General features: G+C 43.3%; 3 protein-coding genes, 1 long non-coding RNA gene and 6 other non-coding genes across 18 annotated transcripts; 5 read left to right on the top strand and 5 right to left on the bottom strand.

Moving 5' to 3' along the window:
* Positions 1-14407: 14407 nt before the first annotated feature.
* On the bottom strand, positions 14408-21142 carry LOC114815500. Its single transcript, XR_003763286.2, has 5 exons — positions 20995-21142; positions 17788-17863; positions 17231-17304; positions 16358-16511; positions 14408-15926 (listed from the first exon to the last, which is right to left on the bottom strand). It is a non-coding gene; the product is annotated as an uncharacterized LOC114815500 (long non-coding RNA).
* A 38-nt stretch (positions 21143-21180) lies between these two features.
* ZNF330 (zinc finger protein 330) lies at positions 21181-58604 on the top strand. 3 transcript variants are annotated; one of them, XM_007668423.3, is made up of 10 exons: positions 21181-21255; positions 41515-41638; positions 41811-41830; positions 41938-42008; positions 46832-46911; positions 48409-48535; positions 49762-49866; positions 53144-53190; positions 54535-54652; positions 57867-58604. In XM_007668423.3, the coding sequence occupies exons 2-10, from the start codon at positions 41519-41521 to the stop codon at positions 58136-58138; spliced, it is 960 nt and encodes a 319-aa protein (XP_007666613.1). In that variant the 5' UTR covers positions 21181-21255; positions 41515-41518; the 3' UTR covers positions 58139-58604. The 3 variants fall into 3 exon arrangements, with proteins under 3 accessions (XP_007666613.1, XP_007666610.1, XP_001513850.1); XM_007668420.3 differs by lacking the exon at positions 21181-21255 and adding an exon at positions 31910-32024; XM_001513800.5 differs by lacking the exon at positions 21181-21255 and adding an exon at positions 32033-32106.
* Positions 58605-100039: 41435 nt separating this feature from the next.
* On the top strand, positions 100040-100177 carry LOC114815861. The gene has a single exon (XR_003763663.1). It is a non-coding gene; the product is annotated as a small nucleolar RNA SNORA7 (small nucleolar RNA).
* Positions 100178-179955: 79778 nt separating this feature from the next.
* On the bottom strand, positions 179956-180093 carry LOC114815758. The gene has a single exon (XR_003763561.1). It is a non-coding gene; the product is annotated as a small nucleolar RNA SNORA7 (small nucleolar RNA).
* A 37896-nt stretch (positions 180094-217989) lies between these two features.
* TRNAI-AAU lies at positions 217990-218064 on the bottom strand. Its single transcript has one exon. It is a non-coding gene; the product is annotated as a tRNA-Ile (tRNA).
* Positions 218065-236059: 17995 nt separating this feature from the next.
* IL15 (interleukin 15) lies at positions 236060-305066 on the top strand. Of its 3 annotated transcripts, none has more exons than XM_007668424.3 (7): positions 236060-236197; positions 269048-269172; positions 297645-297754; positions 299395-299494; positions 300051-300092; positions 302956-303093; positions 304682-305066. In XM_007668424.3, the coding sequence occupies exons 2-7, from the start codon at positions 269107-269109 to the stop codon at positions 304799-304801; spliced, it is 576 nt and encodes a 191-aa protein (XP_007666614.1). In that variant the 5' UTR covers positions 236060-236197; positions 269048-269106; the 3' UTR covers positions 304802-305066. The 3 variants fall into 3 exon arrangements, with proteins under 3 accessions (XP_007666614.1, XP_028932691.1, XP_028932693.1); XM_029076858.2 differs by lacking the exon at positions 236060-236197 and adding an exon at positions 238830-238985; XM_029076860.2 differs by lacking the exon at positions 236060-236197 and adding an exon at positions 267645-267756.
* LOC114815807 lies at positions 275632-275769 on the top strand. Its single transcript, XR_003763609.1, has one exon. It is a non-coding gene; the product is annotated as a small nucleolar RNA SNORA7 (small nucleolar RNA).
* An 85463-nt stretch (positions 305067-390529) lies between the features above and the next one.
* On the bottom strand, positions 390530-390670 carry LOC114815831. Its single transcript, XR_003763632.1, has one exon. It is a non-coding gene; the product is annotated as a small nucleolar RNA SNORA7 (small nucleolar RNA).
* A 6047-nt stretch (positions 390671-396717) lies between these two features.
* On the bottom strand, positions 396718-860047 carry INPP4B (inositol polyphosphate-4-phosphatase type II B). 5 transcript variants are annotated; one of them, XM_007668427.4, is made up of 26 exons: positions 859854-860047; positions 857494-857556; positions 717186-717269; positions 700067-700292; positions 698137-698181; positions 664305-664423; positions 662204-662320; positions 586601-586651; positions 581493-581572; positions 559689-559800; positions 552262-552334; positions 539482-539629; positions 527590-527720; positions 526224-526328; positions 515033-515141; positions 496736-496913; positions 488081-488284; positions 477209-477383; positions 460855-461027; positions 457869-457992; positions 456745-456862; positions 452379-452519; positions 449815-449912; positions 441386-441498; positions 438878-439032; positions 396718-401479 (listed from the first exon to the last, which is right to left on the bottom strand). In XM_007668427.4, exons 4-26 carry the CDS (start codon positions 700155-700157, stop codon positions 401347-401349), a joined length of 2793 nt encoding a protein of 930 aa, XP_007666617.2. In that variant the 5' UTR covers positions 700158-700292; positions 717186-717269; positions 857494-857556; positions 859854-860047; the 3' UTR covers positions 396718-401346. The 5 variants fall into 5 exon arrangements, with proteins under 5 accessions (XP_007666617.2, XP_039769616.1, XP_028932445.1 ...); XM_039913682.1 differs by having other exon boundaries at positions 401354-401474; XM_029076612.2 differs by lacking the exon at positions 396718-401479 and adding an exon at positions 401493-402953 and having other exon boundaries at positions 449848-449912.
* On the top strand, positions 587346-587441 carry MIR1386 (microRNA mir-1386). Its single transcript, NR_034841.1, has one exon. It is a non-coding gene; the product is annotated as a microRNA mir-1386 (primary transcript).
* Positions 860048-980408: the final 120361 nt, after the last annotated feature.

Genomic DNA, 980408 nt, shown 5'->3' with positions numbered 1-980408 from the left:
CCGCTGCTGCTACAGCACCGCTGCTGCAGCTGCAACGGCTGCGGGTGCCACAGCGGCTGCTGCAGCTGCTACAACTGCAACTGCTGGTGCAACTGCTGCTGCAGCTGCAGGTCGGGACGAGCCTGCTCCGTGCCGGGCTCCGGGGCAATGACAAGAGCGCGCGCGCGTGCCCGTGTGTGTGTGTGCGCGCGCGCGCGCGTGCGGCCGCGTGTGCAGGGCGCGCCCCCCCCCCGAAGGGCGGGCGGCAGCGACCCCTGCCGGCCGCCCGCCGAACTGACGCAGCCCGGCCCCGGTGGGCGGGGATGAAAATGCCAGGAATAACAATAATGTCGGTATTTATTAAGCGCCTACCTACTAATAATAATAATGTTGGTATGGGTTAAGCGCTTACTATGTGCAGAGCACTGTTCTAGAGATACGGGGTCATCAGGTTGTCCCATGGGAGGCTCCCAGTCTCCATCCCCATCTGACAGAGGAGGGAACTGAGGCCCAGAGAAGTGAAGTAATAATAATAATGTTGGTATTTGTTAAGCGCTTATTGCTACTACTGATTATGTTGGTAGGGGTTAAGCGCTTACTAGGTGCAGAGCACTGTTCTAAGCGCTGGGGGAGATACGGGGTCATCAGGTGGTCCCACGGGAGGCTCCCAGTCTTCATCCCCATTTGACAGATGAGGTCACTGAGGCCCAGAGAAGTGAAGTAATAATAATAATAATAATGATGTCGGTATTTGTTAAGCGCTTACTATGTGCAGAGCACTGTTCTAAGCACTGGGGGAGATACAGGGTCATCAGGTTGTCCCACGGGAGGCTCCCAGTCTCCATCCCCATTTGACAGAGGAGGGAACTGAGGCCCAGAGAAGTGAAGTAATAATAATAATAATAATGTCGGTATTTGTTAAGCGCTTATTACTAATAATAATAATGTTGGTTTGGGTTAAGCGCTTACTATGTGCAGAGCACTGTTCTAAGTGCTGGGGGAGATATAGGGTCATCAGGTCGTCCCACGTGAGGGTCCCGGTCTTCATCTCCATTTGACAGAGGAGGGAACTGAGGCCCAGAGAAGTGAAGTAATAATAATAATAATAATGTCAGTATTTGCTAAGGACTTACTACTACTACTAATAATGTCGGTATGGTTTAAGTGCTTAATATGTGCAGAGCACTGTTCTAAGCGCTGGGGAGGATACAAGGTCAGCAGGTTGTCCCACGTGGGGCTCACAGCCTTAATCTCCATTTTACAGATGGGGTAACCGAGGCACAGAGAAGTTAAGTGACTTGCCCAAAGTCACGCAGCTGACAAGTAGCTGAGCCGGGATCTGAACCCATGACCTCTGACTCCCAAGCCCGTGCTCTTTCCACTGAGCCACGCTGCTTCTCTAAGGCCTCCGTCCGGCCCTCTGCTCAAGTCGAGCAAACGCTCTTCGGGGAGAAAGAGCCCCGGCTGGAGAGTCGGAGGACGTGGGTTCTGATCCCGCCCCCTGCACTTGTCGGCTGCATGACCCTGGGCGAGCCGCTTAACCTCTCTGTGTCTCGGTTCCCTCGTCCGTAAAATGGGGATTGAGACTTGTGAGCCCCACGTGGGGACAAGCTGATTACCTAGAGAAGCAGCATGGCTCAGTGGAAACAGCACGGGCTTTGGAGTCAGAGGTCATGGGTTCGAATCCCTGCTCTGCCACTTGTCAGCTGTGTGACTGTGGGCAAGTCACTTAACTTCTCTGTGCCTCAGTTCCCTCCTCTGTAAATTGGGAATTTAAAACTGTGAGCCCCACGTGGGACAACCTGATCACCCTGTATCTCCCCCAGCGCTTAGAACAGTGCTCGGCACATAGTAAGCGCTTAACAAATACCAACATTATTATTATTACCTCCTAAACAACCCCCCAGTGCTTAGAACAGTGCTTGGAATATAGTAAGCGCTTAACAAATACCATCATCATTATGACTATTCTCCCCCCTTTAGACTGTGAGCCCGTTATTGGGCAGGGACCGTCTCTGTTGCCGAATTGTACATTCAAGTACAGTGCTCTGCACATAGTAAGCGCTCAATAAATACTATTGAATGAATGAATGAATTATTATTATGCCACCCAGCCCGCTCACCGGCTGCTTCTCGTGCACAATCGGGGCGCAGATGTTGTTGGGATCTAATAATAATAATGGTGTTTAAGTGCTTACTAGGCACTCTTCTAAGCCCTGGGGGAGATACAAGATTATCAGGTTGCCCCAGGTGGGGCTCACAGTCTTATTCCCCATTTTACAGATGAGGGAACTGAGGCACAGAAAAGTTAAGTGACTTGCCCACAGTCCCACAGCTGCCAAGTGACAGATCCAGGATTAGAACCCACGACTTCTGACTCCCAAGCCCATACTCTTTCCACCAAGCCACGCTGCCTCTCACTACTTAGATCTCTCCCGCTGCTTGGATCTTCCCAATGTAGGGAGACAGCTCATACTTCAATTTAAAAGCAGACTGAAAGGGAGGAGTTCAGCTCTTCTGGGGAAGTCAAATGTGTTCTTGTTACATTTTAGGGAAAGAGAAGAGCCGTTCAGTTGATCTGAGGCCCAGAATTTGTGAGCCGCAGATCCATTATTTGTATCATTTGAGAAGCAGCATGGCTCAGTGGAAAGAGCCCGGGCTTGGGAGTCAGAGGTCATGGGTTAGAATCCTGGCTCTGCCACTTGTCACCTCTGGGACTCTGGGCAAGTCACTTAACTTCTCTGTGCCTCAGTTACCTCATCTGGAAAATGGGGGTGAAGACTGTGAGCCCTATGTGGGACAACCCGATTACTCTGTATCCACCCCAGCGCTTAGAACAGTGCTCTGCACATAGTAAGCGCTTAACAAATGCCAACATTATTATTATTATCACGTCATTGGAGAGTTCAGTGAGGGGGTGAACGGGCTGAACGCCGGATCGCGATGCAGTGAGAAGACTTGGTGGAGCAGAACTGAAAGCAGTGGGTCTGTTTAATCAGAGCATAGAGTTTGATTCATTCATTCAGTCATATTTATTGAGCGCTTACGGTGTCCAGAGCACTGTACTAAGCGCTTGGGAGAGTGCAATACAACAAGAAACAGACGCATTCCCTGCCCATAACGAGTTTACAGACTAGAGGATCAGCCCCTATCTAAAACAATATTGTTTATACTGGCCCAACACTATTTTGGTTTATAGCTGTAGTAATAATAATAATAATACTTGTTAAGCGTTTCCTATATGCCAAGCGCTTTACTAAGAGCAGGGATAGGTACCGGATAATCATATCTGTCTCCGCCCCTCAGGGGGCTCACAGTCCAAATAGGAGGGAGAACAGATATTTAATGTCCATTTTACAGATGAAGAAACTGAGACATGGAGAAGTAGACCTGATCCTTGCCCTCAAGAGTTTATAATCTAGCAGGGGAAATTATAGATAGGGAGAAGGGGCAAAGCACTGTACTAATATAACAGAATTGGTAGACATCGTCCCTGCCCCCAGTGAGCTCCTGTAGAGGGGGAGACAGACATTAATATAAGGTAAATAAATTATGGATTTGCGCATGTGATGTGGGGCCGAGGGAAGGGTGAATAAAGGGATCAAATCCAAGTGCAAGGGTGACGCAGAAGGGAGTGGGAGAAGTGTTATTATGTAATATATGTGATATTACATAACAATAAACAATAATAACAAAGGTATTTAAGTGCTTACTATGTGCCACGCACTGTTTTAAGAGCTGGAGTTAGATGCAAGGTAATCAGATGGGCTCACTGACTAAGTAAGGAGTAGATGCTTAAGCAACAGGGGATAAAATATATACAAAAGTGTTAGGGAGATTGGGAAAATTTAAAGGTTAAGCTGATGCAGAAGGGCAGAACAGACAAAGGGAAGAAGGGAGGGAGAGCAGAAATTAATTGGTGAAGCAGCGTGGCTCAGTGGAAAGAGCACGGGCTTTGGAGTCAGAGGTCCTGAGTTTGAATCCCAGCCCTGCCACTTGTCAGCTGTGTGATTGTGGGCAAGTCACTTAACTTCTCAGTGCCTCAGTTACCTCATCTGTAAAATGGGGATTAAGAGTGTGAGCCCCACGTGGGACATCCTGATTCCCCTGTGTCTACCCCAGCGCTTAGAACAGTGTTCGGCACATAGTAAGCACTTAACAAATACCAACATTATTATTATTATTATTATTATTAAAGCTCGGCTGGGGAAGATGTGGATTTAAGAAGGTCTTTGAAAATGGGGAGAGCTATGGTATTTGAAGAAAGAGTGAGTTCCAGGCAAGGGGGCGGGGCGTGAGCTAGAGGTCAGTAGCTGCAGGGAGGAGAGTGTGGCACAGTGTGCAGGTTGGAGAAGAATGAAAAGTGTGAGCTGGGGTCGGGTGAGAGATGAGAGGATAAGTAGGCAGGAGAAAGTTGGTGGGGGACCGTGGCCTGTTAGAACATTGACCTGGGTTGGAGTCCAACTCTGCCAGCAGCCTTCCGAGTGACCTCGGACAAGTCACTTAACTTCTCTGGGCCTCAACTTCTCCATCTGTAAAATAGGGATAATAGTGTTTGGACAGGGATTGTGTCTAATCTCATCAACGTAGTGTTTAGCATACAGTATGTGCTTAACAAATTCCATTAAAGCCAATGATGGGGAGTTTCTGCTAGTTGCCAGAGAATGTGCTTGCCGCAAGATAGTGCACTTGACAACACTTGCAACACTGTGTAAATATTTAACTTCTTGTTAATTCGTTTCTAACTCTGCGGTGGTCTTTGTTGTATTTTATCTATGTTTATGTGTTCTGGTGAATGTTGTCTCTTTCAGACTGTAAACTTCTAAAGGGTAGTTTAATTTTGTGGAACCCAGGACAAAACCGTGACCACATATGTATTCAATAAATACTGTTCGGTAATGGTGCTGGTAAGTGAGGCATCTCAGGGTTGGGGTGGGGATTGTTAGACTGTTTGAGGAGGCTTTGACTGGACAGATTCAAGCAAAGTGGGACTTTATACATACATATTTATGTCTATGTGTGTGTAGATATGTATAAATTATATATATATAAATATATATATAATGTAGGTGATTTAAAGTTCTTCAAACAACAAACTGTACCAGTTAAAAAGAGAGAATGAATGCCTTTAGTTTATTGCTTGTGGCACCTTAATATTTGCTTTTCCTAAATAATAGTGATAATAATGCTATTTAAGTGCTTACTATATGCCAAGCACTATACTGAGCACTGGAGTAGATTCCAGATAATCGAATCCCACATTGGGCTCACAGTCTAAGTAGGAGGGAGAACAGGTATTGAACTCCCATTTTGCAGAGGAGGAAACTGAGACGTAGAGGAATTAAGTGACTTGCCCAAGGTCACACAGCAGATAAGTGGCAGATCCAGGATTACGACTCTAGAGCCCATGCTCTTTCCACTAGACCACACTGCGTTGAGGGCTTACTGTGTACAGAACAGCATGGCTCAGTGGAAAGTGCACTGGCTTGGGAGTCAGAGGTCATGGGTTCAAATCCCCGCTCCACCACTTGTCACCTGTGGGACCGTGGGCAAGTCACTTAACTTCTCTGTGCTTCAGTTACCTCATCTGTAAAATGGGGATTAAGACTGTGAGCCCCACCTGGGACAACCTGATCACCTTGTATCCTCCCCAGTGCTTAGAACAGTGCTTTGCACATAGTAAGCACTTAACAAATGCCATTTTTTTTCAAAAAAAGAACAGTGTGCTACTTGCTTGGCACAACAGAATCAATGAACATGATCCCTGCCTTAAAGGAAATGCTATATAGGTGAGGAAACAGCCACCAAACTAAATTACAGAGAGGGGGAAGTAATAGCTAACTTGCACATACATATTTATATTCTATGTGGGGCCGGGGGGTGAGTACCCAGATGTTTAGGTGGGAAGAAGTGCTGAAGAGGAATATTATTAAGTGGTATTTAAGCGCTGATGTTCGGGTTGGGAAACTTCAAATGTTTGTAGTTGCAGTTTCTTACCAATTTCCCCCAGACATCATTGGATGATATATAAAATTAGTTACTCCCATTAGACCATAGCTGTGGAAGAGACTAAGACTTAGACTCTCCCCCGTTTAGACTGTGAGCCCGTTATTGGGCAGGGATTGTCTCTATCTGTTGCCGAATTGTACATTCCAGGCGCTTAGTACAGTGCTCTGCACAGAGTAAGCGCTCAATAAATACGATTGAATGAATGAATGAATGAATGAATGCTAGGTGCTGTACTATGCACTGGGGTAGGTACAAGATAATCAGGTTGGACACAGTCCCTGTCCCACATCTTTTGAGAGGGACGAATTGCAAAAGTGAAGTCAACCCCCTAATCGGGCAGCTAAGCAGAGGTGTTTGGAAGACATACTTCTGCAGTATGCAGATGGTTGACAAGTCAGAGGGAAATTCTCTGCATATCTCTATTTGTAAACACATTTTTTCCCAGTGAATGCTTTCTGGTGCAAAGGCTGCACAGCCCTTTTCTCCTCATTCTGGGGTGTGGGGCACAGTGAGAGGGGGGTGAGGGCAGGCTGTCAGCAACACCCTTCCTCCCCACAACCCCCAGTGCTGGGGGGAGGGGTGTTGGGAGGTGCCCCCAAGGATTTGGGGAAGCAGTGTGGCTCAGTGGAAAGAGCCTGGGCTTCGGAGTCAGAGGGCATGGGTTCGATTTCCGGCTCTGCCACTTGTCAGCAGTGTGACTGTGGGCAAGTCACTTCACTTCTCTGTGCCTCTGTCAAATGGGGATTAACTGTGAGCCTCCCGTGGGACAACCTGATGACCCTGTATCTACCCCAGTGCTTAGAACAGTGCTCTGCACATTGTAAGCGCTTAACAAATACCAACATTGTTATTATTATTATTATTTAGGATCGGGAGGTTGCTTGTCCCAGAATCTGTGGGGGTGGGAAAACGCTTGAAGACCGTCAGGAGGCGGGGATGCCCTTCCAGGATCCCATGAGGGTGAGAGATGTTCATTCATTCATTCAATAGTATTTATTGAGCGCTTACTATGTGCAGAGCACTGTACTAAGCGCTTGGACTGTACAAATCGGTAACAGATACAGTCCCTGCCCTTTGACGGGCTTACAGTCTAATCAGGGGAGACAGACAAGAACAATAGCAATAAATACAGAGAGGCCTTGTGGGAAGCAGTGTTGCCTAGCGGATAGGCCACGGGCCTGGGAATCAGAGGATGTGGGTTCTAATCCCAGCTCTGCCCCTTGTTTGCTGTGGGATCTTGGGGAAGTCATTTCACTTCTCTGGGCCTGTTACATCGCCTGTAAAATGGGGATTAAGACGGGGAGCCCATATGGGAACGGACTGTGTCCGACCTGGTTCTCTTCTATCGGCCTCAACGCTTAGTACAGTGCCTGGCACTTAAAAACCATAAAAGAAAAAGTAAAAGAAAAAAAACCACGGGATGGGGAGTCAGGAGATCTGGGTTCTACTTTTGGTTCCACCACTTGCCTGCTAGGTGACTTTAGGCAAGTCCTTTAATTCCACTCCTTGCTTGGAAAAAATGGGGATGAGAGAGATGCCTGTTCTCCCTCCCGCTTAGGCAGTGGGTCCCATTTGGGGCAAGGGCTGCATCCAGTCTACTTATATTTATTCTAGCGCTTAGTCCATAGTATGAGCTTAACAAATACTTGTAGTATTTGTGACTATTGTTACTGTTATCCAAGATTCTCAGAGGTGGGTGCTTCTCCGGGAGTTCATTGGGGAGGAAGACTCCTCCAAAACTTACATAGGGGAGGATGGAAAAGGGAAGTGATCTGAACTTCTCCGACATTCTCCAGGGTGATCGCGCTGAAACGCTCAAATTGTTTCCCGCCTATTAATCCTATCTCTTCTCCCCAACTCGGACCCTTCCTTCCACTCAAGCTAACCTGTTCACTGGGCCTTCTTCTCACTTTTCCTGCCACTGACTTCTTGCTCACAGCCTCCTTTCTTCCTGGAACTCCCTCTCCCATCACAGATCACTGGCCGACAACTGTTATCCCCATCTCCATCTTTTTACATCTCCTCCAGGAGGCCTTCCTTGATCAATCTCAGCTTCTCCTCTTTATAGCCCTCGTGGTCTAGCGGATAGAATAGGGCTTTAGGAGTCAGAAGGACCTAATCCCAGCTCCACCGTTTGCCCGCTGTGTAACCTCGGGCAAGTCACTTCGCTTCTCTGTGCTGCGGTTACCTCATCTGTAAAATGGGGATAATGTGAGCCTCATGTGGGACAGGGGCTGAATCCAATGTGATTAACTTATCTCTACCCCAGTGCTTAGTACGGTGCCTGGCACATGATAAGAGCTTAACCAATACCATAAAAAAAGAACAAAAAACCAAAAAAAAAACACTGAAAGATCCAGAAAGGAGAAGTAAAACAACATTTAGAGGATCAGAGCAGCCTTGAACAGTAAGCTACTATTAACTAACAGTAAGGCATTATCTTAGATTCCTGAGAAAAAGGAAGCAGGGACTCAGCATTCCTGTGGTGGGTAGGAGGGTTTTGGAGTCCCCTTTAGAGTCTTCATCTGCCTCCCATGTGATCACTCTCTGGCTCCTCATACATCCCCCTCTCCCCCACACTTTTTAACAAATGCCACAGCCCATATGGGCAGCAGAGAGCTCAGAGCGTTCATCCGTTTCTTGGCGGGGGCTCGGATTTTAGCCTGAACCAAGTCAGCCCCTGGCCCGAGTACACTTCTGCCGTGTTTTAAACCAGTCAAGAGGAACATATACATTCTTTTGGCTGGAAGGAGGAGGAAGAGAGAGGAGATATCTCTAATTTGATTCAGATCATTTTTTTACAGTGTTTTGACAATCCTTACCCAAAACCAGATTGACTCACGATGTTCTTTCGGTCAAAGGTATGCGGCGTGATCCCATACAAGTCCATGAAAGAGTACCGTCCTATCAGGTTGTACTCCCACCACCAAGATTTTATTCACTGGACTCTGGCAGAAGCAGCCAGTGGATAGAGCACGGTCCTAGAAGTCAGAAGGATCCGGATCCTAATCCCAACGCTGCCACTTGTCTGCTGTGTGACCTTGGGCAAGTCACTTTATTTGTCTGTGCCTCAGTTACCTCAACTGTAAATTGGGGACTAAGACTGTGAGCCCCATGTGAGACAGGGAGTGTGTCCAATCTGATTGGCTTGTAACTACCCCTGCTCTTAGAACAGTGCTTGACACAAAATAAGCTCTTAACAAATACCAGCAATATTAGTAAAATTACTATTAGTTGCGGCTACTGAGCTTAGGCATCCAATCCGTGGGTAGGCTCAGCGCCAGGAGGGGTGAGCTTCTATAAAGAGGAAGAGCTCAATAAATACCACTGACTGATCTGAACTGATCTGAACTTCTCCAACACTCTCCAGGGTGATGGCTCTGAGACACTCAAATTGTTTCCCGCCTATTAATCCTATCTCTTCTCCCCAACTCGGACCCTTCGTTCCACTCAACCTAACCTATTCACTGGGCCTTCTTTTCCTGCCACTGACTTCTTGCTCACAGCCTCCTTCCTTCCTGGAACTCCCTCTCCCGTCACAGATCACTGGCCGACAATTGTTATCCCCATCTCCATCTTTTTACGTCTCCTCCAGGAGGCCTTCCTTGATTAACCTCAGCTTCTCTACTTTATTTCCCTCGTGGTCTAGCGACCATAGCCTTCTTCCTCAGGGCACAAGCCGCTTGCCCTCCCCACCACGCCCCATTTGGTCAGAATCGGACTGAGGAGGAGTCAAGGTGGAGGCTCCTCCTTGACTTCTGCTGGCAGGTAGGGGATCTGGCCTGGGGAAGGGTGAGATCTTTTCCGCCTCCCACCCACCCCACACTGTGCTGGAGCTCCGCCAAGGGTCTTCACAGAAACACACGCTGAGGGAGGGCTTGAATAGAGATGTATGAAAGGCTCGAGGTGGGTACTCCGTGAGGGAGGTGTGTAACACTAAGGGGATTCTGCACTTTTAATAATGATTAAAATTATATCGATTAATTATATTAAAATCAATAAAATTAAGATATATTATCATATTAATATTAAAATTATTATAAAGCTATGAATTATATTGAAATTAATATATTTAATATAATGATAAAACTACTATATTTACTATAATAAAATTAAAATTATATTAAAATTTATAATGATTACTATCCACTTGCTATTGGATATGTTATGGCACATTATGCGCCATGCACCATACTGAGCGCTGGGGTGGATACAAGCAAATGGGGTTGGACCCACTCCCTGTCCCTCATGGGGCTCACAGTCTCAATCCCCATTTTACAGATGAGGGAACTGAGGCACAGAGAAGTGAAGTGGCTTGCCCAAGGCCACCCAGCAGACAAGTGGTTTAGCTGGCTTATTCAGGGCTGGGGTGTACTTCCGCAGCGTGGAATATTCCGCAGATTCGAATGAAGAGGAAAGAATGAGTATTTCGTCCAAGGCCATTTGCATTTTGGAATAAAGTGACTCAGAAGCTAAACACTCATCTGGGCTTTGGTGGCCCCCAGCGCACTTCTTCGAAGCAAAAAAATGTGGTGTGGGCAGGGATTGGAGACAACTGAAAATGAACCCCATGTGGGACGGGGATGGTGTCCAACCTGATGAACTTGTATCTACCCCAGGGCCTAAAACAGGGCTTGACACATAGTAAACGCTTAACAAATACCATAATATAATCAGGCAAAAAAAAAGAAAGAGCACAGGGTAAGACTAAAGCACCTCTGATCCGTTCTGCTAAAATGTCATTTGTATTACCAGTAACATCAGTAGTGTTTGAGTGCCAAGAGGAAGAGTGCTACATTTGGGAAACATGCTAATGGAATAAGGGATGTGGCCCCAGCCTTTGAGAGGTAATAATCTAAAGAGTAATAGAGAAGCAGTGTGGCCTATTGGAAAGAGCACGGGCCTGAGAATCAGAAGGACCTGGGTTCTAATCCCAGCTCTGCCATTTGTCTGTTGTATGACCTTGGGCAAGTCACTCCACTTCTCTATGCCTCAGTTATCGCATCAGTCAAGTGGGGATTAGGACTGTGAACCCCAGGTGGGATCTGGACTGTGTCAAACCTGATTAGCTTCTATCTACCCCAGTGCTTAGCAACGAATACCCTAAAAAATAAATAATAATAAGAATTCCCTCCACCCCTTCATCTATCTTCTCTATCCCTGACTTCACTTTTGAACCTCCTTGTGAGCAGGGATGTTATCTACCAAATTCATTGTACTATATGCTTCCAAACACTTAGTACAGCATTGTGCATAGAGTAGGTGCCCAATAAAAATCACTCACTGATCCACTGGTTGACATATTAAGCTCCCCACCGGCACGGGCCCACTTCTATATACGCACACGTACATATATCTCAAAATTTACACAGTCACGGTGCATAACCACACTCCAACATTTATCCTCCTCCCTATCCTTGGCTTAAAGGGTGGCATTTCGTCCAATCTTCCCTGCTACTGGGAAAGGAGGGGAGTGCAGATTTGGGTGTCCTATAGCCGACGCAGACCCTAGGGAAGCTGTTGGCAGGTCTAGCTTAAAGGGATTTTGGCTGGCAGGGAGGAAGCGGGCAGCAGAAGAGCTCAGGCACTCAGGGTTCTTTGCAGAATGTCTTGGCTTCCTTCGGTCTGTACAGAAGGCCCTCCTACTTATAGTTTCCTCTTCCCTTCTGGGTTCACTGCCAGCCGTCTCTCCTTGACATTATACTAGATTGTGAGCTCCTTGGGAGCCAGGGTCCCGGTCTAATCCTCACCCCGGCACTTAATATTAGGCTTTGCACACAATGGGTGCTTAATGTAGGAATGGATTTGGTCTGACTCCCATAGCCAAATAAAATCTTTCATCTCAAAGCAAAAAAAATCGCTGGTTCTTTGCCACATGCTTAATTTCATCAAAGCTGATCTATTTCAAAGTAAGCTTTTGTGATAGCAGTTTAGAGGTTCTGGTAGCGTGGCTTAGTGGAAAGAGCATGGGCTCGGGAGTCAGCGGACATGGGTTCGAATCCCAGCTCTGCCACTTGTCAGCTGCATGACCTTAGGCAAGTCGCATAACTTCTCTGTGCCTCAGTTCCCTCATCTGTAAAAAAAAATGGGGATGAAGACTGTGAGCCCCACGTGGGACAACCTGATTACCTTGTATCCACCCCAGCGCTTAGAACAGTGCTTGGCACATAGTAAGCGCTTAATAAATACCATGAATATTATTTTCTTAACACTGAGAAATCGCTAATGAGGAAAGACCCCTCAGGTAGCAGGCTCTCTTGAAGAAATAAAGAAACAAGGTTAACCCTAGCAACCACTGGAGGTCACTACTGTTCCATGAAAACAGATTTCTATTTTCTTTGTAAATGGAAGCCAGAAATCAAATAAAACCCTGGAAATTTTTTTAAAAAAGGTTATCGTTATTGCCCCGAAACATTTACTGTAGAGCCTCAGTGTCATGAAGTTCAAGAAGCAGCCATGAAGGTTTCCGAGGAGCCTACCAAAGCTTCAACTGTTTGTTACATTTCTTCCCGATTGTAAGAGTAAATCATTTCCTCTAAATTTGTTTAGGCTTCTTTCCCCGTCATCATCTGGGCCTTCCTTCTGGGATGAAAAGATACACTAATCTACTTTTGGAAATAATGGCGTTTAAGATGGTCCAATAAAAAAAAGTCTCAACCTTCCCTTGGAAAAGTCTTCAGTGCCATCTGGGATTGTGTTTGGGTCTTTTTTTAAAGTAGAATAAAACACCGCTTTCACATAAACTGATGCCTCCCTCCATCTCCCATTAATGGGATGTAAAAAGCTGACAGTTATAACAATCGATGGTATTTATTGAGCACTTACTGTGTGCAGAGCACTGCACTAAGTGTTTGGGGAGTACAAGCAGCATGGCCTAGTGGCAAGAGTACAGGCTTGGGAGTCAGAGGACGTGGGTTCTAATCCCAGCTCCACCACTTGTCAGCCACGTGACCTTGAGCAAGTCACTTCACTTCTCTGTGTCTCAGTTACCTCACCTGGCGATTAAGACTGTGAGCCCTATGTGGGACAAGGACTGTGTCGAACCTGATTACCTTGTATCGAGCCCAGCACTTAAAACAGTGTTTGACACATAGTGAACACTAAACATTACCAGAGTTGGTAGAAACGATCCCTGCTTACAAAGAGCCACAGTCCTCATTCACCCCAGTGAAAGACGATCTAGTTTTTTGTGAGGTGATGTGGTGGCAGGTGAGGTGAGGCTCTGAGGTGGTGAGATCCCAGCCCTGATTCTCGTTATAGGCTGGTGCATTAGACTGGCCCTGGAGCCATTTCCCCGATTAAGCCCTCATTTCCTTTTCTCCCCCTCCCTTCTGCATCACCCTTGCACTTGGATTTGCACCTTTGATTTGCCCCTCACTCAGCCCCACAGCATTTATGTACATATCTGTGATTCATTTATTTATATTCCTGCCTGTCTCCCTCCCTAGACGGTAAGCTCGATGTGGGCAGGGGACATGTCTACCTACCAACTCTGTTCTACCATACTCTCCCAAGCTCTTAGTACAGTGCCCTACATACAGAGAGTATTCAATAAATACGATTGATTGATTGTTTGAAAGATCTTCCATGGAGACAGGCCAGGGCACAGTGGGGTGCATGACCTCCCACCTCACCGATGAGTTTGGGTGGGTGTGAGTCTGTCCCACCCATCTGCTCCAGCCATAGCTGCTCGTGGGTTTCAGCCACCTCACCGTCTCTGCTACCCTATCCCCTCTGGCCTTGACTCTACCTCACCCGGAAACTTCCAGCAGCTTTGTTTCTCCCCCAGGCTCTTCCCTATTCCTGCTGTATGTTCAGCAGAGTGTTCAGGGCATGAGAACCATTTTGCCTTTCTCACCATGGCAATAGTGGACATAAGTCATGCACTGGGTCCTCCTTCCCCTCTTGTCCCCATAACCAAGAACATTTTTCAGCCCTTCAGTGTGAGGTTCTGCTTGGCATCGCCTCACTGTGCCTCTGGGTAGGCCTTTGCAATAATGTCAACAGCATTTAAGTTCTCTGGGACACAAAGACTCCTTCGGGTCCGTTCTTCCCAAACTGCCCAGGAGGATGCTACTTTGAAGTTCTCCAGGGGCCCCTTCAGAGTTGTCCGACCTCTGACTTCTGGGGGAGAGCAGACCTACAACTCCCTGAGGGAATTGGCTATGAGAGAATTGAAGCTAGTCTTTCTACCAAGGTACCAGTTTTCTCAATACAAGCTCCTGAGGCAGGGAAAGCCTCACATACTAAAGGATAGGAGAAGCAGAAATACTGGGGGCAAACACTCACCCAAGGGCCTTTCACCGGATCTCTGCAACCAAAGCAAAGTACAGAACTTGGGTCAGTGAAAGCAGAAGCTAGTAAGACAGCCGACCTGGAAAACCCAAGAGAAATAACTGCAAATCAGAAAGGTGGCGAGGTAAAAGCAGGATAATGTTTAATGGTCACGTTGGGCCATTTGCTTAGGAAAGAAGAACAGATGCCACAGTCCCAAGGTGAGAAAGAACAGACTTCACAAGAACAACAGAGAACATCCTGTGAAGCAAGCATCAGGTGGAATAAATATCTGGGATTACATGAAAAGGGGTTTTGTCAGCAGAACTGAGGTAGGTTCTCCTGCTTTAATCGGTATCCGTCTATCCAGCTTAAGATCCATCTTCATCCAAATTACTTCAAACTTGCCAGCTAATGGCCCATTTCTCTACTTTATCTTATGTAATTTGGTGCTCCCCTGTATTGCAGTCAGTCTTGCTTTATATTTGAGCCGCGGAAAGGAATGTTTCTGGGGTCTTCAAGGATCTTTCATTCATGTCAATGAAACCATGAGCCATTTAACACACTTTAAAGGTACAGACTCTTGGCACAGAGATCTCCAAAGGAAAAATCCAGGAAACAAATTATAAGAATACGATTTTGAAAAAAATGAGTTCTGATAGCAGCATCAATTTCAAACTCACCTAAATGTAAGTCTCAATTGGGGGATATCTAGTTGCTCTTATGATTAAACAAAGTTAAGGAACTTTGGATTTGGGAATTTGTAAATAAAAAAGAATGAAAATATATAACCAAATTTAATGCTAAAGGGTGTTTTCTGTGCACCACCAAGGTAAACGATACCTCCCGTTATCAATGTTTGTAGCGATTACTAGGTGAAGATGATACAACATATTGATAAATGCATCTCGGGCCACAGTGTCGTAGCATTGCATCAATTTTCCTCAGGATCTGTATCACAAAGATGAAGTTTACTCCATTTCTAGAGACACCTGTGTTCATATTTTATTGTGACATGAATCACATTTTAATGCTTGGATAGCTGAAGGTTGCAACTAGATTACTGGAACTGTCAAAATCAATTTTTATAACCTCCAGATTGAAAATAATAAAAGAGCTTCTCTCATTTACACTGCTCTTTGTACTGGTGAGGGTGTAACTTAAATTTCTTGCTGTTTTTTTACAGCCTGTAAAAAGAAAATCTATATCTATGCTGCTTCCAAAAAGCATAATGTCATTCAAGCAGTCCAGAGAGACTGGTGAATATCCTGGTTAAGATCACCGTTTCCATTTCTTGATTGTTAATGATGCACTGATTAAATTGGAATTATCACGGACGTTTCCACTCTTTGACAGCCAAGTCTGGTTCTGGGAAATGACCGGACAGAGGGGATGAACCGTGTGTCCGGTGGGTGGCAGATCCTCATCCAGTTGAACCACAAAGAGGAGGTGGAAGCCGTGTTCCAAGTGAGACATACATCCTCATCCCCTAGAGTGTGCTACAACCCTTCACAGCTTTTCACTGATCGCTGGCCTTATCAGAATACTGAGTGTTCTCAATTTGTTCCGGTCAGATTCAGAATGAGGCTGGGAACACACAGCCAGAGGCCTGTACCGAAAATGGCCTCTCTTTCTCCTCTTGCTCTGTTGAGAGTCTTGTTTTCCTGCAAAGATAAAATGCTCAGAACCAATGGGAACATGGTATGTTAAGCTTCTTCTGGCAGAAAACTCTTCAAGAACTCAACTGAATGTTATCTTTGATTCTCTCTTCTTGTTCTATTTCTCCTATTACTATTTGTAGAAGAAAATTAATAGAACCAAAAGAAATAAAGGCAATGGATGCTATGTTGTATTATTATGCTTAAGTTCATTACTTGCAACTCTGGTAGGGGATCGGGAGGTCTTAATCACAAATCCTTCAGAGATGGGGGAGGAAGATTATATTTTTTTGGTTTATTTCCTTTGTTTCTGACTTTTACCTATCTGCTGCAGGAAGTACGTAGTTCTGTGAAGCTATACAGACAACAAACAGTCCTGCCAAGCAACATGTGATTAATGTTCATCGGGAGAGTGGGAAACTTGAGATTAGTCTCACCTTTGGCCCAAGATTGAGAGGTCCCATCACAAGTTCATCCCCACACTCGCAGTTGGGACCCCGCCTCGGTGAGAAGAAACCTTACAGATGGGAGAAGAAGAAACCTTACACACATCCAGCGATTGTGAATTGACGCTGGAAAAATCCCAGGATCCTACGGTTGGAAAGGAATTGAGAGGTCATCTCGGCAATTCTTCTTAAGACCACGCTCGTCCCGTTCCTAACAGGTGAGAATTGATCCTAACTTTGAAGGATCACCTGCAGCCTCCCCCAGAAACCCATTCCAATGAGAATTAACAGTGAAAAGGGAGTGAAAGAGAGAGATCTTGGGTTTCAGCTTCTTGGCCAACCTAGCAATCCAAGGTGTAGCTTGGGCTTCAGAACACAAGTGGGCTACCCTTTGGAGAGTCTCAAGTTGCTGTCTCAATGAACATGAGTCACCATGCCTGTTGGTGGGATTAAGTATTATCTACAGAGTTCCTCAGAGGAACGAAAGTCCTAAAGCAGAGAAAAGTCAGAAATTACAACCACAACAAAAACTTAATCCTGCTTCTACCAACTCTGAAAGATTTTTGCTTCCATGATCTAGTTTTATGGGATGGGGTCAGGGCCTCAGTAGGAGGGGTGAGAAATAGGAACCGAACGATGGGGGCTGCTGTGTCCTCTCCACCTTCGTAAAAATAATGACATCTTGGTTTTTGTATAGCATTTTTGTTGCCAAAGTGCCCTCACATTACTCATCTCATTTTTGCCCATCTGAGGTAGTAGAAAGGTAGCTATTACTATCCCCATTTTACAGATGAGAAAACTGAGGTAAAGAGAGGTTAAATGATTTAGCCAGAGTCACAGCACAGGCCAGAGCAATGCACAGACCTGAACCAGCATCCTCCAGCTTCCAGACCAGTGTTCTCCCATTACACCAATCATCCTTCTGCTGCCACGTCAACCTGCCACAGAGATAGGAGGCATTTCTTTGCTTTGCTCTATAACCTCGGTGTTTAGGACCAAGTTATTCTTACTTAGTGAAGTGCATAGTCTGCTCGTCCCTCAAAATGGAGTTGAAAAATCAAAGTTTTGTTCTTTTGAACACGAAAACAGTACAAATGGGACTTCCCCCAAATACCTACTAAATCATCCTTTCCAATCATTTGTCGCACCCATCTTCACTCTTCTATGCAGTAGGCTCTCCTGGAGCGAGCACATTTTGAAATAAATTTGCCTGCCTGCAAGTTGTTTCTTTATATAAATGAAGTGAATTTCAACTCTTTCAGTATTTGAGATATTGGAAAGATTTATTGGGCTGGATTTCTTTAGATTTATTATTCTTTTCAAAGGCAATAATAGATTTAGGCAATCTAGCCTTTCTGAAGTACACAGTTTAATCAAAATCTGTCCATGCTAGAGCTGCTTACATACCCTCAGTAACTCACCTCTCAATTACAATCTGACTGGGTCCCTCCAGCAGACTAGCTGCTGGTGTCTTCATGGGTTGAATCTGTTGGGAGACTGGAGAAAGTTCACAGATTCTCACTAATTTCTGAAACACTCTAGCAGTACTTGACTCATTGGGCCGATGACGAAAGGAGGTATGGAGATGAGAACTTTAGGTTTTGCCCTTTAAGACTGGCAAAAAATGGATGCCCAAGCCATGGAGACAAGGTGACTTTGCCAAGGGACTGTTGTTTCCTGATAGGCCCTTGGCCATAGATAAATGGCAGTCGTTGCCTCTCGCCAGACCCTCAGATAAACTCTGTCTAGAAGGAGGATATAGAGACTTCGGTAATCTTGGGGCATATTGAGAAGTGGGAATAGTGATGGGACTAGCTCCTCAAATGATGGTCTTGTTCACGAGGCTTTATATAGGAGTTTAGAGTGAAGCTCCTCTGGTGAAGTTTTGGGGAAACCAAATTTTTCTTCTGAAGATGCATCTTTCCAAACCGTGGGTTTCATGTAGACACATCCAGTGCCACCTGGGGTCCTAGGTCTAGGCCCCTCAGTTGTCAAAGGCCTAGACAAACAGGTCGATTCAAATTTTGTTTTACTCCAGGACAGGACTAGGATGTTTCTTCACCAAGGAAGGCGTCAGTCATGCCACCATCAATCAATCAATCCATTATTTATTAAGTGCTTATTGCTTTCAGAGCACTGTACAACCACTTTCATACTCTGGGGAAACCTATTCGGTATGCCTTCTCTTTGCTTTTCCTCTCATCACCTCAAAGGGCCAGAAGTCCTGTAATTCTGATTTCTTTTTCCTTCTGAAACCTTAATAATGAATTCTGCAAGCTCATAATCTTTTTGACAATTTATTTAACAGCCTTGATTTGCCTTATTGTTGAATGCCCAAGAGCTCTTTTTGTTTTTATTTCTCGGTTTAAATATGAACAATCGTTCATGTGTAGCAATCCTTGGAGACTTACTGAATGACACTTTCACTCTTGCATTCAGATATTCACTCCACTCACACTCCTGTCTACAAATCCTTTCCGACAAATCCCATACTCGCTTGGGTTAGGGATCGATATTGGCCCTGGATAATGGCATGCAGATTCAATCAGAGAGTAGCTCCCTGATGTTGTTTCCTGTTTCAGAATATACCTTTTAGATTTAGTGGAAATTTGTGGGTTAGTCATTCGATCAAAGCTGAGTTCTCCACATGTTGGGGTCCCGTGATTTAATGTTTTAACACATCAAACACTTTACTTTGTACCACGAAGCTGGGTAAGTTCAGGAAATTGACAAAGGGATCAGAATTTTTTTTAACTTTCCATTTTGGGCCCCAGGTCACATTGATCTAATGATCATGATTAAATGATCTAATGTTCATGATTGTTCCTGGAGTGGGAGACTAAGGTTGCCTCCCCACCCCGACCCCCAGTGGCTCCTAGAAGCCACATTACCACCATGCTTGGACCCCTATTTGAATTTGGGTTCTCTAAGGTTTCTTGCACTATGGTTCCATAGGACTGGGTCATAGCTAGAAGCCAGGTGGCATTTTAGGAATAATAATAATAATTGTGGTGTATTTCTTAAGTGCTTCCTACATGACAAGCACCCTACTAAGTGCTGAGGTAGATGCAAGATCATCAGGTCCCACATGGGGGTCACAGCCTAAGCAGGAGAGAGGACATGTTTTGAATCTCCATTTTGCAGATGAGGAAACTGAGGCATAGAGAAGTTAAGGGATTAGCCTAGGTTTACACAATGGATAAGTGGTGGATCCGGAATTAGAACCCCAGGTCCTCTAATTCCCAAGCTGTGCTCTTTCTACTAGGCTACAGTGCTAATCCATTTTGGCTAATGGAAATCATGGAAAAATTCAGGATAGCTTCAGACATTTTCAAATCAACTGCAGAAATCAGTCATTAAATTTAGATTTAATACAGAAAAAGGCAGCAAAAGAGGAAAGAGAAGCTAATAAATCCAATTTCTTACACTTCAATGTTCAACAAGCTTTCTTGGACCTGAGAAGACTAATGGAGAAGACAGAGAAGCAACCCAGAGTTAACAAGAAGCGGAGTCCCAGATTTTCCTCTCTTACATTTACAAGATCTGTCTGAGGCCTTGACACCCCATTGTCTGGACTCATTTTCTCATGGAAGGTTTTGATTTCTCAAAGGATTCTGGGGAAAATAATCCTTTAGGATCTTGAGAAATGTAGTTAATAGAAAGGAGACAGTTTTCTTGTTTTCTTTTGTTTTCTTTTCCTCTCCTTCAGGCCCCTTTTATCCCGGTTCCATCTCCAAATGGGCCTTTGCCAACATCCCCAATCTCCCAAAGACCACACTTTTGTGTAGAGGTTCAGGGCACAGTGCCCTTTTTATGGATCCGTATATACTCGCTTCTGTCATATTCCATGTTTTCACTATGTGTTTTGGCTAGAGCATTGTTAAGGACTTAGGGGATATTTGTCTGATAAAACGAACCTTGAGTGCAGCATACCAAGGTGTTGGAAGAAATGATTGGTGGGCATGGACCTGTGCAAATGCTCCCAGCATTAGATAAAGCGAGTTGCACGCATGAATCTCCCTGAAAGAGGGGTTTTGCAAGAATGCAACTCCCGTGTAATAGAAGAACTGAGACTACAGTGTATTTTTCAGCTGAGAATCTCAGAGCTCCAGTTTTGTTTAAAAAAAGCCCCAGAGCAATATCATTTTACATAGTATTTTTGCAGATTAGCAAAGCATGTTCAAGAAACCTTAAATCCATATATTGAAATTATAGCAATATGAATTAGTGCAAACTTACTGCTATTGGATGCAAACTATTATTTGGGATATGCCACCCATGAAATACAAAATGGATTTTTAAATCAATAAATTAATTAACATTCAGTTTACAGGATAGATCCATATCATAGACAGCTCCCTTAACACACATACTCATTCTCTCTCTCTCTCTCTTTTTCCCTCTCCCTCACCCCCTTTCCATTATAGGGACAGATACCCTACCTTTTCTTACTCTTCAGCACAACTCTGAAGTATGGAAGGTCAAATCCAGAAAGATCTGACTCAAGCTGCCAGGAAGAATAGCCACAGGGAAGACATGTTGCAAGACATGTTATGCCCGGCCGATGTAAAATGTCCTTCCAGATGCAGGGGATAGAAAACCCTCCTCCTCCTATCCTGCAGTCTCACCTTTAGTCAACAGTGCCTTCAGAATTCTTCCCAATCCTCCTTCTCTTCAAGGAGAAGAAGGTTTCCTCTTCTTTATCTCCTTCAATTCTGTTTTCTTCTTTTCCTTTTCATTCTTCTTCTCTTTCTTCCCTATTGTGTGCAGAGCACTGGACTAGTCATTTAGGAAACCTTCAGAAGAAGGAAAGGATGCATTACTGACCCTTGTGGAACTTACCATCTATTGGTGAAGACGATGGATAAAAACTGAGGAATGCATTAAAGGTAAGACAAATGGATAAAAATCACAAAGTGGATGGCATGACAGAGCACTTGGGGGTGGGGAAAGAAAAAGGATGGGGCATCCAATCTGGGATCCTGGGCGGAGGAGGTGGGAGGAGGGAAATGGCTTTTTATAGGAAAGAGAGGAGGGCAATGGTTTGGTGAAACTGAGAGGGAGGGGGTTCTTTATGGTATTTGTGAAGTGCTTACTATGTGTCAAACACTGTTCTAAGTGCTGGGATAGATGCGAGTCAATTAGGTTGGACACAGTTCCCGTCCCACATGGGACTCCCAGGTGTTCCATGCAATGGCGAGGCAGCAAGAGAGTTGAAAGTGATGGAGCAGAGAGAGACAAACTATGGGGGAGCAAAATGCCTAGCTGAGCGTGAGTAGGAGAAAAGAGCCGACAGGTAGGAGGGAACCAGCTGATCGGTTGCTTTTGGAATTTCCATCAACGTCACCCCAAGCCCAGAGCCCTGTGAAAGTGGAAGTATCAGGGAACAGCTCCCAGGAGCAGCCTGTGAGGCAGTGAAAATGGCAGGAGGGGTCAACAGCAGCCATGGCAGTGCCAGGGTGTCACCCATGGTTGGAGCTGGACTGGCCGCCGCTTGTTTCTCTGTCCTGACCCTGCCTCCGCTCTCTACTCCATGTTGACCTTACCACTGTGGTTTCAGTAAGATGTTGGAATTTCCACTGGCTGGAGAGGAACCATCCATCGATGCCAGGTCCTGGCCATTTTATTCATCCTGGATCTGGAGACCTTCACTTCATATCACAGAGGCAAGACTTATAAGCAGCAGCATAAGGCTCCAGACTGTTCTTGGGAGCAGCGAGCCCTCAGAGCAACCTAGGCTCCTCTGGCACAAATTAAGCCCAGCTCATAGGGATCTCAGGAATGAAGAACACAGATAGTGAAGATGGGACGACGGCTCTCAGTTGGCATGGGGCTTGTGATAACTGGAACAATTCTATTTGTTCCAGTTCAATTGCGAACCCCATCAGGGGAAGGGACCGTGTCTAACTCCCACCCGTGTATTCTCTCCCAGTGCTTAGTTCAGTGCTCCACACACAGTAAGCGCATAGTAAAAACCACTGTTATCATCACCACCCTGATGGCCCTTTCTCCCCAATTCTCCAGTTAGTCCGTGATGAATGCTGGGATGAGGCCTGGAGCGGGGATGGTGGTGCCGTTACCTCAGGGTTCTTGCCACTCCTCTTTCAATCCCCCCGCCCCTTTTCTTAAATGGCCTTCCTCAAAGGCAAAAGGACACGGCTGGTCAACCATGCTGCCATGGAGCATTTCCCCCTGGCCCGTTTCAGGGATTTCTTATGGACTGCCAATCAATGGTGCCGATCCGTCACCAAGCAACTACCAGAACTTCCTTCACTTCAGTTGTTCTGTCACTCTCCTATCTGAGCCCAAGCCAAAATGATGTCACCCTAATAATAATTTTGATATTTGTTAATATCAAGCCCCAGTGGAGATATGAGATAATCAGGTTGGACACAGTCCCATTCTCCCAGGGAGCTCACGTTCTAAAGGGGAGGGAGAAAAGGTATTTCATCTCCAATTTGCAGATGAGGAAACTGAGGCACAGAGAAGTTAAGTAACTTGCCCAAGGTCACACAGCAGTTAATTGGCAGAGCCAGAATCAGAATCCAGGGCCTCTGACTCAAGACCTTAATCTTTCCTCTAGATTGTAAGCACGTTGTGGGCAGGGAATGTGTCTGTTATATTATACTCTCCCAAGCACTTAGTACAGCGCTCTGCACACAGTAAGCACTCACTAAATATGACTGATTGATCGATCTTTCTTCTAGGCCACCCCGTTGCCCTAATCCAGCCAACTTTCAGTATGGCTCTGCCTTGGCGGCAGGAAAGAGGTGGTCAGAAGTAGAAGAGCAACCTTCTTTCTTCCTGCATGAATGCAGCCCAATCTACTTCCCCCCAGGTGCCCAGAAATGGGGGTTTTCACCCCAGGCCTCACAGACAGTGCTGTTTGCAATTATCTGGCTCTGCCCTTCCCACCAAAAGCCGGATCACATTCTCCATGGAAAAATTCCAGGAGGAGAGGGATTTTGAGAAACTACACGGTGTCAGGCAGGGCGTGCTGGAGACGCCTGCCAGCCCCATTAGACACTCAATTCATCTTCGTGATTTCTTCCGGCCTAAAACTTAGCCTATCAATCAATGAATCAATCAATGGAATCTAGGAGTTTTGTCCAAACAATTGATTCGGAAAATGAAGGATGCACAGAGGGATAGGGGAATGGAGGAAAGGAAACAGCATTCAATGACAATTGCAATGTATCATTTCATACTCCTTAAGGCAAGTAGTCCTTTGAAGCAAGGACCCGAACTAATGAAGCCTAGATCTCTGTGGATTTGGGGCTTATGGTTGATTGACTTGTTAACTGAGTTGCATAAAGATTTTCTTAGGCAATCAAGTCCTGGCGGATATTGTGTCTGAGTGGCTGACTACCCTCTGGAAGTTTCTGTGGTATCTTATTGCCCAAATTTCCTGTCATGTTATATTCACGATGGACCAGTGATGTCAGTAGACTTGCAAACCTTACACCACCTCTCCAAGTGCCCCCGTGTTTTGCCATCAACAAATATAAGATGTAATTCAGACCAACACAAGAGGAGATATGTTGATCAATTCTGTTATATTGTACTCTCCCAAGGTGCTTAATAACAGTGCTCTGCCCACTGTAAGCACTCAATAAATACACTGATTGGCTGATCAACTGAGGTTGGGTTTGGGGGGTCGGGGACAGAATTATCTGGGTAATTGCTTCAGCTGTCCATTTTGCTTTGGTTGTAAAAACTTGGCTTTTATGTTTTCCTACTCCTCAAGAACCTCCAGTGACTTCCCATCCACCTCTGCAACAAGTAGAAATTAGAAACTCCTTCCCACTGGCTTTAAAGCACTGGATCAGCTTGCCTCCTCCTATCTTACCTCACTGATTTCCTTTTGCAACCCAGCCTTTGCTTCTTTGCTTCTCTAATGCCAACCTGCTCATTGTACCTCAATCTCATCTATCCCGCAGCAGACCCCTTGCCCATGTCCTCCCTCTGGCCTGGAACTCCCTACCCACGCTCCCCTCCTTCAAAGTCCTATTAAAATGACACCTTCTACTAGAGGCCTTCCCTTACTAAGCCCTCATTTCCCCTACTCCCTCTCCCTTCTGTGTCATCTATGCACTTGGATCTGTATCCTCTAAGGACTTGTTCTTAAGGACTTGATATTAACCCACCCCCCTTCCCCAGCATTTATGTTCATATCCATACTTTATTTTAATGTCTATCTCCTCCCTCAGACTGTAAGTTCTTTACGGGCAGGGAAAGTGTCCACCCACTCTGTTGAATTGGACTCTCCCAAGTGCTTAGTACAGTGCTCTGTATACAGTAAGCGCTCGATAAATACCACTGATTTATTTCCCAAGGTGGCCCCTTGGATTTCAGCCATGAACATTTTGGGCCCCAGAATGGAGAAAACCCGTCTGTGCCCTTTCCAAATTCTCTGAGCCAGTGGGCACATATACAGGTTCACCGGTTCACAGTTACCGGCTCCACCGGAGATGAGTGAACCTTTCTGCCTGCAGAATACCAGTGGCAAGAACCGGGGGCTCTGAGAGAGAGCACACAGAGCTCTGCTCTTCCCCACTTACTGAGTCCCATCCCCAAATCAGACTGTGCCATCCAAGAATTACCAGAATGCAACTGCCCTTTTGCAAGTGTTGGGAGCGGAAGATATTTTCTCCACCCCAAACAGAAAGCTGAGGAGAAAAGCTGCCACAGCACTTTGGTATTGTTCTCTCCTCTGCAGGGAAAAGTGGAGAGAGGAAGGGATAAAGAAGGTGGAAGTGCTGGGAGATAAGAATTGATTTTGGTAATCCTTTACAATCCATCCCTTACATAACTTACATACATTCAAAAAAAATACCAGTAGAGAAGACATGGAGTTAGCATAATTATAATACTGGATAAATATATTATAATACTCTTTTTACAGAGGAGGAAACAGGCTCAACGAGGCAGTGACAGAGTGACAGAGAATAGAGCCCAGAATTCAAAATACCCCCATTTGAACAGCCCCCATTTCCATTTGTCCTAAATATCTTTTTGCCTTCCCCAGTTTTTCCTCAGCCTTTGTGGGAAGACTAATAAATATTGCATAGGATTAGAGGAAATATATGACAAGAATGTTCCAATCTCAACATAACCATGAGCTATGAATATTTATTAGAATTCTTTTTAAAAAAATAGCTCCTTTGTATATGCTACAGGCAGGAATTCTCCGGAATAAGATTATTTAGTATATTCTTATAACTGGATGCCTCAGGTTCTCTTCTGTACACAGATGACCCGGTTGAGATAAATGTCCTCAAAATAAAGTGTCTTACATCAAACAAATATTGATATGCTCCTTAAGGTTGCTTGGCGCCAGAATGGAATTGTAACGGGAGGCTAGGATTGATGTATGGCCTTTCAAAGATGAAGAGAAGGTAAATCCACTGGATTCATTTCATAATACAATTCTCATGAGCCAAGAATTTTGATTTTATAATTTCGAAGAGTGCGGCTCCTGACAGATTACACATCTCCCAGATTTCCTCCGAAAGGCTATTCATCATCATTGATGACCCCAGCTCTCTGATTTTCCTTTTCCCTATGGATGCCAAGGAGTCGGAGACCCTAAAAGCAGACATCCTCTTTCAAAAGATGAGTTTCTTTCTCCACATTTTCACTGAAGCTTTTCTTTATTGTGCTCTCTAGCCAAAGGGCAGAACTTAAAAAGTGGGAATATAGGGAGATGGGGGGGCGGAGGGGGCAGAGGTGAGGGAGTCGGCAGAACTATGGGGGAAGTAGTATGACCTAGTGGAAAGAGCATTGGCCTGAGAGTCAGAGGACCTGAGTTCTAAACCTGGCTCCGCCAGTTGCTTGCTGTGTTACCTTGGGCAACTCATTCAACCTTTCTCTGCCTCATTTTCCTCACCTATAAAATGGAGATTAAATACCTACCTGTTCTCCCTCCTACTTAGAGTGTGAGCACCATGTGGGACGGGGACTGTGTCCACCCTAAAAACCTTGAATCTACTTTAGACTTTAGAACAGTGCTTGTAACATAATAGATGCTTAAAAAATACCATAATTATTAGTAATTATTAAGTAGAGGATCATGGTGCTGGAACAAAAGTGTATATATGTCCGGGAGGTTTCTCTCTTGAGGCAGAGGGTTGGGAAAGCTTCCTCTACACAGTTGGAGTTCAATGACTGTAGGGTTTGTGGAAGCCCCTTTCATTGCAGTTATGTTAAAATGCTCTTAGTGTGTTATTTCTAAATCCACCTACCTCTGTTAAGGTTGGCCGATTTCAAAGATTGGTGACTTTTTCACCACCATTCCTGAGATTAAAGAACTCTACTAGTCCAGTCTACAAGACGTGGGGATTCTGCTCTGCCCTTCTGCTTCTCAAACATCCCCTACTTGTAGTTCAAAGCCTCTGGGAGAGACAGCAGAAAAGAAGGTGTCTGGGTCGTCTGCCAGACCTACCGTAAGGTATATTTTTTCATCGACTCCCCTCCAAACACTTAGAACTGTGGTCTGCACATAGCACCGTAATAATCGTGTCTACCAACTATATTGTATTGTCCTCTCCCAAGTGCTTAGTGCGGTGCTCTGCAAATGTGATCGATCGATTGAGCAGGCCCTCGGTAAATGCTGAGGATGTTGATAAAGATGACAACCGATCGATCAATCAGTGGTATTTATTGAGCACTTACTGCGTGCAGAGCACTGTAGTAAGTCCTTGAGAGAGTACAGGTGTTCTAAACTGCAACTCAGAGAGGGGTGGAAGTGTGGCTCAGTGGAAAGAGCCCGAGCTTGGGAGTCAGAGGCCAGAGGTTCGAATCCTGGCTCTGCCACTTGTCAGCTGTGTGACTGTGGGCAAGTCACTTAACTTCTCTGTGCCTCAGTTATCTCATCTGTAAAATGGGGATTAAGACTGTGAGCCTCACGTGGGACAATCTGATTCCCCTGTAGGTACCCCTGCACCTAGTTACCTCTGCACATAGTAAGCGCTTAACAAATACCAATATTATTATTATAAGTGAATGTCTGGCTTGGGATTCCTCGGGAGCGTGCTCAGTGGAAACCTCAGCAGACCCCACCATGTCAGCTGCACCATTTCAGCTACCTAGGTACAGGGAATTGTCTCCCTCAAGCAGGTTGGTATTAAGGCCATACAGATTCAGGCACTTACCTGCTGAAGTGGTCTAAATCCCTGCTCCCTCTTGGCCTACGCAGACCCCTGAGCCCGACATCTCTCCTTGGCCATGATATTTTTTTTAGCCCTGGAAAAAGCAAGTGGAATGGAGAGGCATGAGGGAGAGTGGCAGTGAGCACTGTCAGGATGGCTGAGGGCAGCAGACCTTGGGCTATAGCCCAGTCATCCCCATGGGCATCCAGCCTAGACCTTCAGGTTGCCCAGCTGGCTGTTCACAGTGAAAGAAATTGGCATCCTGACCATTTCTGCTGCTTCCAGGGTACTGGGGAGCAGGGAAATCTGATTTCAGTACCAGCTTTCTCATTGTTAATATTAATTATTAGATTTTTAAGCACCGTCTATGTGTCAAGCACTGTTCTATGGACTGAGGTACAAGACCAGAAACAGCCTGGCTTAGTGGAAAGAGCACTGGCTTGGGAGTCAGAGGTCATGTGTTATAATCCCAGCTTGGCCACTTATCAGCTGTGTGACTTTGGGCCAGTCACTTCACTTCTCTGTGCCTCAGTTACTTCATCTGTAAAACGGGGATTAAGACCGTGAGCCCCACGTGGGACAACCTGATTATCTTGTATCTACCCCATCGCTTAGAACAGTGCTTGGGACATAGTAAGCACTTAACAAATAATTAAAATACTTAAAAACAATTATTTTAGAGTCAAATTAATCCAATAGTATTCATATAGTTTTCAAACAGTATTCACACAAGAGGATAGAAGGGAATGTGATCAGTGGAAGTGTATTGGAAGAGGACAGATCTGGAGGAAGGAAGTCATGATCATGGTGATGGAAGAGGGTGAAAAGGATGCGAGGAGACAGGCACTGAAGACAAAGAGGAAAAAAGCCTTTATGGGCTGGTGAAAAATGATGATTCTCTGTGCTGGAGCTTAAACTGGGGCTAAGTACAGTTGAAGTTTAGAAGCACCTGTACTTAGAGGAAGAAAATTAAAGGAAAGCATAATGAAGCTACAATTGCATTAAGAAAACACAATTATAATTTAGGTCAATAGTTATTATCTAATATTGAATAGCTAGTCAGGCAAACAGTTTGTGTCTCCAGTTAGAGTTATCTGGTAGGGAATCTTTACATATTGTACTAGCATTCTTAAGGAGAGCGATTAATTTGTCTGATGTTAGTAATGATGTTAAGTCCTTGTTCTCCTATGTGACCGAAAGATGGGTTTGCGTCAATCTCCTGCTCCCTAAGCCCACAGGGAATCTTGGTGCAAGGCTAACAGACTGCATGCCCAGAGGCCATCAATCGGCTAAGAGTCTGGGCTCATAATTAGACTTCTGGGATCGTGTGTCCTAAACCTTGTAGAGTTTGGGGTGGGCCTGGAGGAATGAACTCAGGTCTGTCTGCTCCCACCAAGCCTGGAGTGAGACAGTTATGGGACCCTCTTGGGAACCCTCTTGATTGGTTCTGGAGAGAGTCCTGGCACATCTGGAAGGAACCAGCCCTCTTCCTAAAACAAGAGTCCTTTAGACGTCAGAGGCTTGCTGATCTTGGACAGGGCAACTAAAAATGGCCATGGATCAGTAAGAGATGGCTTGGGTGTCCTGCATCTTCTAGTTAAGCCTTCCTGGAGCTCCAGTAGGGTTCTAGTCAAAGGGTCTCCGAATCCAGGCCGGCACTGCCTCCTCAGAGCAACAGTGGTTCCTGTCGATTTGGCCTCATCCTATCCCAAACCCTGGGTGAGGCCTGGGATTCCCAGAAGATTCACCGAGTGCCAGATTCCTCATCCCCCTGCCATACTTCACTGCCCTGATCAAGAGGGAGTTAAATGTCAAATCCTGGCTGCCTCAGGGAGCCCAAGGAGAGGGTCCCAGCTGAGATGCTCATCTCTTACCTCAGCTAGAGCAGAATTCTTTAGTCGCACACTAAACAAAAGTTGGCAGAATTGATCAGCTGTTTTGGACTTGGAATTCCCTCCTGCCCCCCCTTCACCCAATCCAAGAGACCACAGCTCTCCCCACCTACAAAGCGCACATAAAATCCCACCTCATCCAACGAGCCTTCCCCGACTAACACTCAACACTCCATGTCACGTACACATTCATTTCTTCCTTTAAGCACTTCAATCAATCAATCAATCAATGGTATTTATTGAGCATTTACTGTGTCCAGAGCGCCGTGCTAAGTGCTTGGGAGAGTACAGTTCAACAGAGTTGTTAGTCACGTCATCCACGTCCATAAGGAGCTTACAGTCTAGCGGGAGTCACAGACAATAAAATAATGTTCACTTAGGTATATTCGTCGAGACCGCTGTAAAGTCAATTTATTGATTACCCTCTTTGTCAATATTTTAATGTCTGTTTCTCCCTATCAGAGGATAAGTTATTTGGGGGCAGAGAACTATTTTAGGGTTTGATTGCACATTCCCAACCAAGCACATACTAGTGAGTGACCAAATACCTTCGTTAATACTACCGATGCCGGCAGATATGACTTAACTTTGTGGCATCCCACAGGGCCTTTCTGAAAATCCACAGAATTCAGACGGAGTCCCCAGGAGATCTAAAAGCTTCTTACCTTTGCTCCAGAGACCCTGCATTGTCCTCTCAGATCCCTGTGAACAGGGATTCCACTTGCTGGATGTCGGAGTTAGCAGCAGGATCTGAGGTGGAGGGAGGTGAGGAGCTCACAGTAAAGATACATGACATACTGAAGATGTCCAATTCCTTATAAAGGAAAAGACTAGGTGAAAACAACTCTTTGGCATAAAAACAGATAAATGGCCACCCTAATCCCCGTTAGTTTGTAAATTTCTTGAGATTAGGCACTCTGTCTTTTTCTTCTATTAGTGCAGGGCCTTGCACCCTTAAGTACCCATAAATATAACTGATAGATAACAAAGTAGGAGGAACTAATATACTTACAGAGTTCAGTGTTAATATATGGACTATATGGTTCTATATGGTTCTTTGACACTTAAATGAGATAGGACTGCAGGGTAGGTTTGGGGTCACTGGCAACCAAAAAGATATCCAGAGTTGGGCTGGATTTGAACCATACAATTTATATCATAGACTGAGTTTACAGTCTAGAGAGGAAAGCAGGCAATATAAGGAAATCATGTACAATTAATACATAATTCAAGTCATTCAATCGTACTTATGGAGTGCTGTGTGCAGAGCCCTGTACTAATTGCTTGGGAGAGTAGAGTGTGACAGAATTAGGGCAGACATGTGCCTGCATCATGAGTTTACAGTCTAGAGAGGGAAGGAGGCAGTATAAAGAAATCATGTACAATTAATACATAATGCAAGTCATTCAATCGTATTTATGGAGTGCTGTGTGCAGAGCTCTCTACTAAGCGCTTGGGAGAGTAGAGTGTGACAGAATTAGTGCAGATGGAAGATTGCAGCCTAGAGAGAGTATAAAGAAATCATGTACAATTAATACATAATTCAAGTTTATTCATTCATTCGTTCGTTCGTCCTTTCATTCATTCATTCAATCCTCTTCATTCATTACACTTCATTCATTCATTCATTCATTCAATCCTCTTCATTCATTCAATCCTCTTCATTCATTCAATCTTCTTCACTCATTCATTCACCCCTTCATTCATTCAATCTTCTTCACTCATTCATTCACCCCTTCATTCATTCAATCTTCTTCACTCATTCATTCACCCCTTCATTCATTCATTCAATCATCTTCATTCGTTCAATCTTCTTCACTCATTCATTCACCCCCTTCATTCATTCACCCCCTTCATTCATTCATTCATTGATTCAGTTAATCCTCTTCATTCATTCATTCATCATTCATTCAATCAATCAATCCTCTTCATTCATTGATTCATTCAATCCTCTTCATTCATTCATTCATTCATTCAACCCTCTTCATTCATTCAACCCTCTTTTGTCATTCATTCAATCCTCTTCATTCAATCAATTAATCAATCCTCTTCATTCACTGATTCATGCAATCCTCTTCATTCATCCATTCATTCAACCCTCTCCTGTCATTCATTCATTCATTCATTCATTCATTCCTCTTCATTCCTCGATTCATTCAATCCTCTTCATTCCTTCCTTCCTCTTCCTTCCTTCCTTCCTTCATTCATTCCATCCTCTTCATTCACCGATTCATCCAATCCTCTTCCTTCCTGCAATCCTCTTCCTTCAAGCAATCAATCACTCCCCTTCACTGATTGATCGATGGGCGGATCGATGCATCCCTGCATGCAAGCCTCTCCTCTCCATTCATCCACTCAGGCCTCCACGCAGCGGAGGCGGCCAGGCCCGCTATTCCAGGCCCCCCCCCCCCCCGGCCAGGGCGGCGTGACGTCAGCGCGCCCGACGTGACGCGATGACGTCAGGGGCGGGGGGCGGGAGGGAGGGCGAGGCGGTGGCGGCGGCGGCGGCCATCTTGTGGCGGCCATCTTGTGGCGGTTGGCGTCCGGGCCGGTCCTTGAGGCGGTGTCCACTTTGCGCGGCCCTTCTGCTCGGCCGCCCGCTCCACCCCTCGCCAGGTGAGCGGCCGCGGCCCCGCCGGGAGAAGCGGCCGGGGGCCGGAGGGAGGCGGGAGCTCGGCTCCAAACGCCCAACTTCGGGGTCAGTGTTAAGCGCTTCCTCCCGGCCCAACCCTCTTCCAAGCGCCGCGTCCATCCCCGGGGAACTACGGGCTCCCACGCCTTAAGCCGCCCGGCTCGGGGCCCGACAGCCCGGGCTGGGGAGTCGGAGGTCGTGGGTGCGAATCCCGCCTCTGCCACTGGTCAGCTGGGGGACCGGGGGCCGGTCACTTCTCAGCCTCAGTGACCTCGTCTGGAAAATGGGGATGAAGGCGGGGAGCCTCACGTGGGGCAAGCTGGGTGACCGTGGGCAAGTCGCTTCACTTCTCTGGGCCTCAGTGACCTCGTCTGGAAAATGGGGATAAGGCTGGGAGCCTCACGTGGGGCAAGCCGGGTGACCGTGGGCAAGTCACTTCTCTGGGCCTCAGTGACCTCGTCTGGAAAATGGGGATAAGGCTGGGAGCCTCACGTGGGGCAAGCTGGGTGACCGTGGGCAAGTCACTTCTCTGGGCCTCAGTGACCTCATCTGGAAAATGGGGATGAAAGCTGGGAGCTTCACGTGGGAAAGCTGGGTGACCGTGGGCAAGTCATTTCTCTGGGCCTCAGTGACCTCATCTGGAAAATGGGGATGAAGGCGGGGAATCTCACGTGGGACAAGCTGGGTGACCGTGGGCAAGTCGCTTCTCTGGGCCTCAGTGACCTCGTCTGGAAAATGGGGATGAAAACTGGGAGCCTCACGTGGGACAAGCTGGGTGACCGTGGGCAAGAACAGTGCTTTGCACATAGTAAGCGCTTAACAAATACCACAATTATTAAGTCACTTCACTTCTCTGGGCCTCAGTGACCTCATCTGGAAAATGGGGCTGAAAACTGGGAGCCCCCCGTAGGACAACCTGATATCACCCTGTATCTCTCCCAGCGCTTAGAACAGTGCTGTGCACATAGGAAGCACTTAACAAATTCCAACATTATTATTAAGAGAAGCAGCGCGACTCAGTGGCACGAGCCCGGGCTGGGGAGTCAGAGGTTGTGGGTTCGAATCCCATCTCTGCCACTTGTCAGCTGGGGGACCGTGGGCAAGTCACTTCGCTTCTCTGGGCCTCAGGGACCTCATCTGGAAAATGGGGATGAAAACTGGGAGCCTCACGTGGGACAAACTGATGACCCTGTATCTCCCCCAGCGCTTAGAGCAGTGCTTTGCACATAGTAAGTGCTTAATAAGTACCAACATTATTATTAAGAGAAGCAGCGTGACTCAGTGGCAAGAGCCCGGGCTGGGGAGTCAGAGGTCATGGGTTCGAATGCCGCCTCTGCCACTTGTCAGCTGTGTGACTGTGGGCAAGTCACTTCACTGGCCCTCAGTGACCTCATCTGTAAAATGGAATTAAAACTGTGAGTCCCACGTGGGACAACTTCATCATCCTGTATTCCCCTAGCGCTTAGAACAGTGCTTTGCACATAGTAAGCACCCTTAAGTACCACCATCATTAAGAGAAGAAGCATGGCTCGGTGGCAAGAGCAAGGGTTTGGGAGTCCGAGGTCATGGGCTCAGTGGAAAGAGCACGGGCTTGGGAGTCAGAGGTCATAAGTTCGAATCCCGGCTCTGCCACTTGGCAGCTGTGTGACTGTGGGCAAGTGACTTAACTTCTCTGGGCATCAGTTCCCTCATCTGTAAAATGGGGATTAACTGAGCCTCACGTGGGACAACCCGATTCCCCTGTGTCTACCCCAGCGCTTAGAACAGTGCTTGGCACATAGTAAGCGCTTAACAAATACCAACATTATTAATCCCGACTCTGCCGCTTGTTGGCTGGGTGATTGTGGGCAAGTCACTTCATTTCTCCAGGCCTCAGTTCGCTCGTCTGTAAAATGGGGATGAAGACTGGGACAAGCTGGGTGACTGTGCCCAAGTCACTTCACTTCTCTGGGCCTTGGTGACCTCATCGGGAAAATGGGGATGAAGACTGTGAGCCCCACGTGGGACAACCTGATCACCCTGTATCCCCCCAGGGCTTAGAACAGTGCTTTCCACATAGTAAGCGCTTAACAAGTGCCACCATTATTATTAAGAGAAGTAGCGTGGCTCAGTGGCAAGAGCCCAGGCTGGGGAGTCAGAGGTCGTGGGTGCGAATCCCGGCTCTGCCACTTGTCTGCTGGGGGACTGTGGGCCAGTCACTTCACTTTTCTGAGCCTCAGTTCCCTCATCTGTAAAATGGGGATGAAGACTGGGAACCTCACGTGGGACAAGCTGGGTGACAGTGGGCAAGTCACTTCACTTCTCTGGGCCTCAATTCCCTCTTCTGTAAAATGGGGATGAAGACTGGGAGCCTCGTGTGGGACAGACTGACAACCCTGTACCTCCCCCAGCGTTTAGAACAGTGTTCTGCACATAGTAAGCAGTGTGGCTCGGGAAAGAGCCCGGGCTGGGGAGTCAGGTCATGGGTTCAAATCTCGGCTCTGCCACTTAGCTGGAGGACTTTGGGCAAGCCACTTAACTTCTCTGGGCCTCAGTTACCTCATCTGTCAAATGGGAATTAAAACTGTGAGCCCCACGTGGGACAACCTGATCACCTTGTATCCGCCCAGCGCTTAGAACAGTACTTTGCACATAGGAAGTGCTTAGCAAAAAGAAGCATCGTGGCTCGGTAGCAAGGGCTTGGGTGTCAGAGGTCATGGGTTTGAATGCTAGCTCTGCCACTTTTCTGCTGGGTTACTGGGCAAGTCACTTCTGGGCCTCAGTTCCCTCATCTATAAAATGGGGATGAAGACTGGGAGCCTCATGTGGGACAACCTGATGACCCTGTGTCTCCCCCAGCACTTAGAAGAGTGCTGTGCGCATAGTAAGCGGCTTAACAAACACCATCATTATTATCACTATTATTATTCATCCCCATTTTCCAGATGAGCTAACGGAGGCCCAGAGAAGCCAAGTGACTGGCCCAAAGCCACCCAGCTGACAAGTGGCGGAGTGGGGATTAGAACCCACGTCCTCTGACTCCCAAGCCCATGCTCTTTCCACGCTGCTTCTCTAGACATGCATACATATGTATATAGACACACGTATATATGTATATAGACACATATATAAGTGTATAGACCTGCATATATGTATATAGAGGCGAAAATAAGTATGTAGGTAGATACACGTGTATGTTTATATGTTAGGTATGTGTTTGTATAGAGATATGTTTCTCTATGCAATTTATTCTTCTGTGTATTCTCTCTTTTCACCTTCATACGTTCAGGTGATGCTTCTTAAGGTAGTTGGCCTGTTTGAGAGTTGCCGGAAAGGTCATCGTGGAGCTGACGGTGCCAGGCACTCACAAATATTATCCGCCGATGTTAAATGAATTCCAAATAGAAGCGCCACTTAGCTACCTCTTGGCCACCGGCCCGTTATATGCAGCTTTCAAAACACTCCCGCCATCATGGCATTAACTGGTGTTGGGAGTCCCCACCACCTGGTGGGAGTAAAATGGTTTTATTTGAGAAATTTGAATTTCCGATCCATCAAAGAAGGAAAAGCCAAGATTGCTTTTTTGGTTTATTGGCAAACGTTGCAGAGGAAGTATTAAAACCGAATGGAATGTGATTTGTGCCATATACTCAATTATTAGGGTACTACTGCAAATATCAATACTTTTAGAAGGTGTTTTTTACATCTCCAAATGATACTGAAAAGTTAGTATGGATCGTTAACTTTTGGAAGTGACTGCAACTGCATTTTTTGAATAGAGGGGACTTACTAGAAACTCTTGAAAAGCACATTTTCTCCTTCAGAAATGTTGAAATCATCTGCCTTTCAAAAAGCTCTTGTTTAAATTATTGCAGCTAGAAAATTGATCCCATAGAGGGTTCTGCAGTGAAAGAACTCGTCAGAAGTAATCACAAATGAGACGTGGATTTGTGAATTACTGACTCGTATTTCATCACTTTGATGTGTTTCAGATTTGTTTTTATGAAGGTAGTAGTCATACTTACTTTAATAGCCAAGTTTCCCAGTTTATTTTCTGTAAATCAAGAGTGATTTACAGGACAAAGGTGGTGTGTTTTGTTTTTTTTAAAAAAAACTAGCAGTTTGTGTGAGAAAATAGCACGTTGAGAGTTAAGGAGCACGAATGCGGTATGTTTAACGTGGTGATAAATGAGCTATTTTGAGGTATCTATTGCAGAAATATGATGATATCAAAATGTATTTTGAGATGGTGGGACCATGTTGAAGACTATGATTTGAACCAGATAGGAATTAAGGATCTAAAAGGAGATTATGATGGGCCCAAATATGTATCCACCTCACTTAAAATGAGTGTAGGGTTGGGGAGAAATGTAGCTTCAGTAGCGTGGGGATCCTTGTGGTGTAAATCATACGTGTCCCAAATAGAACTCTTTATCTTCTCACCCAAACCCTGTCCTCCCCAAGCCTTTACTATCACTCTGCTATCCTCTATGTCTCACAGGCCCGTAACCTCGGTATCGTCCTCAATCCAGCCTGCATATTCAGTCTGTCACCAAATCTTGTTGATTCTACCCTCAAAATATCTCTAAAAGCCACCCTTTCCTCTCCATCCGAACTACCACCCTGTGCCAGGCACTCTACTAAGTGCTGGGGTGGTTAGAAGCAAACCGGGTTGGATGCAGTCCCTGTCCCACGTGGGGCTCACGGTCTTGATCCCCATTTTACAGATGAGGTAAGTGAGGCACAGAGAAGTTAAGTGACTTGGCCAAGGTCACACACAGCAGACAACCTTTTGACTTCCAGGCCCATGTTCTATCTACTACGCCATGCTGCTTCTCTGCCTCCTCTCTGACTCCTTGGCCTTCCATCTCTCCCCTCTCCAGTCCGTAGTCCACTATGCTGCCCACATCTTTAAAGAAGCAAGCCATTCAGACCGCATCTCCTCTTTAAAACCCCCCAGTAATTGCCCATCCGGTTCTGCATCACACCTTGCCATCAGCTGTAAAATACTCTAAAATACCACCACCTAACCTCACCGATGTCCTGTCTCGTCTTATACTGTCGAGTCGTCTCCGACCCATAGCGACACCGTGGACACGTCGTCTCTCCCAGAAGAACCCCACCTCCATCTGCAGTCGTTCTGGTAGTGGTTCCACAGAGTTTTCTTGGTAAAACTTCGGAAACGATTTACCATTTCCTCCTCCTGCACAGTCAGCTTGAATCTCCGCCCTCGACTCTGCCCCGCGGCACTGCTGCCCAGCACAGGGGAGTTAATAATAATAATAATGTTGGTATTTGTTAAGCGCTTACTATGTGCCGAGCACTGTTCTAAGCGCTGGGGTAGACATAGGGGAATCAGGTTGTCCCACGTGGGGCTCACAGTCTTAATCCCCATTTTACAGATGAGGGAACTGAGGCACAGAGAAGTTAAGTGACTTGCCCACAGTCACACAGTACTGCGACTCAATCTGCACGCTTCACTCCTTTAGTGCCAGGCTACTCTCTGTACCTAGATTTCCTCTAATAATAATAATGTTGGTATTTGTTGAGCGCTTACTATGTGCAGAGCACTGTTGTAAGCGCTGGGGTAGATACAGGGTAATCAGGTTGTCCCACGTGAGGCTCACAGTTAATCCCCATTTTACAGATGAAGGAACTGAGGCACAGAGAAGTGAAGTGACTTGTCCATAGTCAGCTGACAAGTGGCAGAGCCGGGATTCGAACCCATGATCTCTGACTCCCAAGCCCAGGTTCTTTCCTCTACCGGTCCCCAAGTCCTCCCCCCCGTCTCAGAACCCCCCTTTCATGTCCAAAAAACCACCTCTCCCTCTTCAAAGTTCTACCTTAATCGCATTTTTTTCCCAAGTAGCCTGCCCCAGCTAAGTCCTCACTTGTAAACCTAAGCCTTCCCTTCTGTGTCACCTATGCACTTGGGCCTGTTTCCCTTCAGCACTTTGATATTCACTCTTCACCCAGCCCCACAATACTATGTATGTATAATAATAATGTTGGTATCTGTTAAGCGCTTACTATGTGCAGAGCACTGTTTTAAGCGCTGGGTAGATATAGGGTAATCAGGTTGTCCCACGTGAGGCTCACAGTCTTCATCCCCATTTTTTTTTACGGATGAGGTAACTGAGGCACAGAGAAGTTGTGACTTGCCCATAGTCACACAGCTGTCAGGTGTCAGAGTTGGTATTCGAACCCATGACCTCTGACTCCCAAGCCCGGGCTCTTTCCACTGAGCCACACTGTTTCCCCTCCACCTGTAATTTATTTTAACACGTTTCCACCTCTAGCAAGTCAGGTCCTTGTGAGCAGGGATTACCTATATTTATATTGCACTCTCCCAAGCACTAAATACAGTGCTGTGCGCATAGCACCCAAATACAGATATTTTGATGTGTGAGTTTGTAAAAGAAAGTGTCAAAAATGATTAATTTAGCCTGCTGGTAACTGCAGATTACTGCTCCGTATAAAGTGCCACTTTTTGAAAATAGACTTGTGTATGTCATAGACAAAGAATGAGCTGCTCAGGAAATATCTACATTTTAGAACTGCGATTGAGTGCTCGTCATAAACTGAAGTGGCTCGGCACCTTTCTGAAGGGATACCCTCTTTGTATAGACAGAAAGCCATAAATACCCATTAGCCTGAAGTATTGTAAATATCCAATGAAAAAACCTTTTGCCTGTCAAAGTTCGGGAATTCACAATAACCAAACTTTGTTTTTCTAGCGTTGATGTAGCTAGGGAGGTTCGGGTAGAGCAGAGGTGCAATGAGTTTGCACCTCCTAAAAATGGATGGACTTTGGAAAAATCATTGTGGGCTAGAGGAAAAAGCATAGGACTGGGCATGAGGAGACTTGGAAGAGTTCAGTACAAGGAGCTCACAAGCTAGGAGAGATTGTCATTAAAAGAAGGTACAGGTAGGGAAGCAACTGAATATATGTGAGACAGGGACAGTGTCCAACCTGATAAACCTGTATCTACCCCAGCGTTTTGAGGAGTGCTTGACACATAGTAAGTGCTTAACAAATACCATAGAAAAGGCTAAATGCCTTGGATATGACTAAAAATACAGGTGATTTGAGAAGGAGGGAGCGTGGGGTGAGGAGCGATTAGCTGGGGAGGTGTCTTGAAGGAGATATTTTAGTAGGAATTTGAATATGAGGAGTTTGGTGGTCTGTGGGACTGAAAGAGGAGGGAGAAAGGAAGGGGTGGATGCTGAGTGAGAGATGAGAGTGAGGCGCTGTGAGTGTAAGTAGCGTAGTGTTAGAGGATTGACATGTGTAGGCTGGGTTTTGGTGGGACAGAGCTAATTGAGTGGCTTGAAGCCAGTGCTGCTGTCTAGGTTCCTTCCCCCTCGCTCCCTCCCCCCCAGAAAAGTACAGGAGCAGGTCAATCAGTGGTGTTTATTGCTGTTGTTTTAATGAGATGTTCACCCCCTTGATTCTATTTATTGCTATTGTTTTTGTCTGTCTCCCCCAGTTAGACTGTAAGCCCATCAATGGGTAGGGACTGTCTCTATCTGTTGCCGATTTGTACATTCCAAGCGCTTAGTACAGTGCTCGGCACATAGTAAGTGCTCAATAAATACTATTGAATGAATGAATGTGCTTGGGAGAGCACAGTACTACAGACACGTTCCCTGCTCCTGACGGGTTTACAGTCTAGAGCCAGTGTGAGAACTGGGTGCCAGCAGCAGCCAGCAGGAGCACAGGTATTAACCATCACCAGTGACTAATTATTTCCCTCTAACCCAATTCTGTGAAATCTGGCTATACCTCCTACCTCCAGGAACACAAGTGCACCCACAGGGAAATATGTGGAGCATACGCTATGTTCAGAGAACAAGATACATTTAATCATATGGACAAACCAAACCAAGGAAAGAGCACACACAGTGAGACTCCCACCCAAGTCCACACAGGAGTATGTGACACTTATGTGACACTCAGTGATGTGTGCGCACACTGACGGCAGCAGAGTTACGAGTGAGTTGCAAGTGCCAGTAGGTGGACACCAAAACAGTGGGGTGGGAATAATTGTGAGGAAAAGGGAAATCAAATAGGAAAAGATGGGCTGAAAGGAAAAAAAATGAATTTTGTAAATGCTGTAATGGGTCTCAGCTAGTGTTCTATAGGGAAGCATTGTGGCTCAGTGGAAAGAGCCTGGGCTTGGGAGTCAGAGGTCACGGGTTCAAATCCCGGCTCTGCCACTTGTCAGCTGTGTGACTGTGGTCGAGTCACTTCACTTCTCTGTGCCTCAGTTCCCTCATCTGTAAAATGGGGATTAAGATTGTGAGCCTCACGTGGGACAACCTGATTACCCTGGATCTACCCCAGTGCTTAGAACAGTGCTCTGCACATAATAAGCGCTTAACAAATGCCAACATTGTTATTATCTATTTCATTTCGTAGACCAAGTGGAAGGGTTGGGAAAGCTTACAGTAAGGCTCAGCGGATTAGTGGACTATGGAGCATCTCACTGTGCTCATTTCAGTTTGGGAACTCCTGCCAGGAGTGCGTATTAAATTGGCCAGCCGGGCGCAATTGGTAGTGATAGTTGTGCAGTAATTAATAGGGTTATTGTTTGGTGGTGTGTTTTCCCTTGAGAGCAGAGGTCATTCCAGTTGTATTAGGATAATGTAAACCGAGTGAATAACTGGTCTTTAACAATTACATTTTTTCTGGCAATGATTTCCAACTTAGTATAAGTGGGATCCAGGACGGTATAGTTTTAGTTTTTCGCTTTGTTTTTCACTGCTACAATACCTCTTTTTAAAGAGCAAATAAGATTTTCTGGCCTAGGAAAGATGTTTCTCTTATAAGAAAGGAGCATGACTAAGTAGATGAAGCACCGGCCTGGGAGTCAGAATGACTTGGGTTCTAATCCCGGCTCCGCCGCATGTCTGCTGTGTGAGCTTGGGGAGGTCACTTCAGTTCTCCGGCCCTCGGTGACCTCATCTGTAAAATGGGGGTTAAGAGTGAGCACTATGTGGGAACGGACTGTATTGAACTTGATTAACTTGTATCTCAGAACAGTTCTTGGCATATAGTAAGGGCTTAAGTACCATTATTATTGTTATAATTTTGGAACTTTTAGAATGAGTGTTTTACATCAATCAGATTGATCAAATTGATCCCCTCTAGACTGTGAACTTGTTGTGGGCAGGGATTGTCGCTGTTTATTGTTGTATTGTGCTTTCCCAAATGCCTAGTACAGTGGTCTGCACACATTAAACGCTTCATAAATAGAATGGAATGAATCAGTGGGCCATTTTTTTAAAGCCCTAAATATTGTTGAGTCCCTCGGAGAGTATTTGAATAGTGCATTACATTTGTAATTAATAAAAACTTGAAAATGAACTAAAATATTTTAAATGGAAAATTTAAAAAGACTTATTTTGAAAAAAGAATAAGCTAAGTATGTAAAATCATAAATATGATGATCTGGCTCACAGCTTCTCATTTTTCTTTTATGCGGAAAACAGTAAAATGCCTAAAAAAAAGACTGGCGCCCGGAAGAAGGCTGAAAACCGACGAGAACGTGAAAAACAGCTTAGAGCTTCAAGAGGCAACATAGATTTAGCTAAACATCCATGTAATGCTTCAATGGTAACACCTTTTTTTAAATTATCAGTGGGTAGGTGAAAAACAACCCAATAGTTATATATTTTTTAAATCGCTGAAGTAAAATGTTAAATGGGAAACTTAATCAGAATTAAATTTCACTCTTCTATTTTGTAATCATGGAAAACATTAATAAAAATTTCCCTAAATTTTGCAGGAATGTGATAAATGCCAGAGGTAAATATCTTTTATTTTCCTCTTTTCCTTAAGTCTATTACTGTGATGTACCTCTCGACATTTTGCCTTTGACCTGGATTTTTCTCTTTATTTTTCATCCAAATAAGACGACAGAAGAATAGAGCCTTTTGCTATTTCTGCAGTTCCATACAGAAGTTACCAATTTGTGCCCAGTGTGGTAAGTCCATATGTTGTTAAAGACATAATGATAATAGTTGCGGTACTTAAGTGCTTACTGTGTGCCAAGCACTGTCCTGGCTGCTGGGTTAGTTACGAGATGATGATGATAGTAATACCAGCATTTGTTAAATGCTTACTCTGTCAACGACTCATCTAAACATTGGGGTAGATGCAAGATAATCATTCATTCATTTGTATTTAATAAGCGCTTATGGTGTGCAGAGCACTGTACTAAGCACTTGGGAGAGTACCGTTTGACAACAGACAGACCCATTCCTGCTCACAAGTCAGACAGTCCTGGGCGCACCGTCTAAGTAGGAGAGAGAACAGGTATCGGATCCCCATTTTACAGATGAGGAAATAGGCACAGAGAAGTGCCTAAGGTCCCATAGCATGCAAGTAGCAGAAGTGGGATTGGAACCCAAGTCTTCTGATTTCCAAGCCCTTGCTTTTTCCTCTAGGCCATACTACTTTTTGGGATTTGGATGCCGCCCCAGCGCCTCATGGCCCTGTTTGAGTGCCTGCACTGTGTAGAGCACTGTAATAAATTTCCACACACTTCTGATTTGCTTGGTCAGGCAGTTGGATTATTATTTACATGTGGAAATGTCAGCTTCTTGCAAGTCAAACAAAGGCAACACTAAATATTTTTGAAATGCAATTTGGGTAAAAACATCTCTGTGGAGGCCTTGAGTGGAAAACCATATTTTTACTTCTAACATGCTGTTGATGTCTTTTTCACTGTAAGCAATCTGTGGTATTTTGACAAAGCCTCTGAATAGATACATCTTGTTTTATAATAGCCTCGTGGTAATCAGGGAATCAATCAATTTAAAGCTGTGTTGCCATCCTGACTTTCAGTCCAATAAAGGGGGATTGGTAATTAGCTTTTCTTTGGTTTAAATTGACTTGTACTCACCTGGAAAACCTTGGGTAGAGCAGGACTTTCTAGCCGATTGCTTATCCTGAAGATTAATGTAATAGTTTGTCAGAGGCTTTGTTTTCTATATAAACTTAAGACATTAGTGTGATTGGTAGTGTACTATTACGAACTATGTGAGACCGCAGAAGGCCTTCCTTTTTTTTTTTCCACCCCCATATCATTTCCTCTAAAGTCCCAAATTTGCCCTTGCCTTCCCTGTCTTTTGCTTGCTCTCCTACCATTTTCTGTGCAGGTCTTTTTCTTGTATGATCTCCTGTTTCCAAGTGTGTGTATAGAAATTCTTTATTTCTCTCTATTACTGTATCTGTGTGTGTGTGTGTCCTGTTGTTTGACTCCCCATGTTTAGTACCTGGATTTTTATGTGTCCATGTATTTCCACAAATGCCTCTTTTCCTTTGTATTTCTGCCCTGTGGGGTGTATATATATGTGTATGCATGTGACCCAGCTATCACTGGATAGTCATATTGTGGTTAGAATATTGCATCGCTCCCCTGCACCTCCTCCCCGTTCCCTGTTAATAATAATAATGATGGTATTTGTTAAGCGCTTGCTATGTGCAGAGCACTGTTCTAAGCGCTGGGGTAGATACAGGGTAATCAGGTTGTCCCACGTGAGGCTCACAGTTAATCCCCATTTTACAGATGAGGTAACAGGCACAGAGAAGTTAAATGAGTTGCCCACAGTCACACAGCTGACAAGTGGCAGAGCCGGGAGTCGAACTCATGTCCTCTGACTCCGAAGCCCAGGCTCTTTCCACTGAGCCACGCTGCTGTTGATCTCCCTGCCTCCTGCCTTTCTGTCCTCCAGTCCAGCCCACTACAGTCTTCCCCATGTTCAAACCTCCAAAAATCCCGCCTTGCCCGATGAACTCTGAACATCTCTACAGCCACCTCCAGCACTTTTTACTTATCCATAACACTTATGTTGTGGGTATAGATGAATATTCGGTTTTATACTTCATATCACATTATTCATTCTGATCCCTCTATTTGTCAATATTTTTTATGTCTGTCTCCTTTCCCTTTTAGCCAGTTCCTTCTATGCAAGGAATGTATCTTGCTTCTGTTGTACTATGCATTGCTCAATAATTGGATGCTCAAATCAATACAGTTACTACTAATGACTGTTTCTTAGAAGTGAGCAGGAGTAAAAGTTGAGGAACCTGGTCTCCTGTGCTCTTCCTGCTTCTGACACTCTGGGATTGGGTCAGGGCATGAGTTAAGCTCACCAGGGTAGACAAAGAGAACTTCTTCTAGGCTGTAAACTTGTTTTGGACAGGGAATGTGTCTGTTATATTGTAGTACTCGCCCAAGCGCTTAGTGCAATGCCCTGCACACAGTAAGCCCTCAATAAATACAGTTCACGCACACTGGACAGTGCAATTCCCCACCTCAAGGGATCGAGACTGGGAGTGAGCAGGGATCCAGGGAAGGGTCTGCAGGCTGCACAGAACCTGGGCACTGGGAGGTAACGATGGGAACTGGATCGATTGCTGTGAAGAGGCGGGGCTGAGGTGGCCCTGCCTCCCTGCTCCTAGAGTCGAAGAGCCCAGACCAGGACCCTGCCTTTGCCCAAAATACTGGGGAGAAGAGGGAGTATAGTGTGATAGGATTGGAGGGAGAAGAGATGGCGGTGCCCAGGGCAAAGTCACTAGGGGAAGGGAGTGGTGGTAAGGGATCGATTGAAACTTTATATTAGCTGTAGAGCACCATCATAATAATAATAATAATGTTGGTATTTGTTAAGCGCTTACTATGTGCAGAGCACTGTTCTAAGCGCTGGGGTAGATACAGGGTAATCAGGTTGTCCCATGTGAGGCTCACAGTTAATCCCCATTTTACAGATGAGGGAACTGAGGCACAGAGAAGTTAAGTAACTTGCCCACAGTCACACAGCTGACAAGTGGCAGAGCCGGGATTTGAACCCTTGACCTCTGACCCCAAAGGCCGGGCTCTTTCCACTGAGCCACGCTGCTTCTCTATCATCTGATTGGGGATGTATTTGTATGTGTATCTGTAGGAAATGAACTCCATAGTATAGATGTTCATGATAAATGCCCATTTTCAAGGAATATATAACAAAATATTCCAGTATTCCTTGACTCTCATCTGGGGCAGGGAATTTGTGCTGGAGGAATCTAAGCATGAGCTTTTTGTCAATCACTGTATTTGTTGAGCACTTACTGTGTGCAGAGCATTGTACTAAGCGCTTGGGAGAGTACAGTATAGTAGACACATTCCCTGCCCACAGTGAGCTTACAGTTTAGAGGACAGGTTTCCAGTCCATTTCTTTTTTTTTCCTTTTGTAGCCAGGTTTTCTTATCCTTGTTGCTTCAGGGCAGCCAGGAAAGGTAGGGAAAGCTGGTTCTTTGCGTTCCTAATCCTTACTACCTCCTCTACTACTCTTACAGTAATAATGATATTTATTAAGCACTCACTCTGTGCAGAGCATTGTTCTAAGCACTGATAAAGAGTGTACAAGTGGTAATTAGACTCCACTTGGCTGATACCCTGGTGATTGTGATATTTGTTAAGCACTCAGGTATTTGTTAAGCACTCAGTGTGTGCCATGTCCCATACTAAGCATCGGGGTAAGTATAAGAAAGTCAGATCTTAGAGAAGCAGCATGGCTCAGTGGAAAGAGCATGGGCTTTGGAGTCAGAGATCATGGTTTCGAATCCCCGCTCCGCCACTTGTCAGCTGTGTGACTGTGGGCAAGTCACTTAACTTCTCTGTGCCTCAGTTACCTCATCTGTAAAATGAGGATTAAGACTGTGAGCCCCACGTGGGGCAACCTGATTCCCTTGTGTGTACCCCAGCGCTTAGAACAGTGCTCTGCACGTAGCGCTTAACAAATACCAACATTAATTAGATCTGGCAAGGAGCTCCCAGCTGGAGAACAGTATTGAATCCCTATTTTTCAGATGAGGAAACCGAGGGGCAGAGAAACGAAGTGACTTGTCCTACATCAGGCAAGAGGTAGAGCCAGCATTAGAACCCAGGTCCTCCGACACCCAGACCCTGGCTCTTTTCATTTAAAAGGTGTTGCTTTTCCGACGTCTTCGTTGGATGTTACCACTCGCTACAGACAGTCTCCTTTTTTGGGGTCTATATTTCCAAGGATTATTTCTGCCCCTGGAGTAGAGTTGGAGCTGTTGCAGCTAAGCTGAGACTGAGCAGCCCTGTGCCACCTGTCCTGTACCTTTCTCCCAGGCATCTTTCCATCTTCCTCCCACCCTCCTCTAGAACCTTAGTCCTGTCCGTGGGCCCTGTCAGTGAAGCCCATCTGGACTTTCAGAAAAAGCCTTCATGGCTGAACTAGGTATACAGATATATAGAATGGATCACTAATTTGTGTTGGCTTTGTCATTAGTTTCAAACTTGAGACACGTTAGGGGAAAATAAGTAGAATAATCACCCCGAAGAATATCTTGGGTATGAATTATAAAGTGTGAAATTATTTTTCTTGCTTTAGGGGATTAATAGGGCTTTTCTTATTTTGAACGTTTTCAATTAGGAAACTTATTTGGCTATTTAATGTTATGATATACACCGATGCATCATGATGATTAAATTACGTTGTGCACCATTTAAATGTAAAACACATTTTTTTTTTTACTGTTATTCAACTTTATCATGATTGAGTAGTTTATAATTTCGTTTATAATTTCATTTACCCTACAGTAAATGTTTTAGCTGTCAGGAAATCTTAGATCCAGCCGGCAACTGATGTTCAGATGTTTAACATTTGGGAAGAATTTGGGATTTGCAAAATAATTTTTGGTGTGGGTTTTTAATATGGGGGATATCAGATTGTCATTCAAGGTTTATGTTTATTGCAATAAGGCCCCAAGTAAGCCTATGTCTTTTCTTAATAGGCAAAACAAAGTGTATGATGAAGTCTTCAGATTGCGTCATAAAGCATGCCGGTGTTTATAGCACTGGCCTTTCAATGGTGGTAAGTTCCAAAATTGCTTCCTTGTTTAGAGGAGACAAGGGAGTGGAGAGATCTACCTAAAAGGCAGCTTTCATGTGGGACATCACCTGGAAAAGTCGTAGGGCAGTAATAGAACCACAGGGTTGAGTTTTGTCTGTCCCTGACACAAGTTTTTTTTGCTGTTCTTCAGTGCAGGAGATCAGTCTTTCAGTTTCTTACCATCTATTTCTCTCCCTAGGTATGTGAATAGAAAATACAGTTATCCCCACTTTATAGATAAACCATTTAAGTTTTTAACAAGATCTTACTTGATTAGGTCTGATCGAACTGAACCCAGTAAGTGTGTTAGCGTAGTAAAGGATAGTTTTTACATGTACGCAGTGTGGCGTCTATAGTGGAATATGGTTATTCCTGGCACAGACACCTTTATCGATCCACCTGCATGCGTGCATCGGTGGTGTCATTTTTGAATGCAAAGGACAACATTCGTACTCCTTACGAGCGTATGTAAACGTATGTGTAAATACGAGAATGAAACGAGTGAAGGGTTTTGTAAGATGCAGTACTTCGTTGCGTGGGTAACTACTCTGGCATTCTATTAAAATCATATACGCACACCAAAAATCCCCACAGAACCAAACTTCCAAATGATTTGGCTGATTTGCTGCTGTTTCCATTGTAGTACAATAGAATAAAGACCTTTCAACAGTTCAGCAATGTAATGTAGCAGAGATACAGAATAAGCAGTTTGGCACAAGAAGTGGTTGCATAGTGGGTCGGTGCTGTGGTTGGGACACCAAGGTTAAGCACCATCTTTTTCAGCCATATTTTTCTCCTAGATAAAGTCCACTGTTTCCATAAAGGACAGCTATCAAATATCAGGGGCTGAGGCTGTTGTCCCTGGTTCTCTACGAGATCTTGGTTTATCTAATTTTAATTATGAATCACACTATAGATAGTAGGGATTTAAGACTGACACTTGTTTCTTTTTCCAGTTATAGCGCATTACCTCCTTTATTCCAGAAAAGCTGGAGGAGCCCCTTTGTTAATTATACAAATGCATGCAATTTTTCATAAAAGCCAAATATGTTAATTTTTTTAAAAAAAATCCATTCACTTACAGAAGCCCTGCAGAAATGAGTGCTTAGAATACAGGCTGTGAACTGCATCTGAAATTTAATTTATTTTGAAATCTTCAAGAGAAAGAAACAATGCAGCCTGCCCCCCTGGGCTTGCCTTAATGATTTATGGTGCCCTTATTTCTGTGGTGGGCATGGATAGTAGTAGTAATTATATCTTAGAATCCTCATGGTTTACGAGTAGGGCTTCCATCTGCTGTGGTATACCCATCACACTGTCTCGTGTCCAGTTATTTGAGTTCCTTGTGCTTATGGAGAGTCCTATAGTCCACTACTTTAAAGGATCAATAAAAAAATTATTAGGTAGAATTAGATTTGCTGGAGATGGTTTTAAGTGCCAAGATTAATCCTTTTTTTTTTCTCTTTTCTCTGATTGTAGGGTGCAATCTGCGATTTCTGTGAAGCTTGGGTTTGCCATGGTAGGAAATGTCTTAGTACACATGCCTGTATCTGTCCTCTTGCAGATGCAGAATGTGTTGAATGTGAAAGAGGTGTTTGGGATCATGGTGAGTTGCTAAACCTAAAGTGGAGAGGGAGAAAACCAACTTCTCTGCTATACTGAATAGGCTAAGTTTGCGGCCCGGTATGTTGACGTTCATGAGCTAGACTACTCCTGGGAACGGAAGGGAGGCGGGGAAGAGACTTTGCCAAGAGTCTATATCTTTGGGGAGAGGGGATTCTCCTGTGTCATGGAGAGGACCTCCCCCCCCCATAAAATCCATTCTCTTTTTAGCACTTCTAGTCCCATTTTTTAGAAAAGCACTGGGGGTACATGATCAAAACTTCATCAGAAAAATGATACTGGAAATTCTCCAAGTTGTGTGCACTTGCAGAGCTGGGTTTGGCTTGGGTTAAGAGGCCAAGAGCGGAGTCATAGTAATAATAGTATTCAATATTTATTGTTATGTGCAGAGCACTCTACAAAGTGGTGGGAAAGACTACACGGTTGGGAATTAGACCCTGTTCTTTGAGGGGCTCACAATATAAAAATCTCTCTTCATAGTTGGCCTTCTCCCCAGAGAGTGCTCTGCCCTCCTCTCCTCTCCCATTTTGTGGCTCAGATGGGAACTGAGTAAGGGGAAGAAGTGAGATTCCAAATCTCACGGGATGGACTCCCCTGGCTAAATGTACATGGGATTCTTGCCTTTCACAACACTCTGATTAATGATTGAGAAGTCTTCTGGGTTATTTCATAGGGCGCTGAAATCTAGCCATACTATGCCCAAACTCTTAGAGCTGGAGCTAGTTTAGGGCACTTGGTGCTGCTAGGTTTGAGTACCAGGCTATTCAAGGAGATTTTAAAAGGCTTGAAACCCGCAGGATTTCCCCTCCCCTGGGCATTCTGTTTCTGCCTGAAGTGGAGTGCCAGAGAGATGTGGGGCTAGCCCAAGATTGGGGGGAACCTACCAGGGTTTCTCCTTTTTGGAACACTTCACCTGGATCTGTCTCTGAACAGGAATTCCCACAGAGAGAACCGGTGAAATTCCAGAGAGGCCTGAAGCAATAGAAGGGGTGTCAGATGATAAGATGATATTGGTTGTAGATTCTGTCGTCGTAAAAAAGGCCAGGAGTTTTGCATCCTTGGAAGACTGCGAAAGGGACACCAGCAGTTGTGACCTAGAGGAGGAAATTTTGAGTCCAAGCAGTATGACAGCAGTATCAATTGCATTGATTGATGAGCTAGAAACTTCATGCCAACATTTGTGTCTTCTCTTCTTGGGAAATCTGACAGGAGGCAGAATCTTCAGCTGCTCATTTTGCCATAACTTCCTCTGCGAAGATGACCAGTTTGAACATCAAGCCAGCTGCCAGGTTTTAGAGGCTGAGACATTTAAATGTAAGTTGTTTCCTTTAAGATCTTCTCTGCTTTCTCACTCCTACCTAAGATATATTCAGTCTGTATCTTTCCCCCTCATTAGATTGCAAGCTTCCCGAGGGCCGGGATCGAGGCTCAGTATATTCTATTGACTCTGGTAGTAATCTTAAACGGAGGATACTTTCTCTTGAAAATGTTAATATGTAAAGTCCTGGGTAGAAAAATCCCTTAGGATCATAAATATTTTTACAACCTATTTCCTCCAAGGCTTAACACTGCCATATTTCTAGTAAAATTCTCCTGGGGAATACTTGACGCAGGCTCAGATAGTTTGGGTTGTTGATAACGAGTATTTTTATGACTTCATGTCTGCTAAAATACACCTAACCCAAGCTCTTTTTCAGAACCTCAGATATTTAAGAAGTGTCTGGAACTGTATCATCTCTGACGTTTCATCTCATAGTATGGATCTTGTAAAGGGCTGAATTATTTTTTTTTTCCTTGTATGGAATAAGGACAGGGAACTGAATGATGGGACTTTTAGTCAATCAACCAATCAGTTGTATTTATTAAGCACTTCCTTTTTGAGGAGTGCTGAACTAAGAGTTTGGCAGAGTGCGATATAACAGTTGGTAGGCAGTGTTCCCTCTCCACAATCAATCCATTTTTGAGAGTTTACTGTGTGCATGCATACATTGTACTAAGCACTTAGAAGAGTACAATATAACAGGCAAATTCCTGAACTTAGAATCTAGATTGGGGGGTGGGGGGAACCTCTTGCTGTAAGTCTATCAAGAGGTACTATGAGTCTGTGAAAGGTACACAAATGAAGTGAAAAAGCTGTGTGTAATCTTCAGCGTCCCAGGAGGGAGCTATTGTGTCATTGCTATCTAGATATTAAAATCTGCTTCACTATGTCACAATTTTCCTTGCTTTCTCTGTTTGCTGTAATTCATCCTTTTAGTCTTTTCTTTTCTCCTTTTACTTTTCTTTACCTCTTCCCATGCCATGTTCCACTAGCACTTGAAAAGGTTCCGCTTGAAAAGCTGCCCCAATGGCTGTCTGAATCCCTGTTTCCATAACTTTTTTTCCCCTTAGTTGGTTAAATCTTATCAGTTGTCAATATAACATTGTTACTATGAAATGTGTTTTTGTGGGTTTTTTTTAGCATAGTGACTTCTTGTCTTGCTGGTTTTAAAAAAAAAGAACCTATCACTGGAAAAGATTTTTTGAGCAAATTTGTTTTTTTTTCCTTCCAAAGAGAACTCTCCTCAATGCTGCTGCCCCCAACAGCTTTAAAATCTGTGTAGTATAACCTTTAATTGCCTGACAGATCCAGAACTTCTCTGCCACCCATTATCTTCCCAACATGATCTACGTGCATAGAATTGCTTAGGATTGTTGTGGAACAGAAAAGATCTCACGGAGCTAAACAGAAGAACAGAAATAATCCATGTGGTTGTTTCTAAATCTCTAAAAAGCCTTGATTCCACTGGGACCGGCTATAGTTTGGAAAACTATACAAAAGTGAAGGATAAATTGAGAATTTATAAATTATATTTATAAATTATAACTTATAATTGAGAAGCAGCGTGGTAAGAGTACGGGCTTAGGAGTCAGAAGTTGTGGGTTCTAATTCCCGCTCTGCCATTTATTAGCTGTGTGACTTTGGGCAAGTCACTTGACTTCTCTGTTCCTCAGTTACCTCATCTATAAAATGGGGATTAAGACTGTGAGCCCCACGTGGGACAACCTGCTTGCCTTTTATGTACACCAGCGCTGAGAACCGTGCTTTGCACATAGTAAGCACTTAATAAATACCATTATTATTATAAATTCTGGCTTGATTATAACATACCTTGTCCAGAAAAAGAAAAAAACCCAACAGTTTACAGAGCATCAAAAAATAAATGTAGGACAGTTCTTGAATCCTTTAACCCTAGATAATTTCTTGCAACTTTGCAAGTCTTATTTAATTGAAAAACATTTCAGCATCAATAGTACACAGTGCAATGCAAGCTACCTGCAAGTATTAGAAAAATGAAATCTGTGTCTGCACATTTCAGTAAGGCTTTTAATTCTGTCTCACAAAACATTTTCAGTGATGTAATAGGACAACATGCTGATTGACTGCCTGCAGAGACACCCCCAGAGTGTACCTGTTGGGGGACCCACTGAATGGAGTTCCATACAGCTTGGAGGGGAGAAAAGAAGCAACACTTTTTCTTTAAACGGACAAAAGTTACCTAGGAACTTTGACAGAACTTCGACCCTCACTTATCATTGGGCAACAAAAAAAGAGCTCAGAATGGGCAGTGGATTTGGCTTAAACTAGGCTCAGAACTGCCAAATTCATGATTTAGATCTTTGCATTTGGAACACAATTTAAATTTCTGGGATACTAAAAAAAAAAATTCAAAGTTTAAAAGTTTTTTTTTCTGCCCAGTTTCAAAATGAGGGCGCGCTGAAGTGGGTTCAAATAGTAGCAGATGGATGCTAGGTTTAAGAGATTGTGAAATCCTCTGGAGGCCTTTATAAACAGGATAGTTTCATGAGATTATGCTCCTTCTTGAAGGTTGGTTGGACTAGATCTCAAAGTCTGGCGTTTCTGTGAAATTACCAGGAAGTCTTTGAATTTTTTTCCAGAAGTTTTAAAAAGTCAACCAATTAGTACAATAATTTTCAGCACTGGACCCCCTGACTCCATGTAACTTGATTTTTATTGAAGTTCCTTTTGCCAAACACTTTCATCCTAAAACCTAGGGAGTTGTGAATTAATTTTGAACTTTATCAGTGATTCTTCACAGGTGAAGAACAAATTTTCACTAACTGTGTGGTTAGAGGAGCATTCAGCTCGTAAAACCTAAGTGTCAAGAAAGGATAATACATTTGGTTGTATTTAATAATAATGGCATTTATTAAGCACTTACTATGTGCAAAACACTGTTCTAAGCGCTGGGGGGGATACAAGGCGATCACGTTGCCCACATGGGGCTCACAGTCTTAATCCCCATCTTGCAGATGAGGTAACTGAGGCTCAGAGAAGTGAAGTGACTTACCCAAAGTCACACAGCTGACAGGCGGCGGAGCCAGGATTAGAACCCATGACCTCTGACTCCCAAGCCCGTGCTCTTTCCACTGAGCCACGTATTTGTGTTCTGAAAAGGTCATTTGTGCTCCTCATTTGAAGTTGACATTATTGAGATTATTTTTTGGAAAAATTGATTGACCTAAATATAAACTGAAAGAAATAAGTGGTTCTAGTTGAACATGAAAAGTTTTGTATCATTTCCTCTAGGTGTTTCCTGTAATAGACTTGGACAGCATTCTTGCCTGCGTTGTAAGGTAACACAAGCATATTTACTGATTGTCTTCTGTGTGCAATATAACAGTCTTGGTGGACATGGAGACAGGGAGAGTACAGTATAACAGTCTTGGTAGACATAATCTCTGCCCACAATGAATTTACGGTCTAGAGGGAGAGGCACATTAATATAAATAAATTACAGATGTATACAAAAGTACTATAATGCTGAGGGTAGGGTGAATAAAAGGTATAAATCCAAATGCAACGGTGATGATGAAGGTGAGAATGGATAGGGGAAATGAAGGCTTAGTCAGGGAAAGCCTCTCGGAGGAGCTTTTAATAAGGCTTTGTATGTGGGGAGAGTGGTGATCTGTTGGATATGAAGGGGGAGGGAGTTCCAGGCAGAGGCAGGGTGTGCGTGTCAGCAGTGAAATAGATGAGACTGGGATAGAGTGAACAGGTTGGCATTAGAGGAGCAAAGTGAGCAGGTTGGATTGTAGTAGGAGGAGACAAGGTGATCGTGCACTCTAAGGCCGATGGAAAGGGGTTTCTTTTTGATGCAGAGGTGGATGGCTTAAAAAAATGTTTTGTATCATTCTACTAATAATTGTGGTATTAAGCACCAGCACTGTGCTGAGTACAGGGCTGATAAAAGATAATCAGATTGGACACAGTCCCTGTCCCAAGTGGGGCTTTCCAATTCTAGAGATGGTATCTTATTCCTGTTTGGCAGATGAGGAAACAGGTGCAGAGCAGTTAAATGATTTGACTAGGTCACAGACACACACACACACACCTCCCCCCGCCCCAGCCCATTGGCTGAACTGGGAGTAGTAAACTGGTCTCCTGATGGCTTCTCGTCTCGTGCCTTTTCCACTAGGCAGCACTGCTGAAATCTAAGACTTGAATCAATCGATGCAGAGCACTAAACTAAGCTCTTGGGAGAGTGCAGTGCAACAGAGTCGTTCCATGCCCACAGTGAGTTTACAGTCTAGAGTCTAATAGTGTAAGTCTCTGAAGGTGTCATCCATGGCGAGTAAGGAGACTCTTGTGCCTTTGAGGGATAATTGTGTATGCTTGTGTTTGTTTGCAGTAGATCAGATGAGCAGGCCACTTCACTTGGAAAAGGTTTGGCAGAGGATAGAGATACTTCCCATTATACGCTATTTCTGCCAGCTTACATCCAGTTTTGGCTCAAATTTAAGGTGGGATGAGCACAATTGCTGGGCTGGAAATAACTCTCAAACCAACTATGAGAAATTGAAATTCATCTCACTCCTTCCCTGCAAGAGAGACTTTTCTGACCCTGCGAAGCACTATTTCTTGAGTATGTTTATTTGAACTTGATCCTACAATCCTTTTTTTTTCTCATCATGTTCTAGGCTTGTTTCTGTGACGATCATACGAGAAGCAAGGTGTTCAAGCAAGAAAAAGGAAAAGAACCTCCTTGCCCAAAATGTGGCCATGAAACTCAAGAGACAAAGGATCTGAGCATGTCAAGTTAGTATTTGGAATGCTCCTGGAATATGTTTATTTCTCTATGTGAACTAGAATCCCTATGCTTTATTTGGGAAGCTCAGATATAGTCCTCTGGCTGAGCGAAAAAACTCAAGATTAGGGTGTGGACAAGCAGATGGAAACATCCCACAATTTTGTTGAATTAAATCAAGAATCTGCTCAACAAGTGTGATCAGGGACTAGTTTATTTCATTTTCTGCCATGGTAATGCATGTGACCAAAGAAGAGGTTCTGCTGAACCCTTCTTGAGTAATTAGCTACTAAATTCAGAATATTCATATAAAGATGATCTTGGTCTGTGAAAGCTCTGGTGTTCATTCATTCCTAAATAAGATTCAGTGTTTGTGTAATTTATCTTATGAAGTATATCAATTCTGAATGAGGTTAACTGAATGGCATTTTATATAAGAACTTAATGTGAGATGGGTGGGGAATGGGAAGGAGAGCGAAGGCAAAAATAAAAGCCGTTCATAATACAGATCACAGTTATACCATGGGGTCAACCAAATCTTTAAAAATGGCCTTGACTATATTCTTTGATTTGTGAAAGGATTTGACAGGAGTGAAATAAAATAGGGGCCTTAGCAGTATTTGCCGGGGGCTATTCAAACCTCCATGTCTTGCTGATTATTCATACTATTTGGCTGGCTTGCTGTTTTTCATTTTACCCTAATAATGAGTCAGAACAGATTAGTTGCATCGATGTTGTGTAGAATTTCTTAACCTTACAAGCAGATCTAATTAAAGAAAAGCATGGTGGTACTGTGCCCTCTGCTTGTCTAAGAAAGACATAGCTGAATGAAGTAACGATAGAAGCTCGAAAAAATAAAAATATGCCATCTTCAGTGTCAGTGTTTTAACATGGAGTAAATTGCGTTTAACATCTAGTTTTTAATTGTGAAGAGCCTAGCAATTAAAAATACTGCCTCAGGTCTCTCTTTAGGGGCACCCATGTACTGAAATCCTGAGAATGTTAGCCAGCAGCAGCAATGAAATGCCTCATCACCAGCAGTGCAGTAACAAGTTGCTGGCATCCTGAAGCCTGGCAGACAACACTGTCAAACCCTAGATCCTCAAAAATCCAAGCGCACCCTTTGGTAGGGTTCCGGGCAGCTTCAGGGCAGTCATGTCCCCCTTTGTGGTTTGGAGGGAAAAACTGGATTATGCAGAGGTTTTCAGAGGCTCTGGACTGTAAGGGTGTCGGGGGATGGGGTGTGGGATGTTTCTGCTCTGACCCGGCTGACTTGCTAGGGTTCCCTCTGGGGTCTACAAACTGGAAGGGGCCAGTCTAGACCAGGCTCCTCAGAAAGACATTCAGGCCAGAGTGGTTTTCTCTGGGCTCAAATCCAACTCCCAAAGGGGAGTTGAAGTGTTAGGATCAGGGAACCCATCTGGGAGAAGAGTCGGCTGGTCCAGGCTCCATGGATGTGGAAGATTGCTAGCCCCGGAGAGCCTCTATTCATAGGGGAGGAATGTGGCAGCAGACTTTCTCCCTTACTCTTTCCTTGTTCCTGGACTGCCACAACTCTGCTCTTTAGAGCCGTCGATATTTTTGTTATTAACATGGCGGATGTATACTCAATCGTGTTTATTGGGCACTTTCTGTGTGCAGAACACTACACTGAGTGCCTGGGGAAGAGTACAATGGTAGACATGTTCGCTACGCACGAGAAGAGCTGCACCATGTGTTATGCTCATGTATGAAAGTGGAAGAAAAAATAAGCAATTTGAAAAACATAAAAGCCTCTGGAGACAATGATGTATTGTTTTTATAGGAAAGAGTGATAGAAAAGAGCAGTGGTTTTTAGTCTTCTAAAAGGTTTTTAGTCTTCTAGAAACATTTTCCTAAACAAATGGCTCATGGACTTTTACAGCTAAAGTTTTGGTTAAAAATCTATATATCTGCTTACCGCAGGCAAATTACCTAACCTGCCTATTCCTCTCCATCAAACAAAAATACTCCTGACAGTTGGTTTTAAAGTGCTCATAATCAGCTTTCCCCCTCCTATGTATCCATTCTGTCTTCCCACTATGTCCCAACTCATGCTCTTGTTCATCTCAAGACTAACCTACTCCTTGTGCTTCTTTGGTCTCTTCACCCCTCTAATCTCTTTTGCAAATCCTCCCTCTGCCTCTTCAAAGCCCTTTTACGATCACATCTCCTCCAGGTAGCCCATCCCCAAACACTTTCTAATCTCCCATATTATATATCCCAACTCCCTCTTCAGCACTTTCCTTCCACCTAAGGACACTAACACTACCCCATTCATTCATTCAGTTGTATTTATTGAGCACTTACTGTGTGTAGCACTTAGAAGTCTGACTCCTCCATTAGATTGCAACTCCTTGAGGGGAGGTGCTAAGTGCCCTCTCTATGCCTTAATTTTCATATTTGTTAAATGTGGATCATTTTTAATCTTCCCTGTCTTTCAGGTGTAACGTGAGAATAAATTGAGGCAATACACTGAAAGCACACTACTACTTTGGGAATAAGCTTCCATTTTAAGAGCAGACTATTTTCATGTTTTTATTTCTCAGGCTGCTCTGGTCTTCACACATTCCAACAATATAGGCATGAGCCAAGTAGGATTTAATCACCGGCTTGATTTTGAAAGCTCCTGGTTACATGACTTCTGTATTTACACCAACATACGAAGAATCTGCAGTTTCTCATTTTTCCCATCAGTAGTATTTGAGGAACAGTCGTTTAGCTAGCGTTTGAGAAAGCTTTCTGGTTCCCAAGATAATTGGCTTCAGTGTAGTACTGTAGTACGTTCCGCGTTTCACTACCTCACTACCAGTGGGATCGTTGTTGAGCGGCCTCTCCATTCCACGGCTCACGAGGGGACAGCACTGCACCCTTGAGAACCTTGGAGAGGAGAGGAAGTCCTTGAATGGCTGCCTGAAGAAGGCTCATACCTGCTTCAAGTAGCCGCTTGCTGGCTACGTGGCTGCCCACCATTCGGGGTGCACCCAGGGTGTGGGTGCTGCATCGTGTCCGAGAGCAGGTCTCGGGGAGACGGCGTCCACACTCCTATCCTCGGGGACATTCCCCTGCATTTCTCTGGTAGCAGACCTACTACCCTGATCCCGGGGAGAGTCAGCCGTATTTTGCGACAGTGACGTGATTTTAGGGAGAAGTGTGGGAGAAGACAGCTTGCAGTTTCCCAAATAACATTTTGCTTGTTTATTGTAGCCCGCTCTCTGAAGTTTGGCCGGCAAACCGGTGGTGAAGAGGCAGACGGAGCTTCCGGCTATGACGCTTACTGGAAGAACCTCGCATCGGGGAAATACGGGGACGCAAGCTACCAAGATGAGGAAGATGACGATTATGAAGCTGAGGAGGATGAGGAGGAAGATGAAGAAGGGAAGGATTCAGACCCAGAGACTACAGATCTGTTTACCAATTTGAATTTAGGAAGGACCTACGCCAGTGGCTATGCTCATTATGAGGAGCCCACGGACTAGCACTACCGTTTGCCCAGCGGGCGGTATGACATCTGGAAGAAGCTCGGCTGGATGCTTCTAAATTGTGCTGGTAGCCACTCAGACGTCGCAGCCTTGAACAGAGTCAATGCTTACTAGGGGATTAAAGCGTGTGGAGCTGATATAGGAACGCAAATAATCGTGCTTGCATCGTATCCAAAGGGAGAATTTAAAGAGAAAAATGATTATTCACTTTATTAATCCAAACAATTGAAGTGTAAAGAATTGGGTTATTATTGATTCTAGTGGGCTAGGACCTTCTCGAGCTGGGATTGTGGAGAGTGGGAAAGAGCAGACGTTGATAGTTGGTGGCAATTAAGTTGCAATTTTTACTAAGTGGTGGTGACTAATCCCACGTTGTCTGATTTCTTAAACAGAATAGGCCAAAGTGAGTGACTTATTTTTTTGGCCTGTGTAAACATCTTAATTAAAAAAGCTTTCATATATATATATGTATAGGTTGTCTCTGTGTGTGTGTGTGTGTGTGTGTGTGCATGCATATACACACTGTATGTAGAGAGGAAATACTTATCTAATCCTAAGTATTGATTTGACCTCAGTGGTTGGAGTGCTTGCTGCGGTTTGTGTAGAGAACAGTGTAATTGAAAGTAAAATACCTTTTGAATTACTAAAAGTTCCTAGAGAACCAGTTTTCCTGAGATTATAAAATGTTACAAGGTTTACACAACCATTTTATAGACACATAAAATCAAAAGTATCATGAAACAGTTTATGCCAATATTAGTTAATGAATTCCCAAGTCCATTTATATATTATAATATACTATTGTTTGCTCTTCGGAAACTTCTTTTGGAAAATATTTTTGAGGGGAAGCTTAAGTTTTGATTTTCCATTATTGGTGAGAAACTCGGACTCGGGGTTTAATAACCATTAAGTTGCTGTCCCTTTATTAATTCTGATAGTTCGCAAATCCTAATATAGAGTAGGTGTGTTAGCTTTCATTAGCAATCATACTCCAAAGATTACAATGGTAATTTCTAGGCTAGACTTTTACAGTGACCTCCGTGAGGGTGAATTTGGAAGATTCAAGAAATGCTATACCAGGTTAGACTCGTGTCCAGTCACTGCAGGTGCCAGAGTCTCCTCGATTACCCTTCATGAGCCCATTAATGTGCCCTCATTTTTCTTGAAATTCAATTTTCAACTTCAAACTGATTTTTTTTTTTTAATGCTTCCCATAGCTGTGTGAAAGTTTTTCTTTTTTCTTTCAATCCATGCCTCCTAGTGCTGGTATGGTGGGATTTGGGGAGTGACAGTTCTCCTAGATACTCCACTCGATCAAGACCCTTTGGTCTTTCCAGACTCCTTCAGACCATCTCCAGCTCTGTTATGATCCTCTAAGAAGCAGTGGTCAGATAAACAGAATGCAAGTTATGTCTATCCCATGGTTTTCTCTAAGGGCAAATCAGTACCCTTTTAGTTTTTCTAATTTAGTCCTGATGCTTTGCATTTTATTGGCCTTTTTGCCTGCAGACCAAACTATTTGAGACTAATCAACAAAGATTCCAAGTTCTTTCAGTCATTATGACTGATAGTCATGATGAGAAGCAGCGTGACTTTGTGGAAATAGCAAGGTCTTGGGAGTCAGAGGACGTGGGTTCTAATCCTCTGGCTCCGCCACTTGTCTGCTGTGTGACCTTAGGCAAGCCACTTAACTTCTCTGTGCCTCAGTTACCTCATCTGTAAAATGACTGTGAGTCTCACATGGGACAATCTTATCTTCTATATGCCCCAGTGCTTAGAACAGTGCTTGGCCCAGAGTAAGTGCTTAACAAATACCACAATTATTATAGTTGTCATGGTTTTAATTTGGATTATTGTTCTTTGCACTTCAAGCAATCACTGAGTACTTATGCGAGCAGAGCATGTACAGGGGAGAGTACAGTTAATTTGGTAGACACTATCCATGCCATCATGGAGCATACAATTTCATGTACTTGTACGGAGATTCACTTGCCACTTTGCTGCCCACTCAACCATATGAGTTTTTTCTGCAGTTTATTCCTTTGCATAATATTTCACCATCCAGAAAAGCTCCAGACCCGGAGACTTCCAGTTGGTATATGGAAAATGTTAAAGGAAGCCAGTTCTAACACTGACCCCTGAAAACTTTACTATTTATTCTTTTCTCTTCCATTAGATGGCAGTTTACCCCTGCAGTTTGCTTCCTAACTTTTAATCCATTTTCTATCTGTGACAGAACTTTCCTTCCTAACCTGTGATCACTCAGTTATTTAAAAGTTTTGGTATGGAACTTTGTCAGAGGTCTTTTAAAAATCCAAATATATTACGCCCACTGGCTTCTTTCTGTCCAAGTGCTCACTGACCCCATCGGAGAATTCTAGTAGAATAGTGAAAAATGATTTCGTGCTAGTAAAGAGATGTCATTTCTCCAAAAATTTGAAAGATTGGCAACCTTTTTGTATAGAACTAAAAATGAAACCTTTGAGCAGTTGATGTACAAGTGACTAATCATACAGCTTAAACAAATTGACATTAACATCTTCATTTTGGAGATTCATTTGAGAGAGTGGTGTAGAAGGGAAGAGAAAAAGAAAAGGCAGGGGGAAAGAGGGAGATAAAAGCAATTCCTGTGAACCTGTGGACAGGGAAAATCCCTACCAACTCTTTTGGTACAGTGCTCTACACATAGTAAGTGCTCAAATGCTCTCTGTTTTGGCAGGGGCAGTGTGGGTGCCACAGTTGCCAGGCATCCTCATGAGATGGACTTTTTAAAAGGTTTTAGGTGTGAATATTGATTCAAGTTGCAGAGGACTGACCTTTGCTGGCACTGAACTGGTTTTAGGAGGTTAAAGAGGTTTTAGTAGCAGAATTTCTAAACAGCATGGAGGGGCTGGGGCCATAGAGGGCCCAGGCTCAATGGGTGGGTAAGTTTTGGGGAGGAAAGGAACCTGGGAATCAAAATATCAAAAGGAGTTTTCTTGTAAATAGTTGGGTGTGGGAGGGAGGGATGCTCCTGACAGGTATCGAATGCTTCGTTTTCCTCCCACAGGAAAGCACATAGATTCAGTGGCTACATTATGCAATGAAACAGCTCTCACTCAACTCCTCCTTCATGGCTCTTAACTCACTCATTTAATAGTATTTATTGAGCGCTTACTATGTGCAGAGCACCATACTAAGTGCTTCGAATATACAATTCGGAAACAGATAGAGACAATCCCTGCCCAATAACGGGCTCACAGTGCAGACCTGGAATGGCTGGAAGCTAAACCTTCCTCTTCAGAGTTTGTGTAGAGTGCAATTCATTGTACACAGTGGAAAGCAAGGGGTGGCTCTCGTTCCCTGTTCCACCCACCACGTTGGGAGAGTGGTCCCCTTCGCTGCCGGGCCTGGGATGGCCCTCGGTGCCACTGCTACCTGTTGAAGGCAGTAGCGGACAGGTAGAGCGCCCAGGGGAACAGCTCACCACTGGGGAAGGGGGGAGTCGCTCTCACAGAGGGTGGGAGGATGTGCTTTGTGCCAACAGAGTGCAAGGAGTTGAAGCTTCCATCTTGGCTCTCCAAGGGCTGGGCAGACTGGCTAATTTCTACCCCAAAAGCTGTAAGACTGAAGTGAGTGAGTGAGTGCATTACCCTCATGTGCTGAGCTTGTGGGGGCCTTTGCTCAAGAGCCAGATTCCTCTCCATCCAAACTGCTTCCACGTTAATACAATCATTTATCCTCTCCCGCCTTGATTACTGTATCCGCCTCCTGGCTGACCTCCCAGCCTTCTGTCTCTCCCCATCCAGCTCATACTTCACTGCTGCCAAGGCCATTTTTCTACAAAATGTTCAGGTCATGTTTCTCCAGTCCTCCAGTGGTCCCCTTCCACCTCTGCATCCAACAAAAACTCCTCGCCATTGACTTAAAGCAGTCCATCACTTCGCCCCCTCCTATCTCACCTCACTACTCTCCTATTACAACCCAGCCTGCACACTTCACCCTTCTAATGCTAACCTTCTCTCTGTACCTCCATCTCATCTATCTTGCTGCTGACCCCTTCCCCACATCCTGCCTCTGACCTAGAATACTCTCCCTCCTCAGATTCAACAGGCAATTACTCTCCCCCACTTTGAAGCCTTATTGAATAATAATAATAATAATGTTGGTATTTGTTAAGCGCTTACTACGTGCCGAGCACTGTTCTAAGCGCTGGGGTAGACACAGGGGAATCAGGTTGTCCCACGTGGGGCTCACAGTCTTAATCCCCATTTTACAGATGAGGGAACTGAGGCACAGAGAAGTAGTGACTTGCCCACAGTCACACAGCTGACAAGTGGCAGAGCTGGGATTCGAACTCATGAGCCCTGACTCCAAAGCCCGTGCTCTTTCCACTGCGCCACGCTGCTTCTCCTAGGCACATGTTGAAGGCACATGTTCAAGAGGCCTCCCCTGACTAAGTCCCCCTTCCTCTTCTCCCACTCACCTCTGGCACCCTGACTTGCTCCTTTTATTCCTCGCCCCACCCCCCCCAGCCCTGCAGCACTTATGCATATCTGTAATTTATATTGTTTCCCCCTCTAGATTGTAGGCTCATTGTAGGCAGGGAATGTGACTGCTTATTGTTGCATTGTACTCTCCCAAGTGATTAGTGCTTTGCACACAGTACTCAATAAATATGAATGAATGGTGTCGAGAAGCAGAACTATGGCTTAAAAGCAATGGGTCGCCAGTCTCTGGCTTAAGGAGTCCTATGACCCTAAATTTGATGGAATCTATAATAATAATGTTGGTATTTATTAAGCACTTACTATGTGCAGAGCACTGTTCTAAGAGCTGGAGTAGATACAGGGTAATCAGGTTGTCCCACGTGAGGCTCACAGTTAATCCCCATTTTACAGATGAGGTAACTGAGGCACAGAGAAGTGAAGTGACTTGCCCACAGTCACACAGCTGACAAGTGGCAGAGCCGGGAGTCGAACCCATGACCTCTGACTCGGAAGCCCAGGCTCTTTCCATTGAACCACGCTAATCTATCAATTTTCCAAGTCAGAAATCCACAAATCACCTCTGGATCCGGGTAGATGGACATCATAGTTTAGTGGCCGTTTGCTGCAGGAGTCGTGCAACTTCTCCAAATAGCTACAGAACTTTCAGTTGGATCCCACCCCTTCCAAGCTTTCAGCTCTGCAAAATGCTCTACTTCATCATCATAAAGCCTTTTAGCATGCAGATCCATGCTTCACCATCTATCTGCCCAGTTACTTATTCCCTTCCTAGAGTAATTTCCAATTAGTCAGCCTAATCTGTTTAGCCCTAAATGGTATGAACGCTGATAACTTTAGAGGTCGGTCACACACTCGCCCCTGACAGATGAGGTATGCTGGGGTAATCCGTCCTGCCAGCAGGACCTAAATTTAAATTATGGCAACACAATGGCATATTGGGCAGAGAAGCTCTTGAAGACAAGTTCATACCAATTTCAATTATGGTTATTTCACATCTTCAAAGATCGAATAGCAGAAGGAAAGTTGATGAAAAATAAACAAGCCTTCATTTAATATATGAATCCATTGAGGATGTTAGTTTCTTATTAAAATCTTTTAGAGTTTCTAGACAGTCAGCATCCATCCTCCTCCAGATCCCCTCTTCTTTTTCTCCCCAATCCTCTTCCCCCTTTAGACTGTAAGTCCCCCTCTCTGCTCCCCACAAGACTGTAAGATCATTTTGGGCCGGGAATATAATTCTGTTATATTGTATTCTCCCAAGTGCTTACTACAGTGTCTTGCACATAGTAAGTGCCCGGTAAATCCATTAATTAAGTGATTGATTGATTTTTCCCCCACCCTTGTCTCTGGCCAATGAGTAATAATGTTGGTATTTGTTAAGGGCTTACTATGTGCAGAGCACTGTTCTTAAGCGCTGGGGTAGATACAGGGTAATCAGGTTGTCCCACATGAGGCTCACAGTCTTCATCCCCATTTTAAAGATGAGGGAACTGAGGCATAGAGAAGTAAAGTGACTTGCCCACGGTCACACAGCTGACAGGTGGCAGAACCAGGATTCGAACCCATGACCTCTGGCTCCCAAGCCCATGTTCTTTCCACTGAGCCACGCTGCTTCTCGGGGCCAAACTGGAGAAGCTGTAGAGGAGATTTATTGATCACTTGCAAAGAGAGGACTGGCTTCACTAGCAGAAGATAAAGTGACACCACATATGGGCCTAACCGTAGTTGCTGGTTCCCTGCAGCTCTGGTTATGTACCTGTAAGAGGCAGCAAAGGCGATGATTTGTGGTCACCAGCCCCACAAGGAGTAGTTTTTCTTACCCTTTTTTTTAAAATGGTACTTGTTAAAGCACTTATTCTGTGCCAAACACTGTACTAAGCACTGGGATAGATACAAGCTCACAGTCTTAATCCCCATTTTAAAGATGAGGGAACTGAGGCACAAAGAAGTGAAGCAAATTGCCCCAGATCACATAGAAGACAAGTAGTGTAGGTGGGATTAGAATCCAGATCCTCTATCTCCCTGTCCTATGCTCTTTCCACTTGGGCAAGCTGTTGACCTTGGGAAAATCACTTCACTTTTTTGTGCCTCAGTTACCTCATGGAGATTAATACCGTGAGTTCCATGGGGGGACATGAACTGTGTCCAACTTGGTTAGCTTGTATCTACCCCAGCATTTAGTACAGTGGCTGGAACATAGTAAGTGCTTAACAAATACTTCAAAAAAAATGGAAAAAAAAATGGAAATAGAAAAGGGATCTCTGTGAGTATGGCTGGTCTTGGCTGCTTTGGGAGAAATGACTCCTTAGAAGGTGGGTTATGGATGCGGAAGAGGAAGACTGGTCATTGGTAGTATGTTAACTTTTTAAAAAGGATCTTCATCTTAGTACTGTATTGTGTAGTTCATTTAGATATGGTAGTAGCCAATTTCTCCCTTTATTACCTTGGCACTGAGAGCCAGAATTTCTGAAAATGAAATCTGTTTGCCCTGCAGGAGCTTCGTGATTTGCAAAAGAAATCATCATTACTGAAAGTAAAGAATTACTGGCTTTCTCACTAAAATGTCCTTGGGATGCTACTCTTTGGGGCAGAGGATTCCTGCCAAGATGTTAATGTTCTCCATCTTTGCTACCCATGATGTTACAGGGCAAGGAGAGGTTGTGGCCTTGGAAACCACTTGCAAACATGGAGAGCTCAAAGCAGTGTTTGCCTCCTGTGAATCCCGATCTGGAATGTCTGTGTTCACATCCCGAGAGAACACCCACTTGTGGCCCAAAGCCACAGACCTTGCCAAAAGCCACAGATTTACTGTACAAAAGAAACTTTGGACTAGCTCGGCCATCCATGATACTGAGTGATTCTGTGCTGGACGGGAGAGAACTTGGCTTCTGCTCTTTGATCTCCTTTCCATATATATGGCAGAACTGCATACTTAACTGTTATCCTAATCCTCTTCTGTGAGAGCCCGTTGAACACGTAAGCACGTGGTTCTGAGGGTTTAGTGACAATGGGGATCCAAAGGTTGAGCTGAAAACAGTCAGTGAACCTTTGCAAGGAAAGCTCTAGTGATACCCGGTGTTTGCAGGGGTGGGGTTGGAGGACACTGTAGTAAACATCATGTGACAAGCCTGGTTTGCCCAGACTAAGCTCACTGTGGGCAGGGAATATGTCTACAAATACTTTTGTATTGTACTCTCCCAAGTGCTTAGTACAGAGCTCTGCACACAATATGTGCTCAGTAAATATGATTGATTGTACACGACAGCCTGTAACTGCTGTCAGTCTGTCATGGAGCAGTCTGACAAGAGGTAAATACTCAGAGAAGCAGCGTGGCTCAGTGGAAAGAGCCGAGCTTGGGAGTCAGAGGTCATGGGTTCGAATCCCGACCCTGCCCCTTGTCAGCTCTGTGACTGTGGGCAAGTCACTTCACTTCTCTGTGCCTCAGTTCCCTCATCTGTAAAATGGGGGTGAAGACTGTGAGCCTCACGTGGGACAACCTCATTCCCCTGTATCTACCCCAGCGCTTAGAACAGTGCTCTACACGTAGTAAGCGCTTAACAAATACCAACATCATTATTATTATTACTTGCTGCAGTGATGTAACACATTAATGTGAGCCTCAGTCCTCTGCTCCAGGCCACATTTCTGCTTCGGTTCAAATTTGTATTTTGCAAATCACTGTCAGACATGCTGGGTTAGCCCAGAGTTTTACTCGGCTTGTGGAATAAGGCTTGAATTCTCTGTTGGCATGTTGGGCTGAACCAGCCTTCTTTGATTCTCTGGGCGCATTGGAGGCCCAAGACCCCTCTGTCTTTCAGGCTTTCAGAAGACCTAAGTCTCACTCTGGAGAAAATTCTAGAGGAGTTCTATGCAGAGGCTATGCTAACCTTCACCTGGGAAAGGCAAACACAGAATTAGGCAAACAAGGAGCTGTCTGGGTTCATGTCATCTATACCAGATATCAGAAGCTGGCCTGGGTGTTGAAGCTGTAAAATGAAGATATCTAACTTTGATAAGAAAGTACTTCTCAGCTTGCATTGCTTCTTACAGGCTTCTTTTTCACTCTTAACCTTATTATACCTGGTGCCCCTTTTACCATTTTAAACTCAGGGGGCACAACCTGTAAATGGGTATTTTAGGAAAGCAAATAACTAAAGAATTAACTGCCTAGTTCAGTTGCTTCAGGCTACAATGACTAATTGTCAGGAAAAGGCTTCCCAAGAGATGCTCTTTTTTTCCTCATTCTTTCAGCAGGTGGACCTAGTGTTAAAGAAGCTGTATTCCCACAATTTAACTAAGTCATTGAGGTTAATTATAGCTATGAAATAATTCTTGACTAAAAAATACACTGAAGGTCCGCCCATTTTCATAACCCTACTCCTGGGCTGAAGTTCTCCTCTTAGGGTCACACCTGGAGAGTTTCCAGTATGCTACCAGTCTCGACCACAGGAGGAAGAGTCAAACAGAGGCATACCCATTCTATACTAGCCTGGCCAGTGGCTAGCAAGTGGAAGGCAATCTGCTACAAATCAAAACTCCCCTGGGCTGGGCAGCAGCAGCATGAGAGAGAGTAAAGGGTGGAGACTCAAGTTTACTGCGTGGAAAGAGGCAGTGGTAAACCACTTCTGTATTTTTACCAAGAAAACTCTATGGATACATTCCTGAAACGATTGCAGATGGAGGTGGAGCGTTCTGGTCGAGTCACTATGGGATGGAGATGACTGAACAGCATAAGACACGACAAAGGCTGGAGTTATCGTTGCTCATTTTCATGTCTGTTGCTACCAAGTTCCCAGAAGAATCCTACCCTAGGGCCATTTTAGCCATATAATGAAGGGAATTAGTAATGACTGACTTCACTGATAAAGTTCTGAGAGACCTTGAAACAAAATGTTTCTGCTTAATCAGTCAATCAATGATATTTATTGAGCACTTACTGCATGCAGAGCACTATACTAAGCACTGAGGAAAGTACAATACAATAGAGTTGGTAGACATCATCCCTGACCTTAAGGAGTTTACAATCCAGTGGGCGAACCTGCAGCTAGGGATTGGTCTAATTTGAAATAGTCTACTTTGCCGCGAGACAGCATGTCTCTTTGATGTGATAGCAAGGTCAAATTCAATACAGACATATTCCAGCCTCTGACTGACCCCAGTATGTAAATTCAAGAGCTGCAACTTGCACTAATTGCTAAGGAATGCCAGGATCCAAAAACTCTGCTTGATATTAACTTAACTTCTCTGTGCCTCAGTTCCCTCATCTGTAAAATGGGGATTAAGACTGTGAGCCCCATGTGGGACAACCTGATTCCCCTATGTCTACCCCAGTGCTTAGAACAGTGCTCGGCACATAGTAAGCGCTTAACAAATACCAACATTATTATTATTATTATTACATCCAATCACTGGAGGGAATTCACTTCCCTCCCCTCTTCTTCCTCCTCCCACCTTTCCCTGAACACAAAGCCAAAGCCTAGTTTTTCCGTTTTCCCTGAGGTCTGTTGAGAGAGGAATCAGAGATGAGCTGGATAGCAGAGCCAGAGCTTTTAGGTAAACTCAGGCAGCCCCATCTCTCCTGCCTTGATCCTGGTCCGTTTTCAGCAGAAATGGAAAAATCCTTGTTCAGCCATCCCCCAACCCCAAAACTCTCATCTCCCTGGCCCCTAATCAAACACAAGCTGGAAACCAACTTTTCTGCTTCAGGCTCAAACAGCACAGAATAGCAACAAGGTAAAAGAAGCTAACTCTGTCTAAGATTTCTACTCTTCCTTCAATTCTGTGCTGCTTTTGGATAAACTGGAGAAACCCCTGCTCACTGGCAGTGAGGAGGAAGGTGTCATGGCTGATCCTAAAAGTTAGAATTTTTGCTCCATCAGAGTGAATAATTTGGGATGAAAAAGTCTTGCAGAAATGTTCAAGGAAGTGGATAAACTCTGGTGAACCATAAAAGTAGCTTTCTCTAGTGGATAGAACATGGACCTGGGAGTCAAGATGATTTGGGTTCTAATCCAGTCTAATCCATTTGTCTCCTGAATAGCCTTGGTCAAGTCACTTAACTCTTCTCTGCCTCAGTTATCTCACCTGTAAAGTGGGGGTTAAGACTGGGAGCCCTGTTTGGGCTTATTATAGCACCCTGCACATAGTAAGCACTTGAAAAATACCCTAAAAAAATTGAAGAACCTGATAGAGATGATTTTAAAGGTGTTCAGAGTTGTACCAACATCTCTGGAATTGAAAGCCTCATTGTCCCAGAAGGTAGGTTTTGAAGTCTGTTCATATTTATAACACTAACTAGCCTGGAGCCAATGTGTGCTTTTTAGAATGTAAACCTTTGGGGAAATGTATCTGTTTATTGAATGACCTTTCTACACTTTCATAAGAGTACCACACACCCAATAAATGCTCAAAAGAAATTAATAATAATGATGAAAGACTTCTTATTGCTGTAGTGATAAGAAAATTGCAGGGGTAGGTGTTTGTTAGCTATAGCATACTCACCTGGAAGCCCTCCAAAATGAATAACCGAGTTGATGAAATTCTGCCCTTTAATTCTTTGTTCATCCTCATATATATTTATATCTTTTCTGTCTTTACTTCACCACAGGAGACCGGGCACATATGTATAATTAAATACCTTTTAAAAAAAGTGTTAATATTCGACCATTTGTTTTAAATGATTGATCAACCAATAAAAAAAAAAGAAAAAACTCCTACTCCAGCTGGAACCAGCCACAAAGAAAGTATTAACCAGCTCCTAAAATTACCATCAATAAGAGTAATAATGTACTGTTCAAATAAATGCTTTGCTTAGCACAATGAACTAAACCATGACTAATACAGCATTAAATTGTACTGTTGGGTTTTTCTGGCATTTTTCATTTGCTTTTTGTTTTATTAACTTCGTTTGGCCCTTGTTTTAACTCACTGCTTAGAACATCGGTGCCTTGTGGGATTGCAGTGGGATACTGCCCTTAAACCTCAGTGGTCTGGTGCCTCGTTTTACAATGGTCATTCTGGTTTCCAGTTGGTCTGTCCCCTGCCAAGTACACTGATAGGGCACCAGACAGCTCTTTAATGTCCTTTCTCTTATTTTCAGTACCAGGCCTCCCTCTACCACAGTTCCTGCCTCTGAGTCCTGCTCCAGAGTCATATGGACATAAAAAGAGAACATAAAGGTTCCTAAGTGTAGAATTCAGGAGAAACACCCGAAGAATGTGGGAAATGGGCATATACTCATCCAAAATAACCCTTGAGTTTCATCGTGATTCATAGCATGCCTGGTGTAATGTTTATGATGTCACATGTGTCCCCTTTTCCTGAGTGCAATCAGGGGCCCCCCTTGCTCTAATCCTAATTCAGATCCATTCCTTGAACTGGATTTAAAACTATGCATCCTGGCTTCCGAAGAGTCGAGGAGACTTCTCCAATTCTAAACCCGGAGGCTGGAGAAAAGCCAGGGTGACACCAGTCATCAAGACCCATTGCTGTTCCAGAAGGAATAGTATAGGGGATGTTAGTGGAATGAAATAAATGGGGTACAAAGTTTAATAATCACTATGGATATGCATATCTGCCCCGAGATGAACACAGCTTGCATGGTTTATAATGATGACATTTGTTAAGTGCTGACTATGTTCATTCATTCAATCAATAGTATTTATTGAGCGCTTACTATATGCGGAGCACTGTACTAAGCGCTTGGGATGAACAAGTCGGCAACAGATAGAGACAGTCCCTGCCGTTTGACGGGCTTACGGTCTAATCGGGGGAGGCGGACAGACAAGAACAATGGCAATAAACAGCGTCAAGGGGTAGAACATCTCGTAAAAACAATGGCAACTAAATAGAATCAAGGCGATGTACAATTCTTTAACAAAATAAATAGGGTAACGAAAATATATACAGTTGAGCGGACGAGTACAGTGCTGTGGGGATGGGAAGGGAGAGGTGGAAGAGCAGAGGGAAAAGGGGAAAATGAGGCTTTAGCTGCGGAGAGGTAAAGGGGGGATGGCAGAGGGAGTAGAGGGAGAAGAGGAGCTCAGTCTGGGAACGCCTCTTGGAGGAGGTGTTTTAAGTAGGGTTTTGAAGAGGGAAAGAGAATCAGTTTGGCGGAGGTGAGGAGGGAGGGCGTTCCAGGACCGTGGGAGGATGTGACCCAGGGGTCGACGGCGGGATAGGCGAGACCGAGGGACGGTGAGGAGGTGGGCGGCAGAGGAGCGGAGCGTGCGGGGTGGGCGGTAGAAAGAGAGAAGGGAGGAGAGGTAGGAAGGGGCGAGGTGATGGAGAGCCTTGAAGCCTAGAGTGAGGAGTTTTTGTTTGGAGTGGAGGTATGTGCCAAGCACTGTACTAAGCACTGGGATAGGTACAAGGTAATCAGGTTGTGCCATGTGGGGCTCACAGCCTTAATCCCCATTTTACAGATGAGATAACTGAGGCACAGAGAAGTTAAGTGACTTGCCCAAAGTCACGCAGCTGACAAGTGACAGAGCCAGGTTTAGAACTCACGACCTCTGACTCCCAAGTCCGTGCTCTCTCCACTAAGCCATGGTTTATCCCAACTTGGGTTGTGCAGAGGACACTTAGTTGTATGTTCTCATGGAGCCTTGTGTTCCGTTTGAATCTATAATTATGGAGGTTTTACTTCAGAGAGTCAGTCAATCAGTGGTATTTATTGAACATTTACGGTGGGCAGAGCACTGGTTAAGTGCTTGGAAAGTGCCTCCAAAGATACATTCAGGTGAGCTTTCAATAAGATAGGTAGAACAGTGCTTGGCACATAGTAAGTACTTAACAAATACCGTCGTTATCATTATTATTATTATTGTTATTATTACTTCCACTGTCCAGATACGGAGTTTGTTACCTCTGGGCCTCAGTCCTTTCAATTCCTCTGGCAAAATCATCATGAGCTGAAAGGTGAAAATGTCATTCTGAAGCTCTGAATGCAGCCTCTAGTTAGCTCACAAAGGATACCTGACTTCATAGCACTGAGGACCCATGGGATTCCACTTAGCATCTTCTACAGAGTCACCATCTGAAATGGAGTGAACCCTCAGAAATAATAAATACTGGTGGTCTTTGGTTTGTGGTCTGCTCCTGAATAAATTTAGGATCCGGTGTAGTTAAAGAAATGATTTTGGAGTTGCATCTATTACAATCTTTTTTATGGCATTTGTTAAGTGCATACTATGCATCAAGTACTATTGTAAGCACTGGGGTAAGTACGAGTTTAGAAGGTTGGACCAAGTCCCTGTACCACAATGGGGCTCATAGTCTAAATTGGAGCGTGGAGGACTTAATCTCCATTTTACAGTTGATGTAACTGAGGCCCAGAGAAGTTAAGTGACTCGCCCAAGGTCACGGCAAGAAATTGGCAGAGCCGGGATTAGAAGCCAGGTCCTCTGATTCCCAGGCCCATGTTGCTTTCCCTAAGCCATGCTACTTCTCATTACTGTATTTTTTAAATACAATATGGGACCGTTAACAAAATTTTCTGAATTTTTCACTCCCAGACATTTCAGTAAATATAGTGTATTTGGGAGAAGGATCACCAATACCTTCATTCCAACAGTTGACTTAATGTGGGCTTTGAAATGAGACTTTTGGGAAATGTGGTCATTTACAATGGCATCTTTTTATCTGGGGGAATTCCATTCTCTCCATGATGTAGAGAGACTGGATAGCTTTTGTTTCTCTTTCGTGCTAGTGTCATCATTTTTCTCCCTCTGGTTCAGAGCCCACAGCCCCAAAGTATGATTTGGATAGTGTTACATTCTGAATTAATTCTGGATTCTGATACCCTAAAGTAAGCAAGGTGGCCTCAATATTGACACATGTAGTCATAAAAATAGAAGCTAAAACAAGCACCAAGTACTTTTCATTTAAACCAAATTCCAACCTGAACTTTTTAAAAAATAAACCCAAGAATTACCTTTAAATTTTATATATGCATATATATTAAACAGGAATAACCCATGCCCTTAAAAAGCAACACATTCCTGCACTTATATCTCACCATTTCTGCCTTTTACTTTATCAATTGAAATCTTAGAGAAAGCAAAATTTTATTTTTCATTTGTATTTTTATTTACAGGATACTGTGTTCCTCTTGAGTTATAACTCTCCCATTGAAAAAAGCTGCCTTAGCCCCTTGGCTCCCTGCAGCAAGAGTTTAAATAGACATCAGCCTACCCTTTTCTAGCTAGAGATTGGATCTAGCTAAGGTTTTATCAAATCCTGATTATTTACATCCCCACCTGCTGTTACTTCTGTTCCCAGTTTCCCTCTCCTCTATATTTTCCCCCCTCTCTGGGCCTTTGCCCTGCTTATTAGTATCCCCTCCAGAGGGTAGCAGTGGGCAAGTAAAGGAGGAGATCAAATTTGTTAATTAAACAATTTATTAGCTGTACTAACAAAGGTTTGCCCTAGAAGATGGAAATTAATGGATGAAATGAGATTTGGAGATTGGTTGCTTTCTATTTCCCTCTTGAAACTCAGATAATTTAGAATTGGTCATACTTGTGGTGAGTGTTAATAAGTTAATCCTCTGGTAAAGAGCAAGCAAATTACTAACTTTATAGAGGTTCATTAGTTGAAGGTACCAGATTTTTTAAAGTAAGTCTGGGACATACATATTTATGTACATTTGCATATTTATAGCCAAGGTCTTATTCCAAGTATGAACAATAAAATTAGTGACTACTACTAGAAATATATTCAAGTCCACATTCCAGGCCTGATCTTCAGGTCATTCACTCCATCACAAATTTGAAAAACCAATCGATTGGATCTCATCCAAAGTAAGGAGAGGGAGAGAGACAAGTTATCCTCTCAGAGGACCGAGAGACATGCTCACAGCAAGAAAGAGAGGTGCTAAGACTGGGCCCAGAGGGTTTCACAGACATCAGCAGGCAAAAAGCATCACCTCTTTATCCACCAATCAGCAAATGTCATTACACAGAAACTCATTCATGACAGTTGTCTTCTCCTACCTCCAAAGGGGACTGAGAAAATCAGGCCCCCCACTATCTCCTACATGAAGCCTTCCCAGATTAATCCTGCATGAATCTACTCATTCTGAACACTCTAGTTCAATCTCTGGAATTTGGGGTACTCTAGCTCAGACCTGTGAAAAGGTCAATATTATGAGGTTTTCCTATAATCTTTCTCTCCCTATTAATGCCTTCCATTAACCCCTATCGTGACCTGGCACTTTCCCCTTCTTTTTGACTCCTATTTCCCTATTTCTTCCATTTTTTCCTCTATTTAGAAAACATATGGTGTGGTCAGGTCTGGCTAGGGATGTTTATAACCAGGTTCATGTCTCCTACTCTGCTCTTGGGGAGAGCGGGGCTTGGTGGGGTGGGGGGGTTGTCCCCTGAATGGGGTCTTCCTGGCTCCTTATGGGGCATGGAAGAGAAGGGCACAAGGGGCTGGGAGGTGGGAGTCAAACAGTTGGGCTGGGTAGGCAGGTTCTACTCTGGTCATCCCAAGGACTTTGCAGCTGAAGAATGAAATGTTTGTCTTTGCTGGTTTTGGTCCTCTAAGGAGGCTTTTGGAGAATAAAAAAACCCCATCAAATTCTAACTTTGTCACCGAAATTGTCCAATAGGTGGACAAATTTGAATGGTGGAGATGAATGGGTCTTTCCTGAGAAATAACTGTGGTCAGTAGTTAGAATGCAATTTCAATTCTCATGATTAGCTGCAAGTGTTGAATTAATTCGCTGGCTCCATATTTTTGAAAATTTGCACCAGTTTCTGAATTCGTGATGTATTTAGATTTTCATGCTACCCCTACATTTCTTCATCAAAACAACTTGGAACTTTTGTCATCTTGTTCCTGAGCCCTAATACCAGTTGGAAATTTTTTCCTATAGGTGCTCTGGGGCTTGCAGGGACTTTCCCCCACCCCACCTCCTCTCACCCCTTATAGATCCTGGGAGGAGACTGTGACTGCTTGGCCCGGAGTTACGCGGAACTGAGGAGAGTGAGGACTATCCTGTGTAACCAATACTGAACTGTTATTTTCACTCTTGTCTTTTTGAAGTAACATTTTTCAGCCTAGTTTTTTTTTTCAATTTCTGTCTCCTTGTGTTTGTCTCCCTCTCCTCCCCTCTATCTTCTGAGGCCCCTGTGAGCCAGGGACCATGCATTCTTCCCAGCACTTAATACAATGTTTCACACATCATGGCTCAGTGGATAGAGCATGGGCCTGGGAGTCAGAAAGATCTGGATTCTAATCCTGGCTCTGCCACGGGTCTGCTATGTGACCTTGAGCAAGTCACTTAACTTCACTGGGCCTCAATTCCCTCACACTGTGAGCTCCATGTGGGACAGGGATGGCACCCAACCCAGTGATCTCCCCAGTGCTTAGAACAGTGCTTGGGACATAGAAGTGCTTAACCATTATTATTATTATTATTATTATATTGTAAACTCTTAGTAAAGCAGGCACTGAGTAGCAGAAAGAAATGGTAGCTTGGTAAGAACTAACCATCATTACTGTGACCTTCTCTGGGCATGTATGGAGTAAGCCTGGGGAGATTTTCCTTGGCAAGAGAACAGAAAGCAGAGCCAGATGCCAGCAAGCATGGAGAGAGGCTTATTAGGCCCAGGAGAGAGAGAAAGGGAAGGCAAGGACAACAGGAACAATGGGAATAGCAGGAAGGCAAGCTTAGCACGATGAAAGAGATGGGTTGTCTGGGAGCAAGACAGACCAGCTAGATGTGGTAGGCCAGATGCCAGGTGGAAACCACTGACTGATCAGGCAATTAGCTACTCAACTCAACAGGCAGAGAAGAGAGATAGAGCTGCTGGGTGGGTGTCAGAATACGCCAAGGCCTGCGAGAGCAAGGTAGCCAGGAGTAGCTGCCCAGAAGAACAGGCGAGGCTAATCTAGAGGAGTGTGGGAGAGAGGGAGAGGTACCAAGAGGAGGTAGTTGGGGAGTTGATAGGATCCAGAATAGAGAGGATTAGAGAGGGAAGAAAGAAGGGACCCAAGCATTGAGAAACTTGAAGGAGAGGTGTTAAATCAAGTTATGAAAGTTAATAGAGGGAGAGAGAGAGGGAGAGGGAGAGGCCAGTGAAGAAACTAGGGGAAGAGATTCTGCATAGCAGGCTGGGGGAAATAAGGACAAGGCAGGTCTTTCAAGCCCTCCTCCTCCTCCTTTCAGTTACCTTTCCCTGGCCCAGGTGCTTATGGGCCTGAGATCAACTGACTGTAGGAAGATCAGCTATGTGTTTTCCCCTCCCACCACAAGCAGAATTCTGAGAACTCCAGTGTGCTCATAGGTAAGCACAGAATTTTAAATAACAGATTGAACAGTATTATATTTCATTCATTTTGGTGTGTGTAAGATCTTCTCTAACATTTGAAGACTTGAATAATAATAATGACCACTTATTCTATGTTGTGTTTGGGTACATGCAAGGTAATCAGGTTGGACACAATCCCTGCCAATGAGTCATATTTATTGAGCCCTTATACTGTACTAAGCCCTTGGAAGAGTTAACACACCGTAAGTACTAATAAGTACAGTTGAATGAACGAATAACAGAGTTAGTAGACACATTCCCTGCCCACAGTATGTGCAGCTCACAGTCTAAGAGAAAGAGAGAATTGGCATTCAATTCTTATTTTATAGAAGAGCAAACTGAAACCCAGAGAAGTCAAATGAATTCCCCCTCTTAACTGTAAGCTCTTTGTGGGCAGGGAATGTCTGTTAACTCTGTTGTATTGTACTCTCCCAAGCACTTAGTATGGAGCTCTGCATATAGTAAGCACTCAGTAAATACCGTTGATAGAATTGCCCAAGGCCACAGAGCAGACAAGTGGTGGGGACAAGATTAGAACCCAGGTCTCCCAATTTCCAGTCTTGACCCCCTCTATGAAGGTAAACTGAGGGTTTTGCCACTTCAGTAGCAGAAAATCCATTGCCTTCATTTCAATGTCAAACTCTTCCATCCTATTTTGATTTGGATTATTAATAATAATAATAATGTTGGTATTTGTTAAGCGCTTACTATGTGCCGAGCACTGTTCTAAGCACTGGGGTTGACACAGGGGAATCAGATTGTCCCACGTGGGGCTCACAGTCTTAATCCCCATTTTACAGATGAGGTAACTGAGGCACCGAGAAGTTAAGTGACTTGCTCAAAGTCACACAGCTGACAAGTGGCCGAGCTGGGATTTGAACCCATGACCTCTGACTCCAAAGCCCGTGCTCTTTCCACTGAGCCACGCTGCTTCTATTCTTTGTCACTTCCTATCTTTAAATATTTATCAACTGCTAGCTCTCATATTATTGCAATCAATTATTGGTATTTATTGAGAACTTTCTGGGGGCAGAACATGGTTCCAAGTGACTGGGAGGGATTATCTTTGTTATAATATTATATTGTACTCTTCTGTGGGCTTGGTACAATGCTTTGCACACAGTATGTGCTCGAAAAATATGAATTGCTGACTGGCAGAGTACAATACAGTGTAGTTAGAGGATGCCATCCCAGTTTACGATCTAGAGAGGCAGACATTAAAATGAATTACAGATAGGGGAAATGACAGATACATTCCCATTTTTCTATTTGTAAACTGAACAATCCGTATTTTGGCTGGTCTGTCCCCTGTTTGGGATGGAAATAGCACCAGACTCCTTTATGTCTTTTATTTTTATTTTAATGACCCAACCTCTCTCCACCTCGCCTTCTGTTAAACAAGACCTGTGGCTTGGAAGTAGCTCTAGTGTTCTGGAGCAAGGCCAGGTGGGAGCAGTCAGGATACCCCAGAGAAAAGCTCTAGGCTCCGGAAAACTTCAGCAAAGCCTTCTGCAAAATGGCACATATGATGTCATTATGTTAGGTGATATGACCCATGTAATAGAGCACACCACATTTACATGCATTTCTACATCCGGTATCTCTTGTGCTTCCTTCCTCAAAGATGTTTTGTGTTTATAAGTGATTCTCTTCCCTGTGGTTCCTTGCTATTTTCCCCTTAGTGGTTTCTTAGACTGACAGTCTTCCCAGGGCAACATTTTCACTACAGTTGTGTACAATAACTTACATTTTGGTATTTTCAATTAAAGACCCTTGACCCTTTTGGTCAACTAAGGAGTCCTCTGTTGACCTTTCTTCTTGTTGACTTAATTTTTAACTTTGGGGTTTTCACAGTGTCTTTAGTAATTCTGGATTTCCATCCTATAAACCTTTTGATGAGATATTATGTTTTATATCCCTGGTGCTCTCCCAAGGGTAGTAAAAACAATCAATTGTGGGGTGTATGTGTGTGAGAGAGAAATTTGTAAAGCCTGTTTTTATTAGATTTTTTTCAATCTCCATGCATCAACTACTCCCTCTGCTAAAATTATATCTTTTAGCTTTTATTACAATTTGATATTCTCTCCATTGTCAAGCATCTATCTTTATAAATGTCTCGAATTTGGTTAATAACATCCACCTCAAATCAAGAAAACAAAGTTTTTGGTTCTATTATTCAGCAGTACCTCAGAAGTCTTGAGGGTTATAATGAAAGCAGAAGTATGAATAAAGTCCTACATTTCTCACTAAAATTCTCCTTTTTTAATTGATTATAAGGATTTCAGATAAAGTAGGGGCCACTTGGCTTTTCAAAATGTCTTACAAATGAGTACTACTACCACCTTCTTTTGTGGAGAATTTTTATTTTTCAAAGTGGTTTCCCATCAATTATCTTATTGAATTAATAAAACATCCCTGTGAGGTAGGGAGAGGAAGATATCTCCATTTTGCAGGTAAGGAAACTGAGGCCCAGAGAGATTAAGTGACATGACTTACCCAAGGACACACACCAGGTTAGGGGCAGATTTAGTACTGGAATAGAGATTTTCCAACTCCCACCCCCAAAATCTTTCCATCATAATAATAAATGTGGAATTTGTTAAGTGCTTACTATGTGCCAAGCAATGTAGTAGACACTGGGATAGATACAAAATTATCAGGTTATACCCAGTACCTGTCCCTCATGGGGTTCCCAGTCTAAAAGGGAAGGAGAACAGGAATTTCTTCCCTATTCTACAGAGGAAGAAGCTGAAGCTCTGAGAAATTGTAGCTTGCCCAAGTTCTCGCAGCATGTGTGTGAAAGACTTGAGAATAGAACCCAGATCTCTTAACTCCCAAGACCCTCCTGTTACAGTAGGCCATGCTGCTTTCCTGGTTTTTCACCGGACGTCCTATCCCCCAACTATCACCTCAGAATGCCTTTATAAACTATGCCTCAGGCCCAACTGTAGCTCTCCCTTTCAGATCCACTTACAAGCCCTACTGTTTAAAAACTCATCCACCTTTGGCTCCATTTTCCCTTTCTTTTCCTCTATCTGTAAATGATTTCTGTGCCTTTCTCCCCCAGCAATAATGTAAGCTCCTCAAGGGCAGGACTCAGATCTTCTGGTTCTATTCAACTCACCCCAGTGCCTGGTGCAGTGCAAGGCAAAGATTGATTTAGTCCATTCTCTCCAGTCTGGAGAAACATCCCCTTTCTCCAAGTAGATCTGGAGTGGGTAGAATGTCTTTGCCCCTGGTCAAACCTGCTTTCTACCAATACTTTCTCCTGCCGTAGAAAGATCTCGGCACACTAAGCTTCTTCACCTAGTCTTGCCAACCCCAAGAGTCTCTGAAGACCCAATAAATCACTTTCCCATGTGTGTGATTTCATGGTTGAACAAGGCATTAGCGGTGGGGTTGGGGGAGGTGTTGGACATAGATTCCTTTTGGGAAAACTAAAAAACATGGAAACTCATTAGAATGCAAAGCCCATTTAACTTTCTCCTATTTCACCTCGGGATCTGCCATTATCCTTTCTCCATAAATTCCCGACCTTGAGAAAGGACGGAGCCTACTTCAGGCCAGACTTGGAGAATTTCCGAAGTAAAAATCAGAGGCGGATTGGTAGTTATCAGTAACACTTCATAAACTTAATCTGTGTGATCTATTAACCATTTTTTTAAAAAAGTTTTTTCCATCCCTGAGCCCCAGTTTACAGTCTCAATGGGGGTTGAATTGAAACACCAGAAAGGTTCCAGATCTTCACCCGGAGAGCTCAGGCACTTCTTTAATCTATGGGTGATGTCATTATAAATAATATTTGCCTTGGTACCACCTGCTCATTAGGAATTCATGGAATGTACAAGGTAGTGGGGAGCTCCATGCACTTTCATTTGTATTCTGGAGCTATTTAGCATTGGTGACTTAAAAGTCATTTGATCAATCCCCACAGCAGAGCTGTTTTTACTTTAGGCAAATTAATGCAACAATCATTGTGATGTGCTAAACAGATTTAATTGGCCATTGATCAGGCAGGTAACATTGTAATGCACATTCCACAGAAAAGAGAGAGCAAAGTAACTGATCATACTGAGTGCAACTACCTTGCAAATGATCACAGCCCCAGGGGTCCAGCGCCCTAAAAGAAATCAGACTGGTTTAATAAAAGAGGAATAAAGTCAGCGAGCTGGGGCTTAGTGGGAGAAGAGAGGCAATAAATACTGGAAAGAGCAGTCATCGAGTGCCTTAAACCCAAAGATGAGGAGTTTCTGCTTGAGGTGGATATGGATGGGCAACCCCTGGAAGGTTTTGAGGAGTGGGTAGATGTTCCAGGATGATGGTTTACAAAGATGATACGGGCAGCAAAGTATGGACCAGAGTAGGGAGACAGGAGGCAGGGACAGCCAGCAGGCTGATGCAGTAGTCAAGATGGGATATCACAACTGGAGAAGCAGTGTACCCTAGTGGATAGAGCACGATCCTGGTAGTCAGAAGGACCTGGGTTCTAATTCTGGCTTTGCCACTAATCTGCTGAGTGATTTTGGGCAAGACACCTCACTTCTCTGTGCCTCTAGACACTACCCAATCCACTCATCCTGACTTCCAGTTTCTACTACGTTGAAAGTTAAACAGTAGTTCTATGGTCAGTTCTCAGATCCAGGAACCACAGGGTTTTTTTTTGTTTTTCTACGGTATTTGTTAAGCGTTTACTATGTGCCAGGCACTGTACTAAGCGCTGGGGTAAATTCAAGATAATCAAGTGGGAAACAATCCATGTTCCACATGTCTTAAGCCCCTTTATACAGATGAGGTAATTGAGGCACAGAGAAGTAATTTCCCCAAGATCGCGCAGCAGATAAGTGGTGGATTTGAGCTTAGAACCCAGGTCCTCTGGCTCCCAGACTGGTGTTCTTACCACTAGGTCATGTTACACAGTTGCATTTGAACCTCATTCTCTAGAAAATCTGAGGGCAAAGGAGAGAGTGTGGCCATGTTGGCCACTGAATAGAAAGCTTAGCTTGCAGCCGAAGCTGGTCAGTCCCTGAGAGGTGGCGGCCTTAGTCACACTGGGATCTGGCATCAAGGGAAGGAGGGTTCAAAGGGAGGGTCAAAAATAAGGGATAGGTCAACGTGAAATGATGTGTGATTAACTGGCTTTTTGAAGATATATTTTGCAATTTTTATTTCCAGTTCAGAAAGCAGATATTATTAAATATAACACCTAATACTCTGCTCTTTTGTAATGCGGGAGTTGTGTTCTTGATAAATAAAAGGAAAACTCTACTTATAGTATGCACACCTTGACTAGAGCAGCTGGAACAGCATGGCTTAGCAGAAAGTGCATGGGCTGGAAGTCAGAGGACCTGGGCTCTAATTTTGGCTCCAGCACTACACTGCTGTGTGACCTTGGGCAAGTGGCCTAACTTCTCTGTGCCTCAGCTGCCTCATCTGTAAAATGGGGATTAAGAATCTGAGCCCCATGTGAGACATGGAATGAGACCAACCTGATTAAATTGTAACTACCCCAACACTTAGTACAGTGCCTGGCACATAGTAAGTGCTTAACAAATACCATTTACAAAAAATAGCACACCGACTTCACAATGGGCTCCATTCAGACAGATGTGTGTGGTCTGAAGAACTTCCCCTAATTCTGTAAAAATATTCTGTCCGAAACATGTAGGGAAAACACACGCCATGGAAGAACTGAAAGTATTAACCTTCATGACGAGATGACATGTATACTAGATAGTCTAATGAAACTATTCACAAGTATTGATATACACATATTCAGTAGGAAAGGAAGAAGAAAAATGGCCAAGAAAAGAACCATTGTAACTGCATTATGAATACTTAAACATTTAAGTTAATCTACTTTGGGTAGAGTACAATTCCTCATTTTGAAGAAGAAAGTACTACATTGTCTCTTCATAGATCTTACCTAAGGATCAGTAGCAAATCCTGTCCCTAAATGATGGTTCAACAGGCCTGGGTTACACCTATCAATTATTAGTGTTTATTTAATACAATGCTTGAGAAGGTACAATACAGTGGAATTGATAGGCTCCTTGCCCTCAGGTAGTATAAAATAGCACAACCTGCACCTCCCCATCTCTCTTAATGATGGTATTTGTTTATTCATTCATTCAATCATATTTATTGAGCGCTTACTGTGTGCAGAGCACTGTATTAAGTGTTTGGAAAGTACAATTCGGCAAGAGAGACAATCCCTACCCAATGGGCTCATAGTCTAGAAGAGGGGAGACAGACAAGTGGACAGGCATTAATGGCATCACTGTAGATAAATGGAAGTATAGATATATGCACATCATTAATAAAATAAATAGAATAATGTATATATATATATATATGTATACAAGTGCTGTGTAGCAGGGAAAGGGGTAGAGCAGAGAGAGGGAGTAGGGGCGATGGGGAGGGAAGAAGGAGCAGAGGAAAAGGGGGGCTCAGTTTGGGAAGGCCTTCTGGAGGAGGTGAGCTTTCAGTAGGGCTTTGAAGGTGAAGTGTGCTAGTTTAGAGGATGTGAGAAGGGAGGGCATTCCAGGGCAGAGGTAGGATGTGGGTCGACGGCAGGACAGGCGAAAGCGAGGTACAGTGAGGAGGTGAGCGGCAGAGGAGCCGAGTATGCGGGCTAGTCTCTAGAAGTAGGGGAGGTGAGGTAGGGGGCAAGGTGACAGAGAGCTTTGAAGCCAATAGCGAGGAGTTTTGCTTCATACGAAGGTTGATAGGCAACCACTGGAGATTTTTGAGGAGGTGGGTGACATGCACTGAGTGTTTCTGTAGAAAGATAATCCGAGCAGCAGAGTGAAGTATAGACTCTAGTGGTTAGAGACAGGAGATTGGGAGATCAGAAAGGATGCTGATGCAGTAATCCAGCTGGGATATGATGAGTGATTGTACTAACAAGGTAGTGGTTTGGAAGGAGAGGAAAGGGCAGATCTTGGCGATGTTATGAAGGTGAGATCGTTAGGTTTTGATGACGGATTGGATATATGGGTGAATGAGAGAGCGGAGTCAAGGGTGACACCAAGATCGCAGGCTTGTGAGACAGGAAGGATGGTAGTGCCATCCACAGTGACAGGAAACTCAGGGAGAGGATAGGGTTTGGGGACCTCGGTCTTGGAGTTGTTAGTAGTTAGTAAGTTAAATAAGTTAAGCGCTTACTATGTGTCAAGCGCTCTTCTAAGCGCTGGAGTAGATTCAACCAAATGAAGTTGGACACAGTCCATGTCCTACGTGGGGCTCACAGTCTTAATCCCCATTTTACCGATGACGTAACTGAGGCCCAGAGAAGTGAGGTGACTTTTCCAAGGTCACAGAGCAGATAAGTGGCGGAATCAGCATTAGAATCCATGACCTACTGACTCTCAGGCCTGGACTCTGTCCACTACCCTATGCTATTTCTTCCTTCCCACCTTGCGGAGCCCCTGCCTCCTCTCTCGCTACCCCCACTCACTTTGAGGCTCCAGCAAATAAAATTCCTCTCCTGAGGACCAAGTCACTAGGCTTCAGTCGCATGCCTGGAGAGGAGAACCAGGTTAGACTTCCCTCCCTCTTTCAGTCCACTCCTCCATGACAGCTCATTTGGGTTGGGTTGGCGTTGCTAACCTACAACTAACCACTGGCCCTGAGAATTGATCCAGTAACCATAGTTGGAGCAAAAGCATATAAAGCTGGAGAATTCCTCAGTTACCTCATGGCTTAGTGGATATAGCACTAAGAGAAGCAAAGTGTCTTAGTGGAAAGAGCCCGGGCTTGGGAGTCAGAGATCGTGGGTTCGAATCCATGCTCCGCAACTTGTCTGCTGCGTGACCTTGGGCAAGTCACTTAACTTCTCTGTGCCTCAGTTACCTCATCTGTAAAAATGGGGATTAAAAAAGTGTGAGCCCCACTAGGGACAATCTGATTATCCTGTAGCTACCCCAGCTCTTCTGCACATAGTAAGTGCTTAACAAATACCATAATTATTATTAATTATTATTATATAGCACAGGTCTGGGAGTCAGAAGGACCTGGGTTCTAATTCTGGCTCCACCACCTGTGTGCTGTGTGACCTTAGGCAAGTCACTTGACTTCTCTGAGCCTCAGTTACCTCTTTTGTAAAATTTGGATGAAAACTGTGAGCTCCATGTGGCTCAGGGACTGTGTCCAACCTGATGAACTTGTATCTACTCCAGCATTTCAAACAGTGCTTGGCACATAGTAAGTGCTTGTCAGCTTCCATTATTATTATTATTATTACTTCTTGCTGAGTTCAACCCCAGTCATGAATCAGAACCCTTCCCTGTGCAGCAAATCAGAATAGTTTGGGGATGGTTTCACAATTCAAATGGCTCAAAGGTGGAGATAAACTTCTCTGGGTTAATTTTATAATCTTTTTGGTGTGGTGTCACTAGCAAGCTCAGAAAAATTGCTCTTGCGGAGACATTAAGTGGAATGAAAGCATGATAAAGTAATGACATTTGCCTTAGCATTAAACTATTTCAAGGTTTGAGGACTTTTTTTGGACAAAGAATATGATTTTTCGGAATACGAGGGTTAGAAAATTTTTTGGTGTTTTCCAGTAAATGTTTGTTGAATTCAGAATAAATCAAGTTTCTCCTTCCTCTAAAAATACTCGATATGCACAAACATCTTTTATTGATGGGGTCAGAAGCATCTCTGTTTGTAATATTATGAGGCTGTGTTGGCCCCTTCTCTGAATATTTCTGCAGCATTTTTGCAATACAGAGCTTCTATTTATTTTAGCAGAGGTTTGAAATCATGATGAATCGTTTAAAGTTTCATTAGAGTTGGTTTCTGACATTATAATGAAGAGTTTTTCTAGAGGTGAAAATCTAATTTTTCTTTTCTTCCTTGATGTTCTATTTTTAATTTTATTACTTCAGTCTTGCAGCTAATTTCCTGGTTTATGGGTGTTTATCTGCCCTCTTATCTATGGATCCTAGTTGTTATCAGGATGCCAGTTGCCCAAGCTTTGTTCTCCCTCCTTAAGAAGAATGTATTGGTCAAGTTGTGTTTGTTGATTTGGGTTTTAAATGAAGTCAAACAGGACTTGACTGTGATCAATCTTTTAAACTATTATGCTTATTTACTCTCCATTGGCCTTCTTTGGTCAGCAAAAAGGAATCGATTCAGAGAGAACTGTGAAGTAAAGCAAGCATAAGAAATGATTTCAACAACCAACATCTACTGCCTAGGATAGCAATCAGTTTTTCTCTTTGTTGTCAACAAGCCTCCCTGTGCCTCAGTTACCTCATCTGCAAAATGGGAATTAAGAGTGTGAGTTCCATGCGGAACATGGACTGTGCCCAACCCAATTTGCTTGTATTCACCCCAGAGCTTAGTACAGTGCCTTGCACATAGTAAGCACTGAACAAATACCAGAATTATTATTAATTATAATTATCTCTAGTTTGTTACCAAATCCTGCTTGTCCCTTCTCCGTAATATTTTCCAAATCTACTTTCTCCTCGCCGTCCAAATTGCTATCATGCCTGTTCAGGCACTTGTAATCTCCCACTCACCAGCATCGGCATGTTACTTACAGCAACACAACCCTGCTAAGTAGAACAAGGGAAGAGAATAGACAAAAACAGGATTCCAAGCAGCCGTTGTAAGGTGAACTGAAAGGGAGCACACACGATTCAGGAGAGAAGAATAAATATAAAGACACAGGGCTGCCCAGACTCAAGCAATGTGAAATAGCAGCAGATTGCTGGAAGACCACCAGGGTAGATAAACCAGTCTCATTCACATATGAAAGGGCCTTATTGTCAGCTATATCATCTTCTATAGCCATTTCAGAAAGCCAAGTAGCCTGCCTCAAGGATTTCCCTATCTACTGACAGTACTCGAAAGTATTTAAACTGTGAGCTTCAAGGACTGAGTTCAATCTGTTTATTTTATTTCTACACCAGGGCTTAGTACAGTGCTTGGCACAAAATAAAAACTTGAATATAATCATTATCATTATTATTGCTGTTATGATTTATGACTTGCATAAGCTGATCACACAGTTCTGATAGGACCCCTTTTAAGGAGGAGGGTCTCCACAGTACCATCACTGCTGAGATATTGAATATTCCAAAAGCAAATGTTTCATTAGACTCCTTTAAGACCAGCTCCTTAAATTTAAGCCGAAGCCAAATTATGAATGGAACAAGAAAGATTGTAACATTTTAACTTTCCTTTCCTTAATTTTAGTGATCAGCACCTATTGTAGGGCTGTCAAATCTCTCCTTTATCTGGAGGTTGCATGAAGCCTTCTGTCATCTCCAGATTGACTTTCACATTGTCAAGTCTCCTTGGTAAACTTGATTTTAACTTTGGATTAAGAGATTGTAAATGCCAAAAAGCAGACCTGAATTTTTTATTTTTATTTTTTGCCTGAGAGGAGCTCGAGTAAGCCCTCTCTATTTAGGAGTGACGGCAAGGTGGATGAGAGGGCAGGATTGCTTGATTGGGTCTCTCTGACTATTTGGCTTTAAATGGAGCGGCAAATTCACCACAGTCCCCATTAGAAATATTGCAGCAGTGTGGCTCAGTTAGCAAAGCCAGTGAAACACTGCCCACGTGAACAGATGCCCGAGGGAAGCCCGGCGATGAGAGCAGACGGGGGGCCCCTTTTGCTTGGAATGGCTCCAAGGGACAGAGAGGTGCCTAGAAGAATGGCGGGTGGATTTGGGATAAAGTGAGAGTTGTAGATCAAACCGAATCTAGACTGGCCACCGATAGAACAATTAGTTACTGGGTGCCCTTTTTCAACTTGGAAATAACAGATCAGATGTGTACCATGCAACGCAGGGATGTCACAATGGAATTTTTAGTGGAAATCTATAGGACCAAAAGTGATTTCCCAGGAATCCCCTAACCCCACTCCCCCAGCTCTGAGTGCCTTATCCCAGATTGGTAACATTCTTATCTCATAATGCTGGTATTGGTTAGGTGCTTACTACGTGCCAGGCCCTGTACTAAGTGCTGGGGTAGATACAAGCAAATCGACTTGGATACATTCTCTGTCCCATGTCGGCTCGTGGTCTCAATCCCCATTTTGCAGATGAGGTAACCGAGGCCCAAGGTCACACAGCAGACAAAAGGCAGAGCCAGAATATAACCCATGACCTTCTGACTCCCAGGCCTGTGTTGTTTCCACTAGGCCACAGGCACTGCTTCTGAGCTGTGGCACATGGAGGCAGAAGCCGAGGTGAAGGGAAACTGGAAAAATTTAAAGAAGGAATTAAATGTGTCTAGTGCTCTATTGTGCTTTGCGCACAGTAAGCACTCGATAAATATGATTGAATGAATGAATTAATTTTTATTGACCGTAGGCTCATTGTGGGTAGGGAATGTGTTTTTCATCTCTGTTGTATTGCACTCATCCAAGGGCTTAGTACAGTGCTCTGTGCACAGTAAGTGCTCAACAAATAAGATTGATTGATTTATAATAATAATAATAACTATGATAGTTGTTAAGTGCTCACTATGTTCCAAGTCCTGAACCAAGCCCTGGGGTAGGTACAAGATGATTAGCTTGGGCTCAGTCTCTGTCCCACCGGGTGCTCATAGTTTACCGGGGAGGAAAAACAGGCATTTAAATGACATTTTGCAGATGAGGAAACTGAGGCATAGAGAACTAAAGTGACTTGCCCAGTGACTTGCAAACAAGAGACAGATCCTTGATTAGAACCCAGGTCTTCTGACTCGCACGTCAGAGCCCTTCCTACTAGGCTGTGCTGCAAAGTGGAAAGAGCCCGGGCTTGGGAGTCAGAAGTCATGGGTTCGAATCCCGGCTCTGCCACTTGTCAGCTGTGTGACTGTGGGCAAGTCACTTAACTTCTCTGTGCCTCAGTTACCTCATCTGTAAAATGGGGATTAACTGTGAGCCTCACGTGGGACAAACTGATTACCCTGTATCTATCCCAGTGCTTAGAACAGTGCTCTGCACATAGTAAGGGCTTAAATACCAACATTATTATTCTCTAAGGGATGGGCCAGCTGAAAATCGTACTGACTATCCCATACAAAGCCAGACAAATATCCTCACTGCAGCTAGCATTTCAGCCTCATTGTCCAGCCAACCACCCCCGGTTCGGTCAAGTTGGAATGGATGGGCAGCTTGGTGGCTTCGTGAAACAGACGTGTGCTCTAGTGAAACAGAACAGGGACTATTAGGCAGACTGACATAAGATAAATCGAGGCAGGAAGAAGAAGGAAGTTGCTTGCTTAGTTAAGTTACCCTAGTTTGTTTATTGGAAGTTACTGTTCTGTGAATTAGTATTTCTTCCCTTTCCCATGTTTTTCAGCGATGCCCACTGTGAGACAGCTGGTAGAGAGACCAGATATAGTCTGTAATCAACTTGTTGTGGGCAGGGAATGTGTCTGTTTATTGTTATATTGTACTCTCCCAAGTGGTTACTACAGTGCTCTACACACAGTAAGCGATCAATAAATACAAGTGAATCGAATGAATCTTAATAGCAGTAGAAAACACTGGGTCCTCTCACTTTTGGTAAGTCACCTTTGAGCCATAATAATAATAATAATGATGGTATTTGTTAAACGCTTACTATGTGCCAAGCACCGTTCTTAGTCTTGGGGTAGAAACAAGTTAATCAAGGTTGAACACAGTCCCCCTCCCCCATGGGCTTCCAGTCTAAGTAGGAGGGACAACAGATATTTATTCCTCATTTTACATTTGAGGAGACTGAGGCACAGGTAAGTTAAGGAACCTGTCCTAGGTCACACAGCAGGAAAGTGGTAGAGCCGGGATTAGAACCCAAGTCCTCGTACTTTTTCCTTTAGGCCACGCTGCTTCTACTAGAGAGTAATGTGGAAAATTAGCAACAGCGACAGTAGAAGGGAGGGAGGAAAGGCAGGGCATTAACATAGCCTGGATTTGCTTTTCTCGTGGCACAATGCCAGAGTCTGCCCAGGATCCATGAGGTCTCCACATGAGCTGGAGTCCTGAAGGGAGAAGACGAGGAAGCAAGGAAAGAGAAAATCAATCAGTCGTAGTTATTGAGTGCTTACTGTGTGCAGAGCACTGTACTGAACACTTGGATGAGTACAGTATAAGAGAGTTGGTAGACTCAGAAGAAGCAGCTGACGTATCCAAAGCAGAGGAAAGGAAGGGAGGTGAAAGAGCAGGGCAGGAAAGCAGGTGTTAGTGAGGTGATGATGCATAAAGTCCCCAGGAAATAATGATAATAATAATAATGGTATTTGTTAAGTGCTTACTATGTGCCAGGCACGTACTAAGCGCTGGGGTGGTTACAAACAAATCAGCTTGAACACAGTCGCTTTCCCTTGTGGGGCTCACAGTCTCTATCGCCATTTTACAGATGAGGTAACTGAGGCACAGAGAAGCTAAGTGACTTGCCCAAGGTCACATAGCGGAAAAGTGGCAGAGTCTGAATTAGAACCCATGACCTCCTGACGCCCAGGCCTGTGCCCTATCCACTACACCAAGCTGCTCCTCTAGACAAAAACCTCTGCGGACTTTCTGGCCAGAGGAGGGCAGAGCTCACCCACCCACAATGGACAATGCATCGTCTAAAAAATTAACGGGAAAATCAGCAGGTTCCTACAGAGGAATTTGGCAGTTTGAACCTTAATTAGAAAGTCAGCCAGGGTGACACTGAAGCACATTACATCGGTGATTCAAAAGCCAGAGGTGAAAGAGGGTATAAGCGGTGTGGGTGGGGCTATTTGTGATTTCTCTTCAAATAAGCATTAGCAGGAAAAGAAGGTTTTTCACTAGTGCCTTGGGGAATTACATTCCAGCATCTGAGGCTTAACATGGTACCCAGGGCCAGGCCAAAGATTGGGGTGAGGCTGGGCTGAGCGTAGCATTTACCATAGGTGATGGTGTAGGGGATAGAGCACGGGTCTGGGAGTGAGAAGGTCATGGGTTCTACTCCCAGCTCTGCCACTTGTCTGCCTTGTGACCTCGGGCAGGTCTCTTCACTTCTCTGTGCCTCACTTACCTCATCTGTAAAATGGGGATTGAGACTGTGAGCCTCATGCGGGGCTGGAACTGTGTCCAACCTGATTACTTTGTATCTGCCGCAGCACTTAGTACAGTGCCTGGCACATAGTAAGTGCTGATGTATCATTTTTTAAAAAGAAAACCCTAACATCCTCCTGCTAGCTTGGATTTCAGTGATCTTACACATCTCTGGGTTTTGAAGAAAAAGATAATCCATATGGTTTTCTTTTCCAAAGAGCCAAAATGTTCTCCTGCCTCTTCTCGTCCTTTCTGGCCCAGCTTCCTGCAGGAATAGAATTTCAAAACTATTCTCTTCCTAGTTCCTTTACTTTTTCGACTTTGGTTCTGTTAATATTAGCTATCTCTATCCTTAGTGGTAAGAGCACAATTATTCGCTTTGGCTCAAGGAATGGCCAACTGCAATGTTAACGTTAATGTGTCCTATTTTCCTTTTCTTTATTTGATCACTCACATAATTTTCTGTTGCTTCACATCTGGCTTGTCCTTTCCTTTTCTCTGGGCCTACAGTCAAGGGAATTTCACCCAAATTCCTCTTTTTTTTTTTTCATCCTTAGTCTTCTCTTAAGCTCTGCTCCTGCCTTAACTCTGAGGTTTTTAGCTTCCACTACTGAGTTTTCAACTGAAACTGCTTTATTGCAACTTCTCCTCTGGCAATGGAAGGTTAGTTTGCTCATTTTCATTCCTTTGGTATCTCCTTCCCTTTCCCCATTTTCTTTGATCTCATTCCATTTTCTTTTTATGTTTTTTCCTTTCACTATCTGTGCATCTTCCATCCTTATCCACCCTTATCTCCTCACCCACCCCAACCTCCTCTCTTATTCACCTCCATCCTTAATGGACAAGAAACTCCCCTATGCATTCGTGATTTCTCAGCCATTTCTGCCTCTTTGAGATTCCATTCAAGGGATGGTCTGATTGCCCCTGTTACCTCCTCCTTCTAAACTTTAATAATGATAATACTACTTGTTAAGCATTTATTATGTGTCAAGCACTGATCTAAGCCCTGGGGAAGATACCAGTTAATCAGTCTGGACACAGTTCCTGACCCACATGGGGCTCAACGTCTAAGTAGGAGGGAGTAGGATTTAATCCCCATTTTACTGATGAAGTAACTGAGGCCAAGGGGAGTCAAATGAGTTGCTCAAGGTCACACAGCAGGTAAGTGGCAGAGTTGGGATTAGAACCCATGACCTGTGACTGCCAGACCCAGCATTCAATAAATTTGATTGATTGATTGAAGATTAGGTGAGAGATCGCATTGCTAAAGCCACATATCGGGACGAGCTCCACTAGAGAGTACAGGGAGTACTGGCTATGGACTGCTTCCCCATTCTCAGAAGAGCAATGAGGAAAAACTCTCATTCTTACTGGTTTTTCCTTGGGTCATCCGTGTCTATTTTTAATCCTTGATAACACCATCCTGGCCTCTCACTCCTCTCCAAAAAGAGGGGTGGGCATAGCAGGAGAGATGTCTGGCAGCTGCTAAATGGCAACTAGGGATCCCAGCACCCTTGGGACAACTGCTGGGTGCTATTCTCCTGTGACGTGTGCTTCAATTTCACTGGTTTTGATCACTTTCTCACCAGTGAGCATTTGAAAAAGACACGAGGTAAGAATCTTTTGTCTGTGACTCTTTATATGAAGCTTCCTGATGTACTGATTCCTTTAAGATTTTCAAGCTGTCCCTGACTATCCAGCTCTCTCTCATATGCAGCTTAGTTCTGTGCTCTGCACTCAGTAAGTGCTCAATAAATACCATTGATTGATTAACTGCCATGAGAAGTCTCCTCCAAACACCATCCTCTGTTTCAACAAGCAGAAACATCTTTACCACTTCACTGGGCTCCTTTTTTAGAAGCCCTGGGCATTGACTGATGTAATTTTCTCCCAACACTTGACATGGGCCTGGGAGTCAGAAGGACTTGGGTTCTAATCTCAGCTCTGGCTCTTATCTGCTGGGTGACTTTGGGCAAGTCACTAAACTTCTCTCAGGGATTAAGATTGTGAGCCCCACGTGGGACAACCCAATTACCTGTATCTACTCCAGTGCTTAGAACAGTGCTTGGCACATAGTAAGCCCTTAACAAGTACCATAATAATAATTATTATTAGAGGGGGAGAAATACACTAAATTACAGATGGATAAAGTGCTTCTGGGGGGGGAGTGTTGTGGATATCATAGTGCTTAAAGGATGTAGTGCATAGGTGACTCAGAAGGGAATGTAAATAGGGGGAGTGAGAGCTTAATCAGGGAAGGCTTCTTGGAGGAGATATGATTTTATCTAACTGCTGGATGCACTAGGTGTTTATATGATTAAAGTGGCTGCATTTCTTCTCTGGAAACCTAGCTGGATTATGAAAGTGAGAGGTGGAAGGAAGCTTTCTTCTCTCCTCACTGAGAGGGAGAATTCAAATGGAAGGATTGAGTTCTGTATTCAGGTCGCCCTCCTTTGATACCATTTGGCTGAGCTGAGAAGAGGAAGCAGCCAAGTGGACACAGATGGGTCCAGACCAGGGCAGGATTACCCCATTGGACTTCTTGCCAGGTTCCTTCAACTTTCGGTTTCCTTCAGAACTGGACTTGACTTGGTTCAAACTTTAAACCCTAAAGCTCTGAAGGGGAAACAGCAATAAGCTGGCACAGTGAGCTTTACAGGCTGGATTTCTCTGGAACAGGAGTTTCAACTTTTCTAAAAAACTGTAGAAAATAATAATAATAATGATAACACTAACTAAAACATGAACTAGGTACCAAGCACTCTGCTAAACCCTGGGCAAGATCCAAGAGAATCAGATCAGACACAGTCCCTGTCCCACATGGAGCTGTCAGTGTAAGAGCAGGTATTTAACATGAGAAAATTAAGGTACACAGAGGTTAAATGACTTGTCCAAGGTCACACAGCAGGCAAGTGCCAGAGCCAGAAATGGAGCACAGATCTTCTGACTCCCAGTCCTGTGCTTTTTCAAGTAGGTTCCACTGCCTCACTAGTTCTGGGAATAACTCCGTACAGAATTGAGGCAAAACTGGCAGCCCCTCCTCCCCATCTCTCGGTTTCAGCAAGAACAGGGCAATCCTGCTGAAATAATGGTGAGCTAATTAAGTCCAACAAGATCCAGATCCCACACACGCCAGGGCCTAACTCATTTCCAAATGCTAATTTGGCTTCAACAACTTTCCCACTGAAACACTTTCTGCGGCAATTATTCATTCAGGAGTAGAAGAGACATGAATTTTGTCTAAGATAATGGACTGATTGTTGTATGGTATTGACAAGGACCATGGTGTTTCAGATGTAACAAATGCTCCATCAATGCCCACAGATACATGCAGGGTCCAAACCACCTCTGGATCCACAGTTCATTCATTCATTCATTCAATAGTATTTATTGAGCGCTTACTATGTGCAGAGCACTGTACTAAGCGCTTGGAATGTACAAATCGGTAACAGATAGAGACAGTCCCTGCCCTTTGATGGGCTTACAGTCTAATCAGGGGAGACAGACAAGAACAATAACAATAAGTAGAATCAAGGGGATGAACATGTCATTAAAACAATAGCAAATAAATAGAATCAAGGTGATGTACATCTCATTAACAAAATAAATAGGGTAATGAAAATATATACAGTTGAGCGGACGAGTACAGTGCTGAGGGGAGGGGAAGGGAGAGGGGGAGGAGCAGAGGGAAAGGGGGGAAGAGAGGGCTTAGCTGAGGAGAGGTGAAGGGGGGGTAGAGGGGGAGCAGAGGGAGCAGAGGGAAAAGGGGAGCTCAGTCTGGGAAGGCCTCTTGGAGGAGGTGAGCTTTAAGTAGGGTTTTGAAGAAGGGAAGAGAATTAGTTTGGTGGAGGTGAGGAGGGAGGGCATTCCAGGACCATGGGAGGACGTGGCCCAGGGGTCTACAGAGGGATGGGTGAGAACGGGGGACGGTGAGGAGGTGGGCGGCAGAGGAGTGCAGCGTGAGGGGTGGGCGGTAGAAAGAGAGAAGGGAGGAGAGGTATGAAGGGGCAAGGTGATGGAGAGCCTTGAAGCCTAGAGTGAGGAGTTTTTGTTTTGTGGGGAGGTCGATAGGCAACCACTGGAGGTTTTTAAGAAGGGGAGTGACGTGCCCAAAGCGTTTCTGCAGGAAGATGAGCCTGGCAGCGGAGTGAAGAATAGACTGGAGCACAGTTCTGCTCACTGGAACAAGCAATGTGACTGCATACTGTATCTCTCCTCCTAGCTTTACCCTTCTCTTTCAGTCAGTCAATGGTATTTGTTAGGTTAAACTCTCCCAAGCACTTAGTTCAGTGCTCTGCACACTGCAAGTGCTCAATAAATTTGATGATTATTATTTGAGTGCTTACTGGTTGTACTAAGTGCTTTGGAGAGTACAATTTAACAGGTCAGCAAAATCCCTGCCCTCAAGCATCTTACAGTTTAGCAGAGGAGTTTACCATCTCCCTTCTTTCTCCTTTCAGAGCAACTCTGGGGATGTTTGGTCTGGAATGTTGGAATGAGGATTAAAGGAAAGCAGATAGGTTTTGTGAACAATCAAGTGGGTTCTAAAACCATCTAGTGGGTTCTAATCTTGACAATGGATAAGAAACTAGATATTAGGGATTGTGGTTTTCTCACTTTTTGGGTAATATTTAAATGTTTACTATGCACTAGAGACTGTACTATGTGCTGGGGTGGAAACAACCTAACCAGGTAGGACACAGTCCAGGTCCCACATGAGGTTCACAATCTTAAAGACGAGGCAACCGAAGTCCAGAGATGTGAAGTAACTTGCCCAAAGTCACCAAGCAGACAAGTGGCAGAACTGGGATTAGAGATGAAGTCCTTCTGACGTCCATGCTCTAACCATTAGCCAATGCTGCTTCTCATTTGTTCCAGGTGTACAATGAATGATCCTCTCCCAAGTTTCAGATGAACTTCATTCAATCAATCAATTAATGGTATTAATAGTATTTATCGAACACTTAGTATGTGCAGAGCACCATACAGTTTGTGAGAGTATAATATAACAAAGTTGGTAGGCATGTTTCCTGTTCAGAAGAAGCTTAAGTGTAGGGGGGGAAATAGACATTAATATAAATGAATGAATTACAGATATGTACGAAAGGACCGAGGGTAGGGTGAATAAAAGGTCTAAATACAAGTGCAAGGGCTATGGAAGGGAGTGGGGGAGAAGAGGAAATGAGGGCTTAGTGGGGGGCCTTTAAATGTGGCATTTACTAATTGTTTTTGAGCTAAATACTGTAGATAAAAGGTAATCAGACCAGACCCAGCCCCTGCCCTTCATGGGGCTCTTTCTGGAAAGAGAAAGAAGAACAGGTATCTTATCCTCATTTTACAGATAAAGGAACTGAGGCACCGAAAAGTTGAGTGCCTTGACCAAGGTCACACAACATTCATTCATTCATTCAATAGTATTTATTGAGCGCTCACTATGTGCAGAGCACTGTACTAAACGCTTGGAATGAACAAGTCGGCAACAGATAGAGACAGTCCCTGCCGTTTGACGGGCTTACGGTCTAATCGGGGGAGACGGACAGACGAGAACAATGGTGATAAATAGACTGGAGGGGAAGAACATCTCATAAAAACAATGGCGACTAAATAGAATCAAGGCGATGTACATTTCATTAACAAAATAAATAGGGTAATGAAAATATATACGGTTGAGCAGACGAGTACAGTGCTGAGGGGAGGGGAAAGGAGAGGGGGAGGAGCAGAGGGAAAGGGCGGGAAAAGAGGGTTAAGCTGCAGATAAGGTGAAGGGGGGGTGGTAGAGGGAGTAGAGGGAGAAGAGGAGCTCAGTCTGGGAAGGCCTCTTGGAGGAGGTGAGTTTTAAGTAGGGTTTTGAAGAGGGGAAGAGAATCAGTTTGGCGGAGGTGAGGAGGGAGGGCGTTCCAGGACCGCGGGAGGACATGGCCCAGGGGTCGACGGCAGGATAGGCGAGACCGAGGGACGGTGAGGAGGCATGTGAGTGGGGAGACTGATGGATGATGTTCTTGGAGGGGCCAAGTCTTCATCTTCTGGGAAAAAGAAGGAGCAGCACACAGTGAATAGATAATGAGGCAGTTGAGGAATTTTCTTCCTTTTAAAAGTGACAGCGGTTTCTTTGGCCCAAACTTTGCATGAGATCTTCCAGGCAAGGCCGAATGGCCTTGTGGAAAGAGCACAGGTCTCGGAGTCAGAGTACCTGGGTTCTAATCTCCTTTCAACCACTTGTCTGTGTTGTGTGACCTTGGGCAAGTCTTTTATCTTCCCTGTGCCTCAATTGTTTTATCTGTAAAATGAGGATTAAGATTGTGAGCCTCATGTGGGACAGGGATTGCATCCAATATGAATGACTTGTATCTACCCCAATGCTTAGTAGATGCCTGGAACATAATAAGTGCTTAACAAATACCATTAAAAAAAAATCAGTCCTGAGTGCTTACTCAGTGCAGAACACCATACTAAGAATTTGGGAGACTACAGTAGAGTAAGTAAACACGATCAAGGAATTTACAATCTGGCGGGATGCATCATTAAAGAACCCCACCCTGGGTCCTGGGTTTGTGTCTGCGATGACCGTTCAGTTGGTGTAGCCTATATGACACACTGTGAGCACCTACTGTGTGCAGAGTACTGTACTAACCACTTGGGATAGTACAATACAACAACAAACGGACAAAATTTCCTGCTCATAACGAGTTTATAGTCTTAGTATAACCCTTTCCATTCCACCTTCCAACCAGAAGCCCCGAGGAAGAGGGGAAGAAGGGTTCCTGGATTTCTCTCACTGGGCTCTGAATTATGTTTTCATAGTTCAGGAGTACTTAGGAGAAATCTACTTAGGAAAAAAGTATTCTATTTCTTAGTTGTCTCATTTCCTGGAGAAAGTCAAGGGCTTAGCAAATAAAGTACATCATTGTCCATTTAAGAATGAGAACATCTTATTCACTCAAGTTTCAGAAGCAGCTTAATGAGAAGATGATCATTCAGGTATTAAAGGTACTTTTGTGATTTCGATTACCTTTTATTATTTTCCTGAGACATAACTATAAAGATGCATCATAAAACTAATAAAGCATAAGCTTGTTGGAAAGCGGCATTTGAGTTATTTCAATCATTCCATCCGGGAGACCTACTTCTTAAGGGAAGTAGCATGGCCTAGAGGAAGGAGCACAGGCTGGGGAGTCAAAGGACTTGGGTTCTAATTCCAGTCCCACCACTTGCCTGCTGTGTGACCTTGGGCAAATCACATGAATGGTCCATACCTCAGTTTCCTCATCTGTAAAATAGGGCGTTAACAACCAATCCCCCTCCTATTTAAACTGGGAGCTCCATATAGGACAGAGGTAGTGTTCTACCTTATCATCTTGTATCTACCAGAGAGCTCAGTACAGTTCTTGGCACATAGTAAGTGCTTAACAAAATACCACAAAATTTTTTATTTTTATTATTCTAAACCCAGGGCTAAACTGCACACTGTACTTGTGTACCTCCTGAATACCCCTGCATATATGTCTCTCAAATTACTTAGTTTGACAGTGTTTTGCATAATTTTATGCTTGTCTCCCGAATTAGAGAAACAGCTTGGTGTAGTGGACAGAGCATTGGTCTAAGAGTCAGAACGTCATGGGTTCTAATTCCGGCTCTGCCACTTGTCTGCTGTGTGACCTTGGGCAAGTCACTTTATTTCTCTGGGCCTCATTTACCTCATCTGTAAAATGGAGTTGAAACTGTGAGCCCCACGTCGGTTAAGGACAGTGTCCAATCCTATTTACTTGTATCCACCCCAGTGCTTAGTGCAGTGTCTGACACATAATAAGTGCTTAACAAATACCATAATCATTATTATTAGCTCTCTGTGGGCCAGAAATGTGTCACTTCTTTATTCTGTACTTCTCAAATGCCTAGTACTTGGCTGGGGCTCAAAATGAAGAAGCTCTTCTGCCTGTTTCCCCTCCTCTTCCTCCTCCAGCTCTTTCTTCTCCTCTTCCCCTCCTCCACTCCTTCTCCTCTTCCTCCACATCATCATTCTTCTCTTCCTTCTCCTCCGCCTCCTTCCCCTCATCCTTCTCTTCTTCCTTCTTCTATTCCTTCTCCTCTTCATTCACTCATTCAATCTTATTTATTGAGCGCTTACTGCATGTGGAACACTGTACTAAGCTCTTGGGAGAGTACAACACTCCTCTCCCCCTTCTTGCCCTTCTCCCGGTCTCCTTTATTCTGTTCCACTTTTCCTCTTCCATTTTTTCTCTTCTTCTCATTATCTTCTTCTTTTTTCTCCTCCTTCTCCTTGTCCTCCTCTTTTCTCTCCTTCTCTTCCTCCTCTTCTCCTCCTCCCTTTCTCCTCTCAATTCTCCTCCTTTTCCTCCCTCTCCTTCTCCTTGTCTTCTTCTTTCTCCTACTTCTCCTTATCCTTCTCTTTTTCCTCCTTATCCCTCTTCTCCTCTTCCTCTTCTGTCTTCTTTCTCCTCCTCTTCTCCTCCTCCTCCTCCTCCCCACCCTTCTCATCATCCTTCTCCTCCTCCCTCTTCTCTTCCTCCTCCCATCTCATCAGATCACCACCCCTAATTCATACTGTGCAGATTAGCCCAGGGTCAGGGAGGGACTAAAGGCGGACTCTGTGCCTCTTCTCTCCTCCCATCTCCTGCTCAGCCCTGGAGTGGCCGACCAGACCGGCTCAGGGCTGACCGTACGGCAACTGGCCAGAGGACAGCCCTAGGACATTCCCTCCAACTCAGATAGGTAAGTGAATTGTGTGACTTACCTGGATACTTAGTACATGTTTGTGGGCATCCTCTCCCATAGTAGAAGGGAAGCTACCTCTGGATAGCAGGCAACCAGATCCTTAATTTCTCAGATAATAATTCCTCATGGCAACCTGTACCGTGCTCAGAACAAGCTGCCATTGACCATGATGACTCTGGCCTTGCTCAATGGTCCAGTGTCTGGATAGGTTTTTTATCAAACTCCACTTCTGACAGAAAAACAGGAGGTCCAGAATATCTTGTGCTGAAAGAGATGAATGTAATTAGGTTGTAACTTTGCTTGTTCATTGTACTTAAATTTAATGACAGCCGGCTGGGCAAGGATTGTTGGAGACTATTGCAAACATAAGTCAAACACTTGTAAAAACCGTGAGAGTTGTTAAAATGCCAGTGTAGCAAACATGGTACTTCAGTAAACTTTTTTTAATGCTTGTCAGGGCTCTCCTGGCTCCGGAATTGTCCCAATAGGACAGCATAGCACTGTTCTAAGCGCCAGGGTAGGCATAAGATAATCAGGCCCCAAATGAAGCTCACAGTCTAAGTAGGAGGGAGTACGGGAACTGAATCCCCATTGTGCAGATGAGGCGGTTGTGTCATAGGAAACTAACTGACTTGTCCAAGGTCATACAGCAGACAAGTGGCGGAGTCAGGATTAGAGAAACAGCATGGCCTAGAGGACAGAACATGGGCCTGGGAGTCAGAACAACTGGGGTTCTTATCCCACCTCCACCACCTGTCTGCTGTGTGAACTTGGGCAAGTTACTTCATTACTCTGTGCTTCAGTGACCTCATCTGTAAAATGGGGATTAAGATTGAGCCCCATGTGGGACAGGGACTATGTCCACCCCAATTTGCTTGTATCTATGCTAAAACTTAGTACAGTGCCTGGAACATAGTAAACGCTTAACAAATACCACAGTTGTTCTTCTTCTTCTTAGTTCCTCTGATGCCCAAGCCTGGGCTTTTTCCACTAGGCCTTGCTGTTTCCCAGCATGGAGATGAGAGGAGAAAAGCCTCTGAATTTATGACTTCTAGATCAACATTTCCACTACCACAGTCCTCTGCCCTCTCAAAGAGCAAAACATTTCCCATTTCCTTTCACCAGTTGGAGCCTGCCTATCGTGCCATTGCAAAACAATTATGTCTGGTGAGATTTTTTTTTTCTCGGGGAATTTGAGCAATGAAATGGGAGGCAACTTCGGTTACGTGCTGGAAGAGGGGCAAATATGCGATAGGGAGAGATTGTTTCCAGGGAGGCTCAGATGAGTTGCCTCTCTCACTTAGAGAGGGCAGGGGCCGAACTTGCGTTTTCTGCTCTGTACTGCCTCTGTCTCCTCTCAGGGTTGCAGCTGGAGAGTTTCCAGTCCTCTACCAGTCTCAAATGCAGGAGGGAGAGTCAAGCAGAGGCATACCCATTCCATTCCTAGCTTGGGCATTGGGTAGTGAATGGAAGACAATCTGCTTCAAGTCAAAACTCACCTATGCTGGGCAGCAGAGGTATGGGAGAGAATCGAGGGCAGAGACTCAAGTTTACTGGGAGGAAGGAGGCAGTGGTAAACCACTTCTGTATTTTTACCAAAAAAACTCTATGGATACGCTACCAGAACGATTGCAGATGGAAAGCCGGCATTTTGGGAGAGATGTCTCTACAGCGTTGCTATGGGTCAGAGATGACTCGACAGCATGAGACAAGACGATCTCCTCTGCAGGGCTATGGATGCATGGGAATATGGTAATATCACTCCAGAAGCATCCTAAATAGATATTTATTTGAATAATGAACGATTTCAGTGAGTGTTTAGGAGCTGTGATGGAAATAAACACAAGAGTTCATTTCATTTGGCTCATACTCAATGAGGATGTATGTTTGCATGGTGGGGAATGTGTCTGAATAGGTAAATAATGTTTTTTTCTGCTTCACTGAATGCGCTTAGTGGGTATGAGCTCGCCAATGTCAAGTGTCTTTGAATAACTAACAAGAAAGATGTCTGAACGAATCACCAAGGTTAAGTGATAATGTATGTAACACTTTCAAAAGACTTTGGTTATGCAGGCTTGAGCTAGTGATATTTTTCTCCAGTGAAAGGGAGTTGGAATGCTATTTCAACATCAAATATGTTTCCTGAATTGTTTTTGCTTCCAGGCAGGGGCAGTGGAGTCTGGAGAAATTTGCTGAGGCTACATCACCAGAGGGGGCTGATTCTCCATCCACAAAATCAGCCAGTGAAGGCTTCTCTGGAGAGTATGGCAGGCCTAAAGAGATTCACTGCTTCCCCATGAAGTGGTGTTACTCTAGCTCTCCCCATTCACTTGGTCCCAAGCTGCTGGAATGGCTGGAAGCCACACTCAACTGGAAAATTAACCAGCCATGCTTGGCATAGCCCTGGAGTGGGAGGTCCTGGGTCCGACAAGTAAAGTTGCTGCTCTCTCTTGGGGCTGCCACTCCAATTGACTTCTCATTCTCTAATGGGAAGCAGCATGGCCTAGAGGAAAGAGCAAGGCCCGGGAGTCAGAGGATGTAGATTCTAATCCTGACTCTGCCACTTGTCTGCCTTGTCACCTTGAACAAGTCACTTTTTTAAAAATGACATTTGTTAAGCGCTTACTATTTGCCAGGAACTGTTCTAAGTGCTGGGGTAGATATAAGCTAACTAGTTTGGACACAGTCCATGTCCCCTATGGGGCTCATAGTCTTAATCCCGATTTTACAGATGAGGTAACTGAGGCACAGAGAAGTTGAATGACTTGCCCAAGGTTACACAACAAACAAGTGGCAGGGTTGGGACTAGAACCCAAGACCTTCGGACTCCCAAGCCCTGGCTTTATCCGCTAGGCCATGCTGCTTCTCATGTGTTAAGTTCTCTGTGACTCAATTACCCCATTTGTGCAAGGGGATGAAATATCTTTTCTTCCTTGTCCTTAGTTTGTGAGCCCCATGAAGGACAGGGACTGTGTCCAATATGATTATCGTATATAATAATAATAATAATAATGTTGGTATTTGTTAAGCGCTTACTATGTGCCGAGCACTGTTCTAAGCACTGGGGTAGACACAGGGGAATCAGGATGTCCCACGTGGGGCTCACAGTCTTCATCCCCATTTTACAGATGAGGTAACTGAGGCACAGAGAAGTTAAGTGACTTGCCCATAGTCACACAGCTGACAAGTGGCAGAGCTGGGATTCAAACTCATGACCTCTGACTCCAAAGCCCGTGCTCTTTCCACTGAGCCACGCCACTTCTCTACTACTCTACTACTGAAGTATATCTACTTCAGTGGTTATAATGGAGTGCTTAATACATAACACAATTATTATTGTTATTGCTATCAATCAACCAGTGGTATTTATTAAGCTCTTACTATATGCAGAATACTGTCCTAAGCACTTGGAAGAGTACACGGAATTAGCAGACACGTCCCCTGCCCATCATTATTTTTGCCAAGAAGAGATTTCCTTCGTACACTGCGATGTACACCCTTGGCTTTTACTCCTACCATTTTCATTCCCTCCTCAAGTCACTGGCTAGAAATAGAGACTTTTTAGAAAAAGAAAGACCCCAAGACTCAGATCAGATCCATCTCTTGCTGTAGCTTCAGGACCTCAAACTGGATTTGAACTCTGTAAACACATTTTCCATTCCACTAACTCTAGTTCCTCAGCCCTTGGGGAATCCAGCCCTCGTCCTCCAGTCTCTCCCTTCAAAGAAAACCCTAATTTGTTAATGACATTAGTTTGGCTCCTGCGAAGTGACATCTCTGGCCTTGACGATGAACCAAGGTGAGAAAGCCTCCCGGGGAGGTGGATATGGCAGTTGCTCGAGAGGCCTGTAGGCTTCTTATCGGTTGAGCGAATGTCTCAGAATGAGTAATAATAATAATAAAAATGGTATTTGCTAAGCACTTACTATATACCACTGTGCTAAGCGCTGGGGTGGATACAAGCAAATCGAGCTGGACAGGGAGGGTCGGCTTGGAACTTGGAACAGTCATCCCCAAAGGACAAAGGAGAGGTTTAGAAAACAGTATTTGACAAAGTTAATGAAAAAGTGTGGATCAGGGCTTGCGTATATTTTATTACAGCTTCAGAATGTTTACGAGAAAATAAAATCATCTTCAGTTGGGAACAGATTTCCTTTCCCCAGCTTGGTAGGCAATTAACTTGCTTATTAGGTTTTCAGCACTGCTAAGCTTTGAAGTACAACCTCTTTTTCAGTTGTGTAATTTAGCTCAAGCTGGAATGAAGAAACCAGCCCCATTGTCTGAGATCTCTGTCCAGTCTTTGAAATACACAAGGCTTTATTTCAACTACTTTGCCTTGTGTGTATTTAATACGTGCCTTTTTGAAGTCCAACAGACTGGCTTTTAATCAGCCAATCACATTTATTGAGCGCTTACTTTGTGTAGAACACTGTGCTAAGCTCTTGGGAGAGTACACTACAATAGAGCCGATAGACATATTCCAGCTCACAAGGAGCTTACAGTCTAGAGCGGGAGACAGACAATAATATAAATAAATACACTGCAGATCTGTACATAAGTGCCATAGGGCTGATGGAGGGGTGAATAAAGAGTATAAATCCACATACAGGGGCAATGCAGAAGGGACTGGGAAAAGAGGAAATGAAGGTTTAGTCAGGGAAGACCTCTTGGAGAAAATATGATTTTTATAAGGTTTTGAAGGTGGGGAGACTGGTCACGATATAGTGAGATGAGGTGACAGAAAAACAATTAGCCAAAGAATTGATTTGAAATGACAGCTTCAGTGATAGATAGCCATTTTCAAATGGAATGGTGGACTCTTCACTTAAGACTCAGTTGTTTTAGGAGAATTGCGCTGCTGTTCAAGGTTACTTAAAGGTATCACAGTCATCCATGAGAGAAGGAGAGTCTCCATTCTTTACATTTCTCCATTCCATTTACCTCTCCCTACCCCTAATTTCCTATCTTTTATCCGGTTTTCAAATCATGGCCAATTATTACCTCCAATCTTATGATCACTCAGGTATTAGTCTTTGGGGCAGAAGCCCTTTGAAGACCTTTTGAAAATCCAGGTACCCTTTGTCTAATTGTTCCCCCCATCTATGTGCAATAGCCACAATCCCTTCGAAAAGACCTTTAGCCAAATGAGACGGAATATCCCTTTGCAGACTGTAGACTATAAGTCCCTTCTAGACTGTGTAGGGTTTATTTCTCCTAATCTTGACTGTGGATTCTACTAATACCAGATGAGAATCCCTCTTCTATTAATTCCCATGATCATCTATGGAAACCACATTCCACAGCTCATGCACCAGAGTAGGCTTAATGCCTCAGCAGGGCAGATTTCCAAAGTGGGAAAAGGACTGAAAAGAGATGGAGAAAGAGACAGAAAGAGAGGAGCAAAGGCAGGAAGTGAAGGAAGAGGAATGGGGACACAGAATGGCGGAGACAAAGATGGCATCTATTTTCTGAGGTCAATCAATAAATCAATTGTATTTATTGAGTGCATTCTGAGTGCAGAGTTCTTACAGTTATGCTTGGGAGAGTACAATATAACAGAGTTGGTAGATATGTTCCCTGCCCACAGCAAGCTTACAGTCTAGAGGGAATGAGATGAGATGAGAGTCTAGAAGTAGAACTTCCTTTGGAAATCAGGGATAAAGATACCAGAATTCCAGTCCCAGGGGAGGGACTGTTTAAAGTTCCACTGATGCACAAAGCTGAGAAGAAAGTGAGTGTTTGTAAAAGGGCAGGAAGCAGTCAATTGTTTGGGGAAGGGGCCTGAGTTGGGGGTTGGAGCCACGAACAGAGGTGGGTGGAAAAACTCCTGGAGGTTTAAGGAGCTTTTTCTTCCAAACTGTGACTCCTCTTATAGTAGAATCACTTTTCATAGTGGAGCTCTCAGGATTGCATTACTAAAGCTATTTGGCTTCATGAGAAGCAGCATGGCCCAGTGGATAGACCACAGGCCTGGAAGTCAGAAGGACTTGGGTTCTAATCCCAGCTCTGCCACATGTCTGCAGTTTAATGTTGGGCAATCACTTCACTTCTCTGGGCCTCAGTTACCTTATCTGTAAAATGGGGATTAAGAGTGTGAGTCTCATGTGGGTGAGGAACTTTGTCCAAAGGGATTAACTTGTATCTACCCCAGTGCTTTAAACAGAGCTTGGCACATAGTAAGTGCCTATAAAGTACCATTATTATTATTATTATTATTCCCCCTGCCCTGAATCCCCAGGACCCTTGATGGAGTTCTGAATAACAGGGCATTTGACCCCCGACTAGATTAGAAAAGATGTGAGTCTGGTCATTGCCGTCTAGTGTGTGACTATTTCAGTAGCTTCTGATTTCTTTTCTTCTCTCCACCTGCCAAATATTCTTCAGTCGAAGAAATCAATTCACTTAGCGATTCTTCACCTACATGAGAACAAAATGCTATCTGTGTATAATTCATTGAATTGAGTCCTAAACCTTTGGCTACAGGTGAGAGGAGAATGTAATCCTTTCTGCAACCGAAGAGCGGTACTACAAGCTGAAGTCCATTCTTTGGGCCCATGCTATTCACTGAACAGATCTTAATGAAAATGCCCCAGGCTTGTAGACAGAACAGAATTGTGTAATGTATGAACCGGGATGCCTCCTTCCTCAATAACATTTATTGTCTGATCTCTCTGGTGGCCAGAGAAAAAAAAACCAACATTAATGTCTTCAAAGCACAGATCAGTTACAGTGAAATCTTTTTCTCCCCCTCTCCCTTCGCTAGCTTACTGTTGGGCTTGGGAAATACAGAATGTTCCCATTTTTCAAGGAATAAGAGCAAAATTGACTCTTTGTCCACAATGCGGAGCTCTTATCTAGAGAGTAGATCTCAATTGCATATTTTTTATTCCCGTAGCCACAACCTCCCTCTCCATAAATGAAGGCAAAGACCCTTAATGGGAGCATTTGTTAGTATAAGACGGCTTCAAAGAGGTAGAACTGTTGTTTTCCCCGACTGCCAAGAAATCAGATGCACCAGGAAGTCACCCGGTTGAGAGATTCTTGGTACGCGTTGACACAGGCTAAGTCTGCAGTGTTCTCTTGGGAAATCCGGCAAAATGAGACAAGCCTCTAAATGGCGTTTGAGAAAAATGGCTTTTCAAATTCAGGTTTTTATGAGAGTAATTTAGGGAGTGTGGGGTAAGAGTCATTAAGTACAAAATTCCATAAACGTCAGTGTGAGTTGTACTCTGCTTTTGTTTGGCTCCCTGAGTGACATACGATACCTGCAATCTGATGAAGAAGCCTTTAGGGAGACCTATAAAGGGATGTGCACTGAAGCGGCTCTCGGAGCAGCGATGGATTCCCTGAGAGAGAGAATCGTTAAGAAGTGTGGCTTGCATGGTGGCAGGGAAAGGATAGAGGGAAACTGGTTATCTTACGGGGTTGCAGAAGGAATTTCAAGGGTTTGCTTGGAAAATCTGCTTGACAAGAAGATAGCCGGCAGAAGGAGTGCGGGAATGGAGCCTGGGAAGAAAAAAATGAGCAAACTGGGCAAACGTTCCTTTCTGGCCTCGGAGTCATAGGCTGCGATTAGGCCAAGGGAAAACTCAGTTCCCACACAGAAGGTGGCAGTGCGGGACTCCAGGTGAGTCAAGGGCTTGTTTTGCAGCCATCACCGCTCAGAGGAAAATTCCCAGCCTTCCAGTTTAGGATTTATGGGGAAGGAAAGTGCCAGTCAGCGGCACTTACTGAGAACCTGCTGAATTCAAATAGTAGTTATGAAGCACTTCCTAAATGCCAAGAAATGTGCCAAGCACTGGTGGGTTGGTGGAGAGGGTGACCCTTTGCCCTCAGATTTCCTGGGATCTGACAGTCCCACAGGTGAGAAGAAAAAGTTACCAAAGCACTCAGGTCCTTCTGCTATTTCCCCATAGGGCCTAGCATAACCCCACATGTAAGAGCCCCAAGAGAAGTAGTGTGTCATAGTGGAAAGAGCACGGGCCAGGGAGCCAGGACCTGAGTTCTAATCCCTGCTCTGCCACTTGCCTGCTGTGTGACCTTAGGCAAGTCACTTAGCTTTTCTGTGCCTCAGTTCTCTCATCTGAAGATGGGGTTTCAATACCTGTTCTCCTTACCCCTTACATTATGAGCTTTATATGGGACAGGGACTGTGTCTGTCCTTATCTTGTATCTACTCCTACTGCTCAGTACAGTGTTTGGCACGGCGTAAGCGCTTCACAGATATCACGTTTATTATGTAAGGGGGTATTTAGATGTTACTCTGATTCTATTGACCAACTGATCTGCGGCTAAATACCCCTCTCTCTATACAACCTTAGGCACCTCCACATCCCCTGCCTCAAAATAACATCACCACCATCACCTCACTGACCCGCCTGGGAGAAACTGAAATATCTTCTGCTTTGTTCTCAGTCTTCACATTCCTTTAAAATCAGTCAATCAATAAATGGTATTTATTGAGCACTTATTGTGCCAGGGTTCTGTACCAAGTGCCCGGGGTAGTACAATAGAGTTGGCAGACGAGATCCTTGCCCGCAAGAAGCTTACAGTCTATAGGGAGGGAATAAATTAGGGATGTGAAGCTTACAGTCTATAGGGAGGGAATAAATTAGGGATGTGAAGCTCTATGGAACGGAGGTGGGCTAAGTGGTGGATATCTGCTACCTGCTTCGTCCTCTCTCCGAGGATGTCGAATGTAGGGTAGAGGCTCCACAGATCACATCCAAAGCGGATCAACCATGTTGCTGTTTGTCAGTGACTCAGTTAGTTAAGGTCTATAGAGGTTGCAGTGTTTTTGGAGTGTCCTCGAATAGAGCAAGGAGCTTGGGGCTGAACTGTGAGTCAAGCAATCATATTTATTGAGCACTCGATGTGTGTAAGAGCAGTTTACTAGGCGCTTGGAGGAGTACAATATAACAGTTGCTAGACAGGTTCCCTGCTCACAGTGAGCTTACAGTCTAGAGGAACTGGAATCCTTGGGGAAAGGAGGGGATCCTTGTACCCTGCTCCCCTTCAAAACTTTCCCATCTTCTTTTTGGAAGGTTTTTTCTGGCTCACTTGGGCCTTCAGAGGCTGATAATTACAGATTTAATGCTTTTGGGGATTAGAGTCCATAACTCTTTTAAGTCTCATGTATTTTCTCAGCCTCTCCCGGATTCTTTGAGTCCTACCTGTCTGAGTGATTTAGGCTTGCAAGAAACTCCCTGGGGCAAAGATCGAATCTGATTCTATGCCATTCGGTGCTTTGCCTTATTGGGATTTAGTAAATGATAAAGCACAATGAATACCTGAGCTCAGATTGAAGTAGGAGGTTTTATGTCCAATGTACAGAAGGATTTTATGACCGCAAGGAGAGCCTTAGAATCTTTTTCCTGGGAAGTGTTAGGGAGCAGAAAAAGCCCCCATTCGGATTGATTTATGGTGAGCTCTTGCCTGAAGGCAGGAGAATGGACTAGATAACCACTGCCTCCGGTGATGACTTGAGCGAGAGTGCTGACTCCCATGCACCCAACCCAGGTTGCATGGCCTGGCCTCTAACCCTGCCTTGGTCCATTTAGAACAAGTACTGTCCATCCATGAACGACCAAAGAAGAACTGGACCAGATCCTGTCAGCTGAGAATTGAAAAGTTCTCCAAGGCACAAACTGCTGACCTGTAGGGTAATAAAGCATCCAGAAGGTTGATTAATTTTTGCTCTTCATTTCTGATTTTTTATTAAGCAGTCACAATATGCAGAGCTCTTGAGAGAGATACAAGGATATTGAGTCATCATTGATGGTATGTATTGAGTGCATACTGTGCAAAATGTGTGCAGAGTACTAGGGAGAGTACAGTACAACAGAGTTGGTAGACATGTTCCCTGCCCACAATGAGCAGGAGGTCTAGAGGGGGTGCAAGACATTAATATAAATATATAATATATAACATATAGATGTTCACATAAGTGCTGTGGGACACTGAATGGCCCAGAGGGATTTCACACTGACATTGACAGGGTGGGTGGGAGGTGTGAGCAAGTGCCCTTGGGAAGAAATAATGGGGTAAATGGGATAAACTGAGGAATGGCAATAGTGCAGCAACAAGAAAATCAGCAATAAATTACTACTGGGAAACAGTAGTCTTTGGACTCCTTGCCAACTCAGTCAACCATTCAATGGGCACTTAGTGTTGGCAGAGCACTCTACTAAGCTTAGGGGGAAATACAATAGAATAGGTAGCCACGAGGTACCTCCATCTCGCCTATCTCGCTGCCAATCGCTCACCCAAATCCTGCCTCTGGCCTGGAACACCCTACCTCCTCAAATCCTACAGACAGTTACTCTCCCCCTCTCCAAAGCCTGATTGAAGGCACACCTCCTCCAGGAGGCCTTCCCTGACTAAGCCACCCCCCCTTTTTTCTTCCACTCCCTTCTGTGTTGCCCTGACTTGCTCCCTCTGTTCTTCCCTCCATCCCAGACCCACAGCACTTATGTATTGATCTAATTTTTTTTATATTAATGTCGGTGCAGACAGTAGGTTTGGGCATTGCCTGTCCCACTGACTGAGTGGCCTTTTCTTCGGCTCACCGGTATTTTCTTGGTATGGGCAGATCCCTAGCTCATTAACTGATGGATGCAGGGGAAGCTGGGAAATTGAGTGGTCCTGATTTGGGGAATACTGTCCCAGCTCCCCAGCACCATTTCTGCTCCCCGTTCCCCGGGACTGGCACCTCCCTCGTTCTCTCATGGCCAAGTAGGGGCCGGTACTGTCCAGAACCAGAGTGAGCAAGCCAGCTTAATTGTCAGGCACCGAGATTGCTCCCTTCACCCAGATCTTTCAAACATCTGCCTGCTGCTCTAACACTGCTAAAGGAGACAGAAGCAGCACGACCTAGTGGAAAGAGTGGGTCAGAGGATCTGGGTTCTAATCCCTACTCTGTATTTGTCTGCTCTGTGACTTTGGGCAAGTTGCTTCAGTTCTCTGTACCTTATTTCCCTCATGTGCAAAATGGGGATTCAATACCTGTTCTCTCTGCTACTTCAACCGTAAGCCTCATCTGTGACCTGATTACCTGTATCTACCCCAGTGCTTAGTATAGTTGCTTGGCACATAGGAAGCGGTTAACAAATCCCACAGCTATTATCTCATGTTCACATCTTTTCTTTTGTCTTTTGCCAATCTTCTTCTCCTTTCCTACCCCTGGCATTTATTTTTGGATTGTGAGCCCCTTGTGGGGGTGGGGAGTTAGGGGGAGAGACCAACATCCTACCTCTCTTGCCTTTATCTCATTTGTGTTCTCCTTTCCCGGTGCTTAGAACGGGGCTTTGCTTTGAGTACTACTAATCGATCAACCATATTTATTGAGCTTCCGCTGTGCGCAGAGCCCTGTACTAAACACTTGCAATAGGAGTCAGACATGGGCATCGCTCACAAAGAGTTTATGATCTAATGGGACAGTTGAACAAGCACACATTACGTGTACCCAGAGGAAGCAGAGGGAACAAAGGTACAGATGGTAATAATAATTACAACTGGTAATACGATATGGCAAGAAGAATAGATAAAGGAATAAATACGTATTGATTTGTTACTCAAGTGCTAAGGTTGTCTATGTGTGCATAAGTGGTAAGGGTGATTGTGGGAATGACACCAATATGCGATTGTGAAAACAAAGTACTGGGCTGTGTGCCCAGGTGATAAAATAAATCAGATTGAGTCTATTGACTCAATAGACTAAGGTGGAGGAGAAATTGAATAAGGTCTGTGACCACTGGCTAAATTCCACTGGTTGAGAAGCAGTGTCACCTAATGGAAAGAGCACGGGACCGGGGGTCAGGAGACTTGGGTTCCAGTCCCAGCTCTGCCACTCACCTGCTGTGTGACTTTGGGCAATCCACTTAACTTCTCTGTGCCACTTGTCTGCTGTGAGACCTTGGGCAAGTCACTTAACCTCTCTGTGTCTCAGTTACCTCATCTGTAAAATGGGGATTGAGACTGTAAACCCTGTGTGGAGCAGAGACTGTGTCCAGTCTGAGTACCTTGTATCTACTCCAACACTTAGTACAGTGCCTAACACATAGTAAGTGCTTGGAGAAGCAGTATGGCTCAGTGGAAAGAGCCTGGGCTTGGGAGTCAGAGGTCATGGGCTCGAATCTTGGCTCTGCCACTTGTCAGTTGTGTGACTATGGGCAAGTCACTTCACTTCTCTGTGCCTCAGTTATCTCCTCTGTAAAATGGGGATTAACTGTGAGCCTCACGTGGGACAACCTGATTACCCTGTATCTACCCCTAACGCTTAGAACTGTGCTCTGCACATAGTAAGCGCTTAACAAATACCAACATTATTATTAGCTAATACGATGATTATTTTTCTCAGTGCCTTAGTTTCCTCCTTGGTAAATTGGGAATTAAATACTCGTTCTCCTTTCTTCTTAGGCTGTGAACCCCATGTGGGAACAAGGACTGTGACCCACCTGATTAACCCGTACCTACCCCAGGGCTTTGTACAGTGCTTGGCGCATCGTGAGCACTTAACAAATACCGCTAATTGTATTGTTATTCCCCCTAGTCCTCTAGTCACCTGACTCATCTTAACCAGGCCATGGGGAATGAGGCCATCACCTAGGCAACAGGTGACATCCATTTCCTCAATGACACTGCTTTCACGGAGCCATCGTATTCACCCTGTCTTTTCTTCTCAATTCCATTGTGTTGGGCTGCTGCGGGACAGTAGATTGGAGTGGGAATTCTGCACTGGTTTGCTGTAGATGGATGCCTGTGTTCTTGTTCTCTTAGCCCATGGACACAAGGAGTGGGAGAAGGAGACAGCCATGGTCAGAAGTGGGAGGAAAGACCTAGTAAATGTGGATTAAATTAGAGCAAATTTTGCTGGCCAAGTGGTTTTTGTGGGTCTAATAGGAAACAACTGAAAAATAATGAAACATCATCGTCATCTTTCTTTGACAACCCCAGCATTTACTGAACTTCCTGTGTACCGAGCAGCATGCCTGGGAACATTTGACAGGGGTACGGGTCATGCCCTGCCCTCCATAAACTTACAATCCAGTCGAAGAGGCAAGGGGGCAGTGAATTGAGGAATAGATACCAGGCTGAAGTGTAAGAGCCCTGACGCATGTGATAAAAACAAAAATAAAGAAAAAAAGTCACAAACAAACAACATACCCTGAGGGCTAGGTGGCTGATGAGGTGGCATCGTTAGGAAGGTGGGAGTTAATTAGGTATAGCCTCCTGGAGCAGGTGACATTGTAGGGAGAGGTGCAGTCTGATGGATTTGAGCGAGAGGAGGAGGGCTGCTCCAGGTAGGGGGAAAGAGCATTATTATATGAGAGAAAGATCACTACTAACATTTGAGAGGAGCAGCGTGGACTAGTGGAAAGAGGATGGCCTGGGAGTCAGATGGCCTGGGTTCTAATCTTAGTTCCACAGGTTGCCTTCTGAGTGGCCTTGTAACTCACTTAACTTTTCTGTGCCTCATCTGCAAAATGGGGTTTCAGTACCTGTGCTTCCTCCTACTTAGTGAGCTCCTTGTGTGGTCTCGTTATCTTGTATCTGCACCAGTACTTAGCACGGTGTTTGGCATATAGTAAGCACTGAACAAATACCTCAACTATTATACTGAGCAAAGTGCTTGGGAATATGCATAGAAGAATTGAAGTAGAGACAGATTCTACCCACAAGCCGCATAGCCTAATCGAAAGAGCTTGGGCCTTGGAGTCAGTGGACCTGGATTCTAATCCCAGATCTGCCAATTGCTTGCCATCTCACCCTGGGCAAATCGTTTATTCATTCATTCAATAGTATTTATTGAGCGCTTACTATGTGCAGAGCACTGTACTAAGCGCTTGGGATGAACAAGTCGGCAACAGATAGAGACAGTCCCTGCCGTTTGACGGGCTTACAGTCTAATCGGGGGAGACGGACAGACAAGAACAATGGCACTAAACAGCGTCAAGGGGAAGAACATCTCGTAAAAACAATGGCAACTAAATAGAATCAAGGCGATGTACAATTCATTAACAAAATAAATAGGGTAACGAAAATATATACAGTTGAGCGGACGGGTACAGTGCTGTGGGGATGGGAAGGGAGAGGTGGAGGAGCAGAGGGAAAAGGGGAAAATGAGGCTTTAGCTGCGGAGAGGTAAAGGGGGGATGGCAGAGGGAGTAGAGGGGGAAGAGGAGCTCAGTCTGGGAAGGCCTCTTGGAGGAGGTGATTTTTAAGTAAGGTTTTGAAGAGGGAAAGAGAATCAGTTTGGCGGAGGTGAGGAGGGAGGGCGTTCCAGGACCGCGGGAGGACGTGACCCAGGGGTCGACGGCGGGATAGGCGAGACCGAGGGACGGCGAGGAGGTGGGCGGCAGAGGAGCGGAGCGTGCGGGGTGGGCGGTAGAAAGAGAGAAGGGAGGAGAGGTTTAGCTTCTCTGTGCCTCAGTTCTCCTGTTCTCCCTCCCACTTAGACTGTGAGCCCCATGTGGGACAGGAACTGTGCCCAAGCCAGTTAAGTTGTATCCATCTCAGCATTTAGAACAGTGTCTGACACAGAGTAAGTGCTTAACAAATGCCATAAAAAAAGGAGTCCGTAGTCTAGTGGTGAAGATCAACAGAAATAATGAGCAGTTTTGCTTAACACACACCGTAATTGTTATTATTATGATTATATTTAACAAATTCCCCTGGGTTGTTCAAGGAGGACCGTGAATCCTTACTTCCGGCCATACCCTGCTGCCTCTGAACAAAATGGAAATGGAAAAAATCCCCAATATCCTAAATTTCATGAAGGTTCCACTCCCTCTTCCCCTGCCAGCTGGTTGCAGGAGGTAGGTCTTGGTGCCACGATGAGTAAGATGATGATAACAACAAAGTGTAAAGAATGGGGTGCTGAACTTACATAGCCCAGTTCTTCCAAGGAACTCTGAAGTTTATTATTTGACATCAACAAAACACCCTCAGGGGTGGGCAAGACCTGATAAATCAGAATCTTAAATGACTAATTAGAAAGTCTGGCATCAGATGAGAGTATCAGCGTGAGAAAGGCAGGCTGAGTCAGCCACTGTGGTAAAGGAATTATGAATTGTTCACAAGGCCCCAGGTACAGGGACAGGTAGAGGAGCTCTAATTTTAACTCTTCCGGGGAAATCCTTTGATATAAGTTAATCAGGTTGGACACACTCTATGCCCCACATGCGGTTCACAGTCTCAAACCCCATTTTACAGAGGAGGTAACTGAGGCACAGAGAAGTTAAGTGGCTTGCCCAAGGTCAAAGAGTAGACAAATATCCAAAGCAGGGTGATCTAGTGGATAGAGCATGCGCCTGGAAGTCAGAAGGACCTGGGTTCTAATCATTCTATCATTTTTTTAAAGTTCCAACGATGCAGGATCCCATCAGATATCTTAATGGATTGGCGCTTCTCCGGCCACCACGCCGTAGCTTTGGCAGCTTCCGTGACTGGCGGTCCTCACCTGCCTGGGCTGCCAAGCCGGGGACCAGGAGTCGGGCCCGGACCAGGGTGACGAGGGGAGAGAAAAGGCAGGGGTGGCAAAAGCGGAAGAAGGAAGGAGAGGAGAGAAGAGCCCCACTTCCTCTTCCACCGCCACCACCCTCTCCTCCCCACCTCCACCATCATCATCCCTCCCCAGTCTGGCCCCGGGTCCCAAAGTTTGCAGCCCCCAAAACAGGGCTAACAGCTGCAGGAGCGGCCAGAAAGGCGGGAGGAGGTTTCCATTGGAAGTCAAGTAGTAATGGGGCTGTTCTGTTAAAGGACACAGAATCTGTTAAACAGAATCCACATGGAATAATAATGGTGGTATTTGTTAAGCGCTTACTATGTGCAAAGCACTGTTCTAAGCGCTGGGGGATACAAGGTGATCAGGTTGTCCCACGTGGGGCTCACAGTTTTAATCCCCATTTTACAGATGAGGTAACTGAGGCACAGAGAAGTTAAGTGACTTGCTCAAAGTCACACGGCTGGCAAGCGGCGGAGCCGGGATTCGAACCCATGAACTCTGACTCCCAAGCCCGGGCTCTTTCCACTGTACCACGTTGCTTCTGGAATGGTGGGAGAGGGGCCCAGGGAGATCAGAGGAGCAGCATGGTGTAATGGACTGAACATGGGCTGGGAGTCAGAAGCTCATGGGTTCTAATCCCACTCTGCCTCTTGTCTGCCGTGTGTGTGGGGCCTTGGACAAGTCACTTAACTTCTCTATGTCTCAGTTCCCTCATCTGGAAAACGGGAATGAATACTGAGATCCCTTCGCCGGACAGGAACTGTGTCCAACAGCATTTGCTTGTATCCACTGCCTGACACATAGCGCTTATTATAATATAATAATATTACATAATATATAATATTAATTATGATAATTATTATTTTAATCAGGGGGGAATTTGGAGCATGGGGAGGAAGGACCAAGGGAACTGTTAGCCACAGGAATTAAGGAGGGGAGAGGGGGCAAGGCTGGGTTCATGTACCTCTCAAGGGGCAGGGCTCTCTTTCCATACCTCAGCAGTGAGGAAGGAGGAGGTGTGGGCCATTTGTGGAGCAGCAAAGTGCACTGGGCTGACAGGAAACTGCCTTCAATAAGCAATTTCCTCCTCTGTTTTGTAAGCAGCTCAGAGTCAACCTCTTGGTCACCAGCAGCAGTTTTAAGAAAGAACAAGCTTGGCTATCTCTTATTGGCAATTATGAAATAAGTTCATTCTGGACAGAAAGCGTGTCTACCAACTCTGATATGTTGTATTCTCCCAAGTGCTAACTTCAGTGCTTTGCACATAGTAAGTGCTCAATCAATACAACTGATTGTATAATATTATTGGCAATAATAATAATGATGGCATTTGTTAAGCTCTTACTATGTGCCAAGCACTGTGGACACTAGACCGTGAGCTTACCTCTAGACTGTGAGCTTGTTGTGGGCAGGGAATATGTCTATTTGTTGTTGTATTGTACTCTCTCTAGCACTTAGTACAGTGATGATGATGATAATGATAGTATTTGTGAAATGCTTATCATGTGCCAAGCCCTGCTGTAAGTGCTGGGGCACATACAAGGTAATAAAATTGTCCCACGTGGGGCCTCCAGTCTTAATCCCCATTTTACAGATGAGGTAACTGGGGGGCAGAGAAGTTAAGTGCTTTTACACAGTAAGCACTCAATATGTACAGTTGAATAATTACGATATTATGGTGTTTGTTATGTGTTTACTGTATGCTAAGCTCTGTACAGATTGCTGGGATAGACACAAGATCTTCAGATCGGATATAGTCGCTGTCCCTAGTAGGGCTCATGGCCCAAAGGTGGCTTGAATCGGTATCTCATCCCCATTTTTACAGAAAGGAAGCTAAGGCACAGAGAAGTTTAGTGACTTGCCCGAGATCACACAGGAGGCAAGTGGCAAAGCTTTGTTTAAAACCCTGACTTCCTGACTCCCAGACTCATCTCCTCCCACTTTGTAAATTCCTTGAGGACAGGGATTATTCCTACTTACTCTAGTGAGCTCTCCCAACTGTTCAGTACAGTGCTCCAAGCTCAGTAAATCCCACTGATTGATTAGGGCGTGCTGCTCCCAATTATAATTACGGTGTTACAGTCATCCAGGCACATTTCCAGGATATAATATGCGCAAAACCCTGGCCGGTGAGCTGATGATATGTGTTTCTATCCTCACCGCCTGATCTGGTGTCATCATTTCTAAAGGTTTTTTCCTTTGCATCTCACCATTAACTGTGGGCGCAAGAGATCAGAGGATCCAGCCAGGCTCCTCTGCCCTGTGTTCTGTACAATTGCTATCAAGGATGCACACGGGGTCACTGATCCCTGGAGGACACAGCTATACACAGATATATCTCCCTTTCCATCCAGCTCCACATTTCTTTCTGCAGTCTTTCTGACCATGGGCATTGGAGCTGTATGTTTACCCAGAGAGATGGAATGATGTCCACTTTGGGAGTCTGTGATGGAGCAGAGACCAAGGGTGAGACCAGGAGAGAGTATCTTAGTCTGGCCTGCTCTCTGATGCCGTGGTATTTGTTAAGCGCTTACTTTGCGCCAAACACTAAAGTAGGTACAAGATACTCAGGGTGACCACAGTCCTTGTCCCATAAGGGGCTCACAGGTATTTCACCCCCCCAATTACAGATGAGGAAATTGAGGCACAGAGAAGTAGAGTGACTTACCCAAGGTCACACGGCAGGGAAGTGGTAGAGCCAGGATTAGAATTCCCAGGCTCAAACTCTTTCCACTAGGCCAAACTGGGAAATAGTAGTTGGAGACTTTAAAACCACAGCCCTGCTTTCTAGGAAGTATGACCTAGCCCCATAGTTAGTCCAGAGGAATGCTCTGGGAACCAGGAGACCTGGGTTCTATTCCCAGTTCTTCTTGTATCTGGCTGGCATGGGCAAGGACCTAACATAGACTTCACAATATGCTGCAACCCTGCCTGTTTGCCAGCTCTTTCCTCTCGACGGTCCAAATGGAATATGACGGGCAGGAAAAAGGGAGTGCGCATGGCACTCTGCAAACGACCAGCAATTCCTCCATGCATGTTCTCCGTACTGAAATCTCAGAACTGAGCCTCCACTGCCATTCCCGATAGGCGTCTCCATCATGAAGCTATCTCCACAGACAGCCGGGGCCAAGTGTTTGCTGTCCAGCTGTGGATGTGGAACAGACGTCAGTGGAGGAAAAAAATGTTCACAAATGATGACTGTCTCCAATAAAAGAGCAGGGTTGGCGTGTGTGAAAACCAAACCTTATTTGGAGCTTAGGCAATTCCATAGCCAAGTTGTTCAACTGGTTTAGTGATCTAGGGGAATCCATATATTTTGTATTAGTCGGAAGTCCTGAAACCCAGATCTAGTATGGTGTCTTCTTGACCGTATCTGCCCCTCCACATTCCTGGCAAAGCCAAAGCCTAGTAAACCAGCAAGTGTTCACCCACACCACGTGTAGGAGAAAAAGTATTCCTGGCCTCAGTAAATGCTGCAGAGAATCTAAAAGCCATCTGGTAAACTCTGTCACCTTTTTATTGCCATTTGGTTTGATTTTCATGGGAGATTTGTGTGAAGGGGTGACGTCTAAGTAGTAATCTCCACAGAACAAAGTGAAATGAAAATCTGATGGTGATCTGTGATTATTAAATAATGAGATCAAAATAGTGAACCAGATAATTCAGTCCACATAGTAGATTAAGTCCTTTAAGTGGGGTCTGGTTGGGCTGCCAACACCAATCACATTAAGTGGATAACTGCCATATCTCAACCCCATTTTCTTCCCTATAATTCCCGTCTGAGTGTGGCCACATCCACGGACCACAGTGGTTTAGCATGCTTAGTCTGTGGGAATTGCCAGCTGGTGGGGTCCATGTGCCTAATCAACCAGCCAATCAATCGAGTGCAACTGGGAGAGCACTAAGCTATTGGGAGAGTACAATATAACAGAGTTGACAGACGAGTTCCCTTCCCACCACAAGCTTATAGTCTAGAAGGATCTTACAGTCTAGCTGGGAGAGGCAGAAGGCAGGATTGATAAATGTGAAGGGAACTGTGGTGATCGTGTTCTGAGCAATTCAAGAGGCTTTGTTAAATATTCTTCAGATCATGAATCTTGGCAGAGGGGGATATTTCCCGAAGACATCCAAAGTTTTTAAGAGGCAACTTTGAAAAGTCATTTTTTATCAAGCAAAAATTGGAGTTCAGTGTAATAATTCATCCTTTCCTGCAGGACAGTACTAAAACACAAGAGAAGAGGAGATTCTAGCCAGGAGGTGAAACAGCTGCTTCTAGGGAACTGAATGTAAATTATTTGTGTTGGCTAGTTTAGATAAACATCTAAAAATTATATTGCTGATTTCCCTGGGAATTTTATGAATTTCTAAGAGTTTTGAGGTTGTCAAATACAATTTAATGAGACCCAGATTATCGGTTTGCACTTAGAATTGCATAATAGAATAGCTAATTTTCCCTCCTCTCCCTCACCCGCATGCCCCAAACCTCAGGGAAATATTTAGATGATCATAAATTTTCACAGGTCATTGTGTATGTCTTATTGGTTCACTGAACTAGTAAATGCCATTGAACTTTCAAATGTTGTATGACCTCGAGGCTTCAATGACTACTTTATGAAGACTTTCCCAGAATCGGCAGAATGCCGGGCTGATCTACAAATTTAGGGTGGTTAGGCTAAGCCCTTTTCCCATGTTCCTCATTTTCTAGGAATGACAGAAAGGCCTCCATGAACCACACTTGCTTCTCTCCCCGGTGCACCTGCTTAGCACCTGTGCGACTGCAGAAATCAGGGCTCCAGCGAAAGGCCTACAGAGTTCAGGAAAGGTTCCTGGAAGGGCTGCTGGCACCGGAGGCATGGTGTCATCTTCCTGAAGGTGGCAGACCAGACTGAGAGGAGGATAGCAGAGAAAAAAGGTCCTCTGTCTTATTGGCTCTTGCCCAAGAGGCTCCCTCCAGTGTTGTGGTGTGGCTTTCTGTGTGTGACGAGAGGCCTCTAGTGGACCACCCCCCTGCCTCATTCTCCATGGCCACTCCTGTCATCATTTTCATCTCTGGGTCCCCTCTCAATTACCACTGCTCCAGTGACAGGGCTGCATGTAATATAGTTGCTCTTGCTGGCACCTGTGACAAATTCATGGGATTTTTGTCTTCTTTCATCTGTCATTATCCAGATGTCTGCCCTTCCGTTTCTCTGTGTCTCTGTCTCTCACTCTCTCTCTTTTGTTCCCTTCTATTTCCTTCTCTCTGTTACTTTCTTGTCCTCCTTGGCTGCTTCCTCCTCTTTCCATTCCTCTTCCCTTTTTCTCCTCCGTCTCTCTCCCTCCCCTCCTCTTTTCCTCATCTCCCCCAGTGCTCCTGTTTCAGCCGACCCCTCTGTAGACACCTCCAACATACACCTAGGCTGAAGCATCTATCCACAACCAGTCATACGCAGACTGACTCTAAAATACACCCCCCCCCCACACCCATCCCCAGCCTAACACACACAGCCATAGTTTAGTCAGATCCAGTTAAGACCTGCACCCCGGCAGCCAACACAAACACACACACACACATTCTCCCCGGCCCCCAGGTCATGCACAAATACTCTTGTCATTTTTGGGTGAATGAACTGGACATCTGACCCATGGTCAGCATTGTGGAAGCTGAAACTCTTAACAGTCGGCCAACTAGGCTAACACCAAGATGGTAGTTAGCCCAGTGGTACTGTGGGAGCGGCTGAAACTATCTTTGCTTCTTCCTTCTGCTTCCCTAGGGCCACATCCCCGTGTCCCTACTTCTACCATACCCTTGCCTCCCCAAGCCCGGGTTTACTCAAGTAGGTGCTTCTTTATAGGTAAGGCCAGCGAAGTAGCATGGCACAGTGGAAAGAGCATGGGTCTGGGAGTCACAAGGCCATGGCTTCTAATCCCGGCTCCGCCACATGTCTGCTGTGTGACCTTGGGCAAGTCACTTCACTTCAGTGGTAGTCAGTTACCTCATCTGTAAAATGGGGATTGAGACTGTGAGCCCCATGTGGCACAAAGACTGTGTCCAACCTGATTACCTTGTATCTATCCCAGGGCTTAGAACACTGCTCAGCACAAAGCGAGCGCTTAACAAATACCACTTATTATTATTATTATTATTGTTAGGTGAAGCACCCCAGGGTCTCTCCCTATCTTCCCTGGCCTGCCAGTCTATTTCCCATAGCTCTAGCTTTCACCCCACTAATCTTGTCTGGCCACCTGCCTAAACTCCGCTCCTCTTTCCTACTACCCCCCGTAGGTCTGTCTAGCCTCGTCTCAGTCTGTGCGCTTCACGTAGCCTTCCTTCAACATCCACCCACATCCCATGGGTGTCTAGTTTCAATGACTAATAGACTATAAGACTGATGCATTTACATTTTATTTTGTTTCAACATATCTTTTGTTCATTTAGGCTTTTGGACATTTGTGTCTTAGAATATCCTCATTTGCCTTTGCTCTATCTCTCCCTTAAATCGATGTGCTCCTTGAGGGCAAGTCTGTCACTTCCCCCAGGGCCTGGTACAATGTTCCTTGCCCCAAGTGATCAGAGAAGGAATCCCAAGTTCCATGAGATGGTTGTTGTCTAAGCTGACCCTCAATTCCCAAGGATGGGGATGTATTCTCCCAAATCATCCCCTTTATTTAGAGAATCAGTGTGTCAGCTCTCTCCTTATTAGAGTGTAAACTTGCGGGCAAGGAAGATTCACTTTTCTCTTTACTTCCCATCTGCCTAGTACATTATCCTGCACCAAGTGGGCTGTCAGGACCTGCCAGGAATATGTTTGTTTATTGTTGTACTTTCCCAAGTGCTTAGTACAGTGTTCTGCACACAGTAAGCTCACAATGCATATGACTGGATGAAGGAATGAATGAACCCGCCATTAAAAATAATTGTATTAGCTACTACCAGTACCCTCACTACTGGTAGTTGCCATAGGTTTGAGCACCTCCTTTGGTTGAGCACTTTAAGAGGTCAAAGTAAGATGGAACTCTGGAAAGTCACCCTGGCTAAGCAGTAAGTGCCATTTTGGTATGAATTGTTTCAAAGTGAGTGCTTTTTCTCATTTTCCTCCATTGCCAAGCCTCTTTCCTCCATTACAGTGGCTCGGAAGAGAGACCAGCCCTTCTGATTGAAGGGTCTGGGCCAGACAGGCCATGGCGGTGCTGGGACTGGGCTGTCGCTCACTGGTTTGTGGGAGTTCTTGTCGTTGGGGGTGCCAAGGAGTGGGTGTGTCCCTGCTGTGGCACCAGGCCTCACCCATCTGAGGCTGGAGCCCACCCGGGCTGCAGTGCACCAGCCAGCCAGTGGCCACGAGCAGTGCCTTCTGCTTGTGCAGTGAGCCTGGCCTGGCCCTGGACAGGGGGATGAAGGGGAAAACAGGTCATTCTGCAGAGGGGATGGAAGGAAGCTCCTGCTGCTCCCACTCTTTCAACCAGCAGGACAAACTCTTCGCCACCCCTTTGCCATCAGCTAAACCCTGGGGACCTTTGAATTCCTATCGGAGAAGCAGCATGGCTTAGTGGATAAGAGCATGGGCCTGAGAGTCTAATCCTGAGTCCAACACATGTCTGCTGTGTGACCTTGGGCAAGTGACTTTACTTCTCTGGGCCTCAGTTACCTCATCTGTAAAATGGGGATAAAGAGCGTGAGCCCCGTGTGGGACAGGGACTGTGTCCAACCTGATTAACTTGTATCTACCCTAGTGCTCGTTACAATGCCTTGCACGTAGAAAGCACTTAATAAATACTGTCATAATTATTACTATTATTATCATCCCCGTCAAGCTGCAGAGGGAGCCCCTTCCCTCTCCTTGTGTGTTGAGGACAGTGGTTTTAAATGTCTGGCCCTTCCAGTGAGAAACATGTCTTTCTTTCACCTCTGGGTGAATCCAGAATAAGTGAACTTCAGCCATAGTCCCTGTCCCTAATGGGGCTCATAAATCTCAGTGGGAGAGGTCATATTCGGAGAAAAGAGAAATAAATTAAAGACAGTGGGAACACTTAGAATATAAGAATCGATAGCAAAAGGAGTAGAAGGGTGTTAAGAAATAAGCAGTCCTTGGGGGAAGAGCCGGGGGAGGGGAGGGGGGTGGGGAGGAGAGAGGAGGGAGGCAGTCCTGATGTTCTTCCCCTCCTGCAAGCACAGTCACCCTGGCAACGAGTCATACAGCCTCCCCAGTGCATCTACTAACTGCTGCCCACATCCTGCCTCTGGTGTGGAAGGATCTCCCTCCTCAAATCCAAAGACAATTACTCTCCCCCCTCTTCAGAGCCTTATTGAAAGCGTATCTCCTCCAAGAGGCCTTCCCTGACTGAGCCCTCCTTTCCTCTTCTCCCACTTTCTTCTGCATCTCCCTGACCTGTTCCCTTTATTCATCCCCTCCCAGCCCCACAGCACTCACGTACACATCCGTAATTTATTTCTAATAATGTTTGTCTCTCCCTCTAGACTGTAAGCTCGTCTTGGGCAGGAAATGTGTCTGTTAAATGATTATACTGTACTCTCCCAAGCGCTAATGCAGTGCACTGCACCCAGTCAGCCCACTCAATAGATGCTATCGATTGCCTGATTCAATCATGGACGAAGGCTCTGAGTTTCCAGGGGCCTGCAGCTCCTGGCCTCTGGGCCCAGTGGTGAGGAGACTGAGGGAGGGGAGCTGTTTGGGGGTTGAGGTGGTCCTCGTGAATGTGGGCACTGAATTTGCAGGTCTCTGCCTCCTCTGGCCCCAGGCTTTCCTGGCGGGGTGGGGCCTATGCTCCTAGGGTGACTGGTAATGATCAATCCTCTCTAGCTGGAAGCAGACAGGAAAGATACTCTGCTTTCTAGACCGTAAGGTCACTGTGGGAAGGGAAAGTGTTTACCAACTCTCTTATAGTCTACTCTCCCAAGTATTTAATACAGTGCTCAGCACCCGGTAGGCACTCAATAAATACCATTGATTGACTGCCTGCTTTCAAAACATTCTTTTAGTCTTGAGCAGATGAGGGACAGAAGACTTGACATTTCTATTAGATCTCTTCTTTATTTATTAAGCTCATACTGTGGGCCAAAGCAGAATGCTAAACACTGGGGTAGATAGGAGATAATTAGAGTGGACACTCCCCATCCTATACGGGGCTCACAGGTAGGGAGAGCAGACATTTTCCCCCATTATTACAGATGGGGAAACTGAGGCTCAGAGAACTCCCTCGTTCCAGCTCACCCAGCAGGCCAGTGGCAGAGCCGGGATCAGATCTCAAGCCTTCTGACACCCTGATCAATGCTCCTTCCACTAGGCCCCGCTGCCTCTCCAACAAAGGCTACTGAATCGCCTCGTGCTTATAAAAGCCAACAAGCCACGCTCACTGGGTCACGATAGAGAAATAAGAGTGGTATTAATTACCTGGCTAAATAAATAAAAATGAATGCAAACTCATTACGATTAAATAGAATCACTAATTGCACAACAGAAGGTACATATATTGAAGTCAGTGTACTTAATTACATTTGGGTAGTAAAGTGACTAGGCATGAAGTCCAATATCTTCTGAGCCTAAACATTAATTTTGCTGTAATTTAGTGTTATAACAAATGAAATTTAAAAATGGAAATGAAGCTTTGTTAGTTGGAAACTGTACACTGTGATGGCCATAGAGATCCTGCATTGGATCGTGGGGCCCTCACTTGGGTTTGGAGGAAAATACTGCGCCTACCTCTAGTTCTAACTGATCCAGTAGGATTAAAGCTACAGTCTACAAATACAACTAAGGGCTTAGTATAGTGCCCTGCACAGAGCCAGTGCTCATTAAATACCTCTGATTGGTGAAAAGGGGTGTAGGGGGTGTCTGGGTTTGGTAAGGACCATCTGTCTCCATCTCTGGGGCCTGGAGACCAACTTAGTTGACAAGTTGAGTCATCTAGTCTTCTTCAGCTAGACTAGAGAGCCTCACAAACGTTTTGCCAGACAAGAAGATGGCCAGGGCCAGGCTCTAACCAGTGGAATCAATGCCTGGTGACATCCTATGGGCACCAGCGGGTCACACAGTTGGATGCTAACAGGGAGTGGAGCTACCTTATCTGGGCACCCACTGGAGAAAAACAGCAACACCGTTATCCTACTGGACCCTCAGGTGGAGGGTCTGAGCCATCAAGTTAATGATAGAGTGGGGAGAGTTGGGGGGATAAACCCTGTCAATCTTTCTCACCACTTGTCAATCCTTTGCTCACTCCACCCTCTTGAAACTCCTTCCCTTCTTCATATCTGGCAGACTAGGGCTCTCCCTATCTTTAAGTCTCTTTCAAAATCACACCTCTAAAAAGCCTTCCCTGACTAATCTCTCATCTCCCTTTCCCATTTCAGTCCTTACTAGGCCACCTCTGAACTTGAGTCCATATCCCCTAAGTCCTTAGGTGCCCTCCCCACAGCACTAATGCACATATCTTTAAATTTGCTTGCTTCCCCTTTCCTGTAATATATTCTAATATCTGTCTCCCGTGTTGGATGGTAAGCTCCTTGAGGTAGCGTTCATGGCTAATTCTATTTCACTCTCCCAAGTGCTTAGTGCAGGACTCTAACACATTGTGTTCAATAGGCCCTTAGTACAATGCTTTGCACACAGTAAGTGCTCAATAAATACGATTGAATGAATAAATACCATTGATTGATTGAGTCAAATCCAAGAGCCGTTCAGAAGCCACAGGGCAGCAGAATGGCTTTTTTCCACCCTATTATCCAGTTATTCCTACATTCCTTCACACTTCTGTGAGGATTTCTTTATTGGTTATGTTATTCCAGTATTTGCTTTTCTGGGCGCTTTCGTCTGTTTTCTGTGCCCCCTTTCAATTTCCCAGTCAGCAGCTGCTTGGATAATCTTTTGGCAACCATTCTTCTCCCTCATCACTCTTTCTCTTTTTTAAGGCCTTTGTTAAGTGCTTAGTATTTGCCGGGCACTGTACTAAGTGCTGGGTAGAGGCAAGGTTGGATACAATCCATGTCCCACAAGGAGCTAGCATTCTTAATCCCCATTTTATAGATGAGATAACTGAGGCACAGAGAAGTAAGTGACTTGCCCAAGGTCACACAGCAGGCAAGTGGAGAAGCTGGGATTAGCACCCAGGTCCTTCTGAGTCCCAGGTCCCTGCTCTATTCACTAGGTCATGTCGCTAGGGAAGCAGCGTGGCTCAGTGGAAAGAGCCCGGGCTTGGGAGTCAGAGGTCATGGGTTCGAATGCCGCTCTGCCATTCATCAGCTGTGTGACCGTGGGCAAGTCACTTAACTTCTCTGTGCCTAAATTACCTCATCTGTAAAATGGGGATCACGACTGTGAGCCTCACATGGGACAACCTCACTAGCTTGTATCTCCCCCAGCGCTTAGAACTGTGCCCTGCACATAGTAAGCGCTTAACAAATACCAACATTATTATTAACATTATTATTGCTTCTCATTGTTGTTCTCAATGGAGCTGAGCTGCTGTGGTTGTTGCCTTAAGGTTGGTGAGCTGCCTTGGATCCAGGACTTTTGTGTTTCTTATCTTTTCCTGAAATTGCTACAGGAACTGGTCGCACCTGCTGCAGTAGGTCCAGATCTCATGAACACCCAATAGGCTCACGGACCTTCATTTTGCTAGGGAGCTTAATACTCTTCTGTCATCATGTTGTCATGTTTTGTTTTACAGTCTGCTAAGGCTAGGCTGGCCTTTAAATTCGGTCTCTATCTCTTTACTTATTTGCGCACATTTCACTACGTGCTGCCAAATAGAACAAAGCAGACTAGCCTAGGGGAAGGAGTGTAGGCCCGGAGTTAAAGGACTTGGGTTCTAATCCTGGCTCTGCCAACTGCTCGCTATGTGACCCTGTGCAAGTCTCTGAACTCTGCTCCTCCCCCTCTCCTTTCCCATCCCCTCAGCACTGTACTCGTCCGCTCAACTGTATATATTTTCATTACCCTATTTATTTTGTTAATGAGATGTACATCACCTTGATTCTATTTATTTGCTATTGTTTTAATGAGATGTTCATCCCCTTGATCCTATTTATTGCTATTGTTCTTGTCTGTCTCCCCCAGTTAGACTATAAGCCCGTCAAAGGGCCGGGACTGTATCTGTTACCGATTTGTACATTCCAAGCACTTAGTACAGTGCTCTGTGCATAGTAAGCGCTCAATAAATACTATTGAATGAATGAAGGAATGAACTTCTCTGAGCCTTAGTTTCCTTAACTGTAAAATGGAGATTAAATAGCTGTTCTCCCTTCTACTGAGTCTGTGAGGTTGGAACGGTGTCCAACCTGAGTAACTTGTACCTTTCCCAGTGTTTAGAACAGTGCTTGACACATAGTAAGCATTTAACAAATACCATAATAATAGTAGTAATGATAATAATTCAGTGACTCCTTTCAATTCTGTGCTGTTGATAAAATTCACTGGTTGTGTGTAGGGTTTCCAGAGTATAACTGAATAGATCAGTCAGTAGTATTTATTGAGCACTTATTGTGTGCAGAGCACTGTACTAAGCACCTGAGAAGATGCAATACAGTGGAATTAGTAGTCATGATTTCCACTCTCATGAAGCTTCCAGTCTAGTGCATGGTAAATGGTTTTCTTGGGTCTTCTTGTCACATTTTAAAGACAGAAGGAAGCGGAGTCTCCAACCCTGTGCCACAATGATGGAATGTCGGTTGGCAGACCAACTGGGCAGTTGTTGCTCTTCTTGGGTGGAGGCTTTGTGAAGACTGGAATGCCTAGAAGCAGGCGCAAAAACAAAGGGCCTGTATGGGCTTTTCCAAGACCTATGTTTTTGGGTGAAAAATGCCAAAAGAAGTGGAGTTCATGCTGATAGAAAAAGGAGCAGAGATGGTGGGTCATTTGGGGAATTGAATCCAAGTTGCAAGGTTTTTTTCCATTAAGTGAACGGAATACAAATTTTATGCAAAATAGCATCTGCTCTTTTTAAATTGACAGGCCAGATTGGTAATAGGATTTCAGCAGGCCGCTGAGGAGCCTGCCTGTATTCTGCTAAGACACCACAGCCTAATAGGCAAAGCCAAAGTGAATTGGGTCTCCTGGAAGTAAAGCTCGAATGATAATAATAATAATTATGGTATTCGTTAAGTGCTTACTGTGTGCCAGGCACTTTACTAAGTAATGGGGTGGATACAAGCAAATTGGGTTGGACACAGTCCCTGCCCCGCATGGGGTTCACAATCTCGATACCCATTTTACACATGAGAGGTAACTGAGGGCCAGAGAAGTGAAACGACTTGCCCAGGGTCACATAGCAGACAGATGGTGGAGCTGGGATTAGAACCCATAATCTTCTGACTCCCAGGCCCGTGCTCTATCCACTACACCAAACAAACAATCAAAAATACTAATTATTAATGGTAATGGTATTTTTTTAAGGGGCTTACTATATGCCAGGCACTGTACTAAGCGCTGGGGAAGATATAAGATGATCGGCTTTGACACAGTCCCTGTCCCACAAAGAGCTCATGGTCTTCATCTCCATTTTCCAGATGAGGTAACAGAGGCACAGAGAAGTGAAGTGACTTTCCTAAAGTCCCTGCTCTGCCACTTGTCAGCTGTGTGACTGTGGGCAAGTCACTTAACTTCTCTGTGCCTCAGTTCCCTCGTCTGTAAAATGGGGATTAAGACTGTGAGCCTCACGTGGGACAACCTGATTACCCTGTATCTGCCCCGGCGCTTAGAACAGTGCTCTGCACATAGTAAGCGCTTAACAAATACCAACATTATTAAAGTCACACCGTAGACAAGTGGCAGAGCTGGGATTAGAAGCCAGGTCCTTCTGACTCCCAGGCGTGTGCTCTATCCCTTAGGCCACGCCAAGGCTGACTATGCGCAGAGCACTGTACTAAGTGCTTGGAAGAGAACAGTACTGTGGACTTGGTAGATACAATCCTGAGCCCTCTAGGAATTTACAGTCTAGTGGATCTAGCCCCATTTTAAGTACCTGAATCAACCTTCAGGACAGAGCTATGCTTATTGTGGGCAATGCTGTACCAGAAGTGGCGTGGCTCTGTGGAAAGAGCCCGGGTTTGGGAGTCAGAGGTCATGGATTCTAATCCCGGCTCTGTCACTTGTCAGCTGTGCGACCTTGGGCAAGTCACTTAACTTCTCTGTACCTCAGTTCCCTCATCTGTAAAATGGGACTACCTGATTAGCACGTGGGACAACGTAATTACCTTGTATATACCCCAGTGCTTAGAACAGTGCTTGGCACATAGTAAGTGCTTAACAAATATCATAATTATTATTATTATTATCAAGACAGCATGGGGTAGTCAGTAGAACACGGGCCTGCGAGTCAGAAGGCCATGGGTTCTAATCCCGGCTTAGCCACTTGTCTGCTAGATGGCCTTGGGCAAGTCACTTCACTGCTCTGGGCTTCAGTTACCTCATCTGTAAACTGGGGATTGAGACTGTGAGCCCCATGTGGGACAGGGACTGTGTCCAACCCTGTTTTCGTGTACCCCGGTGCCTAGTACGGTGCTTGGCACATAGTAAGCACTGAACATAGTAAGCACTTAACAGAGAATCAGCATGGCTCAGTGGAAAGAGCACGGGCTTTGGAGTCAGAGGTCATGAGTTCGAATCCCAGCTCTGCCACTTGTCAGCTGGGTGACTGTGGGCAAGTCACTTCACTTCTCTGTGCCTCAGTTCCCTCGTCTGTAAAATGGGGATTAAGACTGTGAGCCCCACGTGGGACAACCTCATTCCCTTGTGTCTACCCCAGCGCTTAGAACAGTGCTCTGCACATAGTAAGTGCTTAACAAATACCAACATTATTATTATTATTATTATTAACAAATGTCACAATTATTATTACTAACAAAAAGTGAGTAAACTGGGGATTGAGATTGTGAGCCCCACGTGGGACAACCTGATTACCTTGTATCTACTCTAGCGCTTAGAACAATGCTTGGCACATAGTAAGCACTTAACAAATAGCAACATTATTATTATTATTATTCATGGGGTTAAGGAGTGGTGCTGGCAGTGGGTTTAAATTTCTATGAACTGTCATGAGATCAGTAATCTCTGAAAATGGATTAGCCTTTCTCATAGTATCCACTGAATTAAAGGATCCTTAGTCCCGTCTGTGCGGGGTTCTTATTATAGTTGGCAGCACTGCGAAGAGGAAGCCAATGAAGGGCATGTATGACACCAGGCTAATTAAGAAGGGCCTACATCCACACCTTACCTCTGCTCGTTGCTTCTTTCCATCATAGTTTGAGAGTTTTCTAAATGTAACAAAATCATCCTAGAGAATAGGAGAGCACCATGTGGTGTGATGCAATTCAGCCTTCTTTTGCCCTTCTCATTTGGCTTCCTACAATGCAGACCTGGGGAAAAAAATGGGGGAAAATCACTTCTGATTCAAAGGGACATTTCCAAAGCTGAGGTTCTCAGATGTGTGTGATCTATTATTATATTGATATATGATTTGAAAAAAAATGAGCTTGGGATCAGATCAAAATGAAGTCTAAAAAATGCTAGCCTGTAAAACACTCAGCTCTTGGCTAAAAGCAATCCGTGAACACAGTAGGGATTCATTTTAAAATAAACCCAGAGACTAGTCAGAATCAATGCAATTTGTTAAGCACTTACGATGGGACAAAGCCCTGCATTACTCCCTGAGAAGGCTATGTGGAGGTTATTTTACCCACGGCCCCTGGCACAGAAAGGCTCTAAATCTGAAGGAGAGTGAATTGGCACACAGAGAAAGATCAACAACCAACAAGAAGGAGAAAAGGGAAATGACTTAAGATGATGATGCCATTTATGTGCTGAAAACAGTGAAATTGACCCCAAGTCCTTATGACTTGTAAAGAAAAGGTGTTGGAGAATTGTGGCCTGGTGGAAAGAACTTGAGGCTGGGATTCAGAGGACCTGGGTTCTAATGCCGGCTCCACCACCTGCCTGCTCTGTGGGCTTACCTTCTCTGTGCCTCAGTGACCTCATCTACAAAATGGGCTTTCTCAAAACCTGCCCTCCTTCCTATTTGAATTGTGAGCCCCGCGTGAGACAAGGACTGTGGCTGACCTGATTATCTCGAATCTTCCTCAGTGCTTAGAACAGTGCTAAACACACAGTAAGCACTTAACAAATGCCACAATTATTGTTTTCCTCCATGCTGTTTCTCTTGATGTATTTCTCCCTTGAGGATCTTGGACCAATGATCCAAACTAGGAATGAAAGTAGGGCAAAAGATGACATGTCGCTTGTAAGTGTGGGGGTAATGACCTTCAGTGGTGGGCAAGGAAGTGCAGGAAAAGGCAGAAAACAGAATGACAAAGCTCAAGATAGAAATGCTTCCTCTTTGATCAAGTTTCACTTCAAATGTTATTTCCTTTTCCTAGAACCAGGTTTCCCCCTCCATGTGGTCCAAGGAAAGCAAAAGTTCTGTTAATAATTGTGACATTTGTTAAGCATTTACTGTGAGCCAAGCACCGTACTAAGCACAGGGGTAGACACAATATATGCAGATTGGACACAGCCCTTGATCTGCACGGGTCTCACAGTTTCCGTTTGTCTGTAGAATCCTGAATGCCTGTTCTTTAGCTGCCAGTTTTCCTCTGCAGATTTCCAGGGAGGGCATGTGATTTAGGAAAGAAAAAAGGTCAGTTGATGGAAAAAATGGCATAGAAATGTCTCCACAGGGCAAAGTTAAGAGGGAAAAATACCCCAGGAAAATATGCTGTTTTGGGCAAGAAGAGAAAAATCATCATGGTATTTAGGGAAAATGACATTCCTCAAAATCTTGCACTCCTGATGTTTCTGGGAAAACAACAGCTGTGTTTTCAGGGGACCATTCCTTTCCTTCCTGGTGCTTTCCAAGGTCCACTCATCTATGGGAATGAGCCCCATCACATTCCAACCCTTGGCAAGGGAGGCGCTTCCAAAATCAATCAATCAGTGGTATTTACCGAGAGCTTACTGAATGCAAAGCACTGTGCTAAGCGCTTGGGGAAGTCCAATGGTAGAAACATTCCCTTCCCCCCAAGGAACTTACAGGCTAGAGGGGCAGACAGACGTGAATATTAAGTAAATTATGGTTATGGACAGAAGTGCTGTGGGGTTGTGGTTGGAGTGAAAATCAAGTGCTCAAAGGGGTCAGATCCAAGTGCAAGGGTGATGCAGATGAGAGAGGGAGCAGGGAAAAGAGGGCTTCATTGGGGAATCGGGGAAGGATTCAAAGATAGCGAGTAAGTTGGCATCGGAGGAGCGAAGTGTGTGGACTGGCTTGTAGTAGGAAATCAGTGAGGTAAAATAGAAGGAGGCAAGCTGACTGAGTGCTTTACAGTGCTTCAACATATTAAATGATCTCGTCTCTGACACCTGCCTCCTGTTTGACCTCGGGCAAGTCACTTGCCCCCTCTTTGCATCAGTTTCCTCATCTGTCAAATGGGGATTATGTAATTGTTCTCTCTCCCCTCTTAGACTGAGCCCCACACGGGTCAGGGACCACGTCTGACTTGCTTATCTTATATAATAATAATAATTGTGGTATTTGTTCAGTGCTTACAAGCACTTTTGTAAGCACTGGGGTAGAGACCAGATAATTGGGTTGGATACAGTCCTTGTCCCACATAGGGCTCACAGTCTTGATCCTGTTTTACAGATGAGGGAACTGCAGCACAGAGAAGGGAAGTGACTTACTCAAGGTCACACAGCAGACAGGTGGAGAAGTCCGGATTAGAACTCATGATCGTCTGACTTCCAGGCCCGTGTTCTATCCAATTCACCGTGCTGCTTCTCTCTACCAGGGATTGGTTCAGTGCTTGGCATAAAGTAAACACATAGCAAATAACACAATTATTATTGTCGTCGTTATGCTGAATTTAGAGATATTGCATGTGTGAGGAAAATGAAAGCCCGGGAAGGAAAGTCGATCGGTGACTTCAGATGCATACCCTTAATGCCCCAAAATGCTGCAGTGTCAGATCCCAGGATTCCAAATGTGCTCTCCTGATGTCAGCCTAAATCTGCATCTTCCATTCTGCTGCTGGGCTCGCTGCTTAGTTTGCAGCAGTTCTATTTACAGCAGAAGCGGTTTGGGAAATCACAGTTTAAAGACTGAAACGGCTCTTGCAGACTCTCTCGGATCTTGTGGAATGAGGCCCTTACAAATACAATTTGCTAAGAGCAGGCTTGAGATGAAAGCAAGCACTTTGCTGCCTCCCCTCGCTATATCGCCAGCCCTGACCTATATTTCCTCCTACCTTTGATAGCTCTCCATCTGGATTTCCAGTCAGCATCTGAGAGTTGATATGGCTAAAACTGAACCCTTCCTCTTCCCGCCTGAATTCCCATCTCTGCCCAACTCTTCCAGAAGGGTCTCCAGCACCACCATTCACCCTCTTTCCCCTCCCATTCAAAAAAACATTTTTCAGGATACCACCCCTATCCACCCTCCCACACCAAACTTTCAGGGAAGCAGCGGGCCTAGTGGAGAGAGCACGGGTCTGGTAGTCAGAAGGATCTGGGTTCTATTACCCGCTCCGCCAGCTGTCTGCAATGTGGCTTTGGGCAAATCACTTAGCTTCTCTGTGCCTCAGTTACCTCAACTGTAAAATGGGATTCAGACTGTGAACCCCATGTGGGACAGGGACTGTGTCCAAACTGATTAGCTTGTATCTACCCCAGTGCTTAGAACAGTGCTTGACACATGGTAAGCGCTTAACAAATACCATCATTCTCATTATTAACAAATGCCATTTAAAAGAAAGCAATCTGAAAGCGGTTGACTTTTCTCCCTATCTTTCGCTCTTATTGCTTCCCATCCTCAGTCAATCTCCAAGTCTTCCTGTTTCTTTCTTTATTCTCTTTTATGGGTCTGCTCCTTCCTCTTCCACTGTTCTGGTCTCCCCTCCTTCCTCCCCCCTCTCCAGTTCACACACTCATTTCCTCCTGGCAGGATTACTACAACAGCCTCCTAACTAGGCTCTTTGTTCTAGTTTCCTCTTTCTCCACCCCATAAAGTGGAGGTCAGAGCTCATCAGTCCTCTCTCCAAAATCCCCATTGACTCCTCATTGTTTCTAATAATTATGTACTTGTTAAGTTCTTAATATATGTCAAACACTCTTCTAAGTGCTGGGTAATCAGGTTGGACACAGGCCCTGTCCCATATGGGGCTCACAATTTAAATAGGAGGGAAAACTGTTGAGGACGCTGAGGCACAGACAAGTTAAGTGACTTGTCCAAGGTCACACACAAGACCACTGGTGGCGCTGGTATTAGAAACCAGGTCCCCTGGCTCCCAGTTCCATGCTCTTTCCATACTGCTTCATGCTCCTAACCCTGTCCATGAGCTTCAGATCTCTGTCAGCTGGCTCCCTCCTATCTGCTCTTTCCTTTGACTCCATCCCAAAATGTGCTTTCTGTTTCTTCTAAGCCAACCTCCTAGCTATCATTTGCTTTCGACTTCCTCATCTCCACCCCATTCATCTCTCATGCCTTTCCCTCTTCCTGAAATGTCCGTCCCACTCAGCTTCGCCAAACACATCTCTCCCTTCCTTGGAAGTAACCTCTCCAGGAGGCAGTCCCTGATTAATTCCACCCTCTCCCCGCCCAAATATATCACCTCATTATTCAGCTCCTCAATCGGTGTGCAAGCAATTGGGAGAATACATCAGAATCACACATGACCCATTCCCTGCCTCCAAAGAGCTCACGATCTAGCAGGGGGAGGCGGACCCAATGGAAAGCACACCAACTGAGGCTCAGCTGGTACTTGGGGTCGATGATGCTTGCTTCCGCCGGGGAATGAAGCCAAGGAAGGAAACAGAAATAGGATAAGTGAAGTTGGAGTAAAGGGTGGGGAAATAGCAATGCCATGTGGTAGATTCAGAAGTAATTCGGGCAGGAAAAACTGTCCTGTCGTGAACCTTGAATGAAGTAGAACAAGTAGAACATGGGAACTTTTCTCTGGTTCCCTTTAACACCTCTTAGGAAGGAGTGAAAATAGGACAATACCAGCTATCATCTTTGTTGTTTATTTTAAAGAGGATGTCTGTTGGTCATGGAATCCTATTTTAACACCCTATTATCAACCTTACTGTCCCTACTTGCCAACCTCCTTTTCTCCCTCTCCCCAAAGGAGCTCCACAGAAGTCAGTCGGTTGTATTTATTGAGCACCTACAGTTTGCAGAGTATTGTATTAAGTGCTTGGGAAAGTACAATGGGGTCAGAAGACAAGATCACCTGCCTACAAGAAGCTTACAATCCTTTTGGGGAAAGAGACTCTAAAATAATTTACAGATCAGAGGAAAAAGAAGTAGGTGTTGTCTTCTAGTCTGGAAGCTTGTTCCTCTAAACCATAAGCTCACTGAGGACAGGGAATGTATCTAACACCTCTGTTGTATCGTATTCTCCCAAGCACTTAGTAAAGTGCTCTGCACTCACTGATATTATCTGTGAGTTAGTGCTTAAATAGTATGATATGGAGGTTATCATGTATAGGATTCCTAGGGGAAGTTGTGAGTGCCCAGGTATGTAGTTGGTGCCTGTTAATTGAAGAGAAATTAATTGGGGAATGGTTCCTGGAGAAGATGTTACTTTGGAAGGCCTTTGAGGATGATGAGAGACGTGGTCAGGCCGATTTGAAGGGGAAAGGAATTCCAGTTCAGGGGAAAGGTGAGAGCAAGGGATCAAAGGTCGGAAAGGTGAGAAGGAGGCACAGTGAGTAGGCTAGTTAGAGGGGGACACAGAGAGTGAGCTGGAGTGAAGAAAGTTGACAACTAGATGGGGGAGAGATGATTGAGCGTTAATCATTAAAGCCTGAGATCAGAAGTTTCCCCTTAAAGCAGAGAGGAATGGGTGATCATTGAAGGGATTTGAGGAGAAGGGTGATGCATACAGAATGAGGTTTTAGACAGATGATCTGGAAAGCAGAATGATTAATGGACAGGAGATGGGAGAGGCTGGAGACAGGGAGACTGGTTAGGAGGCTGATGCAGAAGTCAAGCCAGGATACCACAGGTGCCTGGACCAGCAAGGTGGCCATTTGGATGGAGAGAAGCAGGTGGATCCTGACAAGGTTTTGGAGGATAAAACTGGCAGGATTGAACAACCGACTGAGTGTGGGGGAGAAATAACAAAAAGGAGGATAATGCCAAGGTTGCCAGCTTCAGAGGTGAGGAGGATTGTGATGCTTTCAACTGTGATGGGAAATTCAGGCGGAGGGAAGGATTTGGGAAGGAAGATGAGGAATTCGATTTTAGACACATATGAGCTTAAAGGTGCCTGCCAATGGAACATTCATGTAGAGGGGTCCTGGAGCGGGAGGAAATGCAGGACTACAGAGCAGGACAGAGGTAGGTTCTAGCAAATACAGAAGTGGGAGCTGAAGTCACAGGAGTAGATGAGTTCCCCAAGGGAGTGAGTTTAAAGTGAAAAGAGAAGGGGACTCAGAACTGAGCTATGAAGGACACCCATAGTTAGTGAGTGAGAGGTGGAAGAAGATCCAGAAAAAAAGACTGAGAAGGAGTGGCTGGAGAGGCAGGAGGTGAGCAGCATCAGGGAAATCAAGGTTAATATTTCCAGAAACAGGGCCAGAGGCAGTTGAGAGGTCCAGAAAGATTGGGGTAGAGTTTATTTGTTTTAGGAAGGAGGAATGACCTTGGAAAGTGCAGTCTCAGTGGAGTGAAGGGATCCAAAACCAGATTACAGAGGGTCGATGCACTAGGAGATTTTAACGCAGTATTGCTTGTATTGAATTTCTAGCGTGCGATTTTGCTGATACACATGGAAACAAGTGTTGGAGCTTCTGGAAAAGCCCCCTGAGCACACCTGGCCCGATATGAAATTTATGACATACATGTCCCAAAGAGAGTAAGCCTAATAAAAGCGTAATTTAATAAACTGAACAGATATTTTATTGCAAAATGATATCGCCACACTGGTTAGTCATGCACTACTTGTTTCGCATGCCTTGTCGGCAGACTTTTAATGAATAGTTTTCTTTCCAACAGAACTGTAGGCAGCCTCAGAGAATCTCCTCCCCAAATTTCTGATTAATCCCTGCCTCAGCATTCTTGCCTACTTTTTTGTTTATTATTGACTAATTTGTTCAGTAATAGTGGTAGTAATCATAACATTCTTTGAGCTTCCATTGAATGCAATGCATGGCATTCAGAGCATTCAGGAAATACACAACAGAGAAGTGACAAAGGCCCTGCCCACAACGAGCTTACATCTTAATGAGGAAGGACCATTAAAAAAATATTACAAATAAAGTGATCAGTTGTGTTCTTTATCTTTTCTCTGTCACCCCTTTAAATGTTCTATGTTTGTCAGAGTCTGCTTGTCTTTCTCATTGGATTTTGAATTCCTCAAGTCCAAGTTGTTGCACAGGTCAGTGAATGATAACAATGATCGTAAGCCAACCTCCTAGCTAGCACTCAATATGTGTCAGGCACTGTGCTAAGCCCTGGATGGCTACAAGCAAATCGAGTTGTACACAGTCGTGGGGCTCACAGTCTCAATCTCCATTATGCAGATGAGGTAAATGAGGCTCAGAGAAGTAAAGTGACTTGCCCAAGGTCACACAACAGACAAGTGGCGGAGATGGGACTAGAATCCATGACCTTCTGACTCCTAGGTCCATGCTCTCTCCACTACACCATGCTTTTTCATGAACGGTGAATCACTGCTCAGTGAATACTGTTCGTATCAGTCTCTGTTGCCAAACTGTACTTTCCAAGCGCTTAGTACAGTGCTCTGCACACAGTAAGCGCCCAATAAATACGACTGAACGGATGAATGAGTCAATCAGTGGTATTTATTGAGTGCTTACCATGCACAGAGCACTCTACTAAAGTGCTTGGGAGAGTTCAGTAATTGATTGGGGAAGGCCTCCTTGGGGAGAAAAGAAGAAGATCAGAGAATGGATTCATATGGATACATGGATTTTTCATGCCCTTTGCTTCATCCGGAGCCAAATGAGAGACTTTATTTCATGAAAATGATTTTAGTATTTGTTAAGCACATATTATGCGTCAAGCAATGTTCTAAGTGCTGGGGTAGATACTAGTCCATCAGGTCAGACACAATCTCTGTCTTACATGGGGCTCCTAGTCTAAGTAAGAAGGGGTACAGGTATTGAATCCCCATTTTACAGATGAGGAAAACGAGGCATAGAGAAGTTAAGTGACCCCGCCCCCCCTAGCCACTCAGCTTCGGAATCCAAATATGTTTCTGAGGTTTCCTGTGATATTCTTTGAATGATCACTGTCTAGAAAGTCTGATGTCTTGTTATACTCATTTGAAGGCAAGCTCCTAGAGAGCATATTAAATAGGTGTAGTGAGATTCTGCCCAGGACCTGCTATAATTGAATGAATGAATGAATGAATGACTGTCTTTCAGATTCCTTGGGCTCTGCAAAGGCAACATGCAGTAGCATGGCCTAGTGGAAAGAACACGGGCCAGGGAGTCAGAGGATCTGGGTTCTAATCCTGGTTCCTCCACTTGCCCTCTGTGTGACCTTGAGCAAGTAACTGCTCTGTGTCTGTTTCCTCATCTGCAAAATGGGGATTCAATACTTGTTTCTCCTCCTATTTATACTCTGAGCTCACTATGGGCAGGGACTGTGTCCTATCTGATTATCCAGTGTCTGTCCCAGAGCTTACTACAGTGTTTGGCGCACAGTAAGTGCTTAACAAATCCCACAATTATTAGCATTATTACTTTCTAATTTCACGTTTTAACTATCTAAGGCAATCTTGGATGTTACTGGTTGCTTGCCCAGGACACTTGGGAAGGCAAGGGACACTCCCCGTTAGCTGGGTTCCCACATAGATGGGAAGCAGCATAGCATAGTGGATAGATTAGGTCTCCCTAATCCTGCCTCTGCCACTTGTCTGCTGGTTGGCTTTGGGCAAGCCACTTCACTTCTCTGGGCCTCAGTTACCTCATTTGTAAAATGGGGATTGAGACTTTGAGCCCCAAGCAAGACAAGGACTGTGTCCAACCTGATTTTTATCCACCCCAGTGCTTAGTACAGTGCACACAGTAAGTGCTTAACAAACACCACAATTTATTATTATTATTATGGCCTGGTTGTGCTGCTGTGGCCGCCCCCAGGAGCAGTAGACCCTAGACTGTAAGTTTGTTGTGGGCAGGGAAAGTGTCTGTTTATTGCTATATTGTACTCTTCCAAGCATTTAGTACAGTGCTCTGTACTCAGGAAGTGCTTAATAACTTCGGTTGAAAGTTTGAATAAATGAATGTAAGAAGCTGAGATGGGAAGGGAAATTACTTTGCTCTGGACGATCGATCAATCAGTAGTATTTACCAAGTGCTTACTATGTGCAGAGCACTGTACTAAGGATTTGGGAGAGTCCAATACAACAGAATTAGCAGGCAGGGAATGTTCCCTGCCCATAACGAGTGTACAGTCTAGAATGGGAGACAGACATTAAAATAATTAAATAGTACTTTATAATAATTTAAAGGTATATACATAAGTGCTGTTGGGTTGGCAGTGGGGTTGAATATGAATACCTGCTTCTGATCAGGTAAGTCTGTTTGTTTCTCTCCTGTCTTGCTTTGTGGTTTAACAACTGTGTTTGATTACATCCTTTCCCACCTTCCACCTCCCCATCACCCACTGCTGGCCCTCTCAGACATGTACTCAATTAATTAGAAAATAAGAGAGTTGGGAGATGGGGTGGGTAAAGACCAAAAGCCTTATTATCTCCCTGCAGGGCTTGGCCTGCTCAAGAGCTGCATGTGGCAGAAATCTAATGGAGTGGGGTTTGGCAAGCACCTGAGATTCTGTGACTGCTTTTGCCAAGCATCGCTTATGAAAATTACAGCATATTTAGCGGTAGGAGAACATGGAAACACTTCACTGCATTGTACAACTGAATCGAGCGGCCAGAGAAGTGACAGGAATCTTGACATTTCATATTCTCATAGCTCTCAACCGCCTCCAAGCCAGGGGCCTTATGATGATGGGGATACAATTATCCAGTGACAGGGAATTTTCCCATGCAACCCCAATTTTTCCACAGGAAAATGAGGAGCGTGTAGCTGTGAATAGGCATCTTGTTACCAATGCCATCGAGTGGCGACTTCTTGGGGTCGATGTCCTCAAAAGGAGAGGGGAGGTCTTTCCAGGCTGTTCCCAAGATCAATATTTAACAGCAATATAAGATGTAGTGCTTGTAAAGCGATTTAACCCTGGCTTTTAATCCCTTTTCACCCATAAGGATAGTTGTCATTATTACCCTAATTTAGTAGGTGTGGAAATCAGTGGAAGAAAAGGAGGAGAAACAGGGCGATCTTGCTTACGTATATCCCTCCCTCTCTACTTTGGCAGCCAAAGTCCTACTTCATTTTCTGGTTCTCCTCCAGCCCAGATTACCCATAGCCTTCCTGCATGTAAAACACAGCAAAGATCCTTCCAAACCGGAATTAAGCCTCCCTTTGCATGCAACCATTGTTAAAAGCCCACTGAGCCTTGTAATCCATCAAATGTCAGAACCCATTATTTGAGACACACTTCAAAATTACGTTTTAATGATATTTTTATGTCCGACCACAGTCCCCGTCACTTGGGCAATGGAAGGCTTTAATGAGGTTTGAAAAGGCTTTTGGAAATCCTGAGCTCAAAGGCACTGTTCAGGTGCCAAAAAGGTGTCATTGTCAGTGTTCTCTGTCAGGAAATGACAGATGGATAGCTACATGCCCATGCAGAGATGCAGGATCATTTGGTCCATGAGGCACAGGGAGGAGGTTGGCTTGAGAGGAATGAAGTGTACGAGCTGGAGTGTAGTGATAGAGAAGCGAGGACAAGTAGGAAAGAGAGATGACGGACTGCCTTGATGCCAGTGGTCAGGAGTTTCTGCTTGGGCAACAATTGGAGGTTTACAAGGAGTGAGGAGACGTGCACAGAAAGATTTCACCCTTTCCCAAAAATATTTCTGATTCATACACTGCTGGCGGAGGAAAGCACCGAAAAACCACAAACTCCTGAGTTTGCTCTTAATGCTTTTTTCTGAGAGGTCTGTTGTGGAAACTCAGTCATGGGTTGGGGACTTAGAAGAAAATGACTTGCCATTCTTTCAGCACTAAGCGACCAGTCGGGACACCCACTTCTAGTGATGATGACTCTTGGCCACTCCTCCCTTAGTTCCAGGTGGCCTTGTAAATGTATTTCCCCATCAGGAAGATAGAAGAAATTCTCATATTCACAAAAGGAGAGGAGTATCTTTTATCAAGCAGGTCCCACCGCTCTCTCCCGGAGAGCCAATCACATCAATGACAGGTATCAGACGATTGAATGAATGAATGAATGAATGTCATCTGATGAAGCACTGACAAGGTGAAACGTAGACTTGTACTTTCCAAGATGATCTTGTTTGGGCCCCTTTCCCCTTTGCAGACCAGTTCCTCCATCTTCCTATGTAGAAAGCAGAGCTGGGGCAGGCTACTGTGGATCTGTTTGGTCTGAGAAGCTCTCACTTCCTGTATTTTCTCTATTACATCCCAGATTCCTTCAGTACCTTTTATCTCTAAGTCTAGCTCATAGTCCTGGAGGAGAGCGCAGAGAGAGAGTGGTGGAAGTGCAGAAGAGTATGTGAGGATGGGTGTGTGACAGGTTTCTGGCCTTCATGTCTCTGGTAACCTCCTCAGCCATAAGGCACCGCTCGTGCGGTTCTGGTGGCTGCCTCTCTGGAAGGATGTAACAGAGCAGGAGAAGGCACCGAAGGCAATTCAAACAACTAGGGAATGAGGAGCTTCTGCGCGGGGTAGACTGAAAGGATTAGGATTCTTCAGTTTGAAAAGATAAAGGTGAAGGCACATGGTAAATTAAGAAGGTTAAGGGGAGGGTGAATGTGGAATCGTAGGACATCAGATCCCAGAGTACCAAGAAGAATGGACACCCACTGAAGTTGGAAGATAAAATGTTTGAAACAAACAAAAGGCAATGCTTCCTCACACTGTGGGAAGTAAACAAATTGAATTACTATGGGAGACGGTGCAGGCAGAAGATGTCAATAGACTCCAGAGGAATTTTGATAAATTCATTGAGAGGCAGGTCCATATAGAAGATGAAGTTTAAGGTGCTGGAAGAAAAAGTCTAGATTGTCAGAAGAGTCAATACTCTCCCCCCTTCAAAGGCTTACTGAAGGCACATCTCCCCCAAAAGGCCTTCCCAGACTAAGCCCCACTTTTCTTCTTCTCCCTTCTGCAACATCCTGACTCTCTCTCTTTGCTTTTCCCCCCATCCCAGCCCCACAACACTTATGCATATATCTGTAATTTTATTTATTTGTATTTATGTCTGATTATTTGTACTGATGTCTGTCTCCCTGCCTTTAGCCTGTCGGCTCATTGTGGGCAGGGATTGTCACTCTTTATTGTTGTATTGTACTTTCCCAAGCACTTAGTACAGTACTCTGCACACAATAAGTGCTTAATAAATACGATTGAATGAATGAATATATAGATCCTTAGACAGTGAATCCATGAAAAGTTATTAGAGGAAATAATCAATCAATTGGTGATATAAAAAGTTAGTAATATTGCAAGGTACAGTCACAGTAACGAGGATAGATGTAGGGTATGGTAACCACAAAGTGACTTTTCTAAGCATCCTTTGGTGCTGCTGTGAGAGACAGAATACTGGCGCATGGAAGCAGTATGGCCTAGTTGAGAGCATGAGTTGGAAGTCAGAAGGACCTGGATTCTAATTCTGGCTTCATCATTTCTCTGCTGTGTGATTTTGGGCAAGTTGCTTAACTTCTCTCTGCCTAAGTTACCTCATCTGTAAATTGGAGATTGAGACGGTGAGCCCCATGAGGGGCAGGAACTGTGTCCAACCTGCTTTGCTTGTTTTCAACCCATTTAGTACAGTGTCTGGCACATAATAAGAGCTTTACGAATTCCAGAAAATTTTTAAAAAAGGGAGAGAGAGGCTGAAGGCTGGCTGACCAGCGAGGAGGCTGGTACAACAGTCTAGCCATACTATAAGCAACAGTAGTATCGGGATGTTAGCTGTTTGGGTGGAGAGAAAGAGGCAGATCTGGGTGATGTTGTATAGGAAGAGCTGGAAGGATTTGATAGTGGACTGAATATCAGGACTGAAAGTCAGCAAGGAGTCAAGGATGACACCGACATGGCATGTTTCTGGAAGAGGGAGACTGCGATGGGAAAGTTAGAGGGAAGAGTGGGTTTAGGGGGAAAGATGAGTTTCCTTTTAGACATGTTGAGTTTAAGGTCCCCCTTTAGGGCTTGTTCTGGAGAAAAGAGGAGATTCAGGATTGCAGATCAATAAGAGGTCAGGGTTAGAATCATTCTAACCCTGACCTGAGAGAGAATAACCCCAATTGATTGAAGGGGGTGAAAACTTGACTGCAGTGGGTTGAGAAGAGAGAAAACAAAGGTGGAGGGAGGCTGCATGGTCTAGTGGCAAGAGCATGGACCTGGGAGTCAGAGGACACGAATTCTAATCCTCACTCCACACTTGCCTGCTGTGGGATCTTTGGGCAAGTCACTTTACTTCTCTGAATCTCAATTTCTTCATCTGCAAAATGGGAATTAAATACTCTTCCCCTTTTCCCTTAGATTATGAGTCCCATATGACCGGGACCGCATCTGCTCTGATTATCAAGTACCTACTGAGGTTCATCTATGCACTTGGATTTGTGACTTTTGGGCCACACTCAACCCCACAGCTTTTATATACCTACCTCTAAATTATACATTATAAATTATTTATTGATATTAGCATCTGTCTCCCCCTCTGGACTGTAAGCTCATTGTGGGCAGGAAGTACGTCTACCAACTCTGTTGTACTGTACACTCCCAAGCGCTGAATGCAGTTTTCTACACCCAGTAAGTGCTCAATACATACCACTGACGATAGCTATCCGTGTGTTTAGTATAGCGCTTGGCACGTAGTAAATGCTTAACAAATACCACAATTATTATTGTTGTTAAATGACCCATTCTAAGAGTTTGGATAGGAATGGGAGCAGCGAGGTGGAAGTGTGCAGAACTCCGAAGGATACATTAGTGTCTTCAAAAATGAAAAATGTTATTTTCCTGGCCATCAGGGAGAGAAAGCTGATAGCAAGATGATTATTAAATGGTTTGACTTAAAAAAGCCTCCTTCTAATGGAAAGTAAAATCTAAACTAGAAAGGGAAATAAAGTAGTTGAAGGATATTTGGTAGAGCTTTATGTTTGCAGGTCAGCAGATCTGGTGCCCCACAGCAAGCCTCCTTAAGCAGCGTGACTCCGTGGAAAGAGCACAAGCTTGGGAGTCAGAGATCATGGGTTCGTATCCCGGCTCTGCTACTTGTCAGCTGTGTGACTGTGGGCAGGTCACTTAACTTCTCTGTGCCTCAGTTATCTCATCTGTAAAATGGGCATTAAAATTGTGAGCCTCATGTCAGTTGTGAGACAACTTGATGATCTTGTATCTACCCCAGTGCTTAGAACAGTGCTCTGCACATAGTAAGTGCTTAACAAATACCAACATAAATTATTAAGGAATTGGCATGGGATTTCACAGCCATCAGGCACTGTTTTGAGAACTCAGAGTGTGTAGGGGAAGATCTCATATATTAGATAGAAGCCCATATTTTGAAATAGAGACAGGAAAATGCAGAAAACACTAAAATCATCCAAAAATCTATTTGCACTCCTAAAAAGCAGGAGGTATTGGTAAATGACCAAAATGGCTTTGAAAAGAAATCATGCCAAATTAATTTTAATTTCCTTCAGTGCAAGAACCAACAGATCATTACTAAAATGGAGGGTGTCCACCTCTACCAAGTCACCAAGTAAGTGCTCAATAAATATGATTAAATGAATGAATGAACTCAGAGGGATTCGGTGACATGTTTCCCCAGGGATAAATTCGTCCCTATGAGCAAGTAAAACCCTTCTGGAAACGGCATGAGTGTTTTCATGTCACTCTAGGGGTCTTTTATACATTACATTATTACAAAGGGAACCAGTGTGGCCTAGTAGAGAGAGCATGGGCATGGAAGTCCGCCAACCTGGGTTCTAATCCCAGTTTTTGTGACTTTGGGCAAGTCGCTTAACTTCTTTATGCCTTAGTATCCTCACCCGCAAAATGGGGATTCAATACCTATACTCTCTCCAACTTAGAATGGGAGTCCATGTGTTATCTTATATCTATCCCAGTGCTTAGTACAGTGCTTGGCACATAGTAAGCAGTTAATAAATTCCACAAATAAAGTTATTATTATTAGTGTGTAGAACCGAAACCCCGAGAGTTGAAGTGACCTGTTTAAGGCCATAGAGCAAGTAAAGGCCTGTTGTTGGATAGAGATTGGCTCTATCTGTTGCCAAATTGTACTTTCCAAGTGCTTAGCACAGTGCTCTGCACACAGTAAGCACTCAATAAATATGATTGAATGAATAAAGGTGGAGCTCAATCTAGTTTTACCTTTGCTCCATATGCATAGGCAGATATCATTTCACAGGTATTTAGAGTCTGTTTAGATTTCCTGAAGATGTTGAACGTTAAACGGGTAGATAGGTGAATTGGGCAATTAGCAACAAATCCCAGGAAATATTTCTTGCAAAAATACAAAATAGTGGTAATAATAATAAATAACAGTAATAATAATAATATTTTAAAACAGCTAGAATTCCAACCTACAAACATTTATTTGAATATCTTCTAATTCAGATGTCAACCAGAACAGTTTGTCATAAAAGAGAGGAGCCCCAAATCTGAGATCAGCTACTGCTTCCAAGAGGAACAGCTGAGAAGTACTGTGGACAAATGGAAAGAGCACAGGCTTGGGAGTCAGAGGACCAGGGTTCTAATTTCAATTCCATCACTTGCTGTTGTGTGACCTTGGGAAAGTCACTATGCCTTGGTTACCTCAACTGTAAAATGGGAATTAAGACTGTGAGTCCTATCTTCCCACCCAAACCCTAGCCTCCCCTGACTTTCCCATCACTGTAGATGGCGCCACCATCCCTCCTGTCTCACAAGCCTCTAACCTTGGCATTATCCTTGACTCCTCTCATTCAATCCACATATTCAATCCATCACTAAATCCTGTCAGTTCGACCTTCACTACATCCCTAAAACCCACCCTTTCCTCTCCATCCAAACTGTTACCATGTTAATACAATCATTTAACCTAGTTCTCCTTGCTGACCTTCCAGTCTCCTGTCTAATCCCCACTCTAGTCCATACTTCACTCTGCTGCCCGGATCATTTTTCTTCAAAAACCATGCAGGCCGTATCTCCCCACTCCTCAGGAACCTCCAATGCTTGCCCATCCACCTCCACATCAAACAGGAATTCCCCACCATAGGCTTTAAATCACTCAGTCATCTTCTCCCCTCGTACCTCCTTCTCCACACCAGTCCATACACTTTGCTTGACTAATGCTAACCTTCTCAATATGTCTCCATGTTGCCTATCTCGCCACCAACCTCTCACTCACATCCTGCCTCTGGTCGGGAATGCCCTCCCTCCTCAAATCCGACAGACAGTGACTCTCCCTACCCCTTCAAAGCCTTATTGAAGCTATGATTCCTCCAAGAGGCCTTCCCTGACTCAGCCCTCATTTCCTTTCCTTCAACGCCCTTCTGCATCCCAGTGACTTGCTCTCTTCATTCATCCCCCGTCCCAGCCCCACAGCACTTACATACATACCTGTAGTTTATTTATTTATATTAATGTCTGTTTCCCCCTCTAGACCGTAAGCTTGTTGTGGGCAGAGAATGTCTGTTATATTGTCATATTTTACTCTTCCAAGCACTTAATACAGTGCTCTGCACACATTAAGCTCTCAATAAATATGATTGACTGACTGACTGTCTGACATGGACTGAGTCCAACTTGATTATCTTGTACCTACCCCAGTGCTTAGTACAGTGCCTGGTACATAGTAAAAGCTAATGAATATTGTTTAAAACAAATAAACAACACCCCCCCCAAATAAACCAGAAACCAAGATGCCTCTTATATGCCTCGGGACCAATTACTGAATCCCATCACCAGCCTCTCTGGGATGGGACTATCATTTTCCATGGCTACAGAATGTTGTGATTGGGAAATCATTTGCTTTTTCCAAAGCAACAAGCCGCTAAAATGCAATTTAGAAGAAAGCGAAATTGCCTCAATCCCATTATTGCTATAATCTAAGGAGGACACAGAAACCTTGTCCCTTTTCCCAAAGACTTGCACATCAAAATAGAATGCCATTTACTGGACTCAAGAGTTGTGAGATTTAACTGGATACCAAGCCAGAAGGACTTGGGTTTTAATCCTGGTAATGCCACTTATCTGCTTTGCGACCTCAGGCAAGTCATTTCACATCTCTAGACCTCACTTCCCTTATCTGTGAAATAGGGATTAAGACTGTGGAGCCCCATATGGGACAGGGATTGTGTCCAACCTGATTAGCTTGTATTTACCCCAATGTTTTTACTACAGTGCTTAGCACACAGGAAGTGCTTAAAAAATACTACGGTTATTATTAAGCCAGATTCTCTCCCTGCAATACTCTTCGCAGATTCTACCAGAAAAATCCAGGAAGAATTCCACTGTTAATTTTTCATCAAATTCTGTAGATTGCTATTTTCGTTGCAATTTTTCCTTCTCTTTATATATGCAATGACAGTGTCAAGTGTTCACCCTCCTTGTTTCATATATGACTGTTACATAGGGAGCCTTTAAAGGAGAAGTGGCCAACTCAAAGAATGATGGTGTCAGAGTAACCTCCCAAAACAAAAGAAACCCTTAGTGATGCTGGGAGTCTAGAAATGCTGATCAGTTTTTTTGTTTTTTTAAAAAATCAAACTACAAAACTAGATTCTGAGGAACTAAAGAAGGGGGAAGTGAAAGGCGAAACAGTTTCCTTCCCAACACTTGTAAGTTTTATAATAAGGGGCAATTTCATCTATCCAAGACTAGAGAGAATCAATTCTCAAAAAAGTTGAGTAAGCAGAGAAAGTAAGACAAAAGTTGAATCTCAAGGGGATTTGTCAGGAACCTCTGCCCAGGAGAATGTAAAGGCCATCCTCAGTGTGAAATGGAGGGTGGTGTTTCTTCATCCCTACACTGATCCTTGGGAATTTCAATATTCATTCATTCAGTTGTATTTATTGAATGATTATTGTGTGCAGAGCACTGTACTAAGTGCTTATTGTACAATATAACAATGAGCAGACACATTCCCTGCCGACAGTGAGCTTACAGTCTACAGGGGGAGACGGACATAGACGGACATTAAATAATTACAGATATGTACCTAAGTGCTGAGGGACTGGGAGGGGGGATGAATAAAGGGAGCAAGTCAGGGCGATGGAGAAGGGAGTGGGAGAAGATGATAGGAGGGCTTAGTCAGGGAAGACCTCTTGGAGGAGATGTGCTTTCAATTAAGTTTTGAAGGCGGGGAGAGTAACTGTCTGTCGGATTTGAGGACAGAGGGCGTTCCAGGCCAGAGGCAGGCAGTGGGCAAGGGGTCGGTGGCGAGAGAGACGAGATCGAGGAAACCATAGGAAAGCACGGAAGCAAAGCAGATTGCACCTCCACAAGAAGGGCAGAGCAGCAGTGATTGGGGCTAAGAGATAGGAGCCAACAGACCATTATCAGCAGCAAAGTGGCATGGTCTAGTGGTTAGAGTACAGGCCGGAAATCAGAAGAATCTGGGTTCCAATCCCAGCTCAGCTGCATCTGCTCTGTGACCTTGGGCAAGTCACTTCGCTTCTTTGTGCTTCAGTTACCTCATATGTAAAAGGAGATTAAGACTGTGAGCCCCATGTAGGACAGGGACTGTGTCCGATCCAATATGCTTATATCTACCCTAGCACTGAGTACGGTGCCAGGGCCATAATAAGTGCTTAACAAATACCATTATGTACATATATATACATTTATAATTTATATATATATATAGAAGGCACATCTCTAAGAGGACTTCCTGAATTTCCTCTTCTCCCACTAAGCAGCATGGCACAGTGTATAGAACACGGACCTGGGAGTCAGAAGGTTATGAGTTCTCATCCTGACTCTGCCACTTGTCTGCTGTGTGACCTTGGGCAAGTCACTTAACTTCTCTGTGCCTCACTTCCTTCATCTGTAAAAATGGGGATTGAGACTGGGAGCCCCGCGTGGGACAGGGATTGTGTCCAACCCGATTTGCTTGTATTTACCCCTGCCCTTAGTACAGTGCCTGGCACGTAGCAAGCACTTAACAAATACCACATTTATTCAGTGCTTAGAACAGTGCTTGGCACATAGTAAGTGCTTAACAAATGCCATTATTATTATTATTATTATTCTGTGTCACCATTGTACATACATATATACAAATCTCATATATATATGTATCATCTCCATAGAGCCTGAGGCAGGACCCTGAACAAGTAAGTCAGAGAGACAAGCTCCCTGTCCTTTAGCAGGGTCAATCTGGAAGGATCATCAACTCCATCACAAAGTAAGGACTTGTGATAGGAACAAAATGACTCACTATAGCAAAGAGGGGCCTAGAGAATTCTCTGAAAATACACAGAGATTTCAAATAGGAATTTGCCGAATTGAAGACCAATTTATGACTGTCCTCTGAGGTATATTTTGAAGAACACTAAATTATCCTTATATGTGTGGGCAAACTTGCCTGGAATCAGATTTAATAGCTGAAGGGTAGTTATGCTTACATATTAGCGGATGTTAATGCTTAGCGGATGATGATGAAAATCTTCCTTAGTGGTAATAGGGCAGTAGACCTTGTGATCCTTTGGACTTCCTTTTTCAGCACTATCAATATCATATCCCCTTCATCATCATTATTTACTAACTGAGCTTCCAAAGTAGAGAATTCAAGTACTCAGAGAAGACACAGTTTTCTTCTGTAAAGAGTTGGCCAGCTAGAATTAGACAGCCCAGAGAACCAAGTCAAGGCTTTGCTGGGTGAATGGCATAGTTAAAATATTCACATCTTCGGTGGGCATCTATGGGGTGGGCTTAGATATGCTAAACAGCATAGTTAAAATAGTCTCTGTTAAGGGGATGTATGTGGTTGAGAGTGGGAATTTACGAACATCTTCTTGGTATAGAGAAGACTGAGCCTTCATTTCCTTCTTCTGGCAGGAGGTGGAATTCTAGGTGGACTTTAAAGGATGGAAAGGAATGAGTTTTAAGGATAATAATAATGTTGGTATTTGTTAAGTGCTTACTATGTGCAGAGCACTGTTCTAAGCACTGGGGTAGATACAGGGTAATCACATTGTCCCATGTGAGGCTCACAGTTAATCCCCATTTTACAGATGAAGTCACTGAGGCACAGAGAAGTTAAGTGACTTGCCCACAGTCACACAACTGCCAAGTGGCAGAGCTGAGGATCGAACCCATGACCTCTGACTCCCAAGCCTGTGCTCTTTCCACTGAGCCATGCTGCTTCTCCGCAGGATGGGAAAAGGATCACTGTATTCCAGGTATAGGACACAATGTGGAAGAAGGAACATTATTGAGAGAGAAAAGATGTCCTATGGTGGAGGGATGAGTGTGAGGGAAGGGAGTTGAGTAAGAGGATGAGAGAGTGAAAAAGGTCCGCCTGACTGGAACACTACAGAAAATACTCAGATGTTCATTGAGAAGCATTGCAGCCTAGTGGAAAGTCAGTAAGAGAGTCATATTTACTGAGCGCTTACTGTGTGCAGAGTACTACACTATGTGCTTAGTAGAGTATAACAGACACATTTACTACCCACAGGGAGTTTACAGTCTGTCTGGGAGTCAGAGTACCTGGATTCTAATCTCAGCTCCAATGACTGTCTGCTGTATGACTTAAGCTAAATCTCTTAACTTCTCTGCGCCTTAGTTTCCTCATCTGTAAAATGGGGCTGAGATATCTTTTCTCCACCCTATTTAGTTTGTGGGTCCCATGTCAGACAAGGGACTGTGTTGTTCAATCTGTTTATATTACAACTATTCAATCTGTTTATATTACATCTACCTCATTGCTTAGTACTCTGCTTGGCACATAGAAAGTACTTAACAAACACTACAGTTGTTATAATTATTCTTGTATGGGGGCTCCCTGATTGAGAATGGCAGGGGACCTGGGATGGCTCCAGCGGAGATGAGGAGACCCTGGGTAACCAGAAGCACTGGCAGAGAGAAGAGTCAGGTGGAACCCTGAAACTTCAGGTGGAGTGGCCACCCATGTGGCCCCATGCCAAAGTCTAGTTTTTTTAAAATGGTGTTTTTTAAGTGCTTACTATAATAATAATAATAATGTTGGTATTTGTTAAGCGCTTACTATGTGCCGAGCACTGTTCTAAGCGCTGGGGTAGACACGGGAATCAGGATGTCCCACGTGGGGCTCACAGTCTTAATCCCCATTTTACAGATGAGGTAACTGAGGCACAGAGAAGTGAAGTGACTTGCCCAAAGTCACACAGCTGACAAGTGGCAGAGCTGGGATTCGAACTCATAATCTCTGACTCCAAAGCCCGTGCTCTTTCCACTGAGCCATGCTGCTTCTCCAATCTAAGCACTGGGGTTGATACAAGTTAATTAGGTTGGACACAGTCCCGGTGCTAAATGGGGCTCAGAGTCTTTATTCCCATTTTACAGATGAGGTAACAGGCACAGAGAAGTGAAATGCCTTGCTCAAGGTCACACAGGAGACAAATGGTGGAGTCTGAACTAGAACTCAGATCCTTCTTACTCCCAGGCCCATTCTCTATCCACTAAGCCAAGCTGCTTTTTATCCCATTCGTCCCTCTGGTAGATGGACAAAAGTTAAATCTATGGAAGGATGGTCTGTAGCTCCTCCTTCAATGCAAAAAAAAAAAAAAGGAAATTAAACCTAGCGTATCACTTCCTAGCATCATGGGCTCTCATTTTCTTTAGAGGATCTGGGCACGTGTAACTCTCAGAGAAAGGCAACTACATTCCTAAACTTAGGAATCAGAACAGGTGATGATGATGGTGAAGTCTCCTGCTGACAATAACAAGTTCACCACAGTCCTGGGGCTTCAAGAAAGGAAGAAATGTATTGAATAGAGCAGACTGGAAAAGTACTATCACAAACGCAACCGAAGAAATGCCTGCCTTCCTACTCTCTTCTGTACCTCCTTTGTCAGACAATTCCCATTCATGATTCAAGTCTTCTTTTCTTCTTCTCCCACTATTTCTTTTTCCCTTCTCACATTCTTCATTCTCTTTATCCATCACCACGGGCTTCATTAGGCCTGCGGACATCAGAAAAGGAGGAGACTGCCAACATCAAAGGGTAATGGGGCTCTCACCCATCAATGACAAATTTGGAAAGAAACAGATCGCATGGAAAACGAAGATTACACAGTATCCTCCACCACCAGCAGCTCTTACAAAGCCATAAAAGGAAAAACATTTGGATTCGTGAGGTGCCAATCATCCAAATCCTTTTGAAAGCATTGTGCCATTGATTTACATTTGTGTTTTCTACCCGGCTGGCAGCTGGAGGGAAGTGAGACTGGTAGACTCATTGTGACCATTCTAAATGCGATACCAATTTTTAGCAATTTTGCTTCTGAATGTAGAATTCGAGGATATGGCAACATAAATGGGAAGATAAAGCCTCTTCAGGGTACACAACCTCTTGTCAGAAGTGATCAGATCCTGAATATGTTCCCTCAAAAGTAAAGCACCATCATCCAGAGATCAAAGAAATAAAATGGCCCCATGCTCTGATAAAGGTGACAGTGCAAAATAGCAGTAAGAAAAGAACAAAGGCAAACTCAAAGGAAAAGGGCCAAGATGGATAAAGTCATTTTTTACAAATGACCACTTAAAAAAGTAGACATCAAACCGTGTGCTAATAGAATGGCAGAATCCTCTGTCATTTGGATTTCCCATGTCTGCTGATTGTTTCCACTCTCTGTGTTCCTTGGACAAAGACTGGGGAAGGCCCCTTTTTAACATTCGTGAATTTGCTCTCCCATGGTGCCACACAGAAAAGCAGCGTTGGCTGGTGAATAGAGCACGGGCCTAGGAGTGGGAAGGACCTGAGTTCTAATCCCAGCCCTTCCACTTGTCTGTTGTGCAACTTTGGGCTAGTCACTTCACTTCTCTGAGCCTCAGTTACTTCATCTGTAAAACGGGGATTAAGACTGTGAGCCCCAGGTGGGACAAGGACTGTAACCACCTTAATTAGCTAGAATCTACCCCAGCACTTAGTACAGTGACTGGCACATGGTAAGCATTTAACAAATACTATAAATAAAAAAATCACCGTGAAGCTGAACGGAAGCATCCAAAATGGATAAACCAATGTTCTATGTGGTTTTAGCAACTAACAGTATCCACCGTACTGTCCAGCAAAATATCTGGAAGAGGTCTGTCAGTCAATCATATTTATTGAGCGCTTACTGTGTGCAGAGCACTGTACTTACACTTTGGAGAATACAATGTAACAGACACATTTGTTGCCCACAGTGAGTCTAGAGGGGACTCTTCATGGAAATTCTAATGCTTCCGTTCTGTCCTCCTGCCTTGCAGGTCACTGCTCCATTGTCCCGGACTTGCCGCTAAATGCTCATCACCCGGCCCTGAGGTAGGAGCTTCGAGAGACCAGAAAGGGTTGCAGGGCATGAGAGATGGTTGAAGGCACCCAGAAGCGGTGGCAGAGGCAGAACTAGAGGCTACACTGAACTCTGGAGCTTCTGGAAAGGGAGCCATCCCTTATATCCTGGTCAAAGGCTAGTGTGCCAGGCCAGATGCCCTGGGGTGCCACCCTCTGGCATGTGAGTCAGGAGTTACTGCTTTAGGAAACCTATGCCTCCATTTTTTTTTTGCAAACTCTCATCCAACCCCAGTAAAATCAAATTGCGTTTTATAAATCATTTCTCTCCGCAGCCAGCTAAGGTAGGAAAAAACCCCGCCACTTGAGTAGCGTGACTTAGATTTAGGCCTCTCTTTTTTTTTTTCAACACTTGTTCCATTTGCAGTACTCTGGAAAGGACTGGTTGGCTACAGTTAAGACTGTAAACATAAATTTTCTTTGGGTGAATGTCGATTCTTGGTTGAGCCTTCTAATAAAATGAAACATTTCAGCCGTATTCTGCCGGTCATTATTTATGGGACATTTGGCAATCCCATCTCGATGAATCACTGTCCACAGACACAGTTCATCAACATTCATGCAGCTATCAATAATCAGGGCTCTTTGCTAAGCGCTCAGTAAATTTGGGATACAGTAGGTTTCCATTGTTAAGAAGCAGAGAGGTAATAAAAGAACATGCCCTGTTCTCTAGTGTGACATGAAATGAATTTATATCGAACTCTGAGGGATGGGAGATAGGTGGCATAAATGACTCAATAAGTATTCGATATGCAAGAGTCCCCATATTCTCTATTTCAACTCCTCCGACCACTCCAATCTTCTGTAAAATAACAGAGGGAGCAAGATATTCAGAAAAGTGAGCAATGGGATTGGACAACAAAACACTAGTTAGGATAACCACTCATGGTCCTTGCTCATGCCAGATTTATGCTGGACACACGGAAATGTAATGGTACCCTAGACACCATTTTGTAAAATCCAGCCAAACCACTGTAATCTGAAATATTTCTCTGTTACCCCGACCCTTTCCCAATTGCCTCACTCCCTCACTTACCCTTGAGGCTTTGTGTTTTGTGGCTCAGTAGATTTCTCTGAATGGGGGCACTGCCATGGAACTTGGTGGCAAGAGCCAAGGCAGAAGGAGACTGGGTAATTAAAATCAAAATACCAGCTACTAAGGCATTCTGTCCATATCATTCAGGGGACAGAGCTAAAAACCGGACCTTCTGGTGTAAAACTGGATGACTGTACCACCTTAGTTCCAGACCTTTCTCTGCCTTGTTAGGGGACTCTTGGCCCTGCAGTTCCTGGTATCAGTGAGGTGACAAGCAAGACATCCCCCAGAAAATTGCCAGAGGATTCTGCAGAAAATTGTGGCATGGTGGGCTAGAGGTTGCCTCCCTTCTCTCCAGTTCCCCTCCCAACCCCCAAACTGCCAGGGCTGAACTGAGATGTGGCTGGTAGCCCACAAGGGATAGGAGAGAGAGGAAGGGCTGTGAAAATGGCCATGTTGAGTTTTCAGTTGGTCACAACCACCTCTACTGCTGTAGGGGAAGGTCAAATGGGAGGGGCAGAGGTGACTACTAAAGCTTTTAGAGTCAAGGTCCAGAGGATGGAGAGTGTCCATTTGGTGGTGGATAGAGGAAGGCCTCTCCTGGCTGTACCTGGAAGCATCTGATTTGGCCCGGGTCCCAGGTACGAAAACCTCAAGGCTTTGCCCTTGGTGAAAGGCTAGGGCTAAGGGTCAGACAAAAGTCACACTCAGTTGAAAGCATCAAGTTTTTTTTTTCCAGTCCTCTTCAATCCTTCTCAGATAATTTCATTTGAGCAGTTTTGCACTAGCTATACTCAACTGAAAGAACTTAAAATAATAATGTTGGTATTTGTTAAGCGCTTACTATGTGCAGAGCACTGTTCTAAGCGCTGGGGTAGATACATGATAATCAGGTTGTCCCACGTGAGGCTCACAGTTAATCCCCATTTTACAGATGAGGTAATGGAGGCACAGAGAAGTTAAGTGACTTGCCCACAGTCACACAGCTGCCAAGTAGCAGAGCAGGGAGTCGAACTCATGACCTCTGACTCCGAAGCCCAGGCTCTTTCCACTGAGCCACGCTGCTTCTCTAAACAAAGCCTACCCTTGCACTGGGAGAATAAAAATGCCTTCTCTCTCTTTTAATGTACATAAGAGTATTGGATGCCACTGGGGATTTTGAGAATTTATATAAGCAGATTTGGCAATCCTTTTATATCCAACCCGGCTTTAGGAATATTAATTGATTTGGGGAGTTCTCTAAGGTTAACTTATTAGTTACTGACTGTGTGATAATGTATTAAACATGGATATGCTACTTCTGTTGTATCTGCATTTGAGGAATGGTTTACATTATTCTCTATTTCATACGCTTTTGAATCTTGATAGCCTACTTAATTTCTTTAATGTGTTTTAAGCACAGTTGAAAGTGGGTTGTCTTGGTTGACTTAACTTAGTAACACAGATCTATATTTTTTCTTCAGGAACAAAAATCCTGTCAGGTTTCCCAATCAGAGATATCCACCCGTAATTTTGTTTGTGTCAAGTGGAAAGAAAAGGACTTCGGTGAGGGCCTTTCAATAATTCATAGCATCTGAAAGGCAGAAAGCTGAGGCTCAAGCGAAAGGAGTGATTTGCTCCCGCTTCCACACATGACAAACGGGCTTTTATGGAAATCAATGCCTTCTCTCAGGGGCCGTCCCCCTTTGTCTTTTCTATCTCACACGCTCGCATATGGAAGCTTTCGCTACTCAGGGCCGCTAACTCAACGTGTTCAAGCATTCATGGCAGCCCCTCTCTGAAAATGCAGCTGAAACAGTTTAAACCTGACAGGGGAGAGGAAGAGCCAGGGCTGCTTTTGCCACTGAACAAACTGAACGTTTGTCCAGGGCCTTGTGCCCTCAGAGATCCTCCCCTCTCCCTGCCCCTCCCACCCACGCCCCCAGGTTGGCAGGGCAAAACAATATCACTATATTCTCCACATAAAAGAGATTGTTACTGTTACCCTACTCCACCCAGGGTTGGTTTCAAATATTTGGCCGCTCTGGGGTGGGGAGAATTGACCCCCTCCCTGCTCAACCCCCCCATTCTGTAAGACCTCACTGTGCTGTGAGATGTGTGCTTGCAGCATTCATTTTGGCATCATTACTTTGCACCGAACGTGCACACAGCATTCTTAATGATGTCATTCTATTCTATTGTGTGCTCATGCAGATGACGGTAATGTGGAAGCCCTCTGAACCCCTAAACCTAGAGTGTTTCTCCAGTGGTAGAGTGGAGGAAAGAGAACTCTGGGGTCCCATTCTTGGTCCAGAGCCATTTGCGTTCCCCTCCTGAGCAGCTATTTGCACAGGTGCGGCTTGGGATGCAGACTGGGGTTTTTACTTTTTCAAGTCCTCCTGAAGCGGTCTCCTTGGCATCCCTGCTCTTAACTCGCTCCAAGCTTCCAGTTAACATCCAGGTTGTTCTGAGGGAGGCAGGGTATCCAGCAGGAGGTGATTAGATGTCTTTATTACCAATTCTGAAATCTGTTCGTGAGGAAGATGTGCTGTAGAGTTTTCTATTCAGACTACTTACAGGTCATTTGGGCATATGCCGGTCTGTCCACTGTTTTCTGGAGGAGACCAAGGGAAGAAAGAAGTTTCCAGAATGCATTTTTCCCCCTGCCCCTCTCTTTCTAACTGTAATTTTTTGGTTAAGGGAAGCAGTATGGCCTAGTGGATAGAACATGGGCCTGGGAGTCTGAAGGATCTGGGTTCTAGTCCTAGCTCTGCCACTTGTCTGCTGTATGGCTTTGGGCAAGTCATTTAACTTCTCTGTGCCTCATCTGTAAAATGGGGATTAAGACTGTAAGTCCTATGTGGGACAGGGCCTGTGCCCAACCCAACTAAGTTGAATCTACCCTAGTACTTAGTACAGTGCCTGGCGCATAGAAAATGGTTACCGAATATCCCAGTTGTTAGTCTTGTTATCGATGAGTCATTATTCCTTCCACTAATGTCAGTGGGAACTTTTCCTTTGACATAGAGGGCCACGAGCCTCATCTTCAGCCTCATTAGTGATGATGACTCCAAGCATCTCACCTGGACCTTCCCCACTGGGAAAGGAAAAGTGCCAACCCCTTGAAGCCTTATAGGAACTTTACCTCGACTACCCACGTTTATGGGTTATTCTTCCAGCAGGCGTCCTTCATGAGGGCATGTTTGCTTCTGCCTCATAATTCTCTCTCGTGACAGAGAAGCACTCTTCTTTATTAATGAAATTAACTTTATGAGAAAAGAGCATGTATTCCTGGGCAAAAGTGCATGTTAGTCTTTAGGCAAGTGGACCGAGACATGCAGCCCAAGACATTACCTATAAATTATCTGTTGCCGAATTGTACATTCCAAGCGCTTAGTACAGTGCTCTGCACATAGTAAGCACTCAATAAATACTATTGAATGAATGAATATGTCATAAATTATTTCTTTATATTACTCTCTATCTTCCCCTCTAGGCTGTTAGCTCATTGTGGGCAGGGAATGTGTCTACCAACTTTGTTGTTTTGGTACTCTGCCAAGTGCTGAAGTGCTCAATAAATACCACTGAAGATGATGATCCAGCTAGGTAGGTCAAATTGATTCCAGGTTGAATTTTTCTCAGGTTTTCAGTCAAACTGGTTGATATTTATATAGCAAATACCTTTCCAGTATGTGGACAGGTTCCTTCACTATTGATGGCTCTTAGACAATAATGACAAACAGACAGGCAGCCAGACCTGCCTAGTGTGATCATCTGGCACAGGGCAAGAGCTCTGGGAAGATTTTGATTCCAAAAGATGAAATGAACCACAGCACCAAGCACAGTGACTAGCACATGCAACAGCCAGATGGATGGTGATGATGGTGGGTCATGGATTGACCTTTCAAGCCTTGGTGACACACAAGGATAAGGATGCATTATTAATGACATAAGGTTGGACATGGGGAGCTTTAGAACAGCAAAAACCCAAGATTCAAATTGCGTATATATTTTTTTAATGGTATTTGTTAAGCACTTACAATGAGCCAGACATTCTACTAAGCGCTGGGATATGCAAGTTAATCAGGTTGGAAACAGTCCATATACCAAATGCAGCTCACAGTCTTAATCCCCATTTTACAGATGAGGTAACTGAGGCACAGAGAAGTGAAATGACTTGCCCAAAGTCACATAGCAAACAAGTGGTGGAGATGGAATTAGAATGCAGGTCTTTCTGACTCACAGGCCTGTGCTGTGCTCTTTCCATTAAGCGATGCAGTATCTATGAAAGACTTCTATGCGTTTTAGATTTGGGTTACTAAAAAAATCTCTGAAAATCCAAATTCATGCAGAAAGAAGAAATAAAGTGAAGGAGACCCAGATGGTTGTTCTTTAGAGGAAGCATCGATGCCTTATTTAGTAGAGGAGAAAGGAAAGTGAACACTAGTACAAACCAGTCCCAAACTTTCCAACTAACTTTACTATCTCAGTTGACCACAACCCCTTCCTCCTGGTGTCTGAAGACTATAAGCTGGGTATTTTCCTGGATGCCTCACACGCTTTCAACCTCTATATTTAGTCTCTTGCCAAATCTTTTCAATTTTTCCTCCTCAAGATTTCCAGATTCCACCCCACTAGTCTCCATCCAAATGATCACCACCCTGGCTTAGGCCCATGTATCCTGGCTTTATTATCACAACAGCCTCCTCCCTGGTCTCTCCACTCTGCAGTGCATACTTGATGTGGCTCTTAACCACTGGTATCTCAGCAATAGTGACACAAAGGGCAAGGAACCAGAAAATCTATCAACCAATTGCAAGTAGCAGCTTGGCCTAGTGGACAGACCATGGGCCTGGGTGTCAGAAAGATCTGGGTTCTAATCCCAGCTCATCACTTGTCTGCTGCGTGGCCTTGGGACTCTGTTAGTCATCTGTAAAACTGGAGATTAGGACTGTGAGCCCCATGTGGGACATGGACTATGTCCAGCCTGATTAGCTCATACCTACTCCAATGCTTAGTACATCTCCTGGCACATAGTAAGTGCTTAACAATTATCACAAAAATCAATCATTCAATCAGTGGTATTTATTGAGTACTTACTGTATGAAGAACACTATCCTAAGCTCTTGGGAGAATACAACAGAGTTGGTAGACACATTCCCTGCCCACAGGTAGTTTACGATCTACAGGAGGAGCTTACAGCTCAGAAATGTGTATTGCTGTCGTTTGGTGGGCAAAGTGTGCAAGTGTGCAAAAGATTCTCTCTCAGAGACACTCGTTCTTGTGGATATAATCTCCCACTCAGCAGTGTTACCTTCAAATGGAAGGATATCTCTAAACATTCCTGGTAAGCCCACCTAGAGTCCAGTCCATTCCAGCTGACCTAGGATACGTCACGGTTCTAAAGATCAGACGTTCCAACCTTTGTCCGTCAGGGTGGACACACTCTCATGCAGAGCAGTTTTACACCATCAAGGACTCAGGGTTGTAAGCAATACCTTAAATGACAAAAGAAAGAAATCAAAAGTGGAAGCACCTCCAGAAAATATGACCTGTCAGCCTGTGGCCTGGCCAGCAGACTGAATGTTCAGAGCCCTATTTTACCACTGTGGGAGGTGCGGTCAATGGTAATAGAACGTTTGTGCTTCCTGGAAAGATGGAGATGTCCCCATGTAAATATAAATCATAAAAGCCTTCAGTGATCCGGTGCAAAATGGGGGCTGGAGACGAGGCAGAGGGACCTTGGAATGGAACGATATGTCGTGATTTATTGGGATAACAATGTTCTTGGCAAGGAAAGGTGCAAAATCTCTATTACTCACTGTCTGACCTTTTTTCTGAGCCTTCATTTAGAATGATTAAGTAGTTATTCCATGGTTGGCAACACCTAATGAGCTCTGGTCCCCCCGGTACCCAAGTCTCTCCACGGAAGTAAGTTTGGTGCTAAAGGGGGTGCATTTATTTACTTTTTGGGGGTCTCTAGTGCATTACTGAGGGTATGACTAAGGGCAGTTCTCCCTCAGGGTCCCTGAATGGCTCTTTTGAAAGAGAGAGGGCAGCAGGGATGCCACGGAGGACATTCTCCCTGTGAACAGCAGGAAAGCACTGGGCGTTTTTACCGAGTCTCAGAGAGAGTGGTGCTCTTGTTTATGGTTCACTTGCAACTAAAAGTTTGACAAGATGGTGCTGAATTTCCCCAGGAAAATGGCTGACCTGGTTCTCCACACCTCAGGTACTGGTGCTCTAGTGACTCATGCAGGTTCTCCACCGGATCTGGCAGTGGGACGGCGTGGGGGTGGGATGGATTCTGGAGACAAGGGCCAGGATGGGGGAGAACCGGCAATGCCCTGGAGCCAGTGGTGGTGTGAATGCTTGGGAAACTCTGGTTGGAGGAAGGGATGGAAAGCAACATCAACCCTTGCCCACTCCTCTATTTCCTCACCTTGCTGTCTCTTCCGGTCTTCTGTTTCCTGGGTGCTGTTGCTTCTCTCACCTCTCCTGTTCCCGTTCCCGCTGCTTTATTCATTTTTCTGGAAACTTAGGAGTGTTCAAGCAAAGGTCAGGCATCAAATTTGAAGAATAGAATTAGCACCGCAGAAAAGAATCTAGCAACTAAAGGGGCTCGAGTCTCAGAAATTCGATTTGAAGAAGATGAAAATTGTCTAATCTTAGAAATTTTCACCAAACAGGAATTTGCCAGACCAGGGCCTGCTTTAAGCTCTGTAGATTCCCGTGCACTTTATGGGGAAGAACGGGAGATTCCAGATCTCCTAGGGGATTAACCTGAGGTGCAGAAAAATGTCCAAGATACCCCAGTACCCTGCTGAATTCTCTCTCCCACTCCTTCTGATTCCTCCCTGGCTTGTCCCAACTCCCAATGAATTTTCCCATCTTCATAGAGTTGCTCAATGACTCAGTCATAGAGTGACTTTTCCCACTCCCATTCACCCCACGACCTACATGTCTTACCCCCGCCTTTCTCTGACTCTCCCCATCTTCCCCACCTTAAGTACTTGCCCCTGCCTCTCCTCTACTTCCTTCATCCATCTTGCCTCCTCTCCATCTTTCTCCTGTGACCAAGTTTATTCTTCTGACATCTCCTCTCTTCTTTCTTCAGTTCTATCCAGTGTTCCCACTTCTCTTCTAGTCACTTCTGTGTTCTCTCCACTTCTTTCCACATCTGGTCTTGGAAGTCCCTCTGTTCCCCACAAGACTCAAAGACTTCTGAGCTTACTTTTCTAGTCTCTGGGTATCATTCGTAGCCCCTTAGCCTGCTGAAATAGTCCTAAAACCAGAGGTTGCCTTTCTGCAGACACAATACTAAGGAAAACCTGTGAGGTAGAACTTAACTGTGTTCAAAACTGCACACAAACATACAAACTATTTCTTTCAACTCCAAGGTGTGCTATATCCAATGAAAGGCTCATGTTGTCACTTGAATGTTTCCCAATCCCCTATCAAAGTTCCAACCGAAGCCCGTAGTGAAAACAGGGATTATAGCAGAACTGAGTGTTTGCAGTCCCTCAAACCTTCTATTTCCAACACCCAGGGTTGTTGGTTTTTGCCTGCCTGTGTATGCACAGCTGAAAAATGAGGACTGGGAGAGGTGGAGAGAAGAGGATGAACTTTATTGCAAATTTTGTGAATTTTTTTTCCTTTCTCTGCACATTGTTTGCTCCTTTTAAAGCATGTTCTAAAACCATCAAATGACCCCAAATTCTTTTTTTAAATGTTACTGGATCAGAGAACAAGCTAAAACAGCTGTAATTTCCTCTGGGGAAAAGGGCCTTTATATGCTGTGGACTTCCACTGACACTGATAAAAAAATAATAGTCCTTGAAACAATAACATCAAAAGGATGACAAAGCTGGGAGGGTCTACTATTGCCTGGCCTGCTGGTTCTGAGTGGTATTTAGATTCAGGGCAGCACATTTATGATTTATTATTTTCCCTTTCCCCTCCCCCTTTTTCTCCCTCTCCCCCGCCACCTCACACATTCATACACATACACACCAGATCTGGTTTGCCAAAATGGTGTAGAGGAATGGGGGTAAAGTGTAAACCAGAATAAATGGAATACAAATAGCAGGAGCTGCAGTTGTTTAGGCAGGTTATAGTACCAGAGAGGGAGAATCATGGTCACCTGCCTTGGATTTTTCCAGGTGCTTTGTCCTACAGGGCTTTGGTTTCAAAGCAGTAGGTCTTTGTGGAAAGAGCATGGGTTTGGGAGTCAGAGGTTGCGGGTTCTAATCTCGGCTCTGCCACTTGTCCGCTGTGTGATTTTGGGTAATTCACTTAACTTCTCTATGCCTCAGTTACCTCATCTGTAAAATGGAGATTAAGACTGTGAGCCCCACGTGGGACAACCTGATTGCCTTCTATCTTCCCCAGAGCTTAGAACAGTGTTTGGCACATAGGAAGCGCTTAACAAATACTATCATCATCATTATTATTATTATTTGGAAGGACAGTTTGCTTGTTGGGTGAGAGCATTTGGACAGTCTTAGCCGGAGGAAATGTCACAGGCTTCTCTCATTGAAATAGTGCCCCACCTCTCTGTCCTACGACAGAACCCCCCCCAAGAGAACAACTCTGCCAGATAATCCAGAAGATGGTCCCACAGAGGAGAGACGGCTCGATTGGCAGAGCTAATGTTGGCCATGTGACATGACCCCAGAAGCCAGTAACAGGCAGACAGTAATAACTCATTTGGGCAGATAGCAACCTTCTTACCCTGGGGGCAATTCAGCTGCCAATTCCACTTCTCTAGATTTGTTTTTCTAATTCTGCAGATGATTTATCATTCCAATCTAGGTTGTTTATTTTATAGGTAATTTTCAGAGCCTCTTTGTTTATTTAAGACTCTGAAGACAGCATATTTCAGAAAACATCAAGATAATTATTATGATAATTAAATAGTTATTGCCATTATCCAGTTGCACGTACCATATCCTTCTACACCAAATTCATCATCCTTTGGCACCAATTATAAAATAAAATAGGAAGAAAATCTGCTAGCCAATTAACTAAACAAGCACAGCAAGCGATTTTTATGGCCCCCTTTTTGGACCGACTGTGATTACAAAATTACAGTGCAACTCAGCTCACATTCAAGGAGAATAAATCAAAAACTTGCCAGGTAAGAGCAAAAGAACATTGGCATCCCTTTTTTATTCCAGGGATTTAAACAAACTTTGTTGTTCAATACAGACATTGTAAAGAGGCTGTGACTATGATGAGCTTAAATACTAAGTTTATGGTCACTATCGAAAGAAATGGTGAATTTGGACTTGTTTTCAAAGAATTCAAGAAAAACCACAGAAGCAAAGAGCCGTGCAAAATTCCCATTCCTCTGGTTCCAATTTCTAGCTGTGTCACTGTTTTTGGTGATGAGCAAGAGTGAGTTCGGTGGGAATTCACCAAGAAAGATGAAGAACAAAACAGAAATGCTAAGGTCATAGCAAACCAGAGTCCTCTTTTATTTCCTAGAATATTTACTTTCTGAAGGACTCAAAATGTTTGTGACAGTAATGGGAAATCCTTGAATTGGTCAACACACACGTGGACACAACTATTTTGGAATTTACCAATGACTGTTGATGGGTGTTGGGAAATTGGTGTTTTCAAGTCATGTTTTAGAGGCCTAAGAGGAACAGTAAAATTCTGAAGGACAACAGTGGCCTTTCTAAATGCCACAGCCAATCAACACTATTTAATTAGCAGGCATTGGATGCCATCAAGAGGCTTGCCATTTAATGATGGAGATTAAAGAAACCCACCTAAACATCAAACATTAAGATAGAAGCATAAGCCATTCAAGATTTTAAGATAGACTTTAAGCTCCTTGTGGGCAGGAGTTGTGCCTCCCAGACCTTTTGTATTCTACTCTCCCAAGACTACTAGTGCTCCTACTGTTCACTATAGGTGAACAGTAATCTCATGCTGTTCATATAGCAAATGTATAACTTGATGTTGCTCTCATTGCAACTAATGTCTTCACAGTTCATGTTAAATGCTTCTGACAACCAAAGTTATCTTTAATGGGAAAGAGCAGAAAATACATTAGTAGTCTCTAAGCTTTTTGTGGGCAGGAATCATGTCTACCAACTCTTGTCTTGTGACGTCGAGTCGTCTCCGACCCATAGCGACGCCATGGACTCATCTCTTCCAGAACGCCCCACCTCCACCTGGAATCGTTCTGATAGTGTATCTATTGCAGTGCATTTTCCCAAGTGCTTAAATACAGTACTTTGAGTGCTTTCTCTGTGCAGAGCACTGCACTAAGCACTTGGGAGAGTGCTTAGTAAGTGCTCAATAAATATCATTGATTGATTGATTGATTGATTGGAACAAATGCCACACATCTTATCGACACAAAACTAATACTTTTTCCTAATATTGGGTGAATATTGTGGTCAATTTTACTTAAGAAAATTTAGGAATAGAAAATCCAAAAGAAAATAATTCGCTGTTCTGGTCAGATCCCTGGAGTATTTTAGTCCGTAAATTCTTCAAGGGTGGCAAGTCTCATCTTCTTCTTCTAGTCCTCCCGTATGTCCTCTGAGCCCCTGGTGCAGGGATCTCCATCAATACTGTTCATTGTCATCATCATCATCATCATCAGCAATGGTATTTACTGAGTGCTTTCTGTGTGCAGTGCTCTGTACTAAGCATTTGGGAGAGTACAATACAACAGACTCATGTGCTAGATTTTCCTGCTAGTAACTGGTTTTAGTTGATCCCTATTCTAGTTTCAATCTTCTTGAATGCTGTCTAACTGGAAAAGGCTGTGATGAAATACTGGATAAGTACCTAAAAGATGAATTAATAAACCTAAGGAAAGTCCTTGTTATCATTTTAGTGCTTCCAGAGGGAGTCAGGAAGAGATTATACTCAGAAATCTTTAATCTCCAGGACTGTAGAGAGCACCTGAATCAGACAGAAGGTGACAGAAGCGGGAATACCTTACAAAGGACAAGGACAGGGGTTTACACTAGAAAGAATCAATCAATCAATCAAAAGTATTTATTGAGCACCTGCAGTGTACAATATAACAGAGTTGGAAGACATGATTCCTGTTGACAACGTTTACAGTCTAGAGGGAGAGATGGACATTAATATATGAGCTTGTAATGGGCAGGGAATGTGTCTGATGTTATATTGTTTTTTCCCAAGTGCTTAGTACAGTAACTTACACCCAGTAAGTTCTCAGTAAATGTGATCAATAATAAATAAATAAATTATGGATACATGCATAAGTGCTGTGGGGCTGAGGGAAGCGTGAATAAAGAGTGCAAATCCAACTGCTAAGGTGATACAGAAACGAATGGGAGAGGAAGAAATGAGGACCTAATCTGGAAAGGTTCTGGAGCAGATGTGTTTTGTTTTTTTTTAATAAGACTTTGAAGGTGGGGAGAGTGATTATCTGTCAGATATGAAGAGGGAAAGGTGGCTTGGTGGGGGTCTCATAATCCAGATGGATCATGACTCTAAATTACCCTTTGGCCTCAATTATCTGAATATTTCTGGCCAAAGTATTTCTCTATCTGGGAACAAGGAAATATTTGAAACCAGTCAATTTTGGAGGCCTGAATGGTCAAGACAATTTGCAAATGTGGACTGAGCCCTAATTTTATTAATGTTTTCAAGTGTTTGAAAGATGTGCTCAAACTAGGATATGGCTAAAATAGGGACAAGATTGTTTTAAAAATCTATAGACCAGTTCCTGGGCACCTCAGAAAGTTTGCGTATTTTCTACCCAGGTCTCCCGTGACCTAATGGACAAAGCTTGGAGCCAGTGGATCCGGGTTCTAATACTGACTCCATCATTTGCCTGCTCTGTAATCTTGGGCAAGTCACTAAACTTCTCCATACCTCAGTTTCCTCAACAGCAAAATGGAGATTCAATACCTGTTCTCTCTCCTACTTGACTTGAACCCCATGTGGGCCTTGGACCATAGCTGGTGTGATTAACTTATATCTATCCCACCACTTAGAACAGTGCTTGACACATAGTAAGCACTTAAATACAGATAGATAGATAGATAGATAGATAGATAGATAGATAGATAGATATACACTCAATTGGAGAAAGGCCTTTAACTTTTGTTGTGAAGTCATAAGAAGCCTAAGAAAAAATTCCCAAACTCCCCCTTTCTCCCAGAAAACCTCAGTATTTTCTCAGTACTAATGGCAAAGGTCAACAGATATTCTTCCCAGCTCTCTTACCCCCAAATAAGGAAGGCCTGCACTAATCATTGAAATCTCCTGTGGTCTTGAGGCGAGGGGAGCCCTAAATGGAAGAATTATATAGAAAATACAACCAAGTTAAAAATAGGTTGGGCCTGTTGGGTGAATTTTCCATTAGTGACTCACCCTATCAAATCTGTGTTTCTTTGTTTTTAATGTTTCCTTCAAATCCTTCTCAGACTGAAAGTGATAGAGAAACTTCTGAAAGAGGCAGAGTGATTTTACAGGCAACAAATTTCCTAGCAAGTTAGAATCCTTTAGCTTGAAGTTTCTCTTTTAGATTTCCATATCTTTAAGGTCTTGGGTTCAAAGAATACCCCGGGGCTGGTGCCAACAGACTCTCTCACGTACTGCTGTCTCCAGACCACATAGGCCTTGGTCACCATAGGGTCTCTCTGGCCCTGGTTGACTCAGGCTTGGTTCCATAGTCTTCTGTTCTTGGGATGGTCTGGCCGGGGAGGGCGTAGGTAATGTTGATTCAGGTGATGCCAGGGTAAATTCCCTGCTGGGGTCATGCTTTTGGTAGGGGGAGAGGCAGCCAGAGAAACAGAATCCCCACATCCAGAGGGTCGGCTGTATACCTGCCCCCTCACATCCTTGGACATAGAGACAGACTGGACAGGAAGGATGGGTGGAGACTGAGATTAGGAGGAGATTGGGAGGGGACAGGGGAGAAGGACAGGGAAGAACTTAAGGAGGGTTTTTAATTTCCCTTTTAAAATTCTGGAAAGTTTGTTTTGGAGGGTTGGAAAATCCTGTTTCCCCCCAGTCTTCCAGAAAACAGAAACAAACCCAGGTTACTGTGGTTTTGTTTTTTGTTTTTAAAATTGGATTTAAGTGCTTATTAAGTGTCAGGCACTGTATTAAGTGCTGGGGAAAATACAAGTTAATCAGGTTGGACACAGTCTGTGTCCCACATAGGACTCATAGTCCTAATCCCTATTTTACAGATGACCTAATTGAGGCACAGAGTAGTAAAGTGTCTTGCCCAAAGGCACACAACAGAGAAGTGGCCGATGCAGAATTAGAAGCCAAGTCCTTCTGACTTCCAGCCCCGAGCTCTATCCCCTGGGCCAAAATGGAATTTATTATTAAGTAAATACATTAACACCTAAAGAACAATAATCACCTTTTAAGAGCAAAAATTCTGCAGGAACAAGCAACAACTAAATTCCTCTTTACTGCTAAATCATTGGTCTGTTTGAGACCTTATCCCATCCCCAAAGAAAAATACTCTCATCTGCATAACATCCACAAGGACACTGGCCTCTGAAAATGTTATACATCCAAACCTCTTTATTATATGAAAATTAGCTAACTGAATTGGCATCACCTTCCCAAGAAGCGGCATTCCCTAGTGGATAGAGTGGGCCTGGGAGTCAGAGGACCCAAGTTCTAATCCCGGCTCCGTCACTTGTCTGCAGTGAGAACTTGGGCAAATCATTTAGCTCCCCTGTGCCTCAGGTACCTCATCTGTGAAATGGGGATTAAGACCGTGAGCCCCATGTGGAACATGGACAGTGTCAAACTTGATTAACTTGTAACTACCCCAGGACTTATTACAGTGCCTGGCACATAGTAAGTGCTTAACAAATTCCATTAACAAAATTGAAACAGATATTTAGCGATGTGGCCCAGTCTTTCACTCTCTTAGGGAGTCCAATTCTCTAGTTTAAAAGTATCATCTAATATCAGTCATGGCTTCACTTGGTTTTTTTATTGTTGTTCTAGGTAATTTCATTTAAAACAGTGGGCCTGATTATGACTATGATTATGATTTTGTTTCTTAAATTGTACTAAGCCTGTTTTGTTTTAATAATTGTTTTAATTTCCTCCCAGAAATGGTCAGGAATTACTTGTTTGGGTGATCTAAGTCCTCCTCTTTCTCTTCCTCTTCCTCCGAGGTTTTTTGTGCATTTTAGTTTTCTAATATGTATTAAATTCAAGAATTTACAGTAGATAGGAACCTCCTATTACAGAAAACACTGACAACCAGGACATTAGAACCACTGAGTCATGGCAGGATAAAGCCATTAAACCTAAGCACTGGTTCTTTGGTGCTTCTGCATTTCAAATTAACAAGACTAGACCAAATAGTCTTGAGTAAAACACAATGCACATTTTGCTTTGCTCAACTAATTTTCCACTTTCCAAGTTAAAAATCAGTCCACCAACTAATAGATGCCTTTTTTCTGAACTGCAATTGCAGCAGAAAATCCCCCCTATGGGTGTACTCCACTCCTGCTGCTGGAAGCTACAGGGAGGAGTTTTAAATAGGAAAAAGGAATGGGCCTAGGAGTCAGGGGACCTGGGTTCTAGTTCCGACTCTGCCACTTGGCCGCTGTGTGAATGTGGACAGGTCACTTAAATTCTCTGTGCTTCAACCTTTACCTGGAAAATGGGGATTCAATAAGAGAAGCAGCGTGGCTCAGTGGAAAGAGCACGGGCTTGGGAGTCAGAGGTCACTGGTTCTAATCCCGGCTCCGCCGCTAGTCAGCTGTGTGACCTTGGGCAAGTCACTTAACTTCTCTGTGCCTCAGTTACCTCATCTGTCAAATGGGGATTAAAAAACTGTGAGCCCCACGTGGGACAACCTGATCACCTTGTATCCCCCAGCGCTTAGAACAGTGCTTTGCACATAGTAAGCGCTTAACAAATACCACAATTTATTTATTTATTCTCTCTCTCCCTCCCCATGTGGGCCAGGGATTGTGTCTGACATGATTATCTTGTATCTACCCCAGACCTTAGTACAGTACTTAGCACATAGCAAGTGTTTAACAATTAACACTATTATTTTTATTAACATTATTAATAATAATGTTGGTATTTGTAAAGCGCTTACTATGTGCAGAGCACTGTTCTAAGCAGTGGGGAAATACAGGGTAATCAGGTTGTCCCATGTGAGGCTCACAGTTAATCCCCATTTTACAGATGAGGTAATTGAGGCACAGAGGAGTTACGTGACTTGCCCACAGTCACACAGCTGACAAGTGACAGAGCCGGGAGTCGAACCCATGACCTCTGACTCCCCAGCCCAGGATCTTTCCATTGAGCCATGCTGCTTCTCCTAATAATAATAATAACAAAGACAAGAGGATCAAATGTCCATTATTCTCATAATGACAGAGGGAAAAGCACACAAACATGTGTCCAATAAACTTCAACTCTTCCAAAAGGAGGGCCCAAACCCAGACTAGGGAACAGTATGAAGAAGCCACAGGTGTTTTGAAGAGCTCTCCTGCCTCTCCACCATTAGTAGCTATTCAACACGCTCTAACTTCTATTTTCAAGTCCAGTATTAGTGAGGTATCATTCCTGTCTCCCAGTTTTACCTCTTCCCCAACAAATGCAGGTAGTGTGCGGTCCCTTTGGTAAGTAATACCTAGCTGGACCGTCCTGTTACCAGAGCTAGTAGTCAGTAACAGAGACCATTATCAAATACTCAATCAGTGGTGTTTATTGAACACTTATTGAATGCAGAGCACTGGATTGAGTGCTTGAGAGGGTACGGTACAATAGAGTTGGTAGACACGATCCCTGCAAGTAAGGAGTTTACAGATTAGAGAGGGGGTATTAAAATAAATCAGAGCTAGGGAAAATGGGAGAGTATAAGGGTTTAGGTGAGGTGAATATCGAGTTATAGATCAAAGTGCATAAGTCATGCAGAAGGGAGGGTGAATAGAGGAGATGAAGGCTCGGTCAGGGAAGGCCTCTTGGAGGAGATGTGATTTTAGAAGGGCTTTAAGGGTATGGGGAGTGGTGTTCTATCAGAGAGGAAGTGGGTAGGAGGAGTTGGCTGCAGAAGTAACCAGAGGAAGATGGTGGGTCAGGGAGAGACCGCTGTAGTGTTTATTTCCTCTTTTTAATTGTTATTAAACCCCTAGCTTGGACTTGGAGAAGGGTATGTGTTTCTTTAACTTTCTTCTCTACCATGTGGGTTCCTGTCTTCTCTTAGTGTCATTATCATTCACGTGTTTGTACTGGGCCACGGTTTCCTGGATTTTTATAGTACTCTTTATTTTCCCACCCAAACCCTGTCCTACCCGTGACTTTCCCGTCATTGTAGTTAGCAACACCATCCTCCTGGACTCACAAATGCATGATCTTGGAATTATCTATTTTTTTAAGGCATCTGTTGAACGCTTACTTTGTGTCAAACACTCTTCTAAGCAATGGGATAGGTACGTGTTAATTAGGTTGGACACAATCCCTGTCCCACATGGGGCTCACAATTTAAATAGGAGGGAGAATAAGAGAACCAAGGTACAGAGAAGTTAGGTAACTTACCCAAGGTCACACAGCAAGCAATGAGCAGAACTGGGATTAGAATCCAGGTCCTCTGACTTCCAAGCCCGTCCTCTTTCCACTAGGCCATGCTGCTTCTCCTTATCCTTGACTCATCTCTCTCATTCAACCCACTTATTCAATCTGACACCAAATCCTTTTGGTTCAACCTTCACAGCATCACTAAAATCCACCCTTTCCTCTCCATCCAGACTGCTACCATGTTGATCCTAACACTTATACTATCTTGTCTTGACTACTGCTTCAGCCTCCTTGTTGACCTCCCTGCTGTCTGTCTCTCCCCACTGCAGTCCATATTTCACTCTTCTGCCCGGATCATTTTTCTACAAAACTGTTCAGTACATATTTCCCCATTCCCCAAGACCCTCCAGTGATTGCCCATCCACCTCTGCATCACACAGAAACTTTTTACCGCAGGCTACAGAACATTCAATCATCTTGCCCCCTCTTACTTTACCTTGTTGTTTTCCTACTACAATTCAGCCTGCATAATTCACTCCTCTAAAGACAGCCTACGTGCTGTACCTTGATTTCATCTGTCTCACCACTGACTTCTCACTCACGCCCTGCCTGTGGCCTGAAACACCCTATCTCTTCATATCTGACAGATGATCACTCTCCCCAACTTCAAAACCTTATTAAAAGCACATCCCTTCCAAGAGGCCTTCCCTGACCAAGCCCTCATTTCCTCTTCATTCAATAGTATTTTCATTCAATAGTATTTATTGAGCGCTTACTATGTGCAGAGCACTGTACTAAGCGCTTGGGATGAACAAGTCGGCAACAGATAGAGACAGTCCCTGCCGTTTGACGGGCTTACAGTCTAATCGGGGGAGACGGACAGACAAGAACAATGGCAATAAACAATCAAGGGGAAGAACATCTCGTAAAAACAATGGCAACTAAATAGAATCAAGGCGATGTACAATTCATTAACAAAATAAATAGGGTAACGAAAATATATACAGTTGAGTGGTTGAGTACAGTGCTGTGGGGATGGGAGGGGAGAGGTGGAGGAGCAGAGGGAAAAGGGGAAAATGAGGCTTTAGCTGCGGAGAGGTAAAGGGGGGATGGCAGAGGGAGTAGAGGGGGAAGAGGAGCTCAGTCTGGGAACGCCTCTTGGAGGAGGTGATTTTTAAGTAGGGTTTTGAAGAGGGAAAGAGAATCAGTTTGGCGGAGGTGAGGAGGGAGGGCGTTCCAGGACCGCGGGAGGACGTGACCCAGGGGTCGACGGCGGGATAGGCGAGACCGAGGGACGGCGAGGAGGTGGGTGGCAGAGGAGCGGAGCGTGCGGGGTGGGCGGTAGAAAGAGAGAAGGGAGGAGAGGTAGGAAGGGGCAAGGTGATGGAGAGCCTTGAAGCCTAGAGTGAGGAGTTTTTGTTTGGAGCAGAGGTCGATGGGCAACCACTGGAGTTGTTTAAGAAGGGGAGTGACATGCCCAGATCGTTTCTGCAGGAAGATGAGCCGGGCAGCGGAGTGAAGAATAGACCGGAGCGGGGAGAGAGAGGAGGAAGGGAGGTCAGAGAGAAGGCCGACAAAGTAGTCTAGCCGGGATATAACGAGAGCCCGTAATAGTAAGGTAGCCGTTTGGGTGGAGAGGAAAGGGCGGATCTTGGCGATATTGTAGAGGTGAAACCGGCAGGTCTTGGTAACGGATAGGATGTGTGGGGTGAACGAGAGGGACGAGTCAAGGATGACACCGAGATTGCGGGCCTGAGAGACGGGAAGGATGGTCGTGCCATCCATGGTGATAGAGAAGTCTGGGAGAGGACCGGGTTTGGGAGGGAAGATGAGGAGCTCAGTCTTGCTCATGTTGAGTTTTAGGTGGCGGGCCGACATCCAGGTGGAGACGTCCCGGAGGCGGGAGGAGATGCGAGCCCGAAGGGAGGGGGAGAGGACAGGGGCGGAGATGTAGATCTGCGTGTCATCTGCGTAGAGATGGTAGTCAAAGCCGTGAGAGCGAATGAGTTCACCTAAGGAGTGAGTGTAAATGGAGAACAGAAGAGGGCCAAGAACTGACCCTTGAGGAACTCCAACAGTTAAAGGATGGGAGGGGGAGGAGGCTCCAGCGAAGGAGACCGAGAATGATCGGCCAGAGAGGTAAGAGGAGAACCAGGAGAGGACAGAGTCCATGAAGCCAAGGTGAGATAAGGTATGGAGGAGGAGGGGATGGTCGACAGTGTCAAAGGCAGCAGAGAGGTCAAGGAGGATCAGAATGGAGTAGGAGCCATTGGATTTGTCAAGGAGGAGGTCACGGGTGACCTTAGAGAGAGCAGTCTCGGTAGAGTGGAGGGGACGGAAGCCAGATTGGAGGGGGTCTAGGAGAGAATGGGAGTTAAGGAATTCTAGGCATCGATTGTAGACGACTCGTTCTAGGATTTTGGAAAGGAAGGGTAGTAGGGAGATAGGGCGATAACTGGAGGGGGAAGTGGGGTCAAGAGCGGGTTTTTTTAGGATGGGGGAGACGTGGGCATGTTTGAAGGCAGAGGGGAAGGAGCCCTTGGAGATTGAGTGGTTAAAAATAGAAGTTAAGGAAGGTAGGAGGGCAGGGGCGATGGTTTTAAGAAGGTGAGAGGGAATGGGGTCCGAGGCGCAGGTGGAGGGGGTGGCACTTGCGAGGAGGGAGGAGATCTCCTCTGAGGATACTGCAGGGAAGGATGGGAAAGTAGGGGAGGGGGTTGGAGGGGGGGAGGGGAGAGGCGGAGGGGTGACTTTGGGGAGCTCAGACCCGATCGTGTTGATTTTCGTGAGGAAATAGGTGGCCAGATCATTGGGGGTGAGAGATGGGGGAGGGGGAGGAACAGGGGGCCTAAGGAGAGAGTTAAAGGTCCGGAACAATCGGCGGGGGTGACGGGCATGGGTGTCGATGAGGGAGGAGAAGAAGCTTTGCCTGGCGGAGGAGAGGGCAGAGTTAAGGCAGGAAAGGATAAATTTGAAGTGTGTGAGGTCGGCTCGGTGCTTGGACTTTCGCCAGCAGCGCTCAGCAGCTCGAGCATAGGAGCGTAGGAGGCGGACGGAGGAGGTGATCCAGGGCCGTGGGTTAGTGGAGCGAGAGCGGCGGAGGGAAAGGGGGTCGAGAGAGTCGAGATGAGTAGAGAGGGTGGAGTTGAGAGCGGAGACCTGATCGTCGAGAGTGGGAAGAGAGGACAGGGCGGCAAGGTAAGGAGAGATGCTATTGGAAAGACGGATGGGATTGAGAGAGTGGAGGTCTCTGTGGGGCAGTAGTGAAGATTTGCAGGGGGAGGGAGTGTGAGAGATTTCTTCCCCCACTCACTTCTCTGTCATCCTTGCACTTCGATCTGTACCCTTTATTCACCCCTCAGTCCCATAGCACTCATGTACCTACCCATAATTTGTTTATTTATATTAACATCCGTCTCCCTCTCTAGACTGCAAGATTGTAGTGGGCAGGGAACACGTCTACCAACTCTGTTATACTGTACCCTCCCGAGCAACAGAGTTGCCTAGTGGATAGATCAAGGGACTGGGAGACAGAAGGACATGGGTTCTAATTCCAGCTGATCCACTTGTCAGCTGTGTGACCTTGGGCAAGTCACTTCACTTCTCTGTGCCTCAGTTACCTCATCCCTAAAATGGGGATTAAGACCATGATCCCCTGTTTGACAGACTGTGTCTAACCTGATTAGTTTGCACCCACCCCAGAGCTTAGTATAGTGGCTGGCACATAGTAAGCTCTTAACAAGTACCATTAAAAAAGTGCCTTGTATAGTGTTCTGCACACAGTAAGCACTCAATAAATACGATCGATCAATTGATTTTATACATAAAAGTCAGATTTTTCAGAAATAGTGAACTTCCCCTCTTCTCCAGGAGACCGAAGAGTTCAAATACTTTCAGCATCTGCTCCCTGCCAATATAAATGCAAAATACTATTCAAGGTTAAAATGTCACCTATAAACCAAGGCTATTGTTATTAAATTTGATTAAGACAAAACAGCAGACCATTTAAATGGGAAAAGGTTGTGTAGAAAATGGCAGCCTTGAAAAATGACTCTGTGATGTCATTAAGGCTAATTGGAAGCAAGTTCTTGCAAATGAAGCTGTAATTAACAGGCTAATGAATGCCATGTTCAGATAGTTATAAACAATGAAAATTCACAAACAAGCAGGAAGATGCTAATCTGGGGTATTAATGCTTTGAAAAGTAAAATTCAAACAAATGATACACTTGTTTAATGTATATGGTGGATAATACACCATTCTAATGGAGAAGGAGTAATAAAACCTTCTGCCCTTTCACCTCCAGCTTCTAGTGAATTAAGTGGCAATTACAGTGCCTTGTTCATAATGGATTCTTTTTAAGGGGTAGACCTTTCTGCTATTACAGCCCAGAACTTATTAAAAACGTGTTTTTAAAAGATGCTGAAAAGTAACTGTTCTTTTTTCTTTTCCTACCACTTTGGGGCAGAGTACCTAAGACATCAGGCCCTAGAAAAAACTTGTCATTCTCCATAAATATTCTCTACATCTGGAGGAAGAGGCTTGGCTGGTTGGCCTGGAACGTTTATGAAGCATCATGAACCCAAGACTTGATTGCCTGAGTGAGAATGCCAGTCGAAGCTGAGTGGAAATCAAACATCCTGAATTCTTAAGGTGTCTTCCAATAGATAGTTGAGAAGATAAACTCCCATTCCCTGACATTAGAGATGGGCCTTACAGTTTTATTTTTTATTAATGGGGTGATTTAACTTTAATTGAGGAGGTGGTGTTCTTGAAAGCAAGAGGGGAAAGGTGAGATAGGCAGCAATCAATTAAGAGTCCTTATGAGCACTGACTGTGTGCAGGGCAGCATATTAAGTAGTTAAGGAAGAACAATAAGGGTAGAAGGCTTGGTCCCTCAACAGTTACAGTCTAACAGGGTAGACAGACATGAAATAGTTTTCAAATTTGAGGAAGAATTGCTCAAATAGAAGTGGTGATTACAAAGGTCCTAAGGTGGTGCAAAAGCACTGACATAGCAGCATGGCTTAGTGGAAAGAGCCACGATCTTGGGAGTCAGTGGATGTGAGTTCTGATCCCGGCTCTGCCCCTTGTCTGCTGTGTGACCTTGGGGAAGCCGTTTAACAGCTCTGTGCCTCAGTTACTTCATCTGTAAAATAGGGATTAAGACTGTGAGCCCCACCTAGGACAATCTGATTACCTTGTATCTACCCCAGTGCTTAGAACAGTGCTTAACAAACACCATAATTATTATTAATTATCCTCTAGACTGCAAGCCCTTTGTCGGCAGGGATTGTCTGTCTTTATTACTGTATTGTATTTTCCAAGTGCTTAGGACAGAGCTCTGCATACACTAAGCACTCAGTAAATATGATTGAATGAATGAATGAATGACTGTAAGGAGGATGTGACTTGGGGAGCAGAAAAAATAGCACAGCGAATAAAGCCGGTGGTCAGGTGCGTGAAAAGGAAATTTACTATTTACAGTCATTTCTGATGTAATGTAGTCCTTGTGTCCTAGTATCACACTAACCTTTGATTCATTCAATCAATCAATCATATTGAACACTCACTGTGTGCAGATACTATGCTAAGCTTTTGGTAGAGTACAGTACAAAAGAGTTGTTATACACATTACCTGCCCAAAAGGAGCTTACAGTCTAGAGTGGGAGTCAGACGTTAAAATCAATTATGGATATGTATGTAAGTGCTGTGGGGCTGAGTGGAATAAATATCGAATGCTTAAAGAATACAGATCCAAGTGCATAAGCAATGTAGGAGGAGAAGGAGTAGGGGAAATGAGGGCTTAATCGGAAAAGTTATCTTGGTGGATATGTGATTATAATAATAAGTTTTGGAGGTGGGGAGAGTGGTGGTCTGCTGTATATGAAGGAGGAGTTCCAAGCCAGAAGGTGGACCTCCCCTCTTCTAGACTGTGAGCTCATTGTGGGCAGGGATTGTCTTTGTTGCTGAATTGTACTTCCCAAGCGCTTAGTACAGTAAGTACTGTACAGTACTGTACTTACTAAGTACTTAGTAGGAGCTCAATAAATATGATGGAATGAATGAATGAATGATTATGGGCAAGGAATTGGTGGCAAGACACATGAGATTGACATACAGTGAGTAGGTTGACATTAGAGGAAGGAAGTACACGGGCTCGGCTGTAGTAGAAAATTAGCGGGGTCTAGTGGAAAGAGCATGGACCTTGGGAGCCACTTAACTTCCCTGTGCCTCAGTTCCCTCATGTGCAAAATGGGGATTCAATCCCTATTCTTTGTCCTGCTTAGACTGTGAGCCCCATGTAGTACCTGATTATCTTGTATTTACTCCAGGGCTTAGTTCAGTGCTTGGTTCATAGTCAGCGCTTAACATATACCACAAATATTACTAGGAAATCAGTGAGGTGAGATAGAAGGAAGTGAGCTTATTGAATGCATTCAAGTGGATGGTAAGGAGGTTTCTTTTGATGTGGGGGTGGACAGGCAACACTTGGAGGTTCTTGAGGACTGCAGAACATTATTTAGAAAAATGATCTGGCCAGTAGAGTGAAATAAGGACTGGAGTGGGAAGAGATAGGAAGGAGGATGGTCAGCAAGAAGGTTGTTGCACTAGCAAGGGGGGATATGATAGGTGTTTTAGATCCGTGTGGAAACAGTTTGGATGGGGAGGAAAGGACGGATTTTAGCAGTGTTGTGAAAATAGAACCGACAGGATTTGGTGACAGATGGAATATGGGGGTTAAATGAGAGAGATGAGTCGAGGATCATGCCATGGTTACAGGTTAGTGAGATAGAGAAGACAGTGGTGGTGTTAACAGTTATCAGAAAGACATGGGGGGGACAGAGTTTGGGTGGGAAGATGAGGCATTTTTTTTTGGACATGGTAAGTTTGAAGAGACATGAGACATCCAGGTAGAGTTGTCCTGAAGGCAGAGGAAATGTGAGGACACAGAGAGAGATCAGGGCTGGAGATGTAGATTTGGGAATCATCCGTGTGTGCAAAAATCTGTGGGTGCGGTTGAGTTCTCTAAGGGAGTGAGTACAGATGGAGAATAGAAGGGGAACCAGAACTGAACCTTGAGGGACTCCCACAGTTAGGGGGTGGGAGGAAGGGGAGGAGTCCATGAAAGAGACCGAGAAGTAGTGTCCAAAGACATAGAAAGAGAACCAGGAGAGGATGATGTCAGTGAAGCCAAGTTTGATCAAGTAATACATAGCAGGCCAGAGCTCGTGCCCAGAATAACACAACAGCCCAGATTCCGAATGGAAACTGCAAGCCTACATGTGCCAGGACATTGAAAGGCTAATCCCAGAGATTTGGAAGTTATGAATTGCCAAATCCAGAGGTACCGGTTCGGTCTGACAAGGCCGGGAAAGTTTGCAACCTCCTGCAGCTCTCCTAGGAGAGACCCCTGATTCCTTTCACTGATGCTCAGGTTCTCTACCAGCCCAGTTTGGTACTCAGATACCACAGGTTTGAACAGATTTGTGCCAGGGCTCTGGGCCATGCTGGGGTCCCAGATTTATGATCCCTGTCTGGCTCAACCATCTCATTCCATTGCCCCGCTAGAAACCTGCTAGAAGCCCTCCCTTCCCAACACATCTTGGCTACCCTGTGGATTACTCACCTGAGAAACAGGTTAAAGAAGCTTCAGAGACGAGAGCTGGAGAGCCTTTTATTAAGTGTAAAGTAAAAGGAAAGTGAAAGGAATGGTGGAATTTGTAACACCTTAGATGAGCAGATGACTAATAAAACTAAACTTCAAGAGATGATGTTCGTGCAGTTTGAAAAAAATAACTTTCAACCAAAACAACTTGGACAGGTGGCATACAAGGTTATTCAGCATTATTGCAAAAGATTGTACGTATGGTTTGAAAAGGCCGAGAGACTTGGAGAGCATCCTAGGACAACCAGATGCAAATTTACGGTAAAAAAAAATTGGAACCCTCCTTAGGTAACCCTCTCAATCAGTCAATTTACTGTCTACTGAGCACTGTATCATGTGCTTGGGAGAGCACATCAGAAGCAAAACAGACATTCTCTGATCTCAAAGGGCTTACATGCAGACACGCTTCTTTCTTATTTCTCAAACCAGCCAGTCAGCACACTCCAGTCAGTCTCAAACCAGCCAGTCAGCCAGCAGTACACTCCAACCATAATCAGTTGGTAATATTTGTTGAGTTCCACTGTATTCAGAGCACTATAGTAAGCACTTGGGAAACTACAACTGAATTATTGAAAAAATGAACCGTCAAGGCAATTACAATCTAAATGGGGGACAGGCACTAAAATACATTTCAGGTAGGGGGAAGCAATAGTGTATAAGGATATAGACATTAAGTACAACCAGTGTCAGGGGTGGGGGTGAGTACCTAAGTCCTTTGGAAGTGAAGTGGCAGGATTGGGGGAAATAGGGTGGGGGGATGATAGATTAATCTGAAGAAGATGTGATTCAGAAGGGCTTTCAAGATGGGGAGAAGAGTGGTCTGCTGAATGTGAAGTGGGAGGGAGTTCCAGGCAGGAGGAAGTGTGTGAGCCAGGGGTTGGCAGTGGGAAAGATGAGAATGAGGCCCTGCGTGCAGGTTATTGCTCTTCAAAATCTTGCTTAAATTGCAAGTAAAAGAAGATTGACTTGGGAGGTCAAATCCTGATGTTGAAAAATGGTTTTATTACACTGACATGGATGAAAGAAAAAATTTATGCTGGTGTTACTCTCCCTTCACAAATTTCTGAAAAAATGAGGAAAATGCTATCATTTTTAGCCAACTGTGTAACAAACTCTCAGAAGTTTTACTATCCAACCCTCCCCAGAGCGCTATTATATTAATGGAGGGAAGCATGGAAAATTTAGGGGTCTGTCTCAGAACCGAATGGCTAGGGAAATCTGAGTCCCCTCTGACATATTAAATGTCCAAGGATATCTGTCTGACTCTTCATTTTTATAGCAACTTCTACTTTGCCTAAGCACCTAAATTCACACCTTATAAAGTACGGACAGCTGGGAAGGATTTTTAATACCAGTCACATATCCATATGACTTATCTCTTTCTCTCCCCCCAGTTCTCTCTCTCCTTCACCCACATGAGCTCAATAGGCCCAGCCCAATAAATACCTGAATTTCTGGCTCTAGTTTTGTTCATTAGTTAATCATTCAATATTTCATTTAAGTCCCTCTCCGACTCTTCAGGGTCATGAGAGGTTATAAAGAAGGAACAGGAGACATCCTGTAGATTCCAGCTTCCTGATGCCCACCCCTGAGCCCCAGGTGGGGCAAGAACTGATTATCCTGTATCTACCGTAGCACTTAGCAAAATACTTGACATACAGTAAGCACTTAATTGATTCCATCATTCATTCATTCATTCAATCGTATTTATTGAGCACTTACTGTACAGACCTTTGAACTAGGTGCTTGGGAGATCCTTGTCTTATGCTGTTGAGTTGTCTCTGACCCATAGCGACTCCATGGACACATCTCTCCAGAAGGCCCCACTTCTATCGGCAATCGTTCTGGTAGTATATCCATAGAGTTTTCTTGGTAAAAATACAGAAGTGGTTTACCACTGCTTTCTTCCTCAGGAAACTAGAATCTCCGCCCTCAACTCTCTCCCATGCTTCTGCTGCCCAGCACAGGTGAGTTTTGACTTGTAGCAGATTGCCTTCCCCTCGCTAGCCACTACCCAAGCTAGGAATGGAATGGGTATTCCTCTGCTTGATTCTCCTTCCCATAGTCGAGAATGGTAGAGCACTGGAAACTCTCCAGTTGCAATCCTGAGAAGGGCTTGGGAGACTACAATACAACAATAAACAGACACATTCCCTGCCCACAACGAGCTGCAGTCAGGCATCATTATTGTTCAGACTTAAAGGGAGGCAAAGTAGTCACCAATTTGTTTCCTCATCAGTCATCCACCAGCATCATCCCTTCTGTGTGATCTACCTCCCTTCTGCATTGTCTGTGTATTTGGATCTGTACTCCTTGGGCACTTGGTATTCACCCATCCTCAGCCCCACAACAATTTAGTTGTATTAATGTCTGTCTCCCCATCTAGACTGTGAGCTCATTGTGGACAGGGATGTGTCTTCCAATTCTATTGTATTAGACTCTCCCAAGTACTTAGTACAGTGTTTTGTATACAGTAAGCACTGGGGGTGAGGCATCAAATAATAATAATAATAATGGTGTTTGTTAAGCACTTACTATGTGCCAGGCACCATTCTAAGCACTGGGGTAGATACAAGGTAATGAGATTGTCCCAAGTGGGGCTTAATCCCCCTTTTACAGATGAGGGAACTGAGGCACAGAGAAGTAAAGTGACTTGCCCACAGTCCCACAGCTGATAAGGGGTAGAGTCAGGATTAGAACCCACGACCTCTGACTCCCAAGCCTGTGCTCTTTCCACTAGACTATCTGCTTCTTTTAGGCTCATTTGGCTCATCAAGGCTTATTTGGAGGTGGGGAGGGCCTCTCTGCTACCTAAATCCTCAGACAGAATGAAGCTCCACTTGCCCACCCTGACTCTAAGCATGATCCTAGAAGGAGTGGCAGAAGACCTGGGCAGGGCCAGACTAGGTTGAAATAGTATGATAGGGCTGCAGAGTGAGTCTGTCTCGCCAAGTGGCTCTGCCTCTCGTCTGCTGGGTGACCTTGGACAAGTCACTTCACTTCTCTGTATGTCAGTTAACTCATCTATAAAATGGGGATTAAGACTGTTACCACTTGTGGGACAGGGACTGTCTCCATCATGATTGCCTTGTCTTTAATAATAATAATGTTGGCATTTGTTAAGCGCTTACTATGTGCAGAGCACTGTTCTAAGCGCTGGAGTAGATTCAGGGTAATCAGGTTGTCCCACATGAGGCTCACAGTTAATCCTCATTTTACAGATGAGGTCACTGAGGCCCAGAGAAGTGAAGTGACTTGCCCACAGTTACACAGCTGACAAGTGGCAGAGTCGGGAGTCAAACCCATGACCTCTGACTCCGAAGCCCAGGCTCTTCCCACTGAGCCACGCTGCCTTACTTCACTTCGTACAGTACCTGGCACATAATGAGCACTTAAGAAATACGACATAAAAATAGCAAACTCATAGGTCCAGAACTCTACCTCCAATTCTAAGCAAACCTAGATTTTGGCATGAGTTATACTTGGAGAGTGAGGCAGTGTTTCCAGAGAAGTTAATCAATCAATCAGCTCCCAAAATGCCAAAACACTTAAAGCTTAAAGCGTTAAAGCTTCTCTCTACCACCAGCCCCAACTCTGGCTGCTGATGTGTGGATGGCGATACAGTCTCACTCTGCTGCCCGATCGTATTTCAACCTAGTCTGGCCCTTCCCAGGTCTTCTGCAACAGATTCCCGAGGGCCTTTCCACATATAATCGCATCTCCCAACCACATCACAGCCCTGCTTTCCCAGTTGAGAAAAACACATTCAATCCTTTGAGCCAGGAAGAGAAACACAGGAAACAATTAAGCAGGGAATAAACCTAAGTAGCTTTCTACCCGATTTGTTTGCAATTGGTTCAGTACAACTCACAGAGCAAATTTGCTGGCGTCAATGAAGTATGCCTGCAACGCATACAGAGATTAAATGCATGTAGGTTTAATAAATCACCTAGAATGTAAATACTAGTGGTCTTCTAATGACATTTTTTTTTCCCCATGGAATTAAAACTAAACCCTCCCTAATCTGAAGCTTCTTGCTTGGTGGCACCTTAAATTGAGGCTGTGGTCAGAATATTGGCCAAACGGTTGTATTCCTATCATTGTCGAGAAGCAGCAAGGCCTTGTGGAAAGAGCACGAACCTTGGAGTCAGAGGACCTGGGTTCTAATCCCAGCTCTGTCATTTTCTTGCTGCGTGACCTTGGACAAGTCATTTAACTTCCCTGTGCCTCAGTTTCCTCAATTGTAAAAGGGGGATTGACTCTTACTGGCTACTTACTTAGAGCGCGATCCCCAAGTAGGACAGGAAATGTATCCATTCTGATTAACTTGAATCAACCCCAGAACTTAATACAGTCCCTGTACAATACACATGGAAAGCACTTAACAAATGCCGTAATAATAATAGTAATTATATTTCAAATTGCATCCATTTTCAGTACAAGTTGCAAACCATCCTACCATTTTCTCTTAGCACCGTCACCCTTGCGAAACCCAGGTGGGAACTAAAGGCTCCGTTATATCCTATTCTGTTTGACACATCAACAAAATTGCCAGTTGAAGTTCAACCTTTCAGGTGTGAGTGAAAAAACTAGAGCTGCACTTTGCTAAAAGAGCACTGTTGATTCCTGGGTTCAGGAAAGGTGGGATATATAATGGGAATAAATCACTCTTTGATTGGGAGACAGAAGAAAAATTGATATGAAAGTTATTGCTAGGAAATACACATGAAACATCAAGATACAATTTTTAGTATCCATCTAGAGCTAGAAAAAATTTTCAAACTATTTAAGGATCTGTCATTTCTTAACAGAGCTGGGGAAAAATTGAGCTTTTCACACTAACTCCACTGTACACTTTAGCTCAAAGTGTGGGATGCAGTATGGACTATTGGAAAGAGCATGAACCTGAGAGTCAGAGGCCCTGGGTTCTAAACCTGGCTTTGCCATTGGTCTAGTGTGTGGCCTTGGGCAAATCACATAACTTTTCTGTGCCTCAGGTACCTCATCTGTGAAATGGGGATTAACACTGGGAGAACAACACTGGGTCAATTGTTGTTGTTGCACCAGGCTCATGGCCACCTCAAACCAGGCTTCCAGACTGGCACTTTGGCCGCTTGCTTTTTAATTTGTTTAATGGTATTTGTTAAGCTCTTAACTATGTGCCAGGCACTGTACTAAATGCTGGGGTTGATACAAGGTAATAGGTTGGACACAGTCCCTGACCTACATGGGATCTCACACTCTTAATCCCCATTTGACAGATGAGGTAACTGAGGCACAAAAAAGTTAAGTGACTTGCCCAAGGTCACACAACAGACAAGTGGCAGAGTTGGGATTCAGGCCCGTACTCTATCCCTTAGGCCACACTGCTTATCCTTATCCATACTGCTTTACCATTAGGCAAGAGTTCCACGCTATGGGAGTAGCTATAGTTTGGGAGATTTGAGCAAGAGGAGGAAGTTTTGGGTTGGGGGAACAGCATAAGTAAGATGTTAGAGGCAGGAGAATCAAGAGTTACTCTCTCCCCCTTCAAAGTCTTACTGGAGGCACATCTGGACTGGAGGCACATCTGGGCTTCCCAGATGAAGCCCCTCCTTTCCTCTTCTCCCACTCCCTTCTGTATCGTTCTGACTTGCTCCCTTTGCTCTTTTCCCCTCGCAGCCCTGCAGCACTTATGTACATGGCTGTAATTTATTTTTTTGTATTGGTGTCTTTCTCCCCCCTCTAGAATGTAAGCTCATTGTGCGAAAGGAATCTTTCTGTTTATTGTTGTATGGTACTTTCCCAAACACTTTAGAACAGTGCTCTGCATGTAGCAAGCATTCAATAAATGTGATCGAATGAATAAAAGAGTGAAGCACAGTTAAAAAAAGGTGGGCGTGGGAAGAGCAGAGAGAGTGAGCCGGGAAGGGATCATTCATTCATTCAGTCATATTTATTGAGCGCTTGCTGTGTGCAGAGCACTCTACTAAGCACTTGGAAAATACAATTCAGCAATAAAGAGAGACAATTCCCGTCCACACCTAACATATGTACTGGAGGAAATTTAATGGAGAGATTTGAAGTGAGTAGAAAGGAATTTTTACCTGATGCACAGAGGAATGGGTAGCTATTGGAAGCTTTTGGAAAGCAGAGAGACGTAGTAAGGTAGATGTCGAGAGTAAACAGAACTCCTCTTAAGAGACAGGTGGGATGCAGGACAAAGAGAAGGATGAGTAGATGAATGCTTTGAAGGCAAAGAAGAGATTTTGAGAAGTTCATGCCTAATTATTTCCATTTTACTGTAGGATGGGCCAAGATGATTGGATGCCTTAAATCAATCAACCAATCAATGATATTTATTGAGGGCTTACTGTGTGCAGAACACTGCACTAATTACTTGGGAGAGTACAATACAACAGAATTGGTAAACACATTTCCTGCTTACAACATGGGGAGACCAACATGGGAAGACCTTCAAGCCAATAGTAAGATGTTTCTGTTTGATGAGGAGGTGATCAACCCTTGGAGGTTTTTGAGGAATGGGGAGATGTGGATTGAACGTTTTTACAGAAAAATGATCTGGGTTGCAGAGTTAAGTACGGACCGAAGAGGGGAGTGACAGAAGGAAAGAAGGTCAGCGCGAAGGAAGGAAGGTCAGCGAGGCTGATCGAGCCGACAAGGTAGGAAATAAGTGCTCGATTTAGAGGGGTAACAGAATATTCCATAGCATAGTTATTCATTCTCCCTCCCAACCCCACCTCACTTCCCCTCTCTTACCCCTTCAGTAGGATCTCCAAAATGATTGCTCTTGTGTTTCATGTCCTGGGTGGGGCCCAGCCCCTTCCCTTCTCTTCCTAGTGGAAGAGAGCCCGAAGAGGCATGAAAGTGGACATAGCAGGAGTCAGATACTTTATTATTACAAGACTGCCTTCCCAGATTAATATAAACATGCTAATTGTTTGGAATAGACTTAGTGTTCACTTTAAGATTAACAATGCTTGGGGGACTATCTAATGGGTAAGGTTTATTGCTTATAATTGATAGGACTGCATAATAGCTTCCATCCTAAACAAAGGTGCTAAAAGAGCCCAAGAAGCTGCTGGTTAATTGATATCTGCTGTGTTGGTAGATTTAGACCATGAAGCAGAGGAAAAGATTTTAGCAACAGTTTCAATCCTAGTAAATGTTTTTTTTCCCAGACAAGCCCTGAAACTTGTGATGCTTTTTGAAAGGCAGATGTTCCACAGAGAGTCTATGGTTTTGCTTAGGTTTATTCATTCATTCAGTAGTATTTACTGAGCGCTTACTATGTGCAGACCCCTGTACTAAGTGCTTGGAATATACAATTCGGCAACAGATAGAGGCAATCCCTGACCACTGACAGGCTTACAGTCTAATCGGGGGAGAGAGGCGGACAAAAACAAGACAGCTTAATCACGATAAATAGAATCAAGGGGATGTACACCTCATTAACAAAATAAATAGGGTAATAAAAATATAAACAAATGAGCACAGTGCTGAGGGGAGGGGAAGGGAGAGGGGGAGGAGCAGAGGGAAAGGGGGGAAAAGGGGCTTAGCTGAGGGGAGGTGAAGGGGGAGCAGAGGGAGCAGAGGGAAAAGGGGAAGCTCAGTCTGGGAAGGCCTCTTGGAGGAGGTGAGCTCTTAGGCTTTGAAGAGGGGAAGAGAATTAGTTTGGCGGAGGTGAGGAAGGAGGTATCAAGTAAGCAAAAGCCATTTTTTCTACCCAATCTCACTCCTTTCCCGCTACAACCCAGCCCCCACACACCACACTTCCCTCCTTTAACACTAACCTACATTCTGTTCCTAGATCTGACCTCTTTCACCTCGCACCCTCCCTCCTGCCTGTTACTCCCTCCCACTTCATATCGAACAGACCATTGATCTCCCTATCTTTAAAGCCCTACTAAAATCACGTTTCTGCCAGGAATTCTTCCCTGATTAATCTATGTCCTTAGATTCTCCCGCTTCCCCTATTGGTAATTCATTTTTATGTCTGTCTCTCCCAAAAGACTGTGATCTCCTTTAAAGCAAGCATCGTGTCAGCCAACTCTATTGTGCTCTCCTAAATGCTTAGTTCAGTGCTCTGCACAGTATCACCTAATAAATACTATTGCTTGATTCATCCATAGGTGGATAATGTTGCTTAGAGAAACTAGTTTTGTGCTGCACTTGCGTGCAAGGGAAAGCACTTCACCAGATCACTGTTTTGACTGTTATTTGGGGAAAATGGTAGCAGACAGGGCCTTTGGGAAACCAGTGAGAAGCTCAGGTTTCTTCCGGTGAAAACTGTAAAAATCATGAGAGAGCTGTGATTTTTGCAGGGCTTGCAGAGCTCATGGAAGGCTGAGCAGAGCTGCAGAAGTAGCAGACTGGAGAAAGACACAGTCACTTCGCTTTAGTTAATCTAAGGGAGGAGCACATAAAACATGCAGTATTGATCTAATCGCTGTAGAAGGAACACTTCATGCAGAGTGATTGCTCAAAAGCAAAACCACAATAAAGAAACCCGTGTTGGGGGAGGGCTGGCTGTAATCAACCCCTCAACAATAAATTTCTTCCTTTCTCTCTCATTTGTCCATATAAATGTTAGTAGTTTTCCTCTAGAAAACTCTCCCTGACTACCATCTCACCTCCCCACCATATTCTCTCTCCTCTATGCAACACTTGGTGTTCCTTTGCCGCTCAGGTTACAAAAGAAGACCAAAACACCCAAACTCCAATTGCTGCGGACCAGGTTTGTTTACCTGCTGTTTTCCCCGCACAGAGCTGAGCTGCATTGCTTGCAGTCTCTCTCTGAGGTGTCCTTGTAATGTTTCCTCTATACTTCTTCCGTGCACTCACCTCTCTTCATCTTTCTGTTCAGTAGTAACTTCGTTTCCTCTTGGTCATCCAATTCATCCCATAGTCTACCCTGCAGAGTGGTAATCTTACAATGAACTCATTTTTGGTAACCTGTTCTTGACATTTATCTCTTCAATATGGCTTATCGGGAATTCAGATGAAAGAGTTCAAGAAGTCAAGTTAAATTCTGATGATCACTCTGAATCCCACAGCCCAGGGGGACAAGAGCACTGCTCTAACTGAAGTCAAACAATACCATTGGGTACTGGCTAGTTGATTCTGTTAAAAATAAAAAGCTTTGGTTGTTGGCAAGTATGGCACCTGTCCTCCACAGACATAGGATCAGCTTTTGTGTCACAGTGTCCCTAAGTGACAAAGAAGTGGAGTGGGGGCCAAAGGAGCAGAGAATGGGCCAAAGGAGCGGATAATGGGGAGGAAAGGGGCAGATGCCAAAATTTCAGGACTGGCTTATTAATCAGTATGTCGCTTCACCTTGGGCATCTCTTCCGTCCTTCTTCGCACTCATATCCAGGGAGTCAGGGACAGATTGACACATAGGAGTTTCTTATGTTCCTGTGCACTTGCCTGACTCCCAATCCCAGAAGCTTGGGTGCCCCTGGGGCTAGGCAAAGTCTGGGATGCCACACTTCCTAGCAGGGGTCCCAAAAGGACTGTGGGCCCCCTCAAAGTTGTCAGTGGTAGTTCCATCCTTGGTCCTGCAAGTGTTTCCCTGCAGTGAGCTGAGGAAAGAAGGCAGAGGAAAGACTAAACGACCCCTGGAGGTCACCTACAGATCTAGGATTCAGGGCCAGATCTGCACAGGGCAGACCTAATTTTTGAAAGTGTTTCAAGGGAATTCACTGAAAAACAATCCTGTTCTTTGTCAGTGGTATTTATTGAGCATTTGCTTTGTGCAGAGCACTTTACTAAGCACTTGGGAGAGTACAACATAACAGAGTTGGCACAGCTGCCCACAGTGAGTTTACAGTCTAGAGGGGGAGACAGACATTAATATAAACAAATAACTTAGAATACATGATTTAAAGATATACCTAGGTGCTGAGGGGTTGAGGGTGGAGTGAATATGAACCTCATCCATAGCTTTCTCTACAAGACTTCCTGCTCATTCCCTGGAGAAATCAAGGAGCCCTGCAGGGCTGCCAAGGGTGATGTTGAGTTCCCTGAGTTCAGCCCAGGGATGACTTCCATAATTTCCTGAAATACATGAGAGGTCTGTACTATTGCAACTGCTTTTGTCAGCTTAAGGGTAGAACTCGATTCTACCAAGAGAAGCGGTGTGGCCTTATGGAAAGAGCACGGGCTTGGGAGTTAGAGGACTTGGATTCTAATCTGGGTTCACCACTTACCATCTGTGTGACCTTGGCCAAGTCACTTAACTTCTCTGGACCTCTGTTCGCCCTACCTTCTCTGTATCTCCATTTGCCAACCTGCAAAATGGGGATTCAAAACCTGTTATCCCTTCTACTTTGACTGTTAGCCCCATGTAGTACCTGATTTTCTCATCTCTATCCCAGTTCTTAGTACAATGCTTGGCACATAGTAAGTCCATAACAAATAATAGTATTATTAATATTATTTTATTCACCCCTGCAATTACAGACTGTTCAAGATCACCTCATTCCACGATAAAACCACTCTTCTGACGCACCTCAGTGTGAGTAAGAATGTTTGGCTCTTGTTCCGTTAGTAACCCCACCTGCTGAAAGGGAATCTTTTCGATTAAAAAGAGGTATTCCTTTTGGAAATTAAAGCTGAGACAGAAATAAAAGGATGTGGCCAATTATGGGGTTATTTTTTACCTATTAAGGCTTCACTGTTTGCAAAGGTTAACTCAAGGAAATAATCGAGTTAACTTAGTAGTGAAGAAACACTACTAAAGGGATTTGCCTAAGAAATGAGGTCATTTCAGATTTCAGTAGACTAGAAACATCCAGAGGAGCACCATGCTTATCCTCCCTCCTAGAGACTTCTTTGATCACATCCTGAATGTTCCACAGGTAGTACTGCCAAATCCCGAAAACATCCCGGGAACGATTGAGAGTCCTTAGTGTTTACATGTGCAAAATCCATCTGTTGATTCAGGCTGCTGCCTGATGGGCCATTTTTGCTGTCACTTTCCTGCAAAATGGGGGATAATACTACCTGCTCCTTGGGATCAATAGAAGGTTGATTGCCAGGCCCTTGGAGCTTTTGGATGAAAGAAGTTATCTAAATACAAATAGTGGCGTCGTTATTATTACCTCTTCAATCATCATTAAATTCCACAAGTACGTGACAGCTGTTGCCAGTAAGGAGGCCTTCTACTAAGAGTGGCAAAAAATTCCTATTACGACGATACGTCATTTATGAAGCACTTTTCATGGGTCGCCCAATTAGCCCTCAGAACACCCTGTGTAGTACCATTAAACCCTTGTTATAGACTTTTCTGCCTAATGCATCTTTGGTGCTGTCTCCAGAATGATCGGGAAATTATTTCCTTCTTTTTGTTGCAGTCTGTTGGCTTTTCAGTGAGTTGGCTTTTTTCTCCTGTGATAGTAATAAATTGATTCAACCAGGTACTCGCCCCCCCAGTGACTGCACTGTGCATCATCCCTACTGACATACTTGTTGACTGTCTCATGGGAGAGAGCTATCATTTTCTATTCTTTTTATCAAAAAAAGTGACTTAAAGCTCCAAGAAGAAGGGGAGAAGAGCTGAAAATAAAGTTATCCTAGAGAAGCAGCATGGTGTCGTGGATAGAGCACGGGTCTGGGAGTCAGAAGGTCATGGGTTCTAATCTCGCTCTGCCATCTATTTGCTGTGTGACCTCGGGCAAGTCACTTCACTTCTCTGTGCCTCAGTTACCTCATCTATAAAAGGGGGAGTGAGACTGTAAGCCCCACATGGAACAGGGACAGAGTCCATTTCAATTTGCTTGTATCCACCCCAGTGATTAGTACAGTGCCTGGCACATAGTAAGTGCTTAATGAATACCATAATTATTATTATTACTAGCAGGCACTGCTGATGAGAGATGTTTCGTTCCACAGGCATAAACCACATCTGGTTTCCCAATCAAGAAGCACTGTAGCCTAGTGGAAAGAGCATGGGTCTGGGAGTCAGGGGACCTGGGTTATAATCCCCGCTCCACCATGTACTTGCTGTGTGTCCTTGGGCAAGTCACTTAACTTCTCTGAGCCTCAGTTCCCTCATCTGCATAATGGGGATTCAATACCTGTTCAATACCTCCATGTGGGACCTGATTATCTCATATCCACCCGAGCACTTAGGTACAGTGCTTGGCACATAGTGGGTGCTTAACAAATACCACAATTATTATTATCGCTATTATTACCCCAACAGTTGATTCACTGATTGTCTCACTCAAGAACTTGCTCAACCAGGAAGAGGCCACAATGGAAACTCAAGAACTAAGTTTAAACTAGAAGAGGATTTCCATTAGACTGTAAATTCCTTGAAGGCAGGGATTGAATCTACCAACTCTATTGTATCGAATACCTCAAGCACTTAGTACAGTTCTCTGCACACAGAAAGTACTCAAGCTGGAAAGCAGTATGGACTAGTGGAAAGAGCACAGGCTTGGGAATCAGAGGAACTGGGCTCCAATACTGGATCTACTACTTGCTTCCTGTGTGACTTTGGGCAAATCACTTAACTTCTCTGTGCCTCAGTTGCCTCAACTGCAGAATGGGGATTCAATACCTTTTCTCCCTCTAACTTAGACTGTGAACCCCATGTGGGACAGGGATGTATCTGCCCCAGTGCTTAGAATTGTTGACGACAAGGAGCAAGGAGCTTAACAAATACCACTAATTTTTTAAAAATAAAATATATGAATATGTATTCTATTGATTGATTTGACTGAGAGGTGTCTGGAGATGTTCTTATCTCTTCAGCACAGAATGCACCCTTACCCCAACTATTTCTCAGTTCATGCTGTTGGCTTCAGGGAAACTGGGTAAGAGCTCTGGATGGCTGAGTGCACCCCATAACCACTACTTAAAAAGCCCTTTTCCGTATCAATGTTCAACTCTCCTGAATTCTCCATCAAGCAGAGGGATTGGAATTGCCTAGCAAGGGAAGGAAATGTAAGCCTGCAAGTAAGTTTACCTAGAGGCCTCAGATGAATTGTGTTCACCCACACCTTAACCCTTCAGGAGAATAAAAATATAATTGTGGTACTGTAAAGTGCTTGCTATGACCCCCAAACTGTACTAAGTGCTGAGATAGATACAATTTATGTAGATCAGACACAGTCAGTGTTCCGCAAGGGGGTCACAGTGTAATTAGAAGGGAGAACAAGTACTCAATTCCTATTTTACAGGTGAGCTAACTGAAGCACAGAGAAACTAAGTGACTCGCCCAAGATCATACAGCAAGCACACGACACAATTCAGGTCCTCTGATTCAGCCGGCTATTTTTCCACTAGACCACACTACTTCTACTGCTTCTGAAATACCCTCCCAGTGTCCAGGTAGCACCCATTTGATGCCTACAGACTGTAAAATGGCAAAAGTCTGCTTCTGTGAGAAGATTCTCCCTACCTCGAGTCCAATTTGAAGCACCTAGAATTTGGGAATGGCTTATTTAGCTGGGCAGGCTACAAAGGCAGCATAGTTCCTTTCAGGATGCTAGGAATTGATATTTTCATCCACTTTGAGGTGAGGCTGCTATCACCTGCCCCGAGACATAGATCTGAGTCTCCTGACACCCAATTCCAGCTCTTTCCATTAGGCCACATCCGTCACGTGCTTTCTCCTCCATCCTTCTGGGAGGAATTTGGATCAGGCGTCGTGAATTTGGATCAGGCATCGTCTTTCTGGAAGCTCCACATAGCTAATAAGCCTGTACTCTTCCCCTCTGTCTTTCTGTCAGAACTCTACTTCTCCAGATGCTCAATAGCCTTGGCCGTGGTCCCCAGCTGCCATAACTTCAGTGGCCCCCTCTAGACTCTAAGCTCGTTGTGGGCGGGGAATGTGTCTACCAGCTCTGTGATTTATTGCATTCTCCCAAGCGTTTAGTACAGTGCACTGCTCACAGTAAACATTCAATAAATATGACTGATTGACTGATTGAAGCTGCAGGATGATGGACACTCTGTGAAGTTTAGTGGGGTGGGCCATTCTCTCAACCTGCCAAGATAAGGCCAAGGTCCATGAGCCCTTCTGTATGTGGCCCCCAGCACCAAGCCCGAATACTGAGCACCAAAACCAACTGCAAAATCCTAGCCAATCCCGGGCCTGGTCCAGAGGCCCAGATTCTGACACTGCCTGCCGAGAGAGAGTGAAAGAGAGAGGGAGACACATAGAAAGAGGGAAACACAGAAAGAGAGAGGCCTTGAAATGGAGGAAGGGAAAACTTTAAATATTGTATATTCAACTGGAGCACAGTGATCACCCAAATCAACAGGGAAAACACATTAAACACCCTCAGAAAGCACTAAATCTCATGTGCTCTCTTATTTATCTTCTACTGGCTTCATCAATTTCTATTTAAGGGAAAAATGATTTAGAGTAACTAATTTTATGTGATGCAAGATTCTTCTGTGCTATCTTCTCATTTTCTCCCCAGACGCCTATTGTTATGTAGTTGGTTTCCCATCATATGACAAGTGTCTGGAGCCTTATGCTCTAAGCTACAGTTGCTACTGTAGCTATTTTATTCATATTTCTGCATTTAATGCCTGTATACTGTTAGTTAAAAAGGATTTGTTTTAGTATCATATAACCACAACATACTTTTTTTACTCCAGCATCCGACATTGAATTTTAACTAGCATTTGGTAAATCTAGGATTTCATTATTTGAAACACCAAATATGATCAAGTTGGTATGAATTTCCCATTTGCTTTAGATTTACAAATAGCTGCAAGTAATAATACACCAGTGGGGAAAATTTATGTTTTCTCTCAATCACTTCCGTACTTTTGTTGAGAAATTACGAGAGCCTGGCTGTGTGGCTATGTGAAAGGGAGGGAGGCAGTGTGGCCTAGTGTAAGGAGAATGGGCCTTGGGAGTCAGAGGACCTGGGTTTGAATTCCAGTTCCACCACTGTGTAACCTTGGGCAAGTCACTTAACCTCTCCGTGCCTCAGTTTCCTCAATTGCAGAATGGGGATTCAATACCTGTTCTCCCTCCTACTTAGACCTTGAGCGACACGTGAGACAGGGGTTCTGCTGTTTGGCTTGTATCTACCCCATTCCTCAGGATAGATGCTAAACAAATACCATCATTATTTTCATTATTGTTATTATTATTAGGAGACCCAGGTTCTCTGCCATTTGCCTAATGTGTGACCGTGGACAAGTCACTTCACCTCACTGGACCTCAGTTTCCTTATCTGCAAAATGGGGATAAAATAAATGTCCTCCCTTTCTCATGTACTATGAGTCCCATATGGGGCAAGAACTGTGTCTGATCAGATTACCTTGAACCTACCCCAGTGCTTATCACTTAATAGGGGCTTAATAAATGCATCATTATTAAGGCCCGGGCAAACTGCTGAGGCAAATATTCAAGGCCTTGATGGGTTCACCTAAATTTTTCCTTACCTGTCTTTGGAGCAATCATTGTGCTCTAAATCTGTCCTGTACGAGGGTGCCCCACGTACTTGTCACAAGGACTGTCAGTCGGTCAGTCAGTCAACAGTATTTGTTAAGAAATTCAGGATGGGGAGTGCTTTGCAGGGGGTTTTAGGGAGTTACAAAGGGACAACAAGCAGTCCCTGCTTTCAGTAATTTGGAGGAACCTTATTGCTGCTCGTGGTGACTCTATCCGTGATCTGTAGCTGCAAAGCACCCAGCTTGGATGCCGTCTTGCTAGGGCAAGCTTGAAATTTGATCCTGCAGACCGTCCCATGGAACGTTTTCATTTCAGTTTTTAAGAATAGAGCATTGCCTTTTATCTCTGACCAAATTCATCCACTTACAAGTAGAGCTGGGCAAACTATTTGAACAAGAAAATGGAAATAGTGAAGTTTTAGCTTTTCGATCAATCAATCCATCAAACAATGGTATTTATTGAGCACTTACTGTATGTAAAGCACTGCACTCAACACTTTCTACCAGTTTCCCTGAGATATAACTGTTTTTACTACTGTCTTGTTTTTTGAAACTACTATACATGAGAGGAGGTGTCAAGGTGGCTCGTGGTGAAATTTGATCCTGCAGACCGTCTTGATAATTTTGCTTTGCCCCAAATTTTTTAATTCATTAGAACTTCCTTCACCACCACAAGAATTTCGTTAAAAAACCCTGATAATGCTGAGACAAACTTTCAGACAAAAATGTAATAACAATAATAAGCATGGGCCTGGGAGCCAGAGGACCTGGATTCTACTCCTGGCTCTGCCACTTGCCTGCTATGTGACCTTGGGAAAGTCAACTTCTCTGTGCCTCAGCTTCCTCATCTGCAAAATGAGGATTTAATATCTCCAACTTACACAGTTCTCCCTCCAACCTAAGCCCCGTGGGGGATAGGGACTGCGTCCAACCTATCTTGTATTTATCCCAGCTCTAGAACAGTGGTTGGCATCTAGTAAGCACTTAATGAATACCATTATCCAAACTATATTAGCCCACAGTGGCTCCTGGTTACTTCCCCCAGTGGAAACACGAGTGGCAGGGATGACAGAGAATAGGGGTGGCATGTGCAAATCCATCTCCAAAATCAATTCCTTCAGGCAGGTTCTTGGCCCTGAAATCTCAGAACCGGAACCCTCTCTCTTTCTTTACGGAAGACTTCACTGGTCTTTATTCCTGTGACATCATTTTAGAGAATTGTCCATGGTCTTGTCAGTGGTATTGTGTTAAAGCCTGCACAGACAACTGGGAAGAATATTTCAGCTGAGAATCTGGGTCAAACAGACCAGAGTATTTCAGTGAAGAATCTGGGTCAAACAGACCAAAGTCATCCTTAGATAATAATAAAACTTGTTTAAGCAGTTACTACATCTCAAGCACTGTTCTAAGCACTGGGGTAGATACAAGGTAATCAGGTTGTCCCACATATGGCTCACAGTCTTACTCCCCATTTTACAGATGAGGTAACTGAGGCACAAAGAAGTTATGTTGCAAAGTCACACAGCGGACAAGTGGCGGATTCAGGATTAGAACCCACGTCCTCTGACTCCCAAGCCCATGTTCTTTCCACTAAGTCATGTTGCTTCTTATATAGTAGATTTGTTAATCTTATTTTTCCAGATAATTGCCTCGAGTTCCAGCTTGTGACTAAGTCTTCATGGACCAAACCTATGATTTTGCCCCCAAATCCAGAACTCAGTATTTCTTTAATAGCACCAGTGTTTACAACCTTGTTGTCACTGCAACAAAAATAGGGTAATCTGTAGTTGATTGGATCTCTGTTAATGAGGCTCAGCAGAAAGGCGTTTTTTGTCACTGGCAACAGGTCCATTTTGGTGGCCCTATTGAATCCTTAGGCCTGATTCTTAATTGCCTTGGGAGAATATGGGATTGATACAGCTTCCAAGCGCTTAGTACAGTGCTGGGCACATAGTAAGCACTCAGTAAATACTATTGAATGAATACAGCCGCCCTAGGATGGCTGATCTGGTCCACCTGGGCTCTCATTACTTATAAACAAATGAACAAAATCTTCTTAGGGACTAGAAGGTTCTCACCGGAGCAAGAGCCAAGGTGAAAGCAGCAGCAGCTCCAGTACAAATTCTTGCCCTTAGAGACCCAAGTGCATCTTTTATCTTTGCCCTAATGACAAAGGCATTTATTAAGCACTTACTAGGTGCCAGGGTACTGTGCTAAGCAGTGGGGATACAAGAAAATCAAGTCAGATACAATGCCTGTCCAACGGGGGGCTCTGCAGAAATGGCATGGACTTTCTCAGTTTTTTGTCAACAGAAGGCAGGTGCTAGGACAGAATTTTGTTTTCCCAGTTTTGCAGATGGCCGGGGCAGAGGGCAAGTTAATGACCTAGGGCTCAACGGTGAGTGAAAAAGCTTGGCATGTAGCCTGAGAAGCAGCATGACCTAGTGAAAAGAGCATGGGGCTGGGACTCAGGGGACCTGGGTTCTAATCCTGCCTCGGCCACCTGCCTGTCGTATGACTATGGGCAAGTCACTTGATTTCTCTGTTTCGGTTTCCTCAACTGTAAAAATGGAGATTCAATAACTGTTCTGCCTCCTAGTTAGACCATGAACCCTATGTGGAACAACTTGATTAACTTGTGTCTACCCCAGCACTTAGAACAGTGCTCCAAATATAGTAAGGGCTTAACAAATGCAACAATCAATGGACCACAACAAAAGGACACCCTGGTCTAAATTTTATTCCTCTTCCTGGCTAGTTAGTGCCATTTTTGGATTGGATTAGAGCAGGGTGGGTGGGCATCATTGCCCTTAGTGGTAATGGATTAGGGACAATTGTTCATTTTACCCCATGGTCCAAGTGACTGACTACAAAGGGAGTGAAACATCAGACTGCCCCTGCGGAGACACTCTGACAAGACCTCTGAAAGTTTTGGTTAATGTTGGTATTTGTTAAGCGCTTACTATGTTAACTAAACAATGTTAGCCAAAATTTATGTGTTGCTGTGTGAACAGACTACAATCCTGATACAAGCTAATCTCCACTTATCTCCAAAGCTTTATGGTTTTAATATTTTCCCAGAAGCAAATGGTGTCCAAGATGGACTTCGGACTAAAATAACCCTATAACAAGGGAACAACCACAATGACCTGCAATGCCTTGGAAAAGAGGGGGTGGGGAGGAGGGGGAATGCCAGGAGCAGGTATTAGGTAAACTGGTATAAAGGCAGGTGAGGAGAGGAGGAAGAAAATAGAGATTGAGGGTGAGGGACAGAGGCAATGTGGGGAGCAGGACTTTGACTAAAATAACCAGATTTCAGATATGTTGATGGGCAACAACCCCAAATGGAGGAAGAAGGGACAAGACATTTAATTAAGAGGATGAAAAGAATCGATATATAACCTCGCCCACAGACCATTCTCCAATGGAGATCCTGTCCACACCCTGTCATACCCTCCTTCTGATTGGTTGATTCTCTCTGAGTGGGTGGGGCACAGGGACTGCATATATACACTCAAAAATAAATCATGTGGGACAAAATATACAATGCTTGTCATTTTCTGGGACACTTTGCCTTGTGGATGAGGAGCCAGAATCCAGGATTATCCCACCTAACCCAGGCTGTTATGTCACATTAAGTTTGGTGGATGAGAGGTGGGTGAACCTTGGGCATATGGGAGCCACAGAATGCGCTGGCTCATGGAGGCTGTTCTATCGTCCTGCTGAAACTATGCTGGGAAAGTCTTGAGCTCATCCCAACATTAGTCAGTTTCCTAAGGGTCTTTGTACTTTGGGAACTTCTTTTTCCTCTCCCCAGAACTCCTTGGGGGGAGGTAGCACCTGTTTTCTTAGAACAGTGCTCTGCACATAGTAAGCGCTTAACAAATACCAACATTATTATTTTCTCAGCAAAGACTTAACAGTGGCAGCTGTAGAGCACAAGAATGTTGAGCTGCATTAGAAACAGAAAGCCCTGTATTTTAGGATGTAAAACTGGCATTCAGATATTCATCCAAGTTAAGAACGAAAGGGTCTTTTTTGAAATTTGGCTCAAGGAGAACTCAGAATTAGCAGCATAATTATTGACTGCAGGCAATAGTAACTGGTGGGAGATTTTCTTTGCTGGATTTCATGCTTTTTCTTCATGCTGCATTCAAGCTACTGATTCATGATATATTTCCCCTTTGTCAAACCTAAGCTTTCCATTTGTTTGTTCAGAGAAAATTAAAAGATACAGCCAATGATGGTAACCTTAGAAAATTTCAGCTGAGTTACTCCATTTTACTAAATTGGATTCAGTAGTGAGCTATGAAAGCTAGTGATCCTTAAGAGTGATTGCTTCAACAAGAAAACATTGGGAGACAAGACACAATTGATAGCAAGGTGAAAATGAGAAAACAAAAGCAAGAACGAGGGGTGAAAATCTGAGAACAAAGGAAGCATGGAGGAGGAGAGGAGGAAAGAAAGCCACACTTTATAGAATTATCTTGTTCTCCAGTTTGGAGACAAGGAGACAATTAGCCAAAGCTCAGGTGGTTCCAATAAAACTCTGAGTTCCCCCCGACCTTCTCTCCTGGCCAAAGGGCTCACTTCTCTTTTTTCTCTTTGTGCTTCCAGCCTCTAAATCATGGGTTTTCTGTCCTGGAAAAAAGTGGGGGAAATGCAGAGGTCAAGAATAAGCAACATGTGGACTGGTCCCTGGCCAGTAATTCATTCCTTCTACCTCGAGATAAGTCCTGCAGCAAAACGAAGCTTTAAACCACAGTTTTCTTCGTCTGCATGTGGGTAGTACTTACTGAGATTCCCAGCAGCACTTTTCTAAAAGAAGTTGAAGAGAAGCATCAGATCTCCTTTTTCCCTTCTCCATGTGAAAGGAAGAGCAAGAATGGGGAGGAGAGAAGTGGGACAAAGAGAGTGTAATGGACACAGCAAAGAGCAATGTTGGGTAAGTACTTGTCCAAATATTTTTGTACTTTAAAATAATAATGTTGGTATTTGTTAAGCGCTTACTATGTGCAGAGCACTGTTTTAAGCGCTGGGGGGGGCGTACAAGGTAATCAGGTTGTCCCACGTGAGGCTCACAGTCTTCATCCCCATTTTACAGATGAGGGAACTGAGTCACAGAGAAGTTAAGTGACTTTCCCACAGTCACGCAGCTGACAAGTGGCAGAGCGGGGACTTTAGTAAAAGTGAATTTAGGTGGTTTTGGTAGTCCACACACTTTCCTATATTGTATTTTCATTAGTGCTTAGTCTCCCTCTCTAGACGGTAAACCCGCTGTAAACAGGGAATGTGCCTGTTATATTGTACTCTCCCAAGCCCTTAATATAGTGCTTTGCACACAGAAAGCTCTCAGCAAGTAAGACTGATTTATTGATACAGTGTTCTGCACCCTGTAAACACTCAAATACAATTGGTTTACTGCAGAACTCTCATGGGTTTGAGAGAGGGACTCTATGGTTGGAATCTGGACTCTTTCAGGGTTTAGTGTTATCTTTCAAAAGTCATTTTGGACTTTCCCAAGGTTTTCAGATAGTACTTGGGAAGTTCCAGACAGGCTAGTCATTCATACGGTTTTCACCTGGCCTGTCCCCTATCCTGCACAGACACACCACTGAATGTCTTTGTGCTTGATATTTTCATTACAATACCAACATCCTGCCGCTCGAAACTATCTGAAGCACATCCATATTTACAGAGCTCTGGGGAGGGTGATTGACTCTGTGGACTCATGAGATGCTGTACTACTAAGGACATCATCTTGCCTTTCCGAGTGATAGAGGAGCAGCGTGGCTTAGTGGAGCCCAGGCTTGGGAGTCAGAGGTTGTGGGTTCTAATCCTGACTCTGCCATTTATCAGCTGTGTGACTTTGGGGAAGTAACTTTACTTCTTTGTGCCTCACTTACCTCATCTTTAAAATGGGGATTAAGACTGGGAGCCCCACATGGGACAAGCTGATTATCTCGTGTCTACCCCAGCGCTTAGAACAGTGCTCGGCACATAGCACTTAAATACCATCATGATCATTATCATTCTGCTGGTTCAAGAGGTGGGGTGCGGTAAATTGGAGATCGAGGTGGTCATGAAGTCCAACTTCAAGCCCACTCTGCTGGTGCAGAAGAGTGAGGTGCGGATCCTGATGCCAAACACCACCAGTGGGGTGCAAATGATCTGCATGAAGGGGAAGGCCAAATACAAAGCTAGAGAAATGCTATTGTCTGGAAGATCAAACACAAGGCAGGTGTGAAAGAATCACAGATTAGAGCTGAAATTGAGCTGCTCCCAAACAACAACAAAAAGAAGTGAGCACCCCTCCATCTCTGTGAACTTGGAGGTGCTGTTCTTGCCCTCCAGACTAAAGGATATGGAACAAGGGCAGTGATGTTACTATGTAGCGGCCTGTTGCTTCTGGGTCTAAAAGGGGTATTGGGTATTTCTGAGGGTTATCACAGGCCACCGTAATTCCACTTTCCATGTGGCTTGTAGGGCTAGGAATTCTGGATAACAGTAGGTGAGGCAAAAAGTAATGTTAGAGAAAACTCTATCCTAGGACCTGAGGCTGATGTGAGGGCTGTTGGTAATGAGAAAGAGAAATGCTTAATAAAAAATGTGAAGAGTGATACTAAGGGAGTCACTGGGAACCACTTAACTTGCATCTACCAAGCTACGCATCCCTTTTTATTTAGTGTGGGATGTTCTGTTGTCCTCATCACTGAGGTGAAATCATCTAACTTGGATACGATTTCTGCCAATGCTAGTATTCTGCTCATGTGTCATTCTCCACATGTCACAATGCGTATGCCTTTAGCCATTCAATGCCCACACTTGAGATTGCCCTCCGGGCAATAAACCTTGAGGCAGGTATGTGTTACCTGGGACAGCTACCCTTGGTTCATGTGCCAGGAACTGTGGCTTCGAGTGAGTCAGTCAATTGTAGTTATTGAGTGCTTACTGTGATTAGAGCACTGTACCGAGCATTTGGGGGAGTACAATATAACAGACACATTCCCTGCTCACAACAAATTTACATTCTAGAGGAGTCACCCCCAAGGTGCCCGAGAAGCTACTCCACCACAAAACCATTACCACGATTTTTTAATCCTGTATTTTTTGGTTGTCCTCAGTAATGAAACCTTTTTTTTAATTAAAAAAATTTTTTGTGTGTGTGTCTGATGTCCCTCACTTAAATTTTGAGATGCTAGGAAACAGCGTCTGGGTCTAACCCCAGAACTTAGTACAGTGCTCAGCACACTGTAAACATTTAATAAATGCCACAGTCAGCCAATCACTAGTCATAACTGCTGTGAATCAAATCAGTTTAGCTTTTTAGTGTGCCTGTTTCTTTCCAAAACTATAGAAACACACACTCCCTTATATCTCTACTGATGTTGAGATCCTACCCACTGGTGGCTGAAAAGACTGAAATGTGATCAATACTCCCTCCTGCATTGTTTGCCCATAAGGATAGTTTCTTTGTTCCACACAGGGCTTGTCTCTGTTTCAGAGCCCACCTCCTGGTATCCTGATCTTCACCAAGGCTTGCTAGAGGGGATCAAACCCTTGGCAGATTGTTACCCACTGGATTGGAGTGTCTGTTGCAGTGGTTTCCCAACAGTGCACCTCTATGTCACCGTTTGAGCCTGCGGAAGCTCAGAGATCACTGCTGATGACAAACAAATAATGAGGATCAATTTTGAAATTTGGGGGAAAACCAGAAAATGCAGAAACACAAAACTATTTTCACGATTATAGTAAGAAGCAATAGGAATCTTCCAAGCTTTAAAGATGAAGCCATTGATATATTCCAGTTTGGAGGCTCCGTGTTAACTTTATTATTACAACTTTATTGAGCCATCTTACAGAGAATGTGGCACCCAGGAGGCAAGTATTAGGGCATGCTTCTGATAATGAGGCTGTTTCAGCCCTGGTCAACAGTAAATTGAAGCAGAGTATGCCTGTTTACTTTCCAACCATAGAAAAAGTAGCAGTTTTCTCTGTGCCCATGAGAATATATTCTTATTTTTGTTGGAGTGGCAGAGGTTGGAAGCTTACCCAGCTGGCACTCAGTAAACACTGTTTTGTCCAGTTGGTCTCTGGAAAAATTTGGGAGGCAGTGGGATGGGCAATGGCAAGAAACTTGTTGCTTGGCATGCCCATTGGCCCTGCCTAAGTGAAAGATCCAGTGCAAATGAGGAAGTCAAACTCCCACAACCATACTAGTTATAAAACATCAAACTATCCAAGACATTAACGGCCCTTATCTCAAGACAACTATGAACTAGTTCATAAAAATAACAGAAAATAGGGATTTGTTTAGTGTTGTGCTATTTAGTGCTTTATTCTACTTTCAAAAGCTTCCAGAAAGGCAGCTCCCCCTACTCAATAGAAAATTTCAAGCCTGATTTTATATTGACCAAGAACCTAGATCATTCAGACCAAAAAAAAAAATTACACTGTGGCCTGAATAACTGAATAATTAGCTAGTATAGAATGTATAGAAATGTAGTTTTGGAACAGGTAAAGGCCTGTGAGACAGGTACATGGGCAAATGTTCTGTGAGGGAGTGAGTAAAACCAACTACTCTGGATGAGAGACAGAGAAACCTAAATTAAATTCTATGATTTTATCAACAGATTATCATGTTTTGAAATTTATTAAGTGCTCATTATGTATGGAACATTGTACTAAGCATCGGGAGAGTACAATACAACAGAATTAGAAGGTACATTCCTTGCCCATGACATTCTGTCATTTGTCTGCCAGGTGACCACTGGCCAATCACTTCTCTGGGCCTCAGTTGCCTGATCTGTAAAATGGGGATTAAGACTATGAGGTCTATGTAGGACATGGACTGTGTGCAACCTTACTTATCTCATTCTCCCTCGTGCTTAGTTCAGTGCCTAGCAAGTGCTTAAAAAATACCTCTAAAAATAATTCGACAAAAAAGGGTGTGTGTGTGCATGTGTGCGAGAGAGAGAGAGAGAGAGACTCAGAGACACTTAAGAGACTCTTCTTGGGAAATGAGCATCCTTGTTCCAGACTTCCAGACCATTGAGGTGGAGCATATGGACTTTTATCTTGGCATCTGCCTAAAGTTTCTAACCCACTCCTTTACTTTGTAATTATCATATAGTCATCACTTTGTGTCTCTCTTTTTCTCTTCATTAGACTAGAGTCATTAGAATTTTTGACTTCTGCATTTTCCCCAAGAGTCTACCTCAGGTTTCTGCACATATTCGGCCCTCCTTTCGTTCTGTTGATGATGTTGTTGATAGTCATGGGAAATGTGATAGTGTTTGGGTTTCTCCAGAAGAAGCTGGACATTGATTTGTTGACCTGGCCTGATTTGACCTCAGCCATTGGAGAAACCTGGGGGGCAGTGAAGTGTAGTTGAGAGAGGCAGGGAACTGACCCAGCGGCTAGTCAGACTTCCATTCCGGAGTGTAATCTGTCCCTCCTGGAATGTGGCAGGGCTGGAGGGAGAGCCTCTGCCACTCGGGGCTGAAGGTCTGAAATTGCCCATGAGGTGGCTGGGATCGGGGGGAGGGCCGCACTGGATCAGCAGAGCCCCTGGGGGAGTCTGATATCCCAGGCAGGGCCAAGGGGGCAAGGAGTCTTGTCTGTACCTGGATGTCATCTATCTCACCACCGACCCCTTGCCCATGTCCTTCCTCTATACAGGACCACCTTCCCTCCTCAAATCCAACAGACAATTACTCTCCCTTCCCTTCAAAACTTTACTGAAAGTACATCTCCTCTAAGAATGTCTTCCTGACTAAATCCTCCATGGCCTTCCACTCCCTTCTGTGGTGCCCTGACTTCCTCCCTTTATAATAATAATATTAATGTTGGTATTTGTTAAGCACTTACTATGTGCCAAGCACTGTTCTAAGCACTGGGTAGATACAGGGTAATCAGGTTGGCCCATGTGGGGCTCACGGTCTTAATCCCCATTTTACAGATGAGGGAATTTAGGCACAGAGAAGTTAAGTGACTTGCCCACAGTCACACAGCTGACAAGTGGCCGAGCCAGGATTCGAACCCATGACCTCTGACTCCCAAGCCCGTGCTCTTTCTACTGAGCCACACTGCCTTCCCAGGCCCACAGCACTTATGTACATAGCTGTAATTTATTTAACCTTTTAATGCCTTTCTCCCCCTCTAGAATGTAAGCTTGTGTCTGCTTGTTGTTAAACTGTACTCTCCTGAGCACTTAGTACAGTGCTGTGCACCCAGTAAGGGCTCAATAAATACCAATGAATGAATGAGTTTAACAACAGAGGAACTAATGAGACTATAGAGATGTGCTCATAAGAGCTGTGGGGCTGGGGTGAGTATCAAAATTCTTAAAGGGTACATAGCCACGTACATTGGTGATATAGAGGGGAGGGTGTATCCCTTACAACTTCACCCAGTGGCCTAGTGGGGCTTTTGGCCCAATCTGCCTTAAGGAGAGGGTCCGACCCTGGCTGTGGGAGAGAAAATGGGGAGGAGGGTTTTCATGATGGAAAGTTTGGACGGGTAACCTGCCGGAGGAGACAGTGACAACTGAGCTTTCCATTCCTGAATGGACAGGCAGGGTCACTCAGGAAGCATTAGAACACTTAGGCAGCCAGTTCAAAGACAAAGCAAAAGCTTCCGAGCAGTGGAGACTTCACAAATCGAACCATCCCATTTTCATTTGGGGGGATTTTTTTTTATATATATATCAGAGAGTCGCTCCACTAATTTAATACATTTCTTTGATTTCAACAATTTGTCAGCAGCATATTCCCAGAATAAGACAGAAGGACTTTTTCCACTGATCAAGCGTCACCGTCCTTCAAGTAAAGCCAGTGGTCTTTAAACGGAGCTATTAGACAGGTTACTAATAGACAGGAATATCTTGCACACTTCAGATGGGCGAATGTGCTGCCAGCTGTGCTAGCCCATTACCCAGCATTTCAAAAATGTCAAAAGTTTTTAATGACCTCCCTGGAGAATCTATAATAAAAAATATAGTATTATAACTGAACTCTGAGAAGACGAATTTGAGAAATGCCAGTGTAATGTAAGAATTGTTAACCATGAGCTTTCTTAAGAGAGAAATATGCTAACTTGTGAAATATAATATGATGTTTTCCATGGTTTAATGTATTCTTTTCATTGGATAAGCAAATCCAATAACACAGCTGTGATGTTTTCCTTGAAAATCAGTATGTATCGTGAATGGCTAGATCAAAGGGTACATTTTCCTATAGTCTTAGATGGATATTCTTAGGTGCTGCCTAGAATTGACCCTGAAATAATGATCAGATTTGCAGGTAAGTAAATAATACACTTTAAGTCCCTCCCTTGTTCCTAGGGTCTATCCTGCTTCCCTGTCCCCCAAATATGGTTCTCTTCTCCCCTCTCTCCCCTCTCTCACATTCAATCACAAGCATATCTTATAAAACAGTGGGATTGTTATTCCTTGAAAATGTCGCTATACTGTAAATAGCTGTACTGCGAAGTATATTTTTCCCATACATTTACCAGATATAAATTGGAATCCATTCCAAAACCTCTTGAAAAATACTACAAAATTCCTCTGTACTATAGTATTTTCCATTAAGCATTACTAAATTATTGTTTAATCTTTGGTAAAGTAATTCAACAAATACTACCACAGCATGAACTAAATAAGGAGTTGTAATCTGATTATGAATCTCTTCAGGAGGCTGCAAAATTAGAAGCATGTCCAACTGGGGAAGTGGTTTTTCTACTTTAGGGAAAAATGTTTTAAATGAAGATTAAACAGCAGCTTCTTGTCATTCATAAAGTTCCTTGTAGAAGATCAGATCAACTCCTTCTGAACTTCTCTTCACATCTTTGAACTTCTGTCTCTATTAGGGACTTCAATCATTTTTATCGTTTCATCTGCTTTCTTTAAAGTTGAGGCAAACTTTTTAATCCTTAAATTTGAGTTGGTGGTGGAGAGAGAACGTCATCCATTTTGACATCTTGCAATGATGCACTGGATTACTGAGGTATCAAGCAATAATGAGTGTATCCCAGGTTGTAGGTACCTTGGGTGGCTGTAACCGGAGGTATGTCTATATTGCCAGCTTTTCTAAAGAAAAATTTCACTGAGCCATGGTTGGTATTGTGCCAAAACCAGCTGCTTTTCCATGAAGGACTGGCTGTGACTTGGTCCCTCGTTGACAATTTGTAATCCTATGAAACAAAGAATAATTAGATCACGGAATTATTTTCAAGCTCTTGAAATTATTTCATGCCTCATATGGAATGGCGGGAGCTCATAGCTTGAATAGTGAAGTTACATCAACCAAAGTCAGAAAATAGTTTGGGAAACTCTGTTACCTAAGTCCAGCCCTGAGGTAGGATCTGATTCCTTGAATAGCTTCTAGAATTATCAGTGAATCTAGTCCATGGAACTCCATCTAACATCCCTAAATTCCCAACAGATAGTCTTTGAAACTATTTTCCCTTGTCGAAATTTGGTGGTACTACTGGAATAGTAATAGCGATGGCATTTAAGTGCACCCGGAGCAAGCAAAGCCCTATTTTTTAGTCTTTATCACATCTCTTAATACTTGTTCTTAACACATCCCCTACATATAAAGACACTAAAACATTACTTAAGTGCAATTATTCATTAGCTTTAATAAATCAGTGACTTGATATTGTTGCAGCATCCCAAAGGTGAGGTTGCTTTGCCAAATCCACTATTTGACCTCTACTGGAGACTGAATTTATATATAAAAAAATAGAAGGAAGCAAGACTGGAGCATCTGCTGCTTTGTTTTATGCACTTAGCAACTGTAAACAAGGGTGGAAGTGTGTGAGGACAATGTTCCATTTTTTAGAAACTACCAATATTTGGCACCTATCCTTGTTCAGATGAGATCTGGATAGTTCCAATACACAGAATTGCTGACAGAAGATTAGTAATCTATGTCACTAGATTCCTGTCTCCTAGACAGGAAACAAACAGTTTTCTGGAGTATGAAGTTGTGGAAAAAGTTGCTAAGGAAAGTTTGGGAACCTGCTTCCATCACAGTCTCTGCGAGTACAGTCAACAGTCACTTGAACTGGCAGGAGAATGGAGTTATAAGATCTTCAAGGGCAGGAAACACATCTGCTGCTGCTTCTAGTTGTCCCTTGAGTGCTCTCCCAAGTGCTTAGTACAGTGCCCTACACTCAGTAGGTACTCAATAAATGCTATTAGATTGTAAGCTCCTTGAAGGCAGGGATATCTGCTGATGTACTTTGAATTCTAGTATTCTGCTCTATGACCTGGGGCAAGTCACCTGACCTCCCTGTGCCTCGGTTTCCTCATCTGTAAAATGGGGAATTGAATACCCATTCTCCCGCCCACTTAGATTATGAGTGAAACAGGAATTGGATCTTACCTGATTATCTCATATCTTCCTCAGTGCTTACAATGCTTGGCATATGGTAAGCACTTAATGTACCGCAGTTATTATTAGTATTATTATTTTTCCAGGCACTTAGTAAGCACACAATGAATGCCATTGATTGGTACTTGTAGAAGTCCTTGAGGCGAAGATCAGTTGTCTTCTTTAATGAGTCTGTCTGTCTCTAGGGGCAGCTGCCATGGTGGCCGTGGGCTGCATCAGTCCTTTCCATGGTAGTCGGGTTCTGCCCAGGGGAGCCCGGGCCCAGTCCTGGCTCCACTGGCTATCATCCCCAAATGCCTGCTCTCCACTACGCCTGAACCTCCCCCCCCCACCCAAGAATAACTGTTCTCTACTACCTTCAGAATGCCTGCTCTTCTCTGCCCCCTCCCTGCCAGAATGCCTGCTCTTCTCTACCCCTGAGCCCCCCAAAATGCCTGCTTTCCACTGCCCCTGATCCCTGAGAATGCCTGCTATCCACTTCCCACTTGTCCCCCCCCCAACCAGGGATGCCTCCTCTCTACCACCCTTCAGTACCCCAGGAATGACTGCTTTCCACTACTCCTGACCACATCTGGGAGCATCTGTTCTCCATCACACTCAACACCCCAGAAACACCTTCTCTCCTCCACCCCAACCATCTTGGAACACCTGTTGTCTGTCACCACTATCACCCCTCCCTCCCAAAACCCCCACTCTCCACCACCACCCTTGAGGAACACCTCCTCTAACACCACCAACTCCTTCTCCCTCCTTCCTGGAAAACCTGCTCACTATATTGATCAGCAGCTCTTGTCCATGTTATTGTTGGTTGATCGCTCTTTGGTTCATGAGACTCATGCCTCCCTGCTCTAATGCCTAACTTAGTACCCTGGTGTATTTGGAGAATATCTGATAATGATGCTGGTGACTGTTCTCAAGCAATTTTGACCCTTTGGTTTTATAGAGAGCAAAATAAATAAACAATTCCAGTGAGACCCCTTGAGGGCCAGGGATCTTGTTCATTTTTAATGTGTACATTTTCCCAGAGTTTAGTACAGTTCTTTGCGCAAAGTGCTTAATAATTGCTATTAGTCCTATTATTAGTGTAGTCCTATCCTTGGGTGGTTTTGATGCAATACCATCTGGAAGCAGGAACATTTATTTCCACTTTTCACTCAGAGAAAAAGTCACTTGGAATAATAGTTGTAATTTGGGATTTATAAATTGATACTGTGCTGGGAGTGGGAACACAATTGAACTTATCCTGAAGTGTATTTTCAGAGAGCAGAGGGAAGATATAAACTACCCAATATGGGAAGTAAGCTGTGGTCCTTAAAACTGAGTGATAAAAGATTTTAGGTAAGGTCTAAGGATGGGAAGAAATACCGTTGTAAATGGTGGAGAAAGGGGAAAAAATACGCATTCTTCATTTTAAATTGACCTCAGGCATGGAGAGTTTTGAATAATAAATACCCTCTCCTACTACGATTAACTTTGACAACAATTGGCACTCCCATACTGGAGGGTTGTCACCATCCAGCTTGTTGCCCACAACTATTCTGATTAGCTTGCAGAGATGTCTTCAATGAGGTGATAAACTGGGAGGGTCAAGGCATGGGGGAAAGTTGTTCCGTTCACTGTTCTCCTACCCAGGAGCCCTCATCCTACCTCCCAGTTCCCCAGGGGAGCAGGGATGCAGCAGTAACAACCAATGTCCTTGGGGTCATTCTTCCTCCTCATCAGTCACAGCAGTGTCATCTTCACTTCCTGGAGGTCAAAGCAGTCAAGGTTTATGGGACCCGCAGAGGACCCCGATTGAGCCCCAGAGACGCTGGCGGTATCAAGGAGGAGCAGTGTGTGTGTCTCTGTGTGTATGTATGTGTTTGGGGGGCTGGGGGCAGGACTCCTTCAGTGTGTGTGTGTTTTTGCCCCCTTCCCTTCTGTGTTTATGCCTATTTTTCCTCTTCATATCAGGGCAGTCTGTCATTATCTGAGCTACCTACCCCAACTGGCCACCCACCTGGCAGCTCTATCCTCACTTAGTCCCTGTCTGTCTGAGCCTCTGTCACCTCTGAAATGGGATTTTTAAGAAATAAAGAAGTTAATACATTGGTTGTCTTTTCTTCTCCACATTGACTTTAAGGCTTTCATTTAATTTTCTCCTGCTTATCCACTCTTTTTCCGCTATACCCCAGCTCACACTCTTCTCTCCTCTCCAGTTCACCTCCTTACCTTCCCTTGTCCCTTCCCTTGTCCATCACTGACCTCTTGTTCACACCCTCCCCTGCCTTTGGGACTCTTCCTCCACCCCCACCTTCACAGCCAACAGACCACATAGATCAACCCAGTTTCAAAACTCTTCTGAAATCACATCTCCTCTGGAAGCTATCCCCTATTAATTTATATTCTTCCCACCTTATATTCACCCACATTCCACATCAGAATTTGCATGCCACCTACGCACTTAAATTTGTACAGTCAAGTGTAGCATTTATGTACAAATGTTATATAATCTAATATGTCCTCCTTTCTGTATTTGGTATTTACCATATCTTCCGTCATTTTGTATCCACCTGCCCCTGACAGCTCTACAGCAGTTATGCACATGTTTGCAAATTGTTTATATTACTGGCTCCCCCTCCAGTCTGTAAGCTCACTGTGGGCAGGGAACATGTCTACCAACTCTGTTGTACTCAAGCACTTAGTCTAGTGTTCTGCACACAGTAGGAGCTTAATAAATATTGTCAGCTCCTTGAGGACAGGGATCATATCTTCTAATTCTATTATACTCTCCCCAGTGTTTAGTACAGTGGTCTGCATGCAGTAGATACTCATTATACATTGATTGAAATTGCAGATGCTCAACGTGATTTTTACAGAAATAGGAGCAGTACCAACCGTTGTCAGCTAAGGAAAAAACCTGTTAAAAAAAACAAAAATTACCAGTGGTGCAGGGCTTTATCCTTTTTCTTGAAGTCCAGGGAGCACTGATTATAGGCACCCTGTAATGTTTGGGCATTTATAGTTACCTCTTCAGCTACCAGTAGATTTTCTGGCACTGGTGTGTCCCAGCCTCAAATACTTCACCACACTTAAGGTCTAGGAAGTGGTGGTCATGGCCAGTTTTCTTTATGACTGCAAGACTCGGCTCTGCCAATCGATCAGTGGTATTGATGGGAAACAGTGTGGTCTAGTGGAAAGAGCATGGGCATGGGAGCCAGAGACCCTGGGTTCTATACCCAGCTCTGCCTGCTGTGAGACCTTGGGCAATTTACTTAACTTCTCTGGGCCTCAGTACCATCATCTGAAAAATGGGGATTCAAAACCCGTTCTCCCTTCTACTTAGACCGGGAGCCTCACGTGGGGCTTGACAATCTTGAATCTACTGCTTAGTACAATGCTTGGCATATAGTAAGTGCTTAAAAACTACCACTATTATCATGATGATGATGTCCAATGGCAGAAACGGTAAGCACCTCATCATCATCATAATAGATCAAGTTTCATGGGCAGCTTCATGTCGTGTCATCCTGAGCCATTTGTTATGGGAAATGACATTATAGGATCACTGATGACAAATTATAGCACTATATCACTTGGAATTACAGAGTCACTGAGAAGCAGCATGGTCTGGGAGATAGAGCATGGGCCTGGGACTCAGAAGGACCTGAGTTCTAATTCCAGCTCTGCCACTTGTCTGCTGTATGATCTTGGGAAAGTCACTTGACTTCTCTGTGTCTGCTACCTCACCTGTAAAAAATGGGGATTAAAACTGTGAGCCCCATGTGGGACAGGACCTGGGTCCACCCCAATGCTTAGTATAGTACCTGGCACATAATAAGTACTTCAGTACCATTTTTTTTAAAGTTCCCAGAATAAAATGTTCTCCCCACATTCAGATAATGCTTTTTTCAACAGTGGTCTATTGGACAGGCCGTAAATTAGGGCTGGATGAAAACAGGCTCTCCCACACAGCTGCCATATGGTGAGCTAAAGTGGAGTAACCTCAAACAGGCTGAGCTGTTGGAAGATCCCCCTCCCCCAGAAGCCCAGCTTCAAGTGATGTGGTGCAGCTGTGGAATTCTGAAAAACCAGAGCAAGCCAAGAAATACAACTGCTCATTGTGATCAAAAGACAGGATTGCAGAGAGCAACAAGTCCTCCATATAGCGACTATAGTCACCCCTAAGGGATGATAGTCCTTTTCGCTACATAAGCTCTTTTTGTACTTGCAGACATTTTCTAGGCCTCTCTTTACCTTTCCTGTCCTTCACATCCAAAGCCGGTGCTGTCGATGGGAGATGAGGTGACTGACATTCCATTTCTCATTATGGAAGAACCATTGGACCTCAAGGTCACAAATGGAAAAAGAACACTCCTACACCCCTCTCTGAACTCTTTGCCAATAGGTGAGTTTGTAACATCTGGAGAACTACTCTCAATCAGTGGTATTTATTGAGCACTTACTAGGTGCAGAGCACTGTACTAAGAGCTTGGGAGAGTAAAACAGAGTTATTCTTAGATTGAGCTCCATGTGGGGCAGGGATTGTGTCTGGCTTAATTAACTTGTATCTACCCCAGGACAGTTTTTAAGGCATAGTAGGCTCTTAACAAATACCAGAAAAAATGTTAACGGACACATTCTCTGCCTACAATGCTCACAATAAAAATGCCCATTTTACAGATGAGGTACTGCTGCAAGTACTAAAGGTGTATAACAGAGTGGAAGATTACTCTTCAAACGGGAAATGAATGCTCAGATGCACTGCTAATAGCTCTAGAGTTGTAGTTGTATTCAATCATTCAATCATATTTATTGAGCACTTTTGTGCAGAACACTACACTGAGCGCTTAGAGTACAATGCAAGAAGAAACAGATGCATTCCTTACTAAGAGAGAGCTTATAGTCTAATATTAGTAATTCCGTGCGACTGAGCCCCTACTAGGTGCAGGACTCTGTACTAAGTGTTTGGGAAAGAATAGCAGAAGCACAAGATGCATTCCCTGCCCTCAAAATGCTTATGCTCTAAAGTGAGAGACAGTCATGAAAAATTTACAAATGAAATATTCAAAATAATTTACTGACAATTGCTTATACGTGTACACATAAGGGGCGAGGGTGAATTTGAATAAATATGAAAGAGTTTGAGGTGACAGATGAGAAATTCACCACCGTTGGTGAAATTGACCCATGGGCGTTTGTGCAAATGAAAGGGCCTATGTGGGATCCACAGTCCTGGCCATAATGTGTACACGGGCTTTTGACCTGTCATTGTGTTGCTTGCGGATTTTGGTGCCATTTCCGCCTTAGCTTCCTTGTTTCTCGGTCTTTACGGAACTTTTGCTCCAGAAAAGCCACGCCTTTCCTGACTGTGATGCATCTTGCTGGTCTCTCTGCAGCAATTTCAGCCGGGATGATGTTTTGTTTGAATTCTTAAATCATTTCCTCTGACCTTGCTTTCCATTTCCCCTTATCAGGTCACCATAAAGTACCTGCTGAGGTATCCTGGTATCGTCCTTCTTGTCACCTGTCCTACCCAGTAGCATAGCTGAGTTGGGGTGAGTATACTTTCAATGCTAGGAGACTGCCTTTCTTCCAGAATTTCGATGCTTGTGATCTTGTCCTTCTATTTGATGTGGAATACAGCCTGTAAGTGACACTAAAGGAGCTGCTCAAGGAGCCAGATAGAGTCTCTTGTGAAGAGTTCAAGTTTTTCAGCTGTAGAGAAGGTTGGACAGCACTACAGCTCTGTAGCTCTTTAGGTTTGGAGCTTAATATCATTCTGTCAACACACTCTGTCTGACAATCTCCCCAAGGTGTGCTGGTCTTCTTGGCTTCCTACTTTCTCATTTTAGAATTGCATCATTGGTCAGTGTGTTGCCTAGGAAACAGTATTCTGTGACAGCATTTAGCTCTCCGTGGCCAGTATAGATTTCTGGTTGTGTATGAGGTTTCCCTGATGCAGGCTGATACCCTATCTCCATTTTCTTCTCTTAGTAGGAAAAGCACAGGACTGGGAGTCAGGAGACCTGGGTTCTAATTCTGACTCCACTTGTCTTCTATGTGTTCTGTTACAGTGTCTGTGTTTCAGTTTCCTCATTTGTAAAATGAGGAATAAGTTATTTTTCTCTCTCTGCCACCCTAAGACTGTAAACACAGTTTGGGATAGGGGCAGTGTCTGATCTGATTATCCTATATCTACCCCAGAACCTATCAGAGTGCTTGGTATACAGCACGTGCTTAACAAAAACACAAATATAGTTAGTAGTAACAGGATTTCTTCAGGCTTATTTGCAGTAAAATCACTTACCATCATGTGCATGTCTCCTTGGGTGAGTTCTTCAAGAGCACAGTCATCTATGTACAGTCAGAGGGCCTGAGCTCTAATCCCAGCTCCACCTCTTTCTTGCTGGGAGATCTTGGGCAAGTCACTTAACTTCTCTGAGCTTCTGTTCCCTCATCTGCAAAATGGAGATTCAATATCTCTTCTTCCTCCTACTTAGACTGTGAGCCCCATATGGGGCATGATGATCTTGTACCTGCCTCGGCACTTAGCACAGTGCTTGGCACATAATAAGCATTTAAAAGATGCCACAATTATTACTGCAGCGTAGCTTAGTGGACAGAGCACAGGCCTGGGATTCAGAAGAAATTGGGTTAAAATCTCAGCTCTGCTGCTTGCCTGGCTATGTGACCTTGGACAAGTCACTTGACTTCCCTGGGCCTCAGTTACCTCATCAGGAAAATGGGGATTAAGACTGTGAGCCCCATGTAGGACAGGGACTGTGTCCAACCTGATTTGCTTGAATTCACCACAGCGCTTAGTCCTGTTACTGGCACATAGTAAATGCTTAACAAACACCACAATTATTATTATTACTGCAATTTTTGAATGACTTTTTCTAGGACTGCAGATGATTCTTGAAGTCTGTTGAGGTAGAAGAGTTTATCAGAGGTGCAGGAGCTTATTCTAACACTTCATTCAGTCGTATTTATTGAGCGCTTCCTTTGTGCAGAGCACTGTACTAAGCATTGGGAAAGTACACTTGCTTTTGGGTCCCTGATGATATCTTTCACCTACATGTGGCTAGGTAGAATGAATTAAACAGGCCTGGGCCCACCAAGAATCCCCAGTTTTATCCTACTGGTGACGAGGAGGCCAGTCATGCCATGGTGAAGAAGTCTCATAGTTTTAATGAATTTTTCAGGGCAGCCAAATTTGCTAAGCAGTTTCCAGGGCCCATCCAGATATAACAGCATAGCTTAATAGAAAGAGCACAAGCCTGGGAGTCAGAGGACCTGGGTTCTAATCTGCATCTGCCTCATGCCTGCTGTGCAAACTTGGACAAGTCACTTTGCTTCTCAGTGCCTGTTTCCCCACCTGCAAAGTGGAGATTAAATACCCGTTCTCCCCCCCCGTCTTAGACTGTGAACTCCCTAGGAGACAGGGACTGTGTCTGATATGCCCCAGAGCTTAGTAAGGTACAATGTTCGGCCCAGAGTAAGAGCTCAAATATCACAATTATTATTAGATGCTTTTGTAAGGTCTATGAGGACTGCATAGAGGTGTTGGTGCTGTTCACTACTCTTCTGGATCTGACGTGCTACAAAGATCATTTAGATCTGAAGTCATGTTGTTTTTCTTTTTAAACACTATGTGTTAAACATTGTTCTAAGCACGGGGTAGGTACAAGTTAATTAGGTTGGATGTGATCCTTGTCCCACATGGGGCTCACAGTCAAAGCAGGAGGGAGAGCAAATATTTAATCCCAATTTATAGTCGAGCACAGAGAAGTTAAATGACTTGTCCCAGGTCACAGAGTAAGCAATTGGCAGAGCTGGGATTAGAACCCATGTCCTCTGACTCCCAAGCTTGTGCTCTGTCCATTAGGTCATGCTGCTTGTCTGACTCTGGGAGCATTTGGTCAATAAAACCCTGTAAGGGCTGATCCAGGTTTTCTTTGGCAAATTTCCTGAAGCAATGGAGAGTCATGAGATGACTCAGTAATTGCCACAATCTGATCTTTCATCATTCTTCTCCAAGAGGGAGATGATAGCATCTATGGAATCCTGTGAATGCCAAATGTTGAGGAAGAGCTTGTGTAAGTGCTTGAGGAGGGTGTCCTCTCCAATCTTGTAGATATAAGATTACTTATTAGATCTGGTCCAGGTGCTTTGAGATTTTTTTTTTCCTCACCTCTGACTGCTGAGGGAACTTTCCCAATAATTGGGACTCCTGCCATGTCTTTGGCTGTGGGAAAGTTTTGTATATTTTGAAGGGATTCAACTTCAGGAATAGAAGGTGTGTTGAAGAGTTCACTGATACATTCTTGCCATCTCTGCAGGATTCCCTCCTTGTATGTGAAAAGACTGGAACTGTCTTCCCAGGATATACTGGGGAGAAGGAAGGCAGGTCACATTGAGCTGGTGAAAAGTCCCTCACCTTTCTAGCCCACTCTGATTCTGGGTTAACTACTGCCTTCACTCCACTTTCTCCACTTAGAAACCTCTCCTTAGCTACTTTCTACTCCTGCCACCCCTCATCTGTCTCACCCCCATGCTCCTCTTCTGGATAAGAGGACGACAAAGTTCAAAACTGTTATAACTTGGGGTGGAGAGAAAGGGGAGGAGGGAAATTAGTTTGGGCAGAAAAACTCATTGGAACAAAGGAGAATAAAGTTGGGGGTGGGGAGAATGGCAGGGAAATGTTTGCTGTGATTTTTACTTACCTGTAAGCCCAAGTCATCATGAGGGAACTGGTTCTGGAATGGAATCTTAAAAATTACATACAAGTCTATGGGAAAACATGCCTTGTGATCTAGCCATTCACGATGGAGCCACATGTTTGAGAAACACAACGTTGCTGTACTGCAGGGTATGCCTGCTTTAAGTGGTATTCATTTCATGCCTACTGACTACAGAAAGTGGAACTACACGCTTGGAAGGATATACCAGAAGGAACACACAACTTCCCTGCCCTCAAGGAACGTACAGTCTAGTGAGGGTGACCGGCAGACATAAATTATTTTAAGTAGAGCAGGAAGAAGATTAAGGATATGATAATAGTGGAAATCAAGATAAAATGGCTGGATGAATAATTGCATGTATACATAGGATGGGCATAGGATGCATATGTGCTAAGTGTGGCTTGAGGTGACTTGCTGTGTTGGGAATTAATCACTGAAGGCTTCCTGGCAATTTTTTTTTTTTAAAGAAAGCTTTGAAAATGGAGAGAGTTCTGCCCCTGTGGAGTTGAAGGGAGGAGTTCAAGTTATGGGGAGCAGAATGAGCAAGAGGTCAGAGGCAGAAGAGCTGAGAACCAGATACAGGGAGAAGGTAAATTTGCAAAGAGCTGGGAATGTGAAGTGGGGAGAAGTGGTGAATGGGAACTGGTATATAATGGGAAGCAGCGTGGCTCAGTGGAAAAGAGCCCGGGCTTCGGAGTCAGAGGTCATGAGTTCGACTCCCAGCTCTGCCACTTGTCGGCTGTGTGACTGTGGGCGAGTCACTTCACTTCTCTGTGCCTCAGTTACCTCATCTGTAAAATGGGGATTAAGACTGTGAGCCCCACGTGGGACGACCTGATTCCCCTATGTCTACCCCAGCGCTTAGAACAGTGCTCGGCACATAGTAAGCGCTTAACAAATACCAACATTATTATTATTATTATTATTATAAGACCGAGTAGTAGGTCATAATATTTATTAAGCATGTACTGTGTGCAAAGCACTTTACTAAGTGCTGGGAAAGAATACACAGGTGGGAATCAGATTCAGCCCCTGTATCTCGGGTGTGTGTGTGCTGTGGGGAAGGAAGGGAAGGTGGGGAAGAGGAGAATTACAATCTAAAAATATAAAAGGGGAGAGGGGACCAATGCACAGAGAGTAATGAAACAACACTAAAGACATAGATAAATGCAAAGATCAGTAGGGCACTGTGACTTGGGGAACAGAATTTCAGGCTCCTCGTTGGTCAGAGTCTACAGTCATTCAATTGCATTTATTGAGCGCTTACTGTGTGCAGAGCACTGTATTAAGCCCCTGGCACTGTACTAAGTGCTCATAACTACTGCTACAGTGACCACTCCAGCAACAGCCACTACTGACTTACTGAGGCTTAGTGGAGGTGCTTTTCTCTGTCCAGCTGGGGTAGCACAGGTTCAGGATAGGATAGAGGTGCCTCGGTGACGCGGAGGAGAGACAGGGAGGGGTCTCGTGGAGGCAGCCGGGCAGTCAGATCGGAGAGGATGCCGAGGGCCCTGAGAACTCTGGAAGGTGGTGACAGGTGACCAGAGGAGTCGCCCGGTCGTCTGGAGTGGTTCGGGGAGAGGTCAGCGGTAGCTTAAATAATAATGTTGGTATTTGTTAAGCGCTTACTATGTGCAGAGCACTGTTCTAAGCACTGAGGTAGATATAGGGTAATCAGGTTGTCCCACGTGAGGCTCACAGTTAATCCCCATTTTACAGACGAGGTAACTGAGGCACAGAGAAGTGAAGCGACTTGCCCACAGTCACACAGCTGACAAGTGGCAGAGCTGGGAGTCGAACCCATGGCCTCTGACTCCGAAGCCCAGGCTCTTTCCACTGAGCCACGCTGCTTCCCCAAGTCTTAAGTTCAAGCCCACAGTGAACAGGGAATGTGGGGAGTGGAGCCCCGAGAGCTGCGGTGGGGAAGCGGTAGGCACCGGGAGGACATGAGAGCGGAAGTTCAGGGCCCAGTCAGCAGTGGCTTAAGTCCACGTGGTCAGTCTGTGAACGTAGGGCATGCCAGGAGCAGAGGCTTCAAAGCTACAGTGGAGAGGTGGCAGGCATTCCTTTAGGTCCTTAACGTCCTTTTCTCTCCATCCAAACTGCCTCTACACAGACCCAAACTTACCAAAATCCTGTCTTTTCTATAACAGCCCCTTCATTCTGACCTCCCTGCTCCCTGTCTTAATAATAATGTTGGTATTTGTTAAGCGCTTACTATGTGCAGAGCACTGTTCTAAGTGCTGGGGGAGATACAGGGGAATCAGGTTGTTCCACGTGAGGCTCACAGTCTTCATCCCCATTTTACAGATGAGGTAACAGGCACAGAGAAGTTAAGCGACTTGCGCACAGTCACACAGCTGACAAGTGGCAGAGCAGGGATTCGAACCCATGATCTCTGGCTCCAAGCCCAGGCTCTTTCCACTGAGCCACGCTGCTTCGCATAGAAAAATTCGTGGCCCGGATGGGGATCGAACCCTTGACCTTGGCGTTATTAGCACCACGCTCTAACCAACTGAGCTAACCGGCCCACTCTCTAATCCATACCCCACTCTGTTGCCCAGAGTGGCATTTTTCATTTTTTCATTTTTCAGAAAAACCCACCAAAACTAGGTTCAGCTCTCCCCACTCCTCAAGAAGCTCCATCAGTTGCCCATCCACCTCGGCATCAAAAAGAAACACCTTATCATTACCACTCTCACCCTCTTACCTTCCCTCACTGATCTACTACAATCCAGTCCACACACTTTACTCCTGTAATGCTAACCTACTCACTGTACCTTGATCTCCTCTCTTTCTTCCCTGGTCCCTTGTGGATATTCTCCCTCTGGCCTGAAACTCCCATCCCCTTTCATATGCAACAGACCACCTCTCTCCCCGCTTCAAAGCCTTATTAAAATCACATCCCCTCCAATAGACCTAAGTCTTCCTTTCCCCTACTTGCTTTCTACTCTTCATTGGATCTGTACCCTTTAAGGATTTGATATTCACCCCACACTCAGCCTCACAGCATTTAGGTACAAATCTTTAATTCATTTTCATGTCGGTCTCCCACTCTGGACTGTAAGCTCCTTTTAAGCAGAGAACATGCCTACCAACTCTGTTCTTTTAGACTCTTCCAAGCATTTGAAACCCAGTAAGCACTGAATAAATACCGCTGATTGAGTGAGTTTCGGGAAACTGGCAGAATTCCTGAAGTCTGTTTCTGTTCTTCCCACTAGATGTTCATCCATATTCCACACAACCAGGAGACAGCATCGTACATAAGGAGGGGAGGCTGCTTGTATTGAGAAAGCTGGTGGAGAGTCTTAAAACCAATCATGGTAAGAAGTTTTTCCTTGATGTGAAGAGAGATGCATCAGGCCGGGACCACATTGGCCTTAGCCTGGAGTTATGCTACAGGGAGCTCGAGTTAAGTTTAAGAACATAAACTTAGCTACTGGTGGAGAGTTGAGGGAAAGGTGTCAAGGTGTCCCTCTTCAGAGCAGGGAATGTTGGCTTGTTGCCTGCTGCGTCACCTTGGGCAAGTTGCTTAACTTCCGTGCCTCAGTTTTTTAATTGGTAATAATAATAATGTTGGTATTTGCTAAGCGCTTACTATGTGCAGAGCACTGTTCTAAGTGCTGGGGCAGATACAGGGTAATCAGTTTGTCCCACGTGAGGCTCACAGATAATCCCCATTTTACAGATGAGGTAACTGAGGCACAGAGAAGTGAAGTGATTTGCCCACAGTCACACAGCTGACAAGTGGCAGAGCCGGGAGTTGAACCCATGACCTCTGATTCCGAAGCCCGTGCTCTTTTCACTGAGCCACATGGTGGTAAAATGGGGATTAGATCCCTGTTCTCTCCTGCACCGTATGAGGCCTCCTGCATCCGGTCTGATTGTACCTGACCTACTCCTGTGCTTTGCAGAGTGTTTGTTTCATAATAAGCATTTAGCAAATACCACAATTACCATGATTTCACATCTTTGAGGCCCCCATTTCCTAGGATCACATGAGTGTTTTCCTTCCAGATCAGGGGTCCTTGAATTCAGCGTTCCCAGTGTTGTCTCTATAAGGGAAGTGTTGCCCCTGTAAGGGGAGTGACTCAGAGGCAAGAGGAGGGTTCAGAGACTTGTACTAACAGCACATCAGTCATATTTATTAAGTGCTTACTGTATGTACAACACTGTTCTAGACATTTAGGAAAGTATAACAATAAACAGACACATTCCCTACCCACAACGAATTTGCAATCTAGAGGACTAGCTTTAGGGAGGTCGGTTGACTTGATCAAGTCTGTTTTTTTTTTCTCATCTTCTGAAGGGAGTAGCACAACCCTAACACACCCAGCTGTCTTAAAGAAAGCTTATAGCGAATAGATAAAGTACTCTCCCCTGATACCAGGGGCAGGAGTGACTAGGAGTTTCTTTTTCTGAGATGTGAGATCCCTCAGTTCTTAAATCCCTCTAACCTTTTCAAAGTCCCATTTCTCTATTAAGTCATATGCAAGTTATTCTATGAAATAATTCCAAGTGGTGGATAGTGTAACCAATTAACATCTTGTGATTTCCTCACTATTGCCCAAAGATATTGACCCAAAGGTATTGCCTCCTGGTCTCTCCTGATGTTTGTTTACTGAGACATTAAATATCATGGCCAGGTCTGCATGAGTCATTGTGTTATTTTGAAAAGAACTGTCTTGTGGAAAATTTCATCTTCGAACCCAAAACTGCATGGAAGGAAGCAGCATGGTCTAGTGGAAAGAGCATGGATCTGGGAGTCAGGGGACCTGGGTTCTATTTCCAGTAGAGGTGGTAGACACTGAAATAAATTACTGATGGGAGAATGAAAGCATATAGGGATATGTACTTGAGTGCTATAGGGGTGGGGTGGATATCAAGTTCTTAATGGGTAGAAATCCAACTTCATATGCAATGTAGAAGGAAGGGTAAATGGGAGAAATGAGAGCCTAGTCAGGGAAGACTTCTTGGAGGATGTGTGATTGTGCTCTGTACCCAGTAGATGCTCAGTAAGTATTATTGATTGTGTAACATGCAAGGAAACAATATCATGATAAATGTCTCCTTTTCAGGACAGACTTAACCAAACACATTTCTACCCTTTTGTACTGAATTGTGACAAAAAGTGCTAAAATCAAGTTCCCCTTATCTTGACTGGCAAATGAGACAGACCTCATCAATGCCATCTAGCCCTGGGTATCTGGTGAAATTTTTTCAACCTGCCATTTGTTTGTCCTATTCAGACTTGACCAGTAAGATCACCAGTGGAGTCAATAGCCCATGAAATAGCACATCTATGTGGGGGACATTTGCTTCCACAGTTGTTGAAGATGATCTCTCTCCTGGGTAAAAGGCGTGATGGCCCTTTTGAAGAAAAGTAATGGTCAGAATCCCAGATGAGAAATCACTGCAGTCTGTGGAAATCACGGGCTGACTAAAGGGCACATGATAAATTGGGGAAATAGAATTAACAGGAGGCATTTTTTTTAAAAAAAACCTTAGTCACAGTCTACGATTTTATAATAATTCTGGTGGTACGTTCACTGCTAATTTTGTCATGCAAGCCAATTAGGATTGTAAAACTACCCTAACTACATCACACTTCTACATGCAATGATCCTTTGCAATTAGTCAAGGCAATATAGTCACATGACAGAGGCCAAGGATTTCCCCTCTAGCTGCACTTTCTGGCACAAGAACAAACACTAAAACACTGTACTAAGCCCTTGGAAGAGTACAATATAATAGAGTTGGTAGACATGTTCCCACCCACAATGAGCTTAAAGTCTAGAAGATGAGTTTACACTCTACTAAACTAAATAGTATATTCAGTACAGCATTTAGCAGACACTATTTTACATGGCTATCATTTGGATGGTATTTTGCCCCTGAAATTTTCCATAAGGTTTCCACAAGTGCTGGCAGACAGACAAAAAAAGCATGGAAGTGTTCACTGATGAGATACCGATGAAGAAATAGATCCTAATGGAATACTACGTGTAGCCCTGGGTCCAAGTGATCACAATGAATAAAACCCAGAGACACGTCACAAACTAATCGCTGGCGTGAGCCGGGATCCATAAGCCTCACCCAATATTACGTCCAATCACTGCAGGGAAGTCTGTCCTCTCTGCACCAGGCCCTTCCCTCCCCCTGCCTCAGCACCTTGCAGGCTGGATTCTCTACTGTGGTGAGGGTGCAGGAAGGAAGTAGAACAGGTGAGACTGGCTTTTATGTTGTTTTCGTGCCTTCTCGTTTCAGCTTTCCTTATGTGTCTATTGTCAATCCTCTCTCCCCACTTTTATTCTTAGATTGTGAGCCCCTAGATGACCAGGGGCCATGTATTATTTCCACTTGGGTATCTTTCCCCAGAGTTTAGTAAAGTGCTCTGCACACAGTAAGAATTTAGTAAATGCTATCAGGATGATCTTGGCTTCTATTCTTCCCTCCCACCCTGATTTTGTGCTGCATTTGTTAAAGAAAAACTATATTGAAGTACATGAAGGAGGGAGTTCCAGGCGAGAGAGAGAATGGGGACAAAGGGTCAAAGTGAGATAGACACAATTGAGGTACAGTGACGTGGTTAGCATTAGAGGAGTGAAGGGTGAGGGCTGGGTTGGAGTAGGAAATCAGCGAGGCAAGATGAGAGGAGGCAAGATGGAAGGAGTTTCTCTTTGATGTGGAAGTGAATGGAAAACCACTGGAAAGTCTTGAGGAGTGGGGAAGATGGTGGACTAAAGGGTTTTGTAGAAAAGGATCGAGGCAGCAAAGTGAAGTATGGACTGGAGTAGGGAGAGACAGGAGGCAAGGAATTCAGAAAGAAGGATGATGCAGTGGTCAGGATGTGGATTATGCTTGGATCGGCATAGTAGCAGTTTGGATGGAGAGAAAGGGTGGAATTTAGAGATCTTGTGAAGGTAGACTGACAGGATTTGGTGACAGAGTGAATATGTGAGTTTGGAAGCGAAAGAGAGAGGTGTTGTGAGACAAGGAGGATAGTGGTGCTATGTACAGTGAAGGGAAAGTCAGGAGGAGGACAGGATTTGTTTGGAAAGTTGAGGAGGTCTGTTTTAGACCTTTTAAGTTTAAGGTGTTGATGGGACATCCGAGTGGTGATGTTCTGAAGGCAGGAGGAAATATGAGATGCAGAGAAAGAGAGTTGTCAAGGCTGGAGAGGTAAATTGGAGAATTATTTTTATAGAGATAATAGTTGAAGTCGTGGGAGCAAAAGAGTTCTTTCAGGGAGTGGTTATAGGGGGAGAATAGAAGGAGACACGGAACTGAGTCTTAAAGGACATTCACAGCTAGGGGATGGGAGGCAGAGGAGGAGCTTGTGAATGAGACCAAGAATAAGTGGCCAGGGCGATGGGAGGCTGTGGTAGAAGAGAGAGATTTCTGAGTTGGTGAGGGTAGAGATTATACAGTGATGAGAGATGATGAGATTCAGTGTGTGTGTCCAAGTTGGAGAGTTGCTGAGGTGGCATGGAACAAGAGGTCAGTGGAGTTGAGGAGTGAGTAGAAAAGGACAGTGGAAGAGTCACTGGAAAGATCTATATGGGTATTGAAGTCCTCAAGGATCAATATAGGGATGGATAAAGAGAGAGGGATTGTGAAAGAGGGATTTAAATGATTCAGAAAGTTGGAGGTGGTATCTGGGGAGTGAGTAATAGAGGCAGATGATACGCTCTTCAAAACACTGGAAAGAGAGGGAGGGAGGGTGGTGGGATGGGGTTAAAATGATTATTGGAGAGTGAAAAGGAAGCCAACCAGTCCCTGTGTGCAGGGAATGGATCTACCTACTGTTACATTGCAGTCTCCCAACTGTTTAAGTACAATGCTCTGCACACAATGTGCTCACTAAATATGATTTATTGATTTTTTTTTCCCAGTGAGTCTTGGGGAGTGATTTCCATTCATTCATTTAACTGCAGTCACCAGAAGCTTGGTGAAGAAAGGCTGTTTCTTATCACAGCTGTTAATGCTTCTGGCCTGAAACAATGTGAGGAAATCAATGGGCAGCTTTTGGAGACAAAGTTAGCTTGCAGGGAGGGTCTGAGAGTTGAATGGCTAACTGAATCAAATCAAACTGGCTCTCTGCCATGGCAGCGAGGAGGCGAGGCCAGAACCCTGCTAATTGGCCATCAGGGATGGGACCCCAAACATTTTTCTGTCCCCTTGTTTCTGGAAGTGGCGATGGTGACTTGGCTTGAGTGGGAGCTGTGTAAATCCCTGTTTAAAAAAATATATCTACTGGCCGGGGGTGGGAATGGGCTTGGGGTTTGGTGAAGGGGGCCTTGTCTGGGGTACATGGGGAGAGGGCAGTGAGGAATGGTATGCAACCTTTTTACTGAAAGGGCTCAGATATAATGTCAGGGTTGGCTCTGATACAGGCAACTAACAAATTATCTTTGGGTCTACTGGAAGACATAACCCACAGCACAGTGGTCCACAAAACACCCACATAGTCTAGTGGAAAGAGCATAGGCCTGGGAGTCAGAGTACTTGGGTTCCAATCCCAGCCCTGCCAATTGTTTGCTGTGTGACCTTAGACCAGTCACTAAACTTTTGTGTGTCTGTTTCCTCAACTGTTAAATGGAAATTAAATACCTGTTCTCCCTGCTACTTAGCCTGTGAGCCCCATGTGGGACAGACACTCTGTCCAACTAATTAACCTGTATCTACCCCAATACTTAGAACAGTGCTTGATACATAGTAAGCACTCAACAAATACCATAATGATAATGTGGGCATCCTGGCTGAGGCTATTATGAATGTCACTGGTCTAGAGATAAGGGTTAGACTACAAACTGTCTAGACTGTAAGCTCACTGTGGGCCGGGAATGTGTTTGCCAACTCCGAAATATTGTGCTTTGGTACAGTGCTCTGCACATAGTAAGTGCTCAATAAATTACCATCAACTAGAGCCAGGTCATAAGAAACAAGAGAGTTAAGATACTTTACATTTAGTTTTAAAAAGAGCATCATTTTGAGGCAACTATCTCAAAAAGAAAAGAGTATCAACACTTAGGTATTTTGAGACCGACAGTGAAATCAGAATATCAGTGGCTGCTCATTAAGTAAGAGAAGCATTTATGTGTCAAGTTGGAGGCCAGTTATATGCACATCAGGTACTATGAAACAATAGCTTGATTGAATGCCAACTATGTGCAAAGCACTGCACTGAGCATTTGAAAGTGTATAATAGAATTAGCAGAGACATGATCCCTGGGCTCAAAGCAGAAAAAACCTCATTATCCTAAATGGAGTAGGAAGCTAAAGCACTCGAGTTCCTTTTAAATATTTTTCATGTCCATTTAAATGGTAGATCATTTCTTGCAGAAAGTAAGTGTATGCCCTAGTCACTACTGTACAAAAACTTGATTATGGAGGCTATTTTTTTTAACTATGATTATATGGAATAATATGAAGTTGGGTTACACTAAGAGATTATTAATTTTGCAGACCAGTTTCTAAAGCTTATGATAAATGTACAAACTTGGAATCTAAGCTGTGTTGTTTATCCCACCCCGTATATACTAAGTGCACTTAGAAAAAGCAAACAATTTTGATATCATATATAATGTGGAAGATATTTTATGCACTGTGTCCCCGAAAATAACATATTGACAAAAGTGATCAATGGCAAGAAGTTTGTTACACTTAATTCATGACTAAATCCCCTACAGGGAAATGGATGGAATACTTTTAAAGATAACTGGATAGTAGTACTACCTAATTTGCATTGAACGTTGAACAGAATTAATGTTAGAGAAAAGCTGTTTATCCCTTCCACCTTTCTATCGAGTCTTTTTAAAGGTGTTTGATCATTCCTTTTAAAGTCTGTTATAATGCAACTAAGGGAATAGATCCATTTAAGTGGCTACGCCTGAAGATTGCATAATCCAAGGTAAATTTTAGACAAGCAGTAACTAAAGACGCCTTTTTTTTTAGTTTGTGTTATAGCATACTAGGTGTTTTACCATACAAGATTGGTTTCCTGGCTTTATTGGAAAGCCTTAGTCTTCTCTTTGATAATCCACCTTGGTAGGGCAATAGTGGAAGATTGACTTCTGTGGAGAAGGAATTTACAGTGTTTAAGGCCGCCCTGGCAACTACTCTTGCTTATCTGATTGGTAGTTTCAGCTCTCACCAAAAATAGTTGTAGTATTTGTTAATAGTCCTTTGTTAAAGACTCAGCCAGTCAGTGCACTTCCTATCCCCTCACTGTTGCTGGTGCCTTCGTATTTAGGTTGTAGGTTTGGTGTTCTGAAAATGTGATGCATAAATATCAATTAATCAGGAGCATTTATCAAGGGTTTATTCGGCCCAGGGCATTGCACTAATTCCTTGGGGGAATACAATAACGTTAGTAGACAGGAGCTTAGTGAGGGACAGACATTGACATCAATTAAAGATAGGGAAAGACACAGTGTCTAAGGATATGTACATAAATGCTACCAGGGCAGGATGAGGGAGAGTGAGTACCCAAATGCTCAGGTGACACCTAAGTGATAAGGTGACAGTAGATGGGGAATTAGGGTGGGCAGATGAAAGCGATTACTCATAGAAGGCCTCTCTTGGAGGAGATGTGATTTCAGAAGGATTTTGAAGAAGGGGAGAGCAGTATTCTGCTGGATTTGAAAGAGGAAAGAATTACAGGCAGAAAGGAAGGTGGGAAGTTGGTGGTGAGAAAGATGAGAATGAGGCACGATGAGAAAGTTGGCTTGAGAGAAGTGAAGCATGTGAACTGGGTTAGCGGGAGAAGAGTGAGGATAAGCGTGGAGTAGAGATGATGGAGTGTCCTAAAGTCACTGGACAGGATTATCTGCCTGATGTGCAGAGGAATGGGCAACGTTGGAGGCTTTTGAAGAGTGGGGAATTGTACAGATATTGATGTTTTATAATAAATGATCAGGGCAACAGAACGTAGTATAGGCAGGGAGGTCTGCTAGGAGACTGAAAGGGTAGTTGATTTGGGATATCGCAAGTGATCGGAACAGTTTGGCAGTAGTTTAAATGGAAAGGCAGGAATGGATTCTGGAGATTATGTGAAGAAAGAACTAACTGGATTTGGTAACTGACCAGTGTGGGGGTTGAAAAGCTCGGAGACCAGGTTTCGATTTTTCAGAAGCATTTGGTTGGCTTACGAAGTTGTCTGGAAGGCCTATCAAGTCTACCAAACCTGAGGTGAAGGGGTTGAACTGTGGTCCAACATGGTGCCACCTCGCCCTGCCTCAGTCACGAGGCTCAATCTGACATCAGCCTAGTGCCCACCCACTGGGCAGGGTGACAACAGCCTCAGCTTCTCTTGAGAAGCAGCGTGGCTCAGGGGAAAGAGCCCGGGCTTGGGAGTCAGAGGTCATGGGTTTGAATCCCGGATCGGCCACTTAGCTGTGTGACTGTGGTCAAGTCACTTCACTTCTCTGTGCCTCAGTTCCCTCATCTGTAAAATGGGGATTAACTGTGAGCCTCACGTGGGACAACCTGATTACCCTGTATCTACCCCAGTGCTTAGAACAGTGCTCTGCAGATAGTAAGCGCTTAACAAATACCAACATTATTATTATTTTCCCCTGCCTCACCTTGCTGCTGGACCCAGATAATGTTTGTTTGCTTTTTTTAAAAAATAAATTTTTTTTTGTCATTTTTAAAATAAAAAGAAAGCAAATATGAGAGTTCTCATTTTATTTTCTTCACCCTCCCCATCTTTGGACTTCTAGTGGTATAAATCCTCCCTAGATCTCCGTGCCCCACCTGGAAAGCCTGGCCCAGTTTCCTTCCCGCCTGGCTCCCTCCCTTCCTGCAGTGGTGGTGAGGCGGCGGCCGCTCTGCCCCCCTGCTCTGGGGATCAGCCTGGGAAAATGAGCTAGGACAGCGGAGGGAAACGGGTTTTCCTGTTTCCTCTGCTGCAGCAGCCTCGACGGAGCCCGGGAAACTGAGCCAGAACAGCAGAGGGAAATGTGTTTTCCTACCCACTCTAGAGTCGTGGAAAATTAGCTGGGGCACTGAAGGAAAGCACACGTGAGCAGAGCTTCAAGGAAAGTCCTACCTCTCTCTTCCCTGGAGCTGTCCCCTCCTTGCCAGATTAGGCGTCCTAGCAATTTAAACTCTGAGATAGATCGATCTGTAGATATTTAAAAACACCTGTTTGATATATCACTTTTAAAGATTTTACCTGAATGAAGCAGCATGGCTCAGTGGAAAGAGCCGGGCTTGGGAGTCAGAGGTCCTGGGTTCGAATCCCGGCTCTGCCACTTGTCAGCTGTGTGACTGGGGGCAAGTCACTTCGCTTCTCTGTGTCTCAGTTCCCTCATCTGTAAAATGGGGATTAAGACTGTGAGCCTCACGTGGGACAACCTGATTACCCTGTATCTATCCCAGCGCTTAGAACAGCGCTCTGCACATAGTAAGCGCTTAACAAATACCAACATTATTATTATTATTACTACCCCTTTGTGGAACTGATAAAGGAGAGATGAGTCAAGGATAATGCTGAGGTTGTGGACTTGAGAGATGGAGGATGGGTCACCCAGTCAATCGAATTTACTGAAGCACTTGTTGAGTGCAGAGCACTGTACTAAGCACATTCCCTGCCTACAGCGAGCTTACAGATTAGAGGGGAAGACACATTAATGTAAATAAATAGATTGCAGATATGTACATAAGTGCTGTGGGGCTGGGATGGGGGATGAATGGAGGGAGCAAGTCAGGGTAACACAGAAGGGAGTGGGAGAAGAGGAAAGGAGGGTTTAGGCAGCAAAGACTTTTTAAAGGAGATGTGACCGGGGAGTAATTGTCAGATATGAGCAAGGAAGGGGTTCCAGGTCAGAGGCACGTGGGCAAGAGGTTGGTGACAAAATAGAGGTACAATGAGAAGGATAACGTTAGAGGAGCAAAGTGTGAGGGTTGGGTTGTAGAAGAGTAGTGAGGTGAAGTAGGAGGGGGCAAGGTGATGGAGTGCTTTAAAGCCAGTGGTGAGGAGGATGGTGATGGTGTCAACAGTAATGGGAAAGTTAAGTACTTAGAATAGAACTCTGCACACCATAGACAATAAATACCATTAGTGGAATGAAAGGTTGAGGAGAGGATTTGGAAGGGAAGATAAGGGTACAATTTTGGACATGTCGAGCTTAAAGTGCCTTAGGACATCCATGTAGAGATGTTCTGGAGGTAGGGGGAGATGTGAGGTTGCAGAGAAGGAGATCAGGGTTAGTGAAAGAAAGTTCATGGCCTAGTGGATAAAGCACGGGCCTGGGTGTCAGAAGGTCTTGTCTGCTGTGTGACCTTGGGTAATTCACTTCATTTCTCTATGCCTCCGTTACCTCGTCTATAAAATGGGAATTAAGACTGTGAGCCCTCTGTGGGACAGGAACTGTGTCTAGTGTGATTTGCTTGTATCCACCCCAGTGTTTAGTACAGTGCCTGACCCATATTAAGTGCTTAACAAATAACACCGTTATTATTATGATTATTATAATATGCATAGAGGTGGGAATCGAAGATGTGAAAATAGATGAAGTGGCAGTAGATTGAGAATAAAAAGGGACCCAGAACTGAGCTTTGAGGGTACACCCACAGTTAGTGGAAAGCAGATGAAAAGCTTGGAAAACAGTGTGAGAAATCAATCAATGGTATTTATTGAGCACTTGTGCAACACACTGCACTAAGCACTTGGGAGAGTACACTATAACAGAGTTGGTAGACACATTCCTACCTCCATGGGGAATTTACAGTCTAGAGGGGGAGAAAGTATGGCCAGAGAAGGTAAAAGGAGAAGCAGGAGAGGGTAGTATCAGAGAAAATTGATAGTGTTTGCAGAAAAAGGGGGTAGTCCACAGTGTCAAAGATGCTGCTGAGAGGCCTAGGAGATTAGGACAGAATAACGTCTGTTGGATTTGTTCATTCATTCAATCGTATTTATTGAGCACTTACTTTGTGCAGAGCACTGTACTAAGTGCCAGGAAGTACAATTCCAAAGAGAGACAATCCCTGCCCACAAGGAGGAGGTCTTTGGTGACCTCGGAGAGAACAGTGGAAGTAGCAGAAGCCCAGTTGAAGAGGGTCAAGGAGGAAGTTGGAGGAGAGAAAGTGAAGGCAGGGTGGGGGGGGTAAAGAGTCCTTTTGAGAAGTTTCAACAGGAATGGTAGCAGGAAAACAGAGCAATAGCTGGGTGGAACAGGGGTGGAGAGGGGTTTTGTTTTTTGTTTTTTTTTAGAAGAGGAGACACTTATTTGTGTCCTTTCCCTCTGACAGCAGTTCAGTTACCAACTCCTAATCTCGTTAACAAACATTTCTGCTTTAATAGCTAGATTATTTAAACAAAGACATTGTTTTCGGTTTGTTTTTTTTTGTTTCCTGACTTGTAGAATTTTTAACAAATCCTCCCTCACGCTTCTCCGAACTACTTGCCTTTCCTGGAAACAGGGTTCTGGCAGCCCAAGGAACAAGGAAAGACTGGAAAAATGAAGCCCAGGTCTCAACCTTTTGATTCCTGATCAGGGCCCAAGACTGAACCCCTACAGGACTGGAGGGTCTGAGTCTGAGCTGACTAGCTTGTATCTAGTCCAGTGCTTTGGTCAGTGCTTGACACTTTGTAAGTGCTCAGTGAACACTAGAGTGAAAGCTCCTTGTCGGTCAGTCAATAGTATTTATTGAGCCATTACTTTGTGCAGAGCACTGTTCTAAGTGCTCTAGACAGTAAACAGATACATTCCCTGGCAAGGAACATTTCTACCATTGCCGTTACATCGTACTCTCCCAGGTGCTTACTACAGTGCCCTCTACACGAAGTACTCAGTGATTGATTAAGGTCTTGAAAGAGTACAATAGTCGAGAGACACAATCATCTGCTTGACTGAAAGTTCTTAGAGGATAGGGATTGTGCCTACTAACTATATTGTATTCCCCCAAGAGCTTAGACCAGTATCCTGCATAAAGTAAGTCCTCAACAAGTACCTCCCATCGACTGATTGATCTGACAGGCCCAGGGTCCCAGATCAATGGTATTTGAGTGTTACAGAGTGCTGAGAACGGTGCTAAGTGGTTGCGAGAGTATGATAAAGTTGGTAGACATGATCCCTGCCCACAAGGAGTTTACAACCCAGTTTACAAGCTCCTACTATAACCCAGCCTGCACACTTCACTCCTCCAACTCACTCATTGTTCCTCGATCTCCTCTATCTTGCCGCAGACCTCTCACCCACATCCTGCCTCTGGCTTGGAACACCCTCCCTCTTCATATCTGACAAACTATCATACTCCCCACCTTTGTGAGAAGCAGCATGGCATAATAGGTAGAGCATGGACCTGGAAGTCAGAAGGTCCTGGATTCTATTTCTGGCTTTGCCAGTCTGCTGAGTGGCCTTGGGCAAGTCATTTCAATTCTCTGTGCCTCAGTTACCTCATCTGTAAAATGGGGATTGAGCCTGTGAGCCCCATGTGGGATAGGGACTGTGTCCATTCTGATAAACTTCTATTTACCACAATGCTTAATAATAATAATAATAATGTTGGTATTTGTTAAGCGCTTACTATGTGCCGAGCACTGTTCTAAGCGCTGGGGTAGACACAGGGGAATCAGGTTGTCCCACGTGGGGCTCACAGTCTTAATCCCCATTTTACAGATGAGGTAACTGAGGCACAGAGAAGTTAAGTGACTTGCCCACAGTCACACAGCTGACAAGTGGCTTAATGCAGTGCCCGGCACATAGTAAGTGCTTAACAAATACAATTATTATTAAAGCCTTGCTTAGTAAGTTCCTGGCACATAGTAAGCACTTAACATTATCATTATTAATAATAATAAAAGCACATCTCCTCCAAGAAGCCTTCCCAGACTAAACCTTCATTTCCTCTTCTCCCATTCCCTTCTGTGTCACCCTGGCACTTGGATTTTAACCCTTATGTATTTATCAATGATTTATTTATACGACTCCCGGCTCTGCCACTTGTCAGCTGTGTGACTGTGGGCAAGTCACTTCACTTCTCTGTGCCTCAGTTACCTCATCTGTAAAATGGGGATTAACTGTGAGCCTCACACGGGACAACCTGATTATCCTGTATCTCCCCCAGCACTTAGAACAGTGCTCTGCACATAGTAAGCGCTTAACAAATACCAACATTATTATTAATGTATGACTCCCCCTCTAGACCGTAAGCTTCTTGTGGACAGGGACCCTACCAACTCTATGTTGTACTTCCCCAAGCGCTTAGTACAGTGCTTTGTACACAGTAAGCACTCAAAAGTACAAATTAGAAGAAGAACTGAACCATTCAGTGAATCTTTGGGATCTTCCTCTCCTCAAGGCAAGGGGTTGTTAACCCAACAGCTGGTTGCCCTGGGCAGGAGCTTCTAGCTCCGGGCAGGGGCTTCCACTTAACTTGCCGATTAAGGAGGGAAGCAGCAGAGGATACCCAATTCAGTTGGTTGGGATTCAACTTCAGAGGGGTTCCCTTTTCTTGACCTCTTGGTGGGAGAAGGGAAAGCTCTATAACCCACATTGTGCTCAGGTATCTTCAATTGGTTATGGCAGAGAGACACCGCCCCGGCCCTCAATTCCCACCTCAGTGTTCAGGCCTCTTCAAGATCAACCCCAACTTGGGCTGTACAAGTTTGGAGGGCCAGAACGGGTCCAACCCCTTTAACTGAGGCTGCTCTGAGGGAAAATATTATGTATAGAGTTGTCCTTTGTATTTGAAGAGACACCTCTGACAGTGAAGTTCTCTTCTGAGTAGTGCATGTCACTGAAAAGGCCAATGTGGGATCCATATTGGACACACAGTAAGGTTGTCCCTTGTTGTGTCATTATGTTTGCTTACAGAGCCTGGGGCTGTTTTCTCTTCTGCATCCTTGTCTGTATTTCCATAAGAAGCTACTGCTTGAGGAGAGTCATTCCCTTTTGGTGGCTGTGCTCCCTTGTAGGCCCGTCATCAGCAAAATATCTTCAGTAAAACATTGTCTAGGTGGATTTTGCTAAGACTGAACTGTTTCACATTCTAGCCAAGGTTTCCTTGTGAGGACAGTGAAACCACTTAACGCTATTGTCCAGAAAAGTTAGGTCTCTGAACTTGGCAGTGTAGTAGATAGAGCATGGGTCAGAAGGTCATGGGTTCGAATCCCAAGTCTGCCACTTGTCTGCTGTGTGACCTTGAGCAAGTAGGTCAGTTTACTTCTCTTTGTCTCAGTTACCTCATCTGTAAAATGAGGTTTGAGACTGTGAGCCTTTTGTGGGTCATGGACTGTCTCCAACTCTATTAACCCTATCAGCAAATAGTTATTATTATTAACTGCCAGGCAGAGATTTGGCTATGTAAAAATTAGAAAGAGCTTGGGATTGTGCCAGGTACAGGTGATAGAAAGAGGGGCATAAATGGATACTTTTCCACTCCTTCTGTACCACTCTTATCCTCAAACCTCGTCAATGTTCTGTGATGTAGGGAAATGTAGAGCGATAGGGGTAGAAGAAAAGAGAAACAGAAGTTAAAAAATGTTGGTATTTGTTAAGCGCTTACTATGTGCAGAACACTGTTCTAAGTGCTGGGGGGATACAAGGTGATCAGGCTGTCCCTCATGGGGCTCACAGTCTTCATCCCCATTTTACAGATGGGGTAACTGAGGCCCAGGGAAGTGAAGTGACTTGCCCACAGTCACACAGCTGACAAGTGGCAGAGCTGGGATTCGAACTCATGACCTCTGACTCCAAAGCCCGTGCTCTTTCCACTGAGCCATGCTGCTTCTCTAAGTTAGGCATCCCTGCCTGGAATTTCCATCTTCCACAGTCCCTATTGACTTGGGGCCAGCTGTGGTTCTTTTTCTTTGTTTTTGTTTTGTTCATTTTTTTTTGTTATGGTATTTAAGTACTTAGGACAGGGTACTAAGTGCTGGAGTAGATTTAAGCTAATTGGACACAGTCTATGCTCCACATTGGGCTCACAGTCTTAATCCCTGTTTTATAGATGAGGTAACTGAAGCACAGGTAAATTAAGTGACTTACTTGCTCAAGGTCACACAGCAGAGAAGTGGTAGAGCCTGGATTAGAATCCAGGTCCTTTGGACTCCCAGGCCGGTGTTCCATCCACTAGATCCTGCTGCTGTTGCAGGAGGAACCCCAGGACCCGAGCAGGACCAGCTATCAGGGTGTCCTTTGCTCTTGCTTCTTATGGCTTCTCCTTCAACTGCTAATCCCTCACAGGACTCCCTGCCACTGGGGCCCTGCCCGAAAACGGGGCTTCTCAGGCCCCCTGACTTTCTTTGGGAGAAATTTGTGCGGGCGGTCCCGCTCATGTCCACAAGCTTTCCTCACCACCCGCAACTTGGCTGTTCAGAGCTGAGGGCCACTCGTATATTCAAGAGCAAAGCATCTAGAGTAAAAGTAACAGTTGAAGTCCATGTGGGGTGACTGCTTTCTCTTTCATTATCCAAAATCTGAATGTGAATCTGCCCTTTGTTAATCAATACCCTTGATATTAGACACATTTTTATTGAGCTACTTTGTGAGCTTTAAGGTCTGCTGACCTCCTTAGGAGATCTAAGCTAAAATTAATCAATCATATTTATTGAGTCCTTACAGTGTGCAGAGTCCTGTACTAAGTGTTTTGGGAGAGTACAATACAGCAGACTGTACTTCAGAAAGTCCTAGACCCTCTCGCCCAGACAAAACCAAGACATACATGACAAGAGATATACAAACACCATTTTTACTATGTTGAGTAGACAAATTTCTCAACCTCATGTCAGTCACTTTCTAGTGACACACAGATTTAACAATTTTAAAATATTCACTGGCAAGTGTTCAGGAATGGGACTGTGTGACCACAGCATTAAGAATTAAGCATTAAGAATGTACAAAAGTATCTGCCTTTAGCTCAGAGAAATGCTTGCGCAATAATTCGCATTCCAAAAATGTTTCAGACTGAGAATAGTGTAATTTAGTTTTCCAATCACTGAGGGTAGCCCATCTGAGGATAGCACACCCTGATTAATTTTGACAAGTTCTGGCTTCTCCGATTCAGCACAGGGCTTCAGTTGTTGAAAACAAAGCCTCAGGTATCACCCCCATTTTGCAGATAAGGACACTGAGGCACAGAATGACTTGCCCAAGGTCACAAAGGAGACAAATGTCTGAGGAAGGATTAGAAGCAGGATTTCGTGACTCTGGCTACTGTGCTCTTTCTATGCTGCCTCCCAAGCACCTAAAATCACAGCTCCTCCAAGAGAACTTCCCATTTCCCCATCTGCCCTCCCCTCTGTCAGATTGTGGACTATGCCCTTAAGCACTTTAATACTCTCCCTACCCTTTCAGCATTTATGTACATATCCTTATAATCTACTATCCCATCTGTAATTTATTTAAATGTCTGTCTCCTCCTGCAGACTGTAAGCTACTTGAGAAAAGTGATCTCAACATGGCCTAGTAGATAGACCCCCAAGCTGGTCAGAAGGGTCTGGATTCTCAACCCCGTTCTGCCACTTGTCTGTGGTGTGTGACAAGTTGCAAGACACTTAAACTTCCCTATGCTTGTTATCTCATCTGTAAAATGGGGATTAAGACTGTGAACCCCATGTGGGACAGGGACTGTGTCCAACCTGGTTAGCTTGTATCTACCCCAACGCTTAGTACAGTGCTCAGAGTATGCTCAGAACTAATACAAAATAAACCCCAAAACCTCTTCTGTATTTTCCAAGTGCTTAATACAGTGCTCTGCACACAGTACGTGCTTAATGATATCACTGATAAAGTTGCAATTGTAGAGTAAAATCACAATGGTCATCCAGTGCTAGTAAAAAAAAAAAAAAAGGATTTACATGCAGCAATAGGTAAGAATGGTGTTTATCCACTTATCCTTGGTCTCATGGATGCTGAGACTGACCATTACTAAACTGAAAAATTCAGCTTGCCCTTTGGCTATTTTCTTAATCATCGCTTGCAGGGTGTGACTGTTTGAGGTTCTGACTCTTTGCCCGCCTTTCTGTCTATTCCAACTGAGCCACCCTGCTGATGGCTGCATATGAGCATTATCGTTATTGGTCAGTTACTATTTTGAGGTAACAATATCTTTTTGTGTTTGTCTGGAATTATCCTTCAGTGTTTCCCTGAAGCCTTTCTTCTGCTTACCTTACAGAAAAATGTTCTTCTCCTATACAGTCTGTGCAATTGTTTGGGTGTCCTATTGTTAGTCACTTTTTTCAGAACACCGATCCAGTGTCCATGACCTGCAATAACCACTGACTGACTGACTCATCAAGAAGATTGTCAAGCTACTCCCTATGGATGAAAGTTCCATTGTGTGGAACAATTGAATAAATCTGTTTGAAGCAGTTGTGGAAAGCATGTCTGTAGGGAGACAATCTGGACCAGACAAGTGGGTATGTTTTTGTCTTCATTTTTAATTTCAATTTAGTCTGTGGTGTGGCTACTGTTCCTTTAAAAAAAGCAGCAGGAAGTGAGAGTCCTGAAACTTCATCTTTAAAATGAAAGTGTCATTAATATTTTAGAGTCATGACCACTCAGAGACTAGGCACTGGAGAAGGATGCACTTGCTCCAAATAGATAGGTTACTGTTATTTTTAGATATTTAAAGAAGAAGCTTAAAGCTTGTGCTTTAGCATTTTTGCAAGATCTCAGGAGGATAATTTATGGAATTTGAATCCCAAATCAGGTGAGCCGACTTTAACTATCAGTCTTGCTAGCATTCTTCACGTAACACTCCACAGCTGTGGCAAACTCTTGCCGTGAATGCATTTTAGAATACAGCTCTCCAGGTGTCAGGCATTGATTCTGGTGTTTAAAATCGGGTTTTGGGTTAGCTTTGTTCAAGTTGTGATTTTTATCATGGATCCCACTAAGTGCAAGGAGGGGTAAATTTAATGATAATACTTGGGCGATGACCATTAGTTTCGTGGCTTTGTTTGACCCCGAATCAGGACTCTCCACATTGCGTTCTTCTTAGTCACCTCGGAATGACTGGTGAATTGGATATTACACTAGCAATTCCACTTTATTATTCATATGTGGAAAATGGTGCAGTTTTTGGTCAATGTTCTTAAATTAGAAAACTGGAATTTAGTTGATCATTAGCGTAAGGAATTTTCAATATCTTCCTAAACAGCCTGTGTCCACTAGAAATGGGCCACGCATGGGTGAATTAATAAGACTTTTCTGTTACCGAACTTACTGGGGCTATTTGAGCTGTAAACATCTTGCGCTATATCTAATAACGTTTAACTCTCCGAAGCCTTTCCCTCGTGTAATTAGAAAGCACATTTTGTGTAATTAAGAAAATGAATTAGAATGAAATGTTTAGGAAGGCAGGTGGTGGAGAAAGCATATATCTTGCCATAATGTTATCTTGAAACCTATGTTGCTTTTATGTTGTCTTTGTGTATTTTTAGGGATGGGATGTCCTTAACCTCTTGTGTAGCGTGGCAACCCGGTCCTGCAGGGGGGTGTTCTTCAGAATGCGCTTTTCCTTTATGTCTCTCTGTCTTCTGGGGGGGGGGGAGGGGTGTTCAGCTCGGATGACTCAGTTTCCCCACCCGGGGTGCTTAGGGGAAGCAGCGTGGCTCAGTGGAAAGAGCCCGGGCTTGGGAGTCAGAGGTCATGGGTTCGACTCCCGGCTCTGCCACTTGTCAGCTGTGTGACTGTGGGCAAGTCACTTTGCTTCTCTGGGCCTCAGTTACCTCATCTGGAAAATGGGGATTAACTGTGAGCCTCGCATGGGACGACCTGATGACCCTGTATCTCCCCCAGCGCTCAGAACAGTGCTCTGCACATAGTAAGCGCTTAACAGATACCAACATCATTATTATTATTACTCCATCATCTCAAGGGCCACCCTCTTCTGCCCCTGAGCCCGAGGGACAGGGCGTGGGGGGGGGGGGGAGCTGGCAGGGATGAGGTCGCCCCCAGCCCCCAACCTTGCAGTGACCCCGAGGACCCGGGCCTCCCTGGCCGTCCAGCCTCTCCCACCGGGCCAGGAGCCCCCCGGAGGGGGTGGGGCGGGGTCCCCGCAGACCCTAGGCAGGTCCCGGGGATTTCCCCCGTCCCTCCTCGGCCCCTTTCCTCTTTCACTTTTCTTTCCGCAGCGTTGAGCGGGGTGCAGGTGACGGCGGGAGGGGGCGGGCCTCGCCCCCAGCCCCCGCCCCCTGCCCCTCTTAAACCGGGCGGGAGGGAGGGAGGGAGCCAGGCCCCCCGACCTCCGACTCCAGGGGCATCGGCCCCGGCCAGTGCCCCAGGGTCGCCCTCCTGGCCCGGACCCCCCCGCCCAGCCTATGGAGGTAACACCAGCCCGGCGTCCTGCCTGGAGGAGGTGGCTTGTTCAGCTCTCTCTGTCTTCTGTCTCTCCCGCTTGCTTTCCCCCACCCTTCTTATTATTAATCCTATTTATTGAGCGCTTACTGTGCGCCCAGCACCGCGCTAAGCGCTTACTCTGCGCAAAGCACGGCGCTAAGCACCTATTCTGCGCAAAGCACGGCGCTAAGCACCTATTCTGCGCAAAGCACGGCGCTAAGCACCTATTCTGCGCAAAGCACGGCGCTAAAGCACCTACTCTGCGCAAAGCACGGCGCTAAAGCACCTACTCTGTGCAAAGCACCGCGCTAAGCGCCTACTCTGCGCAAAGCACCGCGCTAAGCGCCTACTCTGCGCAAAGCACCGCGCTAAGCGCCTACTCTGCGCAAAGCACGGCGCTAAGCGCTTACTCTGCGCAAAGCACTGCGCTAAGCGCTTGAAGGTGGGTCCCCTGCGCAGGGGCGGCGGGGGCGCATAGGCACGGACCTGGGAGTCAGAGGGCGTGGGTTCTAATCCCGCCTCCGCCACTCGCCCGCCGAGCGGCCTTGGGCAAGCCCCTTCTCTGGGCCTCAGTTTCCCTCACTTGTAAAACGGGGATTGAGACGGTGAGCCCCACTCGGTGAGCCCGCTGAGGGCAGGGACTGTCTCTGCTGCTGAATTGTGGTTCCCAAGCGCTCAGTCCAGTGCCGTGCGCCCGGTAGATACGACTGAAAGACAACTTGATTACCTTGGATCTACCGCAGCGCTCAGAACAGTGCCTGGCACCTATTGAGCGCTTAAGAAATATTATTATGATTACGGTCCTGCTCCTTGCTCTTTTCGCATGGCAGGGCCGCGGCCTGGGGAGAAGCTGGCGCACCGAGGTGGGGGGGAGGAGGAGGAGGAGGAAAAGGAGGAAGAGGAGGAGGGAGAAAAGAAGAAGAGGAGGAGGATGGGGGGGAGGAGGGAACGAGCCGGGGCTTGCAGCTGCACGGCTCCAGGGCTTGGGGCAAGGGAGCCGGTCCTTGGACGCGCAGCGCAAGATTGACAGCTGATGACAGACTGCAAGGCGGCGCTTGGAGACCTGAGCTATCACCGCTTCTCTCCCCTTCCTCCCTCGCTTTCCCCGAAAACTGACGTCTGGCTCCCCTGCAAAATCTGCACACCGTAAGCGCTCAGTACGTACCCCCCCCCATGGGCCGGAAAATGCAACCTCCCCCCTCCCAACCTTTGCCCTCTGGGGAGACTTGCTTGGGTTCCCACCGGCCCTTCTGCAGTTGTCTCGGTCTCCGGGAGCCGGGGGAGGTTCGGGGACCTGGGTTCCCACGGGGGAGCGTCCAAGACGGCTCTTTCGATGGGAAAGGCCACCCCCTGCCCTCCCCGGGATAGGAACTCAGAGGACCCACGAGGTTGACTTTGGGAAATTCTCTGCGCTGCGATTGGAAATGCTACTTTGCAACTTTATAAGGAAGTGTTGCGTGCTGTAAATCCAAGATGCTGCTGCTGCTAAGTGATGCTTATGATCCTCAACGTAAATAGGCCGGAGCAGAGAAAAGGGCGGGAGATGGAGTCAGAAGCTTGGGAAGCACTTGGTACGGTGCAAGCGCTTAGAACGGTGCTCACCACACAGTAAGCACGATTGAGTGATCGTATGAGTGAGAAGGGTTTGTGTTTCCAGCAGAATTCCCCCTGCGGCCCCTATAAATTGGAGGAAGAGGGCAGGTCCCGGGACGAAGTGTGACTTGGGGACTTTCCTACCGAACCCCCATTCATCACAGTGCACCGCGTTCCCTTTTGGCTGTCCGAGTGTCGTTCCGATGGTCCAAGTGAGGTGCCTCTTCATTATCGTATTAGACTTAAATGACACCTGCCTCAGACCGCATAAACCACTTTTTGTGGAACTCGAATCATTCATTCGTTCAGTCGTATTTATTGAGCGCTTACTGTGTGCAGACCACTGTACTAAGCGCTTGGAAAGTACAGTTCGGCAACAGAGACGATCCGTACCCAACGACGGGCTCACGGTCTGCTCTCCCAAGTGCTTAGTTCAGTGCTCTTCACACAAGTAAGCGCTCAGTACCTACGCTCGATTTGCTAAAAAAAAAAAAAAAAAGGATCCACGTCGGTATCTCTTTTTCAGAGAGGCTCCCCATGCCCAAGTCCTGTCCACTTTCCCTGACCAGAGGGAGATGGTCAAAGAGGGCGGTCAGCTAGTGACCAGCCTTTGATTCTAGTATATTCATTCAATCTTATTCATTGAGCACTGTCTTTGTGCAGAGCTCCTTCAACTAACTTTCAGATCACTGAAAAATGTCAATATGGAAGAAAAGTAGGAAGGTGGTAGGAAAGAGGCCCAGAGGCACACAAGGGTTGGGAGTGAGCTAGAAGTTAAGAAGCGACAGCATCGTATAGTGAACATGAGGGGGTTAGGCTGGATCGCAGTGCTTATGATACGCTAGTGGAAGAGAGGAGACCTGGATCTTGTGAGTTCTCTGATCTAGACCAATCCAGAAACTCCTCATGGTAAGGATATGGGTCTACCAACTCTGATGTATTATACTCTCCCAGTTGCTTAGTATTGTGTTCTGCACACAGTAAGCGCACAATAAATATGATTACTTGATTCTGGGATATATAACTTTTTTCTGGGCTCTCTTCCACTTCCCCTCCTCAATGTTGTCCCCAGCACAGTGTTCTCAGTGCTTGAATCATTGGTTACTCTGCTCTCTACCACCAAGGGTCGAGTGGAGCGTGTTCCATTCCCTAAGGTATTCTAACTATTGGACGAAAGGGGAAGCATCTGTAAGGCCCACCGCCCTTAGGGGAAACACCTTCTAACTTTGGTCAGGGGAGCTCCCCTTTCCCTCCTTTCCCTCTGCTCCTCCCCCCTCCCATCCCCTCCCTTCAGCACTGTACTTGTCCGCTCAACTGTATATATTTTCATTACCCTATTTATTTTGTTAATGAGATGTATATCACCTTGATTCTATTTATTTGCTATTGTTTGAATGAGATGTTCATCCCCTTGATTCTATTTATTGCTATTGTTTTTGTCTGTCTCCCCCGATTAGACTGTAAGCCCATCAAAGGGCAAGGACTGTCACTATCTGTTACCGATTTGTACATTTCAAGCGCTTAGTACAGTGCTCTGCACATAGTAAGCGCTCAATAAATACTTTTGAATGAATGAGCCATCTGAACAACTCCCTTTTGTTTTTTTACCAATCAATCATTGTCTATGGTATTTATTGAGAGCTTACTGTGTTGCAGAGTACTGGACTAAACATTTGGGAGAATACAATCCAACAGAGGTAGTAAACCTGAACCCTGCCCTCAATAAATTTAGAGTCTAGAGGGGGAGACGGGCAATAAAATAAATTGCAGATAGGTGATATGACAGTATAATAATAATCATGGTATTTGTTAAATGCTTACTATGTGCTAAGCACTTTTCTAAGCCCTGGGGTAGATGCAAGCTAATCAAGTTGCCCCACGTGGGGCTCACAATCTTAATCCCCACTTGACAGATGAGGGAACTGAGGCCCAGATAAGTGAAGTGACTTGGCCAAAGTCACGCAGCAGACACATGGTAGAGCTGGGATTAGACCCCCCCCCCCCCCGGTCCTCTGATTCCCAAGCCCGGGCTCTTGACACTAGACCACTCAGATGTGTACAGAAGTGCCGTGGGGGTGGAGCGAATAGCAAAGAACTTGAGAGGTATGCAGCCAAGAACATAGGCAGAAGGGAAGCTGAATGGGGTGGGGAGATGAGGAGTTGGTCAGGGCCTGATGTGTTGTCCTGGAAGGGACTAAAATTAGCCCCAGGTATTTTGGGGAGCCAGCCTTTGCCCTGAGAAAGAAGGGAGGGTGTCTCATCTAGTTTCCTCTGACAGAGGCCCAATAGAACAATAACCTGGCCTTGCCCTCCTGTCCCTAAAGGGACAGGAGGATGTGGCTTAAGTGAAGCAACAGCAAGTTTGGGGATTTAATCAATCCTTTGTATTTATTGAGCACCTACTGTGTGCAGAGCACCGTACTAATAATAATGTTGGTATTTGTTAAGCGCTTACTATGTGCCGAGCACTGTTCTAAGCGCTGGGGTAGACATAGGGGAATCAGGTTGTCCCACATGGGGCTCACAGTCTTAATCCCCATTTTACAGATGAGGGAACTGAGGCACAGAGAAGTTAAGTGACTTGCCCACAGTCACACAGCTGACAAGTGGCAGAGCTGGGATTCGAACTCATGAGCCCTGACTCCAAAGCCCATGCTCTTTCCACTAAGCCACGCTGCTTCTCCAACTAAGCACTTGGGAGTGTACAGTAGAACAGAGTCATAGATACATTCCCTGCTCACAATGACCTTACAGTCTAGAGGGGGAGACAGCCATTAATATCAATCATGCATACATACATAAGTGCTGAGGGATGGGGGCAATAAAGGGAGTAAATCCAAGTTCAAGGGCAATGCCAAAGGGAATGGGAGAAGAGGAAATGAGGGTTTAATCAGGGAAGGCTTCTTAGAGGAGATGTGCCTTCGATAAGATTTTGAAGGTTGGGAGAGTGATTGTCGGATATGAAGAAGGAGGGCATTCCAGATCAGACGGATGATCGGCCTTTAATCTAGAGCAGCATTCTCAGGATCCCAGTTCTAGGCTCTGGGAAAAAATACTTTCATGGGGAAGGATGAGTTTAAAAACTCTAAAACTAGGGGAGGTTGCATAGGCCTGGGCTCCAGATGTGGGCCTGGCACCAGCAGAATTCACGGCTAACATGGAACCTCCCTTCCTCGTACAGATGGTACCAGAAGAGTTTCCCTTTGGTTTGAATTTTAATGCTGAAGACAGGTCACAGTGAGTGTCTTTGAGAATCACTGCACGCTTTGTGTGCACATTTCTGGCTCAGATGAACTTTTCTCAGACACCAAGGGCTAAGGGGGAAAGGTACGTCCCAGCCCTGGTAGGACATGTGCTTGAGTTGTTTCTGCTGGCGTGGTGATGGGTTGTGCTGAGCCGTCGACATTCTCGGGTGCCCAGCAGCATGCATCGATTGCTGGAAGAGAGATTTGGTACAGGACATGGTCACGGAGCACAAAATCTCAGACTGTAAGCCATCACTGAGCATGGTATTCTGAATGAGGGTCAAAGGGATCCTTTTTCACTTGCAAAATCTGGAGTTCCTGCCATGGCCATAAGAAACTGCTGGTGTGAACTGGCCACCTGACCTGAAAAAGTGACTAGCACGACACAGGTTCTATCAAGTAAGGTCCCGCTTCTGGAAGTCAAGCTTCCTGGCTGGCTAGGGCAGAGGGCATGAGCCTGGAGCCTGTCTGTGCCCCCCCCCGCCCCCAGCACCTCCCATTTCAGGCCCGGTGACGGCAGGTTCTAAAGGGCTTCGACCTTGGAATGAACCACCCAACTTGGGGAGGGAACCAGGCCTAACACACTTGTAAATTGGAGTGGGTAACATCACCAGCCTGCCTCCCTCTTACCTTACAGGGGCCTCATGTGTGTGAATCAGATGAACCTTCTAAGGAACTTTGAGTTCCCAATCATAAGGGCAATTCAGGCCATCTTCATAATTTTCTTGAGCAGGTGAAAGTAAGAGTTTTCCACTGGGAGGCAGTGACTGTCAATCACAAATGCTGTCCGACTTTCTGTCTTCCACAAGCAGGGAGATCATCGTTGAAGGCAAGGAAGGATTCGGTGAGAATCATAAGCATAGATCTTTATTATTTTTTTATGCAACAGATATAGTTATCAACAGCAATTTGCTGTGCTGATAGGTAGGCCACTGACCCAGGCCTAGATTATCAAGAGCCCTAACTATCACTACTAACTCAGATAACTTCTAATTCGATAGTGGTTGATGTGAGGAAGGAATCTCCTTGATTTAAGCTCACTGTGGACAAGAAATATGTTTACCAACTCTTATTTTATATGCTCCCAAGCACTTAGTACAGTGCTCTGCACAGAATAAGTGCTCAATAAATACAATTGCTTGATTAACCTATCCTCCACTGCCCACTCTGCTGTGTGGAGAAACCAGTAAACAAACAATGTTTAAGGTGAGTGTTATGGGTTCAGGGTGCAGGTACAGGATTGGGGGAAAGGGGTTTCATTTTGTAAATGTTTGTTAACAAAATTCTAGGCACTTAGTGGCTATTCCTTCGTTCACTTTCAGACTTCCTGAGTTATGGTCCACACAGATTCTGTGGCATGACCAACATAGTTAAGTTTCTCAATTACCCTGGTTTTAGCAATTAGTGAAACTCTCCCCCCGCCCCCCACTCACAACTCCCCAGTCTGTGGATTAACGTGGCCACCATCCTCAACAAACTGGTGAGGGAAGAGCAGTGCCCAGCTCAGGAGAGCTCACGGAGATTTTAATACTCGGTGCCCACCGGCACCGGCCGACACCAAGTGTTACACAGTTACAACAACAACCCGAGCACCTCTGCTCCCCTTGATAATTTTTTTCCCAGCTTCTATAAGCCCCACCTCTGATGGTGCATCCAATCCTCCAAATGGTAATTCCTCCAATTCCTTCCTGTTCTTCCTCCCTTGACCCTCCTCCATTCCCACGCTCTCCTGTTTCCAGTAGTTTCCCTGGAAATCCCATCTACACTCTGAACTCAGCCCTCCCCTCTGCTTCCTCCCCCATGTTCCAGTAGTTATTTTTCTTCTTTTAAATATGTCCTGGTGATGCCACCCCCCACTCCCTGTCCTACTTCGTGTCTCTTCCCTGCCCCAGCCCCAGTCATGGCAGTGGGAGCAGGGACCGACCTGGGTGGCATGGAGCAGAAGCTGTTGTGATGATTAATGTTTGAAAGAAGAAAGAAAAGATCCTGGACTATGGCTGAGGGATGATGGGACATTGGGGAGTTCAAGGTGCCGGAGCATACGCAGTAAAGCTAACAACAGGGGAGGGGAAGGAAGGAGGAAGCAGTGACATTTTTATTTATCACGAGGGCTTGGCCATCAGGTTGGAATAGCTCAGGAGTGGAACCTAAATCGTATGTAAGTCTAAGGGAAAATATACTCCACGCTCCAGCCGTTCATGATGCAGCCAAATTTTGGAGGACTGTAACCTGGTTGTATCTTGGGGCTTGTCTGTATTTTGCAGTGTGTGCTGTGGGGTGGATGGGGACTTGGTGAGAGTGTGCTTAGCTCAGCACAATCCATCCCCACTACTTGAAAAACAAATAGTAGAATATTCTTTTCCTCTTCTCTCCCAGCACTGAAGTTTTAGAATAATGTTTTGTTTCTTTTTTTGCATTTGTTGAACATATGGGTCTCCTGCTGCTCTAGACTGTGAGTTCGTTGTGGGGAGGAATGTGTCTGTTTATATTGTACTCTCCCAAGCACTTAGTACAGTGCTTTGTACAAAGTGCTCAGTAAATATGATGGATTGAATTGAATATTTTGGTAGTGATGTTGGTCTTAGAGTAGATCTATTCGGAGATGTGTTGCTCACTGATTGATTGGACCAGGGTCTAGAGATGTCTGCTCTTGTTTTTTCAGGTGATTAATGGAGAAGAGACTGTCTATTCAGCCACATTTATTAAAAATAATAATGCTACTAAGTGCTTATTGTGTACCAAGCAGTGAACTAAGCACTGAGGTAGAGACAGGATAACCAGGTGGGACACAATCTCCGTCCCACCTAGGGCTACCAATCCAAGCAGGTGGGAGGAAAGGTATTGAACCCCCATTTTACAGATGGGGAAATCAAGGCACAGAGAGGTGCTTTCCCAAAACTACACAGCAGGCAAGTGGCAGGGAGGGATTAGAATCCATGTCCTCGGATGTCCAGGCCCAGGCTCTTTCCAATAGGGCACGCTGCTTCCAGTCATCTTCAACAGAATCATCTTTGAGCATGAAGGTAATAGAGTTGTCTGAGTCGGAGGATGCTGCTAATGGTCAGGCAGCATCCATGAGTCTGGGTTTTAGAGAGTCTCTTGCATGCTTTATCCATGAAAATGCAGTAGCGCACATATTCAGCCGTTTGACATTTGGGTGAGCATCACTCCGACACCAGTGGTTAGGAGGAGAAAGGTATGTCCTACTGCCAACAGGATTTGTCCCTGAGTTGTTTTTGCAATAGGAGTGATGATTTGCCCTCTCATGCTCTTGTGCCCAGCAGCCAGCACTTTGATGTGGCTGGTAGGGAAACGAAATAGGTAGAGATGTACAGATTGCTGCTCCCTCTAAAACTGTTTTCCTTCTTCCCTTTCCCCTGGGCATTGCTGTGGTCTTCTTGACAATAGTGGACAAAAGTCAAAAGGCAGCAAAAGTTTGTGCCTTGGGTGACAGAATGGCCGGCTGATGAGCTCGGGATGAAGGAATGGGGTAGAACATCATAGCCATACAGGGAGCAGTCCATGCTCTGCTTTTAGCTCAAACCCCTTCTAGAGTCTCACAGCTGTAGGCTCAGAGAAGAGAGTGGAGAACAGGAGCAAGGCAGAGTCTGGTGTAACACGGGAATTGGATCTGGAAAGGACTGAGTTTCTGATGCTAGAGGGGAAGGGGGAAATCCGCTTTCTTTTCTGGCATTCCTTTCAAGCACAGATTGTTGTAGAAAAGGTCACAGGCTCTAGTCCCCTTCGATTTGAAGACGGGCTTGTTAAGCTGTAGAGTTCACATTCTGCTTCCAGACCTACTGCATTGAAATTAGTGGACAATGAGTTTATCGTGAGAGGAAATCCAGCCTACCCTAAAGCTGGTATTTTCAACTTAATTGTCTGTATTTCAAGTAGTCAGTGTGGAATGTGCTTTGTATTAACAGATATATTCCACCCAAAACTTACAAGTGAAAAAAAGAAAAAGAAACCTTACCACATTGCCAAAGAGCTCAGAGACAGATCACTTTAACTGACTTTCCACATCCAATGAACTGTGAGCATTTGCCTTCTTTCAGGCAATTTGCTTTTCTGTCTTTCCTTAAATTCCCAAGTTGTGGGGAGAGTTTCCAATGGCAGGCCAGAATCTGTCAAGGTTGAAAGCCCTGAGCAGAAGAATGGAGAAAGGCAGACAACTGCCCTCAAGGAGAATACTCCAGTTTTGTGGTTCCAAAGAATCTGACTGCTGTGTTTCTAAAGAATTGAACTGCTTTCTCTATCCCAGAGCGAAGCTTTGAGGGTCTCATCTGCGTACTGGGGCCCGAGGATAGCGGGGAAGGGAACGAGTTAGTGACATCAGAGTGAGGAGAGTGTGACTGGAGCCGAGCCAGGATCCAAAGCTGCCCAGCTCCAGGGAATGGATCAAAAACTCATTGGCCAGATGTGTCCCACAAGGCCTAGTTGGCCTGATGTAGAACTATTCTCTCACACTTCCAGTCTAGGAGAATCTGTGGAGGAATGTGTTTTAAGTACATAACCAGACCCTTCTAGACGTATTGCAAAATCTAATCCATGTAATACTCCCTAATCCAGGCTACTGATTATAAAATCATCTTTGCCTTTTATTTAAAATTTTTTTGCCCTATGCTGTCATCTTCTCCTTCCCTTTTCTTCCCCTATTCTTACCTACCAGGTTCCTTTTCTCTTTTTTAAATCACATTGAGATATTTAGAACCCCTCAGTGCATCTGCTGGTGGTCCTGAAAGCCCCTCCTTTTGGCTAATAGAAGAACTAGTTCAACATTGGTTCTCTCACCTTCATCTTAATAATAATAATAATAATGATTCTTAGGCTGAGCCCCATATAGGACAGGAACGGTGTCTAACTGAATTACCTTGTATCTGCCCCAGCACTTAGAACAGTGCTTGGCACATTGTAAGCACTTGACAAATACCACAGTTATTAATCATTAGGGAGGCCCCTACCCCGCCTATTTTGGTTCAGAATCATCGCAGCTGGTGGGGTCATTCGGGGCCCATCCAGAGAACCATTTAAAAAAAATTCCTAATAGTCTCTCTGTGCTATATGCACTGCTGTGGTCTACTTCAGTTCGCTTTTTCTCTAAAGGAATTGGTTAAGTGCTTACTATGTATTTAGCATTGGGCTAGATACAAGCTAATCAGATGGGACACGGTCTAAGTCCCACATGGGTCTCACGGTCTTATTCCTCATTTTTACAGATGAGGTGACGGAGATACAGAAAAGTTAAGTGACTTGCCGAAGATCACACAACAGACAAGTGGCGGAGCCGGGTTTGGAACCCAGTTCCTCTGACTCCAAAGCTGGTGCTTTTTCCACTAGGCCACACTTCTTCCCTCAGAACAAAGAAGGTCCTGTGGATTCCTGTGGGTTCCTGTGGATTTAGGACTTTTCCTCTGAGGGACTTTAATCTCGAAGGAAGATCAAAGAGAATAAAATTAAGCAGGAAATTAAAATTCCCTAAGTCCCATTTAGCTTTTAAAAGTCTGCCTAGATAGTTGCAAGTTTTTCATTAGAACCTGGCTGCTCAGGAAGGAGAATTGATCATAGGGTGAGGGAAGGTTCAAAGTAGAAAGATATTATTTTTACAGGGCTGCTTTGAGAAAATTACCTTTATGTTCTAGACCACCTTTAGGTTGTAGTTTACGGTGTCTTTACCTCATATGCTTGAATTTACCTGCTTCTTAAAATATTGGAAACTTGAATTCAATATAATTTTAATATTACCTTTTTTTTTTGGAGTCACTGTTAAGAGTTCAGAGTGAACAAAATTGTTGTCTGGAGGCCATCTCAAAATAATGTTCCCAAGCAAAATCCAGTTTTACCATCTTTGTTTTGCATTTCTATTCTATTTATATGGGAGCAAGATTTGATCTTTTCTGTCATGTAAAGTGTCCTGTCAGGGCAGCTGCACTGATAGTGTTGCAATTGTATTTACTTGTGTAATGCCGTGGTAGTCATATAATCCCCTGCCCCCCACCTCCCCAGGGTTTGAGAAGGAACTAAACTTTTGTTTTTGTAAGCAGTAATATTGTAATGTAGTTCTGTATCTACAATCACTCCCTTAGAGAATTCATTTTCTCCCATCTTTATGTAGATGATTCCCTAATCTACATCTCCAGCTCTGTTCTTTCTCATTCTCTTCACCCTCTGTATATCTTTCTGTCTTCGGGACATCTCTACTTGGATGTGCCATCTCTACTTGGATGTGCTGCCAACTCCTCAAACTCAACATGGCCAAAAGAGAACTCCTCACCTTCCCACCCAAACCTTGTCCTCTTCCTGACTTTCCCAACACTGTAGACAGCATCACCATTCTCTCTCACAAGCCTGTAACCTTGGCACTAGTCTTGACTCATCTCTCTCATTCAACCAACATATCCAATCTGTCACTAATCCTGGCAGTTCGACTTTCACGACGACGCTAAAATTCCCCCTTTCCCCTCCATCCAAACTGCTTGATCCAAGCACTTATCCTATCCCACCTTGACTACTGCATCGGCCTTTCAACAGCAGACCTCCCCGCCTCCTTTCTCTCCCCATTCCAGGCCATACTTCACTCTGCTGCTGATCATTTTTCTAAATGAGTCCATGTCTCCCCACTCCTCAAGAAGCTTCAATGGTTGCCTATCCACCTCTGTATCAGATGGAAACTTCTTACCATTGGCTTTAAAACAATGTCACCTTGCCCGCTCCTATCTTACCTTGCTCATCTTCTTCTACAACCCAGCCCACTCACTTTCCTCATCTAACACCAACCTACTCACTGCTCCTCACTGTCATCTGGTTGCCAAACCCTTGCCTTCACTCAGCCTCTGACTTGGAACTCTCTCCAACTTTATATATCTGCCACATGGCCACTTTCCCTACCTTCAAAGCGTTACTAAAATAACCTCTCCTACAAAAGGCCTTCCCCAACTAAGCCCTCATTTTCCCGACTCCTACTCTGTTCTGCATCACTCTTGCACTTGGATTTGTACCCTTTATTCACCCCATCCTCAGACCCACAGAACTTCTGCGTGGGAAGTAGCATGGAGTAGTGGATAGAGCATGGGTCTGGGAGTCAGAAGGCCATGACTTCTAATCCCTGTTCCTCCACTTGTCTGCTGTGTGGCCTTGGCAATTTACTCCACTTCTCTGTGCCTCAGTTACCTACCTCATCTTTAAAATAGGGATTGAGACTGTGAGCTCCACATGGGACAGGGACTGTATCCAACACAATTTGTATCCACTCCAGTGGTTAGTAGAGTGCCTGGCATATAGTAGGTGTTTAAATACCATTATTATTATATCCACAATTTATTTTAATATCTGTGTCCCTCACTAGACTGTAAGCTCCTTGTGGGCAGGGAACATAGCTATCAACTCTGTTATATCACACTCATTCAAGTATTTAGTACAGTGCTCTGCACACAGTAAATGCTCAATAAATACGATTGATTAATCAATCACATTTATTCAACAATTACTATGTGCAGGGCACTGTACTAAGTGCTTGAGGGAGTACAATATAAGACACATTCCCTATCCACAGTGAGCTCACAGTCTAGAGATTAATGGTGGCACAGGGCAGAGAGAGGAGCAGGGTAAGAATGTCGGTGGATACAGAGTCCCACCCCAAAGATCTCCTTTTTCAATGTGAGGACAGATGCCAGATAGGAGAAGCGAGGGGTGCTACCCAAATTAATTGAATGTCTATTCTATGCAGCATTTAAGTGCATTAGAAGAGAGCACTTGCCCTCTTTCTCTTCCTTCTCTCCTCCTTTCCTCCTTTTCTTTTTTCTTCTCTTATGTCTCTTTCTCCCCTTATTGCTGGCCTGAATTCCACACATAATAGCACCCCATCCTCCCCCCTGCATTTTGGGGCTACAAAATTTATGCCCCCAAATTGGCAATTATGCAAGTAAATTTGGTGTTTCAAATTCTTGAATGCCTCTCTGGGGCCATTGTCTCGGCTGGGGAAGGGCTTTCGTGTAAGGAGGGCACTGTATTTCAAAGCAGAGAATTATGCCACAGCGGCTGCTATCAAAATCCCAAGCTGCAACTTGCACTGCTCCTTGCTGATGTTGTGTTTTGAAAGTAGACGGGGAGGAGGCACTTGCCCATCTACTTGGTAATGGCTCCAGCTGACCCAAGCACTTGCCCTTCTCTTTTCCTGACAATATGTAATGGCCCCAGTTGACCCAGCCAACCCATTGACCTCCCTCTCACTCTCTGGACACCCCTTCTCCCAGACTTCTCCCAGCCCTGGATGCCCTGACTCCCTCAGACACTGGACTCCCCATCCCCTGAGGCCTAGTGGCAAGAGCACGGGCTTGGGAGTCAGAGGACGTGGGCTCTAATCCCACCTCCACCACTTATCTGCTATATGACCTTGGGCAAGTCACTTAACTTCTCTGTCCCTCAGTTACCTCATCTGTAAAATGGGGATTAAGACTGTGAACCCCATGCAGGACAGGGACTGTGTCCAACCTGATTATGTTGTATCCATCCAGCATTTAGAACAGTGCTTGGCACATAGTAAGCACTTAACAAATACCAAAATTATTATTCTTTCTTCCATATGTGGGAATGGACACACGCATGTTTATCTGTGTGAGCATGTCTGTGGAAAGATGCAGAAAAGGATGGAACAATCAAGACAAAAGGGGGAGTGACATCTTCCTTACCTTTCCAAAGAATGGTCACACATGTAGTTTCCAGCCTTAAATGTCCCCACTGAGATGAAAGACATAATTTAGTTTTAATCTTTTCAGTTCATGCTTTGAACTGGGTAGGATGTATTCTGTGGCAAGCAGGCAATAATATTCATCAAATCCAGGAACAGGAATGGAATCCTGGCCACAGGGTGAACGCGGGGGATCTCAGTGCCCAGTTGGGAAGCCCCATGGGCTGACCGTAGCCTAAGAACAAATCCCCAATAGCATTTATAGTGTGTTTATGAAGAAGAAACATTAACAGGAAAATAAAATATTATAAAGCAAGTTCAATAAGATAAAGGGCTCGAACCTCCCACAGTCAGGAGGACGTGAAATTTATGTTGCTCTTCAAAGATTGTTGCTTTGTTTTGCAATAACTCAGTGGCTGGGATAGAGTGGATGGTGATTATTTGGTTTGTTATTATTATCAATATTATTACTATTATATATTTTAGCACTTACTATGTGTCAAGCACTGTTCAAAGCGCTGAGATAGATACCAGTTAATCAGGCCCTCTCCTACATGGGGCTCACAGTCAGAGTAGATGGGGGAACAGGTATTGAATTCCCATTTTACAGTTGAGGAAACTGTGGCACATAGAATTGAAGTGATCTGCTCAAGGTCTCAGAACAGACAAGTGGCCATGTTGGAATTAGAACCCAGGTCTTCCAGGTGACTGGGGCCAGGGTATTAGTTGGGGATGGGGTGGAGGAGGAAGGCCCAGGGAATTTGGGAGTGGGTCCAGGGTTTGGGGGTGGAGCCATCGGGGTTCTCTGATACTAAATGGATGTGTTCAGTTCTGTGGGCTTTCATAAAAATAATAATTGTGGTATTTGTGCTTACTATGTGCCAAGCACTGTGCTAAGCATGGGAGTAGATATCTGTCTCCTAATTGTCCACTTCAGGCATAGTACAGTGCTTGGCACATAGTAAGCACTTGAGTGCCACAATTCCTTTTAAGAAAGTCCAATGGGACTTAATGCTTTCGGACCAGACATGCCCCTGTCCCAGTCCCACATGGAGATCTCTGTTTGGGTGGGAGGTAGAAAAGGCACTGAATTTTACAGATGAGGAAATAGGCTCAGAGAAGTTGACTTGCCAAAGGTCATATGGCAGATAAGTGGCAGAGCCTGGAACTAGAACCCAGGTCCCTGACTACCAGGCCCCTGCTTTTTTCACTAGATAATAATAATAATGTTGGTATTTGTTAAGCGCTTTCTGCGTGTAGAGCACTGTTCTAAGCTCTGGGGTAGATACAGGGGAATTTAGGTTGTCCCACGTGAGACTCACAGTCTTCATCCCCATTTTACAGATGAGGGAACTGAGGCACAGAGAAGTGAAGTGACTTGCCCACAGTCACACAGCTGACAAGGTACAGAGGCGGGATTTGAACCCATGACCTCTGACTCCCAAGCCCGGGCTCTTTCCACTGAGCCACGTTACTTCTCATGTCAAAACAGTTGGGTTCTAGTTTATGGCACTCTTCCCTTGCCCCTGAATAAGGGGAGAATTGGGCTCACAGAACTGATTTATACAGAATCATTTGCATTTATTGAACGCTTACTGTGTGTAGACCACTGTACTAAGCTCTTTGGAGGGTACAACACAACAAAAATCAGATACATTCCCTGTCCACAACGAGCTTAGGGTCTAGAGTGGGGGAGATGGAAACAGTAAAGTCTCTTAATTTCTGCCTCATATTTGCGGGGTAGGCACATTCCACTCTACATATATGAGTGCATGGGGTGCACATGTTGCAAACATTCATTCACACGCCTGTCTGATGCAATCTCAGACAGCGTGGCTCAGTGGAAAGAGCCTGGGCTTCGGAGTCAGAGGTCATGGGTTCGACTCCCGGCTCTGTCACTTGTCAGCTGTGTGACCGTGGGCAAGTCACTTCACTTCTCTGTGCCTCAGTTACCTCATCTGTAAAATGGAGATTAACTGTGAGCCTCAAGTGGGACGACCTGATTACCCTGTATCTACCCCAGCGCTTAGAACAGTGCTCTGCACATAGTAAGTGCTTAACGAATACCAACATTATTATTATTATGGTTGAAGAACTTCAGAAGGCACGTGCCAGTATCCCTGCAAGGAAAGCTGTAAACCTTAAACTTTTTATTAAAAGGTTGGCAATGGCAGTGCCTGAATCCTAACCCCTAACCCTCCACTCCCCATTGATGTCCCTGGGTTATCACCCAGGCAGGCACTTTGTTGTAAATGTGTTCTCTGATCCACCTCACAGTTGTCAGTGCTCAAATAATTAAACATTAAGAGCAGCAGTCCCACCATTTAGATGTGTTAAGGAAGTGTTAATGCTCAGACATTCCATTCACATTTCTTTTAGATCTTTGGTTTTAAGGCCGAGAAACCCCCTGATCTGGCAGTTATTTCTCCAATTTTTTGAAGATTTGTATCTAAGGACTTGATTCAAACATAGTCTCTTGGATTTTTTTTTAAGTGTTTCTCTGACTGGTGTTATGCATTATTTTACAGTGTTGGTGTAACTTCTCTTATGGTATTCCTTAAGCACTCACAAGGTGTCAAGCACAGTTCTAAGCAGTGGGGTGGGTGCAAGGTAATCAGACTGGACACATCCCCTGTCCCACAAGGGGATCATAGTCTAAGTAACTAACTCGAGTATTTACTCTTGTATGAAGCTTTATTTTGGCTCTAGTGAAAGACCAGAGAGACCTGGAGTGGAGGGAGGTGATCTGGGAAAGAAAATGCTCTCCATCTGTAAATGAGGGTGGCTTTTAATGGGAGTTAGAGGGGCGTCGGCCACTTTGAGCATCTGGGGGCTGCACCATAGTGTGTCTGGTGCCCTCCTTAGCCCGGAGTCCCTCCCCCCACCTCCATCAGCCCACCGAGCCCCTGTAGGAATCCAGCTGTGGCCCTAAGGCATAATTTCTATAACACCTTCGACTAGAGTGGAATTAGGGAATTTGAGGTCATTCTTCTGACAGGGCAAGATAGTTTAGGCTCAGCTTTTTGCCTTTTAATAGAAACTGCTTGCGCACATGGATTGATGACGTGGCATTGAAATGAGTGAATACTAATTAATCATATTTATTGTGTGCTTACTGTGTGAAGAGCACTGTACTAAGCTCTTGGGAGAGTACAAGAGTTGTTAGAATTGTTCCTTGCCCACAACGAGTTTACTACAGTGCCAGTTTTCTTTAATGCTAAATTTTACAAGGGTGCAGCCTGTGAGCTATGGAAATACTGGGCAGTAATGGGGTAGTGGCATTTATGGAATACCCACGGGATGCCAGGCATTGTACTTTCCATCTTTTTGATACAAGGTGTTACCTGCTTTACAAGTCCCATCTGAGGTCTTTTCTAGGCAAGCTGCCCTCCCTAAAGGAAAGAAAACTCAGATTAGCAAAATATTTTTCGAGCGGTCCTACAGATAAGCATCGTGGTCTAGCGAGAAGCAGCGTGGCTTACTGGAAAGAGCATGGGCCTGGAAGTCGGAGGATGTGGGTTCTAATCCCGGCTCTGCCATGTGTCTGCTGTGTGACCTTGGGCAAGTCACTTAACTTCTCTGTGCCTCAGTTCCCTCATCTGTAAAATAGGGATTAAGATTGTGTGCCCCGTGTGGAACAGGGACTGTGTCCAACCTGATTATCTTTTATCTCCCCCGGTGCTTAGAATGGTGCCTGGTACATAGTAAGTGCTTAAATACCGTAATTATCTACCCCAGCGTTTAGAACAGTGCTTGGAACGTAGTAAAAGCTTAGCAAATACCACAATTATTATTAAATGTTATAAATTTCTCGGTGTTATGATTGTAAACTCCTTGAGAGCAGGAATTAAGTCAACCAACTATATTGTTTTATACTTTCCCAAGCATTTAGTACACAGTTATGCACATGGTAAGCTTTTAATAAATGCCACTGATTAATTGCTAGGCCTAGATGAGAACCTTCAGAAGTCCTCCAAATTGTCAGTTCACAAAAATGTTCACCAGAGAATTGTGGAAATGGAATGTAGTAGCAATGTTTGCCCATCTATTATATCTGCTTTCAACTGCCCTGAGATGTTGGGAGAATGAATTAGGATTCATTCATGCAAATGGTCCCCTGTTCAACTGTAAATAATTGTTTATGGCAATCAAGTAGGAAAGGAAGTTTTTTTTAAACTGTGCTTCTTACATCCTCATAGTACCTCATTACTGTCAATGAAAAATGAGGGGACCACTTGCTCCAATTTAGATAGGACAGTTCTGAAGTTTTAGGGTTCATCCATCCTCTGATTTTAGGGCCTTCAGCAAATATTTGTGTCCCAGAAGATGTTAAAGGAATGAGTGCAAGGGAGAAGGAGGAGGAAGAAGGATGGGAGGGGTCTCGGTTAGGACCCATCTAGTGATGTGGATGGAAAGACAGGGAAAGATGACTTCCTAAAAGCTCTGAGTTTGCAGTGTGCAAAGGCCCAGAATGAGCTAGTTTCCCACAGCCAGCACTGTGTAGTTTGAGCAGGGCTGGGAGCACTGTCCTATCCTGGGTTGTAACTGCAAACCAGGCAGATATGGAAACTGAGGTAGAAAAAGTTGGTGAATGCTTCCCCCCGCCTTTGTAACTCTCTTCTTTTGAATGGTATCTGTTAAGCACTTAATAATAATAATGTTGGTATTTGTTAAGCACTTACTATGTGCCGAGCACTGTTCTAAGCGCTGGGGTAGACACAGGGGAATCAGATTGTCCCACGTGGGGCTCACAGTCTTAATCCCCATTTTACAGATGAGGGAACTGAGGCACAGAGAAGTTAAGTGACTTGCCCACAGTCACACAGCTGACAAGTGGCAGAGCTGGGATTCAAACTCATAGCACTTACTATGTGCCTGACGCTATACTGAGCGCTGGGGTAGATACAAGCTAATCAGGCTGGAGACAGTCCACGTACGACATAGCTCACTCTCTTTATCCCCATTTTACAGACGAGTGACTGAGACTCAGAGAGGTGAAGTCACTTGCCCAAGATCACCCAGAAGACACGTGGAAGAGCCGGTATTAGAAACTAGGAGTATGATTCCTAGGCCCATGTTCTTTCCATGAGGGGGCACTTCCCCTTTCTTCCTTTCAACTACTCCCCACCCTCCCATCGTCCCTTCTCCCCCACCATTAGCGTGTAGCCCATCTCAGTCTGTGACTCTAATGTAGGCCTGCAAGGAACACAGCAATTCTGTTATGGATTTCGTGATTTGCCTCCTGTCCCCACAGCTGAGATTGTGGCAAAGTTACACTCCTGCCACCCCAGTCAGCTCTGGTTTGGTCATGAGAGGAACTTTGATTCAGTTCTCAGAGATTCACTAATGTTTTATTATCAGAACGTAGAAAACAGCTGCAGGTCTTGGACCAGGGTATGGCAGCAAGAGGTTTAAAATAACTGTATTTTGAGCTCTTGTTTTTCTGGTCAAACATTGATTTATAGGAAACCGAAGAAACTCATGAAACTGAAAGTATTTAGGCTGGAAAACAAACACAACTAGCGCCCTCACCAGTTTGGAAGCTTTGCATAGATGCTCTAGAAAGACATTTCAGAAACCAAGGGTTTTTCTTCCTCTTTTACTCTTGTATTGCAGTTTTACAAAATGGTGTGGCAAGCCCAAATTTCAGCATTTACAGAAGCGTAGGAATTTCTTAACCAGCTTTGAAAGAGCTGCTCGATTTAGGGCCCTTGTGTGTGCACAACAAAGAAGGTTGTCAATGACCTTTATGTCTGAATAATTGACTCAAAACTCGAGTTTTCTGGAGCATTCATTTCTTGATTCAGTGCTCAAGGTCGTGTTGAAATATTGACTATTTCTCTGTCTACAATGAATTGGTCCCTGCCAATTTTCCAAACTTGCCAAACTAATGCAAATTTAAAATGTTTTTAACAAATAGAAGCCAATACCACTTCGAAAAATCTGTGCATTCCTAATGATATTGCACCATTCTAACTTGTAAAGATCAGGGAATTTTTTTTTTTTGCATCAGGATTATGTTTGACAGAAAAATTAATTGTCAGAAATGAATCACTCAAACAATGGCATGCAGCCTGTTTCCTGAAGGGATGTTGTGATATAAGTGTGTGAAAGAAATGTGTACAGCTGTGCAAGGAACTTAGGAATCTGATATAACTTTTTCTCCAAAACAGTAGTGTCACTTGGAAGTGTCACTCGTCACCAAGGCCTGCCAGTCTCACCTTTATAATATCGCCAAGATCCGCCCTTTCCTCTCCATCCAAACGGCTATCTTACTGGTACAGGCTCTCATAATAACCCGGCTGGTCCCTTCCTCCTGTGTCTCCCTGCTCCAGTCTATTCTTCATTCCGCTGCCCGGATCATCTTCCTGCAGAAATGCTCTGGGCATGTCACTCCCCTCCTTAAAAACCTCCAATAGTTGCCTATCAACCTCTGCACGAAACAAAAACTTCTCACTCTAGGCTTCAAGGCTCTCCATAACCTTGCCCCTTCGTACTTCTCCTCCCTTCTCTCTTTCTACTGCCCACCCTGCACGCTCCTCTCCTCTGCCGCCCACCTCCTCACCGTCCCCCGTTCTTGCATATCCCGTTGTCGTCCCCTGGCCCACGTCCTCCCACTGTCCTGGAATGCCCTCCCTCCTCACCTCCCCCAAACTAACTCTCTTCCCCCCTTCAAAACCCTACTGAGAGCTCACCTCGTCCAAGAGCCTTCCCAGACTGAGCTTCCCCTTTTCCCTCTGCTCCTTCTGCTGTCTCTCTGCCCCCCCCCCCCTTCACCTCCCCTCAGCTAAACCCCCTTTCCGCCCTTTCCCTCTGCTCCTCCCCCTCTCCCTTCCCCTCCCCTCAGCACTGTGCTCATTTGCTCATTTGTATATATTTTTACTACCTTATTTATTTTGTTACTGAGGTGTACATCCCCTTGATTCTATTTATCGCTATTGTTTTTGTCTGTCTGTCTCCTCTGATTAGACTGTAAGATTATACTCTAAGCCCGTCAATGGGCAGGGATTGTCTCTATCTGTTGCCAAATTGTACATTCCAAGCGCTTAGTACAGTGCAGAGTAAGCGCTCAATAAATACTATTGAATGAATGAATGAATGAAAGTAGGGGTGGCCGATAACGGCACTCAAAAGAAAGCATGGGTTGCATCAGGGCACTGCATAATGATGTCATAGGGTGCCACTTTTACAAAAAAGTGTCTGATTCCACCTGAATCCAACTGAACCTAGATTTTTCCCAGGGCAAGCTGATCTTCCAACAGCCCCAGAGCCTATGCCGTCCTCTCCAAGTCCCTCTAAACCTGGGTGCTACTTCTAAGCCATGGAACACCTGTGGGCTATGCCAAGGCAGAGGGAGGCTCGGTGCCCAGTGGAGGATAGGCTGCTGACTGGTGATCAGTCCCATGTGAAGCCGGACAACTGGTCACCCTACCTCTAGCCCTCTTGTGCCCCAAAATATGGTCCAACTAATAATAATTATAATACTAATATTTGTTAAGCTCTTACTATGTACCAGGCCCTGTACTAAGCATCGAGGTGGATCCAAGCAAATAAGATTGGACCCTGTCCCTGTCCCATATGGGGCTCAGTTTTAATTCCCATTTTACAGGTGAGGTAAATGAGGCATGTGACTCCTGAGTCCCTCTTAATTCCCACCCCAGTTTGCCCACCTCAGACTTTTGATAGGTTAAGGAGCAGCATCTTAACAAAGAGCATGGCTCCACCCACTTCAATGCACCCAGCAGTAGTTCTTCAGGGGGATCTTACTCTTTGGTAGAAGCATCATCTGTGTGATCCCTATTGGCTTGTGCTTGCTCTATTCTGCTTCGACCCCCATTCAAAACAGTGTGTTTATTGGGAAACTGCCCATTTAGGCTTTGCCCTTTAACTGGTGTGTCTATCAACTCTGTTATATTGTACTCTCCCAAGTGCTTAATACAGTGCTCTGAAGTACTCTAATACAATTGAATGAACTGGTCCTGAGCCTAAGATCCGGGGCAGATTGAGTGAAAGCAAGACTAAATTCTCCCACTCTGAAAATGTATGCACATGTGGTAATTTTCCGAAGTTTTATAAGCTACCACTTTCTCGTACTTAGCCTCTCTAAGGCTTTCTTAAAACAGTTTCAAATGACTGAGGCATAAGGGAAGGATCCCTCATAATTATTTCCATGAAATGTGGTAACAAGAGAGGCTAGTCAGGGAAGCATGTTAAAATTAATGGCCCTCTTTTGTGATCATGCAGGCTTAGAAAAAACAATTTTTGTTGAAAGCAGCCTGATAAGGTAGAGTGTGCCTTTTAGGAAAATAGCCTCTCAGAATTCTGACTTGTTTGGATTGAGCTGGTTGGTTGGGGCTGGCTGATGGATGAGCCCCCTTGCAGAGATGCTTTTGAGAAGTGGCCGGAGTTTTAACGTAGCCTAAATATTCGACTATTAATTTCGTGTTCAAAGGTAACTACTGAGCCTAAAAATGAATGTGCTGGGAATGATAGCGGACTTTCTAGAAAGAAGAAACAAATGTACTATCATGTTTGAGGAAAATGTGGTATCTGGAGGAATGAATGGTTCTAAGGTACTCTACAAATCGAAATGCCACTGTAAAAAAACAAAAAACCACAGTTGTTGCCTTGAAATCTTCAGTTTTGCATCCTTCTGTTACTGTAAAATCAAGGGTTTGTGAAGATAATACTCCTGTGATTCTGAAAGAGTTAGTTGGAGAGCAACGAAAATGTTTAGGAGTCAGCCACTTGCCAGTGGGAGATGTACTGTATAATTAAACTGTCATCCTTACGGATAGGTTATTACCTGCAGGTAATAAGATATGTGCATCATTACAAACCGTTATACAGTATTTCATGCTGCAACAGATGAAGGATGTCTTCAGTGGCAGCATGGAGTGATCACTTGAAGATTGTTGCCATTATGGGTGTTATAAATCATAATCTACAGTTTAATAGTTAAACAATTATCTATAGTGGCAGGGCTGGAAAATTGTTTAGTAATGAATGGATGATTTTGAGACTGAGGAATGATTTTTTAAAAGATCTTATTGTATCAATACCTGGAGGATTTAAAAGGGCTTTTATGTTTTTAGAACACATACAGATGGTGTATTCATCTTTAATTGCAAATGTGTGAAGCAGAAGGAAACTGTCACTGTTGATTTTCATAATATTTTTAATTTTTTGAGAAGAAATTTCTTCCCAAGAGAAGAGTCCCGATGGGTTCCATGAGAAAATGGCTCAGACCGGAAGGGTCCGAAATAAAGGCTCTTGAATGCCCAAAATACCCAATTCTTCCCAGCTGGAGTTTCAAGTGACCCAGAAGAGGACTTTGCTCATGAATTCTGCCCCGATTCTAGGAATTCTGCCTCCTCCCCTCCGCCACCCTATCACCTCCTTTGTCTCCTTGTCCTCATCTCTCATTCCTCCTCACATTTATAATCTCCCTCGCCCCACACTCTTCCCACTCTCCACCTCCTCCTCACCTCACACTTCACCAAGATCCTCTCTTCTGAGCCAGGGACGAGCTCGTGACTCCCTTCTGCCTCTTCTCCTCGGCGGGTCTCTCTCAGATGTCCAAAGCCGACTTAACCACACCATACCCCAGCTCCTCCACCCTGAGGTCAGATAGTTTAAGTCCAGCCTTGGGCACGTGGATCCAAACTGGGCTGGGCCCTGTGTCCACTGGAGTTCTGAGCATCCCAGAAGGGCCTGGTCAAGCTTCAGGTCAACACCCCGTTGGGAGGTCCGACATGACCCAATTCCATTCCTCAGAGACTTATTGACACTTTATTGGACTGTGTTCACCGGGACCTTTTCTTGTTGATCTGTTTGCTTCTAAGGAGGAGAGGCAGCGTAACCTAGTGATAAGAGCCCGGGCCTGGGAGTCGGAGAACCTGTGTCTGATCCCAAATTTGCCAGTTGTTGTATGACCTTGGGCAGGTCACTTGGCTTCTCTGTGCCTATTACCTCATCTGTAAAATGGGATTAAAACTATAAACTCCATGTAGGACAGGGACAGTCTCCAGCCTAATTATCCTATATTTATCCCAGTGCTTAGTGCGGGGTTTAGCAAATACCATTCAAAAAACAACAAATAATTCATTGAATTTAGGCTCTTACAGTAATCCCAGTCCCATGGTTTCATTTAAAGCTCATTCAGTAGCTAGCTTTACAGAAAGGGAAATGAAGGTTCAGCAAAGAAAGTAACTGGTTCTTCCACCTTTGGTGCCAGAATACACTCAGTTCTTCTAGAGTGCGGGTTTCATTATGCATTTTGGCAAGAAGCTTTTGGGGAATTGGGGAATGTTCTTCTGACAGCATGAGTCTATCTGGATGGAATGTGAGGGTGGAAGAACTGTCTGAGCTCATGCCTGCAGCACAAGTTCTTAGATATAACTATAACTATATAACTATATCTATATATAACTACTGCTATAACTGTACTAGCATGGGGTAAGTCGAGAATGCAACCCCCAACATTCTAGGACAACTGGGTTCAACGCATGCAATAAAGCATTTGGGTCCCCCAGCTGAGATTGGTGCCCTTTTCTGGGGAATGAGTTATCATGCTGCGGCCCTTCAGGGGGTCACAGTGACAACTTCTTCTCTGTGCCAATGCCCAGCAGGCTGGCCAGACCCACACAAAACCAACTTCTGTGATAGGCTCTGCTCATTTATGGTTTAATGGACCCCCCTGTTGCCCCAGTAGCTTGGCCACATCAGCTGGTACCAGCGTTGGGCATAGGCTCAGATCAGTGCCCCGTGAAGATAGAGCTGATTTTAGGGGCAGGTGGATTGGGTGGGTGCTTGGGGCTGCTATTTTGAAGGGACTACTCAAGCGCTTAGTACAGTCCTCCTCACACAGTAAACGCTCAATAAATACGATTGAATAGAGACAACTGAGTGCCATTTTGGGGCCTCAGCTCTGTTCCGGAAGTGCTAAATGGTAGCTTTTCAGGCCCCTATGCCGGGCTTTCCTGCACCGGCCCTTGAGACGGAGGCACTGAGGGTGAATGGTGGATGAAATTCGGAAATCCCACCTTCAGAGTAGCACCCAGATGATCAGGAATCATCTAAACCCCTTCCAGGGAGTGGGTGCTAGATAGACACCAGCCCGAGATTGGTGGAAGAGAGAGGGGAGTATGGTGATAACCTCCTATGGCTAACAGGGCAAGTCCTTTTCTGTGTGTGACTCAAGTACCCACCTCAAGCCTGAAGGTCATTCTTCCTCAGACAAGCCCACTTAAAAGCATTAGGTAAGGTGAGATTATTACATGTTACGGGAACCCCCTAATTCCCAGATGACATTTGACTCAGCAACAGTTCCCCAAGAACAAGGCCTCAAGCCTCTGTCCTAGAAGAAGGGCCACGCTGTGGGCACTGGTGCCCCCTCTAAGTGCTGGTCACTTACCTGTGAGTTGGCAGCAGCCTTCCCACAGGAGGTATGGATTCTGGGCGAGTCTTGGCTCTGTAGAGGGGGCAGCTGCCTCACAGGCACCGCTGGTTGCGAGAGAGAGTCAGTCAAGGATTCAGGTGGCCCCCCAGAGGGCCTATTCAGAGGCTCTAAGTGATAGTCATATGCAAAGCAGCAGTTTTTAGTTTTTTGGAGCAACTGAACGTGGGCCCAGTTGCACTTTGTGGAGGCAAAAACCTTCGTTACAGTGGCGGCCAAGGTTATTAATAATCATCATCATCATCACGGTATTTCTCAAGTGCTTACTGTGTGCCAAGCACTATTCTAAATGCAAGTCACTTGACTTCTCTGTGCCTCAGTTACCTCATCTGTAAAATGGGGATTAAAACTGTGAGCCCCACATGGGACTACCTGATCACCTTGTATCCCCCAGCGCTTAGAACAGTGCTTTGCACATAGTAAGCACTTAACAAATACCACTATTTATTTTTATTTTTACAAACTAACCAGTTGGGAACAGACCATGTCCCACATGGGGCTCACAGTCTTAATCCCCATTATACAGGTGAAGCACAGAGAAATTAAGTGACTTGCCCAAGGTCACACAGCAAACGTGGCAGAACCGGAATTAAAACCAGGTCCTTTGACTCCCAGGCCCTGGTTGGCAGTTACCTTTTTTTTTCCTGGAACATTAGATGTTCATCCCTTGAATAATGTTAGATGTCTTGATCATCTTTTTCAGGGAGATGATTCAGTCAGCATTTAGTGAACTCTTACTGTATGCAGAGCTCGCTACTAAACGGTTGGGAGAGTACAGTGCAACGGTGTTGGTAGACACGTTCCCTGCCCTCGACCAGTTTACAGTCTAGAGGATTTAGTGATGATTGCAAGTTGTGACCACTTGAATCCTTATTTGATTTGTGATGTTTTTCTTCCCAGACCCTAATTATACTTGTCTAATTACATTCTGTAACATTTAAAAATATCCAGCCTTCCTTCCAATGCAAGTCAAATCTGTTCAAAAAAAGTCTTGGTCTGTTGAGAATGACCTGATTTAATTTTTAAGATGGAGTCTCTAATCTCACCCCTGACATTTTTTAGTTATTCTTGGTCTGTGTGTTTTCTACTCATTGATTTACTGGCCAGAGTGACTTCTGCGAGCAGATCAAACACCCATCCATCATCAGATCTTTGATTTATGAGAGCCACAGAGGCCAACACCATGGAACAGTGACCTCCTTGTGAAAGAACCTCTTGCTTATCAACTAATCAATTGAATTTATTGAGTGCTTAACATGTGCAGAGCATTGTACAAAGTGCTTGGGATGGTACAATATAATAGAGTTGGTTGGCCTGAAGACTGCCAGTCCCTGGTGGGCAGGGATCGCATCTGCCCATTCTTGACTTGTAAAAATAATATTGGTATTTGTTAAGCGCTTACTATGTGCCAAGCACTGTTCTAAGTGCCGGGGTAGATACAAGGTAATCAGGTTGTCCCATGTGGGGCTCACAGTCTTCTTCCCCAATTTCCAGATGAGGGAACTGAGGCACAGAGAAGTGAAGTGACTTGCCCAAGGTCACACAGCTGACAAGCGGCGGAGCTGGGATTAGAACTCATGACCTCTGACTCCCAACACTGGGCTCTTTCCACTGAGCCACGCTGCAATAGTGGAGAGTGTACCATCCAGAAAGAGATGTATTTTACAACTCAGCCTATTTTTTGCACAAGGAAGCCTTCAGTTATAATAATGATAATGATAATTGTATTTGTTAAAAACTTACTATACAGCAAGCACTGCACTAAGCACTGGACTGGATAGAAGATAATCAGGTCTCACATGGGGCTCAAGGTCTAAGTACGAGGGAGAACAGATATTGAATCCCCATTTTGCAGATGAGGGAAGTGAGACACAGAGATGTTAAGTTCATTCATTCAGTCGTATTTATTGAGTGCTTACTGTGTGCAAGCCCAAGGTCACAAAGCAGATAATGGCATAACAGATATTGGAACCCAGCTCTAACCCCAGGCCTGTGCTCTTTCTACTAGGCCATGCTGCTTCAGTAAGCTTGCTTGTTCCTTAAATCCATATTTTCCTCATCTACACTGACTTATTCCGCCGCCTCGACTCCTAACCCAGCCCGGTGTTGGGATAAGGGAAGTTTGATAGCCCCATAAATAAAGATTTTCATGTGGCAGACATAAATAGGATTGAAAGGAAGGGCAGAATTTATTCATTTTTAATTTGTCCTGATGGCTGATTTCGTGTAGGGCATGGATATCCGGATCACCTTTGTACATCTATTGCTCTTTTATGATAAGATTTGGGCAGGTTTCAGTTACTACAGACGAAAGTAATAGTGATGACCTTGTCTGCACTAATAAAACATTCAAATTCCAGATATTTTCTGGCCTCGGTAATGTGGTCGGTGTTGACAACTTTCCTTTTTTGATAATTTTTCTTACAAATTGAAGTGCTTCTTTAAAAGAGGGTTTATTCAGTTGAAGATTTTTTATCACTTTATAGGCAGGTAGGTCAGAGGAAACGCCACTACACATAACTCATCAACCAAAGGAATTTCCATCTGAGATTGTTAATGATTCTTGAGCACTTAGTACAGTACTTTGACCTTACATTGTAAACACTTAATAAATATTATGAATAATAGTAGAATAACTGTTTATCCCTCTCCCTGATCATAACTGAGTGGGACCAGCAAACATATCTAGCAGCTTCATCTTAGATTATTTGTGAGCAGAGAATTTACAGAAGAATTGATCTAGAATAAAGGATTTTTTCAAAATGTTGATTTGGGGCCTTATTGTTTACTTCCAGCAAAATGTGAGCTCACATTTGGAGAACAGAAATAGCATAAGTAAGAAAGCTAAATTTCAGATCAGAGCCTTACACACACAAAATTTAGGGCTCAGGCCAAGCCTGCTGGGTACTGGAAAATTTGAGTTCTACCTATGAGGTTCCCAAAATGAAAAATCTGACTTTAAAAATTGGTTGTTGCCCCTTTAAAATGGTTCTCCTCTATCAGTCAATCATTTGCATTTATTGAGCGCTTCCTATGTGCAGAGTACTGTGCTAAGCATTTGGGAGAGTACAATATAACAGAATTAGCAGAGACATTCCCTGCCCATTACGAGCTTAAAGTCTAGAGGGGGAGACAGATATTAATGTGAATAAATAGGTAATGTAATACATAATTTAAAGATATGCAGACAGCTGTAAATTCCAGGGAGGTGTTTTCACTGGGGAACAACTGTGGCAGCAAACGCACCATGCACATACACAGGAGGAAGGGGCTGACATGTTCATTTGAAATACTTCACCATTTTGCCGTCATCTTCGACTGGGTTGAAGTGGGATGAGGAAAGGAAAGAGAAGAGAGAGGAGGAGGAAACAACAGAGGAAAGAATTAGTGTGGCCTAAAGCACAGGCCTGGGACTCAGAGGACCTGGGTTCTAATCCCGTCTGTGCCGCTTGCCTGCTGGAAGATCTTCTGTGAGCCACTTAACTTCTCTGTGCCTCAGTTTCCTTATCTGGAAAATGGGGATTCAATCCCTGATCTCCCTCTTACTTAACCTGGGAGCCCCAAGTTGGGCCAGGGACTGTGTCTGACCTGCCTATACTGTATCTACTCCAGCGCTTAGTACAATGTTTGGCATATGGTAAGTGGTTAACATACCGTTATTATTATTCTTTTTTTATTAAAGAGGAGAGGAGAGAGAATCTGCATTTTAGCCCCTTCGTCCTCTAGCGCACAGGATTTGGTTCCAAAGTACACCCAAAATTGTAAGTTATAGGGATTTGGGCTGCTGTCCAAGGCAGTCCTGGCAGCTTCAGACCTGTTGACAGGGATTCGTTATAATGTTCAGGCTTCCCCTGAAAGTCCCAGTTAAGGACAAGGAACTGAAGGGAAGAAGGAAAGCAAAGTTCAGAGTCATATTTCCCAGAAGACATAAAGATCGATGTTTCCCAGAAACATCTGGGAATGGCTAGTAATCACACTCCAAGTCACCAGAGAGAATTCAGTATTCAACAGGTCACGCAGGATTCTACTCCAGAGAGTTTAGTTCCGTGGGGTGAAGGAAGCGTTTGCATATGTCTTCGACAGCGTCAGATTCCTTTTGTAAGTAAATTGTGCATAAAAAGAACTCTAAATCTGAAAGATTTCTCTTTTTCTGTTGCTTCTAAAATCATCATCAATTGTGATTATTGAGCTCTTACTTTGTGCAGAGCACTGTATAAGCACTTTGGACAGTGGCTACTGTTTCTCCTGGCCATTGGCTTCCAAGCACACAATCCACTCTCTCCCTCCTACTATCTACTCTTCTATCCTGCTTTACTCCAGCTGAAAATCTTTGTTCCTCTCAAGCTAATCTACTCATTATGCTTGTGAGAACACGTCTTCTCTTGGAGGCCTTCTCTGAGTAACATCTAACCTTCCAGGCTTTTATCCCTCAGGTATCACCTCTGTGCTTCTGTACCATCTGAGCACTTGTTACCTCAGTCCCTGAGGCACTTAAGTGTATTTATACCTGATGACTCCCTGAAATTAATTTATATTGATAATATATAATTTATTTATATTGATGCCTATTTACTTGTATTGATGTCTGTCCCCCTCCTACCCCTGCCAGACTGTGAGCTCACCATGCGTAGCGATTGTCTCTCTTTATTTCTCTATTGTACTTTCCCAAGCACTTAGTACAGTGTTCTGTGCCCAAAAAGCATTCAATAAATACGACTGAATGAATAAATTGAGTGAATGAAATTAACTTTACTACCTTTGTCCCTGGCTGGTTTGTAAGCTCCTCGAGATCAGAGATCATTTCTTCTAACTCTTTTGTGTTCTCCAAACACAGTACAGTGGTCTGCATAGAATCTGGGTTCAATAAATGTTACTGATGGTAGTGTTACTCCATTCTGCCCTGTTAGTGTGCTTGGATTCTGGACTGAAGGGGCTCCTCTTAAAAAGTAAGTATGTATATTTGTGTGTGTGTGTGTATGAGAGAGAGAGAGAGAGAGAAAGAAAGAAAGAGAAAACCCGTGAGCAGATTTTGTTCTGTAGGTTCATACACTCCTTGGATTCCAGATATTTGAGGTGATCATGTTTACAGTTTAGCTCCTGTCCTATTTGGACAGTGATCCAGATCACCTACAGGGATTTTCCATGGATGACAGAAGGTGGCTGATTTGGGGTACTATCCAAGAAATGGGAACTTAGACTAGTTTAGTCAGAAATCTAAAGTTCTGAAGCCCATTTTTAGTCCACTGATTTTTTATTTTAATATGGTATTTGTTATGCATTTACCACGGGCCAGGAACTGGACTAAGTGTTGGCGTAGATAGATACAGGTTGGGCACAGTCCATGTCTCACATAGGGCTCACAGTCTTAATCCCCATTTTACAGATGAGGTAATTGAAGCACGGGAAAGTTAAGTGTGTTGCCCTAGGTCACATAGCAGACAAGTGGTGGAGCTGGGACTAGAACCCAGATTCCCTGATTACCACCAGGTCAGTGATCTTTCCTCTAGGCCACCCCGCTTTTCCGGGTTTTGATGACATGTGCAACATTTAGAACTGGACTAATTTTATTACATAGCATCAGAGCAATTCACCTAAGAGCATGAAAGGAATGCCTCACTGGGTCAGGCAAACAGTTCATTAACCTGGCATTTTTCCTCTTTGAAGGAACCATGTGATGCCTGCTTTTCTTGACTTCCAATCTAATGAGTACAGATAAATTCCATCCAACGTTGATAACTCAAAATCTAATAACCCATCTGGACCTTCTGACCGTGAATTCATCCACACCCTTCTTGAACCTTTGGATATTTGATACGGAATTCTCTAGCCCTGGAAGTTGTACATATGCCAACTTTCCACTGCCCAAGAAAATGATTTCTATAGTTGGCCTCCGATATAGCATCTTAGAGCTTCTTGAAGTGGCCCCTCCTCTTTTAGGTTGTGATATTTGAACAGCATGTTAATGGTTGTCTTGGACACACCCCTCCCAATTCTGTCAGCTTTCAAGGGCGTCTCTCTGCAGTCTTCATCTTTCCAGACTGATGGAGTCTCTCTCCCAGAGAACAAGTGGCCATCATTGGGACAGGTGAATTTGGTACGGGCTCTAGGGTTTCTCTCTTTAACAGGGGGGCTTTGATATGGCATGTTTCTTCATTCTCCAGGAGTTTGAAGGGGAGGTGAAACAGTGCCTTCCTATCATTAAACTACTTTGTTCTATCTTCCTTTTAAATCCTACAGAATCCATTCCCTGAATCCATTCTCTGGCTCCTGCTCGGAGTAATGTCCCATCATGCAACATGCTGGTGATATCACGGGCACCACGGAAGTCAAGTGGAGCATGTAGCCGGTCTATAGGAGGGCGGGTAAGCAATATTTTTAAAAGTTTGTTGTGCCATATAGAAAGCTTTTTTTTTGTAGCAACAGGGCTCATAATAATGAAAAGATGAACTAGGATGAGTATAAAACAATGGGCCCAAGCAAACTGAGAATCTTGACCCAAGTTCAAATGCCTTCAGGAAAGATCACTGCACTCTCTCCAGTCGTAAAACATTTTGCTAAGAGTATTAAAGGATCCATTGTATGTTTGGTTAAAAATAAATTTTTTTTTAATAATTTGGGATGATTCTCAGGAATTCAGATGTTTTCTTGGTATTCAATAATCTCAAAAGTGATGGACAATTTTAAATCACCTCCTGGGTGATCATAAAAAAGAAGGAAAGAGGAAAGGGTTATTTCAAAGAAGCGGCTAAAGGTAGTAGAATTTTTTAATTGAAATTTTACCTTTGGGTGTATGCATGTGCTTGCTCTGTTTCCTTCTTATCTTCCTATCTTTGGTCTTTGAATATGTGTAATTATATAACTTTCCAGTTATCTTTCACATCCTGTTCAGCCAAGACCTTGTACTTGCTAAAGACTGATCAGTAATCTAGTACCAGATAGGACAAACCTCTGTTGAAAGGCTTTTAATTTCTCTCTTCCTATCTGTTAAAATATTTTTAAAAGGAGACAGAGTGTGAAAGGAAGGAGGTATTTGAAATAAAGTAAACAGTATTTGTGCTGCAAAACCAGTGTAAGTACAGAGAAAGCTATAAGAAGTACAAGCATTAAATTCAGTAGCACTCTTTTGAAGGAATGCTAAATGAAGAGTATTAGAATAGGATATCCTTGTACCTGACAATATTGGCGCTGAGAATTTAATGGTATTGCTTCTTCGGGTGCTAATTGGTTCATCAGCGTGGCTTTCGGAAACATCACTGTGGGCAGAGAATGTACCTATTTTTATACTGTACTCTCCTAAGTGCTCAGTACAGTGCTTTGCACACAACACTCAGTAAATACAGTTGAATGAATGAATGAAGGATAGAATGAAATTTTCAGTAAGACCAAAACTTAAGGGCATGAGAATTCTCTCTTTCAAAATAATTTTGGAAAAAATGAGTTAAAGGAGTCCGTGATCCCAAAATAAATGAGCTATAGAAAACAACCACATGAGGCAGTTCAGATTAATAAGAAAACGACTGATGGCATTAGATGCTGCCGAAGTTTCACCAAGATATATCGCTGCCTTGTCAGAAAACTCCACAGACCACAACTATTTGAAAATGAGTACAAAGCAAAAATGGACTTACAAAGATTCTGTAATCATGGCCTTGAATTAGGAGTGGGAAACGAAGGCTAGTATGCATTTAAGCATGGCTGCATGCAACAAACTACAGGAGTTATGATGCTCGTCATCTGTTGACAGTAGGTGAGGAAATGGACTGTAGCTGTATAAATAGGTGGCAAGAACCTAGGGCATTATAGAAACTATTAAGAAAGAGTTTCTTAACTCTACCTAAATTAACTAAAATCAATGGAAGTAATTTCAAGAAACCCATTAAACTGGCCATAATTAATGAGACGGTTTATTTACTCAATTCAGGTAGATCACTGGAAAGAGTATTTTTCTAGTTGGAATTTATTGAATGCTAAAGAGGTTCATTTTCTCCCACTCTCAACCGTGGAGCCATTATATTAGAGAAGCAGCATGGCATAGTGGATAGAGCGCGGGCCTGAGAGTGAGGAGACCTGGGTTCTAATCTCAGCTCTGCCACTTGCCTGCTGTGACCTTGGGCAAGTCACTGAACTTCTTTGGGCCTCAGTTCCCACATCTGTAAAATGGGCATTCAATACCTGTTCTCCCTCATACTTAGGTCCCAAGTGGGATCTGATTACCGGATTACCCCAGTGCTCAGTACAGTGTGTGGCACATAGTAAGCATTTAGCAAATAATAATATTATTGTTATGTTACTTCCAACAAGAATGAAGATTGAAGGAGTGAAGAACCATATTGAACTTAATGATAATTGTATTTTTTTAAGCACTCACTGTGAGCGAAGCACTCTCCTGAGTGCTGGGGTATATAGAGTGCAATCAGATCAGACACTACTGTACTAGCTCTCAAGGACTGGGTGAATAACGGTGACTACACAATTCCTAGTATGGAGTGAAAAATGATTGACTGCTTGTTTTCCGTAACAACTGGAATAATCCCGAGAAGAAACAATTTCACCCTCGAATTACTCAACATCATGGTTTTCCCAAAAGTGAATGAGACTCAGTTAACAGGAATGTGGTCCTCTGGCTTCTAGAATGTGTATGATTTACTCAGATTTCCCCTGCTTTGGTGATTTCTGAACCATTTGTAATCAATTTGAAAAGACCTTCCAAAATTGAATAGCTTGCACCATCAAATCCTGTTAAGCAGGCATGGACTTTAATTGTTTTTTTAATGGTATTTTTTAAAAAAGTGCTTAGTATGTACTAAGCACTGAGCTAGGTAGATACAAGCGAAACAGGTGGGCCACAGTCCATGTTTCACATGGATCTCACAGTCTTAATCCCCATTTTAATAATAATAATGTTGGTATCTGTTAAGCACTTACTATGTGTAGAGCACTGTTCTAAGCGCTGGGGGAGATACAGGATCATCAGGTTGTCCCACGTGAGGCTCACAGTCTTCATCCCCATTTTACAGATGAGGTAGCTGAGGCACGGAGAAGTTAAGTGACATGCCCAAGGTCACTCAGCGGACAAGTGGCAGAGAAAGGATTAGAACCCACTTTTAAACTCCTACTACCTACTACTACCTGCAGAAGCTAATCTTACCCTACCTACTGTTTAGCATTTACTAATCTATCTATTCTGCTTCTGCTCATGCTCACATTGAGGCTGGCAGTGGCAACGGAGGACTGTGGTGCATCTTCGAGCCCCTCAGGAATCCCCACTCCATTCAGCTCATGCTCAGAGAGGCAGCTATAAGAGTTTGCAATCGTAATATATGGGTAGTTTTGAAACTACTGTGAGCCTCCATGTAGGACACGGACAGTGGCCTATCTGATTATCTTGCATCTACGCCAGTCCTTAGACAGTGATTGCCATATAGTAAGTACTTAAAAATAACAGTTATGCCTATCGTGTAGCCTTTGCCTTTTGAGCCTCCTCATATCTCTTCCTTGTGCAGCGCTTTTATGGAATTAGGGAAAGTCCTCTAGTTCAAAGAAATTCAAAATGAGATGAGACTCCAGCACTCTTTTTGTTTTACTTAGAGACCTCTGCTATCCCCAAGAAGTCCCACTATGACTGGCAGTCCCTTAATATGAATGGTGCTGTCAGTAAACAACCTGTTTCAATAAAATTCCAGAAGCTATCTGCACACCGCATATCGTTTGGTTGTAAAATTAGATGCATAATTGGGCAGCAGAAGATAAAATCTTCCAGATGTCCTCAATCGTAGGTGCTAACTCCATGGTGGCTAAGGGGATGATCGCCTCTGGGTTTGATCTCGTCTTATGCCACCGGGTCATTTCCGACTCATAGTGACACCATGGACACATCTCTCCCAGAACGGTCCCCTCTCCATCTGCAGTCATTCTGGTAGTTTATCCATAGAGTCTTCTTGGTAAAAATATGGAAGTGGTTTACCAGTGCCGCCTTCCGTGCAGTAAACTCAAGTCTCCTCCCTCGACTCTCTCCCATGCCGCTGCTGCCCAGCACAGGTGAGTTGTGATTTTCTTCCACTCGCTAGCCACAGCCCAAGCTAGGAATGGAATGGGTAGAACTCTGCTTGACTCTCCCTCCCGTAACCGAGACTGGTAAAGTACTGGAATCTCTCCAGATGCGACCCTGAGAGGGGCTGAGTTTGGTATAACCACTGGCTTCAACCACAAAGCTTTTGGGGCTAGAAGGGTGCAGTCAGACACGGTCTGGAGGTGCAGCCAAGAGGGTGGCTTCACCTCATCCTCTGCTGGCAGGCGCGTCCCCTGGACCAGCCCCGAGATCTGAGGAATTCTAGCCATCCTCCTGGAACTATGAGGCCTGGTCACTGGCTTCTCTTATTGCGAGCCAGGTCCTTGTGAGGACAAACTGTCTGGAGCTGCTAGTCCCCCTCGCTTCCCTGCATGGTGGCCTGTCCACCTTCCCCTTGACAATGGCGGCCATGAGTGGAGGCTGGTTGAGCAGGGCGGGGGTTGCGTATTGCAGAGGGTTTGCTTTGATTGTTGAGGGTAAGATTAGCTTCTGCAGGCTAAACTCAAGACTGTAAATGCCTTAAAAGCCTGGATCCTGTCTAATAACTGCTGTGCTGTCCCAAATGATTGGTAGAATGTTCTGCATAAGGATGTGCAGATGGCGCAAGTAAACGCATACTTTGGAGTGATTGGGGAGGTTGAGTTTGATGGTGCTAGCATCCCTCGAGGAGGAGAAGAATTAAACAGTAACAGTGAAGCAGGAAGGAGAAGTTAATTCTTTGACTAGCTTCTGTGTACAGAGAGCACTGTACTATGAACTTGAGAGAGTACAATAAAGTCACGATCTCAAATAACCTTTCATCCCCCTCCCTGTCCTCCTCTTACCTATCTTTTCCTCCTCTTCTCTTCTTTCTTTCTCCTCTTCTTCCTTGTCCCCCTCCTTCATCTTCTCCTTCTCCACCCCTCTTCTTCTCTATTATTCCCCCTCTATCACCACTGCCACCTTGATGCTTTGTCCCAAGTTTGCCACCCCATGCCCACCCTGCCCCCACAAAATGGAAAATTGAAATCTTTGTTATCATGGTTTGACGGCGTATGGTGGGAACCAGAAGCAGTGTGGCCTAGTGGAAAGAGCACTGGCCTAGGCATCAGAAGGACCTGGATTCTATTCCCAGCTCTGCCACTTGTCTGCCGCATGACCTTGAATGAGTCACTTCACTGCTGTGCTTCGGTTACCTCATCTATAAAATGTGAGCCCTGTGAAGGACAGGGATTGTGTCAAACCTGACTAGCTTGTATCTACCTCAGTGCTTAATACAGTCCTTAGCACAAAATAGGCACCTAACAAATACCTTAAAAAAAATTGGAGCTCTATTCTGGAAGGGTTTACATCTTGTGACAATCAAAACTCTCCTCCACTCATTTTCCCCAGTGAACCCAGCCTGGCTAACATTGTAATGAAGTCATCTGGAATTCAGTCAGCACATCAGGCCTGTTGTGTTCTTGGGGACTGGTAGGAGACGGTTTTCTTTTATTATGATTGTTAGTAACATTTATTAGCAATGTGCAAAGCATGGTGATAAAATGCTGGGTAATTACACAAAAAAATCCATTAAGACCCAATCCCTGGCCTCCAAAGGGCTCATAATCCAAGTGGGGGAGGAAGACCCAGAGCAATAATAGAATCCTGTCAACTATAAACGAAGGCTAACACTAAAAAAGTTAAATATCAAAGTAAAATATGGATGGAAATATTGGGAGGGGCAGGCTTGCATATAGAAACAGTCCATACCTTCCCAGAGGTTTAAATTTAGTGACCGTAGCTTCTTTGGGACACCACGGTCACGGGGTCGAGCAGAAAATGGGGGCCGCTCAGGTTATCATCGACAGCATTTATTGAGCACCTCCTGGGTGGGGAGCACTGTATTAGGCACATGGAGAATGATAAAAGGAAAAGACACAGGAAAAGAGAAGCAGTGTGACCTAGTGGATAGAACATGGGCCTGGGAGTCAAAAGGACCTGGGTTCTAGTAATCTCAGCTCTGCCACTTGTCTGCAGTGTGACCTTGGCCAAGTCACTTAATTTCTCTGTGCCTCAGTTACCTTATCTGTAATGTGGAGGTTTAGACTATAAGCCCCATGTGGGACATGGATTGTGTCCACCCTGGTTAACTTGTATCTACCCTAGTATTTAAGGCAGTGCCTGGCACAGAGTAAGCACTTAACAAATACCATAAAAGGAAAGGAAAAAATGCGGTGCCCGCCATTGATTTTACAATCCAGAGGGGAAGATGAGCGGATACAAATTTCCAAACCTGTACTGGACATAAGAATAAGAGCAAAAATGTCAATGATAAGAAACAAAAGTAAATGAAATACGTAAGGAATAAAAGTTATATAGGAGTGCTCCCTCCTTTCTAACAATGACCCAGAACAGACTGCAAGCTATGTGTGTAGTAGATTGTCAAAGAATGCCGCTGATGAAGACCAGGGTTTAGAAGAGTGCTTGACACACAAGTTGCTTAACAAATACCATAATAATAATAAAAATAATGATGGTAGCGATAATTCTGAAGGCTTATAGTTCTCAAGTGTCAGGTAGCATTTCTAGATTTCTGAAAGTTGTCCAGCTGATATTCTTGGAGTTATAAAATTTGCAGGATAATCATAGGAACATTCTTGCATTTTAAATAATTTCTTTAGTGGCTAATTTAAAAATCCAGTAAATCTAATGGATTGAAAAATCCAGGAAACCAGAAAGGACTGAATCAATAAGCCACTTATATTTTTTTTGAGCCTACTTTATGCACAACCCCCTCTCAGGGTCACACCTGGAGAGTTTCCAGTACTCTACCAGGCTTGACTACGGGAGGGAGAGTCAATCAGAGGCCTACCCATTCCATTCCTAGGTTGGCCAGTGGCTAGCGAGCAGAAGGCAATCTGCTACAAATCAAAACTCACCTGTGCTGGGCAGCAGAGGCATGGAAGAGAGTCGAGGGTGGAAACGCAGGTTTACTGTGCGGAAGGAGGGAATGTTAACAATTTCCATATTTTTTTTACCAAGAAAACTCTATGGATACACTACCAGAACGATTGCAGATGGAGGTGGGGTGTTCTGAGAGAGATTTATCCATGGCGTCGCTATGGGTCGGAGACGACTCGACAGCATAAGACCAGACGAGTGTGCACAACATACATTGAAATAACAATAGTTAAAAGATGCAGTCTCTGCCCTCAAGGACCTTAAAGTCTAACTGGAGAGACAGATGCAGAATAAATTACAGAAAGAAGGAAGAAGAGGTTGGAAAGATGGCTGTAGGGATAAGTGCTTAAATAATGGAGATTGTAGGATATATGGCAAGAAGCACTTATGAGTGTTTGTGAGTCCATAAATGCGGACGTGGCAGTTGAAGGAATATGAACTGGGAAGAAGAAAAATTAATCTAGGAAACCTTCGTGGAAGAGGTGGGATTTCATGAGGGCTTCAAAGATTGGGGGAGAGTGGTGGTCTGGAGAGTTAGGTGGAGTGGCTTTGAGAAGAAAACTGAAGTTCGGTTTTAGACATCGTGACCGATAGTTATCATAAAAGAGAATTTGGTAAACAACCTCCCGGATCTTACATTAGGGTATAGTAAAAGTAAAATATATTTAAAGGGCACCGTGTCCAACATCTGAGAGTTGATTAAAAATGGGTAAAAGTGATATGGACCGATGAGAAGAATAGAGCACATCTACTGTTCAGGGGTTGATTACAGTCAGCCTTCCCCCTGCACAGGTTTGTTTAATGTGATTTTGCTTTTGCAAGAACACTCTCTGCTTATTTTGCTTCTCCCAGAGGGATTATTCCAGCATTGCATGTTTCATGTGCTCATCCGGTAGATTACCCATGGCCAAGTGAGCCTGTCCTTGCTCTGGTCTGCTACTTCTGCGATGCTCCTCAGCCCTTCAAGAGCTCTGCAGTTTGCCCTGATATTTTAGCAGTAAACTATCCCAGCACACCACGCATCAATCACTTCCCTGTGCCTCAGTTCCTCCTCTGGGAAATGGGGATTCAAAACCCGTTTTCCCTCCTAATTAGATGGTGAGTCCCATGTGGGACAGGGATGGTGTCTGACCTGAGTATCTTATATCTAGCCCAGCACTTAATTCATTCAATCGTATTTATTGAGCACTAACTGTGTGCAGGACACTGTACTAAGCACTTGGAAAGTACAATTCGGCAACAGAGACAATCGCTACCCAACAACGGGCTCACAGTCTACTTGGTGCAAGTTCTTGTCACATAGTAAATTTTAAAATATGCCATAATTATTATTATTAGGACTTTTTTCACTTTAGTACCCAGATCAATTTTCTAAATAGAACCACTCAATTTTCTCCTCCTCCTCTCTGATCTGAGGAGATCTCCTGTCTCCTCAAAACCTCCGACGGTTGCCCATCCATCTCCTCATTAAACAGAATATCCCGAACGTTCGCTTTAAAGCACTTAAACAGCTCACCATCCTACCTCTTTTCGCTGACATCCTACCGTAACCCATCCTGTACACATCACTCCAACGCCAGCTTACTCACACTGTACCTCAGTTTTGTCTGTTTCACTGCCAATCCTTTGCCCATATCCTCTCTCAGGCCTGGAATTCTCTCCTGCTTTATAGCTGAGAGACTGACACCCCTCCTTCAAAATCCTCCTAAAACCACATCTCCAAGAGGCCATCCCTAAACCCTCATTTCCCCACCCTATCCACTCTCCTTTCCACGTTGCCTAGGCTCTTGGGTGTGGACCCCCTAAGAACTTTGATTTGTGACCCACCTCCAACCATACTGCAGTTGTGTATGTGTCTATACCTTTTCCCTAGCTGTGGGCCCTGGGCTTTACCAGCTAGCCTCTCCCATCCCGGGAGATGTGCGAATGTTGGGTTCTAAGCTGGGTCTCTTTCACTGCCATGTGAACTACCATCTCAGTTCAAAGAGGCTGCAACTCTTCAATGATGACAGCCCCTTGTCAATCATAGTGGGTTAGGAAGCTTTCCAAGTTATTTTGTACCATAGTGCAAGTGAAAACATGTGGAGAGAATATGCTGTTGCCAGTTATGGTGGGGGGGGAGGAGAGAGAGAGAGTATGTGTGTGTGAGTGTGTGTATGCTCACTTTCAGTAGGAAAGTCATAACAGCTCTGGGGGCCCAGAAGTATTACTACTAATAATTATAGCACTTGTTAAGCGCTTTCTATGTACCAAACACTCAACAAAGCACTGGGGTAGATACAGGATCATGAGATTGCATATAGTCCCTGTGCACACGGGGCTCACAGTTCAAGTAGGACGATGTAGGATTTAACCCCCATTTTACAGATGAGGAAACTGAGGCAGAGAGCAGTTTAGTGACTTGCCCAAGGTCACACAGCAGACAAGTGACAGAGTTGGAATCAGAACCCAGGCCTTCTACCTCCCACACCTGGGCTCTTTCCACTAGGCCACGGTGCTTCTCGTTATTTGGGGATTATAGTATCTTCGGGGCCTAAATGATAGGAGGAGAAAGCTTTGGACCTCTGCAGCTGGACATTTAGACGCACCATGCAGCGAGACCCAAACGAACGAAGCCTTTTTGGTGGTGGTGGTGGTGTTCAGTAATCCATTGTGTGCGGAACACCACATCCTCTGCAACCCCTTATCAGAGGCCTGGAAGGACTAAGGCTTTCTTCTCTTAATCAAATTTCCAAGGTCGGAAGCACACTGTACCACCTTCCCCTCCGTCCCCGCAAATGAAAAATGCTGTATTATTGTAACATTGATATATTTATATTATTGATATGCCAGAAGCTATGGTAAAGGTTGTGCACTCCATAAATCAAAAGATGAAACCAACCCCTTGTGCTTGCTGGAGTGTGTTGTATAGATGCATCATATCCTAAATACCTACTCCATCACTGAACAGGGCAGCTGGGGATTTTTATGATCCCCAGTGCAGGAAAACCTTCTTTATGTATGAGTCAGGTTAATGATTGTTTTCTTAGTGGTGAACATTGAGTCATAACTTGAGCTTCAAGATTTCAAGAGTGTGTAAGTTTGAGTACATCATCATCAAATAGCATTTATGGAGATTTCTCTCGTACTCTCCCAAGCGCTTAGATCAGTGCTCTGGACACAGTAAGCATTCAATAAATTCCACTGGTTGATTGCAGAGTACTATACTAATCACTTGGCAGCATAGAAAAGTGGTAGAAGACCCGATCTCCGCTCCGAAGGAGGTTACAGGCTAGTGGGAGAAGCGAAAACTAAAATAAATTATAGATAGGGAATCTGGGTGGTCTAGTGGAAAGAGCACTGGCCTGGGAGACAGAGGACCTGGGTTCTAATCGCAGATCTGCCATCTATTTGTCTTCTGTGTGACCGTGGGCAAATCACTTCTCTGTGTCACAGTTACCTCATCTGTAAAGTGGGGACAAGGGACTGTGTCCATCCGGATTTTCTCATATCTACTCCAGTGCTTAGTATGGTGACTGGCATATAGTAAGTTCCTAACAAATAGAATACAAACAATAGGGAGAGTAATAGAATACATTTTCTGTCTTCCTCTAGAATTACAGAGCTTCGTGCATCCCTTCACTCTCTTCATTTACATCAACAGCATTCTACAGCTGAGAGGATTGTAAGACTCGAAGAGTGTGAATGGAGAGGCTATTCTTCTGGTTTTAGATGGTTCATTCAATCTTATTTATTGAGCACTCACTGTGTGCAGAGCACTGTACTGAGTGCTTGGGAGAGTACGAAACAATAATAGACACATTCCCTGTCCACGATGAGCTTACAGATTAGACGGGATGGGGGCGGCGAAGACACAGACATTAATTGTAAGCCCGTCAAACGGCAGGGACTGTCTCTATCTGTTGCCGACTTGTTCTTTATTGAGCGCTCAATAAATACTATTGAATGAATGAATAATATAAATAAACAAATTACAGATATGTACATAAGTGCTGTGGGCCTGGGAGGAGGGAAGAACAAAGGGAGCAAGTCAGGGTGACGCAGAAGGGAGTGGGAGAAGAGGAAAGGGGGGCTTAGTCAAGGAAGGCCTCGTGGAGGAGATGCGCCTTCACTGAGGCTTGAAGTGGGGGGGATTGTAATTATCCGTCAGATTTGAGGAGGGAAGGCTTTCCAGGCCAGAGGCAGGACTTGGGCGAGGGGTTGGCAAGGAGATCGGTCCCTGTCCCAAAGTGATCCAGCATCGGGCACTGTATCTAGGGTTTTCATTTGAATCACCCAGCCTCCCTCTGCCTCAGCTCATGCTATCAAGCCTCGCTCTTCAGAATCTCCACCCTTGGTTACAGCAACAGGGAGGGGAACATAGTAACTGTGGAATAAGGGTGGAGAGCAGAAGCCACTTCCTCATGACCCCACCGAGTCCACATATCGTCTCAGAAGGTTCTGTATGATTTCATTGCGTTTACAGTCTCACACATAACTTCTGGGTCGGCAAAGGGCCTTATAAACATTCTCACAAGGGCTGTCGGGCCACCCTAAGTGTAAGATATTGTGGAGTAAGGGTGTTGTAAATTAGAAGGGTGTGTGTGTATGTGTGTGCGCACATGCGTCCGGGTTTGAAGATCAATGTTCGGGCAGGGATTGTCTCTATTAGTCGCTGAATTGTATAATCCAAGTGCTTAGTACAGTGCTCTGCACGTAGTAAGCGCTCAATAAATACTAATGAATTGAATCAATGAATCGTATTTATTGAGTGCTTACTGTGCACAGAGCACTGTACTAAAGCCGTTGGTTAGATTCTGTTCTAGGATCGATGAGTCCAGCGCGTGATGCTCCGACCCTTTCCCGCCCCGTTAGTCCACAGGCTGGCCCGGCCTGTGTTGTTACATCTGTTACCCATAGTGCTTGGTGCCATTTTCATTGCTCCCTCTTGGTTATTGCATAAGATACTTTCTGTCTTTCCTGCTGCACAGCAACCGGATTTCTCATTCCTCAAACAAGAGATTATAGGCTAATTTTCTCTGTAAGACAAATGGTTTGGAATTGCGCCCCATCAATCGATGTTGAGGGGAGTTGTCCAGCAATTCTCTGGAAATAAAACAGTCCTGTTGTTCCCGCCCTAATTTTCCTCAGCAAGGGACCTGGAAAGCACAGCCCCTCCTGCTCTGTCACCTGCCATCCCCGAGGCTCCTTAAACTCCCATTTCATCCAAATTTTTTGTTTGTTTCCCTTCCTTGGCTTTGCCCCTCTCCCCACACCCACTGCCACTTTTTAAACATGTGTCCGTCTTGTGTCCACAGCCCCTGGAGTGCCACATGGCAAGGGGGAGGGAGTAATGGTGATGGGGACGAGGGGGCAGAGTGGAAGCCGGGGGAGGGGAGGGGAGGAGGCAGCGCAAGGGAATTGCGGGGAAATGAGGGGAAACACTTGAAAGCTATAGCAGAGAGAGAAGGGGGTTGGGTTGAAGAACTTTGGGGTAAAGACAGCGAGAGGGCAGCAAGCGGTGAGCTTACCTAGTCAACCGTTTTACCTCTAGTGACGGGCAACTAGGCCTCACTGTTGTGATCTGAATGGGTGATTGGTATGTAGTTATACTTCTTGTTCCCTAAGCAGTCGCCCAGAACTGGATTTGCATGTCGCTCAGCCGACTGCTCTAAGAAATTAAGCACAGACCCATTTCCTGCCCTCGAATTGCCTTTTTCTCAGGCAGCTTTGGATACAAACCCAAGTTGGCCAGCTCCTCCTGTACTTTTTCTTTCTTTTGTTGTGCCTGGCAGACATTTGCTGCGCCAAATAAATATTTTGGAAATGAATCATGACTTTAATCAATCAATCATGTTTATTGAACACATAGTGTGTGCAGAGTAATCAATCAGTGGTATTTATTGAGCACTTACTATGTGCAGAGCACTGTATTAAGCACTTGGGAGAGTACACTATGACAGAAATAGCAGACATGTTCCCTGTCCATAATGAGTTTGCAGTCTAGAGGGGGAGACAGACATTATAAATAAATAATTTATAATATATAATTTAAAGCTATACACATAAGTGCTGTGGGGTTGAAGGTGATGTGAATATCAAATGCCCAAAGATCACAGATCTAAATCCAAGAGCACGGAATTAAACTTTTGGGAGAGTATAATATAACAGAGTTGGTAGACATTTACCCTGCCCACAACAAGCTTACAGTCTAGCGGGGGAAAGTTTTATATCTTTAAAGCCCAGGAATTGTTGTTGGGAATTTGGGGAATTTCCCACTCCTAGACCTGCCTCATAACTTTTTCCTCTCACCCGGCACTGTCGCACCAATTGGATGCCCTCACTTCGGCAGCATCAGCGTGGCCTAGTTGATAGAGCACAAGCCTGGGAGTCGAAAGGCCCTGGGTTCTAATCCCGGCTCTGCCGCTTGTCTGCTGTGTGACCTTGGGCAAGTCATTTCACTTCCTCTGTGCCTCAGTTACCTCATCTGGAAAGAGGCACTGAAACGCTTGAGAGTTGCAGAGGCCACAATGTAACTTCGCATAATTGAAATGATGCAGGAATACTGTAGCTGCCTCCAGCACATTCTGCAGGTCTTGCCGACCGGATGCCGAGGGCATCTCGGCCGGTAATGTGCTGACCGTGACATGGGCCACCTGCCGTATTTCCCTTGTCACGTGGACAGGTTCACCTTAAAATTCACGAGACTCAGACGCTGAAGGCTCAAAGCGAACCCCGAGCCCCTTAAATATATCAGTAAATCAGAACCGGCCCTCTTGAGCCATAAATACTGCCTCTGAACGAAAAGGGGGCTATGTAGCATGTAGGAGTGACTCAGATTCATTCAGTTGTATTTATTGATCACCGACTGTGTGCAGAGCCCTGTGGAAGCACTTGGGAGAGCACAATACAATAACCGCAGACACAATCCCCGACCACAACAAGCTTACAGCCTAGACGGGGGAGACAAACGTTAATATAAATGAATTATAGATAGGTACATACGTGCTGGGCGGGGGGATGAACAAACCGAGCAAGTAAGGTTGCTCTCCCAGAAACCAAGGTACAGGCAAAGTGCGAGAACCTTCCAGAGCAGCTGCAGATCAGTATCTCAGCGTCCCTGAATGCACTGGGGAGAGAGCTGTTTATCTGTTTTGACTGGTTTTATTTGCTCTACAGGCCGCCATTCTACCAGGACGCAGCCTCATAAAACTGTAGGCTTTTGATATGGAACTATGTGGTCCATGTGCTCTGGAACCCAGGGTGATGATTTCCTAGCTCAATAACAAGGTTTTATTGTAGCCAGAGGGATTCTGGGAATGTGAGCGTTTGCAGCCCAGAGACTGATGCCGTCGACACTTTGTCCAGAAGAGTGTTCTCTCCCGGGTTTTATATTTTAATCCTACTGAATGAATATTGCAGGATTATTTTCCATTTTGGGTTTGAGCAGCGGAGATGTCAGACGCGTCCGTGTCTGTTCAATACTTGATGGAAAGCCGTAATGCAGAGCTTCCTGTGCTGACACCCTTTGTATCTTGGATGGAAATGACAGAGATGGGAAACCCTATCAGAAACTGAGGTGATGTGACTCAAAGTTAATTATCCTAATGGAAACTTGATTCTGAAAGTGGTCTTTGGGTTACCTGTCTCGTGAGATAAGGGATTTGGATTTCAGCAACAGATGATAAATTAATCTGACCAATAGCCAAGGTTGTTATGCTATGCCAGAACAGACGAATTGGAGACAGAAAATTGAAGGCTGATCTCAGTTTTCCATTTGAAGCCCCAGGGGGGTGGTATTTTGTTTGAGTTACGTATAATGCACTTACTCTTTGTCAACACTGTTCTAAGAGCTGGAGTAGATACAAGTGAATTAGCTTGGACACAATCCCTGTCCCACATGGAGCTTACAGTCTAACTAGGATGGAGAACAATAGAACTGAGGGACCTGGAAGTTAAGTGACTTGCCCAACGTCACACAGCAATTCAGGACTAGAAACTCTGACTCCCAGGCCTATGCTTTCTTCACTAGGCTCTGCTGTTTTCCCAGAGACTTCTATTTTACAAATTGGGGGCTATACCCAAACCCCTGGGAAAACGTGAAATCCCTTTTTGTTCTTTTAATGCCGTATTAGCATTTTAAACTGTTGTTTAAACTTTGTTAGGGTGAATCAAAGTATAGCCCCATGATATTACCTAATTGAGAAGTTGTCAGATGGTTATGAATCTCTGCAAGAAGCTGCAAAGATAGAAACTTGATCTTCTGATTGTGGAAGCGTTTTTTTCAGGTTTAGGGAAGAAATTGTCCAATTTAGATCGAATAGCAGCCTTCTTCTTGTCTCCATAAAGTACCTTGTAACAGGCCGACTCCTTCTGGACACCTCTTCACATCTTTGGGTCTAAGGGTCATCTTCAGTGATTTTTATGAAGCCATCTGCTTTTTTTCAATACATGCAAAGCTTTTTGACTTCCCCAGCCCTCCAGTTTTACTGGGTGGTAGACTAGAACTTCTTTTTTTATGGTATTTGTTAAGCGCTTATTATGTGCCAGACACTCTACTAAGTGCTGGGGTAGACACAGGGTAATCAGGTTGGACATGTCCCACGTGGGGCTTCCAGTCCTTTACCGATGAGGTAACTGAGGCACGGGGAAGCAAAATAAGCTGCCCAAGGTCACCAGAAGACCAGAGGTAGAGCCGGGATTAGAATCCAGATCATTCTGACTCCCAGGCCCGTGCTCTGTCCACCAGGCAATGCTGCTTCCATAACTACTTTTTCCGTTTTGGCATCTTTCAGTGACGTATTCGATTGTCAAGGTTTCAAACGGTAATGGCTGTTTATATGGTCTGGTGGTGGCTGTAAACTGGGATGAGGTATCAGACCTTAATGGCTTATATCTCCGGGTTGTATATATCAGTGGGATGGCGGTAACCTGGGGGGTGCCATCATGTAGCACTTTTATTTTCCAGAGTGACTTCATAAGTGGAAGCAGCGTGGCCTAATGGATAGAGCACAGACCTGGGAGTCAAAAGGACCTAATCGTTCATCTTTATCGAGCACTTACTGTGTGCAGGGCACTGTATTAAGCACTTGAGAGTACACCACAGCAATATAAGAGGCACGTTCCCTGCCCACAATAATCTTACAGTCTAGAGGAGACGATAGGTATTAATATAAATAAATAAATTATGGATTTTCACATAAGTGATGTGAAGCTGGGGATGGCAGTGGGTGGTGAATAGAAGGAGAAAGTCAGCACAACTCTGAAAGGAGTGAGAAAAGAGGACATGAGGGCTTAGGGAAGGCCTCTTGGAGGAGATGTGCCTTCAATTAGGCTTTGAAGGTGGGAGAGTAATTGTTTGTCGGATATGAAAAGGGAGGGCGTTCCAGGCTGGAGGCAGGACGTGGGCAAGAGGTTGGCAGGAGATAGATGAGATCAAGGTACAGTGAGTAGGTTGGCATAAGAGGAGTGAAGTGTGCGAGCTGGGTTGTAGAAGAAGAGAAGTGAGGTGACGTAGGAGGGGGCAAAACGATTGAGTGCTTTAAAGCCGATAGGAAGGAGTTTCTCTTTTATGCCGAGGTGGATGGACAAGCAACGTGAAAAATGATCTGGGCAGCAAAGTGAAATATGGACTGGAGTTGGGAATGACAAGAGTCAGGGAGGTCAGCGAGGAGGCTGGTACAGTAATCAAGGTAGGATACGTTAAGTGCTTGGATTAATGTGATAGCAGTTTGGATGGAAAAGAAAGAACAGATTTTAGCAACGTTGTGAGGTGGAACTGACGGGATTTAATGATAGATTGAATATGTGAGTTGAATGAGAGAGAGGAGTCAAGGATAATGACAAAGTTACAGGTTTATGGGACAGGAAGGATGGTGGTGCTGTCTACAGTGATGGGAAAGTCATGGGGAGAAAAGGGTTTGGGTGAGAAGATAAGGAGGTCTGTTTGGGACATGTTAAGTTTGAAATGACAGCAGGATATCCAAGCAGCGATATCTTGCAGACAGGAGGAAATGCGAGGCTGCAGAAAGCGAGAGAGAATAGGGCTGGATATATAGATTTGCAAATCCACATAGGTAGTTGAAACCACGGGAGTGAATGAGTTCTCCAAAGGAATGGATGTAGATGGAGAATGGGGAGGGACCCTCAACTGAACCTGGAAAGACACAGTTATGGGGTGGGAGGCAGAGGAGGAGCCCGGGAAAGAGGCTGAGAATTGTAGGATGGAGATAAGGTGATAACTGGACGGAGACATGGGCTCAAGGGAGGGCTTTTTTCTTTTTTTTTAGAATAGAAGAGACATGAGCATGTTGAAAAGCAGTGGAGAAGAAGCCACTGGAAAGCATACAGTTGAAGATGGTGGTCAGGGAGGAAGGAAGGGAGGAGCCAAGTGTTTTGAAAAGGTGCGAAGGGATGGGTCTGATGCACAGATGGATGGGGGTGGATTTTGAGGAAAGGCAGGAGATCTCCTTTGGAGATACTACTGGGAAGGATGGGCGAGTTGAAGAAGGAGTATGAGGAGGGAGGTGCTGGAGAGGAACAGGGGCGATTTCAGGGAGATCGTGCCTGAGAGTTTCAATTTTTTAAATAAATTAAGTAGCCAGATCATAAGGGGCAAGGATGGGGGAGGCGGGGGTCAGAGGATTTGAGAAGGGTTCTAATCCCAGCTCCGCCAGTAGTCGGCTGTATTATCGTGGGCAAGTCACGGCACTTCTCTGTGCCTCAGTTACGTCCTCTGTAAAATGGGAATTGAGACTGTGAGCCCCATGTCGCACAAGGACTATGTTCAACCTGATTACCTTGTAACTACCCCAGTGTTTGGCACAGTGCCTGGCGCAAAGTAAGCAATTAACAAATACCATGAAAAGGTCATCTTATTTCTCTTTACTATAGTCCTATTAGTGTAGGGTGCCTTCATTTTTCAGGCACGAAACAGAAATTCAGAGAAGGTAAGCTACTTGTGTAAGGTCATGCAGCAGCTTAGTTGCAGAAGGAGGTCAACCCACGTACCCTGGCTCCAAACCTCACCCCTCTAGACTGTAAACTTCTTGTGGGCAGGGATCATGTCTACCAACTTTCTTGTAATTTTACTCTTGCAAGACTTAGTACCATGCTTTTCATGCAGTAAATGCTCAATAAGTACCACTGATTGGTTGTACTAGACTGTACTGGATGTTAGATCGTTGTCTCTCGGTCTGGTTTTCCTGGTGGAATTTTTCTGCTTCTCCAGTACTGGAAGCTCATGGGAATATAAAGGAACAGCAGGCTTGAGGTGCGTGTCAACTTTCCCATTCTACTCTACTGCTATTGAGAAGCAGCGTGGCTCAGGGGAAAGAGCACAGGTTTGGGAAACAGAGGTCATGGGTTCGAATCCCGGCTCTGCCACTTGTCAGCTGTGTGACTATGGGCAAGTCACTTAACTTCTCTGTGCCTCAGTTCCCTCATCTGTAAAATGGGGATTAAGATTGTGAGCCTCACGTGGGACAACCTGATTACCCTATATCTCCCCCAGAACAGTGCTCTGCACATAGTAAGCGCTTAAATACCAACATTATTATTATTATTACTATTACTCAACTCAGATTTGGATGTGTCCAGGGCAGAGTTTTTCTCTCAATTCTTCTTTTAGCTCTATTTACAGCATGCTCTCAATAATGAATGATGCATCAGTTAACTTACAAGTTTAATGAATAGTGAATTGTTCTGTTGAAAGAATGATACGAAGGTTGTAGTAGAGAGTTCTTTCCTTTTTGACTTCTTAAACCACAGCATTATAATTCATTTAATCTTTTTACCACACAGGTGATACACTGAAGTTTAATTTCCTTGAGGCTCGGATTAAAAATGATTCCCTTATTTCAAAAGGGTCTGTATTTTGGGGAACGAGGAGGGGTGAGATGGCATTTAAGAATATTTATTCATGTTTCTTAAGGAAGAATTAGCATAGAATATGAATACCATGAATGAGGACATATTCACGATGACATAGTCGGTATCAGATTCCGTTCTTCCAGTACACACTTCCTTTCACATGTGAAACTCCTATCGACTTAGAATATAAAAGCTCATTGTTTGTTGACTAACTAGTATGAGAGGCAATTATGTATATGCTGACTGGCTGTTTTAAAAAGACTGTTTTCAATACTCCTGGCCAGAAAGCCAACAAGGAAAGACAGTATATTGGATTAAGTCTGAATGGCGGAGGGAATGTATGTGGGGAAGCCACTCTGAACTAGTGAGTACAATGCTATAAAATTTCACACTCCTGCAGTTGGGGGTGGGAAAGGCTGCTAAAGAACCAGTATGAGGCAATTTCATTTTAGAAAACGAAAAATGTGAACCTTAGGATGGAAAAAGCTGAGAGTGCAGTAAAAATCTGTAACTCATTAGAAACAGGAAGGCTATTGAAACCTTCCATTTCAGAAGCTGGGTAAAATAGGTATAGCATAACTGATCGATCAAAAACCATGGATAGATAATTTTAGTGTGTAAGAGCAGTTATTGAGCAAAGATTGTTTTCAGTGCACTGTCCTAAGTCCCTGGGAAGTGCAAAAAAAAAGATGGGACATGTTCCCTTTCCACAAGGAACCTGCATGTTAAAGGGGAGGCAGATGTAAAACAATATTTACAAACAGAATCGTCAGAATAAATATCAGAATGTACAAGTTTCTAAGCAGAAACACAAGTTCTGAGGATGGGTATGAATAAGTACATAAGCACGTAAGTGCTATAGATCTGGGGCAATGCAACTCAGTGAGCTGGAATTAATCAAGGAAAGTTATTGGACGAGTTCAGAAGGGCTTAGATTTGGGGGAGGACTAGGGTCAGATGGATTTGGGGAGGGAAGGAATTCCAAGCTGTGGAACAGTGTGAGCCAGGGGATGGAGGAGGGAGGGTTGAGAGTGAGATGCAGTTAGAATAATAGCTTGGGAGGAACAAAGAGAGTGAAACACAGTGTTCTGCACACAGTAAGTGTTCAATAAATATGATTAAATGAAATAAGGGAAGCAGCAGATATGTAAATTGGGGCAACTTGGTGGAGAGACTTGAAGCTGACTGTGAGTTTTACTTTGTGTAGAGGGACATGGTAAGCCCTCTGAGTTTTCCTTCTGATGATGCTTTTACTCTATCAATCAATGGTATTAATTGAGTGCTTACTGTGTGCAGAGCACTGTACTAAGCACTTGGGAGAGTACAATACAACAGAGTTGATAGGCATGTTCCCTGCCCACAAGGAGCTTACAGTGTAGAGGATCCTTTAGACTGTCACCTTTTAAAATATGGAAAGCTCACCCAAGCAAGGAGAGAAGAAAGTCTCTGCAATTTATTCATTTTGATCATTCTCGTAGATATTTTTAGGTCTGTCTCCCCCTGAGAGTGAAAGCTCTTTTGGGTAGGATACGTGCCACTTCCCAGCACTGTAGATAGAGCGTGGGCCTGGATGTCAGAAAGTCATAGATTCTAATCCCAGCTCTGACTCTAGTTTGCTGTGTGGGCTTGGACAAGTCACTTCACTTCTCTGTGCTTCAGTTACCTCATCTATAAAATGGGGATTGAGACTGAGAGCCCACATGAGACAGGGACTGTGACCAACCTGATTTACCTGTATTCATCCAGCATTTAGTAGAGTGCCTGGCACATAGTAAGCACTTAAATACCACAATTATTATTTTTTTTTGTCTCCTTGTACTTTCCAAGTGCTCAGTATAGTGCATTACACCATGTGAGTGCTCAATAAATGTTACTCTTATTATTACTTTTATTCCAGCAGGACAAATGAAAGAGGCTCACTGTCCTAATCCCCATTTTACAGAAGAGGAAACTGAGGCATAGAGCAGTTAAGTGACTTGCTCAAGGTCACACAGTGGATAAGTGGGGGAGCAGGGATAAGAACAGAAATCTTTGGACTCCCAGGCCTGTGCTCTTTCTCTTAGATAACACTACTCAGAATTAATCCAGGCAACAGAATTAAATATGGACTGGAGGAGGGAAAGACTGTTGGAGAAAAAAATCACTAATCCCTCACTAATATACTGAGGTTTTTGAAGCGGTCAGTGAGCATATGGACTGAGGAGAACCAGTGGGCATATTATATTTACATTTTCAAAGGACCTTTGGCTAGGTTCCACACCGGAGGCTTTTAGGAAAAAAACCCTAATAAACATGGGATTAGCAGGAATGTTCTGTTATGGGTGGAAAGCTGTCTCAAAGATAGGAAACAAAAGGTAGGGAGAAATGGTCTCTTTTCAGAATGGAGAAATGTAAATAGTGGGGTCCCTCCAGGAGCAGTTCTAGGATGCACTTTATTAACTTTTTAATAAATGATCTGGGAAGGGGAGTGTGCAGCCAAATTTTAAAGTTTACAGATCGACACTAAGCTCTTCCAAATGCCACACAGATGGGGCAAAAGGGCAGGAAGATCTCAGAAACCTGAGGAAGGGAGCCAGAAACTAGCTTGGGTGTGACCAAGTACAGAATAATGAATGCATTAGGGAAAAAAAAATCAATTCCAACTAAACAGGGATGGGCTCTGAGTTGTTGGTGGGAGAGGCGGGGAGGTGGTCCATAATGGGAAAGTGAGGGATGAAGAGAGGGAAATGTCAGGGATGCTGTGCGGTATGTTGCAAGACACTGGGATGTTTGTTCTGTAGGGCCTGGTTCCTTCACCTATTACCATTTTGAGGGCTAAAACAGTAGACTGAATAGGACTCTGACTTTGCTCATGTTCTGATTCTGAATAATTTATAATCTGCTCGCAATTATCCACACTAATTGGGGCTCAGGAAAGCATGGATAATTGAATTCAGCAGAGAATCCAAAACCCTAATCTTCCCCAAAGCCTTCATCCTTCTTCCCACCATTAGGGCTGCTTATTCGTAGAAAAATGGAGGACTTGAGTTGCACACCTTCCTCTAATCCATAAGTAGTGCTGGGTGGAAATGCTAACAAGCAGAGACATAACCAAAAGATAGGTAGCAGAAGGGAATGGGAAATCCACCCGGTGGACACCAGCCCCTTCTTGCTATCCCATAAGAGACAAAATAAATTAAATCAATCTATCAAACGTTCACCTTTCAAAGGCATTTGACACAATCCAGCAGCAGAACAAGATTGATTCCACTTCCAAGGCAGTAGGCCAATGTGAATGCAGGAGCAGGGGCAAATAACTACATGAACAACCCTAAGAGTCCTTGACCTAAATCCAGTCTCAGGGCTTCTGGCTGCTGTATTAAAGCTTGTGTGGCCTAGAAGCCAGTTACCAAATCCATCCCATTTACTCTGGGGTTCACTTGGTATTTGAGAACCTGGTCTTCTTTCTAGATGACTCAAAACCACGCAGAATCTTGACCTTTCAGAGATATTTTGAGTAAATTTAGCCGATCTGACTTCTAATAAACACCACACTAATTCAAGAGACTCTGGGTAACGATTTGATGGTTCCCAACATGGCTTCCAATCTGAAACTCAGGGAAATCCATCCTAACACAACCCCCTGCAGTGGACATATCTTTTTAAAAAATCTTCTTTAAAAATCCCAGCAAAGCCTGCCCAGTAAGTGCGAGGGAATTAAACCATTATGCCTTCAATTTCAAGCTATTATTCGATTGAGCCGGGAGAACGGCAGATGTTTTAGGACACCGTGTTCTTCATTTCACAGTTCATCAGAATATTGTTTCAGTGATTGAAGCTGTTGTGAATCTCTCCCTTCCCCACTGAGATTCTCCATTAAATAAATCTGTCTTCATGGCAGGAGCTTTGAGCATATTTTATTCTCTTACTGTTTAATTGTGAAATGGGCAACTACAATTAGAAGCCCTTAGTTTTTTGTCATTTTTTTTTGACTCTGGCAAAAAAATGATGCACTGACTGTTTAATTCTGTGGGCCTCAGTTCCCTCATCTGCAAAATGGGGCTTCAATATCTGTTCACCCTCCTACTTAGACTGTGAGCCCCATGTGGGACCTGATTATCTTAGACTCTAAATCTTAGTATAGAGCTTAGTACATAGTAAGCACTTAACAAATACTGTTGTTGTTATTATAATTACTATTCATTTGCCTATAGTCTCCCCAGGGAGAGCTCCTGGGTCTCAGTTAGTTTTGTCTTTAGAAAAGTCTGAGGGCTTCACAAATGAAGGGGGGCCAGAAGAGAGTAGTGGAGTTGTGGGGACAGGAGACCAGCCTAAGAGCTGGCTCAGGTAACTTGGGGATGAGATCTGTGGGACCTGGCAGTGGCAGCTTCTCCCCCAACATTCTACCTCCATCTCCCTCCCTCCCTCCTTCCTGCATTTGGCTATTTTGAAGTCACTGCTGACAGTGAGACTCTTTCCTTCTGGGCCAGACAGTTCCACCCTGTGCGTATACAGTTTGTCCAGGGCCAGTCTGGGGCGTTTTCCACTTGCTGTGCTGTAACTGCTTTAGAATTTTTTTTTTTTTACAGTATTTAGGTGGTTACTATGCGCGAGGCATTCTATTAAGCACTGGGGTAGATAGGGTATCAGGTTAATCACAGTACCTGTCCCACATAGGGCTCGCAGCCTTAATCCTCACATTACAGATGAGATAACCAAGGCCCAGAGAAGCAAAGTGACTTTCCCAAGGTCACCCAGCAGACAAGTGGCAGAGCCAGGATTAGAACCGAGGCCTTTTGACTCTCAGGTCTGTTTTCTTTCCCACTATTTTGGGCAGGGACTGTATCTATTGTAGTGTTATGTTAAACTCTCCCAAATGCTTAGGACAGTGCTCTTTACACAGTAAGCACTCAATAGATACGAATGCTTCTGCATCTTGTTGTCCTCATGTCTGCAGAGTCTCTGCTCCAGGAGAACTGGTCCCTCTCCTCCCTCCCTGCTGTTGTCATCTCCCAAGTCTTGTGTCTTACCAAGGTTGTTTGAGACAAGGCTTTGTGTTTCTCCGTGATGTGTGTTCTGCCCTTCCTGATGGTGGGTGCCCCATTTCAACAACTGCTTGGCTGTTACCATCCATTCTCTTTGATGTCCTGTCCTCCAAAGATGGGCTGCTCTGAACATTGTCTTAATAATAATGTTGATATTTGTTAAGCGCTCACTTCGCGCGGAGCACTGTTCTAAGCGCTGGGGTAGATACAGGGTAACCAGGTTGTCCCACGTGAGGCTCACAGTCTTCATCCCCATTTTACAGATGAGGGAACTGGGGCACAGAGAAGTGAAGTGACTTGCCCACAGTCACACAGCTGACAAGGGGCAGAGTGGGGATTCGAACCTATGACCTCTGACTCCCAAGCCCAGGCTCTTTCCACTGATTCACGCTGAGTTGAAGGAATTCCACGATCTCATTTTCTGGTGATTATGCCCTGCCGTTCGAGAGCAACATAAACTGAATTCCTTTCACTCACTCACTCACTTTTCAAGGTATTTGACACAATCCAAAAGCAGAACAAGATCGATTTCAGTTCCAAGACAGTAGGCCATTGTGGATTTTTCTGTGGCACTGATGAAATTCCGTGAGAAGTTGGATTTGGTTTCTCTGGGTTGCTCCGTGGAAAGTTGGCATCACTACAGCTGATACTAATTTGGTATCGGGTTTGCTGTTCATTGGCACTATATTTTGTCGATCTCCCAAAGGAGAACCTAGTTTCCTTATATTTTGTCTGTTTAGGTATCATTGGATTGTATAAAGTCTAGGTAGCAGAATGTGGGAACAGAGTAAAGCTCTGGGGTGCCGTCAAAAATCTCTAGTTTAGTGAGGGGTTTCCTGGGTGTGGTCAGGTTCACAACTTCAAACTTTTTCAGCAGTGCTGTCTGCCCATAGCACTTTGTTCTAAAGAGAGGCTCAGGGCGTACGCATCTCCTTAGACACCTGCCTCCTTAGAGCGGTCAGAACCATCGAGCAGCTAAATGGCTGTCTCAGAGACATTTGATCCTTGAGCCCTGTTGACCTGGAAAAGCTTCCCATTGGATTGGAAGTAATCATAATGTTCATTGTGGTGTTTGATAAATGGTTACTATGTGCTAAGCACTGGGATAGATACAAGATCAATCAATCAGTGGTATTTACTGAATGCTAGCTCTCTGCCGAGCACTGTACTTAGTATTTAGGAGAGTACAATGGAGTTGGAAAACGTTCCCTGCCCACAAGGAGCTTACAGTCCAGAGTGAATAGAGTACGGGCCTGGGACTCAGCGGACCTGTATTCTAAACCTGGCTCTGCCACTTCCTCGCTGTGTGACCTCAGGCAAGTCACTTAATTTCTCTGGGCCTCAGTTTCCTCATCTGTAAAGTAGGGATTCATGTATTTCTGTTCTCTTTCCTACTTAGATTATGAACCCCTTGTAGTATAGAAACTGTGTCTGACCATTATCTTGTATATGTACACACCCAAGAGCTTAGTACAGTGCCTGGAACATAGTAAGCACTTAGCAAATACCATTACTATTATGGTGAATTAGAAAGGAGCAGACAGATCTTTTCCTATTTTTCCTAAAGAACAAGGAAAAATGGATATGGTAACTTTTCTTTTCATCTTTCAATCCAAACTACATGTGGGGGCAGAGGAACCAACCTCCCAGTTGAAAACAATTAAGCTTCCAAAATTAGGGAAGCAGGTTTTGCAAATGAAGTATTTACATGTCTCCGAGATGATATTGGGTGTGATTTTCCAGATGGGTTTTCATTAGGTTGCATAATGGATACCAAGTCGCTAGAACAACGATTTATGACAAAATGTTCATAACATGGAAAAATACTGCAACTCTTGGATTAGTAGATTAATTTGGGGGGAAATACATATTCATATGGAACGTTATTGAAGAGCTAATTTAATGTAATTATAGACATATTTTAATGTTCGGAAAAAATGCTGGATTGAAAGTCCGCAAGCAGGGAGGAGGCTGTTTATCCATAGACTAGATGTCGTGTAGGCTGAAAACTGGAAATATCCTCTGCTTTGTTAGAGCCCCATTTAAACAAGAGATCAGTCTTGGGGGCCCAAGCCCAAGCCTGTAGCACTGATCTCATTCACTCAATCATATTTATTGAGTGCTTACTAAGTGCAGAGCACTGTACTAAGCGCTTGGAATGTATAGTTTGGCAGCAGATTTATTAAGTGCTTACTTTGGGCCAGGCACTGTACTAAGCTTAGTCTAGAGGGGAAGTCAGATGGTAATATACATGAATGAATTATGGATAGCTACACAAGGATTGTGAAATTCTGAAATTTCAGTTTCCACAGGTTTGATTTTTGCTTGGTTTACCTGTAATAATAATAATAATAATATTGGTATTTGTTAAGCCCTTACTATGTGCAGAGCACTGTTCTAAGCACTGGGGTAGATACAGGGTAATCAGGGTGTCCCACATGAGGCTCACAGTCTTAATCCCCATTTTACAGATGAGGTAACTGAGGCACAGAGAAGTGAAGTGACTTGCCCGCAGTCACACAGCTGCCAAGTGGCAGAGCCGGGATTCGAACCCATGACCTCTGACTCCCAAGCCTGGGCTCTTTCCCAGTTTGCCACTGTAGACCGGCCTGAAGTTGTTTCTAGCCTGTGAGAGTATGCCTACGTTGCTTTCATATACCAAAAGTGAGTGGTCCTGTCCCGAAAGTAAACCCATCAGTCTCCCTCTGTACAAACAACTGTCTTTTGTTCATGTGGTCTAAAAACAAAACAAATTCAGCCTTCTCACCCTCCCTTCTTCAAGGAGGTTCCAGGGCCAAGAGAGATGGGAGAATATGTGAAGGGAATGGCTTTTCCTTACTGCTCTGAAATATACCTACTGCCCTGGAAATTGAATATGCCTCTGGCACATTTTAATTGTAATGTAAAACTGTACTACAAATTAACCGGTTGGCTTCTCAACTAATTAATCTGTGCACTTTCTCCCTGCATGCAAGTAAGTGATGGACAATACCTAGTCTCAAAAGCAGACAGCAACTTTTCCAAGAAAGTTATATATCAAAATCATCCCTGGAGCTATTTTCAACAAGTTTAGTAAATCCCCATTTCCTTGTTCTTAGCCTAACGTCTTACTTTCAAATCTTATAAACTCATTCCAGTCCACTCATTCAGCTTGACAATCTGAAATTTCCATTTCAATCAATCATCGGTATTTATTTGGTGCTTGCTGTGTGCAGGCCACTGTACTAAGAACGTGGGAGAGAGTTCAAAACAGAGTCAGTAGACATGTTCCCTGCCCACGGTGAGCTTACAGTCTAGAGGGGGAGACAGGTAAATTGATAAATTTACAGCCTACTCACTGTCCCTCCCTCTCATCTATCTGTGAACCCCACATGGGACTGGGACTGTGTCCAAAATAAATACAGATGGGGAAATGGCAGGTTATAAAGTGGGATAGTGGATCGCAAATGGGCCTGGGTATCAGAAGGTCGTGGGTTCTTAACCCAGATTCACACTTGTCTGCTCTGTGGCCTTGGGTAAGTCACCTAACTTCTCCGTGCCATAGTTCTCTTATGTGTAAAATGGGGGCTCAGGCTGTGAGCCCCATGTGGGACAGGGATTGTGTCCAACCCAATTTGCTTGTATCCACCCCAGAGCTTAGTACAGTGTCTGGCCGATAATAAGCGCTTAACAGATACCGCAATTACTATTCAGTGCTTAATACACTGCCTGGCACATAGTAAGCACTTAATACCATCATCATCATCATAAAGGATATGTACATAAGTGGTGTGGGCTGAGGGAATGGTGAATATCAAGTATTGAAAGGGTATTAATCCAAGTGTGTAGGTGACATAAGAGACAGAGAGAGGAGGAGGAAATGAATAGTCAGGAAAGGCCTCTTAGAGAAGATAAGACTTTGGGATGGCTTTGAAGGTAAGAAGAGTGGTGACCTGACTGATATAAAAAGGGAGGGAGCTACAGAGCAGAGGGAGGATGTGGGCAAGGGTTTGGCAGCAAGAGTAATAATAATAATAGTAAGTGTGGTATTTGTTAAGCGCTTACTATATGCCAGGCATATATTAAGCACTGGGGTGGATGCAAGCAAATGGGGTTGGACACAGTCCCAGTCCCATGTGGGGTTCAGAGATAGATGAGAGGGAGGGACAGTGAGTAGGCTGGCATCAGTGGAGCAAAGTGTGCAGGCTGGATTGTAGTAGATCAGTGAGTTAAGGTGATGGGGGAAGGAGAGCTGATTGAGTGTCTTAAAACACATGGTAAGGAATTCCTGTTTGATGGGGAGATGGATGACCAACTGTCGGAGGCATCTCAGGAGTGCAGAGAGATGGGATGAACATATTTTTAGGAAAATGATCCAGCCAGCTGAGTGAAGGGTGGACTGGAGTGGGGGCGAGAGAGGAGATGGGGAGGGCAGTGAGGAGGCTGATGTAGCAGCAAATGATAAGTGCTTGCTTCAGCACGTTAGTGGTTGGGATGGAGAGGGAAGGGCAAGATTTCCTTTTTATATCATTCCCTTCCTGTTACTAAGGATGTCATAAAGTCATGGCTGCTTGCTGGTGTCAATCAATCCAAAAATCAATGGCATTTGTTGAGCACTTACTATGTGCAGAGCACTGTGCTAAGCTCTTGGGAGAGTACAATATGACAGACTTGGAAGACACATTCCCTGCCTATGGAGCTCTCTGTTGGTCATACTGGCATCAGTTGTGCAAAAGTGAGCTATAGCCCTGTTTCTGCGTTTGTTTTTGACCTAGACTTGCTTGGTACTGCTTTACCTTGGCCCATTAGTGTAGGCCGTATGTGAATCGTGTGTTAGGGCATCCTAACAAAGTCACGTTGGTTTGTGTATTTATAACTTCAAGAACACTAATGGAAATACATTTATTTTATATTTAGAAAATGCTATGAAGTGCTGTCTGATTGAACTACTTGAGTAACATTTTTTTTTCCCCCCAATTATATCTTTCAGAAAACTTGTCTGGGAAGTACTTGCATGCCGTGCTACCTATGCCTGATCCTCCACAGCCATTTTTTCAGCTTATTAAATAATAAGACTGGCATTCATTTCTTCATTCTTAGGTAATTATATCTTTAGCCTCTCAAATCGTATTTCAGTGCTAGTATTTTTGCTTCTCCATTCTGGTGGTGTCTCCATTGTATTCAGTGACTTGGACTAAACTAGATGGAAAGTTAGGAGAAGCAGTGTGGTCTAGTGGATAGAGCACAGGCCTGGAAGCAGAGGGACCCAGGGTTCTGATTCCAGCTTAGACACGTCTGCTGTGCAGCCTTGGGCCAGTCACTTCACTTTGCTTTGCCTCAGTTATCTCATCTGTAAAATGGGGATTAAGACGGTGAGAGCCCCATGTGGGACTTAAAGCAGGTCCTGGTACATAGTAAGCTCTTAACAAATACTATTTTTTTTTAAAAAAAAAAAGGTTTGGGGCCTGTGGATTGGGGGTTCTATGATACTTCAGGAACTGCAGATGAGGACAGTCTGGACTTTGTGGATTTCAGACATTCCCATCAGGTCAGTCTGGAAGTTTGCAAAATGAATCAGTTTCCCAGCTTTGCGGATTCCATGCCTCTCTGTATAGGGCTTAAACTATCCACTGAGAAAACTCCACCTCCTAGGGCCAGTCTTGCATTTTACTTCCCCATATCCCAATATTCCCTCTCCACCTTCACTTATGTGGGCTCTGCTGCGGCCTCTTAACTTCAGTCTGCTTTTTTTGCTCCGAATCCTGTAGCTCTTTCTCCTTTCACTCTCCAAAACCCTGTCCCGTTTGTCAAGCATCAAGCCCTGTCTGTAGCTCCTGGCCTCACTTGCGCATTCAGAGCTCCCGCTTTCGTGCCTGGTATTGTGGGACAGGAAATTTCAGAGGTAGAAAATCGCTCCAAAAGTACTATCTGTCCAACTTCCTGGTAAGATCGAACAATGTCGAGTAACATTGTTTGGCGTAGAAACTTGTCTGGTTGCTTTTGGCACTCTGGCAGTTGGAAAATGGCCAAGGAGGCCGTTAGTATGCTAGTTGAACAATGAGTATGTGCACACATGTGTATGCAAACGCCTCCCCCGCCCCACGGCCCTAGGTTTTCAGGGCCAGGATTAGATGTAGAACCACTTTTTAAAAAATCTGTTTTTAATGGTATTTTTAATGCAAGCATACATCGAGTGCTGGGGTAGATATAAGCTAATCAGGTTGGACAGTCTCTGTACCACTTAGGGCTCACAGATGAACTGAGGCACGGGGACGTTAAGTGACTTGCCAAGGTCACATAGCCCACGAGTGGCGGAACTGGGATTAGAACTCAGGTCTCTGATTCGCAGGCCCGTGCTCTTTCCATTAGACTGCACTGCTGCTAAATGCCAAATCAGTTGGAATTTCTTCCTGGTTCCACCATTCAGTGTTGATCACAGCTGCTAACCAGTCGAAGAGCTGCCATGAAACCCCAGGGAGAGGGGAGTTTGGGGTTGAAAACAATGTAACTTGGGGTTGGGGATTTACAGTCACAGGACCCCCCTCGCTTCAAGCTCAAGACCCAGGTGTGACTCCATTGGAGTTGGCTTTCCTGGTCAAAGATGGCACCACTACACATACCCACAGAATCATTTTAATGCCTTCAGCTGCTGCAATAAATTCCAGTTCATGCCCTGCTACTGGATGACCAGCACCGACTGTAATGCATATTTTATCATGTGTCATTTGGTTTTATTTCAGCTGCATCAGTGTGTGTCTGACCAAAACAGAAGGCAGTAGAGATAATGGTACCTGGCAGCCTGTCATAGATGATTTGGAACTGATTAAAAATATGACTAAAGTAAGTTGGGAGTATCAGAATTTCATCAGTCCTCAGGTCAATCACTGATACTTATTGAGCGCTTACTGTGTGCAGAGCACTGTATTAAGTGCTTGGGAGCGTTGGTAGACACAATCCCTGACCTTAAAGAACTTATGGTCTAGTTGGGGAGAGAGACATGAAAATAAATTACAGATGGGGAAGCAGTAGAGTAGATGACTCTATATTTATAAGTTTAGCTACGTATGTGTAAGTGCCGTGGGACTCACGGGTTGTGTGTGGCATTTAAATAGTCAAGGTGTTGGTTTGGGGGAAATCATTTATGGGCCTTCAAAACCCAGCAGATAAAAAATGAAATGTCTTTATCTGCTTTCCAAATTTATGCCTTTAAAGTTGAATTTTCAGCGTGTCTGCCGTTCACTGAAAGTTTTCTTATGCAAAGAACTCACTTCCTTCCACTCCCGTGACTATCTCATCACAGAGATTAGATCCCCTTGCCCCGTCCCTCCACTGAGGTAAAACTTGCCTTCTTTAAACCAAACCCTGATGTTACATTATTCTAATTATTTTCTTTCAGTTTATTGATATCGATGCCATGTTGTACACTGATAAAGGGCAGGTAAGCACCCAGACAAATGAATTCCTGGTAAAAATCTGAAAAGCGCATTTTCAGCTTTTATCTGTAATGATTTAGATTTCAGCTTTGAATTGTTGCTGGGACCCCAGGAGCAGGAGGCTTTTGTTAAAAATTTTGTTCTTTTGGAGAGATTTGGATTTGAAGGATCTCAATCCAGACTACTTTCGGCTGGGTGGAAGAGCAGACAAATAGGAAGCAGTGTGGTCTAGTGGAAAAAGCAAAGGACTGGTTTGCGCGACACCTGGGTTCTAGTTCTGGTTCTGCTACTTGCCCATTGCGTGAAGTTGGGCAAGTCACTTAACTTTGTTCTGCCTCCGCTTCCTCATCTGTAAAATGAGAAATGATACCTTGAGCACAGGCTTGGGAGTCAGAGGACGTGGGTTCTAATTCCGGCTCCGCCACTTGTCTGCTCTGTGATCTTGGGCAAGTCACTTAACTTCTCTGTGCCTCAGGTACCTCATCTGTAAAATGGGGTTTAAAACTGTGAGCCCCATGTGGGACAACCTGATGACCCTGTATCTACCCCAACGCTTAGAACAGTGCTTGGCACATAGTAAGCGCTTAACAAATACCACAATTTTTTTTTTAAAACTTAGACTAGGAGGAACAGGGACTGTGCCCAACCTGATTATCTTGTCTCTTCTTCAGTTCTTAATACACTGTTTGACACACAATTAAGCACTTAAATTCCAGGATTATTATTGTCATTATCATTACTGCCTTAAGCAAGTCACTTAACCTCTCAATTTTCTCCTCTGTAAAATGGGCATAAAATGCATGTTCTCCCTCCTGTTTGAGACTGTGTGAAACAGGGATTTTGACAGATCTGTAAATCTGTAAATCAATCCCAGCACTCAGCACTGTCCTTGACACATAGGAAAGTGCCTACAGTCTAATAGGGGAGAGTGACAGTAAATTACAAGTAAGGGAAGCTATACAGTATAAGGATAATACATAAGTGTTTTGGGGGTAAGGTGAGTACCGAAGACCTTGCAGGTTATTCAGAATCAATTGCCTAGGTGACACAGAAGAGAGAGAAAACAAGATTAATCAGATAGGGGAATCTTCCTAGGGGAGAATTGGTTGATTGTTGAGTGCTTTCTTTGTGCAGAGCATTGTGCTAAGTGCTTGGGAGATTTAAAATACAGTAGAGTTGGAAGACCTTATCTCAAGCCTAAAGTTCTCCCAAGAGATTTCCAGCCCCCTTAATGAAAAAATCCTTGGACACTCCTGCAGTCCCTGTCCAATTGAGAGATTGTTGATGATTAGAAACAAACAGGGCTTTGGTCCCCTAGGGCTGATTCTGCATCAGCCCATCCTCTGGACCCTTTAAGGCCCTAAAATACCCCTTGAGCTGGTAAACCAGATTTGGGGAGTGTAATAGAACTTCTAGATCAAAACCACTTTTGATTTGACTCTCTGGAAAATTGAGACCAGGGTGGAGTTGAAGGGTAGGAATTAATAGATAAACTTGTCCATGGAGACTCATCCTTGGGCCTCCATTGGCCTGGCTTTCATCCCAAGACCGACAAAAGCAAGATATAGCATTTGCCCCAAAGTCTAGCAGCTTGGGGATCCTAAAGAACCTGAAGCCAGGTTTCCAGCAAGGTATTTGTTCCATGAGAAATCATAACTCCAGCCTTGCACTCTGGGCCCACCTCCCGAATCCAAAAGATTGAAAGTGCCTAGAAACAGCAGGGCCTAGTGAATAAAACAGAGGCCTGGGCGGCCTGGGTTCTCATCCCAGCACTGCCATTTGCATGCTACAGGACTTTGGCCAAGTCAGTTAACTTTTCTGTGCCTCAGTTTACTTATCTGTAAACTGGGGATTAAATATCCTTTATCTCTCCCCGTAGATGCTGAGCCCCGTGTGGTTCTGCAATTAGCTCATTGCGGGCAGGTAATCTGTTTATTGTTGTATCGTACTCTCCCAAATGATTAGTACAGTGCTCTGCACACAGTAAGCGCTCAATAAATACGATTGAATGAATTGGGGCTGATCTGATTGTATCGTACCTACTCCAGTGTTTAGCATATAGTAAGCACTTAAATACCACTATTATTAATATAAAACATTTATGCATATTATACCTGATGAATTGCTGGAGCTCATTTAATAGCACAAACTGGCTATTGGTACCTTCCTTTTAGGGGAGGACTGACCTAATCAGAATGATGCCCCAAACCTCTAGCACTCCCCCGCCCCAGCTTTCTATCAATCAGTCGCTGATATTTGAGTACCTACCATGTACTAAGTGCTTGAGAGTGTACATTAAGAGCAGTAAATACAGTCTCTATCCCCTTAAAGCTCCTTATCTGGGAAGAACCCAGGCCAAAAGGTACAACTACAGGGATGAGGAAGAACAACGATAAAATAGGTAATAGCACAAATGTCATTATGAAAAACAGAATAAACAACCAAAAATGTTTAGTCCTGTGGATGATTAGTGGGGCAATGGGAATTAATCCTAGATTTCCCAAAACATTTCCTTTCAATCAGTCAGTGCTATTTATTGAACAGTTACTGTGGGCAGAGCACTGTATTAAGTGTTGGGGAGAGTAAGCTACAACGAGGTTCGTAGATACATCCCTGCCCCTGCCCAGGGGGAGACAGATAGTAAAATAAATTATAGGTATGTCTGTAAATGCTGTGGGGCTGAGGGAGGGGTGAATAGCAAGTGCTTAAAAGGTATAGATCCAAGTAGAAGGGCAATGCAGAAGGTAGAGGGAGTTGGGGATAGAGGGCTTAATTGGGGAAGGCCTCAAGGGGCCTTACTTACAAAATGTGTATGGATAAAATTGCATTCAAATTAACAGATTATGGAAATATTTTGATTTCTTTTAGCCAAATTGCAAACTAACTGTGATGAGATGCTTTCTCCTCGAGCTGCATGTAATTTTGCACGAATCCGATGACAAAACTCTTAACAGAACAGTATGGAACGTCATCATCACTGCAAATAGCACCTTATCATCTAAAACGGTAAGACTCAGTTCAGCCGGGCTCATTTGACAAAGGTCGAGGACTCAAAGCAGGAGCGGAACCATCCAAAGCAGAGTCCTGATAACAAGGGTCACTAGATAGAGCTGAGTTGGCTCCCCAAAGATTCCTCTTCACACATTTAGTACAGTGCTCTCTGCACTGAATAAGCACATAAATATTACGCATTGGTTCTACAAATTTTAAAGAAGGAAAAAATGAGACCCGGGGGAGTCGTGTGGCAGAACCAGAAATAAGCATTTAGTATAGTGCTCTGCACACGGTAAGTGCTCGGTAAATATGGCTGAACAAATGAATAAGAGACAAGACTTCTGGCAGTTTAGGAGAGGGCTAGGACAACTTTCCCAGAGCCTTCACCTGCTTTCTTCTGTCGCCCAACTGCTGAAAAGTGGGGGTGACTTTTGTGCCAGAGCTGGATCGACCCTGGGGTGTGACCTCTGCCTCCCCTTCCCTTTCCCTGATTGCAAACCCCTGTCAATGCAATTCTGAAGCTTGCTGAGAAATGTAATTCTTCACTTGCCCCAGATGTTCTAGAGTCAATCAATAATATTACTGAAAGCCTGCTGTAATCAGGGCACTGAATTAAGGTGCTGTATTAAGAGCTTGGGAGAGTACGATTGAATTAGCAGACATGATCCTTGATCTTAGAGAATTACGAGTCTAATTAGCATAAGAACGGTCTTTCTCCTCAGCCGTCAATGACCCCAGTCTGATTGCTCATCAGAGGTCAAAGGCACACCTCTAACCTGAGCACTTACCAGGGGTGGGGAAAGAGCACAGAAATATCAAAGATGGCAGAGGACCCAGTCCCTGCCCTTGAGGAGGGCTCGGTTTAATGGGGAAAACAATCATACGTAAGTTGATGACTGTAGAATACTTTAAAGAATGTGAAAATTGACTCACTTGAATTATGCCACTTCTCTACATTACCCCCACATAAAGAGAAAACTTGCAAAAAAAGTTCTGCAAAAGACCCCCTGTAATATTCCCTCAAGGGGAATTCCTGGAAAGTGTGAGTAGGTAGAGGGAGGAAGGAGAAGATCAGTAATTGGACCCTGCAGGGCTAAATCTAAAGTAGCCTGTCTTCTCTTGGAGGCAAAACTGTTTCCTCCCAGCCAGTAGCAGGACTAGATTGTAAGCTCTGGAAGGGCAGGAGTCAGAAATACTGTTTCCTTGTACTTTCCCAAGCACAGGCTATGTCCTCAGGGCTGCTCGATCAATCATATTTGAGTGCTTACTATGTGCAGAGCACTATACTAAGCACTTGGGAGAGTGTAATACAACAGAGTTGATAGGCACATTCGCTGCCCACAACATTATGGGCAGGGAATGTCTGTTATATTGTCTCCTCAGCACTTAGTACAGTGCTCTGCGCACAGTAAGCACTCAATGAATCTGATTGACTCAGCCAGGGAACGTGACATTTCATGTTATACTGTCCCAGGCACTTGGTACAGTGCTCTGCACAAGTGCTCAATAAATACAATTGATTTAGGGGTGGAGAAGTCTTAAACATCTCAGCTCCTCAGCTCCTATGTTTAATTTCCTCTCTATCCCTTTCTTTTTTTAGAGCACAAAAGAATTAGGATGCAAAAAATGTGAAGAGTTTGAGGAAAAAAACTTTGCTGAATTTCTAGACGATTTTATGTCTACTGTCCGGTCGTTAAACCACCCCTCCAATACCACCTAGAATCCTTATCATCATTTGCCATTTCTGTGGAACCCATCAGTCTGTTTCTTCCTGGCATGCAGAAGCAACGATCAAGCATCTTGAGGCTCCTGGAGGAGCGAGGAATTAAAAAGGAACTTGACTCTCTTAAAGGCACAAGATGAGAGGAAATTTGAGGACTATGAATGGATGGGGACCTGTTCTGCCTCTGTTGTTTTAATTTATTGTTGTGCAGCAGGCACATATTTGTATAAAATGTTCAATAAATTTCCTGTACAGCTTTTAATCTTGTAGGGAACTTTTGTATTTAAAGCATGAAAGTATGAACCCAGAACCCAGGGAACGCCAGGTGAGGAAACCAAAGTCTGAATTCCATAAAGTACAGATCTGTGACTAGAGTAAAATCATCCTACTCATAAAGTCACACACTGTCACTCACTCATGCAGTAGTTCATTCACCCTGATGAAGTATGAGGAGGAAGTCAGCGCTATTTTTTAAAACCACAGATACCACGAGGAAAGTTTCTCAGAACCATCTGTCCCCAGGGATTTCTCTTCCTGCCAGGTCTGTGGTCTATCCACAGCTCCCGGGATAGACCGGGAGCTCTGATTTCCCACCACTTCTTGCACAAAGTTGGAGAAGCACACAAGTGTCCACCCTCTCCCTTATCATAGATACAGGGTAACTGTTCAGAACTTGCAGTAATTCGTTCCCCAAACTTACCAGACTCAAGGCAGTGTTGGTAGCGGGGAACCTCCCCTCTTTCTGCTTTCCATTTGCAAGGGTCCCAGAGAACAGAAGAGGTTGGGTGTCACGGGCAGAAAGTACAGCCATAGGGAACAGGAGCAGGCTGCCTCCAGTAGGCTAAATGATTCCGGGCCGGGTTACATCTTGGTGAGGTTGCCGGGACCTGTGGGAAGACAGGAGGTTGTTGAGGCTCGTGGGATGGTCCTCTGAAGCTACTGGGGCTTCGAGGGACCGGAGGCAAGGCAGGCTGGGAGGTCGCCAGCCACTGTGAGAACAGCAGCACGGCCTGCTTTCGGTGGCTCAGGGATAATGATTCCATTCGAAGCTGGCAAACTGGTGAGGTATTCACAGTAGGGCTAGGTGGGTCACTCATTCATTCATTCAATAGTATTTATTGAGCGCTTACTATGTGCAGAGCACTGTACTAAGCGCTTGGGATGAACAAGTCGGCAACAGATAGAGACAGTCCCTGCCGTTTCCTGTCTGCCTCACTGCATTTTTGTTAGCGTCGACCAAACATGAACCTGATCACAATGGACGGAGGTGCCTGACCCTCTAGCAGTCACTTCCTTTCCTATGTTGCAGAAAACTTCATCAAGAAAAGTCACGAGTGCCCCACCTCCAGTTGGGCCTCTGCCTTACTGCCCTTCCTCAGGGCCCCATTTTGTAGAACAACCAAACGTTGTTTTCTCTTTCCATTTTGAAGCCGTGACTTCACCAAGATAATTAATTATCAGCTTTGAGACCAAAGATGTTTTTAATGACCTCGGCCCCAGCTATACAGTGATTATAAAATACTTGCGATAATCATTGTTTCCCACTTACCTGGCATAGTCAATGGCTAGTACTCATTAATTTACTTACATTTTCCAAAACACTGCGAGAGTTACAAATGAAATCAAAAGCAGAATTGCTGAGAAAGACAGGAACAACACAAATTTGAACAGAAATAATGAAAATGATATACTCATACAAAAGACCAGACATTTGTTTGGGTTTACACTGCATGATTATCAATTGAGCATTTGAGAAGAATAATGGTCAAGTGGTTAGAGCACAGGCCTGGGAGTCAGAAAGACCTGGTTTCTAATCCTAGATCCATCACTTGTCTACTATGTGATTTTGGGCAAGTCACTTCTCTGGGCCTCAGTTACCTCATATGTAAAATGGGGATTAAGATTGTGAGCTCCATGTGTGTCCAACCTACCCCAAGCTACCCCAGCACTTAGAACAATGCCTGGTATGTAGTAAACACTTAAATACCATTAAAAACAATCATATTTATTGAGTGCTTACTGTGTGCAGAGTAATGTACTAAGCTCTTGGGAGAGTCCAATATAACAGACATGGTGGACATTTAGCCTGCCCACAAAGGGAGTGAATTCTTACCCATGGCTATAAGGAATGGCTATTTCTAAGACAAAAGTTTATTTTTTAACTGTTTCTGTTCAGGTATCCCTAGGGCAGAAGTCCCTGGGAGTATCCAGGCAGTCAGTGGTCCCGTTACCTGTAGGTGCTGCCTGGGGCTCAAACTGAATTTCAGACCTCCACTCTCTCCTTGTCCCTCTTGGCAAGGAAAGAATCACAGAATTCAGAACCCCAAAGAGAAATTCCAAATTCAATTAGAGGAATTTATTCAATATGCATACTTTGCCCTATTGGATCCTCTGGAAAGAACCCCATTTTCCTCAGAATTTGACTTACGGTTTTGTCAAGGACTTATACTTTGTTCATTCTTCCTGGGAGGAGAAGAAAGGGGGAAAATGAAATATCTGTTTTAAATGAAGATGCCTTTTAGAACTGTGATGTTCAAATATTCAGGGTTATAATTATTCAGTTCTGAGTTTGTCACGCACAGTACGTTATGCAGATTCATGCACATTTACAGCATTCACTTTGTAATGTTGACTCAGTAAATGGCACCTGTTCATTTATGTTTGGCACTCTCATTCTTTACCGTTGTTCGGAAGATAGCTCGTTATGCAGAAGAATAGCTTGTCCTGGAACTGGACTGAGAATGGCACTGGCCACGAACCTGCAAAGGAAAAAAATCTAACAGTGATGAATGCAAAGCCAACAAAAGCTTACCGACGACTGGAAAGTTCTCAAAAGATCAAACCAGTTAATTAAAGGAAAACTATACATGAACTAAATACACAATTGCTAAGAAACCTGAAGGGATTTTAGATTTAAAAAGTGTAAAACTACTTCCAATTTAATAATTTTCATCTGAAAGCTTTCCCGGGGCAATTTGTTGGGTAGCTAATCTCGTTCATTCATTGATTCATATTTATTGAATGCTTATTGAGGGCAAAACACTATACTAAGCACTTGGGAGAGTATAATACAACAATAATTTTATTTCTACTTAGATGTGACCATCCAAAATAATATCCTCTAACAGCCAAAACATTTTCTAAATGTCCCTTTTAACAAGGACACCAAGACATCATATGCCCAAACATATGAATAAGCTGGTTTCAGAAATGCTTGGAAAGGAAACATTGGAATAGTCCCTTTTCTCTAAGATTTTTGTACTTATGGTTTCATCATGTCACCTGAAAAAATATGACTTCCCTGTCTGTTTTGTCTCATTGAACAATAGGACTTTGTATTTCTAGTGCATTTTACATCAGATATGGAGATACGCCAAGGGTCCAAAGACAGCAAGCAGAATAGAATTCCTTAGAGTCAGGCAACAGGTTCAAACAGTGAGGCCAAAGGGAATGTCACCGTCAACCGCTACTGTACTTTCAACTGGTTTCAGCTGGGTTTTCATGGAAATCTGGTCTTATGAGGAATTCTGGGCCTCAGTTTACATAAACACATTATACAGACAGCAAGCCTAAAAATGCCTTTTGATCCCAGTTAGCCAGATTTCTAACCAATCACCACTTCCGCCCCCAATCTGAAATACCTGAATAATTGACTTCTATTATTTCAAAGGCAGAGTTGTTCAGAGGATTTTCTACTTGTGGGCACCCAGATTCCTTAAAGTCAATAGTGGGACAAGAGAGGGAAAAGGGAGAGGATAGAGATGAAATGGGAGACAGAGACAAAGAAGGAGTCAGAGAAACAAGTCCTGAGGCGGAGAGGGGTTAAAGAAACATTTATCCTAACTAGCTAGGCAAGTCAGGTTTCTGGGAGGGATAGGATTCAAGGAGACTTTTGAATGAGAAGAGAAAGAAGATGTTCAGGGGAAGGGCACTCTTTCTTGGCATAAAAGGTGGCACCCAGGGAGCATGCCCCCACCTTGGTGCATTTATTAAGAGCGTCTCTTTTAACGACCTGTGGGTATCAGGGCTGTGGTAAGCACTGAGGTAAGAAAGTACAAGGTAACTAATTCAGGCATCATCCCTGTCCCTCAAGGGTCACAAGAGCAAGAGTTTGATAGGGAATGGCCTGAAAAGTGACTCAGTGGAGGCCTACAGCCAAGAGTGAGTGAATCTAATCTGGAAGGTCATTGGAAGAGGCGTATGTGGGGGTCATAGGGGCAGGCAAGGAAGCCCCCAGATATGCAGACCTTTAGAGGAACCATACATTGAAGGTAACAAAAGCAAACCAGTCTCAACCGTATTAAAAAGGTTAAACACTTAATGAATGTAGCTACTTCAAGGTGGCATTTCAGGAAGGAAAATATGGGGAGAACCTCCTTCCAGGCCCCCCGCCCTCGACTCTCCACCAAGCAAAAGCTGAAGGAAGAGCACTAATATAGATAAAAAAACAGCATGGCCCAGTGGATAGAGCACGGACTCGGGAGTCAGAAGGACCTGGGTTATAATTCTGGCTCTGCCACTTGTCTGCTGTGTGACTTTGGGCAAGTCACTTCACTTCTCTGGGATTAAGACTGTGACACCATGTGGGACAGGGCCTATGTCCAACCCAATGGCTCTCACAGGCTCTCAGTCTAAGTTCAAATGATGACTTCAGGGACAATTTAACCATCCTTTTTGGGCTTAAGAAGAAGCAAGAGTCAAGAAGCAGGGTTGCATCTTCCTAGCAATGGCACTGCTTACGGGGAACCTCTGCCCTTAAAACAGGTTTATCAATAAATTGTTTTAACCAGCAGCCAGCATCATGTTCCTTTTGTGTAAGCTCAGTTGCTATTTTTATCTCTGCCCAGATTTGTTTTACCCATCCCTTCACATAAACATGTGCATGATACTTGGAGTGTAAAATTATTTGTTGCTCAAGAGATCAAAATACAGCTTAAGCGTGTATTTTCATTCGGTATTGTGATTATTCTGCCTTCACACAATTCTATTTTGGTGTTTTGTTTGCTTTGCCCAGATGGTAAATGTGCCATTAAGTTTATCTAGCCTGAATTAATTATCTTTTTATAGTAAAAGAAAATCCTCTCCTTTTGACAATAAGATGTTTGTGCTGTATTTATGAATAAATAAAGGCAGCTGTTCTACACAGCTTTATTAATAGCGCCGGCTCGACTCAGCCTGAAAGACATCTCCCCTTCTCCATACAAGGCGAGCTCTCGTGTCCCAAAGTTTATTAAGGAGCACAAATGAAGATCCAGTCACCATAACTGAAGTAGAAAAAGGATGATGAAATGGTCCCCGGAGTAGCCATTTGGACTTAGACCGTGAGCATGTGAGGGCCAGGCACTGTGGTCCATGTGACTGACTCATATCTACCCTAGTGCTCAGAAAGGTGCTTGGCACGTAGTAAATGCTAAAAAAGCCCGTCATTATTACTGGCCTTGGGGGTCAACCCCGAGACCACCATCTTTGAAGGCCATTTGCACAGATGGTTCAGGGCTTTACAGGCCTGGTTTCCTGATGGGAAAATTAAGGCTGCAGGATCATGGCTGACCCAAATGTCACCTGGATATTATGCCAAAGCCGGTCTCCTCCTTTCTTTGTAAGGACCCTTTCTTTGCCCTTACCTGGGTCAACTGGATGTGTCCTATGGTTCCCGGGTATGGAGGTGGAAAGCAAGCACTGAAGGATTGAGGCTTAAGAGTGTGGGGAATAACAGCTGCTCACCACTTACAGCTCCCTATAATAAGGGGTGATCGGCATACAGGAGAAGGCCGATAAGTTAACCTGAGAGAAAGGGTCAGGAGCAAGGGCTCTGGGAAAAGAGGGAGTGTCTGGGGAGTAATTCGGGTGCTGAGGTGGACAAGGATTGCCCTCCATCTCCCCAGATATTCTTTTGTGTTCCGATCTCTCTCTGGGAAGATGCACTGAAAGAATTTCATCCAAGGTGAGTCTCTGACTCTTGGAAGATTCCTTTATTTGCACAGGTGTCTCAAGATTCAGACCCCAGTGTGGAACAACTTATTCCCAATAATTTTAGCCATTGAATTACATCCTCCAACACATATGCCCACCTATGTTTGTAGTTATAGCTAGAGAACATCCAGCTCCAGTGACTTGAGCTATTCCTTGTCGGTTCTCATTTTTTATCATTACTCCCAGATACCACACCTCAGAACACCTTTCATGGGAATTCAAACTTTTGCCACAGGAAGGATGGACCCTGTCATTTGCATTGGCTGTGCTTACTGAATACTGTGTTCCCTGGACACAGGGTTCTCTATGGCACCTTGAACAGAAATGAGCAGACACACCGGTTGGACAGGATTTTTTTTTGATATTTTGTCCCGGCTCCTGGATGGCAGGACTGAACTCACACTGCTACCTGAAAGACCTCCAGCAAAACTTGCTAGGCTTTCACTGGGACCCTGCTGAATACAAATGTCACTTTCTATTACCCCCTCTCACACCAGGAAGAGATCTGCAGATTTCATTCTATAGGCAGGTGCCAACCCAAGATGTACTAAGACTGCCATTAGGGAAGTCAACTAGTTCAACTAGGGCAAGTCCGACTGACACACTGTGGGAGTTCGAGGACGGGCTAGGCAAACCCTGCATTTGAGGAGCTGAAGAGCGGCAGCGTGCTGTGGATATGGGGACTCGGGGACAAACTCTTGGCAGGATTGCAACTCCTGTTCTACTCGGAGGAATCTAGTTGCATGCAAATGATTGCAAATCATTTTACTGAATCTGTCCGGCTTTATGGGTTGACAGTCTAAAGAAAACTGATGCGATGTATAATAATGTTGGTATTTGTTAAGCGCTATGTGCAGAGCACTGTTCTAAGCGCTGGGGTAGCCACGGGGGAATCAGGTTGTCCCACGTGGGGCTCACAGTCTTAATCCCCATTTTACAGATGAGGTAACTGAGGCACAGAGAAGTTGAGTGACTTGCCCACAGTCACACAACTGACAAGTGGCAGAGCTAGGATTCGAACTCATGACCTCTGACTCCAAAGCCCGTGCTCTTTCCACTGAGCCACGCTGCTTCTCCTATCAATCCTCTAGACTGAAAGCTCACTATGGGCAGGGAACGTGTCTGCCAACTCTGTTTTATTGCATTCTCCCAAGCACTTAGTACAGTGTTCTGTACATATAAGTGCTCAATAAATACCATTTGTTACCTCATCTGTAAAATGGGGATTAACTGTGAGCCTCACGTGGGACAACCCGATTACCCTGTATCTACTCCAGCGCTTAGAACAGTGCTCTGCACATGGTAAGCACTTAACAAATACCAACATTATTATTCATGATGATACATTAGGGAAACCAAGTTCATAACAAAACATTTATTTGGCAACCAGAGCTAAATGCTGTCACTAAATTCTGTTACCTACAGAAGCACACTGACCAGTGAGGGGCAAAGAAATGGAAAATCGAATCAAGAATGCCAGTACATCCTTAGAGAGATTAATAAAGTTGGTATTTGTTAAGCGCTTACTATTTGCAGAGCACTGTTCTAAGCGCTGGGGTAGATACAGGGTAATCAGATTGTCCCATGTGAGGCTCACAGTTAATCCCCATTTTACAGATGAGGTAACTGAGGCACAGAGAAGTTAAGTGATGTGCCCACAGTCACACAGCTGCCAAGTGGCAGAGCTGGGATTCGAACCCATGACCTCTGACTCCCAAGCCTGGGCTCTTTCCTCTGAGCCACGGGAGATTGTCAAATAGAGTGTGACGACAGCAAGGTATCACGTGGGAATCTCTCAAAGCTCAGTCTGGGTTCCCGTCTATTCTCCATTTGCACCCTCTGCTTAGGAAAACTCATTTGGTCCCAGGGCTCCAGCTGTTTTCTTTACACAGATGATTCCCAGAGCTACATCTCCAGCCCTGATCGCTCTCCTTCTCTGCAGTTTCATATTTCCTCCTGCCCTCGGGACATCCACATCTGGATCTATCTTGACACCTCAAACCTAACACGTCCCAAACACAATTCCTCATCTTCCCACCCAAACCCTGTCCTAATCACCCCACCCTCAGTCCGACGGCATTTAGGTACATATCCGTAATTTAATTAGATTAACGCCAGTCTCCCCCTCTAGACTTCAAACTCCCTGTGGGCAGGGAACGTGCCTACCAACTCTGTTATACTGTACCCTCCCAAGTGCTTAGTAGAGTTCTCTGAATATAGCAAGTGCTTAATAAATATGTTTGATTGGTTATCATGCACTAGATCAAACTAAAAGTCTACAGAGCTGTTGTGTTGTTCAACCTTTTCTGTGAGATTTCCTTTTCTGGGATCCCACACAGGCACAACACTCAGGTCCTCGAGCAAGTCTAACACCATCGGTGGGCAATACTCAATCTCAAATGGCAAGACAAGATCTCAAACGATAAAGTTTTGGAATATAGTAGGTCTCCTAGCTTCCAAGTTATGCTCTCCTTAAAACAGCTATGTTGGGTGGGCCATATAAGAAGAATAAGCAACGGCATAATACCCAAACATTTGCTGTGTGGGAGCTGAAATTGAGAAAGAGAGAGCAGGGCGGGCAGAAGAAGTATTGCAGACAGTGCTGCATCCCATCTGCAAATCTGGAGCCTATTGCGGAGGATTGACCTGCGTGGTGTGCTGTCTTCAAAAAAGCAATGTCTCTCCACGCAAAATCTTCATACAGATGGAGAGACACAGAGACCGAAAAGAAAACAATGCCAGATGCAAATATCTACCACGACAACACAAACAAGGAACAACATTTTCATACGCACAAAGTAGTTGGGATTCCCACATTGACCTTTTCATTGATGTCTGCCCTCACAGGTGAATTTCGCCATCAAATCCGAAGGACAAACTATGATAGAGTTACAGGGAACGACGGGACTGTTGGTACCAGACCTCCGCCGCACGAGATATCACTGAGGCAGAGTACAGAGTATACTAACAAAGTAATACAACTCCACTCTTCCCTAGACCGTGCAGCTATGTTAGGTGGAAGGTAAGGGGAAGGAAGGGGAGAGGGAGGGAAGGTAGGCAAGGGAAGAGGAGAAGAGGAACGTGCAGGCTTGGCTTGATCCAGGAAGGGGAAAGGAACTATCCGTCTCTGGGTCGAGGTCATTTGCCTATTTGGAGGCTGGTTGTTGGGGCCAACTGGTTAGACTCCTTTTTATGATGTCATTTGTCATCTTCTTAGTCACTTATTACTCTTCAAGTCCATCTACGTTTTAATGGTCTTTCTGGAAGCTCTGCCTCTGCCTACTTTCTCACTTAGTGTTGATTTGGTTCACAGGCAGACTGCGACATTTCAAACCAAAGCCTTGTTTTCCAGGGCCAAGGAAGTAATGGCTGGCAGTGGGGCTATAGTGAAATCACAGGCACATGTCCGGACTGCCTGAAGGGTAGTCACGATTTTTTCCTGTAGGAAATCCGAGGGAATTGTCAAGCAATAATACAGCACTTATTACTCAGATATCTGCTCCACAAGAGTCCGAGTGGCAATATCTTATCTTTGACTCTGGCTCACATGTCAGAGTGAGTTTCTAAAGGGAACAGGCTACCAACTGCCCAAGCCACACCGATAGAGCCCCTGGAAAGTTCGTACCTTTGCAGCTCTTACCTTTGCAGACAGCTTCCCTGTTCACTGCCATCCAGCCATTCTGGCTAGAGGAAGATGTGTGTCTTATTAGTGCGAATGGAAAGTCTTTACCTAAGGAAAACCAGGCTGGATCACTATGGAACTACTTGCTGATCAGTAAGGCTGCATTTGGCGTGTTCTCTCCTTCTTGAAAGTGGGGATTGAGGGAAGTTCGTAGTAAAAGAACTCAGTCCTGTAGGAGAAACAGAAGGATGGAGATTTGCGCTTTAGTCTACCCCAACCTGTAACCTGGGGTTGAGGACAGTGAGCTCTCGGTGCTCAACATGGACGGCTCTACGTGCTTCCTTCTGTTCTACCTCCAACTCATCTGTTTCAGTCCCAGGGCCTGACCCCAACACTTCTCATCTGGAGCAGCGGTGTAAATGCTACATTACCAAACAGCAGACTCATCAGGTCTGGTGACCAAACTTTGCTGGTCTGTCCTCACTACTATGCCCTAATTCACTCAACCCTTTCTGGGTTCTAGGGTTTAATCTGGATTAATCCATTTATTAAGCAGAGTCACCTTTTAGTAGAAACAGGATCTGAAAGCTAGCAGGGACCTCAACAGACCATCTGTCTTGCCTTCAGAAAAGTCAAGGGAGGTTAATATGAGAAGCAGTGTGGCTAAATGGAATGAGCACAGGCTTGGGAGTCAGAGGTCATGGGTTCTAATCCCGGCTCTGCCACTTGTCAGCTGTGTGACCTTGGGCAAGTCACTTAACTACTCTGTGCCTCAGTTCCCTCATCTGTAAAATGGGGATTAAGACTGTGAGCCCCACATGCGACAACCTGATTACCTTGTATCCCCCCAGGGCTTAGAACAGTGCTTAGCACATAGTAAGCGCTTAACAAATATCATCATTTTATTATGATCAATACTAAACCATCCGGGAGGGACAATGGCTGGTTTTTGTTTTTCTCTTAAAGACCATCAGGGACAAAGAAACCACAACCTCTCTGGTAGTAGCCTTACGAATCGATAATAATAATAACTGTGGTATTTGTTAAGTGCTTACTATGTGCCAGGCACAGTACTAAGCAGTGGGGTGGATATAAATAAATTGGGTTGGGCACGGTCCCTATCCCAAGTGGGACTCACAGTCGCAATTCCCATTTTACAGATGAGGTAACTGAGGCCCAGAAAAATGAAGTGACTTGCCCAAGGTCACCCAGCAGACAAGTGGCAGAGGCAGCACTAGAACCCATAACCATCTCACTTCCAGGCCCATGTTCTGTCCACTATGCCTTCCTACTTCTCTAATCAAATCAAGTGATAGTATTTAGTGAGTGCTTGCTATGTGTGGAACACTGTACTAAGCACTTGGGAGAGTACAACAGCTGGTGAATATGTTCCCTGCCCACGATGAGTCTACACTTGTCTGCTGTGTGACCTAGGGCAAGTTGCCTCACTTCTCCTCAGTTACCTCAACTGTGAAATGGGGATTAAGACTGTGAATCCCATGTAGGATATGGACTGTGTCCAACCTGATTAATTTATCTACCCCAGCACTTAGTACAATATGTGGCACATAGTAAGCGCTTAACAAGTAAAATAAAAAAATAAATATGTACCTCCCAGGCAGCAACATGACTCTTCCTGCTGCCCCCCCATGGAAGAATACTTTCCAAGTGCATGTTCCATTATTTCACTTCCTGTCTTTCATTGGTTCAGCACTTTTTCTTTCGGTGTAATTTTGTGATTCTTCTGAGGATCACCAGAGTCGACTTACCTACATACATTGAGAAGCAGCATTGCCTGGAGGATAGAGCACAGGCCTGGGAGTCAGAAGGACCTGGGTTCTAATCCCAGCTCTGCCACTTGTCTGCTCTGTGACCTTGGACAAGTCACTTCACTTCTCCGTGCCCTAGTTACCTCGTCTGTGAAATGGGGATTGAGACTGTCAGCCCCATATGGGACAGGGGCTGTGTCCAACCTGATTAGTTTACATCTACTCCAGTGCTTGGAACAGTGCTCAGCACATAGTAAGTGCTTCACAAAGACTATTATTATTATTTTACCCTAGAATATCTGAGGACTCTGCCAGACCAGCTGGCTACATTGTGCTACAGAAATCCCCACGATGCTGACTGTCCAGATAAAACAGGCTCTATTAGGAAGAGCAATCTGAGTCAGGTTTAATCATTCGCCTGGAGAGCTGAAGGTAGCTAGTGCTCCTTCCCCTTCTGCACCTTTGGAACCCAGCTCTTGGCCCAAACGCTTTCCAGCTCAGAGCTCCAACTGTCCAAAGTTCCAATAGGGAGATAAATCCAGCTACATCGATTGCAACAACTTGTCTGGGCTTTCCAGGCAATGATGACAATTTTGGGCTGGATAAAATGAATGCCTCAGTTAGTGATTCTACGGGTGTCCTTTTGTCCAGCCCTTCCTGAGACCAACTTGGGGCAATTGAGGGGCCCCAGGCTTGTGGGGGCCCAACCTCACTTGAGCAGCAGAATTCTGTAGTCCTGGAGAAAACCTAATAGAACCGTAAACTCAGTTTGTGGCTCGTTAAACTACCAACTACACCTTAACTCCAGATCAACTTTGTATAGACAAACCTTGATGGTAGTGACCAGGGGTGGGCATTGGCAGCATGCACACGACAGAGGAACGGGCCAGGAAACAGGACAGACTGGGGCCACCAGGAAGGGCTGAGTAGGGGATTGGCCTTGAGTGTCCCAAAAGATTTTACAATCAATCTCAAGGAGAACTGTGCACTGATGTTCAAGATAAGGGATTTCTCTCTTAAGCAAGCCTTTCTCTCCACAACCTTCTGAAACCTAATTTCTTTTATAATACCATGGTCCCACTGAAAGTTCCAGCATTCTCAAGAATAGAGTGTCCTTCAGCTCTTTCTTTGGGAGCTTCACAAAATGGCATAGGTTGGCCCTGACCAAATCCGATCAAAGAACCAAGCCTGTGGCTGAAAAAGAGTTTCTTTTGTTCCAACTCAAGAGCTGCATAAGTAGGAGAGGAAAGCTATTGTCCAAGTTGTTTATTGCTCTTCTCCCAAGTTTCATTTTTCTTGCTTTTTTTTCCCCTATCTGGGTCTCACAGATTAGTAGCTGCAATCCCATGTGTCCTCTCTGGCTACCCAGTGAAGAGATAACTCTTCATTCAAGAGATTGTCAGGCAGGAAGGGTGGCAAGGCCAAATGGGAAAAGCACAGGCCTAGGAGTCAAAATAACAAGCTCTAGTCCGGGCTCTGCCTCTGGCCTGTTCTGGGACTTTGGGCCAGTTCCTTAATCTCTTTGTGCCTCAGTTTTCTCATCTGCAAAAAAAAATAAATCATATTTATTGAGCACTTACTGTGTGCAGAACACTGTAATAAGCACTTGGGAGAGTACTAAATAAGAGTAAACAGACCCATTCCCTGCCCACAGTGAGCTTACGGTCTAGAGGACTCAACATGTTCAGGACTAGAATAACTATATTCTGCATCATCATTTTCCAAGAACTCTCCCTTCCCGCTGAACATTCCTACTACAAGCAAGAGGTTGAATGGGCAGAAAGTGGAAGGAGGACAAGAAGCTGTCCTGCAGTATGTGGAGTGGTCCTTTGGGACCTATCTGAACCTTCAGTGACTCAATTTCTCCATTGATAAAGTGCAGACAGTAAAACTCAACACTGACATCACTCGAATGTACTAAACCGTGATAAGATAGTGGGATCGGATCTTTCCACGTAGTGATGTGTCTAGAAAGGGATCAACAGGCCCTTCCTAAAATGCATCTATTGTTTAGGGCTAGTAAGGAAACAATCGGTACCCTGCCCCAGTAAGGAACGTTCTGGGGCCCAGCAAGCTCTGAAAAATTGACACTTTATTCTCCCCAAATGTGTTTTTGATCATGCCATGTGTGACTGCGACTGGAATGGGTGCTAAGCAGATCTGTTTAAACTGACTCCTTTTCAGTTATTTTATTATTAAACTAAACTGTTATTATTGCAGACCACACTGAAGCAGAAAGACTCAAAGAAGAACAAGCAACAACATAAGACCCGGAGAAAACTGAACAGCAGACTGAGAAAGGACCAAAGGTGGGGCTAAGTCCAAAAAATGAAATCAATTAACAAATAAACATTTACATGATGTTCGAAGTTCACTGGTGGTGGTTTGGGGCCCAGGGGTGAGCCAAGACAGAAAGGTCAGGAGACAAACAGACTATTTTGCTCTCATCTGGGGAAGTTATCAGGGAGAAAGTGGGATTTTAGGAGGTTTTTCAGTTGGGTAAAGAGAGAGCAAAACTTGATGGGAAGGTTATTCCCAGAAGAGGGAGCAGCAAAATGTAGAGAGGGGAAAACTCTGTTAGGAACATCAATTTCTAAAGTGAAAAGCAATATGGTCTAGTGGATAGAGCACGGGCCTGGTGTCAGAGAACTGGGGCTCTAAGCGCGTCTCTGCCACTTTTCTGTTGTGTGACCTCGGGTAAATCCCTTAACTTTTTTGTGCCTCAGTTACCTCATCTATAAAATGTACCCCATGTGGGACCGGCTCATCTACCCCAGCACTTAGAACAGTGCTTGGAACATAGTAAGTGCTTAACAAATACCACAGTTATTGTGTTCTTCAGCGGGAGCTGTTTCTCAAGGGGTTGGGATAAGCTCCTGGATAAATACTCCATAATGAGCTAGAGAGGGGCAGTTAGGGATGTTCGATGGAGCATCCTCCAAGTAACCTGTTGCCACTGTCAGGGACAGAATCCCAAGCTGAATGGGCCATTGATAGGATTCAGTATCTGCACTGTGGATGCAGTTTTGCTGGTACTCAAAGGATCACTTATTCCTGGGATCCCAAGCCTTGCAGGGACTTTACAGAAGTAGGTGAAAGGGCAGATGGGCCGGACTCATAGCGCTCTTACCCACTTCCTCCTACCCTCCTCCATCCTCCTTGTAAAGGAAATGTAAGAGAGTTTTAAGAAGTCCTCCTTCCTGCCTAGCAAATGAGGGCCAGGCTTCCACTTAGCATTTCCTGAGAGCCTGCAGGATGCAAGATACTCATATGCCATCAACCAGAGTACTATAACAAAAAGGTTGACCTTAAAAACTGCAAGTAGCTATCAGGGACCTTCAGCAAGTACTTACTGAAGACCACCCGGTACAGAACACTATATGAACGCTCAGGGTATACTTTAAATACTACACAAAGGCCCTGCCCTCAATCCTGCTTTTCTTCCTCTAGGAGACAATTTACTTGGAATACCTTTGTCCAGGAATGTCCACTTATCTTCTCTTCAGGTAACGAACCGTTCTCGTTGGCAAAAATTTGGCATTTTTTCTTATTTCCCACTTGTATTTTGGACACATTGCTAGCTAATCTCTTCCAAGTCACCAAAACTCTATGGAATTCTTAACTCTTCAAATCACCCACAGGCTAGGTATTTCTAATACATTCATTCAGGGAGGGCCACCCTGATCTAAAAGGCAAAACTCTGGTTTCTTTTCATCCCAAATTGCAGTCTGATCTCAGAAGTTCTCAATGTGCCTTTTCCTTTTGGGGTTTTTTAATGGTATTTATTAAAAACCTGCTATGTATCAAATGCTATTCTAAGGTTGGGGAAGGTACAAGTTAATTAGGTTGGGCACAGTCCCTGTCCCGTATGGGGCTCTCAGTCTAAGTAGAAGGGAGATACGGTTGAGGGAACTGAGGCAAAGTGAAGTTGAGTGACTCGCCCAAGATGGCACATCAAGCAACTTGCAGGGACAGGATTAGAACCCAGTCCTCCTGAATCCCGGGCCTGTGCTCTCCCTACTAGACCATGCCGCTTCTTTGTCCTAGGCTACTGGGGTACTGGTATCTGTTTGCACTCACTTGAGGCTGGATGTAGGTGGACTTGTTGGGTTCTATTTCCAACATGAACATGACAGAGGCAGGAAGTTTTTCATTCTATCGGTAGTATTCGCTGAACACGTACTGTGCACAGAGTACTGTACTAGGCACTTGGGAGAAATACAACCCAGTAAAGTTGATACACACAATCCCTGCCCTCAAGGACCTTACCACTTACCTGAGGAAACTTGCACTAAAATACATTACACAGATGAGAAAACAATAAAATATAAAGATATGAACAGAAATTCAACAGAGTGGGGAGGGGGGTGAATACCTAACTGCTCAGGTGCTCAGCTTTTGAGTCAGGATCAACCTTAAAATGAGACTCTTTCCTGGACGAAAGTTAGGTCTTTCAATCCCCTGCTTCTCCAGTGTCCTTCCAAAGCAGCAAAGCCATTGCTGATCTGTATTATAGCAGGTGAATGAGCAGACACTAACCAACCGGTGGGAGCAGAAAGGAGGGTGCCTGGGTCTTTCCGCCCCAAGGGACTCAGACATTTCTCCCCAGGAGGGCAGCACACCCCCCTAACCTCAATTCCATCAGACAACCAAAAGGGAGGGCCGTGTAATACTGGCATCACTCTTGAAATTTTGAAACCTATCACTGGGGTAACGGCTTTTGGCCCCAAACCCATCCAGGTGACGGCAACTGAATCTCAAGTTTATGCAATTCCCGGGTTTTCTAGCTATGATGAGCCACACTCTTGGGGATACCTAACTCTAGAGAGGCCCACCCTCTCTCCCCACCTCCCCGCACATTTCCGGCAACTGGCTCAGTTGATAGTTCTTCACAGGAGCAGCAGGAGCAAGAAGTGCCAGGCTCCCGGGAGCACCCTCAGCAAGTTTGGATGAGGCTCCCACAGAGAACAGTCTCCTTTGTCAGTTCCTGAGGAAGGAAGTGAGGATCCTCACCGGAGGATCCACAGTTTGTTCTGCCCAGATCCTTTCTGTCTGGGCCTGCTGCCCAAACAGCCCGGTCACAGGTCAGAACACTGGGCTCAGAGCCAGAAGACTCGAGTTCCCGGTTTGGTCTGAACCACTGATCTGAGGAGTGACTGCCAGCCAGGGGCCGAACCTCTCCGTTTGGACGCTGTGAAGTGGAGGGCAATGATGGTCCCTTCTCCCTTTCTGCTCTTGAGGGGATGCTGTGAGGGAACATCTCAGGGAAAGAAAAATGCCAGAATAAGGGGTCCTGAGCAGGTCAGGCCTGCTATGGTCTTGGGGCTCTGTGTCTTTCTGTGGGAACCACTGTCATTTGGAGAGCCAGTGTCCGAATGTGTCTGGGCTGCCAGAAGATAGACCATGGCAACGAGACAGGTGAGAGGAAATAGACACCAGGACACATTCTTACTTAAAACAGGGTATGTTCACCACAAACGTGAAAACTCCTGTTTCCCTGTGTTTCTTAGATGGTGCCACAGTTGATTGTTACAGCACATAAAACTAAAGCAGCTAACCAGGGGGGCACTAAATAGTAAACAGTGGCTGAGTCATTCTGTCTTATAAGGAAACATAGTTAAAGCTTTCCTGCCTAAAAAAAAAAAAAACAATGGGGGAGGTGCCAACCACCATGGAATTAATCTGAATCACGAAGCTTTAAGACTAAGCAAACAACTTGAAACTCAGTAGGTTTAGTTTAACTTTCAAGTAGAATGGAATTTGGGGGGAATCCAGAGTCACGAAAATTTCCAAATTAAAACCCAAGTCCTAGACTAACTGAAAGGTCCTGATGAACAGCTTTGTATGTTCCTCAATATTAGGTTTCTTTAGAGAGGAGTTCACAGTTTATACACAGCACAGTTTACATTTTCCAAACCTGCTTTGCTGGCCCAAAAGATTCTAGCAAAATCTAGATTCTGACATTCTTTTTTTCAAAGTTCCTCTGGCTCTCCATCCTTTGGGGCGAAAATAAGCTCGTGGCATTGGTTAAGTGCTTACTGTGCTGAGCACTGTACTAAGTGCTGAGGTAGATATACGATTATTAGATCCCATATAGGGCTCACAGTCTAAGTAGGAGGGAAAAAATTGATTGAATCCCCATTTTGCAGATAAGGTCACTGAGACACTGAGAAGTTAAGTGAATTGCCCAAGGTCACAGACCAGGAAAGTGGCCGAGTGGCTATGAGAACCTGGGTCCTCTGACTCCCAGGCCCATGCTCTTTCCAGTAGGCCACACTGCTTCTCTGATAAGTTGTATAGCTGGACCTCACCAAAATGTACTCCTCTGCCAAACTGTGGCATAATTAATTTCCTGCAAACAACCCATGCTATTGATCCCAAAGCCTTATTTAGAATGTTTGAACTTCAAAGCTTTAAGATCTGCACGGGGGGAAAAAAAAAATCTATTAAAGCTCTAGAAATATGGTCTAGTGCTTTCAATTTCCAGTCTTAGGGTTCGTTGTGCTATCAACAACCATATTCCCCCTGCCCCCCAAATGAAACTGAAATTCTTGTGCCGCCCTTTGCCGCTTTGTTTTGGACAGGGAAAAAAAATATGCTTGGAGATCAGATCGAGGGAGAAAGAGTGGATTCTGAACTTGGAAAACTTTCGGGATGTTGAAACTCTGACTGTAATGAGGAGCCAGACTTAGCAACTGGCCATGGGAGGACCACATTGGGCAGACATATCTAAACATTCCCAAAGCAGAAACTCTGAGTGAGAGAGGTCCGAGAACCATTGAGTCACTGGCCAATGTGTCACATTATTAGTTCCACTCCTGTCACTCAATTCAACAGAACCCTGCCAAACTGGGAAGCAGCGCAGCCTAGTGGGCAGAGCACAGGCCTGGGAGACCGAGGACCTGGGTTCTAATTCTTGCTCTGCCACTTGCCTGCTGTGTGACCTTGGCCAAGTCACTTAAGCTTCTCTGTGCCTCAATTTCCTCATCTGAAAAATAGGGATTAAATATCTGGTTCTGCTATTATTTATAATAATAAATAGCTGGTGAGAACTGAAAGATGTGCAGCAGAAGTACATACAGTTGCTGTTCAGGAGAGGAAAGGAACAACACTCACTACAGGATACCCTTCATGTGCCAAGTTTGATGCAGATAATTTTCTCTCTAACAAGGAATGCCACCTTCTGCTTACACTGTTCAACTGGTACCCGCGTGTCCGTACTCTCCATTCTCTGAGAAGGTTAATGCAGTGGGACACAGTGAAGTGTGACACGCATTCATTGTCGATCTCTCGTGAACGATCTTAAAGGTGTTTAATGGTTATTAAACAACTCTCCTGGGCTTTGGAAGCCTTCAGGGAGACTGATTGGTGTACTATTTATCATACCCCCACACACAATGTGCTGGGCCCATCTGTTTGATCAACACGATCTGCTACCCTAGTGTGCAACGTAAATGCTCACACCTGGACTGATGAGAATGCAACATTTTCTTGCCTGGCCCTAAAAGGGATCATGAATCATTTCATGATCTCCTCCAACATTCTCCTCTCTTTTTCCCGCATCCCTCACTTGGCAGCCGGGCCAATTTAATAATGTTGGTATTTGTTAAGCGCTTACTATGTGCAGAGCACTCTTCTAAGCGCTGGGGGAGATACAGGATAATCAGGTCGTCCCACGTGAGGCTCACAGTTAATCCCCATTTTACAGATGAGGTAACTGAGGCACAGAGAAGTTAAGTGACTTGCCCACAGTCACACAGCTGACAAGTGGCAGAGCCGGGAGTCGAACTCATGACCTCTGACTCCGAAGCCCGGGCTCTTTACACTGAGCCACGCTGCTTCCAACCCAAGTCGCCGGCTCAGGGCTGATGACCTCCCTCTACCCCAACAGCAGGCCCTCTAAAGGGGCAAGTTACCCATCTTCATACCGGATGGTCTGGGTTCCAGCTGGTCTGCTCCCTAAGATGGGACCAGATGCTTTTATGTTCAATATTCTTGTTTCCAGGACCCATTCTCCCTCTACTGCAGCCCCGGAATCAGAGTTCAGACCCACCTGAAAGTTGACTGCCAAAGTTCTGGATCAACTGGGAGAAATGTTTCAGTTTTAGGCTGAATCTCGGGGACTTGCCCCAAATGGTGGCTGAATGACATCATGTTATGCTGTGAGCCAGTGCAGCGTGTGATATTTAGTGGACTTTGGAGCCTTGGTTTTGGGAGTGCCCTCGTTGTTCAACCTAGTTCTCAAACAATTGGGGGTGTAGGTCTGAGCCTCAAGGGAGCTGGGGAGCTGGAGTGGGGGGAGGGCATCCCCACAGATTGCAACAGCCACGTATCTTACATGGATGCAAGTAGGTTCAGGGCCTGTTGGATCTTCTATCCTGCCGCCCTGAACAGACCCTCAGAATGGCTCCCCAGCGGGCCCTCAAACACCTGGGAGATCTATTGCTCCAGCAGTCCTTGCACCAAAGAATTCACAAAATGCCAAGCACACACTAAGCAGTGCTACAGGGTCTCACCCATCCTACCCCATGATCAAAGAGGGGGTCTGGAGCCTCCAACCATTTTGGGCCTAGGAGGTTCTGCTCTGGAGATGGGGTAGGGGAAAAGTCGAGGTGGCGGGGAAATAAGGAAGAAGCCCGGTTGTTACGAGGGGGATTTAAGGGCACTCTCCTAGGGACTCCAGTCCATTCTAATTAACCCTTAGAAAGGCCCCAGATTCGCCTGGAGGAGAGTCATGGTGGGTAATTACAGAACCAAGCCAGCTCTCTTGGCTGTAAGTATAAACACTACAGGCATAAAAGGTGTCTAACGCCTGGTAGATTGTAAGTTCTTTGAAGGTAGGGATTGTGTTTCACACAGTAAGTACTCAATAAGTACTCTTGATTAATTGACTGCCACAGTCATACTGAATGGGGCAGACAAGCTAAAAGTGGAATGACTTACTTCCCCCTGCTCTGTACCATTCTGTGATGGTTCTGTGTGTGTACAGCTGATACCAAAAGAGGAAACTAGACCTAGGACCCGAGTAAGGAAACTTGCGAATATCCAATTTGAAGCTGAAGCTGGTTTTCCAGAAGACTTTGGCTATTGATGTTGAATGCCAAGTAGCCAATCAAGGTCTTTTCCTTCTCATCCATCCCCTGATATCTGAAGAAATCATAAGAAAATTGTGAGATGAACTGACACATAAATTAAATACTTAGGAAGTCATTTGGAAGTCAGAGCGGTAGCTGTGATAAGCAGGGCTGTCTGTGGGTTCAGTTGTAAGTCAGCATTGATTAAGCAATACCAAATGGCCGCTATAATTAAGGACTCTAATTTTTCTGGGTTCTATCAGGCCAGAGAGAGAAAAGGTGGCAGAAGAGCATCTAAATGAAATACACGGTACTAAGGTATAGATTTTTTCCACCACGGATCTGAACTTTGATAGTCAACTAAAATGTGCTTCTTTCTACCTCAGCTAATAAAGATGTGTTTTAAATTCTCGACAGAGATCTGAAAATAATAGATTCTATAGATTCTGAACTAAATTGTGCTGGTGTCGAAGGAAATTATGGAGGGACCCAACTTTTCTATCCGGAACTATTCTCTATCCTTAACTGGCTGCATGTTGGCAGGGGCAGAACTATTATCTCAAGGCCTAGAAAGGAATTCAGCCCTAACGTTTAGATCGTAAACTCTAGAGGTCAAGGACGGTGTCTTTTCCATTTAAAAATCCATATTGCGCCCAGAATTGTGCCAGTTCCGGAATGGAAGCTCAGTGGGGAGTGCTGGGGAAATACATTTCCCACAAGTCAACGTTTGGAAACTAATGCAGAATGGATCGGGATTGTAGGAGCTGCAGTCCAGGGCCTCTGACTAAGGGGGACCCCCCAAACTCCCCACAGTTTCCAACCCAGCAGGGAAATTTAAGTGATACATGTGGAGCTACTACCATGTTTGGCCATCCACCCTAAAACTCCTGCGGCCCACCGGGTCCTAGCAGCCACAGCCCTGACTCTGACCTGCAGCTGCACAGGCCATCACCGTAAACCCTAGAACCAGAGACTAGCCAGGAAATGCCACAAGGGACCCTGCTCTTCCCCCTGCCAAGAAACCTCGCTGGGTCACGGGGACAGGGCAGTAGCCGGTGCTCTCCTTCATCCCCCCTCAGGTGGGAGTCCTCCCTGATCCCCTCGTGGTCCCCTCAGACGGTGGCAGAGACAAAAGTCCTCTTGGACTTGGTCCCAGTCAGGCCACAAATCTTTCCCATTTGTCTTGGCTGCCCTTGAGCTGGGGTGGGACTTGGCAGACTCAGAGGGAGTAGGGGGTGAGGGAGGGGCAGCAATGGAGAGGAAGCCACTGTGGCTTTGGGGTGAAGGAGGAGGGAGAAGAGGCACTGTGTGATGGCATTTTGTCCCACTGTGCAGTATGATGACATTCTTAAATTAGGTTGCATATATTAGATCGTATAGCACCTCTCCACAGTTGCCGTCTCTCCACCACTGCCCTCGCCACTCCTTTGTGTTCCCCAAGTTTCTACCCAGTCAGATAAAAGCTAAGACAAAAAGAGAGGGGGCTGCTTGGGTTTCTACAAATGCACAGCCCCACACAAATCAAATAGCCCTGAAAGACGATTAAAATGGCCCCATGATAGAAGTCTGGAAATGCAACTAGAGCTGCAAGGTATCTGTGGCAGTTGGTGCAAAATGGTTTGCTGAAATTCCAAGAGAGTTTGCTGCCTCGAGCAGAGATTTTAGCAGGATTGGGAAAGAAAGAGTCAGATTCAAAAGCAGAAACAAGTGTTGCAAGTAGTAAATGCTTGAGTAGAGCATAATCTTTCCATAGCCTCATGGTGAATGGAGTGTGGGTTGTCTACTACAAGCCAGCATACTCATTTTGCTCCTAATGATAACCCACTCACCATAGGTCGATCTCGTCTCTTTCACCGCCGACCCCTTGCCTGTGACCTGCCTCTGGTCTGGAAGACCTGCTTTCATGTGTGACAGACCTTCAATCTTCCTACCTTCAAAACTTTATTAAAATTACACCCATAGGCCTTCCCCAACTCAACCCCAACTGTTCTAAGAGCTGGGATAGACACAAGTTAAGGGATAGAGGATTCTAATCCCAGGAATGCCACTTGTCTGTTGTTTGACCTTGGGCAAGTCACATAACTTCTTTGTGCCTTCGTTACCTCATCTGTAAAATGGGGATTAAAACCACGAACCCCATGTGGGACATGGACTGCGTTCAACCCTACTAGGTTGTATCTACTCCAGCACTTAATTCAGTGGCTGGATCATAGTAAGCATTTAACAAATACCATAAAAAAGGGTGGGGCAGAGCTGGAATCGGAACTCAGGTCCTCTGGCTCCCAAGCCCATGCTTTATCAACTAGGCCACATTGCTCCTATCATTCTTCACTGCTGCTGGTGCTACATGTCTAGACTAAAGGAAAGAGGACAGTGACAAGAAACCCACTCAGTGCACTGTGCCGTCTGTAGAAAACAAGAACGGAAGATAAAGGCCAATAGGAAATGCATTGGAGACCCAGACACAAAGGAAGCAGTATGGTCTCATGGAAAGAGTACAGACCTAGGACACAGAGAACTCGGGTTCCAATCCCAGCTCTGCCCTTTTCTATGTAACCTTGGGCAAGTCATTTAACTTCTCTGTGCCTCAGTTTCCCATCTGAAAAATGGGGATGTAATACTATTCTCCCTTCTACTTATGCTGTGAGCCCCTGTGGATCAGGGATTGTATCTTGTATCCAAGTATGGTGTTTGATATGTAGCAAGCTCAATTTTTTATTGCCACTGAATACCACTGAAGGAAGTTGGGAGGCAAAAATAAGGTGATGAAAGACTGGCAGGGAAAAAAAAAAACATTGAGTACGGGAGAAGAGAGGGCACCAGAGAGGGAAGAAACATTAGACAAGAGAAAAACATAGGAGAGGGCCCAGATGAGGGAGTGGTGGGAGAAGAAAACAGTCTCAGAATGGGGAGATAGGTGGGAAACAGCCTGGGTTGGTAGGAGGAGGTATAAATCGGTGGGGTTTTGCTAAATTTGAGACTCAAACATCAGTCACAGTATATTTGTGTTTAAAAATTATTCCTCCACTGGAGTTCCTCCCAATTCCCACACGCAATCAGAAGTCCTGAAGAAGGAACAGGCTGAATGAGAATTTACCCAGACTGCTTTGAGGAGGTCATCTAATCCTTCACGGATTATTCTCCCCATTTTAAAGATGTGAGTAATACTCCTGTCATTTACTCTTGGCCTTGTGGGCTGAATTACATCTTCATATCTGACAGATGCTCACTCTCCCCATCTTCGAGCTTTATTAAAAGCACATCTCCTCCAAGAGGCCATCCCTAAGTCCTCATTTCCTCTTCTCCCACTCCCTTCTGCGTCACCCTTGCACTTAGATTTGCACCCTGTATTCACTCCTCCTTCAGCCCCACAGCACTTAAGCGCATATCCTTAATTTATTTATTTTTATTAATGTCTATCAACTCTCCAAAGCACTTAGCACAGTGCTCTGCACACAGTAAGTGCTCAATTAATAATCGATCAATTGAGGACATTTAGCCAGTGAGGTCTTGGAGCCACAACATCACCACCAGAAAGGGTGCCCACCAGTGACACTTGAGAATCTGGACGTCCCAAAACTCGTAACAGCCGGCAGCCAGTGGAAACTGATGCCATTTTGCTGAAGTGCCCCAAGTTCAACTCAACCCACGGCATTTCCCTGGTGGGAGGGAATCCCTGACACCTCTGCCCTGCCTCTCACTTGTCAGAGCAGCTCTGCAGCACTGTGAGGGTCCGTGACAACACAACTGCTGCTCTCAAGCAGCAAACTCAGGGGCAGGAGTCTGCGGTCAAGGGAAGCCATAGTCCTAAAATAAGAATTCTGGACATAAAGGTGCCTGGGGCCATAAATGTGTACTGGACAGGGCACAAGAGCTACAAAACAAACTGCCATAAGATGCAACCAGATGAAGGGGCCACCCTCCTGGTAGGAGCCCAGGAAATATCTTTTTTAATAGTGATGACCGGGGCTCTTTTTCATGCCTAAGAGGGACCAGTGATTAGCCAGACGCAAGGGGCCCCAGCGAGATAGTACGGCCCAGGGGCACAGGGCTTGAAGGGCCCAAAAGCACGAAATCAGAGATCTTGCCACAAAACCAGGAGAGATTTCTTTACCAACCCTTTCTCTCTGGCCACAACCTAAGCACCAGGACTGAGATATTGTTCCATTCCCACTCCAGCAAGGGCTTTGTAGGAAGAAAGCTGCTTAACCCCGAAGGGTCAGAATCCCAATAGCCTACGGTCCCTTCAAATGTCAAGCCGGACACTGAGAAGCAGCAGAGCTTAGTGAGAAGCAGCGTGGCGCAGTGGAAAGAGCACGGGCTTTGGAGTCAGGGCTCATGAGTTCGAATCCCAGCTCTGCCACTTGTCAGCTGTGTGACTGTGGGCAAGTCATTTAACTTCTCTGTGCCTCAGTTCCCTCATCTGTAAAATGGGGATGAAGACTGTGAGCCCCACGTGGGACAACCTGATTCCCCTGTGTTTACCCCAGCGCTTAGAACAGTGCTCTGCACATAGTAAGCGCTTAACAAATACCAACATTATTATTATTATTATTAGTGAGAGCATAGCTCTGGAGATGGACAATTTGGGGTCTGCTGTTCCACTAAGCAGACCTGCCAGCACCCCGCCTCCCCTATACCCACCACCATCATCTTCCCCAAGCCCACCCTATCCAATGCACACCCGAGCAGAGGTGGGGTGATGATCAGAGCAGTAGCAGGGAGCTCTTGGATGCCCAAAGACTCAGCCCTTTCCTGCATTCCATTTCACAAACCCCGGAGGCTCCCACCACCTCTCCCACTGTCAGGGGACTCCTGGATTCCCCCTCCGTGGAAAGTCCCAGAACTCCTGGACCAGAAGACGCCACGGCACCATCCGTGAACCATGAGCTGGTCACATCTGCCTTCTGCTACATTCCCAACTTTCTTTTGTTCCTTTGGCATTCTCCTTCCTCCTTCCCAGAAATGAGAGGGGAACGATTAACACTTCATAAAATATGCAAACATGTGAATATAGTTCTGTGTTGCTCTAACAAAAACCTTTATGGATAGTTTAACCCTAATAAGGAGTGACAGACTTTCTGGGCCCTCTTTAGGGAGTCAGCCGCTCAGTTCTCAGTGTTTGGGATAAGAATAGTGTGGGGAAAAAATTGTGTGGGGCCTTAACCCTGCATTCTCCCCCCGTGCTCAGATTGATCTAGGAGCAGGAACATCTTTCCTTAAACCATTTTTTTAGTGTGTGTATGTGGGGGGGTGAATATGTCAAAAGATGGCCAAACAGTGGCTCTTCTCTCTCTCTCCCCTCTCTTCTCTTCCCTCCATGATGCCTATTTATCATTTCAAATGTGGATGTCCTTTATATCTGTTGACCAAATTCCACCCCTTTAGTTGAAAGCATTTTCTGCCTGAGAGCACTGGGGTCCCCCTCATGGGAGCATCTGAGAGGTGCACGAGAGCACTGGTGTCTCCTCGTGTCACCTCTCTAATTTGAAGGAATGATTTCCGTAACCACCTATCCAGGCCCTACAGGCTGGATGCTATGTCAAGAGACCCCGTCCCTAGCAGACTTTCTCTCATATGGCCTCTCTGTCTAGTCAGCTGTGCTTCTGGTCCTCTCCCCCGAGTGGCCAAGTTCTGCCTATTTTTGAGATTAACTCCCAATGCTTGGACTTCCGTTCTCATGTCAAATGCAAACCCACACGTCTAGGGAGGCTGAGGCTTAGACTGATTCCAAAGTTCAGTTTTTCCTTTTGGTTAACATGCAAAGATTAGTACAGTGCTCTGCACACAGTAAGCGTTCAATAAATACGAGTGAATGAAAACTGAGACGTCTTTTTGTTTTCTGAATTGCCAGTACTCTCAGTTAGATTTCTCATCTGGAAGCCTTTCAGACATGAAGTGTATGAGACACAGGATTAAAGGTCAATTTTTTTTTCCCCAGTTGCCCATTTCAGTTCTCTCAGATTTCCCACCCATTCCTAAGAATCCGGTCTGTCTCTCTCTCATCTCATTATAGGTCATCTGTTTTTAGTTTCTAGCTTTACTTTCTTAATACCAATATGCTACTCCTCTGGAATCCTAGATATGTTTTTATCTTGACCAAAGGAATGTAAATTCACACTTCATGGGAAACTTGTAAGACTCTGTTTCCATTTTTAAATTCTCCAAGCCTGGGTGCCCCTTTTCCCAAAAGCTCCCCTCTATTGTACAAGCCCATAACTTTGACATTGTCTTTGACTCATCTCTCAGGCAACCCATATACTGTCAGTTCTACCTCACAACAACGTTAAAAATCTATTCTTTCCTCTTCTTCCAAACTGCTGCCACGCTGGTCCAAGCATTTACTCTACCCCACCTTGATTATTCTATCAGCCTCCTTTCTCACCTCCCTGCCTCCTGTCTCTCCCCCCTTTCGGTCCTTACTTCACTCTGTTGCCAGGACTATTTTTCAAAAAAAAAGTTCAGTCCACTTTTCCCAACTCCTCAAGAATGGGAGGATTGCCTCTTGATCCACCTCCACATCAAACTCCTTTCCACTGGTTTTCAAATACTCAACTTGCTCCCTCCTATCTTACTGATCTCCTACTACGGTCTCAGCTACACACTTTGCTTCTCTAGTGCCAGCTTGCTCACTGTGCTCCGATCTCTTCTACCTCACGACAACCACTTTTCCACCTCCTCCCTCTAGCCTAGAACTCCCTCCCCATCTTATATTTGCCAGGCCACCATTCTCCCCACCTTCAACCCCTTATTAAGGTCATTCTCTCCAACTTCAACGTCTTATTAAGCACATCTCCTCCCCAACTTCAACGTCTTATTAAGGTCACATCTCCTCCAAAAGGCCTTCCCCAATTGAGCCCTCTTTTCCCTGACTCCCTTACTTTTCTGTGTGGTCCAAGCACTTGGCTCTGTACCCTCTGGGTATTTGGTATTCACCCCACCCTCAGTCAGCCCCACAGGACACACACCTATCCATAAATTATTTCTATTAATGTTGGTCTCCCCTTCTAGACTGAGCTATCTGTGGGTAGGGAACAGGTATATCAAGTCTGTTGCATTATACTCTCCCAAGCGCTCTGCATGCAATAAGCACTCAGTAAATACCATTGATTGACTGATTGATTCCCCAAGGAACTTTCATGTTTCCCAAGTCCAACCGCCTGCAATTTCCCATTGTCAGAAAGCCCCTCCTCCATTATCAATGTGCCAAGGCGATTCAGTTCTTTTCAACTGGAGTTTGTTTTCCTAAACAACCTCAGTAAATACTTATCCCTGTAGCACGGCCTAGTGGAGAGAGCATGGGCCTGAGAGACAATGGATCTGTGATCTAATCTTGGGTCTGCCACTTGCCTGCTGTGTTTAACATTTGAGCTTGTCCCTTAATTTCTTTGTGCCTGTTTTCTCATCTGTAAAATGGGAATGAAATTCCTCTCCTCCCCAGACTTTGAGCTCTATGTGGGGCAGGGATTGGGAATGACCTGATTATTTTAGATCTACTCCAGCTCTTACTAGTCCTGGAGTAATACTTTTAACTCGTAAGCAGTTAAATACCACTGACTGCCCTGTGTGAAATTCTAAACAGACATTTTCAGTTAATGCCCACAAGCGGTAGAGGAAAAACAGGCCCACTTAAATACTTTTCCACTGCCGTAGCCCTTCCTTGGATCTGAGGAAGTTGCCAAGAATTCCCCTGCTTTCCCTGGTAGACTAAGCAGCATTGGGATCCATGGCACTAAAATATTTTCCCGAATGATTTCCAAAGCAAATCCATCCTTCGGTAATTACATTTGTTCATAATGGAATAGGAAGTGGTAGAGCGGAGTGCTTTTAAATCATAATTAATTGCACATGCAAATGCACTGCTAAATTTGGATGCTCAATTAGACAGCAAATTGCACTGAAAATGGAATCGTGCCCTTAAATTGACAACCACGGCCCTGGGCCCACCAGTGTGTCTCCTCTCCCTAAAAGAAGCAACAGTTGTCGTGCTACCTGCCGCAGGCTGGAGGCGCATGCACAATTAAACACCACCTGCCGAAAACTCAAGGAGAGCCCGACCATAACTGTCATCTCATTTTCACCTGTTTTACAAGATCTTCTCTCTTGGCAGAGTCACACAGGCTGTGGCTTCCTACGGTTTCCCGGAGAATGGGTTCTACAAGATGAAGAGTTGTCTTACAGAGAGAAAGCCATGGCTGTTTGGGGGTTTTTGTTTCTGTGTTTGTTTTTTTTTTTAACAGAAGGATCTTATTTGTAAACTATGAAAGATATTTCCTGGCAGGTTGAGTGCCTCTGAAGCTGTTAGATAAAAGGGTGGGAGGCTAAATTGGGTTTTAGGGATTAAAATATCATCCAAAATGGTGGGTGCAGAAACATAACATAGGACTTCAAGGTCTCTTTTCTCCCCTCCCACCCTTCTCACTTTGTTGACTCAGTTTTCCATACAAACATGAAAGTCTGAAGGGGAAACATTATTCAACCTTGGTTTCACTGACACTATTCTCCCGGTTGTCCTCCAAGCTCTCTAATCACTCCTTCTCCATCTCTTTCACGGGCTCGCCTTCTATTTCCCACTCTCTAAATCTGGGTGTCTCTCAAGTCTCAGTTATGGGTCTCTGATTCTCCATCTACACCCACTCCCTTAAAGAAGTCATTTGCTCCTAAAGTTTCAACTACCATTTCTATGCAGATGATTCCCAAATCTACTTCTCCAGCCCTGACCTATCTCCCTCTCTGCAGTCTTCCAATTCCTCCTGACTTCAGGGCATCTCTACCTGGATGTTCCTCAGATACCTCCAACTAAACATGTCCAAAACAGAACTCCTCATATTCCCACTCAAACCCTGTCCCCCGACTGTCTTTCCCATCCCCACAAAAATACTAGCATTCTCCTTGTCTCATAAGCTCGTAACCTTGGCATTATCCTCAACTCATCTCTCCCCTTTAACCCATTTATTCAATCTGTCACCAAATCCTAATGGTTCTACCTTCAGAATATTGCTAAAATCCATCCTTTCCTCTCCATCATCACTGCTCCAAACACATATTTCCCAACTTGATTACTACACCAGCCTCCTCACTGATCTTTCTGCCTCCTTCCTCTCTTTACTCCAATCCATACTTCACTCTGCTGCCCAGATCATTTCCTAATAAAAAAAAAAATCAATCTATATCTCTCACTCCTCAAAAGCCTCTTTTGGTTTCCCATCCAGTTCCTCATCAAACTCCTTACCATTGGCTTTAAGGCACTTAGACAATCAGCTCTCTCGCTCCTCCCATACATCAATGAATTCCTAGTACAACCTTGTCTGCACACTTCACTCCTCTAAAGCTAATTTACCCACTGTACCTCAATCTCATCTTTTTATAGCTGAACCCTTCCCCACATCCTCCACCTTTCCTGAACCTCTCACCCTCTTCATATAGGACAGATCACCAACCACCCCTCTTTCAAAACCTTATTAAAATCACATCTTTTCCAAGAGGTCTTTCCTGACTAAAGCTTCTTTTCCTGTAGTCCTCCTCCTTTCTGTGCCACCTTTGCACATGGATCTGTATCCTTTAAGCAATTGATATTTATCCCATCCTCAGCCCTTCAGCACTTGTGTACATCCACAACTAATTTTAATATCTGTCTCCCCCTCTAGACAGCATGCTCCTTGTGGGCAAGGAATCTATGTACCAATTTTCTCGCATCGTACTCTCCCAAGTGCTTAGTACAGTACTCGGCACACATTAAGTGCTCAATAAATACCACTGCTTGATTGATGTAAATTTATGACAAGAGTATTTTCACCGGAATAATGGGGCCTAGAAATAACTCACAGTGATTCACGCATATTGAAATGGCAAATAAACTGTCGGAAGCTCTCCTGATTCAGACCCAGAAAACATTTAGCCTTCAATTTGTCCTGCTTGCTGAGGTCATAAAAAACACATAGACTGCTCTTTGAAGGATTTCTTCACCCCTATATTGATCACTTCATCTCTTGGGAAAGGTCAACCCAGAGTCCAACATTGTTGACTTCAAAATAATAAAGTACATCTCGGATCTGCCTCATTCTGGTCGGAGACGGCAGTCAGGGGACCTGGATTCTAATCCCGGTTCTGCGACCTTGGGCAAATCACGTACTGCTATTACTGCTACTACTAATGATAATAACAATGATAATAATTGTGGAGTTTAAGTGCTTACTCTATGCCAAGCGCTATAGTAAACTCTGGAGTGTATCCAGGATAATCAGGTCCCACATCTCACAGTCTAAATAGGAGGGAGAAGAGGGAGTGGATGCCCATTTTTCAGATTAAGGAACTGAAACAGAGAAAAATTAAGCGATTTGCCTAAGGTCAAGCATTGGTTAAATGGCAAAGTTGGTATTAGAACCGAGGACCTCTGACTCTAAGGCCCAACCTTTTTCCCATCAAGCCATTTAGTTTCTCTGTGCTTCAGTTCCCTCATCTGTAAAACAGGGCTGAAATACCTATTTTCCCTTCCCCTTAGACTGTAAGCCCCCTGTAGGACAGGGCCTGTGTCTGACCTGCTTATCTCGTATCTACTCCAGACCTTAGTACAGTGCTGGGCAAATAGGAACAAATACCACAGTTATTTAATCTAGCTAGAATTGCTGTAGTACACATATTTGGTTAGTGTTTTCATTAAAAAATGGTATCCATCTTAGATTACTTAGATTAGTTGCACAAATCCACCACTGCCGGTTGCTCACAGTGACATTCAGGGCCTTCAGCATCCTTCTCTAACAGCTTGTTGTGTTGCCTCTGTGGGAGCCTGCACCTGTTGTCCACGTCACCAAGGAGACTCCATCCTACCCTGCCCTGCTCTTTCACCGTTGCCTAAACAATCTCCTGGTAACATTGCTCGGCCCACATCTCCCCTCTTCTCAGAATCCTCCAATGGCTGCCCACTCCCTCCATATCAAACTACCAATATGGCGTAGTGGATAGAGCATGCACCTGGGAGAGAGAAGGTCATGGGTTCTAAACCCGGATCTGCCACATGTCCACCGTGTGACCCCGGGCAAGTTACTTCACTTCTCTGTTTCTGTCACCTCATCTGTAAAATGGGGATTGTGACTGTGAGCCCCACATGGGACAGGGACTGTGTTCAACTTGATTTACTTGTATTCACCTCAGCGCCTAGTACAGTACCTGAAACATAGTAAGTGCTTAACAAATACCATAATTATTATATCAAGAAAAAGGTCCTTGCTATTAGGATCAAGGCTCTCTACCAGCTCTTGCCACTTTACTTACCGGCTCTCTTCACCTGCTCACACTCCTCTAACTGCAACAGACTACGATGTTATCCACCTGCCTCCAAACACTTGTTCATGCTGTTTTCACCCTGGCCCAGAATTCTCCACAATCAAATCTGTCAGATCATAGCCTCTCCACCCTCATAGCTCACCTAAATTCCCACTATTCACTCTACCCTAACCCCACAACACTTACATACATAACTTTATACTCTGCTGATTCCTCTCTGTAATTATTTTTTTAAAAAACATCTGTCTCCCTCCCAGATTGTAAAGCTCATGAGGACAGGGATCGGGTCTACCAACCTTACTGTCTCTGCAGGCGGAAAGCACCTGATAAATACCATTGATGGACTCATTACTGTGGATGAGTGTAAGGGGGATGGAGATGGGAGGGGGAATTAAATTAGTCCATGGCAGTGGAAAGGGAGAGAGTGATGTCGTTAATGTCAGCAATCAAAAAGTTTAGAAGAAGAGAATGTTTGGAGAAGATTAGTTTTTAGTCTCGTGGATAGAACATGGCCCTGGGAGTCAAAAGGTCATGGATTCTAATCCCGTCTCCACCACTTGTCTGCTGTGTGACCCCCAGGGCAGGTCACTTGACTTCTTTGTGCCTCGGTTACCTCATCTGTAAAATGGGGATTGAGACTGTGAGCGCCCCAGAGGACAGGGACTGGGTCCAACTCAATATGCTTGTAATCACCCCAGCACTTAGTACAGTGCTTAGCACATAGGCAGCAATTAAATACCATGATTATTGTTAATTATTACTATTAAAATGCCTTTGGATTGTGACTGTTTTTAGAGAGCTGGTAAAGCCAGGTGTCACCCACTCTACTGAAACTGTCCCCATATGCAGAGAAGAAGAAACACTAGCTCCTATTGTCCAAGAATTCTTTTTTGTTCTGTACAGATATTTTTGAACACATAACCAAAATTTCATGGATTATTAAGAAGTTAAAAAATGTGATAGATGAAGCCAACACTTTCAATTTTTCTGATTTCTGAGAGGCGCTCGCCAGACGGAGAATTAAATTCAATTCCATGAAAAGATTTTTAGAAGCACCAGGAATCTCCTGTGGACTGAAATATCTCATTGAGGATGGGGCATGAAAAAAATAATAAATCATTCACCACATGAGAACAGGCATTTAAAACTCAGAACATGAAAATATCCTGCAGCGATCAGTGAAATGGATCATTAAACTATGTTCCAGCTATGTTGGAGAAGCTATTCCTTCTTCTGGCTATAAATGAATGTGGCACCTGGATTAGCCAATATTTTTCTCTTCTACAGAGTATACACTGTCTGAATCTGAAGGACTCTCAACTGCTTGGTCTTACAACTGCCTGATGGCTTCTTTCTCAGAGGACTCCTTTACAATTTCCTGATTTGGGATTTTCAGAATATTGCAAGGCACTTGGAAAAATAGGGAGGATGTCTTGTTAATGAGCATTTATAGAGAAAGGAATACATCTTATAAAATAGAGATGTTCTTTCTATTTTAAATTGAGGGTTTTTTTTTTTAACAAAGAGGATTCCACTCAATTTTTGAGCAAAAATTAATTTTGAGTCCTAGCACCATAAAATGTAATTATCTAGGAGACATTTGATTTTTTTTCCATTTTTAACTGTATATGTACTCAAAGAAAGTACTATATTGAGATTGAGTCACTGTTTCATAAACGTTGCCATCTCATGAATGAAAATATTCTCAGAAACAACACTCACTGCTTATGTTCAAATAAAACTGTAAGCTCTACCACTAATGATGTTTATTGAGTGCATACTGTGTTTTGCATCATTTATTCAGCCTTCCTTCAGCCCCACAGCACATATGCACAGATCCATAGAAGAAATAAGAATAGACGGAAGCTCGTTGTGGGCAAGGAAAGTGTCTGTTTATTGTTACATCGTGCTCTCCCAAGTGCTTGGAACGGTGCTCTGCACACAGTAAGCGGTCAATAAATACTACTGAATGAATGTAGTGGTAACAGTAGGATTGGAGTGTCAATATTAGTAGTGTACAGTCCTCTTGTAAACTCACTGTGGGCAGGGAATGTGTCTGTTATACTGTTACATTGTACTCCCCCAAGCCCCACTTATGATCATCCTTGGAGAGCTTCCAGTCCTCTACCAGTCTCGACTACAGGAGGGAGAGTCAAGAAGAGGCATAACCACTCCTTTCCTAGCTTGGGCAGTGGCTCGCAAGTGAAAGGCTACAAGTCAAAACTCACCGGCGCTGAGCAGCAGCAGCAAGGGAGAGAGTCGAGGGCGGAGAATAGAGTTAACTGTGCAGAAGGAGGCCATGGTAAACCACTTCCGGACTTTTACCAAGAAAACTCTATGGATCCACTACCTGAATGACTGCAGGCGGAGGTGAGACATTTGGGGAGAGATGCCTCCATGGCGACGACTCGACAGCATAAGGCAAGACAAGATACTGTGTTTAGAGCTCTGTACTAAGCACTTGGGAGAGTACAATACAACAGAGTTGGTAGATAAGTTTCCTGCCCACAACGACCTTCCACTCTAAATGGGGAGTTTACAGTCTTGGAAGGGGTGTGCTTGTGGGCAGGGAAAGTTTCTACCAACTCAGTTGCACGGTACTCTCCAAAGCACTTAGCACAATGCTCTGCACATGGTAATTCCTCAACAAATACCACTTACTGACTGATTGATGGGCATTTACTCAGAGTCAGGTGCTCTAGGAGATAGCACTGGAGCCAGGATTCTTACATTTGGAGCTAGTTTTGGGATAGCTTTGTGGTCCTTGGCCCGAAACTTTCTCTGTTCCTCAGTTTTCCCATCTGTAAAATGGGGATATCATATCATCTTACTTTCTTTTTGCTTTGGTGAGATCTGGGTTTTGGAAGATGGCTGAGATACCCCAAAGCAAGGGCCTGAGAGATTCAGGGTTCTCTAGCCTTTCCCATCTGGAAGGAAACTGGTGATGCCAAGATGTGCGGAAGGGATGTTTCTTGTCCTACCCACACATTCCTGAGTGTGGTGCTCAGTTGCAGGGCACATAAAAACAGGTTTGTTTGGAAGTCTGGCCAGCCAGGGAAGGTAGAACCAGAGATCATGTTGCCATGGTGATTCTACAGCTGGCTTCCCTGGGTAGCTCAGAGCCTGCTTTTCTGCACACTGATTTTCATCGGGTAGAAAAGCTTCTCCCTACTTGCAGCCCACGTGGAGCACAGCTGTAACAGCCAGGAAAGGCTCTGGGGAAAATGGAGAGCTCCACAGCTGCCTCAATCAATCAATGGTATTTACCTAGCACTTACTGTGCACAGAGCATCGTGTTGCGTATGTGGGAGAGTACAACACAGTAGGTAGACATGATCCCTGTCCGCAGGGAGGTTATAGACTAGAAGAGGAGACAGACATCTTCAAAAATTACAGATGGGTATGTACATAAGTGGTGCGGGAGTCGGGGAGAGTTGACTATCAGAAAGGTTAAGGGAAACTGATTCAAGTGCTGGGGTAGATATAAGCCAAATCAGGTTGGACACAGTGCTCGTCTCACATGGGGCTCAGAATCTTAATCCCCATTTTACCGATGAAGTAACCGGGGCACAGAAAATTGAAGTGACTTGCCCAAAGTTACACTGCAGAAATGTGACGGAGCCAGGATTACAACGCAGGTCATTTTGATTCCCAAGCCCGTGCTCTATAGGCCACGCTGCTTTCACGAAAGAACTCTACCTTGGCCTCCTGGTTCAGTTCCTTGATTTCTCTTCTCAGGAAAATACTTTTGTTTTGCCAGAACAACGCTATTTTAAGCTATTCGAATGGCAAGTAGAGCACAGACAATAGAATTAGCCGCCTACCATCGAAGCTACCGCATTTCGACACTGTTAGACTGTGTGGAACGTGAGGAGGGAACGAGCGATAGCAAGATACCAAACAACTGCTGCAGGAGAGCTGCATGGAGAGCTGAGAAAAGGAAAGCAAGGAGAATAGAGGAAAAGTTTAAGGACGCAACAAAACAAAGCCTCAGACAATGCTGAGAATGCAGTCTGCTGCATCCAGACTGAAAATTGGAAGCCATTCACAAAAGACAGACTAGTATGGCACCTTAAACACTTGATATTCACCGCACCCTCAGCTCCTCAAAACGTACGTATGCATCCGTAATTTATTTTAGCATCCGTCTCCCACTCCAGACTGTAAGCGCCTTGAGGAGAGGGAACATGTCTGCCGACTCTGTTGAATTTTACTCTTTCAAGTGCTTAGTACAGTTCTCTGCTCATAGTAAGCATTCAGTAAATACCACAGATTGATGGCACACTTTTTTGTGAATAAACAATTAAGGAAAGAAAAACAAGGAGGCAACAGCAGAAACAGCACCAGCTGCTGCAACATCGATCCATCAGTGATATTTATTGAGTGCTTATTGTGTGCAGAGCACCGTAGTAAGTGCTTTAGAGATTAAAATACAACAGAATGGGTAGACGCATTCCCTGCTCACAGGGAACTTACAGTCTAGAGGGGGAAATGGACATTTAAATAAATTATGAACATGTACTTAGTAACTGTGTTTTTTGTTAACTGCTTACTTAATTTCAAGCACTGTACTAAATGCTGGGGCAAATACAAAATAATCAAGCCCCATGTGGGATTCAGAGTCTAAGTAGGAGGGTGAGGTACTGAATCTCTATTCTGCAGATGAGGGTACTGAGACATGGAGAATTTAAGTGACTTGCCCAAGGGCACACAGCAGGCCCTCTATCTCCCAGGCCTGTGTTCTTGTCACTATGTAGTGCTGCTTCACAATACTTTAATGCTGTGCTGCTGAGGGTGGGGTGAATATCAAGGGCTTAAAGTGCACACTCATGACAGCACAAGTGAGATTTTGGGGCACACAAAGTGGCCAGGGCTGAGGGTTGCACATTCATCTTTTTAGTCACACATGCACTCATGGGGGAATTTCACCAACAGTGGTGTCTTCTTTGAATACAAAGAGAAGAACTGTATATGTATACGTGTGTGTGTGTGTGTGTCTACCTGCTTATTGTGTGCCAGGCACTGTTCTAAGCACGGCGGTAGATATAAGTTAACCAGGTTGGACACAGTCCCTGTCCCACATGGGGCTCAAATTCTTAATCCCCGTTTTACAACTGAGGTACAAAGAAGTGACTTGCCCAAGGTTACACAGCAAAGTGGCGGAGCTGGGATTAGAACCCTGGTCCTTCTGACTCCCAGACCTATTTTCTATCCACTAGGTCATGCTGTGATACACATACACGCACACACACACTTTGTGCTATGCAACATCTATATAATCTCATTGCACTATTACCACCCTATCATTCCTGGGAAACTTTTCCAGCTCACTACATTGATACTAAACCCATTTATTAATAAAAAAATACACTTTGAGCATAACCATCAGGAGAAAAATATGGATGATGGGAATCAAAGTGTACTTAGGATCTGATCACTTCCTAGGTCACCCAGCTTCTGCTCCATTCCGCCACTGTTCCTCTTCTAACATATTACTATCCCACACTAGTGCCCACAATTTTGAAGCATGAATGAATTAGAAGTTGCATAGCTTGAATCCTAAATTGCCCTCTGATGCTTGCAGAAAATGCAACTGAAGGGGCTACTGTTGTTCATGGCTCCACATCTGATCGTTTGCTGTTACTGTGGCTGTTTCTTTGATGATGCAAAATTGCTACAGATTAAGCTGCCATTGAATTTCTGGACTCGGTCAGACTCGTCCGTATCCATCTCATCCGTATCCACTCTCACTATAGCATCCCCTCAGCATACCCGAGGAGGGACGTTTTAAGCCTTATTGCTCTCCTATTTGGGGTCTGCGGAGCAGATGTACCACAGAGAGAATTTAGACCTTTTCTAATAGTATTATCGGTTCAGCGAAAAAACCCAGTCAATAGGATTTCGTGACCCTATCGACCCTTCAAATTATAGCAGTAGAGTTGCCCTTGGGTTCAAAAATGGCGCTGCCAGCCAAAAGACTGAACCTATGGGGGTGTCAGAGAGAGAAACTCTCGCATGCTGTTCACTCAAACAACCATGACCACTAGGTTACAGTGAATTTTCCAAATATAGAATTTGTCTCATGCAGGAAGAAACACATTCATACTTCTTGAGGCTGCCAGCCTCAACTGCTCTGCTGACTCTACAACTTTGTCAATATCCTTTTGTATGAGCCCAAATATAAGCAGGGCAGAGATGGTTGCTTCAAAGTCTGTATCTGACTATATATTTGGCATAATCTTCATAATCATAATCTTGGTTATTATTCTTGAACTCATGATGGAATAATGTCATTACCATGGATATCAAAATGGGTTTGTTCCATCCACATCTAACATTTCTTTGCAGATTTCCATTTTCCTAAACTCCCTCCACGTAAAGGAAAATAACTCTTAGAGCCAGAGTCTGCTGGAGAAGAGATATGCATAAGCATTAAATCCTTGCCATGGGGCAAGCCTCTAGGCTCACAAAGATTTATTTTAGAAATTTATAAATAATTCCATCTCTTCCTCTTGCTACGGCTTCAGCCTCAATACCGAAGTTCCTTCCAAAAAATGGTCAAGATCCAAGAGATATGGAAACTGGATGAATAGTTATTCTTGAGAGATGACCTAGATAGTCTAAGCTAACTCTAAACCTCTTACCATTTTCCATGCATTTTCTAAAGTCAGTGAGTTGGAACTCTAATTGTTCATTCTGTTCAGGTTGGTTTTTTAAAAGACAGACAAGACTGGGAAAATACCCACTGAATTACTCATTTAACACTCAGTGTGAGGTTATTTTGATGTGGTTCATATTTCAGTTAAATGGGCACCAAGTTGTTAGACAATCCCTAATTTCATTGTGGCTGTAGGAGTTATCCCTTGCCCCCAGCAAGTGCAAGCACTTATTATTTACATATTAATCATACTTATTGAGCACTTAGTAGCACTTATGTATACATCTATGATTCTGTTTATTTATATTGATGCCTCTTTACTTGTTTTGATGTGTATGTATATTTCTATAATTCTATTTATATTGATGCCTACTTACTTGTTTTGATGTCTGTCTCCCCTCCTCTGGATTGTAAACCCGTTGTGAGTAGGGATTATCTCTATTGCTGAATTGTTCTTTCCAAGCACTTAGTACAGTGATCTGCACACAGTAAGTGCTCAATAAATACGATTGAATGAATGAATGGGTGCAGAGTATTGAACTAAGTGCTTGGGAGAGTACAACAGAGTTGTTAGACACATTCCCTGCCCTCCAGGAGTTTACAGTCTAGAGGAGGAGACAGATGGTAAAACATATTATGGATATGTACACAAATGCTATGGGGCTACCGGTGGGGTGAATAAAGGGTACAAATCCAGTGTAGGGATGATGCAGCACTTTCATCTTTAACCAGTGAAGTCTAGGCAGAAAAGAGAGGAAAAAGTACCAGAGAGATGAAAATAATTTCATGTTGCCCTAGAGCAAGTCCCAGTCCTTGAAAGGCACAAAGGAAATGGAGGAAGAATATCTATTTTGTCACCATCTCACCACTCAGTGTTAAGCTGGGCTTACCCATGATGTAATGGAAATTGCTTGAGAAGTGCCTGTCTCATAACCTATAGAAAGATGTACACTACCCTTCTCTGTTCAATGCCAGTTTGGGTCAAAGCTTGACGGCTCACTTCCGCTATCCTCTGTCAACTTTAGTTGCGTGAGATAGGTTGAAAAAGACTGGGCTTATTTCACAGTTCTATCTGTGTCGGTAATGAGGAAAATGTCAAAGTGCCTTCAACGCTGATAGGACTGGCAGACTGTCATAATGTAATTTTCCAAGGGATGGGAAGCATATTACAACACCAATAGCCACGATCCTAACTGTATCCTAACTGTGTTTGCAGGCATGGCTGCAAAGAACAAGTTCAAAATGATCAGCAGAACTACTATAGGCCCCTTACAGCTTCGATTCACTTCAGTCTTTGCATTCTTCTTCCCACCAACGCTTACAACACTGACAAACCCTCTTTGTTTGCCTATGCACCCAAAGAAAACCCAGGAGGGTATCTATCAGGACAAGGTGCAGGCATATTGATAAAAACTGCACCAAGTGAGACAGTCCAAAGTCTTAGGCTGGTTGTGCTGTGGAGCAGTGAGCATCCTGCCTGAAGAGTGCCAAAGTTTTTTTCAGAATTTCACTAGCCTTAGAGTTTTCATTTCTGCCAGAATAAAAGAAATGACAGTTCAGGGGCAATAGGAGCAATCATATTTTCTCACATAATTGCCCCACCTTATTTTTTAGGAGTAAATTTAAGATTAATTTCTGTACCACATACTTGTAAGCAATTTTAGCAGTGCCTTCCAGGTAAGGAGGAGGAGAAGGGGAAGAATAAAATAATGCAGCAGACACTCTCATTGGGGGGAGGAAAGTTTCTTATGGAAATGGGTGCACTCATTGGGGGGGAGGAGGAGGAAAAGAGAGGGGGGTTATGGTAATTCATTGAGTATCAATTGAGTGTAATATAAGAGCCAGTCTCAAGTAGGCTTACCATCCTCTTTCTTCTCCCCTCCTTCCAACTCCTCTTTTTACTCCTGCTTCTCTTATTGCTGGACTTAATTCTTTTATGACCTGGAAATGGCTCAAACCATTTTTATGTTGAAAAAGAGAAGGACAAATATGTTAGCTTTTTGTGAGCAGCTATTGCCTTGCCTACTGACTCAATTTTACGGTACTTGGGCAAGGCTGAGAACAGTTCCCAGCCCATAGTAAGTATACAAGAAATACCCTTGATTGATTGATTGTGAGTAAATGTGATAATTTAACTCTACTAGATGAGCTGATAATGACCATTCTTTGAAGAGACCAAGTTGCAATCCACTCCCTTATACCAGTGAATGGGAAAACTGCTAAGTAAGTTTATTTCAGAGAACCAGAGCCCGGATTTGCACAAGGACCCAGGTTGGTCCTAGTAGGAAGGGTGAAAATGAATACCTCATAATAATAATAATTAATTATGACATTTGTTAAGTGCTTACTATGTGCCAAGCACTGTTCTAAGCTCTGGGGTAGATACAAGGTAATCAGGTTGAACATAGATCCTCTCCCACAAGGAGTACACAGTCTTAATCTCCATTTTACAGATGAGGTAACTGAGGCCCAGAGAAGTTAAGTGACTTGCCCAAGGTCACCCAGCAGACAAGTGGCGGAGCCGGGATTAGAACGCACATCGTCTGACTCCTCTTGACCATGCCTTATTAAAATAATCTCTCCTCCAAGTAGTCTTCCCTTGCTTTTTTCCTACTGGCTCTCTCTTCTGCACTGCCTCTGAGCTTAGATCTGTATCAAGCACCTGGTATTTGCCCCCTCTCTCCTGCAATAGAACTTGTGTACATATCACTTATTTTTATCATTGTCTCCTCCTTCTAGATCAATTAGAGTGTTTATTGTGTGCAGAACACTGTACTAAGCACTTGGGAGAGTACAGTACAAGAGAGTTGGTAGATACTTTCCCTGCCCAAAAGAGAGGGAGACTCCTTATGATCAAGAAGTGTGCCTACCAATTATGTTACACTGTACTCTACCCTAAGCAGTTAGTACCATGCTCTGCATACAGTAAGCACTCAATAAATACCATTGATTGATTGATTCTTATTCTGGGAGCATCACAAAACACTGTCGAGAAACCCAGCCCAGTTCATTCCCCATTCTAGGCCATACCATACCTCATTTTAGGGGTCTTCATTACCAGGTGCTGGCATCTCCCATATCCAAACTCTTATATTCTAAAATATCATCAATGCAAACTAAAGCGCAAGAAAAATCTTTTTTGACTGATTAAGAAATGGAGACACCTAAGAGCATCAGTGAGAAAGAGCTCAGAATCTTCACTGCTTTTACCCCATCTCACTCTAGCCGAAGTTCAAATTGTTACCTCACTACCACATCACCTCGGCGGCTCAACCCTGACGTGAAGGGGCATCGTTTTGTTGAAGAAAGCAAAAATTCAGCCACTCAGAACATTAATCACCAAGAAGGTCTCTGAGCAGAGGGACCATTAGAAACTGGTGATGGAGATGTCCTGATAAAGCCCTGTCCCCCAAAGAAGGTATGAAGGATGATGCTCAGATGAACAGTAATAATCATAACAGTGCTCTTTGTTAAGCACTTAATACATGGCAACACTATACTAAATGCTGGGTGGACACATTTCCTGACCCAGTGGGACTCACAACCTAAGGGGGAAGGAAGACAGGTACTGAAACTTCATTGTACCGATGAGGAAATCTGAAGCACGGAGAAGTTAAGTGACTTGCTGAAGTTTCACAGAGCAGGCAGAGCCAGGATGAGGATCCAGGTCCTCCGAGTCCCAGGCACATGCTCTTTGCACTACATCCTTGGGAAGATGCCATGTGCCCAGTAAAGCAATTCAGCCAGATGGTAACGCGACACCAATATAGCCCAGTGTACCACGGGAGCTGGCTTTGGTTCTGACCTGTGTCATGTGCGACTTAAAGTCTATCCAGTCCGGTTCCATGCATTTCAAGAGCGCACCCGGGGAGCCAAGGATAATTACTTAATGATCTGTACGGGACAAGGATAAAAACCACATATAGAAGGCACCTCCCAAGCTGACAGTTTGAAGCCTTAGATTCAGGCAACAGTCATGTTTGCCCTTTTATTACTAAGAAAGAGGGTTATGTAAGGCTCTAGAGGTCAAACCGCACCTGATGTAACCTCTGAAGATTCAATTATCTCAGCTCCACGATCTGTGCTCATTGGTGCATGCAAGACATTCCTTTCTCTGAAGCTTCGTGACCTGTTATTGCTAAGGAGGAACAATAAAACCAGCTGGATACTAGTCCTAGAACTCTTCAATCTTAAGGGACAGCAGCACGGCTCTGACCGCAATAGAAGATAAGACTTTTCTTTGAAGAATTTTCTCTCTTGGTTTTCAGACGAAAACATAACTTGAAAGGCTGGCTGGTGCACAGTAGCTCTCCTCCAGAGAGGAATTATTTGTGTGACATCCCTTTTACGGCTGTCAGCTTCTGTTGTGTCAGCTGGGTGCGGGGTGACTGAGTAGCCCAACTCCAGACCTGTCAAAAAACAGTGCTCTGGGGGAAAAACAGCCTAATAAAATGCCTAATCTGGGATTCTCATCGAGGCCCTTATGCATGCGCCAAGGGAAGGGTCAACTTTAGAAAACTCTCCCATCTTATAAGTCTAGTGTCCAATTGAGCAGATGCCTAAATGGTTATTATTCATGCACTTTTCAACCAAAGCAAGACAACTTGAAGAGGGTCAGAAGATAGTCATGAAGTAATTTGAGAGCTAGAAAATAAGACCTTCGAGGGAAGATTAGGGAACCTGGGATTTTTCAGCTGGCAAAATGAAATGCCCATTTGGGAACACACACAAAATCTTGGCTCTGAACATTAAATCTTGAGAAATCTTGTCTCAAAAGCAGCCTCATTTTCAAATGACTGTGTAGACTCTAAGCTCTTTTAGGGACAGAGAACATGCTTACTGTACAGTACCTTCTCAAGTGTTTAGTACAGTGCTCTGCAGGCAGTAAGTGCTCAATAAATACCATTGATTAATTAATGACAAGGCGGAAAGCCATTTGTTTCTGCTGGGAGAGTCCCAGATAGTGGCTAGTAATCACCCTAGGGCTTCTTAGTTTGAAACTTGGTGATTGATGGGCTGGGAGCTCTCTTCCTCTCCAGGCTGACTGAACTCTGAACACTTCCATGAAGCTTCCACTTGGAGACTGTGAGCCCCACATGGGACAGGGATTGTGTCCCACCTTATTTGCTTGTATCCATCCCAGAGCTTAGTCATGGGCCTGGGAGTCACAAAGAAGGTCACGGGTTCTAATCCCAGCACTGCCACTTGTCTGCTGTGTGACCTGGGCAACTCACTTCACTTCTCTGGGTCTCAGTTACATCATCTGCAAAATGGGGATTAGACCGTGAGTCCCATATGGGACAGAGAGTGTGGCCAACCTGATTTGCTTTTATCCACCCCAGTGCTTAGTACAGTGCCTGGCACATAGTATGAAATTAACAAATACCATTATTATTATCACAGTGCCTGGTATATAGTAAGTGCTTAAAAATGCCATCATCGTTATTATTATCATCATCAAAGTCCAAAACTGTCTCAGCGCCAGACCAACCCCAGTCCAAGCTGACGACACCAGGTGTCCCTTCCTTCTAGGAGAAACAGGCAGGGAAGGTGCTTCCATGCATGTCCCGTTGGCCCCGATGAACAAGGCCAACAGTGGGTACCACAGATGAGTAAAAATCAGATCAGAAAAAGCCAATTCAAATACCCTTTCCAATATAGGCAAGGCCAATGACAGTCGTCAAAGAGAAATACGATGGTGTCCCTCGGATTTCCATCCTCCACTAAGATCAGTCGACGGAGAGAAAACAGGTTGATTTTGTTGCTGAAAGGACCTAAGAAACTCACCCTTAAGAGTAATGAAGCAGTGGGAGTTAGCAAATATTAGAATGGCTGCTGAGGGAATTAATGGTCTCTCCCTAGAGATTCTGAAATTTTAGACTCTGTCTGGGTTGGCTTGGGGTTGACTATCTACCTGTTCACACACATCACTAATCAGAAATATAAGGTTCTGAGCATTCCATTTGGGTTGCTTCATTCAGTTTCATTTTCGTGATGATGAGCATAATACAATCATAATGAGGCATTTCCATTTCTTCTTCTTTAAGAAATTTTCCAACAAATATTCACACAATACTAATAAACTCGTGACAAACGGAAGGGAGAGCAATGAAAAGTTAAGGGAGATTGAGTCTGGGCCAGGGGGCTGAAGAAGTCTCCATCTGGTCTTTCATTACAGACTAGATAAAGTATTCACCTGAGGATATAAGTCTTTTGAAAGTTTTAGGAATGGATTTTTTTTGTTTCAGTTCTGTGGAACCCAATATTTTTAATAACATTTGTCTTGAGCCAAGTAGGAAGCCCTAAATATTTACTCTCTTGGTTCCAGCTTCAGTTTCAATATATTCTTTCATTTTTTTGTTATTAACTTCTTCCATTTACTGTTCCAGATAGCAAATGTTGATTTGGTGACTATTGAAAGCAACATCAACGATCCTCTTTTGCTAATGGTATATTTGCTTATAGCAAGTCACCCTCTGTTGCTAATGGTATATTTGCTTATAGCAAGTTACTCTTTCTATAAAATGTAGTTCCATTTCCCAGTTATTTTTTTCAGATAATATTTTCAATATTAATGGTTTATTTGAGCACTTGGACTTGGGAGAATACAACTGAGGCAAAACACATGTTTCTGTCCACAAGACAAGCTTGCAATCTAATGGGTGAAGTAGATGTACCAAAATGTAGAAATAGTGGGGGAATAAGAAAGAGCAAGGATCAACAGTAGAGTGAATATGGCAGGTTGAAATATCAGAAGAAATCATTGAATGTACAGCTGAATACACCAATATATGCAAGGACTAAAAATGGGAATGAATACATGGATGGCTGTTGGGTTGGTGGTTATGTGATGGTTGGGTTGCAGCGTGGCCTAGTGGAAAGAACCCAGGCCTGAGAGTCATAGAACCTGGGTTCTAATCCTGGCTTCGCCAATTGCTAGCTGGGTGATCTTGGGCAAGTCACTTAACTTCTCTGTGCCTCAGTTATCTCATCCGAAAGTTAAGGGTTCTAATCCCAGCTCTGCCATTTGTCTGCTGTGTGACCTTGGGCAAGTCACTTAACTTCTCCTCAGTACCCTCATCTGCAAAATGGAGATCAAGACAGGGAGCCCAACGTGGGACAGGGACTGTGTCCAACTTGAGTTGCTCGTATCCACCCTAGTGCTTAGTACAGTGACTGGTACATAGTAAGTGCTTAACAAATACCATTATTATCATTATTATTCTCTTAATTTGCCAATATAATTTCCTGCGTTCAGATACAGTGTGAATTTTAAAATCAGGGCTAAAGTGCTTGGCCTATTGTTGCTGAGGAAAGAAATATCAAAATGAACATATTTTTCAGAGCAATTCATTCTCAAAGAGGCTTTTCTTCCCCAAAGGAAAAAAACTATTTCTCTAAATAGGAGAAAAATTTTAAATCGGATTCCCATACTTGAAATGTTTAATTTCAGTCACGGTAGACTTCTTTATTTGACCTAATTACTTGGTTCAGTTTCCCTACCTTCCAACTTCACCTTCTGATTCCAGTAATATCTTTATTATCAACATCATTTACTGAGCACTTACTGTGTGCAGAGCACTGTACTAAGCACTTGAGAAAGTAAAATACGACACATTCCCTGTCCACAACAATATGAAGCTTGGCTGTTACTAGTATTTATACAGTGTTCTGATTCTCTGCTGAAACTTGATGCCAACTCAACTCAACTCTGCCTCATGTCAGCTGCTCTGATCTTATGACCTCATACCTACTCTGAGGAGAGTCCAGTGGTTGGCACATCGTAACTATTTAACGACATCATCATCCAATACCAATTCCTAGTTTTGAGCTGGTGATAGGGTGAATCTAAGTCATTATTAAGGCCCTCATCAATCAATGGTATTTATTATTATTAATAATAGTAATAGTACTTGCTAAGCACTTACTATGTGCCAAGCACTGTTCTAAGTGCTGGAGTAGATCCAAATTAATCAAGTTGGACACAATCCCTGTCCCTCATGGGGCTCACAGTCTAACTAGCAGGGAATAGGATTTAATCGCCATTTGAGATGAAGTAACTGAAGCACAGAGAAGTTGAGTGCCCAGGCCAAGGTCACACAGCTGACATGTGGCAGAGCCACATGCAGAGCACTGTACTAAGCACTTGAGAGAGTATAATATGACAAAATTGGTAGACACGTTCCCTGTCCACAAGAAGCTTACCACATTACCAAGCATTTCTTGACTAAGATGTGATCAGATAAAGGAGAAAAGTCTGGAAGGGACCTCAAGGGATCATTTAGTCCAGCCCTCTACCAGCAAGTAGGACTCCCCTCATTTACTTCAACCTCAGACACATAATGTTTTTTGTAAACAGTATTTTTACATTATGGGAACATTAATTGGAACTCAAATTGATCACTATATGTTAAACAACATACAGTGGAGAAGCAGAGTGGCCTGATAATTACAATGTTGGTATTTGTTAAGCACTTACTATGTGCAGAGCACTGTTCTAAGAGCTGGGGTAGATACAGGGTCATCAGGTTGAGAAGCAGCGTGGCTCACTGGAAAGAGCACGGGCTTTGGAGTCAGAGGTCATGGGTTCAAACCCCGGCTCTGCCACTTGCCAGCTGTGTGACTTTGGGCAAGTCACTTAACTTCTCGGTGCCTCAGTTCCCTCATCTGTAAAATGGGGATTAAGACTGTGAGCCCCACGTGGGACAACCTGATTCCCCTGTGTCTACCCCAGCGCTTAGAACAGTGCTCGGCACATAGTAAGCGCTTAACAAATACCAACATTAGGTTGTCCCACATGAGGCTCACAGTTAATCCCCATTTTACAGATGAGGTAACTGAGGCACAGAGAAGTGAAGTGACTTGCCCACAGTCACACAGCTGACAAGTGGCAGAGCCGGGCTTCGAACCTATGACCTCTGACTCCCAAGCCCAGGCTCTTTCCACTGAACCATGCTGCTTCTCTAATGTTGGTATTTGGTAAGCGCTTACTATGTCCCAAGCACTGTTCTAAGTGCTGGGGCAGCTACAAGGTAATCAGGTTGTTCCACGTAGGGGGTCACAATCTTCATCCCCATTTTACAGATGAGATAACTGAGGCACAGTAAAGTTAAGTGACTTGCCCAAGGTCACACAGCTGACAAACGGTGGAGCCGGGATTAGAACCCATGACCTCTGGTTCCCAAGCCCGGGCTCTTTCCACTGAGCCACGCTGCCCCCCGACCATCTCCCAGGACCGAGGTGAAGGGCTGGGGCCCTTGGGGTTGCGGGATGGGACCCCGCGTGTCAGTGTGGTGGGGGTCCGCTGTTGGGCGCCGAGAGGGAAGGAACGGCCCATCCATCTGCCTGTCCGTCTGCCCTCCCTCGCAGGTTACATGCAGTGGAGCCCCCAGATTCCCCAGTATGGCTCGCCCCAGGCCGGCTCCGCCTTATCTCTGCACCAGTCTTTGGCCGGGCAGATGCACACCGCCATGGTGGACAGGTGGACAGATCATGGGCCTGATAGAAGGATTTGGGTTTGAATCCTGCTTCCACCACTCGTTTGCTGTGTGACCCTGGGTAAGTCATTTCTTAACCTCTCTGTGCCCCAGTTGCTTCATCTGTAAAATGGGGATTAAGACTGTGAGCCCCATGTGGGACATTGGCTATGTCCAACCTGATAACCCACCCCAGCACTTGGTACAGTGCCTAGCCTATGAGTAGTGCTTAACAAATGCCATGAAAGAAAAACAGCAGTTTGCCTTTTTGAAAAGAGAATCTACTTTGTACAAGTGAATGTATCTCTTGCTTTATCCTTCTTTGACAGGGCTAGCTCACCGCTGAATTTTCTGTAGTAAATCTCTATCACCAAGTCCAGAGGCTGCCTGGCATTTTATCATAGTTGACATGACTTTCCAATTCCCATGAATGTTCCAAGTTTGGGGAACTTGGTTGCTGACTGGATGTGTTTGAGACTTTTTTCCCTTCCTACTGCAAAAACCTATCCCACAAAATCTATTTCAAATAGACAGCAACAACATAATCCAAAAGATGTTTCTGTGAGGGACAGTCAGGCTCTCTGAGATGCTGCTTCTGAGGGAAGAGTATCTAAGACTTAATAGAAAGGACACAGAACCCCCCTCTCCTAACCTCAAACAATGAGATCCGGGCATCTGGGAATGAAATGGAAGAGGAACTTATCATCCCCTCTTCATTACAATATCCCCAGAGCACTGAGAAGAGTGACAGTCACAAAGGAGATGCCCAAATGAACAACTTGTTCCAGACAAACAAGAACACTGGCCCAATTCAACAATCCTAATTTGGCTAGATGATTTCAACTGATATTTATTATCTTGGAATACTTAGTCCGCTTGGCCTGCTCACAGGAAACATCAACTAGAAACCCGATCTTTCTGAGCGGTAAAGCGATGTACTTACTAGATATTTGCTCTCCATGGAAGAATGGAAAAGGAGAACAAATCTTAAAAGAAAACCTCCCGATATTTTAACAAGGCATAGAAAAAAAGACAAACTTCTTCCCTGCCCTTTGTCTTAAGACAGAAGGGAGGGAGGAAGCTATTTATCTCCTTTACTTCATAAGTGTGCTCACAAGAATAAAAATTCTGCTTTATTATTTGAGACTAAAGAAAGCAATCCTTACCTTCATCCATCAGAAGAGGAGCAGCTTCAGAGTGCGGTACTAGTATCCCTTTTTTGGGCACTTCAGATTCAGTTCAAGAGGATTCCTCTTCTGGTTCAGAGTTAACCAATAATCTTTCACTAAGACAGATGAGAAAGGAGCAATAAGTAAACCAGCTCAAACTTGCGACTTAAAACTGAATCTTTATGGATGACTTCCAAGCTCCCGTTTTTTGGTTGTTTTTTTCAGTGCCCTTAGTGAGTATCTGGTTGAACTAAGCCCAACCCCAACTCTTCAGACCTTCTCTGGGGAAGGATCATTCCTCTCCTGTGGAATCTCGCCAGATTGGTCTCCACAATTCTCAGGGCCTCTCAGGTTCTTTTTCATCTAAGACCACAAAAGATGTGGAAAAAGCTATGGCCTATTTTCTGGTTGCTCTCAGATAAAAAGCTAGTGGACTTGTACTTACCTACTGATAGCTAAAAACTGCTCCCTGGACACACACTGAAGCCTCTGCTGAGTCTCTCAGACAGTCTTGATCACCCAGATACTCCCCAGCTGCGTTCAGCCTGGCTCTCAAGTGCTCCCAGCTGGAAGGAATAAAAGTTTGAGTAGGGAAGGAGGGGTGGAGGGAAGTAGAGGAGATGGTTTGGAAGGTCAGGAATGAGGTCTTCTTCTCAAAGCCAGTTTGGGTTTATCTCAGAACTGGGCCCCAGTGTTTTGCCACAGGATTCAGAACAGGATTGAGGAATAGGCAGATGTAGAGTTATTAGCTCTTGGCTTCAGAGGAAAAACCTGAAGAAACAAAGCTTCTGGACTGTTCGGGGCCAGGAGTAAAGCAACCTGGACCAGGGGAAGGGACAAATCTGGGCCTTTAGGAATAGCTCTTGTTTTTGAGTGCTTACTGTGTGCAGAGCACTGTACTAAGCACTTAGGAGAGTACAACAGAGTTGGCAGACATGCTCCCTGCCCACAACAAGCTTACGGTCTATTCCTTACGCAAACTTATTCCTTTGCGTTTTAGCCTTCCCCACAGCAAAGACTGTTTCTTTTACATATTCCATGTGTTAGCAGGGGATAAAATAAGTGTTAGACAACAAAGGTTGTGGAAAACTAGATCAGGAATGTTCTTGTTCTTCAGAATCCGGGAAGGAAATGTGTAGGGCAGCTGGTGTCAGGATCAAAACAAGAGAACAAGAGAAGTTATGTCAGCAAGAAAAACATTACCCCCAGCACCGTGTCTGATGCACAGAGAAATCACAACAGATGTAATTCAGCATTGATTAAAGTTCATACCCACCCTCTCTAATCACTACCTTGTCTCTTCATGGAGCAAATATAATTACTGTTGGTGTGTGTGTTATTGGAGGTTGAAACAGATGCTGAAGGGGTGATTTAAAGAGATGCGTGTTTATTATAAAACTCCAAAATGGGCTCTCTGTGGACTATTTACATCTTCATTGTATAAACGCACTTTCGGCACCAAATGGCTGCTGTGAATTGAAAATGAATAAGCAGATTGGACTTTGGGTTGCAAGTATGCGTGCAGGATTTTCCAAATTTGGTATGAGTGGGTATGCACGCTGTTAATGACTTTGGCAGATATCCATTTCTTTTATCAGGTGACAAAGACCTGCCAATCCATTGGTTTTTCCCATATGTTTGAGTGTCATAATAATGTGGCAGAAAAGCACTTACAGCTCAGCCTTTTTAGTATGCATGGCAAAAAGACTCAGCTGAATTAACCTCATGCCCCAAGGAACTTTGTAGTACAGAAATCCTGTACATTTTAACCCAAATTGTTGATTTTGCTTTGACCCCAAGGAAGGATCATTTCAAACTACTGGCTTAGTTCTTGATTCTTCCTCACACAAATCCCACTCTACAGGAGGGGTATAGAAGTGTGGCTGAATCTCCAAAGAACACAAGTTCTGCTCTACTGAGCAAAGGCAGGGCTTGATTAATTATTCATAATAATAATTGGGGCATTTGTTAAGCACTTACTACACATCAAGGACTGCATTATGCACTGAGGAGCATAATCAGGTCTGACAGTCTCCCTCCCACATGGAGCTCACAGTAAGGGGAAGGGTGTATGGACATTTCATCCCCATATTACAAATGAGGAAACTGAAGCAGAGAGCAGTTAAGTGACTTGGCCAAGGACACACAGTCTAGAGAAGTGGCATGACCTAGTGGGTAGAGCATGGGCTAGGAGTTAGATTACTAGTTAGATTACCCCCCCATGGGGTCTAATCCCAGCTCTGCATTTCTCTGCTGTGTGATCTTGGACAAGTCACTTCATTTCTCTGGGCCTCAGTTGCCTCATCTTAAAATGGGATTTGAGACTGTAAGCCCCACTAGGGACAGGGACTGTGTCCAACATGATTTGCTTGAATCCACTCCAGATCTTAGTAAGGTGGCTGACACATAGTAAGTGCTTAACAAAAACCATCATCATTATTATTATTATGATAGTCAAGACCTGTTTGCCTGAAACCATGAGGCAACTCTCCCAGCATTGTTGAATTTACGTTTTTTTAAATAGAATTTGTTAAGCACTTTTCATGTGCCAGGCACTATATATACTAAGTGCTGGGATAGATACAAGATAATTAGGTTGGACACAGTCTTCATCCCCATTTCACAGAGGAGGTACCTAAGGCACAGAAAAGTGAAGTGACTTGCTTGAGGTTATGCAGCAGATTAATGGCGGAGCCAGGATTAAGAACCCCGGTCTGCTGACTTCCAGGCCTGTGCTCCTTCCACTAGGCCACACTGCTTCTCCCTTGTTATCTATCATTGCCTGCAGGATATTCTTTGGTTCCATGGGATCTGTCCTCCCACACTGAGATTATGAGCCCTAGAAGGGTCAGGGACTAGGCCTCAAATGGATCTTTTAGGAAATAACATAGGACTTAGTATAAGGGCTAATAAATGCTAAAGTTAGTGATAATTGAGCCAGCCAGTTAGGTGCTGTGACCTCAGATTATATGAAGCCAGTGTCTACTAGAACAGGATCCAGTTCAAGTCAAGAAGAATTCATGCTTGAAATGAACCAACTCGGGTTCTGGAAAGGGTTTTGGAAAGTCTTTCAAACTCTTCAGATGAAAGACACTTTGAGCATGTTAAGCTGAGTGAAGAAACGTAAAGTCTGCATGAACATCTATTGGAAATCAAAAAGCCAAACGACTTTTGCATCAACCGCTGTGTTGACAGGAATTATAAATGTGGGGCATTAAACAGCACTATGTTATTTTTGGGTGGGTTTATCTGTCTCCGACAGATACTTAGATCAGTAGCTGGCTGTCATGTAGCCAGAATGATAATTCTTCACGGAAATCCTTGGTGGACACCGTGTATTAAATATGGGGGAGTCGTTCGATCCCAAGCAAGTACGGGCGCCTGAGTGAAAAATAAATAGAATAATTAAATCCAACATTACAGAAATCATACTTTGGAAGTGGAAACATTAGAGAGAGTAATGAGCAAAAGAGCAAGGGAAAATCTTGCCCTCCAGCCAAACAGCAACATACTGCATTATAAAAATTGTCAAGGCATACCAAGCAGAGTAAGGAATCCTGCAACTATACCGACACGATACCCTATCAAACCTCAGTTTCTTCCCTACGTGAAGATGACAGCAGCAGTGGAGAAAGTGAATCATCTTCTACTTTCACAGGTGGCTTCCTAGGGACTCCATTAGCATCTCAGATGAGCAGCTCCATTTCTATTCTTCCCCTTCCACTGCTCTACTTCTTAGCGCTAGGGAATTGATGTAGGTTCATGATGAACGGATAGTAAAGAAGTCACTAGTAAAGGAGTCGGAAGAGCAACTTCTGCTCTGAAGAAATCTATTTTTTCTTTCTTTGAATTGGATGTGGGGACAAAGGTGTATTCCCTTGGCTCTTATGAGAAAATAGTGAAAGAAATCTTCCGACGTTGGCCTGCACTGCTAAAACTGGGTAGCAGACTCATCCAAAAACTGTATTTCTCCAAGCTAAATAGGTGAACTCTGAGATTCAACTGGCAGTAAGTTACTTCAACATGCCAAGCAAGAGTTTCAGCATGAGAGCAGACTTGAAGGTGACAAATTTCCTTGGAATGTAAAGGGCACCGTGGCTTTCTCCCCTGTGAATCTGACCCCAGAGGAAAAAGAAAGGCAGCAGAATCAGTCCTACGACCACTGTTACAGATAGCTGATATAAATGGGCTACCCATGCCCAACAGCAGTGAACGGTTGTTAGGGAGAGGAGGAAGACAACTTGAGAAAAATGGATTCAAGCCTCAGTGCTCAATTCTAATTTCTCTCCCAAAGAGCTCTGCACCAGGAGGTTCAGGCAGAGATGAGACCAGAAGCCATGCTACTATTACAGTTTTCATTTCGTATTTATATTTATTTCATTTCATATTTATTAAACTCCCTCTAATGACTTCCCATTTCCCTCTGCATCGACCAAAACTCATTATGATTGGGTTCACGGCTCTCCACCGACTCTCCCCAGCTTACAGATCAACCAGCTTCATCTGCTACTGCCCACTTTCTGTGTTCCTCCCAAGTCAATCTTCTAGCTCTACCTCCGTCTCATTCATTCATTAATTCGTATTCATTGAGCGCTTACTCTGTTCAAAGCACACAGAGCACACATCTCGATTCTCCTATCTCTGTCCTCTCGCTCAAGGTAGTATACCAGCCTTTTTTATGGTATTTGTGCACTGTACTAAACACTGGGGTAGATACAAGAAAATCAGGTGTGCTTGCACCACCTGGGGCTCAGAGTCTTAATCCCCATTTTACAGATGATGTAACTGAGGCACAGAGAGTCAAATGACCCACCCAAAGTTACACAGCAGACAAGTGGTGGAGCAGGGATTAGAAAATCTCAAAATACATCTCCTCAAAACACTCCGATGGTTACCCCTTTGTCTCTGCATCAATAGAAACACCTTAGGATTGGGTTCAAGGCTCTCTACCAATTTTCTCCTCCTCCTCTTAGTGGAAAGCACTCTCTTCTCCCGTTAAAGCCCAGTTCACTCTTTACACTCTCCTCATCTCTAAGTAAACCTTGTTCTCGACTCTCTGGTCTCCGACCCTCACAAACACCCTTTCTCCTACCTAGATACCCCTTCCCACTACAATCTGCCAAACCATGACCCTCACCACCCATAAAGTCTTCCTATAAAATGACCTCCTCCAGGATAAATTCTCTGACTACTCATCCCCTTCCGGGTCATGCCATTCCATCAACCACTTGGACATTCACATGTATACCTGATTGTTTATTCTATTTATTCGCTGATTAATTTGTTCTTTTGATCCTTTTTCTTCTCAGTTCTTGTTCTAATTTGTCAGACTGACTGTGCCTTAGATTGTAAGCAGGACTGTGTCAATTAGTTTCACTGCCTCTTCCCAGTAGGTGCTTACTAAATATGGAGGAGGATGATGATGAAGAGATTAAAAAGAGTTATAATAACATACATAGCCCTGCTGAAGGAAAGATGTGATCCCATGAGCTCTTTTAGAAGCCCCTGTAATAATAATAATAATGATGGCATTTGTTAAGCAGCGTGGCTCAGTGGAAAGAGCACGGGCTTGGGAGTCAGAGGTCATGGATTCGAATCCCAGCTCTACCACTTGTCAGCTGTGACTGTGGGCAAGTCACTTAACTTCTCTGTGCCTCAGTTACCTCATCTGTAAAATGGGGACTAAGACAGTGAGCCTCATGTGGGACACCCTGATTACCCTTTATCTACCCCAGTGTTTAGAACAGTGCTCTGCATGTAGTAAGCACTTGACAAATACCAACATGATTATTATTATGATTATTATTAAGTGCTTATGATGTGCCAAGCACTGCTCTAAGCATTGGGGTAGATACAAGGTATTCAGGTTGTCCTGCATGGGGCTCACAGTCTTCATCCCCATTTTACAGATGAGGGAACTGAGGCACAGTAAAGTGAAGTGAATGGCCGAAAGTCACACAGCTGATAAATTGGAGGAGCCGGGATTAGAAGCCACGACCTCTGACTCCTATGCCTGGGCTTTTCCCACTAAGCCATGCTGTTCTCCCATGCCCCTGTAGAGTCTAGAATATCTCACTTCCTAGATATCTGCTTGCAGCTCCTGAAGTGTTTTTAAAAGAGGGGGCCTCAAGGAACTAAAATTCCAACTCTGCTAATTATGTCTAATTTACAAGTGCAAATCAGATTAGTTAAAAATAAACTTTGGTGAGTAATAGCTTTAGATCCTGGCCTTATGATAATTTAAAATAAATGATTGGATTTAAGAAATTAATGTGAATTCACTAGGTTAATTAAGAGGCAAGCAGTAAACTGCATAATTAACATGAAACTTTATTTCAGTAAAAGTTGCTGTGCATAAAAGCCTCTATTCTGTAAATTGAAAGGGAATGTCTAATCTCAGGGAGTGATGGAGGTTCCAGATACCGCTTGCATTAAAAATTGATCTGACATTAGCCAAACTCTGGGGATATTTGCTCAACCACCGAGTTCAGATTTCTGAGAATGGAACACATTCTGCATCTCTTTGTAAATATAGAATTTCCTGCACTCTGGATTGTGGGGAATTGGAAAGCCAACTCAGCATCACTGGTCTGTGTTGGCAAGGGGAGGGGAGAGGCTGGAGGCAGAGAGGTCAGCAAGGAGGCTAATGATATGATAGAACCAACAGGATTTGATGACAGACTGACTATATGAGTTGAGTATACTGCCAAAGTTACGGGCTTGTGACAAAGGGCGGATTGAGTGCTTACAGTGTGCAGAGCCTTATACTAAGCACTTGGGAGAGTACAATACAAGAGAGTAATGATAATAATAATAATAATAATGTTGGTATTTGTTAAGCGCTTACTATGTGCAGAACACTGTTCTAAGCGCTGGGGGAGACACAGGGGAATCAGGTTGTCCCACGTGGGGCTCACAGTCTTAATCCCCATTTTACAGATGAGGGAACTGAGGCACAGAGAAGTGAAGTGACTTGCCCACAGTCACACAGCTGACAAGTGGCAGAGCTGGGATTCGAACTCATGAGCCCTGACTCCAAAGCCCGTGCTCTTTCCACTGCGCCACGCTGCTTCTCTAGATCAGTCAATTAATGACATTTCCTGAGTGCTTAATGTGTGCAGAGAACTGTACTAGATTCTTGGGAGAGTACAATATAACAGAGTTAGTAGATAGGATGATTGCCCCCAGTACTCTCCCAGATCTCCCCCCCGACTCTGTGCTCATCTTTTAATCACAAGCAAATGCCCTTCTTCCTATACCTTTCATATTCTGTCCATCGCTAAGTTTTTCCACTAGTTCTCAGAGCCCTTCTTTTCCTCTCTAATCCCACAGGGTTAGTCCAGGCCCTAGGTAATTCACATGGGGACTACAACAGCACCTCTCCCACCTCCCCATACCACCATTTTCTCACTTCAATCCAGCCTACGCTCTGCATCAAGAACAGTCTTTCTCAAGCAAGAAGTTCAAATCACTCCCCTTCCAGACATTGCTGTGACTGCTGATTGCTGTTTGATCCAATGAAAACTCTTTATATCCTAGTTTGCCCCAGCTAGTCTGCCTACCATCCTTCCCTACCCCCAAACACAGACAAAATAATTTACAGATAGGAGAAGAGAGAGGAAAAATGAGTTAATAATAGGAATGTAAGTGGGTATGTACAAAAATGTTACGGTAGGGGGCTTAAGTGAATACTTGGCAGGGAAGTACTGAGGTAAAAGTTGGGGATTATTTCTTGGGAAGAAGTGAAATGAGTCTGGGAAAGCCTTTTTTGAGGAAATGTGATTTCAGAAGGGCTTTGAAGATGTGGCGATTTGCACTCTAGAGGATTTGAGGGGGGAAGGATTTTCTTACAGGAAGGAGGGCTTGAGCAAAGAATTGGATGAGGAAGAGATGGGAATGAGGTAGGGTAGGGTAGCTTTAAAAGAACAGAGAACCTGAGCAGGGGTGTAGTGGGAGAATAAAGTAGTTAGGTAAAAGGAAGAGAACTATGGAGGGCCTTAAAGTTAAAGATCAGGAGTTTCTGCTTGATATGGAGAGGAATGGGTTACCGTTCCAAGTTTTAAAGGAGTGGGGAGACAGAATGACTGTAAACTCATTTGTGGGCAGAGAATATGTCTATCAACTCATTATATTGTAGTCTCCCAAGCACGTAGTACAGTGCTCTGCCCACACAGTAAGTGCTCAATAAATACCAGTGAGGGTCTGACTTTTTAGAAAAGTGATCTGTGTTAATGGCAGAGATATTTGATTGCATAACTGATTATAAATTTGATTATATTTCTGTTATTTGAGACAGTGGCTGTCCAGAGCTTCCAACTCAAGGCTACTATCCAGCTGTAAAATTTTTCCAGGATCAGAGATTTGGCAACACAATTTCATCACTTTTTTAAAAAATAGCTTGCTTTGCCTCTTCCTTCTGAACACTGTTTCCTAATGATTTTCTTTCTTGGCTTTGAAAGAAAATAAATCTGTGGTTTTTATTTTTTACCTACCCAGTGATGTTTCCAGATCTTCAAAGACTGGAAGAGTTGGCTTCAGCGCACACAGAAAATGGACATAAAGTGAATAGAAAACTAGTTTCAGCCACGGGGTTTCCTTCGGGCACAGTGTGAAGAAGAAAAATACAACATAATTGAAGGTGAAGGAGGGAAAAGTAAGGGAGTTCATTTTTCAGAAAAAAAATGACAAGGCACATTGCCCTCAGGGCAAGGAAACTAAGCCAAAAGAAAATAAGAGCACTGCATTCTCTCGAAACCAAGAGGTAAGTCAAAGCTGGGGGTGGAAAGAACTACCTTGGACACCTCTGTCATTTAACTTTGGGGCCACCAGCAAAGATAGAAAGATAGCCCAGAGCTTAATGTTAATAATTATGGCACTTGTTAAGCACTTATTATGGACCAAGTACTGTTTTTAGCTAGGGTAGATACAAGTCTATGGTGGGAGGTAGCAGGAGATAGCCTCTTTGAAATCTCAGCATCGCTAACAATTTAATGGATCTGGCAATGGGCCTGTTCAATGTAAAAATTCTCACATCTCCTGCACCCTCCTCTCCAGGAGATTGCTGTGTTTTCTCCATTTCAATTGAGGCCGAGAGTTTCTGAGAAAGACTGTGTCCATCTCAGTGCCCGAGACAATTCTCCTGACCCTCGAGGATTTGGACTGAGCATTTCCTAAAGCACTCTCCAGGGCAGAGTATATTGCATTATTATCAATGAACATCTCCTCATCTTCAAAGCCCTTCTGAAATCACATTTCCCCCAACAGCCTTACTCAGATTCAGTAATGACCATTTAAATTAAAAGTGGTCCCAGATCCACCTCATTAGCTTCCTTTTGCTTTGCTCCAGGAGCCTCATTACGGTATAGTGGATAAAACACATGCCTGGGAGTCAGAAGGTCAGGGGTTATAATCCTGGCTCTGCCACTTGTCTGCTGTGTGGCCTTGGGCAAGTCACTTCAATGTGCTTCAGTTACCTCACCTGTAAAATGGTAATTAAAACTCTGAGCCCCATGCGGGACAGGGACTTTGTCCAATCTGATTTGGTTGTATCCACTCCAGCACTTCGTACAGTGCCTGGTACTTAGTAAGCGTTTAACAAATACCACAATAGTAGTAATTATTGAGGTATTATTACTTGCCTGGAGCCAAGGAGAAGAACCAGCCCCTGATTCGGATCCAAAAAAATCTTCCCCAGTATGAATCAATTTACCACTCCACCCATCAGGTCAAATGAAATGAGGGAAAGTGAGTTTTCTGTGAATGGCCATGCCAAATATTCTCTGTGGTCTTGTGGTCGCTAGATTTCGGCTTTGAGAATGTTGAGGCTGGAAGATTTGAAAGAGCATGCTGAGGCAGTTAATCAATCTGGATGGATCAATAATTACAAACAAACACAGCAGGAATTGTCTCTATTGCTGGATTGTACTTTCCAAGTGCATAGTACAGTGCTCTGCACACAGTAAGTGCTCAATAAATGTGATTGAATGGAATTGAATTGTGCTATGTGCCCAGCACTGGGTGGGCCTGTGAGTCAGAGGCCTGGTTTCTATTCCTGGCTCTGCCTCTTGAACAGGGACCATGTCCAACCTGATTGTTTTATGTCTACTCCAGCATTTAGTACAGTGCTTGGCACATAGTGAGCATTGCAATACAATTATTATTATTACTACAGACACAATCCCAGCTCTGCCACTTGTCAGCTGTGTGACTGTGGGCAAGTCACTTAACTTCTCTGTACCTCAGTTACCTCATCTGTAAAATGGGGATTAAGACTGTGAGCCCCACGTGAGACAACCTGATTCCCCTGTGTCTACCCCAGCGCTTAGAACAGTGCTCTGCACATAGTAAGTGCTTAACAAATACCAACATTATTATTAGCAGGCATAGTATCTGACTCACAAGGGGCGCACAGTCTAAGGGGGAAAAGAGGCCAGTTATTTAATCCCCATTTTACAGAGGAGGAAAGTGAGGTGCAAAGAACTTAAGTAACTTGCCCAAGGTCACACAGCAGCCTAGCAAGATGGGATTTTGCAAAATGAAATTCTTCCCGGTGCCAGCTTCTAGGGTAGGGGTGGCGCCCTAGTGCCCAGTGCTAGAAAGGAGAACCTGTGCCCCCAAATATCGTATGGGACCGCTATCTTCTATTCCAAAATGCCAGGTGGGACCAACGGTGTGTTAAAGAAACCATTAACCTAGCCCTCACCTTTTACGGGGTTCTGCCCATTTTAAAAACTTCAAGCTGCCAGCTGCATTTTAAAAAATTTCTAAGTGTAGGCTGACCTGACTCCCGATTTTCTAAGTCCCAAAGAGTTGGGCCCAGATAGGCTGAGCGCTGAAGTACAGGTCCATCCAAGGCCAGTAGACAATTACAGAGCCTCTGGTTCAGGGAATACGTAGGCTCAGGTACATGAGCAACACCTGCAAGTGCTGGAAGACTTGGCAGGACCAGCCCCAAATCAGAGGAAATATTCTGCTTATCGACTGGCTCAGGTCTTCCCTAGCTACAGATAGTTTGTACCGGTAATAAAGGGGATGCTGATTGATTCAAGAAATATCGATCGGGATGCTGCAATATGTAGAACCTGGCAAGTTTGGAAGTAGGAAGTGTTTTCCCTCAAATAGTCGGTGACACAAAAAATTGTTTTAGGACAACAAAAAGATGTAGGTTGATGGACTTGAAAAACTTGAATGTAGAGAGGCCAAGTCTATAATAATAATGACGGTATTTAAGTGCTTACTATGTGCCAAGCGCTGTTCTAAGCGCTGGGGTGGATTCAGGGTAATCAGGTTGTCCCACATGGGGCTCACACTTTTAATCCCCATTTTACAGATGAGGTAACTGAGGTACAGAGAAGTTAAGTGACTTGCCCAAGGTCACACAGCAGACAAGTGGCAGAGGCGAGATAAGAACCCAGGTCCTCTGACTCCCAAGCCCGTGCTCTTTCCACTAAGCTACGCATCTATGTACTAGAAACTACAAAGTACATATACATCGGACTGTAAACTACTCCAATTCCAATTCCAATATATAACTCTCACCACCAGTTAGTTTGCTGCTCTTCACTCAGTTTGCTTTTAAATTCTTGTTGATGGTAATAATTATAGTAATAATAACAAACTGTATATCAAACACCATAGTAAATATCCTAGATATGCCAAGCACTGTACTATCAGATCAGACACAGATATGGCCCCTGTTCCACACAGAGCTCACAGATTACTGGAGAGGGAAAACAGGTATTTCTTCCCCATTTTATAGATGAGGAAATTGAGGCCAAAGATAATAATAATGTTGGTATTTGTTAAGCACTTACTATGTGCAGAGCACTGTTCTAAGCGCTGGGGTAGACACAGGGGAATCAGGTTGTCCCACGTGGGGCTCACAGTCTTAATCCCCATTTTACAGATGAGGGAACTGAGACACCGAGAAGTTAAGTGACTTGCCCAAAGTCACACAGCTGACGAGTGGCAGAGCCGGGATTCAAACCCATGACCTCTGACTCCAAAGCCCGTGCTCTTTCCACTGAGCCACACTGCTTCTCTGATCTTAAGTGATTTACTCAAGGTCACACAGCAGGCGAGTAGCAGAGTTGGGAGTAGAACCCAGATCCTCTGCCTCCCTAGAGATTATCATCTCTCTGGTGATGACATTCATTGAAGATGATGGTGCTTACCTAGCATGGAAAGGTGGAGAGTGAAGGCAATTATCCAGATAATTAAGTCCAAGCTGTACCTCCTTGCTCCCTGAGCCCTCATATCTCAGTATAACTGTTCCACCCTCCAAGGAAAAGCTGGAACTCTGCTGCTGCTGCAATCTGAAAAGTGACCTCTGAGGAGTGGAAAAGCAGTAATAAGACCTGAAGGTGGTTTATACAGTAGTCAAGAGTAGTACTGTCATCTAGTGGATAGTGTGGGCCTGGGAGTCAGAAGGACCTGGGTTCTAATCCCTGTCCTGCCACTTGTCTGATGTGTGACCTTGGGCAAGTAACTTCTCCGACCCTCATTTATTTCATCTATAAAATGGGGGTTAAAACAAATGGGACATGAATTGTGACTAACCTGAATAACTTGTATCTACCCCAATGCTATGCCTGGCACATTGTTAGCGTTTCAGAAGTACCATTTAAAAAAAAATGTGGGGAATCAATCTACATGATCCAGGTACAATGACCTGGAGTCATCATCCTTGGTTTGAGTAACACACTGGGCTGGAGCAAGGGAAAAAGTGGCAAAGTGTGTCGTTGCTTTGTAGATATTTCAAAACTTACTCTGGGCACCACACCCACATGGTCTGTGAAATTGCGAGAAGCAGCGTGGCGCAGTGGAAAGAGCACGGGCTTTGGAGTCAGCGCTCATGAGTTCGAATCCCAGTTCTGCCACTTGTCAGCTGTGTGACTTTGGGCAAGTCACTTCACTTCTCTGTGCCTCAGTTCCCTCATCTGTAAAATGGGGATGAAGACTGTGAGCCCCACGTGGGACAACCTGATTCCCCTGTGTTTACCCCAGCGCTTAGAACAGTGCTCTGCACATAGTAAGCGCTTAACAAATACCAACATTATTATTATTAAAGAACTGCAGATGTGCTTGGAGACCTTTGCTGGAAAACTAGCTGCTAGGCCGTATGTTACCCACACAAAGGGACACTGTAGTTCTATAAAAAGAGTTAATTGCAACTCAAAAACGTTTGCCCAGGATGCAAGTTGTATATTACCCAAAGATAAAAGCTGATTTAAAGGGGCAGAAATGATCTAACAGTGATGTGCTCATGATGTGTCACCTGTGATTAAATGAAAAAGGAATCAGAATTACCTCCCTTACAAATAGAACTGTGAGAAATGACTGTTCTGGAAGTGTAGAGTCTTTGGACACTTTCTAATAGGTTTAGGCCAATATTCTCTTCATTTCCTCATATATATTTTAAGAACAGAATCACATTTTTTTCCACCTTTTTGCTTTATTAAACCAACCTCATTCAAGTTCACTATTGGTTTATCCAGTGTTCCCTGGGTCATTTTTTCATATAATAATGTGGTCCCCTTGATGAAATGTGTCACTTTGTTATTCTCCAATTTCCAAGTGTCTAGTACAGTGCACTGCACCAAGTAATACGATTGAATGAATGAATGTGGGCAGCCTAGAAATGCTCCTGCTACAATTACCTCCAAAGTGACTGCTCTGAAAATTCCCTCAATTCCTCCACAGTCATTCCCTCATGACCCAGTTTGTATTTAGTAAAGGTAATTTATTTTAATGTCTGTCTCCCACTGCAGACTGTATGCTCCTTGTGAGCAGGAATTACGTCGACCAACTCTAATAATAATAATAATAATGATTGTGGTATTTGTTAAGCGATTACTTTGTGTCAAGCACTATTCTAAGCACTGGGGAAGATGCAAGATAGTCAAGTCAGACACAGCCCCTGTCCCACAAAAAGTCTCAAAATCTAAGTAGGAGGGAAAACAGGTATTCAATCCCCATTTTACAGATGAGGTAACTGAAGTGAGGGGAAGTTTAATGACTTATTCAAGGTCACACAGCAGACATGTGGTGGAGTCGGGATTAGAACCTAGGTCCTCTGACAGCATTTTGAGGATGGAGGAGTGATCCACAGTGCCAAAGGTAGCTGAAAGGTCCAGCAGGATTAGGACATAGTTTGGTCCTTTGGATTTAGTTGTAAGGAGGTCACTGGTGACCTAGAAAGAGCAGTTCAGTGGAGTAAAGGGGTTGGAAGCATGACTGTTATTAGTGGTGAGGAAATAAAGGCAGCAGGTGCATATGACCCATTCTGAAAGTTTGGATAGGAAATGGAGACTTGGGGGTGGGTGGGGCAAGAAATTGAATTGAGGGTGCTTGAGGGATGACGGCAGACAGGAGCCATCGGTGAGAGTGAAGCTAAACAAAGTGGTGAAGAAAGGAGATGAGTGGAGATGAGAGGGGATAGAACCAGAGATGGAGGTAGAGGGAATGGATGTGGAGGGTAGGCAGAAGATTATCTCTTGAGAAATAACTGGGAAAGAAGAGAAAGTCACAAGAAAAGGATGTAGAGTGCTGAGGGGATGGAGGGAGACTTTGGGAAGTCCAGTCCTGATGGCATCAATTTGACTAACAAAGTTGTTGATGAGGTCACAAGGATTTAGGGAGGCAGGTGGAGGGGTGTTGGAATCTCCAGGAGGGAGTTTGGAAATGTTGATGGGGTTGTGGGCATGACATGCAATGAGGGAAGAACAGTAGAGTGGTAAGGGAAGATAACAAGAGTGAAGTTATAACAAGATTGAATGAATTTGTAATGGTGGAAATCAATAAATCAATCCGTTATGTTTCCTGAGCACTTACTATGTGCAGGGCACTGTACTAAGCACTTGATCAGCCCAGAGACTAGATTTCTGCCATCTCCATTCCACTGTCTGAGCATGGGAGCAGAATAATGATAATAATGTTAGTATTTGTTAAGTGCTTACTATAATAATAATAATAATAATGTTGGTATTTGTTAAGCGCTTACTACATGCAGAGCACTGTTCTAAGCGCTGGGGTAGACACAGGGTAATCAGGTTGTCCCACGTGAGGCTCACCGTCTTCATCCCCATTTTACAGATGAGGTAACTGAAGCACCGAGAAGTTAAGTGACTTGCCTACAGTCACACAGCTGACAAGTGGCAGAGCCGGGATTCGAACCCCTAACCTCTGACTCCCAAGCCCAGGCTCTTAAGACTGAGCCATGTGCCAAGCACTGTTGTAAGGGCTGAGGTAGATACAGGATAATCAGGTTGTCCTACCTGAGGCTTACAGTCTTAATCCCCATTTTACAGATGAGGTAACTGAGGCACCGAGAAGTTAAATGACTTGCCCAAAGTCAGACAGGTGACTGGTGGTGGATCCAGGATTAGAATCCATGGCCTCTGACTCCTAAGCCCGTGCTCTTTCCACTGAGCCATGCTGCTTCTCTAAGTGAAATGTGGCAGTGACCCAGGACTGGAGGAAGAAGGGATAGGAAGACAAGAGAGTTGAGATTGGTGGAAAAGACAAAATTGAGGACTTATCGTTTCACATCCAGGGATGTAAGGGCTGTCAGAGCATCTCAGAGAGGTAAGTAGCCTGGGACAGGTTGAGTAGGGCTCAAGCACGGAGGTTGTGGTAGGGTGGAGGACCAACTGTGAGGGACAGAGAGTGTGGATGAAGTGGCAGATTAGAAGGTTGGGATCAGAAAAGGGTAAGTCAGAGTTGGTGAGGCTGGAGATGAGGCATCGAATCGAGATAATAAGATAACCAAATATCCATGCCAGTGAATGGCATGAACTCAGTAGAGTTGAGGAGCAAAGGGAATAAAATGACTGGAGTTTCAGAGGAGTCATCAATAAGGATGTCGAAGTCCCAGAGGATTAGAGTAGATGAAGGGAATGAAAGTGGGAAAGCGAGGAAAGCAACAAAATCAACAAGAAATGTAGAGGTGGGGCCAGGAGAGCAGCAGAGGACAGAGACCAGTAGTTGCAGAGGCAGGTAGATACAGAGGATGTGGGATTCGAAGAAGGAAAAGGAGAGAGAACGGGGGAGGCGAGTTAAAGTAAAAGCGACAGTAGGGAATGAAAAGTTGGCTGTATCATAATAACTGTAACTGGTATTTGTTCAGTTTTTCCTAAGGGTCAAATACCATACTAAGCACTGGAGTATATACAGTATAATCAGATTGGACACAGTCCCAGTCCCACATTTTACAGATGAGGAAACTGAGGCCAAGAGAAGTTAAGTGACTTACCCAAGCAGGCAAGTGACAGAGCTGGGATAAGAACTCAGGTCTTTTGACTGTCAGGCCTATATGTTTGTTCCATGAGACAATGCTTGTTCTATTTCCTCCTCCCTCCTTCCCCACTACTTTCTGAACTAAGCACCTTATGGAGGTATAACAGGTGTGATGGCTGGGAACGACTGACTTTTATCATTACCATTTATTTTTTGATGGTATTTGTTAAATGCTTACTATGTGTCAGGCACTGTCCTAAATGCTGAGGTGGATACAAGGAAATAAGGTTGGAGACAGTCCATGTCCCATATGGGGCTCACAGTCTTAATCTCCATTTTACAGATGTGGTAACTGAGACCGAGATAACTTACGCGACTTACCAAAGTTCACGCAGCAGACAAATTGGTGAGTGAGGAAAAAAAACCCAGATCCTCCTGACCTCCAGGTCCATGCTCTATCCACTAAGCCATGCTGCTTCTCTGCCTTGAGCCATGCTGACTTAAACTTAGCATGGAGGTATCCTTCTTCTCTTAAGCACAACCCCTAAATCACCAGTTGCAGAGATAGTTAAATTCTTAACATCTCTCTGAGCACATCCCAAAGATTCCGCTTGCTTTCCCTGCCCCCCACAGTCTTCCTAGCATCATAAAAGAATAATAATAAAAGGGAAAATCACAGGGATGGAGAGGAGGGTGTTTATTAGAAGGCGATGCATGGAGAGACCTGTTATGTAGACTTAGGATTTGATTTGTCAGAACTCTAATCATTGGAGGCATGTGTCCGGCAAATGTGAGGGAGTAAGGATAACTGTGTTGAAAACCCAAAATGTCTGTCAGGCACTATTAACTCAGTTGGCTAGATTATAGACAAGCAAAACTGCATCTGAGACCCAATGAAGCAAAGAGAGAACTAGTTGTAGCATTTCTTTTCTTGATTGAAAGGCCAAAATTCATGGCTAGGGTGGACCGGCACGGTGTTTTCACAGGAGAATTCGTTTACTTAGCTCATTCATTTTAAAAGCATAGCTATGAATGAGTCACACAAACTTTTATTATTATGGTACTTATGTGGTTACTATGCGTCAACAACTGTACTAAGCGCTGGGGTAGCTACGAGACCATCAGGTTGGATACAGTCCCTAGCCCACACGGAGCTCATAGTCTAAGTAGGAGGGAGTAAGATTTAATCTCCATTTTACAGATAAGGAAATTGAGGCACAGGGCAGTTAAGTGACTTGCCCAAGGTCACCAGCAGGCAAGTGGCAGAGCCATTATCAGAACCCAAGTCCTCTGACTACCAAGCCTGTGCTCTTTCCACCGGTACCTGTCCCTTCAGTGTTATCTATTTCTCGAAAGCCTGAGTGCCTGGATTACTTGATTCAAAGATCACTTGATCTGTTAGGCTGATCTGGCAGTGTTAGGCTGACGGGCACAGGATGGGAATCTTCTCACCTTAGGGTGAATCAGCCCCAGTGTGGAGAAAGTCCTCTAGACTGTAAGCTCCTTGTGGGTAGGAAATGTGTCTATTATCGTATTGTACTTTCCCAAGTGCTTAGTACAGTGTTCTGCACACGGTAAGTGCTCAATAAATACGATTGAATGAATGATGGAATGAATGAATGAAACCGTGAGGACCGGAAGCACTTTCCGGGTCCCTGGTACCACTTCTAAACGGCCACCTGGAGGACTGAGCCTGCGAGCCAACGGTTCAGGGGAATGCTAGCTTCTGCCTTGATTCACAGATGACAATAAATATTCGTTGATTCTGCCTGGTTGGGTTAGTAAAATGAAGAAAGTGGTTCAGGAAATTCAGAAAAAAAGACGAGATAATTTACCGCCAATACCATCTCCCCTTATTGAGTCCCCCTCCTCTAAGGCCACAACAAAAAGTGGTAGGGGGACTCAATAAGGGGAGATGGTATTGGCGGTAAATTATCTTGTCTTTTTTTCTGAATTTCCTGAACCACTTTCTTCATTTTACTAACCCAACCAGGCAGAATCAACAAACCCAACCAGGCCACAACAAAAAGTGGTAGGTGGAAAAAATAATTTTAATCTAGAAATTAACTAAGAAAGCATGAAAGAAAGTACTAAGAAAGTACCAGATACAGGTATCTTTTAAGAAGCTATTCAGGGGAGTGCTTACTGCAGCATATAAAAGGCTCATTTTCAAACACTGTGACAGTGATTACATGTTAATTATCCCTTACTACACTCTTCTGAAGCCTGTCGCTGTTTCCGTCTCCTTTGGGGAAGGCCAGAAATGGTAACCCAGGGAGATTGGTTACTTATCAATCACTCATCAGTGTTAATACCTATTATACCACTGCACTCACCAGACCAGATTTCAGCATCAGCGTTAGGCTGACGGGCACCGGATTTGGGAGGCTGGGGCCACCTGGCTGATTTTCACCGGTCAGAGATGAAAATGAATACTCTGAGCCATCTTATATTTAGAACAGCCCCGTTGTCTGGCATGGGAGCAGGAGCCTTGAGCACAGGTGTTTGGGCCCAAGTTTTTGGAACGATTGAAGTTTGGTTAACTAGTTAAGTGTATTTGGCCTTAGTTTTCCTCCCCCCTTCACCGGTGTCAACTTTATGTGGGGTTCAGGGTCTCTAAAACCTTTGGGACTTGGTACTGTGGCAGCAAGACCATTGGCTTCACCCCCTCATTTTTTGGGATAGGAAGGGTAGCATAATGATTTGGATTTGGGAATGAATCAGTGGATTCAAGATGGTGGCTCCAAATCGCACTCCCCACCAGCTGGGGCTGGAGTCCTCGCTCTTTCCATGGGGGCTGGGGGTCTCTGAGGGACAAACAGGGCCTGACCCGCATTGGGGTTCTCCTAACCCAACCCTATGAGTGGGGGTAGGAACTCTGGGACCACAGTGGTGCCACTTGTGTGGTCCCCAGGCCTGGGAGTTTAATCCTGTCTCTATCTCTTGCCTGCTGTGTGACCATGGGTGAGTCGCTTAACTTCTCTGGGCCTCAGCTTCTTCATCTAAGATGGAGATTCTTTCCTCTTCTCCCTTCTACTTAGAACATGAGCCCCAAGTGGGACAGGGACTGTGTCAGACACGATTAACTTGGATTTACTATAGTGCTTAGTACAAAATAAACGTAATTGTAGACAGAGTCTATAGGGCAGGTTTGCGCTGGGTTTCTTTCTGTATCGAACTTAAATTCCTACGTCTGAAGTCACCATGAGTGATTTGAGACTGTCTGGAGCAAACATAAACTTCACCATTAAATCCCACTGACTTCTTTTCCCAAAGCACAACCTGCATTTTAACTCTGACTCTGTGGAAACAGGTTATAAGATTTTTTTTTAAAGCCCCAAATCTAGCAAGACCTCTTTTTTTACCTAGAAAACCATTACTGTGGCTAAAAACAGGGGATTTAAGATAGAGAACCAGAGCACAGGCAATTATGCTTGCACCTCTCTGAACCTTTTAAAGTCTCTAGCCCACAGCCCTGGATCACCTCCACAGTCTGCTTCCTTCTCTCCGGTTCACAAGCCACAGAGCCCTTGCTGACACAAATCTAGATATCAAGCCGACCTCGTCCATCTCAAGTTCATCCTTGTGTGCTTTAACTCTGCCCTCTCCTCTGTCAGGCACAATTTCTCCATCCTTATTAACTCCGAGGTTCATTGCCTTCCCCAGTTGTTCCAGATGTTTAACTCTCTCCTCAAGCTCCCTGTCCTCCCGCCTCCCCCATTCCTTGCCCCTTAATGACCTGGCCACCTACTTCATTGATTTTAGTGATCTCCCCGGCCTCTCTCCAGTCCCTCCCTCCTCCCGCCCCTTCTTCAACTCTCCCATCTTCCTCAGCAGAATCTCAAGAGAGTATCTCTTGCCTTCTCTCAAAATCCACCCCCTCCACCTGCATGTCCAACCCCATCCCTCTGCACCTAATCAAAGCACTTGTCCCCTACCTTTTCCCCTCCCTAAGCACCAACCTCAACTGTTGACTCTCCAATGGTTCCTTCCCCACTGCTTTCAAACATGCTCATGTCTACCCTTTCCTAAAAAAAACCCCTCCCTTGGCTCCATGGCTCCCCCCAGGTACCGCCCCATCTCCCTCCCTCCTTCAATCTTTATGTAGTTGATTCCCAAATCGAAATCTCCAATCCTATCTCTTTCCTTCTCTGCAGTCTCACATTTTCTCCTATCTTCAAGACATCTGTACTTAGGAGTCCCGCCATCTCAAACTTCACATGTCCAAAACAGAACTCCTCATCTTCCCACTGAAATCCTGTCCTCCCCCTGACTCTCCCATCATTGTAGACAGCTCCAACATCCTGCCTGTATCACTAGCCCGTAACCATGGCATTATCTTTGACTCATCTCTTTTATTCTACTCACATATTCAATCCATCACTAAATCCTGTTGGTTCAGCCTTCACAACTTTGCTAAAATCCACCCTTTCCTATCCATCAAAATGGCTACCATGTTAATACAAGCATCTATCCTATCCTGCCTTGATTACTATCAGCCTCCTTGCTGACCTCCCTGCCTATCTCTCCCCACTCCAGTCCATACTTCATTCTGCTGCCCAGATCATTTTTCTACAAGCGTTCAGTCCATGTTTCCCCACTTCTCAAGAACCTCCAGTGGTTACCTATCTACCTCCACATCAAACAGAAACTCCTTACCATAGGATTTAAAGCACTCAGTCATCTTGCCCCCTCCTACCTTACCTCACTGCTCTTCCACTACAAACCAGCCATGCATTTCACTTCTCTATGCTAAACCTAATGACTCTCCCTTGAGCTGGTCTATCTCACCACTGACATCTCACCCATGTCCTGCCTCTGACCTGGAACACCTTCCCTTTTCATACCCAACAGACAATTACCCTCCCCATCTTCAAAGTCTTTTTGAAGGCACATCTCCTCCAGAAGGTCTTCCCTGACTAAGCCCACATTTCTCCTCCTACTTCCGTCTGTGTCGCCCTTGCATTTGGATTTGCTCTCTTTATTCACCCCTTTTCCTGCCTCACAGCACTTATGTACATACCCATAATTTATTTATATCATTGTCTTTTGTCTCCCCTTCTAGACTGTAAGCCTGTTGTGAGCAGGATATGTGTCTACCAACTCTGTTTTATCATACTCTCCCAAATACTTAGTCCAGTGCTCTGCACACAGTAAGCACTCAATAAAAATGATTGAGTGAGTGATTGAACTTCAAAAGCACAATTTGGGGACAGCACAGACAAATAATTAATGTGTAATATTGAGTGGACTCACGATCCTGATTGAGCAAACCCATTTGTTAATTATTGCTCAAATGGGATTCTGGATTTCACAAGAAGTATTAAGAGATTAGCTTCAAGTAAATACAATTTTTTAAAAAGCAGTCCCTTACTGTGAAAGATGGTCTTGTGCCTTGCACTCACTTGAGCACTCAGTAGGGATTTGAAGCCCTGGGAGAGGTACTGCCAAAAAAAAGCAGCTAAATGAATAGGTTTTTATGCCTCAGAGTAGGGCTGCAGAGGTGGGGGAACTTGAACCAATTGCCTGGGACTCCACTTAAAGCATATTTGGGGGTCATTGGAGAATTCCATTCCCCGGCATGGGGACTGTCTGGCCCTGTAAATGGTGGGTCACTGAGAGTCCACTCTTGCCCCACCAGTATTATGGGGAGGCAATGTAGGGATTGTTGATAACTGCTCCACCAAGACCCACCCAAGCCCGCTCCCCCATCTGCCTCCTGGATTAACTATTGTAGCAGCAGAGTCATGTAAAAATGAGCAAACCCCTCCCCCAAAAATGTTAGTTTGCAGGTAGGTTTTAAATAGTAATAATAACACCGATTCCCATCGTTATATACTGTGTGATTTGTTTAGTACCAATTACTAAGAAAGGCATTATGGGTAAACAGAGAGAAACAGCAATTAGGAACTAAGGAATGACACCTGGATCAATAAGTTAGAAGTGGGAGGTCATTAATGATCTAGAAACCCCATTGTTTTTAACGTGGGCTTGGGGACTTGAGAGGAAATAAGCAAAGTGTCAAATGATGCCCCTATGACCATCTATAATTGACCTAACTCACCAAAACAAAATAGCACATAGAGTTATTAAGTAGTTAAACCCAGTGGGATCCAGAAAACTCCAATTATTTAATGGGAATACAGTGATATTCTTTCAGTGAGCTTTCTGAATGGTATAAGCAAGGGCCAAGATGCTAGGTTTTTTTTTCTTTTTCAAGGACACTGCACAACCTATGATTCGAAAAGGAGGCAGAAGAAACAGGAAAGGAGACATTAAGAAGAATTGACTGTCAATATAGAAATCTATTATGAAAACTTTTCCAGTCAGCCAAAAACAAACACCTGTGAGGCTGCCCCATCCACCATCTCTCCTACAAATAAGATGATCACAATTTTGAGAGCTGGAACTTGAACTCTAGTCAGATGGAGAGAGGTGGAGATTGGAAATATTCAGTCTGCACAATTCCTCTAGCTCTTGAGGTTCCTTTTTCATCTTTCAGAAAAGAGGGTCACCTCAGAAAAATTTCACATTCTGTGATTACTGCATGCCTGCCTCCAAACTGGCTTCCTCCTCCTGGTGCTAGGACAAGCTAATAAAAAGATTTGATGATTCACCCTAAGGCTCAATTCCTCAACTTAGGTTAAGGACCTCATCATCTCTGGGTCCACAAACCCATTTTAGCTCCCCACCTCTCTGTCACCCTCTTCTGCTGCCCCACCAGGGAAATCGTCTCATTCCCCACTTTTATAATCTTTCTTCCATGTCTTCTCTTAGGTGCTCCGGAATCTCTTTACTACCGGTTAAAAAACCTCTATAGATCGGCAAGAAAGACTGCTACCATGAATTCCTGAAAATGTCTAACAGGACTGAGGAGGAGGAGGCCCTCTAAAGCATAGTAAATCCATCAGAATGTGGGGACATGACCCCCCACTTCTGAGGAAGTCTTTTCCACAGTCAAACCCAATAAAAACAGAAAAGGATCCAAATCTGATAACATCCCTGCAGAAATCTACCAGCAAGATGAGGACCTAATCCTCAGACATCTGCCTGTTTCCTCAACATGGGGAAAACTGAAGAAATGCCAACAGATTGCAAAAGCACTGTGGTGATCACTATCTTCAAGAAGAAAGGAGACAGCTGGCCACAGAAATTAAAGCGAAATCTCCCTGCTTTCCGGTGATGGTCAGATTCTATCCAGAGCCCTTCTGAACAATCCCTTGAATTAATTCACTATCTGAATCATTTATGGCTTCTGACCAGATCACACTGCACAGCAGATACAATCATTGCTGCGTGTCAGGTATGGAAAAAGTGCAGAGTACCATAGCATGTCTTTCATACATATTTATTGGCTTTACAGATGCATTCAAAACCCTTAAAATTAGAGTTAAAGGAACCCTTCCTGACCCATCTTTCATCCCTGTCAGAGGGAAGCAGGGCTGCATGGTTAATCTGATTCTGATCAGCTTATTGTTTTCTGTCACGCTCAGTAAATCAATACAGAGCATTTATTGAGTTCTTACTATGTACAGAGCACTGCATTAAACACTTGGGAGCACGACTGTGCTACAAAAAGTCAGAAAGCTCCAGTCAGAATACGCTTTGGATCCACTGGTACAATCCCCTTGGGAAACTCTTCCGGCTCAAAAGGTTAAGAACGTCATCAAAAGTCTCTGAGACAGTGGCTCAGGAGCTACTAAATGCAGATAACTGGACTGTCTTTACAGGTGCAGCCCAACAGTGTGTTCTAGTGGTTAGAACCAGAAAAACCTGGGTTCTAATCCCCAACTCTGCCGTTTGTCAGATACAGGTTTGTCAGGTAGGTGTGAGACCCTGGACAAGTCACTTCTCTGTGCCTCAGTTACCACCTCTGTATAACGAGGATGAAAACCGTAAGCCTAATGTGGGACATGGACTGTATCCAACCTGATTAGCTTGTAACTGTCTCAGTGCTCAGTACTGTGCCTGGCACATAGTAAGTGCTTAACAAATACCACAAAAAACAAAGACTGCCGGTTAACAATAAACCCGAAGAAAATGGAAGTCATGCATGAGCCTATACTGTAGAAACCCTACAGAAATCCAAAAGATTTCATAGGAAACTCTGAACCTAAAGATGTCACCAATACCTAGGCAGTGTCCTGTCAAAATATGCACGCATAATTAGACAGAGAATTGAGTCACAAAGGCCAGCATAAGCTTCATACTAACCTTCAGGTCTACAGGGTTGTTGTGCTGTTCAGCCTTCTATGTATCATTCTGAGACCTGAGCTACTGCAGGAGGTAAGCAATCCTGCAAGGATTTCATCAGGGTCATCTAATGAATCATACTCGAACCAAGCCAAGATTACCAATAACCAGATCATGGAGTGCAGTCACCGTTCCAGAAAGATTCATAGCAGTCAGTCAGTCAGTCAATCGTATTTATTGAGCACTTACTGTGTGCAGAGCACTAAGCACTTGGAGAGTAATAGGAAACAGACACATTCCCTGTCCACAACGAGTTTACAGTCTAGAGAAAAAATACAGTAATAATAATGTTGGTATTTGTTAAGCGCTTACTATGTGCCGAGCACCGTTCTAAGCGCTGGGGTAGACACAGGGGAATCAGGTTGTCCCACGTGGGGCTCACAGTCTTAATCCCCATTTTACAGATGAGGTAACCGAGGCACCGAAAAGTGAAGTGACTTGCCCAAAGTCACACAGCTGACAAGTGGCCGAGCCAGGATTTAACCCATGACCTCTGACTCCAAAGCCCATGCTCTTTCCACTGAGCCACGCTGTTTCTCAGTACAGTACCAATTGAGAGGACAAGGGAGGAGGATGAATGACAGCAGGATACTCAAGCAGTTACTGAATGGAGAACTGAAAAGTGGTACTTGTAACTCCAGAGGACAGAAAAAAAAACGGTTTTAAAGGCATAGTGAAGCACAGTCTCAAATCAGGCAATAAAAATGTGGTCTGCAGGACCACTGTTTCAGACATACTGGAGGGCAGGAATCGGGAAAGGGCAAAGATGTTGTGAAGATCGGAATGGAAACAGGCAGTTTTAAACTGTGATAGGATAAGATGGGGCAAATCCACTGTAAGGGTGGGAAACCATCAAGCATCATGTTGTTTGTATCAGTTCATTCATTCATTCATTCATTCATTCATTGAATAGTATTTACTGAGCGCTTACTATGTGCAGAGCACTGTACTAAGCGCTTGGAATGTACAAATCGGCAACAGATACAGTCCCTGTCCATTGACGGGCTTACAGTCTAATCGGGGGAGACAGACGGACAAAAACAATAGCAATTAATAGAATCAAGGTGATGTACATCTCATTAACAAAATAAATAGGGTACAAAATACAGGTCAGAAGGACACTTGTCTGACCAAGCAACGACGAGGCTTAGTCTTATATTCTTGGCATTGTCCCTCCTTGAATAACATGACCTGATTGTAATTACTAAGTGAAAATTATTGGCTTAGTGTACAACTTTTATATCATTTCTTGCCTTGAAATTATATAGAACTAATCAAAATGCGGAGTGCTTCTTTCAAATAGAGAAGAGGAATCAGCAGTTTGTAACAGCCGCCAATTAAGCTACAAGCACAAAGCAGGAAAACTTTTTTTAAAAAAAATTTAGAATCTTCATTTATTTTTTCAGGTTTTCATATGTAACCTCATGTACCATCTAAAAAGGCTGAAGTGCTCTGCCAATTTTTGATATTCCTGGACAGCGAACAAGTTGGACTGAGCCCTTTCTCTGCTCACTGTCCCAACGAGGAAATGGAACTGACCACGGGTCTGAGATAGTAATCTCAAAACTGTATTGGGAACGGATTAAGAAGGAACTGGTTAAGTTCCTATCATGTTCCAAATCTCCTCACAGTCCATGGCCAGAGGAATGCAGGGGTGGTTATTTGAAGGTACTGCAACAGAACCAAATGCTGGCCTCTGGAACATTCTGTGAGAATGTGAATGCCTTATAGATTTTACAAATCGGGATGTTTGCTTTGCACCACTCATTTTGTTCCTACTAATCTGCATTTTGATTAACTGACTTTTCCCCTCATTTGATTTATAGTTCACTGCCCTAGACTCTAGGCTGTAAGCTCCTTTAGGAACCCATCTACCAACTGTGTTATATTGTACTCTCCCACATGCTTAGTTCAGTGCTCTGCACATAGTGAGCACTCAATAGATACGATTGATTGAATGGAAATCTCTGACCAATAAAAAAGACAACTGGGAAGCGATGAAGAGTACACCTTAACATTTGTTTAGAATTTCACTAGAGATACCAACAAATATATCACACCCAGATAACATCAGCTAATCCAGTGTCAGAGTGGGAACAGAGAATGACTCATGTTCCCTATTCTATGATTATTCTATGTGGCACAATCTATGATTCGAAGTTCATGGCACGAATCCAGTTATTACTCTAAGATTCCAGCCTCGGTGACTGTTAATTCATCATCACTTTGGCTACTCAATCACAAGTGAAATTGATGGGTGAAGAGATGATTATTCTATTAGCAGCACACTCCAGTGAAAATAATTAAATATAATCATGGAAAGAGGCTAAAGACTCACACTCAAAAAGGCTGAGCCTGCTTTTATGTAATTGCATTGTAGTAGCTTTAGTTGGCGGGTGTATTAGTCAAAATGCCAACATTCAGAGGCCTAAAATTTCTCTATTAATTTTGGTTAAAGTTTTTAGCTGCACTGACTTTGGGTGGGCAGTGGAGGTTTAAATGAAGCCAGAAGAAATAAGGCTTAATCCAATAATAGAGACTTGTGAGGGGTTTTGAATGTATTGAGCCTGTAGCCTTTTTATACAATTGAAAATAATGAGGATGGCATAAAAAAGAGATATTGCCACAATGACAATTTGCCTGGAAATCAATGAAATGAGCTGTGCATTGTGTACTTACTTAGTCCATTATTTATTTGATTAGTTGGCTAATCAAATGAATAAAAGGGAAAATAAAATAACTTTAAAATTTCACATTATGCAATATGCCCTGAAGCCCATCCAAACAAGAGAGAACATTTGCAATAAGTAGAAAGTACAAAACCAAAAAACAAACAGTTCCTTGAAATGAGTCATTTAAGGACTAAGGGGACACTGGGACACAGTGGAGAAGCAGAGGAAAGAATAGAGGCCTGGGAGTCAGTGGATCTGGGTTCTAATCCCGGCACTGCCATGTGTCTGCTGAGTGACCTAGGGCGAGTCACTTCACTTCTCTGTACCTCAGTTACCTCATCTGTAACATGAAGATTAAATCTCACTCCTTCCTTCTTGGACTGTGACCAACCTGATCAACTTATATCTTCCCCAGAATTTAGGACAGCGTTTGGCACATAGTAAACACTTACCAAGTCCGATGATTATTAGTCAATAGTATTTATTGAGCGGGTGCTGGGTGCAGAGCACTGTACTAAGCACTTGGGAGAATATAATCTAATAATAAAAGACATATTCCCTGACCCCAACAAACTTACAGTCTTAGAACAGTGCTTGGCACATAGTAAGCACTTTAACAAATACCATGATTATTATCATTACAGTCTAATAATACTTATTATTATTATGGGGGGGGAACGGGCACATTGTGGAGCAGAGAAGAAAGAAAGGGGAACTCAGACCAAGTCAAAGCTGGCTCTCAGAGGATCTCACTCAGTACATCTCTGCTCCCGTATTCGGGACCCAAGGACACCACAGTGGCCTGGAATGGTGATTTCAGAGATGGTTCCCAGAGCTGATGTAGAAGTACAGTCCCATTGGTAAAGGCAGCAAGTTAGCCAATGTACAGGCCTGCAGGAGGAGTTGTTCTGGAGAGGAATTTTACAGAGGAAATATCCATTTTAATCTGAATCAGCACAATAATAATAATAATAATAATGTTGGTATTTGTTAAGCGCTTACTATGTGCAGAGCACTGTTCTAAGCGCTGGGGTAGATACAGGGTGATCAGGTTGTCCCGCGTGAGGCTCGCAGTTCATCCCCATTTTACAGATGAGGGAACCGAGGCACAGAGAATCTAAGTGACTTGCCCACGGTCACACAGCTGACAATTGGCAGAGCTGGGATTCGAACCCATGAACTCTGACTCCCAAGCCCGGGCTCTTTCCACTGAGCCACGCTCTGATATGGCACAAGGCAAAAACCAGTCTTCAGCAGTAAAACAATGTCAGTGGGAATAACAAACAAGAAACTCAGCCATACCAAGTGTCCCCCGAGTCACCCCTGGAACTGACCCAGGAGTCCTGTGCTCAGCACAACCCCCCCGGCTGACTGGCCACAGCTACTTGGACAGACTGTTTGCTCTGATTTCAATCTCACATATATTCTAAATCTCATAGCTGCTTATTTGTTTGGGAGACTTTATTCTTCCATATTTTCCTTCCTCTCTCTCACTTAGTCTTCCTGTTGCACTGGGACAGCAACAGTCTGAAACTTTTAGAGGGCTGAGAAAAGGACAAGATTTAAATGTGCCCATTCAGGTGGGGAAAGTATGAAATGTCACAGAGAAATGAAATTGTATCCAAAGAGAAACGAAAAGCAGCATTGCCAATAATGAGATGGCATTCTTTTCTATTTCTAATATATCCTAATAATAATAATAATAGTAGCATGCTAAGCGCTTACTACGTGCCAAACCCTGTATTAAGCACTGGGAAAGATGCAAGATTATCAGGTCAGACGATTCCTCTCCCACATGGGACTCACAGTCTAAGGGGGAGAGAGAGCAGAAATTTAATCTCCATTTTACAGATGAGGAAATTAAGACAGGGAGAAGTTAAGTGATTTGCCCAAGGTCACACAGCAGAGTGGCAGAGCTGAGATTAAAACCCAGGTGTCCTGACTCCCAGGCCCGTGTTCCTTCTCACTAGTCCATGCTCCTAGTCAACCTGCAACCTCCTTTTTGATCCTGCAGCCCCTCTACCACGTTTAACTAGAAAATGAACCAACCAGCTTGAACTAAGGCCATCTTGGACTGGGGAGCCTTAGTGCAGCAAAACAGTTAAATTCTGAATTTGGAAAGTACAAAACTCCTGTTGAATTTTGCTATATTTTCTGAATAGGACAGGACCTCCAGGCCTAGGCTGTCAATTAAGGAGGCTGAGCCAATCAGGCCACTGAGGAGATCTGTATTTGGCTTAGAGAGAACTGTGCTCATCTGTGCCAAATGGGTCCCACATCACATTATAAATCCCCTGCATGCTACATCGAAACCAAGGTGAACACATTTCTGTTGGCAAGAAACATAAACATTCAGCTATATGGGGATTTTTTTTTTTACAAACGGTTGTTTGCTTTGCCCTTTTGCTGGCTCAAACTTTGACAGGATAGGAGTAGTTTAGCTCCTTCATATTTGGTAACTGATATTCAAAACTCTCCCTCGCGGGAGTCTACATTTCTGGCTGGTTGTCTGCAGTGGAACATTAATTGTTAGCATTACTTTCCTATGATCCAGAAACAGATTTTCCCTTGCCTTAGTTTAGGGAGTACTCTGTATGCATATTGCACTTATTTGGGAAATCCTTTAACAATCACACTGTTATCTTCCACATCACTCTGAGATCAATAATCAACAATTTCAGAAAAGTATTTTCAGTGTTGGACAATGGGGCTCAAAAATACCAACTCTCATTCAGGGAGAAGGCATAGGACCCTCCGTAGGGTGCAACGGGGATAATGGCTCAGGGCAGAGCCAGATAATTGCAAAGGCTCATGAGTCTCCAGCCTGTGGATTCCAGATAAAGAAGCCTCCGGCTGCCTTCCCAAAGAGAGCCAATCGAGCTTCTTCTGTCCTAGCAACGTGTCCACTGCTTGTGACATTGTGAAGATGGCACCCAAAATAGACTATCCCAAGATGGTGGCTGAGCACGGGCCATGTACGAAGGTAGGTGGGTTTGCGTGTGTGTGTGTGCGTGTGATGGTAGGATGTTTGGGTGGCAGAGACTGCAGGTTTTCCTCCCCTTCCTCCTGATGCTGCTTTGTGTTTGCTCTTTGGATTCACGATGCCTTTGGACCAGTTTGGGGGAAAAAGTTTACTTGCATATATTTTATATTATTATTATTATTACACTTATTAAGCACTTAGTATGGGCCAAGGACTGCTATAAGCCCTGGGGTAGATACAAGTTTTTCAAGTAGAACACAGTGCCTGCCCCTCATGGAGCTCACACACTAGCTTGGAAAGCATATGACGCTGGGAAGCAGGAGACCCGGGTTCTAATCCTGCTGTAGCTGAGCCCCCCCGGTGGTGGGGGGAGGCTAAATTCCCAGCATTGGGTGAATGACAAGATGGAAAACCCCACCTTTAGGGAGAGGGAACTACTCCCATACTCTGTTCTTGGACTTCATTTTGTTCCTCGTGATCTTTTCTGGCATTCCCTTCATGGCACAGGGACTCTTAAATTTCTCTGCTCTGCTAAGAAGGCCGCTGATGAAGGAGCCAGGAATGGGGTGGTCAGCGGAGATCATGTGGGACCGTGCACTTGGAGTTCAACTCCAGCCCCCACACCCTCGCAGACAAGCACAGCTCCAGGAATGAGGCAGCTCGTACTTGCCTACTGTAGGCTCGAGTTTTGGTATGAATGGCTATGGAAAGAGATGTTTTAATACACCTAAAGGTAATAATAATAATGTTGGTATTTGTTAAGCGCTTACTATGTGCAGAGCACTGTTCTAAGCGCTGGGGTAGACACAGGGGAATCAGGTTGTCCCACGTGGGGCTCACAGTCTTCATCCTCATTTTACAGATGAGGTAACTGAGGCACAGAGAAGTTAAGTGACTTGCCCACAGTCACACAGCTGACAGGTATTATGTTTGACAGTGGTATCAGTGAATCCTAATGGGAGATCAGTAGTACTAGATCATTAGTACGCTTTTTGACATGCCTCGTCCTCCTCCTCGGTTTACCGGGCACCATGTCATGGAACTCTGCCAAGAGCTGAGGTTCGGGGATCTGGCACAAAAACAGGGAAAGACGGATAGGGTGTCTGTCTGAGGGCAGGAGAGACAGAGTGCTATGGAATGATGTCATTAGGTGACATCATTAGAGTCACACATCACGTAAGGGACCTAGCAAGATGTCTCAGCTCCGGGACCTAGCTTTGGTTGATCTGGTCCTGCCTCAGGGGGACAGTAGTACAGGTGAAATGGGTGAATATACAGAAGGGAGGTAACTAACATCTCAGAGAAGAGGGTAGGAATTTAAAATGACCTTGGTAGATTGGAGAAGTGGTCAGAGATCAAAATAATGAAATCCATTTGGGGTAATTTCAGGGTAGTCCACTTGGGAGGAAACATGAGTTGCCCAAATACAAAACTGGGTAATGACTAGCTGTAAATGAATTTGGCAGAAAGAGAATAGTGGACAGAATGCTGGACACGAGTCAGCAGCACTGCACTGTGATTTTCAAATTAAGCATGATGCATGCTGGGATGATCAAAGCTAAGCGTAATGTATGATAGTGGGGTCATGACCTAGGCAGAGCCCACACTGGGCACAGCCAACTGGAGTTGCTCATGGGACAGTTTCTGTGGCAAAAAGAGAGGGAGAAGGAAGGAGAAAAAAAGAGGGGAAGAAAGGAAGAGAGGGAGAGAAAAGAGAAGAGTAATGGACAGAGGAGGAGAAGGAGGAAGAAGAAAAAAATAATAATAATTATGGCATTTATTAAGCACTCACTGTGCCAGGCACTGTTACTAAGGGCTGGAGGGAGAGACAAGCAAATCGGGTTGGTCACGGGCCCTGTCCCACCTGGGGCTCACAGTCTTATCCCCATTTTCCAGATGAGGTAACTGAGGCCCAGAGAAGTGAAGTGACCTGCCCAAGGTCACAAAGCAGACGAGTAGCAGAGCTGGGATTAGAAGCCATGCCCTTCTGACTCCCAGGCCCACGCTCTATCCACTATGCCACGAAGGGAATGCCAGAAAAGATCGCTAGGAACAAAATGAAGTCCAAAAACAGAGTATGGGAGTAGTTCCCTCTCCCTAAGGGTGAGGTTTTTCATCTTGTCATTCACCCAGTGCTGGGAATTTAGCCTCCCCCCACCACTGGGGGGGGGCTTAGCTACAGCAGGATTAGAACCCGGGTCCCCTGCTTCCCAGAGTCATATGCTTTCCAAGCTAGTGTGTGAGCTCCATGTGGGGCAGGCACTGTGTCCTACTTGAATAACTTGTATCTACCCCAGAACCTATACGAGTCCTTGGCCCATACTAAGTGCTTAATAAGTGTAATAATGAAAAAATATAAAATATATGCAAGTACACTTTTCCCCCCAAAGAGGTCCAAAGGTATCGTGAATCCAAAGAGCAAACACAAAGCAGAAATATGAACTAGTATTGACATACCACCCTTCTGACATACTGTGGGGTTGGCCACTGAACTCTTCAATCTTCATAATCATTTTGTCCGTGTTGCTTCCTGTATGTGCTAGTAAGTACAGCTTTACCCATTACCTCCATAGAACAGTGCTCAGAAGAGCACTTGGCACTTAGTAAACGCTTAACAAATACCATCATTATTAAAAGCTAATAGTCACTGTGAACTGGGGTCTAATCAGCATATCTATCCATCTATCATATCCACTAGACTGTAAGATCTTTAGGGGCAGGGATGTCTATCAACTCTGTTATACTGTACTCTCCCAGGTGCTCAGTACAGTGCACCACACACAGTTAGCACTCAATAAATTGACTAATTGCTTACCTCTCTTTTTGGGTCACCAAGGCCACCTCATTTCTCAGTGGAGTTTGCCAATGGTGAAAATTTTACTCAATTTGTGAATTCTGTGGTGTTTATCATTTCCTTATGACTTGAAAAACTGCCAATCGGGATTTTCCGTCCACACCCCTCCTCCCCACCCTCCCCTTCCCCCGACCGTGGCCAATTCAGTACAGTCTTTCTGGGCAACGGGATAAAGCCACCATAGCTCCGGGCGTAACGTAGAACGATCTGCCACCAGCCCGTGCCTACGTTTGATGGTCTGAAGCAAATGCTCTCAGGGTTGAAGCTTAGCTTCGTTTCTAGGAAATTCTGCATAGCAATAAATCTGTGTGGGAGAAGAGGGAATATAATTCTTTTGCACTTTACTGGGGCTCTATTTTTTTTATTAACCTTTCCGGCACTTCTCCTGCCCTACTGCAACATCACCGAAATCCCCGAGTGAGCAAAATAACGCTCAAAACAACAATGGTTATTAACTGAAACACCTATTCCACTGATAAAGTGAATTTCTTGTGTTTCTAGATATTGTGGCTCTCCTGGCCTCAACAGAAGAGATGAATCCAAGTGGTGTGTAAGGAACACGGCCCTCTAAGCACACCACAAAACTTTAATAAAAATGAATTTCAGAAAAGCAGCGGAGGTTGGCATCCTGTGAGGCTCGCAAGATTATATTAAATTTTTTCTCCTGCTTCTCCATTCATTCTCACAGCCTATTAGAACTACCTTCCAATGGAAGTCTGTCACATCAGACCTCCCTCCATCTTCAAAGCCCTTTGGAAATCACGTCTCCTCTAGGAAGCCTTCTCTGATTAATTTTTTAAGATTCCCCAAGTTACATCCCTTCTGCTGCCTTAGCACTTTTGCACGACACCTAATCACTGCTGTTCTCACAACTGCCTTAGTTCTTATATACATCTCACATACCTTAATTCTCCCCCTTTTTCTTCATCTTAGCTATAATTTATTTTAGTTTCTTCTTTCTCCACTAGGATTGTAAGCTTCCTGAGGGCAGGGACCATGCCTATTTATTCTATTGTAGAGTCCTAAGAGCTTAGGGTAGTGTTCTGCACGTGATACATGTTCAATAGATGGTACTAGTAATATAGTATTTATTAAGTGATTTCTGTGTGCAGAACACTGTACTAAGGACTGGAAAACAATACACAGGTGGAAATTAGCTAAAATCACTCTCCTTCAGCAGGGGCCTCCTTTTGATGTGATGAAATTTTTATAATTGGTTGCCTGACCTTGTGATGGCCTGGGAGCCTACAAAAGGGAAAGAAAAGCCATAGAAGTAAAGTTTTCTTTGTGAGATAAACCCAGATCAATAGCATGGGCTCGATATAACTGTAGATACAAGAATGGATTTTTCAACCCCCTAAAAGGTGAACTCTAATTCCTCATCAGATTATAGCTGTTTAAAGAAAACTGTGATTAGGACATAAGGTGCTTGACACTGGTCCTCTCGGCCCTGCTGGGGAATCAATAACACAGCAATTTTGTTCTCAGTACTTCATTTCAAGTTCATTGGAAAATTATCCTCAAGAAAGTACCTCAGGAAGGGGCGTCTTGTACCTGTGGTGTCATTACAGCTTGAAATCCCCAGCAGGAGAATAGGATATTGATCACTTTATTCAGCGTCTTTTGTGGACTAAACTACCCTGAAGTTTGAAATCTCAAGCCCGATCGACCCAAAGGAGTCACCTCTGCATATCCTACGTTACTGGGGAATGGGAAGAAGAAAATAAGGAACCCATAGAGAGATATTCCCAAACTTCATTTTATCCAGGAATTTAGTTATAGTATTTATTAATGCTTACTACGTGCTAAATGCTGGGGTACACACAAGATTATCAGGTTGGACACGGTTCCTTTCCCACACAGGGCTCGCAATCTATCTCATGTCTGTTTTGCATAACAGGAAACTAAGGTTAAATGACTTGAGGTCTCAGGAGGCCAGTGGCAGAGAAGGGATTGGAACTCATGCCTCCTGCCTCCTAGCCCTATGCCCTTTCCATTAGGTCACATCCCTCCCTAGGAGACTTTTCCCTCCTTGCACGGATTTGATTTAATCACCTCTCCTGCCCTGTGCTCATCCTTGCTACTGTCATTCTGCCTTGGAGAATTGCTCAGGAGCACTTGAGAGTGAAGAAGTCAAAAAGCAGCAGCCAGAGGGAAAAGGAAGAAAATCAAGGGTCATGGGTAGTCCATCAACTGGATAACCAATCACGCCTCATCCTTTCCAAAAACAGAACTAGCATCCTCCAGTCTCCAGTTGGAGGAACACACTCAGTTGGAGACACACGTACCTCAGAATGTTGGAGCGGGCGTGGCTATCACTGAGCTCTGTCTTGGCTCCCTGAAGACATCAACATTTTGAGGAACCCCGCAAAGCGTGCGATGGTATCTGGAGCTGGTGAGAAGAGAAATTAGCTCCCTGGAAAGCTAGCTCCCTGGACTTGGTGCTCCTGCCAGGAGCCCAGCAAGAAGCAGTCACAGAAGCATGAACTCTGGGGACTGGACGGTAGACGTGGCAAGAGCAGGAGAAAGTTTCTCTCTCACTTGTTCTGCTTGCTGCTGCCCTCTCCCTGGGGAATGGATCTTTTCTCAGGGTGTAGAGGTGGGAGGGATGGCAAGGAGAAACAGGGAGAGCTGGTGTTATAGGAGAATCCCAGAGGTTGAGGACTCCTGGGTTAAATTATTAGAGCCTCTGGAATGCTGATCCCAGCAGTGAGATTACCACCATGGCAATAAAACCCTTTGAGGTCTCTATTTTTTAATTTACTCCTTTAAATGCTAATGTTGGACAGGCTAGAGAGAAGTGAATAATTTCCCTGGGGAATTATTGGAAAAATCCCTTACTTGGAAAAGTTCTCAGCCTGGAGGCACCACCCATCTGAGATTCACTTAAGTGATTCTGGAAAAATCCAAAGTCCTTAACTCAGCCTCAGTGATAACCATTTAAAAATGACAAAAGGGGAATTAGGCAAATCCAGTCTCTGTAAGATCAAATGGCATCTCCCAAGTCATTTTCACTGTAATCTAATCAGCACCGAAGTTTGAGATGATTGCTAATTTTCAGCGAGTGTCCCCAGAAGCATCGTTGATTCCTTCAGAAGGAAACGAAAATGACGGGAAAAGAAAATTCTGCCTCCCGCAGCCCCTGGAAAATTGAATTGGACCAACCCTGCTTTCTGAGCATTCAGAAACCTTCTCTATGGCCAGTATTGGCAGGGTTGCCTAGTGGACAGAGCACGGGGCTGGGAGCCAGAGGACTTGGGTTCCAATCCCGGCACCACCACTTATCTGCTGTGGACCCTGGGCAAGTCACCTAACTTCTCTGTGCCTGGTTCCTCATCTGTTAAATGGAGATTAAATCCTACTCCTTCCTATTTAGGCTGTGAACATCATGTGGAAGAGGGACTGTGTCAAACCTGGTAATCTCATATCTACCTCTGCACTTAGTAGCATACATGATACAAAACAAGCGATTAACAAGTCTTGTCTTATGCCGTCGAGTCATCCCCAACCTATCCTGACACCATGGACACCTCTCTCCTAGAACACCCTACCTCCACCTGCAATCATTCTGATAGTGTATCCATAGAGTTTTCTTGGTAAAAATATGGAAGTGATTTACCGCTGTCTTCTTCCATGCAGTCAACTTGGGTCTTCACCCTGGACTTTCTCCCATGCAGCTGTTGCCCAACATAGGTGAGTTTTGACTTGTCGCAGATTGCCTTCCACTCGCTAGCCACTGCCCAAGCTAGGAATGAATGGATAGGCCTCTGCTTGACACTCTCCACCCCCCGCAGCAGAGACTGGTAAAGTACTGAAAACTCTCCAGATGCAATCCTGAGAGGGGGTTTAACAAGTACCACAATTAAATTAGGACAGCTGGACAAGGCCTGTCAATCAATTAGTGGTATTTATTGAGCACTTACCCTGTGCAAAGGACTGAACTAGACACTTGGGAGAGTACAATTCAATAATAATGATGGTATTTAAGTGCTTAACTATGTGCGAGGCACTGTACTAAGCGCTGGGGGGATACAAGCACATTAGGTTGGACACAGTCCCTGTCCCACGTGGGGCTCACAGTCTCAATCCCCATTTTACGGATGAGGTACCTGAGGCACAGAGAAGTGACTTCCCCAAGGTCACACAGAAGACAAGTGGCAGAGCAGGGATTAGAACCCACGACCTTCTGACTGCCAGGCCCGTGCTCTATCCACTTTGCCATGCTGCCAATTCAACAGGGTTGGTAGGTAAGTTTCCTGCCCTCAAGGAGTTTACAGTCTCTCGAGGGCAGCTTATACCTCAACGCAACACACTTGTGGCTATGCCATCAGCTGTCAAAGTTTCTGACCACCATCTAGGGTGATGGACAGGTTCAGCAGGAATGCCGGGCGTACGCTAACACAAGAGGCGAAGACTGCAACGGCTACCAAGTTGGCTACTCTGGCCACTGCTTGCTGACTTAAGCTGTTACAGCCCAACAACATTATTATGCTTTAGTCCCTCTGCAAACAGCCCCTGCCTGCATATCCACCTGTCAGACCAGTGCCCGGGTGGGAACACCACCTCTATAGATGTAAGCATGTGAGCGGGGTTGTGAGGGACAGCTGCCGGCACTGTCATCATCATCCTGGGATCCCTCTTCCTTTGGGATCTTCAGTGACAATTAGCCTTCTCCACTTCTCTGGCCCTGGAAGCCTAGAACAGATGCTCTTTGCATGGAGTCTCCTGGAGGAATCCTTTGTTGACTTAGAGAAAGTCAGCGCCAAGTGCGGGAGAAGCTTCTTGGCTCCTCTGGGCCCAGCCTCTGGTTCTGAATCTTGTCCTTTGTTTGTTTTCCTCCCTGAAACACTTTGCCAGGTGGTTCTGACCCTTACAGCTGTGAGCGGCTGCCCTGTTTTCTTTATTAACAATGGTTGAACAAATTAAGTGTTAAAAATAAACTGCAGGGCAGGCCAAGTAGGAAGTAGAATTTACCAGGAGACTGGGGAGCGGAAGGAATTAAGAGTCACAGCTTTGGTCTGCGTGTCTGTGAAATTGATTTGACTTAATAAATTTAATGCAAATGGGAATTGTATTGTGTGGGCTGCTTCCCTGGAGATGTTTTTTTTTTTTTAAGAATGTGAGCCCATCTCCCCACTGCTGTCCATTTTGCTCGCTCCTGAATTCATACATATAAATCGGTTGTTTTCATTTTTTAAATAACAACTCTTATCTGCAATTTATAGCCTGGCATATGTATTGATAGACTGAAAGAGCCTGCCAATTTGGAGTGAGATCAAAAATTGCTCCTATTTTCCTCTCAGCTAAAGTGTTGCCTTTTATCTTATTGCTCCGATTAAACATTTAGGTTTTTTTTTCACCCTTCCTGGAAAACATTTTGTTGCAATAACCTTCTCAAAAAAAAACATGCAGCCAGCATTTCATAAATGAATCCTTCACTCCTTTATATGTATCACTGCTGTAACTAGGTCTTCAGAGTCCTCTGCACCGGAGTCTGGAAGATTCCCATTAAGCATTTTCCTGCTTCCCAGGTGATGTTTCAAGATGGTGTCATAAAGACCTCCCCAAATGGATTACAGCGTTCTTCCCCTCTAAATGACTTCAGTGTTTCGGTTTTTCATAAGATCAAACTCAAAGCTGCGTATTGTTGGTATATTGTGGTTTCCATGACAGTAAGCTTATTTTTTTTTTAAATGGTATTTGTTAAGGGCTTACTATGTGCCAGGCACTATACTAATCACCGGGGTAGTAACAAGCTAATCAGGTTGGACACAGTCCCTGTTCCACAGTGGTCTCATAATCTTAATCCCCATTTAACAGATGTGGTAACTGAGGCACAGAGAAGGTCAGGCACTTGCCCCAGGTCACACAGCTGGCAAGAAGTAGAACCAGGATTAGAACCCATTTCCTGACCGCCAGCTCCATGCTCTGTCCACTAGGCCACACTACTTCCTGACACATATGGCTTAATGTATACCCGTGTGTGTGGTATCCACGGGGGCTTTGCCCTGGCCACCGTAGTGACTGGGCCATCCAGGAAGAGGACTGGAAATGGACATGACCGACACAGGGAGACAACAGCAGTAGACAGACCAGCCTGCTCTCAGAGGCTCTTTTAAACCAGAAGTCTGGGGTTGCAAGAGATAGAATCCAGACCAGTGCCAACCTTCGGAAATAGCAAAGCAAATGACAGTTGTTCAGTGCACACAGTGTGGAAGGACTGCCAACTACACATCAGACTTTTCATTTGCATCCCCGGTCCAAGGAGAAAACCCGGCCAACAAGAATATCACCTCCAAACCCAAAGGGCAGCCGTATGCATTTTTCAGGGCTTTTGGAAATAGGGTACTAGAGTATACTTGAGATCTGATGCCTTATTTGGCTTTATTACTGAATTTAAACACCTCCCACAATATTATTTCAATTTGTGATCCATGGGCAAGGTCAACTGCACACTTTAGGTAGAGTTTTATTTTTTTTCCTAGCAGCAAATTCATTATACATCTTAATCCACTAGGTGGGATTCATTTGCTAATATGTCCCGCTGGCTTCAAGTTTTAAGGCTGTCAGAGAAACAAAGTGAGCAGTTGCCGACATCTGAGTTCTTTGTTTCTGCCGTAAAATTTTAAGTTTTTGACCTTAGTTCTCTAATGATCCACACAATCAAAAGGCTAAATCCTACTATTCCATAGGAAATACCTGTGAACTTATTGCACAGACCGCCATGCTCAAATGCTCTAAACAGCAAAATCTGGCCCCAGAAGGATTCTGTGTAGGCAGGCCGTGTGAGTTCTGGGAGTGGCAGGGGAAACAAAACCCTGTCAAAGAAAGCAGAGAGCCTGTTTGGAACAAAGGAGAGATTATAAAGAGGCTGAAGTCTGCTTTCTAGAGCACATATCCACACCATGACTCCCTCAGTATAATATTCAGCTTTGGCTTACCAAGGGGTGGGAGAGCAAGTTGATATCCGTGACTGTCCTGGTCTCGGAGATACTCTGTTCCGTGACCACAGTCTCCAACTGCTCTCCCTGTCCGACGACTCCCTGGGTACCGACGGACCAAGTGAGGGCACGCGGATGGCTCAGCTCAACCCATCGCCATTACTCCAGTACAATTTCAGTGCATGTCTTCCTTATCTTTCCCCCGTTAATGACTGATGTCAGAGCAATGCTCTTCTGAATGGCATTAGACCAGAAAGGGGGGACTGTTGTGGTTTCATGAAAATAGAATGGGAGAGATTCTCTTTTCATGACATCCACGTTCATCGATAGAGCTTCCAGCAAATGTCATCTTTGAACCAAAGAACCACGCTGCAGCTGATCCCACTGGTAGCTTGGTATATCACAACCAGGCACTCGGGTAGAGAAATCAACCTCCACTAGGTAGGTGATGTCACTAGGGTTTTACTTTGAAGCGGACTCTCAGAGTTAAAATATTTGCCTGTCTTTGGACCACACTCCCTCCCTCGTGCTTCTGTTTCCCTGAAGCTTCAAAGTCCCCAATTCCCTGTTCTGTTCTAAACAGACAAATCATTTGGATAAACTTCTCATATCCAATCTCCTGAATCCTTTAATATGGTTAAATTATTTTCTAAACATCTTTTGGGGATAAGACTTGTTAATAAAGATTTCAAGTTTCAAAGTACAGTTAGGACTAAAAATGACAATTTCCCAAATGACATGCACTGATTCCTGAAGATATGATTAAAGATATTAGACAATTAGAATTAAGGCTTATCTGGGAGCAAATAGGAAAATCAAGTGACAATATCCAGCCCCATTGTACCCAAAAGGCCCACTGAAACAATGGGTCTAGAGGGGAATGAAAGCAATATCCTTGTCAATTAATTCAAACCACTAAAAGTTACTTTGCTACCCAAAACAAATGATTTGGGGTTCTCCCCACAAATTCCTATATATATTTGCTTATCTCTCATCTTTGCTTTAAATTACTAAGCTATAGTCCTACCTTAAGGCATGGCCTAGTGGAAGAGAATAGTCTGGGAATCAAAAGACTTTTTTTTTTTTTATTAATAGCATTTTTAAAGTGCTCACTATGTGCCAGGCACTGTACTAAGTTCTGGGGTAGATTCAAGATAAGCAGGTTGGACACAATCCACGTCCCAATTAGGGATCACGACCTTAATCTCCATTTTGTTGTTGCAGTTTTACGGTGTCGAGTTAGGTCTGACCCATTGCTACGCCTTGAATACATCTCTTCCAGAATGCCCCATCTCCATCTGCAATCATTCCCGTAGCGTATCCATAGAATTTTCTTGGTAAAAATACGGAAGCGGTTTACCATTGCCTCCTTCCGCACAGTAAACCTGAGTCTCTGTCCTGGACTCTCTCCTGGGCTGCTGCTGCTCAGCATAGGTGAGTTTTGACTTGTAGCAGATTGCTTTCCACTTGCTAGCCACTGCCCAAACTAGGAATGGAATGGAAATGCCTCTGCTTGACTTCCATCCCATACTCGAGACTGGTAGAGTACAGGAAACTCTCTAGATGTGACCCTGAGACGCCAGAGTAAATTATAGATATGTAAATACATTACAGATTTGTTAAGCGCTTACTATGTTCCAGGCACTCTACTAAGCAGTGGGGTAGGTACAAGATAATCAGTCCCACATAGGGCTCACTGTCTTAAACCCCATTTTACAGATGATATGAGGCACAGAGGAGTTAAGTGACTTGCTTAAGGGCTCATCCCGGCTCCACCACTTGTCTGCTGTGTGACCTTGGGCAAGTTACTTCACTTTTATCTGGAAAATGGGGATTAAGACTGTGAGACCCAAGTAGAACAGGGACTGTGTCCCACCTGACTAGTTTATACCTAACCCAGCCCAAAGTAAAGTGCATGGCACAGGATAATAATAATAATGATGGTATTTGTTAAGCACTTACTATGTGCCAAGCGCTGTTCTAAGCACTGGGGGAGATACAAGGGAATCAGGTTGTCCCGCGTGGGGCTCACAGTCTGAATCCCCATTTTACGGATGAGGTAACTGAGGCCCAGAGAAGTTAAGTGACTTCCTCAAAGTCACACAGCTGACAAGTGACAGAGCCGGGATTAGAACCCACAACCTCTGATTCCCAAACCCTTGCTCTTTCCCTTGAGGCATGCTGCTTCTCTAGGAAGTGCTCAACAAATACCAGTATTTAAAAAAACACCCCACAAATCTCCACCTCTGACATAATCAGGTTCAGCCCATAAAGTTTAAAGATTTCCATTAAACACTCATGTCAAAAAGCACTGGCGATGTAAATTCCATTCACTGTGAAATGCATACACTCATTAGTCCCCATTCCAGAGGAACAATAATTCCCCGACCATAGGTTGATACGTTGGAGACACCAAAGATGGGAGCCAGGATGAAATTAATTGGAAGAGGAGTCAATGTTACCGCTACCAAATTGAAAAAAGAAACGTTTCAAGCACGGGCAACTATGGGGATTTAGAATGGATCCAAACAAACTCTTCTTACTACTTTGGTTCTACAACTCAACTGGATATACAAGAAACTAAAGAGTCTGTGTGTGACTGAGAAGCTATAATAGTAATCACTTCAAATTTTCAAAAGTCACTAAACAAGAGCCCTAAGGAAACGGATATATTTTTGTTGGGAAGGTGGCAGTTATTTATTTTCTACTTCATTGCTTCCTCAGGAAAATAGCACTAAAAGGAGATTATTCTTAAGCAAACACAAATCTACCTTATTTCAATATAAACTTATTCAATAACTACGGTTGAGAATAAAAGCATTCCAGTCTTCTCAAAGTATCATTTCAGTAATTCTCATTCCTGCCAGTACTTCAGAAGCTTTTCTAGCTAATACTACTTTTATGAAAATGAACAAATGTTTATCAGAAATAGAGGAAAAAGTCAGAAACATAAAAAATAAAATTCACATTTATTTAAACAAAAATATACACACAGTGTACAATGGGTATGGTTTTCACACAACAAAACAAAAATGGCAGCTCCTAAAACACAAAGAGAGGAATCGACCCAGGTTTCTGTGCTTCATTCCCTAGGGAATAAAGACACATCGTCACTTCAACGAGAACGGTCATTGTACACGGGGAGAAAACAAAGGTCAGAGCAACCTTTGGCAAGTACCACTAAGATCTGAAAAGTTGATAAAATAATAAAAATAAGTGACCCATAAGAAGATTCATCTGTACAAAAGGATGTGCATGTGAAGTGGAAGAGGTACATCAAGGAATTACGTGATAAAGTTGGAGGTGACTACACTTACCTATAAATGTGGTAGATTAGTCTTCCAATTTTCAAGCGGTTGGCCAATCCCTTCCATTAACCGCAGTATTGAAATAGCCTCTCAAGATTACAAGCATCATACAAAGGGAGGAAAAATGCAGGAACTCCATCCAAGGATGAACAGACTTAGCCAGTGTAGATATGGCCAGAATTAGAGAGCCAGGTGGACAGCTCCCGCCAATGAGGGACTTCCAAGCCTGGAGGGGGGCACAAATTTGGCACTTTCCAAGGGAGCTTGGCGCTCTCAGGCTGCTGTGGATGCAGCATTCCTTTAGGCACTTGTGGTCTGAGACTGATTATTCTCTTCTCAGAGCACCAAAGTGATTACCAACAGTGCTGGAGCCAGGTAGTGATAGTTGCCAGGGACGAGGAACATGGTGACAAGGGTGACTGCCAGTTTCGCACACTGACAAAATATTTCTCATCTTGCTTGAACATTTCAATCTCAATTCCTGGTGGAACCCCCTAAATCATTCCCGTAGAACATGAATGTCTTAAACACCTGCTCTGATCCCTCGATCGCCTAGCGATGCGGTCCGAGGGTACGGAAATGCTCAACGTGTCTCACAAACTGTTTTTGAACAGGCATTACCAAGTGATTTATGGGGAGGTTACTCGATTCGTCTGCAACATTTGACTTAACAGGTTTGTTTTATTTTCCCATTTTCAAGGTGAGTATTTTGTCCTAGAGAACATCTGTTCGGATGCACAGCTCCCCTTTAAACCTGCCAGAGAAACAAAAGATACCATCCATGGCTAATGCTCCTGCAACTCCCTTTATAAAGCAAAGCAGCATAAATATAGAAAAAGCATGTTTTGGGGGGGGGGGGAGCTGTTGCAGATGGATTGAATTGATGTAGAATCATTTCAAAATGGCCCATAAACTACACAAATCACTCCAAAAAATCATTCTTTTCTGTAGCCCATCATTTTTAAAGCCTCACATCTATTAGGAATGCCTTGTGTTCAATATGTTCATTCCACTTGGTAACTGCTGAACACAGATTTTCTCAGACCAGCTTTTAAACCAAGTGATAAAAGTTAATTTATTTCCTAAGAGATTACAAAAGGCAACCCATATATTGAGTTAAACAAATGATATATTGCACTTCTTGGAACTCAAGCATCTAAAACATCTGTGATGATTTAGCATACTGCCAGAGTTTAATTTGCTTAAACCAACAGTTTAGCTTTAGATTGATCGGTATTTATTGGAACTTGGGCAGAATAATGTTTTTTAAAATGTCCTAATTTTAGTAAATGCCCAAAATACAAACATAAAAATTCATACTAAAAAGAACTTTCAGTAATGCTTTGATTCAGCTAATATATTTTGGCTTCTATTTTGTGCTTATATTGCTAGTTTGCTCATTGCAAATCTATACAGCTAATACTTCCCTTGCACGACATTCAGAGAGAGGTAAGTATCTAAGCTCATCGCTATCTTGTGACCATTCAGTGGTGGACAAAAATAACAATGAAACCATAAATAAATACTCCATCAGGGCCTCTTACCATACCAGGATAGAGTAAAAACATCTCCCTCCCACCCGATAAGGAGTCTTGTTTCTCTGGCAGATGACTCGATCCTAAACACATTTTACAGTAGAGCAATTTAGGAATGATTTTTACATGAATTGTATTTGGCTACACAACATTAAATAAGTTAACACTTTGTCAGTACAAAAATGGCATGCGTGCCAATCTGAGTACAGTAGAAATAACTAACACAAGTTGCACTTTGTGTTCTTTGGGAGACAGGTGCTATGTAAAAACAAAGTGTAATCTGTCTCATTAATAGTGCTCCGAGTCCCGTTTCCTGTAGCCTTCTCGATATACTTTGGGGGAAAAGAGAAATGGCTTTCTCCTTCTCCATCAAAATGTAAATTATCATAGCTTTATTTTGGGGGTATTTCTGAGAAATGGAAGTGTAAAACATAACCTCACCTCTTACAATAAGTAAGGAAACAGGAATGTCATCTGGCATTATTTCATCCAATGATGCACTGTCTCAGTGCAAATGCAGAGTACTACTTGGGAGTGCTGTGAAAGAACAGCTTTAAAAATATTCTACTTGGGATTTACTTCTCCACCTGAAGTCTGAATCCAAGTAATAGCTTCCTGAGGAGGGAGAGAGTTTGAAATGGCTATCAACTATAGTAAAATGCAATTGTTGAAGTTTGGAATTGTCTTTATAAATTTGTTTTCTCTAGTCTAGAAAATGTGACCCCACCAGAAAAAGCATCAGACTAGTCTCATTAAAGAAACCACACAATACTTCGGTGATTGCTTGAAATCACCATGTACAAGTGGCACTGGGGGGTCAGAATTTGGGATGAAATTATCAGAGTAGATTTTTAAAAGATAGAAGTTTTTCAAAGATAGGTCCTGCTTGGGTTTAACAGAATTACAGTTTCACTATTTTAAAAAAAATTAAATGGATCATTCTTAAGCTGATCTAATTTTTAAGGTCTTTGGAACCTGGACTATAACAACCTGCTTTGTGAATGGTCCTAGAAAATATAGCGGTGGTTTATACTTTAAATCTCAGAGATTTGCTACAATAACTGCCAGCCATGGAAATGTAATGTCTTCACATGATTTCAATTCAACACTCTTGTGAGAGCCTGGGGCATTAGAGAAAAGGCCAATAAACTTTGGTTTAAAAATTGATTGGATCCAACTTTCCATTAGGAAGAATATCCTGTAGCTGTGAAATATTCAGCAAGGGTGACCAGACCACTTAACCAGATACACTGAAGTGACCCTCAAAGTCTTCAGCTTATCAATCAAAACTCTAAAAAGGGCTTACATGGCTCTGGCTGCAAAGATCAAAAATGATTCTGTGAAAATAAATATATACATTCCTGCAGAATAAATTGTATTCCAAGACTCTACCAGGAGTTTGTGCATCTAAATGTAGAAATAGCTAGATGCTATTTCAGGCAATAGGCTATTACAAAAATATTAAAGACCTTCCATTTTGTTTATGGAAGAGCAAAGAAATATGTAAATATGCAATAGATGCTAAGGATCTATGGTTCTCCAAATAATCATTCTGGTCTACTGAGGAAAAAAATGTCTTTGAAACTCAAATGAAAATAAAACAGTTATTTCAGTTTCTCATGTAAATAATATTGCACATTTTCAATAAGGTGTCCTAATTGTTTGTACTTATGCCAGAATAAAGAGAGAATAACATTAAGAAAAATTCTGTACCATAATGATATCTAGGAAGCAATTTCTAGTTACTACACTGAATCTTGTCCCTTTCAATGATTCAAAGATGTTAGACCCAGTAGTCTCTTGAAAACTCTCACTTTGGCTTTTACTAGCTTTCTTTCAAATTCTTTCTATAGTTGACACTGAGTCAGATTATTGCCACTCCTGTCTTAAAATGTCATAAAGTGTTACTGTTGGATGTTAGGAAACAAATACTAAATTTCATTTCGGAGGTGGTTTCAAAGTAAACAGAAGAAATGGATTTTATGCATTCTGTACTGAAGCAAATTCATGGGTTGCTCATGTAGAAAGACTTTGGGAAGCTTTCTGAAAAGACACGGCCACTTGGAAAATCTTTTCAACTTCCTCTCCTTGGCTGTTTGGAAGCAGCTCTTCTGAAGCACAACTGCGACACTGTATTTCTCTTTGAGAAGGAAAGATTAATCCACCTAAATGAAAAGACAAGGGGAGCCGATGGTTGCGGAGAAGCAAGCCCCATCCTCTATTTTGGTTGGAAGATCAGCACACGGAGAATTGACAAATGTTTCCGATGACGGCAGACATCGGAAGACCTAATGACCACAAGGTTTCACTGGTTTCAAATGAACTTTGATTCCCAACTCATACTGGACACTGTTCATGTCTGTCTCTTAGGGGAGATTACCTTTTACTGAAGTATATTCCATTTTCCTGTAGCAACCTGTTTGGTCTGAAATGCTCTTATCCGAGTACCACTGATTATTGCCACTGAGTTAAAGATATGGTGGCTCGTGTGATGCAGTAATTTATAGTCTGTGGCACAGAGAATGTTCAACACGGCATCTCCGGGGATACATTTTTTTTCCAAACGCCTGCCCACAATAATTTTTAATTTCTAACTCCACCTGTTCAAACCCAATTCAATCAATTCCTAGACTTGTTTCAACGCTCCCCCCACCCCCAACCGCCCCAATTCATGACATAATAAAGCGATGTGTATATTAGAACAGTTGTGTATTCCTGATGACCATTTTGTAAAACTTAGGTATCAGCTTTTCCATATGTCCCCTCTGGAGGTCTGTAGTACTTGGGGAAAGCCATCAGTTGTAGCATGTTGAATGCATACTTTCTGCATTTGATATTCTTCAGTACATTCTCTATGCGGCATCCTTCTCTGGTGAAAGGGGAAAAAGTACAACTTCATGAAACACCGAATACATAAATATGTTTTATTTGTTCAATGCAGAGTTGCAGCAACAGTCGAAGTAAAAATAACAAAGATTCAACTCCACATTTTCTTTTTCACAAGTGATGATACATCTTACAAAATTAAATCCAAGGCCAGGCCCAATACTATTGTTGTCCTCGGAGAGAGTGGGTGAATTTCTCTTTTCCCGTGATATATATCTATATATCTATATATCTTTATCTATGTGTATAGATAAAGATATATACATAGGTTTTTAATAAACTTTTCAAATATAATTTACTCCACAATACAGTTTTATGTAAGTTTCAGAAATATATTTGCCTTTAAATCTTTTTGATAAATGAACTTTTTAAAACACATTAAAATCTAGATGTAGCCCTAAGGATGTAGGTTCTAGGAATAAGGCATTTATTAAGTCTGGCCCTACAGATTTGTAAAGGAAAGTTTCATCTCTACTTTATTTTTTAGCTTTGCAATGAAAAAAAAAGAGGAAATGGCTTTCAAACAGCCTGATCCAAGTCTCTGTGTTATAAAGGCGGGGGGAGGGGCGGAGGGGGAGAAGGGGAGGCTTGCTCACAGACGCTACAAAAGTCACGAGTGCCAAAATGGTGCATCAAGACACAAATGAGACTTGGTTAAAAATAAGAGAGAAGTGTCTTGAAAGCCAAATCAACAAATGCAACAGTTACAAAGAGGTTAATTTAATTACAAAACTCAACTTATTTTATATATTCATACGGGTACTTGACAAATGGGTTAGTTGGAGCAAAGTCAGAACATAACCGATTGGTTAAACCAAACAGAAGATCCTGTCAGCAGATGACAACAATTAAAAAAAGCACAATGAAAAGTCATTCTACAAACTCCCACATCTATAGGACTTGTTTCAGGGTCTGACTACGTTGTGCAAATTCACTTTCAATACATGTAACTCATTTACTGTCAAGAAGAATGAGGTTCAGAATTTCAAGCCTTCAGGATCTGATTTTGTCTCATTTGAAAGACACTAATGTAAATGATCTTTCTTGATCTTTCTTTGAGCTAGTTACAGTGGGAAAAGCTTTTCCATGAACAAAAAGAGCAAAGTAATTCACGTAATGCATAGTACTTCTTTGATTTTAAGGTAAACAAACAAAAACACTGTACAATTCAAACATTTGTATTTTCAATTCTGTGGATCTGAAAATGTAGAAATATTACAGCATATCTTAAATTTAAAGTTTGTTGCTGTTTGTAGAAAAGAAAGGAACACAAAAGTGAAACTTATTGGTATTTGGCTAATAGTAAAGCAAGACTTAAAATAAGCCACACAACCAGCAGGTGTGAGCTGACAAGCAGCAAGGCGACAGGATAGAAGTGACGAGAAGTTGGCTTGTTATCAGTTAGACAGCCTGTCTCGGGATCATCCGATTCATTCAGTGCTCCCTGGGTTTGTCTGCTGTTAAACAGGGGAAGTCAGGAAAAAACAGAAGAGTAGAGAATTCACACAGCAAAGCAAGTCAACACTTAGTGTATTCTGACATCCACAAGACATTACACTGAACAGAAAATCTAGGTGGAGATTTTATGCAAATTCATTCCAAATGCAGCATTTATATTCTGTTCTGCACTAGAACGACAGGCCGCCCCAAATAACTAATGCTTTTTGTCTCCCGGAAGGAAAGCGAGAATGCGAGAAACAATTGGATGATATTTAACGTGGGCTGAATTTACGTGTATATTTAGAAGCAAAGACTTGCATTAGCACAAATGAATTAGACTGCATGAACGAAACCAAAATACGGTGAGAGAGAAAAATAATTTGATAAATGCAAACTTGGGGAAAAAAACAAAATTGGGAAACAGTATAGTAAAGCGATGTCTCTGGTGCATTTCATTTTTAGTTCACCAAAGCCCAGAAGTGACTTCATAGCAGAGTAATGGGTTTGAAGCCAACAAAATGATTTTTAAAAATAACATTTTAAACATGACAGATCTGACATGTCATCTTCGCTGTTCAAAATGTATGGTTAATTTAACCCAGGGTAGACCCCACCCTAGCAGTTCCGTTCCTGACGCTTGAAATATATGCTATATATATTTTATTGTGATCATCTGTGGTTTATGTGATGTAACCTAGAGTCCTGATCTGGCAAAATATCTGAATTTACAAAGACATATCTTCTTGATGGAATTTATATTACACGTTTGGGTCTTATCGAGGAATGGGAAACTATGGGCAGTTAATCAGTCACTGTTAACCAATTATTAGTTTTTCCCAACCTGGTGAGGAAGTAGCAAGGAAAGATGGCAGTGGCACAGAATAACCCAGTTCCAAAAGGAAGGTAATAAAAAGCCTCAGCCTAAACACTGGATGTTGATCATTTTCAGGGCTCCAAAGGATCCTGTTGGGGCACTGGGGTACCCCACCACCCCATATCCCTGGAGAGAAGTCACTGGAAGATAGATTACATTTCCTTATGACTGATGTAAGGGTGGAGCTATATAACACTAGCCAAAAATGGCTAACTGGAGTAGCGTGCTGCAAAAGGTTGTTGGATCTCTCTAATATCACTCTCTGAGCTTTTCCAAGCTCCCTGCCCCAAAGTGTTGCTTGGTTTTTCCTAAGCTTCCCCAGCCCTAGAATACCTTTGCCATATACAAACCCCTCAGCTGCAGGGGCTCTCTCAATCAATCAGTCTACCGATGGTACTTATTGAGCGCTTACTGCGTTCAGAGCAGGGTAGAAAGGTCACTGTGTACAGAAGTGACTAAAAGGGTTTGTAGAAAACAGATCAGACACATGAAAGCCTGAGGGAGGAAGGTCTTGGAGCCCCCCAAATTGTTACCCTGCAAAAAGGAGGGTATATGCCTCAGTTTCCCACTTGGTACATCAGCTGGGATTATGGAACCTGGGGTAAGAGGAAATAGGGGAACCAGTTTTCCAGGTGACAAAACTCCCTTTGAGAGAGGAGCTGCAAGAAGTCTTTCTCATATCTCTAGGAGACAGTAAGGGTAAGAAAAAATGTCCATTGGAAAGAGAGAGGCCATGTGGCTTAGGACTGGTCTCCAAAACTGCAGTTGTTATTTTCTATTAAAAAAAAATCTCCCCCCCCAAAATCCAACATCAACTAATGGGACCTTTCTAACAATCCAGAATAGAGGACAGCCATAAAGTGTGTCAGCCTTTATAAAGGTCAATGGAAAGTTGAAATAATTTATAACATTTATATGGATAGTTGACAATAAAATAGCTGTAGTCAGAGGTTTTTATTTGTTTTGATTTGAATCATGTGCTGGGATTACCTATGTAGAATCATCCAGCTAATTACTTCATTCTCCACTTCCCTTTCCTTGAAGGACTAATTATCTTGAAGAACTAATACTAAAAACTATTTGGCTTCATCCTTTATCAAGATGCCCTCCATTCATTTTGATGAGAAGATAGAATCTGTGCATACTTCAGCAATTTCAAAGGGCAATTTAAATAAGCCTGTATCCCTGCAGGTGGATGTGCTCAGGGGTCCCGATCAAACTTTTCCCCCGACTGTTCATAAATGAAAAGTGCTAATCAGTGAAATTGATGCTCAAATCCCTAAGTCATCCCAGAAGCCATTTTCAATGAGACAGCCATTTCATTCCAAGGCTCTTTTAGTGGACAGGGATACATTTAGCTGCTAAAGCCATTTTTAGCCTTTCGTCTAAAAGTTGAGTAGAGTCCCAAGATTAGGAATGGATTAATACTTCAGGAAAAATATTAGGACTCTGCTTTGGACATAGTCCAGTGGACAAGCCTAAAGCTTTGCAGCCACAAGCCAACCTTAGCACTTACTTCGCAAGAGATTTATGCTGCACAAAGCGATATTCCAATAAGGAAAATCACTTTGTGCTGCTTTATTTTTCCTTTTATTTTGGTTATCCAAAGAAACAGGAAAAAGCCCACACTGGCTTGTTAAGCAAGGCTGACTTCACTATTAGTCCAATGGCTCCAGAATGGGCTAATCAATAAAAGTGTAAACTTCTTGTTCATCCCTTGTGTAGGATAATCCCCTGCTATAACAGGTCACACACCTTTCCTGGTGACATGATGTAACTGTTCTCATAAAAAGTGCAGAATGTCAAATCCTATACTGATCCCGGACACTCTATCTACTCTCTCTTTTTGTGGCTGCCTGCTTTCTTCTGCTGCAGATTCAGTGACAATTCTGTGTAGCGCAGGTGAACCGTAGTACAGTGTAGACCTACGAATTTCTTCTTCCATGATACTAATTCCACATCCATCAGTGGTGGTTGTATGTGACTGCCATCTGAGGCAAGCCTGTTGATCATCCTGTTCTGCTCTAAGGCAAAATAAGCTTGGGGTTTGTTGTAATAATGCTTAAGTAGAGGTTCTTCCCCAGAAAGATTACTGGAATTCAGAGGTTAAATCTTTTACCCTGCACAATTGCAATTCCTCCACCTTGTCCTTCGAAACCTATTTTCCAATCTATCCGTGATCTTTGTTGCTAACTTCTGTACTTTTTTTATCTCAATATCTTTTTTTAAAAATGCAATGCCAACATTGAACCAAACTGGATATAGGGACTCTTCTAGGGTTCTGGGCAATGTAGAATATATCCTACTCCTGCTGAAATGTTTTGATACAATATTGGCTTTTTAAAATTTCAGAATTAAACTAATGATTCAACCAGTTTTTTGTCTACTTCAATATCCCCACCGTAGGTCGTTTTCCGCTTATTTATGTATTTCTCCTTCCCTGAATTTGAACTGTTTATTTTTTATCCCTCCAGGCAATATCTGGAACTCGTTCCTATCAAATTGTACCCTATTTTTCCAGGACCACACTTCCAATCCACTAATGCCGCTTTGCATTTAATTCTTATCTTCCAACAGGTTAACAACACCACCAAATTTAGTGTCACCTTGAAATGTGACAAGCATTGCTTTTCAATTCCTTCATCTAGGTCATCAATAAAGACTTTGAATAAAATTAATTTCCCTTGATTCCCCTTGAACCATACCCCTGGTCCATGGCCACCAGTCTTTAAAATGACTCAAATGGAAGGCTACACAATTTTGGCTACAATTCAGGACCCAAATTAAGAATCTTTTCCATGAAGAGTTAGTGAAATTGAATCCACTGTGGAAAAAAATACAGCTGTCACCAAATCAGAAAATTTAGGAAATATTTTGCCCTATTGTGATCAGTAACCACCACCCAGCCTCCAGATTCCTCCTCCAGTGCAATGGTGGAGGAGGAGGAGGAGATGCTGGTCTCACAACTTGCAGAACCTTTGAAGGCTGTTCCAAGGTAGTTTGCACAGATAGCTTTGTTTACCCTCTAACTCTCTGTGTTCTTCTCCTCATTTCACCACACCCCCATCTTCCACTTCTTCCATCTCCTCAAATCTCTTGATCCCAACAACATCATTTGTCGCTTCATCCCACCTCAGGAGTCCAGGCTTCAAAAAACCCCTCAGTGGCTGCCCATCTCCCTGCACAGCCAACAAAATCCCCATATCACTGGCTTCAAAACTCTCCTCCAGATTTCTCCGACTTACATATCACATCTCTTAACCTTCTAATCCCCAGCTCACACTTTTCACTCCTCCCAAACTCACCTTTAATTGTGCTCAACTCTCAACTCTCCCACCTCTTTCCTTGTACTCAGGATAGCTCTCCGGTCTAAACCTTCCCCACCACCCCACTGAGCCAAAGCTCAGCCTTCTCCATCTTCAAAACCTTCCCCGTGAAGCCGTCTCCAATTTACTGCTGGTACCTCAACAGTCATCTTTCACTCCAAGAGGCAGGCTCAAAAATCAAAACAGACCCTGTATAAGATAAACCCATTAGGGCAGCAAGGGTCTATATTTGAGTATAAAAATGTGTCTTTTCAGACACACTTGCAAAACATAGATAGGATTGAACCATCAGTAATGTTGTCTTTGACAATGGATGACATACTAAGCACACACACACATAAATTTATCCATCTTCAGCCCTTATTCATTCAATTCAATAGTATTTATCAAGTGCTCACTATGTGCAGAGCACTATACTAAGCGCTTGGAATGTACAATTCGGCAACAGATAGAGACAATCTCTGCCCATTGACAGGCTCACAGTCTAATCGGGGGAGATTATCCCTTATGAGGATAGTACATTCAGTGGTACATTCTATTATCTTGATTTATTTTGCTATTTATTTTGCTAATCCATCTTTTCATATTTGTTCTACCTATTGAGTCCTTTTTCTTCTCATTACTCCCACTGTTTGTAAGTCACTTTGTAGATCTTTCTCCTCTATTATGATAATAATAATAGTGATAGTATCTGTTAAGCGCTTCCCATGTGCCAAGGACTGTACTAAGTGCTGCGGTAGTTACAAGATAATCAGGATGGACACAGTCCCTGTCCTACATGGGGTTTACAATCTATGGTGAAGGGAGAACAGATATTTAATCCTCATTTAAAGATTAGCTCCTTGGTGACAGGAAACCTACACTTTGCTCCTGTTGAACTTCTCAAATGCTTGGTACAGTTCTTTGCACTCGGTTCGATAACTCCTTGAAGGCAGGGATCATATCTACTAACTCTGTTGTAATCAATCATATTTACTGAGCACTTAAGTACAGAGCACTGTAGTAAGCATTTGGGAGAATACAACAGAATTAGCAGAGAATGAGCTGTCTTTAGAGGGGGAGTCAGACATTAATATGAAGATTGTCCAAAGTGCTAAGTACAGTGCTCTGCACATAGTAGATGCTCAATGAATAGGATCACTTGCTTGGACAAAAGTTTAAGTACATTCAAGGAGGAACATATAGATCTCCTCAGATCTCACAATTTTAGAGCTCCTGGAAACTTTTCCCCTCACACAGTGAAATAGAAAAGAGAAAGTGTAAACTAAGTAGGTCAGATGCGTATACGGAAATGTAGTGCCTTTGGGATTTTGCTCAAATTGTGCAAGCAGGCAGCCACGATTTGTCTGGCCCAGCAGGATACATCCTGAGCGATTTTTAGTTGAAGAAGAGAGGGAGGCATGAAGAGAAATCTCCTGAAAACACTCCAAGTCCATTCAAAACTGCATCTGAACTACAAATTGTCAACCTGAACTAATGCCTACCATCTGATGCATTCACTTCCTGTCTTGCTCTACAAACCCCTGCAGTTTAAACAAAGGACCCAATAAACTCATCCCTTGTCCTACAGAAGAGTCCCCTTCCCAGTGAGTTCTAATTCAAATTCAGAACTCCCAGATCTGAGAAGATCCATATGAATTCATTTCCTTTCATTCATTCATTCAATAGTATTTATTGAGCGCTTACTATGTGCAGAGCACTGTACTAAGCGCTTGGGATGAACAAGTCGGCAACAGATAGAGACAGTCCCTGCCGTTTGACGGGCTTACAGTCTAATCGGGGGAGACGGACAGACGAGAACAATGGCACTAAACAGCGTCAAGGGGAAGAACATCTCGTAAAAACAATGGCGACTAAATAGAATCGAGGCGATGTACAATTCATTAACAAAATAAATAGGGTAACGAAAATATATACAGTTGAGCGGACGAGTACAGTGCTGTGGGGATGGGAAGGGAGAGGTGGAGGAGCAGAGGGAAAAGGGGAAAATGAGGCTTTAGCTGCGGAGAGGTAAAGGGGGGATGGCAGAGGGAGTAGAGGGGGAAGAGGAGCTCAGTCTGGGAAGGCCTCTTGGAGGAGGTGATTTTTAAGTAAGGTTTTGAAGAGGGAAAGAGAATCAGTTTGGCGGAGGTGAGGAGGGAGGGCGTTCCGGGACCGCGGGAGGACGTGACCCAGGGGTCGACGGCGGGATAGGCGAGACCGAGGGACGGCGAGGAGGTGGGCGGCAGAGGAGCGGAGCGTGCGGGGTGGGCGGTAGAAAGAGAGAAGGGAGGAGAGGTAGGAAGGGGCAAGGTGATGGAGAGCCTCGAAGCCTAGAGTGAGGAGTTTTTGTTTGGAGCGGAGGTCGACAGGCAACCACTGGAGTTGTTTAAGAAGGGGAGTGACATGCCCAGATCGTTTCTGCAGGAAGATGAGCCGGGCAGCGGAGTGAAGAATAGACCGGAGCGGGGCGAGAGAGGAGGAAGGGAGGTCAGAGAGAAGGCTGACACAGTAGTCTAGCCGGGATATAACGAGAGCCCGTAATAGTAAGGTAGCCGTTTGGGTGGAGAGGAAAGGGCGGATCTTGGCGATATTGTAGAGGTGAAACCGGCAGGTCTCGGTAACGGATAGGATGGGTGGGGTGAACGAGAGGGACGAGTCAAGGATGACACCGAGATTGCGGGCCTGCGGGACGGGAAGGATGGTCGTGCCATCCACGGTGATGGAGAAGTCTGGGAGCGGACCGGGCTTGGGAGGGAAGATGAGGAACTCAGTCTTGCTCATGTTGAGTTTTAGGTGGCGGGCCGACATCCAGGTGGAGACGTCCCGGAGGCGGGAGGAGATGCGAGCCTGAAGGGAGGGGGAGAGGACAGGGGCGGAGATGTAGATCTGCGTGTCATCTGCGTAGAGATGGTAGTCAAAGCCGTGAGAGCGGATGAGTTCACCGAGGGAGTGAGTGTAAATGGAGAACAGAAGAGGGCCAAGAACTGACCCTTGAGGAACTCCAACAGTTAAAGGATGGGAGGGGGAGGAGACTCCAGCGTAGGAGACCGAGAATGATCGGCCAGAGAGGTAAGAGGAGAACCAGGAGAGGACAGAGTCCGTGAAGCCAAGGTGAGATAAGGTATGGAGGAGGAGGGGATGGTCGACAGTGTCAAAGGCAGCAGAGAGGTCAAGGAGGATCAGAATGGAGTAGGAGCCATTGGATTTGGCAAGAAGGAGGTCATGGGTGACCTTAGAGAGAGCAGTCTCGGTAGAGTGGAGGGGACGGAAGCCAGATTGGAGGGGGTCTAGGAGAGAATGGGAGTTAAGGAATTCTAGGCGTCGATTGTAGACGACTCGTTCTAAGATTTTGGAAAGGAAGGGTAGTAGGGAGATAGGATCAGATGGAGCTCATGAGTCATCCTTTCATGCATCATTACCTGAGAAGATCCATATCACCATGTATTTATAGCTTGCTCTGGACTCACAAGATACGATCCAGAGTTTGATATCAGAATGATAACCCCACCACCTTCAAGTTCTGTAGAGAAGCACAGGCTAGTGGGTGGAATTAACCAAGTTAAGCTAAAATTTTATTTATTAGCGGCTGATTAGAAATGTAGTATCGCTTTTCGAAGCCAAAGAGTATGAAACACTTTAATCAAAAACAGCTAAAAATTCAAGTGCCTCTTCAACTCCGTAATCCCATTCTTAATATTGTATCATCCCAGGTTATTTTTTTTAAAGGTTTATATAATCAAAGTGCACTGAACTATCTAAGGGCTTTCACCAGGGCTGGAAACTCTAGGAGGATTTATCTTTTAATCTGCCTCCATTTTATTCAGTGGTGCCATCTTAAATCTTCTAGACAGCAAGTTTTCCTAGGCTGCCACACAAAAATAAGTTAGTTGAGGTCTAGAGGAAAGGACACTTTCATAACTGGGTTAATTTGATGTTTATAGGCTTTGATCTACAGAGAAGGGATTGAAGAAAAAGAAAAGTCTTCTATAATCATTTTACCATCCACTAGCTTTGGAGTGTAACTTGACGTAAGGAGATAGTAAACAACATGAAGCAAAACCCCAGGAGGCCTCTGTCCTTTGTCCCTGTAATGGACATCATAATATTCAGCGCTTAGAACAGTGCTTGGCACATAGTAAGTGCTTCATAAATACCAACATCATCATACTGGACCTGAAGATTTTCTAAGGAACAGCTAAAGAGAGATGTGAAGTGTAAAATATAAAGTGTATGTGAATGTAAAGTGAAATAGAGATGTTAAAGATAAACATAAATGGCTGCTTGACCAGCTACTTTGAAGGATAATTAATAGCTGGTTTGCAACATGCCCTAATAATACAACATCATTAGTTTCGGCCATCAGGAGCTGTTTGAACACCATGTAATCAACTAAGTGTGGCCTGAAATGCCAATGTTACATGTCCGGGCCTTTAAGGCCATGGCTGCTGGAAACAAAATGTGCTTTTCTTTAGCCATTTGTCAGATCTAATGTTAGCTGAAAACAACAAGATTGAAATGCCTCATTTTTCAACACAACACTGTCTTCTTGGGAAGGCATCCCCTTGAATATAACCTGCTATTTAAGGTGCTTGATTTGACAATATCTGCTTCCGGTAAGCAGCATTTCAAGCTGCAAATCACACAATTCAAGTTTCTGCTTAGTTCACTCGAACTTCCTGTGGCAAAGGGTATCTCTGGCTATCCTCCTCAATTATTTGTAACTAATGCAAAAAAATGTAGAGTTATCTTCACTTTCAAAGATGTCCCCTTTGACCGTCAAGTCTGTACATGAGCATAGCTAGACTATAAGCTCTCTGTGGGCAGAGAATGTGTCTACCAACTCTCATGTATTCTACTTTCCCAACCACTTAGTAGGGTGCTCTGCACAGAATAAATGGTCAGTAAATACCATTTACTGATAGATTGACTGATCAGCCTCCTCAGTGGTCACCATCTCTCCAGTCTGTCCCTTCCCCAAGCCACACCTCACTCTGCTTCCAGGTTGAGGGTGTTTTCAAGACTCTCCTTAAGACCTGCACTTTAAAATCATCCACGTAGGAAGTAGAAAAACCTTAAATAACTGTGGCAAGATGTGCAAGACATGATACAGACTAATGCCAAATGAAGATTAGAGGTGATTTGGACTACAGTTTTCCCAGCGTATGGCTTAAATCCAGCCTTGGCATTCAAGTCAGCGTCGCTCAAACAGATAAAACAGGAGGAAAAATCGAAACTGAAATCTGAAGAAAAACGTCTTCAAAAACTCTCTGGGCTCAGGTACCTCTTCTGAAAAACGGGGATTGACACCGTGAGCCCCATGAGGGACAGGGGACTGTGTCCAACCCGATTTGCTTGTATCCACCCAGCACTTAGTACAGTGCCTGGCACAAAGTAAGTGCTTAACAAACACCCTAATAATAATAATAGTAATGATTAATCCCCATTTTATAGATGAGGTAACTAAGGCCTACAGATGTTAACTCTCTTGCCCAATGTCAGACAGCAGACAAGGGTGGGGTGGGGAGAGAGAGGAGCCTAGAGGAAAGAGCATGGGCCTGGGACTCAGTGGACCTGGGTCCTGATCCCGGCTCCGCTAATTTTTTGCTGGGTGATCTTGGGGAAGTCACTTCACTTCTCCGTGCCTCAGTTTCCTCAACTGTAAAATGGGGATTAAATACCTCTTCTACATACTACTTAAACTGTGAGCCTCATAAGCGACAGGGACTATGTCTGATCGAATTAACTCGTATCTACCCCATCCTTAGGGAACGGTCTGGTGTACAGTAAGTGCTTAGCAAATACCATAAAAAAGCCAGCCAGAATGCACACCAAGCAAAGGTAGTACTGAAGCGGATGCTTGTTGCCTTATTTGCCTTTGCTATTATTGCTGTCCCAAGACCACCACCTACATCGCTATCATTTTCATTTTCTTTTAGAACTTTCCTATCTCAGTCATCCTTGACTCCTTGCTCTCCTTTAACTTTCACATTCAACCTACTGCTAAATCCTGCTTGTTCTTTATATGAAGGATCCATGTCTTTCTTCCCAAGCCAACAGCTACCATCCAAGTACACACTTTGGTCATATTGCTACTCTGCCTGCTTCCAGTGTCTCCCCACTCCAATCTACAGTACACACTGCTGTACAGAGAAGAGTCTCTCTGCTCTTCAAAAATCTCCAATGGCTACCACATTCCGTCCACACCAAGCAAAAATTTCTCACACTTGTCTTCGATCGAGGTTTTCCACCAACTCTCTCAAAATTATATAACTACTCTCTTCACCTACTACTCCCCATCGGTTCTCTTCATTCCTCCCAAGCTACCATGGTCTTGACTCTCCTGCCTCCATCTCCTCACTCACACTCTAGAACCCAACCCCTCCCTCCCAAATCCAACAGACCACAACCCTCCTGAAATCTCCCAGCCTCCAACAAGGCTGATTAATTTCCAGCATTGCAACTCATATGCCCGTTAGCCATCTCTTGCATTTTGGTACTAATACATATCCGTCTCAGCCCTTGGGCATGCATGTTCATGCAATTGGACATTCAGTAATACCTTTTTATAATTCTTTTTGTTTATTTCTTTATGGCTGTCTACCCTTTTGGAAATGTAAGCTCTTTATGGATAGAAAACATATCCCTTCTTTGATTCTTATCAAGCACTCAATACAGTACATTGAGTCCAGTGTGTACTCAGCAATAACAATTACTACTGCTACAATTAATCTAGAAATCTGAGCTTTTTTCCATGAAGGAAGATAGTCTAAGCATCCTGCCACCCTCTTGGTGTGTCGGCACAGGAAGACCAACAGAACACGTTTCCAGTGTAATGACTTCCCCCACGGGAGACGGAGAAAGCAGGCAGAGAAAGATAATGAGGATGATAAAGGTTTATATGGTATTAAAAAGGGATGAACTATACTTATGAATAATCGTGAAATCATTCCATTCACAAAGCCTTTTCATGTCCATATCTGTACTAAGCAAAGATTTGTTTTTATCAGTATTATTTTGGCCCCAGGGACACAAGTAGCCAACATTCTTAATTTCTTCTGCTTTCCCATCCACCTACCTTACTGGGTATAGGTTCTTAATTAGAAACATTTCAACTCAAGTGCCCATTAAAATGCTTCCTTACAAGAATGTTTTCTGCTCCTCCTTTTGATTTCTACTAGGTGCTAATGACCTTCACCTATCTTGTACTATATTCCAAAATCATCTTAAAGGTGAATAAAATCTTTGGGGGATTACAGTTGTGTCACATTCCAATCCTTGAAACTGCTCCCTCTACATTGAAACATGCCCTCATGCTTTAATAAACCATCTAAATTCGTATCCATCTGTTCCACTGTCCTCTTGATTAATGTGAGGTCCTTTGGGATGACACAGCCCTTAAAAATGACAGCCTCAAGTCACTTGCTCTTTCAGAGTCATACTAACTACCCAACCAGAATTTGTAATTGGAAAAATATTACTATTTCAGTATGATTTGGGGGAGATGAAAAGCAGATTTCCATTGATGGTTCCGGGCCTATTTATTATGGAACCCTTTCTCTCACACATCTGTAACCGGCTCTCTTGGAGACGAGATTTTCAGATTCAATATCTATTTTTCCTGACAGTCAACTTGCAATCTTCTACCCTTCTCAACCACTGCTCCGGGTTGAGGGCCAGGCATGGAGCAGAGATAGAGTGGTTGGGAGGTTCACAAAAAATATAAGGGCTGAGATGGGGCTGCAAATTAGGGACCAAGTGGATTCACCGTTGTGGTTTGACCAGGCATGCTGCTGCCCCCGAACTGGGGTTCTTTGTCTTTGTGTGGACAGGCTATTGCATTGATCCTGTGGTGAGTTAAGTGGGCAGATTTGTAAAAGTTGACCTTGAGGCGTGACTGGCAGGCTATTCTAAATCGTTTCCACAACAGTTTTGGTGAGGAATGCAGACAGAGGTGGCAGTGTTCAGTGATGCAGTACCAGGCAGAGTATTTTCATCACTTCTGTGTCTGCTTTTTCTTTCTGCCCTTCCCATCTGTAGCTTCCCTGCAGCAGATGATCAAATTGAGTCTAAGCAGTTACTTTAGCCACATGTAATGATTCTGGGCAATAACTCGTCAAACGTCTCGGTGATTTGCCCACCAGATGGTTATGTGGACGGTGAAAGGTTTTACTTCAAATCGATTCCACCAATTGTGTCGGTCCTGCTCAAAACTAACTTTTTGGGAGAAACTCATGCACCGCTCAGACAATTTCACTGAAAACAGGGAAAGTTAAAAGGCATGCAAAGGTGGTTATTCTCTGCGTCTGATGGTGGACAATCTCATACCGGTCAGTCACAGCATTTTATGATGACTGTTCTGTTCAACTTATTAAAGAGGAAAGTTCAAGAATTAATGGGGGAAAAAAGATTAGGAGATTTTTGTTTTTAATCCCCAACTACCCCTGAATTCCCTAAAGCTTTTCCTATTATGTCATTAGCAGTCCCCAAGATGCAGAGTTGGGCTTTGCTGCTATCCATTAGATTGAAGGTATCCTTTGTCACCCACAAAAAATGGGATAAAACAAAACTTGACAAGATGTGAAAACCAGTCCCAGACAGAAACTGGTGGTTGGCATCCAAGACTGAACTGGGGAAATTATGTTTCATTAAAGTAAAAAATTAGCACCATGTTGTGGTTGCTCGAATATTCCTCTTTCAGGACAGGTTAAAAAAAATTCAGTGACGTAATAAATGATACATTGCAACGTACATTAAAGGCAAACTTCCAAGTGATATGAAAGACAATCCACTCACTACATCTAATAACTCAAAAGCATAAGTCAGTAAAGATAGTTTGTGTGTTACAGACTGGCTAGAGTACAAAACTCAGCCTTCTGGATCAATAGATCCGGCTCTGCTCCTGTCTCAGTGATACTCTTTGGCAAAATAACTTATTTTTAGGACCCCAGTTTCTTCAACATTAAATCTTGACTATTAAATATTAACTGCCAAATATTAAACATCAATATAATTTATTAATCATTTCCATAATTCCATTTCTAGCAAATAATATTTTAGGGCCTGGGGTAAAAAAAAAAATAAATTTTAGGAAGAGAGAGTTGATGACCAAAAGTGCATTCCTTCCCATCCATCTGGAAAACTTCTCTCCTGAAAGTATTCAAATTCCAGGCAGTTATTTCCTGCTTCTCATCAAACAGCGGTGATCGATTTTGGGCGAGATCCCACTCTATTAATTACCATAGTACTAAAACCAGAAATAAACTGCTCTGAGTACTAGTAATAGTTGGTCCCCTATCCCTATTGGGTGCAAAAGATTTTTTAAAATGGTATTTGCTAAGCACTTACTAATGCTAGGCACTGTTCTAAGTGGTGGGGTAATTCAGTGGGATGCAGTCCTCATCCACTTTTTACAGATGAGGTAACTGAGGCATAGAGAAGTGAAGTGACTTGCTCAAGGTCACCCAGCAGTCAAGTGGCAGAACCAAGATTAGAACCCAGGTTCTTCTGACTCCCAGGCCCGTGCTTTATTTACTAGGCCACACCACTTCTCCACGCTGCTTCATGCTGCTTGGCGAACCATGCTCTCAAATAAAGAAATGCTGTACGGGATTTGGGGGAGAAGGCAGATGTGGATAAATCTGCACTGGAAAGGGGTTGCTTTTCTTGAATAGAGGCTTCAAGGAGATCAGGAGATTGAGAGGAAAATTCAAAGATGGCAACAGGCGCTACAAGGGGCCACATATCGATGCAGCAAAGAATAATCTTTACATGAAGGAATTGTAGATTAGGTATTTGGGTTGCACATACTTGGATAAAACCTAAGCATCAGTAATGTCATCTTTAACTGCACATATATGTTTGTGCCTACATATACTGCTATAATTCATCCTTAAACTATTCACTAAGGTCATAATTTCTGTAGACTGACTCTAACAGGCAAGGGTAATTGGATAGTGGAGACAACTACAAAAGATAAATGAGGCAATAACAAATGCTACCGAGGGAGGAATTATGTTTAGTTTTAGAATTCCTAAATTGTGAAAAGAGAACTTTATTATTTTAGCTGAGGAAATTTTACTTGATAAGTATTATTTATTTATCAGTTTTTATTATTACGCATTTTGCTACAAGTTTCATTCTGAGTTGCTATTTTCTGTCTAATTTACTAATAGTTGTAGAAAAATGACTGAGTCATTCACACCACACACATTCATTCCTCTCAGTCTCCCTGAGATAATCGTTACAGTCTCATATTCGGCTGCAATGTTTTCAAGCAAAAATCCTTTAAAACATAATTTGTTATATTTCAAATATTTATTCTTGAAATAATTATAAGTGTTCATCCATCCATCACTGAGCTAATGAAAATTACAGAAGCTGAATATTATTTTAATTACTAACATTTGTAATGATTTCTGAAAGAAAAATGAATGTTTAGTGGGTGCTTTTAAATTGCATTTTTAGTGATAAAATATTCAGAAGTCTAACAGCAGTTTATTTATTGAGCACCTGTCGAGTGTATTATGAGCTAATGAAAATACAACAAAAGCAAACACATGCTCCCTGTCTGCAAGAGGCAGTTGCCACAGAAACTGGAGCCTTTTTTTTTTTTAAAAAAAAAAAGATACTGCATGTACCCTTCCACATTAATAATTCCTAAGGCCAGCACAAGGAAGGTTCAGCATCTGCTCCAAGAGTCTTTGGGTCTCTGCCACTCAAGGGGCTTGATACCGTGGCACTAATGGCATCATGGCTATGCTTTGACAAGAAACATAAATGGCAGCACAGATATGGAGCATGGAGGATGCAGAAGCGGGTTCCTGCTTTTGTGCCTCTCCACTGTCGTTTCAAGCAGAGAGGTCAGCTTTTTGCTTTGATTCCTGGGGCGAAAAGGGGTGGGGAATTTTGGGTGGGGGGGATAACACACTGGAAGCGGACAGGTTAATTCATCCAGAAAGTCATTATTTTGGATCTTTTCAGGCTGGACTTCAAACTCTCAAGCCTTATCAAGACATGGGATGACCGGGAGTTCAGCTCAAAAGGTGTCATGTCCATCACCCTCATATTCAGGGATTTATGGCTCACATCCATTTGTCTAAAGTGGCCTGTGATCTTTACATGTATAGTGTGGGGAAAAAGACACCCCCGAGAACTTATTCCAGTACCCTGTCCACAATGGATGCTCGGGAAAAACTACTGATTGTGGAAGAAGGAAATTTCCAACAAAAGGCATTATCTATCAGTATGTCACAATTCTATTTTTTTCTAATTACCTTCTCATCCCCTAAGCTCATTTCCTAACCAGGTTTATGAAACAATTTCTGTGGGGTGTATTTTTCATATAATGATTATATCCATTTCCCCATTAATGTATAGGTTATGTGTTATGCTTTAGTAGAGCTAAAAAATTTGGAGATGCAGGTTTTAATGAAACGCTAAGCTCGGGCCACCTCATTAAACAGAAAGGACTAGAAAATAAGAGGCCTCATTCTCCCCATGCACGGGGAAGGGTCCTACAAGCGGAGGCTTGTCTTATTGGGTTAAGAGAAATCATTTCACCTCTCTCTGCTTATCGTGCAAGAGATTCATGCCCAGACTGTGTACATGGTACACCCCGGAAAGCCACATTTGAAAGCAGGCCCAGGGTTGGATCTGCTATATTGATGCCTTTCCCAACTCCACCATTAAGCACCCTTCCTGCACATCCTCCTGAGTTCTTAGCTGGATGAGTAGGTGCCAGAACTTTGAAGGACTCAAATTTCTTTCAAGTCTTTACCTCATTTACCCTCACAAAATTCCTGTGAAGCAAGGGGGGGGTGGGGGTGATTACTGAGTGGGCACAGAGAAGCTAAATGATTGGCCCACGCTAAGACAGTTGTTTATTTGGGGAGTCGTACTGTAAATCTCCTGACAACCTTTCACATGCTCCATCCACTCTCCCGGGCTGTCAGTGCACACATGGATGGTGATAAGTATTGACAGTCTTCAGAGCCCAAAGTACAGCTGTGCTTCTAAAATGTGTTTTTGCAGATAAGATTCATTTCACTGTGAAATAGTACAATTGGTATAGTTACATTCAACTGATAATGGACCCAAATTTGACAGTGAGCACCAAAATAATCAGGATTTGCAAGAAAAAAAGTAAGAATATAACGAGCAGATGTAGTTTACAACCCTGATGGAGCTGCAGATTTTCCTGGCATCTTCGGTTTTAGCATTCATATAATTTCTGTTGCCCAAGAGGCCATCACATCTTCACTTTCACATCTAGTAGTCACTTTCTTGTCAGCTGAAAGAGCTGCTAATAACATCAGGTGCTCTTCAGGCCTCATTCGGCAAAGACACGATTGATTAATTTTAATGTGCTGAATGAGCATTCTGCACTCTGCAGTGGAGATTGGCAAAGGCAGACTCCATTCTGAGGCAGCCGAGACATCTGTGAATACTTCACCGCTATCACTGCCGATTATGGGCTGTAACAGAGGTAGTAAATGATTCGAGGGCCTTCGGAAGGACTCCAACATGGAGAAGATTCACCTAGGGGAAAATACAGTGCCTTCTGCTTTGCCCTTTCCCCTCGGGGAATCTGGCCTGTCCCCTACAGTGGTGATCCACAGCGGGGTAAGCTACAGGGCAGAGCAATCGATCAATGGAGTTTATTTAGTGTTTACTGTATGCAGAGCACTGTACTAAATGCTTGGGGGATTACAACACAATAAAGTAGGTGGAGCAGACTAAAAGATCTGGACGGTGCCCAGTTTGGAGACCTCTGGGAGGCCTGGAGAGTATGAGCGCTGTCAGATCCAGTAGTGCGGGTCAGTACTGGACCAGAAAACAGCCCTTTCTGGGAATCACCCTTGAGAGGGGCACAAGACTAAGCTCCAAGTGATTGTTAGCTGCAAAGTGATGATACGATGGCCTCATGGGCAACAGAAATCATACGAATGCTAATACCAAGGAATCCAGAAAAACGGACACTACACTGGGAGGCATTCTCCTAAATGCCCCGTCCTTTCAGTTTTGAAGACAGCATATCCCAGGAAGACCTAACTCTTGTCATGTCTCATAATGCAGGATCTTCAGAAAAAGATGCAATCACTGTCCTGACATTTGCGATTTTTTTTTGTCTGACGTTCTTGCACATAAAAAGGAGGGCAGAGGGTCAACAACACTAACGGATAGATCCTGGGTTCTGATCCCAGCTGCGTGACCCTGAGCAAGTCACTTTGCCTCAGTTACCTCATCTGTAAAATGGGGATTAAGACTGTGAGTCCCATGTGGGACAGGGACTGTGTCCAATCTGATTATCTTGAATCTACCTCAGAGCTTAGTACAGTTCCTGGCACAGAGAAAGTGCTTAACAAAAACCATAAAAAACAAACACGTATACACTGCCTGTGCCCAGAATTGTTCAATAATGATTTTGGTATTTGTTAAGTGCTTACTATGTGCCCAGCACTGTTCTAAGCACTGGGTAGATACAAGGTAATCATGTTGTCCCACGTGGGGCTCACAGTCTTAAACCCCATTTTCCAGATGAGGGAACTGAGGCACAGGGAAGTTAAATGACTTGCCCAAAGTCACACGGCTGACAAGTGGCAGAGCTGGGATTAGAACCCATGACCTCTGACTCCCAAGCCCGTGCTCTTTCCACTGAGCCGTGCTGCTTCTCAAGCATCTCAATCATTCAAGCATCTTAATCAATCATATTTACTGAGCACTTATTCTGTGCAGAGAATTGTACTGAGCACTTGGGGGAGCACAGTATAACACAGTTGGTAGGCATCTTCCCTGCCCATAGCTCCTTTTTTTAAAACCTATATAGTTAACACTCTTTTTAGTAACTTTTGATTGAAATTTAGCCACACAGACACTTTATGCCTAAAAACATCCGCTCCATCAGTCTCTCTTCATAATAAAGTAAAATAAAATAAAACCCAGATGGCTAGTAGGAGCTCACCGCAATGGTATCCAGAACCCAAACAGTTTGTTTGTCATTTGCTTCGGAATAAAATCAGGCCTTCAGAGTAGAACGTGGTACTGTAGCACAACACTTTTATATGCATGCAGGAGATAATCATTCCTGCAAGTTCAAGTTCATTACAGCCTCATTTCGAGTTCCAGCTGGGAATTAAACTTAAATTGAGACTGAAATGAGTTTTGTTATTCCATTTGTGTTGCTTAGGAGAAGATGCTTCATGATAATAGGGAGAATGATTGCCTCTGGGATTGCCAGCTCTGAATTTGACATATCTCTCCTCAAAAGTGATCCAGAAAACCAGATAAAACAGAAGATACTTCAGAGGTTCATCTCGTTCCCTTCCTCTGCATCTCCTTAGGAGTGCATACCTGCTGGCTGAATCAGGTGTCTGCTCTTTAACTTGTGCCTTACTATTTTTTAAATAGATATATCTAATTAGACAACCTGGTGATTTTATATCTACTCCACTAATCAATCAATCAATCCTATTTTACTCTGTGCAGAGCACTGTACTCTGTGCTTGGGAAAGTACAACTTAACAGATTTGGTAGACATATTCTCGGTCTTCAAGGAGCTTACAGTACAAAGTACGGTGCTTGGTACACAGTGAGTGCTTAGTAAAAATAGTAATTATTATTACTTTAGGTATTACAACGCTGGTTAATGTTTTATAATGCTAGTTGCAGGAAACCAAATCCTCATAAAAGATACATCGCAATCACGTTTAAACTTGTATCTGCATTTTTAAATAGGAACCGTGAGGTGCAGAATATTTAGGGAATAAAAATTCCAATACTTGCGCTTCTGTTATTTCTTGTTTTTGAAGGGTAATGATTGCAGACCCCCTATGCTTGTTTCTTCTCATTCGAGATGAGACGTGCACTGCCTCTCTGGAGATATGGATCCTTTCCACCTAGCTGTTGTGGGCAGGGATTGTCTCTGTTGCTGAATTGTACCTCCCAAGCGCTTAGTACAGTGCTCTGCATACAATAAGTGCTCAATCAATATAACTGAATGAATATTGTAACTGGAGGCATTAACTGAGCAGAAGTACAAAGATGATTAAAGGGAAAGCATAAAAATATACTTAAACTCCTTATATGGGAAAAAAATTCTCCACTAAATCAAGCATTCTAGCTCACTGGCTTAATTTGTAGCACTTGAAAGTCTGGAATTACAAAATAAATTTTATTTTTTTTAAAAAAAGCCAAGGAGACATCTCTCTGCTGCAAGGATCATTTATCTACAAAATCGTCTAGTCCATACTCCTCAAAAACCTCCAAAGGCTGCCCATCCAGCTCTGCATCCTTACCATCAACTTTAAAGCGCTCAATCAGCTTGCCCCATCTCTTCCAATCAGCCTGTTCGACGCAGGCATTCGTTGGGCTATTTGTTAAGCACTTGCCATGTGCCAGGCACTGTGCTAAGCACTAAGGCGGATACAAACACAGGGGGTTAGAGACAGTCCCTGTCCCACGTTGGGGCTCACGGTCTTGAATTTTCCAGAGGAGGGAACTGCGGCCCAGAGAAGTGAAGTGACTTACCCAAGGCCACCCGGCAGACGAGGGGCAGGGCCCTCGTGCTTTACCCAACTAGGCCAGAGCACGGGCTTTGGAGTCAGAGGTCATGAGTTCGAATCCCAACTCTGCCACTTGTCAGCTGTGTGACTGTGGGCAAGTCACTTCACTTCTCTGTGCCTCAGTTACCTCATCTGTAAAATGGGGATTAAGACTGTGAGCCCCACGTGGGACAACCTGATTCCTCTGTGTCTACCCCAACACTTAGAACAGTGCTCTGCACATAGTAAGCGCTTAACAAATACCAACATTATTATTATTATTACCTCACCTCACTAGTTTCCTACTACAGCCCAACCTACAGACACTGCTCCTCTAGCCACCAGCTTACTCACTGCACCCCAATCTCATCTATCTTGCCAGCAAACCCTTTTCCCATGTCCTTCCCCAGGCTGCAACTCCCTCCTCTTCCATATACACCATACCACCACCCTCTCCACTTTCAAAGCATTATTACAGTCACACCTTCTCCAAGAGGCCTTGGAGAAGGCCAATTAAGCCTTCTCTTCCCTGGCTCACTCTCCCTTCTGCATCATCTAATGCACTTGGATCTGTGACCTCTGGACATTTGGTATATGCTTTCCCCAACCCCACTTATGTACATATCTTTAAATTATTCATATTAATGTCTGTCTCTCCCTTTGTATTGTAAGCTCGTAATGGCCAGGGAATGTGTTGGCTAATTCTTTTGTGCTGTATTCTCCCAAGTGCTTAGTACAGTACTCTGTACATAGTAAGTGCTCAATAATTACCACTGATTAAGTTCAGCTTGATCATGGCAATGAGAAGTTAGATTAAGGTGGCAGAGGCTCCATGCAGTGTAAAAATAAAGATCCATACTATGAATTTATTCTAAATAGTTATTCATTTACATAAACGGGAGAAATTAACTATAGTGTTCATCACTCTGTTCTCCCTCTTACTCACATGGTGAGCCCCCATGGGACAGGGATGACATCTGACTTTTTTTTACCTTGCATCTACCCCTGCACTTAGGTTAGGTCAGCACATAGTAAGTGCTCAACAAATACTATAATGATTATTATTACCTTAGCAAGCAATCTCCCACCCTGGAGACCAGCCTGCCATGACAGCCTGAGTCAGACCCAGCCAACAGCAATCTGAAAAAGTTTTTTTAATGGAAATCATAGTTTGTGCTTCTTTATCTTTAGTCCATCAATGCCATGAGGCTAAATGAAAAATTGAATTTGTGAAGTGTTTTGAACTTTCCATCAGGAAGGCAACCGCTGATTTCAGCATACCGTGATGATGCTGTGGATATCTGCTTCCGGCATCTAAAAAAATTGCTTACTTGCCATCAGACCTTTGACGCTACCCCTAGTGAATTTAAAGATGAGAAAATACTTTTGGTAACACCATTATACGAAAGACTTTGAGATCCAAAGAGAAGCCTAAAAATGTTGACAGGGTTCCATGAAGCAGTATCATCATTTTGAACTATGACCCATTTATCTGGCGAAGTCCTCCAAGGCAAGTATATAAACTGTCATAGTATCTCACCACCTCAGTTACTGCCCAAATGGTTTAAACTGTTTCAGTTGTTGATCCAGTGGCTGGAGGGCGGAGTACGGGAAGAGGGAGGTAGGATATTTTGGGGAGTCTGAGGAGTCTGCATCTATCCCTCTCGGAGGAGCCTCTCTGTTGCTCTTCACTGACCAACCCCACCCAGAGCTTTAACTCTGCCTTCTCTCTCTTTTCTGGAGAAGCAGTGACCAGGGGTTATGGAGGGTAACGCCCTGGTGGGCATGAACTCTCCCGAGGAGCCGGGATAGAGTTGTCTAGGTTTTCCCCTCAGTGAGCTGGGGTTGGGCCAGCAAACACAGTCCCATCCCATGATTTGGATTTTTCAAAAACATTCATGCTGTCTTAGTCTCTGTATCCCACTCTGATTTCACTGCATCAGAAGATGGGCAGATCTACCAATCGATCAGCTCCTGTCAATAGGAATCAATTGGAGGATGTGGTTTCTCGGCGTGTTGTTAATCAACCCCTTCAAGTGGGTAGAGGACAATCAGATACTGACATCTAGGGATGGCCATAATCCAATTAAGCACACCTAAGGTGAGTCATACTTGTAACGCGTGCCACAAACGGAACCCAAACCATGTCAATTCCACACAGTATTTTCTACGTGTCCAGAATTTGGCCTGTGAGCAAGAAAGCCAATGGGTGGGCTGTAATGTACACTGTGATCCCCAAGTGGGATAGAGACTGTGTCCATCCTGATTAAGGTGATCAGTGCTTAGAACAGTGTTTGATATTGTACTTTCTCAAGCACTTAATACGGAGGTCTGCACACAGTAAATGCTCAATACACACGACCGACTGAGACATATTAAGTGCTTAACAAATACCATAATAAACACAAACCATAATATACGTAATGGAGATCTTTTTTCTGGGCCCAGGGGTCGCAACTCATGATAGAAATCTCTTGGGCCATATGGCCCTTACCCAATCTAACCTCATTCTTTCCTTTAGGCGTTAGTTTTGAAAAAAGTAAAGAACCTGAAACCTGTAATTGTCAAGAAGAAAACCATTTAATGAGCTCTCTAATTTCCACTGTGGAAAATCTCATAGCGTTTGCACTGGGGGAAGACTATTAAAAATTTACATATAGCTAATGGAACATCCAAAAAAGCAAGAAAGCTGCTGTCCTCCAGTCACCTCTGAGATACATCTAAAGGGAATGGAAAGAGCATGAAACTGGGAAATTTCCATTTCTTAATGACACTTCTTTGGGGATTAAACTCAGCATTTTTTAAAATTTTCTCCAAATCAAGAAAGAGCCTTGGATGCAAGGGAATATTGAAAGCTCTCTTTAAATATTTTCTCCACCTTTCACTTGTTAACCTGGTATTTTGGCATGGGATAAAAGGACAGACTGATGCATGTGGTAGAAGAATATTCCCTGATTCTCTAACATCACTACATCATTCTATCCAAAACATGTAATGAAAACATGCATTATGACAGAACTGGGTATATTTTAAGCATGTAGGCCTGTTTTTTTTTCTTGCCCATTTCTATTTTCAAAATAGATAATTCATAATGAATACTTCGCTTTAGAATGGTAGAACTACTGGGGCTGGGAATGACCTTAAAGAGGTCCTTTGTCGGAGGTTCTGCTCCACTCTAACTTTTTTTATAGAATGATACTCATCTAGGGTACTGATTTGGAATATTAATTATTCCATCTATTTAATGGACTTGAAAAAAATTAATGGTATTTAATAATGTTGGCATTTGTTAAGCACTTACTATGTGCAGAGCACTGTTCTAAGCGCTGGGGTATACAAGGTAATCAGGTTGTCCCACATGAGGCTCACAGTTAATCCCCATTTTACAGATGAGGTAACTGAGGCACAGAGAAGTCAAGTGACTTGCCCACAGTCACACAGCTGACAAGTGGGGGAGCCGGCATTCGAACCCATTACCTCTGACTCCAAGCCTGTGCTCTTTCCACTGAGCCACGGTATTTGTTAAGTACTTACTACCTGTTGGTCATTATACTAACCACTGGGGTAGATACAAGCTAATTAACTTGGACAAGTACATTTCCCACATGGAGCTTAATCCTCATTTTTACTGATGAGGGAACTGAGGCACAGAGAAGTTAAGTGACTTGCCCAAGGACATACAGCAGAAAAGTGGTGGAGCTAGCATTAGAACCCAGGGCCTTCTGATTCCGGGAGTCAAAGTTTATCCACTATGCCACGGTAAAAAAATCAGGAACTCGGCTATGCCATAACTTGGGTTTTCATTACATGTTTTGGCTGAAACATTAAAGAATTAGAGTGCATTTGTCTGACCACCCAAACCTGTTTGGATACAGTTCACAGGGTGTCAGAAGAAATGGTGTGCCTAAAATCAGACACGGTGAGTACTGGAAAGCAAGTATAGGATTTTGTCCAACAGGAGTGGTGGTAATTTACTGGACAGCGCCAAGCTAACTGCATTAAAATAAACAATGTTAAATCATGAGCCTAGCATTCCTCACTAAAGTCTCTTCAATAATCATAATAATAATAATGTTGGTATTTGTTTACATGGATATCTCAAAAGAAACTCCTTTAGATTCCACATATTCTCCATTTCCAACCATGTAGAGCAATGTAAGAAGCAAGTTGTTCCACAATTTAAGTTTGTACTGATGACACTAGAGGGTTTCGTTTCTCTTAGCTCTTTCATTGCCAGTATGAATGAACTATTCCAAAATAGATATTTGGTTTTATTCAAGCAAAAGTAAAATGAAATTCATAATCTTCAGAAAAGAAAAGGGACTTTGAGTGTTGAGCCTGAAATTTTGAACCCAACCATGATTAAAGCTTTTAAGTGAAGAGTTCCAGAGAAAAGATCATTTTATGAGTAATTTAGGAGGGAACAACACTGGCCTATAGTAAAAATTTTCACTGATGGTGACTAATAAGAAATGATTGCTACATTTGGAGATGAAACTTGCACAGTTTCTTTTTGTTGGGGGAGGGGAGGGCGGTGCTGTATATTACTTTCCCCTTAGGGGTTCAGAACTCAGTAAAGTTCTCAAATTCTTGCATATTTTATCCCATATTTCCCAGGTTAATTAAAGACTTCATGTCAAACTAAAAATGCCGTAACTCTCATGCTATTTATCAATTGGATATAATAAGAATACCTTAAAGAAAGAAAAAAGATGGACTACTTCTTATATAGAGGCTTGTGGGCAGGAAATGTGCTACTTTGTTATTCTGTAATTTTTAGTGCTTCTTACAGGGCTCTACACCTCCTGCACCCACGTATTCACTCTGCCACCAAATCCTGTCCATTCAACTTTTACATGGCTAAAATCCACCCTTTCCTTTCCTGCTATCATGTTAATCCAAGCACTTGTCCTATTCCACCTTGATTACCGCATCGGCTTCCATGATGATCTCCCTGCCTCTTCCTGCTCCAGGCCATGGTTCACTCTGCTGCCCAGATCATTTTTCTACACAACCATTCAGTCCATGTTTCTCCTCTCTTCAAGAACCTCCAGGCAGCGCTATCCACCTCTGCATCAAACAGAACCTCCCTACCATAGGATTATTGTTCTTGTCTGTCCGTCTCCCCCGATTAGACTGGAAGCCCATCAAAGGGCAGGGACTGTCTCTATCTGTTACCAATTTGTACATTCCAAGCGCTTAGTACAGTGCTCTGCACATAGTAAGCACTCAATAAATACTATTGAATGAATGAATGAATCACTTTGCCTCCTCCTACTTTTTCTCTCTGATTTCCTACTATAACTGAGCCCACAGACTTGGCTCCTCTAATGCCAACTTACTGTAGTTCGATCTCGTATGTCTCACTTGTGACTCCTTGCTCACATCCTGGCTCTGGTTTGGAACTCCTTCCCTCTTCATATCCAACAGATTATCATTCTCCCGGCTTTCAAATCCTTATTAAAAACACATCCTAAGTGGCTTTCCCCAGCAAACCCCTCATTTCCTCCTCCTCCTTTGATTTGTACCCTTTTATTCAACCCACCCTCAGCCCCACAGCACTTATGTACATATCCATACTTGATTTATATTCATGTATGTCTCCCCCTCTAGACTGTAAACTCATGTGGGCAGTGTGTCTACCAACTCTGTCAAATTGTACTCCCCCAATCAGTACAAGTTCTCTGCACCCAGTAAGTGCTCAATAAATATGATTGATTGATTGATTACAACTACTTCAGATTTCCAGAATGCAAGCAGAGCCTAATGTCTCCACGTAGGAAGCCTGGCAAATGCCTAATTGCACATCACCTAAATGCTGACACTTCCCATTTCCAGCTAAAGGGTCCACCTTGTACTACTAATCAAGTAGTTCTTGGAGAAAGATGATTAAATAGGTCAAATTGTAAACAAAGATCTAAAAAACCCTCGATTGGACCACACTGACTTTGAAAGCTAACAATGGATACTGAACTGTAGACATATTTCCTTAATAAAGTACACTATTAAAATGTTTTTGATTTCCCAATCTGAGTAATGGGGAAGGACAACTACAATAGTGAATAAAAATAAAATTCAATATTTGATAGGAAGGGGGTGAGAACAATATAATGGTTAAGAGAAGAGGGGAAAAGTGACTTGCCAAATATTTTTCTCCTTTAGATTTATGTTTCTTTCCACTTGAGCTGCTATTCCTTTGGCCTTTCTTCCTCCTGTCGGCCACATCCCAACCCATCCAGTCGGTCTGAAGTTAGGTTCGCTTACATACCCTAACCCTAACCTACTTTATCATCACCTATGGGTGCGTTGTGTTAGCTGACCCTAAAACAAATCTTTGTACCAGATCTGGTTTTATGAATATGCAGCAAACAAAAACAACAACAAACTCAATACAGTCTGCTTCTACACAAAGGGCTCGAATCCACAAAAGTCTTCGGTTTCTATTTTGAGATTTGAGGCTAAGGGGTTCTTTACAGTGAATTTTCAACCAAAAAAGCCTTATAGCAGAGCTACTATAGAGCCTTTGATAACTTGTAAAAATATTGATCCAAGTAATGTCAACAGCAGCTTTGGGGGTAGTTTCTCCGTTTATTTTGTACATTCTTCTTCTATAATTTGCCGATGAACTTTTGCTTCATCTCAGTGGAAATTGAGAAAATTTTTCTGGCATTATTAATGGCTGAATTTCCTTTATATTTCCTACAATGTTCAATGGAAACAGCACCATCAAAATCAAAATATCATCTCAAAAGTCATATCCATTGAACTGCCTGCATTAAAGTGCAATTTACTATCAGGATAAAATTAGGGCTTGGGGAAAGGGCCATGCAAAGACTTGTCATGACATTATTGCTTATTAGTGACAACCTTTGCCTTCACAGCAAACAGCAATATAAAAGTTCTTTGCACATTCATTTTCCCTTTTCAATTATTTTATTAGCATCATAAGGCTTACAAGTGCTTCTGAAATTATCATATCAAGTATGTGCTTCTCTGAAGACACTCTATACCGTTCCCCATGAAAATGCTGGTCTAATATTGTCTAACTTTGTATTTTGAAAAGTGGCACCAATGGAAATTGCTTAGTCTCCCACACGACTTCTAATGTAGGCAGCAGTAAAGAGCAAAACCACCCCTGGGTTTAATAAAAACTAAAACTAAAACAGAAGGTCTGACTGGCTGTCACAGTAAAATTCTCTATTTCCAAACATAAAAGATAAAAGACAAAACACACTCCTCCCATGACTGAGGGTTATTCCTCGGCAGACTCTAGGGATGCAGGAACCAATGATTTGATCCACTAAAGCATGTTTATACTGGTGCCTGCCCAATCTCCTCAATAGTATCTTGATTCTATGTCCAAAGATTTAAACTTACTTGTTATGGCATTTGCTATGCGCTTACTAAGGGCCAGGCACTGTCCAAAGCGCTGGGGTAGATACAAATGAATCAGGTTGGACACAGTCCATATCCCACACGGGGCTCACAATCTTAAGCCCCATTTTACAGGTGAGGTCACTGAGGCACAGAGAAGTGAAGAGAGTTGCCCAAAGTCACACAGCAGACAAGTGGCAGAGCCAGGATTAGAACCAAAGTCCTTTTAAATCCCAGGCCCATCCTCTATCCACTATGCAAGCTGCTTCAATAATTAAAATGAATTAAAAACATTAGGGCCTGGGTTTAGTGTCTTTCTCCCCTACTAGATTTTTGAGCTCCTTAAGGATGAGGACTGTACCTATTAATTCTACTTTAGTGTTCCAAGTGCTTAGTTCACAGTGCCCTGCACGGAGTAAGCGTTCAATAAACACTATTGAGGCTCTAAACTGTGAGTTATAGGGATTTATGGGCCCAGGATTAGGTTCAGGTTATAAACTAGAGTTGCATCAGTGTACGGGAAGAGTGTGGTACAAATACAGAAGGTGTTGGGACTAAAGTGCTCTGCAACCAAGAATAAGAATAATAATGATTATGGTATTCGTTAGGCACTTATGATGTGTCAAGCACTGTTCTAGGCACTGGGGTAAATACGAGTTAATCAGCTTGGGCACAGTCCCTGTCCCACATGGGGCTCACAGTCTATGTAGAAGGGAGGATAGGTACTGAATGCCTATTTTACAATTGAGGAAACTGAGCACAAAGCAGTTAAGTGATTTGCCCAACATCACACAGCAGGCAAGTGCCAGAGCCAAGATTAGAACTCAGGTTCTTTGACTCTCAGGCCCATGCTTTTTCCACTATACCATGTTGCTTCCCATAACCAAGAATCCCTCTTCTTGGGACCTTCTTAATCATCCTTGGAATATCAGGAACTAAATGATCGATTCTCTGGTGTTTTTTCCACTGGAGTTGGAAATGGCTGAAGAAGTTCTTTAATATTGTCAACTGGTCGGGGGCTGATGGGAGTGACTGCCCCCCAACTTTTAAAGTTAGACTTCCAACCTAGCTTACCCCGGGACTCTGAAAATGACTGAGAGTTTTTGAGCACGGTTTGAATGATCCAAAATGATGACTTTATGACTAACAGATCTTAGGAGCTTGTGTCTCCCAAGCCCTCTGAATTGAATTTGGAGCTATTTTTCTGAAGACGATAATCAAATCGGTGGTATTTGTTAAGTGCTTACTATGTGCCAAGCACTGTAGTAAGCACTGGAGTAGATACAAGAAAATAAGGTCAGACCTAGTCTTTGTCCCACATGGGGCTCACAGTTTCAGATAGGGGAGAATGGGTATTTAATCCTCATTTTATGGATGAAGGAAGAGGTGACCCAGAAAGGTTAAGTGATTTCCTTGAGGTCACACAGCAGGCAGGGGGGAGAGTCAGTATTAGAACTCAGGTCTTTGACTCTGAGGCCAAGCGGTTTCGCCATCAAACTAGAGTTAAGATTACTGACTACACCATATCCAACATCACCCAAGGCACATATGGAAGATTTCACACTAGCCACAATGGATAAGACTGCACAAACCCTGCATTGAACTCTAGCCCAAAGGGGCAAGAAAAAACATCAAAATTTAATTAGTAACAGAGAAAAACACTGGTAACAGGGAGATCGTACAAAAGACCCATTTGAAAACAAGGGCAGGCACTACCAGTGACCAAGGCATCGGTGCAGCCCAGGACAAACTTTGTGTGTGTGCACACGCACACAAACACACATTTAGTGGGGAATGCATTATCGGTTGCCCATCAGTCTTTTCATCTTGGAGAGGATCTTCACTTTTAAAAACAGTCATCTTCTGATTTAAAGGTCAGAGATATACTTATGAGCAAGAGGGCAGCTTTTTATGCTATTTGTTTAGCGCTTACTATGGGTCAAACACTGTCCTAAGCAATGAGGTAGGTACACATTAATTACATCAGAAATGGTTCCTGTCCCTCTTGGGGCTCTTAGTCTAAGTAGGAGGGAGAACAGGTATTTAATCCCTATTTTACAGTTTAGGCAACACCTAGTTCATCCTTTTCAAGTCATTAAATGTTTACCTAGTATCAATGGAGATCTACACATTTGTTCTTGCTAAACAAATCCTTAACGTGGACACAAAGCCTTTAGTCAAGAAAATGGCCAAGAGCCATCCTCGTATTCAATGTGCTTGCAGTCATCCGTTGAATAAAATGGCTTGAGCTGCAAGCTTCTCATACAGCAAAGTCAGGCTCTGGGAAACCATCTGCTCAATCTAAGCAAAGGTGTAATTACGCTAATTGTGCTGTTTTGTTTCCCTGGCCAGGAGTTACCGTAGAAGCTTTCTTCTTCCAGTGTGGCTGGAGGAGGAAGGCGCTTTGTTGAACATGGACTGATTTCTCAGCCAGCAGGGCAGCTGCATTCGGTTGCCCAACTGGATTCTGCTGGCCATGGTCAACAGGAAACTCAGGAGGATGCTGTGGCTATCTGCTAATTTTTGATAAAGTGAAAGTAATTTTTATTTTAGGATGATCTGCCTATATTTGCAAGATATTCCGGGCTGAATATCCCAGATTGGACACTCTGCAAGCCCCAGGCAGGACTTTTCTGTTTGCACTAATAGTCTCGTACAGAAAACAGGTATATCTCAAAGAGAAGAAAACACCATGAGGCAGTTCAACCAGAAGCAGAGACAGGCAAATAACAGCAATTAACAGAAAGTGGATGAAATATGGACCAGGAGGCACTTAAAATACATCAAAGTGAAAATGAGAATGAATCAAAACCTATTAAAAACTTTGAAAGAGGACAACAGGCTGAGTTTAAGGAGATATGCTGATTTCTGACTTTGATGTGAGTAGCAATGGCAAAGGAACAAAATAATATTTTGAGCACTATTCTGATCAGAATTTAGCATTCTATTTAGCTATTCCATTATCTGAATTCTGTGAGACATTTATCTCCCAATGTTCTGCAGCCACGTTACACAATAGCTTTGGAAGACAAATTCACTAGGCAGGCAAAATCCTCATTTCCAGAACCAAGACTGCTCTGCTATTGGTCTTTTAAGCAACTCACTAGCTAGTGTGTGGGGAAAATTGGTTCCAAACCCTGCAATGCCAACTTTTGGGATATTATTAATATGTTAAGTAAAATACTATTTATCATGTCACTTGTATTATTAGAGGGGGAAAAGAATCATCTCAGAAAAGGCTTTTTAGTTTCTAGCCTCTGAGTAGTAAGAAATGTTTGCGAATTTCTATTAGAGTAAGGCAGACTTCAAATATAACCTCAGGTGACTAGACCTTGCTTTAATTTTAAATGACTATATATACACGTGTGTATATATAACTTTATAAGATTACATATAGTTTATAGTTCTATATATAGGGAGCTATATATATATATATTTCATACTTTTTTGCCTTTGGAAAGAAAAGGGGACATTTTCTTTCAGAGTGACTAGAGTCACTGACAGCTTTCAATAAATGTATTCATTTCAAGAGCAGCGGCTGGAAATCAGTTCATTCTTATAAAAAGGAAAGGACCTTTATTCCCTATCTCTGACAGAAATAATCTCTCCTGACAACTCTAATATGCCTTTCACTCTATCTGGACTCTTCACTAGAAAAGTATCTTTATCACAAAATCTAGTAAAAATGTCTTTGATACAAAAAAAAAAAGCCCAAGTTTCTAAGTTGATGTTAGAGGACTAAGTTAAAAGAATAAAAGCTGAATCAAAGATGTTATATATACTGCACTGCTGTGTTTTAATGGCCCACAGCGAGTTCAAACGTGTTTTCCCCAATTAGAAAAAATGCTAGACTATATATTTAGAAACAAATATCTTTTTAGTATGGAATTAGATTAATTTAATTAGATTAATAATAAAAAAACCCACTGGGGTTGTTCAATCCAGAAAAGATAAATTTATGATGGCCTCTGATATAATACAGGATGTCAAGGGCCTTATAATAATGATAGTATTTAAGCGCTTACTATGTGCAAAGCACTGTTCTAAGTGCTGGGGGGGGTACAAGTTGATCAGATTGTCCCACGTGGGGCTCACAGTCAATCTCCATTTTACAGATGAGGTAACTGAGGCACAGAGAAGTTGTGACTTGCTCAAAGCTATACAGCTGAAAAGTGGGGGAGCTAGGATTAGAACCCATGACCTCTGACTCCCAAGCCCGGGTTCTTTCCACTGAGGTCAGTCAAGCAGTAGTACCTTCTGACCACCTACAGTATGCAAAGCATTGTACTTAGTATTTGGAAGAGAAGTAAAAGATACAATCCCTGCCCTCAATAATAATGCCATTTATTAAGTCATGTGTTTGTGCAGGAAATTTGTCACCGAGGTCCTCACCAATTCTTCCAGAAAAACTTTTAACAAGATTCTTTGAATCCCTGTGTGATATTCAATCAATGAATGGCATTTATTGAGCACCTATTAGGTACAGAGCTCTGTATTGAGTGCTTGGGAGGGTACAATACAACAGAGTTTGCAGAAGCACTGTATTGCATGCTTGAGAGGTTACAATAGATTTGCTGCCCATAACGAGTTTAAGGTTGCTTTACGCTGCGATGCCAGATCCTTCACTGAATATGCTGTTTGCAGCAAGAGCTCTTTCAGTTTCATCCCCCAACAAAATCTTTCCCCAGATACTTTCTATCCTGCTGAGAGCAAAGCAGTAGCCACTATAAGCACCAATCTGTGCCCCTTGTTATTCCAGAACCCCTCCCCTCTGAACTCCATATATCTCAATCCCTAACTCATTTCTGTACTCCACTGCTCTTCCGACCAACCCCATCTTTTATGATTAACCTAAATCCCTGCTGCTGTCTTAAACTAGACCATTCAGTCAGTTGCTAAATGCACTGGATTCCCACTGGATTCCGATGCTGGGTACTGGGACCAGGACCAACGTAAAGTCACTAGAAGATGACTCGGGGGTTCTAGTTAACGAGACTGGCCACACATTGTTCCTTGCTCAGTGGAAGAAAAAAGGACAGCCTCATCTGGCATCAATTAGCCCTGTCCACTTTCTTTCGTGCTCTCTTTTTAACGTTGTGACTAGGCAGGTAATGTAAACGGACAGTAGTTCTTCCCTGATTAGCACAAGGAAGGCCAGAAACTAAAAGCAAATATACGTTGAAGGTAATAGGTGAAGAAAGACCAGGGAAATAAGGAAGAAACCTTTCCATTTCAGTGGCAAATGATATGGACAACTGCTTGACAGAAAATGAATAGACCAGGAATTTTTCCTCACATAAATGGGTGTATTGTTCTATGGAAGAACAGACTCCATAAACTATGGAATCTGATCGGAAACATCCATTACATTTACAAGAACTCTTCGGTGTATAAACATTTCAAATACAACAATGCAATAACATGAGTGTCAGCAAGAAAATTAAACACTGCATTTTTGAATGCGTAACTGAAAGCATAGGGCAATACTGTCTTTGGCACATTCACTGCATACTTCATGGGTAACAAAGATAGCTAGAAAATAATAGTCATGTTAACTCTGGAATTTAGGAGTGATAAATATTTGGTATACCAGACCACATCCAATTCTTCTGTCCAGCAGATCATCAGTAAGCTAAACCCCAAAAGCTATTAGTGGTTGGAAGGATAGGCCAAAAACTGCAGCACAGTTAATAACGGCAGAAAGGCCATCAGGTGAAGATGACTCTCACATTTCAACATCCCAAAATCCCAAAGTTACTTTCTATTAAGGAAAACAGAGCAACTAACTGTTGTGCCTATCTCCACTTACTATTTACAGATTCGATTAACTTTCACAATACAATACATTTCTTATTGTCTGTGCCTGAAGAGAGAACATTTCATGGAATTGTGTTTATTCAAATCCATCTTTTGTCTTTACCTAATGTAATTTGTTAGGCTCTTGAAAATACTCTTTGTAAATCAAGGTAAAAGTACCAGGCTGATATGGATTTTAGCAGTTTCATGAGGTGTAGCCAATCTGGCAGTGGAAATCCCTGTTCAGGCTACAAAAAAGGAAAGACAGACATTGATGCTGCCAATGCTTCTTCCCTTAAAGCTAAGAGCTTTCCTTAGGTTCTGCTACCGTTGACTGAGCTTTGAGTGTGGATACTAGGAGACAGAAAATGTAGCAAGACAGAGCCTAGGAAAACTTTACATAAGATACTATCTAGAAGGAAGGGTTGGACACAGTGATGTCACAATCCAAACAAAAATCCCTCAATATTAACTGAAAAGTAAAAGGATTGGGTATTGGTGGGATTCATCTTTTAGGAGCTTGGATTCCCCTCACTAGGATAAGCTTTCTCTCAGTGAATGTCTCTCAGTTCCCGCTCTCAAAATTAGACTATTCTATCATTGTTTCAGTGCAGTTCTTTTATGGTATTTCTTAAGTGCTTAATATATGCAGGCACTGTATAAGCGCTGGTGTAGATATAAGCTAATCAGGTTGGACACAGTCCACGTCTCACATGGGGCTCACGGTTTTAATCTCCATTTTACAGATGATGTAAGTGAGGCACAGAGAAGCTAAGTGATTTGTCTAAGGTCACAGAAAAGACAAATGGCAGAGCCAGTATTAGAACCCAGATCCTTCTGACTCCCAGGCCCATGGTCTATCCATTAGGCTGCGCTGTTCAGAACCTACTGATTGGTAAAGAGGAATCCCATGCTGAAAATGATGATTCTTATAAAAGGAATGTTGAGACCATTTCTTTTCAAAACCTCACTAAAGATTAGAGTTCAATGGTCAGTGAGGACTTCAGAGGATTCTTCCTGTCCACCCATTCGTACTACTGACTCTTACTAAAGTGATTTCCTTTCACCTCTGCTCTCTTACCTCTGAAGAGGTAAGTTCAGATTCTAATGATCACAATAAATTCACATGTATAATATCCACAATATTTCAGAGGGAGAAAACAATCACATTTGGAAGCCCTGCCTCATATGCAAGGAGGATATACAACGAAAAGGAAGCTAAAGTCTAAATCTAGTTCACAGTTGTATCGTAAGGTAAATCCTAATAAAACCCTCACATGTTCATTTGGTGGATTCCTGTTCTAATGGGAGATGCACATTATAAGTGAAGTTACAGTAAGAAATAAGTTTAGCCCTTGCTATCCACCGACGTGCACAGATACAAAATCATACCTGTATTTTCGAGGTGGGGAGGTGAAGGATTAAGCCCTTATATCAATTTTCAGTTTATCACATTTCTGTCCTGCAAGTTAAACAAAGCAGTAGGTCCTCAATCCTCCTACCCTTGCTGCAATTGTGACCAGTTCATTTTTGCATCCCAGAGGGGAAGTGAAATGCAATTTAATCCTTTAGCTAAAGAAAACCACCACAGAGGAAGGGAAAAGGAAGAGCGTTTAAATTTAACCACTGCACATGGCAGACTGGGTGGATCTGACCAACCAAGTAAATTCCTTCCTCTATCCTCATACATCATGTATGTGAACTTTCTCTGAAGTCTTTCTTGTTTTAGCTTAGCTTTCTACTGTCTCAAATTGAATCCATCTAGTTTTGGACTCGTCAATGCTAGGCAAAAATAAATCACCACCTCAGATAGAAAATGCCTTTTTAAAATATCTAGACATTTCTAACCTTATGTACCTTACCGATCTCTGGGTGTTCAAGCAACTACTCTCCCTGAAAACGCAGATCATCTCACCTTCCAGATAATTTACAATTGGTTAACAACTTCCAGGACACTGGTGGGGTTGGTCTGGCCAAAATATATTAGCACTGTCTTCATAGGATAGAAGCGTCATGTGTATGGAATTTTTTTTTTCATGAGCTTTCTACAATTTCAAACTGAGATGCTGAAGTTTCCCCCTTCTGCTGCTGAGTTAACGTTCAAATGAATGTGCTTTACAGAAAGCGATTCTGTTTTTTATCGCTGAGATGTTCATGTCAGGCCTCTAAGACTACATACCCATTTATCAAAAACTCACAAAGAAACAAACCAAACAATGAAAATGCCAGAAGAAATGAAATGTCAAGATGTAGAGAACTTCAGGAATTCTCATTAGTTGGAAAACATGCAGGCGTAAAAATAGCACATGCAAGTGTCACCCACTGTAGTTAAAAAGAACTCTGGAAGCTAATGAAATGTCAGGAAAGAAACTGTTCTTTATATTGTATCACATGGTATTAGCAGGCTGGAAACTGATATTATTTCCCAGCCTTACAAAATGCTCTTCTGAGTCATTCTTTGGGGCAAATAGACAATTTTGTTTTCCTTTTTAATTAATGTGTGTTCTTTCCAACGGACAGTGAATAATCTTCTTTTTTTCAGTATTGCTTAGACTCTAGATTCAATTACTGCAGAAATGACTCCAGAAGCATGGCTTTAGGCATACCGTTTAAACCCTATCTACAAAGTCACCCTTATAATTCTATAAATTTCTGAAATGTCATGTCTTTTAAGATTGGCTATGTGCAAGCACTTTAAGAAATGTGGTTTTAGTTACTAACGTGTTTCAGCAGATCGTATAATCACCTATCAGTTACCAATCAGAAGAAATGAATTCATTCTGGGTATTCAAAACCACCTAAATGCCCAGTGCTTATACTTCTCAACTTTTAAAACACGTGTTTGATTGCATCAAATCTGAAAGACACATCCCCTTAATAGAAATAGAAATGAAGCTAGGAACAGCAACAAAAACAGAGCAGGGCCAGATTCTCTCCTAGCAATTAATGTAATCAAGAGGAATTCCTGAAATGGTTTGGCTTTTCCTGTCACAAGTATCCCATGCATTTGAAACAAAGGAAAAAAACGACAACAAACACTTAGACGATACCTTCTCATACAATCCAGTGCCCGGATAAAGAAATCCTTGTGTAGCTGATGCTCATCTCTCAAGATAGAGCACTGTTCAAGCGTCACTGACATGGATGTTCTGTCTTTGGCACTTTTGCAACAGGTAAAACGAATTCCATTCAGCTTGCGGCAAATCTACAATACACGTGGACAAAAACCGTTTTAATGTTGTCAGGGTCACCTGTCTGCACAATGAAGGGCTCGAACACTCTAAATTTGGAGTGAATGCACTCTGCAGAAATACCCTAGTTGTGGGGTTGAACTGAATGAAGCTTTAACTCATCATGCCCAAACGACTTTTAGTTCTAACACAAGATCAAGGACACGACTCTATTCAGAAAATAGTGGATCTAGTTAGTAGTTAAATTATATTCTATTTCTCGTGGTAAAAATTCACAATCTAATAAATGCAAAAATTTGGTCTATATATAATGGCTCAATAAATACTTATGATGTTGATGATGACAATGGTGTGCTTATACATAATAATAATAATGTTGGTATTTGTTAAGCGCTTACTATGTGCAGAGCACTGTTGTAAGTGCTGGGGGAGATACAGGGTAATCTTTCTCTGGCCTCTGCTGCACCTTGCCCTAGCTCCTCCAGGAAAACTCTCTTTTTCGCTCTTAGGAAGGACAGATATTAGCAATCAATCAATCAATCAATCAATCAATCCTTTTCTTCCTTTGCATCCTTTTCAGACAACTGTACTTATTGAGCACTTATGTGAGCCCATGTGGGACAACCTGATTACCTTGTATCTACCCCAGTGCTTAAAACAGTGCTTGGCACATAGTAAGTACTTAACAAATACCATCATTATTATTAAAAGTGCTACTTGGGACAACCAGAGCAAGAAAGGGAGTCTTTCCCAGGAAGCCAAGAGATGGCCAGACCCAAAGGGCCCCAAACAAACAAAAAGCAGATGATGTGCTATTTCTTCTTCATGTGGTGGGGACACTTAGGAAGAATAGAAATATTTATCAATACATATGTCCACTCTAATTAATGCTCACACCCATCCCACCACCTGCCTCAGCCCCTACTTCCTTCTCTAGAGTCATGTAGGGCTGTAGCAACGTTCACATTTTCTCACACGCTCTGGGTATTTTAGATAAGGGCCACAACTTAAACAAGTTTAACAGTTCTAAACAATGAGCAGCTGGCCTTTTGGATGGTGAGAAACAGACAAATCCAGGAAACGCTGTGGAGGTAAACAAATTGGCTGACAAATTTGAAAACTTCCATCAATCAACCAATAATCACTCAATAGCATTTATTGAGCACTGATTGGGTGCAGAGCACGGTACTAAGCACTACTACAGAGTCAGTAGACATGATCCTTGCCCACGGTGAGCTTACAATCGACGATCACACTTTCAGGATGAACTACCCAAAGTCTCCCATCTCCCCAACTTCCTCCTAGCAACACATCCACACTTTGATCTGTCTCAGACATCTCTCAAGAGCCTGCCTTCCTACTTGTCTGTTGGGTGACCTTGGGCAAGTCGCTTCGCTTCTCTGGGCCTCAGTCACCTCCTCTTTAAATGGGGACTGAGACTGTGAGCCCCACCTGGGGTAGGGACTCTGTCCAACATGATTTGCTGGTATCCTGCCCAATGCTTAGTACAGTGTCTGGCACAGAGTAAGCAGTCAACAAATACCATGATTATTATTACTATTACTTTCCAAATTTAATAATAATGTTGGTATTTGTTAAGCGCTTACTATGTGCAGAGCACTGTTCTAAGCGCTGGGGTAGACACAGGGGAATCAGGTTGTCCTACATGGGGCTCACAGTCTTAATCACTATTTTACAGATGAGGTAACTGAGGCACAGAGAAGTTAAGTGACTTGCCCACAGTCACACGGCTGACAAGTGGCAGAGCTGGGATTCAAACTCATGACCTCTGACTCCAAAGCCCACGCTCTTTCCACTGAGCCACGCCGACTGCTGTCACTTTCTAGAATACTTGCGCCCACTCTTCTACCCTGACTGCCATCTTCAACTGTTCACTGTCTGATGAACAGTGCATTAGAGTGCTCAATAAATATGATTGACTGGTTGACTGACAGCAGTGGGTCCAGAAAGAGATTGAAGGAAAGAAAGTGGAGGCCGTGGGTGTGTACAAGTCTTCGAAGGTTTGAACCAGCCCAACTCTCAGGTCCCCTTCTTTCTCATCTTTTGACTCCATAAGCAGCTTCTGCAGGGGGTCTCTGCACCCAGATTTACCATTTTGGGCCACTCTTGATACCTACTCTTTCCCACTTTCCCACTACTTTAGTAGGATCTGGTGGAGAGAGAGTGAATGCGTGTGTGTATATATGTATGCTTGTATGTATGCATGTATGGTTTGATAGCCACCTGGAGAATCACCAAGTGAAAAGGGTTGAGAACACACATTCCTATATTTGTTGGGCCTCTGTCTGTTCCAGGAGCACAGGCCATTAAAATTAGGAAATTGATGTGAAAAGGAAGACTACTTACAGTGGCAGCCAGCCACATGATCTCTACATTCTTTCTTTTTTTGGCCTGGACATTTTGATGGAGATTTTCTAGTAATCCTTTTAAGTCATTCTGCTCTTGGAAATTGTGTAGGCCTGAAAAGAACAAAAAAAGTGTTAATGATTAAACTGGCTTTGGGGTCTCACACAGCAAGCAGCCTGTTTGACTCAAGAATCTCTTTAGTTGTCCATGGCCTTCTCTACCTAAAGAAAGTGGGGCCATACAGAGAAGCAGCGTGGCTTAGTGGGTGGAGTATGGACCTGGGAGTCAAAAGGTCCTGGCTTCTAAATCTGGCTCCACCCTCTGTCGACTGTGTGACCTTGGACAAGACTCTTTACTGCTCTGGGCCTCAGTTACCTCATCTGTAAAATGGGGGTTTAAGAGCATGAGCGACATGTGGAATAAGGACTGGCAACCTGATTAACTCGCATCTACTCCAGTGCTTGGAACAGCGCTTGGCACCTAGTAAGCAATTAACAAGTACCATAATTATTATAATTTTTATATTGGCGAGAGACATTTACTCACCACTCCTGGCTTGGGACTAGTACAGAAACAATCCCTACATTTCCAGGCTAAGCATTAGCCTACCTGGCATCTCCACTGCCAATCTGGATTACCATGGGGTGGTCACCTCACAGTCAAGCTGGTCAGGGAAGAGATGTGATCCAAGTTGGGGGGATGAGAACACCCCATTAGCCTGGGAACGCTGTCCACCATGGACTGACTTTACTGGAGAAAGGTCTCTTCAGGCTGATTTCATGAGTGTTTCTCCACTCTGCCAAACCAAAGCTGACTTGTGAAAAGAACCCCATTTTACTGATATGATGGGAATGGGTTCATCAACTGTTGGTCAGCTGACCATCTTGTTGGCAAGTGAATCTGTTCTCTTCCTCAGAAAGAAGCTGCCTTAAAATAGATCATCCTGATGGGCTGAATGGGTCCATCTTAAAATTCACCATGCTTCTCTCGTGTAAACTGCATATTATGACACTTGTCAGGTTACTCGAATTCCACTGACTCTGGAGACTGGGTTATGGTGCAGTTGGGCTTCCCAAGATGTCAGCTGTTAGAATTTTTTTCTAATGCAGGGTAATGGAGCACTGGGCCAGCATTCCAGGGAAATGACCTCTAATCAACTAATCCACGGCGTCTATGTGATTCCCTCTGTACCTGTTGCCTCTTTTATAAGATGAAGTTACAACAGTTGTTCTGCTTACCAGAGTTAAGAAAAATAATTAAAATAGATAGAGCATGCTGTAATATCCAGTGTTATATCAGCACTGAATAGCAACAACAAGAGGAAAGGGTTTAGCCATTACAATCAGTGCTCCGGGTGCATTCACAGGTAACACATCACAGCTAAGAACTGAGTGGGTGTCACAACTACTTCAAAAAAATTCATCTCCTGTTACCTGGCTGGACTCCTCTGATCCCTTCCCTTTCTTCCTCCCACCCTCTGACCTAATACTCCCCAAGTTTTTCAATATTCTGGACACCCCTGCAATATTACAACCCAATCCTCCTTGCTGGTTTCTTGATGAAATTTTGCTACACTGCCCTGCTTCCATTTGCAAGAGAAAGCCTCTAAGACAACATCTGAACACAGGTCAAAAGAAAATGCAGTTTGCTGATTCACAGCCTAAACAGAAACCTCAAGAGGGTGTTTGATTGGACCCAAGTCTTTTTTTTTTTTTTTAAGATCCCCACAGATGAAAGTTTCATAATTTCCCTACTAGCTTCTTCAAGTTATGGTCAAGTTCTAAATCCAGCAGATTTGCCTCATTACAATTTAAAGCTATTTGCACTTGTTTAGTTGTTACAGATTCAGAAAATAGTCGGTCTCCATCCTTCCCAATTTCCCTTCTCCTTCCTGACCACTTCCTGTTCCCACGCAAAGAGCACAGGAGGAGGAGTGATGAGCAAGTGGAGCTGAGATTGCTGCATCTGTCCTCCTTCCTTTCCAACCCTTTCTCCCTTCACTCACTGCCCCCACACTCCCACCTCAGGGGAGCAGACATACACTGATGTCCTGACCTGAAAAATAAGGCAAAGATGAACTCCTTCAAGCAGAAATAGTTCAGGAATTTATTCACTGTGAAATAATTATACCCACGGACTAGTAAACCAATGGCTGCCATTAAATGATAGCTGCAAGTGATGTTTTTCCACTGAAAATTCCAATCATTCTGGAAGCAGTAAAACTAGAAGGAGAAATTCTCCATTAAACCAAATTTACTTGAAATGCCTTTCCAATCCACGATTAAAAAATAAGGGAATACGAGAACTCAGATCTCCATCCTCCTTGCCCGATCACAGCAGAAATAAGACCTTTGATCTACAGGCTTTCATCTTTCCTCTCAAATGAATTTTGTAGTTTTCCTCATCCACGGCACCAAGTTGAAAAGTAATCTTAAAATAGATAAAAAGAAATCTGCCCCAAACCCTTTTAAAGTTTTCTGACTCAAAATATTGGGCAGTGGGGGCCACAGAACCTGATGTCACAAGGGAGGTTAGAAATAGAAGAATACATTAATTTGTTTTTTGCATTTTGAAGGATTACATATTATGAATTGTGCTTCCAAAATTCCTAAACATTGTCATAGAATCTAGCTCTACAACCTGGAAACAGTACACTCTGCAGACCCAAAGAAATGATTTATCTCGACATATAAGACCATAAAGCTTAGCTACTGCTTTTCTGAACAGGTCTTTCTCAAGCCTGCAAAGGATAAATGATGATGTATATGTAGAGCTATGAAAGGAGAGGCGCTAAGGTCACATGGAGCTTCAAGAAGACTGCTTCGGAGGACAAGAATTTCAAAGAAGGTTCGCATTCCATAAACTAGGAGGTGGTAAAAAGGAACAGAGAGATTGCAGTGAATGGAGTGGGACGCTGTTGACCAGGTTTTTCCTCCATTCGAAGATGACACTATTGAGACTGAAATGTTTATCACTGCATGTAGGTATGGCTGAAAATTATCACTATATGCAGGTGTGACTGGACACTGTGTGTCCAGAAAAGATGACCTCTTGCTGAACTGTTGCTCTTGATACCCTTGATGACTGACCTTGATTTTGTTTCTTCATCTTGGTGTCAAAAGCTTACACAAACCTCTGTTCCAAGGCAGTTACCCCATTTTTCATTACCACCCAGCAGGCTGACCGTTTCCCAGTTGTCCACTTCTGTGTACCATCATGTAAGCTTTGGCTTAATGGATTTTGAAGTATTTTCTCTGTTCACCTTGTTCAAGGTTTCTCTCTTTCACCTTCCCACAGAGCAGCTGTTAGGGTGTTCTGCTGCTATTCATCCTCTTCCCATGTCCAACCCAGGGAAGATGGAATATCAAGAACATTACTTTGCCGATGAGAATCTACTTGTGTTCCAGGACCACACTGTGATCTCGTAAGGACACTGGATATGTACTGTGGGGAGGTAGGGGTTGATGGTATTACTCTAAAAGTCAAAGCTAGCACAAAATAACGTCTGCCCCCCCCGCCTGCATGTGTCCTGCCCTGATGTTGCTTCAGTTTTCTAGATCTCAACTATCTAGTTGCCCAATAAACACCTGTAGAATTAGGAGGAGGTAAATTGCACAGGAGAAATCATGTCACTAAAAAATCTCTCCAACAGCCCTTAGAATTTAGCAAGGTAAGTTAATTGCTCATTTTTGGAATCTCATATATAATTAGGGAAACCTGATCACCTTAGGGCTCCAGAAAAGTGGTGTGACTTCTGAAAAAGAGGGATAAAGGGAAAGGTAGGAAGATAAGATTTTTGAAGGAAGGCTTTGGATATGGGATTGAAGTGGATATGGGATTGAACCTCTCTCATGCTTGCTGAGGGATGCAGAGCACAGATGCTTGTTGGAGAGGATCTGAGAGCTACAGACTGAATAGGTCAGGGGCCAGAGACCTCTTAGGAAGGTAAAAGGATACACTCATTGGCTGGTGGGAAGTCTTGGTTTTCTAGTACCAAGCGGTTGTGGTCAGGTTTTGGTTTTGCCTGTTATTTACTTATGACTCTCTACTTTCTTAGTACTTTTTACTATCCTCCTCAGGTTAAAGGAGCAGAGTGGGACCTGATTTAAGGAGGAATACATTACCTAGAAGGGAGAGAGAGCGAGACTTGCAATCTTTCCAAGCCAAAGACCTCAGCCTCAGGAGACTACCTAGAAGAGTGGTAATTCCTCTTGACCCACTTTCCATTCTGGGGTAGAGAACACTATGATACCTTCAGTCGAGTGAAGGTGTCAGTGACCAAAGTGGGCTTACTCAAAAGGGGGGCTCTGTGGGGACTCTGTGGGGGCTCTGGGGACTTGCCCCTTCCACTGAGGAAGGGAAAATCCTTGGGAGGGGTAAGGGTTCAGAACCTGAGGCCTGTCAGGCAACCGAACCCTCGACAAGCCGGGAAAATCCCAAAGATTCTCCCTTAATGACACTCATTCTCATGGATACAATGTCACCATCAGCAGCAGCAGCAGGAGCAGCATCTTGTCGAGCTGAAGGATGGTGTGGCCTGTCAGTGCACTGTTAGCAATCCCCTGCCTCAGACCAATTAATCTGGGAAGTCACAGAAGAGGATCTGTTCTCCTAGAGCAGATCACGATACCAGGAGATAGATTCTGTGGCTCAGTGGAAAGAGCACGGGCTTTGGAGTCAGAGGTCATGAGTTCGAATCCCAGCTCTGCCACTTGTCAGCTGTGTGACTGTGGGCAAGTCACTTCACTGGGCCTCAGTTACCTCATCTGTAAAATGGGGATTAAGACTGTGAGCCCCACATGGGACAACCTGATTCCCGTGTCTACCCCAGCGCTTAGAACAGTGCTCTGCACATAGTAAGCGCTTAACAAATACCAACACTATTATTATTATTATTATTTATCTGAAGCCAATGAAGAGAGTACTGTTCTTATGGCACAACTCTTTTTCAGTTGTATTTGTTAAGCACTTATATGTGTCAAGCACTATCTGAGTACTGGGTTAGATCCAAGTTCATCACGTTGGACACTTTCTCTCTCCCACAAGGGGCTCACCATCTAAGTGAGAAGGAGATGTTCCATGATGTGATTGTTATTTTCTTTATATTTGCTAAGCTTCTGTCTGGGTTTGCACCCCTGGTTAAGGCTCTTCAGCTGCGTTCCTGTAGTAAACCTAGATCAGGTTAGAGTGAGGCAGCTCATTTTTAGGGCCACCTTTTCTAGTTCCTATCCCCATTCAGGATGAGAGGTTCATCTCCACATAGGACTGCCCAGATATCTAGACCGCTCCCAAATAGTGCTGCTGACTCTTTGGCATTCAAGTCACCCATGTCCCGAGCCCACCACTGCTTTTGAGCAGGCTAAAGTGCACTGGGGCAAAGTCAATGAGGGATCGTCAGGCCAATATGAAAGCAGATCCATCACTGTGGCATTCTTTTCACATGGGCAAGATTGCTGCAATTTTTCCTGAAGTGTTGGACTAGGAGAGAGGGTTCGGAGGCAAGGACACTTGGGATAAGTGGCCAATATGTAGTGGACTTGAGGACAACGCTCTTTCCCAAAAGAAGGCATGCTGGATGCAACCATGTGAGATGAATCCGTAATCGTGCTGATTAGGAAAGGATGGAGTGACAAGTCAATGACTCAGGAGTTGACTTTCATCAAAATACAAGAGGCCATTAAGTTTATGTGAGGAGAGAAATGAGAAAAGGGAGTACAGGGTGAAAAACTCAAATACACGAGAAGCCACAAATTAGAAATATGAGATTCAAAGTAAACACAAGCAGAAATAATTAGGCAAATTCCAAGAAAGGCGTTCCATTTTTTTCTTCCTATCCAATAAACTACCTTCCTGATGTCCTTCAAATTCCCCTTACAATCCTTTTTTATTTTTTCAGAAAATCATTTACTTCATGGTCTTGACAGAAGACTTCTGCTGCCTGGCATCAAGTATTTTCCAGGAACACAGTGCCTATCCAATTCTTGCACTTTGCCATTTATCTATTTAATGATTTAGTAAGGGATAAAGGCACAGACTCAAGAAGGATTACTGATCTTCGAACTATCACATTACTGGGATTTGAAAGATGTTGTAACAACAATTGTCAAAATAAGAACTCACTACATTCTTTAGTAATGACTGCTTTGCTTCCAATTGTTTATAAGCTGAAGGCAAGATTTGCCTCTAAAATATGAAAATCATTATGAATAGATTTGAATGATTAGTGTCAGAGAGCAGAATCGAATAATCATAACATGTTTTGTTAAGTGCTTACAAACAATGTACTAAGTGCTGGGGTAGAAAAAAAAATAATCCAGTCCAGAATCAAAGGGTCAAAGAAGTCCCATTTCTTTTTGCAATGTCAAAAACTGTTAATTTCTAACTATTCAAAACCTTAACAAGTAAACACTTCTATCAGAGCCTAGTGTAAGAAAGCAGAAGGTCATTCATTGTATTGAGAGGAGTGCTATGGATGACAAAAACTATATGACCCTAACAGACTCTCCTTTGAGCATTCTAAAAGGCACTGCGATTATGTTGACAGTGAAAACTCAGTAAAAGCCCACCTAAAACCAGAAAATGTTTACAGAATATTGCCTTTTCTTAGTGGTGACATATTGATAATTGAACAAAATGAAGGGCTCAATCCCGATAAACACGATGACTTCAGAAAACAAAATGTTTTCTCCATTTTCTTCAATTCAGAAAGCATACAGACACACATTAATGAGCAGATTGTCACAGATCACCACAAGCTTCATTTTCCTTTTAATTTAAAATATTAATATTTGGGTTGGACCAATATATATATATATATATATTGCATAGATCACATGCATAGATTCATATTATCAAGCTCAGATACAAAAAAAACTGGCTCATTGTTTAGATGTCAGAAACTACTAAGTTTTATTTATATTCAGCTATGTTGAGCTGTCCCTACTTAATATTGATAGTACTGTACTGATGTACTTGCCAAGGTCTAAATACATTGAAAAAGTCTAAATAATGTTTATGTACAGACCACAAACATTCTCAGCTCTCATAAGTCCACTGAGCACAAGAGTATGGATTGGCATTGCCAGGAGGGTAAACTCCTTATGCAGAAAATCTGGGGAAGGTCACCAAGCCCCAAATCCTTGCATGGGATTGAGGCACGGTCTGGGAGAGAAGGCGAGCTTATCTTGCTGGGTACAGCTGTTCCTTCTAATCCTTCACAGGTTGCTTAAAAAGGGGCAAGATGCACCTCAGGGGCAGTATGGCCCTAGCGGAAAGAGTTTAAACCTGGGAGTCAGAGGCCCTGGGTTCTAAATCTGACTCTGCCACTTGTCTGCTATGTGATCTTGGACAAGTCATTTCACTTCTCTGTGTCTCAGTTACCTCATCTGTAAAATGGGGATTAAGACTGTGAACCCCATGTGCAACGTAGACTGTGTCCAACCTGATTAGCTTGTATCTGCCCCAAGGTTTAGCACAGTGCCTGGACCATAGTAAGTACTTAACAAATACCCTACCCCTGCCAAAACAAAAATTACAACAACAGAAAGGAGGTCAAGCACAGCCTAACCTCTAAGGGAGACACGCAACCATGACTTTCCTGGGAACCTAGAAGCTCCAGCACAAGAGGCTTCTCAAAACTAAATGGAGACAAGCACTTCAGAACCTAGATTAAGCAGCAGATTAACCATAGAAAGAAAACCACCACCACGTGACGGTATCAAATGCTTGCAAATGTGAAAGAATGAATGATTTTCCTACTTGATAATATCCTGTTTACTGATCATGGAGAGCATTTTCAACACAGCCACTCGGCATACGGTTAAGTTCCAAATCTAATCGAGAGACAGGGTGGTCAGTGGAATGAGCAGGTGTCTGGGATTCAGGAAACCTGGATTTCGACTCCCAGCTCTGCCCCTGGCTTGCTGTGTGGCCTTGGGCAAGTCATATACCATCTCTGAGTCCGAATTTTCTCATCTGTACAATGAGAATAATACTTCAACCTCACAGGGATGTGAGGTTGAGAACTAAAATGAGATAACTGATAATGAAAAATAGAAAATTCAAATTGAAGACACTAATTTACTGTCTTGGACTGCTTGTGTTAAGACTTAATATGGAGTTGAATATGGAAAGACAACTTCACAAACTCCTTATTAAACTTAATTTGGGTTCTTCATGACAAATTCCTTATTTTTCCCTTTTGATATCTTGCCATGTCACACACATTAATATGTGGGATATTCTATCAAGCAGGACTAGTCAAAGAGTTCAATCAAAATAATTACCTAGCTCTCTGCAATGCCACCTTGGAAATCTGCCTCTCTACAGTCCATATTTTCAATAATCATCTTCACCCCCTTTCTCCACACTCCTTGAGTCCAGAGTATGAACAGTCAAGATAGTGTTGTTCTTTCTTATTGTATACTTACTATCAGGAGGCATCTTTTCGGTAAACAACTTACAGTATTCTCTAAGGAGTTCAAAGTTTTCCTGATTGATGCTTTCTTGCAAAGAGACATCTCCAAACCTAAAATAGCAAATCAGGAGAGAGAGGCGATGAAAACAATTCTCCAGGAGTGCAGTTTTGACTCAGCTTTCTCACTTAATGGACAGCATGTTCTCACAAGTAAGGGAGACTTGGTCTTTATTTTTTTAACCAGTTTCCTAGGTGCTTTTCCTTCCAAAACACAGAAGGGGCAAATGGCTGAAATAGAGGTTTCTTTTCACCACAAATTCCCTCTCACATGACCATGTACTTTGATCTTTAGACCACCATCTAAGGCTGATGCTACAGAGGAATGAAGGAACCAGGACTTTGGATGTGGGGCCACAAGTTTGCTGATGATGCAGTGGACTTTACTTTGCTCCAAGGGAAGAAAGGTACTCTAGATGTGGCTGTTCGGCAATCATGTCTCTGGGCTGGGCAGGAGCCAGTCTTCCGAAAACTGGTTCCAAGTGGATGACTAGTTGCTCAACGGAGCAAGTGAGGGGTGCGGGGCTTCGGGGTTCCTGGGTATCAAGTGCCAGTTGGAAGGGCAGGGGGCAGAAGTAGCGAAGCTTCCGTTCTTCAAGCTCCATCTTCGCTGCCTCTCCGCCCTGCTCTCAAGTGTCCATGAGAGGGTGTTAAGTGAGCCGGGAGCAGCGGAGAGGAGTGGGTGTACTGAGGGTCATCTGTTCTTAGAATTCTCCATTTAGGGTGATGGTAATGATTCACTGGGCTTTAGCTTTCTGAATGGAGTGAACGACTCAAAAAAGACTGCATCGTTTCCAGCTTTGCATTTGGTTTCCATCCCCATCAGAATGGCTTTCACCCCTTTCATATTAGAAGTTAAGAGGAGGCGGTATGGTCTGATGGAAAAAGCATGGGTTTGACAGTCAAGGTCTGGATTCTTGTCCCTCGTTGTGACTACGGGCAATGAATATATCCGTCTAATGTAATATTGTACTCTCCCAAGCACTTAGTACAGTGCTTTGCACACAGTAAGCACTCGGTAAATATGATTGAGTGAATGAATGATTGAATGACTATCCTCTCTGAGACTCAGTTTCTTCAAGGACAAAATGGGGATGATGACACCCCACCTCTCATCACACAGGAGTGGATGTTGTGAGAGTAAAAGGAGATAACCGATGTGAAAGCACTTTGGAAAAATAAAGGCACTCTAAAAATCTAAGGTGCTATTATTGGGAGAGAGTTTTCATGGCTCCTTTAAGGATCTAAATAACTACATTAGACATATAATGCTCTAACAATGAGTCTAATGGAAACCAAGAGCTTAGGTCAACTGAATTTTTTTGCATAGAATCCCTTCTCAAAAATCAATTTTCCAACAGCAGCCTGCTCTCTGCCCGAAGAAGATCAGGCTGGCTGCAGATGCTAAAATTGCCTCAGGGAGTGTCATGGCAGGGAAAGTGGCGTAGCCCCTCACAGAGATGGTGACTGTGCTGCCCTAGCAAAGATGGCCACAGCATAGAGACTCTCTAACATGGCAACAGCAGAGCTGTGTTTCATGCTGGGCAGAGATGATCTATTAGCGGGGTGTAAATCAGGGTCTAGGAAGCAGCGTGGCTCAGTGGAAAGATCCCGGGCTTGGGAGTCAGAGTCCATGGGTTCAAATCCTGGCTCTGCCACTTGTCAGCTGGGTGACTGTGGGCAAGTCACTTAACTTCTCTGTGCCTCAGTTACCTCATCTGCAAAATGGGGATGAAGACTGTGAGCCTCACGTGGGACAATCTGATCACCATGTATCTCTCCCAGAGCTTGGAACAGTGCTCTGCACATAGTAAGCGCTTAACAAATGCCAACATTAGGTACGGAGCTACCCAAGGCACTTGGCCGAAGGCAGCTCCTTCCATGCTCTTTAAGACAGAATTCTGCAAACCGTGTATATCTGTGTGCACATGCAATATAACATACGGAAGTATGGTGGATCCCTAGCATAATATGATGTAACAAGGTCATTTTTAATGTTGTGCACCTGTGTGGTAAACACAGCATTTGGAAGGGTGGGGAGGAGGACCACTGGTTTCATCCCGACTCACGGTGGTCAAATGTCTGAAGCTGGCTTGGAGGAAGGTGACCCTCTCTGTGGACATGAAGAAAAGAACACTCATTTGGCTAGGGCTTAAGGAGTTTTCAAGATACGAGGGACTGAATGGAGGTCCTCGTCAACATCACTAGGAGGCTTATCTCCAGATTATTTTTGGTTTGCTGACAAGGGTGTTGCTGACAGAGCATAAGTATTAATCATCAAAATACTTTTATTCCCCAGATGAACTGTTTCTTGACGACCTGAAAGAGTTGGTAGACTGTCGGGACCTCTTTCCTTAGCCTATCTTCCTTTTTTCCCCTCTAGCTCTAGCTAAACAATTAGAGCTGATATAAGGGAAAATGTTGAACATGATTGTAACGAACTCCCATATGTGGGAACATCTGGGGCTGCACAGCCTGCCCAAGCGAAACCAAAGCATGAATCTTCCCCTGGCATCTTACCTCTCTGCAAGGGTTTGCTGTTCATTGATTCCAACATTAAAGAGTACTGGATACACATGTAGTAGCTTCCCTTCCTTAATCTCTAATGGCAGCAACTCAAACACCCTGGCTGGAAGTTTGACCTCTATTACATAATGTTCACTAGAGTGAAATGAAGAAAACAAGAGACAGTAGTTAAGTTTTCACCTTATATATCTGGCTTCTGGATTCCACAGGAAAGCAGCTACCCACACAAAGGCATTTAGAAAATAGCCTAAAAATGCTTAAAACTGGCCTCTTTTCTAGTTCATAATTTTAACTCTGTCGTTATTATAAACTACATTTGTTGAGTGCCTATAATGCATAAAACTGTACTACGGGATTAGGAGTTATAAGAGATCCACCCACTGTCTAATGGAGAGACAAATGTGCAAACAGACACTAACTGACAAAAGTAAAATAGGCAAATGCATGAGAGAATAAATACAAAAGATAAAATCCACAATTAACCAATGAAGTAGGCAAACAAACAACAAATAAAGATTCAGATACACACAAGAGGTGGAGGGGTATGGCTAGGAAGAAGTAATCAGGGAAAATTTCTCGGAGGAGTTGACTTTTGAAAAAGGGAGCTTTGAAGTCATGGTTTGGTAGAGCTGAGATGGGAGTGCCATGGGGGGTGAAAACCACAGAATAATGGGTTGGAGAATGAAGGCTTTAGAGAGAAGCAAAACTTTAGTTCAGGAGGGGCAAAAAGTGTAAATTGATGTGGAGTAGGAGATCAAAGTGGAGAGATAAGAGGAACACACTGATGGAGAGACATAAAACCAGTGATTAAGAGTTCCGGTTTTAGGGAAGAATATATTAGTGCTTTAGAAAGCTATGCAATGTGTAGGATAGATCAAAGATGGGTGAGGCTTGAGTAGTGGAACCCGGTAAGGAGGCCGCTACAGTATTCCACACTGGATGTGATGCTGCTGGTGGGCAGACACCATGTCTACCAAATGTGTTGTAGTGTATTTTCCCGAGTACTTAGTACAGTGCTTTGCACAGGGTATATGCTCAATAAATATCATTGATTGATTGATGAGGGCTCAAACCAGGGTGATGCTGTGGGGAGGAGGCAAAGCCATGGACAAATGAAATATGGAAGAAGAATGGGCAAGATCTGGTGACAGAATATGGGAAGCAAACATGGCAAGACAAGAGGACATTTATGCTAAGGGCTCTTGGATCAGGGAGGCTGAAGGTAGCAGTAACAGGAAAATTAAAAGGAGGCCAAGGTTTAGGAGGGAAGATGAGTTGTCTATAGAGCCTAGAACCTCAATGGGTCACCTAAGTGAAGATGTCCAGGAGTCAGGAGGATACCTGACATTGTGAAACAGGTGAGAGGAAAGGGCCGGAGACGTGGACTTCACAGAGGTGGTGTCACGCGACCCAAAGGAACAAAAAGGAACATGACATAGTTATATAGTAGTTGAGATTTGGGAAATATCAAAGGATTTTTTGCTTTTCTCTTCAACTCTTGGATAATGGCCCCTTTGCTCCAGTTGGCCAGAACTGCCTTTTCCCCCAAGCCCACTCCAACAGCCCTGTTGGAGGTTGTGTGCATTTTGGGGATGAATGCTCAAAGATTAGATTTGATGGCATCTCCACAAGGAAAGAAAATAAAAGGCTGAAGACAGATAAAGAAAGTTTATCTGTTGCTTCCTGCTACAGGCTGGAGATAGGATTGTCTAGAAATCTTTAAGATAAACCATGTTAAGCAGCCTACAGCACAGAGAGAGGGTCCAGAATTCACAGGCTTGACATTTCAATCTCTATTTTTCCTTAGTTTCCCCTGAAGCAAGTGTGACTATAACCTGGTATGACTTGGGGAAAATCAATGATTATTCTTTAATACATTAGTGTGAAGATAAAAATTTTGATTAATACCAACTTATTTTTCTGGGGCAAATGATTAGCAGAGCAGTAGAAGCAGAGTTCCCTAGTAGAAAGAACACAGGACTGGGAGTCATAGGACCTAGATTTTATCTGCTGTGTGACCTTGGGCAAGTCACTTAACTTCTCTGTGCCTCAGTTACCTCATGTGCAAAACGGGGATTAAGATTGTGAATCCCATGTGGGACTGGGGCTGTGTCCAATCGGATTAGTTTGGATCTTTCCCGGGATTTAGTACAGTGCCTGGCATATAGTAAGCACTTTACAAATACCATAAAAATAAAACAAAACAAAAAAGAGTGACATGCACTCCAAGTTTAGCTTGTAGAATTGAGGAAGTAGAAATTTGCCCTCCACGCTCACCAAGTGGAGTCCATTGTTTTCCTCTAAAACAATAAAACACACACACCCCCTAGTTCTCATTGATAAGTCAGAAACATCTCCCATGCTTTGGAGGCAGTCTTTGCCTTACTGCAAGGATGGAGTCGAGGCATGCAAGTCAGACGGTAGCATGAACAACCAGCTGAGAGTTAGAATCCCCCTTCTCCCTCATGCCACTGCAGGCAGTAAACAAGCTACAAGATGCAGTTGCTCTGTGCTATTTAATACTACTCAGAAATAGTGCTCGATTCCCTTCTGCGTTAAAAAGCTTCGCTACATTTGCACACTGGCACTGCTTCTTATTGGCACCAGCCTACTGATAACTGTAGCAGTTAAGCGCTTACTATTCATTCATTCATTCATTCATTCAATAGTATTTATTGAGCGCTTACCATGTGCAGAGCACTGTACTAAGTGCTTCGAATGAACAAGTCGGCAACAGATACAGTCCCTGCCGTTTGACGGGGGAGACAGGCGGACAAGAACAATGGCAATGAAATGTGCAGAGCAGTGAGCTAAGTGCTGAGGTATATGCAAGATAATCAGGTCAGGCACCGCTCCTGTGCCACACGGGTTTCAGAGACTAAATAACAGGGGAGAAAGACTTCGACTTGCAGTTTCTACAAGAATTCACACCTCTGAATCCTAGCTTTGCTTGGGAGAGGCAGGGGCCCTGGCCCTCCGAATATCCCTTCTGTCTGGGGAACCCCTGCACAGGACCCACTCCAGAGCTGGGGTTTGGAGGAGTGAGTGTACTTAGAGGACCCAGAATTGGATGTGCTCAGACCTCAAGACAGAAAAGTACTGGTGATAAGAAGGGCAACTTCAGTCAAGGAGCCCTTACAGTGTGGTTTACTTGGAAAAACTACCACACATCACTGATGGATGCAGACAGTTGTTTCCAAAGAGCTATCGTTATGCTTCTTTTAATATAGATACTAATGCTGAAGTACTGACTTTCCACTGATTTAATTCAGAAAAGGGCAGTCCCTTTGTTGGTTGGTCAACTCCGTCTCCCCGAGGGTCTCCAATCAGGCAGTGATATGTTCTGTTCACCCACAAAAGTGTAAAGCCAAATCTTCCAGGATGAGGATTACAATTTCTCTTTTGCTCTTTTTAAAAAAAAATTACATGGCATCTTGCTCTCCTCTGTGTCATTCCCCTCTCAGAGAACCGCTGAGCTGCAGAGAAATGCCTGCTCTTCCGTTGATACCAGTGAGAATCTCCTGCCAGTAAAAGGGGTTTCAAAATCACATCCGTTATCACTTCTGCATGGAGATGAACATAATCTCTCCCCTCACTCCGTCATGTTTCAGACAACCTAGGAGCCCGGATCTGTTTCTAATCTGGAACCTCTCGGCGTGCTGGTTCATTGTGTCAGAGCAATGGAGTGGAGCCAGCTGGAATATACCTGTGGGATTTCTCAGGACTTCTGTTGGAAATAATTTACCCAAAGATGCACTTCCTCCTTTTGATACCTACCTACGCTGCCCACCATCATTTTTCTTTATTATTCCTGATATTTTTCCCATTGTACTTTGACCTTCCAAGCTATTTATTTCGATCCCTTCTCGGAAAGCTCACAGTACGAGGTGAATTGTCAGGAATAATTAAGAAAAATGGTGGTGTGTGCCCTTGAAAGAGGAAATATATCTTTGCTAAAATGGCACTACTTTTAGCAGGATTTAATTTACAGTCATCTCAAGAATTATGAGGCTATTAGAGACCCAATTCCTGAAAAAGTGAAAACATTTGGAACCTGAGACTGGAGAATGATGAAGAGAAAATAAATGGACATCACATACACGATATCCTTTCTAATTCCCCTTTAGACATGGGGAGCAATCCAGTACCCAACTTATATTGTGTTCTCCCACACGATACTACTGATAAAACCTTTCAAGTATTCTAGGACAGCTTCAACAGATTCACATCTTAACAGCAACTCACATTTACTCATCTCCAAAAAGGAACACAATAATTCCTTTTTCCCTGGACTTTTATGGCAAAAGTTGATATGACATGTCCAGAAAGACTTGAGGTTTAGGAAATAGACATCACTCACCGCCTGCCAGTTACGGCCGGCAAAAAATCATTGGATTTGGCTTCAACTATTTTAAATGCTACTTTCTTCAAGTCGGAAATGCCGACAGCCATGTCCTCCAGCATCCCAATTTCTTCACCTAAACAAAGAAAGAAAGTCCGGTAGTTACAAACATGCTGTTCAAGAGAAATGTCATCAACTTCTCTCAGAACTCACTCCAATAGGCTCTAGCATTTTAGTGAATTAGCTGGCAGGCCAAGTGACTCCACTCTAAAAGCTTTTCCGTGAAACTTGTTTGAAATGAGTGCAAGTTTGATGGACCTAAGTACTCTTTTTTTTGTGAAGAAAGGCTGCACAAATTTTCTCCAGAGCTGGGAAGGAATTTTCATCAGATTGTGGAAAAAAATGCTGTAGCTCACCCAGGATAGCTCAGTCAGTACAGCATCAGGCTTTTAATCTGAGGGTTAAGGGTTCAAGTCCCTGTTTTGGCAGAGGTTTATTCCCTCTAGACTGGAAGCTCATTGTGGGCAGGGAATGTGCCCATTCTATTACTATTTTGTACTCTCCCAAGTGCTCAGTACAGTCCTCTGCACATAGTAAGTTCTTAAAAAACATGATTGACTGACTGATATGGGTAAGCCTAGATATTTGATCGCAGGATGCTGGTTCTGCGTGGTTTGGCAATTCCTGGCACAGGCCCTATCATCATGATGATAGGAGTGGGAAAGGAGATGCCATACATTCTGGGTTCAGAGCCCCGAGGGTACAGACTCCAGATGATCAAGTCACTGAAAGTGTAGGGCAGAAGTGGTCTCATTCATTCAAGAGAAAGTAGCTCCTGATTCTACAAGAAGTTACTTGTAATTCAATTTCCAAAAAGAATGGGAAAGAAAGAATCCCAGTAGTCTGGAATGCCAAACAATAGAGAAAGCATTGGCTAACACTGGCACTGTATTACTTGTTAAATCAATTAATCTACTAGATAAACTCATTATGAGCAGGAAATGTGTTTGCTAATTCGGTCATATTGTACTCTCCCAAGCGCTTAGTGCAGTGCTCTGCAAACAGTGAGCGCTCAGTAAATATTTTGATTGATTGATCTACAGAGCTTTGATTATAATGTATACAACCGACGGGTTACTTACTATATGTACTTAGCAGTCCTTCATATTGCACAACCAACCCCACCATATGAAGTTGTTGCAGGAAGCCGGGATCATGCAAACTCGTGTGCAGTTTGATTATAAATCCACACACCAATCCAGCAAGCTAAAAACATTATTGAATACATTTAGTTGCATAAACAGACTCATTATTCTAATTAAAATACATTTTACACTTTGCAATCACGTTTAACAAATTGTGAGAGGATGTAAATGACATTTGGCAGAATGAGACCATACATCAGGAATCGGCAAATTTTGAAGCACGAAGGGTAAGGCCAAGTAACATGGATCAAAAGGAGGAGGAAGCGGTATTTTTAAGGCCCCAGGTCCACAGGAAAATGGCTGCTCTGCGTCCCCTTCCCAAGCAGCAAGAGGAGCTGCCCTGATGCTGTATATCTAGCCAGAAAGCAGCAGGTTGACAAAGAAGACTCTTGGACCTCTTTTTCCTCGCCTGTGAAAGCCAGCAAAAGGAACTGGAGATTGTAGCAAACTTGAATTTTAAAGGACCACTCCATTCTCATCTTCTTTCCCTTTCCTGCCTTCAAATCAGGCCTGGAGGAGGAAAGGAATGCTGAGGAGAAAGGCTATTTTTCCTTTTTCTCTTTCCCTCCTATTGCGTCTGTTGTTCCAAGAGCCAGCCCTGGGGCTCCAAGCCCAAGGCAGAAAAGGGAGCCTGGGCTGGCCATCCGACCATCCAAAGTGGGTCGAAACTCAGCTGCAGGTCACAGCTTGCCAAACCTTAAGTTTCTGGGCCAGGCTGGATCCAGAATTCTTCTAGGCGCTTCCTCGTACAGACACAACAGCACATTGGGGGAAAAGGAGTTTGCAGAACTGCAGTTCCTTTACTTACACCTTACCTCTCTTCAACTTGGCTCCAAATGGCAGTGGGATTCTGAGCCAGTTAAAGCAGTGCTCTGGAAGTAAAGGAATTTGGAAGCATTCCTCAGCCCACTTTGGCCTGCATTAGCCCACACAAGGTGCGGTGCTCTACCTGGGCCGTCTGGCCCTTGAGGGACGTGTAAGATAATGATAGTTTTTATCTGAGTGCATAGGTAGGCTCACCCCCCACCACCTGCTGTTCTGCAGGTGGATTTATGGAGGCAACAGATCATTTAATCAGCTCACAGACTGGAAAGTACAGAGGGAATATCCATGGGAAGCAGCATGGCATACTGGATAGAGCACGGGCCGGGGAGTCAGGAGGTCATGGATTCTAACCCCGGATCCACTACTTGTCTGTTCTGTGACCTTGGACAAGTCACTCCACTTATCTGTGACTCAGTTACCTCACCTGTAAAATGGAGATTGAGACTGTGAGCCATATGTGGGACAAGGACAGTGTCCAACCCGATTTGCTTGTATTCACCCCAGCTCTTAGTACCGTGCCTGGCACATAGAAAGGATTTAACGAATACCACAGTTATTATTATTATGACACAGAGACGTCATGACGAGATCTCTTGGTTTGCCATTTGGCCTTCTTTCTTTGTAGGAAGAGGGAGTAAAGAAGCAAGTATTCCCCCTCTACATACACCCATCTCATGAACAACCTGTCGATCCTTAATCTGACCCTTAGGGGATTCATTCAGGGGATTAACTTTGTTCAACACCTGCCGCATGGCCTAGTGGATAGAGCAAGGTCCTGGGAGTCAGAAGGACCTGGGTTCTAATCCCATCTCTGCCACTTGTCTGCTGTGTGACCTTGGGCAAATCACTTAAATTTTCTGGATCTCGGTTACCTCATCTGTAAAACGGGGATTAATACTATGATCCCTTTGTGGGACATGGACTGTGCCCAACCTGATTAGCTTGTACCTACCCCAGTGCTTTGTCCAACCTGATTGGCTTGTATCTACCCCAGCGCTTAGTACAGTGCTTGGCACATAGTAAGCACTTAACAAATACCATTAAAAAACAAACAAAAGTACCAGATCCTTTACTAAAGAAACAAGAGATGTATACCCCAGTTTTGTTTAATCCTTAGTACAGTGCCTGGCACTTTCATTAATTCATTCAATTCAATAGTATTTATTGAGCGCTTACTATGTGCAAAGCACTGTACTAAGCGTTTGGAGTGTACAATTCGGCAACAGATAGAGACAATCCCTGCCCGAAGATGGGCTCAACAGTCTGAAAGGGGGAGACAGCAAAGCAGAACAGAACAAAGCAAAACATCATCAAGATAAATTGAATCATGGAGATATACAACTCATTAACAAAACAAATAGGGTAATAAATAATATATATAAAATGCACGGTGCTGAGGGGAGGGGAATAAGGGAAGGGGAGGAGGAGCAGAGAGAAAAGGGGGCTCAGTCTGGGAAGAACTCCTGGAGGAGGTGAGCTCTCAGTAGGGCCCTGAAGAGGAGAAGAGAGTTAGTTTGGTGGATGTGAGGAGGGAGGACATTCCTGGACAGCGGTAGGACGCGGGCCAGGGGCCGACGGCGGGACAGGAGCTAACGGGGACCATGAGGAGGTGAGCGGCAGAGGAGCGCAGCGTACGGGGTAGGCAGTAGAAAGAGAGAAGGGAGGTGAGGTAGGATCAGGTCCCACAAACCCAGGAAAAAGGTCACACCCACACCCCCCAAAACACCATAATGGAGTCAAATTGAAACGATAGCAGATGCCCATCAAAAGGGCTCCCAAGGTTATGCCAAAGTATTGGTAAGCCACACTGTTGTTTATCTCCCTAAGAGTAGTTACACCACTTCCTGGAAAAAAAAAAATCAATCCTGAAATGTTTCTCCACCTCTGCACTTAAATACCATTAAAGCAAACAAACAAAAAAAAAAAAAGAAAAGTACTAGACACTCTACTAAAGAAACAAGAAGTGTATACCCAGTTTTGTTTAATCCGAACACTTAGGAAAAAAGACATAAGATAACAATCTTATCCATCAAACAATGGTCTGAGAGTGAATATTACTGATATTACAATGATAGAAAGGTAAGCAAGAAGCACCTACTGCTTGACTAAAGACGACATCTCTCCTGAGCGTGAGCATCAGACACTGCGGCAAGCTGCACGCGAGTTCCTGAAGTAGCACGAAAGTCATAGACTGCTTTGCCCGATTCACTACTTCCGCCATACATTCCTTCAGTGTAATGACGAGGGGATACAGCTGCTCATACCAGTTCTCTGGGAAACACACAAAACACACCCATGTAGATCAGGAAAAAACAGAAAGCCTGAAGATAAACGGTGCTGTCAGCTTTTCATAAGGGAGGATTTTTAGCTAAATTTTGAGCAAAACATTGTTTAATAAATGCAGTTTACCAGAAAACACACATTTGTTTGGGGAACCCCTGTGATTGTCTTATTGCTACCCCAGCCCATTGCTTGGCACAGAATAAGAACTTGTTGTGGAATTAACAAATACCTCTACTATTGACTTTTTGATGATGATTATTATTGTTATATAGCACAGTACAGTGTTGGAATAAACAGTTATCCACAAATGTGTAGTGATGAATCTTGAGAGTTTCCCTTAGTGCAAGGTTCCTACAGAACCTAACCCGAGCAGTCTAGGAAAACTGACTGTACAACCCACTATGTAACACATACACATACACACACACTATATAATCCAAAAAGAAATTTGTATGCAAGTGCTTATAGCTGTTCTATAGGCTTGATAGGTCACCACAGATGGAGAAATTTTAAAGATGGGTCCGATGGTGATTGAAAATATCAATTTAAATCGCTAACCCCTCCCATACGATGTCATTTCATGATGTCACTTACCATGGGTATTACATATGCCACCTATAGTGCCTAGAGTCATTATCAATCCTGCCTCGTGCTTCCGTGACTTTCTCTAAGCTTCTGCACTGAATGATTCCCGCTTTTCCTGATTTCCTCAGGCCAGACTGATCTACCTGCTGCTGCAACTTCCCAGTTGCCTATAGGCATGCAGGTCTGAGGCCTGCCACTGTTGTATATGGAAAACATTTTTTTGTTTCCCTCCTTATTATGACCTCTGACTTTAGATCACCAGTTGACTGGATAACAAGTGTTTATGCAGTCTCATCAATGTCCCTCTCAAAGTGTGATGCAGCAACCATAGCTCAGATGCCGACGGACCAGCGGCGAAACAGGACAATGCTGTTTTTGTGACCCTACTTTGCCATTTGATGTCAAGTTTGGTAAATGGGTAATGTCGATGGAACAGCTCAGGAAATTGAATGGTCTTATTGTGTCAGAGGGTGTGTGATAAACCCCAATTCTATAGCACTAGAATTGTAACATTTCAATTACTCAGAAGATTTTCAATCTGATATTTAGCTAGGGGTCACATTGCACCACACTCTGCCTGCCCGCTAAAGGACATATTGGTCTTCTCAGTTTTCTTCTCTACCTTTTTGCCTGTCATCAATATGTTGCTTTGGTAGCAGAGTTCCATGACAACATTCATCCCTACAGCGCCATTATAGGTTCTTGGTTGTATATAGAGATTCTTTGGTGTAGAACAGTATATAACATTTGAACTTCTTCAAGCTGGTCAATCCACAGGCCTTTTCTAACTCTCAAAATGGTTCATAATCTCTCTTTCAGGGCACGCTTCTAGAGTGCAATTAATAACTTACAGAAGTTTTGGCATGCCTGATTCAAGGACTTTTGATGATGCTCTTAGATTGTTCAGTGTTGGAAATTTTCTGGATGATTAGACGTTTAGTCTAACACCAGCTACTATATTCCTATAGCATTTCAATCACAGCTTTTTAGGCGAAGTTCAGCCAGATGGGAGCCTTGTTTAAGAAAGACTTTGCTCACACTGATTTTCTATATCTACCTCAGGGTTTAGAACAGTACTTTGGCAAGTAGGAAGCAGCGAATAAATATCATAGTAAGTATCGGTGAGGGGAAAGGATCAAACAAAATCTCCACAATTCTGACCATATAGTTCTGGAGAAGAACTAGGAATTGGATTAATTTTGCAAGGCAGACAAATCTGTTTGGTAGCTGCCACAGGCCAGGTACTCTGAGAGTATGAAATGCTGGCCTAAACTCTAGAACATCCTGTTCTATAAACATGTTAAGATTCTTCGTTGCCTTTTTCTTGATTGTATACACCACTCTCCACTACAATTTCTTTGGGAGCCATCCCTGTTCCTCATCTCAAATACATATCCCTTGTCCTCTTGCAGAACAACAGGAGGCAGAGTGGTGAGGCATTCATAGACTTCGATGGCAGGAGCAAAAAATAGGGCCAGTCCAGGCAGATATCCAGAATATGAACAGACTGGACAAGGCCAGGCTCAAGGAGGTCCAGGAATACAGTAGGTGAAGTATGCGGTTCCCAAAATGGAGGTCAACAAAAGCAGCAGGAGAAGTCGAGAGTCACTGAGAAGTCCGAACAGGCAATAGGTGATTAGACATTAACTGAAGGGCTAAACTAAGGAGAGAACTTGAATTGCTTAACCCAGATATAGAACCTACAGGCTCTTTACAGAGCTCTACTGCAGGCAGGCTCAGGTAGAGGCCCACAGGTACTGGGTGACTACCTTTGGTGGGGGCTCTAGGTCCTGGTCCCTGATGATCTGTTTAGTTGCATTTGCTCTCTGCAATGCCTGGTGTCTTGTGTCAAGTCACATTGCAATTCTTAATGATGTTCTTCAGTAACCTATTCAGGAAGACCCTAGCTAAGATTTTGCCAGCAACTGAGAGAGATGATACACCAGGAAAGATATAAATTTAATCCAAGAGACTTCACAATAATCTCTCCAGTTAACTTTCTTGCTTATCCTCTTGAAGATGGAGGCAATGGTGAAGTTGGTAATACCTTGGAAAGCCCGGGGTATTTCTTGGGTGCTTTATAAGTGGAGTCACTGAGGAGCTTCTCTGTTCTTTGATTACAGACCTCAGCAGATAGTCTATCAAATCTATTTGTTGCCTGTCACATGAATAGAATTCTTTTCAGTTGTTTCCTGCCCCTAACTCACTATTTCAATATGCCAATGCAGTGTCCAGTTCTAACTGGGGTCTTGCCCCCCTCCCCCCCCCCCCACTGCTGTTCAACATGACCTCTAAATCTTTTCATTTAGAAAAACCTACCAGGTTAGGGATCACTTTAATTTAAATAATCTCTGGTTTTGCCAGCTTGACCTCTTCCATGATAAACTTTTGATATTATTTCCTTACTAACTAATCTTTGTGGGTAATGCACAGAGGACTACTCTGTATTCTGAAAGTTGTAATAATCAGTTCAAAATAGAGCTATGTCTTTCAAATTATCTATGAACACTGAAGATGTAGAGTTTGTACACATATCATGTCACATGTTTAGGATGTCAATTTTTATCAGTATCAAACAATGTCAAATTTTGTCACTGCATCAATTTAAGAATGGAGGTGCAGTAGGTTCAGATGCGGACAAATGAGTTTTGTGGGATTTCAGGCCAATGAGAAGCCTCAGCAGCCAGGCATCTTTATTTACAAAAGATCTCATTTTTAGCTTAAAAGAATCAGCCCATCAAAAACTATATAAACTGTGAAGGACATGCCAAATTTAATGCAGAAAAGACTCAGTAGACACATTCAAAATAATGAGGGACTCGGTGAAAACTCAAGAGATCCTGTCACATAATGTCAGAAAAAAAAACAGTGGTGCGGATGGGACAAATTGAGTGAAATTCAAAGATAGTAAATCTGAACCACCAGACTAGGAATAACCACTTGAATATGGATAGACATTTGGGGAGGATTCAGTATCCTGATTCTGCCTCTTGTCAGCTGTGTGACTGTGGGCAAGTCACTTCACTTCTCTGTGCCTCAGTCCCTCATCTGTAAAATGAGGATAAAGACTGTGAGCCTCACGTGGGACAACCTCATTCCCCTGTATCTACCCCAGCGCTTAGAACAGTGCTCTGCACGTAGTAAGCGCTTAACAAGTACCAACATTATTATTATCATTATTATGACAGGAAGTCTCTGAAATGTATATAATGGTTGGCTACTTAAAAGCAATGGCCAACTGGTAATCTGCACATTACTTGCAGTTATGTAAATTAAAATGGGATAAAGTTCAAAATGCAACCATTCATACTTTTGAAAATCGCTTTTGTCTCCCTGTCATTTTTTCTTTTTTTGGTCGCATTATTTTCCTACCTGCGTAGCCTGTCACGTGCAGTGTAAGCAAGTATTTTGTAATGTGGAAATGTAAGGATTATTTTAACCACCTCAAAGGATGGCAGCCTTAGAGGGCAATGAAGAGCACAAGACGATTATGTTGGGGAAATTTTGGAAGGGCTGCATTGACTGTCGATTAGACTGTAAGCCCGTCAAACGGCAGGGACTGTCTCTATCTGTTGCCGACTTGTCCATTCCAAGCGCTTAGTACAGTGCTCTGCACATAGTAAGCGCTCAATAAATACTTTTGAATGAACTTTCTTTGCAGGGAGAGGTTTCTTTGCAGATCGAAGTGTTTTAAAAGGGATGCCCAGTAGGTGGCGCTAGCCTATCAGGCCATTGTCATTCATCAAGCGCGCAGTCAAGAAATTAAAATATTTCCCCCAAATTAGAAACCTGGGAATTTGTAGGGGAGAGGAACAATACTGTTTTCCGTCTTGTACAAGATGCTAAAAAATTTGATACCCTCCACCAGGTTCATAACTTGGAAAATTTGACCTTGTGAGCCCCAAACTGCACACATTTCCTCATATTGCTCAACTGGGCCTCAACTCCCTTCTGGGGAAAAAAAAATATCTCTTATGTAATAATAATAATAATAATGTTGGTATTTGTTAAGCACTTATTATGTGCAGAGCACTGTTCTAAGCGCTGGGGTAGATACAGGGTAATCAGGTTGTCCCACGTGAGACAGTTAATCCCCATTTTACAGATGAGGTAACTAAGGCACAGAGAAGTGAAGTGACTTGCCCACAGACACACAGCTGACAAGTGGCAGAGCCGGGAGTCGAACTCATGACCTCTGACTCCGAAGCCCAGGCTCTTTTCCACTGAGCCACGCTGCCTCCCCAAAGAAAGAAGTATCTATGTCCACTGAATGCTTGAGCTCTGCGGCAGACATTTCCAGAGGGGCCCATGTCACTGACCTAGAGGCTTAGGATTGGAAACGCACTGAAACGAAATCAAGACCTGAGGAAGTTGAAAACTCACCGAGGCCGAGTTTGAATCGTTTTTTGAGACCCGAAAGCGTCGTCTCCGTTCTCGATGCTAAGAACGGACACCCAATTAAAATCCCCTCCTGATCCTCGTAGAAACCCATTTTAAGGTGATACTGCCTTAGGTAAAAAAATAAATGACTGCAAGGAGCAAACATTAATCCCAAATGGGAAAATTACAGGCTTAAGGGATAAAAAATTTGGTAGAAAAACCTCCTGTGGGGAAAGTGAACATGAGCAGGTTTTACTGAAAAATAAATCACCCGTTATAGGTTGCAGTATACACAGAAAGTATTTGGCATCAAGACTGACCACAACATGGCTCCCTCGCTATATTATTCACTCATTGTGGATTCCAGACTCTGGAATGAACACAATGGGGAATGACAGACCAAAAGAAAAGGTGAAGTTTACTCACAAACGACCTTTTTGCTCCAATAAACATTTCAGCCCACTCACACAGGAATAGCAAAAGACTTTGGTTTTTAGTTTCTTCTTAAATGCGTTCGAGCAATTGGCCCCAGCGGGTGTCAGCCTGGAATTCTCTGCTTTATCCCCTTCACCTCTGCTTCTCTATCCACTTCATTTCACCGTGCACCCGAAACCCAATTTGTTCTCTGGATAAAATAACCTCATAGGTGAGTAGCTAAGGCTAAAGACAAAGTCTAAGCTATTCCGCTATATAGATTATTATTTTTGCAAATCCATTTAACATCATCTCCCACTTACTATTAGGAAACAACAAACTGGAAGGCTACCGATGGACTGTGCTGGGGGTATGTTGCAGAGAAAGCTCTATTTCTAGGCCTAGGCCCTTTTACGTGACAAAAATATGAAGGGCTGATGTAGTGGCTGTCTGAAAAACTTCCTGAAAGTCTTTAACCCTGAGTCCAATAAACAGAGGCTTTACTGGGAGAAAATATAAAATGCTTCTGACTTACCCGGACTTCTCCCAGGCTTTGATAAAAATTTCCTGGAATCAACCTGAGCCGAGTCTCTGTTGCCCAGTCAGTCTGTCATTTACTGGCTCCTGCAATGGAGTCTAGTAGAGCTTACCAAAAGAGATAGTGAATGGAAGATTGGCATTCCCTCCCCACCTCTAAAACAGAGCGTGAAAGTCTTCTGGGCCTTTGGGTCCTCGTGTTCCTTGTCAGAAAATAAGAGTTAAACTTCAACTAAGGGACAGCAAAACGATTTCTCCCTACAACTCCGTCTCAATTTTGGAGAACGGTCCTATTGAAATGCTCAAGATGCACTGCTAATGGGTTCTTTCATTAGCTCCATAACACCTCAGCATGTTTGATCAATGTTTTTCCTTCAGCGGGTTAGTAGGGGGGCAAAGTGAGAAGTGGGATTTTGAAGAGAACAGTCATCCCATTGTTCCTCCAAGCAACCTTTGGAAACAGATGACTGGACTAGATGAATCCGGTTCAGGACTGCTGAGGGTTGTAGTTACCTGATTTTTCGGGAGAGGACAATAAGGAACTAAAGCTAGATTATGTGTTCCAAAGCATCCTGAAAAACACTAAACACACATAGATGAATTAATCAAAACTTCTTATTGAGTGTTTACTCTTCTTAGAACACTCTATTAAGTTCTTGGAAGAGCAAAAGCAGAATCGATGGATGATGCTCTCAAGAAGCTCACAATCTAGCAGGGAAGGCAGACACTAATAAAGAAATCACAGGTCGGGGAAGCAATGTATTTTAAAGATATGTACGTAAGTGCTCCTGGGGGGGGAAGGAAAGAGACGGCTCTGCATCTATAGCCATTTCTATATTTGAAACATCATATCTGATGGTGAGATAATCTGAAGTATCTTCACTGATGTGCCTGAAAAACATCAATGTCTAATCAGCCAGTGATCAAAAATGGAATACAACTCAAAGTTTCCTGACTTGCGATCTAATCAATCATTGTCATTTGAGTGCTTACTGCATGCACAGCTAGGTACTAAAAACCTGGAAAAATATGACGCACAGAGTTGGTAGATAGGAGTTGGTAAGGCTGGTAGAGAAGCAGGGTGGCCCAGTGGATACAGCACAAACCTGGGAGACCCCAGGACCTGGGTTCTAATCCTGATTCCAACACTTGTCTGCTGTGTGACCTGGGGCAAGTCACTTCACTGTGCCTCAGTTACCTCAACTGTAAAATGGGGATTAAGACTGTGAGCTCCACTTGGGACATGGACTACGTCCAACCTGATTATCCTGTATCTACCCCAGCACTTAGTACAATGTCTGCCACAGAGTAAGCGTTTAACAAATACCACTTAAAAAACCAAAACCAAACAAAAAAACATGATCCTTGACCACAAGGATATTTCAGTCGATTGGGTGAGACAGATAATAAAAGAAAAAATACAGAAGGGGAAATAGTAAAGTATAACAAATGTACAGAAGTGTCACGAGGCTTGGATGAGTATCAGTGTGCTTAAAGGGTGCATAGCCATAGGTGACACAGAGGGGAGAGTAAATAGGGGAAATATGGGCTTATTGGAGAAAATGTGATTTTCAAGAGGGCTTTGAAGGTGGGGAGACTGATGGACTGATGGCTGTGAAGGGGGAAGGAGTTCCAGGGGCAAAATAGTGATAATAATAATAATAATGGCATTCGTTAAGCACTTACTATGTGCCGGGCATCATACTAAGCGTTGGAGTGGATACAAGCAAATCAGGTTGGACACAATCTCTGTCCCACATGGGGCTCACTGTCTCAAAGTGTTGGCGACTGGGTAGATGAGATTGAGCTTCAGAGAAAAGGTTACAGTGTCTACAGGTAGTGCTTAGTACAGGTTAGGGTTAAAGGAGCAAAGTGGGAGGACTGGGTTGAATTAGATCAGGGAGGTAAGGTAGGAGGGAGAATGCTGATTGAGTGCATGGAAACTATTTTCCAAGTGCTTAGTACAGTCTGCACACAGTAAGCACTCAATAAATTCGATTGAGTGAATGATGGTAAGTAGTTTCTGTTTGATACAGAGGTGGGGTTTTTTTGAGGAACAGGGAGATAGGGACTGAACTACTTTTCAAAAAAATGATCCAGGGAGCAGAATAAAGTATGGCCTGGAGTGGGGAGAGCCAGGAGGCAGGGAGGTCATCGAGGACGCTAATGCAGCAATTTAGGTGAGAAATCATAAATACACGGGTCAGCATCGTAGCTGTCTATTCAATCCTCTAACACCCTAGGGAGGGAATGAATCATTAAACATTAGTGATAATTGCAAAATTCTACCAATAGAGTATATTCAATCATATCCAGCTACTTGGGACTTTAAAGGGGAGCCCCAGAAATTAATGGCTTAGTTTTTTTTTTAAACAGACATGCAAATTTCTGATATCAAAATTTCAAAGATTCTTGGAATTGATGTTAAGTCCAAGCCACGGACTTACTTGTGCCATCATTTTCATTGAATTTTTAGATGCAGCATGGATAGTATAGGAAATTGATCATTTAGAGGAGATAAGACTGCAAAATCCTACATGAGTTTATAACTAAAGGGAGACTGAATCAGTGGATGTTTAGCAACATAATTCATACTGCTATCCTTGTTTTCTTATTTTATGCTGCTTTTTAAAATCATTTAAATCTTTCCTTATCTTATGTACTGTGGCCAAATCTTCCCCTCTCGCACTTATTGTTAGATGGTGAGCCCCTCAAGGGTTAGGAACCATGTCTGAAATGTTATTTATCCTTGTACCTTTCCCCAGTGCACATAGAAGGGGCCCAATAAATACTAGAGAAAGAATAATACATACACACATGGGAGACTCTTCTGTTTGGGGCTTATGAGCCTGCACTTCCTTTTGTTTAATAGGAAAAGGCTTGATGGAGAGAGTTTGCCACTGCATCAAAAAAACTAATCTCAATCCTCAAGAAGCCTGTCCATAAAAATATTACTAGACATGAGGGGCTTGATGAATTTGAAATGGAAATTTGAAGAGACTTGAACGAAGCTTTCAAAATCAGGAAGGGTACACTGGGAATAATAATAATCATAATAATAAGAAGAATGGTATTTGTTAAGCAGCGTGGCTCAGTGGAAAGAACATGGGCTTGGGAGTCAGAGGTCAGGGGTTCGAATCCCCGCTCTGCCACTTGTCAGCTGTGTGACCGTGGGCAAGTCACTTAACTTCTCTGGGCCTCAGTTACCTCATCTGTAAAATGGGGATTAAGACTGTGAGTCTCATGAGGGACAACGTGATTACCCTGTATCTACCCCAGCACTTACAACAGTGCTCTACACATAGTAAGCGCTTAACAAATACCAACATTATTATTATTAGTAGTAGTAAGCACTTATTATGAGCCAGGCACTGTTCTAAGCGCTGGGTTAGATGTAAGATAATCGGGTTGGTCACAGTCCATGTCCCACATGGGGCTCACGGTCCTAATCCCCATTTTACAGATGAGGGAACAGAGAAGCAAAGTGACTTGCCCAAGATGGCACAGCAGAAAAGTGGCAGAGTCAGGATTAGAAACCAGATCCTTCTGGTTTTCAGGCTCCGCTCTATCCATTAGGCCACACTGCTTCACCAGACCTTGTTCCCCAAACCAAGATAAACAATGGGGAGGAGATAATTTCCTGAAACTAAACAATAATAAATCTGAATCCCTGAAAGGGGCATTATAACTGAAACTCAGACGACAGTGAGGAATTCAGGACTGCAGAAGGTCACCGAAACGCGTGAAATGGTTGGGACTTTACAAGCAAGGCTAATTGGAAACCATCACACCGTTCCTGGCTAAGCAAATTAAGATGGAGTACATACAATTCATTTCCAGGTTGTAATCACCTCCCACACTCAGCTCATCTCCTCTCTTCTTCTCCCCTTGTCAGGGCAATATCCCACCTGACTTTCTATACATCGGCAACATTGAGGGGGCAAATGTTTTCAGCCGAAGAAGGGAAAAAGCACGCAGCCTTGCAGAAATAATAAACTGAGGCACCTCTGACCCACTTCCCAAGTGAACAATCAAAGAGAAACTACTGAGCTTTGGCGTTCTCCAGCAATCATATTTATTGAGCGCTTACTGTGTGCAGAGCACTGTACTAAGCACTTGGGAGAGTACAATTTAACAGAGTTGATAGGCACATTCCCTGCCAAATGAGCACCTTATCTTACTGGGCAAAATCATTAGAAGAACAAAGGCAGCCTTTTCTTTTACCCAGTAAACTTTGTTTAAACTGTTCAAATTTGGATCCAAATGAAAAAATCCCTTATTCTGCAGGGAAAAGCACTGGTGCTAATCTGTTGATCTTAACCAGCCAGTACCCGTGCCAAACATCCTTGACCAGCCTCGACAGAAGCCAGTCAGAGTGGCCAGACCCAAGTCTATTCCCAAGAGCTGGGATGGCTCTGAACCTGGATCTGGCTGGTGTTGGGGAGACAGAGTGATGCTGGAATGATCAAGCCTGCTTTTTGGCCTCTCTGTGCTTTAATTACCGAATAATATCCTGGTTCCGGGGTTGTGAGTGCCCTATACACATTCAAAAAATGAAGAATCAGGAACTTCTATCAAAGGCTCCTGTGTAACAAAGAGAGTTTAGAAAGGGACAGCCTCAATCAATCAATCAATGGTATTGACTGAGCACTTACTATGTGCAGGGCACTGTATTAAATGCTTGGGAGAGTGATAATAACAGTAATAATTGTGGTATTTGTTAAGCCCTTACTATTGCCAGGAACTGTACTAAGTACTGTGATAGATACAAGTTAATTAGTTTGGACACTGTCCCTGCCCCGCATAGGGTTCGAAGTCGTAATCCCCATTTTACAGATGAGGTAACTGAGGCACAGAGAAGTTGAGTGACTTGCCCTAAGTCACACAGCAGACAAGTGGCAGAGCCAGGATTAGAACCCAGGTCCTCCTGACTCCCAGGCCCATGCTCTATCCACTACGCCACACTGACAATTCAGCAGAATTAGCAGACACGTTCCCTGACTATAACAAACTTACAGTCTAAGAGAAAGACTTCCACATGTCACTAAAAGCATCATTAGAGAAGCAGTGTGGCCTAGTGGAAAGAACACAAGCCTGAAGTTAGAGGACCTGGGTTCAAATCCCGCATCCGACACTTACCTGCTGTGTGACCTTGGGCAAGTCACTTAACTTCTCTGGGCCTCTTCCCATATCTGCACAACAGGGATTCAACACCTCTTCTCCTTCCCACTTAGACTGTGAGCCCCACGTGGCACCCGATTATCTTGCATCTACCCCAGCACCTAGCACAGTGCTTGTCACACAGTAAGCGCTTAACAAATACCACAATTATTACTATCATTATTATTACTGTTAATTGAACCTGAGATTATTAAATTAAAAAGCAATATCACATCAACAGTATTTTTCCATATCAAGGTGTTATTATTGAAGAAATGTGCAGAGAGAATCTCCTTGCATCTCCAATCTGCTTCATGCCTAATCATGGAATGACTGTTATCCAGCAGTTACGGAACCACCGTCAGTTATCAAGAAAATGATTATATCACCATTTTGGTACGGAGGACGTGTCAGGAGGTGATGGGCTCAGAGAGATTCTTTTAATAAGAAATACAGTAAGGGATAGACATTTTAAGAAATACCCTCCCCCTGAAAAGAAAACAAGAAAACCCACATCCCTCTTGACTAGCTTTTTTTCCCCCCTCGGAGTGAAAGGAGGACTTAGAGAATGAATGCCAGGAGGAAAAGAAGCCAAGGGTTAAATATTTGAGAAACCAAAATGTAAACATTATTTCTATACTAGGATCCAAGATACATAGCTCTTTTGTACACTGCAGGTCAACAGCGCTGTCTCTGAGTAGGTATAAGAATTGTTGGGAAAATTTGTAAACTAAACCTATTTGGGGCAAATACTCCAGGGCTGCATGATGATTGATTCTGTCCATTTTCTGAACTGAAGACTATTCATTCATTCCATAGTATTTATTGAGTGCTTACTACTGCACTAAGCGCTTGGAATGAACAAATCGGTAACAGATAGGGACAGTCCCTGCCCTATGACGGGCTTACAGTCTAATCGGGGGAGCCGGACAGACAAGAACAATAGCAATAAATAGAATCAAGGGGATGAACATCTCATTAAGACAATAGCAAATAAGACTACTACTGACCCTATGAAAGCCCTCTTCAACATGATCAAGTGGATGACCTCCACCATACTTGTCAGTGAACAAGTAAAGCGTCTTAAGCGGAGCACCACTCTCTGCTGAAGTGTGAGCACTTTCTCTGGAGAAGACGGTCTGCATATCAACCCCAAAAAGCAAATAGCAGATGTTGCAGCCTGTCTTCAGTCAATCAATGGCATTTATTGAGTGCTTACTATGTGTAGAACACTGCTCTGAGATCTTGGGGGAGGATGATACAAGAGAAATTAGCATATTTATTTCCTACCCACAATGAGTTTACAGTCTAGAGGGGTGTTTAATTGCACAGCAGCTGCCATTTGGGCCACCCTTGGTCACTGATCATGTGGAATCCAATAGGATCATCGGTCTGGGAAGACGAAGGGTGAGCACCAAGGCAGGGTTGGAAATGTACCTCTAAATGTCTTTCCACATCCCTGCTCCATGAATGGCCTGTCCTTAGCCCATTTCTTTCCGTAGGTTTACCTCTCAATCTACCACCTTCTCTTGCTCCCTCATGTTAATCTTCATGGAGCAAGAACACAGCAGAAAAAAGTGTTCAAAAAGGAAGGTGAACCAGTTACCACATTGCGATACTGCTGCAAATAATCAAGTGCTTTGCTTTGTTTCCTACTCAAATATAGCCTCTGTGACTGGATCAGAAACTGAAGCATTACCATATGGATCCTTGTTACTAGCTCAAAACACGAAAACGTGCTATTGCTTCCTGTTTCTCTGAATCATATTTTCTGTAATAAGTAAGCAAAGCTTCCCTGTAATTATCTCTTGCTGAGTATGAAAGACTGCATATTTGACTTGAGAGAGAGGGAGAGCGAGAGAGGAAGGGAGAATGAGAGAGTGAGGGAGAGGAAGGGAGACAGTGAGAGAGACAGGAAGGAGAGAGAGTGATAGAGGAAGAGGAAGGGGGAGGGAGAAAGAGAGAGAGAGAGAATGAAGGGAAGGAGGAAGAGAGGGAAGGAGGAAGGGAGGGAAAGAGGAAAGGAGCGAATGTAGCAGTCAAAGATATGACCAAGTTTCTTGGAATTAGCTTGGGGTGCAATCATGCATTGAGACTGTAAGCTCATTATGGGAAGGGAACATATCTGCTAATTCTGCTGAACTGTACTCTCCCAAGTGCCTTAGTACAGTGCTCTGCACATAGTAAGAACTTAATCAATACCACTGATTGACTAAATCAACTTGATGTTTCATGATGGAGATTCAAGGAGGGTCCCTACATACAAGCAGTGTGGCTCCTAGCCAGACAAATTGCTGCCACTGTTCAAGCCCCCCACCAAAACCTTCCCTTAAGGGCGCCCGGATGTAGCATGTTTTCTCCCCAGTCAATTCCTCTTATGAGGCAGAACACTCATCACTCACTGTGGCTCTGGCCTGTTGACAGGAACAATCTTGGCAGTCAATTGTTAAGCCGAGTGGCCCATACTTGTGCAGAAGGATGAGGGAATGGGAGGGTGAAGGATCAGGGAGTGTACAGGTCAGGGTAGTAGGAAGAGAAGTGGCCAACATCTTTAGGGAAGGAGATGAGGGGGCCCGCCGTCGGGTTGCTCCAGTGAAACCCAACAGGCTGAAGCAGCTAACGGTGGACCCTGAGACCATGCCCAGTGAGGGTCACCTTGCCAACAGAGGCACCTGCTTCCTTCGCTCTTTGCATCTCATGGCAACAACAGTCTCCAGCGACTGCCGCTTGCCAGGAAACGTCTCCAAATTTCTGTCTGGAAGAACCCATCCAGGTGTGGACTATAGGCCAAGTTAGTCATCGAACAGAGGCCGAGACCTTGCTTACTAGTCCTCTTCTTTCACCTCTAGGACTGGCAAGTAGGTGGCTGTGCTCCCCTTCATCTCCCCAGCCAACCAGCCATGGCCTGTCCTACTCACAGCCCCTGGGCACGGTTCACTTGGCCTGCCCTCCAGTGGGCTTCCAACCTGGGGACCTGGCTGCTCTACCTGGAGAGGCGACGGAAAAAGCGTGCCACTAGAGAATCCTGGACGTGCTCGGGATTCTGGCATGCCTCCCCACTCTGGGTCTCAATCAATGGTATTTATTGAGCGCTTACTATGAGCAGAGCACTCTAAGCTCCTGGGAGAGTAGAATACAGCTGAATTAGCAGACGTGTCATTTGATTTTTGTGCCAGGAGCAATAAGAAAGCCATATTTCTCTAAGCATGGCTTCTTTTATCTTAAGAACTAATTTAACAAACTGAGCAAGAGATGGAGTGTCATTGCCCTGAGTCTGATCAATCAAAAACGTAACTCTGGAGGGGAACATCTTCCCTTGGCTTAAAGAACAAACAATTAGCATCCCTATAATGACAAACAGTTGTTGGGAGAAAGAAATAAAAGGAAATTTTCTGATTTATGATGGCATTTCTCAAGTGGTTTGCTTTTCGTTACATGAACCAGAACAATTCTTCGTATAATGTAAGGATATGAAATTAAATGTAGAGGGTTAGGTAGGGTTAGGCAAATTCCTATTTTGATTTGATGTAGCCTAGAACAAGAGAGTAAGCAAGTGTCATTTTTCTAATATTGTTTAAATCTGTAGTAAGATTACAAAACTCCCAATAGAGTCAAGTCCCCCAAATGAGGAATGCAAACTGGGAAAACAGTTATTTACTTGCATTCATATCCATTTCAAAAGCACCCTAAAAATTAGAATTACCACTGATGAGAGATAAATGGTGGCTCCTCCTCTATTGCACATTCAGTTCCATTTGTCAGTTAAACGGGGACACTGGCACTGAGTACAGAATTTGTGAACTTCTTCCGGGGTAAAGAGCACCCTACAGGCCCAATGTATCAAAATGAAATGTCTGTCTAGTCATCCTCATTATCATCCTCATCCATATTCAGAAAAGACTGGTGACTCCAAAAAACAGGACCAAATCAAACCCCACCTCTACACTGCAAGCTCACTGTGGGCAGGTAATGTATCTGTTATATTGTACCCTCCCAAGCACTTAGTACAGTGCTCTGCACGCAGAAAGGACTCAATATATATGAATGACTCACTGACTTACCTTGGACAGCCTGTTTTTCAAATTACTTAGAAACATGGCATATCCAGGACCCACTTCTGATTGGGGATGGATCCCTGTGGGGTTCCCTGGGGATCAGTCCAGGTTCCCAAAGGGGCAGACTTCCCCAACCTCCTGCAGCCAGAGACTCAGGTGAGAAAAGTGTGAAAAATAGCCTGGGGTATTTTCTTTGTATTTTGAACTCTGGGGCTGGAGAGGAATGAGTTGATCCTTAGGTCTGACTTGTGACTGGTTTGACCAGGATCCCCTGCTGATTTAGAAATGGACCCAAGTTTTCTTCGCCACCTTGCAGCCCTGGACTTTGTCCACATGTAGTCATTTTTAGCCCTCCCTTCCTCCCATCCTATGGATAGTAAGAGAGCTGAGGGATAACTACGGTGTCCAGTACAGTTAAGAGTCCTGAGTCTGCTTTCATCGAATCTGAAAATTTGTCTATTTGACCATTGACCCCTATGTGGAATAGTCTAACATTTTGCCACCTTTTGATCTTACATTTAATATTTCTAGGCGTGAGGGCCTGCACCCATGGACCCCCAAAAAACTATTCTTCTTGAGGTACTGTGGACTTATTCACAACTATTTCACACAACTACTAGAAAAGCATTCCTTTAATTCTGGCCCCCGTGCAAGAGCCAATTTGAACCAGCTTGTAACAGTTTCGTTTAAGGTCGCTATGGGTTAATACATATTCTTTTTGTTCTTGCTAATATTATTTTTAGAGGATGTCTAAAGAGGATTACACTATGTCAGATACCTTAAAGAAAAACACCACTTTTCTTTCAAGAAGGTTTTTATGAGGCACCGAGAAAAATGAGCACTGCAAGCAGTTGTGAGAGCACAACTAAGATGCAATTTGATAAATGGCCTTCCATCATCCAAGGCCAGAGCTGTGCAAAAGCATGCTATCAGCACATTCATCAGAGTCGCTATTGACTCCTTTTTCTATCTCATTTTATCGTGACTTTTTCATTTTATTTACTCAGTCAATGATGGGGGGAAAAAACGGTTCCTTACCACTTGTGGGAGCCGCGATGGGATCTGAGGGTGGAGGGTCTTTTTCAGTTTCTTCAATGTTGCTGTTGCTGTTTCTGCAGCTGCTGCTGCTGTTTCTGCTGTCTTTATCCAGCAGTCTGTCCACCATCGCAATAATGCAGTTTAAGCTTTGTGCAACGTTGGCCCACACCCTATCCTGGAAAGAGCATCAGCATCACTGCATATGATTTCGACAGGAGAGAGACCAGGTGAATCTATTTTATTAAAACTATTGAAAAAAACCTTAACAAAAAACCACCTCTACTACAACGCAAGGGGAAAGAATTTGCGTGGACCCATTTATTTATGTGGACATCCTACAAAGCAAAGAAATGTCTGTCCTAGGTTATTTTTTCCCAAAATTGGTTTGTCAATTGCTATGTAATTTGATGATTTATTTCTTTCCCCATAGACGGTGATGAGGCGTCAACCTGTTGTTGCGTTTTCAAAAGAGAAAATCAGGTCCATAAATCAAGTCACTAAGGTGAATACTTTTTATTTACCTTACCATAATCTGTAATGAGAAAGAAAATGCCAGAGAGAACCATATAACATCTTAAAGTTTCCCAATGGGTCAGATCCTGCCAGATGCATACAGCAGAGAAGTATACATAAAGAAAGGTAAATTGTGCACACTGGGAAGTGCTCTCTCAAGAACCTAGGGTTCTGTTTAGTGCAATAAAATATTAATTCAGAAACAACAGCATCACAGTGGTCTAGATGAAATGAACCACCCAAAATGCCTAGCTCTGTTCCCAAAATATGTTATTCAACTAACAGGATCCAGACCAATTTTTCCCTATATTCTCTTTCCTGTATCTAGCTTGGATTCTCACTAGGATTTACTGTATTAACTGCAGATAACCAGAATCATCTTTCAGATTCAGGCTCTCTTTAATCCCACAGGAAGTCAAGCACTACTGTTCCTGGCATGGCAACATGTCAGTGATGCACAGAGCCCATTACTTTATCCACCACTGAACAGACGTCACCTGAGGAAAGGAGCTGTGCCCTGCGAAACAGACCCTGAGCAAGGAGAACAAAGGGAACCACTAGTTTCAAATAAAAACACAGAGGGCTTCAGCTCAAGTTTAACACAACTACACAACATCCTCAGTGTCATCTCAGCTGGCATGTGCCTTAATGGCCACCACCAACAAATTCTCCACGTTGTGAAGATGAGAGATTAATTAGGAACTGGAAAAAGAAAAAAGAAAACTAGGATTGTGGAAAGAAGTTTTTGGCCTTCATTTTGCAGATGAACTCATGCAATTTTTTAGAACCGTTCACTGAACTTTGACAGTAGAACCCAGGGTATTCTATTTTGATCAAATGGTTTTCAAACATCTTTTTTCCCTCCTCTCTGGAGTACAAAGAGAGGAAGGAAGAAGCAGCTGTTGTTAACAGGATCTGATGAAAATGATCACAATAGAATTTATAGAGACAATTTGGAATTTCCCATTGCTGATCTTATTTCTCATTCTCCAAATATGTTAATCCATGCAGCATATAAGTGACATTTTGGAAGCCAAATTGGCCTGAACGTTACAGTAGAACAGTTCTGTAAATCCAAAACCAACAGCCAAATGATATAGGTTTAATCAGAAAATGTTAGAAAAAACATTTTTAGAAGAGGGCAGGCTCACTAAAACCTCAGATGAGTCAAAATTTCTGTCTTTGGGGGTTTATGCAGTGTTTATTAAGAATAATAATGATAATAATGGTATTTGTTAAGGCTTACTATGTGCCAAGGACTGTTCTAAGTGCTGGGATAGATGCAAGGTGATCAGGTTGTCCCACGTGGGGCTCACAGTCTTAATCCCCATTTTACAGATGAGGTAACTGAGGCACACAGAAGTTAAGTGACTTGCCCAAAATCACACAGCTGATAAGTGATGGAGCTGGGATTAGAACTCATGAACTCTGACTCCCAAGTCCATTCTCTTTCCACTAAGTCATGCTGCTTCTCTATGTTTATAAATGTTTATGAGACATTCACCAACAATTCATGAACTGAGGAATGCGGCCTAGTGGAAAGAGAATGGGCCTGGACCTGTATTCTAACCCCAGCTCTGCCACATACCTGTTGTGTGACCTTGGGCAAGTCACTAAACATCTCTAGGCCTCAGTTTCCTCACTGATAAATGGGGATTAAACCCTACTCTCCCTACTTAGACTGAAATCCCCCATGGGACAAGGACTGTGCCCAACCCAAGTACTCCAGGGCTTAGTACAGTGCTTGGCACATAGTATTATTATATAATAAGAATGATGATTGTGGTATTTGTTAAAAACTTACTATTTGCCAAACCCTGTTCTAAGCGTTGGAGTAGATTCAGGCTAATCAGGTCAGACACAGTTCCTGTCCCAAATGGGGCTCGCAGTTTCAATCCCTATTTTACAGATGAGGTAACTGAGGCACAGAGAAGTTAAATGACTTGCCCAAGGTCACACAGACATGTGGCAAAGCCAGGTTTAGAACCCACGACTACTGTCTTCCAGGCCTGTGCTGTTTCCACTAGGCCACACTGGAATATTCAATACACTGAAGATTCAATGGCAGGTCAGAAACAGTACCCAAAAACCAAGAAGTCGTACCAGGGACTGGTGATAACTCGGGTGGACTTATGCAGAGAAAGTCCATGAATCCTCAAACTCAGTTTGTCCCCTCCTACCTTTTTTTTAAATGGTGTTTAAGTGCTTACTATGTACCAGGCACTGTACTGAGCACTGAGGTATACAAGCTAATCAGGTTGGACACAGTCCTTGTCCCACATGGGACTCACAGTTGTAATCCCCATTTCACAGATGAGGTACCTGAGACACAGAGAAGTGAAGTGACTTGCCCAAGGTCACACAGCAGACAAGTGGTGGAGCCAGAATGAAAACCCAGATCCTTCTGATTCCCAGGCCCATGCTATATTCACTGGGCCCCTTCTTGCCCTGCCTTCTGGTGGTGCATATACACCACCAGAAGGCAGGGCAAGAAGGGGCCCAGTGGATATACAGGTGTGTATATCCATATGTACATACAGGTATGTACATCCATATGTACAGGATATACAACAGGTATGTGGCAAAGCTGGGGTTAGAATACAGGTCCAGGCCCATACTCTTTCCACTAGGCCACGTTCCTCAGTTCATGAATTGTTGGTGAATGTCTCATAAACATTTATAAACATAGAGAAGCAGCATGATTTAGTGGAAACAGCATGGACTTGGGAGTCAGAGTTCATGAGTTCTAATCCCAGTTCCATCACTTATCAGCTGTGTGACTTTGGGCAAGTCACTTAACTTCTGTGTGCCTCAGTTACCTCATCTGTAAAATGGGGATTAAGACTGTGAGCCCCACGTGGGAGAACCTGATCACCTTGTATCTATCCCAGGGCTTAGAACAGTCCTTGGCACATACTAAGCCTTAATAAATACCATCATTATTTGCTCCAGGTGTGGCTTCCATTTCCTGGACCTGCTGGGACTAGTTTTAGGTCAGCAGTAGCCACTATGATAGTGGCAGTGGGGATATGAGGAGATAGGAAAGCCAGAGAAGATGCTTCCATCAACCTCCCTTCTCCTCAACTCAATCATGGAAGACCCCAGCTAGAATTCAGGGCAGCAAGCTCCTTCTGCTCAATGGTTAAAGCTGGTCTGAGTGACATTAGGGTGTGGGAGAATCCCTGCCAGGACTTTCTTCATAGCACTAGGAGAACCACTTCAGTCTGGTGATATCTGTTCTTAAAGCCTTCAGATTGGAGTTGGGAGGAGGGTCTTGTGATATTTCTTCTCTCCAGGAATTTTCCTGGAGTGGGTAAGGCAGGCCAATGGGGAGAGGCCGGACCAAGGAGCTTACTCATTAGCCAACGTGCTGAGGAATTTGTGGTGGCCAGGTCCCAATAAATTGTTTCGGACCTTTAACTCTCTCCTTAGGCCCCCTGTTCCTCCCCCTCCCCCATCTCTCACCCCCAATGATCTGGCCACCTACTTCATCACAAAAATCAACACAATCAGGTCTGAGCTCCCCAAAGTCACCCTTCCCCCTCTCCCCTCCCCCCCACCAACCCTCTCCCCTACTTTTCCAACCTTCCCTGCAGTATCCTCAGAGGAGATCTCCTCCCTCCTCGCAAGTGCCACCCCCTCCACCTGCGCCTCGGACCCCATTCCCGCTCACCTTATAAAAAATATCGCCCCTGCCCTCCTCCCTTCCTTAACTTCTATTTTTAACCACTCAATCTCCAATGGCTCCTTCCCCTCGGCCTTCAAACATGCCCACGTCTCCCCCATCCTAAAAAAAACCCGCTCTTGACCCCACTTCCCCCTCCAGTTATCGCCCTATCTCCCTACTACCCTTCCTTTCCAAAATCCTAGAACGAGTCGTCTACAATCGCTGCTTAGAATTCCTTAACTCCCATTCTCTGCTGGACCCCCTCCGATCTGGCTTCCGTCCCCTCCACTCTACCGAGACTGTTCTCTCTAAGGTCACCCGTGACCTCCTTCTTGCCAAATCCAATGGCTCCTACTCCATTCTAATCCTCCTTGACCTCTCTGCTGCCTTTGACACTGTCGACCATCCCCTCCTCCTCCATACCTTATCTCACCTTGGCTTCATGGACTCTGTCCTCTCCTGGTTCTCCTCTTACCTCTCTGGCCGATCATTCTCAGTCTCCTTCGCTGGAGCCTCCTCCCCCTCCCATCCTTTAACTGTTGGAGTTCCTCAAGGGTCAGTTCTTGGCCCTCTTCTGTTCTCCATTTACACTCACTCCCTCGGTGAACTCATCCGCTCTCACGGTTTTGACTACCATCTCTACGCAGATGACACGCAGATCTACATCTCCGCCCCTGTCCTCTCCCCCTCCCTTCGGGCTCGCATCTCCTCCCGCCTCCGGGACGTCTCCACCTGGATGTCGGCCCGCCACCTAAAACTCAACATGAGCAAGACTGAGCTCCTCATCTTCCCTCCAAGCCCGGTCCTCTCCCAGACTTCCCTATCACCGTGGATGGCACGACCATCCTTCCCGTCTCTCGGGCCCGCGATCTCGGTGTCATCTTTGACTCGTCTCTCTCGTTCACCCCACACATCCTATCCGTTACCGAGACCTGCCGGTTTCACCTTTCCAATATCGCCAAGATCCGCCCTTTCCTCTCCACCCAAACGGCTACCTTACTGCTAAGGGCTCTCGTTATATCCCGGCTAGACTACTGTGTCAGCCTTCTCTCTGATCTCCCTTCCTCCTCTCTCGCCCCGCTCCAGTCTATTCTTCACTCCGCTGCCCGGCTCATCTTCCTGAAGAAACGATCTGGGCGTGTCACTCCCCTTCTTAAACACCTCCAGTGGTTGCCTATCAACCTCCGCTCCAAACAAAAACTCCTCACTCTAGGCTTCAAGGCTCTCCATCACCTTGCCCCTTCCTACCTCTCCTCCCTTCTCTCTTTCTACCGCCCACCCCGCACGCTCCGCTCCTCCGCCGCCCACCTCCTCACCGTCCCTCGGTCTCGCCCATCCCGCCGTCGACCCCCGGGCCACGTCCTCCCGCGGTCCTGGAACGCCCTCCCTCCTCACCTCCGCCAAACTGATTCTCTTCCCCTCTTCAAAACCCTACTTAAAACTCACCTCCTCCAAGAGGCGTTCCCAGACTGAGCTCCTCGTCCCCCTCCACTCCCTCTGCCATCCCCCCTTTACCTCTTCGCAGCTAAAGCCTCATTTTCCCCTTTTCCCTCTGCTCCTCCACCTCTCCCTTCCCATCCCCACAGCACTGTACTCGTCCGCTCAACTGTATATATTTTCGTTACCCTATTTATTTTGTTAATGAATTGTACATCGCCTTGATTCTATTTAGTTGCCATTGTTTTTACGAGATGTTCTTCCCCTTGACGCTGTTTAGTGCCATTGTTCTTGTCTGTCCGTCTCCCCCGATTAGACTGTAAGCCCGTCAAACGGCAGGGACCGTCTCTATCTGTTGCCGACTTGTTCATCCCAAGCGCTTAGTACAGTGCTCTGCACATAGTAAGCGCTCAATAAATACTATTGAATGAATGAATGAATGAATGAATAAGACTATTACCCAGTGCTTTTTCCTATCATGACAACACCCAGAAGTATATAAATTGACCTATTAATAAAAAAGGGGGAGGGGGAGAACATCACTAGTGTCTGAATCCCTTAAGATCTTTTCAGAGCCTTCCTCAGGAACCTGTCTTGCGGCTTAAAACCTCTCACCACAAAACTGAGGCTCCAGCCTTAAGCCAGTACCCGCTGTCTACAACCCCTACCGTCTCTCTCCCCTTCTTATTAAAAATAATAATTATAATAATTGTATTTAAGCATTTACTATGTGCCAGGCACTGTACTAAGTGCAGGGGTGGTTACAAGCAAATCAGGTTGGACACAGTCCCTGTCCTACTTGGGGCTCACAGTCCCAATCCCCATTTTACAGATAAGGTAACAGATACAGAGAAGTGATTTGCCCACGGTCACTTAGCAGACAAGTGGAGAAGGAGTATTCCAACCTTCAAGCCTCTGTGGGAGAGCAGAAGAGCTAACTACTGTGTTGTAATGGGTGGAAAGGAAGGTTGGGGGTTGCTGGGTAGTGGTGAAGTCAGGGGCTGATGAAATGAAGACCCCAGAGCTCCATTTACTCTGTGGTATATCAGTTAACTCTCATTTGGGAGAAGACTAAGACTTCAGTGATTGACCCAATCGTGACAGAAAACTGTGACTCCATTCCTCCGTGGAGATTGAGAACTGCAGGTAAGAATCTTAATAGTGGAGCCTCCCTCTCTCAGCTCCATAGCTCTATTCGTTTCCAGACAAAATAATCCCCCTTTCATTAGCCTATCCTAGAATCCAGCTGTCCAACTCTTGAATCAGGATTATCACTCTCATTTGGATTTGTCTCCAGAACTTTCTAAAGTTTTGGAGTCCCTTAAGTGAGATATGGAACTATAGACCTGCCTACCTAAGGATGTGTACAGAGGCGACTTGGCCTGAACGAGTTAATGCACCTTCGGAAAATTCCGAATACATGACTTTCTCCTCCCCTGGGAAGAGCCCGGGTACTGCATTGTGATACATAGAATGTTTTCTAGTCAGAAGGAAATGAAGAACAAAATCTCTTCTGAATAGCAATTTGCGGTCTTATTGTTGCATTATGCAAGGCATGATTTGTTCTCCTCAGAGGTAGGGTCTAAGATGGTGATAGCATCTGACAAGAGGAGATGGGAATATAGGTCCCCCAGGTTGGCTCTGTGGGTATCTGCTTAAATACTTTTTCCTCCACATTTAGTAGTGTTTTGCTATTACTGCACCCATGGCTACCAATTTTGGCAATGTAAGTAGCCATATCAATACTGCTTTCACCCTTTAGCATTAATAACTGTATTGGGCATCATTATAGAAAGGTGCAGTACCAAGTGAACTGTTCAAGTTGATTGAATAAAAATGTATCCTTATGAAGTCCCCCCACAATCCTAAAAGCAAAGTTTCTTAAATCATACATAGAGAAAATAAATAGTATTCACAGATGATTTGAGGGGGCAGGACTGTGAAATATATGCTAAACGTTTTCTCGAATATATTCATTTCTTGAAAATGCACCAAAGTGACAAAAACCTGCACGCTTTCTTTATACAATGTCTAAGCTAACTTTTCTATATTATACAGAATAGCATTTCTCAACCTATAGACTCATTAACTGAAGAGAGCACTGGTTCTGTTTCTACATTTTTCTAATGCGCCTTGAAATATCTTGGCCTTGAATTTATCAATGCAGCAACTCCTAAAATAAACAAGCAGCACTGTGAAGGATAAGACAGTGTCGTAAAATGGTAAAAACTGGGTCAACCTAATAATTTTGGGGGTTGACAACTTCAGATTTTGGACCAACTAATCTTAGAAACCCAGCTGCTGGAGGCATCTGTTGTATTTGATGTAGAGAAAGAAAAGCAATATGTCAATTTCACCGACTCATTGCTGAGGAATAAAATGAAAGTCTATTACTTGGCACAGATTGTCATTAAAACATATTCCTTTGGGGTTTAATTGTTTCCTAACTTCTCAGAAAGATGAACTTTAAAAACAATCAATCATTTAATAACTGAAATTCTGGAAAGACAATCTATTTCGTAAGATTTTCTCTTTAGATTCCTTTTTTACCATATTGACAAGATAATTATTATCCAGATGCACAAGTAATTAATTTTCCATTATAACTGAGAAGGGACAAAAAATCCCTACAACTAATTGAGGAACAACAGCCACACTCTAATGATTTGTAAAAAGTCTGTCTAAATCTTTGATATTCTGCCTTTCATTTGGGAGACTCAAAGTGATTTACCAACCCTGAGCTATTCACATCCCAGCAATCCTAGGTTGCTAAGTTCCCTTTTTCATCAATATTGGATGATGATGGAGTGTCCCGACAAGAATAATGGATAAGCCTTGGTCCTGTGACTTCAGGATTGCGAATCTATACCACTCACACTCTCATTCCTGCTGCTCATGTTCCCAAAGGGCCTTGGAGTGCAATGAGTGAGGTAAGGGGGTTTTTAGCAAAGTTTGAAGGTGGGGAAACTGGTGGCCTGTCACATATGAAGAGATCGGGCGTTTCAGACCAGAGGGACGACATGGGCAAGAGGTCAATGGTGAGAGAGACGACACTGACGTACGGTGAGTAGGTTGGCATTAGAGGAGAGAATTGTTTGATCGTCTCCCATGTTAGCCAGTTCTAAGCAGAACCAGGATTAGAACCCAGATCTCTTGGTTCCCTAAGCAGCGCTCTTTCCACCGGACCAAAAGCAGAACTATCAGTTTAGGATAGAGAAAAGTCAAATGACAGCCAAAATACCACACAGATTTGGTGACTGATGCAGAAACAGATTAATAGCACTCTATTTAGTGCCATATCCTAGCAATTCTTGACCATCTTGAAATGACACCATGGAGAGACAATCTCTTCTATCCCTTTATCATGACAATACAGTATTATGTCAGATTAATGTCTGGACTGTGCAATGTTACAAAGAGAATAAAAACTAAAGCTTCCCGAGAGTTAAGAATTAACTTCACAATTTTGTATGCAATTATGCTTCCAACTGAAGTTATTATCAAAAAAACCAAACTATGAAGATGGCAAAAATCTTTACTTTTTTGTTGTACCTTTCTACTACCACTCCCTGACCTCCCAAACTCAAACCTGGATAGATAAATCTGGAATTTAGGCTCAGAGAGAATCTTCAATACCTGTTTTAATAATCACAGCTTAAATAGAAAAATAAATCTCTCTCCGTGCTAGGTGGGGACCCATTTATCAGTCCCTTCTCCCTGTGACCTTCAAACAAAAGTTCTGCATTTTAATCACTTGAGAGGTGGTTAAATTCAGCCGCTACAACAAGAGGTCAGTCCACCTCTTGCCACTTCTCAAGAACATCCAGTGGTGGCTCATCTACCTCTGCATCAAATAGAAACTGCCATGGGCTTTAAAGCACTCAGCTTGCTCCCTCCTACCTTTACCCACTGATTTTTCACTACAACCCAGCCAGCATAATTTGCTTCTCCAATGGCAACATACTCACCCTAACACGTGACCCCTTGCCCACGTTCTCCCTCTGGCCTGGATCTCCCTTCCCTTCATATACAACAGACCACCACTCTCCCCTTCTTCAGACTTTTCTAAAACCACACTTCCAAAAGGTTATTATTCCTTCTCTTTTATGCACCTCCTATAAACCTGAACTTGAATGCTTTAAGCACTTGATATTCACCCAACACCCCCCCCCCCCACAGCACTTATACACAGAGCTGTAACTCTCTGTCTTCCCGTCTAGATTGTAAGCTCCTTGATTTATTGAGAAGGAAGGAACCCGAGAGGTCTGAAGGAGAGTGAAAGGGAAAGCAGAGCAGAAGTGCTTAATTCATAAAATTCCAGTTATTGTGAACAGTAATCCCAAAAGGACTTGCCGAAAAGAAATGGGACTCCCAAATTCTCGGGATCCAGAAATTTTATGCCAAGTTCTCAGAGAATGCTCATTTTGGCCTGTTATTTTAAGTAATGTTTGAGGAGCAAATAAGGCCTAATACGAGAAGCACAGGCCTGCAAGTCAGAGGACCTGGGTTCTAATCCCACTCCACAATGTGCCTGCCCTGTGACATTGGGTAAATCACTTAACTTCTCTGGGCCTCTATTTCCTTATCTGTAAAATGGGCATTCAGTACCTATTCTCCCCCCTACTTAGACTGTGAGCCCCATGTGGAACAGGGACTGGGTCTGACCTGATTAACTTGTACCTACCCCAGTGCTTAGAAAGAGCTTGGCACTTGATAACTGCTTAACCAATATCACAGTTGTTATTGTTAGTACTAATTCATTCTGGGGACAAAGCCCCAGTAACTTTGCGGAGCTATTTGCCTGAAAGAATAAATGATCTTTTCCTATGAGTTTCCCAACACGCCTACGGCAACCAGAGTGGCAAATGCAGACTGACTGCTCATAGAGAATTGCGTTGCATCTTAGTAAACAATCTTGAAGATCATTTTGTACCCAAAACTGCAGAAAACTCAACTGCTTTCATACAAATTCATTACAAGCCCTGGATGGACAGGGATTGTCTCTCTTTATTGCTGAATTGTACTTTCCAAGTGCTTAGTACAGTGCTCTGCACACAGTAAGCGCTCAATAAATACGTCCGAATGAATGAATGACCAATTAATCAAGGTGAGAAAAAAGTAGCAAACCCAAACACTATTCAATACTCTAAAATGCACTTACTGGTTCCTTGGCCGAACCGGCTTTTTAAGTTTATTATTGCGTCTTCCTTTTCAAGGCATAAATCGGAGGGCAGGAATGGGGGGCGGACACTTACCCACTCCTCTTCGTCATATTCCGAGTGGTGTGGAATTGAGTCCTGGCGTTGGATCGGAGGTAGGTGGCCTGGGGGGCTGCTCTCCTCCATGCTGCTCCCGGGTGTAGTTGGCTTTTTGAGAACACAACCTGGCCGGGCCGTGTAGAGTGCTAACAGGGCATTTCTGACCAACTGGTCCTTGAAGGTGTGCACAAAGAGCTCTGTCTAAAAGATAATCAACAAGAATTAAGACCAGCATTTCAGACGCTGATATGCATCTCTGCATTTAGGTGTGAAAAGGTCAATCACGGATTTGTTGCTACTTAAGTACCGTGTATGGCAGGGGAAGTATATGAGGAAGACAGAAAACGATTTATACCAATCAACGGTGAACAGTGCAGCTTGGGAAGGCTGCCAAACACTGGAGCAACTCTGTTCTGAAAGAGAATGCAGAAGTACTACAGACACCATAAAGACCATCTGTCTCAGCATCCGTTCTCTGCTTCCAAATCCCATCTTTAGAGGCAGGTTTCAGGGGCACAACCACTTTACCAGCATCAAGTACTACTCTTTTTAAGTAATTTAAAAGAAATGTTAAGAAAATGTGTCATTAGTCAATTCACAGTTAATGTTTTTAACAGATTAAAAAGACTTAAAAAATCAGAAGGATCACAATAACGTTCAACAGGGATGGCAGTTCATGTTTTCCAATATAGATTTAAATTTGTTCTTCATTACTACTCTCTAAACCGATTCTCTACCAGTTTGTTTCAGTAATGTTCAGAGCTGCCATCGACGCTATGAAACACAGCATGGAGGGTTTTATAGTAGCTAGTGGTAAATACCCAGAAACTACAAGAGAAATGACAGTTACTTTACCAAGAGGAACTTTATGGCTGTACTTTACTATTTCCTGATGAAATGCTTAATGGCATCACCCTATAAAACAGTGCAGGACACAGTAATTGAATTTCTGTATTATATCATGCTTAAGGTGCACGTAGCCTTGGCAATTCACACAGCCAAGAATGAAGTAAATAGGCTGAAACACTGGATGGGGCTTCTTGAATTCTGACCTCTTTTCCTAGTGAATCCAGTCTTCTAACCTTAAAATGGAGAAAATGATAATCTTCCACCAGCTTATTGAATTCACAGGAATCTATTAACTCTGTTCATCACCCTCAGTGAGCCACCCTTTAATGGAAGGCCACCTCAACTATACAGCTCAATGCTCTCACTAGAAATATTCAATATCCTTCTACCTTCATGTTGGGGCCTTCTTCCTCAAGAGGTTACTGTGTCTCAACCTCAATATGGTGACTGACTCGAATACTCAAAAGAACAATTAACTTCCAGTGAAGCACTGTTACTCTCTCATTCATGTCTTTTAGTTACATAGAAGGTCCTGTGTCACTGACAGGTCTTCCTCCCATCCAACACATACTAGGTCTCCATAAGCACAGTTACTGCTGCCCATGTCATCATCCTTCCTGCCAATTCCCTTGGCTACTTTTGAAATAGACAGTATCCAAGGGGAAGTGTACTGTGCTGAAGATAAAAGAAAAATTTGAAAAGTGCTAGGAACAGAAAGAGGAAGCACTTCTGCAAAGTTCAGCAAAGCAATTTAATACTAAAAGGGGAAAACTAAGTCGGATCATCCATGACATTTTACTAGAGGAGGATAAAGGGATATGTGAATTTGAGAGAGCTGCACACAATCTTAGAAGTAAGGGCAGTTTGAAGATTGAGAAAAATCACAAAAGAGCACTGGATTTCTGGGTTGGTTTTCAGATAGCTAGAGTGGCCACTAAAACAAACTCGTGCAGCTGTACTGATGTGTCGCAATAGGCATTTTCACATCATCTTCCATGTAGAATAGTTACGGTAAAATGCTGGATTGAGGTTTCTTCCATTTTGTTTCAGGAAAAGACTTCACTGTTGATGGACTCCTTAAACATAGTCTGCTTTTACAGGCAAACATGCTTTCTTCTAGGTCCTGTTCTACTTCTCGAGCTGTGATGCTCCCACTATGGAGAATGAACAGAGGAGGTGCGTACGGGGTTGATTCTGCGAGACTGCAATATGTTCAAGCATTCTTGATGAATTTATCACTGACGCCATCACTTCCTCCCCTCTAGGGCCTAGACGGTTGCTATGGTTGGCCATGGCTGGTAAAACTAATGTTCCATAATGAGAAGCAGCGTGGCCTAGCAGATAGACAGCGTGGGCCTAGGAGTCAGAAGGATCTGGGTTCTAATCCTGGCTCTGCCACTTGTCTGCTGTGTGACCTTGTGCAGGCTGCTAACTTCTCTGTGCCTCAATTACCTCATATGAAATGTGGAGATTAAGACTGTGAGACTTGGACTGTGTTCAACCTGATTACCTTGGATCTACTCAAGCAGTTAGGACAGTGCCTGGCACATAGTAAGAGCTTAATAAATGCCACAAAAAAGTAGTCCACTGTTTAATGCCAACAGTTTCCCTGTTTCCAGTGCCTCCAGACAGAATTAAGGAATGAGAAGGATTCTTTTATGGCATGTCAATCAATCAATCATATTTATTGAGCACTTACTGTGTTCAGAGCACCATCCTAAGCACTTGGGAGAGTTCAACACAACAATATAATAGACATATTCCCTGTCCACAGCTAACCAAAAATCTACACACCTGACACTCCTTCACTAAAAAGGAAACCAAAGAGATAACACCATTATATAAGGTGCAGTGAAAGTTAGAAAGGAGATGCAATTTGTTTCATAATTAATAGGTCAGGACATAAGTTCATCAACTCTATCAGGCAAAAGAAGAGAACATGGAGGAATGCTGCTCCCCACAAAGGGAAAGCTGGTGGCTGAGAAAATAATGAGACTCTTCATGATTTTTCTCCCACTTTTTTTTTCAACAAAGATCAAAATTGAGTAGCTCACCAGGTCTAATCCCATTTGGTTTAGAAGAAGAAATAGAAGAAAAACTAGAAGAAATGGTTAAAAGGGTATTTAAAACATACAGTCAAAAATTTGGAATATTTTAATCAGCAGGACCTGATAACATACACCTTAGGAGATGTACTGAATGGGTAGGTGGCTTTGCAGAGCAGAACACTTAGGGGATGAGTGTCTAAGGATTGAGAAAAGGTAAATATTGGGCTCATCTTTAAAAGGAAGGGATGAAAGATGCTGGTAATTACAGACTGATCTTCACTCCTAATACCTGGGAAGAAACTAGGAAAATGCTAAAGCATAAACAGTTAATTTGCAAATGGCCTGTAACTTCTGGAAAAAAATTGGTCCAAATAGCCCCAATGCTTCTTCATTATTTTTTTAGATATTTATCATTTTTGATTATTTTAATTAATGGATATTTTGGTCTGAATCGTTGACTGAAGGAACACAAAAAACACATCTGTTAACTAACATGAAAGAATTCCAGAAGTTTAAAGAATAGGGTAGACCATAATCATCAACATTATCAATGGTATTTATTAAACACTTATTGGGTACAGAGCATTGTACTAAGTACTTGGGAGAGGACAATATAGTGACCTGACAGTCTTGTATAATTCAGATAGCTGAGCAATTTAGTGTCTTCCTTATATGTATGGCTTCTATCATGTGTATTAAACAAGCGTATTTATGCATAAGACTGAGACACTTGATCTACTTACAACCTAACTGTCAGTATTAAAGGGAGATCCTTATAAATGTCACCGGGAAAACAGAGGTCTCCATTATAAAAGGCTTAAATATTCTTATTTGCAATAAACCATGCCAGATTACCTCTGATGTGAATGAGATCTGATGTCCAAATACGTAGGTGAGTTAGACACTATATGTAAATGTGGCAAAAAAAAAAAAGAGGGCATCAATTCCAAACCAAGTTGAAAGTCTATAATGCTGTTGTGTCCAACCTCACAAAGCACTATTAAACTTGGACCTTATTAAAGAAGAATATTCATGATTGATTGATTAATTGACTGAAGACTCATCAGCTTCTAAAGTGGTGTCACTGGCACAGCTTACAAATCATACCCAGTATCAAACAGCAGGACAAGATTATCAACCACGTGTCCATATTGTAGCTATGGGTCAGAGACGACTTACAGCATAAGACAAGACAAGGTCCCAGCACTTAAGACAGTGTTAGACACATAATAAGTGATTTAGTAAAATAGTATGTATTTTTTTAAAAAAAATACTAAAAGCATAAGGTAGAATAAAGAGAAAGATGAGACAAGGGTGCTTGAGGTCAGAAAATCGCCTAGGAATAATGCAGGGGAAAGTATGAAAGGAGCGAGGAAGTGGGGAGGAATCGGCAGTTTAATTTTTACTTACTACAGGGCCCAGCCATCATGTTGGGAATGGTCCTTGAACCCAAACTAACCAACTGTGAGCCTGTTGTGGGCAGGGACTGTATTTGTTGCTAAATTGTACTTCCCAAGTGCTTAGTAAAGTGTTCTGCACATAGTAAGCACTCAATAAATACGATTGAATGAATTGCAGTAAGTCTATGGGGAAAAAATGCCCCACACGATAGGTGCTCATGATCCATCCATGTTTTTGAAGCGCACATCATGGCTGAATTGTATATAATTGTGGCCATTTTGGTAAAAAGTTGGTATCCAACCCTGAGTTCAGGAACCAAGTCCCAGGTTATATTACTATTCCTACGAAAAAATTGTTTCTTTCATTTGCTGCAATTTAAGATGCAGTTTTTCATAAGTAGTTGAATCACAAGTGCTTCAAATTCTTAGCACCGTGTTCTGTACATAGTAAAAGATCAATAAATACCACTGATTGGTTAACTTATAAGTCCGAGAGCTGCCTGAATGAATCAACTAATCAACTGCCTAAGACATCCTGGCTATGACTGCCTCTTTCCATTTTCCAACTTGTTTCTTGCCTAGTGAGTCACCTGCCTCCCAATCTGCCCCCGCCCTTTTTTTTATAGAACAATTTTAATTCTTAGTTGATGTGTTACTTAATGGTCAGTATCACATTTTTATTTCTGCTGTAGGTTTCCAAGACGGTCATGGTATGGTGTTAGCATTGCTGGATCACTGATACACAAATCACTGTTAATTCCAATTTTTAGCAAAAAAGAGACTAGCAAAATGATTCCCTGTGTTTTTTTAGACTACAAAACTATTCATTTCTCTTAGAGGTATGACTTCTTTTTAATGAATACATTCAAGAAACACCTTATTACATTACAATATTGACAAAGTATCTGCAGATTTTAAAATGCCAAAGATAAAGATCTCAATCCAGGAAATGAAATCTTCCTCACTCTAAGGACCAGGCAGTCTAGGAACATTAGTCCTCTCATTCCAGAAGGGACTTTAGATATATAATAATGTCTACCCCTTAGACTGTAAGCTCACTGTGGGCAGGGAACACGTCTACCAACTCTGATATATTGTACTCTCTCAAGCGCTTACAGTGCTTTGCACATAATTTGTGTTCAATAAATATGATTAATCGATCAACATTAATGGTAACACTGGACTCTAGAAACAAGAAATACTCAGGTATTAGAAAAAAATTTTCTGCCTCAGAGAATAGTGCTGTCAAAGGACTTCAAAAACTCCGATAGTTTCTTTCACAGTAAATACATCCTATGTTTGTATATGTTTTGCTAATGAGTTGGACTAAAAGTTTTCCATACTCTTATTACTTATCTGTAAAGCATTTTAATTTATTCTTAAGGGAGAAAAACAAATAGCCATTTCAGTGGGGCAAAAATTTCCTCATCTTTATCGACAAGCAGCAAGACCCTTGCAACTTGAAAGAAATATGTTTTGTTTTGTTTCTCTTAAGCCCCAGTGGATTGTTATATCCAGAGATTATATTAAAATGCTAAAATTCCACTAAGAAAATGATTTCAGGTGAAATACAATTCCCAGAGTATACCACTCTTGAATTCTGAATTCAACTAAAAAAAAATCTTGTAATATGCAAATCTCAGTTAACTTTGTAAATTCTTGAAATTCCTGACATGAATAATTCTTATTAAAACTGCATGACTTGCACAGCTAACTCTCAAAACCTCTTCCCAGTTTCAAGTGATGACAGAATGGTGGATAGACAAATTGCTTATCTAATTAATAGAATGGCTTGAGGGGGAAAAAGTTTGAGCATCACTGAATTAGACATGGAAAGAAAATAAACCTTTAAAAGAATCACTGCAGTAATTTGTAAATGATGTATGAAATGACAAATCCCTGTCCGCTGCATAGGAAGAATATAAATACAGATCTGCAATCCCTGTGGCAATGGGCTATTGGCTGTAATTTTCACCTTAAATACATCCTAACATTTTACCAAACTTAAGAATTTCAAAAGAGGCCAACAAAAGCCCTAATTACTTCATCTTGTCATCTAATTTCCTTTATTTCTCTTTTCAACCACTTTCCATATTTACTTTCCTCTCCTATCCTCCTCCACAAAGGCACATTTCTTGGTACCTGAAAGCCAGGAGAGAGGGTTTCTGCACATACAGATTTTTAGATAGATAGATAATCTGTATATCATGATTACAATTGATAATGGCAGTAAAGATAGTGCTTTATAAACTCCCCAAAACAACCCAGATGCTGTAGAGGCCCTTAAGTTTTGAAGAATTTGATCTGAGTTGTTTTTGATCACTTGACTAATAAAGCATCACTTCAGTTTCTAATCATTTCTCTTTCTCTTATGGTCTTATCTGGGTCAGTCCAATTGGTTCAATACATAGTAACCTCAGGGATGAATCTTCAGGGCAATGTGATTGTGTTTTGTGAGCAGCAGAGTAGACTTTGCCTGATCAAGGCAGGGAACACTCTTAAGCTTCTCCTGGAGAAGTGATACTGTAGCATTTACATGGCGCCTTCTCGAGAAAATGCTCTTGAACATCAAACTAATTAGTTTGTGAAGCAACTCTACCAGGTAGGTAAGCAGAAGTATTATTTTCCTTTAAAGAGAAACAGTGTGGCCTAGTGAAAAAAGCACAGGCTAGAAGTCAGTTCAACCTTAACGATGCTGCTAAAATCCACTCTTTCTACTCCAAACTGTTACGTTAATCCAAGCACTTATCCTCTCCTGCTTTGATTACTGCATCTGCCTCCTTGCTGACCTCCTTGCCTCCTATGTCTCCCCACTCCAGTCCATACTTTGCTGCCTGGATCATTTTTCTACAAAAACATTCAGTCCATATTTCTCCACTTCTTAACTACCGCCAGTGATTGCCCACCCACTTCTGCATCAAACGGAAACTCCTTATCATCGACTTTAAAGCAACAAATCACCTCACTGCCTTCTACCTTCCCTCCTGGATTTCCTAATAATAATGTCGGTATTTGTTAAGCGCATACTATGTGCACAGCACTGCTCTAAGCGCTGGGGTAGATACAGGGTAATCAGGTTGTCCCATGTGGGACTCACACTTCTGATCCCCATTTTCCAGATGAGGTAACTGAGGCACTGAAAGTGAAGTGACTTGGCCATAGTCACACAGCTGACAAGTGGCGGAGCCGGGTTTAGAACCCACGACCTCTGATTCCTAAGTCCGGGCTCTTTCCACTGAGCCACGCTGCTTCTCTAATGAGAGTTCCTATTCCTAATAATTTCCTATAAATTTCCTATAATTTCCTAGTATAACCCAGCCTAAAACACTTTGCTCCTCTAATGCCAAACAACTCATTGTATTTGATCTTCTCTATCTTACCTCCAACCTCTCGCCCACTTCCCACATCTGGCCTGGAAGCCCCTCCCTCTTCATATGCAACATGATTACTCTCCCCATCTTCAAAACCTATTCAAAGCACATCTCCTTCAAGGGACCTTCCCCAACTAAACCCTCATTTTATCTTCTCCCACTCGATTCTGTGTCACTCTTGCACTTGGAGTTTTATCCTCTATTTGCCCCTCCCTTAGTCCCACAGCACTTATACACATATCTGTAAATGTATCTCTTTATAGTAATGCCTTTCTCTCTGTCTAGACCGTAAACTCGCTGTGGGCAGGAACATGTCTTCCAACTCAATTATACCATACTCTCCCAAGCACTTAGTAGAGTGCTCTGCACACACTAAGCATACAATCAATATGATTGATGGACTGAGTCAGGAGACCTGGGTTTCTAATCTGCCCCTCACCTGGTGTGTGAATTTAGGCAAGTCACAGATTATATATGCTTTAGTTTCCTCATCTGTAAAATGGGGATTAAATACTCATAGACAGGGAACCCCATATGGGACAAGGAGAGTATCTGATATGATTGCAGTGTGCTAAAAGCTTAACAAATACAAGGTATTATTATTATTATTGTTACTATTATTCACAGAAAACTGGGGCAGAGCTGATAGAAGATTTTCCTAAAGTCACTGAAGGTACATGAATCAGAACGGATAAGCTCTTTTAATTGATATATATGTAATCACCTCAGAAAAGTAAAGAAAAATTCAAATTCCTCTTTTTAAAGACCAAAAAATTCAAAAACCAATCCTAGTCTCCAGGTTTTTTTCCTATAAGAAAAAAGAATTCAATATTTGAAAAGTATATAAAACCAGAGCATTCTTATCCAGTGACAATATTTAGAAACTTGGTTTTTAAGAATATTTAGCATTTCTTGTTGCTATGAAAGACAATGGGGATTTGGTTATTCTGTTTTTTTCCACTATCGCAAAGATTTGAATCTTACTTTTTCTGAAAGCATCTTTAAAGAATTCTTCAAGCTGTCTGGAGAATGCTGGCTTGCAGAATTAAGTAGTAGGTCTGCATGGGTTGATATGAGAGGTTCTAGTTGATTGATGTTGCTGAGAACTTCCTTTGCCTTGGCTGTATTTTCAGGTGAATAGTAAATAAACTGGTATCCAGTGCTGTAAAATCAAACGTTACACAAAAACTGTTACCCATTGGAAGAATTACCCCCCTAATTGCAGAAGGATCAGGGCCAATTCTAAGCATTGTTACCATTTATCAATTCAGTCAGATGTTTCAAAAGTACTTCAAAACCTGGCCCACGATGTGATTAAACAGTTGTGTTTTTGGAACGTAAAGTATGCCACCTTTGCTGAAAAACCAAGCAGGTTCTTCCTGATTAAGCAGGCTAAATAATAATTTTTAAAAACTTTTTATTTCCAGGTTTCTCTGGATTAACTGTACTGGAGCAGGGAGGGTGGGGAAATGGTACTATTTAGTAATTTTAAGAGGGTAAAAAAACACTATTAGTGGCATATGCGTTGATCTTTATTATCCACGTAATGACCTCAAGGAGCATTAAGCTCCTGTGAATTTCCCCCTTATGCCTTTATTGGATTATCACTTAACTGGTAAAGTTATCTGAAATGAATCTTTGATGTTTAATTGATGATTCAATTTTTTTTAATCATCCCCAATGATTTGCTCAAATAAACGGTTAAGGGATCGGTTGTTTCTGTGAAAGGGGCCCCAAGTCCCATTGAAATAGGCCAAGAGAGAAACTGAGTCAAAAGACAGTGGGAACTAGCAATGTTATGACATTCCCACATCTCATACTTAACATTGCACCCAATTTGCAATTATTCCCAGTGCTCCTCTAATCTGCCCAGGCTTTTGGTGAGAACCTTCTGGAGGGAAGTACAGTGAACCGACATAGGCTTGAGACAAAATGAAGAGCAGAACAGAGTGGTAGCACTCTCTTCTTCACCGGTCTTTCAGCAAGATGGCAAGGAACGAGTCTTAAGCTTTTGTCATACTATTCTAAGCGCTTAGTAAACAAGACATTTTACCCAATCGACGCACGATAAACTCCTTTACTACTGCTACTATAACTTCTCTCATGGTTCTTCCTAATTCCACTCCTTCCGCTTATCCCTTTACAGTTCTTCCTGATTCCCATTCCTCCATTCACTCTACCCAAACTCCTTTCCTTAACTCCCTAGTCCTTGAATCTGGTAAATCTCCCTCATGGTAGATTACTCATTTTGATTTATCTAATCTTTCTCCTCTCATGCTATCCCAATACTTCACTTTACCCTTTCCCAGGGATTCAAAACACTGGTTTGGGGCTCCCTTTTCCTGCTCACATTACATTCACTGACCACCAGCCAAGTCCCTTCTGACTGGCACTCTTCCCCTTAATCTGCTCTCCAATAAGAGCAACGAAAAAAAAGAAACTCTTTGGCTCCTGATACTGAGTCACTTCTGGAACTCTCTTAATGTCTCAAGAAGTGTATGGATACCCATACCAGAATGACTTTATCACAGAAATTGGACTTTCTGAAGAGGGTGTGTCATTGGAGATGCTGTGGGTCAGAAACGACTTGACGGCAATTGAAGAAGAGTTTTCCCCCTTTAGACTCTAAGCTCATTGTGGGAAGGGAATGGGTCTACCAACTCTGCTACGCTTTACTCTCCCAAGTGCTTAATACAGTGCTCTGCACACAGTAGGCACTCAATAAATGTGATTGAAGATGAACACTTTACTGAGTGAATTAAAATAGTCAATTCCACTCACAAATGTGATGTTGGCATCGGAATACAAAATAGGGCATAGAGTGAATAGAATCACTAGTCATGAAGAAATTTTGAGCATATATAAAGAGTAAATGAATACAGCTTAGTTATACAGTATCCTGAGGCTTAATGTGTCATATTTCCAGGCCTAAAGCTTCCCAAATAAATAGATATGGGAAGAATGAAATTACCTAGATAAAATATAGCTAAACTTTTTAATGTGCAAGTGAAACCTTAAAATGAGCCCAACTCCTACATTTTGTATTAGACAAAACTAGATTAAATCAATGTTCTCAGAGTAGGTTATTTGTATTCCTTCACTCTACACTATAAATCAGAGGCAATTGAGAAAATGGAAATTATGTTTGATGCATTTTTTTGCATAACAAATAAACAGAACAGCAGATACTGGATTTTTCGATGTTGGAGGATGTCATGTGATGGAGAAACTTTATGAGATCTATGGCCAATGCAGTAACATTCTTCCACATGATGCCTAATCACAGACACACACGTATACTTAGAACTCTGATGAATGTGTCCTTGAAAGGGGTTACAGGTGGCAGGCTGTGATTTACCTTTGACAATGAAGGTTACAATTAGATCAAACTCAAGGGTTTATTACTTCAAAATTCTAGGTCTTTCTGTAAAACCCTCCCATTCCAAGCACAGAGAGAGGAAGTAGGTTGAAAGGTTGAGACCCAGCTAAATAGAAGTCCTGTTTCTTACAGTTCCAGTACTGACATAGGCAGCATTGTCATGGAAATGCAATTTACACTCACATTTCAATTGGAAGCCAATTTCAAAGACAAGGAAAACTTGAACAACGAATGAGAGCCCCTAATAAATCAAACTATTACCTGACATCTTCAAAGACAATTTAAACAAGCTAAACTCCAAGGCTCAAGACCTAATACAATCTGTATGCTTTTATTGATGGATAAGTGAAGGTAAATTAAAAACCCCAATGGCTCTGGCTGAAATAGTTCTTAACATATCAGTTTCATAATAATAGGAAAACCATCTCTGATGTTCATACTTCATACTTCTTGACACACACAGACATATGGACTGCCATAACTCCACAGCTGCAGGTAGTTATGTGCACCACACCAGAGGCCTGGGAGCTATTGCTGAGAAACCTGGCCATTCCTATTGTCAGCCACATCTTTCCAGAAGTTTCTTGAATGGATAGAGCCAATACTGTTCCATCAGGGATGGGAATCTCCAAAAAAGTATGTCCCCAAAATAGCCAAATCAGGAGAGGCAGCAGTAGCTGCAGCAATCATTCAGTCAGTCAATCGAATTTCATTCTTTCGATCGCATTTATTGAGTACTTACTGGGGACTGAGCACTGTACTAAGCAGAGGAGGAAGCAAAGGTGGAAGATGGAAGAAACTGGTCAACTCTACCTCTCAAACTACCTGCAGCTGCACAACCATAATATTAATTTAACTGTAACATTCGTTAAGTGCTTTTTACGTGCTTGGGTTGATACGAGATAATCAGGTTGGACTCAGCACCTGTCCCATATCTCTTCTTTATGTCATCCAGTTGGGAGTGAAACTGGTCTCAGTGGCTATTTTTGGGTACCCCAGTGCTAGGCATAATCCTTGGTATGTAGTAAGTATTCAACAAATACCACTATTACTTGTAAAATTAGGAAAAGAGTGCATCTCCACATTCTCTCCAAATCCAATTCAGAGTTAGGCCACAGAAGTTTTGAAACTGACCTTGATGGCTCTTGCTGGGAAAAGGGAGAGATGTGCCTACAGTGAATGGCACTTAAACTAACTGCCCTCAGTTGAAAGGACAGACAGCCCGATTAGGTCTCTATGTCAACTTCTAAGTTTTTTCATTTCACTCTTCCAAGTTCCATGAGGAGCAACATAACCTAATGGATAAAGCACGAACCTGAAAGTCAGAAGGACCTCAGTTTTAATCCCAGCTTCACCATTTGTGTGCTCTGTGACCTGAGGCTAATAGCTTAACTTCTCTGTGCCTCAGTTACCCTATCTATAAAATGGAGATTAATACTGTGAGCCTCATGTGGGACAGGAACTGTGTCCAGCCTGATTTTCTTGTATCTACCCCAGGGATTAGTATAGTGCCTGACACATAATAGGAGTTTACAAAACACCATAAAAAGAAGAGTTCCCCATCATCTTATTTCCTTTATTTAACTTTATGCCATGAAAATTCACTCCGATTTGCATTTGGAAATGACAGCTACAAACAGGCTACTACAAATTCCTGTAACAGCAGCCTAAACCTAATCAGTTAACCCGGATTAATCAGTTAATCGAGCTGGCGGTCCGCCGCGAGGTGAGCCACCGCCTGTCCCCGCCCCTGCCCTCTCGGCGCCCCCTCGATGCTCTTAGCTGAGTGTCCCTCCTGTCCTCTTCCTGACTTCCCTTTCACTGTGGACGGTACAACCATCCTTCCCGTCTCTCAAGCCCGCAACCTTGGTGTCATCCTTGACTCAGCTCTCTCATTCACCCCACACATCCAATCTGTCACCAAGACCTGCCGGTCTCACCTCTATAATATTGCCAAGATCCGCCCTTTCCTCTCCACCCAAACGGCTATCTTACTGCTACAGGCTCTCATAATATCCTGGCGGGATTGTTGTGTCAGCCTTCTCTCTGATCTCCCTTCCTCCCGTCTCTCCCTGCTCCAGTCTATTCTTCCGCTGCCCGGCTCATCTTTCTGCAGAAACACTCTGGGCATGTCACTCCCCTTCTTAAAAACCTCCAGTGGTTGCCTATCAACCTACACACGAAATAAAAACTTCTCATTCTAGGCTTCAAGGCTCTCCATCCCCTTGCCCCTTCCTACCTCTCCTCCCTTCTCTCTTTCTACTGCCCACCCCGTAGGCTCCGCTCCTCGGCCGCCCATCTCCTCACCGTCCCCTGTTCTCGCCTATCCCGCCGTCAACCCCCGGCCCACATCCTCCCGCTGTCCTGGAATGCCCTCCCTCCTCACCTCCGCCAAACTAACTCTCTTCCGCTCTTCAAAGCCCTACTGAGAGCCCTCCTCCTCCAAGAGGCCTTCCCAGACTGAGCTTCCCCTTTTCCCTCTGCTCCCTCTGCTGCCTCTCTGCCTCCTCTTCACCTCCCCTCAGCTAAACCCCCTTTCCCCACCTTCCTTCTGCTCCTCCCCCTCTCCCTTACCCTCCCCTCAGCACTGTGCTCATCCGCTCATTTGTATATATTTTTATTACCCTATTTATTTTGTTAATGAGATGTACATCCCCTTGATTCTATTTATTGATATTGTTTTTCTCTGTCTCCCTCGATTAGACTGTAAGCCCGTCAATGGGCAGGGATTATCTCTATCTGTTGCCGAATTGTACATTCCAAGTGCTTAGTACAGTGCTCTGAACATAGTAAGCACTCAATAAATACTATTGAATGAATGAATGAACCCAAAGTCTTTCCCAGCGCTAAGGCAGAGGGATATACATCACAGAATGAACAACTGACAGAAAGTGACTGGAAAATGTTTCTCTCCCACTGAGATCACTAACACCTAACCCTGTCAAAGTGCCTGTCTGTATCTCTCCCATTTCCAAAATGAGCTTTTACTTTAAAATGACACAGCTTTACTAGAGGGCTCCCCTTCTTATGTATTATTTCAACTGTTCTCTCAATTCTCTCAGGATTGTTTGAAAAGGAAGAAAGCCAACAAAACATGAACTGGAAAGCAGCGTGGTGTAGCAGATAGATTACGGGCCAGGGAGTCTGAAGGACCTGGGTTCTAATCTCAACTGTGCCACTTGTCTGCCATATTTCCTTCGGCAAGTCACTCAACTTCTTTGTGCCTCATTTGTAAAAATGGGGTTAAAACTGTGAGCTCCATGTGAGACATGGACCGTGTCCAACCTAATTAGCTTGTCTGTACCCCAGCACTTAGTACAGGGCCTGTCACAAAGTAAGAGCTTAATAAATACCATAAAAAATGGACTGCATAAGGAATATCTGGGTTCTTCTGTCAGAATTGGACTTGGAGAAGGGTGGGTGGAGAAAGAGAGCAAGGAAGAAAGCGTGTGGCTTTTTTCTATCAAAAAGTTGATTTTAATGTTACAAAAAGACCCACTAGAAATTACATACTTCATTTCCTTCCCCTCCTCTTCAAAGCAGACCAGGAATTCCTATGTCCTTCAAGCTTTATATGAGGCTGGTGAGGAAGGAAGAAGGGAATTTGCCAGAAATAAGGTGGTAGAAGGAAGACCAAAGATTAGCTCTTGTTCCTCTTAGTGGCTCTTCTCCACACCCTGACATATTAAAGCATTGAATACTTTATATTTTGGAAAAATGTGATTTAACATACCACTGAAGGTAAGACCCTAGTCCAGTCCTCCAACTACTAAACAAAAGTCCAATGTCCCAAAATTGGTGCTTATGTTTCCACACTGACAGCAAATGAAGAGTAAAAATGATATTTCAAAGATCTAGAGAGACTCAGACCTTTATCACTATCTGGAAAATGCATTCTTATGAGAAATAATGATATTTCAAGGATCTAGAGAGACTCAGAGCTGTTTCACTATCTGGAAAATGCATTCTTATGAGAAATTCCAATGTATTTTATAACCAATAACCCTAAAACATGAAAAAAGTAGACAATGCTTGCTGTATGTTGGCATAGTGGATATAGCACAGGCCTGGGAGTCAGAAGGTCATGGATTCTAATCCTGGCTCTGCCACTTGTCTATGTGACCTTGGGCAAGTCATTTCGTTTCTCAGGGCCTCAGTTAACTCATCTGTAAAATGGGGATTAAGACTGTGAGCTCCATGTGGATGGGGACTGGGTCCATTAAGATTTGCTTGTATCCACCCCAGTGCCTAGTACGGTGCTTGGCACATAGGAAGTGCTTAACAAACACTATAACTATTATTACTTTCACATATATGTGTGTATATACAGTGTGTAAGTAACTATACATATACATAGGTTTGTGTTTAAAAAAAAATGCTTCTTTTTCATCAAGACTTCTAAAACTAAATTAGGATTAAGATTCATTCATTTACAGAAGGGAATGATCAGACCAATGATTTGGCTGAGCAGTCTTTAAATTCATGATTAATCATTTTGAAAAGATGCTTCAGAACTGAAGGCAGAATAAAAGGAAATGGATGTAAGATGCCCTAAGGGCAATTTAATAAACAAATGAATTCCTGGACCCTAAGAACAAGAGACAAGGTGCTTACTAATGGTGGTGATGGAATTTCCTATTCTAGAGATGCCGGGAAGGTCAGAGTCTGGCGTCTGTCATAGATGGTTCCTTTCCCATGAAGGGGAGTTAGCTAGTTGATCTCTGAAAGTACTTTCCAGCTCTTTAATTCTAGGTTGCATCATGATAAAAATAAAGATAATATTTATTAAGTGCTTAGTAAGTGCTAAACACGGGGGTACATACAAAATCATTCATTCACTCATTCATTCACTAGTATTTATTGAGCGCTTACTATGTGCAGAGCACTTTACAAAGCGCTTGGAATGTACAGTTCGGCAACAGATAGAGACAATCCCTGCCCATCGATGAGCTTACAGTCTAATTGGGGGAGACGGACAAAAACAAGACAACTTAATCGCAATAAATAGAATCAAGATCATCAGGTTGGACACAGTCCCTGTCCCACATGACACTCCCAGTTTAAGTAGGAAGCAACAGAGGCACAGAGAAGTTAAGTGACTTGCTCAAGGTCACCCAGCAGACAAATGACAGACTCTTCTGATTCCCAGTCCTGTGCCCTTTAAATTAGGCCATGGTGCATAAAAATTGTGTAGGTTTAAATAAATTAGATCATTAGCCAGGAATTGTAATATATAAAGTTTAAGCAAGCCTTCTGAGAATAATGAAGAAAAACACAAGGCAACAGGAAAAATATTTAATTTGAAAACTGAAACATAATCCATTTGAGACCTTACTACTCTGAAACAAGATGAGGTTTTTAATCTATTTTTAGTCCAAAAAAAAAGCCATCTTAAAATGGCACATTAAGCAATGTGCACAAGCATTCTAGAATCTGAGGCTACTTAACATGTCTCTAACTCAGAAATGCTGGACTAGGGAGTGAGCAGAGCATCAGGTCTTGAAGTGACTTTCTTTTACTTTTTTTGGTATTCGGGTGTCTGCCTCTTTCCTCCTCTAGGTCACAGACCTTTTCTCTCTGGCCTTTAGGTGTCTTATTTTCTGATGCCTCAGTCTAACCACCATATGCCTCCTCTGTGTATCTTAAAGGAATTGTAAAAAATGGGGATGCAAAAAACAAACTGTTTTAGTAAAGTGTTCTGTTTTATTTCCTCAAAGTAAAACTCAGGTTCTTCAAAACAGACATTTTAAAGGAAAAAAATAAGCAAGAAGGTTATTCTATCTTATTGTTTCTGTTCAAAACATGTTTTTCCAATATTTTATAATGTGCCTTAATTATTACCCCATTTATTACCTTAAACTGGCTTTGTTTATCTAGTTGACAAACTACGTGCAATGGTTTTAAAGACTGAATTAGGGAATCTGTCCGCCTTTCTGTGGAATAAGCAGAATCAAAACTGTTTTCCTGTCTTATACCTTTTGACTGTTCTAATACTGGAAGCAAAAGCCTGGGCTGGAGTCAATGATGGGGTGATTCATTGAACAATGGCAACTAGGCCTATTTTTATTTCAACAATTCCTCAGCTACATTTCTTTTAGAAGCCTACAAAGGGTAAATGATTGTGGGATATGGACAGCTGATTAGATATTTCTCGGAAGGCTCTGAGAATGTCTCTGAGATTAATAATAGGTAGAATTAGCATGGCTCACTGGAAAGAGCATGGGCTTTGGAGTCAGGGCTCATGAGTTCGAATCCCAGCTCTGCCACTTGTCGGCTGTGTGACTGTGGGCAAGTCACTTAACTTCTCTGTGCCTCAGTTCCCTCATCTGTAAAATGGGGATTAAGACTGTGAGCCCCACGTGGGACAACCTGATTCCCTTATGTCTACCCCAGCGCTTAGAACAGTGCTCGGCACATAGTAAGCGCTTAACAAATACCAACATTATTAATATTATTATTATTATATGAGCCCATTTCAAAGATGCATGAGTGGAACTGCTTTTATATGGACTATTCTGGGTTATCTTTTATATTTCACTCAATATTATAGAATACCTTCCTTGCAAAGGGAGGAAAGCCCATGGAGCATAGAGATGGCATTCCTTCAGTGCAAAAGCGTGGGGAGAAAAATATTCATCTCCTTTCCATCCCAGTCCATTCTCAGGGAACCAGTGCAGTCCAAGATGCTAGTCTTTGGGCTAACGATAGGTCTATTAAGGGTGGGACAGAGGAGGACGCTTTAGAGTATCTCCCAAGGACATAACTGCTATTACTATCACGTTAGTCTGAGCACTTATCCTAACCCACCTTCACTACAGCCTCTGTCTCCTCCCTGCTTCCTGTCTCTCCTCACTTTAGTCCATACTATGCTGCCCATATCATCTTTCTACAAAATCAGTCACCAAGAAGTGTTTCCTCATACCTCAAGAAATTCTAAGTGGGTCATCCATCCACCTCCACATCGACATCTAACAAAAACTCCTTACCATTCATTGGCTTTAAGGTACTCAATCAACTTGCCCCCTTCTATCTTATCTCTCTGATTTCCTACTACAACCCAGTTCGTACACTTGGCTTTTCCAATGCCACACTACTTATTGTACCTCGATCTTGTCTATGTTGCCACCACCCCCAGTTCACATCCTTCACATCCTGCCTTTGCCCTGGAGTTCCCTCCCCCTTCATATCTGACATTCAATCAGTTTCCCCACCTTCAGAGCCTTACTAAAATCACATCTCCAAAACGTCTTCCCCAATTAACCTGTCATTTTCTCTTCTCCTACTCCCTCTGCATTGCCCCCATACTTGGATTTGCATCCTCAGCCCCACAGCAATCATGCACGTATCTGTAATTTTTTTATATTAATGTCTGTCTCCCCATCTAGACTGTAAGCTCATTGTGGGCAGGGTATGTGTCTAACAACTCTCTCAAGCACTTAATAAAGTGCTCTGCACACAGTAAGTGCTCAGTAAATATGATTGACTGATTCAAAGAACAACAGTCTTCAAAGAAGATTACTAATTCATAATTTAAGGGTATCTTTTTTCTTCAGCAATCATATTTATTGAGTACTTACTGTGTGCAGAGCACTGTACTAAGCACATGGGTGACTACAATACATCTGAGTCGGTAGACATGTTCTCTGCTCACAGTGAACTCACAGTCTAGAGGGGGAGACAGACACTAATATGAATAAATAATTTATAATATGTAATTTACAGATATGAACATAAGTGTTGTGGGGCTGAGGAATGTTTCCCATATGTATCTCTCTAGGGTTTTGGGGGTGGGAAACAGCTTCCAAAAAGACTGAATGATATAGGAATTGTTCAGTTCCTCTGGAAGCGTCGCGAATCCGCGATCATTTCAATTGAGAACGAGTTCTCTTTCATCAGAGAGGCAGGTAGCTGATTTCTCATAACATCAATTCTACTTATACCACATATTTGGGATGATGTCCACTCATTTTTCTTCCCCATAACATTTTCTGTAACCTTTTGAAAACTAAGATTCTGTCCAGTTTAGCTTATAAAACTAGCTGTACAGAAAATAGTTTTATTGGCCATTGATTTGTTAGAGGACTCCAATTTCAGCTGCCTGATGCCTTTAGAATGACAAATATTGAACACATGGTTAGGCTAATAGAAATCTATTCTCTTCTATATTGTATTTATTATAAAAGGCTCCCTCATTATTTTACTGGAGTACAAAACCTTTACTTGGACAAAATAAAATCCAACTGAATAAACCTATCAGAGTTCACTGTAGCTTAAGAAAAATGCCATTTTCAGTGAAGAGGAAATATTTTACCTGCTTTCTGAAAAGGGATAAAGATAGCAAGCCTTCTTTGGAGCTCTTTATTGAGCAAAAAGAAAGCATGTCTCTTCTTGTCCACTTCCTAAATTGGGAATAGCAATCCTGAAAACTTCACTAGCTCCCTCCTTTGATCCTCCGCCTTCTCCTCTTCTCCTCTGAGAATGCTTTTTTGTGTCAGTTGTCCAGTCACCATCCCCTTGCCTCCCAGTTTGAATCCTGAAACCTGCTTCAGCACATTTATTTTCATTTTAATGAATCATTTTCTCAAAAGGGATGATTTTATTCAGGAATTCTACCTTGCCTTTCTATATACTTGTAATACATGAGTTCCAAATGATATTCACGTTTACCAAGGTCACTGACCGACAAATTACAAATGGATGAATCGCACCAGCCCTCTGAATTTGCTCCCAATTGCCACATGAAGTCTGCTTCACTATGACCAGGCTAACATTATTAAAACATGTTGCTCTCTCCTTTGTAGCGTGAAAAAGACTAATCCTCCCTGCTAGCCAACAACTGCAAGCAAGATGTCAAACTGTCATCCTGATACCTAATATCTTGCTGTTTTTCAGCATCCATGAGCCTTTCCTCAGTAAGAATTCCTCAAGGACTCCTTTTAAGAAGCTTTATTTAATATTCTTCTCTCACCCTAAGCCATAGCATCCCTTCAATCATCTCTACTAGTGACCTTAGCACTCACAGATGTAGGTCTGCTCAAATGTAAGCCCGTCAAACGGCAGGGACTGTCTCTATCTGTTGCCGACTTGTTCATCCCAAGCGCTTAGTACAGTGCTCTGCACATAGTAAGCGCTCAATAAATACTATTGAATGAATGTATTTGACAGCGTTGTAAATATTGCATTATTTGTCTCCCTCAAAATCCAAGTTTCTTGTGGGCAGGGAATGTGTCACTCGGTTATTCTGTATTTCCCAGGTACCTAGTGCAGTATACCACAACAAGAGAAAACCTGATCAGTGTCACTGCTATTGCTAAACACTGGCCCAATTTTGGATTCCAGGAACTGAACCTTCTGAGGTGAACTGCAAACCCAGGGCCCCTGAGGAGATTTGACCCATCATGGCTAAGGCCCACATGGTAACTCCCATCTCCCTTTTCAGAAGATCAGATTACGATTAACTGGAAGGTTTAAATTTTCTGGACCACAAGGGCTGGGGATACTTCAGCATTTGGTTAGTCTTATAAAGGATCTTAACTTTTCCAACCATTGACAGGACCTAGGCCTAATCAATAAAAGCCAGTCTCTCTCAAAGTCTTCAGGACAAGTAGGAGACTGAGGCAGATGAAGTCAATCTAGAAAGGCTTTGGGAGAAAATAGGATTTTAAGGGATGGAAAGAGAAAGAGACATGCAAAAAAAGATCCTGAGGACAACTCTCCTGAAGATGCCAAGGTGAAATATGCAGGCACTAGATGACTTTCAAAATGAAAGTACCGCCAGGAAAAGGTAAAATTGATAAGTGGCTCTGGAACTTGGACTTACTACAGGGTTTTCTGTGTGATTTTATGCATATTTTTCCTTTGATGTTGGTGGGTTTCAGATGTTCATCCCTTTATTCCCCAGGCTGCCCTAGTCGGTAGAAAAGAGTTATTTGAAAGTGAACAAGATATTAGTCCCGACTGCCACCAATTACCCATCAGGCTGCTGCTGTAGGTGGAATGATTTTTGTGCTCAAGTGCATTCCTGCTAAACCCTGGAGAATCTTAAATTAAACCCAAATAGAATTGTCTTTTTTAAAGTTTCTAAACTTAAAGTTAAGAACAAAAAAGCATTTAAGGAAAAAAACCAAACATTTCCCCTCTCCTGGGCTATAAAGAGCTTACAGTCCAGAGATAAGCTTAGTAAATATTTGACAAATAATAAGTGCTTAGCATGGCATAGTGGATAGAGCACGGGCCTGGGAGTCAGGTCAGGGGTTCTAATCCTGGCTCCACCACGTGTCTGCTGTGTGACCTTGGGCAACTCACTTCACTTCTCTGTGCCTCAGTTACCTCATCTGTAAAATGGAGATTAAGCCTGTGAGCCCCATGCAGGACAGGGACTGCATCCAACCCAATTTGCTTGCATCCACCCCAGTGTTTGGTACAGTGCCTGGCACATAGCGCTTAACAAATAACACAACTATTATTATTATTTACATGTAATGCATAACCCTATTTATTTTGTTAATGAGGTGTACATCCCCTTGATTCTATTTATCGTGATTACGTTTTCTTGTTTCTGTCCGTCTGTCTCCCCCAATTAGACTGTAAGCCTGTCATTGGGCAGGGATTATCTCTATCTGTTGCCGAATTGTACATTCCAAGCACTTAGTACAGTGCTCTGCACATAGTAAGCGCTCAATAAATACTATTGAATGAATGAATACAGAGGTTCAGTTGGCCTTCACAAACGCTGAACCCTATTCTACCACTGACTAGTAGTGTGCCATTTCAAAGCCCTTGGAAATCTATTCCTCATTTGCTAAAGGTTTGAGCGATCAATCAGTGGTATTTACTGAGCACTCACTGTGTGTAAAGCACTGTACTAAGCACCTGTGAGAGTACAAAACAGTAGAGTTGGTACAGAGGAACCTTCATGGCCTAATGAATAGAGCATGGCCCAGGGAGTCAGAAGGACTTGGGTTCTAAGACCGACTCTGACACGACTTCTGTATGACCTTGGGCAAACCCCTTAAACTTCTCTGGGCCTCAGTTGCCTCATCTGTAAAATGAGAATAAAGACTGTGAGCCCCATGTGGGGCATGGACTATGTCCACTCTGATTAGCTTGAATCTTCCCCAGTTCTTAGTACAGTGCCTGGCACATAGTAAGCATTTAACAAATACCATTAAAAAAAGGAGGTTACAACATAGCCAAACATTAGAGGGGAAATGATATGTATGTAATTGCTGGGGGTGGGGTGAATATGAAGTGCTTAAGGGGTACAGATCTAAGTGTACAGACAATGCATACGGGAGGGTTAATGGGGAAAAGAGGGATTAGTCCGGGAAGACTTCTTGGAGGATGTTAATAGGGCTTTGAAGAGATGGAGAGAGGTGGTCTGTCAGAAATACTGGAGGAGGGATTTCTAGGCCAGAGGGCGGACATGGACAAGGGGTTAGCAGCATGATCAAACACCTGGAATATTATTTGGCCTCAGAAACTGAAATATGAATGTGGCTTTAACATTCTTAATGAGAATCAAAGAGCTTTCATCTAGGACAAGAAATTAAATTCATTTACTTTTCAATTCCAACCACTCTAGCAGGGATGGAGAGGGGAGTATGCTGCTGATGTCAGTCTATTAAGGTTGCTCTGTCAGAGAACAACTCCAGTGGTTGCCTATCAACCTCCGCTCCAAACAAAAACTCCTCACTCTAGGCTTCAAGGCTCTACATCACCTTGCCCCTTCCTACCTCTCCTCCCTTCTCTCTTTCTACCGCCCACCCCGCACGCTCCGCTCCTCCGCCGCCCACCTCCTCACCGTCCCTCGGTCTCGCCCGTCCCGCCGTCAACCCACGGGCCACGTCCTCCTGCGGTCCTGGAACGCCCTCCCTCCTCACCTCCGCCAAACTGATTCTCTTCCTCTCTTCAAAACCCTCCTTAAAACTCACCTCCTCCAAGAGGCCTTCCCAGACTGAGCTCCTCTTCTCCCTCTACTCCCTCTGCCACCCTCCCTTTACCTCTCCGCAGCTAAACCCCCCTTTTCCCCTTTTCCCTCTGCTCCTCCACCTCTCCCTTCCCATCCCCACAGCACTGTACTCCTCCGCTCAACTGTATATATTTCCATTACCCTATTTATTCTGTTAATGAATTGTACATCGCCTCGATTCTATTTAGTTGCCATTGTTTTTATGAGATGTTCTTCCCCTTGACTCTATTTATTGCCATTGTTCTCGTCTGTCCATCTCCCCCAATTAGACTGTAAGCCCATCAAACGGCAGGGACTGTCTCTATCTGTTGCCGACTTGTTCATCCCAAGCGCTTAGTACAGTGCTCTGCACATAGTTAGCGCTCAATAAATACTATTGAATGAATGAATGAAAGAGAAGCAGGTTTCGTGGCTGCCATTATAGACCACTCTTCCAGACCGCTATCTCTGATCTGACTGGATGGCCACATTTTGGCTAAGATAACTTTCTACCCCTTCCTTTTTTTTCCCTCAAAGTCATTTTTGATCAAGAAATATTTTTTTAATTTAAAAGAACCACATTATCTCTCACAGTTCATACACTGGTGTAGAGAGTGTGTCTAAGTTCCAAGTTTTCTTCCTCCTGAATATATTCTCATTGTGTATTCAGAGTAAGATTTTTTTTTTGTTTGTTTTTTTAATTGGCTTCTCTGCCAGATTCTTCTTAATGCACTTATGAGACTGAGTTGAACAGGGCTACATATAGTCCACGTCAGTGCCTATAAAGCAAAACTTCAGTTTTTTCCCATTTATACTTGAGGGTTTTCAGATTTTGAATTTGCTTTTGTTTAACTTTCCAATTAGAGGATGCTTTGCATTGCAGCAAAAACTGATCAAAAGACATGAAGGTGATTAGGCCGCTCAAGGTAAGAAGGTACTGCATTTTAGTGATTTTGTGGGAATCTTAGGTTTGTTCCAGCCAAGAAGGTAGTACTCCATCAGTGCACTACATTAGTCACACTGACTGTGCCCCAAGATGGCCTAGGAAAAAGATCAGGGGCCTCGGGGACAAGAAACCTGGGTTCTTGGCTTAGCCTCTTAACTGCTCTGGTCCTCAGTTTCCTCATCTGTAAAATGAGGATTAAACACCTGTTCCCCCTTACAAGTAAGCTCTATATGGGTATTATTTCTTATCTGATTCTATTGTATCTAACCCAAATGTTGGGCACATAGTCAATACCTAACCACTATTATTATTATTGCGGTTATTATTGTTTGATCCTCACACCCAGCAAATGTGATTGATTTGAATATTGTACATATTAATCTTACTGAGTGGACTATTCGTTGAAATCATGATTCACCAATTCTCTGTTTTTTGACATGCTACTAAAATACATATGGGGTACAGAAAAGTGATTCACATTTTGACAAACGCATTAACACGCTGTTTTGGCTTGTCAGATACTGCATAATAAAACTCCCGGGGATGAGACTGAAAAGATCACTGGTTTTGCCACAGACAGCATCTAATTACATTTTACAGCATAATTAGAACTTCTGACTGTATCTCAGGGAAGTGTCAGGATGTAGAAGAAAGATTTTTGAAATGTGCCCAGTGCTACATACTCCATTGACATTCTACTTGGACCCAAAGATTTCCCAAAGCAAAGTTAGTTGGCTTTACTTTGGTTTCTTACATCATTGTTGAACTACTGAAGGAGACTTGGCAGCCATGAAAACAAATTTCTAGTACCCTTACCTAATTAACGATTGCTTTCTTCGTCCCTCAAGTAAGATATCACTTTGAACTCTGAATCATGGTTTTTAGACTGAGTCTATTCATGATACAGGCATTTCCTCTTCCTGCTGGAGTCCTTTCCAAAATATATACAATTACATTCCATTAGATGGTCAACTTCATTTTCAGAAGGTAAAGCTTTTAAGAAACAAGCAACTCATCATTCTGAGATAAGATGTCCCTCTCTACTCTTCAACGTAATACTTCAGGACTACAAGAGAGAAGGAGTTGATTGAGTGGTCAGTATTGAAAACATTGGCCATTTGTAAAGCTTCGATCCTTTCTCAGTGTGAATGCCAAGCCTGCAGTCTCAAGGCGAATAATACAGGAAAGAACCCAAATTTAATTCAGTGAGCTTTTATACTTTCACATCAAAACATTATTCTTTATAAAGCTTCATCCCAATGTTTGATTTACCCTGCTGAACCAAGCTGACAGACACAGTGAACATCTGGTCAGATTTCTTTTGTGTACACTGCTGTCAGCTGACAACTAAACATAAAATATTCCCAGGATTTATGTACTTTAAGAAGAATTTGTTTTATCAAATGATATATATGCACACTCAAATTTGGGATTGAACCATGGGATCACATGTGATTGGAAAGTGAATGAGCAATGGTCTGTGCTTGCGGGGCTTGCCACATATTAACTTCAGTTACCAGCAGTAGTTGGATGAATATTCTTTCTCACTGGGAGCAGTCATGCTAGTGGTTTGGTGGATGCCACTGATGCTCTATTGTCCCAGCCAGCCATGTTCCTGCTGGGGCACAGAGCCAGGGTAGGGGGCAAGGAGCAGATTTTTCTGGGTGGGTAGGGCCCACTTATGGCTTAAGGGACCACAGCATAGTGCAGTTGCTGTGCTGTGCCTTCATGAACTAGCAGGTGGTTACATTGATAGCTGCTACACTGTCTACCTCATGGAACATCCAAATTGGTTCCTCAGTCAAAAACCCTCACCACCTACGGCAGAGCCCCAATAGGCAGAACAGGGATTAGAACCCAAGTCTCCCGATTCCCAGAGCACTGCCTTCCCCACTGGGCCAGCAGGACAACCCAAAACGATCATTGGCCAGATAGGAAAGAGAGAAGGCAGTTTGGATTCTCCAAAGAGCTCTCTAGGGGCACCTTACTGAATGTATATGAGTGAAATTGGGTATTAAAGATAGTCCTCATATTACTGCCGATATGGTGGTACTGAGAGCCAAACTAACAACTGATAGTACACAAATTTTCATTAATGATACAGTCAATGGAATGCAAAGTGAAACTCAATCAAACAATTTTACATTAAATTTCTGGAAAATATAGACATCTGTAAGAAGCTTCAGAGCAACTTCAAAGCAGCCTTATCATTGGCCATTAATCAAATAGCTAATCCGTGGTATTTATTGAACACTTAGAGTATACAGATCACTGTCCTAAGCAGTGGGAAAGTACAACATAACAGAGTTTGTGGATACGAGGCCCTCGGTCAACTTGACAAATATGTAAAAGCACACCTGCAAGACGTCTATCTGGGAAGCGGCCACTGCAGCTGGTCACAAAATAGTTGTAAAGATCCAAGCCCTGAACATGTACCTACTGAGATGAACAAGCAGGAAAAGGAATATTCTGCTGAGTTCCCCAAGTGTCTTCCTTTCCATATGCCATAGTGCTGTGAAAATCACCAACTTCAAGAAAGAAGTTGTGAGCTCACTATCAAAGTAATTGTAGGAACTCATTGCTCTCACTAGTTAGGACACCTAATCCTAATCCTATTCTTAATCTCCAACTCTTTCCCTGTGACTATAAGACCTCAATAGAGTCCTTATACTGATATTTTCCATTGACAAAGAGCAATAACCTGTACTAAGCCATCAAAAATTACTTCCTTTTCGAAACAGGCAAACACTTTTGGCCCTGGAACCATTCTACCCTTTAATAAATAGGAATAGTCATCCACTCTAGCCTTCATTCCATTTTAACCGAATTGCTACTGAGAAAGAGCGCAGACAGCCACTCACAACCATGAAATGGAGTTAGGGTATCAAAGATGCCACCTGCGAAATTGAGCCATCCTCTTTGTTCTTGCATAAATTATTCTTAATTTAATAGAGAGTAGACATACTAATAGTTTGGGTTTCATTTTTCTCATGTCAAAATACTTACTTTCTCCTTTCTATCTCAAATTTACTGAGCAATCTCCGAAGTCCGCCATTCTTAAATCCCTGACAGTGTGCCGCTGGGGCTCCCACTGTGATGACATCATACTGAGAATCTGGAATAAAATGGACAAGGAGATGAAATTGACATTACTGTACACCCAGGACATAGTGCCTGTGGAGAACTACCCATTCTATTAGAGAGTTGGGAAAGACTTCTAGTTAATTCACTAGAAATGTCTACAAACATTAGGTTTCAAAGATGAAAGGAAGTTAATAAATTTTCCCATGCAGCCACCTGTCTGCCTAAGCAGTTTTTCTGTGGTATTTGTTTACCGCTACATGTCTGGCACTGTTCTAAGCACTATGGTAAATACAGGCAAATGGGTTGGACACAGTCCCTTATCCCATATAGGGTTCAAAGTCTTAATCCTCATTTTGCAGATGAGGAAACTGAGGCCTAGAAAAGTTAATTAACTTACTTGCCCAAGGTTACACAGCAGATAACTGGTTCATCTGGGATTAGAACCCAGGTCCTCCTGACTTCCAGACCCATGATCAATCCATGTCTCATCTTATTTATATGTAATATATAATATGAATTTATTATATAAATGTATAATAACTTTAAATATTTCTCTGATTTCTCATAATTACACATTACATATACATTACATTCTTTTTCCTCTAAATTTTTATTAGCATGCCCCATAAATTAGTGTTTTGTGAGTTTCACATTGTTGAGCCCTGTGACATTTCTTTGCAATCATATTAAAATTCAACAATAATTAACCATCTTTCAACCCAAAATTTAAAGGAAAAAATAAACATTAGTGCCACTGAGCTGAAGGGCAGAGAATCCCTATTGACTGTCTCTTTATAGCACTTGCTTGGGTTATATTTCAAGCATTGGGTTCACATCTTGAGCATGTGAATGTACCTTTTCACAATTTCCTTATCCACCTATTAGAATGAACACAAAATGTCTGAGAATCCTTTTCCAGATAGAATCTTTGTTTCCAAACAAGATAAAGCTCACATATTAACATTGAAACTAAATCCCCTGTTCTAGAATATAATCCTTTTCATCATATGAACTTGTTGTACGTTGTAAAATGTGTCCTTTTGGTAGCATTCGGGTGAAAAATGTCCCCATAAGGAGGAAGACAGTACCAAACGGCCTGCTATTAACAAACCGTATTTCATCTGGGAAACCTGATTTCATGTAGATCCATTCCAAATTGATTTTAATGTTGATGCATTGGTTGCTCTTCAAAACTCATTTACTGGCAAAACTGCAATAATTTAATTAACCTCAGGTGAATGCCATAATGTCTACATCTCCTGTTCGTGCTAAATTTGTTGGAGAGCCTTTTTTCTAGCCATTCATTGGAGGCAAAGCAGTAACATAAACAAAGAGCTTAGGGGAAGAACCGCTTCATAAGAACCAAAGTGATAGATGCCTTTGAAACTCTACTATTCAAGTTTCCGGGATACTTCTATTTGAGGCTCTTTTTCAGCAGGAAATGTTTAAGGACGCCATTCCATCTCCTCTGTTAGTAAGGGAGGTGAAAAGCCCACACAGTAGTTGCTGTGAACAACATAATAATCTAGGCAGGAGAGAAAAACAACCAGATCAGAGGGGTTTTCTGTCTAAAGAGATCCCCTCCCCTGTCACCTCTGTGCAACTGTTCTGAAAGAACTTCATTCATTCATACATTTGTTTTGAGTGCTTACGGTGTCCAGAACCCCGTGCTAAGTGCTTGGGAGAGTTCAATACAATAAAGAGACATATTCCCTACTCACAATGAATTTACAGTCTAGAGGTGGGGACACAGATACTCCCTCTGCCATCCCCCCTTTACCTCTCCGCAGCTAAAGCCTCATTTTCCCCTTTTCCCTCTGCTCCTCCACCTCTCCCTTCCCATCCCCACAGCACTGTACTCGTCCGCTCAACTGTATATATTTTCGTTACCCTATTTATTTTGTTAATGAATTGTACATCGCCTTGATTCTATTTAGTTGCCATTGTTTTTACGAGATGTTCTTCCCCTTGATGCTGTTTAGTGCCATTGTTCTTGTCTGTCCGTCTCCCCCGATTAGACTGTAAGCCCGTCAAACGGCAGGGACTGTCTCTATCTGTTGCCGACTTGTTCATCCCAAGCGCTTAGTACAGTGCTCTGCACATAGTAAGCGCTCAATAAATACTATTGAATGAATGAATGAAAGATATTAATAAAAAATGAATTACAGATATGTACGTAAGGGCTGTGGAGCTGGGATGGGGGGAAGAACAAAGGGAACAAGTCAGGGTGAAGCACAAAGGAGTGGGAGAAGAGGAAAGGTGGTGCTTAGTCAGGGAAGACTTCTTGGAGGAGATATGTCTTCAATGAGGCTTTGAAAGGGAGGAGGGTAATTGTCTGTTGGATAGTAATGGTACTTGTCAAGTGCTTACTGTGTGCCAAGCATTCTGTTTAAGCACTGGGTAGATAAGGGATAATCAGATCAGTTTCTGTCCCACTCAGGGCTCACAGTCTAAGGATGAAGAAGAACAAGCATTTCATCCCCATTTTATATATAATGAAACTGAGGCACAGAGATGTTAAATGACTTGCCCTAGGTCACACATCATGCAAGTGGCAGAGCCAGGATTAGCACCAGGATTAGCAGGTCTTTTGACTACTGCTAGACCACACTGCTTCCCTCACTTCTACTGTTGATTGCAATTCAGCAAAGCAAAGCTCCAAATCGAGTTGGTGCAAACGCAGTTACTTTCATTCATTCTTTCCTTCAATTGTATTTATGAAGCACTTACTGTGTGCAAAGCAATGTACTAAGCACTTGGGAGAGTACAATATAACAACAGACACAATGCTGCCTACAATGAGCTCACAGTCTAGAGGGACAGACATTAATATAAATAGATAAATAAATTACAGATATATACAGATATTGTGTCTTTGGATTTGCCATCTCAAAGGCTCATGAATAATCTCTGAGTCATGAAGTGGTGCTGGCTATGTGCTCATTCTCCCTCATCCTGCCACTAGTTTTCCAGCAGATTGTAAACACTGCCCTGTGATGGTTCCAGAGCAAGCAATCAAAAACCGAACAACTCTTGGCTCAGCACTAGCACACACCAACTATGAATATTTATTAAGTCATTGACACTGTCACCAAAACTAAATCAACAAGAGTTGGAGAAGAGATGACTCCCCAACTCTAAATTCACTCCCCCTCATCCTACAGCCTCCATCCTCTGTCAGTGGAAATGGGCCACAGCTATTTAATATCCCTTCTCCACTGAAATATGTTCCTCAAATCCCACTTGCCTTTTCAGTTTAGTTGAATTCAATTTAATCACATTTATTGAGCACTTACTGTGTGCACAGCACTGTACTAAGCGCTGTTCTCCATTCTCCTCTCTAGAATCCCTTCACCTTTTCCAAGTTCCACTCTCCTGTGTCTTACCATCCTTCATTCCTATTTCTCCTTCAGGTTTTTAGCTTTGGCTAGGAAATTATCCCTAGACTTCCGAGAAACTTGCCCTAGACCGTAAGCTCGCTGTGGGCAGGAAAAATGTCTACCACACTTTCGCATGCTCACTGGCATTGGTAGGTAGACGGGAACACTTTCAATAGAGGATTTATGGATTTAGCTCTACACATTACTATTCATTCTACATCATCTGCTCTCTGAAAAACTAAAGTGCTGATTTTGGTCAATGGTTTTGAGAAACTGAAACAGAGCTATTTTGATAGATTGACTAAGAAAGGAAGAAAAAAATATTTTAAAATGATATCCCAGTGTTCACGGGGTATAATCTTATTCTGCAAGGAAAACGAAGAGAAGGTTTCAACCAAGATAACACCAGTAGTTAGGGGATGAAAGCATAATGAGCATGCCACCATTACCAAGGAAACCTGCAGTAATTAACTGTAAAATGATCTCCACTTTGCTGAGGATATCAAGTGAATAGGACACAGTTGCAGTTGCCTATGGCAAGAATAGATTCATGGGCAGTTCATCTGAGGTTATCAGTGTTAAACGACCAGAGAATAGATTAAAAGGTAAACAAATGGCAGACCTAGTCTTAGAAAAAAAAAAAGTAAAGGATGCTTCAAAGAGGACATTTCAAACAATAGGGAGATTAAAACAACTACAACGCTGTGGAGCCTGGTCTCACTTTCCTTGTTCTGGCAGATAAAACCCTTTCAAAATTCCATCCTAACTGAATTGCTTTGGAAGTCTCTCCCTGCCTTTCTGAATCATGGTTCCTCATCTAAATATTTCAATCTTTAAATCCTTCCTAAACCAAAGTTTCATGATTTATTTCAAACCGAAATCTTTCAAGGACTGTTGGCTCTCCACAATCAGAAATAGAGGGAGAGAAGGGTCAACAAGAAGATATTAAAGAAGGAAGGAAGAAAGCTCAATATTTTCTTGTGGCATTTCTCCCCTTTCTCCACTCTGCTCTCCGCTCCTGTTAAAAACACTCATGCTATGCAGTGTGCACTCATCTATTTTTGGTGGAAAGCAAACCCCTTTTTATTGACAAACATCAATAAGCATCATTCATGCTACAATCTGATAGGATACACCGTGGACACAGTGTTTCAGTAACAGAGGTACTGAATCTTTTCATTAGCATTTGCAGGGAAGTAATTTGTGCCTGCTTAAAATTCACTCACTCCAGTAAACATATGGTAATGATGACCTTTAAAGATTTGCAGGTTCCTTATACAATGTTAATGAACTGATAGAATGATTCTGATACAGACACCCAATGCATAAGTTCCAAAGCATTTCTGAGTAGAGTTGCAATTCATTAAACCCAATTCTGGGTTACATTAAGGTATATTTTTCCATGGTGTTTAATCCAAATCTATGTTACAGTAGGAATTACTATATGGTTTTAAGATTCATTAAAAACTCCTTTTTCCTTAGTCACTTTAGCATCTTGAGAATTCCACACTACAGAAGATGGAGTTTAATCTACTGCTTCGTTAAAACCCCTAGTAAAGTACTTTGACACATAAGAAGTGTTGAATGAATATCATTGCTGCTGTTAGTTAACATACCAGAGTGGGGTTTCCATCATGAAAATGCAGTGGTCTAAGATTAAGGGGGAGAAAGGTATGAAAGAGAGACAGACAAAAACACATGGCAGAGGCAGACAAGAACAAGAGAGACCAGAAACGGTCACAAACAACACAGACATAGGTCAGAGGGACATAAAGAGATGCCAAGAGACAGAGGGAGGCAACTTAGCTTAGTGGAAAGAACACATATCTGGGAGCCAAGAAATGCCAGCTCAAATCCCACATCTGTCACTGGCTGGTTGTTTGTGTTTATTCATTCAATCATATTTACTGAGCACTTACTGTGTGCAGAGCACTGAACTCAGTGCTTGGGAGAGTACAATACAACAATAAACAGACATATTCCCTGCCCACGACAAGCTTACAGCCCAGCGGGGGGCAGATGGACATTAATATAAATAAATTACAGCTATGTGCATAAATGCTGTGGGCCCGGGAGGGAGGAAGGACAAAGAAAGCAAGTCAAGGTGACTCAGAAGTGGGTGGGAGAAGAAGAAAGTGGGGGGCTTAGTCAGGGAAGGTCTCTTGGAGGAGATGTGCCTTCAACAAAACTTTGAAGCGGGGGGAGGGTAATTGTCGGATGGTAGTGGTACTTGTAATGTGCTTACCATGTGCCAAACACTCTGTTAAGCTCTTGGTAAATAGGGGATAATCAGATCGGATGCAGTTCCTGTCCCACTTGAGGCTCACAGTCTAAGGAGGAGGCAGATTATGTATTTCACCGCCATTTTTGCATATGAGGAAACTGAGGCACAGAGATTTTTAAGTGACTTATCCAAGGTCACAGAGCATGCAAGTGGCTGGAGCTGGGATTAGAACACAGGTCTCTCGACTACTGCTAGACCACACTGCTTCCCTCACTTCTAGTACTGAATGCAATTCAGCCAAGCAAAGCTCAAAAAGGTCTTATATTGAGTCGGTGCAAATGCAGAGTTATTTCCTTGATATCGTGTCTTTGAGTTTGCCATTTAATCTCTCTGGGTCTCAGTGTCCCCAACTGTAAAATAAAGATATGAAACCTGCTCACCCAACATCTTATGCTGTGAGCCTCATGTGGGATGCGGTCGGTGTCTGACCTGATTATCTTGAATCTACTTCAGAGTTTAGGACAGTTCTTGGCACCTAGTGATCTCTTAATACATATTAAGAGGCAGAGGTAAAGATGCAGACAGACTTTGTTGAGACAGACACACCCCACGTACACCCACCAAACCCCACTCGCGCCTACTCAGAAGATCTTCCCCTTGATCACCCGCAGAAGCTGGGTTCTAATCCCAGCTCTGCCACTTGTCTGCTGTGTGACCTTGGACAAGTCACTTAACTTCTCTCTGCCTCAGTTACCTCATCTGTAAAATGGAGATTAAGACTGTGAGTCCTATGAGGGACAGGGACTCTGTCCAAATCTGATTAGCTTTTATCTACCCCGGCATTTAATACAATTCACAAAGTCGATCCCGCCTTCACAACATCGCCCAAATCCACCCTTTCCTCTCCATCCAATTACTACCACATTAATTCATTCATTCAATAGGATCTATTGAGCACTTACTATGTGCAGAGCACTGTACTAAGCGCTTGGAATGTATAAATCGGCAACAGAGACAGTCCCTGTCCACTGACGGGCTTACAGTCTAATCGGGGGAGACAGCTCATTCTATCCTGCCTGGATTACTGCATCAGCCTCCTTGCTGACCTTCCAGCCTCCTGTCTCTCCCCACTCCAGTCCACTTATCACTCTGCTGCCCGGATCAATATTCTACAAAAATGTTTGAGACGAGTTTCCCCACTCCTCAAGAAACTCCAGTGGTTGCACAACAACTCCGCATCAAAAACTCCTCACGAGTGGGTTTAAAGCACTTGATCACCTTGCCTACCACAATTTAGCCTGCACACTTCGCTCCTCTAATGCTAACCTTCTCAGTGTGTCTCATTCTATCTCACCGCCAACGACTCGCTCACGTCCTGCCTCTGGCCTGGAATGCCTTCCCTCCTCAAATCTGACAGACAATTACTCTCCCCCACTTCAAAGCCTTATTGAAGGCACAACTCCTCCAAGAGGTCTTCCCTGACTAAGCCCCCTTCCCTCGTCTTCCACTCCGTTCTGTGTCGCCCTGACTTGTTCTCTTTCTTTATCCCCCCCCCCTCAGCCCCACAGCTCTCATGTACATATCTGTGATTTATTTATTATGATTAATGTCTGTCTCCCCCCTCCAGATTGTAAACTCATCATGGGCAGGAAATGTGTCTGCTTATTGTTGTTCTGTACACTCCTAAGTGCTTAGTACAGTGCTCTGCACACAGTAAACACTCAATATATATGGCTGAATGAATAGTAAGGCTTAACAAATACCATTTAAAATAAAAACATGCAACAGACTGTCCCAACTGCCCTTCTGCGGAGCAGCCTGCAACTTGCTCCCAGGTGAGAGAGGTGTTATTGTGTTGCTGGGTTTCAGCATGGGAGGATTGAATGCACAGGAGCAGCCTGGGACTCTGGAGAACAGTAGCAATTTCAGATGGTGCAAGAGCAATCAAGTGGGGCCTGGCAGAGGGCTGGAAAGGAATCTCTATTGGTCTTCCTTCTCCTCCTGCTCTCTTATTACATAGGGGCCACTGACAAAAATCAAGCTTGTCACACCTACCTCCCATCACTAAATTTGAGGCAGACAAGTTTTAGGATCCTTTTTCCAACTCCTTCTCCATGTAGGAGGGGTAGTACATGAAATTAAAATACCATGTATAATCTGACATTTAAAGGAATGGGTTATTTGACAGTACTGATGACCTGTGATGACACTTGGCTATTTAGATGTTCCAGATGAATGGAAGTTGTGTGAGACAAGCACCTCTTACTGTCCAATGGGTATTTCATGCAGTAGCAAATTCCAAAATGGAATATATTATTCATGAAATTTAAGCAACTTTTTTAAGTACATTATTTTGTTTTAAAAATGCATTATACTACATTTATGATGTCAGAATTTGAATTGCAAAGGAGGGCTAATGTGATACAGGGCAATTAATCAGCAAAACTGTTTTTTTACAAACCAATAATTTCCTTGGATCTTAGTTAATTACTGCTTCCAACAGCAGAATGTAGCCATTGGTTGTCGACTCCGATATACCACCATCACCTATAGCTGTATAATATAATTTACGGGATGTGCTACAGCAGTGCTATAAACATCAATATATTACAATATTCACAATTGATAGTCTACAGAAAAGTAATTCCATTTAGGAATATTGAATGGGAAATAGTCTCATTTCCAAGAGAATCTCTATTTTTACTTCAAACACTTTAGTTTGGTGGGTGTCCTATCAAGTGCTCTTGTATTAGCATAATGAATAAGGATGAAAAATTAACTCAATGGTCTAGGAAAAACCTAAGCTAACTGGAGACTTTTTAGTTTGTCAGTATGAGACATGACAACATTAGTTCTGCTTGGTTACAGCAGTGCTCTTCTTTATAGATTTACACTCTAGGTCTCTATCATCATCGTCACTGTCTTTTGGTAAAAACATATGTTCTGTCTCAGTGTAGAAGTATTCCCTCCAATATCAGGTAAAAATTCATCAAATGCAGAGAGATTTTGGCTGGTCTTTGGTGACATAAGATGAAAATCTACAATCACTAAATTGCTCATCAGTAAAATAAAGTGGCTCAGCCACCATGTCCATCATTATCACAGTGTAAAGGAGATTCCTTAATTCAGCTAACACTTAATTACAAAAATGGACTCCATTTTTGTAGATGGTGGAATGGTAATAACAACTGTGTTATTTCTAAAGGGATTATGTGTCAGGCAGTATTCTAAGTGCTGTGGTAGATAGAATGTAATCATGTTGGACCCTGTTACTGCCCCACAGGAGGCTCACATTATAAGTAGGAGGAAGAAATGGGATCGAATCCCAATTGTACAGATGAGAAGTTAGGTGATTTGCCCAAAGCCACTCAGCAGGCAAGCGGTGGAACTGGAATTAGAACCCAAGTCCTCTGACTCCCATGCCCCTGCTCTTTCCATATTAGGCCATATTTCTTCTAATAAATGATAGAATTGGAGTATAAGCTAAGGAGAATTTCTCCCTCTTGCTTTCCTCCCTTCCCCCGCCCACCGCCACTACTGTCCAAAGGTGTCATATGATGTATGATGTGATGTCAAACTCTTTTTGGAGGGGTTCCACAAAATTGATTAGCCTGGAACCCACATGGCAATTGATTAATTCCACCTAATGGCCCCCTGGTGCTGACACTGAAGCCATGGTTTGGGCAGCACAGTAATGGCAGTTTCTCTCTCTCTCTTTTTTTTTTTTTTACAATATTTGTTAGTGCTTAGCATGCACTAAGTGGGGATAGATACAAGTCATTCAGGTTGGACATCATCCTTGTACCACATGGTAGTCACAGTCGAAGAAGGAGGGAAGACAGGTAGTGAATCTCCACTTTGCAGATGATGAAACTGAGGCACGGAGAAGTTAAGTGACTTGCCCAAGGTCACGCAGCAGGCAAGTGGCAGAGTCAGGATTAGAACTCAGGTCCTCTGACTCCCAGGGCCATGCTCTTTCCACTAAGTCATGCTGCTTCCTTCTCTGCCCTCCCAACCCCCTTCCTGTCATTCCATCTATCTCCAAACCTACCCTCAAAGGGCATGCCCTAGACGTATATGGTTCATTTCCAGAGATTCTGAACCACATGGGATTCCTGCACAGAGTGATGGAAGGAGATAATGTTCCCTTAAATAAATCCTACAAGCTTCCCCCTGTGAATGTATGGCCTCCCTCTATCTGGTTCATAGTCCATAAATTGGGCTCAACGTATTTTTTTTCAGACTATCTTCTATAATTTCTATTCAAGACCTCAGCTTTTACTGAAGCTTCCCCCTGGATCTTTCAAAGGAGTTCTAAATAGATACAACAGCTGCCACTTCCTGAGGCCATTTAGTGTGGCATTTCTACAAACAGCAACTAAGAGGTGATTAGTATCCTGGTTAGTTACTGGGGATCTTTGTCATACCTTAGTGTTTTTCCCTACACTCTTGGGTGCTTTTCTCTGACTCCCACTTCTCATCCATGCTCTTCCGATGATGAATCTGAGCCCATGGCTTGGGTGGGTGGGTGAGAAGGCATAGAGGAGAGGAAAAACTGGGCTGGAAAATTGCCTGAGAGAAGACTACATTATCCAGATTGGCACACACAATTCATTTTTGCAAACACAGTGGTCTTTCCTATTTCATTCACCGGGCTCTAATTCTTGGGAAAACCGTAATTATGATCATTACATAAAAAACATCCAACTTCACCCCCTCTTCCTTTCTAACTCCATTATTAAAGATGAACTAAGTCATGGGCATTTTGGAATAATCACCAGTGAAAAAGCATAACAACAGAAAGTGTTCCAGAAAGCCAAAGTATTCATTGCGCACCCACTATGGGAGGAAGGACTAAAGCAACCACAACTGGTCATCCATAATGTTGTTCTTTCCTCATTTTTAAGAGGTCCAAGGATGTCTGGATACTGAACCAGACCTTCCAGCTTGAACTCTTATTGAGATGCATCCAAAGAGATATTAAGGAATGCCAGCTAGCTCCTACAGAAGGCAATAAGAATTTCTACTCTTGCTGAAAAAAGAAATACTCAAAGGCTTCCATTGACCCCCATATCATCAAGTCTATTTATGCTTCTACTCATTCCCACTGTTTTATTTCACGGCTACTGGTCCAGTCTTAACTGCTATTTGTATTTGACCTCGTACTTAAGAAGAGCCAGTCGAAACAAATTGGTCTCCAGTTTGGAAAATTCTAGGTAAAATACACAGCTGTTCACATAGTCGCCCCGTTAAAATAAGGGAATAGTAAACTCTTTGGCATTTTCGCTATAAACTCATTTAGGGGTCACCTGGATTAAATGTTGAAAGTATTGCCTTCTCTGTTGTAGCTCTACTGAATTAACAAGAAGCCTCATCTGTATGATCGCTACCTTAAATATTTTTTCAAAGCATAAATGCAAAGATAAAAACTAAAACATCTTCATGAATAAGAGGAATGCAGACAGGCAGTGAAAACCAATTAATAACATTCTGAAGAAATCCACTTTACCTTTCAACTGGGGGCTGTGCACTTGCATTTGTTGAACGTGTAGATTTATTGGAACAAATTCTAGTGTCTTCTCTCCTTTATTACAGCTTGACTTGAAGGAAGACCCTAGGAAAAAATGTTGGTTTTGAACATCATTTCCTTAAGCATCAAGCAGATGTGTTGCCTTTTTGTTTCTCTTAAGAGGGCAGCAGACACTCAGGTGGTACTGACATGCTTTAATTTACTTTTGTGTATTAAGAAAGGCAGGTTCCCTAGCAGCATCTCAGCACGGAACCTTTTGCCTGCCTGCCTTTGATTCACAGAACAAACTAATTGTCGGGTTTCTGTTTTGCAGGTGATCGGCAGAGTGCCTGCTGACTGAAATCAGTCCACAGCGGGTTGGAAATGAAGCCACATTTAATATATATTTACACGGAGCTAAAAATACAGAGATGGAGAGAGAAAACACTGCTGATTTCTAAAGGATAGAGAAAACAATTTTAACACTGCAAACAAGGCAAACTAACCAGAATTCTTCAGTAGTAATTGTGGTATTTGCTAAGTGCTTACTATGTGCCAGGCATTGTACTAAGTGCTGGGGTAGATACAAGGAGTCAGGTTGGACACAGCCCACATCCACCTGGGGATCACAGTCTCGATCCCCTTTTACAGATGAGGTAACCGAGGCACAAAAATGTGATCTGACTTGCCCAAGGTCACACAGCAGAAAAATGGCAGAATCGGGATTAGAACCCAGGTCCTCTGATTCCCAGGCCCGTGCTTTTTCCACTAGGATACGCGGCTTCTCAGATCTTAATCAGAGTCTTGAATAAAAACAATCTTACTAAGAGACTCAGTGTTATTAGTTCATGGGATGGAAGAGGTTACTCTTATAGGGTAATTAAGATTTATTTCCTTCTGATCCTTTAAGTCTCAGAAACACAGCAGCCTAAGGGTGAGTGTAGCAAGGAGGAGCTCCTAGAGCTGTAAGCTTATTCTGGGCAGGGGATGTGTCGGTTAATTTTTGATTTGTACTCTCCTAAGCACTTAGTACAGTCCTCTGCACACAGTAAGGGTTCAATAAATACGACTGACTGATTATGCCATCCTGCTGCGGAGGGGTCCCATCAAGGAGGGAGACCTTGCTCAATTCATGGGAAGCATGGGGTAGGCCACAGGTGACTATTCTATGAAAATGCACACTGCTGGAACTGAGCTGCCCTATCCCAACCCTTCCCCCAATACAAGACAGGTGGGACACTTCAAGCTTTTCTCTTCCTTTCTCGGGCTCTTCTATTCTGCTACTCATGAACCACATCCATCCTGCTTCCACAGGCCTTTTAACTTGCAGGCAAGATGTGAAAGCACCCAGTGAACATTTTCTTACCTGTCTGCTTCCCGAGCTCTGTCAGAGTGTCCTGGTACATGCTCACCATTTGCTCACAGTGGGTAAGAACACTTTTGCGCAGATTGTCCCAATGTGGGGAAAGCTCGCCAAGGTCTTTGAGCTCCTGGTTTCTGGTTCAAATGGAAGAAAAAGAAAAATAATTAAATCCATTTTATTAAAAGACAAGGGAATGGCTTGAGCCAAATGCTGCTTTTTTAAAAACAATGGGTGGAACCTTACTAAAAGGTTACTGATTCAAATCTTCCACATTCTGGAGCTGCCATAGTACAAAATCAATAATAATAATGATGGTATTTGTGAAATAATTGTCAAGCAGTAACGTGATTTCTTGAGGATCAGTGAGAAACTTGGGGGAGCTTCAGTATAATTCTAGATGACACATTTTCTTCTTTCCCTAGCCCAATTAAAACCTCTATTTGTACTCTCAGTAAAGCCCCATGGTTGTGCTATGTAATTAAGCTATTTTCCCCAAGATTCAGGCACATTTACAGAGTAATTTGGTTAGACGGAATGACAAAGTCTCCACCTATTATGTGTTCAACGTTTTCACAGCCAGGAGAACATAAGCAACACCATTACGGGACAAACCAATGTACCCTCAGGCCCAGGATTCTGTCTCAGACAGTGGCCACAGAAAATCTGAGAAATCACATCACAGTTGCCTTCTTTGACATTTATGCTGGATGAATTCAAATGATTCCCATTAGGTAATACTAAATTTAGTAGTAGTAGTAGTAGTAGTAATAGTATTTATTATGCTCACACTGAGGGCAGGACACTGTACTAAGCACTGGGAGAGAATACACATGTGGGAATTAGACATGCTCCCTGTCCATAAATTGGGGCATAAATTGGGAGAAGGGACTGGAGACAGGTACATTAGGAAGGATGAAACACTAAAACACAACACAAATACATAAAATAAAAACAGAAAAATCATCTTAACCAAGTTTTCTTTCACACCTAATCCCTACGATCAAGCACACTATAGGTATGCGACTTCCTTTTCCTAATCTGGAGTTTCACTACTAAGCTAGGCTTGATTTAAGTCAAAATCATGAGGACAGCACAAAACAAATGTAACACTTATAACCCAAGAGGAAATCTTTTATCACATTATGCATTATATACTCAGCACTTATTCAAGCACTGTTCTAAGCGCTGGGGGAAATACCAGTTAATCGGGTTGGACACAGTGCCTGCCCCAAATGGGGCTCACACTCTAAATGTATGCATGTACCTTTGCATTCTGTTGAAAACACTCCACCAATCTTAATAAACAGACATTACCACAGGTGAGTGGACTTTGGCTTTTTCCCCTTCCTCCTGGTCTAATCTTTAGCCTCCCACCTGCCACTTGGCAGCCACTTACAGATACCAGTAACATCCTGCTCATCAGGGATTCAATTTGGCAAAAGAAACGGACAGTTTTATCTCTGAGAAATCATAAGAGTTTAATACTGTGCATCTGGCTTAGTTACTCATGAAAGACAGCCAAATGTCTCAAAGGATCATTCTTTCAGTTTGGGATGTGCTGCTTTGAATCTTGCCCTGTTTCTCCGTTCTCTCTTCCGGGAACCCAGCTAGAAAGGTTTTCAATGTGGTCAGGTATTTCTCTCCATTTAACCTAGGTGTAATTCTCTCCATTTAACCTATATACATGGATAAAGGGACTGAGGTAATCTCTTTTGGGATCACTTTAATCTTTTCTAGCCCCTTTCTCATGCAAAGGTTTTATACCACCCACGAGACCAAGCATATGGACCTTGACTTTTGGTAATTAGGAAACCAAGCTTAGCATTTGTGAATATCTTTCTGGCAGTTGGTATTCTTTACAATTTGTAATATGGATTATATCTTGACTTTAGCAGTTATTCTGTTTGGGAACTTGGTTTGGCTGTGCTTACTTTGTGCCTTCACAGATGGGTTCTTGGCTAACAACCATCCATACATCCATTTTTCCCCTGGATTGCTCTAAGTGTAGGATTGTCAGTCTTAGCCCTAATTTGGTGTTAAATAACTAAGCAGTGCCATAGATCTCTCAGAGCAAATGCTTCTAAGATTAACAGTTTACGATAAAGTCTATATTTATGATGCTTATATGACAGAAAGGATCCCATGCACCTAGAAGGGTCACAGAATCCCAAGATCCACACAACCTGTCATGCCACTTTAAGGGTTGAACTAGAGTGCTAAGTGGGATTACTGGCTCTTTTCACATATAGGGGAAGCAGTGTGGCCTAGTGGATAGAGCACAGGCCTTGGAGTCTGAAGGACCTGAGTTCTAATCCAGGCTCGGCCACTTGTCTGCTGTGTGACCTTGTCACAACTGCTCTTAGCCTCAGTTCCCTCATCTGTAAAATGGGGATTAAGACTGTGAACCCTATTGTGGGGCAGGGACTGTGTCCAACCCAAATATCTTGTACCCACCCCAGAGCTTAGAACAATGCCTGGCACAAAGTAAGTGCTTACTAAATACCACAATTGTATTATCATTATATGTGAGCCAAGAATTGACTGCAGAACAACTCTGGGAGTCAGGAAGCAGTGGAGCTCTGAACCACTCACAAACCACTTTTAACATGATTATGCATAACACATTTGTTAATGCTCCATATAGTCAGAGTTTTACTCATTCTGTACAGTACTTGATAAAAATTTCTATGCCTTCTTGTGTTCACCTAGGGTGCCGACATCAGGTACTGCAGCTCTTGTGTGATTGATTCAGTGTGTGTTGTTTAAGATGGATGAGTTTCCCAGAGGACCAGAACATGACTTGTTCGACTTCACTGGTGATGGGGAAAGAGTCATAATGAGAACTTTCATGGGTGACAGGATTGGCCACGGCTTGAGGATTTTGATAAACTTGGGCAAGACAAACAGTTATAGTCTACAGGTGAACAAATGAGGTCAAAAAGCTATGTGAAGTCTACAAAGGGAGATACTGATCTTATCCCCTCATCTTTTCCTTTATCTGGAGGGCAGCCATAATGGTGCACTCCATTCCAGGTTGAGGATTACAGACAAACTGGGAAATCCAGGAGTATATGTACTCTCCCAAGCACTTAGTATACTGCTTTGCAGACAGTAAACACTCAGTAAATGCAATTGAATAAATGAATGAACATGATTACTAATAACCTAATAATTTCAGGAGTTGGCTTAGCAATTTAGAAGAGGAACTTCACACTGCAGAGAAGTGCAATCTAGTGGATAGAGCATGGGCCTGGGAGTTAAAAGGACCCGGGTTCTAATCTCAGCTCCACCACTTTTCCGTTATGTGACCTTGGGCAAGTATCTTCACTTCACTGTGCCTCTGCAACTTCATCTGTAAAAAGGAGAGTAAGAATGTGAGCCCCACATGGGACATGAACTATGTCCAACCTTGTGCCTACTCCAGCGCTTAACAAAGTGCCTGGCATTTAGTAACTGCTTAACAAATACCATTCAAAAAAAAGGAACTTGACATTATTTTCCTCAAAGATGGTACTGATGGTGCCATCTTGAGATCCTGCAGAATTTTCTCAGAAATAATTCTAAGAAAAACTTTAACTGGGAATCCCAGAAAATCAATCAATCAGTGGTATTTAGTGAGAACTTCTGTGTTCAGAGTACTATCTTAAATGCTTAGGAGAGTACAGTATAACAGAGTTGGCAGATACATTTCCCGCCTACAAGGAGCTTATGGTCTAGAGGAAGCACTGATCCCTTGCTTAAAGGTCACCCAGGAACCATGGAAGAGCTCCTTCATTACCAAAGGTTAAATAGATCATCTCCTCAGAGAAAGTACTCCGACAGCGGGGAAGCCCCTACAGAGAAAGCCTTAGAACATTATTTCACAGTTTTCCGGTCAAAAAAGAATACGGAATGAACGGAATACCTATTTTCTATGGCTAATTTAAATGAAAACTGAATAATGTCACACCTAAAAGCACACTGCTTATGGGTATAGCAAGATGGAAAGTTTGAGGGGCTAAGCACTTTTCAATTGTTACAGGGAAAATTCAGGTTTAACCAGATGCATTACAAACAATAAGAAATAATCAGCTCAGAGAACTAATGAAACAGTACACATTAAATGAAAAAAGATTAGGTAACAGAGTTTCCAAATGAAAATTTCAAGAAGTTTTCATGACATGAAACAATGATAAGTGCAACTATTTAATCTGTATACTACACCAAAACAGGGCAATTTAATTGCACATTTCAAAATATTTTGGGTTTTTCATTGTTGTTTACGACAAGATTGTCGTGATTGTCGTGAGATAAGAATTGCAGTCAAGGATCACAAGACTTTTAATTTTTAAAAATGATAAGTGGTTAGCATCACAAACCAAAAAGCCCTACACTTCATTCAATAGTATTTATTGAGCACTTACTGTGTGCAGAGCACTATACTAAGCGCTTGGACTGTAGGGACATTAAGATTCCCTGCTCCCAGCATGCTCTGGATATGCCAGATCAGGGAAAAAGCTGCTTCTTCATGTTCTCATACTCCTCCATTCCCACCAAGACTTTGAGCCTATTGTGTGTATTTGTGTTATGCTTTGATATTTCATTGCTTCTTATGCACCTGTCTCCAACCCTCTTCACACTTAAACTCTTAGATTGTGAGCTTCACAAGGAACAGGGACTGTCTCTAATTACCTTCCGTGTAATTTTTCTCAGCTTTAGTAGTGTGCTCTGCACACAATAAATGATTAATAAATACTATTTCTACTATTGCAAGATGATTAAAATGATCAGGCTAATGATGTCTAATCATTAGAAAGCTGTCTTCTGCTTTTTAATTCTTACGCCCCAAATGTTTGCTAAGGAAATGTGGATACATGGTATAGACTTTATAACCTCCAATTACATAAATGAAATCTCTCTCACACACATACACAATTGCTATAAGACTTCCTAATATTCACTGGGTTATTATGTTTATATTTGAGAAATGGTTTGATTCTTGAAAACAACCTCAGGGTGAAGCATTTCCGGAAGCCAACCACAACAGATAAAAGGCACACCTAAATCTGTTTAGATAGAACCCCTGCTATTCTATTCATTGCACTTGATAGGTCTGAATTGCTGTTTATAGGCCTAGATTTCCCTTTAAGCAGCCCTATGCTCCCCTTTGAAAATTTTCCCACTTCAAGTGATTCAAACCTTCACATTTATTTCTGACTCTTTCAAGTCTCTGGGTCTCTTGGGTCTGGAGCAGCCAGAATCCAGCAAGGAGGAAACCCAGCCGCTTTTCCTTCTTTCCCTCTCTGTGTTCTCCCACTGACCTGTGATTCGGAAAAAAGGGCAACCAGGGTACATGGTTACTCTTCTCCAGGATGATGTGGTACACTATGGGGTTTTGAACTTATTCAATTTTGCACTTTTTCCACTATCTGATCTGGGAGTTGTGTGGACCAAATTGTGTTGCTTGTGGCACATGGACTGGATGGGTGTGGAATCAGTCATCACATACAGGGCATGACTGAATGACATTCAATGACATTATGCTCATATGTAATGAGCATACAAAGATGGGTCAGCATAGAGGCTGACATATGTTGCATAACTTACACATAAGGGGGCCCTAAGGGCACACACAAAAAACATGTTTTGTGGAAATTCACACAATCTCTAGGGTTGTTGAGGTCTCCGAATTCCTCTATGCTCAAGTCACTGGATTCCTCTCTCACCTCCTGCAGACTAAGGCGCTGCTTCCTAGCACTGGGACTTGGTGGCAAGAGTTGTGGTGGGGGAGACTGGCCACTTTAAAGTACCAGACATCAAGGCACCTGCTGACACATTAATATTGAACAGGGGGCAGATCAGCTATATAATAGACGGTTCAGTATGAAACCAGACAAATGGCCAGAATAAATTCACATTTCCTCATAACATCATGCTAGGAGATTGGTTAAAATCCACCTCCAAGGGATCCTCTACCCTAACTCTTAGGAAATGCCCCATGAAAAATGAAGTTAATAATATGAAGTTAACGAAGTTAAGAAGTTAATAAAATGATAAATGTTAGCATTTATAATAGCCCCCAATTCTAGCACACTCGTAGAGATATCCAAATAGAAGGCAATTTGTGTAGAAACCAAAACTCCCCTTCCCTTCCTCCTTGCTTGTCTTTCTGCCTCTGTGTCTTAGAGGTCCCAAAGAGTAGCCTGTAGCCCTTCTCCTCAAGACCAATCACTTGGAGGAAAAGTTATTAGAAAGGACAGGGTGGTGAGAAAAGGGAGGTGGAGAAAAGAGGGAGGAGAAAGAGAGGGTGGATGAAAAGGTAAGAGGAAAGAAGGAGGGTGGGTATGCTATTGTATAACATCCTCCCCACTCCTTAGTAAAATGCTCTGCACACATTAAGCACTCAATAAATATCACTGATTGATTTTCACAGAATGTGTTGGCCGAGGTGGGAGGGGGAATGGGGTTGAAAAAACTACCAAGAGAAAAAAATCTAATGGGCAGGTGCTGGCCGGGTAGTTCAGAAGCCTCTCTCGACTCGTGCCACACCGCAAACACAAATTTACAAGTATCTCATAGCAAGGGAAAGGTTGGAAACCACAGCCTAATCCAGTAAAAGCATCCATCTGCCTAACAGGCTTTAATGAGGTAAGCAGGATGTGAAGCCAACAGAGCCAAAAGAGGATGAGAAGAGAGTAGGAATGAGAAGCTAAAATTTCACACTTTCCAGATAAACCACATGGCATGAAGCACCCCAGCACTTCAATGGGAAGGTGTTTTAAAACTTCAAGTTTATCACTACTGAAATATTTCCACTGAGATTTTGAATTCCTCTTGCAAAATACATGGTTTGTTTAGAACAATCTTCCCATGCCCGCTGTGTGAAATGGGTGGTGTCTGGTTCCCTGAAACTTCGAAAGGTGATTGCCTTGCTAGTGAGTGCAACTCAGTGTAAAAGAGTGTCAAGGGCTCTCGGCCCAGATGGCAATGGAGGTAAATGCAGCGGGCGCTTCACATCACTGAATTTTGAGGGGAGAGGGCAGAGAGAAGCCATATTTCCTTAGTTATCCCCTCGAGACTATAAGCTCCTTCTGAGCAGGGAACGCCTACCAACTCTGTTATACTGTCCTTCCCAAGCGCTTAGTAGAGTGCTCTGAACAGAGTAAGTGTTCAATAAATACCACTCATACAGGAGACATGGGGGCGCAGTAGCGTCTGGGCGAAGAAAAGTGACCTTTCCTTCTGCATCCACTTTTGTCGTGAAATGTGTAGTACTCAGACTAAGCGTGTTAAAAACTGCACCCAGGGATTGGCCCTGGGGCTCTGTACTGAAGGTAATTTGTCATCTGACACTCTGCCCTGGTGCCACCACAAAGCACTGCGAGCAATCAGAGGCAAGTAGAGGGACATTATCCGAAGGGTGCCATAACAGATGGGCACATTTTGCACAAAGGCACGCTAATCAGGCAAAGTCCTTCAAGATCATCCGATAAACTAGAGGTTTACATTGTCTTCTGATCAACTGCCTTCACAGCATAGTCTAGTGACAAGAGCACAGGTTTGGGAGTCAGAGGACACGGGTTCTAATCCCAGCTCCATCGCTTAACTTCTCTGTGCCTCGGTTACCTCGTCTGTAAAATGAGGATAAAGACTGTGAGCCCCAAATGGGATAGGGACTGTGTCCAGAGTGATTACCTTGTATCTACCCAGCACTTAGAACAGTACGTGGCACATAGTAAGCATTTAACAAATATTGTAACTATAATTATTAATTATTATTAAAATTATTAAACTAGCAGTTTCTATTGTTTCCTGATCAGTTGCCGTCACAGTTGAAGTTAAGTAATTGCCGGTCTCACAACAAGGAGACAGCGCCAGAAAAATGGGAGGCCGGACTCCTACCCCAATTTTCCCCCTCCTGCAATGGCCTCTCCAACTCCCTCCTGGAAGGAGTGGCCTCAGAACACACAGGAGCCAAGGAGCTGGGCAAAATGGGGGCTTCCACCCCTCCTGGAGCCACCGTCTCCGTCCTTAGAGAAGCAGCATGGCTTAGTGGAAAGAGCACGGGCTTGGGAGTCAGAGATCGAGGGTTCTAATTGAGAAGCAGTGTGGCTCAGTAGAAAGAGCACGGGATTTGGAGTCAGAGGTCATGGGTTCGAATTGCGGCTCGGCCACTTGTCAGCTGTGTGACTTTGGGCAAGTCACTTAACTTCTCAGTGCCTCAGTTACCTCATCTGTAAAATGGGGATTAAGACTGTGAGCCCCACGTGGGACAACCTGATTCCCCTGTGGCTACCCCAGCGCTTAGAACAGTGCTCGGCACATAGTAAGCGCTTAACAAATACCAACATTATTAACTCTGCTACTTGTCAGCTGTGTGACTTTGGGCAAGTCACTTAACTTCTCCGTGCCTCAGTTACCTCATCTGTAAAATGGGGGTTAAGACTGTGAGCCCCAAGTGGAACAACCTGTTAACTTTGTACCTATCCCAGTGCTTAGAACAGTGCTTGGCATAAACTAAGCGTTTAACAAATACCATCATTATTATTATTCTCCTGAGTGTTACAGCCAAGGAACTGACAGATCCCCCAAGGCCTTCAGTGGCTGCACTTCATTCACCTTTCCTTCCCGCTTTCTTCTATCTTAAGCAGAAGGCAGTATTGGGTGTCATAAATGTCAAACACTCGAAACTCTCTCGGGATGCTTACTGAGCCAAAAGAACAATTCCCCTGCAGGGGGTGGGGGTGTGAAACTCACTTCCCATCAGCAGGAAAGCACTGAAGGTGAGGTGGATGGAGGAAGGGCAGAGAAGAGGATTAAAACTACCTCAATTATGCTCTTTCCCATTTCCAATTATATAGGAATTAACTATTAGACTCTTTCATATCTTTCTGAAGCATGAATCAGTCAGTCATCAATTTTGAGTTCTCACTATGTGCTGAGTACTGTCCTGGGAGCTGAAGTGGATGGCTGCAAATTCTACCTTCCCACTTAATCAGTTATGAATTAAAGTAGTCCTTTTTTCATATCTGTTCAATATTTTGATTATCCACTCTCATGTCTGAACTTGATTTCTATTTTAAGCCAAATTTGGCTTCTACAAATAGAGTTGTTCCTACACTGTGTTAAAAAAAAAAAAAGGAGAAAAATTCCATTAGCATGCTTTCATTTTTAACAGAAAAAAGTCTTCGATTAACCTTATTTAGTCATAGATATTGAGGATATAGGGCAGAGAATGAGAAATGAAAATTCTAAGTTATTTTGGCACTGACTATTTGATCTGATCTTAAGCTTTAAGTTACTAAAATAAATGACTCCTGGCAATATCAACTGTGTTGTTATCATGAGGAAAGTGAGTCACAGAGAAGTTAAGTGACTTGTTCCTTCCTTCTCCTATTTTTATGGTATTTGTTAAGCACTTACTATATGCTAGGCACTGTACTAAGCACTGGGGTAGGTGCAAGTTAATCAGGCTGGACACAGTCCCTGTTGCAAACAAGGATCACAGTCTTAATCCCCATTTTACAGATGAGGTAACTGAGGCACAGAGAAGTTAGGTGACTTGCCCAAGGTCACACAGCAAACAAGTGGTGGAGCTTTGATTAGAAACCAGGTCCTTCTGACTCCCAGGCCCATGGTCTATCCACTAGACCATACTTTCCTAAGCTTTTAATGTAGTGCTCTGCACCCCTTAAAAGTTCATTAAATACCAATGATTTACTGATTGATCTGATTGGCCAGTGACTTTTAAAAACAGGGATGGAGTGCTAAAACTTTCAGTAGGCAAATGGAGAGATCAGGCTGGCATTTGCAGGAGGTGCCTTGCCCGGTGGGGACTGAGGGAGGGGGAAAGAAAGCTTCTTCACTTCTTCCTGTGCCAACCTCATCCCCCATTGGGTTTTTTGTTTTTGTTTTCTCTCAGCCTGCTTTCCCAGCCTCTCCTCTTCCCCACAATGTGATTTTGGCTGAGACCTCCATGGGGCAATGCAATTTTTTTAAGATAATGGACCTCCTCTGCCCCTCCAAGAACTCTGACAAAAAAGAAATGAATGATAGCTTTTGAATTTGGCAGAGGAAATGCTGAATAAAGGGAACAGAATAGAGATGGTGTAAAAGTCGGGGAGCAGCACTCATTTATTCATTTAATCATATTTATTAAGCACTTACTATGTGCAGAGCACTGTACTAAGCTCTTGGGAAAGTACAATACAATACTAAATAGTGATATTCCCTGCCCACAATGAGCTCATAGTCGGGGGGGGGGGGCGCGGGGAGGGGGAGGCGGGGGCGGAGATAGACATCAATGCAAATAAATAAAATTACATATATATACACATAAGTGCTGTGGGGCTGGGTAGGGAGAGAGTTAAAGGAGCAAATCAGGGCGACCCAGAAGGGAATAGGAGATGAGGAAAAGTGAGGCTTAGTGTGGGAAGTCCTCCTGGAGGAGATATGCCCTCAACAAGGCTTTGAAGCGGGGAGAGTAATTGTCTGTCTAGTTTGAGGAAGAAGAGCGTTCCAGGTCAGAGGGGAAAAATCCTTGAGAGGCAGCCAGCAGCCCCCTTTCTGAAGCAAAAATGGTAAGTCTCTGCCAGCTCGCTTCCACCCCAGAGTCAGACCTCAAGAATGGCTGGCCATGATGTGTGACCGACTACCCACTGGCTTTTTAACTTATCCCATGCTGATCAGTCAGGATGCCAGTGTGCAAGGGTCCTATTGTTCACATGAATAGGAAATGTACAGGATCTCATTTCTTTCCCCAAGACCCCAGTGAGGAAGAGACAGTCTTTTTCAGGGAGGAGAAAATGGGCCCAAAGAGGTTAAGTGATTTGCCCAAGGTCATTTGGCATATCAGTTACAGACCAAGACTTCCTTATCCAGTCAAACAGTGGTATTTAATGAGTGCTTACTGCATGCAGGGCTCTGTATTAAGAACAGCAAAATACAAAAGAGTAGGTATAGCCAGTCCCTGCCCACAATCAAGCAATGGTATTGATTGAGCACTTACTACATGCAGAGCCCTGTACTAAGTGCTTGGGAGAGCACAATACAACAGAGTCGGCAGACACATTTTCTGCCTATATCAAGCTTACACTCTAGAAGAGGAATTTAAAGACTAGAGGGGGAGACAGACATTAAAATAAATTACAGATGGATATGTATGCAAGTGATAAATTGGGCTCTCCCCCTAGGCCTACTGCTAGGGGTGAAATTCTGCCTTCCTTACCCCTGCCAATATCTCCACCCATATTGTATGAGCAGGAGAAGCGATGGTGATGATGAAGGCAGCAGCACCAGTCTTTGAAGAGGAAGCACATCCTCCTCCCCATTTTTTTACCCTTGCCCTGAGTCCTGGAGGCAGAAGGGAGAGGGGTAGGGATCATAGTAATACTAATAAGAAATAGTATTTGTTAAGTGCTTACTATGTGTCGAGTACTCTGGGACAGGTGTCAATCATAGGGGATACAGTTCATTAGCAGCTTATAATTCAATCCCTCGTACTGGATTGGATCTGATAGGGCCCCCAAGCACATCCGTAATCTAGCGAAACACCTCTCATGCAAATAGTAGTCCAGTCACTTATGAATCTGAAGCTAGAACATGTTCTCATGGGTGGGGCTCAGAATCCATTCTTATTAGCCGATCTTCAACAGTTGTCTTCCAGGAGCAAGTTCATCCAAACACCCCAAAGTGTTTTCCAGCTAACAGTCATTAGGACGCCCTTGGAACAGCCAAACTGAGTCAGGGTGCCACGGAGTAGAGCTGAGAACAGCGCTCACAAATTCTTCCCTAATGCACCTTAGAATTCTACACAATTCTTTACAGTCGCATTATCCTGCATCCAGAAATCTGCCATAGATACCTTATGTGCTTTAATGTTCCCTTATAGTGTTATCAGATAGGATTTTCTCTTACCTTCTCAAGTCTTCCTTAATTTGCAGGGAGATCACTTCCTTAGGAATATGAAAAGAAAGGGTACTCTCAGACATCTGCTCTCGGATCTGCAGCCACTTGCTGTCCGACGTGGGAAATCTATATAGCTTGCACACTGGATTTTTTAGCACTGAACAGGGAGGAAAACAAGAGTGGAACATTCCTTAATTATAATACTTTATTTCTATGCCGCTCATTGGGTTTTCAAGTTCACTGTTTAAGTTTGTTTTTTGGGTGGTTTTTTTTCTCTCCTGCCATCTGTTCCAGGGCAGATTTATTTGTCCATCAGTAGTAGGTGATGAAATTCTACTCAATATATGGGGACTTAATACACATGAATTTGTTTCCCGCACACATTCATTAAAGCTAGAGGCTATGATAATATTAACACGAATGAACAGGGAAAACTCATAGCAGTGGCTAATAGCTCTGTGTGACTAGGTGATATTGGGGCCAATTTACCCTGGCTTTTCCAGCAGGGTGCCTGAAATGCCACAGAGGCTAGTTGCCAAGAGTATTTGGTCACTCAAGGATCAGTGGCCAACAGTATTCATCCTTGTCCCTGGGATGTCCAGGCCAAATATTATGAGCTAATTGTGGATAACATATTTAGGAGTCAAAACTGCAATTTCCAGAGCAACTTCTTTTTCAAATTAGCATTTGAGACACAAATCCTGTTGTGTTAATTCCCCAACAAGTAAACCAAATTACTGCTTACTTTATCAACAAATTACCAGTTTCTTTCATTTAGGCTAGATATGCATTTTTTTGTTTTGATGCTTTTCTCCTCACCCTTGTCCTTGTTTCTTCCTGGTGTTAAATCTATAAGCCATTCACTGCATCATTCCTTCTTCCTCACAGTTCTGGAACCTGGTCCAATGAAATTTCCATCCTAATTCTAAAATCTTCTCTACCTAGGCAATGGTATTTTCATCAGATAATCAAGAGACACTATCCTAGCTGCCAAGGAGCTTACAGTCTAGCAGGGAGACATACATTAAAATAAATTACAGGTAGAAGAAGATACATATATAAGTGCTGTGGGGGTGAAGGACTCAGGCGTAGAGGTGGTGCAGTGGTGGAGTGGACAGGGTGGGAAAATTTATCAGGGAAGGCCTCCTGGAGGTAGTATAATTTTAGTAGAGCTTTTAAGATGGGGAGAGTAGTGGTCTGCTAGATATGATGGGAGAAGATGTTTCTGACAGGAGGGAGAACTTGAGCAGATCAATGGTGAATAAGATTGAGACTGAGGCACAATGAGTAGATTGCCAGTAGAGGAGTAAAGTGTGTGAGTATTTGTGTGTAAGTGTGGTAGGGGGCAGTGAGAATAAGCAGGGGAAAGAAATTTGATTGTTTGCTTTAAAGTCAAAGGTGAGAAGCTTCTGCTTGACGTGAAGAGGGATGGCTTGTTGGAGGTTTTTGAAGAGTGGGGAGATTGAGGCAGAACAACATTTAAGAAAAATGACTTGGGCAGTGGAGTGAAGAATGCATTGGACAGAGGGTGAGGTTGCAGGCAGGGAGGTGTTGAGGAGGGCAGGGTAATAGTCAAGATAGGAAATGGCAAGTGTTTGGACCTGCACAGTGATAATTTAAATGGGGAAGAAGGGGTGGATTTTAGAGCTCCCTTTTTCTTAGACTACGAGTCCCATGTGGGTGATTTACTGTGTACCTGATTAACTTGTATCTACCCCGGGGTTTAGAACAGTGCTTCACACATAGTAAGCTCTTACCAAATACCATTTTTTTTTAAAAAAAAAGCTATTGTGAAGACAGGATTTGGTACCATTTAACACAAGTCTCTCTTTGTTAATTCTGGGTGTCAGGAGACAAATGTAATAAAAACCTCTGTGCTCACCTAACCTGTAATAGTTCCAAGGAGCTTGCTTTTGTATAATGCATAAGGAGACATAACTGTGGTCACCTTGTGGAAATTAAAAATTTCCAAAGACCCTCTACAAGTAAAACATGCCCTGGGCAATCCACCTGAAGTCTTCTGACAAACATAGCTTTTACAAAATAAACTCATCATTTCATCTTTTTTGACTGGGAGGAGCACATCCAAAAGTACCTCCCATTTGTAGATTTGAGAGGTAAAAGGGGCCTATAGAAAACAACCATACCCAAAACAATAGAGCTTGGAGATCAAAATAAATGAAATAATTAATCATGGTATATAGTGGTAAGATTTCTTTTATGAAAGACAAAAGTTTCACCATAGATACATGCCCACTTTTAGGTCACACCTGTTTGTTTTGTCCTTCAGAAATTAGCTCTCTATGGATTCATTCAGATACACTGTGGAAGAAATGGCTGTGGGCATGTAAATAGTATCAGACATGACATGACTCTTTGGGTATCAGAATACAAGTTTGATGCAGAGTTCACCCGAAACATAACCTCTCCATTCTGGGAGAACCAATTGTGCTTGTTTCCCCCTTATTTCATTCGATTAGATTTTCCTGAGCCAGCTGAACTTCATAGTACTTCCTCTTTTCGTTTTATGTGCAAATAGATTAGGAAGGAAAGACAATTTCTTGAAGTCAGAAGGATGGTGCTATAGTTAAAATTTCATAAGATGTTTGTAAAATGATAGAAAAAGCTCAAGGAAAAGATTAAAACCTTCAGATATTCTAGATTTTCTTACAATATTCCTTAAAAGATTTCTTAAAGAATATCATGAGGATTCTTCTGCTTTGTCCTTCAGCCTGCTGCTTTTTTGTACAGTTCTCCTAATAATAATTTGTGAAAGTTACCCAGATTCTTCATACTTGTCCGCCATCCAATGGAAAATGGAAATCTTTAGGTCTCTTGGGTCCTTCAGTAAGGCCCTATTTAGTCATTTTCTCAAGACTCTTGTTTGTGGATATTGTCAGAATAGACCATCCTGCTTTCTTTTTCCTCAGTTCAAATATAAACCCTCTGAGGTTTCTATTCTTTTTTCTTCTGCTATCCAATAATATAAATATATTCTTTTGTTGAATTAGTTTAGGCATAGAGCCAAGGGCAATCAAGGGCGGTTTGATTCATGGAATTCACAAGCTCTCACTTGACCACCCAATATATATCATTCCAAACCATCTGTGGGAATGCAACTTTTAAAAAGTAAACACGGAAAATATTCAAATAAGTGAACTGCTAAATCACCCAAAGTAAAATAAATTTTTTTAAAAAAATTATCTTGCTCATCCTTTTATGGTGATTTGTTCCAATACCCTCCCTAAGGACTAAAGTTTCTATTTTTCTGCATATAAATACCTCGGTGCTGACGGAAGAAGAAAATAGTCATCCCAGAAGAGGTACCTTCCAGTGAGATGTTACTGATGTTTTCTGGAGGCAGGAGTGCAGAGAGCTTCCAACACCTATCACCTATGCCTGAGACAGTTTGCCTAGAGTTTCTCTCTCCTTTTAGGAAAATCTCTGTTCATGTGTTTCTTAAAACAAAAGGCCCAAGAGAGGAAATGGGCTCAAGGCAAAAGCCCTTAATGTCCATCCAGCCCTCATCTTATTCTGAACAGCTCCGCCTTCAGAGGCCTCTTAAAAAACGGCTCCTTGGCCTCATTTTATAGGTCAAGCATTCTCATGAGAAAGGACCACAAATGAGATCATTACTGTCAATATTGAAAAAGGAACCACTTCTCACCAACAAAAATGAATTCATCTTGGAGTCCCACACTCACAATCCAGTCATGTATCTATGAATAGAGGTCCAACAAGGAATTACCTTACTGCCATCGATATGGACTGAAAGGTGTGAATCATTTCAAGCACCATCTAAACTGATGCCAAATTTGTCTTTACCGAGAAAACACTAGGCTGACCATGAAACAAGTTCATTCTGGCTATCTAACACTGCTCAAAGATAAAAAAGCACCTGGGCATTGGCTTGTTTTTAATACCATTTTTGTGAAAATATAAAAATCAGTATGCTAAAAACCTCCCAGTGGAAACCAGCCAAAACAATTATAGCTCTTCCACATTCATTTGAAAGATCAGATGGGAGGAGAGGTTCTGAAGAACCCACCACCCCCTGCAGATTTCCCTAAGGGCTTCTCTAAAATGAATGCAAGTGAAGAAGCTAAATGACCAATTTTCTGCAAATAGCCAGGAAATTAAAATTGCTGTAGTTGCTCTCTGGTTCTCACTCCTTGGGCTCCCGAACAAGGTAATGTGCTTCTTGCTCTCATGTGAGTCCCACTGAAGCCTAAGCAGACTCTCTGAACCAGGCTGCAGAGTTATAACAAACAATTATCGATAGAGGAGAAAACAAATGTTAAGGATGAAGTCTAACTAGACAAAGCAACGGGAAGTAGAAAATATACCCCACCTGTCCATTTTATGACAAATTATCAAGCAAAGTGAAACTGGGATTCCTATTTAGGCTTCAAAAGGCACCTAGATTGAGTAGGAACATGGCAGACTATTATTACTACTAAGTGCTACTAAGTTATCATAAAATAACTTATTACTGTTATTTCTACTAAATTCAGAAACAGAGAAAAATAGAGGGCATGTGAGAGGCTCAACATGGCATAATAATAACAATAAGAAGAAGAATAATTATGGTATTTGTTAAGTGCTATGTGCCAGGCACTGTAGTAAGCTCCGCAGTGAATACAAGCAAATCGGTTTGGACACAGTCCCTGTTGCAGGTGGGGCTCACAATCTCAATCCCCATTTTACAGATGAGGTAATTGAGGCACAGAGAAGTGAAGTGACTTGCCAAAGGTCACACAGCAGACAAGTGGCAGAGCCAGAATTAGAACTCATGACCTTCTGACTTCCAGGCCCCTGTTCTAACCTTTGCGCCATGCTGCTTCTCTGATGGGAACGAGCATGGGCCTGGGAGTCAGAAGACCTGGATTCTAATCCCGGCTCTGCCACGTATCTGCTTTGTGACCTTGGGCAAGTCAGCTTCTCTGTGCCTGTTTCCTCATCTTTAAAATGAGGTTTAAGTATCTGTTATCCCTCCTACTTAGACTGTGAGCCCCACGGGAGGCCTGATTATCTTGTAACTACCCCAGCATTTAGTACAGAGCTTGGCATGTAGTAAGCCCTTAACCAAAACCACAAATATTATGACTGAAAGAAATAGTGCAAACCAACCCAAGGTTTACCCTTCACATTTGGAGAGGATTCTATTGTCTAAGAAAGTCTGTCTGTCGATCCGTTCTACACCCTGTGCATAGATAGATCTGTGCCTTTCGGAAGTGTTTTCCACAGCACCTGTTGCTGTGGTCAAATCCGTCTCCAGCCATCCTGATTTTCTCCAAGAGTTCTGCTCCACGGATTGCTGCCTAAGAGGCTAGTCTGCCTGCTAGATGGGAAGTTTGGGCATGTAAAATGAGCAAAAGCAGGTAGACATCAGTGCAAGACAGACTGACCTATTTAGCTGGCCAGTTCCAATCTCAGGATGTATTTATATTTCTCTAAAATTCTCCAGAACAGCCTAAAAATATGTATGACTGGACTGGCTATTCTGGGACATAGAGTTAACCTACATATCCCATTTCAGTTCACTATTCAGTAGCTACTGAAATATCCTGTTAGTATCCACTCTTCTTACATCCCTCCACGTGAAACCATTGCCCTGAGGATTACCACATCGGCAAACAGACTCTGTTCTAGCAACTTGTTTTTGATGATCTTTTCAATTGATGCTAAGCCTGTTAGCAAATGATGCCAATGTAAAGGGCTCGAGAAGCCTAGACTTTCAATTTGGAATGAAGCTTGATGCCCTATTTTATGCCACACTCTGATGATCTCCCAAAGCTTATGCTGGCCTTCCAGATTCTCTTTTTTTAAATCCTTTTCATTTTATGCATTTATTGTGTTTCCTAATCTGTTTATGTCTGAATCCTTGCTGATATTTGCACATTTGTAGATCATCAGCATTTACTTAGCACTTATTTGGTGCAGAGCACTGTACTAAATTCACTCATTCATACATTCAATCATGTTTATTGAGCACTGACTGCTTACTGTGTGCAGAGCACTGTACTAAGTGTTTGGGAGAGTACAATAAAGTTGATTGACATGATCTAGTTAATCAATCATATTTATTGAGTGCTTAGCAGGTGCAGAACATTGTACTAAGTGCTAGGGAGAGTATAATATAAGAGATTTGATAGACATGTTCCCTGACCATATGGACCTTAAAGACTACAGGGGGAGACAAGTGCTAGATAATGATGCAGAATCTGGGTTTGGAAGGTACAACTATTTAAAAACTGCTTCAAAAAGCTATAGAAATACTCTGTCAGTAAAAGACAATGGTTAAGGCTTGGTGAGCATAACTAAAACCTGTCAGAACCATTCTTTTAATAGGAAGACTGAACAGAGAGGCAAGATCTACATAAAAGATGTTATAGAAAAATAAATTATAACAAAGTGAAGCTGTTGATAGAGAGAACAGGTTAAGTACGAATTTAGTGATGGAACTCTCTTTGTTTAGAACAAAAGAAAGGCAGTGAAAGACTTAAAGAAAGAAGCAGCATGGCCTAGCGGAAGAGCCCGGGCCTAGGAGTCAGAAGGTCTGGGTTCTAATCCCAGCTCTGCCACTTGTCTGCTGTGTGACCTTGGGCAAGTCACTCAGCTTCTCTGAGCCTCAATTCCCTTGTTTGTAAAATGGGTATGAAGACTGTGTGTCCTATTTGGGAAAGGGACTGTATCCAACCCGGTCATCTTGTACCTACTCTAGCACTTTGAATGGTGCTTGGCACAGAGTAAGCGCTTAGAAAATATCACAATTGTTATTATTATCATTATTAAAAGGGTTAGTTGCATCCGTAGATACAATAAAAATATTTAACTCCATCAATTACTCTCCCAAGGGCTTAGTACAGTGCTCTGGGCCCAATAAGTGCTCAGTAAATACAACTGAATGACTGAATACATACCCTTGATGATGATCTGAAAAGCTGAATTCTGACACTTTCAAAATAAATCTGTCTTGAAAAGTTTTTAAAGCACTTAATACTGATAACCATCAAACAATCAATCCATGGTAATTACTGAGTGCTTACTGTGGGCAGAGCACTGTATTAAGTACTTGGGAAAATACAATCCATTACCCTGGGTAAGCACAATCCCTGCCCACGAGGAACTATAACTGGGAGTGCCAGAATTGAAGGGAATCTCATCTTATCCTTTCCACATTATCAGTTCAAGTAAATCAGGCTTGATGTATTATGTCTGGTCTTGGAAGTCGGTCAGTTAATTGTATTTATTAAGCATTTACCATATGCAGAGCCATGTACTAAGCACTCAGGAGGGTACAATATAACAATATAATAAAAACACATTCCCTGACCACCACGAGTTTACAGCCTAGAGGGGGAGACAGACATTAATATAAATAAATTACAGACATGTACATAAGCATTGTGGGGCTGGGGGGGGGGTGAATAAAGGGAGCAAGTCGAGGAGACATAAAAGGGAGTGGAAGAAAAGGAAAAGAGGGTTTAATTAGGGAATGCCTCTTGGAAGCCTTCAATATGGCTTTTGAATGTGGGGAGAGTGAACGTCTAACAGATGTGAAGTGGGAGGGAGTTCCAGGTCAGAGGCAGGACATGGGCAAGAGGTCAGCACTGAGATAGATGAGATTGAGGTACAGTGAGAAGGTGAGCATTAGAGGAGTTAAGTGTGGGGGCTGGGTTGAGGTAGGAGAAAAGCATGGTGAGGAAGGGGGGAGCAATACGATTGAGTGCTTTAAAGCTAATTGTAATGAGTTTTTGTTTGATGCAGAGGTGGATGGGCCACCACTGAAGGTTCTTGAGGACTGGGGAAACATGACCTAAATGTTTTTGTAGAAAAATGATCTGGGTAACAGAATGAAGTATGAACTGGAGTGGGGAGAGACAGGAGGCTGGGAGGTCAGCAGGAAAGCTGATACAGTAATCAAGGCATGATAAGATAAGTGCTTGGATTAACACAGTAGCAGTTTGGATAGAGAGGAAAGAGCAGATTTTAGCGATGTTGTGTAGGATGAATTGACCGGATTTAGTGATGGATTGAATATGTGGGTTGAATGAGAAGAGTCTAGGATAATGCCAAGGCTTTGGGCTTGTGAAATGGAAGGACGGTAGTGCCAAGAGTGATGAGAAAGTCAGGGGAAGGACAGGGTTTGGGTGGCAAGATAAGTAGTTCTGTTTTAGACATGTTAAGTTTGAGTTGACATTGGGAGACCCAAGTACAGACATCTTGAAGGCAGGAGGAAATGCGAGACTGCAGGGAGGGAGAGAGGTCAGGGCTGGAGATGTAGATTTGGGAATCATCTGCAAAGAGATGATAGTTGAAGCCCTGTGACTGAATTAGTTCTTCAAGGGAGTGGGTGTAGGTGGAGAATAGAAGGGAGCGCAAAACTGAACCTTGAATGTCACCCACAGTTAGGGGGTGGGAGGCAGAGGAGAAGCACGTAAAAGACTGAGAAAGAATGAGTGGCCAGAGAGATAGGAGGAGAACCAGGAGAGGACAATGTCCGTGAAGCTAAAGTTGGACAGTGTTTTCAGAAGGGGATGGTCGACAGTGTCGAAGGAAGCCGAGAGGTTAAGGAGGATTTAGGATGGAGTAGAGGCCGTTGGCAAGATGGAGATCACCTATGTCCTTTGAGAGGGCGGTTTCTGTGAAGAGAAGGGGACCAAAACCAGATTGGAGAAGGTCAAGGAGAGAAGTGGAGGTGAGAAACTTGAGAAAGAGGGTGTAGACAACTCTCTCAAGAAGTTTGGAGAGGAATGGTAGGAGGGAGATGGGGTGATAACTGGAGGGAGCTGTGAGGTCAAGGGAGGGTTTTTTTAGGATATGAGAGACACAGGCATGTTTAAGAGCAGTGGGAAAGAAGGCCTTGGAGAGAGAACAGTTGAAGATGGAGGTTAGGGAGGGAAAAAGGGAGGGGGCAAATGTTTAAATATGGGGCAAAGGGATGCAATCAGATGTGCAGGTTGGAGGGGGGTGGATTTTGAGAGAAGACAGGAGATCCCCTCTTAAGATACTACTGGGAAAGATGGGAGAGTTGAAGGAGGGGCAGGAGAGATTTCAGAGAGATCACAGCTGACAGTTTCATTTTCTCAATAAAGTAGGTGGCCAGGTTATTAGGGGCAAGGAATGGGGTGGGGTGAGGAGGGACCAGGGGTTTGAGGAGAGAGTTTAACATCTGGAACAAATGGTGAGGGTGATGGGCATGAGTGTCAATAAGGATGGAGAACAATTTTGATGGGCAGCAGAGAGGGTAGTTAAAGCATGCAAGGATAAATTCTAAGGGGACGAGGTCAGCCCAATATCTAGATTTCCCCCAGCATCACTCTGTGGTTTGTGCACAAGAGCAAAGGAGGCAGAGTGTGGAGATAATCCAGGGCTGCGGTTAGTGATATGTCAAATTATTCTACGTAGCCATGCTTGAGGACACAGCAAGGAATCTGGAAACTGGGGTTGGTATTCCAATACTGTGGGAAATTATTCAAACTCATTAAGATAAGAATATCACTAAAGTCCTTAAATTAGTCATAAAGAAGATCCTATTTGATGACAACTGTGCTCTAAAAACACGCATCTAACCAGACATGCAGTTGATTTTAAACCTTAGTGCTAGAATCTATTTTGTACTGACACTTTGCCCAAGATTGTAAATCCACCAGCATCTAAAAAGCCCTTCTTACAATCAAGGATCTTAATTAGAAACAGAAGTTGAATGCTGCCACTGAATTCTGGTACTTAAGCAGGAGGTAATCCAATGACGCAAGACTGAGCAAAAAGAAAATTACATCAAGAAGCCCAGCATGTCCTTTGGGAGACAAAGCGTTGGTCCACTATGGTACTGACGGTCAAGCTAAGCCGTTACAGAAGTTGTAGTGTCCAGTTTTCTAACCATCTGTGAGGTCTGGACTTAATATAGCTATCACTTCTAACTTCTAAAGTGGCTCCCTCAGCACCTTTTCCATGCCAAACTTCATATCAAATGGCAAGACAATGAAGCGGTAAGTCCATCAGCATGTAAGTAGTGCTCTTCACAGTACCACTTTGAAGTGGCTCATCTATAGTGATAATCCTATTAAAGCAAAAAAGACTTTCTTCCAGCTGGTCAAGATGAAAATCTGACCCCTAATTGAAAAATCTTTGGTGCTCCATTTCCAACACATTTCTGTCCCATTCATATTATGCAATTTTTCGAAAGGCTAGCCATCCATGCCACCTGGTGACAACAAAAAACTACCCCTATTTCCAAATGAATGGATAATACCTGACACAGGAAAGTACCTCTATACATGGAAATAAAGCTGCTTCATTAAAGCAGTAAATATGCTGGTGAATTAGTACTGACTCCTACACTTATTAGCACCTGTCCAACCACTTCCCATTAAGGAAGAGCAGTAAGACCAGGGATTGAATTGACTCAGGGGAAGGGTCAAAGAACAGCAAGAAGGTGAGTGAGGGACCAAGCTGAGGGGACTCAGGAGGAGACCGGCAGAAACAAGATTCCCCTCCGCCAGGCCTCTTGCTCCCTCAGGGCTCTAGATCTTGCTGCCTCTCCTCATCACGGCTGACATCTCCCCACTGCAGATATGACCCACCCCTCCCCTCATCTCCACTCAACAATGGAATACAGCTCTGGGTCTAGTTGGTTTAAATGTCCAAAATGAAAATCCTGCTTCTTTTTAAGATGCCTGAATGACTACATCACCTATAAGCCACTCTATTTCTCACTAATTTGCACTGTCTTTCCTCAACAATTCAAATCAGTGAGAAATAGAGTGTTTAGTCTTTCCTAAACAATTAGAAGAGATTATTTTCCCAATTTTTCTTCTGAGCAATAAATGGAAATCCAAAGCACCCTAGAGCTTTCATTTTCCAACCATACTTCTGTTGCAGCTAAAATAAAATTCATTCAATAGTATTGATTGAGCGCTTACTATGTAATCAATAGTATTGATTGAGCGCTTGGAATGAACAAGTCGGCAACAGATAGAGACAGTCCCTGCCGTTTGACGGGCTTACGGTCTAATCGGGGGATCCGATATATAGGCTTCTTTCAATAAAAATAATAATGTTTTTTGTTAAGCGCTTACTGTGTGCCAAGCGCTGGGGCAGCTATAAGATAATCAGGAACCAAAGGGGGTTCATACTCTAAGTAGGCAGGAAAACAGATATTGCATCCCGATTTCACAGATGAATGACTGAGGCACAGAAAATTGAAATAACTTCCCCAAGATCACACAGCAGATAAATGGGAGAGTCAGGATTAGAACCCACATCCTGACTCCCAGCCCCATGTTCTTTCCAATAGGTCATGCTGCTTCTCTTGTTCTTTCAAACAAGCTACGCAAATTCTGTTCCTCTCATCCCCTCTTTGCCTCAACCCGGAAGAAGAATGGCCCATGGAAAGCACAAGAGTTGGAGGGGATAGTTAACTTCCTCGTGTTATAATGGCTAAGTGAACTTCTTGGAGCATAAATGAATTCTCCTGAGTTATAAATAGAATAGTGATGAGACACTATAAGATATAACATTCTTTCCCACTCTCTCAATAAGTACTTCATAACTCATTCGAGGATGGTGAGTTCCTTATAATATATTAGTATCCAGGCTTGAGAAGAATGTTAATGATACCCTTTGCCTGCAGATTTTCAAAACAGCATGGGAGTTTAATTATTGTTAATGCCGTCACTGTCAAGTTATGATGAAGAACTCGAGGGGTTCAGGTACACAAAGAGCAAAAACAAAAGTCAGGTACTGAATGATGGATGCATACTGTACACACTGTTAGGGGGAAGAGGTTTGTGGAGACCGACCTTGACCACCGCTCTACAAGAGAAGACTCAGAAAGGCAATTTAGAGGAGTTACATCTACTTTGAAAGAATGGGTCCACCATGGGATTATCTATTTTTTGATTTGAGGGTGCTGCTGGATTCTCATTTTCCAGTAGGCTTTACTCTCAAACTAGTTTAGGCTTAAAAAGGACATTTCTTTGCTTATGTTCAAACCCACTGGTTTGGCATTATGAAAATGTCTCAAGGATGTAGTTCAAAGCATTATGAAAATGTTTCAAGGATGTAGTTCAACCCTTGTTATATCTATATCTGTGCTCCCTGAGCAATTTACATTATGAACATGAGTGATCTTTTTAGAATGACACCTCCATCTGCATATGAAATATGTGCATTTTAACAGTGGACCACACATGAATTTTTATTGCTATTGTTCTTGTCTGTCTCCCCTGATTAGACTGTAAGCCCGTCAAAGGGCAGGGACTGTATCTGTTACCGATTTGTACATTCCAAGCGCTTAGTACAGTGCTCTGCACATAGTAAGCGCTCAATCAATACTATTGAATGAATGAATGAATACTATATCATAAATACAGCAAGGTAGATTTTACATTTAACCATCGAACTCATTCAAAAATATTGTTATGGAATTTAAGGTGTCTATCACACGCAAAACAGCAACTGGTCTATAAAACAACTTCTCTAAATACATTCAAGTGGGTATATAAACGACTTGTTCCACAGCTTGTTGAAAAGGTAAAGCTCACCTTCTGATTACACTCCTCAAATACTATTTAGCACACTGATGCTATACCGCTGTTCCTACGAGTGCTAGCATGAAATTCAAATTGAATATTATATGGAGCACAAAACTGAAAAAGTGTAAGCATTCAAAAATCTCTGAACCCACAGACAGAGTTGGCTTCTGAGGATTTTCCTATACACTGTAGCAACCAAACGCAGCGGCATTCCAACAGTAAGAGTCTCAATAATTGTGACACGTACCTGCATTCAATAAAGGCAAGCTGTCCTTGTTGCTCATGCCTTCTGGAGCAGTGCACTCACACACCAATGCACACTAGGAAAAAAAATCATAGTATGAAAAGAAAACCCAAGAAATGGAATTCTTCCATTTTAGTAGTCGAAAAACAGTTCACTCTGTGAAATATTTTGCTCAGAGCTCCTCCAGCCTGTGCATTCTGTAAAGTTTGTTCATTTTTGATTAATAATTTGCATTTCCCCTATACAATATAGTAGCATAAAGGAAAGTCATAAGCTTTAGCTCCATTCTAGTCAAAGTGTGTTTACAAAAAGGTGTTAATTGTATAAAAGACTGTCCCAAACATGTTAGACATTCATACTCCTAGCAATACAGAGTATGAAATAGCTTTTTGACAGAGTGAATGGTTTCAAAGGGCTTTTTTTTTTTTATCAGTGAGGCTGCTTTCACAGCAACAGCAGGCAATAATCCTTGATTTAGAGAAATGCAACTTAAAATAGGAGACAAAATAGGCTGCAATATGTGATTACCAAAGGTAAAAAAGGCAAAATCCCATAGGCATCAGTGCAAAGTGAGAAATATGGTTCATATAGTGGCCTTTCCTGAATAATAATGATCCCTCATTTCCCCCACTATTTGACCTCCCCTCCGGGCTCCTATTCACTTAGTTGGTCTGGACCCCTAAAAGCTGTTTGATATTCATGCCACCCCCAAGGCCCCCAACACTTCCGCACATATCCTTGATTCTTGAATCTATCTTGATTCTATTTATCGTGATTATGTTGTCTTGTTTTTGTCCGTCCGTCTCCCCCGATTAGACTATAAGCTCATCATTGGGCAGGGACTGTCTCTATCTATTGCCGAATTGTACCTTCCAAGCACTTAGTACAGGCTCTGCACATAGTAAGCGCTCAATAAATACTATTGAATGAATGAATATCCTTATCTCCTGCCATTTCCCCTATCTGCATGTCTCTCCCCAACTAGACTATAAACTCCTTGTGGGCAGGGATCATACTCTATTGTATTCTCCCAAATGCTTAGTACAGTGCTCTACACATAGTAAACACTCAATAAAAGCCATTGATTGATTGACAGAGAAATGATTCACAAATAAGGAATGCTCAGGACAAGAGCCAGGCTCACTTCCTGACCCAGAATGGAGGGAAGGAAAGGCTCCCACAGTGATTGGATAGTAGAATTAATAGTCGTAACAGTAGTAGTAGTAGAGGAAGATGCATTTAGTGAGCACCTTAGCGCTACACACTGTACTGGGGACGAGGGAAGTACAGAATAACAAAATGGCATGTTCCCTGCCCACGAGGAACTTATACATTGATGGGGGGGGATAAATTATAAAAATATTTACAACCCAAGTGATCAAAATAAATAACCACATCTACAAATATACCCAAGTGCTAAGAAGAGTTAAAATAAGTCCATAAATCCACTTCATCCCAGACTACAGGTTTGAAGATCCTACACCATTTGATTCCTTTTGAGCTAAGAACTTCAACTCTCAGGTGGGAAGGATTGATGCCCCCTCTCCTCCTTCTCCTCCCACACTAAAGCACAAGTTGGGCAATTATCCCACAGCACAGCCCCCTCTGGATTGCCCTCAGTGGAGGCAAGTTAAGAACTATGTTCCTGCCAAAGCCCTTCACTTAGACTCTATCCAACAAATCCCCTCCATCACCCAACTGAATGTGAGGAATCGAGGGGGGCTTTGCTGTGGAGAAATAATACCCCCTGCTTGCACATGTCCTTTTATCATCTGCTACTTTCTACAAGTTATAGTTTTCTTGATACTATCTCTTTACAGACTTGGTAGTTTGATATTTTTGCTCTCTTTTCCCTTAGAGCAATTTTCTAAATTATGCCCAAGGTTGATCTTTTAGGGGATTTTTTTTTCCTTTTAATCTTTGATTCTCATTTTTTCTGTAGTAAACAGCCAAATGGTTTTCTCCCGCAGAGAACTTAAGATTTTCATTTTCTTCAAAGAAACTCAAGCGGTATCTATTAATGTATTTTCTTTGCACTTCATGCTCTGCTTACATTAGTTTCTGTAAGGTTGATATTTTAATGGTTTTTATTCTGTACTTTTCTTTATTTCAATAAGTGCCTTAAAGCACTCTTTAATGGGCACTTTAGCTGAAAGCCCCCAAGAATTTGAAGTTCAAATTTCAACCACTCTACCACCATGAAGAACTTTTAGGGAAACATCTCTGGATAAGAAGTAGGTAGCACAAGTACCGCCCTGGAAAACCAAATGTGCAAGTTTGGGGATGGGTATGAATATGGTTTGAATATTGTATGAATATGTAGGTGTGTGTTTCTGTATGTACGTGTATGAGTTCTTCTGTATTTTTGTTTCCAGTACACACCCATACGTATTGGTCTTTTGTGTTCTATTTTCCCTTTTTCCCTTTCTCCTTGAGCATGATCTAGTGGAAAGAGCACAGACCTGGGAATCAGCAGACCTGAGTTCTAAACCCAGGCTCACCATATGTCTGCTGGGTGACCTTGGGCAGGTCACTTCATTTCTCTGTGCCTCAGTTACCTCATCTGCAAAATGGGGAGTAAATCCTACTCTTTCTTATGGAAACTGTGAGCCCCCTTTGGGACAGGAACTGTGTCCAACCTGATTAACTTGCTTCTACCCCAGTGCTTTGAACAGTGCTCGGCACTTAGTAAATGCTTAATAAGTACCATAATTATTAATTATTATTAGAAACAAAATGGATGAAAAGGAAGAGGGATGGTGTTTCTCAGTTTATATTGGAGAGCTTGATGTTCCTTCCTTCCTTCTTTCACCAGAAGCTTTTACCTTAGGGCAGGGTGGGGGGAGGTTAAAAATAAACATCCTGAATACTAATTTTGGGAAATGCAGGAATTTCCTATCAAAATCTGTTCAATTTCTCCAATTAATCAATCAACTATATTAACTGAGTGCTTACTGTATGCAGAGCGGTTGGGAGAGTACAATACAACAGAGCTGGTAGAAACTTTTCCTTCTAAAATGGGCTCTAGTTGTGTATAAACATTATACATTATTAACCTATTCTTCAAAACTCTTGCCTAGACATTTCAGCACAAGGGTCCTGTAACGACATGCTTTTCATTCATTCATTCAATCGTATTTATTGAGTGCTTACTGTGTGCAGAGCACTGTACTAAGCACTTGGAAGGTACAATTCGGCAACAAAGACAATCCCTACCCAACAACAGGCTCATTTTCCTGCACAAACTATAATTTTCTTCTTTTCAAAAGATGGAGTTTACAACCATGTTAAAACAACTGACAGATGGAGAGGTTGATCTGCAAAGTGTAGCAGCAGGCAGCCTACAGCTTAACCACTCAGACTTTAGGGTATACTCTCTGTCATAAGGCTTATGTAAGGACAACATCTGGCAGCCATACTATTCTTACCTCCACTCAGTTTTGGGCCAAGAGGAAAGAGGGGAGGGCAAGAAAAAAGCATTTTCTGCTCCTGTTTCTGTCCAAACCCCTTGCACAGGATGTGTATTCCCACTTCTACGTTTTCCTCTCCATCAACTCTCTCCTCGAATCCCTGCAATCTAGGTTTCACTCCATTCACTCTCCAGAGGCAACACTCTCCAAGTTCTCAAATTCCCTCCGATGGCCATATGTAACAGGCTCGACGCACTATGTCCTAATCCTCCTTGACCTCTTGGTTCCCTTCCACCCTGCCCTGGTGCTGCTGATCCTGGATTGTTCAACTCTACTTTTCTTCCCAAAATGGAAGAGTTTTTCTCCCTACCTTCGCTGAGGTAATAGGGACAGTGAACTTGATGGAGGGAATCTAGAGAGGAGGATTGGAGGATGGCAGTCCAGGAGACGGTAGTCCAGGAGTAGGAGGGCTCAGATAAACTTGCTCAACTTCTTCAATGGAGGAAGAAGAGGAGGAGGAGGAAGAGGAGAGGGGAGGGACAATTTAAATAATCTCAGCCCCCTGAGGGACAAGGCCCATGTATAAATCCCATCTGTGTATTCTCTCAACACTTAGTACGGTGCTCTACACTTAAGTAAACACTTCAAAAATACTATCACTAAGACACATGTAGAAGTTCAATACAATATCAACATGACCTTCATATTTGGAAAGCATGATGAGAAGAACCACAGCTGTGTCTTCCCTCCACAACAGGGCAAGATTGAGGTTCAAACATATCTAGGGCAACATAAGCCTGAGAGGGACCTCAAGTCAAAGACTGCCGCTTCCTACAGAGTGGCGCCATTCCAACCAACCACCGTGCCTGCCAACTCCTGGACACTGCTAAGATTATTGCAAGCCTGGAACAGCAACCACGGTAGAAGAAAAAAGGGTGTGCTGAAGGTGGGCGGTGACCCGATGCTTCAAGCGACAGCTGCTTCCTCTCCTTTCTAGTCTACACAGTGGACGTGAGTTTCCCGGGGATCATAATCTCATGTATCAACTTGTGCAGCCTATGATAGGATTCATTTTGGAGAATGCCTAACACATTGAAAGAGCTCCTTAAATATTCAGAAGGGCTTGTAAATTCATCTCTGGGGAGCTACTTGGGCAAAGGTGTTGTAAACATATGCAAATCACCCTTATGTCCTAGTTTACAGCCTCATTTACTTTACCTTACCTGAGAATATGGGGGAATCAGATTCAAATTAACTGTGGTCACTTTCTATTTTGCTGGAGCATTTCTAGGCCCCTTCTTTTCCATTTTGCATGGAACACTACCTTCTTTCATCGTCGCTTAATCGACGTCGTTATCCAATGCAATCGGGTTAAGATAATTAAACAAGGAAGTAGAATTTTTGCTGCCTTAAATGGCTAGAATTTAGCTGGAGATTTAGATCAAATTAAAAGGAAAGCACAATACCACCTAAATCTCCTCAACAGTCAGTGAAAACATCACTGTCACAAAGACTGGCCCCTCGAAACAGAGGTCTTAAAATTCTCTTCTTTCTGATTCACAGTCATTACTGAGGCCATGAAAAATACTTCGACTTGTGTATACAAGAACGGATGTAGAGAGAGTAGCTGGCTCTCCTGAATTCAGCAAGACAGTCGCCTTTGGAGAATATCTGCCTACTGTCCTTCGTGTCTTTGGCAAGGGTGAGCCATGCTGTCTTCTCTCTGAACCAATAAATCAATATATCAACTGCATTTGAGTGCTTACTGTATGCAGAGCATGGTACTAAGCGCTTGGGAGAGGACAACATAACAGAGTTGGTAGACACTTTCCCTGCCCTCAAGGCGCTTACAGTCTAGAAGGGGAGACAGACATCAATATAAACAAATAAAACAAAATTATGTATATGTACATAAGTGCCATGGGGCTGAGGGAGAGGTGAATAAAGGGTACAAAACCTTAGTGTAAAGGCAACACAGAATGGAATGGGAGGAGAGGAAATGAGGACTTAGTTACGGAAGGCCTCTTAAAGGATATGTGTTTTTAGTAAGACTTTGAAGGTGGACAGAGTGAATGTTAGTCGGATACAAAGAGGGAGGGAGTTCCAAGCCAGAGGCAGGACACGGGTGAGGTGTCGGTGGTGAGATAGATGAGACAGAAGTTTAGTAAGTAAATTGGCATTAGAGGAGCAAAGAGTGTGGGTTGGGTTGCATTAGGAAGTCAGGGATGTAGGGTAGGAGGGGCAAGTGAATTGAATGGTTTTAAGTCTATGATAATGAGTTTCTGTCTGATGCAGAAGTGGATAGTCAACCACTGGTGATTCTTGAGGAGTGGAAAAATATGGACTACACAGTTTTGTAGAAATATGATCCGGGCAGCAGAGTGAAGTATGGACTAGAGTGGGGAGGGACAGGAGGTAAGAACGTCAGCAAGGAGGCTGAAGCAGTAATCAAGGAGAGATAGGATAAGTGCTTGGATAACTGTACATTTCAAGTGCTTAGTACAGGGCTCTGCACATAGTAAGCGCCCAATAAATATGCCTAAATGAATAAACATGGCAGCAGTTTGGATGGAGGGGAAAGGATAGGTTTGAGCAATGCTGTGAAAGTTGAACCAACAGGCTTTGGTGACAGATTGAATATGTGGGCGGAAAGAGATGAGTCGAGGATAATGCCAAAGCTATGGGCTTGTGAGGCAGGGAGGATAGTGGTGCTGTCTACGGTGATGGAAAAATAAGGGGGAGGTCAGGGTTTGGGTGGGAAGATGAGGAGTTTTGCTTTGAACATGTTAAGTTTGAGGTGTCAGTGGGACACTCAGATAGAGATGTCCTGAATGCAGAGGGAAGTACGAGAGAGCAGAGGAGTGACTGGAGAGGTAGATTTGGGAATCAACCACATAGAGATGGTAGTTGAAGCCAGGGGAGCGAATGTGTTCTCCAAGGGAGTGGGTATAGACGGGGACCCAGAACTTGGGCTTGAGGGACTCCCACAATTAAGGGGTGGGAGGCAGAGGAGGAGCCAACAAAAGAGGCAGATTTTCTCACTCCAAGCTAGTTACCCCATTTCTTATTACCACATGCAGAGAAGCAGCATGGCTCAGTGGAAAAAGCCCGGGCTTGGGAGTCAGAGGTCATGAGTTCGAATCCCGGCTCTGCCACTTGTCAGCTGTGTGACTGTGGGCAAGTCACTTAACTTCTCTGTGACTCAGTTACCTCATCTGGAAAATGGGGATTAACTGTGAGTCTCAGGTGGGACAACCTGATTACCCTGTATCTCCCCCAGTGCTTAGAACAGTGCTCTGCACATAGTAAGCGCTTAACAAATACCAACATTGCTATTATTATGCCAGGCTGACCTGGCTCCTGAAGCATTTTCCCAACCATCCATATGCACATCTTTCTCCATTTTGTCAGTAGCTATTCCCGCTGACCCAAAGCATAAGGGTGAGCCTGAAGGGACTTCCCGTTGGAGAGTTCCACTGGCACCAACACACATCCGGTATTCATCATCCCTCTTCCAGAACCTTCCAGCTTCTCCACAACAATCTTCCCCCAGCATGTGGCTTCACAAGACGTGAAGCTCTTATTCACTCCGCTTTTCGCAGAGCAACCAAAGCCAAATTAAAATTCCATCTTTTATGAAAGAGGGTCTTGGGGATGAGGTGCAGCTTTCCTTTCACAGTAACGCTCCCCGAATCTTTTGGCAAACTAAGATGGCAGTTAACTATGTTACAGTGAAATTAAAGAGAAAATTTCTTTTTAGCCAGAGTGAGTTATGCAAGGAGTGGTGGTGGTGAAAGTGATTCTGAATGGTGTCGGGCTTTGCTAAGCTCTATACTAATGGGCTGTTAGTTCAGATGACTTCTGAGCATGCATACTGTTCTTTAAGTTTCCAGAACTGATTTCTCATTTAGTTTAATCAATAACAAGAGTGTACATCTCACTTTTGCATTAGGAATCTAGGCATCTGTGCAGCTTATCATTTATAATTGAATCTGTGCAGCATGCTGCCTGAGAGTCTACCTTTTGGCCCTGCACATCTGTCGAGATGTGGTCTGCTTCCCCATCCTCTATTTCCCCCATCTTCACTAGGCTGACTTCTATGGAACCAACTGCTTTTCCACCATCTGAAGATCTGAAACAAAGAGGAAAAGAACATGAAAAATGAGGTGCTTCCCCTGTTCTTTTGTGCTCCAGGAGAAAATATTTTCTTTCAGCTACACGTACAGTTTGACTCATTTTGCTGTTCCCATCGTATTAAAGGAGCCCATTTCCTGCAACTATAAAGCAAACGTTAAAAATAGGTGATTTTTCTAAACCTGGCTCTAACAAAAGGAGCCTCTATGGTAAGCCTTGATTCAGGAAGGTGGACCCTCCCCCAAAACACATTGAACACTGATTCAACTGCTCTCAAGAGGAGTGCCAAGAAAAGATCATTTCACGCTGCCCCAATGTTTCATTTATTACTTGCAAGTTTCCAACATTCTACTTCATTGGCTGCCAACAGGAGCTGTGTAGAGAGAATTTACATAAACTATTACTGAAATCACAGTCAGAGTAAAGCGGTAAAAGAGAACTAAATGCATCAAACTAAATGTGCACTTTCTCCTTCTCCAACTTACAGCAAGCTTTGTCTCCCTTCAGATAATGATGACAATGATGATGAAGATAGCTGTATTTTTTAAGTGCTCACTGTGTGCCAAACACTGCACTAAGTGGTGGAGTAAATACAAAAAAAAAAGCAGGTCGGACACAGTTTTTGTCTCACGTGACTCACAGCCTAAGGTGGAGGGAGCACAGGTATTGAATCCCCATTTTACAAATGAGGCAACTAAGGCATAGAAAAATTAAATGACTTGCCCAAAGTCATACAGCAGGCAAGTGTCAGAGCTGGGATTAAAACCCAGGTCCTCTGACTTTAAGGCCTAGGATTTTTCCACAAGGCCACACTGTTCCCCACCTATTGGCTCGAAAATTTTAACCCACATTGCTTCCCCCAAGCAGATTTTAACCCAATCAGGAAGCAAAATAAAATAATCTCTACCACTGGTGTTATTTCCTTCAAACCATTTTAATTCCTTTCCCATCGCAATCTCCCAACCAGAAGACATAAACCAAAAATTTCTCAGACTTACATACCAAATGGTGAAACTGCTGTTGGAAATTTTTGGAGAAAAATCAGAGCCTTTGCAATCTTACTACTACAGTTTCTATAACCCCTCTCCTGTGCCTCTTTTCTCCTGTCCTTTCCACCCAGTGCATAAATGCCACCTTAGCCAATACCCACGAACCTCTTGGCTCTGTCCTTAACTGGCTCCAATCTCAATCAATGCCAACAGTGTTAGCCCTGAAGACTTCTTTTTCTTCCCTGGCTCATCCTTCCTTCCTCCCACCCACATATTTCATTTTGTCTAAATACCAAATAATTTCCTTTCACCTCCCCCTTTTCACACATTGAAATCACTAATGTCTTAGTATTTTTAGCTGTTCCTACAGCTGATGCAGTGGCTGGACTAAGTAGGGCTGGAAAGAAAGATGTTTACATTCAGCAAATAAATGAAAGGAGAACCTCCTCAGGAAGTAGCAGATTTGGCTGTTTTGTTGTTTTTTATTGATCTTGCAACATCCAAAGGAGAAAGAAAAGTGTTTGAGAAATACCGTAGAGGAAATTGGTTCGGGTGACATTTGCACATTGTTAATGGAATCCTGATATAATATGGTTATGTACATAAAGACAGGGAAAAAGTGGCTCAATAAATAATACATTAATATTCTGACTGAAGAATTAGGATTAAAATGTGATCTGATGATCTTTAAATAACAAGTTTAAATAACAATGCCGAATGTCGGTTATATAAATTGAACATGGAAAACCCCAAACGTTCACCCTCACTAAAGCATATACATAGATGACACTTTGATGAGTACTGAAAGTCAGAGCTAAATGTTCCCCTATTTTCATATGCATAGGTATTCAATTGTGTGGGGGTTTGGAGGATGTGGGATAGCAGTGTCAGAAGCCAGGGTGTAGTGGAGATTTTTGTAGGTGTTGTCATTGTTGTCCCATGAAAACCCCAGGGGTACATTTGCCTACCCTACATTAACGCACAATAATTAAACCTGTACTTTCCCACTCACCCAGTGACTCAAACGTCTATTGAGATAAGCTATTGTGCCACCTATTTAAGTAAAAATAGTCTAACAAATCATCCTAAGGATGATTCATAGATAAATCTATTTCCTAATTTTCCATCGAGAGCCAAATCACCCACCACCTATTCCTAACTATGAAGCCCTCTCTTTAGCCCTGACACAAAAACCTACCCCTAATGATTTTTTTTTTCAATAGCTGAGGTGGCTAGGAGGGCTTCTTTTCTTAGTTGAGTGTCAGTGTTAGTTTGGGAATGCTTTTTGTCCATCTAATGGCAATACCAGAGCATTAAGGTGGACACAGGCCATAGAAACTATCTGAAACAATCCTAATTTAACTGCTGAATATTCCTGTGGGCTAAAACAAAACCCATCTGGATAAACCAGAAATCTTGATAAGCAGGGTTTGTACCATAACTTTCCTACTTACAGGACATGGACATATAATTAGTAATCTGGTACTCTATTCATTCAATAGTATTTATTGAGCACTTACTATGTGCAGAGCACTGTACTAAGCGCTTGGAATGTACAAATCGGTAACAGAAAGAGACAGTCCCTGCCCTTTGACAAGCTTACAGTCTGTGGAGGCAAAAACAGAGCAGTGAATAAGAGATTTTTGTCCATCACCATCATTAATCTAAAATAAAAAATAAAACCTAATTAAAGAAATTAACCACAAGTTGCCTTCATCTGGAAACTCAATTTCTTTCCTCCTCCATCTCTGTTCTTAGGAGTCAAGTTTGGCATGACCAGACCCAACTGGACTTGAGAAATGTCTAACTCTTATTTGGAGGAGAAAAAAAGAGAGAGAGAGAACATTTGATTTAAGCAGCTGTAGAGAGGTCATTTATTTCTATATTTTTCCTAGGTGTCAAAGCATCCATTTGTCCAGTAAGAACAACAAAAAAAAATAAAATGAAGGGAGCATAAGGGGTATCTGATCACCGGGCCAAGTTCTTCCTTTGATGAGGAGCACCTGCTATGTGTAGAATTCCATACAAAACAGTGGGAAGGGTAAAACAGCACAGGGAGACACAATCCTTGCCCTCATATAGCTACAGTATAGTTTTTAATCTTTTCCAGCATTGTAAAGATAAGGGAGACTAGGAACAACAGTCTCCTATCCTTTTTGTCCCATACATCATTAGCACATAATACATTTCTGATTAGTATTTTTCAATTTACCCTTAAATGTATTTGGTTAATGCCTCCCAGTGGAAAAAGAAACAATGGAATTTTTTACAAGAATGAGGACACTATAAACGACAACCTACACATTTAACAATGAGATCTGGATACTTACTCTTCCTCTACCCCCACCCATAACATTCTTCCTAACCCACCTCCGTAACAGTAAAATTCTCTGGAAATGTGAAATTGCACTGTGCAAAAATCCTTTATTGCAGAACACCATAGGAACACAAATCAACCAACGGCTCTATAAATGTCCAGGGAAAAGCCATCATTAGCTATGTCAGCTGCTGTGAATTTCAAGTACTGTCAGAGCAACAGAATCATCAGACAAGAGACATGCCGTGCATTTACAATAAGTATACAAACACGAGAATATTTGCCTAAGCAGGGAAAGCCAAATGGATGGCAAAAATCAGACAGGAATCAAACCATGTAAATAACTGCATTTGTTAAGAGCTTCCTATGTGCCAGGAACTGTAACAACCACTGAGGTAGATACAAGCTAATCAGGTTGGACACAGTTCCTGTCTCACAGTCTTAATCACAGTCTTAATCCCAATTTTATAGGCGAGGGAACTGAGGTACAGATAAGTTAAATGATTTGCCCAAGGTCACACAGCAGACAAGCAGTGGAGCTGGAATTAGAATCCAAGCCTTCCCACTTCTAAGCCTCTACTCTTTCCACTAGGCCACACTGCTTCTAAAGCTCTGTGATCTAGATGAGGATGCTTACTGAACTTGTTGAAAGATCAGAAGCATGTGGGACATGAGTTCATAACTATCCATTCAGGTACATTTTCATTCCTTTGTCTAACACAGTCTTAGAAGATTAAGTGAGTCTGAAATTTTTCAGATGATCCAAGTATGGAATAGCACAGATGGCAGGGTTCAATGGCCCGAATTTCAAATATTAAACTCAAGGACTGGGAATTTTAAGCCAGGCTCTGCTATCAACTTCCTGTGATCTCCTGGGCAAACTTTCTCTGCCATCTTAGATGTGTCATGGATGGGTGACGACAGCAACAGCCTTTTGTTGCTAAGGTGGGATGAAAAGAGACTGAACAAAAGTTTTGGGTTCTCTAGACTGTAAACTTGTTGTGGGCAGGGAATGTGTCCATTTATTGTTGTATTGTACTCTCCCAAGCGCTTAGTACAGTGCTTTTCATAGAGTAAGCATTCAATAAATACAAATGACTAACTTTGCAATCCCTGACAGCTGAGACGAGTGAGAGCAACAGGAAAGGCGGGAGGAAGGAACGGTCCAGTTTTTATTCCAACATCTGTAGCTTTGACATGGCCCAGCTCAACCAGGTGCTTCTGCCTCTTCTCAGCTTCAGAAATGGGAAGACAGGATTTTTGGCCTCTCAGTGTTTAGCCTGAAACTGTTTGGAATATAGTACCACTCCTGGATATCAGTTCATTTAACATCTACTCCCCTCAGCTTATATCTCTCATCTGCTACTTCAGGGTTGCTGTTCAAGTACATAAGTACTCATGACCTCTCATGGAATGTACATGTATGTATGTATGTATATATGTACCTGTCTTACATACCCTATTATTCAAGCACTAACATGTACGTAACACCTTTCCTTCTTCCTCATCTGTAATTTATTTCACTGTTTGCCTCCTCTGCTAGACCATGAACTTGAGTTCTACCGTACTCAAGTACTGTAACCATTCAGTGTTCTGCACACATTAGGCATGTAATACGCCTTGACTGATGCTCAGCCAGTTGATTCTAGTGGAGGCTCGACTTTCCAAACCGACCCTGTCAAATTAAAATTGATTGCAAGGTTACAAAAATAATGGCCATACAGACACAGGATTGCCACACATCTGAAATATATTTGAACATGCAAGTATTTAGGAGGAGAAGGAAACCAGAAAAGGTGTCCCACCACATGATTTACCTCCACTCCAAGAGGGTTACCAGAGGATGGTAAGTAGAGCAAAAGCTAAATGTGTCATCGAGTGGTGTGGAAAGGCACTCCAGTTAAGGAGGGCAGCATTTATTGCAAGTGAGCCTACCAATTCACGAGTCTTTATCACAACCCTGAAAGAAACGAGTCTTCTTGAGGAAGGGCAGCACTCACAGTGCCAGATCCCCTCTCCCTCCTCCAAGCAAAGAATACCAGGCTTAGCCTCCACAATTAGACAATCACTTAAATCAATATTAATAATAGAAACAATGGTATGTTTTAAGCACTTACTTTGTGCCAAGCACCATGCTAAATAAAGCAACGAATAAAGTCAGGAACCAAGCAGCCAAAGGTAGGGGATGGGCACCAAAGGTTTCATCCTAATCCCCTTTTTTTGCCATGGTTAGTTGCCCATGAGCTGTCCAGTCCCGTTAAGGGCAAGGTTCATACGTAGCTACAGTCCTTTCTGCCCTGGTTTCACTGGTCACCTAGTTAGTAGTTACTGCTAATAAAGCCTTTCTTGGTTCTTGACAGCATCTGCCCAATATTTCTGTTGAGTATGAGTAGTTTTCTCTCAAATCACTCCTGCCATCACAATCTGTCATTTGCTAAAGCTCCCCGTCGTGATGCCCAAACAGCTTTGCTTCAAGTTGGATATCCCAGCATCCTTACTGGCAGCTTCCGTAAAATAGAACTTTGTAGATATATAAAAGAGTCTAAAAAAAGTTAGGCAACACAAATACCAAGTGGCTTTTCTCCCAACTCTCTCCCCCAAATATGCTGAAAACCATTCTCCCAGAATGAGAGACCAAAGGATCTTCAGAAGATAAGCAATAACATAGGCCAGACAATGCCATCCAGCCCCAAATTCCATATCTAATAGTCACCCTCCTTGACACTCAGCTTTTGGATAGAGATATTTTCTTTAATATCGCAAACTGTTCCCTCTCCTAACTTCTCAGATTTACCATTCCCACATTTATTCAAACCCCTCAAGTCTTCTAGCACCCTCAAGTCTCCTTCAAACATTTTTAGCTGTACTTTCTAGTACCTTTTTCAGACTTCTTTCTCCAAGAACCTGTCCAAATCCATCCTGAGCCTGCCTGTATACCTTCCAACTCTTAACACCCACTATGTGAAAAATGTTTTTGTTTTTTTCCCCTGTTGCTTATAAACTTCTCACCTTCAAACTTCAGTTTGTGCTCCCTTACTCTGGTGTTGTGGGATTTGGAGAACAATGATCTTTGAATTCTTGCAGTCCACATTCTTTATGATTTTATAAATTTTCATCATATCCTCTCTAGTCTGAAGGTTCCAAATTTTTTCGGGCTATCTTCATCAGGGACATGTGGGTGATTTTAAAGTACATCAAGCAGTAAGAACAGTGTAACAATTGCTGGGCTTTCTCATATCTATCAGCTAGTAGTAGGGAACAGAAATAGGGCTCCGGTGGCATCTGTCATCATCCTCGTTGTTGATCAAAAGATAATGGCTCTTGCTTCCTGTGTCCTATTTTCCTTACCCCCAAATGTCCTTGTTGTCCCCAAACCCACCCTACGCAGAGCCATTGAGCCATGCTTTAAAGTATTGTCACCTTGCCCACTCCAACTTCACCTTGCTGTTCTCTCATTACAACCTAGCCCACACAATGTGCTCCTCTAATGCCAACCTACTTACTGTACCTCAATCTTGCCTATCTTGCCGCCGACCTCGTGCCCCCATGTCCTACCTCTAGAATGCCCCCCCTCTTGGTATCCAACAGACAATTCCTCTCCCTACTTTCAAAGCCTTATTGAAGGCACATCTCCTTCAAGAGGCCTTCCAGGACTAAGCCCTTATATTTCCTTTTCTCCACTCCCTTCTGCGACCCACAGCACTTACGTACATAGACCTATTTTCATTTCTATTAATGTCTGTGACCCCCTCTAGACTATAAGCTTGTTGTAGGCAGGGGATATATCTACCAATTCCATTGAATTGTTCTCTACCAAGTACAGTGCTCTGTTCACAATAAGTGCTCAGTAAATAAGATTGATTGATGCTGTTACAGGATATCAGGGCCCCAACCCTGCCCTCTGCCCTGGGTCCCTGGGCTATTCATACAATTACTGCACAAGTACTGGGTTATTTAAAGAAGCCTGACTTGAACTGGGTTTCTCAGGCATGGTTTGTCTTAAGACCAGAAAATAAGACAGGGTTGGAAGTATTTGGGAAGGCATGCTGAGCTCACATAGCATGACATGAAATTAGATATGTTTGTGTTGCCTCATCTCAGAGAAAATAGGCACAATAAATTACATAAATTGATGATTTATTTTAGAGTGCTATTGCTATTTTTAGACTGCTGCAGAAAGCCCTTTCCTCACCATCTAAGCTGCTACTATGCTGATCAAAGCACTTACCACCTCCTGCCTTGACTGCTGCATCAGCCTCCTCTCTGACCTCCTTGCCCACTCCAGTCCTTATTTCACATTGCTACCCAGGTCATTTTTCTAAAAAACATTCAATCCATGTCTCCCCTTCCTCAAAAACCTCCTATGATTGTCCATCTACCTCCATCATACAGAAACTCTTCACCATCAGCTTTAGAGCACTCAATCGATTCGCCACCTTTACCTTACCTCACTGATTTCCTACTACAACCCAACTTTACACTTTTAATGTCGACTTTGATCTCAACTGCCACTAAACCCTTGGCCATGTCCTCCTCCTGTTCTGGAACTCCCTCCCCTTTTACATACAACCGACTACCACTCTCCCTACCTTCAAAGTGACAAAATTGCATCTTCTCCAAGAGGCCTTCTCCAACTAAGTCCTAACTTCCCCTGCTCCCTTTCCCTTCTCTATCGCCAATGTGCTCAGATCTGTACCTTTTAAGCACTTGCTATTCACCTCACCCTCAGCCCCACAGCACTTAATATTTTTAATTTCAGTCTCCCCCTCTAGACTTTAAAGTCTCTGTTGTACTGTACTCTCCCAAGGACTTAGTATAGTGCTCTGCCCACAGTGAGCTCGCAAATAATCACATTGATTAATTGATAACTTGCATACCCTGGATGCACGCTTCTGATTCTAATATGGAAGCAGTCTCACCTCACCTTCTTTCGATGTCCCTGTCCATACTTATATCTTTTCCTACTCATCGATATCCAAGAAGAGCACATGGTATTCTAGGTGGAGAGATTCTACTGATTCGTATAATGACAAAACAAGCCTTTTGTTTTATTTCCTATGCTTTTCTTTATAACGTCTAGCAGTTAATAGGCCTTGCTGACCGCGGCTATGCACTGAACCAAATGAGAGCTCTTCGTGATTAGCGGATAGAAGGAAAAAAGTATATTAAATCTTTGGTGAATCAAATCACTGGAGGTTTTTCTAGAAAATGATCTCTTCCAGGTCAGTGAATGATACTCCAAATGGCATTGAAGAGTTAATGCTCCCTTCCCATCTACAGAATAAGCCCTAAATGAAAGAGGATCACAATCAGAGCTCGAAAATTCTACTCATTCTCTTACTTCCTGAAGAATTTTGATTTGCAGTATTCATTTTTCAGTCCTGAGGGCTGTTCTCAGGGCAGAGGGAAATTCCATTTTCTAGTCAGAACTAAATGCAGTTAAAATTGAAGCTATTAGCATTATTCAAAATTTAAACTATTTAGTCTCTCAGAGCTCATTTATAGTAGTAAGGTGATACTAAGTTTTCTTAAGCAATTTACAGAATTGAAATAGATTGGGGGTTACAGATACCTCAAAATGAGTGGGCATTAAAAGGTCAAAGCTCTACACTGTAAAAATGTAATATTACATTACAATGCATTTCACACCTACACAGGAGGAAATTTACCGAGCTTCGAATTGCACAATGAGGCTTGTACCATGACATTGAGCAAGTTCTTAGTGACTAGGTTTTCATGCTTTACTGCTTTTGAATTTGTTATAAATTGTGCTGTTACAAGTTATAAAACCTTTGCTTTCCATCTTCATCCTCACCACCTCCACCCACTGGTTTTGGGGTGGGGCGGTTCTTTAGCAAGAAAACAGAATTGTAAAGATAAAAATGTACAATTGTATAGTTTGAAGGCTGAAAGTATTGGGCCATAAAATTCAGGAAATAGGTAATAAAGTTACTGTCACAACATGCAAAGCACACCATTTGTGAAGACAGAAAAGGCAATATAAATTAAAAATGCTCTGAGGACTTGAACAGGCGAAAAAGTCAATAGAAGATTCACAGTGTGTCCACAGTAAGGCTGTTGTGACCTTGTTGTGCTGTCACGTGTGTTGCATGACATACCTTAATCTGCTTTCACTTTTGCCTTATTATTACCACTACTAATAGCGATAGTAATATTAATAATAATGCAGTCTCTGTTCTACATGGGGTTCACAATCTAGGGTGGAGTAAGAACAGCAGCATGGCACAGTGGGTAGAGCTCGGGTCTGGGAGTCAGAAGGTCATGGGTTCTAATTCCAGCTCTGCCACTTGTCTGCCATGTGACCTTGGGCAAGTCACTTCATTTCTCTGGGCCTCAGTTACCTCATCTGTAAAATGGGGATTAATACCATCAGCCCCACGTGGGACAACCTGATTATCTCGCATCTACTCCAGCACTTAGAAGAGTGCTCGGCACATAGTAGGCGCTTAAACAAATATCATTATTATTAACAGGTACTGATTCCCCATTTTACAGATGAGGAAACTGAGGCCCAGTGAAATTAAGTGACAGGCCCAGGGTCACATGGCAGGCAAGTGGCACAGGTGGAATTAGAACTCAGATCCGTTGACTCCCAGGCCTGTGCTCTTTCCATTAGGCCACACTATTTGACCATAGGAAGTGAAGAGAGGGTTATGGGATATGAAGAGTGAGGAATTTCCAAGCAGGGTGTGAGCAAGGGATCCGAGGTAAAGAACAAGGCACAGAATAGGTTAGCTTGAGAGGAGAAAAGAGTGTAACCTGGGGTGTAGTGGGAGAAGAGAGTGGATAAGGGGAAGGAATTTGATGCGGTGTCTTAAAATCAATGGTCATGTTCTTCTGTTTGATGCAGAAATTAATGGGAAATCAGTAAAGGCTTCTGAGCAGTGGGGAGGCCTGAGCAGAAAGAGGTTTTAGAAAACTGATGTTGGCAACAGAGGGAAATATGATCTGAGTAAGGGAAGTCTATGAGGAGGCTGATACTACAGTCAAGCCGGAAGAAGAAAAGTACCCGAACAAGATGTTCGATGTCAACGGAGAGGAAGGAGTAGATGCATGAAATGCTATGGATGAAAAATTGATAGAAGTGTGTGATACATTGAATACGAGAGTTAAAAGAGAGGGAGAATTTTAGGAAATGCCAAGGTCCTCAGCTTAAGAGGCTGGAAGGATGGTGGTGGTATCAATTAAGATGGGAAAACTAGGGGCTGGAGAGAATTTTGCATGGAAAATGAGAATTCAGTCTTCAACAATTTCATCTTATGTTGCGGGCAGAACATCCATGAGGCAATCTTCTGGAACCGAGAGGGAATATGAGATTCCAGAGGAAGTGAGAGGTGAGAATAGTGAGGTAGATTTGGAAGTGATCTGTATATAGGCAGTAGTTGAAGCTATGGAAGTAGTTGAGTTCCACCAGAGAATAAGTGTAAAATGAGGAGATTATAGAACCTTGAGGGATAACCACAGTTAAGGGGTGAGAGGCAGAGGAAGTAAGTGAAGGAGACTGTGAAGAAAGGAACAGAGAGGTAGGAGAACCAGGAAAGGGCTATGTCAGATAAACCGAAGTTATTTAGTGCTTCCACAAGAAGGGATAGCCAAGATGTTGAGGAGGATTAGGATGTAGAGCATTAAATTTGGACTAATAATAATAATAATCGTGGTATTTGTTAAACACTACATGCCAGGCACCGCACTAAGCAGTGGGGTGGGTACACGCAAATCAAATCGGATTTAGTCGCTGATCCACAAGGGTTCACAAACTTAATTCTTATTTTACAGACAGGTCACTACCATGCTTTCTCTGCTCTCCATTCTTCTTCATTTCATCTGGCCATGACACTGCCAAAGAAGCTGCAACAGTATCTTGAAGATCTCCTAGATCGGGACACTGGACTCAACAACGAAGGTGGGAGGAGGGGAGCCCCAGCTGACCTAGAGGTGAATTTATTAATTCATTTTATTGAGCACTTACTGTGTGCAGAGCACTGTACTAAGCACTTGGGAAGCACTTGGGAAGCACTAAGCACAGAGCACTTGTAGAGGCAATCCCCGCGCACAACAAACTTAACTAGAGTGCTTTTGTGAAAAAAAATCTCTGGATTCTTCTTTTTTTTTTTAATTTTGTGCGAATCTGCTGTCTGAGGAGGGGTGGGGTGAGGATATCGAATGGATTTACTGCAGAGGATTTACTGCAGTTCTCTTAGCCTAGTGATATGGGAGCAGTCGATAAGGGGAGGATGGCTAAGATGGTGTACAGGGCAAGTGTAGAAAGAACTGGCTCAAATGTTGCAGATAGAAGAAAAGTTCCACAGAATAGATTTTTTTTTAAATCACACTAACAATTGATATTCTTGAAGAGGCTTTCAAAATCCACGTGGATGGGAAAGAAATAGCTTAATTTCATCAACACCCTCCCCTTGGTATCACTTTAATGTACAGAGGAGTGATATTTTAAGTTCAGATACACAAGATGGTGAGCAGGCAAGGAATCCCTATATCCTCAGAAGCTGCAAAAACTGAAAACTCTATTTCATTTACCCTGAATGAAGCTATACTCACTAAAGATGAGTCTTTTGGATATGTTAATTCAGCAATAGTAATTGGTTCCCAAGAACTATTCTCATCAAAATGGCTTAGGAACACAAAGATAAAAAGAGGCAGAATGCATATTTGTGTAGCTCTGAAAATTATAAATGAAAGAATTGAGAAATTGACTGTAAAGGAAAATATATTACTATACTTTCGAATGTTCCTATCCCATGATTCATCTGCAGCTCTCCTCCTGTATAGAATATAGAAGGGTTCCATGTGTTCTGCAGTAAAAGGCAGTAGATAAATTTCTTTCAGCCGCACTTTGCTAATAGCATTAAAAAGCATTATCAAAGCTCCATATATGAACACAATCAATTTATCTACCTACATAGAGAAAATAGATATATTTTAGTGGCTTTGTTTTTAGGGTCTCCATTTCTTAACACTCCTCTCTCTTGGGAATGTTTACAGCCTATTTTTTTGCAGGGCATTTGTCAAGTACTTATTATGTGCCAGGCACTGTATTAAGCATTGGTGTAGATATAAACTAATCAGGTTGGACACAGTCCTTGTCCCACATAGGGCTCAAAGTCTTAATCCCCATTTTGTAGATGAGGTAACTGAGGCACTGAAAACTTCAGTGACTTGCCCAAGGTCATGGCAGGACTGGGATTAGAACTCAGGTGCTTCTGACTCCCAGGTGTGTGCTCTAACTATTAGGAAATGCTGCTTTTCTGGAGCTACCCACTTATGAAATCAAGTACATATTGCATCAATAAACACTGAAAACAATTGCCCTTCTGTAATGGTTTCAATGTTATGTTGATTAAGTTTTTAGGGAAAAACATGCTTCTCTTCAACTCTTTTGGAATGCTGCCTGCTTGTACAAAATGATTGTTTTCTTTAGATTACCTCCCGGAATCCCACATCTAAAATACCCAGAAAACAGCTAGTTCTGATGTCAGAATGGTTGGAGCTGGAAATATAGCCTGGGAGCTGGCATGTCTACTACAAGGTGGGGGACGAGGGTTACTTTCCTGACACGTGTGTATTGGATGCGTGCATCTGCATGTTGGCCTCCCTCACCCTGTGCGTGACTATATGATCGGGAGAGACTATCTGAAGACCACGTCCTTAGACTCTGGTTTGTCCCTAGTCCCACCCCAAATCCCTGCTCTCAACGTGACCCCCCAAAAGAAACCTCTTTCCTCAAAATAAAGAGTTAACAGCCCTGTGATGAGCCTGGGTTGCAAGCCATAAACCATTCTCCTTGAGCGTCATGAACGTTCCCACAGATTAAAAAAAAAAGGAGCTGATTTTTGCTGGATCAAAAACTGGCAGACAACTTTAAGTGCTCTTTGGGGACACTGAATTGTCATATTTCTGGCTGCTTCAGCAAACAGTGAAGCCACAGACTCTTTTACTAATATATCAATTAATGATGGCCCGGGGGACCCCATGTAGTGTTGGCATATGCTAGGAGTGGTATTCACCATGACTTTCTCGATGTTATTTTTTTTAAAGTACTTATCCAGTGGTTCTTGCCTCCTGCCCTGTACCTCAGAAAGCCTTCCAGTGGATGTGGCCAGGGTGGGGCAAGGAGAGAAAGGGGGAAAAACTGGAGATCTTAAATGACCCTTGAAAGGAACTAGCAAGTTTTCACTCGTGACACTTTTCTAAATGACAAATAAAATACCCTTATCATCCCTTTAGAGAAGCAGTGTTGCCTAAGGGAGAGAGAATGGGCCTGGGAGTCAGAGGACCTGGGTTCTAATACCACTTGGGCCAGGGGTCTGCTGTGTGACCTTGGGTAAGACACAACTTTTCTGTGCCTCAGTTTCCTCACCTCTAAAATGGAGACTCATACCTGTTCTCCCTTCTACTTATATTATGAGCCCTATGTGGGACAGGGACTGCATCTGACCTCATTAACTTGTATCTACTCCAGCACTAATTACAGTGCTGGGCACATAGTAAGCACTTAATGAATACCATAATAACAATTCTAGTAGACACGATTAGGATTTAGCTCCAGGGCATGGCTAAGTATGTTCTGAAATACCACTAGGGGTCTGTGTTCGACAGGTGCGTACTGTTGAATCACCAGGCCTGGACGCGTGGAACAGTCTGGCATGCCTGCTTATCTGGACACCTCTAATCTCAGGCTCCAGTCAGAGCATGATATGCCATCACAGGTTTGTGGGCTTAGATGGGAATGCCCCTGTCCAGAGCCTTTAGGAAAGGTAGACCCATCTCAGGTAGTCCAGAAAATCTCTGAGAAACTGCATTAACTCTATAATGCTCCCTAGGGTAGTCCTGGAGCAAGTTACGTTTCCTCAGAACTCTCTGCCCACTGATTCAGAATCCCTGTGGGGACTCCAGATCCTACCTGGTCTTGTGAAGAGCACAGGGATTCACAAAGGCTTGGTGATGCTGGACAAATAGGCTGCCTTAGGGATGGCAGCATGTCTTAGTGGAAAGAGAATGGGCTTGGGATTCAAAGGTCATGGGTTCTAATCCCAGCTCTGCCACCCTGACTTTGGGCAAGTCGCTTAATTTTTCTGTGCCTCAGTTAGCTCGTGGAAATTGAGGATTATGAATGTGAGCCCCATGTGGGACAACCTGATTACCTTGTATCTATACCAGCACTTAGAAAAATGCTTGGCACATAGTAAACTCCTAACAAATACCATCATTTTATTACTATGTGCCTTTTTTCTTAGCGCTATATGTTTCATTACTTTATTCCGGGAGATGGGAATTCTCAGAAAAGTGTGGCCAGGGGACTGGGAGTCTTGTTCTAACATGGTCAGTGACGTTAGGTGAATTTGGGCAAGTCACAATCTTTTTGGACCTTGGTTTCCCTAACTATGAAATGATAATTACATTTCATAATGATAATTACTCTTCCCTGTCAGGAATGATGTGAGCATGAATAGGGGTGGAAAATTTTTCAGTTCATAGAAAGACAAAATCCATCATTCTACATTACTGCTTGCTATGGCATAGCCCAACCAAGCCCTCATTTTCCCTGCTCCCACTTCCTTAGGCATCACTTTTGCACTTGTATTTCCAACCCTATCTTCACCCCATCCTCAGAGCATTTATGTATGTATCTGTAATTTATTTATTTCTATTATTGTCTGACTGCCCCATTGGATGGAAACACACTGTGGGCTGGAAACCTGTCCACCAACTTTGTTATATTGTAAGCACTCAATAAATATAACTGCACTGTGGTTTAATGGTCTAATATTTACATTACTAAATAGAAAAAAGGACTCCAGTTTATACCCTAAGAACTAGTCTTATACTAATCAATTGTATTTATTGAGTACTTACTGCGTGCACAGCACTATACTAAGTGCTTGGGAGAGTACAATATAACAATATTATAGAGTTGGTAGACACATTCCCTGCCCATAATGAGCTCATAGTCTAGAGGGGATATGATTTTGATTGAAACCTTATGCAAATATTTAAGCAATGGAAAGGTGAAATAACTTACCAATAGTGGAAATGTGAAAACAGAATACTGTTAAATGCTTTTATGGTCTCAGTGGCACTGTAGCCTTGAAAGGTATTCCAAACCCTTGCAAAAATATATATGGGTATATAAATATATATATATTGTACTTATACAAATATAGTGTGTGTGTGTGTGTGTGTATGTGTGTGTGTGTGAGGGTTGAATATAAAAAGGAAATAAAGCAAAACAGCAGAAGTCATTAAATATCTTCTACTTTACTAACCAACTAACTGGGTGCAAACACGTACCACCACATATATTTGGTTCCCCTAGTTTTACAGGTCTGGTGAGGAGGAGGTTGAAGGTTTACTTATGAAAATGTTAACTGCGCTCCTGCAAATAAATCCTTCATATCACTATTACCGGAGGATGTGCCTGTAAACCCTTACAGAACTAATAAAATGATGGCATGCCCTTGGCTATGTGATTATATTATCTTGGACAATGTGGGTAGGGAAGCTCAGAAAATCATGAAGGACCTGTTCCAACTGGATTAGAAGTTTATGTTACAAATCTGATGTAAGCTGACCTGCACTGACATGAAAGTAATTTAATCAAAACAATTATCAGGTTTAACTATCAAAGCTGCCTGCAATTACGGCCAGTCTTTCTGAGAGCATTCCTTCAGGCTTGCAATTCCCCATTCGGAATGAATGTCCCCTGGAAACCGATCCCCAGGTACCAGTCAGCCCTACACGGAAGCTTGGGAGGGCCTGTAAATCACCATAACAAGTCTGATTTAATCTCCACAATAAATGTGGGTTTTGCCATTTGCAAATGCAGAAAGTTTCATATCAGTGAATCCAAATCCAGGAGACAGAGTTAAGGCAACCTGTGAGGAGAAAGTAAGGCTGTTGGGAGAGGCAGTCCCTGAAGTGCCAATGTAAATATATATGAGAGTAAATGGGTACTCATCCAAAGTTCTTTAGAGCAGAACTAGAGCCTTAGAGAAGGGTGACCAAATTCTACCTGCTTTAAATCTCATTTCATAATTGTCTTGTTCTCTGTGTTGTCCTGAGTCTGTTTAGCACAAAAAGAAAACTCTTCTGAACCGGGTAACCGTGAGCAGCATCAGTATAGGCAAATTGGCCTACAGCTGAATGACCGCTGGGTAGCAGTTAAGCGTCAGCTGTACACATTCCCAGGGGAGCCATTAGTGGGCAAGCTCCCCCATCTACTGACTGAGGGTATGGATCTCTGAGCCAAGTTCACCTCTGTAAATTTGAATGCTTGATCTTCCCTCCCTAAACAAAGGGCTCACTGGAAGGGGAGGAGGTCAGGGAGTTGGTCTTCAAAGGTGAGCTTGGGCCACAAGGAGTGACCCAAAGTAGACTCTTAACCTCTTCTCACTCCACTCCCCCGATTCACATAGGTCTAGAATAGGAGCATTCTTCAACCCTCCCATCTTTCCAAGCTGTATCTTAAGAGATCTCCTGCCTCCTCTCAAAATCCACCCTCTCCACCTGCATTTCTGATTCCATCCCTTTGCACATATCAGAGAGCTTTCCCTCTCCCTTTTTCCTTCCCTGACTGCCATCTTCAACTGTTCATTCTTCAATGGCTCTATTTTCCCTACCATATCCTCCCTTTACTCCATGGCTCCCTACAGTTATCACCCCATCTTTCTTCTCCCATTCCTCTCCAAACACTTTGAGCGAATTTGTTATACTCACTGTCTCAACTCCCTCTCCTCGACCTCCTCCAATTTGGTTCTGACACCTTCGCACCGTAGAAACTCCACTCAAAGGTCCCCAGTGAACTCCTTCCTGCCAAATCCAACGATCTCTACCCTATTCTAATCCTCTCTGACCTCTCAGCTGCCTTCAACAATATCACCCCCTTCTCCTGAAAATATTTTCAACGTTAGCCTTAATGACGCTGTTTCTCCTATCACTCTGGCCGCTCATTCTCAGTCTCTATTGCAGGATCCTCTTCTGCCTCCCACTCACTACCTGTGGGAGTACCTCAAGACTCAGTTCTGAGTTCCCTTATATTCTCCATCTACACCCACTCCCCTGGAGAACTCATTCGCTCCCATGGCTTCGACTACCGTATCTATGTGCATGATTCCCAAATCTACATCTCCAGCCCTGATCTCTCTCCTTCTCTGCAGTTTCCCACTTTCTCTTGCTTGGAGGACATCACTACTTGGATGTCCTTTCAACACCTCAAACTTAACATGTCCAAAACAGAACTTCTTATCTTCCCATCCAAACCCTGTCCTCCGGTGGAGCTCCACAGAAGCTTGGGCTCAGAGGTCGAAGAGAAGAAAAATCCCAATTCTCTTGAGAAACTTCCTGCCTTTGTACTAAAATCAAGGTGCCTTGCAACTGAGAAGAACCTGCTTCAGAAAATAAATTGAACTTCCTCCTACATTCTGTATAATGAGGGACCCAAAAAGAATGGGACATTTTCATTTTTCCAATTTATGAGTCCCGCTGTCTCTCCCTGAATAAAAATCCAACAGAAGTTTAGATTCCACGATTTTCAAATGAAACTCGCTGCCTATAATCTTCCAAGCTCTTCAAATTCTTGTCTTTTTCCCTCGGTTGAAAAAGTTAAATTATTTTCTGCCTACTGCAAGAAGCTAGAGGCACATATGGCAGAGCATTGGGGTTAAGATATGCTATTCCAAAGAGATCATTCAGGATCCCCAGTTCCTGAGTTAGCAGATAAGGAATCTCCCAGAGGGGCAATGTACGCAGCCTGGGCAGGTCAATTTGCAAAATTGTATAGGCCTTTATATACTGCCAAGGCAGCATTAACCGAAAGAATTTAACCACTGAATTCAATCACCACCTACAGACAGTTTCAGCTTAGCAGGAACACATTTTGACGGAAGTCACAAAATTGTCATCCAGTGTTCTGAAACTTATGATAAGACTACCCAAAAAGATTAAAACTGGAAACAACAGTGCAGAGGAAGACCAATCAAACTGTAGCCTTAATTTTCTCCTTATGTTCTTTTGGCTCAGTCTCTGAGACCCAAGGCCCCTGAGGAGGTAATTTTAGTAAAAGGGGGAAAAAAATTAGAGAAGATCTATTTTTTCTAAAAATAAATACCATGCGCAACCGTAATCTGAAGACTGTGATCAAGACTAAAGTTCTTAATTTGGAGAGGAAAAACTAAGAGTTAAGATGGGGAAATGAAATATAGTGATCATTCAAAATTCAGAATTGCTTTTTGAAAAATAGTTTGCCTGGAGACAAATTTCTTTTCTGTTGAACTGATTATTGATTTTTACCTTTTATATGTATATATACCTGAAGTTCATTTTAACCTTGCATCTATCCAAGACTTGAAACAACAGTCCGAGTAGGACCGTTTCCCAGGTGCTACAGCTCTTCACTAATTCTTTCCATTGCCTTGGTGTTTTCTCAGTTTGGGTACATAGAAACTCTAAAAAACACTCCATCAATGGGACGATATTAGTATTCTTATTGAGCAGCAGAGAGGGCAAAAGGAGAGGCTTCCTCTGGAAAGCCCCCTGGCATTTTACTAACTCTGATTTGGTTCAGTATATTGATCATTCTCATTTTGCGTGCACACTTTCCTGAGGCCGTATCCTACACTTCATCGACGCTCTGGGACAGCTGAGATCATTCTTTATGTTAGAGTTATGTTAAAGCCTAGGACATCATCTTGGGAGTCAAAATAAAACCATAACAATAATAATGATAAAACAATTTGATTATGGTATTTGTTAAGAACACTCACTATGTGTCAAGAACTGTTCTAAGTGCTGGGGTAGATACAAATTAATAGGATTGGACATAGGCTGTGAGCCCCATGTGGGACAGGGACTAAGTAGGAGGAAGTAGGATTTAATCCCCATTTTACAGATGAGGAACCTGAGGCACAGAGAAGCTAAGTAATTTGCCCAAGGTCACACAGCAGGAAACTGGCAGAGCAGGAATTAGAACCCAGGTTTTTCTGACTCCAAGGCCTGTGCTCTTTCCATTAGGCTGTCAGACAACAAAAAATAATGCCCAGTTTCAAGGTAAAGAGTTTTAACTTTAGCTCAAGTTTCTTGCACTTTGGAAAAGATGCCTAGTGGGGAAACAGAATGCCCTGTTGGAAAGAGCATGGACCTGGAAGTCATTGAACCTGGTTTTTTTTTTAATAGTATTTGTTAAGTGCTTACTATGTGCCAACTGATGTTCTAAGCGCTAGCACAGTTCTAAGTCCAGCTCTACTAAAGGTATGCCGAGTGACCTTTCTTCTCCATCCAAACTGCTACCTTGCCAGTATATTTATTTCCGACCTTGTATACAGCATCAGCCTCCTTGCTAATCTCCCTTCCTCCTTTCTCTCCTGCCAATACCAAAAGAGAACTTTTCACCTTCCCATCCAATCCCTGTCCTCCCCTTGACTTTCCTGTCTGTAGACAGCACCACCCTTCTTCCTGTCTCACAAGCCCATAACCTCGGTATTATCCTTGACTCGTCTCTCTCATTCATCCCACACATTCAATCCGTCAGAAAATTCTATCTCCACAACAACGCTAAAATCTGCTCTTTGCTCTCCATCCAAACTGCTTCTATGCTGATCAACCAAATATTATATCCTGCTTAGATTACTGCATGAGCCTCCTTACTGAACTCCCTCCCTCCTCTCTCTCAATCTAGTCCATACTTCACACTGCTCTCAGATCATTTTCAATTCATTCAGTACTATTTATCGAGCACTTACTGTGCGCAGAGCACTGTACTAAGTGCTTGGGAGAGTACAATGCAACAATACACAGACACATTCCCCACCCACACGAGTTTACAATCTAGAGGATTTTTCTAAAGAAATATTCAGTTCACATCTCCATACTCCTCAGAAACCTCCAGTGGTTGCCCAACCATCTCCTCATCCAACAGAATGCACTCAATCAGTTAACCCCCTCCTACCTTACCTTGCTGATTTCTTACTAAAACCCAGTCTGCAAACTTCACTTTTCCAATGCCAATCCACTTGCTAAATATCAATCCTGTCTATCTCGCAGCTGAATCCTTGCCCGTGACCTCCCTCTGGCCTGGAACTCTTTCCCAATTCATATACTACAGACCACCACTCTCCTCACCTTAATAAAAAAGACATTAAAAATCACACCTCCTTCAAGTGGCCTTCCCCATCTAAAATCTTTACCCTTTAAGCACTTAGTATTCACTCACTCTCAACCCCACAGAACTTATGAACACAACCATAATCCATTTTGACACCTGGTTTCTGCGGTAGACTAAAAGCCATCATGGGCAGAGAACAAGTCTATCAAATCTATTGTATTATATTCATCCAAGCGCCTAGTACAGTGTTGTGCAGACAGCAAGCACTCAATAAATACCACTGATTGAAGTACCCAGCCACCTGCAGCTTCAATCCCATTCCTGTCAAAATGCCCCAAAAAACACAGACAGGGAAAACAAACTCAGCCTGTTTTCCTACTCTGGCTTTTGTGAACTGAAAATCAAAAAGGACAATCATTTCCTGGCCTTCAAGCATCAAGAAAGATTCATGGAAAATTACTAGCAGTTTAAAGCCCCTGCAACTCGAATGAGATGAACTGCTAGTTGCTAGTGTCTAGGTGAAAGAATAAAACCATGATTCCCCTTTTCAGCAAATAATCTTGACAGATCCTTCAAAACAAGAGATCCTTCCCACTAAGCTTATAAATTGCCCAGCTGCTTTTGAAACTTGGAAGCTGTATAAACCCACCTATGCATTCAAATCAATTTACCTCTAGTTCATACCTGCTTCTTTCTGTGCCCCAATTCACTACAGTCCTGAATTCTCTTTTACTTTAGGTCTGTTTTGACTCAGAAGCATTTGGTGGCTTAATAATACATCCAAAAGACAAAGAGAGAAAGAAATTCTCCTCATGCAGTCCTAGTACTCATAATTCTACACAGTTTTGTTTCTAATAAGCACATTTAAATACATCCACGTTCAAAACCAGGAAACTATATGGTTTCAGAATTTAGCATTTAGATAATAAAAAGCAAAGAAAAATTCTTATAATGAGCACAGATAACATTTCAATTTCCTTCTGAAAATAACCTTAGAAGTGTTTCACTCACAAATTATTCCAACTTTTTTTGCAGAAGATCACATTAAAGAGCTAGAAACCTTGGCTAACCTAATTCATGGATGGTGTGACAAATAATATGTGTTTAACTGTGAGAAAGGAGGGAAAAGAGGCTCTTGAGGTTGACATCACATACATCTGCCGGAATGCTGCAAATTCCGAATACAAACAACCATCGGTAAAAGCTTCAGGTTATACGTTTTAAAAGACTGACTTTTCACAGAAACCTACCTCAGACTAAGGGTCAGCTTTTGATCCTTTGACTTCACCAGCTCCCCTACTTTAAAACAAGCACAGCCCAGGAAGCTTCGCTAGAAATGAAAGAGAAAGAATGATCTTCATTAATTTCCAAGTTTCTAATTGTTTTCTTCTCAGATTCAATCCAGTAAATATATCTTTGACAGTTGGGGAGAAAAATGAAATCAGGAGACCGTGGATTCGATGTTATTTCTTTGCCGAAAACTTCCATAGATCAGCAACATGATTATCAATAATTTGTTAAACTCATTTTTTTCTGGCAGAAATGCATCTTTTTCATTAGAAATAAACAGGCTGACATCCTGAAAAATAGCAGGCTGGGAAATGCATTGCCTTGGGAACTTTTCATTTAGGATAGTTTCTTTCCTCTTCTGATAAATTTTGGTATTAATAAAAAATGTTTAATTTTCATTGTTTACCAAGTCTGAACTTCTTGCTATTATAATTCTTCAAGCTGTGGCAGCAGGGACTTTGTATTCCACATATGAACATATTTGCTAGCTGGAGCTATTTTTATGTGGGGCTGAGTGCAAGTTATTAATAGAAAAGCTTACTTTCCCCCAGTTTCTAGCAATACTTTTAAACACCCATTTTCCTTATTTCTATACTAGCATGAACCAATTTCATTCAAACACAAATAAAAGGAATAATATTCATCCAATTACATTTTTTCAAATGGTTGTTTTGACCTATAGTACTACGGGATGTCTATCCACTAATATTAGTTTTTTTTCACTGTTTGCCTCATAATGCAAAATATAAATCTCTAAAGTGTTTTTATTTTATGAAGAAAACATTTTATCTTCCTTTAATATCCCCTACTTTCTCAGTTCAAAAAATCACATTACCTTCTTGTACAATAAACAGAGTTTCTCTCTCTCCCCCAGAAAGGTCAAAATGTGAGCAAGGGAAATCCAACAAAGGAATTTTGTGCTGAAATACATTGACAGGGGCCAATGCTTCCTCCTTGGGAAAATCCTCCCTCCTCCTTTTTCCTGGTTCCTTGGAGGTGAATGGAAGATTAGGTCTATTGGATATGGGACTAATTGAGCCTTTTGGGAAAGGGGCGAGCAATTATAGTTCACAGGAAAGATAGTTCTTGTCCCAACAAAAAGCCAATCACTCACCAAAATGGGGCTTAGAAAAATTAGAGCAGGGACTAACTTGGAAGAGAAGCAGATGCATAAGACATTAAGACCCAGGAGAGCAATGATTATGGAGGAATAGGAAGTTGGAATATTTGGTTTAAAGAGGGGTAAAGTCAAAGAAAGGAGCAATATAATTTTAGTAGCATGAAGAGAGGAGTATGCTAGCTGCTGAATTAAGCTGAGCGGAGGGAAGGAAGATAAGTGAAAGGAAAGGAGGTCAGAAGAGGAAGTGATGGCCTATAAAGAAAAGGAGTATCTTTGTGGGTATATCAGTGTGCTGATATATGCCTTTGACATCGTTCCCAATTTATAGGAAAATTTTCCTTAGATTGTGAGTTCCCAAGGGGATAGGGACAATGCCTAATTTCCACCTCCGTATTCTCTCCCAGTGCTTAGTACAGTTCTTTGCAGGCAGTAATTGCTTGATAAATACTATTGACATTATACAGGCCCAAAGTATTTATTGAGATCATTACCTAAAAAAAGCCTAAGGACTCCTTTATACAGGTCATTGACTTCTGGACAGCATTATCCAGATCACTTTTGAAAGAGAATGACTGGACACTGACCTTCTCCCAAAAAGTATACACTACGCAATCCATTTTCTTATAGCAAATTAAAACCCATTTGTAGCTGACGTTAAAGCAACTTTAAATTCAGATGTACACTCTGAACTTTTGAAATGTTTCTCCTCACTTCCTTTTCCCCCAGCATACGAACAAAGTATTTGTTTGAAATTAAGAATAAAGCAGGAACTTGATACTGCCTTGAAACCCAAAGGCACTCAGGCTGTTAAATTTATGAAGATATTGCAGTAGGGAAAGATTTGACAAAAATTTCTCATAGCTCATCATTAACCTGGTCCATTACTTTCTAAAATGAATATGTTGGGAGGAGGTAATGTTGAGTATTTGTTATCAAAGCCAGAGGACATGGATGGTTTGATATATTTTAAAATCATTCTTGAAATTTCCAAGATTTACTCTGAAATAAACCTTTAGGCCAGCAACGAATTTATCCAGTTCTGATAAACCAATGTTTTCATCATTCCATTGGGAAATACCATGATGGATGCATTAGGGAATCGTTCTTCTCACATGAGGTTGTTCAAATAATGAGGTGGTGCAAGTGGACTTCAAAGGGAAGATATGGATGTGTACATACACAAAGCATTGGCTAAGAGATGTTGCTATTTCATGTCCCAGCCTCTGTCTCAGCCTTACTGTACCATACCATACACAGCTTTGTGTTTCTTTGTGTTTGGGGAACTATATGGTATTTAATATAGTGGAAGAGCAACTAGTGCCAAAGATATAAAGCATTCTGCTAGTGTGCCTAACAAGGCAATAATAAAGAATTTGCATCAAAAAATATCTGTCATGTTGATATCTTTGAATCATAAACCATTGAATCAATAGCTACTATAATGTAATTTTTCTCCTAACGCAGGATTCTTTAAGAACACACCCGTTCAGAGAAGAACTCCCTGTACTTCTTGCCCGAACACCCTTGTGATTAAAAAAAAAAAAACCACCCAGAAAAAGCTAGTAAATTTTGTAAAATGAGTGGAAATAAAATAGGTTCACTGTGTGGTATGAGGGACACCTAACAGTAGAAGACTGAGGAGGAGAAAGTAATGCTTCCTATTCCCAACAGCTGACTTCCTCTGTTGAACATAGAATACTACAAAATTTCAATCTGGAGAACTTAAACTGAAATCTAGGGTCTTTTACCTCTTCCTCTGATGCCATCATCAGAGGAAGTGCCCATGCCTTACTCTGATTATGACTGGCAATCATGTGTGCTTTGTGGGCATAAATGAAGGGTCCATTTTTTTCCCTCAGTAAAGAGTCTTCCTTGCAGACGTCAATTCATGTTTTGACTGTAATGCTGAGCAATCATATCTATGTGATTTGTGGCTTGTAACATCCAAAAGATTTATTTTTTTGGAGGATGGTACTTGACTAGAATCATGAACTCTCTGGGTTAGCATGTCAAATAAATCCCATCTTGCTCCCTCACCAGCCTCAGAAAAGCTGCTTGATGGCCCTCCAAGAGGTGCTTAGACTAAGCCTTCTTTCTCCAACTCCCTCTGCCTTCTCCATTGTCTATGCATTTGGATCTATCTGCATTTCCCCTTCTAGACTGTAAGCTCAATGTGGGCAGGGAGTGTGACTGCCAATCTTGTTGCATTGTACTCTCCCAAGTACTTAGTACAGTGTTCTACACACAATAAGTGCTCAATAAATATCATTGATTGATTCATTGGGAGAGCTAGACAGTTCTCATAAATGTGTGAGAAACAGAGAGAAAAGAAGGTCCTGTCCTAAAGGGCCACACTTGAGATAGAAAAGCTGAAACAAAGCAGGAAAATACAGACAGACCCTAGGGAGAACTCAAAGAAAAGGGCCTTTTTCTGTCTTTTTTCCAGGAAAGTCCGAGGCCAGGATTAGAACTTTCATTCAGCCATGTCTGAGAAAGGTGGAGAGAGAGCAGCATATGTGTGGGAGAGGATGGACCCTGAGCCATTTTAGTTCCAGTTGTAGATATAATAGAGTCCACACTGAGCCAAATTTTCATATCATGTGGCCCCTCTCTATTTTGTGGCTTGGATGTATGCTTACACCTTGTGTCCCATAACTCCCTGTTTCAGACTTTATCCTCGAAACAGGGTATCCAATTATAAATCTTCCTTAAGAACACTGCAGTAGATAGGCATTGCAGTTCCTGATGAAATGTTCAATCATTCACCTAAAGGGAGAGTAACAGCGGATGGGGAGAGTGATGAAAGGGAGAGGGCAAGTGAACAGCACACTTGACAAGTTCCAGCAATTGAAATGTGGAAATCATCAGTAATTTAAAATGCATTCATTCAATAGTATTTATTGAGCGCTTACTATGTGCAGAGCACTGTACTAAGTGCTTGTGGTTCACTACAGCTAAACTGAACTTCCTGCATTGGGACATTGCTGTGACAGTGCCCCTAAATAACTTGCTTGCTAATCAGCAGCCTCTGAGTCACATGTTAAATACAAAATTAAAGATTGTGAACAAGCCCCTGGGTCTGTCTTTGTCACGCTCCTCTCCTCTGAAAACTTTCCTTGAGATCTTTCACTCTGAAAAGTTGAAGTGACCCTCCCACTCACAACTGTAGATTCCTCTCCCTTCCCTTTCCTGATCCTCACTTTCTTCTTCTACTGAGAGAACTCAAATATATTTGCCAGAAGCAAATAAGTTCTTTGATCCCTCATCATCAGGGAATCCCAAGAAACTAGGTCAAAAAAGGAGTAGAAAGGAGAGGTAGAAATGATTAAATCTTTTTTGGCCTGTCCTGACTTCAGATGGGCCCTGGGAAAGAAAGCCCGTGCCTGAGGTTTGGAAATAATCTGAGACATTTGTTATACCAAAAAGCAGGATAACTCCTCTATCAGGAGATTTAGGTAAGTGAAAGTGAGATCTCCTCCTCCTGGCAGTCACTACTGTTCACTGTAGAATAAATGCAACCAGTCCTGTGGAGTCTTCTCCCAGAGACAACGACCTAAGGAAGGGAGAGCTTCCCTAGAAAGCAGATCCGCGGAATCTCCAACACTAGTACAGCCCAAAGGAGGAAAATACCATTTCAATACCAGTCTGTCCTCTCCTCTTTCTTGGACAGTGCAGATCCTGTCTGCAATTTCCAGTTCTTAGTACTGTGTGCTGCTCACTGTAAGTGCTAGCAATCAAAAGAACCGAGAGCAGGTGAGGAATTTGTCTGAGGAAGATTCACAAAGATTCAGAGAAATTGAGCCATCATTGGGGAGTCTCCTTTTAAACCAGTCTCCCCCACGCCATTCATTTAATCCAACTGCGTTCTTCAGCACCTATCCCAAGGCCAGGGAAGAACTGAACAACTCATCTATGCACTGGTGTGTATCAACAGTAAAATCTCCTTACCCCAACTTCTGACTGTGGTTCCTTGTGTTCGTGAAGGGCACTGGTGCGGACCTGCGAGGGGAAAAACATTTTCTGAATATTTCTGAAAGAGAAAATAGTTTTTCCTGCTGCTAGTTTTTATTTTTCCTTTACCTGATGGATATTCAATCTTTGTCAATCGATATTCAGTAATGATCAATCATTATGTGCCTACTTTGGGGGGGCTACTCTTCCAACACCCATTCAGAGTGGCCCTTTTATCGTTCCTAAATTTTCTGAGCTTCTACAGGAGGGAAAACTGAACTCAGCTTCACCTTTCTTTATCGTGACTCTGCTAAAAGAATGTGCACAGTCCTATGTGCAACTGTCCATTGGGTCAGTCCTCAGGGTGAAACCTCACCCAAGACTTCTAATGCTTGCCTTTATTGTATAGCAAACCATTCCCAGTCTCTTTATGGAGCTATCTCTGAAGCCTGATTTTCAACCAAAACACCAAAGAGAGCATATGCTAGTGTCTGAGTTACTAAAATATGAAAAAACTCACTTCTGACCATGGAGGGCATTACAATAAATCCAAGAGTAGCCATATCACTCTATTATCCTAGTACAGTCTCCTAAAGGACACTCGTAATCGATAATGGTGAGAAGGGATATTCTTTCAATTTCAAGAAAGAGTACAAAAATGTTATCAAAGTATGGAAGTTAATTCTCCATCAAAATGCTATAAGGATAAGAAAGTGGAAAGAAATGGGGACAAAGGATCCAAAGGTTCCGGCCAGAGTGGGCTCCTGGCTGGCTCGCCAGACTTCTCCATCACCGTGGATGGCACGACCATCCTTCCCGTCCCGCAGGCCCGCAATCTCGGTGTCATCCTTGACTCGTCCCTCTCGTTCACCCCACACATCCTATCCGTTACCAAGACCTGCCGGTTTCACCTCTACAATATCGCCAAGATCCGCCCTTTCCTCTCCACCCAAACGGCTACCTTACTATTACGGGGTCTCGTTATATCCCGGCTAGACTACCGTGTCAGCCTTCTCTCTGACCTCCCTTCCTCCTCTCTCGCCCCGCTCCGGTCTATTCTTCACTCCGCTGCCCGGCTCATCTTCCTGCAGAAACGATCTGGGCATGTCACTCCCCTTCTTAAACAACTCCAGTGGTTGCCTATCGACCTCCGCTCCAAACAAAAACTCCTCACTCTAGGCTTCAAGGCTCTCCATCACCTTGCCCTTTCCTACCTCTCCTCCCTTCTCTCTTTCTACCGCCCACCCCGCACGCTCCGCTCCTCTGCCGCCCACCTCCTCGCCGTCCCTCGGTCTCGCCTATCCCGCCGTCGACCCCTGGGTCACGTCCTCCCGCGGTCCCGGAACGCCCTCCCTCCTCACCTCCGCCAAACTGATTCTCTTTCCCTCTTCAAAACCCTACTTAAAAATCACCTCCTCCTAGAGGCGTTCCCAGACTGAGCTCCTCTTCCCCCTCTACTCCCTCTGCCATCCCCCCTTTACCTCTCCGCAGCTAAAGCCTCATTTTCCCCTTTTCCCTCTGCTCCTCCACCTCTCCCTTCCCATCCCCACAGCACTGTACTCGTCTGCTCAACTGTATATATTTTCGTTACCCTATTTATTTTGTTAATGAATTGTACATCGCCTTGATTCTATTTAGTTGCCATTGTTTTTACGAGATGTTCTTCCCCTTGACGCTGTTTAGTGCAATTGTTCTTGTCTGTCCGTCTCCCCCGATTAGACTGTAAGCCCATCAAACGGCAGGGACTGTCTCTATCTGTTGCCGACTTGTTCATCCCAAGCGCTTAGTACAGTGCTCTGCACATAGTAAGCGCTCAATAAATACTATTGAATGAATGAATGGCTACAAGGGTCCTTTGAAGGCGCTGCACAGGGTGGATTTACTCAGCCCATCCAAACTAGTCCTAGTTCTGGTCCAGGTCTGCCCAGCCCAAGCGGAACCCCATCATCTGAGTCTGGAGCAGGTCCGCTTGGGAACAACAGTGGGTAGGAAGGGCCCAGAGTATGTGTTGGAGCAGGGGTGACACTGTGCCCACGCAGTGAGGAAGTCCTACCAGAACCTGGGGGCACGAGGGGGGAAGACATATTGCAGATGCAGACTCACCACAAGAGAGCAGCTAAGTCTCAACCTCTTCATTTAGGGCCACTTGACCTGGACAAGGGGACTGGGGGAGACAGAGCACTTTGGGGCCTATCTCCTGTGCCTCGCACCCTAAACCTGGACAGATCTGGGGATGGACTGTGTCCTCACATAATTCATGTCATTCAATACTGCATATATGTCCCCCTCTTCAGTGTCAGCCGCAGAGACAGGAATTACTTTTGGCCTTCATTTGGGGTTGCACAGGGTCTGTGCTATGAGATTTCTTTACAAAGGATGACCTACGTACCACCCATTCTGTGGCTGACCACGGGGAACAAAAACAAGAAAGTCAGAGACCTGGATTGAGCCTAAAGAGGTGATTGGCAGTTAAAGATATACCCCATCCCAGGGCAGAGAGTTATCTATTCTTTCTTTATTCTGTTTTTCCCTTGAAATCATTCAAACACTATTTTAACTGAAAAATGACTGAATTGCATACATTACTCAGTCTTTATCAAATATCCTTTTCCTCTCTCAGTGAGGCTCAGTATCCTGATTTTGGAGTCTTCTAAAGAGAGGGGAAAAGCAGTCTTGTAAACTGACTCTAAGCAAGCGTGGGTCAACTGACCAATGAACATTTCCAGTCAAGCTTTGAGATGAAGGGAGATGGATCGCTTTAAGACTGTCCGAACCCTTCACATTCCATAATATTGAATCCAGTCCATCTGATTGGGAAAGCAATACCCAGACCAGTTCGCTTCTGTCGACCACCAACTCCACTTCCTGTTCTGCACCCACCAGGTAGAAGGATACTCAGAGAGTTTATAAACCTGCTCTTTTGTGGGGTAAAATACCCTTCAAAATTTCCCATGTGATATGAAGTAAGCATTAAGGGAAGGAAATAATGTGTGGAAAAATGGGGAACATCAGCTTTCACTATAGTCCAAGGCATGATTAAAAATGAAAGAACTAAAAAATTTCTATAAACCAAAGAGGCAATCTCACAATAATTTTTTTGAATAGAGAAATCACTGATTCCCTTCTGGTTGAATGCCCTTCCTCCCACCCCCCAATTCCCCAAGTGAAATTATAGCAATTCAAAGCCATTTTCTAAATTCAAATCTCCAGTGTATACTACATTAGCCACTTGGTTTTTTTTTCCCCAATATGTGTCCCATCTTACAGCAAATAAAACCATCAATGTTGCTTTTCTTAGCCCGCCAAACAAGTCTCAAAAAGATTAGCTTGAACAGAATTAACCCTTGTCCTTGAAAAAAAAATTGTAATGGAACAAAGAGTAACCCCAGAATAGCAACTCTTTGATATGAACTTGGCTTTAACATGAATTCAAATTGCCATGTGTTTATCTCCTGAATACAAAGCAGAAGGCCCATTTGAAATATTTTATCTCCTCAATTCTCCATATATCCAGAAGCAGAATGATCCCAAGTAATCTTAAGACAAATGTAGGATGATACAATGTCGTCTTTTATGGTTTCTTCCCAATTCACACTCCTGTACCTGCACAACTGAAGATTTCTAATAATGGCTAATATCCATCTACTTGCACAGTCATTCTGCTGTATCATGAATTCCATCTTACAAATGAAGAAATCAAGCCCTGAGGTATGTCATGCATACCCCTCATGAAGAAATACACTGACATATTTATGTATATAAATATATATCTAGCTATATATCTGCAGACAGATTTATAGCTAGATATATATATATATATATATATGATATATATATATATTATATAGGTGTGGGCAGCATTTTCTTAGCAGCAGAATGAATCTCGTTTCTCATGAAGTTTCAGGATAATGCACGGTAGGAACTGGGAAGTTTATTAACAGAGAGGGATTAGGGCAGCAACTTCTCTTTGGCCTCCAGACTTGTCAAGTTCTGGTTGCTAATTTCAGTGTTCTGGTTGCTTTACTGGGGTTGAGAGGGAGTGGGAAAACTTCATCACATGGACTGAACTTGAAAAAAGTCAAGGCAGAAGGGTGAGGACTAGACCCATGTCAGAAGTATGGACTAGCTGGTCATCACTGGCCATGGCACGGGAGATGCTTCTCTCTTAGCTGTCACACAAGTAGGCCACTACTTTTCTCCCTATTCACCCCACCCTTATTCCTGCCTCCCCCCATCTCCCCACTTCTGCTCATCCTGCCTTCCTTCAAATTTGTTTCCCCATTCTCAAGTTTCAGAGGAATCTCACCAGTCTCCTTGGTCCCTTGCTCTCAATTCCTAAACCCTCAATCCTCAGTCTTTTTTCTTTGTTATCCCTGCCCTGTTGCTGACTTGAAGGGTCCCTCCCGGCCCTACTATTTCCATTTCCCGAGCAATCCAATGGTGAGGAGGCAGTGGACAAAGGAGTCTTACAGGATTGGGGAGAGCCATGTAGCTACATCCCTGGGACAAGAATGGTGATAACTGGGAGGAGATGGGCATGGCCGGGATAGGAACAGGTTACAGAGGGTGGGAGGAGTTTAAAAAAGAAAGGTGGGTGGACTCAGGCAATAAGGGAGGGAAAATGTCACCAAAACCATTGGGAAGCAATCTAAAAGAGGTCAAAGTAATGGAGCACAGATGGGTGCCGAGAGGTAGGTGATTACAGATGGGAGCTGGGAGGTAGGAGATGTGAGTGAAGAAAAAAAATGGCTCACCCGGGTGACAGCTAGCAGGGACAAGAAGATTCCCAAAGGCATAGCTGGGACTAATAATAATAATAATAATGATGTTGGTATTTGTTAAGCGCTTACTATGTGCCGAGCACTGTTCTAAGTGCTGGGGTAGACACAGGGGAATCAGGTTGTCCCACGTGGGGCTCACAGTCTTAATCCCCATTTTACAGATGAGGGAACTGAGGCACCGAGAAGTTAAGTGACTTGCCCAAAGTCACACAGCTGGCAAGTGGCAGAACCGGGGTTCGAACCCATGACCTCTGACTCCAAAGCCCGTGCTCTTTCCAGTGAGCCACGCTGCTTCTAGCTAGGGAAGATCTGCAAGCCTCAGAGGGAAGGAGAGGGGCCTCTGGAGAAAATATCACTAACATATATCAGACCTTACATGATGTACAGCTCTTTTCAGATTCACAAGTAGTGCCAGAACAATGATCCACCCAGCCCAGTCTCCTGCCTCCGGGGAGGGCAACAAAGGATGCTCAGATGACGCCCCTGATAGCATCCATCCTAATTGTTGGGGATGCCCCATCTAACTTTCCAAGTATTCCAGTAATTCATCATGACCCTCACTTACTATCACAGGCATGTCAAACATAATTCACTCTGAAGCTGCCACCTGCCCAGATATTCCTCTTTTCTTTACCTGTCCCACCCCCTTCCCACTTCTCACCACTTGCCCCACCCTCCTAAAATCCTTTAAAGTTCTGCTACTGGTTTCTTCCAATACCGCCACCACCTCCCTATCTGAACAAAATTAACTCTTTCCCTCAAAAAAAAGAAAAAATAGAACAGAGTAGTCCCAGAATAGCAAATTCAAAGTATCTGAGTCTTCCTTGTCTCTCTGCAATGGTCCTGAACCTCCACCCAACCCTCAGCCATGCCACTTCCCTGCACCAATCTCTCCCTAACTGGGCTGAATCCTTAAATGCAGGCCCAGGATGGCAGGGGAGCTTGGAGGGGCCACCCACCATACCATCTGCCCAGATGCCACTTGGTTTCCACTCCTCCAGAGCAATAGGGGTCCAAGGTGGCTCGGGCTGCAAAGGGCCTTCGTAGAGAGGTGGCCATGGGCCTGAGGGCATAGACCTGGTCTCGGAGGATAAGGATCGCAGAGGAACTGTGGGACCAGCAGGAAGAAGCAGGTTTGGGGTTTTAGGGCTAGTGTCCTTCTGGGGAGGAAGTGGGTGAAGAAGATGGCAGAAGGGGTTTCCTGTGGAACCACAAGAACCACTTGCCTGCAACAGTAAGTAAAATGCTTTCTTCTCACCCTCACCCCTTCTTGAGTACTCTAATATCCCTGAAATGTTCCCTCATATCCCTGCCTCTCTCTCTAATAACCTGTGATATGCCTATAATTGGTTCAATCATTCATTCATTCATTCGCATTTATTGAGAGCTTACTGTGTGCAGAGCACTGTCTTAAGCACTTCAGAAAGTACAATACACAGATATCTCCTGCTATACACAGAACCCTATGCCTCTGCACCTCACATTCCTCCCATTTCCCTGCTTTGATCATCATCGAGCCCACAAACCAGAACGCCTTTGATTCGGGGATTATTCATGATATTTATGCTAATGGGCCTAGCCTGAGCCAGTTTAGGCAAAATCAAAGGAGAAAATAAAAACATTAAATTCACAACCACCTAATTGGAGTTATGGGGTGGGTGGAGTGGGTGGGAAATGGAGGGACCTGGCGAGCAGGCACAGAGGGGGAATAGGGCAAATTGAGGCAAACTCTTTCCTTCCCTGTCCTGTCCAGGCAGGACTGCTCCTCTGAACGGCCCTTGCTGAGGGAGGAATCTGCGGCTCAGAAGGTAACTAGAGTTTGCAGCATGGACTGTAAGAATGTGCCCAGGCAGCAGGCTTCAGGGTGGCCTTTGAAAAAAGCACCCTGAATGGGCTGAGAGGGGCAGTAGGGCTATGGGCCAGCTTCCTCCAATCCCCATCCGGAGTGAAGTTAATGCCCATCTGGGCCCATGCTGGCTCGCTGTGGGGGCTACTGGTAGTGATGGTAGCTGCCTGGCTGCTTGGCATCGTGTAGGTCGGGCCCTGTTTCACAGCCTCCCGTGCACCTGGCAGCCCAATCCCCAAGTGGCCACAGAGTCCCCGGTCCAGGGCCCCACAGTTCTGTACTGGGATGCCCACACCGGTAGCTATGTCCTTACTGTGCACATTCCAAGAGTTCTTCTTACTTTCAGGACTGGACCAAAACACATCCAGGTCCACAGAGGTCCAAGTGATTCTCCCTGAACATTTTACCGCAGGACACAGGGATCACTAAAGAGGTGGGAAAGGGCACCTTGGAGTACACTCCACAACTTACTTGGCTTCACCAGTCTCCTGATGACAAAGCCCAAGTTGCTTACTCTGTGGATGAAAACAAGCTCCCTCTAGACTGTAAGCTCAGTGCAGGCAGAGAATGTGTCTCTCAACTCTGCTATATTGTACTCTCCCAAACGCTTACAATTAATTAATTGATTGCCTGCCGGAGCCTCAGCAGAGCACAGGATTCTTGAAATGAGAACCATCTTTCAACCGCTGCTGAGAAGCAGCGTGGCTCGGTGGAAAGAGCACGGGCTTTGGAGTCAGGGCTCATGAGTTCGAATCCCAGCTCTGCCACTTGTCGGCTGTGTGACTGTGGGCAAGTCACTTAACTTCTCTGTGCCTCAGTTCCCTCATCTGTAAAATGGGGATTAAGACTGTGAGCCCCACGTGGGACAACCTGATTCCCCTATGTCTATCCCAGCACTTAGAACAGTGCTCGGCACATAGTAAGCGCTTAACAAATACCAACATTATTATTATTATTATTATTATTATTAACCACGGGGCTGTTTTCTGTTAATTCCTCCATCTCCCTCAACTAAGTGTTCTTTAGGCAGAAAAATTAATTCATCTTCTCCATATTTGACAGTGATTTTTTCTTCTTCTAGTACACAGTAGTTACCAAAGTCAGTTACGGGCACCTCACTTTGAAGGTTGAAACTTCAAAATGTTTAATAGTGAAAAGCTAGTGTCATTACTGATAGATCCAAAAAAAATGGGAGAACATAGAGAATTTGGAGAAAAAATAGCTATGCTTTTAGCTTTTAACATTTCAGAGGAAAACATATAAATTGAAAGTGCTCTTATTCCATACTCACACCTGACCAAAGCTTAGGCCTCTCAGCCTCTACTTGAGGACTTTGTCTTAGTTCTGAATCCAGCTCTTTGAACTCTTTAGGACTTTGCCAATTTTGAATACTGAAAAATGGTGCCATTTATTGGTATATGAATGAATCTCACCTTCAAACTTTCTCCTGGCTTCTGGCAGTAACAGGGACACTATTTGCGCTAATAACAATCACAGAAAGGATGGGACGAGAGACAATGTGGTCCAGTGAGAAACTCTATGAGCTGGGGATCTGGATACCTGGGTTCAGGTCCCAGCTTTACCCCTGACAAGTCAGTGCACTTATTTTTGCCTCTTTTTTCCCCAACTATAAAACGAAAGCAATAATCCCTTCTGATCTTGCAGGGATATTGGGAGAATAAAAGATAATATATTTGAGAACACTGAGTTCTGAGAAATAAAGATATCTTATAAACTCAAGGTCTACAGTAATTCAAGGAGGTTATTATGGGCTTGTTCAAAGGAATTGTAAAGGCAAGGAATAGAAAAAAATAGTTGCAGAAAAGGATAAACATTTTGTAGCAGATAAATGAAAAAGAAGTACCAAAATAAAGCTTTTGAGGGTGATTCAAAAGAGATGTGAGGTGGTGATTGATACAATATATAAGATCCACAACTTTAAATTGGATGAAAGCAGAGAAATGTTATATTCTTCTGAAGTCACTCTGTAAGCGGCAGAACTGAAAGAGAATCAATTGAATATGGATAATCAGAAATCTACAAAAGGGAAAACAATCCATACAAATCTAACATCTTTTTGACCTTCTCCTCTCTTCTCAAAAAGGAAAGAGAACAGGTCACCAGGAGGAAAGTATCCTCAACGAATAAAGCTTTCTCTCATCTTCTCAAGGAACCAACATATTTCTCAGTGAGGAAGACATTAGCCACAAGCTTATTCTCTGCCACTTCAAAGTGTTTTCTACTAGCCTCAAGAGCAATAGATGATGGTCCTACCAAAACCTTAAGAATCAGTCTGAAGGCTGGAAGATTAACTGTTATCCAACAAAAGATACCCTACCCCTAGTACCCTCCAGAAAGTGTGCTATATTTCATGAACTTTGGATCAAAGTTAGCCAGAGTTTAGTACCCTAAGGTAGCTCCAGGAAAAGAAAGGTCCACTCCTGCTAAATCATGTAAAGATACAATCAGATGTTGGAATAACAATCTTCTAAAGGCACAACAAACGTTATTCACTTCAGTGGTCATTCTTAATGATGAGCATTGGTGACTTTGAAAGGGAAAAATAATATTCTTCATGGCAGATATCACTTTACAAATTGGTTAAAAAAAAAAATGGCCTGGAAAAACATTGCAAGACTTTTTTTTATTTTGAATCTAAATCAAGTATAGAAATGATAACAAGCTTTTTTCACAATCATTTTGACTTTTTTCTACTCAAAAGGGGTTTGGAGGTGGCGTATCAGTGGCAAAGCCAGACTGACCACGTTGTGAGCTGGGGACACTCATCCTGAATAAGTGTTCTCATCTTTAAGGAAAAGATTTGGGGTGGATAAAAGAAAGGTGTTATCTAAACTCATATTGTTTTATGATTTTTCTCATTAGTGAGGATAATGAGCTCTGATCTCACTAGGACACTTCTTGGATTAAAAGCATTACTTATGATCTCTCAAATACTTGTATCTTTAGTTTTAAATAACAATACTGTATAAAGTATGCATTCATCCATATGAAGAATTTTAGGTTTGCTCTTGAACAGATTTTGAAGCATTTGAAAGCACTGTTCCATCAATCAGTCAATCTATAAATGATATTTACTAAGTGCTTGCAGTGTGCTGAGTTTGGGAGAGTACAATATAATAGAGCTGGTAAACATGATCCCAGTCCTCAAAGAGCTTATACAGTACTATGGATCTTAGAACTGCTGTTGCTTGAAAAAAAAAATTACAAACCAGCTGAACAATAGTGATTTTAATTCTAATAATAATCAAAGCTTGACTGTGTACTAAGTACTGGGATAGATACAAGACAATCAGGTCAGACGCAGTCTCTGTCCCACATGGGACTCACGGTCTAAGTAGGAGGAAGGACAGGTAATGAATCCCCATTTTACTGATAATAATAATAATAATGTTGGCATTTGTTAAGCGCTTACTACGTGCAAAGCACTGTTCTAAGCGCTCGGGAGGATACAAGGTGATCAGGTTGTCCACGTGGGGCTCACAGTCTTACTGCCCATTTTACAGATGTGGTCACTGAGGCACAGAGAACTTAAGTGACTTGCCCAAAGTCACACTGCTGACAAGCGGTAGAGCCAGGATTTGAACCCATGATCTCTGACTCCCCAGCCCATGCTCTTTCCACTGAGCCACGCTGCTTCTCTGATGAGGAATCATGAGGAAACTGATGCACAGAGAAGCTTAGTGACTTGACCAAGGTCAAGCAGGCAAATGGCAGATCTGGGATTAGAACCCAGGTCGTCTGACTCCTAGGCTTTTGCTCATTCCATTAGACCATTTTGCTTCTGAAGCCACAGAAATAAGTCTGGTTTATGGATGAATTCCTGCTTTTCTGGAATGTATCCGTTATGGAGAACGTATTTTGAAATGGCTATTTCTTCACAATTGAATCATATGGTGAAGCAATATTTATTTCAGAGGCAAAGAAATGGCAAACTAATATTAATAAGTAAAAGAACATAAAAGGAAATGAAAGATCTATTTATTTCAAATCAAATATTTTACTTTCAGTTACACAAGTTACACAAGGCCCAGCAACCGCACTTCTAAAACTGATGTGTGTGTGCGTGCATACGTACACTTCATTGCCCCTAACTGCATCCTTAACTAAAGTCCTGGAATTCAGACCCCAAGTGCCTCTAAATGTCCAGTGTTTCCTTCCCAACTCCCGCACAATAGACTCTAAACCGCCTGAAGTGGGTGTTTGTCTCACACGGTTTTTCCAAAGTCTAGAGTTTCTAAATACACACCAAGTCCTCCATTAAGCAATTCAATCCACTTCAACGCCCAACACAAAAATACCCTTCTTCCCTCAAATTCCACCAGACTATTTAAATATTTCATATACAGTTACACTAGGTTTCACTTGCCCAAGGGAAGCTGGAATTGGAAATTTTTAAATGATTTGGAGCCGGAGGAGTTCCTTGCCTTCTAATGTACACTTTCAGATTTAAATGACTAGATACTCTGTAATCGTGCTGTGCAGGTGCCTAAAGAAAAGAAAAAATGGAAGGTTCTGGGTTCTGGAGCTTCACTGATGAAACTTTTCCAAAGGATTAATAAAAGCATAGTGCTAAGCAACCTTCACTCACAAGAAGGGACACACAGGGCTTCTACAACAACCTTCCCCTTAAAATGCTGTACTTTTTCTATTTCTCATAGTGTTGGTGACAGGAGCCAAATCAGACAGCCCTGGCCATGGGTATTCCCCGCTTATGAGGCCCAGAAATGGAGCTAGATTAGCACTGCTCTAGGTGTTGGGGTAGATACAACTTAATCAAGTTGGACACAGTACCACATGGGGCTCATACTCTTAATCTCCATTTTACAGATGAGGTAACTGAGGATCAGATATATTAAGTGATTTACCCAAGGTAACACAGTGGACATGGGGTGGAGACGGGATTAGAGCCCATGTCCTTCTGACTCCTAGGCCCGTGCTCTAGACACCTAGCTATGTTGCTTTTCAGGCCCATTCTGTCTAGGGTCCGCCTCTGAGCTGGCAGACGAGGAGGAAATTCCAGTGAGGATTTTCAGATGGCGCAGCCAATGCAGCCTCGGGGTTCCAAGGCTGCCGACTAGTTAAACGGGCAGTGTGGAAAAGAATAGCCTCCAGAGGGCAAAGGCTTTCAAGGACTATAAAACGGAGCTGCTTTTAAAGCAGTGACTGAGTGGTGGCCTGCACAGTCTCTACAGCCAGTTTCCCATTGGTCCCAGTGGAATTCCCTTTCAAATCAATGGAAACGCCGGTCATGGGAAAGTCACGTTTTGAACAAACAATCTAACCCCCAACTATCTGTCCCATGACACAGTCAGGGTTAAGGGTCATCTTTCAATGGATTGACAGTCTCAATTTTTCTACTGTAGGAGCATTCCAGTTTTAGATTTCTTAGGGCTTAGATGTTCTATTCCAGAGTTTATAATTCTGTTCTCCATTAATCAATCAAATGCTTGAGTAGGGAACCATAAAAAGGTCATTTTGTCCAGTCCCCGGTCTTCACAACTAAATCATCTAAGTTGGATAATCATCTGAACTATTAGAGGATCCCATGACCTTATTAGATATATTAGAAATATTTCTCAGGTGGAGATAACAGTGGTGGCTTAATCGGTTATTTAAAATGTTGACATTTTGCCTTCCTGCAGGCCACTGTTTTTGTATGGTTGCTTGTGGGTACAAACCCTGTTTCAGCGATTGTTTTTTATTTTTCCCCAAAACAAACTGGACTAATACAATAAAGCCATCTTGTAGTTACCTATTGTCAGGGACCAAAAGTCACTTTATAAGCAATAACAGCCTCACCACCAAACAGAGAGTTGGATATTTTACAGGAAAGTAAACTGAGATGCAAAGGGGTAAAATAAGGGCCACGGAGGTGAAGGATGTTGAGTCAACCCAGAGAGTGGGTGGGACTGAGCCAGAATTTCTCGGCCCTCCTAGTGAGGACTTGACACCAAATGGCCTTTCCTCGGATTTACCGTGAGAAAGGAGTGGACAGACTTTGCTTAAGGAAAAAGGAAAGCGAGATAAGTTTGCCAGCAGGAAAGGAGGGAACAAAGGAACAACATTATCCAACAACATGGCTTATTGCAATCCCACCAACATAATTTGCTCCTCTAGCCCTGCACGATGCCTCTCCTTCGAAATGAAGAAGGGTGACCTAGAATCTCAGAATTTTAACTACAGTGGAGTAAATGGAAAGGAAAAGATAGGGAAACAGCGTGGCTCAGGGAAAAGAGCCCGGGCTTGGGAGTCAGAGGTCATGGGTTTGAATCCGGCTCTGCCACTTGTCAGCTGTGTGACTGTGGGCAAGTCACAACTTCTCTGTGCCTAAATTACCTCATCTGTAAAATGGGGATTAAGACTGTGAGCCTCACGTGGGACAACCTCATTACCTTGTATCTACCCCAGTGCTTAGAACAGTGCTTGGAACATAGTAAGCGCTTAACAAATACCAACATTATTATGTAACCTGCTTATGCAAGCTCTATTTTGTGGAGGCAGACAGGCTTCCCTCTCACCAACTTCCACAATTGATAAAATCCTTTTTTGAGATGATACTCTCTGCCGGAACTCCGACCACGGCTTCGAAATTGACATATTAAACCAGAGGTGGTGATGCCATTCCGGTGAGCATTATAGCTCTTTTCTTGTTTTTATGTTAAGGTATGTGGTGGTTATTTGAACTTTTAAAGCCTGAGACTGGTGAATTCTTTCAGAAGGCAACTATTCCCATGGCCAAAAGGGAAAAAAAAGAAATAAATATCTTCTGAGATCCATCTGGATTTTTTTCTGTCCCCTTTCACTCTGGTTTCTGAGGCATGCAGGCTGTCATGCTGATGCCTCTGCTACTTAACGCACAGGGGCAGAAAGAGCAACTGTCCCACTGGGTTCCAGGAATTCCTGGAACAGCTGGAGTAGTTATATAAAGGCAGAAGTCATTTAGTCACAACTGTGAAACACATTTTTTCCTTATTTCATTTTTTTTTCTTTTACAAGGGATCCATATGCAACCTTCAAAGACAAACCAAAATCCAGACAGCCTGCACCTGACAATTGCTCGGGATACGTGTTGCCATCAATTCCTAGGTTTCCGTTCCACACTCCTGGGAGTTATTTCCTACACTAAACCTCCACGGTATTCCTTAGGGGCCTCTGGATTTTATCTCTCTCTGAGGTAGCTCAACTCCCTGAATGATTCAGTCAGCTATTAATTCTAATACTTCCTTTTGACCTCCACTTGGGACAGCTTTCTGTGTCTACAGGGTTAAAAACATTTGCACCTGACCACCTGGATGAAGGCCAAGGAGAAACTGTAATTTCATTAGCTTCGAGGCTGCTATTCACACGCCTGGTGTCGCAGGCCTGGCGGTTCTGTTGAAAGAAAGCCCTGATGACCTTTACTGCACTCTCCTCAAAATGTAGCCTAGATCTGCCCAGAGAGAAGGAGTTTTTGCCCCTCAAGTCAGTTTAGAGGAAGGAGAATTCCTCCCCTCTCCCCACCACCACTACTCTCTCTCTCTGGAGACTTCGGCATGCTCGGGCAAGTTTTTTGCCCAGATATTTTCCCCGCCCCTCATTCTTCTCCTGCCACAGGCCCCCAACTTGCCCTTTCCCTACCTGCTCTGATAAGCTTCTGAGTTGAGGGTAAGAGGAAGAAAGGAAGGAACTGCATGTCACACCTTCCCACTTATCTCTGTGGGAAGCAGCGTGACTCAGTGGAAAAGAGCCTGGGCTTCGGAGTCAGAGGTCATGAGTTCGACTCCCGGCTCTGCTTGTCAGCTGTGTGACTGTGGGCAAGTCACTTCACTTCTCTGTGCCTCAGTTACCTCATCTGTAAAATGGGGATTAACTGTGAGCCTCACGTGGGACAACCTGATTACCCTGTATTTACCCCAGCGCTTAGAACAGGGCTCTGCACATAGTGAGCGCTTAACAAATACCAACATTATTATTATTATTATTATTACAGCCCTTGTCCAGCTTCCAGGGCCAAGTCAGAGCCCACTCTAATGCCAACATGGGGAGCAAAGGGAATTTGGTAAGACCGGTTCACATCTCGCCCAAGTAATGGGGTGGGAGGAAGGGGCCGTACATCTGATTGTTTTCTCCCTCCTCCTCGGTAGCCACGGAACCTGAAGTATCCACTTAACTTGGCCACTCCCAGACCAGGCCATGTGTGTGTGGGGAGGGTGTCTTTGGACAATTCATTCAATCATATTTATTGAGCGCTTATTGTGTGCAAAGCACTGTACTAAGCGCTTGGGAGAGTACAATATAATAATAATGTTGGCATTTGTTAAGCGCTTACTATGTGCAGAGCACTGTTCTAAGCGCTGGGGTAGATACAGGGTAATCCGGTTGTCCCACGTGAGGCTCACAGTTAATCCCCATTTTACAGATGAGGTAACTGAGGCACAGAGAAGTCAAGTGACTTGCCCACAGTCACACAGCTGACAAGCGGCGGATCCGGGATTCAAACCCATGACCTCTGACTCCCAAGCCCGGGCTCTTTCCACTGAGCCATGCTAAATGACACATTCTTGCCCAAAATGAGCTCACAGTCTAGAGGGGGAGACAGACATTAATATGAATAAACATATTACAGATATATAGGTAGGTGCTGTGGGGATGGGAGGGAAGATGAATGAAGGAGCAAGTGAGAGCGGTGCAGAAGGGAGTGGGAGAAGGGGAGGGGAGGGCTTAGTCAGGGAAGGCTTCTTGAAGGAGAAAGGCTTTCAATAAGGCTTTGAAGTGGGGAGAGCAATTGTCTGTTTGATAAGAGGAGGGAGGTCATTTCAGGCCAGAGCTAAGATGTGGGTGAGAGGTCAGCGGTGAGACAGATGAGAACGAAGAACAGTGAGAAGGCTGCATTAGAAGAAGGTTAGAGTAATATTTGCAGCACCTAGCGCAGAGGCTGAACTCAGTCCTGCCCAGGGACTTAGCCCGGGCACGACCGCTACCAGTGAAGCAGCATGGCATACTGGATAGAGCACGGGCCTGGGAGTCAGAAAGTCATGGGTTCTAATCCCGGCTCCGCCACTTGTCTGCTGTGTGACCTTGGGCAAGTACTTCACCGGGCCTCAGTTCCTTCACTGTAAAATGGGGATTGAGACTGTGAGCCTCACGTGGGACAGGGACGATGTCCAACCCAATTTTCTTGCTCCCACTCCAGCACTTAATACAGTGCCTGGCACATAGTAAGCACTTAACAAATACCATTATTATTATTATGATATAGCACCCATCGCCTAACACAAGTGCTATTTTTTGGCTCCTGCTTATGCGGGGAGGGCATGCGATCCCCCTTCCCTGCCCTGGCAACACTGATAATAATAATAATTTTGGTATTTGTTAGGCCCTTACTTTATGCCAAGCACTGTAGTAAGCACTGGAGAGGATATAAGGAAATCGGGTTGGACACATGGGGCTCGCAATCTCAATCCCCATTGTGTCCATTATGTTGCTACAGGTAGGAGATTCATTCAATAGTATTTATTGAGCACTTATGTGCAGAGCACTGTACTAAGCGCTTGGAATGTACAAATCGGTAACAGAGAGAGACAGTCCCTGCCCTTTGATGGGGTTACAGTCTAATCGGGGGAGACGGACAGGTAAGAACAATAGCAATAAATAGAATCAAGGGGATGACTTGAAAGTGTAAGATAAGACAAGACACTGGTTCCCCATACTCATTGTGCTCCAACCTCTGCCCTGTGCTGGAGGGGAGGTGGGAACCAGGGGGAGAGCGGCAGGCCTGGCACTTCTGGGTCATCATCAAGCTGCTGCCATTGCCTTCAGGGACGCTGAGGGGGATGAGGACTCCAGTCACAAGAGAACTCAGCTTGGGGAGGCCAAAGGGAAGGAGCATTCTGGACCCCCACCCCAGCAGCAGCTGCCCCAGGGTGACAGAGAGGCTGCCATTGCTTCCACCACCTCTGCCACCTCCGGGAGCGGGAGTCTGTGATCTCACCAGGACTCAGAGTCGATTGAAAACAGAGCGGTTGGCCTGCTGAGAATTCACCTCGGAAACATCATCAAGCCTCTTTCATTTGAAAGGGAGTGGATTCAAATATGTAGAGATGGCTGGAGGTCTCTCTGACGCCCCCTCTCAGAAATCCAAATGGATTAGCCGCCGCCGCTGAATGCCGATGGCCGATCAAAATAGTTCTTGGGAATCGTACTGCACTTCGCTCTGAACAGTCCCACTGTAACCAGTGGGTGCTCAATAGAGGCTTTACCCCCGACAGCACTGATGGGCACATCCTTATACTCTGCCATTACCCCTATCTGTAATTTACTTCAATGTCTCTCTTCCCCTCTAGATTGTGAGGTCCTTGTGGGCAAGGATCCTACCTATCAACTCTATTGCATTCTCAGTACAGTGCTCTGCAAACAATGCCCACTCAATAAACACCGCAGGTTGATTAACCTACCCAAAGATTGCCAGTGGGGTTCACTGTAGCCTCGAATCTCACTCGGTTTCAGTAGAGAAGGCTAGCTTGAGAGGAATCTGAACCCCTGAGGTGGCCCTATCAGTTGACCAGCCCCTGGGTCCCCGCTTTAGTAACCCAAAAGCCGCTGCCAGTTCCTTATCTCCAACACTTCAGGTTTTATTTTCTCTTTACAAGAAAGTTTAGACCCAGAAAGGTTAACTGTGATGGCCAATGTCACAGAGCGTGTCGACAGCCGCTTCTTCCCACTTATTTTTCCTCTTTACTAATTAAATAAAAAAGCTTGAGGACAATTGTAAGCTTCTCCGTGGGCCCCTAGGATGCTGTGTTTGGCTCTCATTTTAACCTGCAGGGACAAGGCTATAAGATCAAAACAGTTATATAAGATCAGGTCTCATTTGTTACCCACAAAACTGAGAGGAATGTATCGCCTGAAGAAATGAGTAAATGACTATTAGCTAATTGAAAAGAGGTCTTGGTGAGCAATAACGAAAACACTTTTATTTCTCAGCCACAGGACAATCTGATTAAAGCCTTCATTCTGTTATTATTTATCTCCCACAGGCATTAAAGCCCCTTCAAAACAGCAACTAATCAGTCTTGCAGGAAGACTGACAAATCACTGTTGATTTCTAACAAAAAAAATATTTTTTGGATAACTTCCCAAAAACTCCTGAGGAGTGATGGCTGGTGACTACCCCAGGAGCTCACACACCTGAAACTCTAGGGAGAAGGTGATTCGAGAGGGCACTTAAACCTGCACTGGGAGGTGGGAACTCAGGGGAATATAAAAGAAGCAGAGAAGCAGGGTGGCTTAGTGGAAAGAGCACGTGCTTGAGAGTCAGAGGACAGGGGTTCTAATCCCGTCTCTGCCACTTGTCTGCTTTATGACTTGGGGCAAGCAATTTAACCTTTTTATGCCTCAGTTACCTCATCAAGGTCCTTCCCAGACTTAGCCCCCCCTTTTCCTCTCCTCCTCCTTCTCCCCTCCCCATTGCCTCTACTCCCTCCCTCTGCTCTTGTTCGAATCCCGGCTCTGCCACTTGTCAGCTTTGTGACTGTGGGCAAGTCACTTAACTTCTCTGTGCCTCAGTTACCTCATCTGTAAAATGGGGATTAACTGTGACCCTCACGTGGGACAACCTGATTACCCTGTATCTACCCCAGCGCTTAGAACAGTGCTCGGCACATAGTAAGCGCTTAACAAATACCAACATTACCAACATTATTATTACCCCCCACCCCGCCCAACAGCACTTGTGTATATATGTACATATTTATTATTCTATTTATCTATTAATGAAGTATATATAATTCTATGTATTTATATTAATGCTATTAATGCCTATCTACATGTTTTGTTTTGTTATCTGTCTCACCCCTTCTACACTGTGAGCCCGTTGTTGGGTAGGGACGGATTGTCTCTGTTGCTGAATTGTATTTTCCAAGCGCTTAGTACAGTGCTCTGCACATAGTATGCGCTCAATAAATACAATTGAATGAACGAATAAAATAGGGATTAAGACTGTGAGCGCCACGTGGGACAACCTGATTACTTGTATCTAACCCAGTGCTTAAAACAGTGCTTGACATATAGTAAGCGCTTAACCAAATACCATATAATAATTATTATTGTTGTTATAAGCTCACCCTATAGACTGTAAGTTCACTGTGGGCAGGGAATACATCTACCAACTCTGCTGTACTGTGCTCTCCCAAGTGCTTAGTACAGTGCTCTATGATCGGTAAGCGCTCAATAAATACTAACGACGATGATGATAACAAGATCCTTCGGCAAGACCAAGCCAGAGGGGACAAGCTAGGGGGATGGGGAGGGTGGACCCCTACCAATCAATAGAACAGCATTGATTGACCATTCACTGTGTGCAGAGCACTACGCTAAGCACTTGGGGGAGTACAATACGAGTTAATTAATGCAATCCGAGCCCTCATGGGGCTTCCGGTCTAACCGGGATAATCAGTAAAAAGATTATTCTTCAAGGACCAGTCATAGGGTGCAGGTCTATATAGGTGTACATTCAATCAGTTACGCTAATTTATTCTGTAAGCTCTAAAGCGTAAGCTCCATTTGGGCAGGGAACGTGTCTAGCCAACTCAGTAACACCGTACTCTCCCAAATGCTTAGTACAGTGCTCTGTACAAAGTAAGCTCTCAATAAATATGATTGAGTGGTTGATTCTGATATTTCATCCTGGCATATTTTCTCTATTACCTATTTTGCCCTTATTCTTTCTCCTACTCACATTATTCATTAGTATTTTTTCCACATGTCTCCTCTATTAAATTGTAACCTCCTTATGAACAGGGCACCTAGTACAGCGCTCTTCACCAAAAAGGAGTTTAAAAACTGACTGTATATTTCTAAATATGAGGATGGGTGTCAAGAAGGCAATCACATAGCTTCTCCAAGCAACCCACTCCCACCGTCAGAGATAAAATTTTAGCCTAAAAGGACCATTGCTCTGATTCAGCAGTAGCATTATGTCCTTAAGGCAGATACTTCTGATCCCGAGGGTGGGTCTACCAACTTTCATATGCTCTACTCTCTCAAGCACTTAGAACAGTGCTCTGCACATAGTAAGTGCTCAATAAATGCCACCGATTGAAATCTGACTAATTTTATGCCTTTCTAGGGGAGTTCTCAGGATGGCAACGCATAGAGATTTTCCTTAAATTCAAGGAAATGAAGGGGAAATGCCTGATCAACCACTGTATCCTCCCTGTCCCTCTCCACAGTCTCAAGTTGCCACAGAGGAACAATACAATAATAATCACTTCAGCGGTTAGTTTTAGCAAAAGGTACATAGCGTCGCTGATTACAAGTTCAGTTGCCTTCCTCACACACCTCTGTGGTCAAAAAAGAGATCACAAAGATGCTTTCCACTTCCCCAACTCAAGGGATTTTCCACAAACTCGCGCAACTCTGTGGCGCAAAAGAAGAGCACAAAGTTGCACCTTGCTTCCCCAACTCATGGGGTTTTCCAGACAGTTAAGATACATTGATAATAGCTTGTCTTCCAAGAGTTTATAATCAAAATAGAGGAGAAAACTGAGACTACTTCAGACAATTCCAATACCCCCTCGAAATTAGATAATTATATTTGGTTATTGTAATGGCACACACTCAATTTTCTTTTGAAAATCCATTCACTTTTTTAATGGTATTTGTTCAGCACTGTGTGCCAGGTATTGTATTAAGCACTGGGATAGATCAGGTTGGACACAGTTCATGTCCCACACAGGGCTCACAGTCTTAATCCCCATTTTGCAGATGAGGTGACTGAGGCAACAGAGAAGTTAAGTGACTAGTCCATGGTCACACCGCAGACAAGTGGCGGAGCCGGGATTAGAACCCAGGTCCTTCTGACTCCCAGGCCCATGCTCTATCCCCCAGGCCATGCTGCTTGAGACATCTAAGTAGTTTGGATAATAAATGTTTGGATAATTGCATACTCTTTCCCAGCAGTTAGAACAGTGCTCTGCACCCAGTAACATACACTTTCTATATTCAAGTATTAATTTCCCGAATTCAAATATTGGAGAGAGCATGAGCCTGGGATGTCAGAAGGATCTGGGTTCTAATTCTGACTCCACCACTTGACTGTTGTGTGACCTTGGGCAAGTCACTTCCCTTCTCTGTACCTCAGCTACCTCATCTATAAAATGAAGAGTAAGACTGTGAGCCCCGATGTGGGACATGGACTGTTCTACCTGATCAGCTTATATTCACCCTAGTGCTTAGTACAGTGCATGGCACATAGTAAGTGCTTAAAAAAAAGTACAGTGCTCTGCACATGGTAAGCACTCAATAAATATGATTGAATGAATAAAAACCATTAAAAAAGGCATGAGGGTGAATTGAAGGGAGGCGTGAACAAAGGATTGGGCTGGGCTGGAGAGACCAAGGAACCCAACAGCAAGGGATGGGAAACATATCATTCTATTTGATGCCAAGAGCCAAGGGCCACCTCTATTAAAGACAGAACCCATGAGCTTCACTCAATTTGAGACTTGCCTAATCCTCAGGCCTCTGGGAGGGACAGAAAGCTCTGCCACTTTCCTATCCCTTGTGGTTGACTCCCCATTTGCAATTAATTTAATGCACAAAGGACCGGGCACATCGTTAAAATAATCAAAGTGAATTCAAGATGGGATTTCATTTATCCCGCACACTCCAGGAATGTTCCAGTCCTCAGTTGGACCAATTCACACTCCCCTTTAATCTCAGAAAAAGGAACGGTCCCTTGAAACGGCATGAAGTTCACAGCAAAACCTCCTACAATTGGGACTTCAAACTAAACTACAAACCATTATTCATCTATCATTATTCCCGGGAGGCAGAGAGGGAAGAGTAGTCAAGTAAGTTGGGTCTTAGTCCCTGGCTCCCTTAGTTCCTGTGATCTTGAGCAAGTCTGTTTACCTTTCTGTGCCTCAGTTTCCTCACCTGCAAAATAGGGATAATAACTTCATCTCATATCCAAAGGGGATGAAGAATGGACAGAATGAGATAAAATGACAGCATCGATGGTAAAGGCCTCTCAAACTGTTATGTAAAGCTGAATGCCCTGAGAAATTCATCAGGACCCTTACGTTATTACAGTGCTAAGGTCTGAAAGTACCTAAGAAGAAAATGGAAGTTGTGAATCAGCTCATACCTGGGAAACCTGTCCACAACCAACCATCGATATCACAGAACTCAAATCTGGCATTACATTCTGCTTCCTAGCCACTGCACTTTCCAACAATACATAGACGAAGTCAGAGGAAAAGACACAAGACGAGCCCAGTTTCTACAGCAGTTTCACAGTCACCACCTATGAGCCACACTCAACATCAAATGACAGGACAAGATGACCAAAAATGAGGTCCTGGAATGCGGTCAGCACTCAAGCACCGAAGCAGTGATCACAGCAACACAGCTCTGCTGGGGTGCACTTGTGAAAAAAAAAAAAATGTACGACAGCAAGATATCTAAGCAGCTGTTGTCTGCTGACTTGAAAGGGGGAGCGTGCAAGCCAGGTGGGCAGAGCAAACATAAAACATAGCGAAGTATATCTTAAATATAGCGATTTAGCAGTGGACTGGTGGAAGAACCCCACACCGGGCACACCAACTTGGCAGGCAGCAATCAGGAGAGAGGTTTCACTCAAGCGAGGACTTCATGAAGATCTTCATGAAGATAGCAAGAGGCAGACTAGAAACAGACAGTCCCGGAGCTGGACAAACCCATTAATAATAATAATAATGCTGCTAGTATTTGTTAAGCGCTTACTATGTGCAGAGCACCGTTCTAAACGCTGGGGGAGATACAGGGTAATCCGGTTGTCCCACATGAGGCTCACAGTTAATCCCCATTTTACAGATGAGGTAACTGAGGCACAGAGAAGGTAAGTGACTTCCCCACAGTCACACAGCTGACAAGTGGCAGAGCCGGGATTTGAATCCATGACCTCTGACTTCCAAGCCCGGGCTCTTTCCACTGAGCCACGCTGCTTCTCTAAGATTAGCTTTTCCGACATTAGCATAGCAAAGGTCAGTTTTAATATCCAAACAAGGTGTCAGGGTACGTCGATCTTTGTGGCTACATTCACACACAAGCACAGCATCAGTAACAACATTTTCTCAAAGGGACAGCTACCTATAAATAGAAATAGATAGCAACCTATGCAAACCAAATTAGACTTGTCAATAAAGTAATTGAGCCAATACACTGCACTAGAGAAGCCTTAACTTTTTTTGAATTACATCTTTTCAGCCGGTCATTCATTCAATCATACCTATTGAGCACTTACTGTGTGCAGAGCACTGGACTAAGCGCTTGGGAAAATACAATTCAACAACAGGGACATTCCCTGCTCACAATAAACTGACAGTCTAGAGAAGAGCTCACAGTCTTATCGTTCTTTTACTATTTCACAGGAGCTACTGCAGGTACCGAGAGCCGATGGAGAACCTTAAAGCGTTTCTCTTGGTCAGGCATTTCTCTCGGTGTGAAGATGAGTGGGCAACTCTTGGCCGTTTCTGAGTGGTACAGAGAAGTGTGCAGAGATGATATTTTCCTAAAATCGCCACAGCGTCAGAATGAAAGGTAGCCTGGACTGGGGAGGGGCTGGAGGCAGGGAGGTAAGCAAGGAGGTTCTTATTGCAGTTTAAGCTGGGCAGCTTTAATATACCGTTTCACCTTTCACTGTCATCAGCCACCACAGTATAACTGAAACATGAACAAGTAACTCCTACAAGTATATATGCCCGTAGCTACGTGAACCTGTAATTGACTATGGCGGTCCCCAGACAGAGTGAAAGTAAAAAATGCCTTTTACCTGCCAGCACGGCGAAGAGGTATTGCTAGGAGAGGAGGGAGCAGCAGCTGCAGTGGGCGGAAGCAAACCCTAAGCCTGGAAGACAGGATTCCCTCTGTCAGCCTTCCATAAGCCGGTGCTAACCTCAGGGCCTGGCTTCTCTTACTTTCTTAATGCAGGGCTAGGGCTTGTCGAGAACGATATCCTGCGTTACAGGAGAACTGGGTGTAATTGGAGGCAAAATAGGGATACAGACAAGAGCAGGGGAAAAGGAGAAGGAAACAGGGAGAAATAGGGAAAAGCCTGGGCTAAAAGCTGTACTGGGCTCTGTTGCGCCCAAAAAGCCCTTGAGAATTTCCCCCTCACCTTCCCATGATGTTTTAGTGGTAATGTGGCCTTCACCAAGGCAGTTCTGGGGCGATTGCCCCAAGCCTGCTCCTCCAGACCTTTCGGACTGTCCCCCTCCCTACCCTGCAGCCACTGGATGCCCCCCTCTTTGGGAGGAACGAGGCACCCTAGGGCAAGGGGAGGTGGATGACCGCCTTTAGTGAATCCCAGGCATCAATCAGAGGGATTAGCGAGGAAAGAAAGCAGATTTAAGGGAAGACCTTTATTCCAGGTCCTGCACCCTAACACTCCTACTGACAACCCCCCAGTTTGCTATTAAAAAAAAATGCAGACCCAAAGAATTAACTAGCTACCCTTCCAAAGCAACCACTGGAAATCCTGCTGTGGATCAACAACAATCCAGAAGGACTTCCAGAAGGATCCCAGGCTCACTTGAAATCCCACAGAAACAGTGATAGTTTACCCAGGATTCAGTGTAACCCACAAAGGAGGAAAAGGAAAAACCTTCAGTATTACTGAAACAAAATCTGTGAAAATTCTATGGCTTTATTCTCTAGCTGAAATGATGAATTAATGCTGAGTTGTATTATCTTAGTATGCCAGCTCCTCCTGGGTAGCAAATTTGCCTTTTGGAGAAGTGACTTTCATTCTTTCAGACTCCAAGAGAAATGATTTATTTGCCTGTACCGTAACGGAATAAAGGAGTGAAAACAAATTCCATTTAAAAGCAGGGCTTAACTCATGCCTTAAGAAATTCTGGCTTCATAAGTACAGTGTAGACTGGGAGTAACCTCAAAATGCAAAGGCACATGTCTGATTTCATCTCTTAATTGTTCTTATTTGAGGTCCAGGCGCTGGACTGTAAACACTTTGTGGGCAGGGAAAGTGTCTACCAACTCTGTTGTATTCTTCCAAGCACTTAGTACTTGGCACTAGTTGCCAAATTGTCCATTCCAAGCGCTTAGTTCAGTGCTCTGCACACTGTAAGCGCTCAATAAATACGATTGAATGAATTTAGCACAGTGCTCCGCAACACAGGTGCTCAATAAATACCATTGATTGATAAATACCATTGATTAAGCTACTACTTGCAGAGTTTAACTGAGGTTAAAAAGGTGTGCCAAATCATGACCATCTTTTCTCTCCTGGTTCCCACACCCGAGTAAACAGAAGGAGAGGAGGAGTTGAGAGGGAGGAAGATCCTGTTTGGAACATAAATATTTATAATAACAGAATAGGGTATGTGTGCACCGACTATTAGGGAGGCAGCATGGCCTAGTGGAAAGAGCATAAGCGCAGGAGTCAGAGCACTTGGGTTCTAATCCCCGTTCTGCCTCTTGCCTGCAGTGTGACCTTGGGCAGGTAACTTAACTTCTCTGTGGCTGGGTTACCTCATCTGCAAAAACGGGGATTAAATCCCTTCCCCTCTGAGCTCCCTGTGGAATAGGGACCGAGTCCAACCTGATTACCCCAGCTCTTAGAACAGTGCTTGACACATAGCAAACACTTAAATACCAAAGCTGTTATTATTATTACCTAGCCCCAAATTTACCCTACCTTTCCCAAACCAAAATACAGACATTCATCAACAAACACAACCATATATACTATAGAGGCAGAGACACAAAACTAGGGGCTCAACTGAGCCCAATACTCTGTGTCTAGAGCCTATGAGCATACATATTAGAAAAAGCAGCTACTCCCTATTTTTCTCTTTCAACTACTGGCATTGACAAACCACACACACCAATACATTTACATCATTTTTCTTTTTAGAAATCAAATCCATAAAGCATGTATGTCCTTTAATCACTCTCTAAACTATCTTACTTACTGGTCTGATCTCTGAAACGGAGCTTTATTTATTAGTCTCATTTTGATTTCAGCCCATTTTAATTACCAATAAAAGGCAAGTACCCACGCTGAATGGATTATTACTTATGCAGAATGCTTTAAAAGCTAGGGTAGTTAGTGGCTTCATTCCAACTGTTCTATAAGCCATTTTTATAAGTGAATGCCCCCATAAAGAAATTTGGATGGAGGAGCTGTTATTACTGGAGGAATATAGTGCAAAGACCTCCTAGTTCTGTAAGTGGTACTAGCCCAAATCAACCCTATCTATTTAAAAGGATAAATTTCATTATATCTGGATTCCATTAAGTGTGTGTGATGAGTGTGGGGCGTGATTTAAGGCGACAAACCTAGCAAGCAATGAGATACAAATCAATCAACTCTACTTATTTAGTACTCACAGTGTGCAGAGCACTGTATTAAGCTGGGAGAATAAAATCTACATTATAACAAATCCCTAATGACCAGCATGTGTGTGCTTGTGGGCTAGTAATCATACATGCAGGGCTAGTAATCCGGTGATGGCTGATGTGAACCGAGTCTGGGATCCAGACGGCAGATTTGCCATATGGGACAGGCCCAGTCCTGCCCCTCAAATGGCAGTCTGAACCCTAGGACTGAATAGACCACAGAGCCCGATGCATACTAATGATAAATATCAGCTTTGAGTGCTTGCCTCAGGCATGAGCAAACTTGATTTTATGTGCTGCATAATGTCTGGGGCAATGTTGGCAATTTAATACCCTTAAATGAAACAATGCTTTGAGCCTTAGGAAAACAGCATGGCCTAGTGGAAAGAGCATAAGCATGGGAGTAAGAGCACCTGGGTTCTAATCCCCGCTCTGCCACTTGCCTGCTGTGTGACCTCGGGCAAGTCACTAAACTTCTCTGTGCCTCAGTTACCTCATCTGCAAAATGGGGATTAAATCCCTCTCCCTCCAGTCTGCTCCACTGTTGTAAAAAGCCACCAGTAGGGAGGAGCAACCATGCTACTGGAAGTGGTAGGGTAGGAGAAACTGTAGCACCAAAGTAGGAAAAGAAGAAGTCAGAGAAAAGTGACGGCGACGTGACAGAGGGAGCTGTGGCCGTAAAGGGGTGATCAGCCCATTGACTCTAGGGATCGCTCTTTACTTTCCAACTAACCCCGCTCCCCAAACCCTGACCCCCAAACCAGCCCTGCGGGACAAGGACCCTGAAAAATTTGGAGCTTTCTTTCTTTTCAGCCTGGCCGAGGGACTTTCTACTATCTTTGAAGCCTCCTCAGCCCCATACACATACATAGAGATTTGTAATCAGTCACTTATCTTGACCCCTCTAATAGAAATATTTTTATGTTTCTCTTCCCGATTAGAGTGTGAGTTCCTTTGGGACAGGGAATATGTGACTTCTTTATTCTCTCTTCCCAAGCAACTAGTGCAGTGCTCCTCAATAAGCCCCGTTTAGACTGTGAACCCATCATTGGGCAGGGATTGATTCTCTCTGTTGCCGTGTTGTGCATTCCAAGCGCTTAGTACAGTGCTCTGCACATAGTAAGTCCTCAATAAATACTATTGAATGAATGAATAAGCTGGCTTTCAATAAATACTGGAGCTATCCCTACAGCTATCACTCCTCCTCCCCAGGGCAACAAAGCCCAAGGAAGTGTAGAGGCACAGAAAAGACTTTTATCCCTTCCCCGTCCACATCACCCTGAAAATTCATCCTGGGCAAAGAACAGTGTAATGATTTCCTGAATAGTCAACAATCATCAAAGTTGGCCCTTTCAACCAAACACGGACTATTATTTTCAGCCAACCAGCAAATGTGTGGAAAATGTTGATTTCAGCAGGTTCTGGCAAATCAATTGGCATCACTTCCCTCTGTTGAAGGACTGCAGAAATTGGTTACAGAAAACAGAGTCCTTTGCCTCATGTTACCTATTCAAATCTTTCCATGGGCCATTTTCACCCTAAATTGCTACTAGAAAATAGCTGTTTGAGAGGAAGAAAGTTTTGGTTCCAGTCCAGGATCTGACTGGCCGCGAGCCCATCACAGAATCAAATGTAAAAAGCATTTGCCATCTCTCTGTAAAGGACAAGGGCGGAAAGGTCAGAAGCCTGAAAAACTGACCAGCAGTTATCTCTTGAAGTCTGGTCATCCAAGACTGACAGACCACTGGTATCCATGACTGGCATCCACTCCCTTTGGACAAGGTCTGACTTTCACCCCCAACTCCCTCTCTCTTCAACCCCCCCTTCCAGAACTGCAAATGCTTCTCAGGGGTTGGCGTGCCGGGTCAGGGACAGGAAGAGACTACAGCCGAGATGTTAGCTGCTGGGGGCTGTGGTCTTCTGCGGTTGCTGACCTCTGAGTCTACTCACCTCCACTCAGAACAAAGTCAGAGGAAGTCTAAAAAGGGAAGGGTGTAAGTCAGCCCATTCTAGGCCCCAACTCAAACCCAAGTTGCACTTCATTAATTAGCCAAAGCTACAGGGCCATTTCAAGAGTAGCTGAAAAGCAGAAGAAATAAGGGTTGGAGGGTGGGAAAGAACCGTATAACTGTGCTAAAATCTGTGGGCAGAGAATGTGTCTATTTTATTCTTATACTGTACTCTCTCAAGCGCTTAGTACAGTGTTCTGCACACACTAAGTTCTTAATACAATTGATCGTGTTGTTCACTGATGTTCAGCTCTACGTGTTATTGATTTACATTTAAAAGGGGAAATTGAATGTTAAAAAAAGAAATTAATTGCCTTCCCTTTTACTTACTACCCTCTCCAGTTCTTTCTGCTAAAATGTTTTTCCACATAAGCCTTCCCTCTCCTCTAAAACTTTCAATGGATACCACCGATTCCTTTCCACATTCTAGGCTGGCCCAGTGGAGGAGGGTTATGTGAGTCGGCTGTGGATTAGAGGGTGTGTTTGGAGAGGGCTGTGTGTCCTCTGAGGAGCAGAATGGCCTAGGAAAGAGCACGGGCTTGGGAGTCAGAGGACTTGGGTTCTAATCCCAGCTCTGCCAGTGCCTGATACATGTCTTTGGACAAGTCACCTAACTTCTCTGTACCTCAATTTCCTCCTCTGTAAAATGGGGATTCAATCCTCCTACTCCGAATGTGAGAGGCATGTGAGACAGGAATGTAGCTGTCCTGATTATTTTGTATCTACCTCAGCACTGAGGACCCTGTGAAGACTCCAAAACTGAACCAAAAAATCCCATGCTGGGGCCCTTAAAGGCCAGCCCAGAAGGGTGGGAGGAGTCCAGTGGGCAACTGGAAGCCAAGAGCTGGGAGTCAAAGGAAGATGATGACCCTTCCTCTCTAGACTCTTGCCCTAGAGGAAGGCCCAGGAGCCAGACCATTTCCAAGGGCGTTTGTGGTCCCTAAGGAGTTAAAAGGAGTCAACAAGTTGCAAACATCTGGGGCTTATCAGGATGGCAGTCTGCAGAAGAAAGACACTGGACCATCTACAGACTGTGAAGATACCAGGTATAAATCCTGAGTACCTATAGACAGAGGTCAGAGTGTGCAGGAGATTTCTGTCCTGGAGAGCTTTTTCCTAGAAGTGTCAGAATGCAAAGTTGACCGCCTTTAGGAGAGAGGCTGCTATTCATTCATTCAATCACCTTTATTGAGTGCTTACTGTGTGCAGAGTGCTTACTGTGTGCAGAGCACTGTACTAAGCACTTGGGAAAGTATCATAAAACAGAATTGGGGGGCTTCGGAATGCTCTTGCTGAAAGTCAGGGGCACTTTTCAAGGGGATGCTACTGGTCAACCTGCATCTTCCTACCCAGGAGATGCACTAAGGGGCAAATTAACCTTGCTGAATCCCATTTGACAACGGTCTATCGGAGTTGTGGGGCGGGGGAAGTCTCCGCTGGTCAGGTAGTCCTTCAGACATTAGGCAGAAAATCCTGACCATTGGCTTTAAGGCACTCCATCAGCTCTCTCCTTTCTTTCATCCAATTTCTTCTCCCATTACAATTTTTAACCTCTCAAGCCAACCTACTCACTGTGTCTCACTCTCCCATCTCTGACCCTTAGCTTCTGCCTCACCTCTTGCCTTCCTGAAATCTACCAGACCACAGCTCTCCCCATCTTCAAGGCCCTCCTGGAATTACACATCCTCCAGGAAGCCATCCCCAATTAATTCCTCCTCTCCCCGGGTACATTCCCACAACCACCACCTCAGCAGTTTTGTGTCAACTCTGCATTTATAGACCCACAACCACTTGAAGCCCTTCTCTGCCCATTGAGCTACACACCCTATTAAGAACTCAACATATATCCACTCTTCTTTCTCCTATCTGCAAATTATTTTAGTGCCCACCTCCCTGGTTGAATTGAAGCTCCTTGAGGGCAGGAATGCTATATTCTAATTCTTCTGTACTAACCCAAGGATTAGTACAGTGTTCTGGCCACAGAAGTTTTTAAATAAATGTTATTGATTGACTGACACAGTAATATAGGAAATTTGGATGTAATGATGTATGGCATGGCTATTAAGCTAGTTTTACTTGGTTTGAAATCTCATCCCTAAAATAAAGCCCTGATTTCAAAGTACTTTATCTCATTTGATTTAGCCTGTTTAAAATTATTTTCTCTGAGTGGATTAGATACAAATAAACTACTGCTCTTCTTCTGTGTTGTTTCACAGTGTGTGTGTGATTTCAAAGCAACTATTTTGTATCCAAAATCCTACCAACTCTTCTGAACCCACTGATGCTGGGGTTATTTATTTCAGGACTGTGCTTTTTATGAGCAGCCTAAACTTCACACCTTAATAACTTTTCAGTGCATGTAGTTTCTTCAGATGAAGAAAACGCTTTCAATCTAAGAGTCTTTAATTATGAAATTTAGCCCCCACAGGACTAACAACATACTCCAGCACAAGAGGGAACATTATATGGGAACTAGAGTATTAATACTAACTAGAATCCACTATAAGATATATTGAAGGTACCAGATCTTTGGAAAGAGGAAATATTTCCTAATGAGAAGATGAAGCCCTTATTCAGTATCAGGTAATGGAATTCTGAAAAGCAGAATACTCGACTGAAAAAGGAAGTAAATTTGCTAAAAATTAGCCGTTTCAGGGACAGAGAGACAGGAGAGAAAGGGGAAGAGAAAGGGCTGTGGAGAGGAAGAAAGAAGAAGGGGGTGGGGAGTGGGAAGGAGAGGGATAGTGTTGTGGGGAGAGGTGCATCCTGCTTTGAGGGATATGCATCATTTCGTTTTCAAAACCCAGTTGACAGAGCAGGTGCTGACTTCATTTAGGATGTGTGGGCTGCTGCAAAAGTACGAATGCCTACTCATTCCGGGCTGGACGCTGAGGTCAGGACCTCACTGTACAAGGGGAAGGGGAAAGTTGACAATTGCCTGATAAATTTGGACTGTGTCACAACCAATTTTCAGCACTCGGGCCAAAAATTCAGAAGCTTAGCAACTGCAAAATAACCTCCATCACAACACTCAGGTACGTGACATCCATAGTTAGCAAACAGAATCCAACCAAGCCCATCTCTCACCAGAATTGAAGACCTGGCTTTTCATAAAGACAAAATTAAAAGTTGGAATTTTCTTATATGAATTATCCAGATTATGGTCCCCACTCACTATTCATCAGATAGCTGTTAACCTCAGTTCACCATGATAATCATATTAGACCAAGTCCCTGTACTACTTTAGGCTCACAGTCTAAGAGGGAGGGACAACAGATATTTAATCCCCTTTTACAGATGAGCAAACTGAGGCACAGAAGAGTTAAGTGACTTGCCCAAGGTCACACAGCTGGCATAGAGAAGCAGCGTGGCTCAGTGGAAAGAGCCTGGGCTTGGGAGTCAGAGGTCGTGGGTTCTAATCCCGGCTCCGCCGCTTGCCGGCTGTGTGACTTTGGGCAAGTCACTTAACTTCTCTGTGCCTCAGTTACCTCGTCTGTAAAATGGGGATTCAAACTGTGAGCCCCACGTGGGACAACGTGATCACCCAGTATCCCCCAGCACTTAGAATAGTGCTTTGCACATAGTAAGCGCTTGACAAATACCACCATTTATTTTTTATTTTATTTTTATATGGCAGAGCCAGAATCTGAACGCAGGTATTCTGACTTCCTGTCCTGTGTTTCTTCTACTAGGTCATGCTGATTCTCCCTATCTTTGGTGGATTAGGCACATGCTATTATTACTTTGGCATCAACTCTTGAATATATTTCTGGTTCCTTTTTCCTTTTGTCTGTAAATAATTTTAGTGGCTGTCAACCACACTAGACTAAGATCCTTCGAGGGCAGAGCCCATGCCTATTAACTCTATTGTATTTTTCCCAAGAAAACTCTATGGATACACTACAGAACGACTGTAGATGGGAGTTGGGGCGTTCTGGGAGAGATGTGCTCATGGCGTCGCTAAGGGTTGGAAAGGACTCGACAGCAAGAGACAAGACTCACCAGAGGGCTCAGTACAATGTTCTGCACACAGTAGGTACTCCGTAAATACTACTGACTGACTGATTTACCGATGAAGGTTTGCGCCATATAGGATGGCTCTGATGGGTTCTTCATGGGGACTTCAAACCCGGGCCCCACCCAAGAAAGTTTGTATCCTCTCTGCCTTCTTTGCAGTATTCGTATCCCTACTTTGCTCACACTGCTCTCCACCATGCTCCAAACAGCTGGCATTTGTTGGAGCAGAGATCCTGTCTGTGGAGGAAGGTATGTGTGACTGACTGTGGGAGGAAGAAGGGTGAGGAAGGAAGGTGTGACTGAGCGGGCTGCAGTGGGCCCTCTTACATCACTGGGAGACCGCGGCAGGCAGTGAGCCCCAGGCACATGCTCTGATAGTCTAATGAATAAAGTGGCTGATTGACAAACTGATTGCTGGCTTTCTTTTGGGTTGCATAGTGTAGCTATAAGAAGCTATTTCTATTTAACTATTCCTGCCCTCACCTATCTCCTTTGGCAGATCTCTCTCTCTCTCTCTTTTCCTGTCATTATTTCCTTCCTTCCTCCTCCTCTTAATCCTCCTGGGTCCATCTCTCTCATAGGGATAGTCTCATTCTCCTTATCTCCTTCTTCTCTTAGATCTTTTTTGTTCTCGGTGGAAACTCAAGCTTAAATTAAACAAGCAACCTGACTCACTGAAGTGGCCAAAGGGCATGCTCCGGTCAGGAGTCTCAGAGGACCTGGATATACGTATAGGTGTGTGTATGCATGCTTGCATGTACCCAGGCGGGTACACAGTTCTACTTGGATATATAGAGTGATATTCCCTCTAGACTGTAAGCTCGCTGTGGGCAGGGAACGTGTCTACCATTTCTATTTAATCAGTCAATCATATTTATTGAGTGCTTACTATGTGCAGAGCACATTATACTATATTATATGGTACACTCCCAAGTGGTTAGTACAGTGCTCTTTCCACAGTAATAATAATGATGATGGTATTTGTTAAGCGCTTACTATGTGCCAGGCACTATTCTAAGTGCTGGGAGGGATACAAGGTAATCAGTTTGTCCCATGTGGGGCTCACAGGAAGCAGCGTGGCTCAGTGGAAAGAGCCTGGGCTTCGGAGTCAGGGGTCATGGGTTCGACTCCCGGCTCTGCCACTTGTCAGCTGTATGACTGTGGGCAAGTCACTTAACTTCTCTGTGCCTCAGTTACCTCGTCTGTAAAATGGGGATTCATTCAATAGCATTTATTGAGCGCTTACTATGTGCAGAGCACTGTACTAAGCGCTTGGAATGTACAAATCGGCAACAGATACAGTCCCTGCCCTTTGATGGGCTTACAGTCTAATCGGAGGAGACAGGCAGACAAGAACAATGGCAATCAATAGAGTCAAGATTAACCGTGAGCCTCACGTGGGACAACCTGATTACCCTCTATCTACTCCAGTGCTTAGAACAGTGCTCTGCACATAGTAAGCCCTTAACAAATACCAACATTATTATTATTAATCCCCCTTTTACAGGAGAGGGAACTGAGGCACATAGAAGTTAAGTGACTTGCCCAAAGTCACACAGCTGACAGGTGGCAGAGCCGCAATTAGAACCCATGACCTCTGATTTCCAAGCCCGTGCTCTTTCCACTGAACCACGTTGCTTCTCTAGCAAGGTATTATAATAGAGGAAGAGCTCAATAACTGTGATTGATAGGGAGACACCCAGAGAGCTGGAAAAGCTGAGGAGAAGAAGAGAGATGACCAAGAGGTAGAAAGAGGGGGCAGAGAGATTGGCGGGGGTATCGTGGCAGCAACCTTTTGCTTCCCCTGAAGAAACATCACTGTTGTCATGGCTGCTACTCCCAATGTGACTAAGGAGTTCTTAGCTTTAGGCTGCTAGGAAGCAGGGCAGAACCTTTACAACTGGGACTGTTCCAAATGAATTGGGATTTTTGGTCACTGGGTCTCCATATCTGTGCGGATTAGTGGGTCCTTTGAGCTAAGCTTGTGCTAAACAAAGCAAAAAAATGTAAAAACGTCTGGTACTTCACTATACTCAGCCTCAGTAATTATGTGTACATGTTTATTCTCTTTTTCAGAGACTCTCCATAAATATCTTTATGACTGACTCCTCCATTTGAGTATAAGCTCCGTGTGGACAGGGAACATGTCGCTTCACGGTTTTGTGCTTCCCAAGTGTAATAATAATGTTGGTATTTGTTAAGCGCTTACTATGTGCAGAGCACTGTTCTAAGCACTGGGGTAGACACAGGGGAATCAGGTTGTCCCATGTGGGGCTCACAGTCTTAATTCCCATTTTACAGATGAGGTAACTGAGGCACAGAGAAGTTAAGTGACTTGCCCACAGTCACACAGCTGACAAGGGGCAGAGCCGGGATTCGAACCCATGACCTCTGTCTCCAAAGCCCGTGCTCTTTCCACTGAGCCACGCTGCTTCACTACATTAAAGTGTACTGTAATGTACCTAGTGGGAGCTCACTAATTATTACTATTGCTAATAATGCTGCTGTTAGTACTATTAGGGAAGATGGTCATTAACCTCTTTCACTCGACTTTTCCTTCTTTCTCTTTGTGGCTGCTCTCATTTCCTTCAAGAAAGAAAAGTTGCAAGGTTGCTTGGAATAACATTTTAAGAAGGGATTGTGTCTGGCACCCAAAACTGGGAAATTAATTCATATATGAGACAATAGGAAGAGTCAGAGATTGAAATGAGACAAGGGAAAAGTAGCAGGAAGATCAGTGAAAAGATAAAAGCATCCTTCTCAAAGTGGAAATTCAGACTTCCACATAAACTGTGAAAAGACTATTCGGATAAGCAAGAGTTTCCAAGAGACGGGGACCTAATAGAAAATGGAACAGGCTGCAGGAGACCAGAAGCTTTTAGCTTTTGGGTTGAGGGGGGGAGGCCCCATAAACTAACAAATAAGGGTTCTTCTGAGAGTCCAAGCAAAATGTGACTTTCAACCCATTTGTAATGATCTTGCAAACCAGGTATTATGTCCTAGGTGTAGATTAAATACTGTAGACATGGTATGGAACTACCAAAGTCATTCAAGAGTTGAAGAGAGGATAGATTAGGCAATAAAGTTTTTTCCCTTCAAAATAGAAATATACTGAAAAGAATAAAAAAAGCCCACACTGTGTTAACATGGCATGAAAACTGAGATTTTGGTTGTTAGAAATATGAATTTGAGGTTCTCACAGGATGTCTGTTACCACACTTTTCAGCTGGGATCTAACCAAGTAACCAACCACTGGTATGTTTCTAAGATTAAAGGACAAAGTGGAACATAAAAAGCAACCTCCTTTAAAAGCATTTAGGAAATATGCCTTTGGTCTGACTTTCAGGAATCTTGTGGGGATTTTTTTTGTTTGCTTTATGGTATTTATTAAGCAGTTACTACGGGCCAGCCTCTGTATCAAGCAGTGGGGTAGATACCAACTAATCAGGTTGGACACAGTCTTTGTCCCACATGGGGCTCACAGTATTAATCCCCACCTTTCAGATAAGGTAATTGACACACAGACAAGTGAGTTGCCCAAGGTCACAGAGCAAACAGGTGGTGGAGCCAGGATTAGAACCTAGGTCCTTCTGACTCCCGGGCATGCTCTATCCACCAGGCCACACTACTTCTCTTTCATTTCCAGCTCCGCTACACATCGTTCACTTCGTCCCACACAAGTTTACAAGTTTAAGCAAGTCAATTACCCTCACCTGGGCTTCAGTATTTCCTACTGAAAAGTAGGATTAACAGAACACGCGCCATGAGAATGAAGCAAGTTTCTGCCAGTGAACCAGCCCTGGTCTGAAGGAGGGATGAATAAAGGGAGAAAATCCAAGTGGAAGGGTGAGGAGAAAAGAGAGGAAAAAGAAGAAATGAAGGCTTAATTAAAGATGGCCTCTTGGAGGAGATGTGCCTTTAATAATAAGGTTTTGACGGTGGGGAGAGTAATTGTTTGTTGGTTATGAAGAGGGAGGGCACTCCAGGCCAGAGGCAGGATGGGAGTGAGAGGTCAGTGGCGAGATGGACAAGATGGAGGTATAATGAGTAAGTTGACATTAGAGGAGAGGGGTTTGCGAGCTGGGTTGTAGTACGAGAGCGGCGAGGAAACATAGGAGGGGGCAAAGTGATTGAGAGTTTTAAAGTCAATGAAAAGGAGTTTCTGTTTGATGCAGAGGTGGATGGGTAACCACTGGAGGTTCTTGAGGGGTGGGGAAACACGGACTGAACATTTTTATAGAAAAAATGATCTGGGTAGCAGAGTGAAGTATGAACTGGAGAGGGGAAGAGACAGAAGGCAGGGAGGTCAGCAAGGAGGCTGAACGGTAAACAAGGAGGAATAGGACAAATGTTTGGATTAACGTGGTAGCATTTTACCAGTGTCGCAACTCTACCGTACTTTCCCAAGCGCTTAGTACAGAGCTGTGTGAGTCAAATACCTCTAATTGATTGACCATTAGATACCCTAGTCTGCAGTCAATAATTCATCCTTGTGATCCGTTGTTACTGATATACATGAACGATGCGTTTTACGTTTGACTTCTCAGAAAAATTTCCCCGTCGCCTCCTTCACCACGACTGCCCAACTCGCACAGCTGTACAGGTGCTCACATTTTCCCCACAGACAAGAATCCTATGACTGATGGGAAAGAGATGAAGTAGAAGTGCCTGTGCTTTTATTTTCAAAATAAAATACAACTCCTCCTTGCCAACCACTGGGGTCAGTAAGATAATGTGGTTGGCAAAACTGCGGTTGATAAGACCAAACAGAAATGCCGTTAGGTCCGGAGACGAAACTTCTGCCACTGAAAACAACTCCTGAACATTTGCACGCTGTGCCCATAAAAATACAGTCGTGCGTCTTTTTTAGATGTTGGCCATTTGGGTGAACATTGCCCAGGCACCAGTGGTTAAGAGGGGAAACAAAGGTCCTACCGGCAACAGGACTAGCACTGGAGTTCTGAGGTATGTTCTCAGACACTTAGTCCAGCACATTGGGTTCAGTAGCGCTATTCAATTAACGGCATTACTACTGCGACTACGACTGGTGATGATATGGACTGCTACCCACACTCTCCCACTGCCCCCCGGCACCCCCCCAACCCAGCAGCACACACCTCCAATGGCTAGTAGGAAGAATGGTTAGTCTATGGTCTCAGGGCCACAATATCTGCGACTCCCTAAATGCAAGATCATTTAGGATAGGGATCACGTCTACCCACTCTACTGTACTTTCCCATGGTTTACTGCAGTGGTCTGGCCAGAGCAAGCACTCAATAAATACTATCAATTGATTGAAATGAGGTTAAAGATTCTATGGCTTCAGCTGTTTTGGAAAGCCTCACTTTTCTTAATGGTTCTCAGACTACTCCACAGCAAAATGTTTCCTCATAGCTGTCACTCCATATACACTAGCACAAGTCCACTTCCTTTTCCAAGGATAACACTTTCCAGGCTCCCTTCACATATTGCTCCCCCGGTTTTTGCTTAGAGGACATGATTAAGGACAGTGAAATCAAGAGAAAAATATGGAACACATTATTATTGACCATAATGATAGCATCACAATGCAACCGGAGGACCGGGTTGGCAAAATTCACCATTCCAAATGGTAGGGAGCAGGGTGATGAAAACTGGAAACTGGTTACTCAAAGCTTCAAACGCTCCTGGCTACAGTAACCCAGATCCTCAAAACCACACTGGGTGGGGGAAACCAGTAAAAAAGAAGTTAACGTCCTACACGTTCATGTGTCTACGAGAAAGAGACTTAGTCACGTGGAGACATTCCCTAGCCGTCGGTTTAGAAAAATGCCTTTTCTACGAATCCGACTTCCAATCAGAGAGTTGAGTCCTGGGCCGATCGGTACCGCTATTAGGTTCACACGTTCCTAACTCCTGGATCAGGTTGGCCTGTGTCAAAGCTTAGCCTGATTGATTTGGGCCTGCTAGGGCAGTTGTCTAATGTTTCCCCAGTCCTCATTTGGCACACTTTGATCCAAGGGCCTGGGGCTCTGCAGCTGGGGTGGCAAAGGGTCCAAATCTTGTACCTGGATGGTCTGCCCCATGCACTGTTGCAGTATGATTCCTGAAAGCCTCAGTGCCACCTGGGATCAAGAGAGACCAGTACCCAAGTAAGGAGGTGCTCTATTGACAGGAAATCCTATCAGTCAAGTAATGGTATTTATTGAGTGCTTACTGTGTGCAGAGCACTGCACCTAAGTACTTCAGAGACTATAATACATGTGGTGGACATGAGCCTTTCCCACAAGGAGGTTACAATCCAATTTGGGAGGCAGATGATTTAATAAATTACACCCAGGGGAAGGAACAGAGTATAAGGATATGAACACAAGTGCCCCGGGAATGGAGGTGGCATGAATATCAAAAGGGTTGGAATGTAAGACCAGAGACAACCTAGAAGGGAGAATAAGGTGGGAGATGAAAGGTCAGTCAGGGAAAGCTTCCTGGAGGAATTATTTACGATTCTTACTTGGGCTCTTTTCCCAGCCCTCAGCCCCTCCCAGGCGCCAAGGTCCGGACCTTGATTTGGTCTACCTGGGCAGGGACTAGGGTACCCCGGGAATTTCAGGCCCGAGCCAGACTGCAGAGGATCTGCCTCATCAGAGTCAGGGACCTGCGCGTTAAACAGAAAACTTCCCCAAATTTTCAGAGCACAAGCACTGGTCCATCCAAGGAGACTCAGAAACCCCTCGTAGATGTTATTTGAAGAAACAGGCCGGAACTCAGCTCTAGTAAAAGAAAAATCCAGGAATGATGATAGCCAGAGTAGTTATTATGCACTATGTAAGTGTGTTAAGCACTGGGGCAGATAGTCAACTGTTCTGGGGCAGGTGCCTTTTCAACCAACTCCTACCCCCTACCTCCGATGGGCCCAGGCTGGGGAGGACCTGTGGTGGCCCAACTCCAGCCCTGATTGTCTCTGCAGTCCCACCTCTCCCATTACCCAGTGCCTGGAATCCAAAGACTGCATATATGCAGTTTCCCCGACTCCACCCCCACTAAACCCATCTAAGACTTGCTCATCACCACTGATGGCATTCTGGTTAAATTTTTCTTTTTTTTTTTTTTTTTTTTAAGTTTTCATCCCTCTGTGACAGGTTCTTTCCATGAAAACGAGGGAAGATTGTAACACCTATGTCTGAACATCCTCTTGAAAAAACGAACTTTTAATTTCAGCTATAGTTAAGAACGTAAGAACCAATAATTTCATGCTCAAGTTCAGCTCTTCCAGAAAGCTCTATTGCCGGGGAACTTGAGGCAACATCATCGCTAAACTATCAGCGAAGACCCGTTAACTCTTTGTCAAACTGGAGCTGGTCTCTGAGTTTTAAAGCCATTCAAAGTGACATGCTCAAAGATCTGCTATCAGTTCTCCCAATCTGACCACATCTTTGTTCTGGAAGGGAATACGTTCTGTTGTCGGGAGGCCGAAAGGTCCGGATGGAGGAATTTGACTTCTCCCTCTGTTAAAATCTTCTCCTTAAAATGCTAAGATAGCTTCATAAAACCCAAGTATAAAGACAAGGTCATCTTAGTCATCATTTCTTTCCAGACACTGAGGTCTGCATTTCAACTATCATTTTATCTCAGAGCCTCACCGCTTTAAAGATTAGCAAGGTTGCATAATGAGGGACATCTGACGGCCCTTTTTTGTACTGATGTCTCCCTAGTTGATTCCAATGGCTGTCTCTGTAAATAAAATATATATGTATAGAAAACCTGCTTCTCACTACTTTGCATTAGTTCTGAGAAATCAAACATCCCTCTGTTTCACTTCCTTCTGGTCTTCCAGCCCACCCACTCCTCTGATAATGATATGTGCCAGGCACTTTTTCTAATCGAAGAAGCATCCAACACTAAGTTTAGCAGCGTGTCAGGAAGATGCATTGTGGGCCCCGACTAACCACGGAAGTGTTCAGAATAAATTCTTTGAGGGCAGGAGCAACAAAGATACAGATAAGAATCAAATTCTACCTTTCCCCTTTGGAAAATGTTCAGTTCCTAACTCTGAAAGCTAAATGGGTCTCAAACAACCTTTGTATATGCGGTCAGTAACAGTGTGGCCTAGGGCAAAGTGCACAGGCTCACGAGTCGGAGGAACTAATATTAATAATTATGGTATTTGTTAAGCACTTACTCTGTGCCAGGCACTGTTCTAACTGTTGGGGTGGGTATGATGATGATGTTGGTGTTTGTTAAGCACTTACTATGTGCAAAGCACTGTTCTAAGCACTGGGGTAGATACAGGGTAATCAGGTTGTCCCACGTGAGGCTCACAGTCTTAATCCCCATTTTACAGATGAGGAAACTGAGGCACAGAGAAGTTAAGTGACTTGCCCACAGTCACACAGCCGACAAGTGGCAGAGCAGGGATAAGCAAATCGGGTTGGACACAGTCCCTATCTCACATGGGCCTCATAGTCTGAATCCCCATTTTACAGATGAGGTAACAGGCACAGAGAAGTGAGGTCATTGGCCCAAGGTCACACAGCAGACACGTGGCGGAGCCAGGATTAGAACCCAGGTCCTCTGGGTAGATAGAGTGGTCCATGCTCTATCCACTACACCATGGTTCTAATCCCAGATTTGCCATTTGCCCTGCTCTCTGACCCCAGACAAATCACTTAACTGCTCTGTGTCTCAGCTACCTCATCAGCAAAATGGAGATAAAATATTTATTCCCCTCTCTCCTCTTAGACTGTTAGCCCTGTGTGGGACAGGGACTGATTTGTGTATATACATCCTAATAATAATAATAATGTTGGTATTTGTTAAACACCTACTATATGCAGAGCACTGTTCTAAGCGCTGGGGGAGATACAGGGTAATCAGGTCGTCCCATGTGAGGCTCACAATGAATCCCCATTTTACAGATGAGGTAACTGAGGCCCAGAGAAGTGAAGTGACTTGCCCACAGTCACACAGCAGACAAGTGGCAGAGCCGGGATTCGAACCCATGACCTCTGACTCCCAAGCCCGGGCTCGTTCCACTGAGCCACGCTGCTTCTCAGCGTCCTAGTGTCCAGGTCAGTGTCTTGCACATATTAAGTGCTTAAACACCTCTGTTATTAATGGCAGGGGTGAAACATCACTCTTACCCTCAGAGTGGAGAAACTGATTTTGTGCTTTTCTCCCACCCGCTCCCAACTTCCTGACTGTGACCCTGTGGAGCTTCTTTAGGGGTGGAGAGAGCTGGGATTCAGCTCAGGGTGAAGTCTCTTTACTAAAGTGGCCTATCCTTGGCCCAGTTAGGACACAGTACCAGACACCTTTACCTCCAATATTGTAATTTTAAACACTTAATCCCTCTCCCGCCCACCACTACGTACTTTCGCCTCTGTAGCAAGGCGGTGGGTCTGGGGGTTGTCCTCCCGCCCCCTCCCCCAGCCCCAGGACATGCTCTAGGATCTGTCAATTTCCATAGGACATTATCCCTCTAGGCTGTAAGCTCCTTGGGGGAAGGGAATGGGTCTACCAACTCTTAATAAGCTTTCGAAAATTATATCTGATTATCTTATATTGTACCAGCTGCATAATACACAGAACGCACCCCTGTGGCTTCGCGGGTGGGGGCGGGGAGGAGTCCCATGAATAACAACAAGTGCCAACAGCAGTCGCCCGCTATCTCACCCACTTCCTGGCTCCACCACAGGGGCAAGATGACTGAGGCGGGAGGAGAGAGAGGAGTTCGGGGGTGCATTATGTACTTAGTTCACACTTAGCTGCTTCCCTTATCTTTAATTCAGTGTTTGTCTTCCCCACTAAATTATAAACTCCAAGAGAGCAGGGATCATGCCTGCCTCTGCCACTTGTCAGCTGTGTGACCTTGGGCAAGTCACTTAACTTCTCTGTGCCTCAGTTACCTCATCTGTAAAATGGGGATTAAGACTGTGAGCCTCACGTGGGACAACCTGATGACCCTGTATCTCCCCCAGCGCTTAGAACAGTGCTCTGCACATAGGAAGCGCTTAACGAATACCAACATTATTATTATTATTACTGTAGTGTACTACCCCAAGCGTTTAGTGCCTTTGATGGACTGACTGATCTTGGCTTAGGCGTACCCAGGTTGGGGGCAGCTCGAGGGCCCTGCTGCTGGCCTGGGTACGATTTTCCTGACCTTCCATATTCCCGGCCGCTGCCGCGTGGTGAACCAGTTGGCGCTCTTCAGTGGCAGTATCCACAACAGCCTGCCGGTAAGATATCATGGCATAGTGGATAGAGCACAGACCTGGGAGTCGGAAGGTCACGGGCTCTAATCCTGGCTCCACTACTCGTCTGCTCTGTGACCTTGGGCAAGTCACTTCACTTCTCTGTGCCTCAGTTTCCTCATCTGTAAAATGGGGATTAAGACTGCAGGGACTGGGTCCAACCCTAGTTGCTTGTATCCACCCCAGCGCTTAGTACGGTGACTTGCACACAGTAAGCACTTAAAATCCAGGATTAGCATTATCATTATGTTATTGATGCCTGTCTACTTGGTTTTTTTTCGTTGTCTGTCTCCCCCTTCTAGACTGTGAGCCCATTGTTGGGTAGGGATTGTCTCTATCTGTTGCCAAATTGTACTTTCCAAGCGCTTAGTAGAGTGCTCTGCACACAGTAAGGGCTCAATAAACACAACTGAATGAATATCAGAGTAGGAACTGCGGTCACACTGCCCTCAGATTCCTGGGATGGGGCCAACGCATAGCCCTTTCCCAAGCCCTAATTCTTCCCTCCACCTTCTCAGGATCACACCAGAAGAGTTTCCAGTATTCTACCAGTTTCGGCTACGGGAGGGAGAGTCAAGCAGAGACATACCCATTCCGTTCCTAGCTTGGGCTGTGGCTAGCGAATGGAAGGCAACCGGCTTCAAGTCAAAACTCACCTGTGCTGGGCACCAGTGGCATGGGAGAGAGTCAAGGGTGAAGACTCAAGTTTACTGCATGGAAGGAGGCAATGGTAAACCATTTCTCTATTTTTACCAAGAAAACTCTATGGATACACTACCAGAACAATTGCAGATGAAAGTGGGACACTCTGGGAAAGATATATCCATGGAGTCACTGTGGGTCAGAAACGACTCAACAGCATAAGACAATTCTTCCCTCGACTTTACCAAAACAGAACTCCCCATCTTCCCAGTGAAACCCTGTCTTCTCCCTGACTTTCCCATCACTGTAGACAGCGGAACCATCATTCCTGTTTCACAAGCTCGTAACCTTGGCATTTTCCTCATTTCATTTTTTACTTTCAACCCACATATCCAGTCTGTCACCAAATCCTACCGATTTCACCTTCACCAACATCTCAAAAATCGGTCCCTCCTTCTCCAACCCAACAGTTACTATGCTGATCCAAGGACTTAGTTTCCATCTTGACTACTGCGTCGGCCTCTTTGCTGACCTCCCTGACTCTTCCCACTCCAATCCATACTTCACTCTGCTGCCTTCATCATTTTCCTAAAAAAGGTTTTCTTACTTTTCCCCATTCCTCAAAAATCTCCAATGGTTGACCATTTACATCCATATGAAACAGAAAATCCTCACCATTAACTTTAAGTCATTCATTCAACTAGTCCCCCGCTTCCTACCTTCCCTCACTCATCTCCTACAACCCACACACTTCACTCCTGTAAAACCAATTTATTTAGTATACCTCAACCCCTCAACCTCCCTCTGGCCCAGACTACCCTTCCCCCACCCCTCATATCTGACACTCCCCCACCTTCAAAGTCCTAGTAAAATCATATCTCCTGAGAGGCCTTCCTTGAATTGGACTTCACTTCCCCTATTCGCCCACCCCTCTGTATCACCTATTTTTGAATTTATTATGGTATTTGTTAAGGGCTCACTACATGTCAAGCATTGGGGTAGATACAAGTTAATCAGGTAGGACACAGTCCCTGACCCACATGGGGCTCATAGTCTAAGTAGGAAGGAGAACAGACATTGAATCCCCCTTTACCGATGAGGAAACTGAAGCCCAGAGAAGTGACTTGCCCTATGCACTTGGACCTGTACCTCTTAAGAATTTGTTATTCAGCCCATCCCCAGCCCCAAACTCTCCATAAACTCTCCAATTCCCCAATTAGTAATTTATTTTAATTTCTGTCTCCCATCTGGACCATGAGCTCCTTGTGGGCAGAAAACAGTTCTACCAACTCTATTGCACTGATGCTAGGTACTTAACAAGCACTCAATAAATACCATTAATACCACCAAGTGCTCAATAAATACTATTGAATGAGTGATTGATTCCACATCAGTCTTTGCTGGGGAGATGGGTGTTGGGGAAAAGGGACCCAGCTTTGGAGCAGGAAAAGAAAAGCAGAAGACAGGTGGCTCTGGGCACCTTTTTGAACCTCTTTCTCTGCTAGCCTGTGTCTACTTGCCCAGCCGCCCCTACACAAAATCCCCAGGAGAAAGTTGAGACAGCTGCCTGTGTGGCAAATCTGGTTACAACAGACAGATGGTGCCCGCTCGGCTGTGGATTACCTGGTGTTTCACTGTTCAGGGACTGGGGGCCACAACATCTCTGGCCCGTGGCTTTTTAGCAGTTTGGCTAGGAGATCCAGCTTCATGAGGTTCATATAGGTCGAGGAGGGGACTGCAAGCAGGCGAGGGAGTGACAGGGAGGATATGGAAATATGGAAGGCCGGCAGCGCAAGCGGGAAGAACCACCACCCAGTCATCCCAGCACGCGGAATCCCCAGGAAGCCTCAAGCCTACCTGAGCTGCCGCTGAGCGGCCGGGCCAGGCCGTTGGGGTCCCCCGTCCCATAGGCATCAGATGTTGCCAGACTCCACAGGATTTTAAAACGGCAGCTGAGAAAGCCAAGCAAGCAAGGCCTTTACAGCCAACATTGTGGCCTCTGATTACCAGATATCCTTAAGTGCGAAACCAGATCCTGAATGCCACCGTTAGAACACACTGGGCTTTCTGGGGGAGGTAGGGGAGGGGTGCAGCAGCAGTTTCCAGACATGAACTTCCTTGCCACAGCTTGCCAAAAAAGTATGTTTTTTCCTCTTCTCTGCCCAGTCAGTGTGTTTCCAAAGGCTGCTTTGTGTTCCCTAAATTGCAGGAATTCCTTTACTCGCAAACAGCAGCCCTGGCAGCAAAGCCTAATCAAGTTCGAAACAAAACACATGAAGCTCCCAAGTGGCTTTCCATGAAAACTGGCAGTCATATAATAGCAACAGAAAGTGAAAGCAGATTGCAGAAACAAATGAAAGCAAGCTCCCATCTCTCTCCCCCTCATAAAGGTTGAAAGGCATCCATCAAAAAAGGTTAAAGAAAACCACTATAGGGATTATTCCAAAATAAAGAAATATGTGCTCTGCTGTCTAAGCAGCCTGTCAGATGTTTAGGAGCCACCAAAATAGATTCCCAGGACAGCTGTGCTTCATTCCCTTTATTAAGAGATTAACAAATAAATCAGCTGCCTCACTGGTCTCACCTCTCCTGGGGCCACGGCCAATGGAGAATGAACTCTAGAAATCAGGAAAAAAGAAACCCAAAACAAACACTGTTCTATTGGAAAACCGAAGGGTTACAAGCATACATCCAATACACACCCTTTACAGATGGCTCTAAACTTTTCTGGATTAGTCACTGCGTAAATTAATCTTAAATAACCATCCTCTCGATTGCCTCTGGAAAGAGTAGCAACAGCAACCAAGTTATCCAGAGAAGACTGTGGGGATCCCGAAGGCGTGAGTGGCCCACTGTCACATGGACAAAATGGTTGGCTAGATGTTCTGGGCTACCATTCTACAGCATCCTCACAAATCCACTAACCTTTTATGTTCACCTAAGGAGCTGGGGAGAAATGTTCATTCATTCATTCATTCATTCATTCAATACTATTTATTGAGCGCTTACTATGTGCAGAGCACTGTACTAAGCGCTTGGGATGAACAAGTCGGCAACAGATAAAGACAGTCCCTGCCGTTTGACGGGCTTACAGTCTAATCGGGGGAGACGGACAGACAAGAACGATGGCAATAAATAGAGTCGAGGGGAAGAACATCTCGTAAAAACAATGGCAACTAAATAGAATCGAGGCGATGTACAATTCATTAACAAAATAAATAGGGTAATGGAAATATATACAGTTGAGCGGACGAGTACAGTGCTGTGGGGATGGGAAGGGAGAGGTGGAGGAGCAGAGGGAAAAGGGGAAAAAGAGGGTTTAGCTGCGGAGAGGTAAAGGGGGGGTGGCAGAGGGAGTAGAGGGAGAAGAGGAGCTCAGTCTGGGAAGGCCTCTTGGAGGAGGTGAGTTTTAAGTAGGGTTTTGAAGAGGGGAAGAGAATCAGTTTGGCGGAGGTGAGGAGGGAGGGCGTTCCTGGACCGCGGGAGGACGCGGCCCGGGGGTCGACGGCGGGATGGGCGAGACCGAGGGACGGCGAGGAGGTGGGCAGCGGAGGAGCGGAGCGTGCGGGGTGGGCGGTAGAAAGAGAGAAGGGAGGAGAGGTAGGAAGCGGCAAGGTGATGTAGAGCCTTGAAGCCTAGAGTGAGGAGTTTTTGTTTGGAGCGGAGGTTGATAGGCAACCACTGGAGTTGTTTAAGGGGCACCCAAACCAAAGGCACCTCACTTTGAGAGAGATGAGGGATTCATTTCTAGTACCTGGGAATGATCAACAAATCCTTTGTAAAAGACATTTCATTTGCTTTCCTCACCCAGTAGTCAGCCTGGCTAATGAGGATAGTATTAATCCACCAAACAACTCCTGAAAAGGTCCATACTCTTTCAAATATCCTGAGGCAAGTGTTCATGACTTCTTTTCACCTTCACCAGTTCTCTTTATACTGACTAGTGAAAGGCGACACAGCTGCCTCCTCTGTTTCTGGTGTTCATCCACTCTGGACCCTAACTCAGTGATTTCTGGGGTCATACGGAACTGCCAAGGGGAACATGCATGTTCAGAACCTCAGCCAGTTAAGTGGCCATCCAAGGAAACAAGAACCAGTGCTTAGTACAATGCCCGACGCATAGTAAGCGCTTAAAAAATACCAAAATATTTAAAGGTGAATGAAGAATCATATAACGCAGAGGAAACTGAACCAACACCCTCCAGACTATCTTTAATCCAACACATCATACAACATGTGTGCTTAGCCTTGAATCTTGGGATATGAGCTCACCAAAAGTGAACACTGACTCCAAGCCACAGGAAACCCTGGCAATGGAAAACATGTGGTATAAATCATGCTTCTGGAAGAGCACAGAGTTTTCTACACAAGATTGCATGGTAGTGCATTAACAATGATCCATCATCAGGCCTCAGTCTGCACATGGGAGAAGAAGGCTGTACTGGAGAGGGCTAGGACTCTGTGCCTAACAAATACCATTATTATCATTATTATTATTACTCCCTCCTAATAAGATTGGGAGCCCATGTGAAACAGGGACCGGTGTCCAACCTGATTATCTTGTATCTACCCCAGGGCTTAGTATAGTGCTGGGCACAGAGTAAGCACTAAAAAGTATAATAATAATCTTAATGACAACAAGAGAACACAACAGCAATAAGAATTCTGACATTTTTAAAGGCAAACTGTGTGCCACGCTATATGCTAAATGCTGGGATAGATACAATACGATCAGATCAGACACCAGGCCTATCCTACATGAGGCTCACTGCCCAGTACCCTTTTGGCAGCAAGCATCTGGGGCAGAGCAGTAGGAAGAAGGGAATTCTTCCTTCTATGAACTCCTGCGAAGGCCATGAATAATAATAATAAGAACTGTGGTATTTGTTAAGCACTTACTATGTGTCAGGCACTGTACAAAACCCTGAAGTAAATGCAAGGTAATTGGGATGTATGCAGTCCCCGCGCTCACAGTTTTCCTCCTCATTTTAGAGATGAGGTAAGGCACAGCAAAGTTAAAGTGGACTTGCCCAAGGTCACACAGCAGACAAGGAGCGAATCCAGGTCTTTCTGCATCTCAGGCCATTGGCTCTAGCCACCAGATCACACTGCTTCTCAGCACAGGGCCCAACACGTCTGCTAGCCTCAATTCAGGGTAGAGAGTCAGGGACATTAAGCACGATGGCAAGTATAGGGGGCTAGCAGAACTTTTAGGTCCCAAGTCTTTCCATCTCCCCTTCACACCACCAGGCTAGCCTTTTCAGGGGCAGAGGAGAAAATCTAATCTATTGGCATACGTTTCAAACAAGCAGTCACTGTTAGTTCTTACAGTCAGGGATGTGTTTGACCAGTGCTCAGCACATGATCGGCATATGTAAATAATGCATAATATATAATACTTAAATAATACATAATAATGACAGTGAAATACCAATACTGGAATTTAGGTGATTATTATAATGATCATTATCAGCTGTGTGACTCTGGACAAGTCACTTCACTTCTCTGTGCCTCAGTTACCTCATCTGTAAAATGGGGATGAAGACTGTGAGCCTCATGTGGGACAACCTGACCACCCTGTATCTCCCCCAGCGCTTAGAACAGTGCTCTGCACATAGTAAGAGCTTAACAAATACCAACATTATTATTATTATGGTATATTTGTTGAACACTATCTGCCAAGCACTGAAGTAGATACAAGACAATCAGGTTGGACATAATCTCTGTCCCACATAGGGCTCACAGTCTTAGGTAGGAGGGTGTAGGATTGGACCCCCATTTTACAGATCTTTGAAGAAAAGAGACGTTAAGTGACTTGCCGAAGGTCTTACAGCAGAAAAGTGGCAGAGCCTGGATTAGAAACCAGGTCCTCTGACTCCCAGGCCCGGGCTCTTTCTAATAGGCCATGCTGCTACTATGAGCAAAAGTGCTATTTGTTAAATTCTGGGATAGATAGAGGAAAACCCGCTCAGAAATATTACTACCCTCACATAATTCTCATGGGCACTAAAAAAGGATTTAGTAAGTGGGTGAAGAAGGCAGACTTGAGCAGGCCTTGGGAATATGATAGGCTGGGGAGATTCCCAGCTGTGGACACTTACAGGAAGACAAGGAGTGATGTGATAACTTCTGCCCCTTTGCCGCTGCCCCTATCACTTAATGGAGCCCTTCAGCTAGATTTCTTAAAAAAACTAACCAAAACTATTTTCAGTGTCCCCCAGCCCCTTCTACTACGGAACAGTGATAACTCCCAAGCACGCAAAGGGTTTCTGGTATACGGCTATCATGCTGGTTGGGTTCCTAGAGTAGATATGTTAAACTACTCTGTAAAAATGCTATCTTCAGATCTCAAGTCGAGGGAAATTTATTTGAAAACACGAAATTTCTAGATCTCTATGAATAACATTTTGTGGTTGCTTTGCACTAGAAAAATTAAATTCTGGTTCAAATGATATAGTAAGTACCTACACTGCCCAAGAATAAAGGAAACAAAGACTAGCGTAAAGTTCCTACCACTGTGATGAAGAATAGGTGAACCCAGATGGTTTCCTGGACATGGAAAATAGCTTACTTCTCTCCCTGGGAAACTACCTTGGCCTAATAGGAAGAAAGTACAGTTTCCTTAAACACACACTTCTATTAGGTGGGGGGGGCGGGGTTTAATAATGATGTTGGTGAAAATTACTTATGCTTTTTATTATGCAATTCCTGTGTGCCAACAATCTGCTAAGTGCTGGAAGAGATATACGATTATCAGGTCGGACTGGTAAGCTTGTTGTGAACCGTGACCGCCAACTCTGTTGTAGTGTAGTCTCCCAAGTGCTTAGTACAGTGCTTTGTACATAGTAAGCACTCAATAAATACCACTGATGATGAGCTATGATCCCTGTTTCACATTAGAGTCATAATTTAAGAAAGACTACAATGATGTTAGAATCGAGTAGGATCTCAGAGGCTCCAAGACTGCATTTTTTTTTGTTAAATCCAGAGTGTAGGAAGAAGGGAGTTGATCTCATTTCAACTCCGCATGTGTGTCCTATCGAAACCTGGGGGTTCACTGAGAGGATTCTACCTTGCCTGAGGGATGGACAGAGACTGGCACATCCTCACTCTATCCTTCTAATCAATGGGTATCCACGGCAGTGAGGCAGAACGGGTTTTGCCACTCAGCTGACCTGAATCAAAGAGTAGCAACCACCAAAGTTAGAATATCTGAGGATAAGTGGAGACCAGGATTGTGTCATGACCCTTCCTTCTCTTCCACCATCCCTCTGCTCCTTCTCAGTCTCACGTATTCCAGTTCCTTTAGTCCTGGACCTGGTCAAAGACCCTCTGCCCCAAAGTAGGGTTGTCAGGGTAGCCTCCTGGGCACACGCACACATACACGTCCTCTGATCCAGACTAACTCATGGAAATATTGTCTTCATGATATAATAATAATAATAATGGTATTTAAGTGCTTACTACCTTTCAAGCACAGTGCTTGTACTGATCCAATCAAATCAGACAGTCCCTGGCCCACATGGGACAGGTGTGGCGGGGGAGAACAGATATTTAATCCCCAATTTACAGATGAGGGAACTGAGGCACAGAGAAGCTAAATGGCTTACTCAAGGTCTCAAAGCAGATAAATGGCAGTCAGGATTAGAACCCAAGTCACTTGACTACCAGGGTATCTGTACACATCAACTGCAAAGTGGTGGGCTGGGCCTGCTATGGCAATTTCTTCTTTTTTTGTGCAGGTGCAGGGCAGGATTTGGGTGAATAGCTACAGGTACAGGGAAGGTACAAGGAAAATATGGGTATTAAGCATCATACTTCTCATGCCTCTAGTACTGACTTGCTCATTAGTTCCTAGTAGGGAGTGAAAACTTCTTTGTGCCATTTTCTAAGTATTTACTTCTTGAATTTTATATAGCATGAACTCTTGTGTATATAGGCCCTTCCCTCAAGAAACTTAAATTGTTTAACACATTCCCCTAGTCATTATTCTCTAGTACCCAAGGCCTAGTGAGGTTATTACTGCACAGTTCACATTTTAATGGTGATTTGTATTTTGTACATACATTCTTCTGGCATTTTAATAGGAATACTGAATTTAAAAATACATTGCTCAAGGGTTATTTAAATTGGTAAAGGTTTTTCTTGTCAAAACCCTAGGCATATACTTTCAGTAGAAATTCCTTGTAAACCAGGGGTGGGGGGGCAAGCGAACATCACCAGGGATTACGCTGCGCAGACAAGATGAATATTTCTGGAGCCACGTACCCCCGATCCTGTCTCTGGGCCCGCTTGCCCAGAGCACTTGTTATGTGCAGAGCACTGTATTGAGCACTCTTAAGAATACGACAAAGTCGGTGGACCCATTTCTTGCCCACAAGGAGATTTGGTCTAGAGGGGAGCTAAATATGGGCCTACCAAACTACATTTGGGTTTTTTCTTTTCATTCCCCTCACCTCTCCAGTCACCAGAGATCCCACAAAAGTACTCAGAGTCTAGATGGGGTGAAGCAGGGAGAGGGGAGACAGGACGGTTCCAGCACCTTGCCAGCAGCAGATGTCTATCGAGGAGTCACTCCAAACTTACCCAAAAACACAACCTTCTTGGGAGGACATCCTGTCTTCCAGCTTAAATTTAATTCCTTGGGTCCTAGCATGCTGAAGCGCAAGTAACAACACTAGTGGCTAATCCCCCAATGTTGGCTGATGGGCTATTCAACATCATTAGGGTCACTGAGGCATAGATGGATTCAGTGAAATGTCTTTCGCTTGTTATTACGTCTACCCATTGCAGACACAGAGACACGGGACCTACCTCTGAAAGTGCCCTCAAATGGATCTATGTCCTATCTTCCTCCTCAAATTTAGGAGGAGAAGCAGCGTGGCTTAATGGAAAGAGCATGGGCTTGGGAGACAGAGGTCATGCATTCTAATCCTGACTCTACCACTTGCCTGCTGGGTGACCTCGGGCAAGCCATTTCTCTTTTCTGTGCCTCAGTTACCTCGGCTGTAAAATGGGGATTAAGACTGTGAGTCCCACGTGGGACAACCTGATCACCTTGTATCTACCCCAGAGCTTAGAATGGTGCTTGCCACATAGTAAGCGATTAACAAATATCATCATTAGTAGTAGTAGTACAGTTCTCTCTGCCAATGCTAAGTGCTCAATAAAAAATACTAAAATAAATACTATTAATTGATTGATTTATCCAAGACAGATGTAAGTAAGCCCCATTAAACAGGGACCATGTCTAATTTCCGTACAGTGCTCTGCACCACAGTAGGAAGTTAATAAATGCTATTTCTACTGAGGGGGACACAGACATGGCTGACCAGTGAGGCCCACCTTGCGATCCTCCAACCTCAGGAGCTAAAAGCTCTCTGCAGACAGACAAGAAACAGTAACCGGGTCCAGACTAAGCAATCTCAGATCAGGAATCCTGAAAACAATTGTCTAACATGGGCGGCAACTGAGTTTGTCTTTATTGAGTTTCTACGTCCTGAAGCCTCTGTAACTGCTCCGAGACTTGTCCATCATTTACGGCAGGAAACTTTGTCACTGAAATTCCTACCATTCCTTCTTAGTTCAATTTTGCTCAGTGGTGCCATATGTAAATGAGGACAAGTGCTCTCCTGTTCCCTAGAAATCTTGAAGGGTTGAGATTTCTCCACAATGCTTGTTTGCTAGTGGCAGCATCTACTTGTCATTTAGGAAGGTAACTTTCTTATGCCAAATTTAAATATTTTCAGGCAGAGTAATCCCATTTCCTTTTGCAGATACAAACATCCAGTAAAGGATGATTTGACTGAATCCTCCCAGTCCCGCTTCTAATAATAATAATAATAGAAATTGCGATATTTTTTAAGCACTTACTGTGTGCCAATCAAATTAAAGCAAATCGGGTTAGACACAGTCCCTGTCCCACATGGAGCTCACCGTCTCATTCCCCATTTTACAGATGAGGTAAGTGAGGCACAGAGAAATGAAGAGACTTGCCCAAGGTCACCCGGCAGACACGTGGCGGAGCAATGCATCGAGGCATCTCCGAGCTACTAATTCGACCATGAGATCGCTGCCAGAGACCGGCAGCGTTCCCTGTCCTTTGCCCCTGCTCACTGCCCTCCCTCACTTCAAATCCATCCACAGCATGAAGAAGGGACAATTTCAGCAGCTTTCCTGGGTGAACCCAATCAATCAGTCAATATTCCTTGTGAGCAGGAACTCTACTGCATTGCATTCTCCTGAGTGCTTAGTACAGTGCTCTGCACAAGGGAATGTGTCTGTTATATTGTTGTGTTGTACTCTCCCAAGAGCTCAGTACAGTGCTCTGCACACAGTAAACACTCAATAAATACGATTGATTGAAAAACCATGGATTAAGTACTTATCACATGTAGAGCACTGAACTAAACATCTGGGAAAGAACAGTATAGTTGGCCTGCATGATTCCTGCTCAAAAGCAGCAGAAAGATACCTTCTACAGATTTACACCTACCCCCATCTTGCCCCCATCATTTTCCCTTGGGACAAGGGAATTATCGATCAATCAATGGTAATAATAACGATGGCATCTGTTAAGCGCTTACTACGTGCCAAGCAATGTTTTAAGCACTGGTGGAGATACAAGGGTATCAGGTTGTACCAGGTGGGGCTCACAATCTTAATCTCCATTTCACAGATGTGGTAACTGAGGCACAGAGAAGTTAAGTGACTTGCCCAGAGTCACACAGTTGACAAGTGGCAGAGCCGGAACTAGAACCCACGACCTCTGACTCCCGAGCCCGGGCTCCTTATTTACGAAGCCCTTACTGCTGGGTGCAGAGCCTCTCAGAGCTTGGGAGAGTACAAGGGATTTGTTAAATTTATTCCCTGCCCACAGTGAGCTGGCAGTCTAGAGGGTGAAACAGACATTAATAAAATCAATAAATTACAGTCACGTACATAAAGTGCTGTGGGGCTGAGGGTGGGGGGACTATCAACTGCAGTAAATACGGTGGAAATGGTGCATTTCGTGGAATGTTTTAGAATAACTTGGAAATACTCACTTCCCTTAATATAAATCTTATCACATTCACAGAATCATTAAAATGAGTAAGTCCAGAGGGTCTTGCTTATAAAGGGAGAGTGAATAGGCAGCTTACAAGGTGTAAACCCTGTGAGAAAAAAATGAAAACGCCAACAATACTGACATTTAGTAACACTTAGCCTCTCTTCTTGTCCCTTAACAGCAGCCAGCCACCTAGAACCATCTGCTGTTATTTGCAAACTAAAGAGATGTCTAACAGCTTGGATGGAAAAGATAACATATTTAAGAGCAGCATAATGTCGGGAACTATGTTTAACACACACATTTCAGACACTTGGATTTAAATATTCAGTGGCAAATGGAACTATTTGGAACAACCATGATCTGATTAAAATGTGAAAAAATAGACAGCAACTTGCCCTCTGATCCCAGTCCAGACATTCCAAACGGATCAGATGATGCCACCAGGGGGGTAGTTTACAATAATTACAATAATATAATAATGACATTAGTTACGCACTGACTATTTGCCAGGCACTGTACTAAGCACCGGGGTGGATACAAACAAATCGAGTTGGACACGGTCCCTGTCCCACGTCGAGCTCACGATCTCAATCCCCATTTTATGGTGGCACAGAGAAGTAAAGTGACTTGCCCATGGTCACCCAGCAGGCAAGTGGAAGAGCCGGGATTCTGACTCCCAGACCCGTGCTCTATCCACTACGTTACGATGCTTCTGCAGATGGGACTGGAAAGACAGATGAGCAACAGTCTCAGCCACCCCGCGTGCACGCAAGATTGTCCCGTGTGCACACAAGGGTATCCCGCGGGCGCACGAGATTGATCCTTGTGGGGCAGCTCTGTTGGCTCTTTGTAATGTCCAGTATTTGGAATGGTCAGTGGCAACAGCCCAAAACCCTGACACCTAGATGCATGTGAAGCCATGCGTAGTTTCCGCCTGTGCCAAATGGAATACGATGACACAATGCGGGTCTGTCCATTTCGGCCGCATTTATCTGAAGCAAGAGGGTTTCTCCAGAACAACTGCATTACCTTCCCAGGTCCATGTGACCTCAGGCATCACATCCAAGGCACAGACCACAGAGGCTGATGCTGGGCACTGGAAATGAAAGAATTGGACCCGAGGGTTTCTTATTCCATGTCAGTTCCAGCCAGACCAGGCTGCGATTGTATAGCTGGACAAATGGCCTCCCTATTGGCGCTAGTTTACCTTTTTGGATTCCTGCTGTTGGGGAAGTAGAAAAAGCAGGGAATGAGAGCCCTGAAGGGCAAATCTTTTGAGTAATTAAACTTTTGTAAATCGCCCAGCAGGGAGGAGATCACCATATAAGTTCCTTATGGGCAGGGATCGAGTCCACTGTCTACCGACTTTACTATATTGTACTTTCTCAAGTGCTGAAATTTAGTGGTCTGCACACAGTTAAGTACTCAATAAGTACGTTGGATTGATTCACTGATAAGACCAGGGTCCTTGGGGCCTCAAAAAGCCACCCGCAAAGTAATACCAGCATAGAGTTTTCTCTCACCCAGGAAGAACAGGAATACCAGGAGCTGAGGCAGGGAAGACTGACAAAGATGGGAGAAGAAACAAGAATGGGGGAAAAAAAAAAGGAGAACAGACGGAGGAGGAAAAATCAGGAATGATGGGGTAGTACTTGCTGACCAACTGTTCTAACTGGCATGACTAACATCTCAATAATTAAATCCTAGGCAATGCTTTGGCAACTTGTTAAACATCCTATTTCCCCTACTCTCTCTCCCTTCTGCATCACCTACGCACTTGGATCTGTACCATGTTATGCACTTGATATTCACCCCACTCTCTGCCCCACAGCACTTATGTACATAGCTAGTACTTATTTTATTCTCTGTCTCCCCCTTTATACCATAAGCTCCTTGAGAGCAAGGAACACATCTACTAACTGCTGTAGTGAACTCTCACAAACACTCTGAAACCACTAATTGCTCAGTAAACATCACTGATTGATCTTAATCCACAAAACAAAACGCCATGACCACTTTTACAGTTCCTCTCCCTCTTTTCCAACAATGTTTGCTTTGTGGTGGTGGGATTAGCCAGCATGCAGGATCTAAGACCAGGGACAGGAATGAGCAGGAGACTCCAGACAATTTAGAAAACCCTACTAAATATGAAAACAAACACTTGGGGAAATCCACTTGACCATTTTATTTACTGCTGTCACCCTTCAGCCTGAGAGACTCCTTCTCCCCTTTATCTCCAGCAAGAAGCAAAAATGTTAAGGTCACTAAATTGTGCTAATCTTTGGCATTTTCCCTATTTGTCCTGTCACCTAACTGTACTTAATGAGCAGCTTTCAAGACAATTACACTTTTTAGGAGGACATCAAGCACGTGCCTTTGACAGCAACTAACAACTTCACAAATGGAACAGCTTAGCCTCCAAGAGGTTGCTAACAAGGCCGACAAGTCAAATAAAGGTGTTTACATAAGCGGAGGGTGGGAGAGGGAGAAAGGATTCTGGTGCTCTACAAGCAATTCAAATCCTGTTATATCTGGGAGTCACAGGACTGGATTTTAATCCTAGCTCTGCCACATGTCTGCTGTGTGAATTTAGAGATTTCACTTCACTTCTCTGTGCCTCAATAATTTCATCTGTAAAATGGGTATCAAGACTGTGAGCTCCAATCGGGACATGGACTGTGTCCAACCTGACTAACTTAGATCTACTCCAGAATTTAGTACATGCGAGGCACATAGTACACACTTAACAAATACCATTAAAAAAAAGAAGAAAAGAAAGACTACAGGTCTCACGTGCCAAAAAGATTCACTTTCTCTTGCCTGGAAGGGATTGCTGCCTCGATTATCTCATCTGTAAAATGGGGATTAAGACTGTGAGCCCCAGCTCCCCTCCCCCAGTTACCTCATCTGTAAAATGGGGTTTAAGACTGGGAGCCTCATGTGAGGCAACCTGATTACCCTGTATCTACCCCAGCGCTTAGAACAGTGCTCGGCACATAGTAAGCGCTTAACAAATACAGACATTATTATTACGTAGGACATGGACTGTATCCAAATCGACTAGCTTGTATCTGCCCCAGTGCTTAGTACAATGTCTGTTACATAGTTAGTGCTAACAAATATCATAAAAAAGTGATTACTATGTGTCAAGCACTTTTCTAAGCACTAGGTAGAGTCAAGTTAATCAGGCCATATACAGTCCCTGTCCCACATGAGGCTCATATTTTAAGTAGGCGGGAGGACAGGTACTGAGTCCCCATTTTTCAGTTGAGGAAGCTGAGGCACAGAGAAGTTAAGCTACTTGCCCAAGGTCACACAGCAGGTAAGTGGAGAAGCTGGGATTAGAACCCAGGCCCTCAGGCTCCCAGCTCTAGGTTATGCTCCTTCCTTAAGCTCTTCCAGTAACTGTTGAATCTTGCTAGGGGTTGACCTGGTTCTACCTCTGGATTGTTGGTGGTGTTGAGCCAATCCCACGACCACTCTGTGCCTCTGTAAAGTGGAGGCATCACCCTCCTTTGTTCCCTCTTGCCATTTTGATCTCTCCTGCAGCTGCCCAGCAAGCTTCCATGAAAGCATCAGCACTCAGGTGCCAAACCAAATAGTAATCGATCAATCATATTTATTGAGAGCTTACTGTGTGCAGGACATTGAACAAAGTGCTCGGGAGAGTACAAGACAACAACATAACAGACACATTCCCTGCCCGCAACACAGTGAGTTTAGAGGGGGAGACAGACATTAATATCAATGAATTATGGATATGTACATAAGTGCCGTGGGACTGGGGGCAGGGTGCTAATAAAGGGATTAAGTCAGGGTGATGCAGAAGAGAATGGGAAAAGAGAAAATAAGGCCTCTTGGAGGAGCTGTCCCTTCAATAAGGCTTTGAAGGTGGGGAGAATAATGATCCGATATGAAAAAGGAGGGCATCCAGGCCAGAAGCAGGATGTGGACAAGAGGTCGGCAGTAAGACAGACAAGATCGAGGTACAGTGAGTGGGTTGGCATTACAGAAGTGAAGTGTGCAGGCCGGGCTGCAGTAGGAGACTAATGAGGTGAGGTAGGAGGGGGCAAGGTGATTGAGTGCTCGGAATCCAACGATAAAGAGTTCTCGTTTGATGCGAAGGTGGATGGGCAAACCCCGGAGGTTCTTGAGGAGTTAGTGGAAACATGGACTGAATGTTTTTGTAGAAAAATTATTCACGCAGCAGAGTGAAATATGGACTGGAGAAGGGAGAGACAGGATGCAGGGAGGTCAACAAGGAGGCTGATACAGTTATGAAGGCGTGATAGGATAAGTGCTTGGATTAATATAATAGCAGTTTGGACAGAGGGGAAAGGACAGATTTTAGCAATGTTGTGAAGGCTGAACTGACAGGAATTAGACATAGATCAAATATGAGGGTTGAATGAGAGAGAAGAGTCAAGGAAAATGCCAAGGTTATGGGCCTGTGAGACGGAAGGATGGTGGTGCTGTTTACAGTGATAGGAGAGCCAGGGGAAGGGAAGATAAGGAGCTCTGTTTTGGACATGTTTAGTTTGAGGTGACGGCAGGACATCAAAGTAGAGATGTCTTGAAGGCAGGAGACATTGCGAGACCGTAGGGAGGGACAGAGATCGGGGCTGGAGATAGAGATGTGGGAATCATCTGCACAGAGACAGTAGTTGAAGCCATGGGAGCAAATGGGAGCCAGGGGAGTGATGTAAAGGGAGAATAGAAGGGGACCCAGAACCTTGAGGGACCTCCACAGTTAGGGGTTGGGGCAGAGTACGGATCCCACGAAAGACACTGAAAATGAGCAGCTAGAGAGATAGGAGGAGAACTAGGAGAAGACAGTGTCAAGTGAAGCCGAGGTTGGATAATGTTTCCAGGACATCCAGGCCAGAGGCAGGATGTGGGCAAGAGGTCGGCAGTGAGATAGACAAGATCGAGGACAGTGAGTAGGTTGGCATTACAGGGGTGAAGTGTGCAGGCTGGGTTGCAGTAGGAAAGTAGTGAGGTGAGGTAGGAGGGGGCAAGATGATTAAGTGCTTGAAATCCAACGGTAAGGCGTTTTTGTTTGATGCGAAGACCACTGGAGGAAGAAGGGATGGAAAACGGAGTTTTATTTTCAGCAGAAATGATTAGCAATAAGAAAATATTATAACTCATCGGCTACAGAAATTCAAAGAAACTGCCTCTCAGCCGTGCCGGCAGTTTTCAGATTGCTACCTTTATACACCGAGCTAAATCGCACACCATTAAACAATCTACACAGGTTTACACTTGATGCTATAAGGAACATTTATTTCAGTCGGGGGGCCACATCAATTAAATGCAATGTGCACTCAGAACATTAGTCATTTCATTCTGTGGCTCATTAGAATGCATGGGAAGTGCAAGTGCAGCCAGGAGTCAGTGATGCATAAAACTACAAAGCATAATTATATACCACACATCAGTATTTATTAAAACAAATCTATTGAAACATTTTGCAGGGCTTTCCTTCTCCAAGTTATTAATGATGCAAAAGTAATCAATTTTTTCTCTCCCTTGGAGTAACTTCCTCCTGACCTCGTTTCCTGATTACACAAATTATACAATATCATCCCGTAATTCAACAATAATTAAAAAAATGTTTTCTCATATCATAAAAAGACAATTGGAAATTTGGGGGTGAAATAGTAAAGACTGAAATGGCTCTTTTAAAATATCATTATTGACAGCATTTTCTAGTTAAAGGCCTCATTAGTTAGGGCTCTGTATCGGCTAAAGTGAGGTAAATCATATCAGTGAAAATATCTGCATTAACCGCATCCCAATTACCTGAGTTGACTGTGTCATTTAGTAATGTCTGAAGGCCTTAGTGTTACTTGCCCTGGGTGTCCAAAGCAATCAAAGGAATGGGATTTCCAGATCAGTGTAGAATGGGCATCCAACATCACAGCCCACTCTATTAAACTAGGCTTCTTGAGGCAGGTGTCATCTCTGGTAAAATTGTAGATGAGGCTCCCTGACTTGGAATGTGGACTTTGGAAAATATTGACTTTTTGAAGACATGAGACAGTGCAAAGGGATCTGACAACTAAATCACTGAAATAAATGAAGTACACTCGCTTCATGGACTCACGCATGTTCTTCCGCCATCGTGTTTTGGGTTGTCCGGAGAGCCAGGCAAATGTCGGAAGAACATCCCCCAAGTTACTTAATAGCATACAGCTAAAACACATAGTGAACACACACATTATGGAAGTATTAAGTGCATTTACAGGCATGCACACACAGTAGTGCAATAATGTTTTGGGGAGTGAAGTGGGAAGAGTGAGTCAGGGATCTGCCTGGTCAGATTCATGATGGATTGGGGTGAAAAAATTATCATCACTCACTTCCCTTTAGTTAGGAAAGACTCTGTGGAAAGAGGTGGGATTTCAAGAGCTACCTAATTCACGGAAAAGATGGCACGGGGCAGACTTTCCATAAATATAAGCCGTGCTGGTTTTAAGACCGGAGCAATCATTCCCGGAGATTTCTGCCTCTCTTCTTCCCCATCTGAAGGTCGCAGGCATTTAACTGCCGGACACAAAGCTGGCCTTTTATGGCCCAGGCCCAGAATGGGGGCGGGAGAAGGGGAAAACAGTACAGTTAAATGAACAGTATTACCCTTAAACATCTTCCTACTGTCTCAGGGTAACATTGAAATCCATGGAACCCACTGCTCCTAACCTTGATTTGGGGAAGGGCTGCTTGCTCAAGGAGCGGGATTACTGAAAGAGTGGGTACTTCTTCTAGCCTTTGAGCTACCTCTAGAGAGGAAGGCCTCTCTAGACCGTAACCTCACTGTAGGCAGGGAATTTGTTTATTGTTGCACTGTACTCTCCCTAGCGCTTAGTACAATGCTCTGCACATGGTAAGTGCTCAATAAATACTATTGAATGAATGAATGACCTCCTTCCCTCTCCCCATCTCTGACTGGGGCTGCCCAGCAGTTTATTATTCATTCATTCAATCGTATTTATTGAACGCTTACTGTGTGCAGAGCACTGTACTAAGCGCTTGGAAGGGTACAATACAACAATAAACAGACACATTCCCTGCCCACAATGCTGAGTATCTACACCTGATCAAAGACAACCCTTTTCACTCATTTATCTGCATCTTTGTCACCAAAACATTTAGAGTTGATGCTTCAGCTTCATCAATCAGCTATTTCATCTTTGATTTTTCCACTAAGAGCTGGAGCTGCATCATGAATTGTGAAGGTGAATTGTTGGGATGCCTCTTCCTGGTAAACAAAGGACAAAGACTTCAAGGTTACAGACCTGGTCCCATCGGGAATAAATCCGTGGCAATGGGGATGATTATCTAATGCTGGAACCAGGAACCAGAAACACAGATAAACACCAGTTCAGATCCTGACTTCTCTCGGTCCTCCTGGGCAACTGACTTAATCTCTCTGCTAAAATAGAGATGATAGTGCTTAATTCTCTCCCAGGAAAAGTGTTAGGATTCATGAACACGAAAAAGTACTTTATGGTCCAATTCTTATCAAGTATCTCTGTCTTGGGAGCAATCTGGGAGAGGAGAAACTTTCTGCAGCAGGGAGGAGAAAATGTCAGCCTCTTAACGAAAGACCTTCAGACCATCTCAACTCCCTACTACTAAAAAAGTCTGGAGGAGTAAGGCCTAGAAATGATCTCAACTTTTACTGTTATATCATAGGACTTTCAATTAAGCATACATAAACACAATTTTAAATTCTAAATTGAGTTGGCTAATTATAACAGTACTCCATCCAGTTCCACACAATTTCATTCATTACTGCAGCAATGAATGAGATAGCAATCTGCATTTGGAAAACATAGCACAGCAACATTTTGGGTGCCAGAATGTATCTCACTTGATTGTCAGTAAAGCTCAATGTCTTCGGTCGAGTTTCCTGCCTAGAAAGTCTCCTCTGGGTAGAGGATCTAATCCCAAACAGCATTCCCAGGGCCCAGTGGATCACTGGTGGGAATAGGGAGCTCCATGGAGTGCAGGGGGAACAGGGATTCCACAGTGGAGCGGGATTGGGGACCGCAGGGAGTGTTACTCCGACTGCTACCCCCAGCCCACCAACTGGAACAAGAGGATATCAAGTTTGCCCCCTGAACTCAAGGCTTGTTCTCGAACCATCATATGTAAGCTCATTTAGGGCAAGGAACGTGTCGACCAACTCTATCATGTGCTGTGCACACTGTAAGCACTCAATAAACACAACTAACAGGGTTCAGTCCAGCAGTCCAAGCCCTTGGACTGAATCTGGTCTCTTTAAGATAGTTTATGGTTCAGGGGGCAAACTTGATGCCCTCTGGTTCCAGTCAGTGGGCCGAGACAGATAGCGGCAAGAGTGACATAGAGTCGACTTTTCGCCATATCCTTGGCCCCAGGGAGCTGAACCCTCATTATTGTTCCTCTTGCCTATGAGAGTACGAAAAACGCCCCCCCATACACATGCCACTGAGCTTTTTCAGGACAGCCGGCCCTGAGGCAGCACCAAATGTTAATAATGATAATAATAATAATTTTGGTATTTGTTAAGCCCTGAGGCAGCACCAAATAATAGCAATAATTTTGGTATTTGTTAAGCACTTACTATATGCCAAGCACTGTTCTAAGAGCTGGGTAGATACTAGGCAATCAGGTTGTTCCACACAGGGCTCACAGTCTTAATCTCCATTTTCCAGATGAGGTAACTGAGGCACAGAGAAGTTAAGTGACTTGTTCAAAGTCACACAGCAGATAAGCGGCGGAGCTCAGATTAGAACCCACGACCTCTGACTCCCAAGCCCATGCTCTTTCCACTGAGCCACGATGAGAAAAGGTCATTTCATTTTTGTCATTGAAAAGTTGCTTTACCTAAGCTGATGAGAAGTCCTGCTTTAGGCAGAACCATGACCAACCTTAAGGTACTTTCCTGCATCCCAACCGGGCTGTGGAACAAATTAATCATTGCATTTTCGGCTGGACCCGACGGACGCCCCACCTGGGTACTACTACTACTAACTGTGGTATTTGTTAAGCACTTACTATATGCCAGGCGCTGGAGTGGATACAAGCAAATCAGGTGAGACACCGTTCCTGTCCTACATAGGGCTCACGGACTTAATCCCCATTTTACAGATGAGGCAACTGAGGAACAGAGAAGTGAAGTGACTTGTCCAAGGTCACACAGGAGACAAGTGGAATACCTGGGATTCAAACCCATGCTATTCTCACTCTCTGGCCACTGCTCTATCCACTACGTCATATGGTGGAGAGACAGCCACCATCTCTGCTAGAGCCATACTGGCCCTTAGGGTAGTGAAAAGGAGTCTCCTGCCTGGACAGACGATGTTCTTCTTTCCATTTTGGAAATTCCTCTTCATTGTCCAGGGGTTTGGTTGTGGCACAGCCAGGCAGGCATGACTACTGCCAGGCCCCTCTGCTCCCTTCTGACCCTCAATGTTCCTGGCTGCCAGCAGTAGGTAATCATTAGGCATAAGGAACGGATGGAGCGAGGCCACGGGAGAGGAGGTGGGCAGAGAGCAAGAGGTAAGTTTTCTCTCTCACCCCTTCTAGCCCATCTAATCCTTAGGGCATTTATTAAGTGATTACTATGTGCTAAGCACAGAGTTAAGGAACAAGATGATCAGATCAGGTATATTCCCTATCTGCCATGGGGTTTACAGTCTAAGTGGTTGGGAGAGGAGGTATCATATTCCCATTTTACTGGTGAGGATATTGAGGCACAGAGAAATTAAGCCATTTGCCCAAAATCAAACAGCAAGTCAGTGGCAAAGGTAGGTTTAGAACCCGGGTCTCCTGATGCCCAGTTGCATGCTTGTAGTTGGGCACTAGTCAACTTTCTAGCCGGTTCTCTGAGGTCCATCCCATAGAACCTTTCACAAAAAAAGGAGGAAACAGCAACCTTTGCTTCCATTCAGCTCGGTCACAAAGAGTGGAAGCGGGGACAGAGATGAATCCAGATTGATTGCAGCCCGCATTAACATGAGGCAGGAGCCTCCTCTACCCAAGATCTCCACTTCTGCCTTAATACCAATAAAAATCATTCAGCAGAGAACGAAAGGGACATTTCCAGTTTCCTTTTGTTATCTGGGAAGTTTTGAAAAAAAAAATCACAATTTTTTTTATTTTCTCAAATAGTTTGGGCTCACATGGAATCACTAGTTCTGACAAGGTTCTGTTATGAAACACGGGCCCTAAGCTATATGACAATTTCGGAAATCTAAAAAACCTAAGCTCTGTATGTGCCATAAATTCTGTTTGTAGCTATGCAGAATAGATGGTGCCCTTTTATAAAGCTGAAGGTGTTTAAGAAGATGAATAGAGTAGCAATATTTGACCTTTTAAGGAGCTGAAGGATTTAGATCATAAATTTCAAGGATAGAGGAAAAAATATTTTATTAACAAAATCGTTCCAACAAAATGGTTTCTGTTGAGGCTTAAATTGTCTTTTGGAACAAAACCACTAATTGAGAAAGCCATTTGAGTAAAATACACTAGACAGTTAGGTGGCAGAACACATTAATTTCATTGATACCAATGAATGCTTCATTATGTTTTAAGTGCTTAAAAAGCCCAGGATTTAAGGAAAGGAGATTTGAATAGAGAAAGCAGCTAGAACTCTGAGTTTGGAAGCAGTGTAACTCCCATTGCTTTTCCACTTCACAATTTGCCATTCTACTGGTGGCTGATGTTCAAATATTTTTGGAAGGTGAATCACCATACTAAGACACTTAGGATGACTGACTAATATTCTTCAACAAAGTCATATCTTCAATAATACAGCCTAGTTCCCTAACAAATCTCACCTGAGGGAATAATGAAGGAAATATAAGACATGGGAAGAATTTTATCAAAATTAGCTAGAAGGTTTTGGCGGGCATTTTCTGTCATCTATAAAGTGTGCCATCTTGTCACCAGTCAAAAAGCAGAGTCAAGTGTAAAGGAAGATTAGTTTCAGACTCTTAGGTTGCTGTCTATAGTTATTATTAATTACTATTATCATTTATTCTTACTATCAGTAATTATAAATGATGAGTGCTTACTAAACACTGATCTAAGTGTTGGGATAGATACAAGTTAATCAGGTTGATCACAGTCCCTGTTTCTGTCCCACATGGGGCTCACAGTTTAAATAGGGAGGAGTAGGATTTAATCCCCGCTTTTCAGGTGAGGTTGGTAAGGCACAGAGACAAGTGACACAGTAGACAAGTAGAGGAGTCGAAATTAGAACCCAGATCCTCTGACTCCCAGGCCTGTGCTCTTTCCACTAGTTAGCACTGCTTCCCATTGCTTTTGATCTTTGATATACTATGGAAAGTCACTCTTTAGTTTCAACTTTGGTTCTTCGTTACTAGTTTACTTACAGAGAACCCCTAATCTACAAAGTCAGCCTTGAGATTTTCTAGAGGATTTCCACAAGCATCTTCAGTCAAGAACCATGCTTATTCATTTTGGGAAACAAAGGAAGACTGGATCTGCTAACCCCCATCCCACTAGATTTTGCGGTACAGAGCAGCGAAGAGAGACATGAAGCAACCTCCATATTATCGGTTCCATATGGCACAACTTCCTCATAACTCGTCAGACTGTGTGGTGTCTCCGAGAGAAGAACTCCAACCATTTCCCCGTTACCCCCAGACAAGGTCAGATGATTTCCATTCAATAGCGCGAGTGGTTTCCACTCTCTTTCCACTTGTGCTATCGGGGGTGTTGTAAAAGGGCTAGGGATCTTGGCTTACATACGCTATTAGATGTAATTTATTAAGGAAACCCCCAAGTTGTCAGGCAAACACCTATTTCCTAGAGTGGTTTTCTCTTTCAGAAAATAAATGAACATTAAGTGGGATGGCTATCCACCGTGGATACTCACCACCGTGAACTATCATCACCAACATCAGTACCACATCAACTACCATATTACCGAGCACCTACTGTGTGCATTTGAGATTTTGCCAGAGATTGAAAAGAGGAAAAGGAGTCCCACAAACAATTTTATTGTACTGTCCCTCTCCCCCCACTAGATTGTAAATCCCTTGAGGGCTTACATGAGTCTACTAATTCTATGACCCTCCTCATAGTGCTTAAAAGAGTGCTCTGTGCTTAGTATGCACTCAATAAAAGCTAATTGATTGAATGATTCCCAGGATAATGTCAACACCATCCGGAGGCGAAGGGATCTTCAGAATTGCTAAAGATGAGATGTGAACAATCGGAATCAGATCCCAAATTTTATCCAGTGATTCAGGTTCATGAACGGATAAGAGGTGTTCAGATTTAAAAACAGGGTCCGATAATTGGAATGTTCTGGGCCTTAAAGAAATGATAATGGTTATCTCCGCACATTGCAAAATGAATGTAAATTTAACCAATTTTTGGCTGCAACTTTAAAAGGAAATGTCAGTGTGGAAAGCGATACTTCTCATTCTGCTAAATTCATTCATTCATTCAATTGCATTTACTGAGTGCTTACTGTGTGCAGAGCACTGTACTAAGCGCTTGGAATGTACAATTCGGCAACAGATGAGACAATCCCTGCCCAACAATAGGCTCACAGTCTAGAAAGGGGACACAGCAAAACAAAACAAGTAGTTGGTAAATTTGGCTTTCAGGTAAATCGTGGCCTAGTGGAAAGAGCACAGGTCTGCAAGTCAGAGGGACTGTGTTCTAATCCTGGCTCCACCACTTGTCTGCTGTGTGATCTTGGGCAAGTCACTGAACTTCTCTGTGCCTCAATTATCTCAGCTGCAAAATGGGGATAAGACTACGAACCCTATGTTGGACAGGGACGGTGTTCAACCCGATTATCTTGTACCTACCCTGGCATTTAGTTCAGTGCCTCACACATAGTAAGCACTTAAATACCATTAGAAATAATAATAATCAGTATCAATAAACACTACAAAAAATAAAGGTGGAGAGTCAAAATTTGAATGAGGTGAAGAAGGGCACATAGCTTAAGGTGAAAATGATTCACATCTGATACCTTCACTTAAATGCACAATTAAGGCTAATTTGTTAAGTAAAACTCAAAGTCGTTTACTTATCAAGCAAATTAATCTATTTCCTGGGGCGCCTTTCTCTTTGAGAAAATAAATGAACATAAAGTGGGGTGAATATCTACCTTGTGATATAGTCCCTGTGGATTATCAGCTCCAACATCAGTACCACATCAACAACCATATTACCGAACACCTACTTTGTGCAGGACACTCTGCACTTGAGACTATGCAACAGAATGGTAGGACTAGGTTGGGGAGATAACTGGAGAGAGCTGTGGGGTCAAAGGAGGGTTATTTTAGGATAGGAGAGGCATGAGCGTGTTTGAAAGAATGTTTACTTTCTACTCCAGTTTTGATTTTACAAGTGCCAGTTTTTACCTCCCCCTGCCCCTTCCACCTGCACCAAACAGGAGAAAATACCAAAAAATGCTGGTCACCGTTTCAAAACCAGTATAGTAGGTTCTTCTGAGAGTGGGGGCTGCGTACCTGAAGACACCCACACTGTAGTACGCATGCCAGTACACACTAGCACTCATTTGCATATCATTCATCAATAGTATTTATTGAGCGCTTACTATGTGCAGAGCACTGTACTAAGCGCTTGGAATGTACAAATCGGTAACAGATATCATAGCATTGCACGCTATAAACAGGTGGAAAGAATTTTCCCTAATTCCCTTATAGCATTCTCTCCAAAACCCTTAATTAAAGCACATCCCATGTACCTCTATAAGCTTCTCTATCGCTTATCATTGCATATAAGCATATTGTTGCATATTCTCAAGCGCAGAGTAGTGTCCTGCATAAAGTAGGTGTTCAGTAATATGGTTGTTGATGTGGTACATTTCTTGGTGCTGATAATCCACAGGGAATGTATCACAAGGTGGATATTCACCCCACTTTATGTTCATTTGTTGCATATTCTGTTGCACGCTCCTTTATCCCCTCAATCTGGCTTCTGCCCCCTTCATTCCACAGAAGCCGCCCTCTCAAAGGTCACCAATGTTCTTCTTGCTAAATCCAATGGTCTCTACTCCATCCTAATCCTTCTAGAACCCTCAACTGCTTTCAACACGGTCAAGCACCCCCTTCTGGAAATATTATCTAACCTTGGCATCACGGACACCATACTCTCCTAGTTCTATCTCTCTGGCCCCTCATTTTCAGTCTTTTTCACGGGCTCCTCTTCTGCCTCTCCATCCTCTAACTGGGAGTCCTTCGAGGCTCAGTTCTGGGTCCCCTTCTATTCTCTATCTACACCACTCCCTTGGAGAACTCATTTACTCCCTTGGCTTCAACTACCATCTCTATGCGGATGATTCCCAAGTCTACATCTCCAGCCCTGATCTCTCTCCCCTCTGCAATCTCACATTCCCTCCTACCTTCAGGACATCTCCACTTGGATGTCTCTATGTGGATGTCCCACTGAACCCTCAAACTTAACATGTCCCAAACATAACTCCTTATCTTCTCACCCAAACCCTAACCTCCCCCTGACTTTCCTCTCACTATCCTTCCTGTCTCAAAAGTCCATAACCTTGACATTATCCTGGACTCATCTCTCATTCAACCCTGTCCATTCAACTTCCACAATATCCCTAAAATCTGCCCTTTCCTCTGCATCCAAACTGCTATCACATTAATCCAAGCACTTATCCTAACCGGCCTTGATTACTGAATTAGTCTCCTTGCTGACCTCCCTGACTCCTGTCTCTCCCCACTTCAGTCCATACTTCGTTCCGCCGTCCGGATCGTTTTTCTACAAAAACTTCAGCCAGTGTTTTCCCACTGCTCAAGAACTTCCAGCGGTTGCCCATCCATTTTTGCAACAGAAAGAAACTTCTTATCGTTGGCTATAAAGCACTGAATCACTCTTTCCCCTCCTACCTTACCTTGCTGCTGTCCTACTAAAATCCAGCCCCCACATCACCCCTCTAATGCTAACTTACTCACTGCATCTCCATCTCATCTATCTCACTGCTGACCCCATGCCTACATCCTGTCTCTGGCCTGGAATGCCCTCCCTCTTCATAAGAGAAGCATCATGGCCTAGTGAATAAAACACGGGCCCGGGAGTCAGTAAGACCTGGGCTCTAATCCTGGCTCTCCTCTGTGACCTTGGGCAAGCCACTTAACTTCTCTGTGGCTCAGTTACCTCACCTGTAAAATGAAGATTAAGCCTGTGAGCCCCATGTGGGACATAGACTATGTCCAACCTGATTAGCTTGAATCTACCCCAGTGATTAGAACAGTGCCTGGCACGTAGGAAGGGCTTAAATATCATAACGAATACCATATCCGACAATCCCTCTTCCCACCTTCAAAGCCTTACAGAAGACACAACTCCTGCAAGAGGCCTTCCCCATCTAGGCTTCCATTTCCTCTTCTCCCATTCCCTTCTGCCTCAGACTTGCACCCTTTATTCACCCTCCCTCATCCCCACAGCATTTATGTACATATCCATAATTTATTTATACAAATGTCTGCCTATCCCTTTAGAATGTAACCTCATTGTAGGCGGGGAATATGTTTGCCAATTCTGTTATACTGTGATAATAATAATGTTGCTATTGTTAAGCGCTTACTATGTGCCGAGCGCTGTTCTAAGCGCTGGGGCAGATACAGGATAATCAGTTTGTCCCACATGAGGCTCACAGCCTTACATTTTCCAGATGAGGTAAGTGAGGCACCGAGAAGTTAAGTGACTTGCCCAGCGTCACAGAGCGGACAGGTGGCGGAGCCGGGATTAGAACCTTTGACTCCCAAACCCGTGCTCTTTTCACCGAGCCACAAGGGGCTCACAGTCTTGGTCCCCATTTTACAGATGAGGTAACAGACACAGAGAAGTGAAGTGACTTTCCCGAGGTCACACAGCAGACAAGTGGCAGAACCGGAATTAGAACGTGGATCCTTCTGCCTCCCAGACCCATGGTCTAGCCACTAGGTCGTGAGATGTTCTTCCCGAACACCTTGAATCAGCCTGGATTAAGGAGGAGAGCCAGTCTCTCACTGAATTCACTCTTTGGCTTGAGTGATGAGTACTCTCCAAAGCACTCATTACAGCGCTCTGCACAAAATAAGTGCTCAATAAATATGATTGATTGCAGAAAATCCTACTTGTGTAAGACAGGGTGGGGACAAAGAAATTGTCCTCATCTTTTTCTGCTCGTGTGTGTCAATCTCTGGCTTCCCAGAGTGGATACACACTTTTGGTTTAGCCACTCAATGCTACGGAGGCACATGGCTTGATTAGGTCTAATACACTATAATTCAATCTCTTTCTCTGCAAAAATGGGCTCAGGTTGATATAGTGCATCTCACCAGCCTCCGTAGGGCACTGTTATTATGCTAACCCCATTTGGGCTAAAAGCGAGATGCAATGTAAGAAGTGGAGAACTCCTGCTGCTCCACAGGACCTGGATGCCTGGCCTTTCCCTTAAGTACAATAGAAAGCTGATTTTTCTGGTCTCTCATGATGCCTCCCTGCTATGGGCTACCTGACCCTTTCCCAGTCCCATCGCCCCACACCCCCAGAAGCCCACAGCATTCTTTAGACATCTCAAGTTTCACCTCTGCTTCCACTAGAGATTCAATCTCCACTTTAGTAATTTTTTCATCAGATAACTTTTTCTTGGCATTAGTTATTTTTGTTTTGTAAAACAAAAATAACTAATGCCATGAAAAAAAGTTTCTTGCATATACTAAAATTGGACAAGCTGGCTGGGAAAATCTAGTGGAAAATACTAAGGGAAAAGAATATTTGAGATGCAATCATTTTCTTTTGAGCCCAGATCAACTATTTTCCAGCTCAGAAAAATGTGATGAAATAGGAAAAAATTGCTCTGTTGGTATGAAAGAGGGTTTAATAAGCACCACTATACAGTTTTTCTCTTTATTTGGCTAAAAATAGATGGTACTTTGGGAATAGCCAAACCCAGATTACAAAAGTGAGAAAGCATATTTAGGGGCAGGAGAGTGATTGGCTGCAACTGCATGTGTTATACACGTATGTCTGCAATGGGAGAGTGCGTTCGTTACACGGATGGTGTTCTGTATAGATCAATTACAGTAGTATGTATCATAATTGTGGTATTTGGTGCTTCCTATATTCCAAGCACTGTACTAAGCGCTGGGATAAATACAGGATAATCAGGGGATAATCAGGTCCCACCTGGGGCTCACAGTCTAAGTAGGAGGGGGAACAGGTATTGAATTTTGCAGATGAGGGAACTGAGACACAGAGAAGTTAAGGGACATGCCCAAGATGGCATAGCAGGTAAGTGACAGAGCCAGCATTAGAACCCAGGGCCTCTGACTCCCAGGCCCTCTAGGCCACACTGCTTCCCATTCATTGAGCGCGTACTGTATACAGAGCACTGTGCTGGTGCTTGGGAGAGTACCATACAATAGAATTGGTAGATTTGATCCCTACCCACAAGGAATTTATATTCTAGGGTACAGGTGTGTACATTAATTGCCTTCTCTTCAACCATTTTCTTTTTGCTCTGGGATTACTACACAAAACTGCCGTGCCGGCTTATCGGCAGCCAATAAGAAAATCAGACCCAAACCACCACGCTTGTACTTGATCTCTGTGCAAGGGAAAGCACGCAAAATCAACCAAGCCATTTTGCTTTTCTTAGGTAACTGCGCTTTCACAAGTTCTGAAAGCTACCATCACCACCTAGGCATTTTCAAATGGCTATACTGAAAAATAAAAATACCACACAAATTCTATTGATATGGAAATGCTTTGTAAGTTCTATTTTTGAAGAGACCGAACTCCTTTCCAAAACGTAGTCGCATGTATTAGAAAACGTGTTTAGCTGTTCTCCAAGTTAAAAACAACTCCACATGTTTATTCAGGGATTGCATCGCTCTATAATCAGCAAGCAAAAGTCCAGTGCTTTAAAAAATGACAACTGGGATTCTAGGGAATTGATTTAAAGAACAGCTGTGACCTCAGCATTTAGCCCTATCCTCAACAAGCACATCTTAATGAGAGTCAGACTTAACTCAATGAAACATTAGTAAACCTGGCTTACAGCAATATGAGATGAAAATATTTTTGATGTGGAAACAGATGTCACTGTACATTTTTCAGAATGTGACATCACCCACTGCCTTTGTAGCATGGATCTGCCTATAAATTTAAAAATACATTCCTTTTAAATTTCGGTGCCAGACTGAACTCAGTAGTGTCAATTGTTCCATTCGGATGAAGCTAATGAAGCTCCCATCTTTCTTCAAAATTTCCTTTTGTTCCTGCTGGGTGCTGGATAAATACTTGCAGTAATTAAAAGCTATTCCTAACCTAAATAGACTAACCTTTAAAATAACCAGCCTCTGCTTCATTCTTTTCTGAAGGAATGGTAATTACAAAAACATCACATTTTGAGTTTGTAAAACCACGGCATAAATTGAAACCAGTGCAGCTAACACACTCCATACCTGGGTGAGAGAGTACTGTGAGGAGGGCAGGCCTTGTGTCACGCAAAATCAACAGCCAAAAGGGAGTCATGGAGTGACGCTGAAGTGACTAATCTGCTAAATATTGATCAGGAAGTTGGACAAACAAAATACCTGCCATCTAAAAGTTTACAGATTAAACCACGCCAGCATAGTGTAAGCCAGGATCCAGGGTTGCACAGACTTCTGAAAGTTAGTAGCCCGCTCTGGGTTCTACAGTTAATTCATAAGACAAACGGAGGGTTGTTGCCCAGTGGAAGGATGCTTCAGCCCTGTCAGTCCCCTGCTCTTCCTAGCGGAAGTGTTTCTTTTCTGAAGCTCCAGTCCATTGGCCAAACCTTCCCCCAATAAACTGCCACCAATTCTATTGAATCAACCAATCGATAAAGAATTCAAGGCTACAGAACTACCCAGATCACAGCAGCTCCTAGCCACGACTGTTCTACTCTGAACCCGGAGGTTTTCCTCCAAGCAGGCATAGGGAAGTGGGGATGATCCTTCAGCAGAAGCACTAGAGCTGGGAGTTTCTTAGCCCTGCCTCTCGCTGACCTACCTGGTCCACAGTTCCAAACCAGGCTGCAGAGTCCAGGAAACGAGTCCAGCGAAACTCACCTCAACTGGGTGCAGAGGGAGAGTGGGAGAGATGTTCTTATCCACCGGGCAGAAAGTAACAGGGGATTGCCTTCTGCAGCCTTCCAACTGCCCTTTTTCCACCAAGGTGGGGGAGGTGATTGGGCTTGGCAGATTTAATAAAATGCACGTTTTGTGTAGAAAGTCTAGAAGTAATAGGTTAAGGTGAAATTTGATCCTCTCCTTCCAGCTTCGAGCTACCCACAATGTCTCCCGGCCCCGCCTGCTCACACAGAGTGAAACTGCCGGAGAAGTGGGCTGCAGGCATCCCCCTACTCAGAAGGGTCACGGGAATCTGCCGTGATGGACCCGGCTCTGGGACTGCCCACAGATGATTATTCTGAACCTCCATTAGGGTCTGCGGCAAGGCCATAGACCTGTGTAATTCCGCTGAGAAACTCAGGGCCACCATTCCTCCTTCAGAGGGCACCAAACCATTCTGAAAGTCGAGTTGAAACTGAATTTGGATTCAGTAAGAGAATGAGCTGGTCCCTTCACCCAGGTTTCCACACTGAGGCTAACACTGCTAAGCTCATCTGGGCTGACAGATATCCTCAGGTCTATCAGCTCAGACAGGCTTTTCTGAAAGTTGTACATTTGGAACCTGGATATAAGAATTCTCAGAGCACGTCATCAGCAGTTCGTTCATTAATCTGTATTAGATGCCAAATGGGCAAAGACCTCCAAGCATTTAGTGATTTGGGATAAACTGAACATTTATACTCCCTTAAAACAAAAGCAATTGGCTAACTGGGCCTTCCCCCTAAGTAAAACAGAAAGCTGGTTTTCTGTCATTTTGTGGCCTCAACATACTTCTCGCACTGTTCTCGGTAACCACTTTGAAAGGATCCAGAGATCTGAAAATTTAAAAGGACCAGAGCACAAAAGGGCTCCGCTCTCCAATTCTCCTTCTAACTACAATCTCTCTCTAAAGCCACCCGAAGAACAATTTAGAACTCTCCCTACTTACCTCAAAGATTTTCTCATCCACCAACTCTCCTCTCCTCCCCACAAATGTTCATGTCCCGATTCCCTTGTTCTAACTGGGAGAGGAAGTGTGTGTGTGTGTGTGTGTGTGTGTGTGTGTGTGTCTATGTGTGTGTGTGTGTGTGTGTGTGTGTGTTGGGGGGCAGGGCAGAGAAAGAGGGCCATGGATAGGAACAGATTCTCCATTCTAGGCATTCCTGAGGGCATTCCTGGAGTCAGGATTTCCAGTCAGATGTATAGAGGATGACCTCCTTGACTTTTGGAAGACCCACATATTTCTAAGATACCAGGAAGCAATCAGCTAATATATTAGAATATGTATCATACCCACCCCAAGGGCTTAGTAGAGTGCTCCACAAACAGTAAGATCTCAATAACTATGATTGATTTTTTTCTTAATGATATTTGTTAGGCACTTACTATGTGTCAACCACTTTTCTCATTGATTGATATTAGAAAAAACACTGTTCCCCACCCCTGGAAAAGACTTTGGTTTCCACCTCTATACCTTGCTATCACGCATTTCAGACCAGGATCAGTCATTCATACTGAAAGCCAACTTCATTTGTGGATATCAGGTATAGACAAAAGCTTTGAGAGCTATTCACACCCTTTCAGATTATCTCACCTTCTTGACACTCTCCCTCCAGCTACATCCCCTTTCATGGGTGGGTAGGGCCAATTCATAGCTGACAAATGAATGGGCTTATTCGATTTAGCATGGCCTAGCAGAAAGATCACAGGTTGCGAGTCAGAGGACCTGGGTTCTAATCCCAGCTCCCGTCACTTGTTTGCTGAGTGACCTTGGGCAAGTCACAAACTTCTCTGTGCCTCAGTTCCCTCATCTGCAAAAATGGGAATTCAATACCTGTTCTGTGAGCCCCATGTGGGACCTGATCTTCTTGTTTCTACCCCAGTGCTTAGTACAGTGCTTCACATATAGTAACTGCTAACAAATACAAATTACTGTTAAATCATTATTATTAAGATTCCAGCATCACTTTCTTCTCCCTCCCACCTCTGATTCCATTTTGGTTCTGATAACTGAGCTAGTTCCTTAGTGTATGTCCAATTTCCATGTTCGCAAGACTGAAATGCGATTGATTACCTGTAATCTTTCTTACCACTCAAAGTCATAGGCCTCACTATTTCTCCAGTTTAGACCTGAGTAGCATTATCATCTGGTTAATACCATATTTTGCTTGCCGGTAATCTATTCCATATGCACGCTTGCCCACCAATTAGGGAATAGCACACAATATTAACTCTTTCTGCCTTCAAGAAGCTGCAAGAAACTAACTCCATGATCAAGACTACAATCTGACAAAAATGAGAAAACTCCATCTGTCTTCCCTTCCAAGGTCCCTCCAGTTCCCAGGTACAAGGCAAAGAAAATCCGGGTAATATACACCCCTGTGTCTAAAATGGAAGAAAAATGGTAAAACTGAACTTGAAATAACATTTAAGTCTCCCTTCTTTCTTTCACCTAATAAAAAAGAAGCCCAAGTACTTACCGTGTCATGAGCTCTATCCTTGACATCATAGACGGTTAGTTTTATTTTGGTTTCCTCATAGATGGGGTAGTCTGGTGGAAATGCCACACCAGTCAGAAACAGTGGATCTCTTGTTCCCTGGACAGCACAAGTAAATGGGTTAAATCAGTAAGGTAGCAGCTGCAGGCACTTCAGCATGCAATGACAGATGAGAGCAACAGTTTGTTTTTTTAGGAAATGCTTTCATTACAATAAAGAAAGAGATCTGGAAGGCCAAATACCACCCAGTGACGGCAATATAAAATCTAAGTATAGAAAAACCTAATCACACACGAAGAGGTGCTTGAGGGACCAAGAGGAGTCTGGACATTGATAATAAATGTCCTCATGTGACCCAGTCATCATCCATCAGGACAATTCATACCATGAGATGATAAACATTTTTTTCTGAATACAGCAGTTTATGAGAACTCTTCCTTTGGGCCAGCTGTCATCATACTCTGTGTCTGTCTAAGTGGACACAAGCTGTGATTCTTATAAACAACCAGAGATTTGGACTGATAATATTAAAAAAAAAGTCTTAAAGCCCACAGTGCTTTTAACTCAGTGATCCAGTTTCCTGCTGGACATTATTAATTTTTTAAATGAACAATTCATTTGTGAAAGCCACACTTGGCTGTCCATTTCTTTGTGCCTGTACAGCTCCATTTTTTGCCCAGTCTGTGTTGAAAAGTAATAAAAGAAACTCTAAATATGATAGATTTTCTGCTATTAAATGCTAGCTCAGACTATACAGCACAAAATATTTCAGTGCCCTGGAACTCATTTTAGGATGCTGACACGATATTAAATTATGATTTTTTAAAACTAAATTCCAAAGGGAGGTTTGATAGAGTTCTGCAAACCAGTGGCTTTCTTGTTACATACAACAATTTTAGGGAGCAGAGAGGATGACAACATGGCTCGAAACATAATAATGCTGTAATGTTCAATAATATGTCTCATGTATTTTGAAGAGTATATTTGGGTTTGTTTTTATTTTTAAAAAATCAGTTTTAGAGAGTTCTGAAAGGTTACAAAGGAAAATACATTTATAGTAAAGGTGCAAAACCTTGGGATAAGAGACTCAAAAAGGCAGTTTGCCCTGGGGAGATTTGGGACTTCCCCATTAAAGAAAAACAATGTATTTCTGACTAAATCATTTCTTGCCTCTATTGCATCAAGCCAGGCAGGCTGTAGTGAGCCTCACTAGTCTCAAGCAAGGTTGCTGAGTTCTGTTCTCACAGGAAGGCTTTTGTCTCAAATCATGACAACTGTATTAAACAGTTCAGTGGAAATAAGCATACATCAAGGAGTGAGAAGCACATTTTCTTTAACCCCAGATGATAGAAAACTCTTGTCTGTTCATGTTGTAAGATATCCTCCGGCTAACAAGACAAAACAAAATCAAAGGGTTCCTTTCCTCAGTGGGGGTCACACAATAAAAAAATAACAAAAAGTTCCTTCCAACAGAGTTTGGGGCACAGAAAAGGCACAATAAATGAACTCTCTGTGGCTTAAAACTAAAATTACAGAGGAAGAACCAAAAATCATAAGTAATTGTGGTGTAACTTTTCCTACAAAATACAAAATGATGCCTCAAAGCCATACATACTGTTCTTTTTGAAGAATGCGCTCTATTTTTCAAGCTGCAAATAAAGTCAAATTCTATAGGATAGAGTGAATGGTGAAAGGGTTAGAAAGCACAGAATAAGCTCAGTGATTGCTAAGGAAGATTTCCTAGCTTGGTAAAAATGAGTCTCTGCTCAATTTCCAATCAAGTCCATGTTTTTTTACGCCTCCAGGGGAAAAGTCAACCCTCTTTTTATGTGTTTCAAAGGAGCAAATTTTTCCTTATGTATCTGGTTCCAAAAGCAGGCATTTCATAAAAAGGCCAGTTTATCTCCAATTTCTTAATCTGGTTACTTGCCAAGAATGCCATAATATTATGTATGCTATCCTGACGATGCAGATCCCTCACAATGCTAAAAATCATGCACCTATTTGTTTCAGCTGCTAACACAAATCCTGAGGAGAGAGAGAAAAACCAGGACTGACCAGAGTGTAACAACAGAATGCTCACCTCCACAATTTCAGTGCTTGAATATCTCGTCAAACTCTGTTCTGCTGGATGAATCACTGAGATCTGCACCAACGTGTTCAACTTCCGATCACGGGCCCCGGCTACAAGATCTTTACATGCTGGAAATGTCACAGGAAAAAGCAAGAAAAAAAGATAGGCATGGTCGGTCTACAGAACGAAACGGACTAAACTCCAACTCTGAATGAAATCTCCAGAGACAGGAGCCGACTTTACAGAGGAAGTCCTTTGGAAGTACCTTATAGAAATAGGAAGTCACATGCTGCAGAGCTCAACTGAGATCTCATTTCCACTAACCACATTTGCAGCTCATGCAAGTCTTGCCTGCCAGAGGCTCAACAGCTTGTCTGTGTGAACACACACATGCTCCCAGCTTGGTTAACTTCACAGCTTCTACTTCAACTTTCAGCTTAATTAACCGCGAAGCCTATCCTTCACCCTCGCTTGGTCGGCTTTTTGTTTGGTAAACTTTAAAAACTTCTGGTTGTGTCAGAGAAATTCTCAAGTTGCATTAGTGAGCTGCCCTGGCATGACTTTACTGATTGCTTGATAATATGAAGAGAACCTTTCTTGAATGGCAGACAGTGCAAATGATACCTTTTGCTCCTGACCGACATCTATAAATGGAGAGAGTAACTGCACGCTTGTAAAACCATCCCCTTATTAAAATTCTCATTTTCCTGCATAAGGAGGAAGGGAATCAGGTTTCAATTGGTAATGGCTTTTTTTCTGGCGGGTCGAGGGTCCTGTGGAAACTGGACTGCCCTTGGATAAAACGCGCTGGATTCTGACGCTTCTCCTCTCCCAAGAGCAGAGCAGTCAGCAAAGGAGGCGTGGCCACGGCACTTCTGGGACCTCAGCGGTCAGTTCCTCGCTAATTGGGAAGGGTTCTCTGGCCCAAAATTTGAGAAGTTGTGTGCTAGCCAGCTAGCCAGGGCTAATCTCACTGCGGAACAAGGTAGGAATGAACCAAAACTGCTGCGCAGCCACTGTTCAGAGGACCCAGCGAGGTACAGGATGCTACAAGCTTCCAGCCTCATTCAAAAGAAACGGGATGGTGGCTACCCACATGCAGGAGGAAGGGCCTTTTTAATACTGCTTCTATCATCGATTGAATTGGGCAGTTATTATGTGCAGAGCACTGCACTAAGCACTTGGGAGAGTACAATACAGTGGAGTTGGCAGACATTCTTCCTAGCCCACAGCGAGCTTACAAGCTAGAGATGGATGTGTGCATCGATGGAGTCATAAAATCCTGAGTTGGATATATATAAGCATAGCTTCTTTTTTCTTTTCAAACGGTATTTAAACATTTACGGTGTGCCAGACACTGTACTAAGCATTGGGATAGATATAGGTTTTGCAGATTGGACCCATTCCCTGTCCCGGATGGGCCTCATAGTCATAATCCCCATTTTACAGATGAGGTAACTGAGGCATAGAGAAGTGAAGTGACTTGCCCAAGGTCACACAGCAGCCAAGTGGCAGAGCTGAGATTAGAATTTAGGTCTTTCTGACTTTCAGGCCCGTATTCTATCCACCTGCCCATGCTGCTTCTCAAAATTATGCTTCTGAAAATGATTGTGTCTCTTCTCTGTTAGATCATAAGATCCTTGGGGGCATGGATAGTTTTGTCTCTTCTCTTTATTGTATCATCCTAGGACTTTAGAAAACTGCTCTGCATATTATTAGCTTTCACTCAATACAACTGATTTATTGATTAGTAGTAGTTACCCTTCCCAGACTTTCCAATCCTCCACCATCCTCCCAGGGTCACAGGTCCAAAAACCTGGCATTATTCTCAATTCAACTCTTTCATTCAACTCTCATATTCAGTCTATCACTAAATACTGTTGGGTCTACTTTCACAACTTCTGTAAGAATCCACCCTTTCCTGTCTATCCAAACACTTATCATATCCTGACTTGACTACAGCATCACCTTCTTCACTGACCTCTCTGCCTCCTGTTTCTCCCCTCTCAGGTAAATACTTTACTCTGTTGTGCGGATCACTTTTCTTAAAAGCATTTAAATCTACATCTCCCCACTTCTCAAAAACCTCCATTGGTTCCCTATCCACCTCTGGAAAAAAAAACACAAATTCCTTACTTTGGATTTTAAAGCACTCAGTCAGTTCTCCCCCTACTAACTCCCCTCACTGATCTCCCAATACAATCCAACCCACACACTTGGCTCTTCTAATGTTAACCAACTCATTATACCACAATCCTGCCTTTTTCACCACTGACTCCTTGCCTAAGTCCTCCCTCTGTCCTGGAACCTCCTCCCACTTCATATCTGTCAGACCACCACTCTCCCCACCTAAAATCACATCTCTTCCAAAATGCTTTGCCAGACTAAACCCCCATTTTCCCAACTCACCCTCCCTTCTGCATGACCTGTGCACTTAAGCTGTTTCCATTAAGCACTCACTCCACTTCCAGCCAGCCCCACAACATCCACGTGCATATCCTTATGCTTTGCCAGTCCCTATAATTTAGACTGTAAAGCTCTTTATGGTCAGGGATCATGTCTACCAACTCTACTATATTGTACTTTCCCAAGCACTTAGTACAGTGATCTGCAAACGAAGTCCTCCATATATACAATTGATTTACTGATAGTTAAAAGCACTTATTGAACATTCACTTGGTGTGTGGTGCACTATACTAGGTGCTTGGGAGGACCCATTCTCTGCCCAGATCAATTTTACACTCTAAGAATAATAACAATACCTGTGGTATTTATGAAGCTCTTATTATGTGCCAAGCATTGTACTAAGAGGTAGGGTAGATATAAGATAATCAGGTTAACCATAGTCCCTGTTCCACATGGGGTTTCCTCTCAAAGGATTAGGAAGAAGAGATATTTAATCCTCATTTTACAGATGGTGAAACTGAATCACAGAGAAGTGAAATGACTTGCCCATGGTTACATAGCAGAAAAGCGCTAAGTCAGGATTAGAACCTGGGTCCTCTGACTCCTAGGCCCATGCTCTTTCCACTAGGCCACACCACTTCTCTGCTAGAAGAGACAAATGTAAAACTATCAAAATAAGTAAATTGAGCAGAGATATAAACAGATGCTAGGGAGAGTGTAAATAGTGTTAGGGATGGCTGGAGGGATTATTTGGCTCAGGGTGATGGAATATCAATCAGGGAAAATCTTGTTGGAGAAGGTGGAATTTTAGGAGGAATACACATTTGGAGAGAGTTGTGGCCTGATGTGGAGAGTGAGGGAGTTTCAAGCTGGGAGAATAACATGAATGAGGGTTCAGAGATGGAAGAGTCAGGAGTGAGCTACAGCTACAAGGTTTACTCGAGGGGTGCAAACAATGAGTTGAGGAATAGAAGGTGAAGAGAACGGGTAGATAAGTTGGGTCCAAATAGTAGAGAGTCCTGGTTTGCTGTACAATCTGAGGACTTGGGTGCTAATCCTGACTTTGCCATTTTCCTCTAATCCTGGTTTCGTCACTTTCCTGCTGTGTGACCTTGGGCAAGTCACCTCACTTCTATGTATCTTTCTCATTTGTCAAATGGAGATTCAATACGTTTGCCCTCCTATTTAGATTGGGAACCCCATTTTGGACAGGGACGTGCCTCACCTAATTATCTTGTATTGACCCCACTGCTTAGTACAGTGCTAGCACACAGTATGAATACCACAATTATTAGTACTCAGGGAGCCAGTGAAGGATTTTGAAAAGAGGAGAGATGTGGACCGAGCGATATTTCGGGAAGATGATCTGTGCAGCAGGATGTAGTTTGAACTGGAGTGGGGAGAGGATGGAAATAGGGACATCAGCAAGAGGCTAAACAATAACCTAGCCTTGGCAAGACAAAAGCTTCTAGCAGGGTGGGAGCAGTTTGGGTAGAAAGGAAGGGGTAGATCTGGGAGATGCTGCGCAGGAAAAAACAGCAGGATTTGGTGGGAGATCGAGCATAAGAGTTGAACGATGGCAAAGGGTCAAGGTTGACACCAAGGTTGCGGGTTTCTGAGACAGGGAGCATGGTGGCCTTGAGAGAAAAACTGACCTAGGCATTTATCTCTAAATAGGTGAAAGACAATTTTCCAGGTCAAAGTCAAGTCTGCTGGTTTTTTTTTTTGTTTTTTTTTTTACTTCCCACTATCTCTTTTGTTGGCCTATTTTATTGTGCCAAGAAGTTCTTTCATTCAATAGTATTTATTGAGCGCTTACTATGTGCAGAGCACTGTACTAAGCGCTTGGGATGAACAAGTCGGCAACAGATAGAGACAGTCCCTGCCGTTTGACGGGCTTACAGTCTAATCGGGGGAGACGGACAGACAAGAACAATGGCACTAAACAGCGTCAAGGGGAAGAACATCTCATAAAAACAATGGCAACTAAATAGAATCAAGGCGATGTACAATTCATTAACAAAATAAATAGGGTAACGAAAATATATACAGTTGAGCGGACGAGTACAGTGCTGTGGGGATGGGAAGGGAGAGGTGGAGGAGCAGAGGGAAAAGGGGAAAATTAGGCTTTAGCTGCGGAGAGGTAAAGGGGGGATGGCAGAGGGAGTAGAGGGGGAAGAGGAGCTCAGTCTGGGAAGGCCTCTTGGAGGAGGTGATTTTTAAGTAAGGTTTTGAAGAGGGAAAGAGAATCAGTTTGGCGGAGGTGAGGAGGGAGGGCGTTCCAGGACCGCGGGAGGACGTGACCCAGGGGTCGACGGCGGGATAGGCGAGACCGAGGGATGGCGAGGAGGTGGGCGGCAGAGGAGCGGAGCGTGCGGGGTGGGCGGTAGAAAGAGAGAAGGGAGGAGAGGTAGGAAGGGGCAAGGTGATGGAGAGCCTTGAAGCCTAGAGTGAGGAGTTTTTGTTTGGAGCGGAGGCCGATAGGCAACCACTGGAGTTGTTTAAGAAGGGGAGTGACATGCCCAGATCGTTTCTGCAGGAAGATGAGCCGGGCAGCGGAGTGAAGAATAGACCGGAGCGGGGCGAGAGAGGAGGAAGGGAGGTCAGAGAGAAAGTTCTTCATATGAAAACAAAATTTCTCCTGTTTTAATGTACGCTAATTTCTCTTGTTTATATTCAAGGGACACTTGGTCAGTCTCTCTCCCACAACAACCCTTCACATAATTGGAGACGATTATTAAGACACCAATCACTCTTCTCTTCCCTTGGAGCGATATCTCCAATTTTTTAATCTTTCCAGCAAAGATCTATTTTCCAATCCTTTGATCACATATTTGCTGTCTTCTTTGGCTCCTCTCCAGTTTTCCTGCATTTGTTATAAAGTGTAGTGATCAAAACTGAACATAATACTTTAATAAGAGGGTGACTAATCCAGAAAAAATTACTTACTGACTCTCACGTTATTGTCTTGTTCAAAATTACAGTACCGTGTTGCCGCATTTTATTGCTGATTCTTTGAGTCAACTGTGACCCTCAGGTTTTTTCCTGCTGTGTTTACGCCTAGCTAGTTTTCCCCATTCTGCATTCCTATATCTTATTTTTCTTCCCAAAATGTCTTGCTTTGTCCCTCTCCCTGTTGAACATTAAAAGACTCTGTCTTTTGGGGTTGTCAACCTTTTCTTCAAGCTTATGGAGAGAAGAATGGGGAAGGAGGAGGAGAGGTGACATATTCACTGGTCTTCCCCTATTGTCTAATCTATAAATTTTTCTTTTCTTTGTTTTTATTTTAGTTACCTTTAATATTTCATCTCCTTTCTGGCTTTAATTTTTCTACTCTTATACCTACCCAATCACACTTTCAAAAAAAAATACTTGTTTTGGCCTAATTTTCACTTTCCTTAATTTTATCACCAAGAGAGATTTTGGCCAGAGCCAAAGATAAATTTCCTTAGTGTGAGGGCTACATAGACTCATCCCTGGTAGGGGAACATGGTTCCCTCAAGCTGCCTGCATCTGAGGAAATGGCACCATTCATACATACAGGCTAGGAGCCCCTTTATGAGCTGGGCTAGTGGGGACAAACCCTTCAGAGGGGGCTCAGACGTTATAATCTTGAGGATGAGGAGCAGTAGTAACTATTGCTCAACAGAGGGGTCAGCTATGTGGGGGTGATGGGCATCCAGACTTTAGGGACTGAGCTTCCATCCTCACATCCCAAACTGCACTCACCCCACGAGTGAACAGTCCAGAAAACAATAGCTTCCAAATACAGCTGAAAAGAGCCTAGAGTGTGTTTTTCTGACAACAATTCAAAGCTTATTTCCTACTCAGTCCCAAGCCCCCTTTCACCTGCCCTCTTGCACCTCAGCCCAGGCTCTAACTCACAGGCTGCCACTAATAAGCTCTCCTGCTGCAGCCCTTTCCTTCTCACCAGTTTCCAGAACCCAGGATCAGAAAGGGTCCTAGCTGGGGACAGCAAAGACGACTACTAGCCTTCAGGGCAGATAGTGCCTCACCTGGTCCCCATCAGACATGAGGAAGGAAGAACCAAAAACTGACCTCCACGTTCCTAGTCCAATTTTCTCAATTTTACAGTCAGGACTTGTAGCTTGGAACCAAAACCCCTCTTGCTGAAGTCTATTCCCTCTTGTTCTCACCTCAGAAAAGTTGGAGAACAGTTGGTCCTGGTTGGGGCTGGGGAATGTTGACGATGTTGGCATTTATTAAGTGCTTACTATGTGCAGAGCACTGTTCTAAAATCTGGGGTAGATACAGGGTAATCAGGTTATCCCACGTGAGGCTCACAGTCTTAATCCCCATTTTACAGATGAGGGAACTGAGGCATCAAGAAGTGAAGCGACTTGCCCACAATCACACAGCTGACAAGTGGCAGATCCGGGATTCGAACCTATGACCTCCGACTCCCAAACCCGGGCTCTTTCCACTGAGCCACGCTCCTTCTCAATGCTTGTTAATCCCAGCTTTCTCCAGCCCCAATTGGGATCGACCCTTCTTCAAGGTTAAAGATCTTCCTATAATTGCTATGAACGCCATGCCTCAGAAAATCCTACTTCCTTCAGACTTTTCTTAGATTCAATTTCAAGACCCATAATCAATCACCTCAGTGAGTTTCTTTACTTTTTCTTATTACTATGGCATACATTAAGTGCTTTACTTTGTGCTAAGTGCTTGAGTAGATTGGACTCAGATTGAACACAGTCCTAGTCCCACCCGGGGTTCAGATTTATCCTCGTCTAGTGACTAGCCTGGCTAAGTGGAATGACCAGGGGCCTGGGAGTTAGAGGACTCCATTCCTAGCTCAGTTAAAGTTAGCAAGCCACTTAACTTCCCTCTGCCTTGATTTTCTTCAGTAAAATGGGGATTCAGTACCTGTTCTCCCAGATACTTAGACTGTGAGCCCCATATGGGCCAAGGACGGTGTCTTTTATCTACCCCAGTGCTTGGTACAATGCTTGGCACATAGTAAGAGCTTAAATACTACTATTTCTACTACTACTACTATAAGTCCCCCATGTCCCTATTAGTATTAGTAGTATTGTGATTAGTTTACAAATGAGGAAACGAGAGGTTAAATGCCTTGCTCAAAGTCACACAAAAAGCCAGCGCAAGATTTGGGACTTGAATCTGGTCACCTGACTGCTAGTCCCCTGCTCTTTCTACTAGGCTACATTGCCTTCCACGGTGTTCATCCTGATCCTCTACTGGGATAGCCGCACTAAGCAGGCCGACAGGCTCAGGTGCCGGTCCTGCAGAGGAGCACAGAGAAGTGTGAGAGGGACAGAGTCTCACTCCCTACCACCACAGAAGAGGGAAATCAGGCTGATCGGTAAAAAGCCTGCATGAAGGCTCGTCTAACTCATCTATTTTACCACCGACCCCTTTCTCACATCCTGTCTCTGGCCTGCAACTCCCTCCCCCTCTACATATGCCAGACTACCACTCTCCTCACCTTCAAAGCCTTACTGAGATCATATTTCTTTCAAGAGGCCTTCCCCGACTAGAAACTCTTTTCTCTGGCTCTCTCTCCCTCCTGTAATTTCCATGTTCTTGAAAAGAACTCTGGGCATTTCAGACATCCCACCCTCAGCCCCACAACACTTATGCACATTTCTATAAATTATAAACTATAAATTATTTATTTAATGTCTGCTCCCCCTCTAGACCTTAGCTCGTTGTGGGCAAGGAATGTGTCTAACAACTCTGTTGCATGTTACTCTCTGAAACACTATTAAGTGCTTACTGTGCTTGTATTAAAACACCCTTGATAATGATGACGATGAAGAACCAATAAAGACGGATCTTTTCCAACAAGTGGAAAGCAGGTTGTCTCGATTTAATATTCTTTTTCCTTCCGATCATGTTCTTAATTTAGATTCAGGTTTAATTTTATCCAGTTCATGGCATCTTGCCTTCCAATTCATACTATGATCCCCTCCAACCTCTGGTTTTGCTGGCTTACAGGGTGACATAGGCAATGGCGTGGGTGACTGTTGTGGAAAAGTCAAGACCTCTTTCCACACAGAGTATGGGTGTGAGGAGTCTGTCCTGGTGGTAGTACGACTTATCTGCAGGCCCGCTATTCTTGGAAGCCCTGTCTCTTAGCTCATGGGTCTGTTAAACATTTGCTTGACACAAACCATGCCGGCTCTAATTGCAGCATTCGGGGGTGGTATGAAAACTGCAATTTCCCAGAAGTCAATGGTTAGGCTGTCCTACCAAGCTGTTTCTGTAATTCTACACCCTATTCTCCCTCCCTGAACAGGAGGAAATTATTACAGGTCTCAGACTGGTTTGTTTTTCATATGGAGGAATATATTAGGAGAGAAATGTGATCATGGAGGTTTCCCTTTTTGACCTTATCTTTTTTGAGAAGCACTGATGCCTAATTATAATAATTATGTTGGTATTTGTTAAGCGCTTACTATGTGCAGAGCACTGTTCTAAGCGCTGGGGTGCATACAGGGTAATCAGGTTGTCCCACGTGAGGCTTACAGTTAATCCCCATTTTACAGATGAGGTAACTGAGGCCCAGAGAAGTTGTGACTTGCCCACAGTCACACAGCTGACGAGTGGCAGAGCCAGGATTCGAACCCATGACCTCTGACTCTCAAGCCCGGGCTCTTTCCACTGAGCTACGCTGCTTCTCTAGCCACGCTGCTTCTCTCACTATGCCTAGTGGATAGAGTATGGGCCTGGGAGTCAGAAGGACCTGGGTTCTAATCCCAGCTCCACCACTTGTCTGTGTGACCTTGAGCGACTCACTTAACTTCCCTGGGCCTCAGTTACCTCATCTGTAAAATGGGGATCAATACTGTAAGCCCCACGTGGGACATGGACTGTACCTAACCTGATTAGCTTGTATCTCCCCCAGAGCTTAGTTCAGTGTCTGGCACATAGTAAGCACTTAACCAAAACCATAAATGAAAAAGACTTGAATCATCCTGGGGTAAACCCAAGCACAAAGACTGACCGACCAATGCTGAACCCCCTTCAGAGCCGACCCCCAAATCCTTAATGCCAGCCCACCCACCTTTTCCACCCTGCAGCCTTACATCCTAGACCGACTGCAGTTCTGTTGGTGGGAGCAGTTCCCACAGTCCAGGCACTTCTGATGGGGAAGAGGGGAGGGCCAGAGGGGGAAGGGAGAGCGGAAGAGAGGAAGGAGTATCTTGGAGCCATCCGGAGCCGCCATACCTAGGGTTTAAGTTGTCAGTGGGGCAATCCAGACTCAATGGAGGGGTAAATGCACAAGGATAGCATGTTGTCTACAAAAGACTTGCTCGCATGGTCCCATCCTAATAGCTTTTACGCTTCCCAAGCTGAGCTGTGACTATAAGGTCCTGTAGTAAGTCCCCCCTAACTTCAGTTGCCTAACAAGAAAAATTTCATTCAGGCAAAATCTTTTCCAAACTTAGGTTTGTGCCTTACAGACTTGGCTACTGACTCACTTTTCTTCCCACATCAGACCATATAATGGTGATGATGATGCTAATAATCATAGCGTTCATTAAATGCACATTCTATACAAGTAAGGGAAGCTGCATAGTCTATTGGAAGGAGCCCAGGCCCGGGAGTCAGAGGACCTGGGTCATAATCCCGGCTCTGCCACATGTCTGTTGGGTGACCTTGGGCAAACCACTTAACTTCTCTCCTCCTCATTTAAATCATCTGCAAATTGAGGATTCAATACCCTTTCTCCCTCCTCTTGGGATTGTGAGCCCCATGTAGGACCTGGTGATCCAGTATCTACCCCAGTGCTTAGTACCATGCTTGGCACATAGTAAGCCCTTAAATACCACAATCATCATTCATATTATCACAATGTACTGGAAAAGATACAAAGTTATGAGATAGAACAAAGTTTCTGTCCCACATGGGGATTAGAATCTATCTTGTCCCCATTTTGCAGTTAAGGAAACTGAGGCTCAGGAAGATTAAGGTCATACTGTTGGCCAGTGGCAGAACCAGGACTCCACCTGGGGGTTCCTGACTCCAGTCCATACTCTTTCTACCAAGCCATGCCACCCTAAATCTGGCCTAGGGAAATAAAAGTAATGACAATTTCAACAAAAGGCAGGCATGAAAAATTCTGAAACAAATTTCCTTTGCAAAAGTCCAGATGAGGCCTGAATCTGCCCAGGGCAAACGACTTCAGGCACCAAGACAAAAGACAGCAGAGATTTCACAAGGCTGACAGAGGCCCTCTACTACACTTTCCAAGCACTTAGGACAGTGCTCTGCACACAGTAAGTGCTCAATAAATACCTCCCTCCACTTTAGAGATGCTGACATCAGCATGCTCATGCTAACCGATGGTCCACCAGTCCAGAACCCCACTTCTTTTCCAGGTTAGAAGGGTTCCAAACAGGTTTCACATGTCTGGCAGGGTGGTGATTCAACACCTCTGGTTGTATTCATAGGCAGCAGCTGTCATGTCCACAGGGTGAGGGGGTATTCAGCATGGAAGTTACCCCAAAGACTCTAAAGATACTCTTTATACCTCTGTGTATTGGTGTGAAAATGAGTGGCCCAGGGCAACTCACTATCCCGGAGGCCCAAGCCCATCCAACCCTCCTAGCTTTCTTTCTTGTTGAAAGGTGACCCAGCCCACAAGAAGCTGCCTTTGATATTTTCTGACATTTTGGTATGATAGGGTCTCTCAGGGTTGTAGTTTCATCACTGCTTTTTGGAACTGAACTTTTCTCTACAACTTGTCGCTTCCCATCCTCCTCGCCTCCTTTAGAATGCGAGCGCCTTATATAATTTCACTGCAATTTCCTAATGCCTAATGCAGTGTAATGGACAATGTAGTATGCTCAATAAATCATTACTGTTGATGAAGATGATGATGATTTTCAATAAGCACTGCAGACATTAATGGAGGTTTTAAAAGATCCTAACACTTTTGTCTCATTTCATCCTCTTAAAACGGACTGCCTTCCCAGTTAGGCCAAACTACATCAACTCAGAAAGGAATGCCATATGTTTCACTCCAATGGGGCAGGGAGAATAACGATCGCTGCTGACTTCTATCAGAGAGCAGAATCCAAGGTAGAAATGAACTGTCAGTGAATTTCTACTGCTCACCCTGAAACACGCTTTTCTGGCTATATTGTTCTATATCACAGGATTGGTACTCTAAATGCAAAACTTTGTTTTAAAAGGAAAATTGAATTTCACTGGTCCATATGGATAATCCATAAGGAGTTTCTGTTTTTTTGTTTTTTCAAATGATCTGGGCATCAGAGTTAAGTATGACAGAAGAGAGACAGAAGGTAGGGAGTTCATCAAGGAGGCTGATGCAGTAGTCAAAGCGGGATAGGATAAGTGCTTCAATCAGTGTATTAGCAGTTTGGATAGAGAGGAAATGGCAGATTTTAGTGATGTTGTGAAGGCAGAATCACAGGATTTGGTGACAGATTGAATATGTGAGTTGAATGACAGATGAGTCAAGAATAATGCCAAGGTTGTGAGTTCGGAGAGGGTGGTGGTGCTCTCTACAGTGACGGGAAAGTCAGGGGGAGGAAAGGGTTTGGGTGGGAAGATGAGAAGTTCTGTTTTGGATATGTTGAATTTTGAGGGGGTCAACAGGACATCGGAGGCAGGAGGAAATACAAGACTGAAGAGAAGAGGACTGTGCCTTGCAGAAAATGTTTCTTTCTCTGTCTGCTTTACGCCACAGTTAGGAACATCCGGCAAAGAGTCTTTCTTTGCAGCAGACACACCCCTCCCTCTGAAGAAAACATACTTGCTGAATACTTTAAGTGCTCGGCAGACCCAAGCCATAAAAGAGAGGGTCAGGGGGTCAGGGTGATCAGAGGCAGGATGAGGGTGGTTTCCTGGAACAGATAACTGGTCTCATACTTATTGCTTTAGAACTTCAACACCCACTTTCTTGTTCTGCCCTTTCAAGATCTTTTCATCTGCTAGGGGGCTGGGGTAACACCAAGCTGCAGCTACAAATCTTCCTGCTAAAGCTGTAATATTTTTTGCCAACTACCCCTCAGATTTTTAACCTCCTGACAGGCTTCCCAAACCTCCAACAGGAATAAATGCTCCAAAATGCTTTTTAATAAAACCAATCACTCCTCTTGTCCTGCACTCAAGAAGATTAGATGCCAGTAATCAACAGAAAGGGTAATTCTGAATACAGTGTAGGTTCATACCTACTTAGGCTCAGTTCTTGGTTTCATTCAGTTACTCAAAACCTGTGACTTCATTTATATGAAGTCAATTAGATTGAATCCTAAAATAAATACACCTTTGTAGAGGCTTGATCACTTTGTTTGGTAATTAAATTGGTGGTACAGCACACCACAGAAATAGCTTCCTCCTCCCTTCTCTGTGCTCTCTGCTCTTGAGAAATTTAAGCCATCACAGACTGCCTTTGACTTAGTTTCCTGCCAAACACATCTCTGCAAACACACACTTTCATAAAGCTTACAATTCAACCTGCCTGAATGAGTGACAAGGTCCACAGTATCCTGTTTTTGACACACCACGTACATTTTAGGATAATTAAATTGCTTTGGTGTGACACAACTCAAATACTCTTTACATAACTAATGACAACCCAGCTGATGAATTTCAGAGGTACCTAGGAATTCTTTTCAACTCATTTACTTTTGAACACCTAGAGAATGATAGATATTTAAAAAAATCAGGCTCCATTTCACAGATGAACTGGAGGATGGAAATTGTTCATATATTCATTTCATACTCATCGCTGTCTCCAAGTAAATTAAAGGATATTTCTAATTCTTCAAATTTGTAGCCCCTCCCATTTCTCCCTATTTCACTTTAGCTTTTTTTTCTATTCCCTTTACCCCATCACTGTCAACCTCTCTCATTCGGAAGTCTTTCCCTTTCTTTCATTCCATTCCTCTGTCCCAATCTGCCACTTTAGCATCTGGACTTCTCTGTGCTTTGATGCTTGGGGTCGCTAATGTGAACATTTGCATATATTTATAAGGGCTTTGCAATTGAAGAGGTCAGGAATGTCTCAACTAAAACTAAAAGTTTGCCCCTCCGAAATTAACAAATTTCTTAAAGTTTGTGCAGCTCCTCAGATGAGAAACAGAACTGTGCTTTTGTCCTCCAGACTGGATGTATGGGTGATCCCAATGAACAAATGTTTTATACTAGCATGTGTCCATAGTCACCAAACAATCCATAAATAGGAACAATGGGCAAAAATCCTCCTAGAGAACCTGGACATGGAAAGTGGACATTTGTTGCTTTAGCTGTAAAACATAGAGCTGAAAAAATATCTTTAAAAAACCTAGAGATGCATCTTCCCCAACATTTGCACCTGGAAACCCCAAGTGGAAAAGTGGCCTGGGTGAGGCCAGAGTACTCGGGCCCAACCCCCAATGAGTTTTTTGTGTTTTTGTTTTTTTTTTATTTTATTTGCTAAGAACTTACTATTTGCCAGGCCCTGTTATAAGTCGTGGGGTAGATACAAGGTAATCAGGTAGTACACAGTCCACGTCCCACAGGGGGCTCACAGTCGCAATCCCCATTTTACAGACGAGGTAACTGACCCACAGGGAAGTTAAGTGACTTGCCCAAGGTCACACAGAAGACAAGTGGCAGATCCAGGATTAGAACCCAGGTCCTTCTGACTCCCAGGCCTATGTTCTATCCACTAGACAATGCTGGTCCTCACTAGGGCACACGAGTTCTGCACAGGGTGCAATGATGGCCACATGGCAATGCCCCGGAGTGAATTCACCCATTCTGGGCTAAAAGCCCCACCAGGATTGCCACTAGGTGGGAGCTGCCTGATCCACAGGGCCAGAGCTTGCACAACCCTCAGTTTAAGGGCACCAGGGCTAGCCAGAGATTGGTCGTGGCCATCTCTGTCTCCTCCTTCCCGCCATTCTCCTCCCCTAGCTTGTTACACATGCCCAGTTCAGCTGAACACCTCTTTGTATTTAAAGTTTGGAGGCCATACTGGAGTTTGGGGAGACCCCAAAATTTCAGGTAGTTGGGTCAGTTTTTATTTACATATTATGCGCTATGTGCCAGGCACATATATCAAGTACTGGGATAGATACAAGACGATCAGGTTAGACACAGTCCATGTCCACATATGGGGTTCACAGTCTTAATCCCATTTTACAGATGAGGTAACAGACCTGAAGAAGTTAAATGATTTGCTCAAAGTCAGAGAGCAGACAGGTGGGGGAGTCGGGATAAGAAGCCAGGTGCTACTGACTCTCAGGCCTTGTGCTCTATCCACTAGACCATGCTGCTTCTCTCCTGACAAAGCCACAGGGTCAGATTCACTGGAATAGGTGAGGCACGAATCAGGTTTCATACTGTTCAGTTCTATTTTTAGCTGGTCTGTCCTCTGTCCAGTATTGACACCTTCGTGCCCAGTATGATTATGTTCCATGCCCAGCCTCCCTCTGCCTCAGAAACTACCATCAAGTCCCACAGCTCAAAAGCAGTGCCTCCGTTTGCAGGGACCTGGAGGGGTACACGTTGGCTCGGGAGAAAAGTGAGCTGGAGGATCTGAGGTTCCTTCTAGATTCTGCAGAGAGCCACAAAAGTTTCCCCATGACACCATTACACCTCATAACCTGCGAGATGCAGGAAACCCATGTTTATGACTTCTGGGTGGGCAAAGGCAGGTCAGGTAATTGTAAAAGCAGTCAGTGGCCACCCTACTCAGGGAGGACAGAGTGACCAAAGAGTCTAATGTCATGGACAGATACTTCCCAGCATATTCAGCAAATAAAAAGAGAACTTAGTGGGCTGAACAACGTGTTCTAAAGAATCCCACCCTTCTGACCAGTGACTCAACTGTCAAAAGGGAGAGTCACGGATTCCAAGATATACCCAGGCCTGCTCAGGAGGATCCTGAAATCTTAATGGAAAAGCAATTTGAAGATTTTTTTTTTAAGCATATGAACACATAAACACAGAAAAATAGACAAAGTTACATAGGCAAGGAAAGGTTAGATGAGGAATTACTTGCATGAGGACCCTTAGAGTTTCTTCTGCTTCAGAAACTTTGCCTCTCAGATTTGAACCCTGGATTAAAACAACTATTTTAATCCATTATTTAGACAAATTAATTTTCGAGATGTGAAAGGACTAGATTATGATTCTTGAAAAATGACTCCTTAAAATAAATGTATACCCACATACATTCTTCCTTCTTTTTTCACTGAAGTTGAAGGAGTTCACCAACAGGGAGAAATGAAAGGCGCTTAAATTCCCATTTCAATGCTGGAACATTATCCAGACTGAAACAAACCACACACGCTGCTCTAACTCCTTCTTCTAAGTATCACTAAAGAGCTGGGAGGGACAGAAGCTACCCAGGCCTGGCAACAAAAGCTCAGGACGATGGGGGAAAACATTCCACATTTTTGTGCCTCAGAACGAACAGCGAACAGCGAGATGCCAGCTGGATGCATTCAGCCTATTTGCATCTGAAAAGAACATATTTGGTTCAAAACTGCCATTGTCAATACCAGAAGATTTCTAACCTGGGGCCTATAGGCTCCCTCTGCTTCACTCCGAGAGCTCCTCAGAAAATAAGATTTTGTGCAGTTTTTATGAGTCCTAAGGCAACTTGGTGGGGAAGCTTCATTCACTAAAGCAATCAAAGCCCACGTAGTGTACTCCAACATCCTGACCAAGTCCCATTTGGGATTTTTATTCTCTACCTCAAAATGTGTGGTGTGTAAACTCAAAATGGGGCGGGCACTTCCCAACAGTCAATAATGATTTGGCTTCTTCTGGGAATGCTCCAAATTCACATTCCTTTTGCTAAAGAGGCAGCTTTCTGCTGCTCTTTTCAACAAGAGCACATATGCTATTTAAAAAATAGTGAAAATGCCATCCCTCAAAAGGAAGATTTGCTAGCTGTATAGGCCCAGTGAGTCAGCATATGGAATTCTGCAGTGAAAAGACCGGGGTGGCAGTAGTTACAGAAAGGAGCTCAAGGGCTTTACGTGTGGGCTCTTAAAAATTAATTCAGGAGTCTGCCTTATTCAGAAAGGGCTGAGAGCTGCAGAGTCACTGCCAGCTCCTCAACTGGGTCCCAGATGGATCTCTGCCTTCCCCCCCCATTCTAACCTCCACCAGCTGGCTCGGCAGTAAGAAATGCCACAAGTGAGGCCCGCTGTTACATGGGGCGTCTAATTTCGAGCCCTGAATGGCAGGGTGAGTGTCGGGAAGGGAAGGGGTGTGACGTGATGTGAAGCATGGGGTGGTTGGGTGAGTCTGGGGGGATCTGACCCAGTCCCAGGAATCCCAGCTGAAGGAAGTTCCCTTCTTCCCTCTCCTCTCGCTTTGCTCCTGCTCTTACCAGAAGGCAGTATTTTTAAAGCTCCCCAGCAAACCCTCTCACCCGATCCACTACAGGTCATCAGCACCACACTGCAGACAGAAGGACTATAATAGGGGTTTGTGCACAAGAGACTGGTTGCTGTTTACATGTGGCTGCACCTCTGCTGGCAGACTTCTAGACTCTAAGCTTGTTGTAGGCAAGGAATGTGTCTGTTATTTTGTTCTCTCCCAAGCACTTACTATAGTGCTCTGCACACAGTAAGCATTCAGTAAATTCGTTTGACAGATGACTGACCCATTTGTTGCACTCCGAGTCCCGAGGGCACCACACCAATCATCCAAGTCTCATAACCGAGGCTCATCCATTTTTCTTGAGGCAGGGCTCCATCCTATATGCTTGGTCCCACTCATTCTCCTTGTGGTTAGTGGTCATTCCCCCTCCTCATTCTTTCTCTTCCTCCGTTTTCTGGCGTTCCCTCTCGGTTCTCAAATTCTTCCTCTTCTCAACTGCCTTTGACACCATGAACCACTTCCTCCTCCTTGAAATCCACAAATATTTAGATGTACATGTGAATAAACCTGTATACCTAAAGTGCTGGGGATGAGTATGAGTTGGTACGTAAGTGCTAGAGATGGCTGATAGGTTTTATATCAGTTGGGTTGTTGGAAGTTGTTTATCACACTCCCTTCTGTGTTGCCGTGATTTTTTCTCTTTATTCACCTCCACCTCTCAGCCCCACAGCACTTAATTACATATCCATAATTTATTTATTTATATCAATATCTGTCTCCTCCTCTAGATTGTAAACTGTGGGCAGGAAATGTGTCTGTTATATTACATTGTATTCACACAAGCCCTTAGTACAATGCTTTGTACACAGTAAGCATTCAATAAATATGATTGCTTGATTACTTCAAAAGTTCTCAATAAAAAATTTCCATTGATAAAATTCCCAAAGTGAAAATCTTCCCAAGTTTCAGTTCTCTTCTTCCCCTTCGAAGTGCAGCTCGGTTTGAGAGTGAGGAATCGTTACACACAAGAGACTGCTGAATTTTGCATGTGTACTTTCAAAGTGCATCTAGACTATTTTATATAGGCTATGACAAATATAGGCTAATGCCAAAATTAAAGATATATATCTATATATATGAAAATATACAGATATAAAAATTTATATATCTATATATCTAAATATATAGGTACACACACACACACAAACCCCTCACATCAAGCACATACAGCATGTACAAGTTCTCAGGTGCAACTAGTCCTCTTCATTCTGAATTGTTTTGTTCTTAGAACCTGAGAATCAAATGTGCTACATTCTGGATGAGGAAAGGGGGCTTGGAGTTAAGTGGTATAATTCCTAATTTGTTGTTCAAAACTAGGTCAAGGTCTTGTGTTTGATATGTAAATAGATGATGGTTGTTATTAAAGAATATAGCATCAAGCATCATTACCCACCAACCCATAGCTCTTTCAAGCAACTGTGGGTGATCAGGGAAAACATCAAGATAAAGGACTAGAGAAAAGAATTACAGCTCGGCCATCAGTTTTCAGAAAAGTTGTTGAAGCAAAATGAAGGCATTTATTACGTGACCAAGTGGAAAGCCTATCAGAAGCAGCAAGAAGCTTTAGAAACATCCTAGTGGTAAAAGCACAGGCCCGAGTGTGAGGAGACTTAGGTTCTAATCCTGGTTCTGCCACCTACATGCTGGGCAAGTCACTTAACTTCTTTGTGCCTCAGCTTCCTCATCTGTAAAAATGAGAATAAGGTACCCATTCTTCCCCTCCCTTAGACTGTTAACCTATGGAGGACAGGGATTTGTCCAATTAACTTCTGTTCTATCTACCCTAATGCTTAGTACAATGTTTGGCACTTTGTAAGGACTTAGATACTACTATTGCTATTACTACATCTTAAATATTTACACCTTGACACTTGAATTAGCGAAGGAGAGTGAGAGGTTTAAAGACTACTAATATTAAAGACTACATTGTGAAAGTGCTTAGACTCGCAAGCATAACTTTCATCACAGTCCTAAAATAAATGGAAGTCCTATATAATTAAACTTAATGGATAAAAATGGGGAAAAGCCATGTTAAATGTCACTTTATTACTTTGCCCCAGGTTTTTTAATTAGAACTCAATACTCAAACCACCACTCTATCATTGTTTGAAAAAGTACAAAATCTGATGAACCTGCATGAAATACACAAGAAAAATTGTCATTTGAGATAGGTTCCCTCTATACGGTTTTCAGTAATACTCAACATTCAAAGTCGGAAAAGAATAGGCAGCTAAAAAGTGGTATGTCACTGTTGGAAATCCTGTCAGACCAGTGCTAAGTACTTCTTACAGGTGGCCTTGAGGGAACTGCTGTATATCAATTGTGATGTGACAACTTGACATAGCAGCAGCACATCACAAGGGTGACCCTTGCAGCAAACCCAGCTACCTGGAGGGCAGCAATCAGAAGAGAGAACCTCTACTTGAGTAAAGGTTTTGCGAAGTTCTGGAGAAAGAAGTGGTAAGCTCAAAGAGAGGGCTAAAGTATATATAAGCGGGACTTGGAATCAGGAAGAGCCCCTCAGGTGGATCATGGGATGGGTGGGTAGGTGGATATGTGTGGGGTGGGGAGGCTTGGGGGAGGGAGTTAGATGTAGGAACCATTCATTGGATGGAAGTGTTTTCTCAAAAACCCAGTCCCCGACTCTGGAAGACCTCCATAAATTCCTCAGAGGTCAGGAATTCTACTTCACCTTTTATTCTATTCCCTCAAGCACCTAGTACAGTGCTCTGCAACACTAGGTGCTCAGATTAATACTAAGGAAGATTAATCTATAGTATTCACTGAGCACACTGTGTGTGCAGAAACTGTTCTAAATCAGTGCTTGGGAAAGTACAATGGAGTTAGAAGATATAATCCCTGTCCTTAAGGAGTTTACAATCTAGCAAAGAAATCAGACACATTACAGGTAGAAAGTTATAGAGTGTAAAAGAGATATATCTAAAGGGAGGTATGGGTTCTTGAGCTGGTTGGTGATCTAGAAGGACTGAAATGGCAATTGGAGGATCAAGTGAGGAAATAAGAGGTAAATTGGGGGAGGCCACCTGGAAGAGAGAAGGGCTTCAAACAGCTCATTGTGGGCAAGGGAACGGATCTGCCAATTCTGCATTGTACTCTTCCAAGCGCTTAACCCAGTGCTCTGCACACCATAAGCAGTCAATAAATACTACTGAGGATGATGATTGCGAGAGTGGTGCTTTATCAGATGTGAAGTGGGAGGGAGTTGCAGGCAGAACGTGGATGTGAACAAAAGGTCAGTGGCAGAAGAGATGAAAATGAGACAAAGCGATTAGGTTTCCTTGAGAGGAATGAAGACTGCATCCTGGAGAGTAGTGGGAGAAGAAAGTGGATAAGTAGGAGGGAAATTGTTGATGAAGTGCCGTTAAAGCCAATGGTCAGGAGTTTCTGTTCAGAGAGGAACTGGTAACGACTGGAGATTTTTTGAGGCTTGGGTTCTGTGCAGAATGTTACCTTAGAAAATACTCCAGGCAGCAGAGTGAAGTATACACCAGAGAGAGAGGAGACTGGAGGAAGGGAGGCCAGCGAGGAGGCTGAATCAGCAATAAAGTGTGGATATAACAATTGTCTAAGGCTTTGTACATTGTTTGTGCATAATTTATATCAACGTTAATAGTAAGAACAATGATTAAGCATTCAGCTCTCTGGAATGTAATTCCTACCCATAATAAACTTAAGTATCTTTGAAAACGTGAAAAAACAAAGTTAAAGACATCATGAGATCATGAGGCCACAGTGTTTCACAGAGCAACGCATTAAGAATCAGAAGTGTGTTCTAATGCTGGTTTTGCCAAAAGTACCGCTGCCTTTGGCCCTAATATATTGCTTTCTGATTCTCACTATATGCCACGGACTCTTAAAAATGTTGGAGCTGACAGAAATAACTGCATAGCAAGTTTTCATGGCTAGGTCTAGAATAAACATCCAAACTTTGAAGGTAGTGTGAAAGGAGAAGGAAAGGGCAAAATCCCAAAATATTTTTCACTTCTAAGCTTAAGGGACACTCATCAAGATTACTATAGAAAATAGTTTCTTTATTCTGTACAATTTGATTAAAAAGAATCCTGAATGAAAAATATTAACAGCTTTCATTTTTCAGAAGATACTTTTTTCTCTTCTTATGGAATTTGTAAAGTGCTTATGTTCCAGGCACTGTACTAAGCACTGGGGTAGACACAAGCTAATCAGGTTGGACAAAGTCCATGTTTCACATGAGGCTCACAATATTAATCCCCATTTTACAGATAACTTTTGATTATCCTGGATTTAACCTCAATTTAGTTAAAAGTTTACAATTATCAATTAAACTATGGCATTAGAAGCAGCATGGCATAGTGAGTGGATAGGGCTCAGGCCTGGGAGTCAGAGGTCATAGGTTCTAATCCCTGCTCTGCCACGTGTCCGCCATGTGACCTTGGGCAAGCACTTTACTTCTCTGTGCCTCAGTTACCTCACCCATAATGTGGGGATTGAGACTGTGAGCCCCACGTGGCATAGGGACTGTGTCCAACTCGATTTGTTTGTATCCACCCCAGTGTTTAGTACAATGGTTGGCACACAGTAAGCGCTTAAATACCACAATTATTGAGTACCTTTAGGTTGAACACTGAACAAATCTTAGGGAATTTAAACAGGAATAAAATGCAGGTCCCTACTTTCAAGAGGCTTATTATCTAAGCAGCCAGGAATTATACACAAATGGTGGGAGAAGTTAGGACAAATATGTAACTATTAGTAGCATGAGTATGAAAAGATTAAAACGATTAATGAGTATACACTTATTAAATAGCACGCACAGTTCAATATATACAACCAATCTTTATATCAATGTACACATACTTTCTAAGATGTATGCTAAGATGCTTGAGGAGCAATAAATGTACAAAAAACTGATATATCAGAAGGATGAGACTGGTGGAGAAGCTTGAAACCACTCCTTCCTACCAAGCTACTACTGGAGCCATTGTTAGTTTTCAAGAGAAATTCAAAACCTTCTCTTCTGTGAGTGAATGGTAAATGATGGATTTCTCTAAATGCAAGGTTTAAATACATTCATTCATCTGGAATCGAACTGTTATAAAATGAAGGAATGTGCTTCCTGAATACTTAGGGTAATTTGCATCACCCTAAATGTATCAACCCAACAGGAAACCTTACTACTTATATAATTTTTCACCATCTTAGCCTGTATGTGTATGTTGGTATAAAGACTGGAAGCATATATTAATCTATGTATGCTACTTAATCAGTGTATAATTAATCCTTTTAATCTTTCCATACTCCTGCTACTAGCAGTTATATATTTGTTCTAACTTCTCCCTCAATACTTGTGAATGACAAGCACAATCCGGAAAAGAGCCTTTTGCCAACAAATCAAGAAAATTAATACGTTTGCCAATTGACAAAATTTTATACAGAAACTTCCTGCCTTAAGAGAAGTCTGGGCTGATGAATGCCAATGACACTGAAGGCAACATTTTGCTACTTATCTTTCACATAAGCAGTATGGCATTTGGCTCAACAAAAGCAAAACCACTCAACCAACAGGGCCCTAGGGTTGTTCTAATATTTCACTAATCAATCAGAAACCAGAGATGCCACACAAAGTGGGAATGTTTCTAGTGACCAGACGCTCTTGATAATTAGAGGTTGTAGGGAAGCTAATTAGCAAAGACACGCAGGAAAAGAAATACGTCAGAAACATGATATCTTGGTCCAGTTGGAAATTAAAAAATAGGAAGGTGAAATGTGAAAATGATACACTCAAACACGATGCCAACAAAAAAAAAATGGAACAGTCAATCTGCTCAATTAAATTTGTTCCAATACTGTCTCTAATTAAATACTAGCACAGTATTATTCAAAGAGAAAAGTGGTGGCAAAAAGGTAACATTACATTTGAATGGAAACAAAACTCCAACAAACCATCAATGTGAGGTGAGAAAAGAAACTAAGCCCGATTTCTGATCCTCTTTTTTTCCTACTGGGTAACAGGTATCAGCATCATATACATGGTACAATTCAAAGATAATTCAGAATCAAATGCTTATCATTATCCACAATTTTCCCAAGACATCAGCTGCAGGAAGTCTTGCTGGGACACCTATAGCTTCTATCTCTGAAGTAACCCTGAACGATTACCTTCAGTGTGGTTCATCCCTCCTCCTGTCAATGACTATTTATTTGTAGCCCATGTAGCGGGGTTGTGGAATTAAATCTTTGAGAGAAAAATAGTCTAGGGGATACTGGAAGCCCTGTGGCAGTTTGACAGGTTAAAATTATTTTAAGAAGCACTAAAACAAAGATGGCTTGGTACTGAAAAGAAGCAAAATTTGAAAAGAAGCAAAATTTCCATAGATGCTTAAAGCAAGGACTGGGACCAGTCACTAATTGTTGCTGAAGTACAGCTCAGAGTGGAGTCCTATAGCCTACACATTTAGGACTTTCACAATGATGGAGAAATTAGGTTCATATAGAAAAGCTGACTTTAGCACTTGTCTGTATATATTAAAAAGTTCACGTCTGCATGCAGGAGACGCTAATTATAAAAGGAGAATAAACATTTTTCGGAAAAATCTGTGACATCTCTAAGACTTCAAAGGCTATTTTTTTCCAGAGACAATATCTGCATATATTATGAAGGATATGCTAACGGAGACTGAATTGTATATCACGCATGTAAATGTATTGAAAAAAGTTGTGATGACAAATTGAAGACTTTTGTGGTTAACACATTTAAAAGGAGTGGAATTAAATTTATTTATGATGTGTCACAATAAGAATTTCATTACCTTATCTGGGATTTGGTCATTAATAAAGTTTATAGATGAGGTCCTTTACTAAGGTAAATAGAGAGAGATTTTTTACCCTGAGAATAGGCACAATAGCATGACTAAGGGAAGATCACCTGGGTAAAGAAAACGGCAAAAGAAGAGCTAGAGATGTTAGGTAGAGGCCACAACTGATAGGATTCTTGAGAATATGTCAAAAATGACAGCTGGGTGATAGGCAACAAATGTTGAGATGGATCAGGAAATACTGACCTTCATATAGGATAGAGCCTATCTTAAAGCAAATAAGAACTTCTGCATATTCACCCTCAGCATTATGTATGTATGCTTACTCAACTGTTCATTCAGTTATTTTGATTGTTCTATTTGTTAATAGTTTTATGTTAGTCTCCCCCATTAGAATGTAAGCTCCTTGTGAGCATGGAACATGAAACTTTTTATAGTATTTTCCAAGCTCCCTATTACAGTGCACAGCAATCAGGTGTTCAATAAATGTTATTAAAACTACTATTTATTTTTATGTTGCTCTTCCAAAGGGCTTAGTATGGTGCTTTGCAAAGAGTCATGCCCAATCACTCATTTATTGAGCATTGCATTAGGAGCTTGGGAGAATAGTTGTGGGCAGGGAAACTGTTTATTGTTGTCTTGTACTCTTCCAAGCACTTGGTACAGAGCTCTGCATACAGTAAATGCTCAGTAAATACTACTGAGTGAATGAATATAACAGAGTTAGTTGACAAGTAGCTTACAGTCTAGAAGAACGACACCGTTAACTGATTTTAAAGAAGAAGGTAATGGGGTAGACAGGAGCTGAGCAGTGGTTCCCTAAACCCCTGTCAGCTTGGACTTCAGCTCAGGGAGGAACCGTGTGAAGAGCTTATAAAAAGGACTCATCCTGCCTGAACTTGCAGGAGGGGGGTGAAGAGCAACAGGAGTCAGACTGTGGGGAGGGAGGCTTGGATTGCAAGTCAGAAGCTTTATTGGCTCCGGAAGGTAGAGAGGAGCCCTTAGAGGACTGTAATTACTTAAATCAATCAATGGTATTTATTGAATACTTACTGTATGCAGAGCTCAGTACAACAGAGTCGGTAGACACATTCTCTGATCAAAAGGAGTTTAGAGTTTGGAGGGGAAGATAGACATTAAAATCATGGATTTTACAGATATGTGGGGTGAATATAAAGTGCTTTGAAGGGTATGGATCCAAGAGCAAGGGTGACAGAAGGGAGAGGGAGAAGATCATCATCCAAAAGCTGCCTTCGGTGCTAACTTCTTTCACATCAGAACTTGTCTCTGGAGTCACCTCTCACTTCCCATGCTCTGAATTACCTCCCGTTTCTCGTTCGAGATTGAGCGCCAAGCCAACTTCCGCTAAGAGCCTTCCCCAGAGAGGTGCGGTGGCATCAAAATTCCCTTCTCTCCCTAGTCTGGGCACAACTGTCTGAAAATGGTCTCCTCCCCTGTTGATCTCTACACATAATTGGAGCAGAAATGAAAACACCATAGTCTGAAAAGGAGCTTTGTAGATTCGCTTTCACTTTGCTGCTTTAGAAAGGGACTTTGTGGACAGGAGTATTGTGCCTTTTGTGGATTTTACAGCAAACTTAGCGTATTGCAAGAAGTTAGAAAATACTAAGCAGTCCACTGGAAAAAGGTCATAAATTACCACAGGGGCAGAACCCTGAACGGCTACATTCTCTCCATGCTCTGAAATTCAGGATCGAGTACAAGCCTCTGATGGGAAGTATATATATTAGCCTCTAAATCTGTGTACTCCAGAAACATAATGAGACTACTAAACTCAACCAGTCCATCTGACCTTCAGAACATCCGAACTTCATAATCACACCCACAACCTCTTTCATTTAAACCGCCGCCCAAAAGTGTTGACTGGGAAATAGCAAAGAAGAAGGTATATATATGTAAACTAAGCCTCCCAAGAAATATGCATTTAAAAGAAAATCATACACACATAAAAAGTCATGACATGTAAACAGACAAAATGTTTAAAAGACTTGACACCGGGTTAATGAAAGTGCTCATAAATGGTACATCCTCAAATGCCCAACACCACAGAGTGAGCTCACAATACGTGATTTATTTATTTATTTTTTACAAGCCTGCAATAAATCACATTGTCACACAGACAATTGCCCCTAAATTTTCAGTTGCGTGGGGCTTACCCTTGTAACATCAATTAAAGTGAATGCAAAGGACAGAGCTAAACTTTCTCTGAATATCTGTCCAGGAGGATCACTAGACTCTGATGTTTTGGAGCATTTTATTAATGATTAAAAACCTTGACTTCTACTATATTAACAAAATGAAGTGTACCACTTACAAACTCTGAGAGCACAAACATGAGAATAGAAGGATCACAGACCCGGGAGTCAGGAGACCTGGGTTCTACTGCTGGCTCTGTCACTTATCTGCCGTGTGACCTTGGGCAAGTCACTTAACTTCTGTGCCTCAGTTTCCTCATCTGTAAAATGGCAATTAAATAGCTGTTCTTCCTCCTGCCTAGACTGTAAGCCCCATGTAGAAGAGGGGTTGTGTCTGACCCCACTGTGCTGTATTCCCCAGTGCTTAGTACCCGGCTTACACATAATAAGCACCTAACAAATGCCACAATTATTATTATCATGAACTTGTGCAAAGTTATAGTAGATTCAGATGTAGATGATATTTGGGCACTTTCCTGGAGGTTGAGTGACCTGTGGCACTTCTCTTCGGGTGGGGAGGGGGCTTCTTCCTTCCCTAGCCTATTTATTTTCATTTATGTTACACTCCATCTCACCCATCATTTTAGCCAAGATCACGTCTTATCTTTTCCAACTCAAAATGTCATGTGGATCACTGGTTCTCAAACAGTTCAGCCTAGAAATTCCAAGTGCCTGTCATTCTGGCAATTTTCCTGGCCTGATGAGTGGAAGTAGACTGGCACTGAGCTTCAGGCACATCAACCCAGTGTTTTAGCGAATAACTTGCGATGATTGCTTAGAAAATATAAAACACAAAACCCCAGAAATAATACAAACAAAAAGCAAAGCAAGGATGTGGGGATTTCTGAATGTTCCATTTTTACCAGAGTCTCCTGATGTTCAATTGATCATTTACTGAGTGGCTACTGTGTGCAGGGCACTGAACTAATCACTTGGGGGAGTATAATAAAGTGTTTAGTAGACATAATAAATAATAATGTTGGTATTTGTTAAGCGCTTACTATGTGCAGAGCACTGTTCTAAGCGCTGGGGTAGACACAGGGGAATCAGGTTGTCCCACGTGGGGCTCACAGTCTTAATCCCCATTTTACAGATGAGGGAACTGAGGCACAGAGAAGTGAAGTGACTTGCCCACAGTCACACAGCTGACAAGTGGCAGAGCTGGGATTCGAACTCATGAGCCCTGACTCCAAAGCCCGTGCTCTTTCCACTGCGCCACGCTGCTTCTCAACGTTGATAGTGATAACTGTGGTGTTCGTTAAAGTGCCGTGTGCCACACACTGTGGTAAGTGCTGGGGCAGATATAAGATAATTAGGGCCCACACGGGGCTCTGACTTCTCTGGTAGACAGGTCTCAAGAGCAGCATAGAAGGATGGATACTACTGCAGCTTTCTAACTCACTAGTTTAGCGGGAATCAATTATGAAGTGCTTGCTTAGTGAAGAGCACTGTACTAAGCGCTGATGCCTTGTGGCCCACACACTGTCAGTCTTCCTGATTTGGTTTTCCACTTCTCCGCTCATTTGTACTGACTACAAAGAAGTTCACAATCGTGTGTGTGTTTGTGTGTGAATAGACATGCCTTCAGTGCAGCTTACATATTTAGCTCCTGAATGACTAAACTGATGCTCTACGAAGTGTTGAGTCCCAAGTGTCCCAGAGACTTGGAAGCATATTCCAACTTAAGCTTCCATTTCTCTTACTCCAGCCTTAAGCACAGTGACCAGAATGGGTTAAATACGATTGATCTCTCTAGACTCTAAACTCATTGTGGGTAGGGATCGTGTCTAGCACCTCTGTGATACTGCACTCTCCCAAGCACTTAGCAAAGGGCTCTGCACAGAGTAAGTGCTCAGGGAAGGCAGCATGGCTCAGTGGAAAGAGCAGGGGCTTGGGAGTCAGAAGTCACGGGTTTGAATCCCGGCTCTGCCACTAGTCAGCTGTGTGACCTTGGGCAAGTCACTTAACTTCTCTGTGCCTCAGTGACCTCATCTGTCAAATGGGGATCAAAACTGTGAGCCCCACGTGGGACAGCCTGATCACCTTGTATCCCCCAGCGCTTAGAACGGTGCTTTGCACATAGTAAGCGCTTAACAAATACCACAATAAATATGACTGATTTATCTACCCACTGCTGCCTTACTCCAGTGGCAACTGGGTACAATAGATCAGAAAGGACATTTCAAATCTGACTCGACCTACCCCACCCCATGGAGTAGGTTTAGGATCCTGATGAACTTGTGTGGGCAGCCAACTTCATTTATCAGTGGCCAGTGACCAGGTTTGCTAATGTCAAATGCTTTTTACAAGGTCTAGGAATTGAGAATAGAGAGTTCGATGCTGCTCCCGGCAATTCTCTGACGCAAAGATCATATCTCCGGTTGAAAGGGGGTTGTGCCAAACCCGTGTCCTTTAAAAGCTTTTCAAACAGGCATACCCAAAAGCTGGCAAGCCAAGGAAAGGACAAGAAAATCTACATGATCCCAAGGAGCAGGGGGGATGGTTTGCCTGCTCCTATGTACATATCTTTGAATTATGTAAGTTATTTATATTAAAGTCTGTCTCGCCCTCTAGAATGTAAGCTCATCCTGGGCAGGGAACATGTCTGCTAACTGTGGTCTTGTACTCTCCCAAGCGCTTAGTACAGTGCTCTGCAAATTGTAAGTGCTTGATAAACACCATAATTGATAATGCCAGTCACTTGTATTTATTGAGCACTTACTGTGGGTACAGCAATGTACTAAGTGCCTGGGAGAGGACAATATAATAATAAACTGACACATATCCCACCCACAGTGAGCTTTCATCCTGCCAGGCGCCCATGCGGCATTATGGTAGCCATTTACCTCCCTTGCCAATAGTGGAGGAGCTGAGTTTTCTCATGGAGGATTCTGGAAGAAACCTCAGTTTCTGAGTTGAGCCCCTGCTGGCTGCTCTCTTGCTTCCCGGGCTGCTTCTTCCTGGCTGAACTTTTCAAGAAGATTTTTACGAGGAGAGGTTGATTTCTCTCTGCTTAAGCTATAAATGGGGTAAAGGGAGCTAGGGTGATTTAATTTGGGGTCATTTCATTCTAAAGCCTTTTCCAACCCCTTTCCCAAGCAAAGAGCCTTAGCCTCGGGGAATCCACGTGACCAAGCATATGGCTTTTATAATACCAAAATCGGTCTTTACATTCACAGCTTTAAAATTACAGAGGCAAAACCTCAGCCTTTGTATCTCTCTGTTGATATTCTTTCCTGCTGGGATATTGATTAAACACTGGCTTTGGCCATTATTCTGAAACTCTAGTTCAGTCATAAAGATTAGGCCTTTGCAGAGCTAGAATGGAATCATGATGGTTTTTCTAACCCCTCTTACCCCTGAATTGCTCTGAATACATATGGCTCCCTATTTTGGTTATTTTTAGTCCTGGCTAACCTCACCCTGCAGCCTGTGATTCCTAGGCTAAAACCTTTGCTGTGGAATAAAGACATGCTATGATTCAAGGTCCTCTCACTCCTCAATTCAACTGATCTCCTGCTCCATCTCCTCCATCTCACTCACCAACTTGGTCACACACTTGATCGCATTCTTTCTAGTCATTACAATCTCAAATGTCAATAAATCTGATTTCGCACTCTGACCACAACCTTTCAACTGTCTTCCATTTCACACATACCCTACCTGCAAAACTGTCTTTTTTCCCTGCCAGAGACCTCCAGGCTCTTGAATGCACTCTCCCTATTCCAGGCCACCTTACTCCATTTGGTCTTTAAAAATTCCATCTCCCTTCTTACGACATGTACATCCACATCCTCAAAGCGGCACTGTCCTCTGAGTTCAGCTCCCTCGACCCACTGTCCCTCTGCCAGTTTCAGACTATCACCCTGCAGCCCTGGATCCCGTCCACAGAACTTGTCATATCCGATCCCCACTACAGCATCGGCCTCTTGGTTGACCTCCCTGCCTCCAGGTCATACCTCACCTTTCTGCCTAGACCATTCGTCTAAAAATTCATTCTTCACCTGTCTCCCCACTCCTTAGGTGCCTCTATTGGTTGCCTATCCATCTCCATATCAAGCAGAAATTCATCACCAATCGATTTAAAGTATTCAACCAGCACTTTCTTACTTATCCTTGCTCCTTTCCCTCTAAAACACAGCCTACACACTTCACTTCTCTAATAACCTACTCACTCTTTCCCGTTCTCCCCTCACCGGCCATTAACCCTTTGCTACACCCACCCCACCTGCTTGAAACTCTCTCCCACTACATATCCGACAGACCACTACTCTCCCCACCTTTAAAGAGCTTATGAAATCATATCTTCCTCCATGAAGCCTTCCCAGACTAAGCTCTCACCCCTCCCCTCCCTAATCTCTCTCCCATGCACTGGTCACATTACCAACCATTTAGATACTCACCCCTAGCCCCAGAACACTTGCATACAAATCTTTGTACACATTTCCTACCCTTAACTGTAATTTCTTTTATTGTCTATCTCCCGCATTAGACTGTAAGTTCCTTGAAGGCAGGGATTGTATCATCCGAATGAACTGTACCCCAAGTGCTTTGTATAGTGGTTTGCATGGCGTAAGTGCTCGGTAGATACCCCTGACTGATTCAGTTTAACAACATTCTTCAATCATATTTATTGAGAGCTTACTGGGTGCAAAGCACTGCACTAAGCATTTAGGAGAGTACAAAATAAGTTCAATAAAAGAGATTGGTAGACACGTTTCTAGACCACAAGGAGCTCACAGTGTAGAAGGAGGGACGGACATTAAAATAAATTGCCGATGTGTACAGGAACCAATCTAGAAGGATTCTAACAATAGAAGAAGCAATAATTTAATTCCTCCTCCACTTCCTGCTTTTGAGTTGAAGAGCTGATCTACCCTTTCAATTAGGATCTGATTTATTGCAAATGACTAGCAGCATTTGCACATACCTTTCAGCTGTGTTCATAGCCTTGGAAACAAATTAAAATTAAGTCACTTCACTCCCATGTTTAAAAATCCTTGGGTGAAAAATATATACCCAATCCACTTAACGTCATGGAGACGGTGCTGTATGGCTTCAAGGAAAAAAGGATTATCAGCATTCTGATAAGAAGAAAAGGCTGCGAGCATTTTTTGTTGTTGTTGTTTTCAGAGAAGGAACTGTCATCTAGTTAAAGTTCCCAACAAAACAACCTGGGACACTTGAAGATTTTGAATGTGTGAATGCATGAATCACATCTGATTGATCAGTGTTCTTTCCATCCCCTACTCAAGTCAGAGCTCCTCCAAATAGCCTTCCCTGACTATTCTCTCATTTTCTTCCCTACTGCATCACCAATACATTTGAGTCCATACTCTCTAAGCTTTTAAGGAGTTAGTTCACCTCCATCCCGACAGCAGTTAAGTATGCAGCTTTATGCTTCCTCCTGTGTCTACCAACTCTGTTGTATTGTACTCTCCCAAGCTCTTTTAGTACAGTGCTTTGCACACAGTAAGCATTTAATAAATACCACTGATGGATTGATTGCTTCCCCTATCCGTAATTTATTATACTGGGTCTCTTTCCAGTAAACTGTAAGCTCCTGGAGGGCAGGGATAGTGTCTTAAGTCTATTGTAATCTCCCAAGTACTTAATTCAGTGGTCTGCATACAGTAAGTGCTCAATAAATACCATTGATTCATTGACTATTGATTGCCTGTGTGTGTTCTCTTTGGTCCTGGCAGGTCGCAGTGTTGGGGGGGCATGGAGGGTGGGGGTTGGGGGGGTGACTAAACCAGCTGTACCAGCTGTATCGGGCAGGGAGCCTCTTCTGAGGTCAGAGAGGCCCTGTCACCAGTAATCTAGTTCAGGTCTGGCTTCCCACTGTGGGGGCAACTGCTGCCCATGGGAGCAGGGAGCAGTGGGGAAAACCCAATCCAGGCCTAAGAGGTCTGGAACCTGTTGACCGGCCCGAGCCAGAAGGAACAACTGCAGCTGGAGGAATGGACTGAAGAAGGGCCCTGCAGTAGTAGAACCCCAACATATGGGTCGGCAAAATCTGCAGCCTTGTGAAACCTCCACAGCGACTTCATGCCACGGCCACTCATACGCACTATTCCATCCAATGCTAGGTTTCTGCTACCAAGCGCCTGCCTCTCCCAGCCCCTGAGCTATGAACAGACCTGGGACGGTGGCAGGCTCACAGCTGACAGTTCCCTTTGGAGCACTCGCTCATTCATCGAACCACACGCTCACTCGGATCTTAACCCCACAGTCTGTGGAAGCTCCATTTTGAAGTACACTTATGCCAACCCAAAGAAGGGGCCATTAAATACTTTGGACCTGAACCCAGGCTTACTGAAGGACATTATTCTTTGAATTTAAAAAATTTCCATCCACTGCCCGGTCGCTAAGTGTTTGAAAAGATCGATATATTCTGTTTATGGAATGTTTAGACTCAGGTCAGATTCAGCAAAATTCAGACATTTCTATTCCATAGTAGAAGTAAATAATGATGAATTTTAGCAACTTGACGGAGATGGCTGGTATGTATACACCATCAGAAACATGCAAACATTCCAAAAGAATATGGTGTGATAAATATACCAGCTGTCGAGTGCTTAATACAGTGCTTTGCACAGAGTGAGTTTCAATCGTATTTATTGAGCAGTTATCAAGAAGGCAGGAAAAATGCAGGTGTAGCACTGGAAATTTAAAAAAAATTGGAAGTGTTTCCCTTACCATCTGAATAAACCCAGATGTGGTTTAATTGAAATATGAGAGCTAGTAACATCTGAGTTAGTGATTCAAGGACACATGGCATTGAGCAGTCAACTTAAAAAGTCATTATCTTAAAGCAGGATTTTAGTTTTCATAATTTCATTTAAGTAAATGGCTGTAGTCTTCTGCACACATATTTTATAGGCACCTTTCCCCTCACTCCTACTTAGACTGTGAATGTGAGACAGAGATTCTGTCCAATCTGTTTGATACATAGTAAGTGCTTTACAAATATCATAATAATAACAAATAACAAGGATCTCTATCCAGAGTTCAATATCACAGCTACCTTTTAAAATGAGTTTAAGCTATGAATGCTTTGTAATTTTCCTCAAAGCTAACTTTTACTCAAGATTTGACATTTTCTCACCTGACAATTGAAAAGAATAAATATTCCCTGAGATATTATTTGAAAGAGATCAGGAAGTACATTGTTCTTCAAGAGGGGAAAGTATTTAATTGAAATGTATTCAGTTACTAGCAAGCAATTAATAATGGCCAAGAGATAATTAATTTTATCTTTTGTAATCAAGGTGTGCCCAGTTAATTAGCTTTCTTATTCAGCTTAAGTGTTCTTAACTTTATTTCTTTAATAAAATAGAGTGGCCTGTGTCTTATGTCCTGGAGAAGCAGCGTGGCTTAGTGGAAAGAGCCTGGGCTTGGGAGTCAGAGGTCATGAGTTCGAATCCCAGCTCTGCCACTTGTCAACTGTGTGACTGTGGGCAAGTCACAACTTCTCTGTGCCTCAGTTCCCTCATCTGTAAAATGGGGATTAACCGTGAGCCTCATGTGGGACAACCTGATTCCCCTGTATCTACCCCAGCGCTTAGAACAGTGCTCTGTACATAGTAAGCGCTTAACAAATACCAACATTATCATTATTATTATTATGATTTAACTATGGCCACCTTAGCCCAAGCAGAGTTCAGTTTTTGCAAAGTAGCTCCAATCAAGGAGTAAGGCTTAGATCCACGTTGCCAGTATGGCTTCCCGCTCCCGCCCCCGCCAATTTAGAACACAAAGTTACAAAAATCCCTCAATTCATTCTGAACTCCTTGCTAAGAACTCACTCAGCAGTTCGAATACCTATAGCATTCAAGGACTATTCTCACAGCCCTTCACACAGAGTCCTGTGCTGAGAGCTATTACCATACAGAGTTCCACCATTCGTTACACACAGGCAAGCTCTGGACTGCCAATAAGATATTCTTGGCATTTTGCATATGATAAAAAAATAATGAAAATAAAACCAGAACTGCTTACCAAGGCTGAATTCCAACTTTGGTTCATTAGCAGTACTCTGAATACCTGCAAATAGTAGATGCAAAAGATATTCATTAAACATGAAATTCATAACTTTAATATACACTAAAAAAATGCACAGAGGAAAGACCTCTTCGGCAAGCCGGCAAACAAGCAATCTGATAAGGAATATGCCCGTTCAACCAGGTCTTGGCATCACTCCCTCAACATCTCTTCCTTTTTACCATTTGTTACAGTACATTAGAGCAGTGTCATATAAGAACTTTAACTATATATTTTCAGTCATGTTAGCTTGCAGTGAAATAGACAGCCCAAGAATGCTGTCATCTTGTGGATTTCTTTCGGGAACATGAGGACCCGTAGCCCCACTGCAAACTACACTTTGACAACTCTCGGGATAGAGCCACTGATTGTCAGATGCCATTAGATATATTTCTGCAGTTACTCTCCGGACCTATGTGATGTTCGGTTCCTGGATTATTTGGCCCCAAATGTTTTCACTCTTATTTGGATTATTTTTAGGTAATTAATGCAAACAGAATACGCCACTGACCTAAAGAACTGAAATTCAATATTACAAAACCACCTGTATTCTACGTTTTCTGAAGGTGTGCTTTGTATGCTTATTAAAAAATTGTTTCCTCTAGCCAAAGTGGAGAAAGCTAAATGTCTTCTGCAACTCAAGATTTATTTACTCAGACCTTCAAGAGGAGGTTCCTTAGGTAAACCATTTTAAGATCCTTGGGAGAGTAAAATTACATATGACACAGGCATGACATACGTCCTGAAGGGCAGGGAACATTTTTTGCTTCTCTTATGCTCTCTCAGAAGCTCAGAAGAATGCTAGGCACTTAATAAACGGCACTGGTTGATTGCGAAAAGCGGTGTGGTGGGGAGGGACTGGATTTTCTGATGCTCTTAACTTGTTCAGCCAAGCCAGAAGTAAATGGCCAAATTATTGTCGAACACTGTGGTTCCGCAATTTCATTCTTCTGATACCTGAAGGCTGCTTCTGACAACAAGAAGTCTTTGCTTGAGCGGCTACACGAACCTAGGGCATGTGTGTAGAAAGAATATATAAAATAGATATCAGCAGGTTCAGTTCAGAAGCCAAAATTTGCACGTTGTTTCTTTTTTTTCCCCCTGTGGCTGACATTTATGGTATTGTACTTCACAATTCCAAACTGTCCTAGAGAGGTTAGAATGCTAATTGCTAGGAAGGACTGGGTGTGAAATCTGAATAATAGGAATTTTTTTAAAGGTTATTATAACAATTATCTTGGCTCGGTACTCTGACAACTACATTTTTCAATACTAACTCTAACCACCACACTTTAAAAAGATTATTTTATAATGTAAATTGAATGGAAGGTCGGGCACGTATTCGCCAGTGTTAAATAAGTGGGCAATAGAAATTTTCTGAAAAGAAAAGGGAATGACAGAATTCATAGCAAATAGCATAACCCCACACCAAGTGTTTTAAACATAAGAACCACCCTACTGTTCTTCCCTCCATAGACTCTAATTACTTGCATAATAATACAAAGATCAATTCTGCTGCTTAAATTCTGTATATAGCCAAACCGCTAAGCTTTATACATTTATGACTGAAGCATTTTATGCTCTGCATGTTGTGTACAGCCTAAAGCTTCTTACAAGTTTTTTGACGCTTTTAAACACCTTTAGCTCACAAAAAGACGATCAAATAAATCTTTAAGGAAACTGTCTAAATGCAAACTAGAAATACTGATAATAAGAAAACACCTATCAGCTCATACCACACACTACAGCAAGCAAGCTGTCATTCAGGAACTTTAACTGTGCCGCCTGTTTTTTTAACTGACTTGTGCGCGTGGCTAGAATGTTCACTTCCTTTCATTTAAAAGGCAACGATATAAAATCCAGTGAGAAGGATGCAGCACATACTTACTTGTGCACCGGAGCTCCCCTAGATCATTACCCTGGGCTGGGGGGAGAAAGTGAGGTCCTTCCTCAGATGTTCTTTCCTCTTTGATTTCCATGATCGGGCTTGACAGTTGTTGAATTCTAATGCGCCAAACCGTCCGAGCGTGCCTGTCCACTCTCCTCGGCCCAAGACTGGGAGACTAGTTCTGTTGCAGCTTTGAGGTGAAAGGCAGGCTTTCCACTCCTAAACTCTGCATTTGAAAAACATTAAGAATGGTAAAAGCCCTGGTTACTTAGGGATGCACTATGAATCATGGGTGAGGATTGATATTAGGAAAGAAACCTATCCCTCCCCATTCATCCTCATGCCAACAAAATCCCACCCACCCAACACATCTCTAGCATCTAATTGCTTCTGCTTCATAGTCGGTGTGCCAGCAAACCCAGGCTGCAGAGTCATTCCCAAAGCAATTAACGTGTGGAAAAACTAGGTGGCAGAATTATCAAAACTGAAATGTGAAATCCTTTCTGAGTTGAGATTCAGCAGCTCAGCAGGTAGCTCTCAGGGCTGCTAACTTAAACAGGAATTCGATTTAGCAGTAATAGAAGGCAGCATCCCGACAAACGGGCCAATGGGATTCACTAAGGTGAGTATGTCTATCATTTCTTCTATTAGAACTGTCCTTTATGCTCAGCTTCTCATTCACCCTTGCCAGGACTCTGCTCATCAGGCCGGGGAGATAATTTAGCATGACACATCTCCTCCGTGAGGAGCCAACAGGTTGGACGTGGGAGTTTCCGATCTCATTATTATCCACGGATAATAATGCTGCTCTGTCTGATAAAGTGTAATTGCTTAATGATCAGATGCTTTCATTAGAAGGATTAATAATAATTTTTAAAAGCTTCAGCTCATAGGGAACAGTAGGTAACAGCAAAGGCTAACAAATTTGATCACAATTAGCATAGAAAACATCCCTCTACACATTTAGCATCCTGTGATATAGACAGACTCACATAGTACAGATTGATTCTGACATTTGGCATGATACGATCAAGAATGAACTAGGAAAAAAATCAATGTGGTTTAAAGGAAATTACCAGCTGAATTGGAATATCCCAAAAATCTTTAAATGATTACCAAATTCTTATTATGCACTTGGCTTTGATTTGACTTGCTTCTGAATACTAATATGATTTCAATTGTAACAAATCATTGACATCAATCTTGATTGTCCCTAAACAAGAGACCTCAAGTTGGATTTCAATTTCTAAAAGTTCACCAGGGAAACATTAAACCCAGAAAACATCTAAAACATCAACCAACATGACAATTAAGCTGCAGATCAATGCGCATTCGCTTGGAGCACAACTAGGAAGAGTACCTGAGGCCCAGTGCTGTTTCAACATCAAACTGAAATCATCAACTTTGGGAGAAAATTAATCTTGCATTAACTCCTTGGCCCTTGTGGATGGGATTCTCTCCTGTCAATGACAGGGAATTAAATCAGTGGCTAATTCTTCCCAGGACAGGTAGAAGATAATCACAATTCTGATTACCTTAGGTGGGATGATGGCAGGATTTAGAGGGAGGTGGGGCCAAAGAGGAACAAAGAGAGATGAAAGGAAAAAGGAAGATAAGGAAAGAGGCAAGGGAAAGAGGAGGAATGAGGAAGATGAAAGGGAAAGGGGAAAGGGGGTTGGGGTGGGTAAGGGGAGAAGAAAATGGAGGAGAAATAAAGAGAAAAGGAGGAGAAAAGGGAGAGGGGTCTCACTTTCCACCATCACCTTCTGCAGCTACAACAAATGTCCAGACAGCATGAAGGGTGGCTTTACCAGTTTCTCTAGGGAGGCAACTAGGACAACCACTGCTGTCACCAACTGGGTGAAGGTAGAAGTGAGAAGAATGATAGCCCCAGCTCAGCTGTTAGACACACAAGGATTGTCCCCACAGCCACACCCACTGAGCCCTGGACTCTGTGAACCAGGCCCACAGCGCATGAAAAGCAGCCTAAGCCTCGAAACTGCAGGCTCAGTCACAGGACGGTCACTATTCCCTTCAATAATCTTTCCCTCCTTGGGTCACCATTCCATTGATGCGTGCACACACACACACACACAAATACAGGCAAAATTTTTTTTACCGGGTGTGACGGGGACCCTAATAATTTTAAGTCTGGGGGCATAAACATGTCCCGAAGAAACTAAAATGGGTACAGACAGGTCTTGAAATTTCAGGACTCTCTTGCAAAATTGGGATGCCTGTTTGCCTTTGGCAGAAGAAAACCCAGGGAAAATCAACAAGGCAAGTCCGGCAGCAAAAGCACAAAAGACAGGAAGAAGTGATAGAGGAGGAAGAAGGAGGGACACAAGGAGACAGATGAAAAAGTGGAGGAAGAAGGAAGAGAAAGAAGAACAAGAACAAATACAAAGGTAGAAGAGAAAAGTGGGGAGGAAGGGACCAGAAAGGACAGATAGGTAAAAGCAGGAAAGGGGAAGGGAAAGATAGGAAGAGTCCAGCAGGACCACTGACAATCTAAACTGTTCTCAGGAATGGATATAAGAGTGATCCTTATTATTGCTACTGTAGCAGGAAGGTCTTGACACCAATTTAAGTGGAGGGAGAGTCATGTTCAGGAATGGGAGGAGTTTATACAACAGAAATGGACTCCACCTGAACCAAAATGAAGCAAACTAAAACACATGGTGGGGCACCTTTTCACTTTAACAAGGAAAAAACAGTGTGCTACTAGGACAGTCTTGAGGAGGAGATGTCTCAAAGGCAGGGGAGTGTTGGGTGCCTAGAGGATGTCAAATATGGCTTTGAGGGAGACAAGGAAATCAGTTTCACTGCCAATCAAATGGAGATGATGACAGGTGTGAAAGCACAGAAAAAAGCCCAAATATACAAACGCTCTTTCATTACTACTAGAAATATGAACAATGAAATGGTTAAAATCTTGGTGGCTAGAGCAAGTTTCAAAAACATACTGAGGAAAATAAGACAAATGACAAAGCACTGTCGGGCCCTAAACTCTGCAGAAAGACAGATTTGGCTCTGTATGTGAACAGAGACAGAAACGGGGGTAAGAGCTCCAAGAGGGCAAAGGACAGGAAGGGCACTAAAAGCTAGCCTACCCTGCCCTACCTTGCCTTTAGTAGACAGAAAGAGACCAGAAGAGATTCAAGATGTCACCTCCATTTCTGTTCTCCTGCCTGGTGGTAAATGTGGTCCCCAACCTGACTGGAGAGCCTGTGGGTTCCTCTGCCCTCAAGATCAAGCCAGAAGACTTTTCCTGTCCTCATCTCTGGAGTCCAGTGAGAACAAGTTGTATGTCCATTTTACCTCGGGTTCCCAGACAGACAGTGGGATACTTCTGGGTCAAGGCAGGGCAGGTGTCAGGGCTCTAGACTCACTGTAGCTGCAGTAGAAACCCTCGAGACCAATCTGCACGACCACCACCATACTTCCTAGTCCAGGGCCAATGACCAGCATGGCTCAGCGGGCCTATCCTATTCAGAACTTCTGCCACGTGGCTTGCAATGACAGCTCAGCAGAGGCAGCAATAAGGAAGGAAGAGGAGATAGCACAGAACTGGTGGAAGGAAGAGATGATAGAGAATGAGAGGATGCTTCCTTCTCTCCTCTCCCCTTGCTCTTTTCTTTTTCTGCAACCCCACCAAACCTCACCCCATCAGTGCCCTATTCCCAGTATACTATAAAATGCTCATGCTCAAAATAAAAACTGGCACCCCTTGCTCAGAAATCATATAAAAATCTTAGTAGATAAGACAAATATCTTGGAAACCTTTGGGTAGAAATTTCAAACTTGAACAACAAAAAGAACGGGGCAAGACTATTCTATAGCCCACTAGAGCATGATGAGGAACATTATAGAGAAATAGGGAAAGCTGTAAAACTGAAGCAGAAAGTCAGAAACTTCAACTATCCTCACATAAATTGGGTCAATCTCTCAGAATGAGAAATGGAGGTTATGGTTTTAGTTACATTGGAGGTCTTTTCTAGAACAATTCAATCGATTGTACTTATTGAGCGCTTACTGTTTATAGAGCAATGTACTAAGTGATTGGAAGAGTACAACAGAGTTGGTAGACACGCTCCTTGCCCACAGTGAGCTTACATCCTAGAGGACTATTATGCTCATAATAGTATTCCTGGATAAAAACAGTTATTTCATTTTCCCTAGTATCCTAAAATATGCCAATAAATATGCCAGGAGCCTCCACCTTTAAAAATCAGTAAGAGTTAAAAATATCTGTCCTGGGTGATTTAATCAATCATCTGTCAGAAGGAAGAAGGGAGGCTTGACCAGATTTTCCAAAATTATTTCCAGTTCTTTTATTCTATAACTTTATGATTCTAAGGAAAAAAAGGAATAAGAAAAGCCCCCAATATATCGGGCCATATAAAAATGCTCCTTCTATAGGGAAAATATTTTTCCAACATTCAATCTTCTTTTTTTATAAAGGAGAAACTGCATTAAAATAGAAATGGTTGCAGTTTCCAAAATAAGTAAAAGGGAAATTAATTTTCTAAATAGCCCAATGCTAAATTAGCAGAAGAGCAAAAGAAAATGTCCCAAAGTAGGTCTTGTCATTTCAGCTGGCCCAGCAGCTACTTCTAGCACTTATATACTTATTTATAAACCCCTTCAGCAGTTACACATTTGTGCTTATTTAGCTGCAAGCATGACTGCTTATTTTGACTACTCTGTCGATAGTGTGTCTGTCTCTTCCATCAGAGTGTGAGCACCTTGTGGACAAAGAATGTGTTACTTTGTTTAGTCCAACCCAAGCACTTAGTAGGGTGCATTGAAGCAGTATGTACAAGAAATGCAATCACTACTCTTACTGGTCAGGAGGCAGATTTTAGAAAACTGAAGTGCACTAGACCAGAATATCATGGAGAAATCCCTTCTCCCATCCTTCCCCTAAAACATATTTATTTCGAAAGGAACATAACATTTAGGTTAGCACTCTAATGCCAAACTGCAATTTAAGGAGTGCTTCTAAACACTTGAACTACAAGCATTTGAAAATACATGTAAATTCTGGGTTAATCTTAAACTGGAAAACGGGACAATGCTGCCTTTGAAGCCGACTGCCATCAGAATGTTCTTCGAAAATGTATGCTTAATGCAGGAAGGACTGCTCAAATCATCTAAGTTATCTAAACGAGGTCTACTTCCAAACATGACAATTATCCATTTCATTTAGTAAAGTATTTTGCTGGTTTCCTTTTCAGGATATAGGCCTATTCTGAGCCAATCATCATCCAAGGCATAGGACCTCTTATCAGCTCCATATCTATATTTTTATGTCCATATTTGTAAATTTACAAAGTATTATTTTCCAAGAAAATACTGCCTATCTTCTGTGTTCCCTCCAGGATGTTCAAGCTATTGCTTGGCATTCTTTAACAGCACTGCTTCCTCGCAGAATCTCATTGTTTTCCTTCAATGAATCACAGGAAAAGAAAATTCCTTAAAACAAGAAGCACTTGATATATTTACTCAAAGTTATAAAGAAATATTTCCATCACAGCTCTAGCTTTGTTTTTCTTTGCTTCTCTGCAGATTGAAAGTATTCTTGAAAAAAAGTACCACATTTTACCAGCCCACAAAAATGTTTTACCAGCTCTCTCACTCCACAGAATAGTAAATGAGATCAGCTTACTTTAATGACAGGCTCAACAAAATTATCAGCCTTGAAAATGAGCATCTTCATGAATTCATCATGTTCAGACAAATAGAGTCAATGGAAAGGAGTTGGATGAATCAGTGAGGACTGAATACAATGTTTGGTCCTGACCAATGTGAGAGAGACTTTCTGATCCTCAGGAAATTCCTCAAATTCAAGATGGTGTGATTACTGCAATTCACTATTTCATCACACTCCAGTGAGGAGGTTCAGGAACATTATGTTTCCTAATACGGGAAATGAAACACAAACTTCTAAATCCCATCAGTGAGAGGGTCGTTACTGCTCAGATCCTATTCAGACTTTGGCATTGGTGATAGGGGTCTAATTTGGTAGAGGAAAGAAGAGAAACAGCACTTTGTATTCGAGGATAGTCTTCTGTGAAAAGCCAACATCCTGAAGCACTGTATTCTAAAGGCCTCTTGGCAAACAGCCAAGGTTTCTGTCCATGGCGACCTATGCAGTGTGAAGCAAAAACATCATTCACCAGGGCTGTCAATCTGGCTGTCAGTCCAGCTCTTGCCACAAATGTTACTGTCATTTGCAGTTCTGGCCTTGCCCCAGAATGAAATGGGGAGAGTTTCTCAGTCTCCCCCTTTTCTGGGGATCCAGTGTAGAGGATTTGGGCCAGAGTTTCTCATTTGGAGAGCTAAGGTCCCAGAGCACCCCTGGTCCTCTCAGTCTTGGGGCAGTCATGTACACAAAGGAACAAAGGGAAAATAATAGTAATAATAATTATGGCACTTGTTAAGGACTTGCCACGTGCCAAGCTCTGTTCCAAGCACTGTTAATACAAGTTAATCACGTTGGACATGGTCCCTGTCCCACATGGGGCTCGCAGTTTAAGCGAGAGGGAAAACAACAGTCCCTCCCAACAGACAGAATTCTGGGATTCCCAACAATCCACTCACCATAGAGTCCAGGCTTTCTGGAGCTATTTTCCTTATTGTAAGAGACTTTGACAAAGAACTGTCCCGTACATTGCATCTGCAAAATCCTGCTTCCCTGATGTAACTTTCTTGCCCTTCCAATGAGAGCACAACTGGCCAGTGCCCACCTTTAAAGGTCCACAGAACAGACTCGCCCAATGTCTAGGCCCTTTTCCAAGAAAGGGGAAAATAGGGCGAGGCAGCTATTATTAAAAAGCCCACATCCACTTAAAAAGTCTCGTCAGATCCAGGTTTTCCTTTCACTGGCTCTGTTGCTGAAATCAGATCAGAGGTGCCTTTCTGCCAAAGAAGCTGGCTCTAAACAAATAAAACTGTAGACCTAAAGTCCCAAGGAAAAAATGCTCCTATGAAAAAATAAAACTGAATGCAGCAATACATATATGCATATGGGAAGACCAATCATTACAAAAAAAAAAATAGGGGAACCTTTATTTCCCCTGACCCTCTGATAAAACCAACACTGATGCAATGATTTCCAAGAAGGTAGACACTAGATTTTTCAAACACTAGAAATCTTAAGGAATTACCAAAGTACAAGAAAATTCTCATGAAGATTGAAAGTAGGGTTTTGGTTCAATGTATGAATATGCCATTACAACAAGCATCGAGCTTCATGGTCCTGGAATAAGATTCATCGTCAGAACAAAAAACAATCTTCAGGATTTGGTGTTCTTGAAAAAGTCTAGAGTCTAATAATCAAAACATAAAATGCATTAAACTTTCCAAAACGGCTCAAATTTAGTTTTGTCTCAATTTTTGAATCCAATTTTAATTTTGTGTAATCTAATTCTTCAATATTAAAATATCCAAGTAAAAAAAAAAAGGCAAATAAATACAAGACGGCAGGATCTTTGCTATCTCCCAAGTAGAAATCCTTGAATACTCAGGAATATTCTCTCTGGGATATCTAAATAAAGGATTTGCTTTGATGGTATGTATACTTTGGCTGACAGTTATGTCTAGTACGTTTACTGAAATAACTGCATATTCCAATTGCAAAGATTTACAAGGGCCCATCCCAGACCAATTTCGAGTAGCAGAGATTTACTGGAAGAATTTCAGAAGGGTTAAAGGTTTGCTCTTTTTCCTCATGCCCTGGCAAAGAGTAGTTCTGAACTGCTTTCTCAGCAGTTTAAAGTGGTCAGAATATCAATGAGCCACCGTCACTCTAAAATAGGCTATTCTAGTTAAATACCATATGCTGAGGCAAAGGGGAATGGATGCTTTGATTCATAAATTACATCTGCAGGATATTTTAATAGAGACATCAAAAGTTCTTAATTCACAAAGCTGCCCAAATTCTATGGGCTGATACATTTCATGTTTAAATTAGTATTGATGAAGTCATTCTATGGTTTCTGATGATGCCTTGTTCATTTTCCTTAGAAAGTTAAATTTTCAAAGATAGAGGATTTAATTAAAATTTTATCTTTGGCTTTTTCATTATGAAATGTTGAGTATAAATTTATGCACGTGACCATCATAATCTCAGTTTAGGTCTCCAAAAAATGCCTGAAGATATCTGAAATGAACATTGCATGATAGCTTAGTTTTCTCGCACTGCTTATTTCTTTCTGATAATTTGTTTCCTGGAGCCTTTTATTCCTGGCAGATTCACTTGTTCTCTCTTATGCATACAAGGACTCATGCCACCTTTCTCATAAGCTTCAGCATATCTGCACTACAATGAGAATAATACCAAGAATTACTATAAAGTCCAACAGCCTATAATTAATCAAATGCTGAATATGATTAGGATATAAAAATTGACCAATTAATGGGACTGCTTACTGTGAGCAGAGTAGTTTCCTAAACGCTTGGAGTAATACAACAGAGCTGGAAGACACATTCCCGGCCCACAAGGAGTTTTCAGTCTAGAGGGGGAGACAGACATTAAAATCAATTACAGAAATCAACTCAAGTCCTGGGGTACTGAGGGTGGATTGAATATTAAATGCAAAAACAAAGACAATGCTGTAACATAATTTCCCATAAAAAGTAATGAGAGCACATGATCCAGTAGAAAAAGAACAGGTTAAAGAATCAGGAGGCCTGGAATTTAATCAGGCTCTGCCTCTGAATGGCCTTGAACAGGTCAAATGATCAGCAGTATCTGAGTGCTCACCATGTGCTGTGAATTCTTCTGTTTGGAAGAATAGAGTTAAGAGACACTAACCCTGCCCTCAGGGATCTTATAATCACTCTAGTTCAGTAGACAGGAATTAAAATAAATTACTGGTAGAAGGGAGCAGCAGAGTCTAAAGATACATCATGAGGACGCTCAGTGCCTTCATTTCTCTCAATTGAGGAGAGTAATACCTGCCTCTCCTACCTTACATTCTGTTGAGGGGACAAAATTAAATAATTCTGGGGAATATACCATGGAAAATAAGTGATTTACAAATTCAGGATACTGTATTACTATTATCCAAAATCAATCTGCCTATCTACTTCTATATTGAAAATTTTTGTGCACCTTACACCTATACTCCAATTCTACTTTCAAACGAATAGCTGAACCCATAGACCTATTTGTGATAGTCACTGAGTCTCAAGAATGCCTTCCTACTAGAGTATCCTCTTCTTCCTCTCCATATATCTATTCATATTCCACTGCTCTCCCATTATGGGGAGGGTGAGAGTGGGAAAATGATACCCAGTTCATGGACCATATTTGAAGAATATCACTTCAATCTATGCTTAATGGAGTCCAACCGTGGAATGAAACAAACACTAAATAGAAAAGGAATAATGTCTTTTTGACTTCTTAATCCAAAGGAGAGTTCTTCCATTTCTTTGGGGATTACTCCTTTTCTCGATGCCATGGAAGTGGGGAAGGTCAATAAGGAGAGCTACATACTGTGATTCAGAGAATAAACTTGATCTTCTATTTCTGATTCTTAAAAATAAAACAAGGTTTCTAAATCCGAGAATCACTTGGCTCTGGATATGCAGTGAACAATTTAATTCCATTCTTAACAAGTAGAATTTACCAGATTTTTAGGAAATCAACAAAAGGATAGGGAATTTGATTCAGAGAATAAACTTGATCTTCTATTTCTGATTCTTAAAAATAAAACAATGCTTCTAAATCCAAGAATCACTTGGCTCTGGATATGCAGTGAACAGTTTAATTCCATTCTTAACAAGTAGAATTTACCAGATCTTTAGGAAATCAACAAAAGGATAGGGAATTAATAAATCAGCCTTTACACTCTTCATCTTTCCAATTTTTCTGAGCATTGAGTATAATCTCCTAGAGTTACAGCATGTTGAGACCTACAGAATTGTTTAGTCCAGTGGGAATTTATTTCTTAAAAGAGCAAAGGGTAGAGCTGAGTTTAGTACTTGATGAAGTGAAGTAGTGACATTCTTTCCTGGAGATGGTCTCAGTGGGGACTTTCAGTTATTTAATTTAGGAGGCAGGAATTCAGATAAGACTGTGAGAAGCAGCGAGGCTTAGTGGAAAGAGCGTGGGCTTGGGAGTCAAAGGTTGTGGGTTCTAATTCTACCTCCGCCACTTGTCAGCTGTGTGATTTTGGGCAAGTCACTTAACTTGTCTGTGCCTCAGTTACCTCACCTGCAAAATGAGTATTAAGACTGGAGCCTCACCTGGGACAACCTGATGACCTTGTGTCTATCCCAGCGCTTAGAACATTGCTTGGCACATAGTAAGCACTTAACAAATACCATTATTATTATTATGCTGCATCCAAAATCTAACATTTTGGGAATGTTCTTTCATAGACCTCACTGAAACAAAGTAAAATGACAATGGATAGCAATTAAAGGATTTTGTCAGTCTTTTGATGAAAATATGTTTTGTTGCTTTTCTAATTGGCAATATCAAAATGCCATACACTGGGTTAATGGGTTAATGAGGCCTGAAGAGCTAATGCCTTTTCCAGTTGGGTATAGAAAGTCATTCATTAATGGACTCTTTCAAGTCAGATAAAGGAAGTGAGCTGTGTGCTTTTAGGTTGCTCTTTTGGATAGCGTTTATTCAAAACATCAAAGTGCAATTTAAGTACTGTCTTCTCTACTGCAACTGGCATATATATTAGGGGCCTGAAAAAGGTAAGGTCCCTCCACAAAGGTTCAGTTATTAACGAAGATCAAATCCACATGCTGGATGGTGGTTGCTTTTTAAAGCAACCTGTCCTCTCCCCCTCCCTTCAGGCTCGCATCTCCTCCTGCCTCCGGGACGTCTCCACCTGGATGTCGGCCCGCCACCTAAAACTCAACATGAGCAAGACTGAGCTCCTCATCTTCCCTCCCAAGCCCGGTCCGCTCCCAGACTTCTCTATCACCGTGGATGGCACGACCATCCTTCCCGTCCCGCAGGCCCGCAATCTCGGTGTCATCCTTGACTCGTCCCTCTCGTTCACCCCACACATCCTATCCGTTACCGAGACCTGCCGGTTTCACCTCTACAATATCGCCAAGATCCGCCCTTTCCTCTCCACCCAAACGGCTACCTTACTATTACGGGCTCTCGTTATATCCCGGCTAGACTACCGTGTCAGCCTTCTCTCTGACCTCCCTTCCTCCTCTCTCGCCCCGCTCCGGTCTATTCTTCACTCCGCTGCCCGGCTCATCTTCCCGCAGAAACGATCTGGGCATGTCACTCCCCTTCTTAAACAACTCCAGTGGTTGCCTATCGACCTCCGCTCCAAACAAAAACTCCTCACTCTAGGCTTCAAGGCTCTCCATCACCTTGCCCCTTCCTCCCTCTCCTCCCTTCTCTCTTTCTACCGCCCACCTCGCACGCTCCTCTCCTCTGCCACCCACCTCCTCACCGTCCCTCGGTCTCGCCTATCCCGCCGTCGACCCCTGGGTCACGTCCTCCCGCGGTCCTGGAACGCCCTCCCTCCTCACCTCCGCCAAACTGATTCTCTTTCCCTCTTCAAAACCTTACTTAAAAATCACCTCCTCCAAGAGGCCTTCCCAGACTGAGCTCCTCTTCCCCCTCTACTCCCTCTGCCATCCCCCCTTTACCTCTCCGCAGCTAAAGCCTCATTTTCCCCTTTTCCCTCTGCTCCTCCACCTCTCCCTTCCCATCCCCACAGCACTGTACTCGTCCGCTCAACTGTATATATTTTTGTTACCCTATTTATTTTGTTAATGAATTGTACATCGCCTCGATTCTATTTAGTTGCCATTGTTTTTACGAGATGTTCTTCCCCTTGACGCTGTTTAGTGCCATTGTTCTTGTCTGTCCGTCTCCCCCGATTAGACTGTAAGCCCCTCAAACGGCAGGGACTGTCTCTATCTGCTGCCGACTTGTTCATCCCAAGCGCTTAGTATAGTGCTCTGCACATAGTAAGCGCTCAATAAATACTATTGAATGAATGAATGAATTTAAATGTTTTTTAAAGTGCTAGTGCAAAACACTCTGCTAGGTCCTGGGGAAAGATACAAGGATAATGAAACAAATCTGGTCCCCAGCCTACAGGAGTCACCTCACAGTTTAGAAGTGAAGGGAGGGAAGAGGGGGAAAAGAATGCGATGGACAGACACACCGGAAAAGAAATAACTGGACAAAGTTTTTAAAAAAAACCACACCCAAGCAATTCAATTGCAATAAGCAAGCCTGGCCTAGTGGAAAGAGCCCTAGAGGTCTGAGATACTGGGAACCTGGGGTCTTGTCCAGAATTGATCTGAACTTCTTCATGCCTCAGTTCCCTCATCAGTAAAATGGGGATAAGATAATTGCTTTCCCTCCCTCCTCGAATTGAAGTCACATGTGGGACAGGGCAGGTTCCAAATTTATTCCCATCCCAGGATTTAGCTAAAGTGCTTAAAGAATAGTATTAAGAAAATAAGTAAATAAAAACAAAAATGGCCACAATGCATCGCTGCTGGCAAGGAAAACTACTCAGCATTCCAGCCGGGGCAGCCCTCAGTCAAACCTGGAACAAACTTCCTAGCATTTCAACTGTTGGAAAGGTAGGGTTCTGTCTGCCTCACTCTCGTGGTATAAGGCTTGTCCCCGGCCATGGTGGGCAGTTGGGGGAAAGGGATGGGACTGTAGTTTCTAGTGCCCCTGGGCAGATACCAAACCACCAAGAGCAGAGAGCACAGAACTTCAGAGCTGTATGGCTGCAGTCAGCTTCTGATTGCTATCTTCAACTCTTCACTTAAATGGATCCTTTCCCTCTGCCTTTAAACTTGTTCACATCCCCATAATCAAAAAGCCTCTCTGGATCCCACTTCACCATCTAACTTTTCCCCCATTTTCAAGATCCCATTTCTGTCCAAACTTCCTGAATGGTCCTAAACACTTGCTTCACCCTCTTTTCTCCTCCAATTCCCTTCTTAACCCTCTATAATCTGGTTTCTGCCCCCTTGACTGTACTGATACACACTCTTCAGCACCATCGATGACCTCCCCTTCACCACATCTAATGGACTCTATTCTTATCTTCGTTGACCTCTTTGAGATTGTGGACCACTTGTGGAACGCAATCTAACCTTGTTTTTACTGACAGTTTTCTCCTACTCCTCTAATCTCTCTAACCACTTCGTGTTTTTCTCTGTCTTTTCTTCTGTCCCTCCCCACGTAATGGTGGATGTGTCTACGGACTGTCATAGGTTCCCCTTCTTTTCCCAGTTTACATTCACTCTTTTAGGGACCTCATCCTTTTCCATGTTTTCAACCACCACCTCTATGCTGATGTTTCTTCATTTCCTCTACAATCCTGTATTTCCTCTTCTATCCATAACATCTCCGCATGGATAATCTGCACTGCACCTTTAGCTCACTACATCTAAAACTGAATTCCTCATCAACCTTCTCCAAACTTCTACTTCAACCACAGAGACACCCAAGGCTTTGGAGCCGCCCGAACCAGCCTGTCCAGAAACCCACCCAAATCTGGACCTGAAAGCCCAGATCAAAATTCCACCATTCTCCAAGGTTTCTTGGGACTGAATTGCATGCCCAGCATATTTCCAGAACAAAGAACTCCCTTGGTCTTTACTTTCTAGACCATCATACCTTGGGGATAATGAGGATCATGGAGTGTTCTCTCCAATATCACTACCCTTACTGATGTCCTTCCATCCAAATGTTCATCATGATAGTGATTACAATCAGAATTAGCATTTCACTGGAAACTGCCTGAGATCTGAAGCTGACGGCTTACCTGCAGTGTTTAGTGGAACCTTTGCTGGTCTCACTTAAGAATGAAATCGATCAGTAATGATCCCCCTAGACATGACTTAGGTCTTCAACCTCTCTTAGTGGCCCAAAAAGCAATGTTACTCCCCAAAACACCAGCTTAGATTGAGGGAATTATTTACAAGCACAATTTGGCTCACCATAAACACACAGAGTGCTTCAGCGTAAAAGCATAAACAGGGTGCTTCAGTGTAAAACGGAGCTCACCCCAAAATGATTGAGTCTGACTAGCTAAGTGCTCTGTTATGCCTATCAATGCCAGTGAAAACCAATTCAGAGAAATAGACTTGCATAAGGATCAGGACTGGCTCACTGTAGAAGCTCCATTTGTGTTCACTGTAGCTGAGGCTAAGACTGTTGTACTCTAAGCAGAAGAACCCTGAAACCCTGCTCTTCTGCCTGCCTCCCGTGTCTTAGTGGAAACAGCACACGCTTCGGAGTCAGAGGATGTTGGGCGAGTCACTTCACTTCTCTATGCCTCCGTTCCCTCATCTGTAAAATGGGGATGAAGACTGTGAGCCCCACGTGGGACAAACTGATCGTCTTGTATCCTCCCCAGCGCTCAGGGCAGTGCTTTGCACATAGTACATGCTTAACAAATGCCATTATTATTATTCTAATCCTAACTCTACCACCTGTCTGCTGGGTGACCTTGGGCAAGCCATTCAACTTCTCTGTGCCTCCATTACCTCATCTGTAAAATGGGGATTAAGACTGTGAGACCCACAGGGGACAACCTGATTACCTTGTATCTACCCCAGAGCTTAGAAAAGTGCTTGGCACATAGTAAGCACTTAAATACTATAATTATTATTATTGTTATTTAGCCTTAGTACTCTAAAACGTTTTTATTTTGCATTTATCCCTGAACTCGACTTATGTTGATTTTATGCTTTTGTTTTATTCTTTTTCTTATGCGTCTATCTCCAGCCCCCTGCCCACATTATTCTTAGACTGTGAACACCTTGAGGGCCAGTAACCCTAATTCTCATCCATGTATTCTTTCCTGGTGTTTAGCATGATGCTTTGCATATAATAAGCAGGTCATAGGTTCTAATCCTGACTCTGCCACTTGTCTGCTGTGTACCTTAGGCAGGTCACTTCACTTCTCTGTGTCTCAATTGCCTCATCTGTAAAATGGGGATTGAGACTGTGAGCCCCACATGGGGAGGGACTGTGTTCAACTTGATTTGCTTATGTCCACCCCAGCGCTTGGTATAGTGTCTAGCACATGGTAGGCGTTTAACAAATACCATCATCGAAGCAGTGTGGCCTAGTGGATGAAGCACAGGCCTGGGAGTCAGAAGGATCTAGGTTTTAATCCTGGCTCTGCCCCTTGCCTGCTGTATGACCTTGGGCAAATCACTTCATTTCTCTGTGCCTCAGTTACCTCAACTGTAAAATGGAATTAACATTGTGAGCCTACGTGGGACATGGACCACTTCCAGCCTGATTACTTTGCATCTACCCCAGTGCTTAGAACATAGCCTAGCACATAGTAAGAACTTAGATACCATTAAAAAGGAAATTACTACAACTATCTGAAGAAGTCATCATGAGAGATTTCAGTGTATGGGTGGTAATAATGTCGAAAAATGGAAGGAAAGTAATCAGTCCTTAAGGGTTTGGAAAGTTAAAATAGCAATGGGTCTACACCTACTCAACAAATGTGCCAAAATGTCATCTTGAAAATACCAATATTATCTCCTACCTTCCATATAGACATCATGAATAAAACTAAATTTTAGAAAATGGCCTCTGATAAATTATATCACTGCCCATCAGCAGACCCTGAAAAATGTACTATTTGTCACTGTAGCTATGCCAAGGAGCTACGTGCTGCTCTAAGTGACCATCAATTTATAAACTACACTATAAGCTTAAACTACTGATTCAACTGTGGATTGAAAATGGGACCCAAATCACCAAGGAGAATCTCTATCAGGTTTCTGGAGAATAAAGGAAACCTGTTTGGTAGTCAGGGACAACAGCTCTGTTGGAACAAAGAATCCTTAGTTACTAGTAAGCATGTCTGTAACAAATAGGCATTTATCCAAAACACTTTCTATCAGAGAGACTTCAAGACTGTTGGTAATAATAATAATAATAATGTTGGTATTTGTTAAGCGCTTACTATGTGCCGAGCACTGTTCTAAGCGCTGGGGTAGACACAGGGGAATCAGGTTGTCCCACTTGGGGCTCACAATCTTAATCCCCATTTTACAGATGAGGTAACTGAGGCACCGAGAAGTTAAGTGACTTGCCCAAAGTCACACAGCTGACAAGTGGCCGAGGCAGGAGTCACCAACACTGGTTGGATGAAAATGTCTTGGATGAAAAGAATTAAGCACATCAAAACAATAAATCCAACAATAAGACCTAGCAACATTTTTTGATTATAACAAAATGATGGTCTTCAAAAACCTGTAACACGACATACATATCAGGTTGAGAAATCAGTGGTGACTGGTGGGATGCCAAAGGTGAAGCCATAAGTAAGCACATAATAAATACCAAAAAAACCCCAAAACAAAACCAGCTATGCTTACATGCTGACTGTCCCAAACTAGGGTCTTTTACTCATCACTAAAGAAGCTATACGGTCTCATTCCTACCACAGCACTGCAGGGGAGAACAGATGGAACCACCCTCATCACAGACATAAAGGGAATTTAAACAGATGACAAGTATACTACAGTGATCGTTTGAACATACTTCATGCAAAAATGAAGACGTGGCCTTTCTTAGCTTCAATATTTGAGGAAATGACTTGCACTGTCGAGCTCTTGACAGGTAAATCACCTGGAGTTGCCACTCCTACAGAAATTCATGAACAAAGAGGGGGCCTAATACTCAGACAGCTGCATAATATCTTTCTCAACACTGAAGAAATACGTCATCATAACCTCCAACTTTAAAAAGATAAGAGATAGCATTAACTAAAGATGTCTCCAGGCCAACTCGCAAATCCCTAATAGAAACTTTATTTAATTCAGAATGTCACAAGTTCCCCATAGTAACTTTTCTAACATTTCCTTCTAGACACAATTAAGTTACACTAAAACGTGGGCATCTATTGAAAACAACACTGAATTCTTCTTACTACTGGGATCTAATCTCAGCTCCCTCTAGGCTGTAAGCTTATTGTGGGCAGGGAATGTGTCCGATTATTGTTATATTGTACTCTCCCAAGTGCTTAGTACAGTGCTCTGCACACAGTAAATGCTCAGTATGATTAAATACGATTGAAAGATCCAGTATAAAGCTAAACATTATACTTTCCTTACTTACTGATAATTAGTGATGCATTTCTTTATTTCTGCATCTGGCAAACTGACCCTCCTCCAAGATTCCTATTTCCCCAGCTTCAGAGACCTGTAAAGAACAAAAGGACAAAACATTACTATTTGAAGCTTAAATGGGAAGCCCTTTAGACAGTATTCATAGCTAATATTCACAATACATTGAAACCACTTATTGTAAGAAAAGTGACAAAACATTACCAGCACAAGACAGATGGGATGCAGCCAGATTTTAATTACTGTTCCACAGCTTTTGGCTTCAGCTCACTGAATGTTTTACTATATGGGAGGAAAAGCGAACTATGCCACCTGATTTCACTTTCCTATTTGTTTTATCAGTGATGATAAACCCAAATTACAAACGAAAAGCTATCTAAACCAAACTCCTTTTGGACCTTTAGCAAGTAAATGGCTCTTACACATGGGAGTTAAAAGAAGAAGATTTTAAATTCTAAGGGTGAAGTTATCTCATTGAGGGCAGAAGCAATGTTTTGCAATTTGCGTGCTCTCAAACACATGGTACAATGCTCTGCAAACAGTAGGTGCTCAGTAATGATTCAAACATGATCCACTCATAATTCTAATGCTTTGAGAAGCAACAATGAAGTGTAATTTCTCAATTAGAGCTACTGTGCAGCCCTAACATAAGCTTTTTTCTGTGATGCTTTCCTCCTCTTGAAGAATTTACCCTTACTTTAATCTTTAAGTGACAGTGAAATTAAGAAAACCCTTTTTGTGAAGTCTCCTCCATTTTGACAGGCCAGAGTTCGGTGGGTGTGTATCAGTGTTTCTGAGCATGTCTATGGATGCATGAGTACAGATAGCAAGGGAGATCATCGATTAAAAAAAACATTTAAAAACCAAGAGAAAGTAAGAGATCATATCACCTAGTCGTCAAAGAAAATTATTTTTCTTAACATCTGAAAACTCTTTAAGTAATTTTCTTAGCCTCCCTCATATAGTCTCCCTCCTGAGAGGGCAAATCACAAACAACGGATGACCCTGATACCTTCAACATTTAGCTTTGATCATAATGTTTGCAATATTAAATTTACATGCTTCCTAAATCAGAATCTTTCCCATCCTCTCTCAGAATTCCTCAGTGTGATTTTATATAAAAATGATGTAAAAACTTTTGTACATGTCAAAAATAGGATGGCTTACTTCTATGTCAGTCAACAGTTTCTTGGGTCAGTTACCTAAGCATAGGCCCCAACAGGAGATAGGTACCAGTGGTGAAAGAGTTGGGTGGGAGATGTGTGTGAAAACTATGGTGGAAGTAGCAAAAACCAGAATGGAAGGGGCAAGAAGAGATGATTAGGGAGGGCAAGGAAGAGAGTCAGGCAAGAGGTGAGGCTGCGGGAGGTGAAGGAGGGAGAAGAGGAAGAGAACAAAACATTCTACTGTAGAATGTTCACTGGCCATAAATTGCTGGAGCAGGCCCAGGAAATTTCAATAAACAAGCATACAGGGTGCATTATTAGAGTATATTTGATCAAAGTGGAAACTGGATAACTGAGACCAACTACCCACAAAGATCTAAATTGTCTTGTTTATCTGCTTACCTTGATCAAATTAACTGAATAATTACCCTAACTTGACTCTGTGTCACAGAGATTCCTTTAAATCAAAAATCATTTGTAACCTTAAAAAAATTCTTCATACCTCCCACCTCTATGAATTCTCTAAGAATGCTAAGCTTAGATCACAAACAATAATCATCATTATGCCACTGATCAAGTGCTTACTATTTTCTAAGAGCTGGGTACACTCCCTGGGAGTCAAGAATAAACAAAAAGGAAAAGGATCCAAAAAGATGATGTAGGAAAGAATTAAGAAAATAAGAAAGAGTTAGGATCAACAAGAGCTCAATACTCTCTACAGGATGATCAGAATCAACATGCTTTAGGAAAGCAGAGAGCTCAAATAACCATAAAGCAGATACTTTCAGATAGCAGGAATCTGGATGAATCAGTAGGAACATGGCTTCCAGAAAAGGTTGCCAAAACATGATGGTTCTTGGAAGAGGAGTTGGTTGTGGGCAAATGGGACAAGTAAAACTACTCTTTCCAGGACAGATTAACCAGATTATGGCTATTTAAGGATCACCCCTTTTTCAGTTTCCACTTAGTGTATTTGCAACAATACCTGCCTGAGAATACCTTTAAAATTATCTGAAAACTTGAACGTATCTGAATAGCAGAGTCATTTGGAAATTGTAAAGCAAATCTGAGTGAACACTTATCACAGGATGCTTTCTGCACACAAGATTATAGGAGATTAGTCAATTCTATTCTAAGAATGGATAAAGTCTTCAGAGAAAGCCACACAGAAAAATTTTTTGACTTTGACAGTATGAAAGGACTTGATGTTGATGAAAGAGGGACTTCGATCTTGGACCAGAAAGATTGAAGAGAAGAGAACAAAGCTCCAGAATCAAAGCATAGATCTTCACTCTCATTTAAATTTTCCTCAGGAGACAATGCTGATTATTAGTCGAGCAGCTTTGCCACTGTTACGGAAACCTTAGGGTATTAACTGTGAAACATTGATATTCTAACTGCTATTGGAATATATAGCCAAGAGATAGAATGAAATGAGAATCTGGACTTCAAAGATAACATTTCTTTGGAATACACTGGCCAAGGGTAAGAAAATCCTGATGAATGGTAAAGGTTTTTATGTTAATGATTCAAATAGACAGCAAAACTGAAGACTTTCCAAATAATGCAGTTCTTTGATTTCAACTGGCAGAGCCAGGTATAAAATAGGAAAGCTGTGATAGTGAGATTCAGAGTGAGCTGGTATAAGGGAGTTCAAGGGAGGAAGAGAAGGAGGAGGGTTTCTGGGAAACGAGGCAGACCAGCCAGCAACACAAATCTCTGACAGCCTTACCCCAGGTCCTCTTGGTATTGTTAATAATAATAATAATAATAATAATAATAATGTTGGCATTTGTTAAGCGCTTACTATGTGCACAGCACTGTTCTAAGCGCTGGGGTAATAATAATAATGTTGGCATTTGTTAAGCGCTTATTATGTGCCGAGCACTGTTCTAAGCGCTGGGGTAGACACAGGGGAATCAGGTTGTCCCACGTGGGGCTCACAGTCTTAATCCCCATTTTACAGATGAGGGAACTGAGGCACAGAGAAGTTAAGTGACTTGCCCAAAGTCACACAGCTGGCAAGTGGCAGAGCTGGGGTTCGAACCCATGACCTCTGACTCCAAAGCCCGTGTTCTTTCCAATGAGCCACGCTGATATAGGGTAATCAGGTTGTCCCATGTGAGGCTCACAGTCTTCATCCCCATTTTACAGATGAGGTAACTGAGGCCCAGAGAAGTGAAGTGACTTTCCCAGAGTCCCACAGTTGACAAGTGGCAGAGTGGGGATTCGAACTCATGCCCTTTGACTCCCAAGCCCGTGCTCTTTCCACTGAGCCATGCTGCTTAACACCGTGGATAATACGAATTAAAGCTTTTAAAGAGCATATCAGTGGCATAAGAAGAATTATAATGGATAGCAAAAATTATCTATAGAAGCAATTCCATTGGGACTAACCTGTTATAAAAATGGCAGCTGCACAGGGCAACGTACTACCATTCTGGGACAACATTAAGAATAAAGTGGCTTGCAGAAAATTAGCAAGATGGGGTGAGGGGGATGCTGCTACTGCTAGTGCTCGACTACTTCATCAGCAGCCTCCTTGCTGACTTCTCTGCCTCCCATCTCTCCCAGTTCCAGTCCTTACTTCACTCTGCTGCCCGGATCATATTTCTAAAAACCGAAGTTCAGTTCATAGCTCCCTACTTCTCAAAAACCTCTAATGGATGGCCATCCACCTCCGCATCAAACAGAAACATCTTACCATCAACTTCAAGGCAGTCAGCTAACTCGCTCCTACCTTATCTCGCTGATCTACTACAACCCAGCCTGGACACTTCACTCCTCTAACGCCGATCACGCCGATCTACTCACTGTACTCTGATCTCATCTACCTCACCACCAAACTCTTCCCCATATTCTCTTTTGGGCTTGGAACCCCCTCGCCCTTCATATCGGACAGACCACCACTCTCCCCAACTTCAAAGCACTTGGATCTTTACCCACTGAACACTTGATATTCACCCCATTCGACCCTTTGCCCTTATGTACAAATTCTTACGTTCCACCATTTCCCCATCTAAATTATTTTGATGTCCGTCTCCTCCTCTTGACCGTAAGCTCCTTGGGGACGGAGAGCAAGCCTACCATTCATTCATTCATTCAATCAATCGTATTTCCTGAGCGCTTACTGTGTGCTCAGTATACTCAGCACTTGGAAAATACAATTTGGAATGATAATTATGGTATTTGTTAAGCGCTTACTATGTGCTAAGCATTGTTCTAAACGAAGGGTAGATACAGGGTAATCAGGGGGTCCCATGTGGGGCTCACACTTTTAATCCCCCTTTTATAGATGAGAGAACTGAGGCACAGAGAAGTTAAGTGACTTGCCCAAGGTCACACAGCAGACAGGTGGCGGAGGCGGGATTAGAATCCACGTCCTCTGACTCCCAAGCCCGAGCTCGTTCCATTAAGTCACGCTGCTTCTAACTTTATTGTGTTGTACTCTCCCAAACATTCAGTGCTTTACTCTCCATACAATAAGCACTCGATTGATACCACCGATCAATTGCGGCTCTACGCAGCGGCTATTCACCAGTTGACTTCCGGGAGTATTTTTCAGCAAAGGTGCTTTGCCTGCCGGAGCAGAAACTAGCATTTTCAGGTCTCTCTGATGAATTATGACAAAGGGCTCTTGTTGCAAATGCTCCTGGCCTCAGAGTCAGACATCATCAGTACTTAAAGATCTCTGTGAGATCTGTGAAATTTTTCCAACCATCCCTCAGGTTTGATCGAGGATGCCCAGACCACTCCAGTGAAAGAAAGGAAGGTGCCTGTAGGTCTTTACCATGAAATTATTTGCAGACAACCATGTCTAATAGAAGCCAACTTCCACACTGAGTTAAACCTGGGAGTATAAATGTGTCATTATCACTACGCATTACTGAGCACCTCCTGAATAGAGAGCACTGGATTAGGTGCTTGGGAGCACACAAAAGACGAGACAGTGGTCCCCGCCCTCAAAACCATACAAAATAATGGGCGTATATATGTTTATGTGGGCATTTGTGTTTATCAAGTCAGAGGCATGTCGATTCACAGTGGAAAGAGCACGGGCTTTGGAGTCAGGGCTCATGAGTTCGAATCCCAGCTCTGCCACTTGTCAGCTGTGTGACTGTGAGCAAGTCACTTAACTTCTCTGTGCCTCAGTTCCCTCATCTGTAAAATGGGGATTAAGACTGTGAGCCCCACGTGGGACAACCTGATTCCCCTGTGCCTACCCCAGCGCTTAAACAGTGTTCTGCACATAGTAAGCGCTTAACAAAATACCAACATTATTCACTGAATTAGTAAATTTTTTAATGGTGTTTGTTATTCATTCAATAGTATTTATTGAGCGCTTACTATGTGCAGAGCACTGTACTAAGTGCTTGGGATGAACAAGTCGGCAACAGATAGAGACAGTCCCTGCCGTTTGACGGGCTTACAGTCTAATCGGGGGAGACGGACAGACAAGAACAATGGCACTAAACAGCGTCAAGGGGAAGAACATCTCGTAAAAACAATGGCAACTAAATAGAATCAAGGCGATGTACAATTCATTAACAAAATAAATAGGGTAACGAAGATATATACAGTTGAGCGGACGGGTACAGTGCTGTGGGGATGGGAAGGGAGAGGTGGAGGAGCAGAGGGAAAAGGGGAAAATGAGGCTTTAGCTGCGGAGAGGTAAAGGGGGGATGGCAGAGGGAGTAGAGGGGGAAGAGGAGCTCAGTCTGGGAAGGCCTCTTGGAGGAGGTGATTTTTAAGTAAGGTTTTGAAGAGGGAAAGAGAATCAGTGTGGCGGAGGTGAGGAGGGAGGGCGTTCCAGGACCGCGGGAGGACGTGACCCAGGGGTCGACGGCGGGATAGGCGAGACCGAGGGACGGCGAGGAGGTGGGCGGCAGAGGAGCGGAGCGTGCGGGGTGGGCGGTAGAAAGAGAGAAGGGAGGAGAGGTAGGAAGGGGCAAGGTGATGGAGAGCCTTGAAGCCTAGAGTGAGGAGTTTTTGTTTGGAGCGGAGGTCGATAGGCAACCACTGGAGTTGTTTAAGAAGGGGAGTGACATGCCCAGATCGTTTCTGCGGGAAGATGAGCCGGGCAGCGGAGTGAAGAATAGACCGGAGCGGGGCGAGAGAGGAGGAAGGGAGGTCAGAGAGAAGGCTGACACAGTAGTCTAGCCGGGATATAACGAGAGCCCGTAATAGTGAGGTAGCCGTTTGGGTGGAGAGGAAAGGGCGGATCTTGGCGATATTGTAGAGGTGAAACCGGCAGGTCTTGGTAACGGATAGGATGTGTGGGGTGAACGAGAGGGACGAGTCAAGGATGACACCGAGATTGCGGGCCTGCGGGACGGGAAGGATGGTCGTGCCATCCACGGTGATGGAGAAGTCTGGGAGCGGACCGGGCTTGGGAGGGAAGATGAGGAGCTCAGTCTTGCTCATGTTGAGTTTTAGGTGGCGGGCAGACATCCAGGTGGAGACGTCCCGGAGGCAGGAGGAGATGCGAGCCTGAAGGGAGGGGGAGAGGACAGGGGCGGAGATGTAGATACTATGAGCCAGGCACAGCGTGGCTCAGTGGAAAGAGCCCGGGCTTGGGAGTCAGAGGTCATGGGTTCGAATCCCGGCTCGGCCACTTGTCAGCTATGTGACTGTGGGCAAGTCACTTCACTTCTCTGGGCCTCAGTTACCTCATCTGTAAAATGGGGATTAACTATGAGCCTCACGTGGGACAACCTGATTACCCTGTATCTACCCCAGCGCTTAGAACAGTGCTCTGCACATAGTAAGCGCTTAACAAATACCAACATTATTATTACTATTATGCTCTGGTTAGTACAGTTCATGAACAAAAAACTAATTAGGACATCTTTCCCTGATACTTTCTATACAGCCAATGTGGTACAGAGACTGGGTCTGACCTGATTTACCTTGCATCTACCCCAGCGCTTAGTACAGTTCTTGGAACACAGTAAATGTTTAACCTATACCAGTTATCCCTATTATAATCGCTTATACCATTTTCAGAAAAGGACTGGGGGAATAGAGTACACACATCCAGCTGGGATGCCCCCACCAAACACGATTGCTGTTCGCCAGGAGGCTGTGTTCTCCCAAGTCACACTTGGGCCTAGACAACACGCAGCCCCATCCGCGGGCAAAGGCAGCCGGGACAAGTCTCTATAAGATGAACAACTCCGTTTATCCCTGCCCGCGGGTCAGGGCTGCCCACGGCCTCGCAAAGGGGAATCTGGAGCCGGGGTGACCAGATTGTGGACTCTGTGGTTTCCCCTGTGCCTCCCCGGGGCCCTGGGACTGCGGCGGCCCAGGAAGCATCCTGTGCACTCTGGCAGTTCAGTTTCCAGGGTGGCGCTGCTCCAGATCACAGCATTCCCCGGCCTGGGGTTTCAGTTCCTGGGATGAGGGAGCAACTACCTCAGCCGTGGAGATACCGAGGGTGCTGCTGCACTCTCTCCACCCACAACCCCTGGCATCATTAAAGCTCAGGGCCTTTAATCTATCAGTCAGGGGTGCCGTGGAAAAATCAGCCAGGTACTTCAGAGGGTCTAAAAAAATATACCTCTTTTCCACCTCTTTCAGTTCAAAATAACTTTGCCATACAACATCCAGAAAACTAAGGCCAGACAGCATTTCTGGGGGCCATCATTATTTACAATTTTATCGAGCCCCTAATTTTACTCCTGCCGATGGCCTACAATCATTTCCGTAGAGGCTTTGTGGTGACCGTTTTCACTTGGCAATGCAACCCCAAACAGACTTTTAACTATCTCTTAATGGGGCACTGCAGGACTCAGCACTGCTATTGTGACAGGGCCGTGTGACAGAGACAATGCTCAGCTGTGACTCTCTTGGCTTAATTGTAACTGCTCCAATCACATAATACCAAATAACCAAGCAATGCAATAAACCTAAATGATATTTATGGCAACATTCAGAATAACCAATTTCCATTCTAATATGCTCCCACAACACCATGTTGCAGAGAATTTACATAAAATGAACAATATAGAATCAAGGCTACATCTGTCACCGAAGAAAATACCAGATTTATGCAGCAGAGATTTATGGGCCCCATGACTTCCAGCGAGTTATCATAAATCTCCATCATGCCCCAGAATGCTTAATCTGTGTCTCACCTAAAATATATTTCAGTCCACACACTGCCGGGCAGCGACTTAATGGACTAAAGATGCAAAGACCCAGAGAACTAAAGGAGAAACAATCATTGTTGGTACTTAGGGATGCAAAATCCTACCCAAAATGCTTTGGGCTGATTTCAGAACATTTCGTTATCTGGTCCAATCTGCCCATTTATTGGCCAGTATCAGCTTGGATCTTGGAGAAGCCAGGATAGCATGCAGGAGAGCAAGAGAGCTGAAATTTATCAACACGACGCCAATTACCTTTCAGTCACAATACTGAACAAAACAGGATGCAGCGCGGCCTTGTGTAGAAAGAGCATAGGTCTGGGAGTCAGAAGGACCTGGGTTCTAATTATGACTCTACCATTTATCTGCTATGTGACCATAGGCAAGTCACTTATCTGCTCTGTGCCTCAGTTACCTCATTTGTAAAATGGGGATTAAGATTGTGAGCCCCAGGTGGGGCATGTCCAACCTCATACAGTGTGTGGCACATAGTAAGTGTTTAACAAATACCACAATTATTTTATTATTATTACTATCATTGGTCTGGAACTAGATTCTGATTTTCTCCACTGGGAAGGAAGAAAACTCTCAGTAAAGTGCACTGCACACAGTAAGCAATCAATAAATACGACTGGATGAATTGCTAGGGCATTCAGTGCCTGGACTTTCCATTCCCATGGTGCTTGAGGTGTCTTGGGTTTGGAGAGGCCTTAGAAGGATCCAGGCTGGGATGAGTTCCAGTCTGGGGATCCTAGGGTAGGTGGGGGTGATTACTTTAGAACAGTCCCAGGCATCACATGATTTCCTAAACAGGGGCCCATTTCTGCCTTTCCCTGCCACAGGGTTTAGAGACTCTGACCTGGGGGCACCCTTGCAGCGTAGAAAGAAAACAGGCAAATTCCACTAATCATGTTGGAAAGCAGCATGACCTGGTGGAAAAAAGTACGGGCCTGGGAGCCAGAGGACCTGGTTCTAATCAAGGCCCCGCCGCTTACTTGCTGGATGACCTTGGCCAAGCCACAACTTCTCTGTGCCTCTGTTTCCTCAACTGCAAAATGGGGATTTGAGACCTGTTCTCCCTCCTACTTGACTGTGGGCAAGTCACTTAACTTCTCTGTGCCTCAGTTCCCTCATCTGTAAAATGGGGATTAAGACTGTGAGCCCCACGTGGGACAACCTGATTCCCCTATGTCTACCCCAGCGCTTAGAACAGTGCTCGGCACATAGTAAGCGCTTAACAAACACCAACATTATTATTATTAGACGGTGATCCACAAGTGGGACAGAGGCTATAGGCAGCCTGATTTATTTGAATCTATCCCAGTGCTTAGGAGAGGGCTTGACACAAATTAAGCACTTGAATACCATATAAAAGTCTTAAAATGCAATGTAGCTCCTTAAATGCACAGTGAATATAGAATTTGAGAGTGGAATACCTCTCAGTTGGTAATAGTTCTCTGGGCCTATGAACCCAGGAGAACCAAGGATCAGAGGTTCTAAGGCAGATAGACCCTCTGGGTGTCTATAATCGACGCGTGCCTAAAATCAGTGTCTAGAGTTTTCAAGCTCCCCCACCAAGTGGCTCTTGATGGAAGCCAGAGCTGTCACTCACCCGTTAACATTCCAGCAATCTCTTCTTCCCTAGGCACCTCTCTCAGGATTGCCCCAGCAATGCAGTCTAGCTGGAGGAGCTGCTGGGATACCAAGAGGGCGAATGGAGAGAAGGAGCTCGGCACTTCTGTTCAACTTGCATCTTAAAATCACTTATGCACTTCCGGCTTTTGAGGATTGGGATCGTTTGCTTGTGTTTGGAAAGATCATTTGATATAAGGAATCACTCTGAGGTTAAGGTCACATTTCCTTTGTTCTTAATTTCTGGGATTTTAAAATTTAGGTGAGCCCATTTCTCAAACCTGCAACTCTCTAATGACTCAGACTTTATTCATTGGTATTCCCTAAGAGGGATCTGTTTACTTCTTAATCTACAAGGAAAGGGATCTGCCAATCTGCTATTTTCTCTTTCAGAGAGCCAACAGAGTGAAGAATATTCAGTCAAATTATGCAGTCATCACTAACTCACGGGATCAAATAACCTGCTGGCAGTATAATGGTAATCTTTACAAGTGGCCTGAGTGAAATTTTCTTACAGAAGCAGGTAAATGCTTCCCACAGACTTGTTACATGCAACTAATATGCCTCCTAGCTTATTTTATGTATGTGTGTTTTAAAATTTGGTTGAAAGCTAGAAATAGCGCAAAGTACGAACCCCCTTCCTTTGTGGCCTATAGATCTTACTTTATGAGGAAAAGTGTAATAAAGAGAAAAACTTAAGCTCTTTTCTCATTTTACACTCATCTTGACAACCCATCTCATGAAAACTAGTTAGTGATAATTTTATGTAGTTCAGATGCAAATGAGCTTGGTTTATGAGTTACACGGTAGAATGGGACTCTGGTGTCTGGTCATAAACCATACCTTGAATAATGGCTCGTACAGGCTAGGCCTTACCTAGATTTGTTGATTTCACTATGAGAAACTGCCATTATTTATAATTCCTGGCAATTTTCCAATGCAACACAAATTTCTTAAGTGGTATTTCAAAAATTTGAAATGTTTAGTTGTACAAGAAATAAAATGTTTAAGTCCCCTAATGGTCTTAAATCAATAACCATTATTAAATGCATAAATTTTAACAGTAATTTTAACAACTCTCAAACTGAAGACTCAAATTATGGAAAAGCGATAGTCTCTCTCCAAGAGCATCCCAGTTGAATTTCTCCTTCAGAAAGGCTAATAGCTTCAGTTAATATAAGCAGAGCATGAACGAACACTTGCTTCCTTCTCTCTCCTCTGGTGACTTTCTTCCTTCAAGAATTCCAGAAGGTATACTTTTGCTAAAAGTCCCCAGAATTATTCTGGGTGAACCCTTCATGCTCTCACAATATGTAACCTTTGCAAAGTGTGACTAAAAGAACCAGCAACATCTGTTCTTACATGCAGAAATCTGGGGATGATGATTCAGAAAATGCATCCATGAGAAAATTAAAATAGGAGCAGTGATTAAGGATGACAGAACCCTAAGAGCACCTTTATTTCAACTGAGAAGTCATGAAGGAGATGTTTTAGCATCCTTATTCTGCTGAGAAAGGTTATTCATTTTCTTAGTTGGGGGCACGACATCTATTAACTATCAGCGATTGGAAGAGATTCTTCTTTCAATCAATCAGTACCAAACACAGATCCTAAAATAACAAGGGAAAAGTATACGGCGCTAAAGAAAAGTTTTTGAGGCTATAATATACTATAAATCAATCAATCAATTGAACTTACTGAGCTCTTACCATGTGCAGAGCACTAATCGCTTGGGAGACTACAATACAGATTTGGTACATATGTTCCCTATACACAACGAGCGTACAATATATAAGCAGCTCTAACTCTCACCAATCCAGATCAATATATTTTAGCTGTCGTAGAACATTCCACCAATGTCTAGGGAAAGAACTCCCTATTATATAACCCAGTTGGTTGTACCCTCATTATTTAGGATCAGAAAACAGAATTTTACCCTCAACATCTATACGATATAACTTGCAGAACACTAACAATATACACGATGCTGAATGAATTTTAAAAAGATGTATTCTCTCATATTGCAGGGGCGAAAGTAAAGCTGAGTCTACCTAACAAAAAACTTTTATTTTATTTTTTTAAGACCATGCGCCCTTTGTGAGTCAGAGACTGTGTCCAAACTGAGTATCTTGTAACTCCCCCAGCACTTAGTACAGTGCATGGCACATAGTGAGCACTTAAATATCATTAAAAATAATTTTTTAAAATGTCTTGGCAAAGAACAAGTGTACATGTGCTTACGGGCAGTGGCGTCTTGATGTATTAACATGATGAGGCTACTCCAAACCAAAGTCAATATAGTGGGCTCTGGCCGTGGTCCCTTTCCGGAGAGCATGAGGTGTTTGGTGAACATAACTTCCCCATCAAAAATGATATTCTGCTATTGTGACATAGCAGCTCTGGGACACCTGCTGTTTGTTTCACCTTTCTTTCCAAACAGAAGACTGTCAGATTGGCCATCAATGGATCCAAGTCTCTGATTTTTAGGTTTAACATCCTCTCTAGATCCCTCCAGACAAACATTTAGAGGGAGTCATGTTTTGGCTCAAGGAATCCAGTACAATTTGCCAACACTTGACACTTGGAGACCCAGCCTTTGACTCCCATGCTTGTCACGAGGAAGGCTAATAATATCCCACTTGCCCACATGATGTGCACAGATAAAACAAGAAATTGCTCATGGTGCCACAGTTTTAAAAATGTGTAAACTAAGTTCATTCTTTGGATGATTTTATAGACCTGTCTCGAGTATTATGACCTCAGCTAAACACCCACCAGCATTTCAGAGCATTATGAAGGGTTCAATGTTAGCTACAGTTGTTCTAGAGGAATATCGGTCATTTTGTTTATTTGTATACATTGTATACAAATTGTATATATTGTATATATTGTATTGTATACAATATATTGTATATTTTAACAACTCATAACACTGTCGATAACTAGCTGTCCCCAGGCAGCTTCATCTTGACACCTATGACAGCTTCCCTCATGTCCTTCCTTGAAATATTTCCTCCTCAATCCCAACCTGCTGAGCAGCGACAGGAACCTGTGAGGCAAAATCAGCCTCTTGGCTCACAAATCTCCCTCTCTAGCCCTCACCCTAGTCAGTAACTCCCTTTCTACACCCTTCAACCCTACATTAGCAACAGGGCTTGGAGCTCCAGAACTCTCCCCGCAACTAACCCACTGTAAATACATCTAACTTTAAATACATCTAATTTATTGCATCCTTGGTTCAGCTGGGCATTGTCAACATCACTAAAATCCAACTTTTCCTCTCCAACTAAACTACTACCATGCTGATCCAAGCACTCACCATAGCCCACCCTGATTACTGTATCGGTCTTTTTGCTGACTTCCATGCTTCCTGTCTCTCCCCACTTCAGTCCATATTTAACTCTGTTGCCCAGATGGTTTGTCTACAAAAATGTTCAGCCCATGCTTCCACACTCCTCAAGAACGTCCAGTGGTTGCCCATCCATCTCCACATCAACCAGAAATTCCTTACCATTGACTTCAGAGCACTCAATCACCTTGCCTCCTCTGACCTTACTTCTCTGATTTACTACTGCAACCCGCACCCTTTGCACGGCAAATGCCAACCTATTCATTATACGTAGATCTAGTCTATCGCTGCCAACCCCTTGCCCAGGTCTGAAATTCCCTCTCCCTTCACATCTGACAATCACTTTCCCCACTTTCAAAGCCTCATTAGAAGCATATCTCCTCTAAGAGGCCTTATCCGACTAAGCTCTCATTTCCTCCTCTCCCACTCCTTTCTGTTTCCTCCCATTTCTTCTCATTTCCTCCCTCCCACTCCCTATCCCTTGCATTTGGATTTGCACCCTTTACTCACCCTACCCTCAGCCCCACAGCACTTACGTACATATATCCATACTTTATCTGTTTATATTGTCTCTCTCTCCTTCTTGTAACTGTAAGCTCTTTGTGTACAAGAAACATCTCTCCCATCTCTCCCAAGTGCTTTATACAGTACTCTGCACACTGTAAGCACTCAAATATGATTGATCGATTGACTGAATCCCAAAGCAAGTTCATTTTACAACTCTAAAAGGCATTTTGGGACTTACCATTTTGTATATTAAACACACTAAATGTTATTCCTGGAGGGATTGGCATAAGCTTCTGGCACACAGGTTCAACTCACAGTAGAGTCAGCCGTCATGTAACCTTCTGAGGAAGATAAATCCAGGCATGTTCCTATTTACTAAGAGGATATTTTAGGACTGGGACCAGGGCCTGACTCTGTTTGACTTTCATAAGAGTAAATAAGAATCCGGAGCGGAGAAGCCATTTTCCCTGTCCTAAACTGAATTTTTGTGAATTGAATCAAAATGAGGACCCAGTGCCTAACACTCAACAAACATATATAAGACACTAAGTAACCCTATTTGCCAAGAATCTGGCTAAGACAATAACTATCCTATAGAAGTAAAGCATTCTATTCTGGAAATAAATACAAGTTAGCAGTTAACACTATTCCAAACACAACTATTACTTGGATTAAGTTGTGGAAAACAGATTTACAAATTAGGCAATATGGTCTCAAATATGTTATAGCCAGTTTCAGATTTTGTGCTTGGTAGTGATGTGAGGGACCATGACATTGTGCAAACCACAATAATCATAATCAAATCCACTGCATGGGTTTCTGGACCTGAAGCCTTTTACAGGACTGAGGTTCATTCTTCATTTTCAATGGGAGGCTAAATCATCATTAGAGCTAAAAGTTATTCGCCATCACAAAATATTTAAATAATGGAATATTATATTAGAGTGATGGAAAATATGCCAGAACTCCAAAATTGTGTCAATTTTTTTACGGAAGCAAAAAGGTCAATGGGTTTTTTTTTTTTATCTATTATGACTACTGCTTCTTTCTTTAGTCTATTCTTGGCTGCGAACAAACTGCACGCATTGCCTTACTCCTGCTTTATTAAATTTTGGAGCTTCGAAGAGATTAAATGGAAGAGTCAATCACACCTATAGTAATAACTTTGGTAATTCTTAAGCTCTTACTATGTGTCAAGCCCTAAGTGCTGGGAGAGTTACTAGTTAATCAGGTTGGCCAGTCTCGGTCCCCCATGGGGCTCACGGTCTAGGTAGGAGGGGGAACAGGTATCTTACAGGAAACTGGGGCTCGGAGAAGTGAAGTTACTTGCCCAAGGTCATACAGCAGGCAAGTGATGGAGCTGGAATTAGAACCCAGGCCCTCTGACTCCTGGGCCCTTGTTCTTTCCACTGGGCCTTGTGCTTCTCCTAAAATGCAGATTTTGCAGTCTCACAAACCCCCTAGGTCATTGAAAATTCATGCTGTAGCACTCATGGAGTTCAGTGCTCATGGGGTTTTCATCTCTCCAGAAATTGTAGTCTAGGATATGTCAATGTACAAAAGCATAGTCTTTTTTATTATAATTTCAGTCCTGGGTCTGAACTAATGGGTATGTTAAGTAGGGCTATTATAAAAGGGCATTTGTGGCAGAATTTAGTCCCTTTTAGTGCTGAATGACCTAACAGAAACCTTCCCTGTGGTGTTATAAATAATATGTTAAGTCACATTAAACAAAAATGTGACTAAGGCACTACTAACCAGCTGACAATTCTGTCCCGTCTGCTTCCTGGAACCAGGTAATAAAACATATCCAGGAAACGTGCTCCCGTTGAACTGATGGGCACCAGGTGTATCCTCACTTTCCCATTCATTTGATCATTCATTCATTTGAAGGAAATTTGAAGCAAAGACAGGATTTGGCCTTGGCCTCCAAAACTCAAATTAACCCAGATAGGCAACCCAGACAGCATCTGTGATAGTCTTCCTGACTATACAGGAGTCTTCTGTATGCTGCCTGGTTTAGTGGAAATGGCCCGGGCTTGGGAATCAGAGGATGTGGGTTTTAATCCCGGCTCTGCCACTTGTCTGCTGTATGACCTTGGGCAAATCACTTAACTTTTCTGTGCCTCAGTTATCTCAACTGTAAAATGGGGATTAAACTGTGAGCTCCAAGTGGGATAACCTGATTACCTTGTAACTACCCCAGCACTTAGAGAAGCAGCACGGCTCAGTGGAAAGTGCACAGGCTGGGGAATCAGAGGTCATGGATTCAGATCCGGCTCCGCTCCTTGTCAGCTGTGTGACTTTGGGCAAGTCACTTAACTTCTCTGTGCCTCAGTTACGTCATCTGTAAAATGGGCATTAAGACTGACTCCCATGTGGGACAACCTGATCACCTTGTATCCTCTCCCCAGTGCTTAGAACAGTAAGCACTTAGTAAATGCCATCATCATTATCATCACCACTTAGAACAGTGTTTGGAACATAGTAAGCGCTTAATATCATTGTTATATAAAAGTGGTAAAAGATTGGGAACCTGAACTTGTGGAACGTATTCTAATTCGAGAGACAAGCAAACACTCATTGCCAGATATGCAATTTATTGTGATTTGGTGGGAAGAAAATGCCTCTCATCATCAGTGGCATTCATTGAGTGCTTACTGTGTACAGAGAGTGCTTTCCTCATCAAGGACCCAATTTCTTCCCCCAAACCCAACATTAATATCCTCCAACTCCAATTACCTTAACAAAAAGCCCATAGCCATCTTCTTCTTCTAGCCTGTTGGATGGAATGCACCTCCAGTAATCACTTCTTATTTTCTTCCAAAATAATTACAGTGCTATAGAGTGGTGGGATGTCATCTTCTTTTCTGAGATTCTAAGCTTACAGTTCCTACGCACTTTCTTTCCATAAATGAGTTTCCTCTCAGCTGCAGTATAATGCAATCCTTGTAGGTTTTTTAGGTGTGACCAAACTCAGTAAGAGTTTCCATGGCAGCTTGAGTTTTGAAGCACCCCATATTCCGGCCACTCATTATCTTCAAGGGATCACATCTTTCTGGGAAGTATGGTTCTAGAAGTCTCCATAGGTCCAACCTAAGAACTCTCTGGGCCCAGACAACTATTTATTTAAAAAAAATCATAATTACTACTACTGGTTTGTCTTTCTTCTTAAATGATTTTACGGTAAAATGATTTTACCAAATAATATGGTGGTGATCTCATTTTATTAACTAAACTGTTATGAAGAGTGAGCTAATAGCTGCCATTAATTCCTGTTAACTATTTTAATTCAATCATATTAACTTCAACTAGCAATCAAAGCTAATGGAGCTAGCTGGCAAATGTTATGAAGAACTTCCAGTTGAAATACCACAATGTCATCACAGTTCACTTAAGCAAACTTCAGTAAACATCAGGAAAATACACAGCCAAAATACCTGCTTCCTCTCTGTTATAAAGCCTGATATTTAATAAAATTTACAAGCTTAGCTAAAATGTGAAGTATAAATGATATGGATCGTTCTCAAATTGAACAAAACAAGACAAAATCACAGACCCTGCAATTCATATCAGCAGCCTAAGGATTTCCTTGGCAAAGCTCTTTCAGACACCTTGAATATAAAAGCCTAATATGACTCAAGCTGACAATACCCATTCCCCCTTTACCCGCCCTCTGTCTTCCCCCTTCCCCTCCCCACAGCATTTGTGCATATATGTATATATTATTTCTCTATTTATTTTGATAATGATGTGTATATATCTATGATTCTATTTATCTTGATGATATTGATGCCAGACTACTAGTTTTGTTTTGTTGTCTGTCTCCCCCGTTTAGACTGTGAGACCGTTGTTGGGCATCTGTTGCCGAATTGTACATTCCAAGTGCTTAGTACAGTGCTCTGCACATAGTATTGAATGAATGAATGAAGGTTAGCACTGATACGTGTAGATTCTGAGGACTTTCACTGATCTAAACACAGCAATTATGTATTGGTTTGCAATCCACAAGTGCTTTAAAGTGCTCCCGGCTTTTTCAGTCAGGTAAATTCAATATGCTGGCCTGTGTGGTAGAGCTTATTTCTAAAATCCCCCAAAATGTAATATATTGAATATAAAGTATCTTTTCAGGCCCTAGCAGGGTAAAGAAACTGCCATCAAGAATTTGGGGAAAAAAGGGTAATAAACCACATTCAGATGTAGGAATCTTCAAGCCCTTTTCTGAAGCAATTCAATGAAGGGAGCACTAAACTTTTTTCCATATTTTATTTCTGCATGGCCGTAAATAAAGTTGGTTTAGTATTCCCGTTATATACCTTTCTTCCAAAGGAATATAAATCAGGAATGAAAGAAAAAAAATCACTTCAGATATAAACTTGACCGAGAAAGTGTTAGGCTTTGAGCAACTTAAATAACTAAATATATAAAAGCACGCATAACAAAAATTCATAGGGACACATTTATTGTCCCATCAAACCCCAAATTCTGCACGTTGGCCAGTTTAAAGCAGCAATTTTATAATGGTTTTAATTTTATAAGTGAAATTTGGAAGGAGATTCATAGCCCATATGATTTAATCGCTCCCAGTGTTTAAGACGACCCTATATATTTTACCTGCTCTGCAACATTTACCACTGAAAAATAGCTACCACTAGCAGAGTCGTTATCATTCAAGGAAGAAAGATGAACCCAAAGCCTAAATCCTATGCAATTCCAATCCAGAAAACATAACTATCCAGGAGCCAAATGCAATGTGCAATAATTTAACAGTTCGCCCAACAGTTTACACTTCACTGCTAATCCACAGAAAAAATACAGATTATATATATTTTTATGAGTCCAAAATGCCAAGTTGACTCTATCATTCAAAGAGCAATGATGGCCGTAAGAAGAATATTTTTTTGCATACAACCTAAACTAGAAATTCTGTCTGTTGTGCGACCTTAGGCAAGTCACTTCACTTCTCTTTGCATCAGTATCTTCATCTGTAAAATGGGGATCCGAAGTTTGTTCTCCATCCTACTTAGATTGTGAGCCTCACGTGGGACAAGGATTGCAACTGACAATTATTTTCTAAGTGCTCAGCACAGTGCTTTGCACACAGTAAGCGCTCAACAAATACATTTGAATGAATGTATCTATCCCAGAGTTTAGGACAGTGTTCGGCATAAAGGAAGCACTTAACACTTTATTAATAATAATATAACAAAAACAAAAATAATTCTCACTGTCACAGATGCCCACTGCCCTGGGACCTCAATCTGTTCCGGGCTCATTGCTCCCTGGGCATCAAGAGCTGCTGCTTTAAAACCAGATGATGGGTCTGTCCCATCCTAAGCAGCATGGCTTGGTGGAAAGAGCATGGGCTTGTGGGTGAGAGGGCATGGGTTCCAATCCCACCTTTGCCACTTGTCAGCTAAGTGGCTTTGGGCAAGACACTTCTCTGTGACTCAGTTACCTCATCTGTAAAATGGGGAATAAAACTGAGCCCCATGTGGAACAATCTGATTACCTTGCATCTATCCCAGCACTTAGAACAGTGCTTGGCACATAGTAAGCACTTAAATACCATAATTATTAATTATCATCTCTCCAAGGTGCTCGGGTTCCCTCCAACGTGCCCAGGTTCTACCGCTCCCAGGGCACCAGGACCGTGACTCTGGGGCTTCCCAGCCTAGCTGCTTTCAAGTGGTGAGGCCTCATGTTTAGGGAACAATGACTCCTGTTTCTCTGCGGTGTCCAGAGCCTGCGCTAAACCAGCAAATTCATTCCATTGTATTTACTGAGTGCTTACTATGTGCAGAGCAGCGAACTAAGCGCTTGGGAAAGTGCAGTACAATAAACATTGCCTCCCCACAACAAGCTCACAGTCTAGGGGTAGGGGAGACAGATAGCAAAACAAATAAATAAATTACAGGTATGTAAATAAGAGCTGTAAGGCTGGGCAAGTCAGTTTGAATACATACTCATGGGTTTTTCTCTCACAGCTGTTCTTTGCTACTTCCACCACTGAGTGGTTTAACAGTGAACCTAACTTTCACTTCAGCAGTAAAGAAATCATGGCTTCTCTCCCTGGTGCTTCTGCAACCGCCCCCCAACTCAGCCCCCATCTTCCCCTCCTCCACACCCACACCCAGTACATCTTTGTCCCTCTTAAAACTTTCCTTCTTAATTTTCTCTATCACAAATGGATCAGCTGGAAAGGGAAAAAAAGAATTTCATTGCATTCAGATGGTCCCTGACCTTCCAAAAATAAAAGAGCAATTCTGATCTAATTTCTCATTTTCTGGCCCCCTCAGATAGAGCTGCAACCTTTTTCAAGGTCCTGCGGCAGGCAGGAGAGGAAGAAAGGTCAGGATTCACCACCCCAAAAGGCAGAAAGCAGTATTAAGGAAAAGAAGTTCAAGGGTCTATTGTGGTTATATCTTTGTGGCCAAGAGAGTGAGGAGTCAGAGCATTGGTAAAGCACAAGTAGTAGGAAAGCATGATAGATAGGGCTCTGAGGAGCAGAAGATCATAAGATTAATTCTTCTGCAGTTTCCGAGTTCCTGAGTTTCCACAATTGCTTGAGAGCGCGCATCCCAAGGGAGTTGGAAATCTGGGATGAATCGAAGGGCTTCTTGACACAGTCCTAAGATACCTTCGAATCCCTGCTATTGGTTCATGAAAAAAAAGCACTGCTGGGAATCAGGAGATCTGGTTTTAGACCCATTTCTTCCTGTATTGATCAATCAGTGGTGTTTATTGCATGTTTACTGTGTTTCAGAGCACCCTAAGCGCTTGGTCGAGTACATCCTAATATGTTAGCCTGCTGGCTAATACTGGCAATAACCATATACATTCATTTCCCAATGTGCCCACCTACTCGTTTGCTGCAGCCCATGCCCTAGCAGAAAATGACTTGCTAGGAGGGATAAGAAAGGGATAAGAGTGGCTTAGAGCAAGGCACTTTGTCTTGTCTTATGCCGTCTAGTCGTTTTCAACGCATAGGGACACCACGGACATGTCTCTCCCAGAACGCCCTGCTCTCCATCTGCAATCCTTCTGGTAGTGTATTCATACAGTTTTCTTGGTAAAAATATGGAAGCGGGTTACCATTGCCTCCTTCCGCATAGTAAACCTGAGTCTCCGCCCTTGATTCTCTCCCATGCTGCTGCTACCCAGCCCACGTGAGTTTTGACTTGTAGTAGATTGCCTTCCACTCGCTAGCCACTGCCCAAGCTAGGAAAGGAATAGATATGCCTCTGCTTGACTCTCCCTACACTAGTCAGGACTGGTAGAGTACTGGAAACTCCAGGTGTGATTCTGAGACGGCGGAGCCGTCACTATCACTAATCACTTCCTCTCTGCAAGTTCTCGATGCTTCAGTGCTAGAACCAAAGTTTATCCATCATTCCAGATCAAAAACTTCATCATCACCCCATCACAGCTTTAGAGTTGCTTTCCCATTTCCCCATAGCATTCATGTACCCCACTCCTCCTTCAAATTCATACCCACCCTCCCCATCTCCTCTCCATTTTTCAAAAAACTCTTTCACAATCAGGCCAGCCTCTTTACTACTGCAACCCAGAGTCGACCACTGCCACTGGGCCGGGTCAGGCAGGATGGGAAAGGATGAGGGAAGCGGTGATCCCATTCCCAGGCTTCCTCTTGCTTAATAATGTTGGTATTTGTTAAGCGCTTACTATGTGCAGAGCACTGTTCTAAGCGCTGGGGTAGACACAGAGGAATCAGGTTGTCCCACGTGGGGCTCACAGTCTTAATCCCCATTTTACAGATGAGGGAACTGAGGCACAGAGAAGTTAAGTGACTTGCCCACAGTCACACAGCTGACAAGTGGCAGAGCTGGGATTCGAACTCATGAGCCCTGACTCCAAAGCCCATGCTCTTTCCACTGCGCCACGCTGCTGAGGTAAATCCAAGGGCTTCAGCTGAGGAATGGGCCACACAACTGTGAAAGAGATTTTCAAAACACAGCATTGGATGGGGGAGAAAATGTGCGGACACAAGGAAATTGTGGGGGGTGGAAGCCGTTTGGGGGAAAATGCTTTACAAGTCATGATGTGGAAGGTGGGTGGTGGCAGAGAAGAGGATAAAATTTCAGAACAGACAGGATGAGGGCGAATGAACGAGACAGAGAGTAGGGAGGAGGGAGAGTTCCCTGGGCATCAGGCAGATATGGCACAGTAGGGACCAAATGGCTGATTTACTTCTGTTGCTCTGGAAGTCGCTTCTGCTACGGTGGAAACTTCTCAGATATGTGGGCCAGCCTGCCGTATATGGGGCACATGAGCCCAGCTTCCACTGAGCACCTAAGGGCCTAGGTCATGCACCAAAAAACCAATACATGCACATGCAATCCTATTCATTCCCTTTAGCTATCAAACTCAGCTACTTCAAAAACACTCTCAACACTGAACTCTTCAACATTGCCTGTTCCGCTGGCTCTTTCCTTCCTATGTCTTTAGGCTGCAAACTCCTCAGGGAAAACAATTTGTCTGGAACAATTTCATCCAACAATGAACTCCATGTTCATTTATAGAGCTTTATAAATAATAAATAAGGGCAGTAATAGCCTGTAACTCAATATTTAATAGTTGAAACCTTGGGTCATTCTATACAGGCGCACACAAAACCTTGGGTCATTCTATACAGGCACACACACATAGCCCATTCACCCCCAAATTAACAAATAGCAAATGAACGAGTTTCTGTTTAAAAGCCACATTTAAGAAAATTGAGTTTAGAAAAGACTAAAAAAGCCCTAGACAATTTGCTGCATTTTTCAGGCTTCTGAGATTGAGTTGCTGAGCACAGTTTTTATTGAATAAGGTATTAATTTTTTATTTTCTTTTTCACCACAGGTCAATATTGTAGAAAAAAGGAGGAGAGAGAAAGAGGAGATAATTTTTGAATCACATGATGGGATCAGTTTTTAGGAAAAAAAAGTGAGCTGCTCCTCCCATTATTGTCCATTTTTTTCTAAATGCAAAGTTTGATTCTTCGTCTCTTGGACTTTTTTCTTAATCATCACCATAGTGCCACCATGAACACAATTTAGAGCCTCTAAAGTGTACAGTAGAGCATATAACAAAATAGATCACCAAAAACTTTAATTTGTTTCATTATCACTTTTCCTTCAGGGAACAATTTAACAATACTCACAAAATTAAACTAGAATGAGAAAGCTGTAAATGGCCTACTCCTTTTGTACATTTCAACAATTTTCACTGGTTCAGTGACCTGCAATCATGTGATTTTTTAAAAATAACCAAACTAGAGAATTTCTTCCAAAAAATGGTTTGCTCAACAGATTTTTAAAAACCAAAACAATAACTTGTAGTGGTGACTTTTTTAGACAAACTTTAAATATTCAGTTCTTGATGGGAAGAAGTTCCTTTCTGTAGAGCTTGACTTAAAAAAAAAAAAAGCCTCACCAAATAAGAAATGTGCAAATGATTTACTAATAATGAAATGAAGGGCTCTGATTTTAAAAGATCGAGAGAAGTAAATGATAACTCAAAATGAGAGCCCAGAATATTGGGATATAAAAAGCTATGGGTTTGGATGGGCTAGGGAGTCAGAGGTCATAGGTTCAAATCCCAACTCTGCTGCTTGTCAGCTGTGTGACTTTGGGCAAGTCACTTAACTTCTCTGTGCCTCAGTTCCCTCATCTGTAAAATGGGTTTGAAGACTGTGAGCCCCACGTGGGACAACCTGATCACCTTGTATCCCCCAATGCTTAGCACAGTGCTTTGCACATAGTAAGTGCTTAACAAATGCCACCATTATTATTATTTTCAAATGAAGCTAAGTGATTGGAGCTACTAAGGACATGAAGCACAGACTGTCATTTAATACTTACTGAGCACTTATTGTGCGCAGAGCTCTGTACTAAGCACTTGGGAGAGTACAATATAACAATAAACGGACACATTCCCTGCCAACAGTGAGCTTACAGTCTAGAGGGGGAGAAAGACGTTACCATAAATTGCATGAAAAACAATAATTGTTATGGCATTATGTGCTTACTAGGTGCCAAGCACTGTTCTAAGCACTGGGAAAAATACAAGTTAATCAGACCGGACACAGTCCCCGCGCTACATGGGGCTCACAATCTAGGTAGGAGGGAGAATGGATATTTAATCCTTATTTTATCAATGAGGAAACAGAGATACAGAGAAGTTGACTTGCCAAATGTCTCCCAGCAGGCAGTTGGAAGATCTGGGATTAGAACCCAGGTCTTCTGACACTTAGGGCCAAGCTCTTTCCACTGGGCCATGCTGCTTCTCATTTATTCACTTCTCTAAAATCTGGCTATAGCAGATCTAACTCTTTTATATTTTACTCTACCAAGGGTTTAGTATAGTGCTTTTCTCATGTTAAGTGCTCAATAAGTACAGTTGATTGATTGACTGAACATACTTCATGGTAGGACGAGATGAAGGATTCCTGACCATGTAGCAGGATTGGTATCACAGACCTCTCAATTATCCAATGGAAAAACCTTCTCACCTACTTCCTCCACTTTCTTTAGGTATCATCTCTGACTTGGACTGAACGTTGACCTGCTGCTAGGGAAAGAATACAGACCTCGGAGTAAAAGAACCTGGGTTCCAATCCCAGTTCCACCACCTATCTGCTGTCTGACCTTGGAAAGTCAATTAACTTCCCTGTGCCTCAGTTCCCTCATCCGTAAAATCAGAATTCAATAACTGTTTTCCCTCCTACTTAAACTGTGAGCCTCATGAGAGACATAATTACCTTGTATCTATCCTAGCTTTTAGTATAGTGTTTGGCACATAAGTGCTTAAAATCCACAATCATTATTATTATTACCTCTCAGAATGCTATTATATACCAAGAGGGGCTTTCTTCAGCCTTCCTTCAAGTCCCTCCTCTCTCATAAAGTGAGATAATTTGCTCCTAAGCAACAATTCCTCTCAATATCTAGAATGGGATCTAGCCAAGATGGGTGGTGTCACTTCTAATACACCCTTGCCCCAGGGCCTCTATTATTATTACTATTATTATAGAAATGTATTTGTTAAGAGCTTACTGTGTGTCAAGCACCTTACTAAGTGCTGGGGTAGATACAAGATAATCAGGTCATGCTTGGGGCTCAGTCTAAGGGAATCTAGAAAAGTCATTAAAGATTTTGGAGGTGTTACCTAAGGAGTAATGATGGAATTTTCCATGATCAATTTGGGAGATGTTTCTCTCCAGTGAATATAAAAGCTGCTTGGCACATAGTAAGCGCTTAACAAATACCATAATTATTATTATTATAAAAGTTTCCAACTCTTTCAACCAGGGTTTCTGAGGACATAAAAACATACCCAAGGGTGCCATAGAGGGCAAAGAAGTCTATGTGTGCTCTTTCCATAGTTCTCTGTTTTAACTGGAGCACAGCTAGCTAGCTAAGCAGCAGCAATCAGTACTGTCCCCACTTCTGCCCCTCCCCAAAAGTGTTCCCAAAAGTGCACGGAGGAACTGCCAGAGAGGGAAGAGAGGCAGTGGGAATTCTAATGGCAGAATATTAGTAGATTTAGTCTTATTTCTCATTCAGCTGCCCTCCGGCTCAGTTCCAGATGGTGCTTTACGGCCTTGAGGGTAACCCCAGAGCAGAGGTGTAACAATAATGTTGGTATTTGTTAAGCGCTTACTATGTGCACGGCACTGTTCTAAGCATTGGGGGAGATACAGGGTAATCAGGTTGTCCCACGTGAGGCTCACAGTTAATCCCCATTTTCCAGATGAGATAACTGAGAAGTCAAGAGAAGTCAAGTGACTTGCCCACAGTCACACAGCTGACAAGTAGCAGAGCCAGGATTTGAACCCATGACCTCTGACTCCCAAGCCCGGGCTGGTCATACAACTCTTGTGTTGGGTACAGAAAAGGAAAGGTAAAGATTCTCCCCTCTACATGAGGGAAGAAGCAGTGAAGAGAAGCAGCGTGGCATAGTGGCATGAGCACGGGCTTGGGAGTCAGAAGACGTGGGTTCTAATTCCGCTCCACCACTTGTCTGCTGTGTGACCTTGGGTAAGCCACTTCACTTCTCTGTGCCTCAGCTCCCTCATCTGGAAAATGGGGGTGAAGACTGTGAGCCCCATGTGGGACAACCTGATTACATTGTATCTACCCCAGTGCTTAGAACAGTGCTTGGCATATAGTAAGCACTTAAATACCATAATTATTATTATTATGGAGTCCTACATGAACCTTGGATAGCCTGTGGATCTCTCCTTACTTGTTTGGGGCTCAATGAATTTATTTATGCCACCATTTAGTTCAAAAAGCACAAAAGAATCACACATCCTGCATTACAAAAACCAAAAGTACCCAGTCACTATCCATTTTTGGATATGAAGGGATGAGAGGTTTCCCCACTAAAAAAAAATGATTGTATTTTCTTTTTATAAGGAATAAAATATCATCACTTAAAGAGGTTATTATACATGCCAGTGTTTTGCAATCATCTTTTACCGGAAAAAATGCAAATTCCATAAATGATTAAAAAAATATTCACACTGAGTAAAACTTTACGAAATTTCTCCCACATATGGATGATTCAACCACTCAGAAGCACAGCATGTTATGTAAACTCATTATACAGCAAAATATTTCTTCAACAGAACAGAGCTCTTAGTGAATGTCTCTGGGTTTATAGACTATTGGAACAGCCAACCAGCATTTTGGAATTTCAATTCATCGAATGTACTCAGAGTTGGTGGCAACCCAAGTGACTATCTCAGGCAGCCACTTGAGATAATTTGTTGTTCCCTATTAAAAAAAGGATTCCTTTGGAGAGATGGTGACAAACATTTTTGGGGGCTATCAATCAGTTAATGATATTTGAGTGCTTACTATGTCCAGAGCACTAAGTGTATGAGAGAGTACAATACAACAGAACTAACAGACACATTCTCTGCCCATAAAGAGCTTATAGTCTAGAACGGGAGGCGTATGTTATATGGTATGTTGTTTAAAACTGGTTTAAGGAATATATGACTTTAAAAGAACGTAAAAGTAGTACCCATTAATAAAGAAGTTTTCCTAAGCAGCTTTCACTTAGTAGAACCTGTGAACAGCTGTCAGTAGCATTCCGCTTTAGTGCCAGAGATGAAATTGAGTGTCAAACCGCAAGGAAATGGACTATATAGTGGTTTCCTTTATTGGTATTTAATTTCTTGACATAAAATCATACTATTGGATACAAGATTACTGAGGAAAAGCATGACACCTCAAGACTTTAGAAAAATTTTACCTCAGAATTTCAAGGGTGATTTCTTATCCCAGAAAGGGTGGGACTTCCTGGAAAATTGATTACAAAAAGAGCAGTTCTGCAGCTCACGGAAGTCCTTGGGCATCTGCCAGAAAAACAATTAATCTTATGTTGAGCCTGCTTTTCTCAAGTTTAAAACTTCAAATGCTGTTGGGCACATTTCCCAAAGGATTATATTTTTTTCAAAAACTGTCACATGTTGCTGCTTGTGCACATTTGTGCAGTCTATGAGAGGTAATTTCTCTTTCATAAGTGCTAAGTTGATGATTTCGCTTCAAACATTAAATTACAATATGATTTACTGTAGTCTATTCCACACCTGAGTAAAATAGCACTGCCTTTCTCTGAATGGGAAAAGCTTCTCTTGAACTGATGCTTTAATGAGCCTGAATGAAGGTCACACTTGTTGGCAATCCCAGAATTCCAACTAATGCAGAGGGAGAGAAGAAATCCACAGAAGGAGAACAATCCACTCAGAAAAAAATAGAAACAGGAAGGAAATTAATGAAGAGCTAGGGAGATTAAGGCTGAATCAGGAAAAAACAAGATAAATCTCCTCTGATTGAAGGAGGTGAATTAGCCTTCGCATTCAATTTTGCTCTTAAACCAGAACATGTGTGATTTCCTTTTCATTTTAACATCAGTTCCTTAGAGCAGAGAAATTTGGGATTTCCATGCACATTTGGAATCAGCATTTATGACAATAGTGACAGACTGCTGACTAGAGAAGCCTAGAGATAGAAAAGTCAAATGTAAAAAAAAAACAACCAAATTTCTATCTCACATATTTCATCCTTTCATAAGCACTCAAGGGGCAAAATTACTCCTGGTTTGAGAAAGGTTCTAAAACGAGTGATCACCCATCTGCTAATTGTCTGGTAAAATTCTAAGTCCACTTTTTTTCCTTACGTTACTTCACAAAGAAAGAAGAACATCAGTCAATCAGTCAGTGGGATTTATTGAGTGCTTACTGTGCACAGAGTACTAAGTGCTTGGGAGAGCACAATATAATAGAGTTCGAAGACATGCCCCCTGTCTATTATGAGCTTACAGTCTAGAAGGAGAAGACGACATTAAAATCAATTTCGGATATGTGCATAAAGGCTGTGGGACTGAAGGTAGAGTGAATATCAAGTGCTTAACGGGTACAAATCCAAGTCCATAGGTGATGCAGAAAGGAAAGGGAGTAGGGGAAATGAGGCTTAGTTAGGAAAGCCTTCTTGTTGATGTGATTTTGATAAGGCTTTGTAATTAGGGAGAGTGGATTTGAAGGGATAGGGGGCTCCAGGGCAGAGGGAGGATGTGGGCAAGGGGTTGGCAGCAAGGTTGATGAGATCAAATATTACAGTGAATACAGGAGTGAAACATGCAGGCTGAGATGTATTAGGAGATCAACAAGTTAAGATAGGAGTGGGTGAGCTGATTGAGTGCTTTAAAATTGATGGTAATATATTTCAGTTTGATGTGGAAATGGATGGGTAACAATTGAAGGTTTTTGAAGAGTGAGGAGATGTACATTGAATTTTTAAGAAAAATAATGCAGACATCAGAGTGAAGTAAGAATTGATGATGGTAAAGACAGGAAAAAGGGAATTCAGCAAGGAGGCTGATGTATTAGTCAACATGGAACAGAAATGCATGGAGCAGCAAAGTAGTAGTTTGGATGGACAGGAAGGGCAGACTTTCGTGATGTTGTGGAGACAGAACTGATGGGATTTGGTGACAGATTAAATGTGTGGATTGAATTAGAGGAATGAATAGAGGGAAATGCCATGGTTACCGGCTCGTGAGCTAGGGAGGATTAGTTGTGTTGTTGACAATGATGGGAAAGACAGGGGAAGGGCAGGGATTGGTTGGAAGATGAGAAGTTCTGTTTGGGAGATGTTAAGTTTGAGGTATCAGCTGGACATCCAGGTAGAGATGATCTGAAGGCAGGAGAAAATAAGAGGCTGAAGAGAAGGAGAGAGTTCAAGGCTGTAGAGGTAGATTTTAGAAACATCTGCAGAGAGGTGGAAGTTGAAGCAATGGAGTGAAAGAGTTCTCCAAGGGAGTGGGTAGAGATGGAGAATAGAAGGGGACTCAGAACTAAACTTCAGGGACTCCCACAGTTAGAGGGAGGGAGGCAGAGGAAGAGGCAGCAAAATAGACTGAGAAGGAGTTGCCAGAGAGATAAGAGGAGAACCAAGGGATAGGGTCAATGAAGCTAAGGTTAGAGGTTTCCAGAAGAAGGGGGCAGGCCATAGTGTTGAAGCCAGTAGACAAGTTGAAGAGGATTAGGATGGAGTAGAAGTTATCGGATTTGGCAAGAAGGACGTCACTGGTGACCTAAAAGAGGGCAATTTCCATAGAGTGAAGGGGATGGAAGCCAGATTTGAGGGGCTCAAGGAGAGAATCGAGGGTGAGAAAGGAACGCAGTGGGAATAGACTACTAGCTCAAAGAGTTTCAAGAGGGATGGTGAGAAGGAGATGGGGCAATAACTGGAGAGAAGTGTAGGGGGTTGTCAGTCAGTCAATCCCTCTATACTGTGAACTCATTGTGGGCAGGGAATTTGTCTGTTATACTGTTGGGTTATACTCTCCCAAGTACTTAGTACAATGGCCTGCATACATTAAACACTCAATAAATATTATTATTTGAGCACTTACTGTATGCAGAGCACTGTACTAACTGCTTGGGTAAGTACAATGTAACAACATAAAGACCCCATCCCTGTCCACAGTGAGCTTACACTCTAGAGGATAGGGGATGCATGAGAATGTTTGAAAGCTGGGGGAAAGGAACCATCACATGAATGGCTGAAGATGACAGTCAGGGAGGGGAGAAGAGCTTTGATAAGGTGCGAAGGAATGGGGTTGGAGGTTCAAGTGGAGGATTTTGAGAGGAAGTGAGAGATCTCTTGAGATACTGCTGGAAAAGATAGGAGAGTCCAAGAAGGGGCAGGAGGAGGGAGGAACTGGAGAGGAGCAGGTGAGATTTCAGGGAGATCACACCTGATGGTTTCAATTTATAAATTAAAGTAGATGGCTAGGTCATTAGAGGCAAGAGATAGGGAGGACAGTGGGACAAGGGATTTGATAAGGGACTTAAACATTTGAAATATGCTAGGAAGGGAAAAAGCAAGGATTTTCAGAGGGTCTTTTGGGAGGAAAAAAAATTATGTAAGTAGAATTCAACGTCATTTGATTCTGCTGACCACCTGGCTACCTGAGGCCGGGCATCTATCAGAGAATAGGAGGATGGACAGACTGGTGGGTCCTTAGACAATCAGTTGGGATTGTCATCCCCTCCCTCCCCCACCCCCACATTCCTCCTGATACTTCCTCCCTCTTTTTACCTCAGCCTCCCTCCCTGGTTCACTCCATCCTTAGGAACTTTTCTAAGATTTTCAGAAGACTCAGAGAATCCTGGGTATAAGTGGCTCTCTGGTTTTATCATCTTTCAGATTTAAAATCATAATGGCAAGAGCTGACTTGTTTCTTTCTTAAATCTGAATCCTTGCACAGACCCCTAAGCGTAGGACTTTGAGTCAGCCGGTCAATTAGCAAACACTTATTGAGTAACGGTAGGCTGCACAACCCTATACGCAGGTGTGAACAAAAATCCTCCAGAAATTGGTCAATCAGGGAAGAGGTGAGGACACCATTAACTTCATCATTTGTAGCCAGCATGCACAGGTGAAGTCCAAAATGACAAGCAAGGTTGGTAAGAGACTGTGGATTTCATTCCTTAATGTTTGGAGGTCCCAGCTCAAAAATGGACCTTAATGATCCAAAACAACTCTATAAGAGAGAGTGCCTGTTCTCAGAGACAGTTTGGATAAATTGGCAGAGCTCTTCATGGCAGGTAGCACAATAAATTGTTTTCAATCTTCCCTGAGTAAGACAGGAGGACTGTAACCTTGAGCTCAAAAGTAATTATCCCCCAACCATTTGGGTTTTTTTGCAAAATATTTTGGAAATTTCATATTGTCCTCTGGACAGAATGCTATTTCAGTTTAATAGTCATCAAAACAAGAATATCAACATGAATAGTCACCCCACCCTCCTGAACCAAGCTGCATCCTTTCAATCCCATCTATTGGGACTGAAAAACAGACTATCCCATCTCATTGAAGGCAGCAATATTTTCCTCAAGAACCACTGAAACAATGGAGTCAACATTTTGATATCCCCTCAAAATCCAATGGCACTAGTTGGTAAGCTCACTCTCCTAATCATCAATCAGGTCTGAGAACCTACACAGAAGTCTTGTATTATAATAATGCTTGCTATTATTTACCTTTTCTCCCAGATTGAATTTAGAAGATAAACAACATTACTGTGGTACTTTGAATATGGAGAAATTGAAGCTCAGGAGAAGAAACTGACTTATATCCTTGGACATGTACTATGAGACCATGACAAAGTTATTTTTAGAACAAGTATGTTAACACTCAATCCCAGGCTCTATTTGATAACCCATCCTGCCAGGACCCAAACATCCATCCATCTGTCATTTTGACTCATGTTATACTAGTATATCACCTGCAGCATAAACAAAGAAAAGACTTTAAGTGTATAGAAGAGTCAGATCCGTGACCAACCATGAATTATTCCCTCCCTCTGAATACCAAGGGGTGTTCACTGGATCCAATTACTTCAGTTAACACCTCTGGCCATGAACTTTGTAAGTGCTGCCAGAAGTCAACAGCTGATCTCCTGAAGTTTTCTGAGACTCTCTATGACCCAAACAATTATTTTTCTTCGCATTCAAAAAGGCACATGCCTCAAAAAATAGAACAAAATAGCTCAGATTCCAAACATGAATGATACTGCCAAAAGCATCCAAACGGGTAGTAAGGCAATTCCTATCCTGGTCAACCGACTGGCCCAGTGCTTAGTACAGTGCATTGGACACAATAAGCACTCAATAAATCAATGGTATTTATTGAGCCTTTACTGTGTGCGTTGGCAAATTCCTTCATCTGATCGATTGACTGATATTTGAAGGAAAAATGCTTCTGAAATCAATACTTTCTACACTGCCATACTAGCATGCTCCCAACCCGCTTTCAGCATATAGTGATTCTGCCGGCTACAATATTGAGATTTCCCTGAATTTGGTGTCAACAGTAGAAAACCGGGGAAACATTGGTTTGCTTGGACTCCCTGATGCCACTACTGGACTTGGATGGAGGCAATATGTTCACTTTGTTCATTGTCTTAGGGCTGGAGTGAGCCAGATCTGACTGGACATGTCGGGTCCCGGGGCCAGATTTGGGCTAGTTCTCAGCCAGTCACATCTGCTCAGAGGTTCCAACCTGGATGTGCTCCAGCCAGGGATAATAAGAATAATAATTGTGATGTTTGTTAAGCACTTACTATGTGCCAGACCCTTTACTAAGTGCTGTGAGGGGATATAAGCAAATTGTGTTGGACACAGTCCCTGTCCCACATCCTGCTCACGGCCTTAATCCCCATTTTACAGAGAAGGTAGCTGAGGCACAGAGAAGTGAAGTGGATTGCCCAAGGTCACACAGCAGAGAAGTGGTGGAGCCGAGATTGGAACCTGCAGCTCTCCGGTATACTATGAACCCGAGATCCGCAGCGCGGCGGAGCCTACTGGCTGTGTAGAGGGCTGGCTCCAGTCATGGGATGAAGTGCCCACGGGCTAAAGCAACTACAATTTCCAGAGGTCAATCACCTCCCTGCCCATGCTCCTCACTAAAGACTGGACCATAGGCACTTAATGATAAGTGGCCTGCTGATATGATATGATTGCCCACCTCTACCCTAAAGAGAAAGATGGATGGCACTGCTACCTACCAGTTATTTCACTGTCTTGCCAAAGAATAAGGCTGCTATTTCAGCTGTCTCCTTTATTGGCTGAGTGGTAGAGGGCAGAAGAGGATTGACTGGCACTAAACTTCAAAACCAATGTAGAGAGGCTCGAAGATTCTGTAGAAAACTTGTCTGAAACATATGACCATACCTTGCTTTTTCCAAGAGTTTTCAGACAAACCTTTCCTTAGTAGTCAGGCCTGTGACTTGTTTAAATGCTAAAAGTGGTAGAAAATATAGATAACTAATAATCTAATGAAACCTGAAATTGAATGTCAACAATTAATGCTGGCTAATTTGTCTTTCAAATACCTGTTCTCTGTTTGTGATTTAAGAATCATCCAGATTTCCTTCTTCAGAAAATAACTTCAAAACTTTAGCTTCTGGAGATTGGTGTGAAGCTATAAACACTGAAAAAGTAAATCACCATTAATCTACCAGATAATTGGGATGAATTAACCAGATGAAAGAATGTAAAATTATATGATTTAAGATTCTCTTTCCAGAGGACACACCATCCTAATTTTCCAGAAGCAGCTCTAAGCTCTTCAATGCCAAAGTCACTCCACCTTCCAATACATAAAGGGGTCTCATGATGTTCTAAAAGGGAAAATGTACTCCCTTCAACCTCTAATCTACTTCCCAGAAAAGACTGAGGCAGAACAGAGAATTAGGCTTAGTATGTGGAAGAGGAAAAGCCTGGAAACAGTGTTGCTTGCCACTTTAAAACACTCAGTCACATTTGTCCCTCGTATCTCACCTCTCTGCTCTCCAACTACAATCCAGACAGCACACTTTTCTCCCCTAATGCTAACCTTCTCATTGTACTAATAATAATAATGTTGGTATTTGTTAAGTGCTATGTGCAGAGCACTGTTCTAAGTGCTGGGGGAGATACAGGGGAATCAGATTGTCCCACGTAGGGCTCACAGTCCTACACCCCATTTTACAGATGAGGTAACTGAGGCCCAGTGAAGTAAAGTGACCTGCCCAAAGTCACACAGCTGACAAGTGGCAGAGCTGGGACTAGAACTCATGACCTCTGACTCGCAAGCCCAGGCTCTTCCCACTGAGCCACGCTGCTTCTCCTATACCTGTACCTTGCACTGTACCTTGATCTCATCTATCTCAGAACTGCCTACCTCTAGCCCACAACCTGCCTCTGGTCTGAAACACCCACCTATCCCACAATTACTCTCCCCCCGTTTGAAAGCCTATTGAAGGCTCATCTCCTCCAAGAGATCTTCCCAAACTAAGCCCTCCTTTCCTCTTTCCTCACTCCCTCCTGCATCACCCTGGCTTGCTCCCTTTACTCATCCCCTCTCCCAGCTCCACAGCACTTATGTTCATATCTTTATTTACATTAATGTCTGTCTCCCCCTCTAGACTGTAAGCCCACTGTGGGCAGGGCATGTGCCTGTTTATTGTTATATTGTACTCTCCCAAGTGCTTAGCACAGTGCTCTGCACACAGTAAGCACTCCAAAAACACAACTGACTCATAGCAGAGTAACTGCCCCAACTGCTGACATGAGCGGAAATGAAACCCTGATGCCTCAATAAATATTGTGACCACCAGCATCCCATTATCCTTATTTTATTTTTGCTGCATGTTACATGTGATGCCTGTAATTGATATTATATATTCATTTCTGTATGTGCATCCTGCCTCGTCCGGAAAAACCTAACGGAGCAGCACATACTGTAGTTCAGACACGTCGTTATAATGGTCATTCCTACTCAGATACATTCTACTAATAATGGGGTTCGTGAAAGCCTCAGAGAGCTTTTTCGGTGGCTGTGCCGAAAGAGGGCCGGAGGGAGGGAGAAGATCTCCCTGTTGAGCACAAGTGGAGGGTCTCTGTGTTGAGTATCTGTAATCCTGCATTTTTCTAGCCACTATTCTGTGTGGGGCCCAGGGAGAAAGACAGAGTGCAAAAAGATACCATATAGTTCCTCTTCACTCCACCTGGACCACAAACTTCTACTCAGTCTTTCAGTGCTTGAGAAAAGGCTTTGTTCGACTATGTGGCTCCAGGGTCCACCCATCAATGTCCTCAGGGACAGCCAGACCAAAGTCTACCTTACAGCAGTGCTCTGTAATTGGTGGGCACAGACGAACACGCCCTTCCGAGCTCCCCAGAGACCTGGCCATCTTTTTGGACTTAACTACCCCTGGATACATGGCTGGACACCTCTGCACAGGCAGGGATCCTAGGAGGGCAGCTTTTTTCTATTCTATGGCACATGAAAGGTCTGGGTGGATTTAAACAGTTGTTCCCTCCTACCTGCAGTTTATTTAGTGTCTGTATCCCTACTAAATTGTAAAGCTCTTGAGTGCAGGGATTGTGTCTAATTCTAATACTAATACTTTTCTATTCTACTAATTCTAATTTTATTATATTGTAGTCTCCCAAGCACTTGATACAGTTCGTCAATCACCATGCCCCCTTCTACTTTACCCCACTACTTTCCTACTACAATCCAGCCCACACACTTCACTCTTCTAATCCCAACCTACTCACTGTGCCTCCATCTCGTCTATCTCACCGCCCACCTCTCACCCAAGTCCTTCCTCAGGCCTGGAATGTCCTCCTTCTTCATATCCAATAGATGATCACTACCTCCACCTTCAAAGACTTACTGAAGGCACATACCCTCCAAGAGGTCTTCCCTGACTAGGCCCTCATTTCCTTTTCTCCCACTCCCTTCCACATCACCCTTTTAGTCACCCTCCCTCAGTCCCACAGCACTTATGTACATATTCATAATTAATGTATTTATATTAACGTCTGTCTCCCCCTGTAGACTGTAAGCGTGTTCTGGGCAGAGAATGTGTCTGTCAACTCTGCTGTACTGTAATCTCCCGAGAGTGACTGATTGATTGATACAATGCTCTTAAGCATTGTATACTCCTTAAACACTTTGATACTCACTCCAGCCCCACAACACTTATGTACATATACTCATATTCTATTTCATCTATCTGTAATTTATTTAAACATCTGTTTCCCCCTGTAGACTTTAAGGTCCTTGTGGGCAGAGATCATGACTACCAACTCTACTGTATTGTATTTTCCCAAGCGCTAAGTACAGTGCTTGATTGCCAAGAGTAAGCATATATTAAATAAGAAGGATTGATTGCCACTTGTATAAGATAGAGGGAGTGTTCTAGCTAGGTTTTCCATTACCCTGTCCCTACCTTAAAGATGTCCAGAACAGTCCCCATTCCTCACGGCCTGGATTTTGTGGTAATGGTACATATCCAGCATATGCAGAGATATTTGAATCTGGGGCTTTTGAGTCATTCTACATAGGATAGTAATGATCTTCGCGTTTAAAAATAGGTATAGCTTATGTTCAACATGAATGATTTTTTTCCAGGTAAAAAACTGAACTCCAAAATACATATCTTTATAATGACAGCACAGTCTCCCTTCAATTGCATTTTAATTTAATAATATACAGATGAGAGAGTCTAATGGATATTGGACTCTACAGAATACACTTACACTTTCTCTCAGTTTTCTGTGGCCTTCCACTGATTTCTCAATAGCTTGCTATGAGTTCACTTACATTAAAACAGAATTCTGCTTCATGCTCCCAATGTAATTATTCTCTTAACCTTTCCCCACATAATTTCATTTTTTTCAGTAATGGAATCAGCTTCAAGGTACCTGCTGCCTGTGATTCTTATTCAGAATTCAGATCAACATTCATGGAGGAGAGTCACAGTAAATAATTATTATTTGTAAGAAATACTCCACCACTGGACGGTATGCTCCTCGAGGGTCAAACTGGGGATGGATGAGATGGGGGCAAGTGTTGATGAGGAAGGGTGAGAGGAGAACATCCTAGGCACCAGAGTCGTAACCTGTCTCCAACTTCAGTGGCCTAATTGCTCTTCTGCCCACCCTGATCCAGCTGGCTTTGCAGCCTCAGAAGGCAGGGGCCACAGGCCACCGAAGGGGCAGGCTGTGGAAGTTGCAGCAAGGTCCTTGATGGAACCCAGCAGCAGTAGCAGCTGTGAAAAGCATGAATCTACTAAAAGAATAGAAAAAGAATAGAAAGGGTGGTGCACAGAAGGAGAGAGGGAAAGCCAACAGCTAGGAATTATGGAGAGGAGTGGGTTAAGATTAGGCAGCAAAGCACTACAGGAAAGGGATCTTCAGTCTTCAGGTGAAATTTGCTGCGTTAATGGAAAATTGAATGGCTAAGACTTCGCTCTTCAATTAAACCCTGAAGTAACTATCACAAAACCAACCCCAGTTCCATGTTGTTTTCAAGGCAGCAATATCTCATCAGACTAGTTAGCCATAGACAAATGGATCTGTCGACCCTGTCAAGTACCTTAGTAGCTGTAACAATGATTAGTCCTAATTCCAAATCCACAATAGTGAGAATCAGTACTTACCTCTGCACTAGGGCCTAACTAAATCTATATGTATGCAACATGAAAATGTCAATCTTATCCCACAACTGAGTATACTTCCCCCAGTTCAGTGCTAAGGAAGGGAAACAAATGTACATCCAAATAGATTAACTGAAAAGATAACCCATTATTTGATTATTATCGTGAATGTTCCTAGACTTCTGGCAGACTCCCTAGGTTTTATTCATCTAATTCCTGATTCTTTAGGCTGCAGTACATGATGAGCAAATTCTTATTTCAAAAACAGTGAATCAGAGCCAACTCTGGTCCTTTCTTAATGCTGTGTTTTGCTGCATCTTTTCAGACACGAGATAGAAAAACTCAGGGTGATGGGGAACACACAAAGCAAATGGCCTATGCAGTTACCAAATGCCTCAGCTTTGCTTTAATGGTTAATCACTCACTAGAATCATTTATGTAAGTGGCCTTATGCACTTCTCCACAATGGACATTATTTCTTAAACATCTAACATATTAGCCACTCAGTGCTAAATTGGTCAAATCCACATGACATAGAGGGCAGCCAACAATCTGGAATATAATGAAAAGAGAAACACAAAAACGTTCGCAGTAAATGATGTGGTGCCATAGAAATTCTGGATTAGTTCTGATGATATTCTCTTTACCATCCTCTTTAGACAACATTAATCATTTCTTACAAATGTCAGAGGAATTCCTGTGGCCTTGAGGGTAAGCATGAGATATCCAGCTGAAAGAAGAAACATACACTTTTATACAACTTGGGTAGTCTAGTCCATGGTTGGACAAAATAACATCCCTCGGAAGGCACCTGAAAACATGCTGCTTCTAAAATAAATCACGGCAATTCATTTTTCATGTCCAACAGCTGGGGTCAATGCCCCATGAATGTGGGTCTGGTGGCCGTGAGAAAAGCAACATCAAATTGGCCTCCAACAAATCCAGAGATTGCTCTGGGTTCTGGAAGCTGGAAGCATGGAAGATCCCTTGCAGGGCAAAGCTAGCAGGAATATCAGTACCAACAGCCGCATTTATTGAGCATCCATTTGGTATGATGCACTACACTAGGCTCTTGGGAGGTACAGAATAACAAAGTGACACATTCCCATCCCACAAGTAGCTTACACTTTAACCAGGGAGGTAAGGAAAAATATTTACAACCCAAAAGGTCAAAATTATAAGGCAGACATATACGAGGCCCAAGAAAGGTGTAAATACATTCCTAAGTGCAAGAGTTGGTAGTTGATTGCCGGGATCTCATTTGACAGTGATCCAGAGATCCTGAAAACTAGAGTTTCTGACAAGCATACTTCTAGGAGGGTATCTACTTAGTGCTTCCAATCAGTCCACATTGAAAGAGAGGCCTGATGTCCAGAAGTGCAGCTTGGAGATGTCCACCACCTAGAAAGGTTACCTGGCCTCGTTTCCTATTGTACGGCTCTGACTTCATCCATATGTTGATTGACTGCATCCCAATTTTCTTCGTGACCTCCTCTCATCTGGCTTCTGCCCTCTTCACTCCTTGGAAACTGCCCTTTCAAAAGGTCACCGACAACCTTCTTCTTGCCAAATTCAATGGCCTCCACTACATCTTAATCCTCCTTGACCTCTCAGCTGTCTTCAACACTGTGGACCACCCCCTTCTTCTGGAAATAATATCTAACTTGGGCTTCAGTGACTGTCTTTTCCTGGTTCTCCTATCTTTCTGGCTGCTCCTTCTCAGTCTCTTACAGCTCCTCCTCTGCCCCCCACCCTCTAACTGTGGGAGTCCCTCAAAGTTCAGTTCTGGGTCTCCTTCAGTTCTCATCTACACCCACTCCTTGGAGAGCTCATTCATACCTAAGGCTTCAACTGCCATTTTTATGCAGATGATTCACAAATCTACATCTCCAACTCTGCTCTCTCTCTTCTGCTGACTCACATTTCCTCCTGTCTTCAGGACATCTCTACTTGGATGTCCCACTGACACCTCACACTTAACAGATCCATGACAGAACATCCTCCCATGCAAACCCTGTCCTCCCCCGTGATTTTCCCATCCCTCTAGGCAGTACCACCATCCTCCCTGTATCACAAGCCATAACCTTGGCATTATCCTTAACTCATCACTCTCATTCCACCTATATATTCAATCCATCACCAAATCCTGTCAGTTCAACCTTCACAATAATCACTAAAATCCACCCTTTCCTGTCTCCCCAAACAGCTGCTATGCTGACTCAAACACATATATACCAGCTTGACTACTGCATCAGCTTCCTGCTGACCTCCCTGCCTCCTGTCTCTCCCTGTTCCAATCCATTCTTCACTCTGATGCCGGATCATTTTTCTAAAAAATGTTCAGTCCATGTCTCCTCACTCCTCAAGAATCTCCAATCCTTGCCCATCCATCTCCAAATCAAGCATACTCTTTACCACTGGATTTAAAGCCTTACCCCTTCCTATTTTGCTTCACTGATTTCCTACTACATAACCCAGCCTTGCTCACTTAGCTCCTCTAACCCCAACCTCCTCAGTGTACCTTGATCACATCTATTTCACCACCAACCCTTTGCCCACATCTTCTCTCTGGCCTGGAACCCCCTTCCTCTTACTATCCAGCAGATCACTCTCACCTTCAAAGCCTTATTAAAATCACACCTCTTCCAAAAAGATCTTCCCTCACTATGTCCATGTTGCCCTTTTACTTGGATTTGTACCCTTTAAGCACTTGACATACACCCCACCCTCAGCCACACATAGAAACCTAGGTACATATCTATAATTCATTTATATTAATGTCTGTCTCCCCATCTTGACTGTAAGCTGGTTGGGGAAGTGGGGGGGGGGGGGCAGGAATCATTTAGTCTCCCCCTGTTTTATTGTACTCTCTCACACCCTCAGTATAGGGCTCTGCACACAGTAAGCGTTCAATGAATTCCATTTATTTATTGATCCCAACTATGTTTCAGAACGTCCTGAAAGTGGCATGGGACCTTCAGTCCCTTTTGAAAAGTTACTAACCGAGGGCAAACAGATTGCTTTTTTTTGTTCTTTTGTCATGCAAGAAGTAGATAAAGATCGCATTCATAATGATCACTTTTTATATGTACAGCTCTGGCTAAAAAGACTGTAAGCTAAAATGGCTGTTCTAAAAAGAACAGCAAGGATCCTTTCCATACTGCTCACAGGGAAAGTTCATTCACTGGTTTGCAGTAGGAGTTATAAATTGGAAGACATAGTTCCACTTGTAACTTGCTTCCTCAACACCTTTGCTGTAAAACAGTCCTGGTTGCTGCATGTCAGGTTGACCTGTCTGCAGTTTCTCTGTCTTCCACAGCCATACAATATTGCCTGAAGTTTGAGCTTAAATTTCAGTGCACAATTTACAGCCACTCCACTTCGGTTTACCATACAACAGCTGCCTACCTGTCATTCATCTTTCTTTCATGTCCATCCTAGCCTAATTTTGTCACATCAAGAATTGTTTTAATACTGGTGGGCTAGCTGTGTCTCAGGCTGCTTTGGTGATCCCACCTTTCTATTTAATGTTAAATGAAGCTCAGAGGTCAGTTGGTTCTCCATCCTGATTTCAACACAAAGGCCCAATTTTCTGGTAAGGTATCCTGGGCCATTTTAGGAAAAAAAAAAACAGCCCAAATATGAAGACTGTTCATGCTAAACTGGTATTTGACAGCCTGAACTATTCTCGAGGTCTGTGGGGTGACGTCAATCACAATACATCTCTGCACACAGTAAGCATTTAATAAATACACTTACTACTGCTAAATTCTGACTAGGCTTTACTGGCCTACTAGTTTGTGTGTGCTAATTAGGTAAAAGTGCTTAGCTAAAAGTCTCAGGTGGGCCACATCCAGCCCACGGCTGTAGGGTAGAAACTCTACCTTAATTTATTGGACTTCTGCACCCAAGCTGGAGCATGCTTACTTCAGGGTCTTGGCAAACAGAGGCTTGTAATGTCGATAGCCCAGAACCCTGGGAGACTTTAACTCCAAACTGCCCCCCATTCCCTTTGCTAATTTTACACTCACTGAGAGATGTCCAGACTAACTAAAATAATATAGTTCATTCATTCGTGCATTCACTCAATCATATTAATTAAGGACTTACCGTGTGCAGAGCACTGTGCTTGGGACAGTACGATATAACAATGAACAGTCCCATTCCCTGCACTACTTGAGGTTACAGCTCTGTATTGGCAATAAAATGATCTCTCCGGGTATAGAATTTCTATAGTTCCAGCTGGTGCAAAATCTTAGGCAGGTTTCTTGAAGTTCTCAACTACGGTGCTAAATCTGTGGAGTGGTTCATAATCACTTGCACATCTTCTTCCCTGTGTGATTCGAGAGCCCAGTCTTCCCCACTCAGCAGAATCTGAATGACTTGTCTTGAGCACTTGTGACGTTTATTGCCCATTTAGTTAAAAGAGCTTAAAGAGCATATTCTAATTTCAAATTCTGGGTCCATTGTTGCATTCCCAAGCACTACCGCATAAAAATCAAGAAAAAGATGTATAGTAAATAAAATGGATTTATGCAGTTCTGCTTTACCCCAAAGATGATAGGAATGGGTGGGATGAGGAACCACGGAAGCAATTACACATCATATCCCAGGGGGAGGGCTTCGTAAACTAAAGGCTGATCCGACTTCTCAAAGAGCTTCATCAATGTCACCTACAAGTCATATTCCCCATCATATAATGACAGGTTTGCAAATAATGAGGGATTGGAACTCAATCACTTCCCCAGCATTGAGACAAAGCTGGGAGCACTACAGTTTCATAAGAGGGATGTTTAAGGAGGATGGGTGAGTCAATTGCTCTAGGACAAACTGTAATAGGGCTCATGCAAAGCAGCGAGGTCAGACCCGACATGTTACCAAATGAAGCGTAGAGTCTCTCTCAAATAACATTGTACAGTTGCAGACGATTGCTGCAGGCCAACTGCAAGAGAAAGATCAGCCTTCCATGTGGCACAATGAGAGGGTTGGGTTGCTGTCCTTATGTGAAGACTTCGGGGAAAGGGGAAACCAGCAAGCCAGTGGCAAACATTCGCACGGCAAAGGACAATTTGAATGTAACCCAAGTGTGGAATGGTGTGCCAGTTATACATCGGCCTAAGCTACTCTGCACACGTAGTTCGGTTGAAGCATCACCTTTTTAATGTGTGCTTTTACAGCACGTTTTGGATAGAGCTTTGTTAAGGAATTAAGGAACGACAGATGCCTGTCTGGACAGAACTTGATACAATTTCAGAATAAACCGTGCACACATCCACATAGCATCAAAACGTGAATAATATGAATTTTCCTCAATGTGGGGTCCATCAAAGACATACCCCCAACTTTATAGGATACCTAAGGGTGTGTATATGTATGCCTGCATTTATACAGTGCCATCCTTCCTATGTAAAGGTGACAGCACCAATGGTAAGATTTTATTCATTCATTCATACAATCGGATTTATCGAGCACTTATTTTGTGCAGAGCACTGTATTAAGCGCTTGGGAGAGTACAATACAACAATAAACAGACATATTCCCTGCCCACAATGAACTTACAGTCCAGAGTGGGAGAGTCCTCCTGGACAGGATGCCAGCTGGTGGACGGTACTGCTCTGTGGCATGGAGACTGTAGCCCGTCAAACGGCAGGGACTGTCTCTATCTATTGCCGACTTGTTCATTCCAAGCGCCTAGTACAGTGCTCTGCACATAGTAAGCGCTCAATAAATACTACTGAATGAATTGAATGAAAGATGTAGAAAAGCGTGGTTTACAGAGGTAATGGCAGTATGGAGCCTTCTCCAGCCCTCACGATTTTCTCTAGCTCCATGCCACCACCCCTCACAAAGGAGACTCTGGGTTGGGCCTCCCACTGTTCCTGACCATCCTGGGGCAGAAATTTCTTTTGGGCTATAACAGTCTTTGGAAGAGCTAATCACACATCAGTGTCCTTCCACAAAAACAATACAATGTCATAATACCACAGCATTCTGACATCACAAATCCATTCTACCCCCGCATCATTATTGCATCAACACTGCTTTAGAGGGTTTAAATTGCACCTTTTCTTAGATTCAGCTAGAGCTCTATGGGGACAATTACTGTACGGAGAGAGAATCTAGATCTTGAAAATAATGAGACCAGCACCACCTCAATTTAGGGGACAATTACTGTACAGAGAGAGAAAATTTAGATCTTGAAAATAATGAGACCAGCACCACCTCAATTTAATGATGAAGAATCTTCAGAACTTTTAAAAGTTTAACTCACTTGTTAAGTTGCGTCAAAGACCAAGGGAGGGGTAGCATCCCCAAATCTCTCAGACTGTAAAATCAAAGCCTGTCAGTAGTTTTCATCACCTCCCTGCTTCGATTTGCATTTTAGCCTACCCCAAAAACTGGAAGAGGAATGGAGACATATGGAGAGGCGCAGCCAATATACGTTTGACAGAAAACATGCTAGAGAGAAATTGTCATAATAATAATGATGGCATTTGTTAAGTGCTTACTATGCACTAAGCAGTGTTCTAAGTGCTGGGGTAGATACAAGGTAATCAGGTTGTCCCACGCAAGGCTCAGTCTTAATCCCCACTTTACAGATGAGATAATTGAGGCACAGAGAAGTTAAGTGGATTGCCTAAGGTCATACAGCAGACAGGAGAGATTAGAACCCACATCCTCTGTCTCCCAAGAGCATGATCCCACACATCACAAAGAATGAAGTCATGCTACCAAAAGTGTAAAATGAAATACGAGCAAAAGCAAAATGGACATTTACACCTACTGCTTCCCCAGTGACCAGCAAGGAGGGTCCGGCTGAAACACAACAGCAGGTGAATTAAAACCCATCCCAGGTTTGCTTAAGTCACCAGGTCGACAAGTTCTCTGTAATCTCAGGCAGTCTTCCATGATCTTAGTTTGTTACACATTGAAAAAGGCTGGAGGGTTGGAAGAATTCAGGGTTTTATTAATACAGCCCATGGCTTAATCCATGTAACTGCAGTATGTATGTATTTTAACCGAATCTCTTTCAGACTAACCCAGGTAGGGTCCTACCTGGCAGGGAGAAATAACCTACTCCATCTCCATCAAAATTCTTGCTGTCCACTTACCTTCCCTATAATAAACTGCCTACCTGTAGTAACTCTTACACTCCCCTTTACTAAGGCAAAAGTAATTTGTTTTTCACTAGATTCTGTTGAGGTAAATTATTTCCTTCCCACACACGCAAAATGTCTAACAAGGAAAAACTATCAGATTTCATGCACGTCATCCCTGCTACGATATTAAAAAGCAGTTCAGTTAATCTTTAAATAATCTCTCCTGTCTGTACTAAATTGACAGTCTAAGCAACTACTTAAAATGCATCTGAAATTTAATCCATGTGTATGGTATAGAATATTAAACAGCAAAATTGTATTGAATTATGTTTTCCCCTTTTGTGCTGAAAATTAATCTTGACTTCCAGGGCCATGGAATTTTTTTTTTTAAACTCTTCTTCAGCTCCTGATTAAGTATGGAGTTGATTTCCACCGAAACAAAGAATATATTAAAACCCTAAAACCTCCTTGCTGTGTCAATAATAACTAGATTACTCACCACACTTCTAAAACACCAAGACACTAAGATTAAATGTGATGTTACATATGCCACCTAAAACCTACTGAGTGTATTACAACCTTATACAAAATGTAAGCAGTGTAAATCTCCCTTCTTCAAAATGAACAACAACATTTGACTGTATAATGAAGAGAAGATAGAAAAAGGGAAAATTATTCAATCAAGACAAAAGGAAACACATACAACCAGAAATGTTCCTTCCCCATTTGCTCTAGTAGAAGTCTGGAAAGATAGTCACATCGGTGGTACCCACTGGTTTCATTAATAGAAGTTAAAAGTCCTTTTCTTTCAGCTTTGGAGAATTTGTAACGTTGCCTTTACACTTGTAAACAGATGAAATAATCTCACAGTCAAGGGACAATAATCTCAAAATAAAATATTGCATTTCAGTTAGCATTTTCTATCTGCCCACTGCTAATCAAAGAATAAAAGCTATTTCTCATGCAGTTTGGAAAGCCACTTTTGCTCTATCACTTCATTCTATTTTTCTTGTGCTTATGCTACCATACCCTTTCTTATCTAACCAAAAATTTGGAAGGGGCAAATTCTTCAATTCTCAAGTAAATAAAATTATGCATTCATTCATTCAACTAAGTGATTAGAAAGTACAAGTCGGCAACAAATAGAGACAATCCCTACCCAACAATGGGCTCATGGCTCAGCTGTGAGTTGACAGTTTCCTTGAAACACTACTATTACTTTTATGAATAAGAGACAAAAAATAAAACTTTGCTTTGGGGATGAGTTTAAATCATTAAATACCAGACTAATCAATAGTGCATATAAATTCATTCCTATAGGTTTTTTGTTTCCAAATCAAGCAAACCTTTAGGATTTTGTCTGCACCTTGAGGGCAGGGAATAAGTCCACCAGGTCTGTCATACTGTATTCTCTCAAGCTCTTAGTAGAGTGGTCTGCACACAGTAAGTGCTCAATAAATAAAATTGATTGATCAGTATCCGAAAGAAAGACCACAAGGTTACCAAAGCAACTGCCGGATCGGTCATGGTGAGCACAGCACTGTCAGTCTGTCAAGGTCACTTTGGCTGTAAATAGGTACTACCAGAGGGAAAAAAAAAAAAGCCCCCCCCCCAAAAAAAAAACTTACATTTGCTTTATTTTTAATGGTATTTGTTAAGGATTTACCATGTGTCAAGCACTGTTCTCAACACTGGGTCTTGCCTTGTCTTAAGCTGTCGAGTCTAGATGCAAGGTAATCAGTTTAGACACAGTCCATATCCTACATAGGGTTCACAGTCTAAATATGCTTCATGCCAGCCTGCTTACTTGCTCACTGCGCTTTGGGACACTGTGGGAACATGACTGGCTGGGAAGAGAGAGTACAGTTGGCACTGCTAAAACCCCTAATGCTAGAATCTATTCTCCAAACAGGCTTTCTGTCCTGAAGTCTCATGCCTGAGGCTCATCCATCATTCCATATGGACTTTTCCTAGGATAAATTGCAGGTAGGGTCAGGACAAAATCTCAAATTGTATCCTGAACCGGAGACTTCTGCCATTCTTAAATAATAGTGCCTGATTCTCTGATGAATAGGACAAAAAACTGGCAGCCATAAAAATGATAACTGTGGTATTCGTTAAGCGCTTACTATGCACCGAGCACTGGACTAATCACTAGGGTGGATGCAAGATGATCAGGTCAGTCACTGTCCCTGTGCAACATGGGGCTCACAGTCTACACAGAAGGGAGAACAGGTATTTAATCCCTATTTTTATATGAGGAAACAGGCACGGTGACTTGCCCAAGGTAACAGCAGGTAAGCGGCAGAACCAAGATTAGAATACAGGTCCTCTGACTCCCAGGTCACACCAACCAACTCTGGAATATTATCCAAGACATGAGAAATGTCACTCCTCTTTATGCTGGGTACCCGGAATCTAAGCCATGACTTCACATGGATCCCCAGGGATGTAACGCTGGACACCGTCAGCTGCTGGAGGCGGAATGGGGCTGCCAGTGTCCTTTTCGCAGCTCCACACATATTCAATCAGCTCTTCTCATTTTGCCTTACCTCACTGACCTCCAACTACAACCCAACTCACATACATCACTACCAACCTACTCGTTATGCCCTGATCTCATCTGTCTCACTGCCCAACTCCTTACCCACATCTTCCCTCGGGCCTGAAACAGCCTCTCCCTTCAAACCTGACAGTCGACCACTCTCCCCACCTTCAGAGCTTTTCTCGCATCACATCTCCTCCATCAGGCCTCCCTGACTAAGCCCCCATTTCCCCTCCTCCCTCGCCCTTCTTGTCACCAATGCACTGAGATCTGGACCCGAGGCACTTGATATTCAACCCATGGCAATTACGTACATATCCGTAATTGATTTTAATGTCTGTCTCCCCCTCTAAACTGCAAGTTTCTCGTGGGCAGAGATCATGTCAACTAAATTGTATTACACTATCCCAAGTGCTTAGTACAGTATACTGCACACAGTAGGAGCTCATTAACTATCTTTGATCCAGTGATTAACGCCCCTCCAATAGGGGTTCAAGAGCTGTATTCCTGGATCCAGGGAGGCCACTTGCTCCAGGTAGGAATTCTTCCTGTATACTTTGTACATGGGAAAGTTTGGGGAACAAGATAAAGGTGGAAGGAGCCCAACTCTTTGCTTCTTTGGGGACTGGGAAGAAGTGCAGGGAGGCAACCTGAACAGCTACTATGTGCTGCTTATGTGTGAAAACACTGTGTTAAGTGTTAGGAGAGATACAAGATAATTAGATTGGACAGAGACCCTCTTCCACTTGGGACTCACAAACCAAGAGGCAGGGAAGGATAGAGTATACAGTAAAAGACCACATTTGGGGAAATAACCTACACTAATTCTTGCTGAACTTTAAATCAAGTAGTTAAATTCAGGCCACTCTCCCATTTACTAATGATTAGCTTCACTGCCTCAATCGACAATTTGGTCAAACAAACTGAATTTCAAGGTCTGAGAAGTAAAACTTGCTATTCACTATCCATCCGAAAAGGATAGTAAGAATAATAATGATAAGCTGGGATAGATACCAGATAATCAGATTCCACATGGGGCTCACAGTCTATAATGAATGCCCGTTTTGAAGACGAAAGAAATGAGGCATGGAGAAATGACCTTCCCAGATCACCCTGCAGACAAGTAGCAGAGCCATGATTAGAACCCAGGTCTCTGATTTATGTAAGTTCAATGTATCTGGTATTATTCTGCTATGCAAGTATTGGAGTTATCAGATAGAAAGATTTATTTTACCTCACCTTAAAACAACTGCACTCTTTCCTTCTAGTCTAGCAGGAGGAAAAGGATATGGAAAAATGAGGGATCTACAATTCAACTGAAAAGTCCCAAATTTCAGTCAAGATGCAAGTATCTCTGTTTGAGATACTTTAACAGTACCTTGTTCCAAAACAAAAAAAAGAAAAAACCTGAGCCCCTCTGTTGGAGGGGCAGAACAAACCTACATTCTGAGTAAATATAACAAAACCTCTGGGTCCTTACTAAGCTCTGGGTCAAATTTCTGTGGCCCAGTGAGTGACCCAGAGAAAGAGCATCTTATCCTGCCATATGCTGTTCACCAGGCCCATTCTTTAAAAAAAGAGGGAAAAAATCTCAAAAAAATGTTTCATCCATTCTCCTGAAGTAAATATGGAATACGAGGCAATGTTTCTGCATTATCTATCAATAGCTGACATTCATTATTCAATTGAGAACACCAACTAAATAATGGATTATGAAATTTAGCTTTCCTCCTTTGGGATGAAAAATAAAATCAAATTTTTAAGTAATGGTATCAACAGGTAAAAATAAAATGCCAATTCAAAATTCACCTAGATAACTCACAAAAATAAGGTATGGTTGTCAGTTTTATTTTAGGAAGTCTCTTCTATTGGGAAACATTCATTCTTTCAAAGAAACACACGGGAATTCAATCCTAGAGTGATAGATAACCTGAGAAACACCATCAACAGAAAGCACTGCTGAAATAGATTGTTTAGGATGGGAATGCAAAGGACAGGACAGTATAATGTCAATTTGGAGCATTTACTGAGGCACCAATCTTCAAAACATATCTCTAATGGTGACTTGAACGATCTTTTTGGAACATGAGGTTAAAAGTGTTAAGGCATAAAATTGCCATATAATCGTTACAAGTAATTCTCTCAGGTGCCACCACCATTAATAGGAAGTTCCCAGTACATGGAACTGGGTTGAGGTCTTCAGGATAAATATGTTGAAATCACAAGGCAGTTGCACTGCCGGAAAACTAGTTCCAGAAGGATATTAGGTAGCAGAAATAGCTTAGCAGATGTCAGGAAAATGGGTTTGCTAAAGGGCACATATAAATTAAAAGGCTTGAAATTATCTAGAAACGAGAGGAGAATGAAATCAGTGATTCCATAGCCAGATTTTCTGACACACATTTTCCAAGACTGTCTTTGTCTAGACTGAATAAAGTAAAAATTAACCAACTGGTATCTTGGTAAATCTTGGGGTTGGTGCTGCCCTTCTGGCAGGCAGGCCAACTTTTCACCAGGGCTTAGTACAGTGCTTTGCACACAGGTGGTGTTCAATAAATATTATTACTACCACTGTGAGTGAGAGAATGCACTCAGACATGAGTCACTTCCAGCCAAAATATCAAATTCTTTCTTTCAATTTAGAAAGAAATGCTGGAACTTTTGCTTTATTTCAACTTTAAAACATTAGCTCGTCCTCTCATCCCTTCAGCCTTGAAGTCGTTTATTCAAGTGGAGCTTCGAAATTTTGTTCAAATGGTTGCAGAGGAAAGGGGGGCTCTGTTTTTCTGTATTTCAAGTTCCACATCATTTTTGGTTCATTGCTTATTGTCAAATCACTTCAACAATTCTTTGTGTGGGTAGTCTTTTGGACAGTATGCTATGCTTTTATGTCATCCTAAATCCTGGCACTACAAACTGTCATTTTATGGTCATTTAATCTTCAGCTGACTCTAGAACCAACTATAGCAGGCTCAAGGACTTGAGGAGCCCTTACAGACTCACAGCCCAGATGACCCTGTGCCCAGTGCCCAGCTGCAGCTTTTAAATAGGTATTCATTCAATCGTACTTATTGAGCACTGACTGAGTGCAAAGCACTGTAATAAGTGTTTGGAACAGTACGATACAACAACAGACATTCCCTGCCCACAACGATCTTATAGTCTTAGAGGCAAGCTTCCAGTCCAGAGACGAGATGACCCCCTCATGTCAGGTGACATGCTTATGTGGTCAGCACAAGAAATGATTTCAGGACCATTACCTATCCCTAGCTCTCCTATGGTCTTTGTTGTTACAGAGGTTAAATATTCCTAGAGTATTATCAATCCTGTATTTCCCCATTCTCATTAACACCATGATAATGATAGCATTTGTTAAGCACTTACTATGTGCGAAGCACTGTTCTAAGCACTGGAAGGGATACAAGGTGATCAGGTTGTCCCACGTGAGGCTCACAGTCTCAATCCCCATTTTACAGATGAGGTAACTGAGGCACAGAGAAGTTAAGTGACTTGCTCACAGTCACACAGCTGACAAGGGGTGGAGCCAGGAATAGAACCCATGACCTCTGACTCCCAAACTTGGGCTCTTTCCACTGAGCCAAAACTATCACTGGCCTTTACACTCACCTTAGAAAGGAAAAGATAGAATTCACTCAGACATCCAGACATGCTCAGTTGTAGAAGACAACGAAAGAAACACAGGAGCTAAAGTTACTGTTCCTTGCAGATGCACAACCCTCCTCACATAGTAATAAATACGATCGAATGAGTAACAGAGAAACAATGTTTCTGTTGCAGGTACCACTACTAAAATCCCATCTCTTCCAAGAGGACTTCTCTGACGAAATTCATTTCGCCCTACTGCACGCTCATCTGTGTTGCCCGTGCATTCAAACCTGTACCCCTTAAAGTTCTTGATAGTCACCCCATCCTCAGCACCTCAGCATTATGCACATACCCTCACCCTCAGCCATTTCCCTTATTTGTAATTTATTTTAATGGCTGTCTCCCCCTCTAGGCTCTAAGCCAATTCCATTGCATTGTACTTTCCCAAGCACTTGGTACAGTGTTCTGCACACTGTGAGCACTCAATAAATAACATTGATGGATTGACTATATCCTGCTGAAACTTTGGCTAGGCTCTGGGCTGCTGCCAACTCCCAAAATACAAGCTGTTCCAACTGCCAAGATTAATAATCAGCTGTTTTGTTTGCCCCAGTCATTTCCTGGGAGGTGGGGAGAGAATGTTGGATGAGGGGGGAAATCAGTGCAGCTTCTGCACTGCCAGCAGCCATGGAAGAGCAAATGTATCCCACTTAAGAGACTGTCTTTTTTATTAACACTTATTAACAGCATCACACAAAGACATTTACTTTTACCTAGAAGACTTCAAGGGGCTCTAGAACAAGATGCTAATAAATTTCCCTTTGCTACTGTGCATTCTATGGCCTAGTGGAAAGAGCCTGGGCCTGGGAGTCAGAAGACCTGGGTTCTAATCCTGGCTCTGCCAACCGCTTGCTGTGTGAGCTTAGGCAAGTCACTTCATTTCTCTGTGCCTAAATTCCCTCACCTGCGAAATGGGGATTTGATATCCATTCTCCCTCCTACTTATTCTGTGATCCCCATGTGGGACCTGATTGTCTTACATCTACCCCAGCAGTTAGTACAGTGCCTGGCACGTAGTAAGGGCTTAACAAAGACCACAATTATTATCCCTCAAATAATGATGATAATAATTGTAATGATAATGGTGATTGTTAAGTGCTTACTATGTGCCAGGCACTGTTTTAGGTGCTGGGGTAGATACAAGCTAATTGGGTTGGACACAGTCCCTGTCACAAATAGGGCTCACAATTTTAATCCCCATTTTACAGATGAAGGATCTGAGGCACAGAGAAGTGAGGTGACCAAGGCCACACACCAGACAAGTGATGGAGAAGGGATTAGAGCCCAGATCTTTCTGACTCCCAGGTCCATGCTCCATCCACTAGGCCACACCTCTCTCTCAACACTGTAAGCTCATTGTGGACCAGGAATGAATCTGTTACACTGTTATATTTTACTCTCCCCAGAGATTAGTACAGTGCTCTGCATATAGTACAACCTTAATAAATATGATTGAGTGATTGTAATCCCCCTAGAAATGAGAAACAGACTCAGTTCCCTTTATGTTGCCATTTATCCCAATTTCCTCCTCCCCCGAGATGTGCTCTTTCTGTTTGAACTGCATTAAGGCTAGCATTACCCAAATGTTCTAGTCTTTGCAGGAATATTTGGTGATTTTTGGTCTTTTGCTCCAAATCCTAAAACTCTTGCCCATGGGGCATCTCTTTATTCTAATTTACAGATGTGATTCTTCCCAGATCAGATCAAAAGTAGTTTTAGCCAAAAAAAAAAAGGGGGGGAAAGTAATCAGGCAGGTGCTTCTACTGCAGAACGCTAGCTCCTGTAGTTTGTGAAAATCCGATTATTCACACACTGTTGAGTAAAACCTCTGCAGGCCTGACATTTCAGAGGTCTTCACTGAAAATGCCTAGAGAAAAGGTTTTTTCCATTTTTATGCTTTTTTAAAAAAAAGCCATTGGCTTGCAATTAAATTTCCTTTTTGTCTCTGTGGAATGATCCAAAAAACTCTATTTTTCCTACCTCAACTCTGGTCTGTCTTTAACTACTATTCCTATGCAGATGATTCCCAAATCTACATCTCCAGCCCAGATTTCGCTCCTTCCCTGCAGTCACATATTTCTTCCTGCCTTTAGGACATCTCTACTTGGATGTCCCACTAACATCTCAAACTTAACATGTCCAAAACAGAATTCCTCATATTCCCACCCAAGCCTTGTCCTCCCTATAAACTCTCCCAACACTGTAGACAGCACCACCATCCTTCCTGTCTCACAAACCCATAACCAACTCATCTCACATTCAACCCACATAATCAATCTGTCACCAAAATGCTCTCACATTAATTCAAGCACTTAACCTAACCCGCCTTAATTACGGCATCAGCCTCCTTGCTGACCTCACTGCCTCCTGTCTCTCCCCTCCAGTCCATACTTCACTCGGCTTCCTGTAGCATTTTTCTCCCATTCAGTCCATGTTTCCCCACGCCTCGAGAACTTCCAGGGGTTGCCCATCTACCTCCGCACCAAACAGAAACTCTTTACCATAGGCTTTAAAGCACTCAATCACCTTGTCCCTTCGACTTCCTAACCCCAACACTTCACTCCTCTAATGCTAACCAATTCACAGTACCTCAATCTCATCTATTTTGCCATCGCCCCTCACCCACATCCTGTCTCTGGCCTGGAATGTGCTCCCTCTTCATATCCAACAGACAATCACTCTCCCCACCTTCAAAGCCTTATAAAAATCACATCTCCAAGAGGCCTTCCTCAACTAAGGCCTCACTTCCTCTCCTCCCATCTCTTGCACTCTTTATTCATCCCTTCCTCGGCCCCAAAGCACTTATGTATATATCCGTAATAGATGTATTTATTTTAACATCTGTCTCCCCATATAGACTGTAAGTTTACTGTGGGCAGGGAACGTGTCTACCAACTCTGTTCACTGCACTCTCCCAAGCACTTAGTACATGAAATACAATGTAATCACTACTTAGGTAGGTAATAGGCCAACGAGGTTGTTCTTGTCTGCCTGTCTCCCCCGATTAGACTGTAAGCCCATCAAAGGGCAGGGACTGTCTCTATTTGTTGCCAATTTGTACATTCCAAGTGCTTAGTACAGTGCTCTGCACATAGTAAGCGCTCAATAAATACTATTGAATGAATGAATGAGGGGAGGCAAGTTATTTCATTATCACTTAAAGGCCAAACTGGCTGAAGTGGAGGGCATCTGAAGCCACAGGGCACAAAGGCTGGCAACTTGAATGATCCGCTGCAAATGGATTGTCTCAAAATGTCACAGGCAGTAAGACCAGGAAACCAGCAACTGATCGCTGCAATGGTTTAAGGCGACCCTATCATCTGGGGGCATCACAGGAACAAAGGAAAAAGGTCAGAGGAGTTGTATGCATCTTGCAATCTACAATTTGTAAATTTTATTGCTAAATGTGCACCCTGAAGCAAATAGCATCTGCATAAGTGAAATAAGGAGATGCAGAATTTACTGTCCAATAGGACGATGTGGTCTACTATTCTTCAGTAGAACAGAAAACAACTGAGCCTGTTTTAGGGTCTTTGGGTCATCATGAAGAAAACTGCAATATCAAAACGGTGATGTTTATTCAAGCGAAGCAATACTCATCCTGTGCATTAGACAAACAATATGCTGAATTAGCCAAGGTATGCCAAGACCAGTACAACTGGCAGAGTGGAAAAAAAAACCCTCAAGGATTTCAGGAGGAAGAAGTGGAAGATGCACTTTAAAATAGGTCAATATAAATGGTGCCATATGAGGACTCTGACATTGGAAAATATGGAAAAATTAGCAAAAGAAGCTCAAAAGCTGATCAATACCTTTTACCAAGGCCTCCATCTTTACTTCATGAACACAGTATCCAAAAAAAACACCCATCTTGACATCAGGAGACCTAGAAATGCCCTGCAGGTGATACCCAGAACCAGAGTGATTGGGTGAGTAAAGAACCTTCGCTAGTGTTTCAGTAGAACTGAGAGCATTATTCTAAATCAGATGAGACCCTCAGTCCCGTGATAGGAATTCAAAACTGTCACTGCTCACGATGATCAAATTTTAAAAACTCTAAAACAATAGGTGCTGCATATAATGGTCTTCCAATGTCACTCCACCAAGGACACTGATAATGATTATGATATATCCCTTACTCTAACCACCTCATCAACAAATAAAGCAAAAGTAAAAACAGTGCCAAGAAATGAAGGATTAGGGAAAAGATGCTGACAATAATGGTGAAGGCTATACATAAAAGACAAAAGAAAAAAAAAAATAACCCAGAATACCAGATGCCTTGCCAGCACAGTTGGAGAGTAATTAAAAAAAGACTGTATAGAATTCAAAAGGAAAGTTGAGCATAGCTATGGAAATGAAGGAGAAATCAAAGCAAGTCAAAAAAGATATAGTGCTATAACAGAATGCCACAGAGAACAAACCCAGAATCTATCCTAGAAGTTATTTAGGAAAAAATTGAATACAACTTTCTTGATGTGAAAATAGGAAAATGCTGATGCAGTGGTTAGATATGAATGGAATATTTCAATCAAAAGGTATATCACTATTTAAGACACAAACACAGTTGATCAACACATGCATCATGCTCAAGTACAGTCCACAGCGGGCAAAAGAACAAAGGTAAAACTGCTGATGAAGAAAGGAGACTGAAGATCTTTGGAACTACCATTCAATAATTCCTTTCTCAAGAATACATATTTTCATCCAAACCATGTAAATATCGCGAATGACCTTAAACTTCACTCCAGCGTACAAGCAGCCAAATTCGACTCCCAACACTCAGTATTGACCACATTCATTCCTTCCACAGCCAAAAACAAATGTCAGGAACACCAAATTCAGTTTGCTTGGCATTCTTCAAAAAGTTCAACTCTGAAAATCAATGCTGTGCTCAACACATCCACAAAAAGGGAATTAGTGCAACAAACAGTGACTTCTTGAATTGTACAAGGATATCATAAAGCTGAGCAGGGCGGTACAAAATCTGCTTATGGTCATATTGGAGTCACTACTGAAAATGCAGTTAGGACAAGGAAATTGGCACTGGTGATGAACAGCTGATGTACTTCCCCTTCAAAGATGACTGCATTGTTAGATTTGAAAATAATACATAAGAATCAAAACAAAAAATATAATAATTGCATATGTGTTAACACAATGTATTTGTAAGTTACTTTAGTGTCTGTCTCCCCTGCTAGACCACAAGATCCTCAAGGGCAGGGATTGGATATTCTAACCAGTTCCTGTGGGGCAGGGACTGGGTCCTATCTGCTTATTCTGTACCTACACCAGCTCTTAGAACAATGCATGACACAAAAAAAGGGCTTAAATATAGTTAGTGTTCTGCCCACTGTAGGTGCTCAATAGCTACTAGTGATTGATTGGGGTTCATCTCTCTAAAACCAAGTGAATGTACAATGGATATTGCCCAGAGGGATCCAGTTACAATAAATGATCAAGTGGAAAGTTCTTTAATGTCCGAATCAAGAGGAATAAAGCAACAGAGATAGGTTTCAAGGAATGAGATCATTTTGGATGATGAACTTACCATAAGGAACAAGAGAGAAATTTTCAGTGCCATCCTTTGGTCACCACTGACACAGGAATCAGAATGTTGGTTGGCACGGGTGCCAAGAAGGCATCCATACTTAAGGAACATTGCAGTGGTCAAGGCAGGAATGGTGACACTCATAGGGGAGAATCCTGAAGGGTGGCATAGGGAGGCATCTTGGGGTAACGATCAGATGGGTTTTTTGCAGCTCATTTTTTTCTTCAAAATGGGGTCGACAGAGTTGAAGGGATCATATTAAGAAGCGTGGCTGAAAAAGTAAGCCCCCTTTTAAATCACTATAATAGACCAATGATGGTAAGCTTGTAAAATTGTGCTAGAAAAGCTGAAGACTATCCTTGTTCTGATATTTTACTTCAGTAAGATCTGTTTCTGTTCCTTGAGGGCAGCTCAGAATCTATAACATCTAATAAGAAGGGCCTCTCTCTGAGTTTTCTATTCCAATATGTGTATTTTTGTGGTAAATTTTTAAAAAGCTAATTATATCCCTGATTGAGATTACTCTTAGCAGGTTTCTTAAACCAATATGCCAGAAAAATGTTTTGACAGCTTAAAATGGTTAATCAAACCATCATTTATTGAGCACTTACTCTGTGTAGAGCACTGTACTAAGGACTTGTGAATACAATATAACAGAGTTGGTAGACACATTCGGAAAGCCCATATTGCCCTCCAGGACAAGTGTACCTATTTCTTGATGGAACATTCTGCCCCCAAGGGGTAGTTAGTACCCAGAAAACATACCCAAACACTTTAACCATAGTCTTCCAGAAACTAATACAAGAGAGGATCAGATCTAGGTACTCTGCTAGACCCCACCAGAACAGGAATTAAGGTACTGGGCTTGGGATCGGACCCCCAACTCTGGTGTACCCCTGAAGTGGGATGTTTTCTTATTTTTGTCAAAATTTAAGTTGTTTCTTAGGGATTTTCCTGCAGGACTGCTTCCCTGGGGAAAGCCTATCAGGGAAAGCATGGATCAGCAATTGGAACTTTATAAAGAAACCCATGGCAAGCAGCACTCTCCCCAAAGTTAACTCATCAGTGGATGTGAGCAAGCATAATTGGCCATTCTTGGTTGACAAATTTTCCCAGTCTCAGTCATTTGAATGCTCCCTCAACTCATATTTGGCACTGCAGGTTCACTCCACTAGGGGTTGACCTCCGGAGTCTAATCATTTTTAAATTATGCCGTTTCAAATTTGCTAGGCATGGGAAGTTGTGATTCGAAAGGCTATTTTATTTCTTAAAATAATGTAATCAAAACTGTCCTCAAACTCTTCGACAAGACAGATATTCTTCTGTGGGGAAGCCACATCCCAGAGCCCCTAGGAGACAGACCTTCCACTAATAGGGTTTGCCTGGGCTTGGAACAGAGACAACCTCAGAGTCCCATTGCAGCTTTCAGCAGCTGCTACAATCCGATACTTGCAACACAATCGTCTGCTCCTGTGGCATTTGGGACCCTGCAAAAAAACCACTTAACTCCGATTGCTGGGGGATGTCATTGTAAATCCAAAAAAACATCTGCCTCACAGTTAGTTGATCAGATTTAAGCTTTCATTTTGGTGTAAAGTGATGGGAGCCTGCAATATGCTCTCAGTTTCACCTGTTTTTCTTCAGGAAATAATTACCATATTAGCATTATAAATTGCAAAAACATTTGCATAAAACAACAATTAACTTTAGCAGAATATGCATGTTAAAGCTCAACTCAGTAATTATATGGTTTCACGATGTTGAAGTGGATAAGGCCTTGATCATGATATTAAAAAAGAAAGACACAAAAGATGATTAAATCTATAGGTTACACAATTCCCTTCTTTAGGACTTTTCCCAACACATCTGAGGGAATTAAAATGTTTAACAGAAGTTGGCAATGGAGCACAGCATGGCTTTTGGGAATCATGAATCTAATTTAGGTGGAATTACCCACAGCCCCCAGGCTAAGGGGACTGTTGATACTACTTCGATAGCAGCTAAAATCGGCTGCCATGAAGACTTGGAGAGGGAAAAAAAAATCTTCTTGGACTTAGATTCTCAAGTAGCTGTAATTTTTTCAGTACCTTGAGACCAGCAAACGTGACTGAAACCTGCAAACATAAAGTAGATGGCTGCCAAACTATGAAAATGAATTGGTTATGCATTATATGTAAATAATAATAACAATAATAGTTGTGGTATTTGTTAAGCGCTACGTGCCAGGCACTGTACCAAACACTGGGGTGGATGCGAGCAAACTGAGTTGGATGCAGACCCTGTCCTGCATGGGGCTCACAGTCTTAATCTCCATTTTACAGATGAGGTAACTGACGCACAGAGAAGTGAAGTGACTCACCCAAGGTCACATAGCAGACATGTGGTGGAGCCCGGAATAGAACCCATGACCTTCCGACTCCCAGGTTGCTCTATCCACTACGTCATGCTAAGCACTCATTATATGCCAAATATTTTACTAAGCTCCCCTCTGGACTGTAAACTCACTGTGAGCAGGGAATATGTCTACCAACTTTGTTATATTGCACTCTGCCAAGCTCTTAGTATAGTGCTCTGCACCCAGTAAGCACTCATATTCCACTGATTGGTAGAAGCAAGATAGCTCAGACATGGTCCCCATCCCACATGGGTTTCACAGTCTAAGTAGGAGGAAAGACAGGTATTTTTAAATGAGGAAACTGAAGAACAGAGATGTTAAGTGACTTGCCCAAGGTCACGTACCAGGCAAATGGCAAACCTGGGATTAAAACCCAGGTCCTCTGGACTCCCAAAAACATGCTCTCTTCACCGGGCAAAGGCTTGTAATGTGATGAATGGTGCCATATGAAAGCAAAACAATTTACAGTTACCTTTTAAAAAGTGACTTTTATTTTACAGATGGAGGCTGAGGCAATTGAAAGATGGGAAGTAGGGAGGCACAGTGGAAAGAGGAGACTGGAAGTCAGGACACCTGGGGGATGGTGGTGAGAGGCACTGGGGACTGACACATAAGAAGAAATGGAACAAAACACTGAGACAACATCAGGACATGGACAGATGCTCAAAAATTAAAAGTCGACTTGTAGCGTACTGAGAATTTCAGGCTCCACAATCTCAACCCCGGCCACAGTGACCGCTACAGGACTGACCCCTACAGTCTGCCCGAGTTTTGGTGGTTGTGAAGTCATGTTGCGGCTACTGTTCTCTGCCCCACCGGGGTGGGAGAAGAAAAGTCGGGAAAGAGGTCTTTCTCCGAGGAGAGCTTGTGTGGGATAGTATCTGATTACCTTGAAACAACCCCAGCTCTTGGCAGAGTGCTTGCTCATAGTAAGCAACTAGTACCTTTGTTGCTAATTTTATTTTCATTATGACTGCAATCTTAATCCACTACCACAGTTCCAGTGAAAAATGAGGGTGGATCTTCCTTCATCACAGCTAAGGTGAAGGATTATGTTGGTATCGCAATGACAATTAAATAGCCTTTTGAATAAAAACTTTCCACTCTTAAAAATAAAGCCATTTCAAGATGAGGGAACTTGCCAGCATATGACGACTTGGAGCCACTCCATCTTTCGAAGTTGTCGTTGCGGTCACGGCAACGAAGAATGGTAAAGCTCTCGGGTTGGATGACACACCTGACAAAGTCTTTGAGAACATTTTCTCGAAGGTCTTTCTACCTTCGCTTCTTTCCTACTGCAACCCAGCTCCCTCACTTTGCTCTGCACACGGTAAGTGCTCAATAAATAAATACAGTTGATTGAATGGACTGCAGCTTCAGCTTAGAACTGCCCTTTCCTCAGGATATGACTCTCCTAACTTCAATCTACATTCCCTAGGTCAGCTATATCCAGGAAACATATACACATACAGATGTAGTCTAAACAGCAATGGTAAAAACATTCTCTCAATAAATGCTATGGTTTTTATCACTGAGAAATTTTTAAAAATATATTCTTCAAACATTTAGCCACTATTGTCAAGTTCATGTCTGGCTAGGGATAGAAAGTCTTTCTAGTTAATGGATATGTGATCAAAAAAGGAGAGAGGGAAAGGATTTCCTCAGATGGTAGCTTCAATCTTCAGGGACAAAGGAAAAAGGTCCTTTTATATGGAGAAAATCTGAGAGGGATCTTTAAGAGAAAAAGCCTAAATGTTTTTGCTTTATGTGAATGTGTAGGAAAAATCCAGAGTCTTTGGCTGCTCTAAGGAGTAAAAGATTTTCTTGTGAGGCTGAAGAAGGATTTATAGCTGAAAAAACAATAACTCTGCCACTGGATGATTGTTATAAGGCTTCAGCACCTTCAATAAAAAGATGCTTTTGTTCAATTTCCAGTCACATCAAATTCTCATTACAGGCAACTAAATCCTATCTATCCACAAGCCAGACTATATCACAAGTAGCAGCTTTATGCATTAAGCTTCGCAGTGCATGCTCACATTCCTTACCCCAGGGTCACAAGGCAAAAACTGAGATTTTCTCCCTTAATACTAGTGCTCAATGGACAACTGAAGCAAAAATGACCTAGGTAGCCCTCAAGAAGAGAAGAGATAAATGTTAGCTCTTTTTGTACAATCCTGTTCACTTTCACATTAACTCTTTTCATGACCAGAGGAAAAGATGGCTAAAATGTTGACTCAGAAAGAGAGAGGAGGTATGCTGGGCTGCCAGTAGGGAAAAACAAAAACAAAAAAAAAAATTACACAGATCCTTTGGGCATAAATCAATGGTCTGGTTTCCAATTTTCTTGTCATTCTCCCCCTTCCTCAGAGCCTCCTTGTATCAGTTCAGAGTACTATAGGATTTTTTTTTACAATCTCTTAATTAGTAATGACAAGAAAAAGGAAGTACAGTCAGGTGTGAAAAACAGATCATGCTATCTAGATAATTGAGGACAAATACCAGATTTTTTAGCATAATTGCCCCACCCCAATTTTTGAGGAAAATATTTTTTGTACCACATAAATGTAAGCCATGATTAGAGAGGAGGAGAAGGTACAAAAGGAGAGAACACAGCAAAGGGGAGTGGGGGAAGGATACCCAGTTAATCCTTTGAGATTGCCAAAGGCCAGAGATAGTGCAATAGAAGTAAGAGATGCAGTCTAGTGTCCTCTTATCTTTTATTCTATCTCCTGTCCTTTCCTCCTTTGTTTATTCCTAGACTTAAAAAGAGGGGTAATAGGTGGGTCATATAAGAATTAATAATGAAAAAACCATACCAAAAGTGGGACACTTATGTGAGTAACTTTGGGAGATCGGTTAAAAACAACATTTCCCTGAAACATTCCAACACAAAACTTCTGTAGACCTGACCTTAACGCTATCATGGCAGAAATGATTCGACCAACCTTACACAACCAGAGAGGGGAGAACTACTAGGATTCAAAATGCAGCCACAGACACAAACTAGTCCTAGCACAGCATTACTAGGAATCAGGCTAGCTAAAAACCAAAAACACTTAACCCTCCGGTGGCAGGCTTTCCTGCTGGAGATCCTTTGTGTTCCCAGGCTGTGCATTCCATAGTAGGCTAAGACTCAAAGAGTAGAAAATCAGTAAGAAATGTACCGAGCACCAAACGTGTACAAAAGCACCGAAAGAGGTGTTTGAAAAGGGAGAGATTTAAAAGACCCAATCACTATTTTCAAGGAATTTATGATCTAATGAGGGAAACATCAGAAATTGATGAATATATGATTAAAAGAATGAAATTAGTAATATATACGTTAACACCTATAGCAAATGAACAGATAAATACTTGGGTGCTGAGGGGGCTGGAAGGGGAGCATATCTGGAAAGAAGAAGGGAAATTAATCAAGAAAAGCCTGGTGACATTTTTTAGGAGGGCTTTGAATGAGGGAAAGAAAATGGTATGGCAAAGCTGCATTTCTCCTACTCCAAGTCAAATGGTTCACCTAGGAAACTGCCTTATCAATAGCCTCTTGTCTGAGGGCAGAGGTTTAAGATACAATGTGCTGTTCAGAGGAGAGAGCCTAGAAAAGAAAGAGCATCATTTGGCTTTAGAAAAGAGACAGAGATCATCAGTGAGAATACCTCTCAGGTTTAGAAACAGTTATGATAGAAGGATCGGAGTAGAATACCTATCTGACAGCTCCATTTAGAAATATTTTTTAGTATTTATGACCTCCAGTCATGGGAAGCATGATATAAAATGATAGCTATCTTTTCTGTTTTCTTCAGTAAAGTCCCTATATGCTGAACACAGAGCATACATTTTATCAAGGCAAACAGCCTCTGGGATTTGGGGAAATCTCCCTTCCCTCCTGAAAATCTTGTTCAAGCTGTTGTATTTCCAAGCATCTCAATTTCAACCCGTCACCTCCAAAAATTTTCAACCTTATGTTAATTTACCTCTCCCTTTGGAAGAGCATATCGAAAATCAAGCCTCTGACATTTTCAAGCCTTTCAAAAAAATGACTGTTTAGAATGCTATACAAATATACGAAGAGATCAGCATCTGCAGTCATATCTGCTTTTCTTTGAGTATATATTGCCATATGAATCCAAACTGTGTATCCAAAATTTTTGTAAGGACTAAAAATATGGTTCTGTAAATATTGCACAGGCTATAATAAAAAAAAAAAACCAAATAACTATAGGTGAAAAACATGCTAAGTCAAAAATGTATAATGTAGTCTTTATTAGTTATTTCAGAAATCAATCAATTAATAGTATTAGAGCATTTCCTGAGTGTGCAGACTGTACTAAGTGCTTGAGAAAGTACAGTATGATAGAATTGGCCGAAGAAGCAGCGTGGCTTAATGGACAGAGCATGGCCTTGGGAGTCAGAGGTCGTGGGTTCTATCCTGCTTGCCAATTATCAGCTGTGTGACTTTGGGCAAGTCACTTAATTTCTCTGTGCCTCAGTTACCTCATCTGTAAAATGGGGATTAAGACTGTGAGAATAGTGCTTGGCACATAGTAAGTGCTTCTCAAATACCATCCTTATTATTATTTGGTTAACAATTCTGCTCTCAAGGATCTCATAGTCTAGTGGGGAAGACAGAAGCTAAAATAAATTACAGAGAGAGTAAACTGTATATTATAAGGATTCCTGCATAAATGCTGTGAGGTTAGGGTGGGGTGAGTAGTATCAAGGTGCTTAAGGATGTTGTAGGGCAAAGATGGAAAGAATCAGGGTGCTTAAGGGGTGAACAACCAAATAGGTAAATGATGCAGAAGGAAGGGTCAATAGGTGGGGAAATGAGTGTTCATCAAGAAAGACCTTTTGGAGAAGATGTGATTTTAGTAAGGTTCTGATGGTGGGGAGAATGGTGGTCTATCAGATAAGGAGGGTGAGGGAGTTCCAGGTTAACAGTAATAATAATTATGGTATTTGTTAAGTCCTAACTGTGTGTCAAATAGTGTTCTAAGAACTGGGGTAGATACAAGTTAATCAGGTTGGACACAGTCCCTGTCCCATATGGGCTCACAGTCTTAATCCCCATTTTACAGATGAGGGAACTGAGGGCCAGAGAAGTGAAGTGACTTGCCCAAACTCACACAGCAGACAAGTGAGGGAGCTGGGATTAGAACCCATGACCTTCTGACTTCCAGGCCCATGCTCTAGCCACTACGCCATGCTGCTTCAAAGGAGACATCGATGAGACAGGTGAGATCAAGACAGAGTATGTAGGTTGGCAGTAGAGGCGCTGAAGTCTGTGGGCTGCATTGTAGTGGGGGATTTGCAAGGTGGGGAGAGCCAATGGAGTACCTTTAAGCTAACAGTAAGGAATTTCTATTCGATGCAGAGATGGATGGGCAATCACTGGAGCTTTTGGGGTTTTCTTTTTGATAGCAGGGTGGTGATGTAGAACAAGCTTTCTTTAAAAAATCGGAATGGGCAGCAGAAAGGAGGTCAACGAGGAAGCTGATGCAGGAGACATGGTGCAATCTCACTGTGGGCAGAGAACGTGCCTATCAACTCTACGTATTGTTCTCTCCCTCGTGCCCACTAGAGTTCTCGGTACACAGTAAACACTAAATAACACTGATTGATGCAAGTGCTTGGACTATCATAGTAGCAGTTTCAATGGGAGGAAGGGATGGATTCTAGAGATTTTATGAAGGAAGAGCCACAGGAGTCGGTGGCAGACAATATGTGGGTTGAACCGATCTCTTCTTTTCATTCAAAAATAGCACATGAAAACTCAGAAGCAGAATTTCAAAATCTCTGAGCTGAAATGGAAAACTTGTTCACAATTAACTAAAGTCTCCTTTTGAATCTGATTCTGGGTGGGCAACGCTGAACTTAATGCAGGCAGAGAATATCAGGAGGCAAAGAGAGGTTACTGTGATCCTCTGATGAAGCAGCATGGTGCAGTGGATAAAGCAAGGGCCTGGGAGTCAGAAGGTCATGGGTTCTAATCCTGGTCCCACCACTTGTCTGTTGTGTGACCTTGGGCAAGTCACTTCATTTCTCTTTGCCTCAGTGACCTCATCTGTAAAATGGCGATTGAAACTGTGAGACCCACATGGGACAGGGACTGTGTCCAACCCAATTTGCATGTATCTACCCCAGTGCTTAGTAAAGTGCTTGGCACATAGTAAGCGCTTAACAAATGCCACAATTATTATACAGAGAAGCAGCATGGCGTAGTGGATAGAGCACAGGCCTGGGAGTCAGGAAGAAGGTCATGGGTTCTAATCCCTGCTCTGCCACTTGTCTGCTGGGTGACCTTAGGCAAGTCACTTCACTTCTCTGTGCTGCAGGTACCTCATCTGTAAAATGGGGATTGAGAATGTGAGCTCCACATGGGACAGGACTGTGTCCAACCCGATTTGCTCTCTAGACTGTAAGCCCGTTGTGGGCAGGGATTGTCTCTCTTTATTGCTGAACTGTACTTCCAAGTGCTTAGTACAGTATTCTGCACACAGTAAGTGCTCAATAAATATGATTGAATGAATCATTAAAACACTGACTAACCTGCTACAAAGAACATGGAACAAATCTTTCCACCTTCAAAAGCACATCAACTCTGCCATTGAGAGTATCCTTTACAAAAATGCATGCATTTTTTTTAATCAATCAATGGTATTTGAGTGTTATTTGCAGAGCACCGTGCTAAGCACTGGGGTAGATACAAGATAATCAGGTTGGACAGAGCCCCTGTCCCCATAAGACTCATAGTCTTAATCCCTATTTTATAGAAGCAGTGTGGCTCAGTGGAAAGAGCACGGGCTTTGGAGTCAGGGCTCATGAGTTCAAATACCAGCTCTGCCACTTGTCAGCTGTGTGACTGTGGGCAAGTCACTTCACTTCTCTGTGCCTCAGTTCCCTCATCTGTAAAATGGGGATTAAGACTGTGAGCCCCACGTGGGACAACCTGATTCCCCTGTGTCTACCCCAGAGTTTAGAACAGTGCTCTGCACATAGTAAGCGCTTAACAAATACCAACATTATTATTATTATTAGATGAGGTAACTGAGGCACAGAGAAGTTAAGTGACTTGTCCAAGGTCACACATCAGACAAGTGGTAGAACCTAGACTGTCTCTCAGGCTTGTGTTATGTCCACTAGGTCACCCTGCTTCTCATTTGACAGCAACACTTTAAAGGTTTGGGAAAGAAAGATGTTTTAGGCAAGAGGTTTCAGCTGCTTCTGTTTGTTTAGAAAGCAGAGCACTTTAAACATGGGTGCCATTCTTCCTTAGGTAAAAGTTCCTAATTCTCACATCCTTTTTGTCTTTGTTTCCCCAGTTCACTTTCCTCTTACAATTACTATTAAGGTTTCAAAATAGTTCTGTTACTGAAGGAGGTTGCAAAATTACATTCAAAAAAGATATGTCAACTCAAATGTGTTTACCTTATTGCTCACTAATAATTATTATTTTTCCACTTTATTCTCCACCCTACCATTCATATACAGAGAAAAAAATATGTAATAAATGGTGTCAGAATTAAAAGGCACAAGCCTGAACTCTCACACCTCCAGGTACTTCTTGGAAGGGAAAAGTCTGGAAGTTTTCACCTGGATAACTCGAACACAACTACACACAGGTAAAGGGGCCTGATGGAAGAAGCACGGGACTGGAAGTCAGACAACCTGGGTTCTAATCCCAGATCAACCATTGACCTCCTGGGGCACTTTAGGCAAATGAAATAACTTCTTTGTGCCCCCCCCCCCCCAGATTGTAAACTCCTTGTGGGCAGGGAACATGTCTACCAACTCTGTTCTATTGTAATAATAACGTTGGTATTTGTTAAGCTCTTACTATGCACAGAGCACTGTTCTAAGCGCTGGGGGAGATACGGGGTCATCAGGTTGTCCCACATGAGGCTCACAGTTAATCCCCAATTTACAGAGGAGGTCACTGAGGCACAGAGAAGTTAAGTGACTTGTCCACAGTCACACAGCTGACAAGTGGCAAATCTGGGAACCCATGACCTCTGACTCCGAAGCCCAGGCTCTTTCCACTGAGCCACGCTGCTTCCCCAACCATGCTGCTCTCCCAAGCACTTAGTACCAAGCTCTGGACACCTTTAAGCACTCAACAAAGACCACTGATTAACAGAGTATAAGAATATTTACATAACTGTTGTGGGGCTGGGGTATCAAATTGCTTAAGGGGTATCTGATCAAATGAATAGCTGACAGAGGAGATGGTGGATGGGAAAATAAAGAGCTTAGTCTGAGTGTACATCATATGCTATTTATGGGGCTGCATTAGTATTTCCACTGTGAAAGTAGCAATAATTTTGTTGAGCTGTGCAGTTCTTGGCATAAATGTGCACTATGGAAAGTATCTGTCTTTCCCGCTGGGTGGTCAGATTCTTGAGGGCAGAGATAATGTCTACTAACTCCATCATATTCTCCTAAATACAGTGTACAGTACTCTGCGTATTCTCCCAGCACAGCATACAGTGATCTGCACAGAGGAGCATTAAAAAAAAAGATATTACTGATTGATAGGAAAGACATGTCATTCATGGAAAAGAGAATCAGTGAAACAAAGTAGTAGTTTCTTTCCATAATGTCATAAGCAGGTGGCAAGTGTTCAAAACTTACTAAGTTCAATTATCCCCTGCCACTTTTCTGCTCACCTCAGTGAGTTTTAATATGCACATTATTGTTCTTCATGCTCAAGTATGATACTGCCAATGGGAGATTATCATTCTTGTGTGGACTGTGGTCAGTTTCTTTCATGTGGAGAAGGCATGAAAGTAGAATAATAATAATAATGGCATTTGTTAAGCGCTTACTATGTGCCAAGCACTGTTCTAAGCGCTGGGGTAGATACAAGGTTATCGGGTTGTCCCACTTGGGCCTCACAGTTTTAATCTCCATTTTACAGATGAGGTAACTGAGGCACAGAGAAATTAAGTGGTTTGCCCAAGGTCACACAGCAGACAAGTGGAAGAGCTGGGATTAGAACCTGAGTCCTCTGACTTCCAAGCCCATGCTCTTTCCACTAAACCACACTGCTTCTCTAGAAGGGAGCCTTACTCAGCCCAACCTAGGTTGAATAGGGCCCAATAAATGGAAAGACTGTACCCACTTAGTGCCCCCTGGAATGATGCCAGACACCGAAAGTGAGGCATATCAAATACACCCAGCACACTATAATGTTTCACAAGCCACAGAGTCCCGGCCTCTGGTCATTGATTTCCGCACCCCGCAGAGAAGTTCTGCTTACTCTGCTAGTCTTGCTCCTTACCAGCTTGTAAGCCGGCATTCGGCCGAACCAATCAAGTCAGGAGGCAAGTGGCCGGGTTGCCGAGTGTCAGTCAGTCCGGGGTATTCAGTGACAACCTTTGCTGATGGGGTGGCCAGCCTGAACAGCCGCAATCACATGCTGAACCTGGTCTGTGGGGAAGTGGGAGTTGTCAATATGGTAAGTTTCATAAATGGCCCAATTTGCTAAATCAAATATTTTAAGGAATGAACTCACTCCTGAAAGAGCAGTAAATGGTTTCCATTATGAGCTCAGCAATAGTTCCTAGAGTGATTTCCACTTCAAGGCCTGTTTTATTTGAGAGAGAGAGAGAATGCTTGCCAGCTTGGTCCCTGGGATTTTTTATATGCTACTCTCTCTCGATTTTTTTCCCCCCAAAGTACCAAGTGATTCAATAAGACCTCAATCATAGGCAGGGTGGAAGACCAACACTTTCAAAGGTCATCACCCACAACAGCAGAGCATCCCATGGTCTGCAGCACCCACTCTAGGTGAGCCTGCTGTCTCCACATTGTGAATTCTTCTAAATCAAAAAAGCTACAACAAAGTGAGGGTGAAAATGCACTTGGGTCGCTTTTGCGGCATTTCCAAAATCCACTATGCCAGATGGCTTCAGACACCTGATCCCACGGACCCCTATTAAATCTTTTAATGGCCTATGAGTACTGATTGCCTGGCAAGGGAGCACTTGGTTATTTCAATAAATCAGAGACGAGCTAGTAAATCCTTGCTGTGCCTGAAAAATGAGGCACTAAACAACTCATTGTTTTTAAAGAAATATCTTAGGCGAATTTGGACTGATTTCCCTTTGCTGAAAATGAGGGCCTTCAGAGAAAAAAACACAAAACACAGAAACTCCGAAGTCTCCCATTCCAAGAAGAGGGCCAGTTCATGCAAATAAATCCCTTAGACAAAGAAAATGCTGGGAGGGCTGAGAGAAATATTTAGCAGCTGCGTAGATAGGGAGACAAACTGCAGGGAAACCAACCGCCTCTCACCACCTAAATTCCCAATGTGAGAAAGCCCCCGGATTCTGAGTGCTGGCTGGATGCCGGAATTCTCCTTTCCATGTACACGAATAAGAGAGAACCTCCCTTGATAGAGACTTTGGGGTATAATCTCCCATGTTTTGGCAGCCTTTGAGCTGGGACATTCAAATGCCTTCTATATGTGGACTCTGTACTAATATAATCTCTAACTCACTTCAGCTGGAGCTAAATTCATTCAATAGTATTTATTGAGCACTTACTATGTGCAGAGCACTGTACTAAGCGCTTGGGATGTACAAATCGGTAACAGATAGAGACAGTCCCTGCCCTCTGACGGGCTTACAGTCTAATCGACGGGTTTACAGTCTAATCTAAATGCCATTTCCTCAACCAGCTACAAAGTGTCTCTATTATTTCCCCCCTACCTGGAGTTAGAATATGCTAACATACTCAAAGTGTTCTAGAGTTTGAAGGAGTTGAATACTTTAAAATAACACCTTATGGAATTCCTAGAGAAACTCATACTCCAAATTTTTTTTTCTTACCCATGTTAGTTGTTGTGTCTGTTTGATGTTATTGTGTTGTACTCTCAAGCACTTAGTACAATGCTCTGCACATGGTAAGTGCTCAATATGATCATTTGCCACTTTCTTAGAATTAAAAGCATTTTTTCTTCATTGTTTTTGTTTTCATTACACATTGCACGTGTGCACACAAAGGATAGTAAGTGGGAACATTTGAAAAAAAACCTCATAAAATAAAGAGAATCAGGAAATCACTACTTAGAAATGGAGACATCTGGTCTTTAGAAAGAATGCTAGCAAGTGGCATAAGCATGTTTTAAAAGGGCCAGGAGAATGAGTGAGCTATTCCCAGAAGATGAAATCTATATTTGATATTTAAACTAGCAGGACATTTACTCCATATATAGTCTTAGGTTTGAGCAAAAGCAAAGTGGAAATGCAATGCTATTTATTGAGTACTTACTACGTGCAGAACAATGTACTAAGCCCTTTTGAGAGTACAATACCAAAAAGTTGGTGGACTTAACCCTGCCTTCAAGGAGCTTACAATTTAGTCCACCCCTGAGGCTCCAGGGCAAATATACTCTCCAGCCCCACTCCTGGTCCTGCAGGCTTTGGGACCTCCACTGTCTTCCAATGCATACTTATTCGATGCCATTTTTCTCCACAGAGGAAGTCATCAGGCTCACTTGCATTTTGGGATTTCATTCAGCGCAGAGAACAGTGCTTGGCACATAGTAAGCACTTAACAAATACCATCATTATTATTCAGAAAGTTTCTCATTTTATGGGAGGACAGAGCAAAAATGAATTCTGTTCCGTTCCTCTACACTCATTATTTTATGTGTGGAATGGTTTGTTGGTCCTATCTGCGTCCTGTTCAGTGACCTACATGGCATGGAGAGATTCTTACTTTCCATGCCATCTTCAAATCAGAAGGAGAGCAATAACGTTTTCCGATCGTTAGAAAAAAGTCTGCCATCTCTTGAGAGTTGAAGAGATTATTTTTCAATAATAATAGTTTAAACTTCCTGCCTTCCAGCTGGCCAATCCCATCACATTTAAGCAACTAATTTAATTACCTCATTACAGGATGCTTCTTTCACCTAATGGCTCAGCCCTTGGTCACTTTAGATTAATTGCCCATGTTATGGTCAAGAATATACAGCATAAAAATTCTAATGAATGACTTTCTAGCAGAACAGAAATTATTGGTGTGACAGGCATATCAATTTGAAAATATTATACAACGATAGAAACAGTCCTGGCTTTGTGGTTTGGCCCCAAAATATTCATACAGTACCCTAAGTGATTTCAAATTCATCACATATGCAAAATGCACCAACCACAAGCAACACGGTCTCTCGTAGTGGGCAGGTAATGTATCTGTTTTTTGTTGTATTGTACTCTCCCAATCACTTAGAACAGTGCTCCACACACATTACACACTCAATAAATACGATTGAATGAGTGCTATCTAGGATTTTAGTACTAATGATAGCCATGCTTAATTCCTCATTCTATGTCTTCATCGGTTTTAAAAATGTTTGCAAACCAGTGAGGGACAGAGAGATTGTTGTTAACTGCATTGTTATTCTCTGCCCATCTGCAGTGCTATTTTGGGCCAATGTTCAAGGTAATAGTAAGTGCTTAACAAATACCAACATTATTATTATGTGCCAAGCACTGTTCTAAGCACTGGGGTAGATACAAGGTAAACAGGTTGTCCCACATGGGGCTCACAGTCTTAATCCCCATTTTACAAATGGGGGAACTGAGGCACGGAGAAGCTAAGTGATTTGCCCAAGGTCACACAGCAGAAAAGTGGCGGAGCAGGGATTAGAACCCATGACCTCAGACTCCCAAGGTCAGGCTCTTTCCAGTAAGCAACACTGCTGTCCCAGAGGCCAAAGGGCCCTGTCCACCCCTTAATTCAAACAGCCCTGAGCATGCATGTCTCAAAGTCTAAAGGGATCACTCCAAACAAATGAGTTTTAAGAGACCCTGCACAAGCCCAGGCCAGTTCCTATCCAAATGAGCCCACAAGCCTTGTCCTGACCAGGGCTGCCCTTGATTTGGAGGAGGAGGCTTCCTGGAGGAGGAGAGCTTTGACATGAGTTGTGAATGAGAAGGGCACGGAACACTGGAGAAGAAAGAGTGTGCGCAGGGTTGACTCTATTGCTGAACTGTACTTTCCAACCGCTTAGCACAGTGCTCTGCACACAGTAAGTGCTCAATAAATACAAATGAATGAATGAATGAGTGGAAGCAGCGTGGCTCAGTGGAAAAGAGCTCGGGCTTGGGAGTCAGAGGTCATGGGTTCGAATCCAGGCTCTGTCACTTGGCAGCTGTGTGACTGTGGGCAAGTCACTTGACTTCTCTGTGCCTCAGTTACCTCATCTGTAAAATGGGGATTAACTGTGAGCCTCACATGGGACAACCTGATTACCCTGTATCTACCCAGAACTTAGAACAGTGCTCTGCACATAGTAAGCACTTAAATACCAACATTATTAACTCTTCCCCTTGTTCTGCACATAATGGCAAGGCAAAAAAAATAATGGAACATATCATACCTTTGAGATGAGAGATGAATTTTGATATTCATCAAAAAGATCAAGACTACTTCTTGATTTAATGTCATCTGAATGGAAGTGCATTTAGGTATTCATGTTTATATAGAAGTGCCTCTCAAAATCATCTTCCAAAACTGTAGTGGAAATTGGGGGCAGGCAATCTAGTAACCAGAATTACTTTTGCATTAATAGGATATCGACTGATGTGCTGCCTTTTCAATCAAGAAGGTTCCGTTTGTAAACTTTCACCCTGAACCTCGGATCAAGAAGGGATACGGATTCTGATGCCATTTTCATCAAACTATTGTTTCTAGTGATTTCACCTTCTTTCTCTTTGTCTGAATAGGGTCACTTTTATGGTTATTCAAAGGAACAGGAACAATACCTCGCTTATTGTTGCGCATAGTGAACAGTCATGAATGGAAGTCCCAGCTATCAGGTAATAAAGTCCGATGGTGGAGTTGAGCAAACTATCATGAATGCTACTTAAACAATGAAGATTGGTGATGTCTGGCCCAGCAGACTCACTTTGCCCTTATGACTGTGCTAAAATGAGAATGCTAATGCCGCTGGATTAATGTTAAAAGTGTGTTATTTTTTTCAGGGGCTACATTATTCTGGGTATTTCTAAAGGAGTCCCTGCATTATCTACCAATTTGGCATGTAGAAACTGTGCAAGCTACTTCTCTTCCCTGACATATGTGTAGCTTCCAATTTGTGATTACTGTAAAACAAACCAGTGATCTTGATGATAATAATAATAATGGCATTTGTTAAGCGCTTACTATGTGCAAAGCACTGTTCAAAGCACTGGGGTAGATATGAGGTAATCAGGTTGTCCCACATGTGGCTCACTATTAATGAATAAATTAATGAATTAAAAAAAAATCAGAAGCCTGTACTCCATTTCAGAAAGAAACTTCCGAATGGGAGTTGGAGTTTGAACATTAAAGGTAGAAAACCAAGAGAGGATAAGGCACACACATTTAAATCCAAATTTCTCTAAATTGAAACTACAGAATCTCTGTAAAAAATAGCTAGGAACCACTGTGGTTGATGTTGGCTATTAATATTCAATCACAACTGTAAAAGCCTCTCAGACCACCTTTCCTCAAAGAGGTGTTAATTATGGAACAAGTCAGCAAGGGAATTCAGTTTATTCTATGTTCTATAAGGTTCTATGACAAAGAGCTGGCTAAGGAGGAAACCTAACAATTCATATTCTGGACAAGGGTCAGGCAATAGGTGAGTAAGAACTATGCCAGCCTCTCCAGCTGGAGCCATCAGGACATCTCATAAAATTCATTATGTGCCCCAGGATGCAAATATCTGATTCTATCTGCAGATATAAGGCTGATGAATATTTAGAAAATGAGGAAAAAAACGTGACTACCTTTGAAAACATTTCTATAAAAACTAAAACTCATATCATGTCTGTATTATCATCTCATTACCCGCTATTGCTTGATATTTTGCTTCAGGGCTGCAACCTATTGGGCTGACTATAAACTCGATATGGGCAGGGAATGTATCAACTAATTCCGCTATCTTATACACTCCCAAGAACTTCAGTATAGTGCTCTGTTGATTGACGGTACCTAAACAACTTGCACAGAGACTTTCTGCAGGTCAGGGGCCCCCGGTAATTCATTCCTGGGAGGTGTATATTTAACACACTATCTGGAGCATTGGATCTATCCTCTTTTTCTGAATGTAGAGTGTATTGAAGCAGGAGATGTCTACCCATTAAGATGATGTCATGCTGATAACAGCAAGAGGGGTTTTCCCTCTTGTCCAGTTTTGAAGGATAGGTTTATTTTATCTGAGCTATTTTTAGTAAGAGCTAGCTGGAACTCTTCAAAATGAGTGCAAGTGTTCCTGTAACTCTTGGTTCTAGTCGAGATTTCAAACTGCTTCTTCCCAGAAAATCTCTTGGCTAAAATAGACTCTTCAAAATGGGGTCGATTGAACATGATTCAAACATATTCAGTGAGCGCTTACCATGTAATAAGCACTAGGGAGAGTAGAAACAACAACAGATGTATTCTCAATATGAACATGTAAACACCCCACCCGTGATCCTCATTTCCATTCTAAATATAAAGTAAACAATTCATCCTGTCTTTGGAGGGAAAATCCATAACCTTACACTACCATGTTAAGTTCTATAGAGTAGGTAAACTGCAAACGACCTTGCTGTCATTTCAAAAGGCCCAAGACTCAACTGAGTTTCATTCCCCAAACAATTTGAGGTAAACGATATGAACTGTGACTAAGATAAGAGGTTTGCAACAATTGGAAAGGGAGAAGTATTCATAGCAGGAGGTTATCTGGTTTTGCTTTTGAATCAGCAGTGAAATCAGAAAAGCAAATCTACACAAGCTATGTGTAAGAAAGCATCCTCTGAGAACTGAAAAATGTCCCCAGAATCATTGTGAGAAATTGATTCTTTTCAGAACAAAAACCAAAGTAACCCTAAGTTCTCTCTAGTAAAAATAAATAGTTTAGAGAAGAGCTCCTGTCATTCAAGTACAAAAACTCAGTTACCTATGAATTGGTTTGGGAAATAACAAATGTTGTTTGTGAAGAAAGCAAGAATCCCCAAGGAGCAGACTTCCCTAATTGAGAGATGCCACTTTGCCAAGGCCAAAGGAGAAAAAAAAGGTGGCTTAATGCTTTTTTCATGGAAATGCCCTAACCTTCATTTTTTCTTTAGTGATATTTGTTAAGAGCTTACTATATGCCAGTCAATGTACTAAACGCCGGGGTAGACACGAGCTAATCAGAAAGGACTCAGCCCATATCCCACATAGGGCTCACAGTCTTAACCCCCATTTTACAGATGAGGTAACTGAGGCACAGAGAAGTTAAGTGACTCACTCAAGGTCACACAGCAGACAAGCAATGGAGCCAGGATGAGAACCCCTGACCTTCTGACTCCCAGGCCCATGCGGTCTCCACTGAGCCATGCTGCTCCTCTTGTACACTCCCAAAGTACTTAGTATAGTGTTCTGCACACAGTAAGCACTCAATAAATGATTGATTGATTGACTTGGGGGAAGGGGCTGCCAAACCAACTCAGGCCCCATTGTTGGTGTGCGTTGAGGAGAGCCCACCCTGGCTCCCTGATCCCCGGGCGCGACACCTGACCAAGCCAACCTCCCAGGGCCCATCAGGTAATCAGGTGCTGCTCAGAACTGGGGTCAGTGCACCCCAGAGAGTAGCCCCTGCTTTGCCACATGAGCAGCACAACATGATGACATCACCCAGGAAGCACATTACATCACCATAAGCATATAAGCAATACACAGCACATAAGGCAAGCGACCAATCAGACTCTTGTCTCAGGGTGCAGACAGTCCTGGCGCTGGCCTTGCCCATTCCCATCCTAACTAGAATTAACCTCAGGGATTTACTGCTTAACTGATAAAAAGGGTCAATCTATGAAAGAGCATACAGGATTTTTCCCCCCAGTGACCCTAGGGTCACTTTTCCAGAGAGGGTGGAAAAGACAGAGCCTATACCTCGGTCCACCTTCCCATTGTTTAGAGCCTGCCCCCTAGTAATGTCATAATCAATGGTATTTACTGAATGCTTACTATCTGCTGAGCAGAGCACTGTACTGAGCACTCATCACAATGGTAACCAGAAATCCTTGGAAGCTTTGACACCCAGAATTTCTGGTCCAGCTTCATGGAAAGTTGCTCAGCTTGTAAGAAGAGTATGTCCTGCAGACAAACTAATATTCAAATTTAAATGGAAGATCTAACAAGTACTAGATACTTAATGGTACAACTGAAGTATATTAATGGCCTTTGATCTCTCCTAGTGGTTGCTCCTGCCATGTTAAATGCTTACTACATGCCAGACACTGTACTAAGCACAGGGATTGATACCAGTTAAGTAGGTTGGACATAGTCCACGTCCCACAGGGGCCTCACAGTCTTAATCTCCATTTTACAGATGAGGTAACTGAGGCACAAAGAAGTGAAGTGGCTTGCCCCAGGTCACATGCAGCAGACATGTAGCTTGGCTGGGGTAGGAACCCAGGGCCTTCTGACTCCCAGGTCTGTGCTCTATCCACTAGGCCATGAGAGTTGAGAATGAGGTAAAAAGAAGACTCATTTGGGAAGAATTAAAAATGTAAGCTGATATTTAAGAGGAGAAAATTACTGATCTACTTTTCTATAATATTAATTAGCTAGAATACTTTCCTCAACTATCTCATTCCACAAATGAGTGGGTCAGATTGGTTCGCCTTCTCCACGTGCATGATTCCTAGTGCCCCAAATGTCTGAAGCCTTTCTGATGAGATATTTCCTAAAAATCACACAGAGCCAAAATTAATTTGTGAACTTCTGCTTGTGCATGTATAATAGTCTGTATATACACTGAAGCCTGAAAAGTACAAGGACAAGTAAAAATTTGGGTCTGATTTAGCTTTCTCCTTTTAATCCTCTATGTTAAACTGAAATAAAATATAAGCTCTGTGTATTTCAAGATGTTTGATTCTTCCACTACTCACCTTGGACAATCGAATTTCTCTGCATGCTATATGAATAGTAATTGCAGTCTTGTGGCTTGGAAACTTGGACCCAAACCTTTTAAAGAACTCAAAGTCCAAAAAAATTGGTGTTTCTGAAAAGCGAGGAAACTGGTTCTGGTCAAGGAACGTGGAACTCAGAGGAATTTGGAAGGGAAATGAGGCACAGTATTACCAAGCTGTAGGTTTCTGGGGATACTAAAATCAACCAGGATCTATCTTACTTTTACTGGTACTCATACATGGGCCTGGAAATCAGAGGATGTGGGTTCTAAACCCTTCTCCACCATTTGTCTACTGTGTGAACTGGGGCAAATCACTCAACATTGCTTTGCCTCAGTTACCTCATCTGTTAAATGGGAATTAAAACTGTGAGCCCTATGTGAGGCAGAGACTGTGTCCAACCTGATTAGTGTGTATCCACCCCAGCACTTAGTAAAATTCCTGGCACAGAGTAAGCGCTTAAATGCCACTTTAAGAACATAAAATTAAAAATGAGAGAGAAAGATAAGAGAAAACAGAAGATCACAGATTCTAGTCCAGACCGTAAGTTCCTCGTGGCCAGGGGTCATGTCTACCAACATTGTTGCACTGTACTCTCCCAAGTCTTTAGTACAGTGCTCTGCCTCCAGGAAGCAATCAATGGTATTTATTGAGTGCTTACTATGTGCAGAACACTGTACTACGCATTTGGGAGAGCACAACATAACATAAATACCATTGATTGAGTTTCTAGTCACACTTTCTCAGACTCCCAAGAAAGAAAATGAACAGTCTCCTGACCCAAGCTCATTCCTTTAACACTGAAACACAGCAGCTGAGTCCCACCCAGCCTGGAAACTTGCTCCCCACTGGAGTTCATAGAATGAAACAGAAATGGTTCATGAAACCTCATGTCAGTTCACAAAATAATGTCTTACTCTCCCCATATCTGTCCAAATTAAAGTCAACTTCTACTAAGGTGTCTGTCCAAACAACAAGCAGATTATACAGGAGGAGGATGACCACGGTTTAAATTCCTCTGACAAAGGGAAGAAAAAAATATCTTTGTAGGAAGAAGAATCAATGATTCACCAATGATTAACAATTAAAGGTTGGTTGAGGCTAACTTCAGTCTTATTTCTCCTCCTCTTCTTCCAAGACTTTGGAACAATTTGTCTCTATCATTCAGTTAGAAAAGACACAATAATTATGATACACCCTCAGATGACTAATGCCTGAATGATTTTTCACTTTAACTCCAATAAATCCCCCCAAATCAATCATGTTTATGGAGTGCTTATTGTGTGCAGAACACTGTACTAAGCACTTGGGAGAGTACAATATGATCTAACTGGTATGCACATTCAGTGCCCACAGTGAGCTTACAGTCCAGTGGAGGAGACAGACATTAATATAAATAAATTTAGAATATGTACCTAAGTGCTATGGTGCTGAGCGTGAATAAAAGGTGCAAATCCTACTGCAATGGTGAGAAGGGAGTGGGAGAAAAGAAAATAAGGCCTTAATCAGGGAAGGCCTCTTAGACACCTCAAAACTCCCTTTTATCCCAAACTAGATAATTCCATCTGATATCAGATTAAATTCCTGAAGGTATATTTCAGCACTTTTCAAAATCCCTTTATCTGTAAATATTTTTCCATTTGGGGCAGCTTAGTGAATGCTATGGAAAGTGTCTTTATGGATCTGTAGAAACATATTTAAAAATGTATGAAGTAGTAAAATGCATAACTTGTCTTCAAGTTCTTCCTACTTTCCTGAAAAACAAAGGAAAATATGAGTGACTGCTTAATGCCTGGCTTCCAAGCTAAGCATCTATCCTAATTTAAAAAGCACCAAATGTGGAAGATAAAAGCCCCTAATAAAATAATAAATCTGTCCTGAATGTGTCAATACTCATGCAAATGAAAAACAGAGGAAGCCTACATATTTTAAAGGTAGCTGAACTATTGATAGCATCAGATTAGATCCAGCTGTTTAAATACATAATCAAGAATTTTGCATCCCAAAAATGTTTGCAATAACCTCAGTCAATCAATGGTATTTAGTGAGTGCTTACTGTGTGTTCAGCACAGTATTAAGCACTTGGGAAAGTACAGTACAATAGTGTTGGTGAATATAATTCCTGACCACGAGGAATTTACAGCCCAAAGTAAGAGACAGATATTAAAACAAATTACAGTTAGGGGAAGTGGGAACCTGTAAAGAAATGAACATAAGTGCTGTGGGGCTGAGAGTGAGTGAACATAAAGTGTTAAAGGGTACAAATTCAAGTGCACTGGCAATGCAAAGGGGAGGGTGGACAAGGGAAATGAAAATTCAAGGAAGATTTCTTGGAGGAGACAAGATTTTTGGAGGTTTTGAACGTGGAGAAATCGATAGTGTAGCTGATACGAAGGGAGTGGGAGAGTTCCGGGCCAAAGGTGAATGTGGACAAAGGGTAAGCAGCAGGATAGATGAGACTGAGGTACTGAAAGTTGATTGTCATTAGAGGAATGAAGTGGATGGGCTGAGTGACAGTAGGAGATCAGCCACTTAAGGTAAGAGGAGGCAGGCTGATTGAATTCCTTAAAGCCAACAATAAGGTGTTTCTATTTGGTGTGGAGGTGCATAGGCAACCACTGGAGGTTTGTTAAAAGTGGGAATATATGGACTGAATTTTTTTTTTAGAACAATGATCCAGGCTGCAAGGTGAAGTATTGCCTGCAGTGGGGAGAGATGGGAGACAGGGAGGTCAGGGAGGAAACTGATGCAGTAGTCAAGGTGCGAAATGATAAGTACTTGGATCAGCATGGTAACTGTTTGGATGAAGAGGCAAAGACAGATTCTAGAGATGTTTTGAAGATAGAACTGACAGGATTTGATAACAGATTGGATGTTTGGGCAGAAAGAGAGATGAGTTGAGGATACTAATAATAATTATTATTATGGTATTTTTAAAGCGCTTACTATGTGCCAGGCACTGTTTTAAGCACTGGGGTAGATACAAGGTAATCAGCTTGTTCCATGTGGGGCTCACACTGTTAATCCCCATTTTACAGATGAGGTAACAGACATAGAGAAGTTAAGTAGCTTGCCCAAGGTCACACAGCAGACAAGTGGCAGAGCTGGGATTAGAACCCACATCCTCTGACTCCCAAGCCCATGCTCTTTCCACTAAGCCACTCTGCTTCTTTAATGCCAATAATGCCAAGATTGTGGGCTTGCGAGACAGGGCAAATGGTGGTGTTGCCCATAGTGATAGGAAAGTCAGGGGGAGGACAGTCTTTGGGTGGAAAGATTAGAATTTGGTTTGGACATACTAAATTTAAGGTGTGGCCAGGGCAGTCAAGTAGAGGTGACCTAAAGGCAGGAAGAAATGTGAGACTGCAGAGAAGGAGGGAGGTCAGGGCTGGAGAGGTAGATTTGAGCATCATCTGGGTAGTTGTGGGAGCAAATGGAGAATAGAAGGGGATCCACATCTGAGTCTTGAGGGATCCCCCACAGCTAAGGGTGGGTCCGTAGATAGTATATTTTTATAAAAAACTGGCAACATTTCTTAAATTAGAAAAAGAATATGGAATCACTTTCATGATGAGTTGTATTGGGCATATTAAGCAACAGTGGCCTGTTAGAAGTACCAAAAAATGGCTATTTCTACCCTCAGCAATACAGAAAATTACAGGTAAAGATGCTGACAAGAAATATGTTCTGAACTACATTACACAAAATCCTATGAAGACAGTAATGGCCATAATAGAAACATGTTTACTTGTAAAATTACACCAAAGTGATAATACCTAAAGAATGTATATAATAATAATTATTATGGCACTTGTTAAGTGCTTACTATGTGCCAAGCACCAGGGTAGAAACAAGTAAATCAGATTGGGCACAGTCGCTTTCCCACATGTGGCTAACACCTTCATCTCGTTTTTACAGATGAGGTAACTGAGGCACAGAGAAGTTACTTCCCCAAGATCACACAGCAGACACGTGGCGGAGTCAGGATTAGAACCCAAGTCCTTATGACCCACAGGCCCATGCTCTATCCACAAAGCCACGCTGCTTCTATGCTTCTGTATTCACTCTATTATTGTTATACTGAAGCACTATAAGGTTTTAGCAGTTGCATTATGAGGTATTTTAAATTTATAACAGCCTTGACTTAAGTTCATGTAACTCTCTTGTAAAATGACCTTTTTTATTTTCTTTGCTTCAGGTTGATTCAACAGCCCCTACCTTGGGCATAATGAAATACCAGGGAGGTAAAACATAATATCTTTTGGGCTGGAATGCAAATCTCTTGACCCCCCCCCCCCCCCCAGGGACTACACACCAAACCTTGGGTCTGTCAGTCAGGCCTGAAATAATAACTACGGAAATTATCAGCAACCTCTCATATCTCTAGGCTCATGCAAGCTTTAAAAAGCAGCTTTATTCTAATATGTTATGTGCATTATGTTTGGGTTTTTTTTTTCATTTTTACATAGGCTTTTACCCAGTGGGACAGAATAACTGCATAAAGGGCTATAAATGTATTTCTTACATTCTGTCCCGAGAAACATCATATCCAATGATGCCTTCCTGTGCAAACAGAGGTGGTCTTGGGAGAATGCTGACTGAAACAGAACATGGGCAGAGGGAGAGATTAGAGACTATTCCTCTTCCAGAAACTGGGGAGCAATTTTCCCAATAATTAAGAATGCTTGCGATGATTATATTGTACCCTGTATTAAAAAGTCAGCTGTCTGCATCACCACATTAATAAATTTAAGCTGACTCACAAATATTTCTGAAGGAAAAAAATGCTTATTTTAGTTAGATGAGGTTAGTGGTTTCTTCGAAGCAGTCCCACAGTGTTAAAACTTCTGATGATGCACAATACACCAAACACCTACTTATCTACCCTTTCTTTCCCTAACTACACATAGCCAATCCCATTAATTTTTCCCCAGGGCCAAAAAGGACTGAAAAGACAATCGCTTTCTCTATTTGCCACAAGTGATTTCCACTGCTACCACCACAACATGCACTCAGTGAAATAAGGATATAATTTAAATTCACTTAGGCGCAAGGAAAGCTATAGCTCCTTTAATGCTATCAGCACCATGCTTAGGCTGCAATTTCTCTAAAATGCTAGAGATGGGATGAATAATCAGATTCAACAGGGAATGCATTACATCCTAGTGGTGTTGTATGAAAACAGTCCAGACCAGATAAAGCAGAAGGATCTGAAAGAAAACTATGTGATTATCACAACTACCCAGGTTGATTTGGACCAGTAATGATCACAACCCTGTTCACCAGTCTTGGGGTACTAGATTTCAGATTTTACGACACCGGACACCAGCTGCTTCCAGAGCTATGAACTCCCCTTCTCCTCTAAGGGAAGTACAGCTTTCCCTCACTCAATAGAGGACAGTTATGGGTCCCTGACTGATGGAATTGTCTAGAATATTGGAAGGCGGCAATTCAAGAAAGGGCAAATCCACCATATTCAGGATTTCCAGAAAAGAAGTAAACATGAGCAGCACCAAGGTAACGGCTTATTCATTCATTCATTCATTCAATAGTATTTATTGAGCGCTTACTATGTGCAGAGCACTGTACTAAGCGCTTGGGATGAACAGGTCGGCAACAGATAGAGACAGTCCCTGCCGTTTGACGGGCTTACAGTCTAATCGGGGGAGACGGACAGACAAGAACAATGGCACTAAACAGCGTCAAGGGGAAGAACATCTCGTAAAAACAATGGCAACTAAATAGAATCAAGGCGATGTACAATTCATTAACAAAATAAATAGGGTAACGAAAATATATACAGTTGAGCGGACGAGTACAGTGCTGTGGAGATGGGAAGGGAGAGGTGGAGGAGCAGAGGGAAAAGGGGAAAATGAGGCTTTAGCTGCGGAGAGGTAAAGGGGGGATGGCAGAGGGAGTAGAGGGGGAAGAGGAGCTCAGTCTGGGAAGGCCTCTTGGAGGAGGTGATTTTTAAGTAAGGTTTTGAAGAGGGAAAGAGAATCAGTTTGGCGGAGGTGAGGAGGGAGGGCGTTCCAGGACCGCGGGAGGACGTGACCCAGGGGTCGACGGCGGGATAGGCGAGACCGAGGGACGGCGAGGAGGTGGGCGGCAGAGGAGCGGAGCGTGCGGGGTGGGCGGTAGAAAGAGAGAAGGGAGGAGAGGTAGGAAGGGGCAAGGTGATGGAGAGCCTCGAAGCCTAGAGTGAGGAGTTTTTGTTTGGAGCGGAGGTCGATAGGCAACCACTGGAGTTGTTTAAGAAGGGGAGTGACATGCCCAGATCGTTTCTGCGGGAAGATGAGCCGGGCAGCGGAGTGAAGAATAGACCGGAGCGGGGCGAGAGAGGAGGAAGGGAGGTCAGAGAGAAGGCTGACACAGTAGTCTAGCTGGGATATAACGAGAGCCCGTAATAGTAAGGTAGCCGTTTGGGTGGAGAGGAAAGGGCGGATCTTGGCGATATTGTAGAGGTGAAACCGGCAGGTCTTGGTAACGGATAGGATATGTGGGGTGAACGAGAGGGACGAGTCAAGGATGACACCGAGATTGCGGGCCTGCGGGACGGGAAGGATGGTCGTGCCATCCACGGTGATGGAGAAGTCTGGGAGCGGACCGGGCTTGGGAGGGAAGATGAGGAGCTCAGTCTTGCTCATGTTGAGTTTTAGGTGGCGGGCCGACATCCAGGTGGAGACGTCCCGGAGGCAGGAGGAGATGCGAGCCTGAAGGGAGGGGGAGAGGACAGGGGCGGAGATGTAGATCTGCGTGTCATCTGCGTAGAGATGGTAGTCAAAGCCGTGAGAGCAGATGAGTTCACCTTAGAGGCTTAGAGGGAGAGGGGCACAATCAAGTCACAAGAGACAATGACTGGAGGCAAAAAACCGACAAGAGGCACTGATTGCCTGATTCGCAGCTGAGGAATCAGCACAAGACCTGAGGGATTGTCCCCAGATAGAGGCTAGGCTTTGTATTGCCTTAATGCCAGGCACTGTACTAAGCGCTGGGGTGGACACAAGTAAATCGGGTTGGACACAGTCCCTGTCCCAAATGGGCTTACAGTCTTAATTCCCATTTTACAGATGAGGGAACTGAGGCCCAGAGAAGTGAAGTGACTAGCCCAATGTCACACAGCAGGCAAGTGGTGGAGCCAGGATTAGAACCCATGACCTTCTGGCTCCCAGGCCCGGGCTCTATCCACTACACAGTGCTGCTTCTCACATAGAAAATGACAGGAAGGAAAAGGAGAGGGAGTTATGTTAATCGAAGGGTGGTCACAGCCTGCATGTATAGAAGGGGCTTGTATTATACCCAGTGAAAGTGCTCTCCCTGGAAACCGTTCTGCCTACTCAATTATTACGCATTCATGAATCCTGGTGTCAGGGGCCAGTGGAACACGTAAAGAGTGAACTAGGATACTGGTTTGGAGCACCTTTAACCACATTCATTCATTCAAGTATATTTATTGAGTACTTATTGTGTGCCAAGTACTGAACTAAGTGCTTGGGAGAGTACAACAACAATAGACATTTCCTGCCCACAACAAGCTTCATATCCACTGTGGGTCACTAATATTCACGACTTCCAGAAACCCAATCTGAAGCCCTCAGTCAACACAAGATTTAGGCTGGACTTTATAACTTTAACTGGACTGTAATTTTTTGGATGCAACAAAGAAAACTGAGTAGACATTTTTCTGGCCTAAAAAATTTATAGAAATACCTTCATATACTTTTTTCTTCGCTTAGGAATAAATAAGACTCTTCCCATTTCTGCAAAAAGGGCTCCTCATTGTTAATTTAATGTGATTACATTAATTCAGCTGTGGAAAGAATGCTCATACCAGTCCTAGATGTCTAAATTAATGGTATCTCAGCACTGTGGGGGCACCAGGGATCTCTGAAATATCAGGCATGAGAATGGCAGATAACTCAACTGAAGGCAAAAGCAATAAGGATTACCACGGCAACAGAATTAGAAGAGGAAAAAAAAAGGAAGTGCACTCAGCCCTGCTACTGAATTATCTTCCAGTGAACAAATGAAAGTTCCCCATCCTCCTCACTGCCACTCCTTGAGGTAAGAGACTACAGGGACCTCAAAATACTGTTGCCAAAGATGTTGCCAATGATGTTTTGATAACAAAATGGCTTCCACAACACCCTTGGTCCTTCAACTCAATTCCCCTCCCTCAAATCAGCGTGTAAGGACAGACAGAAGGAGACGGATAAAGCAAAATGGCTAGGGCACAGGTATGGCTGGGAATGGTAGCCATACACAGACAACAGACTGCTGGTGGAGCCCAAAGAGGAAATAGGAAAGTTGAGACAACTCTTTCAAAATGCTGGGACTCAATAGGAACTGGTTTCTAGTCCTGGCTCTGCTGCCTCCCTCCTGTATAACCTTGGGTAAGTCACTTCACTGGGCCTCAGTTACCTCATCTGTAAAATGGGGATTAAAAATGTGAGGCCCATGTGGGACAAAGACTGTGTCCAACCTGATTAGCTTGCATTTATCCCCAGCACTTAGTACAGTGTCCGGGACATAGTAAGAGTTTAACAAATACCATTAAAAAAAATCATAAAAGTTTCTCAGAACACTGACTCTGTGGATTATAACAGAGAGAAAAAGAAGGGGTGGCTGAAGCTAAGTGTCTCCATTAGAGAGGAACCAGGACATAGTAACAATTATGGTATTTGTTAAGGGCCTATTATGTGCTGAGCTTCAGGGTAGATATGAGATAATCAGGTCCATGAATCAATGGTATTTACTGAGTGCTTACTATGTGCAAAGCACTGTACTAAGTACTTGGGAGAGAATGACACAACAGAATCAGTGGACACGTTTCCTGCCAGTAGTGAATTTTCAGTCAGATGCAGGCTCAGCTCCACATGGGGCTCACAACCTAAGGGACTGAGAGAATGGGCAACATCTCCATTATACAGATGAGGAAATTAAAGCACAGAGACGTTGAGTGACATGCCCAGTGTCACACAACAGACAAGCAGCAGAGTCAGAATTAGAACCCAGGTTCTCTGACTCCCAGGCCCATACCCTTTCCAGTATGTCACTTCACTTCCCAGACATCACACACTGCTCTCACAAAGTTTTTCCATCACCACCACCATCAGTGGTTGGCTTACTGCAGAAACTGACTCCCTGGGAACTGTATAGGAGGCGTTAATAGGGTATGAAAATCAGTTCCCTCACTACAAGATTCTACCTAATTCTAGAGGCAATTAATCTAGAATATAACAATGATATAAAAAAAAACTTGTCCTGTCCATAAACTGAAAAAAGTTTTAATAAATTGGAGCAAGAAAAAGTCCAAATGAAATAAAAACTTCAATTTGCTTCCAGATCTTGAGTGGACAACTATTTTGCCTGGCAAACCACTTGATGAGTTTTGTAAAATTTGCCTGGCTGCACTTTTTTCAGTTGTTTGGAGAAGAGCAAGAGAGGAGGTTTGGAAAAGTAGCAGCTGTGCGTCTGATCTCATTGGCTTTTAACTAGCTCTGAGCCTGTAGCAGATAAAGTCAGAAATCCCCTCCCAACCAAGCAGCTCCAGGGCCTGTGTGTTGGGGGTAAAGACCCCCTACCATAGCAAGGTCAGAGCCGACCAGGACCTCCATGAGCACAAGTGAAGTCAGGCAGAATTCCGAGTCTGGATTTGACCCATGAGCCCTATTTGGTCCGCCACTACTCTGGGTCACCAAGACTAAGCCTTTCTAAGGGGCCAAACCTACCACCTCCGCGCCCCTCTCCCCAACTCTCTCCTAGGTGACCTAGGAGATAAGGGGGCTGGTGGCAGGGTGAGAGGAGAAAGGACCAGACAACAGAGAAGCAGCAAGGCCTAGTGAAAAGAGCACGGGTCTGGGAGTCAGATGTACTCTACTAAATTCTGGGGTAGCTCCAGGTTAATTAGGTAGGACACAGTCCATATCCCACATGGGGCTCACAGTCTTAAGCCCCATTTTACAGATGAGGTAACTGAGGCACAGAGCAGTTAAGTGACTTGCCCAAGGTCACACAGCAGACAAGTGGCAGAGCCAGGATTAGAACCCAGGTCCTTCTGACCTCCAGGCCCATTTGTTATCCAATAGGCTGCTTCTCTAGCATACTGAACTGTGAAAAAAATATTACTTTTTTGCTTGGTTAAAAATGGTTGGAATAGCAGTAAATAGGAGGCAACATCATTCAGATTCTTTTTATTTTTTTCCCAAACAGCATTTCCCCAAGAAACAAACAAACAAACAAAAAAACCCACATCAACCTTCATTTTGAGCCGGGGGAAATGTAGCCTTAGTTAACTCAGAAGCTTGATGGGAGTAATGAGTTCCAATGCTGATGGCTTAAATATGTTTCCTTCAATATTCTGGAAGAGTCAACTCAAGTCCTCATGACAGCATGTAGAGAAGGAAAGAGGGTTTCTTGAAAAATTAATTACCGATTTGGCACCGCAGACTAGATCTCCCCAAGTGAAATAGAGGCAATTAGCTAGACAATGCAATCCAAAAATAGAAAGAAAATCCACTTGCCGCAATTACTATATTTCACATTTCAGATGAGGAATCTCAATGATGCTATCAATTCTCCACTTCACTGGTCTGATCTTAGAATACTTTTTGCTTCTTGTTTTTTGCCTTTTAATACCCATTTAAATCCAAAAGACAAAGTGGGCCTAATTTTTCTAGTATATTTGCATACAAGTGAAAGCCTCAAATCTCTAAAAGTTATGATCAAAAATCCAAATTGAGATAACATTTTAGTGATTTTTTTTTATACTGCATTTGTAATCTCTAGTATATGGTCTTCATGATAAAATTATATCCTTCACAATGACTCTAGACTTAGAGTCAAGAGTCTTAGCATCTGCAAAGGCTTAAAGCCCTGTGGAATTCCAGTGCATTTAGGTACAAGTTTGTTGATCTGAAGAATTATTTTTGGACCATGTCAGTTCCTATAACAAATCAATTTGCTAATAGGTTCAGCTTTCGCTGAAAATTTATTTCCTTGTTTTTTTTTCTTTATAGGGTTTTTTTTTTTTATGATAGGCTGCACTGTATTATTCGATTTTCAACTTTGGTTCAACAGCAAGGAGGTTTTTATGACATGAAATGGGTTTATTTCATTAAGAGAGCCCACAAACTCAATTAAGCTGAACTGGAGCTTAGATACAAAACACATGAGAGAAAAAACAAGAAAAAGGAAAGAGAACAATAGTATACAACAAGTCTAAGTGATCTTCCTGAGAAATAATGAATTGTTCTACATGAATCAATCAATAAAGTAGTATTTATAAAGCATCTGCTGTGGGCAGGGAATTGTGCTAAGCATTTGAGCAAGGACAACTGAATTATCAAATAGGATCCCACAGCTTCTATTACGACCTTGATGTAGGTGACTCCCAAGTCTACCCCACTAGGACTGACCTCCCCCTGCCTTGCAGCCTCATGAGATTGCCTGCCTCCAGACATCTTTACATGTTCCACAGGCCCTTCAATCTCAAAAAGAACAAAACTATACTCTTCATCTTGCCTCTCAAATCCTCGCCACCTAACTTTCCCATCAGAGTTAAAAGAGCACCATCCTCCCTGTCTCTCAAACCCATAATTTTGGCATTATCCTTGTCTCCTTCCTCTCTTTTACCATCTATATTCAGTCTTAAGCCCAATCTTGTTGGTTCTTCACTGGGAAGATAGGGAGGCAGGGGGACCTAACTAATGGAAATAGCATGGGCCTGGGGCATCAGAAGAACTGGATTCTAAACCCAGCTCTGTCACTGACCTGCTGTTATGACCTCGGCTAAATCACTAAATATCATGTAACATTTTCCTCATCTGTAAAATGGGGGTAAGGGATTGGGTCAGATCTGATTATCCGGTGTAAAAGCGGCAATGGAGAAGAAGGAGAAGAAGGAAGAAAGAAGAGTTGTGGTATTTAAGTGTTTACTATGTGCCAGGCACTGTATTCAACTCAATTGTCCTTTACCTACCCAATTGTTTAACACAGTCCCTGTCCCATATAAGGCTCACAGTCTTAATCCCCATTTTCACAATTGAGGTAACCGAGGCACAGAGAAATGAAGGACTTGTCCAAGGTCACAGAGCAGACAAGCGGAGGAACTGGGATTAAAATCCACATCCTTCTGAGTCCCAAGCCCATGCTCTTTCCATTGGACTATTCTGCTTCTCAGAGCTTAGCACAGTGTTCGGCATAGGAGAATGAAGATGGAGTCTTCCATAAAGAATGATAGAAGACTTTTGGCTCTGACACCAGATCTGAAAACCTACTCAGGTGGAACTAACAAGATTTAGTAATGGATTGAATATGTGGGTTGAATGAAAGAGAAGAATCAAGGATGGCACCAAGGTTACAAGCTTTTGAGATACAAAGGATGGTGGCGCTATCTATAGTGATGTCAAAGTCATGGGGAGGACAAGGTTTGGGTGGAAAGATAAAACATTCTGTTTTAGATATGTTAAGCTTGAAGTAACAGGCAGACCTCCAAGTAAAGATGTCTTGAAGGCAGGAGGAAATGTGAGACTGTAGAAAGGGAGAAAGATCAGGGCTGGAGATGTAGATTTGGGTCTCATCCTCATAGATGTGGTAGTTAAAGCCATGGGAGCAAATGAGTTCTCCAAGAGAGTGGGTGTAGATGGAGAATGGAAGGCATCCGGAACTGAATCCTGAGACACACACACAGTTAGGGGGTGGGAGGCAGAGGAGGAGACCACGAAGGAGACTGAGATGAGCAGCCAGAGGGATAAGAGGAGAACAAGGACAGTGTCAGTGAAGCTGAAGTTAGATAATTTTTCTAGAAGAAGGGAATGGGCGACAGCGTCGAAAGCAACTGAGGGGTCGAGGAGAATTAGGATGGAGTAAAGGCTGTTAGATTTGGCAAGGAGATCCTTGGTGACTTTTGAGAGGGTAGTTTCTGTGGAGTGAAGGGGACCGAAGCCAGATTGGAGGGGATCAAAGAGAGAGAATTGGAGGAGAGGAATTTGAGACAGCGGGTGTTGACAACTCACTCTAGGAGTTTGAAGAGGAATGGTAGGAGGCAGATGGGGTGATGACTGGAGGGACCTTGGGGTCAAGGAAGGATTTTTTTAGGATGGGGAGACATAGACCTTTTGAAATCACACCTTCTTCAGGAGACCGTCCCTAATTAATTTCTGTGCTCCCCTGGTTGTATTCCCTCCCATCTATCACCTCAGTACTTATCAACTATATCCCTGCATACTCACAACTCAAAACACTTCTGTATATTCCTTGATGTATACATTACTTCTGTATATGTGACTTCATACCCTATTCCTTATGCATGGAGTCATACACATACCTACTTTTCCATCTTCCTACTACCGGTGAATTACTTTAGTGTACATCTCCCCCACTAGACTTATAAGATCTCTAAGGGTATGATAAGTCAGTCAGTCGATCTAGGAGTATTTCCAAGAGAAGGGAGAGTCCCACAATGCTGAAGGCAACTGAAAGGTTGAGAAGGATTAGAAAGAAGTTCCTACTTAAAGGCTAGAGAAAAGCAGTGTGGCTCAGTGGAAAGAGCCTGTGCTTGGGAGTCAGAAGTCATGGGTTCTAATCCCTGCTCCGCCACTTGTCAGCTGCTTGACTTTGGGCAAGTCACTTCACTTCTCTGTTCCTCAATTACCTCATCTGTAAAATGAGGATTAAGACTGTGGGCCCCACGTGGGACAACTTGGCCACCTTGTATGCTCTCCAGGGCTTAGAACAGTGCTTTGCACATAGTAAGCGCTTAACAAATGCCTCCATTATTATGACAATTATGGACTTGGCTTCAAATTGCCAATTGTTCTTTTCATGCCAATATGCTTTCCACTGGATTTGTTTTCTCAGTGTTTGGGCTCAGTGAAGAAATGGCTTTGAGGGTGTCTATGTGTGGCACACTAGCCTCTCCCAAGACTGCTTCCCTTTTGATTGCTCTCTCACTTATCAGGAGGGAAAGTTCACCCTTTTGCTTAGTGTTGTTGGCACTGCTCTGATTTCCTGGTCCATTCACTTCTGGGTTACGATGGAAAAATGAGCCTATTATATACTCCACCGCTGGAAATCCTCTCCAGAATGTCTCTGGGCCCAATGCAAAGATGACCAGATAAGTGGGATGTGAATAGTAAGTGTGCACTGATGCAATTTTCATTTTCTTGGTTGACAAGAACACAGCAGATAGCACCTACTTCCTCCTGCCTCTGTAAGTAATCTAGCTGCCTTGAGATGGAGGGTCACCCCACTGAGTGTGTGACATTTGCACAAAAGTGCAGTGATATTCTACAACTTATTCCTGGGCATCGTCTAGGGGATTTTTCCCCCACAGGGAAAGAAGAGGTTTAACTGGGGACCAGGCAGCTCTGCCAGAATTACAGCTTGTGCTTTAAGTAGACCTGCAGATGCGAGTTGCATTTATTTTAACCACAGTTTGAGGCTTTAAGGGATGCTGTGGCCAAAGCTACTTAACTGGCTTTGCTCAGCAATTTAAATGGCAGGAAATTAGATCTATTGAAGGAATATGTTTAATCTGTGACTGAAGTTGAATTTTAAACACAAATGAAAAAACATGAAGTGAAAATAGGAGATTAAGCTGAAAACGTTATGGGCATTATTCCTCGAGAAGAAAACCAGCCTGAAATCAGTTGCTTAATAACTGACAGTTTGATGCGTTTATGGAATTCTTGCTGCAAATGATAAAAATGAAGCATCCCATGAGAATGTCTATTTGCCAATTTACAGATAAAATATATGAAAAATTGAACTTCCCCCCGAAAAAAAAATCATAATACAGTAATCATTTTCACTGCACCCAGAAAACGTTCAAGTGCCAAGAATACACACTGCATCAATTAAATTATAAAGGTAGAGTTTGGATTAACAATTAGCATCTTGTTTTACCAAATGAAAAACTCTTACATGTTTAATAAAATTTAGCAGGGGAGTTAAAACTAAATCCAATATTGTTGTGTTACCTCCTCGGGCCTAACAAATATTTGTTTCTAAAATTATCAGTTTTTTCCCCCCCCAGTAGTGAAGTAGAGTGAGTGTGGTCTAGATGCAAGTTATCTCAACAAAACGCCATTCATCACAATGTGGGTGAATAGTTATGTCAAAGCAGATAAAGACTTTAATTGGAAATAAAATATTTCTTGCAGAGTATACTAAATCAAAACCATAAAATATACCTAATTATTAACACCATCTCAGACTTATGTTGGCAGAAATCCAGAGTTGTAGGATTTAGACTATAATCTCCTTTCCCCAAGAGGAATCTTCTGAGTCAACAGAGTAGCTCACACCTCTTCAGCACCTCAAAAATCCAAGAGAGAGGGAAAGCATTTCCTTTGGCCCTGAAAGCTCAAGACCTGCTCTGCCGTGTTCATCTCCAGGTAGACATTTGGGACAACCACGTGCACTTTTACTTCTGCTCTGGGTTCCAAGTTCCTACTGCTCTTCTTAGAGGAGACTAATGCCGGAATGGACTCTTTTGAAAGAAGTAGTCCTAGAACAACTGTTCTGATAAGAAAACTTCTTCTCTACTACCGTGACACCAGCAACTCTATCAGCTGGTGGTTCTGGGGCTAAAGGGGATGCTAGGCAGAAGTGAGTCCCTCCTTGCTTACTATATTCCATCACAGAGAGGACTGCACAATTGGGTAGGGGCAGGACGAACAGTCACATATGTCTCCAGGGCCCCAGTCGGGGAGGGAAGGGAGAAGGAGCAGGAGCTCCCTTGTCTCTCACACTGGAACCCCACAGCTCTCTGGCCCCCATATTCTGTGGGGGTTTGTTGGCTCAATTTGGCTCCCCAGAGGAAGATATTTCTTCTCCACTCTTAATCCTTTCCCAAGAGTCGGGCAGGGTCAGCCGGAAGAGAGCCATCCTTGGGAGGGAAGTGAATGGGGGGGAGAGTGAGCCAGCGAGCCCACGTGGAGAAAGGGAATCAGGCAGGCAAAGCCGGAGCCGACTGAGCGGGAAGAGTTCAGTGCATCATTGCCGGGTCCTGGGCTCCTAACCTCAGCAGCTCTACACATCCCCACTTAGCCAGGGCTCTGGAGGCTCTTCCCTGTGGAGTCTCCCTATCCATTTCTCCAACCCTCTCTTTCACCTGCTGATGTCTGCTCTTTCTAGTAGGAATAATACTCATAATAACTGTGGTATTTAAGTGCTTACTATGTGCCAAGCCCTGTACTCAGCACCGGGTGGATACAAGCAAATCAGGCTGGACATGGGGCTCACAGTCTCAATCCCCATTTTACAGACGAGGTACTTGAGGCACAGAGAAGTGAAGTGACTTGCCCAAGGTCACACAGCAGACATGTGGCAGGGCCTGCATTCGAACCCATAATCCTGTGAGTCCCAGGTCCTTGGCTCCATCCACTGCACCATGCTGCTTTTCTGCTTCTCTTTCTGATTTAAGCAGACGGGCAGCTAGTTGCTTAGGCTTAGCCTCTTCCCTCTGGCCGCCTTTCTTAACTTTTTTCATTCCCACCTCACCCACCAACATTCTGGCAGCAATCCAGGGAGAAGTGTTTTTAAACTTTCAGCTCTCCGGTAGATGCCTAGTAAATACAGATGAAGGTAAAGATGATCCCCTTAAAAGAAGTAATTATCTTCTCTTTTCTTCCTCATCAGTGCTAAGCTCTGATCACCTCCACTTCAAGGGCAAAAATATGAACTTGAATAAGGAAATGTGGTCCCTAAAATGGAGAACTGAATAGTTGAAAGTGGAAAATAGAGCATATAAGTGCATCTGCCTTACCTCCCTTAGCTTTGTTCCTCCATCCAAACATCTCAACACTGAATTAATCTTAAAGGACCTGGGCTCTAGCAGCAATTCCCAACAGCCTCCTACAACTCCAGCACATATATCCTTCTACCCACACACACATATTTATCCATATCCCTGATGACTACCATTAGTTTCCACCCGAAGAATAAACAAAGAACAAACCAAAAAATTGAAGAAGTTTCTTTGTTATTGTTAAGAAATCTTGCACCTTAGATCTTTAACCCCTAACAGTTCATCTACCTTAAAATAAAGCCATACCCCTGAGGCCACTGATAAATGGTGTTGGTCTGAAAAGTACATCCTCCATTTGTCCTCATTCCACCTCACCCTTACCATATAGCTCAACAGATTCCAAACTCTAAAATCACTTCGGGAAAACCTAATATTCCAACTGGTAAATAATTTTTAGTCTATTTCAAATCAGTCTTCACCATTTGGATATTATCTATGGTTTCAAATAATATTTTGCTTTTCCCTGACGCAACACCAAACTGAGTATTCTTCTGCTTTTTTAAGCCCTACAGTCATTTGGCATTGATGACTTATGACTCTTCCTACAGAAATGAGCAGCTGGCAACTCATCACCTCTCTTCCTATAGTTTGTTTGAAGTCTCTCAGGAATATTACTTAGAGTTAGCATCCGAGAACTGTTGACATAGAAGGGCGAATCTGACTTTGCACTGCTCCTTATTTAGAAGCAGTTTGGTAGAAGCAGCATGGCCTAGTGGCAAGAGAGTCAGCAGATGTAGGTTCTAATCCCAGTTCTGCCACTTATCTGGGTGACCTTGAGCAAGTCATTTAATTTCTCCATGCCTCAGTTCCCTCATCTGAAAAATGAGGATTAAGACTGTTAGATTGGACACAGTCCCAGTCCCACATGGGGCTGTCTACCTTCTATTCATTCATTCATTCAATAGTATTTATTGAGCGCTTACTATGTGCAGAGCACTGTACTAAGCACTTGGAATGTACAAATCAGTAACAGATAGAGACAGTCCCTGCCCTTTGACAGGCTTACAGTCTAATCGGGGAAGACAGACAGACAAAAACAATAGCAATAATAATAACAATAGAATCAAGGGGATGAACATCTCATTAAAACAATAGCAAATAAATAGAATCAAAGTGATGTACATCTCATTAGCAAAATAAATAGGGTAATGAAAATATATACAGTTGAGCGGATGAGTACAGTGCTGAGGGGATGGGACGGGAGGGGGGAGGAGCGGAGGGAAAGGGGGGAAGAGAGGGCTTAGCTGAGGAGAGGTGAAGGGGGGATAGAGGGGGAGCAGAGGGAGCAGAGGGAAAAGGGGAGCTCAGTCTGAGAAGGCCTCTTGGCGGAGGTGAGTTTTAAGTAGGGTTTTGAAGAGGGGAAGAGAATTAGTTTGGCGGAGGTGAGGAGGGAGGGCGTTCCAGGACCGCGGGAAGACGTGGCCCGGGGGTCGACGGCGGGATAGGCGAGACCGAGGGACGGTGAGGAGGTGGGCGGCAGAGAAGCGGAGCGTGTGGGGTGGGCGGTAGAAAGAGAGAAGGGAGGAGAGGTAGGAGGGGGCAAGGTAATGGAGAGCCTTGAAGCCTAGAGTGAGACTTGAAGATGCCAGAGGGAAAATCAGAAAAACGATTTAGTATAAACCATTCGGAAAGGAAGAGGGCAAAGAACAGGAAATAATACTTTGGAGATCTGATTCCTAAATTAACTTCACTGAGAAGAAATCTGCGCTAAGGGACAGTGGAAATATGCTAAGTTACAAAAGAAAAACCAAGGGCAAGCCATATTGAAATCAAAGTAATTGACACTGCAGTCACATTGTGGAATGAGTGGAATTTTGAAAAGAGCAGGCAAAGTATTGACAAACTTGCTTGATCTACATATCAAAGACAACTTTCACGGTGTACAGATGATCTACCTTCTATCTATCCCAGCGTTTAGAAAAGTGCTTGGTATATAGCAAGTGCTTAAATACCATAATTATTATTATTATTTACCACCACTGGCTGCCTCTCCAAGGTTTTAAAGGTTATGAAGATGAACATGAGGCTTCTTGTACATGTTGTACTGCAATGTTGGGGAAGGAGGGTCCATTCATTTCATTCATTCAATTGTATTTATTGAGCTCTTACTGTGTGCAGAGCATTGTACTAAGCACTTGGAAAGTACAATTCGGCAACAGATAGAGACAATCCCTACCCAACAAACAGGCTGTGTGGGAGACCCCAGAGAGTCAATGTTAAGGGAGATCCAAGTCATCTGCAACTCTATCCCTAATTACCCTCTCCCTGGGCAGGGGATGGGACTTTCAGTGCATGATGATCAGTTCATTCCTTCAATCATATTTATTGAGCACTTACTGTGTGCAGAGCACTGTACTAAGCACTTAAACTCTTACTAAGCACCAAGCACTGCTCTAAGCGCTAGGGTAGATACAAGGTTATCAGATTGTCCCACGTGGGGCTCACAGTCCTTAATCCCCATTTTAGAGATGAGGTAACTGAGTTTACAGAATAGATAAGTGACTTACACAAAGTCACACAGCTGACAAGTGATGGAGTCGGGATTAGAACCCATATCCTCTGACTCCCAAGCCCGGGCTCTTTCCATTAAGCCAGGCTGCTTGCCTTGGAAGAAGCTGGTCCAGTCTGGGGGCAACGGTGGGGGTCGTGGGGGCTGAGAGAGGAAGAATAGTCTTGGTGAGTAGAGGAGAGACCTGAATTTTAACAAGCCAGGAGGGATTTCAAGTGGCTCAAGCTCAGTTGGATTTCTGCCAATAATGCCAATTGAATAAGCAGGAAAGAGATATTAGAGGACTGTAGAAGAAAACAGGGCTGGGGGTTGGTTGTGTGAGATAAATGGAGACAAGGTGAAGCAACAGAGTTGAATTCAGCAGAAGTGGTGATGTGAAAGGCATGAACTTGAGTGTTAAGTGAGTTGGGTGTTTGGGGGGGGTTTTGTTGGACAGGGTTCTTGGAAGCTCAGATGGGGGCAAAATGGTTTAGGACAGTTGTAGAAAGTCTAGAAATCAGAAGTTTCTGTGGGGGGTAGTTGTCAATCATGATGGATTGGCAGGGGGTGTCTTGCATTTGAAATGCAACCTTAGTAGCCAACCTTTCCAAATCAAGGGGACAATCCCATCTTAAAGCCTCTATACCTATTTTTTTCAATTATGCAACTGTACCCTATGCCAACATCAACTCACATATTCAATCTGTCACCAAATCCCATGGATTCAACCTTCCCAATATTGCTAAAGTCCACCCATTCCTCTCCATCCAAACTGCTTCCACATTGATCCGAGCACTAATCCAAGCCCACCTTGATTACTTCATCAGCGTCCTTGCTGAACATCCTGCTCCTGTCTCTCCCCAGTCCAGTCCACACTTCACTCTCCTGCCCAGATCCTTTTTCTAAGAAAGTGTTCAGTCCATGCTTCCCCATTCCTCAAAAGACTCCAGTGGTTGCCCATCCACCTCTGCATCAAAGAGAAACTCCCCACAGGCTTTAAATAACTCAATCACCTTGCCTTCTACCTTACTCTCCTGATTTTCTACTATAACCCAGCCAGCACTTCACTCCTCTAATTCCAACCTACTCACCGTACCGTGATCTCTTCTATTTCATCACTAACCTCTCGTCCATGCCCTGTCTCTGGCCTGGAATACCCTCCATCTTCATAACTGACAGATGATCACTCTGCCCACCTTCAAAGCCTTATTAAACACGTCAGTTGGGGGAAGAGGGGGCAGGCACAAGGTAGTGGTGGGAGACCCCAAAGAGACAATGTTAAGGGGGCTCCAAGTCTCCCCCAAGACCACTTTCCCAATTAAGCCCTCACTTCCCCTATGCCATCTTCCTTCATGGTGGCTAGAGCCCGGGCCTGGGAGTCAGAAGGTCATGGGTTCTAATTCTGGATCTGCCACCTGTCTGCTGTGTGACCTTGGGCAAGTTGCTTCACTTCTCTGGGCCTCAGTTATCTCTTCTGTAAAATGGTGATCGAGGCTGTGAGCCCCACATGGGACAGGGACTGTGTCCATCCTGATTTGCTTGGGTCCAACCCCAGGGCTTAATACAGTGCCTTCACAGCGTAAGCGCTTAAATACCCTCATCGTCAGCATCATTTATTCTCTCCACCCTCAACCCCACAACACTTTTGTACATCATTTATTTTAATGTCTGTCTCCCTCTCTAGACTGTAAGCTCCTTCTGGGCAGGAAACACATGTGGCAAGAGCAGGGGCTTGGGAGTCAGAGGACCTGGGCTCTAATCCCACTTCGCCACTTGTCTGCTATGTGATCTTGGGCAAGTCACCTAACTTCTCTGAGTCTCCGTTCCCTCATCTGTAAAATGGGGATTAAGATTGTGAAGCCCTTGTGGGACATGGACTGTGTCCAACCTGATTACCTTGTATCTACCTGATTACCTTGTATCTACCCTAGCGCTTAGAACAGTGCTTGGCACATAATAAGCACTTAACAAATTCTGTAATTATTATAGTGTACTCTCCCAAGCACTTAATACAATGTTCTGCACACAGTTAGTGTTCAATAAATCCGATTGATTGACTCTGCCCCAGAGCTGGAATGAAACCTCCCTGTCCCCATATTGCTTTTCTCTTTTCTAAATGCTCCCATCTCCAGCCTAGTTTCACCACCACAAACTCACTTGATTGAAGTGGGTATCAAGAGGGCAGAAGAGAATGCTGACGGAGGGGCAAACTAAACCTCTCCGGATCTGTCTCACCGTAGCATTCCCTGAAGCGTACACCTACAGGCACCAAATTGATGGCTTGAACCTTGTCCTAGCCTTGCAGTGCCCAGTGAGATATCAAGTGATTGAAATTCTAATCCTGTCCAAGGTATTAGGTGGGTTGAAGCCCTGATGTGATAGAAACTGTAATAGCATTTCATCCATGACCTATCCCCCACCAACCCAAATAAATTGAAGGTTATAATAATAGGTCAAAAAACTTTTTTTATTGAATACCTACAACTACTGAGGCACTTCTTAACTAACATAGAAATCTTCAGGAATGATGGTAAAGTTTAACTTTTCTCCTATGTATTCAACTTACTATTCAACAGCCCAAGAATCTCTTTACTCTTTTTCTACTCCCACAGCCCTCCCCCTTTTACTAACCAGTACTCAAACACAGATCAAGAGGAAGCTATCTCCCTCATTCAATCACATTTATTGAGCACTTACTGTGTGCAGAGCACTGTAGTAAGTGCTTGGGAGAGTAAAATATAACAGAATATGTACACACATTCCCTACCCTCAGCGAGGTTAGTCTCCTTATCTTTCATAACATTTTCTATGTCCTAAGACACTATAATAGTTGCTTCAGAAAATCTTACATGAAGGCCAAAATGTGAATCTAGTGGCTTTTAACCTGACAATACGTGGGAATCTTAACTTCATTTTTCTCACAGAAAGTAAAATTTGTTCAATTTTGTACTGATGCCCGACTATGAGTACTGGACTTTAGTAAGATGAAAGATTTCTGGGTAATAACAATGCTACATGGCGCAATATCTGTTGAAAAAGATCTGATGAAGTTAAAATCTTCTTAAGCAATCTATTCTGCATTCTATCCTACACTGCATTCCTGCTGTGCCACTTCTTGCTAAATCCTCTTCATCAAAGATATCCTATCTTAATCCTCACCTCTCATTGCTCTTCTAATCCTCTATTTCCTGTTTTAAAACATGCCGGTTTCTGGTTCCTTTAAATTCCAACTTGCCATGGAATTCAATTAAGAAAAATCAAACTGCTTCTCAAAACTTCATGTGACGAATTCGATTCCTTGAATAAAATCCAGAACGTTTTCCTTTGTTCCCTTCTCTCACAACCACCTCCATGTCTTCCCCTATTCCTGGAACTGCTTCCCACTTTCCATCTGCTTCACTGTATTCTTTCCCTCAGTGAAGCCTCACCTCATCCAGGAATCCTAAATCTCCTTAAAGGTGCTCACGACAACAATTCAGTGGTAAATGAGACCAATTTCATTAACCACATTGTTTCGGTGGGAAGATCAGCAACAAATCAAAGTATTTTTCTTAGGAGATAATAACATCACCTTGAATGTGTAATGTTCACAGGCATTTAAGAATATTCAATTATTCTCTCCCTCTAGACTGTAAGCTTGTTGTGGGCAGGGAACACGTCTACCAATATACCAACATTGTACTCTCCCAAATGTTTAGTAAAGTGCTCTGCACACAGTAAGCTCTCAATAAAACACTTCACTGATTGATATTCAATGCCACGGTAAAGATGATGCCCTACATCGCCACACCCAAGTCAAATCTATTTATCCAAAAATGAAAAATAAATATAAGTGATTATTTCAAACTCTTAATGGATCTAAATAAAATTCAGAATGTTCAATCACTACTTAATATCGGCCACATGAATACTAAACTGCTTACGAAAGTGTTCTGTGCAGTAAGCACTTGATAAATACCAGTGTGGCCTACTGAATAGAGCACAGGCCTGGGAGGCAGAAGGACCTGGGTTCTAATCCCAGCTCCTCCACTTGTCTGCTGTGTCACCTGGGGAAAGTCACTTCATTTCTCTGTGCCTTAATTACCTCATCTGAAAAATGCGGACTACTGTCAACATTATGCGGGACAGAGACTGTGTCTAACCCAATTACCTGTATCTAACCCAGAGCTTAGTAGAGCATCTGACCCATAGTAAGCACATAAATACCACAATCATTATTATTACTTTTGAGCCCCATTCTTCTTTCTGTGCGGGAGGAAGACTGTAGCAAAGTCTATGAGGATAATCTCCCTGTCATGTCCAGGAAGAATCTTTGCACGGCTAGCGACAGTGCACTGAACTGTTTGTAGTTAGGACAATGGGAACCCGCTCTGCGGATTCTGTCATCAGCAAGTCCTCCTGAGCTCTCCTTCCAGACTATCGTTAATCCACTGGAAACAAATCAGCATGGAAAGGAACAGAGGGAACGCGGCACAGCCACTTGGGTTGTCAGTTCCCACTTTAAGTTAGTGAAGTGGACCCCAACCTCAACCAGATAAGGAAGGATAGATGGTGGTGATTTTCACATCCAGAGAGAGGGTAGTGGTAGACTTCCTTAAATGTCCTTACTTTTCATCAGATAAAAGGGGTGAATCTGCACAGATCATTTGGTCTCCCCCTTTCCTTTCACACAGAACAGAAAAGAATGAGAATTCCTCCTACCCAACTTTCCATGGCTTGCTCTTCTCTCATGTTACCTTAAATCCATTTGATAAGGTATTTACAAGTGAATAGTGGAAAGCAGATGTACTTGTGAAAATCAGATAAAGAATCTTAAACAAGAGTTTTTACACTACTGAACAGTCTCCCAGCGGGGCCAGTAAAATTCCCATCATAATGTGTCAATTAGACCAATATAGGAGAGAGTGCTCAAGATTGCACTCTAGGGAATAATTCTGAATTGGCAAGGGAACAGAAAAACCAACCTAGTAAGTAACTTTCATCTGTAATTATGTGATTACATTAAAAAGTGCTCGTTATTATCAAACAAGAGAGCGTGAGAAAGATAACGAACCATTCTTTGTAGCACCATATTTCTAATTGACCTGCCGTGTTTCACTCATAATGATCAAAAATGACTAGAAAACTAGGCAGTTGAATAATGGATTTATAAAAATTATATTGCCAAATTTTTAAAGTATGCCAGGGTTAAAAATATGCCTTAAAACATTCTGCATAGAAGATTTTAACACGATAAAGTTAAGGGTTCTGCCAGATGACACTTGAAAATTGGAGACCAGAAAACAGCATAGTCTCCTTTTCTGCCAAAAAAAAATATAAATAATTAAAAAACAATAATGAAAGCACACAAGAGAGGGTGGAGTGTATCATAAAGCTTCTGAAATGGCACTGGGGAGCCCCTCAGTTGTCCAAATTAGTGTCCCAAACCATTTGTATATATTTACATTTGTGGTATTCATTAAGCTTTTACTATATGCTGGGCACTGTACTAAGTGCTGAAGTAGATGTAAGATAATAAGGTTGGACACAGATTTAATTCCCATTTTACAGATGAGGCAACTGAGGCTGAGAGAAGCAAAGCGACCCACCCAAAGTCACACAGCAGACAAAAAAAAATGGTGGTATTTGTTAAGCACTTACTATGTGCAAAGCACTGTTCTAAGCGCTGGGGGATACAAGGTGATCAGGTTGTCCCACGTGGGGCTCACAGTTTTAATCCCCATTTTACCGATGAGGTAAGTGAGGCACAGAGAAGTTAAGTGACTTGCCCAAAGTCACACAGCTGGCAAGCCGCGGAGCAGGCCCAGGCTCTATCCACTAGGCCACACTGCAGTGACGATGTCAAGGCAGGTGATGCAATCCAAGAGAAAAGCTGGACCAACAAAATCCCCCGCCTTACCTTCTTTGCATATGGCCCTTCCAAGTTCTTAGAATAAATCTAACGCAGTGTCCCAGTTTGTCCGAAAGGTACGAGGGGCAGAGACCCCTTCTTCGGTTTTCAGTTTCCCTGGGTTGATTCTAAAGTGAAGACTATCGGTAATTTCCTTTCCCTTATCCTGGATTATTCTCCAGTCAAGGTACTAAGACAAAGCAGAACTTCTACTCCTTAATTCCTCCCTACCCTCTTAAAGATGTTTTAAACAAAGGTTGGGCATCCCTGCCTACAGATCAGTCCTGCCACCTCGACTGCCAGTTGCATCGGCCACCTCAGGCTCCCAGTTGCTTTCCCCATAGCCTGCCCTAAGGTAGCAAGAGTAATGGTGGGAGAAGGGGAGGAGCAGAGTTGTTGTCACTTACACACACATGCCCATACAGACACACTGTTTCATCCAACTCTCCTGTGCCATCCCTCAGGCTGACAGTCTGTGGATAACTTTTCTGACTAACCCAAATTAAAGGCAATTCCCTACCAGGACAGCTCACTGCCAAATGACCAGAGGCTGCTGGGAGTTCCATAAAGGGTATCAAGATGATGGGAAATTTGTCTCTGGAGGATCCCACGTGTTTCCCTTGGGGCCACAGCAACGACTTCAGGGCATCCCTACTTGGATCAACACCTCAAACAAACATCTTCACACCCAAACCTCATCCTCTCCATGATTTTCCCATCACTGTAGTCACCACCAGCATCATCCCTGTCTCACAAGCCCATAACCTTGGCATTAACCTGCATAGATCTGTATATATTTTTATATATCTGTAATTTATCTATTAATATAAATGCCTGTCTCACCCTCTAGACTGTGAGCTCCCTGTGGGCAAGAATGTATCTGTTATATTGTACTCTCCCAAGCGCTTAGCACAGTGCTTTGCAGGTGGTAAGGGTTCAATAAATACGATTGAATGAATGAGCGAATGAACCTCCACTCATCTTTCTCATTCAACCCACATGTTCTGTCTATCTACAACTCTCATTGGTTCTACCTTCTACACACAGTGAGCACTCAATTAGTTCCAGCGATTGATTGATTGACTGATGGGTAGGAGGAAGGCAGCCATGTTCATATAGTCAGGGTTTTTTAGTTCTCTGTACTCCATCAAATCAGAAACATGGGACCTAGTGACCCAAACTGCAACCCAGACATTTTTGAGAAAGAGACACACTCAGCTTCTGTGACAGCTTTTACTTTGGAGTAGAGGAGGAGTGCACACGGCTGCTGTTTTCTGTGGACATGGCAGCCGGACTCCTATCAAATACGGAGGGGTCCTCAGAGTATTCTAAATTAGCTGCCAACACTTGAACCCTCCCCTCCAGCTCATCCTTCCTTCCCTCTGTCTTCCGGTCACTCGGCTTTGCTTTTAAGGTTGAGGAATTTGGGAAATTTATAAGCTCAGTCCCGGTGAACCATCTCAGGCCTGGTGAACCCTGAGCTGATTTCAGTGCGGGTAGTGCCATTTGAACTCCTTTCCAACTCATTCGCTTCAAGTAGGTAGCTTTCAATAATTCCTCAGCCAGGTTCCCGCTTCTCAAATTTACACAGTGATTCCCAGTCACATTTGCCTCCCAACAGAGATTTGAGCATTGAAACAGGTGCTATTCACTGAAGCTACCAAGCACCACCCACAGTACGGAGAGTGAGAGTGGCAAGAAGTTACAGTGACTCATTCTCCTTAACCTATTCTTCTGGATTGCTCACACTGAAATAGACCAAAAGTTCATTTTAAAACAAAGAGGAGTAGCTCTGTATATACAACGAGCAGCCTGCTTATGATGAAAGACGAGCGCCTCGAGTTCTCTTATTTGTTCTTCCATATTTATATAAGTGGCTTAGATAGAAGGCAAATAACATTCTGCTGAAGCGCTGGTAGCTTGGCTGTCAAAATGAATGCATAAAAAAATCTCATTTCCATATAGCTTTGCTCTGTATCTTCTTTTCCGTTCAATTAATAGTGACTTCTCTATGAAAGTATATAGTTTAACCAATTCTTTCATGCAAGCCCTTTAAAACTGTGCAGAATCCTTTAAAAAAACACCTTAATCTCTGGCTTTCATCCTCTCTAAGGGTACATATGAATCATACAAGCGTGATAAACATAAGAGCAGAGGTCAGCCTGGATTCAAAACCACAGTTAGTAGCAGCCAGTCGACTAAGCCTGGAAAACCAAGCCACACTTCACTTAGTTGAAAGCATCAAGCCCTAGTGGATAGACTATGGGCATGGGAGTCAGAAGGAACTGCATACTAACCTCAGCTCCACCACTTGTCTGCTCTGTGACCCTAGGCAAGTCAATTAATTTCTCTGGGCCTTAGTTACCTCATCTGAAAAATGGGGATTAAGACTGTGAGCCCCATGTGGGACATGGACTGTATCCAGCCTGATTAGCTTGTAGCTACGCCAGTGCTTAGTACAGAGGCTGGTACATAGTAAGCACTTAAACGTCATTTTTTAAAAAGTCTTGGCAATCTCTCTCCAGAGGTCCAGCAAGTTCCTGTGATGCCAGTTGCCACTCGCACGATGCCAGGCTCAGGTCCCAGTGAAGGGACTTGCAAGGCCTGCGGATGATCCATGAAGATGGCCCAGTTTGGCATCAGGCTATTGTGGTTTCCTTCTCTCCCTGATCTAGAATAGACACGAAACCCTGAATGTTACCGGGTAAATGTCCAGGGATCTGTCCCTGGCTGCAGAGACAATATTTGGATAAAAATAAGTGTATGAAGATGTACAAATTATATTTTCCCTGCATAGCACCCTTCCTGGTGAGGGGAAATGTGTGGGAAAATACGGATACCATTCTGAGCCTGAGGAGAGAGTATTGCAGTTTTATCAAACAGGGAATGTGTCTTGTTACATCGTTATATTGTACTCTCCCAAGTGCTTAGAACAGTGCTCTGCACACAGTAAGCGCTCAATACAACTGATTGATTGAATCAATGGCATTTGTTGAGCATGTACTATGCACAAAGTACTGTTTTGGGTGCTTGGGAGAGAACGAGTTGGTAAAACACATCTCTGCCCACAGGGAGCTCATAGTTGAGAACCTGAGTCGGATATTAAATTACTCACCAGGAAAATAGGAGAATATAAGAATCTGTGCAGAAGTGGTGTGGGTGTGGGGTGAGTACAAGAGCTCATGCCACTTCTGCTGACACCACAGCCATGTTTCTGGGAAGGGACCTTACCACCTCTCCCTGAAGTTGCATGTGTGTGCCTTAGTGGAAAGAGCCCGGGCTTGGGAGTCAGAGGTCATAGGATCTAATGCTGGCTCCTCCATCGGTCAGCTGTGGGACTCTGAGCAAGTCACTTAACTTCTCTGTGCCTCAGTGACCTCATCTGTAAAACGGGGATGAAGACTGTTAGCCCCACGTGGGTCAACCCAATTACCTTGTATCTTCCCTAGTGCTTAGAATAGTGCTTGGCACATAATAAGTGCTTAACAAATACCATCATCATTATATGTGTTCTGTGAGAAGGGTTAAGGGAAGTATGCAAGGCCATTCTCCCCCATCCTCATTGGTAAAACATCCAAACTCATATCAGACAGTCCGGTCCACCCACCTCCCCTGGTAAAAACACGCCCTGATCCTGGCTACCTCACTCCACCATTGAGCAATTATATAGTTGTCATTCCCATTTTTCTCTTCACACCCCATAGAAAGCTTCAGACATATAAGACCTACTGCCCTACAATAACCCAAGTTGGAGGAAGATGGTAAGAATCAAAGGAATCCCGATTCATAGCCCACCCGTATCAACTTAACAACACTATTTCTCTGGTATTAGGCAAAAACTCAAAATCTTGGAGGTTACAGAACAGACTTGAAGCTATCAGCCCAAACAAATCCACCGGATGGGTTAAAAGCCAAAATACCTCGAAAGACAGGTGCAACACTCTTAGCCTCCGCAAGACTCCTACAACAAAGGGTCAAACCCCTTCCCATCACTCCCCTTATGACAGCAGATGAGGAGGCAGGAATTAAGCTGGAAGACTGGAGAGTCAATTATCTGGATAAAGGAGGACAATTGAAATATAAGCAGAAAAGATAAGAGCAACAATTTTGGGAAACTCCTGAGAAAAGTGAACCTTTGATAAAAGAAAAAGGGACCATCAGGACCCAAAAATAAGAGGTTTGGAAGAGGTGAGATAAAGTTTTTTGGGAAAGAACCTGGCATTTCTCTGATAATGTCGAAGCAAATCAAAATAGTCATGTTTACAATTTGTTGTGCAAACACAGCTGAATTGAGCCTACTCTTTATTTTGCATGATGAGCAGGGCCTTGACGAGTACACATAACTGAACATATATAGCCAGAATTTTTCGTTTGTTTTTTTTAAAATAGTCATAACTTTAAGAAGGCAAGATGAATATTCCATCAGGTTCTGCCAGAGGCTAAATGTCCTTCACAGACCATAAAATGGAAAGGACATTTGATCACATATCAGTCTTTAAGCAGCATGGCTCAGTGGAAAGAGCCCAGAGCCCAGGCTTGGGAGCCTAAGGACGGGGGATCTAATCCCTGCTCCGCCAATTGTCATCTGTGTGATTTAGGGCAAGTCACTTAACTTCTCTGTGGCTCAGTTATCTCATCTATAAAATGGGGATTAAGCCTGTGAGCCCCATGTGGGACAACCTGATAACCTTGTATTTATCCCAGGGTTTAGAAGAGTACTTGGCACATAGTAAGCACTTCAGAAATACCATCATTATTATACATCGACACACCCAGATACAAAACATCACAATCAAGAAAATAAAGGCAACATACACAAAAATAATTGTCACTTCCTTTTCCTCTCAATTTAACTGAATAGCTAAAAATTGATTAAGCTGAATTTTATGTTGCTTTAATCTTTATGTCTACATTATTTGGTGGAGGTGCTAATGACAGTAAAATGAGCAGCTAAAGGGAGAATCCAAGAACCTGGATAACCAGCTCCTATAATAAATCCATCAAGGGTATTGATTGAGGGCTTGCTGTGTGAGGAGCACTGTACTACTGCTTGGGAAAGTAGCATATGATAACTAATGTAAGGATATAAAAACATAAGCAGCGCCATTACTGGATCAGACAAAGCCAGTGTTTTTTTCTCCAGTGGTGGCGAGGGGTTGGGCTCAGTCAGTCAATAATATTTATTGGATATCTGCTGCAGGCAAAGCATTCTACTACTAACCCCTTGGAGAGTAAACAGAATTAGCACACATGGTCCCTGCCCTCAGACACTTCCCATCTAGCAGGGACATAGGCATACACTCCCTGCCATTAATAAATATTCACTCCCAGTACTTAATTTTTCTTCTTGTGAACCAATAAGGAATTACCATCCATGATTTTAGCCTGTTCCAAATTGTTTTCTTGCAAAGACCCTGGGTGGTCTTTGCAAACATCTCCTTGAGAAGAGAAAGATTTCAATGAAACCACCCAGGGTCTTCGCAAGAAAATAGTTCTGGAGAATCAAAGAAGTCACCATCTTGGTGACAGATGGTGGTAAATGTGAGAATTTAAGAGAGGAAGTTGTTTCTTGTGGGAACGTTTTTCAGGATTGATGACAGGAGAAATTGCCAGGAAGAAGCTTCTCATCAAGGGAAGCAAACTCGGAGGTTGCTCCAATTTTACGCTTGAATCGCCCTAAAAATCTCAAGAATTCAATATATTAAATTGCCTTACCCTTTCTTATTCATTGGGAAGTTCAATCTTAATAAATACGGTTCGGTGGTACCATATTTGCCATTTTGCAGTATTTCATCATTAGCTCTATCCTGTCTCCACATAGGAACAACTCAAGAATTCAAAGTAATAAAGTACACAGTATTTTTCCTACTCAGAGTGCAATTTAGCTTTAATTTAGCCATTTTCTTGGGCTTTGTAATTTAGCCTTATCCTTGAAGCAATATCTGCAGCTAAGTTACTTCATCTGCTTTATGACATTTGAAAACAAATGTTCTAATGATGTGGAAAAGTATCTTACATGCAGTTAATTTATTCTATCAATTTTAACAAGTTCTGTACTATTTTGACACGTTCTCCCTCCCCGCCATATGAAGAATATTTACTGCAATTAGTCTTCAGAGAGGCACATCTTCCCATATCCAGTTGCAAAATAGCACCTACACAGTTTAAACTCAAATGGCAGTCAGCAATGCTCAGTCTAGAACAATGAGCATTTTAAATTAACATTTTTATTGAGTCTTTTGTCATGCCTTGATACAGGAAGCAACAAAAAACTACACAGAAAGGAGCAATATTTCTCTAATTAGCAAAAGCAATCATGATCACAGAGTGTAGTTAAGTATAGATTTAATCAATAAAAATTAAAATTATAACAATTATGATACTGTACTTTGCATTTAAGAGGGCTAATTAAACCAAACCACCTAAGACAGTCGAACGTTGCTGTCGGAAAACCAAAGTCATGTCTACTTTATAATGATAAAATGATAATCATTTTTACAAAGAGCAGAATGGGGCATGAGCAACCATGTCTTAACTGCCCAAACCCATTTTGGACACTTACCATAAGTATATCTACAATGCTCCTGAACTTTCTGATATTTTCAGCCTGAGATAAAGGAGAGTGCTTGTTGTGTACTTAAAGGCATTTCGTGGGATTTTTGTATTAAACATGAGAAAGATATATGGAGGAAAGTTGTTGATAAGGCAAAGTGTATGATAAAAGAATATAGCGCATGAAGGTTCAAAAGAATCATTGTTACTTTGCCCCCAACCCAGAATTCAAAGGGGAAAGACTATCACTGGGAAAAGGCAAAATATATTTAGCTTTTAGAATCAGAGCACAGATGATCATTCATATGACACAACCTCTGCACTGTGGGGAAAGGGAGAAAATTGTTACTATGTAATATTTGTTTTGGAAAGACAATAGCAATATTTTGTTTCCTTCCTAACTCAACCTTTCTAAACTATGCTTCATATCTCAATAAGAGGACAGCACTGATAGGGTGTGTTTTCCAGAAACTTCCTCTAGCCTATTTGTCTTGTAATTGATGGAAAAAGTTTAGTTCTGGCCACTCCTACATTATTAATAACTTTCCATATTATAATCTTAAATTCCATGCTGTCTCAGTAACATGACTCCAATATAATGTCCACTTTTCTTAGAAAAACAGCAATCCAAACACACCAGTAACCGTGGTTACGAATTCTTTTTTCTGAATTTCTGATTTAGTCCTCTAATTTATTTAGCAGTATATTTTTCAAAGGATGATATATAGATACAGATATAGAAATCGCTATATTAACCTTTAAAGATTCACAGTCTTTGTACGGAGATGTGCCAAGGTCTATACTGGAAGCATACATTAAAAAAATTTAAACTGTACTCAAGGATTTCACATAAGTATGATTTCCCCTTCGGAGTAGAGTATTGACACTTGGTGGTGAGAAGACCTAGTAGACATCTTGAACAAAATCAATAGTTCCTAATTAATCCTTTGCTACAGCTTTACATTAAGCATTGTCTAACAAACCAGGAATAACCTTCTTAGGCATAATCTATTGTTACCTGGTGGCCTCCTGCCTTGGCCTCTATATGCATTTCACAAAAACAATTAAAGCGAAGAGACAGACTCACCCATTTATTTCAACAGGAGACGCCATCACCACATCCGATATGACAAAAATAGAAAACTTATGGAAAAGTATTATTGGCTTAGGTCCAATACTAACCCCGCACTGCAGTTTGGACAAGATATTGCATTGCCAAACATCTATAGCATGATTTCTTTTTCCCATGAGACCACGTATGCATTGCTGCAGTGATATAGATGACCGCTACCCACTACTCACAGTCGCCGGCCAGAGAAAACCAAGAAGTCTGCCATTTCAAAATCAGTAGAACAATCTTACCAATCATTTTGACAAATAATCCTTTTCTACTGTGAACATTTGAATAAGGCATCGGGTGCTTGTTCCATTCATTTAACGTTCAATTGTATAGCTGTAACGCCCTAACCTTGGTGTTATCCTCGACTCATCTCTTTCCTTCAACCCACATTTTCAGTCTGTCACAAAATCCTACTGGTTTAACCTTCACAACCGCTAAAATCTGCCCTCTCCTTCCCATCCCAACAGCTACCATGTTAACCCAAGCACTTGATCCTATCCCTCCTTGATTACTGCATCAGCCTCCTTGCTGACCTCCTTGCCTCTCCCCACTCCAGTCAATACTACATTCTCCTACTCAGATCATTTTTCCACAAACACGTTCAGTCCATGTTTCCCCACTCAAGAACCTCCAGTGGTTGCCCATCCACCTCCGCATCAAACAGAAACTCTCCGCCTTCAGCTTTAAAGCACTCAATCACCTTGCCCACTCCTACCTTATCATGCTTTTTTCCTACTACAACCCAGACTACACACTTCGCTCCTCTAAAACTAACTTACTCACTGTACCTCAGTCTCGTCTCTCTTGCCGCTGTCCCCTCCTCTACATCCTGTCTCTGACCTGGAACATCCTAAATCAATAGACTATCACTCTTCCTACCTTCAAAGCCTTACTGAAGGCACATCTCCTACAAGGTCTTCCCCAACTACATCCTCATTTCCTCTTCCCCCTTCTCTCTTCTGCATCACCCTTGCATTTGGAATGTACTCTTTATTCATCTCTCTCAACTCCACAACATTTATGTACGTATTCATAATTTATTTATATTAATGCCTGTCTCTCCGTCTAGACTATAAGCTCATTGTGGACAGGGAACATGTCTACCAGCTCTGTTATGTGGTACTCTCCCAAGTGCTTAGTACAGAGTTCTGTATACAGTAAGCACTGAAAGAATACAATTGATAACTTCAATTCCATCTTCTTCTGGCTGGTAGACTTCTCTACTAGGATGTCCCACCAGCATCTAAAGGGCCTAATATGTCCAAAACTGAACTCTTCATCTCCCCTCCCAAATTCTCTCTTCCACCTAGATATTCCATCACCCTTGACAGCACCACCCTCCGACTCTTCACTCTCTTTCAAATCCCACATTTAATCTGCTACCAAAACATGTTAGATGTTGCTCCTTAACAATTCCAGGATCATCTTTCTTGATATCCAAATGGGCACCATGCTGGTCTAGGCAGTTGTCATATCCTAGCTCTAATACTTTATCAGCCTCCTCACTGATCTCCCTGCCTCCAGTCAGTCAGTGTGGAGTGCCAAGTTACTGTGTGCAGTACTAAGGGCATTGTCCAAGTGCATGGGAGAATAAAATATAAGGGTTGGTAGACAGTCTCTCCCCTCTCCAGTACATACTTCACAGTGCAACCTGGATTATTTTTCTAATATGTCAATCTTCACACATCTCTCCACTCCTCAAATTCCACAAATGTTTGCCCATTCCTCTCTGCAGCAAGTAGAAACTCCTGATCGTCGGTATTTGGCACTCGATTGGGTCTCTTCCTCCCACTTCCTTATCCACTCTCTTCTCCAACTACCCCTCAATTCACACTATTCATTCCTCTCAACATCACCTACTCAGGATGTCCTTGTCTCTCCCCACTACTGACCTCTTGTTCATATCCTCCACCCTGCCTAGAATTCCTGCCCCTTTCTATATGACAGTCCACTATTTTCCTCATCTTGAAAGGTCTTTTGAAATCACATTTTCCAGTTAGTTTCCAATCTCCCTATGTTATATCCCCTCAATAACACTTCTATACGGCTAGACAATTAAATAATCTTAACCTCCCATTGGAACCTGTGTGCATACTTTACATACTCATTACTTAAGTACTTCCATACTCTAAAACATATCCCCCTTTTCCCTTCAATCTGTAATTTACGTTAGTGTCTGTCTCCCTGCGTAGAGTGAAAATTCCTTGGATAAACCCTACTACCTACCCAGTTCTTGATATAATGCTACAAAAACAGTAATGCAACTGTAGTGTTTGAGTGCTTACTATGTGCAGAGCACTGTACCAGGTGCTTGGCAGAGTACAAAAGAGTTGGTAGACATTCCCTGAAGTAAGCACTAAGTAAACATTATTGACTGATGATCTGTTTTGAAAAATTACCTATATAAGCCCTATGTCTACATTTCATTCATAATTACCTAATATGAACATCATTGGTAAGTAGCATGATTATCAATGTATTGAATTTATAGTATACTTGTTTTCCAAGAAGGTAAAATGTTTTGTAATCAGTGGCATTTATTGTGTACTGTGTACAAAACACTGTACTAAGCGCTCAACACTACACATATCCATCTGCTTTCCATCATACATCTTGTCTTGTTTTATGCTGTCAAGTTGTCTCTGACCCAGAGTGACACCGTGGATACATCTTTCCCAGAATGCTCCTACTCCAACTGCAATCATCTATTTGGTAAGATGCAAGTATTAGCACCATTTTGCAGATGGAAAAACAGACAGAAAAAGGTTACTTGCTAATAACAGAAACAGGTGTAGGACAAGATTCCCAATCCAGAGTGTTCTTGATTAGATTTTCTCCAAAGAGATTTCATGGACCTTGATATAAAATCCTCAAACCCTTCATCTGAAATTTATATTCAAACACACTAGGTAGGTTAATCAAGAAATTAATCTAATTTTTATCAACCTCAAAGCTGTAGGAAGGTGGGAGAGAAAAAGCTAGCTCTGTAACAGTTTTGAAATCTCTTAATGTTAACTCATGGTATTAGTTAAATTTGATTTTTCACTTGAATTCAGAGAAACAGTTAAAAGGCACTATAAAGGTAGCTTGAGTATTTAAGCACAAACTATTACCATTTGAAATAGCCACAACTTATATAACTAAATCAATCTTGGACAACATTATTCCTTTATTATAAAGAGACGCTTCCTACAATACTAATTACTCTGTAAAAATATAATTGGTCTAAATTGAAGTGCAACTACAAAAAAATAGTCAGTTTAATGATCTCATCCAAGAAAGGTCAATTAGAACATACCATGCAGGGTATTTATTAATACAAGGGAAAGAATCAAGAACATATGCTTGACTTAGAACTCTCCTAAAGTTTAATATATTTTAAACTGCTGCCAAAATGTGGATATTTATTTTTCCTGACACTATTTCCTGATTCAGGCTTAACTATGCCTTCCATAATTCTGAAAGGAATAACAGTCAGTGATATGTCAAAAGGAATGCTGTAGCTTTAGATATGTTGCTTCCCAAATTTAAAGTCCATGGTAATATTACTTAATAAGCAAGAGCTCACTGCTGCCAATGTAGTCCAGCACTTTCCTGAGAGAAATATACATTTCTTTACAAGCAGAATATTTGAATATTTACCAATTTATAGCTCCCTCTTGACTGCTGAGGTGTTGGAGGGGCGGGGTGGGCGGCAGGCTAGGGGTGGCGGTTTGCAGTGGAAAGCCAACTGCACTTTAGAACAATTCTTCATGGGGAGACATTTTTAAAGAATAATTTTTCACAGACTCCTCAGGGGTGGAGAAAATGTGGTTTTTAAAACAATATTTGAGAGGTTAATAATAATAATAATAATGTTGGTATTTGTTGAGCGCTTACTATGTGCCAAGCACTGTTCTGAGCACTGGGGTAGATAAAAGGAAATTAGCTTGTCCTACTTGGGGCTCACAGTCTTCATCCCCATTTTACAGATGAGGTCACTGAGGCCCAGAGAAGTTAAGTCACTTGTCCAGGGTCACACAGCTGATTAGAGCCCATGACCTCTGACTCCCAAGCCCAGGCTCTTTCCACTAAGCCACACTGCTTCAGTGATGCCCTCTTTAAAAATACACTTTTTTATTTAATCATCTCTATTCCTCTTGAATATTTGCACCTGTATGCCTTAAGGCAAAACAGTCAAGTAGGTCCCTTGATTTTGGAGGGGAATCTCATGCTAGGTTCTTTTTAAGAAATTTCCAAATTAAGTATCCCTCATTTCATTGCTCTACCAATCAATGGAAATAGATACCTCACAATCTGCTGCAATCTTGCCCACTTACTGACTCATTGTATGCCAAACCCCAGCTGGAACTCCATGACAGAGCTTGACCAGACACTCATTCTCCAATCCCTGACTGCTGCTGAATGTGATTTCTTGAGAACGGGACATCAGTCAAAGGCTCTCCTAATTACCAGTGACCCTCAGTCCTCCTAAGGAATCTCCTCTGAGGTCAGTTCCAGTTCTCTTAAGGAGGTATTTTTCCATTTATTTTAGTCTTTCCTTCCCTTGGGCCACCTTCAGGTGCATGGGGGTTCACCTTGGTCTTGGGAGGGTCCCCCAAAATGTCTATTGCCCCCGGCACTGCCACTTGTCAGCTGTGTGACTGTGGCCAAGTCACTTAACTTCTCTGTGCCTCAGTTACCTCATCTGTAAAATGGGGATTAACTGTGAGCCTCACGTGGGACAACCTGATTACCCTGTATCTACCCCAGCGTTTAGAACAGTGCTCTGCACATAGTAAGCGCTTAACAAATACCAACATTATTATTAGTAGTAGTAGTAGTAGTAACTATCACCCAGCTTTGTTACCCAAAAGGTGGTAAGGAAATCAGATGAGAGTAAGCAAATTTAGGGCACTCTGGAGGCTACCAGATGAAGGCTTGGTTTAGCTACTGGGTGGCAGAAAAAAAAAAGCCTTGGACAACATCTATTAAAGGGGATAAATTTAAGAACTTCACATCTCTGATCCTCAGTTACCTCATCTGTAAAAAGGTATTAGGATTTAATTCCTTCTATTTAGTTATACTATGAGTCCCATGTGGGACAGAGACTGTGTTCAGCCTGACTAATTTGTAACCCCCCCGCAGTGCTTAGAATAGTGCTTGGTACACAGTAAGTGCTTAACGAGTATCATCATTATAATAATAATAGTAATAATGATCATCAAGGGCTGCTATGCTTTTGGAGATTTCAGCCACTTTCTCTCTACACAAAATCTTGTCCCATTTGGGGATCAGTTGAACTAAACTCATCTTCCTTCCTGATCTTTCTTCTCTGCTGACTCCTCCATCATTGTGGACAACTCCAACATCTCCCCCACCCCCAGCTCCCAAACACACACTCTTGGGATTATCCTTGACTCTCTCTTTCAACCTACACATTAGGTCAGTCACCAAATCCTGTCAGTCCATCCTTTACAACATTTCCAAAATTGGCCCCATCTCCATCCCCACTGCCACTCTGCTGGTTCAAGCACTTTTTTTTTCCCCAAGGTATTTATTTGTTAAGCCCTTACTAAATGTCAAGCACTATTCTAAGTGTTGGGGTTGGTACAAGTTAATTAGGTCGGGCACAGTTCCTGCCCCACGTGGGGCTCACAGTCTAACTAGGAGGGAGAAGCAGCATGGTTTAGTGGAAAGAGCACGGGCTTGGGAGTCAGAGGATGTGGGTTCTAATCCCACTTCTGCCACTTGTCTGCTGAGTGACCTTGGGCAAGTCACTTAACTTCTCTGTGCCTCCATTAAGTCATCTGTAAAATGGGGATTAAGATTATGAGCCCCAAGTGGGACAACATGATTACCTGGTAACTACCCCAGTGCTTAGAACAGTGCTTGGCACGTAGTAAGCACTTAAATATCATAATAATGATAACAACAACAACAACAACAGATATTGAATATCCCCATTTTGCAGTTGAGGAAACAGACGCAGAGAAATTAAGTGATTTGCCTAAAGTCACACAGTCCGTAAATGGTAGAACATCTTGGCTTCATGGACTCTGTCCTCTCCTGGTTCTCCTCTTACCTCTCTGGCCGGTCATTCTCGGTCTCCTACGCTGGAGCCTCCTCCCCCTCCCATCCTTTAACTGTTGGAGTTCCTCAAGGGTCAGTTCTTGGCCCTCTTCTGTTCTCCATTTACACTCACTCCCTCGGTGAACTCATTCACTCTCACGGCTTTGACTACCATCTCTACGCAGATGACACGCAGATCTACATCTCCGCCCCTGTCCTCTCCCCTTCCCTTAGGGCTCGCATCTCCTCCCACCTCCGGGACGTCTCCACCTGGATGTCTGCCCGCCACCTAAAACTCAACATGAGCAAGATTGAGCTCCTCATCTTCCCTCCCAAACCCGGTCCTCTCCCAGACTTCTCTATCACCGTGGATGGCACGACCATCCTTCCCGTCTCTCGGGCCAGCGATCTCGGTGTCATCCTTGACTCGTCTCTCTCGTTCACCCCACACATCCTATCCGTTACCAAGACCTGCCGGTTTCACCTCTACAATATCGCCAAGATCCGCCCTTTCCTCTCCATCCAAACGGCTACCCTACTGTTACGGGCTCTCGTTATATCCCGGCTAGACTACTGTGTCAGCCTTCTCTCTGACCTCCCTTCCTCCTCTCTCACCCCGCTCCAGTCTATTCTTCACTCCGCTGCCCGGCTCATCTTCCTGCAGAAACGATCTGGGCATATCACTCCCCTTCTTAAACAACTCCAGTGGTTGCCTATCAACCTCCACTCCAAACAAAAACTCCTCACTCTAGGCTTCAAGGCTCTACATCACCTTGCCCCTTCCTACCTCTCCTCCCTTCTCTCTTTCTACCACCCACCCTGCACGCTCCGCTCCTCTGCCGCCCACCTCCTCACTGTCCCTCGGTCTCGCCTATCCCGCCGTCGACCCCCGGGCCACGTCCTCCCGCGGTCCTGGAACGCCCTCCCTCCTCAAACGCCCTCCCTCCTCACCTCTGCCAAACTGATTCTCTTCCCCTCTTCAAAACCCTACTTAAAACTCACCTCCTCCAAGAGGCCTTCCCTCTTCTCCCTCTACTCCCTCTGCCACCCCCTCTTTACCTCTCCGCAGCTAAACCCCCTTTTTCCCCCTTTCCCTCTGCTCCTCCACCTCTCCCTTCCCATCCCCTCAGCACTGTACTCGTCTGCTCAACTGTATATATTTTCATTACCCTATTTATTTTGTTAATGAATTGTACATCGCCTCGATTCTATTTAGTTGCCATTGTTTTTACGAGATGTTCTTCCCCTCGACTCTATTTATTGCCATTGTTCTTGTCTGTCCATCTCCCCCGATTAGACCGTAAGCCCGTCAAACGGCAGGGACTGTCTCTATCTGTTGCCGACTTGTTCATCCCAAGCGCTTAGTACAGTGCTCTGCACATAGTAAGCGCTCAATAAATACTATTGAATGAATGAATGAATTAGAACCCAGGTTCTCTGGTTCCCAACCCATACTTGATCCACTAGGTCACACAGTTCCCTTGTCAGTTGTCATTTGTCATATCCCCAATTAAACTACTCTGCCTCCAGCCACTCCAGTCCAGATTTTACTATGCTGTCGGGATCATTTTCCCAAAACTCTATTTTACCCACATCTCCCCATTGCTCAAAACCCTCCAGTGGTTGCCCATTCCGCCCTGCATTAAGTAGAAACTTCTAACCATCAACTTTAAGGCACTCAAGGAGCTTTTTCCCCACTACTTATCCTCACTCCGCTTCCACTACAATCCAGCCAGCTCACTTTGCTGAATAAGCATCTCCACATGTCTGGAGTTTTTCTTCAGTCAACCAGAAAGCATACATAGCCATTTACTTGCTGACCATGAAATCCAGACTAATCCATCAGTATCAAGTCCTCGAGTAGAGTGCCGGTTCTAAATAACCTATTAAGACACAATAGGGCATCTTTTATTGATCCATTAATACACGCCTCAGGTGTGTTGTGAAATTTGAGGCTACAGGCGGCATGTGCTTCAGTTAGCTCTCAAGAGTGTCTTAATGCTGCTGGAATGTGGTGAAATAATTCTTCCCAACATAATATTTGTTCTTTTGGGCTATATAAGCATAAAACAATTCATGCTGGTTAGAAAACACATGGGAGGACAGGGAAAGAGCACATAGGAAATGTGAGAACCATTCTGAATAAAAGAAAATTCCATTCAACTTCTCTTCCTCCCCCATGTGTTGCAGCTCTCCACAAATGACTGGTTTCTTCCAAAAATTTTCCCATTTAAAAAAGCCCACCATGTTCTTGATTGAGTGTCAATTTAACACTGAAGTGATTTTGAAAGAAAAACTGGACACCATTTAGGAATTGTTGGGAAGTGGCAGGCAGGACTGGGAGAGAAAAGGAAAGTGGCAGCCTTTCATTTCCCCAAATGGTTCCCCTTCAGTGCCTTCATCTTCATTAGATCAGCCCCATTTGGGTCTTTGGAAAAGGATCTCAATACCCACTTTTCTCACTAGTGAGGAGAACAACAGGCCCTTCCCTGACAAACAGTCATCCAAAGGAACTCTAACCCCACACCCAGAACCTTCCCACCTTTCTCAGGCAAAGAAGCCCAGGAGGGTTCAGATCCCTCTACCGCAAATTACCTTTTTGAAAATTATAACCATCATCTGCTTAGAGCTGGTTGTGTCTCTCACTGATCAATGGCATTTATTGAGAGCTTACTGCATATATTGTACCAAGCGCTCAGCAGAGTATAAAGCAATAAAGTTCGTAGACATGTTCCCTGCCTGCAGTTAGCTTTCAGTCTAGAGAGGAGGAGACAGACATGAATATAAGTAAATTACAGGTAAGTCCATTAATGCTGTGGGACTGAAGGTTGGGTGAATGTCAAATGCTTAAAGGGTATAAATCCAGTTGTCACCACAAACTGCATAATCTACATCAAGACCAGGGACTTACTGATAATGGGTCCTTGAAAAAATCGAAAGCTCACTGAGACAGATTTTTACCTCCGACCCCCACGACTCTCTGTTCTCCTTTCTGCGTCTTTATGCCTCTCCCTTTTAATCCCAATTACCATGGCTGGGGGTGGGGTGGGGGGGTTGGTAGTATAATGGAGAATGAGAAATTGGTGGGCAAGTGTGTCAAGGATTTTCTTTCAAGGATACCTGATTCCGTTTACCTTCATTAGCAAAGCCTCTGGTATCAAGCGCCAAACATTCTAATATCTGGCCTTTAAAAGACTGAATGGTAGCCTCTCCACCATTTTGTAACATACGTTAACTTCTACAAACCGACAAAATGTATTTTAAAAAAATTCAATTTGGTCTTAGAGGAAAGAAAACAGGTTGGCTAACTCTCAGCCCAGTAAACATTACAATGTCATTATCTACAGAAAAAATATACAGGTAAAAGGATAACGATTTGAGAGACAATGAATCAAAGCTCCTTAGGAAAACTAGCATTTACGGGCTTTTTATAATTGCCTTCCTTTGGAGGGAATAGAGCATGAGTTAAATGCTAGGGTAATTACAAGAAAAAAAACAAACCTAGAGTGACCTTTAATCTCATTATATAACAGACTGTCCAGATATCAACTGGTACAGATATGACACCAGACACCTTTAGCGTGGCTTAGTGGCAAGAGCATAGGCTTGGGAGTCAGAAGATGTGGGTTCTAATCCTGCCTCTGCCACTTGCCTGCTCTGACCTTATGCAAGCCACTTATAATAATAATAATAATGTTGGTATTTGTTAAGCGCTTACTACGTGCAGAGCACTGTTCTAAGTGCTGGGGGAGATACAGGGTCATCAGGTTGTCCCATGTGAGGCTCACAGTTAATCCCCATTTTACAGATGAGGTAACTGAGGCAGAGAGAAGTAAAGTGACTTGCCCACAGTCACACAGCTGACAAGTGGCAGAGCCGGGAGTCGAACCCATGAGCTCTGACTCCGAAGCCCAGGCTCTTTCCACTGAGCCACGCTGCTTTATCTTCTCTTTGCCTCAGTTACCTCATCTGGAAAATGGGGATGAAGACTGTGAGCTCCACATGGGACCACCTGATTACCATGTATCTACCCCAGAGTGGCTCAGTGGAAAGAGCACAGACTTGGGAGTCAGAGGTCATGGGTTTGAATCCCCGCTCTACCACTTGTCAGCTGTGTAACTGTGGGCAAGTTACTTCACTGCTCAAAATAACAGAGCTGATAGACATGTTCCCTGCCCAAAACGAGCTAACAGTATAGCGAGGGAGACAGACAGTATTATAAATTACAGATATGCACATAATACTGCGGGGTTGAGAGAGGGATGAATAAAGGGTGCAAATCTAAGTACAAGAGCGGCACCGAAGCCTTGTTCTTCCCCCTTCTCTCCAGCCCACAGCACTCATGTACATATCTATTTTATTTATTTGTATTCATGTTTGTTTACTTGTATTGATGTCTGTCTCCCCCCCAAACCCCAGACAGTGAACTTGCTGTGGACAGGGATTGTCACTCTCTGTTGCTATAGAGTACCTTCTGAAGTGCTTAGTACAGTGCTCTGCACACACTAAGTGCTCAATAATTACAACTGAACGAATGAATGAGCGGGAGAAGCGGAAATGAGGGCTTAATCAGAGAAGGCCTTTTGGAGGAGATGTACTTCTAATAAGCCTCTGAAGGTGGGGAGTGTGACCATCAGTCAGATGTGAAGAGGCAAGTCGTTCCAGGCCAGAGGCAAGAAGTGGGTAAGAGGTCAGTTGCAAGATAGAAAAGATCAAGGTACAATAAGTACGTTGGAATTAGGAGTGAAGTTTTCAGGCTGGGTTGTTTTAGAAGAGCAGTGAGGGGCAAGGTGATTGAGTGCTTTAAAGTTTATGATAAGGAGTTTCTACTTGATGCAGAGGTGGATGGGCAACCCCGGAGGTTCCTGAGGAGTGGAAAAACTAGGAATGAATAGTTCTGTACAAAAATGATTTTGACAAAAGAGTGAAGTATTGACTGAAGTGAGGAGAGGAAATAGGCAGGGAGATCAGAGAGAAGGCTGAAGCAATAATCAAGGTGGGATAAAATAGGTGCCTGGATTAACATTAGCAGTTTGGAAAGGAAAGGGCAAATTTTGGGTAGGCTGAATGGACAAGATTTGGTGACAGATTGAATGCATGGGCTGAATGAGTGAGATGAGTTGAGGATAATGCCAAGGCTACAGGCTTGTGAGAAAGGGAGGACAACAGTGCTGTCTACAGTGATGGAAATGTCAGGGCAGTGCACATGTTCACAGGGTCCTTGGGTGGGAAGGAAACCCCACAGCTCTAGAGCAAGGGGAGGGGATCTGAAGGTGTAGGTTCTACGCATATTCTGCAAAATGTCACATAGACCATTATATTATGCTGCACCGCCCAGCGTAACATGTGACATCACACCCAACTCCATGTTTAGATTTTTTTGAGTGCCAACCACCTTGTCTCTGCCCAACAAAAGGTTGGTCAGACATATAATAAAATATCATGCAAAGAATGAAAGCAAGACTAAATTCAACTCACACCCATCAGAAATAAATAGACCAGTTAAAATAGCACTTGGAGTCGGGGGCAGTCTTCAGGTAACTGCAACTTTCTCAATTTCTAGTTCTCAAAGTTGGGAATGCAGACTTCAGTCTGACTAGTTGACTGGGACAGGTCTTCTCCCCAGCGGGCAAGTACAGAGGAGAGAGAGTGAGCTTCCCAGATGGTCAGGAAGCTCCCAGCAGATCCTCGAGAGCTGACACTGGCGGAACTTCGTCCTGTGAGGTCCTTGGCTTCTCATGCCAGAGGAAACTACAGGCGGACATTTGATAATGTGCCATTACCTCTCTTTTGGAGATCTAGTAGCAAAATGAGGCCTACAGTCAATGAAAGAAATACTCCTCCTCCCAGCTATATCCTCCCTTGAATATTTTCTTAATCTAATCAATCAATAGTATTTATTGAGCACTAAAGTGCAGAGCACTGTACTAAGTGCTTGGGAGAATACAATACAAAAGAATTAGCAGACACATTCCCTACCCATAATGAATTTACAATCTAGCAGGGGAGACGGACATTAATACAAGTAATTTATAATGTATAATTTGAAGATATAAACCTAAGTGCTGTGGGTTTAGGATAGGGTGAATATCAACTGTGCAAAGGTCACAGATCCAACTGCATAGACAACACAGAAGGGAGAGCAAGCCGTGGAAAAGAGCGCTCAATGGGGAAGGCTTCTGGGAGGAATTGCGTCTTTAATAATGCTTGGAAGGGGGAGAGAGTGGTGGTCTGGCATATATGGACAGGGAGGGAGTTCCAGGCTAGGGGGAGGATGTGCGAAAGTGGTCAGTGGTGAGAGAGACAAGATTGGGGCACAGTGAGTAAGCTGGCACTAGAGGAGCAAAATGTGTGGGCTGGGCTATAGTAACAGATCGGTGAGGTGAGAGGATGGGGTGAGCCAACTGAGTACTTTCAAGTCGATAGTAAGGAGTTTGATGCAGGGGTAGATAGGAAGCCATTGGAGGTTCTTAAGGAGTGGGGAGATATTTTTTGTTGAAAAATAATCTGCACCCACAAGGGCTGCTCTCTAAGAGTGCAAATTAACCCCTCCTTGCTAAGATTTATGCTTCACAGTCAATATAGTTTAATTTAGAATGGCTACCATGATGAGACAACAGAAGCTTAGATTTCTTTCAAGATTGTTCAGAGGGTAATTTTTCTAGTAACCTATATCCCAGCTACTCACCAGAACGCTCCCCAACTTTGAAGATCTCAGGTTAGAAATCATAGCTTAACTTCCTCAACTACGTAACAGAATTATGTTAGTCAGTCATCAACCAAAACTGAATGATTCTTGCTCTTAACAGCAGGGTTATTTTCTATTCTTAAAGACCAGTTTTATAAATTAATATACCCATTCCACAGAACATTTAAAAATATGCTTAACTCCCATCTTTCCAATGACAGAGATTTGCATGTTTACCGCAGTCACCTTCTATTGCTCTTTTGAAGAAAATATCCAGTGTACTGTAACTGCTAATTTCTTACTGTAATTATGCTCATATTAGTATTTACTCCTATGGATGGGCACAAAATTGTGAATAAGGAAAAAGGAGAAATGCATTAAAGAGAAAAGAGCTATAGATCTTACCTGCTGTTTCAATAGGGTAGTCTGTTCAAAGTACCTTTATAGTTTCCCCTCATATGACAGAATTGCTTACCGCATTCCTGTCCTCGGCATGTTTGGCCAGTCTTCATTTTTCTCCAGCAAGGGAGTAGATATTACCCTCCAAGGGCTGGCCGGCAAACTCCACTGGGCATGTTTATTCTTAGAATGATAAACCCATGAAATTGAAAACACTGCAGGGAATAGGCATGCTTCCATATTTCCCCAATTTAAAACTCTGTCAGATGATTTATTATGCAGCTGCTATGGTGAAAAAAAAAAGCACAATACTTTAAATAACCTTTATGGAGCCTCACTATAGCCAGGTAAAGCTGAAGCTGTCCTTAAGGTACAACACCTAAAGTTTGAACAGGTTTTTTCATCTTAAATTCTTCATTCTACTGTCTGTAGCATAATGCTGAATCATCCCAAGAAAAGTGGGGATTTAAATGACTAGCCTATAATGAGAAACTATCCGAGATGGAAAAGAGGGATAATCAGAAGTAACAATCTTTACGCCAATCTAGTTCAGGTATCTAGAATTCTCTCATCCCTCACATAGTATTCTCTCCCTCGACCCCCTTGAAAAATCATTCAGAAGATTGGGAAAAAACTGTCTACTGCTGTCCTTGGGCTGAATTTAAGAAAAGTCAGAATCTGACCCTATTCCTGAAAACAAGTTATATACATCAGTTTATTCATCTAAGAACAACAAAACAAGTAGATGGGTGATTTATTTTTTGATGGTATTTTTTAAGTGCTTACTATGCATCAGGCACAGTTCCTTTCCCACATAATGCTCACCATCTAGGTAGGAGAGAGAACAGGTATTTAATCCCCATTTTACCCATGAGAAAACTTAAGCATAGAAGGCAAGTGTCTTGCCCAAGATCACACAACAGACAAGTGGTGGACCCAGCATTAGAACCCAGGTCCTCTGGCACCCAGGCTTGTGTTCTTTCCACAGGGCCACACTTCTTTTTCTATGAAAAAGTTCCAATCACCAGAAATGTCCAGCTCTTGGACGTGAAATGCTCTGCCAATCCTCCCTAAAAAAGTTCTGAAAAGTGAATCTCCATGATTATGGTGAACTTACCACACTGGCTTTGCCAATGGGAGAACTGCAGAGAAGGGGGCAAATCGAAAGTGCCCTCCAGAATTCACCAGCAAACCCACGGAAGATGGCGGCCTGTGACCTCACATCAAGAGGTTCAGGAATGCAAAGAAGGGAGTTAGGAGCCACTGAGGGACAGAATCTAACTACTAATGTTTGATTTTTCTAATACCACCTAAGACATGTGTTTATGCACACTGCTTCATAAAAATCTTCAGACCATCATGTCCTGGTAGTAGAAACACTTTCTGGGAAGTAACGTGTCTTAATGTGTTTCTTGAATCCAATTTGTATAACTTAACAAAATGTTCAAGTCTCTCAGTGGGGAAGGTCACAAGATGTTTAAAAAGTGTTTACGTGAGAAAAAAGCATTGCCTGTTCCCGGAAGACAAAGAATTAAACAAAGATGGAAATTTATGCCAAGGCATTTAGAAAGGACACAGGTTTGAAGTTACACACTGGGTGCACAGTGAAACTTGAATGCAAAATCCAGATTATTTATCAAAAACCCAAGATGAACACTGATGGTTCACCCTCTCTACTCATCTCGACTCTCTCGCCCCCCTTTCCCTCCGCCGCTCTCGCGCCACTAACCCACAGCCCTGGATCACCTCCTCCGTCCGCCTCCTACGCTCCTATGCTCGAGCTGCTGAGCGCTGCTGGCGAAAGTCCAAGCACCAAGCCGACCTCACACACTTCAAATTTATCCTTTCCTGCCTTAACTCTGCCCTCTCCTCCGCCAGGCAAAGCTTCTTCTCCTCCCTCATCGACACCCATGCCCGTCACCCCCGCCGATTGTTCCGGACCTTTAACTCTCTCCTTAGGCCCCCTGTTCCTCCCCCTCCCCCATCTCTCACCCCTAATGATCTGGCCACCTATTTCCTCACGAAAATCAACACGATCAGGTCTGAGCTCCCCAAAGTCACCCCTCCGCCTCTCCCCTCCCCCCCCAACAACCCCCTCCCCTACTTTCCCATCCTTCCCTGCAGTATCCTCAGAGGAGATCTCCTCCCTCCTCGCAAGTGCCACCCCCTCCACCTGCGCCTCGGACCCCATTCCCTCTCACCTTCTTAAAACCATCGCCCCTGCCCTCCTCCCTTCCTTAACTTCTATTTTTAACCACTCAATCTCCAAGGGCTCCTTCCCCTCTGCCTTCAAACACGCCCACGTCTCCCCCATCCTAAAAAAACCCGCTCTTGACCCCACTTCCCCCTCCAGTTATCGTCCTATCTCCCTACTACCCTTCCTTTCCAAAATCTTAGAACGAGTCGTCTACAATCGATGCCTAGAATTCCTTAACTCCCATTCTCTCCTAGACCCCCTCCAATCTGGCTTCCGTCCCCTCCACTCTACCGAGACTGCTCTCTCTAAGGTCACCCGTGACCTCCTTCTTGCCAAATCCAATGGCTCCTACTCCATTCTGATCCTCCTTGACCTCTCTGCTGCCTTTGACACTGTCGACCATCCCCTCCTCCTCCGTACCTTATCTCACCTTGGCTTCACGGACTCTGTCCTCTCCTGGTTCTCCTCTTACCTCTCTGGCCGATCATTCTCGGTCTCCTACGCTGGAGCCTCCTCCCCCTCCCATCCTTTAACTGTTGGAGTTCCTCAAGGGTCAGTTCTTGGCCCTCTTCTGTTCTCCATTTACACTCACTCCCTCGGTGAACTCATCCGCTCTCACGGCTTTGACTACCATCTCTACGCAGATGACACGCAAATCTACATCTCCGCCCCTGTCCTCTCCCCCTCCCTTCAGGCTCGCATCTCCTCCTGCCTCCGGGACGTCTCCACCTGGATGTCGGCCCGCCACCTAAAACTCAACATGAGCAAGATTGAGCTCCTCATCTTCCCTCCCAAGCCCGGTCCGCTCCCAGACTTCTCCATCACCGTGGATGGCACGACCATCCTTCCCGTCCCGCAGGCCCTCAATCTCGGTGTCATCCTTGACTCGTCCCTCTCGTTCACCCCACACATCCTAACCGTTACCAAGACCTGCCGGTTTCACCTCTACAATATCGCCAAGATCCGCCCTTTCCTCTCCACCCAAACGGCTACCTCACTATTACGGGCTCTCGTTATATCCCGGCTAGACTACTGTGTCAGCCTTCTCTCTGACCTCCCTTCCTCCTCTCTCGCCCCGCTCCGGTCTATTCTTCACTCCGCTGCCCGGCTCATCTTCCCGCAGAAACGATCTGGGCATGTCACTCCCCTTCTTAAACAACTCCAGTGGTTGCCTATCGACCTCCGCTCCAAACAAAAACTCCTCACTCTAGGCTTCAAGGCTCTCCATCACCTTGCCCCTTCCTACCTCTCCTCCCTTCTCTCTTTCTACCGCCCACCCCGCACGCTCCGCTCCTCTGCCGCCCACCTCCTCGCCGTCCCTCGGTCTCGCCTATCCCGCCGTCAACCCCTGGGTCACGTCCTCCCGCGGTCCTGGAACGCCCTCCCTCCTCACCTCCGCCAAACTGATTCTCTTTCCCTCTTCAAAACCTTACTTAAAAATCACCTCCTCCAAGAGGCCTTCCCAGACTGAGCTCCTCTTCCCCCTCTACTCCCTCTGCCATCCCCCCTTTACCTCTCCGCAGCTAAAGCCTCATTTTCCCCTTTTCCCTCTGCTCCTCCACCTCTCCCTTCCCATCCCCACAGCACTGTACCCGTCCGCTCAACTGTATATATTTTCGTTACCCTATTTATTTTGTTAATGAATTGTACATCGCCTCGATTCTATTTAGTTGCCATTGTTTTTACGAGATGTTCTTCCCCTCGACTCTATTTATTGCCATTGTTCTTGTCTGTCCGTCTCCCCCGATTAGACTGTAAGCCCGTCAAACGGCAGGGACTGTCTCTATCTGTTGCCGACTTGTTCATCCCAAGCGCTTAGTACAGTGCTCTGCACATAGTAAGCGCTCAATAAATACTATTGAATGAATGAATGAACTGCATCAATCAAGAATAGACAACAAGGGGTGACTGTTGCATGACTGTACTTAAAAGGGGAAAAGTCAGCACAACTACTCTTATAATAATTAATACGCAAGACATTTCTGACCCCTTGCAGGATGACTTCAATGAGATTTGTAAGGCAAGGCTCTGGGCATCCCTGTACTTGGGGGAGTGGAGAGTTGGTATTTGTTAAGCACTATGTGCCGAGCACTGTTCTAAGCACTGGGGTAGAAACAGGGTAATCAGGTTGTCCCACGTGAGGCTCCCAGTCTTAATCCCCATTTTACAGATGAGGTCACTGAGGCACAGAGAAGTTAAGTGATTTGCCCACAGTCACACAGCTAAGTGGCAGAGGCGGAATTCGAACCCATGACCTCTGACTCCCAAGCCCAGACTCTTTCCGCTGAGCCACGCTGGTAACCCTTCCTGGTACATTCAGGCACAGCGCCACTGAAAACATGCCTGCCCTGGATCATGCAGTCCTATGAGAGAGTATGGGTCAAGGGGCAAAAGAGGATGCCTGGCTTTTGCCACTTTTCCACCCAGCAACAGCTTTGCTACAGCAGGACTACACTGTGCGTGAAAACTGAGCACACCCTCTTTGCCGTCCACTCTTCTACCCAACAGTTTCGCTACAGTGGGGTTTGCTCTTGTCTTCTGTATAACCTTAGGGGAGTCACTTAACTTCTCTGGGTCTCCATTACCTCATATGTAAAATAAAGATTGAAACCATGAGCCCCACATGGGACAGGGACCGTGTCCAATCTGATCTGCTTGTATACACCCCACTGCTTAGTACGGTGCCTGGCGCGTAGTAAGCACTTAATGAATATCCTAATTATTATAAATCGCTCACACCTCATTGTCGGATGTAGGACTCACGCATAGCTGCTGACTACATTCTCGCTCTAGAATGTAAACTCGTTGTGGGCAGGGAATGTGTCATATTCTTAACTCTCTCACCGGACTGCATGGCCCAGGGCAGGCATTTTCTCAGTGGCACTGTGCCTGGACGTGGTCGGAGGAGTTAGAGCTCTCCACTCCCCAAGTACAGGGATGCCCAGAACCTTGGCTTCCTGCCCTGCCACATTTTTCCAGCATATGCAGCTAATCCTTAGGCCTCTAGGAGAGAGAAGGAGAATGGTATAGTGGATTGAACACAAAGGTCTGGGAGTCAGAAGATCATGGGTTTGAATCCTTGCTCTGCCACTTGTCTACTGTGTGACCTTAGGCAAGTCACTTAACTTCTCTGTGTCTGTTACCTCATCTGTAAAATGGAGATTAAGGCTGGGAGCCCCATGTGGGACAGGGACTGTGTCCAACCTGATTACCTTGTATCAATCCCAGTGGTTAGAGCAGTGCTTGGCACAAAGTAAGCACTTAAATAGCAGAATTATTATTCTCACATTATGCTCCCAGAGCACTTAGAACAGTGCTCTGCACACAGTAAGTCAATAAATACAATTGACTGATTGGTGGGAAGGAAGAATGCAGGAATGAGATAAATGTGCTGGGGGGTGGGGGGTGAGGGGCTGATTGCTGGATTGACTGACCCCTGGCTCACTTGTTCAGCCTCGAGCTGTCAATACAACCAATGGAAAAATTAGCATCCAAGCCATCATGAAGGTTAAATGTCAAGCTCCTGGAAATAAGGAAATCTGCAACAATTTGCACAATAAAAAAAGAACTCTATCTTCTAATATGGTCTATCAGTAGGGTGGCCAGTGATAGCACTAAAGAATACTAGACACCTCTTTGACAATGACAAAACATAACCTGTCATGAGAACCAGTACTAAAAAAAATCAGTTGCTTAAAATCGGTCTGTTTTTCCTCATTCAATTATATTTATTAAACTTACCCTATGCAAAGCACTGTACTAAGCTCTAGGGAGGGTACACTACAACAACAGACACAGTCCTCATAAAATTTGCCCCTTCCTCTCCACTGAAATAGCTATTAGCCTAGTTGAAGTGCTTGCCATATCATGACTGGACTATGGCAACAGCCTCCTCACTGGTATCTGAGCCCTATTCCTCTCTGCTCTTCAGACCATTCTCCTCTTTTGCTGCCTGGATCACATTTGACGAACCTCTCGAACTGTTACCCATTTCCCTCCACATTAAATCAAAAGTCTTTACCATTGCTTCAAGGCTCTCCACCAGGTCTCTCCACGTTATGTATTGGGGGTGTCCAAAAGCTACTTGCATGCCTAATGAAATAACTTCCTTTCAAATGAAAGATTTGTTGCCAAATTCTACAGGTGTCTTGCAAAACTCTGAATAAACTGTCTGTTTCCCTTAGACTTTCTTTTCCCCTTAGGTTGCAATTAGACCCAATTAGTCCCCTTAATTACTCCCCTCACCCACTACTCCCCTGTTCACACTTCACTCCCAAATTCTGCTCTTAGCTACACCTACTCTCCTCTTACCCACCTCCATTCCCTTATTACCGTTTCCCCAAGGACTAAGAACTCCTTTCCCTCACAAACCTGCCAGACTCCAGCTCTCCCCACTTTCAAAGTTCTCCTAAAATCACACTTCTTAACAAAGCCCTTCCAGATTACTTATCAGCAGTCCAAATCTTCACCCCTTCTGTTGCCTCTTGCACTTGTTTTCATTTAACCCCATATGTATATTTAATTGAACATTGTTGCATTTATTCTGATTCTACCCTTCGTGATTATTTCTATGTGTCTCCCCAGTTAGAGGGTAAGTTCCTTGTGGGTCAGAAATGTGTCTTTTATGCCCATTCTATTTCCCAAACACTTGAAATACAGCATTTCACTCAGTAGAGGTGTCATTATACTACTTCAATCAATGGCATTTATTAAGGGCTTACTGTGTGCCAAGCACTGTACTAGGCATTTGGGAGAAAACGTCCAGTGGGATAATGATACCCACTCCCTATCATTATCAGCAGCAGCAGCATTTATTGAGCGCTTACTGGGTGGAGAGCCCTTTACAAAACCACTTGGGAGAGTACAAGAAAGCAGAGCTCCCTGCCCACAGTGAGCATAGAGTCTGGAGTGGGAAATAGACATTAATGTAAATAATGATCCACAAGATTTTCACAGTCTAGAGTACTAGATTACACAGTTCTACTGTGTGAAAGCGTTCTTTGCAAAGTTTATAGAACTCATTTGACTGCTGAGCACATTTTCAGGTTACGATCTGACCCACTCCCTCGCTCCAAAGCGGTTATGCTTTGGCGTTGCAGGAAGACGTTAGGACACTTAAAAATTTAAATCTTAAAGAAAAGAACATCCAATTCCATCCAGCACTTACTTGGCACACAGTAAGCGCTTAACAAATATTATTATTATTATACTCCTCTAGACTGTAAAGTCATTGTGGGCAGGGAATGTGTCTGTTTACTGTTAGGTTGTACTCTCCCAAGCAGAGAGTACAGTGCTCTGCATGCAGTAAGTGTTCAATAAATGTGACTGAATGAATATCTGTAGTAGACACGCCTCCTGAAAATCAAGACACACTGCCAATCCATCGGGCAGCGATCAAGACTGTGGCAAGGAGGAATGATCAGGCCTATCTGACAAAAACAACTCAGACTCCAAAAACACTGCCAACAAATGCATCATTAACACCTTGAAGCTCCTTATGATCAGAACAAACGAGAGGCTGCTTTGTCAGTCACTGAAGTAAAACCCAAAGGACTCCTCAGAAACAAGACTTTTGAAATCTTTAAGAACATGTAAATGCTTACAGAAATTGTTCTCTCTCCTTTCAGGTAATTCATTCATTTAGGCAATTTTCATAAAAACTTTGCCTTTTGTTTCCCTGCAGTGGACCTCCCTCTGGGTTACTCACTCCATCTCTGAGTTCAAAATCCTCGGTGTGACATGACATTGGTTTATGTAAGAATTTTGCCCCAAAACAGATTTTGCGTGGGGTCCATTAGAGTTTAAACAGCCAAAGAAAGAATCTGAACAGGAGGTGATGCTTTTAGGCTGCCCACAGACTTGTGCATCTAGGCCATGTGCACCCAGGCAATGTAGGATTATCTACCTGCCCTCTCAGGCAGGCAACACCTGTATTACTCAGCTCAACAAACAACTGAACTAATCACCATGGTGCTTCAGAACAGTGGTTCCTTAATCTCCCTATGAACTGCTAGAGGGTGAATAATCTAAGACCAACAGCCAGGCCATTGCCTCAAACACCGGTAGGAAGTCAAGGGTCCCTAGCAGATGCTGCAGTTTGATCCATGCTATAGTAAAGAGTATTCAGGCCTGTTCATAAAACAGTTTCTAATTGGAATGCCACCAGTAACAAGTGAGTGTTGCAGAGAGGAGTAGCGGGGAGAGGGGGAGGTCAAGCCACCACCGGATCATCCCCGAAGGTTTCCTGGGCTGGGCCGGGGACCACATCCTGCCAGAGAGGCTGGCTAGGACTGGCACCATCACCTTAGCTCTCCCCTCTAGCCCCTGCTCATTCCCACTCCAATTGACCGTGGTGGGAGAGCTATGGCTATACCTTACTGCCCAAAAAACTGTGGGGCAAAAAGCTAACAGGAGAGGCAGGGTTTCTTTCCTTCTCCCTTTTACTTTCCTCCCTTCCATTAATGCCTTGGAAAATGGACATTATTAGATCTGGGTGAAGCTGGCTATGTGAAGCTCACATAGCCACCTGCAAATGTTTTCTCTACTACCTGCCTTAAAAAGCAAAAAGGTCTCCTCCTACTAAATCTTGGTAAGGCCAAAGAATACAGATCAGACATCATGCTGCTCGTGAGTCTTTCTTCTCCCCGGTTATTCAATCATACAACACATTTCACTATTTGTCCAAAGCGTGGTCAAGGTAGGTCACTTCCTTTTCTTTTTGGCAGTAGCCCATAAATGTACATTATAGGAAGAATCATTACTAAGCCCAGTCCTATCGTGAACTTCAACAGACCATGACCGCCACTCTTTGCCTAGTGGATTGGCATCCTTCCCTTTTGTTTAACCCTGTAGGGAGACTCCATAACTCATCCATCTTTGCTGCTTTTCTAGAGAAACGCAAAAGCAGAGAAAGAGACGGATAGGACTACCTACATCTAATCCTTTAAAATATCGGGGGGGGGGGGGGGGGGGGGAGAGGCGGGGGTGAGAAAGATGTTCATAATTGCCTCCACAAGACAAACTCTCACTTCCTGCTTAAAGCTTCAACTGTCAAAAGTTTGTCAGAAGTGTTTGTGAAGACTTATCACAATGTACAACTTTATAACTCAGAGCAAGATCAGAGGAGAGATTTCTTGTTTATCTTGGTTCGTTTTTATCTCATTGCTTGTTTACTAACTGTGGTGTCTTTGGGTTGGTTCTGTTCTTAATAAAATGAGTTTCATTTTAATGCTGACATCTGAAAAATCTAGGACTACGCCCATTGGTGGTTAGAAAGGTAAAGAGGCTCTTGATTGAAAGAATGCAGGAAAAGTTTTGTTATCTCTTTTGTGGGACCCATCGCTGCATTACATGCAAGACAAAAAATGTCAATGTTGAGTTCATCAGCATGGCAGTCAATCTTCAATCTTCTATTTATTAAATGTCTTTCTTCATTTAGATACAATGTGCACTTACATTAGAAAGAATAATTTAACCTTTATGATTTATTTTCTGTATTCTTGGATCAATAGATGGAATTTATTGAATTCAGAACATTGCACTGAGCATTGAGAGAATAAAGTAAACACAGTCCCTGCTTTCAAGGAGTTTACATTCTAGTTGGATAGACAGATATTAAATCATTTTCAGGTAGTGGAAGCCTCAGAAAATAAGGATATACATGTTCATAAGTGCTCTGGGGGTGAGGTGAGTCCCAAAGTCCTTGTAGGGGGTGGACCTAAGTGTCCAGGTGATCCAAAAGGAAGGGACAGCAGGGTGGGATGATGAGAGTTTAGTCTGGGAAGGCTTCCTGAAGGAGATATAATTTTAGTAGGTTTTGAAGATGGGGAGAGTGGTGACCTGTCAGATACGAAAGGGGAGAGAGTTCCAGGCAGGCAGGAGGGCTTGGGCAAGGGACAGCTTTCAGAGGCAATCATTTTGCAATCACAAAATTCTCAAGCAGGTATTAACCTTAAAATAGGCCACACCACCTGACCCATTAAAACTTTTAATCCTCCACTGCCGAAGTGGGGAGAAAAAGGAGGTAAAAGAGTTGGCTCAAGCCCTACCTCCCTGCAAGAGTGGAGGGTGAGTGAGCGAGGTGGGTGACTGAACCTCTGCCACTGGGAGGTGGGCCCAATGCTACCCAACCAAATGTTTGTCAAAGGGAGGTTGTTGGGACCAGCACCAACTTCTTTATAACTTTGAACAAATCCACTTGGGAGATAAAGGAACGACAATCCCAATATCCCAGGCATGACAAGATACCTAGTGGTGTGGCGTGGCTCAGTGGAAAGAGCACAGGCTTGGGAGTCAGAGGTCATGGGTTCTAATCTTGCCTCCTCCACTTGTCAGCTGTGTGACTTTGGGCAAGTCACTTCACTTCTCTGTACCTCAGTTACCTCCTCTGTAAAATGGGGATTAAGACTGTGAGCCCCACGTGGGACAACCTGATTACCTTGTATCTCCCCCAGTGCTTAGAACAGTGCTTGGCACATAGTAAGCACTTAAATACTATCATTATTACTTAGGTCAGTTTGTAATTTTGCTGCTGTTATTATTCAGACTGTGCCCAGCAACCACTGCATTTTTTGATAGGATCCCCTAATTAACCATAGGACTTCTATTTGGTAGCTACTAGGAGGCTTTTGATTTTCATTTATTTTACTATTTAAATAATTAACTGATACCACCAAATCATTATTTCTCATGCTGAATTGTACTCTTCCTCTTTCCATGAAGGCTGCCTTTTATCCAGAGATTGGTCTCTACAAGAACTGCTGAAAAACCGTTAGAACATTTTAAATGCAACCGAGACTGGATCCAGTAAACTTCAGAAGTCACTAAGAAAATAGGGTGTAGACGTTTACACTGAAAAATTACTTGTAAACTCTAATCTTCTGACGATAGGCTCTAACCTCAACTCTCATCCTCTCACCTTCCCAATACCACAAAACCTAAACATCAAACCCAAAGCACAAAAATTGGACACATCAACAGGTATTCGAACAACGGGGAAGCAATGTCACTGGTGAAAAGAGCACAGCTGCACACAGTAAGCACTCTATAAATTCCACTGATTGATTGATTTGAATCAGGAAAGCTGGGCAATAGTCCCAACTCTCGCTCTAATCCTTGGGTAAATTATGGAACCTGCCTATTCCTCAGTTTCTTCAACATATCCATATTTCCCCTCTCTCTGAGACTGTGAACCCCATCTAGGACAGGGGCTGTGTCCAATCTGATCATCTTTTCTATATTCCATAGCTTAGCCCAGTGCACTGGAACCCAATAGAGGCTTAATAAATAGCTTCAGACGACTCTACCATTCTTTTCCACTGCATCACTCGGAGAGTGAGGTGGAAAAAGAACTCACCAAGTGACAGCATATTTTTTTTGTGAAGAGAAATGATGGAAATGAAATAGCTTCAGATGACTCCACCATTCTTTTCCATTGCATCACTCGGAGAAGGAGGTGGAAAAAGAACTCACCATGTGACAGCATTTTTTTTTTGATGAAGAGAAATGATGGAAATGTAAAAAGTGTTTTGCGCCAAGCAAAATAATTGTCATGTTTTGGCTAGCAGTAGGGCCAGAGACTGTAAAATGTCAGTAAATATTCTGGATTTTTTCTATAATTCAAGAACAGCTTGGGTCCAAGGAGGTTGCTCCTGCCATCTAGCGGCCACATCCATGATAAACCAGGTGCATCATTTTTTAAAAAAGTCATAAATGTCACCCATTGATCAGGCTCCCCAAGAGGTTTCCTTTGCCACTGATAAATATGATAAATTAATTGCAATTAAAGCATTAATCATTCGCTTTGGGCCAAGCAATGTGCTATGCGATATGGTAGATGCAAGGTAATCGGATCGGCCACCATTTGAACGGCAGGAGCCGCACGACCTTAGGATTCAGGCACAGGATCATCTGTAGTGTGTGTTACTTTAAGGCTCTTTACCCTTCTTTAAGCCAGTCATCCCACAGGATGACAACTCAATAGATATGCATGGCAGGACCTATCCCCAAAAGGAGCTCTTTCACCAGTATTAAGGACTCGGACGGCCTGATCCTTCAGGATACAGACAAATTCGTCACAATATCGCATCACATTGTCCACGTCCTGTTCCTTTCCCATATGGTGCTCACAGTCTAAGGAGGAGGAGGAACCCATATTTTACCCTATTTTACAGGTGAACAAGCTCAAGTCAACAGAGGTTAAGTGATTTGCCCAAGGTTACACAATCAACAAGTGGCAGAGCCAGGACTAGAGCCCAGATCTCCCGACTCCTGGTCCTAAACTCTTTCTACTGGACCAAGCTCTTGAGCGATGGCTAAGAGGAAAGCAGATGAAGGAGTGTGGGTGAAGCTGGAGAAGTGAGGAGGAGGTTGAGGAACTTATATTCGATGACTTTGATTTTGTCAACAAGGTAAATGTCAAGGTCACTGGGTTAAGGGAATGTGGGAGAAAATAAGGTACTGGAGAAGGGAGTTGAAGGTTTGGGACAGTTGGTCAGGGTAATGGGCATGGAAGTCGGTGATGGAGTAATGCAATGGTGCTGATTAGACCTGAGGGCAGTTATATCAAGCTAAGGATGAATTTGAAATGGCCAAAGTTGGCCTGGATAATGGATTTCCACCAATGGATCCTGGAGCAGAAGTGTACGGTGGGATTGGTAGGTGCAAAAATGATGGAGGGGCAAGGAAGTTGAGCTTGGCCAAGGGATCTACAGGCACGGTCCCTCTCGGCAAAATTAAAGTAGTGGATTTGGGCATCAAGAGGGTAGGGCTGAGTCCACGTGGGACACCATGTCTGCAGATCTAAGCCAAGACCACACCACCTCCAAGATGGGTGAGTCCCCAGTTCCTGCCAAGAGGCAGCACTATTCATGGGACAGGCTGACCGAGCTAGGGAGGCAGACCCCGCCCAGCCCAGCGTAACACCTCTCCCAGCCTCAGGGCAACACTACTTCCAGTAGAAGCCCTGAGTTAGGTGTTTCAACTTCAGAGAGAGACTGCGGGCTCCCTTCACCTAGAATTGAGACTGGGAAGGCAAAGAAAAATACTTTTTGCATGGTATTTGTTAAGCGCTTACTATATGCCAAAAACCGTACTTAGCTTAGGGGTAGATGAAAACTAACCAAGTTGGACCCGGTCGATGTCCCACTTGGGGCTCACAGCTTTAATCCCCATCTTACAGATGAGGTAACTGAGGCACAGAGAAGTAAACTGACTTGCCCCCAGATCACAGCAGACAAGTGGCAGAGCAGGGATTAGAACCCAGGTCCTTCTGAGTCCCAGGCCCGTGCTCTATCCATTAGGCCACACTGCTTCTTCAGGTCGGTCTCCCCTCTCCCACAGGATTGCTCAGCTCCCTCTTACGGTCCCAGTTGGGCCCCTGAGGAGTGGTAGCCTGACCACTCCCACCCTAGGGAGGAGGGCCTGAAGCCTTCTTTGTACTCTGTCCCCATCTCTTTCTTTAACCATCACCAGGTCTCCATCCTCCATCGTATTAGCTCTCTTCTATTTCTTTTCTCTCTTCCCTGACATGATCTTTACCAATTGCACCAGTTCTTAAGGCAGTGATGGCACCCCTTCTCAAGTTGGCACGTTCAGCGATAGCCACCCACGCCGGACTAAACGGGCACTCTGTCCAGAGAACAATAAAAATCTGTCTTTGCCTAAGGAAATGAAGAGTTGGCATCCAGTGAAAGTGACCAATCAACGGTATTACTTGAGCGCTTACTATGTGGAGTGCACTGTGCTGAGCGCTTGGCAAAGTAATACAGAGTTGACAGACATGATCCCTACCTTCAGGGAGGCTACAATCACTGTAGGTAGCCAATCCAGATCATTTAGGCCCCTGGAAGCCTGCGTTTTCTTAATAACCCTCTTTATGCCTGAATTATTATGGCAGTTGCCTCAACTTGCCATTCTGCCTGTACACAGGCAAAAGATACTCCTCAGTAATATGACTGCATCTAAAATGCAACTCCTAACCCATGTGAAATTACAGCTGCAGATAGATTTGCTCTTTTTAAGCTTAAAGCTACCCAGTAATAAAAAATAATTGCTTCAAAAGCCAGAAATACAAAATGTCAAAAGAAAACGCACCTTGTCTCTCAACCATATCATATTTGGAGTCTGAACTACCCTCTGCCGATATATTTCCTCTAAATTGTTCTAATTTAAAATGAATGTGCTCAGTCAGGAAGTCCTATATAACATTTTCATAATCACACTACATCGCGTCTATGTGAGCCACATCCAAACCTTAAGAAATATATTTTATTATTGGTACCTCTTACATAACTGTGTTGTTATTGATTTATGAGTCAATTGCAATTTTACTTTGGTTCTATTCTGTCAACTGTTAATAATCCATCAGGACTGTGGATAAATACCGAAACGATGTAAGTTATGTTAAGCTTTTACAAACACCAGAAGGAACACTCAAATTACTAACAACACGTGCCCTCAGCCTTGATCATTCATCTTGCCTACAAACCCTTCCGTATTCAGCAGTACCTCCAGTTTAGAGGAAATTAAATCACTGCAGATCCAGTGTCAAAACAATGCATTCACTACTTTTTACTTAACACTTTGAGACATAAAATGTATTACAGCCTTGCCGTTTGGGTCAACTCCGATCAAATTTTCAAAAACTATTTGCATATAATGCCAGATTGCAGATTTTATGACAGCATAAATATTCACTGCAGAATGAATTTACCATACAAGTTACTGAAGACAGAATCAAATCTGTGCTACAAGAGAGCATGATGTAAGGCAACTGTCTAGTCATTCGGCTTCCCCAAATATCTAGATCCCGAATACTTAATGTATTGGCAACTCGAATACTTAAGGTACGTGGAACTACAACCATGCATATACTAAATCTTGAATATCTGCATTCTAAGATTAACATAGTAATAAAACCTCCTTAGTATTTTGAGTATATTAACAGTGCATACACCAGGATTTTGACCTGATAGACTGGAATGGCTCTTTTATGTTGGACCATTAAGGCACAAACCAAGAAGGATTAGCACAACAGACAATAACTCCTCTTGAATTATACCTAGAGCCTAACAATCAAAAATTCTTTTTACTAAGTGTTCACAAATATACACGCCAGCTCAACAAAGTGCAGCTTAACCCTAAAAAGCCAGGATGGTACAAGAAAATGACAGGATTATGAAAATAGACCTGGTTGGTAGATAGTGTTTAGGTAGATTATTATTTGGCCAAAAGTTTAGAGTTTAAGATCAACCAGAAAGAAACATTTTCATGACAACCTGTGAAAGGGTTCTGTACCCAGCAACCAAGCCATCAGTCTATTTGTGCTCTGTTTGCAGAGCAGGCAGGGAGTGCCACAAGGTCAAGGTCTATATTTGTTCAACAAATGTCCAGACTTAAATTAGCCCCATTTTATGACAGAATATGTGCCTAATTTAAACTAAAATTTTCTGTTCAGTATCCAAATCATATATTCAGGCTAAAACATCTGACCAGCTCACAAACACATCGGATTATCACTGCCCCTTCCAGGCTATTTTCCAGGTGTAGGTGGCTGTCGGTTTGATTTATGGGGTATTTGTTAAGCTCTTACTATGTGTCAAACACTGTTTTAAGTGCTGGGGTAGGTATGTGTTGATTAGATTGGACACAGTCCCTGTCTTGCCTGGGGGCTCAGAGACTTAAGTAGGAGGGAAAACAAGTATTTAATCTCCATTTTACAGTTGAGGAAACTGAGGCACAGTGTGGCTAAGTGACTTGCCCAAGGTTACATAGCAACCAACTGGCAGAGCAATTGGCAGTACTGGGATTAGAAACCAGGACCTCTGAATCCCAGGCCTGTGCTCTTCTTAACCAGCTGAAGTTACTCAGTCTTTCCTTCCTCTCTCCCACTTTCCTCCTTAAGCCCAGCTATTGCACTGGCCTCAGTCTTTAGAAAGTGAAACAAATGAAAATATGTTTTGTATACATCAAGCCACACCTTATTTCCGCAGCTATCCAGATGGACTGGGAAAAATATTTGTACAAAAATTAACCTTAGGTACCTGGACTACTGGCAATATATTATGGACAGTTTTCAATCACATATCTCATTTAAGAGTCATTGTCTTACTAAAGAGGCCAGAAATCAAATCTGGATTACACACTTAGCAAAAAAAAAAAAAAATGGCTTTAGTTTCTTAGTCTGACTAGCTCAGAACCTTCAGATCCTCTGAGAAAACAGGTTTAGGAGCCTTCATGGGGCAGGGGGGCGGTGCATAGGTGTATAAAAGAGCAACAAAAAGCAAAAGCATCATAATGGAATCCTTTTAAACATCGGGATGTCCTCAGTGAGAGCAACGGGCCTAATTTTGATAGCGGAGACTGAAGGGGACAGGCACTAGTCACAAACCTCCCACTGAAATCCATTGGCAATGACCATCAGGATATCATTCAGTATATCTAGTCTATTACAGCAAGATGTGCATAGGTTGATAGTGGACTTTTTCTGAATATAGTTACATAAACTAGTAGAAAAACTGGAACCTCAACAAAGCATTCTACTTTCTCAGTGCACCCAAATCCATTAAAGCTGCTGCTAAAGTTACTTTGATATATAAGGATTATGCTTTCAGCACTTTTTGATTTTGAGGTATCTATACCTTTATCAAAAACCCATCCAATTTGCTAACAAATTTTGAATCATTTCAAACGTACATCATATTTTCAAGCATTCAATTAATGACGTTACCATCTATACCACATCTTTATCTGTGTATGGGTCACAAAACTCCAAATTGTGATTCCCAAGCTACAAAAATTACTGTAAACCAGGGCCATTCCCTTCTAAGGGAATATTAACCTATTAAACGTTTTCCAGGAAAAGGCCATTTTTAAGACTGAGGCATGGCACTAAACTTTCCCACCCAAATATATGTATACTACTTTACATATGTTGCATATTTACATGTTATCATATTTGCAATCATTCAGTCATATTTCTCATGTCTACATAAGCAAATAAATCCCACAAGATGAAAACGTTATAAATAGAACCTCCTGTCAAGTGTAGTCATTCACTTTAATTCAACACCTGGATATGATTCGTGCTGTATCCACAAAAATACATTAAGATGATCCGAGAAGCAGATCGTCTCAAAGTTTTAGGATTACTTCCCAGCAGTTATGAAGGTTCATGGAGCAAGAGACTCATCTGAACACTGCTTTGAACAGGTCAAGAAAATCTTAATCGCATCTCCTGGCATATGCATGACTCACTGGGCTGAGAGTTATTTCCTCAGTAACAGCAGACTATAATCCCGATCAAGAGCCGATGCAGATATTAACTTGAGCTAAAAAGTGCTAAGTGTCAGAAAATGGGCTTTGAGCAGTAGTACTTCAGGATGGCATTATATTTTAAATCATTTATGATGCACTTCATGAATATTGATGCTGCCATTAAACCACGGCTTCTATTTTAGGGACAGTAATAAAGGCAAACCAGTTAAAGATTTACTTTAGCAACTGATCAGTCTTCATATGCAGCCAGAATACTAGTAATCAAGAAAAACTAACTATATGAATTAAACATTACTAAACAGAATAAAAAAATGTATTACCTCGAGCTGAATTTTCATTAAAAGTTGCTGATTTTCTATCAGATGCCACCATCTCTCTCAGTTCTGTGCATAAAGAAATGGGAGATTAATAAAAACAACCTTTTGCCTTCATGTGTTAAATTCTTCTTAAAAGAGATTCATTAGTAACAAAGGTCAGCAAAGAAAATCATTAACAAAAACTCCAGCTATGTTCTGCAGTTGCCTGCTTATAAGGTGGCTTCTAAATGCCAGGTAACTTCCAACAGGGTTCCTCTCCCATGCAGCTGAAAGTGACTGCAGCACATACTTAATCTAGCTTTTTTGCTTCTTCCTGTTTCTCCCACCCCCGCTATAAATGTGTTGGAGAAAGAGAAAAACCTGGATTTAGAGGCTGGCTGTTCAGGAAGAAGAGGTAAATATCAATAAGAACCATCTTTCCTATTTCAGACCATTTTCTTGGATTATAAGACTGATTTGAGAAAATTTTATCCATTGTTCACATGGGCTAAATGATCAAAGTTTTGGGGGATTTTAGGATTTTGTGGGGGGGGGGACAGGGGAGAGTGTTGATACCCACAAAAGCAGCTTGGCCTTGTGGATATCGGGAAGAGCACAGACCTGGGAGTCAGAGGACTTGGTTTTTAATTCTGGTCACTGTTGATGGCCTGCTATGACCTTGGGCAAGTCAACTTATCTGTGCCTCAATTTCCTCATTTGTAAAATAGGGACTCAATACCTGTTCTTCCTACTTAGACTGTAAACCTCATGCAGCACAGGGATTTTGCCTGATCGAATTGCACTGTATCTACGCCGTACTTAATATGGTGCATATTAATTATTTAAATTAATGTCACTCTCTCCCTCTTGATTGTAAGCTTGTTCTTGGTAGGGAATGTGTCTGCTAACTGTTGAATGTACTCTCTCAAGCATTTAATACAGTGCTCTGTAAATAGTAAGCATTCAAGAAATACCATTGATTAATTGATGGCTTGGTATATAATAGGCACTTAAGTACCACAAGCATTATTAGAGTGCCGAAATAGGTTACTGCAGAATCCCTACCAGCCAATGAACACAGAGTTATGGAATTTTTATGTACCACAAAAATGCTCTTCAGCAATCACAAATTGTTAAAAATGACAAATATAGATCCAGTGCCTATTTCAAAGTTGACTTCAAATTAATAACAGTTATATAGATTATTCCATAAAGTATCTAATTACTTCATTATTCAAGTCTTCAAGAAGGAAGATGAGAAGTCCATATCTGGCTAACGGACTTTCAAACGCCACCAACCCTGCAGATCATCCAGGGATAGATAAAAGTGCCACTTACTGCATTTAATTGATCAAAGAAAATTTTACAGTTAAAAAGAACAACCATCAAAAGGTTACTCATTACACCAAGAGTGGTGAAATGGTTACCTTCCATACTGGGGATCAAGGCATGTCCAGGTATTGGGAAGAAATAAATCAGTGCGTTCAGACGTGGTCCTTGTCTTTTCATTCAAACAGTATTCCCTAACTTTACCCAACTTTCCTCTGCTGAGTTTGAGACCACAAGCTACCACTCCTCTACATTTCTCTGCCACAAGGAGGAAAATTGAGGAAGGGAGAGGGGGAGAACAGGGCTTATGTTATTGACCAATCACCAGCTGATGAGGTGCAGGTGAAAACACCCAACATGTGACTGTGCTTAACAAATCCGATTTTGCTCAACTCAAGATTGCCCAGGCACAGCAGTTGGTCAACTGGGCACTGAGGAAACAGAAATCTCTCATTTTAAATTCGTTTGGGAAAGAAACTATATGGAAGGAAGGCTTCCAGCCAAAAAAGTCAATTAGCAGTTAATCACCATGCCCTGCCTCGTGATTGCCACTTTATTGTCCATTGATAGCTTCCTAAAGTGTCCCATAAAATGATAGATTGAAGGTAAAGCCATTGAGAAATGTTTGTGAGATAAAGGCAGGGGAATTTTCCCTGTTGGCCTATCTGTGGTATGGATAACTTCTCACCATATCTTTAGCATCCTAAACTCTTTCTTAGACCTCTTTATAAACAACATGGATAGGAAAGGAAATATTTTTAGTCAATTAATGTGGTACTGAGAGAAACATCTGCCTCTTATGAACACAGGTTCCATGACAGTGCAGATGACTTTTCTTTAAATGACCCTGTTCAAAACCCATTTAGGATTTTGACAATTAACCTTTTCCTTGGAAGGGAATCATTACACTTGAAATGCATTGCATTTCAAAGCAAGGAGCAATCAGCTTTCTTCAACACAGCCTGGGATGCCCCACTGCTCCCTATTAAATAGGAATGCTGTGCCTTGGGATAAAAACAACTTAAAAGACTGCCAGGAATGGAAGCTGTCTCCACCTGAGGCCACTTGAGAGTGATTCAGCTGGTCAGCATCAAGACTGGTACAGTTTCCTTTTAGGGTGGAGTGACCGTGGAAGTGTCAACCGTGCCACCAGCCTGGTTTCTAAAGTCCAGCACTGTCAATTCTGCTTGACTGTCTTGTTCATGACGTGCAGCAAAGTCCAGAAGCGGTGGAGAAGTTGACTGAAGGGTATACTCTATTCGAAAAGAGAAAACATTATAGGGGGTGGGGCCAAGGCCAGTAATGGCAAGAGCAAACAGCAGTGTTCTCCCACCTTCTGACCCATCCCCCTTACAGAGAGCATACCACAGTTCATTCAATCATATTTATTGAGCACTTGCCCTGTGCACAGCACTGTACTCAGCACTGGGGAGAGTACAATGCAACAGAAAATGGACACATTCCCTGCCCACAACGAGCTTACTGTCTAGAGGTGAGCAGAAGGACATTGGTATAAATAAATGACATATGTACATAGGTGCTGTGGGGCTGGGAGAACAGAGTGAGCAAGTCAGGGCAACACAGTAGGGAGAAGAGGAAAGGGGGGCCATTTAGGGAAAATCTCTTGGAGATGTGCCTTGAATAAGCCTTTGAAGAGAGGAGAGTAATTGTCTGTCGGATTTGAGGTGGGAGGGCATTCCAGGCCAGAGACATGATGTGGGTGAGGAGTCAGGAGAGAGATAGGTGTGATCAAGGCACAATGAGATGGTTGGCATTAGAGGAGCAAAGTATAGGGACTGGATTGTAGTAGGAGAATAGTGAGGTGAGGTAGGAGGGGGCAAGATGATTGAGTGCTTTAATGCCAATGATGAGCTTTTATTTCATGCAGAAGTGGATTGGTAACCACTGGAGTTTTTTGAGGAGTTGGGTGACATGAAAAAAATGGCAAGTGCTTGCACTGAACATCAGAAGAAAGTGAAGATTATAAATTACTAAAATTTTATTTCAAAAATAACACTGTCTTCATTCATCCAATGATCACATTCTTTATAAGGTTCATTCCTTACATGGAGGGATGCTCAAGTTCCATCAAGAAATCACAAGCTCTATTACCTGTTCTCTCGCTCAAAATGAATCTCTTAAAGACAGCAACTCAGTAGCAACATCTACTCTAGTAAGCTTCTCTTTTTGAGGATTATTTACTGTCATTTACTCGCCATGTTCATTCCAATTCCCCGTGGCCTATTTTCAGCTCATGTGCCTTTTCATTTCAATACTAGTCTTGCTTATCAACCAGAGTTTCTTATTTTATTTTCCAATCAATGTCTTGAGGAAAAAGAAGTTTGAAATCATTTTTTTAATTATAGTATTCTATGTCTTTCATGCAATCATTTCATTTGTAATAATAATAATGCATTGGGTGTATATGGTGTTCATTACCTTTCACCGAAGAAATGAAAAGCATTTTCCAAATATACCACACAGTAATTTTTTAAAAAATTTAACTTATAACTGGAGAATTGTACAAAAATTAAGGCAAATATTCATTCCTCAGACATTTCCTAAGCTCTTCTACTTACAATTATACAGATCCTCCTTCTAATTTGTGCAATTATGGAAAAGTCAGACCCCCAACTTGCTTCATTATCACTGGCTTCCTCTACTAAGGACATAATGGTCAAATTTCTGCATTAGCCACTCGTTTCTTAACCCACACATGCCCCATCTTTATTTTCCAGGGACTCTGGAAAAATATAGAACTGATTTAAAGTCAGAGATCTCTCCAATCTTTTGTAGCATGTGTTTTATGAGACTAGGCTTGATATGCCCCCTGTGAGAACATGTAAACTATTTGCTCACTGACTAACTTTTCCCTCAAATTAGTCTTTAATGTACTTATTTCCATCTGCCTTTCCAGTCTGATATACCCTTGTCCATTCTAATATACTTAATCTTTCTATTTCTACCTGAGCTCCAACGCAAGCTTTCCCAAGCATGCTCCACTCTCCAAAAATTCCTCCATCCTCTCCTCTCCTCTATCCTCCTTCTCTCTTTCTCCTTCCCAGCTGACTCACAAAAAGGTCTCAAGAAAAGACTAGGTTGGAAACCTCCACCTGTTCCTCTGACCTGAACCTCTCACCCCTTTCTCATTCTCTGATGGCTTCTTCCTTTCCACTTTCAAAACACATCTAAGTCTTCCCTTTACTAAAAAAGCCTTCTACACAGTCCACAATTCCCCCAAATACCACCTTCATCTCCCTGCTCTCATATCTATCTGAACTCTTCCAACAGGTTGTTTATACTCACTGCTTTTTCTTCTTCCCTACCAACTCTTCTCGACATACTACAGTCAGGCTTAATCAGAGGTATTTGTTGAGTGCTTACTGTTGCAGACCACCGTACAGAGCCCTTAGGAGAGTACAGTTCAACAGATTTGGTAGGCATGTTCCCCTCGATGTACCCTCGATCTCGTCATCTCCTACCGCTGCACTATCTCCTCCCTCACCAACTCTGAAATCCCTCTCTCTGACCATAACCTTCTCACCTGCCTCATCTCTCACACTCCCTCCCCCTGCAAATCTTCGCTACTGCCCCACAGAGACCTCCGCTCTCTCGATCCCATCCGTCTTTCCAGTAGCATCTCTCCTCACCTTGCCGCCCTGTCCTCTCTTCCCACTCTCGACAATCAGGTCTCCGCTTTCAACTCCACCCTCTCTACTCATCTCGACTCTCTCGCCCCCCTTTCCCTCCGCCGCTCTCGCTCCACTAACCCACAGCCCTGGATCACCTCCTCCGTCCGCCTCCTACGCTTCTATGCTCGAGCTGCTGAGCGCTGCTGGCGAAAGTCCAAGCACCAAGCCGACCTCACACACTTTAAATTTATCCTTTCCTGCCTTAACTCTGCCCTCTCCTCCGCCAGGCAAAGCTTCTTCTCCTCCCTCATCGACACCCATGCCCATCACCCCCACCGACTGTTCCGGACCTTTTACTCTCTCCTTAGGCCCCCTGTTCCTCCCCCTCCCCCATCTCTCACCCCCAATGATCTGGCCACCTATTTCCTCACGAAAATCAACACGATCAGGTCTGAGCTCCCCAAAGTCACTCCTCTGCCTCTCCCCTCCCCCCCACCGACCCCCTCCCCTACTTTCCCATCCTTCCCTGCAGTATCCTCAGAGGAGATCTCCTCCCTCCTCGCAAGTGCCACCCCCTCCACCTGCGCCTCGGACCCCATTCCCTCTCACCTTCTTAAAACCATCGCCCCTGCCCTCCTCCCTTCCTTAACTTCTATTTTTAACCACTCAATCTCCAAGGGCTCCTTCCCCTCTGCCTTCAAACATGCCCACGTCTCCCCCATCCTAAAAAAACCCACTCTTGACCCCACTTCCCCCTCCAGTTATCGCCCTATCTCCCTGCTACTCTTCCTTTCCAAAATCCTAAACGAGTCGTCTACAATCGATGCTTAGAATTCCTTAACTCCCATTCTCTCCTAGACCCCCTCCAATCTGGCTTCCGTCCCCTCCGCTCTACCGAGACTGCTCTCTCTAAGGTCACCCGTGACCTCCTTCTTGCCAAATCCAATGGCTCCTACTCCATTCTAATCCTCCTTGACCTCTCTGCTGCCTTTGACACTGTCGACCATCCCCTCCTCCTCCATACCTTATCTCACCTTGGCTTCACGGACTCTGTCCTCTCCCAGTTCTCCTCTCACCTCTCTGGCCAGTCATTCTCGGTCTCCTTCACCGGAGCCTCCTCCCCCTCCCATCAACTGTTGGAGTTCCTCAAGGGTCAGTTCTTGGCCCTCTTCTGTTCTCCATTTACACTCACTCCCTCGGTGAACTCATTCGCTCTCACAGCTTTGACTACCATCTCTACGCAGATGACACACAGATCTACATCTCCGCCCCTGTCCTCTCCCCCTCCCTTCAGGCTCGCATCTCCTCCCGCCTCTGGGACATCTCCACCTGGATGTCGGCCCGCCACCTAAAACTCAACGTGAGCGAGACTGAGCTCCTCATCTTCCCTCCCGAACCCGGTCCTCTCCCAGACTTCTCTATCACCGTGGATGGCACGACCATCCTTCCCGTCTCTCGGGACCGCAATCTCGGTGTCATCCTTGACTCGTCTCTCTCGTTCACCCCGCGCATCCTATCCGTTACCAAGACCTGCCGGTTTCACCTCTACAATATCGCCAAGATCCACCCTTTCCTCTCCACCCAAACGGCTACCTTACTGTTACGGGCTCTCGTTATATCCCGGCTAGACTACTGTGTCAGCCTTCTCTCTGACCTCCCTTCCTCCTCTCTCGCCCCGCTCCGGTCTATTCTTCACTCCGCTGCCCAGCTCATCTTCCTGCAGAAACGATCTGGGCATGTCACTCCCCTTCTTAAACAACTCCAGTGGTTGCCTATCGACCTCCGCTCCAAACAAAAACTCCTCACTCTAGGCTTCGAGGCTCTCCATCACCTTGCCCCTTCCTACCTCTCCTCCCTTCTCTCTTTCTACCGCCCACCCCGCACGCTCCGCTCCTCTGCCACCCACCTCCTCGCCGTCCCTCGGTCTCGCCTATCCCGCCGTCGACCCCCGGGTCACGTCCTCCCGCGGTCCCGGAACGTCCTCCCTCCTCACCTCCGCCAAACTGATTCTCTTTCCCTCTGCAAAACCCTACTTAAAAATCACCTCCTCCAAGAGGCGTTCCCAGACTGAGCTCCTCTTCTCCCTCTACTCCCTCTGCCATCCCCCCTTTACCTCTCCGCAGCTTAACCCTCTTTTTCCCCTTTTCCCTCTGCTCCTCCACCTCTCCCTTCCCATCCCCACAGCACTGTACTCGTCCGCTCAACTGTATATATTTTCGTTACCCTATTTATTTTGTTAATGAATTGTACATCGTCTTGATTCTATTTAGTTGCCATTGTTTTTACGAGATGTTCTTCCCCTTGACTCTATTTATTGCCATTGTTCTTGTCCGTCCGTCTCCCCCGATTACACTGTAAGCCCGTCAAACGGCAGGGACTGTCTCTATCTGTTGCCAACTTGTTCATCCCAAGCACTTAGTACAGTGCTCTGCACATAGTAGGCGCTCAATAAATACTATTGAATGAATTGAATGAATGAATGTTTCCTGCGCACAAGGAATTTACAGTCTAGAAAGGGAGATAGATCATTAAAATAGAAAAATAAATTGTGAATGTGGACCTAAGTGCCATAGGGCTGAGAGCAGGTTGTGTATCAAGTGCTTAAAGGGTACAGATCCAAGTGCAAAGGCCACAGAGAGAGGGGGAATTGGGGGGGCAAATGGCTTAATCAGGGAAGGTCTCCTGGAGGAGATGTGATTTCAATAAAGCTCTAAAAATGGGGAGGGTGATGATCTGTTGTATAAAAAGGGGAAGGGAGTTTCAGGCCACAGGAAAGACATTGGTAAGGATCCTGTGGCAAGAAAGATGAGATCAAGGTACATTGAGTAGCTGGCATTAGAGGGAGGAAGTGTGAGGACTAAGTTGTAAAAATAAGTCATCACAGAAATGTAGAAAGCGGTGAGCTGATCAATGATAAGGACTTTCTGTTGATGCAGGGGTGGATGAGCAACCACTGGAGGGTCTTGAGGAGAGGGAAGATGTGGACTAAACTTTTTTTTAGAAAAATGATCTAGGCAGCTGAATGAAATATGGGCTGGAGTGGGGAGAAACAGGAGGCAGGGAAGTCAGCAAGGAGGCTGATGTAGTAGTCAAGAAGGGATATAAGTGCTTGTATCAGAATAGTAACAGTTTGGGTAAAAAGAGCAGAAATTAGCATTGTTGTGAAGGAAGAACTGGCACTGACAGGATTTTGTGTCACATTGAATGTGTGGGTTGAATGAGAGAGATGAGAGATGCCAAGGTTCTGGGCTTGTGATACAGGGATTTGAGTGGTATTGTCTACAGTGACGGGGAGGACGGGAGAAGGACAGGATTTGGGTGGAAAGATGAGTTTTGTTGTGGACATGTTTATTTTGAGGTGTTGGCATGACATCCAGATAGCGATGTCCTGAAGGCAGGAGGAGATGCAAGACTTCAGAGAAGAAGAGAGGTTAAGGTTCTACCATCTGCGTAGAGGTGGTGATTGAAACCATGTGAGCATGGACGTAGAAGCATCAGCTGTAACTCTCCAACACTGGAGAACCCAGTAGAAAGAGCATGGGCCTGGGAGTCAGAGTACCAGGCTTCTAACCCTGGCTTTGCCATATACCTGTTGTGTGACCTTGAGCAAGTCACTTAACTTCCCTGTGAGGCCCATGTAGGGGAGGGACTGTGACCTATCAGATTATCTTGTATCTACCCCAGTGCTTATTAGAGAAGCAGCTTGGCTCAGTGGAAAGAGCCCAGGCTTGGGAGTCAGAGGTCATAGGTTCGAATCCCAGCTCTGCCACTTGTCAGCTGTGTGACTGTGGGCAAGTCACTTCACTTCTCTGTGCCTCAGTTCCCTCATCTGTAAAATGGGGATTAAGACTGTGAGCCTCATGTGGGACAACCTGATTACCCTGTATCTACCCCAGCGCTTAGAACAGTGCTCTGCACATAGTAAGCACTTAAATACCAACATTATTATTATTATTACACTGCTTGGCATACAGTAAGCACTTGATACCATTATTATTATTGCTATTAATATTATCACCACTGCTGTCCAGAACCAGACAAGCCCATAGACTACTAGCTACATAACACACAATGTGCAGTGTAATTTCAATGAATGAAAATTGCTTCTATTTCCTCCTTGGAATGTTCCTAGTGATAACTTGCTCCCTTTCCCTCTAGACTTCGCCTTTTACTCTCTCAGGACACTGGGATTCCTGACAGAGGGGTAATTCGCTACCAATCATCGGTTCAGTGGTTGACATCGAGGCGTGCGCTTCACCCCCTGATTGCACAAGCATTAACTGTAAGCCAATTCGTGAAGGAGAGAAAATAAACAGTAACAGATTGCAGAAACAGATCTGCTGGTTTTCAAAACCCCCAATAATCATGTTCCAGGACTAGAGCAAGGGTCCTGGCACTTCCAAACTCACGACTAAAGTGGGCCATTGGATGGAGGAGCTGAGATAGTCAGGAAAAACTGGAGCCAGAGTTGCAGAAACATCAACGGGCTCATGGAAGGCGGATGCTAAAATTGAGGGGTAGATGCAGGGACCCAAGGAATTTCCCTGCAATCATGGCTCTTCAAATACACACTCTCTGGGAATCAGACTCACCCCAAGGAAGATAGGTTGAGTCACCACCTCTCAGAGTTAATACCAAGCTCTTTGTTTTGGGTTAGAATTCTACCTATTTAAATCACTGGAGTTTCACCAGCAGCCAGAAAACAAGTGAACTGAAAGATCTCTTGGAAATACAATGTTTCCCTCAATTGGAAAAGGTGGGGAGGTCCGAGGCAGATATGTAGCTCCGCATATGCAGTAGGTAGAATAGAAATGAAAAAAGAATCTCACATTTTGTATGCAGTGGATGATACTCTCATTTCAAAATGAGCCAGTGGGGAATAAAGAACAGATCGGGGGTTTTTCCCCTTAGATCTTCTTCATTTGTAAAAAGTTCAAAGAATATTATTCGCTGTGGATTTATTTCCCATTTTAAATCTTTCCTGGTTTACTGCACAAGCAAATGAGTCACAGTGCTTTTCAGGAAGTCTTTTACTAATGAGTTAATGCATTTGGGCTGAAGTATCACTGACCTGAATGAAATGCTGACAAGCAGCTGAAACAAAGGCCCGGCAGCCAGACCTTCTGCGAAGAAATAGGCAGTTCCTTTTGAAGGTGATACTCCCCACACCCTTCTTATAAAAGGCACCCCTTATTCTCACATCCAAAAATATTCCTTCTTGGAACACAGTTGAATCCATTTCAAGAAACTCTTACAGTAACATTACAATGGGGTTTAATGCCACTCAGCAAGATTTATTCTTTATTACCCAAAAGATATTTTGTAGGGTTATCAGCTCTGGGAGAAACCTTATTATCTACCAACTTGAAAATTCATTTCCGCACAAATAAAAGATCAGAGCTTTGGTTTGATCCTGAAGGCAAATCTGATTTTCTTGGCTATTAATACTTTACTGCATGTATTGAATATGATGAGGTTTTCCAGGGTTTATATTATGCAAAACGGCTCAGTGCCCCTAAAATATCCAAGCCTTAATCCTCTGGCCTTTGCCGATCTGTCCGTGCATTTAATAGTAAGCATGAAATGCGGCCAGTGACAGATCCATGCATGCAGAGACTGGCCTAATCACATATTTGGGGGCGTAGGTCTTAGGTGCCAGTTTTGTATCAATGTTCTCACCCCATTACGCACCTGTGCCATGAATTCCTCCAGACTCAAGAAGGGCCAAAGGGGCATCTTCTATCTTAATTTTTCCAAGTGATGCTGCAAAGGCTCCCTAATGTGGAGACAAAAGGGCACTTGGCCTACTTCCAAACTATTGAGCTGCTTGACCGATGACCTATCCCTGTGGAGTGTCACTGTAACTCTTAGAGGACAGTGTCTTAGTGTCCTCTAGGACCCAGAGGACCAATCAATCATATTTACTGACTATTTATTGCAGAGCACTGTACTAATCGCTTGGGAGAGTACAATATTACCTACTCGATAGGTAGGTTCCCTGGTCAAAGGAGTTTACGGTCTAGATGGGGAGACAGAAGTGGCATGTCGTATTGGCTAGAGCACGGGCCTGGGAGTCAGAAGGTCACGGGTTCCAATTCTGACTCTGCTACTTGTCCGCTGTGTGGTCTTGGACAAGTCACTTACAGTTACCTCATCTGTAAAATGGGGATTAAGACTGTGAGCCCCATGTGGGACAGGTACTGTGTCCAACCTGATTTGTTTGTATCCACCCCAGCGCTTAGTACAGTACCTGGCACATAGTAAGGGCTTAACAAATGCCATTATCAACAAATAAATTATGGACATGTATGTGACTGTTGTGGGGCTGAGGGTGGGATGAGTAAAGGGTACTCATCTAAGTGCAAAGGCGATGCAGTAGGGAGCGGGAGAAGAGGAAATGAGGGCTTAGCCAGGGAAGGCCTCTTGGAGGGGATGTGCTTTTAGTAAGGCTTTGAAGGTGGGCGGAGTGATCGTCTGTCAATTATGGAGGAGGAGGGAGTTCCAGGTCAGAGGCAAAGATGGGGGTGAGGGGTCCGTGGCGAGACACACAAGTCTCAAGAAGGTCTCACCTACTTTTACACCAGCTCCTCTCATCTCTCATTCAGCTCTAGTTGTCCAGTCAATGAGTGGTGAAGCCCCTCAGAAAGGGAGTTCTATTCTCAAAGTAGACTGCAACATGACTTCCCAAAATACACCTTCGTTAGCATTTTTGATGCTGGGTGGTCAGATTGTAAGTAAACCACTTAAATAAATGTTGGAAGAAAAAGTACAAATGCAAATTCAACACAAGTAGAGCAGGCAAATCCCATTAAAGAAGACATAAAAGTCATACAGTTAACCAGAAGAAAAATGTTTCCTAGAAGGAAGACAGTATTGAAGTTATTTTCTCCAAGAGAAAACAAATTTCTACCCCATCTGCTCTGATAAATCTACTCTTAGACCTTTCTTCAGGTCAGCACAGCAAGCAACAATAGCTTCTAACTTGCATTTGTCTGGTGTTCTGCTTCTGAAGGTCACAGAGTACTTCACAGTGCATTAATTCAGCCCACACTGGCCAAGATACAGTGATCCAAACCTGCTCCTCTCACTACTTTCCAAGTCATTTCCTCCTCCTGCTCAGTTGCCTGGTTTATGCTGGGACCAATTGGAAACATGATTTTTTTTAATACACTATACTCAACCTAGTTTTTCAAAAATCTTCCATTGTCCAGCCTTCCCAAAAGCCTAATTAATTCTCTCTCCCCATCATAATGTGTTATACTTTCCATCTCTTCCCATGTTGCATGGAGAAGCAGCATGGCCTAGTGGCAAGAGCACAGGCTTGGGAGTCAGAGGTCGAGGGTTCTAATCCCATCTCCGCCACATGTCTGCTGTGTGACCTTGGGCAAGTCACTTAACTTCTCTACGCCTCAGCCACCTCATCTGCAAAATGGGGTTTGAGACTGAGCCCCATGAGGGACAGGGATTTATCCAACCTGATTACCTTGTAGCTACCCTAGCGCTTAGAACTGTGCTTGGCACATAGTAAGCGCTTAAAAAATACCATAATTATTATTCCCCAACATAGCTGTCAGCCTTCCAGATAAAAGCTCCACTTTGTTTTGAATATTCTGGGCTGCTTCAGGGCCATCAAGTATGAAGACAAGAGGGGTAAGAGGAGGGTTGCCCCAAGCAGCCATTAACAGGGATGAGATGTTCTTTTGCCATCTTTGCCTTCCCATAACCCCCAAGTGCAGGGTGAATCTAATCTACCCACCACTCCACCGAGTCAGACGTAGCACCCCCACCTTGATTGTGACTCAAGGAGGCAGAAACGGGTCACTATTTCACATGGCTGGGAATCGAGATCAGCCTGGAAGCCCTGAGAGAATCGTAGGAGAGGGGAATCAGCAGCCTGGACCTTTATGGAGACCCAAAATCGACCCAATCTTCTGAATGCCCTCACAGCTGAGAGTGATCTGAAATTGATCAAGAGCCCTGGCACTGGCTATCAATGGGCACAGCCCAACCCCACCTCAGATAATCCTAGAATAAATGGCTCCGAACCCAAATTCAAGAACAAGCTGCAGAATCAGATCTCTTTTGGAGCTCGAACAATATTCAGCTTGGGTCTTCCTTTGGGGCGCTACTCACAAAGCTCTAAGATCAGCTTCCATGCCTTGTAGACATTATCATTTTCACAGTATTTATCCAGAACCACCACTTTCTAGGTACTGCAAATACACAAGCAATCTGCTCAGGGATCTCAGTCTCAAAAACAGACAGCTAGATAGATAGCCAGCAAGTGCAAACTAATGAGTCAAACAGAAAAAGGCAGCAGTGATAATGTGCAATTTGCATTGGAAACTAGTAGGTGACAGCTGAACATAATGAATCATGAACTTGAATGTGCAGCAGTTTTTAACTTATCACTAGAAAATCTTCAGGAAGTTTCTGGAGTCTAATAAACGTATATGGGCAAATAGGAAGTGCTTCAAGGCATAGATTAGGGACTCGCCGGATATGCAAATTCAAATGATGGCTTCTGGGCTGGACAGACCGGCCAGAAGCCAAAAAAAAATCCCTAACCACCCCAAAGCTTTTGTGCCTTGAAAAAGAAAAACCGAAAAATCTTCTTGGCATCTAATTATTGTGTGATATTCCAAGCCACATGATTAAAGCTAGGCTGAATGCCTAAATAAAGGATCCTCTTTAGTGCAGTCACTAAATATACAGCTGCCAAAAGTTCACAAATAACCAAACACCCACATTTTAATTAAGAAGATAATATCAAATAGTTGAGAACACAACTGAGAACAAATAAATCTGGAAAATGGTCTTCTTGTGCCATTATTTTAAGGAAGAGTGATAAATCATTTTAATGGAACCTCTGCAATAGTGTAGCATCAGGAACAAAGAGTCAATTCACAAAGGGCGGGGAATAATAAACAGGACACTAGAAAATATAAAATAACATATAATTATAATTGTGAAAGATTGGTTCTATATCTATCACTTACCATAATGACCAGTAATATACTTCAAGTCTGTGTCTACATCTCTAAAAGCCTTCAGAGTTGGCATCGTAGTGATGCCAAGAGGCTCTTAAGGAACAATAGATTATATTGAAAAAACTTGGGAAACAAGCTTAGTCAATATATGTAAAGACCCTGAAGTAAGAAGTGCTAATTACACATAGTGAACATCAGTTAACTGTTCTTGTGGGTCTAAATATCCTATTACAATCATTTTTTTCTTTTACAAATTGTGGGGAGAAATATCACTGAAAAACTACAGTAATCGCATTTGTAGGATGGCTATCATCAGCAAACTGCATTATGCCCAAATACTATCTCTGAAAGAAAGGACAATTGGATGATTTCCTCGCCACCAAATGTGAAAAACTGTTCTTATGAGGCCTGAGAATACACAGTGATTTCCAACCATATAACAGTTCTTACTAAAATTTCAACTAATTCCCTTCAGCACTGATATGAGTGAAAGCAAGAGATCAATTGTCCTTACCATCCTTCAGACATTATCCCTATCTGGAGTGGAAAGAATTTCTGCATTGAGAACTTCAGTCACTCTGGTACACACAGATAGAGAGAAATTCTGACTAGGTTGCCCTGCCAAAAGCTCAGACTTAACATGTTCAAGACAGAACTCCTTATTTTCCCACCCAAACCATGTCGTCCCACTGATTTTCTCATCACTGCAGGTAATAACACTAACCACCCTACCTCACAAGCCCATAACCACGGCATCATCCGCAAATGCATCTCTCTCAAACTACATATTCAACTTTCACCAAATCCTGTGGGATCTACCTTTCCAACATTACTAAAATCCATCTTTCCTTTCCATCCAATCTGCTGCTATATTGATCCAAGCATTTATCGTATCCTGCCTCGACTCCTATATCTGCCTCCTCACTAACCCCCCTGCCTCCTGTCTCACCCCACTCAGGCTCATTCTTCACTCTGCTGCTCAGATCATTTTTCTAAAAAGGAGTTCAGTCCACATTTCCCCATTCCTCAAGAATCTCCAGTGGTTGCTTGTCCACCTCCACAAACTCAAACTCCTTACCATCAGCTTTAAAGCAATCAATCAGCTAAACTCCCTCTAACCTTATTTCACTGACTTTCTACTACAGCCCAAGAACTTCACTCCTCTAGCACCAGCTTGCTCACTAAGCCTCAATCTCATATATGTTTCCACTGACCCCTTTCCCATGTCCTCACTGTGGCCTAGAACACCCTCCCACTCCATATACTCCAAACCACCACTCTCCCCACTTCCAAAACCTTATTAAAGTCATATTTCTTCTAAAAAGCCTTCCCTGATTAAGCCCTCTTTCCCCCAACTCCCTCTCACTTCTGTATCACTTATGCATTTGGATCTCTACCCTTTGAGCACTTGATATTCACCTCAGTCCCATAGCATCTATGTACATATCCGGAATTCATTTATTGATATTAATGGCCGTCTCCCACTCTAGACTCTAAGCTCCTCTTTTTAATGGTCTTTGTTAAGTGCTTACTATGTGCCAGACACTGTACTAAGTGCTGGGGTAAATACAAGCAAATCAAGTTAGACACAGTCCATGTTCCACGTGGGGCTCACAATCTTAATCCCCATTTTGTAGATGGGGTAATTGAGGCACAGAAAGGTTAAGTGACTAGCCCAAGGTGACACAGCAAACATGTGACAGAGCCAGAATTAGAACCCAGATCCTTCTGACTCCCAAGCCCGTGCTTTATCTATTAAGCCATGCTGCTTCTTTTAAAGGTCTTTTAGCGCCTTGGGGACAGGGAACATGTCTACCCACTATGTTTTACTGTTCACTCCCAAGTGTTTAGTACAGAGCTCTGCACACAGTAAGCATTCAATACCATTGTTCGACTGATTGTGGGCAGGGTACATTCGAACCCATTCCATTGTACTGTGCTCTCCAAGCAATTAGGGCAGTACTCCGCCCCCAGCAAGTACTCAAAAAATAATATTGATCGATTGACTGATGGATTGATACAACAGCATCAAAACCATCCAGCATGTCTTTGCTTCTTAGATCTCCGCTGTCATTAGCCCGGTTCCAGATTCCTCTCTCCAATCAGGGGTTAGAGCATGCTGGATAGTAGAAAGAGAAGGGGGCAAGAATTTTGCAGTAATCCTTCAGCGTCCTACACTCATTAGATCACACTTAACCTACCTTTTTCAGGTTGCTAACATTCAAATATTCACAATAACCAGAGGGAACCTAGGGGTGACTAGGGGTCATCTAGTCTTGGCCATGCAGGACTACACAGAAACCAACTCCAATTCAGCCAAGTTTTAAAAGACCTCCAGAAGGCAAATGCCACTGCCTCCTGGAATAAAAAACTTTGCTGCCAAGAAATTCTTCCTTATATCTAACCTAACTCCCTTGTGCTTGGGGTTTGAGACCATTTTCTCTTGTGCGGTCGTCAATGGAGCAGGGAAACAGCTGTTGCCATCTTCTGTGTAATAATCCCTTGTGCATTTGAAAACTGTTATTAAGATGCCTTTCAAACACATCTTCCCCAGAATGAAAATTTCCAGATTCCCAAGCCTTTCCTTTGAGGAGGTCTTTCCTCCAAATCGTTTCTCCTCGTTTGTGACCTTCTATTGACTTCTTCCAACATCCCTCTTTAATTGAAGGGTCTAAAACTGGACACAATGTCATTATGGATCTGAGCAGGTCTATCTAAAAAAGAGGGGCTTCTCCCAAATGCCTCTCTACAGGCAGGGATCGTTTTAATAGGAATTCAGACGACGGGAAATTGTGTCTTTTTAAAATTAAAAAAAAAACTAATTTCTGAAAGACATGCTTCTATAAAAAGGAGATTAAAAAACAAATGGATTTTAAATTCTAAATTTAATTTGAATTGAATTTTAATTTTAAAATTCAGGCATTTAAAATTTAGGGCCTCTTAAATGCTCGAAGTCCTCTGAAAATAACAAAATCGGAGGTCTCTAGATATATTCTACTTTTTTTCTACTGATTGAATTTATACCTCAGTAAGAAGCCACAGTGCACAAGAGGAGGTTGCTCCCCTTAAAACACCTAGAAAATATCACAGTAAACTAGAAGAGATATATTAGATAAATGGAAAAATCTGTTTGGAAAAGACAACTCTTATCAGAATTACATTGGGGGAAAAAAAGACACTATTGAGCTCAGTCTGGACCCTTTAAAGGAATAATAACAATAATGATAAAAATAATAGACCCGTGAATTTGAAACCAGTAACCACAAATCAATAGAGCAGCCAAATCTTAGAAGTAATGTCAGAAGATATTTAAACAAAAATGCAATTGGTAACTGTATAGCTCTTTTTTCCTCCACCAAAAAGAAATGCTCCAAAAAGCAATAGCACTAATATTATTTAGTAAAAGGGGAATTTAAAATGAACAAACTGGCAAAGAAATAATTCAAGCAATGGAAGCTAAATGAGACCATTTCAAGCTCCTTACAACAAAGAGTTGAAAGAGACAAGAAGGAATTTCTCAGCTAAACACACAGTGGCATTTAAAATTATCTGAGATCTTTCTGTTTTCAAGATGTTTTGCTTTAGGATCAGAAAGTTATGACAGAATGCTAATTTTATTGCTACAATTTATGAGATCATGAAATTTTCTTCTTCTATAAAAAGGAAGAGCAAATGTTATTACCCAACATTCTCTAGAGATTTTCAATCAGTCTTCTGTATCAGAACAAATGTTTCTCACACATATTTAAGAAGTAAATTCACATAATTTGGGTCCCAGATTTGAAATTCACTTTTCGTGTATTTTTGATAAGCTACTTGAAATACCCTCCCTTCAAACTAAAGCAACTAAACCAACCTTATTTAACATCACTTCTTTGCTTGAAAAATGTTTTCCCTTTCATCCTGGCTCCCAAACAACTACTCTCAGAATTCCTTTCTTTATATATTCATGAAAATTCAAGAGATATAGAGGGCTTAAAACTCTCCTCAATAAAAATCAATTTGAAGGAAACAATCCCCCAAAACAATATTCCTATTCATCAACTGGTTTACTAGTTTCTGGAATGCTGATAAATGGTGAAAGAAATGCTGTCATATCCTTACCAAAGTAGTTGCTTCTCTTCCCTCATTGCCGTTCCTGTTGCCTCCCTCACTTCCTTCCCTCCTTCCTGCCCTCTAATGGCTCTCTTCTTCTTGGTTCCATCGCCATTCCTCTCCTCCTCCCCCATTATTCCTTCCTTCTGGGGTTCTCCACCACTACTCACCTCTTGGGTCCCTCTATCTTTCTCCTTCTTCAACCACACATACACAATGCACCCTCACTCAAGCGATACACAGAGTGGCAGAAACTTAACAACTACAGCAAAAGGAGAAGACATGGTTAGTCGTCTGCTGACTCTCGTCAATGCTGATAGCTAGCACGAAATCCCGGCACAAACCTATTGGAGCAGATGTGGGATCTCAATTTACCAACAGCATGGGTCAGGAGCCAGCTTCTGGTGGCTGTCACTGTTGCTGAATTCTGCCGTGGCCTCCAGGTCTCCACAGCCATCCTTCTACTCCTGGTCCCATTAATTGAGGACCTGCCCTGGCTCCTTCTAGATCTGGGCCAGCATTAAAGCTCAGTCAGAAGCAATCATTTGGAAGCCAGCAGCCACTAACACTTTCCCTCATCACCTTGATCCAGCCCTTCTGGTGAGGGAGAGGCATTTTAGTTTCTATCTCTGGTGGGGATTCTGGCTGACAGTGCGGGAGAGAAGGATGGGCTATGGTAACGCCACAGTGACAGGAGGAAGGGCTGGGTTTCTCTACATTCTGAATATTATTCTATTTGTATACCCTTATGCACTCTCAGCTCCAAAGTGACCAGGTCAATGAAGGACTAATTCACAGCTGGTGGCAAGGTGCCAGTGATTGGCCATTCATTAATTGCTCAAGGTGGGTCAAGAGAAAAAATGACAAGTCTTCGAGAAACATCTGGATCTTAAGGAAACCTTTGAAAAATAAGATTAATCACACAGTATGGTATGGTCTAAATAATAAACCATACTGGAAAAACTTGTGAACAGGGTATTATCATTCTTTCCACTGAGAATACATATATTACATTTTACAAGAGTTCAAGACACAGTGGTGATGTGTTTCTTGAAATATGGAGGTATAGTGAATGGCTGTATCGCAGGGGGATGTTTTTCATAGCCCATGTCCAAACTTGTGTCAGCTTGCTCGACCTCAGAGCAGTTGATCCTTAAGAGGAAGAACTATACTTTGAAAGGAGATACAAACCGGCATCAGAGTGGGTAAGCCCTGGTTTACCAGCTTAGAAAACTGGCAGCGTGAATATCAAATCCTAATATCTCCTGTAAAATGAAAGATTCCCACTGCTTTCTTTCCCCATTCTGCAATAAACAAGTACTTTGGGTCAGAGTTTCATTTGTCAATTATAGGCCTCATCAATTCTCCAATCTCACAGGAATTGAAGCTCCCTACAAACTAATAGCCAATTCCATTAGGAAAGAGAGGCCTGGGAAGGAATTGTTATGAGAGCTAAAGGGAAAATGCAGGGTATTTAAAAAAATTTAAAACAAGTTCTAGAAAATCCATTAAATGCCATTTTGCCAAATAAATGTAAATGAATTACCAAAAAAATGGAAAGCAAAGTGTGCCTAATTCCAAGAGCACGGGGATAGGAGTGAAGAGACCTGTACTAGAACTGGTTCTTCCATTGGATCTGTTACTGCGGACAAATCACTTAACCTTTCTGTTATTGCATCTTGTCAGTGTCTTGTGCAGAAATCCTTCCAGTTGAGAAGAAATACATTGGGTGAGTGAGTACAATTATACTGCTGGTAATAACCAACTGAGTAGGTCTATGTTACTGCATGTGACCTAAATTCTCCTTCAAATACACATTCTCCTTCAAATACATTAATTTTCCACACAGGATAATACAAAAAAGAATAAGATGGTGGCCTAAAATCCATCCCAGAAGAAATTTCTCCACCTCTCTAGCCCATTTGGTATTATCATGATAACTGTGGATGCTTTACCTCCTTAAATGCAAGTTACAGTACTTATAAACCGCGATTGGCTGTGGCCATGTTGGTGGCTGGCAGATGATGTTATCAACATGGAGTTTCTAGTCCATACCAGCACTATGCTAGAAGACCTCGAGGACTCTCTAGATGACAGGATGGTTTACAGAGCAAAGGTCAAAGGCTGAGGCAGTGGTCTAGTGGATAGAGCATGGGCCTGGGAGTCAGAAAGACTTGGGTTCTAATCCCAACTCTGCCACTTGTCTGCTGTGTGACCTTGGGCATGTCACTTCACTTCTCTGTGCCTCAGTTACCTCATCTGGACTGTGTCCAACCTGATTAGGCTGTATCTACCCCAGGGCTTAGAACATTGCTTGACATATAGTAAGCACTTAAATACATTATTATTACAATTATTATTAATAAGAGAATCCACATCCTTGTGGAAGCTCATTCTCTAGACTCTAAGCTCATTGTGGGCAGAGAGTGTTTCTGTAATACTGCTATATTGTACTCTCTCTAGCACTTAGTAAAGTGCTCTGCACACAGTAAGCACTCAAATACAACTGACTGGCTGAAAGGATTTTCTTCTTATAAAATTATTAGTTCCTCCTTCCCAGAGGCATATGGGTATAGATAAAGTCTGCACTTGTCATCTTTTCTGGATTTTTAGTCATATTTTTGAGCACCCAGAGGGTGAACAGTAGAGCGATGCAGAGGAGGATCAAGACCCAATTTCTATCATTAAAGAGACTATAATCTAATGGAGGACATAACACACACGGGCATCTCTTCTAAAGATGTAAGAAAATAAAACATCAAAACATACAAAATATGAATAAGAACACAAGCAGCAACATTTAAACTTATTTACAGAAATATTCCCAAGTGTTAAGAGTGGGGTTATTGTAGAAACCAGAGTTGGGAGGGATCGATATAGGATGGCTTCAGTTAGAGGTGGGATTTTTGAAGAGTTCTAAAAGGTAGGAAAGGACCTGGTTTGGTAACTGGAGAAGCACATTCTAAGCAGGGAAATGTCATGTGCAGTGTGGCATGAAGGCAGGATAATCATTTGTGAGAAATAGAAAGTAATTTTGCTTAGCTAGAACAGATAGAACCACTCTTAGGAAGAGATGGGGATAGTTATAAGGAAGGATTAGTTGAGTTACGGTTTGCCAAGTTCTGTCTGGTGTGCTAATTGATAGACTAGCTACAAAATAATTGGATCAGAACTCCTATCTTAGATGAGGCTCATTGCCTAAGAAGAATGGAGATCAGGTACCTTTTCCCCTTTTTTAGATGAGGAAACTGAGGCACAGAAAGGTTATATGACAGTCCCATGGTCACAAAGCAGTCCAGAGCAGAGCTGGGATTGGATGTCAGGTCTCCTGACTTCCAGTTCCATGCTCTTTCCACAGAGATGAGGACAGAGTCAGAAACAATTATTTCGAGTCTTTAAAGAGTTTTAATAATTTGATGTATACAACAAATGAAAACCACTACATACTTCTGTGAAAGGAAAGAATGTCATCATATAATAATAATAATGTTGGTATCTGTTAAGCGCTTACTACATGCCAAGCACTGTTCTAAGCGCTGGGGTAGATACGGGTAATCAGGTTGTCCCACGTGTGGCTCACAGTCTTAATACCCATTTTACAGATGAGGGAATTTAGGCACAGAGAAGTTAAGTGACTTGCCCACAGTCACACAGCTGCCAAGTGGCAGAGCCGGGATTTGAACCCATGACCTCTGACTCCCAAGCCCGTGCTCTTTCCACTGAGCCATGCTGCTTCATCATATATTTTGCATATGTGAAAGGAATTAGAGCAGTCCAGTGGGAGAGACACACAATTCTGGGGGTCAGAGAGCTTGAGTTCTAATCCCAGCTCCAGCAATTTACCTGTTAGGTAAAGTCTCTTAGCTTCTCTATGTCTCAGTTCCCTCATCTGTAAAATGAGGATTAAATACTGACTTTCCTTCCTACTTAAACCTTGAGCCCCATGTAGATCAGGGATTGAGTCTGACCAGATTATCTTCCATCTATCCCAGCACTTAGTACAGAGCTTAGCACATAGTAAGTGATGAACAAATATTATCATCATTATTATTATTATTATTATATGTTGAAGGGGACTGAAGCTGAATGTAGAAAAACCTGAGAGGAGGAAAAACTGCATTCAGGAATTTTTAACAAGGAGGCCATTGCAACTTCCAGGTTTAACAGTTAGTGACAGATTGGATGTGGGGAATGAATCATTGAGGGAAATCAAACATAACTTCAAGTTTATGATCATGGAGTCCTGAGAGGGTGTTGGTACCACTGATAATTACACAACTGTTGGGAAATTATTTTATAGCACTTTTGGTGAGCTCCCTGTCCCACCTGTTCATTTAATTTCATTATGCCATTTCCCCTAAACAGAAGGAAAATGTAATGTTACCAAAATGCTCAAGGCTGCAGGAGATATAGAACAACGGAAATTCAGGTTTAAAAAGAAATTATATTGCACTGGCATTAAAAGGGTTTAGAGGCCTAGGGTAACCAGTTTCAACCACTTTGGTTATGGTTGCCCTTGCATAGAGCAGAGAAAAATAAAAATGAAAGAGAAGCCACTGTCAGAGACAAGTGTCCAAGCAAGATAGGAGTATTCTGAGAATCCATGTTCCTAAACCCTCTAAGATCCTCAGATGAATGAGGTTCTTATTAGCATCACCATTATTATTATTATGGTATTTGTTAAATGTTTACTATGTGAAAAGCACTGCTATAAGCACTGGGTGGTACAAGATGATCAGGTCCCTGTTCCACGTGGGACTCACATATAGGTGGGTGAACAGTTTTTGAATCCCCATTTTACAGATGAGGAAACTGAGTCACAGAGAAGTTAAGTGACTTGCCCAAGGTTACACAGCAGGCAGGTGGTAGAGTCAGGATTAGAACCCAAGTCCTCTACCTCCTAGGCCTGTGCTCTTTCCACTAGCCTATGCTGATCCTTATGAATTCACAATCAGACCTTGGAGGTTATCACCAATATAATATTCATTTGTCATCAACATTTTCCACCTGAAAATCCAAAAGTTAAAGGAAATGCCAGGTACATAGTATGATTATAGTCAAATGGAATTGTTTCCAAAACATCTCACAGTGCAGAGGCTGCTAAAGTTTTGGGTGGGGAAACTGATGGATTAAATGCCAGTAAAAATGACCACTAGTTTCAAAACACTGCGACAGTCTCCCAAGGAGGAAGAGATGTTAGTAAACTAGAGAATTCAACTTTTGACTACTAGATACTGAAAACAAGGATTATGGGTATTCCAAATGCTAACAAATCATATTCCGTTGACATAGGTAGGTTCTGGCCATACTATATTTTGGTAGTAATTGTATGTCCATGTGACAGTCACATTTAGCTCAGGCTCTGTAGAGACTGGAAGTTACTTCAAACAATGTGAATTTTCTTCTCACTAAACTTCTCACTTAAAAAGCATTAACATTACTGGGCAATAAATATGTCTTCAGCACGTAAACAGGAATCTTCCAAAAGCTGGCTACTCTTGCTTCTTTCCATAGAGATGTGGGTGCCAATTTCAGAAGTATAAACTCAAATTTAATTGGGTCTTTAATTCTCAATTTTTCGAGAATTATTTTTCCATTTCCAGCCTCCCCCTACCTCCACCCCAGTCCTCCTTCCAAACATTTCTCTCAGTGAAAGGACCAGAGAAGATGGGAGGGGAGCCAGAGGGAGAACTGGTGTATCCCAGAGGAAAGTCACAAAATCTAGATGCTGCCTCAGAGTAGTTGCAAAAAAGCAAAAAGTTTGAAAAAGTCCAAAGCAGTGAACACTGGCAAGCCAGTAGGTAGAAGCTGAAGAGGAGAAGTTAGCACTTTCAGGGTAGAGGGGACAGGGCTCAGAAATTGGGAGGAGAGGAGGTCAGAGAAGATTAGAAGTGTTTAGGACAGGGAAGGAAGGATGCAGCAGAAATCAGAAAAATCACTATGCCTGAAGAGGCAGAAGCTGCTAGCTAGGGATATGCCAAGGGAAATGGGAAGGCAATCAGAAAGGAAAGCACCTAGCAGAGGTCTGACAGAAGAGTCTTGGCAAAGATTCCATCTACAGGGATTGGATTAGAAACTCACGTGTTCAGATGGAAACAAGAGTATCAAATTCATTACCTGAAACATACATCCTCATAAAATTTTAATACTCTGTCTAGAATACAAACCAGAGTGCAAGCTGAAGAAGGGAAACAGAAAAGATAAATCTCATTAAACAAAATAATAAAGAATGGCTAAATTACATCCATTTCCACCATAAGAATTCAATTTAATTACTACCTAACAAGAGTCGCTAAAGAACAACACTCACATTACTTGTTGATGTTGACTCAATTAATCTGACTTATGCCGAGCTTTTGTCTTGCTGGTGTCTTTTCTCAATTCATCCGCCTTTTAAATACACTTGGACATCTTCCATACTGGCAATATTTACAGGGTGAGGAGCAGAGTAGTATCGTGCATACGTAATTTTTATTGACCTGACTCTCCCTCTCTCTCTTCAGTTCCTAGTTTCATTTTTACACGTCCCCTGTGGAAGATTAATTTTTTTAAACACTACATTTTGCTACCCTCAGATTATGATAAACAGAAATTTTAGAACTCTCTGCGTACTCCATAAGACATTAAAATGACAGAGAATATACATTAGAAAATAAAGATAGTACGGTAATGCTTCAAGCAGCACAGCACATGCAGTTCCAACTCCCCTTCCTTTTTTCTCTTTCCCTCCCCCTCCCCTTGCTCTGAGAGAAGCACCTGAACAATTCAGTCCTCGGTGGCAGCAATTCAGTGTGGAACTGGGGTGAGAAGAATGATAAACAAATTGAGCACAAGCAGGGTGAATCACAAAGGGAAAAATTGCTAAGAAAAGACTAAAGCACAATAACAGGGCCTCGAGAGGATAAGGAGACTAACAAAAAATGCCTGATTCCGGCCTCTCTTTGCACGCATCCCCTTGGCTCACTGTGTGACATGGATTCAGTCTGTGCCTCTGTATCTTCTGCTTGTTGGATAAAAACACTGAGGCTCAGCTACATCAGTCAGTAGGGGTAAGGCTTAACTATAAGAAGCCCAATTCTTCCAGTGCCTAAAATTAATTCCCAGTAGTAAGTTGGCCCTTTGAGAGAAGCATTAACTTTCAGACCACTAAAAGACAGTTCAATACAACACACTGGACATACTCTGCAGCAGTTGTGCTAAGTGGCACCCTAGAGGTTTAACAGAATTAAAGGCTTCTCTGCAAATACCTACTTCAGAGTAATGTTAAGGTACTGGGAGAATTGGGGTTAATCTAAGGATACCAATATCACACTTTTCTTAGAAGAGTCATTGACTTTGTATATATTCTTTATAGCTATGAAAAGGCCAGGCATTACTATCCCTGGGCATTTTACGATGGTCTGTATCTAAGGAAAGGCCAGGCATTTTACAGTGGTATGCCTCAGAGCCAGAGCCATTTCGTGTTTGAGATCTCATCCAACTGCTTCATGACAAATTAGGGGCTAGAGTTCAGGCTTTAAGATTCCTCCAGGCTCTGCTGAAGGTTAATGTGTAAAGCTCTTTTAGACCCTCAGAGAATGGTACTTCTGATAGAGCGTGACCTGTTCTTGGAGAGCTAAGGAGCCGAAGTGTGGCCATCCTGGGACCCTCTCAGACCTCTACCCAACTCTCTCACCCTTCACTGCTTCAGTTCGGGTGATAAAGGGCAGTGTGGGGCCTTTCGGTCAGCAGTGAAGAAATTAGGAACGAGGGCTGCTGCATACCATGGTTCGCTGAGAGCCTAGCCCAGACCACACCCACTTCTTTCAGGTCCCTAAGGGTAACAGCGAAAATCCCGGTCACTGCCCGGCTTTGGGAAGATGTCTCCGGAAACCCACAACTCCAAATGTGAAAAGAGAAATCTTCCTTACCCATAAAGACCGAAGATAAAGTACACTGGGTAGGTATGCCCTGCACCCAGTAAGCATTCAATAAATACCGTTGATTGATTGGTTGATTGAGACATAAGGACATAAATCAAAGACCTGACATCACCCAGCAGAAAACTGCTAAGTCCTAGTGCTCTGGGACAGACTGGAGCAGAAATGGGCTGAATACACTGTAAAACTAAATCAAGCTAACTGCTTGGAAGAGTTGAAAATTGAGAGTACAAAAGAAAGCACAGTTTCATCACTAGATGGAGATCTCCTGGGGATCTGGAGACCAAGGAACCTCAGGAAATGGCTCAAGAAGAGCCAATAAGGGCTAGCTAAAAGAGGAGAACCTATGAATAAAAGTAAGCTAGCACAGTTCCCTGATAAATCAAACGGTAGCAGTGGTCAGATTATGACACCACAAGGACAAAGAGAGAGAGAGTGGCATTAATGACAATCTATCTTGAAGGAATGTCAAGCAAAACTGATCAAGTAAATAAAACATACTGACCAATCAACCAAATTCCCTTTTAAACTGGCAATATGTAAAAACTCTTCTGCTGCCCCTAACCTAGCCCAGTCTGCCTCAATCCCTCTGCCCTCTCCACCCCATGACTGCTTTACCTGGAGTCAGTTGGAGACAGGACTGCCTGAGAAGTAAGGGGAAAGAGGCATTAAAAATAAGTGGTTTTAAAACAAGAAAAAAGCCAGACAAAAGAACTGGGGATTGACTGGTCAGGGGGCAAAGAGGAAGGCAGAGGAATCATGTGACTGCTGCTGTAGTAGGGAGGAAGGAAAGCCATGCCAGTCACTCTGAAAATATCATGAATAGGGACTACCTACCTGTTGAATCCACAAATGCAGAAAACCAACCGCAAGTTACAACTACAGGAAGTGCTTTCTGTTTGTGTGCCACAGAAACTTTAATTGCAAGTTTTAAAAATCCATCTCAATGCCCCTCTTCCCCTAACCCCTTTCCCTCTTTTTAGGTCTGTAAACCAGGATACTTAGGTGACAGACCAGGCAGCAGTTGATAGCAAAACCAGAGATGAGTAACAATAATTACTCCTTTTCACTTTTTCTCCAGGCAACAGCAAAAACTACAGCCAAAAGCAGCATTTGAAAACCTTACATTAATAATGCAACTTCCCAAAATACAGTAAACTCTCTTTATAAGAAGGGTTTCAGAGAACATGGTTCCTTTCTTCCAGTGTTTTAGTCACAATGTAAAATAATTAAGGATGGAGGAGATGCCTGAGTCAGTTTTGATCCATTCCAGGGCCAGAAAGAGGACACACATCATCTGCTAGCACCGCTGTAGCTCCACTCTCCCAGCTGGAAGGATATAATTTTTACCCAATTTTCTCACCAGAGACCAAGACCAAAACGGTTGAACTGAACCCTGCAGTGATACCTCAAAACTTTAAGGCACGAACATAATAAATTTTAAAAGGTGAGGGTGGAAACTGTGATATCAGTGTTCCTTATTTCTGGCAAGAGATTCTTGCCTGATTCTTTGTGCATAGGCTCCTGAAAAAAATAACTAACACTTACCAGGCCCCTCCTGAAAGGATACCTGGGTCCAATTTCAGACACTCAGATGAGCTACAGGGAGTTTCCCAGACAGCCCTCCAAGTTCAGAAAAAGGGTATGTGCTCTTATTCACTGCTTACCAGATGCTGTACTATTATTGACCATAATAAAATGGAAGCTTACTCTACCCCCATTCCATATAGTCACTGAGGGCATGAAAAATGAGAGTTCAGAAATACATTCCTCCTGATTTCTCATCAGAAAGCAATCTGATTTCCTTCACAACTTTAACTGCTATTGTTTATCTGAATTGACTGAATCCAGTCAAAATGGTTGAACTGAACCCTGAAGTGATACCTCAAAAACTTTAAGGCACCAACTTAATAAATTAAAAAAGGTGAGGGTGTTGACAGTGGAAACTGTGATACCAGTGTTCGGTATCACTGGCAAGAGATTCTTGCCTGATTCTTTCTGCATAGGCTCCTGAAAAAAATAACTAGCATTAACCACGCCCTTCCTGAATCACATTGGGGCTTCACACCAAAACATATATTTTCAGCAGTTCAGACTCAGGAAATATACAAAGAGCAACATGAACACTGCATACAGACTCAATGAGAATACTGTATACTCTCACAAAAGTGACTGACTTAATTTTAAAAATCTACACTCTGACAGCTACTAAGCATCACACCATCTCTGGCCAAGCCCTGGTAGAGGACTGGATGGTAGCAAGATACAAAACCAGGTACCATATTGATGAATAGAAATAGGAAACCCTCATGAGGAAGGCAGGGCAAATATTGTTAAATAATTTGATGATTTTAATCTCAAAAATGTGGTACTTGCATAGCAGCAAACTTCTGCGAAGAAACTGCAACAGACGCACATGTCTGAAGGCAGACTTTCAAGAAGAGTGACCAAAAAGAAGATCTGAAAATAGTCACCGGAGCTGTAAGTAGCATCTCCTATTTTAGATTTAGACTCTTCTACTAATGTTTTCATCTTTTTACTTGGTCACTTTGACTTCAGTTCATAAAGTTTCTAACCCATCCTCCTCTGATTCGTGTGTGGACTCCTGCAATACACCTATTATGTAAATCTCGGGAACTCATAAACTCACTTTGCCGAGGATTCATGAATTGATTTTTCACAAATAAGGTTTCAGAGCCACAGTATTTCAAGTATGCATTGTAGCAGTAGTATCTCAGAAAGCAAGCTCCTTAGAGATGGATCCATTTTCAGAAGTTGCAGGGGGCATGAATCTTTTTGATGTACTACTAATGATCACATTAAAAATTAATGGAATAAGAAAAACTGCATTCCTGTGATCCCCAAAACCTTAATTCAAAGTATCTCTCTATCTACTTTATGTCTGTAGTCTTAAAAACCATGACAGATTGGGATCTTTAAGCATGAAAATGCCAATGCAGAATAAGTGTTTTCAATTTCAAGTCCAGTTAAACTCGTTTATAACAACTAGTCCTGACGGAAACAGATAACAATTGTTGCAAAATTCTGTCTTCTCCACATTTCTTTCCTACCTTTCCTTTCCCCTATGTTTCTTTTACCATCTCTCCCACTAAATATGTAAGCTTTGTGAGGGCAAAGATCTAGTCTTCTATCTCTATTGTTCTCTCAGAAGGGCATAGTAGGGTGTTCTCCCCAGAGCAAGCATTCATTGATATTACTGATTCATTCATTCTTTTCGGTAGACAAAAACTGTCAGTGGGAAGAATAAATGCAGATTAACTGTTAAAAGGAAATGCAGATTAACTGTTAAAAGGAAAAGCATTTTCAAAAGCACAAAGATTTGGGGATTCAGAGTTCTATCAGTCAAATGTGTTCACATCACAGGCTTAGTCTGGGCCATAGAAAACTTCTGATTTCACTCATTCAAGTTTTTGGAGGAAGAAAGGGCTGGTAAAAATGAAAACAATATAGTAAGTCTGGAAACTGGTGGTTCCTTCAAGAGATCATCGAGTTAGTCTAGTCGAGTTGTTATAGGGGCAATTCAAGCCTGGACGAAGTATGATCTGGATAAACTGAGGAGCTTCTCCTCTCTCCCATTCTATACTGATACTCAATACTGATTGGAGAGGAAAGGTAGAGCACCAACGATCCCTGATGATTTTGAAAAATGGGTTAAACTCTTACTTTTCCAGCAGGTTATAGGACCAAGTATTACTACAAGTCGGGCAGTAGGAGGTGGGAAGAGGGTGGGAGAGGCGACAGATGTCCTGGAATCTGAACCAAGTGCTGCCCAAGGACATTAAGGGGATATGGGTTTTTTCTGGTCTGCAACTCCACTCTGCTCCTGTTGCCTCCTAAAACCCCCTTAAACCAGGCCCAGGTTTCTAACATTGCCGCTGCCTGCCTCCTCTCACTTTCTCGACAGAATTTAGGGAAATAGCAGAGGGGAGGAGCAGCTGGAGTCTTACGAAAATGGATCACTATTTAACAGCCTAGGTGGAGACGGCGTCATATTAAACTCCCTCTGGACAAAACGCTTCTTGCCAAAATGATATACTGCCAGAGAATATTTACTGCAGTCTGCTCTCTGAGCTTTTGGAAGAACTTTCAGCCTAATAAATATATATTCACCACCCATACGAAACCAGAATTCTTCATGTATGTTACTGATGTCATAAATTAATTTGACTCTCCCCAGGAGTGATGGTTTTTAAAACTTGCTATAAATTCTTAAAATTGACAGGTTCCATAATCTCCCTCTAACATCTAAAACAAAGAAAAGGTTGGAATAAGAGCTTCAGAGTTTTATAGATAATGGATTCCTGCTGTTCAACATCCTGATATGGAATAAGAAATCTTTCCCACTACAGGATTTCTCCTTGAGAAGGAATCATTTTCCATTTCATCCTTTATTTCATAGCAGATGAGTGCTGAAATGAGGTACCAGCCCATGCCCTAAAGCCAATTTAGGTTTTACAAGAAAGACTCTGAAAAGAAAAATCACATTCAGAACATGACATCCCTTGTATTCCACGTGAAGATAAAGCAATAGAAAGATAGGAATATACTGGACCACGGTGAATGAAATGCCGCCAATTCAAAATGGTCCTAGTGTATAGGAACAGCTGAGTCCTGCCTGAACCTATGTTAGCTTTCAGTTCAGTTTCAGTTACTGCCTCGTGCTCTTTCCTTAATAATAATTGTGAGATTTGTTAAGCACTTACTTTATGTTAAGCACTGCAATTACCACTGGGGTAGATGGAAGATAATCAGGTCCCACATAGGGCTCACAGTCTACACAAGAGGAAAAACAGGTGTTGAATCTCCATTTAGCAGATGAGAGAACTGGGGCACAGAGAAGTTAAGTGACTTCCCAAGGTCATATGGCAGATACGCGGCAGAGTCGGGATTAGAGCCCAGGTCTCCTGACTCCCAGGTCCATGCTCTTTCCATTAAGCCATGCTGCTTCCCATACTGCCATAAGTCACTGCTTGATGCTCATTAGCTTCCTGCCATAATCTAGTCAGGAACATAAATTTTTCACCAAAATGTTCTGAATAAAAACATACCCTGTCAAGTCAACATGTCCTCTTTATCAAAACACCAAATGGGCTTTTCTCTTCAGATCTCTCAAATAAAATCAATGGTGGATTAGATGCGGGTCAAAAAGGCTTAAGATGGCAAATTTTGGACCCTCTCTGCTGAATCCCTTCTTTCCAGCAGTGGTTTGATTTGAGGATGATTAGGCTGTGAGGACGGAGAGTGTTCATCTGCAGCCTGAGGTAGGCCTGGGGAGAATGAGGTCTTCAAGAACTCTGGGCCAGTATTTTCAGTCACATAGCAAGGCATACATTCCTGGAAAACAGCAGGCTGGCAACAGAGCCCCAGCACAGAAAAACGGCCTAATTTTAATGTTGAAAGGAGCCCTGAAGAAGTCTCTCATGTCCAGTGTCCCCCCAAGTCTGCTCTAAGGTGGAGGGAACGGAAGGAAAGGAGGTTGGTCCCTGATGCTGTCTGAGGGCCAAGTAACAAAGGAGTGGTGACTGACAGTAGAGGCAGGGTCAGACCCAAATGGGAACAAATGCCAAAATCCAAGTAGATTTTCACTAGTAAAAGTGCTTTTATCCATTTCCCTAGCATTAGTTAGTTTATGGCATGTTAGTTGGATGTAGCTAACCCTGTCAAACAATTATCAAGACCTTACTATACTTGTGAGTCAGAGTTGCTGACTATCTGTAAATTCACAGAGTCTGTAAAAACGTGTTATGATTGGTGACATCCATAAAGCCTGAAAAATAGTTTGATGTCTACAAATATGGGTGAAAGCCACTCCACGAAAGTAGGAGGAAGAATTCAAGTGAGGCATCATCACTGCCCTTGCCCCTTCACCACCACCGCCTCACTGAAAGCTCACTGTGGGCAGGGAGTGTATCTGTTATACTGCCCTCTCCCATATGCTTAGTACAGTGCTCTGCACACAGTAAGTGCTCAATAAATTATTTACCAACATCAGTGGCTACAGAGATCAAGTTCTTCTCCCAACAATCTTGCTCTGCCCCTAACCTATTGGGTTTCACTGGAGCAGCCCTCACACCTTTCTAGGATTCAGTTTTGCCCAGAGAAAAGATCCCCGTCCACTAAGGAGTGGACGGATCCTTACCCACTCCAGAAAAGCCCACCCCTTCCGCCCCTGCCCCTGCGCCCTAATTAGGGACTGGGATCGGCGTTGGGGGGGGGATCAACATGAACCACAGCTGAGAATGAGTTTTACAGTTTGTCTTGAGTCTGGCTGGCTGTTCCCCTACTAATCCCAGGGCCTGCTCTGTGTGAAAGTATGAAAGTCAGTAATTTTTATTTATACCCTTTGTAAAAATCACTCTTAGCAATTGGTGACCCTGTCTTGAGCCCTCTTCTGATGGAGTGAAATGCACATTCAATATGTTGATACTTAGATGGGCAAGGCTCAGGGAATTAATGTAGAATGTTTATAACTCTTTTTAAAACTTTGAGAAATGCATTCATTTGAAAACCAAGGTCAGTTCCCTGGTCATTCAATTGAAGTACATAATGAAGTATAATAAATAGTTCTGCTGATCAAGGAAGGTAATACTTCAGAATGCAGGTCCAATTTTATTACTGAATGGAGATCTAAAGCCCTCCTGGCCAAGAAAGGTAACACTTAAGGACGATGATCCAATATTATTTGGGAAAGGAAGCTCTAAAGCACTCTCTAGTAAAGATAATAAAAAGATAAACAGGATTATGGTCCACAGATTCAACTGGGGCCACTCCCACCTCAGAGGGAAAGAACAAGGGCGATTTAAAATTTCTAATCAGGTTCCAGGATATAATCATATTCCCTCTCACTTAATTTAATTTCCGTAGACATAAGAAAAGGGCTTAACGGGGCCAACCAGTAGTGCTGGATATTAATTAATCAAGCTTTGCATTTTCTCTCACTGTGCCTTCACAAGCCTACTAATTGATGTTCTTTCTTAAAAGAAAACCAAGATTACCCCTCCTAAAAATTTCCCTGTTCTAAGAAGCACTTCAATAATTTTAACTAACTGCTAGGCACTGGGTGTCAATGTCAGGGACAGAGTACTTACTGAATATACAATTCTATAAAAAATTAAAGTTTTTGCCCAATCACCCCAAGGCAGACATAACATTAAGCATCAACCCAACATTTCCTTGGAAATTACACCAAACAGGACTGATATTTCTGAGTACAAATCACTTATCCTGCCTTTAAACCCGACCAAGGATGTTGGAATATCTGTTTGATTGGCAGAATGGATTTTGGATTTTTTCATCCTCAGACTTTCTCCCCTTCTCTTTGCTGCTGCTGCTCTGAGGATCTCCAAGAGAAATCCCCACATTCCAAGTAGGCTGATGATAGGATTACCAGATTGTAGAGGGCCGGGATCCGGTTTACCTCCCGCACTGTACTCTCCCAAGCACTGTGCCCACAGAAGGTGCTCAAAAAATACCAATGATTGATTGATAGGATGGAGGTTCACACAAAGCCACTAACATCCCTGGACAGCAGTTGTCAATCAGGCAAACTCCTGGACCAATTAGGAGGCATGCGCAGACAAGCATTCTTGGAAAAATTGCCCTATTTAGCCAAGCTCCACTTAGTCCTTTTGAATTGCAGCAAGAGGAGTATCCAGTCCTTTCAATGTTAAGAGGGCTAATGTGGGAGACGTTTTAATGGCTATCAAGTCAGAAGCAAAAATCTGGGAAAAATTTTCAACATGACAATAGTTCTGCCTCTTGTAGAGTCACCTACCATCTCTAAATACTTCTCTCCAATTCCTTCCCAGTGCTTGCGAGTTAAGTTCCTGAGAATAAGAATTTGCTCCATGGGAACATTTCACCAATTTTGCACCTTCATGTATATTGCCAATTACATATAAAATAGTACAAGTTTAAAGTGTGTTCAGATTTCTGAGAATTCCAGTCTATATGCCAGCGGAAGTCCCCAATGATTGTCCTTAGGAAGGACTTTGACCCATGCCTCGAGACTATATTCACATAACTTATATTACATATATACTCGATCATTTAATCTTTGATGACAATTGTTGATTCACAATCGTCAGTATACCATCTAAGCAGTCACACAATGTGCAGAAAACATTTCATTAAAAATCCATCTCCGCTAATGGAACTCTATTCGAGAAGCATAGTAATTGAGTGGCTTGTAGAAATTCCAACCAGAAAATGCAATAGTCTAATCTGGAATGAATATGCATTTACACAACGGATCCTTTAATGCTATATATTAGGGCTATATCCTTATAGCCCAATCAAGGGATCTCCGACTAGGATGAAATCCAAGAATATGGAAACGGAAAGCATTTGCATTTACTATCTTATGCCTACTCAGACTGTGCAACTTTTTCCTTGGGCAATTTATTCATTAAAATGATATTACTGCTACCCTCTGGGATGTGGTTTCTTGATTTTACCTTCTCCCCCATCCATTATCTTTGGTGAAGATCCTCAACACCTCAACCCTCCCAAGTGATCTAGGTACAGCTTTTTGAGTTTTACGCCCACTAAAAATACACCCTACAAGGTCATTTTATTAGGTTTAAAAAAATCAGTTACACATTTTAGCTATGTCAAATCTTGTTGACTGATTGGAAGGCTACTCAGATGCCATCCTTAATAATAATTCTGTTATTTATGAAGCCCTTCTCTGTGCCAAAGTAATATCCTAAGCCCTGAGATAGATGCAAGATAATAAGATTAGACAAAGACCCTAACCAGCATGGGGTATACAACCCAAGATATAGGAAGAGCAGATACCTTAGACTCTACTTGACTCCTGAGGAAGCAAGCAGAGAGCGGGACTTATGGGACTTGCCTGAGGTCACGCAGCAGACCAGTGGCAGGGCTAAGACTAGGACCCAGGCTTCCTGACTCCCAGTCCCAAGCTCTTTCCACCAGACCAAGTGGTGTTCCTTTTTGCTACTCTCCTGTAATTGGGAAGGAAAAGTGTGAGGAGTGTGTAGTGCTGTCCCTGAAGAATACTCCTACTCTCTTCTACACTTCTATCATTCCTGAAACTAACTTTAATAAGCTTTTCAAAAGTCATTTCCAAAATGGCTGCCCCCTCATCAGGATCATATTCAACCACTTATTCCTGCAAGTCAGTGTGGACAGCAGTGGGAGGGAAGTTGGGGGGAGGGGAGGAGATAGTTTGCCGGGCAGGTTTCATGATAATAATTATGGCATTTGTTAAGCACTTGGTATGTGTCAAGCACTGTTCCAAGCTCTGGGGTGGATACAAGTTTATCAGTTGGACGCAGTCCCTGTCTCAGATGGAGTTCACAGATTAAGTGGAGGGAGAACAGATATTGAATCCCCATTTTACAGATGAGGAAACTGAGGCAGAGAGGTTAAGTGACTTACTCATGGTCTCAGAGCTGGCAAGGGGCAGATCCAGGATTAAAACTTAGGTCCTCCAACTCCCAGACCCATGTTATTTCCACTAGGCAACATTTCATTTGGGTTGCTTTAAAATTGCCAAATCTTAAAACAGCTGTTCTCTCTTCCCCTTAGACTGATGAGGGACAGAAGCTAAGTCTGACCTGCTTATCTTGTACCCACCCCCGTACGTGGCACAGAGTAAGCACTGAACAAATAACACCACTATTATTTTATTACCGACACTGCAAAAATGCTCAATTATGATGATTTCCACTGAATGCTGCTCAGATGAGTGCAATAAGTTCGGTTAAGTTCAACAGGCCAAACAGCTTGCCTTGTCTATGTCTGACCATTTAGGATTGTGAGTTTTAGCTCAATCAAGTAAGCTCGTGATTCTTTATTGGAAACAAAACCAGAAAACCAGATATGTGGACATCTTCTGGGTACAGTGAAGTAAGGTACATGTAAAAAGATTTTTTAGCATCCATAGATTATCTAAATTAATCTAACCGATTGCATATATAAAAAGATGGAAAAAATTTATCACGAAAAACACCTCAGAAGACACATTTTTCTCTTTAGTTGCCAAAATGGATTTTACTATAATCAGTATCAAACTTGCATTAACAAAAGGCACATCGAGGTACATTTTATTGTGATTTACATCTCAAGTCTCTTCCCTTCAAACTCATGCTCAAAGGACTAGCGATGGTTATACTGTTATTCAAAACATTCTCATTTGGCTCTAAATCCCCAGACAAGTGTGTGGCTAGGACTGGCTTTATCAGTTCAGCTTCCAACCCTCAACATGGCCACCCTCATCTCTTTGTACATAGCTGTAATTTATTTATTTATATCAATGTCTATATTCCCCTCCAGACTGTAAGCTCACAGTGGGCAGGGAATGTGTCTATTGTTATATTGTACTCTCCCAAGTACTTAGTACAGTGCTTTGCACACAGTACTAAGCGCTCAGTTAAATACGATTAATTGAATGAATGTATGCTTTGGACTGCAATTTCTTTCCTGGTTGACTATATGGGAAATTACAATATGGAACTGAAAAGGGAATATCAAACATCTAGATCAAGACAGTAAGATTTACTTGTAAAACAAAGTCCTGTTAGTTCAGAGAGAGGTTTTTGGGGTTTTTCCTACTGACAAATAATGGCCCCTCTCCCCTGTATATTCAACAATTCACAACAGGGAGTCCCTGCCCAAGAGGCTTTGCTGCTCCAGTGACTCAACTGAACCTGATCTGAACAGGGCCCCTCCGCCACTTGTCAGTTGTGTGACCTTGGGCAAGTCCCTTCACTTCTCTGTGCCTCACTTACCTCACCTGTAAAATGGGGGTGAAGACTGAGCCCCATGTGGGACAACCTGATTACCTTGTATCTACCCCAGAGCTTAGAACAGTGCTTGGCACATAGTAAGCGCTTAGCAAATACCAACATTATTATTTATAGTGGTCATAGAAGGCAAAAAAAAAGGGGGCCACCTGCCCCAGAGACTTATTTCAGGAAAAGCAGCATTAGAGAGGACACTATAGCAGAGAAGAAAAAGGTTCTTCAAGAAACTGGGGTAGATTAGAAGGGACCTACTGGAGCAACCAAAGATCAACCGAAGTTGGCATGGCTATGAGCATAGCCCTGTGAGACCCCTGAAAAAGGGGAGAGGTCTGGTGTGGCCAGAGAATAACCTTGGTCAGACTAAAGGAAAGAAGGCCACCAAGATGATCAGTTCATAGACTTCCTTGTAAGAGAGTGACACCACCTAAGATGCAGAAATAGTGCCATCTTTTGGAGAATTGTGACTGAAGATCCAAGCCCAAGGTCCTCAAAGATACTCTAACTGTTCTATCGAAAAGCTTGGGGCTACCCCAGTTGGCTAACTCTGCTCCAGGCTCCACTCAGCCAGGCAGCCACCGGGGTCAGCCGCTGGCACATCCAGAATCGTCAGTAGCTCTTCTTCCCGGGCAAAGACTCGGAAGGTAACTCGGGGATGCTCGCTGAGGAGTTGGGCTTGCGCTTAAGTAAATCATCCTTACTCTTTTGAGGATTCCCAGCACTAATCGGTTACCTAGGTTTCTGGCTGGGTTCAGAGGGAGGCCCTGGGGTCATGGACCTGACCCGTTCTGGTGGAAAGGGGGAGGCTCAGGCTTACATGTACAATCAAGTTCCACTGTGATTGGGGGAGTTGCTCCATTTCTAGTAACTGCCAGGAAGAAGGAAAAGCAGCAAAAAACAGTATGGTGCTTTAGATCTTTAGATCCAGAGTTATCAAGTCTAAGTTAGGAAAATTCTCCTTTTAAAAAGATCATGGTGTGTTCAGCAAACAATTTCACTGCTTCTTTTATATTTTTAATGACCCTGTATTTCATGCCTAGTGGAAATTTGTATCACATTTTGACCTGAGAATTATTATATCCTAAGAAGAGAGTTTGGATTTTAGGGGTTAAAAAAACCTATCATTTAGGTCAAATCCAGCTCAAATGTATTAGATTGGCCTAATGATTCCCTGGTCCAGGTGTTTGGTTTCTTTTTGGTACTGTGATGGCAATATGGCATTGGCAGAAGCTGTTGCAATCAGGACTAAACCACAAATTGCCCTATGTGGAATCAGTGGGAAGAAAGACTCCAGCGTTTCCAGTTTCTCTTCCTTCTTCTAGCTTCTCCAGCAGATGCTGCTATCGGATCAGCTTCCAAGGTAGAAGAGAAGCGGGTAAGAGAAAGGGGAAATGATAACTGCAGCATTTGTTAAGCATCTACTATGGGCCAAGAGCTGTGTTAACTGCTGTTATAGGCCCAACACAGTTCAATCAGATACAGTCCTTATCCCAACTTGGGCTCACAGTCTAAGGGGGTGAGAGAACAAGTACTCAATCACAACAGGTATGAAATTCAACAGTGTGGAAAAGGAAAGCATTTGCATTTAATTTCTTATGCCTACTCAGATGTGATACATCCTTAACTTACAGATGAGGAAATAGAGGCCCTGAGAAGGTAAGTGACTTGGCCAAGGGCACACAGCAGGGAAGCGGCAGAGCTGGTCTTAGAATCCAGGTCTCCCGACTCCAATTCCTGTGCTTTTTTCCACTAGGCCATGGTGGAAAAGAAAGGGAGCAAGTGGGATGTGGCAGGGGAAGGAACGGGAAGTGAGAGTGGCAGAATCAACAGAAGCGACAGAGCTACAGAGTCTGAAGACAAACCACCACATGGAATTTTCCAAAATTTAAAGAAAATAAATCAGGAATAGAAGTCAGGGATCCCCCCAAACCACATCTTCATGATAAATACAATAGGCCTGACTGACTACCTGGGTATGAATGCAGAGCATGAGACTGGTAATAAAGGGTTCCTGAGTATTTTTTAGCTGGGTGAGGAGGTGGGGAGAAGGAAACAGAAAGGCAGGGAGCAATATAGAGTCTCAGGTTCTAGTGGAAATAGTGAAGGACGGGGAGTCTTTTAATTCCACATTTCCTCACTTACCGGGCTCTGTGCTCTTAGGGAAGCCACTTAACTTCTGTGTTTCAAATTCATCTACAAAATAGGAATGAGAATTCTTGTTCCCTTCCCTAAACCCTGCCAAAATAGCTGTGAGAGTGCTTTGGAAAAATCATGGGACTATTTAAATTCAAGGTCTTTCACCAGCCCTCCACACCCAAATATGCACATTCATTAACTCAAATTGAGCTCATTCACTTGTAAAAGCATAAATTTACTGTCTGCTCCTGCCTTCCACTTTAACAAAATAACTAACTATTTTTGGACACCGCCATTCTGCTCAAAATAAAGGGATTGGAAACTGAATTGACTTTTTTTTCCAAATCATTACTCGAAAAAAAAACTATTAGTTTAGGGACTATGCAAATAAAATTATATTTCACAAACATATTTATTTGGTAAATATGTAATTTTGCCATCCAAATCCAGAACACTATGCAGAAAAAGGGTAAAATACTTCAAAATGAGACTTTCACAATAAGAAAAACTTTATATCTGGTTTTCACAAACCCTTGCTTTCCCATGTGTAGTGCCTGAATTGCCTTTATACTTTTAGCAAATTGCCAGCTTTGTGTTCAAATAAGGGTTACCTTAGAGTAGATCTTGCTCTGTTCTGTAGTGAAGTCATAGTGTCAAATTTGTGTCATCCACAATAATTTCCATGGCAACTGACTGATGTCAGAAAAGGAATTAGGACCACTGCAGAATCAAATAGCCAACAACTGGGTGAGAGTGGAAAACCATTTTTTTAAAATGCATTTCAACCTAGCTGGCTTTTCTTTAGAGCCTTGTTTACATTTTGCCCCTTATGCCTTCTCTAAGGGTAACTTCAGAGCCTTTAGTGACAGGATAGGAAAGGGGGTATATATTATTTAGGCAGTTGACTCTCGGAAACTGGCATAGTCTCCTCTCTGGAGGCCGCTCTCAACATCAACAACATCAACCACTCTTAAAAGTGATCCCACATAATATGCCTCCTCACCAGACTCCTTACCATTCCTAGTCTAATAGAAGATCCTAGGAAAATCACAAGATAACTGGTGCAAGAGAACAGCCTATTTAATCACTTCTGTCAAAGCAACAGAGTTGTTAAATTTCTCTTCCCTGAAAATAGTGATAAAATGGACCTGTCCCCTGACTATTTTACTACAAAAGAGCTAAGCTTACCAGGATGAAATGAGAATTAAGGAGATAGCATCTATTAAATGCTTTGAGCTACTCAAATGAAATGGGCTATAGAGCCTACTTACCTATTGATCATTCACAGCCTCAAAATACATAGTAATTCTCCTCATTATTCTTGACCTAGGCTCACCTGAACTTGAGATTCTTTTGGTTCATCCACTTCATATCACTAGCCTCCTAAGCCACAGACTCCCACCCCTAACCCCACTCCTTGGGGGCTTGGGTGTCATTCTTCCCCCACCAATACCAATATCCTAATTTTCTGCACTTCAGTATCTGAACCATTTTTGTTCCTTTTGGAGACGTTCATGCAATTCTGCAATATTCACTGGGCTGCCCTCTCTTTTAGTATTTTTTTTTTTAAAAAAAACTTACCTTTCAAGACTCTTCAACCAATCAATAGTATTTACTGAGTCATTGTGTGCAGAGCACTGTATTATATGCTTGGAGAATACAATTAAGATCCATGATCTCTCCTCAAGGAACTCAAAAAACCCTCAAGGGAGACAAATTCAAAATTATTTACATTTAGTGGGAAAAAGAATGAAAGGCTGGAAGTAAATAATTGCTTAAAATAGCAGAATACATAAATTTATGTGTGCATAAGCGTTACAGTGCCGAAGAGGTAGATTGGAGAATATGAACCGAAGAAAATGAAATGGTGAAAAAAAATCCCTGGAGGACATGGAATTTCAGGCGGGCTTTGAAGATGAGAAGAGCAGTAAAATCTTGAAACTGGCACAGTCACTTAATCCTAAAGGCCCCATCCTTTGTGACTGAATTTTGTCTTGTTCTCTTTTCTGGACTTGCTTCCTGCCCTTTGCTATTTTTCAAACATTTCACCGTCAAATTCCAAAGCTATGCTAATCAATTGATCCACTGTAATTAATAACCTTTTCCAAGTCCTACAGTCTAAAATTTCAAAATTTTTCAAGTACAGAAAACAGATTTAAGCTTTACTGTCCTTCAAATCATCCGAGACCATTACCACTAACTAATGGCAAAAGCCCTTTCCTCCACCTAACCTCCACCATATATTCAGGGGCTTAAAAAGTCCTGTTGGCCTAGTCTAACCAGGTTATTGCTGACTGTCCATATAAGTTGCTTCTTTCCCAACAAATACCAAGAACTTCTGAGCACCTACACTCACGGTAGTCCATGACACAGAAACCTCCTTTTAGTCTGCTTCATATATATGATTGTACAAGTCTTCGGCCATTACTATTACACAGACTTCACACAGGATCTTTGACCTAATGTCTCTGAGATCAGTTCTAAAAAATCCTTTCCCTTGCAGATTGGCAACTAGTTTAATTTGTTTTGTAAACTGTGACCTTCCTGCATATTTGGTTTTCCACATGCAGTTCATCAGTGGTATTTATTAAGCACCTTGTATAGAACACCATATGAAGCACTTAAATCTGGATATTCCTGATATTCCTTTGGGGCTATTTGAATTATAAATCTGTGTCCCACTCTGCCTCACCCCTACATCACTGGTCTTTATTTTTACTGCTGTTTTTGTCTTAACCCACCTGCTTTTATGAAATTGCCTCAGCATGAACTTCTGGTTGAAAACCACTGCAAAGCCACAGCCTGTGTGGGGCTCCAGTTAACATTAATTCTTTAGCTTTACTCTGCACATCCCCAGGTTTCTTAGTCTTGAGATTATTGAATTCTCTCAATACTAAGGTAGTTCAAAATTCCATCCTAAAAGTTCAAGTCTCGCACCAAGAGCATGCTTCTAGTTGCTGCAAAAAATTAACATAAACTTTTAAATGTGTATAATGAAATTAATCAGTACCGATCTGAAATTTTTCCAATTCTCATATCAGGTGATCCATTCCAAGCCTTTTCCCTTGAGTCTACAAATCTCTGGAAGTCAAACAAGCAAACAAAAACCTGCCAAGGTTTTAATCTCCAAATACAAAAGTCTTTTGAAAACTGATAGATCTTTTACACATTTCTCCCTTTCAACTTTAGTTCCTGGAGAGGGCAAGATAGGTGACTAGCTGGATGCCAGCTGGATAATAATGTTGGTATTTGTTAAGCGCTTACCATGTGCCGAGCACTGTTCTAAGCGTTGGGGTAGATAGAGGGAAATCGGGTTGTCCCACATGAGGCTCTCAGTTAATCCCCATTTTACAGATGAGGTAACTGAGGCACAGAGAAGTCAAGTGACTTGCCCACAGTCACACAGCTGACAAGTTGCAGAGTCGGGATTCAAACTCATGAACTCTGACTCCCAAGCCCATGCTCTTTCCACTGAGCCACGCAGCTGGATGGGGAGACACTAAATCCAAGAAAAGTAGCCATGACCAACCACCACCTATATGATCAGTCTCTCAAAACACTCTGTCTCTGAACAGTCCATTTTAAAGAATTATTTGGCCCAACATGGTTTAGATTGACAGTGGTTTGTCATGGATTATGTGATTAGAACCAGTAGTTCCACTGTAAAATGGGAGGGCCCCTCCACAGCTCACATTACTCTGGGGTCATTATGTGTGAGCTCCTCAGTTTCAGAGATCTTTGGTCTTGCCATCAGGGGGTTCCTTTGGGTGGGTGATACAGGTGAAATCCTTTCTTCCCCCTGGGAGAGGGGCTGACCTCATGGTCAGCTGCTCAACAAGCAGAAGGGCTTCCTAGCTTCTTTTTGCTGCAGCTGTCAGTCATCTGGAGCTGGTGGCTTCACTTCATTCTCAGATCTGGCTATCCAAGTATTTCTCCCACCCCTTCCCTTATCTGCTCCTTCAGGCTGCCTCCAGTAAAATGAAGTCGGGTTAAGAACGTAAATGCTCACCTGCAGGTATTAATAATAATTGTAGTATTTGTTAAAATACTTACTATGCACTGGGAAAGAGTCACGATATTTAGGTCGGTCCCTGTTCAGCTTGTGTCATGTCAAAGAGCCTCTTCTGCTCAGCATTTGTCTCCTTAGGTCTTAGATACATTTACAAAAGTGCTAAAAGTAATCCAAATCCTTTTTACAGCTGCTATAGCATACACAAAAATAAAAAAATAAAAAACTCCAGAAAATAGAACCAAATAATGTGACTGCTTGGCTTGCTTTGACAGAGCTAACTGGCATTAGAAACAACAACTTGAATTATATTCATCAAGTGATTACTGTGCAGAGCACTGTACTAAGCACTTGGGACAGTACAATACACCAATTCAACAGACAGTCCCTGTCCACAGAGAGTTTACAGTCTAAGGGGGAGATGGGTATTGATATAAATAAATTACAGATACGTATATAAGTGCTGTGGAGCAGGGAGAGGGGGATGAATAAAAGGTGTAAGTCAAAGGAATGCAAAATGGAGTGGGAAAAAAAGAAAAAGAGAGGGTTTAGTCAGGGAAGGCCTCTTGAAGGAGATGTGCCTTCAATAAGGCCCCGGGGGTGGTGAGGGAGATAGAGTGTCTGTCAGATATGAAGAAGGAGGACATTCCAGGCCAGAAGCAGGACGTGAGCTAGAGGTCTGTGGCAAGATAGATGAAATCTAGGCAAAGTGAAAAGGTTGTCAGAGGAGTGAAATGTGTGGGCTGGGTTGTATTAGAAAAGCAGCGAGATTAGGTAGAAGGGGGCAAGGTGACTGAGTGTTTTAAAGCCAATGATAAGGAGTTTTTGTTTGATGTAGAGGTGGATGGACAATCGCTGGAGATTCTTGAGGAGTGGGAAGCACTGACTGAATGTTTCTGTAGAAAAGCGATCCCGGCATCAGAGTGAAGTATGGACTGGAATGGGAGAGACAGTAGGCAGGGAGGTCAGCAGGAGAATGACACAGTAATCAAGGTGGGATAGGATAAATGCTTGGATTAACGTGGTAGTTTGGATGGAAAAGAAGGGATGGATTTTAATGATGTTGAGGAGGTTGAACCACAAGGATTTAGTGATACATTGAATTTGGGGGGTTGAATGATAAAAAAAGGATGCTGCCAAGGCTATGGGCTTGTGACACAGGAAGGATGGTGGTGCTGGCTACAGTAATAGGAAAATCTGGGGAAGATAAGAAGTTAATTTATCTCCTTAACTTCTCTTTTTTTCCTAACTGAATAACTTCAGCTATTCTCTCTTAACCAAATACTGGGCAACAGGGTAGGAAAACATACCAAGGGGTCATGAAAGAAGAGAGCAAAAGAGCAATTAAAAGAAACACACTCCTTGTAGGGATAGTTGATTTCCTCCTTTAGAAAACATGAAATTCTTCTTTAAATAATAGCATAAGAAATTACTAACATTTGTAATTAATGTGATGGATAATGTAATTTCGTTTCCAACATTCCCAGTTGAAAGCCTTCGAGAAAAAGACCTACAGATTACCTTGTTTTAGTGAACACCTCCACTTTTAAGAATATCTTTAAGTCCCCAGGGAAATTCTTTCTCTGGAATGGTATTTAATAATAATAATAATAATAATAATGTTGGTATTTGTTAAGTGCTTACTATGTGCTGAGCACTGTTCTAAGCGCTGGGGTTGACATAGGGGAATCAGGTTGTCCCATGTGGGGCTCACAGTCTTAATCCCCATTTTACAGATGAGGGAACTGAGGCACAGAGAAGTTAAGTAACTTGCCCACAGTCACACAGCCAACAAGTGGCAGAGCTGGGATTCGAACTCATGAGTCCTGACTCCAAAGCCCATGCTCTTTCCACTGAGCCACGCTGCTTCTCATTTAAATGTACTTAAATGTATTTAAAATGTACGGTTCAAATTTCAGAATCCAACTCCCTTAATTCCCACCATCCCATGTGTATAAATCCAGGATTCTTTCCCTCCTCCACTGCACTGCCACTGCTTAGGAGAATTGTCTCCAAGATTGGAGACATGGCCATAGTGAGCTCATGTTTTGTGTGTTATATCCATATGTGCAAACTGGCACTATTTCAGTAAAAAACTTTTGAAATAGTAAGATTGGGTCACTCAGGGTCCATTATAGGGAGAATTTACTGTAGTTTTCTTTTGCCTATGACTTTAAAACAAAGCCAGGAACTGCTACTAATCCTACATCTGTCATAATATATAGCCCTAGTGAGCAAATAATTCAGAGTATTTTTTATGGGCATTATAGAGACTATCATGCCCAACAAGCAGCTGGGAAAAAGGTCGAACAGATTGTCCTAGTGACAAAATGAAAAATCTTTTCAAGGAGGTCTAGCGACAGCAAACTTGGACCAAGCCCTTTGCTTAATGGGATAGAGAAATTCAAAGACAGGTTTTATTTTTTATGTTTTTGATGGCAAGAAATACACTGTACGGAGCCCTTCATATTTAACCACTTTAGAATTTGGGGGAGGGGGAGTCTAATCAAGTCTTCTGATTCAGTGGGGCAGAGTCATAAAAGAACCATATATTTTCTACTGCATTCATATTACCCAACACTGGGTTAAGCTAGAGAGGACCCAGGTATGAGTTGCTCTGGCTTGGAGAGGTAGGGGCTTCTAAGCCTAGTCCAGAACAATAACTTCTTACAAATCAAAAAAATACCCTTACCCAGATGTTGCTTTCATTCATGGAATGCCCAGACTTTACAAGCTGAGCTGGATTCTTCACCTTCATCTTGTCTTTCTAAGCTTATTTCTAAGCTGCTTACCTACTAAACCATTCCTGCTTTGTATGATTTAGGAGAATGATGACAATCTGATTTAGGAAATCTCTTTGAACTTCCTACCTACCTATACCTTGAAACAGAACCATACCTTTAATAGTCAAGTATGCTCTGCCCAAAATACTACTGATTCTTAACCTTTGCCTAATATTTAAGCAAAGAAATATTCTAGTCTTTCAGAGTTTTTCCCTATGCTCTTTCCTGACCCTCTCGGATCTCATACCTTCCATTCTTGGAGAAACCTAAAGTGAAGAAATTATACCATGTAATCAATAAATAAATTGCATTTATTAAGCACTTACCATGGGTGGAGGCCACTGTATTAAGGACTTGGGAGAATACAATAAAATCAGAGTTGGTATACATGTAAACACATAAGTACTCTTTTCCTACTGAACTTAATATAAATATCTTATATAATAATTATTATAATAATGGTATTTGTGAAGCACTTATATCCATCTACTTAAAACTACTGCTTCCTACCAAACCCTTTTTCCTTCTTCCTCCCATCTGTAATTTATTTTATGGTCTGATCCCCATTAGGTACTAAACTCATGGAGGGCAGGAATGCCTATACTCTATTGAACTTTTCCAAAACATTTAGTAAGGTGGTCTACACACTGTAGATGCTCAATGTTATTGATTGATTGACCTGACAGCTTCTCTTTAGGAGATACGTGACCTTCCATTTGGCCAGTAAAGCCTGCATCGGGCAACTGGGTTAATTCCCAGAGAGAAAGCTTCAAGTAGCCACTGAGAAGAATCCAATCCTCCATGAAGGTTACCTTTGTCCCTGAAATTCCAGAGAAATGTCCCATGCCCAAGAGTCCTGTCCCTCATACTTCACCTATGGGTCCAGTGGGCTGTGAATTTCCCAAGGCTCAAGGGATTAACTAGCTGTGGGGTTACTAGAGTAGCTGAAAAATATAAAAGAGCAAGTGACCATTGACAGACTAGCCCAGCAGAGAGCTTTCTTTGAGACAGGACACTTGCTGTGCTTAACCACTGCATCTTTATATAAGTTTCCAACATTTGAGATTCCTATTCATCCTCTGTTATCAGGGATTTCTTGCCTACCCTTTGACTTGTTCAGAAGGGACAGCTAAGTGTTTCCAACCATTCCACTGACGTGACTTCTTCATCTGGGCCTGAATCCAGGGGTCCTCTCCTTTCAGCTGACTGGACTCTACTGTTTTCCTCGCTTTCACTTGCCAAGTTGGTCCCAGGATGATTACATGTTGTTTGAAGGTCCCTAGGAGTTTGTTCCCTCATTAGGGTCAGTTGCTCAGGCCTTAACTTTCCCATATGCAATTTCATTATTTAGCCAAGTTTAATAAAACAAACTGTTCCCCTAGTTTACTGTATGTAGTAAAAGTGTACTTAGCTTATTACTCATTATGATGGTGATTAGTTTGGGCTGTACAGGACTGAGCCAGTATTCCTAAGTGCCCTTATGTGCTCATCCCAACATTTACCCGCTCTTTGGTCTAGTAAGGTTTAGCAGGCACTTTGCTTCAAATGTCTGGCAGCAACATATTTTAGTGGTGTTTACTTGCCTAACTTTCTTTTTGTTCCTTATTTTTAAGGGAAATTTTCTCGATGTTTCTGAGAATTTGAGGAAGCTTCTACATAAGGAAGTCTTGAGACCAATCCTTCCATGTCCTTTCTGTTAAAAAAATCAGACTGAGTTTCCATACAGATTTTATCCTCTATCCTTGATTATTATTTCTATTTTGCAATGGGTTGTTAAAGAATTTAATTGGCCTCAGGCACTGGATTTACAAACTTGTATGAGTAATCTTCACAGCAAGCTACCTTGTCTCACTTTCTAATCTATTTTTCTTTTATTAGGAATCATAGCAGCATCTTCTAAAAATTTAGTCTATTGGTTTTAGAGTTCTTTTGTGAATAATACCCGGAGTTATCAAAATGATGTTTATGAAAATTTCTCTTGAGATTTATGGCTATTTATTTGGTTGATACAAGGCCTTTCATTGGAGCTAAGTATAAATATGAGTCACATTTCTGGTTCAGGTTGTTTTCCTGCATTGTGTTGAATGAGCTGTGTTGCTTTCATTAAAAAGACACCATACTGCAGCTATTCTTTTTTGTGTGGAATAATTTTCATTACTTGGTTATCCTGAATCCTTCTAAGTAGGTATTCATTGAGCACCTGAGTGCAAGGCAACAATTAAACATTTGGGAAAGTGTAATAGAAGCCAAAAGACACATTCTCTGCCCACTAGGAGCTTACAGTCTAATGGGGGAAGACAAAGATACACAACACGAATAAGTAGTGGGATCAGCCACTGAAGTAAAATTAAACAGCAGATTGAACATACAATGGACTACACAGAAAATCATACTTGAGTGCTTACTTTGTGCAGAGCACTGTACTAAGCACTTGGGAGACTACACTATAACAATATCACAGACACATATATAATGAGGAGTGGTATGTGCTAAGAGTGGCTGTGGGCGGATAAGATTCAGAATGATGGGGAATTAATTGCAGAAGTCTTATTAGAACAGGTAGGCTTTTAGGAGGGCTCTGAAGGTTGGAAGAGCTAAGATCTGGTGTATTTCAATGGGGAAGGGAATTCCAAGCCAGGAGGACAGAATGAGTTTGGAGTTGGAGGTGGGAGGAGAAAAGAATAGGAGTAAGTGCTTTTTGTAAGAGATGAAAGGGAATGAGGTCAGAGGTGCAGATATAGGAGAAAGATTTACTGAGTAGGCAGAAGTCTTCTCTTGAGACAACTGGGAAGCAGAAGAGAGCATCGGATAGGTGAAATGGCGACTTATGGAAGTTCACATCTGAGTGTTGATGAAACAGAAACCAAATAGAAGAGTTGGAGAATTAAAGAGGGACCACATGAATTTGAAGTGAAAAAGTACAGGGAGGGATGAAGCAGAGAGTGTGTGTGGTAGTGGATGGGGGGGGGGGGGGGGGGGGGGGAAATTCTCATCTCGCTCCCGACCTGTCCTGAGTCAGCAGGGCCATGAGGGTTGTAAGCAGCAGCAGCAGCACACTTCTGCACATGTTGGACTCTGAACAGCAAAAGCAAAAAGAAGCCTGTAAATGGCTCCTTCAACTGCAACTTCCTAGTGCTTTCTGTACACGCTCTTGTCCTCATGTTCAAGTCATAATCCTAACCCCTTTTTAGATTGTGATCCCTTTGAGACCCAGAGGTCAAAGTCTTGTCTATTCACAATCGTATTATTCCCCAGCACCGAGTACAGTGCTCTGCATATAGTAAGCACTCAGTAAATACTGCTGAATGGTAAGGTGGGAGGGGTACACTGGTACAATGGTAAGGTGGGAGGGGTAAGGTAACGGTACACTGAAATCAAGGGAATTGAGTTTGGTGGAGGGTGATTTTTGAGGGTATGAATGTTACTTTAATTTGATATAAAATTTGTGGTTCTTAAGCATGAAGGGAAAAGTGAGGGAATATTCACTATATGGCAAACAATGTTAAGCTATTAATATATTTACTGTAGTGTTTCCTATGTCTAGCCTACCTATAATGGGCAAAGAAATTGTCTTTTTTTTTTTTTTAAGAGGTTTGGTTTATGGAAATTTCAAGTTCATAAATGATTTTTCCACTCGTCAAATGCATTTAAGTGCATTATAAAGTCATTTCTACTTTAATAAGGCTTTTTATCTATCCCACATGACAACTTAAAGCTAAGAAAGTATAATCTGACCATATTATTGGTGATGATACCATCCTTTGTGATTGCAAAGCTGGTTCATGGACTGGAGCAAAGCAGGGCACCAAGGGTATCAAAGAGTTCAGTATCAAACTGGGAAATGCATCCAGTGGTGTTATACAGGAATCAATCCAGGGATCAGGTCTGCTCAGTATCTTTACTGGTATCCAAATGAACATAAAGTTCATGAATGACCCAAGTTGGGTGAGGCTGCTGGCACTTTGTAAGGCAGGAATAGAATTAAACTTAGACAAATTGGCAAAATAGAAAAGTGCAATGTGATAACCTTAGGGAAGAATGCCAAACCATAGAAATACAGGATAGGGGAAAATGGACTAATCATAAATTCAGCAGAAAAAATCTTGGAGGTCACAGGTAACCAACCAGAGGGAGAATAGGAGTCAATAGTCTGTTGTTATTTAAAAAGTCACCGTGGTACTTAAATGTATCAACAGAAGTATGCAAGATGGGGAATTAATCCATCTGGCATCATCTATACTGGTCAGACCCTTAATAGAATATCATAACCAGACTAGTTCTTGGTACTTTCTAAAGGTTGAAGAGAAATTGGGGAGGGTCCAGGAAGGAGCAACAAAATTTATTCAGTGGTTAGAAAATAGGTTCTATGGAGAAAGTTAAGTAATTGGGTTGTTTAGTCCCTCTATAGTTACCCTTTATTTCCAAAGATTAAATTCCTGATCATGAGATCCTATTCTTGCAAGTGAGTGTGCCTGACAAGACAGATGCATTACAGTGCCTGGCACACAGTAAGTGCTTAATAAATACCAGTTATTATTACCAACCTTCCCCCCATATCAATGTGCACCAGAAGTTTTGTACTGCAGTAATGTGTTTATCCCAAATATACCCCTTTAGCACTGGGACTAGAAGCTAATTGACCTAGTAATTGTCTTCAACCATACAAAGACTTTTCCTATAAAGGAGTTGTCTTCTTGTCTCCTGAGGACTGAGAAAGAAAATACACTTAAATTACAGGAGAGATTCTGGTTGGATAAAGATGCTTTGACCATTAGAATGATAAGAAATAATAGGAAACAATAGGAAACAATAGAAATCTCACTACCTTGAATGGTTCAGTCGGTCACCTATTTGGAAACAGCTCTGGGAGGACATACTGTTCCAAGATTTTACCAAAGGACAGCTTCACTAGTTCTAGAAAAGCTAGAAGGAACAAAAGCATCTCCGTGAAACCTCCTTCTAGGAAAGACACCCAATGGCACCTGCTTCTACCCCATAATCCTCAGTGAGTTATCTCATGACTCCTACCTATAACTCCACCTATTTTGTAAAGATGGGGGTAGCCAGAAATTTGGACTTGTAAAAAGTGAGCTGTCAAACTGGAGGGTTATATGAAGGTTATATTTTCAAGGTTATTTGAAATGTAAAATGCTGTTGGTTTTAAATTATCTTGTATTAACGAGACTTAAGTTTGACAGTGACCTTGAGACTACATTTTAGCAACATCTATGAAATATAGCTTCTAGTGAAAAATGCTAGGGCAACTAAAATTCTATCCACACAAATTCTGGTTGGAAATCTACCACCTCTTCAGTAAATTTCTCTAATTGTGATTTGAAAATTAGTACATAAAAATGGATATTTCAAGCATTTTACCACAAAATATGACAAAGACTCTATTCAGTGTCTGACCAGATGCCTGATCTGAAATCTCTGCAAAAGTTCAATGACCTCAAAGTACGGTCCACATTACAAGTTTGAAATTAACGAGGAAACCTCACAGTGTTAGAACTATGACTGATTATCTGAGTGCAGCTTCAGAGGAAATATGACTCCATCCATAATGAATTTACTCCAGCACTGTGTCTCTGAAAGAGGCCATGGAAGTGAATTCCCTTAAATTACACCGCAGTCAAAGATAATGTCAGTTTTAGTATTCATTTGTATTATTCCAAGGCCAAACAAACAGTAGGGAGACATGCTTAAAAAGAATGTTGACAGAGAATACAGTAAATTAAAACTCAGTACGAGTTTTGCTGGAGGTGTCAGCTTTAATTACTAGCAGAAAAAAAAAAAAACCTCCCTCAAGATTTATAAACTCATTTTCAGAGAGCCTAGACCAATCTATTTCCTCAAGAAGTAACAAGCTCCTGGACTACTCCATAACTTTGTTCTCAACGTTTTGGCTGCTACTAGTGGTGACATTCCATAATCTAGTTAACCAACTACTTCTTCCCAACTTTCTCTTCCTAGTCTACCTTGAGTCCAACACTGTAGCATTTTTATAATAGGCCCAGAGTGAGTTCGTGTTAGGTGGGGCACATCTAACCAGTTAGTTGAATATCAAAAAGGGCAGCTATCACATGGTTCCTCCAAATATCTTTAGATACCCCTTTGGAGACAGAATACTGGGAAGGGTGAACTGGGAAGGATGAACTGTTGGGATGATGGCACGGCTTAGGCAGCGCTGACTCCACCAAGCAAAGTAGTGTTCAGAGTTGAGCAATTAGTTGGAGAATTTGACCAATGGAGACTCCTAATTCAGTTCATTCAGCTAAAAAGTACATCTATCGAAGAAGAGGGGTTTTTTTTTGGTGTGAACTTTTCTGATCGTTACTTCATTCTCTACTTTGCCTATAGTGGAACCTCATTGGACCTACCTGATTTCAAATGGCTCACATGCAAACAAACAATTTAGAAGATGGATTCACTGACAGTACTAAAATGTTTCTAAGCATAAGATTGCACTAACTTTGGCATTTGTTTTTGATCCAGAAGTCATAATCCACCTCTTCATTCTATATTGAAATGCTAGACTTTACTTTCAGATGAACTAATAAGCAATTAAAATACAAATAAGCATGTGAGATATCGATCTCAAAACAGTAACGGAATTTCAATGTGATGTGTTTTTCAAATCACAAAATTTGATTTGACTTGGATATTTCTCTACTTTCAGTGAAGTACATTTGAAGAGAATGTCACCCAAATAGCTGTTGAGTAGGAAGCTGAACTGGGGATACTGTATGCAGTGAGACCAGAAAAAGTGTTATCCAGCCAAAAGAATACACAATCTGAAGTAACTCAGTCAACCTGTGAAAGCTGGGAGTCAGCAGCCCCTGCAAGACCAAGATAGCGGATAGCAAGCAGGAGTAGAGTAAACTTTTAGGGCAGAGAATGCCATGATGCGGTCATGTAACAATCTTGTCACCTCTACACACTCACCCCAACAAGTAAAATCTTGCCATTGGTAGGGTCACCTTCAAAACAACTGTCAGAGATCCTATTAATAGTAACAAATGGAAAAGATCAATGCACAACCAACAATCCATCTAAATTGTTCAGTCAGGAAAATACGTATGATTGTTACTTCAGAGCTTTTGAAAACTGAAGTGGCTCCACTATGACAGATAGAAAGGAAATCTTGAGAAGATGCCAACACCCCCTACAATGGCTTCCTTAATGTGCCTTCCAGCATCATCTATGAAGCACATACATAGAGAAAATGTCATGACATCGAAATGAACTTAATAATAATAATAGTGGCATTTGTTAAGCACCTACTATGTGCCAAGCACAGTACTAAGTATTGGGGAAGATGCAAGATAAACATATCAAACATGATCCCTGTTCCACATTGGGCTCACAATAAAGGGGGGGGAAAGAATAGTTATCAAGTCCCCATTTTATAGATGAGGAAACTGAGGCAGAGAAAATTAAGTGACTTGACTAAGGTTACACCACAGGCAAGGAGTAGAGCTGGGATTAGAACCCAGGTCCTCTAACTCCCAGGTCCATGCTCTTTTCACTAGGTAATTCTGTTTCTCTACTATCAACAACGCGCTCACCTCTAAAGTCTAATATTGAGGATCAAACTACCACAGAATCCCATGGGTCTCCATTGTTGGCAACTCACAGAATTTAAATCTCAGTTGGCCACAGTAAGCTTAATACTGTCCCTGTATTCTGCTACTTTTCAATGCAGCATGTTATCAAATGCTTTAAAGAGGTGGAAAAATCAAACAAAGCATGGCTAAATATGACTGGACAAAAACAAAGGATTAGAAAGTGAGTGATAAAATGCAATGTCTATCCTCTGAGAAACATTTCCAATTTAACAGGCAAGTGGTTTATTTAAAGTCCTTGAACATGTCACATAGGAGGTGTGCTTGAGAAGCAAACACTCAAGACCACATGAGAATGATTATCCAGACTGACTAACGGGCTGAAGAAGTCTGAGGTTAAGTACTGGTCTGTCTCTTGCAAATCTTATATCTATATATATAGAAGGATGTAGTATCTCTTGGGAGATAATCAGAGTTGGCAACCAATGGGGCATCAAGCTCCACATCAGAGTAAAAGAAAAGAAAATGGTAGGGTTCAACTTTCTCTCTGGCTGTAAAACTAACTCCTGGAAGAGTTACTTCCATCACTACTCATTCATGCCAATACTAACTGGTTAAGATTGGTAATATCCAGGGAGATCCTATCTATGGTTTTATTGAGCTCTTACTATGCACAGAACATTGTACTAAGCACTTGGGAGAGCACAGTTCAACTGGATTGGTAGACTGTATCAAAGAAGCATTTTTAGAAAGCAGAAGGTCCATCAGTCTTAAAACAATATTCATTGCTGGACAAGAAAGCTAAGGGGAATGAGTGACAAGATTCCCAAATACCTACTGTATAGTGTAGTGAGCTGGGGACAAAGATTAAAGAGTCAATTTAGCAACAAAATCATGGCAAACTTCAGATCATCTGGCATGCTACAGATTGGACCACCTGAAAGAAATCTGTGAAGCAGAAAGTAGAAATGGGGTAACTCTGTTGAAAAAGAGGATTCAAGAAAATCAAGAAATCTAAGCGGTAGAATGAAAATGGTGCCAGGAGTGACAGGGAATGAAAGTTAGTGTAGCAAGAGATGATCTGCACAAACTCATAATGTGAGCGATTGTGGGAATGCGTCAGTCTCATCCACATTAGCACCGTTGGTAGTGGCCTCAAATCTCAAAAACCAGCATATTATCTCCCCCCACCATATATATATTCATACATTCAAAATATGTAATACATACATATAATACATACACATATAATAAATGGTAGAGATCATGGTCCTTGGTCCTTACAAACTGGATTATTTTACTAAATAGATCAATAAAACTGGCTACCTTAGTGTATTTATTTTGTGCTTGCCTCCAGCTCTGTTTACCCTGATGACCATGAATTTTCTTGGCCTGGTATTATTATTATAGTATTTGTTAAGTGCTTACCATGCGCCAAACAATGTTCTAAGGGCTGGGGTAGATACAAGGTAATCAGGTTGTCCCACATGACAGTCTTAATCCTCATTTTACAGATGTGGTAACTGAGGCCCAGAGAAGTTAGGTGGCTTGTCCAAGGTCACACAGCAGACAAGTGGCAGAGCTGGGATTAGAACCCACGTCCTCTGATTCCCAAGCCTGAGCTCTTTCCACTAAGCCAAGCTCTTTGTTGTTTGGTAGTTGTTCCAAGACATTTCTCTTGTGTGGCATTAGCTTTTCTTTGGTGGATGTTAAGTTGGTGCAATTTTTAGCATTTGATTTCCATGAGTTTAGAGAGGCTTTTACTTTTATCCCTCTAGACTGTAAGCCCCTTGTGGACAGGGAATGGGTCTAATCAACTCTGCTTTATTGTACTCCCAAGCATTTAGTACAGTGCTCTGCACACTGTAAGTGTTCAATAAATACAAGTGATTGATTTTTATCCTGATAGGCTCAGATGAATTTGAACATGAATGATCTGGGTTTAAATTATCCTGTGCGAATCAGAATATGCGTATAAAATATAAGCAATGATTTTATAGTCTATTTGCAATTTTGACTACTGCTTTTGGGGATTTGAATGCAGAGATTACATATTCTGTTGAGTGTGAATTTGATTTGGATGCTCAAGGGAATGAGCATTTCTATCAACATATATCTAAATTATTCCCATGCATGCTCTAATTTCTGAGCATCCTTAATCCCCAGAACCATTTGATGCAAGATCTATTTCCCCAGCATTTGATTTGCTACTTTTATACTCCCTTTGAACTGCTAGAGCTTGTTACATTATTATTAATTTAAGGAGGTATGGGTGTTCAGTGATCCCTTTCTCCTGCTATGCTTTGTTCTGCCAGTTCTCAAGTCTTTGTATCACTCCAAACCACTCCACCTGTTGAGATATCTCCTGGGAAGACTCTGCCTCCTGCATATTTTGGTTCTAATTTCACCACACTATTTTTTTTCCCCATTCCTTTCAGTGTGATTCTTTAGAGAAATCTCTTACTCTAAATCATTCCAAGAAAATCTTGAGGAGTATCTGGAAAGTGTCATGCATTCCTGGAGCAGCATGGACAGGGAGGGGGGGAATAGCTCACTCACCCCACCTATCTTTTTCTCTTCCTTTTATTTTCAGTGACTGGCCATATACTAATTGATCCACCTGAGTACTTGCTCCAGGTGTTTCAGAAAATTCTAGAGCCCACAACTTTATGACCTTTCATTTGGGACCACCAGATCAGCTGTGTGACTGTGGGCAAATCACTTCACTTCTCTGTGCCTCAGTTACCTCATCTGTAAAATGGGGATTAACTGTGAGCCTCATGTGGGACAACCTGATTACCCTGTATCTACCCCAGCGCTTAGAACAGTGCTCTGCACATAGTAAGCACTTAACAAATTCCAACATTATTATTATTATTACAAGACTAGTAGAATTTTCCAGAAATGCTGATCCTCTGCTATACTGACCACAAAAGGGAGAACACCATTCCTTGAGGACATGTGTGTCTGAACTCAGGAAAAAGTCTTACCTTTATCTCTTTATTGGTAACTACCAGAAGAGTTGACACTTTAGGGGTAAACTGGCTATTTGCCAACCAAAAAATCCTGACCGTAGTGGTATTAAGGCATTCGATCAGCTCTCCCCCGCCCCGCACTTATGCTTGCTTCTCTCTTACTCCATACCCCAAGCTCACACTTTTCACTGCTTTCAAGCCAACCTTCTCACCATGCTTTGTTCTCATCTCTCTTGCTGTTGTCATTTTCCTGCTTATCTGAGGCCCAAAAGTTCTCTCCTGAGCAGAAAACTGAAGATGTCTCAGATCCGCTCCAACCTACAGCTACCTGGACTACAGAAACATGGATCCCACTATATAGGAGATAAATGCAGAGATTTTCAACACTACATGAAACTTGGGGGTTTCATAACTAATATAACAAAGAGATGCTTTTGGATGAGAGGCGAATATGGAGTCATTGTAGTTAGTCAAGGGCAGAGAAGTTCTTGCTGCCCTTAAGTTATACAAGCTTAAGCACACAAACACACACATACACACACCGAGAATGCAGTTTTCTATCCTCTGCCTCCATGAGGGGCAGCCTACAGTTAACCCACCTGCCATTCCTCACTCAGGAACAGAGGCCTCATCCTACCCCATTGCTGACTTCAGGTGTTCAACTTCCATAGGGCAAGTCAGGGGATCTGAGCAGTGGGGCACAGGAAAGTAGCCACCACGAGGAATGTCAGGAAGGTTCAGAGCTGCACTGTCTGAGTTTCAGAGAAGTGATAATGAGTGCAGTCATTTGGTGTTTATGAGGAGGGGGACAAAGACTGGCTTTTGCATCAGCTCCATTGTTTGAGTCTGTAAAACCTTGAGGGAGACAGCCCGTAAGGGGAAAAATAAACTGGTAGAGATATGCAGCTCAGAATACTGTTGAGTAAAGGGACGGTAGGTTGTCTGCTTTGCAGTATTAAGGCATTAATCTCCCCACAGGGGAGTAGCTCTGGCAATTTCTCTGCAAATTTCTGCTCAGGCATACACAGGGGGCAAAGCTGGCCTATTCCCTAGCCATTAATTAATAAAGAACAGCACGGATCTCCTTATGCTTTCTATGAATTATGAGTGGGACACGAACATAAACTATGCTACTGCTTTCCAAGAGACAAATTCCTTACACCTCAAAAATCAAGCTTATATTTTGTTCTGGTCTGTTCCCCAAGGATAATACTCAACAATGACTCGGGGAATGTCTATTCAATGTAATCCTCTGCATTTACCCACCTTGATAAAGAAAGGATTCTTAATAGGTTCTCCTATCTCTTCAGCCGCTTTTTCTCAGTTTCTTTTTCAGGCTTCTAATCTCCCGCCCTCTGTCAGAGTCCCTCAAAGTCCAGGTGCTCCTATTCTCCATATACATCCACTCTCTTGGTGAACTCATTGGCTCTGAGAGCTTCAACTAACATCTCTACATGGCTGATTCCCAAATCTCTCTCTCCAGCCCTGACCTCTCTCCTTCTCTGCAGTCTCGGATTTCCTCTTACCTTCAGAGCCACTCTTTTTGGACATCCTGACAACACCAAGCTTCTCATCTTCCCACCCGAACCCTGGCCTCCCTGTGACTTTCCCATCACTGTATACACCACCACTACCTTCCCTGTCTCACAGGCCTGTAACTTGGGCATTTATCTCAACTCATCTCGCATTCAACCCACATATTCAGTCTGTCACCAAATCCTGTCGGTTCTTCTTTCATAACACCTCTACAATCTACCCCTTCCTTTCTATCCAAACTGCTACCATGCTGGCCCAATCCCTTATCATATCCTGCCTTAACTGTCGCATCAGCCACCTCACTGACCTCTCTGCCACCCATCTTTCCCTTCTCCAGGACCTACTTGTGGGTTCTAATCCCGATTCCGCCACTTGTCAGCTGTGTGACTTTGGGCAAGGCAACTTCTCTGGGCCTCACTTACCTCATCTGTAAAATGGGGATTAAGACTGAGTCCCACATGGAACAACGTGAATACCTTGTATCTACCCCAGTACTTGGCACATGGTAAGCACTTAAATTATATACTGCACTCTGCTGCCCACATCATTTTCCTAATAAGCTGAACCCATGTCTCCCCACTCCCCAAAACCTCCATTTGTTGCCCATCCATCTCCACATCAGAAACTTCTTACCACTGCTTTAAGGCAATTAATCAGGTCTTCCCCTTCTATCTTATCTTATTGTTCTACAACCTAGCTCACACACTTTGCTCCTCTAATGCCAACCTACTCACTGTACTTCATTTTATCAACTTTAGAGAAGCAGCAGGGCTCAGTGAAAAGAGCCCGGGCTTGGGAGTCAGAGGTCATGGGTTCGAATCCCGGCTTGGCCACTTGTCAACTGGGTGACTGTGGGCAAGTCACTTCACTTCTCTGGGCCTCAGTTCCCTCATCTGTAAAATGGGATATTAACTGAGCCTCACGTGGGACAACCTGATTACCCTTTATCTACCTCAGCTCTTAGAACAGTGCTCTGCACATATTAAGTGCTTAACAAATACCACCATTAAACCTCTTGTCCTAATCTTCCTTCTGGTCTCTCTCCTTCATATCCTACAGATCACCACTGTCCCACCTTCAAAGCCCTCCTTAAAATCACATCTCCTCCAAGGGGCCTTCCCCAACTAAGCCCTCAGAGAAGCAGCATGGTGAACTGCAATTTTCCATGTGGGTGAGGAACGGGTCTACTGACTGCTGTATTATACTCTCCCAAGCACCTAATTCAGTACCTCTAGTGCTCAATAAATACCACTGGTAATCAACATTTTCTTCAAAATGTTAATATATAGAACACATTGTTAAAGCAGTGGAGCTGTACTGTAAGTAACTAAAGGGATTAATGAGACTTAACAGTATCAGCGTTATCTATTGAAACAAACCCACCCTAAAAATAAACCCACATTTTATGGATGAGATGCATAGCACGAGATGTCAGAGGTGGAAATACCACAGCCCATCCTGTTCAGTAGCTTTCTACATTTTGCTGTAAGCATCTATGGTTGACAGTCACCAGTGTTTTATAGAGGTTAATATTTATTTCTGTTTATGTGTAGCATTCTAAGTAGAAAATTCAGTGAGGAGTAAATTTTTTAAATGTACACTATGCATTTAAAATGACTGTATAAATGAAGCATATTGGACTCAGCTGCTACCCAAAACAGATGTTCCTTTCAATGTACAGAGTTGCTGGGATCTTGGAACAATTTTTCCGTCTCAATTTTCAATGTACATGATTAAAGGTTTTCCAATTGGAAGACAATTTCATGTCCCCTGTTCTCGCATTGTAGAGCTAGCATCTGCGGACAATCTCCAGACTGATTCGGTAAAGACAAGTAGAAGTGAACTTTGTGAAAATTTCATTAACCGATTTTATTTTCCAGCACAGTTCCCTTCTAATTACACATCTTCAGAGTGGGAAGGGTACAAGCTGAGGTGTAATCCTTATTACTGCTAGAGGAGCTAAAATATGAGGAATTGCTGAAAGGTGCCAAAAGACAGATTCAAGCAGCCTCGGGGTCTACCTTGGCTTTTCAGCCACAATCAACTTACGAGTGCAGACCACTGTACTAAGTGCTCATTAAGTACAATAGAGTTGGTAGACACAATCCTACCAAACTAAGTTTATAATCACAACAAACTAATACCTGCATGGGAGCTGAGCTCTTCTCCCATATACCAATCAATCATATTTACTGAGTGCTTACTGGGTACAGAACACTGTACTAAGTGCTTGGGAGAAACGTTCCCTGCCCACAATGAATATGCAGCTACAAAATGTAATAAACCACACAATTAATAATGTTTGGTATTTAAGTGCTTATTATATGCCAAGCACTGTTCTGAGTGTCAGTGTACATACAAGGAAATCAGGTTGGACATAGTCCCCGTCCTACACGGAGTTCACAGTCTTAATCCCCATTTTACAGATGAGGTAACTGACACAGAGAAGTTAAGTGACTTACCCAAGATCACACAGCAGCCTCATGACAGAGCCAAGATTAGAACTCACATCCTCTGACTCCCAGCCCCGTGCTCTTTCCACTAGACCCACTAGACCATGTGGCCTCCCTAATTAGGATATGACAATAGGCTCAGAGGCAAAGAAGAAAATTTTCTTAAGTCACAGAAAATATTGAGGGGGAAGTGGCTACATGTGACACACACTCTCACTGTCATCCAAGCTCTCATACACATTTACTTATCCTCACTCCTCTCCCTCTACAACACATCTTGGACATTTGGCTCCTCTGAAAGAATATACTTACTGGGCCTCGCTCCCATCTCTCTTGCTCACATCCTCCCCTCCTGCCTTTAGCTCCCTTCTTCACATACAGCAGATCACTAGTCTCCAAATTTTCAAAGCCCTTTTGAAATCCCATCTTCTTCCAGAAGTCTAATCTCTTAATCTCCCCATCCTATTTCTCCCCAGGCTGCATCACTTATACTCTTGAATCCTCACCACCTAATCACTTACAAACTCATCCATTCCCCTCCCCACCCAGCACTTACATATCTTTAAATTTTCACCCAGCATTTCAGTGTCACTCTACCCAATTAGACTCCAAGCTGCTTGAGGGCAGAGTATTCTGCTGTTGTCCCCCAAGTACCAAATGAACACTGAATGAATTGTTGACTGATGTCTAGGATCTTCTCTATAGATCTCAGAATGAGGGAAGGTTTTTGCTACTTCAGAGAACAGGGAAAAAAAAATCCCCTCCTCTAAGAGACCTGAAGTCATTATCCGCTAGCTATCTGATGTGGAGGTACAAAAAACCTCCCAAGGCATTTGGGGGGGAATTTTTTGGAAAAAAAGTGTCTCAACCAAAGAAAAGTCATACTGAGTCAGACCAATGATACAACCAGATTTGGTTTCTGGCTAAAGAATTGATTGATTGTAAAAACAATATGATGATGAAGTTCAATCATTAGGTAAACACATGTTTGCTAATTATGTAAGATCACAATATTTGGATGAGTGGAATGAAAAATACAAGTAGTGCTTTAGTGCTTTTGAATTCATTTCAGTAGTAGTAGTAGTAATATTGCTTATTAATTGGTTACTGTTATGTAGAACACTGTACTAAGTACTGGGATAGAGTTCACAAATGGGAATCTAGATTTTACAGCTGGAGTTAGCAAGTATTTGTTCTGTACTTGTCATATGTGATTTTCCCTGTGTATTTCCCAAACTTTGGCAACCCTCTTGAAACATCATTCTCATAGCATTGATATGCTTCATTCACATTTCCAAATAAATAAATAAAAAGACTCCCTAGAGTCCTTGAACTCTATTACGGGAGGGAGTAAGGCCAACATACCTGTGGCACGAGCCGCAACAGCTTCCGTCTCCTCTGAGGTCTCTAGGAACAGAGCAGCGGCAGCAGGTGCAGCAAGAATACGAGAAGCAGTGTGGCCTAGTGGAGAGAGCATGGGCCTGGGAGTCAGAAGGTCATGGGTACAAATCCCGGCTCTGCCCCTTGTCTGCTGTGTGACCTTGCGCAAGTCACTTCACTGGGCCTGTTACCCCATCTGTAAAATGGGGATTGCAACTGTGAGCCCCTAATGAGAAAAGGGGCTTTGTCCAACCCGATCTGCTTGTTTCCACTCTTAGTGCTAATACAGTCCCTGACACAAAGTAAGTGCTTAACAAATGCCGTAATAACAGGCTGGCAGGAGTACAACCCAAATGCACTCCACAGTTTCGCATGCATAAACCATCTAAGCCTAGGTGGCCACAGAGTAGTGATGATGCTGGGCCATAGTGTCATGGACCAGCAGACAGTTCCTAAAAGGACCTGTGGTCTTTGATGCACGTTAGCCCGCTGTAGTCAGGATTCCTGATGAACCCACCCACCACACAAGATGCCCTGGATGATTCTGCAGTCAGAAACCTTCCCCCACTGATGGCATAGGCCCAGCAGGCAACCCTCTACTTCTGGCTTCCACACCTTCAATCCCTATCTGACCCCCTGGAACAGGACACATTTGCTATCCATCGCACGCATGTCATATCTACTCTCTGACCTATATTTTTTTAGGCACTGAGATTGTAATATGAAATTTCAGGCAGCTTCTCATCATGAATATTTTATTATAGCAGTAAACAGCCAACCAAAAATACATATATATATTTGTTAAATGTTTACTATGTTATGTAGTGGGCCTGTAATAGTAGATGTTGAGGTAGATATCAACTAATCAGGTTGGATCCCACATGGAGTGCACAGTCTTAATCACCATTTTACAGATGAGGTAACAGGCACAGAGAAGTTAAGTGACTTTGCCAAGGCCACACAGAAAACAAATGGTGGACCCAGGATTAGATTAGAGCCTAGTCTCTTTCCACTAGGCCAGGTTGCTTCTCGTTTACACTTAATCATGAGAAATTCAGCAAGATCAAAATATGAAATGTTTGCTCATATAAATTTTGTATATTTATGAAATAGACAACAAATGAACATGAAAGGTATTTCCACTTCATCCTACCTGGGCTTTTGAGTCTTGGTTAATGGAATTCGACATAAAAGAAAAAAATACACTGTGGTTTTAGGCTAGAGGGCCAACTTTATCACTCCACCTTAAAGTGCCCAAATTGATTATGTTAAAGATAATTTTATCTGATTTACAAACAAGACACTTAAATTTCTCTCCTTCAAAAGAGCAATGTTTTCAGCACTCTGTTTTGTTTATGTAAGTAGTAATACATATTTATGGGTGATTTCATGACACCTCATTAGTGAGCTGTTCAACAAGTTGAACCAGTTGAATTAGATGGTTTAAATATTTATGCAGAATGTTTCTTCTGTGGCTTAAGTAAATATAATTACAAACAAATAGATGTTGAGTATGGAAAGTTGCACAATGTGCTTGGGAAATCAGCTTTCATTAATCTGGGTGCCTGCCTCTGGGAAAACCATAAACTGCCCCTCACTTAAAAAGTGGGCAAACGAAAAGCAAATCTTAACAGTAAAACAATTGCCACTTGCAATAGATTCATTCCTTGGATTTACAGCACCGATAGTTCCTGAAAACTGCCTCTAAGTAGGGACAAATTTTCTAATGGGAATAATGTTATAAATGGGGGAACTGGTTCCTGAAGCAAAGTCAGGGTACCCAATTTTTACAAAAACACTCAGAATTAGGTCCTTGATCACAGAGGTGTTCTACAGCTACATTAACGTATTGATAGTTAGTTTCCATGATAGGGTAGCCACAAGTAAACCAGATATGTTGACCCTCTCTGGATTTCCTGAGGCCCACTCTTTCTTCTTCTTCCCAATGTCAAATTTTGGATTTTGTTTCAAAATTGATCTAGCTTTTTACACAGCTGCATCATTCCCCTCCCATCAGACCAGACCAGCCAGATGGGGGACGAAGGCCGGGGTTGGAATTATCTTTTCTCTGGCCTGATCCCTACCCGGTCCCTGCATTTATGGTGATCCCACAGCTGCAAGTAGGGAAGCGGACCGGGGCAGTGGTGATTCCCTCTCAGGTCTACTTCCCCACCCAGCCTGTTCCCCGCCACTGTGGAGGTCCCAGGCAGGTGGAGAGGAGGATATGGAGAGGTTATAGCTGGGGAAGAAGTCAGTCGAACTGTGAAAAAATTTCAAAAGGCAGCACTATGCAAGCAAACTGCAGGACTGGGACTTCCCCCCCAACCCCAACATCTGTGGGAGGATGAGACAAGGGAGCTATGGGAATTGAAGAAAGCATTTGTGGGTAAGAGGAAAAGATAATTTAGAGAGGTGTGAGGGCGTGGAGCTGGGTTTGCCATTGAGGACTGACACTTCTCTTTTACCTCCAAGAAGGTACTTACTGAACCGAAGATGAAGAGGGGGCTAGTGTCAAAATCAAAACCAATGCATAGTAAAGCTTAAACAGGGTATAAATTCAAAACAGCCTTAAATGCCATTTGCCCTAACTCAAAATCTCATGCCAGGGAATGCCTGGTTTCAGTTAAGCAGGAAACCTAACAAAACACCTCAGGAAAAACAATTTTAAAATAATGGGAACAGAAAACACTTCAGGCTAAATTAATGTGCTCCCTATTCTGTGTCCCTAAAATCCCTTCATTCCATAACTGAATGTGGAAATAATTAGCATCACCCCATCATCAGTATTCATTGAGAGTCTACTTTGTGCAGCCTAAATCAGTTGCTATATGGCAATGATATTTTCATGCTTAAGTTACATTATGGGCTCCATGCATCTCAAACAGCCCAAATGAATAAGGATACCGAGAATATATTTAGTACCAGCTTTTCAAAAACAACTTTTAATAATTAAATTTATGAAGATTTTCAATGTCAAAAATCCACATCAGTAAAAGTTAGAAAATGGACTCGTTCCATGCCTGCACAATTTGCATTTTTCTGACCTACAATTGAATCCATTTGTTGTTAAGTGCATTCTGCCACAAAGAGATTAATATAGAAGGATGTTATTGTCTGTGTTTTGAAATCTGAAAAAATTCAATTAGGAGAAAACTAGAAAACTACATGACCCATCTGTAACCTAGACTACTGTTATAATTACATTTACACACAAACACTTTGCTATTCAGCAAACCTTTATATGAAACATAAGATTTCTAGACTCGGGGGGCAAGGGGAAGAGGGGTGTGCAAAAAAAAATAAAAATAAAACGTCACTTTTTTCATCCAGGTTCTATTAACTGCAATCTGGGCAGATTCCTAATAATTTCGATTGTCTACCTCTTTAAGAAATCACCTCTGATACCAAATGGATCAGATGATTCCTTCAACTAAAATGTGACTCTTTCCTGCTTGAATCAAAGCTCTTCCTCTTCAGCCAGCAAACTATTTAGGTATTTATTAACTAGAGTAAAATCAGTTTCTTCTGAATCACGTTTATCAGGTTGTATATACATATTATTTTGATCTTTCCTCAGAGTCATTCCCGCTTTTGTCTTCTACTTTGCTGCTTACTCCTCTTTTACCACTACCTCACTCCTCAATCTCACAGAGCATTTTGTTGGGCTGAATGAGGGTGTTTCAAATTATCTCCCTTTCTAACGCTCTGTAATCAGCCACAACAGCAAAAGCAGCTTAGGGAAGCCTTTAAAATCAAGTTTAAGGGATGTAAAAAAAAAAAAAAAAAAGCTAGTCCCTCCTCACAAATAAGAGGTCTCCAAATACATTACAGAGTTTCAATGGCTGGGTTTTAATTTTATTAAGAGAATGAAATTTTATATATATACATATTTATTTATTTTTTAAAGCAACTGGCCTATAACCACTCATCACTGCACACTGCCATCTAGTGGGAAAGGTTTTCAAAATCTAAATGTGTGGCTGAAATCTTTAGGGTCAGGAAAATGCTGTATTTTTCTGAAATAAAATTTTCAAGGAAGACAGGTTGGAAACATTTTTTCATAACTTCTAGAGAAGATCTCTACTGGAAATAAAATGAGATTACCCAAATAAAATCAGCCTACTTTAATAAATTAAGCTAAGAAACATGTGATTGTGTTGGCAAGCACGAAAAGTTGCCCCCTTGGCTCACAAAGACACAAAATGTTTTTTTAAAAAAATAGTTTCTTTCTTAGTGCATCAACTAGGTAGCACGCTCCATTACGATACTCTAAATGGAATGTGAAGTTAGCTCACAAGACTAACATCAGGATGTTCAAAAACAAATTTTGTGATATTTAATAACTATCAACAATTCTGTAAAAGCCTGCCTTCGAACTCTCCATATATCTCCAAGTTATAATTTCAATTTAAGGTGCCATATTCCTTTATTTCTCATTGTTTCTTCTTGAATTTTTCCCCGTTCCTTTCTTGTGTCAATCACTGGAAGCTATCGATCATCTTTTGACAGTAAGAGTAGGCATCTGTGAAACTTAAAAGAGCACCATTTTGGCAACAGGACTAAGAAAAGGTGCAATACCAGAGCAAAGAAAATTGTACCTTCTCTCTAGTCAGTGTCAGAAATAAATTGTTTACCCACTTTTAACCTAGAATGAAGCTGGGAAATCCACAGGACTGGTCTTCAACAATCACTGTAATTACAGGCTTTGAGAATAAACAGAGGAAAAATTCAGTAGACCATCATAAGTTGTTGAAATGAGATGAGGACTTAATAAAAAGACTAAATGGCTTCCTCAGATAATCTCCATGGGATTCTCTCATCACAGCCTATTTGAAGGGCTCCAAAAGAGAGGCAGGATTCACTGTTGATCTGATGAGTTAATGAAAAAAAAAAGCCAAAAAACTGGGATTGCCCCAAAATACTGCATAATCCACAACTCAGTTTTAAAATCATGACTCAAGAACATCAATCCCATCAATCTACTCTATCCTACAGTTTATATAATTCTGCTCATCTAATTTCTCAGTAAGACCTAGTATTTCAAGCTCAATTTAGAAACTATCACACACATGCCCCTAGCACTGTAAAGTTCCTCTAGAGTTAAGCATCTATAGTTCACCAGTTATAGTTTAATAACTCCTGAATTAATATTTCCACTGTGGCAGATTCAAACTACAGTGGCAGATGTAGAGACTTGAGGAATGATGATGTTACCATTCAGGAAACTACTCAAAACCATTTCAGGTACTCTGAAGTAAACTGGGTAAACAACTACAAAACCAGTCGAATGCTATGAAAAGAATACACCGAGCTTTCATTCCAGTGCAGCTATGGAGCACCTATAGACAAAGATTACCCATAATCACCCCCACATTCTCTATATGGCCCCTCAACATGTCTCACGTCTCCAGAAAAACCTGAAATACTGTGGTATCCACAGGATTTTGCCAAAGCACATTGAAGAACCAAATATGTCTGACAAATCCCTAGACGTATAATCTTTAGGGCTTAAAGAAGAATAAATTCCCCAAAGGGGGATGGCTCAGATCAAATCTTAGGATTTGGAGGTTATTGGCCTCTTGGGGCAATTTTGCAAACCATACAACTACCACAGCTCCAGCTGTGACTATGTCAGAGTCTCCCTTTTAGGACACCACAATCAAAGATTTAGAACTCATACTCCCTAGGGCTCCGGGTAGCAAAGAAGGGGATGAAAATTGAGACATCCAGAAGAGAATAAAAAGTGCATTAAACAGAACATTTAAAATTTGACTTCCGTTTAACACAGGCAGCGGCTGCGTGTGTGCACGCACGCGTCGCTCTGAGTGGCTACCCACTTCATTGCTTCAAGAGAGTCGCCAAGACTGGGGAAATACTCAGAGACAAGCACCTATTACTACTTTAGTACATCACGCCGCCTTGTTCCCCTACTCCCTCCTTCCTCCAGCCCTCCTCCCTCATAAAGGCTGTGAAGAGTTACCGATTCATCCTATATAAAAATTCAGTACTAAAGATCCTAAAATGCAATTAGTGGCTGAGGATCACTGGCTGGGAAGTGGAGAAATGGAAAAGATAAGCCAGTAAACATTTCACCCTCTAATTACAACTCTGTGAAAAATTTTTTAAAAAAATGTTCATATCATGTTTGACATTTACCTGGAAACTGACATTCCTGAGGTTGCCAAGGAATGGGAGTTGAGTTCACAGCTCTCGCTCTCTCTGCTTTTTGGAGAACTGCCCTCTTGGGTTTTGCCTCAAGAAGTCCAAGTTAATTCTGCTACCCATGTAGAGATTTATATTCCTTATGCCGGGAGAGACTCCAAGGTCTCAAACAAGGAGTGAATTATTTTAAGTCACAAAAATTTTATATGACTATCGGTTAAACGGAAGCCCATTCCCCAAAATGAATGGTTTTCTTTTTCAAACATGAAAAAATTAATGGTATTTCCTCAGTGAAATGTTTATGAAATACATGGGCCACAGCCCCCTTTGCAATGCTGACAGAAAAAAAAATCTGATCTAACCACAACTTTCTGAAACCAAAATTTAAGTATTTCAGCCTATAGATCTGATCGTCTCAGCAGCTGAAGGGGCAAAATTAGAAATCTTATTTGTCTGTTGGGTCATTTTTTAGGCCTCTATAATATGTCACTCTAAAATCCAAACACAGGTTTAAATAGGCACCAGCCTAACGGGTCCTTATCCTATAAGAAATATTAATAGCTAATATTCAAGATGATCGTGACAGTCATATTTTAACCAGCAAGTACGTCTCCCCCTGGGAGAGTTGAAAGTACCTATTTCCTGCATTTTGTAACCTTTCAAGGGCAACCTACTTAAGTCACATTTTGAAGAAATGAGCTTAAAAAAAATCATTCCGGCCAAAAGAACCCACCCCCAAGAAATTAATATTTATCTTAAGGATACTTATCCTTTATGGGGATCCCTTACCCGTGCTTAGTTCAGGAGGTTTGCTCTGGATAGAGCCTGTGCCCGGGTATCATCCCTTATAAAGGGTGAGCAGACAGACCTCTCGCAACTTGTACCTCGTTAAATTGCTTCTTCAATAAGCTTTTTCACCTGGTTCCATCTCCTACCTCACCACCTGAACTAAATCAGCTTCTCCTGTCTGGTCCACATAGCCCACTAGCCAAGAGACGACTTGGCTGCTTCTGCATTCGGCTTTTGATGGTTGAAGCAGACGGGCACGCCTTCCACGGGGTAACTAGTCCCCACCTAAAGCACTGTTTACTCTTTCCGATAGATTTCTGTTCGTTTGTTTTAGGGTGCCGCACCTTGGTAAATCCCGACCTGGGTGAGAGGGGGGAGATAAACCCTGTCTCCCTCACCGGCACCTCACACGGGCAATCAAGGTGATGATAGGGGTTTCTAGGGTCTGTCTAGAATGAGAATAAGAGAATGAGAGAAGCAGGGGAGGGGACAGGGAAGGGCCGGGAAAGGCAGGTGAGGGAAGAAGCATCGTCATTAAAAGCAATAGAAAAACCCACCGGCTTTTTCCTAATAAGTTTTGTTCAGCGGCAGCCTAATCGCGACGCGCGCATCCTCTCCCTGAAAAATGGATCTCTTTTCTCCGGCGGGCAGCTTGCTCGTCCGTCTCCCGCATCTCCTGCGGGGCAGCCACAAGCCGGCTCGGGAGCAGGAGGAGGATCAGGAGGAGGAGGAGGAGCAGGAGGAAGGAGGAGGAGGAGATTTCGGGCAGGGCTGGGGGCGGGAGGTGGGAGGGGACTCACCCTTCCCCACTCATCAAGGGGACGGAGGGAAAACGGGCATCTGGGGCCTCGGCTGAGGGCTGCGATGATCTTGTCCGGGCTCCACGCAACCCTGCCCAAACCGCGGGATGGGGATGAGGTTGGGAAAGGGGCTGGAGATGGGAAAGGGGCTGGGGATGAGGTTGGGAAAGGGGCTGGGGATGAGGTTGGGAAAGGGGCTGGGGATGAGGTTGGGAAAGGGGCTGGGGATGAGGTTGGGAAAGGGGCTGGGGATGGGAAAGGGGCTGGGGATGGGAAAGGAGCTGGGGATGGGAAAGGGGCTGGGGATGGGAAAGGGGCTGGGGATGGGAAAGGGGCTGGGGATGAGGTTGGGAAAGGGGCTGGGGATGAGGTTGGGAAAGGGGCTGGGGATGGGAAAGGGGCTGGGGATGAGGTTGGGAAAGGGGTTGGGACTGGGGTTGGGGATGGGAATGGGGTCCCGAGGCTGCACGACTGCTGGGCAGGAGGCAGGGGATGTGGGGCAACGATCAGCCACCTCCCCGGCCCCAGCCGAAGCTGTGCCCTGTAAGGCTGGCAGGGGCTGGGGAGGGCAGGATGGGGGCCTAAGGGGGTGCGTGGGTTGGGGGCGAGGGATGCGGAATGGGCAGGAAGGCCGCGGGGGCAGGGCAGAGGATGCTGTGGGCCGGACAGGACGGGACAGGGCAGGACAGGAGCGGCCCAAACAGGACAGGCCAGGCCAGGCCAGGCCAGGCCAGGACCGGCCCAGACAGGACAGGACAAGCCCAGACAGGACAGGTCAGGACCGGTCCAGACAGGACAGGCCCAGACAGGACAGGACCGGTCCAGACAGGACAGGCCCAGAGAGGACAGGACAGGACCGGCCCAGACAGGACAGGATCGGCCCAGACAGGGCAGGACAGGACCGGCCCAGACAGGACAGGACCGGGGCTAGTTGCAGGTGACCGGACCTGCGGCGATGGGGAAGCCTGGTCCGGGGGTGCGGGACGGGATTTCGAGGGAGGAAGGAAGGAGAGCAGACGGGGTGAGAAGGGGGTGGGGGGAGAGGGGATTTGGGGAGGGGGCGACCGGCCTGAAAGGTCGCCAAATTGGGAAACTCGACGGACGCCCAGGCACCCCGACCTCGCCCCTGACACACACGCACATCCACAACACACAACACAGAGAGAGAGGGGGAGAGGGAGCCGGAGCGGGGATTACAGCACCTGTGTCTGCGGGTGTCGGCGGCTGCGGGGACTGGGCGGCAGTTTGTCGGCGGGCCCGGCTGTGGGCTTGCGTGGCCCGTGTGCGGGGGGGGACCTGCTATTTATAGTGGGGAGCCTCCCGCACCTCCCGCACCGGGCCCGGGCGGGGGCACGGCCCGGAGCCACACGGGCACGCAGTCACACGCACAACACAAAGACACACAACACGCAGACACACAGCCCAGCCCGCAGGCACCGAGCGAGAAGTTGCCCGCAGCAGCGGCAGGAGGAGGAGAAGAGGAGGAGGAGGGCGGGGTTGGGCGATTTGCCCGGCCGTGTGCCCCCTCTCCGCCCCGGGGGGGATCTGAGAGGGCACCAGGGCACGGGGGGTCGGCCAGATTATGGGGAAGAGGCGAGGGCACCCGGGATGGACCAGGGCCCACTGGACAGGCCGGGGCCCAGGGGATCGGCCAGGGCAGGCGGGGTCGGAGAGGCCAGGACACCCGGGACAGGCCAGAGAGACCAGGGCACCCAGGACCGGGCAGGGCAGGCCGGAGAAGCCATGGCACCAGGGCCCACGGGACCGGGCAGGGCCCTGGGGTGTGAGAGGGCACCAGGGCACGGGGGGGGAGGGTCGACCCGATTATGCGGAAGAGGCGAGGGCAGGCGGGGTCGGAGAGGGCACCCACAGGACCGGCCAGGGCACATGGGATCGGAGAGGGCAGGTGGGAGAAACCAGGGCACGTGGGGTCCGAGAGGGCAGCAGGGCACGGGGGGTGGGCCAGATTATGTGGAAGGGGCGAGGGCAGGCGGGGTCGGAGAGGGCATCGGGGCAGGTGGGAGAGGGCAGGGCACCAGGGTCCGCGGGACCGGCCAGGGCACATGGGATCGGCCAGGACACGTGGGGGTCCGGGAGGCCACCAGAGCACGGGGGGTCGGCCAGATTATGCGGAAGAGGCGAGGGCAGGTGGGATCAGAGAGGGTATCAGGGCAGGCGGGACAGGCCAGGGCACATGGGATCGGTCAGGGCAGGCGGGAGAGACCAGGGCACGTGGGGTCGAGAGGGCAGTAGGGCACGGGGGCTTGGCCCGATTATGCAGAAGAGGCGAGGGCAGGTGGGATCAGAAAGGGTACCGGGGCAGGCAGGGGAGGCCAGGGCATCCAGGACCGGCCAGAGCCCGTGGGATGGGCCAGGGCAGGCAGGAGAGGCCAGGGCACCAGGGCCCACGGGATCGGCCAGGGCCCATGGGGTCCGAGAGGGCACCAGGGCACGGGGGTGGGCCAGATTATATGGAAGAGGCGTGGGCAGGCGGGGTCGGAGAGGGCACCGGGGCAGGGGGGAGAGGCCAAGGCACCCAGGACCGGCCAGGGCAGGCGGGAGAGGCCATTGCACCAGGGCTTGCGGGACCGGGCAGGGCACGTGGAAGAGATGAGGGCAGGCGGGGTCAGAGAGGGCACCAGGGCCCGGCCAAGGCAAACCATAATTATCATCCTCCTCTAAACTGTGAGCTCATTGCGGGCAGGGATTGCCCCTCTTTAGTGTCGTATTGTACTTTCCCAAGGGCTCAGCCCAGTGCTCTGCACACAGGAAGCGCTTAGTAAATAGGATCGAATGAATGAATGTACGAATGATTGGCCAGGGTGCGCTGGGTGGGCGACAGCACTTGGGCGGACGATGCTGGCCGAGCCTCATCCAGTCCCTATTTGTCCCCGGAAGGAATCCGGGCTGTGGAGCAAGTGGTTACCCTCTGGGTTGACCCTGCTGCCTCGGCTGTAGGAACAGGAGATAGATAATAATAATTATGGCATTTGTTAAACGTTTGCTCTGTGCCAAGCCCTGTTCTAAGTGCTGGGTTACTTATAAGGTCCATCAGGTTGTCCCACCTGGGGTTTAATCTCCATTTTACAGATGACGTAACTGAGGCGCAGAGAAGTCAAGTGACTCGCCTAAGGTCACGCAGCAGACAAGTGGCGGAGCCGGGATTAGAATCCACGTCCTCTGACTCCCAAGCCAAGCTTCTAGAAAAAAGGATGAGAAGGAGGAGAGAGTGCGTTGTCTGCACGCGCCGGCTCAAATTCCTCTCCTCCAGTTCTCTCCTGGATCCCCTCCCGTCTAGCTTCCAGTTGCCTTCACTCCACAGAAACCACCCTCTCAAAGGTCCCTTAAAATCTCCTTCTTGCCAAATAAATGCAGCATCCTCTACTCCATCCTAATCCTCCCTGCTACTTCCACATTGTAGATCACCTCTTATCCTAATAATCATTGTCCAACCTCGGCTTCAATGATACTGTCCTCTCCTTGTTCTCCTAGCTCTCTGGCGGCACATTCTCAGTCTCTTCCACGGACCCCCGCTTTAAAGCACTCAAGTCACTTTGTCCTCTCCTACCTTACCACCTACTTTCAGTGCTTAGAACAGTGCTTGGCACATAGTAAGCGCTTAACAAATACCATCATTATTATTACCACCCTAGCCTGCCCTCTTTTCTCCTTTAATGCCAACCTACTCACTGTGCCTCCATCTCGTCTATCTCGCTGACGACCTCTCACCCTCATCCTGCCTCTGGCCTGGAATGCCCTCCCTTTTCATATCTCACAGACTTTCAGACTTTCCAACTTTACCCATCTTCAAAGCCTTAATGAAGACACATCTCCTCAAGAAGCCTGCCCTAAGCCCTCATGTCCCTTTTTCCCACTCCTTCCTGTGTCACCCTAATTTGCTGTCTTTTTTCACCCCTCTCTCGACCTCTCAGCGCTTACGAACGTATCTATGATTCATTCACTTATATTAACATCCTTCTCCCCCTATAGATTATAGGCTCATTGTGGGCAGGGGATGCGTCTACCTAGACTGTTACATTGTACTCTCCCAAGTGCTTAGTACAGTGCTCTGCACGCAGGTAACCACTCAATGAATTTGATTGATAGTAGTATATCAAAAAGGGCAATTGTATCCTGTTGTCACCACTGAAGATAGGATTGCGTAGCGGAAGAGCGCAAGACTGGTTGCCAGGGGACCTGTATTCTAATCCCCGTTCTATCACTTGCCTGCTCAATGACTTTGGAGAACTCACTTGACTTCTCTATGCCTCAGTTTCCTCAAATCAGTGGTATTTATTGAGCATGTGTACAGCACTGTACTAAACACTTGGGAGAGTACAATATGAGAGTTAGTATGTAAAATGGGAATTAAATTCTTGCTTATCCTCCTACTTAGACCGTGAGTCCCAGGCCGTAAGCTCCTCGTGGCCAGGTTTGCATCTGCCAACTCAGTTGTTCTGTACTTTCCTTAACACTTAGAACAGTACTCTGTTCATGATAAATTTTCAATAAATGCCATTGATCGATAAATTTTCAATAAATACCATTGATTGATTCATCCGATTGAATTGTGTCTACCCCAGCACTTAGTGCAGTGCTTGGTATAGAGGTGCTTAATAAATATGACTCTAATGATCATTACTAATAGTACTGGGGTCGATAAATTATTTGACCCACCCAGTATTGGCATCTCTGTACTCTCTTTAGACCCAGTCTGTAAAATGTTTAAAGTGCCAGATCTGAATTCCTTCCATCATTCAAGCCTTAAAGCTACCACATTCTCTCTTGGTAACCAAGTATTAGGCCTGGAAGAGACCTTCTTAAGGCCTTTGCTCCATCACCTTGGTTCAAAGCCAACTTGGCCAGTGGATAATAATCCTGTTTTCAAAGATTTACAAGGAAGAAAGTGTCCCATCTTCCTCCCGGCACTCCCTGAAAACATGCCCAGAGTGACAGGGTTTCAAAACATTCAAAATGTTGCAGTTCTGTCCCAGGACAACTATTAGGATTGATGGCATTTGTTAAGCACTTAGTGTGTGCCAAGCACTGTTCTAAGCGCTGGAGCACTGTTCGGGAAAGATGGCTGCCCTCTTCATTGGACTAATTGGCCAACATAAATTTTAAGCATTTTGCAGTCAACAGATTCGAGAGCAAGCTCCCAAAATAAGTGATTTAATGGAGAGGAGGATTACTCCGCAAAAGCATGGCAGGAATTGGGGACTGTAGAAGAGCACACTTAAAGAGAGGACATACAAAAAGACCAATTTTCTAGTAAAGCTCTAGATATGGGACATTCTGGTCAAACTATTCCAAAACTCAAAAGGAAGTGAAGTGTTTATCCAGCTCATCTTTATAGCTTAAATTCCTCTCCCAAATGGCACGCAGATTATCATCATCGCCATTATCCTTTTCACCACCACATGCCTTTATAGGAAAAGATCATCTAAAATAAAACCATTATTTTCCCTTTTCTGAGTGGAAGCTGTTTGTGTCTGCATTAGTCTCTGATAGAGATCGGAAGAGGCAGATACCTTTTATTAGAGAGCCCTTTCTATCTTTCCAACAAACCTTAAAGCTTTAGCCACTCTGTCCCCAAAAGACAACATCATTTTCCAACAAAAAGCAAAAATTTTCTCATTTCCTTCCGAGACACTTGTGTGGGACAGGGGTCAAAAGGCCAGTCGGGCAGTTAGCCTTCTGTCTAAAACAATAAATTCAAGAGCGTGTATGTAGTGCTAGCCGAGCAGAGTTCCCTATGTTCTGTCAACTAACATTTACCCTTTTGTGTGTTCTGTACAATTCCTTGAAGTATTAATTTCAGAAATATACAAGCGATTAGTGCAACTCAAGAGGGACTCTACTGCTGTGGTAAGTAGGGACCCACTATCCAAAAGCCCAAGAAGTCATTATCAATATTGGCAGTCTTTTAGATTTTTCTAGGTTCTTCGATCGTTCCAATACTTTCTCAATACTCAGAACGACAATTCATTCATTCAATCGTATTTACTGAGTGCTTATGGTGTGCAAAGCACTAATACTAAGTGCTTAGAACAACATCATCAAGTAGGTCATTGTTCTCATCCCCATTTCTCATGGAAAGAAAATGAGATCCAGAAGAGTTAAGTCTCTCGTCGTCGAAGCTCACACAGGAAAGCTCACACATGAGTTTACAATTTGAGAATGGACCTCAGGACACTTGATTTCCACATTCCCACCGAATATCTGGGTCACGGCCAAGTGGCACTCAAAGATGCATCCACCTGCATGGTAGAGTGATAGTTCTCTATCTGGTACTCCCAATATCACCTCAGTGGCAAGAGAGGGAAGCGTTGAGCAAATAGCACTGAAATAGCACCACTGAAATAGCACCCCTGGCCCCCTTCTACCTGCTGGTTACAGCATCTCTCTCTTCCTCCTTTCATTCCCCCATTCAAGAAGCAACTAAGTCGACAGTGGGAGCCAAGGAATAGGACCATTTCATTCTCTGCGGCCACTCCACCATCACAGACAGCCAGACGGTTCAAAGAATTGAAGTTGGAAAGGCAGTTGCCGCTGCCACGCTCCTGGTCTTTCATAAGACTTCTCCACACACTGGACAGAGCTTTCAATTTCTCAACTGGCTGGGTCGATAGCTGACAACTAGACAATCCTATCTCACCGTCCATTCAATACAACGGTTGAATGGTCTGTCTATTGGCTCTGATTCCATAATTTGCCGTTTTAGGCTTTTAGGAAAAACTAAATCTAAGATTTCAAGAGACAGAAGATAGATTTTCAGTGCATTATTCCTTTTCATCAGAAATAATATCCCAGAAATGGGTAGTTTGAATCTTAAATTATGCAAGCATTTTTCCAGATCCCAGAAGAGGTTAACGTTCCTTACTTTCAAAATGCCCTCATTTCCTTCTGTATATGTTGCTTTCATGGGCGACTGAAGGAAGCTTTTGTAAGCAGACTGGAAGCACAGATAATGGGTCCTCTTCCCCCCGACCGAAAGTATGGTGAATCGGATCACAAATTTGCAGAACATAGTCTTCACAACTCTACATGAGTAGGCAGATCTAAATCCCTCCCCACTCCACTCTAACGAGCCCTTATCATATGTACTAGGCCCTCTGGAACACAGAGTTCGCTAATTGATGTTCACTAGCAAGGGGCACATCCCCAAAAGGATGGATATCTACTAACAAGTGACTGACCATCAAGATGAATTTACCAACAGACCAAAGGATTTCAATGCCCCCTCTCAAAGGGAGAGGGGCTTTCAGCAGGCTGGGGACCTTTCTGAATCGCCTGAATTATCTGGATGATTGACACAACTTTAGTTACGGGGATCTAGTATACGGTATTAGTAAATTGGCAACTAAAAATCCAACTATAATGCATTTCTGAATCTACCATTTCAGCTAACCCTGAGATTTCCTGAAGTACTACCACCAATTCCACCTCAGTGAAAAGAGAAGGTAGCAAAGAACTCACTGAAATTCGATTTCCGGTTTCTTGTAACCGACAATCACTACGGATGGTCTTGTCTTTGGAGTGCATTTTACTTCGGGGTCTGATGACATCCATGCTTTTCACCTTTTAGGCCTCGATGTAAGTAGAAACGGTAATTAAATTTATTTAGTTCACAAATCCTGACTGTATTATGTTAAAATATTTGCATAGATTGAATGGACACATTTGGGTCTGGGAAGTGCTGAAACTGCATTACCATATATTTTCCTGCCATTCCCACTCTTAGACATAAAGAACCGATATATTCTGCCCTGCTGTCAAGTGAGTACCCTGGAAACAGTCACTGATTATTAATAATAGCCCATTCTGGTTTTATTGAAGACGTGCTCTCTCTCCAGGGCTGTGGTAAATCTATTTCTACATATCAAAGAACTCCATATCCAGAAACGCAAATAGATTCAGGCTCTAACAACTAAGAAAGAGGAAGAACCTGTTACAGAGGTCAGCTGACTGCGACACTGTGAAGATGTAAGTGGGGTGCATGGGTCTGAACAACAAAGTATCGCCGTTTCCCCTGTGCGTGTACAGTATCTAAGAAATGATGGTCTAATTGAACCTCCCACCCCCATCTCACCCCCTTCCGGAGGAAGAAAAAATAGTTCTGAAGACTAGAGGATGGAATCCCAGGAAGGAGAAGGCAAGTAAGGAGACTAGCACTTCCCTTCCCCACAACACACAGGTGGAGTGACTTCTTGCTTTGGAGAGTGCAGTGGTTTTCCAGAAATGACCTTCTGATTTCTTTACTATCTCATGATTCCTTTCCCTTCCTCTACTGCACCTGAGTGGTAGGAGAGTAGAAATGGGATATGCTTAAACTGCAGGCTTACTTAAACTGCGAAGCTGGAATAATAATAATAATAATAATAATGGTATTTGTTAAGTGCTTACTATGTGGCAAGCACTGTTCTAAATGCTATGATAGGTACGAGGTAATCAGGTTGTCCCACTTGGGGATCAAAGTCTTAATCCCCATTTTACAGATGAGGGAACTGAGGCCCAGATAAGTTAAGTGACTTGCCCAAGGTCACACAGCAGCCAAGTGGCAGAGCCAGGATTAGCCCCCATGACCTCTGACTCCCAAGTCCGGGCTCTTTCCACTAAGTCACGCTGCTTCTCATACCCACCTGTTGTAAAGCCAGAAATATGGCTACAGTGTGACTCACTACAGGCAGTGGTTGAAGGATTCTTCAGAGTCCTGAAGGATAAGAGGAAGGTGAAGAGAACAAGCATTTTTTCTCTTTCTAATTCAATGTGATGGAAGTGAAAGGGCCAGAGTACTCTATGTACTAAATGTAAATCTACTAAGTCCTCCCTTGGCCGTGGAACTCCTCCCCCCTTCATATATGTCAGTTCACCACTCTCCCCACCTTCAAACCCCTCTCATTTACTCCAAGCAACTTTCTTTCCCTAAGCCCTCATTTCTGTTGTCTGGCCTCCCCTCACAATCAACTATGCCCTTGGCTCTCTACCCCTTAAGCACTTTGAAAATCATACCGGTCCCTCAGAACTTATGCTTATATTCTCTACTACACAATAGTATACTCTACTATTTCCCCTAGGTATAATTTATTTTAATGTCTGTTACCCATTGAAGACTGCAGGGACTACAGGGCAGGGACTACATCTACCAACCCTATTGTATTTTCCTCAGCCCTTAGTACAGCTTTCTGCGCACAGTACGTACTCACTAAATACCTTTAAGTTTGGGGTATCTGAGCTGTTTGTACATCCAGCAGTTGGTTGCACTGTTCAATTCATCTTTTAAATTTCATGATCAGATAATGATTTAATCAATGAAATAAGACTGCTTTGACCTTGGGTGAATCCCTGATGTCTTTCCCATATTCAATTGGCAGAAGGTAATATTTGTGATTACAAATTGATGTTTGGGACACTCACCGAATGGGAAGAGACCATTGATATTTAGTTTTCCAGTCCTACAGAGTCTAATTAGTTTTCCACATTCTGTCAGATTTGGGTACTGCTGTAATGAATCAGAATTCTTCTCTTTTTTTATTTGTCATTGTTGAACCACATTTATTAAAGATCACTAACTATTTTGGTTTAGACAGATATAGGGTTATTAATCAATCTGTTGCTTCCCACCTCCGGGCGAATTTGGAAGGTCACAAAACAAGGACATTCTGAGGACAAATCCAGCAGCTGAGTGATGACACTTTGGAGAGGGATGACTTCTCCAGAAGAAACTATATCCAGAACTTTTCTCATTGACCTCTTACTTCATCGGGTGATTCTGCTCAGTACTGTGATAGAGACTCTGCATCTGGCCAGTTCATGTAAATGGCTATCATCATCTTGTGATATCCTCCTGGCCCATGATGCAAAGGCTATTTTCTTTCAATTATTTAATAAGGTCACCTTAGACATAGACCTACTAAATTGTGAATGAAATCATTGGAGTAAATGAGGTGCTCATCCAGAAGAATATATTTTATTAGTATTAATAATTTGGTAGAAGCAGCAAGAAACAAACTGATGAAATCTCCTTCCATAAGCAGGAAGTCTTAACTAGCAAAAACATAAGGATTATTAGAAATCGTAGAGCGGTTGTGTTTAAATTCATGGGAGGACTGGACAATTCAATATAACCTGGATAATTGTGAAATGGTGGATGTTTCTTTGTAAATAAAATCTAAACTTTTCACCCAGACCACAATGAGGTATGTTCTCAACTTGCAATACCCTCCGAGGAAAAAGACTTGGAGGTCATTATAGATGACTATTTCTCTCCTGCACAGAGATGTTAAGCAGCCAGTAAGATGGTTTGATATCTTAAGCGAAGACTAATGATGCTACAGAAAATTTTATGGCATGGTAACAAATGATGTCATCACCCTTCTCTGCTCCCTGGCTCTAACACCCTACATCTGAAATTATACATCCAGTAGTCATCAACTCACTTGAAAATATATATAGGAAAATCTTTTAGGAAGAGGTAACAAATATGATTAGGGTCTTGAGGTGATTCATCAATGTGAGAAATTGCAGAGAAAACCATGATTGAAACTGGAATGGAGTGGAATTAGGACTAGATTGGGGTATTTTACCATCACCAAGATGTTAATGGGAGTCCATCAGACCTTCCTTTTTACCCTTCTCGTAAACTAAGAATAAGAAAGAAGAAGTCCCTTGGTGAAATGAAGAGATATCCAATTTAAACAGACACTAGGAAATACTATTTTATGCAGGACACACAGAGACTTAGAAATCTGCTTCTGCTGAAGGTCACTGAATCAAATATTGAAGCTGGATAACTTCATTATCACCATCACCTACATTTGCAGCTCTATAGGTTACCTCAAAATGACAACAAGGAAATCAAATCACTCGCTGCACAGACCGACTCTCCACAGCGGTCAAGATGACATGGACAAGCATTTAACAAAGTGTGCCAGAGGGGTTATTAGAATCCCCTCCAGAGACAGCATAAGACTAAGTGAAAGGGTAGCCTGATTTTCTTTGATGAGGAAAAATGTAAGCTTATTTTTCCATGAAGATTTTAGTTTATCATGAAAAATATATCCTGCCTCTTCATCTGCATTATGGGGAACATGTGACTCTCAACTTGGGAAAAGTAGAGGATTTGCAAGCAAGGACAGTCATATTTCTGGGAATTTGGGAGTTGTTTATTATCTTTCCTTATTCTGTTTAGAGGTCCCTATTATAGAATAAATGTGGAAGCTTTTCTAGAGTTTGGGGATTTCCCAGAGAGAAGAAATACTCCTATTCTCCACCAAAATGGTTTATCTGTAGAATAGGATCAGAATAGATATTCCAGAGACTGTCCTTATTTCAATCATTCCAAGGCCTCTTAAATTAAATTAATGCTCAACTGAAAATTCTCACAAGAGTCAAAATCCCAAGGGGATTTTTATGGTATTACTGGCGGGCTCACTAGTTTGGCTCAAACCTGGGTCTAATGCCCAAGGGGCACCAATATTCTTCCTTATTCTGGCAGCTTGAACAAAGTCAGCACAGGATTTTCCTGACAAACATTTTCCCTCATTCTCAAAAGACCATTAATTATGCTGTTCAGTTACCCCTGGTTAACCAGATTTACCCTAATTAGCTGATCTCTTTACTTTTAAACTCCTTGACATGAAAGACTTCAGCTTTGACTTAAAATTATCAGTAGAAATCTAGTACCAAGAGATCTATGTAGCTATTGTACACATGTAAGGCAGATTATATTTCATGACCCTTCTGGGCTGGTCACAGCAGCGTTTAAAAAGAGCTCACAGTCCATCACTTTTAATGAAGAGCTGAATCTTCCTGTTTGCTGAGTCCCAATTTAGAATTTGAAAACTGCTCTCCTTAGTCTGTACATCTGATTGCATCAGTTTTAAGTTTAACAGTATTTGCCAGTTGGGTAGCGCTATCTTTATCTGTATTCCTCATTGTATTGTCCTTCAAATATCAAGGATATGTGTATCATATTGTGAAACTATCTGCAAATGTTTTCTCTGGGATGATATCTCTAACTCCTAGCTCTCATGTTTCTAATCTTTCATAGGCCAGGGTGGGCCAATGTCAGAAAAATGTAATACAAAAAAATTAAAATTTAGTCTCCTGAAATTACAATATCATTTTCAAAAGATAGTGCCAGTTCTCCACCCCTCTCCACTCACACGTCGAGCACATTGTCCTCATCGTACTTTCCTTCTGCCAGTGAAATGACCTGTACATTCGCTAATCAACTCTTTTCCTCTCGTGCTCACAGCAGTATGTGGGAACTCTAAGTGTAAACTAAGTGTATGCTCTCCTTCCCTGCCTGTACCAAGCACAGGTACATGTTAGCCTGTTGGTCTTCAGTTATTGTTCCCACGGCCCGCCTTCCCCCACCTCTGAAAATGAAAGACATTTGGTCTCCTTTTGAGATTTGGATTTATCAAAGAAAAAACACTGGTTGTGATCTGCCCCCTTTGCAGAGTCCCTGGCCCACTACTGGTCTCTTGACCTGGATCTGATGAAAACAATTAGATCTGACCACCATAGGAGCTGTTTCCACATATCAGCTTTCCTGGGCTTTGGTACAGGATATTTCTCTGTCAGAAACCACTGTCAATTCTGCTCCTGCCTTTTGGAGCATAAAATAAAATAGTACTACATTTCTTAAATTTCCACCCAGCCAGCATAGTGCAGAAGCATAATCACACACAGGCTGTACTCTTCCCTGTGGCTTAGTATAACAAAGAAGTTAGGGGAGGCCCATTCAGGTTCCTAGGGGTTGAATTATTGAGAATACACCTCCCTAAAGTACCTAATTTAGTACCTAATTTAGGATCAAGGAATGAACTGGGCACCGGGGAAAGCAGACTCAAACTCTTGTTACCTCACCTGTGTTAGGGGAAACACAGTACCTTTTTTCACTGATCTCAAGACAAACCAAAGAATGCATTGCCATTCCTGGGTCAAATCAGTGGTCCATTCAGTCCTGTCTTCTGTCTCCTACCTGGGCAGTAGAACGCTTCGAGGAACAGCTTAGCAGTTGCCCCCCATGACATCAATCCTAATGGTGATGGATGAACCATCCAACAGGCTTTGCAGGTACAGAGTTACTGAAGCAGAGATTTTGTGGTTTGCTTAGGAAGAATGGGCCAACTTAAGTCTTAGAGAATTTGGGCTCCACTCCACATTATGAAGAATACAGGTGAGACCAATTTTCCTTGACACCTTTGACTGAAGGCTCGCTGTGGGCCGGGACTGTCTACCAGCTCTGCTATATTGTACTCTCCCAAGCCCTTAGTACCGATTGACTGATTTTGAAAAGTAGCAGAGTAGCCCAAACCCATTATGTTTAAATAGGTTTAATTTAACAGGGAGTTTCAATTTATACATTTTAGTATTGCCTTCTATAATAGTCCTTGACATACCGCAGGGAATGTGTCAGGGAATATTGTTGTATTGTACACTCTCAAGCACTTAGTACAGGGCTCCGTGCACAATAAACACTCATTAATACAATTGACAATTGTAAAACTAAAATCGTCTTCTGTACCTTTTGAAAACTTCTCTACATCATCTGACAAGTCATTCTATAAGACTCCAATATTCTGGGACCCCACTGGGGTAGCCATCCATTTTCAGCTGACCTGTTCCCTGACTTGTATTGCAAAGGCATTGGTTACCTTTCTGTCTGGCATTTTCATTTTCACTATCCAGGTCCCTCTGCCGTGGCTCCTCTCGCTGAGTTCCACTGCTTAGAAACGGCACCCATGCATACAGGGACCTAGTAAGAAAATGCAATAGCTCTGGAGTAAAAATTGGGAGTGAGGAGTTCATCCAGGGATGTGCTTTAGGTTCTTCAAATGGTTCCAGATGATGTCTTTTGACATTTCTGCATAAACCTGCAAATGTAATGCATGTTTCAATTTATCGATAAATTGATAATGTTGCAAACCTACCTAGGGCACGTAACATTACGTGTATGTGGTACTTAGAGGGTGACAGAGAAAATGCCTTTTATTTACAAGTGCCATCAGTGACTACTTTACACCCCACTACAGTAAAACTTGCAGTTATGTAAAGGTCCCAGTTTATACTGGGTCGCTAATGGGCCCAGTCTTTAAAATGTAATTTTAAAAAATTCAGCTCTTCTTACCAATGCTGCCTGGCTCTTAGAGTTTTCTTGTTGCTGAGTGTCTGTGGTAAACCAGTCAATTTCTCCTCTAAACGTCTGCTCCCTCCTGGAATTTAGACCTCTCAATGAAACTCACATCAATCAGAGCCCCTAGTGAAAGGAATCTATCTCCAGGTGAAAGTGGAGGGTCAGCTCCCTCTCTCTTTCCCACTGGAATTTGATTCTTCTGGCGGAGGAGGAATAAGAGATAGGGGAAAAGAGGACCCCGCTACTAACCCTGCTACTAAATGCTCTCACCCCGAACTACATTTTTGGACACTAACAGCCTTGATCCCAGGAACCTGTGCTTCTAAAACCAATAACTTCCAAAGTTGGAGTGCATTCTATATTTGACAGAACACATTGTCTTGTCCACAGACCCACTCCTCCCCTAACTTGTTTGGTAGTACAACTATCTAACATAGTTCAACACCTAATAGGTTCAAACTCTTTATTTTGTTCAAATTGCTTGCCAAGAGTTGTTAGAGTTTTATAGCAGAGTGCAATGATAGCCCTTCTAACCACAAACATTCTCCAAAATCTATTGACTAGTGAGTTGTAGATGGGTCAGGCTATATTTCTCAATTACTTAAAATAGGCAGTGTCCTGTTGGCTCTTTACCTAAAATAAATGCAGCTCTTCAAAATCCATAAAGGTTTCAGGAAAGGTCAACATTTCTCATTCTTATCTCTGAGGAAATGGCTCTAAAATTCAAGATCCTAGGGCTGAGTATATCAGTGTGTCCAAACATAATAGTCTTCTATTGCAGGACACCTGGCTCCATAATTGCTCATTAATTCATGAAAGATCCAAGAACCAAATGGCCACTGAGGTTGTCAGTTGCCAGTGCTATATAGATTTACTAAAGTGCATGCCAAAAAGGAAAAATGAGATGCATAGGTAATTCTTCAAAGAACAATCCATAAAGGAGAAATCAAAGGTTTCCCCTCTTATAAATCAATCCTGAAGGAGGCACAATGGACAACAAATCTTTTCTTCTTTCTGGGGTGAAATCCTTAAACATGAATCAGGAAATAGAAGTAGAAAATCTCTCTTAGCTTCTTACACAACCAAAAATGAAATATAAGACTTCTGATTTAAGTAAAGGAAAATGGCCTTAAGTGTAGCCTCTCTGAGGAATACAACAGCCTTGAGCTGATAAAACAAGTAGATGATAGATACTAAGTATAGACCTGGAAATTTGTGGTTTCCATAAATTGCCTTAATGTTAGGCTGGTGACAGCTCAAAAGAGTAGCTTGGTCAAATTGGCCCTGATTAATTTCCATCATCCCATGTCACATCAACCCAAAAGTCACCCCTACTACTTTTGTATTTATACCCATTCCTCAGCATTTATGCAATATTATGTAGAATTCAATAATATTGTTTGATTATCTATTCTGATACTTCATTCCCATCACAGCATTGTTTTTCCTACTACTCCCACTGTTTTGTAAAGAATTTTGCAAATCTGCCTTCTCCCACTAGATTTACACTCCTTTTGGCAGGGAATAGAAATAATACTTGTGGAGCGCTTACCATGTGTCGAGCATTGTACTAAGAGCTGGGGTAGATACAAGATCATCAAGTCCCACCCATGGGGCTCACAGTCTAAGTAGGAGGGAGAACAGGTATGAATTCCCATTTTGCAGATGAGAGAACTGAGGCACAGGAAAGTTAAGGGACTTACCCAAGGGCATACAGCAGATGGGTGGCAGCGTTAGAATTAGAACCCAGGACCTCTGTCTCCCGGGTCCATGTTCTTTCCACTATTTCAGTTAGCACCTAGTACAATGTGTCAGTTATCTCATTATTTACTAAAATACATAACTCCTGTATATGCCTTTATATTGTATTGCTTCCTCCTACCTGTAATTCATTTCAGTGTGTCTCCCCGGGTAGATTGTCAACTTTTTGAGGTCATGGATCATGTCTATAAATTTTACTATACTTGGTGCTTAGTACAATTTTCTGCAAGCAGTAGAAGTTCAATAAATACTTTGATTGATTACTATTACTTGGATTAGACCAGATGATCTTTTGTGCAAATCCATTTCTTTCAGGATCAGTGGTGACAACTTTGAGTTCATTAATGATAACCAAACAGATAATAAAATTGAAAGCCTGCACTTTTTTCTCCAAATTATATCTATTTTTTCTCTTATTGAATTCTTAGTTTAAAAAGGAAATTCTTAATGAGTTCCATCATTGGACAACAGTATAAAAATTCCACAAGAGTTCAGATTTGCCAAAACTAGATCTGGGGAGCCAAGCTATGGGCAGGTTCTGCCATTTAAATCAACCTCAAGGTGTGACCAAACTATCCCAGCTTTTTGCCCAACTTCAAAGCCTTACTAAAAGCCCATCTCCTCCAAGAGACTTTGCCCAACAAAGACTTAATTTCCTCTTCTCTCAACTCCTTCCTGCATCAGCTCATCGTGGGCAGGAAACATGCCTACCAACTCTGTTGGACTGAACTCTCCCAAGCAGTTAGTACAGTGCTCTGCACACAGTAAGCACTCAATGAATACAATTGATTCATTGATCTCATGTGCAATGGCACCATTTGAGCTGCATTTGACTGTATTTCCAGGTTTGGAAGTTTAGTTGCTGCAATGATGCCAAAAAAAAGCAACCAATCTGATTTATGCCTTCTGTTATATTTTAGAACTTAGACTCTTTTTTGTTTGTGTCATTTGCTGTTAAAATCAGTTTGTTTTTTCCAAGTCACCAAACTTTCTCAATAAAATTTGCCACTGCTAGAGCCCTCTGGAAATTCACTTGCCTCAAGAGAAGGCCAAGGCGAGAGTGCAGAAAACAAACTGTCCCCCGAATGCCACATATAATAAAAGAGAGTGCTGGTATACAATGAAACATTAATAAATATGCAGGAAGCTGGAAGGAGAAAATGACACGTCAGTTGATACAAGAAGATAAGTTATGGCCTTATTGGCTGAAAGTTGTTTGGATTTCAGTGCGACACCAGTCTGATTAATGCAGAGAGTCCAAACTTGAACATTCTCTGCTGTCAGGAGTTGAGCAGTAGAGCCGTATACTCCTATGAACAGAGGTGAAGCTGAAGAGATCCAATTTCTGAAACTTTTGTCATACTGGCAGGATCCCTTCCAAGCTAGGAAGTGACACATCTAGAGTGAAGATTGGTAGGATCCCGGGATTCACCTATTTTGCCCTACCTCCTCTCAGCCTCTTTCTCTCCATCTAGGTGCTTGGGATTTAGGGACATCGCAGGCATTCGTATTTCACCTTCTCAGATGCATGCAAAAATGATCCACGTTTTGCCAGGTCAATTTTGCCAGTGAAATCCTATGGTCTGCTCTTAGCTGCATGAAGGGAGAATCTCAGGAATCAGTAAAGCACATAGAGGGCATAAACAGGGTCCTCTGGGGGGGTGGCACTTCAATAACAGCTGCAGAATTTCCAAATCTCAGGAGATGGCAGCCTAATAGGGCCCGATTTAAGCAATAACGTATAGCAAATATATATTCAGGGATTTCAGACATCGTGCCGTCCAAACACACCCGGCTTTTTGGGGCCACTGGAGAGGCAGGGGTGCATCTAGGGTAGGGGCAAGTGACCACTTTGGATGACCAAGCCACATTAAATGAAGCTTCCGAGAAGTTGGCTTGCAAAGAGCAAATCACACCATTTAAAGAGAAGAGGTGGGGAGAGGAGATGAAGAAAGAAAATGTGGAAGAGAGTTGGGAGAGGAAGAGAGGATTCATACTCAGTTCATTTGGGAAATGGTGCAGGTAGGTGTCAGAGTGTCAGCAAAGCACGGGGCTGATATTGCACTCACTCCTTCCTTCTCCTCTGCTGTCACCGCTGCTCTGAACCTGGCTCATATCAAAGGGTATGTTTTCATCCAGTGCATGTGGGTCACGTGGAGCCTGGCATGAGGCTCTTTTTGCCTCCTCTTCAGAGCGCAGCTTATCATGGCTGCACCAGTGTCCACGGGGCAGTGCAGAGCCCAGCACAAAAGGCTCTTCTTGTCCCCTCCCGTCCCTGGTTAAGCGCTATGTGCCAAGAACTGTTCTAAGCACTGGGGGAAATCCAAAGTAATCAGGTTGTGGGGCTCACAGTCTTAATCCCCATTTTACAGATGAGGTAACTGAGGTACAGAGAAGTTAAGTGACTTACCCAAAGTCACACAGCTGATAAGTTGTGGATCAGGGATTAGAACCATGACCTGTGACTCCCAAGCCCGGGCTCTTTCCACTAAGCCACTCCATGCTTCTTGCCAAGCCAAAATTGGCTTGCCAGTCTTGGCATCACTGCTGCTTGTACAGGCTCTGTACAGGCTCTGGGGAGGAAGGAGAGAGGAAGGGCAAGAGCAGTGCCAGTGAGCCTTTTCACTCAGAGAGGATGATGATCTCACCATTCCCCAGGCCGAGACTGCATCTTGCCATGAGAGGCAATGGCATAGAGCTGCCATTTTGTCTCTCCTCTTGGCCTTTTTCCAGCTCAAAGGTGCAGGGTGGACAAGTGACTTCCTGCCCAGAAAACCATAAGAAAGAATTATGGGCCTTGCCCTCATTCACCGAATCATATTTATTGAGCACTTACTATATGCAGTGTACTAGTCTGTCCATGGAGTGACCGGCAATACTAGAGAGCTACATCCGGTATCATGAAGAGTCAGTTCTGGCTTGCGATCCATAGGTTCTCACCCCCTGGTCACGCCTCTAGACTTTCAACTCACTGTGGACAGGGAATGTGTTTATCGTTCTTTTGTACCCTCCCAAGTGCTTAGTACAATGCTGAGCACATAGTAAGAGCTCAATAAATACAGTTTAGTGAACTGGCTTGATTGATTGCTGAAGTAATAATAATGTTGGTATTTGTTAAGCGCTTACTATGTGCCGAGCACTGTTCTAAGCGCTGGGGTAGACACAGGGGAATCAGGTTGTCCCACGTGGGGCTCACAGTCTTAATCCCCATTTTACAGATGAGGGAACTGAGGCACCGAGAAGTTAAGTGACTTGCCCAAAGTCACACAGCTGGCAAATGGCAGAGCCGGGGTTCGAACCCATGACCTCTGACTCCAAAGCCCGTGCTCTTTCCAGTGAGCCACGCTGCTTCTCGTAGCATTCAGGGAATCACCAAAGGCGCTAAACAATGCCAAGAGAGTGCCCTTAAAGGACCTATGGAATGGGCAGGGAGAAAAACGAATATAGGGAAAGAAAAAAAGAGAGAAGAATAAGAAAAAAAAAGCAATGGGGAAAAGGAAAAGAAAAAGAAAGAGTCACTTGCAGGGCCAGGAGAAATAGTAAAATGTGTCTTCAAAAGTTGCTTCAGGAACCACCCAGATTGTCTGCTTTAAATGGATCCTCCAAGATGGGAGGGTGACTGTGGCTTCATCAGCATCAAGTACCAGGGAGAGACTTTGTCACGGGTACTATCTGACTCATTAAGTGTCACAGGTCTGATATGCACATCGAATGAATGAATTCTGAGATTACGGGATGGATTTCATCTCACAGACTCACTGAGAAATGCTACTTAGCACCTTGAAACTTTCCAGGCACAAACGAAGGAGAGACTACCTAAAGTGGAGAAATTTGAGCAGTCACAGTTGCATTAGAAGTCCTCAAACTGGAACCCAAATAGATGGGAAATGCTGGTATTTCCTGTTCCTGAGGTTCTATACTTAGCACTGACCTTTATTTCCTCAACAACAACATGCCACAGTATACGGCGACATCCTTTCCCTGGCAAATGTTTAGGTCATCCCAGTAGAGTTAACCAGCACAATGGACGGTATAAACCTTCACTAGAGGCCGCACAACCCAAGCAAGGCTTATCTCCCGTCTTCCAAATAGGACGTGCGACAACAAGAATATTAAGCCTGTGTCAGGGTGTGCTCATTTTCCCTCCTAATCCCCCGCTCCAGCACATCCCTCTGCAGCCTGGGCTCGGGTGAACGTTGTTGCTATGTTATAGTATCCCTGGAAGGTTGGGAATATTGTAATATAACGGCTCGGTGTTACAGATTGACGGCATTTGGGAAATAATTTCCAAAAATAGTAAACACGGGGATGGCTACAGAGACAAATGAGGTGAGATGAGTGGAATGAAACTTTGTTATTGATATCTGGAAACCGCAGCAAAAGGCCAGGCACTCGGTGCCCCCTGCTGGTTCGCCTGGCAAATTATCTGGAGGCCCAGGAGTTCCCTCAAATTGGACAATTATTGGAAATTCATTTTGGAATAGGTACAGCTTCCTAATTAGTAGACCTAATCACCAATTTTCCTAGTTCTGTTGATTTTCCGATGATATCTAAAGCAACATGTTAAAAAAAAAGACTGCACCAAGGATTGACTGTGGAAAAATGACACAGCGCTTGTCCCGCGTAGGGCTCACAGTCAATCCCCATTTTACGGATGAGGGACCTGAGGCCCAGAGAAGTAAAGTGACCTGCCCAAGGACATACAGCAGACAAGTGGCTGAGCTGGAATTAGAACCCAGGACCTTCTGACTCCCAGGCCCGTGCTCTGTCCACTAGGCCACATTGTGTTTTAGACTGTGAACCCGTTATTGGGCAGGGATTGTCTCTGTTGCTGAATTGTACATTCCACGTGCTTAGTACAGTGCTCAACACATAGTAAGCGCTCAATAAATACTATTGAATGAATGAATGAAATGACCTTCCAGAGCCACTAGAAATATTGTACCATTCGGTGACGGGATTGACGCCCCCCTCCCCGACGCATGCTATTGTATGTACAGTGCAATACAAGAGCAGAATAATTTTGATTTGTGAACATTACAATTAACTTAATGGCATCAAGGATGAAATGGACAAGGGAAAGAGAAGCTCAAATGTAAAACATGCACATGACAGCCTGAGTTAAAAAGGAAATCACAATTTATGTCATCATTAGCAGGTCTTACTGGTGATCCAGGGGACCACTGGACTCATGACATGCCAGCTGCAGAATCACTGCACCAAAATACCAGCGCTGAGCCTGCCACTGGTCCATGGCAGCTAATCTGGTCATTTTAGGAACTGCTCAAGGAGAAGGCTCACACATACTAGCATCAACACTAAGATTTCTCACTGACTAGCAACAAAATGCAAAGGAATATGAACTGTTTACATCTTCAGAAGAGAAATTTCCTTGAAAAGAGGTTCTCTGCATATTCTTGCATAGGATCATCAAAAGAAAGGGGGAACTCGCTCATTCTGCAGGACTCTTTGATGGACTGGGAACTAAGGGGAGGAGTTTGGGAAGCACTGGGGAGTTTGGATTTCTTTGGCAATCAAAGACCCAAGGCTTTGCTTCAAAAGTGTGTGTCTACCAGCTTATGATGGGAATGATGCATCCTGGCATGTGGGGCCAGTGGGTTGCTTTAGTAAAGAGGAATTTTCATAAGCCATTATACTGGTGCATGGTCAATTCGGTAATGGTTTACTAGTGGAATAGTCATTCATTCATTCAATCATATTTAGTGAGCCCTTTCTGTGTGCAGAGCACTGTACTAAACGCTTGGAAAGTACAATTTAGCAACAAAGAGAGACAATCCCTGCCTACAGTAAGCTCACAGTCTACTGTTACCCAAACAGGTCAATGGTCATAACAATCAATCTTTGGTACTGTCTTTTTTTAACATGTTGCTTTAGACATCATTGGAAAATAAAGAGAACTAGAAAAATTGGTAATTAGGTCGACTAATTAGTAAGCTGTACCTATACCAAAATGCCTCTAACATACAAGTTAAAAGCAAATGATATAGGGACTATTCTGCTAAATGTTTCCTTTACATTTTATCCATTAATGCAGAATATTTTCAAACTTCCATGGTTTGAAATATATTATGCAGGACTTAACATATGAAGGATTTTTTTTAGTTTCATAGAATGAATATCATGTATTTTATCCCTTATATATATGAATATGTGATCACATAAATCTTTAAAGCTCCTTTATTCCCCAATCTGTGGAAAGAAGAGGGGGTACAAAATCAAACAGCAGTTTCGTGTCTTTTCTCTTCAAGCTAGGAAAAGGGCAACTACAAGAATGAAATACACATTATTCAAAGAATTGAAGGAAGGAATTGGTTATCTGACATAGAAACTGCTGCAGTTGAGCTCTGCACTTTTATTTAAAAGTTCATGTTGCCTGAAAAACAGGACTGGAGCCCAAAAAAGCATTGGTTGGCATTTCCTTTAGGCCTTAATGACTCCGTTTTGATCTTTCACTCCTGCATAATTGTTATTTTTTGCTAGTGGATTTTTTTTACATGCCCAAATTTACATGACTTTCTGCCTTCCAAGTGATAGAAATAAAAGCATGATTCTGTCTCCTAGAAAGGGGACATCAGCTTGCTTTAAACAATAAGGAAAAAGAGCTCTGTCCCCCACTCTTCCGGAGTACTAGGGGGGTTGCCAAAGGGGTTGCCAATCATTTAACCTACTGTCAGGGTTTGCTTGGCACCAGGTGAAATCAACAGGGTGGGCCAAGGGCTGGGAGTGGCAGCTGTTGGGGCTTGCCTCTGTGTGACCCTAACAAGGGGGTCTTCAAGACCCCCTTAGAGAATCCACTGGTGGCCTCCTTGAGTTGGCCATGATGTTGAGGAGGGCCTCCACCTTAGCCCATTTGTAGCTGTTTCCAAAGCAGAACCAATCTGATCCAATGAGGTCTGGAGGTCCCTGCAGCAGAGAGAAGCCCCCCTGAGGTTAGAGATGCCAGCCACGGGCCACCATTAGCAAAGAGAGTACAGATGTTTCTCTGAATCCCAATTCTATTGCCTTGTACTCTCCTAAGCAATTAATACAATGTTCTGCACACAGTAAGATCTCAATAAATATCATTGCTTGATTGAAAGAAGCAGAATTGCCTGAGGAGCAGTTTGGCCTAATGGAAAGAGCATGGGCCTAGGAATCAGAGAACCTGGGTTCTAATCCCGCTCTGCCCCTGGCCTACTGTGTGACCTTGGGCTAGTCACTTAACTTCTCTGTGCCTCAATTACCACATCTGTAACATGGGGGTTCAACCCTCCTCCTTATGACTTAGATCGTGAGCCCCATGTGGGTCAAGGACTCTGTCCAACCCGATTATTTTGAATCTACCCGAGTACTTCGTATAGTGCCTGACACAGAATAATAATAATAATAATGTTACTTGTTAAGCACTAACTATGTGCCAAGCACCATTCTAAGCACTGAAGTAGATAAAATTAAGCAGGTTGTACACAGTCCCTGTCCCAGATGGGGCTCACTTTATTAATCCCCATTTTATAGATGAAATAACTGGAGTCCAGAGAAGTTAAGTGACTTGCCCAAGGTAACCCAGTTGACATATGGCAGAGCCAAGATTAGAGCCCATGTCTTTCTGACTCCCAGACCTGAGTTCTATCCACTAAGCCACACTGCTTCTCATAGTAAGTACTTAACATGTACCATAAAGAAAAAGAGAATCAGCAACCTTCATTTAAAGAAACCAGGGAGGGTAGGTGTACCAGAGAACTAGAACTAGGTTAAATTTAAGTAACTGCAAGTTGTATTTACATAAGCAGAGTAAATGAGTCAGTAGATCAATTACCGGGGGATTTTAATCAATACAACTCAGAACAAAATACCTATTTTTTCTCTCACAGCAGTAGATTTAGGGTTTTTAGTTGGAGTTCTTGAAATAGCTACCCTAAAGTCTCCATTTGCAGTTGTGGTGTTCTATAGACAAACACAGTGGGCTCTATGGGGAGATTAGGGCTAGGGCCAACCTTGGCCAGGAACAGGCTTCAGGCACATTTTATTTATGAGTCCAAATGGCTAAGGTGAGGGATGGGAAAGGGGAGAGGTAAGAGAGAATAAACCAGAGAGGCTGAGGGCCTGAGGCCTGACCCTCACCAATTCCCTGGTACATCTAAAAATGGAGTCCTTGACCTCTGCCAGCCGGGGACACTTCAGTAACCGAGGGTTCTTTTACAGGGAAAACTCACTTTGCAGGCCTGTTTGGAGTCCAGAGATCAAGAGGCAAGCAGGAGTGGCAGGGAGGTCTTGAACCACTCCTTCCCCTCCTGCACCCAGAAGTGGCCACTCCAGCTCACAAAAGCTTCCTCAATTTTAAAATGGAAATTATAGAGGGATCTGAAAGGAGGGAATGGCATTAGAGGCTAGAAGATTGGGTGGGCACAAAGCCAAGCTAACAATGCCTATTGCTTCCACCTGTGACTCCGCAGCCATCACTCATGCAGAGGGAAAAACAGTGGCTCTCCAGACAGCATTGGATCTAGACCTAGGGACTTTAAGGGACTGTCAACCCTCTTTACCCTCTCCACCAGTTCTGACCCCATCCCGTCTCACATAATCAAGGCAATTACCCTCTCCTTTCTTCCCTCCCAACCACCATCTTCAACCATTCACTTTCAAATGGCTCCCTCCCCACCGCTTTCAAGCATATCCTATCCTAAAAAAACCCTCCCTTGACCTCATGGCACCTTCCAGTTACCCTCTAGTTGTCTACTCTCGCTGCCTCCACCTCTCTCCTCGACCCCTGTAATCTAGCTTCTCCCCCCTTCGCTCTATGGAAGTGGCCCTCTAAGGTAACCAGTGACCTTCTCCATGCCAGATCCAGTATCTTCTACTCCATCCTAATCCTACTTTGACACTGTGGACCACCTCGTTCTCCCAGAAACATTATCTAAACTTGGCTTTACTGATCTCTCCTCCGCTGGTTTCCCTAGCTCTCTGACTGCTCCTTCTCAGTCTCTTTTGCAAGCTCCTCCTCCTAATCTCTCACTGTGGGGATGCCTCAAGGTTCACTTCTGGGTTTCCTTCTATTCTCCATCTACACCCACTCCAAATCTACCTCTCCCTCCCTGACCTCTCTCCTCCTTTGCTCTCTTGCTCTTCCTCCTGCCTTTAGGACATCTTTACTTGGATGTTCCAACACCTCAAACTTAAGTCCAAAACAGAATTTCTTATCTCCCCACCCAAAGCATGCCCTCCTCCATCTTTCCCATCACTGTAGACAATATCCTCTGTGCCTCACAAGCTCATAACTTTGGCATTATCCTCAACTCATCTCTCTCATTCAACCCACATAGTCAATCTGTCACCAAATCCTGCAGTTCTGGCTTCACAACATCTCCAAACTCTGCCCTTTCCTCTCAATCCAACCTGCCAACATGCTGATCCAAGCATATCCCACTTTGACTACCGCATCAGCCTCCTTGCTGACCTCCCTGCCTTCACTCTACTGTCCAGATCATTTTTCTAAAAAATAAATTCAGGCCATGACTTCCCGATCCCCAGTAACCTCCAGGGTTGCCCATCCACCTCTATGAACAGAAACTCCTTACCAGGCTTTAAAGCACTCAATCGGCTGGCCCCCTCCTATCTTACCTCACCGATTTCCTTCTACAACCCAGCATGCACACTTTGCTCCTCTAATGCCAAACTGCTCACATTCCTTGACGTCATGTACCTTGCTTGCTCAACCACGTCTTTCCTCTGGCCTAGAACTCCCTCCCCCTTCATATACAATAGACCACCTCACTCCCCACCCTCAAAGGCTTACTAAAATCACATCTCCTCCAAGAGACCTCATTTGACTAAGTCCTCATTTCTCCTACTGCCTCTCCCCTCTGTACTTGGATCTGTACCCTTTAACTTGATATTCACTCCACCTTCAGCCCCACAGTATTTATGTACGTATCAGTAATTTATTTTAATGTATGTCTCCCCTTCTAAACTCCAAGCTTCTTTTGGTCAGGGAAAGTGTCTACCAACTCTGCCGTATTGTACTCTCCCAAGAGCTCAGTGAACAGTAAGCACTCAATAAACACATTATTATTACTGTTGTTACTGTTATTATTAAAGCCATGAAGTTGAGTGCTCCTCCCCCCACAAACTGTTTATTTTCTCAACATTGCTCTCTCAGTTTGTTAAATTTGTTGCTTGTGGCTGGCAATCTACTGATGCAATCCAGAGAAGCAGCTTGGACAAGTGGAAATAGTGTACCTGTTCTCCCTCCATTTTAAACTGTGAGCTGCAAGTGGATAGAGTCTCTGCCTTGTTTGACTATAATCTACCCTAGTGCTTAGTACAGTGGTTGGCACATGGCAAGTACTTAACAAATACCATTTTTATCATTAATGATTGACTGATTGCCCATATCACCAAATCAGTGATATTTATTGAGCCCTTACTGTATAAGAGATTACTGGGTGGGAGAATATAATAGAATTAGTATGTAGGATCACCTAATTAAGGGCTTTCCCCTAGGCATACCACCCACCTTCACTTCTTATCCTGTGCTTCTCTTCTTTCCATCCCATACTGCCTTTCTATCCTTCATGGTATTGTTTCCCCACTTTCTTTCCACATTCACTCTGTCCCTTCACATCCTGAAGCCTCCTCAAGCTGTGGCCAAGACACCACACTGACTTCAACAGCTGCAAGCAAAGAAAGAGAAAGTATAAAATAGCAGTTGAAGTTTAAAAAAAAACAAAAGGGAGGATGGTGACCAATGAAGTGACTCAAAGAGAAACGGGAGCACTAAAATGTTGTCTTAAGCCAAAGCCTTCTTGTTTTCAAAACATTTATTCATTCAATCGTATTTATTGAGCACTTACTTGTGTGCAGAGCACTGTTTAAGGGCTTGGAAAGTACAATTCAGCAATAAAGAGAGACAATCCTTGCCCACAATAATAGTGATCTGAATTAATCAGGGGAGACAAGATTCTTCTCTACAGGAGAGGGGAATGCAGAGGGAACTTCTGTCCATTTTTCTGACAGAACTCTCAAGCTCCTTGAGGGCAGGGATTTTTTCTACTAACTCTACCATACTCTCCCAAGCACTTAGTACTCAGCTCTACCCTGAGTAATTCCTCAGTAGACTTTTTTGACAAGTTGAACCCAGAAGCAGAGACTCTTCAAGTTAAAATTCTCCTTGCTGATTTTGGGAGATTTACTTCCATTTGGATTGCCAGACAGGGCCCCATGCATTGGTTAGAATTAGACCCACAATAAACTCTCAGTAATTCAGCTCAGGGAAATTGGAAAACTGAAAAGCCCAGATAGTTATAAAAAAATACCCCATGTGACCAAGATTTGGGAAATTTTGTCTGGGGCATGCCATGCTGGTTCACCTGAGCTGAAAAACATCCACCCTTCACCATGCATATCAAGTGTCCTTCCCTCCCTTCTGGCTGTGCATCCCTCACCCATGACTCACTGGACTGGTGGGCAGGGATCCACTCTGACTCCATTTATGATACTCTTCTAAGCACCTAGTACAGTGCCCTGCACAAGGTAGGCATTCAATAAATACCACTGGTTGAATGATTAGATAGTTAATAAATGGAGTAAGTCCATGTGCAGCAGCAAGCAGGGAGAGAGGTGGTCGGCCATGTGAGCTGGAGAACCTTCAACTTTCACAGAGAGTTATAACATTGTATAAGGCTGGACACCCCAGGTCCTGTGGTCCTATTTATTGCACAATCTTTGCCCATCACCCCAGCTCTCACAGTGAAAAGAGCACACCTTACCTTGGGTGTGAGCTTTCCCCTTCCCCCGGAGGGCGTGGACAATCCACCAAATAGAGAGTTGGGAACCAGCAGAGCCTACTAGAAAGTGCTTAGGACTGAGAGTCAAGAGACTCAGGTTTGAGTCTCAGCTCTACCATTGGCCTATTGTGGATCCTTGGGCAAGTCATAACCTCTCTGGGCCTCAGTTTCTTTACCGGAAAAATGAGGATAAGATAGACTGCGGGTCCCATGTGAGACAGGGACTGTGAGTGATTTATCTACCCCAGTGTTTAGCACATAGTAAGCGCCTGATGAATGCCATGATTCTGGATTATCACCTACAAATCAAAGCTGGACAATTCAGCATTTACTGTACTTGAATTCCTATGAGGAAATCTCCTGCCTGCTCTGCCACTTTGGTATTCCTGAAATGAAATGGAAGCTTCCATTTTTAAGCCACATTAATTTTTTTTTTGACTGAGGTATGTTTTGTTTCTTGCCACTCTATTTTTAAATGAAATTTAAAATATGAATATCTTTCCTTTTTTTTTACCAGAGAGACTATTAGATGCAGAGGAGTAACATATCTTCAGCAGTACAATAGAGAAGACTGACCTGTTTCTATGAAGCTATGGAAAGCGAAAAAAAAATCTTTTCCTCAGATGGCAGTTGATAAAAATATTCTTAAGAAAAAGTTAAGTTCAAATAATTTAAAAAAGGAAACAGCTTCACTCTGCCTAGTAGCAAAGCCATCTGGCTGTTTGCAAAAAGGCACCTGTTCCTCTCTTAATTTCCACCTCCACTCTCTCAGGTATCCTTTTCATGCCCAACCACAAATAAATAATCAATCTATTAACTTGATTTAAATTAACTGTGCCACCTTGGCCCCAAATTCCTTATATCCCAATATAAAACAGGAAACAACTCCCAGAACCTAAACTAAACCCGATGCTTTACTCTGGACCTTTTGCTTAAGGGAGACCATCATTGGCCAGGTAGTCCGAGAAGCAGCGTGGCCTAGTAGAAAGAGCACGGGAGAGCACGGACCTGGGAGTCAGAGGATCTGGGTTCCAATTCTGACTCTGCCAAATTCTTGCTGTGTGACTTTGGGCAAATCACTTAACTTCTCTGTGCCTCAGTTCCCCTGTTCTCCCTCCTACTTAGAGCATGAGCCTCTTGCAAGACAAGGACTATGACCTACCTAATTCACTTCTATCTACCTCGGCGCTTAGGACAGTGTCTGACATATAGAAAGTGCTTAGCAAATACCATAAAAAAATTAAAACTTAGAATTGCTCCTTGTGAGAGGGCCTAACTCTGTTGCTGGGAGCCACAGCCTAGGGTAGCTTCTCTCAGGCCAACCTCCTCCACCAGGTGCTCCCAGACTCAGCTCTACCCATTCTACAGCTAAACAGTCCCAGTCAAGGCTCAGATCTAACCACGGGAGTCCCAGGCCTCTCTGTCGCCTAATTCTCTTCTGAATCCCACCCCACCTCACCACCCATCCTACTTCTGCTTGCCAAGATCCCAGGGCCTGCCTCTTCTTCCCAATTATAATAATAATAATAATAATGTTGGTATTTGTTAAGTGCTTACTATGTGCAGACCACTGTTCTAAATGCTGGGTAGATACAGAGTAATCAGGTTGTCCCACGTGAGGCTCACAGTTAATTTCCATTTTCCAGATGAGGTAACTGAGGCACAGAGAAGTGAAGTGACTTGCCTACAGTCACACAGCTGACAAGTGGCAGAGCCGGGATTCGAACCCATGATCTCTGACTCCCAAGCCCGGGCTCTTCCCACTGAGCCACGCTGGACACCAAACAGTGTAGAGATGTGTGGGACCTGGGGCTAACTAATGAAGTGTTTCTAGGATAATGAGGACAGCATCATTTCTTCATATCAGGAGTCACCGAAGGTACTGATTATGGACTGTGGTATTTGCCTGTGTTGATGTAATAAAGTGTTCGATGGGGTGTTGACATGGAGAGATTGAAGAAAACTCATGAAACATTCCAAATGTGTAGTTTGACTAATGAGGTTATTGCTTTTTCTTTCTATCTTTGGCTTGGATGGAGTGTGCTTTCTCTTAATATTCACCGAGCAATACCCTTCCCTGTCTGTACTAGTATTACTCATCTGCAATTAACTTATTCTTTCCTCAACACAGGAATTTCTGCATTGCACCAAATTCATTACCTTTATTTAGCCCACGCCCCCTCCCGTGCCACCCCCATGCCTACTCCTGTGCCAGTCTGGGGGTTAGCAAGGGGATTCTGATTGGCTGGAGTACAGAGAACTAGAGAACGCTGGCCTAAAAAAACACAGCTACCTACCTCCTACTTATTTATCAATAAGTCATTCGGTGGCATATATTGAGCATTTACTTTGAGCAGAGTACTGGACTAACATCCTCTAGACTGTAAGCTCGCCATGGGCAGGGAATGTGTGCGATTGTTCTGTTGTACTACAGTACAATAAAGTAGACACGATCCCCACTCATAAGGAATGAACAACCTAGAGGGGGAGACAGACATCAAAAGAAGTTACAGACTGATATGTACATAATGTCCTGGACAATCAGTGGACTTGATTAAATTCCCCAAATTCGAAAGCGACTAAGTATGAAGGAATCGTATGGTGTGTGTTTCTTGCTATAAAGAATAAAAATAAGTATTTCAAATGATTTCTATATTCCTTTACCCCAACAAGCAAAGGGTTTAGTTGAGCATTCTGTCTCTAGGCCCAAACATGCTTCATTTTCTCTGTTGCTCTCATTAAGCCTGTTCAACTTCTTTCCCTTGTTGGACAAGATATTTTCTATAATGCTTATAAAAATACATTGTTTTATTCTCTCACTAGAGCTGTACGTTACATCAGGCATGGAATTAGTAGCAGTTTGGGGCTTTGTTTTGAAGTAGTAGGCAAAATAGAACTGCTGTAAATTCTTATAATGTACCCCAAGTGACATAACCTTTTCATTATTTCTAAATTTTTTTTATAGAATTAGTTATGGTCTTTGGTAAGTGTTGACTATGTTCCAAGCTCTGTACTGAGCACTAGAGTAAATTCAAGTTAATCAGATTGGTCACAGTCCTTGTTCCACATGGGACACCCAGCCTAGAGGAGGGGATGAACAGGCATTAAATCCACATTTTGCAGATGAGAAAACTGAGGCACAGAGAAGTTAAGTCACTTGCCCAAAATCACACAACAGGCGAGTGGCAGAGCCATGATTAGAACTCAGGTCCTCTGACTCACGGGCCCATACTCCTTCTCCTGGACCATGCTGCTTCTCATTTTGAAATAAGTACCAGTCTATATATACAGCTATTCACAAAAAGGAAGTTCTCACTTTAACCACACTGCCTCCAATATTTCTACAGTTCTCCCATGCAGTGGAAGTGATTCCTCATTTACCCCAACTGACTGTCTAAGTGAAATCCCAGTGCCTGTGCAGAGTTTGAGAGAAAATAAATATTACCTCCCCACACACTCTTCTGCTGCTTAAGTCAATAGGATTTGAAGTCCCACTGAGGAGGAAAAGTCCACGTGGCTGGGGGAGGATAGCCTTCCGGAGCTCCTGTGGTGGGTTAGCTCTGTAAGCTCATTTTTGGTGGGGGTTTTTATGATATTTGTTAAGTGCTTACTATGTTCCAGGCACCACACTAAGAGCTAGAGCTGATACAAGCTAATCAAGTTGGACCCAGTCCATGTCCCACATGAGGCTCACAGTCTTAATCTTCATTTTACAGATAAGGTAACTGAGGCACAGAGAAGTGAAGTCACTTGTTCAAGGACACACAGCAGACAAGTGGCAGAGCTGGAATTAGGATCCAGATCCTCCTGACTCCCAAGCCCATGATAATAATGTTGGTATTTGTTAAGCGCTTACTATGTGCCGAGCACTGTTCTAAGCGCTGGGGTAGACATAGGGGAATCAGGTTGTCCCACGTGGGGCTCACAGTCTTAATCCCCATTTTACAGATGAGGGAACTGAGGCACGGAGAAGTTAAGTGACTTGCCCACAGTCACACAGCCGACAAGTGGCAGAGCTGGGATTCGAACTCATGAGCCCTGACTCCACAGCCCGTGCTCTTTCCACTGAGCCACGCTGCTTCTCCATGATCTATCCACTATGCCATGCTGCCTCTCTGTTGTGGACAGGGAAAGTGTCTACCAAGTCTATGGTATTGTAGTCTCCCATGTGCGTGGTACAGCGCTCTGCTCACAATAAGTGATCAATAAATACCACTGATTGATTAGTCTAGCCCATAGTTGTAAGCAATGAGGCTTCGAATAACCCATTTGGTGGGAGGAAGATGAAGATTCTCTGAGGTCCCTGGGCATCACAAAATGCCTTGGGTTCTACCTACATCTGCTGTCTGCTACTGGGGGTATCAGGGCTTTTATCATCAGTGGTATTTATTGAGCTCTTACTGGGAGCAGAGCACTGGATTAAGCTTTGGGAGAGTCCAATACAACAGAGTTGGTAGACCCTGCCTACAATGAGCTTACACTCTTAGAGGGCTTTAAGTTTCGTGGAAGAGGGAAAGCCCAGAAATTCTGGATTTATACAACATGGGTGATGTGGGACAAGGGAGTTGGGTTCTAAAATTTGAAATATTCATTTTGAATGAATAATAGCTTTGCTAAGAGAGAATTTCCCTGGAGACATAAACATTCTTAAAAGCGGCCGTGTTTACTATAAGGAGATAATCTTTACCTCATCTTCTTGAAGACTTTCAGCGATGAAAGTAGGAAACAAAATCATATTACCCATCACATTAATTACTATTTTTTAGTTCTAATTGAATTTCTTCTTTTGCTATTGAATAAAGGCGTCCACATTTTCCAAAGGAGGAAATAAACTATCCCTAGAAGGAGCTCGTTTCTCTAATTGCTCCCTTGCTCTCTTTCTTTTCATGAGCCCTTGGTATATTTCCCCACCTGGATGCCCGGTACTCTATTAAATAAAAGAGGGCACAGATGAAGTACATTGTTTCTTATGTTAGAAACCAAATGAAACCCAGCTCGCTTTTTCTAAGCAGTCCCCATTGCACAGTTCCATTTCCTAAAGTTTCTGTTTAGATTTGTTTTTGGTTAAGATAGCAGCTGTAAAAAGAATTTTGAATGTTTTTCAGCACTTCTGTAAGATCTAAGGAGACTTAAATGCTGGGAAGAAGAAGCTCTGTGACATAGCACAAGCTGGACAGAGACAGTGTCCATCCTGATATTGTATATATGGATCATATCTACTGAACATTTACTATGTCCAGAGAACTCAACTAAACACTTGGAAGAGTACATTTTGCAGAGTTGGTAGACACACTCCCCGCCTGCAACAAGCCTACAGTCTAGAGGCAAGCTTACCTAGCTTAACACTTAGTACAGTGCTTGGCACATAGTAAGAGTTTAACAAATATTACATATGGACATTTAGGCTATCAACCTAAAGAAACAGATAAAGGGGAGAGGGAGGGGAGGGAAAGCAAGTGGGTGGTCAGATCTTAGAATATAGTGAAGTCACCAGCTCCAAAAGACTGGCATCTGCAGGGAGAAATTGGCTAGAAAGCTTAATACATGATTGTTTGATTGATTGATTGACTGATTGAAGCTCTCTTGTTTGTAGAACAGCTGACCATGAAACCAACCCCTTTCCCAGAAGGAAGGCAGGACTTCACCTGAATCATCCACCCTAATAAACCCCCAATGGCAAGACCAGAGGTCCCTGAAACTGAAGAGCTCACACAAAACCACGCCAGAGTAATTCGAGCATTGTAGGGGGGCCTCCTCTATTACAGTGCTACTGGTCTACTCTGAACCACTGCCAAGCTAAACTAAGTATTGGGCCAAATATTTCTTTAAAATGGAATAAGGACCGTTATTAGAGGCAGAACGCCTTGAGAGTCTGACGGTAGAGGTGGTGGGCAATCATGACTATTCCTTTTGTTGGATTTAATGTCTCTCACCCATCTGGCATCCTCCTCTAGAAAGATGTTCCCCTCTCAGGGTCGCACCTGGAGAGTTTCCAGTCCTCTACCAGTCTCGACTACGGAAGGGAGAGTCAAGCAATGGAAGGGAGAGTCAAGCAGAGGCCTACTCATTCCATTCCTAGGTTGGGCAGTGGCTAGCGAGTGGAAGGCAATCGGTTACAAGTCAAAACTTACCCTTGCTGGGCAGCAGCGGCACGGAATAGAGTCGAGGGCGGAGATTCGAGTTTACTGCGTGGAAGGAGGCAATGGTAAATCACTTCCATATATTTACCAAGAAAACTCTATGGATCCACTACCAGAACGATTGCAGATGGAGGTGGGGCATTCCGGGAGAGATGTGTCTGTGGCGTCACCATAGGTCAGAGATGACTCAACATCATAAGACAAGACCCAGCTGGCATCTTACCTGTCACCCTTCTTGACCTCCCTGCAAATTGAGTTGGAAGTGAGGAACGTCTAAAAGATCTGGCAGTAATCACAAGAGTGGTGTATTTAGAGATTAAAACTCTGCCAGGTTTTTTGGTTTGATCGTTTGACTTCCATAGAATTAATCAAGCAAAGGGAAATGCTTGGAATGGACACTTGATGTGGGGATTGGAAATATTTCAGGCCTGAACTGATATCATTGCATGCATTTCAAATTTTATGTTGCCTTTTGTAGCAACTAGAAGCATGCTCTTGGTGGGAGATTTGAGCCTTTAGGATGGAACTGTGAAATCCACAATTCCATCTGTGAACTACTGTAGTACTTAGAGAATGCAATATGTCAAGGGTAAAGAACCTGGAGTTGTGCAAAGCATCAAGTTAAAGAATTCATATTAATATTAACTGGAGCCATATCAACTTCTGTCTTGTAGTAGTCTTGGAACTGCATTTCATGTTGAAGCAATGTCATGAGACAAAAAACAAACCGCAGTAGGAGAAAAGGCCTGTGAGGCAGAGGTGAGTCAGACATTAATAATACACACTCATAATTCAAGTAGCCCCAGAGATTAAGCAATAGAATCCAGGGATATCCAGATCTAAATGCTTAGTACAGTGCCCTGCACATCGTGAGTGCTCAATATCACTGAGGAACACCTGGAAAACCCAGACCTGCATGAAGGTAACAGTTTTTAAAGCAAATTAAACCAGGTAGCCAGTTCTCAAAGGAAAGGGGTTTTTTGTTTGTTTGTTTGTTTTTAACAATTGACCTCAGGGACATTTAGTCAAGGATCGTTTGAGAAGTCTGTAATAGTAATAGCTGAAGCCTGGTATCTTCATATACGTGAAGCAGACTCAAAGGAGGTTTCTGGGACAGGGACAAGAGTGAGTAGATGCTTAGAGGTTTTTCTTAGTGCAAAAAACCCTCACTCTGAAGCATTCCATCTTTTTTCGTGCATAGAATGTTAAATTTGGATGGTGAAATTAAAAATTTAGCAAATAAATATTTTTTGAGAAATATAATTTTATTTGCCTGGTCACTAAACTAATAATCATGTGATGGCAACAGGAGTTCTGTTTCAAGCAATAATTTGAAAATAGTGTCTCTTTTCCAATCTCTTTATTTTAAGGAGAACAAGGTGGCCAAAAGAATAGTTCTTTTATTGAAGTAAAAGGAACGCGAGTGTTTCCAATTTGAGTGCATGGATGTGCATATTTGGGTGGGGAGGGGAGGTAAAAGACCTTAAATTTAAAAGAATAGTCCCTTGATTTTCCAAAATCCTCTCACAGCTTCTCTGGTAGGGGGAGGGAAGAGGGGCAGAACAAGTATTCTTAGTCTCATTCATTTTTTCCATTCAGTCGTATTTGAGTGCTTACTGTGTGCAGAGCACTGTACTAAGCGCTAGGGAGAGTACAATCCAATAAACAGACGTTCTCTGCTCACAACAAGCTTACCGTCTAGAGGCAGGGGGCGACAGACATTAATTTTATTTAGTTGCCATTGTTTTTACGAGATGTTCTTCCCCTTGACTCTATTTATTGCCATTGTTCTTGTCTGTCCGTCTCCCCCGATTAGACCGTAAGCCCGTCAAACAGCAGGGACTGTCTCTATCTGTTGCCGACTTGTTCATTCCAAGCGCTTAGTACAGTGCTCTGCACATAGTAAGCGCTCAATAAATACTATTGAATGAATGAATGAATTTTAAATAAATAAATTACAGATATGTACATAAGTTTCTGTGGGGCTGCGGGGGCGGGGGGAAGAACAAAGGGAGCAAGTCAACTTATTTTGTGGTTGAATAAACAAACACAGAAGTTAAACTGTTTCCCTAAGAGCATGGGACCTAGACTGGAAAGTATTTAATAGTCTCCCTGTCCTACACTCTTTCCGCTAGACCATGAAGTGGGATCTCATGTAAACACAAACTGCCTATTTTTGTTCACAGTCTGGCCTTGTTCATGCAACCACATAGTATTAACATCTTGTTTCTTCACCCTTTGTAGGTGGGCTTGGGTCTGTTTTGCTGTAGGTTGGGTCCTGAGTCCCAGGCGTTTTTAACTTGTTTCCTGTCACCTGCTTGCTGAGCACAGTCATTCACACCCTCCATTCACTCAGTAGTATTTAAGTGCAGAATACGGTGCTGAGCATTTGGTTCACTAGGGTTGGTAGACACCTTCCTTACCCTCAAGGAGTTTAAATTACAGATGGAGAGGTACTTAAGCAACGTGGGGTGGGTTGAAAAATCAAAATGCTTGAGAGTTAGGGAATCCAAGTGCATACAGAAGGGAAGGCGATTAGGGGAAGGATAAACCTCTTAGAGAAGATGTGATTTTAGTAGAGGTTTAAAGATGAAGAGAGTGATGGCCTATAGTATATCAAGTGAGAGGGAGTTCTAAGCCAGAGGGAGGATGTGGGTCGGGGGTTGTCAATAAGATACATAAAAGCAAGGTTCAGAGAATAGGTTGGCATTAGAGGAGCAAAGTGTACAAGCTGGGTTATAGTAGGAGATCAGCGAGGAAAGGTAGGATGAGGAGAGATGATTAAGTGTTGAGATGTTTAAAGGTATTCAGTTTGATGTGGAGATCAATCATTTCTTGAGTGTGTACTGTGTGCACGGCACTCTAGGCGCTTGGGAGAGTACAACACAACAGAGTTGGTAGACACATTCCCTGTCCAAAGAGAGCTTACAGTCTAGCTCAGGGAGACAGGTGTTAATATAAATAAATTAAGGATACATACATAAGTGCTGTGGGGCTGAGGGTGAATAAAGGGGGCAAATCAGGGTTATGCAGAAGGGAGTGGGAAAAGAGGAAATGAGGGTTTAGGGATGGCCTCTTGGAGGAGATGTGCCTTCAGTATGGCTTTGAAGAAGGGGGAGTAATTGTGTGTCAGATATGCAGAAGGAGGACTTTTCAGGCCAGAGGCAGGATGTGGGCGAGAGATCGGTTGTGAGATAGATGAGATCGAGGCACAGTAAGTAGGTTGGCATTAGCGGAGTGAAGTGAGTGGGCTGGGCTGAAGTAGGAGAGCAGCGAGGTGAGGTAGGAAGGGCCAAGGTGATTCAGTGCTTTAAAGCTGATGGGGAGGAGTTTCTGTAAGGAGATGGATGGGCAGGCAAGGAGCAAATATACATTTCATTTTTGGAAGTTATGCTACCAAAATTATAATAATGATGCGTACACATAGAAATATATTAATTTATAATGAAATTGAGGGGAAGAGGTAGCAAAAGTCTCAAAGAAAGAGTCGCCAGAGGAAAGTGTGCTGCATGTGTGCTAATCGGATATTGGGCACAGGTGTAAATATCCAATTACCTTGATGATTAAGGGGCTTGTTTCCTTTGATATACGCTATCTAACTACTTACTGTAAAAATAACTGAAAACAATTAAAAAGCACTAAATGCTTTTGCCTAAAATACCTGGAGAATTGAGGCCCTAGTGGATTTTTCATCCAAATCATCCTGATTATTTGTGGGCGTCAACATAACCCAAATTGATAAGAATACAGTATCGTTTATAAGTGCAAATGGACAAATAGTGGGAACTTCTATTTGCCGAGTTTTCCTTTACCGATAGCCTTTTAAAATGACTTATCTAATTGGAATCAGTGATGATGGAACTAACTCAGGTTGTACCTTTTAAGACCACCAGTATGTAATTAAAATCACCTGATTTAATTTTTTTATAAAGATAACCTTATATGCATAGATGGCTTGTTTTCCAGTCCAATTTAACTGCTACACTTAAATAATGGATATCCTGACTGTTCCTCCAGTGTCAGGATTTTTATATCTGAGCTAGCACTGACCAGTAATTAGATCTGAAGTTCAGGCTCTTTATTATTCAGCCCCACTGTATTAAAAGAATGCTCACCCATGGTAAGTGTAAAAAAAAATGTTTAGCTTTTCACAAGCTGAACTATGAAGAACTGGCATTTGAGAAAGTGGAACTGATTTTTTTTTCAAAGTTCTGTAGAGTTCACTACAGTATCGACATCAAAAAACTGCAATTTTAAATTCATCCTAAGCACACAATCTTCATAATAAATGGCATTCCCCAGAATAATAATAATAATAATGGTATTTGTTAGGTGCTTACTATGTGCCAGGCACTGTACTAAGTGCTGGGGTGGAATTGGGTTGGACACAGTCCCTATCCCATGTGTGTTTCATGATCTCAATCCTCATTTTAAAGATGAGGAAACTGAGGCACAGAGAAATGAAGTGACTTGTCCAAGATCACACAGCAGACAAGTGGTGGAACCGGGATTAGAACTCATGACCTGGTTCCCAGGCCCGTGCTCTCTCCACTATTCCATGGAAGTATAATCTGCTGATTGGAATAGGAGTTGGGAGTTAAGCAGCGTGGCTTAGTGGAAAGATCCCGGGCTCGGGAGTCAGAGGTTGTGGGTTCTAATTCCAGCTCCACCACTTGTCTGCTGTGTGACCTTGGGCAAGTCACTTCACTTCTCTGTGCCTCAGTTACCTCATCTGTAAAACTGGGGATTAAAAAATGTAAGCCTCACGTGGGACAATCTGATTACCCCATATCTACCCCAGAGTTTAGAACAGTGCTCAGCACATAGTAAGCACTTAACAAATACCAGAATTATTATTATTATTATTTTTATATCCACCAAGGACTCCACCAAGGACTTTGATTTCCACTTTCCCCAGGCCTGTGCTAATGATAAGTCTAGTGCGATAAAAGCTATACCCGTCATCCTAGGGCATGTAAATGGGCATAGGACAGGAAGGGATGAAGCAGTGGCAGTGCAGATCCTTCAGCTGCTCAGCTTGGGTGAGTGGGGAAGAAATGGAAGGGGAAAGGCAGACTAAAAGGAAGGAGTTTATTCACCAAAAATGTTCCTGCCCTAAATGAACAGTGGGATGAAAACACTGGACCACGCACTGCACTAAATTGCCAAAGTGTTAACTTTATCCTCCCTCTGGGTAGGAAGCTGGGTAAATTACCCCATCATCAGGTCATGGGATAGAGCTAGAAAGCTGTTCTTCTCATGCACTTACTAATCTTCGCACTCCCTCTCTCCCAACCACCCAATCTCTCTTCCTTGGAGTCATCCTTGCCCACCACCCCCTCCATCCTGCCGCCTCTCTCTGCCTGAGCCATCACTACTCTGTTTGGGGGATTCTGGGGTGAGTTGATAGGGGAGTTTTATAAAAGGTGAGTGAGAAGTTGGCACAGTGAATCCTGAAAGAGGAAATAGGCGGGCATCTTGGATACAAGCCTGTAGGGAAAGGAGGGAGGAGGGAGAAGGGACTGTCTTGCTGGAATTGATTTCCTAAGAGAAGGTGGAGGATGTCTGGAGAGGGGAGAAGAGCAACCTTGATAGGTTTTCCTTGGATACAAAAATATTTGATCTTGGCTTTGAAGTTCAAAATTGGGTTGGCCCACTGAAGCCAGAGGACAGAGCCAAGCCTGATCTATCTGTGCCAGTGGCAGTGTTTCACAAGATCAGAATCAGGATGCAAGTCAGATTTCCTAGGCATTATGTTTTTGGGGGGTTTTGTGATCTATTTGGTTCCTTTTCTATAGAAAGTCTCATAAAACTAACATGAGACGACCAGGGCACAATCCTCATCTTTTCCCTTTCTCTCTTTTATCGCCCCCCCCACATTCTCTTACAATCCCTCTACTCCTTCATGGCATGCTGTTTCTTTACCGTATCTCCCCTCAATCTCTCCTCTCGCCCTGTCTCCCCTGGTTTGTCATCTTCTTAGATCCCCTTTGCCTGAGGACATACTAGAGTCCAGCAGTAGCCCTAAGACTCCCATGTTTTGGGTAAGAAGTAGGCCCAGCCAGGAGCTCTTTCTCTCGGCTCTGCTTATATTCAACGTTCTTCCCTTGTCCTGATTTCTCCTCCTTTCCTTCTTAGATTGTAAACTCTATGAGGGCAATGAGGGCAGGAGGAAGGATGTGAGCAGGAGATCAGAGGCTGGTGAAGTGAAAATGAAATATAATGAGTTTAACTTGGAAGGAACGAAAACATTGCACAGAGTGTCTAGTGAGTGAAGTGAAAGGATAGGTAATCGGGAAACAGCTGATTTAGTGACTTCAAGTCAATGGCCTGTTTGATGCAGAAAGGATTGGGTAACTGCTGAAGGTTTTTAAGTTGAAGGCTATATGCAGGACAATGTCTTATAAAAATTTTCCAGGAAGCAAAGTTAATTATGGACTAGATAAAGATGGAAGGCTGGGAGACCTGTGAAGAGGTTAATTCAACAGTCTAACTGGGATTTAGAGTAATAGTAGTGATTGCTGACAACAGAAAGACTAAACATGGTGGCAAAATTTCAAATGTAATACTAGAATGCCTTCCAAGTGTCTTCAAATTGCAAATATAGATATTTAATTATAATATTCCCCATTTGTGGGCAGAATCAACTGACCAGTAGTTAAAGTGGGCATCTGTTATACTTCTTTCCTTGCAGTAATAAATGCAGTATTTCTACACCAGTAGACAAAGATTATTGTTTAATTAGAGCTTGTAATTGAAGAAGATGAAAAATGAACCAGGAACGCTGGTCTCAGCCTAACTATTCCTTTTGTTTATGCTTCTTTTCTCCTGAAGATGTGACTGTTTTTCCCAATAAAGCACAAAGTAACCTTTGAGAATATGACCTAAATTTCAGAAACCTGACCAATCAGGAATAATAACATTGGTATTTATTAAACACATACAGTGTGCCAAACACTATGTTAAGCACCAGAGAAGGTAAAAAATAGACTGGACACAGTCTGGTGAATCAGTTTTTCCATAACTAACAAATGGTGTTAGAGAAGTCGAGCGCCTTCCCGGCAACAAAGAAGTAGCATTAAAGACTTGCCTACGATGATATTACTTCTCTCTCAAAGGAAAGCAAGGACAAAAGGAAATATTGAAGTTATTGTGGGTCCCCAAGTGTTGCTAGAGTGTCTGTCTTCTCTTCATCATCTTTCAGACTCTGATTTTTATCTGCTGTTCTTGTTGCTTGCTAGACTGTCTCCAAGACTACAGTGCATCTCTCTAAAGCTTTTCTTCCTGTTTCAGGTCTCTTTTCTAGCATGTGGATTGCATTCTGCAGTCGGCACGATTTTCAAAAACCTCAATCTTTCTAACAAAGATGTAAACGGATGTTCTGCCTTTGAATTCAGCCGTATATGTATATCTAGGGCAGAGCATTTCAGTTTTTCATATGTTACAGAGATATAGCCTTTTTCAGAACTGCTTAAGCTCTGCTACCAATTTGCATAAGAGACTTACAACCCTCCAGCTAATTTCATGGAAATTTATTTTCCTCCTATTTGGAAGTGAAATGGTTGTCACTGTTTTAATGAAGTGGGAATAAAGGCTCTTCCCTCTGCCATTAGGTAATAAGGCCTTTGATTGGCTGATGAAGATTCCAATTTTACTAAGAAAAACTATATGAGTTGGTTAAAAAAAAAAACAAACCTCACCAGTTTATGAAAGCACCTATTAAGAGTTCCTGAATTTCTCAGGTGATGAAAGACATATGCCTTTCAGTTTGAATCTTCTAGTTTTTAAGGCATAGGCGGACAAAATACTATTTCTATTTCTTTTCAAAATTCTATTTGAATTAAGGTTTCTGTGGCAGGGGAACAGCCCTGCAATGGCAATAATCAAATAGCTTCTGAGGGAGGTTTAATCAATCAGTGATATTTGAATACTTACTTTGTGCAGAGCACTCTACTAAGTGCTTGAGCGAGTACAGTACATCAGAGTTGGTAGACATTTCCTGCCCACAAGGAGTTTACAATCCAAAGGTGCCTATTTTGAATTATAATAATAATAATGTTGGTATTTGTTAAGTGCTTACTATGTGCAGAGCACTGTTCTAAGCACTGGGGTAGATTCGGGGTCATCAGGTTTTCCCACGTGAGGTTCATAGTCTTAATCCCCATTTTACAGATGAGGGAACTGAGGCCCGAATAATGCACAATACTAGCAAAAATTATCTCAGTTTTAAACATTAAACTACATGCCTGGTGTACATCTACTCATGCGAAGTAGACTGGTCAGCTGAGGCAAATAACCAGTCTTTTGGGAGGGGCGATGTGGGAGAAACTAGAATTGAGAGAATCAAGAATTTGGGGATCTCGATTACTCAGACTGATCAAAATTCTTGTATTCTACATTTACCTTTGCTTGAGCAGGCACTAAATGAGCAGTGACATTTCTTTCCGTAATGTAATGGTTTGGATTGGCATTTTTTATTTACTTTGAGTTGTATCTACTCTGGCAAAGGGAAATAAACAATTGAGTAATCAGATCAATATGGACAGGCAATTTAGATCATTCTGTGCCCAGTATCTTTCCCTCCCATCTCATCCCAGATTTCTGTGCTGGAGTCATCCGGATGATCGCGATGCTCTTTTCACTTACATAGTAAGTAAATATCTTCAAATTGGGAAAAAAATGAAGCCGCGTTAAATCTTAATCCTTTCATCAAAAAACACCCTGTGGACTTCTCTTTTCCAAATGGAATTCAGACAATCATAGCATCATAGCCAAGGGATAGAGGGCCTGCACCCCCTTAGCCTTAAACCTTGGTGAATTCTGATTTTGGAGGACCTCAGCTTTCTAAACTGTCCTTCTAGATTTAAAGTAAATCTTCAGGGAATTTTCTCTGTTGAACCATTGCCTCATAGGGAAAATCCCTGAGGAGAAATTTTAAATTAAGCAGCAAACCATGGAAAATTATGAACATTCCCTGACCCGTATTTGCCGCTCAGGTTTCAGGACTGGATCCAAGCCTCTATTCCCCTGAGGACCATCTGATGAAGCCCCTCCCACGGCATTAAGATAGAGGCAACTGACAGCAGCAATAAGAACCTGCCGAAGACCCCGAAGGAGGCTAAACGAGGCCAGACTTCAGAATATGTAGGTTCTTGTCTCCTGCTTCTGGCTTTTCGCTAGATCATCGCTAGATGAATTAAATGGAAAATGGAGGAAATATTTCAGATCATTTGGGCAAAACAAAAACTACACAGATTGCTACCGAGGAAAAGGCACCAGTTAGGTTTGAATGATCTCGATTGTATCTGTGGCTTCTTGGCTTCATGCTGGCTCTGATTCACTATGGACCAACCTCACTTTAATGGCCTTAGAGTTCTAGAACAAATTGGAAGCTCTCCTCACAAGCTCCAAAACTAATGCCCATTAAGCCTCAGAACAAAACAAGCATCTTTAAAGCAACCAAACAGAGCTTTGACCATAATTTATCCTAAAAGAGACCCGATGACCAAACTTTTCTCCTTACCAAATTTTTAAAGTAAGGTGAATACCTATTATTAGAAAGTGTATATTGATTAAGTGCTCTAAATCACTTTTATAAAGTATTTAAGGTGCCGGCGATATCCTCCCCTTACCATCAACCTCTGGACTCAACCGGACCAGTAATATCAAAATGGCCATTGAACTTCCTATCATAATGCCTACTGCAATCTAAATGTTCTTCCTAAATTTCAAAGTCATATTACATGTCTGTGAATGCCCCCCGGTATCATTATAGATTTGCATGAATAAAAGGAAAATCACTGCACCACAATTTTATAAAGGGGAAGGGAGAAAGGACCTTGTCCTGGTCCAAGGAGACTGGCCCCACTGCCCATCATAGACCAGTTTCACCTTTAGGCTGGCTGGAAGAGACAAAAGTTTAAGAAGAGAAAATTGATATTCATGAGCTCTCTCACTCAGGCTCAGGGCCTGAAGCCCACTTAATCCAGAGCCCCTATAAATCTCATAATCAATCAAGGGTATTTATTATAATCACAATATTTATTAAACACTATGCATCAAGGACTGTTCTAGGCACTAGGGTAGATATCTCAGCACTAGGGCTGAGAAGCAGCATGGCTCGGTGGAAAGAGCACGGGCTTGGGAGTCAGAGGTCATGGGTTCGAATCCCTGCTCTGCCACTTGTCAGCTGTGTGACAGCTCTTAGAATAGTGCTCCGCACATAGTAAGCGCTTAACAAATACCAACATTATTATTATATATGATGATTTAGTGAGCATTTATTATGTGCAGAGCACTGTACTTAAGCTCTTGGGAGAGTACAATGCAACAGAGTTGGTAGACAATAAATGTTCCCTGCCCATAATGAGCTTACACTCTAGAGGGGGAAGACAACCATTAAAATAAATAAATTACAGAAATGTACGTAAGTGTTGGGGGCTGGGGGGAAATATCAAGTGCTTAAAGGGTACAGATCCAAGTACATGGGCAATACAGAAAAGAGAGGAAGTAGAGGTTAATTGGGGAAGGCCTCTTGGAGATGTGATTTTAATAAGGCTTTCTTTGAAAGTGGGGAGGATGGTGGTCTTTTGTATATGAAGGGGGAGGGAGTTCCAGGCCAGAGGGCAAGGGGTTGGTGGAAAGATAAGTTTAAAGTACAGTCAGTATGTTGGCACTGGAGGAGTGAAGTGTGCAGGCTGGGTGAGGTAGGGTTCTAATCCTGGCTCTGCCACTTGTCTGCTGTGTGACCTTGGGCAAGTCACTAACTTCCCTGGGCCTCAGTTACTTCATTTTTAAAATGAGGATTAAGACTGTAAGCCCCATGTAGGATTACCTTGTATCTATCCCAGCTCTTAGAACAACGTCTGCCATAGTAGTAAGTGCTTAGTGAACACCACTGGAGAAAAAAAAGAAATCAGCAAGGTAAGATAGGAGGGGGTGAGCTGGTTGAGTGCTTTAAAGCCTATGGCGAGGAGTCTGTTTGATGTGGAGTTGGATGGTCAATCACTGGAGGTTCTTGAGAAGTGGTAAATTGAACATTTCTTTTTAAAAATGACTCAGGGAGCAGAACGAAGTAAGGACCAGACTTGGGAGAGACTGGAGGCAGGGAGGTCAGAGAGGAGACTGATACCATAGACAAGATGGAATATAAGTGCTTGAAACAGCATAAATACCAGTTTGGATAAGGAGGAAAGGGCAGATTTCAGCCATGCTGTGAGGTTAGAACAGGATTTGGTGACAGATTGAATATATGAGTTGAATGAGAGAGATGAGTCGAGGACAACGTCGAGGTTAAGGGCTTGTGAGATAGGGAGGACAGTGGTGTTGTCTACAGTGATGGGAAAGGCAGTGGGAGGAAAGGGTTTTTTGGGTGGGAAGATGGAGTTGTGTTTTGGGACCATGGGGCCAGTTCATGCCTGATCAGCCACCTCTCCACCACCACCATCTAATAAAAACCCCATTCCCCACAGGTGCCTAACTGGAGTGACTGCTGTTATAACCCCAAGGACTCTTGCCTGAAGCAAAGAGGAGCTTGAAGAATCCCATTCCGAGCACAATTTGAACTACTTAAACACTGCTATCTTGGGTGATTGAATTTATAATTTATTGTTTTTCCAATTCACACATTCTTTGAATTTGTCTCTCACTATTTCAATTGAGCATCCACTGGAGGGAAGGGACAATCATCAGATTATGCTGCATTTTCCCTAGTGCTTAGTATGGTGTTTAGCAGCTAGTCTGCTACGTCATTTATCAAGCACTTGTTAACTTGAGACCATTATGAACTCATAGTTCAGAACTATGCAAGAGCTTAGAAATATTGTCCATGATGCAAAATACCCTTGGCAAGCATTTGATAATCCTCCCTGACTTTCTGTTCTTTTCATCTGTGCTGATGTTTACTGAAAAAGCTAATCTATACATGTGTAAGACAAGCATAAATAATGGATGTACAAGTAAAAGTATGTACTGGGAAAATTATATTATGGGGGTCATGCCGACCTTGAGGAACAAAAATAGTTTCTCATTTCTTTTTGATCAACGTGAGATGAGAGAACTTAAATCTCACAGTCTCCTAAACATCCGACCATCCTCACCTAAAGTTCCTATTCACATAAAGGATTTATAAGTGCATAATATGCATTAACATTTAAAGACTTATGTTTGTTTACCTCAATTCCATTTGAACGGCATCTTCTTGAGTGCAAAGACATCTCCCTCCGTATAAACTGTCCTTCAAATAACTGCGCCTCTGTGAACAAGATGGGTATTTAGGAAATACAGCCAACTCAGGCCATGGAGGTACAATACAATATGTGCTCCAACTGGCGCCTCGTCATGTCTGAAAGAGTGTTGCTACAACTCTCAGATTTGCTTCTGCCTTGTGGGAATATCAACAACTATAATAATTGGGGTATTTGTTAAGCACTTACCATGTGCCATGCACTCTACTAAACGCTAGGGAGAAACAAGCTAATCGAGTTGGATACAGTCCCTGTCCCACATGGCGTTCACAGTTTTAATCTCCATTTTTGTCTCATCTTATGCCGTCGAGTCTTTTCCGATCCATAGTGACACCGCGGACACATCACTTCCAGAATACCCCGCTCTCCATCTGCAATCGTTTGGGTAGTGTATCCATAGAGTTTTCTTGGTAAAAATATGGAAGTGGTTTATCACTGCCTCCTTCCAAGTCGTAAACTCGAGTCTCCGCCCTTGACTCGCTCCGGTACCGCCGATGCCCAGCACAGGTGAGTTTTGACCTGTGGCAGATTGCTTTTCACTCGCCAACGACTGCCCAAGTGAGGAATGGAATGGGTATGCCTCTGCTCGACAGTCCCTCCCATAGCCGAGACTGGTAGAGTACTGGAAACTCTCCAGGTGCGACCCTGAGAGGGGAATCCCCATTTTACAGATGAGATAATTGAGGCCCAGAGGAGTAAAGTGCTTAGCCCAAGGTCACACAGCCGACAAGTGGCAGAGACAAGATTAGAACGCTGGTCCTTCTGCTTCACGGAGAATCTCTCTCAAATATTGGTTTATAATGATGAGAAATGACTGGGCTGATCCTGATGATGGTAATGAAGGTTTCCTAAAGATATAAACCTGCTTCTTTAGTCTCTGCAAGCTAAGATGCCCTAGGGACAGACCCACTGCTTCCTTTCCATGGAGCAATTTCATCAAGACCCTGCTGTTCTTAGTTGGCTCATAGTTCCTACTTGCTATTTTTGCCTGTGCAGTCAAGTCTACGCCAATGCAATGGTAAATGACACCAACAGGAAAAAGTACGATCAACTAAAGAGAATAGAAGACATATTCCATAAAAACCTTTTTGGCCCAGCAAAGCAGGTACATATCAGACACCACCAAAATCAGAGGTCAACTCATGAAGAGGATGCTTGATTCCTGCCCTGTAGCCTGATGGGTAATAATAATACTAGTAATTGGGGTATTTGTTAAGAACTTACTATGTGCCAGGCACTGTACTAAGCCATTTGGGAGTAGATAAATGGTAATTGGGTTGGACACTGTCCCTGGCCCACATTGGGCTCACAGTCTTAATCCCCATTTTACAGATGAGGTAATTGAGGCACAGAGAAGAGAGATAACTTACCCAAGCCACACAGCAGACAAGTGGCAGAGTCAGGACCAGAACCCAAGTCCTTCTGACTCACAGCCCCATGCTCTATCCATTAGACCACACTCCTTCCCTAGCTTGCTGTGCAGGGGTGACAGGTTGGCTCGATTTAATTTTCTTCCAAGGAAAGGAGCAAGGTGGGCTACTGTGCTCCTGGCTTGACTCTCCTAGAGCCAACACCATCATTATCATCATCAGTATTTATTGAAAACCTGCATTGTACAAAACATTGTATTGAGGAGAATTACAAAATGAAGAATAAGACACGACGGAAGTGGGCTTTGCTAGTGTCAGCCTATTCTTAGGATGTGAACCACCCACTAGCCCTGAAGACCTCCAAAGGGGCCTAGGCCCAGCCTATCTGGCATAAATGAACGTGCATAAATTAACTTGATGAATCCTTCCTGCTTTCCTCCCCAAAATGGCATAAAATGAATTTCTAGGTACATGTGGAATGCATTCATATTGAGGGCTATTTATTTTTAATACAGCGTTGATGGGAACAACATGGTAGCGTTGTGCTATCAATCGACAGAGTGTCTGACAAGCTTAAATATTTAACAGAGCTGAAGTCCTCCCTGAAGTGTGACAAATCTGCATTATGTTTTTAAGGCCCCATATTTGGATTAAGAATTGATGTAGAGCTCAAGCAGACATGCGTGCATATGGGTTGCCATCTGCTTTTGAGGGTCCACAACTGAGGTTACCAAATCTCCTCCACGGGGGCAGGGTCCAGACAAGGGGCAAAGAGACACCTGGCTGCCTGGAGCCACCACTGCCCCTGCCATCGGGGTCTCCCCTCCTGCTCTCCAACATGGAGGATGAGGAAGAGCAGCAGCGCGAAAACTGGATGCCCAAAGATGCCCAGCAGCCACCATTCCCCCACATAGGGACCTAGCAATCCAACAATCTCTAGTTTTGAATGTGAACTACGTGCAAAGTATCAAGTGCTTTGAAAAACACAATATAATTTATCACCATACTTTTCTGCCCTCAAGGACTCTTGTAAACAGACATAATTTTAGTGCCTGACTCCCCCCCCCATTATGCTTTAAGGTCCTAGAGGGCTTGCCCTCCCTCCTCACACCTGCCAAACTAGCTCTCTTCCCCTCTTCAAAGGCCTACTGAGAGCTCACCTCCTCCAGGAGGCCTTCCAAGACTGAGCCCCCCTTTTCCCCTGCTTCTCCTCCTCCTCCCCCTCCCCATCACTCCTACTCCCTCCCTCTGCTCTACCCCCTTCCCTGCCCCACAGCACTTGAGTATATTTGTACATATTTATTATTCTATTTATTTTAATAATGTACATATATCTATAATTCTATTTGTCTATTTTAGATGCTTTTGATGCCTGTCTTCTTGTTTTTGTTTTGTTGCCTGTCTCTCCCTTCTAGACTGCGAGCCCGTTGTTGGGCAGGGATTGTCTCTATCTGTTGCCGAATTGGACTTTCCAAGCACTTAAGTACAGTACTCCGCACACAGTTAAGCGCTCAATAAATACGAATGAATGAATGAATGAATGAATGAATGACAGGATATGTGAGATATGCACATAAATGCTACCGGAGGTTGTGAGTACACAGAGCTTAGGGATTCTTTAAGTGCTGAAATTAGCTGGGGATATAAACCTGGAGAGATTATAGGTCTTTTGGATTTGAAGAGGGTGGGAGTTCCAGAGACAGTTACGGACACAAGCAAGAGGAGCTCCTGTCAGGCAGGGAACATGTCTGCCAAATTTATTACAGCGTACTCTCCCAAGCACTTAGCACACAGTGAGTGCTCAATAAACATGGCATCGATTGGGCAGCAGGCAAGATGAAAACAAGATGCAGTGATAAGGCTAACTTGAGAGGAGTGGAAAGTGTCCTCTCCGTGGTGAGGGAAAAGCAGCAGCATCTTACCAGCAAAGCTGAAAACATGAATTATATCCTCGTGACATCTTAAAGGGGAAGGGGGCTCTGAAATCCCAAGAGTTGCTGTTTGGAAAAAGAGCAAAGAGTAACACTATAAGGTCTGTGTCTACGCCAGCACTTAGTACAGTGCTTGACACATAGTAAACGCTTAACAAATACCACAATTATCATGGTGCTGACTGGATGAGGAGCCAGAATACAATATCATCTGTCATCTTAGTCTCTGGCCTCAAGAACCCTATAATCTAGCCGGGAAGTCAGACTTATTTTAGCTAGTCCCTTACTGGAGACTGAATTTTGGTTCACCTTAATCCCTGTTGAAAAGGCTGGAAAGGATAAGGAGAGAGAGTTAGGTTAATTAGAAGGGAGGAGTTTGGTGGGGTTTGTATATTATGAAAGGACAGTGTCCCCTCTCTACCATAGGTTCTGTCTACTGGATTATTCCATGATAGTGACCAGGGGGACATTTTAAATAAAGGCCTGTTGTCAGCTGATATTCAGATGAGGTCTCTCTGGTGCCCTCCGCTATGAAGTGGAAACACCGGCTTTCAAATTTTTCGAAAGTTGGAGTTGGGCAGTGGGGCGGCTGTATCTTTTGTGACTGCTGGACTCTGAACAGCCCTGCCCGGGTAGTGAGAAGCATGAAGTTGATCAGCCATAATGTGTTATGGCTCCTTTATTCTTGCCCTTTCATCTATGATTTCACCCTTCATAGATATTCATAGGTTGAAAGTCTCTCGAGGGCCAGGGATTCTGCCTCAATCTCCTCCTTGTATTTTTTCCCATTCATTCATTCAGTTTTATTTATTGAGCGATTACTGTGTGCAGAGCACTGTACTAAGTGTTTGGAAAGTACAATTCATTAACAAATAGAGCCAATTCCTGCCCACAACGGGCTCACAGTCTAGAAGAGGGGAGGCAGGCATCACAAGTAAACAGGTGTTGTGTTCTTGTAAGCAGTTAATACTATTATTACTGTTGCAGTAAAGCTTCTTTCAGCTAAGGAGGTGCTTGCCGGTCGGTTCATTTGACAGGGTCTTCCTTTATACTAAGGATAAGAGAGCAGACTCTGAATCTGTGGAACTGAAAAGCAAGCTAAAAATAGCACCATGATTGAGCAAAAGGCCATTTGCACCAAAGTGATTTTATGTCTAAAGCATAAAAAATTTAGCCCAATCGAGAAAATATTTAATTTCATCACTCCCTGAACATCAGTGTTTTTTTCCCATTGAGATTGCTCTCGTCTTTCCCACTGAAACAATAACATGTTTTGTAAATCACTGTTAATCTTACAGAGTCATAGAACAGACATTATTGTAGTATTCAGTAAAATTCAAAATGCAGTATTCAGTTATGGCAGATGCCTGGTGGACCGGATGGAGAATTTAACCTAAATGGGTTCTCTCCATCTAGATTCTTTACTGAAATGTTCTTTTTAGCTTATTTGTATTTGATAATAAATCCCAGTGCATTATCTTCAATTTGAAGTATTTTATGTTCAGAGAATCTTAGAAACATTACCTAAAACATATTAATGTCATTCCTATAAAAGTTAGACAGAAACCAGTGTCAGACTATGACAAAATGAAGTTTGACTTATTGTAGTCAATGTGTTGATTTAGATGTTCATATTCCAACATGTTATAAATGCTAGAAACAGATTTGAATAATCCCCAGTCACACAAACAATAATTGCATTTCTAAGTTATTGCATTTCAAGTAGGCTTGGGAATCTAATAGATAAAATAATTTTAAAAATTAACTCTGAAAATTGATACAGTAAATTAAAAAAACTTGACAAAGGGAATTGCAAAATATTGATGCTACTAACATCTGGGTGAGTAGTAATCACTAAAAATAATGATAATGAAAAAGCAATATCAGGGGTGGAATTCAAGGGGCAGTGCACTATTTGCTACAATGATATGTTTTTAATACTTTTATTCAGTGCTTAGAACAGTGTTTCACACATAGTAAGCACTTAACAAATGCCATTATTATTATCATTATTATTATTCACCTATCATCACTGCTTTTGGGGTCTGCCTCCTATCTTCAAGTTTATTTTCTCATCAGTATATTAAACCTGACTATTCATTCTTTCATTCAATAGTATTTATTGAGCGCTTACTATGTGCAGAGCACTGTACTAAGCACTTGGAATGTACAAATCGGTAACAGATAGAGTCCCTACCCTTTGACGGGCTTACAGTCTAATCGGGGGAGACGGACAGACAAGAACAATAGCGATAAATTTCTATTATTGCAATTTACTACAGTAAGACCTCAAAGTTGTTTCATTTTAAGATAAAAGCCACAACTCCATCTGAGGATCCAGCCAGGGGAGGAACTGAACATTATTTACACCGGGAATCATGATCGATTACTCTTAAATAATGTGCATACCGGCAAGACTTTCAGCAAGGCAAGGCCCCAGATCTGGATTTCTCATGCATCACCCTCCCATTCCATTACTGAGCACAACAAAACTTTCAATTTTGCAAAAGGATGTGTCTAAACAGCTTTCACAAAGCAAAGCGTTAGATATCTATTCCCTCATGCCCCTCTAGTTATTTCTGGTTTCTTTTAAAATGTAGGTGAGGGAAAAGTTCATTTAGAGTTCTTATTTCACTCAGACAAAACAGAATACTCAACAATCCAATGAGAGTTACAATCCAGAGTAAAGATCAATTCATGAACTATTAATCAGGGTACACATGCATTTTAAACAGGCAGATGCCTTCAGTTTCCTGTCCTTCACGCTACAGGTTGGATTTTCTTGATGAACATTTTAACATTCAGAATTCTGAGAGACTCCTAATGGGCTCTCTAGTTAATTCACCAAGTAAATTTGCACCAAAGCAATTCAGACATTTACAATGTGATGCTTGAATTACAATATCCCAAGGCTTTAGAAAAGGTGAATATGAATAAGATGTTTGTTCCATTGAGGTGGATTCCTTTCCAAAGAATCAGCCTTAAAGGGAATTTAGTATAAGGAATACCACATCTTAATGCTTGAAATTATTTATTCATTTCCCCAGAGTTTGATGTCAAGTCCTAAAGGCTGTACTCAGAAAACCTGGCTTCAATATTCTTGGCTAAAAAGCCTTAGAATCATTTTTTCATTTTAGACAGGGGGAGCAGTTAGGAAATGTGAAGTATGAGGAACAGAGCTGGGGCTATTATTAATATTCTATGAGCTTCATTGTTCCAAAGCCATACAAAGCACCCACAAAAATGAGTCAAAATTCTCTGGACCAGTCCATCCCGGAGCCATGGTGATTAGGTGTGGTCAGGACAGAGGCAAGGCAAGGCCTCGCTTCTCGAGGAAAAAAGAAAAAAGAAAAAGGCCCACATGGGACAACCTGACTACCTTGTATCTACCCCAGTGCTTAGAGCAGTGCTTGGCACATAGTAAACCCTTAACAAATATCATAACTTGATTATTATTAAAAAGGAGGGGAGTGGGGAAGAGTGGATGAAAACTATGTAATGCCACGCTCCTACTTTGGGTGATAAACTGCCCAGTTTAAGGAGCCTAGAAGGACAACTGCACGTACCTCAAAGACTTAGCCCTCTAAAAGCTTCTGAAGCAGCCTGCTGGTAAAACCTGAGACTACTCAGATGACCAGGCAGACCATGGTTAAAAACTCTCCCAGAGATCACTTCGAAAAGGGGCCTCCCTGCTCCAGTGACCCAAATGATAATAATGTTAATAATAATGTTGGTATTTGTTAAGCGCTTACTAGGTGCCGAGCACTGTTCTAAGCGCCGGGGTAGACACAGGGGAATCAGGTTGTCCCACATGGGGCTCACAGTCTTAATCCCCATTTTACAGATGAGGTAACTGAGGCACCGAGAAGTTAAGTGACTTGCCCAAAGTCACACAGCTGACAAGTGGCCGAGCCGGGATCTAAAACACAGGCATCCCCAACCTCATACATACAGTGGATGCCCCGAGCCAGAAGTCACACCTCCAGAGCGGGCTACTAGGTGGGATGGGATGGGATGTCAAGGCCACCTAACTCCAGAGATCTAAGGTTGCAGACAAGAACCTCCCCACCCCCCCCCCCCCCAACACACACACCATTTTCCCAGTGGTGGGATTCAGCCAAGTCAGTTCAACACTGATTCCAGATATGGAATACTGGACTCTCAAGGATGAAAGGTAACAATGCTGCCTAGGGCACCACAACATGCATCAAGTCTCCTTG

Source organism: Ornithorhynchus anatinus, chromosome 12, assembly GCF_004115215.2.
Source record: "Ornithorhynchus anatinus isolate Pmale09 chromosome 12, mOrnAna1.pri.v4, whole genome shotgun sequence".
In the NCBI taxonomy this organism is placed as follows: domain Eukaryota; kingdom Metazoa; phylum Chordata; class Mammalia; order Monotremata; family Ornithorhynchidae; genus Ornithorhynchus; species Ornithorhynchus anatinus.
This window is presented reverse-complemented; position numbering and strand designations above follow the sequence as displayed.

Excerpts from the sequence above, each read along its gene's own strand:
- ZNF330 (XM_007668423.3), top strand. The coding sequence starts at position 41,519 with ATGCCTAAAAAAAAGACTGGCGCCCGGAAGAAGGCTGAAAACCGACGA. Across the intron at positions 41,831-41,937 it reads GAATGTGATAAATGCCAGAG|ACGACAGAAGAATAGAGCCT; the intron begins GTAAATATCTTT and ends CATCCAAATAAG. Across the intron at positions 53,191-54,534 it reads ATTCTTGCCTGCGTTGTAAG|GCTTGTTTCTGTGACGATCA; the intron begins GTAACACAAGCA and ends ATCATGTTCTAG.
- IL15 (XM_007668424.3), top strand. The coding sequence starts at position 269,107 with ATGCTGGTGATATCACGGGCACCACGGAAGTCAAGTGGAGCATGTAGC. Across the intron at positions 299,495-300,050 it reads TGATTAAAAATATGACTAAA|TTTATTGATATCGATGCCAT; the intron begins GTAAGTTGGGAG and ends ATTTTCTTTCAG. Across the intron at positions 303,094-304,681 it reads GCACCTTATCATCTAAAACG|AGCACAAAAGAATTAGGATG; the intron begins GTAAGACTCAGT and ends TTCTTTTTTTAG.
- INPP4B (XM_029076611.2), bottom strand. The coding sequence starts at position 700,157 with ATGGAAATCAAAGAGGAAAGAACATCTGAGGAAGGACCTCACTTTCTC. Across the intron at positions 515,142-526,223 it reads GCACAGCCCCCAGTTGAAAG|ATTCTCAGTATGATGTCATC; the intron begins GTAAAGTGGATT and ends ATTTTATTCCAG. Across the intron at positions 449,913-452,378 it reads CAGCAAACCCTTGCAGAGAG|GTTTGGAGATGTCTCTTTGC; the intron begins GTAAGATGCCAG and ends TTGCTATTTTAG.